Source organism: Lissotriton helveticus, chromosome 10 (genome assembly GCF_964261635.1).
Source record: "Lissotriton helveticus chromosome 10, aLisHel1.1, whole genome shotgun sequence".
Taxonomy (NCBI): domain Eukaryota; kingdom Metazoa; phylum Chordata; class Amphibia; order Caudata; family Salamandridae; genus Lissotriton; species Lissotriton helveticus.
The window spans coordinates 256,690,070-257,843,502 of record NC_136071.1 but is presented as its reverse complement, the minus strand read 5'-3'; the positions used below and the strand labels follow the sequence as shown (position 1 = coordinate 257,843,502).

At 45.3% G+C, this 1,153,433-nt stretch overlaps 2 protein-coding genes and 1 pseudogene across 3 annotated transcripts; 1 reads left to right on the top strand and 2 right to left on the bottom strand.

Moving 5' to 3' along the window:
- Nucleotides 1–252,540: 252,540 nt before the first annotated feature.
- On the top strand, nucleotides 252,541–944,509 carry DLEC1 (DLEC1 cilia and flagella associated protein). 2 transcript variants are annotated; one of them, XM_078665271.1, is made up of 40 exons: nucleotides 252,551–252,619; nucleotides 255,611–255,674; nucleotides 266,588–266,815; nucleotides 290,437–290,577; nucleotides 302,067–302,223; nucleotides 315,692–315,802; nucleotides 323,680–323,885; nucleotides 333,298–333,518; nucleotides 411,729–411,813; nucleotides 412,291–412,378; nucleotides 473,414–473,587; nucleotides 491,581–491,717; nucleotides 531,539–531,631; nucleotides 541,816–541,906; nucleotides 542,842–543,004; nucleotides 545,586–545,778; nucleotides 549,645–549,703; nucleotides 583,470–583,635; nucleotides 593,063–593,156; nucleotides 601,084–601,214; nucleotides 616,700–616,858; nucleotides 631,105–631,244; nucleotides 636,404–636,557; nucleotides 678,468–678,578; nucleotides 679,498–679,622; nucleotides 700,732–700,917; nucleotides 725,166–725,233; nucleotides 746,654–746,805; nucleotides 755,429–755,544; nucleotides 768,735–768,805; nucleotides 770,259–770,488; nucleotides 781,472–781,636; nucleotides 789,215–789,337; nucleotides 811,194–811,288; nucleotides 811,700–811,790; nucleotides 835,601–835,792; nucleotides 838,337–838,498; nucleotides 843,601–843,754; nucleotides 920,241–920,364; nucleotides 944,163–944,509. In XM_078665271.1, the coding sequence occupies exons 3-40, from the start codon at nucleotides 266,624–266,626 to the stop codon at nucleotides 944,284–944,286; spliced, it is 5,244 nt and encodes a 1,747-aa protein (XP_078521397.1). In that variant the 5' UTR covers nucleotides 252,551–252,619; nucleotides 255,611–255,674; nucleotides 266,588–266,623; the 3' UTR covers nucleotides 944,287–944,509. The 2 variants fall into 2 exon arrangements, with proteins under 2 accessions (XP_078521398.1, XP_078521397.1); XM_078665272.1 differs by lacking the exon at nucleotides 255,611–255,674 and having other exon boundaries at nucleotides 252,541–252,619.
- On the bottom strand, nucleotides 647,512–649,042 carry LOC144785221 (integrator complex subunit 11 pseudogene; annotated as a pseudogene).
- Nucleotides 944,510–999,623: 55,114 nt separating the features above from the next.
- ACAA1 (acetyl-CoA acyltransferase 1) lies at nucleotides 999,624–1,131,538 on the bottom strand. Its single transcript, XM_078665270.1, has 12 exons — nucleotides 1,131,213–1,131,538; nucleotides 1,099,125–1,099,218; nucleotides 1,070,840–1,070,897; nucleotides 1,056,502–1,056,581; nucleotides 1,052,862–1,052,904; nucleotides 1,033,965–1,034,063; nucleotides 1,018,046–1,018,126; nucleotides 1,011,515–1,011,705; nucleotides 1,010,944–1,011,123; nucleotides 1,009,265–1,009,320; nucleotides 1,007,876–1,008,021; nucleotides 999,624–1,000,407 (listed from the first exon to the last, which is right to left on the bottom strand). The coding sequence occupies exons 1-12, from the start codon at nucleotides 1,131,396–1,131,398 to the stop codon at nucleotides 1,000,332–1,000,334; spliced, it is 1,290 nt and encodes a 429-aa protein (XP_078521396.1). The 5' UTR covers nucleotides 1,131,399–1,131,538; the 3' UTR covers nucleotides 999,624–1,000,331.
- Between the last annotated feature and the right edge of the window lie 21,895 nt (nucleotides 1,131,539–1,153,433).

Sequence of the window (1,153,433 nt, the reverse complement as noted above, 5' to 3'; positions counted from 1 at the left end):
GAGCCATTGGGAAGGGAGATGAAACATATCCAGTCGCACGCCACTTCGATAAAGTACACAAACAAAATAGAGATCTGTTGAGCTTCTTCTGTTTAGACCAGGTCCCACCCAATCCCCGGGGAGGAGACAGGGTCCTCAAGCTGAGGAGATTGGAATCAAGGTTAATAATTGACCTTCAACTAAGGTACCGCTAGGCTTGAATAGTAGTGAAGAACTAGCAATACATCTGGGAGAATAAGTAATGAGGAAATGGGCTCATTTCGATTCATGAATGTAAATAGACTTGTGACTTGTTCAACTGTATATTTGTATATTTGTATTTTGTATTTGTATATAGTTGGGGGCTTGTCAAATATGGAAGAGGTTGTTCCTTCCCTTCTTCTTTATAATTTTCTCTTTAATAATTTTCTTAATTTTGGGATTCTCTATTTGTACTTTATTTTCCCTTCTGGGGTTCTTTTCTCCTCACTTTTCTTTTCCTCCATTTTGAGTGTGTATTATAGACCCATGCGGATTTTGGTTCCTGTGACTGACTATTGAGAGAGGGCTTTGCCCATTCAGGGCTTGATCGATACGAGCATTGGCCAATTCATGCAGGGCCCATCCATGGGCTAGATTTCACGAATACGTATAGTTATAATAACATTTATGTACAGCAGATGATGTTTATAATGCATGTATCGAGCAAATTTGTCTCCATTTGGAAGTACAAAATGGCGCTTTTATTATCGAGGCGTGAGTGAGTCCATCCTCTATGTCGGCACAGGAAATGTAATGTTAAAAACATGGTGGCCAGGCACTTCGGTAAATTTTGACAAAGGTTGTATACCGAAACGAGTGTGTTTTTGGTTGTGCTATGTCTGTGAATAAATAACAGGAACTTTCCTTTTTTCATGGAAACGTGGAGATGAAGGAGACTTTAGAGTAATTGATTGTGCGGGTGCACCCCCGCATCCAGAAAGCACCCGTCGGTGAGTGCTCCACGCTGTTGTGTTTTTTGCGAGTATATATATATATAAATATATATATATATTCCAACACTAGATTGCCTGTGATGAAGAAACCACCAAACTGGTCTGAAATGGCCACATCATTTATTTGTTACAGGTAGCGCACTGGAGCACACGCAGGTATTCATTCAAATAGTCCAGCAAAGCCTGACGCGTTTCGTGTTAGGCAAACACTTCTTCAAAGGCGCTGGATGCAGGGTACAATTCAGGCGGTTAGGCAGCACCACTGAAATATTGTCCGACCACCTCCCCAGTGGGCGTGGCCTTCGCAAGGCCCGATGGTCTCTGTAGTGCTGTGTCCTTCTTAAGTAAGAGCCTTCGTTGTGCCTAGCAGTTCCAAAATAATAAAACCCCAGTGGGTTGTGAAATTCTTGCTAGAGCCCCCGTCGCTGTCGTAATCCTGTAACAAGTGGGTCCAGTTCCAATAGCGGCGGCGTCCTGTGGCGTCGTGGCTGGGGTACAAAGCACCGGGGTTTTCGTCGTGGCTCAGGCAAAACGCCATACATACCAACACTAGATTGCCTGTGATGAAGAAACCACCAAACTGGTCTGAAATGGCCAAATCATTTATTTGTTACAGGTAGCGCACTGGAGCACACGCATGTATTCACTCAAATAGTCCAGCAAAGCCTGACGCGTTTCGTGTTAGGCAAACACTTCTTCAAAGGCGCTGGATGCAGGGTACAATTCAGGCGGTTAGGCAGCACCACTGAAATATTGTCCGACCACCTCCCCAGTGGGCGTGGCCTTCGCAAGGCCCGATGGTCTCTGTAGTGCTGTGTCCTTCATAAGTAAGAGCCTTCATTGTGCCTAGCAGTTCCAAAATAATAAAACCCCAGTGGGTTGTGAAATTCTTGCTAGAGCCCCCGTCGATGTCGTAATGCTCGTGAGCAAGGTGCTAGGAGCACTGAAACGCGTAGATCGTGTTGTTTTCATGCTAAAGCTGAAAAGATCTTAATAAATGTAACTGTGGAACTCAGAGGGAGTGCGCCCATTACTTTGTGGTAATTCGCGGAGGAGTGTTAAAGATATATATATATATATATATATATATATATATATATGTCTCCAAACTCTGCCCTGATACGAGGACACACTCACAGGAATTGATTCTCCGAATCCTTTATTTAAAAAAAAAGGGCATTTGCTTTCCAATAATTTACTTCACCTGACGTGTTTCGGGGCAAGCATGCACCTTCCTTACAGGCAGTGCTTCACAACTGCAGAACATTGATACATGTTTTATTTCCTCTGCTTGTCTTCATTGTATTGCCCTCTGGTGGGCCTCTCAGGTGAGTATTGCACTCTGGGACTTGCAGTCTGTGTCAAAAAAATGAATGCCTCTAGCGGGTTCTGTGTATTTTCAATACTTGGCAAACTTTTAAAACCCTCCAGTGGGCCTCAGGATGCAATTCGGTTCTTCTGTTAATGAAATTCCTGTGCCGCTTTGGAACCACGCATTTTCACAGCTCCTGCGGCTCCACACAACATTCTCATAGTGGTGCAGTCCTCCACGGCCGGATTGCTGTGTAAATTTGTCTCCAAATTCTGCCCTGATATGAGGACACACTCACAGGAATTGATTCTCCGGATCCTTTATTTTAAAAAAAACGGGCATTTGCAGTCCAATAATTTACTTCCCCTAACGCGTTTCGGAGCAAGCATGCTCCTTCCTCATAGACAGTGCTTGAAAACCACAGAACATTGACACTCGTTTTATTTCCTCTGCTTGTCTTCACTTTAATGCCCTCCAGTGACACTACAAGTACCAAGATACTGTGCAATCGGCCACGCCCACGGAGGCGTTGTACTTAAGCAAAGCAGGTGCACCACTCGTCTTGCACGCCAGCATGAAATAGCCTGTGACAGAGGGCAGGGGTCCGAAACGCTTCGGCTACATGGATGTGCTGTTTTGTAATCCCACCAACTTTTGATACAGCCTTGATTAAATCTGAACAGCAATACTTACCCGTGTTGGGCTCCTTCGTTGAGGTAAACTTTTGCGGCTGGATATATATATATAAATATATATATATATATATAGCTTCTAAGGAAACAAGTGTATTTGAAACAACTGTTAATGCACATCATTTGTCCAATGAATTAAATTGTTCAAATGCACACATGTAAACAAACTGCACTACAAGGCCCACAATGCACAGCGACCTACATGTGTATTTAATGGGAAAGTAAAGAAGGACTGACTGTCTAAAATTATGCCGTGATCAAGAACGCTTCAGTTCGAAACGCGTAGGCGATCTCTATTGTTGTTAATAAATAATTTGAAAAGCAACCTCTGAGTGGAGTGCCATCAATATTGAAAAACTTGGGTTGGATGTAAAGCGGGAGACGACCTCGATCCCGTTGATGGCACCAGCGTGAAAGTGTTCCCCCTGCGACGAGGTAAAGCGCGAAGGAATATATATATATATATATATATATATATATATATATATATATATACACACACACACACACACACACACAATCACTCTTCTTGCAACTGGAAAATGCTGTACACCAGACTTCAAAGGATTAGAACTCCAGTATTTTATTCAATCTTATCTACGGCAGTACACCGCAGTCACAGTTCTCCGACACGTTTTGGCTCCTTCCTTGTGTTTTAACTGATCACATTGTGGTTAATGGAAGACACTTTGATATCAAGCCCAGTTAACCATGAATATCAACTGGTTTATAACACATCACGCTGTGGTTGCATAAGCTATGGATAATTGGAAAGAAAAAAGATTAACCAATGAAAAAAGTATTTTCAGTGCAGGGTTACTTCATAAAGAGAGGGTGTGGATCAAATGCCCTTTCCATAATTATGGCTCAGAATGGAGCCGTAACGCGTCAGAGAACTGTTGACTGCGACGTCCTGTCGTAGATAAGATTGAATAAATTACTTGTAATCTAATCCTTTCAGGGTTATAGGCTTCCTCTGAAACGAAAAATGTGAAGGATGTTCAGTTTTACTTATTTCAATATTATTTCCTATGAGTCCCTTACTCCATTTTGTTCTATTGGAGTGTGTTGCAGTACCTTCGAGTGACCTGGTAGGTAGTCTAATACCGGTCGGTAACAGCCGAAATGACCACATTTCGTCCGTTACCGACCAGTATTAGGCTTTTCAGATGTAGGAGGCCAAAATGAAGGATTCGGTAATTTACCGAATCGGTAATTTAAGGAATCGGTAAATTACAGAATTCTTAAAATACCGATTCAGTAAATACCAAATCGGTAATATGTGATTACCTACTGTAGAAAAGTCAGCCCATATCGCACCCGATGCCCAGGCTGCTGGTGCAGGGCGACTCTTCCTTCTCATCTTGAATAATTACCAAATAAAGAGACGGGCACTGGAAGTAGGAAAACAAGAACAGGGTTTATTACTCATGAGGAGAGCCTGTCCTTTGGGACACTCGCATAGTGTCTTCGGGAGGTGCTCTAACAAGTTTCTCTGAGGCTTCGTCTTTTATACACAGGTTGGTGGCACACAGGCATCCTTTATTACAATCAACACTTTGTATAGTATGGAGGTATTCCAACACGTGGCTACAGTAGGGCACTTATCCTCCATGCAATAGGAGGGGGCTGTCATGCGGCTGAGTGTTCTGCTGATTCCATTGGAATGTGTGTGCCTGATCGAATCTCAGGGGGTGGGGCGGTCGTGATCAATAGTGGCTTCTTTCGAGAGAGACGAGTGCATACAGTGATGGGCAATAAACTGTATCCTCGGGCTAAGGGATGACCAGCGGTCTGTGCAGACATTCAGGCTCAGAGGAAGAGGTCATCAAAGGAGGGGTATTCATGGGGGGACAGGAGGTGTTGGTCAGGCGCGGGGTGCGATTCTTAGGGACAGAGTCATGCGGGAGGGGAGGGCTCATGACTCGCGCATGAGAGAGCGGGGGCAGTCAGGGTGCATGGGGGGCGCTTGCCAGGTCAGGGAAGCGTGCTGACGGGACGATCGTGAGCAGGGAGACCATGGTACCTAAAATGGCTGTCGTGTACGTGTGTGCATGGGTCTATGCTAGTGGGACGACACAGTCAGAGTTTTAGCGATATCCATTCTGTTTACACCAAGGGGTACTATGAACACAAATGAACGCCGCTTATGTACATACATATTGCTATTTTTAACAGTCGCCGCTTTTTACATAAGCACGTTCAATTTCTACACAGTCGATGTGATAGGCAGAATACAATACATGTTAATTTACACCTGTTGGGCTCTTTAAACAAGCCTAGAAATCGGCATATTGTTTAGTCGGTGTAGAATCAAGAAAAAATGTTCTGACACAAAAAAATCAAGTTCACATTTTCTCTCTAGTGACATCATATACAGGAAGAACGCTCTGATACCTTCCGGCTTGTCAGTACTATAGGGGATTTTTTGGAGAACTAACCACATGACTGACCGATGAAACATTTCTTAAAAGGCAATACAAAATGGTTGAGGGAGGTGTTCAATTCGATACAAGTAATTTAGACAAGGGGCGAATAGAAAGTTCTGGAAAGGGGGAGGGTCTTTGTCGCAATGTCTTTTAACAGAGTCCGTCTTCTTTTGTTGGCGCTGCTGAGCACCGGCGGTGGAGCTATAGGTCCAGCTCGGATTCGTCCTTACACGTTGCAGGGTGCGATCAGTCCTCTGCTGTTAGATCACAGTCCTGTTTCCTAACTCATTTTCTTAGGGGTGCCTTATGCTGGGCACCTGCGTGTCTTTCTTTTTCCGTGACAAAATCCCAGTCCATAATCAAAGTTTATATGAAAGAGTTTGTTGAATAATCGAGGGAGGAGAGGGCGGAGTGGGGCCAGATCTTCGAACACACCAAGGGACCAAGGGAGCAAAGGACAATGAGCAGGCAGGCCCATCAGTCGGACTAAAAAAGGGACGGGGACTTCAGGCACGAGTGGGTCAGCAAGTCGAGGGCTTCAAGGCAGCCCCTTATTTCTTCATCAGCTGAACTTGAAAGTTGTGCCTCGTCCCGCGTCTCGTTGCTCTGCGGCTCCACCTTTGGTCGTCACACGTGCTCCATGATCTGTGGCCAGGCTGTGCGTCACGTCCAGCTCCTCTCCTTTGGTGATTGTATCTTTGAATGGGTGAAAAACAAGTTTTAGAAAAACTGGTCGAGAGAATAGATATACATCTCAATCCATCCCCATGCCTGAGTAGGTGGGGGATAGGTTCATCGGTCACAGTCAAAGGTCGTCACTTATGGAGTCTGGAGAAGGGTATTGCATATTGAATTCACAGACTTGTTTTGGCGTACATTCGCGACATATGATAAGAGAAATTGGATTTTTGTACACAATGTATTACATCACATTAAACATCGAGTCCTTATGTAGAGACTTGTTCTTCCCTTTAACCCAAGTATCGACGATCTTACATCTCCCTTCGGGGTCGGCTAATTTTTGCAAGCAGGGGCGTTATCGTAGGGTTAATCGGGGGCGCGTGGGTGCTTTTGAACAGGGAGCTGGGGTCGATCGGGGGAAGTGGGGTGGCTCTGGACATCCGCACTTAGGTGCAAGGGGGTGGGGCAATCGGGGCATTTGGGGATCGCATTTCTAACGAACTGAGAAACAGAAGGCCATTGACGTTATAGTTCCCTTATAAAAGGCCAGATTAGGGGACATCCGTCGTCTTACCTGTCCTTTCCTTCATTACCAACTCGGGTTCTATCGTTTGCAGATAGGAGAGGTAGTAATATGGCAAGTCACAATTCGCTTTGGTTTTGGTAAATTTTGCTGAACACCTTTTTGTTCGAGAAAACCCAATAATGTTTTGTGCCGGAGGGGCACAACGTCTTTATACTTGAAAAGAGGAAACTGGGTTTTTGGAAAGAGGAAAGAGAGAGAGAGAGAGAGAGAGAGAGAGAGAGAGAGAGAGAGAGAGAGAGAGAAAGAGAAAGAGAGAGAGAGAGAGAGAGAGACCGCACCCTAAATGGTCCATTCGGTACACGTATGACGTGGGAGAGAAAGAGAGGCGTGTACAATAATGGACCGTTCAGTGCGCGCAACACAGAACAACAGGGGTTAAGTAACACGGAAACACAGACAGAGGGATGACGTAGATTCATGCATCACGTACACACAAACTCAGACGGGGAAGACAGTACATGTATTATACACAAAAAATCCAAGACAAAACATAAAACAGTTATTGGCCACAATTATCCTTTTCTGTATGCTGAGCATCTTTATCATCCTACGCTCTTTTTACCTTTTTCTTATCCTTTTATTCGTTGGCTACCTCTTACTGGTGGCTTTTTGATTGTACACACTTACGTCTTTGGCAACTGGTCATGAACTAACCTGGTCGGGCTAATGCTCACAGCGGTTTATTCGAGTCATTTTTAGCAAGTGCGTTTCCAGGTTGAGACAACAGTTGGTGACAATTGGAGAGCAATGGGGCAGCTTTTAGTTATGTGCCTATGAGGATGCGGAAAAGGAGGTAGTAGGTTTTCAAATATCGGCAATATCCATAGTCCTCTCGGCGGAGGATACTTGTGTAACCCCTACCTCGAAATACCCTAAACTTTTCCCTACTTAGTTAAACGTAAGAATGCTTAATCATGTGTGTACATTATTCTTTTTGCTTTATTCGGGGTTTGTCGCGGTTAGGTACTATAATCAGACCCCTTTTCCCGTCTCTTCGTCTGTTGGATCACTATTTTCGTCGGCATTCCGAGGTGACCTGCAGAGAGAGGGAAAAGGAGGGAAGGGAGGGCAGGCTACATTGATACGCACTCGCGCGCACAAACCCAGAAAGGCTTTTACTTACTGCGTACTCGGCCTATTTCCACAGGATGCAGTCACTGCCAACTGGGGCGTTTAAGCCCAGGTGGACCGTTAGTGTGATTTTTCTTATACAGGTAGCATATAAAGTATGGGCTAAATACCTGGATCTTCAGCGGTTGCTTTTGGTTGTATAAAAAGGAAAAATACACAACTAAAATTCGACCCTTCATATTTGCAATATTTCTACGTGCTATACCATTTCAACCCTTTCTCTAATCGAGCTTAGTCATTCCACCTATATTTCAGTTATATCGAAAAATAGGGATTATTCATTCAAGACTTTATCAATTTACACGGACAACTATAGTTGCTTTCTCAAAAAATCTTTAATAAGAATGTCGGTGCATAAATACGGGCCTACAACCCCGTGGACCGGCCACGGAGCAGGCTGGAGCTGCAGATGTGGGGGTACTTTTATTAGTGAAAACTTGATGGAGTCGGTGGTCGTTTATTTCATAAATAAAGTGCGAAAAAGCGCAATAAAATCATGTCGAGACTTCAGTGTGAGTGAGTGTCATAAGTGTTGGGCTTCCAACTTTCAATAATCACGATGTGCAAAACTCACACAACAATTCATTGTCCGAATGTTCAATTTAATACCCATCTGATGTCAATTTACCGTCTGAACACATAATCAGTACCCATCCAATATCAATTCATTGTCCGAACCTATAACCAGTACCCATCCCATATCAATTCATTTCCTGAATTTATAGTTTACATCCTATATCAATCCATTGTCCGAACTCATAACCAGTACACATTCTATATCAATCTATATGTTTAAAAAAACTTCATACATATCCTATGACATCAAGGCTGAGCAATCGGGGTACAATAAAGAGTTGAGGGTTTCATTTGGATCGGCGCCATTTTGGGTGCAGTCAGGCAGAACCAGGCATAGTCTAAATGTCTATTAACTCGTGGTTGGCTCAGAGCTTCTCTTGGCAGTCAAAAAGTTCCGTTAAAGGGCAAAAGAAGAGAGCGGTGGTTTGAACCACCAGTCAAAAAAAGAGGGGGGGTGTGCAACAATGTTCCTACCGGGTCATACTGTGCTTTCACCGGAACTGATCCGACTGTGGTCTGCAGGATTCTAGTCATTCAAACTGAGGCTGGCGCCAGCATGGGGGCGCCGACGTCCTGCGGCTACATTTCCATCGTTCCGTGGGCAATCATGGCAGTCACTCCCCATCGGGGGTATTTGCGGGAGTCGGGGACTCCCGCGGCTCCTCTAGAATCTTCAAGGTTGTGGAGAACTATGACGGTGGAGTCAACAAGTGACCGGGCCATTCCTTCATGCTGGGCCCGCTCTTGCCAGGTCGATCGCCATTTTGAAAGTTCGGCAGCTACCGGCGATCGCGGGGTCAAATGAGCGGACGGGCTCCACCCTGCCGGGCGAGGCGTTGCAGCATCGCCACAGTGGAAGAACCCTTTTCCGGGCGCCTGGAGCGCTGAGGGTGCAACTGGGAAGCCTCCACCTGGGGAGGCGGGAGAGGCCTGTTCGCACCGTCTCTCCCTCCCAGTGCACCCCACGGCCCCTCGCTTGACATTTGTTATGGCCAGACCAGGCGATGAGGACGAGGGGGGGGGTCGGTGGCATGTGCAAGACATCCCCCCAGTGTTGTCGCAGCCATTATAAAAGAAAAAGTGGTGCCTGGCGTGTTGCTGCTGCCATTACGGAGGAGAAAAGAAAAATGTCTCGTCCGTCTCTGGGCCGGGCTTCCGGTGGATGTCGGCCGGACGCCCCTTGCTTTGGCCCCATGAACGGGTTCCTTGGCTCATCTGCTGCAGCCGGATCCCGTCGGCCCCAGCCCTCGGCCGTTGGTGGCCGGACCGGGAGAGCATGTAGGGCCACCGCGGCCGGACCAGGAGAGAGAGGGGAGGGCCGAGGACATAGACATTCCCCCCCCCTGCAATTCTCCAGTGTTGTCAAGGCAATCCCCTGGCCGGGTCCCGATGGCCTCGGCCTCTCCTCCGGCTACACCCTACGTTTACGATCTCCTGGCCGACTGTTGGCAGCAGGACCCGCCTTATATGGGTTGCTTCCGGCTGGGCGTAGCCGCACCCTGCTCCACTTTGGAATTTTCCAGAGTGGGGGCGGATGTTCTGCTGACTTTCATTTTCTACAGTTTACCGTTCTTGTTTCTAACGTTTCCTATTTCTAGGGCATTAATAGGTTTTATTATTACGTATTGTTATTGTCTCTTTGTTCGTTATTTAAATAAAAGTTCATGTTCATCAGTGGCCTACTGATTTCGTTTTCCTATTCCTCTCTTTCCAGGTCGTTTCATGCTAAAGTTTCTGTTAACAGGTTACAGTGATCACTTTATTATCTCATATGTCCTTTTTACTAGGGGTGCTTTCTGGTCGGGTCAGATGATCTTCCTCTAGTAAATGGTCCGGGCGAAACTGGCGTATCAACCAGTGGGGAGTAGATAGGCATGACAGATTACAACGGGGGACAAAGGTCCGCATTACCTACCCTTCACAACTTGCAAAGACTAGAGTATGGCGACTTCTGTGCTTGTTTGCAAAATAGAGAATACCTCCAAAAAGAACCAATTCCCAAACAGTCAACGTTTGGATAAACAATCAATCAATGAGGAATGGAATAGGTACGACGTGTTAAAGGTTTGCGTTACCCACCCTTCACTATCGACAAAGGGAGAGAGAATATTCCTATTCTTCCCCGTTTGCAGGCAGAGAAGATCCTTTAAGAGAACCAACTTCGAACAATTCAATGCTCGATTCAATCAATCAATCAATGGGGAGAAAAAGATAGGCACGACGTGTTAAAGTTTTGCGTTGCCTACCCTTCACTATCTGCAAAGACTAAACAGAGTATGGCGATTCTGTGTTTGTTTGCAAATAGAGAATCTCCCAGAAGCAATCAATAGGTAATACTAGTATTATCAAACAATCAATCAATCAATTAATTTCGCAATTTGTCGTGTGTCACGACCTTACCCGGACCGGACCATGTGGGCAGTTCTTCGCCTTCCTTTTTCCAGCGCCCGATCGTTCTCTTTCTCCATGTTTTTACCGCAGCATTCCTGTGGGATTCCAGTCAGGACAATAGGTCACTTGAGAGAGGTCCGTTCGGAATCGGTGAAGTTCATACAATCGGCAGCCGGACAAGGGCCCTCTCAAGGCAGGTATACTCCAATCATTTAGATGTTCACCCCATCGTCTGGACCTCTCTTACCGGACCCTATGTCGCTGATGGACCCCGCGTTGGGACGCCAATTGTAGAAAAGTCAGCCCATATCGCACCCGATGCCCAGGCTGCTGGTGCAGGGCGACTCTTCATTCTCATCTTGAATAATTACCAAATAAAGAGACGGGCACTGGAAGTAGGAAAACAAGAACAGGGTTTATTACTCATGAGGAGAGCCTGTCCTTTGGGACACTCGCATAGTGTCTTCGGGAGGTGCTCTAACAAGTTTCTCTGAGGCTTCGTCTTTTATACACAGGTTGGTGGCACACAGGCATCCTTTATTACAATCAACACTTTGTATAGTATGGAGGTATTCCAACACGTGGCTACAGTAGGGCCCTTATCCTCCATGCAATAGGAGGGGGCTGTCATGCGGCTGAGTGTTCTGCTGATTCCATTGGAATGTGTGTGCCTGATCGAATCTCAGGGGGTGGGGCGGTCGTGATCAATAGTGGCTTCTTTCGAGAGAGACAAGTGCATACAGTGATGGGCAATAAACTGTATCCTCGGGCTAAGGGATGGCCAGCGGTCTGTGCAGACATTCAGGCTCAGAGGAAGAGGTCATCAAAGGAGGGGTATTCATGGGGGGACAGGAGGTGTTGGTCAGGCGCGGGGTGCGATTCTTAGGGACAGAGTCATGCGGGAGGGGAGGGCTCATGACTCGCGCATGAGAGAGCGGGGGCAGTCAGGGTGCATGGGGGGCGCTTGCCAGGTCAGGGAAGCGTGCTGACGGGGCGATCGTGAGCAGGGAGACCATGGTACCTAAAATGGCTGTCGTGTACGTGTGTGCATAGGTCTATGCTAGTGGGACGACACAGTCAGAGTTTTAGCGATATCCATTCTGTTTACACCAAGGGGTACTATGAACACAAATGAACGCCGCTTATGTACATACATATTGCTATTTTTAACACTACATCTGGCCCCAAGTGTGGTGTTGGATTTACCCATTTGGTAGTAAGTATTCCCATTTTTCGCCACTTCTACAGGTTCTTTGTTTATACGTTTTTTATTTTCTTAATATTATAGTGGGTGTCCTGGTCCCACCTGGGACACCCACAATTTTTTATTTTCATTGGGTGCCACGGGGGGGGGGGAGCACCTGAGCTCTCACAGACCCACCAGCTCCCCTGCCAGCAGCCATCGTCGGTGCCAGTTGGAGCTGGGAATTCTTCTTTTTTAATTTTTGGGGAGGGCGGCATAGAGCCCCCTCCCAAGTCAATAATGGCCCTGTATCCCCAACCCCTGGGGCAAAATTCATTTAAAGGGAAAGGGGGCATTTGGTCCCCCTCCCAGAGCAAACAGCCCCTGGGGGAAACTGGCCCCAGGGACCCTATCTCTGGGGCTAAAATTCACTTAAATGTGCAGCCACTTTCCGCAACCCCACACTAGCCCCAGGGACTCCTCCCCTGAGGGCCAAAATTAATTTAAGCCCCTGTCTCCAAACCAACACTGGCCCTTCAGATCCCATCCCCTGGGGCCGGATTTAATTTAAAGGTGAGGGGCTTGTTTACCCCCTCCCCGAAGCACAAATGGCCCCCTGGGGCCTATGGTGGGTGCCTATGTGCCCACCTTAAGACACAAGACACAATGTTGGGGGCTGTGGTAGGGAGGCCCATAGCTCCTGCAGTCCCACCAGCTCCCCTGATTCACCCATCCTCGGTGCAGCAGGAGCTGAATTTGCTCCCACCAGCGGGAGCAAGTATTTTTCTCTGCTCCCACCGGACATTTCTCTGCCTGCAAGAGCATGGGTAGAGAAAAAAATGTGTGCTTCCACCCATCTGCCTCCCTCCCCTTTCATTTACTGTCAGCTCCAGGGGATGGGATTCTCAGGGCTTCAGGGAGTGTCAGGGAAGGGGCAGCACCTCCTATCATATTCATTGTGCCCCCCCTGGGATTTGCACAACCTGGGGAGGTTTAAAAGTGCAGGTGAATTTGTCGTAACCAGGCTTAGGGGGCATATGATTTCAATTTGAATTAATTATTTAATTGATAATTAATTATGTAAATTGTGTCATTAAGAGATTATTTATATTAGATGTGAGATTCTGGTTGTTGGGTTTGTAGGTGTACAGGGTGGAAAGTAAATTATTTATAATTAATTAATAATTAATTTAAAATATTATTAATTATTTAATTTGTGTGATTGAGATATTTTTTAAATTATATATGTAGGTTCTTACATTTTTTAAGGGTTGCTGGGTGGGAAGTTAATTAAGAAATAATCTATTTATAATTAAATAGTACTTTAAAATTATTTATGTAATTGATAATTATGTTCATTATGAACTTATATTTAAGTGATATTTTAGGGGTGCTTTGTTTAGTTTGTAGAGGAATGAGGGCAGTTATTTAAATAGATATAATTAAAAAATAATTTCTTTAATTTGTTTTATTATTTAATATGTTGATTGTGTTATACTTTGTTTATTTATATTACATTTTAATTGTTGCCTGTTATGTTTGTGGGAATATATTGTGGTATTGCAATTATATTAATAATATGTGTGTACATTGATAATAATTATAAATAATTGTAAAAGGTATGCAATTTTTAAAATGTTTGTTAAATATAAGACATGTAGGCTCTCATTACGATGGCGGGTGGACCGCCACCGACATGGTGCCTGGCACATGGTGCATGGATGTTTAAAAACATCCTTTTTTCTATTGCAGCTTGTGCTGTGTCCCTTTTCTGGGCCTCAGCACAAGTCGTAATTGAAAAAGTTTGCATCCTAATCTGCCAGGTGGGACCGCCGACTACTTGTTGGCTGGTCCCTATCCCACAACAATGGCGGTTGGACGCTCGTCTGACCGCCATTGTAATGACCCCCTTTATTTTTAGATTAAAAAAATTCTAATTTGGGCTATTTAATAAAGTTGTTAAAATATGTTATTTGTTTGAATTGAAGTACTCTCTCTGTACTGTACCAGTGAATGGAGTGGGAATAGTAATATTTACCCCTCCTGAGTCTAACGCCTTCCCTACTGCTGCACTGACTGCCATGGTAATAGTAAATGTAACCTCTGCTGAGTCCAACGCTTTCCCTACTGTTGCACCTACTGGAAATGGAACAGTAAATTTAACCCCTCTTGAGTCCAATGCTTTCCCTACTGTTGCACCTACTGGAGAGGCAATAGTACATTTAACCCCTCCTGAATCCAATGCTTTCTCTACTGTTGCTTATACCGAAGTGGGAATAGTAACGTTTTCCCCTCCTGAGTCCAACACTTTCTCTACTTTTGCACACACTAGAGTGGGAATAGTACATTTTCCCCTCCTGAGTCCAATGCTTACCCTACTGTTATATTGACTGGTGTGGGAATAGTACATGTAACCCCTCCTGAGACCAACACTTACCCTACTGTTGCATTGACTGGTGTGGGAATAGTACATGCAACCCCTCCTGAGTCCAGCACTTTCCCTACTCCTGCACCAACTGGTGTGGGATTAGTTAATTTAACATTTCCTGAGTCCAACACTTTCCTACTGTTGCTCCTACTGGAGTGGGATTAGTTAATTTAACCCCTTCTGAATCCAACACTTTCCCTATGGTTGCACAAACTGGAGTTAGAATAGAAAATGTAGCCCCTCATGAGTCTAACGCTTTCCCCACTGTGGCACACACTAGAGTGGAAATAGTTAATTTAACCATTCCTGAGTCCAACCCTTTCCCTACTGTGGCACCTACTGGAGTGTGAATAATAAATGTTACTTCTTGTGAGTCTAACACTTTCCCTACTGTTGCACCGACTGGAGTGGGAATAGTCAATTGTACCCTTCCTGAATCAATGCTTTCCCTACTGTTGAATTGACTGCTGTGATAATATGAAATTTAACCTCACCTGAGTCCAATGCTTTCCCTACTGTTGCATCTACTAGAGCAAGAATAGTAAATGTTACCCCTGCTGAGCCCTGCGCTTTTTCTACTGTTGCACATGCTGAAGTGGGAGTAGTATATTTTACCCCCTGAGTCCTACAGGACTGTTGCACACACTGGAGTGGGAATAGTACATTTTACCCCTTTGGTGTCCAATGTTTTTCCTACTGTTGCACATACTGGAGTGGGAATATAATTCTTGGACATTATTAGTTTTTTTGTATTGTATATATATGCATCATTATTATGTCTTTATGAATGTAATTTTATATTTTTATACATCTAAAGGTATGTAAATTGTAACATATATGTCGAAAAATGTATTTTTATATATTGTTTATTGTTTTATGGATATATACATTTGAAATATTGTACTTTTTGAGGTTTATTTGTTACATTTATTATTTATTTTTATATGTGTTATCTATAATTTTTATATTGATATATTTAGAAAATATTAGAAAATTAAAATATCTAATATAATTAAGATTTTGTTTAAATATATATTTTATAGGGGTTTATAAATATACACACATTTCTATATATGTGAATGTGTGTGTGTATAAATATGGTTGTATTTATATATATGTTTAAATATTACTTACACATATTTTATTTACATTATATACATATTATGTTAAACTATTTACTGTGTATTATTGTATATATTTTTTTGATGTTAGTTTGAAACTATATATTTTTTCGATATTTTTGTATTTACCATTATATGTATCGTAAAACTATATTTTTGTGATCAATATTTTTGACATGGTATTTCTGAATTACAATAATTTTGGTTTTGATATTGTGCCAGTAATCTAGAAGGTGTTACGAGTGATAATTAGCAGTGCATGGCGAGGGTGCAAGTTATACTTACCTTAGGGCACGAGTTATAGTTACTTGAGATAACTCTAACTATAACTGCTGGATTTCTATGGTATTATGCATGTTAACTTAACTATACCGTACCTGTAATCTTTGGTGTTTTTAGTGAATTCCTAAGGTTTTTTAAAATTCTATTTCCTAACTATACCATTCCTCTAACCTTTGTCTTTTTTCAGTGAATTATTAATTTTTTTTTTACATAAAGTAATATTTAATTAGCAAACTTTAATCCGACCACCGCCATGCATGGCCAACTCTCCACATGCAGCCCCCCTCCTCGGACAGATTTTCAGGTGGATTTTCTCGACCATCTTTCGCTGTAAATCTGTGATAACATGAAATCCTCGTATAGAGAAGACAACAAGACTACAAAGTGGTGAATCTCCACCAAAAAAGGGTACTTCCTCTTAACTATATGAGGTTTGTTGTAGATGTCCTCCTGTTCTTCAGAATTGCCATGAAAACACACTTGCTGCACCTTTGCCTAGGCCGCAGCAGAACTCTGCAAAGTGACCAAAAACTCCACTGCACTACGCTCAGTTCCGCAAGCGGTGGAGTGTGTTAGGTCGTGCCGGTTGCGCTGATTTTTAGCAACTGGTGTTTGTCCTGCAGTGGAAAATCAGCGCAAACGGCAACATGCAAGAGCAGATTCTTTCTGCTGCTCAAGTAGATGTTCTACTCAAACGAAAGCTTCCTCAATGTGAACGGAAGATTTCTCAAAGCGATTAATAGCATGCCATTTGTGACCAACCATGTTGAGAAATCTCACCGGAAGGTGGTCTGGAGTAAGATTTCCCTGACTTGTGCTTGCTAACTTTAAGTTAGTGAGCGAGGAAAAATCTAGCTGAGGAGAGTTTTTCAGAACTCCGCATGCTATGTGGAACGTGGAGTGGGGAAAACCCTGCAAACTCCGTGACCGAAGCAGAATTTCACACTCAGCCTACCTTGGGCAAGTCCAAGAAGTTAGGATCATTTGTTCTTTACAGAACTGGGGCACCTGCTATCTTCATATTTGTAAGTGCTTCCCGTTGAGGTTTAATTTCTGAGAAATGAGTATCAGAGCCCAAACGGAACCTCACCTGCCTGTTTATCCAACAAGAGTCCACAGTTTTGCGCAAAATGTCTACCCACCTGGAGTACTATCTACTGGTTAATTGGTTAATTAGTAAGTGCTACCTCATTGGGTAAATGTCCAGGTCATATTCTACACTATAGCTGTGTAATGGACAATGAGGAAATGTCTCCAGTGACCTTGTGTGCATTTACATTTGGCAACGTGTACTGATCCTTGGAGCCGCAGTTGGAGCCCCAATGGCCCGAGTCCCCAGCAGGATCTCCGCCTCCCGCAGAAGCCTGCATTGCTCCAGCACGCAGGGAGCAGCAAAAAGTGCGGGAGCAATTTTGTCATCGTTTTCCCTGCCCACTTGACAACGGGCAGGGAAAGAAATAAAAAGTCCTCTCCGAGTGGCGGGAGCCTTTTTGAAGCTTCCGCCAGCTGGGAGCGGACTTACTGTTTGCTATCACTTGGAGGTAACTTTAAATGGCTCCCGCCAAGCAAGAGGAAACAGAGGTTTTCCTGCCTGCATTAGTGCTGGCAGGGAAACTGTCATTTTCCATGGGTGGGCACCCCAGGGAATAGCGGTGCCCAGCCCTGTGGGGATGGGGTCCCTAGGGCCCTCTTCCTTTCAATTGCATGGCCAGGCCCCGTGGATGGCTTCCCCATGGCCAAACGCATCGCGGGGCTGGTTTTTTTTCACAGCCCTGCCCTGGGGAGGTGGTGTCCCCAGGGCAGAATATGGCCCAGGATGGGGGCCATCTATGCCACCCTCCCCCATTATTATCATTAATCCACCCCATGGGACTTGGCCCAGCCGAGGGGGGCATAAAAAAAACAAGCGCTTCAAAATTGAAAAGAAAAGCCATTGTGGGACCCCACCATCAGGTCTAGGTGGTCAGGGTTTTCCACCCTGTCCGCTTCTAATTTTCTTTTTTCTTTTTGTTTGGGACCTGGACGAGCTCGAGTCCCAAGATGGCTGACAAGCCTTCCTGGTTCAAGTGTTGGCAGTTAATCAGATCTTAGAATGTGATCTGTCAGATCTGGAGGGGGCAAGTCCCTAGCTATCTCTCTTTCTTTTTTCTTAAATAACTCCAAAACTACTGAAGGCAGCTGAAGTGAAGTGTACACTAGTTGTGAAAATTTCGTGAAGATTTATCAAATGGTACAAAAGTTATTAGTAAAACAAAAAATGCCTTTTCTTTTTCTATGGAAACTAGGTCCTAACTACAACTACCTACTGGCCTATATACATCAGTTTCCAGATGCCTGCTGGGCAACGCCGTGCACCTGTCTTTACGTATTGGTGCCAGCAGTGGCGGCAGACTGCCACATAAATTTGCAAGAAAATTCCACGCTGAAGGAATAAATGCCCAAGAAACAAAGAAGGCTTTTGGCTCTAATCAGCATGGCTGAACCCTAGTCCAACAAAAACAGCAAAATGCCAATACTGATGCTCAATTCTTACATTTCAACCAGCGTATTGAAATGAAACAATGTAACCATGTACCTCTTTTTCCGTATGAATTAAACAGAATTTATTCAAGAAATCACATATATAAATCAAAAACAAACCATTACATCAATTTACATTTGTTTTGAAAACCACCAGGCTCCCTTAATCCACAAAATCCTTTTTTAATACATCTTTCCACCCGCAGCAACTTCTCTTTCACACCTCCTCAATGCACCCAACTCTGCCAATCTTCTCAATCATCCACTCATTACACTCTCCACACTTACCAGCACACCCACCCACACCCTGCCCACCTTTTAATAATGTCTCCTCCTCGCAGTAATGGCCCTGTAAGACAATCTGACTCAAGTTGTGGGGGGAGTAGTATATCTAGATCAGGTCACATATTTGACTGGGCCTGTCTTACCCCTTTCAAATAGATTTTCGTCACTATCACAGATGGATGGTAATGATTGACTGTAGGGGAAGAATGAGTGTATGCCTGTACCAACCCCTAATAGCATTGGCACTGGGGCTTTAGGAGTAGAAACTACCCTCAATTGAAGTATTATCAGATGGAATATTGCGGGCCTTAGATCGAAAAGAGATGACCCTATTTGGCTAGATTTTATCAGATCATATAATATAATATCGCTTCAGGAAACCTAGGATATTGGGGACAACTTTTGGCTGGATGGATTTAGTTATTTTTTTCAATCAGCTCGTCCAGCCTCAGCAGGCAGAGCAGTAGGTGGTTAGGTGCTTCTCCTTTCTGTTAAATTAAAGGGTTCTCCAAAAAGGGTAGAGGTAGACCATACCAATTGCTTGGAAGTTATCTCCCCCTATCATCCCAAGCTATTACTTGTACATTTTTACAATTCTGGGGAATCCGATTTTAGAAACCAACATCTGTGTTTCCTGAACTCATTTTTAGAAGATTATAAATCAAATCAATCCACTTCTTGTTATATAGTACTTATGGGTGATTTTAATAAACATTTGTGTAGTTCTAATTGTTTTATTAATGATGATCTAGTGCACAATTATTTGGGTGACTCCTCATTTTGAACACTCACTTCAGGGGGAGGCTCTAGAATCTCTTTTGGCTGAAGCCGACCTTTTCGAACCTGTTTTTTTCACTCAACCCGATCGGTGCCCAACGTTTAAATCAAAGAGTAGTGCTACTATCATCGATTATATATTTCTGTCCCCCTGGCTATTAGATAAAGTAGCGTTTTACAATGCTAGGTTGTCTCCTTTCAGTGACCATAACCCTGTTATATTAGTACTGGATAATGGTTGTGGCATTATGGATATGGGAGGGAAAAAACAGGGAGGAAATTCAATGGTAACTTGTGACCAAGGGAGGAGGCTTAAATGGGCTCAAGTGACGCCAGATTCCTTTTTTAAAGATCTGTGTTCGAAGGCGAAAGGGGACCTTGCAATATGCGTAGACTCACCAAATTCTAAAGATGAGGTTCTTTCTGCCTTTGGTGGTATATGTAGACAGATTGCAGCAGATCTGTCCGTTGCCAGCAGACCAAGAGGAACCTGTGGGAAAAGGTGGTCCGATGAAAAGTGCTGTTGTGCTCACCGTTCCCTTGTTTTAGCTCTGAAAATCTCACCCTGTGATAGGGTACTGATAGCAAGCCTACGGATGCAGTATAAGATAGCTGTTCACATGCGGAAGACAGAGATTAAGATAAAGGTTTGAAAGGACAGCTCCAGATTCTGGGCTATTGTTAACACCCCTTTTTTTCCTGACTGGAAAATGATACTCAGGATAGCAATATCACAGAAGCACAGTGGCTGTCCATTTTGAAGGAATTTATGGCTCTAATGAGACTTCTTACTCTTCCCCCAGGCTATTACCTCGGCTGGAAGTAGCGCCATTTGTCTTCAATGAGGCGGACATTGAGAGAGCTATACAGGAGACCTCTAGTAACAAAGCCCCGGGTCCTGATGGTGTCCCAGCTGACCTATACAAATGTGACCCTAAATTTAGGGCGAAAATACTGGCAAATGTTTTTAATGCCTCTGGGTCGCAAGGGTTTCCTGTATCCTGGTGCCACTCAACTATCATCCCTGTTTTTAAAAAAGTATAGAGAGGGGACCCGCTGTGCTATAGACCCATGTCACTGATTGATTCAGCGGTAAAAATATTAGGTAAGGTGGTCTTAGCTAAAGTTTCTGATTGGGCTATTGATAATAATGTTTTATCCAATTTACAATATGGATTTAGGAAACGTAGAAGTCCAATGGACCAATGTCTTAATTTATATACTATAGCTAAAGAAGGTTCCCTACAGATGGCATTTATGGATCTATCCTCAGCTTTCGATCTGGTCAACAGGTCGAAGCTCTGGAGTATCCTGCTTGAAATGGGGATTGGGCCGTGTTTAGTCTAATTTTTTGGCGGACCTTCATCGGGACCTTCTAGCATCAGTTAGGACTTCCCAGGACGGTAAACACACTAAGGGCCAGATGTAGGAAGGCCTTTACCGGTCGGTAACGGCCGAAAATCGGTATTTTCGGCCGTTACCGACCGGTATTGAGCTTTCGGGATGTAGGAGACCGAAAATCCTCTGAATCGGTAATTTTACCGAATCGGTAAATTTACCGATTCGTTAAATTACCGATTCGGAAATATTACCGATTCGGTAAATTTACCGATTCGGTAACTTACAGAATCGGAAATGTTACCGAATCGGTAAATTTACCGATTCGGTAAAGTTACCAAATCGGTAAAATACCGATTATGTAATTAAGAATTGGTAAAAATGGATATTGAGATGTAGGGAAGCTCTGAAATACCGAATTTGCTTGAAATTCGGTATTTAAGAGTCGGTATTTACCATGGATTGAAATCAGGTGGTAACCAGGTGCAACCTATAAAAATGAACCCAAAATGCAATTCTTCTTGCACAATGGCCGGCATTTTATGTCATTGCAAGACGCCAACGGCTACAGGAGGAAGGAGAGAGGGAATGGCTGAGACAGGAGCAGGTCTACAGGCAGAGGGTTACCCTGTTCATGCTCACAGAGGCAGAGATACTGCAGAGGTACAGGTTGGATCCAGACACCATCTTGGAGCTCATCAGGGACCTCCAACCACTGTTGCAGCACACTACCCCAAGGGCACATGCTATTCCACCCCATGTGCAGGTGCTGTGCAGCCTCCACCTGCTTGCGTCTGGGAGCTACCAGAGCTTGGTTGCTGCGGTGGGTGGGGTGACCCAGAGCAGCCTCTCAAGGTTTTTCCACAAATTCCTTGACGCCATGTTACAGAGGATGGAGCATTACATATCTTTTCCTGCTACCCATGCTGAGCTGGTGCAAACAAAATCTGAATTTTACCAGATGGCTCGATTTCCAAATATAATTGGCTGCATTGATGGCACGCACATTCCCATTTGTCCCCCTGCTGCCACAGAATATATCTATAGGAATAGGAAGTCCACCCACACCATCAATGTGCAGGTGATTTGCAATGCAAAGTTCGTCATCACTGACCTTGTGGCAAAATTCCCTGGGAGTACCCACGACTCGTATATGTTTCAAAACAGTGGCATCTATGCACGGCTGACTGCAGGGGAATTTGGTGAAGGATACCTCCTAGGTAAGACACAGTGTCTGACCCCCATAATACCTATTGCAGTAAGAAGTACATGTATGCATGTGAGTAATGTATTCCCTTTTCCTTTTAGGAGACAGTGCATATACCCTCCGCTCATTTATACTCACCCACTACCTCAACCCCTCAACACCCAGCCAAAGGAGATATAACCGGGCCCACAAAAGCACACGGAATGTCATCGAACGGACCTTTGGTATCTGGAAAAGCAGATTCAGATGCTTGCACAAGAGTGAAGGTGCAAGGCAGTATACCCCCATCACCTGCTGTAAGATAATTGCTGCCTGTGCCATGTTGCACAACCTTGCTATTAAGAAGGGTACTGAGGTGGAGTTGTCTGACTATGAGGATCATGACGACGACAATGCTGTGCCTGAAAGACAACCTGCTGGAGTGACAACACCAAGTGATGGCAGATACAGACGTGAGGAAATAACAAGCACCTATTTCTGAGTAAGTAATGAGACACAGACAGGTTGTGAATGAGAAGAACGTCATTTAATGTTGCCACAACGTTCATGCACTGAAGTGCAACAAATTAAAGAAAAGAAAGGAGGGGACTAACATGTCCTGGGTTACATCACCCACACAGGCAAAGTCATTTGCACCCGCGCTTCCCAGAGCCACTGGGATGTTGCTCACTGCTTTCCTCATGGCCTGCAGGCTCAGCTGGGCGCCTGCTGCTCCTACGTGGCTGAACCACAGCGCTTGCCAAGCTGCAGCGGCTACTGCTGTCGTCTCCCTCAGCCACATCCAGGGCAGGATCCAGTGAATGTGTGATATTATCATTGCCTCGAGGGCACTGGTGATCCTAGCCATGCCCCTGGTGACCTCGGCCGTGTTCTGAGTGAGGCTTTCCTGCATGTTAATGCCTCTACGGCATAGCTGTGATGTGGCAGTGGCCAGACGATTCATGGCCCTATTGTTTACACGGGCGTCCCTGCGCCTTGTGTGCTCCAGGCTGTCCAGTTTTGAGCACAGCTGGGTTATTGAAGTGCTCATTTGCTGCATTCCTGCAGCTAGGTCAGCATTGGTTTTTGATATCTCCCTGTTGCTTTCCACCATGTCTCTGATGCCCTTCCCCATTTCTCAAATTTGTTGGTTTAGGACACGAAATTGGCGGTGGCAGGCCTGTATTGATTTCCCCTGCATGCGTTGGATGCGCACCATGCTCCCCTCCAGCCCACGGAACACAGTGCCTTCTCCAGGAACACCAGCACTGCTGGGCCTGCGTTGCCGTCTGCGCGAGGTGAAAGACTCTGCGGTGGGCTGCAGTGCAGCAGGACTCTCAGGTGCAGTGGCTTGGGCCTCTCCCTCTGTTGCCTCCATCACTGGCAGTGGGGCCACGACTCACCTCCTGGCTGGTGAGGTTGCAGGTGCAGGCTGTAACAGTGATGGGGAGGTCTCAGGAGAGAAAAGCAATGAAGGGGATTGTGAGAGGTGTGGGGAGTGGGGAAACTCGGGTGTCTGGACTGTCTCCTCTTCCTGGGAGATGGCAGTTGTGTGTTCTTCCTCCTGCGAGGCATGGACATGGCTTGGCCCTGCCTCGTCACTCTGCTCCCTCGCTGGTGCAGTCCCTGCTGTAGCTGTGGCTTGACTGGCTGATGTTGCCCCTAGGTATAAATAAGCGTATGTCAACTGAGTGCTACTGTGTCACAGTCACTAAAATAAATGCTTTACACATTTTACTGTCATTATTCAGCATTACTTTCACTGCCTTGCTGATATCTGTGCAGTTACACATGGTCTTATATTAGCTGACTACATTTCCCATAATGCATTGCTCCTGTATAGTGCTAGCAGTACTGGACTGGGGTTGGCCTGTGCACCAAGGGGTAAGGGAAGCAGGTTGGGATGGGGTGTCATGCTGCACATGCGTCTTACCTTTTCCTTTGGCTCTGGCTGAGCTGTCCACATCTCCCAGTCCCACAACACTGTCTGGCTCGATGGTTGACGCCACCAACTCCTCCAGGTCAGTCAGGGGGGGGCGCTGGGTTCCTGCCTCCACCGGTGACACCAGCCTGCTTATGTAGCTCTGCCATCTTTTTCTTGGTTAGGCTCCTGATGTCGTAGAAGCGTTTCTTGAGGTCATCAATGCTCCTGCTTGTAACTCCCACAGCATTGACCCTTTCTCCAATATCAAGCCACAGCTTGCGTTTTGCTGACTCTGCTACAGTGAGGGAGTGCCTGACAAACAGTTGTTTGTGGACTCTCACCACCTCCTCCACTAGTACTTGCAGCTCCATGCTGCTGAACTTTACTTTCCTTTTCCTCTCTGCCTTCTGACTCTCACTGCTGCTAGCCATTTTCACTGAGGTAAACTCCCAAAAATCACTCCCTGCTGCTCTGTGTCTCTGCTCAGCTCTGACTGCCTCTCCAGAACCTTCTAATGAGTTGCAGCTGCCTGGGTAGCCACTTCCTGGTAGGGAGGGGGAGGGTGGTAGCACCTGATTGGCTGTTTTCATTAGTTTCACTTTTGCTTGCTTCCCGATTCGGAATTTACCGAATCGGTATTTACCGATTCGGTATTTACCGATTCGGTATTTTCAATGCATTCCTATGGGCCTTTAGGCCCATAGGAATGAATGGGAAATACCGATTCGGTAAATACCGATTCGGTAAAATCCGAAAGTCCGATACCGACTTTTACAGATTCGGTAAAAAATACCGAATTTTTACCTACATCTCATTTACCGATTTTTGAATACCGAATCGGTAAAATTCGGTATTTAAGAATCGGTATAATCTGATTACCTACATCTGGCCCCAGGTCTTTTGAATCAGAGAGGGGCATCCGTCAAGGGTGCATACTGGCACCCTTGCTCTTTACACTTTACATCAACGCTCTGGATAAATCTCTAGTAGAGGCGAGTCCGGATATCTCGCGTGTATGAGAATGCCTAGTTCCGGTTCTCCTATATGCGGATGATGCCGTACTTTTAGCACGGACCCCTGTAGGCCTTCAGAGGCTATTGGATGCCTACGGTGCCTACATGCGGTCATTGGATCTGATTGTTAATACTGGGAAGTCTCATATTATGACAACTGGCAAAAGTTATAGAAAAACAAAATTATTTTATTGTAATGGGGTGGAAGTGACCAGGGTGTCCTCTTTTGCTTACTTTGGAGTACTATTTGACGAGGGAGGTTCATGGGCCCCTCAAGAGAAAATTAAAAAAATGCAGGAACTAGATCCACATCATCTTTACTAGGGTTTTCCCAGCGCCTGGGGGCTAGGCCGGTAGAAGCCATTCTTAAGATCTATAGCTCAAAATGCCTTGCTATTGCGGCCTATGGTTCATCTATATGGGGATTTAAACAACAGGCGAAGTTGCAGACAGTCGAAAATAAATTCTTGCGTAGTCTTCTGTCTGTACCCCAATCAACCCCAACTTTTGCCATACACCAGGAATTAGGGCAAGGCTATATTACGGACATCTTGAGCACCGCCCAGTTACTGTGTTGGCTTAAAACCTGGCTTAATCCAGAATTGACCCTGAATCATCAAATCCTGCGGGATTGTGTCAAACTGGATAAAGCTAGTAAAATTAAGTGGTTGTTTTATGTTAAGCACATGCTATTGAAATTGGGGCAGCCGGAACTGTTTGAAACCCCAGACAGAATCTGTAAGGAAGACGTGAAATGGGTCAAAAAGAATTTTATGAATTTATTGATGGTGGAACGGGAAGAACAGGAGCTAAAGAAATCCTTAGTTAGGGCCCATTTTTCTTACTAAAACTACCTTGTTAATTGAACCCTACTCAAAAATGGTGACTAAGCCCTTCCATCGCTGACTCCTGACCAGGTTCCGTTTTAATCTGATCCATTTCAAACTGGGTGATCTTCCGGGGGTGGTGTAAATCTGAGGACGCAGTCCCCTGCCAATGTGACAACTATTCTGCACAAGACACTCTGCACTTTATGATGTTTTGCGATTTTTATAACGATATTCGTAGGAAGTTTTTAATCCCTATATTGTCTGGTAAGGGCTTTTTTCAAGTCAGACCTGCGTTACTCCATCTTCAAATGTTGGGTAACCCTGGGGATATTTTTAACATCTCTAGCTTGCTTGTTGCCGCTGTACGTATCAAGCAAAAAAGATGTTCTAGATCAATTATTGTTTACATTTTCTGTCTATTATAGCATGGTTTTTAATTCTGAATTATCAGGTACCTCTGATATGGATATAGGAGAACGTTGTATGAACATAGCGCAAATGTTTTACTTGGGGGTTTGTTTTCTGTATAAATGTATTTTGTACTTTTATGATTTTAATTAATCGAATAAAGTGGATTGAAATTGATAAACTAATTTAAAGTGTCTCGCCACTGGGTAGTTAGGGTTAGAGTTCACAACTGCACGGAGGTGTTGAAGTATTCTGTTGTATACTTGGAGCTTAGTGCTCTCTAAATACTTAAGTCTGCACGTGCATTAAGGCACATAGACAGCAAAGTCAGTGCAACATGTGTAGGACCCTTGGATCTTAATGGGTTCATTATTGAAAGCAGTGGTGTACTCCGTAGTGTTAATACTGAATTTACAAGCTCGGCAAGAGCTACACTTAAAAAATCCACACTAAGGTGACAACCACGTGTTAAAGGGGCTGACTTCGGGACTACTCTTAAGTAGTGCATCCGTCATAGAGGGTGCTCGTCTGAAGGTCAGTGATGGCAATTGCGGTAGGATCTGAGATAAAGTTAGATCTGTCAGAACGATGGAGAGAGAGAGAGATACAATACATTTCAATTTCATCTATCCAACATTTGTATTTAATTTATCAACTAGGGGGTGTTATTTTTAAGTCCCTTCCTCCATTATTTTCTATGGTACGGTGTTGCAATACCAATGCTTGGCCATATGTGGTGGGTGCTTCTCTAACTCCAAGGCGGGACTGGAGTGCATTTATTAAAGTTTTGGCACCTCTCTGGTTGTATAAACTTTACTAGTATAATTTGTGAATAGCAATGTGCTTCATCTTTTGTGGCTGGGTGCTTGTAGTAGCTCATCCATACATCCATATACCCCTCCTTGCTGTTCCCTAAAATGCCTATTCTGTAGTTGACAGTCTCTATTTTTCCACCACTCCCCCATGCTCCACCCATATTTTACAGGTGTGGCGTTCTCCCCATAAAAAAGATATCTTTTTCTTTGAGCACTTTCTTCATATTCGTAAACGTTTTATCATTCCTATTTTAAAAGACAAAGGCTTTATGCAAGTTAAACCAGCTCTCTATTATCTGCAGCTGCTTTCGAATGTGTGGGAGATTTTGAATATTGCTAATTTCCTCACTGTGGTAGTGAGATTAAAGGAGAAAATTAGATGGGAATAGTCAACGTTATGAATTAGCCCAAATTAATTGAAGCCGAGGATGTTTTTAAATGGCGATACGGTCTTTTAGGATGTATTTTAAATGAAATGATAATAGGTACTGTATGTATTTTAAGCTTGTATATTTTTATTGCATTTTTATGGCTTTTGTTAAAAACTTTTCTTGTCATGAAATGTTTAGTATACTTTTATGGTTTTTGATATGAACCGAATAAAGTATTTTGACTGACTTTGAATGATAGAAGCAGGAGGTTCAAATTTTCACTTGGAAATTTGTGAATTGCAGTTTGTGAAGTTTACTACTATAGTACTACCTTATATAATACAAATTGTAGTTTGGGAACCAGGGCCTACTTTGTTAAGCAATCCCAATTTACATTGCAGAAGACAAGAAAACCGAAACACTAAAAACATAAAGTTTGCCGAAGATCACAAACGTTGGTTAAGTGAATCAGGACTAAAAGTCAGGACTTTTGCGGTTCCACACCTACTTGTCTGGCCACTGTATAACTTTCTACCTGTTTCTCACCATTACACTGAGCATAGCTACATTGTAATGAGAGAATATAAACAGTGATATGAAACATATGGAGCACCCACAAGGTTATGACATTACTCAAGTAGGAAATTCAGTATTTACTTAGACATTTATGTTCTCCGATGAGTAGATATGTTTATACACAAAAAAGGAGGGAGAGGGGACAAGGAGCCGGATAAAGGTCCAGTGACTTTAGTGCTCCTTAAAACTAGGTTGTTGGTGTTGATAGAATTGGCATGGAGGCGGTGGTCTGTGATAGCCAGGGTACCATGGCAGTGGCGCTGTAAGATATCCAGTTGGTGGTAGTTGTACATTGTTGGTGTAGGTAGGAGTCCTTGTCTTCCTTGGTTGCTCCTCCAACTCCCATTGTTGGAGGTGCTGTTGGATCTGCTTGACCTTGTTGAGGTAGAGGCACCGCCGTCAGAGGATGTTTCATTGGTTGGTGTTGTAGAGTCTTCTTTTGTGTAAGGATAGATATTTTCTTATCAAAGTTCTTAATATCTTTCTGAAGTTTGTTGATCTTTTTTTGTAGGAGATAGTCCTTGCACCCTACCGAGGCGGCGAGAGGTCGGGTAGGTTGACAGACCTCCAGTTCCTATGATAAATGTAAGCACAGCTTTTTCTCACACAATGGCCTTTGCGGACACCCACACTCTACGTCATTTGTATTGGGAGTGCCTAACACTGTGACTTTTTGCACAGATTTCGAGGATTCCCTCAGCCGTACCTCATGGGACACTTATCCCGATTTATATAGGTAAGTGTATCCCATACCAAAACATCTGCATTTGAGCACAATTACCTGAGGTCTTGCCTTCAATGGTTCAACCTTGATTAGTTATATGGTTTATGCTCACAATACGGCGCTATCTTACCTTAACATAAACCTTTAACCCCTGGCTGATATTTTCAATATGTTTGGCTCCTGAACATGATCCATCATGTGTTTGTCTGTCTATGTCGATATCTCGACATCACACCATGATTCTAATGCGATTTCTTCATGTATACTTGTTTGTTCGTCATTTTGAGCGTTAGCCCTACACTATATATCGATAGCCTACTGCATGAATAACTTGCTGTATAATTACAGTGGTTGTTAATATCATGAGCACATGGTTGAACAATGGGGGCCTTGGCTTCTCATTTATTATACCCTTCTATAAGGGTTAAAAAATTATTCATTCTTTCTACTTTGTCTCCTTTGTTGTTCCAGATTACTCTACTATAATAAGTGGTGCTACATCTAATTGAGAGGCCACTACACCACACTAGCACTCACTGCATATTTATATTGGTCCTGAAGAAGTGCAAAGCATCTCCTCCTGAGACCACTCACTGCGTGATACATGTTAAACTTCAACATGCCCTCTATGGGTATGGCACTAGTCTAGCTACCGAGGGCACTTACCACCCCCAAGCAGCACAACCTTTGTTTTTTTTACTGATGACAGAAAGGTTATTCCCTATTAACTTCACTAGCCACCCTCCATCAATCTTTTAACCTCACACTAGGATACCACTGCCACTCAGACCCGCATACGCCCTTACGACTTTATCTCTAAAAAGATCTTCGCTAAAGTGACCCTTCCGGGGACCCATAGGGAATTGCAGCACCGGCCCGATGAGGCGCACTGCCCAATGATGAAGCATGCCATCCTTCGGGGTGTGTGAGGGCACCAAGACAAGAACACACTATCCCCAGACACTATAATTTGAGAACGACTCCAGCCTTTGACATGCTATTATAGTTCTCGCTCAGAGGAACTGTGACTCCCACGAGCTGCGACAGATATGGTTATAGGCCTGTTAATAGTATTTCTATTTAAAATGTGTTTTACAAAGCATTTACCAAAGTGTTCTAATATCCAATTCTAGAGTCAGGCTGTTTTGTTGAGTAAGAATATTTTTGTATTATGGGCTGCATTACAGCCTAGGCTGTGATATTTGAAGTATGTTTGTTGCAAAGAGATCCACTAATCCTCTGGATTCATAATGAATAGCTTTTGAAGTTGCGGTGGTTTATTTGTAGAAAGGCCCAACAAGGATGTCCTTCGCCACTATATTTTTGATGTTCCGAATAAGGTAAAAGGCACTGTCATGGAGATACTGTATTGGGAGAACTTGCATTGTTGGTTGAGTAGGGTATTAACCCTGCTCAAGCAACATCCACAATCCCTGTCAGGGTGAACCACAAAAGTCACCAAATTAACCTGTGCCTAACCCTCTGGTAGCTTTGCACAAAGCAGTCAGGCTTAACTTAGAAGCGATATGCCAAATGTTTAAACAGCACACAAACAGTGATAAAGTGACAACACAACACAAGAAAAATACCACACTAATTTAGAAAAATAGAGTAAATTGTAATTAACAATTTGACATCACAATAACAAATTTCAAATCAGTATAACCAAGGTTATTAATTTTTACAGTTTTTAGTAAAATCTAGCACCTATAAGATCAAAGCGCCACAGCGGGCATCTAGTTACGCAAGACTGGGTGAAAGTTGAAAAATATGGCCAACCGCGATGGAGTGTAGGTCAGAAACAAAAATTAGATTGGGACAGGTAAGCGCTTACCTTTGGACTTAGATGAAAAATGGAGAAAAAAATTCTGAAAATGTAAAGTCCAGCGGGGTAAGGCTGCAGACGATGTCCAAGGAGAGATAATCATTTTCAGGAAGCTGCTGGACGAAGTCGCTGTGAAGATTTCTACATTTGAACTTAGTCACTATTTGGAAGTCAAAATTCTCCAGCGGGATGAGGCAGGAGGACACAGCTGACAAGAGTTTCATAAGACTGAATAGCACTATGGCAAAGGACCACTGAACAGGATTTACTGCTGCGGAGAAGAATGTTGTGGGAGCTGCCGTGAAGTCAGGTTGACCAGCGATGCACCCTGGGCAGACAGACGAGCATGTTGGTCCCGTTCTTCCCTCAGTTCTCAGAACAGTTTTCAGCCAAAAGTTGTTTAGGTCCCAAGTTTTGGATTTAAGATATCCGGGCACCTTTAGCACCACCACCAAGGGTCCAGGACTTGGAGGGATGCCAAATGGGGGGTTATGACTCACTTATGCTCGGCCCAGGTGCGGGTTTGAGGTGGAGGGAGCCTTTTCTGTCCCTGAGGCTCTGAAAAGGAGGTAAGCAAAGTAGCCCTTGAAGTCACTCTAGTAGTCCAAGGTTCAGGTGAGGAAGCAGGGCTCCAGGTAGCAAAGCAGCCCATCCAGGTGCAGCAAAGCTGTCCATTCAGATGCAGCAAAGCAGTCTTGAGGAGTACACTGCATTCCCAGTTGCAGGCAGTACTCTGGGAAGCCGTCCACAGGTCCAGAAAGTGAACTAAAGAGTGGGTTTTGAGGGTCCTATTTTTATACCGGGTGTCTTCTTTGAAGTTGACATTTGTGGAGTTTTTCCTTTGAAGTCCTTGACGTTTTCCTGACTATCCTGCCCTGGCTCTAAGCTGGCTGCATGAACAATACAGTGGGTACAGGTCCTTTGAGTGAAGGCAAAGCACAGCCTATTCAGTTGCAAGTGGTGCTGTGCTCAGCTCCACCCCCTACTATACTGCCAGTTGATGGCCCATCCAGGCATACCAAATCCCTCTATTGTATGACTGTCTGGAAGAAATAAAAAAAAGTCCAAAATCACCCAGTCATGTGCCCTAGGAAAGGCTGCAGGCACCAAACAGCAAGGGCAGGGAAAAGCGAACTTTCTAAAAGTGACATTTTCAAAATTGTAATTTAAATTTTGACTTCATCATTACAGAGCATTTTTTATTACAATTTCATAGATTCTAAACATGAAATGCCTGCCTGTCCTGCAACAAAAATTAGCAAGTATTAAATTTTATAAGACAACCCCATGCTATCCTATGGGACAGGTAGGCCTCAGAAAAGTGAAAAACGAATTTAGGAGTTTTTTTTACTACCAGGACATGTAAAACGTAAACGTATATGTTCAACTTTTTAATTCCAATGCGACCTGTCCTATGGGCTACCTAGGGCCTACTTTAGAGGTGACTTATACGCAATAAAAGGGGATGTTAAGGCTTGGCAAGGAAGTTATATAGCCAAGTCGAATTGGCAGTTTAAAACTGCATTCAGGCTGCAATGGCAGACCAGGGAAAAGTTTTAAGGGTCTACTTAAATAGGTATCACAATAAGTGCTGCAGGTCCACTAGTGGCATTTAGTTTACAGGCCCTTGATATAGCTTATTTCAGTGTATATTCCCTCAGAGTCAAGCGCGAGCCACAGATGAAAAGTAGGAAAAGTTATACACAAAAGAGAGGCAGCAGAACGAAAGAAGCGATCTTTTCTTCTAAAGATTAGAAGGAAACAAATGTTTTTGTATACTGTCTTCCAGTTTATCACCAAGTTACAGATGGAAATCAGGAAAGACTGCACACAAGAGGAAACCAAGTTCAAGCAGAAAATGAACCATTCACACTGTGGCACAGCGCGGTTAAGTCAGAAGTAGGCTAATTTTACCAACAATTATGCGTAGCAAACTGCACGCCTTAAACATTAGTGAAAATTAAGTTAATCCAGACTAACATGGTACTCCATTTGTTTCACTTTCTCCAGCAATAGGACAGTGACTAAATTTTGAAAGTAAGGGAATAAGACATATAAAAATTCCCACAAAGGCCTTGAAATGCCCAAATCTCTTTTGGAAGGAACAAGGAGAGGCAACTGTCAGACAATAAATGAAAAATAAGACATAGCTCTTATTTGAAATGACATCGTTTTCAAAAATGTTTTTTATTTATTCCCTTTATAGTTTTATTCCAGCATCGGTCCAATAACCAGTCTAGGTCTTGATGATAACCAATAACAAGGGTTTTTTGAAACACGTTGACCTTGATGCACGAGGGAGTTGGTGATAATTAACAACCACGCTTAGGCAGTCCTGTAAGGAACATTATATACCTTGTTGTATCAAAATAAAATGATGTTACAACCCCTCTAAACGCACACAAATAAGGAGTTTCCACTTTGGAAATAGTTTTGAATCGGAAAACTCCATCTATTTCTTGAATTGATGACTGGTATAATGAAAATTGACATTTATGATTCATGTACTTTTATTATTTGAAGTGTGTGAGCTTAAAACATTGATAAATGTATGGCGTTGTTGTCCAAAGAATATGGAAAGTGTACAGGTTAAGGTTTAAAATAACTAACATTTTATAGAAAGAAATATACGGTCAAGACAATTAAAAACCTGATCATTTTCCAAAAATTGTGTGGACAGAAAAATTATCAGCAACAAGCTTGTTCTATGATTTATAAGTGGCCCATTCTACCTGAGTAAATAGGCTCAACCCCCCAAATCAGTAACTTTCTAAAAGTTAGGGTCCGCCTGCCATCCATACAGGCCCTAAGTTTGTAATTGTATGGGATTTAGAATTTCTAAGTTAATTGTTAATAGTAATTTAAAGTGTCATAGTTGGTAGTTGGATTTGTAGGGGAATAGGGTTGGAATTAAATTAAGTGGTAAATATTATTAAGTATTAATTTGTAATTAAGTATGTGATTGCTATTCATTGCGTATATTATGTAATATTGATTTATCATACTTGTATTTTGGGTGCAGGTTGCTACGTTTGTAGACGTATAGGGTGTAAAGTTAATTAGGAAATAATTAATTAATGATTCATTGTTTTATAGATTGTTAATTATGTAAATTGTGTAATCATATATTTAAGGTATATTGTCTGTGCAAGGTGCTGGGTTTGTAGGGGTACAAGGTGGGAAGTTAAGCAATAATTATTTACCTATTAATGAATCACTTATTATTAACTATTTAATTGATTATTCATTATGTAAATTGTGAAATAATTGTATATTTTAGTTATCTTGTAGGGGCATAGGGAAGGAAGTTAATTAAGTAATATTGTTGTGTAGCATTTTAGAATCCAAGCGTAATTTACCGATTCATGCCCTTATATAGGTATACATCACATTGCCCTTATATAGGCATAGAAATCATGCCCATGTTTAGACATAACCCATCCAGTCCAAATACAGGCATGGCTACTTCCACTAGTTCCAAAAAGCCACAACGATTTCTTGGAAAACTCGGCTTCAGCAGTCAGGGACATCCCCTTGCTTGAATATTGATTTGTCCTAGAAATCATGGAGTTTCAAAGAACTACCATTCCCTTGGGGTTCTTTGATGACGTTATTATGTCTGACTTTACGTCAAACTAGGCACCTTCAAGGTATAAATATGCCTACACTTGCCCTAGCAAACACACGGTGGTTCGGAGCAGCTTGACTATCTACTTGCCCGACGCAGCTCGGCACAGCAAGTCCCGAAGGAAGCTGACCCTCCAGCTGACGCACTGACAGAGAAGCTGTCCTTTCTCTCGCTGAGAATCCAGCACCAGTGTTTCCAAGCTCCCCTCGCGGGGTGTTGGGAAATCTAGCCCGAGACAGAGATACCAGATCTCCTTCATTCTAAAACCAACGTACGGAGCTGATTAGACCCTAAGAGAAATCTTGGTTAGATTCTTGGCAAAGACAAACTAAACCTATGCTACACCTCACTTACTTCTTCCCTCATACTAGACTTAGGTTAGGTACATTGGGGTAGGCGTATTTTAGAAGCACCATTTGAATACTTTTTGGACTTTGTTATTTATGTATGTATTTAGCTATGGCCTAGGAACCATACAATGCTTTTACAGTATTATTTCATAATACTCTTCTTACTGTACGCATTATACTTTGCAACCAGTATTACGATTATGTTCACTTTACTTGCTTGAGAAAGAAGACTGTTCAATAAAACCCCTTTTATTGAAAACGGCTGTCTCTCTATTTCTCTGCAGCTCTGATGAAACGAAGCATGCACGATTCACTGAGTAAAATATCTATCTATTGTTACCACGACTCTGAAGATCAGTGTTATTCTTGGGGAAACAAAGTTGTCATGTTTATGCGGTTGTCAGAAACGAATCCCTTCTTGTTTATTCGAGAAAGTTTCTAGTGACCTGTGAGCTAGCTGGCACTCACAATTAAGTCTAATATATTCGATAGAGACCTAGTCGACCTAAGTCCTACGTCAAATCTATAGGATATAATATTTCAATGCGCAGAGCCTATTGGAATATATGAACTACACTACATGGCGCCCAACGTTTGGTAACACTAATTTAACGCTAGATACTAGAGTAACTCAGTTGTGCTTTTCACTGAGACCCCTTTTTCCCATAAAATACTCCAATAGACGTCTAGAGTGGGTAAAAGGATAAAATCTTATGTATTAGTTTTTGGTTTGATTCAACGTTGAAGGATACAGAGTTCCAAAATATTGTGCACCTAATCTTTGTTTCCTTGAATTTTGCTCTGCAACTTTCATTAAACAATGTTGCTTGACGGCAATAACGGGACCGGTGGAGCTGCAGCAGCTGCAGCCCAGCCGGGTTTAAATATTACAGGTTTCCAAGAAACCGGCCCGGATGCTATAATCATCCTGGAAAACCTAAGGAAAACAATCGCTATAAAGCTTATAACAAATGGCCTATCACCTAGAGGTGGTAGGGTCATTTTTGTCATAGAGGCACGCGAATATCGGCAGACAGAGGTATTCCATTTATGGATAATCTTCCCTGAAGCAAATGCATTATCGCATGTGTTTCACTTCTACAAAGTAGAGGATAATCCAACGGAATACGTTCCTTTCGAGGAAATTGAAATTCCACTAATTTACCAAGAGCATCAGCTCTGGTTTAAAGGCGCCCTACAACATCAAAATCACATTACCAGGCTCGGTCCGCTAGGTAGACCAGGAGCAACATGGCCGGTACTAGCCAGCTATACACCACATCCTGACATTGAAGAAATGTCAAGTGAAGAACTATTAGTTCAACTAAAACAACTAATAAAAATACCTAGACAATTGGTTCAATATGTCAGCGGACTCTAACAGCCCAACCTCCTATAAGGATTCCACAACAAACCCCTCACCAGGGGAACACAAATAAAATTACACCACAGACTATACAATCAGTTATTGGTAAATTACCTGCAAAAAGGGAACAAATTCCATTTTGGATAGCTCAAAAAATTACTCAAATCGAGGCACTATTTCCTGACAGTACACCTCATGAGAAACACAGAATTTTAACAATCTGTTTACCAATGGGGATTGCACCACACCTGGAGGACTGCGACACTGGGGGTACAGTCTTTACTACAATTTACACAAAAACACATGGTGTTCCGTCTATGGCTGTGATGCCAGACGTCCTGAAACAGATTCAAAATGAATACGGGGCAGAGCCTCTTTAAATCTGGGTATGAAATTACTGAAAGATTTCAAACAGGTCTCAGCTATAATATTAGCTAATATTAAAGGTGAAGCACCATCCGTGGCGATCCGCCAAAAAATAAGAGAAATTGATATAACTGAGCAACCATATAAACTTGCCAGAATATTTGAAAAATCCTACAAAGAACTAGGTAGAGATAGTTTGGGTGGGAAACCAGTTAAGCCCCAACTAACAGAAAATCCTGAAAAGGTCTTTATTAAAAACACTCTCACTACTCCTAAAAAGAAGTGGGAAAATACTAAACAAACTTCTAATGAGAAGCGTTCTCAGTCCCGAGGTAGGTCTCCTCAAAAGGAGCCCTCTGAAAAGAGGTATAACCTCAGAAACAGGGATAATTGTTTTTTTTTTGTAAATCTTTTTATTAGTTTCAAAACAAAGAAAGAAATAGGCATATCAGGAGCCACACGTTCAGACATAATAATAAGGCGAACAGACATAGATACGGGATAGATACTAAGCAATGAAGAAATGGTTGAGACGCCTGCGCTAATGTATGAGAAACAGGATGTGCCACAATACAATATACAATTCACATTAAGCGCAAGTCCCCAGAGTCTGCCCACCCATAAAAACAGGATAATAAGAGAAGTAGGAGCTCCAGATACTAGAATACCAACAAAGTCAGGATGTTCCACCAACTATACTTATAAAAGGAAAGTGAAAGAGAGTGTGAAGAAAAAGAAACCATAAAAACAAAAATGAAGACAAAACAATAAACCCATCCCCCCATCCTGCACCCCTGCATATGGCTATCGCCTAACCCCAACTAGCAGTGTGCCTGTTGCCCCAACTAACTAAATACTAAAAGTAGAAAATGGAGGAGGATGCCCCCGGTCTCCCCTCCCCCCCGCCAGAGCCACGAATCCCCAGACTAAGGTCTCGAAATCTATTAAGCTGCAAATACGTAGCGCAACAGGGGAAACTTCAAACACCGCCCAACCTCCCTAAAGCATCATGATTGCAAACCCCGTGTCCAGCAACACCCGATGTCAAACTCAATCACACAGTCTCATCCTTGACCCTTCCGATCAGAAATGTGAGCCCCTTCCGGACGAACTGCCGCTTCCACAGGATAGTCAATGCCCGAAAAAGCTGTAGCAAAGTTCAAGCCGAGACGTAGCGGAGAGATGAAAGTGCAGAGAACTCCGCTAGGTCCAAAGACTCCCCACACCGGCATGGATTCCCGATGTTGTTTCGTCCACCATCTTAGTGGTGCCGATGTATAGGAGAGTGACGCAGTTTCAAACCAATAACAGTTCCCATCAAAGGTCTCCGGAAAGGGAGCATCAAGTGGTCCTTCCATAGTTGGCAACGATCGTAGGCCTGACAATCCATTTGCAGGATCGAGCTTGCTCTCATCGCCCAGAACACTGGTCAGAGGCTCCAACGCCTCCCACAGCCCGGGGTCTGCTTCCTCCATCAAAGTGGCCATCTTGGGTATCTCAAGTCGTTTCGTTTCTTGTAGTGGACCAGGGTCCGGTCCCATCTGCCCAATTCCAGAGACACACGCTATCATTTTGTGAATGTGGGCTTCAACGCAAACATGAAGTGACCTTATGGCTGCCAATACAGCTCGTAGTGACGGGTCACTCTCGGTCTGCTCCACAACTCCTCGCTCGGTGTCGGTCATATTCGCGTCCCCAGAGAGCCCAGTCTCCCCGGGGGGAACAGGTGGATGCGGAACGGACGACTTCAGGGGGTGACTGATCGTTGGAGACAATAACAATGCGAACTCAGCCACCGCAGGTGGAGATCCGAACCCAGTGAGCACCGGCGGGGCTCTAACCGGGCCACCGGGCCAGGGACCCCCGTCCACCGCTCCAATTATGCGTCGTCACCCCTCCTTCGATATTCAACAATTCAGTCAACCATCGTCAACATTCGGTCCAAGAAAATTTTCCCACCTCGGTAGACCGGACCCTGTCACACAACTACCGCCGATGTTGTTCAACTGAAACCCGGCTGGGCCACTACTCGAGACCCCGGCTTCCAGGCTGGTCTAGGCCGCATACTGCCACACGACGTATCTTTGTCTGCAAAACTGGTAGAAATCTCGGGATTGCACCGTTAAGCTCCAGTCCGGTTCATACACACAGAGGCAGGGCGCATAAACAGGATAAATATCAGGATCTTCTGGCAGGAGTCGGAGGTCGGCGGAGCCGGGAGCTTACGCGGAAATCTTGTTTGCTAGCGTAGCTCCTCGAGGAACAGGGATAATTTGGGAAAATCTGATAGATATCAAGATACTGATACATGTTCCTCTCGTACCTTTCAGACTTCCTCACAGAAATTGGAAAGAAGAGGACGGTCAGAACACAAGGAAGAACGTGTGAAGTCCAAAGCCGATCAACACGTTAAAAAAAATAAGAAAACCCAATTCACCAAAAAGAAGGTAGCAGTTCTAAAAATCAGACATGCAGAGGATCTTGAGGACACAACTCAAGAACGGGGAGTGGGCCCAGACAATGCTGGACACCGCAGAAGAATTCACCATAGCTCGCAAGATCTTGAAGGATCATCTGTAGACAGTGGACTTGAATGAGTACATTCAAGTTGAAACAGCTGATACCAGTGTTAGTGTACCCTATAAGTTATATGAAGTAACACTCCGGATGGAGGGGGACATAACTAGGAAAATAAGAAAACTCTTTTGGGAGAAGCTCTCTAAGGGTTATGACATTCTTCTAGCTGAAAAAGACTGGCCACCCAAATTTGTCAGGGAGTGCCCACACGGCGAAGACATCATTATGCCAGCCTTCTCAAATCATATTCCAATTCACTTAAAATAAACCTATGCCAGAAAATGGGCTGTAGCCCAGGCTCCAGCATTATATAAAAATCATGTTCGATGGGATGAGGATTCCCTTCACCACAAAATCCAGTTAAAAACTCAACCAACTGCACAGAGGCAGTATCCGGTTAAGCAAGAAGCTAAAAAACAGGTCAGGGAGATCTTAGATCAACTTGAATACCAAGGGGTGATTGAAACATGCACCTCATCAATGAACAATCCTTTGTTTCCTGTCTCCAAACCAGACAATACATATCGTCTAGTTTTGGACAACAGACATTTAAACTCTTGTTGCAAAACCTTTGCAGTACAAAATGCACACAGTGCAGCACTGATGAATAACATCGTGCGCAAAAAATATAAAACCACACTAGATATTTCCAATGGTTCCTTCTGTCAAAACATTGCGCCTGAAAACAGGAACTTGACCGCTTTCTCAATTATGGGGACACAACGTCACTTCTGACGTCCCCCCCAGGGATTCAAGAATAGTCCGGGGTTATTTTCAGCCAGAGTAATAGAGTTACTACAAACGTATGATGATGAGGCATTATCTTATGTCGATGACATCTATCTAACAGACGATGATTTGGACAGGCACTTGAACAGAGTGAATACTATTATACTTGGATTTGCTTTTGAAGGGTACAAATTTAACTTTAAGAAATCAAGAATTGTCCACCTCAACGTCCTTTTTCTAGGATACGAGTTATCAAGTGAAGGCAAAAGCCTGGCAGCCAACTTTTTAGAAAAGTGTGCGCTTCTCCAACCTCCAAAAACGCTAAAAAACTTACAGTCAATTCTAGGTTTCCTGAATTTCGGAAGAACATATATTCTAAATTACGCAGAAAGGATTAAACCTCTGTACGAATTAATCACACCTGATTTCAAAACTACTAATTGGACTCAAAAACTCACAGAAATTTTGCGTTCAGTGCAAACAGACATGTTAGCAACATCACATTTACAGACACGCGTAAACGTACGCAATCTTGTAATAAGAATAATCCCAGAAAGATGCAGATTTACGTACTTAACCTTTAATGAAGGTGAAAGAGTACCAATTGCTTACAAATCCCCCCACTTGTACACACAAGCTGAAATGAAATTCACTTCAACAGAAAAACGTCTGACAGCGGTTCAAACTGCAGTAGCAATAGAAAGAGCTCTCGCACAGGTAAATGCATAATGGTCGTTACACCTGTACCTGCCTTGGAGGTCCGTGAATCGCGCGAATTTGCCCAAAAATCCACAAATTCGCAAGCTGCAAATTATTTTGCTTGGTCGCGCTTGAAAAATACAATATCGTGCGTGCGGCGTTGACCTACTGTGATTCTGAGTCCACCGAGTTGTTTTTCTCCCGGTTTGCGTGTGCTGCGCCATTTTGGATCTTGCTGCGTGATCGTGCGAAAGTTTTTCAAACGCAATTACGTCATCGCGGCTCGCCATCTTGCACAGCGAGAGTTTGACAACGCGAGTACGTCATAAGGGCCCGCGATCACGCATTGCGGGAGTAAACAATGCCGAACACGTAGATGCGGCCGCAGCTGACTTCCGGCGGGAGATTTTAACAGCTCGCTTTCCCAAAATTGCAAAAATTGCAATTCTGCACAAGAAATCCACCGCAGAAAGCATAAACCTTCTGAAAATGATGATTTTGATCAGAATAACTCCTCAGATTGACATTTGGCTGCACTTTTTGGTGCAAGGAGTCAATTTTTTTTGGGGGGGGGAAGGAAGTGCTCCAGAGTCTCCAACTTCCTGTTCCTGTCCAGCAGGCTCCTCCCAGTGCTTTGTCCATGTCCTGGTCACTTTTGATTTGGATCTGGAGCTGGAAGGATTACTTTTTGTGGCTGCTGCTGGACATTTGTATTTGAGGACTTTTTGGACTTTGGAGTTTGGATCACTTTTGGACTTGTGATCTTAGAAGTAAGTTGGTGTTGTTTGTTTGGGGCATTGCAGTTGCAGCAACTACATTTTTAAAACTTTTTTCACAACTTAAAAAAAATATATATTGTGGGCAGCCACAGTATCCAGTAGGCCCAGGGTTAGTCATGGGTGCATGATACAACTGTTTCTGTGATTTTAGTAAACTTAATTCTCATTTATGTCATGGAAATTTAGCTTACTGTTATATGTTGCTTTTTTTATTTTGGGGTGCCTGTAAATCCTCACTAGCCAGTAGGCCCAGGGGTAGTGAGTGGTGCATGGACCAAGTCTTTCTGTGGGGTGTCTTTAATTTAGACATCATTGAGGGCATGGATGGCATTGGATTGTGGTGATTTTTGTGTGTTTTTTGACTTTTTGGGGTGTTGTTGGGGCCTGGCCATGTGGGTGGGGGCCATTTTGAGGCCTGGTCCTGGCAGGGCCTGGCCATGTGGCTGGGGGTCAAGGGCCCATTTTGAAGCCAGGCAGTGTGCTCAGGCCTGCACACAGTTTGCCTTGCTTTCTTCCATTAGGCCCAGGGGTACTCAGTGATGCATGGACCAAGTCTTTCCATGGGGCGTCTTGAATTTAAACATCATTGAGGGCATGGATGGCGGTGATTTTTGTGTGTTTTTCAACTTTTCGGGGTGTTGTTGGGGCCTGGCCATGTGGGTGGGGGCCATTTTGAGGCCTGATCCAGGCAGGGCCGGGCCATGTGGCTGGGGGTCAAGGGCCCATTTTGAAGCCAGGCAGTGTGCTCATGCCTGCACCCAATGTGCCTTGCTTTCTTCCATTAGGCCCAGGGGTATTCAGTCGTGCATGGACCAAGTCTTTCTGTGGGGTGTCTTGAATTTAAACATAATTGAGGGCATGGATGGCATTGGATTGTGGCGATTTTTGTGTGTTTTTTTACTTTTTGGGGTGTTTAACTGATGTTCCTCTGGCTTCCATTGCTTTTAGGTGCAGACGAGAACCACCAGTGCCAGAAAGAAGTCCTGCAGCGGTGTGTGCAGCACAACATCACGTGTCGTCACGTGTGGCCACAGACAAGACAACTCTGCAACTCGTGCAACTGCGGCCTGCTGTTCTGACATCTGAAGAAGATGCAAAAATAACAGTTGATGGACAGAATGCAGAACAATGTCATACATTCACCCCAGTACAAAGATCTGGGCCTAAATCCATTGTTTTTTTGCACTCCACACCACCCCAGTTCAGACATGGCCATATGCAAATCAGCCTTGACCCTGTGCCTCATGGGAACAGTCCAGCCTGAACTGCCAAGCCATGCCTTTCCTGGACCGGAATCAAGCATCCTAGGACCGGTTTCTGGCTATCAGCCATCTTCAGCCAGGATAGCTTGACTCCAGTGGTGTGGAGAGCATGGGACTCACGTCTGAGCATACCCATCCCACTCGGGGTGACAAATGCAAAAATAACAGTTGATGGACAGAATGCAGAACAATGTCATACATTCACCCCAGTACAAAGATCTGGGCCTAAATCCATCGTTTTTTTGCATTCCACATCACCCCAGTTCAGACATGGCCATATGCAAATCACCCTTGACCCTGTGCCTCATGGGAACAGTCCAGCCCGAACTGCCAAGCCATGCCTTTCCTGGACCGGAATCAAGCATCCTAGGACCGGTTTCTGGCTATCAGCCATCTTCAGCCAGGATAGCTTGACTCCAGTGGTGTGGAGAGCATGGGACTTACGTCTGAGCATACCCATCCCACTCGGGGTGACAAATGCAAAAATAACAGTTGATGGACAGAATGCAGAACAATGTCATACATTCATTCACCCCAGTACAAAGATCTGGGCCTAAATCCATCGTTTTTTTGCACTCCACACCACCCCAGTTCAGACATGGCCATATGCAAATCAGCCTTGACCCTGTGCCTCATGGGAACAGTCCAGCCCGAACTGCCAAGCCATGCCTTTCCTGGACCGGAATCAAGCATCCTAGGACCGGTTTCTGGCTATCAGCCGTCTTCAGCCAGGATAGCTTGACTCCAGTGGTGTGGAGAGCATGGGACGTGAGTCCCTTGCTCACTTTGCCACTGGATTTAAGCATGTGAGTAATAAAGGGGTGGGCCCTTGAATACTCGGGGACCTGGGTCCATAAAGCAGTACAGAAAAGATTGGATCCGAGTAATGATTTTTATAGTGTCAAATAACACTTAAGTATATGTTTAAACACACAATCACCATTAACTTTGAATCAATTGAAACTGAATTCTTTGGCAAAATTTTGCTGTATTCAAAACCTCAAATGGCATTTATTCATGCAAGGTTATTATTTGATCACTTTACGGCAAACTTTTCATCATGTGCAACCAAGTTACTTCAATGTAATTATAGAGTCATTACATTTTAGAGTGCTCTCTGTGAGGAAGGGAGAGGATGTGCATAAGGAGTGAGGGACAGGGTAAAGGTGCTGTGACATATTGAAAACATCATGGTAAAATCCAAAAACGCCTTTACAGTCAAATTTATGAGAAAAGGTTCCCAAATTGCATCACACATGGGTTTAAATCAATTTCATTAGTTGAGTCCTATGGTGTGTGGAGTTGGCGTAGTTCTACGTTTCGACCCCCGTGAACGCTAAAGGGTTAATTCAAGCCTCATGTTGGGGTCTTCATCAGGAAGGTAAGTGAGAGAGCCTAAAAATAATAATACAAAGACTAGGTTCAGTTGATGAGATGATTGTTCAAAGGTGTCTAATAGGTGAAAGGAGGTTTTACCTACATCAATAGACGATAGCTGGCTGTACCGTCTGAAGAAAGGGCCGTGGTGAGCTCTGTAACAAATTAAGGGAAGTCTCAGAGGACTCAAAACAGGCTGTAAACCTGGATTAGGGCCGGTATGAGAGAGGGACTTACTTGGGCGGTGTTCTTCTTGACAAGTAAGGAAGCGTCTACTCAGACGTGTTCGAACGGTTCGCTCCTCGCGTCCCGTAATGTGGATTAAATCCTTCTGAAAATTATAAACAAAAGATCGCCATAAGTGACTATGCGGACGTGGAATCGGGCTTTGTGACTATGTCAGAAGCACAGGCAGGTCGGAAAATGCGTGCGTGTTATGTTCAGGTTGAACAAACCGCCAATGGGTCTTAGGGTTCCCTTCCTACTCTGTTAGTGCTTCTCGCATACCAACAGAAGTTAGTTACCTCTCATCGGGAAAGCCGCGGCCGGTAGTTCGCTTGACTGTCTTGCAGCGTCTGTCTCGCCTCGCGGTGCAGCCGCTCATTGCTAATGAACAAAGGGGCTCGTCACGCGCGGGCCAATCAGGATCGAATACTCTGAAAAGGTGTGACGTGTGGACGGGCTCTACTGAGGGATCGGGTGAGAAGTTACATTGCGGAAAATAGCCGGGCAGAGGCGATGTATTTGTTAATAACCCAACCACATAGCTACATAGCTACGTCGTCTGGTGTGTTACAGGTGAAGTCATGCACAATCGATATACAATTTAGCAATAAAATAGCGACAATATACAAGTTACCAACAGCAATTTCAACCAAGATTACATTTGTTAAAAAACAAAAAACAAAACAAACACACAGGCTTGGTTCAGTGGTCTCCTGGGGAAAGTTGTAACACCTCATATATGCAATGACATATTCATATGGTTAGAGTTAACAGTAACTAGAAAAACGGGGTTTCATGTGTACAGAGCCTGGATTAGGAGGAAAGATGAACTGTACATTGTCTATTCTGGATTCAAACCAGCCATTTGGGCAAAATTAGCATCAAGTTCATTGAGCCCTCCACTTATGGTCTGAAATTTGTGCATCCATTTACATTCCCTGGTGTCGAGAATGGAATTTAAACTACCCCCACGTGGTCCCAGTGAGATTTTTTCGAGTACTAGCCATCTGATCGATTCAGGAGCATGGTTTTTGACTTTGAAATGGTCCACCAGTGGTGCCCCCACTGTGGAGCAGCGGATCCTGCTGCAATGTTGGAAAATTCGATTTTTTACTTTTTGTTGTGTCTGTCCTACATACATCAGGTTGCATGGACATAAAATCGCATAGATAACGCCACTGGTATTGCAATTCGTGAAGGACTTGCGGTCTACCGTGAGGTTGTTGTAGCAAATTTGTTTGGTTTCCCAACAAGTGGGGCATGCTTTGCATGAGGTACATCTGTAGTGACCCACTATTTCTGGTAAGTTCCATAAACTTTGAATCGTTGGTGCCTGTGGGGTATCCAATAATGATCGTACCACGTAGTCCCTTATGTTTCTCGCCTTGCGGAAGGCATGCATCGGGGGTTCCGGGCTCTCAAGGGTGTCTGCCACCAGGTTCCAATGTTTATTGACAATTTTACGTATGTCGTTGCTTTTAGTGCAGAATGTAGTTACACATATCATACGCTCCTGAGATGCAGTCCGTGTCTTGGGTGTGAGTAACATCGACCTATCTTGAAACCATGCTTTTTTTCGAGATCTCTTGACGAGGCGCTTGGGATAGCCTCTGTCTATCAGGCGATTGATAAGATCTTCGGATTCTTTAAAGAAATCTTCTTTGAGAGAACAATTTCTACGGATCCGGAGAAATTGCCCGAAGGGTAAATTGTCCCTCGATCCTCTTGTGTGGTGGCTTGTGTATTGTAGCAGGGAATTCCTTTCAGATGGTTTCCTAAAAAGAGTGGTGTACAGATATCCTTCCATCTCCTTAATACTGATGTCCAAGAAATCGATCGACTCTCTATTCATGTGCATCGTGAACTTTATGCCATCTGATTGATTGTTCAACCATTCCAAAAATGCATAAAGGTCATCCACTTCCCCTGTCCATATCATAAGAACATCATCTATATATCGATGCCACGTTGTAATCATCTCTTGATATGGGTTGTTTGGCGATAGAATACAGTGCTGTTCATATTCTGACATGTAGAGAATAGCCAGGTCTGGGGCGAAGGCCGCGCCCATGGCTACTCCTTTGCTTGGAATGAAGAATTTCATTTGAAAAATGAAAAAGTTTTTAGTCATTGCAATTTCCAACAGTTCAACAAGGAAATCAGTTGGTACTGCCACAGGTTGTTCACGTCTGTTTAGTACTCTTCTCATGCACTCTAAGGCAGGCCTCTGGGGGATGCTGGTGTATAGGGAAACAATGTCCATTGTTACCAGAATCTGGTTGTGTTTATTGAATGGTTTCTGATCAATGAGGTTAATGACTTGCATGGTTTCCCTAAGGTACGTGGGTGTGGACTCAGCTAACGGTTTCAAAAATATATCAATGTATTTGCAGAGCGGTTCAATAAGCGATCCACAGCCGGATATGATCGGTCGGCCCGGTGGTTTGTCTGCATTCTTATGTACTTTCGCTAATACATATATGGTGGGTGTTCTGGGTTGGTCCACGTTAAGGTACTCAAATTCTTTCTTGGTCAGGAATCCCATCTCGAGGGCTCTGGTGGTAATGGCTATGATGTCTGTCCTTATTTCCTTGGTAGGATCTTGTGCTCTGGGTCTGTAACTGACACCATCCCTTAGTTGGGAGTAGATTTCTGACTTATAATCTTCAACATCCAGCATGACTATGGAACCCCCTTTATCAGCTGGTTTGATTACCACTGACTTGTTGTTTTTCAAAGACACCAGCGCCGTTCTTTCCCCATGCTGATGTTATGTCTCACATAATGTCTTTTGTCAATAGCTTTGAGGACGTCCCTCATAACCACACTTTCATAGGTCAGTATTTTGTGGGACACTGATGCCATGGTGGGCATGAAGGTAGATGGGGGTCGTAGGTTCGTAAAGGCAGTCATGGCTGTGGATGGCTTGTTCCTAAAGAAGTATTTCAATCTCAGTTTTCTGAAAAACCTGGTGAGTTCAGTTTGTATATTAAATCTGTTGGGATGTGAGGTAGGTACAAATGAAAGACCTTTGCAAAGTATACTCATCTCATCTGGGGTGAGTGTATGTTTCGACAAATTGATTACCGGGTTGGCGCTGGAGTTCATCCTGCTGGGTACACAGGTTACCATCTGTATGTCTTCCTCCTGGTGCTCCTCTCCCCGTGGTCTTCCGGTTGGAAACGGACCTGTTTGGTGGTGTTGCCTTGTTGTCTCCCGCTGTCCCAGTTCTGTTGGTTGTGACCTCGATTGGGGCGATTGTTCCAGGACCCTCCTCTGCCTCTCCCTCTCGGTGGTCTCCACTGGCTGTCCCCTAAAAAAGGTTGTTGGGGTTCGTGCATGGGTTGGTGCGATGGTTGGTACCATTGGTCCTGTTGTTGATAGCTTCCGCTTGATGTAGCCTGGTCGTTCTCACTGTCCCCGCTGTATGAGGAATCAGAAAAAATTGTATACCTTCTTGTACCTCTGTAGCCTCCTCTGCCTCTATTGAAGAAACGACCTTGGTTGTCTTGCCTGTAGTAGTCCGGCTGTAGGTAGGGGTAGGTCTTTTTCCTATCGTAATATTGGATGTCTTTTGCTAATTTGTCCAGTTTCTTAGTTTGTGTTTCCACATCAAAGTCCTTCAAGGTTTTCTTCAATCTATCCAAAGTCTCCTTAGCGTCTGCAAAGGCAGAATGGCTGGCAATTTCCGCCTTGAGGTCTTCAATTTGTTTCGTGAGCTGTTCCACCTGGTCCCTGGCTGTCTCCACTCCCAGCACCATCCAGTGCCGGGAGCAGTTGTTCGCCACGAAGCTGAAACCCTCTTTGAATTTGGGATTATCAACGAATATGGCGGGTTCGTTCCGGACTTGGAGTCCTGTTGGAATGATATTAGATCTTAGGTACCCTGTCAGTAAATGTCCATGAAGTTTGGTACGTACCAATTTTTTCTCTAGACGTTCAAGCCTGTTGATTTTCTCATTAAGAGAGTGGTCTACACTGGCGCTGTTAGTGGTCAAGGAAGCGGTTCCCGTCTCTCCCCCAATCAAAGTCTTTATATAATCTTCCGTATAAGACAGGGTCTCAAATTCCATATTGATGAAGCCCTCTCTATACACACATTGAATCAAGCAACAATATTCATATATGATTAATTTAAAATAGAAACCCTCGCAAGAAGCCTCTTGCTCTGAGAGTGTGAGTAATAAAGGGGTGGGCCCTTGAATACTCGGGGACCTGGGTCCATAAAGCAGTACAGAAAAGATTGGATCCGAGTAATGATTTTTATAGTGTCAAATAACACTTAAGTATATGTTTAAACACACAATCACCATTAACTTTGAATCAATTGAAACTGAATTCTTTGGCAAAATCTTGCTGTATTCAAAACCTCAAATGGCATTTATTCATGCAAGGTTATTATTTGATCACTTTACGGCAAATTTTTCATCATGTGCAACCAAGTTACTTCAATGTAATTATAGAGTCATTACATTTTAGAGTGCTCTCTGTGAGGAAGGGAGAGGATGTGCATAAGGAGTGAGGGACAGGGTAAAGGTGCTGTGACATATTGAAAACATCATGGTAAAATCCAAAAACGCCTTTACAGTCAAATTTATGAGAAAAGGTTCCCAAATTGCATCACACATAGGTTTAAATCAATTTCATTAGTTGAGTCCTATGGTGTGTGGAGTTGGCGTAGTTCTACGTTTCGACCCCCGTGAACGCTAAAGGGTTAATTCAAGCCTCATGTTGGGGTCTTCATCAGGAAGGTAAGTGAGAGAGCCTAAAAATAATAATACAAAGACTAGGTTCAGTTGATGAGATGATTGTTCAAAGGTGTCTAATAGGTGAAAGGAGGTTTTACCTACATCAATAGACGATAGCTGGCTGTACCGTCTGAAGAAAGGGCCGTGGTGAGCCATGAGGCTAGAGTTGGAGGAATGGAAGCTAGTTGCAAGCCTGACAGACATGCTTCGTCCTTTTGAGGTCTTCACGCGTGAAGTCAGCAGGGAGGACTGTTCTTTGAGCAAAGCTATCCCATTGTTCGTCATGCTAGAGCACCAACTGAAGGCAGTGTCTTCAACGTTCAGAGATGATGCTGAAAAGCAAGACGCATATCAGTTGGCGGAGAGGTTATTAAGCCGCCTAGTTGACAATGAAAGGCTTAAAAACATACATACAGAACAACATTACATTTGTGCCACTATTCTGGATCCACGGTACAAAAAGGCAGTGGCCAGCAAAGCATTCATTCCTTTTGATGAAGCAGATGATTCAAAGTACAAACATTGGCTAGCTGTGTCAGCCACTCGGTTCGAAAAAGAACGGCAGAAAATTCAAGGAGCCGGCAGAAGTACAACTGAATCAGCAGGCCATCCGGCGTCAAGTTCCACTTCTGAATCTGTGGCCGACGGGAGTCACTTTCCCTCACAGCCGTTAACGACACCAGCAGCAACCGTATCATCATCCTCACCTGCACCAGGCCCAGCCATAATATTGTCGGAAGCGGATTGGCTAACTCATCAAGGGTTTGCTCGTTCCAGTGCTGCAAAGGCCACAGATGGTACGCAAAGTGGAGCAACCGTGGATAACCTTGAGTTGATGGTGCAGGCCTATCTGGATGACCCAACAGAGGTCTTTGTTAATCAGAACCCATTGCTGTATTGGTATAGGAAAAGGCCTCTATGGCCACTGACCACCAACCTGGCTCTAAATTATTGTCTTGCCCACTCGCAAGAGTGTCTTCTGAACGTGTTTTCAGTGCTGCTGGTGCCATTGTAACTTCAAAAAGGACCCGCCTCTCGCCCAAAAATGTGGAGAGGTTAAAACTGATCAAGATGAATCAGCACTTCATACCACCAGATTACAAAATACGTGAATGCACGCAGGAAGAAGAGGACACCGACTTAGGTGACGGAAGTTCTTCTCTGTTAGTTGACCTACTCCCATCACAATTCATAGAGTTTGAGGACGAGCCCTACTTCCCTGACACCGAGGCCTGAAAATGACTTCCTTTTTTTCATCCTTATTCACTTTTATTCCTGTGTGTCTTTCTTTGTTTTGCAACTTTTACCACAATAAAACTCTCACAACAAGTCCATCAGCAGCACTGTCTTCATCTTATTTTCCTTATTGATTTGAAGGTGCCGCAGTCTGCATTCCTGAGGTTCACAAGTTCACAACTCAATCATGCTCCTTTATCCTCCTCCTCCAGACTCCACCTATCCATTTCCCTCAAGGCAGATGGATGGATTACGAATAATAAAGAAACTTTGTTTTCATAGACGAGTCCCCTCAAGTGGGACTGAAATTACTGACTGACTACATGCTTGCTGATTGCTGACAGAGTTACTTCTGAAATTGACAGGAGAGGCTGCCCTGTGGTCCCTCACTTTCCCAAGAAGATGCGGACAAAAAGTAGAACAGGTAATGAATAATTGAGAAGATCGCATGCAGTGGACAGCAACGGCTGTCTGGCTCGGATGAAACCAATTGCTGTTTTTTTTTTTTTTGTGCATGAAATGAATCATATGTCTTGTCTTAGTTAATATTTAATCGTTTACACAGTATCATGTCTACTACTCTTTTATTTTTACCTTGTTCAATTCAAATTGTACTTCAAATTCAGGGGCCACTATGTTGCATTTTACAATATGCAAAATGTCCTTGGAGTGGACTCACTTGCCAATATACCATGATGAATGATTAAATAATATATCTTTTTTCTTTACAGTCACTCACTGGGATGGATGGATCATCAGCGTCGGTTTACGGAAGAACTATGGCCAATTCGTGAGTGGCAAACAGGTAAACCAGTCTACAACAACTACTACAGCAGAACTACATGTCTGTCTATTCATGGTATGTAGTGGTTGAGTGCGAGGCAGTGTACTGTTGTTGTTATGCCCGGCAGAGTACACTCCAGACAGCAGTTCATGCAAAATTGGGGCTATGGGGCTTGCTGCATACAATTAGATATGCTTTGTCTGTCTGACAAAGAGCCTAGGTAAGCTACATCAGGTTGCTTCACTCAGTGGTGCCTGCATTGACCGTCTGCATGGCACTGCCTCAAGCTTGGGCCAAACATCCGTTATATGTGCGAAATTTGCTGTTTTTAGGTTTTTCACAAATCTCGTGAAATTACCGAAAAATCGCAAATTCTGGAGAGGAACGGAATTTTGGCCCATGCTTGCGGCAGGGCCATGCAGACAGTCAAGGCTGGCACCACTGAGTGAAGCATCCTGATGTAGCATACCTAGGCTCTTTGACAAAGACAGACAACGCTTATCTAGGGTTTAGGGTTCAGTGCGATTTACTAGGGTTTTTGGGTTTAAGTTGGTAGGGTTCCCGATGAGTCTAGGGCTCAGGGCCCAATGCAGGCTCGTTCAAAATGATGTTAGCAAGGTTTTAGGGGGGTTTGGCGTTCTTTGGTCCAGAATTGGCAGAATTTTGGCCTTTTCTGTTGTTTTGCGGGCTTGTGTGTTTGGGTGAAAACTAAGTTAAAACTAGTCGTAGACCTTCTTCTTCTTCTTCTTCAAAGAGCACAGTGGTTCGATTTTGTTCTGCCTTGCTGAGATTCTTGGGAATCACTGGAACAAGTGTCCAGGTAAGTTTCAAGAGGATCGAAGTAGTGGAAGTGCTGAAAAAAGCTATTTTTTGTGAACAGCGCAATTTGCCATGTTTTGAATATACCAGTATTGTATGTTTTTGAGGGGCTCTTTGGGGGTGTTCTAGATTTGTGGGGGTGGGTCCGGGGGTCTTGGAGCACTGCTGGGAAGATCTAATATTGATTGCAAGTGGTTTGAATAAAATCCATGGTGCAAAAGGGGGGTTTGGTCCTAGTTGCAGACAGCGTTTGGGTACAATTTAAACTGAGGCCTAGCAGTATTGCGTGTTTTGGGGGGCTGTTTTGGGGGTTCTAGGTTTTTTTGGGGGGTCTGGGGGTCTGGGAGCACTGCTGGGATAGTCTAATTTTGATTGCAAGTGGTTTGAAGAAATCCATGGTGGGAAAGGGGAGTTAGGGCCTAGCTGCAGAGTGGGTTTTGAGTGATTTTGACTGGTAGGCCATAGATTTTCTGTGTCACATTTTCCATTTTTGCTTTTGGCCTGTTTGGGGGTGTTCTACCTTTTTGCAGGTGGGTTGAGGGGTCTGGGGGCATTGCTGGGAAGGTCTAATATCGGATGCAAGTGTTTTGGATACAATCCATGGTGGAAAAGTTTTTCAGTTTTTGCTCGCTTGTTTTTGGGGGGCTGTTTGGGGGGGTTCTAGGTTTTTGGGGGGTCTAGGAGCACTGCTGTGATAGTCTAATTTTGATTGCAAGTGGTTTGAAGAAAATCCATGGTGGGAAAGGGGAGTTAGGGCCTAGCTGCAGAGTGGGTTTTGAGTGATTTTGACTAGTAGGCTGAACATTTTCTAAGTGTCACATTTTCCATTTTTGCTTTTGGCTTGTTTGGGGGTGTTCTACCTTTTTGCAGGTGGGTTGAGGGGTCTGGGGGCATTGCTGGGAAGGTCTAATAATGGATGCAAGTGTTTTGGATAAAATCCATGGTGGAAAAGTTTTTCCGTTCTTGCTCACTTGTTTGTTTTTGGGGGGCTGTTTGGGGGAGTTCTAGGTTTTTTTGGGGGGTCTGGGAGCACTGCTGGTATAGTCTAATTTTGATTGCAAGTGGTTTGAAGAAAATCCACGGTGGGAAAGGGGAGTTAGGGCCTAGCTGCAGAGTGGGTTTTGAGTGATTTTGACTGGTAGGCCGAAAACTTTCTGTGTCACATTTTCCATTTTTGCTTTTGGCCTGTTTGGGGGTGTTCTACCTTTTTGCGGGTGGGATGAGAAGTCTGGGGGCATTGCTGGGAAGGTCTAATATCGGATGCAAGTGTTTTGGATAAAATCCATGGTAGAAAAGTTTTTCCGTTTTTGCTCACTTGCTTGTTTTTGGGGGGCTGTTTGGGGGGTTCTAGGTTTTGGGGGGGGGGGTCTGGGGGTCTGGGAGCACTGCTGGGATAGTCTAATTTTGATTGCAAGTGGTTTGAAGCAATCCATGGTGGGAAAGGGGAGTTAGGGCCTAGCTGCAGAGTGGGTTTTGAGTGATTTTGACTGGTAGGCCGAAGATTTTCTGTGTCACATTTTCCATTTTTGCTTTTGGCCTGTTTGGGGGTGTTCTACCTTTTTGCAGGTGGGTTGAGGGGTCTGGGGGCATTGCTGGGAAGGTCTAATATCAGATGCAAGTGTTTTGGATACAATCCATGGTGGAAAAGTTTTTCAGTTTTTGCTCGCTTGTTTTTGGGGGGCTGTTTGGGGGGTTCTAGGTTTTTGGGGGGTCTAGGAGCACTGCTGTGATAGTCTAATTTTGATTGCAAGTGGTTTGAAGAAAATCCATGGTGGGAAAGGGGAGTTAGGGCCTAGCTGCAGAGTGGGTTTTGAGTGATTTTGACTAGTAGGCTGAACATTTTCTAAGTGTCACATTTTCCATTTTTGCTTTTGGCCTGTTTGGGGGTGTTCTAGCTTTTTGCAGGTGGGTTGAGGGGTCTGGGGGCATTGCTGGGAAGGTCTAATAATGGATGCAAGTGTTTTGGATAAAATCCATGGTGGAAAAGTTTTTCCGTTCTTGCTCACTTGTTTGTTTTTGGGGGGCTGTTTGGGGGAGTTCTAGGTTTTTTTGGGGGGTCTGGGAGCACTGCTGGTATAGTCTAATTTTTATTGCAAGTGGTTTGAAGAAAATCCACGGTGGGAAAGGGGAGTTAGGGCCTAGCTGCAGAGTGGGTTTTGAGTGATTTTGACTGGTAGGCCGAAAACTTTCTGTGTCACATTTTCCATTTTTGCTTTTGGCCTGTTTGGGGGTGTTCTACCTTTTTGCGGGTGGGTTGAGAAGTCTGGGGGCATTACTGGGAAGGTCTAATATCGGATGCAAGTGTTTTGGATAAAATCCATGGTGGAAAAGTGTTTCCGTTTTTGCTCACTTGCTTGTTTTTGGGGGGCTGTTTGGGGGGTTCTAGGTTTTGGGGGGGGGTCTGGGGGTCTGGGAGCACTGCTGGGATAGTCTAATTTTGATTGCAAGTGGTTTGAAGAAAATCCATGGTGGGAAAGGGGAGTTAGGGCCTAGCTGCAGAGTGGGTTTTGAGTGATTTTGACTGGTAGCCGAAATTTTTCTAAGTGTCACATTTTCCATTTTTGCTTTTGGCCTGTTTGGGGGATGTTCTACCTTTTTGCGGGTGGGTTGAGGGGTCTGGGGGCATTTCTGGAAAGGTCTAATATCGGATGCAAGTGTTTTGGATAAAATAAATGGTGAAAAAGTTTTTCCGCTTTTGCTCACTTGCTTGTTTTTGGGTGGCTGTTAGGGGGGTTCTAGCTTTTTGGAGGGGTCTGGGGGTCTGGGAGCACTGCTGGGATAGTCTAATTTTAATTGCAAGTGGTTTGAAGAAAATACATGGTGGAAAAGGGGGGGTTGGGCATAGTTGCAAAGTGGGTTTTGGCACAATCTGAAGTTAGGGTTCAACCTGGTAGCAGTATTGTATGTTTTTAGGGGGCTACTTGGGGGTGTTCTAGATTTCTGCGAATGGGTTCAGGGGTCTAGGAGCACTACTGGTAATGTCTAATTTTGAATGCAAGTGTTTTGAAGAAAATCCATGGTGGAAAAGGGGGGGGTTTGGGCCTAGTTGCAGAGTGCGTTTTGGCACGATTTGGAGTTAGGGTTAGCACTTTCGAATTTTTTCTGGGGGCTACTTGGGGGTGTTCTACGTTTTTGCGACTGGGTTCAGTGGTCTGGGAGCACTCGTGGGAATGTGTAATTGTGATTGCAAGTGGTTTGAAGAAAATCCATGGTGGGAAAGGGGAGTTAGGGCCTAGCTGCAGAGTGGGTTTTGAGTGATTTTGACTGGTAGGCCAAAAATTTTCTAAGTGTCACATTTTCCATTTTTGCTTTTGGCCTGTTTGGGAGTGTTCTACCTTTTTGCTGGTGGGTTGAGGGGTCTGGGGCCATTTCTGGGAAGGTCTAATATCGGATGCAAGTGTTTTGGATAAAATCCATGGTGAAAATGTTTTTCCGTTTTTGCTCACTTGCTTGTTTTTGGGGGCCTGTTTGGGGGGGTTCTAGGTTTTTGGGGGGGTCCGGGGGTCTGGGAGCACTGCTGGGATAGTCTAATTTTGATTGCAAGTGGTTTGAAGAAAATACATGGTGGAAAAGGGGGGTTTGGGCATAGTTGCAGAGTGGGTTTTGGCACAATTTGAAGTTAGGGTTCAACCTGGTAACAGTATCGCATGTTTTTAGGGGGCTACTTGGGGGTGTTCTAGATTTCTGCGAATGGGTTCAGGGGTCTAGGAGCACTACCGGTAATGTCTAATTTTGAATGCAAGTGTTTTGAAGAAAATCCATGGTGGAAAAGGGGGGTTTGGGCCTAGTTGCAGAGTGTGATTTGGCACGATTTGGAGTTAGGGTTAGCACTTTCGAATTTTTTCTGGGGGCTACTTGGGGGTGTTCTACATTTATGCGACTGGGTTCAGTGGTCTGGGAGCACTCATGGGAATGTGTAATTGTGATTGCAAGTGGTTTGAAGAAAATCCATGGTGGGAAAGGGGAGTTAGGGCCTAGCTGCAGAGTGGGTTTTGAGTGATTTTGACTGGTAGGCCGAAAATTTTCTAAGTGTCACATTTAACATTTTTGCTTTTGGCCTGTTTGGGAGTGTTCTACCTTTTTGCTGGTGGGTTGAGGGGTCTGGGGCCATTTCTGGGAAGGTCTAATATCGGATGCAAGTGTTTTGGATAAAATCCATGGTGAAAATGTTTTTCCGTTTTTGCTCACTTGCTTGTTTTTGGGGGCCTGTTTGGGGGGGGTTCTAGGTTTTTGGGGGGGTCCGGGGGTCTGGGAGCACTGCTGGGATAGTCTAATTTTGATTGCAAGTGGTTTGAAGAAAATACATGGTGGAAAAGGGGGGTTTGGGCATAGTTGCAGAGTGGGTTTTGGCACAATTTGAAGTTAGGGTTCAACCTGGTAACAGTATCGCATGTTTTTAGGGGGCTACTTGGGTGTGTTCTAGATTTCTGTGAATGGGTTCAGGGGTCTAGGAGCACTACCGGTAATGTCTAATTTTGAATGCAAGTGTTTTGAAGAAAATCCATGGTGGAAAAGGGGGGTTTGGGCCTAGTTGCAGAGTGTGATTTGGCACGATTTGGAGTTAGGGTTAGCACTTTCGCATTTTTTCTGGGGGCTACTTGTGGGTGTTCTACATGTTTTGCGACTGGGTTCAGTGGTCTGGGAGCACTCCTGGGAATGTGTAATTGTGATTGCAAGTGGTTTGAAGATAATCCGAGGTGAATTATTATTATTTTTTTTCCAAAATTGCATTTCTGCGGAGGGCTACTTGGGGGGGTTCTAGATTTTTGCGACTGGTGTTAGGGGTCTGGGAGCACTCCTGGGAATGTCTAATAATCATTGCAAGTGTTTTGAAGAAAATCCATGGTGGAAAAGGGGTCTTTTGGGCCTAATTTCAAAGTCCACTTTCTGCTTGATTTTCAACTTGGCCTCATCCCCGTCGCAGTATTACATGTTTTTGGGGGGCTAGTTGGGGGGTTTTACAGTTTTGCGCCTGGGTTACGGGGTCTAGGGGCACTCCTGGGAATGTCTAATTTTGATTGCAAGTGTTTTGAAGAAAATCCATGGTGGAAAAGGGGGGTTTGGCCCTACTTGCAGAGTGCGTTTTGGCACGTTTTGAACTTAGGCCTGTAGCACTATCGCATGATTTTAGGGGGCTAATTGGGGGGGGTTCTACATGTTTGCAACTGGGTTCAGGGGTCTGGGAGCACTCCTGGGACTGTCTAATATTGAATGCAAGTGTTTTGAAGAAAATCCATGGTGGAAAAGGGGGGTTTGGGCCTAGTTGCAGAGTGCTTTTTGGCACAATTTGAAGTTAGGGTTCAACCTGGTAGCAGTATCGCATGTTTTTAGGGTGCTACTTGGGGGTGTTCTACATTTTGCCGACTGGGTTCAGGGGTCTGGGAGCACTCCTGGGAATGTCTAATTTTGTTTGCAATGTTTTTTAAAGAAAATCCATGGTGGATCCACAGAATTCAACCATAGTTACTATTACTATCCTTGTAAAGGAGAACCAGGTTAAGCACTTTTGAAGTGATGATTGTATATAATAATAATGTCAGCTCTGAAAACTGAAAGTGTTATTTTTGCACTACACAGCGTACCTTAGATTTTTTTAACTGGTTCACTTCCTGTTTTTTTCCATCAAAAATTACAGGACGGCTTTTAACATGTGCCATGGAACAAACGATGAACTCAGACGCAATCCGCAATTACTCATCAGGCAGGCAGGGGACAGTGTGTCTGGTCACCAATATTGATCGACGGAGCGTAAGATGGAATGGAGGAGTATATCGCGAATAAGAGGAATGGCTGGATGCATGCAACTTCACCAATTCAACAGGACAACTACAACATAAAGTTACAGTATTCTCTCTTAACTTCTCCTTATCTTTTAAATGTTATTGTTGTAAACTTGAACTTCTACGAATGTGACTAGGTGCGTTTCTTTGTTCTCTGTTTCCAAGTCATCTCTCCAGCTACTTCATACGTTTCTTTGCTATTTTTATAACTAACTTAATGTACTAATAATAAGTGTTTATTCTCTATGAGGGCAGAAAGGCAAGTGAAATTGCGTAATTAATGCAGCCCTGTACTAGTGTCAATGTCAAATTGTTTCCTCATACTTACCAATAAGATGTAGTAAGTACAACTTTTCAGTAACCTAACCATCCATTTAGCAAACAACTTCATGCATGCAGTAGTGCACTACCTTTATGTCCCTTAAAAGATTTATGGATATCTTTGAATCCAAACATTTGTTTCTCTTCATTTGTTGTTTGTCCATGCAGTGTTTTTTTTCTTCTCTCCACAAACCTTTTCCCAAAAAACCCCATTCCCATCCAATCTTCAAAAACCCTAACCCTCTTCCCCCGGGCTGTATGGTTTTTCATTGACGTATGACTAAATGACAACAAGAAATTCCACACACTTGCAGGGGAGGATAAGGTCTAAGCAACAGAAAAATGTTGGAAAATGGAATTTCATGTGCGACATCGTGGATTGAGCATCAAACATCATGCTCGTACACATGACGAATCAAATGGTTAATTCTTATGTTTAAGTATCCTTTGCCTTCATAATATTTCTTATAGTAGCCATAGTCCACGAAACTAGAACTTATATTTAGAATACTTTAGCACTGCTTAGGCTACAATTTATGGCACTGTTCTGTAGCGTACTATCTATCGTACTGTTTCTAATGCTACGCTCAGGCCACTTAATGTTTCATTTCCTTTTTTTTTTATATGCTGCTACTGCCAGTGTGTACCACTACTACTACCAGCACAACAATGATATTTCATCCGTCGAGGATTCAAGTCAACAACCAACCTTAATCATCATTTGCATGCAGGCAGCCCTGTGGCTACCCCTATTCTCAAACACGAATCATAGGTAAGGTAAGCATTTTGGAGAGGTAGAATAATGGGCTAGGACTGGGAGGAGAGTACTACTAGTAAAGTACTAGTAGGGCTAGTGAATTCACTAACTCGGTTACTGGCACTTTGGTACATTTCAAGACTAGATGTTTCATTCATGCTGGTAAGTTGGAAGAAACCAAACATCCAGTAACTACCGCCCACCCCCACACAAAATAATATGAACGCGTATACTATGTTTTGGTATGAAAAATAATTATTAAGAAATATATTGAGGTAGTAAAAAAATAAAATAAATTAACCCAACTCACCCCCCTGCCTAACCCCAACCAATGTCCAAAAGTCCCCTTTTCCAAACACCCAATTCCCACCCCCCCAACAGTCTTTAAAAAAGGGGAAAGGGACAGTCACTTCCTCCGGTGGCGTAGTGTGGACAGCTGATCCTGCACGTCCCGCAGCTCTTTGCGGAGGTCCCGGAGCTGGTGCTGATGTTTTTTGACCAACCGCTCCAGGTAGTCCACTCTTTTAAGGAGACGGCGCTGACGTACCATCCAGGCTCTGGGGGGGCAGCTGATTGTGTTGCTGCTGTGCAGCGGCGGTGGGAGGCTGTCGGACCACGGCTCCGTTTGGCTGGAGGCTTCTGGCTGGTGGACCCGGGGCACTGGAGAAGGATGCAGTGGTTGCTGTCTCCTCCTCCTGCTCCCGAGCCCACAGCCGCCGATACTCGGCACAAATAGCCTCCAGCTTACGGGCCCTGGCCCGGACAGCCACTTCCTTTCTGGTGAGCTTTTTCGGAGTAGCATCTGTATGAAGAAAGAAGAAAATACTGTAGCCAATAGTCTTTAACATAAAGTCAAAATAATTCAACGGAAAGTTGACTCTCAGTAACACCAGCAAGTAGCAATCACAGTATAACATTTTGGCATGTATCTTTCTGCCGTCTTTGTAGGCCTGTGACATTACTGGGAGTTTCAGGAATTCCACTGGCAGGACTATGGATGGACTCACTACTACATACATAGTCAGAGAGTACTAAAAAAAGTCTACTGTTTTTTTCTCTTGTTTTGCAAAAGAAATTACTGGTATGTGAACTTGTGGTAGCCGGCATGGCAGCTCACTCAGCTTGCACCCAAGAAAAACAGACACAAGCCATGATGACGCAGACTCGCAGTACTTGCACGTGGGGATAGGAAGCTCTTACTTTTCTATAGGGGTGACACTGCCACTGGCCATACTCAGTTACATCAAGGGCTACTGCTCAATGTAATGATATCTTTCGCACTGCCCACCCGGGCCTTGACAACTACAAAAGAAGAATGAAGATTATTCAATTCTGATCATATATCCAGCCGATCATTTGATCTTTGGTTATATGATGGATGACTTTAGGTGCTTTGTTTTGATAGATTGAGTGAACTACAGCGATAGTCCACCCATGACACAGCTGAAATAAAATTATTAACATAGGGAGTGAGTGTGGTACCCATAATTGCCGGAGGAAGGGACTTGACTTGATATAATGTTGTCAACTATACAATACATACACAATAGATGCTGTGCTTACAAAGTAAAGTACTGTACTGTTAGTCAAGGCAGGAAGTATTTGTGAACAATCACAAATTCTAGTATTTGGATTTCCTCAGCTTTGCTACTCTGGCACGGACATGCTGTTCAAAGTAACAATCTTCATCCACTCAGCGTCTGCTCTACTCCATCATACACCTCTGCTATCGATGAGGAAAAAGAAGATAACATCCAGGCTTCCAAAGTACATCTATCATTCTTCTTAATGTCTCAAATGTACCAAGTTTTCTTTTTCTCAACAACCAACTAACACTCTTTTCATTATATTTTGGAAACCACTGTCTTCTTTCTTGACTTGCATTCAAAAACACTATTCTTTACCGTAATAAATGTTAAGACTCGCTCGTCCTTCGTTTCACCCTTCTTTCAATTTTCATTCTTCACATCCCTAAAGTACATCTGATATGACTTGGCTTCACGATAAAAGTTTGCCAGCTGAGTTGAAGTCAAATAGAGGGGGCCATTGTTTACCCGAGAAGTACAGCCGCTAATGCTATTACAAGTCAAGGTTGACTGTCTTTTCCGTGACAGCCAAAAAAGTAGTTCTAAATTAGTAACTGTTCTTAACAGTACAGTGTACTTGTACTAGTGTACTGTGTACTGTACAGTACACCATACACTCCTTTGCAAGCCTACTCAAAAATTTCAATAAGTAAGGAGTATAATAACTCACCACCGTCCGCCGCCGCTGAGCCTCCCCTCCAGCTCCTCCTGTTGACGTCTAGAAAAAACATGTCATATTTTCAGATGCAATACACAACCCCTATTTCATCTCGTAATGGAAGAAAATGTTACATAACAAATTTTTTATTACTGGGATTGAAAAAAAGTAACGGTTTTGAGGAGGGTGTTAACTTTTTATATGCTTATTCCATTAAATGCTACACTTCTTAGGACAACTGATGAATGCTTGCTTAATGTGCACCATTTTTCTAATTACAGAAAGAAGATTACATTGCCCTTCAGCCAAAAGGACGAGTCACCAACTACTAGTAAGTCATCACCAGCAGTACTTTAAGTACTTTAAAGAAGATGGGGGCTCCCGCACAGTTATTCTAATAATTTCATGTGTCTGTTAACTATTACGTTAAAGTAATTTGATTCATGGGAATGTTGTTTAAACTTTAACGTCATCTATCAGCAGTGCTCGCTCCGAATACTACGCTATTAAAAATAAAGACATATTTTTTTCATTTCTTAATTCAAAATAAAACTACTTTAAAACTAACAAACACTGTGTGGTTTTTTGTTCACGAGTGAGTGAGCGGAAGGGTTTGAACTACTGCACTTGGCAGTCATGTTTCAGTGACTCAGATAGGCCGGGACTCTGCAGCAGTCTTCTTCTGTTCTTCTGGATCGTAAAATCATTGGTCAGACACACTAGATAGTCGATCAGGGGATTGGGGGTTCAACTTCTGTTCGGATTGAGGTATGTGGAAAGTCGAACTGCACCTATTATCAATAATGTCCTATTTCTCTTGTCCATACTTCTATATGTGCAGAATAGTCCCTGAAACACTAGCGGTATGGTATGTGCTCCTAGCAAATCAAAAAGGCAACTGCTACCTTTTTCTTGGTGTAAACATTGACATTTTGCTGTTGGAAATTGTCAAAGCACTTACATTAAGAAGACTGGAATAGACAGCAAGGGCAACCCAGATGACTGCACTCAGTGCCTAGAGCTATTGCTGGATCAGAGTTTTGTTTAACACCGTTTGCCGACTGGGCAAGCTTAGCTACCTACACAGACCGACTCATAATCGTAAATAGTAGTAGCACAGAGAGTGATGGTAGAGGTAGGATAAGAATGTAGAAAGTAGTCTAGAATAAAAGAAGATCAAAGACTATTTTGTAAAAAATAGAATTAGGAAACAGTTTGTAATGAATAGGAGCTGTAAAAGTTAGGGAAGTATAAGTATTAATATAACAATAGAACAACTTACTGGGGCCAGCAGAAGAGCCTGCAAGGGACCGATCCTGTGACTGTCCACCTTCTTCCACCAGAGTCTCAATGGTGCTAGTCGCCTTGCCCCTGGGAGGTGCTGATGATCATGAAATAAAGAAACACAACATGGATGATTGTTTTTTTGAAATATTTGATTTCTTTGAACACAATCTAAAATGATCTCGGGGAAACAAATTAACAACAATTGCACTACATGTATTGACCTATCTGATCTGGTCAACTAGGAGGATAGTACAGTATTGCAGGATTCGCAGACCATCTAATAGGAAAGTTATGTAATTCACTAACTACACCAACAACAAAAAGGTTCTACTACGACTGCCATCACTTAGCAGCACGAGACGTCACGTGACAGACACAGTCCGTCATCATGATTGCAGACCACTAACAAATAAATAATGTACTCAACTTATCAATCCACCACTATCTCTTCTTAGTGGCAGCAGGAGTACAAAGAAGGACTAGACTTGAGTCTCTACTGTCTCTAGCATTACGCAGTTATGCTCTCAAATGAGCAAAAAGTTGCAAGCAAGTAAGCATAGTAGCAAAGCAAATTACCAGGCGAGCAACTGCAATGACAGAAGCTATTTAAACATTAATTTACCTGCAATGTAATCGAATCAGCAGCATTCTGGAAAAAAATAGATTAGCAATATAACACAGAGCAGAAGAAAACAAAGTAGTTATTAAATAGCTACTCACCAAGGCCAGGGATATCCACACCTAGCAGGTCGAGCAGGTCCTGCTCCCTGTCGAGGACGTCGAGGACGTCGGCCCACCGGTGCGTAGCTTGGTCGTAGATGCGCCGGACCCCCGACTCCCTCCGCATGGCCTGGCACACCTTATCCCACAGCTGGCGATGCTCCCGGAGGCCATACCCTTGACCGGGCCTGCCCCCTGCTGCCACGGTCTTAGGGAGGTGGCGCAGAACAAAAAATATAAGGGCGGTCACCTCCACCGCGTTGAAAATCTCCCTGGCCACCACTTGTACCCCCCTCAAACGCCCGCATGGGAGCCGGGTGCGGGGTGCGGGACCCTTCCCCTTACTCTTCCCGGCTCCCTTTGGCAGGGTCCTGGACAGCTGAAGAAAAAAAAATAGGAAAGAATAGGGAAAAACTAAAGAAAAGAAAAGAATTTTAAAAAGTAGCTTTAAAAGTAACGAAAAGTAAAAAAAAACACAAAATACAGATGTAGAAAAATAGAGGGATAGATAATGAATAAAAAAGATTTTTAAAAAGTTCAAAGAAACAAAGGATTGCAGAGATTAGGGGAGGATAGGAAAAGCATGCCCAGAACCATACCAATGAATGAAAAACAAGAAGGCCGCGCCCATTAAGGACCGCGTGGGTAAGTTTGCGCGATATTTCCCCCGCGAGTACGCAAAAACACACGCGAACTCCTAATAGCGCGCCGCACACAATGCGAGCTTGCCAATAGTGCCCGGAAACGGAAATACGCAACGCGCACAAGATCGCCGCGCCCATGTACGACCGCATGGGTAACTTCGCCGTTGGTGCGCTGCAAGCGGCCCGCGAATACGCAAAAAACCCTGCGAACACACAAAAAAAATGCAAATTCGCACGAATTTGCGAATGTTGCGGATCGCAAATTCGCTTTCGCACGAATTTGCAAATTTCACCCATACTTACTTTACATCCGAGATGGATACAATGGGTTAACTCCCTTGCTGCAACAGACGTAGAATACGTTTTTGACCCCTAATTGAAAACTCAAGAATTTTTACAATATGAACAAGAATGTCCTCTGCCACTGAGATTCTGCCTCTAGAACAGAACGAATGTATAATTTATACAGACGGATCAGCACAGCCTGCAATTGGGGGTGCACAAGCTTATAGTTCTGCGTGCGTGATCGTTAAGGGTCGCTGGTGCAATGATAAATTCTGACCAATGGTCAGAAAAACACAATCTCTCGGAGACTGTACAGCGCAGCGAGCTGAACTACAGGCTTTCAAGATGGCGCTTGAAAATACCGATTGCAAATTCCCCACACTCATAGTGTGCGATTCGTATTACTGCTTTCAATCTCACAATGAATACTTGCAGACTGGGTTCAAAACGGTTTCAAAGTTGAAAAAGGTGGCTCAATCAAGCATAAGTTGCTTTGGGAACAAGTAGTTCAATTACAGAAAGAACTACAAAAGACTCACGTGATCCATACACTGAGTCATCAGCGTGATGGTGTTCACGTTGCAGGGAATTCATTGGCTGATGAAGCTGCAAAGGCAGCTGTGCAAACGGCTTCCGTAGCTGCAATCACTCGTTTGAAAACAAAAATAGACGGCGAAATAATGCTAGCTGTCAATGCCACAAGCAAAGGCAGCGGTGCAGTGTTACCTCTAAAATATCCGCTTGAATATTCATACATAATTGATGCCAGCTCCGTTCCTTTTGCTCGAATGCCTGGAGTGGGGGATAGAGTAATTCCAAACAGGAGATGTAGAGGAGCTTTGATACAATAAGCACATATGGGAGAGAGTCTGAGACATCAAGGCATCTCTAAATCTATACTAGAATTAAAAGAGATATATTGGTGGCCAGGGATGAATACCCACATTTATGAATTTGCAATTAATTGCCCTGACTGCAACAGAGATCGCAGCAGAGAATGCCGCCAGATATCTAACTTCAGTGTAGCCAGCCCAGTACAGACACCTTTGTTAGACAGCATTAGACTATCTACACGCAGACGTCCCCATGGACAAATGCGGTCCCATAATTATTAGGACAGATTCATTTGGATGTGGCCTCAGCGCTCGGCTGACGCCCGAACTGTTATAAAAGATTTGCGAGTCTTTATCGGCACATACGCTGTTGGCACGCTACATTCTGACCAGGGTCCTGCATTTAGCTCCAAAGCTTACAAGGAGGCCATGGCCAATCTGGGTGTTGCATTGCGGTATCCGAGTCCATTCCATCCTGAGGGAAATTCTGTAGTGGAAAGGAAAAACCGGGACATAAAACAATCTATAACAGCTAGGGTATTAGGCTCGGGTGACGGGTGGGTCAAACATCTATTAAGTGTCCAACGTAGTCTAAATAACCTGCCAAGAAATTTTCTGGGTGGAATCACTCCATATGAAATCCTTTTTGGTACTAGAATGCTTGTCCAGGACCTCGATCGTCACACTTCAGTGGTGGAACAAAAACCCTTTGATATCAAAGACCGCTTGGCTGTTTTGCAGGACTTAAACGAGAAAAGGAGAAGTCAAAGCACCACAATACAGAAGCCAACGTCCACTGAAGGAGAACCGCCCGTCCCAGCAAGGCCTGTCTCGATTCCAAAGATTGGGGATCTAGTCAGAGAAAAGATCGTGGATAAGAAGGAATTTGGGCCTTCTTACAGAAAACCAGTACCTGTGCTAGCAATCCACGGATCAAGAACAGTGTTACTGCTGCCCCTTGCTGGAAGAAAAGAGAACAGGTTTGTATCTATCGACCTGGTCAAACCACATCATGTGGCCGATAATAAGTAGTAGGCCCAGTGGACTCCAAAGATGTAGCAGAAGACCAAATCTTGCTACTATCCAAGAGGTTCAGACTGAAAGACTCATCACCTTTGAAGAATCTGCAGTAAGAAAAGAAGAACTAAGCAATAAAGCAATTTAACTTGTGCCTCTTGAGACCCAAATAACAGTTCGTCAAGACACTCCTGTCTACAATGATGTAGCATCTGACTATACTAATACGGCAAAGGATCTGGTAGCCCCAGTGATTTCAAATAATCCTGATGCAATTCCAACAATTGACAGGACTGCCTCTGGCTATTTCATTAACTTTTATATGTTTTCTGAGGATCCCAGTGAGCCTGAAACAATGCCAGCAAATAAAACTTTTAAAGATCAAGTAACAGAACTTTTTCAACAACTTGAAAAAACTTATCTGATTTCACCATGGGTTGAATTTTGGATTGTGCTAGGCGTACTTTTTCTCCTACTTTGGCTAATTCTTGTATTAAGTTTGGGAATGCTGATAAATGGAAGATATAGTAAAATGGACACAGCAAGTAAGAACATCAACTTGCTCCTGAAGCCACACAAATCATCTCATCGTGAACAAAGAGACTTGACATCAGTGAACATCACATCCATTCCTATACCTGGGGGTATAGCATGGGACAGAACTGATTATGACATCTATGGCCCTGCAGAGCTGCTGAAGATTCCACATGAATTTAAGGTTTCCTTGAGTGACTTTGTTTCACCCAGCACGTTTTCTGATGATTGGGACATTGAGACTGTTAATAATATGATGTCAGATTTAGAGAATTCACAGAATATGAATACTTAGAAGGTTCATCAGATTATGCACAAATGTATTGTTATAATCATTATGGCCATCATTACTTGCACAAATCTGCAAACCCTAGAAATGTTTATACATTTAATCAATAGGAACATTGTCCAACGCCACCAAAAGGTAGCTCAAAAACATTCTATGATAAATTTCCATACTTCTCATGTTTTAATACCACAAATCCGGAAACGTTTTACTTTAAAACTGGTAAGAAGACAGGAATGAAAAGTAAGTTGTCTAATACAAAGCAAATTTATTCTGCAGCCTTTTATGCCCAGCTGTCCTCATTAGGTTTCGACTTTTGGAGAGACAACATAGAAACAAAAACTGTCTGGGGCTCAAAAGACTGGCAAGTGCAGGGAATAGAAGCTTTATTTCGAGCCTGCATTATCCCTGAACAAATAATGTTTTTGAATGACACTGTCCAACAGACATCCTGCCCTGGCCGGGCCAAGATAAAAGATTTGAACAAAGCGTCCATACCTACACCTACGCCTGATAGTAAAAACACTTCAGAGGGAGGGGTCGATGTAAAATTTATTTTTCTAAAAAACAGAACAGATCCTGATTGGAAAAAATGATTAATCTGGCCCACAGACACGAATAACTGTCAAGATAGATTCCTGAACAGGACACAAGGGTTTACAGTAACTAGGCAAGATCCAAGATATGTCCAGAGACAACATCCAGGGATAGTAACAACATACAGTGTAGGAAAACTGTGCCTTGAGTGGCTACAAAAATCTACACTTACAGAGGTTAAACAACACTTATCTTTACTTAAAGATGGAGTTGATTTAAGGGACTTCTTACAAGGTCCGGCAAAACGACGTCATAAAGGTTTCATATACGCAGGTATATATGCCATTTATAATGAAGCTTAGAAAGCGACACAGGCAGAGACTGCAGAAAGAATACAAGAAATTGATTGTATTCATTTAGAAAAAGCACTCTCTGTAGTTGACAATGGGTTAACGACCCTGTCATCCAGAATTTATTCTTTGGACAGCATAGTATCCTCTGCCATAGACATAATGGAACAGGACTTGTTCATGCTACAGCATGGACAGTCGCAATTACGTTATATAATGCTTTTAGGCTGGACGTTGCAAAAACTTTGTTCTGGATATGTGCCATTGCGTCTAATCAACACCACGTCATTGTTTTCGGTATTTAACCTTACAGATAAACAAATCACTTTAGCACAAAGAGGAGCAGACTATATGGTGCTGAGCATTGAAAAACTGGAAAGATTACCATTAACTGTTTCAGAAAAACCTGCAATAGAATGGCTAATACACGGGATGATCACTCTGCCTGTCACAATTTTCAATTTTCAATACTGTTTGAAACATATACCAGTTGCCGTGTATGAAAGGTTGGGTAAGGAATACATAAAGTCAACCTGGAAATTACCATACACACACAAATATTGGAGTGGGGGGAAAGAAGTATTTCTTAGTGGTACACAATGTAAAAGCGCACTAAGTGGTACACTTTTATGTCAGGGGTATTAATTTACATGGAGCCTGTGAAGGTTCTTCGAACAACTTATCCTGCTACCTGCAAGGTTCTCCAGCAGCAGTGATAGATCCAATTTTTAGGCAGCTTTCAAACGGGAGCTATATAATGTTGAATGATCAAAGCTGTTGTGGAAAGATGTCAGGAATAGCCTATCTCGTAACTGTGTCAGCCAGGGTCACTTGTTGTATGAAAGTATTGTTTCCGAAAGCTAAGACAGACGGGGAGTTGCCGTTATGGCTTTCACTGAACATCTCTTCTATTCGAATTGATACTTTAAGCAGAATGAAAGCCATTCTTTTAAAAAAACTGGGCCACTGACCTCGTCTAAAGAGACATATGAACTACAATTTGCAAGGTCCTCTGCAGAAATACATGCCCTTTTATCCACAAACTGCCCGTACATTTCGTAGAAATGTTAAGTTGTATCTTAAACATGTCTGATACCAGTGGTATTGTACATGTATTTAAGATAGTTTTTTCGGGACTGTTAGCACCATTTGAAGCAGTCCTCGCCATTTTTCCAAACTTCGTGCACTCTGTGTTCGGCGGCCTGCCTCTCATTTTGGTACTCGTAGCAGGAATACTATTCTTGTTCCTTCTGCTCCGATATGGTCAGCAGCGATACCCAGATTACTATTGAGAACACTATCCTGGCAATGAAGTGTCGTGAGCGCATGATACAGATCCTGGGCCTGGCTCGGTTAAGAGACCGGAGTACCACATGGTTCCTATCATTTTGACCAATCTGGCAAGATTGCATCTTACCTGTTCTACGATGCCTGCTATGTGGAGAAGAATGCGTGTTGGACGTCTGTCTAACACTTCCATCAGCACTGCCAATGGATGTTGATACCTTGCTTGGTTCTGTATCGGCCCATGCATCGTGTTGTCCCCAGCGGCTACCAATCCTGATGACGGCATTCATTGAAATCTGCTGACAGTGAGATACGTGGATCGACAGGCACACAGGTATCACCTCCATCTCCGACAAACATTGCTAATGCGGCTAACGCTGACAGCGATGCTTCACATTTTTGTGCTATCGGTTTACTTAATGAAGTGGTCTAACTTTCACCTACTGTGGTAGACGATTTCTTTGCCCGCTTAGATTTGCTATTTTCTCCTAACAACGAGAATGACTTTTGAAGTTAGCACACAGCGTTCTATGGGACTCTGTATTCGACCTTCACTTTTCATAACAAAACTTCCAACTTTAGAACTCTATTTTTTTTTGAAATTTGACTTTTCCAAAATTGTATTTTTTTTTGGGGGGCACAAAGTAATCTGCTTAAAGTAGAACTATTCTTAGAGAACAAGAATTCTTTGAAACACTTCCAAATGACAATATTTGACCTTGTCCACAACCTAAACAGTATATATTCTGTCATGGAATGGTCTCGACCTTTCTTCTGTATTTAAGAGCCATTTCATAAATGTAATTTCATGATTCATTCTAATAAGCATTTTCCAATGTCACACTACATGCTTTGAATGAAAGTATTGCTTTTTTAAATGCGTACAAGACACATGCTCATCTTTCGTGTACAGCCATTTCAAATGAATTTTATGTATTTTGGGAGGGATTTTTTTACACATCATGCTTTACATATGTTTAAAAATGCTTAGAATTTAGTAATATCGAACATAATAAAGTGGAGTGGGTGTTGTGTAGCATTTTAGTATCCAAGCGTAATTTACCGATTCATGTCCTTATATAGGTATAAATCACATTGCCCTTATATAGGAAAAGAAATCATGCCCATGTTTAGACATAACCCGTCCAGTCCAAATACAGGCACGGCTACTTCCACTAGTTCCAAAAAGCCACAAAGATTTCTTGGAAAACTCGGCTTCAGCAGTCAGGAACATCCACTTGCTTGAATATTGATTTGTCCTAGAAATCATGGAGTTTTCAAAGAACTACCATTCCCGTGGGGTTCTTTGATGACGTTAATACGTCCGACTTTACATCAAACTAGGCACCTTCAAGGTATAAATATGCCTACACTTGCCCTAGCAAACACACGGTGGTTCGGCACAGCTCGACTACCTACTTGCCCGACGCAGCTCGCTACAGCAAGTGCCGAATGAAGCTGACCCTCCAGCTGACGCACTAACAGAGAAGCTGTCCTTTCTCTCGCTGAGAATCCAGCTCCAGTGTTTCCAAGCTCCCCTCGAGGGGTGTTGGGAAATCGAGCCAGAGACGGAGATACCAGACCTCCTTCATTCTAAAACCAAGGTACGGAGCTGATTAGACCCTAAGAGAAATCTTGGTTAGATTCTTGGCAAAGACAAACTAAACCTATGCTACACCTCAATTACTTCTTCCCTCGAACTAGACTTAGATTAGGTACATTGGGTTAGGCGTATTTTAGAAGCACCAGTTGAGTACTTTTTAGCCTTTGTTATTTATGTATGTATTTATCTATGGTCTAGGAACCATACAATGCTTTTACAGTATTATTTCATAATACTCTTTTTACTGTACGCATTACACTTTGCAACCAGTATTACGATTGTACCAGTTCACTTTATTTGCTTGAGAAAGAAGACTGTTCAATAAAACCCTTTTTATTGAAAACGCCCGTCTCTCTATTTCTCTGCACCTCTGATAAAACGAAGCATGCACGATTGACTGAGTAAAATATCTATCTATTGTTTCCACGACTCTGAAGATCAGTTTTATTCTTGGGGAAATAAAGTTGTCATGTTTATGCAGTTGTCAGAAACTAATCCCTTCTTGTTTATTCGAGAAAGTTTGTGTTGACCTCTGAGCTAGCTGGCACTCACAATTAAGTCTAATATATTCGATAGAGACCTATTCGACCTAAGTCCTACTTCAAATCTATAGGATATATTATTCCAATGCGCAGAGCCTATTGGGGATATAGGAACTACACTACAATATTAAACAATTAACTAATGATTATTTATTATTGAATTGATTACTAATTATGTAACTTGTGTAATAATCGTATATTTGAGCAATATTTTAGCTGCAGGCTGCTGCATTTGTAGGGGTATAGGGTGGGAAGTTAATTAAGTAATATTTAATTATTAATGTATTATTAATTCTTGAATTGATTATAAATGATGTACATTATGCAATATTGGTTTATTTTGGTTATATTTTAGTTGTGGCTTGCTGGGTTTCTAGGAGAGTAAAGTGGGAAATTAATTAAATAATAATTAAAAAAATATTAATGTATAATTAAATATTTAATTGATTATTAATTATGTAAATTGTGTAATAATATATTTTAGTTATATTTTAGGTGTGGGCTGCTTGGTTTGTAGTGGTGTAGGGTGGGAAGTTAATTAAGTAATAATTCATTAACATTTGACTAATAATTGTTAATTAAATATGTACTTGTTTATAAATTATGTAAATTGGTTATACTTTTTTTTTTAACTCTTTATTCATGACTGTGAGAGTTATTACAAGGTACATGTGTACAGGTTACGTTGCATCAGTCTTTTCCGTTTTCTGTAACTAAACATAGGCATATTATAATCGCATCCAGATGGTCATCACTTCCTAAATGTTAGCCATAAATGGTTTCAACACATCAATAAGTAGTAACAATCAAATGTATTATCATCTGCTTACAAACCGTCCCTTAGATCCTACCCGCCCCCCACCCTGTCTCCCGGCTATTCCTGTGTACACATTCCTCTATTGGGATACGTTCGCTGGAAAATTGGTTATACTTATTTATTTTCATTATATTTTAGGTGTGGGTTGCTAGTTTTGTAGGGGTATAGCATGGAAAGTTAATTAAGTAATAATTAAATTAGCATTTTTTAATTGAAAATTAACCATTACATTGATTATGAATGTTGTAAATTGGATAATTGCTGTTTATGTTTTTATTCCTATATATATTTTTGCTAATAATGTTTATATTTAGAGTTTTATATGTTTTCTAAATTAATATGTGTTTAAAAGGAAGTAGTTTACCTACTATTACTTAGACTTGAGTGGGAATAGTAAATCTTACCCTTCTGAAGTCCAATGAGTTCCCTACTGTTGCACAAACTGGAGTGGGAATAGTAAATGTAATCCCTCCGAAGTCCAATGCTTTCCCTAGTGTTGCACAGACTGGAGTGGGAATAGTAAATCATACCCCTCCGAAGCATAACGTTTTCCCTACTGTTGCACATACTGGAGTTGGAATAGTAAATCTTATTCTTCCGAAGTCCATCACTTTCCCTACTGTTGCATAGAGTGGAGTGGAAACGGTAAATGTAACTCTTCCAAAGTCCAACACTTTCAATACTGTTGCATAGAGTGGGTGGAGTGTGAAGAGTGACTTTAACCCAGCAGAAGTCCAGTGTTTTCCCTACAGTTGCGCTGTTTGGAATAGTAATAATATATTTAACCCTTCCGAAATCCTACAATTTCTCTACTGTTGCATTACTGGAGTACGGGAAGAGCATATCTGTTATTCACAGACTCCAATACATTTCCCAATATTGGTTAAATATTTGACTATAATTTTATAGTATTTGTTTATATTGTCATTTTATTTAAAATATTGATAATATTTTTTGTAAATATTTTTTTAGTTGTTTCTTTTTTATTTTGTTTGGTAATTTCTTTCATGTTTTAGAATTGAATTGTTTATATGTTTTCTTTTTTGTGTAATATTATATATATATAGTGTTTTTTAAAGTAGTTAGTTTAAAGAACTGAACAACAAAAAAAATATTATGTAAAATATATATTTGTAATAATTGTGTAACATTATATATGTGTGTGTGTGGGTATATATAAACATACACACATATATATGCATGTGTGTTTATATAAATATATATTTATATATAGTATTAAACATTAGTGAGATTTATTTAATTTACATTATAATAATGGTTTATATTTAAATATTTAGGAAGTACTGCTTCAAACTATATATACAAAAAGTTATATATCGTTTAAAGCAATACATCTTAAATATTTTAGTATAAACCATTAATATAACGTAAAATAAATAAATCTCACTAATATAAATACTATATATATATATATATATATATATATATATATATATATATATATAAATATATATATATGTTTACTATTTGTTTTTCCAATATTTTTATCCTTACCATTATAAGGATACGAAATTGATATTTTTGTAAACAATATTTTTGACATGATATTTCTGTTACGAAATATTGGTGATTTCCGATATTATGTCAGTGATCCCATTATTTTCTTAAATGAATGCACTGCAAAGTGCAAAGAGGAATGTCATTATGATTTGTTTAAATATTCCTAACCTAAAGATTAGTTTATCAAATGAATGCATTTATGTGTCCTTTCAATCAGCATAGTTTTTTTTCTTTTTCCTAAGGGCCTTATTATGAGTTAGGCGGTCTTGGAGCGGACCGCCATACCATCGCACCGCACCAAGACCGCCTGGAATCCAGGTCGGTCAGTTCTGCGGCGGCTGACCCATGGCGGTGCTGTGCTAAGGCTCATATGTGAGCCTTAGAAAGGCACGGCAATGAGAACGCAATTGCATGTTCCTCCAGAGCATAGAATTGGGGGTGCATGCATACAGGGGGCACACCAGGTTCTTTTGTTGCTAATGATTACTGTGTTGCATGTAGATCATTAACGGGTGCACAATTCTCAAAGAAAATAAAACTCAGGGGAACAGTTTGACCCCTGTCGGACTGACAAACAACCTCCCCAGGGCAGGTTTTATTTCTCCTTCTCCTACATCTCTTTAATAAGAGCCAATGAGTAGTTGCTGCATAACAGTTACATTGGGAAGTGGCTTCCTGTCTCACATGAGGATGATGTCTCATTCTAATATTTGGAATGTGGTGGAAGAGATAATGGTGAAAAAGAGGCACATGAACATTGCTGCAGAGGGTGTGTTCTTCTTTTTGCTGATAAGTGTCTCCCTCGTCTTCTTCAATACTTGCATATTCCTTATACTTTTGGCCAGGGGCCAAGAACCAATAGACAAAAGTGGTATAGTGTGTGGGTGCAGCACTCTGGAACATGTGTACTGATCTAGGTTTCCCAGGCACAGATCCTTTAGACAGGAAATGAGAAATTGAAAGTTCACATTTTGAGTACAGATTGTGATCTGGATAATATCTCTCCTGTCAATGATAGGTGCTTCGTTTGTGAGCTCTAACCCAAACATAAGATTCACTATGCATCTAGCTGGATAAGTGGGGAGGTGATCTGAGCTTAGATTGATGAAAATATGTCTTGTTAGCCTCTTCAGTCCTGCAAGCTTCAATTGTATTATCACATCAACATGTAAAAGACAAAGATCACCTGGAAAGGAACGACAATTTGATGCAGGCATGCATTGTGCATAATTTCCTTTGCACACATCCTCCCTTATGTTACATGTTCTTTCACACAGACACACTCTGCATAGCATGGGGAGGGGGGTAGGGAGCCCATTTGTGGTAGACTGGACAGCAGTTATAGGAAAGAGACTTGTGGGCTCTCTCCTCTCTGGTAGCACAGGTAAAGGCCACTGCCCCTTAACTAAGATCAGCTGCCACTAACCAACCACCAGTCACCCCATAACTAGGAATCAGAGGGCAGCAGCCACACCAGCTACTGGTAGTGATACCCTTTGGTGAATACTCAGCCCAGCAGTCTCTAGCACGTGGTGTACAACACGTCAGAAAAACCCTTGTAGCGCATTCAGTGACCTCACAGATTGCTGAATCCACTAGGGAAAAACACAGGCAAGTTAGAAAGACAAACAAGGGCAGGATTACGCCGTTTTTTGTCTCTACTCAGTGTAACTACCACTCCCTCTGCCATAGTCTCTATTTGGTCACATCCCTCTCCATGTTTGTTGATTTTCAAATGTGTGTTTGTTGTTTTGTTTGAGTGGTTGCTGTATGTGTGGGATGGGACGGTTTAGGAACTGATTGTCAACAGAGAGTTCATTGAAATCCAGTCATTTGTGAGGAGAACCTTGAAGGACCAGGTCAATCAGTTCTCGGTTGAGCGTTGTTCAATACATTCATTAGTGATGCTGCAAAGTAACTGTAATGTGGCCGTGACTGTCTGGAGATGGTTGAAGGACCTATCATAGGATTGGTACTCTAGAGATGATGAGAAGCGATGAGAAACAGATATTAGATTTTAAAAAGCTGTAGCGGTAGCATAGGAAGCAGCACTGTTAGTTAAGTTCAATCAAGTGCTCAGTCACACGTGGTAGCACAATCATCCTCAGGTGCAGTGTAAGATGGGACGTGAGGTCTTAAAGTGCATCAGACAGGGGAAGGCACTTTGGTTTGGTGCTAGATTAATTGCAAGGGGTTAAATGGTATGACCATTCTCTGAGGAGAGCATGGGGATTGGGGGGATGTGTAGAGAGTGGTATAACAAGAGATTATACTACCCCATGTACAGAGCAAGTGCTGGAGCACAGACTTAAATGTAAATGTAAATGTGGGTGTACTTGTAAAGCGCACTGCGACTCCATGGAGTATCCTGGCGCTGAAGACCGCTGGGGAACCCGTCCTGGTTTTTCCTGTGAGATGGTCCCTTTCTGGGTATCTCCAAGGTGAAACCAGGCATCCCCGGCGTCTGTGGGGGGCCGTTGTAGAGATGAGGCAAGCCTAATGCCCAGAGTTGCCGAGTGTGTTCCCTGGTTAGAGTAGGCACCGAGGCGAGAATTATTGAGTCCGTTTTGACCCTGGTCCACGACCCTGCCGCGTCGGGAATTGAACCCTGGTCCCGGGCCGTTCTCTGCTTACGGGTCTGCTGCCTCTAACCGCCTCTAACCAGTGAGCCACACCACTCCTCCACCACCACTTAGACACCCTATGGTACAAAATACATTACCTACATGGTCAATATGATTGTTGATTTTTGTAATATGATACTTTCTTTGGCCACTGTGGGGGCTGCACCTATGAAAATACATAAAGTAAAATATAGCTTGAAAGCAAACAAATCTTGCAAATCCTCACAAACATTGATACAGATGATGATGATGCATAAGGAGATGATGGACGGAGTGCTGAAACTTTTCAGACACTCACCCCAGTCACAGATCTAGGTTGAATCCATTATCGTTCTTCAGCTCACTTCGCCACCTCAATTCAGACCCAGCTATATGCAAATCAGTCTTGGCCCTGTGCCTCATGGGAACAGTCCAACCCGAACTGCCAAGCCAGGCCTTCCCTGAACCGGAAGCAAGCATCCTGGGACAGGTTTCAAGGTAACACTCCTCATCAGCCAGGCTACCTTGAATCCAGTGGCAAAGTGTGCAAGGGACCCACGTCTGGGCATTCCCTGCCAACTTAGGTTGACGATGATAACAGGTGATGATGATTATTATATCTGTAAATAATAAATATAACCTTAGTGGATCTCTTGAAGTAATTGAAAGTAAACTGCAGTCTAAACCATCACCTATGCCAAACAGAATTTAGTAAGTGTCTTTAGTTTCCTCTGAAACATATATTAATCAATCAATCAGGGGTTTATAGAGCGCACCACTCACCCGTTAGGGTCACAAGGCGCTGGGCAGAAGGGGGGAGGGCGCAGCTCAGATGGGGTCCTTCAAAGAGACAGGTCTTGTGGTCTTTCCTGAATTGGTTCAGTGTTGGGCTTCGCCAGAGTTGAAGGGGGAGATAGTTCCAGGTCTTGGCTGTGAGGTAGGAGAAGGACCTTCCACCCGCTCTGTTCCTGATTTATCTCCCATTTGAGCTCAATGGAAAGTGAGTTCCATAGACCTGTGCCCTGAGCTCGGAAGGACACACCTGCCCATTTGTTTTATTCTGACATGGGTTCAGACAATCACATGGATTAAATTTTCTTATCAGGAATTTGGACCCCTGATTGCGATAGATCTTATGAATGATGCACGCTGCCTTGAAGTTAATCTTTTTCTGAACAGTCAGTTAATTAAATTGCTGACGTTACACACACATTGATATGAGTCAAATAGACATCATAAGAAATGCTTAAATGGATTTAGGGTTCCTCTGATCTTACATTTCTACCTCACCTGCTCCTCCTGTTCAGTGTATTTCCATCCATCATGAAACATTATAGGCAGGCCAAAGCCTTGCATTGAGGGAGAGGCATTATCGAGTCTGCAAATCTAATAAAAAATAGAAATATGGGGATAAACTTACAATTTTCAAAAAAGACATCTAATTGTCATGGGGTGCAATGAGGGTCACGTGGGATAGTATCTTTATAGATTTAAAGTAGACCCTCTTGTGTAGACAACACTCCCTAAATTGCGTTAATTTGTAAAAGGCTGTTCTATACTTAGATTTTGCAAATTTGGTGTGCCACCAGTCACTTGGTACTTGCCTCAACCATGCTTATCCTTCACAGAAGTCTCTTCATACAAAGTTGGAGCTTTTACGGTCTGGCACCATTGTATGGATCTACGCGGACCCTCGACTTATGCAAGTCAATTTGTTAATGATCAATAAAGTATCTTCATTCAATGGTTTAACAATAAATCTGAGAACTCTTTGGACTCATTTTTGAACAGTTTATTGAAAAGAGACACTGCAGATTTAAAGTATTTTGAAAATGATGGGTATGAACAGTGGGGCACAGATTTTTGAACTTGAAAAGGGTATGCACTAATGTGATGTGCCTGCAGGCCGATTTACCTTACTGAACTTTGATCCACATGTGTCAGTAATAGTATTGTAACTTATTGTTAAGCTATTGCACGTAGGATTGTGTTGTAGCCTTAAGTGGGTTATATGCTCTTACATTTATTATGTTTTGTGGATTTGGGGCTAGCAATCCATCTGATGGAGAGTAAATTCATCTAAATGCATTGATGACAATGCAATATTTAACATGGGTATAATTAACCAATTAATTTCTGCTGAGACAAAAATTAGAAGATTGGAAATATGAATGACAGATTTTGGACACAACAGGGAATGAAGGTGTATAATTGATCATTAACTCTTAATATGAATAAGCGGAGGGTCTGTCTGGATCTACACAGTGGTGTCAGGCCTTAAAAGCTCCAACTCTGTATGGAGGGTCTTGTGTGAAAGACATTAGGACAGCACCATACCTACTAAGATGCGGCACTGCTGCTGTCATCCTCTGTGTTACGCACCTTAGGCTGCATTGTGCCAAACACACACACATACTCTTGTACCAAAGTGCAAGGGAGTGTGCATGATTTCAATCATAGGTTTTGCACAGCTCAGTGTGTGCAAATTGTTCATAATTTGCTTTCACATAATTACACATTTCAGCAAAATTACATAAAATTATGCGCAATCATATCATGCAAATCCACCATTTTGCGCTACATTTTAGCATGAGATGTGTCCTTGTGTCAATTTTTGACAGAAGACTGCATTTTGTGCAAAAAAAATAATGCTAATAGTAAAAGCGCTGTGAACACCAGTTGCTCGCATCCTTTTGTTCCTGTGCACTTAGGATACAATTTTACCACGAATGGCTAGTTCAGGACACATTTTTACTGCAAATAGCATCTAACTTCTTTGGAAAGTGGTGTAATGTGGACAAATCTTTTCTCAAACGTTATGCCGGCCTCTATGAGCTATACATTTGTGGTGCAAAGCCTAGTCTACCATTTTTAGTAGGTAGGGCTCTGAGTCAAAAACCATTGGTTGCGTGGAAGTGTCAATGTCCTTTCCGCCCACCAACCAACCCCCATGGGACGCTCCCTTGACACAAAGTAGTGCAAACATTTGCTTTTTGCTTCTTTCCGGAAAGTAAATCCGAATTCTAAACGTTCTGATAAGTCTGTCCCATGTGGAGTGATTGTGCCCTTAGGTCTTCTTCAATGTAGAATACTGAATACATCAGCCAAAAAGTGGGAGTATTAGTTGTGTTACCAGCATCCCCAACACAAATCATGGGTTGCCCCTCTGTGGTCACAGGTTCGGATCACAGCAGAGCCATTCAGACTTCGTTAGATAGATCAATAAACTGAGTAACGTTATATGGGCCACACCCAGTCGTTGTCAAATACATTACTTTGTTGTAGGACCAGCCTGACTGAAACGACACGCATCTGGCGCGCGCTCACAGAATTTGAATATTAGAATCATTCATGAATCACTGGCACTAAAATGCTCTAAACCAGTCATCTGATATCTCTTAATCCCTCCTGTCGACACCAGTCCTGACTGTTGCAGCATCCCGAGACCACATACTTCAGGTAACGCTTCTCTCGACCGCGTGAGGTGAAGCGAGTCATCCGCGGCCGGTTCAGGATTGCGTGCTCACGGCACGTCGTCATTTTTGCATGCTCGATAGACATTTATGAGGTTTTTGTTTTGTGGAGGCGGCGACTGCTTGCCAAATTTAGCGCAGGCTTGATGTCGCTGTCAGCGCTATGCAGGGAAAACACGCGAAATATTTGGTTACAATTTAAAGGCGAAGTTTCATAACCTGCTGCTCTGGAGAAACCGGTCTCACCGAGGTGAAACTATGTCGCACTTTTTGGGATCGAGGCATACACTGAAATAAAGCTAGCAGAATTAAGGCGATTTGTCATATTCATGCAGAAAGAACTAAAATGAGTTTCAAGGGCTTCTCTGGAAAGGAGGCAAAAAAAGCACGGGAAACTGCTATCATTGGGTAGAAGTAAAATAAATACTAAAAACAACTTGAATATTACATCGGTGCATTCAATTAAGATAATACAAGTTTTAAAATCTAGGCCATGTTAAATGTCACTCCTTTTCCCCACATTCCAGGTCCTTTATGCTTACAGATTCCACCTGCTCTTAGGAAGTAGAATTTGGACAACTAAAGCAAGTGGTAATACTGAATGTGTTAATACCACACAATAATACCACACTCAGTAACATTTGTAACTGAGTGGTATGGTATTACCACTGTAAACCATGAAGTAATGCCACTCGACATTAGTATGTCTTCATAGAGCACTGAAGTAGCAAACTGTCCAGTTTTCAACACGAAGGTTTGACAAAGATGCAGGTTTCGTATGCAGAAGCCATCAAGAACTGTGACTTTCCTGGGCTGAAGACAGCGCCAGTTCTTACTAAGAGGCCTCCATTGGCATAACTTGCCTGGGGAGCCTTTCTCCATAACAAGCCTTCCAAACAGTCTAATATTATGTAGTGGGCTGACCATGGTATGGCCGTAACCTAAGTGACTAGAGGAAATATCTTCACAATATACGTCTTATCCAGCAGTGAAAGTTAACAAAGGGCGTCATTCTTACTGAATCTTGGCAATGCTCCGTAGACATTCTAACATGCAACTCTTTAATCATAGTCGTTGAGAAGGCCATCCTTTAAAATGATCAATAAGAGTACTTATTTAGGAGTTTTGTGGTACGTAATGTGTAACCTTTCAGTTAGTCAGAGCTCAGATTGGGATAAGAGCACTATTTGATCTCATGATAAATGATGTGGGAGAGAGCTCAGGATTGGTGGACTAGTGCTTAATTTGAACCAGTGGTTTCCGGTGGTCGACACAGGCACTTAATTGTCAACACCAGCACTTATGACAGTCTGCCACAGGGTGGCGCAGATTGTCTAATCTAGAGACAAGCGCAACAACAGTGGTTTATTAATTCAATGTGCGTTAAAATGATTAATACCTGCTGCCAAAGCCATTCGTATCTCTTTGGGGGCCTGGAATAGTCAGAACTGTCACAACTGCAGGAGTGTGATGGTTAGTAGTTGTGTTGTTACTGGAGTTGACAGCGCTGACCGTGACAACGGGCAGTGCCGGCGGAAGTGGCCTCCTGAGAAGGGCCCTGGCACTTATTTCTTTTATACATTAAGTACTGTGGAGCCAACAGATTTTGTTCAGCGATGACGGCCATCAGAGTCCAGAAGGTCTATTTGGAAAGCAAGCCTGAATAGTTCTGTTTTCAGGAGGTTACTGGATGTGAATGTGGTTGTGTTCGGATCTCTTGGAGGGGACAAGGACATTCTACCATATTGGACCTTGAACTTCAACAGTTCTGTGTCTGGGCTTCATCCACTTGCAGGATCGCGGCTGTATCAAGACTACAGCTGAGAAGCAGAGGTTTCTAGCTCGGCTGTAGCGTGTGCCTAGGTTTTGCAACTATTTTAGGGCATGTTTCCCCAACAGGTTTCATTATCTAACTTCCTGAATAGTTTGTGGACTGAAACAATGGGTCTGAAGTCTATCCAATATGAACCACCCATAATCACCTCGGTACTGTAATAGAAGGCATCTGAATGTGGTAGGTGATATTTAGGCGTGAACTCATATTTGATTTATTTGATTTGCCGATGTATAAAGCGCGAACAAATGCCCGGAGGCAAAATTATACAGCTGAGAAAGGACGCTATCCTGAGCACGGAGCCTTTTTTATCTGCTAATTTGACCTGAAGTGGCATTTTCCAGGACACCAGCCCACAGCTCGCCGCACCCGCTTCGCGGGTGCCGCTTCGAACCTCCAGACAGCGGGGCATTGTTGACGGGCTGCATCCAGGGGACCGGGTGAGTGTGGTCAGCGGGGCTGCGAGCGTGCAGGGGACTCCAGTACCCAGGAGTCCCTGCAAGACCATTTTCGACCTTCCGGTCCGCTCTCCCTGCTGCCACGCCCCCCGCCCCTCTGTGGCTTTTTAAACCTTCCTGCACCTCCTCACCTGTGGGACGCTATCCTGAGCACGGAGCCTTTTTTATCTGCTAATTTGACCTGAAGTGGCATTTTCCAGGACACCAGCCCACAGCTCGCCGCACCCGCTTCGCGGGTGCCGCTTCGAACCTCCAGACAGCGGGGCATTGTTGACGGGCTGCATCCAGGGGACCGGGTGAGTGTGGTCAGCGGGGCTGCGAGCGTGCAGGGGACTCCAGTACCCAGGAGTCCCTGCAAGACCATTTTCGACCTTCCGGTCCGCTCTCCCTGCTGCCACGCCCCCGCCCCTCTGTGGCTTTTTAAACCTTCCTGCACCTCCTCACCTGTGGGACGCTATCCTGAGCACGGAGCCTTTTTTATCTGCTAATTTGACCTGAAGTGGCATTTTCCAGGACACCAGCCCACAGCTCGCCGCACCCGCTTCGCGGGTGCCGCTTCGAAGCTCCAGACAGCGGGGCATTGTTGACGGGCTGCATCCAGGGGACCGGGTGAGTGTGGTCAGCGGGGCTGCGAGCGTGCAGGGGACTCCAGTACCCAGGAGTCCCTGCAAGACCATTTTCGACCTTCCGGTCCGTTCTCCCTGCTGCCACGCCCCCCGCCCCTCTGTGGCTTTTTAAACCTTCCTGCACCTCCTCACCTGTGGGACGCTATCCTGAGCACGGAGCCTTTTTTATCTGCTAATTTGACCTGAAGTGGCATTTTCCACGACACCAGCCCACAGCTCGCCGCACCCGCTTCGCGGGTGCCGCTTTGAACCTCCAGACAGCGGGGCATTGTTGACGGGCTGCATCCGGGGGACCGGGTGAGTGTGGTCAGCGGGGCTGCGAGCGTGCAGGGGACTCCAGTACCCAGGAGTCCCTGCAAGACCATTTTCGACCTTCCGGTCCGCTCTCCCTGCTGCCACGCCCCCCGCCCCTCTGTGGCTTTTTAAACCTTCCTGCACCTCCTCACCTGTGGGACGCTATCCTGAGCACGGAGCCTTTTTTATCTGCTAATTTGACCTGAAGTGGCATTTTCCAGGACACCAGCCCACAGCTCGCCGCACCCGCTTCGCGGGTGCCGCTTCGAAGCTCCAGACAGCGGGGCATTGTTGACGGGCTGCATCCAGGGGACCGGGTGAGTGTGGTCAGCGGGGCTGCGAGCGTGCAGGGGACTCCAGTACCCAGGAGTCCCTGCAAGACCATTTTCGACCTTCCGGTCCGCTCTCCCTGCTGCCACGCCCCCCGCCCCTCTGTGGCTTTTTAAACCTTCCTGCACCTCCTCACCTGTGGGACGCTATCCTGAGCACGGAGCCTTTTTTATCTGCTAATTTGACCTGAAGTGGCATTTTCCAGGACACCAGCCCACAGCTCGCCGCACCCGCTTCGCGGGTGCCGCTTTGAACCTCCAGACAGCGGGGCATTGTTGACGGGCTGCATCCGGGGGACCGGGTGAGTGTGGTCAGCGGGGCTGCGAGCGTGCAGGGGACTCCAGTACCCAGGAGTCCCTGCAAGACCATTTTCGACCTTCCGGTCCGCTCTCCCTGCTGCCACGCCCCCCGCCCCTCTGTGGCTTTTTAAACCTTCCTGCACCTCCTCACCTGTGGGACGCTATCCTGAGCACGGAGCCTTTTTTATCTGCTAATTTGACCTGAAGTGGCATTTTCCAGGACACCAGCCCACAGCTCGCCGCACCCGCTTCGCGGGTGCTGCTTTGAACCTCCAGACAGCGGGGCATTGTTGACGGGCTGCATCCAGGGGACCGGGTGAGTGTGGTCAGCGGGGCTGCGAGCGTGCAGGGGACTCCAGTACCCAGGAGTCCCTGCAAGACCATTTTCGACCTTCCGGTCCGCTCTCCCTGCTGCCACGCCCCCCGCCCCTTACGACTTCCTATTTACTGTCCTAGCCCTCCCGCAGCGCGGGACGCAGCCCGGGCGAAGACAGGGCAAAGACTGGGCCGTTTGAGGCCGTTCGAGGACTAAGAGGACTGGGCTGGGCTACGCCCCCTGGTTGGTGCATTATACAGTTCTTATTGGTGTTATTTCTTAAATATTTAATTATTTATTGGGTTTTTATTAATCTGTATAATGTGCTCACGGGGCAGTCGAAGTAAAACCCTTATGGCCGCGAGTAACTCTAATCGAACATTAGACGATTTCCTAGTCAAAACCAACTTAGCCATTGATGAGGAAATTAACAAAATGCAGCACAGGGTCTCATTAGATCTTGAAGCTGCACGAAGGCTATCAGAGCACTTGGCTAGTACTAGAAAATCTTCCATGGGGAATATTGCTTCAGCACGTACCCCCGAGCATACAGCAGGTCCTCAGCCTTTGTTGATTACGGCTGCCATCCACCCAGTCCCTTCCACCACTTTTCCAATTTCCCCTTCGATCCCTTCACCCACCCTATTGGAACCATTTAAGGATCTTGCCACATTAACTTGCACTTTAGGCACTTTGTATCCCCCTAAAATTGACCAACCCACAAATTTATAAAAAGAAATGTATTACTAGGGCCATACATGCACGGAAAAAAGCGAAAATAGCTAGATCACAATTCTTCAATAGTAGAAGGGCTCTAGGATCTTTGGGGTTAAAAGATGCCAGTATGAAAACTAACCCAGGTACTCTGGGTGGGACAGCCGCTCCGGATTTAAACATCTCAGCGGATGTTAGTATTTTGGTTGCCTCCCCAGAGTCGAATAGAACGGATGATCGGGTGGGGCAGGTGTGTGGATCATCAAATGATAGAGGGGGAGATGAAGAATTCCTAAAAATGGTCTGGGCCTCGTTAAAACAACTACTAACCCCTTTGGAACTGAGGCTTTCTTGTATAGAGAATAATCTGTTGGAAATGGACAGGACGATAGTTACCCTGGCCACTTTGAGCCTGAAGGATATGGAAGCTAAAAATCAGCGCGAAATTAAATCATCCCCTCAGGTAAAGGAACCAGTATCCTTACCATTACCCTTACAAATACCTCAAAATATTCCTATGCCCTTACCAATAGTTAAACCCATACCGAAGCCCCGTACGACTACCACTGTAAACCAGACCGTTTCAACTCCTAGTTCTGTTGCACCAAAATTATGTCCTTTGCCTAATCCGGTCCATAGGCAGAACCCAAACCCACGAGCTGCCACACAAAATCCCACAAGGCAAAACTATAATTCTCAGCGGCCAGTTAATCGTCCCAACTTTCGTGGAGGTTTTATTGACCTTCCACCAGAAGCTGGGCCTTATGTCATCATACTAGCCGGAGTTCCCGAGTTGGACCAGCACTCCCAGGAGAACAACCATTCACTGAGAAATAAAGTCATTTATTGGCTTAATTCTAACACACAGCTTCCTGTCCAACAAAGAAGCAGTGTACTAATGGTTAGAAGAGTGCCTTGGATAGGTCCTACACCTAAGTCCCTGGCAGGTGACTGTATAGTGGTTACTTTTGCTGATCCTCAGACAGCACAGCACTTATGTGCACGGCCTTCGTATGAAGCTAATCCCACAATAGTCCTGAGACCCCTTACCTTCTTTTATCCCCCAAGAAATCACTATGTTAAGGAAAGTCCATGGACTATTGTCCATAACACCAGACGGACAACAAATAGGTCTGATGGGTATAGCCAGCATAACTGGTGGCAAGGGGCACCCAATACCAACATGTTTGGTTGCCCACAGGAGGTGGCGGGGTGGTTTCCAAATAATATTCCTTTGAGAAACCGCTTTGATCCACTTGTGGGCATGGATGAGCAAGACTGACCATCACAAAATTCCCCTGGTAATGCCCTGATAGTAGGAGAGCCCAGCCAGAGGGAGAAGGGAGAAAGTCGTAACGATAACTTATGGGAGAATGTTCCCATGAGTGACGATCGTGCTTCTAACTCCCAAGCCCCTGAGGCTGGTATTAATATAGAAAGCGCACCAAGCCCAACTTTCCTAGTGCAAAACCCGGAAATATTACCTGAGTCAGTCAGAAAGAACCAAAGCGAATCAAGGATGTGCCTAATTTCATGGAACATTGCTGGGCTTGCCTCAAGATTGGAGGATGAGGCATGGTTAGATTTTGTGGGTGTCTGTGACATTTTGTGTCTCCAGGAAACATGGAGCCGTTCCACTCAGAATATTGAGGGCTTTTGTGCCCTTAACATACTAGCGGTACCTTCACAGGCGGGTAGGGCCAAGGGTGGTTTAATGACAGCAATTTCGTTAAAACTGTGTAAACTTGTAATCACTAAGATAGTTGACACCCCATGGTTTCAAGTGTTGATGTTGGTGAATTTGTTCCCTGAACCATTGTTACTAATTAACTGGTATTATAACATTTTTGATAACAATGAGATAACTGTTATGTTGAAGTTGGAGGAAGCCATAGCCAGGGCACGCCACGAGCAACCCCTACTCTTTGTCATCTGGGTGGGTGATTTCAACTGCTCGTTATGTACCCATGGGGACTCGAAGGTGTGTGGTTTGAGAGACTCTTATGACTTTCCCTTGACTCACTTTAAACATACACCCCAGGGGGACGCCTTAAATAATATCATTATTTTAAATGATTTATCCATAGTAGAACCCTGGGTCGGTCCAGATTTGGCTCCGATACCAACTTTCCAGGGAAGTAGAGGTACAATGAGTTTCATCGATTTTGCAATTATCTCCAGTGGGTATTCTCACTATGTTGACAAACTGGAAGTAATTGTTAATGCTGCCAGTGACCATAACCCCTTGATCTTATCCCTCTTGTGTCCTGTTAAACCCAAACATTCTGTCTGGGAACAACCAATAAAGTATAACAGAAATCAAGGTATCACTCTTAAGTGGGGAAAAATAGACGCAGCAGGTCTTGAGGACGAAATAATACACGGATATAGCACAGAATATGATGCATGTTTATCACTGACAGCTAACCCTGAAAAGGTTATAGGGAATTTTGAGTTACTATGTGGGCATGTAGCCGAACGGCTTACAAAACCAATTGGGAAAAATAAAAGGCTAGGGCCCAGATGGTTTGATGCTGCATGCTCGGCAACACACAGATCCCTGAAAGCGGCATTAAAACAAAAACCAAGAGATATAGATTTGGTTAGGGCATCTAGACTGGCCTATAAAGAAGCCATTAGAATAAGGAAGCTGGATTTAAAAAATAGAGCTTGGGAAGATTTAGAAAAGGCCTCAGAATTGAAGGATAATAGGCTTTTCTGGGAAGTAATTAATCGTCCCCTTTTTATAAGTAATGGCAAGGATAATATTGTGATGCAGATCGCATGTGAAACATGGGAATCACATTTTGGGGATATTTTTAATCCACATGGAATTTCACTTAATGAACCCCCAACAGGAGACTCTAGGGATTTGGTGGTTCCTGAATCCTCTTTGTCCCCAAGTCTATCACTTTCCCTGCAAGAAGTGGAAGATGCTCTATTGAAAGGCATATCACTAAAAGCTCCTGGTCCTGATCTAGTCCCTTTGGACTTTTTTAAGCATAACATTAAGATTTGGGCTCCTCTTTTGTTAAACGTATTTAGAGCAGTTATTATTTGCCGTATTCCAACTTCATGGAAGGAGGCAGTAGTGGTGCCGATTTTTAAGAAGGGCAACAGATCTGATCCCCGGTGCTATCGCCCAATTTCATTAATTGATGCATCATGTAAAATATTGGGCAGGGTCATATTAGCCAGATTAGAAACATGGGCTGATTCGGTGGGCCTTATTGTTGATTCCCAATATGGGTTCAGAAAAGGCAAAGGCACCGTCGAACAGTGCCTGAACCTGGCACTGATTATAGGGAAATACATGAAGGCAATGAATTCTTCCATCCATCTTGCCTTCATGGATCTCTCCAGTGCATTCGACACTGTGTGTCGAAGCAAGCTGTGGAAAATGATGGAGGCTATGGGTTTCGAGGAACCCTTGGTTCACTTGCTCCGTAGGCTCCATGAAGCAACAACTGTAGCCATAAGGTTCGGGCCAGGGGGAGAGAAAACTAAATCCATTCCCTCGACTGAGGGCGTCCGCCAAGGATGTATTTTAGCCCCCTTTTTGTTTTTAGTTTACACTAATGGGCTGGAAAAATATTTGTTGGACCACTGCCATGATTTTCCCAAGGTTAATGGTAGGAGCGTGCCGATGCTCTCTTATGCCGATGATACGGTATTAATGACACTTACAGGAAACAGTATGCAGCACTGTCTTGATGCCTTCCATAACTTCATGTTGGACCTAGACCTGAAGGTAAATTTCACCAAATCCTTCGCTATGGTTTGTGGGCCAAAGGGCACAAAAACCAGAAAGTTTGTAGTAAATAATGCCATTATTGAAAAGGTGGAAAACTTTAACTATTTGGGAAACCTTTTCAATAACAAACTAAGCTGGGCCCCGTTAATGAAGACTCGAGTCCAGAGTGCTAGTCGCTCTATTGAAGGTTTGTTCCGTTTCTGTGGGAAGCTGGGTCAAAAACCTGTCAAACATCTAAAAACTTTGTATAAAGCAAAATGTCTGTCGGTAGCTACCTATGGGGCAGGGGTTTGGGGAATCGAAAGCCCTGACATAATACAAACCACTGAGAACAAATTTTTAAAGCGTGTATTGGCCATTCCATTAAGTTCCTCAAATAAATTTGCCCACGAGGAGATGGGCCTGAGTTATGTGAGTGATACTATTCATCTTTCCCCCCTATTATTATGGGGTAAAATATGGCTATCAGAGGATCTACAGCTGTCTAGAGACATCCTCCGGGATTGTTTAAAATTGACAAATATGAATAAGATCCCGTGGCTACGCTATGTTAATGTAACACTCCATAAAATAGGTCTGGGTGACATTTTTGATAACCCCGAAAATATTCAGGGAGATATTAAATCTGTTATCAAAACAAGTTATTGGAAATCCTCACTTGTGCATTCCTTGGCTAGCCCTCACGCTTTTAAGGTTACTTTACAGCATCAGTTTTATTTAACCTTTACAAATCATGTGCAATGGCGATTCTATTTGACAAGGTTTAGGTTACACATTTTGCATTTTCTTTTTGCGTTTCCTAAACAGGGGAGTTGGTGTGAGAGACTGCCCCCCTGTCCCTGTAACAACAGAGTTAGCCAAAGTACTATGCATCTTGTTCTTTTCTGTCCCTTATATAAGGATCCAAGAATTAGGTTTATCAAGCCGATCCTTAAGGAAAAGCAATCATGCCACTATAAAGAGGGTTATGACCATTTGTTAACTTTGTCCACATCTGATGTTTGCTGTGCAATGCTAAATTTTATACGTGTGTCATTTTCGATTAGGAAGCGGTACGGTTAAATTTGTTCCCATGAATTTGTTTGTGGCCCATGTATATTGTTGTTCATGACTTTTCTGTTCTAGATTTCTATGTAATATAGGTATTAGGAAATCATGATTAACTTAACCTAATATGATTGAAAAGCTATGGGCTACAACTGTGATTATATTAATCAATGTTTTCTACCACTAAAATAGTGGTATAGTGTTTAAATTGTTCTTTTAAAAATGAAATTTAAATCATGTATGTTTTGACTTTTATGATTCTTGCTTGAATCGAATAAAGTTTTTTGAAACGAAACGAATATTAATGAGCAGTCTTGTCACATAGGAACTATTTATTAGTTAAGCAATTGTGTTATGTCACCTAAAAGCAAACCTGTGCTGTTACTGCGTTAATAACATGTTGAGTGATAATTTTGCATCTTCATTAAAAATAGCTATGAACATTGCATGACAAGTCATCCTCCCAAGGCCTCTGGAAATTAGCTATTCTGCGGCCACAGCATTTTCTACATAATTAAAGACTTGCCACACTAGCCACATAATCAAACATCTGCTGTAGATTTTCTAGACTTTAAAAAAATAGTTTCTGGTCCAACTGGATCATAAGTTACTAAAAAGCGTCACATATGGCATGTTGAGGTGCAGAACCTTTGCAAAGTTAAATGGTCCCCTTTTAGTTGGTGATTGCTGCGTATAACTGCTATCAGGAGATGAAACCAGAGAGTATTAATATGTAATAATTTGTCAAAATGACAAAATAATAATGCCACAGAATGTGCCATATTAAGATGTATAATTTGCTGTTTCTTTCCACATTATTGTCATCCGCCCTGCATAATTTAGTCCTCCATTGCTGCCTAATTCACAGGACCGGACAGGCATGTTTTCACATTGTGCATTTCTCTGGTGTGCTGCAGCCCTTAGAGACTCTGTCCCTTTATTGCAGGAGGCATAGTGGGAGGGGAGGACGGAAAGAGAGAAGATGGGGAGAGATTACAGAGGGAGAAGTTAGACCGGATGAGAAGGGGTCATCCAATTGGATGGATGGAAAGAGGTACTGGGGAAGAAATGTGTTGGAAATTACCATCTTTTGCTTGGTATTCCCCCAGAAATTTGTCTTCACTACCTTAATTTTTGCTGAACCCATTTTTGTTGGCATTAGGACTCCTGGTAACCAGTGGTAAAGTGCGCTTGTGCCCCTACCTATGGTAAAATTGTAACACCTATATTTGGCATACGTAATTCATTTATAACTCCCTACTAAATGGTACTACAAGCACATAGGGCCTGTAAATTAAATGCTACTAGTGGGCTCCACCACTCATATCCCACCCACTAAGGTAGCACTTTAGTGGGTGGAATATGAGTATTCCTCTATCCTTTAATCCCCTCCGCATCCAGCGCAGAGATAACCCTTCAGGGGTGATTCCAGCGTTCTATAAATTCATTCATTCATTCATTCACTGTAAAACATGTTTCAGGCCTGCCACTGCAGTCTGTAGTGCAATTCTAAACTACAATTACGACCTAGCAAAATAAACCTTTTACCTTTTACCAGGCCTAAGCATAACTTTTTAATACCTATAAGTTAGGTAGGATCTAAAGGCATTGTACATAGTATTTCAAATGTAGGACAAGTGTACTTAAGTTTTACATGTCCTGTCAGTGAAAACCCCAAAAGTAATTTATCTCTGTTGCAAGGCTAGCTCTCCCATTGACTAACACAGGGTTACCTTATAACATTTAATAAGTGATAACTTCAGTTTGGGAACAGCTAGAAAAATACTTCTTCCACTCATTTAAATTGTAATTTTAAAATTAGTGGTAAAGTCAGATTTGACATTACTATTCTGAAAATGCAACTTTTGGAACGTCTAAATCAAATGTGCCTTTCTGCCACTGTTCAGGATCACATGACTGTTAATGGTTCTCTTGTAGTTTGATGTGTATTCCTTCCAGAAAGGGGACCAAAAGGGCCTTAGTTGTGGGGAGGGTGATCCTTTCCTGAGCATGATGGCCTTGGGGTTGCACACAGCCCTTCCTGAAGTCCAAAGGGTAGCCCAAGGGCTCGACCCAGCCCCTTCCTGACTTCAGAAGATGCCTTCCATGTCACTGGCAAATGAAGCCCACACCGTACATGTCTGCTCTTTGTTCCCCTAGGCAGATTGGAACCAAACCCATGGAAAAGGGAAGAAATGACCAGAACCAGTTTAGGGTTAGACAAAGGGAGTGTCCCCCACACCCAGGCTGGCAATACGTACACAAGTGGCACACTCAAGACCTTTCATAAGAATAACCTTATACCTGTGGAGTCTCAGAAGAAGCTGTTGTGACTCAGAAGAAGGACTGTACCGCTGTCTGAAGCCTGATGGTTGCTAGAAGTGACTCCAAGAGTCAGTTGTTTGACCTCCTATTTCTGCTACAAGGACACAACAAGTTTCCAGAGACCTTTTCCTGCAACTGCCCAGCTGACCATTACCAATCGGACAAGTCTGAACCTTGCTGCTGGCCTCTGCTTGAGTGAGTCCTAACTCCCAAAAGGTGCCGCTCAGTTGCTGGACCCTAGGCTGGTGTTGAGAGTATACTCCTCTAACCCTAAAACTGCAAGAACTGGTCTCCAGGTGGAAAACCAAAGGTTCTGGGCTCATTGCACTGAAAAGAACCATCCCGGTCTCCTCGCAAATGCTAGCAGAATTCACTGAGGCCAATGCGGACCTACATTTGACTACCACCGCAACCTTCCTGTACACAGACCCCAGACTTCTCTGCCCAGTGCACTTTATATTGACAACTACAGCCCCATGTTTCCCGCCAATTCGAAGTTCCAGTTGTCAAGCAGCTATTTGTGCAGATGATGAGCTATGCTAAATTCCAACTGAGACCTGGGACTCCAGCAAACCTCCATCAAGGAGCCCCTCTCCAGATCCAGCCTGCAATTCGACTTACGGCGACCTCATCGACGAATGCTTCTTGTGTGATACTGGACCAAGTTGGAAGGTAATCTTTCCACCGTGATGAAACACATCCCTGCATCCAACCTGTGCTCCAGTGCTCCATTGCAGTCAGCCTTAAGTTTTAACTATGACTCGGTCCCACATGACCAGATAACCACGATTGGCACTTTGTACTTTTTGGTGCTATTTCTACTGAAAACCTAAAAAATTAATATCTCCGATTCTACTTATTGGATTTTTATAGTTTTGTTGTCATTTTATTTATTAAAATAGTCAATATTTTTCTAAATTTGTTAGGGATTTTTCTTGACTTGTTTTTTTCACCATATTACTGATTGAGTACTGCATAAAAAGTTTACACAATGTCACTAAGTTAAACCTGATTGCTTTTATGCCTAGCTACCATAGGTTTAAGAACAGGTTTATGTAGTGACTTTTTTGGTTCATCTGGACAGGGATTGTGTTTATTACCTGAGTGGGGCTCTTATCTCTTTCAACTAATATCCCAGTTTGTTACACAAAGCATCAAAATATACCAGAAGGATATAATCGTAGATCCATAAGTGAATGATGGCGCAATGCTCACTATTTAACTACTTGCAAAGTCCGACTCTGTGTGCACATAGAGAAAGAACAGCCACTTGTTTTCATTTGCTCTTTAGTACTAACAATTTTCCGTGTGGTTCATTTGAAATGTTGTTCTGACTGCCTATGTCTTCACATGTCTAACAGTTTTCAAGGCCATCTTTACAGTCTCTGAAGACTTGTTTGTTGGGTTTTAAGGTGCAGGTCTCCTAAATTTCTCATCAAAGTAAGAGACACTGAGTGCGCACAGGCAAAGAATAGTGGAATTAGGCCAAACTTTGTACCCCTAACAGGTTCACTTAAAAAGGTAGAACCTCTCTCAGGAATCAGTAGGAGATTGAAACTTCACCTCACTACAGTTTCTTGACCTCTAACCTGCCAAAAGGCACATTGTCCCATTTTTCCCTCTATAGGATTGATCATATAATCCATATGCCTCTGCCCCCTAACCCCTCTTGCCAAGTAGCAGGCAAAAGTTAACAAAAAGCTACATATGTTCACATGTACATACATTAGGAAGAAACTATGCTAGTATTAGTTTCTAGTTCAACATACAGGCTTACCACAGAAATCTTCTTTTCCCTAACTTGCGGCCATTCAGGGATGAGCTCAATACAGACATGGATTCTTCTTTCCTTGAGCAAACAAGCTAAACTTGTAATGATAACTTGGCTTCTCGAGTCTTCTCTGTGTTTATCTGTCTTTGATTGCCTGCAAAAGAATAATTGATGAGTTTTGTCCTGTATGTGGATTTAAGCCGTATCTTAAATCGATTGCAAAAACATCTGTACTAAAAGTCTTCTAGACAGTTCTCAAGGCTCCTGTATTTTTACTCAATGTTCTATTAAATGATCTTTCAAAGTCCTTATTAAGGCAGATCTACATATTACATGCTGGTTGTTGGGGAAAGGAACTGCTTTTCATGAAAAAAAAATCAAGAAAATAAGAAAGAACAACACAAATCTGTTAGATTTCCCTACATTGTCAACCCATGTCTATGAAACTGTCAGTGCACAACGAGAGTATGTGCACCAATATCTTACTATTCTAGAGGAGTAGTGGGTGAAGGAAACCTTTTATTTATTGAAACATATTTTCGATGAGTAATAAAAAAATTAAGAAGAGCATATTTCAGTAAATCTCTAATTTACCAACCTTGTAATGTAGTGTAGTTCCTATTATCCCAATAGGCTCTGCGCATTGGAATAATACCTTCAATAGTATAGGCCTAGACCAGACGTTAACTAGGTCTACTACTGTCGATATTAGACTTAAAGTTTTGGGTTTGCCAGCTAGCTCAGAGTTCACTAGAAACTTTCTCGAATAGGCAAGGAGGAGTTGAACCTCCCTGGATAGACAAGAAGGGATTTAGTTTCTGACAACCATAGAACATGACAACTTTGCTCTCCCCTAATCAAGAGTGTATCTCGAGAGTCGTGTGAACAAAAGGCAATTTATTTTACTCAGTCAGTACGTGCATTCTTAGTCTCATCAGATTGTAGAGAAAAAGAAGAGACGGGCGTGTTCAATAAAAGATGTTATTTATTGATCAGTCTCTTTTCTCATACAAGAGAAATGGATCGATATTATTGCAATACTTATGGTTAAGTAAAGTGCATACATTAAAAGCAGAAGTATAAAATAATACTGTAAAAACATTGATATGGTTTCTAAGCCATATGAAGGTTTAAAATGAATAAGATATATTACATACACATATACATTTGACTAATCGTACTCAACTGGTGTTTCTAACTACGCCTACCCCGTGTACCTGACCTAAGTCTAATGCGTGGGCGGGAATAGAAAGTTACAGTTTAAGTTAAGTTTGTTTTGCCAAGTGACTGACTAAAGAATTCTCTGTGAGGGGTTATTCAGTTCTGTACCTGGAATCTAGGATGGATGAGGGATGGTATCTCTCGTCTCTGGTCTCGATATTCCAGGCTGCCTGCGAGGGCTACCCGGAAGCGCCAGAGCTGGATTTCTCGGCAGGAGAATAGACAGCTTCTCGTTCTCAGCGCGTCAGGAAGGCGGGGCTGCGCCAGCGGGGTCTGCTCTGCTCTGGGCTTCGGCAAGTCTGGCTGCTCCGATCTCGTCACCACCGCGTGTGTTTGCATAGGGCAATATCGGTAATATTTATACCTTTAAGGTGCCGAGATTGACGTAAGGATGGACATAGATACGTCAATAAGGATGTCATACGACCAGGTCGTTAGCACATTCTTTTGCTGAAGTTCTCGGTGAAATCAAAACAATGGCCGCAGGGTTTTTCCCAGGTTGTCATAGGTTTGATTTGTTTTGAGAACTCCGTATGCCTTATCAGGGGCTGGAGGAATATCGCTTGTCTAATTAGATGGCAAGCGTTATGACCTAATCAGATAACACGCTCCTATGCCGTAGTGTGGCTTTATCAGATAACGGTTCCTGCATCATGGGGGTTTTCTGCCTCATGGGATGGCTGCTAGTTAACTTGTTAGTTTGTTAACCAGAATAGGGTCAGGAATAGGGGGATCGATACAGAACCTATAGGAATACATCACACCCACTCCACGCTAACTATGGACATATTTACTAATCTATGCATAGTAAAACATACTGTAGAGTATCGTGTATACCTTACCACCCCAAAATACATAAATGCATTTTGAAATTATCAAATATACGGAAAAAAAAGCATTCACATGTATTGTATGCACTCAAGCTGTGAAATAATGCTAAAGTAATCACGCATTTGTATACATTATTGCTAAATGGTATATGAGAATTTACACATGAAATGGCTCTTAATACAGAAAAAAGTTTCGAGACCATTCTATCACAGAATAAAATAATTATGAACATACCAGCGGGCAGCTAATGTCTATAAGCTATCTAAAAGTAGAAATCTTAGTTCTCTAAGAATAGTTCTTACTTTAAGCAGAAGATAGTGTCCCGAAAAATATGCAAAAATATTTTGGGGCTGCTGTCCGTGAACTGGAGGGAAAAATGTTCATGGTATTTTGCTTTTCTAGTTGAAGGCCAAATTCAGGGAACGCCGTGTACGAGCTTGCTCAAAAGTCTCTATTTCTGCTCTGGTGAGAACATCATATCATTTAGACTCTCGAACAAGTTGTCAACAGCTTCCTGGGAGAGTTCCACTAACTCGGAAATAGGTGTAACCATGCATTCGTGCGCATGATTGTCTCCATTGACATTCCGATTTGGATTGCTGACAGAAGGTCGTACCTGATCGATGCTGCTTTCATTTTGAACCTCACTACCCCTTAATCGTAGTGGTGAAGCTTCCACGAATGCCGTCATCAGGATTGGTAGCCGTTGAGGGCAGCACAAAGCATGAGCCTTTGTTGGACTCAACAATGTTTCTGCATCCATTGGCGCATCCGATTATAGCGTCAGACAGGTGTCTAACACGCATTCTTCTCCGCATAGCAGGCACCTTAATACAGGTAAAACACATCGATGCCACATTGGTCGAAATGAAAGAAACCAAGTCATGTTCAGGTCTCTAAGCCGGGGTAGTCCCAGGATTTTTGATATCCGGTCCCGGTATCCAATGGCTAGGATTGTTTCTTCCCTTGTCGCAGGTGTTTTGTCTGTGACATGGTTTGCCATAACGAAATATAAGGACTAAGAATAGGATTCCTGTAATTAGTCCTAAAATGAGGGGAAGTCCGCCAAAAATCGAATGGACGAAATCTGGAAAAATACCCAGTATGGTTTGAATGGTGTTAATGCCATCGAAAATACTGTCTTAAATACTTTTGAGACTCCACTGGTATCAGAAATATTTAGGATTTCATTCAGGATTTCTGCGAAATGTATGGGGGAATTAGTCGATAACAATGAATGTATCTCTGCAGTCGTCCTTGCGACTAGGAGATCATACGTTTCTTTTGATGACGTGAGTCTGGTTGGCGTCTGAAGAAGCACTGTTTTCATTCTGCTTAAAGTATCTATTCGAATAGAAGTAATTTTCAAGTTGGGCCATGCCCTTGCCTCCCTGTCTGGAAAGGAGCTGGGGAACAATAAGCGTCCACAGCACTTGACCTTCGCAGTCGTAGTTACGAGATAAGGAGTCCCGGGCATAAGACTACAGCATCTGCGGTCCACAATTAGAATGTAACTCCCATTATAGAGTCTTTGAAAGAATGGTTCTATCTCTGTAGCAGGTGTGCCTAGCTGGTGACATGAAAGGTTATTTGAGTTCCCTTCACAGGCTCCATGCAAACTAATTCCGTTACACAGAAGTGTACCGCTTAGTGACATTGCACAATTATTGCCACTAAGAAACACTTTCTGTCCTTTATTACTGACACATGCATGTGAATAGGGCAGGTTCCATGTTGTTTTAATGTACCCTTTTCCCAATTTTTCGTACATGCCAGCCTGTATATATTTTTGGCAGTATTGAAACCTGAAGGTTGATATTGGAATATTAATAATCCCATGTATTATCCATTCACTGACAGGTCGTTCTGACATTGTCACTGGTAATCTTTCGAGTTTCTCAATGCTCAGGATTGTATAATCAGCACCCTTCTGGGCCATACTGATTTGTTTATCAGTAAGGTTAAATATATTGAAAAGTGACGTTGTGTTGATTAAACGCCAAGGCACATAGCCTGAACGCAGATTTTGTAACGTCCAGCCAAGCTGTACAATAGAACGCAATTGAGACTGACCGTGTTGTAACAACAGTAAGTCTTGCGATATTATGTCGATTGCTGAAGACACAATGCTGTCCAGAGAAAAAATTCTGGAGGACAGAGTCATTAACCCATTGTCGACTACAGAAAGTGATTTTTCCAAATTAATACGGTCAATTTCCCGTATTCTTTCTGCTGTCTCAATTTGAGTAACCTTCCAGGCCTCGTTGTATGCTGCATATACAGAGGCTGCTATGAAACGTTTCTGACGCTGTTTGCGCGGTACCATAATGAAATCACGCAAGTCAGCACCATCAGTAAGTAAAGTTAGGTGTTGCTTAATTTCTGCCAGTGTGGAAGTCTGTAGCCATTGAAGGCATAATTTGCCCACACTGTAGGTGGTTATTATTCCTGGGTGTTGTCTTTGGGAATATCTAGGGTCTGGCCTGGTCATTTTGAACCCCTGTGTTTTGTTCAGGAATCTGTTTTGACAATTATTAGTATCTGTGGGCCAGATCAACCACTGTTTCCAATCAGGATGTGTTCTGTTTTGGTTTAATACATAATTTACGTCTATCTCTTCATCTGTGAAGCTATTGCTGTTCAATGTTGGTTTTGGAATAGACGGTTTATTTAAATCTTTGATTTTGGCTAAGCCAAGACAGGTAGTTTGTTGAACAGTGTCATTTAAAAATATAATTTGTTCTGGGATCATGCAGGCTCTAAACAAGGATTCAATACCCTGTACTTGCCATTCTTTTGTGCCCCAAACACTTTTCAATTCAACATTTTTGTCCCAATAATCAAAACCAAAAGTATTCATTTGTTCAAAGAATGAGTCTGAATATATCAATTTTGTGTTGGTTATCATGGTCTTTGTCCCTGTCTTATTTGACAATTTGAAATAAAATGTTTCAGCATTACTTATGTTAAAACCTGAAAAGTATGAATATTTGTCGTAAACGGTTCTTGAGCTTCCTTTTGGAGGGGTTGCACAATGTTCCCATTGATTATAATTTAAAACATTTCTAGGTTGTGCAGATCTATGTAAAAAATGGTTACCATAGTGGTTATAACAGTACATACTATCATAATTTGTCGAACCCTGCAAATAATCATGTTTGGTAAATTTAGCAGACATCACTAAGTCAGACATCATATTGTTTATACTTTCAAAGTCCCAATCATCAGCAAATGTGCTTGGTTTTACGAAGTCACTCAATGAGATTTTAATTTGGTGTGGATATTTCAGGATTTCAACCGGACCATAGATTTCGTAGTCAGTGTTGTCCCATGCTACCCCACCCGGTATAGGATTGGCTGTGAAGTTGACTGAAGAAAGTTCTCTTTTCTCGACGTGTGAAGATGTGTGTGGTTTGAGGATCAAGTTGATTTTCTGACTTGCTGTGTCCATTTTAGCATATTTTCCCTCAATGAAGCGTCCCAAAGTTAGTATCATGATGAGCCAAAGTATGAGGATAAATGCACCAAAACCCACCCAAAATTCAATCCATGGAGAAATCAGATATGTTTCTTTCAGTTGTTTCAAAAGTTCTTTAGCTTTATCTTTAAAGGTTTTTTGATGATGGCTGTGTTTTTGATTCAGTGAAGCCTTCGGAGGAATCATCGAAGTTTATGAAGTAGCCGGATGCAGTTCTGTCAATTGTTCCAATTGCTTCAGGATTACTGTTTCTTGCATAGTCGTTTGTTACTTCATTATAGGTTGGTGTGTCTCTGCTAAATGTTTTTATTTGGGTGTTCAGAGGTCTAAGTTCCATTGCATTGTTGCATAGTCCTTGTCGTTCTTCTTTAGGCGTTTCGAATGTGATTAGCCTCTTTGTTAGGACCTCTGTACTGGTAGCGAACCTTGGTGTTCTGCTACTTATGGGGAGTCCACTTGGCCTACTATTTGTTATCGGCCACATGATTGTGGTTTTACCAGGTCGATGGATACAACTCGGTTCTCCTTTTTACCAGCAAGCGGCGGTAGTACAACTGATCTTGTCCCGTTGACAGACAAGACAGGAACTGCTTTTCTGTAAGAAGGCCCAAATTCCTTCTTTGCCGTGATCTTTTCTCTGACTAGATCCCCGACTTTTGGAATCCAGACAGGTCTTGCTGGGACAGGTGGTGGTTCTTCAGTGGCTGTTGGCTGCTGTTTCAACTTTATGTTGCTCAGGTCTTTTCTTGTTTCGTTTAAGTCCTGTAAAATAGCCAAACGATCTTTGATATCAAAGCTTTTTTCCTTTACCACTGAAGTCTGACTGTCAAGGTCAGAGATTAACATCCTAGTTCCAAATAATAATTCGTACGGACTGAATCCCTTCAGAGAATTTCTTGGCAGGTTATTTAGACTACGTTGGACACTTATTAGATGTTTGACCCACCCAGCTCCCGAACCTAATACCTTTGCCGTTATAGATTGCTTTATGTCACGGTTTTTTCTTTCAACAATTCCGTTCCCCTCAGGGTGAAATGGACAAGAGTACCGCAACGTCACGCCCATGCTGACCATGGCCTCCTTATAAGCTCTAGTGCTAAAAGCAGGACCATGGTCCGAATGCAGCATGCCAATTGCGTATGTGCCGATAAAGACTCGCAAATCTTTTATAACAGTTCTGGCGTCAGCCGTTCGCTGGGGCCACATCCATATGAATCTCGTACATGAGTCCACTGCAACCAAGATATATTTATAGTTACCATCCCTTTGTAAGGGACCACAGTGGTCTAGGTAAACACAGGCTAATGGTTTATCCGAGATTAGAAGGGGCGTCTGCGCTGGGCGTCTTACCGTTGATACTTTCATTCTTTGACATATTTCACATTCTAAAACATAGTTCCTTGTTTGTCTTCTCATTTGTGGCCACCAGTATCTCTGTTTTAATAATGATACTGTGGCTGAGACGCCAGCATGTATAGAAGCAAGCCCTTCGTGTGCCGCTATTATCAGTCCTAACCTATGTTCCATGTTTGGAATTGCCCTATCCCCCACTCCAGGGATTCGAGCAAAAGGAACATTGTTTGCATCAGTTATGTATGAGTATTTTACTGGGAAGCCTTTCGGGAGTGTTTCTATCGAATCCTTTTCTGTAGCGCTGACAGCCTGTAATATTTCGCTGTCTATTTTTGTTTTTGACCGTGTGATGGCAGCTACGGAAGCCGTTTGCACAGCTGCCTTCGCTGCCTCATCAGCCAATGAATTCCCTGCAACGTGAACGCCATCACATTGATGACTCAGCGTATGTATCACGTGAGTCTTTGGTAGTTCTTTCTGTAAAAGAACTACTTGTTCCCAGAGCATTTTATGCTTGATTGTGCCACCTTTCGCATCCTTGAAACCATTCTGAAGCCAGATCTGCAAGTATTCATTGTAAGATTGAACGCAATAATACGAATCGCACACTATGAGTGTGAGGAATTCTCGATCGGTATTTTCAAGCGCCATCTTGAAAGCCAGTAGTTCAGCTCGCTGAGCTGTACAATCTCCTAGAGATTGTGTTTTAGTGATAGCTGGTTTAAATTTCCCTTCGTGCCAGCGACCTTTAACGATCGCGCACGCAGCACTGTAGGCTTGTTTACCCCCTACTGCGGGTTGTGCTGATCCGTCTGTGTATATTATACAGCCGTAATGTTCTAGAGGCAGAATTTCGGTCGGCGGAGGACATTCAAATTCATATTGGAGAAATTCTTGTGTTTTTAAGTTAGGATCAAATTCGTATGCCACGTCTGTTGCAGCAAGAGAATTAGCCCATTGTATCCATCTCGGATGGAGCGCTTTAGCATTTGGAATGCTTGCCTTTGTTATCGCCTCTAGGGCTGGTATCGGTGTCACGATTATTATTCGTTTACCTTGTGCCAGGGCTCGTTCTTTTGCTATAGCTGTCTGTGTTGCAGTTAGAATTTTTTCCGTTGGGCTGAATTTCATTTCAGCCTTTGTGTACAAGTGTGATTTGAATGCAATTGGTACCTTTTCTCCCTCATTAGAGGTCAGGTATGTGAATCCGCATCTTCCTGGGATGACTCGAATCACAAGATTGCGTGTGTTATCACGTGTTTCTAATTTTGTTTTAATTAACATGTCTGTTTGTAAGGATCTCAAAATTTCTGTGTGTATTTGAGTCCAATTGGTTTTTTAAAAATCTGGTTTTATTAGATCATAAAGGGGTTTGACCCTTTCTGCGTAATTTGCAATGTATGTTCTTCCGAAATTTAGGAAGCCTAGAATTGACTGTAGGTTTTTTAGTGTTCTAGGTGCTTGGAGTACGGCACATTTCTCTAGAAAATTGTCAGCCAGGCTTTTGCCTTCACTTGATAATTCATATCCTAAGAACAGGACTGTCAGATGGGCAATTCTGGATTTTTTAAAGTTGAATTTGTAACTCTCTGCTGCGAACCCAAGTATTATGGTGTTCACTCTCTTCAAGTGAGTCTCCAAGTCATCATCTGTTAAGTATATGTCGTCGACATATGATAATGCTTCGTCGTCATATGTTTGTAGTAATTCTGTTACTCTCGCTGAGAATACTCCCGGGCTGTTCTTGTACCCCTGGGCTAACCGACAGAATTGTTTTTGAGTGCCATTTATTGAGAATGCAGACAAATATCTGCTCTCTGGTGCTATGTTTTGACAAAAGAATCCATTAGAGATGTCTAATGTTGTTTTGTATTTTTTGCGCACTATGTTATTCATTAGTGCAGCACTATGCGAGTTTTGCACTGCAAAAGTTTTGCAACATGAGTTAAGGTGTCGGTAATCCAAAACTAGACGATATGAATTGTCTGGTTTGGAGACCGGAAACAAAGGGTTGTTCATTTGTGAGGTGCAAGTTTCAATCACCCCCTGGTATTCTAGCTGATCTAGGATTTATTTTACCTGTTTCTTAGCTTCTTGCTTAATTGGGTACTGCCTCTGTGCAGTAGGTTGTGATTTTAACTGGATTTTGTGAGGAGGAGAGTCCTCATCCCATCCTACGTGATTTTTATATAAAGCAGGAGCTGGGGCTACTGCCCACTTTCTAGCAAGTGTGTATTTTTTATGAATTGGGATGTGATTTGAGAAGGCAGGCATAATTATTTCTTCGCCATGAGGGCACTCCCTGACAAACTCTGGTGGCCAGTCTTTTTCAGCTAGAAGGATGTCATAGCCCTTGGAGAGATTATCCCAAAATAGTCCCCTTATTTTTCTAGTCTTATCCCCTTCTATACGTAAAGTTATTTCATATATTTTGTAAGGTTTGCTAACTCTGGTGTCTGCAGTTTCCACTTGAAGATATTCATTTGTGTCCACTGTCTCCAGATGATTCATAAGGACTTTGCGAGCTATGCTCACTTCTGCTGCGCTGTCTAGCATTGTCTGAGCCCATTCTCCGTTTTTCAGTTGTGTCCTCAGTATTCTCGGCATTGTTGACTACCTTGATACTGGCTACCTTCTTTTTTGGAAATTGTAATTTCTTTTTTAGCTGAGCAGGTTCCTAGTCTTTGGACTTGGCGTGCTCTTCTCTTTGTTCAGATCGTCCTCTTCTTTCCGATTTCTGCGAGGAAGTCTGAAAAGATTGAGAGGGACGTGTATCAATGTCTTGATATCTATCAGGCTTCTTTATATTATCCCTATTTCTAAGGTTATATCTTTTCCCAGAGGGGTCACTCTGGGGTGACCTGTGTCTTTGGTTCGGAGATTTTTCTCTTCGCCTAGGAGACCTTCCTCTGGACTGGAATTTCTTTTCTTTAGGATTGGATTGTTTGTTTCCATCCCAGCTCTTTTTTTGTGATGTTGCGTTATTATTAAAAAATATTTTTTCAGGACTTTCAATCAGTTGTGGTTTTACTGGTATTCCACCTAAACTATCTCTACCTAGTTCCTCATAGGATTTTTCTATGATTCTGGCAATTTCAGCTGGTTGGTCTGCTATATCTGTCTCTTTTAACCTCTGGCGGATCGCCACGTTTGCTGCTTCTCCCTTTATATTTGGCTAATAATATAGCCGAGACCTGCTTGAAGTCTTTTAGTAATTTCATACCAAGAGTTAAAGCGGGCTCTGGACCATATTCGTCTTGAATTTGTTTTAGCACCTCTGGTATTACCGAAATGGATGGAACACCGTGCGTTTTTGTGTAGATGGAAGCAAAGACTGTACCCCAAGTGTCACAGTCCTCAATGTGTGGTGCGATTCCCATTGGAAGACAGATAGTCAGAATCCTGTGTTTTTCTAACGGGGTGGTGTCTGGAAACACAGCCTCTATTTGGGTGATTTTTTGTGCTAACCAGAATGGTATTTGTTCCCGTTTAGCTGGTACTTTACCTAGGCAGGATTGTATGTTCTGTGGTGTAATTTTATTTGTGTTCCCCTGGTGAGGGGTCAGCTGTGGAATTTTAATTGCTGGCTGAATTGTTGAAGTCCGCATCACATATTGGACTAATTGTCTATGTATCTTTATTAATTGTTTTAGTTGTACTAAAAGATCTGCTGCAGGCATTCTTTCGAACTCTGGATGTGGTGTGTATCCGGCTAGGACCGGCCACGTTGCTCCTGGTCTCCCTAAGGGACCGAGCCTGGTGATGTGATTATTATGTTTTAGGGCGCCATTAAATAAGAGCAGGTGCTCTTGAAATTTAAGTGGTACTTCCACCTCCTCGAAAGGAGTGTACTCATTAGGAGGTTCCTCTGTTTTGTAATAGTGGAAGTACTTTGTTACAGCATTTGCTGCTGGAAAATGTATCCATGAATAGTATACCTCTGTCTGCCGATATTCGTGTGCCTCAATTACGAATATGACTGTACCACCTCTAGGTGTCAGTCCATTTTCTATAAGTTTTAAGGTTATAGATTTCCTTTTGATGACCGGGATGAGTATTATATCCTGGTCTGCTTCTTGCAGTGCAGTATCAGCTGCTGCGAGTTCAGTTGCTAATCTAACTGCCTCTCTTTCATCATCACTGTCTACCATTTTACCGACAGGATGGTTACTTTGTTTGTTTGCAGATCAGGTTTCTTGTGGAAACAAAGATTAGATGCACAATATTTTGGAACGGTTTATCCTTCAACGTTGACTAAACCAAGTACCATACATAGGAGTTTCCTCCTGCGAGGTTTGGCGGATATTACCTTTCGCCCACTCCAGACGTCTTTGGAGTATTATGGGAAAAGGGGTCTGAGTGAGAAAGCACGACTGAGTTACTCTAAATGTCTTACGTTAATTTTATCGCCCTTCCAAACGCATTGGGCGCCATGTAGTGTAGTTCCTATTATCCCAATAGGCTCTGCGCATTGGAATAATACCTTCAATAGTATAGGCCTAGAGCAGACGTTAACTAGGTCTACTACTGTCGATATTAGACTTAAAGTTTTGGGTTTGCCAGCTAGCTCAGAGTTCACTAGAAACTTTCTCGAATAGGCAAGGAGGAGTTGAACCTCCCTGGATAGACAAGAAGGGATTTAGTTTCTGACAACCATAGAACATGACAACTTTGCTCTCCCCTAATCAAGAGTGTATCTCGAGAGTCGTGTGAACAAAAGGCAATTTATTTTACTCAGTCAGTACGTGCATTCTTAGTCTCATCAGATTGTAGAGAAAAGGAAGAGACGGGCGTGTTCAATAAAAGATGTTATTTATTGATCAGTCTCTTTTCTCATACAAGAGAAATGGATCGATATTATTGCAATACTTATGGTTAAGTAAAGTGCATACATTAAAAGCAGAAGTATAAAATAATACTGTAAAAACATTGATATGGTTTCTAAGCCATATGAAGGTTTAAAATGAATAAGATATATTACATACACATATACATTTGACTAATCGTACTCAACTGGTGTTTCTAACTACTCCTACCCCGTGTACCTGACCTAAGTCTAATGCGTGGGCGGGAATAGAAAGTTACAGTTTAAGTTAAGTTTGTTTTGCCAAGTGACTGACTAAAGAATTCTCTGTGAGGGGTTATTCAGTTCTGTACCTGGAATCTAGGATGGATGAGGGATGGTATCTCTCGTCTCTGGTCTCGATATTCCAGGCTGCCTGCGAGGGCTACCCGGAAGCGCCAGAGCTGGATTTCTCGGCAGGAGAATAGACAGCTTCTCGTTCTCAGCGCGTCAGGAAGGCGGGGCTGCGCCAGCGGGGTCTGCTCTGCTCTGGGCTTCGGTAAGTCTGGCTGCTCCGATCTCGTCACCACCGCGTGTGTTTGCATAGGGCAATATCGGTAATATTTATACCTTTAAGGTGCCGAGATTGACGTAAGGATGGACATAGATACGTCAATAAGGATGTCATACGACCAGGTCGTTAGCACATTCTTTTGCTGAAGTTCTCGGTGAAATCAAAACAATGGCCGCAGGGTTTTTCCAGCTTGTCATAGGTTTGATTTGTTTTGAGAACTCCGTATGCCTTATCAGGGGCTGGAGGAATATCGCTTGTCTAATTAGATGGCAAGCGTTATGACCTAATCAGATAACACGCTCCTGTGCCGTAGTGTGGCTTTATCAGATAACGGTTCCTGCATCATGGGGGTTTTCTGCCTCATGGGATGGCTGCTAGTTAACTTGTTAGTTTGTTAACCAGAATAGGGTCAGGAATAGGGGGATCGATACAGAACCTATAGGAATACATCACAGTAAATGTAGGTGTAGGTGCAGAAAGGGTAGAAAAGAGTACCAGTATTCTCCAGTTTCACTTAAGAATTGTGGGAATTAAAGACTTTTCCTGAAAAAGTATCTTCTATAAAAAGAGAAAAGAAACAAAAAAGATGTTTTCAATAATTTCTAATTTCCCAGATCAATATGAGTGTATGTAAGTGCCTTATAGATAAGAAGCAACACAAATATTCCCTCTTTTTATAGGAGGGGTAGGGGAAAGCAAAGGCTGTCTTGGAAATCAAATTTCTCAAAGATAAAAAAAGAGCAAGAAAACTATTTTCAAAAGTCTGCATTTCTTAATACTACAACTCAGAAACTGGTATTGATTGATTTATCAGTATGGGCTTTAAAAGGTCAAAGGGTTCTCTCCATTCTGTGTCTATGGGAAAATGTGTTAGTACATATGGGTCTATGTACCTTTTTAGTAATGTGCATCTTTCTTTTGCGCGGTGGATTAAAAATTATATTTCCTTTATAAAATCTATACAGAGATCTTTTTATTTTGTAAGGGAGATTCATTTGTATACATAAATCTTGTAAAATGACAATTAAAATAAGTCTTACCGATAGAAAAACGGAAATCTATGACAACAGCTGTTTCAGGTTAATTATTTAAAAAATTTCATATAAACATCTGCTTTTCTTCTATATGTCTTATTTGTTAATATATATCAGGGATCAATACAGAAATGCCTTTTACTAATGTAACATTTCTTATACAGACATGCCTTTCACTTAGACATGCCTTTTACTAAGATAACATTTCTATCTGGCTAGCCAGAAATGTTGCTTTATAAAGGAAGCCTATCTTTTAACAAATAAAATAACACACATATCATATAAATTACGTTTCTATTTATAACTGTTTGAGTTGTGACTGCAAACAGGTATATTCAAACTCAAAACTGTGGATTTACCTGTTTACAATCATATATTACCACTAACACCCTGTATTCCTCTGTATGGCATGCTTGAAGTAGGTGGATTTCAGATGTCTATTCTTTTATTGCTAATATGCTGCTGTTCCACACACTTTCAAGGAATAGTTTATTGGCAGACAACTCCTGCTATGACCGACTGGTTTAATGGTTCAAACCAATTTGTGCCATGCTTTAAACTTAAGAAGCTGGAGAGGATGGGAAATGTTTGTTTTGGTAACCTCTTTAGTGGTATCTTTATTCAGTAATATTCTAATTGACCAGAAGTTGGGTGATTGTCCCAGAGACTTTGAAACAACGTGCTCTTTGACTTTACTGAGAAGCAATATTTGAAACCAGACAATTTAAACTTGCTTTAAAGGAGGACCATTGGAATTTTGGAAATAAGGGTGAGATATACTAAGCCTTTTTATGGTTGCAAACTCTCAAATTCGGGTTTGCAACAGTAAAAATGCTTTTTCAGATATAACAGATGTTGCCATATTGAGTTAAAAAAATCAAATTCTTTTAATGGGATCAGAAATGGATCCTAATTTGGGGTCTGGAAGGGGCTTATTGTAGGTATCAAAGTCAAAATTTACTTTTATTTGATTCATTAAAAATCATAAAAGGATGGAAAAGCATCATAAAACGCAATGCTTTAAAGTATACATTTTAAAAGCATAAAAGGACTTAAGGTCAATATCAGATAGAGGGACACTTATTATTTTAAAATAATGACGAATATGACAATACATTTGGGAAATATGTGCTAATTAATTGGCTGCTTGGCAGAGTCGCATTTTGCCAGTTCTTTTGCTGCAATTTTCCATAGTGTTATGGCTCTGCAGGACAGGGGAATTGACGACCCTCCGAGACATTTAATGACCGCTACTCTACATGTTCTTATTTGTTCCTTCCTTAGAGCCTCCCGGAGGATAGATTTTCGAGTTTCCAATAAAGAAGAACAGATACATAGTAAATGTAGTAATGACTCTTCCCCTTGAACACAGAGGCGACATTCCTTGGATGGCCATATTTGTTTCCATGTTGGGGTCAAATCCTTTGAGGGGAAAGACCCTATGCGTGGCAAAGTCAGATAATGTTTTTTCTGATGGGAGAATTGTTCCAACAGGTAGTGTTGCGGCTTCAGCCTCTGGTAGTCCTTTATCACCGCCCAGGCATGATGTTTTTTTGCAAAGGATGTTTTATCAGTTAGTAAAGAGATCCGTTTAATGGCGTTATTGACTACGCTTTTAAATCCAGAGTATGTTGCGGGGGTGAGCCAAGCATCGTCTAACTGTAATGCCGACAGCGATTCCTTCAGAGCTGCTGTGGTTGAATTGGCTAGGCTCATTTGATTTTCAATCTCGACCCAATCTCGACCCAACAGCGATGGGCAAGGGTGTTGTCTTCTGCCTCCCTCATCCTCCAGTAGTATTTTACTAGGGCGCCTTGTCTGGCCATGATCTGATTTTTTTAATCCATATTCTAGGTGGATTTGTGCCTGTGAGGTATGTAGCGGTATTGAAAACAGTCTCTTAAATAGTGTAGATTGTGCTATATTTAGGATCGCTTTTTTTTAGGACCCCTTTTGTATCGCTTTGTTCGCCCTAAGTGTGGCAGGGTATGCTCAGACGTGAGTCCCTTGCTCCCTTGGCCACTGGATTCAAGATAGCCTGGCTGATGAGGATTATGAATCCGAAACCGGTCCCAGGATGCTTGTTTCCGGTCCATGGAAGACATGGCTTGGCAGTTCGGCTGGACTGTTCCCATGAGGCACAGGGTCAGACTGATTTGCATATAGCCATGTCTGAAATGGGGTGGCTGAGTGGGCTAAAGAATGGTGATGGATTAAACCCAGATCAGTTGACTGGGGGTGAGTGTTTGATTTGCTCAAACGCTCCGTCCATCATCCCCTTTTGTATCGCTTTGTTCGCCCTAAGTGTGGCAGGGTATGCTCAGACGTGAGTCCCTTGCTCACTTGGCCACTGGATTCAAGATAGCCTGGCTGATGAGGATTATGAATCCGAAACCGCTCCCAGGATGCTTGTTTCCGGTCCATGGAAGACATGGCTTGGCAGTTCGGGCTGGACTGTTCCCATGAGGCACAGGGTCAGACTGATTTGCATATAGCCATGTCTGAAATGGGGTGGCTGAGTGGGCTAAAGAATGGTGATGGATTAAACCCAGATCATTTGACTGGGGGTGAGTGTTTGATTTGCTCAAACGCTCCGTCCATCATCCCCTTTTGTATCGCTTTGTTCGCCCTAAGTGTGGCATGGTATGCTCAGACGTGTTTCCCTTGCTCACTTGGCCACTGGATTCAAGATAGCCTGGCTGATGAGGATTATGAATCCGAAACCGGTCCCAGGATGCTTGTTTCCGGTCCATGGAAGACATGGCTTGGCAGTTCGGGCTGGACTGTTCCCATGAGGCACAGGGTCAGACTGATTTGCATATAGCCATGTCTGAAATGGGGTGGCTGAGTGGGCTAAAGAATGGTGATGGATTAAACCCAGATCAGTTGACTGGGGGTGAGTGTTTGATTTGCTCAAACGCTCTGTCCATCATCCCCTTTTGTATCGCTTTGTTCGCCCTAAGTGTGGCAGGGTATGCTCAGACGTGAGTCCCTTGCTCACTTGGCCACTGGATTCAAGATAGCCTGGCTGATGAGGATCATGAATCCGAAACCGGTCCCAGGATGCTTGTTTCCGGTCCATGGAAGACATGGCTTGGCAGTTCGGGCTGGACTGTTCCCATGAGGCACAGGGTCAGACTGATTTGCATATAGCCATGTCTGAAATGGGGTGGCTGAGTGGGCTAAAGAATGGTGATGGATTAAACCCAGATCAGTTGACTGGGGGTGAGTGTTTGATTTGCTCAAACGCTCCGTCCATCATCCCCTTTTGTATCGCTTTGTTCGCCCTAAGTGTGGCAGGGTACGCTCAGACGTGAGTCCCTTGCTCACTTGGCCACTGGATTCAAGATAGCCTGGCTGATGAGGATTATGAATCCGAAACCGGTCCCAGGATGCTTGTTTCCGGTCCATGGAAGACATGGCTTGGCAGTTCGGGCTGGACTGTTCCCATGAGGCACAGGGTCAGACTGATTTGCATATAGCCATGTCTGAAATGGGGTGGCTGAGTGGGCTAAAGAATGGTGATGGATTAAACCCAGATCAGTTGACTGGGGGTGAGTGTTTGATTTGCTCAAACGCTCCGTCCATCATCCCCTTTTGTATCGCTTTGTTCGCCCTAAGTGTGGCAGGGTATGCTCAGACGTGAGTCCCTTGCTCACTTGGCCACTGGATTCAAGATAGCCTGGCTGATGAGGATTATGAATCCGAAACCGCTCCCAGGATGCTTGTTTCCGGTCCATGGAAGACATGGCTTGGCAGTTCGGGCTGGACTGTTCCCATGAGGCACAGGGTCAGACTGATTTGCATATAGCCATGTCTGAAATGGGGTGGCTGAGTGGGCTAAAGAATGGTGATGGATTAAACCCAGATCATTTGACTGGGGGTGAGTGTTTGATTTGCTCAAACGCTCCGTCCATCATCCCCTTTTGTATCGCTTTGTTCGCCCTAAGTGTGGCAGGGTATGCTCAGACGTGAGTCCCTTGCTCCCTTGGCCACTGGATTCAAGATAGCCTGGCTGATGAGGATTATGAATCCGAAACCGGTCCCAGGATGCTTGTTTCCGGTCCATGGAAGACATGGCTTGGCAGTTCGGCTGGACTGTTCCCATGAGGCACAGGGTCAGACTGATTTGCATATAGCCATGTCTGAAATGGGGTGGCTGAGTGGGCTAAAGAATGGTGATGGATTAAACCCAGATCAGTTGACTGGGGGTGAGTGTTTGATTTGCTCAAACGCTCCGTCCATCATCCCCTTTTGTATCGCTTTGTTCGCCCTAAGTGTGGCAGGGTATGCTCAGACGTGAGTCCCTTGCTCACTTGGCCACTGGATTCAAGATAGCCTGGCTGATGAGGATTATGAATCCGAAACCGCTCCCAGGATGCTTGTTTCCGGTCCATGGAAGACATGGCTTGGCAGTTCGGGCTGGACTGTTCCCATGAGGCACAGGGTCAGACTGATTTGCATATAGCCATGTCTGAAATGGGGTGGCTGAGTGGGCTAAAGAATGGTGATGGATTAAACCCAGATCATTTGACTGGGGGTGAGTGTTTGATTTGCTCAAACGCTCCGTCCATCATCCCCTTTTGTATCGCTTTGTTCGCCCTAAGTGTGGCAGGGTATGCTCAGACGTGTTTCCCTTGCTCACTTGGCCACTGGATTCAAGATAGCCTGGCTGATGAGGATTATGAATCCGAAACCGGTCCCAGGATGCTTGTTTCCGGTCCATGGAAGACATGGCTTGGCAGTTCGGGCTGGACTGTTCCCATGAGGCACAGGGTCAGACTGATTTGCATATAGCCATGTCTGAAATGGGGTGGCTGAGTGGGCTAAAGAATGGTGATGGATTAAACCCAGATCAGTTGACTGGGGGTGAGTGTTTGATTTGCTCAAACGCTCTGTCCATCATCCCCTTTTGTATCGCTTTGTTCGCCCTAAGTGTGGCAGGGTATGCTCAGACGTGAGTCCCTTGCTCACTTGGCCACTGGATTCAAGATAGCCTGGCTGATGAGGATCATGAATCCGAAACCGGTCCCAGGATGCTTGTTTCCGGTCCATGGAAGACATGGCTTGGCAGTTCGGGCTGGACTGTTCCCATGAGGCACAGGGTCAGACTGATTTGCATATAGCCATGTCTGAAATGGGGTGGCTGAGTGGGCTAAAGAATGGTGATGGATTAAACCCAGATCAGTTGACTGGGGGTGAGTGTTTGATTTGCTCAAACGCTCCGTCCATCATCCCCTTTTGTATCGCTTTGTTCGCCCTAAGTGTGGCAGGGTACGCTCAGACGTGAGTCCCTTGCTCACTTGGCATCTGGATTCAAGATAGCCTGGCTGATGAGGATTATGAATCCGAAACCGGTCCCAGGATGCTTGTTTCCGGTCCATGGAAGACATGGCTTGGCAGTTCGGGCTGGACTGTTCCCATGAGGCACAGGGTCAGACTGATTTGCATATAGCCATGTCTGAAATGGGGTGGCTGAGTGGGCTAAAGAATGGTGATGGATTAAACCCAGATCAGTTGACTGGGGGTGAGTGTTTGATTTGCTCAAACGCTCCATCCATCATCATCTCCTTTTGTATCGCTTTGTTCGCCCTAAGTGTGGCAGGGTATGCTCAGACGTGAGTCCCTTGCTCACTTGGCCACTGGATTCAAGATAGCCTGGCTGATGAGGATTATGAATCCGAAACCAGTCCCAGGATGCTTGTTTCCGGTCCATGGAAGACATGGCTTGGCAGTTCGGGCTGGACTGTTCCCATGAGGCACAGGGTCAGACTGATTTGCATATAGCCATGTCTGAAATGGGGTGGCTGAGGGGGCTAAAGAATGGTGATGGATTAAACCCAGATCAGTTGACTGGGGGTGAGTGTTTGATTTGCTCAAACGCTCCGTCCATCATCCCCTTTTGTATCGCTTTGTTCGCCCTAAGTGTGGCAGGGTATGCTCAGACATGAGTCCCTTGCTCACTTGGCCACTGGATTCAAGATAGCCTGGCTGATGAGGATTATGAATCCGAAACCGGTCCCAGGATGCTTGTTTCAGGTCCATGGAAGACATGGCTTGGCAGTTCGGGCTGGACTGTTCCCATGAGGCACAGGGTCAGACTGATTTGCATATAGCCATGTCTGAAATGGGGTGGCTGAGTGGGCTAAAGAATGGTGATGGATTAAACCCAGATCAGTTGACTGGGGGTGAGTGTTTGATTTGCTCAAACGCTCCGTCCATCATCCCCTTTTGTATCGCTTTGTTCGCCCTAAGTGTGGCAGGGTATGCTCAGACGTGAGTCCCTTGCTCACTTGGCCACTGGATTCAAGATAGCCTGGCTGATGAGGATTATGAACCTGAAACCGGTCCCAGGATGCTTGTTTCCAGTCCATGGAAGACATGGCTTGGCAGTTCGGGCTGGACTGTTCCCATGAGGCACAGGGTCAGACTGATTTGCATATAGCCATGTCTGAAATGGGGTGGCTGAGTGGGCTAAAGAATGGTGATGGATTAAACCCAGATCAGTTGACTGGGGGCGAGTGTTTGATTTGCTCAAACGCTCCGTCCATCATCCCCTTTTGTATCGCTTTGTTCGCCCTAAGTGTGGCAGGGTATGCTCAGACGTGAGTCCCTTGCTCACTTGGCCACTGGATTCAAGATAGCCTGGCTGATGAGGATTATGTATCCGAAACCGGTCCCAGGATGCTTGTTTCCGGTCCATGGAAGACATGGCTTGGCAGTTCGGGCTGGACTGTTCCCATGAGGCACAGGGTCAGACTGATTTGCATATAGCCATGTCTGAAATGGGGTGGCTGAGTGGGCTAAAGAATGGTGATGGATTAAACCCAGATCAGTTGACTGGGGGTGAGTGTTTGATTTGCTCAAACGCTCCGTCCATCATCCCCTTTTGTATCGCTTTGTTCGCCCTAAGTGTGGCAGGGTATGCTCAGACGTGAGTCCCTTGCTCACTTGGCCACTGGATTCAAGATAGCCTGGCTGATGAGGATTATGAATCCGAAACCGGTCCCAGGATGCTTGTTTCCGGTCCATGGAAGACATGGCTTGGCAGTTCGGGCTGGACTGTTCCCATGAGGCACAGGGTCAGACTGATTTGCATATAGCCATGTCTGAAATGGGGTGGCTGAGTGGGCTAAAGAATGGTGATGGATTAAACCCAGATCAGTTGACTGGGGGTGAGTGTTTGATTTGCTCAAACGCTCCGTCCATCATCCCCTTTTGTATCGCTTTGTTCGCCCTAAGTGTGGCAGGGTATGCTCAGACGTGAGTCCCTTGCTCACTTGGCCACTGGATTCAAGATAGCCTGGCTGATGAGGATTATGAATCCGTAACCGGTCCCAGGATGCTTGTTTCCGGTCCATGGAAGACATGGCTTGGCAGTTCGGGCTGGACTGTTCCCATGAGGCACAGGGTCAGACTGATTTGCATATAGCCATGTCTGAAATAGGGTGGCTGAGTGGGCTAAAGAATGGTGATGGATTAAACCCAGATCAGTTGACTGGGGGTGAGTGTTTGATTTGCTCAAACGCTCCGTCCATCATCCCCTTTTGTATCACTTTGTTCGCCCTAAGTGTGGCAGGGTATGCTCAGACGTGAGTCCCTTGCTCACTTGGCCACTGGATTCAAGATAGCCTGGCTGATGAGGATTATGAATCCGAAACCGGTCCCAGGATGCTTGTTTCCGGTCCATGGAAGACATGGCTTGGCAGTTTGGGCTGGACTGTTCCCATGAGGCACAGGGTCAGACTGATTTGCATATAGCCATGTCTGAAATGGGGTGGCTGAGTGGGCTAAAGAATGGTGATGGATTAAACCCAGATCAGTTGACTGGGGGTGAGTGTTTGATTTGCTCAAACGCTCCGTCCATCATCCCCTTTTGTATCGCTTTGTTCGCCCTAAGTGTGGCAGGGTATGCTCAGACGTGAGTCCCTTGCTCACTTGGCCACTGGATTCAAGATAGCCTGGCTGATGAGGATTATGTATCCGAAACCGGTCCCAGGATGCTTGTTTCCGGTCCATGGAAGACATGGCTTGGCAGTTCGGGCTGGACTGTTCCCATGAGGCACAGGGTCAGACTGATTTGCATATAGCCATGTCTGAAATGGGGTGGCTGAGTGGGCTAAAGAATGGTGATGGATTAAACCCAGATCAGTTGACTGGGGGTGAGTGTTTGATTTGCTCAAACGCTCCGTCCATCATCCCCTTTTGTATCGCTTTGTTCGCCCTAAGTGTGGCAGGGTATGCTCAGACGTGAGTCCCTTGCTCACTTGGCCACTGGATTCAAGATAGCCTGGCTGATGAGGATTATGAATCCGAAACCGGTCCCAGGATGCTTGTTTCCGGTCCATGGAAGACATGGCTTGGCAGTTCGGGCTGGACTGTTCCCATGAGGCACAGGGTCAGACTGATTTGCATATAGCCATGTCTGAAATGGGGTGGCTGAGTGGGCTAAAGAATGGTGATGGATTAAACCCAGATCAGTTGACTGGGGGTGAGTGTTTGATTTGCTCAAACGCTCCGTCCATCATCCCCTTTTGTATCGCTTTGTTCGCCCTAAGTGTGGCAGGGTATGCTCAGACGTGAGTCCCTTGCTCACTTGGCCACTGGATTCAAGATAGCCTGGCTGATGAGGATTATGAATCCGTAACCGGTCCCAGGATGCTTGTTTCCGGTCCATGGAAGACATGGCTTGGCAGTTCGGGCTGGACTGTTCCCATGAGGCACAGGGTCAGACTGATTTGCATATAGCCATGTCTGAAATAGGGTGGCTGAGTGGGCTAAAGAATGGTGATGGATTAAACCCAGATCAGTTGACTGGGGGTGAGTGTTTGATTTGCTCAAACGCTCCGTCCATCATCCCCTTTTGTATCACTTTGTTCGCCCTAAGTGTGGCAGGGTATGCTCAGACGTGAGTCCCTTGCTCACTTGGCCACTGGATTCAAGATAGCCTGGCTGATGAGGATTATGAATCCGAAACCGGTCCCAGGATGCTTGTTTCCGGTCCATGGAAGACATGGCTTGGCAGTTTGGGCTGGACTGTTCCCATGAGGCACAGGGTCAGACTGATTTGCATATAGCCATGTCTGAAATGGGGTGGCTGAGTGGGCTAAAGAATGGTGATGGATTAAACCCAGATCAGTTGACTGGGGGTGAGTGTTTGATTTGCTCAAACGCTCCGTCCATCATCCCCTTTTGTATCGCTTTGTTCGCCCTAAGTGTGGCAGGGTATGCTCAGACGTGAGTCCCTTGCTCACTTGGCCACTGGATTCAAGATAGCCTGGCTGATGAGGATTATGAATCCGAAACCGCTCCCAGGATGCTTGTTTCCGGTCCATGGAAGACATGGCTTGGCAGTTCGGGCTGGACTGTTCCCATGAGGCACAGGGTCAGACTGATTTGCATATAGCCATGTCTGAAATGGGGTGGCTGAGTGGGCTAAAGAATGGTGATGGATTAAACCCAGATCATTTGACTGGGGGTGAGTGTTTGATTTGCTCAAACGCTCCGTCCATCATCCCCTTTTGTATCGCTTTGTTCGCCCTAAGTGTGGCATGGTATGCTCAGACGTGTTTCCCTTGCTCACTTGGCCACTGGATTCAAGATAGCCTGGCTGATGAGGATTATGAATCCGAAACCGGTCCCAGGATGCTTGTTTCCGGTCCATGGAAGACATGGCTTGGCAGTTCGGGCTGGACTGTTCCCATGAGGCACAGGGTCAGACTGATTTGCATATAGCCATGTCTGAAATGGGGTGGCTGAGTGGGCTAAAGAATGGTGATGGATTAAACCCAGATCAGTTGACTGGGGGTGAGTGTTTGATTTGCTCAAACGCTCTGTCCATCATCCCCTTTTGTATCGCTTTGTTCGCCCTAAGTGTGGCAGGGTATGCTCAGACGTGAGTCCCTTGCTCACTTGGCCACTGGATTCAAGATAGCCTGGCTGATGAGGATCATGAATCCGAAACCGGTCCCAGGATGCTTGTTTCCGGTCCATGGAAGACATGGCTTGGCAGTTCGGGCTGGACTGTTCCCATGAGGCACAGGGTCAGACTGATTTGCATATAGCCATGTCTGAAATGGGGTGGCTGAGTGGGCTAAAGAATGGTGATGGATTAAACCCAGATCAGTTGACTGGGGGTGAGTGTTTGATTTGCTCAAACGCTCCGTCCATCATCCCCTTTTGTATCGCTTTGTTCGCCCTAAGTGTGGCAGGGTACGCTCAGACGTGAGTCCCTTGCTCACTTGGCCACTGGATTCAAGATAGCCTGGCTGATGAGGATTATGAATCCGAAACCGGTCCCAGGATGCTTGTTTCCGGTCCATGGAAGACATGGCTTGGCAGTTCGGGCTGGACTGTTCCCATGAGGCACAGGGTCAGACTGATTTGCATATAGCCATGTCTGAAATGGGGTGGCTGAGTGGGCTAAAGAATGGTGATGGATTAAACCCAGATCAGTTGACTGGGGGTGAGTGTTTGATTTGCTCAAACGCTCCGTCCATCATCCCCTTTTGTATCGCTTTGTTCGCCTTAAGTGTGGCAGGGTATGCTCAGACGTGAGTCCCTTGCTCACTTGGCCACTGGATTCAAGATAGCCTGGCTGATGAGGATTATGAATCCGAAACCGCTCCCAGGATGCTTGTTTCCGGTCCATGGAAGACATGGCTTGGCAGTTCGGGCTGGACTGTTCCCATGAGGCACAGGGTCAGACTGATTTGCATATAGCCATGTCTGAAATGGGGTGGCTGAGTGGGCTAAAGAATGGTGATGGATTAAACCCAGATCATTTGACTGGGGGTGAGTGTTTGATTTGCTCAAACGCTCCGTCCATCATCCCCTTTTGTATCGCTTTGTTCGCCCTAAGTGTGGCAGGGTATGCTCAGACGTGAGTCCCTTGCTCCCTTGGCCACTGGATTCAAGATAGCCTGGCTGATGAGGATTATGAATCCGAAACCGGTCCCAGGATGCTTGTTTCCGGTCCATGGAAGACATGGCTTGGCAGTTCGGCTGGACTGTTCCCATGAGGCACAGGGTCAGACTGATTTGCATATAGCCATGTCTGAAATGGGGTGGCTGAGTGGGCTAAAGAATGGTGATGGATTAAACCCAGATCAGTTGACTGGGGGTGAGTGTTTGATTTGCTCAAACGCTCCGTCCATCATCCCCTTTTGTATCGCTTTGTTCGCCCTAAGTGTGGCAGGGTATGCTCAGACGTGAGTCCCTTGCTCACTTGGCCACTGGATTCAAGATAGCCTGGCTGATGAGGATTATGAATCCGAAACCGCTCCCAGGATGCTTGTTTCCGGTCCATGGAAGACATGGCTTGGCAGTTCGGGCTGGACTGTTCCCATGAGGCACAGGGTCAGACTGATTTGCATATAGCCATGTCTGAAATGGGGTGGCTGAGTGGGCTAAAGAATGGTGATGGATTAAACCCAGATCATTTGACTGGGGGTGAGTGTTTGATTTGCTCAAACGCTCCGTCCATCATCCCCTTTTGTATCGCTTTGTTCGCCCTAAGTGTGGCATGGTATGCTCAGACGTGTTTCCCTTGCTCACTTGGCCACTGGATTCAAGATAGCCTGGCTGATGAGGATTATGAATCCGAAACCGGTCCCAGGATGCTTGTTTCCGGTCCATGGAAGACATGGCTTGGCAGTTCGGGCTGGACTGTTCCCATGAGGCACAGGGTCAGACTGATTTGCATATAGCCATGTCTGAAATGGGGTGGCTGAGTGGGCTAAAGAATGGTGATGGATTAAACCCAGATCAGTTGACTGGGGGTGAGTGTTTGATTTGCTCAAACGCTCTGTCCATCATCCCCTTTTGTATCGCTTTGTTCGCCCTAAGTGTGGCAGGGTATGCTCAGACGTGAGTCCCTTGCTCACTTGGCCACTGGATTCAAGATAGCCTGGCTGATGAGGATTATGAATCCGAAACCGGTCCCAGGATGCTTGTTTCCGGTCCATGGAAGACATGGCTTGGCAGTTCGGCTGGACTGTTCCCATGAGGCACAGGGTCAGACTGATTTGCATATAGCCATGTCTGAAATGGGGTGGCTGAGTGGGCTAAAGAATGGTGATGGATTAAACCCAGATCAGTTGACTGGGGGTGAGTGTTTGATTTGCTCAAACGCTCCGTCCATCATCCCCTTTTGTATCGCTTTGTTCGCCCTAAGTGTGGCAGGGTATGCTCAGACGTGAGTCCCTTGCTCACTTGGCCACTGGATTCAAGATAGCCTGGCTGATGAGGATTATGAATCCGAAACCGCTCCCAGGATGCTTGTTTCCGGTCCATGGAAGACATGGCTTGGCAGTTCGGGCTGGACTGTTCCCATGAGGCACAGGGTCAGACTGATTTGCATATAGCCATGTCTGAAATGGGGTGGCTGAGTGGGCTAAAGAATGGTGATGGATTAAACCCAGATCATTTGACTGGGGGTGAGTGTTTGATTTGCTCAAACGCTCCGTCCATCATCCCCTTTTGTATCGCTTTGTTCGCCCTAAGTGTGGCAGGGTATGCTCAGACGTGTTTCCCTTGCTCACTTGGCCACTGGATTCAAGATAGCCTGGCTGATGAGGATTATGAATCCGAAACCGGTCCCAGGATGCTTGTTTCCGGTCCATGGAAGACATGGCTTGGCAGTTCGGGCTGGACTGTTCCCATGAGGCACAGGGTCAGACTGATTTGCATATAGCCATGTCTGAAATGGGGTGGCTGAGTGGGCTAAAGAATGGTGATGGATTAAACCCAGATCAGTTGACTGGGGGTGAGTGTTTGATTTGCTCAAACGCTCTGTCCATCATCCCCTTTTGTATCGCTTTGTTCGCCCTAAGTGTGGCAGGGTATGCTCAGACGTGAGTCCCTTGCTCACTTGGCCACTGGATTCAAGATAGCCTGGCTGATGAGGATCATGAATCCGAAACCGGTCCCAGGATGCTTGTTTCCGGTCCATGGAAGACATGGCTTGGCAGTTCGGGCTGGACTGTTCCCATGAGGCACAGGGTCAGACTGATTTGCATATAGCCATGTCTGAAATGGGGTGGCTGAGTGGGCTAAAGAATGGTGATGGATTAAACCCAGATCAGTTGACTGGGGGTGAGTGTTTGATTTGCTCAAACGCTCCGTCCATCATCCCCTTTTGTATCGCTTTGTTCGCCCTAAGTGTGGCAGGGTACGCTCAGACGTGAGTCCCTTGCTCACTTGGCCACTGGATTCAAGATAGCCTGGCTGATGAGGATTATGAATCCGAAACCGGTCCCAGGATGCTTGTTTCCGGTCCATGGAAGACATGGCTTGGCAGTTCGGGCTGGACTGTTCCCATGAGGCACAGGGTCAGACTGATTTGCATATAGCCATGTCTGAAATGGGGTGGCTGAGTGGGCTAAAGAATGGTGATGGATTAAACCCAGATCAGTTGACTGGGGGTGAGTGTTTGATTTGCTCAAACGCTCCATCCATCATCCCCTTTTGTATCGCTTTGTTCGCCCTAAGTGTGGCAGGGTATGCTCAGACGTGAGTCCCTTGCTCACTTGGCCACTGGATTCAAGATAGCCTGGCTGATGAGGATTATGAATCCGAAACCAGTCCCAGGATGCTTGTTTCCGGTCCATGGAAGACATGGCTTGGCAGTTCGGGCTGGACTGTTCCCATGAGGCACAGGGTCAGACTGATTTGCATATAGCCATGTCTGAAATGGGGTGGCTGAGTGGGCTAAAGAATGGTGATGGATTAAACCCAGATCAGTTGACTGGGGGTGAGTGTTTGATTTGCTCAAACGCTCCGTCCATCATCCCCTTTTGTATCGCTTTGTTCGCCCTAAGTGTGGCAGGGTATGCTCAGACGTGAGTCCCTTGCTCACTTGGCCACTGGATTCAAGATAGCCTGGCTGATGAGGATTATGAATCCGAAACCGGTCCCAGGATGCTTGTTTCAGGTCCATGGAAGACATGGCTTGGCAGTTCGGGCTGGACTGTTCCCATGAGGCACAGGGTCAGACTGATTTGCATATAGCCATGTCTGAAATGGGGTGGCTGAGTGGGCTAAAGAATGGTGATGGATTAAACCCAGATCAGTTGACTGGGGGTGAGTGTTTGATTTGCTCAAACGCTCCGTCCATCATCCCCTTTTGTATCGCTTTGTTCGCCCTAAGTGTGGCAGGGTATGCTCAGACGTGAGTCCCTTGCTCACTTGGCCACTGGATTCAAGATAGCCTGGCTGATGAGGATTATGAACCTGAAACCGGTCCCAGGATGCTTGTTTCCGGTCCATGGAAGACATGGCTTGGCAGTTCGGGCTGGACTGTTCCCATGAGGCACAGGGTCAGACTGATTTGCATATAGCCATGTCTGAAATGGGGTGGCTGAGTGGGCTAAAGAATGGTGATGGATTAAACCCAGATCAGTTGACTGGGGGCGAGTGTTTGATTTGCTCAAACGCTCCGTCCATCATCCCCTTTTGTATCGCTTTGTTCGCCCTAAGTGTGGCAGGGTATGCTCAGACGTGAGTCCCTTGCTCACTTGGCCACTGGATTCAAGATAGCCTGGCTGATGAGGATTATGTATCCGAAACCGGTCCCAGGATGCTTGTTTCCGGTCCATGGAAGACATGGCTTGGCAGTTCGGGCTGGACTGTTCCCATGAGGCACAGGGTCAGACTGATTTGCATATAGCCATGTCTGAAATGGGGTGGCTGAGTGGGCTAAAGAATGGTGATGGATTAAACCCAGATCAGTTGACTGGGGGTGAGTGTTTGATTTGCTCAAACGCTCCGTCCATCATCCCCTTTTGTATCGCTTTGTTCGCCCTAAGTGTGGCAGGGTATGCTCAGACGTGAGTCCCTTGCTCACTTGGCCACTGGATTCAAGATAGCCTGGCTGATGAGGATTATGAATCCGAAACCGGTCCCAGGATGCTTGTTTCCGGTCCATGGAAGACATGGCTTGGCAGTTCGGGCTGGACTGTTCCCATGAGGCACAGGGTCAGACTGATTTGCATATAGCCATGTCTGAAATGGGGTGGCTGAGTGGGCTAAAGAATGGTGATGGATTAAACCCAGATCAGTTGACTGGGGGTGAGTGTTTGATTTGCTCAAACGCTCCGTCCATCATCCCCTTTTGTATCGCTTTGTTCGCCCTAAGTGTGGCAGGGTATGCTCAGACGTGAGTCCCTTGCTCACTTGGCCACTGGATTCAAGATAGCCTGGCTGATGAGGATTATGAATCCGTAACCGGTCCCAGGATGCTTGTTTCCGGTCCATGGAAGACATGGCTTGGCAGTTCGGGCTGGACTGTTCCCATGAGGCACAGGGTCAGACTGATTTGCATATAGCCATGTCTGAAATAGGGTGGCTGAGTGGGCTAAAGAATGGTGATGGATTAAACCCAGATCAGTTGACTGGGGGTGAGTGTTTGATTTGCTCAAACGCTCCGTCCATCATCCCCTTTTGTATCACTTTGTTCGCCCTAAGTGTGGCAGGGTATGCTCAGACGTGAGTCCCTTGCTCACTTGGCCACTGGATTCAAGATAGCCTGGCTGATGAGGATTATGAATCCGAAACCGGTCCCAGGATGCTTGTTTCCGGTCCATGGAAGACATGGCTTGGCAGTTTGGGCTGGACTGTTCCCATGAGGCACAGGGTCAGACTGATTTGCATATAGCCATGTCTGAAATGGGGTGGCTGAGTGGGCTAAAGAATGGTGATGGATTAAACCCAGATCAGTTGACTGGGGGTGAGTGTTTGATTTGCTCAAACGCTCCGTCCATCATCCCCTTTTGTATCGCTTTGTTCGCCCTAAGTGTGGCAGGGTATGCTCAGACGTGAGTCCCTTGCTCACTTGGCCACTGGATTCAAGATAGCCTGGCTGATGAGGATTATGTATCCGAAACCGGTCCCAGGATGCTTGTTTCCGGTCCATGGAAGACATGGCTTGGCAGTTCGGGCTGGACTGTTCCCATGAGGCACAGGGTCAGACTGATTTGCATATAGCCATGTCTGAAATGGGGTGGCTGAGTGGGCTAAAGAATGGTGATGGATTAAACCCAGATCAGTTGACTGGGGGTGAGTGTTTGATTTGCTCAAACGCTCCGTCCATCATCCCCTTTTGTATCGCTTTGTTCGCCCTAAGTGTGGCAGGGTATGCTCAGACGTGAGTCCCTTGCTCACTTGGCCACTGGATTCAAGATAGCCTGGCTGATGAGGATTATGAATCCGAAACCGGTCCCAGGATGCTTGTTTCCGGTCCATGGAAGACATGGCTTGGCAGTTCGGGCTGGACTGTTCCCATGAGGCACAGGGTCAGACTGATTTGCATATAGCCATGTCTGAAATGGGGTGGCTGAGTGGACTAAAGAATGGTGATGGATTAAACCCAGATCAGTTGACTGGGGGTGAGTGTTTGATTTGCTCAAACGCTCCGTCCATCATCCCCTTTTGTATCGCTTTGTTCGCCCTAAGTGTGGCAGGGTATGCTCAGACGTGAGTCCCTTGCTCACTTGGCCACTGGATTCAAGATAGCCTGGCTGATGAGGATTATGAATCCGTAACCGGTCCCAGGATGCTTGTTTCCGGTCCATGGAAGACATGGCTTGGCAGTTCGGGCTGGACTGTTCCCATGAGGCACAGGGTCAGACTGATTTGCATATAGCCATGTCTGAAATAGGGTGGCTGAGTGGGCTAAAGAATGGTGATGGATTAAACCCAGATCAGTTGACTGGGGGTGAGTGTTTGATTTGCTCAAACGCTCCGTCCATCATCCCCTTTTGTATCACTTTGTTCGCCCTAAGTGTGGCAGGGTATGCTCAGACGTGAGTCCCTTGCTCACTTGGCCACTGGATTCAAGATAGCCTGGCTGATGAGGATTATGAATCCGAAACCGGTCCCAGGATGCTTGTTTCCGGTCCATGGAAGACATGGCTTGGCAGTTTGGGCTGGACTGTTCCCATGAGGCACAGGGTCAGACTGATTTGCATATAGCCATGTCTGAAATGGGGTGGCTGAGTGGGCTAAAGAATGGTGATGGATTAAACCCAGATCAGTTGACTGGGGGTGAGTGTTTGATTTGCTCAAACGCTCCGTCCATCATCCCCTTTTGTATCGCTTTGTTCGCCCTAAGTGTGGCAGGGTATGCTCAGACGTGAGTCCCTTGCTCACTTGGCCACTGGATTCAAGATAGCCTGGCTGATGAGGATTATGAATCCGAAACCGGTCCCAGGATGCTTGTTTCAGGTCCATGGAAGACATGGCTTGGCAGTTCGGGCTGGACTGTTCCCATGAGGCACAGGGTCAGACTGATTTGCATATAGCCATGTCTGAAATGGGGTGGCTGAGTGGGCTAAAGAATGGTGATGGATTAAACCCAGATCAGTTGACTGGGGGTGAGTGTTTGATTTGCTCAAACGCTCCGTCCATCATCCCCTTTTGTATCGCTTTGTTCGCCCTAAGTGTGGCAGGGTATGCTCAGACGTGAGTCCCTTGCTCACTTGGCCACTGGATTCAAGATAGCCTGGCTGATGAGGATTATGTATCCGAAACCGGTCCCAGGATGCTTGTTTCCGGTCCATGGAAGACATGGCTTGGCAGTTCGGGCTGGACTGTTCCCATGAGGCACAGGGTCAGACTGATTTGCATATAGCCATGCCTGAAATGGGGTGGCTGAGTGGGCTAAAGAATGGTGATGGATTAAACCCAGATCAGTTGACTGGGGGTGAGTGTTTGATTTGCTCAAACGCTCCGTCCATCATCCCCTTTTGTATCGCTATATTTAGGACTGCGGCATCTTTAGTATTCAGAATTTCCGAGCCGTATGAAATGGAAGGTAAACATTTACAGCAATCACTTTAAGCAGGTGGGCGGTGGAGCATCCTATAAGTTTTTTCCTTAGGGTTTTAAAAGCAAACAACAATTGTTTGGCTTTCATGCGGCCTTGATCCAGGTGTGATTTGAAGTTAAGCTTACAATCTAGCTGAAAGCCTAGGTATTTATAGCACATAACCCTAGACAATGGATGCTCACCCAATTTCCAGGAAAAAGTTTGCCTTTTCGATGTTTTAATAGATTTCGAGAAACATATAACTTTTGTTTTTTGATGGTTAATCGTGAGTTGGTTCAAGGTAGCATAGTCTCCTAATTCTGTAATCAGTTACTGCAGGCCTATAGGAGTTTGTGCTAGCAAGACAATGTCCTCGGCATATTGGACACACGGTATCGTTTTTTTCCCAATTTAGGAGGGTCGGCTTGGATTAATCGAAGGCGCTTATCAAGGTCGGAGGTGTAAATGTTAAATAGGCAGGGTGCTAACACGCAACCCTGTTTTAGCCCATTGAATGTTGGAATTTTGCCAGTTAAACTGGACCCATCTCCTTTCTTGATTTGGACCCACGTGTGTGAATACAGATTGATGATGGCCATCAGGAGTCGTGGCGGGACCCCCCAGTCTTGCATTTTTGCCCATAAGTTAGCTCTTGAAACTTTATCGAAAGCTGCTGTTAGATCGATAAAGCAGGCATACAAAGGCCTAGATTTTGCAAGTGCTTCATTGGCTATGAGAGTGACCGCTGAAATATTGGTGAGGGTACCCATCCCTGCCTGGAATCTAGTTTGTGTGTAGGGTATTAAGTTTGATCGGCTGGCCCAAGCCTCTAACTCAACCAAAAGATTAGATGCGTATAATTTCGCCTCCACATCTATCAATGCGATTAATCTGTAATTGGAGGGATCTGAGCGGGAACCCGACTTGTGGATTGGGTTAAGGATACTTCCTCTCCAAGACTCAGGGATCAAACCGCATGTTATGGCTTTGGTAAAAAGGGGAGTCAGGAGACAAGACCAAAATGGGGGGTCATGCCGAAACAGGGCGTTTGGTAGTCCATTGGGACCTGGAGCTCCCCCAGGTTTAATTTTTTTATTATTTCTAGTACTTTTTCAGCAGAAAATGACTCTAACACTCCAGACGATTCATGGGTCAGGGTATTGTTGGCTTATCCTCCGCCGCCGGCCCCATTTGCTGTTATAGTTCCGTTATTTGGGGCAATTGAAGGTCGAGTTTTGTTGTATAGGTGTTCGATATGGGCTTTCCAAGTTGCTTCCATTACATCCGAGTTATAATGTCGATTCCTGCCGTTAGTTTTCAGCAGAAAATGACTCTAAAACTCCAGACGATTCATGGGTCAGGGTATTGTTGGCTTGTCCTCCGCCGCCGGCCCCATTTGCTGTTATAGTTCCGTTATTTGGGGCAATTGAAGGTCGAGTTTTGTTGTATAGGTGTTCGATATGGGCTTTCCAAGTTGCTTCCATTACATCCGAGTTATGATGTCGATTCCTGCCGTTAGTTAACTGGTTGATTTGATCCCAGAAGGTATCCTTTCCAAATGCTGACTGTGTATCTTAAGTATCTGTGCTTTGCGACTGAAATCAAGTTACAAAACATTGAAAAGTTACAAAGACCTCAAAGGAGGTGCAAAATCATCTGCAAAATGGAAGGGGTCCTCTTAGGATCACCTGGTGAACACACTATATAGTTGGGGATTTGGCAGTGCTCCACACAACTACCAGCCCTCAAGCAAACAACAAAAGCGTTTCTTCTTTAATGTGGCCGCTTTTAATTTAAGGAAAACAGGCTGCACTAAAAAAATTTACTTTATTTAACATGTTGGTCCGCTGATCCCAGCAGGCCACCAACCCTATGTTGGCCTCCAATAGTAGTGAGTTGCAATTTGTGACCTACCTCATTAATATTTATGATGTAGGTCAGATTGTGACAAACTACAATTCAAAATTGTATTACCCAACCTGTTAGCACGCTGGTCAGATCAGATTGTAAAATACTTTACTGTTCGTAAAAATACTGGTCGCCATTTGCGACCAATATTTTGCAGCCAATTATTTGTATATCTGGTCTTATGCATGGTGTGAAAACTGCAATACGGTACAACAAATTAAAAAGACAGTCCTAGATTACAAATGTAAGTGGTCTTCTTCTGCTATGTCCCAAATTCTTATGCCTTTGTAGGTAACAAGGACCCCCTGATTTGGATCGTACTCCTGGGTCAGGGAAAACTGTTTTTGTGCAAAGGTATCTACCCAGGCAGACAAATAGGAACAAGCACTGGCTATTGAAAGAAACATATATTCATAGACAACTCATTAAAAAAAGCAATGGACTGTAGTGATATCAAAAGGGTTGATTTTTAATATAATTATATAAAAAATATATGTGGATACATCTGATTCAATAAAAAGATAATTGCATGATATGAATAAACATGAATTATTCGAACAATATATATCAAACAAACATATCAGTATACATAAAAGTTGGATTAGAAGACTTTTTCTTAAAAATAATTTCTCCAATGCAGGAAGTATATAAGGCTGTAAGTCTACGCGTTTCGACAAAAACATTTGTCTTCCTCAGGACAGTTCGATATCAGCCATTATTTCTAAAAAAAGATAAAACAAAATCACAACCACATAACAGTACATTGCAAATGCAGCTATTTACATATATAGGAGATGCTTTTCCTCCTTTTTTTCCCCTCTTTTCTTTTTTTAAAAATTTCTTTTTCTTTACATAGCCAGACTTCATATCCAAGTACAACATAGATATAAAAGCAAAAGGTTGGAAAACACTAACATATTTGATAAATCTCACATTGACAAAAACACGGGATGAATCCCGAGGGTGGTCATATGGTAGAAAAATGGCGTAACATTTTTAATAGACCGGTATCTCTGGGAGATCCTATAGTTCTAGAATTTTATACTGAAATATTTACCAAAGATTTTTCCCTATTTATCTTAACTGCATATATCACATCCATATGTAGTATTACATGGGCAAAGGAATTAGTTATGCCTAGGCTAGAGCAATTAATTTTACTATCTACTCTAGAAAATACTAATCTGAACCTTTTTAGAATTCTCAGTTGTGATTGACTACAAGGTCCATAATTAATTAGCAAATTCAAAAGAGCAACCATATTCAAGTGAGGAAACTACAACCGTTTATTGACATTTAGGATTTGATCACTAAAAAACCTTACCTAAAATAGAGAAGTTATAGGTTATTAGGTACGTGGTAGATGGGGCGGGTAAGGCACCTCTCCTTTTATAACTGGAGACGGTATGTGATGGCTGTTCAAATAAGAGAAATATGTTCATTGGAATATTATAAAATATCTCTTTAGTCTAGTAAGGTAATTACAGCAGATGATATTCTTACCTGTTTAAACAGTAATCACTGCTGACTTCCTACCACTGCCCACAAATACTCTTCACGCTTTTTAAAAAAATATAAAGGACAGAATTCCTCGTTGTTTTCTTTAAAAGAACGATGTTTCCATTTAGACTAGAGAGAAAAAGATATATATATCCTATTATTTCAATAGCTGCTCAAAAGATTATGAACTTGATCTAATTACTAGATCTAAGTAGAGACTCCTAAATACTGTTGTTTACCTTTTAACCGGTGATCAGAAGGACGCTGGGAGTAAAGACAAACAGTGGTATGTGTTTCCTTTGTTATTCTCTCAAAAGGGCGGCTCCATCTCGTAAATCAGCTACAAATCATAAGATAAAGTCCAATATAATACTTGGAAAGTGCGTCTGAAATCACAGACAAAGTTTTTAGTTCCGCTTTCTAATAGGAATTTACCTGTCGTGCAATACTATTTGAGAGGTGAAAGGTGACAGACGCCGGGTTGTAAAGTGCAGACTCCCTCCGATCCGCTTGTTTTTTAAGAGATGGAAGTGATTCAGAATGATTGCAGGTTCCAAATAAATACCTAATAAATGATACAGACTAAAGTTTGATGTTCGTCTTTACACCGCTCATAAAAATAACAACAGCGGTTTAGAAACTATCAGCTTTATTGCTAATGATTTACCTGTCTTTGAACTGATCACTGGAACACGAGCAAGGCGGTAAGCAAGGTGATTTTCAGCTCTGTTAGCGTTCCCATAGGCGGCTTAGGTCAGATGAAAGAAGCCTGTTAGGACGATACAAAGCCCCAATTACACTTAGATTAACCCAGGTAAAGAGCGGAAGAGTTTAAGAAGCGCTCAGTTTTGGAGTGCCTATTGCGGGTATGGCAACTATGAACATGCCATATAACAAACAGGGGGATGGGGAGGGGGGCCTATTTCAAGGGGTGTTCGGCGAAACCTTACCGACGGTTGAGACGCAGATTTCGAAGTAGCTCTGTCCTCCTCAGCGGTTCGTGCAGGAAACAATGATTTCCTGTAGTCCGTTTTCTACTAGTATTTATACTCTGAAGGTATTCCGCCCTCATACGAGCTCCGCCTTTATTTAAAGTGACACCGTCCTTCAGTGAATACTATCTAGATGTTTGGGAAATATTAAAGCGGACAAGTACGGAATCCATATTTGGATAGCGACAGTTACAAATTTTATATAGTAACCCAAAAGAGGACGCGGGCAATGTTGTTTAATGGGAGGGGAAAGAGTAAATATTACCTAAATGGAGAAAGACTGTATCCTATTACATGTATTCTTAACCGTTATCAATAGCAATCATATGATGAAGAATGGCAGTGATGTCATATGATTGCGTTTTCCCACGGTAAATCTTGATTTAATCCATGGACAAAAGTACCAAGGGTAAAGATCCAAAAAACTTCCCGTTTTCTGCGAATAGCATCTCCTCCTTGGTTTTGTTGTGCGTGGATTTTTTCCAAGATGCGCCATTTCAACTCCTCAGGTTTATGGTTAAATTCAATGAAATGATTCACTAGCGGAGCTGTGACCTTTTTTGTTTTGATCGCTGACCTATGCTCAGTTAGCCTGGTCTTAATCATGCGTGACGTCTCACCCACATATCCAAGATTACAAGGACATGTGAGGAGATATACCACATTTTTTGTGTTACAAGTCCAAAGTTCTCTGGCTTGGATCTTTATCTTGTTAAAATCCATAGTTTCGCCTGTTATGATGGTTTCACACGATTGGCAGGAACCACAACGTGAGGTACCCTTAATGGCAGTTGCCCCATCAATGGATTTTTGAATAAAGGGAATATTCATGGTTTTGCCCTTATGTCGTGAGTGAACCACGTAATCTTTCAAGTTTTTATTTCGCTTGTGGGCAAACATTGGTTTTTGTAATTTGTTCTGGTTATCTGTAACATTTAAAAGATGCCAGTTCGAATTTATGATCTGCCTAATCGTGGAATTCAAGGTTGAGTGTTTAGTAATACATACTAATTTCGGATCTGCTTTCTGTTTCTGTGAGTTTAAAAGGGTATCACGATCATAAAATCTTGCTCTCTTGTAAGCAACTCTAACTAGGCGACGAGGGTAACCTCTTTCTATGAACCTTTGTTTCATTATCTCGGCTTGAGTGTCGTAGTCCCTAATATTAGTACAATTCCGCCTCACTCGCAAAAATTGTGAGAAGGGGATACTGTCCCTCTGGCAGCGTGGGTGATAGCTCGTAAAATGCAAAAGGGTATTACGAGCGGTAGGCTTCGTATATAAGTCTACTTCGAGGGCTCCCTCTTTGTTTTTAATATTTATATCTAGGAACTCAACCTTACTTTCATTAATGTGTGCCGTGAATCGTAGATTTTCATCCACCAGGTTCAGCCACAAAAGGAATTCTTCCAGAGTCTGTTTCCCATCGGTCCAGACAAAAAAGATATCGTCAATGTAACGGTACCAATGGGAAACAGACTCAAAGAATGGTGCTACCTCATTAAAGATGAATTTGTTCTCAAACAAGATCATATAAATGTTAGCTATTGATGGAGCTATTGAAGCCCCCATGCTTACTCCTTTGATTTGTAGAAACAGATCCTTACCAAACTCAAAGAAGTTTTCCTTCAAAACTAAAGACAGACAATCTCTAATGAACGGTTTAGAACAGGGAATCTTGTGTACATCAATGAACCACATTGTGGCCTCAATTGCTTCTGCCTGTGGTATATTACTGTATAGAGACTGTACGTCGAGAGTCACTAAGATGTCTTTATCTTCTTTGAAGGCCAAATTCTCAACTTTCGCAATGATGTCACCAGTATCTCTTACGTAGGATTGCGAAAGAGAGATGTACGGACGTAAAATCTGATCTAAATATTTCGAAAGTGCTTCTAATGGGGTACCGATTGTAGAGACAATCGGACGGTATGGGGGATTTTCCTGGTCCTTATGGATCTTAGGCAATCCATATATACAGGATACCTTTCGATCAGAATTGTTCAGGAACTCGTATTCCCTTTTATTTATTACGCCGTCATTTAATGCTTTCGTGGTTAGCCTATTGATGGTTTTCACTATTCTTTCTGTAGGGTTGGTTTTTATTTTTTTATAAAAAATCGGGTCATTTAACATCCTAATCATATTCACCTCATAGGTACTGCAGTCCACTAGAACTATCCCTCCGCCTTTATCACTACTTTTAATGACAATGGTGTCATTGTTCTTAAGGCTCTCAAGGGAATGATGTTCTTCCTTTGAAATGTTGTACTTAGGTTTTGGTATAAACCTCAAAGCCTGTTCTAAACGTTTCAATACAACTTTTTCAAAAATACCCACTTCTGGGCCTACCTGCTGTAAAGAGGGAGTGAAGGTAGATGGTAGAAAAGAGGGGGAAAAAAGGAGGAAAAGCATCTCCTATATATGTAAATAGCTGCATTTGCAATGTACTGTTATGTGGTTGTGATTTTGTTTTATCTTTTTTTAGAAATAATGGCTGATATCGAACTGTCCTGAGGAAGACAAATGTTTTTGTCGAAACGCGTAGACTTACAGCCTTATATACTTCCTGCATTGGAGAAATTATTTTTAAGAAAAAGTCTTCTAATCCAACTTTTATGTATACTGATATGTTTGTTTGATATATATTGTTCGAATAATTCATGTTTATTCATATCATGCAATTATCTTTTTATTGAATCAGATGTATCCACATATTTTTTATATAATTATATTAAAAATCAACCCTTTTGATATCACTACAGTCCATTGCTTTTTTTAATGAGTTGTCTATGAATATATGTTTCTTTCAATAGCCAGTGCTTGTTCCTATTTGTCTGCCTGGGTAGATACCTTTGCACAAAAACCAAATTCTTATGCCTGCATTAAAGCTATACTTTTAATATGTGAGGCACCTTCAGCCACTTTTTCTAAAATACAACGTATTGCTTTTTGGGACTTACAGTTTTGTTGATCACCAAGAAGTCTAGGCGGATAATTGCCAACATACAAAGAAATGTTGGTTGCAAAGTTATTACTGGCTCCAGTTTCGCACATGCATGAATACCTTTTCCAGTCCTGGTTTTATTCTTTGCATTCAGGTACCTGCAGTTTGATTTTTCTATTACATATACATGACTATAAATCCCAGAATGAAAAGATGAAACAGGAAAGCTGATATGAGAAAACTTGTGATTACTCTAATCTCCACTAGAGCACTGCAAGTAAATTGTGCAACCTAAATACAATGCAACGCAACCTACTTATTGTGGTGCCTAGCCTCCTACCAAAAAAAAACTGTTGATGCACTGACTCCTAGATAAAAAACATTCTTGTTGTGCTTGAAGATTTGGTTAACATTTTTGGTGAGGAAGTCAAGTATAACATTTTGGAAATTATCCCACTATTTTGGAAGTGTAAATGCTTCCATGCAGTGACGGCTGGTGACTTTTCAAAACGGTGAAGCGTAAATGCCGTAATTAGGGTTGGTGGAAGGGATTCCCCCCAAGAAATTTTAAAATGGCACATTTGTCTGCACATTTTGATAATGAATTTGCATGAAAATCTGTATGTTCAAATCGAGGAATTTACACAAATTCCTATTTAAGTACCAGCTCCTTGGTCCTCAACCATCAGAAAATCTGCCATTTATAAATGATTATGGCTGGGACAAAACCTAAATATTTTGATTATGGCTGCTAACGTAAAAAATGGAGCAAACTGATTTTATTTCAAAATTGATTCTCCCTTTAAGAAAGTGGAGCTAAATGTATTTGGCGTCTTCTTTATTAGGAAAGAAGTCAAAACTATTTCAAAATGGTCAGTGTAAAACGTTAGGTACCATGCCCCAAACTAACATTAAATCCGAACCTCCTTGCTCCTCTTTCTTTTTTGCATCAGAAAAAAATAGTCCAAATGATGTTACTCCTTTATTTGTCTCAGTGCTAAACCTGAAAACATGCAGTATATCTCAGCAATCTGCCCATCCTTCACATGGTTAAACTCACTTTCAAAATGAGAAATGTTTTGTACCCAGTACATAAAATACATCCTTCATTAGGAGCAATGTCCAAAATAGGACATTTGAATACTGGAAATGTTAGAATCAAAAGGTCAGGCCAGTCAGATTTTCATTGTCAGAAAGATGCCTTCCTTTACACATAACCGTTAATGGAATGGAGGCGCACCTTAATTTTCAAAGAACTGTGATGTGTCATTGGAGCATTGTGGAGGGTGAATTGGAGTGTGGTAGAGCGTGAATTGGGTGCAGAGTTGCCACCTCACTCCAGGTCATTATGGACACTGTCCCAGTCTTGAGACTTTCTCCTACAGATTATATTGTTTTCAGGTGTTTTCAGCAAGACTACAACACCCAGAATTCTTTAGGTGATCAAGCGAAAGTCCGGGAATAGAAACAGTGTCCATAATGATATGCTCATCATAGCACCGAGCTCCCCTAAACGTTTTTTCCATGATTATTAAAGTAGTAATAAACAATTGCACCATGTCTGGGTTATGGGGAGGGATCACAAAAGAGTGGATGTCATATCTAAAATTCTCCAAAAAAGACAGCCACATGGATTTTCATCCATGTGACTATGTTTTTTGAAGCCTACCAGACAGCACAGCTGTCAGGTTTGCTAACAACTCCTTGTGTGTATTCTGAAATTTTCCTTGGGAATGCATTCCACACATTGCTCACCATTGGCTTTGTGGTTTGTAACTCACAGTTGCTTGCTTTCTATTTGCTGGTTTAAAGGCTGTCCAGTTTAAGTTTGTCCCTCCCATGGAGCATTACATGTTTACTGTATTTTTCCAAGTGCTCACTTTCTATAAACAGGCCTTTATAACTTATTTGTATTTTGTTACATTTGCTGTGCACTGCTAGACAGAGATCAAATGTCAGTCTCTGTCTTCTGAGGGAGCTAGACGTTTACTTTTCTTTCTCTGACTTCAAAGTGAAAGAAGTTATGTGACAATCTTGCTGTGAATGGAAAGGCTTTTTTCTAGCACACAACACAATTTAAATGGTTGTAAATAAACTGTGCTCATATTTCAGAATATATCAGAATTAGGAAAGTACAAATGAAGCACTTTTTTTGTCATTCTGAAGTGTGGTGAAAACAAACACTTGAATAGGATTAAAACATATATATATATATACACTAGGTGATGACATTTCTACATATTATCATTTGTGCGCAGTAGAACTATGTCTGTTCAAATGTAATAGTCAAAATGTGTTGTTTGTAATGGCAGTGCCCTATCACACCATGCATATATACACCACAGGCCACTGCACTCTACACCAATCCACTCCACAATACTCTACTCCACTCAATGTCCCTCCACTCTATGCCACTCTACGCCACACCACTCCATTCTACGACAGTCCACTCCCCACTATGACACACCACTCAACTCTACGACACTACTCTTCACGATAACCAAATCACCCCACTCTACGACAATCCACAACAAGCCCATTCACTCAACATGCCACTCCGCTCTATGCCCCTCCCCTCTACACCCCTCGACTCTAAGACACTCTCCAACATGCCACTTTATGACACGCCACTCTAGTCTACTCTATGACACGTCACACCACTCTACACAACTCCATTCTACGCCACTCCACTGTACACCTCTCCACTCTGCACCACTCAACTACACACCACTTAGCCCATTCCACTCCATTCTGATCTACCCCACTCCACTTCACTCCAGTCTACTCCACTTCTCCTCAATCTATCCCATTCTACTCCACTTTACCTCAACCCACTCCGCTCTACCCCCACCTTCCCCACTCCACTCTGCTCCAATCTATCTCAATCTACTACATTCCACTCCAATCTACCCCAATGTACCCCACTCCACTCCAAGCTACCCCAATCCACTCAGTCTACCCCACTGCACTCCGATCTACGCCACCACAATCCAATCAACCCACTCCACTCCAATATACCCCATTTGACCCGCTCCAATCTACCCCACTTATTCCAATCCCTCCTCCACCACCCCACTAACATTTACACCAATCCACCCACTCCATCCCAATATATCCCACTCCATTCCAATCTACTGCACTCCGCTCCACTCTAATCGACTCCACTCCACTCTAATACAATCTATATGACTCCACTCCAATCTACCCCACTCCAACCCAATCTACTCCACTCCACTCCTATCTACCCCACTCCAATCTACTCCAATCTACTCCACTTCACTCCAATCTACCCCACTCCACTCCAGTCTACCCCTCCACTCTAACCCAATCTATCTGACTCCATTCCAATCTACCCCACTCCAACCCAATCTACCCCACTCCATTCCTATCTACCCCACTCCAATCTACCCCATTCCACTCCAGTCTACCCCACTCCAGTCCGATTTACCCCATACAACCATGCTCCAATCTATGCCACTTCACTCCAATCTTCCTCACTCCAACCTATCCTCCACCTCCCTACTCAAATTTACCCCAATCCACCCACTCCATCTCAATCTAACCCACTCCACTCCAATGTACCATACTCCACTCTAATCTACCCCACTCCACTCCACTCAATAATTCTAATCTTTCCCACTCCAATCTACCCCACTCCAATCTACCAGACTCAACTCCAATCTGCTCTAATCCCCACTCCAATCTACAAACATCTACCCCACTCCGTTCTATCACAATCTACCCCACTCCACTCTACCAAAATCTACCCCATTCCACTCCACTCTACCACACTCCACTCCAATATCCACTCTGCTCTCATTCCAGTCTACCCCACTCAACTCCAATCTACCCCACTTCAATATACCACAATCTACCCCACTCTAATATATCACAATCTACCCCACCCACTGCATCCCAATCTAACCTACTCCACTAGACCACACTCCACTCCACTTTAATCTACCTTGATCCACTACAATCTAACCCGATCTATCTGCACCCACTCCAATCTACCCAAGCCCAGTTTACCCCACTCCAATCTACCCCAGTGTACTGCAGTCTAGCCGACTCCACTCCAATCTCCACTCTATACCAATCTATCCCACTGCACTCCAGTCTACCCAGTCCACTCCAATCTACCAGACTCAACTCCATCGACCTCAATCCCCACTCCAATCTACCCCACTCCACTCCAATCTCTACTCTATTCCCACTACAATCTACCCCACTACAATCTACCTCACTTCACTCCAATCTACCACACACCTGTATATCACAATCTACCCCACTCTAATATACCACAATCTACCCCACGCCACCTCAATCTACCTCACTCCACTCCAATCTACCACATTCTACCACTCTTAAATGTAACCTTCTCCATTCCTCCCAATCTACCTCACTCTGTTCTACCGTAATATATCCCAATCCATTCTACCCCATGCTACTCTCTCCATCCCACTCTACCCAAATCTATCCACTCCACTCCCTCCAATCAACCCCAGACTACTCCACTGCAATCTACCTCACTACCCCATTCTATCCCAATTCACCTCACTATACTACACTTCAATCTAGCAAACTCCACCCCACCCATATCTACCCCACTCTAGTCTATCTCACCCCACTCCAATCTACCCCACTCCAATCTACTCCACTCCAGTCTACCACAATCTACCACCCTACCCAATCTACCTCACTCCACACCACTCCATTCTACCCTACTCCACTCCACCCCAAACGATCCCAATCTAACCCACTCCACCCCAATCTACCCCATTCTACTCCAATCCAATCCATTTCACCCTTCTCCAATCTACTCCACTCTATCCCAGTCCAATCAACCCTGCCCCACTCTAATCTCCCTCACTCCAGTCCAATCTACCCTACTCCCGTCTACCCCACTCAACTCCCATCTACACTAATCCACTCCAGTCTAATCACCCCGATTCACTTCAATCTACCCCACTCCAATCTACCTCAATCTACCCCACTCTACCCCAATTTACCCCACTCCAGTCTTCCCTTATTTACCCTACTCCAATCCACTCCACTGCACTCCGATCTACCCTCCCTTCTCCATTCCAATCTACCCTACTCGAATCTACCACAATCTAGCTCACTCAAGTCTACCACAATCTATCCCACTCCTACACCGCAGTCTACCTTACTCCACTCCAATCAACCCTACTCCACTCCAGCCTACCTCCGTGTACCCCAGCACAATCTACCACAATCCACCCAATCTATCCCACTTCCATCCACCTAATCTACCTCACTCCACTCTCACCCAATTTACCCACTCCACTCTATGCCAAGGCTACTCCTCTTCACTCCACTCTACCCCAATCTACCCCACTCTTCTCCAATTTACCCCACTCCAGTCTGCCCCATTCCACTAAGGTCTACTCCAATCCATTCCAATCTAATCCACTCCACTCCAATCTACCCCAATCTATCCCAGTCCACCCCAACCCACTCCACCCCACTCCAGTATCTACCCCACCTGCCCCAATCAACCTTACTCCAATCTACCCCACCCCACTCCAATCTACCACAATCTATCTCATTCCATTCCATTCCACTCCACTCTACCTTATTCCACTGCAATCTCCCCAATCTATCCAACTCCACTCTACCCCAATCTACCCCACTCCACTCCAGTCTATCCCACTACTCCGCTATCTACCATAATTTACCCCACTCCACCCCTCTCCCATCTGCCCAACCCACTCTACCCTACACCAACCTATCTCACCCAACTCCAATCTACCCAACTCCACTCCAATCTACCCCGCTACGCTCAATCTAACCCATTCTACTCCAGTCTACTCCAATCGACCCTATTCAACCCATGTCTGCCCCAATTTACCCCATTCTATCCCAATCTACCTCCATTCAACCCACTATGTCCTCTCCAATCTACACCACCCCACTCTACCCCACTCCAATCTACCCTACCTCCACTCCACTCTTCCTCCATCTACCCTACTCCACTCCAATCTACCCTAATATTCTCCACTCCAATCTACCCCACTCCACTACAATCTATCACAATCTTCCCCACTCAACTCCACTTCAATCTACCTCACTCCAGTCTACCACAATCAACTCAATTTGCCTCAATGTACCCCACTCCACTCCATTCTAATTCACTCTGCCCCACTCTACCCCACTCCATTCCAATCTACCCCACTTCACCCCAATCTACCCCATCCATCCCAATGTACCCCAATCTACCCCACCCCACTCTACCTCTCTCCAATCTATCCCACCCCACTGTGCCACCCTCCAATCCACACCACTCCAATCTATCCAACTCCAAGCTACCCTAGTGTAACCTGTTCCACTGCAATCAACCCCACTCCAATCTGTCCAACTGTAATCTACTTCAATCTACCCAACTCCATTCCAATCTAACCTACTCCAATTCAATCTACCCCATTTCACTCCAATCTATCCCACTGCATTCCACTCCACTCCAATCTTCCCCACTACACTGTACCCCAATACATTCCACTCCAATCTATCCCAGTCTACCCCACTCCAAACAACCCCACTCCCCTCTACTCCAGGTTAATCTAGAGCACTCCACTCTACTTCAATCTACCCAACTCCACTCCCCCCAGTCTTTCCCACTCCACCCTAATCTACCCCACTTCACTCTACCCCAGTCTACCCCACTCCAATTCAATCCACCCCACTCCACTCCAGTCTACCCCATTCCACTCCATCTCATTTCACCCCACTCCACTACAATATATCCCACTCCAATCTACCTCACTCCACTTCAGTCTACTCCACGTACCTCCAATCTATCCCACTCTATTCTACTCCAACCTACCCAACTGTACCTCATTCCAATCGAGCCCCTTCTACTCTGCTACAATCTACCCCAACCTACACCAGACCAATCTACCCACTACAATCTACCCCACTCGACCAGGGCCGGACTGAGAACCAAAACCGGCCCTGGCAAAGTGCTCGGCCGGCCCCGTGGGGGTGCGACCGAGCTCTTTGCCGGGGCCGGTTTTCGGCCGATTTTGTTACAGGGACGATTTTGCAGCTATGCTGCAAAAACGGCCCTGTAACAAAAATGGCCCCAAGGGCCCAAAACCGGCCCCCATCCTTGCGGCGCACCGGGGGATTGCCCGGTGCCCGCAACGGCCAGTCCGGGCCTGCACTCTACCCCGCTCCACCCCAATCTACCCCACTCCATTCTATCCCACTCTAATCACCTCGGTCTACTCCACTCCAATCTACCCCAGTCTACCCCGCTCCATCCAACTGCAACTCACACTACCCTACTCTGTGCCACTAACTTTTAGCCATGCTGAACAGCAGCCACACTAATACACAACATGGCTAAAACACATTTCCAAAGCCAATAGCTTTCCTATAGACGAGATCTATTAGCTTTGCCAATGCTTGTTTTTCAAAAAGGCATCCACCGAACTTTAGGAAGTATTCAACAGTGCACGAACACTGCTAATGACCCTAGGGATGTCTGCTGTGCTGCTCTGTAGGGTACCTTTGTCGTTTGTTCCGACAAACTATGAACAGTACAACGATTACTATTGTTTCAAACTCACCTGTGGCAGGTCATAGCATGACGTCTCCATGGCCCCCTGACAGAGCATAACGAAAAAAAATGTTAAGGACTGCACTGTACGTGATTAATTCGTAATGACGGACAATTAGGGAATGAAGTAAAGGAGTAGAACAAACGTATGAAATAATGGACTTTTTATACAGCGCAGCCATTTCTCACCTTACAATAATGGATCCAGCAATGAAATGTGCCGATTTCACTCTCACGTGAATACCAGCGGAATCCGAACGCCAAAAACTCTTTTTAGCTCTTTCTGCTCTCCTCACGATTGCTGGCAGCAAATTAAAGAAAAGAATTTTAAAAAAACATACAATGGTAACGTCTCACTCACCTCTCTAGAGAGAGAAGGATTTGTTAAAAGGGAAACGAAGGGGTTAGTCTGCAACTTCCGCTCCACCTGGTAAATTTCTCTGGCTCTTCCTTGCCTCTGAGGTGAGTCCCGTTACTCCACTGTACTTTGCGCGAGATGGCTGGCTGTCAAGGTAAAGCTACGCGTGCGTTTTCTCTCTGTAGCATCCTGCTACAAAGAACCACAGACACAGGTTCTTATATATCAGAGCTTTATTTTATACAACTTGTCTCGACCCTGTCCCTACTCTAACAGCCCGGTTCCTGTCCCCGGCTCCTCCTGTTCCTGCTCCTCCCATTACTCCGCCCCCAACCACTAGACTACCTCACACAATTCTACATCTCCCCCTTTCTTAACAAAATGAGCTTAATGTCCTCAGTGTTCGCAATTCTTCAATCCACCACACGGGTTGGCGGACAGCTTGTTCTTCAAGCCTCAGTAGTGTCGAATCAGTGGTGGGCTTGGCTTTGGTCAATCTTTCCGTTGTCTTGATCAGGGCATTCTTGACCACGTTGCATGTAAACTGTTTACTCTCACAGTCTGCAGTTCCCATGTTTCCTTCCGGTGGTGTAACTATGGTTAGTTCAGATGCTCGATCTCTTTCATGAGTGGACAATGTTCTCCTCTTCCGAGCGCCCGCATCTACTTTGACTTCCTTTTGTCCTGTCCGGCCGAGGGCAACACTGCCCTCCAAGTCAGGGTCATGCATGCCAGACAGTACGGTGCTATCTGATGAGCCTGTCTTGGTTTGGTTCGATAACTCATTCACGGCCTCGGGTTGTTTGGCGAACTCGTGAGCTATCTGTGCATAGGCATGTTTCTCTCTCATCTGATAATCTCTCTCTACAGACATGTCCGGCTTTCCTTGCGGAGTGACTGGCTGGTCCCTTCCCATCCGGTGACTAAGGTCCACTGTCTCTGTTTTCCTTTTGTAGGTCCTTTGAGTCAGCCTCGCGGACCCCTTCAGGGGTGACGGTGTCTGATCTGTGTCTGGATATACTGGTGACTGACATGACAGGTTGTCCTGTGGAGTGACTGAGTATTCAGGGACCTTAGTGTGTGACATGTTGCTCTTGAAGGGAAGGATGTCCTTTGGTTCCGCGGTGCGTTCGGGTGGTTGACGCCATGTCTGTTGTCGGGACCATGACTTGGTCGACTCATGGGATTGAACAGGCGTGCTTTCTGGTTCAGAGAAGTCTTTTGTCGACTTCCAGGATCGGGCAGACGCGCTCTCTGAATCAGAGGAGGTCCTGGCCATACCCCTTTTAAAGGATCGGACAGATGTGCTCTCTGAATCAGAGGAGTTCCTGGCCATAGACGTGCTTTCTGGGTCAGAGAAGTCTTTTGTCGACTTCCAGGATCGGATAGATGTGCACTCCGCGTCAGAGAGATCCTTCTTCCCATTCCTTCTCAAACGTTTCTTTGAAACTGTCTTGGGTAATGGATTTTTGAATTCCGTAGTCCGTGACAAATTGCTCTTTCCCTTTGAATTGTCTTTGAGATGCTTCTCCGTGTGCCTTTGTTGGAACATCTTCAATGCTGTCTCATTTGGGAGGTTGTTTGATGATCCCGTGCTTGTTCCTTGTGCTTGATCCCAAGCTTTTGCCTCTTTGTCCTTCTCGCCTGAAGTTAACAATTTCCTCTCCGTTTCTTCGTTGTCGCGGGAGCCATGGATGCATGGATCTTTTCTGGTTTGTTGCTGTGGAGGATCAGTCCGTCTTGTGCGACCTGTTTCTCCTTCACGCTTGTTTGATGCTCCAACACCTCTGATCTGGGGGTGATGTGTTCTCCTGCCAGATGTTTCCTTGGACTCGTCTTCACTGCTTGGCGACTGATGTTCCTGCGCCGACTTCCGGTGTTGACCAGTGCGACCCCTTCTTCTATGGTTTGTCTTTCTCTCCCACTTGTTGTGCAGGATGCCCTCTTGTCCGGGAGTGCGATCTGTCCCACTTGACGCTCTTTCCTCATCAGAGTACTGTGTGTCATACTTTGAATGACTCCTTGAGGAACTCCTGGGGGGTGAATAACTCCTTGGAATTGTCTTTTGGATGGTTGACTCTGAGTCATCTGACTCTGAGTAATCCTTGGTTGACTTTGAGTAGTCGGACGCTGAGGAATCCGACTCCGAGTAATCCTTGTCACTTTCTTTGTCACTGTATCTTTCCCGTTGTCTTTTTGCTGGTCTGCCTTCCCCCTCTCTCCTTTCAGTTCTGTTTGTTTTCTGAGTTCTATCTTCCCAGGTATCTTGATGGTTTGCTCTCAGGTGCACGTCCTTCAATCCGTCTCTTGCTTTGATTTGCATTCCAATTTCGGCCTTCTTGATGATTTCCTTTAACGACCAATGCCCTTGCAGGATCTTGCGCTTTGTGTCAGGGTTTGTGCAACCTTCAACTATCCGAAGTCGAACCGCATCCTCATTTGTAAAAGTGTTGAAGTGGCAGCCTCGTACCAGACTTTGCAACCGAGTGATGAAATTTGGCAACGGTTCGCCTGGTTCCTGCCGTGCTGTATTGAAGACCATGCGATTATGATCCACATCTGTCTGTGCGTTGAGATGGGCACAGAGCTCCCTTTGGAGTCTTTTATAGATTTCTGTATCCTCTTTGGAAAATGTCCTGATTGGGCATCGGCCCTCAGGACCCACCAGATGGAGGAGTAGTATCAGACATTTTCTCTCTCTTTGCTCACCATTGGCTTTTAAGAGATCTTCCAAGGCTTCGAGCCACCAGTGTCGTTTGAGATCCGAGATCCGGTCATCAGTCTGCACCGCTGGGGGCGGTACTTCAATGTATGGAATGACCCGCTGTGCTACGTCTCTTCCCGCCATGAGAGAGGGAGATTCTGGTCAAGGTCTTTGGTCTGGTCTTTTGCTTAAAAGTTGGTAGTCTTTGTAACCATCACAGTATGCGCCGGTGAATGAACTTGGATGGTTCTACTCTCTCCGGGGTCCTCTGTAGGACGGCCCTCCTCTGGGTCTTCTGCAGTTCTGCCCAGCAGTTCTTCTCCCTTCGGCGTTCTTCGGTTTGTGCTCAGCGTCGTCTTTATCTGTCTCTTGCATTTGCTTATGCTTGTTCCATTGTGCTGTTGTCTTTGCTTGGTCCTTGTGTTCGCTTGTGCTTCTTTTATTTTACAGACACGTGTTACTTCATTACATTCGCCACGGCATATTTGCTTGCGTTTCTCAATGTTCGCGTTTCCACCCGTGCTGACATTTGTTTTTGTCAATGCATGTTTGTTAAGTCACTCTTGTGGTTGCTCGTGCTTGTTAGTTGATTCACTTTCGTGTTTGCATGTGCTTATTCTGTTTTGGTTGCCAAGACTTGTTCATTGTTGTTCACGCGCCGTTATCCACGCTTATTTATTTGCCTTATCAATGCCTATTTCTTGGCATTTACCAGTGCTTGTTTATTTGCACATACCAAGGCTTGTTGACTTGCATGTACCAATGCTTGTTTATTGGCATGCACCAATGCTTGTTTATTTGGATGTACCAATGCTTGCTTGCTTGTCTTTGCCAATGTTTGTTTGGTCTTCGCCAATGCTTGTTTTATTTGCATATACCAATGTTTGTTTATTTGCATGTACCAATGCTTGCTGTACCAATGCTTGTTTATTTGCATGCACCAATGCTTGTTTATTTGCATGTACCAATGCTTGCTTGCCTGTCTTTGCCAATGTTTGTTTGGTCTTCGCCAATGCTTGTTTTATTTGCATATACCAATGCTTGTTTAATTGCATGTACCAATGCTTGCTTGCTTTTGCTAATGTTTGTTTGATCTTCGCCAATGCTTGTTTGTTTGTTTCCTTACAGTTATCAATGCTTGTTTCTATTATGTTCGCCAATGCTTGTTGCTACTCAGCTCGCCTGACCTCAAAATGGCTGCCTACAGTTTGTACAGGGAGGATGTCCCAAAAGTTGCCTGACTCAAAGATGGCCGCCGTAGTTGTCTGCAGGCACTACTTTTTCTCTCTGCACTCGACCCGATTCTTCACACAGGACTCACCGGCAGTTGCTTCCAGGGTCAGCATACTCCAGATTTGGCTCCCTCTGGTCACTGCTACAGTCAGGTGAGGTTGGGGTGGGCTCCCGCCTTACTTTGCAGGGTCTCGCGCTCCTTCAGCAGCGCCCTGCCAAAGCTCACGCATCGGGGGTGAGGTTTTCTGACGTCGGACCTCACCCGGGCTCAAATTTCAGCGCGCTCAGCAGCGCTTAGCAGTAGACCTTCGTGGGGGCAACAGACCTTCGTGGGGGCGATGTCCTCCACGCTGAGGCACTCTTCTTCCACTTTTGGGGCTTGGCAGAGTCGGAGTGGGCTCCCGACTTCTGCTGGCGCAGCGCTCCCAGTTCTTGCACGCTTCACGCGTGAGTCGCGTTTCGGCGCGAACAGCGTCTCTTCTGCGAGCGAGTCAGCGCTCGGTGCTTCGGCTCCCTCTTGGGTCCCTCTCGACTGTTGGAGGGACAGGGTCACCTGCTGCTGGCTTCTTTTCTCGGGCAGCAGCTCACTGTACTCGGCAGCGTTTTTCTGGACGTTACCTGGGACAGGGTGTCTTCTTGGGGTTCTGCACACAGTGGGCTTGCTCATCCCACCCTCGTCGCCAGTTGTAGCATCCTGCTACAAAGAACCACAGACACAGGTTCTTATATATCAGAGCTTTATTTTATACAACTTGTCTCGACCCTGTCCCTACTCTAACTGCCCGGTTCCTGTCCCCGGCTCCTCCTGTTCCTGCTCCTCCCATTACTCCGCCCCCCAACCACTAGACTACCTCACACAATTCTACACTCTCCAGTACCGAAGGACGTATTCACACACTAACACTGGACTGGGAGCTGAGAGCTGCAGCCTGCACTGTGCACAGTGTGCATGACATGGTCACAACTACTGCTGATGTGCTACGAAGCCTCCAGTGCCAGCTTTCGGCATTCAGCCTGAATCCCACTACTTGTCCCATGGCCAGGGCCGGACTGGCCGTAGCGGGCACCGGGCAATCACCCGGTGTGCCGCACGGGTGGGGGCCGGTTTTGGGCCCTTGGGGGCCGTTTTTGTTACAAAATCGGCCCTATAACAAAATTGGCTGAAAACCGGCTCTGGCAAAGAGCTCGGCGGCACCCACCACCCCCCTGGGAGGTGGAGGGAGGGGGGCGGCTGAGCACTTTGCCAGGGTCGGTTTTGGTTCCCAGTCTGGCCCTGCCCAGGGCTGACTAGATTCAGTGAGACATGCTGATCCCACTGCACCCGTGATGAGTTGTGAAAGGGTTGGGCATGTGTGACATAAGGCACCATTCCCCTGATTGTGTTGGTGTACTGGTGTTACCCCGAAACTGGTTCCGGGATGCTTGTTTCCAGTCCAGGGTAGCCCTGGCTTTGCAGTTTGGGATGGACTGTTCCCATGAGGCACTGGGTCACGACTGATTTGCATATAGCTGGGTCTGAACTGGGGTGGGGAAGTGAGATAAAGAACGATGATGGATTCAACCCAGATCGGTGACTGGGGGTGAATGTCTGAAAAGTTCCAGCGCTTCGTCCATCATCTCCTTATGGTTGCTTTGTTCGCCCTAAGTTGTCAGGGTATGCTTAGACGGGGGTCCCTTACTTACTTTGCCACTGGATTCAAGCTAGCCTGGCTGATGAGGGGTGTTACTCCGAAACCTATGAAAGGGAAAACATGAGCATCTGCATGTTTAGGAAAAACCGAATCTGGAAGCCCTACATTATCTGTGGAAGCCTGACTTCACTGTGCATGTTTTTGGGCGTTTTTACCTTTTTATAGTCCTACAAAAGGGCTTATCTAAAGCTGTGGTTACACACCCTGTCAATAAAAAGAACACAAACAATTGCTATTCAAATAGCCGTGCCCATAGCTGTGCAGACAAAATGGGAGTTGTACCACTACACCATGTCTTAATAAATTAGTCTGCAAAAATATTGAATCCAATACATCTACCACTAATATATCATCAAGGTAAGTAGATTTGTAGTTAAGAATAATAAATCTGTCCTTTTCGAGATATACTTGACTTGGCGATTTGTTATCTATTTAATATAAAACGCACAATATTTCTACTTACATTCCCCCAAAATGTGTACCAAACCCAGTCATTCACATACAAATCTGCACTTCCATTCCAATGAAAATTCTCCACTCACTCACTTAAGAAGACATATATTCAGAACAGCCTCCAATGTCAATTAGCATACTGACCCTCAGCCATGAACACACAGGATTAGCGCAGTACCAGACCATCAGAGAAAAGGAAATATAGGCTCAGCTCTGCAAGCAATAGGAAATGGAGTCCTTACCTAGAATCTTGAACCGAGAATCTCGAATAATTTGGGGTGTTGAACAAACATTGAATCACGTGGGTTGGACCTGGGAAGAATCAGTGAGGTGGGCGGGATGACCGCTTTAAGGAATATGGAATATAGAGATTTCCGAATCAGTTTTCCGTTCGATTTTCAGTCCAGTTTTCAGTTTGATTTTCCTTCGGTTGTCACTTACCTCTGACCACTTACCCCACACCTTATCACTTCTTTGGAGCCTGGTCACCTCTGGTTTCTCAGAGTCCCCATCTCCAGCCACCATCAGTTGTGCTTCTCGGCTATTGTCCTAGTGCCCAATACACAGAGGACATGTCACAGTGGAAACCTTACAACATTCCATGATTATTACATCACTATTACATCAGCACTCTGTGGGCGATACCATGTGCTTCCAGGCTAATGGTGAGTAAAAACCAATGCAAAGACACAATCCAGTTTCTTCACGAGGCACATCAACAAACTCACTAAATGAGTGTCAGTTTGAATCTGAAACGATAGGCCCTCCTCGACATACTGACTCAAAAAGGTCCTTTGTTTACTCTCTACTACTGTGGTGGCTTCGCCTGTGCAGGCTCATTTGTATCCAGGCAACCAGTGCGTCGTGGCGTCGCACTGCTGGCCCTGTGAGCTAATCAACGTTCCATTCTCATGGTTCTGCGTTTGGTGCTGTTGCGAAGAGATGAGGCTTTCAAACCAATGCTGAAATGTACGTTGTCCCAACCATTGCTCAAAATAAGTTATGTAATCAGTAAAATGTTCATGCTGGCAATGTGTCACCAGGGAGCTCCAGCAATTTATTTACAAAAGGACTGCCACTGGGAAATCCATTTCTCCTCTCTCTCAAAGCGCTTCGCCCACAAATTCAGACCACTTGCTTTCATATAGCAGAAAAGGCCACTTTATTCAGGATATGTTAAATTCCCATCAGATAACTGCTCATTGATAATATAACATGTAATTTGGCAATTGAACTCGAAACCATTTTATTTTATTAAAATTTGAATTTATACCAAAACCATCAAATATATATTTTTTCTTGTATTCAAACTTACCATAACCTCCCCAACATTTTCTTTCCATCATTCCCCTCAATTGTTCTCTAGAAGTCCCCCTAGCTAACTAATAACTGGAGAAGCCCGCTCTAGACTTTTCCTCCCCGAGGGTTTTCTGCCTCAAGAAATCTGCTACGGGAATCATGTCCTGAAGTGGCAATATACGATACTTAGAAACAACATATATATATATATATATATATATATATATATATATATATATATATATATATACATATATAAACCTGCTACCCTACACTCATACATATACATATAGATATACATATTATCACTCTTTTTTATTTTTTATTATTTTTATTTTTTATTATTTTTTTTTATTTTAGGGTGGGTGGGTGGGATTTCGCTAGGAGAGCAAAATCCCTGACTCTAAACTGCCTGCGCCTAATCTCCTCACAACCTACGCGATAAAAGCCTGCCCTGACACTCCCTCCCTGCCTCGCGCCTGGACTGTTCCATCGTGCGCGAAAACTGCAGGGGGAGACATCTCGCGCCGCTCCCCCAGCAGAGCCATTCCATCTACCAGCAACTTCTAGTAAACCCCATTCTAAGATGGCGTCCACGCTTAGGAAAATGCTTCTCCGGGCTTCCCAAAGAAATCTGACCTCCAAAATATTTAATGCATCGACAAGTTCTCCCTCATGAAAGGAGCTCAACACCTTCAACCAAGGGTGAGCACAGTATTATCATAAAAACAGTTTCCTGTGTACCGTATCTTTGACACTGCTGTGGACAAAACGGATGCCAGGAAAGAGCCATGTGGTTCTGAAAGCCACTACTGACAATTATAGACTGGAGGCCACCAACAAACTTTATTGTTAAATCTTTTGTAGGAAACTAAAAAGACGTAGCATTCTTCGAGGCATTCCTTTGATTTTTATTAGTTTTCACAAAGGACCCTGTGCACAGGTCAGGGAAATATCTGATAGTTATATGACTCACCATTTTGCAGTTAATAATGTGACCAGGTGTGCGTAATGTCTGTCTTGTTATTTTGACCCATTCTTGTTCACCTCCCTGATAAAACAAGACCCTTTGCTTCATTTTCGCAAAGGTTTGACGGGTAGAATTAAGGCCAATGACTACTAAACACAAGAAAAACTATTCTGGTCAACTATACACCACTCAAGAAAGCTCTAAACGGGTGTTTGCATAATACCAAATTTAAAAATGCATCAGAATCCCCATTAAAATATGGAAAGCAACGTGCTTAGATTTCCAAATAAATATAGACATGGGGCCAGATGTATGAAGCTCAAATGGGTTCGCAAACGCCGAAATTCGCATGTATGTAGCAAATTTCAGTGCAAAATAAGGAATCGCAGATTTGCATTTCCTTATTTTCCGATTGCATTTAAGGAATCTCAAAAATTTGCGATTCCTTAAATGCAATGTATGAAGCAAAAAAAATTGCTAATTGTCCCTAAGGAATCGCAAATTACCACCAACTTCAAGTCGGTGGTAATTTGCGAATTTCTTGAAAAATGCCCATTTTTGCTTTTTTCAAAGTGCCATGTGATGCACATACATGCCCTTAGGGCATGTATGTGCACCACATGTGCACCAATGCTTATTTCAGGGGTGCAACAGGGTGTCCTTTGGACACCCCTGCACCCTTGAGATTATTCTCAATTTGCGATTAGCAAATTGCGAATCGCAAATTGAGAATAATTTCACATTCATTCCTATGGGCCTCCTGGCCTATAGAAATGAATGAGAAATTATTCCTTAATTGTGATTAGCAATTTGCTAATCGCAATTAAGTATTTTTAAGAAATCGCTAAAAAATAGCAAATTTCTACATACACACCATTTTGCAATCCTCAAATAGCGATTCCTTAAAAATCGCTATTTGAGAATCGCAAAAGTGTATCTTGATACATCTGGCCCATGGTAACTAGATGTGCAAGAACTTTAATCAGTTACAGTCTTGTGGTATCTGGAAGTTACCTTTAGAAACCTGCTGACTGGGAACCTGCACATTGACATTAAACATTACTGATGCCTTCAATGGTATAACAATATTAAAATATTTTTCATTCTATTGTATTTGTTCCTTACAAGTTCTGCCATTACTATTTAATAGGTGTCAGTTGTTGACTGTCAGAGCTAAATGCAAGAAAATAAAAGATAAAATGAATGGTTTAGAATGTCGAAACACATCTGGGGCCTAATTATGGCTTGGTCGGAAAATGTAAGCCCGTGTTTGCTCATGGTTCGGATTTCCGTGTTCTCCAAACATTTCATCGGAAAATTACCCTCTTCCGCATCAAACCTGCTAGAATCTAATAGGGGTGTGGGGAAGACCAGGTGGTTACTAGGACATGCCGAGTTTACAGAGATACTCACCAAAAAAAAACTCATGTTATTCTCCATTAAATGGAGAATCAGAATACTCAGAATAGGTGGAATTTAGTGCACCTGAAAAATTCTGAACCCAGAGGTATCAGATTGAATCGGGTTTCATCAATTCTGTATTCCCTTCAATATCACTCACAATCAGCCCCTTAATTTCTGAAATGGCACAGCAATCGCCCTAAAGCGACCTGAGCGTGGCAATTACAGTTCATACTGTTATGCCAGATATATAAATCTAAACTAAAGGTTGAACCGTTTAGCAACGCTGGAATCCTCTGTGATCTAAGAAGTGCTAACAGGAATACTTTGAATACAGTTGCTAATATTACTGTGAATCCTCCTAATAACTCATATTCTGAAGTTTACTAGCCAATAGTTTAGCTTCATGTAAATCTACTTAAACAAACATACCAAAAGGCAAGATGGAAGAAGGATTATCAAGCTGCTCTAAACTACAAAACCTGTAGTTTTCTCCTGTAATATTTGTCTAAGGGCTTTGGGCTGAATCTTAATGGTGTGTGTTTATTATTTTGGAGTGTCTAGATGTAATGAAAATAAAATTAAGCTGGGGACGAAGGGAAGTGTTAATATAATTGGCGAGATGATGAACGTTAAAATTATATTAAAAATGTAAAAAGGTCAAGTTTAAAAAGGTGTAAAAAAGTTGATTATTCAGAACACAGTATTTTATTTAGGAACTGATGATGGCTGGACTGTGCAAGCTGTTAACACATTTTATAAGGATTTGTACCAAGTAATCATGTCTTAAATAGTAAGTATTACTGAGGGGGTAAAAATCCTATGTATTTATTGGTTGCATGGAATTATCCGGGCATAGTTAGGCAAATTCAATTAATATTTTTGTTCTTTTGGTTCTGAGACTGTTTTTGCCTCTGCCTTGGGCAGACTGTATATCCGCCCAGGGACCTCATAAACTTGAAAGGTTCCCGATATAAGCCGGTGGATATTCTGACAAAATATGGTTTAAAAAAATACTGTGGAACACAAATATTGTGTCAAAAATATTGCGATGTCAAAAATATCATAACTCATGAGACAGAATACAGAAGGTAAGAATAATGTCTTTTTAGTTATTTGATATCGATTTTTAAATATAGTTTTATATTATATAGTTTTATTTAATACTAGCAGCCCGCCCCAGGGTTGCCCGGGGCAGAAGGGGGCTGGGGGCAGCATTTCAGGCTTGCGTGCACTCATGGCTTCCGCCCGTCCCTCCGCCCGTCCCTCTGTGCGCTCCCGCGGCTCTTGGCTGCTTCACTTACCTCACCCGCCGGCGTTGCCCGGGGCAGAAGGGGCTGGGGGCAGCATTTTGGGCTTGTGTACACTCATGGCTCCCGCCCGTCCCTCCGCCCGTCCCTCGGTGCGCACCCGCGGCTCTTGGCTGCTTCACTTACCTCACCCGCCGCTCCTCCCCGCGCTGCTGATTTTACCGTTCCACTGCTCCTCCGCTTCTCGCTGCTCCTCACCGCTTGACCGCTGCTCGCCGCTCCTCCCCGCGCTCATGTCCTCCGCTCTTCCTGTTGCTCCTGAACGCCGCTCCTCCCCGCGCTCCCGATGTCATCACGCAGACGTCGCGGCCGGCGCTACTTGCAAGGCACTACTTTATTTTTATTTCTAAATTTTTTAAACAACGTATATTTTTTATTTTTATATAGCCTATGTCCTTCTGCTTGCCCTGAGGTTTTCAAATATGTCTTGGGTGTTTGGATTGGTGGTGTACTTTTCGAGTTTACCTGGCTCAAAGGACACAGTTCTCTCTTTATAATAGTAGTATAGATAGATAGTTGTATAAATATTGTGTTTAATTAGTTTGACAAATATTAGTTATTTTAGGAATATAGGTATTGGTAATATAATAATAATTGTTTTTAATTTGTTTCGGTATAGTTGTATAGTTAGTTTGTAGGTTTTATATGAAATGCATTTTTAATACATTTATTAGAGATTGTTAATTAGCAGTGGGTTGCTGGTTTGTGGAGATTAGGGTGTGACTTTTTTATAGTGTAAATTATTGCTTTTAATTTATAATCAATTTTATGTAGTGTAATAATTGCTTATGTAAAATAATTATCTGATTATTTATTATTTATTTTTTGTTGATTTTTAAGTAATTGTTAATTGGGTGATCAACTTATTTACTTGTTAAACTCTGCTAATAAATGTTATATTTATTTGTTTCATTGTTTTATTTAATAATTAATTTGATATAATCATTTCCCATATTTATAATACTATTTATTTTGTTATTCATTTTCATTGTCAGTGTTTTTATTTTGGGGTGGAATGGAGGGAAGTATTTTAAAATTAAAAAATATTTTTTTAGTTATTGCTTTTTATTGGTTATATATAAATTGTATTTTGAAATGTAAGTATATTTATTTTATACTTAATGAATAAATGTCTTTAGTATGTTTTACATTTTTGGTCAATATGTAAATGTTGTATTTAAAAAATTTAGGAGTCGGAACAGTAAACCTGATTTCTCCAAAGATCAGCACTCTATCAAAGGTTGCATAGACTGGCGTGACAATAGTGAATCTGACCCCTCCAAATTCCTACACTTTCCCTAATTGTGCTTATCTTAGAGAGGTAATAGTAAACTTGACCCCTCCAAAGTCACTTTCTTCCCTGTTGCTCACACTGGAGTGCGACCAGTAAATCTGACCTATCCAAAGTCCAACACTTTCCCTACTTTGCTTATGTTGGAGTTGTTGGAGTTTTAATAGTAAATTGAACCCCTCCAAAATGCAACACTCTCCCTACTACTGCTTATATAGCAGCTGGGATAGCAAATCCAACCCCCTCCACAGCTCGACATTGTCCTTACTTTTACTAATATTGGAATAAGAACACTGAATTTGACCCCTCCAAAGTCCAACACTGGGGATAGTAAATATGATCACTTTAAAGTTCAACACTTTCCCTGCTGTTGCTTACATTGGAGTGGAAATAATGCATTTGCCCTCTCCAAAGTCCAACACTTTCCCTACATTTGCTTTATTTAGAATTGGAATATGGAATTTGACCCTTTACCTACTGTTGCTCAGATTGGAGTGGGAATAGTAAATCTAACCCCTCCCAAGTCCAACATTTTCCCTACTTTTGCTTAGGTTGGAGTGGGAATAGTAAATTTGACCCCTCCAAAATCCAATATTTCCCTACTGTTGCTTAGGCTGTGGCTGGAACAGCAAATCTAATCCCACCAAAGCCCAACACTTTCCCTGCTTTTGCTAAAGTTGGAGTGAGAAAGTACATTTGACTCCTCCAAAGTTCAACACTTTCCAACTGCTCAGCTTTGAATGGGAATAGTACATCAGACCCTTCCATTGTCCAGCATTTTTCCTACTGCTGCATACAGTGCAGCGGGAAAAGAAAACCTAACTCCTACAAAATCCAACACTCTCCCTACTATTGCTTAGAATGCAGCTAGAATGGCAAATCTAACCCCTCAAAACACTTTTCCTACTTTTGCTAATATTGGAGAGAGAATACTCTATTTGATTCCTCCAAAGTCCAATACTTTCCCTACTTTTGCTTACATTGGAGTGGCAATAGCAAATCTGACCCTTCCATAGCCCAATGATTTTCTTACTGTAGCTTAGAATGGAGAGGGAATAGTAAATGTATCCCTTCCAAAGCCCAACACTTTCCTTACTTTTTTCTAAAGGTGGAGTGGGAATAGTAAAACTGACCACTCCAAAGTAAAACACTTTTCCTTACTTTTGCTTACACTGGCGTGGAAATAGTAAAGCTAACCCTTCCAAAGTCTGACACTTCCCTATTTTTCCATATGTTGGAATGGGAATTGTAAATCTGTCCTCTCCAAAGTGTAACACTTTCCCAACTGTTGCTCAGGTTGGAGTGGGAACAGTAAATCTGACCCCTCCAAAGTGCTACATTTTCCCCACTGTTACTTCGATTGGAGTGAGAATATTAAAGGTCATCCCTCCAAAGTCCAGCATTTTCCCTACTGTTGCTTACAGTGGCATGGGAAAATAAGATCTGACCCGTACAAAGTCCATCACTTTCGATATGTTTGCTTTCATTGGAATGGGAATGGTACATTAGACTCTTCCAAAGTCCAACACTCTCTCTAGTGTTGCTCAGATTAGAATGGGAAAATTAAATCTGATCCTGCCAAAGTCCTGCATTTTCCCTACTTTTACTTATGTTTCAGTGGGAATAGCAAATCTGATCCCTCCAAAGTCCAACACATTCCCTCCTGTAGCTTAGATTGGATTGGGAATAGTAAATCCAATCCTTCCATGTCCACCACTTTTTATACTTTTGCTTTATTTAAAGTAGTGATAGTAGATTTCACCCCTCCATAGGCCGACACGTTACCTCCTGTTGCTTAGAATGGACAGGGGATAGTTAATCTAAACCCCTCCAAAGTCCAACACTTTCCCTACTTTGCTTATTTTGGAATGGGAATGGTAAAGCTACATCATCCAAAGCCAAACACTTTACCTACTTTTGCTTGGATTGGAATGTAAACAGTAAAAGTCTAGCATTTTCTCTACTGTTGCTTAAATCTGACCCCGCCAAAGGTCAAAACCATCTGTAGAGTGGCTTAGATTGGAGTGAAAATAATAAATTTGACCCCTCCAGAGTCTTATCATTTCAATACTGTTGCTTATATTGGATTGGAATGGGAATAGTAAATCTAACTCCCACCAAAGTCCAATACTTTCCCTGCTTTTGTTCAAATTGGAATGGAATAGTACATCTATCCCCCTCCCCATAGTCCACACTTTCCCTACTGTTGCTTAGATTGGAGTGGGGATAGTAACGCTAACCGTTCCAAAATCCAACACTTTCCTTACTTTTGCATCCATTGAAGTTGGAATAGTCAATCTAACCCCTAATAATAAATAATAATAATAATACCAGCATTTGTAAAGAGCACAGCTACCTCCGGAGAGATGTCCCGGCACTGGGGGCTGTCGGGAAGATTAAGCGAGCTATTCCCCAGAGTCACATGCTGCTGAGCTAACCTGCCGCCAGTGCCGGGGATGGAACTGTGAACCCCGTGGTCCAGAATCAGGCACACTGTCTACTGCGCCACGCCTCTTCCACCTCCAAAGTCAATCACTTAAACAACATTTGCTTAGATTCAAATGCAAATAATAATCGTAACCCCTTCAAAGGCCAATACATTACTTACTTTTGAGTGGGAATAGTAAATCAAACCACTATAAAGTCCAACATTTCCCCTACTTTTGCTTATGTTGCAGTCAGAATAGTAAATTTGACCCCTCCAAATTGCAGCTGTTTCCCCACTGTTGCTAAATTTGGAGTAGGAATAGTAAATCAGACCCCTGCAAAGTCCAACACTTTCTATGCTTTTGCTTGTATTGGTCTGGGTATAGTAAATCTGACCCCTCTAAAGTCCTTTATTTTTCCACATTGTTGCTTGTATTGGATTGGAGTGGGAATAGTCAATCTAACCCCTCCAAGTTTCAACACCTTCCCTACTTTTGCTAATGTTGAAGTGGGAATAGTAAATATAACCCCCACCGAAGTCCAACACTTGTCTTGCTTTCACTTAGATTGGAGTGGTAATAGTACATCTGACCCCTTCCATAGTCTCCCTACTGTTGCTTAGATTGGAGTGGGGATAGCAAATCTAACCCTTCAAAAATCCAACTCGTTCCCTACTTTTGCTTACATTGAAATTTGAATAGTTGAGCTATAACCTCCAAAGTGAAACACTTTAACTACATTTGCTTAAGATTGGAATGGGAATAGTAAATGTAACTTCTCCAAAGTTAACATGTTACCTACATTTGTTTGCATTGGAATGGGAATAGTAAATCTGACTACTCTGAAGTTCAAAACGTTCCCTACTTTTGCTTATGTTGGAGTCAAAATAGTAAATTTGACCCCTCCAAAGTGAAATAGTTTCCCTATTTTTGCTTGGACTGGAGTAGGAATAGTAAATCTGACCTCTCTGAAGTCCAACACTTTCCGTACTTTAGCTTTCTTTTGAATCATACCCCTCCAAAGTCCATCACACTTCCTACTTTTGCTCAACTTAAAGTGGGAATAGTAAATCTGACCCCTGCCAAGTCAAAACTTTCCCTACTTTTACTTAGGTTGGAGTGGGGGTAGTGAATTTTAACTCTCCAGCTCTTCTTTTTGTGTGTGTCATTATATTCTTATTTGTTTTCATTTTAAAAGTTAGTTTAATGCGATTTTTAAAAATTATTTATTGATTTTTAATAAATTTTTCTTAATATATGTTTATTGTGTTATTTTATTCTTCTTAAATTGTTTACTATCTAATGCTTGATATTACAAGTCATTTTTTATTTTTATTATTTACGTTTATTTTTTTATCTTTTGTCTATTGTTTAAAAAAAAAAATTTTAAACAGATTTTATTTGTCAAAACATCACATACAATGCAGATCTCTGTGCCCCGCAGACGTCTGCCGCATGTAAGATACAGAAATTGAATTTGACCATTTTTCATGAAATTTCAGGAGAAAATGAAAGGCAATACAAATAAAATAAAACCCCCAGGGCAACCCTCCCACCCCTCAGCGCACTGTCATCTATTCCAGAGCAACATATCACTGACACAGACTTCCATTGTACAATATAAGACACCATCATCCACAAAACAATTTTCCTGCCAAGGAGCTGCAGACAGATCACAACTGAAAACAGAGCAGGAGAAACTAACAGCAGGAGATATAGAGGTCACACTGGGTCTCGGCTCCGATTCCCCGTCGCAGCTCAAGCTCCAGGCCCGATAGTCAGCCCAGCGCCTCCAGATCTTGTAGTGCTTCCGGGGACACCCCCTGGCCTCAAATACTGGGATCTCCAGGCCCATACAAAAGTCTAAGCCGTTTTTCCATGCAGAGACCGAGGGAGCAACTGCTGCCTTCCAGGCCCTAGCTATGTCCCTCTTTGCCAAAGTGAAGCCCAGGGAGCATAAGATGATGCTTGTAGATATTGCCCCTGATCCCTTCCATCACATGCAGTAGAACCAAGTTCAAAGAGCTGGGGAGCTCCCACCCCAGTACTTCAGAGAGACAAGCCAGCACCCCCCTCCAGAATCTTACTAATGCAGTGCAATGCCAGACAGTATGCAACAGAGTCCCATCCTCATGATCGCATCGGAGACACACTGGGGGGGCATCTAAACCCGCCCTCCAGAGCCTGACCCTGGTATACTAGACACGATGGAGGTACTTGAATTGAATGAGCTGAAGGCTCATTGCAATTGCTGCCCCCGTGGAGATGCCAGAGCCTCTGTCCAATCTTCCTCTTCCATCTGACCCACATCACCCTCCCAGGCCTCCCTTAAGCGCTGCAGTGAAGGCGAACATTGTGTAACTAGGGACTAGTAGATTTTGGAGATCTTATGGTCAAGGAGGTCCCCCATAAATACCTTGGCTTCCACCGGACTGAATTCCGGCAGTGATTCCAAACCCTCCAGGCTGGGGGAGATAGCATGCATTTACTGTAACTACTTAAACAATTAGGTGGTTTTCGGCACCTGAAAGTCTTTCTGGATATCCTGGAAGGATTTTAAAACCGGACCCCGCATGACATTGCCGAGGGTGGAGATCACAATATTGTCCCAGTCGCGGAACCCAGGTAGAGTCACCAGATGTGGAAAGCGGCCATTATGCCAAAGTGGGGTCTCCCGAGTCAGTCTGTTCCACCAACCCATCTTCCGTAGCGCCTGCCTCCAGATCTGAAAGACAATCCACGTGGCAGACGGTAAGGAGTGTCTCAACGGGGCAGAGTAAAGAATCGTATGCAAAGTGTGATCACCCATGCACTGTCGCTCAATGGTGTAGGCCGGGTCTGTCCTGTCCCCATACCACCACTCGTTTAAGACAAGCAGGTGCAATGCCATATAATAAGACCAGATATCTGAAGTTGCCAATCCCCCAGAGTACGTAGACTGAAAACAAGTCTGTATCGCCACCCTAGCCGCCCCAGAGGAACTGGCCCAAGGCAGCGTTCACCTGACGGAACCACCGCGGGGGAATCGGATAGGGATGATTCTGCAGTTGATACAGTAGGCGCGGGAGCGACACCATCTTAAAAATAGCTAACCGGCCATAAATAGACAGGGGCATGTGAGACCAGGTCCTAATATCCTCATGCACGCAATCCCATACGTATGCCAGGTTACGCTCCCAAGCCGTGGTGGGAGAGTCAGACAGATACACCCCCAAATATTTCAATCCCCCATGAACCACCTGTACTGACGACGCCCAGCAGCCGAGCACGCCCCGCCTCCCAAGACCCACAAGGTGGATTTCCGAGGGTCCATATATAGGCGCAAGGTTTCCCCAAATTTTTGCATTATCCGCAGCAGCCAGGGGCCCGTCCTATCCAAGTTGGTAAGGAAGAACAGCGCATCATTGGCGTACAGTGCAATGCGATCAGACAATCCGTGTGCCCCCACAAAACCGGACACTTGAGCGTCCATCCGCACCCAAGCGGCCAGGGGCTCCATTGCTAAAGCAAATAAATAGAGGGATAACAGACACCTCTGCCTGGTACCCCGCCCAATAGAGAATGTAGAGGAGACAGAGCCCGCAACTCGCACCGACGCCGTTAAGTCTCTATATAATAGGGTTAAATATGACCTGAATCGAGGTCCTAGGTTCAGCCTTCGTAGGAGTGCAAATAAGTATATTCAGCTCAAAGAGTCAAATGCCCTGTCAATATCTGCCAGCAGCAGTGCTGCTCGTTCCCCCAGTCCCTGGACAGTCGCCACTGCAACATTCACCCTTCGAATATTGTGGCGGGTTGCCAATTGAGGCATAAACCCGGCCTGATACGGATGTACGAGTGAAGCCACATGGGGTCGGACACGATTTTTCAATTATTTTAAGGTATGTTTTTCTATTTTATATCTATAAATTATATTTGTTTTAATGTATTGATTATATAAGTATATGTTTGCATATGTAATATTAGTTTAACAGTTAATATGTGTTTTAAAGTTAATATAGTGTACAATAGTTGAAATTTTATTTACTTACTCATTTTTTGATGATATTGTGGTCTTATATATTTCTGCTGTTGATATTTTTTAACTTTACATACAATTTATGTATTTATTTATTTTAGTGTTTTATAGAGCGCAAACCAGACCCGTGAAGTTATCAGAGTGCTTTACATGATTAACAGGTGGTATACAAAAGACTTAGGAGGGGAGGGAGCCATTGGGATAAAAGACATGTAGAAACAATATATACGGAAAACAAGCAGTCTCAATACCCGGATACTTTTGGGATGAGAACAAGTCCATACATTGAACAAGAAAAAAAGCAGTCTCAAATCCCGGGTGGGATGCCCGGAAGAGCCGGGTAATGCCGTAGTGGTAGGTGGAACCAGGTCACTGAGGTGACTGTAATGTGAGTGTTAGGAGAGGAATTTGCCCATTAGGAAAGTTTTGGCCTCCTTTTTGAAACGTGCCAAAGACGATAGTCTTCTGATGGCAGGTGGGAGTGAGTTCCATATTCTTGGGGCAGCCCCAGAGAAGGCCCTATTGTAAATGGGTTTTTTTCTGAAGCGTGCGGGTCGGAGCAAAAGGTCTCTGGCGGACCAGGAGTTTCTGGCTCCTCCGGATAGCACGAGTTTCTGGGTGAGAAATGCAGGGGACTTGGAGTAAAGGGCCTTGTGAGTGATGCAAGTCAGCTTAAATTGGATTCTGGCCTTAAGAGGAAGCCACTTCAGAGCTTTAAGGTGGGGCGAGATGTGGTTGAATTTCTTTGAACCAGTTAGGAATCTGGTGGCGGCGATGAGGCAGGCTTTCAAAGGGGCCAGAGAGTTCTTGGGTAGACCTGCGAGGGTAGAGCATCCATATTCTAGTCTGGAGATGACTAGTGCCTGAATTGCTGTTTTTAGGTCAGGAGTGTTGAGGAAAGGTTTCGGGTTTCTAAGGTAGCTCAGGTGAAATCTGTCAGTTTTGGCCATCGAGTTGATATGGCCACGCATGTTCAGGCTTCTGTCTAGGGTAATTCCAAGGGATTTAGCAGAGTACACAATGGTAGAAGAGCAGTTTAGCGCTGTGATAGCTTTGATCCAAAGTCTATAAAGTTGATATTTGTGCTCTCAATATTTGTTTACGTGATATTTTTGTCACCGATATTTTTGTCAATAATATTTTGTCAGACAACTGGTCTGATGGGGTTCATGAGGACTTTTTTTTAAGAGACTTCTTTTGTGATCGGAAACTTGATGACTTTGTGGTTTTTAACCCCCACCCCTCCAAAGAAAGAAACATTAGCAATTGTTCCCTATATTAAAACCTTACTTTCTATTGCAATGGTTAGCAGCACAGCACATGCCAGGAGAGCATGTTAAATGTGTATACTCCAAGGAATTTGTGGCATCCCATGACATACGGCAACCCTCTGCCTCAGGGGAGATCGCTATAGTTTGCAACAATAGCGTAAGGGGAAACATGTAGAACATTGTTTTGAATGGCTCACCTTTATTTGTATAAGGCGGCACCTTTCAAAAAGTCATAGTTATTTTAATGATGATGCTCCTAATGGTGCAAGAGACTAAGCCAGAACCAAGTAACGTTTGGGCCTTAAGGGTGCGTATCATCTCTGCTTAATTAAATGAAAACACTAAGTGTACACAAAAAAGCACTTTACTTGAACAAGAGTAGAAACAACTGTGTAAAGATTAAACCTACAAAACTCTCCTTGATGACTGGCACATCACCAAGAAGAGCTGAACAAGGACTGTCTTAGTTTGCCTGTTGATGCTAATTTACTGAATGAAACTAGGTGGGGTTTTGATGGAAGACTGGCTCTACAGGTTATAAGGTGGTAATGTAGAAACCTTGTGCCATACTTTGTTTTCCTCTTATTAGGCAGAGATGCAAAAAATGTATAGAACAAGACATGATGGAGCCCAATCACAAAGATACTCAGCTGTGTGCATACATATGAGACGAGAGCTCTTGAGTTTCCCAGTTCCATGCATGAGATGGTCACCCAGTCCATGACTTTCAATTTGAACTCTGGTATGTTTAGTCCTTTTGATTGTCGTCGGAATTACAATTACCAGAATGCAAAGAAAAAACCTTGGACTGGTGAGCTACTCACTCTTGGAATAGGGAAACATGAGAGCTCTCTGATACTCAGGAAGCTGCCTGCCATTTACACACATTTAAAACTGTTTTCTTTGAGAAAAACATTTAACAGCGTAACATTTCAAAGTCAAATATGTGCAGCCACATCACAAGATGAAAGGAAGAAGAGGATGGACAGGGAGGGACATTAGAAAGAATCACCAAAATAACAAAATTGGTTAAAAACACCCCCGACAAAGGCGCATGATACAACAGTGACAGTAATAATAAAAAGCATTAGCAAAGCCAATAGGTTTCGCCTATGCAAGAGCTGTTGGCTTTTCCAAATTGTTTTAGCCACCTTGTACACCAGTGTGGCTGCTGTTCATCATTGCTAAAAGTATGTTCCATAGAGGAGTGTGGTGTGGAGTAGCATTGAGTGGTATAAGGTGGCACAGAGTGTCGTGGAGTGTCATTGTGTGGAGTATCATACAGTGGAGTCTTGTAGATTCGAGGGGCATAGATTAGAATGGCGAGCAGATTAGAGTAACCTAGAGTGCAGTGGCATAGAGTGCATTAGCATAGAGTGCAGGGGTGTAGAGTAGAGACACATATAGTGCAGTGCTGTAGTGTAGAGTTCAGTGTTGTAGAGTAGAGTGCAGTGGCGTAGAGTGGTGCAGAATAGAGCGGCAGAGAGTAGAGTGGCATAGAGTGGAGTGGTGCAGAGTAGAGTGCAGTGGCACAGAGTGGAGTACTACAGAGTGAGTGGCATAGAATAATGCTACGTAGAGTGTTGCAGAGTCGAGTGTAGCTGCATAGAGTGCATTGGCATAGAGTAGAGTGGTGTAGAGTAGAGTAGTGCAGAGTACTGTGGATTAGCATAGGGTTGAGTGGTGCAGAGTAGAATGGAGGGGCTAGACTGAGGTGGTGTAAAGTGCAGTGGTGCAGAGTGTCAAAAAGTACACTTGCACAAAGTAGAGTGGTGCATAGGAGAGTAGAAAGCTTTAAAGTGCAGTGGCGTAGGGTGGAGTGCTGCAGAGTAGAGTTCCGTGGCAGAGTGGAGTGGAGTATGCATGGTGTAGTAGCACACTCCCCTTACAGCACAATTTCAATTACTATTATATTTGCACAGACATAAAGTTTTACTGATACAAGTATACAGCATACAAACAATAATGTATGGAAATATTACCTAGTGTATTGATTTGTTTTGATCGAATTAAAATATTTGTTTCCACCAAACTTCAGAATTACAAAAAATGTTCTTTATTTGTGTTATGAAATGTCTGCATAGTTCATTACAGACAAATAAACTTTGTTGTGTGCTACAAAAAAAACAGCCTTTCACAGCAAGATTGTAACATAAATCCTGTCACCTTGAAGTCAGAGACAGAAAAGAAAACACCAAGCTCCCTCAGAAGACAGAGTCTGACCTCTCCCTTTGAATGCACAGCAAATGTGACAAGATAAGAACAAGATGTAAAGGCCTGTTTACAGAAAAGAGAGCACCCTGAAGGATTTAGTAAGTAAGGGATGCTCTTCGCGAGGGACAAACTCAACCTGGGAAGCCAAGAAACAGAAAGCATGCAAATGTGAGTTACAGATCACCAAGCCAATGGTAAGAAATGGGCAGAATACATTCAAACGGAAGCTTTCTGAATGTCCCAAGATGTCTTTAGCAGCCGTCTGGTAGCCTTCAACCTACAAGTACTTAGTGAATAGTTTGTTGGTAAAGTGGGCATGGTACTGGTACTGGTTTTCTTGATTTAGGATTTCATATTTTCAAATTTTCACATAGATCCCATCAAAATACGTTTGTATAATGGGAAAGAAAATACATTAAGAAACTTGAAAGAAGGCGTAAAGGTCCTTAAAGTGCAAATGAAACAATGGAATGTGCCATTCATTTTGGGGGAAAAAAATAAACTTTACTGAGATCATAAAAAGGCAATTTTAAGCTTCAGCAAGAGTAACACCTTGAAAGAATTAGTCAGAATATATTAGAAAATGGCGACTCCACCCACCACCTGCACTGTTTCATCACAAGCTCTTTGAAATGAGCTGAAGGACATCTTTAAGGAGAAGGTTGACACCTTCTAGAGAGATATACCTCCAAGTTACTCTTTGAGTTACATTGCTTACCCACAGAGAGACACATGTCCACTCTAGTGGAGATCATCTTGTACAGATGTCATTTATGGTATAAAATACCCTCAGCAATAAGTTTTGTATAGAATGTTAGACGAATAACTGTAAGTAACAAAGGGGTTCTGAGTGACATCAAACGAAAGCGAAACTCGAGTTACTCATCTTTTATTTTACGTTAGATATGACCCCACCTATTTCATCTCCCACCGCTGTCATCAGCTGTGCAAGAGTAGAGGAGTCATAGGGGAGCCTGACATAAAAGGGCCTCACCTGTGCCTGCCCCTAGCAGTCATTACATCTGGTGTCCTGCCACCCTCCCCTATCACCCTTGGGCCATCTCACCCCTTTGCCACCTTAATTTCTAAATATGATACCTGGAGTCCTGCCACTAAGGTTGCCACTTTGCTTGAGAATAAAAATAGCCATTTCTATATGTTTTTACAATCGGATGGTCTAGAGATCATAAAGGTTTATGTAAAATACTCTCTTTTCTGCCTATCTTTACTTTAAAAATAATTTAGGAATAGATTGTACAACTTCAGAATAATCTAGTTGTATTTTGATGTTGTATTCATTGCTTTAAATTTCTATTTTAAAGGGGTAAAATACCAGATTTTAAATATTTTTCCAAATTTTTTGTAACTGTTCTGGCATTAAAATACCGGGCAGGCAGCAACCATACCTACCTTTTTTCACACCACCCTCAGTATTACTTTTACTCCTCTCAAATATAAAAGAAACACAAGCGGGGTGTCCTGTCAAGCTCGTCCCCCAAACCCACCGCCTACTAGATTTACCCTTCTCTCGCCCATCTAAATGATATACTAGCACCCACCCCTCCCCATCTACCGCTCAAATATATTATAAAAATAATGCAACTACCTGCCTACTCTCATTCACCCCATTACCCTCTGCTTTTGCTCACTCAGTTCTCCTAACTTAATGGAAGCATGATATACTTCCACCCACCCACACCACTCTTTCTCCAATCTAACTACTCCCCCACAAGAAAATATAAATATCTCCCACCACCACCCCAACACACTCTGTGTCTCACCTCCCTCTCCCAGAATGAAGCCGTGCTCCCTATTCGCCAGAGCAGTGAGCCAGCACCCCGCTCACAGGCTGTGTCAGTGTGTACTGGAATTCCTTGTAATAGTAACAGTGGGAAACAAGTTTTGCTTTCAACTGTTGGTACCTCATAGCAGTGATTAACCATATTTAGGACCTGGTATTCAAACTAATGGCTCTCTGCCAGAGCCATAAATGGCATATAGAATTAGAGATGGGTAACAGTGACTTAAGGGGATGTCTTTCACTGAGGGGTTCTGAGTGACATCAAGTAGACAAGAATAGAGCCCCCTAAATTATCTGCCTCTGGTTTCAACTGCAACGCAGCAGGGTCAGGCTGGGACAGAAAATAAGCATGGGCCCCATTTTAAAAGTGGCCCCATTAGTGAATCAGATAGATAAAAAAAAGTAGCCCCATTTTCAAACCGGGGTAGTTTTGAAGTTGCAAAGATATGCTGTATAAATGTTTTGCAAGCTGTGGGACGCTGCATTCATTTGTGTCGCAGGCAATATTTGTGGTAATATCATGGGAATCAATAGTATAAATCGACACACAATACTATAAATCTGTCCCACAAATGGCCAGAAAACCAGCCCACACACTAACTTGTGAGACCAGCCCTTTGGACATTACCAGATTGCCCTATAAGCCAGTCCAACCCTGCTACGAATGGGCAGAGGAGCCTTTCCTACCTATATCACATATAAAAATACCTGACCGCGTGCCATCTACCTCACCACTCTGTCCCTTCCCTTACCTCTCCTTAAAAAAATGTTCTCCCAGTTCTCCAGCACTGCTCTGACAGGCTCTAGGAGCGGCCAGCGAGAGCAGCCTAGAATTCCTTTACAATGTAGCAACAGTGAGTTAGAAGTTCTATTACCAACTGTTGTTACGTCATCACAGTGAATTACGCATCGCGGAACACAAACTACACTTACCACAGTCCTTAGGGGCGATCCCGCTGGTGTGTGAGTAGTGTGCGACCCCACCCCCATTTGTAATGTTAAAGCTCCCCCGAGCAGTTGGCTGACGAGCCTGGGACCCCGCACCTGCGCGCCTGAGTGGTACTAAACCTGGCAATATTTGGCAGTCACCGGCAACCCCAGAACACGGCCTAATCCCTGCTGATGAGGGGTAAATACCCCGAAACATGTGTCCAGGGATGGCGAAGATAGCGAAGATAGCAGAGAATCGAAAGAAGATGCATCGCGGAACACAAACTACACTTACCACAGTCCTTAGGGGCGATCCCGCTGGTGTGTGAGAAGTGTGCAACCCCACCCCCATTTGTAATGGATTTAGAATCCAGTTATTCACACTACTAGCTATGAGAGCCATGCAAAACATATAGCAATATAGATGGGTAACAGTGAATTATGGGGATGTTTTTCTCTGAGGGGTTCTGAGTGATATCAAATAGATAACGAGAGCGAAACGCGAGTTGCCTACGATTTCACTCACAATTCCGAGGTGAAAAAGTTCCTGTAATTCACTTTCTACCCATCTATTATTTTATATATGTAGTCCCATCAAAATCATCTACCCCTGTTTTCAGCTGCTACGCAGTGGCAGTAGAGTAATGGGGGAACCATACATAACATGTCCTCTGTTATGTATCCCTGTCCCAAAGGTTAAAAACAAAACCATCCTTGACCAACTCCCACCACTTTCCCTGCCTTCCTTCCATCCCCTTCCACCAGTTAAAGCACACAAGCAGAGCTGTGCAGAGAGCTCTCAGGAGGTCTATCAGCCTGGCCTGAAAGGCCTTTATGACATCACAGCAGTGGGGACCAGTTTTATTATCAACTGTTAGCATGTCATAGTAGTGGGTAATGAGATTCAGACACTGGAATAAACGAATGCGGCTCTCTACGAGAAGCAAAACACACAAGATGATGGACGGAATGTTGCACAATGGTCCAGGGAAGGCATGGCTTGGCAGTTCGGGCTGGACTGTTCCCATGAGGCACAAGGTCAGACTGATTTGCATATGGCCATGTCTGAACTGGGGTGGCAGAGTGGGCTAAAGAACGGTGATGGATTAAACCCAGATCTGTTGACTGGGTGTGAGTGTTTCATTGGTTCAGATGCTCCGTCCATCGCCACCCCCTTTTGTACCACTTTGTTTGCCATAAGTTGGCAGGGTATGCTCAGACGTGAGTCCCTTGCTCACTTTGCCACTGGATTCAAGCAAGCCGGGCAGAAGACGGCTAAAATGCCAGAAACCGGTCCTCGGAAGCTTGTTTCCGGTCCAGGGAAGGCATGGCTTGGCAGTTCGGGCTGGACTGTTCCCATGAGGCACAGGGTCAGACTGATTTGCATATGGCCATGTCTGAACTGGGTGGCAGAGTGGGCTAAAGAACGGTGATGGATTAAACCCAGATCTGTTGACTGGGTGTGAGTGTTTGATTGGTTCAGATGCTCCGTCCATCGCCACCCCCTTTTGTACCGCTCTCTAAGAGAGCCATACATAACAATGATATTGAAGTACTCGAGGGGCTTAGTGTGGTATCTCCCAGGTGTTTCCTTCCCTGCTTCATCCTCCCCTTCATGTACAATTGAATGTTCCATCCGGGAATTCCATCAGCGGTTAACCACGATTTAAATCTGTGTTCTCTCATCTATGACTTGCGTGTCTAGCAATAAACGTATGTCTTCACTACATTGTGCTCCTTGTGAATATTTCATCTCACCTTCCCACACTGGCGATGAGGATGGGATTGCTGATGGCCAACACCCAAGCACACTGATGGAGTAGAAGTGCTAAATCTGATTGGAGGCGCTATTCTCAGCTCTTACATGTTGAGCTGGGTTGTGGAACGTTGGCGAGAGAACTTCAGGAGTTATAGCCAAACTACCATGGTGAGACGGTATCTTTTTGCCTTCCCAGACAGTCAGATAAGTTTAAAAGAAAGTAACAATCTTGAGGAGTCTGGCCATTAGTATCTTGTGACTGCCTGTTTGAGAATCTGGGCAGGAATAACTAACCGGCTCCAGTCTACGCTACCATAGACTGCATATGAAATTGTGCAAACTTTTGAATGAAGGCCTTTTAGTGCATAATGCAGCCCTTCAGTATTGTGAGAATTGTATAGTGCCCAAGAGTATTTTTGTCCGAGATCCCCTTCCCCATTTCAAAAGAATAGCGCGCTCATCTCTGCACAAGATTTGACGTTTCAAAGGAATGGCGCGCACATCTCCTCACGAGATTTAACCCCTCTTCAAAAGAACAGCGCACTCATCTCTTTACGAGATTCAGTGTGTTCCATTTTTTTTATTTTTATGTTCTTTAGCAGTAAAGTTCATTCAGGCATTTTTTGTTTTCTTAATAACTTTGGCACCGTTCAATGAATTTGTATGACACTTCACAAAAACAACAAAAAAGATCCTCCACTTTGAGTCCTTCATGGAAAGTTTTGAGCAGACCTTTCAAGCGGAGGTGAAGAAGGCGGACAGGTCTCAAAAGTGCCATTTCCCATTTTAATTCCCAGAGACAGTTTTGCTACCCGATGCAGAAGAAAATGGCTGAATAGAATTGCATCAAATTTGGCATGAGGTTAGAACTTTACCTAAGGAAGTGACTTTGTGTTTTTAGCTTGGTGTAAATTTGCTCAGTAGTTTTCATGAAATTTGTGTTTAAAGAGGGATTTGGCTTGGAAATGAAGGGGTTAAAGCTAAAAAAAACTGTAGAGGTGACTAGCTATGCAAAGCAAAACTATCAAAGCCCCCCTGCATTGCAAAACATTATTGATTACATAAGAGATACCATTGATTTTTTTAACATATGTTTTTATTAAGTTTTTTTCTTTTTACTAAGCACATACAAAGAATACAGTAGTTCATGTTGTTGAGACATACACTGTCTTTTGACAAAAAAGAACGTTTCTGACATTTATGCGATTTGGGTGTGGCTTTGTCCAATCACTCAATTATAATTTCACAGCAAATTATGCATTTTATTCAACACCATTTATATCTTGCCCGGTGTCAGGCGCATTGCCTTGGGTATATGCCTACGGTGTCAGCAAACTGCTCCTGCTACATCCTACGCTGTGCATCTGCGCAAGGAGTAGCAAGATGTAAAATGTTGCCTAAAACATGTTCTCAAATTGAGTTCCTTTGTGCCAGGCAGAAAAGTAACAATTGCCACGGGTGCAAGCACAAAGGGTCTCAGAGTGGTCCATCCCAAACAACAGAGGTGGGTGAAGTAACCATCGCCTTCGCTTCAGAGTCACTATGTGGGGCGGAAACAAACTACCTTTTTAGAGAAAGAAGCCCTAGCCCCAGCGGTATTCTGTGCTGTACACAAATTCAAGACTTTTTTCTGGGGAAGTGAATTCAAGGGCAGGTCCTACCATAAACCATTGAAAGAGATCTTTGGGAAAAAGGATTTGGACTCTGTCTCCAGCCGTATCAGAAGATGGATCATCAATCGACGGGAGTTTACGTTTTCCGTGGAATACATCCCAGGAACAGTTAATTGTCTTTCTAGTCCTATTGCCAACACCGAGAGTGAGAAAGGCAAGGGGGTACTGGATGATGAAGAAAATGTATCAGTACTAAATGTTTGCATAATATCTGATGGAGTAATTATGGAGATCAAACAGAAAGAAGGATTAGAAGATGACGTGATTCTTAGGCAAGTTAGACAGGTTGTCAATGAAGGTTGGCCCTAAAATAACACGTCAAGTATGAATTTAGGGCATATTGATGTGTGAAATACGAACTTTTAGGAATGGATGGATGTCTGTTTTACCCAGAGGGTGCGTGTAACAAGCTTATAAACATGGCACATGAAGGCCACTTCGGAGGCTCCAAGACATAAGAAAGGCTAAGGATGAACTTCTGATGGCTGGGTATGGACATCCAAATAGAATGCTCCATATCTGAGTGCCTGTTGTGTAACGCAAGTGACATCGTTTTATTTGCAAGAAAACCTCCCATGCATATGCCCAAGCTCCCGTATAAACCATAGAACGATGGCCATGGACATAATTGGTCCTTTATCTGGAGAAATCTCAACACCATATATAATTGTTTCAATGGCACATGAAGGCCACTTTGGAGTCTCCAAGACTAAAGAAAGGCTAAGGATGAACTTCTGGTGGCTGGGTATGGACATTACAAATAGAATGCTCCATATCTGAGTGCCTGTTGTGTAACGCAAGTGACAAAGTTTTATTTGCAAGAAAACCTCCCATCCCTATGCGCAAGCTCCCGTATAAACCATAGAACGATGGCCATGGACACAGTTGGTCCTTTATTTCTCATTTATCTGGAGAAATCTCAACACCATATATAATTGTTTCAATGGATCTCTACTCCACATGGCCTTAAATTAAGGTTGTACCTGACACCAGCACAAAAAAGTGTCATAAACTTTCTAACTGATATTTTTCCAAGAGAAGGACTGCCATCTACAATCCTGACAGACAATGGAGTATAATTCTTCTCAAAGGTAAGGCAGACATGTATGGGAGAAAACAGCCTCACCCACCTGCGTTCAGCATTAGACCACTCTGAAACAAACGGAAGTGAGGAACATTTTGTTAAAACCATAAAAGAAGGAATACAATTAGCAAATGCAAACAACTTGTGTTGGAAAATGGAAATATTCAACAGACTCCAAGTAGTCCACCTTACACGATACCAAACCATACTAGCCCCATTCAAACTGTTAAAAGGTAGAAAGCCACAGTCACACCTGGTTCCGGGATGGAAGAAGTGGCATAACGGTTGGGTAAACACCCACCAACACAAAATATACTGAAGCCGTAATACACAATAACGCCAGACGTCCTCTCAAGTTGCCAAGGCCTTGTGCAGCCCCTTTGGATAGGGAGAACATGGAAGAGGTGAGACTGAACTTGCCCCCAGAAGCCACGCCGTATATAATAATATTGGCAAATGTTCAATCTCTTACCTCACAGGCTAATGAAACGTGGGAGACACTAAGGAAAAAGGCACTCTGCTGGCTCAGAACTAGGACCGGACTAACAGAAGCCCTGTTCACTGAGTTTAAAATGGTAAGAAGAGTCAGATGGGTAGGGAGCAGGGAAAAAACACTCCCTGGCGATTGTATTGTTCTTACTCTTAGAACGCCCAGATTTGACCCAGGCGATTCTACAAAGACTTGGGAGCACTTACGTGACAACTAAGGATATAAACGTACTTCCCCTGGGATACTTCTACCCTCCAACAGATTACATCCATCAGCAGGCACGACAGCAGAGGTCTACACATTTAGCCAATCATCTACAATTTAGTGTACCACTACACAATAGATTTGATTTACTCTCTTCCCTGGAAATAGATTGACTCAACTATGCATCTAGTCACATAGTGCAGAGCCAGTCTACTGTAAGCTGTCCAGAAGGATTAGTTCCCAATCTAACCCTTCCTGACCAGTGGGATGATCTAAACACTTTTAACGTTTCACAAGAGGACCGTGGCCTAGGTAGAGAGGGGCCACTGGTTGATGCCCACTTAGATGCTGAGAGGCCAGGTGACAGCACTGTACCCTGCAATAACGAGCAGAGCCCAAATCAGTTAAATACAACAACTCCTCATGCATCCTTTCTAAGAAATAATAGCCTCCCTTCTATTGCCTTTAATGACATCCCCCCCCTATAACAATTGTGATCTATTTTGCAGTAACTGTGATTGTCAGGCTGTTTATGGGTCTAGCCTAGAGACTAACATCTCTGGGAATCTGGCTCATAACTCTACTGGTTATTGTAATCTTCTCAGAAACGATATTAATAATAATAATAAGATCTGTATGAAATCATCAGGGAATAACCTTACAGTTTTAAGCTGGAATGTCGCGGGGCTCCGCAGTAAACATAGTATTCCAGAATGGCTGGAATTTATGACTGGTTTTGTGATCATGATGGTGCAAGAAACATGGGCCAATGACACAATACATCTTAATGGTTTCAAGACCTTCCATCACCGAGCTATTCCATCCAGTCATGTTAGATCAAAGGGTGGCCTCTGTGTCTATGTATCTAACAAATTGGCCAGCAACAGTGTAACAGTAAATTTACTCAATCCATTTGATCAAATTGTCCAGGTTGATTCTACTTAAATAAAATAAAATAATCCCAGGTCCTGAGGGACACTGGGCAACCCCAGTGTTGTTTTCTCAGGTTGATTCTACGACCTCTATTTCATTGATCTTAGTCAATTTTTATAACAAGGCTTGTAACTCGGGCATAAAGGATATTCTGTGTCAACTTGATGAGGAACTGGAAACTTTCTTGGATAAGGTTACAAATGATAAAATCTTGCTTTGGGGGGGGGGGGGGTAATTTTAATATCCAACCCTGCCAATTGCTGGCTAATACTGTCTGTGGCATGATTTCTCCATTGGGTGACGATGTCTCCCACTTTGTTCATTCAGGGTACGGGGAGAAACTTAATGAGCTGCTCTTCAAATATGACTTAGGTTTTACCAACGAACTTGGAGGCTTCCCGGGTGCAGTACCCTGTACATTTGATGGCAGCAGGGGTAAGAGTGTCATTGATTTCCTTTTATTTCCCAAACGTTATTCTGCACTTGTTCTTAACTTTTCATTACACAATATCGGAATGAGCGTTCACTTTCCTCAGAGCTTTGAACTGGACATTAGTCTTCAGAGCAAGTCTGGTCAAGGGCATTCCACGCTTGCTGCGGAAAATATAGTACTGTCCCGTTCAAGCGGCTTTACTCTGCTTGGTCCATGGTTGTCCCATCTCGATTTTTACAGCAAGTCATTATAAAACAGAGTAGTGCTTTTGAGGTCTGTTTGGACGGAACTGCTGCCACTAGTACAGTCGTGGAGGCTTTTGGACACATTTGTGAGGAGATTAGTGGTGGGTTGATTACAAACAGATTAGCGGGGCAACGAAAAAGCTAGGATGGTTTGACCACACTTGCACTTCTGCACACAATAAGTTAAAGAAGGCCTTGAAGGAGTCGCGTAGGAATAACACAGAAGTACAAAACTGTAGGCAGGCCTACAAGCTAGCACTAAAACATCGCCAAAAGGTTCTTAAAGAGAGGCTTGAGACCGTCTGCAGGAAGCAAGCCAGAATAAAGATTTTAAGTAATTCTGGCGTATTGTAAACTCTCCCTTCTACTGTGACGATGATAAACCCAGAGTAGAGGCAGCAATTACAGAACAAGAATGGGTGGCTCATTTTGTGAAATTATATATGGGTTCAGCTGAAAAGGACCAAGAGAACTCTGTGGCCGGCATGAGAGATATCTCCCCTGGGCCCACTCCAGTGTGGAAGTATTTTGATTCTAGCTTCACACTGGAGGAGGTGATCGGGCAATTGGAGCTAGCAAGGGAGGGAAGGCTCCTGGCCCCGATGGGATCCCGATTGACATTTTTAAAGACAACACTGATCTCTGGAGGCCTCTTTTGACCCTGGTCCTAAAGCCTTTTCGGGAAGTTGGTTTTCCAGCATCCTGGTCGAAATCACATATTGTGCCTATATTTAAAAAGGGAGACCGTAACAGTCCCGCACACTATAGAACCATCTCCTTGCTTGACTCGTTGGTCAAGGTGGTGGGTCGTATTGTGCTGGACAGATTGCAGGAGTGGGCAGGCTGTAACAATATTCTGTCCGACTTCCAATATGGCTTTCGACAGGGTGTTGGGACCACAGAGCAGGCCATCAACTTGAACTTGCTAGTGAGCAAGTACACACAAATAAAAGGGGAACACTTGTTCCTGGCATTTGTGGATTTGACCTTCACATTCGACTGTGTCGCCCATGATAAACTTTGCTCTATTATGGCCTCGATGGGCGTTGACTGTGTTATCGTCCACTTCCTCAGATACTTGTATTCAATGAGCTCTGCCAAGATCCGATATGGTATGAATGGTGAATGCACAAGCCCTGTTGACATTAAGAAGGGGTCCATCAGGGGTTTGTGCTTGCGCCGTTCTTATTTAACTTATATATGAATGGTTTGGGCAGCACCCTTGTGACTCCTGTATCGATCTGCCCCAAATCGGCAATAGGCCAGTACCAATATTATTGTACCAAGTCAAAATAAAATTCCCTTTGGGCGAATTACCAAAGAAACACAAGTTCTTACAAACATATACATATAACCTCATCAATATCAAATCATAACAAGGAAGCAATATAAAAAAAACTGTGAAAACACTATAATGAAAATATATATGCACAATTTATTAGCATACACTATATTTAGTTAAAAATGGGAAACATATACAAAACGGAACACTATAAAAATTATACATTCAACATTCCTATTAAAAAAGGAGGTACAAATAAAGGACTAAATTCCAATACAAGCTCAGAATTTTCCTTAGTCTGTTTTTCACGTATTACTCCTTGTGTATCAACGCGTTTCGGCGGTTTGTTTAGTATTTAACCACCTTCATCAGGACAATGACAATAAATGTTTCCCAATGGTTCTGAAATTCAAACAAAACCAATCTTAGTGACATATAATTCATTCCAAGTATATTTTAAAAAAAACATAATGTGCACAAGTTTATACAACCCTAAGTACATATTAAGTCCATAACATTGCTTCCATGTTACACTATACAAAACAATACATAACATTACATTACATCATATCACCTATTGCTATCTCCTGTATAAAAAAGACCAAATCATAGACAGTACATTCAATGATTATGATTACATAAATGTATTCCTCGTGATCACAGGGTCTTATGGGGTCTCTACATGTTAGTCATTTATTCATAAGTACCCTTACACAGTGCTCCAGTCACTAAATACACAGCATTATGTCCACAGCAATGCATTTCCTAGACAAAGAAATAGCCAGATAGCCAGATAGTCTAGGCTAGGCCCATTTTAGGCAAGAGAGGCAGCCATATGAGATAAACATGGTATGTAACCTACCTCGATTCTTTTATATCAATCAAATTAGTATCAGGGGTACTCTGCCTCCTTATATATCTCAAGAAATATTCGTCCAGTGAATTATCTCTTCAAGGTTAAAATACTGTTGTCCTATATAGAGTAGATAAACAACTGATTTTAATGTCAACAGACACAGTTATCTTTGAAAAGCGGTATTTATTACCACACACAAATATATTCTAAAGGCATTATTAATTGTCTCTCTAGAGAATTTTAACACGCAAATATTTACTAAGGGCATTAGAATACTATTGGGTAGTGGCTTCAAAGATCACCAATACTAGGCTTAAACTAGGCGGTAATAAAGGCAGTCTACGAAACGGCCCCAAAGCACTAAGTGTCCGGAAGTATCTATGCTACATATATGACGTTTTAAGGAGGGCAAAAAAGCGGCACGGAATCGCGATATTCCCTCACCACAAACACGCTCACCTCCTAATATATCTTGATCGTGATTAGGGGACCTCGGCACTTATATTCTCCGATGTTTCCAGACTCAATAGCTAACAGCATGTACCAATATAGATCTGTGGACATATATAAACAGAGGCTTTTATGGACTGCTAAAGATATATATTTGTCCAAATAGCTCTTCCTCTACCTTTTCCATATTATACTTACATAATATGTGTTTTTTTTATATTGCTTCCTTGTTATGATTTGATATTGATGAGGTTATATGTATATGTTTGTAAGAACTTGTGTTTCTTTGGTAATTCGCCCAAAGGGAATTTTATTTTGACTTGTGTCAATTGTGGAACCCTATCCCTTTGGTCTTGGGGTCCCTCTCTCTTTTATTAGAGCCAATATTATTGTATGCAGATGAGACGGTACTTATGGCCCGCACCCCCAATGCCCTTCAGCATCTTTTAGATAACTAACTGAGAGTGCGATCATTCCTGAGACGGAAGCCGGGAATGCAACATAGCGCTACCACCATTTTAATTTTTTTTAATCTTTTATCTTGCTTTGCATTGCACTGTCCTGCATTTTTAAACCCACTTGCGCTGATTGTATGCTCCTCGCTCCTCGCCCCCACCGCAGCCGATTAGGTGCTGTCCGGGGGTCTCCTCAGCCACCATCTTAGGCGAGGAATAGGGCTGTGGGACCAGTTGCTCGGCCCTCCCGCCCTCATTGGCATAAAAGTCACGCCTCCGCCTACGTGCGCAGACAAACAGGGTGTGCGATCATTCCTGAGGCGGAAGCCAGGAATGCAACATTACGCTACCACCATTTTTTTTAAATGGTATCTTTTATCTTGCTTTGCTTTGCACTGACCTGCATTTTTAAACCCACTTGCACTGATTGTATGCTCCTCGCTCCTCGCCCCCACCGCAGCCGATTAGGCGCTGTCCGGTGGTCTCCTCAGCCGCCATCTTAGGTGAGGAATAGGGCTGGCGGACCAGTTGCTCGGCCCTCCCGCCCTCATTGGCCTAAAAGTCGTGCCTCCTCCTACGTGCGCAGACTAACAGAGAGTGCGATCATTCCTGAGGCGGAAGCCGGGAATGCAAGATAGCGCTACCACTATTTTTTAAAAATTGTATCTTTTATCTTGCTTTGCTTTGCACTGACCTGCATTTTTAAACCCACTTGCACTGATTGTATGCTCCTCGCTCCTCGCCCCCACCGCAGTCGATTAGATGCTGTCCGGGGGTCTCCTCAGCCACCATCTTAGGTGAGGAATAGGGCTGGCGGACCAGTTGCTCGGCCCTACCGCCCTCATTGGTATAAAATGGCCACACCCTCTCGGACGCGCAATGGACGAGCGCAGCGGGCGCGCCAACGGCGCCGAAGGCGCGCCAAAGGCAAGCTCGTCTGCGCCCGTCCACGTCTGGATGGGCCCTGGGGCCTGTCCTCCTGCCCAAATGATCACGTATTCCTCGGAGGACTTACGAACATTATACCAGGCCGCACTTCCACTCTGTCCAATCATCTCGGATTACCTGAATCAGCTCGATATCCTCTGCGACTCTTCCAATACACTCGAGCTGTTGTATAGCTCCTATATATCCCTATATCGTGTTAAGTTAGCATAGGTACGTTTGAGATCTAAACGCCATTTTTCCTTTCTTGCAACTTCTGCACACGACCCTTATTTGTTGACTTAGCTTTCAACCTAGTAGTTTGCCGTGGTGAATGTGAGAATAATATGTTATTGCTCTGATATCTGCTTTGTTTAATAAAACATGTCTGCACGGAGAGTGCTGAAGTTTCAGGAGCAACACGATATGGAATTGTTATGAGGTCTGATCTCCACGCCTTCATAGTCATAACACAAGTGCAGCCTTTGCCAACTTGGGCTTGAGGCGGGATTGATATTGCTTTGCACGAGAATTGTTAACACACTTGATGCGGTGCACATGCAGAGAGAGCTGGTGTATGCTGATGTGATTCCTTCATGCTAGGACACTAAGGTATGGGCCCGCCCTAAAACAACCCAAAGAGACCTTCTTAGATAATAATATAATATATGTGTTAGGGAGGGTGAGATATAAGTGTTGTTAACTCTTATTCATTACAGCATGTTAACATGCTGTCACCATTCGCTTTTTATGTCTTAGTAACTATGCTGATAATTTTGCTACTGATAATAAGTATACTTGTATTATCAAAGATACTGCGCCTGAGAAGACGGCATTAGTAAATAAACCTTTCAAATGCACATGTGTCTTCTTTACTCCATGTTCTGGTTTGTAATGATAATATAACGAAAGAGTGTTCATGAGTCCCACGTACCCTGAGGTACTGTAAGTTCATGTTCTGGTTTGTCTAAACATTGGGTGTTTGATATGTCCAATGAGACACTGTAGCTAGCTCGGTAAGGGGTGAGTTGGTTGCTAAGGTAAGTTTTGGGACATCCTAATTTGCCGAGGTTCCACTCCTCTGTGCACAGTTCTGTGTGAGTACAGAAACCCTGCAACATGGCGCCCAACGGTTTCGGTGGTCTTATATCATGACACTCGAGTAGTTTATCGTTCATGCCTTAACCCCTTCACGTCCGTTTCCGGAAAACGGGGTGTCGGTGAAACCTACCTATTTTTTAAAATAGGTCTTTATTCAAGCTTGATTCTTTCTTAAACGGTTTCTTTGAATTACTACCCAGTTGTGCTACAAAGTATTCTTTGTGTTTTCTTATTTCCAATTCTGTAATGGCGGCAGCGGTGGCTATTGCGCAGCATAGTCGCGTAGCGGTACGCAACCATCTTCAGACGTACCAAGTCCCAGTTGATGGGATGGCTGTGATTTTCGTGGTATGTGCAGATCCGGCGTTTCCTTACGAGTTGTTTTACTCTTGGGTTACGTTTCCGGCTGTGGACGCTAATTCTGGTTTGTTCCACTCCTACACCGCCTCGGATGTCCCGGCTGAATATACGCCGTACAGGGCATTGGAAATACCTATTGATCATTGGCAGCATCGAGTTTGGTTTGATGGCGCCCTCCCCCACTCTATGTCCCCTGCGAGGTTAGGCCCACTCTCAATTCCAGGTACTAATTGGCCTGCGTTGGGTGGCTTTACCCCGCACCCGAATCACGGGGCTTGCACCCTGGCAGAAATTCGCAGGCTGCATGTAGTTTCCATTTCCGTGATTCGTGCTTTAGTGCAATACATCGGTCGACATCTTCCTGGTGGTCCCCAGGGGGGTGCGGCCGCTCCCCTGGAACGAGGCGGAATGCGTCTCAATCCAGTGATGGTAAATTCGGTTTTTGGTGCGCGTCCGGTTGACAACGATGACTTCCCATTCTGGCTAGCAGAGAAGTTTGATCAACTGGAGGCGGTTTTTCCGAATTCTACTCCTGCTGATAAACATAGAATGTTGACGATTACTCTACCGAAGGATATTACTCCTGAACTTGCTGACTGTGACAGCTGGGGAAAAACATTTGCGGCAGTTTATACAAGGTGCTTCGGCACCCCGTCTATGACTGCCCTGCCTGAAATCGTTAGACGTGTTCAGAATGATCACGGTCCAGAGGCAGCGGTTGAATTGGGTATGCGCCTGTGTGGTTCTTTTGAGATTGTTAGTGATCTCATTCTCTCCAATGTTAAAGGAGATGCAGTTAACTTTCAGGTGTCGAATGCTTTGGCTGCTCTGCCCGATGCCGACAAACCCCGCCAGTTAGCAAAAATTGTGGTGGCCGCTTATAAAACGATTGGCCGCACAAGTAGAGGTCTGAAATATTTTCCAGTGAAACAGATAAAACAACCACAGGGACAATCTGCTGTGACAGATGCCCAGCCCAAGTCCAAGAAACAAAATTGGCCTAAAAAACAGACACAGGGGAAGCAGACAACGCAGACTCAGGTTACTTTTCCTGCTATACAAGCTCCTGCGCCACCCGAAAAAGTTTATGATTTGCGCGATCGCGCGATGATTAAATCGCCTGATCGTTTTCAGGGTTCTGATCAACGCTCTCCTCGTTCCTTTCAGGACACATCGGCCCCGAAGACCGGTGGAGGAGGAGGGGGTGGACGTGGACGTGGTGGCCAACAAGGACGTGGCCAGTCCCGCCAGACGGACGGCGCGGTGAAGCAGGAGGATTCTACGCCTAGGCGTCCGCAGTTTGCGAAAAAGAAAGTCGCAGCCTTAACAGCGCATCGATATGCCACAGATAGTGAGAACGCGGCTTCGGAATCTGACGTGGGCTCTGACCTTGCTGGACAGCGCGGCGGAGATAACCATAGTCAGAGAGGCGCTGCGTCCACTACTGAGGGTGACAGCGACTGATGTCTACGTTGTGATAGAAACAGCGGATACGAGACTTGCTCCCCCTGAAAGACTATATGAAATTGTCCTGTTAATTGAAGGTGACATACAGCGTACCGTTAAAGGTGTATTTTGGGAGAATCTGTCTTCTACATATGATATTTTACTTTCGGAGGCTGACTGGCCCCCACCTTTTGTGCTCGCGGCGCCGCGAGGGGAGGAGGTAATCCTACCCAGTTTCGCGAACACTGTCTCGAAAGAGCATGCGCAGCATTTTGCAGAAGAGTGGGCTCGGGCTCTCGCGCCGGCTCTGTACCGTAACCAATGTGGTTGGGATAAATTGTCGCCTTGCCACGAAATTCCGTTGCGTTCTCAGCCGCAGCCTCAACCTCAATATCCCATTCGGCGTGAAGCAAAATCTTCCGTCGCGGAAATCCTTGAACAATTGGAATATCAGGGAGTTATTGAAACGTGTGTGTCACCGATGAATAATCCCCTTTTTACTGTGAATAAACCTGACGGATCATATCGTTTGGTTTTGGATTACCGGCATTTGAACTCGCATTGCCGTAACTGTGCAGTACAGAATACCCACGGCTCTGCCCTAGTGGATAGTCTCGTGCGTAAGCGTTTCAAGACAACGCTTGACATATCCAATGGTTTTTATGCCCACAGATTGGACAGCTTTAGCTCCCAATGGACCAGTTTTACAAGCGCTGGAGTCCAAAAGCAATTCCGGCGTCTTCCGATGGGCTACAAGAATAGTCCTGGTGTATTTACCGCTCGAATTGTCTCTATTCTGGAGGCACTCGACCCTGATGCTTTTTCGTATGTGGATGACATATATCTCACAGACGACGATATTTGGGAGCATCTGTGTCGTGTGAATTCTCTTGTTTGCAACTTCGCAGACATGGGTTACAAATTCAACTTTGCAAAATCGCACATTGCTGAACACACAGTGTTGTTTTTGGGCTATGAGCTCAACAATGAAGGTAGAGGTTTGGCTCCTCACTTCTTGGAGAAGTGCGCACAATTGCGCGCACCAACAACTCTGAAAAAATTACAATCCTTACTGGGCTTTTTGAATTTCGGCAGAACATACATTCCGGAATATGCCCAGCGTATCAAGCCTTTGTATGCTTTGATACAACCAACTTTCTCAAAATCATGCTGGCTGCCTGAGCATTCAGCCGTTTTGCAATCCTTGCAGGCTGATCTGCTCGCTTCTAAATATTTACTGACTCGTGATAACCACACCAACCTGGTCATAAGAATAATTCCTGGGACGGTGGGTTTCACCTACCTCACTTTTAATGAAGGTGACACAGTACCTATTGCTTACAAGTCGCACTTGTACACCTCGGCTGAGATGCGGTTTCCCACCATGGAAAAGGTTTAAACTGCTGTACAGATGGCAATTCTAAAAGAACGTGCTCTGTCACAGGGGAAGCGCATGCTAGTGGTAACACCCTGTCCTCATTTAGAGGCAGTCACGAAAGCCAGTGTACCAAATTCAAAGGCTTTGCACCCTCGGTGGATTCAGTGGGCTGCGTCATTGTCATCCGCAGATGTCATGTTTATTTTTGACGCTTCCTTACGGTCGCAGGAGTACTTGCAGTATGAATTCGTTCACCCTGCTCCTCTGGCGATGCGACCTTTGGAGGACTTCCATTGCATCATTTACACTGATGGGTCGGCGCAGGTTGCGCATGGCTCTAAACATGCCTACGTTTCCGCATGCGCCATTGTGGTCGGTGCTATGTTGAATGATGAGTTCATTTCCAGGGAGGTACACACGTTGCCCCTGGGCGATTGCACCGCACAATTGGCAGAGCTTCGTGCTCTCTTACTAGCTTTGGAGTATGCAGATCCAAGTGTTACTACTCTAATTGTAAGTGATTCTTACTACTGTGTCCAGTCTTACAATGAAAACTTGTTCTTTTGGATTCAAAATGATTTTCATGATTCCAAGGGTAGCACAATAAAACATAAAATGATCTGGGTTCGAGTGGCAGAGCTTAAGGCTATGTTGCCACTCGTTTATGTGATTCATACTCTCGGTCATCAGCGCGTGGGAGTTCACGCTGTTGGCAACTCGCTTGCTGATGAAGCAGCGAAATCAGCAGTATCTACATACTTAGTTGCAGCAGTTACTAGGTCTAAAACCAAGATTGATAGCGACATCTTGGCAGCGATTGCTGCCTCTGAGAAGGGAAGTAAACATCCTTCGGGGTTCCCTTCGAAGTATAAATACCACTTAAGTCCCGAAAAGGTTCCTTTTGTGACAATTCCTGATGTTGGGGAACGGCTGATTCCCAACTCGGATCGCAGAACAGACTTGATTACAGCGGCTCATGAAGGTGTGGCGTCTGCGCATGCGGGCGTCTCAGCCACTGTAACGCAACTACAACATCGTTTCTGGTGGCGGGGACTGTACAAACAGACGCGTGATTATGTCCTTCTTTGTGACATATGCCAGCAGATTAAACCTTCAACTGCTACGCGTCCGCCTCAGACTCAGTTGTACATTTCTAATAAACCACTAGGCTGTGTTTATTTAGATCACTGCGGTCCATTTTCATCTGATACTGCGTATAAATACATCTTAGTAGCAGTTGACTCATGCACACGCTTTGTGTGGTTATGGCCACATCGCAGCGCTGATTCCCGGACTGTCATCAGAGATTTGCGTATCTTTATAGGGATTTTTGCCTGTGGTACCTTCCATTCGGATCAGGGTCCGGCTTTCGCCTCTAAGGCGTATAAGGATGCCATGACTTCGATGGGGGTCCAAGTCAAGTTTTCGTCACCCTACAGACCCGAGGGTAATAGTGTAGTTGAACGAATGAACCGTGATTTAAAGCAATCTTTGACAGCCCGAGTTATAGGCACTGGCAGAAATTGGCTGGCTCACCTCTATGGCGTGCAGCGTGCTCTTAATAATCTCCCTAGGAGGTCTCTGGGTGGGCGGACCCCATACGGAATGCTCTTTGGCATCAAGATGTTCGTCCCTGACCTTGACGGTCTAGACTCGGTGGTTCGCGCCACTTCCTTTGACGCAGATGAACATTGCAATGTTTTACAGAATCTACAAAAGACGAGAGACACTCTTGCAAAGGAACATTTGCCCTCCACATCGGATGATGCGTTGCAGATCCCGGTAGTTGGCTGGCTACCCCAAGTTGGAGAACTGGTTCGAGAGAAGATCGACAACAAGAAAGAGTTTGGTCCCTCCTATCGAGCTCCGGTCCCAGTGCTTGGAGTGAAGGGCACAAGAACAGTCATTTTACCACCACTTCCAGGTCGTAAGGAAAACAGGTTTATTTCTATTGACAATGTCAAGATACACAGAGTGGCCGATTCTTCTTAGCATGACACCGGCTGTTTCCTGTCCTTCCATTGTGAGAAATTCAATTATGCCCACTGCTTCTAATAATGAACCTGAGGTGGCCATCGAATTACCTGCTGTTTCCAGTCCATTATTGAATAATTTACCAGGAACTAACCTTGATGAGACAGACTATACATACCCCACTGATTTGTCCATGCCTGACCTGCAAGCTCGTTTAGCCACGGAATCCAGATTTTCATTTGACTCTGCTTCCCTTGCCTCGAAAAAACCCTCTAAAATTGCATTATATGCTAGCCTGTTTAAAAAACATTTTTTGATACCTCCTTGGTTATACATTTGGCTGGTCCTTTTTTCAGTTTACCTTTTTATGTCATTTGGTTTTGTGTTTTATTTTTTTCGGATTATGAATGGACACTATGTCGAGGAGAGAACTTGCATTACTCATTTGAATGGAACTTTGGCCCCACTTTCCTCTTCACATTCTACACACAGATTAAAAAGAGACTTGACTTTGGTTAACATCACAGCGTGGCCTGTTCTGGATGGAATCGCGTGGGATGCAGTTCGTTTTCAGATTCATGGTCCAACGGAAGTCGTTAATGTCCCTAATGTACTAAGAGTTAATATGGGGGATGTGGTGAAACAAAACATTCGTTCTGATGATTGGGATGTTAATGCTGTGGAAAGTTTGTTTTCTGATTTGAAATTTTATGCTGCTTTTGATGCTGAGGATTTATATTTAGAATCTGCTAATTATGGTGAATTGTTCTGTTACCAACATTATGGCAATCACTTCTTACACAAGACATCTTCCCGAAGGGATGCGGTTAATTTTACTCAGTGGGAACATTGCCCAGCACCAACACAAGGGAGTTCAGAAACGTTTCTTAAAAAGTATACTTATTTCACTGACTTTAATCAGTCCAATCCGGAGTCCTTTTATTTTAAATTTCACAAACAGCCACTGTCCAAGGTTCGACTTACAAATACAAAATTGATATATTCAAAGGCCTTCCTGGATCAATTAGTTACTGGAGGGTATGAGTTATGGAAGGATACAATAGACCTTAAATCAGTTTGGGGCTCAAGGGCCTGGCAGGTACAAGGCACTGAGGCTTTGCACCGTGCATGTCTCATCCCAAATCATATGTGGTTTTTAAATGAAACCATTTCCCAGACCACATGCTTTGGATTGGCTACATCTAAAAGGTTAAACACCCCGTCTTTCCCGGATTTGGAGGAATATGAGAATTGGAGTAATTTTACTAAATTGTCCATTAGTGATATACAGGCTCTGCTTCTGAATTCCTCCTTTAACATTTCCAGTATGAATCCCAAGGGTTGGCTGCTTTGGCACCGTAGTGCTGATTCTTGCCAAAAGAGATTTTTAAATATAACTGACGGTTTTAAGACTGTTAGATCTGATCCCCGTTTTGATTTGAGTCATACTGTCACCTCTTACTCAGTGGGCAAGTTGTGTCAAGCTTGGCTGAAACATTCAACTTTACCTGCGGTTAAGTATCACCTTTCCAGACTGAATGCAGACGTGGATTTGAATGATTTCATTAAGGGCCCAGCTAGTGGCAGGTCGAAACGTTGGTTATATGGTGTTTACAATGAAATTTGGAAACTCTCACAGATTGAGGCTGCTTCACGCCTTAGGGCTATTGATCAGGCAAATCTTGAGAAAGTGCTTGCAGTGGTTGACAATAGCATTAACGTGCTTTCCTCTAGAATTTACACATTAGATAATATTGTGTCGTCTGTTGTTGATATTGTGCATGATGAAGTGTCTGTATTATACCATGGTCAAAATCAATTACGTTCAATCATGCAGTTTGCATGGACACTACAGACTCTAAAAATGGGTAAAGTTCCCTGGGGATACATGAACGTTTCCTCTTTATTTGCACCATTTAATTTGACTGACAAACAACGCTTGCTTTCAATGCGTGATGCTTCCTTTTCTATGCTCCATATTGAAAGATTGGAATCTTTACCTTTTTCTGTGGCAGAGACCGCTGCTGCTACGTGGCTTATCCACGGTTTAATAACGCTGCCTTTTGCTTTATATAAGTTTTCAAATTGTATGAAATATGTGCCAATAGGTCGTTTTGAACCCTTAGGTAGCGGTTTTCTTCATGAGGTCTGGTCACTCCCATACACATACAGATGTTTCAAGGATGAACAAGAGGTTTATCTAACAGGGGATGAGTGTACTGAGACGCCAGATCATTCTTTGATGTGCAGACACATACAGTTACACGGTTCATGTAATAAGGACCGACCGAATATGGCTTGCGTTTTACAGGGCACGCCAGTTCCTGCTATCATCCCCACGTTTAAATTGTTAGAGAATGGTAGTTATTTAATGCTCAATAATGAAAACTGTTGTGGTTTAATTAAAGGTATAGCTTTCATAGTAACAGTTAGTGAGCGAGTTATTTGCTGCAGAAATGTTCTTTATCCTCCCACACGTGAACATAGGGAGTCTTCCATTTGGCCACAGATACCGACCTTGGGAGCAGAATTCAGCGGCATGGCTAGAATAAGAGCTCTATTGTCCCAGAAAGAGGTGGCCTTGAGCTCGGCCCGTGAAACTTTCGTGCTTCACATTGCTAACACCCGCACGGAGGTTCAGGCTCTTTTAAACACTGATTTGCCCTTGCATTTCGGAGCCATGGTCCGTTCAATCTTTAACGCATCCTCCACAACGGGCCTAGCACATTTTTTTAAAGTTGTTAGCGGTGGTCTCGTGACTTCCTTTGAGAAGATTTTTGGAGTCATCCCTGCTTTCTTCCATTCTATTTTTTCATCCTTGTTTGGAGGGTTCCCGTTTTTGCTTGCATTAGCGGCTGGCGCATTGGTGGTTTTCTGCCTCTTTAAATATGGATGCCCTTCCTGTGCAAGACCACGCACAGCTACTACTGACGCGGTTTCGCAACCGCATGCTTGATTACTATGGCACACTGCCGTTAGCGACTCTAAGCACGGCGTTTGGATTATCTTTTCGGTTCTCCTATTTCACCTGTGTCCAGCCTGTATTTCGCTGTCTGACCTGTGATTTCCTTTGGGCCATTGATTTGTGTCTCTGCGGACCAGCATCTTCTGACGTCGATTTTGATCAACTGATGAGTCCTATCATTGCTCACGAGTTGGTTTGTTCTGACGAAAGGGTTATGGCCTTGGCGGTGGCACATGGACTAATGGGTCCCTGGGATGTGTTGTCGGCAGCGCAAAATTTCTTGGAACTAAGTTTTCTTGAGAACCCACCGAGCTGTCCTCTGATGGTTATAGAGGATCCGGTGCTGGAAGATCACGTATGTTCCTTTCATCTTTTAAATTGGATGGCTGAACTGTTTTCTGATGAGGACAGTGACTTTCTCCTGGAGGCTGTTGCAGCTTACTTTTCATATACGGTCTTATCATAGACACTGCCTCAAATTGCCATGCTGATTGATAGCATTTCCTTGATTTTATTGACTTTTGGTCAAGACAGTTTATTTTTTGCTTGCCTATTGGCTTGAGCCACAGTATATTTGTGGGCTATTTTTTTAGCATTAATTTTTATATTTGAATCTTTATTCATGCTCGTTTATAAATGGATTCTGCTCTCATGTGATGGCACTTCTGTTACCTTATTTAGTCCGTTATCGGATCATGGGGGGGTGTTGTATAGCTCCTATATATCCCTATATCGTGTTAAGTTAGCATAGGTACGTTTGAGATCTAAACGCCATTTTTCCTTTCTTGCAACTTCTGCACACGACCCTTATTTGTTGACTTAGCTTTCAACCTAGTAGTTTGCCGTGGTGAATGTGAGAATAATATGTTATTGCTCTGATATCTGCTTTGTTTAATAAAACATGTCTGCACGGAGAGTGCTGAAGTTTCAGGAGCAACACGATATGGAATTGTTATGAGGTCTGATCTCCACGCCTTCATAGTCATAACACAAGTGCAGCCTTTGCCAACTTGGGCTTGAGGCGGGATTGATATTGCTTTGCACGAGAATTGTTAACACACTTGATGCGGTGCACATGCAGAGAGAGCTGGTGTATGCTGATGTGATTCCTTCATGCTAGGACACTAAGGTATGGGCCCGCCCTAAAACAACCCAAAGAGACCTTCTTAGATAATAATATAATATATGTGTTAGGGAGGGTGAGATATAAGTGTTGTTAACTCTTATTCATTACAGCATGTTAACATGCTGTCACCATTCGCTTTTTATGTCTTAGTAACTATGCTGATAATTTTGCTACTGATAATAAGTATACTTGTATTATCAAAGATACTGCGCCTGAGAAGACGGCATTAGTAAATAAACCTTTCAAATGCACATGTGTCTTCTTTACTCCATGTTCTGGTTTGTAATGATAATATAACGAAAGAGTGTTCATGAGTCCCACGTACCCTGAGGTACTGTAAGTTCATGTTCTGGTTTGTCTAAACATTGGGTGTTTGATATGTCCAATGAGACACTGTAGCTAGCTCGGTAAGGGGTGAGTTGGTTGCTAAGGTAAGTTTTGGGACATCCTAATTTGCCGAGGTTCCACTCCTCTGTGCACAGTTCTGTGTGAGTACAGAAACCCTGCAACAGAGCCTTTGCCTGTTATCCCAATCAAAGCCATAGTTCCATTTCAACCACGGTTCCCAACCTAGAACTTCATATTTTGTATCTTAACACCCGCTCCTTGGCTAAACACCAATTGGACATTTTTCTGCTTCTCCTCGACGATAAACCTGATATATTTTTCATTACGGAAACTTGGCTTAGCACCGATTTCCCCCCGGACATCCTGGCAGCCCTCCCAGATTCATATTACATCTTACATGTTGATCGGGCTCCAGGAAAGACGGGTGGTGGAGTAGCTGCAATTATCAAAAAAGAGCATGTCTTTACCTCTTTGTCCGCCCTTATTCTTCCGGGAGTAGATAACTTAATCATTAAACTCGAATCTAAGTCTGGCCCACTCATCTGTGTTTTAGTTTACAGACCCCCTCAATATATGGCCTCCTTCCCCTTGTCCCTGTGTGAACAATTGGCTACCCTGGTCACAGACTACGCTAAAATACTCCTGCTTGGAGATTTTAACTATTGGTGTAATGATAAGCTAGGTGGCCCGCAGGCCTCCGAACTCATGGGACTTCTCTCTGGTCTCAATTTCTGCCATCACATCACATCACATCTGCCATGCATGTCAAGGGTCAAATTCTCGATCAGGTGTGAAGTAATAATCTTACCATCTCTACTCCCACCATAAGCCCCTGCGTATGGTCAGACCACTCTTTGATAAAATTTACCATCTCCATTGTAATGGACAGTAAATCCCCTGCAATGGCAGGAGGTCTCAACCGGAAATGGCGCACTCTTAATAAACCAGCTTTTTTAGACAGCTTAGTGAGCACCATCCCAGCCAATAATTTAGATCTTGAGCAGGTTGAAATAAACATATCTCACTGGCTGTTAGCAGCAAGCAACGTACATGCCCCATTGAAGAAATTTAAAACTAGTCGCCGTCCGGATTCCCAGAAGTGGTTTTCTGAGGACTTGAGGGCAAAAAAACTCGACATCCGCCAAAAGGAACGTAAAGGGAGGAGCAACTATGATCCCCATGTAAAAACTATTTACATAGCTTCCCGTACTGCCTACAAGCAAGCTATTATCCAAACCAAGGCATTATATTTCTCTGACATAATCACTCATTCTGGAAATAAGTCCAAGGACATCTTTGCCATTGTCAATAAATTATCAAATATGAAGAGAGCTCTCCCAAAACCTACTGTGACTCAAGATCTATGCAACTCCCTTAATTTATTCTTTCGGGATAAAATCTCTGCAATAAAAGCCAGCATCCCAGCTACTGCCCCTAAACCGAATGCTATCCCCCTGATCCCTAGTGATCACACTTTTGACCACTTCCCACCCCTCAATGTAGGTTCCTTACGTACCTTAATTACAAGGGTAAAATCTGGCTCCCCTAGGGATTGCTGCCCCCCATATATCCTAAAAGAAATTCTCTTGGCCAATCCTGCCCCTTTTCTGACCCTTCTCAATGCCTCCCTCTCACAGGGCGTGGTCTCCAAAGCCTTCAAAGAGGCAGTGATCGTACCCCTTCTAAAAAAAACAGGTGCAGACTCCTCAGTCCGCTCTAATTACAGGCCAATCTCTCTTCTCCCTTACCTGGCCAAAATTCTTGAAGCTCATGTTACCAGCCACCTCTCCAACTTTATTGAACACTCCAACCATCTGGACCCCGATCAGGCTGGGTTCCGGCCTGCTCATTCCACCGAGACTGTCATCACTGCTGTCATGGACTCTCTCCGCGCCAATGCAGACAAAGCAATACCTCAGGCTTTGGTCTTATTAGACCTGTCTGCCACGTTTGACACGGTCGATCATGCTATCCTGCTCGACCGTGTCAAACAAGCTGACATTCGGAGATCAGCTTACAGTTGGATCAGCTCTTTCCTCAGTGACCGCACTCAAGCGGTCCGCCTGGCCCCTTTCACTGCCCCTAAACTCCCGATCACCTGCTGGGTTCCTCAGGGCTCTTCTCTGTCCCCTCTTCTGTTTAATCTATATCTAGTCCCTTTGATCCAATCTTTGAGAAAGTTTAAGGCCGCCACATTTAACTATGCGGACGACCTTCAGCTCATTTTCACTATAGACAGTTCTCCCGACTCTATCAGAGAATTTCAAGAAACCATGCTACCCATCTGTCGCTGGATGGACTCGAATCATTTAAAACTGAATCCGGGCAAGACAGAAATTATTCTTAACGGAAAAAGCCAAACATTCTGGGGCCCACATTACTGGCCCCCTGAATTAGGTCTCCCACCCACTCCCTCCGCATCGGTTAAGAGCCTGGCAGTAATCATCGACAGTGATCTGTCATTGAAGGCACAGGTGGGCTCGGTGGTATCCTCCTGCTTCTACCAGCTTCGCAGAATAATGAAAATCAGTTGCATCTTGACCCAGTCGGCCTTGATCCAGGTGGTGATAGTACTCGTGCTGTCCCATCTGGATTATGCCAATTCCATCTACCTGGGTCTCCCTCTTTACTTGGGCAAACGTCTCCAACTGGTCCAGAACCAGGCTGCCAGACTGATTCACCGGCAGCCCCGCTGGCAGGCAGCTAGGCCCCTGCTAAAACAACTCCACTGGCTTCCTCTTGCTCAGCGAGTAAAATTCAAAACAGCCTGTATGGTCTTCAAATCTCTCCATGTCCATAGCCCTCAATTTATCAACATCCTCCTGCCCATGTATATTCCCTCCCGTAATCTGCGGTCTGCTAATCTCCATCTTCTGGTCACACCAACATTCAAACTGCAACGTCAGGGCGGACGCAGGTTCGCTACTCTTGCATCCGGACTTTGGAATTCCCTCCCTCTGGGGATGCGTTCCTGCACCGACCTCCTAGCATTCAGGAAACAGTTTAAGACCTGGCTCTTTTCATCGGCTTAGGCACTCTCCCCTTTCCATCTGGGTCCTCTGTCAGTTAGCGCCATGAAGCCCCTGGGTGTACGTGCGCTTTATAAAAAACTATTAACATAACATAACATAACAGATAACTTTGTACATTTTATGGAGAACCTAGGTCTTTTAATTAATATATGTAAAACGTACATTATGAAAGCTGGTCGAAAGCTAGCCAAGGGACGCAAGATTTTATTAGGAAATGAGATTTTACCCCAAACCTCAACTTTTTCATATTTGGGAATCCAGTTCGATAGTAATGGTAACTGAAAAAGTGCAGTGAAATCGAGAAGCATGCAGCTCCTCAGATCAATTGCGGGTCTGAAGAATTTTTCCCAGAAAATGGGACGTAAATCTCCCAGGGCTATGATGAGCATTTATAACGCCAAATGTCGATCAGTAGCGATGTACAGCTCTGAGTTTTGGGGACACGTAGATGTCGATTCCTTACAGCTGGTAGAAAATGGGTTTCTTAAAAATCTTTTGGGGGTCCCAACCAGTTGCTCAAACTTTGTGTGTCATGCAGAGTTGGCGTAACTTGTCTAGAAGATTTAATAAGGGTGCAGCCAGTGCTCCTATGGCACAAGCTTTGGACATCGGACCACACAGGCTTTAACAGAACCATCGTACAGGACTGTTGTGATGCCGACCATGCATTGAAAATTCCATGGCTGAAGTACATAACGATTTTTATGCAGGATATTTGTCATTTTGAATACTACGATAATCCTGAATCTTTGTTGCACTTATCAAGAGCATCCTTAAAGAAAATATGCCTGAACAATTTAGAGGAAAAGAGATTAACAATGGAACTTGTGAAGCCCACCGTACAATATAACTAAATGGTACTGACCAGGGTAGCAAAGCTAAATTATTCCGGGGTCAAGGACAATTCAAGTTAGCCTCCAGTGGGGAAAAGTAATAGCAATAAGAGTATATCAGATAATGAGACCTACATGATGAGTAGAGGCACAAACAAACATCCCACAGGTGAAATCCTTTATGGCGGGCGGTCCCTTTTTAGGACGGGATGGCGGGTGGTCAAAGTCCGCCCGCCATCCTAATGTGCCCCTAGGTGTCCAAATTGAGCAACCCTTTACTGTACATGCTTGAGTCTCCAGTAATTCTACACAAGGTGTCCATCAGAACAACGTTGACAGCATGTATCAAGTGCATCACATTTGCATCAATAAATCGATCAGTGATTTAGTGGTATGCAGACGTGAATTACAGGCAAATCCTCTATATCCACTCCGTATAAGTGCATTACCTATGCCCCCAGGTCCAGGGAATCGAGGCCGCATGTCCGGAAAACGACGCATCACCATCCTTTCATTCCCAGGTTAAAAGCAGCAGGTCATCAAAACAAAGCAACAGGCAGAGTGGCAGTCCCTCTTACAGCATCCAGCTCTTCTTCCTGGCAGAATGTCCTCAGTTCAGAAGCGTTCTGCTTTTGGGGTGTCAGAGGTCCAATAATGTTACCCCTTCCTGCCTTTGAAGTAGGCAAACTTCAATGTATTCATATAGTTGTGTGATTGCCATTTTGAGAATACTTTTTGCCTAACTTGCTTCCATAAGGATTTTTTGTGCAGTGTCTGGATGATTTGGCAGTGGTTTGCAAGACAGCTTTATTGAACGCAGTTGAATATGTTCAAGGTTTTTGTTTTTGCTCCTGAAAGACATTTAGACACAATGTATAGTCTTTTTTCTATGCTAAAGCAGTCTATTAGCTGAATTGAAGACTGTTTGCCAATTTACAAAAAATGCAATTAAGCCACATTGGATAGACTTAGATGTATTGCTATTTTCTAGATAAATAAACGACAGAGGCCAGGTGCAATTCTGCTGAAGAGTTACTTCGTCACAAACGGATATCCTGTCTGCCGTATTATAGTATGTCATTTGATATAATGCACTTGTAATATGACAGATGATATATTCGTCACATTTGTGCTGGAGTAACCCATCCGCCAAACTCTAAGTCAGGCTCCATATGACGTTGTAACATCAACACGACAAACAATCTGCAGGCGTAGTATTAAGGCATATATAACTTTTCAAATTTTTTTTACATGGAAAATAACTTTTCAAGGATGAATTGTTGAAGCACCTCTTTCACCACAGTCACTGTGCATAACTATAGAAAAGCATGGGACTGTGCAAAAGGCAGTGCTTAACTTGTGCTGGTGGTTGCAGTTGATGGACGTCAGCTCTCATGCCTGGTACTTGTCTACATGTGTTTTGCCCCAGGTAGTGGGTTACCTAGGGCTTTTTCGAGCTTTTGAAAGGAATTGAAGGTAAACTGTATTGAGTCTGAGAGGATGGCGGTTGAGCAAGACCCAAATGGACACTAGGCTGTGCCTGCAAAAAAAAGGTCAGCATGTATCCTTTGACATGCAAGGAGGAAGAAAGTGACTTGATGTGGTCCTGGAAAATATTGTCGTGCACTCCTTCCTTCATAGTGGTAGAGTCGGGTCTACTTGCCTACAAAGAGCAAAGATCCAGAATCTCCAATAGCATTCCTTACCACAAAAATCCTAATAGTTTCAAATCTGGTGCATTGCTTTACCATTTCATATTCAATACGTTCACATACATGTATCTGAATGTGTACTATGAAGAACAATCTTATTGAATTTAAGAAGGAAGCAAAACATCACTTTTGAAACAAGTGAATTGCATATGTCATTATTTTTATTTTTAATTGATATGTTGATAGTATAGTATAAACGCTTTTAAAGATGCATAGCGCACTACTCGGTGGGTGTGACTGGACTGAAGAGTGTGCATTTTTGGTGTGGCCTAACAGTGAAGGTTTTCTGTGTTCTGCATGACTGGCCACAGCTGTGCTCTTGGTGTGTTTATGTCATTGAACTAGGGGGATGGGTCTCTAAAAGGAGAATATCCAAATAAGCATAACAACACATCCATTACAAGAGGCGTGGTCTATATATTTATGGGAGTGGCCTAAAATATGCTAACTTGAATTCTGTGCTTGACACAGTGTGGCACTATTTGGGTGCCTCTATCTGTGTTTTTGTTAGTGAATCTCAATACATCACACAGCAACGAACACATACATCTAAAATAAGTCAGGCCTACTGTCTTTCACGATGCTTGTTAGCTCTGATTTTTATTCCGAATCGAGAAGGGAGTATCAAATCACATTGTTTCCTTTATATCACTTTCCCCTGCAATCTTCCTCACTGCTTTAGTCACTTTTGCCATTTCCCTTCACACATGTCTCTCTAAAGTCCTTTTATATTTCTCACAGTTCATCTTCTCCCCTTCTATTACTGTCCTTTCGATCTCTCCTTTCTGGATATGCTTCTTTTCGCCTTCTCCATCCTCTCTCTTTCTCTGTCACACACACCCACACAACACAACATGCCTATTATTATGAGACCTGGCCATTCACCGTAATTAAGTGCGTATTTACTATTCTAACTCCACGCGCACTTTGGTAGTAGGATAGGTCATAAAGTGGGCCGAAGCAAATATAACTGCACTTTTAGCTTTTTGATACACTCACTCGAAAGTACCTAAACACACTACCGGGACCGATCCTCACAAAGATAGAGTTTGTTTGGTTCTGTCAGTGTTTTCTCTTCCTTATTCGTGATTGGTAATTCTTTCTCCTTTCTCTGCTTAGTACTCTAGTCCTATTTTTATCTTTTTGAATTATCCTGAATCTTGGACTGTTTCCCTCCCCCTGAATGCCATTGTGCACTGATCTAACTTTGCACGATATTGTTCTGATTAGTATATGCGACATTATTGAAACTCTAAAATATCCTTTGTTCTTATGTTGTATTATCTTGATTAATAGTAATTGTAATTGTATTAACTTTATTGCATAGCCTTTAAACATTGAATTTGTGAAAATCTTTAGACAAAACAATTTGTTTCTCAGGAAGGCTATCTTGTCTCCTTGACCCACCATTGAATATTGTGGTTCTTCGCCTTATGTAGGAAAAAGTTTTTAATTCAGTTTGAATGACTGGATCCCTTAGGCTTAGGACGAATGAGATTGCGTGAATGTGGAATATGTGTTGTTTCGAGTGGTTGCATGAATGTACTGTGGGGATGTGTATTTTTGCTCTAAAGTTATCTTTTTGTGATAAATCAATCAAATTGTACATATATTAATATTGATTTAAGTTTATTTATGGATATGTTCCAAAGAAATTTTGTTTATTGATTGTCTCTTACTGGGAGGGAGACTGTATCCCTGGTGACTTTATTAAGCACCCTTTTGATTTATCCTGGGTGGAGACATTCCTGTGTACTGTATTGCCTCTGTCAGGGTTTACCCACACCTTGTGGAGTGATCCGCTACCCACATAAAAAACCACACCCACAGTCACACACACGTATTTCTTCTCCTATGGTGGGTATATATTTTGATAGCTGTGTACGCCCTGTACACACTTTCCCATAGATTCATAATTACAGTAGGCACATATGTGCCCATTGCTCTGTAAAGAGGCCAATGTGCATGTAGTCAGAACACCCTTAGACACATTGAAAGATCTGGTAAGAAACTCACACCGCCTTCAGCCTCATCTCCAGAGCTCTCAATCATGCCCCTCAGGAACACTCCTCCACACCCTGGAGTCACCTAGAAGGGAGTCAGTTTACACTGGGCGCTACATGTGAGTCATGACTCATATATTGCATGATCATCAAAACTCCTGAAACACAACACCTAGGAAAAGGAAATATACCTAGAAAATAGTGACACATACACCATGTAACATTTAATTAAATCATGTGAAATTAACAGGACCTGCAGCAGTGACTTGAGGTTCTTACACAAACTGTTGAAAAAGAAATCAGTGTTTTTCTTGTGAAGTTAAGGACTTGGATTTAGGGCTAGTTCGAGACCCAACTCAATGTTTGCTTCTGATTCAAGGTGGGGTTGAGTACAGGTGCGAACCACCTCACTTAAAGCCCTGTCTAGTGAAGAAACAGGAATGCTATAGGATGTTTATGCCTATAATACATCAGTGTACGGATGGTATGTGAAAACATTGTGGTTTCTGTTATGCTTTAGGCCATTATTTTGAGTGCCGGAATGTGTTGTATGTAAAAAATAAAAAATGTAAAAATGTAGTGTAGTGTTTATTGCACCTGGTAAAACCTGATGCCCAGGGTTAGAATTTAACAGGTGTTAACTGAGGTTTGCAGAGGAATTGGTAAAATATGGGGCACACAAAGAGCCCCTCGGTGTTGAGTGTATATAGGAGAGAATGCGGAAATCCTGTTGTTGAAAACCTGTGGCTGTGTGGGAGGAGGGTTCATGAGCAATGTACTGTCTGAATGACAAGGAGCGGTTATGTCGGTGCTGCAGGAGTCTTTAAAATGTATAGTTTCTTTACATGCCATGCATTGTTGTGTCGTCAGTGGAAAGGAATGCTGCTCTTCATGCCCCTGGGAGTTTCCTCGGGTTGTTTCAACCCTCAATGTTATTGTCCTACCAACAAAAAAAATGTAAACACAAAGACCGTCACCACAGAGTCAGGAATAAAACTATGAAAAACTTTTCAGTCATGTGAGTTAGAATGTAAGAGACAGCCCTGAGTTGTGAAAATCAGAAAATACTTTGGAACTAGCAAGAAAGGTGATTGAGGGTGTATGAACTAGATGACATGTTTAACGCCTCATTGTATGTGTCATGTCATGTAGGTAAGTAATAATGCACCCGGTAACCAATATTGCAGGGTTAGGTATGTATTGGGTTGTATGTAATAAAATTGACTTTTAAAATGTGGACTACATTAAAGTCGAGTTGAAATTGTCAAGGTAATAATGTTGTGTCCTTCATTATTACCTTTGACAATTCAAAAATGTTGATTTTTAAAAGTCATTTTTATTACATGCATTCCTTAATGTATCTAGCTCTACTCTAACCCTTTAGTACCTCCTAACCCATCCCATTCTGAACCCTTAAACCCAAACTAAGACTTAACGCATCCCTCCTCTAATTCCTCAGATCCCATTACTTGCCGTCATACACCCTTCCCCGAACCATAAACACCAATAGCACCCCTTAACGCTACCCTTTTCTGAACCTTAAGACATCCTTACTAAACTTTAGATTACTCTTCTCTAAACCCTCAAAGCCCCTATTTGTTTATGCTTCCCATCCCAGAACCCTAAATCCCCAAACTAATCTTTGATGCTACCCTGCCCTGAACCCTAAAATTTCTTAATACCCATTAAAGCTACTCCCGAACCCTAAAAAACCCTAACTACCCCTTTTAGCTATCCTCTCTAAACCCTACAATATACTTGCTACTCCTACCCTTTAACACTATCCGTTCTGAAATCTAAAACCACCTTACTACCCTTTTACACTATCCATCAGTAAACCGTAAAAACCTGAACCACCCCTTAATGCTGCCCTTCCATGAACCCTAAAAACAGTCACGACCCCTTAACGTTACTGTTACAATCTCTCATTTTTTCCCTTGGTACATTCCACCTCCCCCTCTCATTCCCCTTACCTTGGAACGCTCCGCTGAAGCTTGGGTTGGAATGTTGAAACATGTCAGTTGTTGAGGAGAGTTGGATGGCCATTAAAGCATACTTTGAACTTATTCCGCTTCTTGTGCTTTAATTTCAACACTGCCGACGAGTTGCTGCAAAGGGGGCAGTTTTGGTCATCTCCCCTCTCTATGCTCCCTCCATTTGCGTTACTTAAAAAAGGGAAACCTCAAATGGGTTTTTGGAAACCATTACAACCATATGAGATGAGGAGCGGCATCCACTTATATAATTCAACGTGGACCTGTGTGGCAGTGGTCTACTGGGCACTTCTACGAAGGTTGCTAGCAGTATAAGAAAGTGGACAAACTCAAGAAAGAGTCAAGCAAGCAGTATTGCTGAGTTTGTCTAACCAACGATGTGGCTTGCAGCGGTGAGTCCCTCGTATCAACCTCCGTGTACGTCAGGGGTGACATTGCGTATTCCGTAGCGAAGCGTCCTGAGGTATACTGGTTGATGAGCTTTGAAGTCGAATGTGTGAACCTTTGTGGGTGAAGAGTTAGCGGGAACGTATTGGTGTCAGCAGTGTGGGCTTTCATTTCAACAGTTACCTTTCCCTGAACCGTAAGCGCCTCTAACTACCCCTTAATGCTGCCAATCCCTGGCCCCTACTAACCCCTTACTACCCTTTAAGGCTACTGTTCCTTGAATCCTAAAAACCCCTACTTGTCTCTGCCCACTTCCCCACCACTATGTAAATTCCTCTCTCTACTTTAGCAGGAAGAAGCTTTCTTGCCCCTGCTTCCAGTACACTTATCTTTGCACTATAAGGATCAACCTCTATCTAGTTTTTGTAGCCACAAACTGTTTTCATTCTATTTTTCCAGTAGATAACATTTTTCAACGAACTTTTTTTGTCTACCTTTCCCACTATATGTTTGCTGGAGACCATTTCCTGGGTGAGTTAACTTTGAAATTATGAGCTGTGCAGGTCAGAATTGGGGATAAGCTGCAAAACTCCGAAATCTTTGCATTTTTCACTTTACAAATTTTGAAAGTTATCACCTAGTGAAACGTGTGAGGGGAAAAATGCCAAGTTCAACGTTTGCACACATCTTGTATACCAGAATTGGGTGGCAAACTCCCAATTGCAACCCGATTGTGATTTACAGCCGATCGAAATGAGGTATCAGATGATCTGCCAAATACCAAACAGATGGTCAAGTTTTCATCCAGATTTGGGCCAATATATACATATATATATATGTTGGACCTGGCCCTTTTTGGCAGGTTCACCCCGAAACTTTTTGCTTTTGCCTAGCCTGTTTCTGTAACCTGGTGTTGGTGATTTTAGGTCTCTGCGCACTTTTTCACTGTGGTACAGTGTAAAGTGCGTGAGCTCTCTGTGTATGTGTGGTGAGTGACCTGCCCTCCCATAGGAATGCATGGGGAATCTGTGTGACCATGGTAGTTCCTGATGTGTGGGGAGTGCAGGGTCGAGTTTGGTATGTGCAAACTCGTGAGATTGAATGCTGCGTAATGATGTATGCGGCATGAATGTGTCTAGTGTAGAAGTGCCACTTCTAGACATGGGTGTGCATGTGTAATGAGTCTGCTAGCACGTGATTGGCTGGCGCCTGGCTCCAGGAGTGCCTGGGCCTGCTTGTGGATTGACTGTCTGGTTTGAGGGTGACAGGGGCTGGGGAGCCCCCCGGAGGTTGTCTGAGTCAGCCCTTGGTTGAATGACTGCATCTGCAACTAGAGTGGTGGGAGGAGATAGCACCTGGGAGTGAATAGGGCTGTGCCTGCCTGCCATAATGCTGGCTCCACCTCCTGCTGGGCGGCTGTCGCCTCTGCCCCTCACACTGAAAGGAGTTCCCTATAACCAGTTCTAGCTGGTTCTCACACTGCCTGCACCCTTTAGACAAAGAATTTTATAGTATAAAAAGGGGCTGTGTCCCCTTACAAAATGTTCTTGTTTCTAACTTGAATCCTGGCAGGGGCGTGCTGCTGCTTGGGCCCAGGGGAATCCCTGGGCCCTGCCCAGCCCCTGGATACCTGATGGACTTTCCTTTCCTGGGAGCTGCTGTGCTCCACCTTATGTCCTGGACTGCTGAGGTCCTGGACTCCTGAAGGACTTTGCTGCTTTATTTTGGGCATCTAGCGCTTTGGAGCGCTTTATTTCTCCCCCAGCGCTTGAGAGCGCTTTATTTTTGCTTATAGCGCTGGGAGCGCTTTATTTTGCCCCTAAGCGCTTAGTAGCGCTTTTATTTTTTTATTATCGAGGGTGCCCTCCCCTCATGTTGTGCCCTCGAGTGGAATCACCGCCGCCGGCCCAGAGATCGTGTGAGTGGGCGCTGTGCCCGCCTCTCTGCCCAGGGCCGCGCTGCCATTGGCGGCCCTGCGAGACAGGAAGCCTGGCAGGTTCTGTGGAGACGTGGGCGGGCCTGAGTAAAGCAACGTCCGCTTCCCCCTGCCCGGGGGAACCGTGTGTTTTGTTGCCGGTCTCCCATGCAATGGAGGGAGACCGGAGATATGCCCAAGTGAAGCGGAGGCCGGTGTGAGCTTTCGCGGGGCTCCCATGTGGAAGGGAGAGCCCCGCGGTGATTGCGGCGATGTGGCAGCTGTAGAGGCAGGCGGGGCTCCGGTGTCGTGGAGAGCCCCGCGCTGCCCAAAGGAGAGTCCCGCAGCACGGAGAGGAGCAGAGCAGCGGATTCCCCCGAGGAAGCAGCCCGGTGAGTACCCCGAGCTGGGGGGAGCTCAGAGCGCCAGTGCGCTCCACCGATGGGGCATTCTTCTTGAAGAGCCCAGAGGGGCTCAGGGGGCAGCTTGGTTATTTCGAGCCAAGAGGCTCAAAGCGCCCCATGTGTGGAGGAGCCCACGAGAGGCCCCAGGCGGTACCTTTGGGTGTAGAGCCGCGAAGGCTCCCCAAGGGCAGTTCCTTGTCTCTTGAGTCCCCCGAGCGGGACTCCAACGTAGGGGGCCATTTTAGTTAGAGGGGGCGTCGGGGCACATTGCCGGTGCCCACCCCCTCCTGCCTGCGAGGTTTTGGTTTAGAGCCCCGAGAGACTCAAAAGCGCCACAGTTTCTTGTAGAGCGCCCACGAGGGCTCAGGGGGCATTAGTAGTTCGAGCCCAGAGATGCTCACAGCCCATATTTGTCTTGCGAGCCCAGAGAGGCTCGTGGGGCCATCGTTGTTTTATTTGGAGCCCAGTGAGGCTCTGGAGGGCATTTTATATTTAGAGTCCAGAGGGGCTCACCGCCCACATGATGTTTAGAGCCCCGTGAGGCTCTTGGGGGACACAAGTGTTTTCAGAGCCTATGTGGCTCCCACAGTTGGCGCAGCTTGTCCTGAGGGCCAGTGAGGGCCCATGCCGCAGTTTTGTCCTCCAGCTGCCTAGCAATTAGTGAGCAGCTGCACCGTTTAGGCGCAAGATGGAGAGTGAGTCCCTGAGAGGGACAGAGATGGCACAGTGGTGCCAGGCCTGCTACAGCTGCGCAGCACTTAGTGCCAGCTGCAACGTTTAGGCCCTTTGATTGTTCACAGGTGACCAGCAAGTAGTGGGCACCTGCAACGTTTAGGTTTTGTGCCGGTGGCGCACCCCTGACTGGCGCTGCATTGGTAGCGCGCCCTGACATTCTGGTCACAGGGTTTGTGAGTACCCTTGTTGGATGGCCAGTTAGCCAGGGGGCTGGTATGTGATTTCTGCGCATTGTGATTTCTATGTTTTTGATAGTAATTGCTAAGGTGATGTTTGCGCAATGTGGTTACCTGCTATGTTTATGATGGTAATTGCCTAATGTGAGTTTTGCGCAATCTGATGTGGTGCTAGGAAATGTAATGCATTTAATATGATTACGCACCTTGATCTTACACCTCTGAATGTTTTTAGGCATCATGTGTTTTTGCGCTATTGAGTTATGTTCCTTACACCTCTGAATGTTTTTATGCATCATGTGTTTCCTTCCCTGCACCTCTGAATGGGTTTTTTATGCATCATGTGCCTTGTTCTTTCACCGCTGAATGTTGTGATGCATCATGTGTAATGTGTTCTTGCTTATACCCCTAAATGTATTTTATTCTTAGGTGGTTGTGTTTTGCCTAGTAGAGTTTATACTAGAGAGGTTATGTGTCCATGCGTGATCTAGGTCTATGATTATTAGGATTGCGTAGTGTGTACCTACCTTTACCAGTAGTTACTGGTTGTGACCTATGATGGTTCTTTTGTGTTACCTTTATTCTATGATCTACAAAGTGCTATTTCTAAAAGTGTTGATTCTGACAGTGGCCCATGTGGCCCTGTCCTGTACATAATCCCTTGTGAATATTGCCCGTGGTAGTTGGCACAATGTACATGTGTGATTTCTATCTGATGTGTTTTGACAATACAGAAGTTATTTTTATATAACCTTGTGTGGAGTTCCTTTTGTGGTGTGCCTAGGATGTTGTTGCTGTTGTGTGCTGGCGCAAATGCTTTACACATTGCCTCTGAGTTTAGCCTTACTGCTCGTGCCAAGCTACCAAGGGGGTGAGCAGGGGTTATCTTGGCGTGTGACCCCCTTGCCCTGACTAGAATGGTGGTTTCTGCCTGGCTTTGGCGTCAGCCTTAGCCTACCAGAAATAGCCAGTTCTAACAATATATATATATATATATATATATATATATATATATATATATATATATATATATATATATATATATATATATATATCACCTACTGGCGATAGCCAGTAGGTATATATAGTTAAGACCTAGCTACCATAGGAAATCCACAACATTCTATTGGGAATAACTTTGGCGCCGGTTGAGGAATTTGCGTGTAATTTTCCTACATTTTGGCCAGCTCCGCTGCGCTCCTTCCCTGAAAGTTTCGGGGAGATTCGTGGAGTGGGGGCTGAGAAAAAAGGGGGGGTCCCAAAACGTGTTTTCCCCATGTTAATTTCCATAGGACGTTCTGACAAGGCTACAGCCCAAACCGCTGAACGCAATTACACCAAACTTGGCAAAATTGTAGGGACTGGTACGCAGAAGTGCCTTTGCTATATTTGGTGAAAATTGCTCCAGTGGTTTTTATGAAAATTAACTTCAAAAACACATATATATCTGGGCGGAGCCTAACCACACATCTCATCGTGAGATCTGATTGGCAGTCAGCACTTCATCCAAGAAGTGTTGGCAGCCATCTTGGGACCAATATACAGGATAGCACCTCATTAAAAAGCATTGTAGTTAATAGAGGGTTTTAGGACTTTAGTTACATTATAAATAATTTGTTGATGGTACCATACTCATTTTAGGAATTGTGGCGTGTTCTAAGGTGATTTTACCACGTGAAAAAGCCTTCTGCTGGGATATCATGAATCATGTTTGAAAGAAAACTATTATCTCATGCTTTTCCCACAATGGTTTGGAAGGGGATCTATAAGCTAAACTGAAAGCATATTTTCTGTACATTCACATTATCTTTCTCAGTCATGTGAGAATGAAGTCTGACATTCTCAGTAAAACATGTACATCCAACAAGGACAGAGACTGTCAGTTGATTCCTTTGTGTTCTACTGCAGCCTCCTAGAGTGTTCTAAAGAACAACTAGAGCGCTAACAGTCCTACTTATTACAAAGGTATGGCACACCTGAAGCCATCTTGATTGGAATAAAGTGGTAACTCTTAAAACATTTAATTTAAAAAGGAACAACATGAGGGGGTATATTTTGCCATAGAAAGTATGATTAGTGCTGCAGAAAGAAAAATTAGGGCACATTTTGAGTGACTTCCCAAATCCTCTTCTATTTCATTAACATTTTTTGACATGCAGTCTCCCAAGATGGCCACCAGAGACAAAAGAGCCCAAATGTAGCCCAAATATCACCAAGATGTAACCCAAGTATAGCCCAATGACAGAATGTTCCAGAGTGTTCTAAAGAACAACTAGAGCGCTAACAGTCTTACTTATGACAAAAGTATGGCACACCAGAAGCCATCTTGATTGGAATGAAGTGGTAAGTCTGAAAACATTTAATTTAAAAAGGAACAAAATGAGGGGGTTCATTTTGCCATAGAAATAGAAAGCATGATTAGCAGCAGACTTCCCTGGTGAGCAGTAGCTTTACTACAGTGAACTAATGAGCAACTAGAGTGCTAACATTCAGAATTTATGGCAAATGTGTGACACATCTGAATGCCTTTTTGATGGAACCAAAGTAAACAAGCATTGAAAATGCAATAGATCTCGCCCTAGTTTAAGTTAAAGCCATTCTGTTTGTAATGAGGTGGCTTTTTAGCTTTGCTTTTATTAGTGTTTTTAAAACGTTCATGTAAATAACATGCATATGTATGCATATATGTATATGTATGCATGCATTTATATTAGTATTTATATAGATATGCAGATTATATATGTTTACATATGTATGTATATATATATATCCAAACAAACAAAGGGGTTTCCTTTGGGTGTCCCCTCGAGAAAGCCACAACACAGGTATGTTTAAAACTTCTGGTTTATTGAGGCAGGCTACAGCAGCGGAGCTCCAGACATCACTGCAATCTTAAAAGGGCCGACGCGTTTCATGCAACAAAGCACTTCTTCAAAGGCCAAATAACTGACTGTGCGCCAGGATAACGAGCACCTGGTATCATTCTCGACCATCCCCAGTGGGCGTGAACAGCACTGCTGCTTGCTGGTCAATGTAGTGTTCGTGCAATTTCCCTTCAGTGAGGTTCCCAGCGCACAGCGTGATAACAGTCAATAAACCCCATGTGGGTGCGTGAAATGTCTTTGGCAGGTCTGCTGTACCATGCGACTTGCCTCACCTCCTTTCCCGTCCAATTCTTGCTGTAAACCGGTTGGCGCAGCTTGGACCGCTTCCATGCGGCGGGGCTCTCTCACGGCAGGACGGGCCGTCTTTACTTCCAAACAAACAAAGGGGTTTCCTTTGGGTGTCCCCTTGAGAAAGCCACAACACAGGTAGGTTTAAAACTTCTGGTTTATTGAGGCAGGCTACAGCAGCGGAGCTCCAGACATCACTGCAATCTTAAAAGGGCCGACGCGTTTCATGCAACAAAGCACTTCTTCAAAGGCCAAATAACTGACTGTGCGCCAGGATAACGAGCACCTGGTATCATTCTCGACCATCCCCAGTGGGCATGAACAGCAGTGCTGCTTGCTGGTCAATGTAGTGTTCGTGCAATTTTCCTTCAGTGAGGTTCCTAGCGCACAGCGTGATAACAGTCAATAAACCCCATGTGGGTGCGTGAAATGTCTTTGGCAGGTCTGCTGTACCATGCGACTTGCCTCACCTCCTTTCCTGTCCAATTCTTGTTGTAAACCGGTTGGCGCAGCTTGGACCGCTTCCATGCGGCGGGGCTCTCTCACGGCAGGACAGGCCGTCTTTACTTCCCAACAAACAAAAGGGTTTCCTTTGGGTGTCCCCTCGAGAAAGCCACAACACAGGTAGGTTTAAAACTTCTGGTTTATTGAGGCAGGCTAGAGCAGCGGATCTCCAGACATCACTGCAATCTTAAAAGGGCCGACGCGTTTCATGCAACAAAGCACTTCTTCAAAGGCCAAATAACTGACTGTGCGCCAGGATAACGAGCACCTGGTATCATTCTCGACCATCCCCAGTGGGCGTGAACAGCACTGCTGCTTGCTGGTCAATGTAGTGTTCGTGCAATTTCCCTTCAGTGAGGTTCCTAGCGCACAGCGTGATAACAGTCAATAAACCCCATGTGGGTGCGTGAAATGTCTTTGGCAGGTCTGCTGTACCATGCGACTTGCCTCACCTCCTTTCCCGTCCAATTCTTGCTGTAAACCGGTTGGCGCAGCTTGGACCGCTTCCATGCAACGGGGCTCTCTCACGGCAGGACGGGCCGTCTTTACTTCCAAACAAACAAAAGAAGTGCTTTGTTGCATGAAACGCGTCGGCCCTTTTAAGATTGCAGTGATGTCTGGAGCTCCGCTGCTGTAGCCTGCCTCTATAAACCAGAAGTTTTAAACCTACCTGTGTTGTGGCTTTCTCGAGGGGACACCCAAAGGAAACCCCTTTGTTTGTTTGGAAGTAAAGATGGCCCGTCCTGCCGTGAGAGAGCCCCGCCGCATGGAAGCGGTCCAAGCTGCGCCAACCGGTTTACAGCAAGAATTGGACAGGAAAGGAGGTGAGGCAAGTCGCATGGTACAGCAGACCTGCCAAAGACATTTCACGCACCCACATGGGGTTTATTGACTGTTATCATGCTGTGCGCTAGGAACCTCACTGAAGGGAAATTGCACGAACACTACATTGACCAGCAAGCAGCAGTGCTGTTCACGCCCACTGGGGATGGTCGAGAATGATACCAGGTGCTCGTTATCCTGGCGCACAGTCAGTTATTTGGCCTTTGAAGAAGTGCTTTGTTGCATGAAACGCGTCGGCCCTTTCAAGATTGCAGTGATGTCTGGAGCTCCGCTGCTGTAGCCTGCCTCAATAAACCAGAAGTTTTAAACCTACCTGTGTTGTGGCTTTCTCGAGGGGACACCCAAAGGAAACCCCTTTGTTTGTTTGGAAGTAAAGACGGCCCGTCCTGCCGTGAGAGAGCCCCGCCGCATGGAAGCGGTCCAAGCTGCGCCAACCGGTTTACAGCAAGAATTGGACAGGAAAGGAGGTGAGGCAAGTCGCATGGTACAGCAGACCTGCCAAAGACATTTCACGCACCCACATGGGGTTTATTGACTGTTATCATGCTGTGCTCTAGGAACCTCACTGAAGGGAAATTGCACGAACACTACATTGACCAGCAAGCAGCAGTGCTGTTCACGCCCACTGGGGATGGTCGAGAATGATACCAGGTGCTCGTTATCCTGGCGCACAGTCAGTTATTTGGCCTTTGAAGAAGTGCTTTGTTGCATGAAACGCGTCGGCCCTTTTAAGATTGCAGTGATGTCTGGAGCTCCGCTGCTGTAGCCTGCCTCAATAAACCAGAAGTTTTAAACCTACCTGTGTTGTGGCTTTCTCGAGGGGACACCCAAAGGAAACCCCTTTGTTTGTTTGGAAGTAAAGACGGCCCGTCCTGCCGTGAGAGAGCCCCGCCGCATGGAAGCGGTCCAAGCTGCGCCAACCGGTTTACAGCAAGAATTGGACAGGAAAGGAGGTGAGGCAAGTCGCATGGTACAGCAGACCTGCCAAAGACATTTCACGCACCCACATGGGGTTTATTGACTGTTATCACGCTGTGCGCTAGGAACCTCACTGAAGGGAAATTGCACGAACACTACATTGACCAGTGTTAGAACTGGGATTTCTGGTAGGCTAAGGCTGACGCCAAAGCCAGGCAGAAACCACCATTCTAGTCAGGGCAAGGGAGTCACACGCCAAGATAACCCCTGCTCACCCCCTTGGTAGCTTGGCACGAGCAGACAGGCTTATCCCGGAGGCAATGTGTAAAGCATTTGCGCACGCACACAACGGCAACAACATCCTAGGCACACCACAAAAGGAACTCCACACAAGGTTATATAAAAATAACTTTTGTATTGTCAAAAACACATCAGATAGTAATCACACAATATACATTGTGCCAACTGGCACGGGCAATAATCACAAGGGATTATGTACAAGACAGGGCCACCTGGACCACTGTCAGAATCAGCACTTTTAGAAATAGCACTTTGTAGATCATAGAATAAGGGTAACACAAAAGAACAATTATAGGTCACAACCAGTAACTACTGGTAAAGGTAGGTACACACTACGCAATACTAATAACCATAGGCCTAGATCACGCATGGACACATAACCTCTCTAGTATAAACTCTACTAGGCAAAACACAACCACCTAAGAATAAAATACATTTAGGGGTATAAGCAAGAACACATTACACATGATGCATCACAACATTCAGAGGTGTAAGAACAAGGCACATGATGCCTCAAAACACATTCAGAGGTGCAGGGAAGGAAAACACATGATGCCTAAAACATTCAGAGGTGCAAGAAAACACAATTGCGCAAAACATCACCTTAGGCAATTACTATCATAAACATAGCAAAATCACATTGCGCAGAAATCACATTAGGGCCTTGCGCCCTACCCACATACCAGCCCCCTGGCCAACTGGCCATCCAACAAGGGGACTCAAAAAAGCCCTGTGTACAGAATGTCAGGGCGCGCTGCCAATGCAGCCCCAGTCAGGGGTGCGCCACCGGCGCAAACCTAAACGTTGCAGCTGCCCACTAATTGCTGGGCAGCTGAGAACAATCACAAGGCCTAAACGTTGCAGCTGGCACTAAGTGCTGCGCAGCTGTAGAAGGCCTGGCACCACTGTGCCCTCTCTGTCCCACACAGGGACTCTCTCTCCCTTGGCGCCTAAACGGTCCAGCTGCCCACCAATTGCTGGGCAGCTGGAGACCAAACTGCGACAGGGGCTCTCACTAGCCCCTAGAACATAACTGCGCCAAGCTGAGCCATCTGGCTCTGAAATACACCTTGCGCCCTTCTGGAGCCCTCTAGGCCCGAAAATCAACTGTGCCCAGGAGCCATCTAGGCTCTGAAAATAATGTGGGCATTGGAGCACTCTGGCTCCTTAAACAAACATGCCCCCAGACACTAGCGCTTAAAAATAGGGTCAGGGGGGTAGCCACACAGTCTCTTTACATCGCAATGCCCCGTGGTCATGGGAGCCTCGACAGGCTCTGAACAAACATGCCCCTCTGTTGGAGCGGCCCGCTGCTCGATGGGGCCGCTCTGACTGCCAAGGGACCCTCACTGGCCCTCAGTCCTTCTCGCGGGGGGGGGGCCCTTTGTCAGGCGGGGCCGCCCTTCACTGTCACTGTGCCTGGAACGGCACCAACACTACCGAGGCCCGACGGAGCTTCCCGCCTACCCCCAGCCCTTCAACACTCACCGGGCTGGTCGGGGGGGCCTCTGCTTCACTCGCGGCTTCCTCTCGCTGGCCGCACTTCCTGGTTGGCGGCCCGGGGCTCTTCTCTGGTTGCGGGGCTCCCCCTCGGTCACGGGAGCTCCACAGCGGCAGTGCCATCCTCTTCTCTGGTCTCCCAGAGCGCTGGCCAATCGCAGTGCGGCCCTTCAGTCGCGCCTCCTGCCGCGGGCTAATCACCGCGCAGCTTTTCAGGACGAGCCTCCCGCGGCCCGCCAATCACAGCGCAGTGCCTCTGGAAAGCTTCTCTCCGGCGGCCATCATCAAAAACGGCTCGGGCTGCGGCGGTGAAACAAAGGGGGCAAAATGAGGGGTGGGCACCCTCGAGAATACAAACTAAAAGTAGAGGCGAGGTGGGCACTCGCTGGGGACATAAAGCGCTCCTTCAGCGCTAGTGGAAAATAAAGCACCCCTAAGCACTAGAAGGGCAATAAATCAGCGCTCCCAAGCGCTAGGGAAACAAAGAGCGCTCTCAAGCGCTAGGGGCCACAGGAAAACGCTCCCAGGTGCTAGAGCAGCATAAACACCCAAGGTGCTTATAAATCCAGTTCAGGGACAAGAGAGGTGGAGCACAGTAGCTCCCAACAAAGAAAAGTCCTCCAGCTCCCCCTGGAAAGTCCATCAGGTGTCCAGGGCATCAGCAGGACAAGGCTTCCAGGTCCATCAGGTATCCAGGGGCTGGGCAGGGCCCAGGGAGGCAAGCCTTCCCCTGGGCCCAAGCAGCAGCACGCCCCTGGCAGGATTCAAGTCAGAAACAAGAACATTTTGTAAGGGGACACAGCCCCTTTTTATACAGTAAAATCCTTTGTTTAGCAGGGTGCAGGCAGTGTGAGAACCAGCTACATCTGGTTATGGGGAACTCCTTTCACTGGCCAGGCTAGGGACATCAGACGCACCACAGGGGGTGGAGCCAGCATTGTGGCAGGCAGGCACAGCCCTATTCACTCCCAGGTGCTATCTCCTCCCACCACTCTAGTTGCAGATGCAGTCATTCAACCAAGGGCTGACTCAGACAACCTCCTGGGGGCTCCCCAGCCCCTGTCACCCTCAAACCAGACAGTCAATCCACAAGCAGGCCCAGACACACTCCTGGAGCCAGGCTCCAGCCAATCACGTGCCAGCAGACTCACTACACACGCACACCCATGTCTAGAAGTGGCACTTCCACACTAGACACATTCATGCCGCATACATCATTACGCAGCATTCAATCTCACGAGTTCGCACATACAAAACTCGACCCAGCACTCCCCACACATCAGGAACTACCATGGTCACACATATTCCCCATGCATTCCTATGGGAGGGCAGGTCACTCACCACACATACTCAGAGAGCTCACGCACTTTACACTGTACCACAGTGAAAAAGTACGCAGAGGCCTAAAATCACCAACACCAGGTTACAGAAACAGGCTAGGTAAAAGCAAAAAGTTTCGGGGTGAACCTGCCAGAAAAGGGCCAGGTCCAACAACCAGCAAGCAGCAGTGCTGTTCACGCCCACTGGGGATGGTCGAGAATGATACCAGGTGCTCGTTATCCTGGCGCACAGTCAGTTATTTGGCCTTTGAAGAAGTGCTTTGTTGCATGAAACGCGTCGGCCCTTTTAAGATTGCAGTGATGTCTGGAGCTCCGCTGCTGTAGCCTGCCTCAATAAACCAGAAGTTTTAAACCTACCTGTGTTGTGGCTTTCTCGAGGGGACACCCAAAGGAAACCCCTTTGTTTGTTTGGAAGTAAAGACGGCCCGTCCTGCCGTGAGAGAGCCCCGCCGCATGGAAGTGGTCCAAGCTGCGCCAACCGGTTTACAGCAAGAATTGGACAGGAAAGGAGGTGAGGCAAGTCGCATGGTACAGCAGACCTGCCAAAGACATTTCACGCACCCACATGGGGTTTATTGACTGTTATCACGCTGTGCGCTAGGAACCTCACTGAAGGGAAATTGCACGAACACTACATTGACCAGCAAGCAGCAGTGCTGTTCACACCCACTGAGGATGGTCGAGAATGATACCAGGTGCTCGTTATCCTGGCGCACAGTCAGTTATTTGGCCTTTGAAGAAGTGCTTTGTTGCATGAAACGCGTCGGCCCTTTTAAGATTGCAGTGATGTCTGGAGCTCCGCTGCTGTAGTCTGCCTCAATAAACCAGAAGTTTTAAACCTACCTGTGTTGTGGCTTTCTCGAGGGGACACCCAAAGGAAACCCCTTTGTTTGTTTGGAAGTATATATATATATATACACATACATAAATGCATATGCATATATATACATATATATATTGTATATGTGTGCGTGTAGAGAGAGGTAGAGAGGTAGAGGTGTAGAGGTAGAGAGGTAGAGGTAGAGAGGTAGAGGTAGAGAGGTAGAGACTAGTAGAGAAAGAAGTAGAGAGAGGTAGAGAGGTAGAGAGAAGAGAGTGAGTAATAGAGTAGAGAGTGAGTAGTAGAGAGTAGTAGAGAGCAGTAGAGAGAGTAGCAGAGAGTGAGTAGTAGAGAGTAGTAGAGTGAATAGTAGAGTGAGTAGTACAGAGTAGTAGAGAGTGAGTAGTAGAGAGTGAGTAGTAGAGAGTAGTAGAGAGTAAGTAGTAGAGTGAATAGTAGAGAGCAGTAGAGAGTGAGTAGTAGAGAGTAGTAAAGAGTGAGTAGTAGAGAGTGAGTAGCAGAGAGAGAGAATAGTAGAGAGTAGTAGAGAGTGAGTAGTAGAGTGAGTAGTAGAGAGGAGTAGAGAGAGAGTAGTAGAGAGTGAGTAGTAGAGAGTAGTAGAGAGTGAGTAGTAGAGAGTGAGTAGTAGAGAGTAGTAGAGAGTGAGTAGTAGAGAGTAAGAAGTAGAGAGTGAGTAGTAGAGAGTAGTAGATAGTGAGTAGTAAAGAGTAGTAGAGAGAGAGTAGTAGAGAGTGAGTAGTAGAGAGTAGAGAGTAGTAGAGAGTGAGTAGTAGATAGTGAGTAGTAGGGAGTGAGTAGTAGAGAGAGAGTAGTAGAGAGTAGTAGAGAGTGAGTATTAGAGAGTAGAGGAGTAGTAGAGAGTAAGTAGTAGAGAGTAGTGGAGAATATTCCAAAGTTTGGCACAGCACCACTTGCACAATAAGTCCAATCAAATCATATCACTTAGAGTCCTTATTGAAGCGCTGAATCTTGGTGTATATTCAAATGCTTTTATTTTCCTTAAGTTTATGTACCACAGCCAGCTGACGCGTTTCGTTCTGTACAACAGAACTTCTTCAGGGCGTTCTTATTTCTTTCAAGTTATGTCGGTATCCTGTTGTCATATAACTAGATATTTCTTCCAAATGTTAGACGAGACGTAAGTACATTCTTATTCAAAGTGACTAGGTATCAATTTTACCCACACAATTCGGGCAGACTTGAGTAATTTATAGCATCCTCAAAGTCAGTCTTTCAAAAATTCCAAAGTATAGGACATGATAATCCAAATCCAAATGTTTCTCAAGAAAAATAATTTTCAATCGTTTAGAATTTCGGCATTTGGGCAGATATGACCCAGGGACCCCCAGTATGCAAGGGGAATTAGTCCCCCCTTTGCAAATGCGCCAGTGGCCTGCGTTGCAGAGAGGTGTAAAAAGAGGCATAGCTTCATTACACCTCTGTGCAATGCAGCCCCCTGGCGCATACTGGAGGTTCCAGGTGGGCTAGTTGGCCCCCAGGGACCCCCAGTATGCAAGGGGAATTAGTTCCCCCTCTTCAAACATGCACGGGGGCTGCGTTGCAGAGAGGTGTAAAAAGGGTGTGGCCTCATTACACCTCTCTGCAATGCAGCCCCCTGGCGCATACTGGAGGCTCCTGGTGGGCTAGTTGGCCCCCAGGGACCCCCCCGTATGCAAGGGGAATTAGTTCCCCCTCTGCAAACGCGCCAGGGGGCTGCATTGCAGAGAGGTGTAACAAGGGGCATAGCCTCATTACACCTCTGCAATGCAGCCCCCTGGTGCATACTTGAGGTTCAAGGTGGGCTAGTTGGCCCCCAGGGGCCCCCAGTATGCAAGGGGAATTAGTTCCCCCTCTTCAACCATGCACGGGGGCTGCGTTGCAGAGAGGTGTAAAAAGGGACGTGGCTTCTTTACACCTCTCTGCAATGCAGTCCCCTGGCGCATACTGGAGATTCCTGGTGGGCTTTCAGGTCTTATATAGTTAGGAATTAGCATTAAAAAAAACTTTGAAATTCACTGAAAAAAACATAGGTTTCAGGCCTTATATAGTTAGGAATTAGCATTTAAAAAACCTTGCAAATTCACTGAAAAAACCATAGGTTTCAGGCCTTATATAGTTAGGAATTAGCATTTAAAAAAACTTTCAAATTCACTCAAAAAACTATAAGTTTTAGGGGTGTTATAGTTAGCTGGACATTTCACTCATACAAAACCATTGAAATTGCTCCTATATAGTTAGTTGTACTAACTATATATCGCGCACCCGCAATCCACTGCTGATGATGTCATATATTACATCATTCATGACATGGTCAGTGACATCACTGATGACATCTCAAATGACAACTACACAATTACAAGACTGAAGTCACAAAAACAACGAATTATTAATTAACAAGAATTCGATCTCGCTTTGTGAAATGCTAATTTATGAAATATAGTGTCTTTTTTTAGAGTAAGCAATTGACAAACGTGATTTTTTAATTTTCGACTTCTAATGTGAATAACAAAGTGTTTTGCGCAGTCAAAGTGAATTTTGTCTGAAAATTAGCCAAACAACTCTTGCAGGCAGTACAGCTCTAAAAGAGTAAATATCAAGCAATTGGGTCACCAAGATTTCTTTGAGAGTTTTTGGCAGTATTTGTACACAACTTCTTTGAGTCCTAGTTGTGAGTATCCAGACCGGTAGTTATGTTGGAACAGACTGACAGTAAAGAGTCACTTTTAGATTTGAAATTGGTTTAGGGGTGTTATGTTATGCAGTGGTGTATGTGAGTAGGAGTCCAGTTGAGCACAGGTACCTGGTAGGTTTGCTGAACTTCATGTGGTTGTGGAGGCACATGGATCCAATGTTGCATAATGCCTTTATATTGAGCGCGAGTCTGGCTGCTCAGTTTTCTATGGTCTGTAGTTCTTCTGGTAAGTTGACTACTGATTCCAGCATAGTGTGCAATGTCCTAGTCCAGCTTTCTGGTAATGTAGGCTTGGGTGACGGTTCTGCAAGTGTTGGTGGGGAGCCATTTGAAGATCTTCTTGCTTGAGCACCTTGAGAGTGTGAAAGCAAGAAATTGAGTCCGCATTCACTTAGCCGGTCCTGGTGAGTTGGTGGTCGATTATTGTTCTGAGGTTCTTTGCATGGGTTGCCAGGAGGAATGTGGGTCCTTGTTTGGCAGGCCACCAGATGGCATTCCAGAGCAAGGTGTCTGCTGAAGATCAATACTTCCATCTTGTCTGTATTGAGCTTGAGGGGTTGGTTTTTATCCATTTGGCAACTTCGGGCTAGGCTTGAATCTGGATTGAGAGGTGTTGAGGAGGTGGTTGTTAGTGAGGTGGGTGGTTAGACATTTGTTTATCATCTTTTCTATCACTTTTGTCAGGTAGAGTAGCAAGGAGATAGACTGACAGTTGGCTTGCGTCTTTGGGTTTGCTCAGTGTTCCATGAGGAGAGGGAGTACTGTGGAGTGTTTCCAGGCATCTGGGTAGGTGCTATGATGATTAAGTCATTCAGGATGGGGGTCCGGGCTGTGCTGATAGGGGGCCAGTGCTTTTATGAAGATATGGTTAGAGCAGGGGTCTGAGGGTGCTCCAGAGGGTATGGAATACATAGTTGTTGCGGTATCTTGAGTAATTGTTGTGGTATCTTGAGTGGTGATGGTGGTCCAGGTTGTCAGGGTGGTCTTCTGGGGGTTGTTAGAGATGAGCAGGAGGGCAGCATGGGTCGAAGGGTCTAGTTGGGGATCAAAGTTTTCATAGATGCTGATGATCCTGTTGCTGAAGAGTAGGGACAGCTGGGTGAGGGGTCCTGAGAGGGGGTTACCCTGCTGGAGCTTGTTGCTAGAGAGGTGAAGATTTTTACTACGGCAAAGATTTCCTTGTCACTGTTGGTGCTGCTTTTGATGCGGTCTGTGAGTGCAGACCATTTGGTGGCTCTGATTTGCTAATGGTAGCATCTGAAGGTGGATTTGTAGGTACCCTTGTCTGTGTTATTCTGGCTTTGTCTCCATCTGCGTTCAAGTTGATTGCAGTGGTGATTGGTGAGCTTGAGCTCTTCTGTGTACAGTTTGCTAGTGGGTTGGTTCTCATAGGTTTATTAGCTTTGATAGTAGCTTGTCAATCTGTGCATGCGGTGATCTAGGCGTTGAAGTTGGAGATCAATTTGGGGAGGTTGCAGTTGGCTTGCGGTCATTGGTGTAAGAGTTCAGAAGACCAAGATGCTCCTGAGGTCTTGTTCCAGTCCCGTTGTGAAAATTTGGTGTTGGTGTTTCTGCAGTAGGGGGATGGGTATGCTGAAGTTGAGATGGTTTGATCGAACCAGGTGATTGGTGTGGGCTTGGATCAGGGCTAAAGAGCTGCTTCCTCCAACTGTGGAGAAGTTTCTCTTTTTGAGTCATGAATAAGTATCAATTGGGTCATGATATTTGCTTGTTTTATTCATGTTAGTATTACATATTTAGGTCGGGTGTTGGCAGGTGGAAATAAAAGGAGGGATGGCTTTCTCGATTAAGTATGTAAAGATCGGTTAAGTGGTTTGATGTTGCCTGGTTCCATAAAACTTCTGAGTTGGGTATCTGAACTTTTATGCGTTCAGATTTATTATTAGAACACAAGAAAACCTAGGGGTCTAGAAAAAGGTACCTTTCGTACACTTTAAACCGCAGCGCCAGCTTGCTGGAGAACTATAGTAGGGGTGGAAAACAGATGCAATTGAAAAGAAGAGGTGTGAGTGATTGTGACAAAGAAACCCGCTTGGTTTAGAGGATTCCCATCAAACACTTGTATGATCAGATTCTATCATATGGTCATCCTCAGGGGTCTGGTGTCTCTAGATCATTGAGACACAAACGTCCCCTGTAGTGTAGCGGAGCCAATGCCCACAAGTACTCAGTGACCTATGATAGACCGAAGATGGGTCTAAGTGCAGTGCAACACTAAAAAAGTGGTGAATTTAAAATAGAATAGAGGACAGAAAATTAGGTTTATTAAGACACAATCCTCTTCCTAAATAAAAACAACATGAACAGTGCAAGGATGCAGTATGAGAACAAATCACTGCATATCAGGCCAACATGTTTCAACCTCACAGGGAAGGACCCAAGGTTTTCGTCAGGGCCCTGTTCACAACGTTGCTACTGCGTAGTGACAAACTAATAATATATCTTTAAATATTACAGATCCCGTGTAGTAACCAAACAAAAGGATACAGCGTTAGGGTTCAAAACTCCGCCGTGCAGAAGGTTCCAAACAGTGATCCTATTCTGCCGGGGAGTAGACCTCACCTCACCTGGACTCTGACTCAGGGGTAAAGGGGAGGCCACGCTCTCTCCGTCGTTGCCCCAAGCAGAACGCTGAGACAACCTTGGGTCCTTCCCTGTGAGGTTGAAACATGTTGGCCTGATATGCAGTGATTTGTTCTCATACTGCATCCTTGCACTGTTCATGTTGTTTTTATTTAGGAAGAGGATTGTGTCTTAATAAACCTAATTTTCTGTCCTCTATTCTATTTTAAATTCACCACTTTTTTAGTGTTGCACTGCACTTAGACCCATCTTCGGTCTATCATAGGTCACTGAGTACTTGTGGGCATTGGCTCCGCTACACTACAGGGGACGTTTGTGTCTCAATGATCTAGAGACACCAGACCCCTGAGGATGACCATATGATAGAATCTGATCATACAAGTGTTTGATGGGAATCCTCTAAACCAAGCGGGTTTCTTTGTCACAATCACTCACACCTCTTCTTTTCAATTGCATCTGTTTTCCACCCCTACTATAGTTCTCCAGCAAGCTGGCGCTGCGGTTTAAAGTGTACGAAAGGTACCTTTTTCTAGACCCCTAGGTTTTCTTGTGTTCTAATTATTGTATTGGGGGTTCAACCTAGGTGTGGTCGTTAAACTCCCCTAAGACCCTTTTCTCCTGTCTTTGTAATATTCCAGATTTATTATTCCAGTTAAGAAAAAAATGAAAATTATAGGCCTTAATTTGAAAGGTAATTGCCAGTGGTGGGTACCATGACCATCAATCATTTGCAGGGATCAAGACTTATTTTTCAAGATCAGACTTTCACCCAGAGCAAGATTCTGTAAGAGCGGAGGGTTGTAAAGCTAAGAGCTTGAATCAAAACTAGACAGCCTTTATATTCGGCAACAATGGGATTCTTAGGCGCAGGTGGCAGGCTTTTAAGAAAAACATTGGAACCCAACACTTATTTTAAAAATATTCTTTTATAAAAACAAGCAAAATTAAAATTCAACCGTTCTGGCAAATATAGATAATATTTATAATGTCGGAGCGCCATCTTGTGAACAAGCATAAAACTGTGTTTGAGCAATTGATATACTAGCGTGAATATTCCGAGAAACGGATCATTAAAAGGCTTTCTCCGTATCTTCGCCTTCTGTCCTCCGACAACATAAATATGCGAATTCGCTATCTAATCCAAAAGCCGCTTTTTGAGCCCCTAAGTTTCTTTTTATTTTTATAATAATATTTTTATTGGTATCCATACTCATTCTCAAAGGTCTCCACCTCCTCATGGCTTTCAATATTTCTACCTAGTATCGTAGCCTTTGTGTAATGGGCGGCTCATAGCTCAAGAAATTAAAGCCCCACATGGTTGCAATTTGAAATGCAAAATACAGCAATAATCACGGTTCAGTGTGCCCCTCAGGCCTCTGGTTTCCGGTGCCACTGCACCTACTGCACCAGTGATGCTACGCCCCTGTCTCTACTAGTTGGTTCTTCCTTCTTTGCACAACCTACTCAATTTCTTCTGTACTGCGCTCTACATAAAACTCTAATTTTTACAGACTTAGCAATGTCATTATAGTTTTTTCCTTGACAAGTCAGCCTTGCAACTGCCTAACTTGTACCAAAGTCTTTTGGGGTCTTTCGGAGTTTTCTCTTAATGGAATGCCGTGGTATAGACGCAGGACGAACAGCTGGGTCAGTGTGTCCATGTACACGACCATGCGATGAAGCAGACAGGCCATAGGCTCATCTCTTGCCTCCCTAGCTTGCTGTTCTCAAATTCATGTTTTTTTCTCTGGGTCTTGTCTAGGGTGAAGAAACAATCTAAGGCTTTTTTTCTGGTTCTGTATTACTAAGCATTCTTGAGGTTCGACTAAGAAATTTAGGGGCACATGCATCAAGGGAAATTGCATTCGCAAATGTTGTGAATCGCAAAATTCGGCCGTTTGCGAATGCAATTCCCATTTTTGGGATGCATTATCATTTTTGTTATTTTCGCAATTTAAGAAATCGCAAAATTACGATTTCTTAAATTGCAATTGCATTTAAGGAATCTCAAATTGAGATTCCTTAAATGCAATGCATCAAACTTTTAAAATTTGAAAATTCGCAAATAATGGGTGCAAATTACCATGAAGTTGACCTTCAAGGTAATTTGCGAAAACTTTGAAAAATGCACAAAAGTGCATTTTTCAAAATTTAATTTTACACACACACATGCCCTTGGGGCATGTGTGTGTGCAAAATGTACTAATGGGCAGATTTCAGGGGTACAACAGGGTGTCCTTTGGACACCCCTGCACCCTTGAAATTGCATTCTTAATTTGCGAATTTCTAATGGTGAATCGCAAATTAAGAATGTCATTCCCATTCATTCCTCTGGGCCTCTAGGCCCATAGGAATGAATGGGGAGCTATTCCTTAATTGTGATTCTCAATTTGCGAGTCGCAATTAAGGAATTTTAAGAAATCGCAATTTATTTAGCAATTTCTTCATGCATTGCCATTTGCGATTCCTTATTTTTCGCAAATAAGGAATCGCAAATGGCAATGTTGATGCATTTGCCCCATACTACCTTATTCAGGAGTTGATATTTCAATAGACCTGCTTTGCACGTGTTTAGTCCTAGCTTGCCTCACAAATCCGAAAACCATTTCGATCTGTACTTGGGCTTTGAAGTGAACACATAAAATCCCAATCCTGCAAGTTCTCGCTGTCACTTCCCCTGCTTCAGTAACCAATTAGCAGGGTCTTACTAATTGGCCTATAGGACAATCAGGCAGTGCCCAACGGGCCGTTTTGACAGGTCAGTGTGTGGGTCGGTTTTCAGGATGTTCCAGGGCTATTTTGTGGCGTGCTAGGCCATTTCTAAATGTTGATGTTGCTGATATTAAAACAAGCATTGCAAGCAGCAAGCTCAAATCCATAGTCTACCATGCCTTGCAAAACCCTTACACAGCATGTCTACAACTTTAAAACTGTCCCAATGTGCAAACATAAACCACTGTTTTTGCTATCTAATTCACTAATGGAGGCCATTTTTAGGTTTCGCCTAGTCAGTGCTTGTGCTGTCTCTTCGAGACATGCTGTATTCAGGATATGGGCATTCAACACGCCCAGCGCTTCTGGTTGGTTAGTTGGCCCGCCATTCTAAATTCCTTTACTCTGGTTGGTCAATACTGTTCATCTGTCCCACCTTTGAGTGCTTGGTTCCCACCCAGCGGACATTACCAATTGATTCCTTTGGTTGGCCATCTTTGGCCATCTGTTGCCACCTCGCTCGCAACCCCTCCCTCCCGGCATTGCTGCCATCACTTAATCTCACCAGTGCTGTCCCCACACCCCCACCTCCCATCATCACTACTAAAAATAGGGGGGTTCTGTTCACATATTATATATACCCCTGTTGCTTAGACACCCCTTTTATGTTCTCTTTTTGTGAATAACGCACATTTTTTAGCTTAGCATTTGACTTTCTCCGACCATTTAATGCGACAATATATGAAACGACAACATTCATGTAGTTCATCTTTGTCATTATGTGTGCTGCAATAGCTCTGGGCGTCATTTTGAAATTATTCTTACTTCCCGTTTCCCGTAGCTTTGGAGGGTATGGCATTGGGTGAGTTTTTACTGAGTGTGTAAATTGCAAATTTTTCGTTTTTCACCAACCTACAAACACCCGAACCCCCCCCACCCACCTCTCCCCCCCCCCCCCCCCCCCCCCCAACCGGTGCAACCTACGGCCAGGGATTCAAAAGAGGCTCTTTTAGGCATGGTAGAAAAAGACTACACAAACATGGAAAGACTAGCTAAACTGTCTTGGGAATTCTTTTATTGGAGCAAGCAGCCTTTGGCACTCAGCTCAGGTTATGTTTCTTAAACATATTGTAGCTAATCTCACATCAGTAAACAAAAAAAAGGGACTTTCCTTAGGCGCAGGCAGCTACACAGGGATGTCAAGAATTTTTTGGACAATATCTTCCAATAATGGCAACTCTCAGAGTGACGCCCTGCAGTTAAAAAATACAGAAATCTATTGTTGGGGGGGGGGGGGGGGTGGGGGGGGATTGAGCAACCTTTAGTGGCCACAGCACCAAGCCCCATGCCGGGCTCAAGGACTCACACCTCGTCCAGCATTTGAAACACGCACACCAGTTTACACAAATAAACACAAATACAACCCACAAAGGCTTTAATGTTATGTAAATTCATTTTCAAACAGGTAGGGTAAGAGAATGTATTTACCATTAACAATATGGTTAATCAATCATAAAACTCGAACCTAGTACACCAATTCCAAAGTCAGCTGCTTTACCCGTTATGTTACTCCACTGCAAACAATAATACTTCGGTAAAAAACATTATTATTTACAATGGCAATAGCTCTAACCTTCAGAAATGCGAGGCCGATTGCATTGCAAATGCTTGTTATTGTGGTGCCTGGGCCTATTTCTATTCTTGTCCGACTCTGCCAATAGGCCTCCCATATTTCCTTCCTCCCTACCTAATCTCACATGCTCTTGTCTCATTTCTTTCTTCCACAGTATCTGTATACTTTTCTCCTTCCAACTTTACATCAGGCTGTACCAGTCCCTTTTCACATTGCGTTTGACAAAGTTTGTCAAGATGTGCTTTGATATGTTGTTGTAATAGACATCTTGGCCGACCACACTGGGAACAGCACCAACACCCACCGACCATGCACACAACCTAGGATTTATCCTCGACTCCCCCCTCTCCATGTCTAAACAGGTCAACGCCGTCTCCTCCTCCTGCTACAACACCCTCCGCATGCTACGCAGGATCTACAAGTGGATCCCGACCGAACAAGAAGAACGGTGACACAGGCCCTCGTCAGCAGCAGACTGGACTATGGCAACTCACTCTATGCAGGAATCCCAGCCAAACACCTACGACGACTACAACGCATCCAAAACGCCTCTGCCCGACTGATCGTCAACGTCCCCCGCCGCAGCCACATCACCCCCTACCTGAGAGCCCTACACTGGCTCCCCATCGACAAGAGGATCCCCTTCAAGCTCCTCACCCACGCACACAAAGCACTCCACAATGCCAGACCAGCCCACCTGAACAGCAGACTCAGCTTCTACACCCCACCCGCCAGCTCCGCTCCGCCAGCCTCGCCGCTGTCCCCCGCATCCAACGAACAACCTCCGGCAGCAGATCCTTCTGCTACCTCACCGCCAAGACCTGGAACACCCTCCCTACCCACATACGGCAGACCCAAGACCTACTCGCCTTCAGAAGACTCCTCAAGACCTGGCTCTTCGCGCAGTAGCGGCACCCCCCTCCTCTCAGCGCCTTGAGACCCTCACGGGTAAGTAGCGCGCTTTACAAGTACTCTGATTGATTGATTGATTGATTGATCTTGTGACCTCATTTAAAGTTTAGCAGAGCAGGAGCCCCTCCTAAATCACATGGGTCTTGACCTGCCAAACCCACAGTTTGTCCACCTTATTTATAGATGGGCAAAGCACAAAGCTCCTGACGTCGAAGCCTTCCATTGCTCCATTGTGGGAAACCACTGTCCTGATGGCATGTACCCACAGGGCTATCAGGTGACAGTGACAGTTGCTCCATGCATTTTAGAGGGGGCATCCATTCCTATGCATGCCATGCAGGCATTGCGGTTGTGGACAGAGAAATCAATGGCCCATATGTAGAGGGAAGGTGATTTTTTACGTTTTTTATTGAGCAGGCTACCACGTTGTAACTATTCCTGAAAAACAAAAAATGTTCAATGAGTGTTTGCAATAGACATGGTGCCCACTCACAGGGCCGGACAGGGAACCCAAAATAGCCCTGGCAAATTTTGTCATACCAGCCCCCGTTCGGTGCATAGCGAGTGCAGCGAGTGAGCCTGACCACTACAAAGGGGAGTTCGGGGAGTTTTCCCTCCAAGGAAATTTGGGAAGGAATGTTGCATTCTACAACACGTTTGTCATCATATATTCAATTGTATTAGCTTTTAAAGCGGAGTAAATGATGACCTTTCTTTGCACCAGGATATGACAATCTTTGTTGGAAGGCTTCAATGATTACCTCACTATCACCCTCCAACAGGGCGCTTCATATCTCCATTGCCCCTCCTTCACATGTATTACATTTGTTTTATAGCACCTTTCATACCAGTGTAGGATGTCGGAGCAATTTACATCACACAATCATACAGAGACAATGAATCATACATGTGTAAATCAGTGCATAAAAAATGTTACATAAGGCAAGAGGGAGTACAAGGTGTAGAATTTACGTCATCCGTTATGGTAGGCATTTTTTAAGCGTGGTTGGTCTGGAGAAGCACAAACTCAGGATTCAGAACTTAACAAAGGAGTTAAGCTTGACTTCAATAAAAATGTATTTCTACCCAAACAAACCATTTTTTAGCAACATCAATATAATGAAAGACTGGGAAGTAACATAACATTGTAACCTGTCCCCTGCAGTTTGCATGCAGCTCTTTGATGGCAGTTCATAGCTCACTTTTCTAGATTATGATAGTAACTTATGAACTACACAGTAACAAAAGAATTCCTGTTACAAAAGCAGTAACCCACTGAGCTATGCACATAAAATACTGTGTTTTTGGTATGCAAGGTGCATGTTCTTTGCAGCTGACATATTAACCCTCTGTGCTACCTTAGATGAATTAAAACTGCCACAAGACAAAACTCCCATCTCGCTCCAGTAGGAACATTATTTACCAGAGTTATCTTGACACTTTTATTGTTGCTCAAAAACTGCTCAAAATACAAGTAAATTTGCAGTGCATTTAAAACTGCTGCACTGTAACAAAACAGCCCCCCCCTAACAAAACCAGCCACCCATCCTTCCAACCTCCTGAGGAAATGCCTGATGCCCCGTACGGCCAGTCTGGCCTTGCCCACTCAACAAACTCTTCAGCTTTTAGGGCAACCGCCACATCTATGGTTGCTCTGAAGAATTAGAGATCCCTGGCAGGCAGGTGAGGCTCTCTAAACAGATCTCTGCATCCCCTAAACTGGCAGGCCATACGCTAGGGTATGAATATTGGGCACCATGTTGGTCTCAAAGTTTGGTTTGAAAATACAACTCAGTAACACACATCTAGCAAAGAACACTTCAACGAAATATAGTTTAATTAATGAAATAAATAAAAGAGACAGCCTATTAAGGAGCAAAGTACAGCTGTAGAATAGTAGACTGTGTCCATCCAGACATGGCATTCCAGACCCCATATTATTCTAGACATAATGCTATAGTACACTCCAGAAAAAGAAACTGCTACTTTATACCAATCAACTCGTATATAATAGAGAAACTCTTTGCAAAACCAACAGAGTTAAGCTCAATAGGGCAGCACATTTGAAAGAGAACATGTCGGTTGAAGCCAAGAGACCTAAACTCCATAGATTACGGGTTATCACTGTTGAGCAGGAGCTGAGGGACGAAACGGATGTGATACCTATAAATTAAGACTCTTTTAGGTATTTGTCTCACTTGCAAACACAAGAAGATGATGGAAGGAACGCTAAAACTTTTCAGACACTCACCCCCAGTCACAGATCTGGGTTGAATCCATCATCGATCTTTAGCTCACTTCGCCACCCCAGTTCAGACCCAGTCATATACAAATCAGTCTTGACACTGTTCCTCATGGGAACAGTACAGCCTGAACTGCCAAGCCAGGTCATCCCTGGACCAGAAACAAGCATCCTGGGACCAGTTGCAGGGTAACTCCCCTCATCAGCTAGGCTAGCTTGAATCCAGTGGCAAAGTGAGCAAGGGAGCCACGTCTGGGCATACCCTGGATGCATCGTACTCGTTCGGTCGGACTCCTCCAATCTTAGTCGTACGGAAAGCATTCCGGAACCAAATAGATCGGTATGCTTTCCGAACGAGATCGGATTCAGGCCCTTAGTCTTTTAAGTCCCAATCCACCACAGGAGTACACTTCCAAAGCACCCCAGGACATCATGTGAGGCACTGGAGCCTCACAGTATGTCTGGCAGAGGCCAACAGCAGAGTCCAGCCCAGGTCCATCTGCCACTAGTAGTTGGACAGTTGCAGGAAAAGTGTCTTGCAGCTTGATGTATTCCCTGTGAATTGATCGTTATGACTCTTAAACTCTACTTCTTTCACCCAGCTACAAGAGGGAGAAGGTCACAATTATGACTGGCATAAGCTAGTGGGTGGAAATGACTACGGGGCATGCCCTAAGGAATGGGGTAAAAGTTCCCAGGGCCTACCCTACCCACTGTGGGCCTCTTCAAGATGGTGACAGTCTTTGGTTACACCAAACTTAGGCTCTGAGAGCTGTGAGTGTGTGGGGGCTGTACTATGATAATCTTAGTTTCCTCCCACATCTAACACTAACATCCAGTTTGAGGCAGCTACTGTGCACACAATAAACCCAGAGACATAAGAATGGTAGAACAAAAGCAGAGTCCTTCAGCAACTGGGCAGTGGGTCCACAAGAATTGTTCTTTCCTCTTTCAAGTGTACCTCAAGGATTATATGTAAACCCAGAGACAGGAGCCTGGTAGGACAAAAGTAGAGCCCTTCAGCAACTAGATAGTGGATCCACATAATTGTCTCAACATCCTGTTCTCTCCACTCTCAAGTGTGCCACAAGTGGTCTATGTGAAACCAGCAGACCTGTCAAGCAGAAATTGACACTCAAGCAGGATTTGAGACTGTAGTGTCACAAATGACGCACACTTCAGGTCTGCAAGATAAGGTCAGACTTCTGTTTGTTCCGTGAGGTGTCGCACCTATTCACGCATATACAAGTCTAATTATTGGCTGGGAGATGCTAGAGAGACACTGCAAATTAGCCTCCAAGAACTCCAGTCAGAGAAAAGGTAACTTTCTAAAAGTTACCTTTCCTTAATATGTATTACAAATCTGACTTCACCATTGACTTGGATTTTTTAAAAATAGTTGTTTAATTATTTTTCTAGCTGGTTCCATTCCTGAGACACAGTTTTAGTATTTAACAAGGCTTCCCAATGTTTCTCTATGGGCCAGTCAGTAATGTGGGATATGCTACCTTTACTTTTCTACTTGTCCTACTTTTAAATACTATGCACCTTGCCTTGCGAGCTATAAGGCCTACATGGGGTGACTTTGTATCTAAAAGGTAGGTTTTGACCTGTCAAAACTCAAAGGTTGTTTTTTAAGAGCGTAAATGCAGTTTTTATACTGCCACAGTCGGGCTACAATGGTAGGACGGAACCCATATTTTACAACTGCAAGTGTAGTGAATGGCACAGTCCAGTAGTGGCATTTAATTTCAGACCCATGGTACATTTTGTACCATATAACAGAGACGTATAGGCCAGTTAAATATATCAATTAGGAGTTTGCTAATTCAACCATGTTGAAAAGAGGAGCACAGGCACTTAACTGATGAGCAGGGGTAAAATGGACAGAGTTCTAAAGTCAGCAAAAACAAACAGGGCAAAAATATGGTGGTAAATCACACAAAATATGGTCAATTCCTAAACGGGTCTTCTTGGCAAAAGACGGGGAGAACTACCCACCCCCATCTGAGTTCTCCTCGCAAAGGCGGAAACATCTGGAAAGACAGTCAGCATTGGTGTCGTCATTTCCACAGTGGTGTGCCACCAAAAAGCCAATACCCTGTCTGACCCCCTCAATACTTTAGGACTTTCACCTCGCATTATGCACCGGGGAGACCTGTAGTCTGTCTAAACCCAGGAATCAGTCTCAAACAAATATGATCTCAGCTATTTAAGTGCTCAGACCACTTTAAATGTTTCTCTCTCCTTTGCGCTCCAACTTTGCTACCTACGTAGTGTAAAAAAACATTTTGAGGTAATGGCAGAAAATGTTAGGGTGTAGGGAATACTGAAGCCTTGTTGATAAATCTACTTAACAGACAGCAGCTGTACAATGCTTCCTTCCAGAAAACAGGCACTGCAGGAAAAAATCTTTGCTAACTGGTTTTCTTAAAACAAAAAGTACTGCTTGCCCATCACTTTTGAAACCTTCCCTCCCTCATAGAACAAGTATAGTTCAGTCCCAAGCCGTGAAAACTTTCCTCCTCCAGCATACATCCCATTCACAAGGGATGGTGAGTGAGTGCAGGCCAGGCAGAGGCAGGCCAGGCATTAAAGGGCAAAGGAATGGGAAACAGGTGCCACCTTAGGGCCACTGTGCAACAGCAGAGGGCGTATCACTGAAGACACAGCAAGCAGCACAATGCAATGCACATCCGGGACACTTCTACAGACCCTCTTTCCAGCTGCAGGGTTGAACTAATACTTTACATGGGACGAGGGTGGTGTACACATGAGTTAGAATGGTACACAGACAAGTGGGAGGATCAGGAGGCAGTATGCGAGTATGTTTCAGCCACGCCTGCCCTGGGTACCCGTGTGCATGTGTGACACCAGCCCTGATCACTGCATCACTTCTGCACGGATGTATGATGTTACAATGCATACTTTTACATCGCATGCCTTTACAACGCGGTATTTACAACGAATACCTTTACAACGCATAGTGCTTTGGGGCGCTGGATAGTGAATAGTTTAATTTACTATTCCAACTCCAGCCCCCGTGGACACTAGGGAAGGTGTTGGACAGTAAATTAAACTTATTCCCTATCCTAGAGCGCCCCTCAGCGCAATGCGTTGTAATGGTTTGCGTTGTAAAAGTTGCGTCGTTAAGGCACTGTGTGGTAAAAGTTGCGCTGTAAAGGATGTTTCCCCTTCTGCACTTGCTGTGTTAAGCAATGGTCCAGGTAGTTTTGCAAAAGGCAAAGCAGCCATTTCTGAAGACTACAAATGTGCCTCTTCTGTGGCCTGAATAGATGCTTCTCATCAATAAATTGCAATAGATACCTTTCTCTTCATGCCACTATAAGGAGATGTGAGTAAAGATAAGTAATTTAAGATTTATCTACCATCTTCATGATGAGTACTCCATTTCATGAAATACACACTGCAACAACGTCAGTCTGGTGTAGTGTTACCACATCAAAACATAAAAAACAATGGTACTAACATGCTGTCTTCACATGTGCTCTTTTGTTTAAATTATTGTTTTATTTATAAATTATCAAATCAACAACTTGCCATCTCTTTAACGGATACATATTGCAATATTTTCAACAATTCTCGTGCAGATCAGTAAGTTCACAACAATCTTCTTATAATATATGAAAAACTCCCAGAAAGCCCTCCACACCATACCCAAGCACATCAGTCGATTATAATGGCTCTTGCTCCTGATCATGTCTGGAAACTGGGCTACCCAACATTTTTTTTTTTTTTTTTTGAAAATCTGTTTATTAGCATAGTAATTGGAGCAGCTACATACACATTCAGGCATATCAATAATCAGAATTGTGCAGTCATATGTCTGCTCAGTATTAACAGGAGCACAGTACCATTGATTTTCAATTTCGTGAAGAACCATAACGACTGAACATTTCCCTAACCTACCCACCCCCACCCGCATTGAACCCTCCCGGCACTCCACAAACATGCGTATAATTGCGATATTTACATCCTGGTCACTAGATGCCCCGCATATTACAGTTCCTTGGTGTTCGCTTTTTTCCCACACACTTGGGCAGGCTGGGATAGAATCGTCAATGGTACGGGGTCCCCCGCACCTCAACACAGTGCACCTTATATCATGAATGGCCTGAGGGGTTGGGCCCAATCAGCCCGTGTGTATTGAGTTATCCGTATCTCCTCCGCCCTCCTCCTCCTCCCCAGCCTCAAAGGTCCCCAGCACAGTGAACCAGTCTAGGGAGATCAGTGTTTTCCTGAGACCTCTGCGTTCCTCTCGCTGCAGCGCCTCGCCTTCCGCCTTGCCCCACCTTATTACCTCTGCTTTCCATAAGTCCGGGTCAGGGGGTCTGGGGGATTTCCACCTCATGGTGATTGCTCGCTTCGCTAGTAATAGGGCCAAGTCTGTGAAACGTGTCGCCACGGTCCTAGTGCGTGTCGACGGTCCCAGGCCTAATAGTGTATGTTCTATGGTGAGTGGTTGGGACCGGGCGCCAGCACCCTCAAGCGTGTCAGCGATGGTGGCCCAGTAATGGCCCAACTTGGGGCATTGCCATAGCATATGTAGTAGTGATGCGTCGTCAGCGTCGCATCGGGGGCAGTTACTACTCGCGTCGGGGAACATCACGTGCAGGCGATGCGGAGTCAGGTAGGCTCTATGTAGCACCATCAGCTGGATAAACTTGTACTTGGGGTTTCTGGCTACCCTCTTGGGAAACTGGAGGATGCGTTCCCATTCTTTGTCTCGCAGTGGCCTACCAATGTCACCTTCCCATGTTGCCCTGAGTGGTTCTAGCGAGACCGCCCTTCCGGTTTTTATGCTAGCTGTGAGCCATTTGGTTAAATGGCCGCCCGTGCCCATAAGGTAGTGCATCGTTACCAGGGGATTAGTAGGTGCCTCCCGTCCTTCAGGCGCCCAGGTGTGCGTTACATAGTGACCAAGGCCTGCGTGCAGAAGGAATGAGCCTCTGGGAACGCTGTGCATAGTCCTGAAATCCGTAAAGGACAGTAGGCGCCCTTCCGCGAACAGGTCTCCCACATGCGTCTGGGCTACCCAACATTACCCAATAGCTGTTCCATTGCCCCAAAATCTTTGTCCATTTTTTGGGCATCCTCTACTCTCATACACCAGTCCAGATCCATTTTCCACTCCTTCAGTGTTGGAGCATCTAGTGCCCTCCATTTCTTTGCGATATTAAATTTTGCAATCATAAAACCCAATGTTACCCACATGCGTTCAGCATTTGTAAGGTCCGAGTCTCCCCAAATGTTTAATAGACACCATCATGGTGACTTGTCCTTCTCCACCTTCTAAACCTCCCTCTTAGTCATCAGTAGTGATGTCCAATAATGTTGAAGTGGTGGGCACTCCCACATTAGGTGGAGGAAGGTACCTTCCTGCCCTCACCCCCTTAGGCACCATGGTGAGATGAGTATCCCCATTTTTACCTGAGTGGTGCACGCATTATAGGCCCTATGAAGAATCTTGTACTGTATTATTCTGAAGCGCAATATTATAACCACCTCTCTGTGTGAGGCCATGGCTTCCACCCACTCCTCATCATCCAAAACACCCAGTTCTCCCTTCCTCCTACTCCACAGCAACCTCAAGGGGTCTGGCAGATTGTTTATAAGTATACGGTAAACCAATGATGTCGTGTTTGTGTTGAGATAACTATCTAGTAGTCTGTCCTTCAGTGGGGAGATGTCTTGCAATACAGTCACCGTGAGTATTGTCGCTCTTAGCGCATGTGTGATTTGGAGGTATCTACAAGTTTCCAACTGTGGCATCTGATATTCCTTCTGAAGTTCCGGGGAGATCCTAATGTCCTCTCCCTCCTAGAGGTCCCCCATTTTCGAGATCCCAATCATGTTCCATCCACCAAAGCTAGCCTGGAGCCCCAACAGGCCTAACTTCCTGGAGTCCCACAGATGAGTCATCAAGGTAATTCTACCCTGCCAACCCAGCACCTTTGTACCCTCCTGCCAAACTTGGAGCGTAGTCAAGGTCGGGGGAAAAGGAATCGGCCGTGCCCCCCCATACAGCACCCTAAGATATCCCGGTTGCATGTAGTGACGGTCCATTCTGTATGCTGGCACACTCTGGGATTTATATACTCAGTGTGTAGAAGGGAAAGTGGTAACGATCGCCAGTGTTGGGTGTCACTCTGCAAACGGTGTAATAGAGGGGACAAATTTTGCTCATAAAACCTCTTGTGATCTTTACAGATGTATATACCCAAATATCAAAATCCCTTTGTATCTAGTTGGAGTTGACATCCACTGGGGAGTACAGGCTGGCTTCCTGCTAAAACATAGATCACTGACTTGTCCTAGTTTATTGTGTACCCCGAATACTTGCGGAACAATTCAAATATATTGAGCATCGTGTGGACTGCGACCCTTGGGTTCGCTACATACAGAAGAACATCACCTCATATAGAGAAATGTTATCCTCCCACTCCCGGGTCCATCGTAACCCACGGATCATGGGATCTTCCCAAATCCAGGCCGCCAGGGGCTCTAGGACCAATGCAAACAACAGGGGGATAGTGGGCATCCCTGCTGCATCCCCCTCCGAAGTTCAAATACTCTAGACCCCCTCCCATTTACCGAAACCTGTGCCAGGTGTTCCGCATACAAGAGCCTGATCCAGTTTAAAAATGTTGGCCTGAAGCCCGGTCTCGCTAACACTGCGAACAAAAAGTGCCATTCCACCATGTTGAACGCCATGGGTGCATCCAGCGATACCACCAACGCATCTTCCTCAATGGTCGCGGCTGTATCCATCACCTCGTGTAATCGTCTAAGATTAAGAGCTGTGTTACTACTCGGCATGAAGCCCTATTGGTCATGGTGGTCCAGAGAATCTATCACTGGGAGCAGGTGGTTGGCCAAAAGCTTGGCCAAGATTTTAGGTTCAACATTCAAAAGGGAAATTGGTTTATATGACATCGATATTTGCTATTCACTGGTCTCTGGGGAGTATTCCATTATTATAGCTTTCGTTAAACATTTTATGCAATAGGGGTGTCACTTTGGTCGATGTGCTTTTGTATAATTCAATCGGTAGTCCATTGAGGCCACCAGATTTACCTGATCAGAGGTCTTTAATTGCTTTGGTTATTTCAGTCTTGCTCTAATGAGTCCTTTTCCTCTGACCCGAGACACAGCAATTACATGTGCTCTTTTTGGTACAGCTCCCATGAAGGAAAGACAACAGTACACAAAAGGCATCAAAGTCACATGCTTTGCCTCTTTTCTGATGCAAGTTGTAGAATGATGAATGCCAATCAACCAAACTAGGCAACTGTATAAACAGACGGTCTTTGCATTATAAAAGGAAATAGAAGAACAGTGGAAGTGGAACACCTTCCTTTAAGATGAAAATAAAACCAATACTCTGAAACGGCTTGGCCCCAGAAAACATGATCTAAGCTTGACTACTGTGATTACCCCAGATTGGCTCATGCATTATGTTCACAGTTGGTCATAAAAATCTGTTTTTGTCAGTGAGTCATCCCTTCTTAACAGTGAGTCGCAGGGGGATGTATGATTGTTTTGTGACCGCAAATGCGGAGAGAGCTACTCGCACTCGAGTAAGGAAAGCTGCTGTATTTTAAATTGGGGGCACATATCTATTGTGGAATTATCTTTTAAAATTGTACCTGCTGCTACCTGCACGCACGCACTTGTATTCCATCTCAGGGCTTAGAAGGTCCCCGGTCCACCACGGTCTTTGTGGGCCGTTTGCGTGGAGGGACATAGCTCCTCCCCTTTCACCAGCGTCACTTCCGGGGGCTTCTAAATATAAACAGGGCTACGTGCTGGGCGCAACGAGAGAGTTGCCCGCACTCGAGTAAGGAAAGCTGCTGTATTTTAAATTGGTGGCACATATCTATTGTGGAATTATCTTTTAAACTTGTACCTGCTGCTACCTGCACGCACGCACTTGTATTCCATCTCAGGGCTTAGAAGGTCCCCGGTCCACCGCGGTCTTTGTGGGCCGTTTGCATGGAGGGACATAGCTCCTCCCCTTTCACCAGCGTCACTTCCGGGGGCTTCTAAATATAAACAGGCATTTGCGCTGGGCGTAACGAGAGAGCTGCTCGCACTCGAGTAAGGAAAGCTGCTGTATTTTAAATTGGGGGCACATATCTATTGTGGAATTATCTTTTAAAATTGTACCTGCTGCTACCTGCACACACGCACTTGTATTCCATCTCAGGGCTTAGAAGGCCCCCGGTCCACCGTGGTCTTTGTGGGCCGTTTGCGTGGAGGGACATAGGTCCTCCCCTTTCACCAGTGTCACTTCCGGGGGCTTTCACATTAAAGCCAGATGATATGCCGGAAGTGCAGCGGACGTGTGCAGCGGACGCGCGAAGCGGGCGCACCGCCGGCGCGCCAAAGGCAAGCCCGTCTTCGCCCGTCCACGCTCGGACAAGGGCCAGGACCACCCCCCCTGGTCCGTTCGCCCCAGACAAGCCGGTCATAAGGTACACCAGCAGAGCCTTGACCCTCTGAAGGGAAACGCAACCTTCCCACGAGTGCCACCAAATACTCAATCCAGAATGGACGTAAGGCCTTTCCCAAAATGCTTGTCCCCTCTGCCACATGTCACCTCTCTCTTTAGTAAATCTCTGCCATCAGTTGGTCGGTTAAATCATTTACCGCCAGAAAACTCGATAGGGCTGACACATAGGGAAGATCAGCATAGCCACCCCCTGATTAATAATGCACTTGAGTCAGCACCTGATTTACGGAGAAAGTCCAGTCTAAAATGTGGCTTACTCGATGTTAGATCTCTTCCCAAGCACGCAATCGAGACACAGCTATTGATCTAACAACTTGGATATCCTGTTTTTGACAGAAATTTGGACAGTGGCTGGGATGGAGCTACAGCTTATCATTATGGGGGAAACTTTACCGGAGAGATGGTCGGATCATCATTTAATCACCTTTAGTGTTCAAACCCCGAACAATACAAGGCCCGTAGCCAGGCAAGACAGGACCTTTCTTAGCCGAGACTGGAAAGGACTGTCAAGAAAGGCAAAAGTAGGGGAGCCTCTGTTTAATACAAAAACCCTTTTTAACTCAGAGAGCCAGATCACAGAGAATTACAGCGCCTTCTGTGAACACTTAACTGAGAAACTCAAAGAGATTGCCCCACTGAAAGTTATCAGAAAACGAGGCAGATGGTCTGCACCATGGTATACGGAGGGTTTGAGCATCCTCAAGATCTTGTGCAAAACGGCCGAAAGACAGTGGAGGAGGGAATACACGGAAAAAGATAGAACCAATTGGAGGATCTCAATACTAAATTATAAGAAATAGCTACTGCTAAGGCAGAACACTTTGCAGCCATTAAACTGAAAAGCGCCAATAAATAAAGGGACCTTTTTAGAATAGTAAGAGAAATGACACACCCTGAGTGCACTAACAGTAATATCAAACCCTCCCAGGACCTGTGTGATGGGCTGGCATCATTCTTCCAAGAGAAAATAATTAAAATAGTGGAAAGTATGGAGGGCCCTCCTCCTCTCACTTGGCCACACCAGAACATAGGGACAAATAGCAGAAATGAAGAAGGAACCGCCGAGTCTGCCCCTCCGGAAGTATCCTTGGACAACTTCCCAATGCCCTCGGGGAAGGAGTTCACTCAAGTGGCCTGTGGAATCTCCTCTGGTTCTTCATTGGATCCTCTGCCACACAAGATCATGAAGGAAGTCTGGTCAGAACTCTTCCCCATTCTTCGACAGCTATGTGGTCAATCCTTTAGCACAGGCATTGTGTCGTCTAAATGGAAGCAGGCTGTTGTCACTCCACTTCTGAAAAAACCCACCCTTGACCCCGGTTGCTACAAGAACTACCGACCAATTTCACTTCTGCCCTACCCGATTAAGATCGCGGAGCGCCTGGTCAGTAGACCCCTGTCCCTCTTCCTGGAGACAAATAATATACTGGAGGAGTAAAAGTTTGGGTTCAGACCGGGGCACGGGACAGAATCGGCTTTAGTGATGGTACTGGACAGCCTCAGAATGCGAGCGGACAGGGGCGAGTCAGCAATTCTAATCTTGCTGGACCTTTCCGCCGCGTTAGACATGGTGAACCATGACATCCTGCTGACACGGCTGGAGACCTTCGGGGTGAAAGGGATGGTGCTTAATTGGCTGCGATCCTATCTGTCTGATAGATGGCAGGCGGTGGCACTCCCGCCGTACCAATCTGAATTTATCAAAGTCTCACACGGGGTTCCGCAGGGATCATCATCTATCAGTCCCATCTTGATCAATGCCTATATTTATGCAACCCCTGCTGGGAATCATCAAAGCATACAACATCAGCGTGATTAACTACGCTGATGATACACAGCTTCTGAAATCCCTGGATGGTGAAATCCCTGGATGGTGCTCAGGCAGATCCACTAGATAGCTTTCATGCCTGTATGCACGAAATGGCAAAATGGCTAATAGAAAACTCGCTCCAGTTTAACAGCGGGAAAACGGAGATCCTACAGTGCAAGGTGGGGGGGGATACCCCGAAGCCTGCCAGCCGATTTCTGGCTATTAGCATCAAATGGCCCACTGACATCGGTGAACACAGTGCGTAATCTGGGGGTCAGTTTCAATGGGAATTTAAATCTGGAGACCCATGTTAACAAAGTGGTAGCTGCTTCACCCTAATACGAGGCCTTCGGAGGCTGCTGCCTTTGCTACCTGTACAGGCAAGAACAACAGTAGTCAGGAGTACCATTCTTAGCCGCCTGGACTACTGCAATGCCATGTTATTGGAATCTCCGGGATATTTGATTGCCAGACTACAGAGTATCCAGGCAGCAGTAGCCAAGTTAGCACTCTCACGAACTCGCCGATCCTCAACTACACAAGCACTGGCAGACCTACATTGGCTCCAAATACCTCAAATGATCCTATTTAAGTCCTTATGCATTGTGTTCAGAGCATTGCATGGTCAGGGTCCCAAGCCACTTCAGAACAAGTTCCAGTGGTATGAGCCCACCCGGACCCTCCGCTCCTCCTCCACCAACCTTGTGAGAATACCCGGGGTAAAGAAAGTGACCCAGGGCGGAAGAGCGTTCAGTGTAGCAGCTGCCCGCCTTTGGAATAGTCTCCCGCTTGAAATCAGGAAAACACATGAACTGCTGTTGTTTCGCAGGATAATCAAGACCTGGCTTTTTCCGCGGTCATAACATCCCAGATGCAATAGTAATAGCTTCCGCTGGTATGCCTTCTGCTTGTTTTTCACAGCTGACCGCCTCTTTTCGACCTATCTCTCAGCGCCAGGATGCCCGCAGGGTTACAGTGCGCTCTACAAATGATATAAATAAATAAAAAATAAATGGAGGGCCAGATGTACGACTGTTTTTAGCATTCGCAAATGCAAAATCGGTCCGTTTGTGACTGCTAAAAAGGGTTGTAGCATGTACAAACCCTGTTTTGCAAGTTGGCAACCTTTTACTGAATCGCAAAATAGGGTTTGTGAGTAGCCTTTAGGAAGGGGCATGCCAAGGGCATCCCTTCCAAACAGTGAGTCGCAGGGGGATGTATGATTGTTTTGTGACCGCAAATGCGGTTGCAAAACAATCGCAGTTACCACCAATTTCAAATGGGTGGTAAGCCAGTCGCAAATAGGAAGGGGACACCCCTTCCCCTTTGTGTTTGGCAGCAAAAAAACATTTTTAAGAGTAGGCAACGGTCCCACAGACCATGGCCTGCCCTTAAAAAATTCAACAAAAACGTTTTCTTTTTTTCTTTTAAATGCATCCAATCTTCCTATAAGGCAAACAGATTGCATTTGAATTAAAAACACTGCTTTATTTAAAAAGCAGTACAAATATAGAGGGGTCCCAGAGAAGGAACGTAACATGAAAGTATGCAATTTATTTATTCAAATCAATATAGAAAACATCATATGTAATAAAGCCAACATTGTCCTTACATCACAACGTGCTGTGTATTCAATTCAATTAAGGTAATATAAAAACGTTAAAGCCCCAAATAAAGAAGGAAAGGGAAAAAGTGTAAAGGTGAAATGAAAGAAGTAGGGTGACTTAGAAACAAAGAATTATATATTCAAATACAATACAATCATTATCATTTATAAAAGGCTGTAAATTATTCAAGCCAATACAATGAAACGAATACAATAATCATTCTACGGTCACAGTCATGAATAATCTAATCTTGGATAGTGCCGGATGATGGGGTAAGTAGAGCCGTCGACGTTTCGACCCCTACATGGAAGGTTGACTTGAACCCTTACAACGGGGTCTTCATCAGGACGAAAGAGCTTATGGGGCAAGGCAATTCTAGGAAATAAAATATATATATTCCAATAAATTTGAATCATAAATTAATTATCAAATTTGGATAGTTAATAAAGAATTAAATTTACCATGGATAATCGGGCCAGCCGGCACCGAATATAGGGATTCTGAAGAAACCACTTCCGTGAAGTTAGCAGTTGTTGAAGCCGACTAAGGGGGAGCAAGAGGGAAACTAATCAATACAGGTAAGTAATTTATAGTTAAAATACAGGAAACAAGAGTAAGGAGTAATTGATCACTTACATATTTCCTTTCTTTTATTAGAACAGCGATTACGTCCTTCCTAATTGGTGATCCTCAGCTGACGCTGGAAGGAAAAGGGAGGGAGGTTTTAGTCCCATCAATCAATTGGAACTGAACAGAAATAGTCTCCTGCCCACTGGTTAAATACTCGCATAAATCAGGCGATTGATGTCGATATCGTGACCAATAGAGGTGAAAATACGTCCGCATAAAGCTGGATATCTGCAAGCTTTAAGGTAAAGGAGCGAGTGTCAGTGTGTATAAGACACGCTCCTCAGTGGGAAAACAATTCAAAACATTAACCGCCCCAGTGTGGGTACTTACATAAATCAGGCAATCAGCACCGTAAATGGCCTTTGGCGGAGAAAAACGTCCTATTTCTGTAGACTGTCGCAGTGTGAATCACTGCAAACTATAAAGAAAATGGAGCAAGTTTCAGTAAATTAATTTATCTTAACGTCTACAGGCAACGAGGGACAACGGGCAATCCCGTGCAAGACGACTTACTTTCAAAAGTAGCCGCAGCCGCGGTCTCTCACTGTGAAGTGCTTCACTGCTTCGATTCTACGAGGCCAGCGCACTTCCGTGTTTTGAAAGTTTTAACGTCTAGTCACGTGGGTGACTGACATGAAGGAAATACTACTCGGTGAATCGGATTCCATAATGTGTATTACAACTACAATATTGCGATATCATTTAATACAAATGAACGTTTACTGTATTAAGGACATTGGCATTATTTTAAGAGATGTTATTTAAACTGTGCCATCACTTTAGAAATTACACAATGTTAAAAAGTAACTATCATATGCTGGGAGCAGGTACTATTTCGGTATGCATAATCATATCGTACCAACTGTAAAGACGTGCACCTCTCCAACATGGGGGTGTAGACGTCACTTAATCTCCCAATTCAGAAAGTGAACACTGGATGTGATTAACAAGAAACCTATCACTAGCCAATTCAAAACACAAGTATTAACAGACGTGCACCTCACTCACATAAGGGTGTAGACGTCATGTCATTAAGTTAGTGAAGCATCGCAAGTATGTATGGTATGAGAACACATCACCTGTTTACAATTAGTTCAAGCCTCAGATTCAATGTCCTAAAACTGCCATTTGGGCGTAGCTGCTATCGGTTTCATTCAAACCATTTGCAATAGAATCAAATGTGGCCATCCATTTCAATTCTCTGGTGTTAAGTACTGTGGTAAGATTCCCGCCCCTTTTGCCCAGAGTTATCATCTCTATGACTAACCATTTAAAATCCTGAGGGACATGGCCCATTCTCTGACAATGTTCGACCAAGAGGGCACCTGGTACCGCACAGCGTATCCTGCTAGCATGCTGCAAAATCCTCTGCTTAATCTTTTGTTGGGTCTGCCCAACGTAGATTTTGTCACACGGGCACAAGAGAATGTATATAACGTTGGCAGTGTTACAATTGGTAAATGATATTAAAGGAAAGGTTCGATTTCGGTATGTGAACTCTTTAGTCTGTAATATGGACAAACAAGCAATACATGCGCCACATTTAAAATGTCCAATGATCGAAGGGAGATTCCTCAGGGAGGTGATGGTAGGCTGTTCTGGTGAATCTAGGAAGGAGTGCACTACTGTATCTCGAATATTCTTAGCTCTTCTGAAGGAGTGTAAAAGGAGATTTTTCTGATTGATGTCATCCGCTACTAGAGACCAGTTCTTATTGATAATCTTTTTAATCTCATTACTCTTGGTAGAGAAAGTGGTTACGCAAATAATGCGCTCTGGATTGGTTCCCTCCTGTTTATCAGTGTTAAGGAGATTATCTTGAGGATTGTACCATGCCCGTTTGCGGGCTCTTTTCAGGAGGCGTCCTGGATATCCACGGGCTACTAATCGATCTGACAGATCCTGGGATTCATGCATATAGTCATCCTTCTTAGAACAATTCCTCCTGATCCGTAGGAATTGCCCCACGGGCAGGTTATCTTTTAATCCTCTCGGATGGTGACTCTCGTATTGTAGCAAGGAGTTTCTCTCCATAGGGTTTCTATACAATGTCGTTAACAAGTGTTCATTTTCCACGTTGATGGTAATATCCAGGAACGGGATCCGTTTGTTGCTTGACTGTATAGTGAATTGTATGTGGGGGTTGCGCTGATTTAACCAAAGATGGAAACTATTTAATTCCTCCACATTGCCATCCCAAACACACAGGACATCATCAATATATCTAACCCATAAGGCCAGCTTGGCGTAAAATGGGTTAGTATCTGAGAAGATAAATTGTTGCTCGTATGAGTCCATGAATATTATCGCTAGGTTTGGGGCAAAAGTGGCACCCATAGCGACTCCCTTTGTTTGCAGGTAAAAAGCAAACACAGACATGGTGATCAGCTGTCCCCAGCAGGCCTCCATCCCTGTGATTGCAGCCAATTCCTAATGGTTCGCAAATTGCAACCTGCCTCATAAATATGGATGAGGCATGTCATTTGCGACCCCATTGGGAATCGCTAAATGTGTCTGAGACACATTAGTACATTTTATTTTGGGAATCGAGAAAAACATAATTTGCGACCTGCAAATCGGAGTGGTTGTACATCTGTCCAGGAGCCTCAGTTTTGCATGTAAAAGCTAATTAACAACTGTTAAAAACTGGGTTATTAATCTGGGAAATTAATGAACACAATCTATTTACACAAAAAAATCTGTTCTTAGAGAACCTCTGCTAAGTGCCAGGGAAACGGCAAAAGAATCAGGAAATTTCCAAAAGAAATGTTCAAGAAGTACCAACAATTGTAAAAACCTAAATAATTCAATAAACTTTCAAAAAGAATTTAGAAAAATAGACAACATTTTAGTAAGCAAAAAGACACCCAAACAATAAAAATTGGAAAGGGTAAGCACAGATATGATTTTTATAACACTTTTTTTATTAAATGATCATCAACAACATGTGGCAGCGCACAGTCCTGGCATAAGCAACCAAGAAATATGAGTTTTTTTTAACATTTTAATGCCAAAAGTGCCTAGAAAATGACAAGGGTCAATGTAAAGTCTCATTTTGTTGTTGACCAGGACCTAGGTATGATTTCAGGTCAACTGCAATAGAGCAGAGGTCAGATTCTCAAAGTAGGTTGCGCTGGTCAAAGTTTTTACCTTCTAACAGTCTACTTTTTGTACGTAAATGTCTTCCAGCAGTGCAAGGTCAAAGGCCGAAACCAGCAGCGATCCCTTGAAGATAGGTACTTCAACGTTGAGCTAGATTGAAGCCCTTGGTTTTGGTGCTAAAAGCACAGAGTGGGACAAGGTTGGATTTCGTAGGCACCTAGGTAGTTGCTTTGCAACTGGGGCAACTGGGATAGATTGCTACCTTGCCCTGGTCCATGGTTTTACATTCAGATTTAGTTAGTTTTGGGTTTCTCAAAATCCCTCAAGGCTGCAAGCTTGAGCTGGGCAGATATTCACAAGGCCAGACACTTTTAACGCAATCCCCTCCTGAACCAGTTCTTCAGGTTGGCAAATATCTCTGGGTGGAACAAGCCTGGCTGTCTTGTCTGCCTTAGGTACACCCTAACAGAGCATACCTCAGCAGCCTGTCCCAGTCCTCTGGAGGTGGAAAAAATTCAAAAGTCTCAGTTTTCTGCAACTCTGAAAACGTTTGCTTTGTTTTCTCCTGCAACTCTCAAGTCAAACTTCTACATATTAGGTCTCTCTCCTGCAAGGTACAGTACTCTGTGGTCAGATGTAACCGCTTGGAGTCAGGAGTCTTTGTGCTTTTTGTGTCCTTAAAGCAGGTAAGCAGGCGGTCAGCCGCCAAGCCTTTGAAAAGCATTTCCAGTCCATGTGTGCCAGCTGGAATCAGAAACACTTGAGAGTTGTTTCTTCCTGCAGAACCTCCTTCTTTACAGAGGTTGTCTCCCAGACCCCAGAATGTTCTGAGGTGGTAGTGAGGTGTCAGTTTTAACCTGTACAGTAACCAGTGATTGAAGAATCCCTCCCACCCAATCCTGTCTACATTCTTTCCCTATGTCCATATCCTTCTGTAGCATTTCTTCTTTGCCCAGAAGCCCTAAATCCAAAATGGCTAACTCTTTTTCCAACTGAAGGAACTCTGGCTGAACCTAAACAACTCCCCTAATTAAACGAGGTCCCCTTCCTCTGTCAGTGCCTCGAATGGGGTTTCCCTCAAGAATATTCAAGACATCAAATCAGTCAATATGCGACAAAATGTATTGGAAGTGACTACAATCTGAGCACTCCCTGGGAATTACTGTGGTCGCTTCATACCGGAATATGCAATACTCACTGAATCGGTGATGCTCTATAAACCGCACACATTTTAAGAATGAAACAACCCCCAAAAAGCTTTTTAAGCCATAAAGAACAGCCTACAAGAAGATACAGGCATGACCTACTTTGATCCAGGACACTAGTGGAATAGCTAGTCACTAGTCTTAGCCTTTGCAGACTGGAAGTGGAAATTCTACAAACTGACCAACCAGGTTGGCTATCCCAAACAGAAGATGGAGCCTGGCTATGACTCCACTGAAGTTGCAAATCTCCAGGTTAAGCTCAAGATTATTGTTATTTCCTGTTTGGTGCCTCCATTTTCATTCCTACATATTTCACAATGGGGCCCTTTCAAAGTGGCCATAAAATATAAATCAATGATAATTTTATTTCAGTTTTCTTCACTTCATCCACGTTTGTAAATAGAAATAGAAAACAAGTATTCATCTACAGAAATACCATTATATATTTGAGTATTGTACAGGTGTAGCGATCTTGCTGGCGTCCTATTAAATGCACCCCAATCTTAAGGAACAACAGAAACCAGATCATTCAAAAAAGCACGGCTAAATGTTAATCAATGAAGGCAGCCCAAAGGCAAGCTGGATGGAGTTGTGAAAGTCACCCAGGAAGACAGGTACCTACAGGGTCCCACCATAGGTGGGAAAATAACAGGCATTATGAGTTTTTGAGTTTTTAGGGAAACAAATGCGGGAACCTGCATTGCTGCGCCCATTCCCCTATGTATTCCTCAGGTTTCCTACAAGGATATTTTGACTGCTTTCAGCAGCGGAAGTCTCTTTGTGAAACAAAACCATGTCATTCCGAAGGGCCTAGTAATTCCCATTACCAGACACATCAGAGTTTATGGGCCACTGGTAATCGAGGCCTACATCACAAATATATTAAATGGTTCCCAGGATTAGATGTTGTTGTGAAAGAAGAAATATTAGGGTTCCACATGTGTCAATATGTGGCCAATAAGAAAATCCATCCTCCATCATCTGTCAAGAACAATAAAACTGCTGTGGTGGAAGATGAGCATATATGTTTTTTGGTGTCTCCCCAGCTAAGTCTATACTACTGGGGGTCGTTGATTAAAAGCTCGTAGTATCTAGAATGTATCACCTCCACAGAAGCCTTAAAACAAAACTAGAAACTATGCTGCCAATGAATTTTTCATCGGTAGGCATGGCTGAAGTTAAGGCCCCAATAACCCTCAAACTTGGAGCAACAGATTCCATGACCTTATTGTGGTAGAGTATATCTGCCACTCATGTTAAATAGGTTTGTAGCTTTAAGACGTGTGTTCTATGCCCTTCTTCAACAACAATTGTATTCGAATTTTGTAGGGGGATATTATGATCAGCATGCTGCACAAGCACTTTAAGTTAGGTTTTATGCCTGCACTCGGTGCCAAATGTAGCAACACAGGCTACAAAGGCTTCATGTTGTGAAGTGGGTAGACCCAGCGAGACACCTTGTGTGTTCATGCATTTATCTTAGCTTGAGAAGGCCCACTGCAGTGCACCCCTCTTGTCAGTGTCCTACACATAAAAGCCTGGGCAAGTAAAATGTTCTGCAGAATGCACAGTTTTCAAGTACGTTACAAATACAGGTTATATCATACAACATGAAGTGTCTAATGCCACGTATGAAGTATCATGTATTTGCAAGTGCACATTCACCCCTTACGGCAACAAAAATATCAACATGCAAAAATATTGTGGCCAAAAGAGTGACCTCAGAATATTGTACAGGTAAGTTTATGATATTAAGCAGAGATCGACTATTCCCAGGCTTGCAGTTTTTTTTTACTATTATAAAATTAGTTTAATCCCAGCAAGCACAGTGTTTTCTGGTAAAAGACAAGACCAGACTACAGATACAATCCTGAATTCAAACCAGAACAGGGGATTAAGGCTGCTCTGCCCGCACTGGTGACGAAGTCCCTATGGTATACGAGTGTGTAGGTGCAGGAGGTCTGGGACACAATCCCCTAGATTCTAATAATAGAAAGCCAAGAAACTTGGTTTTCAAATCAAATCGCACAAGGTGACCCCGCACCCTTCAACAGTTAATATGATAATAATACAGTATCAATAGTGTTATACACATAGTTCAATTAACTTTCCAGTCGTTCTCCCAAGAATTCCAAAGTCAGGTGCTTCAATAAACAGATTCTTTATTCACAAATGATGCTTAAAACCAATAGCCAACGCGTTTCGTCCGTGACCGGACTTCTTCAGGGTAAAAAAAACAATAAGTAATCATGATTCCATGGTATAAGAAGTTCCCATTTTTTGATGAAATAAAAGCAGTAAAGGCCGTAAAAAGAGTGTCGGCGTATCGTGGAGCGTGTAGTCGTCTGGAACCAGACGACTACACGCTCCACGATATGCCAACTCTCTTTTTACGGCCTTTACTGCTTTTATTTCATCAGAAAATGGAACTTCTTATACCATGGAATCATGATTACTTACAGATACAATCCTGTTACATTGGGCCATGTGGCAGCTATGAAACTAGCAACTGCACTCATTCTAATTAATAATTAACAGTCTGCTTTTCTTTTCGGTAGACAACAGCCCATTTAAAGACTTTGGAAGCAATACAAGCCAGGACAATGGACCAGCATGACAATCTCTGCAAAGCCAATGCTTTACAGCAAGGATGCTATATCCTACAGAACACAAGTCAACATTGTATTTTATATGTGTTTTTGTAGCCCTGAAGAAGTCCTGTGGGACGAAACACGTTGGCTACCCTTGGATTAAAGAAGATGATTTAAAAAATAAAAAGATAAAGAGTCCTGACTGGGACCTTTCTGGAGCCTAACACATAGATACCAATGCAGTGGAGGTGGAGCAAAGGCACAAAGCTTATCACTTCTCTATTATATCAGAGAAACTACCATTTGGTAGTAGATTTTTGACTTCGTTCAACCCCTCTATGTAAGTGATGTGCTTGCAAGCCAAATGCATCTATGTGTGTGAGTACAAAAATAATTTGTATGGTATTTACTAGTTTATTTAATTTAATTATTTTACAGTGCTACTTATCACAATGTAGGGTTTTTGAGTGGTTTACATTACAAGCACACATTGTACATTGACAATAAATGATACAAGAATTTAAATGAATGTCCAGGATATTACATAAACAATCAGGGTTTCAAGGAGTACGAGTCAGACATTTTCTTAACTGGTAATAATTATATGGTGAGAGCACATGCCTGGGAGAAACACCAGGTCATGATTTAAAATGTAACACTATGCCTTGGGTTGTCTATAATAATAAGACTTTATTAACCACCAGAGTTATCTTACTACAATTGGTGCCTTTACCCCTTAAAATATTTTTTGAATGTAGCCCTTGCAACCAATTATGCCAGAACAGATTTACTTTCACATTCCTCCTTGATGCCGATTTCTTTGTGGCAGAGTGTTGCAAGGTGGATTATTATGTGGTATGTCTGGATGGCCTTACCATGTAATAGTCTCACAATACACGGAGATAATCCTTTGATCCAACAACAATAATCCTTAGCTCAGTCCTGGTAGTGTGGCAAAGAGCAGCCAGGCATTGCTGGAAGAACATGCATTAAGCATTTTACGGTACCATTATAGTGGATAAGTTACTGAGACCACTCAAACGAAATCTGACACCAATTTATAAAAATAGAGCTTATTTTTATATTGACATAGACAATAAAACTAATTGTGTATTATACATAAAATCGGAGCAGTGGATTTTTAAAGTGCTAAAAAATAAATGCAGTAAATCTGTCAAACAGGACCCATTGAAGTCAATGTGGGAAAACACAGGTGACACTCAGTCATTTGCAGGGTGAGTAAAAATGAACCCTCTTGTGGATAAGGTAATGCGGGTCTCTAGACCAAGTTCTAACAGTCCTTACTTTGTTAGCTTGCCCAGGGAGTCCAAGTTGAGATGTAACGTGGCTGTCCGAGGTTCTAAAATGGAGCCGTGAAAGCTGTCAAACTTGCAGCATTTGCAAAAACCACACTTGGAGATGGAGTTCCACTTTACCCATGGAGAGGATAGGCCTTTGGGGTCCTTGGAACTGGGTTCAACAGCTTGATATCTTCTACCTTGCTTAGCGCCTTCCGGTGCAGAGGTAGCTTGCAGCTGTCAATCACAAGGGCACCACTTCTCTATGCGCTCACTATCAACAGAGCCAGCGGGTGCAATTCTTGTCACACAGCACTTCGGTTTTCCTGCAGCTAGCAAGGGACTGGTCCCACCAATTCAAGGGAGTCGGCTTCGGGTTCTGGCGTCCACTGGAGTCCATCTTGCTGGGACCAATGACCTTTTGCCAATGACACACATCAAACACTTGGTCCGAGTATATGGCCTCTTCAGGGCACTTAAGTGTCTTATCTTCGTACGGTCCAAGGTTCTGTTGTCAGTGACGGCGTCTTCTTGGTGCATCTTCTAGGATTCAAAGTCAGAATTGAGGTTCTAGTGTCAGGGAAGGCTCCTAAATCCTAGTTGAGGGGTGTTAAGGGTGTGAGGGACAGTGACCAATGGGCTACTGGTCCCTGCAGCTAACCCGCCCCTTTAATGACAACATCTTGTTGATTTACATCACCTTTCTACCCAGAGCCCTCTAGTTTAGGGTCTTCCAACATGGCAGAACACTTCCTTGGTTGTACAGACCTCCGAGCCAACCCTAAAGGTGTGGGTAGCCTTTTGGAGGTGTACGCCTCCTGTATAACTAATTTACCTACCTATCAGGCTGGAAAGAGTTTTTTCCTTGAGTGGGGGACAAGGAATAATACATTAAAGGCGGTGACAGTATTTGAGGCTCACCGCCTTGATGACTGTAAACACTAGCCATCCTGAAAGGAAGGAGGTGTGACCTCCTTCCCGTCCAGGCTTTTGTCTCTGTCCTGGGGAAGTGCTAGCCATCCCACCAGGAGGGTAAACTCTTGTCTTGGCAACAAATGGCTCTGGGATGCCCGCCAAGGCCCTGGGTCACTGTTTCCTAGGAGGGCACCCACTGAGGGTGGCATCCCTGTGCATGCCAGCTCACCCTCGACACAAGAATGGTGTTGGGGGTGAAAAGCACAGTGTTTAACACAAAACACAACCTGTTAGAACTGGGGGTCTCTAGTTGGCAGTGGTAGGTACCACTGTCCAAATAGGGACCTTTGCTTCTAGTCAGGGTAAGGAGGAACACTCTTTAGATAACCTCTGCTAACCCCCTTGGTAGCTTGGCACAAGCAGTCAGGCTTATCCAAAAGCAATATGTAAAGTATTTGTACCAACACTCACAGTAAAACATTGAAAACACCACAAACTGACTCCACAACAGTTTAGAAAAATAAAGGTATTTAATCTAAACTACACAAGACCAAAATGGCAAAAATCCAACATACACAGTTCAAGAATATGGTTGCAAAGAGTTCTTAAGGTTGCAATAAAATAATCCACAGTTGCGTGAAAAGTTCACAGTTGCATCACGTTTAGCCAACAGTACCTTTTAAATGCGACAAAGTTCCAAAGCAGAAGCTGGTGCGGTGGAAAACAAGCGATGCGTTGCTCCTGACACCCTGGGGAGGCGGTGCGACAACCCCGCTGCAGCAGCCGGCGTGTTACGACGAATCCGGTCTGTATGGGGAGGAAGGCGGACTTGTATGGATTCCGGTGCGTAGGTTCTGTAGGAAGTTTTCTCTCGCAAAGGCACAATGCGAGGATCTTTGGAGTTGTGACGATCTCCGGGACGACGATGCGTGGACCAGCAGTGATCTCTCCCTCGCAGCTCCTCGATGCGATGGCTTCTGCGATGACACTTGCAGTGAAATGATGCGGTCTGCAAGCAAGCGGTGCGGCGATATCACCCATTGACGACAGGCTCTGCGACGACACTCGCAGCGATGGTAATCTTCCCGCACCGGTCTGGTGCGTCCCGCAAATGAAGGGTGCGACGGCTCTGGCAGCGGCAACAGGCGATGCGATGATCTCTACCTTTGTAGCGGCAGGAATTTCCTTGCACTGCCAGGGATGCGCCCCTCAAGCGAGCGATGCGACAAAACTTGCAGAAAGTCTTTAAAAGCTTGGTTTCCAGCTTCCCAACACAGGTACAACTTCTAGAGGCACCACACATGGGCCACGCACTCCAGGAAGGACAGAACTCTCTCAGTAGAGGTCAGGGAAGCTGGGGGTGAAGTCCTTTTGTTCCTGGGACTTCAGAACAGGGAGCCAGCTCTTCTCGGGCCCTTGGAGATTCCTTCAAGACAGGGGACACAGCACAAAGCAAAGTCCTTCCCCTCTCCTTGGCAGCAAAGCAACAGCAGGTCAGTCCAGCAGAGCAACAGCAGGACAGTCTTCCTTCTTCAGTTTCAGCTTTCTCCTTGGCAGAGGTTCCTTCTTGATTCCAGGATTATCTAATTTTCTGTAGTCAGGGATCCTGTACTTATTCCCCTAAAAGCCTTTGTTCACTTTGTGCAGGAGGGCTCTGAGCCCGGTCTGAACCAGTTTTGGGTGTTCCTTGAGCACTTTGTTTTCCTGGCCTCTCCTTTCCTTTCAGAGAGAGGGGCAGGGTCGTCACCCGCCCAGCAGGAGGTGGAGCCAGCATTGTGGAGGGAAAGCACAGCCCTGGAGCACTTTGATGACATGATTCCTTCTCTCCTTTCACAGTGCAGGCCAGAGACATCAGACGCACCACAGGGGGTGGAGCCAGCACTGTGGCGGGCGGGCACAGTCCTATTCAGGCCCAGGTGTTATCCCCTCCCACCACTCAAGATGCAGATGCAGTCATTCAGCCTAGGGCTGACTCAGCCAGCCTCCTGGGGGCTCCCCAGCCCCTGTCACTCTCAAACCAGACAGTCAATTTACAAACAGGCCAAGGCACACAGAGAGGTCAGACAAGAGAACGGCAACTTTCTAAAAGTGCTGTTCTCAAACACAGGATTTAAAAGCCACCTTTCCTAAAAGATGTGTTATTAAATGCTGAATTCAGGGATACCAGACTTGTATGTCCTACCTTGCTCCTATGGGAAGATATGCTGGTAGCCACTGTACCCAGCATTCCCCATGATAGCCTACGGGTAAGGTAGCCTTACAATAGTGAAACACGAAAATGGCTGCCTTTCACTACCAGAGCATGTCACCTGCACAAGTACATGCTCTACCTTTCACATACACTGCACCCTGCCCAAGGGGGTACCTCAGGCCTTCCATAGGGGTGACCAATGTGCACAGAAAGGAAAGGGTTAGGCCTGGTCAGTGGGGACACTGACCAGGAGGACATGGCAGTTCACAGACTGCACACAGGTACTGTGGTGGCAGGCCTGAGACACCATTTTAGGGCTACTCATGTGGGTGGCACAATCGGTGCTGCAGGCCCACTAGTAGCATTTGTCATCACCAGCCCTGGCACACCTAGTGCACTTTACTAGGGACTTCTTGGGGATACAAATATGCCAATCATGTATATCCAATTACAATAACAATTTACATAGAGAGCATATGCACTTTAGCACTGATCAGCAGTGGTAAAGCGTGCAGAGTCCTATTGCCAACAGCCACTGGTCAGGAAAAATAAGGGAGGAAGAAGCAAAAAGTTTGGGGATAACCCTGCAAAAAGGGCCAGTTCCAACACAACCCAATTCAGTTGTTCCATAATGGAGCTGGCTATCTCAAGTTTTCTCTGCAGTCAGCCCATGTTACTCTACGGACCGCAGGTCACTTACAGTAAAACCTTGCTTTACATTACATAACATCTGTATTTGTAAAGTGCACGTTTACCCAGAAGGGTATCTTGGAGCTGAATAACAGAAGTTTATAATTTACAGGGTTACTGTAGAGATATATATGTATAAACATATATATCCACACCTTTAATATAATGCACTCAATCTCCTGGGCTTAGAAGGACAACCTTTTGAGTGACTTACTTATATTAAGGCAGTGGTGTGGTTCTGCAGCACATGGTGTGTTGTGCAGGGCTGCAATGGCAGACCTGCAGACAACACTTTTACTTGTATCACACAGGGTGGTACAATACAGTGCTGCAGCCCTGGTGACCCATTAACTACCCTTGCCCTGGTCCCACTGGTATCATTTACTAGGGTCTTATAAGGGGGCAAAGTATGTTGCCAATTGGGTGTACCAATTCACATCACTTTTAGGGGAAAGAGCAAGGGCACTCTGGCCTGGTTAGCAGGTCCCAGTGCACTATCAGAGTCAAAAACAAGCATCTGAGTCTAAAATGGGGCACAAAGTGTGCAGCCCTGCCAAGTGGCACGCATCAGACTAACGCATTTTAATGTGGTGGTCCGCATCACTGCATTAAAATGCGTTTATCATGCATTTTGACCACCTGCGTGCTGAGGGTGAAGCAAGTAAGTGGGCGCAACAGTGGGGACTGCATTTACAGCAGCGTGGCATCCGAGTGGTAAATGAGGGCTGGGGCAGCTGTGACCGAGCACAGCGAGCTCCTGTGACAGGGTAGCTCTAGAATGACAGGAGCAGAACTCTGGAGTCAGCCCCTGGAGCTGCACTCCGTCACCACATAAGCAGCATGAAACATTGGCAGCTATGCACATACCTCATGGCATCATCATGTTGTTACACTTTAGGGGCATGCAGGGGCATAATGTCGCACATTGGTGTTTTCTGTTTTCAACTTCAAAGTGCAGGGGACATGGAGCAAGGCAATCATCAGCATCCCTGGTCTTTTAAATTGGAGTCATCTGAGTTTGGCTCCATTTCAAACATGGCTGTTTAAGAGTCTGTTCTTGAGGCAGGCCCCACTCAGACTCGCAAATCGAAATTCACTTTGCCCATTTCAATGTGGCAGTGAATGGCTCAGCAGACCGTTGACCTAGTGACACTCACAGCGTGTTTCATGTACTATCATAGCAGGCCCTGCCTCCTCAGCGCCAGCGTTAGCTACCTGGTCTCGGGCTCCCTGCTTTGCTTGTGCTGTGGGGAGAAACTAATAAGAGGGTAGGGTCGGAGTCAGATGCTGCTAGGCATTCCACCACTGTCGAGATGCCAGATCAATCACAGAGCTGTAAAGTAAATCGGCACTTGCATTCCTGATGTCATAATCGTTGAAGAGAACTACTATGCCTGTAAACTTTTTAAGACAAAAATGAGCGTGAAATTTACACTCGCCATTTTTAAGCACTGGTTGTTACCATGGTGAACATTTTGGAACATTGTTGCTCTTTCTTTAGTTGGAAGAGGATGTGGTCTCATGGCTAAACTGCCGACTTTAGAGCTGGGAAACCAAGATTCGAGCCTCATTGTCGACTCTGCATACTGTGATTCTGGGCAAATCACTTAATCTCCCCGTGCCTACCAAAAACATGAATGTGTCCTTGTGTAACGTAAATGTTGCTTATGTAAAGCTCTCCAATACCTTTGGGTCGAGTTTGTGCTATATAAATCTGCCACAACAAAAATAAAAAGTCCCAAATAAGCCTGTACATCTTGTGGTTACCCCTAGGAGTGCTTTATGTGGCTTATCTCGGAGGCACTGAAGAGAAAAATTCCCAATAATGTTCGGGAATTATGTTAGATGAAGCAGGTAAATATAACCGAGACACTCATAAACATCTCACAACAAAATAAGTTATATTTACAACTGCAGTGGAAAATAGTATTGGGAGTGGTATTGATGGCACCCCAGGGTTCTTTAGAGAAAATACTTTGAAGTTTCTCTTTGTCCGTTTTCTATATTTGCAATATTAGACCAGCAACTACTCGATTGCTTTCCAAATGTACTTCAGTAAATAAGCTAGGATTTTTATGATGTTGTATTACATTTCTGGGTGTCTGTGGGATATTGAAGAAACTCCCCCAGGACCATCCTTGGGGATCGTTTATTTACCCTTGAGGCCAGTCAGAGTTCAAGTTTAATATCATAGTTCCACATTTGTTTTACACTTTGTTCAGGTTACAAGACCACTTTCGATTCTGGTGCTTTGCAGCCGTTGTAAGATCTCCTTACAGTTTTTGGTTGCTCAAATGGGTGATATTTCTGATATTCATGTTTTTCCTGGTCTTCTTGCTTGATTTAGCCTGTGAGCAAAGTGTCACTCATAAACATTGAATGTCACTCATAAATTCACTGAACTTATGAAAATGTCACACATAAGCTATCTGAAACCTTGGTAGCTATGAGTGTGGGAAGGAGGTATCTGCAAAGAAGTCCATTTTCCAATACAGTTTAAAACAAGCATTTACAATGCAACGGTTTCGCCTTTGCAAAAGTTTAAGCTATTGGCATTGTAAATGACAAACTTTTTATTTATGTGTTGGTTTTGAAAACAGATAAATAAAAGGCATTGTCATTTACAATGCCAATAGCTTAATCTCTCGCAAATGCGAGACCTATTGCATTTCTTAAAACACAGCACGAAGAGAAACAGAGCCTCTTTCGGAGACTCCTCGGTTTTTTCATCCCACTTAAAGCCCTGCCTAAATCTATAGGAATCAAAGCTGCAATATTTAAAATAATACAAACCGCTAAATAAATAAACGTTCAAGCCCATGTCTCTTCTTTAGGAACCAACATTTACTTGCATGATTTAATTTAAGATACAAAGAAAAACTCAAGCAATTCTGCCCTTGATATTGCAACTTCATCTGCGAGAGTCATCATGTTTGGCACCACTGGGTAAAACAAGACTGCAAATTATAACCCACTGAATGCTTGACCTATGCTCAGATGGATATTAATTGCAGACAAAAGTGTTTTCACTGCTTTTAAGACTCTGGCCATTGCAAAGAGGCTCAGTCAGAACAAACATCATTAAAGCGTTAAGGTACAGTGAGCATGTAATTTACAGGTCAGCAATCTTCACGCCTGCGTTCCCAAAACACACTAGCAGAAGACCTCGGAAAGTTGTTGTCGTCGTCTGCGCCATCGCAGCCAGTAGTTGCAAGGCAACAGTGCCCGGCATATCCGATCTATAATGGTGAAGGGGGTCGTGTTAATATATGAATGAAGAAGCAGGGGGCTGTGTTAAAAACATTTCTATCATTGATGGAAAGACACAAGAGGCAAGCGGGTGCTATCCAATGTATGCAATGATTATATTACATAGTTTGCAAATCCTCCTCCTGTGCAGAGACACCCGAGACCTAATTGTAGATCAGAAGAATGCAATGCTATAATGGGTGTAATCCCAGACCTAACAAGCAACGGAGAGTGAAAGGGGAGGGGGGCGGTAACGGGGAGGGGGGCGGAACGGACACACGGGGAGGGGGGCGGAACGGACAGCGGGAGGGGGCGGGAACGGGGCACAGGACAGCGAGGGGGGGGAGGGCGGGAACGGGGCACAGGACAGCGAGGGGGGGGAGGGCGGGAACGGGGCACAGGACAGCGAGGGGGGGCGGGAACAGCACACGGTCAAAAACAAGCACTCACCCACCTGGACTTCCTCCAACGTCGGTCGGCCGCAGAATGAGAGCAACATGGCGCCGAAAAAAACAAAAACAACTCCGCCCACCGCCGCATGACTCCACAGAGGGAACGCCCAGGGAAAAAAATCGAGGGAACGCCCACGAATCTGGTCCGTGAATGACGGACAGATCTCTGTTCCAATGGCTAGCCTCCATTTATGGAGCTAGCCAATGGGACAGGGGGGCATATTCCATTTTCCTTACTGAAATCAAGAGATTTCTCTGGAGGCGGAGCTAAGAGCTCCGCCCTCCAGCGAAACCTAAAAAGGATGCTGCGGCATGGACATGCTGGATTAAAGACGTTTTACTAAACACAATGAAGAAGCGTTTGGGTTACTGAGAGACATGATGCACTAAAATCATCTGATGCCAATGCTGAAAGGGGAAGTGTTGTATGAAGAGTTGATATCCAAGACAGTACCTGCCATTGTAAACTTTAGAGGGCCTTCTTGCTTTATTCGAATATACACGAAATTAAAAGTTGTTCACATACGTAAACAGCTAAACTTGGGTACAGACCACTCACTCCCTCCCTCGCAAAATAGGTACTGTCCAGACCAAAAAAGACAGAAACCTACATACAGGCTCTCGTAAACATTTAAGGAACCGAATACCATGATTATAGCGCTTGGAACGAATACAAGTGCTAAGTATCCATGAAATGAGTACCTGTCTGCCACTGGGAAGAGCCGGAATAGTCTCCCACTAATAGTACTGCACCGTTTCTAAAAACGGCAGGCACGTTTCCTACCAACATGAAGTTAAATACAGGTACTCAGTACCTGTCCAAGTAAAGCTCTCCATGAACCACATATGCACTTTCAAATGGGGGTGAGTAAAGTTGCACAAATTCCTAGTACACAGCCCAGTCACATCGTGCCAGGGTGCAACGGTGACAATTACGATGGAACGTTTAAAACATGGACATTTTATTGACAATGAATAATTGAACATATAGAAATACTAACCTGTTCTAGACGCACTACAAATCCAAAAGAGAAACATTTAAAACTACCAAGTTACATTTTTCAAAACCTATGTACGTGAGAAGCATACGATTACTTTAACAAACAGAAAAGCTTAAAACGCCATATCGAAGGGTGTACTTTCACCTTCATGTCCAATTCATTCCAATGAGCTTAAAAGGGAGCTCTGATAGTAACCCCGAGGAGCTCTCCTCCGCCTTCGCAGCGGACTTACAAATCACAAGCATCCAACAGCAACCCCAAACTGTCAGGTGGGGCCGGGGGCCAGCGAGTTGGAAGGCTGCAGCGAAGCTCCATCACAAACTGTGTGGCGGTGGGAGCTGGCCAGCCGCAGCCCCACACAGCGCCGTTGGCGAAACTAAGGGAGGCTCAGCCCCGCCCCCACGGAGCGGTGGTGCAGAACCGGACAGTTTGGCCTCGCAGAGGGCTAAAGGTGGTCAGTCCGGGGGCATCCCAGGCCATCCCCGCGCGCCACTCGGCGCCTCCTCTCAACAACCAAGAGTTGCAAATGGCACTCACCGCACTAGTAGCGGCCCGGGCGGGGGTGCAGGCCCGTGACAGGGTAGCGGGAGAGGGACCTTCCAGGCGGGAGCCACTGAGGTCGGAGCGGGGGAGGGCGGGGCACCGGGGGTGACGCGCGCTTGACAAAGGTACTGACCGGGTGGCTCTCGATGGATCTTACAAATAGGACAGGGGGCGCAGTGTGATTGAAACCTTAAGGGAAAGTACTCACCAGCAGCGATCCGGTTTACACGGATCACTAGAATATTCCAGCTGTCTCGTGTGTCAATTCACTAAGGCAATTAAGAGCCGTGGAGACAGTATCGCACCTGCGCAGTACAGCGCCTGAGCCGGGGAGCGGTGGTAGTAACACTGCATCTGCGCAGTAAAATTTTCCTCACTGAGGGGGTCTGCCGGTGATGGAAAGATTAAGCGGCGCCTTCTCCTGAGCAGAGGGGAGAGCAGTGAGGGCGTGTACCCTTCAGAGTCTCTCTCTTGCCTGTTTTCGCTGATGGGCACAGCTGACTCGAGTTGCACGAACGGGAGGGGGGCGGGAGAGGACACGGACGGCGGGAGGGGGGCGGGAGAGGACACGGACGGCGGAAGGGGGGCGGGAGAGAACACGGACGGCGGGAGGGGGGCGGGAGAGAACACGGACGGCGGGAGGAGGGCGGGAGAGGACACGGACGGCGGGAAAGGGGAGGGAACGGGAAAAACGTAACTCCGCCCAGGGAAAAAATCTCGGGAACGCCCCCGAATCTGGTCCGGCCTTGACGGACAGATCCGGCACCCAATGGCTAGCCTCCATTTATGGAGCTAGCCAATGGGACAGGGGGGCGTATTCCATTTTCCTTACTGAAATCAAGAGATTTCTCTGGAGGCGGAGCTAAGAGCTCCGCCCTCCAGCGAAACCTAAAAATGCTACATTGAGTGTTGGACAGCTCTACGTGATTCCACCTCTCATGACTACACCCCTTTTTGGTTGCCACACCTTGACCCCTCAATTTATCGATTGCTTGAGTAAAGTGTTGCAAATTCCAGCACTGCAACTCAACAGTTTAAAAGAGCTTGATGTTTCTTAAACAAACAGGAAAAATTACACAACTATCAACATTGCGTCTTTTCTAGCATTGCCCCATGACCGTTTTTTTACTCGCCTTGCCTCTATTTTTATATCTCAAGACAGTACTAATTAGGAAAAGCCGTGAAATCCTGTATTTTTCCCTTTTGAAGTTTAAAGCTAAAACGGCAAACAGATGACAGAAAATCACGTAAAAAGTATTAGAGAGCTGTCTCAATTATTTGTAGCAGATTATTAAAGCACACGCCGGGTAAATGCATGTTGATAAGAGAACACTGAACTTTTCACACTAATTCTTTTCCAGTGCCAGCTCTGGGCCTTTCAAGAACAGCAAAATGTAAACTCCTATGTTTTTCCGGAAAAAGAGGTAACGTACGCCTGTGCATTCAAAAACAGCACCGTTTTGTTGTTTTTTTTTTTGGGGGGGGGCGGGGGTGGTGACAACGTCAATACTCTCTGTAGTAAGGAAGGCGGGTAATAGGGTCAGACATCCATCGGTTTATTGCCAAACGTAATTCCGTCGCTGTAGTCGTTCCATAGGAATGCATTGCCACTGTAAATGTTGACCCGGATATGAACTTGTTATTGCCATGGCGACGGCTTGTATACCAAGATGGCGGCGCTCTCTTCGTTGAACTAGTGAGCGATTTTCCAAAAGTTGTGCTTTCCCGGCAGAGGTAGGTAGAGAGTAGGAGGGTATGGAGCAGTGTCTCTACGCACCCCAATCCCCCGCCCCCGACAAGCCGATCACTGTCCGGTGCAGGTGCCTCGACGCTTCGTTTAATTGTATTGCAATAAGTATCGCCATCTGCGCCAATGTAAATATTGACCCGGATATGAACTTGTTATTGCCATGGCGACGGCTTGTATACCATGATGGCGGCGCTCTCGTCGTTGAACTAGTGAGCGATTTTCCAAAAGTTGTGCTTTCCCGGCAGAGGTAGGTAGAGAGTAGGAGGGTATGGAGCAGTGTCTCTACGCCCCCCACACCCCCCCCCCCCCCCCCCCCCCCCCCCGACAAGCCGATCACTGTCCGGCGCAGGTGCCTCGACGCTTCCTTTAATTGTATTGCAATAAGTATCGCCATCTGCGCATTTATTTAAATTTTCTCCATTTATTAGATATGCTCACTGTTCATGGCTTCCACGTTGTTTTCCAACACGCGTGACACCTGTCGGCACGTGCTGTGTAAAACAACGCACTTTGCGTGCTGTGAGCTGTTGTACCGCTTTCATAAGTGTGGGCATAACCGTCACAGCTCTTAAAGCGCAAAAAAGCCAGGGCTGGTTGATGATGTCCCACATAATAATTAAGTAATTTTTTGTAATAAGGTATTTTTAATTCAGTTACCTTCTCAACATGTAGCAAGCAGATCAGATGTTGCTATGCATCCTGTTTAAGCTAACATTTTGTTTTACATTTTTTTAATAACTATCCTGCTCCAATGTAAGTGAATGCGTAAATAGCAATTTTCTTTCTGTGACAAAGTATCTGTGAGCGCTTCACTCTTAAATGTTTTAATGTATTCTTTGGCTGCATAACACATAAGGCCTATTTCAAACGTTGTGCATTTCTTGTGTCATGCTTGTGACATCTAGTATTAGTCATAAGGAGTATCTGAATGAAATACAGAAGCACACCTAAATTAGATAAGCACTAAAATCTGCTTTTTTGGTCTCCTGTGCTGTTCTGGACCCTAGGCTGCTGAGTAATAATGACACGGACACAATGTAGTAGGGTACTAAAACCTGACTGCAAGCACGTGCGATCTGCCCCTTTTATTAGCAGACGCCATGTCACTCGTGACGCCTATGTTGGATGGGTGTGGGTTGAGTGTGAGACCAGCCCTGTTATTTTTTTTATTTAATGCGATTTTATACAGCGCGAACTTTACCCAAAGGTGTCAGAGCGTTTTACATAAGAACCAGTTTCAGTACACAAGGACATAAGATTACGTGCGTTACATAAAAGATACAAACAGAAAAAATTGCAAATGTACAAGTTGTAAAGTCACACGAGGAAGAGAGTCACTCAAGGAAGCGATACAAATGGTTAGACTCTAAACGTCACATAGGAATGGTAGAGTACAATGGTCTACAGCATATACTAGTGATTAGAGTTATCTCTATATACATATATATACAAATAGTAGAATAGGGTGGGAGGGATACTGGGGTATGGAAAAAGGGCATATCAGAAACATTTGAGGATCGTCAAGGGGGAAACGAGGGAGTGTGAGACCATCCCTTTGGAGTGGCTGGGTAAAGCTACATGTCCAGCAGGACACAATATCCCTCCCAAATGTTTACGAAAAACAAAAACGAGTCCAATCTGTGGGAATATATTAAACAAACGAAACCCCACTGAGTCTCTCAGTCTCTAAAGGATGTCCGAAAGACAGTAGTGGACAAGTGGACAGGTGCAGCTGCGAGCACCCGGATATCACTGCTTGCATCCATGATTTAACCAGATGACTCTGGGCATGAACACAGGTGTGAATTTAATCCGGACCCTTCGACAGCCTGTCAGTCGGGTTAAAGTCCACCCATGCACTGTGGGTCTGTCCTGCCTGCTCTTGCGGTGGTGGGTTGGTGTCAACAGTACAAACTGGGATGCATCAAAAGGATCGATGGAGTCCGCTGCAGAGCTTTCCCATGGAGTGGCTTGACTCCATGAAGGAAAACCTTGCAGGACTGGGACGGCATTGACGATGTTTGGACGTCATCCTTTGATACCCCTGCGCCTCCCAGGACCTGTCGGTGGAAAAGCTTTAGGTTCATCTCTCATGCAGGATTCCCTTGAGGACCTTTTCACTAGGTCACCACATGACCACGTGGACTGTGCTGGGCGGCAGGTGGCCCACTGCCAGACTGCCAACAGAGCCACGGTTGAGTCACTCATGCAACCACAAGGGTAGATGATCCATGGCCAGTTGTGTTCAGCAACAGGACCCAGGTACGGGTAGGGCCAGCAGGTAGTCTCTGGACAATTGGTCCCTCATGGTGCAAAGAGTGCTTTTTGGGTCTATTTTTGGTTCGCGGGCTTAAGGCACCACTCTGGTGTTGAGATGCTCTTTCGGTGGATATGGTGATGCACATGGTATTCTGGTGTTATTGCTATTAGACAACCTGTACAACAGGAGACAAAAGCTTGCAGGGGTAGGGTGACTGGAGGTACTTTGCATCCCTGTAGCTCGGTGTGTTTCTAGTGCTGTTCTTCTCCTACGGCATATGCGGTTCTTAGTCGGGATGCCAAGCAGTCACCACCGGGCCTTGCGGTGACCTTCAGGCCCATCCTTGCTTTCTTCGTGCAGGCAGATGATGACAGCGAAAGCCGGCAACTCCTGCCTAATGCAAGCTCACCTTCCCTTTTTCTGCTGTTTTTCCTTTCCATCCAGCAGGATATGTCGTATCAGCACAGTGGGTACTTTCCTTTCTTCGGCAGCCTAGCGCCCTACCTCAGCGTGGGCCTTTCTTCCCCTGCCAATCACGGCGCTCTGAACACAGGCAGGTCCAGAGCCCACAGTGCGACCTTGGGCAGCACTTGCATTACAAGGTCAGAAACACGGTGTCGGGCATGGTAGGCACAACCAGTGCTTTAAATGGACAAAAATAAGTTCAGGTACTCATCAAAAGGAGGTATAGACTGGGGGTGGAACTTGGGGCGGGCATAAGGGCGATGCTAAAGGCGGAACAAGGGGTGGGGCTAAGTTTTTGACCTTTCCAAGTTTTTCATGCACGAAATCTGTATGCATTGTTAGAATATCGGATGTATCTGTCCATTAGCTTTTTACACTGAAACCATTTATATAGCACTTACTAATAAGTGTTTATTACTACCCAAAGTAACCCTTTTTTTGGCAGCCTTAAAAAATGAAAAGATTGAGAAAAAAAACAGTAAGATGCTATATATGCCTTGTTTTTGCATGCAGGTCCTTGCCGCAGGGGCATAATTCACTAAGATATGTACCAAGGATGTTAACTTGTGACCTACAGGTAAGACAAGGATCTATGCAACAAAAACAGTATCCAACTGAGCTATCTACATAAAAAAACAAATCTCTGATCTACATGTTACATGCTATGCTTTCCAGCAGGCACAATGACCCTCTATGCAATTTTATGGTGAGTTGAACCTTAGATTACAATGCACACAAATCTTTCTAGGAAGCTCATTGACCACCAGAGTTATCCACTTTATTGCTACTTATGGTGCCCCAATCTTACTTACTTAAGAGAAAGGCACTGGCTTCCTGTTTCATACGATTAGTAAATGCTTAGCTGCAAAAAAGCAAGCAATTCATCAGACACTCTTTTCATTCTTGGCACTTGTGGGTGTTTCTGCCTAAAATGGAAATCAGAGTTGCTTTCCAAGGGACATACTTTGTGTAGCTTCAGTAAGCAGTATATTCTCTCTCTCGCTGCCACTGGATAAGAAATGTTGACCCAGAGACACCGGTGAAGTTGCTGCTGTTGGCTCAACCTTTCAACATTCCATTTTATGTGATTGAAAAGGAGTGGTAGACAGAATAAACAGGTTGCACATGTGATTTTAGATGAATAAAGGTATCTAACTGGGTTCTCTGAATACACTCTGTGTAATTAAAATATACACCCATATATGTAACACAGCACACATGTTGAAAAAATGTCTCTAATAGATTATTTGAATTAAAATCTTTTGTTGACATTACTTTGCAGTATTGATTGCGATCCCACGTATGTTAATTTAGATAATAATGTATTATATGCCTCATATACTTAATACAGTAAATTTCAAATGTATTCTTGCATTTTTAAGTGTTGATGAAAGAAATACAAAAAAAAGCAACAGGCATTCGCATCACCATACAAATGCCAAGAGGGTCTGTCTGAATCGAAATATGGCTACTGACCTGAAGTCCCAGTCAGGAGATGAGACTTACAAATAAAGTATGTTTCCTGTGCTTGTACTCAAATAACTTGTACCAATGACCACCTGGGGGTGCAAAATAGATGAAGCATTTCAGTGTTCCTGCTTTCGTTGCCCGATCACAGTGTGCAATAAATTGCAACCATGAGTGTGAGTTACATGCACTTACCTTGTCATGCTTTCCATATATTGGTTTTTGATTAAAATACAGCCGTATACTTCCTTGTGGTATGTACGCCCAGATGGTTTAGCGCTGGCTGCAAACATCTCTGTTCAAAGAGCCTATCGCATTTTTCACAGGGATCAGCGAGTTTGGTACCGAGATCCTATTATATTTACACATTCAAATAGGCAATTTAGGGCTAGATGTAGGTAATTCTATTTTACCACTTCTTAAATACCGAATTTTACCGATTCGGTATTTAAGAAGTGGTAAAATAGAGGGGGGGGGGATGTAGGTATTTCTGAATCGGTAAATACCGAATCGTTAAGATTCGGTATTTACCGATTCTGTAAATACCGATTCGGTAATGCCCATTGATTCCTATGGGCATTGAAGCCCATAGGAATCAATGGGCATTACCGAATCGGTATTTACAGATTCGGTAAATACCGATTCCAGCAAGGGTGCAGGGGGTGTCACTTTGACACCCTCTAGCACCCCAAATACAGGCATGTGTGCCATGTGGCACACAGACATGCCCTAAGGGCATGTCTGTCTGTCACATGGCATAGGTGTGCATGCACACATGTGCATGCACTCCTGGATTCGGTATTTTACCACCCAATTGGATTGGGTGGTAAAATACCGAATCTGTAAGGCCATTGGGACTCAGAAGAGTCCCACCTACATCTGGCAGTTACCGAATCGGTAAAAATACCGATTCGGTATTTTACCGATTCGGTAAATTTACCGAATCGGTAAAATTGGCCACCTACATCACAAATACCCATTTACCGGTCGGTAACGACCGAAATCGGCCGTTACCGGTCGGTAAATGGCCTCCTACATCTGGCCCTTAGTTGTGAAACGATGGTTAGAGATAGTGAAACTCAGCGCAAACATTTTGTTCTGTCCAGGCATATTGAAAATACCCACCACAGGCAACAGTAATTGGAAAAAATGCTTGTATGTGTTTTGTAGATGCACACTTTCAAGTATTTGACTTTTACATAGTGCTCAACATCTTGTCTTGTGATAGATGTATTGGTGAATATGTGTTAAAAAGCCTAATGGCAGCAGTTTACATAAAGTGATTTCTGCTACAGAAGCGTCATTGCAGCACTGTGTTACCCTGAGCAATTCCCCTCACACCCTCGCCTATTAGGTTTAATAGCCACCTCTCTGCCCCAGCTGTCTAAAAACAAAGGATAAAGGAACCTCCCTGCAGCCACAACTCTGCTCCGATGGCTTCCAGAGCAGTACATGCAGATCAATGTGTAATGGTGACAAGAGCAGCTGTTCTCTTGTAGGAGCCCAGCCCAGGCGTCCACTGTGATTAAGAGTGGAACGTGCTGCCGAGGTACAAGGTGATTGGTTCGAGGTGATTGATGAACGGAGGGCCACCTGCATCAAAGCCATGCCAGCTCAGTACGACAACTATTCACAAAATTTCAAATTGGGCAACCCAGTGCAGTAACCAGACAAGCACACTGTATCATGATATGAACTACCGATAACGGGACACAGAGCACTGTTCAAAGCTACGAGCATGCTTAAATCACAAATGAGAACCTGTCTCTTACACTTCAGCATCCATCACACTGCTAAGGACTGCATCCCATAACACGATAACTGCACCTCGATGGTCTTTAAGAACAATGTGCAACACTTCCCACATAGGATCAAAACAAAAACAACATCTTTCCTACCACACACTCTTACATGAAGTAGCAGTGCTACTCATGTACAGAAGCGCTTCAGCACCCCATGTACAAGTGGTAAGGGCTATATAAATGCTGCAATACAATTCAATACTAGATTACAACCTCAAAATGGCAAACCAGGGCCGACTTTAGGGCTGTGTGACTGGTGTGGCTGCACTGTGCGCTGACCTGGAGGGGGGAATCCACATCAGGGGGATGGGAGGGCTGTGTTGAGCAATAATTTAAGATTGAAAGACACTTGCTGCAGAGTACCTTGTGCATCCAGCTTTCAGTTCAGGCAGTAATACAAATGTTAAGATAACTCTTCTGATTAAAGTTCTTGCTAGACAGAGTGAAATGGTGTTTTGTCTAGTGGCAGTTTTGACTCGCCATAAAGTAGCACAGAGGGTAAATATGCCTGCTGCAAAGAACAGATCTGTATAGTAATTGTAGGATTTAATTGTTGTTTTTTTCTAAAAATGTTTATTATTGAGAATTGACAGGGTATCAAAAGATGCAAAAGTTATACAATGATTAATATCGGACAATTCATATATAAGATCATCATAACAATACATACATACATAATTACGCTTCAATATTATTACCCAGATATGAAATAAAGAGTCGAAATAAATACCATTATATAAATATGTAAATATATGTCATAGAAAAAGGATAAAATTCATGCTGAAGATAAATGGATTATGTCGGAACAGAATTAGCGACTAAGCCCTCCCTCCATAACTTCAATGGGGCCCACATTTTATAACCGAAATCCCGCAATTTTCTACCTTTATGTAAATAAAGCCAAGATTCTATGTTATGGATAGCAAGGAGTCTGGCCAACCACATTGAGAAGGTCGGGGGGGAGGGGTCCTTCCAAGCAGCAGATAATAGAATCCGTAAAACGGCCACAGCCAGAAAGATAAAAGCCTCTGTTTCTCTACTACTGCTCAGACCCAGCTTAGAATCTATCCCGAGGATCATCACTGTTGGGGATAGACTGATCTTCGAGCCTAGCAGCCCCTCTAGAAATTTCTCGATCTCGGTTTTGATTGTGGTAAGTTTGTCACAGAAGAAGAACATGTGTAACAGATCAGCTGAGTCTTGTTGGCATCTCGGGCATTTACTATCCACCCTCATACCCCAATCATGCAACTTAGAAGGGGTATAATATAGATTGAAGAGGGTCATAAAATGTTGAGCCTTCAAATTAGAGGACCTAAGTACCTGTTTATCTAAAGATAGGGTTTTATCGAGATCTACATCTGGGTCTTGTAATTTTGCTGCCCATGTTGCCTCATGTTTCTCCAGATCATCTGGTAGCTTGTCTATTAACTCCTGATAGACAACCCAAATCCTATCTCCGCCCTTCAGTAAATATTCAAGGATAGAGCTAGGAGCAAGAGAGGCAGTGGCTAATACATCGACATTGAATGTTCGTGAAATCTGGAGGTACTTAAAGCTTTGGCCCATAGGTAGATCATATTTCTGCTGAATAGCTTCAAGTGACATAACCTTGCCATTACATATAATATCCCCCACCGTCTGAATGCCTTGTTGTTCCCATATTTTCCAGGCCCCATCTATACTTAGGTTCGGGAAAAAAACCTGATTTCCACAGCGGTGTATATCTGTTGATTCTGGGAATCTGTAGGGATTTCTGTATCGTTTTCCATAGATCCCAGGCTCCCAGCGGAACCTTAAGCCTTGTTTTCTTGAAAAACCTACGCCCAGTTTTTCTTAATAATGCCCCTACTGCTTCCTTCCCCATTAAGAGCTCATATATTGAAGGGAGGGTATATAGGTCTGAGGTTGTATCCAAAGTATATCTCTCCCTACTAACAGCTTCAAATAAGACAGTCATCTGGGTCAATAGACAGGCCCAGTGATAAAATCTTATGTTTGGAGCTCCCAAACCTCCGAGTTCCTGGGGGAGAGACATATATTTGGCTGTCCTTCTTATCTTGCCATATTGCCACAAAAAACTATTAAAGATAGATTCAGTTTTTTTTAACACCCGTTCCTCAATTAGGAAAGGAATAGATCTATATAAATAAAGGAGCTTGGGCAGCATAGTCATTTTCAGAACATTTGTTCTACCTATAAGGGACAAATGTAATGCATCCATACGTTTTAAATCTGTTTCTATTTTTTTGAGGAGTGGATCGAAATTGTCTTGTATGATTGACCCTGTATCTGCCTTGATAGTGACCCCAAGATAGGTAGCAGAGTCAACATACCGTTGATCCATTTTTGTTATATTCTTTGAGCAAATCACCTGTGTTTTTGCCTCGTTTAACCTATACCCAGAATAGAATCCGAAATGCTTGGTGACCTCAACTAGAATTCGTTTGGTCACTGCCGGATCTGGTGTAAGAACCGCCAGGTCGTCAGCATATGCTAGTATTTTACTCTCGAACCCGTTGGTTATCACTGGTTTGATGCTGTTATTTACCAGTATCTGCCTAATGAGCGGATCGATATATAAAGCGAATAGAATTGGTGAGCAGGGACACCCTTGACGGGTGGCCCTTTCTATCATAATTCTATCCGAGCTCAGGCCCATCATCTGTATACGAGCCAACGGATCACGATACATGGCCCTGATAGCTGTCAAAAATTTTGGGCCAAAACCTCTCTCCAAAGTACATCCCAAAGATATTGCCATCTAACGCGGTCGAACACTTTTTCCGCGTCGAGGAGGATCATGGCGACCCCTCCCCCCCCCAGCATGGGCCTCAAATATCGATATAGCTCTTCTCACATGGTCCGTCGTATCGCGGCCAGGAATGAACCCATGCTGCCACGGGGAGACGAGCCCACCGATGATCCTCCCCAACCTCGTGGCAATGATCTTCGCATACAGCTTATTATCAGAGTTTATGAGAGAGATCGGTCTATATGATCCAGTGTTTTCTTTTGGCTTTCCCTTTTTATGGAAGACGACTATATTAGTATCCCTCCAAGTTTCGTGGATTTTACCCGTACAGATAATTCCGTTAAAGAGATCTAATAATAGTGGGGCAACCTCGATCGTCAGGCACTTGTAGAGCTCCAGGGGTATGCTGTCAGGGCCAGCAGCTTTACCTGCAGCCAACTGAGATAATGCTTCCCGTACCTCTTCTATTGTTATATTAGACTCTAGGTTTGCCGCCTCATGGGGCTCCAACTTGGGACCTAAGTCCGGATAGTGACCACCTGAGGTATTCGGGCATGTATCCCCTACTTCTTCTCTATATAAATTTTGATAAAATTTTGCGAATACCGATATGATATCATGAGGTTCAATATAATCCTGCCCCTCATCATGTATGCTTGTTATGGCATTTTTAACGCTATCTTGCCTGATTCTTAGGGCCAGTGCCCTCCCAGCCTGCTCCCCGTCTCGTACATTTTCTTCCTGTACGTCCAATACTCTGTTGATGCCTTTTCAGCCATCAGTTTCTGTGTTTCAGCTTTAATCAGGCAGATTTTGGTTTGACTCAGAGTACTCTCCTTCCCTAATGACAATTCAAGGCAGTGCTGTTTTTCTGCCTTAGCCAAGTCATCCAATAATTTATTCTTATCAACCTGTTGTTTTTTCCTTACCTGGGAGGTATAGCTAATAACTTCCCCTCTTAGTGCTGCTTTGAACGAGTCCCAAACCGAGTTTCTTGAGGCACTATATTAATTTGCGTCAAAAAACTCGTGAGTCCATGTTCGTAGATGTTCTACAAATGAAGCATCAGCCAGTAGTTTACGATTGAATGTCCAGGACCTTCTCTTTCTAACTGGACCTAGGCCATTGTGACTGATTTCTAACGGATTGTGGTCCGAAAGGACTTTAGGGAGCTTCTTAATGTTGACCTTCCCAATCTCTCCTGAGGAAATTAAAGCATAATCTAATTTACAATATTTCTGATGGGGGCATGAAAAATAAGTGAAACCTGCATCGTCAGGATGTTTTGACCCCCATATATCAACTAGGCCATGTGATGACATCATAGATAAGAGTGCCCTAGAGGCTCTTGGCTTCCTGCCGATATACGGTATGTTATTAGTCAGATCTATCGAGATGTTAAAGTCGCCACATACCAGAATGGGTACAGGCCAGCTTGACAATTCCCCCTCCAGTATTTCAAACACTGCAAGGTCATCTTGGTTTGATCCATAGATCCCGCAGATCGTTAAGCCACACCCTAATTCCGCTATAGCCCATCTTCCCAACGGATCCGATTTAGCCCGTTTAGCCCCCCCAGAATTGTTTTGCCTAAGATTACTACCCCCCCTTATTGTTGAAGTCTGAGAGGAGCATGATAATATCTCGAAGCCACCAAATCTTAACAGTTTTCTTTTCGCCCAAGAAAGATGCGTTTCCTGCATAAACAAGACATCAATGGGTTCGGATTTAACAAATTCTGTCAATCTGGCTCTTTTTCGCCAATCGTTCAGCCCCCCTATATTGATCGAATACATACTAAGACTTAACATTTTTGTTTTTCAGTCGTCTCCTAATTTTTGAAACCAGAGATTGATTGCAGACAATAGACATTCTATACAGGTGACACCACAAAAATCTGAATTTTATATCATCAATTCTCAATATTTTTTTTTTACTGCTTTTCCCCCACCACCCGTGACCCCTTTACCCTCCCTTAAACCCCCCCCCATCCTCCCCCCCCTTCCATCCCACCCTCTCCCTCTTGAATCGCTCAGACCGAGGTCTGTGAGTTGATGGATGGATGCAGCAGCGTGGTGCGTGGGTGCAACTGTAATTCACCAAAATCATACCATTAACAAAACATATCCTACCCCCAGAAACCCCCCTATCACCCTATCCCCTTGCAAAGGTCAACACAAAAGAAGAAGTAAGGGCTAGTGATCTTTCTAACCATACATCGCACCTCAATCTCTCATCTACTTTTTCCCCAATATTAACAAATCACAGAGAGTCCAGAAACTCCTTTGCCTTCACCTCAGATGAAAAATATTGAGTCATGCCCTCTCTCACAACCTTGAGCTGTGCAGGATTTACTAAGTAAACCTGCATATGTTTGTCCTGGAGAGGCTTAATCAACTGTCGAAGTCTCCAACGCCTCTCGACCGTTGTGTGACAAAAGTCTGGTTGGACAAAAAAGGATATACCCTCACTCGTTCTTTTGGCGTCAGGTCTGGCCTTATCAGATAAGATTTGTCAGAGGATAAAATTTCCTAAGAATATTAACACTGCCCTTGGTTTGTCACTAGTGGCCCCTGCACGGATTTTGAACGGAGTGCGGTGGGCTCTCTGGATTTCAAATGACCAATTCCAGTCCGACAATTCCGGGAATGCATTCTTAAATAGAGTAATAATGTAGGCCCTGGTGTCTGACCCCTCAGCCCCTTCCGGAACCCCCAGGACGCGGAGATTGTTGCGTCTTAGTCTGTTTTCCATATCTTCCAGCTTCCACTGGATATCAACAACCTGCGCTGCCTGGGAATCAACTTTAAGTGACGCAGAGGCAGCTTCTGACTCAGTCGCCACGATCCGTTCTTCTAGATTAGTGACCCTGTCCCCCACAGTGGTATGAGCTTTCGACAGTTTTCTGACAACAGTTTGTAACTTACGCATTGCTGACTGTGACTTCCTCGTATCCTGCCTAGCTTCTTCTCTGTGCGTGAGCATAGTCTGGTATATAACATCCAATAGGGGAGGATGAGGGGCAGACACCTCAGCCTCCTGGATACCCTGGAGTGGCGTAGCTGAGGAATGATCCCAGGTCAAATCCTTGTGCGATTGAGTGTGGATCTTCTCATTACCAGCAGGTCTTTTAGCTGTACTAGGGGGTGTTTGATCCAGGTCACTGTCTGACTCTATATTACTTCCCTCCTGAGAAGAACTTCTCTCATCCTCGGACCACTCTGCCTCTTCGGTCAAGGAATAGAAGCATTCACTACTGTCCTTCTCCTTTTCCCGTTCACTCTCCGTACCTTCCGCCAGGGTCATTAAAGCGAGAGGAGGGCATAAGAGTGTAATATCTTTTTCCCTGCAATCAGCTTCTTTCACCCCGTCCTGACCGATAGTAGCGTCTACAGGTTCAACGGCCATTAGATCCACCATACATGTTGTAATAGACCGGGTGCAGACATTAGTGCCTTCATTAATTGCAACCCCACAAGCTTGTTCTTGTTCCTGTTCGATCGTCTCTCTACCAGTGGGTTCGGGGGTCATCTGGATTGCGCCTTCACCCCTTGCTTCAGGCAAAGCGACAACACTCTCAGCAGCCAATTCTCGTAACGCGCTACCTACACCCCCCGGTGGAGTAGCATATACAGCGCTGGTACCTGAATCGTGTGCTGCTTCTTTAGCCGATATGTGGGGTGCTGCATTTGCTGTATTTTTCTGATTTTGGCCGCTGCGAGCAAAGAGTTCAGGAATTGAAGAGGTCTGCTTTGACCGCACCGCCGCTTGTTTATCTTTCTTAGTCTGTTCAGGGATCACAGGCTGCTCCAATAGTGCCCCAGCCTCCAGAACAGCTTCCTTCATCTGCGCCGTGGTTACTGGATCAGCTGCCGTCTGAGAAGCTGCCCGAGCGGCGGCCACCGCTGCTTTAGCTGCTGCCCCGGGGGCTGCTTTAGGGGCCATTGCCACTGTCGCCTGCTCACGATATTGCCCACACCAGCAGAGACCGCTCCCAAGCCCTACTTTCGCTTGGGGCTGTGATACTGCCGGAGACCACTGAGCACGCCCAGTACTTCGCTGTCGCCGCACCCAGGAAGTGAACGCCGCCGTCAGGAGCCGGAGTATCCTGATCGCTCCCGCTGCTCCCGGTATTGGTTTCACCTGCTGGCTCCTTCGGGCTCTTGCGAGGTGCGTTCTTTCACCGCGGCTGCGGTAGTTGAGCATGGTTGAGCGGGTTACGTCCAGTATAGTAAGCGGAGACGATTTAACGGTTCACTACCGTGCGGGGGAGATGAGGAATCTGGGGGTATGTTGCACCACAATGCGCTGCTGCTCCGCGGCTCCTCTCACTCAGCCGCCATCTTGCTCCCAATGTTCCAATTGTAGGATTTAATTGTAGGGTTTATACAGCGCACGATTGCCCGGGGTCGTCTAGGCGCTCAGCGGATAGTCAACCTACATCTGGATTATGAAAGTGGAATTTAGCTAGCAAATAACCAGGTTTTTAGTACTTTCCTGAAAGTGAGTAATGTTGGGCTGTTCTTGATCTCTATTGGGAGTAAATTCCACTGTTTCACTGTACCCAGAATGAAGCTTCTTCCTTCCCAATGTGCTTTCTTATATTTGGGTGTCTGAAGAAGTTTGCTCTGAGATGAACAAAGGTTTCTAGCAGGCTGGTACCAAGAAAAGTGTTGTCTCAGAAACATTGGTCCAGTTCCCTGCAGAGCCTTGTAAACTAAACAAAGGGATTTAAATTCTGTCCACTTTATCATGGGAAGCCAGTGAAGTTTATTTAAGCCATTTGCAATAGGCTGGAATTTGGCAATGCCCAGCAGCAATCGGGCAGCTGCATTTTGTGCCCGTTGTAGATTGATCATATATTGCTTCTAAAGACCAATATAGTATGTGGATAGCTAAGCAAATTACACCAGCCTTAACCAGCGCTTTAAAACAAATTAAAGTGTATTTGAGAGAGGGGCTACGGAGAGATGAGGGGCACATTTTGGGGTGGTAGTGAAAGAATCCGAGGTGAAGGTCATGGGGGTAGAGGTGCGCCAAAAAATCTTATTGCACTGGGCGCCACCAGCGTGAAAGCCGGCCCTGTGGGAAGCTACTTTCTAATGAGAAATGCTGGCAGGGTCTTATGGGCCATTGAGAGCTCTTTCGCTTTGGAAGACGAAACATGCCTAATTGGCAAACAAAGTGATATTCATCTTTTTGTAACTCCTCAGAATTTTGTTCCCTAATATAATTTAGAAGAATGGTGGAGCATGTCTGTATTTGTATTTCTTTTGGGACCAAACGACCTCATCACAGACTCATTGCATCTCTCATCCAGGCTACATTTTCACTCAATAAGCGATTGTTATGTTAATTTAGAGAGGTAGTGTCTCATTGAAATTTCAGTAATGCAAATGTAAATTAGTCACTTTAGCAATTTCTGTCAATTGAGGTAATCTTTTTTGTTATGTATTCCTTTTACAGGCATTGCTGCTGTTGACGCCAACCTGACATTTCAACATGAATGCAGAAGATGACGAGATGGGTGTCTTTTCCCCAGACCAGTGTCTGTGCAGAGGCAGGCCATCCTCTGAAAAGAAATTCACCTCTCCTGGCCCACAGGTGGCTGGACGTAGAACATCCTCAGCAAAAACCTTCACCTCACCTGAACCAGCCATGTTCCGGCCTAGACCCTCCTCAGAAAGAACTCAGGTAAGTATATTTTGCCAGAATTGTAATTACTGCACATCATATGTTGACTAAAGGCATGGGCTTCCTTAAAAAAGGCAAATAAATAAATGATTGTTAAAATCAATTTACTGTAATCAGCAGACAAAATCCGAATCGTTTTTTAGAAACACCATAATTGGTTCATGTCATAAAGACACTTAAGCATTCTAATGTCTATCTTGCCATTACTTGTAAAAATTCAGGAAAAAACTCTGTACTGTAGCTCTCAGCACGTGACAAGCCAGCTTTGTATTATCTGTGCCCCACTAATTCTGATAGCACAACAATCTACTTGCTTGTCATGGTAGCCTGGGAGCCTTCATCCTCTTGGTGATTTGTAAAGTGCACTGACACCCCTCATGGATAAGGCAGCAAAATCCAAAAGTCTTGAATAAATAGATTCTGTAAATGCACTGTCTTATGGGTAGGTCATGGCATTTTAAATAGGATACAAGTTTCCAAAAATACCCATTGAAGTGATCTTAATGCCAGAGTGATAGAAGTAGCCAGTATTTGTGATTGAGCTTGATACAGCAAGTACTCCTCCTTATAAATATCATCCGATTTGATGTTAAAAATGTTAACTTAGCTAGTTTGTTCTAAATTAAAGGAGACATTCTAACTGATATGCAGGTGCTGTAACTGATCCATGTGTTAATGCTGCTGCAGCCTCTCCCTAACTCCAGTCATGGGTGTGGTTCCTGGTTAGATAGTTCACCCTCCTTCAGAGTGTCCCTAACAGGTGTGCCATACAAGGTTCCTCCTGGCGGATCCTTAGCCAGGGATGTTGGTGACCTACCATTTTCAACTATCTTTTGGTTCCCTTTTGATTATAAAAGTTCTTAGCATAAAGTTTCGAAAGTCATTGTAACAATTAATGCTAAAGTTATGATAACCTTGCTCAACACACTTCTTGAAATTCAGCATGTTTTTTATTGACTGGGTTATTCCTAGTTTCTTAACTATGATCAGCTTTAATACGTTGAGTAAAAATGGATTGTATTTGAAAGACGGTACCTAGGAGGCCATGCCGGCGTCTTCAAGTAGACTGGGTTATGTCAGTGCTCAGCACCACCAAATATTAACAAGCATTTGCAATGCAATAGGTCTCGCATTAGGAAAGTTTGAGCTATTGGTATTGTAAATGACAATTTTTTTATTTATGTGTTGGTTTTGAAAATAGGGAAATTAAAAGCTTTGTCATTTACAATGCCAATAGTTCTAACTTTCGCAAATGTGACACCTATAGCATTTCTAATGCAATATGTGTTGTATTTACGTGAGTTAGATGTGTTGATATTATAAATAACAATGGCTTTTAAAAAAAAAAAATTAATACTTACATTTTAATGGTAGAGAACCAGCGCTTCTTAGCATGAATGTAATACTTTTAATGGGAGTGTACCTGCGCTTTTAAGCTTGGGTGCAACACTTTTAATGGGAGAGAACCAGCGCTCCTCAGCATGGGTGTAATACTTTTAATGGGAATGTACCTGTCCTTCTTAGTAGGGGTGCAATACTTTTAATGGGAGAGTACCAGTGCTTCTCAGCAGGGGTGCAACATTTTTAATGGGAGAGTACCAGCGCTTCTCAGGAGGGGTGCAACGCTTTTAATGGGAGAGTATAACAGCACGAGTGCAATACTTTTAATGGGATGGTTCTAAACCTTCCAGTTACTGGTGCAATAAATGTATCAGCACTTCTCAGTACCAGTGCAATATGTGTACTAGCTGTTCCCAGTACTGGAATAACACTTTTAGGAGAGTGGCAGCACTTCAAAGTACTGATACAATGCAATACCACAGTTTACACTTTTAAGAATATCAGGAGATGTTGAAATACCCTGGCGGCTGCTCATATTCTGTGTACTTTTCATTTGTGGAGACAATATACATAGCCAGTAAATGGGGAGCCCTCATGTGTGTGAATTATATATTGATTAAGGCAGAAAATAATATCTTGTAATGCTGGTGCCATAAAAGGTTTCAGGAACGCAAAGGCAACGAATCTGAGTCATTGTAGTTTGAAAATATACGCACCGAAACAATGAACACTCTCCCCTTTTCAAAAGGTGCAACTTTTCTCAAGTGGTAGGATGCATGAATCACTGCAGCAATTAACATAATAGAAAAATCTATAAAATTGTTTCAAGTTTCACTGTAAAAATTGAATACGATTTACCTATAACACGAGGGTCCTCTATTGAGCGTCCTACATTTTCTTCACCCACAGACAATAACAAGAAAAAAGCAGAAAAATGTACAAGGCGAAACAGATTGCCCAATGAAGGTTGGGCATTTTAAACATAGCGGGGTACAATGGGGTAATGGTGAGATTACACAAGGCCATTTCCATGTCCACACATTCCCGACTGGCATGCATAAGCAAAACTTGTCGTCAGAGGCAAGTGTCACGTGAAACCCAGACACATCAAATACCTTAGAGATTACCCCTGCCTTTAATGAGGCTTGAAGAACAACTTTCCAATCACTGAAATCCATTCGTCGCTGTTTTAAGAAGCACGGACTGACAACAAATGACACGTGATCTACTGCAGCTCCCGTACAGGCAATTCATAGTCCCGCTAGCGTAGAGCTGCAAAAAGTTTTACAGTTGTGACTTAAAATGCACCAAAAGTATTTTTTGAAGGAGCTACAATGAAGACGAGCTCATCCATTTTCTTAAGAATATGAAACTCGTTACATTTTCATAACAACTGGCACACTATTAAGACTAAGAATCATTGTTAAAGGGTAAGAATAACAAACATGCACATTAGAAGAATCATCGGTTATTTATTTCGATAAAGATGGTGCATTTCGGAAATTGGAGGTGATGACCCACATTCTACCTCAACGGTGACACGAGATGCTAATTAATAAACGTGCATGTTTGGACATACATAGATCCATTATTATGGGCTTAAAACATAGAGCAGTGCAGGCAGCCAAGCGCAGGCTGAGATCACGGCTTTCTGCATGACACATCCTTGTGGCCTGTTAGCAGGCATGCTGCAATCTCATCCTCACAGCCCTCTCCGACGCGATTTCGGAGTATGCCATCAGTGGGTGCATTAACGGTAGAACGTACTGAAAAATAATACGCCTCTTGGGTTCCACTGTGAAGGTGAGGCTTGCGGGATAAACTGCCCTGTGATGGATCGAGCAAAGGTTGAAAGAAGCTGACCTATCATTTGATGGACATGCAAGGAGGGCGCTGAAAGTAGGACGTGAGAGATCGGAGCCTGTCCAGTGGTGGGGGTGCCAAGAGTTTAAGCGACAGAGGGCAAACGCTGTTAAATATTAAAGATTCGTTGTGATGAAGGCGCCTACCTATGGTTGTGCAGTAAAGGAGTGGGCAGATGTGTCGGAATACTATAGACCAATACGTGAAGGACCCAGACCGAGACAGCGCTGAGGCCACCCTAACATTAATAAACATTAAATATTTGTAAACATTGCAGATATCAAACGCTGCACAACGCCCCGAATCGAGCGGACACGAAGGTTCAGAAAGAACGTGTGTATGGTCCTCTACTTTGGGGCACGTCCAACTTCCTGTCTGTTCCCCCTCAGATGCCCCCTGTACTAGGCTCCCAATCACTCTGGGGCTGTCGCCTCACCTCTGTTATCTGTAATGATCAAGTTGTGGCTGCTCCTCCACCTGCCTCCATTATCTTCTCCCGGGTAGTCTCAGCGCCGGCCGCCTCCGAGGGACAGCTCATGGTGCGCCGGCTCCAGGGTGTGCAGACCGCAGGCCGGGTCCGCAGCGCCTCCGCCTCTGTGACATCAGCTGAGGAGCCTCCACAGCTCCACAGCATCCCCCGCCCTCTCTCCCATACGGCGCACGCGCGCGCCCAGCTCTTTGGTCGAGCTCACGCGCAGAAGCCGCGCGCACGCAGTCCAAAGAGAGCTTCGTGCAAGCGCCTTACGGTCCTTCACGTCGTGCGTCCCATTCATTGCGCCACGCCTCAACATTCCCATTGCTATGTCTGACCGAGGGCTTTCCATGTGGACAGGAGCTACCAGCAGAGTAATGGAGAAGAAAGTAGCGCCTGCACTCTCTCAAGGCACACCCGTCCCTGGGTCTAATAAGCTGCGAGCATACGCATCCTGAAAACGGAAGTTCGGGAGCGTCACGCCTGTCGTGGGGCGGGACTTCCGTTTTCCGCGATGCCCGCGCCCACGGAGTGGATGCCCCGCGGTGGCTGCAGAAGTCAGGACGGAGTGGCGGCGATGCGGTGAGTAAGCCTTAGTTGTAAGGGGGGCGGTGTGTGTGTGGGGGGTGGGGGGGTGGTGTGTGTGTGTGGGGGGTGGGGGGGAAGGTAGAGGGCGGCGGCGTGCGTATGCGTGTGTGTCTGTGTGTGCAGGGGGGTGGGAGGCGGCAGCGTCTGTGTGTGCGTGCGTGCAGAGGGGTGGGGGCTGGCTGTGTCTGTGTGTGCGCGAAAGCAGGGGCTGGGAGTTCATCTGCGCAAGCGCGGCTCAGACGCGCGCTCCCGCGGTCAAAACTGAGACTGCAAAAGCGCGCGTCTGAGTCGTGTCCCACATTCCCAAAAACGGATCACAATAGATGTTGAAGCACACTTTAATCAATGCTTAAGCATTGATTGCAGGTCGGGCTTCGACCTTAAAACCAGCCTTGAGAAGTGTCTCTGCTGGTTCCTCTTATTTCTGGTCTTTGTCTATTAAATGCAGGAAATAAACATTAGTGGCAAGGAAAGGAGATTGATAAGTGGGAGAAGAAGACTAGAGTTATGGGTAAGGTGAAAGGTAGAAACCGCGAGAGAGAGGAGGAGAAACACCAACCTATCCCCACACTGTAAACTTTCAGGGCAAAAGTTAGTAGAATCACACAGCAGGGATTGTGTTGGTGCTCATAGAGACTTTTTCCACTAAAGCGAGGCCTGGCCAAAGTTGGAGTGCTATACTGTGCGGAAGAATTAGTGATCTTTGTCCAGACGCCTGTCAGGCTCCAATGATCACAGGATTTCTCACTGTTAACAACTTGGAAAATGGCTTGCAAGTTAACTTTGTGAAAACTCAAAGTATGTTCTTTTGGAAAAAGCAATTAAGAGGAAAGTGGGATATAGATGGAAACAAGATCACTCAGAACACAAATTATAAATATTTGAGTATCCTATTTGACTCAAAGTTAAGTGAGCCCCTAGCTGCAAGAGCTACGTCAGGTATGTTAAACACCTAAGTAACAGACTAGTCAACTTTAATATAGACTTGGCTATCGGTGTCATTATTTGCTCCCCTTATTCCCATGCCCACCACTAGAGGGCATGCCTAGTGGACTTTCTACTGTTAGACTAAGCCGTCTGGCCTTGAATGATATCTGTGTACTGACTCTCAGTGTCTTGGACAATATTCTGAACTTGCCTATTCTTTTGGGTCCGTGTCAAGATTATGTCAGCCAGAATGTTTCCCTCTGTCCCACAAAGACTACGTTTCTCAGAAGCCCTGCCCTTGTGGCATTTTTCAATCCGGATTTGCAACCTCCTTACAAATAACCAGGAGGTTACTTGTATTCAGGATCCATGCTGGGTGTTGTGGGAGCCTACTTGATTTTCCTGTCTATGTCTGAAATTCATACAATTTCCTGCTGCCTGCTTGTGCAAGTGAAGGATGGGTGGGTGAATCAGCACACCTGTCTCTGGCAGGTGCTTTCTTGCTCACACCTGAAGCATGTGTTCATTAATAATTGTGAGAAGTTGGCCTGATGTATGATGTCCACAGTTCTGTGGGCACCTTGTATCAGTCCAAACAATCCCTTATGGTGATGGTTGTAAGTCAACCTTATAGACAAGCTATCCTAGGGGTAGCATGGACTAAGCAGCCTTAAAGGCTTAACTCAAGAGGGCATGTGAAGCCAGCTGTTTTACCATATGCAATCCTGTAATACCAAATGAAAGGACACCACACAAGTTATATATTATAAAAATATATGTATTTATTCTCATAATAATCCCCACTACTCTTTATGAGCAATGAAGCACAAGCGTTTAAACAAAAGCACAATATAACATATACAAGCTGCACGTTTTTGGATGAGGCCGGTGGCCACTCAAACCATATATCAAAAAAGTGGTATAACTATCACTAATCGATCGGGGGTAAGGCCTAGGGCCTTGGGAATCGCTGGGACTACACTGGACTAACCCCAGTTAGGACGGGAGTAGCCCGCGGGATTCGGGTGCAGTGCAGAAAGCACACGCATGCACCAATGTAAAGTCAATGGTGCGTAAAAGTTATCGTTTTACAGATTAAAGAGTCTTCCGACTGGACTAGGACTACCAAACTTTAGAGTTAGGCACTAGAGGTGTGTACCAGTGTAAGAACACCGGCGCTAGTAAGTTACCTCACCCACAGGAAGCGGGTGCATAGGTGCCAAAGTGTGTCGGGTTTCGTCACGCAGTTCGATGGTGCCTGAAGATGAAGATGCTGCAGGCGTCCAGAAGAGAAGTGTCCGGTGCGATCCAAGGGTGGATCGAAGCTGAAGGGTACCTGAAAGCAGAGGGGACAGAGTCTGGATCACTGGGCAGTGACCAGGAAGGAACCAGGAAGGAATCAGGCGATGTCGGGCGCAATCAGGTCGATGTTGGGTGCCTTGTCTCCGCTGCCACGTGGACTCTGGGGCACCGAGGATGTCCTGGAGTGAATCACGAGTTGTCCCACGAAGGTTCTCGCTGTTGGCGGTGTCGGCTTCACGATCGGAGTCAACAAGCCTTGGCAAAGGCAACCCACGCAGGATTCAAAGATGGCTTAATACTCGGACCAGCAAGGTCTGAGCGGGTGCTCCTTTTCAGGGGAGCGAGTGCCAGTCTGGAGCAACCAGACCAGCTGTTCAAGTTTGAAGGTTCATCGGTTCTGGGGCCACTAGCCAACGGGCAAGTGACCGGACCAACGTGTCGAGCAGGAAAATGCAAAAGGGCCCCACGCAGTACTCGTCGAGTGTGGAGGGGTGAGCTTCGGTGCAAAAGCTGCTCGGGGCTGGAGCTTCTCAAACTCCAATGCACAGCTTCGAGGGAGCCTCGGGTGCTGCACAGTCAGCGCTTTGTGGTTTATTCAAGATGGCCTCTCCCACGCTTCAGGTCGCCTCCACGGGTCCCAGCTCTGCATGGACTCTGGATCGGGCTGTTGGAAGGCAGGATAGCTGGCTCTTGTCAGTCTCTGTCGCTCGAGTTCCGGCGGGAACTGCAACAAAGCAAACGTTGAGGTGCTGGATGGTGCCTGTTTGCACAGGGTGGTCACTCCTTGACCACAAGGGAGATTCTTCAGTCTTCCACGTCGAGTGGGATGTCGAAGGGTCCAGAGTTTCGTTTCATAAGTTTCAGTCAGGATAATCTAATGTGCATTGGCACTGCTCCCACCTATATTCCAAATCTGGGGGCTGGATTACCTGCTAGGTCCCTCCTATGGGTGGGACCCAGGAAGGGGGTGGTTACACCCCTTTCCTTTGTCCAGTTTGCCGCCAGGACTGGGGCTGGAGTGCCCCAGAACCGGTTGGACTGGAATCTGCCCAGGGACACCTTGTGGGCCCCAGGCAGTGTCTAGTTTCTTTCAACCCTCCCTGCTACAATCCACTATCTCCTGTCTGGGGTGGTGTGACACCTCCCTGTGACAGGAAACGCTTTGTCCAGGCGTCCTCTGCCAAGTTTCGGTCAGCAGCATGAGGTCAGACATGTGTCTGTGGCAGCAGCATCCATTTTGTGATGCTGGGGCTCTGGTTAGGATTAACCGCATTTGCAGTAAGTAACATGTCTTCTCCCTCTAGAAGGGTGGAATGCTACCCCCGTCGCCAGAATTGGCGAGGGGGTAGTATTCCAAAATGTATGACACCTAACACGACATGTTTTGATAAAGCCAAACCAAAGTTAGCATTAACCGCGAGGATTATAATGCACTTAAGGGTATATGGTATGGCAGTATCACTAGAACAGCTATAAGGAAATGGTTCCGAAAGCTGCAGACAGGCTCAGCTCATGCTAGAGCACCATCTCACATAAAACCAAGCACTCCGCCTCCAGGATTGTTAAGGCCTGCCATAGGAGTGACTTATAGGTATATATGTGTCCAGATATAGGTTTAGACATAGGTATACTACATCTAAGCAAGGGGTGATTACACCACCTTGCCCCAGCTGTGTGAACAGCCAGTTGTGTCGATTTAAGTACCAGACAGGGGTGGCAAAAGATATGCTGCAGCCCCTGGTAGGCCTTGGATGCACCTATTCCCTTGGCACCTATAGTGCACTGTATAGGGGCTGACAAGGTGTCCAGTACCAAATTGGTGATGTACCTAGGGTACATGGAGTCCATTTAAAGAGAGAGCAGATAGCCTGGGACCCTGATTAGCAGGATCCCAGGCCAACTAAGTCGAAAACCAGCTAAACACAAGGCAAAAAATTTGGGGTAACCATAGTCAGGTATCCACCTTCCTACGTAGCCCCCCCCCCCCCAAACGAAAGGAGATAAGGCTATCCTTGACCAGGTAAGACTATATTGCCTAAGTGGCCATATAAGGAAGTACCTGCACTAGCATGGTTACCCCCTGTCTCATGGTCCACTAAGCAATCCCTCACCCTAGGGGTATCAGAGGGTCTCCACCATAGGGAATCACTACCTTTGGTGTGTTTTGGCAAAGTAAAAGGCTGGTGTTGTGATGGAGTACTGAAGTGAGGCTCCACTAAATTAGGGCTCAGCTTCCTCCAATCCTCTCCCACCATGTGTGCCTTTCTTTCCTTGACTGAGTTGCACTGTGCTCTCAGGGTCAACCTCTGGCTGCCTACAGCTGGAGGCTGGGTCCCTTCTGTTGGCTTACTGGAGGGACAGGTCAGGTTTGACGCCCTTAGGTCCCAGGTTTGGCTGTGCCCAACAGTTTCCATCTGTGGGAGGTCCCTAACTAGTGGTAAGGGGGATCCCTCAGGAGTTTTTAAAGTTTTCACCTTGCTAGGGCTGCTAGCTTTGGTGCCCCTAATCTGCTGATGGGGGTGCTTTATTTGACAGGGGGCCCTTTGGGGCTTCTTGACCTCCTTAACCTCTGTAGCCCTGGGCTGACTGAGGCAGGGTAGAGAGGGGCAGGTTACCTGCTCCAGACTGGGTCCCACCTTGGAAGGGTCCACTGACATCATGGGCTCTGCCAGGCTAGGCCTGACTACCTCTGGGGCAGTTTCTTCACAAGGGGTAAGATCAGTTCCCTGAGGAGGCTGATCCTTTCCTAGTGTCTGGTGGGAGGGAGATTTTTCTTCCTCCTCAATGCTCTCTGTTTGTGTGGAGTGATCCATAGTTTCAGGCTTCACAACACATGAATCAGTTTGAGTTTGGGCTGTGGCCATCACAGCCCCACCAACATTTTCAGGAAGGGACTCAGTTTGGGTATGGGCTGTTATCATAACAGCTTTGCTAACCTTTTCAGGAAGGGATTCTGCTGAAGATGGGGCTGAGTCTTGCACAGCCCTACCAACCTTTTCAGGAAGGACATCTTGGATTGGGGCTGTAGCCATTACAGCCCCACTAACCTTTCCATGGAGATTTACCATTTTAGAATGGGTTTCTTGTTCCACCTCAGCCCAGGCTGAGATTTCTAAATCATTCCCAAGTAGACAATCTACAGGCAAGTTTGATGACACTGCCACTCTCTTTGGGCCAGTGACACCTCCCCAGCTGAGATTTACTACTGCCCTGGGATGATTTTTCTGAACTCCATCAATGTTTGTCACCTGATATGTGGCACCAGGTAAAAGTTGCCTTGAGGGGACTAGATTCTCAGTCACCATGGTGATACTAGCCCCCGTGTCTCTGTAGGCCTCACCTTTTTGACCATTGATGATGGGCTCCTGTCTATATTTGCTCAAAGTGTTTGGGCAATCAGTGAAGTTGGCAAACCCCATGCCATTCTCATAGACAAGAGTATCTGGACTAGGGGACCTGGTTAGGCCAGAATCCACCTGAGCTCCAAAAGTAAACCCACCCAAAGTCCTGGGGGTGCTCCCACCACCTGGGGTATTACTGCTGACAGTAACAGGAGGTGTTGGAGCCTTACTTGGAGGTATATTTTCTTTATTGCTATTTCTGGGACAACTGCTATAAGTTTTCCAGTGGCCAGGCTGTTTACAGACATGGCAATAAGGTTTCTTCTGGTCAGAGGAAGTGTTTTGGGACCCACCCCCACCCTTGGACTTTTGGGGCCCTGTGGGGGATTTGTCTTTAGATTTATCCCCACCCTTCTCTTGAGCCTTGGAAGTATCCTTCTTTTGGTCATTGCCCTGATTCTTAGGCCTAATCCTGGTTCTGACCCATTTGTCTGCCCTCTTACCCAATTCTTGTGGAGAGGTCAGATCTGAGTCCACCAGGTGCTGGTGTAAAAGCTGGTTTTGACAATTACTTAGGATCTGCTCCCTCATAATCAAATTATACAATCCTGTATAGTCATGTACTTTTCTGCCATGTAGCCAACCTTCCAGAGCCTTAGTAGCACAATCTACAAAATCAGTCCAGTCCTGAGTCTGAGCTTTTGGGTATCCCTGAACACCAACCTGTATTGCTCAGTGGTTAAGCCAAACCCATCAATGAGAGCACTCTTCAGGACTGTATAGTTTTTAGCATCCTCAGATCTAACTGTGAGGAGCTTATCTCTCCCTTTCTCAGAAAAGGAGAGCCACAAGATTGCTGCCCACTGATCTTCAGGAACCTGCTGTACCATGCAGGCTCTCTCAAGAGCAGTTATCCACTTGTGGATATCATCCCCATCTCTGTAGGGGGGCACAATCTTACTCAGGTTTCTATGGTCATATGACCTGTCTTTATCCTTTGGGATATTGCTGCCACCAGGGGGAGTCTCCCCACTTAACCTTTGCTCTCTTGCAAGAGCTAGTCTAGCTTGGGCCAGGGCTAATTCCTCTCTTTCTATTTGGAGATTCACTGCTCTCATCCTGGCCTTATGCTCTCTTCTTTGAGGGGAAGTCATTCCTCTCTGTGATTCTCTTGAGGCACTAGAAATGTGAGAATCCCTGGAAGGGCTTCTCTCTCCTATTGCCTGGGAGAATCCTGTTATGTACTCTGGGGAGGTGCTGGCCCTCTCCATTTCCATGTAGGTCCAAGTTGGCTTGGCTAAGCCTTACCACTGGTACCTGGGTATCCCCTTGACCATGATCTGACTCTTCACCTTCTGATTCAGGGTCTACCTCCTCATTTTCTACTTCTGGGGAGGGGTTCTCAGTATCTAGGGGGTTCACTCAATCTCCTGATCCTGAGGGAGCTACTCTAGCTTTCTCAAGGTCATCCTTTTCTAGGATGGCTATCATGATAGGAATAGTAGGGTTGTGACCCTTTCTCAGCTTCCTTGCAGTGCACAAGGCACTCAAGTCTTTGTAGCTGAATTTGTCATAGCTGGAGGTTGCCTGCGGAGGGTCAACCTTCACAGGTAGAGAGCCTGTAGCTTCACCTGTGCCAGACATGACTCTAGTGTGGTGTAAGTGATGCACCTACCTACACTCAGTGTTTTCCTACTGTACCTTACTAGTGAGTTGTAGTCAGGGTGTGCTAAGCCCTTTTCTCTACAACTACTAAGTTCAGTAGAACTTAATATGCTACGCTTTGCTTATATGTACCTAAGTACTTAATGTGATCTTTCAATTTGATATAAAGATTGCAATGGTAAAACAACAGCAAGCTCAAATCCGCACCGCTGCTCACCAATGTGAGAAGTTGGCCTGATGTATGATGTCCACAGTTCTGTGGGCACCTTGTATCAGTCCAAACAATCCCTTATGGTGATGGTTGTAAGTCAACCTTATAGACAAGCTATCCTAGGGGTAGCATGGACTAAGCAGCCTTAAAGGCTTAACTCAAGAGGGCATGTGAAGCCAGCTGTTTTACCATTAGCAATCCTGTAATACCAAATGAAAGGACACCACACAAGTTATATATTATAAAAATATATGTATTTATTCTCAGAATAATCCCCACTACTCTTTATGAGCAATGAAGCACAAGCGTTTAAACAAAAGCACAATATAACATATACAAGTTACACGTTTTTGGATGAGGCCGGTGGACACTCAAACCATATATCAAAAAAGTGGTATAACAATCACTAATCTATCGGGGGTAAGGCCTAGGGCCTTGGGAATCGCTGGGACTACACTGGACTAACCACAGTTAGGACGGGAGTAGCCCGCGGGATTCGGGTGCAGTGCAGAAAGCACACGCATGCACCAATGTAAAGTCAATGGTGCGTAAAAGTTATCGTTTTACAGATTAAAGAGTCTTCCGACTGGACTAGGACTACCAAACTTTAGAGTTAGGCACTAGAGGTGTGTACCAGTGTAAGAACACCGGCGCTAGTAAGTTACCTCACCCACAGGAAGCGGGTGCATAGGTGCCAAAGTGTGTCGGGTTTCGTCACGCAGTTCGATGGTGCCTGAAGATGAAGATGCTGCAGGCGTCCAGAAGAGAAGTGTCCGGTGCGATCCAAGGGTGGATCGAAGTTGAAGGGTACCTGAAAGCAGAGGGGACAGAGTCTGTGTCACTGGGCAGTGACCAGGAAGGAACCAGGAAGGAATCAGGCGATGTCGGGCGCAATCAGGTCGATGTTGGGTGCCTTGTCTCCGCTGCCACGTGGACTCTGGGGCACCGAGGATGTCCTGGAGTGAATCACAAGCTGTCCCACGAAGGCTCTCACTGTTGGCGGTGTCGGCTTCACAATCGGAGTCAACAAGCCTTGGTAAAGGTAACCCACGCAGGATTCGAAGATGGCTTAATACTCGGACCAGCAAGGTCTGAGCGGGTGCTCCTTTTCAGGGGAGCAAGTGCCAGTCTGGAGCAACCAGACCAGCTGTTCAAGTTTGAAGGTTCGTCGGTTCTGGGGCCACTAGCCAATGGGCAAGCGACCGGACCAACGCGTCGAGCAGGAACATGCAAAAGGGCCCACGCAGCACTCGTCGAGTGTGGAGGGGTGAGCTTCAGTGCAAAAGCTGCTCGGGGCTGGAGCTTCTCAAACTCCAATGCACAGCTTCGAGGGAGCCTCGGGTGCTGCACGGTCAGCGCTTCGTGGTTTATTCAAGATGGCCGCTCCCACGCTTCAGGTCGCCTCCACGGGTCCCAGCTCTGCATGGACTGTGGATCGGGCTGTTGGAAGGCAGGATAGCTGGCTCTTGTCAGTCTCTGTCGCTCGAGTTCCGGCGGGAACTGCAACAAAGCAAACGTCGAGATGCTGGATGGTGCCTGTTTGCACAGGGTGGTCACTCCTTGACCACAAGGGAGATTCTTCAGTCTTCCACGTCGAGTGGGATGTCGAAGGGTCCAGAGTTTCATTTTATAAGTTTCAGTCAGGATAATCTGATGTGCATTGGCACTGCTCCCACCTATATTCCAAATCTGGGGGCTGGATTACCTGCTAGGTCCCTTCTATGGGTGGGACCCAGGAAGGGGGTGGTTACACCCCTTTCCTTTGTCCAGCTTGCCGCCAGGACTGGGGCTGGAGTGCCCCAGAACCGGTTTGACTGGAATCTGCCCAGGGACACCTTGTGCGCCCCAGGCAGTGTCTAGTTTCTTTCAACCCTCCCTGCTACAATCCACTATCTCCTGTCTGGGGTGGTGTGACACCTCCCTGTGACAGGAAACGCTTTGTCCAGGCGTCCTCTGCCAAGTTTCGGTCAGCAGCAGGAGGTCAAACATGTGTCTGTGGCAGCAGCATCCATTTTGTGATGCTGGGGCTCTGGTTAGGATTAACCGCATTTGCAGTAAGTAACATGTCTTCTCCCTCTAGAAGGGTGGAATGCTACCCCCGTCGCCAGAATTGGCGAGGGGGTAGTATTCCAAAATGTATGACACCAAACATGACATGTTTTGATAAAGCCAAAACAAAGTTAGCATTAACCGCGAGGATTATAATGCACTTAAGGGTATATGGTATGGCAGTATCACTAGAACAGCTATAAGGAAATGGTTCCGAAAGCTGCAGACAGGCTCAGCTCATGCTAGAGCACCATCTCACATAAAACCAAGCACTCTGCCTCCAGGATTGTTAAAGCCTGCCATAGGAGTGACTTATAGGTATATATGTGTCCAGATATAGGTTTAGACATAGATATACTACATCTAAGCAAGGGGTGATTACACCACCTTGCTCCAGCTGTGTGAACAGCCAGTTGTGTCGATTTAAGTACCAGCCAGGGGTGGCAAAAGATATGCTGCAGCCCCTGGTAGGCCTTGGATGCACCTATGCCCTTGGCACCTATAGTGCACTGTATAGGGGCTGACAAGGTGTCCAGTACCAAATTGGTGATCTACCTAGGGTACATGGAGTCCATTTAAAGAGAGAGCAGATAGCCTGGGACCCTGATTAGCAGGATCCCAGGCCAACTAAGTCGAAAACCAGCTAAACACAAGGCAAAAAAAATGGGGTAACCATAGTCAGGTATCCACCTTCCTACAATAATCTCTTTAAAGCATCTGAGCCATTCAGTCAAATGTTGATAGTTGTAGCAGAGTTCCTGTCTGATAGACCCTTTGTTTCCAGAGATTTCCAGATTCCTGAGCATAGCAAATCCTTGTTTCTTGAACCCACACAGTGCATCCTAGGTTCCTGAACCTGCCATATTTTGTAGTGTGTTCTTGTTTCAAGAGCTAGCATTATTCTGCAAGGTTTCATTTTTTTTCTTGAGCTAGTGCAATTTCAGTGCTTCATGATTCCTTGAACTAACACAATTTCTGCAGTTACCCTTTCCTCAGTCCTTGCCTTCCATTCCCTTCTTCCTTAGTTCCCAGTTTCTTTCTCTGTGTCCTTAGTTCCCAGTTTCCTAGTTCGCATGTATGCCTGCTTTCTACCAAATGTTGCCTATTTCCGTTCTTTCCTGTCAAGCACTACTATTCTCTTGCTTCTTGTCTTTCATGACTGTGAATTAAGTTCTCCACCATTGCTTGATGTTACCACAGTGCTTGTTCCTTTGTGATTGCCAGGATTCCTGGACTGACACCGCTGACAAATACTGTTGTGGTTCTCGTTCACTGTAAGAATTGGCTGTACTTTGTTGCCTCGTGCAGAACTTCCCCAATGGATCGCTATTATTCACTGACTCACTGTATGATCTTGAAAGCTCTCTATCTTCCCTTTATCTACCTGGCCACCAGTTCTTGTCAGATCCCTGATAGTCTTTCCTAACGCACAACTTATAGGCCAAGGCTATCTAAAATTCCTACAGCATTGGATGTTATGGGAGTAGAATCCTGGTGGCAGCTTCTGCCATTGAGAGTGGCAACGAAAATGGACATTGTTAGACCGTAAGAGGTATTGCCAATTCGGCAGACTTGTAATTCATACGTTTGAGTATATTCCTTTACACTGTTGCTTCTTTGCAAGTCAAAGGTATAGGTTTTTAATGCATACCATCCGTCTTAAGGGCATACTCCCAGCAGAATGTAATATGTGGCATTCTTAACGGTTGTAAATAAGATGAGCTAACTGAATAGAGAATTGTTCTACCATTCTAAAATAAATCTCAGTATTTTATGATGTTTACAATTTTATTGCATGTGATCAATTTATGACTGTACTTTTATTGTGATTTTATATGGTTGACATCAACTAAAAATAAAAAACAAAAACAAAAAAATAAAACAAAAGTTAATATGACTTTCGGTAAGTAGCATTCAGTGTTCTCATATTGTTTTAACATGACTGCCACATTGTTTATATTTCAACTGGTATGGCTCTGTAAAATCAGCTACATTAGAAACTGTGGCTTTAAAAACCGGTTATTCATTTTCACTTTCCTTCTTCCTCTGCCTCCTTCCTTCTTCCCCTTGCTGGTTCTCCATTCCCATTGTCTTTCCTGCTCTCACCTCTTTTCTCTTCGTTCTCCAATTTCTTATTTTCTCTATCCTTACTTCTGTATTAATCTTCTTCCCCTTGTCTTATGTGGCTCGCTTCTTGCTGACTCTCTCTCTTTCCTCTTGTCTTGTTTTTCTTCTTTCCTTCTTGATTTCGATCTCCGAACTTTCTCTACCCTTTCTCTTTTCTCCTCTCTCTTTTTTATCTCTACTTCTCTTACTTGCACTGTCATACTGCACTGTCAAATTGCCTTTCTCAGCTCCCCAGTAGTTTTGCTGTCTTACAAATCTCCTTCCTTCTCTTGGTCTTTCTTCTTCTTTTGGCTCTCTGTTCTTCTTTCTTGCTCTTTCCCACTCATCCTGATCACACTTGTCTTCCTTTATTACTCGCGCCTCATATCCCTTCTCTCTCCTCTTTCTTGATCACGCGTCCCCTGCCGCCTCTACTATACTTCATAAGTACTCTCACATTTTATTTACTATTTCAAAAAGTGCATCTCTCCCCTTCCCTCTTCTCTCACCCCAATCGTTTCTGTTTTATAAAATAATGCTGCAATCCACTCTTGTCATACGGCACCAGCCTTTATCACCTCTCTGTCACCTCCACATCCGCCTTCATTACCCTCACCTCACTTCTCATGTATTCTATTTGTTTATTTTACTTAGCATTCACATGTCAAATAGAAACATATGTGTCATCAATTACTGAGTGAATGACTGTTCATTAAGGAAGGGGGTCATTCCCCTTCTGTGGAAATGAGCTATTGTGTGACCTTTATTACAAAAAAATAATTTGCACCAGAACACTTGAATAACATCCAACCTTCCGGGTTTCCCATACAAGAAGGTTATTAGAAAGACTGGTTTTCACTCAGTTTCAGAGTTTTGCTGAAAGAAATTAACTGCTGGACTTCCTACAGGTAGCATTTCAACCTGGCTGTAGCACCAAGTCAGTTGGGTCGCTGGTGTTAGATTTTATGGAAATGCTCGTAGATAGGACTGGTTTTCAGGTAGAGCTGTTATTGTATCTCTCAGCCACCTTCAAATCTCATGGAACACTTTTTTTCATGTTAGCATGACTAACCAAAGCTGGGTATAATGGCAAGCAGATGGATTGGTTAATCTTATTTAATAGAGTGTATTCAGTCAGTAACTATACCCCCTATTTAGTTTAGGTTAAAAAAATCAACTACTGCGTCCCTAATGGATCACTTCTATCCCTGTTTCTATTTCACATTTACATGTGACCTCTGGCCAAAGTGATTCATCAAATTGACATCCTTTTCTACATGACATTAAGTTGACCTCGATCGAGCACAACTCCATGGGCTCATGTGAGTGAGACGTTCCTTCTATCAGACTGACCGCCTCTCTTTCATACACTGGTGGGTAATCACAAACTTCTTCCACCCAGACTGAGATTTGTATCACCTACACTGATACTGTCAGTGGGCTCTTAGCATGTTCCCACAGATAAAGTGCTGTTCTCTAGAAGCTCATGGTGCAAGAGTTTCCAGTAATCGCTTCATATGAGATAAAAACACCTAATAGAGTGCTGCCTTACATTCTTTCCATCACAAAGAGTATTAAGGACAAAGAGGGAAATTGATCTATAACTGTAACAAAGGAAAACAGTTGTTCTCCTGCAATAATAACTGTAAATGGTTTGTTTTTTTGGGGATCACGATTTGATTTGGACAATCAGTGAGTGAAAAACGTAATTTTGGAAAGTGTATACAAACAAAAGAAACAGTGATACTGTAATCTATACATAAAGGCGGTTTGCTGTGTGGTTTGATAGTTTAAACAGGAAGGCATATGAAATAAATGACATATGACCACAGGCATATCTTAACTTATTTATCACAATGGAAAAATTATAAAGACATAATAGGTTATGAATTAATACATTTGGTTCCCAAGTAGCATTATTGATGACGTTTGAATGTTACGTCTCTATAGGGGTAACCATCGGGACCAACCATAAACATAAACCCCCTGTGATGGACACTATGCGAAAAAAGACTGGTGAAAAGAAAACACAGAAGCCAAAGAAAAAGGGCAGGAAACATACTCAGTTGGGGTAACATCAGACACACTATTTATCAGTTAACCATAGACTGAGGGACATGGCTAGCTAACCCCGCTAAATCAACACGTATTCTGCCAGAGACCCGTCTCGACCAACGGGGATTGGATCCCCGTGACCCCCTGCCACCGACTCTGTGCACCGATCTGGCCTATTGCCCAGGGGAGGGGTGCAGCCCTGGCCTGGGCTTGCGGTCGCACTGCTGACTATGACGTGTCCAGACACGCGGCCCCTACGCACTACCCTGGTCTGAGCCTGCGGCCGCATTGCTGACTATGACGTGTCCAGACACGCGGCCCCTACGCACTACCCTGGTCTGAGCCTGCGGCCGCATTGCTGACTATGACGTGTCCAGACACGCGGCCCCTACGCACTACCCTGGTCTGAGCCTGCGGCCGCATTGCTGACTATGACGTGTCCAGACACGCGGCCCCTACGCACTACCCTGGTCTGAGCCTGCGGCCGCATTGCTGACTATGACGTGTCCAGACACGCGGCCCCTACGCACTACCCTGGTCTGAGCCTGCTGCCGCACTGCTGACCATGATGTGTCCGTACACTCCGCCTCTACGCCTGCGAGGGAGTTAGGAACCGGGCGACGACTGTGGTCGAGGTCGCCGCCCAGCTGGTCTGCGGACAAAGTACGGAGGAGTGCGTTGTCGCGACCGTGCCACTAAGTAGGTGAGGGGCAGGACAGACAGACGAGAGATGGAGCTGCCGCGATTTGTGGACACCGGCGGCCGCCGATTCGTGCTGCCTGGACGTGGCTGCAAATCAACTAGGTCACACGTCTTGTCTGAATAGTTTATATCAGTAGCAACGGGGGCGATGAACCTCGGAGCCCAGGGAAATCGGCTCAATCTGGGCTGAGTGAGACCTATCAACCCGGGACACACACAGGCGCTACACCCAATCAACTGACGATCCAAACTACTCTGGCAGTCAGGTGATGGGCGTCTGCTCTACATGTTATATGGATTAGGCATCAATCTGAGAGGCATCACCAGGTGGCTGAACTGTACTCCTACTTCTGCAACATTATTGGACATTACTGTCAGTGCACTCTGGACCCCCTGCTGTGGCTGCAAGATCCCCTGTGTGGGGCCTTTTGCCCTCTCGCTTTCTGGGACAGATTTTTGAGGGCTGTTTTGCTGCAGGCACAGACCTAGCGCCACCCCGGATGCCCGTACACACCCACATGTAGCATTGGCGCTTTTTATATCCTGCAGCATACCTACATTAGCACATTGCACAAGAAGATTAACACCCCCGGTCACACACACTGTGGAAAACCAGCTCCTTACAACCATTCACTCCACTTGTAAAGCGAAGTGACTACAGAGGTCACACGCTGCTCTCCCACTGGGAAGCACATGCAGAAGAGCTCACAAGAAGGTCCACAGCTTGACGACTGGACTGTGCATTCATGCGCCAGCCCAACACACCTGAAATATGGGGGCTGCTCATGCTGCCACAGTTCCCTCGCACATATTTCTGGCAAGCGGGCCCCACCACCGAGACGGACACACAATACCCAGTAACCACTAGCAATATCGTCATGGGCCGACAATGTGTGACCACCCATTAGCGGTGGCGAAAAAGCTTGGAACTGCACTGTAACCTACGAGAACCTCCCTCAAGACCAAGTTAGACGCAGTTACAACAGACTTGACATTACTCCACACCGATCATCGCAAATGAGCAGAGAAGGTCCATGAAACTGATCAGTCTATTGCCATCATACAACCGAAAACTGGTGACATGGGCGCCTCAATACGATTACTGTGGGATTGTGTCGAAATGCTGTATCGAAAAGTAGAAGACCGGTCGCGACGTAATAACATGCGAGTGGTGGGTTTGCTGGAGAGAGCAGAAGGATCGGATGCAGTCGTATATGTCGGACAATGGATGCGACAGTTGCTGCCTCAAGACACTCTTTCACAATACTTCACAGAGGCACCGGGTGCCTGCCTGCCACCACTCACTGAGTGCTAACCCCAGACTGTTCTTATTCCCCGTGATGCATTACATAGACAGAGATGCTATTCTCAAAGAAACTCTGCAATTACATGAAATCAAGGTGGACAATGCTACGATTATGTTCTTACCGGATTATACTGTTGCAATACAAAACAACGCTGCACTTCCCTTGCAGCCAAGTGCAATCTAGGGGGACTTGACATCAAATACTCTCTGCTGTTTCCGCCACGTCTGCACATTGCGACAGAGGGGATACATCCAAACGGGTCTGGGAATGGCTGGACTCCAGGGGACGCTCCACAAACCCCAAATCTACACAGACGGCACCCCCAATTGAGATGGTGTGGGGATGCAGCACCGATAACGATGTCCAAGAACAAAGCATCCTACCCTAATAGCTGTTCCAGACTTGGAGAAAATGGTGCAGGAATGCAGACAGGTACTACAGGCCGCAGCGGCAATAGGTGAACACAAAAGGAACTCCGGGATGGATGATGACTCCTTCGATCACTCAACAATGATGGCTCTTCGACCATGTGTCCTTCCAAGACTGATTCAGCCTCGCACCCTGCTCGCGGACTTTTCCCCACAGACTACCAATTACATTGTTTTACACCTGCTATTAATGCTGATCACATTCTGCAGTCCTACTGCTATTCCTATCTGTACCTGGGACTGCCATCCTTGTTGGTATACATCAGATTTGTTGTATCTTGCAGGTATGATCTATGCTAGTCTTTTAATTGGGACTGCAACCCTAGGTAGCCATCAACGCTTCTGCCCGTGCTTGGGTGGTAGGGCAAATCTTGTTTACATATGCGCTGTATGGGTACTTTGAAGTATCATTTCACTGTAGCAGTGAGACCGCCTACTGGCACATTTGCTGTCCCCCAATAGGTTGCTGCCTAATTGCCTTTTCACGATTGATGTTGTTACTTGTTTGGGTGGACACATGGTGTGTTTCTACTCTTTTGGTATTTACAAATTTATGATTGGTGTTAAGATATGTTTACCTGTTTGCTATGACCCACACCCTTGCCAGGCTCTACCACACACATTACATAATGCTTGTTTCTTGCCTGAGACTCATCGCCCCTACTGGTGATACACTGGCACCAGGGGGATGATCGAGTTCACACGCGACTCATTACACACTTTAACATAATGACGTGGAATATCAGGGGTATGCACACACCATCAAATCGGCACTCAGTGTATGCCTACATGAAAAGACATTTGATACATGTGGCACTGTTTCAGGAAACACCTCACGCAAATAGAAACCAATAGACTACAGCGTTGATGGAGGGGTCAGATCCATGGCACCAATGTTTCTAGTTATGCCCGTGGAACACTACTTTGGATCAGACCCGGCACCCCATTTATAACAGAAGGCACGATTAAAGACCCTGAGAGCCACTATCTGTGATTACGAGGACAACTAGACGGCCGGCCTGTACTGTTGGGTTCTATCTATGGACTTCCACACACTCTCTCAGTAGAATGGCCTATCATGGTTGGACACTACTCTAGATCGATGCTTTCTTCCACTGCATCACACATCAGCCACCACCAATGCCTGCTTCTTAACTGATTGGCTCCAGCAACAGCACCTAGGGGACATGTGGCGACACCTCAACTCGGTATTAGAAGTCTACTCCATTTTTTCTGCCCCACTCAAGTTACAGGTCCGTATTGACAGGACTGTGGCCACCCCGTCACTACTTCCCTCCATAACAAATTGATAGCTTAGAGTGCACACGCGCTGATCATAATTCCCAGCTACTATGTTTGCAATGGGAAACCATAATCTCCCCCCATTCCCACTTGGAGGTTTGAAGCAGTGCTATTAGAAGACCCCCCCCCTTTCGAGACTCAGTGGGCACTATGATTGATGACTATTTTCAACGCAATGCAGATACAGCTTCCACTAGCTGGGTTGAATGGGATGCATTCAAAGTGACGCTGAGGGGACATTGTTTGGGCGCACAGAGTAATCGGAGGCGCCAACTTTATCATGACATCACTAGTCTAGAACACAAACTTTTAAAGTTGGAAACCTGGACTATAGACAACCCGGGAAACCGGATCACACTTACTGATGCACAGCGCAACCATGCAACCTTACTGAAGCGTATGCGCTGTCTAAACTGCGCTGCAAACTCAGCGCATATGCATGTCACTGCAGACAAGACAGGATGGTTGTTAGCATGGCTTATCCGCCAAGATCAACCCTGCAGGCCCTTGACAGATTTGCGATCCAGCACAGGCACACTTCTATATACCCAAACCAACATACATAAAGGAACTGACCCAACACCTTACCAGAGTCTATCAGTCAGCCCCCGATTCCAATTCCAACTCCGACAAATACAGATCATTCTATGCTAATCTCACTGTCCCCACCATTCCGGCTACAGTACGACTGGAATTGGATGAACCTATAACCTTGGCTGAGATCCAGAATGCAATTAAGGCACTGGCAAATGAGAAAACCCCGGGACGGACGGTTTGCTGGCTGAATTGTATAGGGCATTTATATCTCAACTCACCCCGCTTCTGCTCAAATTGTATGACGAAGCACATGCTTTGGGAACTCTTTCAGACTCCCAGGGAGCGGCAATTGTAATATCTTTGGCTAAGTCCAATAAAAATCCTGAAGTTGCTGGCTCATATAAGCCTCTAACGCTACATAACCCAAATTACAACATTTTTGCGAAAATTCTTGCTGATCAGCTGGCGCCCCAGGCCCAGATCAGAATGGTTTTGTCCCTACAAGCAATACTACCTTGAAACTCCGCAGTTTCTATAGGATCATGAAGTACCCCCCCACCAACTGGCCATGATCTGGCTGTTTGGTACTGGACCTCTAGAAGGTCTTTGACTCCTTGGAATGGGATTCTTCATTTGCTGCATTGGCCCAATACGGAACCAGCGATCATTTACTTGGGCTAGTAAAATTATAAAATAAATAAATAATAAACAAATAAACAGACCTCTATCTAAACTCATTTCGCTATATGGTGATCCCTTATTGAAACGTCAAATAGGTTTAGTGCATACCAAAAACCATTTGTGGTTGCAAACCCTGTGAATTGCAAAGTCTTTGACTACATATTATATGGCTCTTCATTCCAAAGGCGTGAAGTACAAGAAAACAATAATTGATGAACTTGGACATTTTGGAAAAACTAGTCTAACCATTATTAAGTGCAAGACTATGCTGATGGACACTCATGCCCCATCCATAACCAGATAGCTTCAGCCGCTGCTCGTGCAGGTAAGAACGGTGGGGCCACTCTTACCTGCATGAGCCGTGGCTGGATATCTTTAAGATCTTTTATGTAATCAACAAAAAGTGATAAATATGGAGGAGAATCCAAAAGCCCCCATGTTAGCCATATGGTAAAGAAAATTACTAGGTGGATTCTCTCGACATTTTATAGTTTCTATTGACATCTTATAGTGTGGTAGTTTCAACAACATTTAGAAGATAACTTTGCACTAACAGATCGAACGATGAACATTCATGACTGATAAGATTATTCAGTTTTATACATTTGATCCTAAATAAGTTCTCTGCTTACTTGTGCCACACCAATTCCACTGTGTAGCCAAAAGTGTTTCAAACGTATCCAAGTACGATTACAAATTTGAGGCATAATAAGCAGCGTAATTTTGTGCACTCTTTATTGTCAGGACATTTCTCATCTGCTGACCAGCATATTTAAGAACCTGTACACTGGTGAAGTCATAGGGAAGGACAAAGGAGATCATTATTTCAAATCTCGGGGAGGAGACAACGCGTATCATGAGAAGTTTGTGGATGAACTGCAAAAGGTAAATTCAGAGCTTTCCACATGTAATGTAAATTGTCAGAAGATAATGTGCACATATTACCTTCAAACAGACACTTGAATCCCATCCCCCTTCAGAATAAAAGATTATTGAAAGGAATTGTAAGCAATTCATTGTTGATCCTTTCCCGCTCCCGGCCACCACCTTCCCTCCCCCTCTCCTCACCTAACTAAGAATAACAGGATTATGTTGAGAAAGAAATTGACTTTTTTTTAGGAAGGCATAACCGGCTTGCTGGTTCAGTGTACAGCCTCATCAATATACAGCCTACATGGAAGTGTGCCTTGAAACAGGAAGTCCTAGGGAAATAAACATAGTGGCACACAAATTCATGTAAAGAAGGGTTTGTGGGGGAAGGGTCTACTGAGTCCAGGCAACAGAAAATGACTAGTAAGTAAGTAAGTAAATCTTTATTCGGTTTTCAAATTACATAAAAAACCATAAAAGAGTTTCCACAGTACATTTCATATAGATATCAAACTAGCCATTATTCCTCAGATATAACATTTAAAATTCATTTTCTCAAAAATTAAGACAGAATTAATATATTTACATTTAAAACGGGTTCCCTTATTCTTTTCCCCCCGTTGTTCAGACATTATCTTATTAAAGATTTACTCTATGTTTAAAAATACATTTTAAAAACGTGCTCACAGTTTTACAGGTCAATTCAGAGCTCAAAAATTGCAACCACAACATGGCGGGCGGCATCTTCTAAGGCCCAAAGTTCTCAGAAGGGGAATTAACCATAGCTTACGGCGTACAGTATAATATTTGCCGAACGTTACAGTGTGGATCGTTGATTGTTCAGACATTTCGTCACCGGGGCACACCGTTAAGCATTAGTCCCAGCTATTTCTGTTAGGAAAAGCTACAACCCTATGAAAAATGTTTAACCTAAATCTTGCCAGTAAGAACCGCTCAAATTGTGACTCGACATATGTCAAATATGGTTCCATTTCTACAGTAGTCATGACTGTCAAGGAATGTTGAACTGAGGGTTTCTTTATCTCTGTGCTGATACGTAGTTCTTCTATATGGCTCAAAGCCCTTATTTTTAGATCTTTCTTCGGGATTTCAGCAATTGTTTCAGGGTTAAAGTAATATTTGGCCGTCCCCAGATCAGTAAGAAGATTTTTTACATATCTCAGCCATTCTATTTTCTCCGCATAGTCCAGTAGCATACAATCTGCCACAATCTCTTTTGTGAAGGAATTTTTCGTTGACGTCCAAATACGACGCCAAAGCAGTATGGGTTCGATCCTTGCCAAATCCTCAATGTGGGGCATTCCTAGCTCTGCATGGCATGTAAAGGTGGATACTCGTTTAGGGACTGCCAAAAGAAATCTCATGAAGGTGTTCTCTGCTACCTGTAGGGTTTTTGTATTTTTATGTCCCCACAGACCCGCCCCATAAAGTGCGGTGGAATGACACTTTGCTTTGTAGATGCGGAGCAGCTCTACTGGTGGCCTCTTTCCTAACTTCTGTGCGAATTTTATAAGAGCAGCAATTGCTCGCAGAAGTTGATGTTTGCGGGCTTCTATAGCCGCTTTCCAGTTAAGCTTCTTGTCCATCATAATCCCCAAATAAGGGTATTGGGCGGTTGGTTCTATTTTTTCATTGTCAAGAAAAATGCTCTTCCCCTGTTTCTTTCCTTGACCTGCCACCATGACATAAGTCTTTTTTATATTTATGTGGAGGTCCAAACTACCCATGAATTTTGCGTACCTATTCAGTGCTTTCTGTAGCTCCCGTGGGGTGCGTGCTAATATCACCGCATCATCTGCGTATAGGAGCGCAGGCACCAGGCGATCTTTCACTCGGGGGAGGTCCTGGCCCCCCTTCAACATCTCTACCTCGAGACCATTAGTATAAAGGGAGAAGAGAAAGGAGGCCAGCACACAACCCTGCCTGACGCCGCGCTCCACTGTGAATGACTCTGATAGTTCACCCTGCACTCCGAAACGCACCCTGGATGAAGCATTGGAATATAATTCTCTGAGAAAGGTTACCAGGACTAAATCTATTCCCATATCGATGAGAGCTGACCACAGTTTTGCATGGGAGACGCAGTCGAAAGCTGCGGATAGGTCGACATAGACCATGTACAGCCTACCCCGCTTTGCCGACACGTACTTCCCCATCAATAGGGCCAAATTCAGGGCTTGCTCTGTTGTACCGAAGCCCTCTCGGAAGCCAAACTGAATATCTGAAAGAGTCCCGGTATCGTCCGCCCACTCCTGTAGGCGCTGGAGTACCACTCTGCCCAGTACTTTCCCCAGCGAATCCAGGAGCGAGATCGGGCGATAACAGGACACGTCCTCCCTATTTCCTTTCTTAAATATGGGTACCAAAATTGATTGGGTCCAAGATGTAATTAGCCCACATTTCATTGTAGCATCAAACACCCTCTTTAATATTGGAGCCCACAGATCTAATTTAAATTTAAAAAAGTCAACTGGTACCCCATCTGGACCAGGAGCTTTTCCGCTTTTGCTCGTTTTTACTGCGTTTATTACTTCATGGAGTCCAAAGTCTAGTGCAATTGGGAACGGGTTAACCTGATTATTCAGGTTAATTCTCTCAGTTAAATCTACTTCTGAAGGTTTACCGAAAATATTTGAAAAATTGTTTACCCATATTGGTCCTTCAATAGCTACTTCTACTTTTGGATGGTTATTAGTATCCATCAGAAAGGGAGCTTTCACCACCTTCCAAAACAATTCGCTATTTCTTAAGTGAGCTCTCATGAAGTTGGTTCCATAGGGCTTTCTTCAATTCCTCTTTTCTTGCTTTACATGGCAATCTATATGACCTTCTCAAGGTCCTAACCTCCTCATGGTCTCTAACAGCTTTTGTTAGTGCTATTTTTAAAGTTTTGTGGGCCACTGAACAATTGTGATTAAACCACCCTTTTTTTTCTCCTTTTTTACCTTTTTGCTTTCTTATTAAGCATTCATTTACCTTATCCAGGATCACCCTAAAATTTTCTAGGACTCCCTCTTCCCCTATATCAGGGTCTAGACACTTCAGTATTGCCGGGTATGCCGCAGTTACCACCTTATATGTTAGTTCTACGGGATCTATCTTTCCCCATCCTAGGGTATAACCATTTGTTTTTGTTAAATGTATATTGTTCTGGGCTAGAGCGGTCATTAAAAACTGTGCTGATAAGTGCCCCTGATCTATAAATAAGTCAAAGCCCAGAGCAGCATGATCACTCAGAGTATTTATTAACACTCTGAATCTCTGGGCCTTATTTCCAAGAGTTGCTGTGATCAGTATATAATCAATTGTTGACTCACAACCCCTTCCCAGGTAGGTTGGCTCCAACTGCCCACAAGGGGTTTTCGCTTCATTTAGTATCACCAAGTCCAATTCAGATAGAGTTTCGTTTAAAAAATCTCCCACCACGGAGTGGCTGAAGTGAGTTATTTGGTCATCTATTTCCTCCCCTATACCACAGATGTTACTGTTATTCCTCTTGCAGGGGTGGTGATTGAAGTCACCCCCCCACACAATACTTGGGGGTTCTAAGCCTTGTGACTGTTTTGACCAAGTAGAAAGTTTCTTGCGGAGAGCCCCAAGTGTTTTTACTCTCTCGCTTTCTGCAAGATTGTCATACATATTTACAAGTAGGATAGCCCTCTTCATCTGAAAAGACAATCTCAATATCTGATAGTTTGGTTCTAAACTAAGCACTGTGATTTCTAGGCCCGGTATGGTGTTCGCTATGTAGATCATTAGCCCACCCTTTGCCCTGCCATAGGTGCCTGCGATTGCTGGGGAAAAATATGTTTTATACCCTGTCAGGTGCATTTCTATAGTGAGCCAAGTCTCCTGTAGGCATATTACTTGATAGTCTTGGACAAAATCTAGGGCACTTCCATCCACGATTTTTACTCGAAGACCCGCAATGTTCCAGAACATAGTTTGTAGTTTTATTCCTTTCATTCCGGGGTCTGATCTTTCGTTCATACTACTAGCCTTATTTAAAACAGAGGTCTCCAGTACCAATTGCCTTTCCTCCCTTATTGGATCTGGTATACTGCTTTGTATATTCCCTAGGATAAGATTTTCTCCCCCCCTTGCGGGTATTGGGTTCAGTAGGACCAATTGGGTGTCACATTTTGTTTGTTGTCTTTCTATAGTACCTTTCAAATTAGTATCACCCTGCAAGTTAATAGATTCTGCCAAAGTGTATTTTACTGGAGAGGGTTGTTCCCTGCCAAGTCAATCTACTTCATCCAGCCCAAACAGCATTGAAAAATGGTTAAAAGTAGGTACGTTAAACCCCTGGTATGGTTGATAGTTATTATTCTGAAACCCCCATTGTGACTGGGGATAAACTGTTTGGAAAGGTTGGTTATAAAAAATTTTCTGAGAGGGTTGATAGCCCCCTTCTCTCCGGTCTGAGTGAAACCTTTTAGCTGGATTCTGTTTTAGGTGTGTTATCAGTTCTCGCGGGTAGAAGTAGCTGACATAGTGTGTAGAAATATTATCACCCCCTATGGCTTCATACCAGTCGCCAATGCACCTCACTGCTCTATGGTCCTTAAAGTTGATGATTATTACGTCCCCCCTCTTATCTTTTGGTCTTAATCCCACCCAGATCGCGCCTCTTACTGTTAAAATTTCCCCATTTATGTGCGCGGGAAGAGGTCTATTTTGCTTCAGCCAATAGATAGTTTTATTTTTTAAAGCATGGTAGTTTTCTCTAACCCCCTCTGCTAATTCCGGCACCCCGGTCATAATGATTGTGTATGGGGCCGATTCAGGGGGTAGATCTACTATCCTAGTCGTTGATCTATTTAAACGCTGAGGTAACTGTTCCCCCTTCTCCTTATCTAGTCTATTTTTCATAGGTGGGTTATTCATTGCAGGAGGGAGGTTCGTTTCTACTTCTCTTTTCTCTCCTTCCTTTTTTTCACTGCCAGTTTGAGTCTCTCCATTTTTTACTTGGTTGCTTACAGGGGGCTTGGGCTTTTCTTTATTGGATATTTCCTTAGATGATTTAGCCAGTGCTTTTTTCCCCTGCGTAGTACCGGATTTCGCAGGTACACCACTGGTAGATGGTTGCTCTGAGAGCGAAATGGAGGGGACAACAAGATTAGTAGTAGAGCTTTTAGGATGTAGCATTGCCAATTTAGTTAAGGCCATGGTGTTCCCTTCTATTTGCTTGCCCAGCTTATCTAAGTGTGTACTTATTAGTCTGGTTCTCTCTAACAGAGGAAGTAGAAGTGACTTCACCATGACCTCTATTTTAGTGAGGAGTTCGCCCTCCAAGTTTTGGTCAGGAGATGGCCCTAATGTATTAGTCATTATAGATGGATTATTTGACTTAAGAGCGACGTTGGGGCCAGAATGTTGGGTTTCTCTTTTGTGGCCATACCTGACAAAGAAAGAGAACCTCGTCTCTTTCTTTTTTTCGGTTGGTTCTCTACTTGTTCTATGGGTACTGGGGAGGATACAGATAATTTGGGTGAACTGGATAGCCTTGATGTATTAGGGCTAACTAGGGAATCAGCGAGGGACGTCACACCATGGGAATTAATCCTATTATTTCCCTCGTCCCCTACGGCCCCTAAAACAGTGGAGGAAATATTGTCAGTGGGGGAAGCATTATCACTCAGAAGTTCTAAGTCAATCACCCCTGGTGAGATGGCTTTCCCAATTTGTCCTAGAGAGGAGTGTTTGCCGGTTACCAGATCCAATGATAGGTGCTTTTCTGTGTCGGCAATTTCCTTCTCCAGGACAATAGTCACCAGTTTAAAAAATTGATCTATTGTACCTGTGACTGCCCCTTTTGACGTGTTAACAGTTATATTTCGTGATTTCCCTGTATCTGAGGACATGATAATACAAGGGTAAGATCTTCAAAGTATGGACACGATTAACAATATACAAAACCAATGTCTTATAGTTCAACAGACTCTAACTAATGTCCAATAGGTATTGGTACGGAAGTACGTCTCTTACTGAGAAACAAATGTAAGGGGGCTGGCCCGTCCCGTCCTTTTTCGTCCTTGGATGGCCTTAGACGGCCCGCCCTTTGCCCGGGCTTCGCCCCGGGCGCACCTGCGCGCCCCAGCGCGCTCCCGCGCAGTGGGGTTTACGGTTACTTAAATAGGTTGAGCCTGTTGATGTATGGGTGGGGCAATCAGGGAGAGCGGGCCAGGTGTGGCGGCCTCGGGGTTGCCGGGACTCCTGGGATATCGAGTCCCGGTCCCAGCGCTCGCAGCCCTGCAGCCCTGTCAGTCACCCACAGCAGCCTCCAAAAGTCCGGTGCAGGAGCAGTGACGATGCGGGACCCGCGAAGCGGGTTCCGCGAGGAGTGAAGGTTTCCAAAAGATCCTCGATATACCAGCAAAGTGTCAAGTAGCGTCCCACGATTGAGCAGCAGGCAGGGCTTTTTACGATGTACGGGTGGGGCGGGGCAATCAGGGAGAGCGGGCCAGGTGTGGCGGCCTCGGGGTTGCCGGGACTCCTGGGATATCGAGTCCCGGTCCCAGCGCTCGCAGCCCTGCAGCCCTGTCAGTCACCCACAGCAGCCTCCAAAAGTCCGGTGCAGGAGCAGTGACGATGCGGGACCCACGAAGCGGGTTCCGCGAGGAGTGAAGGTTTACAAAAGATCCTCGATATACCAGCAAAGTGTCAAGTAGCGTCCCACGATTGAGCAGCAGGCAGGGCTTTTTACGATGTACGGGTGGGGCGGGGCAATCAGGGAGAGCGGGCCAGGTGTGGCGGCCTCGGGGTTGCCGGGACTCCTGGGATATCGAGTCCCGGTCCCAGCGCTCGCAGCCCTGCAGCCCTGTCAGTCACCCACAGCAGCCTCCAAAAGTCCGGTGCAGGAGCAGTGACGATGCGAGACCCGCGAAGCGGGTTCCGCGAGGAGTAAAGCTTTCCAAAAGATCCTCGATATACCAGCAAAGTGTCAAGTAGCGTCCCACGATTGAGCAGCAGGCAGGGCTTTTTACGATGTACGGGTGGGGCGGGGCAATCAGGGAGAGCGGGCCAGGTGTGGCGGCCTCGGGGTTGCCGGGACTCCTGGGATATCGAGTCCCGGTCCCAGCGCTCGCAGCCCTGCAGCCCTGTCAGTCACCCACAGCAGCCTCCAAAAGTCCGGTGCAGGAGCAGTGACGATGCGGGACCCGCGAAGCGGGTTCCGCGAGGAGTGAAGGTTTTCAAAAGATCCTCGATATACCAGCAAAGTGTCAAGTAGTGTCCCACGATTGAGCAGCAGGCAGGGCTTTTTACGATGTACGGGTGGGGCGGGGCAATCAGGGTGAGCGGGCCAGGTGTGGCGGCCTCGGGGTTGCCGGGACTCCTGGGATATCGAGTCCCGGTCCCAGCGCTCGCAGCCCTGCAGCCCTGTCAGTCACCCACAGCAGCCTCCAAAAGTCCGGTGCAGGAGCAGTGACGAGGCGGGACCCGCGAAGCGGGTTCCGCGAGGAGTGAAGGTTTCCAAAAGATCCTCGATATACCAGCAAAGTGTCAAGTAGCGTCCCACGATTGAGCAGCAGGCAGGGCTTTTTACGATGTACGGGTGGGGCGGGGCAATCAGGGAGAGCGGGCCAGGTGTGGCGGCCTCGGGGTTGCCGGGACTCCTGGGATATCGAGTCCCGGTCCCAGCGCTCGCAGCCCTGCAGCCCTGTCAGTCACCCACAGCAGCCTCCAAAAGTCCGGTGCAGGAGCAGTGACGATGCGGGACCAGCGAAGCGGGTTCCGCGAGGAGTGAAGGTTTCCAAAAGATCCTCGATATACCAGCAAGGTGTCAAGTAGCGTCCCACGATTGAGCAGCAGGCAGGGCTTTTTACGATGTACGGGTGGGGCGGGGCAATCAGGGAGAGAGGGCCAGGTGTGGCGGCCTCGGGGTTGCCGGGACTCCTGGGATATCGAGTCCCGGTCCCAGCGCTCGCAGCCCTGCAGCCCTGTCAGTCACCCAAAGCAGCCTCCAAAAGTCCGGTGCAGGAGCAGTGACGATGCGGGACCCGCGAAGCGGGTTCCGCAAGGAGTGAAGGTTTCCAAAAGATCCTCGATATACCAGCAAAGTGTCAAGTAGCGTCCCACGATTGAGCAGCAGGCAGGGCTTTTTACGATGTACGGGTGGGGCGGGGCAATCAGGGAGAGAGGGCCAGGTGTGGCGGCCTCGGGGTTGCCGGGACTCCTGGGATATCGAGTCTCGGTCCCAGCGCTCGCAGCCCTGCAGCCCTGTCAGTCACCCATAGCAGCCTCCAAAAGTCCGGTGCAGGAGCAGTGACGATGCGAGACCCGCGAAGCGGGTTCCGCGAGGAGTGAAGGTTTCCAAAAGATCCTCGATATACCAGCAAAGTGTCAAGTAGCGTCCCACGATTGAGCAGCAGGCAGGGCTTTTTACGATGTACGGGTGAGGCGGGGCAATCAGGGAGAGCGGGCCAGGTGTGGCGGCCTCGGGGTTGCCGGGACTCCTGGGATATCGAGTCCCGGTCCCAGCGCTCGCAGCCCTGCAGCCCTGTCAGTCACCCACAGCAGCCTCCAAAAGTCTGGTGCAGGAGCAGTGACGATGCGGGACCCGCGAAGCGGGTTCCGCGAGGAGTGAAGGTTTTCAAAAGATCCTCGATATACCAGCAAAGTGTCAAGTAGCGTCCCACGATTGAGCAGCAGGCAGGGCTTTTTACGATGTACGGGTGGGGCGGGGCAATCAGGGTGAGCGGGCCAGGTGTGGTGGCCTCGGGGTTGCCGGGACTCCTGGGATATCGAGTCCCGGTCCCAGCGCTCGCAGCCCTGCAGCCCTGTCAGTCACCCACAGCAGCCTCCAAAAGTCCGGTGCAGGAGCAGTGACGATGCGGGACCCGCGAAGCGGGTTCCGCGAGGAGTGAAGGTTTCCAAAAGATCCTCGATATACCAGCAAAGTGTCAAGTAGCGTCCCACGATTGAGCAGCAGGCAGGGCTTTTTACGATGTACGGGTGGGGCGGGGCAATCAGGGAGAGCGGGCCAGGTGTGGCGGCCTCGGGGTTGCCGGGACTCCTGGGATATCGAGTCCCGGTCCCAGCGCTTGCAGCCCTGCAGCCCAGTCAGTCACCCACAGCAGCCTCCAAAAGTCCGGTGCAGGAGCAGTGACGATGCGGGACCAGCGAAGCGGGTCCTGCGAGGAGTGAAGGTTTCCAAAAGATCCTCGATATACCAGCAAAGTGTCAAGTAGCGTCCCACGATTGAGCAGCAGGCAGGGCTTTTTACGATGTACGGGTGGGGCGGGGCAATCAGGGAGAGAGGGCCAGGTGTGGCGGCCTCGGGGTTGCCGGGACTCCTGGGATATCGAGTCCCGGTCCCAGCGCTCGCAGCCCTGCAGCCCTGTCAGTCACCCACAGCAGCCTCCAAAAGTCCGGTGCAGGAGCAGTGACGATGCGGGACCCGCGAAGCGGGTTCCGCGAGGAGTGAAGGTTTCCAAAAGATCCTCGATATACCAGCAAAGTGTCAAGTAGCGTCCACATATAGAATTCACAGTTGTGTTCATATGTTGGGGTTTCCGTAGACTTACCACAATAAAAACATCCTTTACAATTTAATAAATGAAACTTTAGAGAGAGGAGCAGCTCTGTATTGCAGCTGGAATAGACTGCCTAGTTCTAGCTCTCGGCGTAACTTTATCTGTTCCTAAATTACTATGCAATATTATATATTTTTGAAGTCCTTGTATTAAGTCACAGTGAAATAGGCTTACCGAGGAACAGTTCTTTCAAAATCTTAAAAAAGATATATACTCTTTGTTTAGATTTATAGAAGAGTGGAAGAATTGAAGGAAAGCCCTTATACTCCTATTAATGTAGATGTCGTCTTGATTTGAATAACTTGATTGGTAAGCACATATTCAGGTGGGTGGCAAATAATGTTGACAAATGCCTATAGAGCATTGTGCTTTCAGTCTCTTTAAAGTGGACTGCGCTTCTTCAAATGCTTTATTGTGCTTATAAAATATTTTGAAAATACATTTATTAAACTTTAATATTTTCTCAGCAAAAATATGATTTACAATGATTGGTATTCCTCTGACCTAAAAGTTATTTGTGTGGTGCCAATTTTAAATAGATTGACTGTATAGTGAAGTGTACGTTATTGTTGTAAAGAGGAAAAAGTGATAAAAATCACATTCCATATTTTTATTCAACCCTAAAACAAGGGTATCGGATTTAATATTTTTTCTAATTAGCTTTCTTCATGACATTAATATGGGTAGCAGCTGCAACCTTTGGCTTGCTTTTGCTGCCATTTGCTACCCCTACAACAAACAACAAGGTGATGGATTGTTGGAAAGTTTGAATTAATCTGAGCCACTTGCGATCCCTAGAGCCACATCCCAGTTCAGCAATTCTTGTGGCCAATGAGCCACTCAAGAGAGTGTCCTGCCTTATTCAAATCAGTACTGAACCTGCTCTTCATGGGAACCATCTGTCCCAAACTGCCAGGCGAGGCTCCCTCTAGAAGGGAACACAAGCATCCCCATCTTGAGGCCCATGGCACAATGAGCACAGGACTCACATGGCCACAGGGATCATGAAGGCACTAGTAGGACAAGAATAGAAACAGGACTGTCAAATTCCTGTTTATTCTCTCAGGTTTCAACGCTTTTCTCTTCCCCTAGCCACATCAGTACCAAATATTGCACCGATGAGGGCTTAGGCGACTGTGGGTCATTTGTGTGATATGACTGGAGGTCCCATGGTGCGAGATGCTTTTCCAATTGGCCTAACAGGGCTTCCTTTCACTTCTGCTGGTTTTCCAACAAGTGTTAACAAGCATATTGTGATTTGTGTATGAGAAAATATTTCTGGTTAAATTTACATTGGATATTTCCCAAGGCACATATATGCGGGAACTTTCTTACAATATATACAGGAGTTGCCCGGCTGGCTACTTCCATATAAGTGTTATATAATTCCAGAATAATTGTTAGCCCAAGTACATTTTAGTGTAATTTAAAATAAGATTGGGCAAATGGAGAGATCTGGGCGCTTTACTGAGGGAAATCCACGATATGGAATATCAGTAAGCTATAACTGTCACAAAGTTAAGGTATGTAGCCAATCAAATCAATCAATTTACATGCACCAATATAACAGTTTTTTTACAGACCACTAGGTGTGGCAGGCAGAAGCATAGTCTTGAGTGTAAAGTGACCACCTCACTTCACATAATTATGGACACTTTTTCCAGTCCAGAACTTTTCACCTACAAATCAATTATTTCAAGTTTGTCAGCCTAATCAGTTCAGTTAAAGCAAAATAAGACTAAAGTACCCAGAATGCATATGGTTATCACACAAAAGTCCAGGACTGGAAGCAGTGTCCATAATGATCTCACCACAAAAGTCACTCCTCAAGTTCATTTGCACAATCTATTCTCGTTGAAATACCACCTAAACCAAAAATCGATTAACTTAAATAGTAGGAGACAGAGAGTGTGTTATTTCCTTTTTACTCTGTCATTTGACCAGATTCGCACTGAGCATGACCGTCTCATGGCAGAAGCAGACAAGGTGGAGAGACACATCATTCAGGCACGAGCTCGAGCCACCGCTGAAGAAGAACGGGCCCTAAACAGACTTATGGAGGAAGCTGGGGATAAGTTTGATTCTCTTGGCCTGCCTCCAGGTAAAGGCTTATGAAATTATAGCTTTTTATGTATTTTTAATTAGTCAATATTATTTGCAAAAACACAAATTACACCAAATAGTGATACATTTGCACTATTATAGAAAGTGTTCCAGTAGACAATTATTTACAAAGGCATGACAGGTTGGTAGGCACAAGGACCAATACATCTCAACCACATGTTCATTTGTTGAAGGTACCCTTCCCAAAAACTATGCTTTGATGAGATTTTTTATATTCTCGTATCTTGAAATCTTATCCTGTTGGTTGATTTCTTAAATTGTGTTAGGTGCTGTATATATCTATGCACATCCCTTCACTTGACTTCACTTGCACTGCACCGGCCCATGTAGCACCTTGTTACTTGTTGAAATAGTCATATGAGGGGTTGTTTAATATGATTAATCCAATCATTAAATTTGAATCTTTTTTCCAATTCTCTCACTTTACATTGTTGGTAGTAGGGACCCTTGTGCCTACCAACCTGTCATGTATTTGTAAATAATTACCTATTGGAACACTTTCTGTAATATTGGCTTGTATATCCTAGTTCTTTGAGAGTACAGGGTTTGTTTGACCCTTTTTCTTATTGCCATTTGCAATACTAGACACTGCCACAGTGTAACTGTTCAGGAAATAGCATGCACTCTCTTCTATGAATCTCTTTATAATTTACTGTTTTGTGATCAAGTGTGTAAATATGTGTGTGTTGCATGCATGGAGGTTTTGATAACTTGCATAAGAGCCCAATGGGTTAAACAAAAAGTCAAAGAGACAGGCAGAGTTACATTATCAGGCATCAATCACGTGCATCTGCATATAGTAAGAAACAAGCACATGAAGCAGAGTTTGAACAGTGCAGGCTTCGGGGTGTGTCTGCAGATCACATACAGGCACTTTTGTAGGGGCATTTTTTTGATTGGCAAATTGACAGGCCTATACCATCCTTTTATATATTAATAAGTCACCCCTACGTAGGCCTTAATGTCTAATAAAACAGGGTGCTTGCTATTTAAAAGCAGGACGTGTAAAGGTTTAATGTAAAACATGTCCTTAGATTGGCAAAGCCCTTAAAGTTATTTCACATTAGTAGGATTAGTCTATTCCATAGGAAAGCATTGGGACATAATATTAACATTCAATATTATTATCTCTACTTTGGAAACACCTACACGTTCATTCTTTTGACTTTTTAAAATATTTATTACAAGCCCAATTTATTGGTTTTGTCTGCTTTGTACTAAACATTGCACAAAAGCCAACATCACCTTTTGCCCTCCTAAAGCCTTTAAAAGCCCATTTACATGAGCTTTTAGCTGTCACCCAGGAGCAGAATAGAACCTTTGTTGAAGTTTGAACTTTCTCCCAGATCTGAGACAAAGACCATGGGTGCGGGGAGGCGTTCTGTTCCTCTGACAGGATGACCATCTGCGCTGTGCCCAGGAACTAAATTCACTCCAAAGAGGCATACCAGTCACAGTCAGTTAGCTAAAACATGGTCCTGCCACCTCCTGTGTACCTCTAGTCAGACAGGCAACAATCCCAAGGGGAGAGGCGCTGCCATCAGAACTGGTTTTGAGAATCTATAGAGATGGGGTTGTTTATTTCCCTGGCGACACCTCTAGGGCAGGCACAGGAGCCTTGCACAGGGGAGAAGGGTTCTGCTGTGTTAGATATAGGTGGAGAGAGGCACTCTGGGATTGTTTGCATTAGAGCACACAGGAAGTGCTGCAAACTTGGGTAAGGTTTCCCCTGGTAACCTTTTCACTATTGGTTAGGGTGGGGCCAGGAATCATCCCCACCCATAGGCTAGTGACAGGCATACGTGTGGTATCCCTGCTTCCATTTAAACCCATGACAAAGAAGTGGACTCCAAGGATCAGTTGGCTGACCTCCTGTTAAGCTACAGGGACACACAAAAAGCGTGCTTTTCCTGAATACACCATCTGATCAGTTCCAACCAGACCGTCCCTGGATCCTGCTTCTGGCTTATGCTGGAGTGAGTCTTGACACACCCCAAGTGCTGTTTCTGAAGCCTGGGTCCCTTGACTGTGTCAAAGTATACTCCTTCTTACCTCCTGGGAAAACCTGGGACCTAAGAGCTTTCTACAAGCTTCTTACCTGGAGAACCATCAGGAGACCAGGATTAACCTGCCAGCTGATCTGACGAGAGTACATCGCGACTAGACCTTACTTCGCTGTGTCTTCAGGTACGTTCTTCCCATGATTATGGAATCAATCGACACAAGCCCTCTTAGATTACAAACCGCAGCTCCATCAGTGCCATCATCAAAGGACAACCAATCAACACAAGACGTCCGCAGCGAGAAAACGTGAACCTCTTCTGCCTGAGCTTTTCCTGCCTAAAACCAAAGATTTCACCGAGGCTTTATCTTAACATCGTTAACGTGAGCCTCTTGTCTCGACGCCAGTCGCATTGCCTGCTTCATTGAAGGTCGTTGACGTCTGGAAGTAACTTTTTCTCTGGGACGACCTGGTTCCTGTATCCGACCCGGTACACAGTCAAAATATCGAGTTGAAAATTTCGACCTACCAAAATATCGTGTTTAAAATTTCGAAGGTACAGAATATCGATGTCAAGAATATCGTAGGACAGAATATCGACCCTGAGGTAAGTAATATCGAAATCATTTATATCGATGTAAGTAATATCGAAGTTAGTAATATCGATAGCATATATATCGATGTAACTAATTTCGATGTTATTAATATCGATATTTGTATTATTTTTTAGATTTTTATTATGTATGTGTTATATGTTTTTGTAAAGTATTTAAATTAATTTATATTATATGTGTATTATTTTTATATATTAATAAATGTATTTTTAAGTAAATTATATGTTTTAGTACCGGAGCGGGTTGTGGGTTTATAGGGGAATAGGGTGGGAAGTAATTTAATTGTAATAATTAATTGGTAATTAATTATTTTAATTGATAAATTAATTATTTAATTGGTAATTAATGTTAATTTTTATTAAATGTTATGTTTTAGTACCAGAGCGGGTTGTGGGTTTATAGGGGAATAGGGTGGGAAGTAATTTAATTGTAATTAATTAATTGTTTTATTTAATTATTAATTGGCAATTAATTATTTTAATTGATAAAATATTTATGTAATTGGTAATTAATGTTAATTATTATTAAATGTTATGTTTTAGTTACCAGAGTGGGTTGTGGGTTTATAGGGGAATAGGGTGGGAAGTAATTTAATTGTAAATAATTACAATTTTTTATGTGTAATATATTTTGTAAATATTTATTAATATGGCATTCCCTACTGTTGAACCCTTTGGAGTTGGAATAGTAATTTTTCTCCCTACGCTGTCCAACGCTTTCCCTACTGTTGCACCCTCTGGAGTTGGAATAGTAATTTTTACCCATACGCTATCCAACGCTTTCCCTACTGTTCCACTCACTGGAGTTGGAATAGTAATTTTTACCCATACGCTATCCAACGCTTTCCCTACTGTTGCACTCTCTGGAGTGGGAATAGTAATTGTTACTCTTACGCTATCCAATGTTTTCCCTAATGTTGCACTCATTGGAGTGGGAATAGTAATTTTTACATACCCGCTATCCAACGCTTTCCCTACTGTTCCACTCACTGGAGTTGGAATAGTAATTTTTACCCACCCGCTATCCAACGTTTTCTCTACTGTTGCACTCTCTGGAGTGGGAATAGTAATTTTAATTTTACGCTATCCAACGCTTTCCCTAATGTTGCACTCTCTGGAGTGGGAATAGTATTTTTTCCCCCTACGCTATCCAATGTTTTCCCTACTGTTGCAACCTCTGGAGTTGGAATAGTAATTTTTACCCATACGCTATCCAACACTTTCCCTACTGTTCCACTCACTGGAGTTGGAATAGTAATTTTTACCCATACGCTATCCAACGCTTTCCCTACTGTTCCACTCACTGGAGTGGGAATAGTAAGGTTTACCCACCCGTTATCCAACGTTTCCCCTACTGTTGCACTCTCTGGAGTGGGAATAGTAATTGTTACTCTTACGCTATCCAATGTTTTCCCTAATGTTGCACTCATTGGAGTGGGAATAGTCATTTTTACATACCCGCTATCCAACGCTTTCCCTACTGTTCCACTCACTGGAGTTGGAATAGTAATTTTTACCCACCCGCTATCCAACGTTTTCTCTACTGTTGCACTCTCTGGAGTGGGAATAGTAATTGTTTTCCCCTACGCTATCCAATGCTTTCCCTACTGTTGCACCCTCTGGAGTTGGAATAGTAATTTTTACCCATACGCTATCCAACGCTTTCCCTACTGTTCCATTCACTGGAGTTGGAATAGTAATTTTTACCCATACGCTATCCAACACTTTCCCTACTGTTCCACTCACTGGAGTGGGAATAGTAATTTTTACCCACCCGTTATCCAACGTTTTCCCTACTGTTGCACTCTCTGGAGTGGGAATAGTAATTGTTACTCTTACACTATCCAATTTTTTCCCTAATGTTGCACTGATTGGAGTGGGAATAGTCATTTTTACATACCCGCTATCCAACGCTTTCCCTACTGTTCCACTCACTGGAGTTGGAATAGTAATTTTTACCCACCCGCTATCCAACGTTTTCTCTACTGTTGCACTCTCTGGAGTGGGAATAGTAATTTTTACTTTTACGCTATCCAACGCTTTCCCTAATGTTGCACTCTCTGGAGTGGGAATAGTAATTTTAATTTTACGCTATCCAACGCTTTCCCTAATGTTGCACTCTCTGGAGTGGGAATAGTAATTTTTCCCCCTACGCTATCCAATGTTTTCCCTACTGTTGCAACCTCTGGAGTTGGAATAGTAATTTTTACCCATACGCTATCCAACGCTTTCCCTACTGTTCCACTCACTGGAGTTGGAATAGTAATTTTTACCCATACGCTATCCAACGCTTTCCCTACTGTTCCACTCACTGGAGTGGGAATAGTAATGTTTACCCACCCGTTATCCAACGTTTCCCCTACTGTTGCACTCTCTGGAGTGGGAATAGTAATTGTTACTCTTACGCTATCCAATGTTTTCCCTAATGTTGCACTCATTGGAGTGGGAATAGTCATTTTTACATACCCGCTATCCAACGCTTTCCCTACTGTTCCACTCACTGGAGTTGGAATAGTAATTTTTACCCACCCGCTATCCAACGTTTTCTCTACTGTTGCACTCTCTGGAGTGGGAATAGTAATTTTTACTTTTACGCTATCCAACGCTTTCCCTAATGTTGCACTCTCTGGAGTGGGAATAGTAATTTTTCCCCCTACGCTATCCAATGTTTTCCCTACTGTTCCACCCTCTGGAGTTGGAATAGTAATTTTCCCACCTACGCTATCCAACGCTTTCAATACTGTTGCACCCTTTGGAGTTGGAATATTATTTTTTACCCATACGCTATCCAATGCTTTCCCTACTGTTCCACTCACTGGAGTTGGAATAGTAATTTTTACCCTCACGCTATCCAACACTTTCCCTAATGTTGCACTCATTGGAGTGGGGATAGTAATTTTTCTCCCTACGCTATCCAACACTTTCCCTACTGTTGCACTCTCTGGAGTGGGAATAGTAATTTTTCCCCCTACGCTGTCCAACGTTTTCCCTACTGTTGCACCCTCTGTAGTTGGAATAGTAATTAGCCAATCTACGCTATCCAACGCTTTCCATACTGTTGCACCCTTTGGAGTTGGCATAGTAATTTGTACATACCCGCTATCCAACGCTTTCCCTACTGTTCCACTCACTGGAGTTGGAATAGTAATTTTTACACTTACGCTATCCAACGCTTTATCTACTGTTGCACCCTCTGGAGTTAGACTAGTAATTTTTACCCTTATGCTATTCAATATTATTTATATTTATTTATGTATTTAAGATGTTACATAATGTTGTATTTAATTAATTTTAAAAATATTGAAAGTATATTTAATTGTTGTTATTTATTAAAGATAATTAGTTATTATGATTTATGTTATTATTTTATGAGTGTTGATGTATTTTTAAATTGTAGTATTTGTTAATATTTTATAATTATTTAAAAAATAATGTATATATTATAATTATTTAAGTATATATTATATATTTAATTATTAATTTTAATTAAATGTTTAATAGTAAATATGTATTATTTATTCATTGTAAACATTATAACACATTTTAACATACGTTTAAAATATATATAAGTACTATTTACTTAATTTTACCTTTGTTTAAAAAAAACTATATTTTTAATTACGATATTTTTAACATCGATATTTTTGTTTCGATATTTTTGTACTTACCATGTTGTAGATAGGGTGTCGATATACTTGCCTTCGATATTCCAACGTAGATATTTTGTCTGTCGATATTTTCAGCCTCGATATTCTGTCAGAGATCCATCCGACCCGTGTTCCATCTCGGTCTGCCTTTAGTTGCGTGTAGGTAACAGTCAAGCACAAGCAGATGACTGCATTTGACGCTTAATGCTATTTCTATTTTAAACTTTAAAAAATAATGTCTCCAGTTTCACCTAATGGTTTTTGTCTTTCTGGCATCATTTTCTTCATTTAAATATTCTATATTTTTATAAATGGGGGGATTTTTATTGTGTTGTGTTTTCAACTTTTTAACTGTTTTGGTACTTCTAAATGCTTTATACATTTTCTTAGGTTAAGCCTGTCTGCTCTGAACCATAACTATCAGTGGTTGAAATCAGGTTTAACTTACTGAAATCTTTACTGGATCTAACAAGAATGGTAACATTATTACTTGTGGTGGACTACCACCCACCCCAACTAATATTCTGCTTTCTCACACAAGCTATTTCTACGTGGGCCTGATTGACAAAACAATTGTGTTTAAATTCGAAAATGGCTGAATTGATTGACAAAACTATTTTTTTTAAAGTTGAAAATGGCTGTATTGAGGTCTTTCAGATGTCAAGAAAAGGATACTGAGCAAGTGTAAGTCCCTTTATTCTTGTGCAGTTATATGCCATGACTGTGCATTTCTACAGGTGTAAATCTCACACAAGGGGTGGCAATTTGCAGTTCCAGATGGTAGTTGGCCTGGTGAGTGTGTAAATGTCCCCAAATATGAGTTTATGATAATTCACTAAATCTCCGGCCATTTACCCCTATGGAATTAGTTGGAGATTTGCACCTGGAGTAAAAGCCTTTCCAAAGTGGGAAGAAGAACTGAGCCCTTCAAACTTGGTGGGGGTGTAGAGAGTTCTCCACAAATACAAATATTTTATCTGTTGAGAAAAAAGAGTAAATGTGCAATTGCAACCAGGCATCGTCCTGTGCATACAATTTCACAATATTAGAATATCAAGATCTGAGAAAAAGCCACATGACTTTCCACATAAAACATAAGGAAACCTGCAATATGCACAGCATTCCAATACTATTAAGAATGTCTGGGATTGAAAACAAGATGTGAAAGTGCAACTAGGCAATAGTGTAAATATCTGCACATGAATTTATGTACGGATATAGATGTCCAGAAATGACTTGTGGCAATGCTGGGTCCATGCTCCATTTAAGCATGGACTTCTGTAAGCTAGTAAACAACAGTTATTATTATTATTATTATTATTATTATTATTATGCGTTCTTATATAGCGCTCGATTACCCGTAGGCATCTCGGCGCTTGCCTTGGGAACCCGTCCTGGCTTTTTTCCCTGTGAGATACCCGTACTGGGCATCCCCAAGGTGAAAGCCAGGCATCCCGCCGCGGGGGGGGGGGCGTAGTGGAGATTAAGCAGCTAATGCCCAGAGCTGCAGAGTGTGAACCCGTGATTCGAGTAGGCACCGAAACGAGAATCATCGAGTCCGTGGATATTTGGGCTCAAGACCCTGCCGCGTCGGGAATTGAACCCTGGTCCCGGGTCTGATCTCTGCTTCTGGGTCTGCCTCTTCTAACCAGTGAGCCACACTTCTCCACAGTGCGTGAGGTTAATTTACATAGAGCAGCATTCAACCCGGGGGATATATTGGCCCCAAGAACAACCGAGAGATTCAAACAGCCGATTACATATCATATCCAGGTCAGGATGTTAAGATATACAAGGATGAGGTCAAGATGACTCCCTGTACACTTGCAATATCTATGTGGCTTTGGCACATTCAATGAAAATACTTTCACCCAATATATTACATTCCAACTGGACTCCGGAAAATGGACAGAAGCCCTGGCCCTAGTTGCCTCAGCTGTAAAGTGGAGAATGATACCTACTGTCAGCAGGTCATACCCAAAACTAAATTGGCAATAGTCAGCTTGATGGTGGAGTGGGAGAGCCAGTAAGAGACACAGCTATTGGCCACAATGGGCTTGTTATTTGCACAAAGATTGCCTATTAAAGGAGATCCGACATGGAACCTTCCCACTAGTAAATGGACCTGCTGCATAGATTACAGCTTTAAGGCTGAGGAATTTGTATAAAAAGAGTCTCCCAAGAATCATCCGAAAATCTGTGTGCTGTGGTGGGATTATTACCAAGTAATGAATGGAAGTGTCATATAAGGTACTTGTCGAAATGATACCCTGATATACAATTTACAACCACATTGTGTACTCGTCTGCTTAAATTTATAGAAAAGAATACAATTGCTGCATATTATTTCTTTTGCCTTATAAACATAATAAAAAGAGTTGGATAAAAAAGATAGTAAAGGAGAAGGACCCAGTCAGGCTTTTAAAGTTTTCCGGAAATTACGCAAATTGCTTTGATGTTGAACTTGGAGAGGAAAGGTATTCCGTATGATTGCTGCAGCAACAGAGAAGGTACAGTCCCTGTATTTTCTGAATTGTTGTTTAAGAATTTCAAGAACAATTTAGTCACATCGTGTAAAGGCTGAGGTTGTAAAGTGCTGTATTGACAGGGCAGAGAGATTTGAATGTGACATGCTACTTCAGTTGGAGCCAGTGCAGTGTGGCAAATGGTTGGGAAATGTGATCTCTTCGTTTCAATCCCCAACACTAATCTGGCAGCGTTGGACTGATTTACCTGCAGTTTCTGGGCCAAATAGAGAGGTTAAGAAACACAGAGTTACAGTAATCCAGATAGGCAGAAATTCATTCAGATAGGCAGAAACTGTATGAGAATTAACACCTTATGAAAAAGGGACGACAGATACAACATATGTTTCAGTATACATAGTTGAAAGACAAGATTTACCAGCTGGTCTGTCATTGTCAGAGTCCATTTTACTACCCAAGTTTTTTACACATGTAATAAGGGTGGGTTTAGGTCCCTAGGAAGACGGCCAGTGGGAAGAATTTCCATCAGAACGAAAGGAAGACTAAGCAGTGGACGAGACATGGGGTGGGAATCCTAAGGATTATTCCTTGGTGCCCTCACATGTCCATGGGCACGTCATGCTTCATCATCGGGTGTTGCTCCTTGTAGGGCTGGCGCTGCAAAGCCCCACAGGCCCCACGAAGAGTCTCTTTAACGGAGATCTTTTTTTATCTTGCTATATGATGAGAGGTGTAAGTATGAGGGCATCCTAAACGTGTGGGTTGGAGTGAGTATGTATGCAGGAGTGAGGCAAAAAACATTAAACTGTTTAAGAGATACCAGGTAAAAAAATTTATGTGATGGCTCACTTGACAGGATTAGAGCAATGTACATAGGTTGGTGCTACTGTTGAGGCATAATGTACCCAAGTAGCCTCAAGTCTGTGGGTATAGTCAGGTCGGGTGTAGTCAGGTCGACATGTTTTGCACTCGAAGGCCCAAAATGTATCCAGGACGCTTCTTCAGGACCTATTAAAAAAAAAAGGGGGGTAAGATAATACATGGGACAGTGATTAAAAAAGATTGTCCAACCCTTTGGATCAGTCAAGTATGCTCCATAGGTCAGAGACAGAGGTTAGCGATTCTGTGCATGGAGTGAGAGAGACCTAACCTATTATTGTCTGTGCAGCTGTGAAGATCTTCCAGAGCCACCACCACTACCAGGTCTGTTCGATGGCCATGGTGGAAACCCATTTGAGAGGGATGTAGTAATTTATGAACTATTGCAAACACTTTCAAGCGCAAAAGGATGGGTCACTCTAGCTGTAAGCCAAGCAAGTCAGTTGAGAAGCTGGTTGATAGTTTGTCATAGTGCCAGGTCCTTAGAAGGTTTTTTCAATAGGGTATGACATAATCAAGCTTCAGAGTACTTGAAACACACCCTGACACTAATAAAGCATTTATTTTGAAATTGAAAAGGAAATATTCAGACCATCACAAACTCTTTGATAATTTTGCAGGAAGTAAATCAGCTGGAGAGTTCGAGGGCTTGCTGCCCTGCACTAGATCAACAAAGCCATTGGTGGTAATGGTAGGTAACAGCTAGAGAGTTAGTGGGCGTTGGAAGTTAAGTTTGAGGAAGGGGAAAAGTGAGCAATGATAAACAGCTCACTAAGGATGGCCTTGAGTGTAACCATTTTATTTCTGAAAAAGTCAGGTGTATGGTTACATTTATCTTCTGACAGAGAAGGGATCAGCTATTTTGGTGGGTCTCTCTTGTCTTTGATGACTGACAAGGTAGCTGCTGCCATAGGCAGGGCATTTTGTTAGACTAGAACAAAGCTTTGGCTATTTTATTGCTTATTGTTCGCTTTTTAGAGATGGGTCATAGTTGGGTCAGAGAACCAGCTGCAAGATGAGTAAGCCAATTTGCTCATGTTATTTTATAAAGTAGCACTTTGGTCTAAAGTTTTTAGTAATTGAACATCTTAGGAGTTTAGAAGCTATTGAGGATTGCGGGACAGAGATTGCAGAGTGAAGACGAACCAAAGCATCTGGAGAAACGTTCTTCCAATTGCAAAACTTGGAGGATGGAGAAGGACAAAGAGTATTCTTATGTTGATTCTGGAGAAAGCAAGAAAAGGAACGCCATAATAGTCGGACTAGGCAACCGAAAATCAATTCTATGATTGGCAGTACTTAGTGGCGCTGATAATATCAAAGGCATGACCCACCTCAGGAGTAGAAAAAGAACTCAAAGAGAAGTAGAATCCAGAAAATACCTCCTTTATATCAGGGCCGAACTGCCGCAGCGGCATCGGGCGTTTCCCTGGGAGGTTGGAAGGGTGGGGGCGGTTTTGTAGCGATAAGGGCCAGTTTTGTTACTGACGGCCTGTCTGACAAAATTGCCAGGGCTGTTTTGGGTTTCCAGTCCAGCCCTGCTTTAAATGAGGTGTCAAATTGGGCTGTCTACTACCCCTTAGCCTTGAAGAAGACCCGCAATGACATTCTGTCGTCAGGGTCGAAACGTTGGCGTTACACGTTGGCTCAGCTACATCAGGTCTAATGGTTTAGAAAGATGAGCACTTGTGCCTTCTACTGGAGACATTGATTTAATTTGTTCTGACCTTTTCCCTCAATTTCATTTTCTTAATTGTAAATCCAGTCTGTTCGTTTGTAAATATTTTACTCACACTTGTATATAATGCACTCACTTCACCACAGTCACTGAGCACTTATTTCACTGTACTATATGTCACTGTTTGTTTAGACAGCCTTAGAAATTAAAATAAATATTCTGATTGTATCTGACAGTTATGAAGTAATTTTCTTTTGAAATGTTGGTTTGTTTGTGTTCCTTTGATATCCAAAATTGAAACATACTATCTAAATTGCCTATGGTGATGTGACGAATTCATTCTTGTACCCTATGGAACCACTTTAGTTTTGTTGTTAAATGAGGTGTCAGTCCACCGTCTGGAGTATCTAAGTGAGTATTCAAATCACCCAAAAATAGTTTGGGCAGTATCGGAAGAGAAATGGGAGTATGCTAAAGTCACAAAATGAGGTGCCTTCATTCGCCCCACCCGCGACGGGGTCGGTCCGCCATTTTAAAAGACCACAAGGCATCAGCAGGGTCACTAATTCTGTGTGAGAATGTTCCAAGGCTGAGAGAGCAACACAAATCCAACTTTATGCATTTTGAATAACAATTAACAAGAAAATCAAGGCCTCCTTTTTCCGCGAATGATTTGCAGTCGACAATGTGTAATTAGGTGGAGCAACATCATTAAAACTATTTTTTACGCCCTCACTGAGACCAGTTTCGGTGAGACAGACTATGTCAACATTGTGATTGATCACGGTGTCTTTTTTAGCGACAAGTTCTTTGGTGCTGATCAAGCGTTTATCAGTAAACCAGCAAAAACAATATTTAGCTATGAATTTAAGAATGAAAATGGAAATAAAGTAGGCGTTTTTCTCAATGTGCAGTTCAGATGCTTTCAAGACCTTACTTATCCATACATCCAGAACATGGTAAGCAGAGAAAACTTCAAGAAAGTTTCACAGCTATATGATTTTTAACCCAAGCACTTACCATCACTTGGGAAGGGAAACAGCAGCATTACTCGTTGTAGGAGGGTTTGCCGTTGTCCTTCTTTTACCGTAAAAGGGGAATTGTTTCCCAAATGAGCTAGAGTACATGAAAAATGTGATTGACTACCAACCAGAGCACAGACTTTGAAATGTAATGTCATGGTCTCCTCTGCCCCAGCAGTATAACTATAGTAATGTTCATTAATCATCTGTCAGCATTCTGTTGGTGATCGTGGCTTATGTCCTTCTGGGAACAGTTTATATTGTTACTTAGATCACTGCCAAAGTCCCCAAAATTATGTGTAAAATGCTCAAGTCTGATATGATTAAACAATGTGTAACTTATTCACTTCCGTTTGTTCCCATGGTGTTAAAGAGTGTCAATGACATGTGTTTTAGCGGTTGTTTGTTAGATTGTCATGATTCAAATATCAATCTTCAAAAACTTTATGTCCATGATTTCAGCTACCAACATAGTCTTGCAGAATGAATATATAGGGAGGGAAGTATAAATTGTCTATTCCTAACACCCCCCTACTTTCATTTACATTATTCTTGTAGTCTATATCGTGGATATTAAAGCTTTGCAGGTCGATATTTGAACCACATTGTAGTGGTATAACATATTTTCAGTAGCTTAAAAGTACCGGGGCAATCATCTGCTTATCTGGGGGGCGACTTTCTACAGCGACACTTGTAATTTTTTTTGTTATGAATTCTCTTTCTTATAATGGGCTTGTGCATGTTTCCCACTTCAAGTTTCATCACAATGGTTGATTATTCTATGTAGATATTGTGCGCCCAATGGCGTAGCGTGGAAGGGTCCAGAGGGGCGGTTGCCCGGGACGCAAAATTCATAGGGGCGCAAAATTTTAATAGAAAGTTTTGCACCCCCCTAACCCGTGGACTGTTAGCATTTCCTGAGCTAACGGTCTACGGGTTGGGGGTGCAATACTCTATTTTAAAATGGCAACCCATGCTACGCCGCTGCCTTTGCCCACTATTATATTGGACATTATTGATTTGCATGCCGTTTTTGCCTGAGTTAGTAATGTGCACTTATCAGTGATTTCGACTTTTTAGAGTTTTGAAATTTCAATGTGTGCATTTTCCTCTTGAAGTGGAGTCATACTTCAGATGGTGCGTGGACAACGACCTGTTACGGAAGCATCACCTAATCTGCCCAGAAGATTACCTTACAGATAAAGGACCAGTTTTCAAAGCCCCAGAGGGTAAGTTTTATTTATTTTGCCTTCCCAAAGACCCTGATTCTGAGTAAGCCGGGAAAGAGTGAGATAGTTCTTATATTACGAATTGACATGGAAAAGTATATGTAAAAATAGGTGCTTTCCACACCTATAATCTCCTGGAATCAGAGGTTAGACCTGCCGATATTTACCAGAGGAAAACTGTAGGTGGAGCAGTAATTACCTCATTATTATAGTCATTACACAAACACCTGTTTGCACATGGATTGAAATGTAGCCCTATTCTTGAAATGAGGGCCTAAGACAGTACCCCGCAATGGCCCTTGTGAAGTATATGATAAACATTTTCCAAATTTGAATAAATGAAGTTCACAACACACACATGAAGTATGCAAAACTAGTAAAGGTAGCATTTGTGTGTTTGTGATCACTGGTACATGTGAGGCTGCCATTGTGGACGGTAGACATAAAAAAGTGGTTTGGTTCTATCAAGTAGAATCAGATAGCCAGCAGGTGCTACCTGGCTCTCTGTCACCTCTGGCAGTGACTAGCTTAGTGAGGGGCAGCAACAGGATTTTGACCTGGGAGTAAATAATCTTATTTATGTGACTCCGAGGAGGTTTCTACTGGGTCCCACAGTATTGTGCACCTTGTTGTGGATGAGTGTGACTATCCTAAGGAGATGCTAGAATGCGCGAGATGGCTACTGTACTTGGAACGAAGCCCATCACGGCAGAAGGAGGGAAGTACACACAATAAGGCCTGATTCACAAAGCCATTTTCAGAAACAAATGTGGTGAAATCTGCAGTAGTAAATCCCATGCAAGGGGTAGAAAGTGGGCGGAGCAAAGTGTGGTTAGGATTGTAGGTTTGTGAATACCCACAAACCTGTACATTTGTGGACATTCACAAACTGAAATCTGACTCTTTCCATTCATGGAAATGGTCAGCGATTGCAGATTGCCCCCCCAGATATGGTGGGGGTGTAGGAGAAAGACTTTCTCAATGGAGTAAAATATTTTCCCTACAGTGGAAAAAAGAGCATTTCTATGCTCTTCTCACGGTGCCTAATTACAATTCCAGGAAATGGTAATAGGCAGCCAAGCTAAAAGTAAATGACAGGTGCACTAGTACATGGAAGAGCAAGGAAATAAGAATAATAACTAAATACAAGTTTATTCCATATACCTACAAAGACATGGTTAAGCAAATTACACTATGTACAGTGTTTTTGTTGTAACAAAACACGAAGGCGGTCACTTGCTCAGTTCTGCCCCAGAAATGCATCCCTTCCCTGATGGTTAAGCCTGTTGGTGTGCATTGTGGTGCACATAGATTTAATAATAATAATAATAATAATAACGGGATTTGTAAAGTGCATGGCTAACTCCTAGCGGAGTGTCCCAGTGCTAAATGTCATTGCTTTGTACATGATTGCATAAATTCCTGGGTGTTGATCACAGTAGGCAGGTAATGTAATGTAATGTAATGTAAAAAGGATTTATAGAGCGCAGCATACACCGGACGGTTTCTTGGCGCTGTTCACTAAATCAGGAAGAGACAAAGAAGGGAGGGTAGGGGAGCTTATGTATAAGCACAACGGAAGAGGTGAGTTTTTAGGAGAGACCTGAAGTGAAGGTAGGAAGAGGAAAGTCTAAGTTCCGGAGGGAGAGAGTTCCAGAGTGAGGGGGCCAGAAAGGAGAATCTGAGGCCTCCGTGCTAAACCTGGGCGTCTGAAGGAGAGCGTGGTGGGAAGATCGGAGGGGTCTGGAAGGGACGTATGGGTGCAGAAGCGACGAGATGAAGGAAGGGCCGATGCCGGCCAGGGATTTGTGGGTCAAGCAGCCTAGTTTGAATTGACAACGCTCTGATACAGGAAGCCAGTGAAGGGCTTTAAGAAGGGGACGGACGTGGTGATATTTAGGTTGGTGGTAAATGAGGCGTGCTGCCTGATTCTGTATCAGCTGAAGTCTTTTGATCTGATATTGTGGGATGCCTGCGTATAGGGCATTGGCATAGTCCACCCGAGAGATGACTAATGCCAGCAACGTCAGGGTGAGGGCTTCAGTGGTCAGAAAATGGGCTATTTTACGAATTTTTCTGAGCTGGTGGAAGCAGGAAGACACTGTAGCACTAACCTGATGTTGCATGGATAGATCATGAGAAATGTAGACCCCCAGACTTTTTACCTTGTCAGCAGGGCAGGTGGAGGGTCTGTATATTTTTGCGCTTGTGCTGTACAAGAAAAAGAAGGATGGTTAGTAGGGCTGCACTGTTGTTGCAGGTGGATGACGAATCAACTTGGATCCCAGCTTGTATCAAAGAGGTTTGAGCGGTTGACTGTGGTGATAAGGCCTTGCTGGCAACCACTCAGAATATCCAGTAGGAGACTACATGCAGGGCTTGGGCTGGTAAGACCAACAGGGGCAAAAGCAGTAATAGTGACTGTATGTAAGAATACCATGTGCAAAAGTAAGGTCCTGGAAAAATATTGTAGCAATAACATAATTGTTAAACCTGACCATCTTAGAGTGTTCTTCCCCCAAATGTTTTGCCTGTTGTCCTCCAATTCTGTTGGATTTGTTTTCTTGGCCTTTGGACTCTGAACACTTTACCACTGCCAACCAGGGCTAAAGTGCAAGCGCTTATCCACTAATACATGGTTTGACTGATTTCTCCACTATTGGCATATTTAGTTTATCTATATGTCTCTAGTACAGTGCACTGCCTGTCCCCAGGGCCTTTAAATGTAATGCTACTAGTGGGCCTGCAGCACTGATTGTTCCATCCACACAAGTAGCACTTTAAACATGTCTCAGTTCTGCCACTGAAGAGCATTTGTGTGCAGTTTACGGTGCCATGTCAACTTGGAATGTAAAACCCTTTGCCAACTCCCCTTTTATTACATATAAGTCACCCCTAAGGTAGGCCATAGGTAGGTGATAGGGAAAGGTGCTGTGTAATCAAAAGGTAAGACATGTACTTTTACGTTTTGCATGTCCTGGTAGTGAAAAACACCCACATTAATTTTTCACTACTGGGAGGCCTTCCCCTCTTATTAGTTAACATTGGTAATTCCTTAATATATGTATAAGCTGCAATTCCTGATTGAAAAGGGGTAGTCCTGTCATGTTTCATTTCACTGGAATGTTAATAATAAATTCATCTTTACCAGTAAAAAGGATTTATCACTACTCTTTCAAAAATGCCACTTTTAGAAAGGTCAAGCGAAAAATCAGCTGTGTTGCACTCAGGTTTAACTGTCAATCGTGTGAATGCTATTTCTCAAAACTAATCAATGTTGGTGTGCACGCTCTGAGGTGGTTCCACCCAACCACCGATTCAACAAAGAAAAGTGTTACTAGTGCACAACTGACCTAGACAGAGTGTGCGAGTGTATTATCAAACCTAATCGTAAGTAATGCAAATCGAAAACAACTTCATGCAATATTCTCAGTATAAACAGAAAATACAGTCAATTTTTTACGAAACAAAGGAAATGCTGTTTTCATCCATCTTTTCTATGACGATTCTTTGTTCATGAAGCAGAGTTCTTAGTTGTGTGCTACTTCAAACTATGCACATATTACAGATAAACATGGATTGTCTTATTCCCAATGCAGACACCCTTCGTCAGGGGAAATCTACAAACAGATCATATACATAATCAATGGCTGTTATCCAACTCTAGACTAATATCAAACAAAGAACAGCCTCTACGATCCGGGAAAAGTGATGAGAAATAGTTAAAAAGGCAAGTAGAGCAAAAGCCGACCATGCAATGCCACCACTGTGTGACAACTGTACAGAAAAGTTCCATGCCACCAACCAAAGAAGTGCTGAAAATGAATATAGTGTGCACAAATTGTTAAGTGCTCCTATATACTCTAGTGATAGACTGCCCCATTACATGTTAAAAAACCATGCTAACGCCGATGCTGTCACCTCCACGTATGTACGGCTGACCAAATGGCCTCTGAAAATGTACGTTAAGAAACGCTCAGCACTCAGCTAACCCACAACTCCAATACCCACAGGATAAAAATTAGCCACGGACAGTCAAGCCATTTACCATTTGCAATGTTGTTGAGCGTGTTCACAGAATTTTTTTTCATTTGCCTTACATATTTACAGCGGTATTTATTTTGGTGATACATGTGGCGGTTTGACATTTGGACAACATTCAGTAACACATTGTTTTATGTTCATGATCTAACAATGTCCATGACTGATTCTCATTGCTGATGTACACGTGCTCCTACATTTGCTATTCCTGTTTTCCTTTCGTTTTCCACTACTACGTAACGCCTTAATTCTTATTTCAATTCTTATTTCACTTTTTTTACATGGTGATATTTTCATTCATATTCACTATTCACGGTGCAATGGGGGCTTCCACATGTTCATTCACGTTTTACTCGTCTCAAGATGGCAGCTTAAGTTACATTGCAGTCCGCTTTTCATGACAGGCAGTGATGCAAATCACATGAACAGAGAGGGGTGTGAGCAGGACTCTACATTTGAGCGTCAGGAAACCATTGATCGATAGCGTGTTTTTTAACGCTCGGGCGAGCTTTTCCAGCATTTGGATTTACGGGGGACAATTTTTTGAGCAGTAAGTCAGTTACTTTGTGTGAGCTTTTAGTGGCCAGGGTAGGAGAAGGGACATTTCGCTTTCTAGTTTACCCGCATCTCCTTTGCAGGCATTATATGGAGATCTGTCTTAACCACAAGTGGAGACACAGGGAGGCTTTTTAAAGGTCCAGCATACGTGCCCTAATACTAAATAACAAAGAAACGAGTATGCAGTTCCTACAGAGATTAAAAGTCACTGTAAGTTGGAGTGCATAAGAGTGGCTTAACCAGAAGGGGGATGGGGAATTCCTTCTTTCGGATAGAGGGCCCTCACACACCCAGCCCGCTGGGTGTCATGCTTCATCATTGGGCATGCTCCTCGTCGTATATGGAGTTCTAACAGCAGCTTCTGAGGCTTCGGATTTAAATTCCCTGTACTGTTTGACCCATCCTAGGACAGGTGAGCTGATTGAGGTCAGGTTATCTAGCATGGCCAGCTCTGAAGTTTTAATGTTTGTACATGGTTTTTCAGTACTATTCTCTTTATTACAGCACAACGGAAGCTTGGGATTTAGATTACACACACTGTTTGGTATATCGCATGACAGGTGAGCTTATCGAGGTCAGGTCACATAGCTTGTCTAGCTTTGCAGTTTTAGTGTTTGTACACGGTTCATTAAGTATCATTTTCTTCATTGCAGTACAAGCACTATACAGCTTGACTGTCCATGGCTAATTTTTATCCTGCGGGTATTGAAGTCATGGGACAGCCGAGTGCTGAGCATTTCTTAACGTACATTTTCAGAGGCCATTTGGTCAGTGGTACATACGTGGAGGTAACAGCATCAGCATTAGCATGTTTTTTTTTAACTTGTAATGGGTTAATCTATCACTAGAGTATATAGGAGCACTTAATAATTTCATTGTCAGCACTTCTTTGTAGATTTCCCCTGACAAAGGGGGTCTGACACACCCGAAATGCATTGGGAATAAGACAATCCATGTTTATCTGGAATATGTGCATAGTTTGAAGTAGCACACAACTCAGAACTCTGATTCATGAAGAAAGAAGCATCATAGAAAAGATGGATGAAAACAGTGTTTCGTTAAAAATTGACTGTATTTTCTGTTTATACTGAGAATATTGCATGAAGTTGGTTTTGATTTGCATTACTTATGATTAGGTTTGATAATACACTCATTTAGAGTGCACTAGGTAGTGCACACTCTGTCTAGGTCAGTTGTGCCCTAGTAACACTTTACTTTTAGAAAGGTTGCATTTTTCTGCTCTTAGTCCTGTGTGCCTGCTGCCTGTCTCCAATACACATCTGGGGTGGATGACAGCTGTACTTTGTGCATTCCTTCTAGACAGCCACGCAAAAGGGAGCTTAAGTGTGACTGAGTGGCCATCCACATCCTGATGGGCCATCCTGGGAAGGATAGGAGGGAGGCGCTGGCACTTACACTTGAATAGGCTGAGCCCTGTCCCCACTCAAAGGTATGTATACCCCCCTGTAGAGTGTCCGGAGTCAGGGCTGGGAGGAAGGACCTCTGTGCACTTCAAAGCCCCTCTTTGAAGTCACCTCCACTTCAAAGGCACAACTAAATAACAAAAATCCACACATCAATGACCTTGCGCCAATTGGAACCAAAATGCATTTCCCTCAATGCTGATGCATTGTTGCTGCTGCACAGACTGCGAGTCTCTGACCGCGCGGTGCATCGCCTCCATTCTTGACGCATTGCCTACATCCTGCGGCTCGATGATGACTCAGATTGGCATAGCTCAACAACGGTGCATCTTCTTCGATCCAGAAGTTTGACGCCGATGTATCGCCTTTTTGCCTCTCGTATCCTGACTTTGTTGATGTTGCGTCTCAGGTACTTTTCAGTGGGCAAAGACTGGTCCCTGTATCCAACCCGCACTCTGTCACAGTCGGCCTGAACTTTTGGATTTACCCTGGTCAATCGCGAGCAGATGTCCCCTATTAGCGCTTTAAACTTCTGACCTCTATATTTTCATTTATTCTTAAAGAATTCATAACACCGGTTATACTTATTGTTTTTTTGTTGTTTTGTTCCTTTTTTGTTCATAGAAATATAAGCTATTTGTCTAACTTGGTGTGGAGTCTTTTTGTGCTGTTTTCACTGTGATTCTGTTTTAAGTGTTGCACAAATACTTTACACATTGCCTCTTAAAAAAAGCCTGAAAGAATGTTTTGGGTGATCTGCAAAGCAAGGGTGAGAAAAAGGGTGGCCCCAAAATACTTTTTCACCATGCATTTTCCGTAAGAAAAATTAGACAACAATACACAGATGATGGCTAAACAGAGTTACACCAAATTTGGGAGAAAGCTAGATCTTTACCCAGAAATTGTGTTTTTTGTGATTTGGTGTAAATCTGAAAGTAGTTTTTGAGAAATTAAAGTTCACAATTTATAAATATCTTGTCAGTTGATACTATAAGATTCCTGCAGGATTCCCTTGGGACACAAATGAAAAATACGAGCAATGTGATTGGTGGGGAGTTTCCCCCCCGCTCCCTACCCCCCATACCCCCTCCCCCCCATCAGGGGGCTCGCTCCCATCGGATTTACAATCCTGGGGGAGTAAGTGATCTGATTAGCTTGCAGCACAATGAAAGAAAATGTTTTGGCCGCCATTACAGGACACAGTGACTTGGTCCCCTTGTGTATTAGGGGCCCTGGCCCTTATTTTAGGTCCCAGAGTCCCTCTGATGTTGCAAAAGTAAAAAACGTTTGGGGCAGTTCGCCGCAGCAGCCCGCCAAGCATATTGCAGCCTCAAGACCACTGTAACACCACCAGGGATCTCTGATCCCTGGCAGTTGTGGTGGTGCCAATGCGTCCGACAGCCCAAATTGTAATGGGGCGGTCAGACCGACATTGCACGCACCGCCACCCTGAGACCGCCATAGTCATAATAAGGCCCTTTTTCTACAAAGACAAAATACAAGAAATGTGAAAGAAACTAAGTTAAATACCACACTTTGTAATATGTTGCTAAATACCACCAAGGCAATTTATGTAATCTCGGCAAGGGGAACATTTTGTCACTTTATTTTTCTTTACATAGGTATCTTCTGGGATTAGGGGATCACATGTAAAAAAAAAAAAAAAAAGTATTGTGAGCATGAGTGTACATTGGACTGTTTTGTTTCTTAAAATATCTGTTCCCTAGAAAACCAAAATAAACTGGTTTGGCTTATTCCTACTGCAATTTAGATGAAAACCATCAATATTTTTTTAGTTTTAAGTTCGATTTTTATTTAGTATAGTAATTTATCTCTACTCTTTTATTGGGACAGCAAATTCAAAGGCAAATCTTTTCAAAGAGACCTTCAGCTTTCACCAGCATATTTCTACAAGCCCAGTGGACGACGGATATACAGATGTTTCAACTACTGACGAAGGTGCAGAGCAGTTTTTAAAAACATCTACTGCTCGGTTAACCTCCCCTCCAGTGCAAGAGTCCAGCAAATCACTCAAGAAATCAAAACGGGTGCACGTACCTGTAAGTATACTACAATCCTGTCCACTTAGGCTCTATTGAATTAGAAGAGGTAGAGAGAGGTGCCTGTAAATAACTGACAAAGATGTCAACCTCTATTTTTGATTCTGTTCTGTAAAAGTGGTCACGTGGCTAAGCTGCTGACATTTGGACCTGGACACTTGGATTCTTAACCAGGAGACTAGGTTGTACAGAATGTGTCTAGAGGGAGACATCTTCTCCTCACACCAATATCTTATCGGTATATTGCTTGACATCTGAGTGCAGCAAACACAAGGAGATGATGGACGGATCGCTGAAACTTTTCAGACAGTCACAGTTCTGGGTTGAATCCATCATCGTTCTTTAGCTCACTTTGCCACCCAAGTCTAAAACACAGCTATATGCAAATCAGTCTTGACCCTGTGCCTCACACACAACTTCACAACACACATCGAGGTGTCTGACACTTCCGTACTGGTTCCCCCCCTTAAGGCACCTAGAGGTGAGTCAGTTCACAGTATGCACAATAGAAGATACAAGTTGCATAAAACATGACATAAACACACATTTGTAAAAAACAAGAAGTAGTAACATATCCGAAATGTACACAGGGACTACATCACTGACGTGGATACATTTAAGGGTTTTTACAGCCTGAGAACTCGATCAGAGCTTTTGCCTGTAAAGTTAAAAACATAATTATAGGGCCCAATATAGAAACGTTTCAAAGTTAGTTTTCAATTAACTGAAACTCTGCAGGACCTGCTCGACTTGAAGTCCTGCTTATTTTATTTTAAAACTTGTCATCTTCAGCTCTGTATTGGTGCACATATTTTTTTGTATCAAACTCTATAGACTGAGCAACAGTGCAACAGTACAGTGTGCCAAATCCAGCAAATACAATTGGAATGTAATGTATCTGTACAATTGTATCATTCAATTATTCCCTTATTAATGAATGGTGATGACCATAGTAAGCATTTGTTTTCGACTTCTCATTGATGGATGTATTTTCTTGAGAGTGTTTCCTTATCTTAATTGAAATTAATTGATATAATCGTAATTCATAAGTGTTGTCACTGTAAATGCGGAAATTCTTTGGGAAATGGAATGTTCGAGGCATGTGGACTGCTGAATTCATATCTTAGCATAGATCGCCAGCTAGTGTTGGGTCCGGATGTTTGCACCTTGTTGTCTTGGAAGAGTCTTCGAAGTATCATGAGATAGGTGACTCCTCCTCTGGACTACAGTGCGCATGGGCATCTTCTCCATCTTCAGATTGTTTTTCTCCGCCATTGGGTTCGGATGCACTTCGACAACTCCAACTTTGGGACCAAAGTTTTCCAACTTCTGAAGTCCAAAAAACGTATACTTGCGACGGTATTGTTTCCGCTCGGTATCCCTCGACTCGACAACCCTTTCCATCTATCTCTGGTAGTCGACATGGGCCGTTGGGCCTTTTTGACGCCAGGTGGGCCTCCTGCCGATGGAAAGGACCCCATTCAAAAGATGCCCACAATGTCGATCCAAGTTTCCACATAGCGATAAGCATACAGTATGCAACAGGTGCCTATCTCAGGAGCACAACGAAGAAAACTGTCAAGCTTGTGCTCAGTTCCAGTCGAAGAAAACTATCCGGAACTGAAGAGCTGCTCGACAAGAGATGCGGCGACAGGCACCAGAACCGGATAACGTTTTCGACGATGAACATGCGCTCCCAGAGGCAGCGGACTCCGACCTAGAGCTAGTCACAGTAGAAGACCAGTCGGACTCCGATGAAGATATCCCACTGGGGCAAACCGTGAGTATCAAAGCCCCTACCCTGCCTCCACCTCCAGACAAGGCTCCGGTCAAAGCATTGCCTAAAAGCCTTAGCCGCGACCGACACACCGCTTCAGAAGCCCCGCCTTCCGGCTCGGCTCCGAAGACCATACCAAAGCCTTCCAGTACCCTGGGACCGAGCAAAACACTTCCCAAAAAGGCAGTCGACTCAGAAACGGCCGCAGAGCCGAGAACAGGCGCCGACACAAAAAAAGTCGCTGATCAGAAAAAAGCCGTCCAGCCAAAGAAGGGTGTCGATCCGAAGAACACTGTCGACCCAAAGAAGGGCGTCGATCCCAAGAAGATCCATCGACCCGAAAAAGGTAATCGACCCTGTTGGACCTGGGGTTACCAGATCACATAGGGTAGCCTGGCACAGAGTAGGAACGGCTAAACCCAAAGGCAATTGTGTTGTGCAAGCATCTCACTCTTCAGTAACTCAGTGCCCATCCACTAGAAAAGAAGGACACTACACCAATTTTTAGGAAAATACACACTGTTTTATAAAAATAATCTTTCTAGTATCTCTTTGTCTCTTAGCAGTAATTACATTTAGTTTAGTGCATGTCTCCACATTCGATTATTGGCATTCTTAAGACTTTATACTGCTTTAACAATTTACTTTTTTTTCACAATGAAAGACTTTCAGCAATTTCTTTAGCACCCCCACTTTCCAGCAAATACTACACCATTTACATATATCCAACAGTGAGCATTAAGCTTTCACTTAGTGAAATCAGGCATATCATTACTTTGTTATGAAAACAGAATTACATCTCTCTTCTGTCAGCTGGGTTTCTGCTGTAATAAACAGGGTCCAGATCTCTCATGGAAACAAGTTTTGCCTTATTGTCGTACAATGCATGTAACCTCTCCGATTTCTAAACAGTTGTAGAAATAGGTCAGAAGGGTTTTTAGGACTGGCAGGTCCCCAAGCTTCTTTAGGGGGGTTTCCGTTATTTTTAACTCATTCAATTATTGTCACAACCCAATCAGAGAACAGGAAGTTTGAGCAACCACTGAGCTTTACAGCGCTATCTCCTGGGTCTCCGCTTCACACCAGCCCCAAGTTCCCGCTTTTGTATAGGTACAAGTTTGTCAAGGAAGATCTTAACTGTTACCAGTAGCTTGGGGAGCTTACTTCTTTGCCGGTCGGCCACCGGCGAGTTGCCACCGAAAAACAAGCCTTTCCTCCAAATCACACAAACCCTCACAGGGCCCACACGGTCAGCGGACACCTCAGCACTGCACCGCCTCTATCCCGTGGAACCGCCCAGCTCTCCACTGGGCCTGTGCGGCAGTCGGGACACTTCCGCGTCTATGGAGCCGCCCAGCCCTCAGCTGGGTCTGCGCGGCAATCGAGACACTGCCGAGACACTGCTCCGCCTCCACATCGCAAAGCGGATGCGTCAGCCCAGTCTCCACCGCCAGTTCCCCGCTCCGGGCAAAGAGTCGCTGCGCCTCACTGGAGGGCGCTTCCAGCCTCCCCTCAAAACAGCCTTGCAGAGCTCCCAGCCCGTCACCACCACCTGGGACCAGACACGAGGGCGCTGCCAGCTCCAACCCACAGGCGCTGCGCCCTTTCCACCACAGGGAGACTCGAAGTCTGGAGGCAAGTAATTTAGTAGTTCCTTGTCACAGAGTTCAGTCTTAGGCGGGACACGTCAGAATAGCCATGAGTTTGGTCTTGCAGGGCACTGGGGGACAGCAAGCGTAGGAAACTACTTACCCCCCGGGTCTTGGTTTCATTCAGAGGTCAACCTCAGTCGCCCTCACCTGGCAATTTCCCGCAGTCCTCGCTTCGTTTGCCCCACTTGAGGTACCCACAGGCCTCTTCTGCATCAGGGATACCACAAGTCAATGTTCTTGCAGGGTCAGGTCAGCAGGTGAGGGATAGCATCGATCAGCAGGGATAGCAGCCCCAAGAGGCTATCAAACCCCCCACAGTGCGCCAACCTCCTCACTCCACAGCCTGTACTCCCGACTTAGAACACTCCTCTCCTCACGACCCAAAATGGCCGCCCAACATTTCACCTTTTATAGGCTATCCCAAGAATGTCCAGAGAAGTCCAGAAGGTTCTGGAAACCCCCATACTGTCCTATGGCCCTGGATCCTGAGGTAACTTGTCAGGTGGCAGTTGTAAGCCACCATTTTGTGACTCTGTATAAGCAATATTGGGTAGGCACCAGAGTCATCAAAAAGAAAAGGGGGGGTTGAGGCACAGTAGCACCTAGCCCCAAGGACACCACCATAAGGAAAAAAAATGTAGTGGACATAAAAATGAAAGGTACTAGGAGGCAAAAAGGGATAAAATAAATAAAATAATAGGAGGGACCACCCAAAGGCTGTCAGGTCTAACAGACCTGAAAAAGGGAATCGACCAAAAGAAAGTCGTCGATCCGAAGACTCCCGCCGAGCCAAAGAAGGCTGTCGAGCCGAAAAGGGCAGTCAAACCCAAAAAAGTTGTCGACCTGAAAAAACACAGCGAGCCGAAAAAGGCAGTCGAGCCGAAAAAGACAGTTGAACTTAAGAAGGTCTTCGAGTCAAACAAGGCCGTCGAGCCGAAAAGAGCCGTCGAGCGGACAAAGGACATCGAGCCGGAAAAATCTCCGCAGAAAAATAAAAACAAACAAGCGACCGATCCAAAAACCTCGGCGCCAAAGCCATGGACAGTGGAAGAAGAACTTTTTCATCCTGATCCAGTGAACCCAGACCAAAACAGACTGTATATAGAACCTGATACCGGACACATATCAGTTTACAATAGGAACAATAGAAGACTGGACACTGAACCACCTTCTTATGTTCCTCCTAAGAAAAGGGACTTTGGGACATACCCTTCTAGACTTTTCACACCTCCTCCTTTCACTCCTATCATGCCTTATCTTCCATATTCTCCTACACCTCCACACGATGATGACGTAGAAGACATGGGTGAAGATCCTCAACAGGACTTTATAGACCCTGATGATCAAGGAAACCAGGATGACACATGGGACGATCAGAATGACCCTGATGACCCATATGATACACAACCCATACCCGATACCTCGCCATATCCCACAAAGCCGTCTCCTACTGACGACACCGTCGCTTTTACCCAGCTAGTAGACAGAGCAGCTCAGTATCATGGCGTAAACATGCACACTGACCCTATAGAGGAGGATTTCCTATTTAACACCTTCCCAACATCAGAGAAGAGTGTACGTATACTCGCTATTCTGAAGGGAGTATTGAAGGAACCACCAGACATCTTTAAAGACCCAGCCAGGGCACGTGTCCTCAATCCAAGAATTGAAAAGAAATACAAACCAGCCCCTACAGACCCCTCTTATATCAAGTCTCATCTACCACTAGACTCCCTAGTTGTATCAAATGCTAGGAAAAGGGCAAATTAGCAAACAACAGGTGATGCCCCCCCCCCCTCTTGATAAGGAGTCAAAAATTTTAGAAGCCTCAGGGAAAAGAGTGGCCTCTCAGGCAGCAAATACCTGGAGAATTGTCAATACACAAGCTCTCCTAGCATGCTATGACAGAGCACACTATGATGAACTGGAGGAATTATTACAACACCTACCAGAACCCTATAAGGCAAAAGCAAATGACCTAATACAGGAAGGAAAATTCCTCACTAACACATCCATAAAATGCGCCCTTGATGCAGCTGATACAGCCGCTAGGTCTGTCAACACTAGCGTGTTGCTACGCCGGCATGCCTGGCTCCGCATCTCGGGTTTTAAGAATGAAGTGCAATCTACAATACTCAATCAACCCATTAAACAAGATTTCTTATTTGGCCCTGCAGTTGATACCATCTTAGAAAAGATGAAAAAAGATACTGACACCGCTAAGTCCATGGGTGTACTTCAATTGCAACAGTCTAGGAGTTTCTTTCGTCGCTCCTCTTTTCGAGGCTCAGGCAGAGGCAACACATCCCAAACCTCTTCTTCATTTAGAACTAATACACCAGGCACCTTTAATAAAGTTCCAATAGAGGAGGCTATAGAGGAAACAATAACCAGGGCAGAGGACGTGGTGGTATTAACACCAGAGCCTCCACCGCCACCAAACAGTGACTTGTTCAAGCTCCCTCCAGACCACCTAACACCAGTCGGAGGCAGAATAACACAATTCCTACCAGTCTGGAATGCCATTACAACAGACAGGTGGGTGAGACAAATTATCCAGTATGGTTACTGCCTGGAACTCACTTCTACTCCACCCACCATACCACCCAAACACCGTCCAATGTCCAAAGAACACATCACGCTGTTAAAACTAGAGGTGCTATCCATGCTGGAAAAGGGTGCCATAGAGCCAGTCCCATTTCAACATCAAGGGCCAGGAGTATATTCTTTATACTTCCTCATTCCCAAAAAAGACCGGTCTCTCAGACCAATATTAGACCTCAGACCTCTGATCCAATACATACTCTCGCAGCATTTGCATATGATCACTCTACAGCAAGTACTCCCACTACTCCAGCAAGGGGACTTCCTTGCTACATGAGACCTCAAAGATGCATACTTTCACATCCCTATACATCCAGCTCACAGGAGATACCTCAGGTTCACAATAGAAGGTCACCACTATCAATTCAAAGTTCTCCCCTTCGGGGTAACTACAGCACCAAGGGTTTTACAAAATGCCTAGCAGTAGCAGCAGCACACCTCAGAAGACAACACATCCATGTGTTCCCCTACCTCGACGATTGGCTCCTAAAAGCCAACTCATACGCACAGTGTGCCAGCCATACCTCGCAGACAATCCAACTACTACACAGTCTAGGATTTTCCATAAATTACCCAAAATCACAACTGCAACCCTCCCACATACAACAATATCTGGGAGCAACTATAGATACCTCAGTGGCGAAGGCATATCCAAATCCAGCCAGGATAGCCAACATACAGTCTCTCACTCAAAGATTTCTGCCACAACACTCCCTGCCAGCTCGAGTGTTCATGCAGCTTATAGGCATGATAGCCTCCTGCATATTCATCATCCCTAATGCACGGCTTCAAATGCGTCCCTTACAGGAATGCCTATCACGGCAGTGGAACCAAGCTCAAGGACAACTAAAAGACCTAGTGTTGATAGACAGTCCCACTTACAATTCTCTGCAGTGGTGGAACCCACAAAACCTTTCCAAGGGGCGACTGTTCCAAGAGCCAGTTCCACAAGTAGTATTAACAGCGGGCGCATCACTGACAGGTTGGGGAGCCCATCTCCTTCAATACACAGTCCAAGGTCTCTGGACAGTCAAGCAAAAGACACTACATATAAACCACTTAGAGTTACTAGCAGTATTTCTAGCAATGAAAGCCTTTCAGAAATACTTGTGCAACAAGGCTGTGTTAATCCGGACGGACAACATGACAGCCATGTACTACATCTAAAAACAAGGAGGGACACACTCTCTGCAGCTATCTCACCTAGCACAGAGCATAGGGAAGTGGGCAATTCCACAAAACATTTACCTCCTGGCAGAGCACCTCCCAGGAATAGACAATCAGATAACAGATCTACTAAGTCGACACAGTCAACAAAAACACGAATGAGAGATTCACCCTCAAGTTCTCCAACCATTCTTCCAAAAGTGGGAACATCCAGAGATAGATCTGTTTGCCACAAACGATAACTCAAAATGCCCGTCCTTTGCCGCCTGGTTCCCACACCTGCTGTCACAAGGGAATGCGATATGGATGAGCTGGTCAGGCAGATTTGCGTACGCTTTTCCACCAAACACACTGATTCCATTAGTGGCACGCAAACTAAGGCAACTGTCACTCACAATGATCCTGGTTGCTCCCACATGGGCAAGACAGCCATGGTACACAACGCTCCTAGAACTCTCAGTATTTCCTCACCAAAGACTTCATCTTTCGCCACAATTGCTAACACAGAACCATGGAAATCAGGCACCCAGATCCCAATCAGATGAACCTAGCGATCTGGCTCCTGAGGTCTTAGAGTATGGATATCTTAACTTGCCTCCAGACTGCATGAACATTATCAAGGAAGCAAGGCGTCCCACTGCCAGAGCATGCTACGCAGCTAAATCGAAAAAAGATTTGTAATTTATTGTAATAATAACCAAATCAATCCATTAGATGTCTCCCTCCAAAACTTAACCTGTTACCTGCTACATCTTCAAAGATGTAACCTAGCATACTCATCCATAAGGCTACACTTTGCTGCTATAGCAGCATATCTTCAAAACAGACAACATGTTTCCCTATTCAGAATACCACCTATCAAAGCTTTTATGGAAGGACTTAAAAGAATTATCCCTTCAAGGCATCCACCTTCTCCAGTCTGGAACTTAAACGTAGTACTTACTAGACTCATGTGACCCCCGTTTGAACCACTTCATTCATGTGCACTACAGTTCTTAACATGGAAGGTGGCATTTTTAATTGGCATTACCTCCCTCAGGCGGGTGAGTGATCTACAGGCACTAACCATTCAGGAACCTTTCATGCAAATACACCACAATAAGGTAGTGCTTCGTACAAACCCTAAATTTATGCCAAAAGTTATCTCGACTTTCCACATCAATCAGTCCATAGAATTGCCAGTTTTCTTTCAAAACCCGCAGTCCGTGGCTGAAAGAGCTCTACACACACTAGACGTTAAAAGAGCTCTGATATATTACATTGACAGAACAAAATCATTTAGAAAGACAAAACAACTATTTGTTGCTTTTTCACCACAACATAAGGGCAATCCCATTTCCAAGACAGGTATAGCCAGATGGATAGTTAAATGCATTCAAATATGCTATCAAAAGGCAAAGCGCACTTTAACAATTCCCCCAAAAGCCCACTCAACGCGCAAAATGGGGGCATCCATGGCTTTCCTAGGAAATATTTCCTTAGAAGACATATGTAGGGCAGCTACATGGTCTACCATACACACTTTCACTAAACACTACTGTGTTGACGTGCAAGCTAAGCAACAAGCTGCTGTAGGCCAGGCTGTCCTTAAAACTCTTTTTCAAACCACTGCAGCTGATACAGGCGACCACCGCTAGAGGAGAAACTGCTATCAGTCAATGCTAAGATATGAATTCAGCAGCCCACATGCCTCGAACGCAAAATGCTACTTACCAGTATGCATCTGTTCTTGGCATGTAGGGCTGCTGACATTCATATTTCAGTGTCTTGGCTTATGCTCTTGATGTCTTGCTGTTGACCTCAATCAATACTTAACTTTTCCTTGATCGTATAATGAAGTCAGTATGGCTGATACAGATTTCCAAGAGGCCATGTGATTTTTCTTGAGTTCTATAGAAAGGGTTGCATAATTTCCATCTAATTTAATAAATATTTGTGTTTCTTATAGAAATATTAAAAACAATAAAAAATGGTTTTAAGAGAACAAAACTTGCTAATTAGCCTTAAATGGTGCCAACTGTGACATATTATACATATTAATTATCTCCAGTGGCCCTCTCATGTCACCAGATATAGTACCCAAATGCTAAAGCAAAGCCAGTAAGAATGTTTACTCCAGTTTCTATGTATGTGTGAATCTGTGATCTTGGTGTCGATGCAGTTATGCATAGAGCACTTAAGGCGTTTTCCCGTGTTATTTCCATTGTAATAGAAATTAGGATCTGCTAAAAAGCCATCATGGAAAGATGAAATGCCTATGGAGGAACGAGAAGAAACCCGCGCAGATCTTGCTCGTCTCGAAAATCGACACAACTTTCTTAAGAATCCTCGCTTCTTTCCACCCAACACTTTATACGGCGGGAGGTCACTCATTGCGCCAATTAAGAAAACAGAAAAAATGGTTGCTGGTAGAAAAAGAGTGCTGGAAGAAAGGTATGTCAAACTTGTGCCTATAAAGGGATATTCCAGAATTTCATGCCATTTTTCTTGTTTCTTAGAAAAGTTCAAATGTGAAAAAAGATGAATTTGCAGCAGAAGGAACTTGACATGGGCTGATAAGAAAAAAGTGAAAACCTAAATTTGAAATGTGACGAATAGTTGTGTTTATAAGTGCTAGCAATAAGCTGGTGGAGTCATGGGCAGAAATGGTTAGCAGATAACGCAGTGTCAAGGAGACTAGATTTCAGTTCACGTTGCCTTTTACAAACCACTATAATCTTAAACTCTAATTGAATTTATGTGAACCAGAATGCAGTGGAGGTGGGGTAAAATGGCATGTTGAGTTAAAAATATCTTGATCAAGTACTGGTATAGGTTTTAATTTCTCTCCCCACCACCCACACATTCAGTAGTTGATCTTTATGTCTGACTGTTCCATGGTGTTTTTTGGTCACCCTGCTGGTTGTCCAAATAGAGTTGTTTTTGGTAAGGAGACATCATTCCCAGGAACAGTGCAGGAATTTTCCACATTCTAGCCAATTAAGTATTTTCATTTTAAATGCTCTACATCACCAAAGAAAAATGTAATTGTCCAGCCATTTCTTATGGTTTGACACCACCTGATGTTGGCAGTAAAAGGTAGCAGTCTTATCCTGCCCTGTGCAAAGGCTGCCCCTGCCTATTCCCCTTTCCTTAGACACCTGCACTGACTTCCATTCAGAGCCACAGTGAAATTCAAAGCCCTCTGGTTTATAGTCAAGTGCTTGTCAGTGAACCCCTTCCTTGCTTTTGATACAACATTTATCCTTACAGACCTCATAGACACCTTCTGTCCATAATTAGCCTCCTGCTCACTGTTCTTAGCTCCAAAATCGGTCACTATTTAGTGGTTCTGTCACATAAACTTTGAAATCAGGTGCATCAAGGCCCATCTCTTCACTCCTCTCCTTTGAAAGGCCTTAGGAAACCTTGCATGGAAGGACACAGGAAACCTTCCTCTTCCCAGAACTTGCACTGAAACTTAGGTTACTTCACCCGCCTCCTTCTATAGACTAAGGGCCCGATGTAGGACACCAAATACCGGTCGGTAACGGGCGAATTCGGCTGTTACCGACCGGTATTTGGTGATTGAGATGTAGGGGCCAATATTTTACACAATCGGTAAATTTACCGAATCGGTACATTTACCGATTCTGTAAAATACCGAATCGGTAATTTTACCGAATCGGTAAATTCCAGATGTAGGTAGCACTGTTTACAGTGCTACAGGCCTTCAGAATTCGGTATTTTACCACCCAATCCTATTGGGTGGTAAAATACCGAATACAGGTGTACATGCACATCTGTACATGGACACCTGTGCCATGTGACACACAGACATGCCCTTAGGGCATGTATGTGTGCCACATGACACACAAGCCTGGAATTGGGGTGCTAGAGGGTGTCAAAGTGACACCCCCTGCACCCTTGCAGGATTCGGCATTTACCGAATCGGTAAATACCGATCCGGTATTTCCCATTGATTCCTATGGGCTTCAAGGCCCATAGGAATCAATGGGAAATAGCGATTCGGTATTTACCGATTCGGTACAGATTCAGTAATTTATTACCTACATCTGCCAGCTTCAGATTTACAGACTCTTAAATACCGATTCGGTATGATTCGGTATTTAAGAGTCGGTAAATCTGATTTACCTACATCTCGCCCTAGGTCACCACTTGCCTGACTCAACATAACATCCCCGGTAAACAACCTTTACAACGAAACTTTTACAACGACCTACCATTACAACGCAATTTTTACAACGCAAACTATTACAACGCATTGCTCTGGGGGGCGCTCTAGGATAGGGAATAGGTTAATTTACTATCCAATAACCTTCCCTACTATCCACGGGGACTGGAGTTGGAATAGTAAATTAAACTATTCACTATCCAGCGCCTAAAAGCATTATGCGTTGTAATGGTATGCGTTGTAAAAACCGCGTTGTAAAGGTAGGCGTTGTAAAAGTATGCGTTGTAACGTCATACATTCAACATCCCCAGTGAAAAATGTCAGACCCTGTACTCTGTTTAAACATGCATAAGTTCCTTATCATAGACCACCTCCATGCCTTGTTAAGAAACAAAACCTGCATGGACATTCTATTTCATCTAGCAGACCTCACCAGGTACTCTTTTTGGTCACCTCTTAGTCTTGAATATCTCTAACTTTGATTTAGTTTCAGACTTTCCATTTGAATGAGCACCTATGACTACCCTAAATATATTATCGATTTTCATATTCAATGCAACATGACAACCCATACAAATAAAGAAAATCTGGAAGAATTTAACTTCATATTTAAGTCCTTTCTAGCATTAAAAAAATTCAAAGCCACTTATCATTCTCTGTCTACTACCTTACCCTGAAGGACAATTAGGAATTTGCCCAATTTACTGCCAAACTGCGCACCCCTGTCCATAGAGCATTCAGGGGCCTCCGGTAATCAACAACTTCTCCACAAAAAGAACCAGGAAGCTACTTTAGCTTACCATCCGAGATTTGAAAGATTTTACAATCCCAACTCTCCCGTCCACACTCCTTCAATTCATTGGCACATGCCGCGGTATAAAAACTACCAGAGCAGTTCAACATGATTATTTCAAAATCATTCAACAATGCCATCTAAATATGATCAACTCATTCCTTGTGATTAGTTGAGCAGTGAGTGCCAGTGCCTGGGCAACAACCCCTCTGGCCTTCTAATAGGCGCCTGGGCAACAACCCCTCTGGCCTTCTAAGAGGCTCTCACATACTAACTATGCTAATTAATAGTTCAGAATTATTTTGCTTTGCAATTCCTGCATCCACTTCAAGTGATTTGATGAAACCCTGTTGGCAGACATTATTCAAAGAGAAATTAAGAAAACTTCTCACGGAACTGTAATTTACCATGTTAGTCCTGCTGAAAGAGTTACCTTCTCATAGCCGGGATGAAGAGTTCTGTTTGCAGTGAAGGAGGCCGCAAGGAACAGGGAAAACATTGTGCATGGTCATCCAGGTAGCACGTAGAGAAGGCTGGACTTCGCGGACTGTCGCTGTAGCACGTACATCCTGTTGGGCATCACTGAGAGTCGATGCTGGAGCTGCATATTGGCGGTCACCGCAGGCTGTCGATACTGTAGTACGAAGTGTATGTCTTGAAGTTGCTGGTCATCACTTGCGGTCACAGCAGTGTGACGAGTCGGGTGACCAGAGCTTCGTAATGAAGGTTGTCATGTGTGGTCGCTGTATCGCGAAGAAACCAGGTCTACTGGAGCTTCGTGTTGACAGTCATCATGGGCAGCAAGATCTCTGTGGGAATGGGCCTGTTCTAGGTCAGGCAGAGTCCAGAACTACAGGATATTTCCTTTTCTCAAAAGGCACTTAGCTGATTCCAGCCAAGGGCCCAGGACCGGGGGAGGCACCACTTGGGGTTCAGGAACTCACTCCAGCAGAGGCCAGCAGGGGTCAGGCAGGGCCAGTTTCATGTCCAGGCAGGTCCAGTGCAGCAGGTCAGCTGGGCATTTGCAGGAAGGCTTCCGGAGCTTGTTGTGTCCCTGTATCTCAGAACAAGAGGCCAGCCAGCTGACCCTTGGATTTACTCTGCCTGACATGAAGGAAGCGGGCCCAGAGTTTCTTCTCATAGAGCATGGAAGGCCGCAAGCAGCAGGGTAGTGCTCTGGCAGCAGAGCAGTCTTCCTTGGGTAGTGTCCACAGGTCCAGGAATGTACTGAAGAATTGGTATGAGGGTCCAAACTAACCACTTCAAGAGTGGGTTTGCCGATAGAAAACAAAGTGCGTAAAGCCAGTATTAGATTTGGATGCTACCTACTACAGGTCACGTAAGACCCTTCACACCAGGGAGGCCATCCTTAATGGAAGAGGATGCCTCACACACATTATAGTGTCATGCTTCATCATGGGCATCCTCTCCCCACCCTGATAAGATGGTACTACCTGGGCGGACTCAACCTCCACGCTGACTTGGCGGTAGGAGGGAGTTGTTACATAAAACTTACAGGACAAAGTCGGGATCCAGTTAGATTTAAAAATACCTACAGTTTCCTCGGTTATCACCTTTATTAGTGAGGACCCTAGGTACACTAAAAACAGATCACATGATCGAGTCCATAGACTATAATGACTCTAGTCCATCCCAAAGTTGCCAACATGTTTCTGCCCTCAATAATTAGCCTACTAGGTCAGTGGCATTCATCAGGGCTATTGGATTCCTATCAGAAAGAAAAAGGTGCTGACTAATAGTCTAGATGCTACTGTGAGAAAAGACACCTATATGTTTACCCAAGAGAGACCTACCTGGGATTACTAACTGCCGGATTCCATCATTAACCCTTTGCTTTAGGGGATACAGGAGAATTGGTCAAGGGAAGGGTGGTGTCCTTCGTAGTCACACATTGTTCCGAAGGCACACCACTCGTGACCACCAAGATCTCTCCGCTCGAGCGACCAAGCGAGAGTCACAAGTGATGTGCCTTCTGATGAATGTGTGGTAGCCTTGGAGAGCCCTGTGCATGTGTTGTGCGTGGAAAGCTCTCGCCATGCAGGCACATGCCAGGCTGTGCATCGCATTGATGGGCATGGGAAGGCTCAGCAATAGGCAATATGCTCACATTTGGACATTTAATCAATGGACCAGGGCGGGGTCAGAAAAACACCATTCAAGTAAAGGACCGGGGCGGAGCAGGCCAATAAGGATAAAGAATGAGTAGGTGGTAGCCGTCTAAGTGTGGGCATCTCCTCCTTCGCTCCTGCCCACTGGCGGTTTGGTTTTGATGCTAAGAGGCAGGCTAGAGGAGGAGTGCAGCATCTTGTGATTCGGACTCAGTTTTACTGTGGCGCTCTGCGGCTGGCTGGCGGTGTTGAAGGTTCGCTGGCTGTTTTTCCAACAGCAATGTGACAATCTCGTAATACGGCGGTTGGACCTCCGAGGTCACGGCAGTTGGACTGCCACTGCAGCTACAGGGTCTCTGGACCGCCAAAATCGTAATAAGGCCCTAAGTGATTTTTCCCGGAATCGCCAGCTCCGTAATTCAAGCCTGGTTCTTCAACTCTACGGTCATCAGCTCTGGCCGGTTTGACCCCCCCGCCCTCTGTGATTGTGCTTTGATGTTTCATGCTAGTTGCACTTTCTCGGTCTACCTTTATGTCGACAACTGCAATTCGTTTCCTGCTGATATGCAAAGAGATAACAACACTGAGAACCACTTTAGGGAGAAGCACTGCATTAATATTTCATTTTCTTGCTCAAACTCAGTACTGTAACTGGACAGTTTACGCCTCACCATTTTTAAAATGTCACCAGCCATCACTTCTCGCCAGACCAGTTGTGAGAAACCGAGCAGCTATCAACAGCCCAGAGCAGCCGCATCACTGCAGATGCGACTTCTGAGGACACAGAGGAGAACAGCTGACTCACATATCAGCCCCGAAAAAAGAAGAGGGAGTGTAGATAAGTCAAGGAGGAGCAAGGCAGCCACTGAGAATGCCTGCCCCAACATGGGCTGAGAGACTTGGGTGTGAACTGGGGACTGCAAAAAAGACTAAGGGGCACGTGCATCAATGGAAATTGCATTCGCAAATGGTGCTGATAGAGATCGTGGGTCACCCGACCAATAATTTCACCATATAGTTTTCGGGCCCATAAATTTCAGTTCAAACTATTCATTAATCAGATGACCTCACAATTCTACTACCAGTAACCCTGATTCCTTCCTATTTAATTCAAGTGTACCCGACTTACCATCCACCGTTACGGGTACCTATGACCACGATAGATCAGGGAGCTAGCTGTAAAAGAAAAGGTAGGCAAAAATACAAATACCAAATTCTTATACCTTATTTTGTATCCATTGAAATGACCACGGACAACTGGGAAGTTTTAAAAATGTATCTTAGTATTCAGTTTCGGAAAACATTAAGTTTACAGTCAAAAGGCAGTCAATAATCAAAATTACGAAAAGTACGTAACCGTATAGGAAATAAATCAGAGCAAACATTTAGAACAGGGAAATACACTAAGTAGATAAAAGATAAACATCCATAGATGGGCACACTTATGCTCATATTAGATTTACACTATTGGGACATATGAATCCTATATTCTATAGGAAGGGTGAAAAGAGGAACATGCTATAAATCTATCAATAGTATTTCACTCAGTTTGCAAGAGGAAATTGTAAACCACATCTATAGTTCATAGACAGCTGAAATGAATGTATTCAAAAGGGTAGGGAAACATAGGAACATGCTATGGAAATTAATGCATAGACTTTTCATTTAGAAGATAGCGAAAAGCATGGAAAATTACGTATGCAAAAAGTATGTCTTTATTAAAGCAAAGACAGAAAAATAGAAAAGTGCAGCATAGAGTTTTCGCACTTATAATTACCTAGACTGGTGTGAAAACCAACCCTGGCCACGGGTCAGTTAAGGACAGGATAAACCCCAAGAAAGGACCGTCATCAATGGGACAGCAGATGCAGAATGGACACCCCAGGACAGGACAGGAAAACCAGATTAGGATCAGGACAGGACCACCAGGATACGACCAGTACCCGCAGTTTGGAAGCAACGCCTGCGCTCCACCCTCTCTGCAGCTATCAGTCAGAACCCCGATTGGGTCAGCGAACTCCCCAGCAAAGTGCTCCGCCAGCACTTAAGGTTTAGTAAAACCTTTGAGTCTATGGTCAAATTCGGACAGGGTGCTCCGCAGCACCTCTGTAAAAAGTCACCTATTGAGAGCGTTGGGTCAGTGACAGGTCAGCTATTCAGACAAGTCGGACAAAATCTCTAGCTGAACCTAGGCTAGATATACTGTTTTCGGGTCAGTGTACCACCCCCCAATGTTGCAAAGTGTCAGAATCCCTAATTTCGATTGGTCCCCATGTAGGATAGGTTAACACACCAATCAGAACAAACTTCTACAAGTCCTAATTTACATCTTATGGTACCGCCTAGCAGATTTGGGGTTCCCATGACCTATTCTACAGAATACAATAGGAAAATATCATTGTAACAATTTCAGTACATTCGAATCCATCTTTCTGGGTCAGAGGTTGCTTTCACAGGAGCATCTTGACTGTGGCTGCCAACTGGCTGGGTTCCACTGCTCAAGGCTAACTTCTCCCTGGCTGCGCGACATGCGCAGAAGGGACCTTCAAGATGGTTCACGTCTCATTCAGACACCCCATTTATCGCGGTACATGAAAAGTAAGCGAAAAACAAATTAAAACATAGAAATAAATGAATTCACGACATATCATGAGTAGCTACTTTATATTTCTTACTATAAAAATATACTATGCGATTACGAATTAGTGCAATAAATAATAACACAAGAGCATCTGCGCAAGCTTCACCACGTTTAATACATAAGCAGCCATCTTGTGGCTATTACGCATGCGCACATTTTCCCACCAGAACTGCAACTACGTCACGTCACGTTAGTGTGACTAACGCATGCGCAGAAGCAAAATTCCAAAGCGGCGGCCATATTAAGACAACGGTTATTCGTATTAGTAAAACACATAAGCAAGCATCTCTAAGATACACGTACATCAAAAATAAAGGGAAATTAGTAAGACATACAAATTTGATTACCGGGTTATAACAGATTCGAGGTTCATGACTCAAGCAAGTCGCGTAATATGCGAAATCTTGCTCTATCAATCCCCTCTTTGATGATATTTACTATCATCACAAAACTAATGGAACCAGATGCCAACTTTTCTCACACTTTGTACATTTCCATCTCTTCCAACATTCGATTCAATTTCTCTTTCATATCTTTATCAGGGTGAGAGTTTTTCACCTTTTTATAAATTTTATTATTCAAGTCTTCCAATTCGAGCTCATCCACACTCCGTTTCACACCTCTTCTATTCATAGCGTATTTCTTCGTGTGTTTGCGACATTTGCAGCAGACAAATATGAGGAAAATGATGAAACCTATTATTCCAATTGGCATCAGTACCTTAAACAATAAACCTTTACCTAAATTAGCAAACCAATGACCTACATTGGAGAGACCATCAACCAGTCTCTTCCAGGCACTATCAACCTCCAGTGGTTTGAGTTCCTTTTCCAAATTAGTAATGTTTTTCACATATCTTTTGATCTGTACACTTTTGTCCGGTATGTAAGTGCAACAATGTTGCGCCTTCAGCATCCGGCAGACTCCGCCCTCTTTTGCTAATAAGGTGTCAAGCGCAAGTCTGTTCTGCAAAACCATTGATCTGATCGCAACCATTTCGGTGTTGACCAACAGAAATCCATGAGCTGTGTCAGTAGACAGCACATCCACTATTATGGATAATTTGCAAATTCTGTGTGTATTCAGAGCCACTCCCACTCCAGGTATCAGTGCACTAAAAATACTACCCATTATTTCACCTACGCTTTCTCTTTTACTACGCACTAAGCCATTAGTGTTTTCATTGCTTCCAGCAATCTCATTCACATGGTATATTCTCGGGAAGACAATGCCAAAGTAGCAGCTTCCATACCAGTGATCCGGCAATTTGAAATAAGCATTGTTTCCACATATATAATAAATTCCAGGAAACACAGGTTCTGACCCATTTTTGAAACCCCAACCTCCAATTACCTTGTAATTGTGTTCACATTGACTGGAACCAATGAAAATGTTATTATAATAACTAGTCCTTTCGCGGTGAAGACAGAGTTTCCCTTTTCTTTCGAAATCCAGCAACAAAGCAGGACCAGCCCCACCATTTGAGGTGCTTTCCATGTTTTCAGCCCATTTAGGAGTTTTCTGTCTTTTGTCATTTGCCTTTCTTTGGAAACTCTCCCTTCTTTTCTCTGCCATGTTTAAAAATATTTTCTCTTGTTCATGTAATGAACAGGTCAAGTTGTCTCTGTGTGCTTCATTTAAGTCTATGGTACCTATAGTCAGAAAGTATTCTCCCATATAACGTGTAACATCACTTTTGGTATGTACAGGATTTAGATTTCCATGTATAGGAAGTTCAGAAAATATTACGTCAGCGTTAGAGTAGTAGTACTGTAACGGTCCTCTTTTGTAAAATAAACTTGCTAAAATACTACAGGAAATTCCATAAGTCAGGGGCAGGTGATGATAAGTCACGCCTTCAGCTACAGAAGTAGGTAGCTTCATGCAGACATAACAGTCTTCTATTTCCATAGTTTCTACATAATGCACTAACAGGTTTGCGAAAACATTTAAATGAGTCTGGTTCTTAACTCCGTGATAATGTAGTCCTTCCTCATCTGATGCTTCTAAGTCTAGTTTTGTTTGTCTGAGTGCCTTTTCACGTCTTTCTACACTTCGTGTTGTCAATTCTTCAGTGTCAGTAGTCACAGTCCGTGTAGGGTCAATATTAGTATTTTTGCTCACCATAAAAGGAATGAAAACTGTTAGTCCTATCCAAATTATTATCACTATAGCTATACTACATATACATACTTTGCAGCATGTTTTGCAACAATTGCGTTTAGGCCTTCCATTCATACTTGAATCAGACATTTTCGTTCAGAAGAAGTTTCTCAACCCCACTTTGTAACTTTACACAGGTAGCTTACACTGGGCAACTTCAAGTGAGTTCGTCTTCTTCGGCAGATAGATCAGCAATCTGTTCTTCGTCACTTTCATCAGTTATATCAAGATCCTCAAACTCTTCCAGAATTAGGTATGTCCATTCAGGATCCTGGTATTTCTCATTCAGTCTTTTTATTCGATCACTCCGTCTTTTGGAGTTTCTCCAGCTTGTTCTGTAATACGGGAACTGTTCCTTCTTTCTGCAAGTTTTTCTTCTACTGTTTTTATTCTCAGTCTCAATTTCTTAATATATCCGGGTTCAATATTTTTCTTTTTCTTGAGTCTTTTAGCTGGCACTGTGATTTGGCTTTCTTCTAATGCTCTTTTATTTTCGTTTGTTTGTGGCACTTCTACCTCTGTCTCTTTCCTTCCTGTCTGACTAGTCCCAGGTCTTGTATCTGTTTCTTCTGCCTGGTTACTAAGCTGGCCTGGTTCAGGAGAATTTTTGTTTTGGCTTTCTAATGTCTCTATTTCTGAGTCCTGAACCCGTTCTTCTATTTCTATCTGATCCTGTTCAAGCACTTCGATCTCTTGATTTTCTTCTGCTTGAACCTTTGAACTAGTTCTAGTCTGTCCCTTTTCAGTTTCAGGAGTTTGTGGAGGTGTATCAATCACCTGTTCTGTCCCTGTCTGACCTTCTCCTTCCTCAGACTTGACGTGAATCTCAATAATCTGAGGCTCTTCGCCTGTGCCTATCTCCTCCTCTCTATTCCACTCTCTATCTTCGTATGTTCGATCTCTTGTTCTGATTGGGTCTTCAGTTAGGTCGATTATGGGTATCCAATCATCTTGACTGGTGCTCAGTTGTTCGTCATCAGCTACTTCAGGACCAACGTCTGCAGACCCCTCAGCTGGACAACCTTCAGCGTCAGGTTCCTTGTCTGGAGTCACCTTCTGTGTATGGCTGGCATGGATCCACTTGGGAACGCCTGCACACTTCACCGCTGTCGTGGCCACCAATATCACTTGGCGCTTTTTCCCCCACCTCGGTGCAAGGCAACTCGAACGAGTATGTTTCTTGAGTACAACCCAGTCGCCAGGAACCAATTTGTGGACTGGAGTTGTTGGATTGGCGACGGCGTCTTCCCCAATCTGGCGAGAGATAGAACGCACTTGGTCACCTAGTTGCTTGCAGTACTCAAGTACCAAATCATCAGAAATGTTTAACAGTTTGTATCCTGGTACCCATGCTTGTCTCATCACTCTTCCCATCAGGATTTCATGAGGGCTCAGGCCTGTTTTTCGGTCTGGAATACTTCTGAGTCCCATCAGAACAAGAGGCAAGGCATTTATCCAGTTCATGCCAGTAGAATCACACATCTTTGCTAATCTTGATTTTATAGTGCCATTTATTTGCTCTACTACTCCAGAAGCCTCTGGACGATATGCACAGTGCAGTTTTTGTGTGATCCCGACTGCTTTGCAGAGCTGATCGATTACCTCATTCTGAAAATGTTTTCCTCTATCTGATTCAATAGTGACTGGAACTCCGAACCTAGGTATCAATTCTCGTAGTAACAATTTTGCTACTGTTATGGCGTCACTCTGTTTGGCAGGGTAGGCTTCCACCCATTTTGAAAACATGCAGACAATGACAAGGACATATCTTTTTCCCTCACAACGAGGCATGGTAATGAAGTCAATCTGTATTCTCACAAAGGGACCCCCTGATTTCCCAATCTTCCCCAGTTCAACTACTGTTCTTTTGCCAGCGTTGAACTGCTGACATGTCAAGCACCTTTGGCAGAGTGATTCTGCTACCTTCCTGAACTTCGGATTGTACCAGGTTTGTTGGAAAACCAGAACCATGGCGTCCCTACCAGTGTGTGAATTTCCATGTATCAGTCTGGCCATAGACGCAAGCAGATGTCTAGGCAACACAGGCATACCATTTGGGCCCACAATGACACCATCCTCACTTCTCGGTCGACAACCAAGTTTTCTCCACTTTTCTTTCTCTTTCGATGGCACAGCATGCTGCCAATCTCTCACCTCCTCCCAGGTAGGCACCTCTTCAAACACCATAAGTTGGCAGCTGTTTCCAGGTCCCCCCAGTTTAACATTTACAGACATGCGATTTTTGGCGCAATGTCTGGCCACCTCATCAGCAAAATTATTTCCCAAAGTTATAGGGTCAAGGCCCTTTTTATGAGCAGCACATTTGACCACTGCCAATTCTTTTGGTAATTGGATTGCCTCCAGTAAATCTTGTACCACCCTTCCATTTCGAATGGGAGTACCTGAAGAAGTCAGAAACTCTCTCCACAATTGGCCAAAGTCATGCACAACCCCAAACAGTACTGACTATCAGTATATACTGTTATTCTTTTGTTTTTCCCAATTTTACAGGCTCTTATCAATGCAATCAATTCGGCTACTTGTGCAGACTTTACTCCAAATAAACAAGATGCTTCTTTAATGCTGTCCATAGTGACTACAGCATAAGCGGCACTTAGGCCTACTAATTCGTGTCTCATACACGAGCCATCCACAAACAGTTCTTCATCTTTAACAGGCAAAGGTATTTCTTTAATGTCTGGGCGGGGTTTAGTACTGAACTCTGTCAGGTCAATGCAGTCATGCTCGTTCTCTCCCTCAGCTTCTACAATCATTGAGTCAGGGAGTAGGGTGGCTGGATTCAGGATATTACATCGAGTAATGACTACATTTGCAGCACCCACGAGAATCCTCTCGTATTTAGTCAGCCGACTAGGGGTGAGATACTGAGTCTTAGTTCGGGTTAATAAAATCACAACTGCATGAGGAACATACACAGTTACAGGATGTCCCATTACAATCGATTCACTCTGTTCTAAACTCGGGCAAGTTGCAGCTACTGCCTTCAGACATCCGGGTAATCCAGCAGCCACGGGATCCAAAGTGGCAGAAAAATATGCCACTGGACTTCTAGTCAGACCATGCTCCTGAGTTAGGACTGACAGTGCACAATTGTCTCGTGTGTCACAGAACAGGGCAAAATCTTTAGAATAGTCAGGCATTCCCAAAGCAGGGGTTGTACACAGACAATCTCGTAATTTAGTGAATGCTGTTAAGCTTTCATCATCCCATTCCACTGGGTCCTTTGCTCCTTTCTTTGTCATATTTATAAAAGGCCTTGCCAGGACTGCGAATCCCACAATCCATTGCCTGCAGTAACCTACAACCCCAAGGAACATTCTGATCTCTTTCTGAGTACGGGGTAACTGCATCTTTTGAATTATTCTAACTCTCTCTGAAGTGACTTTTCTGATGCCTTTTTCTATCTGGTGCCCCAGATATTTCACTGACTTTGAACAGAACTGCAATTTTTCAGGGGCCACTTTATGTCCCTTTTCACCTAGGTGATTCAGCAAGGCAATGGTGTCAATCACACAATCTCTATGACTTTTAGACGCCACCAAGAGGTCGTCAATATATTGCACCAAAACTGACTTTCCAGGTAATACTAACGATTCAAGGCATTTTTTCAGAATCTGATTAAAGATAGAGGGGCTTTCTGTGTACCCCTGGGGGACCCGATTCCAAACATACACGTGACTGTTGAAAGCAAATGAGAAAAGAAATTTGCTGTCTGGATGCAATGGGATTGAAAAGAATGCGTGACATAGGTCTATCACAGTAAACCACTCAGCATCCCAGGGAATCTGATACAGGATCACTGCTGGGTTCGGGACAATAGGACAGCAAGGAACAACAATTTTGTTTACCTTTCTCAGGTCCTGCACTACCCTGTACTTGCCACTAGGTTTCTTGATTCCAATTATGGGTGAGTTACATGGGCTACTCATTACTTCTTGTATGATGTTTGCTTCTAACAATTTTTGTATTTCAATAGCAACTCCTGCTCTCACTTCTGCACTCATTTTGTATGGCCTGGTATTGGGGTAGACTGCATTTTCTTTCATGGTTATTTGTATTGGGTCTACATTTGCCATTAATCCTACATCCTTTCCAGTAAAGTCCCATACTTCTGGTTTCACTGTCTGTTGGAGTTCTTCAGGTAAGTCTTGTATAGTCATTTGTTTAATTTCGGAGTCAGGTCTGATTAACATTAATTTGTAGATGCCATCTTCGTCTGGGGTTTGAATTTCGACGCCTTTTGGTGTGCAAAAGATGGTGCAGTTCATTTTGCACAACAAATCACGTCCCAGTAAGTTTACAGGACTGGTATCACAAACGACAAATCTGTGCATTTCTTTAAAATTCCCTATTGTGATCTCCATGGGCTCGGTAACGGGGGTACTAATCAGTTGGTTAGATACACCCACTACTTGGATTGCTTCTCCCGAGAGGGGTAGGTTTGGAACGTCCGCTGTTCTCACAGTAGAACGGGTAGCACCAGTATCCAATAGGAAGGTGACATCATTTCCATCAACCTTTCCTTCAATGTATGGCCCTGACTGGTCTACCGGCAAGGAGGCGCCAAGTACACACTCCTTGTCCTCCCCTCTCAGGCCCCGTCAGTACTGGTCGTCACAGAAAAAAGTGTCATTCAACAGAAACTGCGAAGTTGCTGCATTTCTATTCTCATTTCCTCCCCAGATTTCTATGTCGTCACCCTGCGGTGATTTCCCCGTATAATTTTGTTTTGGCGCTCGGGGCAACTGACTTGCTTTTACCTGTTGCGGGTTCTTTCTTGGTTTTTCATTCTGCGTCTGTGGAATTAAATCAGGGGTTTGGGTATTATCATGCTGTAAATATGGACACTCGTCTCTCCAGTGCCCGATTTCTCCGCACTGGTGACAGGGAAATTTCTTTTAGCTTCTTCTCTGCTCATTTTTACTTTGGGCTTCCCTCCACCCCCAGAGCCTTGAATTTGGGTATTCTTATTCATTTTACTCAATTGTTTTTCCTGCTGTTCGGCTAACTTTACTTGTGCCCACATCACTTTCTCCTTTAAAACCTTTCGTTTATCTGCCATCTCGTCCTCACAGTACTTTGCGTACCGTAGGACCTCATCCATTTTCTTAGACTGCCAACAAATCTTATTGTCTTTAATCCACTGGCAAATTTCGGGTCTTAAACCGTTTACAAACCTGTAAATGAAGTGGGTCATGTCCTTCATCTCGATGTTATCTATACCACTGTAGGTTTTGAACACCTGCAACAGTCTTTCATAGAAGGAGTGTACAGTCTCATCCCTTTCCTGCGTGGTTCTATCTATCTTGGTCCAATCAGTTTCCTTTGCAGGCACCTTTTGCTTCAGGTGCAAAATTACCTGATCATATTTTTTCATTACTTCATCAGAGGGTGCTCCTGTGTTAGCATCCCTCGGGTATTCTTCACTAGGCCAAGCTATGGTGATCTTACACTCGGTCCATAAATCTAGAGGGACCACTATATCAAAGAACCCATCCAAATCTTTCCACAGGCATTTCTGTACCTTTACAAACCTTTCCACTTGCCTGTACCAGTCCACAGGCTTCTCTCGTAATTTTGGGAAATCATTTGTAAAGGACACAATATCCTGTCTAGACCAGGGGACATGCACGTATTTTCCACCTGGCACTTCGCGCATAGGATATAACGGCTCTGGTTTGCCAGCTTCTTTTAAAATGAATTCAGGAGTCGCTTGTTTGGATCTAGCCTCATCTTTCTTTTTGGCCCATCTGGCTTTTCATCTTTCTACATCTCCCCATTTCTGCAACACAGTTAATAATTCTTTGACCTGTGCCTTCTTCCCTGACACATTCAGGTTTTCTAGATCCTTGTCCGAGAAATCTGCTCTGTACGGTTTTTGTAAAGGTTTTGATTTTGAAATATCTATTCCCATACTAGCAGCAGTGTCAGTCAGTTTTTCATGGAGTACTCTAACATTTCGAGTAAGGCTCTTGTAGATAAACAGCAGTTCTTCTTCCGAGTAGGTATTTAGTCGGTCTAATCCTACATTTCCTGCCATTAGTTCTTCTATTTCTACTCTCAGTTTGTAGAGATCTAAAGGTTTCGACTGAGGAACTTGTTTTTTTAATTCTCGACTCCATCTCTCAATCTCTTCAGGAGTCACTAGAGTGACACTCATAGTACTTGAAGTTGATTCCATTTGAATCTCCCTCGTATTGAAAGGATTATGTCTTTTCTGCATCCTTTTCCCAGTGTCCCTAATGGGCAGATCCATTAGTGAGACCTCAGACTCTCATTCGCTTGTTTGGTCATCTACCATTAAGGGTTCTGGTCTCGGCTGTGCTGTAACTGGGGTAATAACTGGAGTTTTCGGACTCACTTGTCGGTCCCCATACAATGGAACCACTGGTCCAATAGTTACTGGGATTGTCAATGCTTCAGGGTTTGTATTTAACTGGGAAATTTTCTGAATTATTTCTGCTCTCTGTTTTGCTAGAGCTTCTCGTTCCCTGTCCTCCAATATCCTTTCGACCGAATTGTCGTGCAATACCTGTGGGGTCAAAGTTGGAGCATAACTCGGGGCAGTGGGATGTGTATCACTTAGTCCTTCACCATAATTAGGTTTTGGGTACGAGGTTCCTGTGCTTAGGGATCTTGGTTCTTCCTCATACCGAGGGTTTAAGAACGGTATTCCTGAACTTGATGGTCTTTCCTCACCTTCGTAGGGAAGTCTAGAACAAAAGCCCCTTTCTCGCGAGTATCTTGCCTCCCCACTAACTGTTATTCTTGGAAAAATATCTCTCGTACTTACGGATCCCAAACCCTCGCTATATGGAGGTCTTTGACATCCCCCTCCTACACTTGCAGATCTGACCTCATCCTGGGGAGGAGGTCTTCGAGAATTATCCCCTTCACTAGTAGGTCTGTGTCCTTCATTATAAGGTGGTGGACTTCTTGTAAACATATCATCTAATAATTCATCATCCGACTCACCAATGGGCACCCAATGTTTACATTTTTCTGTTTTCTTCTCTTCCCCAGGAGGATCACCCATTGGCATCATTGGAAACAGTCCCTCTACAATCATATTCTGTCTCCACTGTTTCATCTTTTTGTCTCGGGTCTCCTGTTTCAATTTCGGATAAAAATTTGTTAACCCTTTATCCATTCGGGGCTTATCTCTCTCAAAAGCCTCGATTTCCCATTCCTCTAGTGCTTCGTACTGCGTTAGTCTAGGTCTGGGATGTAAATCATTCATTCGGGTTCTCAAATTAAATAGAATCCTGCCGTTAAATGTACCTTCTAACGGGAAAGCCAATATTCCGTCATCCTTTGTGTATTCCGCCCAATTTTCCAACCATACACATGAGTGGTACCCTTTATCAAACATCATGAAAGATGCGGGAGTATTAGGTGGCGGAATGACAACACCGTCTCTGGTTCTAATTGGTTTGTCTTTTTTGAAATAATTTTTCACCTTATTTACAAGGGATATTTTCCTCTTATTTCCGTACATAATGTCGGTTTTATGCCCTTTCCACTCATCGTTCTCAAACCCTAAATATCGCGAATCAGGTCTAGTATGCGGTCTATACGAATGCCACATATAATTTCTGCTAGTGACTCTGTTTACAAATTACTTCCAATCCAAACGCGTTTCTTATTTTCCGTGCGCCCAATGAAATGCACGAATTCAAATAATCTCGACCAATGGGTGCGCGGCCTTTTCCGCGAGACAGTTCTCACGCTTCGGCACTCACCCCTCCTTAACAATTTCAGCTCCGCTACACACCCGCTGCGTCTACCAATCCCAGCACGGCACAGAGTGACGTCAGAGCAGCTTCGCAACTGACTCCCTCCTTCACAAGGTAACGGAAACTTTCTTTCTAAAGTGCTAGTATTTGGTTATTTGACAACGAATACACATTCGCCACTGTACTCAAGTGTCTAGAGAGTAAAGATTTGTTTCACTGCAAGTAAACTACTTCCATTTACTTTTCACTCACTACGGATAGATCTCTTCTGCCTACCCTTCACTCAAGCATTAGGGAACCTGTTACTTCCTCAGACTCATCCACCTTCTGGGATATATGCTAAGTCTAAAGTTTCACCCGCGAACCCCTTTGCTATCACCCAAGCTCCGACGAACCTGCTACTCCTTCCGATGTGACCCTTACTAGGTTATATCACAATAGAATTTTTGCCAGCGATCCCGTTGCTATCATTTATTCATACATACATTCAGAAAACCCTAGTTAGTGCTTCCAGTTCTGCCTAACCTGCACCAACTTTCCTAGAGCCAGTGACCTCAAAGCAAGTGGATTCTCTTCACCACTCACTATTCAATTCCCCGGGGATTCCCAACAACATAAAAACGCTTTACTAACGAGTGAGTTAATACATATATCAGTACAATAATAAGAAAAACAATTTAAAACATTTCATAATTTTTCAAAGCAAACATTTTACGTGAGTGATCAATTCATGCAAATTGTTTTACTTCCGTAGCAGCATAAACACAAAACACAAAAAAAAAACTTTTTAGCAGCATCCAACTTATCTAGCTTAACTAGTCCTACCTAACTTTAACTAGTCCCTAACCCATCCTCTGCTACCAGAAAAATTACTGATAGAGATCGTGGGTCACCCGACCAATAATTTCACCATATAGTTTTCGGGCCCATAAATTTCAGTTCAAACTATTCATTAATCAGATGACCTCACAATTCTACTACCAGTAACCCTGATTCCTTCCTATTTAATTCAAGTGTACCCGACTTACCATCCACCGTTACGGGTACCTATGACCACGATAGATCAGGGAGCTAGCTGTAAAAGAAAAGGTAGGCAAAAATACAAATACCAAATTCTTATACCTTATTTTGTATCCATTGAAATGACCACGGACAACTGGGAAGTTTTAAAAATGTATCTTAGTATTCAGTTTCGGAAAACATTAAGTTTACAGTCAAAAGGCAGTCAATAATCAAAATTACGAAAAGTACGTAACCGTATAGGAAATAAATCAGAGCAAACATTTAGAACAGGGAAATACACTAAGTAGATAAAAGATAAACGTCCATAGATGGGCACACTTATGCTCATACTAGATTTACACTATTGGGACATATGAATCCTATATTCTATAGGAAGGGTGAAAAGAGGAACATGCTATAAATCTAGCAATAGTATTTCACTCAGTTTGCAAGAGGAAATTGTAAACCACATCTATAGTTCATAGACAGCTGAAATGAATGTATTCAAAAGGGTAGGGAAACATAGGAACATGCTATGGAAATTAATGCATAGACTTTTCATTTAGAAGATAGCGAAAAGCATGGAAAATTACGTATGCAAAAAGTATGTCTTTATTAAAGCAAAGACAGAAAAATAGAAAAGTGCAGCATAGAGTTTTCGCACTTATAATTACCTAGACTGGTGTGAAAACCAACCCTGGCCACGGGTCAGTTAAGGACAGGATAAACCCCGAGAAAGGACCGTCATCAATGGGACAGCAGATGCAGAATGGACACCCCAGGACAGGACAGGAAAACCAGATTAGGATCAGGACAGGACCACCAGGATACGACCAGTACCCGCAGTTTGGAAGCAACGCCTGCGCTCCACCCTCTCTGCAGCTATCAGTCAGAACCCCGATTGGGTTAGCGAACTCCCCAGCAAAGTGCTCCGCCAGCACTTAAGGTTTAGTAAAACCTTTGAGTCTATGGTCAAATTCGGACAGGGTGCTCCGCAGCACCTCTGTAAAAAGTCACCTATTGAGAGCGTTGGGTCAGTGACAGGTCAGCTATTCAGACAAGTCGGACAAAATCTCTAGCTGAACCTAGGCTAGATATACTGTTTTCGGGTCAGTGTACCACCCCCCAATGTTGCAAAGTGTCAGAATCCCTAATTTCGGTTGGTCCCCATGTAGGATAGGTTAACACACCAATCAGAACAAACTTCTACAAGTCCTAATTTACATCTTATGGTACCGCATAGCAGATTTGGGGTTCCCATGACCTATTCTACAGAATACAATAGGAAAATATCATTGTAACAATTTCAGTACATTCGAATCCATCTTGCTGGGTCAGAGGTTGCTTTCACAGGAGCATCTTGACTGTGGCTGCCAACTGGCTGGGTTCCACTGCTCAAGGCTAACTTCTCCCTGGCTGCGCGACATGCGCAGAAGGGACCTTCAAGATGGTTCACGTCTCATTCAGACCCCCCATTTATCGCGGTACATGAAAAGTAAGCGAAAAACAAATTAAAACACAGAAATAAATGAATTCACGACATATCATGAGTAGCTACTTTATATTTCTTACTATAAAAATATACTATGCGATTACGAATTTGTGCAATAAACAATAACACAAGAGCACCTGCGCAAGCTTCACCACCTTTAATACATAGGCAGCCATCCTGTGGCTATTACGCATGTGCACATTTTCCCACCAGAACTGCAACTACGTCACGTCACGTGAGTGTGACTAACACATGCGCAGAAGCAAAATTCCAAAGCGGCGGCCATATTAAGACAACGGTTATTCGTATTAGTAAAACACATAAGCAAGCATCTCTAAGATACACGTACATCAAAAATAAAGGGAAATTAGTAAGACATTCAAATTTGATTACCGGGTTATAAGAGTTTCGAGGTTCATGACGCAAGTAAGTCGCGTAATATGCGAAATCTTGCTCTATCAGTGCGAATCGCAAAATTCGGCCGTTTGCGAATGCAATTCCCATTTTTGGGATGCATTAACATTTTTGTAATTTTCGCAATTTAAGAAATCGCAAATTTGCGATTTCTTAAGTTGCGATTGAATTTAAGGAATCTCAAATTGAGATTCCTTAAATGCAACGCACCAACTTTAACCGCTTCAGCGCGGCGCGAATTTTCGCGCTGTGCTGAGCGTTCCATTGAGCCTATGGGCTCAAGACGGAACGGTTCCGTCATGAGCACAGCTCAACCGATGCTCATGACGGAACCGTTCCGTCATGAGCATCGAAGGGGTTAAAAATGTGCGAATTAGCAAATAAGGGGAGTAAATTACCATGAAGTTGACCTTCATGGTAATTTGCGAAAACTTGAAAAATGCACTAAAGTGCATTTTTCAAAGTTCCATTTTACACACACACATTCCCTTGGGGCATGTGAGTGTGCAAAATGTACTTCTAAGCAGATTTCAGGGGTGCAGCAGGGTGTCCTTTGGACACCCCTGCACCCTTGAAATTGCATTCTTAATTTACGAATTTCTAATGGTGAATTGCAAATTAAGAATGTCTTTCCATTCATTCCTATGGGCCTCTAGGCCCGTAGGAATGGATGGGGAGGTATTCCTTAATTTTGATTCTCAATTAGAGAATCGCAATTAAGGAATTTTAAGAAATCGTTTATTTTTTTGCGATTTCTTAATGCATTGCAGTTTGCAATTCCTTAATTGCGATTCCTTATTTTTCGCAATTAAGGAATCGCAAAATGCAATATTGATGCGTGTGCCCCTTAGTGCAAATACAAGCTTTTGGGGGAATCTGCACCTGAGCCTAATCTCGTTAAATACTGACCAAGGGAAGGATCTACCAGAACCACAAGAGGGGAACCAGAGCCAATAGACGGGATACGAACAAACTTTAGTGTCAGGATACGAAATTGTATTGTGACATTTTCACGTGTGCAGTATTTAGTTCCGCTATGCATTAAAGTGCTTTCCTTCTTTAAAGCCAAGCACAGTGCTAGACTAATATGTTGAGTGCCGAGCTCCATGAGAAGCATGTGACTGTTTACCATTTTACCACTAAGCGTCACATACCGAAGGGGTTGTACTTGGCCCAGTTTGCAAGGTCATGGCTCGACGGACCCTGGGGCATGCGAGACAAAAGACCTCAACTCCTACAGTTAAGGCCCAGTAGTCCCGAATTGCCCTGCGGTCCCTCCAAACGGTGTCCAAGAACTACTTTCGACTTCCCATCATGAAAAGACCCTTGAACAGCTTCTGGAATTCTTTCTCCATTTAGCAGTTCAAAATGCAGCTATGGCCGTGAAGGTAAGAGCGGCGGGTGGTGGAGCCGGGAGGGATTTCGACAAATTAAATTAAATAAATAATTAATTTTCCCTCCTCGTCGTCTTTCGAATCCCCCCCCCCCCCCCCCCCCCATTCCCCTTCCCACTGTCATAATGCACGCTTGGAACCTCTCCCTTTGACACCTGACTATGACGACCATTCTTCTCGTTGCTATGACAACAGAGAGAAGAGTAGCCAATGTCATATTGCTTCGTTTTCTGTGGCACCTCTCTGCATGAGACTGCACCGTGACCGGATTGCCATGAGATTTAATCCATCCTTCTGACCAAAGGTAATCTCCAAGCGTCATTGTATGCAGAGGACCTCTTCACTCATTTTCCCGCCTGGCGGAAGAGAAATATGTAAAGAGCACGCGTTAAAGAAATAGTTCCCTCCAGTAATTTTCTTTTTGATGGATAAGTTACCTGCCCCTTCATTATGCTTCATCTCCCCTTCGGTTGAGGCACTATTAAGTATTCGATCATTTTCAGAACCAGTTTATCTTCCTCGTCTCAGACTTATTTTTATCAATTCCTCTATAGGGTGCAGAAAATTCGATGGAAGTAATATCCGCGCTCTTATGGATGAGTTCTATCACTTCTGGAAACGAAGTCTTGCAGATGCTCAACTGGCGCCACAACAGCGCCATCTTCTGCACGTGAACAGGGATTGCGCTTTTTTTCGGAACCCAATGGAATTAAGTTTCACCAAGACAATCATGAACTACAAGGATGTACTCTCAATATTACAGCGTCCAAAATACACTCATTGAGCAAGCAAAAGAGAGACTAAACAGGAATTTGTTTTTATTTTACATGGGCTTCTGACTGATTGATGGGAAGACACCTCCTTACAGTCTAATAGCAAAAAAGATCTTGCATCTCTCTTTGTACATATCGATTCTTTCAGATCACGAAATTCTCCTAGACTAATTCACTAGATCAAAGACTTTTTAAGACAGGCTGAAGACTTTAAAAGCCTTGATGAACGAATGAAGCCTTTGACATCAGAACGTTTTTATTAACTATTTAGTTGTATAGATTTTATTTTTTTTCTGACAAAGTAGATTTATGTTACACATATTCACATCTACTCATGTCTTCTTCTAATACTTTAATGCACAATTGAATGTGGAGTCTTGCACTGGCTTTGACGTCTCACCTTGGAAGATGCTATTTATCAGTGGGATCGAATGGTCATGTATACTGCACATTTGTAAAACATGGTCCATAAAAAAAGTTTTTATACCATGGGCAGATGTCTTCTGCACAGTTGTATTTTACTTTCATGTGTTACTACCAGGGACCCTGGATAATGTGATTTTGCAGCCACTGTGTTCACCACATATTTATGGATTTTCCACATTTGTCACATAATATATAATCTGCTACATAATGTGCAGATTTCAGGAATAAAAAATTGTATCTGATAGAGACTTCTGCTACAGATTCCGTACCTTTGAATTTTCAAGGTGTCAGGCTGGATCCGGAAACTTTTGCTGAGCAATATCCCTTGCGCACGCTGTCGGGTGGCTCCATTCGGCTCCGCATGACGTCATTGGCGTTGTTAGCATTGATTATGACATTGCAGAACCTATATAGGCACCAACCAGGCATGCAAACGTCAGTTCTTTTCTGTTCACGAAAGTTAAGCACCGATCTGGGAAGAGCTACTTCTCTGTCACTTTTTTTTTTCAAAACAGATTTTATTGACAGATCATATAATTAGCCACAGATCTCTGTACCCCAGAGGTATCTGCCAGGTATCAATAAGGTTGTACAATAACACAATCCGTCATTACTTTCATGATCAAAACAATCGGAGCAATCACAAGATAAAAGTCCCCCACCCGTTCCCCTTAACCCCAACCCCAACTTCCCCCCCCTCCTAACCCACCCAAAACCCTCCCCCCGCACGGCATTTGGTCGATCAAGCCATTTACACACATCCAATCGGTCATCGCACACACTCATATGTCCGGTTCCGGATCCTGCTCCATCGGGGGCTCTAGCCAAAGTCCCCTGTAGTCGGCCCACCTCTTCCATATCTTGTAGTGTTTGCTAGGGCAGCCGCGGGCCAGAAATATGGGCCTCTCCATCCCCATACAGAAGTCCAGGCCTCTCTTCCAAGCGAGAAGTGATGGGGGCTGCGGGTCTTTCCAGGCCCTAGCTATGTCGCGCTTGGCTATTGTTAGTCTCAGTAATAATAGGTGTCTCTTGTACAGATTGCCCCCCACTCCCTCCAGCACATGCAGTAAACCCAAGCGCGGTGTGCGCGGAAGCGCCTCATCCAGACCACTTCAGACACCACGCCAGAACCTCTCCAGGCGCCCACAACTCCACACTGTATGAAGGAACGTGCCTTCCTCGCTCCCACACCGAGTACACACTGGGGATGCAATGAATTCCGCCCTCCATAGCCTTTGTCGTGTGTAGTACACCCTGTGAAAGTATTTAAATTGAATCAGCCGAAGGCGAATCGAGACGGCCGTGCCTCGAGAACTCGCCAGCGCCTCATTCCAATCCTCTTCCTCTAGTAGCCCCACATCCTCCTCCCATTTCTCCTTAAGTGAACATAAGTCAGAGGAGCAATGTATGATCAGGGATTGATATATGCGAGAAATTTTTTTGGTATCCAACTCCCCCATGAAGACTCGGGCCTCCAGCGGGCTAAACTCAGGGAGTGAAGTCAAACCCTCAAGATCAGGAGTCAGGGCGTGGCGAAATTGCAAGTAGCGGAAAAATTGCGTGCTGGGCATGTCAAACTCCACTCAACTCCTGAAACGATTTAAGCGTCGTTCCAGCCATTGCATCACCCAATCTAGAGATGCCGATAGCATCCCATCCCTCAAATCCCGCCAGGGTAGCAAGGCCCGGGAGGCAGCCATTGTGCCAGAGGGGAGTCTCCTCGGTCAAGGTTCGCCACCAGCCCATCCGCCTCAGCGCCCGCCGCCAGACGTCGAAAACAACCTGCGTCACCGCCGGCAAGGCCCTGCGCACCTTTGGCGCGTGGAGCAGCGTGTGTAATGTGTGTGGCTCCATTAGTAATCTCTCCAGCGCATAGGCCGGGTCTCCCCTGTCCCCATACCACCAGTCATTTAGGACGAGAAGATGGGACGCCTGGCAATAGGAAAGTACGTCCGAGGTCGCCAGTCCCCCCCCGTACGTGGATCGAAAACATGTGAACAGCGCCACCCTGATGGAGCCACCCTCCCAGAGGAACTGTCCCAGGACCGTGTTTACGCGCTTGAACCACGAGGGCGGAATCGGGTATTGATGGTTCTGCAATTGATATAGCAGCCTGGGCAGTGCTACCATCTTAAATATGGCCGACCTGCCATAGATGGTCAACGGCATACGGGACCACACCTTAATGTCTGCCTGAGTTCGTTTCCAAACCGGCACCACATTGCGCTCCCAAGCAACCACTGGGATCTCGGTAAGAAACACCCCATGATATTTAATTCCTCCTGCGGCCTGTTGGAGCTCTGCGGCCCAGTCTCCGACCGGCGGACCCTTTCCCAACATCCAGAGAGTGGACTTATGTGGATTCACGTACAGGCCCGATGTCTCACCAAAGATCTGTAGAATGCGCATGATGCGGGGCCCGGACTTATTAAGTTCCGTGAGGAAAAACAATACGTCGTCCGCATAAAGAGCGATGCGGTCTGACAGTTTGCTAGTCCACTCAAAGCCCCTCTTCTGCGCGTCAATGCGGACCCAGGCGGCCAGGGGTTCCATGGCTAGGGCAAATAAGTAGGGCGAGAGGGGACAGCCATGTCTGGTGCCCCTCCGAATGGGAAAGGTCGAGGACGCCACCGCCGCTACCCGGACCGAGGCCGTAAGGATAGTGTAGAGCAACTTCACATAGGACAGGAATACCGGCCCTAGGTTCAGCCGCGGCAGCAGTGAGAAGAGGTACGTCCAGCTGAGTGAGTCGAACGCCCTGTCCATGTCCGCCAAAAAGAGCGCCGCTTGCACCCCGGAGGACTGAATTGCCGCAACCGTGACGTTGGCCCGCCTGATATTGTGCCGCGTCGCCCGCTTGGGCATAAAGCCGGCTTGGTCCGGAAGTATGAGATCGGAGATGTATGGCAACAAGCTGTTGGCCAAAGCCTTAGCTAACACCTTGGCCTCCACGTTCAGTAAGGAAATCGGGCGATATGACGCGTATTGCTCGGGGGGCCGACCAGGTTTGTGAAAGACGACCACTTCAGCATGTCTCCAGTCTTGGGGCATGCAACCCAGTTCCCGTGCCTCCTCCACTACCGCTCTGTACTGGGTTCCTAACTGGAGATGAAATTTCTTAAAGAATTCACTGGGGAAGCCGTTGGGGCCGGGGGCCTTCCCTGTATTGAGTTCCCCAAGGGCGGTTCCTAGCTCTTCCTCAGTCAAAGGTTTATCCAGGCTATCGCGAGCTTCATCTGATAGCGCCCGTGGCGGTAAGTCCGCTATAAACTTGTCTATCAAATCCTCACTAATGCATTCATGCGGGGAGTATAGGTCGGCATAGTAGGCTGCAAAGCCTTCCGAGAGCGACCTGGGATCAGTTATCAGGGCGCCGGACTCATCTTGTATTCTCGGAGGAGTCTGAGTTTGAAACTGGCCCTGGCACAACCTGTGCAACATCGTCCCAGATTTGTCCCCCCATTGGTACACCCTGCTTCGGGTCGCCAGCCACATCTGCCGCTCCTCATAAAGTAGCAACGAGGCATAGGACTGTTGCGCTAGCAGCAGCTGCTCCAGCACCTGGTCATCCCCATCCGAGCTACCACGCTGCTCTAAATCCCGTATGGCCACCTTTGCTTGATCAAGAGTCTCCCTGCGCCGTCTCTTGGCCGCCACACACCACGCTATATCTATGCCTCTCAACGTGGGCTTCATGGCTTCCCAGAGCGTCGCCTTAGTCGCCACCGTCCCAGTATTTTCAGCCAAATACTGCGCTATGGCTTTCCGCATGTGGGCCTGGTAATCTCCAAGCTGTAAGTGCCACACTGACAGGCGCCAACGAAACTGCTGTTGCCTCCGGTCTAATCTCATAGTGACCGCCACCGGAGAATGGTCCGACAGCCCCCGTGGCAAAATATCCGCGGCCTCCACCCTACCCTGAGCCGCCAGAGGGACAAAGATGTAGTCCAGCCTAGAAAATGAATGATGTACTGCCGAGAGGTAGGTGTATTCACGCTGTGTGCCATGCATGTATCTCCATGTGTCTACCCATCCCAGATTTCTGATCAGATCATGCAATTTGGTATGACCGGTGTTGGACTTGGCCTTTTCCCCCCAAAATTTTTCGCTTTTGACCCCCTTATCTGGATTGTCTCCCCCATGGGATTAAACCTGTATAGGCCATGAGTGGTGTGAGACACCTTGTGAAAATGTAATTACCTGACATAATGTGAGCACTTGTAAAATCCCCCATTTTAAAACTGCACCCCCATTTTAAAACTGCACCTGACTGAAATGTATTGCTTTTAAAATGGATGCCATGGCCATGGGTTTTGCCACTGGACTGACATAGGTCAGCAGTCTAGATAATATTACCCAGCTACCCCTAGCTTTTGGAGGGAAAGCCTGGCACCCAGGGTGCTCACCCCCTCCCCTAGAACCAGTTTAGGCTAGATGTGCCAACATTCTAGAAGGTCCTGGCACTGCCTGGGAGGAGGGTATAAATAGGGTGAAGTGTCACCAGAGAGTCAGTCAGCGCTGGGACAAGGAAGGGAGGGGGACCTGCTGTGAGGTGCTACCGCCACAGGGGCCTGTGAGCTGGGCCCTGTACCCCTAAAACCCCCCTCTGCTGTCCCCTGGGCCCCTGACAAGGGAGGGCCCCAACCCAGGTCACTGACGCTGTTTGGACCGGGTACCACGCCAGCATTGCGTGAGGAAGCGCCCAGGAGGGGAGGATTGTGCCCCCAAGGGACTGTGCCCTGTGATTGGTGTGGCCCTCGATGTGCTGACCCCAGAGTAGAGGAGTGAGGCAGTGGTGAGAGGAGGTGGACACACTGAGAGCAGCTAGTTTGTCTCTGAGGCTGACAGTTTCTTCAGAGGATTGTTCCCCCTTCAACCTTTGACCGATCCCTCTCTCAAAACATCAATTGCTGATAAGAACAGTAAGCTACTTGAGGAAGAAGACCCTTCTGCATTGGAGCCCCAGTGAATCCTCTCAGGACACCCTTAACTGAGGGTATCCCTGACTACGCACACCCAGCGCTGCGCTTACCGGTGCTGTGGAGCAGCTGTAGTGAAGGCGGGTGTCTGTGGCACCCTAGCGACCTGAGGAGCGAAGGCGCCGTGTGTGCACATCCTTCCTGGGAGGCCGGAGTGAGAGGTGACTGACCCGGAGCAGCGGCGCTGCTGCGATCGGCTGTGGGACCCCGGGGGCACCAGCCGCGTCAATCCGAGAAGGAAGCGCTGCCGCGCATGCCTTGAGCGCGAACGCTTCTGTGGAGGCAGGAGGGGCCTAGGATCGGGCAGGCCCGGGAGAGCAGCGTCACCGGAAGAGCAGCGTCCTTCCTTGGAGTGAGTGCGGAGGCGGGAGAAGAGCGAGCGCTTCCGCGCATGCCCGGCGGAGTAGTGCCGCCTGAGGAGAGCCGGTCGCGTCAACAAGGAAGCCGACCGCGTCGGAGCTTCAGGTGTTCGACCCCCGCCCCTTTGAGGAGGCAGAAGCGCCACAGCGGACGTTGCGGTAGGGAGCCTTGGGGCCAGGAAAACCTTCCCCGACCTTCCCCAACAGCCGTCTGCTGCCGGGCTCCATCGCGTGTGGAGGACCCAAGTGTGACACGCCTACAAGTCTACAAGTAAGCCGGGTAGTGTGGGAACGGGAGGCGGCAGCCCCGGGTGAAGGAAGCAGGACAGTGGGGCTACGACCCACACAAGTGACTGAACAGTCCAGAGAAGCCTGACTTCAGGAAGCGGGCTACTGAACTGCCTAAACCAGGCTTAAGTAACCAATAATTGGCTCAGAAGAGAGAGGTGGAAGCTGTGCAGAGAACCACAGGGTTCCTGAGTAAAAACCCTTATAGTTTATTGATAATTGAAGAAGTAGAACCTCTACCAGATAAATGTGCCTGTACATTAGAGTGGGGGGTACCTTGCTAATATTATTGTGTCTTCCCTTTTAGTCACATTACTGGTGGGTAATGCTGTGAAGTTCTACAACCAGGTCATTCTGTTGAGTTGAGCAGATACCTAAGTGCTGTGGGGTAATGTACTTGCCTATGAGTTGTTTAATGACATATTGTAATTAATGTCTTTGGTGATGGGGGTCCAATGATAATGTGCTGTGATGACATGCCCAGTGTTACGCCTAAGCTAGGGGATTGATGCCCAAGTGCAGTGGGATCCAAGCCTGGTTCAAATGTTATTGATGCCAATGCCCTACCTGATGTTTGTGTTGCAGGTTGGGGGCTAAGAAGTCATGTTCCCCAGGTCTTTTCCCTAAGGCTATAGCACTGGGGTTCTGTATGCCCTGTAGAGCTTGCGAAGGTGGCTTAATAGTCCTATGGTTATTCCCGCCTGCTAGTGGATGCTGGTAGGCCATGATGTCTTTTCTTACAGGGGTTATGCAGGATGCTGTCTGCTGTAATTACAGCCGCTACCAAGGATGAAGGCCTGAGTTGGCCCCGCCTGACGCATAGTTCCCTAGAGGGAGGGGGGAAGAAACCTGATGTTTTATTACAGGTGTTCCTACCTAATGTTAATGCCAGGTGATTCCTATTCTTTCTTGCAGGAGTCGCCAATGCCAGCTATTTTGGGTTCTTATCCCTAATGGTGATTGCATGTTTAATGGGCGAATACGCCAAGTGCATTTTTCCCTTATATAGGGGTCACTGATGTTCCGTGCCAAATGTTAACCTGTTTATATTTCAGCTAGACACTATGGACTAAACCCTTTTTGTCCCATGTAAATAATCCCCCACTGAAATACTTGGCTTGGGTGCCAGTTGGCGCCGTGTTATGATGACACTGTTAATGCATTTTTGCCTTGCAGGTTGGAAACCCTACTAAACAACGTATCTTTTTCCAACTCAAATTGGTGTCCTGCCTCTTTTGTGGTGTGCCTGGTGTGTTGACTGAGGGTACTGCGTGAGTGCTTCACATGTCCTCCAAGTTTGGCCTGCCCGCTTGATGCCATGCTACCCCCTTTGAGACTTGGGCAACCCCCAATTCCAACACCCGGACACTACTGTCCCCCCCCCCAGGCCTGTACCTGTCGCGCGTCAGATCAATCACATCGTTCCAGTCGCCCCCTATGACAGCCAACACATTTGGAATAGTCGCCCACACTGACAAAATCTTTTCAACCAGGGACCACTGCAAGGGGGGCGGGGCGTATAAACAACCAAACACCACATCTTCGTCTCCAAGCGTACCTTGAATAAAAATGTATCTACCTTGTGGGTCCTGCCAGTGAGCGGAGTGCACGTATGGGACCCTACAGTGTACTAAAATGGCCACGCCTCTGGACCCCCTGGCAAAACCTGCATGGAAAACCTGACTGTAGCCAAAGCGCTGAAGGCATAGTGTTTTAGTCCCCAGAAGATGCGTTTCCTGCAGCATAACAACATCCGCCCCCACTCTTTTAGCCTGTTTCAGAATCGCTCCCCACTTGATCTTGTCTAGCATCCCCCTCACGTTCCAACTAAGGGCCCGAAGTGTGGCCCCAGGCCCAGCGGTCCCTCTACCCAGGCTCGACATCATAGACCCTTCGCAGCCAGCAACCATGACGTATACCATCCGCGTGCGCTTCCAGCCACCTTCTCGATCGCATCCGAACCGTGCAGTCCCCCCCCAATCCAACATCCACCAACTTCCCAGAACTCCCCCCCCCCACCCCCACCCCATACCTCAAGTAACGATGAAGTATCTGTCGCGGTGCAGCATGGTTTCTGCCTCCAACATGAGACCGACAACCCACCCCACCAATGGATCCCCATAACTGCAATTAACTCACCCAACACCTACTCCCTCCCACCCTCGCCTGAAAGGAACAATTGTACTCCCCCCCCATCCACCATCGCCCCTCATCTGTACATTCGGTCTCACACAGGGCACAGGCACCTCACTCTACCCCCACGCACTCTCCCCAGAAAGGAGGGAATTAAGACAAACTGTCCGCAATATGTCTCTGAGCGCTCTCACGTGCCCTTCTTCTGTCTCTCAGCTGCTCCAGTCGCAGTCTCCGAGGCCGTGCTTGACACCGACCGCTGTCGGGATCGGGATCTCCAATTGCCCTTGAGTCGGGAGGATCGCGTCTGCGTGTCATCGTGTGAAGAGTCTGAGTCCCGACCCGGGGGAGTGTGCGCCTTCACAGGTCTGATTTCATCTGTCCATTGAAACACATCCTCCGGGGAATCAAAGAAGTGAGTGCGAGATTGGAAGATAACTCTTAGGCGGGCTGGATACAGAAGCGCATATTGTATTTTCAGGTCGCGCAGACGTGCCTTGGCCGCCGTAAAGGACTGGCGTTGCTGTTGTACTAAGCGGGTATAGTCAGGAAAGATCAGGATCGTGTGATTTTCATATCGCAGCGGTTCTTTTGCCCTGGCCTGTTTGAGGATCACATCTCTGTCATGGTAATTGAGAAGCTTCGCAATCACCGGTCGCGGTCTCGCTCCCTCAGGCGGTTTTTGCACCAGGGCCCGGTGCGCCCTCTCTATCACAAAGCAACTGGAGAGGGCCTCGGGTGAAATCCAGCTTCTAAGCCACTGTGCCAGGAAGCCCTCCATATCTCCCTTCTCGCATACTTCCGGTAGTCCTACAAAGCGGAGGTTGTTGCGCCTGGCGCGCCCTTCTGCGTCCTCCACCCGGATCGCCAGACCCTTTTGCGCGGATTCCAGGGCAGCCACCTTGTGTTTGAGAGTCACCACATCATCCTCCACCCCAGATATCTGAGTTTCAGCTTCTGTAATGCGGGAGGCCGCGTTCCGCAGGTCCTGGCGAAGGAGCGTAACTTCTGACCCCACTGCCCCAATTTTGGCGTCCAACGCGTCTCGGGACTGGGTGATGGCTGCCATCAGTGCCGCATTGTCCGGCCCGGCCGTCTGGGATCCACCGGAGGTCCCCGCACCGCCTCCCGGCCCTGTGAACTTGTCGATGGGCCCCTGCTTGGGGCCCCCTCCGCCTCCACCTGCCCCACGGGTCATGGTGAGTGTGCTGCACTTAGATCTGGGGCGACCTGGCAGGCACTAGTCGGGTTACCACTCACAATGCCACCAGTCAGGGGGGCCCCCCACCGCGGTCCGAATTGACCGCCGAATAGTCAGGCCAGGCACTCCACCGCAATGTCCAGAGGCCCCGATCACGCCCCTCAGGGTCAAGGCCTGCGCCACCAGGGTCCCCTTGTCTTCCAAGCAGATCTCAGCCACCCCCGACCTGCATCTGGCGTGGCGCTTGTCTTCCCGCTGCTGCCTAGGGGGCCCCCGTCCGTTACCTCCAGGAATGGGCGTTTGGCCCCTCACTTCCCAGCCGCTCCGCAGGGGCTCTCAGTAGCGGCAGCTGAGCTCGTCCGGTCCCACGATGGCAGGCGGTCGGTGTCCTCTACTGCCAGGCCCCGATCCCTAGCACTGACGCACAGCTGGGTGTCGTTGAAATCGAGGCCCCGGTCCACCGTTGCCGCTCCAGGCCTCTGCGCCGCCACTGGACCTCCCGGGACTCCAGGACTTTGCTCCTCACCACCCGGGGCCCAGAGAAGGAAGAGGGGCACTCGCCTGGCCGATCTGCTCCGCCTGCGTGGTTTCCGCCGTCCGAGTGGGCTGCGTTGCTCGGCCACCTCCTGTAGGGCCGCCGAGTGGGACCAGTGCCTCCCGATGCAGAGCCGAGGCCTCCCCCAGACGTCCAAAGCCAGGCGCGGCCGTTAGCCGCCACCGGTCCGCCACCTGTCAGCCGAGCTCCGGCCGCCTCCGCAGGGTGTCAATCCGTGTCGCGAAACTCGAGCTCCCCGGCTCTCGGAGGCCACCCAGGCCACACCGCGTCCGCCTGCCCCCGCTCGATTCCAGCGGCGCCGAGCCGGCCCAAAGTGTGTCTAGGTGAGCTCTGCGACCCCCGCAGCAAGCGCAACCCTCGGGGCCGCGGTGAAATGGGGAAGAGAAGGATATATCGACGGATGATCGGCTGGCGGGGACGGAGCTCAACTAGGCTACGTCCGCCATGCTTGCCCTCCAAGCCACGCCCCCACTTCTCTGTCACTTTTTGATTGTTTTTTGAGCAACTTTTTGTCGCATTACAGATTCTGTTCCATCGTGGGTGAGGATGTCTTCGAGGAAGACAGGGTTTAAGCTGTGTGCGGCCTGTCGGTCACCGATCCCTACTGTTAGACCTGGCACCATTGGCGTGGGACTCCCTTCCATTTTTGTTGTTGCCTCATGTATTTTTGCTGGTATTAGATGCTTTGGGCACTGTGCCACTGCTATCCAGTGGCACAGTGCAAGAGCTCCCTATTGTAAATTGATGTATTAATCAGTGGTTACATGTTTGGCTATTTGGTTTACTTGTCAGACCCTAGTCTAGTGCACTGAGTGTGCCCAGGGCATGTAAATTCAAATGCTGCTGGTGGGCCTGCAGCACTAGTTGTGCCACCCACAGAAGCAGCCTTGTAAAATGTGTCTAAGGTCTGCCATTGCCGAGCCTGTGTGCAGTCTGGTACTGTCATGCTGACTGGGCAAGTGCACCCACTTGCCAGTCCCTAAACCTTCCCTTTTCTTCATATCAGTCACCCCTATGGTAAGCCCAGGGGCAGGGTGCATTGTAAGTATAAGGTAGGACAAGCCCTGATGTGTGTGGCATGTCCTAATAGTGAATTACAGCCATTTTCATTTTTCACTATTGCAAGGCTACCTGTTCTCCATAGGCCAGAATGGGCTGTTAGAATTATTACATTTTATAATCCTAACTGTCTCAGAGAACATGGAAGAAACTCGAGTTTAGTATGCCTGAACTCAGAATAATAAAATACATCTTTTAGTAAAGTTTATTTTTATATTCTGTGTTTGTAAATACCACTTTTAGAAAGTAGGTATTTGCTTGTCTAACCATTCAAATCTGCCTCTGCTAGGTTGTGTATTCCTATGTCTGGTTTTGTGAGTGACAGGGCTGGGGAATTCCAGGGGACAGGCTGAGTCACCCGGTGGTGAATAGAGAGATCTGCATCTAGATGAGAGGGAGGAGTTGCACCTGAACCTTGAATAGGGCTGTGCCTGCCTTCCACAATGCTGGCTCCACCCCCTGGGGAGCGGCTGATGTCTCTGCCCTGCACACTGAAATAAGAGAAGAAGTCCTGTAAACAAAGTGCTCCAGGACTGTACTTGCCTTCCATAATGCTGGCTCTACCTCCTGTAGGGCGTCTGATGTGCCTGCCCTGCCCTGTGAAAGGAAAGGAGAAGACTGGTAAACAGAGTGCTTCAGAACTGGTTTGGACTGGTCAAAGGCCCCTCTCCCCTCAGAGATCAAAGAATTTTGGGGTATAAATATTGGGACCCTGATCCCATGAAATTAGATCAATTTGGACTACAAGAAGAAACCCTTACTGAGGAGAGGAACCTGAAGAAATTGAGGAGAGACTATTCCCAAGCTGAAGTGCTGCTTGGGGGATTGGCCTGCAGTGGTTGCCTTACTGCCAAAGGAAGGAGAAAGGAACTTTGTGTACTTTGCTTTCCACTTGTGAAGGATCTCCAAGGGCTTGGAAAAGAGATTGCCGCCTGCTGAAGTCTCAGGGACAACAGACTTCACCCCCACCTTCCCAGAGTTCTTTGGAAGTGCCTGCTGCTGTTTTGGGCCTTCTGAGGAACTGCGTGTCGCAAGGGGCTGGAAACGCGACCCGTCGCTGTGCCTGCCGTCGCAACTCTGAAGGAAGGTGTCACCGCTGGAACTGTCGCACTGCACCGTATCGAAGAGAAGCGTGCCGCAATGAAGAGGAAGCGTGTCGCCGTCGCTGCCATCGCAATTCCGAAGGAGGGTGTCGCCGCTGTAGTTGTCGCACTGCACCGCATCAGGAGAAGAATCCCGCAACGAGGTCGGAGCGTGTCGCTGTGCCTGCCGTCACAATTCCGAAGAAGGGTGTCGCCGCTGGAACTGTCGCATTGCACCGCATCGACCAAGAGCACCTCGCATTCCAGAGAAGGGCGCCGCCGTCTGAGCTGCTGCCGTCGCATCTTGGATGTCGCCGCTGTAGTTGTCTCATTGAGCAGAAGCTCCACGCATCATGGGAGAAGGGAGTCGCCGCTGGAGCTGTTGTCGTCGCATCGTAAGGGTTTCGCCGCTGCAGTCCACGCATCGAACCGAGAACTTCTCGCATTCCCGAGAAGCGTGCCGAATCTGGAAAATCTTCACGTATTTATTTCTTTGTATCTGAACTTTGCCGCATTTCCCATCGCTGCGACATTGCTTGTCGCGGAAGCGCAACGCAACTTAAGGTACATTGACGCAGAGTGTCACCTCTAAGAACTGAACTGAACTAAGCTAAAATCTACCATCTTAAAGTAATCATAGTGTGTATTTTTATCGTTTATATGGTCTTGTGGTAACTCTATATAAAGTCTACTTATTTTTATATAAAACCTGTGTGGTGTCCATTTGTAGTGTTGTCACTGGGTTACTGTATGTGGTCACAACTGCTTAACTTACAACGCCTCTGAAGTAAAGCCCTTTTGCTCATGCCAAGCTACCAAGGGGGTGAGCAGGGGTTATTTTAGGAGTGTAATTCCCTTATCCTGACTAGGGGAGAGGGTCCCTATTTGTCACAAGTACCTACCTGTGCCAACTAGAGACCCCCAAATCTAACACCTACCTTTTCTGCCTCTGGTGTCTCAAGCTTGGCCACGATCCGAAGTCATGGCTCCTAAGATCTTAGGAGAGTGGGCTTTGAAGCTCCTTGCATCCCAACACTGTCAAGCGAGACTCCGCAGTGATCCCGATCGAGGAAGAGAAGATCGCGGGACAGCTCTTGGAGCCCAAATTCTTATTCGACCCACTCAAGGACGTCAGAACACTCAGAGAAGAGGCACAAGAAGAAGAAGAAGTCCAAGTGGACTTCATCTTCACCTCGACTGTCATTCGTTGATGAAGAAGGTAAGGAGCACCGACCCTCTAGGCACGGTTCTATGGAGCCAGAGCCAGGGTCGACTTTGCGCCTCCCTCCTTTTCCAGGTGCCGGAGTGACCCGCGCTCAGATCAAAGAGTTCTACAAGGCCATGCGCCACGTATTTGAGTAGGCCGACCCCTCTGGTGAACCTTTGGGCTCCATGGGGTCGGAAGTGGCCCTGTCGAATTCAACGCTGTCGTCTCCAGCCATGGTGCCGGTGGGTCCTCAGGGATCCGATCCCTGATCTGGGTTGACGCTGGTCGCGCCATCGCGACCTCCTCCTGCACTGGACCCGAAGTTGGTGCCCTCACTGCCACCGGTGCCCATCGGCAGTGCCAGCCCCATCCTTATCCCTGATGACAAGCAGTTGGAACGGCGTCGCTCTACGCATATTCCGGCTTCGATTGAACCCAGGGGTTCTATGTTGTTACCTGAGCACTTTGTGGATGTATTAGGCTCGGGAGAGGAATGGGAGGGGTCTATGGACCCTCTGGAACCCCAGGATGACTCTGCAGTCAGTTGCACTGGTATGGGGAACTTGAGGGAGCCAGTGGATGGGCTACTTCTCTGGATACTGACATGCTGCATCCACCAACTGTGGCTATGTAGGAGGCGGCATCTTACATATGGTGGTCAAGAGGGCAGCTTAGGACCTTGGACTGGAGGTCAGGACTAATCTTCTGACTGAAGTGCTTCAGGGTGGGGCTTCCACCTCAGAACTCCTTTTGTCCTTTAATGAAGCACTTACTGATGTCCTTCTAGGCACATAGTCCAAGCCTAGCACAGGGGCTCCTCTGAATAGGACAATTGCACAACACCGTCACCTGGCTCCAGGAGACCCAAAGTTCCTCAGCCAAAATCCACCCCAGAAAGGTTGGTGGTGCAGACCTCTACATCATAGGGCGCGTTCCCTTCCGCCCCTCCAGATAGGGAATCTAAACGGCTGGATTAATTTGGGAAGAAAATGTTTTCTTCCTCCAGCCTGGCATTGCGGTCGGTGAATACCACATGCTTATTGGGCCATTTCTCCCACTCCCTTTGGGAGATGGCTGCGCAAGTGCTGCCACAAGTCCTGGAGGAGGCCCGGCTGTGCTCTCTCGGGCTATTAAGGAGGGAAGAGATGCAGCAAATTTCACCATGTGGTGTGACCTTGATACGACGGATTTGCTAGGCAGATCGAATTCCATGACAGTGGCCTTGAGGCGCCACACCTGGCTTTGGACAACTGGCTTCTCTGGTGGAGTCCAGGCAAATTTGATGGACATGCCCTTTGATGGAACCTGCCTTTTTGTGGAAAAGTCAGATTCGTCCCCAGTGAGGTTCAAAGACCCTTGAGCTACGGCCAGATCATTGCGCTTCTCTTCTACTCCTCGTGGCCAGTCTACCTTTCACCCCTTTTGTGGTAACAGAAGAAGTTTCCAACCGCATCAGCCCTATCCCACCCACCGTCCTGTGCAGGCTTCCCAAGCTGTGCTGGAAGATGGACGCTGTTCATTCCGACCTAGGAATGGAAGCCAAAAGTGGTCGGCCTCCCTGCCCTCGGCAGACACAGCCTCTAAGCACTCCTAGTCTGACTCTGCAAGACCACCCCACTCCAGTTGGCAGGAGAATCCATCATCATCTCCCCCTCAGGAGGTCCATAACATTGGACAATTGGGTATTACAGATCATTCAGGAGGGCTATTCTCTGCCTTTCCTTTCTTTTCCTCCTCTCATTCTGCCAAATCAGGAACAGCTGATGGAGGATCACTTAAAATTGCTCCAGGAGGAAGTTACAGTTCTCTTGGCCAAGGGAGCTAGAGAAAGGGTCCCGGTTTCAGAAGTAGGCAGTGGCTCTTATTCCTGCTACTTTCTGATTCCGAAAAAGAACAAAGGGTTGCGGCTTATTTTAGATCTTCGGACCGTCAATCTCTTCCTCAAAAAGGAGAAATTCAAGATGCTCACCCTAACTCAGGTCTTGTCTGCCCTAGACCAAGAAGACTGGATGGTAGTGCGTGACCTGCACGATGTGTCTTTTCACATCCTCATCCTTCCGAGCCACATTTGTTTCCTGTGGTTCAAGGTAGGCCGTGAGCACTTTCAGTTTACCGTGCTCCACTTCGGCCTTACCAGTGCCCCTCAGATGTTTACCAATGTGATGGCAGGGGTCACAGCTCAACTGCGCAGGATAGGGGTGTCAGTCTTTCCCTACCTTGACAACTGGTTGTTGAAGGCGTCCTCACCCTTGGCAGTCTGGGCAACAATCCCTCTGGCCTTCTAAGTGGCCGCACATACTAAATATGCTAATTAATAGTTCAAAAATATTTTGCTTTGCAATTCCTGAGTCCACTTCAAGTGATTTGATGAAACCCTGTTGGCAGACATTATTCAAAGAGAAATTAAGAAAACTTCTCACGGAACTGTAATTTACCATGTTAGTCCTGCTGAAAGAGTTACCTTCTCATAGCCGGGATGAAGAGTTCTGTTTGCAGTGAAGGAGGCCGCAAGGAACAGGGAAAACATTGTGCATGGTCATCCAGGTAGCACGTAGAGAAGGCTGGACTTCGCGGACTGTCGCTGTAGCACGTACATCCTGTTGGGCATCACTGAGAGTCGATGCTGGAGCTGCATATTGGCGGTCACCGCAGGCTGTCGATACTGTAGTACGAAGTGTATGTCTTGAAGTTGCTGGTCATCACTTGCGGTCACAGCAGTGTGACGAGTCGGGTGACCAGAGCTTCGTAATGAAGGTTGTCATGTGTGGTCGCTGTATCGCGAAGAAACCAGGTCTACTGGAGCTTCGTGTTGACAGTCATCATGGGCAGCAAGATCTCTGTGGGAATGGGCCTGTTCTAGGTCAGGCAGAGTCCAGAACTACAGGATATTTCCTTTTCTCAAAAGGCACTTAGCTGATTCCAGCCAAGGGCCCAGGACCGGGGGAGGCACCACTTGGGGTTCAGGAACTCACTCCAGCAGAGGCCAGCAGGGGTCAGGCAGGGCCAGTTTCATGTCCAGGCAGGTCCAGTGCAGCAGGTCAGCTGGGCATTTGCAGGAAGGCTTCCGGAGCTTGTTGTGTCCCTGTATCTCAGAACAAGAGGCCAGCCAGCTGACCCTTGGATTTACTCTGCCTGACATGAAGGAAGCGGGCCCAGAGTTTCTTCTCATAGAGCATGGAAGGCCGCAAGCAGCAGGGTAGTGCTCTGGCAGCAGAGCAGTCTTCCTTGGGTAGTGTCCACAGGTCCAGGAATGTACTGAAGAATTGGTATGATGGTCCAAACTAACCACTTCAAGAGTGGGTTTGCCGATAGAAAACAAAGTGCGTAAAGCCAGTATTAGATTTGGATGCTACCTACTACAGGTCACGTAAGACCCTTCACACCAGGGAGGCCATCCTTAATGGAAGAGGATGCCTCACACACATTATAGTGTCATGCTTCATCATGGGCATCCTCTCCCCACCCTGATAAGATGGTACTACCTGGGCGGACTCAACCTCCACGCAGACTTGGCGGTAGGAGGGAGTTCTTACATAAAACTTACAGGACAAAGTCGGAATCCAGTTAGATTTCCAGATTGATTGGATGAATTAATCTTTTTTCACTATTGTCTAATTTAGGCGGAAAACGTTTCTGATTATTACCATAAAGGTAGGCCTGGGGTATGCCTCAGTCTCTATTGTTTCAGCACGTTGCACATCTATCACGAATAATCTCTACAATAACCGTTCGAGATACATTGGTAGACCACGCCCAGCACCCCTATCCCCACGATACTTAGACGCACGTGGATAGAACTAGTGTAAAAAGCTTGCTTAACGGACACGACCATCATTGATTATTTTGCTCGGGTGCACAATTTGGACTGGATTCCGGTTTTCGTATTTGGGTCTTTCTTTTCATTTCCATCATCAAGGGTGTTAGTATGCCACCTGCACAGGCAGGCCCTCACATGCCATGTGCATGATTATGTATACACATTTGGAAATGTTCTAATATGTTGTGAGAAACGCCCACTGTATTTAGGGCTTATACTGTATTATTTTTATATGTTTTTCCAGCCCCGAGGAAGTCGTGGGTAATCTTCCCGAACGACGAAACACGTGTCAGCTGGAGTTGGAATACCTTTAATGACATTAAAAAAATACATTTTGTCAATGTTCATGTTGAATTTGAGTGACAAATTAGTCTGTTGAGATATGTACTGTGGTGTGCTAGGTTTTGTTTTAAAGTTATAGGATCGGCTGATCTGTATGTTGAGGTATGGGACGATTGCCTCGATCCTAAGCACCCGCTAACTAGAAACACTCTGTAATTACAATACAGAACATAACAGGCGAAGCGTCAACGCAACCCAGGGTAAATTCATCCCAAACTTCTTTAAACACCGGGAACCACTTTAGGGAGAAGCACTGCATTAATATTTCATTTTCTTGCTCAAACTCAGTACTGTAACTGGACAGTTTACGCCTCACCATTTTTAAAATTTCACCAGCCGTCACTTCTCGCCAGACCAGTTGTGAGAAACCGAGCAGCCATCAACAGCCCAGAGCAGCCGCATCACTGCAGATGCGACAGCTGAGGACGCAGAGGAGAACAGCTGACTCACACATCAGCCCCGAAAAAAAGAAGAGGGAGTGTAGATAAGTCAAGGAGGAGCAAGGCAGCCACTGAGAATGCCTGCCCCAACATGGGCTGAGAGACTTGAGTGTGAACTGGGGACTGCAAAAAAGACTAAGTGCAAATACAAGCTTTTGGGGGAATCTGCACCTGATCCTAATCTCGTTAAATACTGACCAAGGGAAGAATCTACCAGAACCACAAGAGGGGAACCAGAGTCAATAGACGGGATAGGGGCAGACTTTAGTGTCAGGACACGAAATTGTATTGTGACATTTTCACGTGTGCAGTATTTAGTTCCGCTATGCATTAAAGTGCTTTCTTTCTTTAAAGTCAAGCACAGTGCTAGACAATCGTTTGTTAAACTAATGTGTGTTTGTTGAGTGCCGAGCTCCCTGAGAAGCCTGTAAAGCTCACCATCTTTACCACTGAGAGTCAAGTACTGAAGGGGTTGTACTTGGCCCAGTTTGCAAGGTCATGGCTCGACGGACCCTGGGGCATACGAGACAAAATACCTCAACTCCTACAGTTAAGGCCCGTAGTCCTGAATTGCCCTGCGGTCCCTCCAAACGGGATACAAGAACTACTTTCGACTCCCAATCATGAAAAGACCCTTGAACAGCTTCTGGAATTCTTTCCCCATTTAGCAGTTCATAATGCAGCTATGGCCGTGAAGGTAAGAGCGGTGGGTGATGGGGCCGGGTGGGATTTCGACAAATGAAATGAAATAAATAATTAATTTTCCCTCCTCGTCGTCTTTCGAAATCCCCCCCCCTCCCGCTGTCATAATGCACGCTTGGAACCTCTCCCTTTGACACCTGACTATGACGACCATTCTTCTCGTTGCTATGACAACAGAGAGAAGAGTAGCCAATGCCATATTGCATCGTTTTCTGTGGCTCCTCTCTGCATGAGACTGCACCGTGACCGGATTGCCATGAGAATTAATCCATCCTTCTGACCAAAGGTAATCTCCGAGCGTCATTGTATGCAGAGGACCTCTTCACTCACTTTCCCGCCTGGCGGAAGAGGAATATGTAAAGAGCACGCGTTCAAGAAATAGTTCCCTCCAGTAATTTTCTTTTCGGTGGATAAGTTACCTTCCCCTTCATCATCTCCCCTTCGGTTGAGGCACTATTAAGTATTAGATAATTTTCAGAACCAGTTTATCTTCCGCGTCTCAGACTTATTTTTATCAATTCCTCTATAGGGTGCAGAAAATTAGTATCATCCACGCCTTTATGGATGAGTTCTATCACTTCTGGTAAGGAAGTCGTGCAGATTCTCAACTGGCTCTAGATACTGACATGCTGCATCCACCAACTGTGGCTACGGAGGAGGGGGCATCTTATGCCATGGTGGTCAAGAGGGCAGCTGAGGTGCTTGGACTGGAGGGGCCCGATTCACAGAACTAACTTAAGACAAAATCCTAAACTTACTACCATTTTGGTATTCACAGAAGGCACTTACTCATTTTGGTATTCACAGAAGGCACTTACTCATTTCGGTGTTCACAGAAGTTAGGAGTCCTAACTTTACTACTCCTAAACTGAGAAAAATCCTAACTTTAAGACTTTCGGTATTCGCAGAAGGCATTTAGGAGTCCTAAAGTTAGGAGTCCTAACTTTACTACTCCTAAACTGAGAAAAATCCTAACTTTAAGACTTTCGGTATTCACAGAACGCATTTAGGAGTCCTAAAGTTAGGAGTCCTAACTTTACTACTCCTAAACTGAGAAAAATCCTAACTTTAAGACTTTCAGCATTCACAGAAGGCATTTAGGAGTCCTAAAGTTAGGACTCCTAATTTCTGTGAATACCGAAATGAGTAAGTGCCTTCTGTGAATACCAAAATGGTAGTAAGTTTAGGATTTTGTCTTAAGTTAGTTCTGTGCCCTCAGTGGAGGTCAGGACTATTCTCCTGACTGAAGTGCTTCAGGGTGGGGCTTCCACCTCAGAACCCCTTTTTTTTAAAATGAAATCTGTTTATTGGTATTTGCAAATTCAACAATACAAAAGGCACTGCTTTACAATCAGAATTTCTCTTCAGTAATTCACAGGGAGTGGGATATCAACAGTGTGACTCATCAGTGGCAGCATGACAATGCAATTAAAGTGGCTTGGAGCAGGACACCAATGCCCAGGTGTGCCTGCAGAGTAGAAAACAGGAGTCAGCTCTTCACCTCTTTATAATGAGAAGGACAAGCATTGCATATCCGTCCCATCCCCAACTGGTTAGCATGTGCAATAGAACAAAACAACTAACTACGACACAGTTGCCAGGTTACATTGCCTTTCTCCCCAGTTCTCAGCCCCACCAGCCCAGACCCCCCCCCCCTCCTCCCCTCCTCTTCCGCTCCCACCCAGTGGACCCGCAAAGTTCTTCACCAGGCATTGTATCGCCGCCGTGTCGCGCATTACACCTAAGGGTATGTCTGCCATGATGCTGCCTGCTCCCCCGCCCCTCCCGCTTGTGGTGTCAGTTTAGGTCCCCGCCGCCCCCTCCTCCGCTGCAGTTCCAGTCTCCAGCATGGTGTTTAGCATGTGTTCCCATCGCTCTGCCATAGGCTCCTTACGGAGACCCATAGTTTCCTTCCTCCGGATGGCTGTCCATTCCGCGCGAGCCCATGACGAGAATGACAGGATCCACGCCCTCGTGGTGGGCGGGTCCCTCGCCTTCCATCTCTTGGTGAGTAGACGGACCGCCGTCACCTATCCTAAGTCGAGGAATCTGGACGACGCCTTGTCCCTGGGTGGCCTTTTGAAGTGGTGTAGGAGACACTCAGACCAATTGCAAGGGATGATGCGGCCTGTGCTCCGTGTAAGCAGTGCGTGAATGTCCCTCCAGTAGGTGCCAAGGCGCGGACAATGCCACAAAGTGTGAAGAAGTTCTGCGTTCACTTCCCCGCATCTGGGGCAAGATGCGTCCGCTCTGTGGAAGTATTTATTTATTAGGTCTGGGGTTAAGTAGGCCCTGTGCACTATGTATACTTGGATTTGGCGGAACCTTGCATTTCTGGGGATGCAGACCGGGCTTTTTAGAATCTTTTCTCATTCTCTGTCTGCGAACGCTCGTCCCAGGTCCCTCTCCCATTTCGCCCGTAGTGGGGCTAGGTCCTGCTCCGTATGCGCCCGTAGGGACGCAGCAAACCACTTGACTAGGTGTCTGCCCCTGCCCATAACGTGTAGGTACTGCATCGTCAAATTTTGTGCCGATCTTCCGCGACATCGCCCCATTTAGCCGCCATGTGCGCCGTTAGAGACCTGTGCATCAGGAAGCCTCCAGGGGGGAGGCCAGCGTCCGCGACTAGCGTCTCATAGGGCGTCAATACTCCGTCCTGGTACAGGTCGCCCAGTGTCGCATGCCATTGCTCTAACATGGAGTACGTGAGCGTCCCCCCACCGCCGGGCGAACCCTCCAGGGGCACAGCAGGCGCATAAGGGCGCACTCCTCTTGTGAGGTACAGTGCCCTGCGAAAGCATTTGAATGCTACCGCCAACAGTAGTGGGGTGGGGCGCGTTGGCGCTGCCAGTGGGTGAAACAGCACAGTGATCCGCTCCAGTGTATACGATGGGTCAGTTGTGGGGGTATCGACTCTTCCCCTGTCCGCCAGCCAGCGGGCGACCCATTGGAGCTGTGCCGCCAAGTAGTAATGTTCGAAGCAGGGAGCCGCTAGTCCGCTCCTGTCCGTGGGCAAAAACAATTTCCCAAGCGCGAGGCGGTGCCGAGATGCACCCCAGACAAAGTCTCGTAAAATCCTATTGAGATTAGAGAAGAAGGACGCGGGCAGGAAGAGTGGGAGGTTCGCGAAGTAGTAGAGGAGGCGGGGAAGCATCACCATTTTAGCGAGGGCCACTCTGCCTGTGGGCGACAGCGGAAGTGTAGACCAGAAGCTTATCTGAGCCCGGAGTGCCGTCACTGCTCTGCCCAAGTTCCCGTCTAGCAGGTCTGTCTGCTGGCGGTAAATCTGGATCCCCAGATATTTAAATGTAGTCTCCTGCCAGTAGACTCTTGTATCGTGAAGACTGTACTCTGGGTCCGTCACGCCCTCCCTAAACGCATAAAGGCACGACTTGCCCGCATTGACTCGGAGCCCCTAGAGGTCGGCGAAACGACTCAGTAATGCAGCCAGTGAGTCCGGTATGTGATTCACGTCCCGGACAAAGACCAGTAGGTCATCAGTGTACAGCGGCACTTGGTGGACCCCGTCGCCCAGCGGGATACCGTCCGCCAGATGCTGTCTCATGGCCGCAGCTAAGGGCTCTATTGCCAAAGCGAAGAGGAGCGGCGACAGAGGGCAACCCTGTCGGGTACCTCTACCCACCGCCACCGCCTCGGAGACATACGGTCCCAGCCGCACACGGACCACGGGGTTGTTGTACAGAAGCCCCACCATCTGCAGGAAATTGTCGTCTAACCCATACGCCACCAGCACTGCCGACAGATATCCCCACTCCAGGCAATCAAAAGCCTTTGTTAAGTCTAGCACCAGGCATCCCGCCCTGGGCCAGGCTGATGTTGCCTCCGCAGCCACTCGGAAGTACCTCCTGAGGTTCAGGGATGTGGATCTTGCTGGTACGAAACCATTCTGATCCGGATGTACTAAATACGGGACCACCGGTGCCAGTCGCTCTGCAAGGAGCTTGGCGAACACTTTGTAATCGGTGTTCAGCATCCCAGCGGGCGGAAGGAGCCCAGGGACATGGGATCTCTGTCTGGCTTGGGTAGGGACACTAAGAACGCTTCCCGTAGGGAAGGTGGAAGCCGGCCGGCGTCCACTGACGCCCTATACATCCTGAGGAGCTGTGGCGCCAGGATATCGCTGTGTGCTTTGTAATATTCAGCCGGAAGGCCGTCCGGCCCCGGCGTCTTTCCGGACGCCAGCGCTCGGATTGCGTCCCCCACTTCTTCCAAGGACAGCGGCGCACCGAGGTCCTCGTTGTGGCTGTCCGCGATAGTAGGCAGGCAGACAGAGTCCAAGAACCCCGCCAGCTCTTGCGCGTGGCCAGTGCTGCGCGACCTATAGAGCTCCCGGTAGTGGTCCGTCAGCACCCGGTGAATTTTGCGCTGTGTGTACACCACCGACCCGTCGTGTGATCGGATGGCACCAATCGGAGCCATGCGGTCTGCTTTTCGGACCAGCCAAGCTAGCAAGCGGCCAGCCCTTTCCGCATGTGAGTGTGTTCTGGCCGTGTGGGCCGCGTAATTGTGGCACCTCAGTCGTTCAAGTAGGACCGCATGCTCACCACGAAGCTCCCCCAGTGTACGCACATGCTTGCCGGCACCCTCTCCCTCTCTTTCGTAGCGCAGGAGCTCAGTTTCGATACGGGTCAGGGACTCAGACACCTGCGCGCGGATATTCCACGTAGCACCCAGGCAGTGCCCATGGATGGACACCTTGTGGGCGTCCCACTCCACCCCCGGATCGCTCGCCGTGCCTTCATTATCATCAAAATAAGAAAGGATGGCCGTGCCCAGGGATGACCTGAATTCGGCGTCCTCTAACGCCGCAGGCTGCAGTCGCCAGGTGGGCACCGGGGGTCTATCCGCCTCCCAGTTGAGCTGGAAGCAGAGGGGATTGTGGTCTGAGTGTGTCCTTCCTAAGTACTCAGTCTTGGACAGTAGCGGAAGTAGGGACTGGGAACCCACTATGCGGTCCAGGCGAACGTGGAGGCCATGCACAGCCGAATAATACGAGTATAGTTTGTCCGCGGGGTGTTGTGTGCGCCAAAGATCATGTATGTCCCAGTGTGCTAACCAGGTTCTAAAGGCCTGTGTTGTTGATGTCGCTGCCGCTTATCTGAGCCCGGAGCGCCGTCACTGCTCTGCCCAAGTTCCCGTCTAGCAGGTCTGTCTGCTGGCGGTAAATCTGGATCCCGACATATTTAAATGTAGTCTCCTGCCAGTAGACTCTTGTATCGTGAAGACTGTACTCTGGGTTCCGTCACGCCCTCCCTAAACGCATAAAGGCACGACTTGCCCGCATTGACTCGGAGCCCCGAGAGGTCGGCGAAACGACTCAGTAATGCGGCCAGTGAGTCCGGTATGTGACTCACGTCCCGGACAAAGACCAGTAGGTCATCAGCGTACAGCGACACTTGGTGGACCCCGTCGCCCAGCGGGATACCGTCCGCCAGATGCTGTCTCATGGCCGCAGCTAAGGGCTCTATTGCCAAAGCGAAGAGGAGCGGCGACAGAGGGCAACCCTGTCGGGTACCTCTACCCACCGCCACCGCCTCGGAGACATACGGTCCCAGCCGCACACGGACCACGGGGTGGTTGTACAGAAGCCCCACCATCTGCAGGAAATTGTCGTCTAACCCATACGCCACCAGCACTGCCGACAGATATCCCCACTCCAGGCAATCAAAAGCCTTTGTTAAGTCTAGCACCAGGCATCCCGCCCTGGGCCAGGCTAATGTTGCCTCCGCAGCCACCCGGAAGTACCTCCTGAGGTTCAGGAATGTGGATCTTGCTGGTACGAAACCATTCTGATCCGGATGTACTAAATACGGGACCACCGGTGCCAGTCGCTCTGCAAGGAGCTTGGCGAACACTTTGTAATCGGTGTTCAGCATCGCCAGCGGGCGGTAGGTGCCCAGGGACATGGGATCTCTGTCTGGCTTGGGTAGGGACACTAAGAACGCTTCCCGTAGGGAAGTTGGAAGCCGGCCGGCGTCCACTGACGCCCTATACATCCTGAGGCGCTGTGGCGCCAGGATATCGCTGTGTGCTTTGTAATATTCAGCCGGAAGGCCGTCTGGCCCCGGCGTCTTTCCGGACGCCAGCGCTCGGATTGCGTCCCCCACTTCTTCCAAGGACAGCGGCGCACCGAGGTCCTCGTTGTGGCTGTCCGCGATAGTAGGCAGAGTGACCGAGTCCAAGAACCCCGCCAGCTCTTGCGCGTGGCCAGTGCTGCGCAACCTATAGAGCTCCCGGTAGTGGTCCGTCAGCGCCCGGTGAATTTCGCGCTGTGTGTACACCACCGACCCGTCGTGTGATCGGATGGCGCCAATCGGAGCCATGCGGTCTGCTTTTCGGACCAGCCAAGCTAGCAAGCGGCCAGCCCTGTTCGCCTGTGAGTGTGTTCTGGCCGTGTGGGCCGCGTAATTGTGGCACCTCAGTCGTTCAAGTAGGACCGCATGCTCACCACGAAGCTCCCCAGTGTATGCGCATGCTCGCCGGCACCCTCTCCCTCTCTTTCGTAGCGCAGGAGCTCAGTTTCGATACGGGTCAGGGACTCAGACACCTGCGCGCGGATATTCCACGTAGCACCCAGGCAGTGCCCACGGATGGACACCTTGCGGGCGTCCCACTCCACCCCCGGATCGCTCGCCGTGCCTTCATTATCTTCAAAATAAGAAAGGATGGCCGTGCCCAGGGATGACCTGAATTCGGCGTCCTCTAACGCCGCAGGCTGCAGTCGCCAGGTGGGCACCAGGGTTCTATCCGCCTCCCAGTTGAGCTGGAAGCAGAGGGGATTGTGGTCTGAGTGTGTCCTTCCTAAGTACTCAGTCTTGGACAGTAGCGGAAGTAGGAACTGGGAACCCACTATGCGGTCCAGGCGAAAGTGGAGGCCATGCACAGCCGAATAATACGAGTATAGTTTGTCCGCGGGGTGTTGTGTGCGCCAAAGATCATGTATGTCCCAGTGTGCTAACCAGGTCCTAAAGGCCTGTGCTGTTGATGTCGCTGCCGCTGTGCGCAGGGGTGGGAAGGAGCGGTCTAGGTGCGTGTCTAGAACCATGTTAAAGTCGCCACCTAATAGCCAGGGAAGGCCCGCATATCTCTGGAGGACAGGGTTGAGGGACGCCAGGAAAGTAGGTTGGTCCGTGTTGGGGGCATAGATGGAACCCAGCAGTACCTCCTGCCCGTTAAGCCTCCCCCTGACAAAAGAGTACCTCCCGTCAGTGTCTACTTGCGAGTCAGTGTATGTAAAGGGGACGCCGTCTCTCACCCATATCAGGGCCCCGCGCGCTTGCGCAGAGTAAGTCGTGCCATGTATCTGCCCCCTCCAGCGTCTGCGAAGCCTGTCCAGCTCCACCTGAGACATATGCGTTTCTTGGAGGAGCGCAATCCCCACCCGGTGCTGCTGCAGGTAAGCAAATATTGAGTATCTACGCGACGGGGTATGCATGCCACGGACATTCCACGTCATGATGGTGGTGTTTGCCATGGCGTGTGTTGTAGTGTAGTCATCTGGGGGGTCGGGGGGGTCGACCCGTCGGGCCGGGGGTCGGGCCTGTGCTGGGTGTTCGCTAAGTGTCGCTCCTCAAATATGTGAACTAATATAAACATGATAACTCAACGGGCGGTTTCCCAACGGGGCAAACGTCCAAACCTAATAGGTAAGTGCTCTTCAAGACAATGTGTCCTCGAAGTGAGTGCGTGTGGGGGAACGCGCAGTCAGTAGCTTATCCTACTACGCCCTGCCCAAGGCCCTTAAACTTGCGGAGGTGTTCATGAAGTTATCGATCGGTGGTTCGCGCCAGATCGGCCCTGGGTAGCCCATGGGGTGGTGCACGCGCTGAGCGCCCAGCTCCTCCCCCCGCCGGGCACGGCTAGGCGCCTGCAGTGTGGCACGCGCCTGGTATCGGAGGCCCGCCACCCGTGCTAGCGACACATCTGACAAGCAATGAAAGGATACAATATGCAGTGCAGTCAATTCGGACAGTACATCTGGTCATTCCAAGTCCGACCCAGTTCACACTATGAAGTCCGCTGTCTGGGGCGTGACCGTAGGCATGACAATATCATCTGACAGCACTGTGGACGGCGACGACGGGCCGCTGGCTTGTGCTCCACTCAGCTGTCCATGGTCTAGGTCGTTGCCTGTGTTCCCTGCACCCAGCGTCGCAACCGCCTCTAGGGCCTGCTGTCGCTCCTGTGGCATTTTCTCCGGGCTAGGGGCAGCTTGTCCTAAGCCTGCGCTCCGCCGGGTCCCCCTCTTCCTCCGCCGCCTCCTGGAGCGTTGCTCCTGCCAGCCGCCTTCATCTGGGCCTGTCGGTCGCGGCCCCGACCATTGTCCTGTTTCCTCCAGCCAGTCCCAAACCTCTGACGGGGCCTCGAAGAAGCGCGAGCTCTCCTTGGTGACTACTCTCAAGCGGGAGGGGAAGAGCAGCGAATAGGGTAGGCCGAGCTCCCGCAGATGCTTCTTCACTGCCAGGTACGAGCCACGCCTCTTCTGTACTGTTGCGTATTGTCCGGGAAGAACAAGACTTGGCTGTTGCCCACTTTGAGGTCTCCCATCTTCCGGGTCTCGCGGAGCACTGCATCGCGGTCGCGATAGTTGAGGAGCTTGAAGAGGAACGGACGGGGCCGAGTTCCAGACCTCTGGGCTTGTGCTGGCACCCTGTGTGTCCTTTCCACTACAAATTGCGGCGATAGTGTCCCATGTGGCAGAAGTGCCCGCAGACAGTCTTCGACGTAGTTTTCGGGGCTCTTCCCTTCTTCCCCCTCCGGTAGACCCACTACCCGAACGTTGCTGCGCCGGGACCGCCCTTCCGCATCCTCGGCGCGATCCTCCAACACGTGAACTCTGTCAATGAGGTCCTGCAAAGCAGAGGCATGGCTGTGCACCACCGGCTGCAGTTCCTGGACCGTTTGGCGCTGCGCGGCGACTGACTCCGATAGTTTGCGATGATCCGCATGCAGAAGCGTGAAGTCGGAGGTGACTTTGTCGAGTCCCGCTTCCAGGGAGGTCTTGGTTTGTACTAGGGTGTTCCCAATGCGCTCCACCGCAGCCAAGACCGTATCCATCTTGGCCGCCAGAGCCGAGACAGGCTCCATCTCCATCAGCTGTTGAGCTTGTGGCGGGTCGGGGCCGCCCGGGCCCTGCAGCTTCGACTGCTGCTTATCTCTCAGCCTACCCGTGGCGAGCTGCTGCGCCGTGGGCATCAACTCCCCCGACGGTGGACCAGCAGCAGCGGGGTGCACGAACCCACCAGGCTCCCTGCGCTCGCCGGGGGGGTCGATATGTCAACCAGCGTTTATCAGGCCCAAGCGCACCCGCCTCAGTAAAGCGTGTTGTTGTGTCGGCCCAGCGTCAGGTCTCGAATGTGTGCCTCGCTCCCAGGAGGTGTGCAGGCGGTACTCACAGGCTGCTTGTCACTGCACCCTGCTCAGGTCTTCACCGCCAACTCCGCCTGTGTGCCCCGGCGCGGCAGCAGGTGACATACACTGAGGGGCGCGGTCCGTAAGCGTGGGCCTCACCTCCTGTGGGCGGCCTAGGTGTTTCCCGGGGCAAGGCGGTGCACTCAGCTGCCTGCCTCGACTACTTCGCTGCTCTGCCCTGGCCTTCACTGCTCCCACCGTGTCTCCTCTGTTCTCAAAGGCGCCACAGCCAGGCTAGAGTCCACACCTCTGCAGCCGGGGTCGTGTTCTGATGGACGCGCGGGGGTCTCCGGCTGTGGGCGTCTGTGACGGGGGCCGTGCGCTGGTTGTCCCCAAGAGCGCGGTGCGTGCCCCGTGCTGCAGACCGTTGCGGGCTGCAGGCAGGAATGTCGCACTGGAAGCCCCCCTCGGGGGCAGCAGCACAGGCGGGCTCCGTCGCCCCGCAGTGGTCGCACCGTGGCTGGTCTGGTCAGCGCGGTCGAGGAGCCCAATGTCGAGTCAGCAGGGGGGCGGAGGGGCCTCTCACTGCGCGGGCTCCCAAAATGGCGCCTAAAAACAAAATGTCGCCTGCGTGGCGAAGTCCAGTGGCCGTCTCACCCCAGCCTCGCCACCGCCGCCCTGCCGTGTCCTTCAGCCGGCCTTACGTCCCTGTGCACCTCACAGCTCCCGCCGGTCACGATTCTGTGTCAGCGCTGGGCCGCCTCTCAATCGCCCGCCACTGGGCCCCGCAGCTCACCTCAGGAATTGCAGCAGGCTGTCCGCCGCTCGCACTGGGCCGTCTGTGGAGAAGCGGGACTCTCTCCCTCCGCCACACGTCCACAGGGTCCTGCCAGTGGCCGAGTCTGCGCCTTCCCAGCACACTCCGGTCGCAGCAATGCCGCCGCTCAGCCGCTCTCCTTCCGGCTCCCTGTGCGAGCCGCTCCGGGTCCCTCCTCTCAGCCTGCCAGCGGCCAGGTGGAGCAATCGATCACTCGGTCCTCAGTGCCTCCACAGAGGGTTCCGCTGCCCGCAGCTGCGGCCGGGGTTCCTCCGCTGCTTCCCGCGGTTCATACGCTGCTTCCGCGGTGCCGGAGTCAGGGCCGCTCTTCCCTTCCTCGAGGTCCAGGTGCCCGTCGCGCCCTCGTCATGTTCGCCCGCGGCGCACAGGCAGTGGCGCGTTCTCGGCTCCCCGGCCGTGCCCCACGGTCTTGGACACACCGATGGGGTCCCCAGGCGATCTCGCAACCACTCTGCCTGGCACTGGTGAGCTCAGGTCACTCCGTCCGGGGGAAATGCAGGATAAGTTGGGGCCTCGCTAGCAGAGCTCTAGCAAGTGGCGTCCGCCATGTTGCCCGGCTGGCCACGCCCCCCCTCAGAACCCCTTTTGCCCTTTAATGAAGCACTTACTGATGTCTTTCTAGGCACGTGGTCCAAGCATAGCACAGGGGCTCCTCTTAATAGGACAATTGCATGACTCCATCTCCTGGCTTCAGGCGACCCAAAGTTCCTCAGCCAAAACCCCACCCCAGAAAGATTAGTGGTGCAGACCTCTACAGCACAGGGCACATTCCCTCCCGCCCCTCTGGATAGGGAATCTAAATGACTGGATTTATTTGGGAAGAAAATATTTTCTTCCTCCAGCCTGGCATTGCGGTCTGTGAATACCGCATGCTTATTGGGCCATTTCTCCTTCTACCTTCGAAAGATGGCTGCGCAAGTGCTGCCAGAAGTCCCGGAGGAGGCCCAGGCTGTGCGCTCTCAGGCAGTTAAGGATGGGAGAGATGCAGCAAAATTCACCATGTGGTGTGGCCTTGATACAACAGATTTGCTAGGCAGATCGAATTCCATGACAGTGGCCTTGAGGCGCCACACCTGGCTTTGGACAACTGGCTTCTCTGGTGTAGTACAGGCACATTTTATGGAGCCTGCCTTTTTGAGGAAAAGGCAAATTTGTCCCTAGTGAGGTTCAAGGACCCTTGAGCTACGGCCAGATCCTTGGGCCTCTCTTCTACTCCTCATGGCCAGTCTACCTTTCACCCCTTTTGTGGCAACAGAAGGGGTTTCCAACCCCCTCAGCCCTAACCCACCCACCATCCTGTGCAGGCTTCCCAAGCTGTGCCGGAACATGGATGCGGTTCATTCCGACCAGGGAATGGAAGCCAAAAGTCATCGGCCAGCCTGCCCTAGCACTCCTAGTCTGACTCTGCAAGACCACACCACTCCAGTTGGCAGGAGAGTCCATCATCATCTCCCCCACTGGAGGTCCATAACATTGGACAATTGGGTCTTGCAGATCATTCAGGAGGGCTATTCTCTGCCTTTCCTTTCTTTTCCTCCTCCCATTTTGCGAAATCAGGAGCGGCTGATGGAGGATCACTTAAAATTGCTCCAGGAGGAAGTTACAGTTTTCTTGGCCAAGGGAGCTATAGAAAGGGTCCCGGTTTCAGAAGCAGGCAGTGGCTGTTATTCCTGCTACTTTCTGATTCCGAATAAGAACAAAGGGTGCAGTTTATTTTAGATCTTCGGACCATCAATCTCTTCCTCAAGAAGGAGAAATTCAAGATGCTCACTCTAGCTCAGGTCTTGTCTGCCCTAAACCAAGAAGACTGGATCGTAGCGTGTGATCTGCAGGATGCATATTTTCACATCCTCATCCTGCCGAGCCACATTTGTTTCCTGTGGTTCAAGGTAGGCCGCGATCACTTTCAGTTTATCGTGCTCCACTTCGACCTTACCAGTGCCCCTCAGGTGTTCACCGATGTGATGGCAGGGGTCGCAGCTCAACTGCGTAGGTTAGGGGTGTCAGTATTCCCCTACCTCGATGACTGGTTGTTGGCAGGGCAGTCACTAGGACGAACCTCCTGCATTTGCTGGGGTTCTGTATAAACGAGCCAGATGCTCCCTTTCATCGGAGCTGTTCTGGACTCAGTGCAGTTTTGGGGCTATCCTCCCAAGCAGCAAGTCCAGGATATTCAGGTTATGATTTCGATGTTTCGGCCTCTATCCTGGATTTCGGTGAGACTGACTCTGAGGCTGTTGGTCCTCATGGCCTCCTGCATCCTGTAGTAAAGCATGTCAGGTGGTGTATGCGGGCTCTGCAGTGGGACTTGAAGTTCCAGTGGGCACAGCATCAGGGAAATCTCATAGATTTGATTCAGATCTCCGAAGGAACTGTGAAAGAGTTGTTGTGGTGGTTACCGAACCGTGATTGGTTCAATGCAGACGTCTATCCCTTCCCCAACCAGATCTCACAGTAGTGACAGATGTGTCACTTCTGGAATGGGGTGGCCATCTGGGAGAGGTGGAGATCAGGGGACACTGGTCTCCAGCGGAGTCGGGGCTCCACATAAATTTGTTGGAGCTCTGAGCGATTCGATTAGCATTGAAAGCATTTCTTCCCTCTGTCAAGGGGAAGTTAGTGCAGGTGTTCACGGACAACACCAATAACATGTGGTACTTCAACAAGCAGGGCGGGGTGGGGTCGTGGACCCTTAGTCGGGAGGCCCAGCGTCTCAATACATGGCTGGAACAGCAGGGCATAACCCTGGTGGTTCAACACCTAGCAGGTTCGCTGAACGCCAGGGGGGACAAACTCAGCCGCCAACGCCTAGCGAATCACAAAAGGTGTCTCCATTCGGAGGTGGCGTAAAGTATCTTTCAGCAGTGGGAAGAACCTTCGTTAGATTTATTCACCTCTGAAGAGAACACACAGTGTCAGCAGTATTGTGTGCTAGAGTTTTCAAGGCGGCTATCGCTCGGCGACGCTTTTCGTCGCGAGTGGAGCTCAGGCCTGCTGTACGCCTTTCTGCCAATACCACTCATACCCAGGGTTCTGAAGAAGATCAGGAGCTAACGGGCCCAAGTCATTCTTGTGGCTCAAGACTGGGCAAGGAGAGTCTGGTGATCAGGCTGCTCTTTTGGGAGGATCTTCTGTCTCAGCAGCAGGGGAGCGTTCTCCACTCGAATCTGTCATCTCTGCGCCTCTATGCGTGGAGATTGAGCGGCAGTAGTTGATGGCTTTTGACCTTCCTCCTGATGTATGTAATATTATTTGGGCAGCCAGGCGGCCCTCCACTAAGATGGTATATGCCTGTTGTTGGCAGAAACTTTTAATATACTGCACAGAATAGTCTATTGATCCTCTTTCTGCTTCTCTTTCCACTGTTATTTTATTCATCCAGACCCTTGCCCAGCGGGCTTTGCTTTGGGAACTCTCAAGGATTACCCCTCTGCTCTGTCTGCTTTTTTGTGGCTGCCAGACCAGCCCTCTCTCTTTAAGTCTCCTATTGTACATAGATTTCTAAAACGGCTGGCTCACTTGTATATACCCACGCCCTGTGTTATGCCACAGTGGGACCATAATGTGGTCCTCACCTACCTAATGTGTGCTCCCTTTGAGCCTTTACATAACTGTCCCCTTTGACTGATGACCATCAAAACAGCCTTTTTAGTGAGTATTACATCTGCCTGGAGGGTGAGTGAGTTGCAGGTATTATCTTGCACTTCTCCCTATCTGATGTCTTTTCCAGACAAAGTGGTGCTTCGCACCCGGGCTTTGTTTTTACCAAATGTCGTGACCCCATTCCATCTGGGTCAATCCATCACGTTGTCCACCATTTTCCTTCCCCGGATCCCTCTAAAGAGGAGGTCCGCATCCACCATTTGGACCCAAAAAGAGCGTTGTCGTTCTACCTTGACTGCACAAAAGAGTTCCGCTTGGTCGACCAACTCTTTGTGGGGCACATGGGAGCTAAGAAGGGAAGGGCAGTGCAAAAAAGTACCATCTCTCACTGGGTCGTTCTTTGCTTTAAGATCTGCTATGCCTTGGCTAAAAAACAGCACTCTGAGGGATTAAGGGCCCATTCCACCAGGGGAAAGGCTGCGAGTTCGGCCTTGGCTCATGGTGTCCTAGTCCTTGACATATGTCAGGGAGCAACATGGACATCTTTGCACACGTTTGCCAAACACTATTGCCTGAACAATCGGGTCTGCAGGGAGGGGCATTTTGCCAGTTTGGCCTTGCAGGACTTCCTAGTTTGAGGTATTGGTCAGCAACCCACCTCCTGGGTGGTATGGCTTGGGTATCTAATTCATATGTAAGAAATCTGCAGCTAGAAGTCTCTATCAGATGAAGAAGTTACTTACCTTCAGTAATGCATTATCTGGTAGAGACTCTATCTAGCTGCAGATTCCTTACAGCCCCGACAATGCCTCCCCGATTTCTGAACTAATGTTGTAGGGCTAGGGTTACTGCCCTTTTCAGGGCCCTAGTTTAGCACATCACTATGTCAGTTACTTTGCGACTCTGCGCTTCTGGCATGAAAAAAATTAAAAGTACTGACGTCTGTGCGCCTGGGTGGTGCCTATATAGGTGCAGCAATGTCATAACTGATGCTAATGACGCCAACGACATCACACAGAGCTGAATGGAGCCACCCAACGGCACTCGCAAGGGGTATTGCTGAGCAAAGGTTTCTGGATCCAGCCTGACACCTGTGAAATTCAAAGGTAAGGAATCTGCAGCTAGATAGAGTCTCTACCAGATAATGTGTTACCAAAGGTAAGTAACTTGTTCTTCAAGCTAAAATGGATCAAAAGTTACTAAAAACTCGGCAAAACATGGCCCTTGAGAAAGGTTGACTAGTCACATTTCTTATGCTTAGCTCTGTATATGGGTGTCAGAGTGGGACTGATGAGGTAAAACATTTGCCCATACAGGGCCAAAGTGTTAAAAATCCAAAATAAGGAGGTAATCACAACCCAGAATGTGTAACATTATGTTGCATACATTGCCTTTTCTGGGTGAATAATTTATGTAATCCTTCCACATAATTTGGCCCTCCCATGCCGTATAATTTAAGTAGCCAAGATTACTACTTCTGATGGCTAATACCATAAAAATCGGAAGGTATTTTCAAAACATAGTCATATGTAGGTATAGATGTACATAGTACAATAATGGCCAAACACATTTTCACAAACTGTCAACATTTACTTTTAAACTACTTGAAAGGGTACAAAAAAATCATCCACTAACATATATTACAATAAGTATCTTCAGGAATGCATCAATTTTTTTTTAAAAATCTGTTTATTAGCAGGGTGGTTAGAGCAATTATACAGTGTCAGTAACATAGCATCTAAATAGGAGTAAGACAGCTCCATCGGGCTCAGCAACAGTGCGTGTATCATACATTTTAAACTTTTGTAGTGTTATCAGACAATCAAACAATCCCCATAAGAACTAAAGAAACCCCACCCTCCACCCACAGAAAGGTCCCACCCTAGACACTCCCATCGAACTGATGTATATAGTAGTTAGTACCAGGGCACCCACAACAGGCAGAACAAGTCTACGATGTTCAGGAGTGCATCAATAATCTTAAGTAAAATCATCAGTTTTATATCCTCTGTCTCCCTCCTCTAACATTTCTTCAGTGAGAAGGTGTGCCATGCATCTGGAAATTGAGGAGTAGCTCAAGAGAAGTCAACAGCACGCAGGAAAGCAAAAGAAAAGTCCACTTCCAGCAAGTGGGAGCAGCTTTCCTGCTCCTGCCTGCTGGGAGCAGACTTACTGTATGTTCTCGCTTGGCGGGAGCCGGCAGAGCTTCCGCCAAGCATAAGCAAACAGCTATACCCCTGGGGTGGGCACTCCGGGACACAGGAAGCCAGCCCTGGGCAGTGGCTGTCTTCAGGGCCATTAAAGGCTCCAGGAGGGCCTCCTCCTATGTTCTTCTAGGGCCTGCCCCAAGGAGGTGGTGGTCCCTGGTGCCCCCTCCACCTTTTTCTGCAATCGGCCTGGCCCCAGGAAGGTGCTGATCCCCTGGGTTCAGAAAAGGCCCTAGAAGGGGGTCCGCACAGCCCTCCTCTTAAAATCAATATTTCCTAGCCAAGCCCAGTGGAGGTGCTAGTCCCCGGGGCCTTAAAAGGCCTAGGAAGGCGGGCTGAACTGCCCCCCTTCTCATATTTGCATATTGGCCTTGCCCTGGGGAGGTGGCGGTCTCCGAGGCCCATATCGGTCATGGGCAGGGGGGCAGCAGGCTCCTCCTTCCCTAGAATATAAAATTAAATATGCCTCTGGGACCTGGCTCACCGTGGGGTTGAAATACAAGGTTTGGGCGACTGCTCTTCAATATATATATTTTAATGTTTGTGCGAATTCATGTACCCGCCGCAAACATTTTTCAAAAATTCCCTTTTGGCCCAGGTGGGATCCCTTGGGTGTAGATGATGATCCTGATAAGGACAGTTCCAATTATATTGAGGGAGGTTTTTCATTCACGCCTCGCCAGCAGCCCATATCTCAAAGATTTGACTCTTTCCAAGAGCATTATCCCTAAGAGGAAGGTTATGATGAACTCAAGCATCAAGAGGAGATGCCATAGCAGTGCCCATCTCACTCGTTACTGATTTAAGGCACATTCTCAATGATTGTTACAATCGCTCTCCTCAAACGCAGGTGCCGTTCTCTCTCACTCACCTGTCACAGCACTGTTGCCTGCTACTCCTGTGCAAATGCAAGAGGTTAGAGCTGCCCCTCCTACCATCACCATAAGGGATGATTACATTGATAGTGATCCAGATGATCAGCCAGAGGAATGAGAGTTGATTCAGGACCTGGATCCATCGGGTCGAGAGTGGGATGACTATATTGCATCATCTCCGCCGTCACCTTCACTATCCTAAACAAGTTCTCCTCCTGAGGATATTGGGGGGGTTCCATGAGTTGTTGAAATGTGCTTCCAAGAGATTTGATTTACCTCTCTCTATAAAGCAAACCAAATGCTTCCTACATGATTTATTAAAGTTCTAAGGACTATGCACGGAAGTCTGTAAGGTTGATGCATATAGTAAGCTAAATATGGGAAGAAGGATTGCAACTAATGAAAAACCCTGCTTGAGTACTTCGATGGTTCCTAGAATGGACCAAAAGTATAAGGCCCCTGATTCTTCTCCGGCATGCTTGATAAGGCATCCACGCCCAGACTCAGTTGTCATGCAAGCAGCGCAACGATGCTCCAGAAATCCTTCGGCCCCTTGTTCAGCTCTTCCAGACAAGGAAGGCAGGAGGCTTGACACCATTGGGAAACACGTTGCAGCAATGGCAGCTTCCTCTATCAGAGCGTCAAATGCACTAGTCATTCTGTGTCACTAGGACCGTCAAATGTGGTCAGATCTGGCATCCCTTCTTGATCACCTTCCTGAGCACAAAAAAGAGGAGGCAAAACAAATTTTGCAGGACAGTGCCAGGGCATCTTCTGAGATTATCAATATGGCAATAGACATATTCTCCACCATGGTCAGACAAATGGCAGGGGCAGCAGTTCTGCATCTACAGGGCTGGTTGAAGGCCACCTTGTTCCGCCCTGAGGTCCTAGCCTAAATTATGGATATGCCCTTTGACGGGAAAACTTGTTCGGCAAACATGTGAACTACACCATTCGGACCATAAAGAAGGACACTGATACATCACGCTCTCTGAGAACACTGCAATAAAGGTTTTTCAGCTCTTTCGTGGAGGAAGAGGGAGAGGACAATACACATTGACCCTCTTACCAATCATACAGGTATCAGCCATACGCTGAGCTATCGGCCCCAGTACACAGGCCAACAGCAGCAGTTTAGAGCCTCCAAAGTGTCTTACACTCGACAACAAGCTCGACGGCGACCTCCAGCGGTGAGAAAAGCCCCGGATTTCTCTAGATGACAGTGGCATTTCCCCGGCACCAGTCACCTCATACCAATGCAATTACCTCTCCGCTTTTTACCAATGGGAAAGTATAATAACAGACAGATGGTGTTGGATGTCATACACCAAGGTCACACCATGGAATTTGTCCAAAAGCCTCCCTGTCACCCTCCTCCCAAGAGAGCACATCAACTCCTTACTCTCTTTAAACAGGAGATTGCTATACTTCTTTTAAAGGGAGCTATAGAGGAAGTTCCTTTCCTACATTGAGGGAAAGGTTTCTATTCCAACTTCTTCCTCAGAAAGAAAAAGTTGGGGAAATGGAGACAGATCATGGATCTCAGACACCTAAACAAATATATAAAGAGACATCCCTTCAACATGCTGTCTTTGCAAGAGATCTTGTTTGTTAGACCTGGCACCTTGACGTGAGTTTCCCTTCCACTTTTTGCTGATGTGCCTCAGATGTTATTGCTGGTGTCCGCTGCTCAGGGCACTGCGCCACGGCCAACCCGTGCCGCAGTGCAAGTGCTCCCTATGTAAAGTGTAACTGTGATTGATATTCCTGATTGGTTCATTGGATTTACTGTCAGTCCCCAGTAAAGTGCACCAGGAGTGCCAGGGCTTGTAAATGCCAATACTGCTAGTGGGCCTGCAGCGCTGGTTGCGCCACCCGATGGTAAACAAGGAGGATTTCATGACATTTGTTGATCTCTTAGGCGCATACTTTTACATTCCTATTTACATCAAACATCGACGGTTCGTGAGATTCGAGGTGGCAGGGTGCCACTTGCAATTCAAAGACCTTCCCCTTGGCCTTCGATTAGCTCCCAGGGTTTTCATGAAGGGCATTGCACCAGTGGCTGCTTTTTTGAGGAAACAGACACACCAGGTATTCGCCTACCAGGACAACTGGTTGGTCAAGGGTCCCACATTTCACTCTGCAAAAAGATTTACATTGGCTTGTCGACAGCTCTTCAAATCTGGGGCTTCAACTCAATGCAGAAAAGTAATCTGTCATTCCAGCCCAGTTGCTGGTGTTTCTTGGAGCCGTTTCGGACACCAGGGTTGCAAAAGCATACCAGACGACCGAGCGGAGTCACAAAATATTACAGACGGCAGCACTACTACAAAAATTAAAGTCCACTTCTGTGAGGATGTAGACATCCATACTGTGAATGTTCTTCTTGAGCATCCCATTAATTCCACATTTTTGCTTACATATGAGACCTCTACACGAACAACTGGATGTTCAGTCGATTCAAACCCACAGTTCGTTTGAGGATGTCATCGTCATCACCCCTACGATTAAGCATGCTCTGTCATGGTGGGGAAAAGAGGAAATATATCTCCAGGTCTCTCAATCGAGGCAGCACGTCCCAGTTTCATAATTACAACAGATGCTTCCTTGGATGGCGGGGGAGTGCATCTCCATGAACTAGAAATACATGGAAAGTGGTCTGTTAAAGAGACTCAAATGTATATCAACCTTCTAGAGCTGAAAGTTGTTTTCCTAGGTCTCCAGACATTTGGGCCCAGAATTAACGGCTCCCCTGTCCTAGTAAGTACAGACAACACCTCCACAATGTTTTACCTCACCAAGGAAGGAGGAACCAGATTAAAGATGCTCTTGTATGAAGCCCAGCAAATCTGGAGAAGGTTACTGAAACACATCTCCCTAAAAGTGGAGCATGTGCTGGGCATGGGCAATGTATGGGCAGATTCTCTCAACAGAACAAACACCCAATGCCACAAATGGGAATTGGACCACAAGCAATTATGTCTTCAAAAACTGGGATACTTCAAACCTAGACCTCTTTGTGACACTAAACCACAAAAAATGCAAGAGGGTTGAAAGCAGGTTACCTCAGAAAGGGTCATGGGAAATGCTGTTCAGAGACAGTAGACAGGAATGTTTGTTTATGAGTTTCCTCATTTCCCTCTCATTCCCATGGTGATACGCAAGATGAAGAGAGAGCCATGTCATCTTATTTTCTTGGCCCCAGCGTTTATGTCAAACGATGGGCATCAGGCGTGCAGCGTGTACAAAGTGCTTGTGAAAGGAGTGGCCACGGAGTAGCCAGAGAGCAGCAGACAGGAGTGAAGCGGTGGAGCGGTGGCAGCAGCGGAGGCTTCCCGATAGCTAACCCGTCATCACAGCATTACCATACCTTGGAGCCGCCGCTTCTATCACCACTGCCCCCCGCAGAACAACAGCAGTAAGGAGAGTAAGGCGGCAGCGACGATTAAGGACGGACGGTGAGCGTGAGAACCTAAAAGGCACGGGAGGCAGGAATTGGCGCTCCTGAGCTTTCCCGAGTTCCAGAGCTTCTGAGTCCTTGAGGCAGGCGTGGTGGCCTGAACTTCTGGTGGCGGAGAGGTCAGAGGCCAAAGGGAGGAGCGTAGAAGCGGCTCGAGCACTACGCTCGCGAGGCAGAGATCAAAGACTTGCCGGGAAACCTACTGATCATACCGCTGCCGAGGCCCCCCGTGGCTGCCGGTAATATCGTCTCGCCCCGGGTGTTGATAACATTAAGTGAGAGGAAGGAGATGTTTCCTACCTTGTGGAGCGCGAGGTTGCGCTGACTTTTCCTTTCCTTAGCCTTTTCGGCCTTCACAGCGCGAGGACGCGCTGCATGTACCTTCCAGCAAACCCCTTTCAGTAACGGAGCCAGTTGCCTAAAGAGCGCGTTGTTGGGCTCTGACAATTATTTCTGTTGTTTGTTTTATTTTGGTGTGAATTCACGGCGGCTGGCGAGCTGCGGTATTACAAAAAGAATTCTTACTCCTGGGACCTGCCCGCCTCTTTGGCTGTTCTCAGAGGATTTCTGGAAACTACAAAATTACTGCCAGCTGTGTTAATTAACACAGACATTCCCGCAAGCGCATTCTATGCAAGTCAAATAGAATGAGCCCTTTTCATTAATTTATTTTTCCTTGACTGAGTAATACTACTGTTATAAACACGTGTGGACACTGGAGTTCTGCCATAGCGTGTGTTGTGATTTTTTTACAAAAGGAATTGACTTTAGGCAGATGTATGCCTTTGAACTCCTTATTGACGGATTGTTGAAGAAGTGTTCTGGGGTGACGACTGCTTGCAAATATTCTTTTCTTCGAAGAGATATTCTATTTTATGTGATCTGATGCACACTGACCCTTGTGAGTATGTAATAGGGGTCCCTCATTAAGCCACTTTGCTGCTGGGAAATACCTTGTTTTTAACTGAATCAGTCCGTGGACTGCAACGCCGTCCCTGCCGGGCGGGGCCACACCACTGACATTTACTTCATAATACTGTAAGCATTTGGTCATACATACTAAACATAGAGTCGTCAGAGCAAGTGGAGAGCAGTCACAGTTGAAGCAAGCAAGTGGGCGGGCAGGACGACGAACGCCGCCGCCTTCGCCAAACTCAGCAGCACGGCATCCAAGGTCCTGCTCAAGGCCCTGCTCAAGCCGCTCGTCCCGTTACTGACAGAGGGACCTCTGACACAGAGCCGGGACTGCGGCGACGGCGAGGTGAGGCACGGCGAAGCGCATTGAATTGGCGTACCAAAACGCTCTGCCTCTTGCCTCCTAACTCCTGCCGGCCTCCTCTCGGCACAAGGCATACGGCATACGGCTCCCCGCCCACGAGTGAGGGAGGGCGAGGGAGAGTCGCGGCGGACTGCTGCGTGCCACGACGGATCACCGCGGACCATTGACGGCACTAAACGGTGAGCGGGGTGAGATTATTGGCATTTTGTTGTATCAGCATCAGCGGGCCCCCTGCGTACTGCGGATTGTTATTTGCATACAACGCATATAAAGCACACAAAGCACTACACAGTAGACAGAGGCGCAGTTGAGGACGCTGAGTGATAGCGCTATTAACAGTTGATATCATACGCCTACCTCACGCCTGGGCGAATTTGTGAGACTTAGCGGGTGAAGTAGCGCGACTATCCAGAGACAAAGAAACAAAGAAATAAAGCTACTGAATTTGCGACCTGTGATCTGGGGAGGAGATTACGCAGATAATTAGGGTGACGCCTTCCAGCGGTGTTTGGCCCGAATGCCTGATGACTGTACTAATTGTAGACAGGAGCAGCCTCGCATTGTCTATTTTAGACGTTTTCCCCCCAACCCCCCGCAATCGTTTAATTAGCTAACAGTGCGCCGGACAACAGTACCTGCCCTTGGTACCCGTGCCTTGTACCGGCCCCCGCACCAGATAAGAAGTTATTCTAAGCCCGAAGGAGAGCCAAAGAGAGGCAACAAGCGCCTCTACCCTAGTAGGTGATCAACAGGCAGCAACTGACGCAAAAGCAGAGCCGAACTGACCCGAATCTAGAATAACTATGAGGTCCGGCAAAGTAAGAAAGGCTCCAGGCGACAAATCAACTGCGTTAAAGGGCACAGCAAAACGGAGAAGAGTCGACAAAACAAATGCAAATAAGGCAAACAACACCTTAAAAAACCCTTTAATCTCACCAATCGCTTCCCTTTTCGAAAAATCTGCATCAAACAAAAACTCTTTACAGAGCTTACGATTCCAATTCTTAAAAGACCCAGGGTCAGCACTGTTCTCCTCAACAGTAGAAGTTTCAGGATTATCGACACCCTTGGACCCAGCGAAAGACTTTGCAGCAAACAATCATTGCTTGGAAGACGCTGCGCATAAGCCTATTTCAGGGAATCTAACTCCCCAATCTAGTGAAAACAGCGTCTCCCCTAAAAACCAAGATCATTTAACACATCCTGCACATAAGAAAAACCTGACTGAGACAAAAACCAGCATAATCACATCAGCAATAGTACACTCTGCCCTTGATGATTTTACTGCTACATCTACACAACAAAATCTTCAAGCAAACTCAATAAGTCGATCTCCAAGTCTAAGTCTTGAAGCAACGAATAAAACTCAACAAAACCACATACAACAATTTCACTCGAGCTTTGATGAGCTTTCCCATCTATGGCTTAATCCTAGCCACTCATTTGATAAAAGTAAAGAGAAAGATCCACTGGCTGAAACAATGTCAGCCCAAGAGGAGCCTCAAGAGGAGGCAAATGTGGAAGCTGAAAAGCTTAGCAATGATGAGGATCTACAATCATCAGACTTGAGCTACAACATGACTCAAAGTAGGTCAACGGGTCCTATTGAAACTTATTTACCAGCAGAAAACGTGAGGCATAATAAATCAACATCAAATGAGGCTAAGATTAATGCCCACAAGGAAGAAGGGCCTCTGGATTTTGTAGCCCCCCTCTTACAAGCATTACAAACATCTACGACAACTTTAACAATGCAATCTGATAAATTGGATATCCAAATTGACTTAATGAATGTAATCGCATCTTATATAGCAGGGATCAATACGAAATTAGACAATCTGAATAACTTAATTAAAAGAGCTCATGCAAACACTCTTGATCTCCAACCATCCTGCCCTTGCGGACCAATTCTTGATAAAATGAGCATTTTACCAACTGTTCTAGAGCAGATACTTACTCTAAACAAACGCGTTATTAACCCTGATATGGACTTAGACCGACTGGGCACTTCCAAAACTGAGCACCAACTTCCAATTAACAACGTGCCTTCCACAGGGCAACCGAATAAGGAATAAATCATTAAGCACGGGAACTCTATAATTAGGGATGAAACCATCAAAAAAGTTACGCCTGAGGCAACCATTTCTGAACCAATAAAGCAATTACTAACTAAGAGACAAAGGAAAAAAGAACGGAAAGCTAGGAACAAAAAATGCGAAGCAGCTTCACGACCAGGCATTAGAATGTATCCTATCTTTTCAAATCTAAACACAAGGAGAACAAAAGAGGACTGTACCAGGGCAACTAGTCCGGATGCAACAGTAGGAGCTATTGGGTCCACTAAAACAAACTTGTCGTCCAAAAAGTAACCTAAGGGCACCCTACTATCGGGCAGCCCGAAAATCTCCCTACATGACAAAAACACAGCAGAATGCCTCGCTAAAAGCGAACAATTTGCCTGTCACTGGCTCAGATAAAAATTCCAACAAAACTGCGACTTGGGAAAAAACAGAGATATCTACCCAGAGGACATCATGCAACCCAATGACGTTCGGAAGAGTATGCCACCTCTAGATCTGGTGCCAGCCCTGGAAAACAACAACACGGCAAGGCACAAACAATCAATCAACATAATAACAATACCAACACCTCAAAAAATGCAAATCGGAGAGCATCCAGCTGGTATTAAAGAGCTACCAGACTGTACTATTAGCCAATTACAAACGGAACATCGTAAAGAAGCAGGAAAAACGAGTTTGACTGCTATAGCTCCACACACAGCGCAACGAATAGGAGCACAAGATATCGTAGACAATCTCCCACCACATTATCAAAATCCAACATCAGAAACTCAGAGTAATCTGATTCAGAGTAAATTAAGTTTCTGCATATTGAACAAGGAAATTATGCAACTGAATCAGGAGGAGGAAGTAAAGTCAAGGTTAGACTTTTCTAAGCCTGGTGACGTCTGTCTTCAAATTATTTTGACTCCGGAGTATAAGACACAAGGTAGACATGACATATTGAACAGGAGCAACATCTTGAAACTCATGGCTGAAATTAAGGAATTGAGTGACATTAAAACCACTGATCTAGAACGGGTTAAATTCCTAAGTGGAACAAATGATATAATAAATGAACAAACACTGACTACTTGGAAATCCCCTGCGACAGTGCAACTAATACTAGGGAAATCGGATACATTTCAAACATGGGGTATCACAGCCCATTATCCCACGATATCTGCTTCCTCTTCAGAAACCTAGCAGTCTGCAACTTACTAGGAAACTGGCTGAACTTGCTCCTCAAAAGCCAGTCTATTCGATTTTACATAATGCCAAAGGCAGAAGTGATGTAGCCATTACACAGGAAGGATCTGAAGTAGATAGAGTCGGGGAATCCCTAATATCAAGCGATACTTGGAAATGGCTCCCCAGCATGTTAAATGACAAACGGAAGAATTGACCGAACGGAGCAGAGATGAATCACGCAGTAAACAATGACATACATGTACTTTCATGTAATATCGCCGGAGCTAAAAGACTGTTGGAAGATGGATTAGCCTTAGATGATTGGGCTAACTGCGATATAATCGCCTTGCAAGACACATGGCTGCAAGAAGAAATTGCATTGGCCGGCTTTATTCATTACACAGTAGCCACAGAAAAATGTAAAACCTGTAGTCGAGCCATTGGAGGCCTTTCAGTTTACGTGTCAACAGCTTTAAAAATCCATTTGGAACAACTTAAATCCCCAGACCCAAGCATTCAGCTAATTAAATTATCAGGACAAATCTCATACAATAACAAGACGATAATCCTGATTAATTATTATACTCAACCGAATCTTCAAGTAAAAAAGATAAAAAATGCTTTGCTATGCAACGTAATAATGGGTCTACGAAGTACAGAGCCACTATGGAACATAATACTAACCGGAGACTTCAATTCCAATCTGATATATTCTCCAGAGGAAGATGAAATATTAGCAGCAGAGAACATGCACGGGAGCGTTTCTCAGCAGACACAAGGTGGGACAAGGACTCGAAAGGACCGATTAGGCATACACTTGGTAACGGAGCTAGAGTATCTAGGCATGCGCCTCTTGAATGGTAGGACAGACGAAGACCGACCGCCGAAAAAAACATATTACGGCACGCATGCCCAATCAATATTGGACTTTACCATCGTAAGTCTTTCATTGATCTCCCAACTGATCACTTTCTATATTGAATACACACCCATGAGTGATCATGCGATGCAACATATTAAATTCAACTTCTGCGTGGAAAGACTTCAACCTTACATATATATTAGAGGGCCAACTATGCACAATTAACCAAAAACGAATAAATTGGACTAATTCCAATAAAGAAGAGTGGTTCTCAATAATAGAGGACACATTGAACGAGATGGGAAATGCCACAATGAATAAGATACAAGTTTGGACCCTATTTTTGGAGAAACTAAAGACAAAAATAAAATCATCAAACATGAGGGTTAAGAGAGTCAATCCAAATAAGAAACTGCTGAAGGAACTGCAAGACTTAAGAAGGGATCTACGCAGAAGCTAAAAGAAGCTGCTGCTGAATGACAAAGACCGGCGTCATTTGGAGAATTTTCTTGCACAAAGACATTTATACAAAAAAGGGTCTGGGAGAATAAAAAAAGGACGAACGATGATTTCTGGACTAATCTGCTGGCCAGCTCTAAACTCCCGGATTTAAAAAAATTTTGGAAGATCGTAAACCAACTAACAAGACCTCGAAATGTACTAACATCGAGTGTTCCGGAAACCGAATGGGCGACTTTCCTCTCATTAAAATTTAAAGAAAAACCATTAAAGGTATCTGGGCAGCAATTCTTTTCAAAACATCATAATAAAACCAGTACCTAAGAAGAAGGCTGCAGTCAGTCACCAACAACTGACCTAAGGAATACCTCACTCCCCATAGCAACAAATGGCATCTACTCTGCAGAGGAGATAATTAAAATAATTAGAAAGGGCAAAAGCAACAGGGCACCGGGGCCGAACGGTATCCTGCAAGCCACCTACAAATATGCACCTGAATACTGGGGCTCACCCCTGGAAAAACTTTTTGCAGAAGTGCAAACCTATAACCTGATTCCTGAAAGCTGGCAAGGCTCCATCATAACGCCCATATATAAAGGTGGAGACAGATCTAACCCACTTAATTATTGATTAATAGCATTGCAGGACGTTGAAGCCAAATATTTAGCATCACTTCTTCTAAAAGATCTGGTAAACTGGTCAGGAGAAAAATAATTAATCCCAAATAACCAAACTGGATTCAGAGAAGGAATCGACACAACTTTGAACATTTTATCCATTACAATGATTGCCGAAAAATGCCAGCGCACTAAACAGGATTTGAACTTGTGTTTTATAGACTTGCAAGCCGCCTTTGATAGTGTGGTTCGGAACTTACTATGGGCTAAGCTGAGAGCATGGGCTATACCAGAGAGCATATTAAGGGGCCTGTTGTTATTCTACTCTGACACCTGGACACAAATTAAACTAGGGGATGGATCCCATTTATCGAGAAAGGTATTCACAACAACCGGCTTAAAACAGGGTTGCGTCCTGGCTCCACAATTATTCAATCTATTTATTTCAGATCTCTCAGGTAAATTAAACAACTGCAAGGCTCACTCTCCGAAACTAGGCAATCTACAACTCACACATTTGGCATATGCCGACGACATCATGCTTATGAGTTTAATAAAAGTTGGCTTGTCCAGACTACTAACAGAACTGTCGGAATTCCTGTCGGCAAACAAGCTTGCTCTCAACCTATCCAAAACAAAAACAATGTTAATTACCAACCGACGATCAGCACATCTCAACATCAGGCTGGAAGGAAAACAGTTGGAAAGGGTATCAAATTATAAATACCTGGGATATTACACCGGCGACAAGCTTTCCCTAAAAGATCAGAAAAACTATCTGACACATAGAGCAGGAGCCTTAATATTTGCACTTGGCACTCTGTCAAAAAAATTGGAAGGCCCTTCGTTCAAACCACTACTTAGAGTGATTGCTAGCAAAGTACTCCCCACCTTAGCATATGCTAGTGTAGCAATGCATGGTAAGGATTCTATTATTTTAAACAACTTAATTACAAAAATCTACAAAAAGGTCCTTCAACTTCCTAGCTCAGCCTCACCAGCGCAGATGCGCCTAGAATTCGGCCTAATGAATGAATCACTGGGAAGACTCTACACATGCATCAAGGTGTGGTACAGAATTAAGCAGAACGCCACTGATAATAATCTTAATAGATTTTTATGGCAGGAGCTGGAAACGCAAAAAAATTCAGAAGCAAACAAATTCTTGACCTGTGCTCTGGAGCAAACATGCACTGTAAATTTGTGGGACAAAAACTTGCCATTTACCTCATTTAAACATGCATTAAATAAGGCAGCCAAATTTCATTCCCTGATTACTGACAAAGATATCTTGTCACACCGCTCCCATTCATGGACTGTGATCAACAGCTACAAAATACTTACCCCGGCGGCCTATTTAGATACAACTTATTCTGTTTTCATCAAAAAAAGGCTGATGGCTCTGAGATTCGGCAAATATCCAACCTTGGCCGAGGAACCTGCCTGGAAACACACTGAAACAGTTGTCTGTCGCCTCTGTGGCAACATAAAAGAAGACTTGATTCACATTATATGCTACTGTAAGAAGCTGAATCGGGAGCGAATTCTCTTCTTAAAGAACATTTTTTTGGCCAAGAGACTACGCACCTGCAGGACGGCTGTTATTGGTGGTTTGGACTCAACAGCCCCTATAATCAATTGCAAGATGATAAAGTTCTTGATGGCCTTTGAAAAACGCCTGAAAGCAATTCAGCATTTTTAGATTTAATAAGTCTTTTCTTCTGTATCAACCTTTCTTCTTTTTAATTGCTTTTCTTTTAGCCTTTGGAAGAATTATCATTAGGATTGCATTTTTTTTTTTTTTAAACCTTTATTTTGGAAAAGGAATACAGATACAGACCTACAACCACCAAGGCCGGTCAATCATACAAAATAGCAAGAACAGATCAATACACAGCTCATCAGCCGACAACCCGAGGGTCCGGCAGCGTGACAGTATGGTGGGACTCGGAGCATTTGGCAGATGAGGATAAATAAAAGGTTTTCATGTTTTTATTACATTCAAACAACAACAAAAAAAAAAAGAAAAAGAATCGAGGCAAAGGTATCAATATAAGGCCTGCAATGTACAGTAGGGGGGAAACAAACGGAAAGCAAGCATCAAACAATCGTAGAGGTGGGGAGCGGGGACCAAGAGTGAATAGCACTTCACAAAGAACAGAAAATCAAAACACCGGAACGTACAGTCAAGAAGAGCTCGGAAGGTCCGGGGGGTCTGCAAAGGGAGGGTCACAAATCTCTCCACGGTACGAATTCCACTGACCCCAAATCCTCCCCCACTTCTTGGGCCTACCTCGGGAGATGTACACAATTTTTTCTCTAAACATGCACCAATCCATGTTCTCCTCCCAGGTCGTGACCAATGGTGTCCTATGAGACCCCCAGAGTTGAGCGATATCTCTCTTTGCAATCATATTGCCCAGCGTGACCCATTGAGTCTGAGCAATGGTACAGTCATTTGGTTCCCAAACATTCAGCAAACAGCGTCTGGCCTCGGGGAGTAACCCGACACCCGTCACTTCTCCCATCACCGCATGCACTCGATTCCAAAAAACCACAACCGCCGGGCATTCCTACATAATGTGGAGGAAGGTAGCAAGCAAACCACATCCACGCCGACATAACCCATCCACAGAATAGCCCATATGGATCAATCGTGGACCCGTGACATAGACATGTAGAATCTTGAGCTGCACCAGTCGGAGACGCGCGGGAATAGCGACTTCTTTTGGGGAGGATACTGCAGCCTGCCAGTCTTCATCGTCTAATTCCAGACCGTCACCAGTCCATGCCTCTCGTAGCTGTACAAGAAGGTCCGAACGGGCATTAATATGTTTTTTATATATGATGGAGATAGTGCTGTCAGGGACATGTCCATCCAGCACTCTATCTTCCAGGGGAGAAGACTCAGGGATCGAGGTACCAGCAGGGAAGACCGAGGCAAGTGCATGGCGGACCTGGAGATATCGGAAATATTCCCTATCACTCAGCTTATATTCCCGTTTTAGCTCATCAAAAGTTTTGACTCTGTCAACGGCCCAAAGATCCCCCACTTTGCTAATACCGATAAGGTCCCATCTATCGAATCCCTTCGAGGACCACAGACCACCCAGTCTCTCAGCTGCATACAGGGGAGTAGCCCTAGTCAATTTATCCGCCCAGCCCGTGGCCGATGTTGCACTATCCCATACACGTATCACCACCGCAGTGGGGCCCATCAGATTCCTCCTCGCGGTCTTGGAGTATAGCGCTCTATTATAATCGCCCCCTGGTAGTTGCCACCTATCCATATCATAGGCGGGATTAGGAACAGGACCATACATGGCATGGTTAATAGCACTCAACTGTGACGCCCAATAATAGCGCTTGACATCCGGCAAAGCTATACCACCGTCATACCAGGGCAAAGTCAATTTCGCCAACGCTATACGCGGCCGTCCACCCCAAATCAATTTCCTCTGAAGGCCCTCGATTTCACGGAAATAGCCGGCCGGAACCAGATCGAGCGTGTTCTGGATGGCGTATAGGAATCGGGGAAGAGACATCATCTTAAACAGGGCCGCTCTCCCTAAAGGAGACAGAGGCAATCCACACCATGCCACTACATCCGACCGAAGTCGGGCAAGCGGAGGCAGTAGATTCCGCTCAAAGCGTACCCTGGGGTCTATAGAAATGTAGATCCCCAAGTACTTGAAACCAACACTGGAGACTAGTATAGGGCAGAAACGGGGCAAAGACGGTTGTCCATCTGCAAGCGGGTAAATACAGGATTTAGCCCAGTTAATAACCAAACCAGAGTTCTTCCCGAAAGAGCTCAGGACGTCAAACAGAACACCCAATGACTTACGGGGAGAAGTAAGATATAACAGTATATCGTTGGCGTAAAGCGACACCCGTTCCTCGAAGGTAGGGGACCACCGTATGCCCCTGAGCGAGGGTTCCCAGCGGAGCCACGCAGCAAGGGGTTCAAGAGCGAGCGCAAAGAGAAGAGGCGACAGAGGGCAGCCCTGCCGCGTGCCACGCCCGAGGACAAAAGGGTCAGAGGCCCTTCCATTAACCACCACCTGTGCCAGCGGTTGCTCATATAAAAGCTTAACCCACCCGATAAACTTAGGACCAAAACCAAACTTGGCAAGGGCAGCCCACAAATAAGGCCATTCCCCCGTGTCAAAGGCCATCGAGGCGTCAAGGGAGACCAAGATGGCCGGTTCCGCAAGAGACCCCGCCCTCGCAAAGGCACCATGAAGGCGTCGAAGATTGAGTGCGGTATTACGGTGGGGGATAAACCCGGACTGATCAGGGTGCACCAAATCGCCAATCACCGTAACCATTCGGCTCGCCAAAATCTTAGCGAGAACCTTAGGCTCCACATTCAAAAGCGAGATCGGCCGATATGACGAACAGTGGTCCCGAGGCTTTCCATCCTTATGGATGACCACAATGGATGCCAGTCTCTGATCCCGGGGAAGAAGCCCGAGATCTCGCGACGCCAAGAACATCCGACGAAGGTATGGCGCGATTTTGTCGGGACACAGCTTATACAGCTCGACTGGCATACCGTTCGGGTCCGAAGCCTTTCCCGAGTGAAGCGCACGGATAGCGAGCGCTACTTCATCGGTAGAGAAATCCGCCTCCATAAGCTCCCTGTCCGAGTCCGACAGACTAGGCAACGTCATATCGCGGAGCAACAGGTGCGAGTCCTCCTCGGGTCTGTCTGAGACCGACGCGTAAACCTTCCGAAAGTGCTGGGCAAAGACCTCCACTATCTCGACAGGGTCCACCACACGCACACCATCCACTCGTTCAATCACGGGCACCACCCGGTTCAGTCTATCCCTCCTGTCAAGCCAAGCAATCAATTTCCCCGCCTTGTCACCCACATCATACAGGCGCCCCTGCTGCTCACGATTCATCGCCTTAGCCGCATCAGTCACCAGAGCTCTGTATTCAGACTGTTTAAGCGCCAGGGAGTGCAAGCTACCAGGCGTAGCTCCAGACTCCAGCCGCCCCTCCAACTCAGAGATATCAGTTTCCAGACGTACCACTTCCATAGTTCTGCACCTCCTTTCGCTGGCAATCAAAGAGAGAGTCTGACCCCGGATCACAGTTTTATATGCCTCCCATAAAGAAGCAGGGGAGGACATGACCCTTCATTCTCAGCAAAATAGTAATCCATACATTTAACCACTTCCGCACCAATGTTGGGGTTACGAAGATGCCACGGATTAATAGGAGCGATCCGACCCCCGGACTCCAGCCGCACGTCAATAGTGAGCCAGAGTGGGGAGTGGTCCGAAATCCCCCTAGCCAAATGTCTAATTTCCCTCACTGAGACCATCTGTGCCGCTGGTATAAGGATGTAGTCGAGTCTCGAGAGACTACCATGAGCCCCCGAATAAAAGGTGTATTGGAGCTGGCCAGGATGGAGTTTTCTCCAACAATCCGCTAATCCCAGTGTGTCCAAAAAATCCCCCAGCCATAACTGTGATGCGGGGAGGGTTCTACGGGGGCTACGATCCTCCTCTCCACTGACGACCGAATTAAAGTCGCCACCCACTACCAGCAAGCCATCGGGGAGTCCCAGGACCACCCCGCCCAAATCAGAAAACGTGGTGGACTGAAGACCAGGGGGGACATACACAGACAAAATGGAGATCGTCTTCCCCTCCCAGCGACCCACAACAGCGGCATAGCGGCCCCTATCATCTAGCACCTTATCATCCACTTCGAGGGGGAGGGAGTTTCTAACCAGGATACCCGCCCCCCTCAACCCAGTGGTGAATCCAGAGTGGGCCACCAAGCGGTAGCCTCGTCTATTCAATGCATGGCACGTATTACCTACAAGATGCGTCTCCTGCAGTAAAACGATATCCGGGGATTGTCGCTTCAAGTATTGCAAAACTATCCCCCGTTTTATCCTATCCCCGAGACCATTAACGTTCCAGCTCAGTACCCTCAGCCCCCTACCCCCCATCCCAGACAAGAACAAACAGTCCTCCCCGACACAAAACAGGCACAAATGATAAAATAGCGACCAAATCGTAGCCTCGTAACAAGCAAACAAGAAAAGACCCCCCACCACCCCCCAAGGAACCCTCAACACACAAGCCCCCACCCTGCACCCCTGCGGTAGACCAAAAAGCCACCCCAACTTGCAGTGTGCCTGTCGCCCCATTAAACTAACCTACAAGAAGAGAGAGAAAAACGTCCCCTGAGGAGGAAGAGTCCCGAATCCCTCCACCCCGGATATCTACAACGTAGAAACATCGCAATCACAGAGCCACTGCAAAGCGTCCAACAAATTGGCTCGTCGGCACAGACTCACTACTCCTGTTCTTCCAAGCCGCCCTCGGCGCCCCCCAAGCTCTCCGGGCTGATGTGTGGCGTCGGCAGGGTGTCCAGCCAGTCACTGGCCCCCTCGGGGCGATCAAAGAAAAATGCACGTTCATTATGTTCGATCCTCAGGCGAGCCGGAAAAAGCATGGCGTATTTCAGTTCCATGTCCCTGAGACGTCTCTTCACCCCGGTAAAGCCCATACGTTGCTTCTACACCGCCTGCGTGAAGTCCGGATAGAAACTGATAGACACGTTTTCAAACTTAGTGGGACCATTAGTACGGGAGGCCTGCAGGATAGCGTCTCTGTCTCGGAAATTAAAAATCCTGGCTATTATAGGCCGCGGAGCGGCACCAAGCTTGGGCTTCCCACCTGGAATCCTGTGAGCACGCTCCACCGCAAAAAGATTATTAAGGCCCTTTGGTGCCAAGTGGTTCCGAATAAGATCCTCCACCAAAAGGTCCATAGGCGAGTCTGTAGAGTCCTCCGGAACACCGACGATGCGGACGTTGTTGCGTCTGGCCCGGCTCTCAAAATCATCCAGCCGACGGGCGAACGAATCTCTGGCCATACGAAGATCGCGGACCTCGGTCTGAAGATCCGAGACATCCGTAATCAAGCTCGCTGTCTTGACGTCCAGGGATTTAACCCGTTCATTGGTTTTCCCCAAGTCCGTCCTGATAAGGTTGACCTCGATTGCCACCGTGTCCAGTTTAGCGGCCAGAGTTTCATATTGCCGACCCATCGCAGTCTGGATACTGGCAATGGCGCCCATGACATCCTTCAGAGTCGGATCTTCAGTCGCAGGAGCATCGTCACCAGACTCCCCTAGGGCCTTGCTCGGTCCACCCGGGGATCCCTTCGGGCGGGTAAAGCGATCTATAGTCTGTGCCTGGACCGCCCCTCCACGATTCGGGCCTCGGGTGTTGCGCCTCTCAGAGTCCGTCCTGCCCGTCATGGTGGGCGACGAGCTCCGACAGGACCTCTGGAATCTGGTCAAAATGATGCCCTCTATGGCAAGCCTGTTGTGTCGAGAGGCCGAGGAACGACAACCAGAGCGGAATTGACGGCTAGCCCAGGGCAGCAGTAGCAAGCAGGAGCGAGGTGGCGTCAACAATGACCAAAATCGAAACCGAAAGTACCACAGGGGCAGCGGAGGCAGCGCTCCAGCCGTTGTTGTTCAATTGCCACCTGGGCACCTCGGGAACTCAAGCCCCCGGATGGCCTCCGCCATAGGCCTCAAATTATGAGGAGCAGCAAGTCCGGCTCCCGGTGGCCAAATCGAGTTTCGGAAAAAGCTTTTAATATCAGCAGGGCATCAACAAGAAATACCCGTCGTCCAAATCAGGATTTGTTTCAGGATAGATGAGGGTGGCGGAAGGGGTCCCGGGAGCCCTCTGCTCACGCGTCCATCTTGGATCCGCGCGTAGCTCCTCCTCGTAGGATTGCATTTTGATGAAATTTACTTCTTTTCTTTTATGAGATCTTATTTACCTTTTTAATATTGGTTGCTTACTGTAAAGGATATTTGTTATGGTTTTAAATAACTAAACAATAAAGTTTAAATTAAAAAAAAATCATGGCCCCAGCATGGCCAAGACAGTTTTTGGTACACAGAGTTTCTCCTGATGTCTGTGTCCCCTCTCATTTGCTTCCGACCATTGGACACCCTGATCTCCATGAGCTGCAGACAGAACATTACACCCACAAATTAAGTTTCTCAGTTTATGAGCCTGGAATCTTCATGACCATAAGTTTGGATCTCTAGTTATTCCAACAAAATGCACGTCTATCTTGGAGCAGTCATAAGCTCTTTCCACAAATACAGCATATATGGCAAAATAGGAAAGATTCTGTCACTGGTGCACCAAGAAGGATCTCCATCCCTTTCACTCTTCTCCGGAGCCACTGTTGCCATATCTCCTTCACTTGGCAAAACCTGGCCTAGCACACTCTTCCATCAATGTGGACTTAGCAACAATTTCCAGGTTTCTCAGGAAGTCTTGGGAAATATCACTTTGGCCCAATAGTCTGGAAAATGAATTCATGAATGGCCTTTTTCAGGCTATTCCCACTTTTAAAACCTCCTGCAGTTTTCTTGCAGTTGAATACAATTCTCTCTCAGCTTATGAGACTACCATTCAAGCCCAAGCATAAAGTAGATACCAAATATGTCTCAAGGAAGATGGAACTTTTGTTGGTCCTTTCATCAGCCAGGAGAATTAGTGAGATTCAGGCTTTTAGAGTCACAGAGCCTTTTCTACAATTCAAAGAGGATAAAGTGTTGTTAAGAACAAACCCAAATGTCTTTCAATTTGAATGATTCAAGAATTTTGGCAACATACTTCAAGAACCCATTGTCTGCTGCATAGAGAGTTCTCCACACTGGACGTTAAGCGTTATTTAAAATTCTATATTCACAGCACCAAACCCTTAAGAAAAATTTATCTGCTTCTTGTCTCTTTCACACTTCCCAGAAAAACTATGCACTCTCAAGGAGCAGTATAGCATGCTGGGTATCGTCAGTGTTGCTGGACGGTTGCTTCCAGACATCTGCTGGACAGCAATATTGTTGAATGCCCATAGTTTCAACAAGCATTACTGTTTGGGATCAGCATGAAAAGGAGATACTGCTGTCGGCAGGCGGTATTCCGACACCTTTTTCATTAAGGTACACCACATTTACTATTTTCTTACTTTATAAACTTTTTATAATAATGTCTTATATTGATCATCTGTATTCTCATTGAGTTATATATGATGGCAGTATGTCATATTACTTCCTGAATTGTTTTTTGATGCATTCCCGCGGGCAATGTCTTCGCCTAATCCGACTTTTTTTTTTTTTTTAACTACTACTGCTAGCTAGTCTGATTCAAGCATGTGACTCTATGAAAGAATGAATCTTGGAGAAAAAAAGTTTTTTACTTGTACACTGTGGTTCTCCAGTATTGATATCTTTCATAGATTCATATGCCCCCTGGCACTTCCTTGTTTTGGCTCACCCCTGATATACTTCATAGAAACTTTTACATATTCAAACTTGTGATAGAAATCTGAGATATAACGGCTCTGCAGGGGTTTAGCCTCTGATTGGATGGAGTTTGGATCTACTAAAATGATGTGAATTGGTTAACAATTTCAACTGCTTTCTCTATTTTACCTAATGTACTTTTATAGTACTGCATGTTTTAAGTACCATGGGACTCCCACCATGACAACAGGGAAGATTCAAGCATGTGAATCTATAAAAGATATCAATACTGGAGAACCACGGTGTACAGGTAAGTAACTTGTTTTTTCCCAGACATGTACATGTGGGCAACCCATGTCAATGGGCCAAGCCTTTACTATCCACTGTTTACTACTAATGATTCACATCATTCAAGTAAAAACTCAACATTTGTCTCTTCAGATGAACATTTTAGCATTCACAGCTCCATGAAACTAATCCACCCAGCTGTGACTGAGTTCCTTCAGTCTCGAATCACAGCTTAGTGGAAGGTCTTGCAAAGTCTTTTGCATTACACTTCACCTGGTCTCCCTTTCAGATGTTTTCATTGAAGGCAAGAATAATGCGGTTGTTTTCACAGTGCAGTAAAGTATCTACAAAATTATATGCTAGCGCTAGTTGTTACACATAACACTTACTTAGAGTACACACTAACTCCTCTGTGTGATGTCTTCTCATAACTTTAGAACTTCAGATATAACTGTCTTGCAACAGTGAGTTCATTATTATAGTGATTACTCTGTTACTACAGTAAGGGTGTTAGACATTATGATTTTGAAATTGTTTTTAGAATAGCCCACGGGTACATGGCAGTGTATTATGGCATAGGAAAGTAGAAAAGTTGAACGTCTTGCTCTGCAGTTCTGTGATCTATGAACTCCTTTGTATAATAGGGTGGTTCTCTACATTTGATTTCAAACACTCACGTCAATTCTTGGCACCTTTGATCTGGTTCTGCTTGTGAGAAAGCACCAAATGCAGTGAAAATAATCCTTGCTTTGTTGATGGTCTTTATTGTTGAAGACAAACAAATTACTGCATTGAGAACCATTTTCCAGGTACTTGTCAAGCTGCTCTGTATTCAAGAACATTACTGGATCATTGATGTGTTTCTTCACGGCCTTTTGCTTTCTTTACTTTCAGTGACCCCTGCCAGCCCGTTCCTGTATTTCTTGCTAACCCGCCTATTGTTTTCTTCTCGGAATATGAAGTTGGTCACATCTATGAGGTAAGACATCACAGCAGCACAAACTGAAACATTTGACGCAACGACAGTAGTTCTATTAATTTTTGCCTCAAATTAATTGCCCATAGATATTTTGCTGATCACAACAGTTGCATCAACCATCCTTTTCAAACACAATTGCTGATTGCATGTCATTTTAGTATTATTATGCATTTAATCACCAGACTATATTCCCACTCTGGCTGAAAACTAAACTTGGAGGCTACCTCAATATTCTCCTACACAGTAGGTTTTTGAATACGGAGGAAAAAATATTACCAGGGGTGGGTAACCCAGTAGGGTTGAAGGCAACACCTTTTTTATTTATGTTATTATTTTATTTCAATCTTTACTTGGTAACAGGCCGATTTTGTAGAGAATTATTTCGTTGAATAGTCCTTCATTGGTGAATGAACTGAAAAAGAAAATGACTTGCTGGATTTAGCTTTCTGTTTTTTGTTTTTTCTTTAACTCTTATAGATGACTGTCGAGTTGAGAAACTTGACAGCAGTCAGTCGCTATGTCCGGATCATTCCTCCTTCTACGCCCCACTTTGCTATTGGACTTGGTGAGTGTATTAAATATTTTTAAAGCAGAATCTTTGCAGTCATCAGTTCATAGTCATTCTTTGAAAGTGTTGCTGCTGTGATGAGACCTCTTTGAAATGGGAGAACTGATAAGCAAAGTTGCCTCTGGTTGATATTGTTAACTTTTGAAAGAGGCCATTAAGCCCAGAATGAGTTCCTTTCATGCTGCCCACCATTCCTGTCACCCCTCCTATATGTCAGTTATTGACAGTGACTGATTTATTGTTAACCGTTTGATTATTTAAAATCATTACAGTAAAAAGCAAAAATTAATACCCCCATGCTCTCCCACCCATGCCGCCCCCCTCCCCAGCCGTCCCTTCAGCTTTAAAACCCCGTTTCCAATAGGCAATCTTGTGTTGCAAAGTCCATTTTGCCTTTGATCCGGGGGTTTAGGTTTAACTCTTTTTATTTGAAATCTGCACCTGGAAGGCAAACCATTCGGAGTAGACAGTACAATATCAACAGCAATAATACACATGAGAAGGATAAGGCTAGGGCACACAGAAATCATGAGAACAGTTTGGTACTCGGCAGATCCGTTGCTGCGTTGTTGATCCGGGGTTTAATTCATGTTGCAACAATGTTCCAATCAAAACATTTGGAGTGGCTGGCTAACTCTTCTTTGCCCATGGATGTTATGCCAGCTCCTTATTGGCCCATTAATCAACCTCTGACATTCAAAAGCTTGTGTAGAGTCATTTATGCACTTGCGTCTAAGGCCTGTCTGATCTGGTGAATAAATGTTGCCGCTCTTGCGAGGTAGTGGGTTTTTGTTTCCGAAAGGCACCAATCTGATGCCTCCTTGCACGTTCTGATGCCGAGGTCTCTTAGAATGGAGCGGAGCAGCTTTTGTCGTTTGCTGGTTAATTTGGGGCAGCCAACAAAATCAACAAGAGAGATAGGGCGCGAGTAGACACTCCTGTACCCCAATAATTATATTTTAAACAACGAAGGAGTGACTTAATGAAAACAAAATAAGACAAAACAAGGTGTGTTAGGTTATGCAATGGTCCCTACCCGGTTGGCATAACTGTAAGGTTGGAAAAATCCAATCCTAACAATCAGGAGGTCGCAACCCAGAAAAGTAGTATAACTACACATAACTGGAAAGGACAGGTAAACCTCTTTGTTAAAAGGACCCTCACTCACCACTAGTTGGTGACATGCTTCATCATAGGGTCCCCGCTGGGGTGGCCGAATGCCCCCCCAGCGTGCTACAACGCCTGATTTACAGCGGAGCGGGTTGGTGTTGAGTGTGACAGTGGTTTAACTCAAAAGAAATTGTTGCAAAATAAGTGAGTGCAGAATTTAAAAATTACTAGGTTGAAACCCAAACAAAATCTTCAATGTGGGCCAACCTGTATCCAGATTAAAAAGGCGGACAAAATAGGTTCTGAATTTGGAGACCTGTGTCCTTGAGTGAAATATAAGGTCAACATGTTTCTGCTGTAAAAATGCAGGATCGCACAGCATTCGTCAGGACCATAGACCAATAGCACTCCGGTGGTATGTACACACTAAGGTACACCCTCCCGTGAGGCACTTGATGTAAAAAATTGAAAGAGTATGATGTGATTACTCACGGATATTGCCCGTGTCGGCACACTGTGATTCACAGCAGCCCGAGTTACAGCTAGAAGGAGGGAAATTCTCTTCATGGGTCAAGACAGCACGGGAATTGTTCACGCGGTGTAAAATTTTTCCACTCGCGACTCCCCGTCCAAAACCTATGCTACAGGACTGCCGTCAAAACATTTGGAGTGGCTGGCTAACTCTTCTTTGCCCATGGATGTTATGCCAGCTCCTTATTGGCCCATTAATCAACCTCTGACATTCAAAAGCTTGTGTCTTGCGTCTTGCAGCAACATAATAGGTGGAGCCACGATTCCCTTTGGTAGTTGCATAGACGACAAGAAATGGCTCCGTCTGCTCGTGCCCATGCTGGATTAAAGTCCGCAGTTCTAAGGGCTGTTCGCTTCATAAAAAGCATTTTCCTGCGACCCTAGGTCCCTAGTGCTTGCCGTAGGTATTGTTGAGCTTTCCCCATGGTGTAAGATTCGTCCAATGCCATCATTAGGGTGTTATGGCGAAGTGCGGTTAGATCCTTTTCATGAAAAATACAGCGGACTTGCCGTTTGATGATGTTTGACCAGGCCTTATGCGGAATGTCTGGTAAAGGCAGACTATTGGATTCGATGTTTAGGGTCCCTATTGCTTTGTCCCGCTTGATATGCCATGGAGAGTCTTCTTCTCTGAATATTGTTACCAAATGATGTTTGAGAGAGTTATACGGGGCTTTAAGGACTCTAATATAATACTTAATTAGGTCCCCTGGAGGGCCAGTTCAGGTCTGCAGAGCCCTAGTTCCAAGCGTAACCTGGTGTTCCTTGCGCGCCTGGGTACTTGCAGCACAAACTTGTGGGCTTTGACCTGAGCTGCTGCTATAAGTTTGTCTAAGGCTCCCGGAAATGCCAAATGGCCATAGTTAATGGCCGGATAAATTTTGCCTTAAGGACCATCAACATGCTGTTGGGCTGGACAAGCGTTGTCTTAAGTGTCTCATTGTTAAAATTACACTGTTGGTTTTGGCAGTTAAGTGTTTTATATGAGTTGCCGGTGTTTCCATCTCGTGCAGCCAAACCCCAAGATAATTATAGGCTGTAGTGGTCCCTATTTGGTGATCTCCCGAATTCCAGACTGCTTGTTTTTTGTGGGGATATCTGCCGAATATCATTATCTTTGTTTTACTCTGGTTGACTGTCAGGTAATTTTCCTTATTATTCTTCCCCAGCTATTTTAATGCTCTTTGGAGACCCATCCTTATGTGATCCATCACTACAGTATCATCTGCGTACTGAAGTCTGCTGTAGAGAGGTTAAATAATAGGGGTGCCAAAACACAGCCCTGCTTCAGACCGTTGTTAGTTTCGACTCTGTCTGATAACGCTGTAGAGCTTACCTTGACTTGTACCCAGGTCCTCTCATGAAGGGATATGATGGCTTCCATGAGTTTTGATGGAATCCTCCAGGATGACAGTTTTCCCTAGAGTTTACCCCTATTAACTCTATCAAAAGCTGTGCTGTAATCTATAAAACAGCAAATCAGCGGCAGGTGCCTGTCTTTCACAGCTCGTTTTGTTGAGCTATTTGCCCTGAAGCCGGTCTGGTAGAATGGAAGTATCTCATTGTTATTAGCCCAAACCTCTAGTTCTCTCAATAATAGTTTAGCATAGGCTTTAGCTTCTACATCGAGCAGGGCTACAAGCCTATAGTTCGCGGGGTTGGAGTGATCGCATTTCTTATGAATGGGAAAAAGGACTGATTCTTTCCATGATTGGGGTATTATTGACGCTGAGCAAGCAAAATTGAATAAAGGGGTGAGGATTGAGTCAAAGAAGGGTTGGACTGATTTAAATGCCAGGGCTAGAGTGCCGTTAGGGCCTGGCTGCCCCGTTGTTCCTCATTTTCCTGGTCTCCCTTGTTATTACTGCTTCTGTGAAGCCATTATCCTCATTTGTCCTGATTCGTATATATGCTTAGGGAGAGTGTCAGTATGAGTGCCTGTATCCAAGGTGTTCTTAGGAAGAGCATACTCAGCAGCTGGTATTCCTCTGATGTATAATCCCCTTACCTACACTTCCCACTCATTGCTTGCGATGTTATTCTCCTTGCTCCTGGACTGGAAGTTCAGGCGGTTGATATACCTCCATAATTTGGCGTTGTCCTTTTCCTTTATCAGGGCGAATACTGTGAGCCATTTTTGTTCCATTTCTTTCCTCTTGTGCTCACCTACTTTCCTCCTGTAGGTGGATCTCAATTCAACTTTGGAGGCCCCCTCTACCGATGTTCCTCTTTTCTGCCTTCCTCTGAGTGCCTTCATAAGAGCACCTTTACATTGACTCAGGCTCTTTGGTATCTTTAGCCTCTTTGAGGAGGGGTCCTTGTGACAAAGTATTTTTTTACAATGATTATTGCCCAGCTTCCGCCAAAGGTCCTCTGTTAGAGCTTCCCAGAGACTTATAGCCTCTGAATGGATTTCCCGCAGGCCACGAGCTTACCACATTATTGCCCACTCCTGAATTTTTCCTTCGAGTTTGGTTGTCCATTTTATTCTTTTAAGGGCTCTGAAACATTCATCCCCTGTGGATTCTCTCATCACTTTCTGGAGGTCTACTGATTCCGCTCCTAGGTTAAATGTTGCACATAGAGGCCTATGATCGCCTTCCCCTCTATCGCCGACCGTAAAGTCTTTCAGCTTATCGGCCGATTTCTAGTTGATTACAATATAGTTAATAGGTGATATATGTGAGCGGTTGGCCTGGTATATGATGTTCACTATTCAAGTGAACACCTTGCACCAGTCCAAACAACCCTTATGGTGATGGTTGTAAGTCAACCTTATAGACCAGCTATCCTAGTGGTAGCGTGGACAGAACAGTCTTAGGCTAAAAGACTCTTGAGGGCGTGTAAAGCCAGCTGTTTTACCATATGTAACCCCTTGAATATCAAATGAAAGGACACCTCACAGGATATATATAAAATATATATGTATTTATTTACTAACACACTCCTCTGAACTCTTTATGAGGTCAGAGGCAAGGGGGCGTGGCTAGGCACGCAATGGCGGAGGACGCACTAGGGTAGAGCTCCGTGCTAAGCTCCCCTTCCCTGAGCCGTTTCTCCGCCACATTTAACCCTAGCCGCCCGAAACTGCTGGCAGACCTTCCCGGAGCTCTCCTCGGCAATCTGGCCGACTTTTGATTCGGGGCTCCGACGGGGCTGACCCCGACCTATCCTGTGGACCTCCCGCGGGATCTGCTGACACCTGACCGGCGGGGCAACCACGGGGGACCGAGGCTTGGGCCCAGCTCACAGGCCCCAACTGGTAGGCCACACCACACTGTCTGCAGCCCCCTGGCCGGCTGCTGCCGCGCTGGGAGCGACCTCCGGTGGCCCGGCGATCGCCTCGACTCGTTGCAGGACTCCAGCGGAGGGCCCGGACCAAGCGGAAAGCGGGCCCCCAGCCCCCACTTCGCGGCCGCCGCGCGGCTGCTGCCCTGCGAGTTGGAGGGCTCCCTGGTCTTCCTGACGACACACCTGGGGCACACTTGGGGCGGACGAGGCGTGGAGATCGACCCCGGAGAGGCGCCGGTGGCGTGGCGGCCCCGACCAGCGGGGGCTCCTCTCCGAGACACTGTGCAGGCATCGGAGCCACGCGGCGAGTCCCTCCTGCGCCCATCAGCATAGAGAAGCCCGCGCGGAGCGACAGCCCAGGCATTGCGACCCCAAGACCCACAGAGGGGCAGACCGCCCCCCCCTCGCCTGGCCGCCACGCCGCTGCCGGAGGCAGACTGACCGCCCCCCCCTGAGACGGAGACGCGCGACGGTGCGCTCCGCACCGGGCCCGCCTGCGGGGCCCCCCCACGGGGACAATAACTGCCTGAGGGACAGCGAGGCACACGAGAGGCTGTGACCCGGGCCGGAACTGGTGCCCAGACCCGTTCACGCCGCCAGGACCCTTTGGACCCGCGCACCGTGCTGGCCCCCCCCGGCCCCCACTACAACTGGGGCGGAGTGGCAGGGCCGTGACCCGCTGGCGCTCCGGGGGACGCCCGGCGCGGCCGCAGACCGCCGGGGGCGACGGGGAGGACAGGACCCCCCCATCCGCGCCGAGGCCCCCACACAAGGCCACCCGCTGGAGGGCCCCCCCCCTTAGGGGACAACAAAGACGACCTAACCTGAGGGACCAGCTAGCACCCGCGGGGCCCCAACCCAGGAGCGCGGCACTTCAGGGGACACCATCACTGGAGCAGCACCGGGGGCCGACCCTGCAGGACGGGCGCCACCCGCACATGTCCGGGGGAGTGCGGACCCGCACTGGGCCCCGCCGAAGGCAAAGACGGGCAAACAGGTACACAAAATGGCCGCCGAGCAACTGGCCGCGAGGCTCGACAGCGTGCTGGCAGCGGTGGAACGGATGGAGCAGTCCCTCCAGCAAACTAGAAACTCCTTGGAGTCCAAAATTGATGGGGTCGCAGTGGACCTGACCCTCCTGCGTGATGACCATAGGAAATTGTCTGACCGAACCAAGACCCTTGAAGGCGCAGTGAAGGAGATCGAGCCCAAAGTCACTCAGACAGACAGGCAAGTGCAGGACCTCCTGAACAGAGTGGAGTACCTGGAGGACAGGGCTGAGGACGCGGAAGGGAGGGCGAGGCGCAACAACATTAGACTTGTGGGGGTTCCTGAGAAATGGGAAGGGGCCTGCCCGGCCGAGCATGTGGAAGAATGGCTGCGGACACTTTTGCCTGAAGGCTCGTTGTCACCGCACTTCGTCGTGGAGCGCGCACATCGGGTGCCAACGAGGCCCTATACCACCGGTGCCAACCCGAGGCCGTTGCTCTTCAGGATACTGAACTATAGGGACAGAGACACGGTGCTGCGAGAGGCACGGCGATTGGGCGAGGTACGCATAGACAACGCGTCGATCATGTTCTTCCCCGACTATACCATCCAGGTGCAGCGCCAGAGGCACGATTTCATGGAAGTGAAGAGGAGACTACGCACCGCGGGCCTCAAGTACTCCCTACTATTCCCTGCCAAGCTGAGAGTGGTGGCGGGTGACAGCACTTACTTCTTCAGCACGCCTGAGGAGGCCAACGAGTGGCTGGACGGGGGCACGGACACAGCACCGAAACACTCTAGCGGGGGCGAGACGAGGACCAGGCCGCGAGGACCACGACGACGCCGCAGGCACAGGACCCAACAGTCTCAGCACACGGAGGAGGGGGCGGGACACTCCCCCACACTGGACCAGATGCTCCGAGAACAAAGCGATGCACTGCAGAAGGTCTCCCAAATAAGCACCTCATCCTCCCATGAGACGGCCCAGGAGGACGGCCAACAGCCGGTACCTAACGACGACGACGAGGCCATATACGGGATCCCGAACTCGCAGATCTCGGTGGAACTGCCCATCGTCACGCCGCAAACCTCTGACCTGATCCACTGACCCTACGGGGGATGCCTGCACTGGCCTTGCCGCGACGAGGGAAGGGTTGGCAGTGGTCGCCTGGACGATGATGCGCAATTGACGCCCGCCACTGCTGGAGACACCTCCCACCCCCCCCCTCCCCCCCTGCCAGCTGACCGGACTGTGGACACCTGGAACTGTGAGTACTGCCCTTATGGCACTGGTGGTGAGCTGGGAAGGCACTGAGGGGGTGGTCTTTTAGCACGCATTTGCGCCTGGCCGCACACAGGATGGGCAACTTGGAGCATCGGACCGCAGTGGGCGGCCACTAACGTCCTGTATTGAATGGCTCAGGGAAGCGGCCTGCTTCCCCTAAACTGACTATATATCCATCCTGCCGAACTTGTGCTTAGCACACACTGCCCCTTAAACAAAGTAAGACTGTTCCTCTCTCCTGAGAGTATGGACGGTGGCCCGTTCCGCCACTGCCCTTATGGTATTTTAGCGGGGATAGCCCGCTGTTGGTTGTTGTTCTTTACTGTTTTTTTTCCCTGTCCTTATGTTTTTCCAAACTTTGCTGAGTGTACTGTGGGGGGTGGGAACGGAAGAGCTGGGAGAGCCACTGCTGGGGCCTTTGGTGGTGCCGCTACTATTGGGAGGGTCAGGGGGGAATGTGTATTGCTGCAATGTCTGCCATAAAAATATGCACATGGAACATTAGAGGTATGCACACACCCGCGCGCAGGTACCAAATCTACTCCTACTTGAAGAGGCAGAGCGTGCAGGTCGCGCTATTGCAGGAAACACACCTGAGTGGGGCGGAGGTGACAGCGCTGAGGCGGAGATGGAGGGGACAACTGTATGCCACCGAATACTCCTCGTACGCCCGCGGGGCACTGCTGTGGGTAAAGCCGGGAACCCCCTTTGTGATGTCAGACGTTCACATAGATGCGGAGGGGAGGTATGTCCTGGTGAAGGGTCGCATAGACGGGCAACCAGTGGTCCTGGCGTCCATTTACGCTCCAAACACGGATCAGGGCACCTTCCTGGCGCGTATCTCAGAGAAATTAGCGCCCTGGCACGGCGTCCCATGGATCCTGGGAGGCGACTATAACGCGGTACTAGACCCAGTGCTGGACCGTTCGGTCCCGCCGAGGCCAGAGGCGACATCCCAGGGGGCCACGAGGACACTCACACAATGGGCGACGCAGTGGGGTCTGAAAGATGCATGGCGTGCGCACAATCCGAACACTAGGGTGTACTCATACTTCTCGGGAGCACATGCATTACATGTTCGCCTCGACAGATACATGGTGTCAGCGGACATGTTGCCCCATATCACTGACTCTCAATACCTGGGTAGGACACATTCAGACCACAACCCCCATACACTGCACATGGCCTGGGAACGCCCGCACCCACCGATCCCCACGTGGTGATTGCAACCTGCATTACTGCTAGATGGCCCCTTTAGAGATTCCCTGCAGGCCAGCGTAGCGCAATACTTCGAGGACAATACAGATACAGCATCCTCCCCGAGAGTAGAGTGGGATGCATTCAAGGTGGTGGTACGGGGACATTGCTTGAGCACTCAGGGGAGCATACGGCGGAAGCTGGAGGAGGACTTGCGCAAGGTGGAGGCGGACCTGCTCGGCGGGGAGCAGGAGGCGGTGGAGGGTGCGGGTGACCGGCTGCAGGCGGCCCGGGCGGAGCACGAAACGCTACTGGAACGGCTGCGGCATGTCAACTTTGCGGCCCATTCGGCGCGAGTACACCAACACGGTGACAAGCCTGGTAGGCTATTGGCCTGGTTAGTCAGGCAGGAGGAACGCACGGAGCCGGTCTCCGTCATCCGCACGCCTGAGGGAGCACTAGTGTACACCCAAAACGGGATACACCAAGCGTTTGTGGGACACTATCGGGCCCTATACAAATCGCAACTGAGAGTAACTGCGGCCTACATAGCAGAATACCTGGCGGACATCCCGCTGCCCTCCCTTATAGGCCCGCAGCAAGACGCCCTGGGGGCGCCACTCTCCGCGGAAGAAATACGCGAGGCCATTTTCGCACTGTCCAACGGCAAATCACCTGGCCCGGATGGACTACCTGCCGAATTTTTTAAGGCGTGTTCAGACACGCTGGTTCCGGAGTTGCTCAAATTGTACAATGTTGCAATGGAAGAATCAGCACTCCCAGACTCGCTTAACGAGGCAAACCTGGTCTCGCTGCTGAAACCAGGCAGAGATGGCGCACTCATGGGGTCCTATAGGCCGTTGGCCATGCTAAATACTGATTATAAAATTTTCACCTCCCTCCTGGCCCGCCGCCTGGCCCTGGAGGCACCAACTCTGGTGCACGCAGATCAAAACGGCTTCATGCCGGCGCGGTGCACGTCTCGTAATTTACGCCGCCTCTTCCGGATTCAGGAAGCGGCTCTGACGCATTGGCCTACAGCGGGGTGCCTGGTCCTGGACCTGGAGAAGGCCTTCGACTCGGTAGAATGGCCATACCTGGGAGCCGTGCTGGACAGATTCGAGGTGGGTGAGGCATTTGCTGACATGGTCGGACTGCTCTACCAGAGACCCAGTGTCCGAGTGAGGACGGGAGGGCTGCTGTCGGAGAAGATCGGGGTGCGTAGAGGCACCAGGCAAGGCTGCCCCCTGTCGCCCCTCCTCTTCTCCTTAGCCATTGAACCACTAGCGGCTCTGCTACGAGACAGAGGAGCGGAATGGGGGATCCCACTGGCTGACGGAACGCACATAGTCTCACTCTACGCAGACGACCTGCTGCTTTATGTGCGGGACCTCACCGCGGTGCCAGCCGAGCTATCGGACGTCTTCCAGACCTTCGCAGAGGTCTCGGGCCTCAGGGTCAATTGGGACAAGTCCGGGGCATACTCGTTCAGCAGTGACCAGGAGGAATGCGATGTACATCTTGGAGGGGCCAGGCTCGCTTGGTACCCGACCACGTTTAAATACCTAGGGCTACACATCTATAGGGACCCACAGGACTTACTGGAGGGCAACCTGGTGCGCGCCATTTCCTCTCTGCGAGCTCAGATGTCCTTTTGGAAAACCCTTCCGCTGAACGTGCCCAGCCGCATAGCTCTTACTAAAATGATAGCGCTCCCTAGGCTGCTATATCACTTCGCGAATATCCCCACGTATGTCCCCACGCGGATATTCCGCGATCTGGAATCAATGCTTCGTGGCTTGATCTGGAACACGGGGCGACCTCGAGTGGCGCTGGCTAAACTGTACTCCCCGACCGCGGAGGGAGGAATGGCTGTCCCCAACATGGAGTTGTATTACCTGGCTGCACAGCTCCAATGGGTGACGTACTGGCTCAACGATGCACATCTGGACGATACGGCCACTGCGGACTACCAGTGGACGCATTCCCGGATCTGCGCCCTGTTTCACCCATTGACCAAAGGACCCCGTCCCCTGCCCATGCATGTGGCCGTGGCCCGCAAATGTTTTCTCCGCAGCCTGAAGCTGACGCACACTACCAGACCATATGCTCCCGCCCTCCCCCTGCTGGGCACCCCCAGGAGGAGCGGGATGGTTACGCCGCGCAATCTGGAACACTGGGTCACGGCTGGAGTAGAGACCATGGGTGACCTGTATGTTGACGGGGCCCTGCTCTCATTCGCGGAGTTATCTGACACCACGGGACTCCCGGCCGGGCAGTTCCTACTCCATGCGTCGGTACTGCGGGCATACACTGACTCCTGGGGTGACATCCAGGTTGAGCCGCCGATGCACCACCTGGTCCAATATCTACATGTAATGGGCAGAGGATCGCACATCACGCATTGGTTAGCGCAGGCGCTTCTCATCCACACGCAAACACCCACACAGCAGATCAGGGCTAAGTGGGCGGCGCACCGTGGGAGGGATTGGACGGATAAGGAGTGGGACATGGTACTAGCTAGCCCCGTAAACATCCCCCGCAACTCCCGCTTCCGCATCATCCAACTGTACATATTGCACCAGGCATACCTAACGCCAGATAGAATAAACAGATACTTCGCGATCGACACTGCCGTTTGTCCCAGATGCGACCTGTTGGGCGCAGATATCCTGCACATGCTTTGGCACTGCCCAACCCTGACCACGTACTGGGGGGAAGTGACCTCACTCCTGAATCACAGCACGGGCCCGGGCCTGCCAGACACGTGGGAGGCGTGCATTCTCGGACTCTATAACAGAACCAAACTGAACAAAACACAGGCACGATTCTGGGATTTGGGCCTCATCACGGCCAAACGGCTGCTTACGCGACACTGGAAACGGCGGGAACCGCCTACCCCAAAACACTGGTTCGCATCCTTTACAAACTGGGCCAGGGCGGAAGGCACGGCGCTCTACCGGGAAGAAATAGCGGGTCTGCGGCAGTTCCCGATAGCACAGCTCTGGGATGGCATCCTGGGGACCATGCAGGGGGAGGGCACTGCCAGAGGGCTCACGTAGAATAAGTGAAACCGGAGGTGGGTCACAGAGGCTAATGCTGTATCGCAGGAACCACCGCAAGCGACGCCCCCCCCCCCCTCCTGACACAGACAAGAATCAGCCAGCGCGTAGACCTCGGATACGACCCAACGCCAATGCGGGCGCCCATCAGCAGCCATTGCCCAGCAGCGCGCCCCAAGCACAGAGTTGCTGACATCGCCCCCGCAAGCACACTCCACCCCCCCCCCACCCACTTTCACATATATGTTTACATGTTTACAGTATCGGACCCCTGCTCACAGACGGTGGCCTCCCTGACCCCCCTGTGTTGAAGTGGGTAGGAGCCACTGGCGGCACTACAGACGGCGACTGCAGGCGTAGACGCCGATAGCCACACCGACAGCGAGGCTCCTCCACCTGATTGCAACATGCTCCACTAACGAGGCCGGCGACCGATGACACATCATGGCCCACAGGGGCTGTCCCACTCTAAGTTCAGGCACACTTGCGCACACACACCTCTGACCTCCAGTTGCACTGTAACATCATCGGCAAACAACACACCGATCAGAGGTGGTTCCTACTAACACCGTGCAGGTGGGGCGGACTTCGAGTGGGGAAGTCGCGAAAGGAACATTGGGACATACCGATACGAGCTGTTTTGTTTAGTTTGCCGATTTCATGGCTAAGTTCTAGAAAAAAAAAGAAAAACAAGGCGTCATTTATGGACTTTTCCTTTCTAGACTTGCGAAAATGTGACTATCTTATCCATGTCCTAGCACACCGGGGACACGAGGGACGCAATGACATGCCCTTTTATGATGACCCACACCTTCACGATTCACCGTTCATTTGCAGCCGGCCCGCAGGGTTGTAGGCTTTGCTATATGTACTGTACCTTTGAACACTAATAAACGTCTTAAAAAAAAAAAAAAAAAAAAAAAAATGAGGTCAGAGGCAAAAGCACATAACAAGTTACTCTTAGAAACACTTTAAATAGCACCATTTACAGTTAGGCCCTAGGGGCGCGTAAAACCATATACTAAGTAAGTGGTATAAGAACCACGACTCGGGAAAAGGAAAGGCCTAGGGCCTAGGGAATCGCTGGGGCTACACTATCTGAACCTTAGGTTAGGAGTAAGAGGCCCACAGGCGGCGCGTGCAGTGTCAGTACACTCACGCGAGAGTCAATAGAAAGTCAATGGGAACTTAAAAGGTAAGTAACTGAAGATTTAGGACACTTCCGGTCTAACTAGGATTACACAACTAACAAAACTAGACACTAGGATAGTCAATCCCTACAGGAGCACCGAAGTACTCACGTTACCTTACCCACGGGCTGCGGGTGCATAGGTGTCAAAGTGTGTTGGGTTTTCTCGTTGATTCCTATGGAGCCTCGGAAGAAGATGCTGCAGGCGACCAGGAGGAAGATGTCCGGGTGGATCCAAGGGTGGATCGAAGATGAAGACGACCTGAAAGCAGAGGGGACAGAGTCTAGGTCACTAGCCAGTATTCGGGTGGGACCAGGAAGGAACCAGACGTCAACGAGGAGCAATCAGGTGCTGTCGTGAAGCTTGTCGTTGCTGCCACGCGGACCAGGAGGCGTCGAGGATGACCAGGTGCTGGAGAGGGGCTTACACGACCTTGCCCCAGCTGAGTGATCAGCCAGTTGTGTCAGTTTGAGTGGCCAGCCAGGGGTGGCATAATACATGCTGCAGCCCCTGGTGGGCCTTGGTTACACCTATGCCCTGAGTACCTAGGGTACACTTCTACAGGGGCTGATAAGGTGAACCAATTCCCAATTGGATGTACCTATAGTACATGGTGTGAATTTAGAGAGAGTGCATCTGGGCTGTGGGGCTGATTAGCAGGCCCACAGCCACATCTAAGTCGAAAACCAGTGAAGCAAAAGCAAAAAGTGGGGTGACCATAGGAAGCAGACCCTACTCTCCTACACCCCCCCCCAAACTTAGGGACATTAAACTAACCTTGACCAGTTGAGTCTTCATGTTCTAAGTGGAAATATCGGGAGAGTCCATCTGCATTGGCATGGTCAGTCCCAGGTCTATGTTCCACTGTAAAGTGCATCCTCTGTAGGGAAATGGACCACCTAAGAAGTTTGGGATTTTCACCCTTCATCTGATTTAACCATAGGAGGGGCTTGTGGTCGGTCTGAATCTTGAAGTGAGTGCCAAACAAGTATGGCCTGAGCTTCTTCAGGGCCCAAACCACAGCAAAGGCCTCCCTCTCTATAGCTGACCAACGTTTCTCTCTAGGGGTCAGCCTTCTGCTATGAAAGCAATGGGCTGGTCTTGACCATCTATATTCAGTTGTGAAAGTACAGCTCCCACACCCAACTCAGAAGCATCTGTTTGGACTATGAACTCTTTGGAGTAATCTGGACTTTTCAGAATAGGTGCAGTACACATGGCCTGCTTCAGGTCATCAAATGCCTTTTGACAGCTAACTGTCCACTGAACCTTCTTTGGCATCTTTTTGGAAGTGAGGTCATTCAGTGGTGTCACAATGGACCCATAGTTTTTCACAAACTTCCTGTAGTACCCAGACAGGCCCAAAAAAGCTCTGACCTGTGTCTGGGTGATTGGAGGAGTCCAGTCTCTGATGGTCTGGATCTTACTCTCCAGTGGTTGAACCTGACCCCCACCTACCAGGTGGCCCAGGTACACAATCTTGCTCTGCCCTATCTGGCACTTTGTAGCCTTGGTAGTGAGGCCTGCCTTTTGCAGAGCCTCTAAAACATTCCTCAGGTGGACCAGGTGATCCTCTCGGGTGGAGCTAAAGACAGCAATATAATCTAGATAAGCTGCACAATAGTCATCCAGTCCTGTGAGAACTTGATTCACCAGCCTTTGGAAAGTGGCAGGTGCATTCTTCAAACCAAAGGCCATTACCACAAATTGATAATGTCCTCCTGGGGTCGAAAATGCTGTCTTGGCTTTTGCATCCTCAGCTAATCTGATTTGCCAGTAGCCTGCTGTCAGGTCAAATGTGCTCAAGGACTTGGCAGAAGCCAATCTATCAATGAGCTCATCTGCCCTGGGGATGGGGTGGGCATCTGTCCTAGTGACAGCATTGAGACCTCTGTAGTCCACACAAAACCTCATCTTTCTCTTACCATCTTGGGTGTGAGGTTTTGGCACCAGGACTACTGGATTGGCCCAAGGGCTCTCTAAGGGCTCAATAACTCCCAGCTCCAACATCTTTTGGACCTCTGTACTAATGCAGTCCCTGACATGGTCAGGTTGCCTGTAGATTTTACTCTTGACAGGCAGACTGTCACCAGTGTCCACCTCATGGGTGCACCAGCTTGTCTGACTTGGGGTCAGGGAAAACAGATGTCTGAAGGACTGAAGAACTTGTCTGCAGTCCTGTTGCTGATGTTCAGAGAGGCTCTCTGCAAAGACTACACCATCCACTGACCTATCATCAGGGTTCTGATTAAGCAGGTCTGGGAGAGGGTCACTCTCTTCTTCCTGCCCCTCATCTGTAGCCATGAGCAAGCCCATGTCTGCCCTGTCGACAAATGCTTTTAGTCTGTTGACATGAAGCACCCTGTGGGGGCTTCTGGGAGTCCCAAGGTCCACCAAGTAGGTGACATCTCCCTTCTGTTCAACTATTGTATGGGGTCCAGAACATTTGTCCTGGAGTGCTGCTGGGGCCACTGGCTCCAACACCCACACTTTCTGTCCTGGCTGGTACACAGTCAGCACAGCCTTTTGGTCATGCCAAGCTTTCTGAAGTTCTTGGCTGGCCTCAAGGTTTTTGGAAGCCTTCTCCATATACTCAGCCATCCTGGAGCGGAGACCAAGTACATAGTCCACTATGTCAAGCTTAGGCTTTTTGAGAGGTAACTCCCATCCTTCCTTCACAAGACATAGGGGTCCCCTTACAGGATGCCCAAACAAAAATTCAAAAGGGCTGTAGCCAACCCCCTTTTGTGGGACCTCTCTGTAAGCAAACAGAAGGCAGGGTAAAAGGATGTCCCATCTTCGCCTCAGCTTTTCAGGTAACCCTTTTATCATCCTTTTGAGGGTCTTGTTGAATCTTTCCACAAGCCCATTGCACTGTGGGTGATAGGGGGTGGCGAACTTATAGTTGACACCACACTCCTTCCACATTGCAGTCAAATATCCTGACATAAAGTTTGCACCTCTGTCAGAGACAACCTCCTTTGGAAACCCCACTCTGGAGAAAACTCCAAGTAGGGCCCTAGCCACAACAGGAGCTGTTGTGGTCCTCAGGGGAATAGCCTCTGGATACCTGGTGGCATGATCCACTACCACCAGTATAAATCTGTGCCCAGATGCTGTTTGGGAGTCCAGTGGTCCTACAATGTCTATCCCCACTCTTTCAAAGGGTACCCCCACCACAGGTAGTGGTATGAGGGGGGCCTTTGTTGTGCTACCTGATTTGCCACTGGCTTTGCAGGTAACACAAGAGAGACAAAACTCCTTGGTATCTTCTGACATATGGGGCCAGTGAAAGTGAGGGACAAGCCTGTTCCAAGTCTTGTTCTGGCCCAGGTGTGGAGAACCCGACCTTATGGGCCGAGCGGCGCAGGGCACGCCTAAGATCTCCGAGTTCACCTGCCTCGACCGACAGAGACACAGGACACTCTGTTTGGCGTAGAATTAGTAGTTTTATTAGCTGCAGCTAAGCACAGTTATCTAAGAAGTACCACACAGGTAGGTTCTCAAGAGACTGCCACTTCAATCTGTGGCGCACAGTCTATTATACAACACAGGTTTACAATGACAACTCCCAATATACACAAAACTGACAAATAGGAATAGTTCGAAAACAAGCTATCAGATGTCTAAAACACACCCTCCTTTCAGACCCCGTGTGCTCTCCTCCATCAGGTTAATCAATACTGGTGCCCGTAATTCGATTTGCAGGTGGCAAAACATGTGTAGAATGCTTCAAAGAGAAGAGCTATGTAGCAAGAGAACACACGGAGAGAATAGCGAAGGCCAGTTAAATAAGATAAGGTAGAGAAGAATGGTGGGACCCAAACAGTGGAGTAAGTCATGGATTAATCAGTCTAGACATGGCTTTGCAAACTCGGCCGGACCCTGACATCAGTATCGCACACAAGGACAAAGGTTGCTCCTTGGCGAGAAAAAACATCAAACAGCTGAAAGTGGCAGAAAAGACCATTTTCTCCGCGTTAGCCGTGCTGCCTGAGTGAGGCAACATAAAATGGCGACTAAACGCAAAATGGCGGCTGTAGCGAAGCGAGGCTGAAAACTACGTAACCTCAGACCCTCCTTTTGCCATACTCAGGCAAGGCACAAAGGAACCCATTTCAATCTGAGTTGATATCAATGGTCATGAGGTCACTAAGATGTTGCTGCACCATCATCTTAATGTGTTCTGTCTGTTGTGCTACTGATTTGGAGACACAGATTGTGGCACAGAGTCCACAAATAGCTGGACCACACTGTAGACAAAGACGACAAGAAAAGACGAGTGCTAAAATCATTCCAAGGAAAGTTAGCACTTTCCATCCCCAAGTGGACAGTAGTCCCCAAAACCATCCCATCACAGACCAATCTCCAGTATCTTGGTGGATAGACTCAGAGATGACATGTAGCTTAGAGATGGCTTGGTATACTGTAGGGGCGTTGTCAGGAATATAAATGCAACAACTGGACCCAATCAAGTTGCAAACTCCTCCTTTATCTGCAAGTATTATGTCTAAAACCATTCTACTCTGTAAGGTCATAAGTCGATCCGCCTGAAGCTCAGCAGTCAAATTTTTCAGAGCTCCAGAAGTTACATTGATTGTGGCATCAACCACACGGATCAACTGTCTGATATTTTTGCTATTGGCCATCGGACCCCAAAAGGGAAGAAACCCTTTCAGAAAATCCCCTCCTTCTTGCCCTGCTGTATCTTCTGAATCTACCACTCCTCTAGCAACTCTCTTCCTATCATAATCAGCGGGAGCGGTGTATGTAGGAGGGAGGAGAAAAGCCACATAACATGTTCCCGAGAAGTGTGTGGGAAGCCATGTATAAGCTTTATCATGACAGATGAAATATGTACCTTGTGAAGCCACTAATGGTGCGGGTGTAGAAGGAGTATAGACATAAGTGTGGGAACAGTTGCTTCTCTCTTGCTTAGGTTTGGTATTCTGGACGTTTATTTGCAAGCACAAACGACCTCTTTGGGGTAGTACCCAAATCGGTGCAGAACTCTGTTGCTTGAGCTTGTCAGTAAGGCTAAGAGTATAGCGAGTTATATTCCACCCATCATACGCTCTCTTTTCGTCTTTGGGAATCTTGATAATATCAGCAATCTTTGCCATAGTTACAATGCCCTTTATCAAAGAACTATGACTGAAATCCACTCCACCATTATAGGATCCACCAGAAGGGTATCAAAGTAAATTCTGGTATGCATTGGAAAACATAGCCAGATAGGCCCAAGCATAACCTTCATATGAGAAGGGGAGGACTAGATACTGCATTCCTCTTTGTGTATTATGTGGTATGAGACCACATACCCAACAATCAGTAACATTTACTATCAATTGGTGCTGGTGTAACAGTTGAATAAACGAATTGTTAATATATTCCATTCTTCTCATTTGCTCGTGATCTGGGAGTGAGTAAAACTTATGCGGTGAAACAGTAGTAGAGGGAGTTAGAGGGACAAAAACGGGAACAGGCACTGACTGCAGGACATGAATAATCCATCCTATGCATGCTAATAAACTACTTAAACCTACTAAAACACATAGGGCTACACCACAACGACCAAATAATAATTTCTTATAATGAGCTCTCTTCAACATTTTAATATCACTTCCTTTCCCTGCACTATTCATTACTCTAAAGGCCTCGCTCACGATAATCTTCCTTAATCACTTGGCTGTGATTGTTAGCCGTCCTATGACACTGCAAGTCCTGTTGACCTAGTCACTATTCAGGTCACAGCTCAAGACTCCTACCGTGACCCTGCAACTTGATGGATAAGGGAAGGAAACATTTATCTTTATTAATAGAGTTTAAAAAAAGTGAAAGTCAAAACTAATTGTCCTTAGGGGATCTTTTCCTCAAATTATATTGTCTCTTTCCAAGCGTTGTCTGGTCCTGGAATAAATGTTCGGGATCTGTTGTATCGACTCTCAGATGAACGGGTACAGCTTCCTGTAGAACATCATCGTCCTCTTTCTCCGAGCTAGTTCAATCCAGGCGTGCACTGCTGAACGGCACGAAACTGGGTACCTGCTCAAACTCACTGTCACCAATACCTTCTCGGACCCACTGGTCATACGGCAAAGGCAATGGTACCCTTTTGCAGTGCACACCGTGGACCCAGTGTTTCTTCCCCAGGACCTTGACAGCTGTACGAGTTGTAAGCAGAACTTGTCTTGGAGGCCCCCAGCGAGGTTCCAGGTTCTTTTTTCTCTGGAAATTTTTCAGGCACACCCAATCCCCAGGCTGGATAGTGTGTCCGGGATCTGAAGAGGCCTCTGGTAAAGCGTTTTGGACCTGTTGACGAATAACATGCAATTTAGTGGTGAGATCATGCAAATAGTCAACCAACAGTGGGTAGGGGATATCTGAGTACTTTTTAGGTCTGGGGACTCCCCAGACGTTAGCTGGGCGTCCGAACACAATCTCGTATGGTCTAAGCCCCAAACGAGAATGAACAGTTGTTCTAGTAGAAAGGAGTGCCAAAGGCAAAGCATCAGGCCAAGAAAGGCCCGTGCTGGCCTGAATCTTTGCTAGCTTAAGTTTGAGAGTGCCATTGTAGCACTCTACCAAACCTGCTGACTGAGGATGGTTGGCCGCGTGGAATTTCTGTCTTATGCCTAGACCTACACACACCTTTTGCATAATTTCACCTACAAATTCACTTCCATTGTCACTCCAGACAATGCGCGGCAAACCAAACCTCGGGAAGAATTCTTTCAAGAGTATTTTTGCAGTGGACAAAGCAGTGTTGTCCTTTAGGGGGTAGGCCTCTATCCATCTGGAAAAGGCACAAACCACCACCAGGACATACTTGAGATTATTGAAACGCTCCATATGGATGTAGTCTATTTGCAGTACCTCGAATGGGTACGTAGTGGGGTGCAAAGTGACCTGCTGGAGTTGGAGTTCCCTTTCCTGGATTGTGCATCAAACAAACAATGCAATGTTTCACCACGTTTTCTGCACATTTAGGAATACCAGCATTCTGCCATACTGGCGCTAAAAGCTTACATATACCCCGTGCATTAATATGGGCTGGTCCATGGGCCATAGTGACTACAGGCAGTACATACGCATCAGGTAACAACCATCGTTGATACTCTGACAATTCCGTCCAACATCCCGTACTATCCAACATTCCCGTACTTTCTCTCCACATACTTAATTCCTTCTCAGTGGCCTCCTTCTGGATTGCTTTCACACTTTCCACTGTGTCCTCACACATACCAGCTTCTGCAACCCATCTAGCAGGCCCTGCAACATACATGCGACTTCCAACATTCCTCGCTGTTTCCTTCGCTATCTCATCTGCAAACGCATTTCCTTGACCCACATCATCAGTAATCTTTTTATGCGCACTGCACTTCACAATCGCTATTTGAGTAGGCAGGGCAAGTGATTCGAGAAGGTCAGTGACCAACTGACCATGCTGTATCTTGGTGCCGTGGGAGGTAAAGAATCCTCTTTCCCTCCACAAACGACCAAAACTATGGGCAACGCCAAATGCATATTGGCCATCGGTATAGACAGTCACTCTCTTCTCTTTCGCCAACACACATGCTCTTGTCAACGCAATCAATTCTGCAGCTTGCGCTGAATTATGCGGAATGCGTGCAGTTTCTACCACTGTATACAACGTCGTTACTGCATAAGCAGCTGTGGTTTCACCATTAGGAAGCTTGAAACATGACCCATCTACCCATAGGATCCCATCCGGATCCACAAGTGGTGTGTCCTTAAGGTCTATTCGACCCTTCGTTTCTTCTTCAGTGCGAAGAAAACAATCATGCTGATCTTGTACATTGCTAGCATCCAAAGCAGGCAACAATGTCGCTGGATTTAGGACATTACATCTTTTTATGTGTATGTGACTAGCCAGAAGTGTCAACTCGTATCCAGACAAGCGAGCACTCGTTAAATGCTGAGTTTTCGTCCTATTAAGAAGAGTATCTACTGCATGTGGCACCATAACATTAAGAGTATGATCTAGCACTAGTCCAGCGGACTGACGAATAGAAATTGCCGCTGCTGCTGTTGCTCTAAGGCAACTAGGTAATGCCTTAGCTACTGGATCTAATGTTGTAGAAAAATAGGCACACGGCCTTTGTTTGTCGCCAAATCGTTGCGTCAACACTGATAATGCGCAATCCCCCCTTTCATGCACATAGAGTGTGAAAGGTTTACTGTAATCTGGAGTACCAAACACAGGAGCAGAACACAAAGCAGTACGCAAATCAGAAAAACTCTTTTGACATTCATCAGTCCAAGGCAAAGGCTGGGGCGTGTCTTTAAGTGTAAGTGCCAACAGTGGTTTAGCAAGAAGGGAAAAATTTGGAATCCACTGTCTACAGTAAGAGGTAATGCCTAAGCAAGCACGCACTTCTCTTTGTGTGGACGGTACAGGCATTCGTGCAATTGCATGAATACGTTCTGGAGTCAATCGCCTTCCCTCCTTCGACAAGAGATGACCTAAATAGGTAACCTCTTGTCGGCAATATTGTAACTTGGAAGATGATACTTTATGATGTGAATCAGACAAATGCTGTAAGAGCGATACAGTTGCTGCTTTACAAACATTTTCAGAATTTGCAGCGATCAACAAATTATCCACATATTGGATAAGAGTGGCACCTGAGGGCCAAGAAAAGGTATCAAGTTGTGACTTCAAAGCTTGACTGTATATTGAAGGACTTTCACAATAGCCTTGGGGTGCGCGCTTAAACCAGAAGCTGCGGCCTCCGAGAGAGAAGCCGAAAAGATCCCTACTTTCTTCGGCAATGGGAATGCTAAAGAAAGCATTTTTAAGATCGATCACTGAGAACCAACCTGCTGAAGCAGGAATCATGGTAAGCAAAGCTGTGATATCCGGCACAACAGGAAATTGAGGGACAACAATTTTGTTGACCTCTCGAAGATCAATTACAAAACGATACACAGGTGGTTGAGAGGGATCAGTACGTTTAGGAATAGGAAAAAACAGGACTATTGCAAATGTTTCCTCTAGTCTCTTCAACCACACCCTTCTGAACCAAATCATGAACAATGGCCAACAAAGCTCTCTCACCATCACTGGATATTTTATATTGTGGAACACGTGGCATCTTAACATTGTCTTTAACAGTAATTACATATGGTGGAATTTGCAACAAGCCAACATCATTTGGACCCACAGCCCAAAGTGTAGCGGGAAGTGAACGCAACTCGGGTGGTAGCTGTTCTTTAGATACATACATTGGAGAAGTCAACTTATCATCTAAAGTAAGGTGCACACCAGAGGGTGAACAATACAGCGTAGCATGCAAACGTTTCAGTAGGTCCAAACCCAACAAATTTTCTCCGCATCCCGTCGTTAAAAGGAGTGGAGCTTTCAAATCGTAGGGACCAATAGAAATGGGCAAAGGACAAGGATTTGAAACTGGGGCGCCAGAGAATCCTACAGAAACATTTGTTAAGCCAGACAAAGGTGCCCCAGGGAGTTTAGAATGCATTATAGAACTTCTCATAGCACCAGTATCCAAGAGAAATGGTTCTGTAACACCTAATGCCATAACATTAACATAAGGTCCTTCCTGATCTACTGGAACTGATATGACTCCCTTACTTTGCCTATTGTTGTCTTAGCTAGTATGGAAAGCAACGTCCCCATTATCGAAACAATAGTCATCATTGTAGTATTGTGCAGATTGAGAATTCTGCTGATCAAAATAATTCGTAGAGTCTTGAGAGGGAGAGGGACGTCGTTCCTGAGGTGGCGCACCACAACCCCTTCCTCTGGATATGGATCGAGAATCACCACGACCCCGTGGCGCCAATGATCCACCATACCGTTGCAATAAAATTGGACAAGTATTCTTAAAATGACCATCTTCTTTACAATAAGCACACTGGTTGGGGCCCAATGGAGCTCGTGGAACTGAGGGGACTGGCTTCTGCAACAACCTCTGAAACTGCGGGGGCTGTGAAAATGAGGGCTGAGCAGAACGAGGGGGATAAGCCTGTTGCAGAAGGACTTTTGTTTTCAAGTCTTTAGTCTTTTTCTCCGCTTTCTCCTTGTCCTCCTTATCCCTATTCTCATAATATTGAGCAGTAGCCAATATCTGAGCAGTGGAAGAGACAGCCCTAGAACTCTCTGATTGTTTTAATTTATTCGATAATTCTGGAAGTAAATTAAAAACAAATTTGTCTACGAACAATCGTTGTCCACCTTCAGTACTCATATCCTGTCCACTATGGTCGATGAAAGTCTCCTCAAACCGAGTAAAGAAGTCGGAGACACTTTCATCCGTCTTTTGCTTACACGCCGCTAACTTATCCCAATTAACACGCATTGCAGGCATTAAAGTTTTCATCAAATCTATTATTTTTCCAGGCAATTCTGTGATCAGGGCATCCGGTTTGGCCCCACCTACTTGACCTGCATCCGCAGCTGTAATGGCAGCCCAATCACCACCTAGAGCTACCGCATGATCCTGCCTACGAATCTTGGCCCATATTGCTTGTGGGACTACATTCCTCATGAGTAAGTCAATATCTGCCAAATTCATAATACAAGCGTCAACAGTCTGAGACAGCTCTTTATAATATCCCGCAGGATTCTTACGAGGGTCCGGTAAAGACTGTTTGAGTGCCAATACTTCTGACCTTTTCCAAGGATCGTGTACCCATATACGCTGAAAATGAGCAGGAACACCAGGAACATTACCTGCTTGTGGAACTGCATCTCTCCATATCGGAGGAACTTCGCGCATTGGGTATTGCGCCGTCTTACGACGAACCGTGGGATCAGGCTCAAGAGAATTTTGAGAGAAAAGTGTAGATCGAAAAGCAACAAGTTTCTGAACAGCATGCTCTACAGCAGGACCCACAATAAGTCCCTTATCAAATTGATCCTGTATGTCGAATAAATCCTGAGGAGGCGAGTCTAGATCTACGTCTCCCCATTCCTTAATCAGAGTATTACACATGACATCAAATACATATCTCTGTGTGGGCGCGTTCCATTGAAGGAAAGTATCTAAAATATCACGTGTATTATACTGTACACGACTCATAATCCAATTATAGGCAAGGGAATCTAATTTAGTCCGTTCTTCCAAATCTGGAAATTGACTACGAGATTGCCTCCTAGACGAGGCAGGAGAGAAGAAAAGAGGTCCAAGAAAAGGTGACAAAAGACCTGAGACAGTGTCGACTAAACACCGTCGAGCTGCAGGGGAATCTGACGCTAAAACGGGGGACAAAGTATTCTGTAAGACAGAAGAGGAATCTGTAGTAAAAGAAACGACAGATGGAGAAGACTGAGGCACAGGAGATTGGGGTACCGATATTGCTGGCAGAGGGGGTTGAGGCGGAATCACAGGGACAGGCAACTGTGCAGGAAGTACAGCGGCTGCATTGGCAGCGGGCTGTAATGGCGGTGCATTAGCTCCTAACACATAAGGCGGAGGTAATGTCAACAAATGGGACATAAAAGAATCATCATCAGGAGTTTTACTCTTTGATACCGTAGGCAATACAGGATAGCATCTATCTATTGCCATGCGATGTTGTCTTTCTGAAACCTCAACCGCTTGATCAGCTTCGTCATTTTTAAATTGTTGGGCAGCCTGTAGAATCTACATACTCTGTTCTTTCTTATCTTTCTTCATTTGCTTAATTTCTTTCTGTTTGGCTTCCTTGCGCCATAGGCGAAAGGAGTCAAACATTGCCGGCCAGGCTTTTCTCTTGAATAAAATCGCTTCCAAATTATCTAATATATCTGGCTCAAAGGACCCATTTTGTGGCCATTGCAAAACACCGTCCTTTTTAGTGTAACGGGTCCATATTTCATTAAAAACTATAGGACCCAGACCGTGCTTTGAGTAAAGTTCGTAAGTAGGAGTTCCAACTGGAGGAATTGGACAGGAATCCGCAAAACAACCACAACAACAAAATTTCTTAAACTTACTAAATCCAGGCATTTTGTCCTTACAAACGTCAAGGGATTCTTAGACAATAGAGTCACAGCACAAACGTACTTACCCCTTGGCTTCGGTTAGCGCGCTAATCGAATAACAAAATACAAAAACAAAGAGAGTGGGCGCTACCCACAAATACTTAACTAAATGCTACGCCAACAGATGTCCGTCTATCGTCTCGCGATACCAATCATCACCAAAGGGCCAAGGCAGGGCGACAGTCAGGGCAGCAGTCGTCAGCAGCCGTCGGGAAGGAGTAGCCACGCTTCAAAAGACCTTCTGTCCACTTCGACATGCAGGGGTCGCTCACGTGGTTCGCGAAATCTTCCGGAATTTTCCCGCGAAGCTCCTCACGACTCTCAGGCAGAACTACTACCGCTGAAGTCGCCCCACGTTGGGCGCCAATTGGAGAACCCGGCCTTATGGGCCGAGCGGCGCAGGGCACGCCTAAGATCTCTGAGTTCACCTGCCTCGACCGACAGAGACACAGGACACTCTGTTTGGCGTAGAATTAGTAGTTTTATTAGCTGCAACTAAGCACAGTTATCTAAGGAGTACCACACAGGTAGGTTCTCAAGAGACTGCCACTTCAATCTGTGGCGCACAGTCTATTATACAACACAGGTTTACAATGACAACTCCCAATATACACAAAACTGACAAATAGGAATAGTTCGAAAACAAGCTATCAGATGTCTAAAACACACCCTCCTTTCAGACCCCGTGTGCTCTCCTCCCATCAGGTTAATCAACACTGGTGCCCGTAATTCGATTTGCAGGTGGCAAAACATGTGTAGAATGCTTCAAAGAGAAGAGCTATGTAACAAGAGAACACACGGAGAGAATAGCGAAGGCCAGTTAAATAAGATAAGGTAGAGAAGAATGGTGGGACCCAAACAGTGGAGTAAGTCATGGATTAATCAGTCTAGACATGGCTTTGCGAACTCGGCCGGACCCTGACATCAGTATCGCACACAAGGACAAAGGTTGCTCCTTGGCGAGAAAAAACATCGAACAGCTGAAAGTGGCAGAAAATACCATTTTCTCCGCGTTAGCCATGCTGCCTGAGTGAGGCAACATAAAATGGCGACTAAACGCAAAATGGCGGCTGTAGCGAAGCGAGGCTGAACACTACGTAACCTCAGAGTCCTGCTAAGGGAATATCATGGGCCAAGGTGAGAAGGAAGCCCCTGAATTGCAGAGGTATAACCAACCTCCTGGAAGCACCAGGTTTGGGGTCTCTAGCCTCCCAATACACTTTATGGGTACCTTGAGCATTCCCAGCAGTCTCAGCAGCAGCCTGCTGTCTGAGGGGTTCAAGAGAGGAACAATCTAATTGAGCCTGCCTCAGATCTGCCCTTGAGGGTCCCCCTGTCCCAAGAAACTCAACCTGATCAGGCTCAAGCTCTTCTAGGACAGTTCCCTCTTGGATCTCAGAATCATCCTCCTGGGAGGGCTGATGCTCAACGTGAGGCAGGGGGAAGGCACTGCCTTTACCCTCTTGCTCTTTCTCTTGGTTGGTGTCTGGTCTATTGTTTCAAGATCCAGCACCTGTTCAGGTAAGCACTTTTTGGCCTGTGACCTGGTCACAGCAAGGACATGTGCTGATATTCCCAGCATTTCTGCATGGGTCCTATACTCCACCTCAGACCAAACTGGGGTTTCAATATCATTACCTAACAGACACTCTACTGGAAGGTCTGAACTCACAACAACTCTTTTGAGGCCAGTTACCCCTCCCCAGGAGAAGTTAACAACTGCCATACTATGGGAGGTAGTGGCACTGCTAGCGTTGGCCACTAGGTAGGTTTCACCTAGTATGATCTGTTCAGGGTCCACAAAGTTAGGTGTCACCATGGTGACACTGGCATAAGTGTCCCTGTAGGCCTGAGCCATCTTATTATTAATAAAAGGTGTCTGTCTGTACTTGCTCAGATTACTGGGACTTACAGTACAGGACATTGTTATGTCCCCATCACAGACAAGAACAGCCTGAGCTGGTACTCTGACTAGGCCAGAGTCCACCTCAGTTCCCAGGGTTAACTCTACTACACCCTTTTGCTGGGAACCACCACTAACAGCTGGACTAGGGGGAACAGTTGCCTTAGGGGCAATGGTGGTTGGTGCGGTGCCCTTCTTGGTGCACTCACTAAACCAGTGAGAGACTGATTTACAGTATCCACACCAGGGCTTCTTTGGACCTTCTTGTTTCTGTTTGTTCTTTTTGGAGCCACTCGCCCCCTTGTGCCTTTTGGGGGGCTGGTGAAGACTTCTGGTCTTTTGGTTTCTGCTCATTACCCTTCTGGTCTGCCTTTTTCTGATCACCCCCTTGGTTCTGGTTTTTCTGCTTAACCCTGGTTCTGACCCATTTGTCTGCCTTCTTTCCCAATTCTTGGGGAGAGGTCAGATCAGAGTCAATCAGGTACTGATGCAATAGCTGGTTTTGACAGTTGCTAAGGATTTGCTCTCTCATGATCAAATGATACAATCCTGTATAGTCCCTAAATTGACTTCCCAATAACCAGCCTTCCAGAGCCTTAGTGGCACAATCCACAAAATCAGTCCAGTCCTGAGTTTGTGTTTTCTGGGTATCTCTGAACATCAACCTATACTGTTCAGTGGTTAGGCCAAACCCATCAATCAGAGCACTCTTCAGGACAGAGTCGTTGTTAGCATCCCCATCATTAACTGTGAGGAGCTTATCTCTACCTTTTTCAGAAAAGGAGAGCCATAAGATTGCTGCCCACTGACTTTGGGGTACCTGCTGCACTTTGCAGGCCCTCTCCAAAGCAGTAATCCATTTGTGGATGTCATCCCCTTCTTTATAGGGGGGCACAATCTTGCTTAGGTGTCTATTTTCATAGGATCTATCTTTATCCTTAGGGATATTGCTGCCACCAGTGGGTTCTAACCCACTCTTTCTATGCTCTCTAGCACGAGCAAGCTTCTCTTTGGCCAGGGCAACCTCAAGTTCCTGTCTTTCAATCCTAAGAGCAGCTTCTCTCATCTTTGCCTCATGTTCCCTTCTCTGAGGGGGAGTCATCCCTCTCTGAGCAAGGCCATGAGAGCCATTTGAAGCCTGAGAGTGGAGAGAGTCCCTGGAGTGGGATCTCCCTCTTCTCTGCTTCTGGTTAAGCCCACTTGGAGGTCTGTATGAGGGCTGCCCATACTGACTCCCATGTATGCTTAAGTTAGCCTGGCTAAGTCTTCTGACTGGGACCTGGCTGTTTACCTCAAGATCAGAATCATCTTCTTCTACCCCCTCTTCTTCCTCATCTGGCTCAATAGTATCAGTGGAATCTTCTGTGGAGGGAAGGACTTCTTCTGCACTACCTGAATCACCTGAGTCAGGTGTCTTTTGAGCATCATACTCTTCTAAGAGCTCAACTAGGAATTTGAGGGTAGGGTTTGAACCATGTTTTAGCCTTCTAGAAGTACACAATTGTCTCAATTCTTGGAAGGCTAAGGCGTCATATCTTGAAGCAGTCCCCAAGGGATCCACTTCTGCAGGCAGAGAACCACTGGGGTTCACTGTCTGAGACATGTTTTCTAGTGAGGTGGGGTGTTGCACCTACCTACACTATGTGTTTTCCCACAGAACCTGTCTAGGAGTTGTAGTCAGGGTGTGCTAGGCCCAGGCTCTACAACAGCTAAGTTCAGTAGAACTTAAGTATACTAAGACTTGTTTTTATATGTACCTACAGGTGTCAAAGTGTGTCTTGTTTTCTCGTTGATTCCTATGGAGCCTCGGAAGAAGATGCTGCAGTCGACCAGGAGGAAGGTGTCCGGGTGGATCCAAGGGTGGATCGAAGATGAAGGAGACCTGAAAGCAGAGGGGACAGAGTCTAGGTCACTAGGCAGTGACCGGGTGGGACGAGGAAGGAACCAGACGTCGCCGAGGAGCAATCAGGTGCTGTCGTGAAGCTTGTTGTTGCAGCCACGCGGACCAAGAGGCGTCGAGGACGACCAGGTGCTGGAGAGGAGCTGTCCCACGAAGGTTCTCGCAGATGGAGGGGTCGACTTCAAGATCGGAGCCAACAAACCTAAGCAAAGGCAACCCACGCAGCATGCACAAAGAGCTTCTGGTGCAGACCAGGCGGGTCTGAGGTACTTCACCTTTTCAGGGAAGCAAGTGCCGGTCTGGAGCAACAAGACCAGCGATGGATTTTCAAAGGATCGTCGCCACAGGGCTACTAGCCAACTGGCCAGCAACCAGGACAACGCGTCGAGCTGAACACAAGCCGAAGGGCCCCACGCAGATCTCGTGGAGTGTGGAGGGCTGGTCTTCGGTGCAGGTGGAGCTCGGTGTCGGGGTGTCTCAGATCCCAGTGCACAGCTTCGAGGGTGCCTCAGGAGCTGCGCTGTTAGCAAGTTGAAGACTTTCCAAGTTACCTGGTTCCACGGGTTCCGACGCCTTCCACGGGGCTCAGCTGTAATGGAGTCGTGCAGTGGGGTCAGAAAGGTCCGGGAGTCGAGGTCTTGTCAGGCTCTGTGCTCGGGTTCCGGCGGGAACGGGGACAAAGCAAGCCGTCGAGTTGCTGGATGGTGCCTGGTTGCCCAGGGTGGTCACTCCTTGGCCACAAGGGAGATTCTTCAGTCTTCAGCTCAGGTGAATGTCGCAGTGTCCAGAGTTTCGTTTCAAGTCGATTCCAGGATTAAACTAAAGTCTCCTGGGTTAGCTCCTACCTTTATACAACTAAAGGGGGCTGGTTTACTCACTAGGTCCCTCCTATGGGTGGGACCAGGAAGGGGGGTGGTTACACCCCCTTTCCTTTGCCCAGTTTTGTGCCAGAGCTGGGGCTGGAGTGCCCCAGCAACCGGTTTGAACTGGGGTATGCATGAAGCACCTAGTGTGCCTCAGGCAGTGTCTCAATCTATTCAGCCCTCCCTGTCCCAATACACAAAGTCCTGTCTGGGGTGGTGCTCGCACCTCTCCAGGCAGGAAATCTATTGTCCAAACCTCCTTGACTGGAAGGACTCCCAGCAGCAGGAGGTCAGACTTGTGTATGTGGCAGCAGCGTCCATTTTGTGACGCTGGGGCTCTGGTTAACTTTAACCGGGATAGTCAGCAACAACATGTCTTCTCCCTCTAGAAGGGTGGAATGCTACCCCCGTCGCCAGAATTGGAGAGGGGGTAGTATTCCAAAGCGTATGACACCTTACACGACATGTTTAAATAAAGCCAAACCAAAGTTAGCATTCAACGGCAAGGATTATAATGCACTTAAGAGTATATGGTATGGTGATATCATAGAACAGCTTTAAGGACATGGTTCCGAAAGCTGCAGCCAGGCTCAGCTCATGCTAGAGCACCATCTCACACATAACCAAGCACTCTGCCTCCAGGATTGTTAAGGCCTGCCATAGGAGTGACTTATAGGTTACTGTGTGTCTATATTTAAGGGTAGATATAGGAATACTATACCTAAGTCTGGTGGGCCCCTACAAAGCCAACAGAGCACTCCGATCTGATCACCTGTACCTCCCTAATGTCCCTAGAATAAAAAAGGCACGAACAGGAGGACGTCGCTTCTCCATCAATGCCGCGACACTGTGGAACTCTCTTCCACTTAAGATCTGCACTGAACCCAGTCTCCAGAAGTTTCGTAAACTTCTTAAAACTTTCCTCTTCCCTAAGGTTCCCTAACATCGCTATCCCTGCTGGAATCTCTACTCTTAGCGCAGGGACGCCCACGGGTAGCCACGCGCTTTATAAATCCTCTTCCATTCCATTCCATTCCTAAGCAAGGGGTGATTAAACGACCTTGCCCCAGCTGAGTGATCAGCCAGTTGTGTCACTTTGAGTGGCCAGCCAGGGGTGGCATAATACATGCTGCAGCCCCTGGTAGGCCTTGGTTACACCTATGCCCTGAGTAGCTAGGGTACACTTCTACAGGGGCTGATAAGGTGAACCAATTCCCAATTGGATGTACCTATAGTACATGGTGAGAATTTAGAGAGAGTGCATCTGGGCTGTGGGTCTGAGTAGAAGGCCCACAGCCACATCTAAGTCTAAAACCAGTGAAGCAAAAGCAAAAAGTGGGGGTGACCATAGGAAGCAGACCCTACTCTCCTACAATATATTCCTGAATGATGTTTTGGGGCACCACAAGGGTGATCGTAGTTTCATCATGAAGTGAGTTGAGCAAAGTTTTACATTTTTAAAAAGAGATAGCTATGGGCCCACTTCGTGCCCTTTGTGTTGCTTGCCATGGGCCCTTTCCAAACCTCTCAAATTAAAATCACCTGCAATGATTACATTATAATATTCGTATTTAATTAATATTTCCTCCATCGTGGTGGTGAGTAATTCCATACTGGCTGCGGTCAGTGCCAGATTGATATAACAATTTATGAGCAGCAAATTGAATGGCTGGCGGTCCTCCCTTAACCCAGCAATTATCATTACTTGCAGGTCTGAAGAGTTTACTCTTATTTCTGTAGATTTAAGTTTATGCGCGTGGCTTATGAAAATTGATAGACTCCCGGAGGGGCGTCCAAAGATGGTATTTTTTGTTGCATTTATCCGATGTTCATGGGAGCCTGCTATGGGAGTTGATGTCATTGACCAGGTTTCTTGTCAAGATATGATATCCTCTTTTGCGAGGTAGTCCTGTACTTCCTTGTTCCCTGCTTTTTTGTTTAATCCTGCGATGTTCCATGATATGAGAGTTAATTCTTGATGGAGGTCGGAGTTGTGACCTTGATGTTGATCTTCCTGCACCGACATTTCCCTTCCTGCTCTGGCGGAGAATTGACTTTGGCTACGGGTGCTGTTGACAATTCTCACCCCTTGTAGCCTGCTCAGTTTGCCCGATTAGCACTCTTCACAGATTATCTTTTTGAAAGATGGAAATATTTATTGGCGTACCAGGGCATTTGTTTGTGTTTTCCCCTCGTTTTTTATTATGGTTATTGCCTTTCAAGATTGATGTGGCCCCCGGCCCCTCTTTTTGAGGTATGAGGATGGAGGAATATTTAGGTTGAGTGGGTTCTGTTACTTCTATGCTCCAGCTTGCTAGTTGTTGTGCTTCTCCAAGAACTGCCTGTTGAAGAGAATGTTCGCTAAAGCCCAGGAGGGTTGAATCGCCATGGCTGTCTCCTTGTGACCTTTTGAACTTTACCCATTCTATGTTTTCCGAGGTGATCTGAGACAGGGACTTGACATGACCAAAAAGTCGGAGGGTATTAGTTCTGTTTAGGATGTTATGGGGTCCTTCCATGTGGTACCTAGGGGTGAGCACCACCTCATATATTGTCGGTGTTTCCTCAAGTTATTTTGTTTGCGTGGCCCCCCCAATGCTCTGGCTGCATGATCTCAGACTTTGGGGGGGTTGTTAGCGATTCATCAGTGTTGTTCACCTTCAACCCTATTTTTGTTTCCCATCCAGCTTTCTTTTTGCTTCTGCTCCATCAGGGGAGGTGTAATGTGCTCCTTTGGGCCTTTATTACCCTCCAGTTCCAGAAGGTCATAGAGCCTTATTTGTGTGGAGGCACCCTCTTTACCCAAGCTAACCCTGTTTGTTGTCACCTGGGCTGCAATTTCTGTTGACCCGGCTGGTTGTTGTAAGTCCGCCTGGTCCACATGGTCCCTGCCCTGTTGCATCTGACCATCTCTTGCTCTCTCTTCAGCCTTTTCTTTGTTTGCCAGTATACCGTGGCTCTTAATCTTCTGTTTGAAGTTAAAAATTGGGTAAAGTGGCAGTGAGTTACTGTTCAGCATTGCCGACAGGATTGATCTTCTTTTCATTTTTGATCTCTTCAGCTTTTTCTTTGCCCTCCTTGTTAGGGGGGCTTCTGATCTGACTCCTACTTCCCCATGACAGTCACTTTCTGCTCTTCAGATTCCTTTATGTCTGGGCTTGCCGGAGTTTCCTTGGTGTCGCTCTTTGTCGGGGGTGCTGGCTCTCTAGGCTATTGCGCTAATTTTCTATGGCTTTTGATTCCGATTTCCTCGCTCGGCTGGGTTCTCCTTTGGATGTCACTGTGTGATTTCCCTTTGCCAGCGATTCAATGGTTTCTGATGTCTTTGATGGCTCGCCTCTACTCTTAGTTAGTGCTACTATATCCCCCAGTATTTCCGGCATCTCAGCCCACTTATCTATTATATTGTCACATGAGCTTGTACGAGCTATCATTTCTTGATTGTAGTTGATCGTTGCCTCCAATTCTTCCAGCTTGCGGCTCTGGTTCACAAGGCATTGGGCTATTGATTGAAGAAGGTCAACTTGGACCTCCAGTTTGGTTGATTGCCATATCAGAGCCATTGCTATTGACTTTTGTGCTTCTCTGATGGTTATCAAATGGGGGTATCTTCTTGCTCATATTGATCTTTCTGGCCTGTTGCTGCGGACAACCCTGCTTGATCTTTTTCCAGTTTTTTTTACCACATCCCCTCTCTCAATGAGGTCGGCAGTGAGGTCCAGAGTCCTTTCTATTGTTTGCTCTAGTTTTTGTAGAAAGGAATCGGTGAGGTCTCCTGTCTCTGGCTAATCGAGTTGTCGGCATCCAATTGGTGAGGCCTTTGTAGTTGATAGTGAGATAGCTCGCGGGCTGGTACGCACCAGATCTTTGCCCTCAATAACCTCGGGCACGTCTTCCTCCTGATGTCAATGAATCAAGATTTTGATCTGTAAGAGGCTGTCTGTCGCATCGATAGCAGTGGCGGCTGGTGACATTTCAAAGTGGTGAGGCGTAAACTTCCACTGACAGTGTGTCCAGACCTATATAACTGGCTAACCTATCTCTACTGAGCGGTTTTTGAAACGCGCAGAGCACAGAAGCCAACATGCACCTGCTGTTCAACGTTTATATTGAGCTCTATGTGGTTTATACAATGAGATAAGCATGAGTGCGCAGTATGCATCAGTCATTCACAGTTTATACAGGTTTATGAAGAGGCAGCACTATATCTGATCTAGACTGAGCCTTTTACCTCCCCCATGTCTCTGTCAATGTGAGCCTAAGTCACTGAGCCATCATGCCAACGTAAAGGCCAGGGCATCAAAAAAGCACAAATGAGGAGCGGTGGGAGTCTTGCCACTGATTGAAATAGAAATTAGTGATGTCTTATGGCCAGGCCAAGTGATTTCCACTCTGTTGTAATTTTGCTCTTTCATGTATAGTCTCAAAACTTGTTTTCATAAAAGAATCTCAAAGTTTCCTAAAATCTTTGAAAACAGGCCTAAAAGTCAGCCCTAATCAGACCAGGACTGGGGGTTTCGAGAGGGTCTCATTGAGGTGTAGGCGGCGCCGCCCAGTACTTGGAGTTTAGTGATAAAGGTTGTCTTTACGGGTACAAGGACAGACACGTGGCATCACCTGAAGCAGGATATTAAGAGACATGGGAGATGCCGACCTCAAACAGACTGAATGCTACTGTTAACTCAAGCTTTCCTTTCGAAATAAAGAGCGCATTGCGGCAACGTTACGGTTCGATGTGGAATTGGCACCTAGACATCAGCATTGGGTTAAGCACTTTGAACAACTGACCATCACAAGAGCGATAAGGAGTACTTGGGTAGCTCTGAGATTGGAGTAATGATAGGTAGCAAAGCAATGTCTGCGGTGCTTTATTCAGAAATAAACTCAGATACCGGCCATCCCCGCACTCCTGAAATAACTGTGCATTGTGGAATTACACAGAGCATGTGACCTCTACCACCATGCCCCAACAGAGGTCGAAAAGCTGCTGGGACCTGTGTCCCTCATCTCACCACTGCCAAGGGGAGATCCCGCATCCCTCTCTAGGCCTCCTTCTCCACAGCCCCCCTCAGTACCACACGTCTAGCACAGCTGCCTCCACAGCCCAGTCACCCTGCTGCTGTGAGGCCTAAACAGGTGTGGGGTGAATTACACAGACGTTTCTCCTTCAACTCTCAACATGTGTATTGAGGTTAGCAGAGTCTACTGGCAAAATTCTATTCTTCTTAAAGGCATAATATATAAAAGAGATGCTAAAAACAAAAGATGACATTCTATCAAAAATTATCACTCTTTATTAAAAATATGGTTAGAAAAACAAATATAGCACTAATTAATGCTTACGGAGTAAAACATTTCATGAGTACACACTTCAATACTCATCATTCAGACAATAAAAAAAAGCAAGCACGGTGTTGGTTTGGACACTGAGTTTAAGACCTTCGAGTCCACAGATATGCAGGGGTTTCACATGACTCGCAGTGCAACACATTCAATAGTAATATTACAAGACCACAAGACAGATAGGATGCATCAGATTCATCGGTTAGGGATGGGTGATGAACAATGTTTGTGTGGAGTATATTTATTAATTCTGAGAATATTTGTAATTGCCGAGATATTCGTTACATGATTTGCAGAATTAACAGCACATAATAAATGTGAATTATTATAAAGTACCACTACCTAAGTGTGTCCATGCTCTAATTATGCAGTTTTGGGCAGGCTCCTCCTATATATCGTTTCCTTGCAAGAGATTCTTTGGCATGTTGTGTTCTAAACACTACAAGTACGAACAGCCCATTAGGAGGGGGTGTCGGAATAGTTACTCATTTCTAGTGCAGTGTGCTGCTTTGTGCTGGTGGGGGGAGCATCGCAAAACCATATCCACTTAGATTTGGCGCTGATGATCTCTTCTGCTGACCTGGCCAGCAGACAGGCAGCCTAATGCCATGCACACGCCTTTGCAGCATAGTTGCTGTATGGTGCAGAAGACATTCATTGTTCAAAAGTTAGGAGAAATTGAAACATTTATTCCGCTTCACGCCTGTCTCAAGCAGGCATTATTTTTGGGCAAAAAGCCCACTCTACTATTGACAGACTACTTCCCAATGAAAATGAAATGTTACACTAGAATGTATATACTTTACCAACACTGAACAGATTGCATCACTTTTTGTACCGGCAGAGAGTATTAGCAAATCTAATCCAATAGTAATTATTCTAATAATTTTCAAACAAAACCGGCCAGGTCACCTGTTGTTTATAACGTTTGTACATGACAGTCCAGCATTTGTACTTTGGTGCACTCATGAGACAATTGAGTTGGTGCAATGATATACCTGTCATGTTACTACTGAAATGTTGATTTCACGGTGAGTTTTGTTTTTAATTAAAAAATTAAATTTTACGATCTGCACGGCAAGAAATAATGGTTTCCAAAGTTCGATATTTTTTATTCAAAGAGACAACCACTATGATTTACCCTTCAAATTTCAACATAAATGACTGCCCATAAGGGAACAATAAAGTGTGTGAATAGTTATTATTGTCACGGTGAGAAACAAATGTCAGCATACAATCTGGTTAGCAAAACTTCTTGATAACCTCTTTCACTTCCAGTCACGGTCGCCGGCCGGCATTACAGGTGGGTGGGGGCTTGAAATGGGGTCGTCGCGCCGCCGGGGGGGGGGGGGGTATTGGCAGGAGGGGTTTAATGAAAAAAAAGATATAAATTAATTAAAAATTAAAACTTACCGTCCCGCGCCATCTTCTGACTGAATGGGTCCGAGTCCGACTCCCGCTCTTCTGCACCACCCACGCGCGGCACCAGTGCTGAAATATGCTGCGCAGTGTATTTACTCAGCCAATCCTGGCGCAGCTTAACAGCGCCACTGCGCCAGGATTGGATAAAGAGCAGGGTGAATACTGCCCATGTGAGACCCGGGTCCCCCGGGTCCCTGCCTGTCTGCGAGCTAGAGGGGAGGAGGAGGAGGGAAGGGACTACCGCGTGTGTGCATGCGTGGGCCAGTCGTAAAAAAGGACAAGTCCAAAATGCCCACACTGTCCCACAGCCCCGCCCCACACCCTTCCGCGATGTCCGATTCTGCTTCATTGTCCCGGTACAGCTGGCTCTCATTGACACACGCACGCAGACTGTGAGTGCGCTTCTTAGGATAATTTATTTTTGAATTGCACTCCACATACTTAATTGCAGCGCGACGTGATGACGGTGGCTAGTGGGGCAACGCCCCAACGCCCCCAATGGACCCACCGCCACTGATCGATAGGCTACCTAATGGTACCTACGACTGTTATGTGCCTCCCGAGGTCAGTATTACCAATCCTTTCATTATGCAGTTTACTCTTCTCCCCTATATCCCCAACTTTACACCCGCTATGAAGGGGCAGATTTAGTCCTTCCTGTACCCATGCTTCTTGTGCCCGGTCCTGGCCCCCTTCGTCGAGCGGCAGGCGGCAACCTTCCCCAAGAGGGGAGTTTTTGCTATAGGGTAGCTCGATGTGTGCCTGGCAGGCCCCGTTGTTTGGGGGTTGCTCTCTGTGGTCTAATCGGCCCTTCCGGGGGACATACCCGGGGGTGGCGGGCTGCCCAGTGCCTGAAAATAATGCGTAGTAAGCCCTTGTTGTTTGCTCGCTGGGTTCGACTCCTGTCTTAAGTTCTGAGCCGTACTTCTTGTGACCCTTGTTGTATGATATTTGTGGGCGTTTTAGTCAGGATCCATCCTCTTTAGATTAGTCAGGTATCCCTTGAGCATTTTCCTTCCGCACCAAGGAGAGGGTGTTTGGGAGTTAACGAATTGGGGAATTGAATCCCTTTACTTTTTAGTCTGTCCCTGTGCACTCTCTTCTGTGTGTGCACTTGGGACGTGCTCCTCTCCCCACAGTGCTATGCCAAATAGGGATATGATGTGACTTAAATCGCCCCCTGCAGCCACCCTCCGTAATCTCACTGCATTCACGCTGAACTCACCCCGGGAAACCAGATGTCCTATAGCAGGCATCCCCAGCTGAACTCAGCCTTAATGTAGGGCGGTTGTTCAGTTTCTCACTCCTAACATCTCCCTTGTCTCGACTCTCGCCAGTGAGTCACATGGTCTCAGATGTGCCCTTGCTGGGGCCGCCGGCTAGGAAGTCTTTAAAAGTCCGGGGGGCACACGAGGGGGGTTGAGGTGAAAATAAGGCCAGCAGGCTGCAGGCAGGTGCCAGCCGGGAAGCTCTTTTCTTCTTTTGGGGAGGTGTGAAGTGTGTTGAACTGAAGAGCTAAAAGATGTTTGGCAGCCTCTAGTCCATCGAGCGCTCCTTATGTACTCCTGTGATGCCCAAATGTGGAGACCAAAATCAGCACCAGAGTTTCAGTGGCCGAATGCCTTAGCCTTAAGTTGGTGCGAGCGGAGCTCACGGGGGTATCGCAAGCCCAACCTTGTCCGCGGTTTTCTCCCCCTTGGCTCGCACTTTGCGGCCGCTCCTGACGGCGGCAGTGCTCGCTCTCTGCTCTGCTCACTGGAGGATTGCCAGGGGACCCCCGCCTGGATTGGTGATTTAGGGGGTCTTTTGCAATGGTAGCACGGTAGTGGCCTTGGTAAGAGACTCACAACTCTGCACTCCACTTCTCTCCGCTGCTGGGGCAGCTGGCTCGGGCTGCTTGCCCCGCCTGACTTCTGCCGGAACTGACTCTCCTTCTGTCTGCTGTATGTCATGTTTCCTCTCCATCCTCTCATGGCCTATCTATCTCAAGGCCCCAGTATTTGTGTCCCTAATTGTATTTCCCTTAATTGTTTTCATTTACTGGGCCCTATCCACTACCCTACAATTTAGAACACTGACAAAATACTGAGCGTTCACTCTTGAATAAGAAAAAAATTAGCATCTAATTGACTTTTAGGTAGAGGTATTTCCAAAAGCATACACCCGAACCCTTAATCAATGACCAAATGTCGTTTAAAAGGGAATGGGTAAATACTGTTTTGATCAGCCAACCACCGTCATACCCAGCGCAACTAGGGCGCCCAAATGTGGGTCCCTGGCTCACTGTGCCACTGGATTCAAGCCCTCCTGGCGGATGAGGGGTGAAACCCTGAAACCGGTCCTAGAATGCTTGTTTCCGGTCCAGGGAGGACCTGGCTTGGCAGTTCGGGCTGGACTGTTCCCATGAGGCACAGGGTCAAGACTAATTTGCATATGGCCAGGTCTAAACTGGGGTGGCATGGTGAGCAAAAGAATGATGGATTTAACCTAGATCTCTTGACTGGGGGTGATGTTTTGATTTGTTCTGCATTCCGTTAATCAATTGTTTGTCTTTAACTTTCCAAAAGTGGCATTGTTAAAATTGTGATCTAAAACCTGAATCAACCACTAAATTGGGCTTTTTCCACCCCTTTTCCAAAGACACCAAACGTGAACTGGTTCTCTCTTCCTATTTGGAAATTACATTTAGAAACTGTAACAATGCAATCCCAATGTTACCCTATACGAGAGATAGGCCTTGCAGTAGTGAAACATGAATTTCAGAGTTTTTCACTTCCAAAACATGGAAAACTTAAAAGTACATGCCCAACTTTTTAAACACACTGCACCCTGCCCTTGGTCCAGGTCCTTCCTTAGGGGTGACTTATATGTGTTAAAAAAGGATTGTTCCTGGCAAAAGGTTTATTTTGGCTGTTCAAAATGGCAGTTTAAAACTGCACACACAGGCTCTGCAGCCCTAAATTTGACTTAACATTTTATATCAGCTCATGTTATAATAGCATGGTGGAATACAATTGTTTATTCATGTAACAAGCCAAAGTTTGTCCATGTCAAAACTCTTCAGAACTGTGTTTTCCCATGTTCTGCTATATTGCACATGGGAATCACAATCTTATTTGCCTACCAGTGTGACTCCCATGTTGCAAAAGGTATAGCATGGCCCAGCCTGAAGTTCCCAATGGATTCACTGTGAAAATAAATACATTCAACCCCTTAAGGCTTCCTTTTAGGTTATTTGAACCTCATTACTAGGTTGTAGTGCAATTTCAGCATGAAAAAGGAGTACTATTGGTGGTGAGATCCAAACCAAACATGGGCTGAACAAAGCATGTCTGAGTCAAACAAAAAGTATTAACATTTGTTAGAAATTGGATTTCTGGTTGGCAGAGGTATGCACCCTGTCCAAGCAGGAACCCCAATCCTAGTCAGGGTAAGTGTAGTACATACTAAGGGGCTCATTACGATATCGGGCGAAAAGCCTCCTCCCAACGGTCGGAATCTTCCTGACCGTGTCGGAGCCCTTCTGACCAACTCGGTCAGTTTACAGTCCGGCCGACCGATTACGATGTTTGCGGTCGGAACATAAACTGCTTGGTCATTCCGACTCGGTTCCGACTGGCTCGCGGAGTATTCCTATCGCTCTATGGAGGGCATTCTCGCCGTCAGGATTACGATGTCGGTTTCCAACAACCTTTCCACATCAGCCTTTCCAACACAGAAGGGCTGTCGGGAAGTGACTTTGGGGCCCTCTAAATCCGGCAGCCTACGGTTGTAGGCCGAGGACGTACCTATGGTACCCCCCCCCCTGTAAAACCCTGCATTGTGTTTCTGATAGATACATCTGCCAGTGGATTCTTCACCTTGTGAATATCCCCTGCGCAGCAGCCAATCGGAAACTTTTGTAGCTCTCCACGCCGGCGAGGTCATGGGTGACGTCACAGAGGGTACGACTCCGCTCGTGACCCCGTTGACGTCACTGGATCCATAATAGGGCCTCGTCGGCGTGATGACGTCGGTTTCCTTTTTTCCGCGCCGTCGACGTCAACGGTTTCTTGGGACTCTCTGTAGTAACATTGTTATTATAGTTGTTCTTGTCTGTTTTTCTCGTTTCCTTTCAAAGATGTCTGGGAGAAAATCTGGTTTCAAGCCCTGCAGGGAGTGCGGGAAGCAGATGTCCATCACTGACCCGCACGAGGATTGCGTATGGTGCTTGTCTTTCGATCACGACGTCGATGGATGTGCGTGTTGCAGGAAGATGACCTCTAAGGCATTAAAGGAAAGGGAAGCGAAGTTATTTATTGCCAAGATGAAGAAGAGTAAGAAGACGAGTAAAAGGAGATCGAGGTTGAGGTCGAGATCTCGTTCCGAATGCAGGTCGGGTTCGAAGTCGGCGTCGGGACACTCGAAGTCGAAGAGACATAAGAGAGAGAAGCACTCTTGGAGGCGTCACTCTGATAAGGAACTGCCGCCGAAGTCATCTTCTCCTCAACGACGCAGTAGTGAGGTCGATCCATTCTCATTCAAATCCGATCTCGCCAGAGAAGGAAGTGTCTCCTGAAGTCGAAGTCTCTCGATCACCGACGCTGGCTCCTTCGGATTCGGTCCATTCTTCTGATCCGGGTGAAGCCGAGCCAGAGCAAGAAGATCAGGAGCAGCCTGAAGAGGTTCCTTTGTCGGTGCCTACGGTCCCGAATCCAGGTACACCGGCTTCAGAGCCGGCGCAGGGAAATTAGCCCCCTTTCCCGGCTCCAGGCCAAGACCCATCACACAATATCTTAACGCTATGTATGGTGTCTTCGCAAGGGCTATGTACCCCTCAGGTGCGCCTGTGGGCCCCATGGCTCCTTTTGCCTACAATTTGGGTGTCCCTCAGGCATATGCCCAGGCTCCATTTATGCCCTTTCTTCCAGCGACGCCGTCCTGGAATTTTCCGGCACCGAGGGCTCCGGCGGCGTACCGAGAATCTCCGGCGCCGTACCGAGAATCTCCGGCACCGCCTGTTCGTCCTCGTTCAGCGCTGGTGGCGCCGTCGGATCCGCGTTCGACGCCGGTCCCGAATCCGATGGAGTCGGTTGTGGATCCATCGACTCCAGTCCCGAGGATCCGCTCCAGGAGGGAGGCCCAAAGAGTTGTGGAAGAGGCACGCTATCAGAAGGACATGGAGGAAGGTGAACTTCCTGATTCTGAGGACTATTTTGCAGAATTTAAAGATGCAAGTGGTCTTGATGTTTCCCCAGAGTGGGATTTTTCTCCTGGTTCAGATGCTCCTTCGAAGGAGGTAGCCCCATATCACACAGTTGTGAGAAAGGCTGCCTAATTATTGGACATTAATCTTCCTTCCACCGAATTTAAGTCCAATCTATTGACTGAAGTGTTGCATTCTCCATACTCTGTGACTGAGCCTTTGTTACCGTTTAATGAGGCTATTCTGGAGCCGGTGTTGGAGGTTTGGAAGAAGCCTTTGTCTGCACCTGCAGTCTCCAGGTCTGTGGCACGGAGATATAGGGTGGCACCGGAGGATCCAGAATTTTTGTCAGCTCACCCTTCACCTGAGAGCCTTGTAGTTCAGGCGGCTTGCTCAAAGAGGTCTTCAGGAGCTTTCCCACAGGTTCCAGCTGACAAGGAGTCAAAACGGATTGACCAGTCTGCTAAGAAGGTGTTCTCATCAACGAGCATGGCACTGAAATCATCAAATGTAACTTGGCTGATGGGAAGGTATAGCCATGCCTTGATGGATTCCTCTAAACAGTTGCTGCCAAAACTGTCTGATGAAGACAGGAAGAACTTTCAGGAGGTTTTGGATGATACCCAGGCTGCTGCGTGCCAGGTCATTCAAAGTGGCCTGGATACTGCTGACTCGGTGGCTAGAATTATGGGCTCTGCAGTGGCTACGTGAAGGGGAGCTTGGTTGAAGTCTTCAGACTTTTCTCAGGATGTGCAGGCTACTTTGTTGGACTTACCATTTGATGGTACGGGTCTGTTTGGCAAGAAGGCTGATGCCGCACGTGAAAGATTTAAAGATAGTAAGGCCACGGCAAGATCACTTGGCTTGCAGACCCAATCCAGAGGATCCTTTCGTAGATACAGAGGATTCGGGAAGTCTTCCTTTCGTTCGCAAGGGCAGCCTCATCAGCAGCAACAGCAACAGCAACAAAATACGCTGTATAAATCTTATAGAGGAAGAAACAGAGGTCGTCCACGAGGTTGTCAACCCTCCTCCTCCTCTTCCTCTACCTCTCCTCCTATCGCCGCAGCAAAGCAGCCCTAGATTCCCCATTCCCAGTCATGTTGGTCCTGTGGGGGTCGGCTTACCCATTTTCTGCGGGATTGGGAATCGGTCACTACAGACCAATGGGTTCTCAATCTTGTGGCAAATGGGTAGGCTCTTCCCTTCAGGGAATTCCCTCCAACTTACCCTCCTTGTCAAGGGGCTTGCTCAGAGGAACATCTCTGTCTCCTTCAGGAGGAGGTTCTGACCTTGTTAAAGAAAGGCGCGATAGAGGTGGTTCCAGAGTAGGAAAGGGGTCAGGGATGCTACTCCCGGTATTTCCTGATTCCCAAGAAGGATGGCAGGCTTCGCTCAATCCTGGATCTCAGGATCTTGAATCTTTATCTGAAACAAGAAAAGTTCAAGATGCTTACCCTTGCGCAGGTTCTTCAGGCGCTGCTGGAAGAAGACTGGATGGTGTCGCTTGACTTGCAGGACGCGTATTTTCATATCCCGATCCTGGAGTCACACAGGAAGTATCTCCGTTTCACGGTGGGGTCGCAACATTATCAGTTTGCGGTCCTTCCGTTTGGAATTACTACTGCACCTCGAGTTTTTACCAAGGTGATGGCAGTGGTGGCAGCCCATCTCAGGAGGGCGGGGATTCCTGTATTCCCCTATCTGGACGACTGGCTGATCAAAGCAGAGTCTCCAGAGAAGGTGCTCCATCATCTGCAAGAGACAACTCAGTTGTTGTACAGGTTGGGTTTTTCGATAAATGTACCCAAGTCTCACCTGGTGCCCTCACAGCGCAACCTATTTGTAGGGGCAGTACTGGACACTACTGTTTGTCGAGCATTCCCTCCACCTCAAAGGATTCTCGACATTCAGGAAATGAATCCTTTGTTTTACAATGGAGCGGTCGTTCCTGTCCTGAAGGTCCTTCGCCTGCTCGGTCTGTTTGCTTACTGTATTCTGCTGGTCAACCATGCACGCTGGCACATGAGGGCGCTCCAGTGGTGCCTCCGCAGGCAGTGGTATCAGCACAACGGAGATCTCAGGGAGTCTGTGAAGATCTCCAGAGAAACTGCAGCGGATCTGTCTTGGTGGAGCGTGGAGGGCAATCTGACTCAAGGAAAGCCCTTTCATCTGCCTCCATCGGTTGCCACAGTGATAACGGATGCCTCCACTCTAGGGTGGGGTGCTCATCTGGGGGATCTGGAGATCAAGGGTCTTTGGTCTCCAGAGGAAAGGTTGCTTCACATCAACCTTCTAGAATTGAGGGCGATTCGTTTAGCACTCAAGGCCTTCCTCCCTTCCCTTCGCGGTCAGTCGGTTCAGTTCCTGACGGACAACCCGACCGCGATGTGGTATGTCAACAAGCAGGGAGGAGTGGAGTCGCATCTTCTCTGCAGAGAAGCTCTGCGTCTCTGGTCCTGAGTTCAGGACCACCAGATTTGTCTGATGGCAAATCATCTGACTGGAGTTCTGAACGTTCGTGCAGACAGTCTCAGTCGGCAGTTCTCAGCCGACCACGAGTGGAGGCTTCACCCAGAGGTGGTTCGTCACGTCTTCCGGACGTGGGGATCTCCTCAGGTGGACCTCTTCGCCACTCACGAGAATGCTCACTGACTGTCATTCTGCAGTCTCCAGTATCCATTGCAGGGAGCTTTGGGGGACGTGTTTCAGTTGAGTTGGGACTCACGGCTCCTTTACGCGTTTCCTCCCATACCCCTGATTCCTCGGGTTCTGAGGAAGATTCGTCAAGACCAGGCTCAAGTTATTTTGATCACCCCGGATTGGCCAAGAAGGGTGTGGTACACAGATCTTCTCCACCTCTCCTCGTGCCTGCCGCTCTGTCTCCCTCTCAGGGCAGATCTCCTCTCTCAGATGGACGGGCAGGTACTACACCCCCACCTCCAGACCTTACACCTTTATGCCTGGAGATTGAACGGGGCAACCTGAATTCTTTTTCTCTCCCAACTGATGTGGTGGATGTAATTCTTTTGGCCAGGCGTCTTTCCACCAAGTCAATCTATTCCTATAGGTGGTCCAAATTTGTTTCCTGGTGTGGAGAGAAATCTATTGACCCCTTAAGAGCTCGTTTGTCTAACATACTTCAGTTTGCTCTTTCTTTGGCCCAGCAGGGTTTTGCTGTGGCGACTGTAAATGGTTATTTATCGGCCTTGTCGGCTTTCCTTTGTTTGCCGGACCAGCCCTCTTTATTTAAGTCACCTATTGTATTACGTTTATAAAAGGTCTTACCAACAAATTCCCTCCAACTCCATTTATTGTGCCTCAATGGGACTTGAATCTTGTCTTGACCTACTTGATGGGTTCACCCTTTGAACCTTTACACAAGTGTCTCATGAGACTTCTGTCTTTTAAGACTGTTTTTCTTGTAGCAATTACCTCTGCAAGGAGGGTAAGTGAGCTTCAGGCTTTTAGTTAGAAACCCCCATTCCTGACCATTCATGCTGAGAGAATGGTTCTTAGGACCAGGGCTGCTTTTCTGCCTAAGGTGGTAACTCTCTTCCATCTGGGGCAGTCAATTACCCTCCCTACCTTTTATCCTCCCCCTCACCCTTCCAAGGAGGAGGAGCGGCTGCACCGCCTAGACCCTAAGAGGGCGGTGAGTTTCTACCTCCATAGGACTGAAGACTATCGTGTGGACGACCAGCTTTTTGTTGGATTTGCTGGCTGTAAGAAAGGAAAAGCGGTGCACAAGCGCAAGCTATTGAGATGGATTATCCTGTGTATAAAGATCTGCTACGCCCTGGCTGGTAAGGAACCTCCAGAGGGTATAAGGGCTCATTCTACTAGAGCAAAGTCTTCAACATCTGCTTTGGCTAGAGGTGTGCCTGTAGAGGATATTTGTAGAGCCGCAACTTGGGCCTCCCTCCACACTTTTGCAAAGCATTACTGCTTGGATACTGAGGTGAGGAGGGACGGCCACTTTGCACTCTCTGTCCTCCATTTTTTAAATGAGGCCTGGAAGGAAAAAAGTTTAAACTAAACATGTCATATGTAAAATATGCAAAAAGGATTCAGCAGGGGCAGCAGGAATAAGCAATACAATATGCGTACCACTGGGATGTGGCGACATTTGAAGGGTACACACCTTCAAAGCCTTGCTCTGGCTGAATTAGCCTGTGCTACAGAACTTGATAACTAATCAGGGGCACCCACATCTTTTTAACCTGATGACACTGTGCCTGCCCAGGTACTCACCGTTCAAGCAGATAGCATCTCTGCTTCTCTGAACAAAGCCCTTTTTTGCTGCTTATGCAAGCTGGGCACTTTTTCTTTTTAGACACGCAGGGCTGCATGGGACACTCTTGTCTGGGATCATAAGTGCCCACCTAGGCAGCAGTTTTTTTTACAATTCTTTTCCTATTTTTTTTCTCTTTTATTTTAATAATAGTTTTTTTTGGTTTACTTCCAATTTCTTGTTTTATTGAACCTTTTTTAGAAAAATACAAAAAAGTAAAAAATATTTAAAAGCACAAAATATACAGTTGTTAAAAAATCTTAATTAAAAAATCTCTTTTCTGAGCTACCCTATACTTTCATTATGAATGTTGTTTGTGCGGTTCCCTTTTTTGATGCTTGATGACCCTCGCGAGACACTTGCGAGAGCCATGATACTCTCATACATAGCGATGTTGACTGTCCTGGACCTCTCACGAGAGCGTACTTTTATAGTGGAATTTGCTTTTTCACTTAACATATCCTGTTGTAATAAATTATAATTTATGTGCATCAGATTTTTTGCTACCGCCTTTTTTACACAATCCCTTGAGACTCTTGCGAGAATGTAAAAATACTTTAAAGGAAGAGTTTACATTTCCCTTCATTACAATGCTTACCTCTAATAATCCCCACTACTAGACAATGGGGAGAGACTGGCCTTTCCACTGAGAACGTGCATGAAGATACCTTTGGGGTAGAGTAGGGTGTAAAAAGACACTGCCTCTCCATCACACCTTTTCCTAGCCTCACTAGTAGGGTGGGAATGGTATTCACCTCACATGTAAGACCTCACTATTTCATACTAGGTATAGCAAGTACTAGTCTCCCCACTGACATCTCTCACCTAGTAATTAGCCATATTTATAAGTTTGTGGGAATGAATTTCCCTGTCCGCTCACAGCCCTCCCTCGCATAATACATTGTCTTCTGTACTAGCACCTATCTCCAGGACATCTTGGATGTACAATATGGTGTAGTGAACCAGTGGCCTCTGTCTTCACACCTCCCCTTATAACAATAGACAGTGATATGCAGTGTTGTATGGAAAGGGACTCATCTCTCTGCTAACACATCTTACCAAGGTAAGAGGTGTCTCTAGTAGGGTTTAAGAGAAATGTAGCTCTCTACTTCTACCTATTCTCATGATGACAGGTATGCATAGTAGACTATGGGTAGAAACTTCCCTGTTTCCTGACACAAGTCTCTTACATGATAACTCTGCGTAGTATAGTTTGTGGAGAGACTGGCCTCTCTACTGTGATGTGACTCTTGGATAATGTTTGTGCAAATGAGGGTGTGACAGTTGATTTACCTTTGTGCTATCACCTCTCCTCAGTATGACTGAAGTACAAATAAAGTGTGGAGTTTATTTTACCTTTATACTCAAAAGTGTGTCTTACGTAACATCTATTTAGACTATGATATGAAAACCCACTGCCATTTGAGGTGGGACATCTCCCCAGAATAACATGTGGAAAGTAGGCTGTGGGTATAAACAGTTCTCTCTTCACATACCTCTCTTCATACTGATGAATGTCCATAGTAGATTATAAAATGGAGTATCCTCTCTGATCAAAATTGTGCCTTGGATAACTCGTGTCCATATTTCATTGTGGAGACATACTTACCTCTGTTTCAAATGCTTCCCAATGGCACACACCACACATAATAGGGTGTGCACAGCAGCTCATAGCAGTGTGTATTCGAGTATAAACATGTAATTACCCTTATTTGCAGGATCCCTCTCTTGCATTACAGTTACCTATATTATAGCATGCAACACCACACAGTTGCATAACAACTAACCATTCTACATTGCAAAATAAATGAGTCCTCTATTACCAACTCTCTGTAGGGTAAAAAAAGAGCATAGTACCAATCATATACATATATATGTGATAGCATATTTACATTCCCTCAACATGCTATTGCCAGTTTACTGAATTTTGCAGTACTATAATAAACTTAAAATGTATAATACATTTTAAGAAAAGTAATCCAAAGTAACTTTAAACTTATTTATTGCCAACAATACAAATTAGCAGCAATACAAAACTACAACTACATTAACAAACAATATAAACAACTATAACATGAAAAAAGCAAACAAGTTTAAAATACATTATAACATTTCTGATGCTCATAAGCACGAAGGAAAAGTAAGCGTGTTTTCTCGGCAATTCCACATTGAAAGACTACCTGAAATGCTTCACCAAACAAGGGTGGTACTTCTTCCTAACTATATGAAGTAAGTGGTTCTTTGTTTGGTGGAGATGTGCCCATATTCCTTGGCATCAAGAACGCCTCACCAAAATCAGCGGGAAAGGCGCTGGGTGGTCTCTTGTTAAGCTGTCCATCATCCTGTCAAAAGACGGGAAGAACTTTGCATACTTCTAAAGTGGGCATGGCCAAACGGGCGAAGCTTCCAAGTGATTTGCTCATTTGAAAACTCGTAGTAATTTAAAGGGAGAACAATGGACTCTGCTCTCACCCGGCAATTACTAGAAAGGACTCTCTTTTTATAGTCACTACAGATTGTGCTCCAATAGATCGATGATGCATTCACCTCCACAAAGCATTTCAGGTAATCTTTCAATGTCAAATTGCAAAGAAAACAGACTTACTTTTCCTTCGTCAAGCCCAAGAGGCCATGATCAAATGTCCTTTAGAGAAGTGTAGCTTCAATTTTGGGGAACCTGCTATGTTGATATGTTTAAGTGCTTCCCGTTGAGGTTTAGTTTCTGTAAAATGAGCATCAGGGCCACCTGGGCCTGGCCAAAACTTAATGGGGAGGGGTGCCATGTGGCCCCTCTCCCCCGGGCTCATATCAGCCCAAGGTACCCCTTCCCTCGGGGCCTGGCCAAAATTTATTGGGGGTGGGGGACCATGCATCCCCCTTCCTCGGGCCGATTCTGGCCCCAGGGACCCCATTCCCCTGGGGCCCAGCCTAAATTCAGTGGGGGAGCAAGGCCAGGTGGACCTTCTCCTGGACTGATTTCGGCCCGGGACCTTATCCCCTGGGGCTCGGTCTGTTACTCCTGGGTGCCCTGGGGTCCATCTAGGACACTCAATGACAACTGTTGGGGACCGTGGGGAGCCCCATGCCCCCAAGGTCCCTGCCGGCTCCCTGCCTCCAGCAAGAGTCTGCATTTCTCCCACACGTAGGTAGCAGCCAAAAATGCACCTGCCTGCATGTGGATGCAATTCTTTCATTTTGACAGTGTGCAGGGAAACAGATGAAAACTCTACTCCCAGCGGGAGGAGTTCGGCAGCTCCTGCTTGCTAGGAGTTGAAACACTGTTTGCTCTCACAAACAGTATTTTCTCGGGGTGGGTGCCCCTGGACATACGTAGCCGGCCCTGGGGAGTGGCGTTCCCCAGGTCCACAATTGGCTCCAGCAGGGGGTCACGCGGTGGCCCTTTTTTGCTTTGCATGGGCTAGCCACAGGGAGGTGGTGGTCCCTGTGTCTGTATATAGCCCTCCCACTTCTAGTTTAATTACTGGCCCTGGGGTGGCGGCAGTCTCTGGGGACCGGGGGGCGGGGGTGTCCGCATGGCTTCCCAATGAAAAAATTTACACCCCAGGGAGGTGATGGTCCCCAGAGCATATTAAATCCCCAAGAAGGGGGGTCTGCGCAACCCCTAATCTTCATTAAATTTAGCCCCGGGGGGCTGGTGGTCCCCAGGGCTCAATAAGCCCAATGGAAGGGGTCCACGAGGTGCTCCGCATCTTATAATTAAAAAATGGTCCCCAGGTCTAAGAAGAGCCTTAGGAGGGAGCCCTGTGAGCCCCCTCTTTTTTTCTATGCCCACATGACCCTGGGACTTGGCACCACTGGGGGCTATACTGTAAAGAAGCTTGGGAGAGTGTGCTTGGGTTGTGTTTGTTTTTTTGCCAAGAATTTACAAATCCATTCTGATTTTCACTGCAAAATTTTAAAAAAATGCTTTTTGTCCCTGGCAGGGTCCCTGGGGACACCAGCACCAGGGCTAGGGAGACAGGGTATTCCTACCCTGCCTGCTTCCCTTTTTTTAGGTTGTTGTTTGCGATTCTGCTGATTCCGAGTCTTAAGATGGCTGCCAACACTTCCTCGTTGAAGTGTTGGCTGCCAATAAGCTCTCTGCAGGAGATCAGGAGTATTTGTGGAGGGGTCGCATCCCTATATATACAAATGTGTTTTTCTTTTAATACCTCTAAAACTACTAAACATATTTACACCAGATAACAAAAAAAGGGCTCTTTCTTGATCAAGAGCTACCTTTCTGCCAAATTTGGTGTAATTTCATCCAGCGGATCGGGCTGTAGTTGTGTTCAAAATTCCTATGAGAATTAACACGGAAAATGCACTTTTTTCATCCACCCCCCTTTTTCTCGGCCCCTGCTTTACAGATCACCCTGAAAGTTTCCGTGCCAAATAAGACCCACTGGCACATTTGTTTTGGAAAAGTTTGTGAAGATTCATCAACTGGTACCAAAGATATAGGCAAGTCAAAAAACGATTTTCTTATGGAAACTAGGTCTTAACTATAACTAGGAGATATATATATATATATATATATATATATATATATATATATATATATATATATATATATATATATATATATATATATATATATATATATATATATATATATATATATATATATATATATATAAACACACCATCCCACTCCTGCGAGGAAGAAGGCACGTACTCGAGGAAGTTTTGCATATGGCCTTCTTTATTTTCTGGGTCCCACTCGACCTCAAAGTAAAAAGAGACGCGTTTCGGCTTCACTGAAGCAATTGTCAATCAAATTGCCGCCATACATCTGGAAGTATATATAGCCCTTCCTCCCTCATAGACATTAAAGAAATACTGCTTTGAATAGCTATTCTCATTGAAATCATAAACGAGCGTCGGAAAAGGTCTAAAGACAGTAATAACACATCATAATACAGTGAGTATTGAGCGCTAATATATATATATATATATATATATATATATTTTCACTGAAAAAAACATAGGTTATAGACCATATATAGTTAGAAATTAGCATTTACAAAACCTTATTTTACTCACACAAAACCATTGAAATTCGCATATATAGTTAGTTGCACTAACTATATATCGCGCACCCGCAATCCACTGCTGATCATGTCACATATTACATCATTCATGACATGGTCAGTGACATCACTGATGACATCACTGATGACATCTCAAATGACATCACTGATGACATCACTGATGACATCTCAAATGACATCACTGATGACATCACTGATGACATCTCAAATGACATCACTGATGACATCACTGATGACATCACTGATGACATCACTGATGACATCTCAAATGACATCACTGATGACATCACTGATGACATCTCAAATGACATCACTGATGACATCACTGATGACATCTCATTTGACATTACTGATCACATCATTGATGACATCATTCATGTGATAATACGATGAACCTCTTCAGACTCTAATATAACCTTAGATACACTCAGTGTAAACAGACACTCACAGACTGTCTCTCATCCATGGAGTTACTCACACACCTAGTCAGTCATGCAAAGAATCAATCACACCTCCATTTCCTCAACTATACAGTTATACACATCTTACTTATTCAAACATATACTAACACATATTTACTCTCTTATACAATCCCTGATACAAGTTCACAATGATCCATACAGCCACTCACACATTCACAGGCTCTTATGCACAGTTATTTATATATGTCAACTCTCACATGTACTGTGTTTTACATATGTACTTACTTTGACATGTAGCACTGAGATATCCATTCACTCACCAATACACTCATGCACACAGTCAACCGCCCATACAGCTGTTTCCACATGCACTTTTGAACCCATACATCTAGTGAATCAACTGCTCACACATCTATGCACAGAGTCATACACCTCCCAGCCACCCACACACACACTCAGTCTCCCATACAAATACTTGGGCAACCAATCAATAACCCATATAGTTACTCATATAGCTACTGATCAACACATGCAGCAGTTTACAGAACAACAGACATAATGATGCACAAATTAAGACAGTTTAGTCACTAACCCATGCACTCAGTGAGACACATTTAATCACTCACTCCTACAGTCAGTCATGCACCTACTAAATCCTTCATCCAGACACTTATACATCCACTCATTCTTCAATATGTAAGACATATTTTAACTTTACAGAAACATACAGTCACTGGATGTTGTCATCAGTGATGTCATCAGTGATGTCATTTGAGATGTCATCAGTGATGTCATCAGTGATGTCACTGACCATGTCATGAATGATGTAATATGTGACATGATCAGCAGTGGATTGCGGGTGCGCGATATATAGTTAGTGCAACTAACTATAGATGCGAATTTCAATGGTTTTGTGTGAGTAAAATAAGGTTTTGTAAATGCTAATTCCTAACTATATATGGTCTATAACCTATGTTTTTTTCAGTGAATTTTCAAGGTTTTGTAAATGCTAATTCCTAACTATATATGGTCTATAACCTATGGTTTTTTCAGTGAATTTCAATGTTTTTTTAATAGCAAATATCAAAAGCTGTAAAATGTATTCTTCTTTTAAAGGAAAAATATATTTTATATGTATTTAATATAATTTTTTTATGTACATTTTTTGAGGGAACGAATTTATCAACTATCATGCTGAAGAAGAGTGTGGGGAAAAAAACCCAAAGAGGAGGACTAAGAGGAAAGAACAATCAGTTCAAAAATACAATTGCTTTAAAGCATGAAGTGCTTTTCCACACATTTACATTTAAATAACCCATATTAGAACATACAAAATATCTACAGAGGAGACGGTGTACATTGAATTTTAGACTCTTCATTGGTACCTACATGTTGGTACTTTACATCACCCACACAACACAACAGCTCTATTCAGAGCTACCCTACCTCAAAGCACTCTAAAATATTATTTTAATATTTCCCTTGGTTTTCCCCTTGTTACGCTTTCCGGAACGCTACCCGGTGCGCGGACCGGGCGCTAACCGTGCGAAAATTTGAAAAAAAAAGTGGTTTTTTTTACATATATGGGCCTCCTCAGCCACCCTCAGAAAACCTAGGGGGTCAGGATATGTCTCCCGTGCCCCCTTATACCCATTCCCAACATTGTTTATCCTCCATCTTGTGACTAAATTCGTCCGAAACACAAGATGGCGGACTCCCGTTACACTACCGGTGAGCTACCCGGTTCGCGTACCGGGTAGCGCTTCCATCGCGAATAATCGAAAAAAAATGTATTTAATTTTTTTGCCCCGCGGGGCCCTTTAATAGCCCCCACATCAATCCTAGGGGGTCTAGAGGGGTCTACCTTGCCTCCTTTCATTCATTTCCCCCTTCGTTTATTTCCACCTCTTGTCTCTCGATCCTACCGAGAGACAAGATGGCGGCCGCTCCGGACTGTTTAGAATGTTGACAGTCACCGGAGAGCCAATCCGCTTCTCCTCGCGAAGTTCCGTTACGCGTCTGGTACGCGAACCGGGGCGCTAACCGGGACGCTGTCACAGATATATATATTTTTTTGAACGTTAATTTCTCAAAATCCACTGGAGCACATATCTTGAGACCTAGCAAAGGCACATCGGGCAAACAGTCTCTACAATTTTGGCAAGTTTCATAGAAATCCATTCAGCCGTTCGAGCTAAAAGTGAGTCCAACCGCCCTATGGAAAACTCAATGTTAAAAACACGTTTTGGGACCCCCCTTTTTTCTCGGCCCCCGCTTGACGAAACCCCCCCAAACTTTCAGGGGACGCTAAGAAACAAAATGTGCCATTTTCCTGACAATTTCAGCCAATTCCGTCCATCAACGACAAAGTTATTCAACATAGAATTTTCAGAAATCCCTATTCAAAAAAATCCTAACTATATATACCTACTGGCGACCGCCAGTAGGTAATATATATATATATATATATATATAAATATATATATAACATTTCTATGGCAAAATGAAACCCATCATTTTGTTCCTTTTCAAATTAAATGTATTAAGTGTTACCACTTTATTCCACTCAAGATGACTTCAGGTGTGCCATACTTTTGTCATAAGTAAGACTGTTAGCGTTCTAGTTGTTCTTTAGAACACTCTGGGACATTCTGTCATTGGGCTATAGTTGGGCTACATCTGGCTGATATTTGGGCTACATTTGGGCTCTTTTGTCTCTGGTGGCCATCTTGGGAGACTGCATATCAGAATTTTTTTAATGAAATATAAGAGGATTTGAGAAGTCACTCAAAATGTGCCCTAATTTTTCTTTCTTCAGCACTAATCATAATTTCTATGGCAAAATGAACCCCCTCATTTTGTTCCTTTGCAAATTAAATGTTTTAAGTGTTAACACTTTATTCCAATCAAGATGACTTTAGGTGTGCCATACTTTTGTCATAAGTAAGACTGTTAGCGCTCTAGTTGTTCTTTAGAACACTCTGGGACATTCTGTCACTGGGCTATAGTTGGGCTACATCTGGCTGATATTTGGGCTACATTTGTTTTTTTTGTCTCTGGTGGCCATCTTTGGGCTACATTGGGCTACATTTGGGCTCTAACATATATATAGCCCAATGTAGCCTAATATATATTTTTCAAAGTTAATTTTCGTAAAAACCACTGGAGCATATATCTTGAGACATAGCAAAGGCACATCGGGCTACCAGTCCCTACAATTTTGCCAAGTTTTGTGGAAATCAAGTTCAAGTTCAAGTTCAGGTATTTGTATAGCGCACTACTCACCCAGAGGGTCTCAAGGCGCTTTGGGGAGGGGGTTCATTATTTGTCGAATAGCCAGGTTTTAAGTTCTTTTCTGAAGGAGATGTGGTTTTGAGTAAGGCGGAGGTGAGTGGGGAGTGAGTTCCAGGTCTTGGCAGCAAGGAAGGAGAAGGATCTGCCACCCATGGTGGATTTTCGGATGCGCGGGACAGCGGCGAGGGCTTGATTGGACGATCTTAGTTGGCTGTTGGGTTTGTAGAAGGACAGTCGAGTGTTGAGGCATTCGGGTCCTAGATTGTAGAGGGCCTTGTGTGCGTGGGTGAGAAGGCGGAATGTAATTCTTTTGTTGACGGGAAGCCAGTGGAGGTCTTTTAGGTGTCCGGTGATGTGATCTTGGCGAGGGATGTCCAATATGAGTCTCGCTGATGCGTTTTGGATGCGTTGGAGTTTTTTCTGTAATTTTGTTGTGATTCCGGCGTATAGTGTGTTACCATAATCCAGGCGACTCGTGACCAGTGCGTGGGTGACAGTCTTTCTTGTCTCGAGGGGGATCCAACGGAAGATCTTTTTGAGAATGCGAAGTACTTTGAAGCAGGAGGATGAGACTGCGTTGACTTGTCTCGACATCGAGAGAGAGGAGTCTAGGATGAAGCCAAGGTTACGTGTATGGTCTGTGGGTGTGGGTGCTGTGCCCAGAGCGGAAGGCCACCAAGAGTCGTCCAAGGCAGAGGGGGAAGATCCTAGGATGAGCACCTCCGTTTTGTCTGAGTTGAGTTTTAGGCGGCTATGTTTCATCCATTCGGCTACTTCTTTCATGCCTTCGTGAAGATTGGTTTTGGCGGTGTTAGGGTCTTTGGTGAGGGAAAGGATTAGCTGGGTGTCGTCGGCGTAAGAAATGATGTTAAGGTTGTGTAGACGCGCGATGGAGGCGAGTGGACTCATGTAAACGTTGAAGAGGGTGGGACTGAGTGACGATCCTTGTGGTACGCCACAGATGACTTCAGTGGCCTCAGAGTTGAATGGGGGAAGTCGGACTCTTTGAGTTCTTCCAGCGAGGAATGAGGTGATCCAGTCCAAGGCTTTTCCTTGTATTCCGATGTTGCTGAGGCGTTGTATAAGGGTGCTGTGACAGACTGTGTCGAAAGCGGCGGAGAGGTCGAGTAGAATGAGGGCCACTGTTTCACCGTTGTCCAGTAGTGTTCGGATGTCGTCAGTCGCTGCAATGAGGGCGGTTTCGGTGCTTGGTTTGGCTCGGAACCCGGATTGAGATGGATCGAGGGAGTTGTTGGATTCAAGGAAGGCGGCGAGCTGGTTGTTGACTGCTTTCTCGATGACTTTGGCCGGGAATGGGAGGAGGGATATGGGTCGGTAGTTTTTAAGTTCAGAGGGGTCTGCTGTGGGTTTCTTCAGAAGGGCGCTGAGTTCGGCGTGTTTCCAGCTATCTGGAAAGGTGGCAGAGTTGAATGAACAGTTGATGACATCACGGAGATGGGGTGCGATGATGGAGTCCGCTTTGTTGAAGATGTAGTGGGGGCAGGGGTCAGTAGGCGAGCCAGAGTGGATGGAGTTCATTAGGCGGATGGTGTCTTCAGTGGTGATTGGGTTCCAGGTGGTAAGGTTGTTAGTTGTCGGAGTAGGATGTGAGGGGGGTGGGGAGGGTTGAGCGCCGGGAGTATTCTCGAAGCTGTTGTGGATGTCGGCAATTTTGTTGTAGAAGAAGGAGGATAACGCATCGCAGAGGTCTTGGGAGGGAGTGATGTCGTTAGATGCTGCGGTGGGGTTGGTGAATTCTTTGACGATGTTGAAAAGTTCCTTGCTGTTGTGAGTGTTGTTGTCGAGACGATCTTTGAATGCTGATTTCTTGGCGGATCGAATCAGTTGGTGGTGTTTGCGGGTGGCTGCCTTGAGGGTGGACATGTTGTCGGTGGTTGTGTTTTTTCTCCATGTTTTCTCCAGGGTGCGGCATAGCTTCTTGGATTTTTTAAGGTCATCATTAAACCAGGGAGCCTTTTTGCTGGCTGATTTGATCTGGTGTTTTTTCAGGGGTGCTAATTCGTCAGCACTGTGGGTGATCCATTGTTTGAGATTGGTGGCCGCTTTGTTTGGGTCCAATGAGAGGGTGGGAGGGTTTTGGTTGAGTGATGTGAGGAGTTGGTTGGTGGTGATTTTGTTCCAGTTTCTCCGAGGAATAGGTTGTGGGCGGTTGTGGGTCAGGGTGGTTTTGTAGCTGAAGTGAACACAGCTGTGGTCCGTCCAGTGGAGAGCTGTGGTGCGATCGAAGGAGATGTGCTTGCAGGAGGTGAAGATAGGGTCGAGCGTGTGTCCGGCTGCATGGGTGGGGGTGTCGACAAGTTGTTTGAGTCCGAGGTTGGCCAGGTTGTCCAGAAGGGTGGTGGTGTTGCTGTCGTGTTTGTTTTCAAGGTGGTAGTTGAAGTCTCCTAAAAGAATGTAGTTCTCAGAGGCGAGGGCATGTGAGCTGACGAATTCGGTGATGTCATCGCTGAATTGGCTGCGGGTACCTAGAGGCCTGTAGATGAGGGTGCCTCTAAGTGTGGTCCTTGGGTTGGTGTGGATCTGAAAGTGGAGATGTTCGGCGGTTGCAAGATTGTCATCGGAGCTGGTCGTGATTTTGATGGTGTTCTTATGGATGATGGCGATGCCTCCTCCTGTTTGATTGGTGCGGTCTTTACGGGTAATCTTGTAGGCATCCGGTATGGCTATGGCGATGTCGGGTGCTGATGATGTGTTCATCCATGTTTCTGTAAGGAAGGCGATGTCCGGTGACACAGTGTCGAGTAGGTCCCAGAGTTCTGTTGCGTGTCTGTGGACTGAGCGGGTGTTGAGCAGGATGCACTTCAGTCGGGTAGAGTCGGAGCTGTGTGTGGATGAAGTGGATTTGGTTAGGGTCCTGAAGCAGTTGAACTTGCAGGAGAGGCAGGCGAATGGGCCGTGGGTACGTCCTGGGGTTGCTTCGCAGCATTGCGGTGCGCGTCCGGGGTTGAGGGCGAGGAGAGTTGCGGTATCATATGTGACTCTAGTGGGCTGGGTACGGCGGGGGCCAGGGGGTCTAGCGCTGGGCGCGGTCCAGGCGCGGACGGGCGAAGATGGGCTTACCTTTGGCGCACCTTCGGCGCGCATAGGGCGTGCCCGCTGCGCGTGAACGCTGCGCGCTAATGTGTCTGTCATATAAGGATGAAGGAGGAGGGGGAGGGGCGAGGTGGGGTCAGCTGGGAGGCGGGGGCGGGGTGGAGAGAGGGGCTGGGAGGCAGAGCACCAAAATGGAGGCAGCAAATAATCGAACACGAAAAACAACACAAGCAGGGCTATGCAAGAGTAAACAATGTTAGCTTTACAGTCAGCGCTACGATCAAATTCAGTTACAAATCAAATTATGCAAAGTGGGCAGCCAGGAACAGTCAAGCGCTACTATGATAACCAGGCTACAATTACTAATTTAAATGCAAGAGCAGTGAAGCGCTATCCTGATTGCAGCTAGGCTTAAATTCAAATCAGGAGCAGGGAAGCGCTATGATGTCTGTGGATCACAAGCAGTGAAGCGCTACGATACCAATGCAGGGAGCGACCGCTTCTGAGCCAGCCAGGAGGGTCACAGCTCAGGGTCAGGCGGGTCCTTCCGATACTATCCGTGGGAGGTGGGGTCAGCTGGGAGGCGGGGGCGGGGTGGAGAGAGGGGCTGGGAGGCTGGGAAATCCATTCAGCCGTTCGAGCTAAAAGTGAGTCCAACCGCCCTATGGAAAACTCAATGTTAAAAACACGTTTTGGGACCCCCCTTTTTTCTCGGCCCCCGCTTGACGAAACCCCCCCCCCCCAAACTTTCAGGGGACACTCAGAAACAAAATGTGCCATTTTCCTGAAAATGTCAGCCAATTCCGTCCATCAACGCCAAAGTTATTCAACATAGAATTTTCAGAAATCCCTATTCAAAAAAATCCTAACTATATATATCTACTGGCGACCGCCAGTAGGTAATATATATATATATATATATATATATATATATATATATATATATATATATACATATCTACATATACATATACATATGTGTGTGATCAATCTTCCTGTGCAAGCGAAACATGTTACTGAAAATAAACCAATTGCTGGTGTGCAATTCTCTGAGTGATCGCCTTACTTTTGACTTTTTCGCAACAATTTGTCCGGTGCCCTCTGCTGGCACTGGCGATCCTCTGCCGTGGGGAGATGGAAGGAGCACGAACTTCAAGGGATATATATGTACATATGTATGTATATGTATATATATGTTTATATGCATGCACTACACCTCCTAGCCCTTCCTTTCGGCGAGCTTGAAGAAAAACGGACCAACAGGACAAATCCAATGTCAAATGTTTCTTTATTCCTTATTCCTCACTCCTCATCTCATGACGTGTTTCGGGCATCCAGTGCCCATGATCACATAATGGGAATGCAGTACGCCATTTTTTTTAATACTTTTGTTAATGCAACACCACGTGATAATAAACAGTGAAGAAACACTATGATTTGTTGATTCTTTTCAGTTTACACATGCATTCGTCTTATGAAAGTAGCGTAATGCTCATATTCCACACACTTTTGAACATTCCTAGTGTAACACATATATTAAAATATTTAAAAATATATATGCAGGCTCACATTTTAAATACTATGGGGCCCATAAGGATGTCGGGCAGATTGCCCCCGCCAGCCTGGCGGTAGCCACCGCCAGCCTGGCGGAGGCAATCCGCCCAACATCCTCACTCGTTTTCCCCCCGCCATATTAGTATGGCGGGGGGGACCTCGGCGGACGGAAAGACCGTACGCCGCTTTTCCGCCCCGGTCGCCTTGCGGCCGGGGCGGAAAAGGAATAATATGGTGGCGGTGTCTATCAGACACCGCCAGCCATATTACAATGGGTATTTTACAATGCGATGCCGCCACGGAATGGCATGCGGTCTTCACTCTGGGGGTCGAAGGAGGAGTGGGGGCTGCACAGGGGGGTACCTGTGGTACCCCCCCACATTTGCATAAACAAAGTGGCAGGCACCGCGCTGTGCCTGCCGCTTTGTTTATGCAAATGCTAAAATGCATTTCTAGCATTGTGGCAGGCGGTGCTGAGAGCACCTCCCGCCACAATGCTAGAAATGCAGGATGTGCCCGCCACTGTGGCGGGCACATCCTAATGCCCCCCACAGGACGCCCGCCCTTATGGCGGGCGGTCCCAATCCCCGTCAGGATGGCCCGCCATCCTAATGACCCCCTATGTCTTTCAAAAAATAAATACATTAATTTGTATAGTTAGTTAAAACACAATAAATATGTATAAATAATTTAAAATATACACATTATCACATCTTAATAAATATAGATATGAATATCAAACAAATTGTGTGCAAAATACTCAATGAACAACTTTCTGCATAAATGCCAGAATAGCCAGAAGGTTCTTGGCTAATTAATACCCGCAAAATGCAATGATAATGCTGCATTTGAATTTTAAAATTTATAAACTAAATATGTATCTATATGTATCAATATTTGTGAATCTGTGCTCGATTCAAAAGTTTTAAAAAAATGTGCATGCCTATTGTATTTGTTCATAAGTACATACATAAGTACAGAATATTTGAATTCACTGTGTGCTCCTTCAGGGATAGTTACTTGAATTTGTTTTGTGAGTATTCAAGTGTTGTACAGTTCCTTCATAAATTCATATTTATTATTTCAACCTACTTTATAGGATCTGGATAAATATTTTGAAATGCAATAAAAAAGCAAATGCTAAATGAAAATGCCAAGACGGTGAAATCAGAAATGTGTGCATTGTATTAAGAAGAAATCTTTTGAAAAAAATATATAAACAAGGGAAAACATCAAGTGTATGAGAATGTTTTTTGATGCGATTTTATAAAATCCTATTACAAAACTCCTTTAGCTTTAAAATTAAGGTTTTGAAGTTTGCTCATATCTCTCGTACCCCTCCTCTAATCTAAACACTGTTCTATCTAGTAGCAACACAAAACCTCCTAAACTAACTGTTCATTAAAAAGTTACATCAGAATTGCAAATCTATTGTTTTTCACAGAAATTAAAGCAACTGCCTCCACCCTTAAGGCACTGCTGAAAAGTATCCAAAAACAAAAAAAGAAACTATAAATGCACTGTTCGCAGCTGCCTAAACATGCCATAGATCAATTGAAATGGACCTCCATCTCTCCCAAACCAGTAACATCCATCCAACTTACAGCTCGGCTTTGATAAACTCACAGTATTTCTTCTTCAACAGCTTCCAAACGTATATTATTCCCAAATAAGCTGAATAATGAACTGTAGTAAATAGGCAACGTATAAAATTAATTCTTAATAATTTGTTTTTCTAGGTTAAGTGGCAATGTTGTAGCCCAAATAAGTTGATAAATGTGTTCATTAGCAAAAGATACTACTTTTCCAATTGCTGCTATGTGCAAAAGTAGTGAAATTGCAACTGTTTTCACGATAAAGCTTGTTTCTCACTAATTATTTTGAATATCTTTATTTTTTTTTTCAATCATTTTGAAAAAATAAATATATTTCTACTTTTGTATTTAAACTTTTTCATCCTATGTTGGTTTATCAGACCTGATCCTCTGTAATATGTTTAGCATGAGTTAAAAATGTGAAATGTACAATGTGTGTTTTCTTCATAATATTTCTAACTTGTCATTTTCTATATCCAGGAAAGTTTCCAGGCGAAGGAGGAATTGTAGCCCCTGGAATGAGCTGCCACTATAGTGTGAGGTTTGTTCCTGACTCACTAGCTGATTTTGAAGATTTTATTTTGGTGGAGACACAATCACCCTACCCACTTCTGGTGCCAATAGAAGCTAGGAGACCTCCTCCTATATTGCTCTGTGAGTAAAGTTTGATCTGTAGTACCACAAATATTACCAGCATGGCATTTAAAAATCAGTCACACGTTTATATTTCTTACTTCGATTCAACATCCACTACATGGCATTGTCCTTTATTTTAGTGGTGCCAAGATGGGTGCCCATTTAGGTTGAATCAGATCGGTGAAGTGCCCCTTCTCCAGTATTAGGGGTGTCTTTCATAGATTCACATGATTGAATAATTCCCCGTCGTCGAAGTGGGAGTCCCACGGTACATAAAATAGTAGTAGAAACATATATACATAAAGTACATACATATATACATATATAGATATATACAAAAGTATATAAATAGATATCAAAATATATCTAAAAGAAATAAAACCTTAAAGTACCATAGAACAACATTAGCCCATTGAAAGCATTGAGGGAGAGTTCACTTTAGTAACATATCCAAGTCGTTATAATAGTCCACATTCCGGCCAATCAGGCTGTAACACCCTCTAGAACCTTCTCCTCAGAAGCTCAAGCCCTCAGATTTTCTACCGCACGTCGTGTGAAGGGAGTCTTTCTTCATTCTACAAACCATCTAATCTTCTACAACATGTTTTCTACAAAGAAATCTTTATTCCGGCGGTAAACTTCGCCTTTTCCATGAGGAACCTCATAAAAAATGCATCTACTGCTTGAACCCGGACCATGAGGTGAGAAGTTGCAAGTTTTGCAGAACTTTTTCTTCAAAGACCCTAAAGGATAGAGAGGCCCGTATCCTTCTGTGGCTACAGAGGTTGAAGACTTCAGACAACCCCATGTCTGATATAGAGAGTGTGTCTTCCTGTTATTCTAAGACCTCTCTGAAGCGTGGGTCAGAGACCCAGCTTCCTTCTCCTTTTCTTAAAAAGAAGAATCTTGTGAACGCTCCCAAGTCTGTCTCCCCACGGGATCTGCCGGCCTCTACGCCTACGGGACCTAGTTCTCTGGCGTCGCAGTCCCACTCTGTGCCCTCGTCATCCAAAACGAGTGCCAGCTCGTCGACGAGCTCGTCGACGCGTCCGTCGACGGCAACAAGATCCGTCAACGTTGTTCCTACTTCTACGACGACCTGCTCTATGTCGACGAAGACGATGACGACGACGACGACGTCTGCATCGTTGACGATGCACCAAGAGGTCAGGCCTATATCATCCATTGTGAAGATCTTGTCGACGGCGAAGAAATCCGTCTAGCCGATGACCTTACAAAAGCGTCACTCGTCGATGAAGGCTTCGTCGACGCGTCACTCGTCGACGCTACCACCTGCGTCGACGGCATCCTCGTCGACGTCGAGTGCCTCATCGACGTCCACCTCGTCGTCGGTGGCTCCGTCGACGCTGAAGACCTCGTCGACGACAACGACAATGGCCTCGGCTCCGTTGACGGCATCCGCTACTTCGTCGACTCCTGGGTCATCATTGATGAATCCCTCGATGACGACTTCGACGACGAGCTCGTCGACTGGACTGTCGACGGAGCAGTATTCTCTGGCAACTGCAACCACCTTCACAGTGGTGACAGCTACTACTGCAAAACGTCCGGCTCCGCTGGTTCTGAGTCCTATCCAACATGGGTCAGGTCCCCCTGGTCAACTCTTTGCGCCTGCAGAGGAGGAATCTTCTGATGGCTCTTACGCTGATGACACCTTTCGTCCTGCAAGTAGCCCATCGGAGCTACATATAAAGTATCAAGATGATGATGATGATAATGATGAGAGGGGGTCGCACATCTCAGTTCGAGATGACCAGCAGGATGTTGACCACGAGGTTCCTATGGCACAGATACCAATGACTTTAATCTCTAACCTTCAACACATGCTAGACGATTACAATCGTCGTTTCCCATCTTCTTCGCAGGCCTCTCCAAATCCGCCTCCTCCAACATCGGAGTCACTTCCAGTTGCACAGGCATGATCACCAGTTCCTCAGGATCCTGGTACTGATGATGATATTCAGAATGATACAGACCAAGATGATGACGCTGTCCTAGCGGATTGGGACAACTATCAGGCCCAGACTCTGTCTCCTCCTCCTACCTCTCCTCTGGCTTCTCCCCCAGTGGACATTGGGGGTTTCCACCTTTTAATGATGAGAGCCTCGAAGCGTTTCCACTTGCCTATGGTCGTCAAACAACAGAACTGTTTTCTTTATGATTTCAAGGATCATTCTTTAAAGTAAGTGCATACCATTCCAATCATTGATTTCATTTGGAAGGAGGGATTCAAACTCATGGAACGACCTAACTCAAACCCGGCCGTGCTTCCTCGCCTCGACAAAAAGTATAAGGCGCCAGAAGATTCACCTGCCTGCCTTGTGTCTCAGCCAAAGCCAGACTCAGCCATTACGCAAGCTGCTCAAAAGAGGTCACGTAATCCGGCTTCTCCTTTAATATCCCCTCCGGATCAGGAAGGTCGCCGCCTGGATACCATTGGCAAAAAATTCACCACAATGGCTGCAACTACGGTCAGGGTGGCAAATTCCTTAGCCATCCTTGGGCGATATGACCGTCAGATGTGGTCGGAGATCGCAGCTTTGGTTGACCTAATTCCTGAATCCTCCAGGGCAGAGGCACAAAAGATCTTGCAAGAGGGAGAGAAAATATCATCAGAAATTATAGACTGCGCAATAGAAATTTCCTCAACAGGTTTCAGACAGCTGGCAGGTGCTGCAGTCTTAAGAATGAAGGCAACTGGGGGTTGGGCCCACTGGGAAAGAGGGTAGGTCGGGCCACTATTAAATGCAAAAAATGGGGGTGTTTTTACCTATGCCTCTATTATGAATATGACAATGAATGCTGAATTTGGGTAAACCAAAATTTATTAGTTTAACCGCACTTTTAAGTCTTTTAATTTCATTCACTTTTGAATCACTCAATTATTTTAGTATAGGCAAAACAAAGAACATCATCAACTTCATGTATTACCATATACTACCGCAGCGCAAAATTATTTCAAACACAACATAAATTGTTACAATAATGAAAACATTACTACACAAATAACAATTACATATATATACAATTACAGTATCAAAGTGCTCTTAATTACAGTGAAACATGGAGCTGTTACTCAACAATACAGTTTCAATCCTGATTAGTAAACCACCTTTAAGACAGAAAAAATGTACAGAGTATTTCAACCCAATACAGTGTGCATCTGCTTCTATACAATTTTAGAAAAAGTTCTGCATTAATCACTGCCAATAAATGCGACAGAGTAAAAAATGCCGACGCGTTTCGAGTCCCTTAGGTGAATCAAGAGACTCTCATCAGGGCTGTCAAAGTCTGGTCCATGGAAACTATTTGTAAAATACAAAAAAAGAAAAAAACTTAATCTATCTAGTCCTCCATCCATTATTTATTTACAAAAGAATTTCTCCAATGACCATAGTGCAGCCTACCTGTTGATTTCAAGTTCCAAGGCTGCACTTATCATAAACTGTGGTCTAGGCCGTGGGTACTCACTGAAACAAAGTAATATTGTTTTAGTGAAAGTCTCTGTTAATGAGGAAAATGAGGCAAAGCCCGAAGGGCAGTGTTTTACCTTTCACGTTTTGATGTAGGCGTCACGTCTGTGTTCCACCCACCGCTGCAAAAATATTCCTTAAGCGGATCACATGTTCTGCAAAAATGTAAATATCCTTTGTCAAGCTTGCACTCGCTGTGTTTGCATTATTTCATTAAGAAAAATAATGGGGCTGACTTACTTTAAATCCGCCCTGGCGCGGTTCACTCCCACTATTGATTGACGAGTGAACTTGAGTTCTGTGGAAATACAAGCAGTACAAAGGCGTATTAGCCTGACCGCATTATCGCGCAGAGCACACCAGCTGTCTAATTCTTTCCGCCCTGCGCGGAAGCCTACCTTCTTCTGTCTTCCACCACAACGTCTCCCCTTGAACTTTTCCGCTACCGATCTTCAAAGGAATTCGAGTTCTATGGGAAATACACAAGCGGTACAAAACGCGTATTAAACTGACCGCATTGTGATGCAGAGCAAGCCACTTTTTGTGTTCTCCTCTCTCCTATGCAGGGGCCTACCTTGTTCTTCGCTTTGTCAAAACGACTCCCCACAGCACACAACGAAGGCACAACCGCCTTGCAGATTGCGCGTTTGTTTCTCCAGGGTTAGGAACAATGTCACATGATAGTCATGTGACCTGAGGGGGCGTGTGAACCGGGGTGGTGACTTCTGGGAATGGTAGTGCTTTGTGGGTTGGAATATACTGCCAACTGTTCACGCTCTGTTAATTTCACTGAGGCAATTAAGCCCATTATTTACACTATCGAATTTCATTATTAAGTAGGCTTCCTTTTGAAGTAGAGCCGTTTCCACATTTACATGATGTTTGGGATCAATCCAAAACAAAATCGTCCACTTAAAGTCATTCTCACTGTGGTTGCAACTCACAAAATGTTCCACCATGGGCGCAGTAAGCACTTTTTTCTTTATACGCGAGCGGTGCTGTGTGATCCTGACATTGGCTGCCTGGGTAGTCTTCCCTATATATACCTTGCCACAGAGGCACACCACGGCGTAGACCACATTTTTAGTTCTACAATTTGTAAAAACATCATGTCTCCATGTCACATCATTATTGGAAAAAACATTTCCTTCCAGTGTTGCCGCACAAGACACGCAATTGCCACATTTGCGGTGCCCACAAATAGGTTTTAAGTTCCACTGGGATATAAGGTCACTTTTTTGCTTTGGGATAAAACTATCAGCTTTAACCAAATGTTGCCCTAAGCTTTTGTTTTTACACATGGCAAAGATGGGTTTTTGAAGTGGAGGGTCCAGTGTTTCAAGTAAATGCCAGTTATTTAAAATGATGCGCTTGAATTGGTTAGTGTGCTGACCGTAGGTCGACACACAAACCAATCTGTCAAGCTCCTCCTTCTTCTTCACTTTAAGCAAAGTATCCCTCGGGATGAACCTTACTCTTTTTTTCGTGTGCGAAAGCAGCTTTTTTGGATAGCCCCTATTAACCATTTCTCTACAGAATAGGGAGGCGTGTGTCTCGAAATCCGACAAAGTCGTACAATTGCGCCTTATCCTTAGCATTTGCCCATAGGGCAGATTTTCTCTTAGACATTGTGGATGTGAGCTTTTGAAATGCAAAATTGTATTTCTGTCTGTTGCTTTTTTATGGATTGTTGTAAATAGCGTTCCCTCGCTGCTGCCTACTGTGACATCCAAAAAAGTCATTTTTTGTTGACTGGAATTAAGTGTGAATTTAATGTCATTATGTCGAGAGTTAAGCCAATCATGGAACTGATCTAACTGGGTCTGACTCCCCTGCCACAAGAGCCAGACATCGTCAATATACCGTGACCAATGGTCAATACAATTTTGCATTTCAAAAGCTCACATCCACAATGTCTAAGAGAAAATCTGCCCTATGGGCAAATGCTAAGGATAAGGCGCAATTGTACGACTTTGTCGGATTTCGAGACACACGCCTCCCTATTCTGTAGAGAAATGGTTAATAGGGGCTATCCAAAAAAGCTGCTTTCGCACACGAAAAAAAGAGTAAGGTTCATCCCGAGGGATACTTTGCTTAAAGTGAAGAAGAAGGAGGAGCTTGACAGATTGGTTTGTGTGTCGACCTACGGTCAGCACACTAACCAATTCAAGCGCATCATTTTAAATAACTGGCATTTACTTGAAACACTGGACCCTCCACTTCAAAAACCCATCTTTGCCATGTGTAAAAACAAAAGCTTAGGGCAACATTTGGTTAAAGCTGATAGTTTTATCCCAAAGCAAAAAAGTGACCTTATATCCCAGTGGAACTTAAAACCTATTTGTGGGCACCGCAAATGTGGCAATTGCGTGTCTTGTGCGGCAACACTGGAAGGAAATGTTTTTTCCAATAATGATGTGACATGGAGACATGATGTTTTTACAAATTGTAGAACTAAAAATGTGGTCTACGCCGTGGTGTGCCTCTGTGACAAGGTATATATAGGGAAGACTACCCAGGCAGCCAATGTCAGGATCACACAGCACCGCTCGCGTATAAAGAAAAAAGTGCTTACTGCGCCCATGGTGGAACATTTTGTGAGTTGCAACCACAGTGAGAATGACTTTAAGTGGACGATTTTGTTTTGGATTGATCCCAAACATCATGTAAATGTGGAAACGGCTCTACTTCAAAAGGAAGCCTACTTAATAATGAAATTCGATAGTGTAAATAAGGGGCTTAATTGCCTCAGTGAAATTAACAGAGCGTGAACAGTTGGCAGTATATTCCAACCCACAAAGCACTACTATTCCCAGAAGTCACCACCCCGGTTCACACGCCCCCTCAGGTCACATGACTATCATGTGACATTGTTCCTAACCCTGGAGAAACAAACGCGCAATCTGCAAGGCGGTTGTGCCTTCGTTGTGTGCTGTGGGGAGTCGTTTTGACAAAGCGAAGAACAAGGTAGGCCCCTGCATAGGAGAGAGGAGAACACAAAAAGTGGCTTGCTCTGCATCACAATGCGGTCAGTTTAATACGCGTTTTGTACCGCTTGTGTATTTCCCATAGAACTCGAATTCATTTGAAGATCGGTAGCGGAAAAGTTCAAGGGGAGACGTTGTGGTGGAAGACAGAAGAAGGTAGGCTTCCGCGCAGGGTGGAAAGAATTAGACAGCTGGTGTGCTCTGCGCGATAATGCGGTCAGGCTAATACGCCTTTGTACTGCTTGTATTTCCACAGAACTCAAGTTCACTCGTCAACCAATAGTGGGAGTGAACCGCGCCAGGGCGGATTTAAAGTAAGTCAGCCCCATTATTTTTCTTAATGAAATAATGCAAACACAGCGAGTGCAAGCTTGACAAAGGATATTTACATTTTTGCAGAACATGTGATCCGCTTAAGGAATATTTTTGCAGCGGTGGGTGGAACACAGACGTGACGCCTACATCAAAACGTGAAAGGTAAAACACTGCCCTTCGGGCTTTGCCTCATTTTCCTCATTAAGAGAGACTTTCACTAAAACAATATTACTTTGTTTCAGTGAGTACCCACGGCCTAGACCACAGTTTATGATAAGTGCAGCCTTGGAACTTGAAATCAACAGGTAGGCTGCACTATGGTCATTGGAGAAATTCTTTTGTAAATAAATAATGGATGGAGGACTAGATAGATTAAGTTTTTTTCTTTTTTTGTATTTTACAAATAGTTTCCATGGACCAGACTTTGACAGCCCTGATGAGAGTCTCTTGATTCACCTAAGGGACTCGAAACGCGTCGGCATTTTTGACTCTGTCGCATTTATTGGCAGTGATTAATGCAGAACTTTTTCTAAAATTGTATAGAAGCAGATGCACACTGTATTGGGTTGAAATACTCTGTACATTTTTTCTGTCTTAAAGGTGGTTTACTAATCAGGATTGAAACTGTATTGTTGAGTAACAGCTCCATGTTTCACTGTAATTAAGAGCACTTTGATACTGTAATTGTATATATATGTAATTGTTATTTGTGTAGTAATGTTTTCATTATTGTAACAATTTATGTTGTGTTTGAAATAATTTTGCACTGCGGTAGTATATGGTAATACATGAAGTTGATGATGTTCTTTGTTTTGCCTATACTAAAATAATTGAGTGATTCAAAAGTGAATGAAATTAAAAGACTTAAAAGTCCGGTTAAACTAATACATTTTGGTTTACCCAAATTCAGCATTCATTGTCATATTCATAATAGAGGCATAGGTAAAAACACCCCCATTTTTTGCAGTCTTAAGAAGGCAGGGCTGGCTTAAGGCTACGTCTTTTCGGCCTGAGGTGCAAGCAAGGGTACTCGATTTACCTTTCGATGGAGAGTCCCTCTTCGGCAAGCACGTGGATGACACCTTAGAGTGCATCAAGAAAGATACGGACACTGCTTGCGCCCTGGAATCTCTCCAGTACCGAAAGCGACCATTTTGTGGAGCACGTGGCAGGGGCACGTCCTCCACTTTTCAAGGCTCCTCCCAGTACCGCTCCTATGGTGAAAACAAGGAGCACTACTCTCACCAAAATCAGAATAGGCAGTCTGATTCCAGGCCTTATAAGAGGAAATCCATCTACAGAGGAGGTACCACCTCTAAAAAAACAATGACTTTCTAAAGATCAAGTCTTATCCTGCTCTGAAGGTTGGAGGTCGAATCTCCCAAAACTTTTACAATTGGTCGAAAATAACTTCAGATCGTTGGGTCTTGAATGTCATCTCAAAAGGCCACGCTCTCGAATTTCTCAAGTTTCCTCCCAACCACCCTCCCTCTGGTCCCCCTCCAGCGCACTTGAAGGAACTGTTTGCACAAGTTGCAGTTATGATCCAAAAAGGGGCAGTCGAAGTGGTTCCTCGATTACAACAAGGGACGGGCTTTTATTCCCGCTTTTTACTTATCAGGAAGAAATCGGGATAGTGGCTCCCGATCTTAGACCTCCGAGCCCTCAACAAGTTCATCAAGTCGCAAACATTTCGAATGCTGACCATGTTGGAAATCTTACAGTTCCTGAATCTCGAGGAGTTCCTCTCCACAATTGACCTCCAAGACGCATACTTTCATGCGCCAATCCATCAAAGACACAGGAAGTACCTCTGTTTCAAAGTAGGATCAAAACACTTCCAATTCAAGGTTCTGCCTTTCGGCCTTCGTTCCGCGCCGAGGGTCTTCACAAAGATCATTGCTCCGGTTGCGGCTTATCTACGCCTACAGGGCATACAAATCTACCCTTATTTAGACGACTGCTTGATAAAGGCCCCGACCTTTCTCGCAGCAGAACAACACACTCAGACTTGCCTGTCAGTCTTCCAAGACTTGGGTCTTTCCATCAACCACGAGAAATTGCATGTCCGCCCAGCACAAAAAAGAGTCTTTCTAGGAACAGTAATAGACACACATCTAGCAAAGGTGTTTGTTTTGCAGGAGCCCCAAGATCGTATTGCCAAAATGGTGGCTCTTCTACGCTCAAGAAAGTCTGTTTCTGTAAGAACGTTAAAATCCTTTCTCGGCATGACCTCGTCCTGCATACCACTGATCCCCAATTACAGGTTACACATGCGAGTCCTCCGAGAAGAATTGGACAAACAGTGGCTGCAAGTCTCAGGGACATTCAACGACAAAGTCTCCCTGACCCCTCGCATCCAGGGCGCATTGGAATGGTGGGCTCACCTTCCAAACATTGCAACAGGGCGTCTGTTTCAGGAAACAGCCCCCACGCTTACCCTTACGACGGACGCTTCCTTAGAGGGTTGGGGTGCGCACCTTGAAGGGTTGTCAGTCAACGGCAAATGGACGGCAGACCAGCGCAAGTGGCACATCAATCGCCTGGAGCTCTTGGCTATCTTTCTTGATCTGAAATCTTTCCGTCTACTGGTGGAAGAAGAGTCACTGTTGGTGCGTACGGACAACACCACCAGTATGCACTACCTCAACAAGCAAGGGGGTACGAGATCTCTTCTGCTCCCCAGACAGACACAACAGATCTGGGAATGGGTAATACAACATCGAGTCCAGTTAACTGCGGTTCACGTACCGGGCGTCTCCAACGCCCTTTCAGACTCTCTCATCAGATCGGCCAAAGACAATCATGAGTGGGAACTCCATCAATCAACTCTGGAGTATGTATTTCGCCTGTGGGGCCAGCCGGAGCTGGATCTGTTTGCCACTCCACTCAACCGCAAATGCCTACGCTACGCAAGTTGGCATCCCCACAAAGGGTCAAGCGGGCATGCATTTTCGATCAACTGGTCGAAAAAATTTGTATACGCTTTTCCGCCGCCCCCTCTGATACCTCGCCTCCTACAGAGAATGAGACTTCAACCATGTCACATCCTGTTGATTGCGCCCAGGTGGCCGCGTCAACCATGGTTCACGGATTTTCTTCTTTTTTCCCAGTGCGATCCAATCCCTCTTCGCCCCCGCCTCACCTTCTCAACATGAACCACGGGCAGATATGCCATCCAGACCCGGCATCTCTCCAGCTTCACGCTTGGAACCTGAGCACCACGAGTTTGCCCATCTAAATATTGATCCGTACTGCAGAGAGGTCACGCACGGGCTTTCTCCACCACCAAAACCTATAAATTGAAATGGAAGCGGTTTTGTGTTTGATGCCACTCGGAAAACATTGATCCTATGCTAGCTACTCCTGAGCAAATCTTGCCCTTCTTCCTCCTTTTGGCAAAGTCGGGACTTTCACATTCCACTCTCAAAGTTTTCCTGGCTGCACTTTCACGCTTTCGGCATGATGGTTCCACGTCTCTATATTCCTCACGGATCATTCGCCAATTCTTTAAAGGTCTGTTTCGGATGTTTCCACCTATCCAGCGTCCTCCACCTTCTTGGCGTCTGAATCTTGTCTTGGGCCAGCTTCCTAAACCTCCATTTGAACCTATTCACTCAGCAGTTTTGAAATTCCTTACTTGGAAGGTTTCCCTCCTCCTCGCACTGACGTCCTCCAGGCAAGTGAGCGACATGCAAGCTTTTACAATCCAGCCTCCGTTTCTTCAGTTTTCCAAGGACGCTGTTGTACCACGTACAAACCCTAAGTTTATACCCAAGGTCCCTTCGGACTTCCACCTTAACAAACCTGTCATACTCAAAACCTTTTTCCCTAACCCTCAGTCTCCTGCTGAGCGTACTCTTCATTCCCTGGACTTGAAACGATGCCTCAAATTCTACATCCAATGTACTGCTGCCTTTCAAAGGTCAGACCAGCTCTTTGTGGCTTATGGACGGATGCGCAAGGGACATCCAGTCACTAAACAGACCATCGCTCGTTGGATTTCTTCTGCCATATCCTACTGCCATCAACAGGCTGGCAAGCCGGCAAGCCTCTTTCTGCTCCAGCGTGAGCACACTCAACGAGAGCAGTAGCATCCTCTACTGCCCTATTTGCTGGAGTGCCTCTACATCAGATCTGCAGGGCGGCAACGTGGTCCAGCAGGCACACGTTCACGAGGCACTATTGTCTGGAGACAGCTACCGCTGCGGATACTGCTGTGGGTCAAGCGGTGCTGCGAAATCTCTTCAAATAAAGGTGAGCCTCTGTTGCTTCCCGCCTCCAGTCATAAAAGGTTTTTATTGTGCATTCATATACATGTTGCTAATGTGTATTACTATGCTTGCTCTTTATTTTTTGCCTTTTATGACTCTGGTATTATGGCGTACTGCTTTCTATTCTTATTCAAGCATGTGAATCTATGAAAGACACCCCTAATACTGGAGAAAAACAATAGTTACTTACCTGTAAACTGTGGTTCTCCAGTATTGGTGTCTTTCATAGATTCACATGCGACCCACCCTTCCTCCCCTCAGAGGCTTTCTTCTCCTCCTGCACTTTTGTGCTACGAAAATCTGAGGGCTTGAGCTTCAGAGGAGAAGGTTCTAGAGGGTGTTACAGCCTGATTGGCTGGAATGTGGACTATTATAACGACTTGGATATGTTACTAAAGTGAACTCTCCCTCAATGCTTTCTATGGGCTAATGTTGTTCTATGGTACTTTAAGGTTTTATTTTTTTTATATTTTATATATATTTTGATATCTATTTATATACTTTTGTATATATCTATATATGTATATATGTATGTATTTTATGTATATATGTTTCCACTACTATTTTATGTACCGTGGGACTCCCACTTCGATGACGGGGAATTATTCAAGTATGTGAATCTATGAAAGACACCAATACTGGAGAACCACAGTTTACAGGTAAGTAACTATTGTTCTTCTTCAGATTGCTTTTCAGATTGTGGGACCTTAAAACTTGTAACGAGGAGAAAAGTAAACACTTAAGAGGAAAAAGTCAGTCTTTCAACATGACAGAAGCATTTAAGGCTCTGAAAGCGTGTAAGGTTAAAGAAGAACAGTATTCAAAACTCAAACACTTCACATCCAAAATTGAGTGTAGTGCCTTTCATCTTCATCTGGCTCACATTCTATGAGGGCAAAATGTTATACAATTGGTAATCACATTCAGGTACTTAAAACCTTGTGAAGCTTTGGTATGTCACAGTCACTTAGTAGTATGATCTTAAATCATTTTATGCTTCTAGGAATGCAAAGACAATTTGAATGCTTAATATATAGAAATAAAAATAATATTCATTTGACGTAAACATTGTCTCACGGTCTAGGTTTTTCAGTGAACTGACTTTTAAAATGCAACAATATACACTTCTGAAAGAGTGCCAGATTATTTCATTTTCTGTTTTTATGTAGTCTAGCTAGTTTAAATTTACTGCCACAAGAGCGGGTTCCAGTTTATAAACCTTCCCAATGTACGTATTCCAGCTTCTGTATGATAACTTCATGCACAATAAGGTAAATCTTTCTTTGAAGTGATTCCTTTGGTCATTTAAAATTCCATTTTATTGTTTACAATTTTAATTTTGTACAAGTGGCTTGGACTTCACCTACCTCCCTTGAACCTTACTAAACATGAGTAGTGCAGCATTAGTCCACGATGGCTGACGTCATGCTAGAATTTCAGGATATACTCATGAGATACAGTGTCATACAATCAATTAAAATTAGGAGTACTTATATCGGCTGGGGTTCTCCAGATAATATTTGATGGCTGTGGACCAGTTTGGTACAAATCTATTTTATCTTTTAATTGTCAACTTCTGAAGTGATGCCTCAAAAAGACAGTGATAAACAGACAGCACATAAGCAGTGTATTCATATGTTATATTTAAATGTTCATATGCCCTGGTTTTGTTTTAGTGCCTGATTGCAAGTTTGGTAGACAGGTTTACTCCATCACAAATGTGGCGGATATCCCATCTGCCACATTACAATTCCATTTAATCCTATGGAACTTGTAATAAGGCAGACGGGATATCCATCACGTTTGGGATGGAGTATCCCATCCACCAAACTAGTAATCAGGCACAGTTGTACAAAATGGACATGCTCCATGTAAAGCAGTTTATCTTAGTGCGTCCCCTTTGATTTATCAATGGCTTTTGTTATTTGTTTTTTTTTTGCTAGAAAGCAGGGCATTGAATTTCTGCAGAGCTCGCTATGTTCTTGGATCTGCTTAGAGGCTGTGTGCTACTGTCTTGATCCTGAAGAGCTTGATAGAGACATGCATGGCATTGGAAATGCTCTATTATTGGGCGTGCAGGCTGAGAAATTAAACTGGCTCATCATGAAGGATACACAAGGAGATGATGAACGGAGTGCTGAAACTTTTCAGACACTCACCCTCAGTCACAGATCTTGGTTGAATCCATCATGATTCTTTAGCTCACTTTGCCACCTCAGTTCTGACCCAGCTATATGCAAATCATTCTTGACCTTGTGCCTCAGGGGAACAGTCCAGCCCGAACTGCCAAGCCAGGTCTTCCCTGAACCGGAAGCAAGCATCCTGGGACTGGTGATCATGAAGTATGGCCAAGCCCTTCGGGCAAATTTACCATTTTGCTCTTCTTTAACATGACTATACTTGACAGCCAATTTTTAAAGTCGAAAATCTGCCCCTGTACTGTTAATCCTATGTCTGTAGCAAATTTCTATTAAAAAGTCATAAGAACCCCAGGAATAGATCAGGAAATCTAGAATAGTCAGTTGGTTTTACAAATATTTTCAAAATGCTCATGACACAAATAATCAATTTGTTGTGCCTAAATTTCATGTTTTTTGCTTAACAGCTTGGTCATTCTTCATCACAATCTCTAAAAATATTATTCACCCTAAACAAATTACACAATTTCATTAAATTTGAGGCATGGATACGCCAAAAGGCAGACCTCCATTATATACACCTTTAAAAAAATTCCAAACTAATTCATTCGTGTTACTGGAGGCAAATTAAAATTTGGACTTAACTCTGGTTCTAACACCCCTCCTTACTTAGCTTCTCCAACTCCATTCCTTAAGCCCAAAGGCACATTATATAACCTGTTTATAAACAGATTAACATTTTTCTTTGATCTCATCATGTGTTTGTCTACTACTATAACGTTTTTGAAAACGTCAGGAAAAATCTTTCTATCCAAACAATAACCACTATTCAGCCTTCCTTCCCTTGTACATTAGCTTACAATTACTTCACCTTTATTAGTATTCTACATTATCTGATATTTGGGTTTATGTGGCCTACTTAGATGAGAAGTGTCCTTTTCTGCAGAGTGAACATTACCTCGTGTTTTTTCTCAACCTTACGTTCTATTTCTGGCACCAAACGCTTATTTAATTCAATTGGATTGTCTCCATAGTCTCAGGATTGAATATCTAGCAACCAAACTTTGCCTTCATCCTTTGCTCTCCAAAAAAGAAATCCATCTTTTCAATGAAAATTTGATCTTAAATCAGTAAGTGTATCGATTTCATGACTACGCTTAATAACATTGGCATGTGAGCACTCTTTAGTTTCAACATCAACAACTAAAACTAAGTAATTCACTTTCAAACTCACATCAGACAAAACCCTGTTAAAATGATTTAATTTAATTAAATATTCTCTTCTGCAAACTTTCTTACACACCATTTTTTATCGGGAAACACTACCTTGTGGCAAGATGATTAGAACTCAAATAAGGCACCCCTGTTCATTTACTTTACCATTCTTTCAGTGCCTTGCTCAGTGAACCACCACCTTTACTCTCCAAACCTTAATTGTAAAACTAGGCAAGAATGCTAATCATCTCAATACAGCTACTCATCTCAATACTATTCTGTTATTTCTCCATCCTTTAGTGCTCTTAAACCAAAATAACCATCTAGCACAATGGTATTTGCATGGTATGGTTTTTATGAGAATCAAAATTTGTAAGATATGTTGCAAAATCACAGAGTGTGTTCTCACCTGTGTTGCCTCAACTCCAATAACCATAGGGTTACAGAGACGAGCTATCCCCGTAGATCATGATTGAGCGGAGATAATGCTCGAAGGGGGGTAATACGTGGAGGGATACCTTAGTCCTATTGGGCATTTCTACAATGTGTTACCAATAAGGATTTTTGATACACTGTTGATGACCAATAGAAAAGTACTATATGGATTATAACCATGCATAAACTGTGATTCACCGAACGGGGTGGGGGGATGGGGTTGGTATCCAGAGATTTGCATACAATTGAAGCTGTGACAAGGCATGTTCAACCATTGTTAGTATTGTATCTTCAAAAGGTCAATAAAATACTATACTCTAAAACAAAAAAAAACATAGGATTACACTTTGGCCTTTTTCCTGGAAATATCAGGATCAAGTCAGCAAGTATAAAATTTAAAAATAAATTAATTTCTTATTTTTGGTTTTGTATAATTGTCAGCTCCCCAATTACAGGTAGGAGGATGTGTGTGTGTGTGTGTGTGTGGGGGGGGGGGGGGGGCATGGTGCATTTTGTTCAAAGAGCACACAAAACCCATACAAAAAAACTATTTTTTTGTGCATTCCAAAAATTTCCACAGATTTACGTACCCATTGTCCAAAGTGGTGCCTGAGATTCCATTGTCATTGATGCTTCATTACCTTATGCAAAACCCAAAAATCCTCGTCTTAATATCACAACATCTGAATACCCCCAAAAAACTACAATTCAAAGCCACAAGAGGAAGCAACTGGGAACATCTAAGTATTGGATCATGCTCACTGTGTACTAAACTCCTAATGTAAAAAGGTGTGACATATGTTTCCAAAGCAGTGCTTAACAAATATTTCCCTGTACAATTTACATTGAGGCTGCCAAGTAATGGACCATTCACAATGTATGTTTACATCATGTTTAAGTTTGACACTTTATTCGGAAGGGTTTTCATCCATAAAAGTAACATACGTATAACAATAGACATTTCATGCATTTAAAAACATAATTCAATATTATCAGAAGGGAGGTTACAGATAGCAGCAAATTGTTAAAAAGATAAAGTGCCAAATGCCTTCAAAGCATGTCTTAAAATTATCATACATATTAGCATGTTTAATTGTCAGGCAATTGAGTAACAAATAAACAACATAACTCAACACTATAAATCAATAAAGGAAATGGCAGAAAGCAGTAAATTGCTAAAATATTAAAGTGCCATGTGCTCTCCCAGCGTGTCTTAAAAATGAACCTACGTGTAAACATGTTTTACTGTCGGCCAATTGAATAACAGATAAAAACATAGCTCTGCACTGCCTAATGTCACAGTATTTCCTTTTTTAAAGCGGTATAAAAAATAACTTACGTTTAAATATTGGCCAATGTTCAGTGCAGTTATTTTTGTACATTAATGTTTACAGACATAAATGTAACACAAGCATAGTAGGATGAAGGTTGAGTCATGTCATGGAAAACGCAAGCCCACACTCATGAGTTACCAGTTGGCATCAGGCTTAAACTTCAGTCCCAGACCAAAATACTAACTAACTGTGGAAATAAAGCAGTTATCATACACGTTCTTAAGGAGTGCAAGTCAACAAATTGCAGTTATACGTAGGGTGCACAGAGAAAGGTTGATGACTGTATGCACCATGTCAGGCAGGGAGCCTAGAAACACTTTGTGAGATAGGAGACCACTCAAGAAGCATATTATTTCACCGACTCTGAAGACAGCACAGCTGAACACTCAATCATATTCAAAGGCTGCCGACATAGCAACAGCCAGGTGCACAAGTGATGGAGGCAGAGTGTGACAAAGATAGCAGCAGTAATTGAAACCAGGGATTCCAACATTGTAAAGTTGTCAACTTAGTCCACTCTGACAGTACAACAAGCACCCCAAATACATAATAATGACACTATTTACTTTAAGGACAACTAACCACTGTGACAATAAAAGCTCAAAGCTCAGCACCTCTTGGCCCAAAAATATCCATAAAGTACATCAGTTTTTCAGTAATACATAAACACATACGCATAAAACACAAAGTACAATCACCTTTTAATTAACTTAAGAACTTTTACTATAAGGGGAAGCGCAGTAACCATGATCCACACCCATAAAATAAGATCCTAACTTAATTAGAAGTTCCAGAAATGGAGTTCAGCTTTCTGATGTACAGTTTGAAGTACAGTAAAGACATATATGAGATACTCGTTCAATTATCATACCAATGTAATACCAATACCACCTCTAACAACAGAGTGATTACTATGCTGCAACCAATAGTTTCACCATTGCTTAAAAATAAGCTACTACCATAGAGGAAGCAAGAGGGAATTAATAAAGACCCATTTTACATTCTCCCAGCTTGGATACAGAATGCACTATGGTACAATGAGCCCTGTAGTCGAGATGGTGCCCACCCAGCCAGCACTAGGCATTTATGGCCAATCAAGGAGCAGATCCTCTGATAAAGGATGTCAATTCAGTGGGGGAAGGTCTTGTGTGCTGATAACTAAAAGGTTTTTATTGTGTAAAACAACTGGGCCTGTAAACTAATCAGCAACATTTCCAGTATTCCTTTGACTTCACTGCTCTCTATACCATAGTGTATTCATTAAAAATATTCTACACTAGATCCTGAGGACCACTCAAATTATTACTGTATTTCTGTCTAATGCTTTATTCTATTTAGTTTAAGACGTTGTCGTAACATTTGGATATAAGTGAACAAGCCATAGGGTTTTGATGTTTCCCAGGGGAGGAAACTTTTCCATTGCTGGACTAGTGGTAGTCTTTGCTGGTCAAACTAAAAGGTTCTGGTGTTGTGTGTGGGAGTTCCCTGGTGTGTTATGTTGTAATTCTGAGTGCTGGATTGCCTGAGGCATGTGTTGCGTTAATGAGAAACTTTCAGAAGCCGGGTAAATGGCTATTGTGTGCTTTTAGGTGTGTAATGTACCATTTGCTTTTTTTGTGGCATCTGTTAGCTTAGGCCCATGTGTGCATAGTTGTACTGTTGGTGAGCATTGTGTTGACAACTATATGGCTTTGGTGCTGTGTTGTATATGGGTTGTTACGTACTTTCTACCATGGTCTGTCCCTGGAAATAATTGTCTGTAAAGGGGATAGGATATGTATTTTTCTTGTCCTTCACACACATTTTCAATTTATTGCAGTACCCCGCACCTTTGACTGTGGTGCCTGTTTAGCAGGAGGCATAAAGATGTTAGAATTTGTATGTACAAATGAAGGACTCAGCCGTGGAAGGTTTTGCATAATGCCGAAGAAACTATGGCCACCACCGAATTTCCGAGTGAGTAGATGTTTTGTAACTTAAGCAAATCCTGTGTTTTGTGAAGGTGAGTGATGTGTATATTGTTTGTTGATTAAACATATATTGTGCTGTCCATGAAATCTAGACACCTACATAGCCATTGCACATAGCCTGGTGACTTTCAAGGTAGAAAAGTGAAATTGTAACCAAATGTCTTGTATTAAATGTGGTTACATATCTAGCACCCCACTGTCGTGAGGAGGAAATAAAGTCAGAACTAGACATTCAGGTTGAAAAATGGTTTTAATTTCACAGTAGAATAGTGGTTGTATTGCCATACTCTGGCTGCTTCACAGTTCTTAAAACATTGATATACACAAAGCAATACCAACAGATGTTGATCACGAGACATCAACTACTGGCTCAAATATATTACCCAAATGAGGACATCTCCCACGGCTGGAATGTGGAATGAGCGATAAAGGTCTGAGGAGTCACCGATTGTATGCTCTACAGCCCTCTGTCATGTGCACCCCTCAGCAATCTAAACAAGAAGCCGCCGTACCTATTGTCCACCTATTGTGAACTACCTAGGACCACTGAAACCTTTCAAGCAAGAAAACAATCAAAGTTTTCTAAAGAACACATTCACTCCAGTTGGCAGGAGATGGCTTTATCCCTTGTGCTCTCCTATGAAGGACAAAACAGATTACCATAGGAATGAAGAAGCACAGTCTTGTCCAGGTGGAATCAAATGTCAATAGGTGAAGGTTCCGACACATGAGAGGGAATTAATCCTGCCTCCCCATCAATATAGAATTACTTTCACCAATGAAGGTGAACAATCTTCTCTGCTTCTCATCGTCCTCTCTTTAGTATACAACTCTGTGCATCATTACATATTGCTGCCCATATTAGAAAATTGTTTTGACCTAAATAGGAATGCCCTACACTGATTGAGTACTTGCTTTGAAACTATCAAGTATACCCTAGACCTACAGATTCAGCCTCTAACTGATCACTAGTGCTACGCAAACAAATGATGGATGGATGCTGAATAAATCATACATTCACCCCCAGTCAAGAGATCTGGGTTAAATCCATCATTCTTTTGCTCACCATGCCACCCCATGAGGCGCAGGGTCAAGACTGATTTGCATGTAGCTGGGTCTTAACTGAGGAGGCGAAGTGAGCTAAAGAATGATGATGGATTCAACCCAGATCTGTGACTGGGGGTGAGTGTCTGAAAAGTTTCAGCGCTCCGTCCATCATCTCCTTTTGTTTGCTTTGTTCGCCTTAAGTTGGCAGGGTATGCCCAGACGTGGGTCCCTTGCTCTCTTTGTCACTGGATTCATGCTAGCTTGGCTGATGAAGGGTGTTACCCAGAAACCGGTCCCAGGATGCTTGTTTCCGGTTCAGGGAAGACCTGCTTGGCAGTTTGGGCTGGACTGTTCCCATGAGGCACAGGGTCAAGACTGATTTGCATATAGCTGGGTCTGAACTGATGAGTTGGCAAAGTGAGACAAAAAATGATGATGGATTCAACCCAGATCTGTGACTGGGGGTGGGTGTCTGAAACGTTTCAGCGCTCCATCCATCATCTCCTTGTGTTTACTTTGTTCGCCCTAAGTTGGCAGGGTATGCCCAGACGTGGGTCCCTTGCTCACTTTGCCACTGGATTCAAGCTAGCCTGGCTGATTAAGGGTGTTACCCAAAAACTGGTCCCAGCATGCTTGTTTCCGGTTCAGGGAAGACCTAGCTTGGCAGTTCGCCTGGACTGTTCCCATGAGGCACAGGGTCAAGACTGATTTGCAAATAGCTGGGTCTGAACTGAAGAGTTGGCAAAGTGAGCTAAAAAATGATGATGGATTCAACCCAGATCTGTGACTGGGGGTGAGTGTCTGAAACGTTTCAGCGCTCCATCCATCATCTCCTTGTGTTTGCTTTGTTCGTCCTAAGTTGGCAGGGTATGCCCAGACGTGGGTCCCTTGCTCACTTTGCCACTGGATTCAAGCTAGCCTGGCAGATGAAGGGTGTTACCCAAAAAATGGTTCCAGGATGCTTGTTTCCGGTTCAGGGAAGACCTGGCTTGGCAGTTCGGGCTGGACTGTTCCCATGAGGCACAGGGTCAAGACTGATTTGCATATAGCTGGTTCTGAACTGATGATATTATTTTTTCCCTTACCAACGCAGAATCTTCATCCCCTTCAGCTCTGAAACTTGGTCTTCAGGAGGTCTTCAGCTGGATGTCAACTAACCAGCTGAAGCTCAACGGGGAGAAGACGGAGATTCTTCTCCTGGGAAAAAATCGTGATCTGTGGCAGGAGAGGCACTGGCCGCCATCCCTGGGAGTTTTTCCCAGTCCATCTACCCAGGTTAGAAATTTGGGGGTGTGCATCGATGATTCTCTATCGATGAAACAACAGGCTAATAAAGTGGCTGGCATTTGTTTCACGATTATTAAATGGCTGCGGAAGATTATCTGGATGCTGCCTGTGGATACCCAGAAGACCGTAGTCAATGCGCTAATAACATCTAGGCTTGACTACGGTAACATTCTATATCTGGGCTCCAATTTAGCTGTAACCAGGCGGTTGCAGCTTGTCCAGAACTCCGCAGCCAGGCTGTTGTGTAAGATCCCTAGGACAGCAAGGATCTCGAGCCACCTTAGAGACCTACACTGGTTGAAAGTTGAGAACCGGGTCCGGTTTAAGGCCTTGACCTATATGTTCAAGATTAGAGCGGGAACTGCACCACGGTATCTGCAGAAACTGGTTAAGCCTCATGTACCTGTACGCAATCTTCGCTCTTTAAATGGAGCAACTTTCACAGTACCCAGATTCAAACTGGCCCGAATGGGAGGTAAATCTTTTTCCCGCCTGGGACCAGTTCTTTGGAACTCCCTTCCTTTAGCCCTGCGTAAAGAGGAGAACTATGCCAGTTTTAAGAAACAAGTTAAAACCTGGCTGTTTAATAAATAACTGTTTAAACAAATAGCGGTCAATGTGTTGTCAACAGTTGCTTTCTGTGCCTTGTTCTTTTAGCCATGGCGCCGGGAAACCCTTTGTGGGTATCTGTGCGCATTACAAATGCAAAAAATAAATAAAAATAAATATAAATGATGTGGCAAAGTGAGCTAAAAAATGATGATGGATTCATCCCAGATCTGTGACTGGGGGTGAGTGTCTGAAAAGTTTCAGCGCTCCATCCATCATCTCCTTGTATTTGCTTTGTACACCCTAAGTTTGAAGGAAATGCCCAGACGTGGGTCTCTTGCTCACTTTGCCACTGGATTCAAGCTAGCCTGGCTGAAGAAGGGTGTTACCCAGAAACCGGTCCCAAGATGCTTATTTCCGGTTCAGGGAAGACCTGGCTTGGCAGTTCGGACTGGACTGTTGCCATGAGGCACAGGGTGAAGACTGATTTGCATATAGCTGGGTCTGAACTGTGGTGGCGAAGTGAGATAAAGAATGACGAGTCATTCAACCCAGATCTGTGGCTGGGGGTGAGTGTCTGAAAAGTTTCATCGCTCCGTCCATCATCTCCATGTGTTTGCTCTAACTGATCACTAGGCATTATTCAACAGCTATCATCCAGTTCTCTGTTTATTTGTATCTGCTACATGCTTCCTATTTCCCAACTGCTGGAGCAGGATCAAACCCACTTCTAAATGTACACCAACAACATCCAAAATTGCAATTGCATTGAAATTGACCAAAAAACAGTTTAACATCACTAACTGTCTAAACCCTCTTCAGCAATTGGCGAAAGAAAGCTTTCTGTTGTTTTAAATTAGCAAAACTAGAAATGCTTCCGTTAGGAGTGCCAGACTCTTTTACACCTCCACTTTCCTGGCATCTCAGTCTATGTATTGCCCCCACCAGCTCTCAAAACTGGTGAATCCTTTTCAATTTAGACCCCTTGAATTAGTGAGATGGTTAAGAATATCAATATACACCTGACGCTGCTATGGAAAATTCTGCATCTTACAAACTTCTTACCAAATTGATCTTACAAGGTGCTTTATCGCAGTGTATCTAAAAAGAGTTCAAAATCACACCACCATGATATGGTTGAACGTATGGATGTAAGTGAAATCACCAAATAAATACATCTATTGTCTTGTAGAATATGATCTCCTTACTGTTTTCCTCCGTGTAGGTTAAAAAAATGTTGCTCTACCCGTATGAAGTTCTGCACTGGTCCCTCTTTCCTAGATGCTGATTCTGACATCACTGGTGTTGGAGGGTAATCCAGTGGTGACTGTATGTCTGACGCCGAGCAGAAACTTTCTCAACCGAGGGCGTGCTCCGACTCCACTCAAGTGCACCCATGTTCATGTACCATCTGATTCTGACACTATACTCCACCACCACAATGTTATCCTCTAAGGCTTTGTCATCTTTTTGGTTCTGATTCGGACTAGAGTTTGCCTCCTGGAGATGACATTGGTGATGAAGGGGATCAATTACTCCTGCGTTATTATGATGACAGTTTGTATTTCGGCCTCCAGGTGATAGTTCAGAAGATGCAGGGTTGAGTTTCCCTTCAGGGTGCCAGCGGATGAAAGTGCTTCCTTTGGTTTGGTAATTTGACGTGCTGCTAAAGTCCTGAACCTACAACTGCCTTCTGCTGAGGTTTAAACAAACGTGCTTACAGAATTTCTGCATTCTGAGCCTGCTTCCTCTGAACCCTTACTCTCATTCAACAAAGCCCTAACTGATAATCTGATGGTCACCTGCTCTAATACTTGCTCTTGCCCATTGTTCAAAAGTCAGTGGACCTGATCCCACAGACCGGAACTCAGCAACTTGGATTTTCTGATGCAGCATTCCAATCTAGGCAGTCTGGTGGTCCAAAGCTTTTATCAGCAGAGTAAAACCGAAATAATTTCCTACAATTCCGCAGTACAGGGAGTCAGTGAGGTTTGTGGCATTCGGGAAACAAGTGTTCTGTTCGGCTTGTTGTCAGCCACCGCGATTTGTCATCAAAGCTGATATATGCATGCCCTCTAGGGCATGGCTAGCGAGATATTGCTGGTGGTTCTGGAAGAATTCAGATCCTCCTTGGCTCAAACCATTGAGGCTGGTCAGGATGCGGCCAAATAGGTCATTTGTGCTGGCCTGGATACCAGGAGTGGCTCCTCCATTAGGTTTGGAGGACTCTTGGCCCACTAATAAATGTCCCCAGAAAATTCCTCCTATTTTTTACTAACCAGCATCCCAAGCCGAGTGTCAGGGCGGGGCAGGCAATTGCTGCTGAGTCTTAGACAGCTGGTTGGAGAGCAAGCACAGGCCTCCAGTGCCCCCCCCTTGGGAGTTTGAGAGAGCACGCTCCATCCAATCCTGGAGTTTCACTCATGCTGGTTAACATGAGAGCAGCGCCAGGATTGGTTAGGGGAGTTAACTGAGGTACGTGCTGGACGAGAGAATAACACTGCGACCGGAGCGAGGACGTGCAGCAACATTAGTGAATATTTTATTTACCTTTCTAATGTGTTTAATGTGCTAATGTTCACTAAATCGTCGACATGCGTTATATTCTTTTAAAGTTAAACTTTATCTTTAAAACAATGATGTAATGCATGTTGTCAATTTAGTTAATGTGATTGTGTGCATGCACCAACCCAGTTTGGTGCTCCATCATAATGCATGGAAGCGGGCCAAGGGGTTTTCAGGAGATGTGCAGGCATCCCATATGGATATTCTATTTGATTGATCCTATTTGATTAAAAAAAACTGACACACCCTTAGGACATTATAAGTAGGGCCGGGAACAGTACATTCCATAGGCCTCCCAACCCATGCCAGAAAGTTTCCCCATCAGTGTCAGCCTTTCTGAGGCTACTCAATGGGTCAGCACAAAGGCAGAGCAAGGTCCCTCCACCCCCACAGCAGTCACTCCAGTCTTTTTGTAGTGGGAATGGGGACCAGGCAGGCACTGATCAGGACACCAAGGAAACAGATCTTCCCAGTCCCTCTCACCTTCAACAGCAGCTGCCAAGCCACATTAGTTTATCCTTAGCGGCACATATCCATCCTCTGGGATGCAGAATCCAACACATTCTCGCAGGGTGGTAATCCCTCACTTCTGACAGATGGGTCCTCCCGATCCTTCAGCAACGCTATGCCTTTCTGTCCCTATACCCACAGCAGCTTTTTTCTACATTAGAGCGGCGCTCAGATGAGCACGTTTCCATCTTGCTGCAAGCTCTATTTTCCAAAGGGGCCATTGAGAGGGTTCTAGACTTGGAGATAGATACAGGTTATTACTCTTGATATTTCCTCATGCCGAAGAAGAAGGTAGGTCTCCATTGTATTTTAGACATTCATCCTCTAAATGCCTTCCTATGGAAGGATTGATTCAAAATGCTCACACAGCCAAGGATTTGTTTTCCCTGTATCCAGGCAACTGAATGTTAGCCTTTGACCTGCAGGATGTGTATTTTGATATACCCATCTCGCAGTCCTACAGACATTACCTGTGGCTCAAGATAAGCCAGTAGCATTTTCAGTTTGCCATGCTCTCATTCGGCCTCTTCTTCGCCCCTCGAGTGTTCACAAAAGTGATGATGGTGGTTGCTGGCCACCTTCAAAGTTTAGGTATACCAGTTTTCACCTACCTTAATGACTAGCTGTTGATGGCATTGCAAACCTCCTGACATGTTTAGGGTTTATGATCAACATGCTGTAGTTACACCTACCACCTTTGTGGAGGCTTCTTTTTATAGGAACTGTCTTGGATATGGTGCATTTCAAGGTCTTCAATCCGTCATAATGAGTTCAGGATATTCTGGCTGTGATCGGGCTATGATCCTGATGTTTCAGCGGATCACTGAAAAAATATAAAATACAAAAATATAGAATACTAAAAATATCGAAGTAAAAATATAGAAAGCAAAAATATCGAAGTACTATCTACAAACAGGTAAGTACAAAAATATCGAAAAAAATATAGTTATTCAAAATATAAGTAATTTAAAATTAATGAAATAATAACTATAATTAACTAAAACATACTTAAAAATACTTAAATAACTTAAAAGTATTAAATAATTTATTTAAGTAAAAAAAAAATAAACATACAATTTAATTTTTTAACACATATATATATATATATATATATATATATATGTAGGCACAAGAGGGTCCTACCGGGATCGTAGCTCCCAAGTCAGGTGGCGTCCAAGTTCGGCGAACCACAAGCCGAAAATCCAATTAGATCCACAGGTTGCTTACAAAGCATAAAGGACGCACTCAGGAAATTGCAGAAAAGCGGATTTATTTATCCAGCAACACGCTACGCGTTTCGACAACTGATTTGTCTTGATCACACGTGAAAACCCCCTGGTGGTGACAATGAGTTATACATTTCGATCATGTAAACACAGACAAAGGACATACAAGCAGTTCCACTAAAGTAATGTAGTAAAACGACCGCCATATTGAACTGGTGAAAAGTGACCATAGTATCTCATACTCGGACAGTGCCTGAGAACAAGGAATTAATGCAGCGCAAGTTACTGCAACCAAATAAACATTTGAGGACAAGTGCCCTTTTAGACTTTAAAAATTGTTCAAATGAAAAATACAAGTAAGTATTACTAATGTATCTCGTAGTAGGACAGTACCTACAAAACAAATTCATATTACCATGCAAACTATTGTCATGCAACATTTTAAAGAAGAATGAGGACTAGTGCCCTTCCAACTGAAACAGCAATTCAGTCGTGGATGTGAATATAAGCCAGATTCACTAGGTACATTGGTTACGGCGGTCTGGAACAATAATCAAAACATGGACTCGTCAATTGACATGTCTAGCCATGTACCAGAAAAGTCTTGTAAACAAAACGAATATGTATACATCGGACAGCAGGGAGAGTGCAAAGAAATCAAAAAAGTGAAAATTCTACTTTCATTCTTGTGGTAGTGTCATACATCCAAAGTTCCATATGATAGAGGACCGTGACAATAAATGTGACAGGATTGAACACAGGAATTCTCCATCATATCCTGAAAAATACACATAAAACATACAGTTAAAATCAAATAAAATCAATGTAAACCTGCAAAGGAAAACATGAATGATTATATCTTTTTAACTTATTCATTTTACACAGCTTGTTCTGAAGCTAACATTGATATTGTTCATAGAACTAAGGGATCCTAGGAAATGGGGGGGGGGGTTTGTTAGGTGTAAGAGGGAGGTGAGGGAGTAATTTATCCCTCGTGTAAATGAGTGGCAAGCTCCTCATCCCAGTTATGCCCTCCCGGAAATTTAGTCTCGAGGTCCATGATCCAGCGTGATTCCTTCTTCCTCAACGCCAGTTCACGGTTACCCCCTCTTCTTCCAACATTTACCTGTTCTACCACAAAGAACCTGAGCAGAGAATTGTCTGAGTTGTGGAATTCTCTAAAGTGCCTTGCAATAGGATAGTGACTGTCAACATGAGTGATGGCCCTGAGATGTTCCATTACTCTCTTTTTGGCTGTGCATGTGGTGCTACCCACATACCTTTTGTTACATGGGCATTCGAGTATATAAACAACGTACGTTGTGGTACAGGTGAGGAATTGCTGAATAGATTTATGTTCCTTCTTCCCTGGTATGTTGATATACTTCACCATAGTACTGTTGGAGCACGCCTTACAATGCCCACAGGGGTAAAACCCTCTAAGACCTTGAGTGCGTTTTTTGTTGTCAGTTATGTCACTTTTAATGAGCATATCTCTCAGATTCCTGCCTCGTCGGTAAGTAATTTGTGGTCTAACAGTGAGGAGGGGACCTACGATATTGTCACTACGTAAGATTTTCCAATTACTGGCAAGTATTTTCCGTACTTTATCGGATTCCTGATTAAAGGTGGTTATAACTCTCACGTTATTCTGGGTATCACTACCTATGTCTGAGGGTGTTGGGTTGAGAGCTTTCGTTCTATCCACACTCCCGACTTTTTGGACAGCTTTGTTCAGTACTGAGACATAGGTAGTGATACCCAGAATAACGTGAGAGTTATAACCACCTTTAATCAGGAATCCGATAAAGTACGGAAAATACTTGCCAGTAATTGGAAAATCTTACGTAGTGACAATATCGTAGGTCCCCTCCTCACTGTTAGACCACAAATTACTTACCGACGAGGCAGGAATCTGAGAGATATGCTCATTAAAAGTGACATAACTGACAACAAAAAACGCACTCAAGGTCTTAGAGGGTTTTACCCCTGTGGGCATTGTAAGGCGTGCTCCAACAGTACTATGGTGAAGTATATCAACATACCAGGGAAGAAGGAACATAAATCTATTCAGCAATTCCTCACCTGTTCCACCACGTACGTTGTTTATATACTCGAATGCCCATGTAACAAAAGGTATGTGGGTAGCACCACATGCACAGCCAAAAAGAGAGTAATGGAACATCTCAGGGCCATCACTCATGTTGACAGTCACTATCCTATTGCAAGGCACTTTAGAGAATTCCACAACTCAGACAATTCTCTGCTCAGGTTCTTTGTGGTAGAACAGGTAAATGTTGGAAGAAGAGGGGGTAACCGTGAACTGGCGTTGAGGAAGAAGGAATCACGCTGGATCATGGACCTCGAGACTAAATTTCCGGGAGGGCATAACTGGGATGAGGAGCTTGCCACTCATTTACACGAGGGATAAATTACTCCCTCACCTCCCTCTTACACCTAACAAACCCCCCCCCCCATTTCCTAGGATCCCTTAGTTCTATGAACAATATCAATGTTAGCTTCAGAACAAGCTGTGTAAAATGAATAAGTTAAAAAGATATAATCATTCATGTTTTCCTTTGCAGGTTTACATTGATTTTATTTGATTTTAACTGTATGTTTTATGTGTATTTTTCAGGATATGATGGAGAATTCCTGTGTTCAATCCTGTCACATTTATTGTCACGGTCCTCTATCATATGGAACTTTGGATGTATGACACTACCACAAGAATGAAAGTAGAATTTTCACTTTTTTGATTTCTTTGCACTCTCCCTGCTGTCCGATGTATACATATTCGTTTTGTTTACAAGACTTTTCTGGTACATGGCTAGACATGTCAATTGACGAGTCCATGTTTTGATTATTGTTCCAGACCGCCGTAACCAATGTACCTAGTGAATCTGGCTATATTCACATCCACGACTGAATTGCTGTTTCAGTTGGAAGGGCACTAGTCCTCATTCTTCTTTAAAATGTTGCATGACAATAGTTTGCATGGTAATATGAATTTGTTTTGTAGGTACTGTCCTACTACGAGATACATTAGTAATACTTACTTGTATTTTTCATTTGAACAATTTTTAAAGTCTAAAAGGGCACTTGTCCTCAAATGTTTATTTGGTTGCAGTAACTTGCGCTGCATTAATTCCTTGTTCTCAGGCACTGTCCGAGTATGAGATACTATGGTCACTTTTCACCAGTTCAATATGGCGGTAGTTTTACTACATTACTTTAGTGGAACTGCTTGTATGTCCTTTGTCTGTGTTTACATGATCGAAATGTATAACTCATTGTCACCACCAGGGGGTTTTCACGTGTGATCAAGACAAATCAGTTGTCGAAACGCGTAGCGTGTTGCTGGATAAATAAATCCGCTTTTCTGCAATTTCCTGAGTGCGTCCTTTATGCTTTGTAAGCAACCTGTGGATCTAATATATATATATATATATATATATTGACATAATATTAATTAATAATATACAATATTTTTACTGTAGGATAGAGGGATGGTAAAATTGACTATTACCACTCCAGCAACTGCAACAGTAGGGTAAACGTTGGATAGCGTAGGGGTAAAAATTACTATTCCCACTCCAGTGAGTGCAACAGTAGGGAAAGTGTTGGATAGCGTAGGGGTAAAAATTACTATTCCCACTCCAGAGAGTGCAACAGTAGGGAAAGCGTTGGATAGCGTAGGGGTAAAAATGACTATTCCCACTCCAGAGAGTGCAACAGTAGGGAAAGCGTTGGATAACGGAAGGGTAAAAATTACTATATCCACTCCAGAGAGTGCAATAGTAGGGAAAGCGTTAGATAGCGTAGGGGTAAACATTTCTATTCCCACTCCAGAGAGTGCAACAGTAGGGAAAGCGTTGGATAGCGTAGGGGTAAAAATTACTATTCCCACTCCAGAGGGTGCAACAGTAGGGAAAGCGTTGGACAGCGTAGGGGTAAAAATTACTATTCGCACTCCAGAGGGTGCAACAGTAGGGTAAGCGTTGGACAGCGTAGGGGTAAAAATTACTATTCCCACTCCAGAGAGTGCAACAGTAGGGAAAGCGTTGGATAGCGTAGGGATAAAAATTACTATTCCCACCCCAGAGAGTGTAACAGTAAGGGAAGTAAATAATTCATATATTAATAAAAAGAAAATAAATATTAATACCAATAACAAATTAATTAAAAGTAATTACCAATGTAATATAATATAATAATTAATCAATTAAAAATACAAATAAAAATTAATTATTAAAAACCATTACCTATTAATACAAATTAATTACCAATTAACAATTAATTAATTAGCAATTAAAAATTAATTCAAAATAAATACCAATAAATAAATTAAAATATTTAATTAATTACAATTAAATGACTTCCCGCCCTATTCCCCTATAAACCCACAACCCGCTGCGGGAAATACATTTATAAAATTAACATAATTATCAATTAACCAATTAATAAAAATTAATTACCAATTAAAATTTAATTAATTACCAATTGAAAATTATTTAACAATTAATTCAAGATATATACCAATAAATAAATTAAAATATTTAATTAATTATAATTAAATTACTTCCCACCCTATTCCCCTATAAACCCACAACCCGCTACGGAAAATAAATTAATCCAATTAACATAATTATCAATTAATCAATTAAGTAACATTAATTGCCATTTTAAATATAATTAATTACCAATTACAAATTAATTAACAATTAATTAAAAAAAACAATAAATAAAGTTAAATATTTAATTAATTATAATTAAATTACTTCCCACACTATTCCCCTATAAACCCACAACCCGCTACAGAATTAAATTACGCAAAAATTAAATAACATAAAATTCATTACTTAAAATAAATTATAAAATAATTTTACACTTTTCACACGTATACTAACATACAAAACACTTTAAAAAAATCGATATTATTAAAAATTCGATATATTTAATGCCTATATTATATACTTCGATATTTTGACTTATGTTTATGAAAATCGATATTAAATTACTTACCTTAAATTCAATATTTTTGTTGCCTCTATTCTGTCCATTCGATATTTTGTCCATTCTATATTTTCACTTCGATATTACTGCAATTCTATATTTTGGAATCAATATTTTGTCTGTATACCGTTTCAGCCTTGGTCCTGGGTCTTGATGACAGTTTTTCGTAGCCTTCTAGGCCTGTTAGCCTTCTGCACTGACTAAGCCAGGTGGCATATGTGGGCTCTGCAGTGGACTCTAAGGTCTCAGTGGGCCCAGCACCAAGGAAACCTGTTGGATTCTGCCCAGGTTTCAGAGGAGCCTACACGAGATTTGCAGCAGTGGCTGTTCTGCTGGAATTGGACTAGAGGCAGACCCCTCCCGGTGCTCTGACTGTAGTGACAGATGCATCACTACTGGGTTGTGGAGGTCATCTGGAAGAGGTAGAGATCAAAGGACTCTGGTCTCTGGTGCAAACCCAACTTCATATCAGTCTGTTGGATTTGTGGCACATTTACATGCTGCTGAAGGACGTCCTGCTGCCCAGTAAGGGGAGGCTAGTGCAGATACTAATGGAAAACACCACTGCCATATGGTACTGCAACAACCGGGGGAGTGGGGCCCTGTGCTAGGAGAAGAGTTGACTGGTGCATCAGGTCATCTCTGTGATCGCGAACCACTTGCTGGGATCTTTAAATTCCAGGACAGATGAACTCATCCAGCAGCACCAGGCAAATTATGAATGGCATTGCACCCGAGGTGGCACAGGCCATCATCTGATAGTGGTGAAAATCCTGGCTGGATCTTTCTGCCACTAGCAAGAATTCAGTGTCAAAACCTTTGCGTGTTGAAGTTCCCAAGACAGCTCTCTCTAGGATACACATTCCATCTGGAGTGGAGCACAGGACTTCTGTCCACCTTTACACCTCTCCTCTTCTGCTCCAACTTCTGAAGAAGACCCGGAATGACCTGGCCCATGTCACCCAAGTGGCTCAGGATTGGACAATGAGAGTGTGGTACCCGTAACTTTTGAGCAAGAGCATCTGCCCTCCAATCAAGCTGTCACACATTCAAGGCACCACACATTTCAGGCATCACCTACCTGAACAGTCGCACCCCCTTCCACCAACCACCCAGACACCCCTGCTCTGAAGGACTCCTACTCTCACACATCCCACACATACACAGAAGCAAATAACAAGGATGGGCATTGTCTTACATTGCTCCTAAAGCATGGAAAGACACTCCACATCAGAGCCCCCCTTCTCTTCTTGAATTCTGCAAGCAGCTGAAGACCTGGCTTTTTTAATAACCAACCTTCCATAGGTATGGCTAGGCACACACACTAGCTCCGCGCCAGGATGCCGTTGCAGGTGATAGTGTGCTTTACAAATGCACATAACATTACAAAAAACTTTGCTTCAGGAGGATCTTCTGTCAGCAAAGCAGGGTTCTTTGTCCAAACCTGCGAAATCTACGCCTCTATGCATGGAGATTGAGTGGCGGCAGTGGACTGCCTTTGATCTACCACCTTATATTGTGGATGTCATGTTTTCCATACCAACATTATGGTATTTCTTTGTGTTCACAGTTCTCCTTCAATGCGGCCTTCATGATTGAAAGGTCAATCAGAGTATTAATCATTGTTAAGTAACGAATTCTGTAGTTCCCCTTATACAAACTGCAGAAGCAACTATTTAAATTGCCGCCTGCTGGGGGCAACAAAGAAAACATCCCTTGCCTCATGCATCGTAATCAGCACCAACAACATCAAGGAACTTTTCAACATTGTTAAGGAATTCTCCAAACTGGCTGCCAGCCGAAACAACATCATACCCTTACAAGACCTGTGCGACAACCTCGCCCACTTCTTCAACAACAAAATCGCAACCATATACAGAAACTTTGAACCCCAAACCACACCTACGGACTACCTCAACAGATATGCCACCACCGTAACCGACACAAACCTCACACTGACCACCTGGAACATCCTCTCCACCCAGAACACCACATCCACCATAAATTCCATTCACTGGGGAGCTCCCACAGACTGAGGCCTGCACCACATCTTCAACCTCATAAACCAAAGGATCGGCTAGGAAATTCACCACCCTACTCAACACCTCTATCACCACTGCAACATTCCTGATGCCTGGAAACACACCGAAATCAGACCACTACTCAAAAATCCTCTCATGACACACCTAGAGCAGAACCAGCTACTCAACGCCTTCCAATTTGGCACCTGCAATAATCACAGCACCGAAACTGCCCTGATCGCAGCCGCCGCCGACATCCGAACCCTCCTTGACTGAGGAGAAATGGCAGCTTTGATCCACTCAGCCTCCCAACAGCCTTCGACACCGTATCCCACCACACGCTGATCAAAAGACTCCACTACATCAGCATTCAAGGGGACGCCCGTAGATGGATAACCTTCTTCCTCACTGGAAGAACTCATGTGATCCACCTCCCACCTTTCAGCTCTGAACCAAAGGAAATCATCCTGTGTTGTCCCCCAGGGCTCATCCCTCAGCCCCACGCTCTTCAACGCTTATATGGCCCGCTGGCCAATATCATCATATCCCACGGTCTCAATATAATTTCCTATGCAGAGGACATCCAATTCATCCTCTCACTCACCGATGACCTCACTACCACCATAACCAACTTCCATAGATGCATGACAAACGTCGCCGACTAGATGAAGAACAACTGCCTGCAGCTGATCACAGACAAGATGGAAATGCTGATTTTCAGCAACAGCAACAACACATGAAACAACTCCTGCTGGCCATCAGACCTAGGACCATCACCCATTCCCCCTGACCACGCCAAAAACCTTGGAATCATCATTGACAAGAGACTCACCATGAAATCACAGATCAGCGCTGTCTCCTCTGCCTGCTTCCTCTCTCTGCGCATGCTACATAAGATCTTCAATTGGCTTACCTACACACGAGATGCACGGTGATACAGGCCCTCATCACCAGCTGACTGGACTACTGCAACACACTCTATGTAGGAATCACCAAACCACTCCTAAAGAGACTTCAAACCATACAGAACACCACAACTAGACTCATCATTGGTCTTCCCTGACAAACCCACATCACACCCCACCTCAGGCAACTCCACTGGTTCCCTGTTTAGAAGAGATGTCAATTCAAGCTGCTGACCCATACACACAAGACTCTACACAGCCAAGAACCCTCATACATTAATCACCTCCTGAAGTTCCATCAACCGTCCAGAAGTCTACTCTCTGTATTCCTTTCACTTGCCCATACTCGCCGCATCTACCGAATCAGAAGTGGAGGACACTCCGTCTCCCCCATCGCAGCAAAGACCTGGAATAGCCTCCCCACGCACCTCCGGACCATCACCTCACTTCCGAAATTCCGAATGGCCCCCAAGACCTGGCTGTTCAAATAAGCCTCCGGGACCTGCAAACACCTGGACACTCTAGCGGGTGATTAGCCCCGCTTTATAAAACCTGATTGATTGGTTGGTTTAAAGAAAATCTTTCTTTCTAAAGCCTCTTCCTGTCTCCAGTACCTTATTATATATTTATTCTAGTTTTTGCAAAGAGCTTCGTCTGTAACTAAAAATGCGCCTTTTGCTTTCTGAAGCCAAAAGGTAAAACACCTATGTAGCCAGTAGCATGTTTATTTTAAAAAAATATTTGTTTACCACATTATTCATTGAGTAGCCACCTTTGTAGCAGAAAAATAATCGTCATCTGTTCATATTTTCTAATTCTAAAAGCAGCTGATCCTTGAATACAATTTGTGTACAATCCTGTTGTTCTTTTTCAGCATGCCATTTCTACCACTGCTTGCTTTAATTATCATTTAGGAATAGTTTAGAAAGCTTTAGAAATACTTTTAAAGCCATTTATTTGCATATTTGCTGTGTTAAGTTTCCTCTTCAAAGGGTAAGTTGAATGGCGGATTTGCTGATTGTCTCAGATTTAAGCTGTCCTTGAGCTATGCCAGTAAAACAGTAGCAGCTCTGGAGATGCTGTTTGGTGTGTCATACTGATAGAGATCGGGGGTCACCTGACCAATAATTTCACCATATAGTTTTTCGGGCCCATAAATTTCAATTCACCATATACATTAATCAGGCGACCTCACAAATCTACCATCAGCACCCTGATTCCTTCCTGTTGTATTCTAGTGTACCCGACTTACCATCCACCGTTACGGGTACCTATGACCACAATGGATCAGGGAGCTAGCTGTGAAGAAAGGCAGGCAAAATACAAACCCAACTTCATAAACTTTGATTTTCATAAAATGACCACGGACAACTGAGAAGTTTTAAAAGTTTATCTAGAAATCAGTATCTGCGAGTATTAGGCTTATAGTTAAAAGGCAATCAATAATCAAGATAACAAAAAGCACGTAACCATACAAAAAAAGTGTAAGGGCAACCATTTAAGTTTGTAAAGAGAGGGACAGGGAACACGCTAAGTAGACTTAAACTGAAATTCAAGAATAGACATTTATAAATGAGCAAGCTATTCGCATGTACTAGAATTATACTATTGGGGCGTACATCATGAAAATGAGTGGAAAGTTAGGTATCCTATACATCTATCAAAAGGGGTAAAAGTGAAACACTCTAATATTCTAATATGATTAGTTCAAGAATAGAATTCAGGAGGAAATATAAATCACATCTAAATTCCTAAACAGTATGGGGAAGAATTGTGCTCTAAAAGGTAAGGTAACATAGAAACATATTATGAGAAAATTGCAATAGGTTTTCATATGGTAGACTGCGAAAAGCATGGAAATATAGCATGTGCAAAGGTATGTCTTTATTGAAGCAAAGACAGAAAAATAGAAAGGTGCAGTATAGAGTTCTCAACCCTATCTATATATTTACCTAGAATGGTGTGAAAACCAACCCTGGCCACGGATCAGTCAAGGACAGGAAATACCCCAAGGAATAGCAGTCATCAATGGGACAGCAGGTGCAGAATGGACACCCCAGGACAGGACAGGAAACCCAGATTAGGATCAGGACAGGACCACCAAGGCACGACCAGCACCCGCAGTTCGGAAGCAACGCCTGCGCTCCACCCTCTCTGCGGCTATCAGTCAGAACCCCGATTGGGTTAGCGAACTCCTCAGCAAAGTGCTCCGCCAGCACTTAAGGTTTAGTAAAACCTTAAAAGTCTATGGTCAATTTCGGACAGAGTGCTCCGCAGCGCTCTGTAAATTCAGTCACCTATTGAGTGCGTTGGGTCAGTGACAGGTCAGCTATTCAGACAAGTCGGACAAATTCTATAGCTAAACCTAGGCTAGATATACTGTTTTTGGGTCAGTGTACCACCCCCCAATGTTGCAAAGTGTCAGAATCCCTAATTTCGAATGGTCCCAAAGTAGGCTAGGTTAACACACCAATCAGAACAGACTTTTCTAAGGCCTGATTTACATTCTAGGGTACCGCCTAGCCAGTTTAGGTTTCCCACAGACAAGTAACACAGAATACAATAGAGAATTTACAATGTAGCAAGTTAGGAACACAATTTCTCCATCCTCCTGGGTCAGAGGTAGCTTTCTCAGGAGCATCTTGTCTGGGGCTGCCAGCTGGCTGAGTTCCACCGCTCAAGGCTACTGCTCCCTAGGCTGCGCGGTCATGCGCGGAAGGGACCTTCAAGATGGCTCTCGACCCATTTCGGACCCCCCGTTTATCACGGTACATGAAAAGCAAGCGGAAACAAATTAAAACATAGAAATAAATGAATAAACTACATAACATGATTGTGTACTTATGATTTATCACTATAAAAATATACTATGCAGTTATGGTTTAGTGCAATACACAATAACACGCGAGCATCTGCACAAGCTTCACCATGTTATTACCCAAGCAGCCATCTTGTGGCTATTACGCATGCGCACCCTTTCCCTCCAAATCACAACTACGTCACGTCACGTGAGTGTGACTAACGCATGCGCAGAAGCAATACTCTAAACGGCGGCCATTTTTAGAAACACAAATTAATCGTATTAGTAAAACACATAGGCAAGCATCCCTAGGATACATGTATATAGTAAAAATAAAGGAAATTAGTAAGACGTACAATTTTGATTACAGAGTTATACATAAATCGAGGTTCTTGACTTCAGCAAGTCGCGTAATGTGCGAAATCTTGCTTCATCAATCCCCTCTTTGATGATATTTACTATCATCACAAATAAAGATGGAACCAGATGCCAACTTTTCACACTTTATGCATCTCAATCTCTTCCAACAAGCGATTCAATTTCTCTTTCACATCTTTATCAGGGTGAGAATTTTTCACCTTTTTGTAAATCTGATTATTCATTTCTTCCAATTCAAGCTCATCCACACTCCGTTTCACACCCCTTCTATCCACCGTGTACCTCTTTGTGTGTTTGCGACATTTGCAACAGACGAATATGAGGAAAATGATGAGACTTATCACTCCAATTGGCATCAGTACCTTAAACAATAAACTTCTACCCAAATTTGCAAACCAATGACCTACATTGGAGAGACCATCGACAAGTCTCTTCCAGGCACTGTCAACCTCCAGTGGTTTGAGTTCCTTTTCCAAATTAGTAATATTTTTCACATATCTTTTGATCTGTACACTTTTGTCCGGTATGTAAGTGCAACAATGTTGCGCCTTCAGCATCCGGCAGACTCCGCCCTCTTTTGCTAATAAGGTGTCCAGCGCAAGTCTGTTCTGCAAAACCATTGATCTGATCGCAACCATTTTGGTATTGACCAGCAGGAATCCATGAGCTGTGTCAGTAGACAATACATTCACTATTGTGGATAATTTGCAAATTCTGTGAGTGTTCAGAACCACTCCCACTCCAGGTATCAGTGCACTAAAAATACTACCCATTATTTCACCTACGCTTTCTCTTCTACTACGCACTAAGCCATTAGTGTTTTCATTGCTTCCAGCAATTTCTTTCACATGGTATATTTTCGGGAAAACAATGCCAAAGTAGCAGCTTCCATACCAGTGATCCGGCAATTTGAAATAAGCCTTGTTTCCACATATATAATAAATTCCGGGAAACACCGGTTCTGACCCATTTTTGAAACCCCAACCTCCAATTACCTTGTAATTGTGTTCACATTGACTGGAACCAATGAAAATGTTATTATAATAACTAGTCTTCTCGCGATGAAGACAAAGTTTCCCTTTCCTTTCGAAATCCAGCAACAGAGCAGGACCACTCCCACCATTTGAGGTGCCTTCCATATTTTCAGCCCATTTAGGAGTTTTCTGTCTCTTGTCATTTGCCTTTCTTTGGAAACTCTCCCTTCTTTTCTCTGCCATGTTTAAACATATTTTTTCTTGTTCATGTAATGAACAGGTCAAGTTATCTCTGTGTGCTTCATTCAAGTCTATGGTACCTATAGTCAGAAAGTATTCTCCCATATAACGTTTAACGTCACTTTTGGTATGTACAGGATTCAGATTTCCACGTATAGGAAGTTCAGAAAATATCACGTCAGAATTAGAATAGTAATACTGTAATGGTCCTCTTTTGTAAAATAAACTAGCTAATATGCTACAGGAAATTCCATAGGTCAAAGGTAGGTGATGATAAGTCACGCCTTCAGCTACAGAAGTAGGTAGCTTCATGCAGACATAGCAGTCTTCTGATTGAATATCTTTATTCGGCAATTTATCACCATAAAAGAATACATATACATTACATTACAAAATACCGATAAAAGTTTTGTAAATTACAGTAAAAACATGGACACCATATACGTCAATTTACTAGCATTAATTCCGTCCTCAGCTTGTGGAACCTCCGGAGTGTAGTTTCAGTAAGCGGGAACGTGTCATCCAAGCACTTCCCAGAAATTTAGCCACCCCACAGATCATACTGGCCGATGAAGAATCTGTTGAGAGGACACGTAGTGCCTGGCTGTGGCACCTCAGTCCTAGTTCCCTACAGACGGGTTTCAGCCAGAATTTCCGCGCCCCTTTATAGGCTGGGCAGGCAAAAAACAAATGAGCCACCGATTCCTTAGGAGCCGCACAGCCGGGGCATGCACGCAAGCGGGCATCTGTATTCAACCAGCTCGCCGTAAAGTCATGAACCGGGAGCGTCCCATAGCGCAATTTTAGGTACAGTGCACGATCCATTGGTTTGGTTATTAAATCGAGAAAGGGTTCCAGTTTTCGCACACACTTAATTGACAAAAATTGGTCAGTAAGTGAGCCCACATTCGTAAACCTCGTAGCGTTACTCTGTACCCAGTCCCAGTATAGTTTTTTTATAACATCTTTGGGTGGTGGTAATTGCGACTCCCATGCCTCTCTTAGACCCAAGCTGAAAGCCAATTCTTTCAGTTTATTTAGCCATCCTATTTTTTTGCCTGTGTCCAGTAGTAATAGTTCGTCCAGCCCTTCTGCGTACTTAGCGAGCTCCTCAGTTCTTCTTAGGCGAGACCAGAATAGCAACGGGCGTAGCCTCACCAAATCCTTTACTGTTTTTCTGCCCAAATCTAGTCTAAGTGGGATCATTGGGGTAGAAACGGGGAGAGCTACCACATTCCTAAAAAAATTGTTTTCCGCTCTCATCAAATCCAAAACCCCTTCGAACCCCCAAAGTTCGGAGCCATAAAGTGCTGCAGGAAGAATCTGTCCCTCATAGATGGTCATTGCTGGGGAGACCGGTTTACTGGTTGATTCACGGATCTCCTTCAGCGTCACCCCAGATACTCTACGATGGTTTAGTAACATTTTAGAAAGGTGATCCTTCCAGGTCATGCGGCTGTTAATCCGGACACCCAGATAATCAAAAGACTCGACCAGCTCGAGGGGGGCATTGTTGAGCACAAAATTATTTTTAAATCTTTTTGAGGGTGCGAAAGCCATCAATTTGGTTTTCGATGTATTGATTGTTAAGCCTCGGGTAGTGCAGAAGGAGCTAAACCGATTCAAGAGTTTTTGTAAGCCCACCGGGGATTTGGAAATTAATAGGGTGTCATCAGCGAAGAGAAGTGTGGGGATTCTCTCCCCCGCCAGGGATGGGGCATCCGACTCCTCCCCCTTTAGATGGTCAACCACTCCGTTTACGAATAGGGAGAAGAGGGTCGGAGCCATAACACAACCCTGACGCACTCCTCTCCGCACTGGGATCCTGTCAGTTAGTTGCCCCTGGGATCCCCATCTAACCCTCGCGTAGTTCCCCTCGTGCAGCCTTACGATTAGGCTCAGAAGGCCACTGGGAAAACCCATCTCTCCTAGAATTTCCCAGAGTTTTGTACGAGGGACCAGGTCGAATGCAGTTTTGAGGTCGATAAAGGCCATGTACAAACTGCCTTTCATGATGGTAACCGCCTTCCAATGGATGGCAAAAAGGCGAAAGACCTGGTCCATCGTACCTACCTTCCTTCTGAACCCCGCTTGTAAGTGGGAGAGGATACTAGCCTCCTCTATCCAATCGCCTACTCTTGAAATGATGACCCTGCCGACCACTTTCTGGATTATGTCTATCAGACTGATGGGTCTGTAGTTCGCAGGGTCATCTCTTGCCCCCTTCTTATACACCGTAGCAGTCTTCTATTTCCATAGTTTCTACATAGTGCACTAAAAGATTAGCGAAAACATTTAATTGTGTCTGGTTTCTAACTCCATGATAATGTAGTCCTTCCTCATCTGATGCTTCTAAGTCTCGTTTTGTTTGTCTGAGTTCTTTTTCACGTCTTTCTACACTTCGTGTTGTCAGTTCTTCAGTGTCAGTGGTCACAGTCTGAGTAGGGTAAATATTAGTATTTTTGCTTACCATAAAAGGAATGAAAACTGTTAGTCCTATCCAAATTATTATCACTATAGCTATACTACATATACATACTTTGCAGCATGTTTTGCAATAACTGCGTCTAGGCCTTCCATTCACGTTTGAATCAGACATTTTCGTTCAGAAGAAGATTTTTTTCAACCCCTCTCTGTAACTTTGCACAGTTAGCTTACTTTGTGCAACTTCAGGTTAATTTGTCTTCCTCTTCCGTAGACTGATCAGCAATCGGTTCTCCATCACTTTCGTCAGTTAAATCAAGATCCTCAAAATCCTCCAAAATTAAAAATGTCCATTCAGGATCGTGGTATTTTTCGTTCAGTCTTTTTATTCGATCACTCCTTCTTTTGGAGCTTTCTCCAGCTTGTTCTGCAATTCGAGGACTTTTCCTTCTTTCTGCAAGTTTTTCTTCTACTGTTTTTATTCTCAGTCTCAGTTTCCTAATAAATCCCGGTTCAATATTTTTCTTTTTCTTGAGTCTTTTAGCTGGCACTGTGATTTGGCTTTCTTCTAATACTCTTTTATTTTCGTTTGTTTGTGGCACTTCTGTCTCTGTCTCTTCCCTTCCTATCTGACTAATCCCAGGTCTTGTATCTATTTCTTCTGCCTGGTTACTAAGCTGGCCTGGTTCAGGTGAATTTTGATTTTGGCTTTCGAATGTCTCTGTTTCTGTGTCCTGAACACGTTCTTCTAATTCTATCTGATCCTGTTCAAGCACTTCGATCTCTTGATTTACTTCTGCTCGAACTTTTGTACTAGTTCTAGTTTGTCCCTTTTCAATTTCAGGAGTCAGTGGAGGAGTATCGATCACTTGTTCTGTCCCTGTCTGACCTCCCTCTTCATCCTCAGATTTGATGTGAATCTCAATGATCTAAGGGTCTTCGCCTGTGCCTATCTCTTCCTCTCTATTCCACTCTCTATCTTCTTGGTTCCGTTCTCCTGTTCTGATTGGGTCCTCCGTTAGGTCGATTATGGGTATCCAATCATCTTGGCTGGTGCTCGGTTGTTCGTCATCAGCTACTTCTGGACCGGTGTCTGCAGACCCCTCAGCTGGACAACCTTCAGCTCCAGTTTCCTTGTCCGGAACTACTTTCTGTGTATGGCTGGCATGGATCCACTTGGGAACGCCTGCACACTTCACTGCTGTCGTGGTCACCAGTATTATCTGGCGCTTTTCTCCCCACCTTGGTTCAAGGCAACTCGAACGAGTATGCTTCTTTATTCTAACCCAGTCACCAGGAACCAATTTGTGAACTGGAGTTGTCGGGTTGGCGACGGCGTCTTCCCCAATCTGGCGAGAGATAGAACGCACTTGGTCACCCAGTTGCTTGCAGTATTCAAGTACCAAATCATCAGTAATGCTTAACAGTTTGTATCCTGGTACCCATGCTTGTCTCATCACTCTTCCCATTAGGATTTCATGGGGGCTCAGGCCTGTTTTCCGGTCTGGAATACTTCTGAGTCCCATCAGAACAAGAGGCAAGGCAGTAATCCAATTCATACCAGTAGAGTCACACATTTTTGCTAATCTCGATTTTATAGTGCCATTTATTTGTTCTACTACTACAGAAGCCTCTGGACGATGTGCACAGTGCAGCTTTTGTGTAATTCCAAATGCTTTACAGAGCTGAGCCATTATCTCATTCTGAAAATGTCCGCCTCTATCTGATTCAATCATGACTGGAACCCCGAACCTAGGTATCAATTCTCTCAGTAACAGTTTGGCTACAGTCATGGCATCATTCTGTGGGGCAGGGTAAGCCTCCACCCATTTTGAAAACAGGCAGACAATGACAAGGACATATCTTTTTCCCTCACAACGAGGCATGGTGATGAAGTCAATTTGAATTCTTACAAAGAGACCCCCTGATCTTCCAATTTTTCCCAGTTCAACTACTGTTCTTTTACCAGCGTTGAACTGTTGGTATATTAAGCACCTCTGGCAGAGTGATTCTGCTACCTTCCTGAACTTCGGATTAAACCAGGTCTGTTGAAACACCAGAACCATGGCATCCCTACCAGTGTGTGAACTTCCATGTATTAATCTTGCCATAGAGGAGAGCAGGTGTCTAGGTAACACAGGCATACCCTTTGGGCCCACAATGACACCATCCTCACTCCTTGGTCGACAACCAAGTTCCTTCCACTTCTCTTTCTCTTCCCAAGGCACAGCATGCTGCCATTCTCTCACTTCATCCCAGGTAGGTACTTCTTCAAACATACTAAGTTGGCAGCTGTTTCCAGTCCCTCCCAGTCTGATATTTATTGACATGCGATCCATAGCACATTGTTTTGCCACTCGATCAGCAAAATCATTTCCCAAAGATACAGCGTCAAGGCCTCTTTTATGGGCAACACATTTGACTACTGCCAATTCTTTTGGTAATTGGATTGCTTCCAGTAAATTTTGTACAACCCCTCCATTCCGGATGGGAGTACCTGATGAAGTCAGGAATTCTCTTTGTAGCCATAATTGGCCAAAGTCATGCACAACCCCATAACAGTACTGACTGTCAGTATACACTGTTATTTTTTTGTCTTTTCCCAATTTGCAAGCTCTTATCAATGCTATCAATTCGGCTACTTGTGCAGACTTTACTCCAAATAAACATGATGCTTCTTTAATGCTCTCTAAAGAGACTACAGCATAAGCAGCACTTAGGCCCACCAGTTTGTGTCTCATACATGAGCCATCCACAAACCATTCCTCATCATGTACAGGCAAAGGTGTTTCCTTAATGTCTGGGCGAGGTTTAGTACTGAATTCTGTCAGGTCAATGCAGTCATGCTCGTTCTCTCCCTGATTTTCTACAACCATTGAGTCAGGGAGTAGGGTGGCTGGGTTCAGTATATTACACCGAGTAATAACTACATTTGCAGCACCCACGAGAATCCTCTCGTATTTAGTCAGCCGACTAGGGGTGAGATACTGGGTCTTTGTTCGAGTCAGTAAAATTACAACTGCATGTGGAACATACACAGTTACAGGATGTCCCATTACAATGGATTCACTCTGCTCTAAGCTCGTGCAAGTGGCAGCTACCGCCTTCAGACACCCAGGTAATCCAGCAGCCACTGGATCCAAAGTGGCAGAAAAATATGCCACTGGGCGTCTAATTAACCCATGTTCCTGGGTTAAGACTGACAATGCACAATTGTCTCGTGTGTCACAGAACAGGGCAAACTCCTTATAATAGTCAGGCATTCCTAAAGCAGGAGCTGTACATAGGCAGTCTCGTAATTTAGTGAATGCTGTTAGGCTTTCATCATCCCATTCAACTGGGTCCTTCGCTCCCTTTTTGGTCATGTTTATCAAGGGCTTTGCTAGGACTGCGAATCCCACAATCCATTGCCTGCAGTAACCTACAACCCCCAGGAACATTCTGATCTCTTTCTGAGTACGGGGTAATTGCATCTTTTGAATTATACTGACTCTCGGAAGTGACTTTTCTGATGCCTTTTTCTATCTGGTGCCCCAGATATTTCACTGATTTGGAACAGAACTGCAATTTTTCAGGGGCCACTTTATGTCCCTTTTCACCTAGGTGATTCAGCAAGTCGATGGTGTCAATCACACAATCCCTATGACTTTTAGACGCCACCAAAAGGTCATCTATATATTGCACCAAAACAGACTTTCCAGGTAAGACTAGGGATTCAAGGCATTTTTTCAGGATCTGATTAAAGATAGAGGGGCTTTCTGTGTACCCTTGGGGGACACGATTCCAAACATACACGTGACTATTGAAAGCAAATGAGAAAAGAAATTTGCTATCTGGATGCAATGGGATCGAAAAGAATGCATGACATAGGTCAATCACGGTGAACCACTCAGCATCCCAAGGAATCTGATACAGGATTACTGCGGGGTTCGGGACAATAGGACAGCAAGGAACAACGATCTTGTTTACCTTTCTCAGGTCCTGCACTACTCTGTACTTGCCACTAGGTTTCTTGATTCCAATTATGGGAGAATTACAAGGGCTGCTCATCACTTCTTGTATGATGTTTGCTTCTAACAATTTCTGTATTTCAATGGCAACTCCTGCTCTCACTTCAGCACTCATTCTGTAAGGCTTGGTATTGGGGTAAACTGCATTTTCTTTCATGGCTATTTGTATGGGATCTACATTTGCCATTAATCCTACATCCTTTCCAGTAAAGTCCCACACTTGTGATTTCACTGTCTTTTGAAGTTCTTCGGGTAAGTCTTGTACAGTCATTAGTTTAATTTCTGAGTCAGGTCTAATTAACATTAACTTATAGATGCCATCTTCGTCTGGGGTCTGAATTTCAACGCCCTTTGGTGTGCAAAAGATAGTACAGTTCATTTTGCACAACAAATCACGTCCCAGTAAGTTTACTGGACTGGTGTCACAAACGACAAATCTATGCATTTCTTTAAAATTCCCTATTGAAATCTCCATGGGCTCAGTAACTGGGGTACTAATCAATGATTAGATACACCTACTACCTGGATTGCTTCTCCTGAGAGGGGTAGGTTTGGAACGTCCGCTGTTCTCACAGTAGAACGGGTAGCACCAGTGTCCAACAGAAAGGTGACATCATTTCCATCAACCTTTCCTTCAATGTATGGCCCTGACTGGTCTACCGGCAAGGAGGCGCCAAGTACACACTCCTTGTCCTCCCCTCTCAGGCCCCGTCAGTACTCGTCGCCACAGAAAAAAGTGTCATTTAACAAATACTGCGAAGTTGCTGCATTTCTGTTCTCATTACCTCCCCAGATTTCTATGTCGTCACCCTGCGGTGATTTTCCCTTAAAATTAGGTTTTGGCGCTCTGGGCACTTGGATTGTTTGTACCTGCTGCTGGGTCTTTCTTGGTTTTTCATTCTGCGTCTGTGGAATTAAATCAGGGGTTTGGGTATTATCATGCTGTAAATACGGACAGTCGTCTCGCCAATGTCCGATTTCCCCGCACTTGTGGCAGGGGAATTTCTTTTTAGCTTCTTCTCTACTCATTTTTACTTTGGGCTTTCCGCCACCCCCAGGGCCCTGATTTTGGGTATTCTTACTCAATTTACTTAATTGCTTTTCCTGTTGTTCTGCGAGCTTTACCTGTGCCCACATCACCTTTTCCTTGAGGGCCTTTTTCTTATCTGCCATCTCGTCCTCACAGTATTTTGCATACCGTAGGACCTCGTCTATTTTCTTGGACTGCCAACAGATTTTGTTATCTTTGATCCACTGACAAATTTCGGGTCTTAAACCGTTTACAAACCTGTAAATGAAGTGGGTCATGTCCTTCATCTCGATGTTATCTATACCACTGTATGTTTTAAACACCTGTAACAGTCTTTCATAAAAGGAGTGCACAGTCTCGTCCCTTTCCTGCGTAGTTCTATCTATTTTTGTCCAATCAGTTTCCTTTGCGGGCACTTTTAGCTTCAAATGTTGAATCACTTGATCATATTTTCTCATCACTTCTTTAGAGGGTTCTCCTGTTCTAGAGTCCCTCGGGTATTCCTCACTAGGCCATGCTATGGCTATTTTACACTCGGTCCATAAGTCTACCGGAACTACGATATCAAAGAACCCATCCAAATCTTTCCACAGGCATTTTTGCACCTTTACAAACCTTTCCACCTGCCTGTACCAGTCCACAGGCTTCTCTCGTAATTTTGGGAAATCATTTGTAAAGGACACAATATCCTGTCTGGACCATGGAACATGTACGTATTTTCCACCTGGCACTTCACGCATAGGACATAACTGTTCTGGTTTATCAGCTTCTTTCAGAACGAACTGAGGAGTCACTTGTTTGGATCTAGCCTCATCTTTCTTTTTGGCCCACCTGGCTTTCCATCTGTCCACATTTCCCCATTTCTGCAATACTGTCAATAACTCCTTGACCTGTGCCTTCTTCCCTGACATGTTCAGGTTTTCCAGATCCTTGTCTGAGAAATCTGCTCTGTACGGCTTTTGCAAAGGCTTTGACTTCGAGATATCTATTCCCATACTAGCTGCAGTGTCAGTTAGATTTTCATGGAGTACCCTGGCATTTCGAGTAAGGCTCTTGCAGATAAACAACAGCTCTTCTTCCGTGTAGGTATTTAATCGATCTAATCCTACATTTCCCTTCATGAGTTCTTCTATTTCTACTCTCAGTTTGTAGAGATCTAGAGGTTTCGACTGAAGAGTTTGTTTTTCTAATTCTCGACTCCATCTCTCAATTTCTTCAGGAGTTACTACCGTGACACTCTTAGTACCCGAAGTTGATTCCATTTGAATCTCCCTCGCATTGAAAGGATTATGTCTTTTCTGCATCCTTTTTCCTGGTTCCCTAATGGGCAGATCCATTAGTGAAACTTCAGACTCACATTCACTCGTTAAGTCGTCTACAATTAAGGGCTCTGATCTCGGTTGGGCTACAACTGGGGTAATAACTGGAGTTCTCGGACTTCCCTGTCGATCCCCATACAATGGAACCACTGGTCCGATAGTAACCGGGATTGTTAAAGACTCAGGACTTGCATTTAACTGAGAAATCCTCTGAACTATTTCAGCTCTCTGCTTAGCTAGTGCTTCTCGTTCTCTGTCCTACAATATCCTTTCAACGGAATTGTCATGTAATATTTGTGGGGTTAAAGTTGGAGCACAACTCGGGGCAGTGGGAGGTGTCTCTCTGGGTCTTTCACCATAACTAGGTCTAGGGTGCAAAGTACCTGTGCCTAGGGATCTGGGTTCTTCCTCATATGGAGGGTTTAGGAACGGTATTCCTGAACCGGATGATCTTGCCTCACCTTCATAGGGGGATCTAGGGCAAAAGTCTCTTTCCCGGGAGTATCTTGCGCCCCCACTAGCTGGCATTCTTGGATAAATATCCCTTGCATCTACGGGACCTAAACTCTCAGTATAGGGAGGCATGAAGCAACCCCCTCCCACACTGGCAGATCTGGCCTCTTCCTGGGGCTGAGGTCTTCGAGAATTATCCCCTTCACTAGAAGGTCGGTGTCCTTCATTATAAGGAGGTGGACTTCTTAAAAACAGGTCATCTAACAATTCATCATCTGATTCTCCAATAGGCACCCAATGTTTACACTTTTCTGTCTTCTTTTCCCCTGCAGGAGGACCACCCACTGGCATCATTGGAAACAGTCCTTCTACAATCATATTCTGTCTCCACTGTTTCAACTTTTTGTCACGGGTCTCTTGTTTCAGTTTCGGATAAAATTTAGTTAACCCTTTATCCATTCGTGGCTTATCCCTTTCAAAAGCTTCAATCTCCCATAATTCTAGTGCTTCATACTGCGTTAATCTAGGTCTGGGATGTAAGTCATTCATTCTGGTTCTCAAATTAAATAAAATTCTGCCATTAAATGTACCATCTAACGGGAAAGCCAATACTCCGTCATCCTTGGTGTACTCCACCCAACTTTCCAACCATACGCAGGTATGGTATCCTTTGTCAAACAGCATGAAAGATGCGGGAGTATTTGGTGGCGGAATGACAACACCTTCTCTGGTTCTAATCGGTTTGTCCTTTTTGAAGTAATTCTTTACTTTCTTTACAAGGGACACTTTTCTTTTATTTCCGTACATAATGTCGTTTTTAACACCTTTCCACTGATCGTTCTCAAATCCCATATGTCGTGGATCAGGTCGAGTATGCGGTCTGTACGAATGCCACATACGATTTTGTGCGAGCGGCTTTGTTTACAAGTCGCTCCCAATCCTAGTGCGTCTCTTATTTTCGTGCGACCAATGAAATGCACGAATTCAAATATTCTCGACCAATGGGTGCGCGGCCTTTCGCGAAACAGGTTCTCACGCTTCGGCACTCACCCCTCCTTTACAATTCCAGCTCCGCTACGCACCCGCTGCGTCTACCAATCCCAGCGCGGCACAGAGTGACGTCAGAGCAGCTTCGCGACTGACTCCCTCCTTCACAAGGTAACGGAAACTTTCTTTCTTTCTAAAGTGCTAGTGCTTGGTTATTTAACAACGAATACACATTCGCCACTGTACTCAAGTGTCTAGACAGGAAAGATTTGTTTCACTACAAGTAAACTACTTCCATTTACTTTTCACACACTACGGATAGATCTCTTCTGCCTACCCTTCACACAAGCATTGGAGAACCTGCTACTTCCCTAGACTCATCCACCTTTCCGGGATATATCCAAGTCTAAAGTTTCACCAGCGAACCCCTTTGCTTTCACCCAAGCTCCGATGAACCTGCTACTTTTCCGGTGTGACCCTCACTAGGTTATGCCACAATAGGAATTTTGCCAATGAACCTCGTTGCTAACATTTATTCAAACAGACATTCAGAAAAACCCTAGTTAGTGCTTCCAGTTCTACCTAACCCGCACTAACCTTCCTGGAGTAAGTGACCTCAAAGCAAGTGGATTCTCTTCACCACTCGCTATTCAATTCCCCGGGGATTCCCGACAACATTGAAGACGTTTTACTAACGAATGGATAAATACATATAACAGTATAATAACAAGAATAACAATTTTAAAACATTTCATAATTTTTCAAAGCAAACATTTCAAGTGAGCGATCAATTCACCCGAACTGCCTACCCTCTTAGAAGCAACAAGGTTTGTTACATAGCAGAATCTAACTTATCTAACTTATCTAGTCCTACCTAACTTTAACTAGTCCCTAACCATTACCTCTGCTACCAGAAAATACTGATAGAGATCGGGGGTCACCTGACCAATAATTTCACCATATAGTTTTTCGGGCCCATAAATTTCAATTCACCATATACATTAATCAGGCGACCTCACAAATCTACCATCAGCACCCTGATTCCTTCCTGTTGTATTCTAGTGTACCCGACTTACCATCCACCGTTACGGATACCTATGACCACAATGGATCAGGGAGCTAGCTGTGAAGAAAGGCAGGCAAAATACAAACCCAACTTCATAAACTTTGATTTTCATAAAATGACCACGGACAACTGAGAAGTTTTTAAAGTTTGTCTAGAAATCAGTATCTGCGAGTATTAGGCTTATAGTTAAAAGGCAATCAATAATCAAGATAACAAAAAGCACGTAACCATACAAAAAAAGTGTAAGGGCAACCATTTAAGTTTGTAAAGAGAGGGACAGGGAACACGCTAAGTAGACTTAAACTGAAAGTCAAGAATAGACATTTATAAATGAGCAAGCTATTCGCATGTACTAGAATTATACTATTGGGACGTACATCATGAAAATGAGTGGAAAGTTAGGAATCCTATACATCTATCAAAAGGGGTAAAAGTGAAACACTCTAATATTCTAATATGATTATTTCAAGAATAGAATTCAGGAGGAAATATAAATCACATCTAAATTCCTAAACAGTATGGGGAAGAATTGTGCTCTAAAAGGTAAGGTAACATAGAAACATATTATGAGAAAATTGCAATAGGTTTTCATATGGTAGACTGCGAAAAGCATGGAAATATAGCATGTGCAAAGGTATGTCTTTATTGAAGCAAAGACAGAAAAATAGAAAGGTGCAGTATAGAGTTCTCAACCCTATCTATATATTTACCTAGAATGGTGTGAAAACCAACCCTGGCCACGGATCAGTCAAGGACAGGAAATACCCCAAGGAATAGCAGTCATCAATGGGACAGCAGGTGCAGAATGGACACCCCAGGACAGGACAGGAAACCCAGATTAGGATCAGGACAGGACCACCAAGGCACGACCAGCACCCGCAGTTCGGAAGCAACGCCTGCGCTCCACCCTCTCTGCGGCTATCAGTCAGAACCCCGATTGGGTTAGCGAACTCCTCAGCAAAGTGCTCCGCCAGCACTTAAGGTTTAGTAAAACCTTAAAAGTCTGTGGTCAATTTCGGACAGAGTGCTCCGCAGCGCTCTGTAAATTCAGTCACCTATTGAGTGCGTTGGGTCAGTGACAGGTCAGCTATTCAGACAAGTCGGACAAATTCTATAGCTAAACCTAGGCTAGATATACTGTTTTTGGGTCAGTGTACCACCCCCCAATGTTGCAAAGTGTCAGAATCCCTAATTTCGATTGGTCCCAAAGTAGGCTAGGTTAACACACCAATCAGAACAGACTTTTCTAAGGCCTGATTTACATTCTAGGGTACCGCCTAGCCAGTTTAGGTTTCCCACAGACAAGTAACACAGAATACAATAGAGAATTTACAATGTAGCAAGTTAGGAACACAATTTCTCCATCCTCCTGGGTCAGAGGTAGCTTTCTCAGGAGCATCTTGTCTGGGGCTGCCAGCTGGCTGAGTTCCACCGCTCAAGGCTACTGCTCCCTAGGCTGCGCGGTCATGCGCGGAAGGGACCTTCAAGATGGCTCTCGACCCATTTCGGACCCCCCGTTTATCACGGTACATGAAAAGTAAGCGGAAACAAATTAAAACATAGAAATAAATGAATAAACTACATAACATGATTGTGTACTTATGATTTATCACTATAAAAATATACTATGCAGTTATGGTTTAGTGCAATACACAATAACACGCGAGCATCTGCACAAGCTTCACCATGTTATTACCCAAGCAGCCATCTTGTGGCTATTACGCATGCGCACCCTTTCCCTCCAAATCACAACTACGTCACGTCACGTGAGTGTGACTAACGCATGCGCAGAAGCAATACTCTAAACGGCGGCCATTTTTAGAAACACAAATTAATCGTATTAGTAAAACACATAGGCAAGCATCCCTAGGATACATGTATATAGTAAAAATAAAGGAAATTAGTAAGACGTACAATTTTGATTACAGAGTTATACATAAATCGAGGTTCTTGACTTCAGCAAGTCGCGTAATGTGCGAAATCTTGCTTCATCAATAGCACCAAAGTGCTACAGAAGAGGAACGTGTTGAAGAAGAAGCACCATAAAGAGGTGAGGAGAGTAGAAAGGCTTTATTCGAAGAGCACAGCAATCGAGGTCCCCACGCCAGCTGACCTAGTCTCCAACTGGCACTTACAGAACACCCGGCAAGGAACACAGAATGCGTGCAAGCATTCTTGAGCAATTAACACAGAAGAGATATAACATATTTACAACATTCCTTCCTCATTTAGGGAAAGAAACAAACCATTATACTAAATGTTACACAGTGAAAATTAGAAATTACCGGAAAATATTACTAACAGCAATAATCATTTAAATAAGCTGGAGGTCTGCGACACCTCTGGATCCTGGATTCAGTGAACACAGGAACATTCTGATTGTCTTGTGCCTGACCAGAATCAGAAGCATCACCGCCACCAACATTTTGTCTACTGAATGAACTCAAAGAAGAATTGGATTCTTCAGGAGTGGTATACATGTAGCCACTATTCCCACTGTTAGAAGAAAAAGAATGAGTAACATCAGTAGGAACCACAGAATTCTTTTGATATAAAGCCACACGACGAAGGTTCCACTTTTCGCCGTTGGTTAAAACTATGTAATGAGGAAACACTTCTTTAACACAAAATGGACCTTTGGATTTAGACATACCTTTTGAAATTCTTCTGGATTTTATTTTAACAAGATCTCCTTTTGAGATGTGCTTGGAAGAAGTACCATTGCTATTAGGAGTGTTTGAGGAAGTATAATGGTTATGGCCACCCTGAGAAACTCACTCTTTAATCCAACAAGGAGTAAATTTGGTACCAGGAGTTCTTCCACGCATTATTTCAAAAGGTGATTTTTCGCTATCGCCATGTACAGTGGTACGATAAGCCCAGACCATATCAAAAACAATATTCTGATCAAAATTGCCATTAGAGCAAGACATTTGAATTATTCCCTTGACAAGTCTGTTAATTCTCTCACACAAACCATTACTTTGTGGGTTGTATAGGGATGTGCGGTGATGTTTCACACCAGAACTTGATAAAAAGAAACTCATGTTGTGAGAGACTAATTGTGTGCCATTATCTGTGACAAGTATATTGCGGTAGCCTTCTTCCTGAAAAATCGTTTTCAAGAAAGTTATAGTAGTATCAGTGGTAATGTCTTTCACAAAACTGACCATAAGCCATTTTGAAAATAGATCCATACATACAATTGCAAAGCGTTGATTTAATGAAAGTTATTCTATAGGTCCAAATAAATCCAGAGAAATGCTATGCCAAGGCTTGTCAGGATAAGTGAGATGCCCAGAAAATGACCCAACAGCAATTTTGAGTCTCTTTTCACCTTCTTTACATGATGGACACTCCACTATCCAGGAAGACACTTGAGCATCTAAACCCGGCCACCAGAAATTGGCCTTTAGTCTGCGTTGAGTCAAAGTTTGACCTAAGCGCCCCTCATGAGCGATATTGATTATTTTGGGTCTCAAACTAGTAGGAGGAACAAATTTGGCACCTTGCAATAATAAAGTGTCACCACAAATTGAAAGTTCATCTAAAATTTTTAAGAAAGGACGAGTGGAAATGTGAACACAACTCTCCCTTCTGCGCTGAGATGCCCAAGGGTAGTCACGCGCTTTACAAATCCCATAAACATAAACATAAACCCAATTAGATGAGAAGAATTACTTTTCTTAAGCACGTGATCATTAGCCATGCCTTCAGGCCATTCTTCACAAGTAAACATACACTCTTTAACTTCAAGGATATCACGAATAGAAGCAACAGATTCTTTATCATTTTCCATGTTGAAAGATTTATCATCAAGATCCTCCCACTTGACTGATAATCTGGAAATACAATCCGCTTGGACATTGCGCCACCCCTGTACATGTGAAATCTCATACTGTAATCTTGAAATTTAGAAGCTAATCTGGCTAACCTTGGAGAAGTCTTGGTAGCACCACCAGGAGAAAGGATGCGAACCAACGGTTTCTGATCCGTTTTTAACACAAATTTCGTCCCCCAAAGGTAGGTGAGGAAATACTGAACACCCCAAGCTGCCGCAAGTGCTTCCTTTTCTATGACAGAATAATTCTGTTCGGACAAGGTAAGTGTGCATGATGCAAATGCAATTGTTCTTTCGCCATCACTTTATTTTTGCAACAAAACAGCACCCAAACCAGTGGCACTGGCATCAACCATAAGGATTGAAGTACGTTTGGTATAAAAAGGGGTTAAAACATTGGCCTCACAAATTTCTTTTTTAATACATTCAAAACAAGAATTTTGATTACTACCCCACAAAAATGTCGACCCTTTTTTTAACAAGAGTCTCAATTGTGCAGTTTTGTCAGAGTAATTCTTGATACATTTTGAATAGTATTCTATCGACCCCATGAAAGATCTAAGTTGATCTTTGTCTGATGGGCATGGAGCTGAGCGAATAGCTTCTAACAGATTTTTCTTGGGTTTAATTCCTTAAATAGATATTTCATGACCAAGGTACTCTATTTTTTCAACTAGGAAGGAACATTTGTCTTTACCAAGAGTCCGATCAGCATCGGAGATTCTGCTGAGGACATTCTCTAGTACAGCATTATGATCATCAACAGAGTCTCCAAAGACAAGGATGTTGTCCTGAAAATAAACTGCTTTCTGGATACCTGTGAAAAGTTTAGTGACCATTCTCTGGAAAACACTTGCAGCTGAAATAAGGCCAAAAGGAAGACATGTAAATTGAAAAGTACCCTCTGTGGTTATAAAAGCAGTGAGATGCGTTGATGCCTCATGAAGTCTGATCTGGTGATAGGCACTCTTAAGATCTAATTTAGAGAAATACTTAGCACCTTGTGGAGTGGAAAGTAGCTTGTTTATATTAGGTAATGGGAAAGTATCTGCCACAACACCCTTCTTTAGTGACCTTAAATCTACACAAAATCTCAATTTTCCATCCGATTTCTTGGTAATAACAACTGGAGAAACCCAAGACGATGCTTCAACCGGTTCTATGACGCCACTCTGTAGCATTTCATTTAGCAAAGACTTAACCTCATTTCTCACTGAAATGGGAATCCTTCGAAGTCTGTGTTGTGTAGAAAATCTTTTAGACCAATAAAATGTAAATACCCTTTTAATTCGCCTAACTCATCTTTAAATACACTACTGAACCTTTCTAAGATTTCTTCTAAATTGGGGAATAATGGTGTATCTAGAGCCTGTATCAACTATAAGGGAGACTTCACAATTATCAATCATGAATTGTGCTTTTGGTCTATTCAATCTTTCATCATTGTCTACAACAGCACTAACTTCATCAGGTACTAAAATACGATCCTTTTGTTTCTTAATTTCACCAACAGAATCTTGAACCACTGCAACTTTTGAGCGGTTCTTAGTTTTGCACATTTTTGAAAAGTGACCCACATTTCAAACACTCTTTGTTGGATGCAAAGCAAAATCTTGATTCAGCTGTATGCCTATTGCCGCCACACCGTGAACACACTTTGTTGGTTGGTTTTGCAGAGAAACTCTTTTTGTTGCTGAACTTAGTTTTATTTCTCACAACAACCACAGATTCATCATCCTCTGAATCCCCTTCCTCTCTCAAACTTTTCTCCGAAACCTATGACACCTCTTGTTGAGTGCCAGATTTCTTTTGCAGTTCTTTCATGCAGCTTTCTGATTCTTCAATGACCTTCGCTAAGTCAATTGCTACTTTCAGAGTTTGATTTTTAGCAGGCCATAGACACTCTTGGATTTTTTTATTGTTGCATTGTACTATTAATTGGTCTCTGATCAGTTCATCACACATACCACCAAATTTGCACTTGACTGAAAGTTCCCTTAAACTAGCAACAAAGTAATCAATGGATTCATCATTTCGTTGGTGGTGTGTATAAAATTTATAGCGATTCATAACTAAATTTTCTTATTTGGAAAAGCGTGTCTCTAACCTACAGATAGCCTCATTTTACTCATCAGGTAGAGGCTGGCCATTTGCTTGGAGTGCTGGAGGAAGAAATCTAAATATACGTTGACCTTCTTTGCCTAAGGTACTAAGCAATACAGCTTTCTTACGCTTCCCTGAAAATTCTTGACAATCAAGAGCGTCAAGATAGTTGTCAAAAATGATGATCCAGTCTTCCCATGGGACAGGTGGAGTGCCAGGTTCATTTAAGAATGGTGGAGGAAGAGTAACTGTTACTTGCTGAGCCATGACGAAAAGTGATACTTACAATTTATGTCAATAAAGTTATTAAATACCAAGGGCCCGATGTAGGTAAATCTGATTTACCGACTCTAGAATACCGAATTTTACCGATTCGGTATTCTAGATTCGGTAAATCAGATGTAGGAGAAAATCCGGTAATTTTTACTGAATCTGTATGATTCGGTAATTACCGAATCGGTATTTACCGATTCAGTAATTGCCATTGATTTCTTTGGGCCTTGAGGCCCATAGGAATCAATGTCAATTACCGAATCGATAAATACTGATTCGGAAAATTACCGAATTTACAAGGGGGACAGGGTGTCACTTTGACACCCTGTTGCACTCCTGATTCTGGCTTGTGTGCCATGTGGCACACATACATGCCCTTAGGGCACAGGTGTACATGCACAGATGTGCATGTACACAGGAATTCGTTATTTACCATGACATAGTATGTCATGGTAAATAACAAATTCTTAAGGGCCGGTGGCACTGTTTTCAGTGCCACCTACATCACAAATTTGCGATTAGGTAAATTTACAGATTCGGTAATTTACAGATTCGGTAAATGTACCGAATCTGTAAATATACCGAATCGGTAAATTTAAGGCCCCCTACATCTGCAACTCCAAATACCAGTCGGTAACAGCCGAAATTGGCCGTTACCGACCGGTATTTGGCCTCCTACATCTGGCCCCTTATATCATAAAAGAATGTCAAACTGGAATGAATTAAAGGCAGCACAAAGAATGTTTGTTGGTGGCTCTAAGGAATGCTAGATTAAAACAGAGGTGCAGATATTATCAAACAAAATAAACATCAAATGTGAATATAAGAGAAGAGTAAGTCTTATAAAATGCAGATCTATCAACCAAGAGGTTAAGCAGGTATGCGCATCACTGTTGAAAAGTGAATAAAGATGGTGTGCACAAAGATTATGTCTTTAAAATACAGGTGTGCGCATCACCGTGAATATACTTGATGAGTGCTGTACATAAATAGATAAGCATATGCAAGCCTTGTGCTTAAATGCGCACATGCGGGTGAACAAACCTTTCAAAGCGCTGATCAGTTTCGGCCCGGCGCACTTTCTCATTCAGCCCGCTGCGTTGCTAAACTGTTCCCTTCTTCTGATGAGATACTTTGTTCCGATGCGCTACAGCTCGTAGCTAGGCAACCATGAAACGAGGTGTTCAAAATGGCCGCATTGACGTCGGAACATGCTAGCGAGGCTTGGAACGCAGTGAAACTATGCATGTCCGGCGCTTCTGCGTGTACCGTGATGTAGTGTTGCTAGGCAATGACGCGCCGCTCAAAGCGTCAGGAGCATTTGCGCTGCCTAGCAACAATGACGTATACAAATAGTCATGCGCTGATGGTAACTTACAGTTGGTGTCGATAACGTTAGCTCTCTCCTCCTCCAAAATGTCAGCTTATTGGTGCTCACCCATTCAGTTGCGAGAAGTTTTGAGTCTTACCCAGACGTCTTCAAAACGGAAGCAGAATTACTTGGTGGATTCATTATTTGGGTGACTCTCGTAGGCTGTGCATCGCGGAGTTGGAGAGTACAATGAATTCTTCTTCTTTTGAGGTCAGCTGTGGTCAGGATCGTCGCCAAAATTGTTGAAGAAGAAGCACCACAAAGAGGTGAGGTGAGTAGAAAGGCTTTATTCGAAGAGCACAGCAATCGAGGTCCCCACGCTAGCTGACCTAGTCTCCAACTGGCACTTACAGAACACTCGGCATGGAACACAGAATGCGTGCAAGCATTCTTGAGCAATAGACACAGGAGAGATATAACATATTTACAACAGAACCCAACGCTGCAGTTCCACTTGAAGGAAGACATGGCTGCTAGGGTACCGTGCTTCATGATGATGTCATCATTACAAATGACTACAGTTTATAACATGTAGCAGCCTTGTTGTGCATGGCACTCATAGAAAGCCTCTATAGTTTATTTCAGTTTCTGGATATCATAACCCACTGCTATGACATCTCAACAGTTGATAACAAAACTGGTTCCCTCTGTTGTAATGTCATAAAGGCCTTCCAGGCCAGGCTGATAGTTCTCCCTGAAAGCCTGTCAGCACATCTCTGCTTGTCTGCTTTGAGTGAAAGCAGAAAGCACAGTTGTAGGAGGATAATGAAGTTGGGAAGATGGTGGGGGTTGGTCAAGGATGACAGGTGAGGTTTCTTTTTAACCTTTGGGACAGGGATACATAACAGACACAATGTTATATCTGGCTCCCCCATTGCTTCTCTTCCACTTCATAGCAGTTGAAAGCAGGGGCGCATGATTTTGATGGCATACATAACATAAAATTGTAGATGGTTAAAAAGTGGATTACAGGGATGCTGTTCACATCGGGGTTCTGGATGACATTATAGACAACTCAACTTTCACTCTTGTTGTGGACTTGATGTAACACAGAAACACCTTGGGGAAAAACATCCTCATAATCCACTGTTGCCCATTTATAATATTATATATTTTAGGATACCTGCTTGAACTGTTAAAGCAGCTGTGGAGCTGAGTGGTGGACTCCTGTAGTTTTCAAAGTAAAGCAAAACCTTTTTCAACAGTTTTGTCATTTTTTATATTCAGTGGTGACACGAGATTGGCCAGCTGGACATTTGATTTGGAGAGTGGTGACTACTTTTGAAATACCCTGCTTTTGAGGTTCAGGCTTTGTTAATGTGTAGGCAGTGTTAAAACCACCAATGTCACATGCTGTAGATCCTTAACAAGGTCCCAGTTGCTTAAAGCCAGTCTTGTCTTTGTCTTTAAGAGTATTGCTACTTCTGGTTTTGTGGAGCAGAGTCCCTTTGGAATCCGACCCTCTGTGTTTCAGTTATATCCTGGCCAAAGTGCTTTAATAGAGGTAAGAATCAAGTTCTTAAATATATATTTTTTATGATCAAATATTGCGTAGTGTTATAAATGTTTCTGATAACCTGATCTTCCTATCCAAATACATTTCCGTAATATGGACTTGCAAGTAAAAGTGGAAAGTTTACAATATAGCTTCACATAATTTATTTAATGTAATTGTCCACTTTTTTATGTAAATGGCTTCATGCTGTGATTACCTTTTTCTAAGAAACACAGTGTTGGACGGTTAAGAAATTGAGGGTGAAACTGAGGCATAGGAAACTAAAGTAATTTACATGGAATATGTAATTTTGTGTTGAAAAGAGGTACCCAGGACTAGACCTTGGGATCCCATGGTTATACACTGTACATTAAGACTAAGGGCCTTTTGTATTACTTGGAGGACACAATACTCCATTACAGATGTTACTGATGTTCTGTCGGGCGAATTACAAGTATATTATAGCAAATGGCACTTGTAGTATGGCGGACGGGGTGTTCGGCTCGTTTTGACTGATATCCCATTCACCACACTCTAAATGAGGCCCTAAACATCCTCCTTCATGCGGAGTCCAATTTGAGTAAGATTAAATGCTGTGTTGCTGCATGTAATGTTGCTTCCTAGTGCATGGCGTGCTTGGCTTGCTTATGTGCCTTTATTGTAAGAGACTTACAGTTTGCTCAGAACAAACCCTCTGACCCAGAAGATCTTGCAGGTTGCTACTTAACTTTTATTGCAACACATCTACTGCTCTTGACAGGCAGACTTCAGCAAAACTTAAAAACTAAAACAGGGGAATAAATCTATTAACAACTGGTCCAGCAAGAAACTTGGGAAGATGAATCAAATCCGTTCTCTAGCAATCTATAATCTAAAAGGCGCAAGTTACCATCATGTAAAGATAAGTGCATTGTAAAATATGTAAAGGAAACTAGAAAGGCTGGCAAAATGGTCGTAACAGAGCAGTTAATGCCTACATATGCAAAATACATCCATGAAGCTTCCAATGACACAAAGGAGACTTAGGGGCCCATTAGGATGTCGGGCGGATCGCCCGACATCCGTCACCGCCGCCACCCATTTCCCCTCAGTCATATTACAATGGCGGGGGGACCCCAGCGGACGTAAACACCGTCCGCCGCTTTTCCGCCCCGGTCGCCTTGCGGCCGGGGCGGAAAAGGGTTCATATGGCTGGCGGTGTCTTTCAGACACAGCCAGCCTTATTAGGATTGCCAGGATCAGATACCTTTCAAGCATGCGGTCTTCACTTTGGGGGCCCCATGTGGTACACATGGGGGGTACCTGTGGTACCCCCCTGCATTTGCATACGCAATTACGGCAGGCACCGCGCAGTGCCTGCCGCTTTGTGTATACAAATGCATCACAAGCATTTATAGCATTGCAGCGGGTGCTGGTGTGAAAACCGCCCGCCGCAATGTTATAAATGCATGATGCGCCCATATGCTAGGCGGGACCGCCGCACAGCTCGTGGGCGGTCCCGTTTTCCGCGAGAATGGCAGGCGGGCAAAGTCCGCCCGCCATCCTAATGGGGGCCTTAGTATTTACCAAAAACTAAACCTAGACAATGCAAAGTACACCTCATGTGCATCACAACAACATTGTGATGGCCAGCTGGATTCCTTTCACTCCATAATCAGCAATATCATGGACTCTCTCGCTAACAAACCTTCATTGTCTCAGAATCTGCTCAACTGGCCACCTCTGTCTCAGTCCACTTTGACAACTTTCAGTGAGCTATAATCTGAGACTGGTATTTTTAGACCATTCCCAGGCCCCTGCATAAACAATTAATCTTGCTATTTATTAGAGATATCACAAAGGTGAAAAAACTTATACATTCTAAGAGAGTTGTTATTAGCCCTCCTTTCAAAAGTCCATAATCACGCTTATAATCTGGGCAAATTATTGACATATTTCTCACTTACCTTATCCCAGCAAGATCATAGAATGTGAAGTTACAAGACAACTTCAACAATACCATCTTTCTCATGATCACCAGTTAGGATTCAGATCAGCCGGGGTGTTAAGGTTCTCAGCAGGGAGCGGACACATATGTAAGCAGGAAGCTTAATTTCAACCACCTTTCATGAACTTCATTCAAAAATTGCCACCAAACAAGCTCCATTTGAAGATGTCCACCAAACACATCAACTCTGTTCCAAGATGGCCCCCAAACATAAGTACCATTTCAGTATGACCAGCCTGTTTCTTCAGGTGATACCTGTTTTGGGCAGTCCCTTCCTGTAGGTGGTTTCTGTTCTGCCACTATACACTATTTGTTAGAACAGTGTAGAAATAACTCATAACTAGCTTCCCCCTAGTGTTAAATTCTTAATTCCTGCTCCAATCCTGCCAACTCTAGCTTTCTGCAGTCCTGCCTACTCCAACTCTGCTCCAATATTGGCAACTCTGGCCCTAGCTCTGCTCATGTTCTGCCAGCATCAGCTCTATTGCAGTGTTGTCAGCTTAGGTTGTGCTCCCATCCTAGCTTTGCAAGAATTGACATGCAGTTGGGACCCTGGAGGTTTGTTGTGACTTTGGGATTTTTACTTCTGGTGCTATCATGTACTACTTTCCAGAGGGCATCCTGTCTATGAGCAGTGTTGCTTCTGAATGAAGTCACCATTTTCTCACGGCCTCTGGGAAAGAAGTGAAGCACACAGAGATCTTCTTTCAAGCAGAATTCCCTTTAGCATCCCAAGTCAAAGTCAATGTCCTGGTTAAAGGGGCTAATATACAGTTCGCCTGCCTTCAAAACATTATTTCTCCTCTCCGAACGAATCCGCCTGTGCATCTAAGGAGAGTGTTGGTTATGACTTTCAATTGCTACTGCAACATTATATACTTGGGGCTCACAAACAAAAACAATTGACAGGCTTCAAGCTTTGCAAAACAAAGCAACCACAAAATGCTTGTACATTTTTAGGGTGGCACATAACAGTTCTCAGTATTATCCAGCTCAACTGTTCTACCTGTAGTTACATCAGAAGCATAAAAACCAGAGTCAATTTAGCTTATTTGAATATAAGAACTGCAGTTCGCTCTGACATCATTTAACCAGCCTGGCATAGCGAGTTGAAAGAGGTCAAAAACGACTTTGATATTGGTATTCACTGCTAATATGAAAGCTTTGATCTGTTCTGGCTACTACAAAACAAAAAAAAGGAGTATGCAAGGGAATTCTAAAAGGTAGGACAAAACTATTAAAGTTGTGGTGGAATGGGTTTAATGCATGGCATAAAATGTTTATTTAATAAAAAAAATGCTAAGTGATAAAGCAGTGGCTATATATAGTTTTTTTATAGGGGCTGCACGGCAAAAAGTAAACAACAAATATATCAACTTTAATACAAGAGACAAGTGATAAGCAGTTAAAACTAGAAAAATATGAATTATAGTTAAGAACTAGTGAGGGCACCCCCCAACAAAGGGATCAATTATTAACTTTCATTGCAGAGGATTTAAAGTTCACAAGTACTTCGGTATACTAATGCGTTAATCCATACAGTGTCTTCCAATTCTTTCTATAAGTATAATGCAAGATTGGGAGAAAACAGTGTGAAAACTGTCAGCTTAACAAGTGTATAGATGCAAAAGATAGTGAAGAGTATCTGAGAAGCAACAGGATTGTGAACTAGATACATTAAAACCTAAGTCTGAAACAAGGGAAATTTGAGATTTAAGGAATATGGAACTTTTAGTGGAATAAATCACAAGTGAATGTTAGAAGGAAAATAGGAATACAGCAAAGTGCTCAAATCAATAAGAGATAGCAAAGAGGGCATAGTACTTTTGGAAGAGAAACTAGACGGAGGGTGGAGAGATACATGAATGGAAGAAAACTGATAAATAAGAGATGGATGTAGAAAGAGAAAAGAGACATGATGCAAAGACTGAGAGGCAGACCTCGATAAAGAAGAAGGTGAATGAAATGCAGCATGGAGAACATAATTGGACGAATAAAGAGAAAACCGGTGAAAACCAAATGACTTCATTAAACAGAAAAAGAGAAGACCGGAATGAATCCGGAATAGAAGCATATAATAAAATTAAATTGTTCTGAAAAATACTGACGTATGCGTACATGTTAACACACAGCACTGACCATATGCTTATACAGGTACTTTCCAACATTCAAACTTATTTTTGTGATATAATGTAAGTTGTGCAACATGGATCTAAAGAGCAGGGTATAACATGATTTAGTTAAACAGTGCCATGATTTGCATGCCCTCAAACATCCTAAATGAACAAAACAATGATTTTGCGAGTCCAGTAAGCTAATTTCTGATAGAGACTGCAGATTCCTTACCTTTGAATTACCCTGGGCGTCAGACTGGATCCGGAAACGTGTGCATGAGCTGTACCCCTGAGTGCCGCCGGGTGGCTCTGTTTGCCTCCACGTGGCATCATTAGCACCAGATATGATGTCACGCTCACCTATATAGGTGCCACGCAGGCTTGTGAACATTAGTTCTTTCCGCTGCAGCTAATGCTGATCTAGAGAAGAGCTACCTCTCGGTCTCTTTTTGACTGACTTTTTTTTTGATGTTTTGTTGAGTAATTTTTCATTGTGTATCAAGGATTGACCTCTGGACGAGTAGGTTTGAAACTGTGTGGTGCCCGTCACCGTACCATGTCTGTTTGTTTATGGTGTTTCGAGTGCAACCACAGCGCAAAGTCATGTTCGGACTGCCGGACCATGGCACTGAAGGCCTGACGGAGTGGTCCATGTCCGACTCCGCGCCTTCCCCCATTTTCGGGAGCCAGAGTGACCCCCACTCAGGTTGAAGAATCTTACAAGGCCATGCGCAGAGTATTTGAGTGGGCCGACCCCTCCGGTGCGCCTTTGGGCTCCGTGGGGTCGGAGGAGGTCCCATCAGGTTCCCCACCGACGGTTTCAGGCTCGGCGCCTTTAGGGTCTCATGGATCTGATTCCAGATTTGGATCAGCACCGGTTGTGCCAACACGACCCCTGCACTGGTCCCGAAGTCGATGCTCCTGGCAACGCCGGCGACAGCCCCTTTCTGATACCCGATGACCCAGAGTCGGGTCGACGTCGACACCGGCGCCGACAGAGCCCAGAGGGTCTGCATCGTTGTCTGTTTATTCTAAAGACATTTCAGGCATGGGAGAAGAATGTGAGGGGTCTTGCAGAGGACAATGGAGTGGGCTCCTCTCCAGATGCTGGTATTCTCTCTCTGCCTACTGTGGCAATGGAAGAGGGGGCATCTTATGCTATGGTGTCAATGAGGACTTCAGACGTCCTTGGCCTGGAACTGCCATTGGTGCATGTCAAGTCTAACCTCTTTCCTAAAGTGCTTCTCATCTGAACCCTTTTGCCCTTTTTATGAGGCACTTACAGATGTCCTTCTAGGCACCTGGTGCAAGCCTAGCACAGGAGCTCCTGTAAACAGGACAATAGCACACCCCCATCGCCCTGCACCAGGCGATCCAAGTTTCCTCAGCCAACACCCCACTCCTGAGAGCTTGGTAGTACAAGCCTAAACATTCCATGGCTCTTTCCTTTCCCCTCCCCCAGACAGGGAATCCAAGAGGCTGGATGCACTTGGGAAAAGATGTTTCTTTCATCAGCCTCGCGGTCGGTGAACACTGTGCGCCTTTTGTGCCGTTTCTCGCACATCTTGGGAAATGGTTGCTCAAGCGCTCTCACAGGTTCTGGCGGAGGCCCAAACATGCTTTTCCAAGCAGTGAAGGATGGGAGATATGTGGCAAAGTTCGCCATCAGGTGTGGTCTGCATACAACGGACTCGCTGGACAGAGTGGATTTGTCAACAGTGGCCTTACTGCACCATGCCAGGCTGAGAACATCTGGCTTTTCGTGGGATGTCCAGGCCAACCTTATGGACATGCCCTTCAAAGGGACTAGTCTCTTTGTACAGAAGGCAGACTCAGCACTGGAGCACTTCAAGGACTCACTGGCTACTGCCAGGTCCTTGGGCCTCTCTGTAACACGTTGCTGCCAGTCTGCTTCTCACCCCTTTTGTGTCAAAGGAAGGGATTTTTAACTGTGTCAGCCATACCCCAGCCACCGTCCTGCACAGACTCCCAAATTTGTGCGAGGACATGGACACTGTACATTCCGACCTTGTGGGGATGGTAGCCAGAAGTCGTCCGCCACCCACTCCGTGGCAGCTGCAGCCTCCAAGCCTTCCTAGGTTGGTACTGCAAGACTGTGACAGTCCAGTGGGAGGGAGATTTCAACATCATCTCCGCTGGCAGTCCATAACATCAGACAAATGGGTCTCACAGATCATTCGGTATGGCTACTCTTCCTTTTCTGTCTTTTCCTCTTCCTTTACCGACAACTCAAGAACAGCTGGGAGAGGATCATCTGTTATTGCTCTGAAAGGAAGTTACATCTCTCCTGGCCAAGGGGGCTATTGAGAAGATTCAGATTTTAGAAATAGGCAGTGGTTGTTTTTCCTGCTACTTTCTGATACCAAAAAAAGAACAAAGGTCTCTGGCCTGTTCTGGACCTCCAGACCATCAATTTCTTCCTCAGAAAACTAAAATAAAATATGCTCATGTTGGCTCAGGTCTTGTCTTCTCTAGACCAAGGAGACTGGCTGGTAGTGTTGGACTTGTAGGATGCGTATTTTCACATGGCCATTCTGCCAGCTCATAGACATTACATGCTGTTCAAGGTAGGCCACAAGCACTTTCAGTTCACTGTGCTATCCTTTGGCCTTACCAGCACCCCTTGGGTGTTCACCAAGTTGATGGCAGTGGTTGCAGCTCATCTGCACAAGTTGAGGGTTTATGTCTTCCCCTACTTCAATCACTGTTTTTTAAGGTGTCCTCAACCCAGGCTGTTGTCTCCCACCTCCAGACCATGGCAGACCTCCTGCATTTGTTGGTGTTCACTATAAACGTGCCGAAGTCACACCTGACTCCTTCTCAGATGCTTCCTTTCATCTAAGCTGTTCAGGACACTGTGCAGTTTCTGGCTTATCCTCCCGAGCAGCGAGTCTAGGATATTTCAGGTTATGATACTGATGTTTCAGTCTCTGTCCTGGATTTCGGTGAGAAGGACTCAAAGGCTGCTGGGACTCATGGCCTCCTGCATACTGTTGGTAAATCATGGCAGATGGCGTATTCAGGCTCTGAAGTGGGACCTGAAGTTTCAGTGGGCGCAGCATCAGGGGATCTCTCCGATATGGTTCAGATCTAGGCGGGAACTGCAAGTGACCTGCAATGGTGGCTAAAAAAACGCTATTGGGTCAGAGGCAGATCCCTCTCCGTACCCCAACCAGATCTCACAGTAGTGACATATGCGTCACTCCTGGGATGGGACGGCCATTTGGGAGAGGTGAAGATCAGAAGACTCTGGTCTCTGGCAGAGTCAGGGCTCCACATCAACTTGTTGAAGCTTCGGGCGATCCGGCTGGCATTGAAAGCAGTCTACCCTCTGCCAAGGGGAAGTTGGTGCAAGTGTTCATAAACAATGTGACTGCCATTTGGTTCTGCAACAAACAGGGTGGTGTGGGGTTGTGGACTCTTTGTCAAAAGGCCTACAGCTCTGTACATGGCTGGAATAGCAGGGCATTACCCTGGTGGTTCAAAACCTGGTAGGTTCTCTGAACGCCAGGGCACACAAACTCAGACGTCAATGTCTACCGGATCATGAATGGTGTCTCCACTCGGAGGCGGCACACTGTCTCTTTCAGCAGTTGGGAGAGCCTTGGTTAGATCTGTTCGCCTCCAAAGAGAATGCACGTTGGACTTTCCGAGGTGGCTATTGCTCAGCAACGCTTTTAATCGTGACTGGAGCTCAGACCTCCTGTACGCCTTTTCGCCTATACCACTTCTGCTCAGAGTTGTCAAGAAGATCAAGAACGACTGGGCCCAAATCATTCTTGTGGCTCCGGACAGGGCACCAAGGGAGCCTGGTATCCTGAGCTTCTTCAAATGAGCATCAATCCTCCGATCAGGCTACACCTCCGGGAGGATCTTCTGTTGCAGCAGCAGGGGAGGTTTCTGCACCCAAACCTGTTAACTCTCCGCCTACTTGCGTGGAGATTGAGCGGCGACTGTTGATAGCTTTCGACCTTCCTCCCTAAGTCTGTAAAGTTATCTATGCAGCGAGGCGTCCCTCCGCCCAAATATACACCTACCGTTGGCAAAAATTTGTAAAACATTGCACAGATAAGTCTATTGACCCTCTTTCTGCCTCTCTTTCTAATATTCTTCTCTTTATTCTTACCCTTGCCCTGAAGGGCGCTGTTCTGGTCACTCTCAGGGGTTATCTTTCTGCTCTGTCCGCTTTCTTGTGGCTGCCTGACCTATCCTCTCTATTCAAATCCCCTATTGTAAATAGGTTCTTCACAGGGCTTGTACATATGTTTCCCCTTTGCCCTTTATTATTCCGCAGTGGGATCTCAATCTAGTTCCCACGTATCTCATGTTTGCTCCCTTTGAGCCATTGCACATTTTTTGCCTCCATCTGCTTACCATCCAGACAGCCTTTCTAGTAGCAATAACATCTGGGCGAAGGGTGAGTGAGCTGCAGGCTTTATCTTCCAAGCCTCCCTTTCTCAATACATTTCTGGATAAGATGGTGCTTCGCATTCAAGCCTCTTTCCTTCCCAAAGTTGTGACAGCATTCCATCTGGGTCAGTAGGTTGCACTGTCCTCTTTTCTCGCTGACCCACATCCCTCTAAGTAAATGAGTGTCTTCATTGGCTGGACCCAAAAAGTTCTACCTTGACCACACAAAAGACTTCCGGGTGGACAACCAACTTTTTGTGGTTTACGTGGGAGCTGAAAAAGGTCGGGCAGTGCGGAAACAAACCATTTCATGCTTGGTCATTATCTGTATCAAGATCTGCTATGCTCTGGCTAGGAAGCAGCCTCCTGTGGGTTTGCAAGCCCATTCCACCAGAGGAAAGGCTGCAACCACAGCATTAGCTCGTTGTGTTCTGGTCCTGGATATCTTCTTGGCAGCAACGTGGGCGTCCCTGCACACTTTTGCCAAACACTACTGCCTCAACAGTTAGGTCCACAGGGACAAGCATTTTACCCGTTCGGTCCTCAGTTCTTTCTTGTCTAGTAATTTGTCTGCAGCCCACCGCCAGGAAGTAAGACTTGGATATCTATTCAGATGATAAGAATCTGCTGCTAGAAATCTATATCAGATGAACAAGTTACTTACCTTCGGTAATGCATTATCCGATCAGAATTAATACCAAACTGAGATGTCCATTGAGCCTCTCGAGTGATACAGTGGTTTAAAATCTAGAAACCTTGAGCCCTGTATCACAACATTGTCTCATATATATTTATTTAATGGGATGTGTTATAAATGTTTTGTGGGAAATTGGGTTAACTTATCTGCTGGAAACTCATTTTGTAATTTTCACATACAGGTTCATACATGTTTAATTGTCGATGTGTTTTTCAATAAAAACGAACATTTTGAAATTTAGTAGGAAAAGGAATTTTGAGGGGCTCCCTCCTTTTAATTTTTTGAGACACAAGCCTGATTAAGGTGGACTGATAGCTCTGATTTAAAAATGCTCATCAGCATGATAATTTTTCATTTGACATTTGAAAGTAACAGCTTCAAACAGAAGTCCAGCTCAGAAAATATGTACAAGTTGCATTTATATTGTTTATGTGAGTGCGCTGGTGTGAGAAATACTCTTTGGGAATGTTTGTAATAGGAAACAATTTTTTGTTTCTCCGTTGCTATTTTGCATGATAACAGGAACTTATCTTTTTATTGACCATTTATCAAGTTGTTGTTGCAGGTCCTCATGTTTTTCCAGTTTCTTTAATTAATTCTGAATGTATCATTTTTGCACCATTGCCTCTTTTTTAACATCATATTTTTGTTTGAATTCACCTCTATGCATAAGAGATTTAAGCAAGGTTAAAAAAATGAACCTTCTAAATGGGTCTAGCAGACTATTTGATGGTGATTTTGTATTCCAAATTTCTGATATTCAACTGGGCCAAGCATTTTGTATTCAGCACATGATGTTCAGAAGTGGGTTTCCTCGTTTTATTGTAGTGGCGTGTCGCTTGTTTTTCGAGTATAAAATTTAAGAAACAGGTTTGTCTTGGTTCAGGGATTTGATTTAATATTAAATAACTGACAGCTAGAAAAATAAATCGTCATGTCTTTTTTTGTCTTTACTTCTTTTTAGGTTGTATTTTTTCCAGCCTCTGCCGATAATTTCCAACAAACATTTGCTATTGTTTGTGACAACTGCCAGGTCCAGGATCTCACACTAATAGGTTTGAATGTAAAATATTGTTAAATAAAGTGCATTGTAAAACTTCAAAAGTTAGGACCAGGTTACAAGTGGTCCGTTAAATTGATATTAGGCATTGCAGTTGTTAGTAATTCGAACATCGTAACCTCTGTTAAATGTTGACATTTCATACCTTCTGGAATTTAGCTGGGTAAACATGCCTGGTATTTACTTCGACTTGCAGATTTGCTGTAATAAGCACCAAACTGTTTTTCCCCAAAAAGTCAGAATACATAATAATGATCACCTCTGATAAATTCTGGACACCTCAGTGTCGAATTTTATTGCGTGCAATAATTGTCACATCCATCTCAGGCCACTTGTAACCAGGTCCTTAGGGCCAGATGCATCAAAGGGTTTTGCCCATTCTGTGTCTATGGGAAAATGTGTTCATGCATGTGGCCCTCAGTATTTATTATTATTATAATTACCGAATTTGACTAACTCTTAACTACTTCAGCAAGCAAAATCCAAGAACAAAAGATTTAGTGCAGCTGGCTGGATAAGCTAAAAGCTATTTGTGGCCTGGAGTAAATATATGATTATCTGTTTTCGGTGGAAAACCTGTTTTTGATAGAAATTACCCCAAAACATGTCTCATGGTGCTTATAAATTAATAAAGTGTGCCCCTATGTGAACTCTTTTCCTGAATGTTTTGCGGGGTTTATACTTCAATTACAGCACCAAGGTGCTTTCAAGGATGTGGACAACTTGTCAGATAAGGGGCTGAAAAAAGATTGTGAGTAGGCACTAATGGATTTTATCATGTAAGCATTAAGTGAAGTGTTTGTTGATACCAACACCATTAATACTAATTCCGCAGTCAGTATTCAGGTAGCATGGTTAGGACAATTCGTGTTATGGAAAAGCTAATAAAGAATCATACAAAATGTATTTGTAACTCAATCATCTTCTCAGGTTCCGGACAAAGTCTAGGTTTGGAACTTATGTCCGTGATTGGTGATGAAAGCATCCCTGTACCTGGTGGGCTGGTAGATGTGATCGCTGAGCATCGCTTGCGCTTCTACTCCCTGAACCCATATTCAACGGCGGAGAAGAAGATGCAGATAAGGAACTCCACGTACGTGACAAACATGAATAGTAATGGCATTGCGCGCTAATGAAAGTGACCATATTGTGAGCTTGTGCTTCTTATTTGCATTGTTCATGACCGGCACGTTAGTCTTGTGTTAAGGATATAACTATTTGTTCTTATATTCTGCTGAGTGACCATTCTGCATCATTGTACTTAGAATTGGCATGTGGGGCAAATTTTCCAGTAATATCTTGTACCGCAAATTTAGCCGGAACACCTCTGACCTATTGCAGCCACTCCTCTAGCTGCTCACCTGTTTGTAATTGTGTTGCGAAATCTGACATGAGCTTTGGAAACTGTAGTGGGCGCATCAAAATCTAAGCTTGATTTGTAGAATAAAAAGATATTCATTAGTAAAAAGCTCAAGTCCCATCCAGGTTACAACCAACCAACCAGAAAAGGGGGTGGTGATGAACAGAGTGCCTGAATTAAGCAGACCACTCTTACCCAGTCCAAAGATCAGGGCTTGACCCATCACCGTTTTTTAGCTCACTGCACCATCCCAGCTCAGAACTTGGCTATATGCAAATTAGTCTGTTCCTGTCCCAGTGCATGATGGGAACAGGGCAAACCAAACTACCAAGCCAATTCTTGTACTGTGAGCTAAAAAACGGTGATGGATCAAGCCCTGATCTGTTGACTGGGTAGGAGTGTTCTGATTAACTCAGATACTCTGTCCATCACCACCCCCTTTTTGTAATTATTTTGGCCACCATGAGTGTGGAAGGGTATGCTCAGACATGAGTCCCTTGCTCATTGCACCATCAGGATTCAAGCAAGCCGGGCCGAAGACGGCTGTAATGCCAGAAACCGGTCCCCGGAAGCTTGTTTCCTTTCCAGTGAAGAATTGGCTTGGTAGTTTGGTCTGCCCTGTTTCCATGATGCACTGGGCCAGGGACAGACTAATTTGCATATAGCCAGGTTCTGAACTGGGATGGTGCAGTGAGCTAAAAAACGGTGATGGGTCAAGCCCTGATCTGTTGACTGGGTAGGAGTGTTCTGATTAACTCAGATACTCTGTCCATCACCACCCCCTTTTTGTAATTATTTTGGCCACCATGAGTGTGGAAGGGTATGCTCAGACATGAGTCCCTTGCTCATTGCACCATCAGGATTCAAGCAAGCCGGGCCGAAGACGGCTGGAATGCCAGAAACCGGTCCCCGGAAGCTTGTTTCCTTTCCAGTGAAGAATTGGCTTGGTAGTTTGGTCTGCCCTGTTCCCATGATGCACTGGGCCAGGGACAGACTAATTTGCATATAGCTAGGTTCTGAACTGGGATGGTGCAGTGAGCTAAAAAACGGTGATGGATCAAGCCCTGATCTGTTGACTGGGTAGGAGTGTTCTGATTAACTCAGATACTCTGTCCATCACCACCCCCTTTTTACAACCAACCAACCAACCCTCCAGACGCAATCCACCATCCTCCCTCCAGACTCCTCGCGCGGCTCATCCTCCTCAGAACGCTCCTCTTTAATGCCATTTCACAGTCCCTAGTTTAGCACCTCTTTCTTGTACAAGGCTAGATTTGTGCATCTTATGTTATGACCCAACACACATATAGGCATACCTTGCACCCTGTAAAATTCTGATAGACAAATTGTAATGGTAGGCAAACATGGGTAGTTAATGCACTTACACATCTTGAGTGCCAGCTGCTTCATTTTGAAGTTTTATAATAGACAGGTTTAACATCATTCTGGTAACTATTACTTTTGCATAATATAATTGCAAGCAGTTGCAAGGAAAAGGGATCTGAAGACACTTCAAATTTTGAATTCCATCTTAAAATGTGGTTTAACTAAATACTTCTAATTTGAATATTAAGCTCCACAGTCACAGGCTGATACCTCATGCTACAAAGGGAGTACGTAATCGGAGTCCCTGCCCAATAAAAACACAATGCTTTCTTTAAGGTTGAGCATTATTTGAGTACCAGGGATGAGATACATAGTTTAGACGTTAGTAGCAAACAACTCGTTGGATCCTTCAGATACTCAAAGGTCACCATATTTGCCACTTTCAATATGCTGAGTTAAACCAGCTTCTTGGGTAAGTTTTATCAAATGGATTCTGGGAGCGGATACTGGGTGTATGTTTCCTCTGGTGGGGAAGAGTTTCCCTTCAGTGATCGTATTAGCTAAAATTGAATGACAGCGATATACTGTAATGCAAGTTGTGTAGTTGAGTGTGGATGTATTTTTAAGAAAATACCTTTATGCTGGAGACCTGTAGTGGCCATGAGGTGACGTGAGGCCCTCCACAAAACTCCTAATTAAGTACATATGCACACATTTCCCAAAGCCACTCACCACCCACAGATTGACAGAAGATAATGTTTCATGAGTGCTTTGTTAAGCTGTTTTTGCAAAGGCTGAAGTGATGGGGGTTGTTCTGTGTTGTACATACTTGTAAGTGTCAAATATGGCAGTGACAATGTCTGACTCCTCTTCCCTTCTTTAAAACCTGCATGAGCATTAAAATGATTTGTCGCCCCATTTAGCACCCATCCTTCTTGCCCTCGTTGATGAATCTGCAACTGTGAAGTATTACATTTCTATCTTCCAGACATGTGCCATTGCCATTCTACTGGCAAATAATAAAACCTAATCTTCAACCATTGATGCCTGGGGAATCCTACGACCCTGAAAAGATTGCCTTCAACATTGACTCCGAGACACCATTCAGTATATGCCCTAGGCAGGGTATTTTAGAGCCTCACCAGGAACAATGGTTTACACTCACCTATGCTCCGAAAGAGGTATACAGAATTACTTCATTATCTTAAAGGAGAATTACTTCTTGAAGAAATATTGTTTTTTTATTCAATGATATTAACATGTTTATGATGAAATGCATGTCAGTGAAAAAAAAAAAGAAGAGCCTCATTTAGGGTTTGATGGAACGTGAGGAATGCTGTAAGTCAGCGGTCTTCCTGTCCCCTCAAATCAGTGGTTTCACCGTTCTATTTAGAGTTTGGGGACGCGCTGGATTACCATTGGTGGAGCCTTTTCTGGTGGTAACCCTTGACCAAGCAGTCCATCTGTAACAGGACCGCTGGGTCGCAGTAATGGTTGCCCTGCCCTTTTGAGGGTGGGATGACTGCCTGTCACTCCTTTTCTCTGCCGGTGTCCACTATGCAAGGCATGGTGATAATGGACAAGGAAACAAAAAAAATAAGAGTTTGCTGAATGGGCATCTTAAACATGGTGGCCACGCTGCAAAATTCACTGCTGTGAAGGGAGCCACTGTGGCGGCAGCACTCCTCCTCGGTAGCGGAGGTCATGAACTCCGCCCCCAGCAGGATGGCGGGCACCTTGTAAAGCCTAAATAAGGCCAATAATCTTGGCTTACACACCCTGCATTTTAGAGCAGGTTCTTATTAATTATGCAAAGTAACACCAAGGGATATGCAGTAGTCTTAAATCTGTTGCTGAGTTGAAACCAAATGGTATATTATATTTGGAGCCTGCTTAGGATATAACCATTTACTTTGTCTTGCAATCTCCTTTTGATTTTAGTAGTTAGTCCAGCCTCTTTATCATCATTCAATTCTTAATGTGTAAGGCGATCAAGAGTACAGACGCTCTCTGGCTCTCTTTACTTGGGTATCCATTGCCGTCCAGTGTAACCCTTGGCCCCTGGGATACACAGTGGCCAATGCAAGTTTTCATTTGCCTAGGAAACCAGGATTTCCCAAACAAAGAATAGAATGCTATGCCCCGGAAAAATGCTAACTCATTAAAATTGAAATTGAAACTGAAATTCCAGTATTCTAAATCCCAAATACTTCTGGGGATTGTGACAGTGACTCGTTTCTTGTGTTATTATTTGGCAACTGCAAACTTACATTGGCTTTTGTGAACCCCGCGGGTCAAAAGTCCATGTTCTCTTGATCCCATTTAACACCTGAATATTGTATGTGGGAATATATGGTGTGGTGAGTATGGGCTATGTCAAAGAAATATCACACAGACAAACTTCCAGAATACTCGTATCTCTAGGTCTTTTCATGGGATCAAACCCTAAAAAGAATTGGGTCATTGAAACAGGGAGTGTCTTGTGCTTCAATTGATTATTTCTTATTACTTAATTTGTCTAGCAGTGCAAGTAAATGTCAAATGTTTGTGACATTTAATGGTGGTGAGTAATTGGTGGATGTCAAGGCCTCCTGGAATGGGAGAAGATGTGACACAGTCACACATTGAAGAACTGAAAGACTTTTTATGGGGTATTGTGGTGTGTGAAAAGGCATGTGGTGGGGTGTTGTTGAAATGCACAATTGCGAATGCAATGCATGCATTTTCTGAGTGAAGTAACATTTGCTTTCATTCATGAAACACAAGAGTAGAAAATACCCATTTTGCCCCTTTTAGAATTGTCAGTAAAATCTATTTTACTTTAGCAGGTAATGTGTAAGAGTGTTTAAGAGTGTTTCAGAATGAAAAAACCTCTAGCCCAGCAACACCTTCCTAATAAGTGTGATTCTCTCTAATATATTCAGAGTTCATCTCAACACGATGGCTTCATCCTAGTGTAACACAGCTATGTTGTGATTGTATAGTTAGTGGCCACTTTCAACATAGACTAATAAAGCACGAGCTCAGATTTTGCTACGTGTAATTGATGTATATTAGTCACTTTAACACAGATGTCTGCAGGTCCTCAATTCTTAAATCAAGAACAGTCTGCACAAAAGAGGCAAATCCCATTTATTATGTACTTTACATTTGATTATAAATTCTCGTAGTTGATAATAATAGTGCACATATAAATCTGAGGTGCTTACTCGATTCTCCCAGGTGCTCCATTTGTATGTTTCCTTCCTTAACCCCTCCAACCAGGATTTTTTGCCAGATGTTCCCTTCTCTCAGCATGGTGCACAGCTGTCCCTCTTGTTCCCAAGGATGCTGCTCAGGAATTTCCCATCATCCTCAGCATGCACCTTTCTGAAGTCATAGAGTCCTTCGAGACCTAGCCTTTCTTCTTTCTCTGAAGGAGATATCCTTTGTTATCTCATTAGATCACACCTTGGTCAGCCACTGGAAGTCTTTATTACTCTGAAGGTGTCATCCTACCTTGCAGGCCATTCTGCCTCTAGCTAGCTGAACCTCAGAGTCACACTTTCAAGCTGCCCCATCTTGAGCCAGCCTTCTCAGCTTCAACTGTTCACTCACATTCTGTTTTTAGACCACAACAATGCCCTTTCGTTGCATCTTCACATCATATCTAGTGGGAATCTGTTCGAATATCAGCTGCTTGTTTTATAATGTGGCAGGTGCAGGAAATGATGTATCTTTTGTAGCCTCCCCTTCAAATGTCATATCCGCCTAGCTAATTTGCTTACAAAGAAGGATCTCCCGATAAGCACAAACAGACCCCTACAATAAGCCAATCTCCTTTAGCAAGCTCATAACACTGCCAAAAATATATGCGTAGGATCCAGGAATTTCTCATTCTAAGCCACCAAATTCTGGGTAGGTCTGCTCCTACATAAATGGTATAACCTAGCCATCATCTTGTGCTGAAAAGCATATGAACCTCACTGACACCTAATCTTGAGGACAGTAACCCTGCCTTCGGCTAATGCTGCAAAAGTGCAGTCAAACACTCAAAAGCAGATGTTTGATTCATGTCTAGAAGTGATTGAGTTTCTCCTGTATGTATATTGTGGTTTGTGCTGCAAATATTAGAATTACAAAAGATACAAATCTGAACACATTGGTATGGTCCTTAACATTTTCTTCCAAACTATTTGTTGTCATTTTAGAATTGTAATATCTGAAATGAGGCTTATTTTTAATTAATGCTAAACGCATTGTGTATTTGTAAAACATCTTCTCGGTAGGTCATCAATCAGAAAATCCATACAGAATGGGTAAATGATTTCAGTGATATGGGGGTGCGCCAGGTAATGAAGTCCAGTAGTCAGCGAGTAGCACCAAAAAAGCCCCATATTTCAAATTCACAAATCAGTTCAATAATACGAAAAAATTGAATATTTTCTATTGACATATATGGTGTCTACATGCAGGTCTGACCAAGCCTGTAAGCACATTGGAGAGTTCAAGTACAGCACATTGGATTTGAATCCTGACACCGACCACGTGAGCCTTTGAAAGCATTCTGAACTGACATAGAAGCCCTGATGAAGTTCCCATTGAGGGAATGAACCGCATTGGCTGAGCTTTTCGTATTATTGATCTGATTTGTAAAATTGAAATGAAGAACTTTTTTTGATACTGCTCACTGACTAATGGACTTCATTACCTGGCACACCCCCATATCATTGAAATCAATCTTGGATCTGGAACACAGAGGCCTCACGCAACAGCTGGCGCTGGTGTTGATTGCGCAGGGACAATACATACTGGAACTAGCGTGAGGTGCAAAATTAGAAGTTCGCCGTTGTTATTCTTGACCTCAGAATGGGTAATTGCTTCACATGAGGTAGAGATGTTAATTTGTGAAATTTAACAAGATTGACCTATGACATAGTCAAATACAGATACTGTTGATACCTTGCAAACTCTCCTAATGTGTTCTGCACTTTGTTGTTGATCTAACAAAGCTGTAATGTATTCGAATCTTTTCACTGAGGTGTATGTCTTTATGTTTATTTTGCAGCTTAAGAACTTTCATAATGTAATTCACATGATACTGAATGACATCCCAGAGCCAACCAGGTAAAACGACCATTCTCTCAAGTATTCGTATTACAAATCCAATGGCGTAACTCAAAATGATGAGGAGCCCCTCCAGAATGTGATGGGGGCCGCTCAGTCTCACAAATTGCAGAAATGCTAATGGACCTTGGGCTGAATGTTGACCCACCTGAATACCAGGGCCTCCCCTATCCCCCTAGGCTATAGGCACCTGTGTTAATCCCTTGAAGAAATCTCTGCTTTTCAGTGCTTAATTTGAGCCGGTGGTTTCCGACTCTCATCACTGGTACTTATTTATCAACACCAGTGCTTTTCATGAGCCCCAGTTAAGGACACATTAATTAATTGCAGCCACGGGGAGAGTAAATGCTTTGCCCAGAAACGCAGGATGTTGAGCCGACGCCGAGACTCAGCTCCGAAGTTGGCATCCAAGATTTTGAATTGTAGGGAGGAGAGTGATCTTCCGAGCCCGTGTCAAAGTTACTCATTTGAGACAGAAATTTAACACTGTTAAATGTTGCATTTTAATGCACATGGGGGCAGTGGACTTGGCAAGATGTAGAATGCAGTGTTCTATTTTCTAGAACAATGAAAAAGGCAAATGAAATCTTCTAGAACACACTGGGCCCTTTGGAATGAGTTTCAGCACAATCAGGTAGGGTATCAGTATATGAGACAAGTTTCTTGCTGTCATGGGCAGGATGCCTAATGTTCAGGCACCGCTAGCACGCTGGATGCAGAAGCTTCAATTCCTGGTAATGCACAGTAACCCTGAGTTCCAGATCCTCAAATATTCTTGGTTTTGACACTCCCATGGCCTAAAATGCAACACACATTTGAAAAGATGTTGGCAGCACAGAAACACAAAACACCTAAACAAGTCAGAAAGTGTAAGTATTCATGGTGCTGCTACAGCAAAGACCAAATACCCAAACTTGAAACACAACAACGAACAGTAGAAGGAGCAGAATATCAAATAGCAACACATTTTGTGAATATATCTGCCAGCAGAATTTTCTATACAAGGACCATCCTCCTGCTAGCCTTTCCTTCTGCCTATGACCTTCTCAAACACGAAATATCTAACCCTGATGGTCTCTGTCCTCCTAGCAGCTCCACTGTCCCATCCTCTCTAGCTGTCCCTCTTTATTTGTGGGCACAGCAGAATGTCCTAAGTAGGATAATGAAACGTCTCATTGTTGACACTCTGGAGAAGATGGACAGACTCCAGGCTCTCAGCGGCTCTCACTGCCTGCCCTAGAACACAGTGCACTAAGTTCTAAATCTGCCACCTCACAGGCGTATATCTGCACTCTGCTGTTCCCCATTATTGCTCCATTTCCCTCCCTTCCTACTTGTTAGTGGCTAGAGGCCTACGGCAGTGTATGTATGGACCACTGTTTCTTCTGTCTTGGGGAAGACCACTCCATCTGCAAATCTCCTTCCTCATTCCCTTTAGTGTTCTCCTCATTTCCTCTCTTCTTGGCCCTCTTTTCTGTTTTTCTTGCCCCTGTTGGCAGTGTTTTGAGCTCCCCTTATGTCACTTTAAGAATTATACACATTAGCAACATAATAATTTAGGACAGCGACAACCAATAACCACAGTCCCTGTGCATTGATATGCTAAGCTATTACTTTAAAGCATGTGTACTCGCAAACATTTGCCCAGGTGAAGTACTGGTTTTTTCAGAACCGGTACTGACCCGGTAACCCAGCGGTGCCAGGGACACACCCTATGACTTCGGGTCCTTCCTGTTTCAGACTACAGAAACACAGAGTCTTCTAGGTGAAGTCAAAGATCGAATTTATTGGCTGCAACCAAGTAACAGGTATCCTAGAAGTACAACACGGTGTATATTCTCAGGAGACTGCTCAATCTTACAAAGTCAGCCTTCTCTTTTTATACAGAATATTATGCTTCAGGCAAACATTCTTTAGTTTACAGTTGACCATTCACATATTTTCACTACAAAGGAAAAAACAGAGTCATAATGTCAATCCCACATTTCAGTTTGTTCAGCCCACAATCAATTACCCGGCAAGGCCCAATATTTTCATCAGATATCAACGAAACCCCAATAAAAACGGGCACCTCCTCCTCGTAAAGCAAGTCATAAAGTAGGAAACAGGGACAGGTGTGTGCGAGATTAGGCATGGTTTGTGTGCGATGAAAGGTTTATGGCACGTTGTGCCTTGATTCTATCTCGTTCGGCCACTTGGAGAGGAACTGACCGAACAGGTTTGGCCTGGGGCAGTGGAGTCAGCTTGCCCAGGTCACAGAGAAGTCAGGAAAGGTGTACGTGTCCTTCAGGACCGTGTTTGGCCTTTATCATTGACCTATGTGAGGGCAACTCACAAAATGGCTGCCGTACACAAAATGGAACCCGAGGGTTCAGAACAAAAACTACGATTTCAAGGTGAAATCGTCACTTGAATATGACGAAAATGCTTGTGCGTAGTGTACTAACCATTCTCGGTCTTCTGATATCAAATTTGTCATGCTACGATGATGTTCATAACACGGGTCCAGAATTTTCAGTACCACAGACCCTCCTTTTGCCCTTACATAGGCAATAAACCTATACTCACGCTAATATGAGTCCAGGTCTATATTCCTGAAGTCATTGAGATGTTGCTGTAGCATCATCCTATTACTTAGCTCGTCCCTCGATACAGGCTTCCTTATACATGATGTAGCACAGAGGCCACATATTGCAGGAGCACACTGTACGCACAGACAGAACAGGAAAAGGATGGCTAAGACCATTCCAATGACCATCAGAATTTTCCATCCCCAGCCGGATACCAGTTCCCAGAACCATCCCATTAACGACCAATCTCCTTTGTCTACATGAATCGATTCGGAAATCTTATGTAGTTTGGAGATGGCCTGGTACACTGTTGGAGCGTTATCTGGAATGAAAACACAGCAACTTGATTGGATCAACTTACATACCCCACCTCGGTCTGCAAGTATGACGTCTAACGCGACCCTGTTCTGAAGGGTCATAAGACGATCCGACTGGAGCTCAGCAGTCAAGTTACTAAGGGCACCAGCAGTTTCAACCACGGTGGATTCAACCACCCTTGTTAATTGCCTTATGTTCCTGCTGTTAACCATGGGTCCCCAGAACGGCAGAAAACCCCTCACGAAGTCTCCAAATTCTTGTTCTGCAGTGTCCTCTTCACTAAAGACACCTCTAACTATCCTTGTCTTATGGTAATCTGCCGCTGCTGTGTAGGTGGGAGGCAACAGGAACGAAACAAAGCATGGCCTGAAAAGTCAGGGGGCAACCATGTATAGGCTCTATCATGGCAGATGAAATAGGTACCCTTAGCTGCTAAGAACGGAGGGGAAGTCTGAGACGCAAAAACATATGTCTCAGTGCAGGTGCTTTTCCCTAACTGAGCTCTGGGATTCTTGCCAATACCTTGCAGACATAGGTGACCCTGATGGGGTACAATCCAAATCCGGGAAGATCTCTTAGCTTGCTGTTTCTCACTCAGAGTAACTCCATATCCGGTCACGTTCCATCCTATATATACAAGTGTCTCATCTCTCGGGATAGTCTCATAGGAAATATCTTCCTTAACCATGTCTACTATACCCTTAACTAGAGCACTATTTTTGGGATTATCTTCCACAGAACGTAGGGGGTAGGTCTCATGTGCATAAATGAACATTGTTCTGTATGCCCACACAGAACCATTATGGCTGAAAGGCAGAACCAGATAAGGGATACCTTTATCCGTTGTGTGAGGCATAAGACCACACACCCAACAGTTGGTCGTGTTCATTACTAGTTGGTGCTGGTGCAAAAGCTGAACGAAGGAGTTATTATTAAACTCTAACCTCCTAGCGGATTCATGTTCAGGAAAAGGGTGGAAAGAATGCGAGGAAATAGTAGGAGGAGGTATGGGCGATGTAGTGGGTGCAAATGTCACTCGAAAAGAGAATAAAACATATCCTATAAAAAACATCATAACACTGAACAACATGAAAATACATAGTATCAAAAAACGTTTCGTTGTAATCATGTTACACGTTCTCTCTTTAAAGTTCATTGTTTTGGCAGCTCTCCATCTCGAAAAACTCCATCCTCTCTAAAGAGGGATGCTTCTGTCAGTCCAGGGCAACTCCCTTAGACCAACCAGAACTGTCGACCTAACGTCTTCAGCTGCACCCCAAAGACTTTGGGAAACGCGACCCTACAGCGGAACCCGGATGGTGGTTCGAAAAACAAAAATAAAAAAGTTTCTCAGATGGGAGAGCTGCACTTTCAAAAATAGTAAAGAAAAAGGATTATTTATTTGTCCATAGTTCTCGGCCTCAGATTATATCTTTTCTTTCCAAGTATTGTCTGGTCTTGAAACAGGAGTTCAGGCTCTGTAGTGTCTAATCCAATTGACGGCAGCACAGCTTCTTGCAAGAGATTGTCACTTTCATGTTCGGAGATTGTTCCTTTTATGCGTGCATCACTGAAAGGCAGAAATCGGGGCACAGTTTCAGTCTCTGAGTCAGCGACACCTTCCTGGACCCACCGGTCGTACGGTAGAGGCAAAGGCACCCTCTTGCAGTGTACGCCGTGGATCCAATGCTTCTTCCCTTCCACTCGAACGGCTGATCTTGTTGAGAGAAGAACTAGATAAGGGCCGGTCCACCGGGGCTGGTCATTCTTTGTTCGTTGGAAGTTCCTGACCTGCACCCAGGATCCAGGATTGATCGGATGTCCTGGAGCTTCAGAGACCTGAGGCAGAGAATCGTGAACCTGTTGGTGTAAAACACGCAATTTAGCCGTCAATTCGTATAAATAATCAAGTAAAACAGGATGTTCGATTTCACTGAATTTGGTCGGCCTTGGCACTCCCCATATGTTGGCCGGACGGCCGAACACGATTTCGTAGGGACTAAGTCCCACTCGCGAGTGCACGGTCATTCTAGTTGATAGGAGTGCCAAAGGCAGAGCGTCAGGCCATTTAAGGCCAGAACTCGCTTGGATTTTGGCCAATTTTAGTTTTAACGTGCCATTGTAACACTCTACTAGTCCAGCTGATTGGGGGTGATTTGCAGCATGGAATTTCTGCTGGATGCCTAGCCCTTCGCATACTTTCTTCATCACTCGACCCACAAATTCACTCCCATTGTCACTCCAGACCATTCTCGGCATTCCGAATCTAGGGAAGAACTCTTTGACAAGGGCTTTAGCTGTGGACATGGCAGTGTTGTCTTTTAGGGGATACGCTTCTACCCATCTTGAAAAGGCACAAACAACGAGTACGTATTTCAAATTGTTGCACCTTTCCATGTGGATGAAATCTAGCTGCAAAACCTCGAACGGATACATTGGAGGCGCAAAATGACCAGCTGGAGTCGGGGTTCCCCTACCAGGATTGTATTTCAGACACACCATGCAATTCTTGACCACATTCTTGCACACTTAGGAATTCCAGCGTTTTGCCATACTGGAGCCAACAACTTACAAATTCCTTTCACACTGATGTGAGCCATTCCATGAGCCATCGTAACAACTGCAGGCACATACGCATCGGGTAACAACCATCTCTGATGCTCTGACAATTCAACCCAACAACCATTCACATCCAATCTACCCGTACTTTCTCTCCACACACTCAACTCTTTTTCTGTAGCTTGAGCTTGAATGGACTTTACGCTTTCTATCGTGTCTTCACACATTCCAACGTCACCAATCCATCTTGCAGGGCCCGCAACATACATTCGACTCATCACATCCTTTGCTGTTTCTTTTGCGACTTCATCAGCAAATGCATTTCCACGACCAACATCATCAGTAACCTTTTTGTGCGCACTGCATTTCACAATCGCAACTTGCAACGGCAAAGTAAGTGACTCGAGAAGCTCATTCACCAACTGACCATGCTGTATCTTAGCTCCATGCGAAGTCAGAAACCCACGTTCTTTCCACAATCGTCCAAAACTGTGAGCCACACCAAATGCATACTGGCTGTCGGTATATATGGTCACTTTCATTCCTTTCGACAACACACACGCTCTCGTAAGTGCAATCAACTCTGCTGCTTGGGCTGAATTATGTGGGATACGTGCAGCTTCAACAATCGTATGCAAAGTCGTGACAGCATATGCTGCAGTCGTATCTCCATTCGGAAGCTTGAAGCATGAACCATCCACCCATAAGGTACCATCACACTTTGAAAGAGGAGTGTCCTGAAGGTCTATTCTCCCTTTCGTTTCTTCTTCTGTTCTGAGAAAACAATCATGCTGTTCAGAAGTATCTAACTCAGTTTCAATCGGCAACAACGTAGCTGGGTTAAGCGTGTTGCATCTTTTTATGTGCACATGATTTGCTAGCAATGTCAACTCGTAACCTGACAACCGAGCACTAGTTAAGTGCTGTGTCTTGGTTCTGTTTAACAACGTGTCCACTGCATGTGGAACCATCACAATCAATGTATTATTCATGACTAACCCAGCAGACTGTCGAATAGAAACAGCTGCTGCTGCTGTCGCTCTCAAGCAACTTGGCAACGCTTTAGCTACCGGGTCCAAGGGTGACGAAAAATACGCACATGGTCGCTGCCTGTTCCCAAACAACTGTGTTAACACTGATAATGCACAACCTTCTTTCTCATGGACATACAATGTAAAGGGCTTACTGTAGTCGGGGTACCCAACACAGGAGCCGAACATAGTGCATTGCGCAATTCGGGAAAACTTTTCTGACATTCTTCAGACCATGGAAGGGGATTCGGTGTATCTTTACAAGTTAATGCCACCAAAGGTTTGGCCAACAACGAAAAATTTGGTATCCATTGTCTACAATATGATGTAATACCCAAGAAAGCACGCACTTCTCTCTGTGTCTTTGGCACACTTAGTTTCGCTATTGCCTGAATTCTCTCTGGGGTCAGTTTCCTTCCCTCCTTCGATAAGAGATGACCTAAGTAGGTCACTTCTTGTCGACAATATTGCAATTTCGAAAGGGACACTTTGTAATGCAAATCAGACAAATGATGCAACAATGACAATGTTGCTTCTTTACATATTTCCTCAGTATCTGCAGCGACGAGCAAATCATCAACGTACTGAATAAGGGTAGCGCCATCAGGTAAAACAATTGTGTCAAGCTGTGCTTTAAGGCTTGACTATATATCGATGGACTTTCACAGTAGCCCTGGGGAGCGCGTTTGAAGCGGAAGCTTCGACCTCCTAAACTGAAGCCGAAAATATCCCTACTTTCCTCAGCAATAGGGATGCTGAAGAAAGCATTCTTCAAGTCAATCATAGAGAACCAAGTAGCGGAAGCTGGAATCATAGTCAATAGGGCAGTGCTATCAGGGACAACTGGATATTGTGGCACAACCATTTTATTGACCTCTCTAAGATCAATCACGAATCTGTAAACAGGTGGCTGAGAAGGATCGGTACGCTTCAAAACAGGCAGAACAGGACTATTGCAAACGTTGCCTCTTGTCTCTTCAATTACATCTTTTTCAATCAAATCATAAATGATCGCTAGCAACGCTTTCTCACCTTCACTAGATATTTTATATTGGGGAATTCGTGGCATTTTAACATTGGCTTTCAATGTCACAACATATGGCGGTATTTCCAAAAGACCCACATCATTAGGACCAGTAGCCCAAAGAATATGAGGAAGAAATGACAATTCTGTTGGAATTTTATCCTTCGACAAATACATTGGAGAAATCACTTTCTTACCCAGTGTAAGTTGTACTCCCGAAGGAGAACAGTACAAAGTCGCATACAATCTTTTTAAAAGATCCAATCCTAACAAGTTTTCACCACAACCTGTCGTCAGAATAAGGGGTGCTTCGAATTCACAAGGTCCAACAGAAAGGGACATAGGACTAGAAATCGGGTTCCTAACCGGGGCGCCAGAAAAACCTACTGAAACATTCATTTCGCCAGACAAAGGTGCGCCAGGGAGTTTAGAGTGCATAATAGAACTCTTTGTAGCACCAGTATCCAACAGAAAAGGCTCTGACACACCTGATGTAATCACCTCAACGTAGGGTCCACTCTGATCTACTGGAACTGAAACAACTCCCTCTCTTTGTCTATGGCTCTCCTAGCAATCATTATCTTCCATATTCTCGTCCTCTGCATAGTAGTCATCAGCATAGTACTGAGCTGTTCTATTAGACGCGTTATTCTGTTGATCAAACCTATTCATTGAATTCTGAGGTGGAAATGAGCGCGCATTTTGGGGGAAATTTCCACGTCCTCTACCTCTAGGCGCTTGTGGAGTACCTCGACCTCTTGGGCTAGAAACACCATTCATACGCTGTAATAAAGCAGGGCAGCTACTTTTAAAATGGCCCTCTTCTTTACAATATGCACACTGATTAGGGCCTACAGGAAAACGTTGTTGAGGATATTCGGTCCTTTGCATGTTTTACTGAAACTGCTGAGGCTGCTGATAGTTACTTTGGCCACCACGAGGCGGGTACGCCTGTTGTAAAAGAACCTTTGTTTTTAACTCTTTCGTTTTCTTGTCTGCTCTATCTTTCTCATCTTTATCTCGATTTTCGTAATACTGTGAAGTAGCCAATATCTGTGCTGAAGAGGAAATGGCCCAAGAACTCTCTGAATCTTTCAACTTTTTACATAACTCGGGAAGCAAATTATGTACGAACTTGTCAACGAACAACCGTTGACCACCTTCTGTACTCATATCTTGACCACTGTGGTCGACAATTGTTTCTTCAAACCTGGTGAAGAAATCAGACACGGTCTCATCTTTCTTCTGCTTACACGCAGACAACTTGTCCCAATTCACCCTCATAGCAGGCATCAAAGTCTTCATGTAAGTAATTATCCTACCAGGGAGCTCTGCCACTAAAGGTTCGGGTTTAGCACCACCAACTTGTTGGTCATCTGCAGCACTAATATTAGCCCAGGTGTCACCTAACTTTTGATCATGATCCGCATGACGAATCTTTCCCCATAAAGGCTGTGGAACAACATTTCCAAATAACATGTCTATATCCACTAGATTCATAATGCAAGAGCCTGCAGTCTGTGTCAATTCCTTGTAATACCCTGCAGGATTTTTACGGGGATCAGGCAATGTCTGTTTAAGGGCCAAAACTTCAGCGCGCTTCCATGGAACATGTACCCACACACGCTGAAAGTGTGCTGGAACGGCTGGGGGAACATTATTATTACCAGCCACCACTGCTTCCTTCCATACTGGGGGAACCTCCCTCATGGGGTATTGTCTCAGTTTCCTTTTAATAGAGGAATCAGACCCAAACAAAGACCGAGAAACACCTTCGCTCCTAAACAACAACAATGTCGCAACTGCTTTCTTAACATCGGCACCCACAATTGCGCCTTTCCCAAACTCGAACCGTATATGACATAACTCAGGTGGATTGGGCTCCAAATCATTCTCCTCTAAATCCTCACTCAGGAAGGTACACATTTTCTCAAAAACGTATCTCTGTTTTGGTGCTTCCCACTGCTGGAAGACATCCATAACAGACTCTAGCTCATATCTTACCGGGTCGGTAACCCATTTATGTGCCAAATAATTCAATGTTTCCTTCTCCCTAGAATCAGGCAGTTGGCTATGTAACTGTTTACGCTCTGAGGCAGGAGATACACCTGTTGCTCCAAAGAGAGGGTATAGAAGGCTAGCAACAGTGCTAGTCATTCTCTGGCGAACAGAGGGAGAATTTGATGAAAGGACAGGCGGAAAAGCAGAGTGAGGCAAGGCAGATGCAGAGGCAGTGTCAGGAGGAATACCCGGATTGGTAGTCGATATAGTGGTCAAAGTTGTAGGGAGCAAAGGCAGAGCAGATGTCAAAGTCGGTGGCCCTTGAGGAGGCTGCACCGGGAGAGTAGGAGCCAACTGAAGAGCAGCTGGTTGTTGTGGAAGAGCAGGAGGCAATACAACCAAAGGTTGTGCGGCTAAAGGCTGCGGAGGTGCCGTAGCACTCTGCGCATAAGGGGGTGGCGAACTCAATAAATGCGACATTAGGGGGTCTTTTTCAATGTCTTTTGCTGCATCTTGCTGAAGAGGCGGCAACACAGGGTAACATTTATCGATAACCATTTTACGTTGCCTGTGCAACTGCTCACTCATCTGTTCCTCTTCGTTATCTTTAAACTGCATGGCAGCTTGCATTATCGAGATACCCCTTTCTCTTTTATTCTTTTTAGCTAATTTAATTTCTTTCTGTTTGGCTTCCTTCCGCCATAGGCGGAAAGAGTCAAACATCGCCGGCCGGGCTTTCTTCTTAAAAAGTCTAACTTCTAGATTATCTAGGATTTCCGTGTCAAAACTACCATATTGGGGCCATTTTAAAACACCATCCTTTCTGGTGTATTTAATCCATACTTCATTGTATGTGATGGGGCCTACTCCATGCTTCACATATAATTCATAAGTTGGAGTTCCAATCGGAGGAACCGGACACGAGTCCTCCAATCGGGAATCCCTATTACAACCAAGACAAAACAAATTTCCAAGTCTGCTAAGACCAGGCATCTTTGCTCGCTAGTCTAGCTTCAAACTTCAAGGGATTATCGATTACGATAGTCTCGTGAATACACGAGTCCCTCGGCTTTGGTACTTGCAAGTTCCAAATCAAAGATCCCAAGGGATACTCAAAACTAAGAACCAACTAAGGACTGGGAGACGCTCCACTTATACTTAACTGAGGTATCGATGACTGCACCAGAAGACTCGTCTATCGTTTCGCTCTACCAATCATCAAGGGTCCAAAACAGGGCAATAGTCAGGGCAGCAGTCCTTCGTAGCCGTCGGGAAGCGGGGAACCTCGCAGCAAAGACTTTCGGACCACGTCGACATGCAGGGGTCGATGAAGTGGCGGCCTTCCTCCAGAATTTTGTCACGAACCTCTGGCTTGGACCGGTACCGCTGATATCGCCCCACGTTGAGCACCAACTGAAGTACTGGGTTTTTCAGAACCGGTACTGACCTGGTAACCCAGCGGTGCCAGGGACACACCCTATGACTTTGGGTCCTTCCTGTTTCAGACTACGGAAACACAGAGTCTTCTAGGTGAAGTCAAAGATCGAATTTATTGGCTGCAACCAAGTAACAGGTATCCTAGAAGTACAACACGGTGTATATTCTCAGGAGACTGCTCAATCTTACAAAGTCAGCCTTCTCTTTTTATACAGAATATTATGCTTCAGGCAAACATTCTTTAGTTTACAGTTGACCATTCACATATTTTCACTACAAAGGAAAAAACAGAGTCATGATGACAATCCCACATTTCAGTTTGTTCAGCCCACAATCAATTACCCGGCAAGGCCCAATATTTTCATCAGATATCAACGAAACCCCAATAAAAACGGGCACCTCCTCCTCGTAAAGCAAGTCATAAAGTAGGAAACAGGGACAGGTGTGTGCGAGATTAGGCATGGTTTGTGTGCGATGAAAGGTTTATGGCACGTTGTGCCTTGATTCTATCTCGTTCGGCCACTGGGAGAGGAACTGACTGAACAGGTTTGGCCTGGGGCAGTGGAGTCAGCTTGCCCAGGTCACAGAGAAGTCAAGAAAGGTGTACGTGTCCTTCAGGACCGTGTTTGGCCTTTATCATTGACCTATGTGAGGGCAACTCACAAAATGGCTGCCGTACACAAAATGGAACCCGAGGGTTCAGAACGAAAACTACGATTTCAAGGTGAAATCGTCACTTGAATATGACGAAAATGCTTGTGCGTAGTGTACTAACCATTCTCGGTCTTCTGATATCAAATTCGTCATGCTACGATGATGTTCATAACACAGGTCCAGAATTTTCAGTACCACACAGGGGCCACTTTCGCTCTCTAATTTGCTAATTGGTCTTTGGGCCTTTCTCTCGGTCTCTTGCCCGCCTATTGTGGAGTGTAAGCATTAGCAAGATGGAAATCTAAAGTTTATTCGTCAGATAAAATGAGAAGAAATATGTAATTTTCACCAAACAGTCCTTCATCTCCCCTTCCTCCCTCTTGGTATCTTCCACAATTGTCAGTCACATAGTACAACTGCCCCTGTATCCTACACCACTCAGTAGTTCCTCCTCTGCCCCGCATCCTTCACTCACATAGCACATCCTTGTCCCTTATCCATCTCCCTTCACAATTCCCACCCTATTCCCACCCTATTCTCTTTACAAGGCCTTACCCTTACACAACCAGTGTTTAATCTGTCCCTGTGGTTGCCTGTGGTGGGCACCATCACTACGTTTCTGGGACGGGGACTTATATTTCATCACCAGACTTTGACTTAGATTCAGAGATACCAAGTAAGAAAATAGACAGTTAGCAAAAGATAGGAAAATAGTCACAAGAGGAAAAAGCACGGCTAAACGAGAACCTGCAAGAGTGAATTAAATAGACAGGAACTGTCAGGTAGAGGAAGGAGGTATAAGGCGCAATCATATAATCATAACAAAAGAATGGGAGGGAACTCATAGTGTACCAACTGCAAAGCCTCGATAAGTCAATAAATTCTGCTACAGTTCCAGTCAAAAGCAGCACATACCTTCAAAAATCCAGTGATAAGAATGAATGAATTATATATTGATAGTGCACAAGAGCTACCTACACAGGGCATTCCATTGCTGCACACACCGACCCACAACTCAGGAATAAAAGGGTTTGGCTAGATTGCAAGCCAGGTTTTAAACTTGGAAGGTATTTTCAGATATCAGCAACTGAATATCCTGTGGGAGTGTGTTACAATGCTTTATCCCTAGATAAGCAAAGGAATGACCACTGGTTAGAACTCAGAGGGTACACTGAACCTTAAGGAGCTTCGTCCTCAAAGATGTGGGGGTATTGGACAAATGGTACCATTGAAAGAGATTTTGAAGATAGGTGGGGTCGTGTAATATAGTTCTGAAGGTTAGAGAAATGGTTTTAAACTGAATCCTTTCATGAACAGGAAGCCAGTGCAGATCTTTGAGATAGGATTAAACCATTTAGTGCTGTGTATAGTGGTAAAATAGTACTGTTCCAGCTCTTGAACTATTTAAGACACCCGGCCAGAAAAAACTACGGCTGAGGCGTGTCCCAAATTAGCTCATTTAGTGCTCGCTTTATGTGACATAGCCGCTGGCCTCTCTTTCTATGCCTCCTGCTTGCTTACCATCTCAGAGGCAGGTACTCATCACAACTTAAACAACAATTCTTTCTGTAGAGAGAAACTGCAGGCCCACGTTAAAGCAGCCTATTTTGCTTCTTTGAGGCTATTGGCAACTGTATTTTAGGGGATGAATGCTACTGGGAGGGAAGTTACCAAATACCTTCTCAGCTAACTGGGTAGCCTTTCCACTGATCCTTTCCCAACTGGTTTACCATCAGCAGTCAATGGCACATCTCTCATGATTTAAAAAAAAATATATTTTTTTTTATTAATGAAGAAAAACAGCGTATTAGCAGTGCACAATAAAATAATACAGTGCATGGGGTACATACAATCTTCTCATGCTTACAGACCAACAATTTCGAACTCTTTTAGCATTTACAATTATATTTATGACCACACAACGTAGAGGTCCCACCACTGGTGTAGATACGTCCCTTCCTGGCCACAGCATCTAGGGCATAGAGGGGAGCTCAATGTACCCATTTTACCAACCTCACACTGGTAGAATATATTCAGTGCAGAAGTTTAAGCTATATTAGTTTGAACCTGGACTGTATAGCCAGCTCACGAGGGGATGCTAGTGGCTCCTGCCATTCATCATCGTCTAAGTCACCCACATCCTCCGCCCAACTGGCTCGGGTTTTCTCCAATGCATCTGGGGTATTATTTAATATCTTCCTGTAAGTCAAGGAACTTGCTTTGTCTTTGAGATAGTCATCAAGGAGTCTATCCTCCAATGGTGTTTCCTATGACTTTTCCTGTTCTGAGTATGTCCTCTAGCTCTCCTACAGAAGCCAGTCCTGTTCTTTTATTTACTGGCGCCCCATACACCTCTCTTTGTACTGTTTTATTTCTCGATATCAATTGCCATCTTGCCACAGATGCCATATTTTACTGCTCTCTTTTTCCCTTAGAGACAGCAACACATTTCCACCAGCATATCTGACGCTTTGCCTTTGACACTGGTGTTTTTTATTTGGTACTTTTAGCCTAGGCCCTCTCTCCCAGTCTAGAGGGAATGTTTCTCAGAAGGCCTCCTCCCATCCTTAGACCAGGACAAATTCAGAATTACTGGGACCTGTTTTATAAACCAAAAGAGCAGCCCCTCCTGTGTGTGATTACCCTTTGCCCTTCATAAGCGGCTTCCCTTTCAGAACTGCCCATAATTTATGTCTAGGAATCATGTCAAAAGCAGAATAAAGGTGGAAAAAAGCCACATTCAACTGTCTCTGTTGCAAAGTGACTATCTTCCAGTTTATATGTAAAAATCAGAAGGTCTGTTCAATTGTGGGCACCTTGTTCTTAAACCAGTTTTGTAGGTGGGTGAGCACATTGCTGTCAGTCATCCATCCCTGGAGTTTGTCAAAGACAGGACCAGGAACCTCTCCCCACTTTATAGAGCCAATTGGCAGAATAGTGTCTTTCAGTGTAAAAACGAGTCCCTCTTTATCATGTGTTTTGGTTGGACGGCACATTATTTGTGCCCTCTGTGGGCTGTGAGATGGAATTTAAAGCACAATAATAGTTCATCCAGTGGTGTATCTGTATATAGCTCTCCGTACCTGTTGAACAACATGAGGTATAATGTGCCGGACCACCTTGTGAATCTTCCTTTTTAGAGCTTCATCGAGATTGAGATTGAACCAATTATTTTACTCTCAACAACTTTTTCTACAGGCCATTTGGTTCTCATCATTGGCCCTAGCAACTTTTATTTTTTCCTGGTCCCCCTTTTTGATTGCCTCAACTAAGATATGTTTAGCCTTTCTACAATCTTTGAAGAACCAAGGATTGGTTTCCCTTCTTGTTGTGTTAGGTTTAATAACTATACCAAATAAGTGTTGACACACTTTTTTGCCGACACTCGCAGCGGACCGGATAACCAAGAGAACGTACTCACCGACTAAAAATACATCCACTTCTTAAATATAACGAATTCAAGCACAGCGATCAACAGCAGTAGTCTGACGTGACGACCGCTGATAGAACCTGTCAAAGACCATAAGATTGAGTTTGTTTGAAAAGACCGAAATCTTGCCCTGAGGAAGTCTGCTGTGACACCAACAGCTTGAGACCAAACACATGTTGGCAAAAGGGCTTGTATCACTAAATCAAGTAATAGAAAGACTTTCGAAACCACAACCTCAATTCATTTCTGTGTGCCTGGAGAATAGTAATGACAATTCCATAATCTTAAAAATTGGGGAAGAATGGATGGCTCTTCCTCCTCCGGAGCACCAGAGAACTTATAAACATTTGTTCTAAGAAATTTCCTTGCTTGCGATATACTACTTATACATTTGGTTGAGTGCACCAACCTCCCAGCCATTGCTCTGCTTTTTGCTACTCTACCAAATAAGTGTTCCTTTAATGAGATGAAGAGCTTAGTGTGTTCAGAGATGATGGAGGACCATAATGTAGCCATGGATACATCCTCTATCAGTGACTGAGTGTCTGCAACATCCTTATAGATACTTGCTAGTATTTCTGGATGCTGCATTTTGTATGCCCAATTAAATGATCTCCTATTATTAGTGACAGCCATGGATCTGTTGTGTAATATATCAGGCCCCTTGATTGAGTAATCGAGGTACTTGCCACTTCTTATAAATAAACCACAATATCAATATAATAAAACATAAATATAATAAAACACGTCAGAGCACTGGCACTGAGGCCTGGTTGGGAGGGCTAGGCGCACTTTCAGAGTCGAAAATCCAGCAGCATCAGTCCAAAACTTAGGGGTGATCATGCAAAAAGTGTCATTTCCTTTAACTCGAACATTAATGTTTGCTGGAATATAAGTCTCAGGCTGCTGAATGTTGTGGCAGTGGAGCTGTAATTCTAAGCGGAAGTTTCTCATTAACTGCCCCAACTGTGGTGGTTGAGGTCTGTTGTCACTTCTGTCCTGGTGTCGGTCCTACTGTGGGTCTGCAAACTTGTCCAGGTATAACCCTTTCTTCACCTGTCTCTCAGGGTATGAGGGTGAGCAGTCAATGCTTCTCGGGGAGGTAGTTTGGAGGACGAATGCTCAGAACTAAATAGTCAATCAACCAACAAAAGAATGTATTGTCCTGCCCACTGCTTATTTGTTTTTAGAAAATAAAGTACTTTAAGCGCACAGCAAAAAGAAATTCTACCCCTTTCCATAGGTATCACAATTACAACATTGTACTCTTAAGGTAGGATTTTTGGTAAGGTGCAACCCCCCATACCCTCTGTGCCATTGTAGAAGATCTCTTATGACTACTGTCCCTCAGGATAATGTGAGCATAGGCGTTAATTAGGCACAGTTGCAGATCACTTACCCTACCGATTAGATGCAGAACACAATACAGTTCTCACCCCAGGTGTTCACTCCGCCAATAAGTCTTAAGTCCTTCTACCAGATTCCTCTATGTGCTTTAAGACCCTTGATCCGTTTGCAGGCTGAGCCTTGTTTTACCTCATCAATGAGTGGTGCTGATTCAATAATGTGGTGGGTGCACCTTGCATCCCCTTTATTCGCATTCACAACTTTTGACAGTGGAAGCCTAAACATCAACATGTCTTTGGAACAAGAATTGCTGGACGGAGTTAGCACAGCAAGTCCTGTGCAATCGAATGATGTCTTCGGTTTTAGGACATTACCACACCTTCTTTTTAACATCGCAGATTTTACAACGCATGCCACTAACACGCATTGACATTCACTCACATTTGAAACACCTTCACCACGCAATCCACTACCACGCATACTTTTACCACGTTTACTGTTACTGAAAAATCCTGTCACAGTCTTGCACTGCCAACTACTGTTAAAAAGTATACATTCATTCTCAATTCTCAATATCTATATTTTAACAAATTACATTTGTCATTTACAGGTGTGGTACTATTTTCGAATGTTATATTTTAGGGAGGACACTCGAAGCCCTCTTTTTTAATTACCCTTAAAAATATATAAACCATGACATATCGAGAAACGCTGCCATCTACGGTTCAAATGCGCGGTAAAGTCTTGCTTTGTAAAGACTTGCGTGCCAACAGTCTTTACGATTAAAAAATATGCGGTATATGTTATATGAAGTAAAAACTTCGTAATAAAAGCTGTTTCCCTATGTCTTCTTGAGATGCTACAGAGTACAGATTGGTACTCAGACATGAGAGTTGCGGCCTCTGGACTAATTAGTCAGCAGTGATCTGTAGATTGAAGAAAAGCGATCACGTTACTCCAACTAGAATTAACTTATGTCTCGTCAAGCAGGAGTTTCCCTTTATAATTCTACTAGCAGCCCGTCCCGACGTTGTCCGGGTATGAAATAGAATGTGTGTAATGTGTGTATTTGACAAGGGCAATTTATTTTAAAATCTTGTGGTAGACAACATTTTTTGTTTCATTAGAATAGGGACGGAGAAGGCCCAGCTGCAGCCCTGGTTGATGTTAGCAGGCGCGTGTAATTGGTGTAGTGATCCGCCGCCTGAGCCCGGCTACAGCCCTGGTTGATGTTAGCAGGCGCGTGTAATGTTGTTGAATGAGAGAGTTATCAGCCGCGGGTAAATCCGTTTAATGAGAGAGTTGAGTGACAGCGAGTAGGAGAGGCTGCAGTAATTGTCCCCGCAGACACGCTCATTTGCGTGTTCCCCCGCTTGAGTCCCAGATGCAGGCCTGTTTGATGTTAGCAGGCGCGTGTTCCCCCGCTTGAGACCCAGCTGCAGCCCTGGTTGATGTTATCAGGCACGTGTAATTAGTGTACTGATCCGGCGCCTGAGCCCGGCTAGAGCCCTGGTTGATGGTAGCAGGCGAGTGTAATTTTGTTGAATGAGAGAGTTCAGTAACAGCGCGCAGGAGATGCTGCTGTAACATTACTTACCAGGCCTTCAGATGAACGCGTTTGTCACGCCCTCAGCACACGGCCACAGCAGACGATCTTCTGATTAATGTACAACCCACATGGCATGAAGGGCGGAACGTAGCTCACGCCCCCAGCGTGCCCCTTGATGCGGCGCAATTGCGTTCACATGGCATGAAGGCCGGACACACGCCCCGAGCGTGCCCCTTGATGCTGCGCAGCAACGTAATTGACGCTTGTATGTACGACTCACATGGCATGAAGGGCGGACACACGCCCCCAGCATTTGTCACACCCCCAGCACACGCCCACAGCCCACGATGTGATGGCCGTACCACACGCCCCCAGCGTTAGTCACGTTCCCAGCCCACGCCCACAGCACAACGCAGACAGGCACATAAGGGACTACTTTGCTGGCATGGTTCTTTTACCTTTTAAATGTATAGAGGAGTTGGCCTAACGGCTAAGGAGCTCGACACCACAGACCTTGGGATCTGGGTTCGAGTCTTGGTAACGACGCCAAACATCCTGTGATTCTGGGCAAATCACTTAATCTCCCCGTGCCTAACAAAAATGAATGTGTGTCCTCATGTAACGTATCTGGTGCTATGTAAAGCGCTCTGATACCTGATTCAGTTCGGGTCAAGTTCGCGCTACATAAAACTCTTAAAAATAATATATATATATGATGGCTGTCTGCATAGCCTATGTCCTTCTGCTGCAACTGCCCTTTCCAGCTCTGCATTGGGTGTTGTGATTGGTGCTGTGGTTATTGAGATTACCCGCCTCAAAGGTTTGGGCTCTCTCTTTATAATATTAGTATGGATGCCTACGTATGCTACATTTATTTGCCAAGATGTGGGGACCATGCATCCGATACCTGGCGGACGAATTTAGGGAACTGACCTGCCCGCAGTATCTGCAGATCTTTACCTAACATATCCAGACTGTACACCTACCTGAACCAATGAGTGAAACACTGCTTTTATGCTCCACAACTCCCCTTCACTGTCCTTCTCATGCAACTAGTGTCTGGTCCTAATCCAGTTGCCACAACTTTCCCCACCTCCCTCACCCCAATCCCAACTGTTTCTCTTTCTCCCTACTTCTACTTTGTCTATTTGTTATTGATTCTTCACTGCTCTTTCAGGCCAGTAGATGTAGGTGGACTGATTGTTTATCTTATTGCAAAATTGTTTTTGATAACAGATTTTTATTTGTCTGATCTCACAGAAAATGCATAGTCCCGAAAACCGGGATCTTCTGCCAACATCTATAGAGTAAGCATATAATTTGCAGACATTATAGAACAAACTAACCGCCCTCCCCACCAGTGCGTTGCTGCTAACAGAGAAATAGGAAATGCGAGTAAAGAAGACGTGCAAAGACAGTTCAAGACACGCCACAGCATTACTAAATGTCCCAATGTCAGGGCGACGGGAGAGACATCGCGTCAGGCGGAGGGTCCAAGTCCAGCCCTCGGTACTCAGCCCATCTCTTCCAGATTTTGAAGTGTTTGCCCGGGCACCCTCTGGCCAAAAATATAGGTTGCTCAAGTCCCATGCAAAAGTCAATGCCACTTTTCCAGGCGGCCAGGGGCGGGGCACGCGGAGCCTTCCAGGCCCTGGCAATGTCTCTCTTAGCCAGGACAAGGCCCAGAAGCAGCAAATGTCGTTTGTACCTATTGCCCCCTATGCCCTCCATAACATTAAGCAACGCCAACCTAGGGTCTCGTGGAAGCACCCAGGCCAGCACCTCAGACAGTCATCGAAAGACACCCTCCCAAAACCTCTGCAGTGCGGAGCATCCCCACACAGTATGAAGGAGTGTGCCCGCGTCCAAGCCACAGCGGAGACAATCAGGGGACCCCACCATACCAGCCCTCCATAAGCGCTGTCTAGTAAAGTACGCGCGATGCAGGTATTTAAATTGGATTAAGCGCAAGCGGGAGGAGATCGCTGCTAACCGCGGACTTGCCAGAGCCTCATTCCAGTCCTCCTCCTCCAAATCCCCAAGATCCTCCTCCCACGCAGCCTTGAGTTTGTGGAGATCAGAGGAGCAGTGGTGCACCAGGGTCTGATAGATACGGGAGAGTTTCTTATCAGGTAGGTCTCCCATAAACAATTTGGCCTCCAGCGGACTAAAGTCAGGGAGCTGCTCAAGGTCGGCTAAATAGGGCGTCAAGGCATGCCGAAATTGTAGATATTTAAAAAATTGAGATCGGGGCATCACAAATTCGTTCTGCAAGTCCTGGAAGGATTTAAGGGTACACCCTGTCATCACATCGCCCAACGTGGAGATGCCTATAGCATCCCAGCCCCGGAAACCCGATAGTGAAGCCAGTTGGGGCAGACGACCATTGGACCAGAGGGGGGTTTCCTGAGTAAGTACATTCCACCACCCCATTCTACACAACGCTTTCCGCCAAACGCAAAAGACCACCTGCATGACCGAAAGGAGACACCGCTGGAGCGTAGCCGAGTACAGCAACGTGTGGACCGACGCCGAACCCATGAGGAACTGTTCCACTGCATAAGCCAATCACTATACCACCAGTCATTTATAACCAGCAGATGAGCCGCCTGATAATACGAGAGCACGTCCGATGTGGCCAGAACCCAGTAAATGTCGAGCGGAAGCATGTCCGCAGCGCCAAACGAGCAGTCCCCCCCTCCCACAGAAAGCTACTCAGTACCGAGTTGACCTATCGGAACCAGCTGGGCGGGATCTGTGCGGATGATTTTGTAGTTGGTACACGAGGCGGGGAAGCGCAACCATCTTGAAAATGGCCGATCTGCCATATATAGACAAAGGCAAGCGAGACCACACCTTAACATCCTCGCGCGCACGGGTCCAAACCGGGGTGAGGTTACGCTCGCGGGAAACTGCAGCGTCCTCTGATAAATACACCCCCAGATACTTCATACCGCCCGACGCCCTCTGGAGGTCCGATGCCCAAACCCCTACCAGTCCCTGACCCCCGAGTATCCACAACGTCAACTTAGTAGGGTTCATACATAAACCAGAGGTTTCGCCAAAAATCTGCAGAATACGCAAAAGCCGCAGCCCGAGCGGTCCAAATCGGTAAGAAAAAACAAAACATCATCAGCGTATAACGCTATTTTATCCACCAAATCCGCTGACCGCCGAAAGTCTTTAAGTTGGGCATCAATGCGCACCCATGCTGCGAGGGGCTCCATGGCGAGCGCGAATAGGTAGGGGGACAGGGGGCAACCCTGCCGTGTTCCCCTCCGAACCGAAAAGGAGCAGGAGACCGCACCTCTGACGCGCACGGAGGCCGTAAGATCAGTGTACAGCAGCTGAACATATGCCAAGAAGCGGGGGCCAAGATTAAGGTGTCGCAGCAGAGCAAATAAGTACACCCAGCTCAAGGAATCAAAGGCGCGATCCATATCGGCCAAAAAGAGCGCCGCCTGCTCCACCAGCCCCTTCCAAGCGGAGATCGCGACATGAGCGCGCCTGATATTGTGGCGGGTGGCTCTGCAAGGCATGAAGCCGGCCTGATCGGGATGGACCAGGTCGGCTATGTGCGGTTTGAGCCTATTAGCCAGAACCTTGGCCAGGACCTTAGCCTCAGTGTTCAGTAACGATATCGGGCGGTAGGACGCGTGACTTTCAGGGGGTCTGCCAGGCTTCAAAAAGACCACGACCTCGGCATGCCTCCAGTCAGGTGGGAGCACCCCCCCCTCGCGCGCCTCCTCCATCACTGGTCGGAGTTGCGAACCCAGCTGCACAAAAAACCGGCGAAAAAATTCGGCGGGGAAGCCATTGGGACCCGGCTTCTTACCAGGATTCAGCTCACCCAGAGCCATACCAATCTCATCGTCCGATAACGGTTTATCTAAGGAATCCCGCACTTCATCGGAGACAGCCCACGGGGGGAGGTCATCAATACATTTCTGAACCATACCAACCGGCAAGCACTCCCGGGGCGCGTAGAGGCCCTCGTATTAAACAGCTAAGCTCTCCACGATAGCCTTAGGTTCGAGTATAGGTTCCCCATTAGGGCACGTAAGTTGGGGCAGCGGTTGGGAATGAAAGGTGCCCTGACAGAGGCGGTGCAGCATTTTGCAGGATTTGTCCCCCCACTGGTACACCCGACTACGAGTGGCCAGCCAAGCCAGTTGCGCTTCCTCCATAAGAACGACTGTGTACTGTTGCTGAGCAAGTAGCAGTTGACGTCTGATGGGACCCCATCCACCCCCCGACTCCTATGCTCCAAGTCCTCAAGCGCAGCCTCGCGCCGCACTAAGTCTCGCTTTCGCTCCGTACGGGCCGCTGCGCACCAGGAAATAACTACTCCCCGCAAGGTGGGATTTAGGGCCTTCCAGAGAGTGGTTGGGGAGGTCACGGAACCAACATTGGACCGCAGGTAGTGGTCTAGTTTCTTGGCTATGTGCTCCCGGTAATCATCCTGCGTCAAGTGCCAGGCAGACATCCGCCAGCGAAACGGCTGCCTGGCTGGGCCCATGAGGAACGTAAGGGCTACCGGGGAATGATCGGACAAGGCTCTCGGTAGAACATCCGCCGAGTGGATCCTATGGGCCAACCCCCTCGGTACAAAGATGTAGTCCAACCGAGAAAAGGATTCATGGACAGCTGAGAAGTATGAGTAGTCCCTACGCGAACCATGGCGATACCTCTACGCATCAATCCAGTCCAGACCAGTCACCAGAGCATGGAATTTGGTGGTGGTGGCCCCCCTCACCTCCCCCGGCGATCGCTCCCACTCGCCACCTATCACTACTCAGGTCCATAACATCGTTCCAATCCCCCCCAACTATAGACAGGGCATCCGGTATGGCATCCCAAAGGTCCGTGAGTCTCTCCACCAGAGGCCACTGCAGAGGAGGCGGGGCATATACGCTACCCAGGGTCACCCTGTCCCCCCCTACCCTGCCCTGCACAAAGACATATCGGCCCTGTGGGTCAGTCCATAGTGTATCATGCACATAGGAGATCCTACGATGCACAAGTATAGCAACCCCCTAGACCCCGTCACAAAGCCTGAGTGGAACACCTGTGTGTACCCAAAGCGCTGGAGACATGGGACCTTAGTGCCTAGCATATGTGTTTCCTGCAAGAACAAGACATCCACCCCGCCCTTTTAGCATATCGGAAAACCGCACCCCTCTTCACTTTGTCCAACCCTCCCCTCACATTCCAGCTCAAACGCGTAACGATCCGTAGCTCACCGGCCTACCGTCCCCTGCAGCAGACATAGGGTCAAGTATGAACATAGAGAACACGAGTCGTGGCGACTCAGCACATCAACAGCATCGCAAACACAGAGCAGCATAACATGCGTAAACAGTCCCCCCAACTCTAACCCAGAATAGCAACCCCCCCCCACCACCCCCCACCCTGCACCTCCCAAACATGGAAGCACCTGTCGCGGTTGGAGCACAGCCCGATCCCCAACAGGGGAACACGAACCCCTCCTCCCAATGGATCCCCGAGCAACAACCCATTAACAGGGTTCTCACTCCTACCCACCCAAAACAACTGGGGCAGGCTCCAGCCCCAAGTACCTAAGCACCTGAGCGTCTATTGTTGCAGCGCACAGAGTTCAGGATGGGAGTCTCACACATCAAGGGACGTCCTGGTGTCGTTGCTCTGGAGGCAGATCCCCCTGGCGGGACGCGGAGCCAGAGCGGGAGCCACGGCCAGATGTCGAACCCTTGCGCCGATGCCGCTGACTCCGCAGGCCTTCATGGGCCTTCCCACCGGAGGAGAAATCCGATTCACTACCTGGAGCCGTGGTGACGCGAAGTTTCACAGTCTCGTCGGTCCACTGGAAGACCTCCTCGGGGGAATCGATGAACAGCGTGCGGGACTGGTAAATGACCCGCAATCGTGACGGGTAGAGCAGAGCATACTGGATGTTAAGGCCCCGGAGACGGGCCTTAGCTGCAAGGAAGGACTGGCGTTGATTCTGCACCAGCCGCGTGTATTCGGGAAGATCAGTATAGTGGCATTGTTGTACATGAGAGGGGCCCTTGACCGAGCATGTCGCAGGATGGCGTCGCGATCAGCATAGTTAAAAAATTTCGCAATGAATGGGCGTGGGCGCGCCCCGGTCGGGGGTTTCTGCATGATGGCCCGATGAGCCCGTTCCACAACGAAGCAGCGGGATAGAGCGTCCGAGGGTAGCCAGCCCTCCAACCACTGGGCCAGAAAGCGCTCTGCGTTGTTGCCCTCATAATCCTCCGGAAAACCAACAAAACGGAGGTTATTCCGTCGTGCACACCCTTCCGCATCTTCAACCCGCATGGCGAGGCCCTTCTGAATCTTTTCCATGGCGACAACCTTTTTCTTGAGCACAGACACGTCTTCCTCAACTTCGGAGACGCGAGTCTCCGTGCCGGTGATTCTTTCAACAGCATTCCGTAGATCTTGGCGGAGCAACATAACATCAGACCCAACGGCCCCAATCTTGGCGTCAAGCATGTCTCTTGATTGCGTAATGGCCGCCATTAGCGCAGCATTATCGGGCCCCGCGTTGTGCGGCCCTCCACCACCAGCCACCTGGCCCGCTTCAGTAAACTTATCAAGGGTCCCCTGCTTAGTATGTCCGCCACCTGCTGCACCCCGCGTCATGGTGCCCGTAGATGAAATGCGTGGGACGGAGCCCCTCACAGCGACACCCTTTAGTGCCCACACACCGGAGATCTGAGGGGCCAATCTGGAAGGCCACGGGCCTGCTCACCACTCCAGCCAGGCGACCCCACCACCGTCCGCGCGCTGTGGCCCGAACCGACCACCGATGCGCACACTCAGGGGTCCCCGCCGCTCACAAATAGCCCCTCCAAAGCACTGCGGCCCGCACACCCCCAGGCACCGCAGCCCGATGAGGCTGCCGGGCACCCCGAGGGCCACCACTACACCACCAGGCAGGATATATGGAAGAGAGAGGGGGGGGAATGCGAGCGGGCGCCTCACCCCCGGGTCTCAACCTCCTAGCCCCTCTGCCACCAACTTACCACTGGGTCAGCACCAGGAGTCAGTGGCCACGAATCAACAGCCAGCCGCCATCACACGCCACATAGGAGCCCCCAAAAAGTGTCACACGTAGGCCGGCGAGGCACACCAGAGTCCACGGGGGCGGGTGGGGGGGGCAGCAATCCAGCGCTGGCCCCAATAAACCACCGCAGTCCTCCACTCTGTGTCCGCGAGACCAGAGTCCCCACCAGGCCAAAGTCACCGGATCCTTGAGCCCACTGCTCACAGCGGTGGGCCGACTCGGCAATATGGCCGCCGTCCTTCAGAGGGCCGGCCGCCTCCTCAGCTCCAAGCGGCCGGCGCAGGCAGTCCGGTGCGCTGCAGGAGGCCCGGTGAGACCGCCAGCTGCCTCACGTTCCTGTGGACCAGGCTCTCCCGCGGCCGGGGGGGGGGGGGCCGCAGTTGCAGAGCTCCGCGACCCACGGGGCACCAGCACTCCGCCGCCGGCGCGATGTCAACTTCCCCGGCAGGATTCAGTGCCACAGGTCCTGGCTTCAGCCTCCCGGGCGAGCACTGGGCCCCGCCCCCGCCACAGATCGCCGCACGGCGCCCCAGCTGCCCCCACAGACAACCGGGGGCACCCTCGAGCAGCGGCGAGGCTCCGGAGCGCAGCTAGTCAACGGAGCGAGCTCAGGTTAGGATAGATGTCAGGATAATTACGGGGCTGGCCGGAGCAAACCTAAAACGCTGCCGCCATCGCTGCCGGCCAAGCCACGCCCCCCATCTTATTGCAAATTTTAACAATAAAAATATTACAGATCTAAAATTCTGTGCCTGATGTATAAGCTCTTTCATGGCTTTGAAAATCATTGCTAGCTGCTTGAATTCAGCATCATCAATCATCAAGAGATCTTCAGTCTCAATTGCTTTTGGCAGTACCTCGTGTGAGGATGAATAGGGCTGGTGGCAGGGCTCTGTCATATCTAGGAACTCAACTTTGGAATAATCTCTTGTTGAGAATTTAATCAATCAGTTGATCCACGTCTTTTCAGAGGTCCCAAAAACATACTTATTCCGTTAATTGGCTACTCTCTTTTTTTTCTACTCTTTGTCAATAGTCTGTTTTTTGTTCCTCAGTGCCAAGATGCCCTCTGCGGTGAACGTTCGTGCTTTATAACTTTCATTCCATTGCAGTTTTACATAAGAGCCAGTAGGTTTACTTCTCTTTGACACAAAAAATGGCTGGTGATACTACTGATTCACAAGGCATGGTACACCTACACCACCATGTAACATGTAGACCAGGTTGTAGCGATCGGCTCAACCCCAAAACCCCCTTCTTAACGTCCCCAGCTAGGGAAGTGAATAAATTGTTTTTTTCCACTAGCCAGAGGATTTTTAACTTTTGTATTCCCACACATTGTTAGGTCCCTACACTTCACTGACACCACCCACCTTGCACCATCACATAGTCCTGTCACCATATTAGTGCTCCCGCGTAGCCGGTCAGGTCGTAGCACGCCCCGCCCCGTAGAGGGACGGGAAGACCCCAATGATGAAGCATGACACTACTGGATTTTTTTAGTGTGTGAGGGGTATTTTAAAAAGCACATTGCGCTCTCATCTTTACCACCCTAAGAGAGAGTATTTTCACGATTTTTTCACCACCAAAAATCAAATAAAACAAGTATATCACCACACATTGATAGAATCTCTTTGTTTATGTAAATCAGTTTGGAGGGTGATTCTGTCAACACCTCTGTACTTCCTCTATTGTTTTGGAACACCTACACCACCACCTGATGTGATGCAGTCAGGGTATGGACATGGACAAGTTTGCATTGCATTGCATCACAACATTTATATAGTACTTACTACCCCTATGTGGGGCGCTGAAACACTTGCTTACATAGGTAGCACGGTACAACATGTAGAATGTGTGGCTGGAAGGATGTTGTATTTGTTTTGATCATGTGTGGGAAGCTTTTCTATGTTGTGTATGAGGACCACTGAGGTGTGGTTATCATGTAATGGGATGCAGTGCTTAGCAGTGTGATTGATTAAGAAGTGTGAGCGATAGAAGCACCGTTTATTGTTTTAGTACGCTGGCAGCTTTGAGAAGCTCTGCAGATCTCTTTTTGGAATTTCTTATGTTCAGAGTCCACTTAGCTGGTTACGTCACTGGGTGGTCAACTCTGAGATATTTTGTTTAGAGTTATGGTCCTGAGCAAGCATAGTTTAGAGAAAGAAGTGGTTGAGAGATTTGATAGGATGTTAAAATCATCCCAAATCTGATTGTCATGAGATGCCAAGAAGTGGCCTTAGAATGTAGATAGTCAGGGCCTGTAGTGATGGACTAAATTAGAGTCCCACTTGGGCCATTGTATGGGACAGATCTCTTCAGTTATTCCATGCCTGTTCAGGTGGCAATGGGTGGTTTATTGCTGTAGACTAGTACACTACATGGCGATGGATTGGACTCTTAGCAGTTTTGTCTTATTTACTGCTGAAGACTAGTACACTACATGGTGATGGATTTAACCCTTAGCAGTTTTGTCTTATTTATTGCTGTAGACTAGTACACTACATTGCAATGGATTGGACTCTTAGCAGTTTTGTCTTATTGCTGTAGACTAGTACACTACACGGTGATGGATTTGACCCTTAGCAGCTTTGTCTTATTTACTGCTGTAGACTAGTACACTACATGGTGATGGATTTGACCCTAAGCAGTTTTGTCTCATTTACTGCTGTAGACTAGTACACTCCATGGTGATGGATTGGACTCTTAGCAGTTTTGTCTTATTGCTGTAGACTAGTACACTGCATGGTGATGGATTCGACCCTTAGCAGTTTTGTCTTATTTATTGCTGTAGACCAGTACACTACATGGTGATGGATAAGACCCTTAGCAGTTTTGTCTTATTTATTGCTGTAGACTAGTACACTACATAGTGATGGATTCGACCCTTAGCAGTATTGTCTTATTTATTGCTGTAGACTAGTACACCACATGGTGATGGATTTGACCCTTAGCAGTTTTGTCTTATTTACTGCTGTAGACTAGTACACTACATGGTGATGGATTGGACTCATAGCAGTTTTGTCTTATTTACTGCTGTAGACTAGTACACTACATGGCGATGGATTGGACTCTTAGCAGTTTTGTCTTATTGCTGTAGACTAGTACATTACATGGTGATGGATTCGACCCTTAGCAGTTTTGTCTTCTTTATTGCTGTAGACTAGTACACTACATGGTGATGAATACGACCCTTAGCAGTTTTGTCTTATTTATTGCTGTAGACTAGTACACTACATAGTTATGGATTTGACCCTTAGCAGTTTTGTCTTAGCAGTTTTGCCTTATATACTGCTGTAGACTAGTACACTATATGGTGATGGATTCGACCCTTAGCAGTTTTGTCTTATTTATTGCTGTAGACTAGTACACTACATGATGATGGATTCGACCATTAGCAGTTTTGTCTTATTTACTGCTGTAGACTAGTACACTACATGACGATGAATTGGACTCTTAGCAGTTTTGTCTTATTTACTGCTGTAGATTAGTACACTACATGGCGATGGATTGGACTCTTAGCAGTTTTGTCTTATTGCTGTAGACTAGTACACTACATGTGATGGATTCGACCCTTAGCAGTTTTGTCTTATTTACTGCTGTAGACTAGTACACGACATGGTGATGGTTTGAACCCTTAGCAGTTTTGTCTTATTTATTGCTGTATACTAGTACACTACATGGCGATGGATTGGACTCTTAGCAGTTTTGTCTTATTGCTGTAGACTAGTACACTGCATGGTTATGGATTTGACCCTCAGCAATTTTGTCTTAATTGCTGCTGTAGACTATTACACTGCATGGCGACGGATTTGACCCTCAGCAGTTTTGTCTTATTTACTGCTGTAGACTAGTACTCTACATGGTGATGGATTTGACCCTAAGCAATTTTGTCTTATTTACTGCTGTAGACTATTACACTGCATAGTGATGGATTTGACCATTAGCAGTTTTGTCCTATTGCTGTAGACTAGTACACTACATAGTTATGGATTCGACCCTTAGCAGTTTTGTCTTATTTATTGCTGTAGACTAGTACACTACATGGTGATGGATTTGACCCTTAGCAGTTTTGACTTATTTATTGCTGTAGACTAGTACATTACATGATGATGGTTTCAACCCTTAGCAGTTTTGTCTTATTTATTGCTGTAGACTAGTACACTACATGGTGATGGATTTGACCCCTAGCAGTTATGTGAGTGTAAGAGTGTCAAGTAGTAAAGGGAATTACGAGGTAGCCTGTATGAACTGAGACTGGCTGACTGCTGAGTGTTATGATATTCGTTTTAGTGTGGGTTATATATTGTATTGTGATTGCATTATTCAGCACTAGTGATGGATTTGACCCTTAGCAGTTTTGTCTTATTTACTGCTGTAGACTAGTACTCTACATGGTGATGGATTTGACCCTAAGCAATTTTGTTTTATTTACTGCTGTAGACTATTACACTGCATAGTGACTGATTTGACCATTAGCAGTTTTGTCTTATTGCTGTAGACTAGTACACTTCATAGTTATGGATTCGACCCTTAGCAGTTTTGTCTTATTTATTGCTGTAGACTAGTACACTACATGGTGATGGATTTGACCCTCAGCAGTTTTGACTTATTTATTGCTGTAGACTAGTACATTACATGATGATGGTTTCGACCCTTAGCAGTTTTGTCTTATTTATTGCTGTAGACTAGTACACTACATGGTGATGGATTTGACCCCTAGCAGTTATGTGAGTGTAAGAGTGTCAAGTAGTAAAGGGAATTACGAGGCAGCCTGTATGAACTGAGACTGGCTGACTGCTGAATGTTATGATATTCGTTTTAGTGTGGGTTATATATTGTATTGTGATTGCATTATTCAGCACTAGTGATGGATTTGACCCTTAGCAGTTTTGTCTTATTTACTGCTGTAGACTAGTACACTACATGGCAATGGATTGGACTCTCAGCAGTTTTGTCTTATTTACTGCTGTAGACTAGTACACTACATGGTTATGGATTCGACCCTTAGAAGTTTTGTCTCATCTATTGATGTAGACTAGTACACTACATGGTGATGGATTCGACCCTTAGCAGTTTTGTCTTATTTACTGCTGTAGACTAGTACACTACATGGCGATGGATTGGACTCTTAGCAGTTTCGTCTTATTGCTGTAGACTAGTACACTAAATTGGGATGGATTCGACCCTTAGCATTTTTGTCTTATTTATTGCTGTAGTCTAGTACACTACATGGTGATGGATTTGACCCTTAGCAGTTTTGTCTTATTTACTGCTGTAGACTAGTACACTGCATGGTGATGAATTCGACCCTTAGCAGTTTTGTCTTATTTATTGCTGTAGACTACTACACTACATGGCGATGGATTGGACTCTTGGCAGTTTTGTCTTATTTATTGCTGTAGACTAGTACACTACATGGTGATGGATTTGACCCTTAGCAGTTTTGTCTTATTTACTGCTGTAGACTAGTACACTGCATGGTGATGGATTCGACCCTTAGCAGTTTTGTCTTATTTATTGCTGTAGACTAGTACACTACATGGCGATGGATTGGACCCTTAGCAGTTTTGTCTTATTTACTGCTATATACTTCTGCACTACATGGTGATGGATGTGACCCTTAGCAATTTTGTCTTATTTATTGCTTTAGACTAGTACACTACATGGTGATGGATTTTACCCTTAGCAGTTTTGTCTTTTTTATTGCTGTAGACTAGTACACTACATGGTGATGGATTTGAACCTTAGCAGTTATGTGAGTGTAAGAGTGTCAAACAGTAAAGGGAATTACTAGGCAGCCTGTATGAACTGCGACTGGCTGATTGCTGAGTGTTATAATATTAGTTTTAGTGTGGGTTATATATTGTATTGTGATTGCATTATTTAGCACTTACTACCACTGATAAGTCTTTGGTGTGCTTTGTGCTAGGCAGAACACTGCTCCAAGTCCCAGGTGTTAGTGTTTTTGTAGTTATCGTTGTTTATTGGTATTATGTTTGTGCTCTACCAGAACCATTCATGCCTTTATTCCAGTATCTATTTGATAGATTTCATTTGTACGAATGTAGTGGGAAAGGGGGTATGGGAATTGCATGCATTGGTTGACAATATTAATTGACGAGCTACAAGTTTTTAGGTATTTTTAGGGTACAGGGGTGTGACTTTTACAGAGAGTTTCTGAGCTCAGAAAAAATGTGTGGGCAATTTGGAGATGTACTGTGATAGGGATTAAGGCAAACATGCAAGTGACTCAAGTAGGCTGTGCTCTTAGAGGAGAGGCATGCAGAGGATGAAAGGGAAAAAGAGGATTATTTGATTAAAAAAGGGGAGTCGACAATCGGAAGTTCTAAGGTTGTTTTTTCATGCAGGGTTTTTAGGAAAATTGTTGAGCCCTTTGAGAGAGTATGCAAAACAGTCAATGGAAACATTATTTGCATGTGTTATAGTACCTACCAGTGTAAGCCATGAGAACCCTAGCATTCACACATACCACCATTACCCACTGGGTAAATACAGTGATGAGTTTCTGGTGCTAATCCAATTTGTTTAACTAATGTTTTCAATTGATTATGGCTTGACTCATGTATGTACTTGCAACTTGAATATTTTTCCTAGCATTACATTTTAAAAAGCATTTTATGATTATCATTCTTATTTGTCATTTATTTTAATAACACAGATGACTACGGATTGGATTGTTCATTGTAACATCCCTTTTTGCAAAAAATGTAGCTAATGTACAAATAATTAAGATTGCCAAATTGATTTGGTTAAGGAACAATGATTGCTGGTCCCACAACCAGCATTTCAACCAGTAGACCTCATATCCTCAATTGAAGTGTGTTCCACTGGAGTATACAGGAGGGGAGGCAAAACAATAACAAATCTAACCTAACGGAATTTCGTGGACTGTTGGTGGTCGGCTTCCAATAGTCCAATGCCCTCTTTAAAGGTATGCTTTGTACCCCCCTCCAGGTCACAGAACTCATTCTGTATCTCTCACTACCAACGAAAGTCCTAGGTCACCGAACACACATTAGATTAGTGAAGCAGGGGTACACGCCTGTTTACCATGCCAAGGACACCACGCACTATTTACTCTCTCAGTAGGCTAGTCCAGTCCTTACAAAGTGACTGTCATGTATAGTTGGCACTATTGAAAAAATTCATGCAAAATTAGACCTCATAAAGCACTCTAGAAAGAGAAACTTTGAATAAAATTACATTATGTCAACTATGGCATTTGGCTCCATCATAATGCTGGATGCAAGAATCGTTTTAATTTATTAGAGTATTAATTAAAAGACTGTGTAGCCACATGGTACCATTGGCAAAAGCTTCCCGAAAACTGAGCAAGCATTATCCACCAAATGCATTTTGCCAGTTCACAAAACACATGTGTAAGTCTGTCATTGTCTACGACGTTGTATGACTTTTCACCGGTTTGCAAAACCCGATGTAAGTAAAGGGGAAAAATCATGAATAAGGCGATATTAATTTGTCATGATAAACATTCCATCTTCTGACACTTGAAAAAATATATGTTACATTAGTAAGAGGGATTGTTTTCAACTTCACCGATTAAATGATTTGGCAGATGTAATATTTTCTTTCAAAAAACAAAAATATAATGCAGTAAGTTAAGGGCTCTTTTGGTAGTATTTAGTGTCATTGCTCTCAAGTGCTTGAAAAGATCCTTGCAAGGTAAAAAAAACTGGGGACTGGTAAAGCTTAGACAAACATAATCGAAATGGCATCTAATAAATTTATGCCTACAAAGTTAATTTCCTCCCTTCTAAACAGATCATTCCCGTTGTTGGGCCGTGGTTAGTAATTTGTAGTAAGCATGAGTTATTTTCGTTATTTTCTTAAAAAATAGTTTAATGTGGTCATCTGAAGTGTGGTTGCTGTGCCATCAATTGTGCTGTACTGTGGCAGATTTTTTGCCCCAGAAAGGTGCCTTGTGTGCATGGCAGGCGCTGCTTCAGGGGACAAGCAATATCCCTGCAGGCCCCCCATGCAAGCTTGGCGAAAAACTTACCTGATTTCTGGAGATATTTAATTTCCTGAAATTCCGTAACAAATGTTCCCAGTGCTCTGGAAGCTTTTCCTTCCACGTGAGGGGCATTAAATGGTTCTCTGACCACAACTGCCATGGTTTCAATGGTAGTTCTAGACAGGGGACATTGTGTTGACAGACAGGGCTCCAGGGAGCCGTCTATTTCAAGGAGGTACTTACTATAAAAATGTTGCCAGAGCAAAGTCTGCTGAAAGGGTGTACTTGAAGACTGAGTCAGCAGTGGTACATCCTTTGGAAAAGCTGCAAAATACCTTGGTCTAAATGTGGCAACATTTCAGACAGGTGGGTGGAACTCAGTTCACTTTTTGCCTTTAGTCCTGTTACCAGCCATGTCTGAATGAATACCTAAGTTGTTAAAAAAAATAAAAAATGAGAATCAGTTTTGCGAATAAAATGTAAACAGTTCTATAAAATATATTGTTTTCATTTGTTAGATGCTTGATTTTCCGGTGTTAAATACATGACATAACAACAGTAATTTGTCCTACCAATATACGTCTAATGATTCTTAATTCTAATCAATTAAGTGTATGGTGATCATATATGTTGAATATACATAACTCAGAGCTCAAATCCAAAATACTGCAAAAGAGGTCCACTTGATGAGATTGTTTTTCCATTATACGTGTTGTATTGAAAGGTAAGATATTATAATGGTTCGCTTGTGTGTTGCTCTGATTTTCCCGTACAGTCCTGGAAAGACACTTGCCCAGTTGGAGCCCACGGTCAATGATGTGATTGTACTTGACCTGGAAGTGAAAGGTTCGACCGAACCATTTAACTTCCTCTTGGAACCCTACGCCATTATCATTCCAGGGGAAAACTTTATTGGCTCAACACTTAGAAAACAGTTCAAGGTCAGTCTGCTTTACTTTCTACATGACTGAGTATGTGGGGGCTGTTGTTTGAGACGTTACATACTTTCAAATTACTGCTGATTTGCTGAGGGACCTTTGGATGAATGTGTAATTGGGTCTAAATTGGTCAAAAAGATATGAGACCGGGTAGATTTAAGTTTGCAACTGTCAAAGGAGTGTCTTCAGCCAGCACAATTATATTTAGTAGGCCTATAAATCATGAATGATATGAGCTATGAAATGGCCACCACAAAAGAAAGTGCTCTTGCTGATATCAAGGAAATGATGACACAGAATTGACAGTAGATGGTCCCGAATCTGCACTGCCTATCACTAATTATCTAATATTGTCCCTATCAGCTATTAATTTTCTGAAAACACATACATTGTCAACCTAATACCAGCTTCAATTTTCTATAAATAAACGAATTTGGTTCCAAGCATCAGCTTGTCATTCCCGTAATAGATGCTAATTTCTTTTTTTTTTTTTTTTTTTTTTTTTTTTTTGTTCAGTAAGACTTTATTGAAATTTTAAGAATGATGAATCACATAAATACATACAAAAAAGTGAAGAAGGATTTCATTAAAATACAAAGAAGCGAAAAGAACTAATCATAAAATATACAGTCTTCAATAAAATACATCGCAAGAAAAAAATAGACATTCTAAGGAGAAAAAAGGAGGGGAAGGGCGCAGGGAAAGGGGAAGGGAAATATATAATTCATAGCATAAATACTAATACAAGTAGAGTTACCAATACAATACAGTAGTAAGGAAGAACAACAATAGTTATAACTGTACATATGAATCTATAGGAGACCAGAACGATTGAAAAGTAGAAGAATTATGATGAAAACCTTGTAGTGACAATTGAGCACCTCTTCTTGTAAAGATAATCCAAGACCACCAAGCATGGACTGAAAGGGAAGTAACATCCTTCCAACAAAATGTGATGGATTTCAATGCAGCCGATACCAAAAAGTTAAATAGTTTAGCTTCATTATCTTCAAGGGGTACACTCAAAACAACAGATTTGCATATGATTAAAGTATAAGAGGGTGAATCTGAAATAGGTAGAATTTTCTGTATTACAGTCCATACTTCAGACCAAAATTTCAAAATAAGCGGACATTCAAATAACATATGACGTAAGGAACCAGGCTGCAAATTGCAATGCCAGCATACATTAGATGGTAATAAATGAGCTTTAAATAAACGCAGTGGTGTCCATAAGGAATTAAATAAAATATAAGCATTAGTTTGATAAATTGACACTGGTAAGCAACCAGAAATAGAAAGAGTCCATATTAATGACCAAGAATCACTTGGCAAAGATAAAGATAGCTCATTGTTCCAAAAGGTAGAGAGTGTATCAATATTGGAACCTAAGGATATAGTGAGCTTCTTATAAAATACAGACACCGCTTTAGGGGATAAAGACACAGTATTAACATATAGCATAAAATCAGCTGTCATTTTAGAAGGAATGCCATGTGGGAAAGAATCTAAAATAGAATTACAAAGGAATTGATATTTAGACAGATCAGTTAAAGGCAGATTAAATTTTGATTGGAGGTGAATAAATGGAATAAACGCTCCATCCATGAAAACATCTCCAAGATAAAAAATACCTTTAGCAATCCATGAAGACCAAAACAAAATATTCTTATTTAATTTTAACAAGGCACTATGCCATAAGGACAAATGTACCGTGGAAAGTAGAGGGGATTCAAAATTGGAGTCTAAATCGTTAAAAATTAATCTTGACGATTTAATTATGGAGGACGAGTGTACAATTTTAGATACGGGAGACATGGTTAATAGGGATAATAAAGGAAAAGGTTTAACAAGGGAAGTCTCTATATGATACCAAATAGGGGGTGTAAGCATAGGAGATATATTAAACCATAACGAACTCTGTTTAAGGATAAATGCCTTATGATATAGAAGAAAGTCAGGTAGGGCAAAACCAATATTACATTTGGGAACTTTTAATTTTTTATAAGCTATACGGGGAGGCTTGTTATTCCATAAAAATTTTGATAGAAGTTTGTCAACATCTTTATAAAATTTGAGTGGAAATTGAGTTGGGATCATTGCAAGGGAATAGAATATTTTAGGTGCAATAGTCATTTTAATAGATTCCATTCTCCCCCACCAGGAAAGATGAAGGGAGGACCATTTGGAAGTTTTTTGTTTGATATGTTCTAGAATGAAGTCAGAATTTAATTTTAGGGTAGCATGAAGGGATGATGAAAATAAAATACCAAGGTATTTCAATTTATTCTTTTGCCAAACTATATCTGGTGAGGGTAGCATATCAGGAGTACACAACATATTGAGTGGAAAAAATTCAGTTTTAGTAACATTTAACTTATAACCTGACACAATAGAGTATTTAGAGATAATATCAAGCAGAAAAGGAACAGAGGAATCAGGATTGCTAATAAATAATAACACATCATCAGCATATGCTAGAGTTTTAACAGTAATATCACGAACAGTAATCCCTTGAATGTTTTCGCATTTACGAATGTAATTAAGAAATGGTTCTATACCAAGTAAAAACAAAAGAGGGGAAAGGGGACAACCCTGTCGAGTGCCTCTGAAAAGAGAAAATTGGTTAGAAATCTGACCATTAATAAATAGTCGAGCAGTGGGAGTATAGTATAAAGCAGAAATCATACGAATAAAGGAAGGCCCAAAATTAAAGGATAACAAAGTTTTAAACAAAAATTGCCAATGGATTTTGTCAAAAGCTTTTTCAGCATCTAATGCCATAACACCAGCAGGGTTAAGGATAGAGGAGCTTTGCTCAATAACATGTAGCAACGTTCTCGTATTGTTAGCAGAATATCCATTTTTCATAAAACCAGATTGATCAGGGTGAATAATTGAATGAAGGATAGGGGCTAACCTGGAAGCGAGAATTTTAGCATATAGTTTACAATCTTGATTGATTAAGGAAATGGGACGGTAATTAGCAACAAGGGTAGGGTCCTTAGCAGGTTTGGGAAGTACAACAATTAAGGCTTCAGAAAAAGAACCTGAAATAGTACCTGATGAGGAAAAATGAGAAAAAATCTGATTCAAAAAAGGTAAAAGGTGATGTTGGAACTCTTTATAAAATTCTGCGGGGATACCATCAGGACCAGGGGATTTTTTCTTCGGAAGCAATTTAATGGCTGAAAGAATTTCCTCATTAGTAATGGGTAAATCTAATTTAATTTTGTCAGAGGCAGAAATGTGAGGTAAATCAGAGTGTTGTAAAAAGGAATCAATTAAAGAAACATCACAATAATCAGGTTTATTATATAAAGTAGAATAAAAATTCAAAAACTCATTGACGATCTCATTATGAGAAAAAGCAATTTTACCTTGAGGACATTTGATAGATGTAATCTGAGTTTTATCTCGTTTAATACGCAAATAATTAGCCAGAAGTCTACCAGACCTATTGGTATTAAAACGAAATTTGGCATTGGATTTAGAGAGTTGGACTCCAGCTCTAGTACTGAGGATTGCATTGAATTCATACCGCAGCTTTTGCAATTTTACTTTATATTGGGGATCACTAGATGAAACAAATAAACGTTCAAAATGAGCAATTTGTTTTTCTAGAGATTTGATATGTGAATTAAACTTCTTATTTTCATGAGCCATAATAGAAATAGTAGTACCCCTAATATAAGCTTTAAATGCATCCCAGCGAGTGGTAATGGAGGTAGACCCTTCCGAATTAAAAGTAAAATATTCTTGAATAGCTTGGAGTAACTTAGGCTTATGAGTATCGTTAAGGACAATGTCAGAATTCATGCGCCATCTTGACTGCTTAGAAAATGAAGATGATACATTTAATACAAAGGAAATCATAGCATGATCTGAAATGTCGATGGTACCAATGATAGGATCATTAGCAAATTGAATAAGGGAAGGGGAAAGGAAAAAATAGTCTATTCTGGAATGGGAATTGTGTGGGTTGGAAAAAAAAGAAAAATCTTTACCAGTTGGATAGTGCAATCGCCAAATGTCAGCTATTTTAGTAGTTTGAAGAAAGGTCTTAAAGGCATGAAAAGTCTTGGACGGTCTAAATCGAGATGTAGACAATCTATCTAACAAGGGGTCCACAAACATATTTAGATCACCACCAAAAATCAATGGAGCATTTCCCAACTTTAAAACTTCTGACGTAACAGATGTCCAAAAAACAGGATCCTCTGACGTAGGACCATAAACATTCATCAAATAGAAAATAGAATCATGAATTTTAACTTTAGCTATAATATATCTACCATCAGAGTCGGAGATCTTATGCAAGACCTGACAATGTAACCTTTTGGCAAAGAAAATAGCGACCCCATTTTTTTTACCTGCAGCAGGTGAAGAAACAATAGAATCCACCCACTTTTTGTTCATATAACTTAAAACTTTATCATCAATATGAGTCTCTTGGACAAAACAGATGTCAGCCTTAGAATTACCTAAATAATCCAAAATTTTTAAACGTTTCACCGGATGTCGTAAACCTTTCACATTAAGAGAAACAATTTTTATATTATGAATGTTAGCCATTAGGATATAAGAGAAGAAAAAGACAGGAATAGGAACAAGAAGAAGGTAGGATAAGACAGACTAATAGAGTAACTCTGATCGAAAGATAGGAAAGGGAGAAACAAAAAAGAGAGAGTAAGGTACGAACATGCCACATAAATAAAGACAAGGAAACGCACACCCGTTCACCAAGCATGGCCAGTTACCGTTGGAGCCCATGAAGAAATTTAGTAATAGACCTGTCACAAGAAACCAGCGATATGAAGTCAAGAATTAGGGTCTTGTGTATCCATTGATGGAGGAGCCTGCTGTTCAAGGAAAAGACGAAGATCTTCAGGACGTTGAAAAGATTTAGAGACATTGTCCTTCCAGATACGCATTGTAGAAGGATCAAATAGTCCATACTTGAAGCCAAGACTCCTCAGATGCGGACGAAGAGATGAAAATTCTTTACGAATAGCCACTGTTTCTTTCGCAAAATCCTGATGGATGAAGATTTTGGTTCCATTCACCACTAAAGATGGTATTTCACGAACAGCTTTCCGGATAAGGACCAGGTGGTGATGGCGCAGGACCTTAAATATCATCTGCCTTGGCTTAGAATGACGAGGATTACGATGTGACGGAACTCTATGAGCTTTATCAATTTCAAATTTTTCTGCAAACTTAATATTCAGGAGACCAGGCAAAAGAGATTCAAGATAAAGGCGACAATTGGTCCCTTCAATTTCTTCAGGCAAATTAAAGATGCGCAGATTGTATTGCCTATTGCGATTTTCTAAGTCCAGCAGCTGAGTATGCATTGGCATAATTCTAGTCATTAAAGGTGTAAAAGCATCCAATTTATTCTTATTATCTTGGATTTTAATGGTATTGTCTGACACCTTCATGGACATAGAAGCCATATCTTTACGAACATTTTTAACCTCTGAAGCAATGGAGTCAGTATTCAAACGCAAGGCTTTAATTTCCTCCAAAATCAAAGACAAAGAAGGCTCTGAGGATTCCACCACTTTGGATTTTGTGGGAGGAGGAGAAACCTGCTGCTTCCTTTTATTAGCGGAAGGATTTTTTGAATCCATTTTGAGGTAAAAAAAAAATATGACTTAATATGAAGAAAAATAGAGTGAGACAAATAACCTCAAAATATGAGGAAAGGTATTGTAAATAACGACAATTGCTTAAATAACACTGATAAATCCCAGGTGCAGCAGCTAAACAGGACTGTAGGCGGAGCTAGGCCCAAGCCAGCCTCTTTCTTAAATGACACTCCGCCCCCAGGCTCACATTCTCGGCAGTACCTCGATGGAGAGCTTGAAGCAGAAGTCTGTGAGGTGAAGAAAAATAACTCCGTCGTCAAAAACGCTCCAAAACGGACTCACAGGTAGGTGGAAGGTTCATGAGGCAAGCGCCGGTATTTTCGCTGGGTTTTTTGCCGGTATATCGTCGTAATTAGGGCTGAAAGCTCCGGGAATCACGGAGCTCCGGTGGCGGCGGCCATCTTAGGTAACGCGCTCGCGCGTCTCCATAGATGCTAATTTCTAATGGATACTCTTCCCGCTGCACTTCAATTAAATCTCGACACACAATGGGACTTTTAAAACTTGTTGCTGTCATATGCCCCATGCGCAGAGTGACGGCTGATACCTTCCGCGTTCAGTGAACGATCGAGATTCAGACAGATTGTTCCTTCCCGAGCATTTCCTTGAAATTATCCAAGAGGCAAGCTTGTTGCACGCATCCCCCCCTCGATAATAGAACAGATCGTCGATTTGTAACGACTTTGAAATCCTTCCAAAATCCTGAAAAGCGGGGTGTCCCACAATTATCACAATTTTTCCATTTGTGTGTGCTCTTGAAGCTATAGAGAGAAACACCTTTCTGGGCTAAATGCACTATATCTTCCCAACATAGGAAGAGAGTCCTTTTCGTTGAAAGGGAGTTACAATATTAATTTACCTTCGTCCTGATGATGGTCTTAGAGAGTTACCTATAAAGACCGAAACGTCGACTCCCAACCTTATCCAATTGTCTACATCTTTTTGGATAGGTGTTCTACAGGCTTTACAGTGATTTTGATTTACCTCTGATTTTCATCCTGTAATCCTGCTGCACATATTTTTCTGTATTGTATTTTTCCCTTGATGACTGAATTTGATAAAATCTATTTTTTGCCTATACACATGTTCAATAGTCTTTGTTCTAAAGTGTATTGTTTCATTGTCGTGTCTTGTTTTGTTTAGTTAGTTTTAAATTTATATTTGTTTATATAATTGTCAACAAATTAATTTTACTCAGGTTAATTAAGTTACCTGTATTTAAGCTACAAATCACTAATTTACTCTCTTCAACAAACTCCTTTGGAGGCTACATTACCCATTCTTTCTTGTCATATGCCCCAGGCATCACCCTGGTGAATATAGCTAGCAATCTGGTATACTTATAGCACCACCATATCGCATCACATTTCTCTTTTCATTGCCTGTGAGTTTTTTGGTGTGCTAAGAACCATGAACAACAGTTAAAATATTATGTGACTTTGAATTTGTTTGACAATTTTTCTTGTTTTCTTGTTTCATGTTCCTTCCTTCACCATGAGCATAAAACCTCCTGGTTTCAAGAGCTACACCAAATACACTAAGGGCCTCATTTCGATGTCGACTTACAGTGTCTGCGGTCGGAATGTGTACTGGCCGGGCAAACCGATTCGGTTCCGAAGGGCTCCAGGAGTCCTTCGGCCAGTCGGAAACCACTCATAATCCCTCAAGGTTGGCGTTTCTGCCGTCGGGATTATGATGTCGGTTTCTTACAGCCTCTCCTTGTCGGCCTTTCCAACATTGAAAGGCTGTCGGAAAGCAACTTTGGGGGCCCCTAGCAGGGCCCCCTTCTCCCCGGCCTTCTCTCCGGACTGTGTAGATTAACGGGTCTGGGTATGAAGATTTTGGAGAAATAGCCCTGGGTGCCAGTTTTGAGTCTGGCTACCAGTGATGGGAGAGCAATGGGTCCGATTTAGAAGGCATCCCCAGTGGCTCGGTTCATGTTTTTTTAAAGCAAGATCCTTTCCATAATGACCAAATGGAGGGAATAGTTGGCCACTAGAACCCAGTATAGTGCGTGCTCCACTCCACAGATGCTAGGCAATGGAGTCACCCAATGTTCTCTGGCTCTCTCCATCAGATTTAATCATCATTTTATTATTAATCAGGTGGTCTCGCTAATGATTGTCGAAGGATGCTGTCTTGATCTCCTTGACCTTATTACAAAGTAATGATATGTTTAATCAGAAAATGTCTTTTTAAAGTAATTTCTCTAAATACACAGAGATTCATGGAGCAATAGATCTATAAACAACTCTCGCCCGTCTTACTTGTCATGTAAGCCTCCATGCCTCCCTGTACAAAAAGAGTTCTGGGTTGGATTCAACGTTGTGTGTAGCCCTTTAGCTATTATTCCTGAGTAAGTAAATTCAGTTCCTGAGATAAGGCAAGGAGGGGGATTTTATTTGGACCTTTAGTTCTCTTCCTTCATCTATAAAGTCCTTCACACACAGGAGTCTTTTAGGACTCCTTGTAACTGCTATTCACTTTTTAGCAGACATGTTACTTTTCTACAAACAATCAGACAAAAGGCATTTACAAAGGTTTTCTAATCCATAGAGGCATTTAAACTGGATTTTTTAAAAGCATAACTGTGAGGATTCTAATAGGGCAAGGCAAAACAGAATGTTACTTCTCCCGTTCTCATACTCTCATCAAAAATTGATGGCTGGATTTCCGTTTTTGGAACCAACACATTGCGTTCCTCCGGAGAAAATGGAACTGACTCAGGACCCTGAACTTGAAGAAAGTCACTTTTTGTTCATGCAGAAAAGCAGGTGCTGGACATTTCTAAGATCTCTTGATACTGCGCTAAACACATCAGTGAAGGATTCTCTGCTGACCGCTCCAGTGAGAGTCTCCTATTCCAATTGGTGGGTACCAGAACTGATCTTTTCCTCATCCTATATTCCACAAGGATTTTATAGATAAGTGGGTTTGCTCAAATTTTGCATGACTCAATGCATCCTGTTAAGGCTGTGTTTGATTCAAAATGGCTCCATGATCTTATCGCCATTGCCCGCTGGCTTCCTTCAGCAGTGTTATATGTGTTCCTTGATACAGATATCATATGGCCTTCACCCTACTTATTGCTAAAATTGGGTCACTTTTCTGTGATCATGAGCATTTTTTCTGGTGATGAGCCATTTTAATCTCATTCCACTTGTGTGGTTTCCACAGCACAGTTATTTGCTCTCCATAGGAGATCCGGCCGGATCAGACCACTATATAAATTTGTAAAAACTAAGGACTCAGGATTCAAGTTTGTGGTAATGACACGCTTTCTGATAATTTTACATGAAGTTGCAAGGCACCTACTCAGTCACTTCTAATCTCAAACACCAGATCCAACTTCTTTACTCTTCACCTTTGAGTGTTTATACCATATTCCTCACTGAGTGAATAGATTCCTCTATTTTCTCTTTTGTGCTAATTCAAATTATGACTCCCAGTAAGGAGTAAGTGTGGGTTATTCTCAATTATAGATGTTGGCTGGTAAGTGCATAGTAATACATTGTGAGTAAGACCTCCAAGTATGTATTTGTTTGTAAATTATCAGATTAGGGAGACTTTTGAGCTGACCTTCCCTTATCGTTCGCTCAAAAGGAAGGTTGTGGTTTTGAGTTGTTGGAAGGTCAATATAGACAAAATCAGAATAGCAATTAAGTAACTATTTCTGCACATGTAGTCTAGAGCTTATGAATTGGTATGCCAGTTTCACTTCATAAAATGAAGAGTGTTTTATTGTCTACAAAAAATTCACTTTTTGTGTCCTACAGATGTGGAACAACAGCAAAGCTGCAGTCTGCTATGAGTGGGAAAAGATTGTTGACTTCCATATAATTCAGGTTGAACCCTACACTGGAACATTAGGTAAACTGTTAATTCCTTTTCAAAACTGCAGTAACTGTAAACATTAATTCAACATTGGCATGGTGTGTTGTATCTGTGCCACAACCACAGGAAAATAGCCTACTGTCAGAGTTTGTAATATCCATGAAAGCAGAGATGTTGTTTATTGTTGGAATAGCTTTCAAATAGCAGCCGAATGTAGAGTGACCAGCACAGAAGTAGTGTCTCAGCTTTGAAATACGGCTTGCTTATCACGTTAAAGACATTTAGTCTGTTGGCTTCTGAAAAACGCTCCCAACACTGCCAGGATTCAGACATGGGATCAGCCAGTTGCAGGCACATTGCTGCTGTGGTAGCTCAAACAACTCAGCTATACATGCATTTATATACCCCCAGCCGTATATTAAAGTATGTTGAATGTCGCCAAGAAGTTATGCGACCATGTAGAAGAGGATACCAGACATTATGAGGTTACACATCATCGAGGTGACTCACAACAGATTTGGTGGATTGGTAGGCTTCTATGAGGGTGGAAATAAATGCTATAGCTTGCCATCTATTATTGTAATCCATTGGGCCTTACAGAGTGCAGATGATATAGCTTGAAGCTGTTTATGTTGAGCTAGCTGTCACCTTGATACACCACACAGGCACATCTGTTATTAGTCCTTCCCTTGACAGAATGACATATATCCGAACCCAACGTAATGATGCATCTAATGTGCATTCAATAAAGAAGAGTTGTATAGATCACTGGGAATGAGCATCTGGAATTGAAGGTACATTTTTCCTTTTGTACCATTGTTATTGACGGCAATTTACTGATCAGTCTGTCGTTGTACAAAACGTGCAGGAAAGTTTGTTACATGAAATGGAAGTTTCAAATGTATCAAAAAACTACTGCTAGGGAGTTATGGGTCAGGTACAAGTTGGACTGAGAAAAGACTAAACGTGAATTTGCATTCTATATGTGCATTACACAGTCGGCAACCATGCCTATTAAGTTATGGGTAGATTTCATGTTCCACTGAAAATACCTTTTTTTCATTATTTGAAAGTTTGGCACTGTTTGACACATGTACACAAAGCTTTTGAATAGAATAAGTGACTTAGTTTCAACATTTTAGGTTTCTTTGATCTCTGTGTGGGCGGAGTCTACTTGAGGGACTGTTTTAAGAAAGTGTGAGCTCCGTCATAACTGTGATTGGAAAAGTTGCTCTCCGTTGTGGCAAAACGGCTGAACGAAATTACAGAAATCTTTGCATTTGCTGGTGTTAATATTTTCACTCATTTTGAGAAGTTTGCATTGGAAAAAAAAACAGTTGGACGGGCTTTGAGTTGTTAAAGTTAGTAGGACATGGACAATTAAATGTATTGATATTTTGTGGATCTAATTCCATAAATCCTCTGAAGATAATAAATTCGAAAAACAAAAGAAGAGAGAGAATGGTTTTCCCTTTTTTCCAATTTGTAGATCCTTGGGGGATTCAAAGATCTGGATGATCTGATTAGCTGATAGCAGCTTAATTTTTTCTATTGCAGTGGCCAGTACGAAATACCAGACACTAAAGCCTGCAATCTGAAAAAAAGGTGACACGAGGTTACAGAGGGCAGAGGGGGGAGCATCCTTGATCCCAGTTTTCTCTTGAGATTTGCATATCCAATTCCATGTCCATGGTTCTGCAAATTCGCAGTTGGATCTACAAATGTAATGAACAATTTTATAACACTTTTCTTTTGTTTTTACAAATCATGCAAAAAAACTAAAACATTTTGTAGTGCAATTATGCACAGCAAAGACTATGCGCAGTGAACACGGTGGGCCCCAGGGCAGACTTGGGCCTGGCAATAGCCCTCATCGCATGGCTGGAGGTCATATACAGCTGGTTCCAGAGCACAGAAGAGCCCTCTATGAATGGACATGTGCACATCAATTGTGCTGAGCACCAAGGTTGAGTGTGCAGCCGGCAGGTAACCTTTGCTGAGCACAGCCAAAGTAGTACACTGTAGGAGTTTGCAAAGCAGGATATTGGGAACAGAACCCAGGGTACAGGCCGAGCTTTGTGACCCACCCCATCTCCAGGATGGTCAAAGGCCAGGTGCAGCCATATTGTACAGAACAATCATAAAAACCCTGTTGATTGTAAGTTATATGCTCTTCTGCTCAGAAGACGTTTAACATATGTTTGTTAAATAATCAATCTCAGATAATTCCCTAAAACACCACAGTTAAATACTAGTTATGATTGCTACATGAAACAGAAAATTATCAAATTGGCGAGTTATGGTTGGGTGAGCAAATAATACATCATGCCCCTGCAATGCATACCATAAATTGACAGCCCAAATACTCCATAACTTGCCATTCAGGTATATATGCACAAAAAAACAAAGGTTAAAGTGATGTAATAGTTAGGCGAACATGTCAGTTAAAAAATAAATCCCCCGGTATACTTTACTGATCTGCTATAACTTGCGCCCACGCCATGCAGTGATCATGACCTTACATATTACATCGCTCAGGACCTGTCTAAGGACATCAATTTGAGCTCTTTCTGGGTGGAGTGTATGTGAGGAACTGTTTTAAAAAAGTGTGTTCGCCATTTTGACTTCCATTGGAAACCTTAAGGTCTTATCTTACTTTAATGTCTTATAAGTGGAGCACTCCGGTTTGCCTTTCTGTTTCTGCCTCACCTGCCGCGAGTTTTGGAAAAAGATCAGCATCGAACGGACCCAGGTCATCCTAGTTGCTGCAGATTTTTCCAGGTGATTGTGGTACCCAGAACATCTTGCCATAAGTATCTGTCCTCTAATCAGGCTACCAGGGCCGGACTGGGAGCCAAAATCGGTCCTGGCAAGGTGCTCGACCCCCGGCTATGCGACAAAAATGTCCCTGTAACAAAAACGGCACCCATGGGCCCAAAACCGGCCCCCACCCGTGCGGCGCACTGGGGATTAGCCGGTGCCCGCTATGGCCAGTCCGGCCCTGCAGGCTACTGCTTTGGGAGGATCTTCTGTCACCGCAGGAGAGTTCTGCACCCAAAACTCGGCAATCTACACCTCCATGCATGGACATCCAAGCGACATAAGTGTATTGCATTTGAGGTTTTGAATGTCAGCCTTGCTGCCAGGCACCTGTCCTCAAAGTCCATCTACACCTGGCATTGGAACAAATTTGTGGCCCGATGTGGAATTCGTGAAACAGACCTTTTGCAAGCCAAATTGTCAGATGTTTCAAAGTTTGTTTGGTCTCTGGCCCATCAAGGCCTTGCAGTGGACACTGTTAAAAGATATATATTTCAGCCTTTTCATAACTGCAGAACCATCCTTGTAGTTTTGCTTTAGTCACCTGTTGTAATGCAATTTATTAAAGATGTAACACATGTGTTCCCTCCCAAACTGTGGAATCTTAATTTGATCCTGATGTTCCTTTATGTGCACCAATGCACAGCTGCTCATTGTGTCTTCTGACTCGCAAAACTGTCTTCTTCACTGCAGTTATTTCAGTTAGTAGCATGTGTGAGCTCCAGGATCTCTCGGTGAAGCCACCCTACACCACCTTTTTCACTGACAAACTAGTTTTGAGGAGAAGGGCGGGCTCTTTGCCAAAAGCTGTGACTCCTTTTCCTGTTGGGCAATTTATCAACTTCACAGCGTTCTTTGTTCCGCCTCACCCCTTGAGGAAAGACTGGATTGACTGGAGCCCTAATAGAACCTTAAGCTTTTATATTGACCACACTAAAGACCATCAAGTAGAGGATCAGCTTGCTGTATAAGCTAAGATAAGGAAGTGATGGACAGCACTTTCTTTAGCCACTGTATACTTGCAAATTAAGACTTTGCTCCATGGTCCCTAACCCTTCTCTGAAACCATACTAGATGTCAACTGGTTTGTTATTCTCTTCCATTCAGGTCAAAATCATGTTAAGCAGTATCATTGCAGCGACCTTAACTACAGAATTAACCAAAGATGTAGGCCTTCATGGCTGTTACCCTCCTTAAGCATAGGCACAATTACGTAAGTGTAATATAAGGTAGGAAATTGTAAAGAACAAACAGAATTTAAAACATTGATCCCTAATGGGGCCCACAGAACAACCTTTGTTTTGTAAAGATCAATAGTTACATTATCAGGCCTGGGGGCTTTGCCGGAACGGCTATCCTAAATTGCAGAGACCACTTCATCAATAGAAAATAGATGATGAAGTGGACATTTTGGCTAATGGTGCAGGGTGGGAAATGGTTACTTTCTGTACGAAAGTAAATCATTTGAAATGGCATAGCCAATGGTCTGCAGAAACATAAGCTGCGAAAGAAGGGCTATTACCCTCACTGAATTGCTGAGAGTTAACCACTCCAAACCACAAACATGTCTTTTAGTCTACAGGGTTTTTTAAGCGGGTCCCAAGCACTAAGTTGAAGAATGTTTTTTCTCTTTTTAAAGTTATTTTGTAAGACTTTCTACAGCCGGCAGTCTCATCTTTGTACCAAGCCTGCTTGATCAAAGGCACAGCAGAGTCTCCTATTTGCTGTTGAACAATCACAATCAAACCAATTATGAGAGACCAGTTTCACATGATTAGATGGTGTGGTTAACAGTTTAGCAGCGACTCCAAGATCAGTAAACAAACTCAAAATCAGGGCATCATTAGTAGGAAAAGAAAGTCAAGAATAAAACCGACTAATTCACTACCCAACAAAGTTCTCAGAAATTTGCTGGGGTCAAGCAGTTTCCAGTTGAGTCCTTTAGTGACTCTGGGCAGCCAAGTGACAAAGAAAAACAAGAATCCAAAAAAATCAAATGAAAATTAACAGATAAGGGATTATGATCATAATTACTAATAACAAACCCATCAGTGAATAAGTCAGATAGACCTACACACAAATACATAATAAATAATGAAGAAACAACCTCGCCCAGAAAATGCTGGTATAAATCCCTGATCCAGTTGTTGTAATTCATAAACATTAACAAAATCACTCTAATTTAAATAATGAAACAGAACAAAACCTTGGCGATTGGAGGGTAAATACGGGAGTACGTGTACCTCAGATAACGAAGAATACAAAAGACCAAATGATTGTGATTTGGAACCGCTTTTGACATTGTAATCTTCCTCCCAAGACAATATTAAGAGACATTTGAATACCCCTGTTTCTTGAGTGAGCTACTTCGTCGCTAGGTGTAAACAATGATCTAAGGTTAAAATATTAATTTCTAGAAAACTCATTGTTCTAGAAATTAAAAAGATAAGATTGAACACCCCCAGCCCAGAAAACCGAAAATGATTGAATTCTATCCATGATGGTTGAAAATACTGGGTGTGATGTAATATTTTAGGGAAACTTTTAACGATATTGAAAGGTCACCCCAAGCCCTACCAGAAGATGAAGGCATAGCAGGTAAAGAATAATTGCTTTGACTGCAAGGTAACTGTCCTACTAAGCCTTAGTGGCCCCTGTGACATGCTCTCAGCCAGAGGTAGTTGCCCAAAGTGGACTGAAGTAACCAAACACAACATACACAAGTTTTCCAAGGTACTACTAACAGCAGTAGTTGACAAAGCATGTTTGCGATTTGAATGAAAAGCAGTGATTTATTATTCACTTAATAATTTATATCTCCAGAACCCTCTGGTGGATTTTGTTCATATTGAAGTCTAAAAATTCTTAAAAATAAAAGCTATTTTTATATTGGGGTCATACTTTCATTGTGTCAGGTTTCTTTCTTGTTCATCTGTTTTGTTACTGCTAAATGCTTTGCACTTGTTCCTTTGACAAAGCCTGACTGCTTGAAACCATAGATGCCCAAGTTGAGCTAAGGTTTTGCAAGTGAGTCTGACTGGACCCAAGACCGGTTTTTGAGTTTATTACACGTTTAAGTTGCACAGCCCCACCATATGATACACTGCTTTCCTCACATACAGCAATAATACAACTCACATGATTGGCCAGCCAATGAACCACCTTATGCTTTAGCTGAGGTAGAGTTTTCAGACAAGCCAGGAGAGAAAGCAGGACCATTGGCTAGAACCAGGACATAAAGACAGGCGTAGGATAGATTGAGATAATCCTATAACTGAAATTGTGGGACTTGGAGTGGAAACAATTTCAATAGGAGCAGCCAAATGGTTAGAATAACCTAGGATGTTGGTAGGCAAAGCAGCTATAGTCAGAGGAGTAGGACCAACTGAGGGCACTAACACATGGAACAGGAAACTTGTAACAGCTGCAGCAATATTCTGGGCAGAAGTGATAGATGAGTCACATGTAATCGAGGGAACAACAAAGAGCATTGGAAAATGGACCTAACGTAGCACAGCTGTATAATCAAGGGATTTCAAATAGTTTTCCATTGTCAAGTCTATGTGTTGTAAATGGCCATTTGTTGGTTTAAATCTTGCATTAATTTATAAATTGACTTTGCTAAAAAAAATTGTGTAGAAAGTGTCTATACAGGGGCGACTCCTCCGTTATGGCAGAGGATCGTTGCTCTACTGAAAACTAAAATGATAATAAAACAATTTTATTATAATTTTATTTTTACTTTCCTAATCCTACTATTGTCAGCTGAGGTTAGTGGGGTGGTGGGACCATTGTGACTGAGCTTCACTAGGGAGGAGTGGTGGGCACTTAAAAGTGTGCATGTCAGTTTGGCCAGCCTTCTTTATGTTGTACGATCGGGTTGGAGAAAAGCTGCAAGCTTCCTTTGCATGTGCGAGCATTACATCAGCCCACACAGGACAATCTTAGCACTGCTTTCATGCTGGTAAATAATATTACCAGCATGGAAGAAGCGCTGTGATTGCACTCTGGGAGCCTGTGCAGCGTGACTAGTGTTGAGAGAGGATCACCGAGGCGGCAGCTGCAGGTGAAGGTAAGTTGTTTAATATATTTTTTCCCTCCACCCCCTGTTCATGTTGCCCCTATGCTTACAGTTTAGATCAGCCACTACTGTTTCTGAATATAGGCATGTTAAGAGAATTGTCAAAACCTTTGCTCTGAGTCTCAGCATCATTTGTTTGAGTGTTATAGGCTGTTTTCTTGTGTTTGGAAACTGTGCAGTTTGTATGAGATAAGGGACAACCTTCATCAGCATTAATGAGAGCAGTGTGCGACTCGTAAACTTGAGTAGCAATAGCATCACTACATAGGGTACTACCCCCATGACACGTTCTAAGAAACAATCATATGGGGTATGAGTAGATCCCTTGGTTGCAGACTGGGGATTACCTATAGTCTTTCAGTTCCTTATGCTGTAGAAAAACAGCAAACTTTAGGGGGTTTCCCAGCAACCTCCAGTTGCTGACTGGCGAAAACAGTCCTAGTCTTAGCCAGGTCTTTAACCAGGTTCATGCTGCATGCATCCCACCCAGTGGGGAAAACAGATGTGGTATTGTAGCATTTTGCTCCTCCTCTTCCACTTGAGAGCAATGCAGCCTGGGAGTTTTAGATGTTGGTATCTCTCCCAGGCAAACAGGTATCAGCAGCAGCAGCAGCTCATGGGCATCCCCCATAGGTGAGTCTTTTTAACATAATTCCCAGATTAACTTTCTCTTCACCTTATGCTTGTTGTCTAGAGTGTCAAGAGTGTAACATATTAATAGGAGTTGGCCTAACGGCTAGGGCGCTCGACCTCAGACCTGGGGATCTGGGTTCGAGTCTCGGTAACGACGCCAAAAACCTCCTGTGATTCTGGGCATATCACTTAATCTCCCCGTGCCTAAAATGAATGCGTGTCCTCATGTAACGTAACTGGTGCTATGTAAAGCGCTCTGATACCTGATTCAGTTCTGCAAAAAAAAAAAAAAATTGTTTGTTGTTTATCCCTTTTGATAGAATAACACTAAGGAGTTGTATTGAATCTGCAGTATTCTGATTTTACAGTTGTTAGAGCAGTGCTCTAATTTCACATTTTTAATAAAAAAATACACTTTTTCATCCACAGAAGCAAATGGGCATTGTTTATTGGAATTGTGTTTCACTGGTGGAAGGAACGGGTTTACCAGCCACAAACTGCAGTGTAAAATCGAGCACTTACCAGAGCCGGTTGTATTACATGTTGAAGCTACGTTTAAGGCAAGTATGGCGCCTAAGTGGTATTAGAAGAACATAGTACTGCTTCATAAACTTGCAATTGCTCAGGCTTCAATGCAAGCATTTGAAAGAACTGAAGAAACGTTATCTTACACCGTAGAGGAATAAGTCTACACAAGGCGTGAAAAATATTTTAGCAGTGGTAACCCACACAAGGCCTCCTTAGTTTTAATCCGGTTAGCTATAACTGAAAGAGACTTTTAGCTGCAGATTTCTTACCTTTGAATATCCCCAGGCGTCAGACTTGATCCAGTGGATTTTCGAGCAGTACCCCTGCGTGCCGGTGGGTGGTGTAATTCATCTCGACGTCATCGCCCGCACCAGAAATTATGTGCCCAGTACCTATATAGGCGCCAACTCTGCGCGCTGATGTCAGTTGTTTCCTTACCATGCCAGATAGCACTGATCTGGATTGGGCTACCTCTCAGTGATTTTTGACTGGTCTTCTTTTTTACTTTTTTCGATGTTTTTTCTAAGATTTCATCTCCTGCGGTAAGGATATCATCCAAGAAACAGACTGGTTTGAAAACATGTAGAGCCTGTCACAGGCAAATGTTGTTGACAAACCCACCTCGTGTCTTTGTGCTGCCTGGAGCTGGGAAACGACCTCAAGGCGTGTGACGACTGCCGTGCCATGCACCCGAAGGTGCTGAGGGAGTGAACCCTCAAGTTCCTCGAAGCCCGGCATCACTCGACTATGACGCTCAAGGTCCCATTCGAATGGAAGGTCCCGGGACCTTTCGTGAAGCTCCTCCCAACGTTCCTCATCGTACTCAAAGTCCTCAGGGAAGTTGGGTAAGTCCAACAAACATAAAGGAACAAAGAGGAGAGCAAGGGTTATGTTCACCGAACGTGAACGGGGAGTACTCCTGTACCCCTGGGTGTAACTGTAGAAAACAAAAGAAGGAGTACCACCAGCAAGAAATCACAGATTCCTATTGGGGTGGAAGGTTTAGACAAAAGGAAGAAAGTCTCCTTTTGTTAGAAACCCCTCACTCATCACCTAGTGATGACATGCTTCATCATCGGGGTCCACCCTAATGACCTAGCGTCATCAGGGTGTGCTGCAACACCTGATTACAGTGGAGCAGGTTGTGAGTGATGGTGCGTGAAAGACGGAAAAAGTAAGTGTGTTAAAAATTGTCCTGGTTTGAACTTGAAGAAAATAAAATTTTTATTAGCAAGCAACTGGACAATGTTAAAATCGTGGCGAGATAAAGTGAGGGCAGTAATGGGCCCGTGTATCTCTGTATGTATTAGGTCGGTCTACATGTTTCAACCATAAAGGTTATAATTAACCAGGTTTTCTTCAGGACCATGAAACCAAGAGGGTGGACGGTCTACGTCCCCTAAAAGACGCACCCAATCCTACACTCTGGGACCACTGGAAGGCAAAAGTGTGCCCGTGGTATCAGCTCCAAAGTAGAGCGTTAGTGCGCGGGAGACCGGCTTCGGAAAGCTCAGAGCTGTGTCCTGGAGGCGCGTGATGGCACTCAATGCGTTAGTAATGCCCTAGTGTAACGGGCAGGATTAGCTGGGTTCTTACTTACAGTTAGGCAGCGAGGACTCTGGCCGGTAACCTACTTCCTTCTCCGCCCCGCTAGTATTGAGCTGGGCGTCGGAGGTGGCAGTTATCGTCAGCGCGCTTCCGTGATGGGCGGGGTTTCCCTTCCCGATCACGTGAGCGGTATCTCGGGGACCGGGAAAGCCACAAGAATGGTGGCTGCATTGGGACATGGTAGTGGTTACCACGGTGTGTTCGATCCCCGGTCTGGCACTAACGCTCTACTTTGGAAACACCCTTTTCTTTCAGAATACGTTTCGATGCGAGGGTAACCTCCCCTGCCCTATGAAGTCTTCGAACACTCCATTGAGAGTGAGCCTTGGTCTTTGTTTGTTTCGTATTGTTGGCGTGTTTGTTTTGTTTTATGTTTTGCAAATCAGCATGGAAGTGCATGCATCATCTAATTGATATGCCCTCGCACACACTAGTCTGTATGCGAGTTAGTACCACGCCACCAAAATTACTGAGTTGCGTGGAAATTGTGTAGATATATACGAACACACAGCACCTTAGTTACTTAGTGTGCAAGTTGCGGTTAATTTCCACCGCCCCCCTTTGGTCACATTCACATCCTTCCTTCCACTAATTTAAGTCGGAGCTGAATATTACCTCTGTCGCGCCACATTGATTGGTGTTACAATACAATACACAGCCTCATTGGGAATGACAGCATGCAGGCACAATGTTGAACCACTGCACTACGTAACAGGCATGTATACCGTCCATTATTTGACAAGTGTCCGTATCTTCCTTTACAGGTATTTTTATTTTTGGAGCTCACCCATTGAGGTGCGAGCTGATACCACGGGCACACTTTTGCCTTCCAGTGGTCCCAGAGTGTAGGATTGGGTGCGTCTTTTAGGGGACGTAGACCGTCCACCCTCTTGGTTTCATGGTCCTGAAGAAAACCTGGTTAATTATAATCTTTATGGTTGAAACATGTAGACCGACCTAACACATACAGAGATACACGGCCCCATTACTGCCCTCACTTTATCTCGCCACGATTTTAACATTGTCCAGTTGCTTGCTAATAAAAATTTTATTTTCTTCAAGTTCAAACCAGGACAATTTTTAACACACTTACTTTTTCCGTCTTTCACGCACCATCACTCACAACCTGCTCCACTGTAATCAGGTGTTGCAGCACACCCTGATGACGCTAGGTCATTAGGGTGGACCCCGATGATGAAGCATGTCATCACTAGGTGATGAGTGAGGGGTTTCTAACAAAAGGAGACTTTCTTCCTTTTGTCTAAACCTTCCACCCCAATAGGAATCTGTGATTTCTTGCTGGTGGTACTCCTTCTTTTGTTTTCTATAAGTCCAACAAACACAAGCAGTTGAAGACGTCCAAACACTCTTTGACTTCCTAGCACCCGTCGAAGTAATCTGACAAGACGAGAAAGCATTGACACTTCAGGCCCGTGAGTTGGTGACGTCTGAACCTGGGTCCACTACACCCTTCCCCAATTTTCCCGGAGCGACCCCTGCCAAGCTAAAGCAATTTTATGAGGCCATTCACCTCAATTTTGGGCAGATGGGCCTCTCTGGATCTACTTTGGGCCCTACAGGTGCAGAAGGGGCCCATACTGGAACCACACCAGGGGGTTCGCCCTTGGCATCAAACGGGCTCTTAGGATCCCTCACTGGATCTGGTGTGGAGCTTCTAGCAAGACTAAGACCTTCCTCGTCGCCTGCTCAAATGTTTACGCACCCAGCTGTGCAGATGCCCCTATGCGGCGCCATACCCATAATCATACCAGACTCCGACACAGAGCTGGATGGGCATTTCCGATGCCTCATCCGGCGCCAACCGAAGACCTCCTCCCCGGAGCAGAGCCAGTGTGTTATTTAATAGATAGGCATGGGGAGGGAGACATTTGGGAGGGGTCTATGGCCCCTTATATAGAAGACCCAGTTGAGGAGGACAAGTGGTATGAGGAACTGGGTGAAGCCAGTGGGTTGGACTCTTCATCTGACACTGACCTGATGTCTCCTCTTACTGTGGCTTTAGAGGAGGAAGCCTCTTTCGCTATGGTGGTGTACAGGATGGCTGAGGTCCTGGACCCTAACCTACCCTCAATGGCAGTCAAAAACTAACATCTAGACAGAGGTGCTTCAGCTGGGAGTCCTTACTCCCATTTAATGATGGTGGTCCATTCCTCCTATCCCACAATCACCCTGGCGCGTTTCCTACGACCCCACTGAATAGGGAATCCAAGAGGCTGGACACCATTGGTATGGGAATGTTCTCTTCCACCAGCCTTGCACTATGGTCGGTGAACACCACGTACCTCTTGGGCCATTATGCCCATTTTCTATGCAATTTGGTTGCGCAAGTGCTGCCTCTGGTTCCAGAGGAGGCCTGACCCATACTCTCTCAGGCAGTTGCCGATCGTAGAGATACAGCAAAGTTCTCCATCAGATGTAGACATGACACTACCAACTCTCGAGGTAGAGCAATTTCATTGTCGGTGGTCCTGCATCACCATGTCTGGCGGAGAACGTCTCGTATCAGGGGATGTCAGGCTTCCCTCATGGACATGCCTTTTGATAGCTCTCGCCTCTTTGGAGACAAGGTGGATTCAGTGCTGGAGCTCTTCAAGGGCAGCAAAGCTGTGGCCAAACCCTTGGGCTTGTCTATGGCCACTCGCCAAGCCCAAGCTGCCTTCTGCCCTTTCGTGGCTACGGAAGGGTTCTCCACCCACATCCATACCCAGCTGTCAGGTCAGTCCACCACATCCTGGCAGTCGCTGCCTCCAAACCTCTTTAGTCTGTCCTCAAACCATCATAGGTACCCAGTGGGGTGGAATACACTATCACCTCCTCTACTGGAATTCAGTCACATCAGACCGCTGGGTACAACAGATAGTGTAAAGGGGATACACCCTCCCCTTTGTGACAACCCCTCCACCCAGTCCACTCACTTATGATTGGCTGACAAAGGACGTCTCTCCTTGCTCCGTCAAAAAGTGCAAGCTCTATTTGCCAAGAGAGCCATAGACATAGAGAGTGTGACTGCATCAGAAGTAGGTTGTTGTTTTTATTCCTATTACTTTCTGGTGCCAAAGAAGGATGTAAGACTTCGTTCTATCCTAGATCTGTGCCTCCTCAACCTCTTCTTGAAGAAAGAGAAATTGGTCAAAATGCTCATGCTTGCCCAAGTTTTGTCTGCCCTGGACCCGGGAGACTGGATGGTAATGTTGGACTTGTAGGATGCTTGTTTCCACTCTCCATCCTGCCAGGCCACAGACACTATTTGCGGTTCATGGTGAGCCACAAGCACCTTCCATTTACTGTGCTCCCTTTTGGCTTTACCTGTGCCCCTTTGATATTCACCAATGTGATGGTGGTGGTTGCAGCTCTTCAGTGAAGGTCAGGGATTTCAGTCTTCCCCTACCTCGACGACTAGTTGTTGAAGGCTGGCTCACCCCAGGCAGTCATCTCCCACCTTCAGACTATGGCAAACCACCTGCACTTGCTTGGGTTCACTATCACGTGCCAAAGTCACACTTGATTCCCTTTTAGATGCTCTCTTTCATCAGAGCTGTTCTGCACACGGCACAGTATCGGGCCTATCCTCCCAAGTGGCGAGCCCAGGATATTCAGGCTATGATATCAATGTTTCAGCCTAGATCCTGGATTTTGGCGAAACTGACACTGAGGTTGTTGGGCCTTATGGTCCTGTGCATCCTGCTGGTGACAACGCCTGCTGGCATATGCAGTGAAGGCCCAGTGGATGCAGCATCAGGTGAATATCTCCAACATGGTTCACTTCTCGTAGGGAAACGCAAAAGATCCGCTGTGGTGGCTAATGAACCACAATTGGGTCAGAGGCAGACCCCTCTCCCTTTTCCAGCCAGAGTTGACTGTAGTGACAGATGTATCACTTCTGTGCTGGGGTGGCCATCTGGGAGAGGTGGAGATCAGAGGACTCTGGCCCCTGCTAGAGTCCAAGCTTCACATAAGTCTGTTGGAACTTTGGGCGATCCACTTAGCATTAAAAGCCTTTCTTCCTACGATCAAGGGCAGGCTGGTGCAGGTGTTCATGGACAACACCATTGCCATGTGATACTGCAACAAACGGGGCAGGGTTGGGTCGTGGATCCTATTTCAGGAGGCTCTGCACCTCTGAATATGGTGGGAACATCAGGGCATTCCCAGGTGGTTCAACACCTGGCCGGCTCTCAGAACGCCAGAGTGGACAAACTCAGCCGAAGATGCTTAGCAGATCACAAATGCCGTCTCCACCCGGAGGTGGTGCAAGCTCTCTTTCAGCAGTGGGGAGAGCATTGGTTAGAGCTGTTCACCACTGCCAAGAACGTGCAATGTCAGCAGTTTGTGCACTTTAGTTTCCAAGGTAGCTCTCACTCAGAGATGCTTTTTGCCTCAAGAGGAACACCAACCTTCTGTACACCTTTCTGCCAATACTACTCCTGCTCAGAGCTCTCAAGAAGATCAGTAAGGACCGGACCCTACTCCTTCTTGTGGCTCCTGTTTGGGCACAGAGAGTCTGGTATCCCGAGCTGTTGCACATGACCATTAGTTCTCCGGTCTGGCTGCCTCTTCGGGATGATCTTCTGTCACACCAACAGATCAGGGTTCTGCTCACCCTCCACCTCCATGCGTGGAGGATGAGCAGCGACAGTTGACAGCTTTCGACCTTCCTCCAGAAGTCTGCGATGCTATTCTGGCAGCTATACATCCCTTTAGCAAGATGGTATACACCGGCTGTTGGGAGAAAATTGTATCATGGTGTGCCTTCCATAAGGTCGACCTCTTATCTGCACCTCTCACACAAGTTCTTTTGTTTGCATTGTCTTTGGCCCAGCAGAGCTCTCCTCTGGGTACAGTTAATGGTTACCTGTCCTTCATCTCAGCATTTTTTGCAGTTGCCAAACCAACCATCTCTTTTAAGTCACCTGTTGTGACTAGGTTCCTTAAAGGCCTGCAACATATGTTCCCACCTAAATCTTTTACATGCATCAGTGGAACTCCAACTTGGTCCTTACCTTGCTTAGATGTGTACCATTCAAGCACCTTCTTAGGCTGCTGATTATCAAAACTGCTTTTTTAGTGGGCATAATATCGACCAGGAGTGTCAGCAAACTAGAAGTGCCCTTGCTGTACCCTCCTTCCTCCACCTTTTACCCAGACAAACTGGTTCTTCGGACGCGTGCCTCTTTTCTTTCAAAGGTTTTAACTCATTTCCACGTAGGCCACAACATCACTCTGCCTACCTTCTTTGCTCTATCTTATCCCTCTAAAGAAGAGGAGAGACTCCACCACCTGGACCCAAAAAAAGTGTATTCGCTCTGCCTTGACCATACAAAAGAGTTATGGGTGGACAGTCAACTCTTCGTGGGTTATGTGGTAGCAAAAAAGGGAAAGTTGTACAGAAAAGAATCATCTCACAATAGATTATCCGGTGCATTAAGATCTGCTACGCATCGGCCAAGAAGCAGCCTTCTGAGGGCTTGCAGGCTCACGCTATCACTGCCAAGGCTGCTACCACTGCATTTGCGCACTACGTTCCTATCCTGGATATTTGTTAGTCAGTAACCTGGGTACTCTTAGAAAACAATAATGCCTGAACAGTCAGGTCCGTCAGGACGGGCATTTCGCCTGTTCAGTCCTGCAAGATTTTTTGGTTTAATCTAATTCACAGATTCACTTCCGAGGAGGTATTGCCTGAGTATCTATTGTAGGTAGTCTGTGGCTAGAAGTCTCTATCAGATGAACAAGTTACTTACCTTTGGTAACATCTTATCTGGTAGAGAATCTTTCAAGCTGCATATTCCTTACAAACCCTCCCCACTCTGTGAATCGGTTCAGGTGTAGGAGACATCCTACCAGGGCCTTGTTCTTTTCCACACCAGTGGTTTCTCATCGCGACTCCACACTCCTGGCGTGGAAAGTCGCAAAAGTAACTGACGTCAGTGCTCCGAGGTGGCGCCTATATTGGTACTGTGCATGTCACTTATGGAGCAGACGATGCTGGCGCAGAGCCGAACTATGCCACCTACCTGCGCGCAGGTGTATTGCTAACAAAACTTCAGGATACAGTCTGACTCGGGATATTCAAAGGAAAGAAACTACGACTAGATAGTGCCTTTACCAGATAAGGTGTTACCGAAGGTAACTCACTTGTTCATTCTGTATCATTCATACATCAGTAAGCCCTGCTGCTTTCTGCTGCAATAGAGTTTTCTTAGAGCCACATGCTTTTTTAATATTCTCACCCTCAGGCTATGTATCTTTGTGTGCATGTGACATACCAGTATTAATGACTTCTGTCTGATACAATTTTGCATGTATTCCATCAGTCTCTTTATTTGTTCCTTTTCGCTGGCCAGTGAGATGGATAGGCTTAACCAACACTTCCTGGAGGCCCTAATGCTTCTATCACATGCCTTATGTTAGTGTCAAAAAAGAGCTGCAGTTATTGCAGATTTTTCATAAATTTGACATTGTGATGTTTTAAGAAGAACACTATATATATATTTACTTCCAGATAGGATTGTTTCTTCCTTGATATACCTTCCCTCACTTGCAGACTTTCAGATCTTACACGGCCTGCTCCTGTTGGGGAAGCCAAGGGTCATGCACATTTAATGTCTTCCACCTCTGGCAATTCGATCACTGACGCTGAATTATGGCTAGAAAAATTGACAGGCAAATTATCTCTGTTTAGAGCACTTTTATTTTATGGCCTGAAAAAACTCATCCGATGGATACTTCTATCTTCTGATTCCTCATGAATCCCTGTATCTGGAATATTTTGAAATAGTTCTCCTGTGGCGCCATGGCTCCAGTCGACAGTAAGAAATAGGGCACCAAAACCACATAAAATACAACTTGATACTACGCTACGGTCTATAATTCTTTAAAACTGCATTATCCAATGCAGCTTTTTTTTTAATAATGATACCTTTTTCCAACTGGAAGGGAGTAACCCACATGCAACTGATCAATTCAGGAGTTCTGCCAATTTAGGAGCAAATTGTTCAGTAATCATATAAAAAATATTTGTGTCTCAAGAAAGTTGTAGCAAAACTGATTTTATTAGCTTACTCGTTGTTATATTAGTTCTTCTGTTACCCTGTCAAAATCTTTTTATATTCTTGCTCAGATAGCCCTTTATTTTCTTGATCCACTCATACAGTCTCCATCCTGTTCCTATCAAAATCAGCATACACATACTCTATCTACTCAACAAGGAAGGACATTTTTTCACAACGTTCTTGCATAGGTGTAGCACTATTGTTGCCCACTATATGCTTATATTATCGATGATAAATTGGATGAAAATGGTAATGTTTAGTAGAGAACAGATGTTCGATGGAGTAACTCTTGATTAGTTCCTTTTTTGCAAAATGTTGCTAATGTTGCTATCTGCCGCCATTTTCAATATTAAGTAAAGTGATATTACGAAATGGTTCGACCAGAAGACTGGGGTCTGATTCACCTGTATCACAAAATCAGTATTGTCAAATAACAGGTCTAAACAATGACTAGCTCTGTGAGTAACTGAATTAATTTTCCTCCTTAGATTGATAGTATTACGTGACTCTAGAAGGTTCTTAGTTTCTGGGGAGTCTTTCTAATCTACATGGATATTACATTTACCTAATACTAATAGATTTGTAGCTTTTATGGCAAGTAGGGCATATTGCTGCACTAATTCATAACCAGAATTAGCGGTGTTGCCGTTGGATGATGTTATAAGACATATATTGCAAATCAGTCCCTCCCTCGACTACTATGCACAGTGAGTAGTCATATGTTTAATGAGTGCCTAAAAATAATAGCCACCCTACCATCTTTCCATTCCTTCCGGTCACTAGTTACCTTTAAGCACTGACCCAGCTGTATCAGGAGTACGATGTTCTTGGATCCAAGTCTTAACCATAAAGAAGAGGTCTAGATTTGTGTCTAAACTAAGGTTGCAAATCTCTTCTTAATGTGTTAGTAAGGATCTACCCTACAAGATCACAGCCTCCTAAATCACCTTTGTCTTTAATCGTAACTTGGGGTAACTGACTTATAAGTGCTCAGATTGGGGTTATGTGAATAGCTACTATAATAATAACTCTGCTGTACTGGTTTTATTTCTTCTGGGCATAAAACTAAATTTAATCCGGCAGTTACAGTTGCAAGTTCTGACCATAAGCAGCTCCTGTTGTGTATAAATGAGCAATGGTTCTATGTCTTGATAAAAACAGCAAGGGTGGCTGTCTTTGTCCTCTTTCACATGCCAGAGCTCTAGCCAGCAGGCTTGCACTACGTTTTGCCGCTGCCGATTACAGTACCAGCACACCTAATAAGTTAAACTCCTACAAGTGTTACAATTCTGACATTTTCAGGACCCCAAAGTTAGAAGAATAGATTTGGCAGCAGGTATTAGTCATTCTTAATGTATATTGAATTAATAAACAACTGTTGTTGTGCTCATCTCTGAATTAACAAAACTGCGCCCCCATGTGGTAGACTGTCATAGATACCGTTGCTAACACTTAAGTGCAGGTGCCGAGCACCGCAAACCACCGGCTCAACTTAAGCACTGGATGGGCGTGTCTTTAGCGCACCAGTGGCGTGCCCTCAGCATGTGTGTTTTTGTCTCTCCCTTTGTCCCGGTACATGACCCCTAACTAGTTTGATTTTTAAATTAGAAAAAGTAGCCATAATCATCAATTTACAATTAATAGCAGTAAATGTAGTGCAAAGAGCCACACGTTCGTTTATATTTTCTTTAGAGACTCCCTGCATGTACGTTTTGTTCCTTTTGTTAGGCGATTATAACTACCATGCGGAGTTATTGCATGATACTGATACTGACCAGCTAATTTCTAGCATCAACACCTTGGAATTGGTTCAACTGGTTACTGGGCCAACTCACATTGCTGGTCACACACTCGATCTTTTGTTGACTAACTCGACAGAGATTAGGGTGGAATCTCTAACACCATCATTGTGGTCTGATCACTCTTTATTAAAATGTATCATTTCTGACCATGCTATCAAAATGGTCCCTTATAAGGATGTCGTTTGGAGAAGATTTTGGCGTAAAGTCACTCTGCCTCTTTTCGCTGCCACTTTTAGTCCCACTCCATCTAGCCCTAACGATAACATAGATTTGTGTGCTATCTCCCTAGATAGAGTTATACTCAACACCTTGGATAAAATCGCTCCTCTTACTAAAGTTACTCTTAAAGCATGAGCTGCTCCCTGGTTTACTGACCAACTAAAGTTACAGAAGCTCTCTTGTAGGTCCGCAGAGCGGAAATTGAGGAAAACCAAGGAACAGACAGACCGCGCATTTTACAAAGGTGTTTACCATAAGTACATGGAAAATATAAGGCATACTAGGAAAATGTTTCTCTTGAATCGTATTGAGAAGGCTGCGAACTCTAATAAAGAGGTCTATCAAATTTTAAAGGAATTCTCTAATCCCCCTGCTCAGTTTCAACTTTCTACTTCTCAAGATTGGATAGATTCTCTCTCTAAATTCTTCGAGGACAAGATCATGGCCAGTCATACCTCCTTTCCAGTGCGTGATAACTGTAATGATATGGGGAATTCTTTGCCATTTCCTTTAGATACCCCTCATATTTTGATGGAATTTACACAGTGCAGTTCTACAGAGGTGACTGAAGCCTTTGTTAAAATAAAAACTGGTTCACCGACTGACCCTCTGTCACCAAATATTTTTCCTACCATTGCCCCTGCTCTGCTAGACCACCTCACTGACTTATTTAATAAATCATTGTCAGAATCAGAATTTCCTATATCATGGAAAACTGCCAGGGTCAGGCCTATATTGAAAAAATCTACTGCAGACCCAAAACTCCTGACTAATTACCGTCCTATATCGCTGCTTCCTCATTTCGGAAAAATGCTTGAGTTCTTGGTCAACAAATAGCTTGTTGCCCATCGTGAGAACCATGGACTGCTTGACTCTTCTCAATCTGGCTTTAGGGCAGCCCATAGCACTGAAATAGCCTTGCTTGAGATAACGGATAATATCAGGCGGGCTTTAGACGGGGGCAGGCATCTATCCTCATCCTGCTTGATTTATCTGCTGCGTTTGACACCATCTCCCACAGCATCCTTGAACGTCGGCTTTGGGAGATTGGTGTCAGGGGTAAGGCACTCCAGTGGCTTAAGAACTACTTAACTGATCGTACTATGATAGTACAGGTGGGAAGTACAAACTCTCGTAGTAGATCAGTAAAGATGGGGGTACCGCAGGGCTCCATTCTGGGTCCTACTCTCTTTAACCTTTATGTGACCCTTTTGGCCAAAGTGATTCGATCCTTTGGTTTCGAAGTTGTGTCTTACGCCGACGACACCCAGATCTTGGTCACTCTCAGTCCAGACCCATTGGAAACTAAGTCTCGCTTTAGAGACTGTATGTCTCAAATCGAGATATGGATGTGTACTAACCACCTTCAGTTGAACGGAGGGAAAATCGAGATAATGCTGTTTGGTAAGGCAGATGAGTATTGGGCACCTGATTGGTGGCCCTCTAGCCTTGGCCTTTGTCCTACTTCAACTCAGTGAGTGAGAAATCTGGGCTTCCAACTAGACAACAAACTGTCAATGAAAGACCATGTAAATAAGACTATTGGTGCCTGCTTCGGAGTCATGCACAGCCTGCGTAAAATTTTTAAGTGGATCCCACTGGAGGCAAGAAAACCCTTAGTCCAAGGACTCATCATCAATCGTATGGACTATGGGAATGCCCTACTGGCTTCCACTAATGAAAATCTTTTATCAAGGATGCAGGTTCTGCAGAATACTGCAGCAAGACTGGTACTTGATCTTCCACCTAGATCTCCATCGGCCTCCAGTCTGAAGCTTTTGCACTGGTTGCGCATACGTTTTAAGTTACTCTGCCTTACGCACAAGAATATGTACGTAAAGGGCCCAGCTTTTTGGGCCAAAAAACTAACCAGGTATTTACCTGGTCAAATTCTTAGATCCAGCAATCAAGCGCTTCTTGTGTCTCCCAGAATACGCACTACTACAGGTGGAGGGAGATCTTTTTTTTACCTTGCGCCGTCTTTTTGGAATAAACTACCATTCCATCTACGCACCTTAAGTGATCACAACTGTTTTCACAGAAACTTAAAGACATGGTTGTTTGACATCCAGCTTCATCTTAAGTCTTATCCTCTCAGAGACATCCACCAGCGCCATGAGACTTTTGAGTGATATGTGCGCTCAATAAATGTTCTATGATTTGATCTACCCTCAGGCCCCAGCACATGACCGCGACAACTAAAGCGTTGACCATTCAGAAATAGTTCCAAATAGGAAAAAAAAAACAGCGGAGAGCAGAGTCAAGGCCGATTACACCTATGTCTACACTAAAACAAATACAATTTTAAAAGTCGAAAATTTAAAATAAACAGTGAAGAAAAATTCAAATTGCCACCTTTTAAATGAATGAAAGTAGCTGCAGTCACCAATTTAGAGTTAGTAGCAAAGAGTGTAGTGCAAACACTTTAGTCTTTCTGAAAGTATGCAACACATTCCTGTCTGTGGTAGACTATGAAGTTAGAATGTCAATTTTGTATCATCATGGTGTATCAGGAAAGATCATGATTTTGGAATTGTCTGTCTCAAAGTGACCTGCCTTACTTGTACCACATTTCGCGATCGCATCTCTGACACAGTAGTTTAGGATGCAAGCCACCACTGGTCTCGGGCTGATCCCCACGGTGGCAGACCAGTGAAACCCTGCGTGCTCGCTCCATCTCTTAGTAATTTGAGATCCCTTGTGGAGCTACTGCCCCAACTTACACAGGCACTGGGCCTCCTAGGTTGTTGGAGAGTTCAATTTCTCCCACTCAGGAAATGCTCTTTATTATCCAGGGTCCATAAGACTTTCTCCCGCATAAATTATGTATTCGTCCTGACGGAAGAATGCACCAACAACATAGCAGCCGACTACTGGCCGTTGAGAATCTCAGACCGTGCCCTACTCAAGGTGACACTGGGAGTTATAGTCAAGAGTTGAGGGATAGCTAGTGTCTGAATCGCTAGGAACTCTATTTTGAAGACAATAAAGATGAAGTGTCCTCCCCTAGTGTACTCTGGGAAGCCTACAAGAGGGTTCTCCGGGAAAGGGGAAGAAATCATAACAATTGAACAAGAAATCAGGGAGGCTGAAAAACTACACACAGACATGGGAGACCAAGTGACACTTTGCCGCCTAGATACCTTGGGCAGAGGTTACTATGCATTGACCCATGATATAACAAAAAAACAGTTCCTAGCAATTCAGAGATTAGTATACCAAGTCGGGGATAAGGCGGGTGGCCTGTTGGCTAGGTTGAGCAGGAGGGAGAAAGTGGCTAGATGGGTGGGAGAAATTAGGGGTATTGATTAGTCGCATACTGAAACGATTTAGAATACTGTGGATGCGTTCACCATGTACTATCAGGCTGTGTACACAGCAAGACGTTCGGCTAAAGAGGAAGATACCATGACTTTCCACGAGGAACAGCCACTCCCGAGCTTTGAACTAGAGGAAAGACAATATCTAGAACAGGAGCTCTCCCTAGCAGAGGTATCAGAGATGGTGGGGCTGTTGCAACCAAGTAATACCACAGGACCAAATGGGAATACCGGTGGAGTTTAACAAGCAAAACATGTAGGTTTAGGCGCTTGGCCATGTTCAGCAAAGCCAGTGCAGTAAGTGAATTGCCACATGATTTAAGACATTTAACAGTTGTCCGCAAGGCGGGGAGATCCGGCAACTTGTGTACCTCATACAGGCTGATTTCCCTGTGAAATTTAGTGTCAGTAAGTATGAGTGAGTAATAATGAGGCAAAATGGGTGAATGCGACTGAATGAGTACAATTAAGACTCAGAGCAAGGGAGTGTTAGAGAGTGTGAGTGAGAATGAATGAATGAATGAGTGAGTGAGTGTGAAAAACTCAGGGTCATTAGTTTTATGATGCCACTTCCCGGGATGTCATAAAATTTAAAGTGTACGTGATGTCACTTCCGCTACTCCCAACATTTTGGAGCATCGATGCCCATGAAGTTATAGGGAAAGAGGTATTTTATGACACAGCTGTGTACTGAATAACAGGCCAGGGATGCAAAGGAGAGTGCACTGTATTGTTATGTTATGTCGTGTTATGTCATGTTATGTGAATTGTTTTAAAAAGTGCATGACTACCTTAAAACGTGTGCCCTGGCACTTCTACTACACGCATGTAATCTTGGCAAAGAAGGAAGGATTGGTTAGGCAAGTATTGCATCGCCCATTAGGAGGTGATATTTTAAAGATGTGACCATTGATTAATGGGCGTAGGGACTCCACTACTTTTTCCACCTCAGTCACACCTATCTCTCCAGAAAGGTAGGGGATTCTGTATATCTTATGATCTGTGTGCTATGGTGACTCAATGTCAGATGATCTGGATGCATGGGTGCATGCAGGCCTGATAGTCTGGATGCAAGGGTACCTGTGGGTCTGCACACATGGAAGCCTGTGTATCCATTGGTCCCTGTGTTGTGATAGGCGTTTGTCTTTTAGTCGGGCTGCATGGACATCTGTTGACGTGTTTTGTGCGGATGCCTTTAGGTGAATTGGTGAGTGACGGTAGGTTCATTGCTGTGCCTGCATATGAGTGTAAGTGTGGCCTGTGTCAATAGGCAGGCATAAATATTGTGTGTACCTCTGTGCACCGTACAAACCTATTAGCTTTGTCAGTGCTTGTTTCTATTTGTATATGTGAATGGGCACATAAAACAGAATGCACACTAAGCATGATGCTATTTACTACAGTTCCTTTTCTAATGCGCAGAGGCAAAATGTGTACACATTTGAGAATAGGAATCAAACATACTGCACCATATAATGTTTTTCCATTATTGCAGGGTCCCCTGGTTTCTATCAATGCTCCTTCAATCGATTTAGGATTGATTAAATTGGGAGACAAAACATTAACCACCTTCCAGATTGAAAACATGAGTCAGCTGCCAGCTAAATGGAGTATGCGGGAAAGCCCATCTTGCATGGCAGACAGAAAGGCAGAGGTAAGATATGGCAGCCATTTCTCTCTGCAAAGAGAGATGTTCTAACATCTAGTCAGAGCTTCACTGGTAAGGGTTGTGTATGGGTAGCAGGATCACAAGAAGGGGAAGTGTCTAAAATACTTTGAATTTTTTTACATTTCTGAAATATGAGTTACAAATTATTTTTTTATGTGATAAATGTTTTTTCCATTTATTTGCTGTAATGTTTATAAAGACCTTCGAGTTTGAATTTTGAACATTTCTACTTTTCTTTCTATAGATTTAGTGCAGGTCCTTTTTCTCCTTTATTTATTCTCAGCAACATTTTTCTCAAAAAGTTGAGCAGTCTTTGTAGCCCAGCAGACTGATGCAGCAGTGTAGAGGCCAATATTATTAGCTGAAAACCACACGCCTTGGATGTCAATGTGAAATTATTCTATTATAACTTTGATTTCTTTCCTTCACAATAACACATTCCATTATTGTTTAATTTTTAACTGTGATGCTTTCCACACTCTTAGGCCAGAGGTAAAAAAGGTCTGCCTAGCATGGCATATCTCTTGAGGTTAGGAGATACTAGTAGCACTTGTTCCTAGGACAATAGACCACCTGTTCAGAAATGGTTGTATGGTGTCTTTCACTTGTGTTTTTACATGACATCCACTCTTTTCTTCAAGGCCCTATAATTACCTAAAAACAGTCCTAAGTGGTAACTTCATAGAGCATTACATTTCGTTCATTGATGATGTGAACAGAGCTTCGATTGTAAAGCAATAAGTGCAGGACTTCAACGTTTATCGTGCGAGCCTGTAGCCGAATGCCAGTGGTGCTAAACAGCAATGCTGACTCGTCGTGATTCCACACCTTGCCTCTTTCTCCCCTCACTCTACAATGCCTGTCTCCTTATCTCAATCTGGCGGGTTTTATCCGCCATTATTTTTTCTCTATTTATCACTGTTTTCCTAGTTTCCCCGTCATATTTCTTTCTTTCTGGTTGTATGACAGAAGCACGCATGGCTGAAACATGCGTGCCTCTACAAAGCGGTCGCAACAACGAATACATCTTAACCACGCATTCCTTTACCACGCATGCCTTTACCATGCATGGCTTTACAACAGATTTAGTTGGAAAGTCATGTTTGTTAAAGGGATATGCGTCGTAAATTACCGCTACCCCGACACTCCCCCTCCACGCCCTAAACCCTAAAATCCTATCCCCCTACCTCGGTCCCTGACCAAGCCTTAACACCAGCCGTGCTCTGCCCTTAGAACGACCCCTTCCCCTACCCTGAGGCCAAAAACCCTGCCACCTACCAAAAACTACCCAGACCCCAGCCCCCCCACCCTGAGACCTAAAACTTACCCCACCCTGGCCTTAAAACTACCTCTACCCCTACCCGCTCCCTGAACCCTAAAAACTTCCCCAGCCCCTCCCACCCTGAGCACTAAAACTTACCCCTGCACTGCCCTTAAAACTACCTGAGCCCTAAAACCCTGCCCCCCTTTAAAAAGACTGCCCTGACCCCCGCCCTGAGCCCTAAAACGGATCCCCACCCCTAACAACTACCTCCCCCTAAGCTCGGCCCCAGCCCTTAAAATGACCCCAACCCTTCCTTCCTGAAGCCTAAAACTCTGCCCCTTCAAACAACTACATCCCCCAAACCCTGTCCCAGCCCCACTTGCCTGTCTGCGTCCGGAGCTTCCTGTTCCTCTCCCGACCCTTCTGGACAATATACCGCTATCTGCCTTAACCACTCATATGCCTGGTTAAGTCAGATGCATGGTTCAGGCAAGCGAAGTTACGCTTGCGTGGAAACGGCATACGTGGCTCAGCTCATGTTGTAAAGTTTGTTTTCCCTTCTTTCTCCCTTTCTGATAATAAAAAGGTCTCCAACTACAAAAATGAGTTCAGATGCTCACCCCTGCAATCACCAGTGGAGAAGCGTGGCTCAGTGGTTAGAGGCGGCAGACCCAGAAGCTGAGATTGACCGTGGACCAGGGTTCGATTCCCCGCCTCGGCGGGTCTCGGGCTCAAAATTCCACGGACTCGACAATTCTCGCTCTGGTGCCTACTCAACTCACGGGGTCACACTCTGCGACTCTGGGCAATAGCTTGCTTAATCTCCACTACGGCCCCTCGCGGTGGGATGCCTGGCTTTCACCTTGTGGACACCCTGCCGGGGTTCTCACAGGGGAATACCAGGACAGGTTCCCTAAGCAAGCGCCGGGACGCTTACGGGCAGCTGTGCGCTTTACAAGTCCAGCACATTTACATTTACATTTACCAGCGCAAATTAAACATTGGATGAATGTGATTTCATTGCCTCAGTTTCTCCACTGCTCTCCACCCACCAAAGCCTAGCTTTTTACTGTAAACTCTAGATGTTGAATTATGGCCCACACCAGCACATTCAGATGGAGGATAGATAAAGTTCCCCACTTACAAGGCATTGGAAAAGTCTTTACATAGGATTCCCACCAGGTAGTCTACCCACAGGGTGGAGGTGACAAGAATTCTTCTTCTGGAGGAGGGTGGGGGAGGGAATGGGAAAATCCTGGGTCGCTACGGAACATTACATGTACCTCCTACCTTGTCTGAGAGTCAGAAAGACCAGAGAATGGGTCTGGGCTGCAATGCACTGCTTTCCCAATTCAATTTCTCCAGCCGTTTATTTTCTGACCAATACAAGTGGAATTGTTATTTCTGCATATGGTGAGGTGCTCCCAACCCACTTATAATTGAGTAGTGCATAACTTGTAAAAAGGACCATAGATTCATCTCTGTGAAATGAACAAGCGGTGCCTCTACCCTGTGTACTTGGAGCCCATCAACTTCTCTTCCAGTGTGCAGAGGATACTGACTCGGAAATGTTTATTAGTTAAAAGGAATTTCAGGCTGCATTTTGCATTGCTTTCCATCATCTGCCATAGAATGCTGTGTCATTCTCTGAGCCTCTCAGGAATATCAGTGCCTCTCACACCATGCTGTTCTTCCGGTTTTCCAAGGACCAAGCTGTTCAGAAAACCTCTTTAGTACTGGACACCTATACGAGACTGGGATCTAGTGAAATAAAACAAGACCTGTTTTTACAACCGGGATTTCTGAAGTACAAGGGAAGCCACGTGATTATTCCATTTAATATCAGCATGGGGCAGGCTAGTGAAGGTATTCTTGGCATGGAAACACTGACATATGAGCCACTAATCTTGTAAGATTTTGAAAATGGTGGCCAGCTTAAAGTTTTGGGTTTCTGTCGCCACCACAAAGGCCAATTACTGCAAATTTTAGAGAAATACTCATCCAAAAGCTATGCCAAATATTGCTAAAGATGAGCTATAGAAGGCGTATCTTTAGCAAAATGAAAAAGAGGGCTTAATCTGAATTTGTCTCATCCTCAAAAAGAAGGTACGAAGGCTAAGAGCCCCTATTAGAAGTAAAATATGTTTTTTTAACAAGTTTCTGAAAAAAAAGAGGAAATCATGATGGTGTCTTGAGGTGGTAGATATTTAACTTCATTGCAGGTGTTGAATCCAATTGAATCCCCAGACATTCCAGACATATAGTGCCTCATACCCATTCTTTCATAATATGGGAAATATTGTGTTTCATTGTGGGAGGCAAATACTTTATATTCAAATTCATCCATTTTGCCTGACATCTGTATCTCAAGGCCTTCTGAAGATTCTGGTCGTGGTTTGATCAAATTTAAGTCTTTTGAAAATGCAGTTTTCCTCACACCTCAAGAGATTGCTCATAAAGAGTATCTTGCATGAAATGATTCTAGATTCATTCTACAAAGCAACAGCCATTCTTCATGAGCAAATGTACCCTTTGAACCTACTACGATCAATCTTAGTGCCTACAAGAAGCAACCTAGCATATTGGTTGAGTGATGGACATGATGTAAAGAAAAGTTTGTCTGCCTCCAGTGACGGATCAGTATACATAGGTGAAGATACTATTAGGCCAGACAAGATGCCTCTGTCAATACAGGTATTGAAAGTGCTGGAGCTCATGGCATTATATATTCTACTGGTACCTCAGATGAAATTGGGGATGGGCTCTCTCCAGTGGCTACTGAGGACTAATTGGTGGCAGTTTTTTCGAACACACCATAAACTGTTCCTTAAGAGGAATAAGGAGTTTTTGAATGGACCGTATTCTGCTGGCCCAGCCTGTAAGACTGCAAGCCAAAAGGAACATTTCTTAACTGAAGGAGGAGCTCATATGGAAGATATGAATGTGAGCGGTATTTGGTCAAACAAGAAGTGACAGTTCAATGTGTACTCTGATCTAATCCGGGCAATCAGATGGTCTCTGACTGCTTTCTCTCTCAGCTGTAGAGGAAGCATGTGTAGATTGACCCAGAGAACACCCCCTCACGTTAGCAATAGGGGGAGCAGTGTATGTGAGCAAGAAACAATATGTTTGTGACACTGGGAAATTTTGAGAACACTTCCAGCTAGGCAAATTTTTTCTTTTTTTACAACTTTATAGATATAATCACAGGTATACAGTACAGCAAGAACAAGTAACTACCAATAAATAACATTTCATGATCATAAGAACTCTTTCTACCGCCTCTGGCCAACAGTGGACATTTAGACCCCGTCACGGCTCTACTTGGGTCTCCCTGCTGGCGTGACAAGCCCAGCCATAAGTAACCAGTATTAAAGAAAGAGGAGGATCCCCCGGTCTGTACAACTTGGGGGTGTCATACACTGTTGAGGCTGCACTTCTTACACTGTCACACTTTCGCTGCCTCCTCACCCATTGTGCCCTGTGTGGCTGTTGCCGCTGGAGACATTCATGCCTGATACTCGCTGGGACACACCTCTGATCTCTTCATTGTTGCCCTTTCTGTTGAGAGCTGCTTTCTGGGCACCTCTGGACACGCTGAGCTTGTGCTGCGGCATCTGTGTGGGCCCTCAGACGCTGGCAAGTGGGACAGCTGCCATAGTGACCTGGACCTATCCCTGCTAAGGGTTCAATTACATACAACAAGACCATGGGGCACCGATGCTTGGGCACCACAAATGTGACCCCCTCGCCCACCTGTCATTGCCGACACAGTGATCAGCAACCCTGCCTCCTGTGACCCTCATCCCTCAGGGTCAAGTTGGACCTTGTCCTGGACTCTTTGGAGACGACCCAGGCATCCCTGGAAAGCACCCAGGTTTCTTTGGAAAATGAATTTTACAGCATGGCGGCAAACCTCACACTGCTATACGCAGACCACCTAAACTGGCCAACAAGATCTGCACTGCGGAACAAACTCTTGCCAAATATTACCCAAAATCCCAGGCAATTGTGGACTGTGTGCACACTCTTAAGTACAGGGCAGAGGATGTGGAAAGCCACTCTAGAAGAAACAGTGTCTGCATGGTTGGTCTTCCCAAAGGAGTCGAAGGACAAAACGTGGTAGACTACGTTGAACACTGGCTGAGTGATCTACTCCTTCCAACCACCCGATAACAGTTCTTCTTGATCAAGCAGGCCCATCGCTTTCCAACATGGACACCCACGCCTGGCTCAGACCACAAACCACTACTGTTCCGCCTGCTTCACTACCGAGACCGCAACTCAATTTTACCAGAAACGTGGAAACTTTGAGATGTTGTCATTGATAATGCCTGCATCATGTTTTCCCCAGACTACACAGTGGTGGTGCAGCGTCAACGTAACTCCTTCTTAATTTGCGGTACTCTCTCTTGTCCCCGAACGTCTTTGCGTTGCCGCCGATAGGACAATCCACTTCTTCAAATCCCCAGGAGATGCTTGGGACTGACTGATGTAATCAGGACTTGCACCTATTAGCCAGTACCCACCGGACAACTCTGTGCCTCGCGGTCCCACTGTAGGTCACCATAGCAGACGCGGACTCAAATCAAAGTGCTCCCCCAGACCCAAAACTGCTGCCATCTGGAACAAGTAATTCAGGAAAGAAGACAAGCTCTACAGTCAACGGACGCGATACGTGAGGCTACCCAGGACTTCAATCCTGATGATTACTCCGCCAAGTCCTTCCGTGATGACAGCTCCTCAGCGACATGGCCCTCTGGAATGGACTCAATGGTCTCTCCTGATGTAACTCCATGGACTGTAGACAATTTCATTTGAACTATGCTCCACAAATCACTGCAGTCTGTATGATGAAACTCCAATAACCATGACCTACTGTGGATTTACCTGTATCTCAACTAACCTCCTTTCCTTTACAGCTGGCATGTGGGCACCAAGCCCCTGCACTTCTTCGCCATGTATTGCTGACACCAAGCAGTCACCTTGGGTCACATAATGGCGTCCTGATGTGGTGCTGCTCACCCATCATTAGCTGGCACATACGCATTCTCAACGTATGGGGTGCACCACCTTTGACTGCTGCACCTTCTCCCCTCACCTCCTCTATGCTGTTTGTTTCACCAATTTCGATACACATTGTTCTGCAGTTTAGGCAGGTACGTGCTGTCTCTCAGCTCTAATAGTATTCATTGTTCTTTCTTGGTTTTATTCTCAGTTGCATTTCTCTGTTCTATGGGGCTCAAACCAAACACCCACCTCTGCAAGCCACTAGTGTTACCCATGTGCAGGCCACCCGCTCTGCATGCGGTAGCTTACCATCATATCCTCATACGCTGACATCATGACCCACACTAACATAATTACCTTACACATGTGGGTAATGCACACCCCTTGCGCCACTACGCTGTTTACTCATATCTCAAACTTCGTTCCACCCATGTAGGTTATTGCAGGAAACACATTTAACACTCAGCGAAGTGACTAAGCCTTAAAGACGCTGACGTGGTGAAGTGTTTGCCACCAATTTTTATTCCTATGCCAGAGGTGTTCTGATTTGGGTCAAACCGGGGGTCCCCTGCATGGGGGAAGATGTCGTTGTGGACACTGAGAGATGCTATATGTTCATCAAGGCCCACTTAGACAGCCACCACATCTTGATAGGCATCATATACGCACCTAACACAGATCAAATCTCGTTCCTCCATAACCTGTCTGAGAGGCTTTCCTGTTGGAGTGGGCTTCACAAGCTTATAGAGAGGATTTCAATTGTGTTTTGAACACTGACATGGATCGATCATTTCCTCGATTTTCTCACACAACCGCGTCCCCCAGGTACAACACAACTGGTTTCAGCTTTGGCAGCTTGTTGACATTTGGCGCCTGTGTAACGCTCACACAATAGTATACTCCTTCTCTTAGCCCCATCACCTGCATGTTAGAATTGATTGAGTTGTCGGTACAACTAATTTACTTCCCTCTGTCGCACATCGATTATTTAGGCCGCACCCATTCTGATCACAACCCCCAACATCTGCAACTCACATGGGACACAAGCCCTCCCACTATTCCAACCTGACAATTACAAACAGCGGCGTTAGAAGATCCCCCTTTGGTGCCTCGCTTAGCTAAGCTATCAAGGTTTAATTTCAGCTCAATCATGAGTCGACAACAACTAGACTGATTGAGTGGAATGCGTTTAAAGTTGCAATTAGAGGCCACTGCTTAGGGTTGAATTGGAACATGCACAAACAACTCGACAAAGACATATTCCAAATCGAGCACACACTCCTAAAACTTGAGACCCTGGCGGCATGAAACCCAGCAAACTCTTGCTGCCTGCTGGAGACTCAATAAGAGCATACTTCGCTGTTGGAGCAGCTGCCCTGCCTCAACTACGTGATTCACTCAGTCAGGACTCATGCCATTGCCAACAAATTTGGCTCACTACTGGCATGGCTCATGTGCCAAGCCTAGCTACTACACTCTATCATGACACTGCAATCCACAGCTGGCACTCTGCTCTACACTCAGCGTGATATACATCACAAGCAGACCTGCCACTATACCTTGCTATATCAGACGGTGATCAATGCCAACTTACACAACATCGACTCTTTCATTCCCTCTGTACCTTGTATACGCCCTTAGCGCTGCTGAACATGGGTTACAAAGAGCTGGCCAAAATCCTAGCGGACGGGCTAGCAACTCTGGTCCCGGCCCTGATACACCCGGATCAGAACAGGTTCGTCCCAATCAGAACAGGTTTGTCCCAGCTCGTAATACCACTCTAAACATGTGGCGTTTCTTTCGTGTCCTGAAGTATCCCCCAAGTCAATGGCCCTGAGTGGGATGCCTGGTGCTGGACCTTGAGAAGGCCTTTGACTCTTTTGAATGTACCTTCCTTTTTGAAATGCTACCGCTTCATGGTATCGGGAACTGTTTTATGCAGTTCGTTAAGCTACTATATAGTCAACAATTAGCAAGGGTCAAGATGGGCCTCCTGGTCTTGGAGCCAATACAGATATGCCGGGGCATCCGTCAGGGATGCCTGCTCTCCCCACTACTCTTTTACCTAGCGATAGAGCCTCTGGCACTTGCCCTTCCCGTGGGAAGTGGTCAATGGGGTATCCCCCTGGGCGAAGGAACTCACTTCATCCCTCTTTACGCGGACGATGTGTTCATCCATCTTAGGGATGTGCATCCGATTCCAGCTATTATCGCCCTAATTCTCAACCATTTTGCTGATCTTTCCAGCCTGAGGATTAACTGGGCTAAGTCTTGTCTGTTCCCTTTCATGCCTGCACTGCTGGACAAACACTTCACTCTAAACAGGGCTCTCATAACGTGGTAACCCACCACGTTCCGGTATCTAGGTATCCAGGTCTATCATTTGCCCATAGACCTATTTGATGGCATTCTCGTATGAGCTGCCACATCCCTTAGAGCTCAGATGACCTTTTGGCAGACACTGCCGCTATCGGTAGCAGGGCACATAGTCCACCTTAAAATTATCATCCTGCCCCAACTCTTATATTATTTTGCCAACTTCTCCCTCTACATTCCAGCATCCTTCTTTCGTTCTTTTGAGAAGCTAATGAGGGAATTCATATGGAACAACTCTTGGTGCAGAGAGGCACTCCCAAAATTATACTTGCCTACATATCAGGGTGGGCTCGCTGTACTAAACCTCGAACTCAACTACCTCACATCCCAACTCCAATGGGTAGTTAAATGGCTGGCGGGCCTGCATCTTGCTGACACTGCCACGATAATGCCTGCCTACCTCCTCCCCAACATCCTTCATCTATTTCAACCTTGTACCCGAGCGCAAATACCTGACCCCTTGCTTCTGGGAATAGCATATCGCTGCTTTTGCCGATTCCCTTGCCTCACAATATCAGTGACCCCCTATGCTCTGGCAAAGGCCCTGCTCGGCACACCTAGGGACACATCACCACTTCATTGGCGGAGCTAGCCTCTTGGCATGCGGTAGGCCTTCACACCCTGAGGATCACTATTGCGACTGAACCTTCCTACTATATGAGTACTTGATGGAGGATAATTATCTACCTCCTGGTCATTCCCTCCTGTACCTCCCTGAATGCAGCACTAGGGAACAAATAAGGCAACATGGTGCAAGAGCACCTTACTATACACTTTCATGTGATGGGACAAGGCCAGCACTTGACCTACCGTTCCTGACAGCCAAACAACTCATTACTCATTGACTGAAATCGCCTGAGCCCCCAGCTGCTTCAGCCTGGACTCAATACTTAATCGCATAGGCCCAGGCAGAGAGTGTTGCGTAACATAAAGGACGGCCTAGGCCTGCGCAAATTTCCAATAGCGACTTATTGGGACACTGTTCTGACTGATCTGCAAACAGCCACTCGGCATGCCACCGATGTTCAAGCTGACCACTAATAGGCAGAGACAGTGAAGACCGAGGATCTACGGGCGCATGCCTTTTTCTGCTCATGTGTTTCAGGAGCCAAACCTGTTGTTTTATCTTGGCACATAATGTCTTCTCTTGCTTAATCACAATGTGTGTGCCTGTTTGGGGGGGGGAGTAGGGCTAGTGTTTCTTTGATTGTGATTTTATAATACTTTGGAATCGCCTGGTTATTTTCCAATGTCCATGTGTTACTCTCTTAGTAGGCTGATATGTCTGTATTGTATCTTCTCTCCTAGGCGGGTAAATGTATTCTGACAAACCTTTGCAGATTGTTGTATGATCAACTCCTCTCAACATCATACTTATCTGTTGAGTATAACTATTGTACTTCATGACAATGCTCTCCTGGAGAGGTGTAATGACAATGCTACTGTAATGTGTCTTGTTGCCTGATAAAACTATAAACAGATTCAAACAAAAAAAAATGGAGCATTCTCTTGCAGTATTGGCATGTTTCCAGCCCTTCTGCTTGCATATGCTATAATGTGTATAAGTTGTGCAGGAGGATGGGAAGTATCATTCCTGTATGGCTTCTCTGTGTCTGATTGGCATCATCTTGGAGGCTTCTACGTAGGCTTGCAGAGGGTTAGAGAAGCTCACTGACCAGATTTTATAATAACTGTTAGAGTAAAAGTAAAGAAGACCCAATGAATCCTCAGGTAACATGGAGTAGCTTCTATTCGACCCTTTGTTAGACCAATTGTATAAACTAGGTAGCCATGAAGGATCACCACACTGCTCAAATCTGCCTCTAAAGAACATGCATTAGCAGTTGAACTTAGGCTCAAGTGTCCAGACCAAACTTAAATCAGACAGGAAAGCTCTCAAGAAGTGTATCTACTGCTACCTGACTGGCAAACTCCTTGATCTTTTGAAAGCCCTTATCAAGCATTTAAGTTAATTCCACCAGTGCTGGATTGTTGAGATGAGTCTGAAATAAGGCAGGTTGGCATGTAAGCTACGGGTTAAGAGAACCAACATTGCCACTTTGTCCCCCTTCCTAATTAAAATTCATATTTTGGGAAGGAGGGAACTCCAGCAGCCATTTGAATTGCCATCAGTTTTCATACTCTTTCTTTGTCCTGAGCATGTCTTTCTCTGGCTAGGAGGCCTATGTTTATTGAAACACTGTCCATTTCTTTAGTTGTATTTCCTGCATACAGATATTCCTGTCACTTCAAGGCATTCCTAAGGTTTAGTTCTATGTGAGAGGGCACAGACCCAGAGCCTGAATACAAGTATGGGTGCTGTTTTTCGTACCTGATAAATAACAATACCATGGGGTATGGTATTTATCCGGTGCAATAAATATGGCCTACAACAGGTTGGTTGGGAACACCATGCAGATTTTGGTGTTTCATTAACCAAAATCTATATGATATCAAAAATGCTGTATGCTTTTCCCCGGTTAAATTTCAGCAGGTTTAACCTGTCGAACTTTAACGTCGCTTGAGATATTTACTGCATACAATAAACATTTGATGCTTTAACTACATACCAGCTACTAATTCTGACCTGTACATAAATCGGTTTACGCATGGGTCGGAATACAAGAACCAAATGGTAATCAGGCCCCTAGTGTAGTTAGCTCTCTTGTTGTATCCCTGAATTTTGATTGCGCTGATGCTATTGCTTTTAAATGCTTGAAACGCATAATGGTGATGGGAGGAATGCTTGCAAATAGTCTAAACCACTGACACTTGCTCTGGGTAGAATCCCAACCCATTGTTTGTTACCTACTTTGCCACCCCAGACAGGCTTGACCTTAGTGAGCAACTCATGGTTAGCTACTTCATTCTTTTCAATAGATGTTTTTGTGGAACCAGCTCCGTAGAGACCTGAAACCTGAGGTCTCCAGGCATGCAATGTAGTATAGGTTTTTGGTCATCTTCCCTCTTGAGGAAGACCTTAATTCACCTGATTGCACCATGTTGATAGATGCTGTAGTTATTTTTCCATGTTTAACGCTGGAGTGGTTTTCTCTTGATCTATGATTGTTATTACGTCAAATCCAAACTTGGCTAGGATACCACAGCCTCTCTGTTATGTTGTCCTGGTCAGGGGCCTTGGCTTCTTTCTTTGTTGCTCAAAATAAACTACAGATTACTTCTTCTAAGAAGATTACCAAATGTATACATTGATGTCCTGCTTCTCTTTCCTTCTTTCTCTCTCTTTCTATTCTCCCTGTTGTATCTCTTTCTCTGCTTGTTTCAAGGGCCTTTAGAAAGAATAGGGAGTGTTAACTTCTAGGATTTGTTTCCTTTTTGAAGGAGTTTTAAGAAATATGTGTCACAACTCAGTTGATATGACAGTATGGGAGTATCTCTTAGCTTCTTCCTATCTCCTTGCACAGGGCAATCAGTATTGTCAGTTGGTGGGCACTTGGTCTGTATTATATAACATTCCTCTGTGATAGGTGTTAAGTTCCACACTCAGGAATTCTGCACGTTTGAAGTTTTGTATGTATTTAATTGCCGTATTGCACGTGTAGTATTTACCAGTATCTGCAGTGCTTGCTTTTTTATTGCATGATTGAAGAAATTTAGCTATATCCACTGCCAGTGGCAGCTGGCACGAATCAGCGGTGGTGTGGAGGGGAGCTGGGGTTTTTAGAAAAATAAAAACTTACAGCATCTCTCCTTGTTGTCTCTCCTGCGTCTCGTGTCCAGCCAGAACGGAAGTAGGAAACACACAGGCCCCCCTAAGCCAATCATGACGCTGCTGTCATGATTGGTCTGAGCACCATGGTTCAGTTGTGAGACGAGGACTACGAGCCTGTGCATGTTCTCCACCCAGGCTATACAGCTTGGTGGAGAACAAGCAAAGTGCGCATTGACTGTTTGGTTGGCCAAACCATCATACACACTTACAGAATGCCCACCACTCCTCCCCCTGCTCTGCAGAGCTGCCCATCTCACCCTGCAAAAGTGCCTCAGCAGGGAAAAATAAAATGTTAATAACAAGATGCTATTATCATTTTATTTTCCCTGCTGAGGCACTTTTGCCACTTTACGCTGCTGAAAAGCAGTGGGGCGACGCTCCTCTGCCTTAGCGTAAGAGCATCCCCTGCCCTCAGCAGCATGTTGGAGTATTTGTTTGTTCGACTGTTAAGATTGGTCTCTGTATTTCTAGGTTAAGGCATGATCTCATACCTTTATGTATGACTTTACCGCTGCTTCTCTTTGCCTAATAGCTTTTTTACCACTTCAAGCCCTTCATCTTTTTAGCTTGTTGATAATATAACCTTTTGTTTCTTTACCAGATTACTCAGCAGTTATGTTCAATTTGCCATTTTGTTAAAATCTTCCGCCATAAGCTCTAGCCTAAACTTGCTGGTCAGGAGTGTGTTGATGGTAAAATCGTCTGACCTTTGGTATACAGAACTTGACGTGTGCATATAGAAGGAAGCCAATCTTACGACTGATTGGGATGAGATGATCCCGCCTTTCACATTCTTGAAGGCTAGATGACTATCTGTGCACTGTTGTGCATCATGCCAATGAAGTGGTTTGGGGTGGTTCATTGCTGTTTTTTAGTTGTGTGTGCTGGAGAAATCCTATCCCTCAGTTGCCAAAGCACTCTCTTGGTTGGTCATTAGAAATCTAGCTGAAATTCTACTGTGGTTCCTTCACGTATCCATGATCATTTTGTAGTAAATGGGACATTTCATCCTTCACAATTTAAGTCAATTTGTTCTAAAGACAGACTCTTGCATTTTAAGCAGTGTATTAGGACCAGTTCCCTCCATATGTCTTGTTCTTTGTTTCGGACATGCACAGGTGAGAAAGAGTGTCAGTTATAGAGTTTACACTGCTTGGGACAGCCTAAAAAATTAGGGAATGATGACAAAAGAAGAATTAGTATTGTTCTGGTTCCTTGTCGATAAATGCTCATAGTCCTATTCTTCCCTGCCATGGGCGTGGTTCCCCTATCGCAATCTCATGTCCAGTTGAAGGCTGGGATTTATATGGTACTGCTTCAGTATAGCAACAGAAATTTGCTGGTGAGAGGAACATTCTGAGAGAAGAGGGAGAGACTACAAGTTGCTGTTAAATTAGAATGGTTAGTGGGGTTGGTGATTCAGAGACATATCCCTAAAAAGTAAAGAGTCTATGAAGGAACAGTAGATTACAGTCTAGAGGTAAATGTGTATCTCTTTTACTTTTAGAGCTATGTAAAAGAAGCATCCTGAGATTTGTCACCCCTTTACATTTTTCGTATTTCCTATTCTTAGGCATGTGCCTTTTTATGTGCCTACTCCCACTGCACCTTTTTGAGCACAGGCGGTGCTGGGCTGAGCACCGCATAAAATATCTTTGATTTAATTCAGGAAGTTGTCATGGTGACGGTTAGGGTTTAGTCTTTATTGATATCCAAAGTTACCTCCTAGATCTGAAAATGTACACCATCAAATCGCTAAACATAAATGCCTTGTATGACAAACTGTGTTTGTCCAGCAGTGAGTTAACACCACTTTTCATTTTTGTTGCTTTTTTTTTTCTTACACAGCAGTCACAGTTCACTGTCCTTCCACCAAGTGGAGAGTTACATCCGTTGGGTTCAGAGACAATTTCGATCTTATTTGAGGCGTTTGCATGCCAGCGACTAGAGACTGTCCTAGAATTAATCGTCGAAAATGGAGAAGGAAGGTAAAAATTGTATCCCAGTATCAAGACATTTGACCAAGAAATGTATTGCACTTCTGTCACTCTCTTATTCTAGATATCTATTGCACATTGCATAATGTAAATTATGAGTAAAAGATGTATCTACTCATTTGCACAAATGTTTAGTCATGTGTGGCTAAGGTGCGCTGATTGCTGCCTGCTTATAAAAATATTTTTTCCAAATTTTACAACCTCAAATAAGGGCCTCCCTATCCGAGCAGGACACAGTGAAAATACCTCACTATTTTTCCTCTATGTCGAAAAAGACTTCTGGATTCAAACCGTGCGGTGCCTGCCATCATGCCATGTAAGTAACGGATCCACACTTAATTTGTCTCTGGTGCATGGAGCGCGACCACGATCCGAAGTCATGGTCCGACTACCAGGCCATGCCTCCGAAGGCTTTGCAGGAGTATTCCCTAAAGCTGCTTGCAGCCCAGGATTTGGCTCCACGCCGTTCGCTCCTGTTCCTGGTCGAGAAATACATCTAGGCACTGCTCCGGGAGTCCTAAATCATCGTCCTCTCACTCAAAGCCGTCAGGTCTGTCTTGTAAGAGGCATAAGATACGCAAGAAGTCAAAGCGTGCTTCAACTTCTCCCCATCTGCTGGCCGACTTGACAGAGGAGTCTCTGTGCTCTAGCCCTTGTTCTACGGGACCTGCACCTTGGTCGGCTCCGCACTTCCCTTCCTTTCCAGGAGCCGAGCGACCCCTGCCACGCTTAAAGAATTCTATGACGCTATGTGCCTCATGTTTGGGCAACCTGACCCTCCTGGCGCGCCTTCGGGACCCGGTGACTCAGAGAGGCTCCATTGGGTTCCGCACTGCTTGCTCCATCACCAATGCCCCCCAATGGATCCGGTGGTGGATCCGGACTGCCGGTCTTGCACCTGAGACCCGCACCAAGACTTCTGACACCGGCGGTCCCAGCCCCATTCCTATCCCCGACAAACCAGGGCCAAATCCGCATCTATCGACACCAGTTCCTGTGCCGGCTGCACCCTTGGGTCCTAGGTCAGTTCCTCAACCTTATTTTGAGAGGCTATGAATGGAGAAAGATTGGGAGGGGTCACTGGACCCTTTACAAGACCAGCCTAAGCATGAAATGGACTGGTATAAGGATTTGGGTGAGTCCAGTGTACTGCATACCTCCCCAGATTCTGTCCTGCTTTCTCCGCTACCGTGGCTACTGAGGAGGGAGCTTAATATGCCATGGTGGTGACAAGGGCAGCCGAGGTGCTCGACCTTCAGCTCCCTTTGGTGGAAGTCAAGATCTTGACAGAGCTCCTGCAGCCAGGTGTCTCCTCCTGGGAACCCCTCCTGCCTTTCAATGAGGCCTTGACTGATGTCCTTCTGGGAACCTGGTCCAAGGCCAGCACAGGGCCTCCTGTGAATAGGACTATCGCCCGCTGCTATAGCCTTCACTGGGCAAACCAATCTTCTTCACCAGCCACCCTACTCCAGAGAGCTTAGGGGTCCAAGCCTTAACCTCACAAGGCGCGTTCCCTTCAGCTCCCCCAACAGTGAATCCAAGAGGCTGGATAGTTGGGGCAAGAAGATATTTTCTTCTTCCAGCCTTGCATTGCAGTCAGTGAACCCTGCATTCCTATTGGGCGGTTATGCCCACTCCTTGTGAGAAAAGATTGTGCAGGTGCTGCCACAGGTCCCGGAGGAGGCCTGGGCCATTCTCTCCCAAGCGGTATTAGACAATAGAGATGCGGCAAAGTTCATTGATAATCAAAAGGAACTAGCTAAACTGGTGTTTGCTCATGTAGTGTGTGTCAGAAAAACATATTAGTTTTTATGAAGGTCCTAAGCCACCAACCTAGTTGGTGGCATGCTTCATCTTCGGGCCCCACCCGAGGCACCGAGTGCGCCTCAGGTGTGCTGCGACAACTGTTTACAGCAGAGCGGTTTATTTGTTTAGTGAGTGTGCAGTGATGGTGTCCAGAGTGAGTTCTAAAAACTGTCCTGTCTGTCTTTTCCCAAGATATTGAATAGGCAGTGATGACATATACGTTAATGTGACAACGTTATTGGAAATGCAGAAATATAAGACCATGGATTTTGGTATATTTATGCGATTTGTCTAGCTCAGCATTGGCTGTATTCCTAGCCTTTTGTTGGTTTTAGAGCTCTTGGAGTTCACACCACTCTCTTCTGGAATTTCCAAAAGAAGGAGCTCCATAGTGGATTGAGTCTTAGTACCTTTCACCTGATTTTTGGGAGCCCAGACTGTGGGGCTTTTCCTTCTGGTGCTCCATAGATTAGGTATTATGATCATCTTCAAAATTCTTGCAAGCACAAATCATAGCACTAGACTTCAGCAAAAAATAATTTACATCTCTGCTTTAACAAAGTTTTAAAACCGTGTTTTTTTTTGCAAATATCCCCAGAAGGAGATCTGGAAAGCTATGCAAGCAGCAGATTTCTAGGCAAGCTACTGGAAAGGTCATGAGATATCCCTCAGGCTCCTGTTCTCACAGTGCAGACATCTGTGTAGCGAATTTTTTACAGAAGAGTAGAAAATGGAGCCTGCTGTGCAAAGGAACTTTTCTGCTCTACTTGGGAAACATTGTTACATGTGGAGCAAGCCCTGCTTCTACACCCTACATACCAACCAGATCTGAGGATGATCTGTTCCCCTTTCCATGCTGGAAGGGCAGTTTATACATATTTGACCATTTCAATGTTGGGAAGAGGTCGGGTCAGAGTTTGTGAACTCCCTCAAACATAATGTTTATGGATGTTCACAAACCTACAAGGCAAACCATGCCTCATAGTGCCAACTTCACACACCTCGCACTGAAATTACACTCTGGATTCCTGTGCACTGGTGGTGGAGAAATCCTCTGTAGTAAATCTTTTTATAGCTGCCAGGAATCCTTTTCTGAATTGCTGGCAAGCATAAAGGTGTAATATTTAGTTGCACATTTGTATCTGCAACCTAAATTACCTTTGCGAATCTGGCCCATAGTCTTCAGAATACAGTTATTCATGACTTCCTGTCCTGCATCATCCATTTCCCTGCACTGCTATTAGTAAGGGCAGATAGCCGCTCCCTATTCTCCTAGGTTCTTTTATTTTCAGCCAAGGGGTGGGACCCCCTCCAAATAGGAAGAGACACAGGGCAGGACCTTTGATGGCTGTTTGACTATAAGGCTACCCCTACTCACAGTGAGGTCCCATGAGAAGTCTAATCTCTCCCAAAACGGATGGAGTGATTATTTGAGACACTGAAAATAAAATAACCTAGGAGAATAGGGAGCAGCTATCTGCCCCTACTAATAGTAGTGCAGGGAAATTCTCTACCCAGCATCCCAGGGGGCTTCCAGTCCCCCCCCCCTGAAGAAAGCCCAGCACCCTTTATTCGGCTTTTTTGGACTGAAACATGTTGGCTGTAGGGTCCTAGGACCATAATATCCCTGTTAACCCCCTTCTTTTGGTTTTATTGTCCCTAGCAGATCCAAGAAGAAAGGGAAACTGGGATCTGCTTGTGGATTTTTAATCTTTATCCCCCTGGCCAAAAACATCTCCATGAGCGCTCCCTGAAAAATGGTCAAGCCCACCCTGACTTTTAGGCGTCAGGGTGTCCAAGTGATGAAGCATGACACCACTAGGGTGTGTGAGGGAGTATAAACAAAAGGACAGGGTTCCTTTCCCACATTGTAGTGGTGATCTATCAACAGCTTCACATTAATGTTCTACCCAGTTTAGTTCAGGTATCTACCAGAGTTACTTGACCACCTAGCAGTGGTTGAGTCATTAGGGGGATTACTTCTGTTGGTGAGTGCCTGTCTTCTTAGGCCACCTCAGTTGCTTGTCTTCCTATAAATCGGAGAACACTTTTAGAGAACAAAGAGTTGGAATAAGTGTGCATTGGCTGTGTGCCGGGATCGTGGCGCTATGATGGGTACAGAGATATACGACACAAGTGCTTTACTTAGACGCAGCATTTAATTTAAGTGACTTATTTCACTCTGGAGCCCGAGCAAACTGGAGATGCTTTGAATGTTGCAGTAGGCCTTCTGGGCTTTGTGGTGGCAGCCTCCATCTCTTTGTCACCTAAACATGCACTCGATTAGGAGCCTCTGAGTGTCAGATGGATTGAGACAGCAAGGATCTGCAGGAACGAGTGGCACTTGGGGATGTGCGTTCTCCCCAATGGAGTGCTTGGGAAATTGATTTACCTGATCTGGTCACTAAGGGAAGTTATTCACAATTACATGCTCCTTGATGAAGGTCTGTGAGTGAAAGTATCACTAGAAACATTTTTTCTACTCTTTCTTGATTTGTTTCCAGGGTTGATGCATGATATTCTACTGCCTGTATATCCGTGTATTTGCCTAAAACCCGATTCCAGTAAATTGTCATCAAACCTATTTCATCTGGTGCTACTAATCACCAACCCTTCACTGCATGTGTACAAAACCCTCAAGATCAACCTCTGACCATTACATTGGTAAATTCTTCCTTGCATTAAACTGAGTTAGCAGCTGGTAAATCTCACTTTAAGAAGCCAACATATGACATAGACCACAAAGGGAACAATCACTGTAAATGTCTGTCTAATGGTGATTTTTATGGCTGCCACATAAAATGAATCCACACATTCTACAGATATTACATCTTTGGTTGCTATGCTTGATCCGAGTCTTGAATAGCCTAAGCACATCAGTGCAGATAGTCTGATGGTCCTTCAAGCCTGCCCTGCTGCCCACCCTCAGGCATGCTGCCCGATAATGTCCGGTGATATGAACCCTTAGTTTATTTCTTGCCTATGTTTTAAGAATTGATTTATTACTAATTACTTACCCACACTCCATCCCTCAATACTTGCTTTGAATTTAGTAAAGTCTAATGAGGTTTGGTGCATACTCATCTCGGATATTGAGTTGCACATATGATAATCGTTGAACAAACCACTTCCAACACTGCTTATTCTAGTTGGTCTGCTTTAACTGTACAGACAGTTGAAAAAAATGTGTTGTGTTGTGCCATGCTGCAAGTTCAATGCAATATCGTTTAAACACCTATTTAGCATCTTGAATAATCTGATCTCTTGGATCCACTAAATAAATGTTGTGTTAATTTACGGAACTTAGAAATTTGTATACAACATTAAACATATACTTTTTACAGTTATATCGCCGTCTCGGCTGATGTTCAAACTCCACAAGTGTGTCTGCTTTCGACCCGGCTGATGTTCAATGATATTTATATTGGAGTTCCAGCTCAAGCATGCGTAAAGCTGTTCAACCAAGGACTGCTTCCTGCAAAGTATTCATGGGGAGAGGTCAGTTTTGTCATATTATTTTGCATTTCAGTTACTACAATATTGTCTTTTTATAAGAAAATTAATGCAGCCAAAGATGGAAGAGGCTTTATAGGGGCTATATATTGTTTTTCAATTTGGGCGAGTGATGCGACTACACTGTGTAGAGAGTTGTGCAACATATAGTAAATAGATGGTGGTGCGTAAATTATAGATGTTAGTTATAACTGGTGATGCACAAATTGGAAATTCAAGTAATAACTTGAACTTTCAAATTTCTAAAGTATTTATAATTTAAGTTGTTTTTGTAGAGAAAGAATAAATAGCATTTTCTAACTATAACTTACCTTTAAACTTTGTTTTTTTTCATTCAATTTAAACGGTTGTATTTAATAATAAAAAAGTGTTTCAAATCATAGTGTTGAGTGTCTTTCAGTTGAGTGTTATTGAGCTGAGTGTGATAGAATATAGTGGAGGACAGTGTATTAGAGTGTAGTGTGGTATAGTCTAGTATAAGCATGGGCGGAAAATCCGTTCCGCTCGCGGATTCTGCGGATTTTCAGCAAATTCGCAATCCGCGAGATTCGCGAATTCCCCGCAAAATCCGCGAGCGGAACGGATTGGGTCAAAAGTTGAAGCTGACTTTTGTAACTATTTTAGAATGGCGCCGGCAAGCTGCCAGCAAGCTGCCAGAGCCATTCTAAAATAGCTACAAAGTCAGCTTCAACAGGAAGCACTAATAGATAAAGTAAAGCAGGTTCTTGAGTTGAAGGTCAAATTAAGTTACACAATCATTAATCACCCCGAGTTTGGAGTGATTAATGATTGTGTAACTTAATTTGACCTTCAACTCGAGCACCTGCTTTACTTTATCTATTAGTGCTTCCTGTTGAAGCTGACTTTGTAGCTATTTTAGAATGGCACTGGCAGCTTGCCGGTGCCATTGTAAGTGGGGCTGAGGGCAGAAGGGCACAAAGTGGGACAGAGGGCAGAAGGGGACAAAAAACAAGTGGGGCAGAGGGCAGAAGGGCACAGAAACGAGTGGGGCAGAGGGCAGAAGACCACAAAAACGAGTTGGGCAGAGGGCAGAAGAGCACAAAAAAACGAGTGGGACAGAGGGCAGAAACGAGTGGGGCAGAGGGCAGAAGACCACAAAAACGAGTTGGGCAGAGGGCAGAAGAGCACAAAAACGAGTGGGACAGAGGGCAGAAACGAGTGGGGCAGAGGGCAGAAGACCGCAAAAACGAGTTGGGCAGAGGGCAGAAGAGCACAAAAACGAGTGGGACAGAGGGCAGAAACGAGTGGGGCAGATGGCAGAAGACCACAAAAACGAGTTGGGCAGAGGGCAGAAGAGCACAAAAACGAGTGGGACAGAGGGCAGAAACGAGTGGGGCAGAGGGCAGAAGACCACAAAAACGAGTTGGGCAGAGGGCAGAAGACCACAAAAACGAGTTGGGCAGAGGGCAGAAGAGCACAAAAACGAGTGGGACAGAGGACAGAAACGAGTGGGGCAGAGGGCAGAAGGCCACAAAAACGAGTTGGGCAGAGGGCAGAAGAGCACAAAAACGAGTGGGACAGAGGGCAGAAACGAGTGGGGCAGAGGGCAGAAGACCACAAAAACGAGTTGGGCAGAGGGCAGAAGAGCACAAAAACGAGTGGGACAGAGGGCAGAAACGAGTGGGGCAGAGGGCAGAAGACCACAAAAACGAGTTGGGCAGAGGGCAGAAGAGCACAAAAACGAGTGGGACAGAGGGCAGAAACGAGTGGGGCAGAGGGCAGAAGACCACAAAAACGAGTTGGGCAGAGGGCAGAAGAGCACAAAAACGAGTGGGATAGAGGGCAGAAACGAGTGGAGCAGAGGGCAGAAGGCCACAAAAACGAGTTGGGCAGAGGCAGAAGACCACAAAAACGAGTGGGGCAGAGGGCAAAAGGGCACAAACACGAGTGGGGCAGAGGGCAGAAAGGCACAAAAACGAGTGGTACAGAGGGCAGAAGGGCATAAAAAACGAGAGGTTGGCAGTGATGAACCAGAGGGCGCATCACGGTCTCGCCCAAAAAAAAAACGCGAACACGCAAAGCGCCCCGCGAACATGCCAAAACGCCCCGCGAACACGCAAAGCGCCCCGCGAATACGCAAAAATATAAAAATCTGCAAATTCGCACAAATTCGTGAATTTTGCGGATCGCAAATTCGCAAATTCGCGAATCGCGAATTCGCAAAATTCGCCCATGCTTAGTCTAGTATTGTTCAGTGGAATAGAGTGTAGTGGAGTAGAGTGGAGTGGCGTACAGTCGAGGATGGTACAGTGCAGTGTTGTACAGCAGAATACTACAGAGTGGAGTGGTGTAGGGTGGAGTGGCATAGAGTGGAATAGCTTAAGGTACAGTGGCATAGATGGGATTGGCGTACACTGGAGTGGCATAGAGTGGAGTGAGGTAAGGTGCTAGTGGTGTACAGTGGACTAACGTAGAGTGTAATGGTGTACACTACAGTTGGGTATAGTGGAGTGGTGTACAGTGGAATAGAATACACTAGAATGGTGTAGACTGGAGTAGCGTACAGTGTAATAGCTTTGAGTGAAGTGGGGTCCACTGGAGTTTCGTACAGTGGAATACCATGCTTTGGAGTAATGTAGATTGTAGTGGGGTATAGTGAAGTGGCACAGACTGGAGTGGCATAGAATAGAGTGGCGTAGAGCAGAATGTAATAGATTCTAATGGTGTGGAGTGGTGTATACTGGAGAAGCATATAGTGGAGTGGAATAGGGTACAGAAGAGTGGCATATAGTGGGGTGGCGTAGACTGCTGGGACATAAAGTGGAATAGCATAAAGTGAAGTGGGTTTAGTAAAGTTGCGTACAGCGGAATAGTGTACAGTGGTGTAGGGTGGAGTGGCGTAGAGTGGAGTGGCAAAGATGAGAGTGGTGTAGAGTGCATTGGCGTAGACTGGAATAGCATACATCGGCGTGTTGTAGACTGGTGTGGGTTACAGTGAAGTGAGGTAGAGTAAAGTTGTGTACCGTCTAATAGTGTAGAGTGGAGTGACAGAGAATGGAGCGGCATACAGTGGAGGTGTACAGAGTGGAGCGGTGTAGAGAAGAACAATATTCCATGTAGTGGTGTCCAGTAGGTTGGCATACAGTGGCCTAGTGTAGAGTTGAGTGGCGTACACTGAACTAGCGTACAGTGGAGTGGCATAGAGTAGTGGCACAGTGTAGAATGCAGTGTTAAAAAGTGGAGTAGGGTACAGTGCTGTAGCATTGAGTGGAATAGCGTAGAGTGTAGTGGGGCACTCTGCAGTTGGGTAGAGTGTAGTGGCATACAGTGTAATAATGTAGATTGGAGTGGCGTAGAATTCATTTGCATACAGTGAAGTAGCTTAGAGTGGAATAGCGTTGATTGTAGTGGCATGGATTGAGTGGTGTAGATTGGAATAAGTTAGAGTGGAGTTGCGTACAATGGAATATCGTATAGTGGCGTACCAGAGACTGTAGTGGCGTACACTGGAATAATGTATAATAGGGGTGCATACACTGGAGTAGTGTAAAGTGGAGTGACATACAGTGAAATAACGTAGAGTCTAGTGAAATAAAATGAAGTGGCATACAACACAGTACTGTAGAGTGAATTGGGGTGGAGTAGAGTGTTGTAAATGGGAGTGGGGAACAGTGTAGGAACATACAGTGGAGTGCCATACAGTGAAATAGCGTACAGTGGATTGGCAAAGAGTGGATGTGGAGAAGTGTGGCTCACCGGTTAGAGGAGGCAGACCCGGACGCAGAGGTCAGACCCGGGACCAGGGTTCAATTCCCGACGCGGCAGGGTCTTGAGCTCAAAAATGTCCACAGACTCGATAATTCTCGCCTCGGCGCCTACTCGAATCATGGGTTCACACTCTGCAACTCTGAGCAATAGCTTGCTTAATCTCCACAACGGCCCCACCGCGATGGGATGCCTGGCTTTCACCTTGGGGATGCCCAGTAGGGGTCATCTCGCAGGGAAAAGCCAGGACGGGTTCCCAAAGCAAGCGCCTTGAGACCTTACTGTGAAAGGCGCTATATAAGAACCTATGATTTACAATTTATTTATTTGGATGATATATATTGGGGTAGAGTGGAGTGGCATAGAGTGTAGTGTAGTAGACTGGAATAGTGTGGAGTGGCGTAAACTGGAGTGGTGTAGAGTGTATGAGTGTGCAGTGGAGTGCCATAAAGTGAAATAGTTTAGAGTGGAGTACACTATAGTGGTGTAAAAGGCAGGGGCATAGAGTGGAATAGTGTAGAGTGGAGTGTAGTATAGTGGAATAGTGTAAAGTGGAGTCGCGTAAAGTGCTGTGGTGTAAAGTAGAATACCATACAGTGGAGTTTGGTAGAGTGGATTGGCATATAGTGGAATAGCATAAAGTGTAGTGGCATAGGGTGTAGTTGTGTACAGTGGAAGACCATATGGTGGATTGGAGTAGAGTGGGAGTGGGGTGCAGTGGAGTGGCATAGAGCAGAGTGGCATAGAGTGTAGTGGCATACCATGGAGTGGCATACAATGGAATAATAGACACAAAAGTGGAGTGTAGTAGCTTTGTCTGGAGTGGGGTAAAATAGAGGCGCATATAGTGAAATAGCATACAGTGGAATGGTGTACACTGGAGTGGCATAGAGTGGAATAGCGCAGAGTAGTGTCATAAAATGAAATTGCATACAGTGAAATAGTGTAGAGTGGAGTAGCGTATAGTGGAGGGGCGTACAGTGTAGTGGGGTACGTTGTAGTGTTGTATAATGAAGTGGCGTAGAGTGTAATAGCAGCTAGTGGAGTGGTTTAGAATGTTGTGACGTAGAGTGGAGTAGTGTAGAGTGGATTAGCATAAAGTGGAATAGAGTACAGTGGATTCGCGTACAGTGTAGTGGTGTATAGTATAGTGAAGTAGATTGGAGTGGGGTAGAGTGTAATAGTGTAGAGTGGAGTGGCTTTGAGTGGAGTGGTGTGAAATTGAGTGAATGGATGTAGATCTACAATGCCAGGAATATAATTAATGAGGTGTAAATGTTAATTTTTGATAGTAGGTGCAATAATGTAAGTATTGTTAAAGGTATAAGTGTTAAAATACTTAGTAATATATTGTTCTGTGGTATACAGTGGTACATGCTGATTAGAAGGCAGTATGTGATTGTGTAATGGCCGTCTTGTAAAAAGCAGCCATGTAGTTTTTAGCACACTTTGGTGTGTTCTGGGTCATTTGTTGTATGGGTGTGTTGAGTGAGTGTGTAATTGGGTGGATTAGTGGTTATGTATCTGTCACTGGGTGTGTTAGTGTCTGTTTGGGTGTACTAGTAATGTTGTGTGGTCACCAAAGCTTTACCTTCATTACATTTCAACCATTGTTGGCAAAATATTTGTCAATGGCAGTGTCTATCTGCGCAGTGAATTGGCAACACTGGCACACATCGATATGTCAAACTGAACTTAGTGCTGCATGATATTTTGTGACCTGTGTGGTAATATGGTAATTTGTCTTACACTGCAGGCATTCTTTAACTTATCTTATTTTATAGAAAAGAGATGTTTACTGGTACATGCATGTATATTAACACAACCTTTTATTATAATTTTAATAAGAGGCCCTTGTACAGTTTAGTGAGATTGAAAAGGTTTGTGCGGTAGTAAATGTTCACAGTTCATTTTTGGATCTAATGCCAGTTACTATACTTAACTATAGTGGTGTTGACTCAAGAGTGGTACAGAGGTCCTTGACAAGGGTAACAGTTTAGGAATATTGGGGCATGACTCTTGTTTGTTGTAAGTATCATAAATACCATCTATATCTTCATTACACCTGGATTTCATTTGCTGCTCTGATAACGCTGCAGGCTTTCAGATGACTCGGACCCAGCCAATCATAAATCTATTTACTTCACCTTTTTAATCACTGCCTAATTTTAGCTACCAAAATATTTACACCATCCAATCAAATATGCCAATTTTTTTAAACTCAGTCCTGTCCAACATTTTAACTGCCTGTCATTTTGAAAACTGTCTTGTTCAGCTCCATCCTTCTCCTGTGTGCTACTGCTCCTTGCCTTCAATATGGTTAGAGTATGGATTGTGAGCCATGGGTTTGTGTTTTGGGGTAGAGAGTGTTCTAGAAAGAGTGGCATTGACAAGGATTTGGGTTTGCCTAATTTGGAGATTACTTTAATTGGCCAGAGACTGTTAAAGTGTCATCATTTGCTTCCATTGGTTGAAAGCATTGTGGATTACCAGCATCCAGACCTCTTAATTGTGCAATGTGGTGGCAATGACCTAGGCACACTTCCTGGGGTAGGACTGGAAATTTGAATGTTTTTTGCTGTCTGTTGAACATTCTGGTAGATGGTAGCAAATGGCACTGCTGCCTAACGGGCCCCATCTGATAGCTATAATATTGTAAAATCTGGATGTGCTGCTCATAAAATATTAAAGAGAAAGGCAGGATGACTGCCTGTTTCTCTCTGTAGTCCTCCCACCGCTGCTCTGATTACAGTACGTGCCCCAAGCAGGACTTCGAGGACAGCTTCTGTTGCAAAACCAATTCATACAATACTTTCTATGAAGTAGCAAAATAAATGCTCATGGCGCACAATGGTAACACCTGAAGAAGAGTGAGTAAATGGAAGTGTCTGCTTGAAGTACAATGTTTGAAACAGAACTCGAATAAGATCTAGGTAAATAACTCATTTCATTTCCCACTTTGCTGTGAACATCATGATTTTGGCATGCAGGCAAACTCTGAAGCCAGTTTTCACTTTTTTTGTATTAGCTGCAATGATTGTCTTCTAGGAACATGTGACACCAGAGACCCATGTGTGGAATAACCTCTCCTTCATTGTGAACCAGAGGTTTGCGGTCTCCTCAGCCTCGCCGTCTACCTGTCGCTGCACAGGAGCCTGACACTCCTTATTCTGAGACTGATTGGAGCAGAATTTAATCTGAGGGAGGGGAACTCTCAAATTAGGGACACTTTCAGTCCATGGAGTCATTCATATTAGGAGGACCTATCACATTACAGATGGAAACCTCACTTTTAAGTGACCACTGATTTTGAAGGATCCCTGGCATTATAGCAACTTTTACATAGTAGATCTCTCGCAGTGGTAGCCCTCTCAAGTGCATAGAACTTTACAGGTGTCTGTCACATTCAGGATCTCTCACGTATATCTAGTTTCACCAAGGAGATCCCTCAAAATGGCAGATTTTTCATATTAGATAGCACACATTGAGGGTATCTTTTACAATAAGTGATCTCTCAAATTAAAGGATATTTTCTATAGGGGGATCTCTCACACTAGTAAATGTTGGACAATAAGGGAACTCTCACATTAGCAGATCCTCTACATTATGGGATTTTTGCTCTAAATGACCCATCACATTATGAGATCTTACATTCAGAAAGCTCATGCACTGGTGGTCATCCAAACTAAAGGGCACCCACATTAGGGGATCCCACACTTTGGTGAGTCTCGCGTATTAGGGGATCAACCATAATGAACTGTATGTCAAATTAGGAGACTTAACTTTCCGAAGCTGTATTAGTAGGTTTCTACTACTGATGTCATACAATAGGGTGTCTCTCACATTGGACTGTCTTCCATTTTAACAGATATCTCACAGCAGGGGCCGTTCACCTAAGATAGACTCTCACATTATGGAGAGAGACTGAAGAGGTACACAGCTGCAGTAAAAGACCCAAAAAGTTTCACACCCATACAGCACCAACCCAATAGTTCACTTCACATGCCCATATGTATTCTTACGCATCCACAGCCACACAAATTCCCATGATCCTCTCTGAGACAGCTCAGGACAGCCTCGCTGTTTAGCCTTTGTTATCCATCTGTAGGAGGCACCTACTGTACCAGAAGCTAGCCCAGGAGCTATAAAGGCAGAACTAGAGATCCAATCGTCTGTGAATCTGAGACTACAGTGGCAGCTTTAGATGTAAAATACAAACAACGCACGTTGCAATGTTTCACAAAAGCTCACGTGCCCCATGTTTCACTCTATGCTCTGCGCTGCGCCGATGCACCTGTAAATAAGATGCTGCACCATGTCTTAGTCTGAAAGTTGGAGGGAACATCGGCATGAAATGCAATGAGATGGTGTCCGAGTACACACACATACCCTCCCCTGCTCCAGACACAAGGGTATCTCACATTGTACTGCCTGGGCTATGATAGCCTGCCCACCAGGCAGTACCTGTCACATTGAGGGGCACTTCCATCTCAGAATTTGTTCCACTGCCCAGCCTCTTTGTCATCTTGTGAGATGGTGGTCAGGTACTGCTTGTCATACAGAAAGATGCCCGTAGTGCCGCTGTCTCACCTATCGCTGTCCCTAGGCACCACCACTTCCCAACAGAATAAGACTCCTCTGCAAGGCTGGATGTAGAAATGCCTGCCATCTACACAATACACTTATATTTTGCAGTTGTTCTCATTTTGAACCCCGGGGAGGTGGTGGACACACAATGGCTGCCACCACTTCCTGATTGAAGTGTTGCAAGCCAATCAGATTCCTAGGGGGATCCGCGCCTCTAAATATATACAAATTTGGGTTTTCTTTACTATCTCCAAATCTACTGCACAGATTTACACCATATAACAAAAAGCACTCTTTCTTGACCACGGGCTAGCTTTCTGCCAAATTTGGTGTAATTCATTCAAGCAGTTTGGGCTGTAGTCGTGGTCAAAATCCCTGTGGGAATTATCATGGGAAACACACTTTTGTTTTACAAGGATCTGCCGCCCATTCTAAGTCAGGATAAACGCAAAGTGTGAGCTGGAATGTATTCATGAATCCTGTCTCTGAGGTACCCTGCTCCAGGTTTATGCAAGGCCTTATGCACTAGTACCATAGCCTTAAATTGCACCCTCCTTTTAGACTGGAAGCCAGTAAAGGGCCTTCAGATTGGCGGACATGTGGGACCTAGGGGGGAGTTTGAGTAAAAGTCTGGCTGCTGAGTTCTGCACCACCTGAAGTCTACTCAGGAGGTACTCAGGGACTCGAAGGTAAAGGGTGTTCCCATAATCCAGTCTCATGGAGATCAGAGCCTGGATGGCCTTTTTCCTGACTGACTCAGACAGGAGAGGTAGGAATCTTTTCAGCATGCAAAGAGTGCCGAAACAGGAACAAATCAACACTTGTATCTGAGGTTGGAAAGAGGGGTAAAAATGTGATACCTAGATTCCTTACAGAAGTCTGAGGAGGGCCTGGCTGTGGCGCATCCTTAGGCCAGCAAGATCTGAAAAAGCTGAGAGGGCCGGCTCCAAAGATCACGATCTCCGTCTTATCCAGGTTGCATTTCAGTTGGTACCAGGCTAACCACTGAAACACCTTAGCGAGACCTCTGAGATGAGCTCCCCTTCTAGCTCCTCTCCCATACCACAAGAGAAGAGATGCTGAGTATCGTCAACGTATTAGATTACTTTTGCGCCCATTAACTCTGCCAATGTTGCTAAAGGGGTAAGATTTTATTTATTTTTATTTTCAAAGTTTTATATAGCGCGAACAAGATCTTTGCAGATATCAGAACGCTTTACAGAAAGAAGGGGTAAGGGAAACAAGAGGGTGATTAAGCAGACTTTTTGTTACAATAATGGTAAAAGGTAATACGTGAGTAACAAAATAAGATCGCAGTCAGATAAAAGCATAATACATGTAGATAATCAAATAAACAGCTAGTACAGAGTCGGTGTAAAGTCTTAGATCGGACCAAAAATAGAGTTCAGGTGAATTTAGCCATTAGGATGGCTTTTACTTCTTTCTTAAAAAATGCAGTGGAGGAGATCAGCCTCGTTTCGGGAGGGAGTGCATTCCAAATCCTGGGTGCCATTCCTGAGAAGGAGCGTTTGTATGTTTTTTCCTTCTGGAATCTTCGAGGTTTCAGGAGGAGATTTTGTGAGCTTCTATTGGTTCTCGAGCCTCCTGATACAGTCAGCTTTTGGGTGAGGTAGTTGGGTGACCTGTGGTGTACAGCCATGTGTGTCATGCAGGCAATTTTCAACTGTAGTCTGGCTTCAAAAGGCAGCAAGTTCAGGGATCTTAAGTCAGGGGAAATATGCGAATGTTTTCTTGATCCAGTGATCAGTCTCGCTGATTATGAAATAGGGGAAGAAGATTCACCATAAATACTCAAAGGAGTTTGAACGGTACAAGACATGACAGTACATAATCACTCATCAGATTAAAGGTGTGTACAACAGCTTTTAAGTTCATTGAACTCTGAGAACAATTGAAATGAAGACAGGAAAACTCAAAGAAGCCCAGTGGATGACACAAAGGTACTTCTGCACACACATTTGTAGTTCGTTACAATGCAGTTGCTATGGGTAATCACCTCGGGCCCAGAATTACTAAATGAGGTCATCTCCTCCATCTTTGTAGTTCGTTTAGTATCGGTTTTTATGAGTGATAGAAAGCACAAGGACGCTTCCGATCAGAACCCTATCATGCTCAGTGTTATTATGCTCAGTGTTATTAATTGTGCCAATGATCAAAGGTACAAAAGTAGAGCGCTCGACATTGCGCTAAATACAAACGCATTAGAAATACGGTGCTCTACATTACAGGCATTCTATGTTATATTGCAAGTCTCATCAGATTAAAGGTGTGTACAACAGCTTTTAAGTTCATTGAACTCTGAGAACAATTGAAATGAAGATATAAAAACTCAAAGAAGCCCAGTGGATGGCACAAAGGTACTTCTGCATACACACAGTACATGACTCACTAAAGCCTTCTCAAGGGCAATCAAGGGTATTTATAAAGTAATGGAGGGCTATCAGGGGAGGGGAAACTCCCAACCCGGGAAGATGAGTGGGTATCCGAGTTTTACATTAACAGACTGTGAGTGAGATCCAGGGCGAGGGGCAACAAGATGAATGTGCACAAGCAATACTGATGCAAGTAATATAGCCAGTGAAACAACAAGTAACCTCACGATATTTCAGCTTGTGGCTCTAGGACGGTTAACAGGATGGATATGTGCATAGGAACAGGAATCCATCTCTTGCACAATATAGGACATAAGGGACCTTACTGTCTGCCTTCCTTCCATCTCCAGTTTCCGATGGCCATTCAAGATCTTGTGTCCAACTGTTCCTTGCACACAGTAGCCTGGCATAATGACCATGTTTTTTTCATTCCCTGCCCATTTTTTGAAGATCAGGAGAGATTGCCCAGCATGAAGCATTCCAGGTGTCGCAAAAACAACCATGGGTCCAGGGTTGTCTGCAAATGCTCGATCGAAGGCCTTGATGTGCTTGAACTCAAACATGTTCCTCTGTACAAAGGTCTTCCGGATTTTCTGATTGGTCCACGTAATGAACAGCTTGTAGTAGTGGTTTGCCTTCTCTGTGAGTCCTGTTGAGAAGTAGATTGGAGCCTTGAGGTTCATCCTCTCCCAAAAAGTTTCAAGAAGAATGCAGAGTTCCTGAGCCCGTCCCAGAGCGAAAACTGGAATAAGAACCTTTCTACCTCGCTCCACGGTCTCATGAACCTTTTTCAGGAAGTCTCGTTCACGGCAGCGCTTGGAGTCCCGGATGGTTGTGGCATAAGTGGACTCGCTGATCAGCACATCGGGCCGACATTTGTCGATCCATGCAGCGCCTAAATGACGATCCGGTGTCATATTATAATCACCCGTATAAACAACAGAATCAGACCCAACTTTAATTTGAAATATGGCTGCCCCCAGCACGTGACCAGCATAGTAAGCTTTTATCTCCAGCTCTTCATCGACCTGAACCGTCTGATGGAGATTCACTGCCACCACTTTCTTCATGCAATCCTTGATCATCTGTGAGGTGAAGAAGTTTGTCTCACCCTTCTTGTCCACAGTGATCTTACGGTAGTCCTCCAGCAGGATGGGGCAGATGGCCTTGGTGGGATGTGTCATATAGATGGGCCCGTCGAAGCCCACCATCTCACTCATATAAGGCAGGGCCCCACAATGGTCCAGGTGGAAATGGCTGATAATCACACAATCCAAGAATTCAGTTAGCTTCCCGTTCGGGTTAATGTAGGAGAAATCAGGAAAGCGTCTATCATCGTTGTAGCCCATGTGCATGCCACAGTCCAGCATGATGTTTTTTCCGCCAATAGACACCAGGATACAGCTACGGCCCACATCCTGGCCAGCTCCTAATGGCGTAACTTTGATTTCCGGCATCTTCTGATACTTATATAGACTTGCGTCTTTGCTGTGTGCTTCCTTAAACCAGTGACCTCACATTTATGGTGTCCTGTAAGTGATGCAGACCGCCATACCATTAATCGTTAGGTTCTTGATGGACATAAAAGATGAAATGTGCTTGCAGTAATCACTCATGGAAGAAAAGAAAAATACTGCAACAGATGCAACAGCAGCACGTTGGGCCAGCCTCAGGCAATCAGCTTCCCCACACAATATCCTCTTCTTCAACAGCCCACCACTCTTGAAGATCCCGCAGATTTCTTACTCCCATCCAACGATAGAAGTGATCTTCCTATCACCTGCGCTCCCACCAGTCTAGATAAATATAGAACAAAGCTGAGTGGTTCTGACTGGTGCTGCACTGATGGTGAGGTGGTGCTGAGGTGGTGTTGCGCTGATGCAAAGCGTAGTTTAATTAAATAACCAGAAGCTTGGCTAAAGAGAGCCTGTACTTCTCACCATCACTGAGAAGGGAGGATGGTAGGGCGGGGGAAGTAGGATGCGCAATGTGCGTTCAACAAAAGGCGTTTTCCACTCAAACTAAAATCTTGCTCGGCTGGGAACATATAATGTAAAAGTTCCTAACGTAATCAGTTTAGTGGAGATGTACGCATAATATAAACACACTCATGGCAATAAATGCTATATATTTGTGCACATATAGCATGCACAAATGATAAATACAAACACAAGATTTTCATTTGGCTACATAAGTGGCAATTCACATGTATGCATTAACATTGCATACTGCTCACACACACTAAACGTATACACATATACACAATCCTCGCATCACACCGTGCCTTGGCCACAATCAACATACTTTATAGCTCTTGGCTTGTCTTGCTGCCTGTCTGGTTATTTAGCCCCAGCAAGGTTAATGTCACCGTCTCCCTGGTGATGTGTACACAAGGTGAACAGATGTATCTCTTTCTTCTCAAATCAGCGAATCGTGGAAACAAAAGAGAGAGACACATTTAAATAAGCAGACACTTGGGCTGTCTCTCAGGTTACTTAGATGATACAATGGGTGTCACTGAGTGGAGAGCTGTGCTTCAGGATGCCTTGGAGTTAAAAGCTTGCACCTTAGACAGCATGGCAATAAAAAAGTTTAGTAGCTCTTCATATAGTGCCTAACACTGAGTCCCGCGTTGCAACCTTGATCAGTAGATGCAACTTGGTTAAAATGATGTTGTATACTTCAACGGCTGGCTACCGGCGGCATGTCGACTGGAATGAGTTTTAGCCATTAAACACTTTAGAGGTAAGATTCTGCTGTGCCTACCAGTAATATATCAGTATTGTTTGGGATAAGCAGCATGGATCAATAAACATGCCCCCCATTCCTACATGTTACAAAGAACTCAGTCAATAGTTATGCTAATGAAAAGTAGAAGTTCACTTATAAGTTACAGGCACACAGCAGGTATGAAGAGGAGGGGAACGGCAGTGTGGGAGGCCTGCACCACTATCAACATTTTAGTGCCTGCCCTCTAAAACTAGGTACTCTCACATTTTGGTTCAAATTGTAAGGTAACCAAAGTAGAGGAACATAAGGAGATCTGCCAATGAGCAGACAGCTTGCTCTGACGGAAAAGTCAGGATTAGAAGCTCCGGTGCACTGTGTCTGAAGCCTTAGGCTTAGGCTGCGCTGAATAATATCCTAAGATACTTCTTAAAAAGATATCCAGCATGCATGAATCTAGGCAGTTGTCCAGGTGTGGGAGAGGCTGGGCTCACTTAAATAACACACACTGAATGCCAGAGTCCCCGGTGACTGGGGTGGGCTTGAGACCAGTGGTGAGTGGGAAAAAAAGTAGGGGAACTGTGGGCGGAGAATCAGAGGGTGGGACTAACCTGAGGATTGGGTCAGTGGGTGGAGTCAGAGGTGTGGCCAGAAAGAGCAAAACATCCCAATTGTTTGTATTTGTTTGCCAATTCACTGACCAGTTACAGCTTACTACGTTATTTAATTCAACCAATGGATAAACATGTTTATTTAATGGTTTATATGAGTTATTAACTTTAAAATACATTCACAATGTGGGATATGTTTCCAATCATAGAATGTCTCAATATACTTAAAAGTGGAATCTCAAGTGGACTTTGTCTCCGAGTCTTGCTGTTTCTGTCATCAGCACTTCTCTTTTTTTCCACAAGAGCAGTTCAAGCATTAATGGCAAAATATCCTAGTTTGCAAATGTTTTCCACATAATTATAGCTGTGCTGTACTTGCCACATAACATATGCTGCATAATCTGATGATTTTAACTGAAAAACTGTTTGTAGCTCAAACTGATCAAAAGTTACTAAAAAATGGGACTTATGTTGGTGTGAAGTGGAAGGTCCTTTGCAAAGGTTGATTGGTCACCTTTGTCACTGCTGCATTTGTATGTTACACTGGTACTAATGAGGCAAAATCTTTACAGATGCTGTTAGAATGTGTAAAAATGTAAAAATAGTAAAGTATCAGAAAAAATGTACTGCATTACGCTTCAGCCTTTTGTTTGCTGCATAATTTAGTCAACACTGCAAAATATTTTTGTCTTCCGTTGCTGCATAATTCCAGTGGCCCCAAAGCAGGCACCACATGTTAAAAGTGCTTGTGCATGAAGCAGAGAGACTGTGAAGTTTGTGAACTTAGTTTGGTGTGCATGCAAATCCTGCATTGACGATTACCTTGTGCTCGCCACATCGCTGAGTCAGCAATAAGGCGAGTGCAGGGTAAGTGATTTTCTTTTTTTTAAATTTAATTTTACCTCGTCTTTGTCTGTCGACTCTCCCTCACCCCGCGCCCCTGCACATGCCGCTCCAGCTTCTAAGGTCAAGCGGGGCCTTCTAAGGTCTAGCATGGGAATGTACTCCCTCAGGAGTGTGGTCTGTTGCACTAGTCATGAAGGCTGAACCTGGTTCCCCAGTTGCAAATTCTGCAGTTCTGGCCATTGTGCCACATCCTTTCCCCCACTGAACACCATACGCCCCCACTGAAAGAAACTTGCACTGCTTTTAGCAACTACCCAATTGTGCCCCGCTGTAAACACCTGGATGTGACTCAATTCAAATTATGCAAGAAGTAGTATGCTGCCTGGAAAAAGCAAACACTCATAGGGAATGCAATATTAAGTAAAGCATGTGAAATTATTAATGGAAACGCACTTTTTTTAACCCCCTTTTTCGCGGCCCTGGCTTGACAGAGCGCCATAAAACTTTCCATGCACAAGACCCAACTTGACAATTTTTGGGGGAAAATTTGGGAAGATTCGTCTAACAGGCACCAAAAGATATAAGCAAGTAAAAAAAAAATTCCTATGGAAACTAGGTCCTAACTATAACTACCTACTGGTGACTGATATATATATATATACAGCAAAGGGTTCAGAAGTTTGATTTACTGTGCACATAATAAGCGGGAGTGCCTCGACATGGAGGAAATATTTGCTACCAGGGAAAGAACTGCAGAGGACTTATTTCTAAATCTGCCGTCAGTGGACGAACGCCCGACTCGGGGTGAGTCAACAACAATCATACAAGGGGACATAAGAAATGTAATTAAACGATTGGAAAAACATCATAGGAGTGAAATGATGAAATGGTGGGAAATAAAATCGCTTGACAAATATCGCGAAGCAGGGCGAGTGCCAAGAGGCTTACGTATATTGCTGGCACCTAATTTTGACAATCCAAACCCCGAACTGTTGAAAAAATGGGCAGAAAACAATCTAGATGCATCAATGCATAATGTCTGCCTACTAATTAAGTTTGCCAAAGTGGATCGTGAGGTAGACTTACAGGAGATACAAAAACTAACAGAGGATTTGGATAAACTTACCACCAATGACAATAAGGACATGGTGGATAAATTAATGAAAGAAATGTACGACCGCAAAAACAAGCAGGAAGAGACAATAAAAACACGAAAGATCTGGAAGTTTGCCAGAGACAAAAATGACTATGAGAGAGGTCAAGTGTTCACCTTCTCTCGCAAATATGATAATGTCAAAAAACAAAAAGCCCTTGCCCGATCAATGGGACAGACAGCAGGAGCTCAGGTAATTGCATCTACATCTACATCCACAGGTGCTGAGGGAGGTCCAACTACCAATTTGGACATAGGCACAATGGGCCATGGCCCGGACTGTGACTCAGATGGCAGTTCGGGGGGGTCAACCTCCTCCTTTACCCTGCTGGGGCCAGTCAGCTATGCAGAGGAACTGGATTTTATAAGGGAACAACGCCTACAGACCCTTCGACCGAGAGCCAGTCAATTACCAGGCAAACCAAAAACAGACGGCGGAAACAAAGGCGCAAATGCGCAAAACGGCGGAGGCAGGGGGCGCCAAAAAAAGAAGAACTGGCGCAATTAAATGAGCCAACCAACCCCCTGACTATCATCAACTTAACAGACATTGAATTAAACACCGCAGAGACCCAGCTTCTATCTTTAGGTCTTAGTTTCTGTCCGGAGAGCAATTTTGACTATGTCCAGACACGTGTTGATATATATAAGTTTATTAGAAAACTTAAATTACGAAAGTTCTTTCTCATTAAAAATCACGGTAGTACTACCACCAGCAATGTACAACCAGTGCCACAAGCTAGCACAAGTTTGACAGCAGGAACAATGCCGTCCTTGGCAACACTTCTAGCACTAAGAGACGACCAGGACAGCATTATGTGCTCCTAAAATGTGGCGCAGGAAGAAGGCATCAACATTTCACTACCAGGGAAAAGTCCTTTCAAAGCACCATCGACATTTGTCCCCATCATGCCACGAGAAGCTCTCGATATTTTTCATGAGAGGGTCAACGACGAATTGAAACACCTGTACAGAAATTCTTGCAGATCTAAAACCAAAGCTAGTGGAATGGCAAGGGAATATTTTCAACTAATGAAAAAACTGAAAGACAAGAAAAATGTTGTCATCAATAATGCGGATAAAGGGGGCAATATTGTTCTATGGGACAAAACAAAGTACCGTGCAGAGGCTTTTAGACAATTGGAAGATAACATCTGCTATGAGCGTAGCGATGGAATCTCAGTGCGTAGAATCAGTAGTGATTACAAAATTGTGTTATCACAATGGCAACGAAAGGGGTTAATCACAAAAGACGAATTTAAATTTTTACTCAAACAACATCCTGTATTGCCCCTATTCTACCTCATTCCAAAAGTCCACAAAGGCCTAGACCCTCTACAAGGCAGACCCATCATCTCTGCCATCAACAGTTGTTTTGAAAATACGTCCAAATATGTCGACCATTACCTGCAGGAATTTGTTACTAGTTTGCCCACCTACTTACAGGATTCAAGAGACTTTTTATTAAAACTTAATGCCATTGAATGGACACAAGATATGTTGTTTATGACTCTAGACATTACTGCACTCTATACGTGTATAGAACATGAGGATGGTATACATGCAGTACAATACTATCTAGACCAAAGAAATATTGGCATGTACCAGCACAACAAAATGTTGGTTGAAATGATTAGACGATGTCTAAACAATAATGTGTTTTTATTTGACACCAAGATCTATAGACAAAAACGTGGAGTGGCAATGGGGGCATGCTTCTCCCCCAGCTATGCATGCTTACATGTAGGCTGGTGGGAGGAGCATGTCCTCAGAGGCCAACACAAGGCCCTGTTTGATGCCCATGTAGCCCACATGTGGCGTTATATCGATGATGTTTTTATCGTGTGGAAAGAAAATAGAGACCAGGCTTTGGATTTTGTCAGGATTATTAACGACAATGAGCTCAATCTAGCCTTCACTAGTGATATAAGTGCACACACGGTAAACTTTCTGGACATCAAAGTTACATTACTAGAAGGGGTCATTACCACTAGTCTATATCAAAAACCAACAGATGGTAATACGCTCCTGCACGCGACTAGCTTTCACCCGCGTCACACCATTGACAGTTTACCGTATGGTGAATTTTTAAGAATAAGACGCGCGTGCAGTACAGATCGAGCTTGGACAGAGTCACAAGAAATTGCAAGAAAGAGACTGTTAGCCAGAGGCTATAGAAAGCACAACTTGGATGTAGCATTGTTGAAAGTAAATTCTATCGACAGAAATAGTCTGCTACAGTCTAATCCTCCAGTTGTTAGCGAAGAGGGAGCTATAATTTCCGGTACATCCACTTCAGTGGAAAGTCCTGTAGTGGAAGCCTCATGTAGATTCATCACTACATATAGCAAACAGTCACAAGCAATTAGAAAAATCTTGAATACCCAGTGGCCCATAGCTTTGACTGACGGTGTGTTAAAAGAAGTCTTGCCCGTCAAACCAGATATCACTTACCGCAAAGCTTACTCTATGAGGTCTGATTTAGTCATCAATAGTCCGGAGGTAATCAATAAAGACTACTGGGTATCTTCTAGATATGGCTTTTTTAAATGCAGTAGCTGTAGAGCTTGTAAATTTGGTGCCAATACTAAAACATATCGGTGTGCCTTCAATGATAATGAGATCAAAATTAAGGGCAATTTTAACTGCAAAACGGAGTTTGCAGTTTATGTTTTATCTTGCATATGCGGATTGCGCTATGTAGGGAGCACCAAATTGCCAGTTCAGGCTCGCATTCTCCAACACCTGAGAGCCACTGTCAATTCAGACCAATCATATCCAGTGGCAAGACATGTCAGGACAGAACATGGGGGCAATCTTAATGTCTTGTCCTATTTTGTAATTGACAGTGTGCCAGCTAATAGAAGAGGCGGTGACAGAGATAAGTCCCTCAGGCGGTTGGAGACAAAATACATTTTCGAGTTAGACACCAAGAGTCCAAAAGGTCTTAACATCTGTGAAGACCTGTATCACTATCTCTGATTATAATACCTCAGACATTTGTTTATCAGACTATATATGCTTTGCGATGATTTGATTAATGTATATATATGAAATCTTGTACAATACGTTAAGAATTGGTCATTGATATTAAGATCGTTAGTTGTTGGTGTTTGGTGAATACGGATTTTAACATGAATTTAATTTGAATTTATGTTTTTATTCTGATTTTACGTATAAGCGCCCGATTTTTATAACGATATGACCTGTAATGTAGTTATATTTTCTATATACATCCTTTCAAAGACACTTTTTGATATCAGGTAATAAGTATGCATTAGTCACTTTATCCTTACCCGGAGTGCTTGTTCACACGAGCGCTTGTGGACAGAGGGGGCCTCAGCCGCAGGAATATATGAGCAGAGGAAAGCAGCGCTGACATTGCTTTTCGCCCGACAGGGAGTTCATTTTCATTGAAGCAGGAGCGGACACCACTGGGTCAAAGATCTGTGAGTCTTAGGTGGCAGTATATGGACTATCAGGACCAGCATGCTACTGTGTGTGACGCCCATGGTGGGCGGGACTCTAATCTCAATAAATCTGTTGTTCTTACAAGCCCGCTTTTTGCTTCATTGCCGCCAGTGAGCAAGAGCTGAAGGCAGCTCGAAACGCGTATGGCCAACGAAACGCCTGCAGCCTGCTGACAATACTGCTGCCTGCCGTGATTTGTGTTTTAACCCCGATGTGTGTGGCATCTTCATGAGGGCAACTCTCTTTCTTTGCATATACATGCGGCTAGCCCAGCCGCGAAGATGCCCCGCGCTTATTAAGCGGACCCGGAGTGCTTGTTCACACGAGCGCTTGTGGACAGAGGGGGCCTCAGCCGCAGGAATACATGAGCAGAGGAAAGCAGCGCTGACATTGCTTTTCGCCCGACAGGGAGTTCATTTTCATTGAAGCAGGAGCGGACACCACTGGGTCAAAGAACTGTGAGTCTTAGGTGGCAGTATATGGACTATCAGGACCAGCATGCTACTGTGTGTGACGCCCATGGTGGGCGGGACTCTAATCTCAATAAATCTGTTGTTCTTACAAGCCCGCTTTTTGCTTCATTGCCGCCAGTGATCAAGAGCTGAAGGCAGCTCGAAACGCGTATGGCCAACGAAACGCCTGCAGCCTGCTGACTACACTGCTGCCTGCCGTGATTTGTGTTTTAACCCCGATGTGTGTGGCATCTTCATGAGGGCAACTCTCTTTCTTTGCATATACATGCGGCTAGCCCAGCCGCGAAGATGCCCGACGCTTATTAAGCGAACCCGGAGTGCTTGTTCACACAAGCGCTTGTGGACAGAGGGGGCCTCAGCCGCAGGAATATATGAGCAGAGGAAAGCAGCGCTGACATTGCTTTTCGCCCGACAGGGAGTTCATTTTCATTGAAGCAGGAGCGGACACCACTGGGTCAAAGAACTGTGAGTCTTAGGTGGCAGTATATGGACTATCAGGACCAGCATGCTACTGTGTGTGACGCCCATGGTGGGCGGGACTCTAATCTCAATAAATCTGTTGTTCTTACAAGCCCGCTTTTTGCTTCATTGCCGCCAGTGATCAAGAGCTGAAGGCAGCTCGAAACGCGTATGGCCAACAAAACGCCTGCAGCCTGCTGACTACACTGCTGCCTGCCGTGATTTGTGTTTTAACCCCGATGTGTGTGGCATCTTCATGAGGCCAACTCTCTTTCTTTATATATATATATATATATATATATATATATATATATATATATATATATATATATATATATATGTATATATATTTATATATATATATATATATATGCAACAACACTCCAAAGAGTGCCACGAACCGCAGCACCCTATTAGAGAAGAACGGACACGAAATCAGGTAGCATGTGCAGCAGTGTCTTGTTTATTTCATTTTTTCGTGTGCAGCAGGAGTGCCGCAAACCGGACGCGTTTCGGCGACCCTGTCGCCTTGTTCACCGGAATACAAAGTGTTTGCCATCACACACCAAACTGTTTTAAAAAACGGCAAACCACCAATCAAAACACTACATCCTGTGCCATGTGACCATTTTTTTGAGTGCCTCATAGAAATAGCTGACAGACTTCTTTTAGATTTAGTTGTCTCCCACAATTGACGAATTTACAATTATACATTTTATCTGTACAAATACAGCATATTTCTCGTCATGGCAATATTTACAAACTCGAATAACCTGACCATTGTATATATAAAAAGAAAAATAATAAGTTATACGAACACAGCTTATAACAGTACCAATACATATTGTTGCACCAGAGACCTCAATATGCTAAATTTGCTAAAAAATTCTAGGATTTAAAAATATAATACTGTACAAAGCAGAGAACATCTAGACCCAATATATGCATAATGCAATTGTGTATCGCAACAAATACAATAGTCAGTATAAACATGCCTATATTGTATAACATTTGTCATCGTCAATATGTCTAAAATGAACGCACAATAGTGGTCACTGGTTAAAAACAGGAAAAGTGCTGTTGTGCCTATAAAGTGCAATGTGTAGTGAAAATGTTTTCTATTTGTGCAAAACCAATGTTAAACTATAAGTTCCCCAGCCGGGGAATCGTATAAGGGAAAGGGCAAGTAGATTACGATCAGATTGTGTTTCAATGTTCATACAGAATTCATATACCAGAGTACAGGGGTAAAGTGACTTATGCAAGATGATATCCTAATGTGCAAAAATGTTTTAAATATATATAAATAGATAAATAGTGGGTCATGTCTAAATACAAACAACTGGCATCAGTAAAATTAGATAAAACCATAAATTTACAATAAATTCATGATGAGATCCCCATTCGCAGAACACCATCCTTAAAAGACCTCAATATAAAACAAATCATGGAAAAATTTCATCTATAAATATAAATCGTCGACAGAGAACATGTAAAGCTACTTGAACCATAATCTGATACGCTTTGTCATAAATAATGATGCAGATCTTCACAAGTGTTGAGACCTTTCAGACTTTTGGTGTCTAGTTCTAAAATGTACTTGGTCTCCAACTGCCTGAGGGCCTTATCTCTGTCGCCACCCCTTTTGCTTGCTGGCACACTGTCAATTACAAAATAAGTCAAGACATTGAGATTGCCTCCATGCTCTGCCTTGACATGTCTTGCGACGGGATAAGATGGGTCTGAGTTGACAGTGGCCCTGAGGTGTTGGAGAATGCGAGCCTGTACCGGCAATTTGGTGCTCCCTACATAACGGAGTCCGCATTTACAGGTTAAAACATATACCGCATACTCCGTTCTGCAGTTAAAATTGCCTTTGATTTTAATTTCATTTTCATTGAAGGCACTATGATATGTTTTAGTGTTAGCACCAAATTTGCAGGCCCTGCAACTGCTACACTTGTGAAAACCATATTTGGAAGATACCCAATACTCTTTATTGACTATCTCTGGACTATTTTTGACTAGATCAGATCTCATGGAATGAGCTTTGCGATAAGTGAAGTCCGGTTTAACGGGCAAGACTTCTTTCATAACGCCATCAGTCAATGCAATAGGCCACTGGGAGTTAATGATCTTCCTAATTGCTTGTGACTGTTTGCTGTATGTGGTGATAAATCTACAAGAGGCTTCCCCCATGGGTTCATCTGATGTAGTGGCTGTACTACACAATGAGATTTCCCCTTCTCTGGTAGTTCGGGAGTGTGGTTGAAGCAGACTGTTTCAATCTAAGGAGTTAGCTTTTTGCAATGCTGCCTCCAAGATATGCTTCCCATAGCCTCTAGCTAACAGTCTCTTTTTCGCAATATCTTGTGACTCTATCCATGCCAGTTCTGTACTGCACGCTCGCCTTATTCTCAAGAATTCACCATATGGTAAACTATCAATAGTATGGCGAGGATGGAAACTGGTCGCGTGCAGAAGCGTGTTACCAGCTGTTGGTTTCCGATATAGACTAGTAGTAATGACCCCTTCTTGTAATGTGACCTTGATGTCAAAAAAATTAATTGTATGCACGCTGATGTCGCTGGTAAAGGCTAAGTTGAGCTCATTGTCATTTATACGTTGGACAAATTCCAACGCCTGCTCCCTATTGCCTTTCCATATAATGAACACGTCATCAATGTACCGCCACATGTGGGCTACATGGGCATCATATAGGGCCTTGTGTTGCCATCTGAGGACATGCTCCTCCCACCAGCCTACATGTAAACATGCATAGCTGGGGGAGAAGCATCCCCCATCGCCACACCCCGTTTCTGTCTATAGATCTTAGTGTCAAACAAAAACACATTATTATTCAAACATCTTCTAATCATTTCAACCAACATGTTGTTGTGCTGATACATACCAATATTTCTTTGGTCTAGATAATACTGTACTGCGCGGATACCATCTTCATGTCTAATACACGTATAAAGTGCAGAAATGTCAAGAGTCATAAAAATCATGTCTGGTGACCATTTGACAGTACTGAGTTTGAATAAGAAGTCTCTTGAATCCCGTAGATATGTTGGCAAAGCCGTAACAAATTCTTGCAGATAATGGTCGACGTACTTCGATGTGTTCTCGAAACAACTGTTGATAGCAGAAATAATAGGTCTGCCGTGCAGAGGATCTAAGCCTTTGTGGACTTTTGGGATGAGGTAAAATAGGGGCAACACAGGATGTTCTTTGTGTAGAAATTTAAATTCATCTTTTGTAATCAGCCCCTCTCGTTGCCATTGTGATAGAGCGTTTTTGTAGTCTGTGCTTATTTTACGCACCGAAGTTCCATCACTACGCTCATAACAAGTTTCATCTACCAATTGTCTAAATGCCTCTGCACGGTACGTTTCCTTGTCCCAAAGAACAATATTCCCCCTTTTATCTGCATTATTGATGACGACATTTTTATTGTCCTTCAACTTTTTCATTAATTGGAAATATTCTCTTGTCTTTCCACTGGCTCTGGTTTTTGATCTACAAGAGTTTCTGTATAAACATTTCAATTCATCATTTACCCTCTCGTGAAAAATATCGAGAGCGTCTCGTGGCATGATTGGGACAAATGTCGATGGTGCTTTGAATGGACTTTTTCCTGGTAGTGAGATGTTGATTCCTTCTTCCTGCGCCACAGTTTGGGAACACATGGTGTTATCCTGATTGTCTCTTAAGGCAAGAAGTGTTGCTAAAGCTGGCATTGTTCCTGCTGCCAAACTTGTGTTTGCCTGTGGCGTTGGTGGGACGTTTTTGGATACATTTCGACCATGGTTTTTGATTAGAAAGAACTTGCGTAGTTTTAATTTTCGAATAAACTTATATACATATATATATTGCCACTGGGTAGTTATAGTTAGGTCTGCTGTTCCATAGGAAATTCGTTTTTTGTGTTTATAATAACTTTGACACTGTTTGACGAATCTCCATCAAACTTTCCAAAAGGGTGCTACTTGATGAGTTTGGGGTGGTCCGTCAAGCGGGGGCAAGAAAAAAGGGGGTCCCAATATGGAAAATCCTCATGCCTTTTCCATAGATTTTTTTAGCCATGGCTACAGCAAAAGCTGCTGAATGGAATTACCCCAGATTCGGAATGAGGCTACATCTTGGTACGCAGAATGTGCTTTTTGTGATTTGGTGTAAATCTGTCCCGTAGTTTTTGAGAAATTAAGGTTCAAAACAATATAGATATCAGGACGATCAGGTCTGCGAAAGGCTTGAGAGGGCCAATTTAAAAATGGTGTGTTACCCAGGTAGCTTTATTTCTCTTGGGCCAATTCACTCCTGCGGGAGTCAGATTCAAACTGGAGCAAGCTCTTCGAGTGGCTGCCAGCAACATCAGCAACAAAATATTGTGTAACTTTTGCTCAGTCTTTCACCTTCAGGCATGGGCATATAAAATAAAACACAGCTTAAATGTAAAATAAATGCAAGTTAAGTTAATCAGTGGAAATGCACTAAAGTACTTTATGAAATCTTTATTAGAGGTCTCGGTTTGTAAACAGTTAGCAACAGAACTGAATCCTGGTTGAACCGGTGGAGAATAGTTAGGGGCGTAAGACAGGCCCCTGCTGCACATGGTGCTGTGTTATCAGGGTGTAGCTCCAGGGGGTGTTTGGGATGTTACCCCCACTAAAAAATGTATTCTGTTGTGAATAGTTGGGTACAATTGCTTTCAGTCAGGTAATGTGAAGTGGCTGTCCGATTTCACCTGGGATTTGACAAAAACCAAAATCTCACACGCTGTCTCGTCTATGTTTTGACAGCCTTAAAAATGTTGATTAGTTTGAAAAATATTACGTTTTAAGTACCCCTAATAATCCGTACTTGTCTCTCTTTCCACTGCCCCTTAAGCCCCCCTCATGTCCTGCTTCTTGTATAATGTGTTTTAACAAGATGCTCCAGTGTGATTGTTGGAAATTCCGAGGCCACAGACCAAGCTACGCCCCTGTGTGTTAAGCCCCTTTAAAAAACACACACTTCACAGCTGAGCGGGTAACTCCTTTCCCAAACCACTCAAAAGTAATAAATCTGTGTCATCAGGAAGTGTCAAGTGATTAAATTAATTAAAGCCAATACTGGCCTCTGAGATCCCTTCTCATGTGCAGATTGACCCGTTGTGCAAATTTACATAGTATCTCCATCGGTACGCCGCTGCCCACAGCCCCCCAAAACCAAGATAACACACAGACAAGTTATTGGAATGAAGAAGCTGCAGGTTTATTTGTTGTACAAATAAAAGGTGGGTTAACTTACAGGCGACCCCCTCCACCCCGCAACCCCTTGTTGCAGGGTACCTGAAGATGAGCCAAAGAAAACACCAGCGGCCATAGCCCGGTGTAGTACCTGGGAGGATAACTCCTCCCACCGGTAGACCTATCGTCCACCCGCTCCGCCCTCTGGACGAGGGAGAGTTAACTCACACCTTCCCCAGCCGGGTGGAGCGCTATATGGCAAGCCCCCGGTTGCTCAGGCTTACAACCGCCCTAAGGACTAATGGGGCGCCGTCGTACCCCAAGTCCCCAAGAAGGACCCCTTGAAGTATGTATGACTCTGCACGGTGCGCTTTGCACTGGAGGCTTCAGGTCCTGTTCCTGCGCCTGTCTTGTATGGGGATCGCCCTGTAACTCCTCCTGCAACAAGAGACAAACATTAATACATCACTACTGTCCCCCTCCCCACTTCCCCCCTTTTCAGCGGGTGAGCGGTAGGGGGGGAGATGAAAGCGCGGGTCTAGCGTCCGGGCGGGAAAGGGGGGAGGGGCAGCCTACGGCCCTACTGCTGGCGAGGAGCAGCCAGAGATGCGACCTAACTAGTGAGGGGGGCAGCAGCAAAGAGGGCGCGTGGTAGGAGAGGCCACCCATGTAAATCCTCCCTTGGCCCCACCCTTTATCCCGCACCCCTTAGCTTGGGCCGCCCCCCCCCCCCCCCGAGGATGGGCTGCTCGGCTGCCCACGGACATACTACGGGGTCTACCCTCCTATGGGGTCCCCTGCAGCGACCACGGGCATCCTGCATAGTATCTCCATCGGTACGCCGCTGCCCACAGCCCCCCAAAACCAAAAAAACACACAGACAAGTTATTGGAATGAAGAAGCTGCAGGTTTATTTGTTGTACAAATAAAAGGTGGGTTAACTTACAGGCGACCCCCTCCGCCCCGCAACCCCTTGTTGCAGGGTACCTGAAGATGAGCCAAAGAAAACACCAGCGGCCATAGCCCGGTGTAGTACCTGGGAGGATAACTCCTCCCACTGGTAGACCTATCGTCCACCCGCTCCGCCCTCTGGACAAGGGAGAGTTAACTCACACCTTCCCCAGCCGGGTGGAGCATTATATGGCAAGCCCCCGGTTGCTCAGGCTTACAACCACCCTAAGGACTAACGGGGCGCCGTCGTACCCCAAGTAGGACCCCTTGGAGTATGTATGACTCTGCACGGTGCGCTTTGCACTGGAGGCTTCAGGTCTTGTTCCTGCGCCTGTCTTGTATGGGGATCGCCCTGTAAATCCTCCACAGCCCCGGGAGTGGCATCCGCTGCGCCCAGAGCCCCCACCACCTAGCTCCCTAGTTCTACTCTATTTGCACCCCGCTGCTTCATGAGCTTCCTCTACGTCTTGTAGGAATATCGCCATGCCTACCTTGGACCAGTGCACCCCGTCAGATTCCCAGCCACCAATAGATTTCGCATGCAGCAAGCCGTGCCTGATGAAACCCAACCCCCGCATCTCCGTAAATTTGCGCATGGCTGCGTTTACGCGCCTGCTGTAACTTCCAGCGCCTCCTGAGATTTCGCCCCATGCCATATGGGTCTGGGAGTTATCTCTGACCACCATAAGCTGCACGATCCCAGCTCACTGCTCAGAATGCTTAGGTCCCCCCTCATTGCGTCCAGCAAACGTCTCTTGCCTACTGCTACCAGGTCATTACCCCCCAGGTGCACCACTGTGATGTTTGGCTGCCGTCTACTCTCCTTCAGTGTCCTACGCAGCGTTCCTAAGAGTTCAGCCCAATGCATTCCGGGACGGCAGAACCATGATATAATAGTGTTGTTGAAGCCATGCTTCCAGGTGACTGCATCCACCCATCTTGCCAATCTTGCGACATAAGAGTGCCCCATCACCCACACCTCTGTTCCTGCAATAAAACACAATGGTTTGCAAGTCTTTAGTTTATTGCACACTTCAAAACACTGTACAGTCAAACGGCCACCAAAACCATGGCACATATACTTCTACACTTCAAACACTGTACAGACAGGAAAGCCACTAAAAACCGTGTCATATGCATATGTACACTTCTTATTCCCTCCCTGCCTGACTGTTCCCTGCTTCATTTCTGATAGAAGGACGTATTGCACTCACTGGCCTCACATAAGTTTTGTAGCAGTTGGAGTCCCACCGCCCCACCCTTTTTATTGCCTCAGCCGACAGGCCTTCCTTGAAAGCGGTGGTAGCAGCCCCTATCCGAAAAGAGTGGGAGCTGTATTTGGCCCCCCCCTTTGTGTAACCCGCCAGGAACAGGCACCCCTGCATCACGTGCTCCACCTGGTATTTTGTGACCTGGGAGCCGTCCAAGTGTATCAGTAGTAGCCCATCTGTGCTTGGGCAGCAGGACAAGAAGGCGGCCAACAGGGCCACCGGGCAGTAACTGTTGTTACCCTGGCGGTGCAGGGAGATGCCCCTACCCCTGCCTGACTGGTCCGTTTTTGAGTATTGTAGGAATATTTCAACTGATTCAGCTGTCAGGCGCACATCCCTCATCTTCAGGGCCCTGGAGTTCGTTTCCTTCTTGTAGCGAGCCACCAGCTCTCCTATTCTAAAGGCCCCAAAGAACGCTAAACTGAATGTCGCTGCGAAGAGTGTTGCTTCGTAAGCGGAGTGGGTGACCGAAGGGAGGGCGTCCAGCATCTTTTTTAGTGTTTCATAGTCAATGGGGGCCCTCTGGTCTAATGACTTAGGCACCACTCGTGCCCAACCTTTGAGCGCCGCCCTGGTCGTAAACAATGCGGTGGGGTCTTTCTGACCAAGCAGCCTGGCATGGTGCCCAATGGCCGACAGGTGCCTGGCCATCTAAGAATGGCTCTTCCCCCCATCTTTGGCCCTTATCATAAATGCTTGCACCCTGTCAATCCTAGCGGAAGCCGCCTGCTCCCATGGGCCCATGATCTCACAGAATTTCTCCACGCATGCCTGGTATCTCCTCATGGTCCGGGGTGCCAGGGACAGCTCGCCTAGCTCTCTAATGTGCTGCGCCACCGCAGCAGGTGCCAGAGCCGAGCCGGGAAAGGTGTCATCTCCTCCCTCGCTCTCGGCCAAGCCTCTCGGAACCGCTGCCAATGAAAACGTGAAAGAGCGGCTGTGTTTTGCACCCCTGGGATGTGTCTAGCTCTACATTCTACGTTGTTGTACAGGCATACCTTCACTAATTCCCTGAGCAAGCATAGTACAAGCGCGCAGCTGGCAGACTGTGTGTTGATAGCTTGAACCACAGCCATGTTGTCGGACCACAGGACCACCCTCTTTGCAGTTAACATGGCTGGCCAGAGGTGGAAAGCCACCACAATCGGGAACAGTTCTAAGACAGTTATGTTAGCTGTTATCCTTTTCTTCCTCCATGCGTTAGGCCACTTCCCTGCGCACCACTCTCTGTCCAGGATTGCGCCAAATCCATCCCTGCCCCACGCGTCAGTAAACAGCGTCAGCTCCTGGCTGCTAGTCCAGGGGTCCCTCCATATTACAGAGCCATTGAACTGCTCCAGAAACTCCCCCCACATCCTCAAGTCCTCCTTTACCCCCATGCTCAGCCTCACCTCATGGTGTCTGCGTTTTATCTTGGCAGCTGTCGTGGCTAACCTGCGCGCAAAAGCTCTACCCGTGGGGATCACTTTGGTAGCAAAGCTTAATCTGCCATACAAGCTCTGTATGTCATCCAAGGATACCTTTTCTTGACCCAATACTGTCCGGATCTGAGCTGCCATTTCGCTGACTTTATCTGCCGGAGGCCTGGCTTCCCCTGCCTTGGTGTCGATCTCTACTCCCAGGAAGACTAATACTTGCTCTGGCCCTACTGTCTTCCCCGGGGCCAATGGCACCCCCAGGTGTTCAGCCACTTTCTGGAATTTTGCTAATGCTTCCGCACAATCTGGCGTGTCCGCTCTACCCACGAACAGGAAGTCATCTAGGTAATGGGTCAAGCTTTCAACCCCCTCCGTTGCTTGCAGCACCCACTGGAGGAAGGTGCTAAATGCCTCAAAAAATGCGCATGAGATGGAGCAGCCCATGGGCATACACCTGTCATAATAGTATTCCTGTCCTAACCTGAAACCAAGTAGGTGCTGGCTGCTGGGATGCACCGGCAAGAGGCGGGAGGCCGACTCTATATCTGCTTTAGCTAGCCAGGCACCCTTGCCAGCCCTTCTTACCAGATCCATGGCCACATCAAATGAGCAGTAAGACACTGAGCACACCCCTTCTTCCAAGTTGTGGTTGACCGACTCGCCTTCGGGGTAGAACAGGTGATGTATCAGTCTGAAGGCCCCAGGCTCCTTTTTGGGGACTATACCCAGGGGGGAGACTATGAAATTGGCGAGCGGTGGCTGCAAGAAAGGACCCGCTACTCTCCCCAACTCCATTTCCTTGGAAACTTTTGCTCTAACCACCTCAGGGTTATCCTTAGCTGATTTCAAGTTCTCAGCATCTCGTGCTAACGGTGTCCCTATGTAAGGTATGACAAAACCTTCAGCAAAACCTCCCAGGAGCAGTCTCCCGTCCACTCTGTTATGGTATTTATTCAACAGAGGGATCAATCGTGCCAATCTGACTGGTGAGGGCTCTTTCACTGCTCTAACCTGTGTGGCTGGCTGGCTGAGAGGGGCAGTGGGACCAGGGGCCCTGCTGGGGCAGTCCAGTGCTGGGGAGGGCTTTCGAGGGGGGGGGCATCACTTGCGTCTTTGCTACTGACTCTGCCACGTTCCCCCCCTCCCTCCGTAATGACCACCTTGCTTCTGCCCTTTGTGTGTCCTACATGCTCCTGCCTGGTGTTGCCCTCCGCAATTGCTGCATGTGTGCGTGAACTTACAGGATTTCCCCCAGTGGCAATGTCCGCTGTTGAACAATCTGCAAGACCCTGCCTGGGACTTCCCGCCTCCCCTTCTCTGACCTCCCCCCGTTGGCCACCCCGAAAGGGCGGGGTGCTATGGTTGGTGTGTTGTAGGGTGTTACTCTTTTCAGTTGTTGCTATTTGCGTATCCTGCCCTTTGCTGTCTGTCGCAACCCCTTGCAACGCTCTGGACCCCATGTGGTCCATCCAAAGTTGCACTTCCTTATGATCCCAGCGCATGTTAGGGGATCTGGACATCTTCTTTCTGAACTCCCTGTCGTAGTTCAACCAACCTACGCCCCCCCATTTTTTCGCTTCGTTATGAATTAATCTGCCGTACTGTACCAGGGCTAGTCCTATAATAATAGAAGACAATATAGCGAATGCTTCCAACCATGTGTCAATTGATTTTTCCGGCCATGGCTGGAACCTCACTTTTTTCTCGTCCTCTTTTAGCCCTGCCCTGCGCACGTCTGTACCTTGCTGCCCTAACATGAGTAGTGAGAAAATATCGATGAACTCCTTCTTCCAGATGAGTTCTTTTGCCGCCAATGGAGCCTCCCAGGACAAGGAAGAGCGCCCTGACAACAATGGGGCGTCCAGCACCACCTCCTCCTCGCTAGGTGGCATCGCCGAGGAGGGAGCTGGCAATGGCGCCACGGGAGGAATCGGTGCTGCCGGGAGGGGGGCACCGTACTCGGTGTGGTTGGCATAGATGGGGGTGGGAGTGCCGGAACTTCAGGCGATATGGGTGACACTGCGGGTACCGGTGCATCTGTTGCCAGGGGTGTTGGCGCGGGGAGGGGGCGGTGTGGCTGGCTCAGGGGCGACAACTTGTTCTGGTAACGGCGCCAGCGGGGCCCCCAGAGGGCGGGTCCCCGTAGCTGGACAGGCTGGTGTAGGTGGGCTGGGGGCTGAGCCCCCCTTGCCCCATACATTCATTGGGCTTGCCCCCCCCCGCCAATGTTCGATACACTTTCTCTCATTTCTGTCATAAACACTTGTAATGTGGACATGATCTTACCAAGATCGCTCTTTGTGGCATATTCCGCCGGGGGTTGTGCGGGATAGTGCATGCCCGAAGGACCAGGCGCATCATGCACCATCGCGATAGCCATATTGGCCCCGCCCTTCTTTTTTGGCGGGGGTGGGAATTCTTTGTTCGTGTGAACCCGCAAGCTCTTTGACGCCCTGGAGTGTCCTGCCCCGCCTGTGTCATCCTCATCAAGAGCCATAATGTCATTGTGACCACAAGGTTCAGGGTTGCTGGCATTGAGCAAATTGGTGGCCCAGGCCAGGCCATTAGTCCTAACGAGTTATTTATTTATTTATTTATTTAAAACATTTATATAGCGCAGCTATCACCTTACAGGCATCCTGGCGCTGAGAAATTCTCTAAGAGGAAGAGGCAGGGAGAGGCAGAGCAGTACGGTGACCATCAAGTTAACCCTGCGGAAACAGCCAAGTTTTGGCACGTTTCCTAAAAAGAAGTTCTTCCGTTTGACGGATATCCAGGGGCAGACTATTCCAGAGTTTAGCGGCAGCAACTCCGAAGGATCTGCCCCCGGCCCGAGCTTTTTTAAATCTCGGCACTTTCACATGACAAGCCGTTGCAGATCGAAGTGCTCTGGTTGGGGTATACCAGGCAAACATGGCTTGCAAAGAGCTGGGCCCAAGTCTATGCAGGGCTTTGAAAACGAGACAGAGGGATTGAAAGGACGCTCACTGTTTTAACGGGAGCCAGTGGAGTTCAGCCATCGCCGCTGTGGCCGAGGACCTTCTGGACCAGCCAAGGACCAATTTAGCAGCAGCAGACTGTACTCTTTGAAGTCTGTCTAACAGCAGGCCTGGAGACTCAAGTAACAGCGCGTTACAATAGTCAAGACGACTTAAAATAGTACACCTGACTATTAATGCCCGGGCCTGTAAGGGAAGCAGTAGTAAGATCTTACGTAGGGACCGAATGAGGGCCAAACAGGTGGACACTGTTTTCGCAACCTGGGCTTCCATGCTCAATTTGTTATCCATCATAACACCCAGATTGCGAACAGTGGAGACAGGCTGAGTTTTTCCCGCGGATTCTGGAGGCCAAAAATCCACCGGGAAGGGACGAGGAATCCGGCTACCAGCACAGAACAAAACCTCAGTTTTGGAGGCGTTAAACTGTAATGAGTTGTTGTGGAACCAACCAACCGTATCTCGCAGACAATCGTGAAAGGACTCCAAAGGAATTGATTCCTCACCCTCCCAAGAGAGGATGAGTTGAGTGTCGTCGGCATAATTAATAGCTTTTAGCCTGTGAGATTTTATCAACGTAATCAAAGGTTTTAGATACACGTTAAATAAAATCGGGCTGATGGCCGAGCCTTGAGGCACCCCATGAGACACCGGAGAAAAAACAGATTGAAACGGGGGAAGGGATACAGCCTGCTTCCTATCCAACAGGAAGGAACGAAAACCATCGCAGGGCATTACCACCTACCCCGGCCTCCCTCAGTCTCTCCAGGAGGATCCCATGATTTACCGTATCGAATGCGGCAGACAGGTCCAGCAGAATCAGAGCCACTGCCTGACCCCTGTCCGCATGCATTCGAAGGTCTTCCATAGCAGTGAGTAAAGCTGTTTCGGTGCCATGGGCTGGGCGAAAACCGAATTGTATTTCGTCCAGACATTTATGCTGCTCCAGATGTTTGGAGAGACATGAGCTCACCCAACGCTCAGCAATTTTTGCAGGAAACGGTAACAAGGAGATGGGTCTGCAAGAAGGTCGCTGCTTGCGCGTCCGAAGCCGACCCTGATCCCGATGGCGCTCTCTGTGCGGACATCCTGTGCGGTCTTGTAACCCCTGCAAGAAAAAGGAACGGTGACCATCCAAGCTAGCCTCATGTTGTAGGTCCGGCGACCCCCACTCCTTCTTGTTGACGCTGCTCCCCTGTCCCCTGTGTACTTACTTTGTGCACTTGCACGCTGATGAGGCCTAACGAGCGTCGACTGGCCTTCTGATTACGATGTGACCGCTAATCCGACTGTAAGTCCGGCTCCTGTATCTATTGCGATAAAAACATAATTTACAACCTGACCCCCTTGCATCAGGGAACCTAAGGGGGACCCAGGGAGACCGGACCATGAACACCGATCCCCCCGAGAGCAGCTGCCTGTGTGCCCCCCCCCCCGACAAAGCGGATGGCATCCCCCCCGCCCCTATCTCGCGCTTACCTTCTTACTGTGCCTTGGCACTATGCTCCCGCTGTCCTGTTGACGCTTGCCTAACCCCGCCTGTAATAAGGAACACGCATTATAAATGAACTGAGACCTCGACATCCTGGACAGCAAACTAAATTTGAAACATACAAACATCGTTTATAAATAAGTTATCCCAGGGTGGTGCGCCTATAATAGTGTGTTTTGTAAGTTATTCGGGCTGCCAAGCTCGAGCGCATACTAACCACACCCTATTTGCCAGGAGCTGCAGCCTGCTACCATTTGTCCGCGCTGATGAGAATTAGGTTAAAACATTTGTTTATTTTGGCGCGATCCTATTAATCCCGTATGTATTAGTCCCTTGTTGCATAACCAGTCACATCACTCCGAGGCGCGCGGCCCTATCACTCTGCCCCCGTGCTATAACATTATAGCAAAATTGCTGGTCTGTGCTACGCTCCCCCGCCATCTTGTGTTTCTCTGCTATGTAGCAGACTTTGATGTGTCGGGAACGAGAGGTGCAAACCGGTGGATGTGCCGCCCATGTAAAAGAAAGCGTGCACCTGTTGGGGGTTGGGGGTAACATGATGTAAGCAGTGAAACCGGTTGCCGTAGTGCCTTAGAACGCTGCCCTCTCTTTCCCGCGGTCCCTACCCCCTTTGCATTCTTTCGTTGCACCCGCTTACTGTTCCAGGATGCTTTGCCGTTCCCGTAAACATCTACTTATTTAACACCACAATCATGTACAAATTTTTTAATGGCCTGACCAGAGGCTCGAACATGGGGACACTGCACGACAAAGTAATGTAAAAATTCTTTATGACTCGACAGGAGGTTCGAACCGGAGAACAGCACCCAAGTCGGCCGCGCTAACCTCCAGACCACATTCACTCCCCGGTAATTGGTGCGTGCTAATTAAATACCAGCCGCCCGACATCTTAGCGATTCCGGGCTGGCTCTTCGGTGGAATAATCTACCCGATCAAGGCACTCCGCTCCGACGGCAAAATTTCTAAAAAGAGGGGGGATCCGTGGCGGAGAGGATAATGGGTGATTTATTTAATTAAAACCGCTGCCTCTGCGGGAATCGAACCCAGGTCTGTTTGCATTTGAATTACCCTGGCGGGCTCCTAATCCCTTGTGCTACCGATTCCTTGGTTTCACCCTGCTTCATAAACCGGCTCGGCGCACACCATCGCCTTTTATGTGATCCGTCGAGCGCAAAAATATGCGGTGGGTGATGGAAGGTTAAGACCTTACTCCGCACACATTACACATTTACTGTGACCCCGGCAATTGCAAATATAGGACCGGGGGTGAAGGTGGGGGTCTGGTGTTGAACCGACACCCCGCTCACCCCTTTCCATGCTAGAGGACGCTGTGCGACCAGCTTGTGCCGGTCCGCATGGCGATACCAGATACCCGATCATTCTGCTGGGCCACACACTACCCAACCTCCAGCTCTTGCGGCCCCAACCCTCACACGACACACGCGCACGACTCGTGCACGGACCTCGTGCCTCCCCGTGGTCATAGGCACGGAGCCCCGTACAACTTGGGTTTTGCCCAAGGACAGGGCCCGGGGGGAAGCAAAGGAGCGTCCGCTTACCTTATCCACGACGCTCGGAGATGAAAACGCGGGTCTAGCGTCCGGGCGGGAAAGGGGGAGGGGCAGCCTATGGCCCTACTGCTGGCGAGGAGCAGCCAGAGATGCGACCTAACTAGTGAGGGGGGCAGCAGCAAAGAGGGCGCGTGGTAGGAGGGGCCACCCATATAAACCCTCCCTTGGCCCCACCCTTTATCCCGCCCCCCTTAGCTCACGCCACCCCACCCCCCACCGAGGATGGGCTGCTCGGCTGCCCACGGACATACTACGGGGTCAACCCTCCTATGGGGTCCCCTGCAGGGACTACGGGCATCCTGCATTCTTTCAGTTAAGCAGGCACCCTGTCAAGAAGGCTTGTTTAGCTGTCTGCCTACCTTCCGTATCACAGCGCAGAAGTCACAGGACGGGTATCTTTTCACAGAAATTAGGGGAGCCGTCTTCTTTAAATAAAAAAAAGTATGGGCATGTCGTTCCCCTCTGATCCCGCCCACTTCGACCAATGATTATGTGTCTCTGTCATGGCATCCGTGTGGTCTCACAAGTATTTTGTTTCAATTACTCATCTAATTTGTGTACAGAATGCTTCTCTGTTCACATTGACAGAACATGCAGTTGGAGTGCTATAAACTGTAATTGTGTTGGAAGCGAAGCAGCCGTTAATGCCTGCGTAAGAGACACGTGGTGTAGTCTAAAAGGAAAATCTCGGACCAACTCCAGTATCCCGCATTTGTCACTGGCCTCTATTTACCACAGTTGTGCATATCCAAATGTCCCTTTTTATTGTTCAGATAAAACAATATACAGCACAGTGCTAGGCTCCTGTAGTTGGCAGTGTGAAAGGCAGAGCCATAATCCCATCCCCCACCTCTGTTTTTTTTTTTATTAATTACTGTGGCATTGGGAAGAAAAGCAGCCCTTATTTCACAGGCTAATTTTTGTTTGGTGTTCAAGCTTTCCTAAGCATTGGCCTTTGAAATATTTTTCAGAGGTCAGTTTTTCATGTAGTGCTCGGACTGCAAGCAGCTATATAATAATCGTAATATGTTCCTTTAAGAAATTAACAGTATGTGAATAAATGTAAGTACCAGCCAGTGTCACTAAAAATGAGTCTGGTTTGATTACTTAGTGTGTGACTCACCACCCATTTTGTTGCAGTTTTTTATACTCATTCCATTTGTTTTGACAATGCTTTTGTGGCATTTTAAACAATGCGGCTGCTCGCAGGGCCCCCAGGGTGCCCTGCCTAAGAGAACAGACCCTTAGTGCTGCATTCAGGGACACCCCCTGTGGTTTACTTGCCGGGACCCCTGGTGGAGTCCTTTGCATCTGGTAAGTCCATGTGTCACTTCTGGTACAGGGGGGTCAGGGGCCCAAGTCCTTATACTTCCCCTGTCCAGGCGCTGCCCCTCTTTGTCCCCTCACCAGACACACTGTAGATCTGATAGAGACATCTAGCTGCCAGGGTGTGTCAGAATCCTGAAGCCTCTGCTCATAGCCGGGAACGACCTGCATGAAATGCTGCCCAATATGAAGGGTGTTATGGAAGGGCTGGGGCTATGCCTGTCCACACACTTTGCAGCTGCCTGTGACGCACACAGGGCACCTTCCCCCAAACGTAGCGGCCTCACACAGAGAGCTTATACACATATGAAGCTACCGGAGGACGCAGGCGAGCAACCCAGCCTGCTAGTGTCCTGAGCCAAAACCAAGATTAGACAAGAGGTCCTGCAGAACTTACAGCTCCTAATGCTGAGACCTCGAGCTCCCCAGGCCACTCAATCCAGTCAAGTTAGAGAATACTTGGTGAAGTCCTGCTGTACAGCGGGAAACTAGAAATAGTTTGGCTCCCTAAGTTCCTTTGTCTAAAACCGCATCTCAGACGTGAATACCTGTCCCCCAAAAGTGCAGTGTCTCCTGATGTTGGGGGGTCGATTGCTCATAGATAATGGGGATGGTGCAACGGCAACTGTGGGCCTTGAGCAGTAACACCAACCAAATCGCCGGACTTGAAGGAGGCAGCGGCAGGCATACTCAGGTCAGATGGGAGGGGCGATAAATCCCCCCCAAATTCTGAGACCAACACACCTGCCACGGTCGGAGAAGAGAAGAAACACCCAGTCTGGGCTAGACAACCAGGTCCTGCAGGCTTCTAGCGGCGCAGATGTCATAGTCTTCCAAGATGTCCCATCAACCTCAGTCCCCATCATGCTCCACGGACTGGGCGTGGGTCTGAACCAGGAGCCGTTCATGTGGGCGTCACTCTCCATCAACATCTCGAGGTAAGTCTCTATGTAGGCGGTCGAAGTCGAGGCATCAACCGACTTTTCCACATGAGGCCTGCCCCCAATTTTCGGCTGAAGAATCAGTGCATGAGTCTACCCCACACCTTCCAGCTTACCTTGAAGCTGTGGCAACTTTGACACAAATGAGAAAATATTACAACTCTATTCATAGTATCTTTGGGTCTTCATCTTTCTTGGAGCGCCCTCGGGCCCCAAGGAGGTGTACGAGGTCGTGACTGTGCCCACAACAGCAGGTTTGTCCTCTGCTTGAGTTCGGTGTCCCTTTGGTGTTACCACCTTCGGCGTCTGGGTCTGGTCCACCAACTCTGACGAGGGCGTTGAGGTCTGACCTATAGACTATGATGATGGCGCCGTTGGTGCGGCTTGACGCTCCACCAACTGACGAGGTTTTCTTAAGGCTCCGATGATGTCGCGCGGAGTCGCATGCAGAGCCGTTCCATTGTGACATCCTCGTCAATGTGGGAGAGCTGAGAAGAAAAGTTTCCATGAGAATGCTGTGCATGGGGGCAATTCAAAAGGTGAGGAATCTACTGGGAGACTGTGTCCACCAGAAAAAGCATTATGAAAGGTAAGTAACATGTTCTTCAGGTTCTTAACAGGAAGTGATCTTGAATGAATTGTGACATCTCCTCTTAAAATGTCATCTTTGATGTCATAAATGATGTCTTAGAACATGTCATGAGTGATGTAATATGAGAGGTCATAAGCAGTGCTTGGTGGGGGCGCAAGTTACAAGTGAATTTATGCGTTTTTAGTTCAAAATGTTAATGTTGTCCTTGAAATATTCACCTAACCTTTGTTTTTCCTAGTACGGGTAAACTAGATACATACTAAAAGATAACCTGTGCTCACCCTCTGGTAGCTTGACTCAGAGCAGTCAGGCTTATCTAATGAGGCAATGTGTAAAGTATTTGTGCAACACACATATAGTAACATAATGAAAATATCACAAAAAGACTCCACACAGGTTTTGAAAAATAGATTCTTATATTCTGAACAAAACAAGACCAAAACGACAAAAATACAAAGGTAAGAAGTTGAGAGATTGAATTTGAAAACAATAAATGCAGTAAAATGCTTAGAAGCAAGTAGTTCCAAAAGGTTACTATAGGTCGCGCTGTACCAGAGAAAAGTCACAATCCGAGCCGAACTCGTAGAAGCACATGCCAGCTACATGACTCACACAGGCCCTGGTGAACAAAGAAGCTTTTCTTGTCGCAATGAACGAAATGCGTCGATATTCTCCACACAGTGAAGGCAATGTGGCAGTTCCGAAGACAGGTGTCAGACTCGAGAGGCATTGAGCAATGTGCTGAGTTCTGTCAGGCAGTCGAGGGGATGCTCAGTCCCACCAAGCTGCAGCAGCGGCAATAATCTGTCTGATGCATCAATCTCTGGAGGCAAAACGCTGATTCCTATGCGATGCACTGGTTATGCTCCTGCAACTGGATCGATGTTCCGTTTCTGTTACAAACAGAAAGGAGATGTGTTGACATCTGTGTTGCAAGTATCTGAGCCATTTCCAGTGAGCCAGCCACTGGAGCAGGGGTAGAGACTTTAATATCCCTCAGTCTCAAGCAACAGGAGGCAGGCCAACAAGCCCTTGGAGATCACTTGGAGAGAAGGCAAAGTCCAGCTCTCCTTCAACAGAGCCAGAGAGCAGCAGGCAGCAGGGAAACAAATAGAAACACAAGCCTTTCAGATTAGCAGTTCTGTTGAGTCCTTTAAGCAGCCCTTTAGTACTTCTGGCAGAGCTTATTACAAGTCCAATAGTATTTGATTTGATGTGGTCAGAGACCGAGTATTTATAGCAAAAAGTGCCTTTGATGTGGGGGTGACTTCAAAGCAGCTCTCTGAAGTAAACAAGTATACCTTTCAACCCAGTCCTGTCTGCCAGGCTATCTGTGGGGGGTAATCAGTCCTTTGTGTGGGGACAGGACACAGCCTATTCAGGTTAAGTGTTAGCCCCTCCCTTCCATTCTGCACAATAAAGAAGTGGTCAAGTAGCAAAGATTGCTTATAGCAGAAAACAAGCAATTACTTGCATTCACAATACCGATTCTAGATATCACATTTTCAAATGTATGCAGGTTATTTGCCTTTAAGTAGCGATTCTCAATCGTGGCAACACAGTTTCTCTTTCATCTCAAGTGCAATCAAAACATTTGCAAAATTTGGTGCTCAGGTTTTAGGGAATGAGGGATGGAAGGTGTAGATGTAGTAACAGAATCGGGCGGTTGGCCAGACGATTCAACTAGAATTTTTTCCCCTTTGTTCGTACCTGCACAGATGGCCGTACACCCACCCGCTTTATAAGATCTCAGCTGAGCCCCACCTCAACACAACCTACCAGCCCTTAATGAACATGCTGGATGTCAAATTAGGTGCTCCCTACCTCAGTAGTCCTGATGAAGACCCCACCCTAAGGCTGAACTTACCTAGTTTACCCACAAGGGGTCGAAATGTCGATTTCAACCTGAACACAAGCTAGGACAACTGTAATCAATGTGGCAGTGTTCATGGAGTGCTATGTGTTTCCCTTGAAACAATTGACCTTTCACTAAGGCAAGATCAGCACCACCATATGATGATGATGTATATATATATGTCACACTACCTTGTCCTTGTCCACTACCCCCACGTTTTCACTCTAATCACTACCACCTTCCATCCCTCATTCCCTAAAACCTGACCACCGAATTTTGCAAATGTTTTGAATTCACTTGAGATGAAAGAGCAATTGCGCTGCCACGATTGAAAATCGCTACTTAAATGCAAATAAACTGCATAAATTTGAAAATTACTTGCACTCACTAAATGTCTCGCCAGTCTAGCGCATGCGCTGGCTCAGGCGAGACCTAAAACAATTTCATCATGTGAGGAGGGGACAGGGCCTTGGAAAGGGTGGGCCTCATTTGAGAACTACCTAAAAGCACTTTTGCCCCCTCCCACCCACCATACCCTCCTCCTACCAATCCCCTGCCTCCTCAAGACAAAGCTTGCTGAGGCTGGTGTTGCTCTACTGTGATGTGTTAACTTCCGTTAATGAACATCAGCAGTTCAAACCCCCGAAAGATCATGGACATCATTTAGTGGTCGCCAGGGGTTGTAGTTGCGACCCCTGGCCTCAGCGGTGGCAAAATTGGTGCCTGAAACACAGGGGCAGGTCTTCCTAATGGATGCTGGTTGGAGCTCCACTTGCCTGACTTCTGTCAATTGTTTTATTCTACATATAATGAATATTATTATTCACTATTAGTGTAAGAGAAAATGGAGTACATTAACTGGAATATGACCCTATCTGGAAGCTAAGGTAAGTAAAAAAATGCTGTTAAATGTATGTTGTATGCATGCTTGTGAGTGAGCGTATGTTTATGTGCGTGAGAGTGTATGAATGTGGTAGTATGTGTAAGCATGTGTGTGCGTGAGTCAAAGTAAAGGTCAAATGGCGTGCGATGTCATGTCCGCTAACCCTGGCATTTTGGTGAATTGACATCCATTCAAAAGATGAGCTGGAAACCCACTCTTTGCAGTAGTTTCCAGCTGATTTTCCCAGCTATCATGTGATGTCGACTCCTTACTGGGTGACAGTGTGAAAGGAGACAGTATTATTTGAGACACTGTGGCACTATGTGAGTTGGTAGGTCTGTTAATGACACCTCTGAAATTGTGTTTTGAAAGAAATGAAGAGGAGTGGACATTTTTCACTGTCTGCCAGAAAATTGCAAGTTTCCTAAGAACAAGAAAAGTTTAGATGCTCTATCTAATGAAGTCAATATTGGGTGTTTGAGCACAGTGAGAGCGGCGCCTTCGCACTGTAAGCAATGACTTTTGCATCAAACAAACAGGCTACTCTGTTCAACTTGAGAAGGTTACATTATATTTAGCGCCGAGACGCCTACGGGTATTCATTCGCGCTTAACAAGTTGCAAAAATAAATAAATAAAATATCCTACTGAGGAACAAACGAGGCGTCTTGTAGAATGTTGACTAAAAGATGACCTAATATTGAATTAGCACTTGCAAAGACCATGGAATTCTTTAATGCAGGACTTGAACATATGGAAACATAGCAGTGTACCTTTATGGTTCATTTTCATAATGTGGACATTTTATTTCACTCATTCAAATCAGTACACCAATTGTAACTGTATTCTAGTTTTAAAAAAGAACCAGACATTTCATATTACTTGTGTTTTCACAGCTTGGTGGGTCTCAGTCCATCTGCTGTTCTGGTACCATCTCGCCAGCATGTGGGGTTTTGGGCCCCAACGAAGAGACCGAGTTGTGTGTGGAACTAACAGTCAATACATTGGTAAGTTCTTCACTGTTTTTTTTTTTTATTGCTCATTATGGTACAAGTCACTGGAATCACTGGATTCCATGGCTGTAGCATTTTCATGAATTTACCACACTTGCCATATATTCCATCATCTGCGGCAAATTTTAACAAAAAAAATCTAGTTTTAAAGGGATACTGAAAAACGCTCCTTATGTTAATGGGATGACACCTTTCTTCAGAAGATATCAGTTTGCCTTAAAATTATATAATACCTAAAAAAATACAGTTGCACAGCGTACCGCAATATGCAGAATGTTTGTCTTTTCTTGCAGCATCATTTAGTCAACCCTGCTGCATAATTTGGTTCTCCCCGGAAATAGCATTTACAATGCTGTCGTTACATCACAGTACTATTACAATGCGGTCGTTACAACGACCGCGTTGTTAGTACGTGATGCATTTACATCGCAAGTCATTACAACGAATTGCTGTAGAGGATGCTGAGGTATTGCAAATTAATTCCAACACCTTCCCTACTGTTGCGCAAACTGGAGTAAGAATAGTAAATAATACTATTCCTAGATTCAGCTCGCCCCCTACTGTGAGTTGTTGTAATGACTTGTGATGTAAATGCATCGCATAGTAACAGTGCAGTCATTGTAACAACCGCTTTGTAAAAGCACGCAATGTAATAGATCGCGTTGTAATGTACTATATTCGTTCTCCGTTGCCACATAATTCCAGTGGCCCTGCTTATAACGAAAGACCGCAAATCTCCTGAAAGAATTCTGCCAAAGCCTAGATTAGACCACAGAGGATGAAGATATTGCTGTCAGTACACCATTCGCAGCTGATTACCACAAGAAAAGTTGACTCTCATTCTATTCACAAGGAACCTGCCTCCTGATTTCACTTTTCACTGCTAACCAAATCCCACAATTTCTCCTTCTAGGATGAGCTGAACGATCTTACGTTTTCCTGTGATGTGGATGGTATGAGTGAAACGCTCGTCCTATTTATTGCTGCTCAGGCACAGGGGCTGAGTGTGGCCTATTCACTGTCTGCTTCAACAGTCACGTAAGTTAATTCACATCCTTTAACATAGTGGGCCGTAATAATGATTACTTTATGTATATAGTGAAATGACTAATGAAACTTTATGTAGTGTTTCTTGCAACTTGTTCTCCATTAAATGACGAAAATTGTAACACTCCCTATAGTGTGCAGTAGAAAAAATAACACCCATGCCTCGTTGTTCTCTCAAGCTCCCCTCTTAATCCTGTAATCAGAGTTTTCTTCCGAAAATAAAGTGGAATGAATGCCGCTTCGCAAGTTCTTGCTCTCACCATTCAGTAATTTATTTAGCTCTGCCTGCCACCCCCCAAAACTAGTTAAATCTAGCACCCAGTTACCAAAGCTAGGGCCCATATGTCTCAAGCCTTTTTGCATTCGCAAACTGGCAGATTCGCAGAATCTACCCATTTACGAACGCAAAAATTGGTTTTCCGATGTAGCAAACCTAATTTTGCGATTCAGTAACCTGTTACCAAATCGCAAAATGGGTTTGCGATTCAATATTAGGAAAAGGTGTGTTTAGGCCGTCCCTTCTGAATAACGAATCAAATCGGTATGTATGAATGTTTTGTGACTGCAATTGCGGTTGCAAAGCAGTTGCATTTTACCACCTTCTCCAAGTCGGTGGTAACCCATTCGCAAATAGGAAGGGATCCCCAAGGGATCCCTTCCCCTTTGTGAATGTTTGTAAAACCATTTTTAAGAGCAGGCAGTGGTCCCATAGATCACTGCCTGCTCTTAAAAAATGAAAAGAAAACTTTTCATTTTTCTTCTTGTAAAGCATCTCGTTTTTCTATAAGGAAAGCGGCTGATTTACAAAAAAAAGATTGCTTTATTTAAAAGTAATCACGGACATGGTGGTCTGCTGATCTCAGCAGGCCATCATCCCCATGATTTTAGCGATTCCTAGGGGGTCGCAAATTGGGACCTACCGCATTAATATTTATGAGGTAGGTCATTTGCGAGCCCCAAGAAATCGCAAAAGGTGTACTATACACCTTCATACATTGCATTTTGCGATTCCCTAATTGCGAATCCTTGTGATTCGCAATTAGGGAATCGCAAAGTGCTATATTCATACATCTGGTCCCTAGCCCGTAAATCCTTCTCCATTTGGTGACATCATATCCCTCTGCCAACTCTAGGTGGGCACCACTGTGTCCCGTGTTGATGGCACTGAACCTTCCAAAGAAGGTATTTCTATACTGACCAGCTCCTCTGGTTATTTACTTGAGCACTAGACTCCTAATGCAGCAGTGCTGTCCACCCTCAAGTATTACCCACCTGCATCTGAGCAGAAGACTGAACATTCTTCACACTGTGCTCCACTTGGTGAAACAGAAAGCATATTTTTAGTGGAGTCAGTGTTATAAGTACTAAAGCACATTTTGTCTTGGGAACAACTCACTTCTGAAGAACCTGTCCAATGGCATGGCTTGCAGGTTCCTGTTTGTCTAAAGACCCTCCATGTGACCTAGTTGAGTTTCTGTTCACCAGTGAGTCTTATGTCTGTTCTTCAGTGAGTCTTATGAATAGGTGCCATGCTGTCTGGCTCTCATAAATATTCTTAAATCATTCTGAAGGTGCATCTGAATGAAACTAGTTGGAGCAAACTACTACTAGAAGAACCATATTCAGTTCTAACGGGACACCTCAGGGAGTAAGACTTACAGCACTTAGCAAGTCATGAATCCCAGCAATGGTGACTCAACCACCCTCCTTTTCAAAGTTGGTAATATGAGTTCCAGGGAAAATTCCATTTATGTGGAATTAATATGAGTTACTCCCTTTTAAAAAAAAACATTGAAATGATCCATCCTGCTAGAGTCCCAAATCACATTTGAATCTCAGAGGAAAATTAGTACACCGGCCTATTCTTCATGTCTCCAGACGTGACCCAAAGATACCAGAATCCTAGTGTACGTATGGTCAATATGGGTTCCCACAGGAACTGGGTACATTCTAACAATCTGTCACTTTTGAGCTGCTTACATCTAAGTATGTATTTCGCAAAAAAAGAAAAAGTCTGCTTGATGTTTATAGACCTAAAATGTGCATAAAAGAGCATAAATAGGGGGATTATGGCTAACTCTAGAGAAGGAGAGTTTGTGTACTATGATAGTACATTTCTTTAGGTGCATGCATGAACATCTAGTGGCAACAGTCATATATGGGGAGAACAGGAACTACAGATTGTGTTGCAGTATCAAAGGGAGTACCGCAGCGAGCCACTATGGGCGTATATATATATATATATATATATATTCACTGAAAAAAACATAGGTTTCAGGCCTTCTATAGTTAGGAATTAGCATTTAAAAAACCTTTAAAATTCACTCAAAAAACTATAGGTTTTAGGGGTGTTATAGTTAGCTGGACATTTCACTCATACAAAACCATTGAAATTGCTCCTATATAGTTAGTTGTACTAACTATATTTCGCGCACCTGCAATCCACTGCTGATGATGTCACATATTACATCATTCATGACATGGTCAGTGACATCACTGATGACATCTCAAATGACATCACTGATGACATCATCCAGTGAATGTGGTTTGCTTCGTTATTTAAATATGCATTATATATAGCAATTTGCATTGAAGAATGAGTGGATATATAAAAATAAATATTTGGATGGAGGATTTAGTAGCAGTGTAATTGACTGTTTACTTGACCAATTTATAGTGTCTCACTAAATATAGTGGATAGTGACTAAACTGTTTGAATATCTGTATCACTTTGTCAGTTGTTGTGTAAACTGGTTCTCCAGTTGGTTACTAGCTATGTGAAAGTCTATATTAGTTATTGATTAGTTAACTGAGTATTTGTATGGGAGAGTGAATGTGTGTGTGGTTCGGTGGGGGGTGTGTGACTGCCCAAAGATGTGTGAATAGTTGATTCACTAGATATATGAAGTTAAAACTACATGTTCTAACAGTTGTTTGGGTGAGTGAATATCTTTATGGGTGTGGTGATGAGCAAATATATTTCTCAATGGTACATGTCCAACAAACTAGAAAAATAAAAGGCAGTGTATGTGTCAGTTGTTGTATATAAATAAGTATACATAAGACTCAATGATTGTGTGAGTGACTGTATGGATAACTTTATACTTGTAATAATGATTTTATAATTCACTAAGTATGACTTACTATCTAAATGAATAGATGAAGTTGTGTTTGTATAAGTGTGTAGCTAAGTAAATATGTAAGTATGATCCATTGTTTGCATAAGTGAGTAGGATGACTTCATATGTGAATAGGATGTGTGCTGGTGTGTAATGTCGATTTAGGTGTATAAGTATTTTTGATAGTATTCTATTGTTCATTGACAGCATGTATGAGTGAATCTACAGGTAAGTGATTAGATGTGTGTATACATCTATGAATCACTGAGTGGGTTTTTATATACTTGTATTGCTGTAACAATGGATTCAAATATGATACTCTGTATTTTACAAAGAGTGATGAAAGATTTTACTAGCGTATGAAAAGGTGTATGTGATTGTCACGTGGATGATGTCATCAGTGATGTCATTTGAGATGTCATCAGTGATGTCAGTGACCATGTCATGAATGATGTAATATGTGACATCATCAGCAGTGGATTGCGGGCGCGTGAAATATAGTTAGTACAACTAACTATATAGGAGCAATTTCAATGGTTTTGTATGAGTGAAATGTCCAGCTAACTATAACACCCCTAAAACTTATAGTTTTTTGAGTGAATTTTAAAGGTTTTTTAAATGCTAATTCCTAACTATATAAGGCCTGAAACCTATGGTTTTTTCAGTGAATTTCAAAGGTTTTTTAAATGCTAATTCCTAACTATATAAGGCCTGAAACCTTTGGTTTTTTCTGTGAATTTGCAAGGTTTTTTAAATGCTAATTCCTAACTATATAAGGCCTGAAACCTATGTTTTTTTCAGTGAATTTCAAAGGTTTTTTAATGCTAATTCCTAACTATATAAGACCTGAAAGCCCACCAGGAATCTCCAGTATGCGCCAGGGGACTGCATTGCAGAGAGGTGTAATGAAGCCACACCCCGTTTTACAACTCTCTGCAACGCAGCCCCCGTGCATGTTTGAAGAGGGGGAACTAATTCCCCTTGCATACTGGGGGGCCCTGGGGGCCAACTAGCCCACCTGGAACCTCCAGTATGCGCCAGGGGGCTGCATTGCAGAGGTGTAATGAGGCTATGCCCCTTGTTACACCTCTCTGCAACGCAGCCCCCTGGCGCGTTTGCAGAGGGGGAACTAATTCCCCTTGCATACTGGGGGTCCCTCGGGGCCAACTGGCCCACCAGAAGCCTCCAGTATGCGCCAGGGGGCTGCATTGCAGAGAGGTGTAATGAGGCCACACCCTTTGTTACACCTCTCTGCAACGCAGCCCCCATGCATGTTTGAAGAGGGGAACTAATTACCCTTGCATACTGGGGGTCCCTGGGGGCCAACTAGCCCACCTGGAACCTCCAGTATGCGCCAGGGGGCTGCATTGCACAGAGGTGTAATGAGGCTATGCCCCTTTTTACACCTCTCTGCAACGCAGGCCACTGGAGCGTTTGCAGTGGGGGGACTAATTTCCCTTGCATACTGGAGGTCCCTGGGTCATATCTGCCCAAACGCCGATATTCCGAACGATTGAAAATGACTTTTCTTGAGAAACATTTGGTTTTGGATTATCATGTCCTAAACTTTGGAATTTTTGAAAGACTGACTTTGAGGATGCTATAAATTACTCAAGTCTGCCCGAATTGTGTGGGTAAAATTGATACCTAGTCACTTTGAATAAGAATGTACTTACGTCTCGTCTAACATTTGGAAGAAATATCTAGTTATATGACAACAGGATACCGACATAACTTGAAGGAAATAAGAACGCCCTGAAGACGTTCTGTTATACAGAACGAAATGCGTCGGCTGGCTGTGGTACATAAACTTAAGGAAAATAAAAGCATTTGAATATACACCAAGATTCAGCGCTTCAATAAGGACTCTAAGTAATATGATTTGATTGGACTTATTGTGCAAGTGGTGCTGTGCCAAACTTTGGAATATTCTCCACTACTCTCTACTACTTACTCTCTACTACTCCACTACTCTCTAATACTCACTCTCTACTACTCATTCTCTACTACTCTACTACTCTCTACTACTCTCTCTCTACTACTCACTCCCTACTACTCACTATCTACTACTCTCTACTACTCACTCTCTACTACTCTCTACTCTCTACTACTCACTCTCTACTACTCTCTCTCTACTACTCACTCTTTACTACTCACTCTCTACTACTCTCTACTATTCACTCTCTACTTCTCACTCTCTACTACTCTCTACTACTCACTCTCTACTACTCTCTCTCTACTACTCACTCTCTACTACTCACTCTACTACTCACTCTCTACTACTCTCTACTACTCACTCTCTCTCTACTACTCTCTACGACTCACTCTACAACTCACTCTCTACTGCTCTCTACTACTCACTCTCTACTACTCACTCTCTACTACTCTCTACTACTCACTCTCTACTACTCTCTACTACTCACTCTTTACTACTCTCTACTACTCACTCTCTACTGCTCTATACTACTCACTCTACTACTTACTCTCTACTACTCTCTACTACTCACTCTCTACTACTCTCTACTACTCACTCTTTACTACTCTCTACTACTCACTCTCTACTGCTCTCTACTACTCACTCTACTACTTACTCTCTACTACTCTCTACCACTCACTCTCTACTACTCACTCTCTACTACTCTCTACTACTCACTCTACTAATCACTCTACTACTCTCTACTAACTCTCTGCTACTCTCTCTACTACTCACTCTCTACTACTCACTCTCTACTCTCTACCTCTCTACCTCTCTACCTCTCTACCTCTCTCTACTTCTCTCTCTACTAGTCTCTACCTCTCTACCTCTACCTCTCTACCTCTACACCTCTACCTCTCTACCTCTCTCTACACGCACACATATACACACATATATATATATATATATATACATATATAAACATATATATTCTGCATTTCTATATAAATACAAATATAAATGCATGCATACATATACATATATGCATACATATGCATGTTATTTACATGAAAGTTTTAAAAACACTAATAAAAGCAAAGCTAAAAAGCCACCTCATTACAAACAGAATGGCTTTAACTTAAACGAGGGCGAGATCTATTGCATTTTCAATGCTTGTTTACTTTGGTTCCATCAAGAAGGCATTCAGATGTGTCACACATTTGCCATAAATTCTGAATGTTAGCACTCTAGTTGCTCATTAGATCACTGTAGTAAAGCTTCTGCTCACCAGGGAAGTCTGCTGCTGGTATTCAAAGTGCATGTTTCAGTCTGCATGTCAGAATTTTTTTAATGAAATAGAAGAGGATTTGAGAAGTCACTCAAAATGTGCCCTAATTTTTCTTTCTGAAGCACTGATCATACTTTCTATGGCAAAATGAACACCCTCATTTTGTTCCTTTTTAAATTAAATGTTTTCAGACTTACCACTTTATTCCAATCAAGATGGCTTCAGGTGTGCCATACCTTTGTAATAAGTAGGACTGTTAGCGCTCTAGTTGTTCTTTAGAACACTCTAGGAGGCTGCAGTAGAACACCAAGGAATCAACTGACAGTCTCTGTCCTTGTTGGATGTACATGTTTTACTGAGAATGTCAGACTTCATTCTCACATGACTGAGAAAGATAATGTGAATTTACAGAAAATATACTTTCAGTTTAGCTTATAGATCCCCTTCCAAACCACTGTGGGAAAAGCATGAGATAATAGTTTTCTTTCAAACATGATTCATGATATCCCAGCAGAAGTCTTTTTCACATGGTAAAATTACCTTAGAACACACCACAATTCCTAAAATGAGTATGGTACCATCAACAAATGATTTATAATGTAACTAAAGTCCTAAAATCTTCTATTAACTGCAATGCTTTTTAATGAGGTGCTATCATGTATATTGGTCCCAAGATGGCTGCCAACACTTCTTGGATGAAGTGTTGACAGCCAATCAGATCTCAAGATGAGATGTGTGGTTAGGCTCCGCCCAGATATATACATTTCTTTGAAGTTAATTTTCGTAAAAACCACTGGAGCAATTTTCACCAAATATAGAAAAGGCACTTCTGTGTACCAGTCCCTACAATTTTGCAAAGTTTGGTGTAATTCCATTCAGCAGTTCGGGCTGTAGCCTTGTCTATTCGTCCTATGGAAATTAACATGGGGAAAACACGTTTTGGGACCCCCCTTTTTTCTCTGCCCCTGCATGACGAATCCCCACGAAACTTTCAGGGAAGAAGCGGAGCGGAGCTGGCCTACATTTTGAAAAATTACACGCAAATTCCTCAACCGGCGCCAAAGTTATTCCCAATAGAATGTTGCGGATTTCCTATGGTAGCTAGGTCCTAACTATATATACCTACTGGCTATCGCCAGTAGGATATATATATATATAGATAAAATTATATGTGTATTACCTAGCTGTTGCTAACACCAGTTAGCGACGGCTAGTAGAAGATAGCGACCATCTTGGGCCCCACTTTGCATGTGAGTGATATTTATCACTAATGACATGCAAAGTGGGCATGCCAAGATGTTAGCGACTGGAAACAGTCGCTAACATCGCTATCTCCTATTATCAACTTTTGGAAATATTCGAGATAAGCGCGAATATCTCCAAAAAGTAACAGCTGCCCTGAGCAGTTCTTAGCCATGTTATCCAATGGGAGGTGGATAACATGGCTAAGAGCATTAGCTCGGTAATGCATGAATATCGCTGAGTTTTCAGCGATATTAATGCATTGCGGTCGTTTTTTATCGTATTTGCGATAAACCTTGATAATAGCAAGGTTTATCTGCGATAATTTCTGACGGTAAAAAAATCTTTGCAATGCATCGTTAGGGATAAATATCGCTTAACTTTGGTAATATGCCCCAACGTCTGTTAACGTTCGATTCGAAGGAAATCAGGAAGTGTTGAAAAACATTGTCTGCGCCATCTTGTCTTTTTTCAAATGCCACACTTTTGTCGTGCACGGCAGCCATTTTAGATGCCTTGACCAGACCCACTCTGTGCACGCTGTCGATCCTTAGCATGGCTCCCCACCCTCGCAAGCATCTCACCCAGGCAGTGGTCACCCCCGCTCTCTGTCTTATGCATGGGTAATAAACCTCCCCCCATCTGCGCTGCTCTTCCCTGAGAATCACACCCTGTGCCCGCCCGACACCTTCCTTTCGCCCTATTCACTACCGCACCCTCTGACACTCCTTTTCCTCTGTGTCCGATTGTCCAGGCCGGTCCTAGGCTATCAGCTAGCCCTGCAGATGTAGTTTATGGCCACAGCTGTAAAGAATCACCCCTCTTCAAAGGAGTTATAGTAGATCAAGGCCCACACTCGATGAGATCCGTCACAGCAGAAGCGTTGCTATTATCTGAAAACCATCCTGTATTGTGATTGGGGAGGGGACCGAGCGTGAAGCGGAAGATTCCAGGGATGACTCTTTGTACATCAAAGTTTTTACAATTATGTGTCACATTAAAAATATATAGCACTCCGACAAAGTAGTAAGATTATAAAACTTTAATAATTTATAAATATATACAAGAAAACAAAAATAGTAATAACATATAAACATTTTTAGGGAAAAACAACGAAGTAGCGGTCGGCTGTGCGAATAGTCCCAACGCAGCACAACGTCCAGATTTCCGGCGTGGGGCGTCGCGGGGGGTGGGTCATCAGTAGCAAACTGTTGTGCGAATAGTTCCAAGGCAGCAGAACGCGCCGAAATCTAGATGACACGAAAGTGATGTCTAGTAAGTTGCCACCCAGCAAATAACGGCGTGGGGCGTCGCGGGGGGTGGGTCATCAGTAGCAAACTGTTGTGCGAATAGTTCCAAGGCAGCAGAACGATGGCACCAAGGTGATGTCCAGTAAGTTGCCGCACTGGTTTTGGTATCCTACAATGCTGCTCCGAATAACGGCGTGGGGCGCCCCGGGGGAGGCGGCGTGAACGGGCCTCTCCAGGTGGAGTGTCATCTGTTGTAGTGGGGCGCCCCTTTACCGTTTCAGTTGCCATTCCGTCCGTTTTTGGTCCACTGTGTCAAAAGCCGCAATTCAGCTGAGTTGCGCCCACTCTTGCGGTGCAGCAATAGGCGGCTGTCACAGGACTCTCAAAATGGCGGCAGGCTCTTTCCTTTTTGGGCCTGGTCCACTGAAATGGCCCTGGGACACCTTGGAAATCGGACGCTTGTCTGCTAGGTCTTGGACCCCATTCTCAAAAGCGTCCCCTCCGCCTTGAGAATTCATCAAAAGTTTTGGGGGCCCCGACTCCTGCAGGCTTCTGGTGGGGAGCGGCTGCCATGATTGCTCGCGGAATGACCACGATGGAGCTACGAGATGGTGGTGCTCTCATGCTGACGCCAGTTTAGTCTGAAACATCCAGAAACAAGGTGGGGCTTTCATCGTTTGGGAAAAAAAAAAAGTTTTCATCCAATGAAAAGTGTTGTTTTTAGGTCATATGATCAAGCCTTCCATCATTAGGAAACCAAAAGTAAAATGAACCAATGAAAAGTTTTATAAACAAGTCACATGGCCTGTTATGCGGCATAGGGTATAAAATGCGGAGAAAATACGTTGGCACGTGAGGCGGCGTCAGTAGCGGACCGATGTGCGAATAGGCCGAAGGCAATACAACGCGCCAAGATCCGGATGGCACCAAGGTGGTGTCCAGCAAGTTGCAGCACTGGTGTGGCCATCCTTCAATGCTGAAAGTAGGCGTGGGGCGCCCCGTTGGCCTGTGAGTTTGCGTCAGTAGCGGACCGATGTGCGAATAGGCCGAAGGCAGCACAACGCGCCAAGATCCGGATGGCACCGAGGTGGTGTCTAGTAAGTTGCCGCACTGGTGTGGCCATCCAACAATGCTGAAAGTCGGCGTGGGGCGCCCCGTTGGCCTGTGAGATGGCGTCAGTAGCGGACCGATGTGCGAATAGGCCGAAGGCAGCACAACGCGCCAAGATCCGGATGGCACCGAGGTGGTGTCATAGTTGAGAGTTCTGAGCAGCGGTTGTAACACTGTCTGAAGCTTATTTGCAGCTGCTGCAGCTTCACTACGCGCCAAGATCCGGATGGCACCGAGGTGGTGTCTAGTAAGTTGCCGCACTGGTGTGGCCATCCAACAATGCTGAAAGTCGGCGTGGGGCGCCCCGTTGGCCTGTGAGATGGCGTCAGTAGCGGACCGATGTGCGAATAGGCCGAAGGCAGCACAACGCGCCAAGATCCGGATGGCACCGAGGTGGTGTCTAGTAAGTTGTCGCACTTCTGTGGCCATCCTACAATGTTGAAAGTCGGCGTGGGGCGCCCCGTTGGCCTGTGAGATGGCGTCAGTAGCGGACCGATGTGCGAATGGGGCCAAAGGCAGCGCAACAATATTTTCTGACTGACACCACAAGGCGCTGAGATGCCAAGATCCGGATGGCACCGAGGTGATGTCTAAGTTGCGGACTGATGTGCGAATGGGGCCAAAGGCAGCGTAACAATATTTTTTGTATGGAAGATACCACTAGGCGTTGAGATGCCAAGATTCGGATGGCACCGAGGTGATGTCTAGCAAGTTGCTGTACTGGTGTGGTCATCCTACAATGCTGAAACTCGGCGTGGGTCGCCCCATTAGCCTGTGAGATGGCGTCAGTAGCGGACCGATGTGCGAATAGGCCGAAGGCAGCACAACGCGCCAAGATCCGGATGTCACCGTGGTGGTTTCATAGTTGAGAGGCACTTCACCTGCAGTGGGGCGCCGAGATCCGGATGGCACCGAGGTGATGTCTAGCAAGTTGCTGTACTGGTGTGGTCATTCTACAATGCTGAAAGTCGGCGTGGGTCGCCCCATTAGCCTGTGAGATGGCTGTTCTTTGGATTTGGGCCTGGTCCACTAAAATGGCCCTGGGACACCTTAGAACTCGGACGCTCGATTTTTTTTTCCTTTCCTGTACATGCAAAAAAAGGTAAATGCCCGGTACGTTACACGCTTCATCTGCCACGATGAACTCTCCAGAGGAACCGAAAAAAAATATAGTTGTGGTAACTATACCATGCATCGTCATATGGAGAGGTGGCACCAATTAATTATAGTGCTGCATAAAAGAGAGATTTGGAGGAGAACCCCTGACCTGCTAGTACATTCATCAAAGAAGTGGCACTGAGAGCTTCAGAGGCAAGGGAAACGGTCCCAAATATTTAGAAGAACTTTGGAAAGATTAAAATGACATGTTTAGATTGTGGCAAATTAATTTCATGTGGACAGATGAGTGTTACTCTAATAAATACAGCATATGAACATCATCATAGTCGATGGTTGGTAGAGACATTTTGACTATATCCTGGACCTGCCCGTCCTCGCCCAAAATGGCGCCGGAATAAATGGGACTCGTAACTCCTTGTTGTGTACTGGTTGCAGAACCTTGAAATCACGAGATACGTATGCAGTTTTGAAGCACATGGCGGGCGGGGACGAGAATTGATTGAATATTTCGACATCCCTATTGATATTAAGTTCTGATGTGTTATTGATTACTGTACTATTGAAAGTTCGAATTAACGTCACCCATGGTACTTGCCCGCAAATGTATATCTAGATAATTTTATTGTAACTGGCCCTGTCGTATTTTAATTATAAAATGTACGTCCACCGATTCCGTAACTGTTAGACACCTTAGTTCTTGCAACCTAATGGCCCGCCCGTTACGTTCCTCTACAGTGTAAATGTCTACTCATCATATACGATTACAGTTTGCTCTGTGGCAGGCCCACGTGGTTATAGGCTCGTACTTGTATAATGAAATTTTCACAATAAAGGTTTTTAAAAGAAAACATGGTAGTAGTATATACATTGGTAAAGTTTTTAATAATAGTGACTGTTTTAGAATCATTAAAAGGCAAGTGAAATAAAGCAGACCAATTACATGAAGGGTAAAAGGTATAATACGAAGGAACGCAGTAAAGATAAATGGTCAAGGGCTGTTGTGTTTTCTATTCCTGCAACATAAAGTGATCGATAAGAATCTCATATTCAGGCGTATCGGCGACTAAGACAGCAGGTCGACCCTCTTTTGCTCAACGGCTCCGTCATGGGACGAAGAAACGCTCTTTTTCTCGAAAAAAGAATATATTTTACTTGCAGGACAGTTGTAAAATTTCCGGGAAAGTACATTAGCCTGGAACATTATAACATATATTTAAGAAAAAATAATGTTCGGAAGTAATGAAAAGCATAATTTTTAGGTCATATGACCAAGCCTTTCATCATTACAATAAGAAAAGTAAAATGAACCAATGAAAAGTTTTATTAACAAGTCACATGACTTGTTATGCTTACGTTACGCGCTGCGCGCCCCGGATGACTTCCGGATGCGCTAACGCGGCGCGTCATATGACGCATTACGCGACAACGCAGGTACAGAATATAGTCAAAATGTCTCCACCAACCAGCGGTCGGAACACAACCCCTTTCAGCAGGCTAAATAGTTCTGTTAAATGACAACAGAAGGGACAGGCAACAAGAACCATCAGTCAAAGAGGGGAGGGCTAGTTCTTCTCTACCGGGTTACATTGGGGCGCTACCGGAACTGATCTAATTGGTAGTCTACAGTGTTTCTGGATGTTTCAGACTGAAGCTGGGGTTAGCATGAGAGCAGCATCATTTCGTAGCTCCGTCGTGGTCATTCCGCAACCAATCATGGCAGCCGTTCTTTATCGTTATTTTGGGCGGGGTGGGTGGCGGAGCCGAGCTGTTTTGCAGCCATCATTGTGTGGAGTTCAGTTCATCTCACTAGTTTTGTATTTGTAATGAGGGGTTGTTCCTAATGTTTCTATTTTAGCGAGGTCAAAAAGAGATCCCATTAGTGGCCTACTGATTTTGCTCGATTCCTTTTCTTTTTTTTACACGATTTTTCGTTATCTGCAAAGACTAAACAGAGTATTGCGACTCTGTGTTTGTTTGTAAATAGAGAATGAACCAAAGAGAACTAATTCTAAAACAGTAAATACTTGGATAACAATCAATCAAATGGAGAGAGAAGCAGGCACGACGGATTACAACGGGGGCAAAGGCCTGCGTTAACTACCTTTCACTATCTGCAAAGAGAGAGTACTCCTAATAGAAATGAGGGGGGGGCACCATTCAAAGCAGATCAGTGTGCATAAACACGAAAATGTTTTCACTTACCACGTACTTGACATTCGACAGCTTATGATATTTGCTATTAAAAAACCATTGAAATTCACTGAAAAAACCATAGGTTATAGACCATATATAGTTAGGAATTAGCATTTACAAAACCTTGAAAATTCACTGAAAAAACCATAGGTTATAGACCATATATAGTTAGGAATTAGCATTTAAAAAACCTTATTTTACTCACACAAAACCATTGAAATTCCATATATAGTTAGTTGCACTAACTATATATCGCGCACCCGCAATCCACTGCTGATCATGTCACATATTACATCATTCATGACATGGTCAGTGACATCACTGATGACATCACTGATGACATCTCAAATGACATCACTGATGACATCACTGATGACATCTCATTTGACATCATTCTTGTGCTAATACGATAAATCTCTTCAGACTCTAATATAACCTTAGATACACTCAGTGTATACAGACACTCACACACTGCCACTCATCCATGGAGTTACTCACACACCCAGTCAGTCATGCAAAGAAACAATCTCACCTCCATTTCTTCAACTATACAGTTAAACACACCTTACTTATTGAAACATATACTAACACATATTTACTCTCTTATACAATCCCTGATACAAGTTCACAATGATCGATACAACCACTCACTCATTCAGTGGCTCTCATGCACAGTTATTTATATATGCCAACTCTCACATGTACTGTGTTTTACATATGTACTTACTATGACATGTAGCATTGAGATATCCATTCACTCATCAATACACTCATGCACACAGTCAACTGCCCATGTAGCTGTTTCCACATGCACTCTTGAACTCATACACCTAGTGAATAAACTGCTCACACATCTATGCATAGAGTCACACACCTTCCAGCCACCCCCACACAAACTCAATCTCCCATAGAAATACTTGGGCAACCAATTAATAACACATATAGCCTCTCGTATAGCTAATGATCAACACATGCAGCAGTTTACAGAACAACAGACATAATGATGCACAAATTAAGACAGTTTAGTCACTAACCCATGCACTCAGTGAGACACATTTAATCACTCACTCATACATTCAGTCATGCACCTACTAAATCCTTCGTCCAGACACGTATACTTCCACTGTCATTTGAGATGTCATCAGTGATGTCATCAGTGATGTCACTGACCATGTCATGAATGATGTAATATGTGACATGATCAGCAGTGGATTGCGGGTGCGCGATATATAGTTAGTGCAACTAACTATATATGGAATTTCAATGGTTTTGTGTGAGTAAAATAAGGTTTTTTAAATGCTAATTCCTAACTATATATGGTCTATAACCTATGGTTTTTTCAGTGAATATATATATATATATATACCAACAGAAGTTGCCTGCAATGAAAGGGCCCGCACACAACGTAAAATACTGCTATATATATATGTATATATATGTGTATATATATATATATATATATATATATATATATATATATATATATATATATATATTTATATATTTATTTATATATATATATATACATATATATATATGTATGTATATATATATATATATATATATATATATATATATATATATATATGATTCCCCAAAAATTGGTAACTATTTTTCCCCAATACCATAAGTAGGTGATGCAGTTGTGCTCTCACACACTTCCAGGCAGCTACAGAGACTGTATATTCTGGAACTTTTGAAATTCAACATCATCATTTAGAGGTCAAAAACTTTGGCTCTATGACTGTGCTGAGATTATGTCTTTAAGGCCAAGCATGCCTTTATCTGCATTTGTAGCAGCAACAATCTGTTCAATGTCGAAGGCCGCAGGTGTACTGGACCTTACAATGTAGTTGATGTACTCTTCAGCTGTTTTTTACTTTGAGCTGCACCGATGTAAGGGTACTTGTGAGAAACCATCTGCAGGGTTTTGGTTCTTGCATTGCTTATGCACAATTGTATAGTCCTGTAAATGCAAACCCTGCCTCTCAATGCAAGAAGGAATCTTACCTTTTGGATGTCTGAATACCATAAGCAGCGTTTGGTGGTCTGTCATAATTGTGAAATGCTTTCCGTAACGAAACACATGAAAGTGTTTGCACGCCCACACCATAGTCAGATTCGCCTTTTCTGGCTGAGAGTAGGTGCGTTCTGTATCAGATAGACTTCGGCTAACATACGCCACACTGTGTTCCTGATTACTTGGATGGCTATGCTAAGCAAGCACTGCTTTCAGCCCTACCGGCTTCGCATCAACAATAATCTCAGTGTGCAATGTAGGATCAAAGTAATCCATAACAGCAGCATTTTAAATAGCATGCTTTATCCTTTTGAAGCTTTGATCATGTTCAGAGGACCATCGTAACAGAGCATTTTGTTTAGTCAGGTCTCTCAATGGGGCACTTAAGTTGACAAAGTCATGAATGTACCTTGAACAATGGCTGGCCATGCCCAAGAAGAATCATAGTATGGTGACATCTTGTGGGGGTTCGGTGGCTGACAGTGCTTTTACTTTATCTGGGTCAGGAGTCATTCTTCCATCAGATAATATGTGCCCAAAGAACTTCGGTTTGGTTTTGTGAAATTCACTTTATGCATTTAGAGTGAGACCTGCATCCATAACAAACTGGCACACTTGTATGACATCTTGGAATATTTCTGCAGCAGATGACACTCTGGATCTCTCTCTCTCTCTCTCTCTCTCTCTCTCTCTCTCTCTCTCTCTCTCTCTCGATTGCATTGTTGGCCTGGCGCATATCCACGCAAATGTCCACTGCACCGTCCTTTTTTCCTTTTTTGGCACTACCACAATGGGCGATACCATGGTGTGGGACCAGTAGAGTTCTCAATGATGTTGTGCTTCAATAGCATTTCTAGTTCCTTTTCGACCACTTCTTACAGGTGAAATGCTATTCTGAAGTGTCACTCTGCAACAGACCGGATGGCTTTGTTGATGTGAAGTTGCACTTTCATTGTCTTGAGCTTTTTTATGCCATGAAATAACAACTGGAACTGACTCCGATTGTGTATGTGGTTATAATTGATAGATATTAGTCTCATGTCTGCAGCAGTTGTACAACTGAGTAGACAAAGTACCTTGAAGAATGGGAATTGGGGCTTGCACAGATGTCTTTTTATGTCGTAAGGTCGCTATAAATGATCCTTGACTCTGCAACGGTTTTGAAGCAGCCCATGTGTACACACCATTTATTCATGTTTGACACATTGATTTGTTTTACCAGTGACAAACTGTTAAACTATTCAACTGGCATGATGTTGGTGGATTCACCGCTGTCAATTACAAAGGTTCTGGGGCAACTGTTTACCTTTAGTTCAATATTGGGGCAGTGTCCATATGAATTCTTTTGTTTCTTTGGCTCACTTGCTTTTATCATTCGTTCGTCTTCTTTGCAAGCAGCAAGACCCATGTGTGCATGTCACTTTTTGGCTGATATGATCATCGCACATACACCCTCTTCACTCTTGCTCGATTGTGACATTGAATACCTTTTGTTGGATGAACTTGAGGGCAATTGAATTCCTTTAGTTTTCACCTGTCACAATTGATGTGAAACCTGTGAGATTTTCTTTATCACTTCTTTTACTCCATCACCAGCAAGATTCTTTAAATATTTTAGGAATTTCTTGTCATTTACTTCCATCTTCTAGAGCATATATGAAGTCATCAAAAGCCTCAATCCTTGGGGTCCATCTGGTGCCAATATTCTGTTTTTGGGAGATATCAAATAATGGTGGAGGTTTAAGAAATGCAGCAGGTTCGTACTCCATGTTTCTTGTGGCAGCTACTGGTAGCCATTGCTTTCCTGAAGAGTTTTTGAGTTGTGCTGAAGGTCACTGGCTGCTGAATTACCCTGTCTTCTGCAGCTTCACCAGGAATCACCAACCTTGAGAGCGCAACCCCAGTGTACGCTTTCGAATAACCTCGCTCACTTTTGAATTTGTCAGGCTGGTGAGTAAATTTCACTGCTTGTGCTTGGTTGTCACTGCCTTTTGATGTTACATCTTGTCAGCACTGCCTTTTATTTTGTACCTGGTTGTCACTACCTTCAGTGTTTTTGTTTGTATCGATGATGACTCTAGGTTAGGCTGTGGTGCAGTATCACTTCTTTTGGCCTTACCAGTGGAGTTCTGGCGGGTTTTCGATGATAGCCCTCTGCAGGGCCTTTGACTTCTTCAAGGGCCATATTTGGGCTGGAGCGGGGCTTCGATTCCACACACACCAACTTCAAACTGCTTCTAATCGAAGAGGTGCACATGGCACACACTAGCAGTTTGCTGTAGTGTTACAAACTCCCAGGGAGAGCTGTCTTGTTTCTTGGGGGCAAAGATCCCGCTCTTGTCACCAGTTGTAGTGTCTTTTCTAGCATGGTAGCATACAAAATGAACATGCCACACACGGAGCTCATAACTGATGTCTTTATCCACCAGCGTACAACATTCAACGTAACTTCTAATTATCTCTCAACAGTTAATGAGCACACCTTAACACCTCTACAAATTGTTACGTAATTCCCTTATTAAGTCTGCCCAGAACCGCGGGGTCCTGACGCTCATAGTCTTAAGACTCTACAGTTAGTAGGTCACGTGGGGCAGTGCAGGCTTATGAGCAGACAAAGGAGCTGATTTCCGTCAGGGATGCAGAGGTCATCTCCTAAGCCGCCCTAGGTGCAGTGCTGCCCAACAGATTAGGAGATCACCACTTTTGCTGCGGCGATCTCTGTGCCTGTCCCCAAGGGCCCTATGATATGGATAACTTGTGATCATATTACAAAGCCAGGGCCCAATCATGTTACTTCTTTTGATTCTGTGTTGCTGTTGCTGAACTTTTAGTCCTCATAATCCTAACTCGACTTAACTTCTTCAGGAGGTTGGGTCATCCTATTGCTAAACTTTATTTCTACAGAATGGTTTTAAGAGTGGTGCACCAAAATCAGATCTCAAGTTTGTGAGTTGACTATCAATTAATGGTCCTCTTCGGACAGCTAAAGTGGTGTTTGGTTACTCTAATTTCCACCCCTCCTGTCAGCGGAAAAAGATTATTCAGAGGATCATTGCCTTTGTGGTAAATGGAAGTGTTGCAGATTGTCTAATCGTTAAGGGCCAGGAACGGTTAGAGTAGTAAAGGAGAGTTATTGCATAATAAAAATGTTAACATATTTATGCTGCAACAGGCTGTTGCTCTGCAGTTCTGCATCCTTATCAAGATACACACCCAAATCAGTTACGTTTTGTTAGTGGTGCAGGTCAAGTCTCTGGCTCCAATGTTTATTACAGCCTAGGAGCAGACACTATCAAAATAGTAATTGACTTTGAGCTACAAGCCCCATGAGCTGCTACAAGAACAAGCCATGAAAGCTAATGCCCAAAATCTTAGTCTTGTGCTGCATGCATTGTATGTCCTCAATGAGAAGTTTAGCCATATAGCACATGGTCTCCGTACATGCCACGCATAATACAGCCAAGAAGCACATGGTCAGGAGAAGTGAAGCACCTAGTAATGTGTGACTGAATGGATTTTAATACGAGGGTCAGTAGACACTACTTCCTGTGCCACATATAAAACACCTTACCTATCCTCATGCATACCAATCAACTGTAACCAACCTATAGTCTCACCAAAACATGGTAAAGCGACAGAAGCAACCATCTACTGTGGAAGGACACTCACTGTGGGTACCTACCAAGTGAAGAAAAACGTTGTGCTCTACTGGTTAAGTAACTAAAACAAGATGGGGCACCTCCAATTGGCTTGATGTTGATTCCACTGGAGACAAACAGCGGGTCACCAGAAAAGTTGAAAAAGGACACAATGGCACACATATCCATGCAGTTTATGGATGGTCATACATGCAAAATGTCAACCCTTATGTGGAAAGAGTCTTAAACAAATGAGCATACTGTATGCATTTTATATCTTCCTGGCAGTCACACTGTTGAGAACAGTGACATTTGTTAAGAAATTGTCTTTTGGGGATTGAGGTACAGGAAGACAACTCACCTGCAACCTTGGGTGGACCTGATGGGGAAGCATAACAAGACTGTGCATCACTCTGACTCATGGTCCATACCCCATTGGAAAGTGTCATGAGATTCATACCTTCTTCTCAGATCCACTCATATACTTTCAGTGGTCCCTCAAAATTAAGACCATGTTGCACTACTATTTAGCATCAGGAGCTTTAACTTTGAGTTGTTTAATGGCTGTACCATTCATTGAGGCATTCTTTACTCTAAAGGGCTTTGTTCGTAAACTGTTCCTAACCACTGAGAACTTTTACAATGACGCCCGTCTTATTACTAAGACCTCATTCCATATGAAGGCTACATACCTCGTTCATGACCCCTCATTCAGGGTATGAGATTACCATAAGTAGTCCTACAGAAGGGCAGGAAACAACACTAGATCTTCTCAGACTGGCCCAGTCAAAAGCTCCTACATCACATCAAGTACAAACACACAACTAGAGTGACTACAAAAGGGTCAAAGGAGAACAGTCATGCTTACAATGAAAGAGAAAGCCTCACCCACATTGTAGTGGCATGCTTCATCATAGGGTGACTCATGCCACCCTGACAAGACAATATTGTCAGGCTGGCCTCAAACTGAATAAGAGGCGCTATAGAATAAATGTTGCTAGATAAGCAAGGATCCAAATAATTGCTAAAACTCACTCTATGTATACCCAAAAGGATTCCTTTTATTCAAGGGTACATCGGGGAGGATTAAAATGAAAAGTAGTGTGCACAATGATAATTATGTCTCAGTCCTTCCTTTCAAGTGCCAACATATTTTGGCCCCCATTAAAAGTCACACAGGGTCTCAGTTCATCAGGGCTAAAGGGATGCCTATTCTCATTGTTAAGTGTGGCTCTGTGCATAGCTATGAGTAACTCTTACCTTACCAGAGGTTGTAATGTCGGCCGACGGAAGCACTTGTAGGCTCCTTCTAGGACTCAGTGCATGACGAATATGTGACCACAGAAGGGGTCCTTTTCCGCCGAGACCAGTTCACCAGAGTAATCTGAAGTTTGGATATTAAGACATTACATCCTCTGGTAAAGTAGGACTTACTGTTACCTCTACACAAAGAGATCGCTGCCTGTGTGGTGAAGATCTCCACCTATTTGTGCACAGTTAGTAGCAACAACTTTACACTCATAAATCCTGTTGTAGGAGGTTGCAGCCCAGTACCAAGTGCAATAAAGTCAGGACCCCAGGATAAATTTCCATAGGTCAAACCAGGAATCACCAAAACACACATCTTATGCCTCCTTTTTATGCAAAACTCAGAATATGTGCTTTTTTATTACACCTGGGAAATTCTGAACCCTGCAGTGTTGGATTTTATCAAGTTCAAGTTATATTGCATCCCACACCAGAACACTAATAATCAAGACTCAAGTGTTTTGTCAGACCTTTCACAATAGCTTCTTAGAAGTTGTACATCTTTTGGAAATGCAAGACATGTTCAAGATTCCACAATGAAAATTAGTGCTTTTGATTGGAAAGCATATTCTCACCCATAATCTACTAATTTATTTCAGAGTTTTCTATTGCAGCATAATGTCGTCCTTTAGGCTCCTCTGAGCTACAGATAAATACAAGTGTGTACATTATTGGTAAATTTAATTATGTGTAGTGTATGATATATAGTAAAGCCAGGGTGCTCAGGCATGTGGTGCCTTTACTGTATCATCTACAGGAGTTACATCAGTGATTTGGTGACAAGTTGTTGTGGGAGCGTATGTTGCTGGATAAGATAGCAGGAGGATATAGCTCGCTCTCATGAATAAGTGATGACCATAAGTATATCCTAGCTTTTATCTGTTTTTTGTTCCCACAGGACAGAACAAATATCTTCAAGTCCTCAAGACCTTAGTTTGGATTTTGGTTCTGATGTTTTACTGCAGAGCTCTGTAAAACGGCAGCTGATTCTCACCAACCAGACAACAATAAAGGCTCCATTCGTGCTAGAGGTTGCATATTTCAGCGGCTCTCCAAGTGCCTCAAGTAAACAGATTACCAGTCAGTGAGTAGGAATGGATTATTTGTTGATTAAATGAAATTGCATGATTTCACACATACATACAACTGCCTATGTATCATAAGGCTGATCTTCAAACATTCTTATGGTTGTACTTAGCCAACAGGCCTAAGCATGGTTGGACTTGTATCTTCTTTTTTGCATAATAAGTATAGACCAGCAAGTTAATCCATGCTTGGAGCTCTTTGCTGAAAAAAGAAAATTGGCTGAAAGTCACTCTCGTAACATGGGGCCAATTCGTAGCTATAATCACGCAAGTGAATAACTATTTTCCAGCTGGTTGCGTCTTTGCCAGAGGGGTAGGGAATATTAGAAATAAGGTACCTGATATAGTTTGTGAAGACCTAATTTTTTCTGTTTTGCTTATGTTCAATATTTGTATTTGATTCAGACTACATACAGAGGGCCCGATTCCGATCTCGTTCGGCAAGCAAACCGAACGACTCATGTCCGCAATGCTTTCCGTACGACTTGTGTCAGGGGAGTCCAACCAAACAATTACAATGCATTTGAATGCATCTGGATACGATTCGGGCAGACTCCCATTGACTTCAATGGGAGCTTGTGTACCGAACGCGTACACAGGTTCCCATTGACAAAAGGAGTGGTTGGTGATCATCGTGCACCCTGTGGCAGGCACCACTTGGTGCCTGCCACACTGCATGGCCTGAAAGGGGGGACCCATGGGTACCCCCATGGACACGATTTTGAGGGCCCCTGCTGCTATGGGCCCCCAAAGACCAATTCCGGCAGCCTTTCATTCCGGGCAATACGAATCATAAAGGCTGTCCAAATCGTTCATCGTACTTGCTCGCTTAGAAAACCTACTCCATAGAGCTGTACGATTCGGCTCCGGAGGGCTCTATCTCTACTTATGCCTTCCAGAACCAATTCGGTCAGCGCTAAGGGTTTCCAGGCATCATACTTGGTCGTTCGGAATTGGGAAGGAGTAGGTAGGAAACAAGGGCTTCGGATCGGTTTAAGTAAAACCAAATCCAAAATTCAGATAAAATCTACATTAACGGCATTGCATAGCACACGATTTCTCATGACTTTATGTTTCATGCACTCCTGAGCATTTGTTCACTGCTGAGCACCCTCACACCAAAAAGTTAACCTAGTACTGAAATTGTTCTTAAAATACAGCTAGATTTAGAGGTAATTGTGATTGTGGGAAAAAAACAGTAACATCTCCACCCTCATCATTATGAGGCATTGTACATGAGTCTTCCTAGACCATCCTCAACCAATATCCTTTTTTGAGTGTCACTCACTCCTTTGGAACTGTACCTCACCCCTCAGGAGCTGTGCTTCACTCCTTTTTATGGTCTAGCTTCACAGCGCAGCTGTCGGCTGACAGTTATGTGAAAATCACCAGGAGAAGGCTTAATCTCCATCCACATGTAGGGAATCAGGAGTACATGAATTGATTGGGCAGAAGTTGTATTTCTCCACAAAAAGTGATTGCCCACCACACAGCTGTGATCATTTTGTTTATTTATCAAGCTGCCTGTGCTTGAACATTCAGGGATGCACACACATGACATTGTAATACTATTAAAGTGCCTTAGATAACTAGATCATTTATGGTGTTTTTCTCTGGTGGTAGCACAGATGGGAAGAGGGCAGTCATTAACCTACATGGATTTTTAGGTCTGGCTTGACAGTGCAACTGTTATTGACCATTTAGCCTACACCAATATTATCCTAAAGTTCTTTGCTTCCACACAAATACACAAATACATATCCATTCTCACGTTATCTATTTGTAATGCTTTACAGTACCATTCAGCATCCCTTTAAAGTAAGACCTATTGGCATTGCCAATGCTTGTTGAAAACGCTCAAAGAAATAATCCAGTTATACCAAAGCTCCTAAGACAATCATTTTTTTTTTTTTTTTTTACAATATTTTTATTGCGGAACTGTTACACGGCCATTCAGCCCACAACCCGGAGGTCGGGCGGCAAATTAGATACAACATATACACATTGGCCCATCAAAAGGCCCAATCCGGATAGTCTTCGCCATGTAGTTCAGTCCCGCTTTTACTTTTGATGTAAATGATGAAAACCTGAGACGTAACAACCCAGAAGCACGAAACGGCCCCCTCCCCCCCCCTTAACGTAGCAAGGCCCACCCAACAGTTCGAAGGCAGGACAACATTGATATAGGATCAAAGGTTCGTGGTATAGTCAGTATATGTTGTCCGCACATCAACCCCCCCCCCACCATCAGTGCAGTAGCAGTAGTAGTTCAACTGTGAGCGTGTAGGAGGAAAATAACTGGAGCATGTAGGAGTATATGAAAAGTTTATCGAATTACAGGGACGTGGGAAGCTCAGCGGCGTCACTGTCCGTGTCACTGGGGGAATTGTGATCTCGCAGGGCTTGCACCAGTGTCTCCCATGCCTGCGCAGAGTCCAGCGCTTTCTCATTCTGCTGCCGCCTCGCCAATTGGTAACGCAGGGTGCTCTCCCCCTCTGCCCATTTGAGTAATTCAGTGCGCCATTTAGTGCTCGTCGGACCAACTCATGCCTTCCAGCGCCGCGTTATTTCCCGTTTTGCCAGGATAAGTCCCATGTCTATAAACTTGCTGGTTACCCGCGTCATGGGGGTGTGCGGGAACCAGTGCAGAAGCGTCACTGCTATGTCGAACTGGAGGGTTCGCCCCGTAACCTCATTAAGGGTGTCCCCAACCGACGTCCAGTAAGAGGACAAGGCAGAGCAAGACCATAGCATGTGGGCCAGGTCTGCTCCGACTGTCTGACATCTCGGGCAAGCCGCAGTGTCAGAGGCAAAGTACTTCCGTATTTTCTCCGGGGTGAGATATGCACGGTGCAGAATGTAAAAGTGAACCAATTGGAATCTAGCGTTGCGCGTGCTCTTCCAAACCCGGCGCATCAGCTGAGCCCATGTGGTCTCCGGGATGTGTCTCCCTATGTCCGTCGCCCATTTGATCTTAAGCGCCTCCAGTGGGGTCAGCTGCTCCTGAGTCATCCTAGTGTACAAGCACGTTACGGCTTTAACCGTTCCGGCTGCCATCGTCACGTATTGGCACGTCGAGGACAACGGAGGTTCCTCAAGGCCGGTCCGCCAATGTGCTTGCAGCGCTCTCCTGACCGCCGCATGTAGGAGGAAGTCCCCTCTGGAGGTGTCGAAGCGATCCAATAATGTCTGAAAGGGTAGGAGTACTCCATCCTCATACAGGTCCCCTAAGACCTGAATACCTGCCTCCTCCCAGGTACGCAACTGGGACCAATCGCCGCCGTGGGGGAGCGCAGTAAGCATTCCCAGTGGGATCTCGGGGGCGTATGGGTGGCCTATTCCCAGCTTGCGCTGAGCACGATTCCAGCACAGTCTAATAGTGCGTTCCTCCTGCGTGAGATCCCTCACTGCTATCCTCTGCCGCAGCGCGATGTAGGAGAGAACGTGCCAGGGAATACCCAGGCCTCTCCCCTCCTCCGGTTCTCGGAATTCCCTCGCCACCTCCTGCGTGTAAATCTGTAGTTGGGCGGCCAGGTAATACGTCTCAAAATCTGGAACCGCCAGCCCCCCCTCCGCTTTTGGTCTCATAAGGGTCTGAAGCGCCACCCGGCGGCGGCCCGATCCCCAAAGGAATGCAACCATGAGTGATCTCAAACACCTGAATTCAGCCGATGGAATCCATATCGGTAACGTTCTGAAATAATAAAGGAGTCGGGGAGCACCACCATCTTGAGTAGCGCTATTCGTCCCGCTACCGACAGCGGCAGTGTAGCCCAGAATAACATGCTGCCCTTCAATGCCCAGACGCAACGGGATATGTTGCCTTCCAGGACATCGGCGGGGGAGTGGTAAATATGGACTCCCAAGTATTTAAAGCAGCTGGGCACCCACCGAATCTCCCTGGTTGTGTCAGGCCGGGGTTCCCCGTTACGAACCGGGAACAAGCAGGTTTTCGACCAGTTCACCCGTAGGCCCGACAATGCACCAAAAGACGTGAGTACTGCATCGGCGGCAGCCAGTGCTTCCCCAGCATCTTCCAGAAATAACAGCAGGTCATCCGCATAGAGGGAAATGTACTGCTGCCCCCCCACGGCGCGTAGCCCTCCGTAGTGGGCACCGGTGCGAAGCGATAACGCCAGGGGCTCCACCGCCAGTGCGAACAACAGAGGAGACAGTGAACAACCCTGTCGCGTGCGGCGCTCTACCGAGTATTGCCGGGATATCAATGGGCCCGATTTCACCCTCGCCACCGCAGAGGCTTAAAGCACTGCGGTCCAGCGCAAGAAACCGTCCCCCAATCCAAACGCAACGAGCACTCTATGGAGGTAGTTCCATTCTAGGCTATCAAAAGCCTTCTCCAAGTCTATCGATAGGTTCATGGGCTGGGAAGCCTCTTCATGACTATCCTCAAGCAGGCGAAGCAATCGGCGGATGTTCATGGTGGTGTTACGCTTGGGGATAAACCCCGCTTGGTCGTTGTGGACCAAGGAGCCCATGTGCCCCAACAACCTCGACGCCAGGATGCTGCTCAGTATTTTATAATCTACCGTGAGCATCGACAGCGGTCTGTAGGACGCCGGATCACTAGCCTCCCTACCTGGTTTGAGAAGGGGTACCACTAGAGCTTCCCGCATTGATCCCGGGAGGTATCCTAAGTGCTTTGCCTCTTTGTAGATCAGTAGCAAGCACGGGGCTAGGAGGTCCAAGTAGGTGGCATAAAACTCAACCGGGAGTCCATCAAGACCCGGGGTTTTGTTGCGTGCCATCCGCTTGATGGCGCTGCGGATCTCCCCCAGCTCCACCTCTCTCCCCAACGCCTTGGCGTGTTCGGGCTCCAGGGTAGGAATAGGCAGATCTTGCAGGAAAGTGCCAATGGGGTCAGCGTCCTCTCCCGCCCTGCTCTGGTACAACACCTCATAGTAGTTCGTGAGGCAGTCCAGGATCTCCGGCTGGGTGTAGACCTCCACTCCCGCCGCATCGTGCATGGCCACCGTGGGAGAGGTTCGCCTCATAGGGTTAGACAGCCAGGCCAAGAGCGCCCCGATTTATCACCCTCCGCCAGCGATCTAGTGAGGAAGGCCTTGTAATCAAAACTGCGCAGCCTTTCAACCTCCACAGCCACCGCCTCTCTCGCGGCCGTCACTCGCTCCCGAAGTTCCGGCCTGCCGGGGCGTCTAAGCTCCAGTTCCCGAAGCGTCCGGTCAGCTTTATCTAGGTCCTCTAATAGGACTCGGCGTACCCCCACCTTCTTAGCTATACAGTAGTCTCTTATAACCACCTTGAAGGCATCCCACTCGGTGGCCCTAGCCTCGGTCGAACCCTCATTTTCCACGAAATAGGTAGCAATCCTGTCCTCCAGTTCAGTCTTAAATACCTGATCCTCTAACAGCTCGGGGCGCAACCTCCATGTTGGGACGCATGGGGCGCCCGGGAGCCACCGAAGGTCGGCCAGCAGCGGGTTGTGGTCGGAGACAGTCCTTGTTAAGTACTCGGATCTCACAGCCGCGGACACCACGTCTACCGACCCCAACAGAGCATCCAGCCGCACATGTAGCTCGTGCAGTCCAGAGAAATGGGAGTAGTCCCGGGTGTGTGGATGTTGGGCTCGCCATATGTCAGTCAGTCCCCATTTAGTCTGCCAGTCCAAGCTACCCGGCATGTAGGCGAAGTCACCAGGGGAGGATGAGATCTATCGAGATCCACATCCACCACCGAATTGAAATCGCCCCCAATCAGAAGCGGCCCCGTCATGTAGTGGGCCAGCGATCCCGACAGCGTCGCGAAGAAGGCTAGTTGGTCCACGTTTGGCGCATAGACACTACAAATGTTCAGCTCTCTCCCCCCTAATTTACCCGCAATAGCAACAAACCTCCCCTCCGGGTCAATCGTGTGTTTCGTCACTGGCAGGGGAACCCCAGCTCGCACCCAAATGAGCGCTCCCCTAGCATAAGCCGAATATGTGGTGTAATATATCTGTCCCCTCCATCTACGTTGTAGGGCTAAACCCTCCGCCTTCGTGAGGTGCGTTTCCTGTAACAGCGCAATCTGAACACCCCTACGCTTCAGGTAAGCATGTATTTTGTGACGTCTGGACATAGTGTGCAGCCCGCGTACATTCCAAGTAATGCATTTCAGGTTGGATAGTTCAGCCATTGTCCCATTGCAGTCCAGCGTGTCCCCCCCCAGCTCCTCCAAACAGGATAAGATACAATAATCGCTCTGCACCGATGGTGTCCCTCCCCTGTAACCAGAACAAACTAACCCCCAACCATGACTTCCCCCCCCCTCCCCCCCAGAACAGGACCCAGAGATTGCCCCCCAGTTCCCATCCAAACCATGTTCCAAAACTAGAAATCTAACCTGACGGTAGTCACCGCAGGAATGCCTTAGGGGCAAAGGAGGGGGTCGAGCACTGACAGGAGGGCCCTCCCGCACTCAGGCCACCTAGTGGCGATGGAGCCATAAGATATATGTACAGGTCCCGGGCATATCCCCAACCCATGGTACAACCAGTTTTTCAACAGTCTCAGCAGGGGTCGCGTAACTCTATATAGTATATCACTCCCAGCTCCGTCAGGGACGACTCACCCAAGCTCACCCTCGGCCATCAAGCAGTTCCTCCGCCGTATTTGGGGTGACCACCGGGAGGGTTACACTATCAGCCTGAGAGTCCTCCGTGTCTGAGTGTTCTCCGCCACCTCCAGGCTCCGGTTCCTCGGTCATAGGTTCTCCCTGGGGACCCGATATGCTGGATAGCATCTCGAGCACTCCACGCCGTTCCGCCGTAGTCACCACAGTGGAAGGACGGCTAAAACCACCTCGACGGTTGCGGACCCTCTTAGATCTCCGTTGCAGTTCCACCTCTGAAGTAGCTTGGAAAGAAGAACCAGGTCCATCCTTGCCCGCTCTATAGAATTCCAGCCAGCTACACGCCTCATCAGGGGTGTCAAAGAACTTGGTCTCGCCATCAAGGATGATGCCGAGCCGCGCCGGGAAGAGCAATGAATACTGAACACCCTCGTTGCGCAGTTCGCGTTTGATTGCCAAGAATGAGGTCCGCTGGCGCTGAGTCTCATAGGTGTAGTCCGGAAAAATATTCACCTTGCTGTTGTCCACCTGGTATGGCCCATTTTTCCTGGCGGTATTGAGGAGCAGGTCCCTGTCGTGGAAATGCAACAATCTCGCCACCACTGGGCGCGGTGGGTGTCCCTGTTGAGGTGGTCTGGACGGAACTCTGTGGGCCCGCTCCAGAGTGTAGAAGGAGGAAAGCCCCTCGGGCGCCACCTCCGTCCTGAGCCAGTTTTCCAGGTAGGACACCATGTCGCCATCTTCGACTTTTTCCGGCAGGCCCACCACGCGAATGTTGTTCCTTCTGTTGCGCCCCTCCGCCTCCTCCGCCCTCCGCTCCAGAACATCTATTCTTGTTAGTGCGTCCTTCATGACGACTGCCAATGTCTTTTGCGCCGGTTCTAGGGTTCTAACCGAGTCCTCTACTTTCCTTGACCCTGTCCGAGAGCTTGCCATGGTCAGCCCTGAGTAAGCCCAAGCCCGTGACCACCTGGGCAATGTCCCGTTGGAGTGCTGACCTCGTGTCTGTTATGGCTGCCAAGATCTTGTCGAGTTGCCGCTGAAGACTCGGGTCAGTTGGCATTTCCGGGTCCAGCTGGTCACTCTTGTCCGGCAGTTCCGTGTCGGAGGTGGCCTGTGCATTCCCTTTGGCGCCCCTCGGTTTACCCATGGTGGTCTCAAGCGCCAGCCTCAAGATAGGTTGGTAACTCCAGAAGTGGTGTCGGCCAGCACGCGGATGGCTCCCTGCCGGTTCACGACCTCGGACCAGCCCCGGCACGAATCCCCAGCCAGCGTCCCACGTATCGGTCAGGAGCAACACAGCCGTTCCTTGGCTCGGGAGCTCTTAAGACAATCATATACCCAAATCAACATACTCTTAAAAACGTTTGCTAACCCTTACATGTGTACTTGCTTATGTTGATAATCTTTCAATAGGGAGTCAGCAAGATGCTAGTTTGAAGACACGAGCCAGAGGACAACTGTCTATCCACTGCAAGAAAAAAGTTCAGACTTATTTGAACATGTCAGTGGCATTAAAACCAGCACTCTTGTCAGATTGATGGTGCGTTTACTATGCACTGCTTAATTTGTAAAAAAAAAAAAATAGGTGCCAGGGCCCTCATCAGGAGGCCCCTGCAGCCTACACCACTCATTGCCCCTGCTAGCGCTACAAATGACAGTACCAAACCAGCTACTAACCATCACACCCCACAAGTGTGACAATTCAGACTAGTCCAGGCCTCCAAAGCTATAAGATTAGCCTGGGCAGCAAGTCTGAGTAATTTTGAACGTATAATGAATTTGTAAACAACTGTTGTGCTTACTCTAAATCAGACAATTATCCCACCATGTAGTAGACTGTGAATTAAGTGCCGGTGCCGTGCACCGGAAACCACCAGCTCAAATTAAGCACTGTTACTATGAGGCACATACACTTTACAGAGTGGATCAGCTGAAAAAGCATAAGCAGGCATGGAGTGGAATGGGCACACGGGGACACCAAAGAGCCTTGTGGGGAGGGAGGCTCAGTAATGGTTGCCCAGAGACAGAGTTGACAGTGGTACATGATTAGATAGCTCAACATCAGGCTCTTAAATTGGTGTGTAGGGTAAGAGGATGACACAAGTAAGCATCAAAAGGGAGCCACACACTAAGGTTGTGGCACCACAGAAGCAGAGAGAAAGTACACAATAACATCAACTCATCAGTGAAACAATCACAGGTGGATTTAAGTGTTTATTTCAGGTTAATAGCAAATAACTCATCCCACCAGGGGCAACAGAACTCATCCCACCAGGGGCAACAGAACAAAGCTCCTAAAGCAGACCTATAGCTGCCCATAGATTTTCACATGCACTCTAACAGAATTTGTTTGAGCTTTCATTTCATCTGCGCATCTGAAGTACCTCTCCCCTTAGAAGCGCAAAAACATGCATACAATGGATGAGGAGAGTATATATGTTATCCGACCTCCTGGTTGCTATACCTACACTATGCTAGAAACATACTCAGCCTCTCATATTTATTCAAAATACAACAGTCATGTTATGCTTCTTCTTTCCAAGAAAAACAACTATAAGCTTCACCACTTAACTCTTCATCTACATATTCATGCATCTGACACACTAAGGCTGTGAAGTACTCCATAAATGTAGCCACAAGAACAAAGTACATCCTCTACACACAATTGATATTAAAAGATGGTTTTATACTCAAGTCCATTTTAGATATGGCAGTCTCTAGCTATTTTGTATTCACCGAATTAGGCTGCTAGAATCAATCAGAAAAGCCCACCAGAACATGCATCTAAAGCAAGTCACTACAAATGGGTGTCACATCTTTCAGTTCCCTGGCTTGAATAAAGGGGATGGTTATGAATGCAGATTGCAGCACTGAACAAGCAGTTGATTGTATTGAATCATGTAAGTGCTTCCAAAAGCTAGTAATGGTTGCTATAATACCCTAAAGGGGGAAACAGTGCCTGTGAGTGAAGTTACAAACTGAAAACTCTAAGGACAGGATATTTTGAATTTCAGACTTGGTCTGGCCCAGACAAGTCCAAATGATGCTTAAGTGACTGTCAAGGTCAAAAATATAGAAGGTAGAACAAGCTCTAGCAAAGCCAGCAGGGTTCAAATTTGTGACCTGGTGGCTTTACCAATGCCTATCATACAAACATTTGCTGTACAGTATCAACCACAACGGTGACCAGTCACAATATCGAATTTTTAATATCACATTGGCAAAATATTGAGTTTTAAATATCGAGTGGACATAATATCGAGTCACGAAAATATAGTGGTGCAGAATATCGAAATCCAGGTAAGAAATATTGATTTTCATAATATCGAAGTTAGTAATATCGACAGTCATAATATAGTTGTTAAACATATCGATTATAGTGTTTTATGTGTTAGTATATGTGTTAAAAGTATGTATTATTTTTGTAATGTATGTTTGAATTTTTTTTAAGTAATGAATTTTATGTTATTTAATTTTTGCGTAATTTAATTCTTTAGCGGGTTGTGGGTTTATAGGGAAATAGGGTGGGAATTAATTTAATGATAGTAAATAAAATATTAATTTTTAGGAATTATTAATTATTTTTAATTTGATTTTGCGTTTTAATTCTGTAGCGGATTGTGGGTTTATAAGGGTATAGGGTGGGAAGTAATTTTATTGTAATTAAGTCAATATTTATTTTTATTAGGTTTTGGATATTGATAATTAATTTATTGTTAATTATTAATTGGTAATTAATTTTAATTAATTGGTAATTCATTTTATTAATTGATTGATTGATAATTATATTAATTGTATTCATTTATTCGGAGCGGGTTGTGGGTTTATGGGGGAATAGTGTGGGAAGTAATTTAATTGTAATTAAGTAATTATTGAAATTACTTTTGTGTATTGATAATTAATTCACTGTTAATTATTAATTGGCATTTTTTGTAGTACTTATTAATGTTTGGTATTGAAAATGTATTTGTTAATGAATTATTAATACGTAATTATTTTTTAATAATTAATATTTATTGGTATGTATGATTAGTTAATCATTAAATAATTTGTAATTGGTAATTCATTTTTATTGATGTTTTAGTGGTATTGATAATTAATGTATATATATTTAATTATTAAATCATTACTTTCCCTACTGTTGCACTCACTGGAGTGGTAATAGTAATTGTTACCCCTACGCTATCCAACACTTCCCTACTGTTGCACTCTCTGGAGTGGGAATAGTAATTTTTACCCTCCCGCTGTCCAACACTTTCTCTACTGTTACATTTGGTCGAGTGGTAATAGTAATTTTTACCCTCCCACTATCCAACACTTTCCCTACTGTTGCACTCACTGGAGTGGGAATAGTAATTTTTACCCCTACTCTATCCATCACTTTCCCTACTGTTGCACTCTCTGGAGTGGGGATAGTAATTTTTACCCTCCCGCTATCCAACGCTTTCCTTACTGTTGCACTCACTGTAGTGGGAATAGTAATTTTTACTCTCCCGTTATCCAACGTTTTCCCTACTGTTGCACTTACTGGAGTGGGAATAGTAATTTTACACTCACACTATCCAAAACTTTCCCTACTGTTACAATCACTGGAATGGGAATAGTTAATTTTACCCTCCAGCTATCCAACACTAAAAATAGTGAGTATTTTTTAATATCATTAAGTTAACATATATATGTATTAAAAAATAAAAATGCATGTTTATTTTGATTAATTTACATTAATTATTTATTAATTTTAAGGTTATTTAGGTATTTTTAAGTATGTTTTACTTAATTGTATTCATTATATCATTATTTTACATTTCTTTTAACACATTTAAAAAAATCGATATTTTAGCAAACTATATTATTTACAACAATATTTTGGATTTTATATTTTTGTACCTACCTGTTTGTAGATAGGAAGTCGATAATATGTTGTCATTCAATATTTTTTCATCAATATTTTGGCAGGTCGATATTTTGCTCCTTCTGTCAGTGATCCAACTACAACAAGAAGAAAAGATGTGGTGACCTGAGATGAGCAGAAGCACGTAAACATCATGACATCATACGATCGTGTCATTCAGTAGGCATCCACATGTATGCGCCTATCACATGACGAGGGCACCATTTTACTAATTTATTGATCCAACATAGTGGATAGAATTTAAAGCACTAAATAAAAATTAGAATTTTTACTTGTGCAAAAAAAAATTCTGAAAGTGAAGTGGCTCCGCATCAGATGGGAGCTACTCAGCCCTTCAACAACTAAACAATGTACACTGTGCATTTTAGGGACTGCTCGCGGTGGAAGAGCAACGGACAATTTATGCTGTAGGAGGAGGAAGGGTTAAAAAAAAAACAGTAGAGAGTGAGAGAATGATTGCCATGGAGCGTGTGGTGGGGGTTGGTACTAAATAGTAGAAGCAAAGGAGAGCGATCCAGTGGGGAGAAGTGGGAGTAACACAGTATGGAGGTCAGTATTTGAGTGGAAAGCAACACATGAGGGAGAGTGCTGAAAACACATGTACTCTCATGGACAGCGTAAAGAAAAAAAGTATTTCTCTAAATGTGGTAAGATTGATGGATACAAGCTAGCAAAATTAGAAAGATTTGAAGCACGCTAGATCCAGGTGAGTGACTTACACAAGAAGAGTAAGATAAACCATTGAATAAGAAACATGCAAATGAGTGACAATAGAGCCAACCAATGTCTAGCAGTGGGTGGACTGTAAGCCCAATTTAAGCTTTTAATATAGTCCACAACAGGTATTTTGCTAACAGACAACTTAAAATCCATCTGTAGGTGATACCTACAAATAATAATAGTACTCTTACCACCTGAAAAAAAGAAGCTGGTAGGGCCCTGAGAGAAAGAGGGAAGGGGAAAACTGACCCTAAAAAAAAAAAAAACTAAATATGCAATGTGCCTTTCTGATAGATACATCTGCCGTGTGGATTCCTCACCTTGTGAATATCCCCCTTGCGTCAGCAACATTCGGAATTTTTCTTCGTAGCACGCCGGCGTGGACGACGTCACAGGAGCACGGCATCGCGCGCGACTCCGACTGACGTCACCGACTCCTTATTAGACCCACGTCGGCGTGATGACGTCAGTTCCCTTTTTCCGCGTCGTCGACGCTAACGGTTTCTGGGATCTTCTGCGATACTTAGTATCTTCTAATATTTTAGTGTTACTATTTCGTCTTTGAATTGTTCCTTCTTCGTCGAGAATGTCGTCGAGGAAGACAGGGTTCAAACAGTGTGGATCATGCGCTCGCATGATGTCGATCACCGATCCACATGGTGAATGTTTGTGGTGTCTTGGATCAGACCATGACGTTAAAAACTGTCGATCCTGCTTCAAAATGAATCCTAAAGCTTTGCGAGAACGTGAAGCTAAACTTCTTCTAGCAAAAGTAAAAGGAAGAGAAGCTGATAGATCATCGAGGTCGACGTCGAGGAGGTCGAAGTCGACTTCGAGGTCGAGATCCAGAGCAAGGTCGAGGTATAGAGAAAGATCAGGATCCAAGTCGGCTTCGGGTCATGCTTCGGGTTCCTCGAGGAAGAAGCACAAGAGGAGAAAACATAGCTCGAGACATCATTCTGGTAAAGACTCTTCGGATTCAAAGAAAAAGTCCCGAAGACATCATAAGGACTTCATTTCTCCTTCTCCTTTACAATCTCTTCAAGGTTCCCCGACTCCGGAACAAGAACCTGATCCGGAATCACATCACTCTTCGGATTATGAGATTGAAGAAGAAGTTCCTCGAGCTCAGATTCCAGTGGAAGTCCCTGTAAATCTCGAAGGCCAGGATGAGCTGATGCCGGGACGACCTGTTCCAGAACAACCGGTTGGTTCGTATCCTCCCTTTCCTGGTCCGGGACAGGACCCATCACATTTTCTTAATGCGTTGTTTGGAGTCTGTTCTAGAGCTATGTACCCCACCGGCGCACCAGTTGGTCCCGTGGGTCCATTGTCTTTCAACTTGGGTATTCCTCAATCTTACGCCCCGGCTCCCTTTATGTCGTTTATGCCGACGCCTTATACACCTTGGCTCGGTACGGCTCCGCCGAGGTCATCGACTCCGCACACGGCTTCGCCGGCACCGGATCGACCTCGTGAATCCAATCGAAGTGCCACGCCGATTCGTGAGTCTCATCCTCCTGCTGCTCCAGCTCCTCGCTCGATGTCGGATCCGGCTCCATCGGAGTCGTTACCGGATCCATCGACTTCGATTCGTATGGAATGGTCAAGGCGCAGAGCTCAGCGTCTTTTGGAAGAGAAGGAGTACGATGATCCTGAAGTGGAGGAACGTGAACTTCTGGATTTGACGACCTTCATAGTGCCAGCGGTCTAGAACTTTCTCCTGAGTGGGGTTTGCCTTCGGTTTCTGATGCTCCATCAAAGGATGTGGCTCCTTACCACATTGTAATTACAAAAGCTGCAGATCTACTTAATCTAACCTTACCTACTGTTGAACACAAACCTAATATTCTTACAGAGGTTTTGCATTCACCCTCTTCCATTATTGAGCCTACACTTCCATTTACTGAGGCTTTGATGGAACCAATAATGGAGGTTTGGAAAAGACCTTTAACCGCTCCTGCGGTTTCCAGATCTGTAGCGAGACGTTACAGAGTGGCCCCTGGTGACCCCGAGTTCCTCTCTTCACATCCTTCTCCTGAAAGCTTGGTAGTACAGGCCGCTTGTTCCAACAGGTCAGCAGGTTCATTTCCTCAAGTACCAGCAGACAAAGACTCAAAGAAATTAGACCAATCTGCTAAAAAGATTTTCTCATCAAGTAGCATGGCTTTGAAATCTACTAATGCTACTTGTCTGCTAGGGAGGTATGTACATGCTTTGATGAACTCTGTGAAGCAACTGTCATCTAAGCTTCCTGAGGATGATAGGAAAAACTTTAATGAGGTAGTCTCCGACACTCAAGCTGCTGCCCGATTAGTCATTCAGAGTGGCATGGATACGGTGGACTCTGTTGCCAGAATTATGGGTTCTACTATTGCCACCAGAAGGGCTGCATGGTTAAAATCTTCTGACTTTTCAGCAGACGTTCAATCCACTTTGATGGACTTGCCTTTTGATGGGACAGGCCTCTTTGGGAAGAAGGCAGATGTGGCTTTGGAGAGATTCAAAGATAGCCGGGCTACTGTAAGATCTTTGGGTCTCCAGGCAAGAGGTTCTACCACTAAGAAGTTTAGAGGATTTGGTAGATCCTCTTTTCGTCCCTTCAGACAAGGTCAGCAACAACAGCGGCAGCAACAGAACCCTCTGTACAAGTCTTATAGAGGTAGACAGAAGGGTCGTGGACGTGGACGTCAAGTCTCCTCCTCCTCTACTTCCTCCAATAATACCCACCCCCCACCTACATCAGCAAAGCAGCCCTAGATCCACCATTCTGGATCATGCGGGTCCGGTAGGGGGTCGGCTTACTCATTTTCTATGGGATTGGGAATCGGTTACATCAGATCTTTGGGTTCTCAATCTCGTAGAAAATGGGTATGCACTTCCTTTTCAGGAGTTCCCTCCCAATTACCCTCCTTGTCAAGGTTATTGTTCGGAGGACCACCTTCTTCTCCTGCAGGAAGAAGTCCTGGCACTGTTCAGAAAGGGTGCGATAGAGGTGGTTCCGGAACAGGAGAGGGGTCAGGGATGCTACTCCCGGTACTTCCTGATACCCAAGAAGGATGGCAGGCTTCGGCCAATCCTGGACCTCAGGATTTTGAACCTCTATCTCAAACAGAAGAAGTTCAAAATGCTCACACTTGCACAGGTTCTTCAAGCGCTGATGGAAGAAGACTGGATGGTGTCGATCGACTTGCAGGATGCGTATTTTCACATCCCCATTCTGAAGTCGCAGAGAAAGTATCTCCGTTTTACGGTGGGATCGCAACACTACCAGTTTTCGGTCCTTCCTTTTGGGCTTACTACTGCGCCTCGAGTTTTCACCAAGGTGATGGCAGTGGTGGCTGCACATCTCAGAAGATCGGGGGTTCCTGTGTTCCCCTATCTGGACGACTGGCTGATCAAAGCGGAGTCGCCGGAGAATGTGCTTCATCATCTGCAGGAGACAACTCAGTTGTTGCACAGGTTGGGTTTTTCGATAAATGTACCCAAGTCTCACCTGGTGCCCTCCCAGCGCAACCTGTTCATAGGTGCGGTACTGGACACTACTGTATGTCGTGCATTCCATCCACCTCAAAGGATTCGTGACATACAGGTAATGATTCCTTTATTCTACAATGGAGCGGTTGTTCCAGTCCTGAAGGTCCTTCGTCTGCTCGGTCTGATGGCTTCTTGCATTCTGTTGGTCAATCATGCACGCTGGCACATGAGGGCACTCCAGTGGTGCCTCCGCAGGCAGTGGTATCAGCACAACGGAGATCTCAGGGAGTCAGTGAGGATCTCCAGAGAAACTGCAGCGGATCTGTCTTGGAGGAGCGTGGAAGCCAATCTGTCACAAGGAAAGCCTTTTCAACTTCCTCCATCAGTGGCCACAGTAATAACGGATGCACGGGTTGGGTGCTCATCTGGGGGACCTGGAGATCAAAGGTCTTTGGTCTCCAGAGGAAAGGTTGCTTCACATCAACCTTTTGGAATTGCGGGCGATACGTCTGGCTCTCAAGGCCTTCCTCCCTTCCCTTCGCGGTCAGTCGGTTCAGGTCCTGACGGACAACACAACCGCGATGTGGTATATCAACAAGCAGGGAGGTGTGGGGTCGCAGTGCCTCTGCAGAGAGGCTCTGCGTCTCTGGTCCTGGGTTCAGGATCACCAGATTTGTCTGATGGCAAATCATCTGGCCGAAGTTCTGAACGTTCGTGCAGACAGTCTCAGTCGGCAGTTCTCTGCTGACCACGAGTGGAGGCTTCACCCGGAGGTGGTTCACGACATCTTTCAGATGTGGGGGACTCCTCAGGTGGACCTATTTGCCACTCACGGGAATGCTCACTGCCCGTCATTCTGAAGTCTCCAGTTTCCGATGCAAGGAGCTTTGGGGGACGCGTTTCAGTTGAGTTGGGAAAATCAACTCCTTTACGCGTTTCCTCCCATACCCTTGATTCCTCGGGTTCCTCGGGTTCTGAGGAAGATTCGCCAGGACCGGGCCCAAGTCATAATGGTCGCCCCGGATTGGCCAAGAAGGGTGTGGTACACAGACCTTCTCCACCTCTCCTCTCACCCGCCGCTCCGTCTCCCTCACAGGGCAGACCTCCACTCTCAGATGGAGGGGCAGGTTCTACACCCCCTCCTCCAGACATTACACCTTCATGCCTGGAGATTGAACGGGGCAACTTGAATTCTTTTTCTCTCCCTCACGATGTGGTAGATGTCATTCTTTCTCCACTAAGTCCATTTATTCGTATAGGTGGTCTAAATTTGTCTCTTGGTGTAGGGAGAGGGACGTAGACCCTTTGAAGGCTCATTTGTCTGACATTTTGCAGTTTGCTCTTTCTCTGGCGCAGCAAGGATTTGCTGTTGCCACGGTCAAGGGGTATCTTTCGGCTTTGTCGGCATTTCTCTGTTTGCCGGATCAGCCGTCTCTTTTTAAGTCTCCTGTGGTTTTAAGATTTTTGAAGGGACTCACTAATAGATTCCCTCCTACTCCTTTTGTTGTTCCTCATTGGGATTTGAATCTTGTGCTGACCTATTTGATGGGTTCTCCCTTCGAACCCTTGCACAAGTGTCCCATGAGACTTCTTTCTTTTAAAACAGTCTTCTTGGTTGCAATCACCTCGGCAAGGAGGGTGAGAGAGCTTCAGGCTCTTAGTTCTAAGCCCCCATTTCTGACCATTCATGCTGAAAGATTGGTTTGTAGGACCAAGGCTGCTTTTCTGCCGAAGGTGGTAACTCCCTTCCATCTAGGACAGTCCATTACCCTTCCGTCCTTCTATCCTCCCCCTCACCCGTCTAAGGAGGAAGAGAGACTGCACCGTCTGGACCCTAAGAGGGCGGTGTCTTTTTATCTGGACAGAACTAAAGACTTCCGGATGGATGACCAGCTGTTTATTGGTTTTGCTGGCTGTAAGAAGGGCAGAGCGGTGCACAAGCGCACACTTTCCAGGTGGATAATCCTGTGCATCAAGATTTGCTACTCCTTGGCGGGTAAGGACCCTCCTGAGGGTATTAGAGCACATTCAACTAGAGCAAAGTCTGCAACATCTGCTTTATCTAGAGGTGTACCTGTTGAGGACATTTGCAGAGCCGCGACTTGGGCCTCCCTCCACACTTTCGCGAAGCATTACTGCTTGGATACCGAGGTGAGGAGGGATGGCCACTTCGCGCGTTCTGTCCTCCAAGATTTCCTGGTGTAGCAGAGTGGACACCCTCCTCCGGGAGTGGGGACTGCTGTGGGACTCTATTCACAAGGTGAGGAATCCACACGGCAGATGTATCTATCAGAAGAACAAGTTACTTACCTTCGGTAACGCTTTTTCTGGTAGATACAATATCTGCCTGTGGATTCCTCACATGCCCACCCGCCTCCCCATTGTTCACTCTGCTATACCTGGTTTTATGTGTGTATATTTTGCTGCGCACTTTGTGTGCGATTTTGATTTGTATGTACTGTGTACATTGTATATTTGCATATTTGCTGTCGTTGGTCCATCCGGGTGCCTCGAAGGCACGGAAAAAAGGGCGGAACTGACGTCATCACGCCGACGTGGGTCTAATAAGGAGTCGGTGACGTCAGTCGGAGTCGCGCGCGATGCCGTGCTCCTGTGACGTTGTCCACGCCGGCGTGCTACGAAGACAAATTCCGAACGTTGCTGACGCAAGGGGGATATTCACAAGGTGAGGAATCAACAGGCGGATATTGGATCTACCAGAAAAAGCGTTACCGAAGGTAAGTAACTTGTCCGTTAGGTGCACCACAAAATAATCCAAAATAAGGTAAAAATACACCTCAATGATTAGGTTACCAGATGGCGTTAGTTATACATCCTGCCTTAACTGTAAAAGAAAATGTAAAAATTAAAATGTAGAAGCAGACTATGGTGAATTATATGGACCTTAACCACTGCAGCACAGGCATATTTTTTTATATATAGATATGAATATTTCACAGTGACGGACGCCACTTTCTGATTATAGCTAGGTCAGAGCTTTCATAGGAAGAGCGTTTATTGTTTTGCTAATTACTTTTTTGCATCTTGATGAACATTCAAAAAACAAGTTCATCCTTTTTGGCTCCTTCATTGAAAGTTTTAACAAGGGACAAGAATTGGGAGGGGGGGTGCCTCAGAATACTGATTTCCCATGTTAATTCCCATAGGAACATTTGCTCCTCTATACAGAAGAAATAGCTGAATGTATTTAGAGTTGCCAGAAAGTTAGAACTGTGATAGGAGACAGCTCCTCCACCTCATCAAGTCACAGATGGTCCATCATGCCAACATCTATGGCCTTTTATTTCACTGTCTGAGTGCAATAGACAAAGTCCAACTGCCATCAACACCCATTCGTGTGACCCAGGATACTGGAATCAGACACCAAATGGTTGGGACAAGAAAATGTCTACTTTCTTAAAGTCTGACTTTTCCATTAAAGAGTGCTTTAAATTATAATTCTTTAGACGCCACTCTTGACATTTCTACCTGCTCCCAATTGAAAGTTATCACTTATTAAATGAAATAATTAGAAGAGTTGGCCTAACGGCTAGGGCGGTCAACCTCGAATCTGTTGAACTGGGTTTGAGTCTCGGCAACGATGCTGAACATCCTGTGATTCTGGGAAAATCACTTAATCTCCCCGTGCCTAACAAAAAATGAATGTGTCCTCATGTAACGCAACTGGTGCTATGTAAAGTGCTCTGATACTCAATACCTTCGGATAAAGTACGCGCTATATAAAACGCCGTAAAAAGAAAAGTTTGCTTACTGTTATCCTATGGGGGATTTAGCCATTACAGTAGTGAAAAATAAAAGTATCAGTTTTTCACTACCAGGACATGTAAAAGTTAAAAGTACAGGTCCAACTTTTCAAATATACTGCACCCTGCCCTCTGGGCTATTTATGCCCTACCCTCGTGGTGACATATGTATTCAAAAGGAAGGGTTAGGCATGGCAAAAGGTTTATTGTGCCAGGTTGAACTAGCAGTTTAAACTGCTCACACAGCCTATCCTATGTTTAAAAGGCTACCCAAACAGCTGGCGCAATCAGTGCTGCAGACCCTCTAGTAGCATTTAATTTACAGGTCCTGGGTACATGTAGTGCTACTTTACCAGGGACTTACAAGCAAGTTAAATGTGTCATTTGGGTCTGAGCCAATTTTACCTAGTCCTAAGGCCAAAAAAAACAAACAAGATCTGCAAAAACTAGAGGAGGAAGAGCAAAGCGTTTGGGGGAAGACCACCCTAAGGCTGTCAGATCTTACATGCTTACCTCCTGACCAGAGCCAAAGGGAAAGAAGGCTCCAACCACCTTGAACCAGGCACCTCACCTAGCATCTGTCTACTCTGAATTCTTCCCTCCCAAGTGGTGCCATCCCAGTCCTGGACCTTTTTAAGCTGGCCTAAAGATGCTCTGCCTGTCCAGCTGTGGACCCAGCAGAACCAACACATCGTGACTCATAGCCTCACAAAACTCTGCATCAAAACCACTGCACAATGCATCTCAGTTGCAGGACTTCATCACACAGTCTTGTCAAACCCGCCACTACGCGACGCATCCTTGACCCAGGCCTTTGCTTCGCAGGCCCATCATTGACGGCATCCTTGCAGACAACGCATGATTCTGCATCGCAAGCCTGCAAGTTCTTCAGAACCAGTCAGTGCATGCCACATCTCTGATATAGTACTTTGCATTAAAAGCCCCTCATTGATGGCCTCCTCAACGACGATGCAGGACCCCACATTGCAGTTTTTCAAAACCACCTCTACACAACACATCTTCACAGCAAAAGCGTGCATCGCCTCTACTGCACAACACATCCTCGACGCGGGATCTCACGGTGCTCCACAACCAGGATTGAAAGTATTGTTGTTTAACAGGCCTAACTGGATCCCTGGATCCGGCCCGTTTGCCATTGCGGTCGGCCTGAACTTGTGATTTTGTCCCAGTTTGGCACGACCAGATAACCACAGTTAGTGCTTTGTGCTTCTAGGCAGTTTTTCCACTCAACTCTTTAAAATTGCATATTTCCAGTTCTACTGATTGTATTTTTGTCTTTTTGGTGTCAAACAATGTATTACATTTTAGTGTATTTTTCTAACTTGATTTTTAGTTTTCCTTGTGTTTTGTTTTACTTCATTACTGTTTGAAGTGCTGCATAAATACTTTACATATTGCCTTCAATTTGTGCCAAGCTACCAGAGTTAGGCACAGGTTCATTTGGGTGTTTGCTTGTTTTTCACCCTGACAGAGATTGTGGTTTCTATTTAAGTAGGGTTCAGCCCCCCCAACCAGTAACCAATTTCCAACAGAACATAACAAATGTTCTACTTTTCTGAGAAAGATTACAGTTTTAGATACATCACAAAATGAAGCCCCATGTTGGTATTTTTTTTTTATTTAAAACCATTTTTTATTGGCAAGGTATTTGCAAATCCACATATAGAAGTGATAACTCAGGCACACTTATTACAAAGTAGCAAAATATGGTGTCATGGTACAGAAATCATTACAATGCCTCTTGATGTAGGATAACGCAGACGAAACCCTTTACAGATCATTACCACAGTATTAACTAGAAACCAAGGCATCAGGGGGCATATGTACGACCCTAAATTGCAAGTGCAAACGGTTTGCGACAATTTTGCGGATGCAAAATGTTATAGGGCCATGTAGAATTCCTAAATAGCAAGTTGCAATTTATTTGCGACTTGCTAATTAGGAATTGCGAGTCGCTATTAGGAAGGGGCGTGCCATGGGCGTCTCTTCCTAATAGCGAGTCTCTACCCTATGTAAGAATGTTTTGCAACCGCAATTGCGATCGCAAAACACTTGCAAATTACCGCCCTCGTCAAGAGGGTGGATAAGCAAGTTGCAAATGGGAAGGGGTCCCCAGGGGACCCCTTCCCCTTAGTGACTGGCTCCAAAAATATTTTTGAGGGCAGGCAGTGGGCCCAGGGTCCACTACCTGTCCTTAAAAAATTAAACTAAAACGTTTCATATTAATTTTTTTTAAATGCTTCCCATTTTCCTTTAAGGAAAACGGGCTGTATTTTTAAAAAAAAATTTTTTATTGACAAGCAGTCCCAGACATGGAGGTCTGCTGAGCCCAGCAGGCCACCATCCCTGGGGGGGCCAGCCATTCCCAATAGGGTGACAAATCGCAAGTGGCTCATTAATATTCATGAGGCTCGCGTTTTGCGACCCCATTGGGAACTGCTAACAGTGTCTCTGAAACTGTTGGACATTTGCCTTTGCGACTCGCAAATTGCAACTCGCAATTTTTCCCAATTTGCGAGTTGCAAATGGTCATACATCTGGCGACAGGTTACTAACAAATGATAGAACATGCATCAGTCTCCTAGCAGGTAATATAGGGGGGTATAGGCCGGGAAGTAACGGTGATGGGTTACTCTTTTAGAGAAGAAAGGGGATAGGTGCAAATATCAAACCAAGGTAGGGCATATCCATACATTTACCTTGGCGAGCAGGAGGAATGGCAAAGTCCCAATGTGGTGGTCCTATATCAAGCAACGGAGAGCAGGGTGCCAGCATGGCATGAAAATGTGCATCTGAGGAACCCCATGATGATATACGCTGATAATACAGATATACATGAAATTCTTATACATTTAAGCATATTAAAAGTTTACCTCACTACCAGATCCAAAGTAATATATCCATGTCTCACTATTAAACTATATGATATACACCTTCCAATTTCAGGGAAAGAAGATACTTTTAGATCATATGCAGTGTTTAAAAATGTGAATGTTATCTACATTTTGAAATGCACGTGGCAAAATGTATGTTAGCCAAACATCAATACCAATGATAGTAAGACTTAGTAATTGTAAATTCGATGAAAGACTTGAACATTTGAAATCGCTAATGGACAAACATTATAAAGAAAGGAAGCGTGTAACGCAACTTAAATGTGAGATTTGCTAAGTGGTAAGCTGGCCAGGCTTCTGATTATTACAATGTGAGACCTGATGGATAGAGCTATTACAAATTCAAAACCCTAAGGGTTGTATGTTTCTTTTTTTGTAAAATAGGTTGTTATGTCTAAATTATGAGCTTTTGATATGGCAAAATACTAAAGTCTATATTTTAGATGGATAAGCTTATACACGAAAAATGTAAGTAGGAATGAATTGATATGATGAGTTAGGTTGAACGTCATGAACAAATAGGCACATTTTTGATGTGTAAGTTTGTTAACATGTTAGTTTCCATAATTTTTATCACATTGTTTTCTATTTAAATTATATCCTACATTGTTCAATTTTTGAACGATAAGTTACCGGTCCCTATGACTAAGTTTGAAACTGTAATTGAGATAGACAAATGACTACCCATAACCTATGTGTATGTGATTACTTCAGTATGATGAGACAGAGTAATAAAATATATACATACACAGAGGCATTGTTAGAACACCAAGTTTTGGTTTTAGAGTCCTTGATGACTCGTTTTGCCTTGAGACATAGGTTCTGGCAGGGGTCAGTGCAGGAAAACCTTTTCCTGCACTAAATACTACACAGATAGTGAGGAACTTCTGCATCTGGGTAACAGTGACAGTGAAGGAAGTTAAATGGCAGACTTATGTTGTCGATAACAGTGACCTCCATCCCATTGGCCCATTGCCCGCAATCGAAAAGGCCTCAAACCGCAACATGGAGACATCAAGTTTTCACCTTGTAAATTGACCCATTGTGGTGATGTGGTAGCTGTATTTGGACCAGACTCCACTGCCAACAAAAGAAAACCTATCAGTAGAAGACATTTCTGAAACTGGACATCTGGAGAAATACAAGGTGGTGCGACTTGCATGGATGACACTACGTTTTCGTACCCAGAATGCCCTGTAAAGGTTGAATTTTTGATGAAATCACTCATTTTCCTCACATTTCTGTCAGAGAACTTTCATAGCCTGCGTTGATTCACAAAATTCCTACCACCTCTGATCGAACAGAGTAGAACTCTGCACGGGGAGCTCATATTCAGGGAATAAGAATATAAAGAGCCATGTCAGTTTGGGTTTGTTTTGCCAGTTTTCACTAGGACATTTTTGTCCTAACTGTATTTGTCAATAAAGTATTCCTACCACACACCAACCGCACATCTTTTCACATTGACAGAATGCAGTGAGACTTTATAGACTGGCAGAAGTACAAAACAGTAGCTACACTTGGTAAATGACGACCACTGGAGCATTATGAATCTGAGCTGAGTGGTGAGTTGGGAATGTGCTTCACAGCTCACATTCTGGACACTGTTAATTGTCTCGAGTGATAGGCCAGTTGTGGACATTTGCAGGACTTTGCGCTCACCCTAATTTTATCACCAGGACTCCGCTTGAATAGCGAAGCCCTTAAACTGAGTGACGTAAAAAATTCAATATACATATACTTTAAATAAATGCTACAGAGGTGCCAACCCATTCCACAAGTCATCATTTGTGAAGCAAAATTATGAAATGTAATCAGTTTATGAATAATACAGATAATGTGGTGATCTGATTTACCTTCTCTCCTAGCTCCACAAGCTCGATTTTGAAAAAGTCGCCACACCTCGCAGCGCATGAAGCAAGCAAAGCACAATCTGGTATGAAAACGAAATTTTCATAAAATGTGAATTTCTCAGATATTTAGATTTTGTTGATCATAGATCAAAGCTCTAAATATACCTACAATATTGTACCATATCATAGTATGCTGCCCCTTCCCTCCCTATTATTGTATTTGTCACTACCTTAGTTCCCGCATGTACACTAGCCATGCTTTTAGTATGATCGATATACCAGGCAATGTTCTTGATTCTTGACATCTATTGTCTGTCTCTGTAGAGTCCTGTCATGCAAGAGTCTGGAGAATATCCCTTTCATCATTCACAGCACCATCCAGTCACAATCCCTGGTAGATCTGAGGTTGACTTAATCTATTTAGTATGCTCCTTGACCTTTGGGAAACATGGAGAACCACCATTTTTGATAATGGTGTGTAGGATCTTTTTAACGGATTAATTTTTAAAAAAGGTTTATGAATTTACTGTGCATACTCCATCCTGTGTTATGTTCATTGCATTGTTTAAAGATTATGGTCATAATAAACATACATTTTGACTTGACTTTGACACCATTGAATACGGCAAAAATAATTATTATGGATCTTCAGAGTCACTTTAATTTGCCTTAGTTTATCACAGGACCAAGACTCAAAAGATTAAAGGATTGCTGCACCTGCTGCCAAAACAATCTTGTCTCTCCAAGATGAAACTCGTATAACACAGATAAACACTTATCCAGGCCGCATGCTCTCAACGCCTCTTTCATCCAATCAATTGCAGAGATGTTAGACCAAAGGAGAGGAATGCAAGCTAAAGGAATCTCATGTGTAGTCCAAAGATCGTTACCTTTTGAGTTGCATCTTTCATATTTTGATGTGTAATTTAGTCACTCTTCAAGAAGACGTCACTGAGAAGGTGGATTTTAATTTTGATGTGCCTCTTAACCACCTAGAAGCTGGGCTCACTTTGATTTATGACTGGTGTGGAAAAGTAAATTTTGCCATGTTCTGTGTCCCTACGTGTTCCCCATCTTATGTTATGTGTGCATGATTAATATGCATATGTATTCCCCATGTTCGATTAAAGACGCAATTATAGTTGTGTCCATCTCTAGTATGCCAGTTTCCAGTTCTCGTGAAAGCTACGAGTATTAGGCCTATGTAAAGTTACGTTGCCACGTTTCACAGTGTGCACGTTATTTCATTGTAAAGTCCCCGTTTCTAGGCCTCAAAAGGGCCCGGACATCAGATTCAGCTCCTGTCTCCTGAACCCTCGCTGAGGAGCGATACAGCCCCCACCTGTATCCCTGACCCTTCACTTACTTCCTGCCTCACAGTGCCCGGCTCGGCCTGGCTCTGCCTGCCAGTCTGCCAAGAGTATGTTATGATTCTAGTTATCAGTCCGGCTCTCCTTCTCTGCATTCCTAAGCTACTGAATCGCATCAATAGTTTCAGTCATCGTCTAGTCTTTACGTCTCCATGTAAGAGAAATACTGTATTAATGGTCATTTAATATTCTTCATCACGCACTACATGTAGAATAATGCATGCACCAGTCTTAGAGTCTGTTAGCCTTTACCCCGATAACTTTTGGATTCTATCAACATGTTCTCTAAACATCAGATACTAGATAGTGTTTAGGTACATGTCGCCCTGACTCTCCAGACTTCAGTCTCTGCTCCTAGCGCAGAAGTCATAGCCCCCAGCTTCTCCTAGTAACACGTCACTGCCAGCTTGCGCGCACCACTAGGTCAGAGGTCCCGGCTCCTCAGATAGCCCCCTCCATGTTTCCGCCCCATTTATGACATATTCTGTTACGTTTACATCACATGTCTATGTCCACACCTCCTGTTACACCTACTTTCACCCTTATCTTTCGCGACTGTTACTGACCACACCCACTGCTCTGCCTATCGTATGTATTGTAATGCAATTGTTTTAGTATATATGCTTGTGCACTGTTATTAAATGTTACGCCAATCCTGATCCTGCCCCAGGCAGCGCTGCCATCCTATTCCTGTGCAGGTTGTCCTGTTCCTGTCCTTATGCTGTATTAAACCTGCAAACTCCTACTATCTCGAATCTTGACTCTTATTTATTGAGCTATCTGTTATTACTATGTCCAGTCAAACCTAGATCCGGTAATATTTATTTATATACCACATAATGGCGCCCGAACAGGGACTTGCCCTTTCCCCACGCGCCGGTGAAGCCACGTATGCCCCCTGACCCTCTGCAGCCGTGACGGAACTCTTCTGCGCACCGGCAGATATTTCTGCTTCAAGTATCCCTCAGGCCCACGGAGGAGACGGAGGTTGCGGTCCAGCATCCAGACGAGGCGGTGGAGGAACGCGGCGAGTCCCGACCAGAGCCCAAGCCGAGAGTCCAAGGTCCGAGGTATCCGGAGGCCCACCCGTAACAGAAGTCCGAAGCCCGTGTCCGTCCGGCGTCGAAGCAGTCCAGTCCAGTCCGAGGCCTTCCGTTCTTGCTGCCCGGTGAGTACCGTTGCTGGGGTAGTATCTAGACAGGGTCAATCTAATTGACTCTGGTCCGTGGGGTTTGGTGGTACACAGACCCAAAACGAAGTGTCCACTCCGGTGGATGCGGGTCCTGACGTGTCTCTTTATGAGACCGGTAAGTTTCGTACTGTTTCAGCAGTGCATCTAGTTTCTGTTCTAGTCAGTTCTGTTCTCGAGAAAATTCATGTATTCTGTTTTCAGTATTCCAGGTAGTATTCTGTTCAGACTGTTATTTTTAAATGTCATTCATGTATTTTAATGTCGTGGTATGAAAGTGGTGTAAGTATCGTGTTCATTGTTTATTGTAATTGTGTCTAGATTACAGTCCAGTCATGCCGTTGTTTTCCAAACTACGTCAGTTAAGAACTAGAAAAGGTCTGTTAGAAGAAGCAGTTCCTGTCCCGCCTAGGGACAGTCCAGGTCATTTTATGTATCAGAAGCATGGCATAAGTGCCATATTATATCTAGATTTATGGGTAGAGTATACCAAACAGTTAGAAGACAAGTATAGATGGCCTGTATCAGGTACGTGGGATGCCGAGTGCATCATGCGAGTAGAAGAAGCATTATGGAAAAAGAAAGCCAGACAGTCACAGAAAGATGCCATCGAGTTATGGCGCAAGGAATCTCATAAAAGAACCGAAAAAGAAATCAGAAAGTCAGAATTAAGTAGAGAATCCTTAGAAAGAGCCCAAGAAAGGGAATTAATCGAAATAGGTGAACGAGTTAAAACCGAACAGTCAGACAGACAGAGGAATGCCCTCATTAAGGGTATGTATCCTCTTCTTGCCGAGGGCTTGCCAAACGCAACCCCGGAAGCATCCAGTAATTTTCCGCCACCCTTAGTTCCGACCAAGCTACGTCACAAACCGACCGCAGCTGATATTTTTATCTCGTCCTATTTGGACGACACAGTCCCAGAATATGCAAATCCTGTTCCGCCAGTCCCTGTAAATCATGTAATTCCTGCTCCTCCAGACACCGGGGCACCTTTTGCAGTACCTGCTACGGTACCCCCGGTCCAGCCCGTAGTACAAATCCCCGCCACATCAGTCACTCTGCCAGCACGAAGAGTATCAGTCGATGATTCCAGTATAGGGGCCGCAGGAGGAGGTCCTCCTGGTACCCCGCCGCCAAGTAGACGTCTAGGAGCAGTCGAGTTACATGAACGTGCGTTACAGCGTACGCCCAAATATAAGTCTATTGCAGAGATCAGACGAGCTCTTACTGAATGCGGTTATGATCCAGTTCCAGGCGAGGATAGTATGGTTCTATATTCCATACGTATAAGACAGGTGTCCAAGTATTTGGTCACCCTACCGAATATGAAAGAAGATCTAGACAGAATGTATCATTTCATTCGTACAGGACAAGATCCAGAAAGTATTGGTGAAGTCATGTCTCTCAGAAAAGCTGAGATTCAGTTGATGTTATTAAAGTTTCTGATCAATTGTTTAATACGGGAACAAGATTCCCCGACTAAAGATCCGACCGAAATGAAAGTCCTGACAAGGTGGAGTGATAATATAGCCGAGGGTAAGCACAAGACCCTCAATAGTATAGAGAGTATGTACAAGAAAATACGTAAAGAAATAATAAGGTTACACGAACAACGCAGAGAAGCACAAGTAAGCGAGAAAGAAAATGACTCTTCTACTGAAGAGGTAGACGACGAGAATACCGCCAGAATAGCGTATGTAGGTAAATCTAGATTTCCAGACCGACATTTACGCCTAGAACCCAAGAAAGTCTTCCATCTCCCAGCACCGGAACAAGGTTCTCTAGAACAAGTATTTCAAGCTACCGATCAAATTCTGAAATCACGAATCGGTTATAGTGAGTTAAGTACTATGCATGAACAAGAACTAGCCCGATCAGCAGTCCGATGGATTACTGATTCTACCACTTTTCCAGACGAAATAGTGGCACAAATGTTTCTGAAATTGCCCCCAGCCGAGCAGCGACTGGTGGGTATGTATATGATCCAGCACCTCATCACATTGTATGAGGGTCAACATTCCGATCCAGGTCCGTTACATGATGTCCTGAACGAGTTACTCCAGTATAGATGGAAAGATTTAGGTACCGATTTAATTAGTGTCATTCTAGAACAGCGCCATAAATATAGAACGTTCCTGAACCCGCATTTTGTTCATGTCTCACCTCCAGAAAGTAAACCGTTTTACATAGATAGACAGAATCCGTTACGAGAAGTACACCCAGTTAGGACAGCGGGTGGTGAAATGCAACGAGTATTTGTTTACACCCCAGTTACCAAGATGGAACTCTTAGAAATGAAGAAATTAATTCCCTGTCACGACAAAGATCCAGCAGGGTTCCACCGAGAATTAAAAGACATGCTCCGTATGGGAGAATACACGTATCCAGATATTATTAAAATGTTAAAAGTCCTGTTGCCTGCGGGCATATACGAAAAACTCAAGGAAAAGGAATGGGAGGTGGGAGAGAAAAAGATCGATTGGGCAGTTCTAGAAGCTGAAGATAAGATACGAGTACCAGGTACTGGTCTTGGAGAGAAATGTAAAGAATTACCTGAACTATTAATACAAGTTTTGCCAAGATTATTGGCCACTAAAAAGGAAGACTGGGATGCAATCTCAGCCTGTAAACAGAAACCAGACGAAGATACTAGTGATTTTTATTCTAGATTCGAGAAATGCTTTAGCATCAACAGTGGGCTCAAGACGAGTAGCGAGTCATACCCTCATCTTTTTGTTACTAAACTAGTCGAGAATTCGAGTTCACAAGTTAAGAATCGAGTTTTGAAAGTCGAAAGTACCTGGCAAGCTAATACTCCGTCCCAAATGTTACAGATGCTCCAGTATCATCAGAATAGAATCAGAGAAGAGCAAGATCATGAAAGGAAACGTATGAAAGACACGAAAATGAAAGTACTAGTTGCACAATCTGTTCCACAAAACAGTCAGAAGAGGGGTATGAATCAAGCCAGTCATCCTGCAGCTCCCGTTAAAGGGACATGCAATTATTGTAAACAGCCAGGTCATTTTATAAACGAGTGTGCAGTTCTAAAACACAATATAGCTACCGGTAAAACTAAAGAAAGACCACGTCCGCCTAGACAAGAACAAGTTTCACAGACTTCTCAGCCACAGAATGCACAACAGACAGTTCCAGCACCGCAGCCTATCGCTGCAACACAGCATGTTACACAGCAGATGTACCAGTATGCACAGACAGAGTATCCAGAGTATCAAGCGTATTCATGAAACAGCCTAGAGAGGGAGGTAGGCTTGCCTCTCATCGAGATTCCTGTAGATCAAGAAGGTCCCTATGTTCATAGTCAAGTATTAGGGAAAGACAGAAAGTTTCTGATTGATACAGGGGCAAGTAGGACCACTATAAGTCACGCCGAAGTTCCAGGGGCTCCGCTCTCAGGCTCAAGAAATATTTCCCTTGGATTTTCAGGAAAGCCTATTGTAAACGAAATATCAAAGCCAGTTACTCTAGAAGTAGGTCCATTGTCCCGAACTACTGATCTATTACTTACGAAGTCATGTCCAGAAAATTTGTTAGGTATTAAGACACTGAAAGAATTAGGTGCAGTTATTTGCTGTTCCCCAGAGGGGATACGTTTGTTTTTACGTGACTTTAAGGGTCACTATGTTCTACGAGATTTTGATCCGAGATTGTCTAATGTCCCGCAGCATCTATGGGCGCAAGGTCCAACTGATGTTGGCTTCATGCAAATCACACCCCATCGTGTGACTCTCAAGCAAGGTATAGTCTTGCCACGAATCAGACAGTACAGATTGCCACCTGAGGCTGTAGCAGCCTTATCCAAAATTATTGATGAGCTCATTGCTCAAGGAGTAGTTGTAGAAACTGACTCCAATGTATGTAATTCTCCTATCATTCCAGTCATGAAACGTACTGATCCAAAAGCACCCCCAGTATATCGATTAGTGATTGATCTTCGAGAACTCAATAAATGTATCATTCCCCAGTATCCAGTTGTCCCAGATATCTCATCTCTATTGACAGCCATTGATTCTGAGGCTACATTTTTCACAGTCATAGACCTCAAAAACGCATTTTTCAGTGTTCCAATTCATCCAGACAGCCAGTACCTTTTCGGTTTTTGTTTAAATGGAAGGAGCTATAAATTTACACGAGCTCCTCAAGGTTTCACAGAAAGTCCTAGTATTTACAGTCAAGCACTTAAGAGACAACTAGACAACATTCACATGCCAACTGACACTGCCCTGCTCCAGTATGTGGATGATCTACTGATCACAGCCCGTTCTGAACGTGACTGCGAGCGAGCGTCACTTACAGTCCTGTATTTCCTAGCCGAGATGGGGCACAAGGTGTCTCCTTCAAAGCTTCAATTCTGTGTCCAGCAAGTGATCTACTTAGGCCACTTGCTGTCCAAGTGGGGTAGGCAGTTGACACCAGACCGTATCCAGTTAATAGCGAGTCTTCCTCAGCCCAAGACACAGAAGGAGGTACGTGCTTTTATCGGCCTTACTTCTTATTGCAGACAATGGATTCCTCAGTATGCATTTCTAGCTAAGCCACTGATACAGTTAACGACACAGGAGGCAGCCGTATCGACTGTCCTCCCTTGGACATCTGAGCATACACTTAGTTTCAATGAGCTAAAGAAAGCCTTATGTCAAGCTCCTGTTCTAGCTACACCGAACTACAGTAAGCCTTTTACACTTTTTGTCACAGAACGTGAAGGTACAGCATTATCTGTTCTCACACAAGATCAAGCAGGACAATACAAGCCCTGTGCTTATTTCTCTAGCACATTAGATCCAGTAGCCCAGGCTCTGCCTGCGTGCCTCAAGTCAGTTGCAGCCACAGCACTAGCTATCAGACAAAGTGATTCCATAGTATTAGGACATTCCCTGACAGTACAAGTTCCACACTCCGTGGAAGTTCTTTTAAACCGAACACAGACTCAGCACTTGACAATTGCACGTTTGACAGGTTATGAACTGACACTGTTCCAGCCACACATAGAAATCAGACGCTGCAACGTTCTAAATCCTGCTACACTGTTACCGTCAGTTACTTCAAGTCCTGCCACACACGACTGTGTGGAAGTAGTTAACACTATGACTAAGCCAAGACAAGATCTGACAGATATTCCATTACCAGATCCCGACCTGACACTTTATGTGGATGGTTCATGTATGAGAACAAGTACAGGAGAACTAGTAGCCGCGTATGCAGTGACTACTGACACTGAAGTTATTGAAACACACCGTATTGACACCCTGTCTGCTCAAGCAGCAGAGCTAGTTGCTCTGACACAAGCCTGCATACACGCCAAGAACCTGAAAGTTAACATATATACAGATTCACGTTATGCATTTGGAGTTGTACACGACTTCGGAGTGCTCTGGCAGGAGAGAGGTTTCATGACTTCTCATGGAACCAAGATTCAGCATGGTCTCCTTATTCAAGCTCTGTTAGATGCAATACATTTACCGACATCTATTGCTATCATGAAATGCAAAGCACATACGAAAGTTACTGACATTATTTCCCAAGGTAATGATCTAGCAGATCGCACAGCCAAGCTTACAGCACAGACTCCAGATATGCCAGTTAACAAGACACAGACACATACTCCAGATCCGACTACTAGTATGACAGTTAAAGACCCTACTCAAGATGTCATAGATATCCAGTTACATGCTACTCCCGATGAAATCAAGAAATGGTCCGAACAAGGAGGGGTCCAGACAGATCAGGGATGGGTAACGAAGGGAAAAGCCACATGGTTTCTCCCCGACTCTATGGTTCAAGTCATTATCAATACCGCACATAGTCCAGCACATTTAGGAGAAAAGGCTATGTTAGACAGTATACAGAACATTTGGTTCAACAAGCATTTACGAGCTGCAGCCAAGCAGAAAGTCCGTACCTGTATGATATGTTGCCAGTTTAATCCAGGTAAAAGTGTCCCGGTGGAACAAGGTGGATTCCAGCCCCCTGACCACCCTTTTGAAGTCCTCCAGATGGATTATATTCAGATGGAACGATGTCGAGGTTTCAAGTATGTCCTTGTAGTTGTATGCGCTTTGTCCAGGTGGACAGAAGCATATCCAGTCCCAGATTACACAGCCGCGACCACTGCCAAGCAGTTGGTTCGTGAATTCTTCCCCCGCTATGGACTCCCAAGGGTCGTATATTCTGATAACGGCCAGCCATTCTCATCTGAGCTGATGAAACACGTTTCCCTGTTGTTAGGATACCAGTGGAAGTTCCATTGTGTACGCCATCCTGAAGCAGCCGGTCTCGTAGAGAGACATAACCAGACCCTGAAAATCCGCATTGCCAAAGTCTGTCAAGAAAAAGGTGTAGACTGGCTGGTAGCTCTGCCAGTCGCTCTGTTTTATATGCGCATGGTCGCACATTCCAGATCAGGTCTGTCCCCCTATGAGGTCGTATTTGGCCGCCCCCCTAATATGTGGGGTACACCTAGACCCCGAAGTATTACAGATGTTTCAAGTAATATGCTGACAGATTACCTAGCTTCCTTGATGTCTGCCCTACACTCTTGTCGTTCACAGGTTTCTGCCGCATTTCCAGACAATACCGAGGTGGCACCGCATGACATCGTTCCCGGAAGTTTGGTTCTTGTAAGGAACTTTGATCGTTCAAGTCCGCTGGAGCCTCGCTGGAAGGAGCCAAAGCAGGTCCTCCTGGCCACCCGTACTGCCGTCAAGCTGGAAGGCAGGAAGGGCTGGGTACATTTGTCTCACGTAAAGAAATTTTATGGACTAAAGACTGTTTCCAAGAACATTTCCGAGGATTTTAAAGACTACCAAAGTACTATTCTCAAGGACTGTCCCGCAAAAGACAATGATACAAAACCCTCCCTGTTAGAGAAAACTCCGCAGCAGAAGTATAAGTTAAAATTAAGGTCTAGTAAAATAAGTCAGCCAGTTTGATTGTCTAAGTCCTCCCCTAGGTGAAACGGTTAGACCGGTTTCTGACATGTATAAAATAGACCCCCATAGAGAGAGAGTTAGTGAGAACTCTAAAAATTGCATTATTATTTTATGTTTCCTGATATATCTCAGCCTTATGATTGCCTGCACGAGTTATGCATTTTATTTATGTTTTCCACTTTCTCATGTAAATAAGTCTTCTAATGCTACAGTAGAGCACACGTTTAGTGATCTGCCTCCTCATGAACTATCTTATCGTCTTGCTATGCGAAATAATTCCTTTATCCGCATGTTACATTATTCACACCAGACCAGCAATGCCACTAATTGTTGGGTGTGTGGTCGACTCCCCCCTTTCCAGACACCGAAGGGAGTTCTGCCACTATTTCCTTATCCATTTTCACATAACGGTTCGTGTGGAGCATGGTCCACGTTAACATTATCCTCAAATGATATGTCCTTTCTGAACAGTACATGTTTTTCAGACAAGCAAGGTCTTCCCCACAGAACAGGGTTAGATCTAGAAAATGAAGTTTATAATTTGGGTAATTATTCTTCGAATTTCATGGTCCTGAATGTTCAGTCTGATACTACTCCAGACTTACCTGCTATGTCAGTACTACCAGTCAAAGGCGAATTATGTGTCAGAAAGAATGGTTCCGTACATGTAGGACATAGTGATTGTACTACTATTGTCAAGTATAGTGACAGTGGGAAATCTATTTTCAAAGCTTCACGTCATTCTTATTTTGTTTGTGGTCAGACCGCATATGTTCGTCTGCCCCTCGATTGGGAGGGAACCTGTTACATTGCCTTCCTACTGCCACCAGTTTTTCTAGCCCCACCTGACTATCATAGGAATTCCCACCTAGTACATACTAGACACAAGAGAGACCTCCCGATTGTCGATTATACTGAAACTGCTCTAGAACAATACATAGATATCAATAAAGGTGTCTTCCCCTACTTAGGTACTGTCGTGAATAGTAAACTGATACGTAGATTAACCAGAACCCTTGAAGCAGTAGTGATTGAGACTACCTCTGCTCTAGGTAACTTAACCGAAGAGCAATCTTTTATGAGAATTGTCGTGCTCCAGAATCGTCTCGTCCTTGACGTCATACTGGCCGATAGGGGCGGGGCATGTAGAGTCATCGGATCTAGTTGCTGCATTTTCATTCCTAATAACGCGCCGTCTGTTTATTCAGCTATAACCAGACTCCATAAAATTGCCCATCTGTTACACCAAAATCCAGGCACCTGGACATGGTCCGGTTGGTTCTGGAATATAATTTCCGCCTGGGGATGGAAAGTGTTGTCCTTTCTAGGTATTACAGTAGCGATCATATTCAGTTGCTGCCTCTGTATACAATGTGGCCCTGCGATTTGCGGCATTTGTGCTACCTCTTGTATTCCTAGTCCCAAGTCCCGTTCTAAATCCAGTTCCAAGAAAATTCGAGACGAGCAAATGATACTGTATGAAATAATAGATGGTATCATGAATATTGATGTTTCCTGATGGAAACGTAGTGACAAGGAGGGAATGTGGAAAAGTAAATTTTGCCATGTTCTGTGTCCCTACGTGTTCCCCATCTTATGTTATGTGTGCATGATTAATATGCATATGTATTCCCCATGTTCGATTAAAGACGCAATTATAGTTGTGTCCATCTCTAGTATGCCAGTTTCCAGTTCTCGGGAAAGCTACGAGTATTAGGCCTATGTAAAGTTACGTTGCCACGTTTCACAGTGTGCACGTTATTTCATTGTAAAGTCCCCGTTTCTAGGCCTCAAAAGGGCCCGGACATCAGATTCAGCTCCTGTCTCCTGAACCCTCGCTGAGGAGCGATACAGCCCCCACCTGTATCCCTGACCCTTCACTTACTTCCTGCCTCACAGTGCCCGGCTCGGCCTGGCTCTGCCTGCCAGTCTGCCAAGAGTATGTTATGATTCTAGTTATCAGTCCGGCTCTCCTTCTCTGCATTCCTAAGCTACTGAATCGCATCAATAGTTTCAGTCATCGTCTAGTCTTTACGTCTCCATGTAAGAGAAATACTGTATTAATGGTCATTTAATATTCTTCATCACGCACTACATGTAGAATAATGCATGCACCAGTCTTAGAGTCTGTTAGCCTTTACCCCGATAACTTTTGGATTCTATCAACATGTTCTCTAAACATCAGATACTAGATAGTGTTTAGGTACATGTCGCCCTGACTCTCCAGACTTCAGTCTCTGCTCCTAGCGCAGAAGTCATAGCCCCCAGCTTCTCCTAGTAACACGTCACTGCCAGCTTGCGCGCACCACTAGGTCAGAGGTCCCGGCTCCTCAGATAGCCCCCTCCATGTTTCCGCCCCATTTATGACATATTCTGTTACGTTTACATCACATGTCTATGTCCACACCTCCTGTTACACCTACTTTCACCCTTATCTTTCGCGACTGTTACTGACCACACCCACTGCTCCGCCTATCGTATGTATTGTAATGCAATTGTTTTAGTATATATGCTTGTGCACTGTTATTAAATGTTACGCCAATCCTGATCCTGCCCCAGGCAGCGCTGCCATCCTATTCCTGTGCAGGTTGTCCTGTTCCTGTCCTTATGCTGTATTAAACCTGCAAACTCCTACTATCTCGAATCTTGACTCTTATTTATTGAGCTATCTGTTATTACTATGTCCAGTCAAACCTAGATCCGGTATTATTTATTTATATACCACACTGGCCACCTTTCCTTTACTATTTTTATATTGCTGAGAAAGCTGATGGGGTGCCTGTTGAGGCTTTCTATTACTCCTTTATGATGTAGTTTCCTAATTCAATGCGAGGTTTATTGTACATGTTCTTCAGATAACTATCTTGGTTTTGATGGTGTGGACTAGAGCAGAGCCCCATAAAATTCCAACCTGAATCCTCGGACACCGCTGCATCTGAAGTCAACTTTTACCACTAATGTCAAACTTTCTAACCGCCCCCCATCAGCAATGCCTCTCAACCTGCCAACTCTTCATGTTTTGCAGGATGAACCTATTCCTCTCGGTAGAGATTCACCAGGATGCACATCACTTTGTGTTCTAGCCTGGCAAACCTTGGGATCGACTTGGACTCCAAGTACCTTTGTTGACTCGGCCTCTAGTTTCCTTTGTGGATTTGATCATAGTGAATATTCTGGTACATGGACCTGTTAAATCCAGCAGCTAGTCCTGAAAGCCTTTCAGATTCTTTCAATGTGCTTTTAATGAGTTTTTGATGTAACCTTCTCCTTAATAGGTATAAAGTATTGTCCATGCGTTTTTTTATTGCTTGCATGAAATTTCTCACACGGTGGGCATACGCACACCAGTGTGAAGATCTAGGATGGCCCTGAGTCACAAATAGATCCTTCTACCTCATTCGACTCTACATCCAGGCGGGTTGGTACAGTGTCCTCTAGTTTTGGTTGTTCACTGCCTCTACAACTTTTCTTGTGTTTTTGATGGACGGTCCAAGCTAGGATTACTGCCTGAATGTTCCCTGGTCTCTGCGTCCTTATCATCTTCTGCTTTGTTGCTGTTGGTACTAACAGAGTAATCTAAATCATAACCTATTTCATTCCAGCCTGAGGCGTATGGTCTATAACAGCAACTTCCACCAGAGAGAGTGGAGCGGTGGCCCAACAGGGCTGTCTGTACCTAGTTTCATAGGTCTCATGGACTTGCACTGCACATTGCAAACAAATTACTGGACTGTGGCATTGATTGTCATAGAGAAGCCATTCCTTGGATATATCTAAGTTGCTGCCAGATTTAACTGCCAACACTCACAACTTCAATAAGACTGGTCTACCACAAGTGTGCTTTATACAAATGTTTCTGCTATTTCTCTGCTTAAATAGCCTTACTATATTCTCTTTTTTTCTCTGCTTTACTCATGATATGATAGATGGCGACCAGTTGTGTTTCACTGGCTATGGATGGACTCCTTATTTCTTGGACTCACTACTATGATGTCCATAAGTATTTTACGGTTGTGCCGCATCCTCTTCTAGGTGGACCCAATAGACACCCACAATGGTGTTCGACGATCTGTGGATTGTTCCACACCCATTAATATGCAGACCACATACCCCCACGATTCTGGGTTGCTGGTTAAAAGGCATGCCATCTCCAATTCTGCTTAGACTACATAAAACCACTGCTCTGTATCTGTGATTTATTCATGGGTTGTACTATTTGTCCTTCTTACACAGCTATATAAACTCACTACAGTGGTTTCTGTGGTTATTATGGGGTTGAGCCATCTAAGCACCAGGGTGGACTCTATAGACCAGGCACTGTAGTATCTATGACTTGGTTAATGAGCTGTGAACCTGGCTTGGCCCTGCAGACCCACTACTGCTGTGTTTGTGGTTATCTTTAGGTTGTACCATTGCTGCTTAGAATGGACCAGGTAGACCCACTACTATGGTGCCTGCTAATCATGGGTTGTGCTACATCTTTTTCTGGGTGGCCTCGTAGAAACAGCACTGTTTTTGCTTTGTTTAAGAGGCTGTCATCACTGCTTTTTATGAACTCCGTAGATCCCCTGTTGTGGTGTCTGATTATCATGGATTGTACAATCTCTGCTTCAGCAAAACCTACTTTAATCCTACTACCTTGGTGTCAGCAGATTTCATGGGTTGCACCATCACTACTTTTATTTGTGTGCCAAATACACACTACTGTAGTAGCTTCAAGTCATTCATGGGGTGCACCACTGCTGAGCCTGGACCCTGTTCCTCACATCAACACATGTAGTTGGCAGACAAAAATGTAAACTGATTAGTAATTTTGGTTGGTTTATGCAAATACAACCCTATCCATCACACCTTTTGCTAAGTGCCCATCATTAGCACAGCTAAAGGTTTGCTGCAACAGGTTCAGAGCACACCCCCAAGACTCACACAAGACAACACAATTCTTTTTTAGATCATCCTAATAACCACACCACAAACAATGCAAAACAAATGGAGCATCTACTTACTTGACCATGAAAAAGCCTTTAGACCTCACTGATTCGTACAGCGCAATACAAATACTAATACAGTGGAGTGCAATACAGGAAAAAAGCTTGATCTTGTCACCAGGTAACAGCATCATGTGCCATGCATGGAATGTGAAGCACCTTAATTAAGCCCATGGTAGCCTACATTATGTTATGTGACACCTAGGTAACCAGCTTCTTTGTGTAACACATGTGCGTAGTTGAACACAGGCTCAATGGTGCTGAAATGGCTGTGCTGCACAGAAAAGAGGATGGACTGGTGTGCAAAAGTGAACTTGCCACTCATCTGCAAATACGCATCTCATACTGGTAGGGCAGAACGGGAAGGCAGGTTGTTGTCTCCATTGGGGAGCACCATTCTGTCCTTCTTGGATCCCAGCCCAAAATGAGAGTGAGAGAAGAAGAGATTGCTAACCACTGTGTGTGTTTGGACCCATGGGTCTTGCACTCACAATACATGGTTCTGACATCAGAGACAGGACATGGGAGCTGTTCAGAGATATAAAAGCAGAATTGACTGCATCTCGCTGAGTGTAAGTATCCAGGAATACAAAATGAAAGTAGTTCAAGCAACAATATATGAGGGATTTTCTAACACTATTGACATCCAAATAGAAGAGAGTTGTACATCTCGTCCCAGGAGCAACACAAATCCCATTAATGGTGGAGTTAAGCACGATCTGTGTTTCAGATATAATGGCCCTGTGTCCATTTCTGTACAGGGGTAACTTTTATAGGAGCCCCCCAGGCAGCCATTTACCTCCGATCATTGCACGATGCCCTATGAAAGTATCAATGCCTAGCCATGTTTAAAGAACACTATAGGAGATTTGGTGCAGAGAATATTGGGTTAACCATAACTTTATTAATATGACCACTGCCAGGATCATCAAGGAATGCTCCTGGGGAACTAAGCAAGAGATACCACTCCACTGTACCAATGGGGGATGCCTATCATCTGGGTATTTACCTGCAAAGGGAGAAGTAGGTTTTGAACACTACATCGATGAGTTCCAGCCTGAGATGCAACATCCTTGGTTCGTCAACCTCAGTCTTGGGAATGCTCTAAGTGCACACATACACAGCAAAATGTTACCCAAAGGAGGGCCACACTGCCTGTGACTGTTAGTTGGGTGGAACTTTTTTGCAATTTAAGATGCTTTGCACAAAAACAAGCATCCTGAATAGGAAAATTTTGCTGCCTTTGTTCAAACCCCTACGGCATTAAAAAGTTAATAAAATGCCTCTGCACTGTATTATATGTTTCCTCACCAACTTTAGATATTTCAGTAGCATGGCATATTTCTTCTGCGCGGTTAAAAAATAGAAAACTGCTCCATGGAGCTGCTCCTTTGCAGTGAACTCTTAAGGGCTCGATTTCTTTTTGTTTCTGTAAATTTTGTATATTTTTAACTGTTATTAATAGAGCACATATAGTTTCATTTTTTTTTATTTAATTTGTTTTTAAATCTCTTAACTGGGCATGGACACAGCTAAAATATATTCTACATATCTGCAAGTTAAAGCCCATAATTGACCAATGACTCCGATCAGATTCCAAACATTGAATCAAAAAACAGTCTGTACTCAGAATGTAAACTCCACAAATAGGGGGTAAAGTGAATAGGGGGAAAACAAGGGGAAACAGAACATCAAAAAACATGTCACCCTTTATGGAAAGACTCTGTTATATCTCAAGCCTGGGATGACTGGCTGGAACCTCAGCCACATCTCAACAACCTTTAGCAAACTTTCTCCTAATTCCTCCCTGTTCCTAAAACCAGGGAACTCACGCTAATACTCTACAAAAAATACTCACTGCCTAATGGGTTTGTGAGGGCATATGTCTTCTCTCGTACTGTGCGCAACGTTTTGCCAATAACCAGGAGATGCTTCGAGGCGCCAGGTCCTTCTGAACTGTCTGGATTCCTGTTCTTTATTCTGTGTGCTGCTGAAGTCGGGAACACCAAAACTTCCTCTGTAGGATAAACCTTTGTTTTTGGAGGCCGCACGAATAACAGTCTCCCACTGTTGTTGAGTCCACAGCTCAACCAATACAGTTCCAGTTTTGGGTTTCTTTCCTTCAGGACAGACAGAGTGTTGGCAGTCGGAGCATCCTTCGGATTTCCATTATTACAGTGACCTCAGATCCCAGGACACTTTGTAGGAACTGTCCCACAGTCTCTTTCAAATGATCAGTTGCCTACACTGAGGGAAGACCCAGAATCCTCAAACATGTTGCCCATACTGTATTATCTATTACATGCACTTCATGTTCCAGTCGTACATTGCTGGATATGGTGCATCTCTGAAAGAACTCTAAACCTTTCGGTTTGCCCGCCTGTTCGTGAACTTGAGCCTCAATTTCTGGGATTTCCTGTTCTAAAGCAAACACAAGGAGATGATTGATGGAATGCTGAAACTTTTCAGACACTCACCCCCCCCCCCCGTCACAGATCTGGGTTCAATCGATCATCATTCTTTAGCTCACTTCGCCACCCCAGTTTGGTCCCAGCTATATGCCAATCAATTTTGACCCTTTGCCTCATGGGAACAGTCCAGCCCGAACTGCCTAGCCAGGGCTTCCCTGGACCAGAAACATTCTGGGACCGGTTTCGGGGTAACACCCAAGCTGTCTTGAATCCAGTGGCAAAGTTCTGTTCTAATCCAACCATCTTCACTTCATGTTGAAGACTTTCACCCTAAAGGTTCCTCAATGACGGTGACATTTTGGTCAATATTTAACAGTTAATATTTTCAATTGTTGCACTCATGTCTTTCAGCAGACTATGGATTAGTGCCTCAACTTGGATCAGGCTGCAATGTGAGGGTCCATCAATTCATCTTCATGTGGAAATAAAGCTGTTTGACGAAGGTTACAAAAATCGTTTGACCTACTTGCATTCTCAGCTTTTGGCACTTTAGCCAGAAATGGTCCTGAGGGGAGTTTCCACCAGCCAAGACCCAAGCAGACCTACCTCCACAACACAATGCAAGTCCAGTACACGCTAATGCAAAAATGGCTGTCACGTTTCTCCTTGGACTCATTACGTCTCCATTGTGAACCTGGAGCCAACATTTTCCAAGGTCTGTCTCAGAGTAGTATGGCAGCCTCCACCCTCCAATGTCTGTGTCTGTTTGCAGGCTCCTTTGTGTTCTTGCTCCTCGATGTGCTGCAGCGGTGCCGGCTGAAGGTTCTAGCCTCTGCGCATACAATAGCAGAGTATGGGAGTGGCAGCACGCTTCAAAATGTGGGACCTACCCCTTCAACACTCCTCAGGTTCCACCAGCTCTCAGCCGACCTGATAGAACCCACTTTATTTGAGGCCTCCATCTCAGGTCACGGAGTGGAAGCAACGCTTGAGTTCCAGTAAAGATGACTGTCCCCAGCAAGCTCCATGCCTGCATTTAAAACAAAAATTAATATATGTCTACATGCATGCATGTCTTAGCTGCAAAAGTAAAGGTATTATAGGAGACAGTGTGTCAGTTGAAAATAATGTTGGTCAGCTAGACAGACTAAATCTGTGTTTACGAGCAGCGTGGTTGCACTCATATGGCGGTAGGCTGGAATAAGGCCTCAGACTGCAGACTACTCTGAGACAACCTCAACTACAATAAAATTACAATAAACCAACCATGTTTCATACAAAATTAAAAACAGCAGCTAGACAAAGAACAAGCTGCTGAACTTGCCACCAACATAAATGAAAAATATCTTCTATCACTGAGTTTTGTTGCTAATGTTTAAGTGGGTACTGTGAAGCTGCTACCATTAGGAAGTGTGATATACCTAATCCGAATTCAAGGAATAGGTTCTTTGGAAACAGTTTAGCTCCCACGTAATGCATGCTTCTATGTGTCATTTTTTCTGAGTTTTCCGCCAACCACAGAAGGTGCACATTATTACAACTAGAGCCTTCTTCCATGCTGAATACGTTGTTTGTTGGTGTTCAGGACCTCCTACCCGTTCCTGGGACCTTCCTTTTAAGATCTGCAGCACTCTCAATCTTCCGCTGCTTCTCCCCTCTTAAGACTGCACACATTTTATCAATTGTAATGACTAGCGACTTCTCACCTTCAGGTATCAGAGCACTCAAGTCCGCATTTGAATCTGATCCCTTCGAGGGAACAGGCACCCAGATGCTAAACATTTTTCTTTCTTTAAAATATGCAGCTCTAATGGTGAGTTTACCTTTCACAAACTGCTATCTATGATTTGATTGCGCCTCACTGTCTTACCTCTTTTGTGCGCAGAACCGCTTGGCATGTAATCCTGTAGAAAAGTACACAAAATGAATTTCAATGTAACATGGTGGAATCCATGAAGTATTCAAAAGACTGTCAAATTCCCAGATGAACTCCAGAGAGCACTTGACTGCTTTCCCAAACAGTCCAAAAGTCATGGTATGAATGTTACAAAAGGACCTGGATCCAGGACCCCTAAAGTGGAATTTTTAGAGTTTTATATAGCGCCAACTAGACCCGAGACATCGTGTATCAGATTTCTTTACATGAGCACCAGTTTTGTTACAGATGGACACATTAATTTTTTTGTTAGGCGTGGGGAGATTAAGTGATTTGCCCAGAATCACAGGATGTAGACCGTCGTTGCTTGAACCCGGTTCCCCAGCTTCGAGGTCGACCACTCTAGCTGTAAGGCTACATCCTCTCCCCAGTTAACTTGATGTAGCCCAAAAGTTTGTCCATCAAACTATTAGAGAAAGCAAAACAATAGCACAATCTGTCTCAATACCTGGCATAAGGGCCATCAGGACAAGTGATAGCCCTCTGAAGACAAGAGTGGGCAATTTAGTCCCACCGACTCTGCCCCATGCCCACTGGTGCCATCAGGGGATTCGGTAACACGCCCAGGAATTAGCCCCCTACGTACCCAAGGGTATAGGAGGAGGCCCTTACATCACACAGAAGTGCCCCTGCTTTCACTAGCTAGTGCTGGCCTTTTTGCCTTTTCAGACTGTATGACACCTCGGGCAGGATTTCAATCATCAAATCTCTCCATGTTCTAAGGATGAGATGCCTGCACTCCAACTGCATTGTGTTTTCCAGCACCCGAGAGGCAGCATAAAAGAACATTCATGCACATCCACCAGAATCATCTTCTCACCTTCGCTCTAGCTCATTGCCACACATCAAACAGTTATGGCCACATTCTGGCTGGGCTTCCAGTTGTAGGTGATTCCTCAAAGATGTATCAGAATTGTAGTAATAAACACATCTACTGTTGTTCTACAATGTATAGAGAAGCTTCCTGGATGTGGTGTAGGCAATACGTGAAATTATAGGATTGATGGCAGTGGTGAGCCCGAGATGAATGTTAAATCCAGTCTTTTTTAGGAAATTTCAGAGTGAGGGTTTTAAATGCCTACTTTGAGAGATATTGACTCAGCCTTTATTTTAAGGGCCTCTCATTTATGGTGGATAATTGGGGAGATAATTAAACCCTGCAGTGTAATTAGAGCAATGGCCTTTCGGCTTTATTTCGCAGTTTGTTGTTTTCGATGGATAAAGGCTTCATCAATAGTGTGATTTCTAAATTATTACCCTTGCCCAGAAGAGGTGGAATATACGTAGTGTAAAGATGAGAACAAACTACATGATGCGAAAAAAAATCTCTTCTTGGGGGGCAGCTATCAGAGAAAATTATTAATATAAAGCTATTTTGGAAAAGGTGCTTAAAGTAATGGTGAGCCTTTTTGTCCGCTTCATATGTGCGCAGGAGAGTCAGTAGTTGATTTAAATTTCTGAAATTTAAATATAAAGTTAAGAACAAAGAGGCGAAAATGTAATCACTCTGACTGAAAGTATGTTTCAAGGGGTTCCCTGGCATGCCAGTTTTGTATGGTGTATTGTAAAAGTTTTACTTTCTGCTGTGGAGTTTTAGGGGAATCTTTTGGACTCGGTTGATTGTGTACCTTGTAAAGATAGGCATAGTATAAAATGGAGTGAAGAGCGGGGGCACGATTCATTGGTTAGAGGTTGGCGTGGACTTTGCAATTGCCATTTCCTAAGGAAATCTGACTATAGAATGAGTTACGGGAAGTCATACTTAGTTTTTTTGTGTGAATACTGGTTAGGATGACTAAGCAAGCCTTCTGCAATTTGGATCTGTATTGACCATGCATGTTTCAGTCAAGAGGTGTTTGAGTTGATGAAGTTAATCTTAGAAACTAAGCTAAAAAGATTATTTTTGGATGCATTAAATTATACTTAAGATCTTATACCATTGGCCATTCTTTGCCAATGGTGTGCGTTCCTTTATGAGCAGAAAACAAATACGTAAATGCTGACAGTTAATACACAAGCCCTCTCTTTAGAATTGCTTATCTGATGTCGTGTTAGTAGCTGTAAATGAGAGTTGAATTCTATACTGATGTAGTAATACATCTGAATGGGAGAACAGGATCCATGTTTAATGACTGGTGTGTTTAATTATTAGAGTGGTAGTTGTATATGCCATACTTGTCTTGTCCTGATCTGTCTTTTCGTAAGTGTCTATACAGATTGCTCTTCACTGCTTTTCATGAGATTAATTGTAGATCAACTAAAGTGTAATTGTATTTTTAGTATTTTTAATTGGCAGGATACTTATATGCATATTCTGTTGTTTCATGGAATATTCTGTGAGGACATCTCAATTTTGTCCATTTGAGTTTGTATGGCATATAGTGTTGAATAATAAAAAAAAAATTCAAATGAATGATTCAAAAAAGTTCTAATTTCTCTTAGTAGGTATTTGTAATGCCTTTAGCTATGATAAACAAACAACGGTGAAATAAGCTGTTGGAGTAGAATAAACACTTATAAGTAAAAAACCCTTGACATTGATGAAAGTCCCTTGCCAGCACACTAGTGTTTTATATGCTCTCAACAGAATTTTGGAAAATCCAATTCTTTTGAATGAAAATAGTATATTTAAATATTTCTTCTGTTTTCTATTTAGATTTTGCTGCATCTTTGCTATCTGACGGGAAGGGAGCGGCGTTCTCTGTCCAGCCTGCGGCGGGGATGCTCGGACCTCTCCAGCAGCTTATCATTGAAATAACCGCCTATAACAGCATGTGGGGGGATTACCAAGACGAGGTCATCTGTAAGGTACTTTTTGCATTCTGTCTACTTGTACCATAAGTGCAATTGCTGAGCACATATTAGCATCATCAAAAAGATTAATGGATGATGAAGAAATCAGATTGAATGTCACATTCTATATTTAATGTGAACAAATTGAAAACAAAGTTACAGTGTTCAAACTCCTGACTCGTGCCCAGGGTTGAAACTGCAACGGTTTCTTCTCCAGCACTAGGGGCCAGATATACGACCGTTTATTGCAGTTGCAAAAGGGAAATCGGCCCGTTTGCCGCAGCAAAATAGATCCAAACCCTATTTTGCGAGTTGGTAACCTATCACCGACTCGCAAAATACGTTTTGCGACTCGCTATTAGGAAGGGGCTTGCCAAGTGCATCCCTTCCTACGACTAGCATTTTAATGTAAGAATTGCGGCCACAAAACACTTGCAGTTTACCACTCATTTTCAAATAGGTGGTAAGCCACTCGTAAAGAGGAAGGGGTCCCCAGGGGACCCCTTCCCCTTTGGGACTGTCATTGAAAATATTTTTTAAGAGCAGGCAGTGGTCACACGGACCACTGCCTACTCCTAAAAAGTGAAACAGTAACTTTTCATTTTTCTTTTTTAAATGCATCCAGTTTTCCTTTAAGGAAAACGAGCTGCATTTAAAAAAACACTGCTTTATTGAAAAAGCAGTCACAGACATGGTGGTCTGCTGACCCCAGCAGGCCACCATCCCTGAAAGTGCTAGCCGTTCCTAATGGGGTCGCAAATTGTACCTGCCTCATGAATATTAATGTGGCAGGCAATTTGAGACCCCATTTGGAATCGCAACCAGTGTCTGAGACACTGTTGTAAATTCCAATTTGTGAAACACAAATTGAGAGTTGCAAAACAACGCAACTTGCAAATTGACCGGGTCGTACACCTGGGCCTAGGTTTTGAATAGATGTGCATGCTTTTTCCTCAGAATTCGCATAAATAATGTTTCTTATGTTTAATGATAACAAGCAGTATAGCTGACCACATTCAGATTATAACTTACAGCCTATTGACCTGTTTTTGGGGTGTTGAAGTTCTGCCAGTCATTGAAGGGGTCCAGGTTTTTTTATTTTAGGTTAAAAAGCATTTACCAGTTTGAACCCCTTCTCGCTCGAAGCACTGCTAAAATTTCTTTATATGAAACAGATGTTCAATTCAATTAAACTTTATTCGGTTAATAAAATCATAACCTTAAAAGTACATAAAACAGACAAAGCAGCTGAATACATTAAAAAAAGTATCAGAATTCATGGCAAATAAATTGCGGATAAAAGACGAAAGATAAAAAGTTGAGAAAAGTGTATTCATGCATATTCAGGTCAATGATTGCCTCAATTTAAAATTGGCTGCTAAAAATACTTGCCACTCTGAAACAAACATAAATATCTGGTAATAATTACTACTATATGGCGAAAGGGTGGACTTGTGTAAAATTCGTCCTTTATAGCTGGAGCACCAAACAATCCTGTTTGGGTTTTCTATAAAATCTACAAAACATGATAAAGTGCATAGTACCTTGAGGGGAATAACCATCACATTCACAAGAGCCAGGTTGTCTATTTGGCTCAGCAAGACTGATGCTATAGAAAATGATCGAACATGTTCAGTCTAAAACAGGTCAATAGGGACCGATGGTGAGCATTTAAAACCAGACCGGAGTACAGTTCCATACAAGGTCTTGTCTGTAAGATGGCATGAGTTCTACCTGTGGATTTATTAAACTCCTTCTGTTCCTTAATGGAACATCTCCATCTGAAATATTTCACTCAAATCCATGAAAGATCAGCATTCATAATAGTTACTGGGTTTTCAAAAAGCACCCCTGTCCCTACTTGAGAGTATCATTGGCTCACGTACCTCAGCCATATAATCAGTTGCCATCTGTCTAGTGAGAGACAACCCTTCAGGACCAGCCTATTAAACTTGCATTCTGGTCTGGTCCGGTCCAGATGCTGAGCCACCTTATAAGAGGGTGCAGACTAATGCTGTCGTTCAAATAGGGTGGGTCCAATTCTTAGTGGGCGATATAGGAGGCTGTACTATGTGGAACGTGCAGCAATCTTCAGTAAAATTTGTCTTCAATAGCATGAAGTGAGTCAACTCCTGTATATCCCCACACATCCCCTCCATACATGGCAACTGAAAATCATTTGGCCGGATACAATTTTAACACAACCCCTGGAGGTTTTTTTTAACCCAATCTAGAGGCAGACACGAAAATGGCTCCAGTTATCCTCATCTGGATGATTCCCTTATTCATCAAAAGGGGAGACCAAGTTTTAGCACAGTCAAAGGTAACCCCTATGTACGGGAAAGAGGGAACCCTTTCGAAAAACTTGACCAGTAGTAGAAAACTGCCTGGATTTTAAGGACCTGGGGCCCATTGTCATAACGTATTATTTGCTAAGATTGGTTGACAAGTCTAGATCTGCCATGAAAGCAACAAATGAGTTTATTAAATGCTGAAGTCCCTCAGCAGTCCTAGACATCAGGACTCTATTGTCAGCGTACAATAGAGTGGGTATGAAATGTAACCACATATGTGGAAAGTCGATGTTCATCAATAGTAGAGAGTGTTCCAACTTATTTTTATACTAGCAGCCCGTCCCGACGTTGTCCGGGTATGAAATAGAATGTGTGTAATGTGTGTATTTGGCAAGGGCAATTTATTTTAAAATCTCGCGGTAGACAACATTTTTTGTTTCATTAGAATAGGGACGGAGAAGGCCCAGCTGCAGCCCTGGTTGATGTTAGCAGGTGCGTGTAATTGGTGTAGTGATCCGCCGCCTGAGCCCGGCTACACCCCTGGTTGATGTTAGCAGGCGCGTGTAATGTCGTTGAATGAGAGAGTTATCAGCCGCGGGTAAATCCGTTTAATGAGAGAGTTGAGTGACAGCGAGTAGGAGAGGCTGCAGTAATTGTCCCGCAGACACGCTCATTTGCGTGTTCCCCCGCTTGAGGCCCAGATGCAGGCCTGTTTGATGTTAGCAGGCGCGTGTTCCCCCGCTTGAGGTCCAGCTGCAGCCTTGGTTGATGTTATCAGGCACCTGTAATTAGTGTACTGATCCGCCGCCTGAGCCTGGCTAGAGCCCTCGTTGATGGTAGCAGGCGCGCATAATTTTGTTGAATGAGAGGGTTCAGTAACAGCGCGCAGGAGAGGCTGCAGTAACGTTACTTACCAGGCCTCCAGGTGAACGCGTTTGTCACGCCCCCAGCACACGGCCACAGCAGACGATCTTCTGATTAATGTACGACCCACATGGCATGAAGGGCGGAATGTAGCACACGGCCCCAGCGTTTCTCACGCCCCCAGCGTGCCCCTTGATGCGGCGCAATTGCGTTCACATGGCATGAAGGCCAGACACACGCCCCCAGCGTGTCATGCCCCCAGTGTGGCCCTTGATGCTGCGCAGCAACGTAATTTATTTATTTATTTATTGCATTTATAGAGCACACTATCACCTATCAGGCATCCTGGCGCTAAAAAAAGTGAATGAGCAGAATGAACTGGCCTGCCTCCTTCAGGACCTCAGCAGCCCCTTAGATCTTAGGGAATAGCCATGTTTTAACTTCCTTCTGAATGGCAGAAGCTTATTAGTTTGTCTCAGCTCCCCCGGAAGAGTGTTCCAAAGTTTTGCCGCAGCAACCTCAAAAGATCTGCCACCAGCTCTAACTTTTTTGAATCTGGGGATTCTTACCAGATGAGCCCCAGAGGAGCGCAATGTACGGACAGGAGCATACCACTCAAACTTGCGATGCAAGGAAATAGGACCAATTCCATGCAAGGCCTTAAATACCAGGCAGAGGGATTTAAACTGGATCCTTTGTTTCACAGGCAACCAGTGCAGCTCTGCCAAAGAGGCCGAGGACCTACTGGATCAGCCTAATGCTAGTTTAGCTGCAGTTGACTGTAACCTCTGCACCCTAGCCAGCAGGAACTTTGGGGACTCAAGGAGGAGGGCGTTGCAATAGTCAACTCTGCTAAGTATTGTGCTCCGAACTATCAGGGAGCATGCCAGAGGTGGCAGCAGTGGAAGGATCTTTCGAAGGGATCGAATGATAGCCAAACAGCACCCTACTACCTTCGTCACATGTATCTCCAAGGAGAGTTCACGATCAAATGTCACCCCTAAGTTACGGACTGAGTTCACCGGCTGAACTACGTTAGGGGGATCAGAGGGCCAGAAATTGCTGGGCAGCCCAGAAGGGATCCTTTCTGGGCAGCAGAAAAGCAGCTCCGTCTTGGACGCATTGAATTGCAGCGAGTTGTCCCTGAGCCACAGTGTTCTGTCCCGCATACAGCTATGAAAATCGTCAAGAGAAGTTGACTGAGCTCCCTCCAGAGCAAGAATAAGTTGAGTGTCATCCGCGTAATTAACGATCTCAATATTATGACGCTTAATGACACTCAACAAAGGTTTCAAGTAAAGATTGAACAAAATGGGGCTGATGGCCGAGCCCTGTGGGACACCATGGGAGACACTAGTGAACTGAAATTGAAAAGAGGAGAGGGAGACTGCCTGCTGCCTGCCTGGCAGAAATGATTGGAACCACCTCAGGGCACAGCCCTTCACTCCCACCTCCTCGACTCGTCTCAACAGGATACCATGGTTTACCGTGTCGAAGGCAGCAGACAGGTCAAGCAGGATAAGTACGGCTGCCTGCCCCCTGTCTGCCCGCCTCCGGAGTTCGTCCATCACGGTAACCAGAGCCGTTTCCGTGCCATGGGCTGGTTTAAACCCAAATTGTTCCACCTCCAGGAGCTTAGCTTGTTCTAAAAATTTAGACAGCGTGTTGCTCACCACCCGTTCAACAATTTTAATGGGGAAAGGAAGGAGAGAGATGGGTCTAAAATATTTAGGACACATAGGGTCGAGAGACGGCTTTTTAAGCAGAGGTGTCACCAATGCCTGCTTCCACTGTGAGGGCACCACCCCCTCAGTGAGGGACTGGTTGCCAATCAAGCGAAGCGTGGGGAACAGAACTGCTCTAAATTCCTTCCAGATCTTACATGGCAGTGGGTCTAGAGGAGAGCCTCCAAAATTCCTCATATTCCAGGGTAGGAAACTCAGAGAGAGAGACCACAGTGGCCCCCTCCAAGGTAGAATCCGCAGACCCCAAATGGCTATCCTCCGGAGCAGGGATAGTCGACCCAGCCGAGGAATGAGCGACACCACCCAGATCCAAAATAATGCCATTGACTTTGTCATTGAAAAACCTAGCAAGATCATCACAGAGACTCTGGGAGGAAGGAACCACCCTCTTAACACAGTCTGGATTGGACAGACTGTTAAGAATGTTGAACGTGCTTCTTGCGCTGTTAGGGGCATTAAGTATTAGGGTGGCATAGTGGTCAGCTTTTGCCTTATTAATGCTCTTCCTGTATTCTACAATTTTTTGTCTCCAGGACAACTTGTCCACCTCCTGATAGCCAAGCCTCGATTTCCTCTCAGCCCGTATACAGTCATGTTTAAGGACTTTTAATTCTTCACTGAACCAAGGGGCGGAAGGTCTGCCTCTGTTCCGAAGATTCTTGACCGGGGTGAGAGAGTCCAGGGCCAGAGTGATTTGCGCTTGTATGTACGACACATGGCATGAAGGGCAGACACACGCCCCCAGCGTTTGTCACGTCCCCAGCACACGCCCACAGCCCACGATGTGATGGCCATACCACACGCCCCCAGCGTTAGTCACGGCCCCAGCCCAGGCCCACAGCACAACGCAGACACGCCCACAACACAAGGGACTACTTTTCTGGCACGGTTCTTTTACCTTTTAAATGTATAGAGGAGTTGGCCTAACAGCTAAGGCGCTCGACCTCGGACCTGGGGATCTGGGTTCGAGTCTTGGTAACGACGCCAAACATCCTGTGATTCTGGGCAAATCACTTAATCTCCCCGTGCCTAACAAAAATGAATGTGTGTCCTCATGTAACGTAACTGTTGCTTTGTAAAGCGCTCTGATACCTGATTCAGTTCGGGTCAAGTTTGCGCTACCTAAAACTCTGCAAAAAAAAATATATATATTGTGGCCGTCTGCATAGCCTATGTCCTTCTGCTGCAACTGCCCTTTCCAACACTGTATTGGGTGTTGTGATTGGTGCTGTGGTTACTGAGATTACCCGCCTCAAAGGTTTGGGCTCTCTCTTTATAATATTAGTATGGATAACGTAAAAAGGAATGTGGCCAGTATGCAACCCTGACACATACCCTGCCTAACTGTAAAAAACGTTGTACATGAGCCATCTCTATTGAAACACACCATTGAAGACATATCATGGAGCAGGTCACGTAGAAAATACACAATGTTACAATCCACCCCATAGATCTTGTGTTCACATACAATCAAGTGTAGGTTCAGACATTGATCAGTGCTGAGACCTGGTCTAAAACCAAACTGCAAGTCAGAGAGGTTTACATTTACCTTTACACAAGTCAAAAGACTATTGCGAATCCCCCTCCCCACTACTTTGACTACTGCATCTATTAAGGAGATGGGGCGATAACAATGGGGAGCAGCCCTATCAATTTTTTTGAAGATAGGGACAATGACTGAGGCTGACCGGGGCTTGGGTCAGCCATCCACCACCACCGCATTCATACACTTAGCCAAGATTGGGGTTCAAATTCCAGGTTCACCCAAAAAGAGTTCAGCTGGTATCCAATCTGGGCCTGGAGCCCTATTACTAGACAGGGCCAGAATATCACGTTTTACCTGCTGCAGGCCCACAAACAAGATGGAAACACCACTTGGGGTGTCTTCAGGCAAAGTATTAAAATCTATATTATATATTGCTTCAAAGTGATTCACCAATGTCTCCGGTGGAATATGAGTAGAAATGAGCCCCTGATCTTAATTATTTTAAAAAAGGGCGATTTCCAACTTCCCAGAATTTGGCACTGGTATTTTATGAGGAAGCTGAAAGTAGGCCCTGCCAGGCTTCATCCTTAATCTCTTTTTTCCTCCTAAAGATCTGGGCTTTATAGTCCCTCCTACAGCTAGCGATCAGGTATTTATTCCTAGGGTTATTTCTCAGCGCCTGTTGAAGTGATCTATGCACCCTCATACAATTTTTATCAAACCATATCTGTTTCTTGGAGGGTTCCAACATGTGTAGGAATCGTAAGCAGAGAGTAGACCACCATTGTGATCACTGAATGGCCCCTAGGACCTCTGAAGAGTAGTTGAACCCAGAGGCGCAACTAGGGCCAAACCTCAGGGGGGGCTAAGAAGAAATTTGTGCACCTGGTTGAACCCCTCCGACATTGATTAGTTCCAGCTCACATACTTCCTTTAAGTGTGCATGATAGGCCAACTGGGCCACTTTTGACCAGTTTAGTCTTCTCCCTTGGTCACTTGGTTTTATATGTATGGTATTGGACTTGCAATTAACCCTTTAATGCAGGAGGGTCCACCACAGCCTCAGAGAAACAGGGTTGTGGTAATAAAAACCCATGCGGTGAACCCTAAATTCTTCTATTTTACTAAATCCATTTCCTGATACCAGAATATAATCAATCAGTGTCTGGTTTATGGGCTGCAGTTCATAGTCAGACCAGACACCTGGCTTTCTGGGCAGCCTTGACCCTAAATTTAGCCATAGCACAACTCTACCGCAATATGGAATGTCTGATTAGCGACATCTCACAACACATCCTGCTCATCAGTTGTTTCTCCCTCCTCCCTTGGTTTAGGTAGCTGGTGTTTTGAAATGTAAAATGTTCTCATCAACTGTTCGGCGCTTAGTTTCCCATCAGGGCTTAGTCACACCTGTATCCTCAATATGAATAAGTACGGACCTTCTAGACCCAGACTTCATAACAGCTGGACCTCACATGATGTCTCTCTGCTGCATTCAGCCCTGTACTTGACTGTCTTCAATAAGTCTGTGTTACACCTGGCATTCTTGGCTTGGTTTCCCCTGACTTTTTGCCTCTGCCTCCTGTATTTTGTGGTTATGTGCTGGACTTCATTTTTACTGGTTTAGGTTCTCTGGGCGCTTTTCCACTGCAGATCAGTGCCAACGGGCAAATACTCCATGTGTAAATTGTGATTATAATTGGATTCTCCTGACCACAGTCTGCCTTGAGGGGACCAGTGCATAACTAATTCTCCTCAGATAGTGCCAGCCATTCATTGCTATTTTATTGCTCATACACTATTTTCTTCCCAGTCATTTATTCTTAAAAGTGTCGTCTGTCAGGGCTCATTCCTAAACATGAAGGAAGGAGCATTGACCAGCTGTGATTCTTTCTAAATTGAATGGAAGTCTTTTTCAATGTCAATGGCTTGCTTGGAAGTATACAAGTAAATGTATGTTTTATGAACTTTGTTAGTAGTTACTTGTGATTGTGAAATTATTTTCAGACTTTAGATGGTGGCTTTTTCTAGAACTCTCACCCAGCATTAGTGAAGGTGAAAAGTGGATGTCTTTTGGCGAAGATGTTGATCTCTGCACTTATGCATGTGCCTTGATTCTGAGGTGAAGCCCTTGAATGTAAAGGGCTGTTCAGTGTGTAGGTGGGCTTTGGGATTTATTGTGCAACAGTCTTAAATTAGAACAGTATATCTTTATAGGAGATGATTTAGGTTTGTTTTTATTTTTATAGGTTGGCGATCTAACGCCCACAATTATCCCTATGAGGATGTCAGTGACAGGCTGTCCGCTCTATTTCCAAATGACAGGGCCTCAGCCCAAAAGTCCAGCAAAGGGACCTATGATCAGGTTTGTGTACCAAGCATGCTCGCTGTGTTTAAATATTGTCTGTAAATCTAGGTGCAACAGACTACTGATGTGTACAAAAACACTGACTTGGTGGTGTCTAATGATTTGAAGTCTGTAATAAATGGAAGTTAACAAAAGCACTAATGAAGTTAGACTGTTTCAGTGTTTTCCTCGGGATATTGAGATACAACGGAGAGCTACACACAAGCTTTCTTTTGATGAAAGCTTGTTTTATTTTCGAGGCAGGGTAGAACTCATGAAAACTAATGCTCAGCCCCATCGCCTAACACACTAGCACAAACCTGTAAGCATTGAACGGTTATAACATCCTCTCAGTCGCCGCCACCACCAATTACAAATCCACCCCTCTACCTAGCTCTGACACTCCACGCCAGCCTTACATCTGCAGTATTAAAACGTTCTCCTTTCTCTAGACCACCTGGTCCCCTGGCACACCAATCAGCTGTTTTCTACTGATGTTTTGGGCATTTGTTCCTTTGAACCTAATGTGCTTCCTCCTAGCCTGACCACTTACGGGCCCAGTTCTGACTACCATCCAGTTTTATTTTCTTTGCATCCCCTGTCCTCCTGCAAGCTTTTATCGCTCACTTAGCTGGTGCTGCCCCCGAGGTACTGGAGCTTCTTCTTACCTGGATCTACCGCTCCTCTGGTAAACCTGCCTACTGACTGGGCCAGTCCTAGTCTATTCCAACATCGCTACTCCTCAACCAAATGAACACACTTCATAGAGCATTAAACCAAACTTTCCTTCGTTTGGCATTTTAAGTGCCAGGCCAGAAAAAGCCTCTCAAGACAGTGTTCTCTCTGCGATTCCCCCCACCCCCCTTCCCCCCAACCTACGTTGCTTCCTCGAGTCCATTTCGCATCCCGTCTCTCTGGGGTTGGTGCAACCACTTAATATGGCAGTACCACTTTTGTGTTTGGCCTCAGAGCTCCCATATTGTATTCTTCACACCCCATTGAACTCTGCCTTGCCCGCCTATACAAACCTGTTTTTTATTATTATACATTTGAAATATGAAGCCTTCCCATGAATTGAGCGGAAGCCGACACGTATCAGTTTCAAAAGTGCCCCTATTATCCAATAGGCCATTTTGCCATCCATTCATAGTTCATCCTTTGCCCTGGCCCGCTCCCCACAATTGTCCTTACTCACACTGACATCTGCCCGTCATGGAATATCCTTTCTGCTGTGTACCCAATCTACTCTTTTTCCAGATTATACTCACATTCAAAGATGGTCCATTAATTAGTTCTTACCCATCTAATTCAAACCTTGTACCACATCACTCTTGGCTGTCATAAAAGGCGACCACATGTTTTATTCACTGAGATCCTGTTTTCACCCTCGGGTACATCCATGTCCAAAGTCATTGCGATGCTCACCTCTTTCCGAACTGCCACAAACACGCCTTCCTTTGTGTCATCTAAAGTAACTTCCCCAGTGCATTACGAAAGCTGCGTAAACCTCACCTTGAGTCAGTGGAAATGTAGGTACCCTAGCTCTCCGCACAACAAATTGCCCTCTATAGCCACGGACTAGAATTTACCTGTGTGATTCTTTCTTTGAAAAGATGAGATGTATAAGCCACCACTCCTTGTTTTTTCACACCCACAGAGGCTGGATGAGGCCTTATGGCTTCTTCTCCCCTTGTCAGGGACTGTGCTCTTACCAATACTCCCTTTCCCCATACACATTATCCCTTTGCCTACTCCTGTGTGGTGGACACTTTAGCTTATGTTAACTCACTTCCATTTGCCCTGTCAGAGTCCTTGATCATTCATCCAAACCCCTCTGCACTCTGCTATACAGGTCATCGGCAAACCTACAGGCAGACATTCCCACCAAAATGTCTCTTGCATGCCCTGCAGAAGCTGCTTTAGGGGAAACGTCCCATGATGCCATGGTGAAAGGTATACGCAAACAAATGATGGTCGGAATGGTGAATAAATCATACATTCACCCCCAGTCAAGAGATCTGGGTTAAATCCATTGTTCTTCTGCTCACTACGCCACCTCAGTTTGGACCCAGCTATATGCAAATCAGCCTTGACCCTGTGCCTCATGGGAACAATCCAGCCCGAACTGCCAAGCCAGGTCCTCCCTGTCTGGGATCAAATTGGAATGGCATGGTGAGCAAAAAAACGATGGATTTAGGCCCAGATCACTGTACTGGGGTGAATGTATGACATTGTTCTGCATTCTGTCCATCAACTGTGGGTTTTGCAATGGTGAAAGGTAAGTCACGTATTATACATTTGGACATGGATTCCAAAGCGAGGGCTTATCTCCCTTATTTCCTTTATTAATGTCCATGTTGTGCCTGGTGTGGTCTCTCAGCGTCTGAGGGGGCATTTGAAAGTGTTTTTGTCCAGGATCACCATGGTTCAATGACCGTGCTGGACAAAAGGTCCACTGGCAGGAATGATATCGGAGTCCTGCCCACAATAGAACAGTCCCACATACATAATTAACATTTATGACTATCTACCTACCTAGTGGCAGAATATATCCCGAAGGGAGAGATGGCTGTAGACTCTTCCATAAATGTAATTTATTGGACTGCATTATGTATTTTACTTGAAAGCATATTTTAATGGGTAGATGTACATAAGATTTTATCGGATGAAATTGAATGATGGTTATTTATGTTTATTTAAAATGTTTTAAAAGGCATTCGAAATTGTATATAGTGCAATGGACATACGTTGGTGTATTGTTTAAAGGCCAATGGTCTAAATAAACATATCTTTTGATTGAATGATTGACTCTTCCAGACCCCCTCCCGCCTATATCCTTGTTCCATACTGCTTCTTAACACACCCATGATTATTGAAACCTGGAGAACTGCACAAAAGCACGTGCTGAGACCTGAGACATAACCTACTACCTCCCATTGCTTTCCCATGCTGAATGCAAGATATAATCCACAATAATAATAATCCACATTTGTAAAGCGCGAACAATCACCCGTAAGGGTCTCTAGGCGCTGGGGGCCGTCGGGAAGATTAAGCAAGCTATTTCCCAGAGTCACATGGTGCTGGGCTAACCTGCCGCCGGAGCCGGGGATCAAACCGTGATCCCCAGATTCCAGCGTCAGTCGCCCTGGCCGGGGCGCCACACCTCTCCCTATCTCCCTCCTCTGGCAACCAATGAGATACGACTAAGCCTTGAAATACCAACAGCTTTGCAGACCCTTTAAACGCCCCCTTCCGAAGAACAGTGCCAGTACCATTTTTAGGTCTCGTCCTTGAGACCTATTGCCGCCGCGATGCCTCTCAAGGAAGACAACCCGGGGCACACGCAGAGATTCAGGATTGTGGACGCGCACGTCCAGCCCAGAGTCTCCTGACCCCCATTCACTCGCAATCGCGCGCGCACTCACACAGCCACACTCACGCATGCACACACACATGCAGGCACAATCGCGCGCGCACACACAGCCACACTCACCCCCCTACAACTAAGCCCCACCCGCCCGCTCCACTCACCGGGCTACAGGCTCCGTCACGAGGGAATCTTGCATCGGCGGCCTCTGCTCCTCCTACGTGTAGTCTCTTAGCATCAGTCACAGAAGGCGGCGCTTGAGGCTGGAACTGCACAGGTGCGTTGACGTACGGTCACGTGAGTCTCCAGTTCCGATGTCTAGATTTAGTATGGACTTTCGTGATTTTGTACAAAGCAGGTCCCAAACATTGCACACATACGCACGTTAATTTAAAGCACTCCACGTTTCCTGCTCGAAGCGTTCCCTGTGAGTAAGATCCGTTTGCTTTACTCTGTGATGTATGAGGCGGTGGATGCTAGGTTGCGTTCTGAAAACGTGCCCCGTACCATTCCTGCGCGTATGGTTCTCCGGGGAACTCTGCAATTCCTTTATAGCTTGGACCAATAGTTAGGCACGCAGAGCAGCCAGACCAACTCAGACACTGCAGCTGCCCTAGTACTAACCCTACTTTAAGATGCACCGCGTCCACGCGCATCCCGTACAGTGAAGCACAGATTCCGCGCATGCGCGATGACGTCACTCCAGGACCGCCCCACCTGCGGGAGGGGTGAGAAGACGCACCCTTGTCAAACGGTGACGCCCACTGTTTGCCGTACCGAGCCTCCTGTCAGCTGTGCATGTCCTGTCTCCCCCACAACCCCCCCACCCACCGCCACCACAAAGAGACCTCCCTCCCGGGGCACGTGCGAGAGTGACAAGCGGTGGCGTCGGGTACGGAGCGTCAGGTGAGAGACCCCCAAGGGCACGCAGGGGCCATGCGACCACTGTGGAAGGGCGCCTGGAGCCAGCCTGCGGGTTAGCGGCAGCCCCTGCACCGACTCCCGAGAGTTCCTTCAGTGTTCCGTAGTGCACCACAGTAGCAATCCACCTGCCTTGGATGGGAGCCTGTGCCCTGCACCTGCGAGCTGAGCTCCCTCGCCACCAGGGTCACGGGCTCCCTTTGCGCTCGGCGTGTGCCCTCTTCACACACAGGACGGTCGGTGCTCCTCTGGGAGCAGCAAACCGCGGATCTTCTCGCCTCAGAGGACGGATGCTGCTGCCCTAGACCTTGGTTCTTGGACCTGCTCTGACCCTGGTTTTCCACCCTTCGCCGCCCCAATGTTGACTCATTTGTGCCGGACTGCTTTGCGGCCTGCCCGGCTGCGGTCCTGGTGCTGGCCCGGGACTTGCAGAGCACTGGGTACCCACCCACGGAAGGAGCCCATCGAGGCGCTAAACACCGCACAGGGCGCCCGGAATTTTATATACAGCCTGCATGCCACCGAACGGAGCTGCCTGCTGCGGGAGCTGCACCGGTTCGAGTCCATGGCCATCGCCCAAGGTGGGTACTGCCGGGCACAGCCTGTGGGTGAGGTTGTCAGGTACATTAGAAGCAGCTACAGGAGCACTGCTGGGCTGGGGCAAAAGATGGGGAAACTAGAACGTCTAATCTGTAAAATGCAGTCTTTGCAGTTCAGGTTCAGATAAACTGGTGTGAAATTCACGCACTTAGCAATGTTGATCGATTGCTCTCCAAGGAGGGCATATGTAACTCTTCAGCTTCTGTGTAATACTTTGTGGCCTGTTTGTGTCAAAAAGTGATTCTTTTTGAGTCAGGGTAGGCTTCACTGGGAACTTTAAAGCTTGTCTACCTAAAGAGTTCACATTTCACATTTGTGCAAAACTCAAAGTAATGTGCATGGTCTGGTCTGCTGATTCGTTTTATGACATAGCTATCTTAATTTTAGAATAAAGGTAATTTGAGAGCGCAGGCACACCCACCCATATCCCATCGTTTTGACTAATGTTTAAGCCGTAACTATGCTTACTGTGACTGCGAACACAATTATAGTTGCCCATCCTCTTCGAACTGTATTATTTGTATAGTACTGAATCACTCTATAAAGCGAAGAAGGAAAAAAAAACTGCAACAACCCCTCTATAGCCGCATTTGAGAAAACAGCAGCAATACAAAATGTTCATATCAGTTGCTTTTCCAGTAAAACACATGAAAAGTGAGATTAAAATACAATGCACACTACAAGACACACTAAAGAGTTCCAGAAAAAAACCTTTAAAACCATTCTATTTAAAAACGAATGGAGGTCTCTCTGCAAGGCAGGATTTTGCCTGTGGTAGCAGCATTGGCCTGGCTGTGTGGTATAGGTGACTGATTTGTTTAATAAGCTGGTTAAGGTGCCCAGATACAGCTAGGTTTGTAGTGTGCACCAGGCATAAAAATGCAATATCACTCCTTAAATTGGAGAGCAAGGGAAACAAATTAAGTATGTGTGTGTGTGTTTATATTCACATACAATGAAGATGTAATCCTACTTCAAACTTAAAATTGCACCCATGCTAATCAATTAAATGTAAAGTTCGTGTGTTTTCTTAATCAAATCACCCCAACCAGACGACCTCAATGCCAAAGGTCTGTACAATGGATCAAACCAATAATGGTGCTTGAATGCACATTTATAAATAGAAAATGTGAATGTACCCTGATGCTTTGGGGTAAAATGGCCCTTCGATAACTTTTTTATGGCAATTTTAATTGAATAGTAGACTGTTCAGGAATAGCATCTGTGGGATCTGTCATGAAGCCTGAGTATCTGTTGAGATTGTTGAACCAAATGGATTCAGTCATGTGTGGAGAGTTTTCTTTAGTCTAAAAGGATTTCCAATGAAGATCTGGATATATGGCTTTTTTCTGTGAGTCAACAGTTAGCCACCCAAGTTAGACTGGCATTCCAGAGACATGATCAGATAGTGCAATCCAGATGTAGTGCAGATGGGTCTTTTCACTCCTTGAAGTTTCAGCAATAAATGTTGAATTACCTAGTTCTCCCTCTGTGACAAGTTTGATATTGATATTATGTGTGCATCAATGATAACCTACATCTTTTTTTAGGATAAGCACGCATGAACATATAAACCAGTTAACATCTTTGTCCTTTTGCTATCCAGCACCGCATCACAACAAGTTGGCTTCATTTTAATGGTAGAAATATAGTGACTATGGTGGTGTAATGATAAAAGGGTTCTAAGTCACACTGATCACTGGTCACTTCTCTGTCAAACTTCCAATAAAATGTGAAGGGTTGGGTCCTTTTTTCTAGACTTTCAATTGACATGTTCCCATATTGAAAAATTATGACATTACTGACTCACTGTAACAGACAGATCAGTTGCCCGTCTTTTTTTACCCTCCCATCATGACTACATTAATGCTCTGTCTTTGCCTATGGCTTTCCATACATTTACTTATGACACTGAACAAGGTGGTTATTAATCTAGTTGCTTCTTAAGAGGGAGAATAATTCACATTTAAGGTTAATACTGCACCTGAATATCCCGTGCTTTAGCTCTCTACAGAATGCAATGCTGCCTTCAAAACATGAAATATATGCTTCAGCCCCTTGCTGATTTCAGAATAACAACCAAAGGATACCAGTCGATGATAGTTCTCCGTTTAAGTGTTGAGGGTCTTGATTAGGCACCTGTTCACTTCTATTTCTTATTGGTATTTAAGAAGGATCTTAAGGCTAAGTACAGACTTCAGATGATCAGTAGTAACACACCCCTTAAGCCTTCATTGCGAGTGCTCCTGAAATCCTCTCTCTAACTTCACCCTTGAGAGTTCCCCTGATATTGGAGGCATCAGCAACTCCAAGAGGGAGTATTTACTGGAGATTATAAGTGAGGCACCGAGGGTCCTTTAAGAAGCAAGTAGTGACCAGGGATTTGGGGCAAGAATCCCCTAATAATGCCTCATTTTAGTCTTGATTTTCATCTGGAGATTTTTGCCTGCTTTCAAGCTGTTGAAATCTCTAATAGAAACATAATCGATCTGCAGTCTTCCTTCCTGCAGATCTCCAAATTCCCTTGGTGCTGGTATCTTCTGTTACTGACCCTGGGAGAATTAAGTTCGGCCTTGCAATCGATGCCTCACTGTTAGAACTATTCAAAGTAATAATGCTAGTGATGGCTTGGACGGTTGTCTTGAAGAACATGCTGAAACATTTATGTGTTGTAGAAAGATGCTGAATAAAGATAGTGTTATGAAGGGATGCATTGCCATTGTGAAGAGCAGCAGAACCATAAGGAGAGGCTGAAGAGAGGGCAGCGTAATCGGGTCATGATTAAAAATATAATCGCAACATGTGAATTCTGTGGAGCTGCAGCAACACTAGAGGATGCCCAAAGGATTGTAAGCGCCACAAGGGGATACTGAAGAGGGATGCTAAGGAGTTGCAACAATGAAGAGAATGCTGAAGAACATCAGCGGAGTAATTTGTGCCCTGTTGCCACAGCAACACAGCGCTTTGCTAACAAGAATCACCACCACTGTGGGAAGTCCAAAGGTTCGCAGTACTGTGGGGCAATCGGAAGGGTGGCATCATCACAAGGGGATGTTAAGAAGTGGCAGCACCATTGGATGGGTATATAAAAATAGTAGAGCCACAGGGGCATGCTCATCACTGAGCTGACCTTGTGAACCAACTCCAACTGTGACAAAGTACCACAGATCAATAAGAAAACCGAAAACAGCAACTATAAAACTCAAAAATAAATGTGGAGTAATGAGGCAACTGCCTCGGTATCCAAAACACACTACTGTCAGATGCCATCTGACAGACTAAGAGAAGACTCAGACTGGGGCATGCTGAAGAGTGGTACCACCAGGGACAGATGCTGGAGAGAAAGGAGTATCATCTGGATGGCGAAGAAAAGGTGAGCGGCTAAAGTACACATGTGTAACCTGGTTAAGAGTTTGTAGTGCCACTACTGCTCTGAGGGAGGTCAGTGCCTCAAAGGAATGATGGTGTATGAATAGAAGTGAGGCAATACACTAAGGATGCGTTCAATTACTAGGGAGGTTACTACGGGAGGATTAATGCTTCATAGAGGTGGAATTAGAAAGCTGATTTTGCTACGAAAAAATTGGAAGCTGAGTAGGGACCAGGCGCCTTATCAATTTATTTTCACATTTTGGATGCTGCCTTTCATTCAAGCATGCTGTAGCAGCCATATGGCTTATTCTCAGTATTGATTGCCCTAGCAGCCACCAGAGTTTGATAATGCAAGAAGTTAATTTGTGGTTTTAACAGTCACTACCTTCATGTGATTCTTTAAGACAACGTGTTTCCAGTGAGACAAATACATCTTGAGAAGATCAGGCTCACCTGCTTGGTTTCATTTTTAGGGCTCGCCTGCGTTGCAGCGCGAAGCGCGCTGCCGCCGGCGAGCCTTATTGTCGTTGTCTTTCCTCCCCAAGTGCACGAGCAGACTCCGGTCTGTGAACACGCTTCCCAGAAACAGTAAACAGCTTGTGCGCGCGCACAAGCTGTTTCTTTTGTGCTGTTCGTGACACGCTTGTATTTGTTTTTCCCCGTGCCAGCTTAGCGCGACTATTTGTTGTGCTCTGATCTCCATATCCCTACACTGTAATGTTTATTGATGCATTTCCACAGCTATCTACGTGTACTTTAAATTCAGTAGCCGGTGATTGGTTCTCACCTTCAGACACCACTCTCTTGACTGGGTCCGCCCCCTCTGATGCCTCAGCATTGCCTGGTGACTACCAGAAGGGGGCTGCTGCTGTCAGAGCTGGGAAAAGATGGCGGCCCAGTCGCTGGTGTCGGTGTGCGCGCTCTGGCTCTTTCCACTTCTTATTTTCTTAGTACTCCACTCTGCAGTTGCAGCGCACGTGAAGAAGGGTCCTTTGGAAGAGGAGGAGACCTACTACACCACCGCGGAGGAGCTGGAGCCGCGACTGCGGGAGTTGGAAACCGCTGCCGAATCCCCGCTCCAAGTGCTGCTCTATTCTATTGGGCTGTCGGCAGAGGGCAGCCTGCTTTGGGTACTACGGGTGACTGCGGCGGAGCCCGGTGCACCGCAGGTGAAGCTGGTGGGCAACATGCACGGAGACGAGGTGCTGTCTCGAGAATTGCTGATTCCGCTGGCAGGGGTCCTGGTACGGAATTACCAGTCAGACCCTCGCATTGGCCAGCTCCTAAACACCACGGACGTGCACCTGCTACCGTCCCTGAACTCCGAAGGCTACCGCCGCGCTCACGAAGGCATCTGCAGCGGTGCACAGGGTGGGCTTGAGAATGGGCACGACAAGGACCTTAATCGGGCCTTTCCTGACCAGTATAATCCCGGGGAAGTCAAGGGTCCTTTGGAGCCAGAGGTGCGGGCAGTCATGGAGTGGATACATGCCAACAGGTGAGACTTCAAGAAATACGTTAGTGCCTAGAGGGAGCAGAGGTTCAAGACTCACCCCTGTCTGTTGTAATTAATTGTAGTTAAATGTGTTAAGTGTGCCACGCCGTAGCTTGGTAAAAGTGAGTGTCTTTGAAGCACTAACACCAATTTAGGAGGCTTGGATAGGCATGTAATTAGTGAATGATACACGTTGGTAACGTCATCTAATAATGCGTTTGTTTAAAATTATAGTGAAATTTGAAGTTACGGTAACAGTAAATAATTCATTGGCAATATAGGTGTATATAAATAATAGATGTATAACATTTTGTAAAAGTTTTATACTTTGTATTAGAACTAGCGTGGATTTATTGCATTGTTTAAAAACCACTACATAACATAACCATTCAACTTCACAGCTTGTACAGCCCAACACCAGAGTATTGTTAAGATAATTTTATTTGTAAAAGTGAAACGCTGGTGAAGAGAAGCACAGAAATATGCACGTTCACTTGTTACCTACAAGTGCCTGTTTTATCCTTCTTGTTGGCATCTCTCTAATGGACTTACCTCTCAACTATGGAACAAATCAATCTGTTACACACTTGGCAGAACCAGTGTAATTAAATTCTTTCACTGTATAGATATTTTATAATCTCACACTCTGTAGAGCGACAGTGTTTTTCTTCCAGGTTATTTTAGAATACCATGCGGCCCCTCTGCCTAAGAGCCAGCACTTCAAGTTGAATTGTTCATTGGTCTGTCACTAGTAAGACTTGTTGTCGTTATGTTGCCTCCCCAAGTGATACAGACCGGTGCACGAGCAGACACCGGTCTGTGAACGCGCGAGCCGCAGGGAACGCCAACGTGCACGCTTACGGCGTCACGCTCCTGCCCTCCCGTGTCTCTTCCAAGGCGCGCTCCAGGCCGACTCTACTTCCACCTCTCCGCTCACAAGGGCGCTGCGCTTTAGGTTGCACCATGGCAGCTGTGTTTGTACTCTCTGCTCCTCATTGCTGTCCTGCGCCCAGGCGCCACGCCAAACTGTGAGCATTAACAACAACATGGGCACCATGCTTAATTTGTTAGCAGGCGCCTGTTTTTATAAATGTTTTTTTGTTAATGGTATCTCATCAACACTTAATACAGGCAGATCATTTTATTTTATTGGCACTGCTATGCGCGTGTTTTCTATGAATATTGTCAGAGCTGGAGTTAGTTAAGGACCTCACAGTAGCCTAAATGAGTCTTTCACCATTTTCATTTCACTTCAGGCATGTGTCCTCTAATTTAAAATCACTGATGGGTTTGGGTTTCTCGCTCCGGCACTTTTAATGTGGCACGTTGTCTTAGTACAGCATTTTCCTTTCAGATAAATACCTTCACACGCACATGCACTGCGAGTGTTTGCTCATTTGACACGGGCGTTCAATTACGGGCACCATTTTTATAATGTATTTCTCCTAGAGCACATTGTAAATTTGACACGACTTCGTGAGGAACACAAGCACCGCTAGTTGCGGCTCCCCAATTTATAATATCATGGTGGACACTTTTCTCAACGGGTCCCCGTGTTACTCTGTGTCATTAGTCCCATTCAGGTACAACACATTTTTTTTTAAATTGGATGTCTTAATGTGATTCACATTTTTAGGTCTCGTCCTCGAGACCTATTGTCGTTGAAATGTCCCTCAAGGGAGACAGACCGGGGCACGCACGGCGATTGGGGTCTGAGGACGCGCACGTCCAGCCCGGCGTCGTGCACATCTCCTAAACACATTCCCAAGTCAGCTTCTCGCAATCGTGCGCGCACTCATACAGCCACACTCATGTATGCACACACACACACACACACACACACACACACACACCCCCAACTATGTCTTGTATTTTGTTTGCTCACGATTGTCACTTTAGTTTTGCCTCATGTAATTAACGTTTGCTTTTGTGTAATATTTGTTGTCTCGTAATTTTCTCCTCATGTCTCAGTACTATCTGTTTCTGTGAGAGTTCTGACGCCCGGGGTAAAGTCCCCGCTAAACGCACATAAAATAATAAATATAAAACCATTACCATACACCGGTGGCCGCGGCGGCGCGTGCGCAGCGCTGCGTGGACACTAGTGAACTGACACTTACTTAGTTAGTAGTGACCTGCTGCTGCCCACCAGCCACGATCTGTCGACGGTCCACTCCACAGTCCCGCGCGACCGGCCGACGGACGGACACTTGGCTCGCCTCAGGGCTGGGCTCTGCTGCCGGCGCGGCCGCGCTCGCAGTTTTCCTGTGGCCAGAGCTGTCGCCGGCTCAGCTGAGCTGCCACAGTGGTGGTCAAGGTGCGCTGCAGCCTGCAGCTGTGTTTAGCGGGGCTGCACATGGGACCGCGGCAGGTGGCCATCATGATGCTTGAGAGACTGTGTCTTGTGCGCCCTAGCCTGCACTCTAATCCCCTGCCGCTTCTGCACTTCCTGCTCCTCCGGAGCCTGTGTGTGTGTGTGTGTGGCTCTGTGTGTGTGTGGCTCTGCGTGTGTGTGTGTGTGTGGCTCTGTGTGTGTGTGTGTGTGTGGCTCTGTGTGTGTGTGTGTGGCTCTGTGTGTGTGTGTGTGTGTGGCTCTGTGTGTGTGTGTGTGGCTCTGTGTGTGTGTGTGGCTCTGTGTGTGTGTGTGTGGCTCTGTGTGTGTGTGGCTCTGTGTGTGTGTGGCTCTGTGTGTGTGGCTCTGTGTGTGTGTGTGTGGCTCTGTGTGTGTGGCTCTGTGTGTGTGTGGCTCTGTGTGTGTGTGTGTGTGTGTGTGAGACTCTGTGTGTGTGTGTGGCTCTCTGTGTGTGTGTGTCTGTCTGTGTGTGTGTGTGTGTGTGTGGCTATGTGTGTGTGTCTGGCTCTGTGTGTGTGGGGGGGCTCTGGGTGTGTGTGTGGGGCTCTGGGTGTGTGTGTTGGGCTCTGTGTGTGTGTGGGCTCTGTGTGTGTGGGGCTCTGTGTCTGCTAATACACTCGACTACTCTCTAATGCTCACCTATTGCATTTGTAAATGACAATACCATTTATTTATGTTTGAAAAAAAAAATGAAAAGAATGCCATTTGCAATGCCAATAGCTCTAACTTTAACAAAGACGAGACCATTGCATTGTAAATGCTTGTTGGTGAAGTATCTCCACCACTCTGAGTTCAACGAGTTGGAATGTGGGATAATGTGTTAATACCAGGTTTTCTCCATTCTGGGATGTAAAACTTGGAGTTTTGTGTTTTACTGCACAAAGCTCTGCGCCCGTTTGTTAATGTTGCATACATTTGAATCCTGATTCGAGCACAAACTGGATTTTGCGGCTGAATTGAGTCTACCTGTCCAAAGGGAAGGAGGGTGTTGTTTACCTTCAGGATGTGATCTTCGCATCCCTGTGAAGAAAAAACAAACACGATTTTTATAAATTGGTTTAGATATTCCTCTCCAAATATTACTCTTTTCTCCTCTTCAGGTTTGGCACACATATCTCTGGAGGGGACACCGTATCCCGCTGCCTGAGGATCAATAACCCTAGTCCTTTCGGTAAGACACTGCCTCGATTTATTTTGTCGTTCACTTAACATTTGAAGGGCTCCGTTTTTAAGATGCTTAAATCAGTCTGAACCACTGGTACATTTCAATCAATCGATGTTTTTTTCAGCTTATCTAAGACCAATCATAACCAGAGCAGTCCCTGCCTGTCCCTAGAAAGCATGTCTAGAGTGTTAAAATGGCATGGCAAATTATGCATCTCTAATGAAAACTGGCTCAAAGGCATAACACATTCCTCACCCTGTATTCTGTGTGTGATAGTTTTCCTAGGTAAGACTGTATAATATCAGTCAGGGAAGAGCAAACACAAGGGTTATGCAAAATGGAGCATCAGGAACAAGTGTGTTTGGTGAAAAGAGAAGTTGAGAACAGGCAGTAAATACGGGATTGCCCTCTGGGAGGCACAAGTGTGAGTAAAGATGTAAAACAGGCTGGGAAGTAGAGATGGAGTAGACTTTGGGGAGCCAGAATGTTTTTCATGTCTTTATAAATGGGCAGTTATGAGATGCAATTGATTATTAACTGGAGTCAAAATCATCACACTGGAAAATGTGCCACTTTCTAAAGTTGTTTCTGAGCTATAGAGTGGCTCAGCCACGCGTGAGAAACCACTGTCCTAATAAATAGTGAAGGCTTTCAATCGGTTGCCTCTTCTACAATTGTCTGCTTCTCAATTGCTTGTGTATTGCTATTAATTTGTACCATTTTAATAGCGAGGCTGATACGTGTGAGTGTGAATGAAAACATGGAATGCACCCATGGAAGCTTCTAGACATTTTGATATCATAATAAAAAAATGGAACCCAGTGTTGTCACTCAAGCTCCGTCTCTGGCTCATTAGTTTGTCCACTGAAAGGATCAGTTGGTGTTCTATTGTGTATGCATTGTGTCTCAATGCAGTTGACTATCTTTCAAATTGTCACTGTTTATAGGGGCCATCAAACCCCAAGCAGACATCATCAAACAAAGCAACATTCTAGAATGCCCGTTGTTGGTTAGTGTGTACTGGACTTGGTATACAGAACTGTTTTTATCTCTGCCCTGAATGGCCCCTTTAAGTACTTTGCCTCTGACTTGACTGGCCATCAATAATACCAATTGTCTTGCCATACTATACTTTTACTGAAGTTGGTTTTAGTTTGAAAGCATCTATGTTATCCAATGACACTACCAATGTTTTTCTCTCATTTCTACTAACTGCTGCATTGCTCTGTATCTGGTTCACCTCTGGGGAACCCTAACAAAATGTATACAGTTCTTTCATCCTCTCTACTTAATTCACTTTTTGTGAGTCCTCTTGTCAAAGAGAGTGATTTGTGCCAGCCATACCCACTGAGGTATCTAGGTAAGAAACTTTCCTCTCAGAACATGATCAATTTATACATGAAATAAATTGTTTCCTAATTCATGAAAAGTATTCATTATATATATTTTTTTAATTTAGATATTCGATTGGACTGGGAGATCTACAATCTGGAAAAAGATGATCGCAAATTGGTTGATCTCCTAGTTTTCTATGGAGATCACTTTCCCCTTAAGGACATAGACGGTAATGAGATCATTGGTTCCAGAATCTCAGATGTATCTGTTAGAGATGAACGTAACCCGGACTGGAACCATATCCCCAGTACTTCAAGTACCTCATCTTCATCCCTTACCAATGGGACAGACGATGTAAGCCATAGGTCTTCTAAATGTTTCTCCTTCTCTTTTACTTTCAATTATAGTGCAACATCCACAGTATTGTTCAATCTAATGTCTTGTGTTCAATTTACAAGAATAGAAATGCAGCTTTAGGGGAAGTTAGAAACCGGGACAAGCAGTGGTATATTTTTTAGGTGCTTGCACTGGGCAGATGCTTCCATGGACACCAGAGACTTAAGTGGCCAGGAGACCGTGCAACTCAGGGCTGTCTTCCTCTAAGCCCCAGCTCATGCTCGGGCGTCAGAGGCCGTCTTCCCAAATCTGATGAACCCTGCTCTTCTTCTGCCAGTTAGTTTAATGATGTGTAAGACAGTGCCTCCCAGGTGAGCAGCAGCGACAGTGCAGCACAAGGCATTAAACTATTTGCATCTGTTGGCTGGCTGAAGCACAGTATGACTGCACCCACTCCTAATAGTTCTTTCTCCTAACCATATTCCTATGCCACTATTATTTGAGATTTGGCCTATCAGTATATCAACTCTCAAGGAAAGATAGGCCATGTGTAAGGAGATGAATGGCAGTGGGTCCTCTTCATGTTGTGATCCACTGAGCCCATGCATTTTGCCCTCAATTTGAAGAGCTAGTATTAGCATCTCCCAAAGTCGCTGCTGTTTAGACCATCTCCTATGTCTCTAAAGGAATTAATAAGACCAGTTTTTAAAGATGTATTGATAATATCACTATACTGATTGTTAGGTTCTCTTCTATCTTGCTGTTAGGCATGGGTTAGCCTCAGAGAGCTAGGGTTTACTAGTACCTTTAGTGAAGCCACATATTACTTGGGCCATAGCCTTGATACAATTCTTACAAAAATGTAAATATTTCTGTGACCTTTCCAGTTATTTGGTCAGATCACTATCTTATGCAGTTTAACTGCCATAAAAACAAATGTATAAAGTAATAGCTTAGGGGGTCTCCTCTTGCAACCTATTTAAATCAATATCCACAGCTCTAAGCCCCGCTTCCACTGCCATTAAGATCCCTCCCACTAAGACCCTTTGTGTCCATTACTTTATTTATAACATCAACAACATACGGGTTGGGCTTCTCCAAGACTGTTAAGCAGTTGCCCCACATCAAAAACATTCAGGTTAAATAACCTCAGTGCTTCATGGAAAATTACCCTGTCCTGTCACTTTCAGCTGTTTGGCTGGAGTCAGTTAAAGATTTGCTAAAATCACTTAAACGTATTGACTTCCCTGAAGTACCTGCTTGGTAACTATGAACATTGTCTAACGTTTTCGCACATTCAGTTCAACCTAATCATTGAACTGAAACTGCCCTCTTGGGCTTCTGAGATGACACCCTCAGAATGCGGCCAGACTTATCTATCGCCTCCCACGTTGGCAATCTGCCAGACCGCTGCTGAAGCAACTTCACAGGCTTCCTATTACACAGCGTACACTCTTTAAAACTGCCTGCATGATTTTTAAAGCTCTTCGTGCACGCAGTCCTAGGTACATCCAGGAACTTTTGCCCAAGTACACTCCTCCTCGCAACCGGCGGTCCGCTTCTCAGATTCTTCTGAATGTCCCCCGTTTTAAATTCCAACGGAAGGGAGGACGCAGGTTTGCCACGCTTGCCACTAAACTGTGGAACTCCCTCACTTTGGAGATCCGCTCCTCTACCACTCTCCCTCAGTTCAGGCGGCAGCTTAAAACTTGGCTGTTTGTTCAGACGCTGGCCTAGTACTCCATTTTTCTTCCTTGGGTTCAGTTTCTAGACCTATTGGTAAGCGCCATGAAACCCCTGGGTGAACGTGCGCTGTATAAATTCTGGTTAAGATAAGATAAGATAAGAATGACTGACAAATGAGCTGCCTGCACACTGGTGATGCTGGACGTTTCTATGGCATTTTAATCTATAGACAATGATATTGTATTAGATAGATTGGTATCAGTAACCTTGGCCGAAGCTAGGGCCCTCAGTGTCCAAAGCGGTATTCCTCTCTTGTGGTTTAATTACGTCAAGGATTTTTAATGTAGACCTGAACCTACTCTAACATCTTTGAGTTGCAGTCAGTATTCATGCAATCTTCTGCTGATGATACTCAGATGTACATTAATTTCCCCGCTTCCACCCTTTCTCTCCAAAACATCATGGAAACCATCAGAGTCTATGTTGGCCAGAGCACATCTTCTCTTTGGGGAAGCGGAAAATCTTGGCTGTGGTCTTTGACTGGATAAGACCCTTGACTAACTGGTCAACTCTTGGCTAACAACTATTGAAGCCCAAGCATATCTTGACCTACTTTTGAACTTAAATGTGGTGCAATCGGTGGGAGCTGTACGGTACACCTGCTTAGTTTGCTGCAATGCACCGTAAGCTGATTTACATACCTATCATTTACATGGCTGCAACAATTTACAGAATGCAGCAGATTAATTCCTTTAAGGCCTTCACACAAGAGATTATATTTTAGCTCAAAGAAGGGACTTTCATTGGCTACCGGGTAAAGAAAGGATCTTGGAGGCGGCCCAGTGTACAGGTGCATCCACAATTTAGCCTCATGTCACATGTCAGTTGTTTCCACCCCAAAATATGTCCCAAGAACCTCAGAAGCTTACTTCTTCATTTAGAGGTTAACCCCTGCTTTAAGATATATAGAGGGGGGCGATCCTTTTCTGTCCAGGGCCTTCCTTTCTGGAGCACACTGCCTTTAGATATCAAGCAGCCCACGTCCCTTCTGTCATTTAGGAAAAAACTTCAAGACCCACCTGTTCTGCTACATACTGCCTTCCTTCTAGATGCCCCCCGCCACAGATAGGCACCACAAATCACCACCACCCCCCAAGGGATAGTACGCATGTACGCATAGTACAAATGTCATCAAGCCATGAAGACAGTTTGTGTACTATCTGTATGGACCTCTTACAGCAATACCCAAATATGCAATCCATTATAATAACATTTAGAAACCTTTTGTCATTAATCGTGTAATGGGAATGAATCTTGCAAATGATTGCATTTAGGAAAAATAACACCTCTTTTGTGGTCTAAGTCAAGTCAAGTCAAATGATCTTTATTCGGACATATAAAACATCCATAAAAGTACAAAGTAACACACAATCCAATAATAATGATTAAAAACAGTATAAAACAGTTAAAATAACAGTTGATTGTGAAAGTGCAAAGTGCAAAAAGTATTAAAAACGCATGTGTGAGCCACTGACAAATCATCATAGGGAAAGAAAGAATCAAATTTCAAGGCATGTTCATAGTTGTGCGGGAACGAGTAGCTGATAACAGGAAGCAACTTATTCTAAAAATAATTTCATCACAATTTAAAAGTAATATTTCCTTAAATGCTAGGTTGAAATCCGTTATTACATGTTTTTTGAAATAAGGGATTAAATAGAATTTTGAATATCTAGCATAGAAACCACAAAAGAACAAGAAATGCAACAAAGATTGCTTACTACCATGGCTACAGGGGCATTGCATAGACTCTAGATTTTTGTTAAAGCCCAGTGGAAAAGATAAGGAAAATCTGATGCTACCATCCCTAAGACGGAAACGCAAACGTCTGTTCCACCTCCCCAAGTTCTTTGTCAGGTATCTCTGCGGCAAGTTGTTAGGCCTGCTATCCTGGACCAGGAGGGGAATATATCTTATGATGGTAGATTTGTTTAACTCAGATGTTTCTCGCTCTTTTTGGTATAGATTAAACAGCGCCCCTCTTACCAATTTATGTTGCATTTTTTCAGTGGCCTGACGGGAAGTAAATAGGTGCCCCATACCCACACTTAATAAACTGTTTTTACCGCACTGAGCCAGGGTATGTCATGTGCCCTATCGCACTGTAGGCAATCTAGGATTTCTTGGGTCAAAGGGGCGGCCTGGTTCCGCCACATTTTTTGCCAGAATAATGCTGGTCTCGACCTAATAAAGTCCTCCACATAAAAAAGGTTCAGCTCCCTGTGGCATATATAAGTTGGTGCTGAGATAGTAGCCCCCAGGATCTTCCGGCAAAATCTATTTTCTTCAATCTGAATATTGGCGCTATTAGAGTATCCCCATACCTCTGCACCGTAAGTTGCAGTTGGGAGGCATTGGGTTCTATAGATTTGCAGTAAGGGGCTTACTACCTCAGCACGTTTGGGTTGCTGGAGGCTAATTATGGAGTTGATTGCCTTAGCTAGTTTGTTCCTCCCATGAACCACATGGGGCTGCCAGGAACATGTATTGGAAAACATTAACCCTAGGTAAGGAAAAGTGCAAGTGCTTTTTAGGGCATCATTCCCTGTGACGATGCGCTGAATGTTATGTCTCTTAGGCCCACACGACATTATATAAGATTTATTAAAATTAGTGCAGAGCCCGAGGTCCGCCATGTGGGAAACAAAACCAGTTATTAAAGTGCGCAGTGCTTTTGGGGTGCGGCCCATAAGAACCGCATCGTCTGCGTATAAGAGGCAAGGAAGTAAGGTGCGATTAATACTGGGTACATCGCTGGTTACCTTGGACAGAGAACTACTTAATCCATTTATGTACAAAATAAAAAGCAGGGGGGCCAAGACGCAACCTTGTCTGACCCCCCTACCAATTAAAATGTTCTCAGAAACCTCTCCTTCACTGTTTTCTCTCACTCGGGCTTTTAAATCGCTGTGCAAATGAGCAAGAAAATGTACGAGAGCTTTATCCAGCCCATAATTCAACAGGGCCACCCATAATTTGGAGCGATTAACACAATCGAATGCTGAACTTAAATCCATAAAGCCCAAATACAGAGGGGCTTTTTTGGCTATGATGTATTTGCCCATAATGAGATTCAAGTTCAGACATTGCTCCACAGTCCCCACATTGCTTCTAAAACCTAGCTGACAAGGATGTAAAATCCTATTCTCCTTTGTGGTCTAATTAAACATGGTGAACTGTACATGCATACATGTTATCCTCTTCTTCGTTCTGTATTCATCAGGAACATTGCAGAGAAACTTTTCCTAACCTCTTATTGTGATGTGATCTCCATCTTCTTTGACACAAATGCAGAAAATCCATCTGAAGTGTCTACTGAAACCTGTGTCGACCTGCAGTACATTGGCAAAAGGAGGATAGAATATTATAATGGATATCTATGTGAGCACATATTGCTGGAAAGTTCTGTTTCTGTCCCCCACACCAACTGTAAACGTTTTGAGAATGCATTGGGGTCCCGAGAAATGCCTTGAAAAACATTTTACCTAAATAGTACACGTATTCTTATTGGGACATGATGCTTTCTACTAGTATCCCCCCCCCCCCCCCCTCATTGTAATTCATATTTATCAGAGAGTCGTTCTAATGAGTTTACAATAGGCCCAAAAGAAATGTTAAGGATAATCCTGCGTATTTCCTGGCATTTTGCTTTAGGCTTGTAAAGCGAAATCCCACAAATTATACCATATGCCGCTTTGCATAATTTCTGCACTGTTCGAGTAAAAATCCTATCACAGGAGCTGGTGAACAACGCATATGAACCAAGTTTGAGTGCTTGGTCAGAGCATTTGTGTTGTTTGCACGACTTTTGTAGCAGAGTGTGCATCCTTGCATCCAAAATAGGCGCAAGAATGCATTTCCAGCTAAAATATGGCTCTAAATACCAGATTTTTATGTTACATAATTTCTGACATTTGGCATAATTACACAAAAGTAAGTTATGCGAATTTTGTACACCCCTTAATTTCTGTCACTCTGAAATGATCTTAATTTAATAAAGTCTAATCCACATAGGTCACACATGCAGAGGGTAATATTACATTTAAATATGTACACCAAAACAAAGTAAATATCTACAACTTTTTTTGTTCCAGGAGATCAATACCTTAGCACACCATGACTATCACTCCTACCAAAACTCCAAACATTCACCCAGCACCCATTGCCTCAGTCTCCTTGCCATTTTCTTTCCTTTTTTCTCGACACAACGTGGACCTAGCCTTTTTTCCAAGGTCCATATGAATGAACTGCCCCCAGCGTTGGAATGCGCCCCCTGTCTAAAAGCCCACAACATCTCCACAGATATTTTTCTAGAAACCCACTCACTCTTGCCAATTACTAACTACCCTTCATCATTCTGTCTGGTTTAACAATGAATCCAATTATAAAACACAGTAGCTGTGGGATAATTCTTCAGTCATTTAAATATCTCTTATTCTCTTGAAAGCACGCCTGTTACAAGCTCCTCTATATTAAACCAATGGCCTTTGGCCCCCTTTATAGAAGTTTCTCTTGCAAACTCCACCCTTTATCCTTAAATACTTACCCAACTCTCAAGTTCCTGGGAAAGAACCAGAATGGTCAAGACAAGTTTGCACCAGGGTTTTACAAGAAAACTTGTTATATTTGTTTTAACTACATTTTGGCTTTGGACACACACTGCTATCTCAGCTTGATTAATAGGTCTTGGGAAACATGAGCAATTCAAAGATTTTATGCGCTTGAGGCAAAATATAATTTTTACTCCGGCATCACTACTTCTACAGTGAAAAGGTACAATTTCCACGTCCACCTCCTCATCATCGTCAGAATCTCTCTTCCACTCCTCCTCATTAAAAGCAGCATCCACTCAGTAGTACCACAGCTCATCCACTCCTTTCATCGGTTTGTGATTTGCTCTAACTTTATGATCAACTCCCTGGTACAATTGAAAATGCACCATAACCCAAAATCGAGTAGCTCCTTTGATTTCTAAACGTGGACCCAAGGTATCCCTCATCAATTTCTTCTTCAATGTCTTAGACATGTAAGTAATACCAATTTATCAATCTCCTTACTACTATTACCATGTCCATTATAAGCGCCAAACATCTATTAATATTCAATGAATGTTCTGCAGGTTCCTCCTAGTCCGTTCCTGTATGAACCTAAAGGCCTCGTGCCTCTCCATGAACTTATTGCCACAATCATTATTTTTTCTATCAAGCTTGCTTGGAACTGGTAATTCTCTTAAACTTGTCAAGTAGTTATGTATAGTCATCCTTTGTTCTCATACTTCGAAATATCCTTTACCTTTGCCTATTTGGCCATTCCTCAGACTACTGTAGTTTTCCAAAAATCCCTAAACCCTCACTCCCAAGAAAATGGAACAGGGTGGCCTAGTGTCTTTCTCACTAACTCTAACATGAAAACTTTGACCAAATATGAGGGCATTGCCCCACTTTCTGACATGGTAGTAGTCAAATTGAGCAATATTTGAAACCTTTGTCAAAGAGGATGTTCTACTTCAAGATGTTTGGTCATCACACACGGCTCCAAATAGTTATTTGTTCGACCGGTCAGCCTTAGGGTGGTCTTCCCCCAACTTTTTGCTTTCCTCCCCTATTTGTTCTGACCTAGTGTTTGCTGGACTCTGAGCACTTTACCACTGCTAACCAGTGCTAAAGTCCATGTTCCCCCTCCTCTAAAATTGTAATATTGGCCTATACCCAATTGGCATATTTAATTTACTTATACGTCCCTAGTATAGTACATTACATATGCCCAGGGCCTGACAATTAAATGCTGCTAGTGGGTCTGGGGTGGCTGAGTGGGCTAAAGAATGGTGATGGATTAAACTCAGATCAGTTGACTGGGGGTGAGTGTTTGATTTGCTCAAACGCTCCGTCCATCATCCCCTTTTGTATCGCTTTGTTCGCCCTAAGTGTGGCGGGCTATGCTCAGACTTGAGTCCCTTGCTCACTTGGCCACTGGATTCAAGATAGCCTGGCTGATGAGGATTATGAATCCGAAACCGGTCCCAGGATGCTTGTTTCCGGTCCATGGAAGACATGGCTTGGCAGTTCGGGCTGGACTGTTCCCATGAGGCACAGGGTCAGACTGATTTGCATATAGCCATGTCTGAAATGGGGTGGCTGAGTGGGCTAAAGAATGGTGATGGATTAAACCCAGATCAGTTGACTGGGGGTGAGTGTTTGATTTGCACAAACGCTCCGTCCATCATCCCCTTTTGTATCGCTTTGTTCGCCCTAAGTGTGGCGGGGTATGCTCAGACGTGAGTCCCTTGCTCACTTGGCCACTGGATTCAAGATAGCCTGGCTGATGAAGATTATGAATCCGAAACCGGTCCCAGGATGCTTGTTTCCGGTCCATGGAAGACATGGCTTGGCAGTTCGGGCTGGACTGTTCCCATGAGGCACAGAGTCAGACTGATTTGCATATAGCCATGTCTGAAATGGGGTGGCTGAGTGGGCTAAAGAATGGTGATGGATTAAACCCAGATCAGTTGACTGGGGGTGAGTGTTTGATTTGCTCAAACGCTCCGTCCATCATCCCCTTTTGTATCGCTAGTGGGTCTACAGCACTGATTGTACCACCCAAATAAGTAGCCCTTTAAACAGGACTCAGGCCCGTCATTGCTGAGCCTTTATGTGCAGTTTAAACTGACAATTTTAAACTGACAAAATAAACATTTTGCCAGGTGCAATCTATACTTTTTAATACATATGAGTCACCCCTAGGAAATGCCCTGGGCAGCCAAGAGGGCAAGGTCAATGTATTCGAAAAGCAGGACATGTACTTGTTAAGTTTTACATGTCCTGGTAGTGAAAAACTCTTAAATTAGTTTTTCACTACTGCAAGGCCTATCTCCCATAGAGATAACCCCTTCGAGTTTGGTGTCTCTGGAATCACAATTTAAAATCCTAACTTATGGTGAAGTCGGATTTCAAATTTCAATTCTGACAATGGCATGTTAGAAAGTTGCCATTTTCTCCTTCCCTTAGTGTTTTTTTGTGCCTGCAGTCAGTCTCGGGTCACATGACTGGGTGTAGTTGGTAGCTGGGCTTTGTGTATTCCTTCTAAACAGCCACACACAATGGGAGCTTAGGTGTAACTGAGTGGGCCATCACTGGCAAGATAGGAGGAAGGAGCTGGGCCCAGCCTGACCTACATCTGAAAAGGCTGTGCCCTGTCTCCACACAAAGAGCTACATACCCCCTATAGTTAGTCTAGAGGACAGGAAAGGTAGGGCATCTGTGCACGTCAGAGGCATGCCTGTAGAAACTTTTTCCCACTTCAAAGACACAACTGTGTATAAAAGAAGGACCTCCGACACCACCACTTCCATACATTTCTGGACCTGTGGATACTTTGCTAGGAAAAAAGGCTGCTGTTTTGTTGAAGGACTGCCGCCACTCTGCTGAACTGCTGCTCTAAAGGACCTGCTGCTCTGCTGTGCTGACCTGCTGCCTACTTGCCTGGGTGAGTAGGACTGGACCTCCATCTCTTGAACCCAGAGTGACTTCCAGGGCTAGATGGCTGGCCTCCTGATTTGAGCCTCAGGGACATAACAGCCTTCCAAACAACCTTGAACCTGGACTCTGCCATCCGTGAGTCTACCCAGGTCACCACTGACCAACTCTCAACTTTCCGTACCAAATGAAGAGTCAGTCAGTCAGTAGAGAATACAAACCAGTAACTGTTTATTCATATACATTCAGAGTGGAGCCCCATCTGTACAGTCGTTAGGAGTGATACAGAGGGAACTAAAATCAGCAAGCATAGAGATACATTTTTACGTTTCATACCCGGGCAAGGACACTCCCAAAGTGGAATTTTCCAGGCAGATGGAACTAAACAGCGAAATACAAAAAAAAGGTTTCAGTTCTCGGATTTTGCACAACCTAACATAGTCCAAGGTCGTTTCACCCTTGGCCTGCCACCCGACAAGTGGGAGAGGGCCTCTATCTACTGAGAAAGCTATGCGCTGACATGAGCAGTTAATTAATTACTGAAAAAACGTAACATTTTAGAAATTATACTTAGCAGAGGTCATTTCTCTGAAATGGGCGAGATTAGTTTGGAATAGCCTAAAACGTCGCCTGCAAAGAAGAAACAGTACATTACGTAAGCATTTGCGGGCCCAATCTAACAACCGGGCCTGATTTTACCAGGTACAGAAACGCATCCAGTAAAAACATTTGGGGACTGGAAGGGGTTGCGGACATAAGCGCAGCCCAGCCCCCCACTGCACAAACTCCTACAAGACAGTGAAGTGTGCAGCACCCCCCCACCGATGACCCACAGCCTGCTCTGCCCCAGACACACTCCCCACACTCACCCTGCATAGGCCCCCTGTTCCCATTTACACCCAGGTAAGACCTTGTGGTAAATAGTAGCAGGATTGTTCCTAGAATTGTGGATAACCGTGCATAAGAGGTCCCAGTAAATCTGGTTCCACATGCTTGTTCAACATTCAGGGGACAAAAACTCATAATTGTGCGGTGCAGGGGTTCAGTGTACTTGGTAATTAGTGATTGCAGATCCAGTAATTTCTGCATCCTAGCACTCGACACTATTTCAACACACCTTTGTCACAGGTAAGTATAGTGCTGGCTGTAAGAGGTGTCCCCATGATGGTTGAAGTTTACAGTCCACAATGGTGTGTAACACATAAAATTGTAACCAAGTAGTTAATTAACTCTAGGAGCTTCTGCCTCATCAACACAGTTCAAATATAAATACCTTCACACAGAATGCAGTAGATAAGAATGTTCAGGCATGGTGAGGAATCGTAGCAGTAGAGGTAGTGCTGCCCACTGACTACAAGAAGATCGATAGAAACACATGATGGTTCTTTGGGAGGAAATGGTTAATCACCAGCAGTCACTTTGCACTGTATGAAAAAAGCAAATGCACAGACATATGGAAAGATCCAACACCCCAGAATAGCAACTTCTCGTTTCAGATGCCGCTGTCTAAGGTCTTCACTCACCAAGTTCGTAACCATGCCAATCATGGGAAGCTGCACTTACCACAGAATGAATATGCTTATTAACCATACATCTTAACTACTAACTATTCTGATATTGCCATAAAATTAATTTATTTTGGGATTTTTGTACACAAATTGGTTTAGAACACAATTTCACCCTAGAACTTATATCAGCAGTGTGGGAAATGGTTTATTTTTTCAAGTTGGTGGTTAGAGTTTTTTCCCCTGCTTAATTGTGGAGTATATTTGTGTATTTTTAGCATGCAGAAGAATATGAGGAAGAAGAAGAGGAGGATTATGAAGAGCAAGATTTTCCTAAAGAAGGAGCACCAGGAGCAAAGAACAAGAAGCTAATTTCTGTAATTCTTCGAGCACATGAGGGTGTTCCCTCAGACTATCCCTTCTGTGTCACTCCCAGACAGATTGTAAGTGTTTCGACGCATTTGCTGAAGCCTACAAACATACATTTACACATACATAGGGCAACAAATGTAAATATTAAATATATAACTGGTTGACAAGGCATGTGAGGAAACACAGTCCAGAACAGTAGTGCTATCTTTGCTCAGAGGGATAGGAACAGGTGGAATTTAATGTGCCTACTTCTTAATCTGCAATAGGGCATCTAGGATATTGTGTTTTTGGGCTTGTTGTTTGGCAACTTGTTTCCAGAATGCCCTCTCTAGGCATGTACCGAGAGTAGCTGGGGAGTGGCAGAAGCGCTACTAGCCTTGAGGAGCAGGGATGAGACAGCAGGATGAATGTGGGGGATCTGGTAACAGGGTCAGGGACTCAGTTGAATGCATTGTAGAATAAGCATGTTTGTCTAACCTTTAAATTCTGTCAAATAGAGAACTGCCAAACTTAATAACATTGAACTTTTTGCTGACCCTGGAAAAGACTAGTGGGTTGATACTAAAAATCTGTATATTCTCTCTTGTTTCTAATGTTTCTCAAAGTTACTTTGAGAGAGATGGAGAAGCGTCATCAAAATTATTGTATAACGGAGGGAGAAAGTAGTCCCCCTACTTACTCAGTCACCAATTTTGAAACTTTTAATATTGGGTGTGAATGAGAGCAAATAAGGCAGAGTTGTGTTGTTCTACTATGTTATTTTATGTTATAGTTTGTCATGTTGATGTGTTGGCTGATTTTCAAAGGTGATTGTGTTGTAAAATGTAATTCATTTACTTTTAAGCTTTTGGACAAGAAAAGGGTAAAGGCTATGTGGGTAGGGTCAGTAGACACTGTGCTAGTCTTTAGAGTGGGTTTATTCCATCTAGACGTTTGTAAAAGCATCTTCAGGAGCCTCCTCAAGAACTTGATTGACACATTTTAAACGACACAGCAAGACTCAAGCACAAAGACCACCTAGGGCACCTCTCTTTCAAACTCCACCCCTCAACAACTGAGTTTGGAAAAAGGCTACCTACAGTTCAAAAGCTGTCTAAAGATCCATCAGAGAATTTCCATTTCTACAGTCTTTCAGATGCCGGATGCAGGATTTAATCTATGTCTTGTTTCTGCTCCACCTTTTTATTCCATTGCTGTGGGTTCTTATTTCACTCTCCCTTTTCACCAGTTTAGGATGGCAAATCGAGTTTTGAGTGTTCTATAAAAACTCAGAGTAAAAACATATTGGTAACATGTACCAATTCGATCTGTTCTCTACCCTGTGAGTGCTAGTTTTCTGTGCTACAAATTATTGTAAGGAAAATGTGTCTCTATATCTGGCAGACTAAAGGGATGCCACTTAGAATTGTATAACCCTGCAAACAATATTTTAATGCTCTAGTTTTCCTTTTAATGCATTTTTCAGTTTTGTTGTGCCAGATCCCTTCAAGTTATGGCACAGCATCAGGGTAAATTAGTGTGGCATCAATATACTCCTGTTTGTGTTAAATTAGTTGTAAATTAGCTCCAATATAAACCTATCAATTCCAAATACTGTATTGACATATGGTGTCATTTACAATAAAAGGAGTACATTTATGATCAACTAGCTTACCCGTCGCGCATTACTGCGATCTCAGAAGAAAGGAAATTCAAGGAAACTTGTTATGATAACATTCAATTTATATTGTGTCATTTTTATTGAAGCGTATTCATTTTAATATGGAAAACATTTCAAAGTGTTGTTTTAATTCATTCGAGTGCTTGTGGATACATAAATGGAAAAAATCAGTATTCAAAAGATTATGAGGGCCCTGGGAGGCCGATATGTAAAAATTGTTTATGCCAGAAACCTTCGCGGGAGTGTACTCAACAACTTCCCAAAGTTTCATGGCGATCGGATGAATGGTGTAGTAATGCATATGCCAGAAACCTTCGCGGGAGTGTACTCAACAACTTCCCAAAGTTTTATGGCGATCGGATGAATGGTGTCGTAATGCATAAAGGACAAACAGACAGACAGACAGACAGACATACCTTCGTTTTTATATATATAGATGAGTCTCCAAGTGGGAAATACTCTTGATTTTTACTAATTTGGTATGGTTTGATAGGATGAAACTGTTATGGACCAATCATTATACAGTGCCTTTCGATATTTCTACCTGCCGATCTCCTGGTTCTGCCAAGTATTTTCCTTCTGAAAAAACTACTCAGACTGGACCAGAAACAGTAAAGAAATGCTGGACACAGCCTTTGAAATGACACCTCCCAATTTTCCCGTAAAATATAGTATAAGACTTTAACAGTTAGATTTGAATAGCTCTAGATAATATTGCTCCAATTAAACCTTCCATTATCTCACATAAGAAAACGCTGTTGGGCCCTTAGTGTACACGGGAGCTGAAAATCATTAAACTACACTGAAAGGTACTTAAATGTTTGTTGGGGAAATTCTGTTGTCCTAGAGCCAAAGAAAAGTACAAAAGGTCCTTTAAACTGCCTCCGCGATTAGTTTGCATGATGAGAGTGACTTTTTATTCTACTAGAATTGACACTAATCTTATTAAACTTTCTGCGTGTATTAACAATATTTGTCCTTTTTCTAGGAAAATATTTCGACGATTGAAGCAAGTTATTCTTGTCACAGAAACAGGGATCATAGGCATAGTAATGTATTGTCATCAGCCAGTACTACTCCACCCAATCTTTCTGAATTTAGTACTATTGCTACTAGTGAGATGCAGGCCCTCCTTACAGGGGTGAAATAGGGCTCTCTTGTTAACCTCAGGTGAAATCTCTGGTTTCTGATTTTCTCATTGATTCAGTCACGCATTTCTGTAATTTGGCACGATGTAGGAAATCTGCCTTTTTGCGTTTTCACCCCTTATTTCTTGCTTTTTGTGGGCTTTAGAACTCTGTGCGCTTTAACCCTGCTAACCAGTGGTTAGTGCATGTGCTCCTCATTTAAACATGGTTGAATTGGCATATTCTTAATTGGTATATTTAACTTACATTTAACTTATATATACATCCCTGGTATATGGTACAACATGTACCCAGGGCCTGTATGTTGAATTTCACTAGTGGACTGCAGCATATATTGTGCCATCCACTACAGTGAGAGTGTAAAACATGGCTTCAGGCCTACCATTTTCAGTCTGACTGCAACAGGTTAAATAGTGCAATCTACCTTTCCAAATAAACCCTTTTGACAGGTCAAAACCTCCTTTTAAATATTTATAATTCACTCATACATAGGCGTTATAGCCCATAAGGCAAAGTGCATGGTATGTAAAAGTAGACATGTATAAATGTAATGTTAACATGTTCTTACAGTGACTTGCACTTTACAAATTACTGAGGCAGGTGTCCTATGTAGAAAACAAGAGTGCAGATTAAAATCCCAATAAAGTGACTACTGAATGAGACTAGTTAGAAAAATAATTAAACAATAATTTGTAATATTTGTAAGAAAAAACAAATCAATTGCAAAGTCAGATTTCTTATGAAATGTTAGGGAAAGTAACTTTTAGAAATATACATTTTCCTGCCTGTAGTTCCAGCAGTCTAATTTTAATTTGTTCTCCAACTTATTACAGCCAGTAACTAGCTTTTGAATAGGTGTAAATGCGGTATGAAATTCCGTTCAGGAGCTACAAAAGACGTCACTGTGGTTGCCAGGTCAACCTGAATGGACAGGGATGACTCCTTTGAGATCAGTAGAAGGGTAGGTGCTGTGAGCATCCTTTCTGACAGAGTTAAATTCTGCTGGAGTGGCAAATACTGCTTCACAGATCAGCTGGGTGTACATATAATAGTGGGGGCCCACTTGAGAATAAGGGAACAGGATGGCAAGACAATTCTTTTTAATCCAACGTCTGGTTGTTGATAAACCCTGCTTTGTCCTAACAGTCTTCTGTCACTGGGTTCATTGGGGGCACAGTGGCTTCTTCTAACTGGATTTGGTGTTAAATGTGGAAAGACACTATGATTACCACAGTAAACTCCCAGCACACACCGCTAGTCCTCATTTAGAAAATTCCCAAAGTGGGTAGGGTAGTTCCAGGAACATATACTCAATTTGTAGGGCGTTCCCAGCCACACTGACTTCTTACCCACTTGCTCGTGCCATGCAGAAATGTGGCTCCTCCAGGTACCTACTTCAGAACACTGCTGCACCTGAGGAAGAACAGAAGAAGACTGGACCTGCTGCCTGTGAATTAAGGGGAGCCCTGAAGGACTAGACCTGCTCCTTCCTGTACCCGTCAAGACTTCAAGAGCCTGTTGGCTGACATCCTGTGTAGCTACAGGGAGACATCAAACAACAAGAGGCCTTTGCCAACCAGTTGCTACTGGACCTGGTTTGGACCCTGCTGTTGGCCTCTGTGTGGCACATTCTGAGTCTCCAAGTTCCTCCAATGAGGTCTTAGTGGGCTTTTGAAGTGTACTCTGGTAATGTATTGGGGCTTAAAGGACTAAAATCAGGATGTAAAATCAGACAGTTGTTGGTGCATCGGACACTCCCTCCATCGCACCCAGCCTCAATTCAAGCCTGGGCTCTGACCCACCCCTTACATTGAATATCATTGGTAATTTGTGCTTTTTGGCTCCATTTATACTTAAAACTTTACAACATTCATATATTTCATTCTCCTTAATGGAGTTTTGTCAATTTCGTATCATTTTGTTTATTATGTTTTACTCTATTCTTTTCTTTTTAATTTGGATTTCAATTTTTATTGTTTTGTATTTTGACTTTAGTAATCTTTTAGTTCTGCACAAATATTTTGCATATTGAAATAAGTTAAGCCTGTCAGCTGTGTCATAACTATCAGTAGGTTGAGCTCAGGATAATGAAGTGACTTTTACAGTTCACGCTGACAATGTATTTGACTATTTCTTGAGGTGGATAATCTACCACCCCAAATAATAAACCAACTTTTTACACAGGGCCATTGTACACTCTAGTTGGAAACACGCTTCTCTTATACCACTTCTCAAAAAACATTAATCTGATCTGGAAATATTGACAAATTCTAGACCTATCTGTCTTCTTCCTTTTGAGACCAAATTGATAAAGAGACACGTTAATTCTCTGCCTTCCAAGTACTTGGAAACCAGTAATCAGAATTGGACGTAACGCAATCCGGTGTTTGGGCTCAGCATAATACAGAGCCTGCTTTTCTGGCTATGGAAAATAATTTTAGAACCAACCTGGACCAACGTAGTGCTGCTGCTCCAGTCCTACTAAATCTGAACGTGGCCTTTGACTTGGTGTTCCATGCGATTGTTATTCAACGGCTCATAAATTTCTGAATATGTATTTCTTCTTTTAGATGGCTAGAATCTTCCCTTTTGAACAGAACCCAATATGTTTCGTTAGAGCCTTTTCAGTTCTAAAACTTTGCTTCCAAATGTGCAGTCCCCCAGAGCTCCTCATCAAGCCCTATGTTTATTTCCCTTCTTTCTGCACGCCTCAAATCATATGGATGTTACATCATGTTCTATGCAGATTAAGCTTTGATTGTGGTTTCTATTTCAAACAATACATCTTACTCTGAAGACCGGTTTTCAGCTTGTTTGTCATCTGTAGTCACATGGATGAACAATGACTGTTTAAAGCTTATAGCTAATAAAACCGGGTCTCTTTCATTTGGAATCTAGTACTCCATCTTGTCATTTGTCTGTTGGCCATCAGATTCCCATGTTCTGCACAAGAAATCTAGGCATCTTACTTGATGCCAACTTGTCATTAGCACCTCAGATCTCTTAGGTTGCTTCTGCTTGTTTTGTAAATATTTGAAGGCTCTGTAAGTCTTTTCCCTTTTCCCCTATGCTTCACCCAAAACTGTCCTTAGTAACTTTACTCACCGATTACAGCAAGTACCTTTATGTAGTTGGGGTTTCAGAATATCAAGGTCTAACAATATTGTGACAACAATACCAAGGACCAAAATATCGACAGGTAAGTATGGAAATATTTTCTATACCTAAGTCCACATATACATACCTTGACAAGATGCATATTCAAACTATGTAATTGTGGAATTTAGAATACTAAATCTGCGCCTCCCTCTGTGCATACCCCTTCTCAATACTTTGGTCCTTGATATTCTGGTTACTGTATTGTGTGATTTCGATATCCCCTCTTTGATTTCCACACTACAAACTTTTATTTAGTTTGCCTGAGTATATCATCAACAAAATTCAAATGGTGCAAAATGCTGTAGCTCATTTAATCTTGAACTTGCCACGTCGTGAGTCAGTGCATCAACATCTTGAAGCTTTACGCTGGCTTCCTATTTGCAAGTTGTGCCCTTTCAAGGCTTTGTCACTAGCATGTGCAGCTTCCTATAACTTGGGTCCCACCAATCCTAGGGGAAAAGTTGTTCCACTACCATCCAGTCTACACTCTACGTTCTACTACTACCACCCTTAACATCTTAAAACATGGCTTTTCTCTGCCCCTTAATTAGCTCTCTGTTAATTCTGACGGGAGCAGAATATAAGCATGGAGAGAGAACCCCGTTGATGTCCCCTCACCAGGGGGATAAAATCTATAGAGTTGCACCAACACCCAGGCCCTGGCTCATCGCGTGGTTAATTTTTGGATTGGCGGCGGAGGGCCACACAGCAGTTTTCTTAGTTTCTTCTCTTTGACACAGGCACATCTTTAGAACAGCACATCTAGTCTGTGTTCAGTTTCTCATCTTTGCCAAAACCCAGTACCTGGCATCACCATATCTCACAAAGAACATCCACATCTAAACGCCAACACGTGATCTACGGTCTGCAATCCTGCATGTGTGTTCTAGATGCTCCTAAATTTCTATGGAAAGCTTTCAAAATGGGAGCAATCCCAATCCTTGCCAACTGCATTAGGACACTCTACCCTTCGACCCGAGAACACTCTATTCCGTTTTGGCATTTACCAGATCCTGGAGACTTACCTCATGACCATAGAAGAGACATGACCACAGAAGAGACGCAATGAAAACCTGCTGGCACCCTCATCAACTCCCACTGCCCTCATAATCCCTGAAGCTTCAAGTTACGGGTTCACATTTGTAAGAGCACTTACTCACTAACCTTATTCCTATACTCCATTCAGTTTCCATAACCACTGACCGCAAGGTTCTCATGTACAGAATTTGCTTACTTTTTATAAAATGTATTTTCAAGTTGACACATTCTTGCAGATCAATGTAGAAAATTCAAATCAATGTGTTGTGGCAAATTTGGTGCAACAGTAAATACAGCAGGTGGTTATGAGCATGATGAGGCCCAATAGGTTTAATGGAAGGGTGGTGTTGTACCATGGCTTTGTGAAGCAATAATCCTAGTGCTGAGTGTGTTGTGGTATTGAAAATTCGAAGGCAGTAATGTCATAACTTCTAGACATAACAGTGAGAGGCGCCCCAGCTCAGTGTACTCTACACAGTAACATTGCATACCTATGTGGTTGCCTCTACAAATTGTGGTCCCTGGCACAGTACCAGAGCTGTCTATGCAGCAGGGTCTTAGTCTTGAATGTCACCATGACTCATGGGTGTCTTCCTTTCATGTCCATGGTTATTTACCCTCCTCATTTTCTTTATTGTCAACAGACCATTCCTGCTCGGAGCAGCGGATCCATCCATATTTCCTTCACCCCTCTTATGTTGACGGAAGTGATAAATAAAATTGAGTGTTCAGGCTTCGCGCTGGGTTTCATGAGTTTGGACTCAAAGGTAATTCTTCTTTCTTTCTTTGTAACTGTAATTTGATGTTTTTGCTACAGAATGTTCCAAAGATCTCACTCTTACTACTAATTACATATTGTTTCACTAAATCTTTTACATGTTTAAAATCAAACGTAAAATGTAGTGTAACTCATTTCCTTGTTAATTATGTATGTGCCTTTGTGATTCCACAAGCTGGTTATCTCTGGGTTGATCCGCCAACCGAGAGTGCTGTAATTGGGCTTTTGAGAACTTGGAAAAGTTATTTGGCCGAGTTTTTGGGCTGGTGTATTTTAGGTGGTGTCTTCTATGTATGGCTCTCTTCTAAGCTCAACTTAGAGGACCTTTTGTTTTGGAAGGAAAACTGCTTCTTAAGCTAATGAAATCAAAGATGACTACTGCTTTCAACATAAATGCATTTAAGTATACATGTACTTTTGCACCACAAGATAAGATCATTTTTATTGCTCAATTAATTAAAATCATTGCACTGATGCCAAAAAACAAATACATCAGGTCCAATTATAAAAAGTCAATTAAAAAGTTGGTTTGATCCGTTGTTTAATAATTTAAAAGGTTTAAACAACGCTTAAGCAACTGGCACAGCATTATGGATTATAGTTCTGTGTGTTGGTCGTAGTCCATAGCTGCCTTTACTGTCATCAAATATTTCATGAAGCGTGCCGCCAGCTGCACTGATTCACCTGTCAAGCACTCGACCAGGGCAGCTTGACTCCGTATATTTAAAATATGCCAATTAGGGTGAAGCCAGTATATTCTCAGTGTTCGTAGTTTCTAGCAGATGCACAGTATGTGAGTTAAGGATTCCTCTACAGCTCCACATGCTCGGCACTTAGTAGTTACCGCCTCTTTGTACCCTCGCCCATATTTGTATGCCAACAGTGGGATCAATCCGAAGCGTAGTTTAATTAATTGACGTTTCATTATTGGTTTTAAGGGAGAGGACAGATAGTGTGGCAAGGTCCCACTACTCTAATGTTTTGGTGCCCAGCTTCCATGACTTAAGCTTTTCAAAGTTTGCATATCACTGTCGGCAGAAAGTAACTTTGCCTGTTTTGTTAAAAGTCTTGTGGCCGCTGATATAGGTATGGGGGCTGACCATATTTCCTTTGCTTCCAATGCCTCAACACAATGCGCTAGAAATTCACACCAAATGGACCCTTGGGTGTTTAACATTATCCAGATGTTTTTCTTTAGTGTGTTGTCCCGTGCTTGTTTAGCTTTTAGACTATACGCTATGAATCTAGCTTTCAGGATCCACTTTTGGGATGAAAGGTTGAATTCCCTACGTATTTGCGCATGTGAGGTAGCTGTCGGTAGGAAAAAGACTTTACGGAAACAGGCTGACTGAGCTCTATCCAGCCATGTTGTCATCTTATCTTTGAAGGCTATTGCTCCATGGGCTACAGACGGTAAAAGATTTGCCCCCATTAATCGTATTAAGGGAGAGAGGTCAGGTGAGCTTATGGCTTTCCTGGCTCTACAGAAAATGCCTTCCAAAGATTGAGCCGTTCCTTGCAGTGCAGTGATGTGAGCGGAGGGCCATCCTTTGTGATCGATCGACACTCCTAGATACTTGTAGGAGGTCACTATCTCAATAGGTTTGCTTTCAATGTTCCATTCACCTTTTCTCTTTGTTTGTCGCAAGATTATCATTGCCTTTTTTTTTTCTGTGTTTATTTTTAAATTGTTCTCTCTGCAGTATAGAGACAGAGACCACAAGTGGACTATGCACCCGTATTCTTTGTGAGTTTTTTTACGTGGTGGTTCTTTGTAGGAGTGTACAAAATTCACGTAATTTGAATTATATTCTAGCATGAAATGCATCCCTGGGTCAGTTTTTGATACAAGAATAGATGTTGCGCATGGAAACACATTTTTGCGAGCAACAACTGCTCTGGTTTTGGTTGTTTGTATTGTTCCCCTACTCTTTTGGTATAATTTTGTTGGAAACGGCGGCTCCTCCGCTAAGGCAGAGGAGCGTCACCCCACTGCTCTTTGAGCAGGAAAAATAAAATGTTAGTAGTTATTATCATTTTATTTTTCGCATGTTCAGTGCTGGGTTTGGGTGGGGTAGGACTGGAGGCAGAGGGGGAGGAGTGGTTTGCATACTCCAATTGCGCATGACTGCTTGGCCGGCTGTCTTGGCCTGGCCAAACAGTCATGCACACTTTGCAAATTCCCCACCAGGCTGCATTACACAGCCTGATGGGGAACATGCCCAGGCCCCCAGTCTCCATCTGAGCGCCGATCCACTGCGCTCAGACCAATCACAACACTATATTGCAGTGTTGTGATCCTCGACTGCCAACAGGGTAGTGGGTCCCAGGATCAATTGGGGAGGGAGAAGTTTCTCCCACATGACCTGTGAATGGAGGAATGCACTGCCAGACCACCTTAGAGCACAGACTAATCTAATTAGTTTTAAGAAGCAACTAAAGGCCTGGCCTTTCCCTGTGTGTCTTTAAGTAGGTCGTTTTTCTTTGTTTTTCTGCCAGATAACGTTCAGACACAGCACCAAGACACCTCTTTTGGTATATGTGCGCTCTACAAAATATATTGAAAGGCTGGTCCGAGTTTACACAATTATTCCACTGGTGTTCTATATTACTTCATACAGACGTTCACCATATATATATGTCATTAGTTATATATTCAACAGAATGAAAAGTACAAATTACAATATTCAAAGTCAGAATTACATTTATTTCTGCAACCCTGTACTGTTATAGATTCTTCATCGAAAAAACGTTTTTATAGTTTTCAAGGGTTTGTAATGTAATCTTAAAGTCATTACATTTATTGGTGCTCTCAGTGAGGAAGGGGAGGGATGTGATAAGGTTTGTGAGGGACAGGGTAAAGGTGGTGTGACATTGATAACATCACATTTAAAATCAAAAAGCAGACTAGTATAAATGTTCCCAAATCACATCGCACATAGGTTAGGTGAATCCATCTCATTTGATCCTATGGTGTGTAAAAAATAGGCGTAGTCTACGTTTCGACCCCCATGTACGCTTAAGGGTTATTCTGGCCTCATGTGTGGGTTTTCATCAGGACGGGCGGAGAGAGCCTAGAATTTAAAAATCTAGCATTAGATGCTTATGGTGAACTTGTTTTGGTATATGGTCAGTATGTAGGGAATACCTACATATGTACAGCGGTCAACGTCTGAACCGGCACGTCGTGGGCCTGCGTGGGCTCCTTGGCAATCTGCAAATAAAAATAGAGGAAGGTCTAAGTTGAATACAATGGCACAACTGCCATGTAGTAAGATGTGATGGGCTTAGAGACTTACTTGGACACTGCTCCTATGCTTGAGCATGTAGTATCTTGTCGAATCAATAGGGTCTCACATTCAAAATTCGGTGCAATCTGGCACGAATCTGAGGAATCAAAAATAATATACATTGTACGGGCTGGTGTTATACCCTGGGGAACACAAAATGACATAACAGGCTGATAAGCCCGAAGGTGCACAATGGTGGCAACCGGTAAATTTATATAGTGGCACTCATCGTGGATTTGAAAACAAGGAAGGGGGCCCGCAGTGTAAGAAAGAATGGACTAAATCCTAAACACTTTCGTCAGGAACAATAATTAAGTTTAAATTGTCGGGGTCAAATTGGGTAAGAATCGAGCAGATTAGAGGAAATTCTGCGATCATCAGACGTGTGTAATGGCAGAATCGTGCTTTGCAAAGGGGTTGAAGTGAGTAGATAGACCCGTTTCTTACCTGATCGGCGAAGGCTCAGCCGTCAGTGCGAGGCACTCCCTGTCCGTATCTGGAGCTGCTCGCGGAGCTGCTCGTGGTGCCGCCGCTCAATGCTAGTTAAAAAGGGCTCGGCAAGGCGGGACCAATCCCCTGCCAGTATTACATTTCACCGTCATCGATGATGGCGTGTGATCAAGGGGGTGTCTTAAAAGATGCTTACTTGGATTAAGGGAGCTACGGCGAAGGTTTAATATCCCAAACAGGCTGTAGTGAAAAAAGAAGTCTGTTGTGTACGTAAGTTACAAGGCTTTACACATTAGTATCGGTACCATTCTATGAAGATAGCAAAACAAACCCATGACATATCTGGCAGCCCGGGCAGATCATTGCCTGTTCCTGGAGGTGCCTAAGTTGGAAGATTACGCTTATTCAAAACACTCAAGTTACAGAGAAATACGTCATTGAAGGTATACAAATGAGCCTATACATTCACAAAATTTATCAAGAAGTCCTGGTTGGTGGTTACCTTATCATAGAAGTGCCCCAATGGAAGAAATATATTTTTACAAAGTACAATTGAGACATACCAGGTTTCATTGAAAATGAATAAAGGCCTATGTACTATCCCCATTGTAAATACTTGCAGGAATACTACTCATGTATTAGAAGACCAAACATTAGGTTGTAACATAGTTATATTGTAGCATATCCCTATGGTGTAGGAAACCCAAAGAAGTATGTTATGTATGATCACAAGGCAGTGTGCATTACTCAGGGTCTAGGCCTGCCATTTGTGCAAAATTGGCATCTAATTCATTAAGATCTCTGGTTATGGTATTAAATATGTGCATCCATTTGCACTCTCTGATATTTAAGATAGAGTTCAAATGTCCTCCTCTTGGGCCCAGTGTAATCTTTTCAAGTATTACCCATCGCAAAGATTCTGGGGTGTGTTTCTTGTCCATATAGTGTTCCACAAGCGGTGCCCCTGTTGTTTGACATCTGATTCTACTGCAGTGTTGGAAGATGCGATTCTTTATTTTTTGTTTAGTTTGACCGATGTACACCAGCTCATATGGACATAGAATGGCGTAAATAACACCGCTGGTGTTGCAATTCGTAAAGGATCTGAGATTTATAGTCAAGTTGTTGTGGGTTACTTCCTTAGTTTCCCAACAGGTGGGACACGCTTTGCAGGTGGTACATCTAAAATGGCCAACCACCTCAGGTAGATTCCAAAGTCCTTGGATGGTCGGCGTCTGTGGTGTGTCCAGCAATGAGCAGACCACATGGTCTCTTATGCTTTTAGCTTTTTTAAAAGCGTGCATTGGTGGTTCAGGGCTATCAATTACATCTGCGACCAGGCCCCAGTGTTTGTTGACTATGTTTTTGATATCATTGCTTTTGGTGCAATGTGTAGTCACACAGATCATCCGTTCCTGAGATGGTATGCGTTCTTTAGGCGTTAGTAGTGTAGATCTGTCCTGGTACCAAGCTCTTTTTCTAGATCTTGTCACAAGACGCTTGGGGTAGCCTCTGTCCGTCAGGCGTGAGATCAACTCTTCAGATTCCCTAAAATAGTCTTCCTTCAGCGAGCAGTTTCGCCGTATGTGGAGAAATTGCCCGAAGGGCAGGTTGTCCCGGAGTCCTCTGGTATGGTGGCTAGTGTATCTCAAAAGAGTGTTTCTTTCAGCTGGTTTCCTATAGAGAGTGGTATACAGTTTGCCATCCCTTTCCTTTATGCTGATATCCAGAAAGTCAATAGATTCCTTATTCATGTGCATTGTGAACTTAATGTCATCAGACTGTGTGTTCAGCCACTCAACGAAAGCATTCAGTTCATGTTCATCTCCTGTCCATATGGCCAGGACGTCATCTATATACCTATGCCATGTGGAAATCTTGTCATGGTATGGGTTGTGTCTTGAGAGGATGCACCGTTGTTCATAATCAGACATATATAGAATAGCCAGATCAGGGGCGAAGGCGGCACCCATCGCCACTCCTTTGCTTTGAATGTAGAACCTGTTCTGGAATACAAAGACATTTTTGGTCCTGGGAATTTCTAGCAGATCGATGATGAATTCTGTAGGGACCCCTGCCGGTTGTGCCCTCCTTTGTAGCGCTCTTCTCATATATTCCAGAGCTGGTCTTTGAGGAATACTGGTGTATAAAGAGATGATGTCCATTGTCACCAGGATTTGGCTGTTTGTATGGAAAGGCATTTCGTCCATCAGGTGATCAAACCAGCCGACAAGGGTGGATCCATAGTGATGCTGGTTGCTGGAGATTACAAGTCCGAAATCCTCTCCCAACTAAGGGATGGTGTAAGCTACAGACATGTTCCCACTGATCCGACGAAAGAGATCAGGATGGCGATTTTAACAGTTACCAAGAAAGCCAGAGAAATGGGCTTCCTCACCAAGAAGGAATTCGATTACCTTAACGTAGACCAACCAAGGGTACCCACGATCTATGTACTCCCCAATGTACACAAAAATCCAGTGAAACCACCCGGACGCCCCATCATATCGGGATGCGGCTCCCTGCTAGAGCCACTATGTAAGTACATGGATGTATTCCTGAAACCACTCGCTGAAGCAACACCCACCTACATCAGGGACACGATGCAAGTGATTAACTTGGTGGACGAAATGCCTTTCCATACAAACAGCCAAATCCTGGTGACAATGGACATCATCTCTTTATACACCAGTATTCCTCAAAGACCAGCTCTGGAATGTATGAGAAGAGCGCTACAAAGGAGGGCACAACCGGCAGGGGTCCCTACAGAATTCATCATCGATCTACTAGAAATTGCCATGACCAAAAATGTCTTTGTATTCCAGAACAGGTTCTACATTCAAAGCAAAGGAGTGGCGATGGGTGCCGTCTTCGCCCCTGATCTGGATATTCTATATATGTCTGATTATGAACAACAGTGCATCCTCTCAAGACACAACCCATACCATGACAAGATTTCCACATGGCATAGGTATATAGATGACGTCCTGGCCATATGGACAGGAGATGAACATGAACTGAATGCTTTCGTCGAGTGGCTGAACACACAGTCTGATGACATAAAGTTCACAATGCACATGAATAAGGAATCTATTGACTTTCTGGATATCAGCATAAAGGAAAGGGATGGCAAACTGTATACCACTCTCTATAGGAAACCAGCTGAAAGAAACACTCTTTTGAGATACACGAGCCACCATACCAGAGGACTCCGGGACAACCTGGCCTTCGGGCAATTTCTCCGCATACGGCGAAACTGCTCGCTGAAGGAAGACTATTTTAGGGAATCTGAAGAGTTGATCTCACGCCTGACGGACAGAGGCTACCCCAAGCGTCTTGTGACAAGATCTAGAAAAAGAGCTTGGTACCAGGACAGATCTACACTACTAACACCTAAACAACGCATACCATCTCAGGAACGGATGATCTGTGTGACTACACATTGCACCAAAAGCAATGATATCAAAAAAATAGTCAAGAAACACTGGGGCCTGGTCGCAGATGTAATTGATAGCCCTGAACCACCAATGCACGCTTTAAAAAAAGCTAAAAGCATAAGAGACCATGTGGTCTGCTCATTGCTGGACACACCACTGACGCCGACCATCCAAGGACTTTGGAATCTACCTGAGGTGGTTGGCCATTTTAGATGTACCACCTGCAAAGCGTGTCCCACCTGTTGGGAAACTAAGGAAGTAACCCACAACAACTTGACTATAAATCTCAGATCTTTTACGAATTGCAACACCAGCGGTGTTATTTACGCCATTCTATGTCCATGTGAGCTGATGTACATCGGTCAAACTAAACAAAAAATAAAGAATCGCATCTTCCAACACTGCAGTAGAATCAGATGTCAAACAACAGGGGCACCGTTTTTGGAACACTATATGGACAAGAAACACACCCCAGAATCTTTGCGATGGGTAATACTTGAAAAGATTACACTGGGCCCAAGAGGAGGAAATTTGAACTCTATCTTAAATATCAGAGAGTGCAAATGGATGCACATATTCAATACCATAACCAGAGGTCTTAATGAATTAGATGCCAATTTTGCACAAATGGCAGGCCTAGACCCTGAGTAATGCACACTGCCTTGTGATCATACATAACATACTTCTTTGGGTTTCCTACACCATAGGAATATGCTACAGTATAACTATGTTACAACCTAATGTTTGGTCTTCTAATACATGAGTAGTATTCCTGCAAGTATTTACAATGGGGATAGTACATAGGCCTTTATTCATTTTCAATGAAACCTGGTATGTCTCAATTGTACTTTGTAAAAATATATTTCTTCCATTGGGGCACTTCTATGATAAGGTAACCACCAACCAGGACTTCTTGATAAATTTTGTGAATGTATAGGCTCATTTGTATACCTTCAATGACGTATTTCTCTGTAACTTGGGTGTTTTGAATAAGCGTAATCTTCCAACTTAGGCACCTCCAGGAACAGGCAATGATCTGCCCGGGCTGCCAGATATGTCATGGGTTTGTTTTGCTATCTTCATAGAATGGTACCGATACTAATGTGTAAAGCCTTGTAACTTACGTACACAACAGACTTCTTTTTTCACTACAGCCTGTTTGGGATATTAAACCTTCGCCGTAGCTCCCTTAATCCAAGTAAGCATCTTTTAAGACAACCCCTTGATCACATGCCATCATCGATGACGGTGAAATGTAATACTGGCAGGGGATTGGTCCCGCCTTGCCGAGCCCTTTTTAACTAGCATTGAGCAGCGGCACCGCGAGCAGCTCCAGATACGGACAGGGAGTGCTTCGCACTGACGGCTGAGCCTTCGCCGATCAGGTAAGAAACGGATCTCGCTACTCACTTCAACCCCTTTGCAAACCACGATTCTGCCATTACACACGTCTGATGATCGCAGAATTTCCTCTAATCTGCTCGATTCTTACCCAATTTGACCCCGACTATTTAAAACTTAATTATGGTTCCCGATGAAAGTGTTAAGGATTTAGTCCATTCTTTCTTACACTGCGGGCCCCCTTCCTTGTTTTCAAATCCACGATGAGTGCTGCTATATAAATTTACCGGTTGCCACCATTGTGCACCTTCGGGCTTATCAGCCTGTTATGTCATTTTGTGTTCCCCAAGGTATAACACCAGCCCGTACAATGTATATTATTTTTGATTCCTCAGATTCGTGCCAGATGTGCACCGAATTTGGAAAGTGAGACCCTATTGATTCGACAAGATACTACATGCTCAAGCATAGGAGCAGTGTCCAAGTAAGTCTCCCAGTCCCATCACATCTTACTACATGGCAGTTGTGCCATTGTATTCAACTTAGACCTTCCTCCATTTTTATTTGCAGATTGCCAAGGAGCCCACGCAGGCCCACGACGCGCCGGTTCAGACGTTGACCGCTGCACATATGTAGGTATTCCCTACATACTGACCATATACCAAAACAAGTTCACCATAAGCATCTAATGCTAGATTTTTAAATTCTAGGCTCTCTCCGCCCGTCCTGATGAAGACCCCAACATGTGGGCCAGAATAACCCTTAAGCGTACATGGGGGTAGAAACGTAGATACGCCTATTTTTTACACACCATAGGATCAAATGAGATGGATTCACCTAACCTATGTGCGATGTGATTTGGGAACATTTATACTAGTCTGATTGTAAAGGCTTTTTGATTTTAAATGTGATGTTATCAATGTCACACCACCTTTACCCTGTCCCTCACAAACCTTATCACATCCCTCCCCTTCCTCACTGAGAGCACCAATAAATGTAATGACTTTATGATTACATTACAAACCCTTGAAAACTATAAAAACTTTTTTTCGATGAAGAATCTATAACAGTACAGGGTTGCAGAAATAAATGTAATTCTGACTTTGAATATTGTAATTTGTACTTTTCATTCTGTTGAATTTATAACTAATGACATGTATATATGGTGAACGTCTGTATGAAGTAATATAGAACACCAGTGGAATAATTGTGTAAACTCGGACCAGCCTTTCTGTACTTACCTAGTGACCCAGGTCCATGAGTTTTCTGGGCTTACCCCGTTAATACTCAATACCACAAAATATATTAACATAACATAACCAAATCCAAAACCAGAAACCTCAACTCCTTGGAGAAAGTATGTGTGGTCACTACTGGTAAGGCTATGAACAGATACAGAAAATGCTGTAGAACCAGCATCTTGCTATCATGTTACGTCACATAGGCGAGAGGAGGAGGTGCAACCAGAAGGCCAGGGACCAGCGCCAGCAGTTCCTCCACTTGCAGAGTTCCTCCAGGTCCAGTGTTGTAAATGAACACAAAGAAGAAGTTGGGTTCCGAGAAGTTGGTTTATTCGGGCAACAGAACAGCTTAACACCCACAGGAAGAGACACAGTGGAGACCGTCTTCTTCCGACCACAGCTCAGTATCTATCCCACATTCTACAGACCCCAGTAATGATGTCATAGGTTCTACCGTATGACATGTCATAGAATACTACACACCTCCCCCCCTTTAAAAAAAACTAAAAGAGAAATAAAACACAAAACTAAAAAAAAATTTAAAAAAATTAGAAACGAACAAAATCCCTAAATTTCATCGGAAGACATCTAACACGTGAGCTACTACGTGAAATAGCTAACTTTTGGTCACAGGCAGGAAGAGCAAAGTTAGAATGGTCAATATTAACAGATTTGTCTGCAACAATACCCTGATCAACATACACAGGATTCTCAGGAATAACATTCTTTGTTGCATTTCCACGAAGAGCAGGCCCATCCTGGACATCAGCATTGGTAGTATTATCAAAACTAACATTCTTACACAAAGATAGATGATCAAAAGCTTCGTGAGTACCACAAAGCTCTGAATTGTCATTCACCAAATGTGGATCATTAGGAGGCGATAGATCTGGTTGTGAAAAGGAGGAATCGCAGTCAGCAGATCTACACCCAGAAAAGCGTTTCAAGTCATCAGACCTACACACAGAAATGCGTCTCAAATTCCAAATTTTGCCATCTTCCACCCTAACAGCTTTGCTGAAAACTTCAATGACTCTGAGAGGACCAGACCATCTAGGAGATCCTTTGCGGATTTGTCCACCAAACTTTACTCTTACAAAATCACCAACACTTAATTTAGGTAAACTCACACTACGTGCTGGGTGGTGGGACATTCTTGCTTGATACTTATTGACTCTCTCTCTAACAGCCTCCAAATCTAATTCTAAATAGTCACCTTTCTCTGTTCTCAACCACCAAGGCATAAGCTTCGAGCCAGGCTTTCTACAGCGCAACATTTCAAAGGGAGAAAGTCCAGTTACAGTATTAGGGGAAAAGCGATACGTCAAAAGGGTTGCTTGGAGAGCCTTCCTCCATTTCAAACCACTACGCAAAGCCAACTGACAAGATTCCTTAATTACTCTGTTAAAACGTTCAACCTGTCCGTTGGCTTGGGGAAAATAGTTGGAAACCCTTTTATGTTTGATACCACAGCTGGAGAGGAAAGATGAAAAAATTTTGCTAACAAATTGTGGACCATTATCAGTGATGAGTTCTTCAGGTAAACCCTCTCTGGAAAAAACTTTGTTAAGGAATTCAACAATTACATCAGAATTGACCTTCTCCACAATTTTCAATTCCGGCCACTTGGAGAAATAATCAACCAGAACAATGGCAAACATCTCTTTGCCCGACTGATAACTAAAAGGGCCAATAATGTCTACTCCTAATTTGCGCCACGGACCCTGAACAAACTCCACAGGGGTAGAACTTACAGAAATGGGTTTCACAGATTTATCACTTAAAGAACACGGGGAACAATTCCTTACCCATTTATCAATCATATTGTCCATACTAGGCCACCAATAAAATTCTCTAATTCTTCTCTTGGTGGAGGACATCCCTAAATGGCCTTCATGAGCCAGATCACAAATCAGTTCTCTTATGCCTATGGGAGGAATAATTTTATCATCTCTGAAAATCATTTCGCCATTATCCATCAACTCATCCTTTACCTTAAAGAAAGAGGCCAACTCACCACTAAGTTTCCTCTCTTCGGGCCAACCTTTGTTTAAAAACAACCTTACGTCCTTCAAAACGTCATCTTGATCCAAAGCTTTTGTCCAAACAGCCTGCGAGATCAGTTTAGACTGATCATCACCAACAATGATGTTGATATCACTCATAGTAAAAGCCACATCACATTCTTCAGTGTAACCTGCTGCTGGACAATCTTTAGCAGGAAAGCGAGACATGCAGTCTGCGTGGACATTAAGACGACCAGGGACATAAGTAACAACACAGCGATATTCCTGTAACTTTGCGGCAAGCCTCGCTAAACGAGCAGTGAGAGTTCTACCACCACCAGCAGATAGCATGGTGACCAATGGCTTGTGATCAGTCCTTAGTGAGAATTTGGTACCCCAAATAAACTGACGGAAATGTTGAGTGGCCCAGGTACACGCAAGTAACTCCCTCTCTATCGTGGAATAATTAACTTCAGAGCCACGAAGAGATCTGGAAGCATAGGAGACAACATATTCACCTGAATTGTCCTTCTGCATTAAAACAGCACCTAGACCTATATTGCTGGCATCGACACAAAGTATACATTCTTTATCAACTGAAAATGGTTTAAGAAAAGGTGCACAGACAATCTTACTCTTAAGTACATCAAAAGACTCTTGTTGGTCTTTACCCCATACGAATTTTGCTTGTTTCTTGAGCAAGGAGCGTAAAGGATGAACTAACATGGAATAATTCTGTACAAATTTCCCATAGAATTCAGTGAGACCAAGAAAAGACAGCAACTGTTCTTTGGAAGTGGGGATGGGAGCTGACATAATACTCTTAACATGGTTGAGTTTGGGTTTAATACCATTTTTCGAAATCTCATGGCCTAAGTACTCAACTTTGGACTGTCTGAACTTACATTTTGAAAATTTTAAGGTTAAGCCTTTCCCTTGGATACAATTCAAAACAGAATACAAATTAGAATCATGTTCGTTACAATCTTTACCAAAAATCAAAATGTCATCTTGGAAAGCCACTGCCCCACTACAATTTTTGAGTACATCCCTCATCAATCTCTGAAAGACGGAGGCGGCACTAGCTAGTCCAAAAGGCATTCTCAAATATTGAAACATGCCCTCTGGAGTAACAAATGCTGTTAACTTCCTAGACTCTTCATGTAGCTCCACTTGATGATATGCACTCGCCAAGTCTATTGTAGAAAATACTGTGGCACCAGACAGAGAGGAAATCAATTCATGAATATTAGGTAAGGGATGTTTATCAACCCATATTTCCTGGTTGAGACTGCGGAGGTCCACACATAGGCGGAGATCTCCAGAACTCTTGAGTGACAAAACAACGGGGGAAACCCAAGGGGAAGACTCAATTGGTTCAATGATATGTTTTAAAACAAGATCATCTAGAATTCCTTTGAGCTTATCCCTGTAAGCTAAAGGGACGTTCCTTACTCTGTGTCTAACTGGTACAGCATTTTCATTAAGTATTATCCTATGTTTGAAATCTGTGTACTTGCCAAGAATATCTTTGAAAACATCAGGAAACTTGTTTTTAATATTACTGACAAAACAAGGATCATTCAAATCAGAAAGTAAGTTCACTTCTGGCTCTATAAAACACACGGGAGGGTTAGCATTAGGATTCAGTTTGATGCCTAACTCACGTTGGTGTGGCCACCCTAAAATAGCTACACCTTTGGTGGCTACGTACACTTTCCCATTAGTGATTCGATCTTTAACTTGAAGCTTGGCCCAGAAGTATCCCTCCAAATCTATTTTCTTCCCTGAGTAACCTCCAGGATGAATGTCAGGGACACAAAGCTCTCTATTATCCCAAAAACGTTTAAACAAATCTAAACCAATGATAGAATACCGTGAACACGAATCCATCATCAGTTCAATGGACATATCATCTACCAAAATGGGATAAGAGGGAAACTCTTCAAGTTCAACTTCATCCACAGAAAGAATGCAATTGAAGCTATTGAGGACTTCCTCTTCCTCTTGTGAAATATAATTTACTCTTTGTGTAGAGCGACAAACATTGCCAAAATGACCTTTACGTTTACATTTCACACATACTCTGTCCCAGGCAGGACAACCTTTGTAATTGCCAACATGGTTGGGACTACCACAACGATAACAAGAAACATTTTTCCTTTGAACAAATCTGTTGTCTGGATAGCTTTTGACCTCACCGAATTTTTTCTCACTATCCTTTTTCAATACATTCCTGGAAGAAAAATTAGGGTTAGATTGGTTTTTAACTAAAGAGACTTCAGGTTCAGGAACTAAAGGTTTGACATTAGACCCTCTTATTTCAGATACGAACAACTCAGACTGTTCTATACCCTTGGCTATGTTGATGACAGCATTGAGAGTAGTTTCTGTACCAAGCCAAAGTCTCTCCTGAATTTTCTTGCGTTTGGTTCGCATCATGATCTGGTCTCTAAGAACCTGTTCGTAGGAAATTGTTTCAAATGAACAATAACAGGCTAAAGAGCGTAGCGCTGAGACATAATCCTCTATGGACTCATCTTGTTTTTGAATGCGAGAATAAAACTTGAACCTCTCCATGACAGTATTTATTTTCCTGCCAAAACGAATTTTCATTTGTCTAGTGGCTTTTTCGAAAACATCAATGTCTCCAGCATCGTCAATCGGAGGGAGATTGTCAAATTCTTTAATACCTGCCCCTCCTAAACAATGTCGTAAAAGGGCTAGTTTGCGCTTAGCAGAACACCCCTCCTTTTCAAGGACATCTACATAAGCCAAAAACATAGGGAACCACAAATCCCATTCAATGCTTGGATCTCCGGCTGTTTGTAGAAAATGAGGGGGGGCAGCAATGTTCGACATTTTTTATTCAAAATTGTTTGTAAGCAAGTTGAATTCAAATATCAAAAACGTAAAAAATATAAAGTACCTACGATAAGTTGTAAAACAACTGCGCACTCGAGGAGAAATTGTGGTTTCAAAACTCTTTAAGGCAGAAATTGCGATCCACGAAGGTTTCCCAAGATGGCGGCACGCACGTGACGTCAGCGCGTCACTGGGGTTGAAGGGTAATTCCCACAATGCTTTGCGGATCGTTCCAGGGATGCAGCGAGAAGCGAACGTCAAAAAATGACGAATGGATGAAGGCGTCTCGAGCTGCACTGGAACGCTCGGCCGATTTGAACGGCACAACGGTCAAAGCAGGTAAGCGGTGAAATGTAAAATAGTGGGAAAATCTGGAAAACCCCCGCAAAAAAAAAAAAACTTTCTTTCCTGAAAGGCAGTACGTTACCCAAAATTGACGGAGGTAATGTCAATTTCCGACGAACTTGTTAGACTGGTAGCCGATCATGTGAACGCTGTTCTGTGGAAATATTGTTGATCCCGGACGTCGCCAGTAATTGTGTTGTAAATGAACACAAAGAAGAAGTTGGGTTCCGAGAAGTTGGTTTATTCGGGCAACAGAACAGCTTAACACCCACAGGAAGAGACACAGTGGAGACCGTCTTCTTCCGACCACAGCTCAGTATCTATCCCACATTCTACAGACCCCAGTAATGATGTCATAGGTTCTACCCTATGACATGTCATAGAATACTACATCCAGCATCTGCATCAGAGGCAGCTTTGGAGGCAGTTTTGGAAGGGAAGCTGACTAAACAAATTCCCAGACCTGAGCAAGGACTGGCTCTCTCCCAGTACCAGTTCAAAACGACCGTGTTGTTATCACTCGTGGCTTTACATCACAAGTCGTTTCTACGACTTGCGCTAGGTGGCGCCCTGTTCTCTATGGTCTTGAATCTTTTAACTTTATTTAGACACAGGAGACAACAGTGTCCAATTTACCCGTTCAAGTTGCTTTAAAAACTTCGAACCACTAAACCAACTAAAAACGCCATTTCGCCAGTCAATCAAGATCTGTGTGTGCAAACAATAATAATAAAAAATACTCTATATCCCATCAGGAAATGCTGTGGGTGAATTAAATATATGAGTACTTTTCTTGAACACTGTTGTCTTCTGTGTCTAAATAAAGTTAAAATATTCAAGACCATAGAGACCCTAAGGAACAGACATTTAGTGGCAAATACCATGTTTGAAGAGGCAGGATTAGTGGGAAGCCTCTCCATAGGAGTCTTCTTTCTTCCTTTATTGTTCGAAGGCCAGTATGATGAAAGCAACGTTTGCTTTAAAAAGGTGACACACAGTTAACGTTAGTGAGCAAGCGCACCTGATGTGGAAGCCGGTATCCACGAGATACGAGGGGTGACAAACAACGCTACTATTGTGGATAAGGTATGAGCTTACGGGATTACTGGTAGAAGCTGGGAGTCACTGGATAAGCAGTGGGCAAGCAGTGTACATAAGGGATTACGATTGTCCCTTACTCCGTTTCATGTTTGTGTCGACAGAATTCTCCAGATTGAAACACAGTGGTCTGAGAACACGGGCGTTTACCCAGCAGAGGGGCATTCGAGGCACATTAAAGTAGGTCTTTATTTGGTGGTTTTGATGAGCACAGGGTTGATTTTACGTGACAAGTATGGTACGAATACAGTACTCATATGTTTTTTAGGCGGTATAAGTTTCCTGGTTTGTTCAAGATTCTTAGCGTTTTGTTACAGGTGAGTGTTTTGACACTTATGGAGTTAGCTCTGTAGATCACGGGTTTGGTGAACGGAATACTTATCTTTACACACAGACACCTCGTGACTTTTACATAACAGCATTGTTGCACTTTAAGGATACCTTTTTCAGTGAGCACGAAAAACAATACCAGCACATTATCGGTTGGATCAAGAGGTTCTATCCCATTCCCCTGATTACCATGTACTAATTGTAAATAATATTGTCATTTGAGTTGTTACAAGAAGTATTTTTATTATTTCCAGTACTCCCCTGATGAAGGTATTTTACCGAAATGCATTGGGAGATTTGAATACCAGGGAGATGTAAATATCCTAGGATCTTCATGTGTAGAATGAATCCAGTGAAATCATGAGAACAAGAAAACAAGCACAAGAAAATAAAACAAGAAAGAATTGTTTAACAAACTGGCTTGCATATGTATATGTAATGTTTGTTTTGACATTATCTTGTTGATAATTATTGAAGTACTTTATGTTATGCTATGTTATGTGTACTTATAAAGCGCACTGCTACCCTGAGGTATCCTGGCGCTTATGGACACGTTTGAGTACTCAGAGGATTAGAATTTAAGTACAATTGAGCACCGGAAGGGCTAGTGTATAGTGGGTCACTAACACGAACAGGTTCTGTTTGTTTTTTGTTTGAGTATTATAAACCTGACAGGGGCTAGTCTGGATTTGGGGACAGCACCACGTAAAATTGTTTAACAAGTGGTTTAAATGTATTAACATTGAAGGTGTGCAGGCTTTCACCATTGTTTAATTGCATCATGGATATAGTCATACCCCTGATGTTCCAGGTCAATAACATTATAGGTCGCATCCATTGCCATGAGTACCACTCGACATAAGAGTCATTTATACGGGGGAGGAGCCTAGCTCGCGGCCGTAATGGTCGCCCTTTAGCTCGGCTCCCGCAGCCCTCCGTCCTGATTGCCTATCCTGTCTTTTATCCTGTCCGGGGACGACACATTTTTGGGGCATTGGAAACATAACGGCTTGTTTGTACTTACCATCCGACCCCGGGGTCTCGGTGTGCAGTGGCTCCGGAGTTGTGGCCTCTGAGAGATCGGGGCCTCTGCGAGACTTGGACCGGGACCTGGCCGGTGGGATCCGACGGCTCTCGGCCCCGGCCGAGAGCGAGACCCAGTGTTGGGAGCCGATGTGCGAAGATCCCGGCGATCCTGACCCGAGCCTGCCCTGGTGGCCGCGCGGCCGCAGTGGGTGAGAGGCCCTGGGACCTGAGTCTGTGAAGGGGTCTCTCCCCGCCGCTGCTTTGTCCGGCGGCCCTGGTCCTCGGGGCCCGGACTCCGCTTGATTGGGGCACTGGTACTGGTGCTGGCGGAGACCCGTCTTGGGCGGACATCCTGTTGGCATCGAGGCCGCCCTTGCTGGGACCCCCGGAGCTTGTAAAGTCCTACATTTGAGAACTGTTCTTTCCGGGGGTCTGGTGAGCGGCGCTTGGGCTGATTCACGAAATGGCGGCCGACCCTCTGAAACGAGAATCACCCTGTGGCGGCGGGCCCGTGTTGCCTCTTGGTGTGGGGAGCGGATCTGGTGGACGTGAGCCGACGCTCAGAGATATCCTGGAAGCCCTGAGATCCCTACACGCTTCCCTGGCCATGGGCGTCTCGGTGGGTACGCCATGATCTGCCACCATTTTGGGCGGCCATTGCTTCTTGTCGCCCTCTTGTTTCGAAGACTTCATTGCCTCGCCCCCCTCGATTGACTTGAGTGTCTCCGCCACTGATCGAAGATCGTGTAGTGTGTCGGTGACTTTGGAGCGCCCTGCTTTTCAAGGTTCGGACCCCGGGGACTTGGATGCTGTACTGCGACCCTGTTCGACATTGTTGCCTGAAACTATTGGTGGACTGCCTCCTGTGCCTGCTTCGATGACTTTGCCTGTGTCTATAATTGGGGCCACCTCGCCCGCTCCAGTGTCGCACCTGACCTCCTGTTTTTCATTGATCGTGCTGCGATATTTGATGCATCGATACTTTCTGTTTGGACTATTGCTCCCTTGTGGATCTATCTACCCCCCACGTAACTATGCTAGTCACCATTCCACTCGATTATATGCTGATTTAGTATTTAGTATGTGGTTTTACATTGCCATTTGGTGGGTGGGGTTTGTCGCTCGAAAGGGTTGGGGGTGAAATGTACGACTTCAGTTTGATTCCCGGTATACGATTTAGTAGCATAATTGTTTTTAATCGTAGAAAGATGGGAGGTCGCCTTCTCCTAAAGTTTTGTGGCACGTGATGGGGTGTCGTCCTGGTCTGTTTTTGACTGTGCTTGTCTGGTTGGGCGGAGGGCTGCGGCCGCCCGCTCGGATTATGTTTATTCTGCTCCTCCCTCCTGTCTTCTTTTCTCTGCTTTTGTTGCCTTTTTGTCTCTTTCTTCTTTCTTACTTTTCGCTATATTTCGGGTTCTGGTTTAGGGCGACAGGCACGCTGTTTGAAGGGTGGGCCATAGCCTTCTACAGGGGTGCAGGGTGGGACGGGTGGGTTGGGCACTATTTTTGTTTGTCTTCTGGTTCTATGGCCCTTTTGTATCTCTTTTTCAAGAGGCCACGTCTGTCCCGACCTCCTATGGTGTGTTTCGGGTGGGGGGTGTGGCGTCGTTAATCCTCCTGCTATGTTTCGGCTGTCTTTCTTCCCGATCGCCATACCCCCACTTGGGCCGCTACTCCTTTTGTCTCCTGTCTTCCCGCCACGGGGGGCCTGTGTCGGCGTGTCCTCTTCCTTTCGTTCTTCATATTTTCCTATTTTCTTTTTATTGTTTTATTTTGTCTTCCCTCCATTTTCCTTTGTCTTCCTCTTCCCCGCTTCGTCCCCCCCCCTTTTTTTTTCCTTCCTGTGTCCCAGAGGTTACTATGACGGGCTGGTTTTGATGCATTGTTTTTCCGATCCCTCTGTTCTGGCTTGGTAGTGTCTTGGGCGGCGGGCATGTTACGAGGATAATGCTCAGGGGCTGATTGTGTTTCCCGTATCCTGATTTTCTTGAATGCACTGTATTGTCCCCCCGATATTTTGCCCCCATGCCCCCTTATTAATGTTGAGGTTGGTTTGGGATATCGGATGCCTCCGTATTGAAAGTGAGCCTGTCATATGTCTTCTCCCCATATTATAAAATTAAGCCTTCTTTACTCCTGTGTTTTAGCCCTTTGGTTTCTGTATCTCTTCTCCCCTTCTGCGAATGTACGGCCTCTGCTTTGTATTGATTGATTATGTAATATTTGCCTGGTGACTCCTGATTATCTTGCACAATGCGGCCGGCCGGCTTGGTTGTAGGCCTCGACTTGTCTTTCCTTTTGATGTCAATAAAGGTTTAAAAAAAAAAAAAAAAAAGTCATTTATACGGGCAGCCAGACCTCTCCGTTACTAGCTCGTCCCCCTCCCAACCCCCGTGTGTCGCTACTCCATGTCTAACTACAATAATGAAAAACTAGAAACGCAAACCAGTGTGTCCAACAACAGAACATAGCCCAATTGTGCAAACAATTTCCTTACAACAAGTCTGTTGGGGAACAGAAAAGTCTCTGAATGGCCTCCCCTGGCCCTGTACTTGTCAAATGTGCTCTGCTGTGAAGATCCACAAAGTAGACAGTTAAACCCCAGCACCTTTTCATCCATGTTACCATAACATACAGTAATTACATTTTTGGACGGAAGCAATGGATTATTCCACAAACAAGACTGTAATCGGAGTACCATCTGCTTAGGACATTAGAGAAAGGGCCTAGCTGCTGATTAGATCAGATATTGGCATCACGTATATGTTAAAAAATGCTGACCTTAGTGAGGAAACTTAAGGGACTTCACACACTAAGGGCATAGCCTTTGAACAGCAAGGCATGAAAAAAAACAATTGAGAATGGTTTGTCAGGAGGGCGAAAGTCACTTTAATGATTGATCATGATCTACTGTGTGGAACCTAGAACAGTGTAGAGCATAGGAAACAACATTTAAAGCAGTGCTAATGTCTTTAACAAAATAAGCACAATGCTGCCCCGTGCTAACGACATTCGGATGTCATCTGTGACAACCAGTAAAGCAGGCTCCCTTCCTTGTAGTGAGGCATCAGAATGTTATTGCGCTCAATGAGGGAGGAGAGCTGAATGTTAATTTCTCTTCCAGTGATCGTGGATGGAAAAGGGAGAAGAGAAATAGATCCGTAAGAATAAGGGACTTTCTTTCTTCCATAGCAAGCACTGCATCCTTTCAGAACTGTCGGACTGCCATTAATTCAATAGAAGAGTTGCACATAGAAAGAGAAGCTGGGGCACTAGGGACTACCTTATCATACTGCAAATGTATGCAGAGCAAAATCATTAGGGGAACCGGACTTAATCATATGGATGTTTTTATTATCCTCAAGGTGTAGGTGCTGGAAATGTGAAAAAATGGAGCTAGAACCCCACTCTTTAATGGATTATCCCACAAAAGTCAAACAAATTTGTTTGAACATACATGACCTTTAGCATGAACAAAACTGCAGCTTTTAAAGTGGTCAACCGGCTTAGAGTAAACACAGTTCTATTTAACCAGTATTGCATCACTAACAATCACATAAAAATAAGCATTCCAGAATGTTCCTTTGTTTGATGATGTTGGCATTAGTTTTGAGACCACTTGTGACATCGATCACTGGATGGCGCTCTTACCATTATGCAGAAAATCCTCACCAATATTTTTATTAAAACCACAGCATTTTGCATATTCAACTTCAATTTATATTTTTACAGTTCTCGTTTTTTCAATGAATTCCAAATCAAGCATTACATCCCATCTGATAGACAAAGAAGAGAAGGTAAAAACAGGCATGCAAGCATCTGCAAAGAATTAACTTTCAAGGCTCCCATTAAACTACACTTTTCAGAGGAAACGAATTTGCATGCAGGAAGAGAAAACATTGAACTCCTTTATTTCCAATATATAATTCAAGTGGAGATCATCCAGGAGGTCTTAGTTAATTGTTTGAAAATAAACATTGGCTACTATCTTCATATGAAATGTTATGTAACTTCTTTTCCATTCTCATAGCTGCATCCCTGTTCTGCTGGCTTGTCTTTCCACCAACTAATCTGAAACCTCACATACTTTTTGTTTGAAAATTTGCATTCAAATGGGAAAAAAACACATTGTTGATAATGAACTTTGAAGGGCACCAAATTATTCATTGTTGCCTTCTTAAGTTCCTCTTTTATCATTGTATTAAATAATAACATTTGATTAAAATTAACATTTAGCATAAATATTTGCTTTCAGAATGATACATGTTTTGCCATTTTCCGGAAAATATGTACTTTATGAGCCGTTTTGAGTATTTGTCCAGTATAAATATGTGTAATTTTGGTAAACAATTATGAAGAAAATAGTTTTATGAAGTTTTAGTTGGATCATGAAATTACTTTCGCTGTTTTTTTCAGATTGCACAAAGGATTCCAGGAAAAGTGAACCGCGCTCAAGGATATTCATTAGAGCCTATAAGGCTTGACCTTCAAGGTTTTGTAAAACCTGCCCTGTGAGTAAATGTTTCAAATATATTCAGGAGGACATTTCTGTTATTGTGTCAAGGGAAGTTGAACTGGCAAAGTGTTAGGCTTGTGCTCAATAATAAAATGAGCTGACTGGCAAAGTGTGAAGGAACTCATAGCCATTAGCGGATGGAAATATTGTCCAAAAATGACTTTTATGGATGTGCACAAACTTGCTTAGAAAATGGCTGCCATGATTCCCCTTCTGACTTGTTAGAAGTAAAGACTTCATGTAACTATGTGTGGCAGAGAGACAGATTAGTAGAATAAGGGAATACTAAACAATTTTAACATGCTCGTCACTGAATATGATGAGAAAAACAGAAACTCTTTAATTTCTTACATTTTAAGATAAGAGCATGGCTGATTATAAAGGTTTTGGACTTTTTCTTTTTTAGGTTAACAATTGACGTGGATGACGATGATGATGAAGGAATGGTGTTTTATTCAGTTGCAAGTGATTTAATACCCAATGAACCCATTTGTGAAGTAAGTATGAATCATCTTTTTGCTTTTTCTGTTAATTTTGTTGGGGATAGATAGTCAAAGTCAAAAGAACTTTATTCGAATGTTCATAGTAACATCCATAAAAGCACATTTCAATAAAATTACAATTAATGCATATAATTCATATATTACAAAAATCACATGAAGTAAAAGTTTACAGGCAGAATACACAGTAAAAAAGGCTTTTAAATAGTTAAACTTATTAAAGGAAAAACTCTCGACAGAGACACAATTATCCCTCCATGCTTTTCCTGAATTTGATCGCAAGTTTTAAAAAACTACATACAAACAAAGTGCAATCACTACTTAATAGTTGGAGATAATAAAGTGCTGGTCGAATTTGTACAAAGTTCAGCTGTTTGAGTATTGGTTTTAGGTATAATTTCCGTGGTACCAAGTAAAAAGGGCAGATGAATAAAAAGTGTGCCAAGTCTTGCGGAGACTTATCGTCGCAGCCGCAAGATGGCAACACTTGGCCTCGATGGGCCCCCCTTGGTACTGCCAGTAGAAGATGAAATAAGTCTAGGCGAAACCTCGAGGGCAAAAACGGTCATAGCCTGACAGGGGCCATGACAGGTACGGTTCCATGTGCACAGAAGTTTTTACAAGTACCTGTTTCCGTACACTGTCTTTCTTGAATTCGGCCTCCTCCCGGGCTAAGTACCTAAAAGAAATAAATGACTTCTTCACAGAGGTAACATCAGATTTTCTAGTAAGTTCTGGGGTTACAAAAAGATCAGGGCGCCCTAGTTCAATTAAACATTTTCTAATATATTTGAGCCAGTGGACTTTAGACCCATTTTCCCATGTTATTGCTTCTTTTAGAATTTGTTGGGTAAGGGGTATTTCAGTATTTACCCAGCAGTTTAGCCAACAGTGTATAGGATTTACGGCTAAACTGTCGCTTAGGTATGGCATACCCAGTTCTTCATGAACAGAGAAGTTACCAGTGCCCCTTGGTACCCTCAGAACACGTTTTAGGAAGTTATTTTCTGTAACTTCCAGACCTCTGGAAGAAGTAAACCCCCATAACTCACTGCCATAACACGCAATAGATATACTTTTTGCTTTGTACAATTGGAGCAGTGCAACCACTGGGGTATTTCCCATTTTTCTTGCAAAATCAAGTATGGCTGCATTAGCCCTTGTTACCTCTCCCATTTTCCTCTGTACAGCGGGTCCCCAATTTAACTGATGGTCCAAGAGGACACCCAGATAAGAGAATGTCTTAGTCACTGGAATTTTTTCCCCATTAACATTAAAGATATTTGATTTTTTATACCCCAAGCCTACCTTCATGACATAGGACTTTGAAATATTAATACTCAAGTCCCGTGAGTACATGAAGTCATGAAATGCTTTTAACAGGGTTTGTAGGCCTGCTGCAGTCCTGGAAATCAGGACTGCGTCGTCCGCATAAAGCAGTACCGGCAATCCTTTCCGGCCTACATAGGGGTAATCGACTCCCGTGTCTAAGAGGTACTGTTCTAAGTCATTGATGTACAGGTTGAAGAGGAATGGGGCTAAAATACACCCTTGGCGAACGCCCCGATGTATTCCAAATTCCCTTGTTACTTTTAAATCTTGTGTATATCTGACATTTGCTCGTGTGTCAGAATGCATGTCGGCTAGAAAATTAATCAGATTCTGCTCTATGCCCATTTTTGCCATGACATCCCATAATCTACCTCGGTCTACACAGTCGAAATCCGACGATAGATCCATGAATGCCATGTGGATTGTACCTTCTCTGGCCATGGTATATTTCCCTATAATCATATACAGGTTCAGGCACTGGGTAATCGTTGAATGACCAGGCCTGAAGCCATATTGAATTGGGGAGATTATATTATTTTCATCTGCCCAAGTTTTTAATCTATTTAAAATTACGCCCCCTACCACTTTTGCTACGGAATTGATTAAAAATATTGGTCTGTAGCAAAGTGGACTACTACGATCTCCTTTTTTAAATACAGGTACTATAGTAGAAATCCCCCATGACGTTGGGCAACCAGCCGCCGCCGCCGCATTGTTTACAGCGGTAAGGACTGGGGCCCAAAGTGATGGCAGGGATTTAAAGAGATCCGGGGAAAGGCCATCAGGCCCAGGGGCCTTATTACAAGTTAGGCCTTTAATACCTATTTCAATCTCATTAGCTGTAAAGTGCAAAAAGTTCTCCATTGGAGTAATAAAAGAATATTCTGCCTGGGGCTTATTACTTTTAAAAAATGGTGCTAAAATGAGTAACCCAGTCTTCCTCAGGAATATTTGTGCCAAGGGCCAAATTACTTGGGTCATCAAACAAAGGTTTGTTGATGATTTCCCAGAACCTGGCACTATTACCCAAAATTTTCGGGTCTAGGAGAGACTCCCAAGTACTTGCCTTAACCTCTTTTTTCCGTATTTCGAGGCATTTTTTATATTGTATACGCATGGCTTTGATACAGGCCGGGTCTCTAGGTCTAGCTTTTACGGCTGTCTTAAGGTCTCTGTTGGCCTTAGAGCAAGAGTGATCAAACCATTTTGGATTATTTCCAATACGCCCTCTTGCTGGCACCGTTAACAAAGACCCTACTGTTGCAACGACCCCCTCAAAAGCAGACAAAGTTTGGCCAGGAGATGATGTGGGTGACACACAGATTGAGAGATCAAAACTACAAAGGTTATTTATCGATGTATACAAATTATCACAGTCCACCATAGTCCATTTTAAGCGGCGCTTTCCATTTATAGACTTTATAGTTCCATGGCTTTCACTGTACTTTCGCAATTCAAGAATGCCTCCACCAACATTAATGGAAATCGGGTTATGATCGCTATGGGCATTCCATTGAATGCGTAAATCCGAGACAAAATTCGCAAGGTCCGTGGATAATAGAATATGGTCTATATATGACCCATTTAAGTTGCCTTTATACGTAGGGACTTGGAAGAGTGTATGCTCCGCTGTCTCAGACATAGCAGCAACTAGATTATATTTATCCATCATGTTGTTAAGCTGTGTTCCACGCCGCGAGTGCTCAAAGTGAAATCCTTTTATGCTGTTGCACCCTAAATAACCCATGGGCGTCTCTCCAGGATTCCCACAGGGATGTGTATTAAAGTCTCCGGCAATCAGCAATTTACTCGACAAATTCCCCTTATTGTCACTCAGAAAGTCATTCAGGTGTAGTAGGTTACATTCTCCAAACTGATTAGATGCATTATAAAAATTGATCAAAGTCAGGGTATATTTACCCCTTTTTAACTCAAGTACTTGGAAATTCCTATTTCCTGTGTGACGAATGGTTTTTTGATGTGTAAGAGCCAAACTTATATAAATTGCCAAACCCCCCTTTGCTCTCCCGCTACTTGAGGGTTCTGCTGGATTGAAAAAACGTTGGTATCCCTCAATGTGAGCGAATTTTTTATCTACCAGCCAGGTCTCTTGCAGACATATCACTACGTGTTGTTTAACGAAAGACAGCCAAGTGGGGTCACAGATTTTATCGGCCAGGCCTGCCGTATTCCAGGAAACCAGACTTGTAGCATTTAAGTCTATGTTTGCATTTACGGATTTAGCAGCTTTTGGGAAAATAGGCTCTGTTCTAGTGACTACCTGTTCTACCGATACGTTGTGATGTTGTTCTGCATTAGATAGTTCGCGACTGGGAGCTTCTTCATAGTCTGTAAGCGGCTCTGATCTATTTTGTAGAGGTGTGCTCTCAACTGGGGATCTTATATCTAAACCCATTTGCTCAGTTGTTGATAAGCTGTTAATAATATCAGAATCATTTAAACCCTTTGTACCGTTACTTTTGCCGAGTATCAGCTCACAATTTACAATGTCTTTATGTGCGCAGGAAATTTGTGATTCAGATAGTCAATCAACCCCCTCCAAGTCACACTGGTCATAGAAGGCATGAAATCTGTTTGAAATTAGAACGTTGTACTGGTTGTTCATATTAGGGAAGTAGGGGTATTCCTGTTGAGGTACCTGATGTAAACCTTCCCTACTCTCTGGGTACATTGTAGAATAATCTGTAGTTCTATAATTCCAAGATATAGCCTGACCTGGATATAATTGGTCACCCATATTATGGTGGCTGGTATTGCCTACATTATGCCAGTTTTGATATTGGTTAGTGTGAGTATAAGACCCTCTCTGTTCCCCCGGAAGGTGAGGATACCTAATGTTTAGCCCAGGACCATTTGAGGGGTAGAAATAACTAAGGTCCTTTGTACGGATCAGGCTATTTGTAGAGCTGTCCCTCCACCTAGTGATGTACCTTGCCACTCTAGTGTCATTGAAAGTTACAATAATGCATTCGCCTTCTGTAGACTTAAATCTGTGTCCCACCCAATCTACCCTCCTAGCATGAGCAATACGTCCATCAAGATGTGGATGGAGTGGCCTATGAGTAGTTAACCAATGAGACACCTTGTTTTTTAACTCCTCATACGTTTCTGTCTTTCCCTCGCCCAGTTTAGGGACACCTATCATCACCATTGTGTATGGGTGAGACTCTGGGGAGAGGTTAGTATGAATTGGTATTTTAGGGGGTTTTCGAGTTGAATTTACAGTGGGGTCATTTATTGGCACCTTTTGTGTCAATAAGGACCTTGATGATCCGTGCTGGTCAGTTTGTTTATCCAAGCATAAACCCTCAGCTGCCCATTCACTCTCATCGTTATCAACTAGAGGAGACGTAGGAGTTGCATTAGTGTCTGGGATTACTACAGGAACACTGTTATTATTGTAGGCAATAGAGTTTTTATTGGAAACATTTAAAGCAGAACCTGTCCGTAAGAGAGGTAGTGGCTGTTTAGTATTACCAATAACAGGTGGATTTTTTGATCGTACAGCCTTTTTGTTAGTCGATTTAGGTGGACATTTGACTGGCGCCTCTTTTGTTGATATAAATTCAAGTGTTTCCAGCAGTAATACTGTATTTTTATTTTGTATGGAATCGGATTTCTCAATCATTTCTTCCAGCTTGATAATTCTTTCTCGTATTGGCAGCAAAAGGGTCCTTATAAGATGTTCTATATGGTCCAAACATATAATGTCGCCTAGGACTAATGAATCAGTTTGACATGACCGATCAACGCTGTCTGATATATTGTCTGGCTGTTGAATTACCGTCATACTAGTTGGTAGTAAAGTCTGGTGAGTAGTTATCTTATTTGTCTGTTTGGTCAGTCTAAAACTAGACCAAACGTCTTTTAATGAGGATTTATGTTTGCAGATAGGTCGTGAAATTAATTTCCTGTTTGTTTTTAACTTTTTCCTATACCGTCTTCTAGATTTAATTATCAGGCTATCATTTTCATTCACAGGGGTATTTAAAGGTAGCAATCCCCCGAGTTTACTTCACATGATAGAGTTAAAGGCACATCCTTCAGTGAGGAAGAGGTACCTTGATGTATCTGTGATAATTTCAAAAAGGGGGTGGTGATGGACAGAGTATCTCAGTTAATCAGAACACTCCTACCCAGTCAACAGATCAGGGCTTGATCCATCACCGTTTTTTAGCTCACTGCACCATCCCAGTTCAGAACCTGGCTACATGCAAATTAGTCTGTCCCTGGCCCAGTGCATCATGGGAACAGGGCAGACCAAACTACCAAGCCAATTCTTTACTGGAAAGGAAACAAGCTTCCGGGGACCGGTTTCTGGCATTACAGCCGTCTTCGGCCCAGCTTGCTTGAATCCTGATGGTGCAGTGAGCAAGGGACTCATGTCTGAGCATACCCTTCCACACTTATGGTGGCCAAAATAATTTCAAAAAGGGGGTGGTGATGGACAGAGTATCTGAGTTAATCAGAACACTCCTACCCAGTCAACAGATCAGGGCTAGATCCATCACCGTTTTTTAGCTCACTGCACCATCCCAGTTCAGAACCTGGCTACATGCAAATTAGTCTGTCCCTGGCCCAGTGCATCATGGGAACAGGGCAGACCAAACTACCAAGCCAATTCTTTACTGGAAAGGAAACAAGCTTCCGGGGACCGGTTTCTGGCATTACAGCCGTCTTCGGCCCGGCTTGCTTGAATCCTGATGGTGCAGTGAGCAAGGGACTCATGTCTGAGCATACCCTTCCACACTTATGGTGGCCAAAATTATTTCAAAAAGGGGGTGGTGATGGACAGAGTATCTGAGTTAATCAGAACACTCCTACCCAGTCAACAGATCAGGGCTTGATCCATCACCGTTTTTTAGCTCACTGCACCATCCCAGTTCAGAACCTGGCTACATGCAAATTAGTCTGTCCCTGGCCCAGTGCATCATGGGAACAGGGCAGACCAAACTACCAAGCCAATTCTTTACTGGAAAGGAAACAAGCTTCCGGGGACCGGTTTCTGGCATTACAGCCGTCTTCGGCCCAGCTTGCTTGAATCCTGATGGTGCAGTGAGCAAGGGACTCATGTCTGAGCATACCCTTCCACACTTATGGTGGCCAAAATAATTTCAAAAAGGGGGTGGTGATGGACAGAGTATCTGAGTTAATCAGAACACTCCTACCCAGTCAACAGATCAGGGCTTGATCCATCACCATTTTTTAGCTCACTGCACCATCCCAGTTCAGAACCTGGCTACATGCAAATGAGTCTGTCCCTGGCCCAGTGCATCATGGGAACAGGGCAGACCAAACTACCAAGCCAATTCTTTACTGGAAAGGAAACAAGCTTCCGGGGACCGGTTTCTGGCATTACAGCCGTCTTCGGCCCGGCTTGCTTGAATCCTGATGGTGCAGTGAGCAAGGGACTCATGTCTGAGCATACCCTTCCACACTTATGGTGGCCAAAATAATTTAAAAAAGGGGGTGGTGATGGACAGAGTATCTGAGTTAATCAGAACACTCCTACCCAGTCAACAGATCAGGGCTTGATCCATCACCGTTTTTTAGCTCACTGCACCATCCCAGTTCAGAACCTGGCTACATGCAAATTAGTCTGTCCCTGGCCCAGTGCATCATGGGAACAGGGCAGACCAAACTACCAAGCCAATTCTTTACTGGAAAGGAAACAAGCTTCCGGGGACCGGTTTCTGGCATTACAGCCGTCTTCGGCCCGGCTTGCTTGAATCCTGATGGTGCAGTGAGCAAGGGACTCATGTCTGAGCATACCCTTCCACACTTATGGTGGCCAAAATAATTTCAAAAAGGGGGTGGTGATGGACAGAGTATCTGAGTTAATCAGAACACTCCTACCCAGTCAACAGATCAGGGCTTGATCCATCACCGTTTTTTAGCTCACTGCACCATCCCAGTTCAGAACCTGGCTACATGCAAATTAGTCTGTCCCTGGCCCAGTGCATCATGGGAACAGGGCAGACCAAACTACCAAGCCAATTCTTTACTGGAAAGGAAACAAGCTTCCGGGGACCGGTTTCTGGCATTACAGCCGTCTTCGGCCCGGCTTGCTTGAATCCTGATGGTGCAGTGAGCAAGGGACTCATGTCTGAGCATACCCTTCCACACTTATGGTGGCCAAAATAATTTCAAAAAGGGGGTGGTGATGGACAGAGTATCTGAGTTAATCAGAACACTCCTACCCAGTGAACAGATCAGGGCTTGATCCATCACCGTTTTTTAGCTCACTGCACAATCCCAGTTCAGAACCTGGCTACGTGCAAATTAGTCTGTCCCTGGCCCAGTGCATCATGGGAACAGGGCAGACCAAACTACCAAGCCAATTCTTTACTGGAAAGGAAACAAGCTTCCGGGGACCGGTTTCTGGCATTACAGCCGTCTTCGGCCCGGCTTGCTTGAATCCTGATGGTGCAGTGAGCAAGGGACTCATGTCTGAGCATACCCTTCCACACTAATGGTGGCCAAAATAATTTCAAAAAGGGGGTGGTGATGGACAGAGTATCTGAGTTAATCAGAACACTCCTACCCAGTCAACAGATCAGGGCTTGATCCATCACCGTTTTTTAGCTCACTGCACCATCCCAGTTCAGAACCTGGCTACATGCAAATTAGTCTGTCCCTGGCCCAGTGCATCATGGGAACAGGGCAGACCAAACTACCAAGCCAATTCTTTACTGGAAAGGAAACAAGCTTCCGGGGACCGGTTTCTGGCATTACAGCCGTCTTCGGCCCGGCTTGCTTGAATCCTGATGGTGCAGTGAGCAAGGGACTCATGTCTGAGCATACCCTTCCACACTTATGGTGGCCAAAATAATTTCAAAAAGGGGGTGGTGATGGACAGAGTATCTGAGTTAATCAGAACACTCCTACCCAGTCAACAGATCAGGGCTTGATCCATCACCGTTTTTTAGCTCACTGCACCATCCTAGTTCAGAACCTGGCTACATGCAAATTAGTCTGTCCCTGGCCCAGTGCATCATGGGAACAGGGCAGACCAAACTACCAAGCCAATTCTTTACTGGAAAGGAAACAAGCTTCCGGGGACCGGTTTCTGGCATTACAGCCGTCTTCGGCCCGGCTTGCTTGAATCCTGATGGTGCAGTGAGCAAGGGACTCATGTCTGAGCATACCCTTCCACACTTATGGTGGCCAAAATAATTTCAAAAAGGGGGTGGTGATGGACAGAGTATCTGAGTTAATCAGAACACTCCTACCCAGTCAACAGATCAGGGCTTGATCCATCACGGTTTTTTAGCTCACTGCACCATCCCAGTTCAGAACCTGGCTACATGCAAATTAGTCTGTCCCTGGCCCAGTGCATCATGGGAACAGGGCAGACCAAACTACCAAGCCAATTCTTTACTGGAAAGGAAACAAGCTTCCGGGGACCGGTTTCTGGCATTACAGCCGTCTTCGGCCCGGCTTGCTTGAATCCTGATGGTGCAGTGAGCAAGGGACTCATGTCTGAGCATACCCTTCCACACTTATGGTGGCCAAAATAATTTCAAAAAGGGGGTGGTGATGGACAGAGTATCTGAGTTAATCAGAACACTCCTACCCAGTCAACAGATCAGGGCTTGATCCATCACCGTTTTTTAGCTCACTGCACCATCCCAGTTCAGAACCTGGCTACATGCAAATTAGTCTGTCCCTGGCCCAGTGCATCATGGGAACAGGGCAGACCAAACTACCAAGCCAATTATTTACTGGAAAGGAAACAAGCTTCCAGGGACCGGTTTCTGGCATTACAGCCGTCTTCGGCCCGGCTTGCTTGAATCCTGATGGTGCAGTGAGCAAGGGACTCATGTCTGAGCATACCCTTCCACACTTATGGTGGCCAAAATAATTTCAAAAAGGGGGTGGTGATGGACAGAGTATCTGAGTTAATCAGAACACTCCTACCCAGTCAACAGATCAGGGCTTGATCCATCACGGTTTTTTAGCTCACTGCACCATCTCAGTTCAGAACCTGGCTACATGCAAATTAGTCTGTCCCTGGCCCAGTGCATCATGGGAACAGGGCAGACCAAACTACCAAGCCAATTCTTTACTGGAAAGGAAACAAGCTTCCGGGGACCGGTTTCTCGCATTACAGCCATCTTCGGCCCGGCTTGCTTGAATCCTGATGGTGCAGTGAGCAAGGGACTCATGTCTGAGCATACCCTTCCACACTTATGGTGGCCAAAATAATTTCAAAAAGGGGGTGGTGATTGACAGAGTATCTGAGTTAATCAGAACACTCCTACCCAGTCAACAGATCAGGGCTTGATCCATCACCGTTTTTTAGCTCACTGCACCATCCCAGTTCAGAACCTGGCTACATGCAAATTAGTCTGTCCCTGGCCCAGTGCATCATGGGAACAGGGCAGACCAAACTACCAAGCCAATTCTTTACTGGAAAGGAAACAAGCTTCCGGGGACCGGTTTCTGGCATTACAGCCGTCTTCGGCCCGGCTTGCTTGAATCCTGATGGTGCAGTGAGCAAGGGACTCACGTCTGAGCATACCCTTCCACACTTATGGTGGCCAAAATAATTTCAAAAAGGGGGTGGTGATGGACAGAGTATCTGAGTTAATCAGAACACTCCTACCCAGTCAAGAGATCAGGGCTTGATCCATCACCGTTTTTTAGCTCACTGCACCATCCCAGTTCAGAACCTGGCTACATGCAAATCAGTCTGTCCCTGGCCCAGTGCATCATGGGAACAGGGCAGACCAAACTACCAAGCCAATTCTTTACTGGAAAGGAAACAAGCTTCCGGGGACCGGTTTCTGGCATTACAGCCGTCTTCGGCCCGGCTTGCTTGAATCCTGATGGTGCAGTGAGCAAGGGACTCATGTCTGAGCATACCCTTCCACACTTATGGTGGCCAAAATAATTTCAAAAAGGGGGTGGTGATGGACAGAGTATCTGAGTTAATCAGAACACTCCTACCCAGTCAACAGATCAGGGCTTGATCCATCACCGTTTTTTAGCTCACTGCACCATCCCAGTTCAGAACCTGGCTACATGCAAATTAGTCTGTCCCTGGCCCAGTGCATCATGGGAACAGGGCAGACCAAACTACCAAGCCAATTCTTTACTGGAAAGGAAACAAGCTTCCGGGGACCGGTTTCTGGCATTACAGCCGTCTTCGGCCCGGCTTGCTTGAATCCTGATGGTGCAGTGAGCAAGGGACTCATGTCTGAGCATACCCTTCCACACTTATGGTGGCCAAAATAATTTCAAAAAGGGGGTGGTGATGGACAGAGTATCTGAGTTAATCAGAACACTCCTACCCAGTCAACAGATCAGGGCTTGATCCATCACCGTTTTTTAGCTCACTGCACCATCCCAGTTCAGAACCTGGCTACATGCAAATTAGTCTGTCCCTGGCCCAGTGCATCATGGGAACAGGGCAGACCAAACTACCAAGCCAATTCTTTACTGGAAAGGAAACAAGCTTCCGGGGACCGGTTTCTGGCATTACAGCCGTCTTCGGCCCGGCTTGCTTGAATCCTGATGGTGCAGTGAGCAAGGGACTCATGTCTGAGCATACCCTTCCACACTTATGGTGGCCAAAATAATTTCAAAAAGGGGGTGGTGATGGACAGAGTATCTGAGTTAATCAGAACACTCCTACCCAGTCAACAGATCAGGGCTTGATCCATCACGGTTTTTTAGCTCACTGCACCATCCCAGTTCAGAACCTGGCTACATGCAAATTAGTCTGTCCCTGGCCCAGTGCATCATGGGAACAGGGCAGACCAAACTACCAAGCCAATTCTTTACTGGAAAGGAAACAAGCTTCCGGGGACCGGTTTCTCGCATTACAGCCATCTTCGGCCCGGCTTGCTTGAATCCTGATGGTGCAGTGAGCAAGGGACTCATGTCTGAGCATACCCTTCCACACTTATGGTGGCCAAAATAATTTCAAAAAGGGGGTGGTGATTGACAGAGTATCTGAGTTAATCAGAACACTCCTACCCAGTCAACAGATCAGGGCTTGATCCATCACCGTTTTTTAGCTCACTGCACCATCCCAGTTCAGAACCTGGCTACATGCAAATTAGTCTGTCCCTGGCCCAGTGCATCATGGGAACAGGGCAGACCAAACTACCAAGCCAATTCTTTACTGGAAAGGAAACAAGCTTCCGGGGACCGGTTTCTGGCATTACAGCCGTCTTCGGCCCGGCTTGCTTGAATCCTGATGGTGCAGTGAGCAAGGGACTCACGTCTGAGCATACCCTTCCACACTTATGGTGGCCAAAATAATTTCAAAAAGGGGGTGGTGATGGACAGAGTATCTGAGTTAATCAGAACACTCCTACCCAGTCAAGAGATCAGGGCTTGATCCATCACCGTTTTTTAGCTCACTGCACCATCCCAGTTCAGAACCTGGCTACATGCAAATCAGTCTGTCCCTGGCCCAGTGCATCATGGGAACAGGGCAGACCAAACTACCAAGCCAATTCTTTACTGGAAAGGAAACAAGCTTCCGGGGACCGGTTTCTGGCATTACAGCCGTCTTCGGCCCGGCTTGCTTGAATCCTGATGGTGCAGTGAGCAAGGGACTCATGTCTGAGCATACCCTTCCACACTTATGGTGGCCAAAATAATTTCAAAAAGGGGGTGGTGATGGACAGAGTATCTGAGTTAATCAGAACACTCCTACCCAGTCAACAGATCAGGGCTTGATCCATCACGGTTTTTTAGCTCACTGCACCATCCCAGTTCAGAACCTGGCTACATGCAAATTAGTCTGTCCCTGGCCCAGTGCATCATGGGAACAGGGCAGACCAAACTACCAAGCCAATTCTTTACTGGAAGGGAAACAAGCTTCCGGGGACCGGTTTCTGGCATTACAGCCGTCTTCGGCCCGGCTTGCTTGAATCCTGATGGTGCAGTGAGCAAGGGACTCATGTCTGAGCATACCCTTCCACACTTATGGTGGCCAAAATAATTTCAAAAAGGGGGTGGTGATGGACAGAGTATCTGAGTTAATCAGAACACTCCTACCCAGTCAACAGATCAGGGCTTGATCCATCACCGTTTTTTAGCTCACTGCACCATCCCAGTTCAGAACCTGGCTACATGCAAATTAGTCTGTCCCTGGCCCAGTGCATCATGGGAACAGGGCAGACCAAACTACCAAGCCAATTCTTTACTGGAAAGGAAACAAGCTTCCGGGGACCGGTTTCTGGCATTACAGCCGTCTTCGGCCCGGCTTGCTTGAATCCTGATGGTGCAGTGAGCAAGGGACTCATGTCTGAGCATACCCTTCCACACTAATGGTGGCCAAAATAATTTCAAAAAGGGGGTGGTGATGGACAGAGTATCTGAGTTAATCAGAACACTCCTACCCAGTCAACAGATCAGGGCTTGATCCATCACCGTTTTTTAGCTCACTGCACCATCCCAGTTCAGAACCTGGCTACATGCAAATTAGTCTGTCCCTGGCCCAGTGCATCATGGGAACAGGGCAGACCAAACTACCAAGCCAATTCTTTACTGGAAAGGAAACAAGCTTCCGGGGACCGGTTTCTGGCATTACAGCCGTCTTCGGCCCGGCTTGCTTGAATCCTGATGGTGCAGTGAGCAAGGGACTCATGTCTGAGCATACCCTTCCACACTTATGGTGGCCAAAATAATTTCAAAAAGGGGGTGGTGATGGACAGAGTATCTGAGTTAATCAGAACACTCCTACCCAGTCAACAGATCAGGGCTTGATCCATCACCGTTTTTTAGCTCACTGCACCATCCTAGTTCAGAACCTGGCTACATGCAAATTAGTCTGTCCCTGGCCCAGTGCATCATGGGAACAGGGCAGACCAAACTACCAAGCCAATTCTTTACTGGAAAGGAAACAAGCTTCCGGGGACCGGTTTCTGGCATTACAGCCGTCTTCGGCCCGGCTTGCTTGAATCCTGATGGTGCAGTGAGCAAGGGACTCATGTCTGAGCATACCCTTCCACACTTATGGTGGCCAAAATAATTTCAAAAAGGGGGTGGTGATGGACAGAGTATCTGAGTTAATCAGAACACTCCTACCCAGTCAACAGATCAGGGCTTGATCCATCACGGTTTTTTAGCTCACTGCACCATCCCAGTTCAGAACCTGGCTACATGCAAATTAGTCTGTCCCTGGCCCAGTGCATCATGGGAACAGGGCAGACCAAACTACCAAGCCAATTCTTTACTGGAAAGGAAACAAGCTTCCGGGGACCGGTTTCTGGCATTACAGCCGTCTTCGGCCCGGCTTGCTTGAATCCTGATGGTGCAGTGAGCAAGGGACTCATGTCTGAGCATACCCTTCCACACTTATGGTGGCCAAAATAATTTCAAAAAGGGGGTGGTGATGGACAGAGTATCTGAGTTAATCAGAACACTCCTACCCAGTCAACAGATCAGGGCTTGATCCATCACCGTTTTTTAGCTCACTGCACCATCCCAGTTCAGAACCTGGCTACATGCAAATTAGTCTGTCCCTGGCCCAGTGCATCATGGGAACAGGGCAGACCAAACTACCAAGCCAATTATTTACTGGAAAGGAAACAAGCTTCCAGGGACCGGTTTCTGGCATTACAGCCGTCTTCGGCCCGGCTTGCTTGAATCCTGATGGTGCAGTGAGCAAGGGACTCATGTCTGAGCATACCCTTCCACACTTATGGTGGCCAAAATAATTTCAAAAAGGGGGTGGTGATGGACAGAGTATCTGAGTTAATCAGAACACTCCTACCCAGTCAACAGATCAGGGCTTGATCCATCACGGTTTTTTAGCTCACTGCACCATCCCAGTTCAGAACCTGGCTACATGCAAATTAGTCTGTCCCTGGCCCAGTGCATCATGGGAACAGGGCAGACCAAACTACCAAGCCAATTCTTTACTGGAAAGGAAACAAGCTTCCGGGGACCGGTTTCTCGCATTACAGCCATCTTCGGCCCGGCTTGCTTGAATCCTGATGGTGCAGTGAGCAAGGGACTCATGTCTGAGCATACCCTTCCACACTTATGGTGGCCAAAATAATTTCAAAAAGGGGGTGGTGATTGACAGAGTATCTGAGTTAATCAGAACACTCCTACCCAGTCAACAGATCAGGGCTTGATCCATCACCGTTTTTTAGCTCACTGCACCATCCCAGTTCAGAACCTGGCTACATGCAAATTAGTCTGTCCCTGGCCCAGTGCATCATGGGAACAGGGCAGACCAAACTACCAAGCCAATTCTTTACTGGAAAGGAAACAAGCTTCCGGGGACCGGTTTCTGGCATTACAGCCGTCTTCGGCCCGGCTTGCTTGAATCCTGATGGTGCAGTGAGCAAGGGACTCACGTCTGAGCATACCCTTCCACACTTATGGTGGCCAAAATAATTTCAAAAAGGGGGTGGTGATGGACAGAGTATCTGAGTTAATCAGAACACTCCTACCCAGTCAAGAGATCAGGGCTTGATCCATCACCGTTTTTTAGCTCACTGCACCATCCCAGTTCAGAACCTGGCTACATGCAAATCAGTCTGTCCCTGGCCCAGTGCATCATGGGAACAGGGCAGACCAAACTACCAAGCCAATTCTTTACTGGAAAGGAAACAAGCTTCCGGGGACCGGTTTCTGGCATTACAGCCGTCTTCGGCCCGGCTTGCTTGAATCCTGATGGTGCAGTGAGCAAGGGACTCATGTCTGAGCATACCCTTCCACACTTATGGTGGCCAAAATAATTTCAAAAAGGGGGTGGTGATGGACAGAGTATCTGAGTTAATCAGAACACTCCTACCCAGTCAACAGATCAGGGCTTGATCCATCACCGTTTTTTAGCTCACTGCACCATCCCAGTTCAGAACCTGGCTACATGCAAATTAGTCTGTCCCTGGCCCAGTGCATCATGGGAACAGGGCAGACCAAACTACCAAGCCAATTCTTTACTGGAAAGGAAACAAGCTTCCGGGGACCGGTTTCTGGCATTACAGCCGTCTTCGGCCCGGCTTGCTTGAATCCTGATGGTGCAGTGAGCAAGGGACTCATGTCTGAGCATACCCTTCCACACTTATGGTGGCCAAAATAATTTCAAAAAGGGGGTGGTGATGGACAGAGTATCTGAGTTAATCAGAACACTCCTACCCAGTCAACAGATCAGGGCTTGATCCATCACCGTTTTTTAGCTCACTGCACCATCCCAGTTCAGAACCTGGCTACATGCAAATTAGTCTGTCCCTGGCCCAGTGCATCATGGGAACAGGGCAGACCAAACTACCAAGCCAATTCTTTACTGGAAAGGAAACAAGCTTCCGGGGACCGGTTTCTGGCATTACAGCCGTCTTCGGCCCGGCTTGCTTGAATCCTGATGGTGCAGTGAGCAAGGGACTCATGTCTGAGCATACCCTTCCACACTTATGGTGGCCAAAATAATTTCAAAAAGGGGGTGGTGATGGACAGAGTATCTGAGTTAATCAGAACACTCCTACCCAGTCAACAGATCAGGGCTTGATCCATCACGGTTTTTTAGCTCACTGCACCATCCCAGTTCAGAACCTGGCTACATGCAAATTAGTCTGTCCCTGGCCCAGTGCATCATGGGAACAGGGCAGACCAAACTACCAAGCCAATTCTTTACTGGAAAGGAAACAAGCTTCCGGGGACCGGTTTCTCGCATTACAGCCATCTTCGGCCCGGCTTGCTTGAATCCTGATGGTGCAGTGAGCAAGGGACTCATGTCTGAGCATACCCTTCCACACTTATGGTGGCCAAAATAATTTCAAAAAGGGGGTGGTGATTGACAGAGTATCTGAGTTAATCAGAACACTCCTACCCAGTCAACAGATCAGGGCTTGATCCATCACCGTTTTTTAGCTCACTGCACCATCCCAGTTCAGAACCTGGCTACATGCAAATTAGTCTGTCCCTGGCCCAGTGCATCATGGGAACAGGGCAGACCAAACTACCAAGCCAATTCTTTACTGGAAAGGAAACAAGCTTCCGGGGACCGGTTTCTGGCATTACAGCCGTCTTCGGCCCGGCTTGCTTGAATCCTGATGGTGCAGTGAGCAAGGGACTCACGTCTGAGCATACCCTTCCACACTTATGGTGGCCAAAATAATTTCAAAAAGGGGGTGGTGATGGACAGAGTATCTGAGTTAATCAGAACACTCCTACCCAGTCAAGAGATCAGGGCTTGATCCATCACCGTTTTTTAGCTCACTGCACCATCCCAGTTCAGAACCTGGCTACATGCAAATCAGTCTGTCCCTGGCCCAGTGCATCATGGGAACAGGGCAGACCAAACTACCAAGCCAATTCTTTACTGGAAAGGAAACAAGCTTCCGGGGACCGGTTTCTGGCATTACAGCCGTCTTCGGCCCGGCTTGCTTGAATCCTGATGGTGCAGTGAGCAAGGGACTCATGTCTGAGCATACCCTTCCACACTTATGGTGGCCAAAATAATTTCAAAAAGGGGGTGGTGATGGACAGAGTATCTGAGTTAATCAGAACACTCCTACCCAGTCAACAGATCAGGGCTTGATCCATCACGGTTTTTTAGCTCACTGCACCATCCCAGTTCAGAACCTGGCTACATGCAAATTAGTCTGTCCCTGGCCCAGTGCATCATGGGAACAGGGCAGACCAAACTACCAAGCCAATTCTTTACTGGAAAGGAAACAAGCTTCCGGGGACCGGTTTCTGGCATTACAGCCGTCTTCGGCCCGGCTTGCTTGAATCCTGATGGTGCAGTGAGCAAGGGACTCATGTCTGAGCATACCCTTCCACACTTATGGTGGCCAAAATAATTTCAAAAAGGGGGTGGTGATGGACAGAGTATCTGAGTTAATCAGAACACTCCTACCCAGTCAACAGATCAGGGCTTGATCCATCACCGTTTTTTAGCTCACTGCACCATCCCAGTTCAGAACCTGGCTACATGCAAATTAGTCTGTCCCTGGCCCAGTGCATCATGGGAACAGGGCAGACCAAACTACCAAGCCAATTCTTTACTGGAAAGGAAACAAGCTTCCGGGGACCGGTTTCTGGCATTACAGCCGTCTTCGGCCCGGCTTGCTTGAATCCTGATGGTGCAGTGAGCAAGGGACTCATGTCTGAGCATACCCTTCCACACTTATGGTGGCCAAAATAATTTCAAAAAGGGGGTGGTGATGGACAGAGTATCTGAGTTAATCAGAACACTCCTACCCAGTCAACAGATCAGGGCTTGATCCATCACCGTTTTTTAGCTCACTGCACCATCCCAGTTCAGAACCTGGCTACATGCAAATTAGTCTGTCCCTGGCCCAGTGCATCATGGGAACAGGGCAGACCAAACTACCAAGCCAATTCTTTACTGGAAAGGAAACAAGCTTCCGGGGACCGGTTTCTGGCATTACAGCCGTCTTCGGCCCGGCTTGCTTGAATCCTGATGGTGCAGTGAGCAAGGGACTCATGTCTGAGCATACCCTTCCACACTTATGGTGGCCAAAATAATTTCAAAAAGGGGGTGGTGATGGACAGAGTATCTGAGTTAATCAGAACACTCCTACCCAGTCAACAGATCAGGGCTTGATCCATCACCGTTTTTTAGCTCACTGCACCATCCCAGTTCAGAACCTGGCTACATGCAAATTAGTCTGTCCCTGGCCCAGTGCATCATGGGAACAGGGCAGACCAAACTACCAAGCCAATTATTTACTGGAAAGGAAACAAGCTTCCAGGGACCGGTTTCTGGCATTACAGCCGTCTTCGGCCCGGCTTGCTTGAATCCTGATGGTGCAGTGAGCAAGGGACTCATGTCTGAGCATACCCTTCCACACTTATGGTGGCCAAAATAATTTCAAAAAGGGGGTGTTGATGGACAGAGTATCTGAGTTAATCAGAACACTCCTACCCAGTCAACAGATCAGGGCTTGATCCATCACGTTTTTTTAGCTCACTGCACCATCCCAGTTCAGAACCTGGCTACATGCAAATTAGTCTGTCCCTGGCCCAGTGCATCATGGGAACAGGGCAGACCAAACTACCAAGCCAATTCTTTACTGGAAAGGAAACAAGCTTCCGGGGACCGGTTTCTCGCATTACAGCCATCTTCGGCCCGGCTTGCTTGAATCCTGATGGTGCAGTGAGCAAGGGACTCATGTCTGAGCATACCCTTCCACACTTATGGTGGCCAAAATAATTTCAAAAAGGGGGTGGTGATTGACAGAGTATCTGAGTTAATCAGAACACTCCTACCCAGTCAACAGATCAGGGCTTGATCCATCACCGTTTTTTAGCTCACTGCACCATCCCAGTTCAGAACCTGGCTACATGCAAATTAGTCTGTCCCTGGCCCATTGCATCATGGGAACAGGGCAGACCAAACTACCAGGCCAATTCTTTACTGGAAAGGAAACAAGCTTGTTTCCTTTCCAGTAAAGAATTGGCTTGGTAGATTGATCTGCCCTGTTCCCATGATGCACTGGGCCAGGGACAGACTAATTTGCATGTAGCCAGGTTCTGAACTGGGATGGTGCAGTGAGCTAAAAAACGGTGATGGATCAAGCCCTGATCTGTTGACTGGGTAGGAGTGTTCTGATTAACTCAGATACTCTGTCCATCACCACCCCCTTTTTGAAATTATTTTGGCCACCATAAGTGTGGAAGGGTATGCTCAGACATGCTGGGTAGGAGTGTTCTGCTTAATTCAGATACTCTGTCCATCACCACCCCCCTTTTTGAATCGTTTTGGCCACCACAAGTGTGGAAGGGTATGCTCAGATGTGAGTCCCTTGCTCACTGCACCATCAGGATTCAAGCAAGCCGGGCCGAAGACGGCTGTAATGCCAGAAACCGGTCCCCGGAAGCTTGTTTCCTTTCCAGTAAAGAATTTGCTTGGTAGTTTGGTCTGCCCTGTTCCCATGATGCACTGGGCCAGGGCCAGACTAATTTGCATGTAGCCAGGTTCTGAACTGGGATGGTGCAGTGAGCTAAAAAACGGTGATGGATCAAGCCCTAATCTTTTGACTGGGTAGGAGTGTTCTGCTTAATTCAGATACTCTGTCCATCACCACCCCCCTTTTTGAATCGTTGATGTATCTGTGGGCTGCAAAATAGTGGTGGGCTACTTTCCGCAGTATTACAGATTATTGGTGTACTTGTGTCTAGGATAGAAGTTTCTCTGGCTTGAGTATTCGGCAGTCCTGTAAAGGATTGCATTAAGAGTGATTCCTGCGAATTTATAGTAAGATCCAGAGTGTTAATAGCGGGAGTGTTGTGTAATGATAAGTTGGGAAAACATAGATTAGGGGTTAGAGATAGACGTCTCTCCGTATTTTGAATAGCGTCAGCCACAACATTAATAGTTTTCTGCAGCATTATATCGATCGCAGTCAGGGTAGGCAAAGGTGTAGTAGGGACCACTTTATTCCTGGTGGAAGATCTAATAGCGATGGGTGTCTTTTTGGCTTTCATCATGCTGTATTAGATTATCCTTAAACAGTCAGTTTATCTACAGCAGTGCAATACAAATGCCTTTGCTTCAGATTGTGGATATCAATCACTGTACATACAAGCAGGTAATGTGATGATGTCTCACCTTGTACAGGAATTTAAGGGCCAAAATCAAAAGGGGATGGCCCGTCCCGTCCTCCTTGGGCCTCCGACGCGGATGTGGGGCCTGATTTAAATGCGCCGCCTGGCGCGCTGTAGAGGGCTACGACTTCCGGTAGAGGGTCAAGGGCTGCTGGGCAATGTAGTATGCTGTCCCTCTTGCTCTGCCCTACTCGGCGGCTGCAGATGACAAGCAGCGGCAAGGGGAGAGCGGAACACCAACACCGGTCCTCCCTCTGTGACACGGTGGTTGCTGGGCAAAAGGTAGGGCGTCAGCAGGTCCGTGGCAAAGTCAAGCACAGTGGCGTTCTGGCCGATCTTTTAAGGAATAATCACCGGGAAGGCCGCATCCTTTCCGGTGATTATTCCCGAAAAGATCGGTGTACTAGTGGACGTGCAGCTGGATTTATTCCTCGTGCAAGGGTTGTTTTGCTTGGAGTCGTGCGACAACTGCTCACACTTCTGCATCACCCAATGAGTATTTTTCGACATGATTGGGTCCCGAGGTGGTGCATAGGTGGTTTGAACCGCTAAAGTTTAGATTCCAAGAATACTGGGACTAAGAAACTTAACGACAACTGAAGCATCCAATTGATAAACGGAGCTGTTGGATTGGTCTGCTGTACACTTCTGGTCCAACTCTGTGGACAATATACATTCCACACACCATGAATATCTAGTGTACCCTTGGGTTTCACGGTTTTGTCCTGATGAAGACCCCGGTGTAAGGTGTAAACCACGCCTACGGTTGTAGCTTTGGGGTCGAAACGTCGACGGCTATTTTCTTTCACATCAGTTGACGCCACCCCTATTGCGGATATTAAGTACCAGCGTCATATACATGATTGTTGACCAAAATCCTTTGGGAAATTAGTTATCCCATTGCTTGGCTCAGGGATCTGAAGCCAATCTAATTTTTGTATGTCAAAGTTGGTATGATTTGTTGTCACTTTAACTGTTTACCTGTGCACTATTCTTCTTTTCACCACTACTTCACGTTACCCTCCCTTTCTCCTTGGGGCACTATGATGAAAATGTTATTATTGTTGTCTAATGTGAATTTGGTCTAGCTCATTGTGATTAATTAGCAATGCGCTTTGATGGATTTTTATGGTAATTAAAGTGATCAAAATACATAACGGTTCACTGGGACCCTCCTTTTCTATATTACTTAGCACCCAGGTCCCTAGTGGCTAATTTGGGTAAACCCCCCTTTGTATTTATTCAATGCCCATCTAGACAATAAGCGTCAGTTTTCTTCATCATCACCTTTCTTCCACAGTTGGGCCATTCCATTTTAATGCCTCCTCGATAAGGTGCCTGATGGTTACTTTTACAGACACACAGGGCCTCATTAAGATATCAGTCGGTAAGCCTCAGACCGCTCGTCGGAGGCTTACCGACCAACACCATAGGTTTACAGTCCGGCCTTCGAATTTCAATGTCAGATGTATTTGGGGGAAGAGGCATATACAACATACATTTCTAAATGGGTAAACTGTGAATTATAGGGATGTTTTTCACCTCAGGAGTCTGATTAACATCATAAACAATTCAAGGTTGGCTTTCATTGTCACTCTATTTGATGCTACTCCAGGGGCGGCTCCTCCGTTTTCAGAAGAGGAGCATCGCCCCACTTAAACATCCCCCAAAGCCCCAGAGATGAAAAATAGAATGGTAGTTAATTGCCATTTTAGTTTTTATCCCCTGTCCCGAGCCGAGCATTATGATGGGTACGAGGCCGCTGCTAAGTGACAGCAGCAGGGAGGAAGGTGGGCTGGTATTGCAGTGTCTAAAGTATGCATGTTTTTTTGGACAACCGTCTTGCAACGGCCAGCCACACACACGCACTTTAAACATCTCTAACACAGCTGTCTTAAGACAGCCGGGTTAAAGCAAGCCAAAGCCTCCAGAGCCCTGTGGAGCGCTGAGTGAGGCCGCTCCCTCCAGTCAGGGCGCTGCTCTCATGCTGCATGAGAGCAGCACCAGGTTTGGTCAAGGGAGTTACAGTATCCACTTCTTGTGTTGACAAAAGAAGTGGTCCAGAGCGAGGACGTCGCAGAGTTCGGTATTTTTAATTTTATTTCTTTATATTATTTTACACACGCTCCCGCCCCCTCCCCATAGATTCCTGCTGCCACTGTTTTACTCAGAACCCCTCTGTGAAAATCTCTCGAAATTAAGTTACCCATTCAGAATTCTATTTATTATCTTTAATTTTAAACTCCGAATCGGATTTTCTCAAGGTAAAAGTTGCCATACCAATCGGGGTCGACAATATTCCATTGTAATCTGTCTGTATTGGCACGGGTGCTCTGATTTCAACAAATAACGCTTTTTATCCCACTGCATCTGGATCAGTATTTTTTTTTGTAGATGTGTCTGTTCTTATTGATAGCATCAATAAGAACAGACACATGATAACATTTTTACGTCTTTCCGTGATTTTAGTTTACAGCTCTTTTTTCTAAAAACAGACAAAGAGAACCACAAGCAGAATTCAATCTGAAAAAAAATATAGCTTAGCTATGCATTTAACTTTGCTGTACTATGAAATGAGAAATAGTTCTATCGTTGACTGATTTAAAATATAAAGTGCGTCCCAGGAAAAGGTTGCCATTGGCCGCAGGTTTGCAGGCCTCACTATTCCATCTCGTCCCATTTTCAAAGGTAATCACTGGAAAAGGACATACCGCACTATAATATCCAAAGGAGGAACATCTCGTATCAATGTTCAGTTTTAAATTGTTTTCATAGAAAGTAAAGGTTTCCTTCTCATTCGCACTTGTCACTACAGAGCCAAATTGTTACTCCTAAATAAATAGTTACAACAATTTTTTGTTGTTGTTCAGTAATGTTATTGTTATTTATAATGAAAAGCAGTACAGAGGAAATGAGGAAGGGGAATAATAATAATAATCCACATTTGTATAGCGCACAATCACCCGTTAGGGTCTCTAGGCGCTGGGGGCCGTCGGGAAGATTAAGCAAGCTATTGCCCAGAGTCACATGGTGCTGGGCTAACCTGCCGCCGGAGCCGGGGATCGAACCCTGATCCCCAGATTCCAGCGTCAGTCGCCCTGGCCGCGGCGCCACACCGACATCCGACAGTTGCATAATGTATACAATAATGTGGCACATGCAGATACTGATGATAAAGACATGCGATAACAATAGACATAAATCTAGTACATAAGAAGCAACAGAAGCATATGGTACCTGGCTATGTGGATCAAATAGGACTGGATGAAGTGAAACAGGTGGAACTGTCAGATGCATACCTTTCGTGAAAGTACCAATGATGTAATAAATGAGTAAGAGAGGGGAGTGGGAGGGAATAGAAGGGCAGGGAGGAGAGGGGGTGGAAGTCATGTGATACTATGTACATGGAGGATCCGAGATTCAGATATGATAAGAAGAGTTAGAATCGATGGTCAGTAGGTGAGTACAAGATTTCCCTTTCGCAGAAGAGTCGCCAATAAAAAGGTCAAGCTTATTTCAAATACCTTGAGAGGGAGCAGAGCAGCCTCTTGTATGAGACTGGTTGATGTGTGTACTGCGAGGATAGTTTACCCAGGCCCACCAAGTGTGATAGGATACATTATTGGAGGATTTCCAGTCGAAGTCTACCAATTTGTTTCCCATTCATGCTATTAATTCCAGTTCTGGATGTGATTCTTGGCAAGCTGTGATAAAATACCAGACTACAGTTTAAACTCACCAAGGAAGGATTAGTTGTTAACAGTCAAGTAAGTCCAGGCTGTCTCAAAAGTAAAAACCAGGACTTAATGATCCATATAGCAATGAAAAAAATGTGAACATAATTTTGTGATAACTTCGGTTAGTTTTTCCAACATGGAACTCTTGATATAAACATTTCTCTTCCTTAGATTTTAACTGAAACACTCACAACTCGCAGCCTGAAGCTAATAAATTCCACAGAGACTCCGCTGTACTTCCGGCTCCTTCTGTCGTGTCCTTTCGCTATATCCGGGATTGACACCATCAAGAACCTCAAAACATCCCATAGCGACCGAGATGAGCAAGAACAACTTGTACTTTACCCTCAACAAAACATGCTGGTAGGTATGGAAAGATAATCCAAACTAACGAACCCTTGATGGGAAATTATTCTCTAGAATTATGTTATGAAGGATGGATTTCTCGACAGGGATAATTTCATTTTGGCTAACAGGTCTTCATCATCTGTACATTTTTTGTGGTGCCAGGCGCTCCCAAATAAAGGGGCTATCCACATATATACGGAGATTGTCAAAGAATTTTTTTAAAAGTGTAAATACAATCTAGGGTATAAATTCAAACAACTTAAAGAAGAAAAATAGTTTGACTTCATAGCTCAACTTGCGGTGTTGGAAAGAGTAAGTTATAAGAGAATGATACTAGATTAGTGAGTATTTATAGAGTGCGAACCACAAATAAAATTGTCTCAGCACAGATAGGAGTTAAAGTGATTCCTGTCTACATATTTTAAAGATCAGTAAAGAGAGGAAGGGTGAGCCACCTAGTACCACTCCACCAGGGCTGTGGGCATTTGAGAGGTCTCTAGGCCTGAACCTTCCTTGATGTTGGAGTTCTTTTTCCTGGTCAGTCTCATAGCTCTAATTCCCAGGGTCAGATAGCAACGGGAGGCAGGTTCAACCACAGTCTTCATTCAGGGCTCCAGCACAGGTTCCAGTGCACACAGTTCTTCTCGTTATTGACAAGTAAGGTATCTTTTTGTCTGCTGTGTCGCTAGGACTACAGGAATCTAGCTAATCTGACCCTTGAGAAGTATTTCCAGTTCTAATAAGCAAGGGAGTACAGGTCTAGACTGTCATCTTCCAGACATTCACAGAAACAGGTTCTTCCCCTTCTGTTCAATCCTCTTGTGTTTTGAGGTGCTGGTGGTGGGAAGCCTTTCTCATAAGGCTATCTAACCAGTGAAAACCCTTAACTTATTTCTCATCAAAGTTCCTACAGTCAAATCAGCTTCCTTTTGCAGTAGTTCTCATGTGTATTAGTACTTTAAAAAATCCCCAATCCCAATTTTTGTAGCTGCTTCGTAAGACAACTTATGAACAATATAACTTTTCCACAAATAGGCGTTAACAGTCTGGGAGAGTTACCACCGGTTTTGTGGCGAAGTGGCACTTTTAACCAATATCACTGCAGGGACACACCAATCCTAACATTGGGCATGTCCCCGCTACTACATTATACACCCACGCCTTCTGAGTCCAAGGCTCTATTTGAAGGTGATTTCGCAAATATGAAAGGTAGACTTTTCCACAGTGATGGCTGCAGTTTTGGCTATATCCGTTCAAGTCTGCATTGGCAGTCTTGAAGCCATGGTTTTAATGACACAATTGTGGGCGGTCTAAGATCACACTGCAAACCACAGGTGATAGTTGAATTGTATTGCCAGCGGTGCCTGTTCTGAGCCCTATTACTGTGGTCAGATATGCTGATTAGAGTTAACCTTTTACATCAGGTTTTGGAGCAGTGCCCATGGTGTTTTTATAGAAGATTACCAATGTTCAGATCAGAGTCAAAATCCCAGACAATCCGGTCAGAAAAAAACGGGGTGCGCGGCAAACTGAAGCACTTTCTTATAAGTGGGTCACGAGCCTGGTCTGAATTCCTCTGTGCCATGACCTACTTCAGAGTAGCACATATGACACATGATGGAGAATGAAAAACATATGGAGTCAGATGCTGTATCCAGTAAGACATTATATCCCAATAAAGGATATGTAGAAATCCCATCTAGAAGTCATCCAACTGGTGTGAACCAGGTTTTTTTTTTATTTCAAAGAAATGTTTATAGAAACTTTTTTCAAAGCAAGAGGAACAGTGGAGGAAAAACAATACAGCAAATGCATATTGAAAAGCCGAGAATTGGTATACATGTACAGGTTTGGTAGGGAGGTACTAAACTGTGGTATTCAGATATTACACCAAGACGGGTCGCATGAAATAAGACTGGGTAAAATATACAAATATATAGATAATGAGATACTAAAATAAAGTAAAATAAATAACAGTAGATACATAAATAAAATAGAATAAGTAAATAAATACAGCTCTTATAACATACATGGTATCAGGTTTTTATCTGGTGAAATGGAAAGGAGGGAAATTACTCAGTGTGTGGATTTTCTTATAAAAATAATCATCTTGATTTTTAAGGAATCTCTTGATTGTCCTTAAATGGGATTACAACAGACTATGCACATGTTTGTTAATGGAAAGCTAAATTGTAAAAATCTGTTATCTGTGATTGTTATAATCTCAAGTTTTAAAGTATGTGTCAAGGTTTTATTCTGGTTGTGACTTTGTAATGTATGACAGTGAAATATGGTTGGCATCTTTGCCTTATTCGTGCATTTTTGAATTATTTTAAAAAACTTGAATAAAATGCGTTGGCATTTTACTTTACCTGTATTGTTTCAGGATTTGCCTAAATCCTGTACACCTTAGTCTTGTACAGCTCTCATGTTACCCATGGGCTTGGTCTGGGATACAGAATCCATTGCACGAACAAACTGCCACACATGTTGGGATTGAATGATTTCCTTTGTGTGAAGATGTGACCTCAGCTATAATTTGTAACTGCCCTCCTCCAGGTCAAAGTTTCCTTCTGCACTACATTGGAGTTACTGACCTACCAGAATCTGTCAGGGGAGCAAATGCTTCCTGGTACCCAGCTGCTTCTGTCTGAAAATGGGGAAAAGAAGTTGGTTTTCAGACAACAGCTGATTCTTGAGTACAGCAACAAAGCTAAGCAGGTATGTCAAAGCAGCAGAGTTGTTTAATGTAGTTTAATGAGTTGTATCACTGCCTATTGCTGTAGGCATAGTTTGACTACTCTACATGCAATTGGGATATTTGTGAACAGGACATAAGCCCCAATATGTGACTAGCACTGTGGCATTGGCAGCTATTCACATGGCATAGTAATCTGACAGGTGATTGCCTTCGTCCAAATATGATTTTAGGCCCCAGACACATTGGACTGCCAAGAAAGATCATTCACTCCCTATTGATCTCTAGAGGGAGCTAGATACATTGATAGCGGAAACAATAGAGCAACAGTGTTAAAGGTGTGTCCAAGAAGACCAGATCCAATCACTATTTTAACGATTATTACTGGCTGTGTTTATGAGTTCCATTTAAATATCTAAATTAATTGTATATAAATATATCTTACATGGATATCCTGAAAATGTGGTTTAAATACAACTTTCTTGGCTTATGTAGGTCGCCCGTGTAATAAATCGGTGGTATCGGTATGATCAACATATTTCATGATCAGTCTGTACCAAAGTAGTCCACAAGTGCATCTTAAAGAAACACGAAACGCGAAGGCAGCTGACTCTCTAAGAAGGAATCGTAAACTGCGACAAATAACGATTTGCAAATTTGTGATTACTCAATTGGAATGTGTTAGAAATGGGATTTCTGGTTGGCTAAGGTTTGCGCAAAAGCCAGGCAGAAACCACCACTCTAGTCAAGGCGAGGGAGTTACACGCCAAAGATAACCCCTGCTCACCCCCTTGGTAGCTTGGCACGAGCAGTCAGGCTTATCCCGGAGGCCATGTGTAAAGCATTTGCGCAACCCACACAGCAACAACATGCTAGGCCCACCACAAAAGGAACTCCACACAAGGTTATATAAAAAATAGCCGTTGTATTATCATAAAACACATTAGAATAGTAATCACACAATATACACTGTGCCAACTGGCACTGGGCAATCTTTACAGGGGATTATATACACATGACAGGGCCACTTGGGCCACTGTCAGAACCTTCACTTAGTAAAGATAGTAAATGTAGAACATATAATAGACGTAGAACACCACCAGTAATTACTGGCAACCACTGTACTCAGCAACATCCTGTAACATAAAAAATATTATGCACAGTATCACATTAGGCGTGGAATATATTCCGTGCCAACCTCACAGCCTAAACATATTAGCCCATAACCTCCCAAGCATAACTCACATTAGGAAATAATCTCACTAGTATGCAAAACCTCGTAATCATAAAACCACATTTAGAGGCATGAATCAGGGTGCGTAAATCATAGCATATAAATCACATTTCCTAGCACCACATAAATCACAATAGGGCCTGGCGCCCTATAAACCTAACAGTCCCCCCTGGCACACTGACCTTCTCAAAGGGGACTCAAATGCCCTATGTCCAAAAGTCAGGTCGACTGCCAATGCAGCAGAGTCCATGTGCGCATACCTAAACGTGGCAGCTGACGTTAATTGCCGTGCAGCTGTGAAAGGACTGGGGAAGAAGAGTGCATCTCACTCCTATCTCCTAGCAAAAATGCCCCCTAAGGAGAGATGGCCTAAACGTCGCAGCTGGCACTAAGTGCTGCGCAGCTATGAATGAAAGGAAGGCCTGGGCACTCAATGTGCCCTGTGAATGAAATATGCAAAAACGCGGTAGCTGCCCGCATTGGTGCGGCGCAGCCCAGAATCAGTAATTAGCTCTGGCACTATTGAGCCCACGGGGCCTTCACTGGGTCTCCACAACCAAGATGCCCCTAATGTTGCAGCTGCCCTCTCGCAAGCGGGGCAGCTGAAGACAAATGGCCATGTGGGGGGAAAGCACGGGCCCCTCTGAGCCCTTTAATAATCATTATGCCAGTCGTTGGAGCCACACAGGCCGCTAAACTAAAAATACCTAACGTTGGAGCCCCATGGGCTCTGGAAACAAATATGTCTGACGTTTGAGCGGCCCACAACAGCGAGTCAGCTCAGGGAAACTAGCCACTGTCACCTCCGTGCCTCAGAGGAATAGCTCTGGGGGGTAGGCACCGATAACGTGCCTCTACATACACACTCCCCCCCTCCTCCCAACCAGGCTCCACTCACCAGACTCTGCTTTTCCGGTCGGGTGGCATGCACAGGGGAAACCCCACTCCTCGGGGCTCTAGCTCTCTAAATGCGGCGGGAGGGGCAGGCACCTGCAATGTGCCTCCGGCCCCCGGCGCCATAGTCACCACACCGCCGGGCTCTCTCTCTCATGAGAGCCTCGCCTGGACTCCTTCATGCTGGGCTTCCCTTCACTCATGGGAGCCCCGCGCTGCCATCGGCGGCCTCTGCTGCCTTTCCTATTCACCCAACCCCCTCCTGGGACCTGGGACTTGGCATCGGTGCTCATGGAGGCAGGATAGGCTCCCGCCCTCCTTTCCGCCCGCAGCCGAGCTCACGGACATCCGCTGCAGGCCCCGCCCCTGTCCCAGGCAGACGTGCCTGACTTCCTGTTTGCGGCTCGGGCCGCGGCGGTGATTTCCCTCGGGTTGCGGCGGTGATGAGGGGTAGGCTCCCTCGTAACTCAAAATATAAAGTGGGGTGGGCTCCCGCTACCACGGGCTCCATAAAGCGGGGTGGACACCCGCAATGAAGATCAATAAGCGGGTTGGGCTCCTGCTCGGTGTACACAAATGCGGGGTGGGCACCCGCTCCCGGCAGCATCACTGGGGAATCCCTCTAGTGGGGATTCCCCCTAAAGAGGCGGGCAGCGCCGTGCAGCGCAGCCCACGCTCCTCTTCCTGGGGAAATGAAAATAAAACGTTCCCAGGGCGCAGAATGCAGCATAAGCTCCTCCAAGGTCCTGGAGGATCACCAGCAACAAAAGATTCAAGCAACAAGTTCCCTTAGGGATCAAGGGGCAATGCAGGGCCCAGGGAGGCAAGCCCTCATGGCAGCCCCCCCTTGGCCCCAGCAGCAGCACGCCCTTGCTGGATTCAGGAACACGAACTGAACAAATTCATCGGGTCACAGCCCCTTTACTTATACCACCAAAAGTCTTTGTTCTCAAAAGTCACAAGTCACTGAGCCCAGCCAGAACCAGTTCGGTGTGGTCCTGGAGCACTTTGTTTACAAGGCTACATCCTGCCTTTGAGGATAAGGGGGTCTGCCATCAGACGCACAGTGGGAGGTGGAGCCATCATTCACCTTGCCAGGCACAGCCCTGCTCAGATCAAAGGGTCACCTCTCCCATACTCCAACTGCAGATCTCTCTATTCAACCCACTTCTGGCTCAGCCTGCCCTGTCCCTCCAAAATCAGACATGCAATTCACATCAGGCAGGCAGACACATAGCACACAGAAATGCCAACTTCTAAAAGTGGCATTTCTCACATAGTCATAATAAATCTGCACACACCATTGCGTAGCATTTATTCTCATAATTTCATACATACCAGACTTGACCATACTGCTACTCTCATAACAGGAATTACCACTGATACACACTGAGCAGGGAATCCCACATGCATTCCTTTGGGAGGGCAAGCCCCTCTCACTGAATGTACCTCAGAGCGCATGCACTTTACACTGGACCACAGTGCTAAAGTGCCCAGAGGCCTAAAACCACTACCACTACACAGAGAAAAAGGCTGGGAGAAATGCAAAAAGTTTAGGGGTGAACCTGCACAAAGGGCCAAGTCCAACAGAATGGAAAAAATTAAATTTGTTAGAAGTAGGTACAATTTGTGCACTTCTAACAAATCCATTGGTTTTTGAGAACTGACATATGGGTTTGTTCTAAAAAAAATCGATTAATAGTGGCTTGCAATTCGACCTACCTCATCAATATGCATGAGGTAGGTCTTAAATCGAGGCTCAGTACGATTGGCTGCAACGACCATCATGGTAGCCTGCTGGGGTCAGCAGACCACCATGTTTGCGATTGCTTTTAAATAAAGCAATCTTTTTTTTTTTTTATATATGCATCCCATTTTTCTTAAAGGAAATGTTTTTGTAAACCTTCACAAAGGAGAAGGTGTCCCATGGAGATCCCATTCCAATTCCGAATGGCTTACCACCCCCTTTGAGGAGGTGGTAAAATATTAATGTTTGGGCTGCAAAAAATGAATACATAGCTTAAAGATTTGGTATCTTTAAGGGAGGCCCTTAACATGCCCCTTCCAAATACCGAATCTGTATTTATTCCCAAACCCAATTAGCGATTTAGTAAGATTCGGTAACCCATTACCGAATCGGTATTTGGGTTTGGTGTATAAAAATAATGCAATATTGCAGTTGTAAAGGCTCTGATTTTCCAATTCTGAACCTTACTGACCATAAAATGGTTTTGTACATGCAGGGTAGTCTGTAGCTGTTATGAATTGTCCACTTACCTGTGGTTTTAAAGGCATGAGGAAAATAGGAGACGGTGTATGTTATTCCACTTGCCCACTTGTGTGTGTTGGTGATTGCAGGAAGCTGCAAGCGCTATCTTTATATGCCAACTAGCCAAAACTTCAATAGTTTTAAACATTTTATGGACATATATGCATTTAGAGCTGAATGATCAAGAATGCTTGAGCCAAAAGTATTGTGTAAATTTGCTTAGAGGATTAATGAGCACTATTACCTTTAAAAGTATGTAAAGAAATATAATTGATTTATGTAATAAGGATAAACGATTGTATTTATGAAAAGCTAGGTTTAAATGTGGCGTTAATGTTAGGGATTATTTGCACTGGCTATATGTATACGGTGATATTTTGTTCTAGTTTTTAATATTGAATATGGGTATTTTTGATAAACTTGTGATAAAATATATATCATGGCAGCAAAGAATGTAGAATTAAAGCTAGATCATAGGGCATGTTGCTTGTTCTAATAATGATTTTAAAATATAAAATAAGGATTATGGGAAGATGTTTGTTTTTGCTAAACATCCCTGTTTAAAAGCAGTAGGGCAGTTGCTTGTATATTTTCCACCTTGTATACTGTAAATATGGTTTCACTGGGGTTCCAAAGCATGGTTGTGGGTATCATTAAGGATTTAAGAGCTCGTTTGCATTGGCCTGTTACTAGTGGTCATCTTTCTCTTTCAATGTTCACCTCTGCAGCAGTTGCCGCTCTGCGCATATCTTTCCGTGCCAGTTCTGCAGCTTTCTCGCGACACCGTCGATTTTGGTACCTGTTTTGTCGGACAGACCCGCACACAGGAAGTCTTCCTGCTGAACAGGAGTGGCTCTAAAAGTTACTGGACTGCCTTGATAGGTAAGGCAGTTGTACTATCATGTTCCTTCCATCATGTTTTCATGACGTTGTTTTTGAAACATTGTAAAAAGGGCAGGTGAGATTTAATGTAGACTGTTGAATACATTGAGTTTTTCGTACACTTTTATATATTTGCATGCTTATGTGCAGGGGCGGCTCCTCCGTTATGGCAGAGGATCGTCGTCCCAGTAGGTGGCAGCATATTTAAACAGAGGAAAGATAAAATGATAATAAACCAATTTTATATCATTTTATTTTTCTTCTTACCTGCAAGCTGCCAGCGAGGGCCGGCCTTGCACTCTATGTGTACCAGTGGGGAGGCGGGTGATGGGCACTACTAAGTGCGCACAATGGTTTGGCCGGCCACCTTAGGTCGGCCAAACCGTCAAGGCGAACTTAGCATTTCTGATGGATACAGCTGCCAGTGGATTCCTCACCTTGTGAATATCCCCTTGCGTCAGGAATATTGAGAAATTCTTTTTGTAGCTTCGCGCCGACGTGGACGACGTCACAGAGGCACGACACCGCGCGCGACTCCGCTGACGTCATCGACTCCATAATAGGCCCACGCTGGCGTGATGACATCAGTTCCCTTTTTTCCGCGTCGTCGGCGCTAACGGTTTCGAGGGATCCTCTGTAGCTGTTAGTAACTTTGTTACTTTTTGTTTCTTTTCGGTGTCCTCTTGCTTCTTTGTGTTAAGATGTCCACGAAGAAGACTGGATTCAAGCCGTGCGGAGAGTGCGGCAAGATGATGTCAATTACGGATCCGCACGAGTGCTGCGTTTGGTGTTTGAGTTCGGACCATGACGTCGAGGAATGGTCTTCCTGTAAGAAGATGAATCCCAAGGCTCTCCGTGAGAGGGAGGCAAAGTTCCTTGTTGCCACGTTGAAGAGCAGGAAGGACAAGAAGAGGTTGAGGTCACGGACTCGACGGTTGAGGTCATGGTCTCGCTCGAAGTCGCACTCGAGGTCATCTTCAGCGCATGCTTCGAGGTCGTCGAGGAAGAAGCACAAGAAGAGATCTCATAAGTCTCGCCATCACTCTGGGAAGGACTCGAGCTCGAGACCGAAGTCGCAGGTGAAGTTGCTTCGCAAGGATGTGGAGACTCCCGACTCCGGAGGTTCAAGTCTCTGAGGGTGAGGCTTCGCCTGTGAATACGCCTGTTCATTCACTGAAGCTGTTGACGAATCCTTCTCCGGCTCCGACTCATTCTTCTGACCAGGAGGGTGAGGGAGAAGAAGAGGAAGAAGGAGAAAAGAAGGTTCCGTTGCCTGCAGGTTTGTCGACCCCGGTGCACCAACCTGAGGTAGAGGTCCCTTGAGAGCATCCTGTGGGCTCTTATCCAGCTTTTCCGGCTCCAGGTCAGGACCCTACTCAGTTCCTGAATGCTATGTATGGAGTGTATTCAAGGGCTATGTACCCCTCTGGTGCACCGGTTGGTCCCACGGGTCCATTAGCATACAATCTGGGTATCCCCCAGACTTACGCTCCTGCGCCTTTTATGCCATTCATGCCGGCTCCGACGCCGCCTTGGCTTTTCTCGGCGCCGCCGAAGCCTTCGACGCCAAGACCTCCGACACTGACACCCTCGACACCGATGCCGAATCCGATCCGACCTCATGTTCAGTGGTCTGGTCCTCCGGCTTCGGATTCCCGATCCGCGACTTTATTCCTGAAGGAGAGGTCGAGGCGTGAGGCACAGAGACTTCTGGAAGAGCAGAGGTACCATGATGCAGAAATGGAAGAGGGTGAGCTGCAGGATTCAGACGATCTTTTCGACGATCTGAGAGAGGCTAGTGGTCTTGAGCTGTCTCCTGATTGGGATTTGGCCTCTGTTTCTGACGCCCCTTCTAAGGATGTGACACCTTATCATGTGGTTATAAGGAAGGCTGCAGACTTGTTGAATATAACACTTCCTACTGCAGAGTATAAAGCTAATATACTGACAGAGGTCCTTCATTCACCTATCTCTGTGGTTGAGCCTATGCTCCCTTTCAATGATGCTTTGGTGGAGCCTATATCTGAGGTTTGGAAAAGACCGTTTACAGCCCCTGCTGTTTCGAGGGCGGTTGCGAGAAGGGACAGGGTGGCGCCTGGTGACCCGGACATTTTATCCACGCACCCCTTTCCAGAGAGCTTGGTTGTGCAGGCGGCTTGCTCGAAAACATCTGCGGGCGCTTTTCCACAGGTTCCTGGGGATAAGGAATCGAAGAAGCAGGACCAGGCTGCGAAAAAAGTATTTTCCTCTGCAAGCATGGCGCTCAAATTGACTAATGCTACTTGTCTTATGGAATGCTATATCCATGCATTGATGGATTCAGTCAAACAGCTGGTTCCAAAGCTTCCTGAGGAGGATAGGAAGGATTTTCAAGAGGTGATTACTGACACTCAGGCTGCTGCTAGACAGGTCATTCAGAGTGGGCTGGACACTGCTGACTCGGTGGCAAGAGTGATGGGTTCTTAAGTGGCCACAAGAAGAGCGGCATGGCTTAAATCCTCTGAATTCTCTGCGGATGTCCAGGCTGCCTTGATGGATTTGCCCTTTGATGGGTCAGGTTTGTTTAGAAAGAAGGCTGATGCTGCTTTAGAAAGGTTCAAGGACAGCAGAGCGACAGCAAGATCTTTGGGCCTACAGTCCAGAGGTACTGCCGGGAAGAGGTTCAGAGGATTTGGCAAGTCTTCCTTTCGGACCTACAAGCAGCCGCAACAGCAGCAGCAGCAAAATACGCTGTACAAGTCGTACAGAGGCAGTCAAAGAGCTCGTCCTAGAGGTCGTCAGGCTTCCTCCTCCTCCTCTACCTCTCCCCAACCCCCTGCCACCACAGCAAAGCAGCCCTAGATCCACCATTCCAGATCATGTGGGCCCAGTGGGGGGCCGGCTTACCCATTTTCTACGAGATTGGGAATTGATTACATCGGATCTTTGGGTTCTCAATCTCGTGGAGAATGGGTATGCTCTTCCCTTTCGGGAATTTCCCCCCAATTACCCTCCTTGCCAAGGATTTTGTGCAGAGGACCACCTGCTGCTCTTGCAGGAAGAAGTCCTGGCTCTGTTCAGAAAGGATGCGATAGAGGTGGTTCCAGAGCAGGAGAGGGGTCAGGGGTGCTACTCCCGGTATTTCCTGATCCCCAAGAAGGATGGCAGACTTCGTCCAATCCTGGATCTCAGGATCTTGAACCTTTACCTGAAGTAGGAGAAGTTCAAGATGCTCACCCTTGCGCAGGTTCTTCAAGCGCTGCTGGAAGAAGACTGGATGGTGTTGATCGACTTGCATGATGCATATTTCCACATCCCCATTCTGAAGTCGCACAGGTAGTATCTCCGTTTTACGGTGGGATCGCAGCACTACCAGTTTGCGGTCCTTCCGTTTGGTCTTACTACTGCGCCTCGAGTCTTCACCAAGGTGATGGCAGCACATCTCAGAAGGTCAGGGGTTCCGGTATTCCCTTATCTGGACGATTGGCTGATCAAAGCAGAATCTCCGGAGAAAGTGCTCCATCATCTGCAAGTCACAACTCAGTTGTTGTACAGGTTGGGTTTTTCAATAAATGTACCCAAATCTCACCTGGTGCCCTCCCAGCGCAACCTGTTCATAGGTGCAGTACTGGATACAACTGTATGTCGGGCATTCCCTCCACCTCAAAGGATTCACGACATACAGGAAATGATTCCTTTATTTCACAATGGAGCGGTCGTTCCAGTCCTGAAGGTCCTTCATCTGCTCGGTCTGATGGCTTCCTGCATTCTGTTGGTCAACCATGCACGCTGGCATATGAGGGCACTCCAGTGGTGCCTCCGCAGGCAGTGGTATCAACACAACGAAGATCTCAGGGAGTCCATCAGGATCTCCAGAGAAACTGCAGCAGATCTGTCTTGGTGGAGTGTGGAGGGCAATCTGTCTCAAGGAAAGCCTTTCCAACTTACTCCAGCGGTGGCCACAGTGATAACGAATGCATCCACTCTAGGGTGGGGTGCTCATCTGGGGGATCTGGAGATCAAGGGTCTATGGTCTCCAGAGGAAAGGTTGCTTCACATCAACCTTCTGGAATTGCGGGTGATACTTCTGGCGCTCAAGGCCTTCCTCCCTTTTCTACGCGGGCGGTCGGTGTTGTCCTGACGGACAACACCACCGCGATGTGGTATGTCAACAAGCAGGGAGGAGTAGGGTCGCAGTGTCTCTGCAGAGAGGCTCTGCGTCTCTGGTCCTGGGTTCAGGATCATCAGATTTGTCTGATGGCAAATCATCTGGCCGGAGTTCTGAACGTGCGTACAGACAGTCTCAGTCGGCAGTTCTCAGCCGACCACGAGTGGAGGCTTCATCCAGAGGTAGTTTGTCACGTCTTTCGGACGTGGGGGACTTCTCCGGTGGACCTGTTCGCCACTCACAAGAATGCTCACTGCCCGTCATTCTGCAGCCTCCAGTTTCCGATGCAGGGAGCCTTGGGGGACGCATTTCAGTTGAGTTGGGACTCGCAACTCCTTTACGCATTTCCTCCCATACCCTTGATTCCTAGGGTTCTGAGGAAGATTCTCCAAGACAGGGCCGAAGTAATATTGATCGCCCCAGATTGGGCAAGAAGGGTGTGGTACACAGATCTTCTCCACCTCTCCTCGTGCCCGCCGCTCCGTCTCCCTCTCAGGGCAGATCTCCTCTCTCAGATGGAGGGGCAGGTTCTACACCCCCACCTCCAGACCTTACACCTTCATGCCTGGAGATTGAACGGGGCAACCTGAATTCCTTTTCTCTCCCACATGAAGTGGTGGATGTCATTCTATCGGCCAGGCGTGACTCTACCAAGTCAATCTATTCATACAGATGGTCTAAATTTGTGACTTGGTGTGGGGAGAAGTCCATTGACCCTTTGAGGGTTTGTTTGTCAGATATACTTCTATTTGCTCTTTCTTTAGCGCGCCGAAGGGTTTGCTGTGGCTACAGTTAAAGGTTATCTTTCGGCTTTGTCGGCATTTCTCTGCCTGCCGGATCAGCCGTCCTTATTTAAATATCCTATTGTTTTGAGGTTTCTAAAGGGCCTTACAAATACATTTCCTCCTACTCCTTTTATTGTGCCTCAATGGGACTTGAATCTGGTGCTTACTTTTCTAATGGGTTCCACTTTCGAACCTTTACATAATTGTCCCTTGAGGTTGTTGTCTTTTAAGACGGTTTTCCTAGTTGCAATTACCTCGGAGGGTAAGTGAGCTTCAAGCTCTTAGTTCAAAGCCCCCATTCTTGACCATTCATGCTGAACGAATGGTTCTTAGGACCAGGGCTGCTTTTCTGCCTAAGGTGGTAACTCCATTCCATCTAGGACAGTCTATTACCCTTCCTACCTTCTATCCTCCCCCTCACCCTTCCAAGGAGGAGGAGCGGCTTCACCGTCTGGACCCTAAGAGGGCGGTGAGCTTTTATCTTGATAGGACAAAGGACTATCGAGTGGATGACCAGCTGTTTGTTGGATTTGCTGGCTGCAGAAAAGGAAGAGCTGTGCACAAGCGCACATTTTCGAGATGGATAATACTGTGCATCAAGATCTGCTACGCCCTGGCTGGTAAGGATTCTCCAGAGGGTATAAGAGCCCACTCTACTAGAGCAAAGTCTTCAAAATCTGCTTTGTCTAGGGGTGTACCTGTTGAGGACATTTGTAGAGCGGCAACTTGGGCCTCCCTCCAAACTTTCGCGAAGCATTACTGCTTGGATACCGAGCTGAGGAGGGACGGCCATTTTGCGCATTCTGTCCTTCAGGACTTTCTGTTATAGAGGAGTGGCCACCCTCCTTCGGGAGTGGGGACTGCTGTGGGAATCTATTCACAAGGTGAGGAATCCACTGGCAGATGTATCCATCAGAAGAACAAGTTACTTACCTTTGGTAACGCTTTTTCTGGTGGATACAGTATCTGCCTGTGGATTCCTCACTGACCCACCCACCTCCCCGTTGTCCACTCTTCTATACCTGAGTTGCTGTGATGTTAATGTGTTTTTATTGTTGAAGGAAAAGTTTTATTTCAATTGCTTTTCTGCATTTGTTTCACACTATGTGTGTCATCTTGACATTTGTATACTGTGTATATATCTACTGATGTCGGTCCGTCCGTGTGCCTCGAAGGCACGGAAAAAAGGGCGGAACTGATGTCATCACGCCGGCGTGGGCTTATTATGGAGTCGGTGACGTCAGCGGAGTCGCGCGCGGTGTCGTGCCTCTGTGACGTCGTCCACGTCGGCGCAAAGCTACAAAAAGAATTTCCGAATGTTGCTGACACAAGGGGAAATATTTTTACAAGGTGAGGAATCCACAGGCAGATACTGTATCCACCAGAAAAAGTGTTACCGAAGGTAAGTAACTTGTTCTTCTCCAGCCTACTGTGCGGTACAGCTGGGTGGAGAAAAGCCACATGCTCCTAGGCACTATCCGAGCGGCCAACCTGGCCGCTTAGACCAATCCTGGCACTGCTCTCATGATGGGAACAGTATTCCCAACATAAGAGCTGCATCTGGGAGCCTGAACAGTGTGCACCAGCTCTGGAGTTAAGGATTGGGAGAGGAGCAATGGGGCGACCGAAGCGGCAGGTAAGTAAAGTTTAATATATATATATATATATATATATATATTTTTTGTCCTTATTTTTGTATCCCCCTTCCTCCCCCCTCATTTCCCTACCGCTGCCGATTCTGAGCAGCCGCTACTGCTTGTGTGACAGAATGAGTAAGTGGGGGTGTACTGACATCGGGGAAAATAGTAGCATGCACGGCGTTCAAGTACCCATTCATAAGTGATCCAGGAGTTTTCCAGTGGAAGTCCTGGGCACAGTTTTTTAAAATGTATAACACTTTCTGGCTCATATACGAAAAAACGACAATCTGAACATGACGCGAGGTTCTGAAATCATAAAACAAAACGGCTTAAAATGGTAACTTAAACTTGGATTTCCCCTCGACTCCCAACTCAATCCACAAGCAGCCAATTTCATAGGTCATTCTTGACGTTTCTCAAGGTGCATGTGCACATATAAATAAAACTGCAGGCGTGCTTGGTCTGATCTTGGCTGTAAAGATACAAAATATAGCCATAATTCGTCACAAACATAATGAATCTTGGCTGATAACCAGATTTTCGTTTTGTCTGAGCAGTCTTTTTCTATCCGGTTCTCCGATATCTCTGGCCTTTGTTGATGATTTGCATATCTCACTGATCCATTTGCCAATCTGCTGTGATCAAATTCGATCACTGTAATTCTGTGAGCAGAGCAGCCATTTTTGAGTAGCTAATTTGGCTCCTGGTTTTATTGCTCGAGCGAGTGTCTTGTGTTACTCACACTAGTATATTATGATACACATTTTTTCTCTAAGACAGTAGATTTAGGCCACGCCTGGCGAGGGCCTTTTGGAATCGATACGATTCCGATGTGCACCCGAAGGGACAGAAGATGTGAAGTGCAGACTGGAGGCTTCACTGGCGGCGTGACACTAGGCACTTTTTTTTTGGGACTTTTTTGGGCGAAAGTACGACGTTTCTTGGGGATTACACATGATATCAGTGTGCGCACCTTTCTCGACTCGCTCCACATCAGTGTGTGCGCCTTTCGTGACATGCGCAAAATTTTATTTTGCCTTCTGCCGGTGCCACTCGCAGCAGTCTTTGTGGACTTTGGTGCCCTGGGTGTTTCCTCTCGTGACGGGACTGCAAGGACCAGCAGCCCCGTGAAAGCCTTCAGCATTGTGCCTCTTCCCGCCCCTTCACCAGCAAGCAGATAAACTGCTCACGGCCCCCGCTCCGCGGGAGCCGCTCGCAGCAGTCTTTGTGGACTTTGGTGCCCTGGGTGTTTCCTCTTGTGACGGGACTGCGAGGACCAGCAGCCCCATGAAAGCCTTCAGCTGTGTGCCTCTTCCCGCCCCTTCACCGTCAAACAGATAAACTGCTTGCGGCCACCGCTCCGCGGGAGCTGCTCTCAGCAGTCTTTGTGGACTTTGGTGCCCTGGGTGTTTCCTCTCGTGACGGGACTGCGAGGACCAGCAGCCCCGTGAAAGCCTTCAGCTGTGTACCTCTTCCTGCCCCTTCACCGGCAAGCAGATAAACTGCTCGCACCCCCCGCTCCGCGGGATCTGCTCGCAGCAGTCTTTGTGGACTTTGGTGCCCTGGGTGTTTTCTCTCGTGACGGGACTGCGAGGACCAGCATCCCCGTGAAAGCCTTCAGCTGTGTGCCTCTTCCCGCCCCTTCACCTGCCTGTACTTAATTGTCTACGCCTACCGCTTCGCGTAACGCGTGCGGGTGCGTGCCAGGCGGGCCTGTCTTCGCCCGTCATCGACAGGAAGAGGCAGGGCAGGGCCCCCTCTCTAACATCGGGTTCACGACACATAAGGACATAAGGTACTGTTTGGCCGCTGACGGGGCTTGCGGGTTTTTGAAAGGGAACATTGAAGCACCAATTGGACAACCCCTGTGACGGTGATATTTGTGGGTTATAAACCGTGAAAGATCTGTTTGATGCTATAAGTGTAGTAACAAAATGGGTAAAAGGAAAACTATGGAGGGGGGAGCGCCAATCCTATTAGCTAAAAAAGGGAAAAAGGCAAAAAAGGTGGCGCACGCAGCTACCAATTGCGTGCTTACAAGAATCAAAGCCATTGTTAACGAGTGTGAAGATGTTTTAGCTGGGAATACTAGTAGTAATACCGTGGAGAATACTGATCCCCTCGCCGAGGTCTTAATGCAATCTCGGAAAAGGGTGATTCCCGCTATTTTTAATAAGAAAACACCATCAAATCTTCCCATTTGTGAAGTTCATTGCTCACTAGAAGGGCCTGCAGAGGTATCTGTTCTGATGGAAGCCCCTAATATGGTAGCAGAACATTCCAATCAATTGGTCTCTCGTGGTGGCCAAACGGAGAGAGGTATTACATGCTCAAACAGATTTGCTGCTTTAGAAAGGATGACAGGGGCTATAGCAACAGATGCAGTGTATGGAAACAAGGAATCAGAGCCCCTAATGATGATCCCTTGGTGTGTGCTAAGTGTGCCCATTTAAACAAGGAGTTATTGCAGAAAGTCGAAAACCTTGAAAGGGAGTTGGCTTCTGTAAGAACGATGATGGAGGAATTAATACGGAAAGTGGACTTGTCTTGGGTCACAGATGCCCATGCTCAGCTCCCAACATCTACCAAAGCATGTATAGCAACCAGGGCATCGCCACCTACCAAACCGATGGAAGGAGGGGGGCCATCAATGGTGACGGGGATTATAGCTCAAGGGCCACTTGGCTCGTCCACTTCATCAGGCCCCATTAGATCTTATGCAGAAATTACGAAAATTCGGGGTGACAGAGCCAAGCCCTTGGGCCCACATCTTAGCAACATAGCCCCCCTCTAGTTAGAGAAAGACAGAGTGGGAGGGATGGCCCTGGTATGCTAAGGAATAGTACTCCCTCAAGAAATCCATCGATAATAGTCTATATGACCAAGGTCCCCGAATATAGTAATAAACTTGGCCAGGAAAGTAGTGAGTCTATTCACAATAAATCAATTAATTGGCTACGTCATGTGAGGGGCTGCAGGTCAATCATCAGGGAGGATATGGTGAGGGTAAAAACGATCTCCTTGTACAGCTCCCTGACAGACTGCATTGAGCTGCAGTTAACCAACCCAGTAATTGCAGAGAACTTATTAAGCCTTGAGTACCGCACCTCCCCCCCAAGCATTCTGACATCCAAATTAGACGTTTACCACTCTGGTCCACAGACAGGGAACGGGGCGAATCTGGTCTAAATAGAGTAGATTGACTAGATGAGGCCCACCATCTGCATCTCTCATTAGAACCACAGGATAGGGAAGAGCAAGGGTGTACCCTGTGTGCAAATAACACTGTATCAAGGACTTGTGGCGAGGAGGGGGGACCGATGGGATACCCAGGTACTGTAGTGACGGCAGATGCAAACCCAAGGGTGATCCAGCTCCTCTCCTGGAATATAGCAGGCCTTCAAAAGAAATTGTCCATCCCGGATTGGTACACGGCCGTGTGCAGAGAAAAGAGGAAGGCCCTAACTATAGCTCTGCGGAAGAAAGATCTGATATTGGTAAGATTAGCCAGAAAGGAGTACTCAAGAGCCATAGCCCTAGCGAAACGTGACTGGGAGGAACAGCATTGGCAGGAGCTCAAATCTGCTTCCCAGATGAAAGATCCAACTTCATTTTGGAAGCTAATCAATAAGGCCAATAGAAGGGGAGCAGACCCAATCCCAAACCACATTACAGAACTGCAATGGTACACCCCCTTCTCAATCTGTACTGTGGCGTGGGAGAATCTCAATCCCCACTAAGTAGCCATGAAATCTCTGGACCAGAGCACCCTGTTCCAGCTGAACCCTTTTTAATCAAAGAGGTACATTTGGCCATTAAGAACATAGCTCCGGGAAAGGCTGCGGGCCCCGATGGCCTACCAGGGGATTTACTCTTATATGATCCTATGCTCTGGGCCAACTTCATCTCCCTACTAATGAATCTGATTTCAAGGGGCCACCCCACCCCCGATTCGTGGGAGGGAGCTGAGGTAGTAACGATAAATAAGCAGGGTGCGAGAGAGTACCCTGCCAACTATAGGCCGATTACTTTAATCGATGTAATTCAGAAAGTAGTTGGCAGGGTCATCGTCTCTAGGATAGGATCATGGATGGAAGAAGGGAATATTCTCTCACACTTCCAAGCGGGCTTCAGGCAGAAGGTGGGCACGATGGACCAAGTATTTAGATTTTTTTCGGTTTACTGAAAAATCGTGACCATCGGGAGAGGCAGTTTATATCTGGCCTTTATAGACCTAAAGACCGCCTTCGACCTGGTGCCCCGCAATAAACTTAGGCAGGTTCTGCAAGATTTGAGTCTCCCCATTTTTCTTCTTGATTTTATTAAGAAACTTCATGAGGGGAACTATGCCAAAATCAGATGGGGGGACCAGGGACAGGTGACACAGAGGGTGGTTGTGAACAGGGGGGTTCGCCAGGGCTGTGTGATGGCCCCAACTTTGTTCTCTCTCTTTGTCAATGGACATGGTGGTGTGGTGGTGGACGTCCACCACCACATCCACCACCACCTCGTCCACTACCACCATGTCCACCCCCACCACCACTATGTCCACCACCACGTCCACGTCCACCACCACCACATCCACCACCACCATGTCTACCACCCCACCACGTCCACCAAGTCCACCATCAACACCACCACCACATCCACCACCACGTCCATCACCACAACATCCCCCACCAATACCATGTCCACCACCACATCCACCACCATGTACAGCACCACCATGTCCACCACCACATCCACCACCACCTCCACAACATCCACGTCCACCACCACCACCACGTCCACCACCAGCACCACCACCACGTCCACCACATCCACCACCACGTGCATCACCACCATGTCCACCACCACGTCCACCACATCTACATCCACTACCACGTCCACCACCACCACGTCCACCATGTCCACCACCAGCACCACCACGTCCATGACCACCATGTCCACCACATCCACCACCACGTCCACCACCACCACAACGTCCACCTCCACCACCAGCACCACCATGTCCACCATGTCTACCACAACTACCACATCCACCACCACATCCACCACCAACACCACCACATCCATCACCACCACCACGTCCATCACCACCACGTCTATCACCACCACGTCCACCACCACCACAATGTCCACCACCAGCACCACCACGTCCACCAACTCCACATCCACATCCACCACATCCACCATCAACACCCCCACGTCCACCACCACCATGTCCATCACCACCACGTCCACCAACACCACAACGTCCACCACCATGTCCACCACCACCACATCCACCACCACAACATCCACCACCACCACGTCTACCACCCCACCACGTCCACCACCACCAAGTCCCATACCACTACCACGTCCACCACCACATCCACCACCACATCCACCACCACGTACAGCACCACCATGTCCACCACCACATCCACCACCACCTCCACAACATCCATGTCCACCACCACGTCCACCACCAGCACCACCACCACGTCCACCACCACCTCATCCACCACCACCTCCACGTCCACCACCACCACATCCAACACTACCATGTCCACCACATCCACCACCACCACGTCCACCACCATGTCCACCACCACGTAAACCACCACCACATCTATACCCACGTCCCCCAACCCGTCCACCACCACCACGTCCACCACAACCCCATCCACCACTACCACCACGTCCACCACCACCACATCCACCACCATGTCCTCCACCACCACGTACACCACCGCCACGTCCACCACCACCACGTACACCCCATCCACCACCACATCCACCACTACCACCATATCCACCACCACATTCACCACTACCATGTCCACCAGCACCACCACATCCACCACGGCCACCACCACCACGTCCACCACCACCACATCCACCACCATGTCCACCACCACATCCACCACCACCACCACGTACACCACCACCATGTCCAACACCACCATGTCCACCGTCAACACCACCACCCAGTCCACCACCACTACTACCACGTCCACCACCACGTCCACCATGTTCACCACCACCACATCCACCACCACCACCACCACATCCACCACCACGTCCACCACAGCCACCATCACCACCACGTCCACCACAACCACGTCCACCTCCACCACCACTATGTCTACCACCACCATGTCCATCACCGCCACCACATCCACCACCACGTCCACCACTACGTCCACCACCACATCCACCACCACCACGTCCACTACCACCATGTCCACCCCCACCACGTCCACCATCACTACGTCCACCACCACTGCATCCACCACCACATCCACCACCATGTCCACTGCCACCACGTCCTCCACCACCATCTCCACCACTTCCATCACATCCACAACCACGTCCACCACCACGTCCACCACCACCATGTCCACCACCACCATGTCCACCACCACCATGTCCACCACTACCACGTCCACCACCACCACATCCACCACCACCACGTCCACCACCATGCCCACCACCACGTCCACCACCACGTCCCACACCATCACCACTTCCACCACCACCACCACGTCCACTACCACATCCACCACCACATCCACCATCACGTCCACCACCACCATGTCCACCACCATGTCCACCACCACGTCCACCACCACCATGTCCACCACCACGTCCACCATCACATTCACCACCACACCACATCCACCACGACGTACACCACCACATGCACCACCACCACATCCACCACCACGTGCACCACCACCACATCCACCACCACCACTGCGTCCACCACTACGTCCACCACCTCCACCACCACCACATCCACCACCACCACCACCACCACCTGTGACAGGTAAAGTGTCACTTGAGGGCAGGGTTAATAGGAGTGTCAACCCCGGCTGTACATGGAACATTTAAGGATGCATTGGGTGCAAGAAGAAGGGAATAGGGGCTAGAAGTATTACACTAGACCCAAGATACATTTTGAAGAGGCGCAATGTCACAGGGGCTCCTGTAAAAGCACTCGCAGCATCTCCACCCCACAGTGGCATACCTGCACGAGCCACTCACTCAAAACAAGCATTGGCATAGTCAATAGGTCTCGCCTTTGGGACCTTATAAATGTATAGCCATGCAACACTTGATGTTGTTGCACCAAGGATATTGTGCTGGATAACTAAACACTTATAAGGTCCGAAATGGTTGTTATAGGTGCAGCTGGTAACTTTACATTCTGCATAAAATATTCTGAAAATTGGAGTAGTGAGCATACTGTGTGGCCTCTGCCTGGCCACATAAAAACATGCATTTTATCATTGTGCTTAAGCATATCAGTGCCTATACTCTTGGACTGTGCATCTCTTTCCATTTCCTACTTCTCTGTGTGCGGATGAGTGAGTATGTATATTAAAAACATGAGTAATTTTCTGGGTTTTCCTGACTTTATAGTAGTCCTAAGACCCCCTTCTTCAGCTGTTGATCAGACTATTTAAGATCGTTTTTGGAGCTGGACTAGGTGTAACAGAGATCGCACTGAAATGGTTAAAAGCTTGGTGCACCTGTTCGGCCCCTTGAATTCTGGACCCGTTATGGAACCATATGTTACATGGATATGTAATAATTATCAGCCGGTCCTGTTAACCAGGCTGAGACTTAGTACCTTGCATTACATGGTGGCCTTTCCTGATCCTGTTAGACACCCTATGACTCTCGTTCCGTGTCCATAAGATAACTTGCCTGCACAATCGAAGTTGCACTTAATGGTATTTTGTAACCTTTTCTGTATTTTGAGGAACATTGTTTTATTTCCACATTTAAAGGATGTTAATATTAGAGACTATACGACAGCTGTGTATTATTTAAAATCCCTCCCATCTTTAAGTGTCTGTCTGACCATAATGAGCTATATACTGCACGTTTTTAAACAGAAGATATTTGGATTGCAAAGTAGCAACTGTGTTTTATGTTGACACATATTGGGCTGCCAAATCTCTGCCTTATTCAAGGTATTGCACACTTTAGAAACTAGGCCCCTTCAGGGGTTGCAGAGCTTTAACCTGGTATAAGGGGGGATTTTAATGCCAAGATAGGCCAACTCATTTAGATAAAAATCCCTTTGTGACGTAAGTGCAATATAGCCACTAAGCTGGTGTAGGTGACAGAGGCAAACAGTTGATGAGAGCTTTAGGTCTCACTGATCTTATAGACTTAGGTTTGCTAATAGAACAAGACTTTAGTGGCAAACCGACCTTTATAGGGGGGCAAGGGAACGACCATTGACTATATTTTTTTTAACAAGGTCAATTGGAGAACGAGTTAGCTCAGGTGATATGATATCTACCAGTTATAGTGATCACAAGCCGTTAATAGTTGCCGCCGATTTTAATATCTCGGCAGATTGGGGGACCTTAAAACCATATACTGGACGGAAACCTAAGGTTTATCGCTCAGTTGATGCTCTTATAAATTCTCATGGACTACAGGATATATGGCTAGTTAAACAACCACAACATTCGGGGTACACATACTTTTCCAATCCAGCCCAGAAACATACAAAATTAGATTATGTCCTTATTTCTTCTTCAGAATTGTCAAAAGTAAATATCACGAAACTCCCAAAGGTAATCTCGGACCACAATCCACTATTAATAACATATGAGGTGAGCAGCTTGAAAGGAAAAAGAAATCCATGGTCTTTTGAAAAAAAATTATTAATGGATAAAAGATTTACTGAACATCTTAAAAAATGGGTAACAGAGTTCTTTGATAATAATAGATATAGTGCTTCCCGGAATATAGTGTGGGATACATTTAAGGCTGCTCTAAGAGGAGAAACAATAAGTTGCTCTGCAAGACTTAGGAAAAAAGATTGAGAACAAGTTGATAACTTAATGCTGAAAGTAGGGAGCGCAGAGGAACAATATGTGAAGGACATTATGATGGGGAGAGACAGCGCAGAGAGCTTAAAAGCTTTAATGGTTGTGAAAGCTGACTTACAGAAAGAAATAACACAGAAGACAATCAGGGAGTTTCAATCTTCAAGAGCTAAGAGATATGAGACTGGAGAACAGGCAGGTAAGGCTCTAGCCCTCCGACTAAGGCAAGCGAAGACAAAGACGATTATTACTCAAATTGAAGAAGCAGGCATAGAGTATTCGGAAGAGAAGGATATTCGTAGAGTATTTGAAAACGTTTATCAAAGGCTGTATGAATTTGAAAAACTTGGAAGCAATGAAGGTGGAGAAATTTGTGACAGAGGCCCCAAATTAGACAGAATATGCAAGGAGGACTTAGATAAAGATATTACAATGAACGAGGTTCTTGCTGCACTTCGGGGGCTAAGCTCTGGGAAGGCTTCCGGACCAGATGGTATACCTTTGGAAGTCTTTAAAACTATAGAAGATGAGATCTCTCCTCTACTACTGGATCTATTTAATGCGATTTTTTACTCTGGCGCAGTTCCAATGTCTTGGAGAGAAACGACTATTATAATTTCCATAAAAAAGGGAAACCAGCGACCAGTCCGGGTTCTTATCGGGCCATTACATTAATAAATTCAGATACTCAATTATATTTAAAAATTTTAGCTAATCGGTTGAGTGGGATCATTGGTAGTCTTGTCTCTCCGTGGCAACACGGTTTTGTTCCGGGTCGTGGAACGACGGACCATGTAATTAGAGCCATTAGTCTATTTGATGCTCGGGCTGCAGCGGGAAGAGAGATGGCAATGATCCTGCTCGATGCAGAGAAAGCTTTTGACCGTGTTACTTGGAGCTTTCTATGGGATATATTGGCTGGTAGAGGCTTTGGTCCAAAAATTATCGAAGCCCTTCGGGCAATGTATGTAGAACCAAGAGCTAGAGTGATGGTAAATGGTGAGAAATCAGGGATAATAAACATCAAGAGAGGGACGCGGCAGGGCTGCCCCTGCTCCCCGATTCTCTTCGCCTTGTACATTGACCCGCTAATTCAGGAGATTTTAGCCAATCCAGGAATTGAACCAGTTGTACATAATGGGTACTCTAATAAAATCCTGGCGTATGCGGATGACTTAGCTGTGATTACTACCAATCCGCAACAGGCTCTACCTATCCTGATCAAGGTGGCAAAAGATTTTGGTTCAAATTCTGGATATCAGCTAAATGATACAAAGACCCAGATTATCTGTTCCAAAAACATAACCAGGCCTGATTATAGATTTGTAGAATCCGCAACTTATTTGGGTGTTAAGATTCATGCCTCAGTGGAAAAAATAGTTGAGGAGAATGATATCCCCTTAATAAATGCTATTGATAAGGAATTAAGGAGAATTGATGTGCTTCACCTTTCTCTGATAGGGAGGGTTAATGCTCTTAAAATGTTAATGTTTCCTCGAGTGCTGTACTTATTTAGAGCAATCCCATTACTAATTGAAGAAAAAATCCTGAAAAATCTGGAGTCCACATTTATAAGATTTATATGGCAATATGGCAGGATAAGGCGATCCAAAAACTATATGTCCCTTTCGCAAGATAGGGGGGGTATGGCTTTACCGAATTTGCGGCTATATCATTGGTCATGCCTTTTGCTTCAAATGCATATTTTAGTGCAGTCAAAAGCTGAGGTAAGAACTGGATCCTTGTCAGAAGAAAATCCTATCCCAATCTTTAGAATGCTTATGGGTGATAGAGCGCCAGGGCTGCTTCGGAGGGAATTAGCACGGAAATTTTACAAAAAAACTCGATTAAAAACTCTGTTTAGCTTGTGGCAGACATGGAATACTGTTCTAAAAATTTTTCATGTTTCAAGAATTAACCCTCACCTACTGTTACGTAATTCTAGTATCTTCTTTCAGCTGAAAGGCGATAGGAACTTTATGATGTGGGAAAGAATGGGAATTTTTACCTTGGGAGATATTATGGAAGAAGGCAAGGTTCTGGGATTTGAGGTACTCCAGAATAAATATGGCATTCCTAGGAGTCATTGGCTTCTATATGGCCAATTAGCTCGTACTATACAATCTTTAAGACCAAGAGCTTTTACCTCTCAGGAACTTCCATTGATCAAAATTCTAGAAAGGGATAGAAATAAGATCAAACTATTTATAGCTGTTTATTGGAAATCGTTCCTGACGATATTGAAAAGATGGAAACTAACTGGTCTTCCAAATTAAACGACCCAGAGGCAGATCTAGACCTTGCTCTGGTAATGAATAAACGGGTATTAAGAGCATCTAACCTACGTGCACAACATTATAGAACAGTTTTTAATTTATATCATACGCCATCAAAACTATATGCTTGGGGATTGACTGAAAATGATAAATGCCCCCGTTGTAATGAGGACCGAGCGGACCTACTGCATATGTTTTTCTCCTGTATATGTCTTGAGACCATTAAAAATGAGATAGGGAGATTCTGGGAAAGCTTAACAGGCCACAACATCCTATTATCCCCGACATTGATGATTTTTGGTGTAGATGCAAATTTAAAATTAGGGGAAGATGTAGTTGCTTTGATGTTTATTTTTGTTGCAGTTCTTCGTATATTGATTTCTGCTGGTTGGAAAGATGTAAATCCACCATCTTTTCAAATGTGGCTTACTAGATTGTTGGGGATCCATAATATTAAAGCATGTTTATACAAATCTAAAGGTATTAGGAAACGAGTCATGGGTGAACGGATATGGGCCCCGGTAACTAATTGGAGAACTAACAGGACTTAATTAATTTAGCGTTGTTTAATGTTTTTGTTGATTAGAAAATGTATATAAGCTATTGAATGAACTATTGGAAGACATGTATTTGTAAGTTTATCATGAAATTTTCCTTTTTTTGTTTATTCTGCTACACAAATCCAATAAAAAAAGAATTAAAAAAAAAAAGGCGTTGCAGAGCTTTAACCTGGTATAAGGGGGGATTTTAATGCCAAGATAGGCCAACTTCATTTAGATGAAAATCCCTTTGTGACGTAAGTGCAATATAGCCACTAAGCTGGTGTAGGTGACAGAGGCAAACAGTTGATGAGAGCTTTAGGTATCACTGATCTCATAGACTTAGGTTTGCTAATAGAACAAGACTTTAGTGGCAAACCGACCTTTATAGGGGGGGCAAGGGAACAACCATTGACTATATTTTTTTTAACAAGGTCAATTGGAGAACGAGTTAGCTCAGGTGATATGATATCTACCAGTTATAGTGATCACAAGCCCATAGTGTTTGATCTATCAATACCCTCAGGTGCAGCAAGAAATAGCAACCCAAGTTTAATTGGGTTGGAAACTGAAGACAAGGGGCACAGAATTAGGTGGCGTATTACACAGACTCCCGAGTTTTTTAAGTCCCTAGTTGTTGCTAATATGGATCTGCTTATGAACCCATTGCTTAGGATTGATCCTCCTCCAGATGAGGTCTTGGAAGCCTCACTAAATCCATTCCAGAGATCATCAAGAGCCTCTCCGCCCCAGTAAAGCAAACTAAATCTGGGTGGTTTGACATAGAATGTAGGCTAGCAAATAAGAGGCTAAGGGAGACCCTTAACACTAGACCAATAAGTAAACCAGATGTTATACGGGCAAGAACAAGGTACAAGATGGCCATTCAGCAGGAAGGAAAAACTTAAGGAAGAGTCATGGAACGGATTAATGACTGCCTTTGCCAAGAGGGACTCTAGGGGCTTTAGGCAAATAGTTAAGGGTAAGGACTTGCCCCTACTCATCAACGATGATATAAGTAATAATATCTCACCGGAACAGTGGTTACAACGTTTTTCTAACATTTATTCAGGAGACATAAGTCGACATAATGGAGGTGGTGAGGATTTAATTGAGTTTCCCATTCCCTTGACATTTTAATTAGAGGAAGTAAGTGAGGCGATTAGGATCAGCCCAGCCAATAAGGCTTCTGGCCCCGATAGAATCCCAGTTGATTTATACAAACAATATATCTCATTTTGGGCCCTATTGATAACTAACATCCTTAATGCAGCTGCAGGTAGCGAAATACCAAAGGATTGGAAGTGTGCCAAAATTGTGCTTGTTTTAGAAAAACTAGACTGCCAGAATCCTAGCTGCTAAAGGCCAATCTCTCTGTTAAATTAAATTCTAAAGGTGGCTGGCCGAGTCATTGCGGGAAGATTGAAAGAAAGGGCCTAAACTAGTAATATTTTAAGTCTGGTTCAATACGGCTTTAGGGAGGGGAAGGGAACTATGGAGCAATGCCTAAATCTAGAGTTGATTATAGGCAAATATGTGGTGGCAAAGAAGGGCACCACCCATCTAGCTTTTGTGGACCTAAGCAGTGCCTTTAATCGAGTCAATAGATCAAAGCTGTGGTCTACACTAGCTGACATGGGATTGCCAAAAACCCTACTGGATTTTGTATGAGCCATGCACTCAGAGATAGCTGCAACTGTTATGTTTGGCTAGAAGAGGGAATGTACAGACTCCTTTAACCTCCCAAGAGAAGTGAGGCAGGGCTGTGTTTTGGTTCCCCTCTTATTATTACTAAATATAAATGGCCTGAATACGTTTCTGATAGAAAACATTAAGGACATGCCTAGGGTAAATTATGCTTTCGTCCCTTCTCTGCTGTTTGCAGATGATGCAATTTTATCATCCTGCACAGCCAATGGCCTAAGGAGCTTGGTGGACATGCTTGTAAATGTTATGAATGACCTTGATTTAGACATTATTATCTCTAAAACCTAAACAATGATCTGTGGGAAGATCACCTCTAAGGTTAGGCCCTTATGTATTAAGGGTTGCGTAATCTCGAGGATTCATTGTTTTCCATACTTCGGAGTCACTTTCAACCAATATATAGTAACAGGACCCCAAGTATGGCTGTCAGAGGTCAACGTTTTGATAAAGCTTGTTAAATGTTCTGCCCTAATAGGCAATAAACCCATAGTTCCTCTCCTCCAGATTCTTGGGATGAAATGTCTGCCAGTACTTACATATGGTGCAGCCATCTGGGGTTATCGTAACTGTTTAAAAATGCAAATGGGAGAGAATCTATTTTGTCGGAAACTACTTGGGGTTGTCCCGCAAGCCCTAACACCTTTATTCGTGATGAATTTGGCTTGGGGTTAGTGGAAGACGCTGTAAGAATAGCCCCATTACTTCTATGGATCTCTGTTTGGGGTGGGGACCACACTGCTTTTAATAGAGAAGTAATTCAGGATTGTCTTGGCTGTGACCTGGGGCATAAGATACCGTGGCTGGCATACATAAACAACTTGGCTACTGAATTGGAGCATCCAGAATTGTATTATGCTCCTCAGTCTATTGTCAAAACAGATGGGAAGAGGATAAAGGAGAAATAATTTAAACTAATCATAGAAATGAGGGAATCGAGGGCCCTGGAAAGAATGATAATGAGAGCTTGCAAGATAATGCAAACAAGCCCAGGTCTGGAGCCTTATCTTATCTTGCTTAAAAATCTGTGGGAGAGATCCCTGCTCACAGGGTTTCAACTGGGCTCAATACGGTGTTGTCTCTGCTTACCTCCTGGCAATACGATAGCAATGCAATTTTAGAATGCCCATGTGACAGAACTTCCCTACAAATCCTGGTCCATCTGGTAGTATTCTGTCCAACATTTTACTTCCAGTGAAAAATATATTTGTCTCCTAATTTAAAGTCTAGAGGTTTTCATCAATTTAGACCCGTTTTTTTGCACTTAAAAGGATTATTAGACCCAACTGTTAATTTAGCTGTGGTGTCTTTTATAAAATGTTCCTTAAAAACGAATGCTGCTATACATCTCTAACTGTTTTTACCAAAGCATGATGCTACTTGCATATCGTAGTTTTTAAAAGATAATGTTAGATTACATTTTTTCCTTTTTTAGGTCGAGCCTAGACAGCGCATGCGCTGTTGCAAGACCTGTAGTAAATAGAATATCAAGGGTAATTTCTCCTGCCGCTTGCCATTGGTTAACTCTGGCATTGACTTCTTATTTCGCTTATTGTTGGCTGGCGATCCGATACGTCACTTCCGTTTTTGTAGGAAGCAGCACCGACCAACTACAGTTTAGTTACGTGGCTGTGCTGTTATCTTTTGATTTAGGGACTACTTCCTTGTTTTCTATTGCAGAGTGCATGGGCACGCTGCTCGTGTTACACTGTCTGTGCCCACCCGTAAACTTCCCACTCCGTTTGTTCCACCCCATCCCTAGCCTCTCTCCCACCATGCTTTCACGTCTCGCTCCGTTTGTTCCTCTCTCCCCCATGCTTTCTTGTCCTCCCAGTCTCCTTGCACATGAGACGCCACGGTTCACATAGTATTCTTTTAATTATTATTGACATTGAACACTTCTTGAAATGCCTGGGCCTGTGCTGCGCTTCAAGCGATGCCCTCTTTGCCTTACTTCTGGCAAAGTAAATGTAGAGCCTGGCCTAAGCGTGTCTCGCCTCTTGCTCTCTGCATGGCTTGGTCTCGGTATGTGGCTTTCGTCACCCTCTGCTGGGCTCAGCCTCAGTGTGCTTCCCATCTCACTATGTGACCTCAGTATATTGTTCGTGTCACCCTATGCTGGGCTCAGCCCCAGTGGTGTCGCTGGAGGAGCAGGGGTGGGTAAAAGGTTTCTTATCTTTATGGGGCCAAACACATGGGCCCATAAAGATAAACCTTTTACTTCAGAAGGAAAGCAGGCGAGGCCGTCCAAGTGGGACGGCAGAAAAAGGGAAAAGTCTACGTCATGGCGAGCGCTTGTTTTTTCCACTTGTTTTTTTTAATGTGGTGAGCCATGTGTTTGAAATATGCCTCCCACGGGTGCGGAACGAAGGGTCTCACATCCTCTGTTCTGCATGAGGCGGTGCACCAATGCCTCGAGACCGGTCATGCAATAAACGGCTGGCCTGATGTGAGAACAGCGCGCCAGAGGCAAGCCCGTCTGCGCCCGTCCGCGCCGGACACGCGCCTAGCGCCATACCCCCTGTGTCATGCCATATCGAAAGAATTACATACACCGCTGATGAAATCCGCAAGCTGAATCCCGGGCTTTGTTGTCTAAATACTTCAGAGATTCTTGAAGATCAAGCCACCATCAGCTGTAGGAGCTGCAAAACTACTATTCCCCTCATTAACAACAAAGTTAAACATCGGATCGACGCTACCCCCACGCATCCCACGATATTCATCGCCCTTATTAATGCTCGCTCCCTGGCTAAGCATAGGCAAGACATTGCTGATTTAATTACAGATCACGCAATAGACATCCTTTTCATAACTGAAACCTGGATGGATGATACATCCGAGCCTGACCTTCAGGTAGCTGTACCGGAAGGTTATAAGGTGCATAGGCAAGACAGACAGGGGAGAAAAAGAGGAGGTGGCCTGGCTATCATCACACGGGTCATCTTCCCAGTTAGACTCTCCCCGGTACCATCGTCGGCATGCGAGGCGCTGCACTTTGCCATTAAATTGAACGCGTCGCATAATTTTAAGGGAGTGCTTATCTACAGGCCACCTGGACCTCGCTCAGAATTTCTTTCCACTTTTCCCTCCTGGTTGGAACCCTTAGCCATTGAGGATTCCTTTATGGCATTAGGAGACTTAAATTTCCATCTGGACAGGACAGATGAGGCGGACACACTAACGTTACTAGGAGATTGTAACACACTGGGCTTAACCCAGTACATAAAAGCCCCAACACATGATGCAGGACATACCCTGGACGCTATTTTTTCTAACATCAGTGATCTGGAGGTATATAAAATCTTGCCGCTCACATGGACAGATCATCATGCCATTTTCTGTCATTTACCGTTCAAACGACCCAAACCGGAAAAACAGGTCCTTTATCAAAACAAATTCAGAGTATGGAAGGACATCGATGATGAAACCTTTAAGATGTCCCTGGCCAACACCTGTCCGAATATCCAGTCTGACCCCACCGAAGCAGTGGAGCAGTACCATAACTGGGTAGGCAAGGCGATAGACATGCACGCTCCTCTAAAAACTATATCAAAAAATAGAAAGGTGCCTTCAGCGCCGTGGTATTCAAAAACCCTTAGACTGCAAAAACAGATTTGTAGAAATAAGGAAAGAACCTGGCGTAAAACATATGATAACTTAAGCAAAGCTCAGTATAAAGATGAACTCACCATCTATAAAAAAATGATTCAGGAGGTAAAAAAGGACTACTTCGAGCAGCAAATTGAGCAATCAAAAAATTCGAGTCGACAACTGTTTGAAGTAGTTAAGACTCTGGCAGGGAAGGTGGTAGATCTGAATCCTCCACACACTCAGGAATTCTGCAATAATTTAGCAGATTACTTTTTCTCAAAAGTAAACGATATATATGCAGAATTCTCGGTCAATCCATCGAACACCAGCACTTATCCTAAATTATCAAAAAATAGTATGGACTGTTCGTTTTCCCGATTTAGGGATATGACGGAACAGGAAATAGGAGATATTATGAGACTGGTTAAAACAGGTTCAGCCTTAGATCCTTGCCCCCCTAAAATTTTTATTCCAGTAACTGATGTGGTGAGCAAAGTCATAACCCCCATCTGTAACGCCATGTTCCAATCGGGGATCTTTCCGGATAAGTTAAAAAACACTTTGCTGAAACCCTTACTGAAAAAAACTGGTCTTGACAAAACAATTCTCAAAAATTACAGACCCATTGCTAGCCTACCCTACTTGGCTAAAATAGTGGAAAGAGCAATGAACGTCCAACTAGCCGAATATATTGAGCAAAACAGTCTCCTGGACGAATCGCAGTTTGGATTCCGGAAACTTCATGGGACGGAGACTGCCCTCATTAAGGCCGCCGATGATATCAGAGCCATTAGGGACCAAGGAGGGACAGCTATACTGGTCCTACTGGATCTCTCGGCGGCCTTCGACACGGTCAACCATACCGTTCTGATTGACCGTGTCGAGGAGATGGGCATATGCTCAAAAGCCAAAGAGCTTCTGGCATCATTCCTGTCCAACAGAACACAGGCAGTAACATTGGGCGCATTTCAATCCCCTCAGCTCGCCCTCCCATGTGGCGTCCCGCAAGGCTCATCCCTAAGTCCGACACTCTTTAACATCTATGTGTCGGACTTAGCAAGGGTGATTAAGAACCACCGGATGAGCCTTACCTCCTACGCTGACGACACCCAATTGGTGATCGCTATTAAGAACAACGGGGAGGAGGTTGCCACCAGATTCCAAGAAGGCATGCTTGCCATCAAGGAATGGATGTCGGAAAACTGCCTGCGCCTCAACTCGGAGAAAACCGAGGTAGTGATCTTTGGAAATTTATCACCACAGTGGTCCTCTCTTTGGTGGCCGACACCCCTCGGAGCCCCTCCAGAACCAGTAAAAAAGGTCAGGAACTTAGGCATTATATTTGACGACAATCTTAATTTTTCCAACCATGCCAACCAGGTTGCGTCGTCTGCTTTCTACAAGCTTAAGATAATTAAAAAAATCCTGCCCTATCTCCCGGAGAGTGCTAAGAAAACAGTGGTGAGCTCCTTAGTACTCTCTTCACTCGACTACTGTAACGGACTGTTTGTAAACGCCCAGGCAAGGGTGGTGGCCAAACTCCAGCTTATACAAAATGCGGCCGCAAGGCTACTAGCTGGCATTCCTAAGTTTCAGTCCACCAGGCACGCGATTAGAAATCTCCACTGGCTAATAGTGAGAAATCGCATCAGATTCAAGACCCTGTGTCTCACCTACAAAGCTCTCAAGGGTCTTGGACCAGCCTTTCTCAAACGAAAACTTCAATATTACTCACCAAAAAGATCCTTACGCTCCGAACATAGCCACCTACTGGTAGTGCCACGCACCAGGACGGTGACATGGGGCGACAGAAGCTTTACCAATGCCGCAGCCAAAATCTGGAACATGCTCCCAAAGGAAATAAAACTGGCACCATCGTTATTTCAGTTTAGAAAACTGGTAAAAACTTGGTTATTCGATCAATAATCCGCTCAGAAACGATACGTTTGAAGGAAGATACCACCTTATTCTGGGATTTTCAGCAAAATTATAGCGCCAAGACACCCACGGGTATACGCCGCGCTTTATAAATTTTTAAAATAAATAAATGAGGCTGGGTCTCTGTTTCACGAGAACTGAAACAGGAAAACATATAGTCAAAAAACCCTTGTTGAAACAGAAAACTGTAATTTCATTATCATAAGCTCTTTCACACATGGTAAAAGGCAGTGTTGTTGCAGTTATTGGCTTCCTGAACAATGCCGCCACTGTGCTGCCCAAAAACACACACACAAGTGCCACGGGTGTTAACTCACGCGTTGCGCAGTGAGCAGAGTCCCGCAAAAACCACCATTCATAGTGCTCTGTCTGCCGCTGACTTCCTGTGGGACATTTCTGATATGAACTGGAAATAGCATGTTATTGGTACCGTGCGACATGTGCCCTTTCCCGAGGAATCACGAAGGTCGATTTGCACCAGCAGAATGTTGTGTGGATTTAAGAAGCTTTTAAAATGCTTTTTCCGTCACGCATTTTTGTGAGGTGCAGCAGAAATAAAAATAGCAGGGTTGATATTTAAACTGCATCATGTGTATTCTTCTTGCAGTCTATTATAATGCTAAGTAAATACATGCAATGTCCTGCGTTGCTTTTTGTTGCTTTGCGCCACGCCAGCGCCCAAGCAAATGCTTAGTACAAAAAAACACTCCAAATATTCATGTGTCTTGAAAATATTTGTAATGTTTAGACTTAATGTTCGAGAAGTAAGTGGTGAGCCATGTGTTTGAAATATGCCTCCCACAGGTGCGGAACGAAAGGTCTCACATCCTGTATGAGGCGGGGCACCAATGCCTTGAAACAGGTCATGCAATAAATGGCTGGCCTGACGTGAGACCAGCGAATGAGGCGGGGTCTCTGTTTCACGAGAACTGCAACAGGAAAACATATAATCAAAAGACTATACCCCCAGGATTAATTAAGTTAACGCAATTTGTCTTGCTAATGGTATTGTGTAGCAAAGCAAATGGCTTTAACTTAATGAAAGGTGAGACCTATTGCATTTTTAATGCTTGGTCTATGTTGGCGCTAAGTTCAAGCAAACAGTCAGTGACTGGATCTGACATCAACTCCCTGTGCGCCGCATTAGTGTGAGCAATGGGGCAGGGCCACAAAGTTGATGCCACATCAGGGCTAAAGTTGGGGCAGCGGAACATTGAAATGAACCCAGCACACAACAAGCAGATAAGATGAACAGATAAGGTCAGTACTGGCAAACTGCTTACTTGTCTCTAAACAAATCATTAAAATATAAAATTGAAAATTTCGTTTTTCTTCCAAAATGTCAGTCCTGAGCAGCTTATCTAATCCAAATAACACTCAGTGCTCCCGGAGGTGTGTATCACACAGCACTCCCCCAAGACGCATATCACATCAACGATTGGGCACAATCCAATTCAAAATCAGACCCATCCACTTCTAACAACAGATCCTTTCACTCTTAAAACAGTCAACACCTATTGGAAGTGTCCTAAATTCTGGCTTCATTTGAAAGCATCTGAATGTACACATCAGTTATGCATGTAACACCTAGGTCTTCCATCACCAGATATTTATCTAATAGTTGGCCATTGTTGCATTGTTTGAAAAATTAAATGTGTTAATTTGAGAAAGTACGGTAACATTAGACAACATAGGTAAGAAACATTGTCATTTTTTAAATGGCAAGTACTACAGTTTCAATAGTTTATTACACAGAATCCTCCGGGACTTTTGCGGCACCAAAAAGGGAATTTTGCAGAACACTATTGCGTTTTTTGCTGCAGTTTTGCAGCACTTCATGTTAGTCACATCGAGTAGTTATATACTTTTATATTGTGTTGGATGGAGGACAGTGTGTATGGTTTAACTATTGTTCCCATTTTAGTAAAAAAAAAAGCAAGCATTTGCAATGCAATAGATCTTGCATTTGTGAGAGTTTGAGCTATTGGCATTGTAAATAAGAATGTCTTTTATTTATGTGTTGGTTTTGAAAACAGATAAATAAAAGGCATTGTCATTTACAATGCCAATAGCCTAAACTCTAGCAAATGCGAGACCTATTGCATTGCAAATGCTTGTTATAAGTGTATATGCATTTACAACGGTGATAATGGCGAAAGTTGCATTGTCAAAGGTTTTAGCTTGTACTTTTATGATTATTAATTAATAATCGAATAAAGAAATATTGATTGATTGATACATATTTTCTTCATGCTTTTATGTTTTGAATTTGTGTCTAATTTGAATTTGTCCTTTTCATTATTATCATTGAATGTGACATGCTGACACCTTTCTTTGTTCAATGCACATGACACTTCATGACACCTTTATAGTGTGTCACGCATTGGAATATTGTTTTTCACACTATGAACTTGTGTTTTTATGATGCAATTCAAAATAGTTGTATTCTATAAAAGCTTATTTGAAGGAGTGAGTATGTCTGCTTGTCCATGTGATCAGTAGCATTTCAGTGAGGTTAAGCTACCATTTTTCACTTCCTGGGCTACATGCATCGATGTTTCGCAAGGTAGAATTATTCACCAATAAAAAGGGACCTTCTTTGCTAATTGTGAAGACAATTGTAGAGAATTTGACTTGATCGACTACCCCCATTACCACACATCATAATGTGGATCTGTTAGAAAGGCGACCCCGGGGGAGGCAGAAGATGTCTGACTGACCACCCCTAGGTCCACCTCTCCGTTAAGAAGTAGCCGAGCGTTACTGAGAGGCCTCCTGGGTGAGGGCCCTCTCCTAGGATCGCACAGCAGAGTAACCACACACTACAAATGGACACCACACCAGAGGTCGAGTTCGTAAGCTTTATCAGGAAATAAAGGTTGCTGGTTCTCAGCGATATGTACAAGCAGACCGAGGGGTCTGTAAAGTCTCGCAAGAGGGGATCAGGGTAGCGGGACAGTCTCGGTTGGGGTGGAGGAAGGGATACCTTGCGCACAGCTCTCAATCCTCGAGCCGGGGGTTCCGAGAGGTTGAGCCGCGGCAGCGCCAGCAGGCTCTCAAGATGGTTCGGCAAAGGTGGGCCACGGCAGCGCCAGCAGGCTCCCAAGATGGTTCGGCAAAGGTGGGCCGCGGCAGCGCCAGCAGGCTCTCAAGATGGTTCGGCAAAGGTGGGCCACGGCAGCGCCAGCAGGCTCCCAAGATGGTTCGGCAAAGGTGGGCCGCGGCAGCGCCAGCAGGCTCTCAAGATGTTTCGGCAAAGGTGGGCCGCGGCAGCGCCAGCAGGCTCCCAAGTTCTCGTGAGGTTCCAGGAAAAATGAGTTCTTCTGTGGTCGGCCGTGACAGCGTCAGCAGGGCTTTCCAGTCCAGGATACAACTGACATCCTAATCCAGGGCTGGCCCAGATATAGGACTGGAGTCCTTTGATGTCCGGACCCTCGCGCCTGGGGGTCAGAGGGGCCGGGATGATGGTGTCCAGACACCCAGCAGGGGGGTGGAGCCAGCGCCCAGGGAGGCCGGAGGGGCGATCGAAACCAGGCGTCCGGGGACGGCTGGAGGGCCATCGAAACACCCTTTTCTCCGGGAAAAGGGTGACTCGACCACCTGGGTGGATCTTGGTGCCTCGATGTCTGGGCTGTGCTGAGGCCTGGGCCGGGGCCGAGGCCACATGGTCGTGACGTGGTGGGCCCAAGATGGAGTCGGGCGCAGCCTCGTGCTTAGGTCGTGAGGGGCCCACGCTGGAGCCAGGTCGGTAGTGGGGGTCCGGGATGGTGGCCGGACCAGCAATGTTGGGGCGTGCAGTGTCGGGCCAAAGGGCTGCCCGATGCTGGGTGGAGGGCCGATGTCGTCCTGGGCCCGCCATGCGGGAGGGGTAGGACCACGCCATGAGGCCGGGTCCAACACGCGTCCCCCCCAGCTGAAGGCAGGGGAGAGTCACCCATCTTCTTGGGGATTCTCCTCGCCGAGGCGGAAGAATCTGGAGAGGCCGTCAGCATTGGCGTGGTCATTGCCGGGGCGATGCTCCACAGTGAAGTCCATCCCTTGCAGGGAGATGGACCATCGCAACAGTTTCGGGTTCTCGCCCCGCATCTGCATCAACCACCGCAGGGGCCGGTGGTCGGTCTGGACCCGGAAGTGGGTGCCGAAGAGGTAGGGCCGGAGCTTCTTTAGGGCCCACACGACGGCGAAGGCTTCCCTCTTGATGGTGCTCCAGCGCTGTTCTCTGGCTAGCAGCCGCCGGCTGATGAAGGCAACGGGAAGGTCGATTCCCTCAGGGTTTACTTGTGAGAGGACCGCCCCAATGCCGTGCTCCGAGGCGTCGGTTTGGACCACAAACTCTCGGCTGTAGTCGGGGGCCTGGAGCACAGGGGCGGTGCACATGGCAGTCTTTAGAGTCTCGAAGGCTGCTTGGCACTCTGGGGTCCAGCACACCTTCTGGGGTAGCTTCTTGAAGGTCAGTTCCGTGAGGGGCCCCACAATGCTTCCATAGTCTTTGATGAAGCGCCGATAGTATCCTGTGAGCCCCAGGAAGGCTCGGACGGCTGTTTGGGTGATTGGGGGCTCCCAGGCCCGGATGGCGTCAATCTTTGGCTGGAGGGGAGCCACCCGGCCGCTTCCCACCTGGTGTCCTAGATACGTCACGGACCCTTGGCCGATCTGGCACTTGCTGGCCTTTATTGTTAGTCCGGCCCGTCGGAGGGCCGACAGGACCTCCCGGAGGTGGGTCAGGTGTGCATCCCAGCGGAGGCTGTACACTGCAATGGCTGTACACTGAGCGGAGGCTGTACACTGCAATGTCGTCTAGGTAGGCGGCGCTGAACTCTTCCAGCCCGGCCAGCACTCTATTCACGAGTCTCTGGAAGGTGGCCGGGGTGTTTTTCATGCCGAAGGGCATCACCTTGAAATGGTAGTGGCCATCGGGGGTCGAGAAGGCTGATCGCTCTTGCGCTCCAGGGGTGAGGCCGATCTGCCAATACCCGGCCGTGAGATCGAAGGTGCTGAGATACTTCGCCGCCCCCAGGCGATCGATCAGTTCATCCACCCGGGGGATGGGATGGGCGTCGGTCCTGGGGACGGCATTCAGCCCCCGGTAGTCAACACAGAACCGGAGCTCCGGGGGCGTGCCGGGGGCGGCGGCTTTAGGGACCAGGACAACTGGGCTGGCCCACGGACTGTCGGAGGGTTCGACTACCCCCAGCGCTAGCATCTTGGCCACCTCGGACTGGATGCAGGCCCGAACTCGATCGGGCACTCGGAAAGCTCGGTGTCTTACAGGCGGGCTGTCTCCGGTGTCTACATCGTGGACACACCACCGGGTGACTCCAGGGGTGAGGGAAAACAGATCTGCAAACTGCCCCAGCAGCTGCCGGCAGTCATGGTGCTGCTCCGGGGTCAGGGTGGAGGAGAGCATGACCCCTTCGATGGAGCCGTCCTTCTCAGTGGTGCTCATGAGATCTGGCAGCGGTTCGGAGTCGTCTTCAGCTCCTTCATCGGTCACTAACAGCAGGCTTAGTTCAGTGCGGGCAAAGTGCGGCTTGAGCCGGTTAGCGTGTAGAACCCGGAAGGGGTTCCGGGGGGACTCCATGTCCACCAGATAGGTGACGGGGCTCTTGCGCTCCACCACTTTGAAGGGCCCCGTCCACTTGTCTTGGAGGGCACAAGGTTCAACCGGGGACATGACCCAGACCTGCTGGCCCGGTTCGAATTCGATGGACGAGGCGTTCTGGTCATACCAGCGTTTCATCTCCTCCTGACTGGCTTCAAGGTTGGCTTCGGCAAGTTCCCGGAACTTCCGAGTCTGGTTGCGGAGGGTCAGGAGGTACTGGTAGACATCTGGTGGAGCGCCTCGGGCAGCCGTCTCCCAGCCTTCTTTGACCAGGCTGAGGGGGCCCCGGACCGGGTGCCCATACAATAGTTCGAAGGGGCTGAACCCCAGGGACTTCTGAGGTACTTCGCGGTACGCGAACAGGAGGCAAGGCAGCAGAACATCCCATTTGCGTCGTAGTGGCTCCTCGAGGCCCTTGATCATTCCCTTCAGTGTTCGGTTAAACCGCTCCACAAGTCCATTTCCTCGGGGGTGATACGGGGTGGTGAGCTTATATGTGACCCCGCACTGTTGCCACAGGGATCGCATATACTTGGAAATAAAGTTTGTGCCCCGATCACTCACGACTTCGCTGGGGAAGCCGACTCTGGAGAAGATCCCCATTAGGGCCCGGCCTTCTACTGGGGCCGTGATGGTTCGGAGGGGGATGGCTTCCGGATATCGGGTGGCATGGTCCACCAGCACGAGGATGAAGCAGTGCCCTTGAGGGGTGCGGGGGTCCAGGGGCCCCACGATGTCTATCCCCACTCGCTCGAAGGGGGTGGTGACCACGGGAAACGGCTGGAGCGGGGCTTTGACTTTCCCCCCGCTCTTCCCGCTGGCTTGACAGGTCGGGCAGGATCTGCAGTGATTGTGCACATCGTTGCGCATTTTCGGCCAGTAGAAATGAGTCACCAGGCGGCTGTAAGTTTTGTCCTGCCCCAGGTGCCCGGCGAGGGGCACATCATGTGCTAAGTTCAAGAGGAAGTCTCGAAATCGGAGGGGAACGACCAGCACCCGGCTGGCCCCTAGTTCGGCAATCTTCTGCTCACTGTAGAGAAGGTCGTTGTCCCAATAGACCCAGTGGGTCCCCGCAGGGTCTCCAGCGGCTTGAGTGGCGGCTTGTCATCGAATTCCCTCGAGGGATGGACAGGTGCTCTGTTCTTGTCGGAATTGTTCGCGGGTGGGGCCACCTTCTTGGCGCCACTGAGCTAGTTCCGGCAGGTGGCCGAGCTCGGTGATTTCCTCATGGCTGGGCCCCGGGGGGCCGGGTTCAGAGTCGGTATCCTCAGGGACGGCGGGCGGTGGAGGTGCGGGCCACTCCGGCTCCTCGATCGGGGCTTCCTCCGTTGGGGGGGAGGCCGGGCGGACATGGAGCGGGTGGTCGCACAAACCCACTCGGGAAGGCCTAGCATCCCCAGATGCTCTTTCCGCTCTACGCTGGCCCAGAGGGAACTTTCCAGGTCGTTCCCGAGGAGGCAGTCCACGGGGGCATCGTCTCGGACAGTCACCTTCAGCATGCCCGACACCCCTCCCCACTCAAAGGGGATGCGGGCCATCTGGCACAAACTTTCAGAGTTGTCAGCCGACCGCACTGGGCACAAGACGTTGGGGAGAATTTGTTCTGGTGTTACCAAGTGGCAGCGGACCGCCGTCACGCTGGCTCCAGTATCCCGGAGGGCTTCGGCCCGACGTCCATTGATGGTGACCCATTGGCGGTATTTCTGGGTGTTACCTGGGATCGGGTCTCGGGGGATCATGTCTCGATCACCCAGGCATGCTAAGATCATGGCTGCGGGCTCCCACTCGGCCTGCTCGGTGTCGTTGCCCTCTTCTTCGCCTCCCTCTGCACTCAGGGCGGCGGCCGCGATCTGGCCGCTCGGGGGACCCGTGGTGCCGGGTCGCTGGTTCATCGGGCAGAGAGGGTCGTTCGCATAATGGCCCTGTCGCTGGCATCTGTGGCACGTAACATTCGGGCGGGGCCCGGGCCCGGCTGGGGGGCCTCCCCTCCAACCCAGGGATGGCGACTGGGAGGTAGGGGATGACCCCGCGGGGGAGTCTCGGCCCCTGCTCTGGCCTCCTCCGCCGCCTCGGGGTCGGTGGTTCCCCGGGGATCCCCGGCCGTAGTCTCCCATCGGACTCTGGGGAACTCGGTTGCTCACCCATCTATCCGCCTCGACAGCGAGTTTTCGTGGCTCTGTCAATTTGCTGTCGGGGAGGTGCTGCCGGAGTTCGACGAAGCAATTATTGGAAAGATGCTCCCATAGGATGAGGTCGACCAACTGCTGGTAGGTGGTGACCTGGCAGCCTCTGATCCACCCTTCGAAGGCTCTGCTGTAAAAGTTCACGTACTCCACCCAAGTGGTACCGGGGATTTTTTTACAGTCTCGAAATCGCTGCCGGTACATTTCGGGGGTGAGTCCGTAGCGAGTGAGTAGGGCGGTCTTCATGTGTTCGTACGAGGTCATCTCGGCGTCAGGGAGCTCTAGCAGGGCGTCTCTCCCCTCGTTGATGAACTTCCCCCATAAGCCGGCGCCCCAGTCTTTTAGGGGTACTCGATGGGCGGTCATGGCGACCTCGTAGGCTTTGAACCACTGTTGGATGTTGTCGTTCTTATAGTATTCTTTGACGACCTCCTTGGGTATGTGCACCTTCGTGTCCCCCGGCGGGGGTGAGGTCTTACCCCCGGCGGTGCAGGTTTCTGTTGTCTTGGCCTTGATTTCCAGTTCTTTGAGGCCGCGCTCATGCTCGAGTACGAGTTTCTTTTCTTCGAGGTCTCGTTGTCTTCTCCTTTCCTCTAGGTCTCCTTCCAGCCGTAGTTGCTCGAGGGCTAATTTCCTTTCTGCCAGCTGTATCTCTCCTTCTTGTCGGAGTCGGGCGAGCTCCAACTCGTGGAGCCGGTTCCTCTCTCGTTCTCGGGCGTCTCCGTGGGGGAGGCCCGTGTCTAGGTCTGCGGGTCTTTCCCCCGCTGTGTTCGCGTTGGTCTCCGGGCGTCCATTCGGGCCCAGGTTATCTTCATTCTGGGGCGGCGCGTTATCGGCGTCCGCCCAGGCTTGCAGGGCTGATTTAAAGTCCTCTTTGGTGTTGAGGCCCGTGGTAGCGATGCCTAGGTCCTTGCAAAATTGTTTTAATTCCTTGTGGCTGTAATCTTCCATCTTTCCTTTCTGGAATTCCGTTGTCGGTCTGGTTTCCTGAGTAGTCATGGTCGCGGTGTGTTTTTCTCGGTAGTGAGTGAATTACTCTCTCGTACGATCTGCGTCGGCTCGGATCCCGTCGCCTGCCACCAATGTTAGAAAGGCGACCCCGGGGGAGGCAGAAGATGTCTGACTGACCACCCCTAGGTCCACCTCTCCGTTAAGAAGTAGCCGAGCGTTACTGAGAGGCCTCCTGGGTGAGGGCCCTCTCCTAGGATCGCACAGCAGAGTAACCACACACTACAAATGGACACCACACCAGAGGTCGAGTTCGTAAGCTTTATCAGGAAATAAAGGTTGCTGGTTCTCAGCGATATGTACAAGCAGACCGAGGGGTCTGTAAAGTCTCGCAAGAGGGGATCAGGGTAGCGGGACAGTCTCGGTTGGGGTGGAGGAAGGGATACCTTGCGCACAGCTCTCAATCCTCGAGCCGGGGGTTCCGAGAGGTTGAGCCGCGGCAGCGCCAGTAGGCTCTCAAGATGGTTCGGCAAAGGTGGGCCGCGGCAGCGCCAGCAGGCTCCCAAGATGGTTCGGCAAAGGTGGGCCGCGGCAGCGCCAGCAGGCTCTCAAGATGGTTCGGCAAAGGTGGGCCGCGGCAGCGCCAGCAGGCTCCCAAGATGGTTCGGCAAAGGTGGGCCGCGGCAGCGCCAGCAGGCTCTCAAGAGGGTTCGGCAAAGGTGGGCCGCGGCAGCGCCAGCAGGCTCCCAAGATGGTTCGGCAAAGGTGGGCCGCGGCAGCGCCAGCAGCCTCTCAAGATGTTTCGGCAAAGGTGGGCCGCGGCAGCGCCAGCAGGCTCCCAAGATGGTTCGGCAAAGGTGGGCCGCGGCAGCGCCAGCAGTCTCTCAAGATGTTTCGGCAAAGGTGGGCCGCGGCAGCGCCAGCAGGCTCCCAAGTTCTCGTGAGGTTCCAGGAAAAATGAGTTCTTCTGGGGTCGGCCGTGACAGCGTCAGCAGGGCTTTCCAGTCCAGGATACAACTGACGTCCTAATCCAGGGCTGGCCCAGATATAGGACTGGAGTCCTTTGATGTCTGGACCCTCGCGCCTGGGGGTCAGAGGGGCCGGGATGATGGTGTCCTGACACCCAGCAGGGGGGTGGAGCCAGCGCCCAGGGAGGCCGGAGGGGCGATCGAAACCAGGCGTCCGGGGACGGCTGGAGGGCCATCGAAACACCCTTTTCTCCGGGATCTGTCGAGTGGCCACTCGACCACCTGGGTGGATCTTGGTGCCTCGATGTCTGGGCTGTGCTGAGGCCTGGGCCGGGGCCGAGGCCACGTGGTCGTGACGTGGTGGGCCCAAGATGGAGTCGAGCGCGGCCTCGTGCTTAGGTCGTGAGGGGCCCACGCTGGAGCCAGGTCAGTAGTGGGGGTCCGGGATGGTGGCCGGACCAGCAATGTTGGGGCGTGCAGTGTCGGGCCAAAGGGCTGCCCGATGCTGGGTGGAGGGCCGATGTCGTCCTGGGCCCACCATGCGGGAGGGGTAGGACCACGCCATGAGGCCGGGTCCAACAGGATCTATAATTATTGTCACCAAGTGGTAAACTTAATCGACTCTCAGAAAAGATGGACAGCAGATCTGAGTCGGTGTTCAATATAATAAAGGTGGACTTATGCCATAAGCCAAAGTATGATTGGCCTATTTTATCCAGTATTGGGGTACCTTTCATAGATTCACATGCCTGAATCATTCCCCGTCGTGGAGGCGGGAGTCCCACGGTAATAATATATACAATAGCAGTGCCTTAGAAAATTATTTGTAGTAGGCTGAAAAGACTATAGGCCCAACTAGGCCCAAAACTTAGCAGCCTATCTACCTCATTATGTAAAAAGAACTGAAAAGTAGTTCCAACCAATCAGCTGACAGCACCCTCTAGAACCTTCCTAACAGAGGTAGTTCTCCTCAGATTTTCACCGCAAGTCGTGTGGAAGGGAGTCTCCCTGAGTGCCTACTCAGTTTTCACCCTTTTTTTGTCTTCAGAATGTCTGAGAAGAAAGCTCTTTTCAAGGCCTGCAGGACCTGTGATAAGAAGAGGGTCCATGTAGATGATCAGCACAAGGACTGCATCTACTGCCTACATCCCTCTCACATAGTGAAGATTGTAGGATTTGCCGCACCTTCCCTGGCAAAACCATCAGGGACAGGGAGGCAAGGGTTCTACTTTGGCTCAAATCATCTTCCACAGATGATGAGGACAAGGCTTTAACATCCGGCAAGAGAGCCAGATCAAGGGATAGCTCTTCTCCTGAGAGGAAAAAACATCACAAATCCTCTCATGGAGTGTCTGAACCCTCAAGGAGGTTGTCCTCTCCTCCTATGGAATCCCCAGCTTCTCCAGGATCATCATCATCAACAACTGTGAGTACAGCCCATACTAAGACTGTCTCTCTGGTGTCTTCTCACACAGTCTCTGTGACTTCTGTCCTTTCAAGCTCTTCAGTGACGGTATCTACATCTGCCATTACCTCACCTATTGTTTCAGCTACGATTTCCTCTAAGAAATCTTCAGGGACTAAGGACGAAAAATCATCGTCGACGACCATTGCATCGACAACGATACCTTCGTCGACGAAGTCATCGACGATAAAAGTCCAGTCGATGTCGAAATCAACATCGACGAAGAGCCCGTCGATGACGAAGATCTCGTCGACGACGATGGCGTCGACGACCGCCACGTCAACGGCCCCGTCGACGACAGCCCGTCGACGAAGAGTCCATCCACAGTACCACTGTCGACGACGACCTCATCGATGATCCCATCGACGACAAGGTCGTCGACTGCGCTTCCACCAATAAGCCAGCCGCCCTCAGCGCAGCTTGTTAAGACGCCTAAATCTTCAAGGAGTTCGGCTATCACCAAAACTCCGCCAACAAGACCCTGGCCTGTTCCACCTCAGGTGTCTCATGTCTCACCTGTGGCCTATACACATTTTCAGCTGAAGACCTATCATAGGCAGAACTACTCTAATATTTCCCCACTGTTGCCATCGCAGATCTTAGAGTCTTATGTGGAAGAAGAGGATTCTGAGGAGGATGACGGAGATAATGAAGGCCCCTTTGGGATTGCACGCCATCCATCTGAATTGCACATAAAATGCCAGGATGAGGACGACGAGGATATGCAAGAACATTTCTGCCAAGAGGAGTTGTCTACACCTTTCTATAGACAACCATACAAACATCCACGTTCGGAGGAGCCAAGTCATCTCACTCCTACTTTGATACAGGATTTGCAAGCCATGTTGGCAGACTATCGCCAGAGGTTCCCACCGACACCATCCACGCAAAGTGTACCTCCGGTACCAGCGGATGTACCTGCACCTCCTCCACCGCAACCTCCAGTGTCACCAAGACACACTGAAGAACCCGCGCCACAAGAAGATCAAGATACTTCCTCTTCGGATGAAGATGGAAGAGAGGAAGGTGAGCTGCCTCAAGACAACACGCCTACGGAGCCATGGGATGATTACGTAATACCCATGCCTTCACCTCCTTTGCCACAGCCCTCTGATTCTCCGCCGGGGCTTTCATAATATCATGCAAAGGGCTGCTACAAGGTTTGAACTGCCAGTTACCATTGAGCAGTCGGACTGTTTTTTACATGATTTTAAAGAGGGGTATAGGAGGATCACAAGGGCCATACCCATTATAGACTTTATTTGGCAGGAAGGACTAAAGATTATGAAGACACCCGCTTCTATCCCTGCTGTCCTTCCTCGTATAGAGAAAAAGTACAGAGCACCACCAGAAACTCCATCCTGTTTGGTGGGTCACCCAAGTCCGGACTCTTTGATATCTCAAGCCGCTCAACAGAGGTCCAAGAATCCGTCCACTCCAATCTCAACGCCGCCTGATAAAGAAGGCAGAAGATTGGACCTAATAGGCAAGAAGTTTTCCATCAACGCTGCTTCCTCTATCAAGGCAGCAAATTCTCTTGCGATTCTTGCCCGCTATGACCGACAGATGTGGTCGGAGCTGTCTGAATTCCTGGAGTTGATACCGGAGGACCGTCAACAAGAGGCATGTGAGATACTGCTTGAAGGAGAAAGAGCAGCTTCAGAAGTAATAGATTGTGCCCTGGACATTGCGAATACTAATTCCCGTCAGTTAGCGGGTGCCGCGGTGCTCAGACGCCAAGGCTGGCTTAGAGCAACCTTCCTTCAGACCTGAGGTTCAAACAAAAATCCTCGATATGGCTTACGATGGGGACTCGCTCTTCGGTAAGCATATAGATGACGCCATGCTTGCCATCAAAACTGATACTGATACCGCAAAATCCCTTGGTACTCTACAGTACAAGAGAGGTTCTTTTAGAGGAGCAAGAGGTCGTGGCTTTTCTTCTAGAGGAAGTTACCATAACCAACAGAACAGGCAATACCAATCACAGTACAAGCAACCGTATTACCAGTCATCATATCGTCAGTCTACCTCCAATAATTTCTCTCGTCAGGGAGGAAGACGAAGAGCAAACAATCAAGGACGAGATTCAAACAAGCGTCAATGAGTTTTGCCGGACGCCAGTCCAACATCCTTTCTTCTCTGTGGGCGCGAAGATCTCTGCATTTTACCATCAATGGCGGAACATCACAGTGGACCGGTGGGTCCTTGAATTAGTGAAAGAGGGCACACTCTGGCATTCCTAAAGAAACCACCTCCGACTCCTGTGGAAAAGTAAATTTTGCCATGTTCTGTGTCCCTACGTGTCCTCCATCTTATGTTATGTGTGCATGATTAAATATGCATATGTATCCCCCATGTTCGATTAAAGACGCAATTACAGTTGTTTCCATCTCTAGTATGCCAGTTTCCAGTTCTCGTGAAAGCTACGAGTATTAGGCCTATGTAAAGTTACGTTGCCACGTTTCTCAGTGTGCACGTTATTTCATTGTAAAGTCCCCGTTTTCTAGGCCTCAAATGGGCCCGGACACCAGATTCAGCTTCTGTCTCCTGAGCCCTCGCTGAGGAGCGATACAGCCCCCACCTGTATCCTCGACCCTTCACTTACTTCCTGCCTCGCAGTGCCCGGCTCGGCCTGGCTCTGCCTACGAGTCTGCCAAGAGTATGTTATGATTCTAGTTATCAGTCCAGCCCTCCTTCTCTGCATTCCTAAGCTACTGAATCGCATCAATAGTTTCCGTCATTGTCTAGCCTTTACGTCTCCATGTAAGAGAAATACTGCATTTAATGGTCATTTAATATTCTTCAACGCACTACATGTAGAATAATGCATGCTCCAGTCTTAGAGTCTGTTAGCCTTTACCCCGATAACTTTTTGATTCTATCAACATGTTCTCTAAACATCAGATACTAGATATTGTTTAGGTACGTGTCGCCCTGACTCTCCAGACTTCAGTCTCTGCTCCTAGCACAGAGTTCATAGCCCCCAGCTTCTCCTAGTAACACGTCATTGTTAGTTTGCGCGCACCATTAGGTTAGAGGTCCCGGCTCCTTAGGTAGCCCCCTCCATGTTTCCGCCCCATTTATGACATATACTATTACGTTTACATCACATGTCTATGTATACGCCCCTGTTACACCCATTTTTCACCCTTATCTTTCGCGACTGCTATTGACCACACCCACTGCTCCGCCTATTGTATTCACTGTAATGTAACTGTTTTAGTATATATATGTTATGCATTTGTTATTAAAGTTATCCTTCCTTCCTTCCTGTCCTATCCTGGAGCGCGCTCATCCCAGATCTTGTCCGTGCAGGTTGTCCTGTTCCTGTCCTTTATGCTGTATTAAACCTGCAAACTCCTACTACCTCGAATCTTGACTCTTATTTATTGAGCTATCTGTTATTGCTATGTCCAGACAAACCTAGATCCGGTATTATTTATTTATATACCACATAATGGCGCCCGAACAGGGACTTGCCCTTTCCCCACGCGCCGGTGAAGCCACGCCGGCCCCCTGACCCTCTGCAGCCGTGACGGAACCATACCGTGCACGTGCAGATATTTCTGCTTCAAGTATCCCTCAGGCCCACGGAGGAGACGGAGGTGGCGGTCCAGCATCCAGACGAGGCGGTGGAGGAACGCGGCGAGTCCCGACCAGAGCCCAAGCCGAGAGTCCAAGGTCCGAGGTATCCGGAGGCCCACCCGTAACAGAAGTCCGAAGTTCGTCCGTCCGGCGTCGAAGCAGTCCAGTCCAGTCCGAGGCCTTCCGTTCTTGCTGCCCGGTGAGTACCATTGCTGGGGTAGTATCTAGACAGGGTCAATCTAATTGACTCTGGTCCGTGGGTTGGTGGTACACAGACCCCACAACGAAGTGTCCACTTTGGTGGATGCGGGTCCTGACGTGTCTCTTTATGAGACCGGTAAGTTTCGTACTGTTTCAGCAGTGCATCTAGTTTCTGTTCTAGTCAGTCCTGTTCTCGAGAAGATTCATGTATTCTGTTTTCAGTATTCCAGGTAGTATTCTGTTCGAACTGTTATTTTAAATGTTTTTCATGTATTGTAATGTCGTGGTATGAAAGTGGTGTAGTTATCGTGTTCATTGTGTATTGTATTGTGTCTAGATTACAGTTCAGTTATGCCCTTATTTTCTAAACTACGTCAGTTAAAAACCAGAAAAGGTCTGCTAGAAGCAGCAGTTCCTGTCCCGCCTAGGGACAGTCCAGGTCATTTTATGTATCAAAAGCATGGCATAAGTGCCATATTATATCTAGATTTATGGGTAGAGTATACCAAGGAATTAGAGGAAAAGTATAGATGGCCCGTATCGGGTACATGGGATGCCGAGTGCATCATGAGAGTAGAAGAAGCATTATGGAAAAAGAAAGCCAGACAGTCACAGAAAGATGCCATCGAGTTATGGCGCAAAGAATCTCATAAGAGAACCGAAAAAGAAATCAGAAAGTCAGAATTAAGTAGAGAATCTTTAGAACGAGCCCAAGAAAGGGAATTAATCGAGATAGGTGAACGAGTTAAAACAGAACAGTCAGACAGACAGAGGAATGCCCTCATCAAGGGTATGTATCCTCTTCTTGCCGAGGGCTTGCCAAAAGCGACCCCGGAGGCATCCAATAATTTTCCGCCACCATTAGTTCCGACCAAGCTACGTCACAAACCAACCGCAGCTGATATTTTTATTTCATCCTATTTGGACGACACAGTCCCAGAATATGCAAATCCTGTTCCGCCAGCTCCTGTAAATAATGTAAATCCTGCTCCTCCAGTCACCGGAGTACCCGCTACGGTACCCCCGGTCCAGCCAACATTACAATTTCCCACTCTGCCAGCACGAAGAGTATCAGTCGATGATTCCAGTTTAGGGGCCGCAGGAGGAGGTCCTCCTGGTACCCCGCCACCACACCAACGTAGAACGTTGGCCGAGTTACATGAATGTGCGTTACAGCGTACGCCCAAATATAAGTCCGTTGCAGATATCCGACGAGCTCTCACTGAATGCGGCTATGATCCAGTTGCAGGTGATGATAGTACAGTTATATATTCCATCCGTGTAAGACGGGTGACCGGGTATTTGGACACCCTACCGGATATGAAAGGAGATCTAGACAGAATATATCGTTTCATCCGTACAGGGGATGATCCAGAAAGTATTGGCGAAGCCATGTCTCAAAGGAAAGCTGAGATCCAGCTCATGATATTAAAGTTTCTGATTAATTGTCTAATAAGAGAACAAGATTCCCCGACTAAAGATCCGGCCGAAATGAGAATCCTGACAAGGTGGAGTGATAATATAGCCGAGGGTAAGCACAAGACACTCAGTAGTATAGAGAGTATGTACAAGAAAATCCGTAAAGAAATAATAAGGTTACACGAGAAACGCAAAGAAGCACTAGTAAACGAGAAAGAAAATGACTCTTCTACTGAAGAGGTAGACGACGAGAATCCCACTAGAATAGCGTATGTAGGTAGAACTAGACTTTCCGACCGACATTCACGTCTAGACTACAAGAAAACTGTTCCTCATCCAGCACCAGAACAAGGTTCTCTAGAACAAGTATTTCAAGCTACCGATCACATTCTGAAATCACGAATCGGTTACAGTGAGTTAAGTACTATGCATGAACAAGAACTAGCCCGATCAGCAGTCCGATGGACTACTGATTCTACCACTTTTCCAGACGAAATAGTGGCACAAATGTTTCTGAAACTGCCCCCAGCCGAGCAACGACTGGTGGGTATGTATATGATCCAGCACCTCATTACTCTGTATGAGGGTCAGCATTCTGATCCTGGTCCATTACATGATGTCCTGAACGAGTTACTCCAGTATAGATGGAAAGGTCTAGGTACCGATTTAATTAGTGTCATTCTAGAACAGCGCCACAAATATAGAACGTTTTTGAACCCGCATTTTGTTCATGTCTCACCCCCAGAAAGTAAACCCTTTTACATAGATAGACAGAATCCGTTACGAGAAGTACACCCAGTCAGGACAACAGATGGTGAAATGCAACGAGTGTTTGTTTACACCCCGATTACAAAGATGGAACTCTTAGAGATGAAGAAATTAATTCCCTGTCATGACAAAGATCCAGCAGGGTTCCACCGAGAATTAAAAGACATGCTCCGTATGGGAGAATACACGTATCCAGATATTATTAAAATGTTAAAGGTCCTGTTGCCCGCAGGGGTATACGAGAAACTCAAGGAAAAAGAATGGGAGGTGGGAGAGAAAAAGATCGATTGGGCAGTTCTAGAAGCTGAAGACAAGATACGAGTACCAGGTACCGGTCTAGGAGAGAAATGTAAAGAATTACCAGAACTGTTAATACAAGTTTTGCCAAGATTATTGGCCACTAAAAAGGAAGACTGGGATGCAATCTCAGCCTGTAAACAGAAACAAGACGAAGACACTAGTGATTTTTATTCTAGATTTGAGAAATGCTTTAGTATTAACAGTGGCCTCAAGACAAGTAGCGAGTCATACCCTCATCTCTTTGTTACTAAATTAGTCGAGAATTCAAGTCCACAAGTTAAGAACCGAGTTTTGAAAGTCGAAAGTACCTGGCAAGCTAATACCCCATCCCAAATGTTACAGATGCTTCAATATCACCAGAATAGAATCAGAGAAGAACAAGATCACGAAAGGAAACGTATGAAAGACACGAAAATGAAAGTACTAGTTGCACAATCTGTTCCTCAAGACAGTCAGAAGAGGGGTACGAATCAAGCCAGTCATCCTGCAGTTCCCGTTAAAGGGACCTGCAATTATTGTAAACAGCCAGGTCATTATATAAACGAGTGTGCAGTTCTGAAACACAACATAGCTACTGGTAAGACTAAAGAAAGACCACGTCCGCCTAGACAAGAACAAGTTTCACAGACTTCTCAGCCACAGAATGTACAACAGACAGTTCCAGCACCGCAGCCTATTGCTGCAACACAGCATGTTACACAGCAGATGTACCAGTATGCACAGTCCGAGTATCCAGAGTATCAGCCATATTCATGAAACAGCCTAGAGAGGGAGGTAGGCTTGCCTCTCATCGAGATACCTGTAGATCAAGAAGGTCCCTATGTTCACAGTCAAGTATTAGGGAAAGACAGAAAGTTTCTGATTGATACAGGGGCAAGTAGGACCACCATCAGTCACGCCGAGGTTCCAGGGGCTCCGCTCTCAGGCTCTAGAAATGTTTCCCTTGGATTTTCAGGAAAGCCTATTGTAAACGAGATATCTCAGCCAGTTACTCTAGAAGTAGGTCCATTGTCCCGCACTACTGATCTGTTACTTACGAAGTCATGCCCAGAAAATCTGTTGGGTATTAAAACACTGAAAGAATTAGGTGCAGTTATTTGCTGCTCCCCAGAGGGAATACGACTGTTCTTACGTGACTTCACGGGTCACTATGTATTACGAGATTTTGATCCGAGATTGTCTAATGTTCCGCAGCATCTATGGGCACAAGGTCCAACTGATGTTGGTTATATGCAAATCACACCCCATCGTGTGACTCTCAAACCAGGTGTAGTGTTACCACGAATCAGACAGTACAGATTGCCACCTGAGGCTGTAGCAGCCTTATCCAAAATTATTGACGAGCTCATCGCTCAAGGAGTAGTTGTAGAAACTGACTCCAATGTATGTAATTCTCCGATCATTCCAGTCATGAAACGTACTGATCCAAATGCACCCCCAGTATATCGATTAGTTATCGACCTTCGAGAGCTTAACAAATGTATTATTCCCCAGTACCCAGTTGTCCCAGATACCTCTTCCCTATTGACAGCCATTGATTCTGAAGCCTCATTTTTTACAGTCATAGACCTCAAGAACGCGTTTTTCAGTGTCCCCATTCATCCAGACAGCCAGTTCCTTTTCGGTTTTTGTTTAAATGGAAGGAGCTATATGTTCACACGAGCTCCTCAAGGTTTCACAGAAAGTCCTAGTATTTACAGTCAAGCACTTAAGAGACAACTAGACAATATTCACATGCCAACTGACACTGCCCTGCTCCAGTATGTCGATGATCTACTGATCACAGCCCGTTCTGAACGTGCTTGCGAGTGAGCATCCCTTACAGTCTTGTATTTCCTTGCCGAGATGGGGCACAAGGTGTCCCCTTCTAAGCTTCAATTCTGTGTCCAGCAAGTGATCTACTTAGGCCACTTACTGTCCAAGAGGGGTAGGCAGTTGACACCTGACCGTATCCAGTTAATAGCGAGTCTTCCTCAGCCCAAGACCTAGAAGGAGGTACGTGCTTTTATTGGCCTCACTTCTTATTGCAGACAATGGATTCCTCAGTATGCATTTCTAGCCAAACCACTGATACAGTTAACGACACAGGAGGCAGCCGTATCGACTGTCCTCCCTTGGACATCTGAACATACACTTAGTTTCAATGAGTTAAAGAAAGCTCTATGCCAAGCTCCAGTTCTAGCTACACCGAACTACAGTAAGCCTTTTACACTTTTCGTCACTGAACGCGAAGGTACAGCATTATCTGTTCTTACACAAGATCAAGCAGGACAATACAAGCCCTGTGCTTATTTTTCGAGCACATTAGATCCTGTAGCCCAGGCTCTGCCTGCGTGCCTCAAGTCAGTTGCAGCCACAGCACTAGCTATCAGACAGAGTGATTCCATAGTGTTAGGACATTCCTTGACAGTACAAGTTCCACACTCCGTGGAAGTTCTTTTAAACCGAACACAGACTCAGCACTTGACAATTGCACGTTTAACAGGTTATGAACTGACACTGTTCCAGCCACACATAGAAATCAGACGCTGCAACGTTTTAAATCCTGCCACACTGTTACCGTCAGTTACTTCAAATCCTGCCACACATGACTGTGTGGAAGTAGTTAACACTATGACAAAGCCAAGACAAGACTTGACAGATATTCCATTACCAGATCCCGACCTGACACTTTATGTGGATGGTTCATGTATGAGAACAAGTACAGGAGAACTAGTAGCCGCGTATGCAGTGACTACAGACACTGAAGTTATAGAAACACACCGTATTGACACCTTGTCTGCTCAACCAGCAGAGCTAGTTGCTCTGACACAAGCCTGCATACACGCCAAGAACCTGAAAGTTAATGTTTACACAGATTCACGTTACGCATTTGGAGTCGTACACGACTTCGGAGTGCTCTGGCAGGAGAGAGGTTTCATGACTTCTCATGGAACCAAGATTCAGCATGGTCTCCTTATTCAAGCTCTGTTAGATGCCATACACTTACCGACATCTATTGCTATTATGAAATGCAAAGCACATACGAAAGTTACTGACATTATTTCTCAAGGTAATGATCTAGCAGATCGCACAGCCAAGCTTACAGCACAGACTCCAGACATGTCAGTTAATCCGACACAGACACACACTTCAGATCTGACTACCTGTATGACAGTTAAGGACCCTACTCAAGATGTCATAGATATTCAGTTACATGCTACTCCCGATGAAATCAAGAAATGGTCCGAACAAGGAGGGGTCCAGACAGATCAGGGATGGGTAACGAAGGGTAAAGCCACATGGTTTCTCCCCGATTCTATGGTTCAAGTCATTATCAATACCGCACATAGTCCAGCACATTTAGGAGAAAAAGCTATGTTAGACAGTATCCAGAACATTTGGTCCAACAAGCATTTACGAGCTGCAGCCAAGCAGAAAGTCCGTACCTGTATGATATGTTGCCAGTTTAATCCAGGTAAAAGTGTCCCGGTGGAACAAGGTGGATTCCAGCCCCCTGACCACCCTTTTGAAGTCCTCCAGATGGATTATATTCAGATGGAGCGATGTCGAGGTTTCAAGTATGTCCTTGTAGTTGTATGCGCTTTGTCCAGGTGGACAGAAGCATATCCAGTCCCAGATTACACAGCCGCGACCACTGCCAAGCAGTTGGTTCGTGAATTCTTCCCCCGTTATGGACTCCCTAGAGTCGTATATTCTGACAACGGCCAACCATTCTCATCTGAGCTTATGAAACATATTTCCCTGTTGTTAGGGTACCAGTGGAAGTTCCATTGTGTACGCCATCCAGAAGCAGCCGGTCTCGTAGAGAGACATAATCAGACCCTGAAAATCCGAATTGCAAAAGTATGTAAAGAGAAAGGTGTGGACTGGCTAATAGCTCTGCCAGTTGCTCTGTTTTATATGCGCATGGTCGCACATTCCAGATCAGGTCTGTCCCCGTACGAGGTCGTATTCGGCCGCCCCCCTAATATGTGGGGTACACCTAGACCCCGAAGTATTACCGATGTTTCAAGTAATATGCTGACAGATTACCTAGCTTCCTTGATGTCTGCCCTACACTCTTGTCGTTCACAGGTTGCCGCCGCATTTCCAGACAATACCGAGGTGGCACCGCATGAAATCGTTCCCGGATCCATGGTTCTTGTCAGGAACTTTGATCGTTCAAGTCCGCTGGAGCCTCGCTGGAAGGAACCCCGACTGGTCCTCCTGGCCACCCGTACTGCCGTCAAGCTGGAAGGCAGGAAGGGCTGGGTCCATTTGTCACATGTGAAAAGATTTTTTGGACTGAAACCTGTTTCAAAGAACATTTCCGAGGATTCTAAAAATTGCCAAAGTACTATTCTTAAGGACTGTCCCGCAAAAGACATTGCTACGAACCCTTCCCTGTTAGAGAAAACTCCGCAGCAGGAGTATAAGCTTAAACTAAGGTCTAGTAAAATAAGTCAGCCAGTTTGATTGTCTAAGTCCTCCCCTAGGTGAAACGGTTAGACCGGTTTCTGACATGTATATAATAGACCCCCATAGTGAGAGAGTTAGTCAAAACTCAATCCGATGTATCGTTTTTCTAAGTTTCATATTGTTTTTCAGCCTTATGATTTCCTGCACAGGTTATGCTTTTTATTTGTGTTTTCCAGTTTCTCATGTAAATAAGTCTGCTAATGCTACAGTAGAGCATACGTTTAGTGATCTACCTCCTCATGAACTTTCTTATCGTCTTGCTATGCGTAATAACTATTTTATCCGCATGTTACATTATTCACACCAGACCAGCAATGCCACAAATTGTTGGGTGTGTGGTCGACTCCCCCCTTTCCAGACACCGAAGGGAGTTCTGCCACTCTTTCCTTATCCATTTTCACATAATGGTTCGTGTGGAGCATGGTCCACGTTAACGTCATCCTCAACAGATATGTCTTTACTTAACAGTACATGTTTCCCAGACAAGCAAGGTCTTCCCCACAGAACAGGGTTAGATCTAGAAAATGAAGTTTATAATTTAGGTAATTATTCTTCGAATTTTATGGTCCTGAATGTTCAGTCTGATTCTACTCCAGACTTACCTGCTATGTCAGTATTACCAGTCAAAGGTGAATTATGTGTCCGAAATAATGGTTCCGTACATATAGGCCATAGTGATTGTACTACTATTATCAAGTATAGTGACAGTAGGAAATCTATTTTCAAAGCTTCACGTCATTCCTATTTTGTTTGTGGTCAAACCGCATATGTTCGTCTGCCCCTCGATTGGGAGGGAACCTGTTACATTGCCTTCCTACTGCCACCAGTTTTCCTAGCCCCACCTGACTATCATAGGAATTCCCACCTAGTACATACGAGACACAAGAGAAACCTCCCGATTGTCGATTATACTGAAACTGCTCTAGAGCAATACATAGATATCAATAAAGGTGTCTTCCCCTACTTAGGTACTGTCGTGAATAGTAAACTGATACGTAGATTAACGAGAACCCTTGAAGCAGTAGTGATTGAGACTACTTCTGCTCTAGGTAAATTAACCGAAGAACAATCCTTTATGAGAATTGTCGTGCTCCAGAATCGTCTCGTCCTTGACGTCATACTGGCCGATAGGGGCGGGGCATGTAGAGTCATCGGATCTAGTTGCTGCATTTTCATTCCTAATAACGCGCCGTCTGTTTATTCAGCTATAACCAGACTCCATAAAATTGCCCATATGTTACACCAAAATCCAGGCACCTGGACATGGTCCGGTTGGTTCTGGAATATAATTTCCGTCTGGGGATGGAAAGTATTGTCATTTCTGGGTATTGCAGTAGCGATCATATTCAGTTGCTGCCTCTGTATACAATGTGGCCCTGCGATTTGCGGCATTTGTGCTACATCTTGTATTCCTAGTCCCAAGTCCCGTTCTAAATCCCGTTCCAAGAAAACTCGAGACGAGCAAATGATATTGTATGAAATGATAGATGGTATCATGAATATTGATGTTTCCTAATGGAAACGTAGTGACAAGGAGGGAATGTGGAAAAGTAAATTTTGCCATGTTCTGTGTCCCTACGTGTCCTCCATCTTATGTTATGTGTGCATGATTAAATATGCATATGTATCCCCCATGTTCGATTAAAGACGCAATTACAGTTGTGTCCATCTCTAGTATGCCAGTTTCCAGTTCTCGTGAAAGCTACGAGTATTAGGCCTATGTAAAGTTACGTTGCCACGTTTCTCAGTGTGCACGTTATTTCATTGTAAAGTCCCCGTTTTCTAGGCCTCAAATGGGCCCGGACACCAGATTCAGCTTCTGTCTCCTGAGCCCTCGCTGAGGAGCGATACAGCCCCCACCTGTATCCTCGACCCTTCACTTACTTCCTGCCTCGCAGTGCCCGGCTCGGCCTGGCTCTGCCTACGAGTCTGCCAAGAGTATGTTATGATTCTAGTTATCAGTCCAGCCCTCCTTCTCTGCATTCCTAAGCTACTGAATCGCATCAATAGTTTCCGTCATTGTCTAGCCTTTACGTCTCCATGTAAGAGAAATACTGCATTTAATGGTCATTTAATATTCTTCAACGCACTACATGTAGAATAATGCATGCTCCAGTCTTAGAGTCTGTTAGCCTTTACCCCGATAACTTTTGGATTCTATCAACATGTTCTCTAAACATCAGATACTAGATATTGTTTAGGTACGTGTCGCCCTGACTCTCCAGACTTCAGTCTCTGCTCCTAGCACAGAGTTCATAGCCCCCAGCTTCTCCTAGTAACACGTCATTGTTAGTTTGCGCGCACCATTAGGTTAGAGGTCCCGGCTCCTTAGGTAGCCCCCTCCATGTTTCCGCCCCATTTATGACATATACTATTACGTTTACATCACATGTCTATGTATACGCCCCTGTTACACCCATTTTTCACCCTTATCTTTCGCGACTGCTATTGACCACACCCACTGCTCCGCCTATTGTATTCACTGTAATGTAACTGTTTTAGTATATATATGTTATGCATTTGTTATTAAAGTTATCCTTCCTTCCTTCCTGTCCTATCCTGGAGCGCGCTCATCCCAGATCTTGTCCGTGCAGGTTGTCCTGTTCCTGTCCTTTATGCTGTATTAAACCTGCAAACTCCTACTACCTCGAATCTTGACTCTTATTTATTGAGCTATCTGTTATTGCTATGTCCAGACAAACCTAGATCCGGTATTATTTATTTATATACCACACTCCGCCCAAGGGTCCCCCTCGTCTTCACTTACTGTTCAAAGAGGCCTTAAACATGTTTCGCAAGAATGCGATAGAGAAGGTTCCAATCTCGCAGAAGGGAAGAGGATTTTACTCTCGCTTCTTCCTAATAAAGAAAAAATTGGGAGAGTGGCGCCCGATTCTGGATCTGCGCAGGCTCAACAAATTCTTGAAGAAACAGAGTTTTCGCATGGTGACATAGGCAGATGTGCTCAATTGTCTCAACGAAGGCGATTTTATGGCTTCTCTGGACTTGGAAGACGCCTACTTCCATATACACCCAAGCATCACAAATACCTCCGATTCACAGTGGCTGGCGTCCACTTTCAATTCAAGGTGCTTCCATTCGGGCTAAAGTCGGCACCAAGAATATTTACAAAATGCTTGGCCCCAGTTTCTGCAGCGTTGAGGTCCCAGGGGATACAGGTCTTCCCATACCTCTACGATTGGTTGCTCAAAGGACCATCGAAACAGATCACAAGACAAGCGGTCAAAAGCGCCCTTTGTCTATTCTCAAGCCTGGGCCTCACTCTAAATGCGAAAAAGTCACAATTACACAGGTCTTAACCTTTCTGGGAGCCTCTCTGGACACTCGAAAGGGCAAAGCATTCTTGTCTCAGGAACGTCAGGACAGACTTCGAAGACTGGCAAGGCAGATCTCAGCAAAAAAGTCACTTTCTGTCCGGTCATATGTGTCTCTTCTAGGGATGTGCTCTTCAGCAATCAACCTAGTTCCCTTTGCAAGACTCAGGATGAGGCCGCTGCAGGAGGGATTACAACAACAATGGCAACAACTAGGAGGATCTTTCGACGATCGCATAAAGGTGACACCCAGAATGAGGCAAGCTCTCCAGTGGTGGTCGAAAGAAAGCAATCTGTCTCCGAGCCTCACATTTCTTCAAGCTATCCCGGATTTCGTTCTGACTATGGATGCATCAATGGAGGGATGGGGAGGTCATCTTCAGGACCTCCAGATTCAAGGCCAATGGTCTCTTCAGTATCGGCAGAAGCACATCAACAGTCTTGAATTAAGAGCCATTTTCCTTTCTCTGCAAGTGTTCCTTCAGAGAATTGCAAACTCATCAGTACTGGTGCGTACGGACAATACCACCAGCATGTTTTACATAAACAAGCAAGGGGGAACGAGATCTCTATCCCTATCGCACGAAGCTCAAGAGATGTGGGAGTGGATTATACAGCACGGCATAACACTCAGAGCGGAGCATGTGAAGGGGGTTCAAAACTCCTTAGCCGACAACCTCAGCAGATCCCTCACAGGTTGCCACAAAGGGGAGCTAGAACAAGAACAGGTGAACAGAATCTTCCAACGTTGGGGCACACCAACTCTAGATCTGTTTGCGACAAGACAAAACAGCAAATGCCTGTTCTATGCCAGCAGATTTCCAAGAGGTCAAGAGGGAATGCCCTGTCCATGAGATGGTCAGGAATCTATGCATACGCTTTTCCCCCGATACCGTTCATACCAAGGATTCTGCAGAAGATGAAGAAGGAACATTGCACTCTTCTCCTCATTGCTCCCTGCTGGCCGAGGCAGTACTGGTTCCAAGACCTGCTCCTATTATCTCGACCACCTCCAATTCGTCTCAAACTGACTCTTTCCATGCTGTCCCAAGCCTGTGCTCAGAGTATTATCAGAACGTACCGTTTCAAATGGAAACGCTTTTGTTGCTGGTGCGAAGCAAATAATATTCATCCTCTTCAAGCTCCACCTGAGGATATTCTACCTTACTTACTTTCTCTAGCCAAGGCGGGCCTGGTATTCTCTTCTATTAAGGTACAACTTGCCGCCATTTCCCGATTCAGAAGAAGTTCGGACAAGCCTTCACTATGTTCATCTTCACTGATAAAACAATTTCTGAAAGGATTGTTTCAAGCCTTTCCTCCAATTCGACTTCCGCCTCCTGAATGGGACCTCAATTTGTCCGAATTAATGAGGAGACCGTTCGAGCCTATCCATAGAGCTGAACTGAAATTCTTAACCTGGAAAGTGGCTATTTTACTAGCTCTCACTTCAGCCCGGAGGGTTAGTGAAATTCAGGCTTTCACCATTTCAGAACCTTTCCTACATTTCTCAAAGGATTATGTCACATTGAGAACAAATCCGAAATTCATTCCAAAGGTACCGTCTCAATTTCACTTAAACCAGCCGGTAAAGTTGAAGACCGTTTTCCCGGATCCTGTCACACCAGCAGAAAAGGCCCTCCACTCTCTTGATGTCAAACGATGTCTAAAGTTTTACCTTCAACAAACTAAGGACATAAGAAAATCTAACCAGCTATTTGTTGCTTATGGACAGGTCAAGCTAGGACAAGCTGTAACTAAAGCAACTATAGCGAGATGGTTATCCTCAGTGATACAATTCTGTCATGAAAAGGCTAATAGACCTTTAGTCAGAAAGGTCAGAGCGCATTCCACCAGAATGATGTCGGCGTCGGCAGCTTTATTTGCTGGAGTCACGCTGGAGAACATTTTCCGAGCTGCTACATGGAAGAGTTTCCATACTTTTACAAGGCACTACTGTTTGCAGTCGGCATTACAGGGTGATACAGCAGTTGGAGAGGCGATGCTGCAACAACTTCTTCATTAAGGTTAGACTTTTCAAGGGTCTCTTACATTATATGGATGTTATGTAAATATGTATGATTTACTGTAATGTTCTGTTTATCAAATGCTGTCTGTTATTGTGATTGCCATTCTGATTCAGGCATGTGAATCTATGAAAGATACCCCAATACTGGATAAGAAAACAAGTTACTTACCTGTAACTACAGTTACCCAGTATTGGTATCTTTCATAGATTCACATACACCCACCCTCCTCCCCGGCAGGGCAGTTCTTTATTAGGGATACTTACTTCTCACTTGTGCTGGGAAAATCTGAGGAGAACTGCCTCTGTTGGGAACGTTCTAAAGGGTGCTGTAAGCTGATTGGTTGGAACTACTTTTCAGTTCTTTTTACATAATGAGGTAGATAGGCTGCTAAGTTTTGGGCCTAGTTGGCCCTATAGTCTTTTCAGCCTACTACAAATAATTTTCTACGGCACTGCTGTTGTATATATTATTACCGTGGTACTCCCGCCTTGACGACGGGAAATGATTCAGGCATGTGAATCTATGAAAGATACCAATACTGGATAACTGTAGTTACAGGTAAGTAACTTGTTTTCTTCCTATCACTTGTGCTCAGCATCTGTGAGTTTGTAAGTGGGAGTTTACATATGCCATGTTTGCCTCTGATGAATCCTTTAATGTTGAAAGATTTTATTTAATTGACTGATCCCCTTAATCCCATCAATTTTAATGACTTTTATGCGACACATGAAGTAGTGAGCAGCATGATCCCAGACAGTGTAGAATCTGCCTCTGTAGTGTGCTGTTTGTTTCTCAATTTTCTTCATCACCTACCTATTCCCTGGTAATCTTATACTACACAAATATGCTTTGGGCCTCAAAATTAAGTGTTCGAGGCATATGAGCTGCAGATTGCACACTGTGCATAGATCGCCACTTAGTGTTGGGACCGGATGTTTGCAGTTTTTTGTTGTCCTGAAAAGTTCTTTGGAAGTCACGAGATGGGTGACTCCTCCTTTGGACCACATTGCGCATGGGCATCGGCTCCATCCTCAGATTGTTTCTTTTCCGCCATCGGGCTCGGATGTGTTTCCTGCGCTTCGGTTTGGAACCGAATTTCCTTCGGCGCGCAATCCTCACCCAGTTCGACGGTATTGTTTCAATCGCACTCCACATTGATGCGATTCTTCACCACTTCAAAGTCTTCGATTCCAGTCGTCGACAAAGGCCTTTGGGACAACCTAGGCCTTACTTTCTGGCTCATGGAAAGGACGCCATTCAAGAAGTGTCCTCGATGTGGGTCGAAGTTTCCCCACACCGACCTACATGAGGTGTGCAACCTTTGCCTCCCACCGGAGCACGAGGCCAAAAACTGTTCCGCTTGTGCCTCATTCTGCTCCAAGATGACGATTCGGGACAACGAGCTCGAAGAACTATGGCTCGCTCCTCAGCTTTGATCTCCGATGACATCTTTGAAGAGGGCGTTGACGTGCCAGAACACCAGAACGCCGAAGAGAGTACCAGCTCCCAAGATGCCGAAGATTCTGACGTCGAGGACATCACTCCAGCTCAACGGGTCGTAAGTAAGACCATCGACCCCAACCCTTCCTCGACACCCTCAAAAAAGGCTTCGGTCACACCCTCACCTTCGGGCCCGGGTACACACCGAGAGACTGATTCCCACCCCCGCCTTCGGGCCCGGCAAAGATGCCTACTAAGCCTTCAGGCGGCCTTCAGTCACCTCCCCATACTGTTCCTCCTCCTACACCTCCTCCACCACATCACTCACCTACACCATCCACTAATCCAGACGATGATGTAGTCACAGACTCTGATGACACAGGTGGGGATGCACATGACCCAGCAGGGACCAATAGTCTCCCTCAGTCACCTAATTCATGGGATGATTACAACACCCCTGATGTGCCTTACGTCCCACAAGACGATGTATACCCTTCCAGACCTTCCCCACCAGAGGACACTATAGGTTTTAACCTATTAGTCCAAAGAGCTGCCCAGTATCATGGGGTGGACTTACACACCAATGCGGTGGAGGAAGATTTCCTATCAGACACTTTTGATAACACACAAAGGTCTACTTCCATTTTGCCAATGCTTAAAGGTGTCATCAAGCACGCGACAGAGGTTTTTAAGGATCCTGTCAGGGCTAGGGTCCTCAACCCTCGCATTGAGAAAAAATATAAAGCTGCCCCTACAGATCCGGTTTACATTAAAGGTCCAGCACCATTAGATTCTTTAGTAGTGTCTAATGCACGTAAATGTGCTAATTCTCAGACATCAGGTGAGGCCTCACCACCAGACAAAGAATCTAAGCTCCTTGACGCCTCCGGCAAACGAACCGCGTCCCAAGCATCTAACATCTGGCGCATTGCCAACACCCAAGCGTTGCTGGCAAGATATGACAGGGCACATTATGATGAACTAGAGTCCATAATGCAGCATCTACCAGACAAATACAAGAATAGGGCCAATGAACTTATACAGGAAGGTAAAAATATTACTAATACTTCCATTTGTTGTGCCCTAGATGCTGCAGATACCGCCTCAAGGGCAATCAATACCATCTACGTAGACATGCCTGGCTCCGTATTTCAGGTTTTAAACCTGAGGTACAAAACTCCATCCTTAATCAGCCATTTGATGAGACACGTTTATTTGTCCCAAATGTTGACGTGTCTTTAAAAAAATGAAAAAAGACACTGATACAGCAAAATCTATGGGAGCCTTGCAGCAGCAAGCTACCAGACGTTCTTTTCATCGCTCATCATACAGAGGCAACACAAGAGGCTACTCCTCGGAAAGTCTCTCCACTTCTAACAAAAACCCTAGCCAATCCACATTCACTAAGGGCTACCAGAGAGGGGGTTACAGGGGTAACAACAACAAAGACAGAGGCAGAATCAACAACTCCCGCTCTGCCTCCACCCCTACCCAATGACTTCCCCCCCTTCCCCCCCAACATTCCACTCCTGTGGGGGGAAGACTGCAACAATTCCAACATCACATCAGACAGGTGGGTGCGACAAATTATTCAGTCAGGTTACTGTCTAGAACTAACATCTACCCCCCAAACATACCACCCAAACAGCATCCAATGTCACAAGAACATCTATAACTGTTAAAGCAAAGCAAGAAGTAGTATCTCTGCTAGAAAAAAGTGCAATAGAACCAGTTCCAGAGATACTATGTCTGCCCGCACCTCGACGACTGGCTCATAAAAGCCAGGTCACACAACCAATGCGTGGAACACACTCATGCCACAATCCAACTGCTCCACAACTTGGGGTTCACAATAAACCACAACAAGTCTCATCTACAAACATCCAAAGTACAACAGTACCTCAGTGCCACAATAAACACCTCAACAGCACTGGCTTATCCCACTCCAGCAACGATAGCCAGCATGCAAACTCTTCTGACAAAGTTTCAGCCACAACACTCCCTTCCAGCACGAGTGTTCAAGCAACTCATAGGGATGAAGGCCTCTTGCATTTTCATAGTGCTCCATGCAAGACTTCAAATGCGTCCTCTACCAGAGTGCTTATCGCGTCAATGGAACCAGGCTCAAGGTCAATTAACAGACCTAGTGTTGGTGGACAGTCGGACTCATCGCTCTCTGCAGTGGTGGAACGCCAAAAACCTTTCCAAGGGATGACCTTTCCTAGAACCAGTTCCTCAGATAATCTTGACTGCGGACGCATCGCTATCCGGCTGGGGGGCCCACCTACTGCAGTACACCATGCAAGGCAGGTGTACACCGCAACAAAAGTTACTAAAGTTACTCCACATCAATCATCTGGAGTTACTAGCAATATTCCTAGCGCTAAAAGCTTTCCAAAAGCAAGTATCAAACAAAGCTGTGTTAGTCCGCACGGACAACATGACAGCCATGTATTACATACAGAAGCAGGGAGGCACACACTCCCTGCAACTCTCTCAGCTAGCACAGGACATAGCTATACCTCAAAACATATTCCTTCTAGCCCAGCATGTTCCGGGAGTACAAAATACCATAGCGGATCTGTTAAGTCGTCAAACACAACAGACCCACGAGTGGGAACTTCATATGCAAGTTCTTCAACCATTCTTTCAGATGTGGGGACAACCTCAGATAGACCTAATTGCCACCCACGAAAACGCCAAATGCCCAAGCTTCGCCGCCAGATATCCACACCCAGTATCCAAAGGCAATGCGATATGAATGAACTGGTCAAACAGATTTGCGTATGCTTTTCCACCTCTACCACTCATGCCACTAGTAGTACGCAAACTACAGCAGCATTCTCTGACCCTCAACCTAGTTGCTACAACATGGGCCAGACAGCCGTGGTACACCACACTGCTACAACTGTCTATAGTACCGCACCAAAAATTGCACCTGTCTCCACACCTCTTAACACAGAACCGTGGAGAGATCAGACACCCGGACCCCGCTCAGCTCAACCTTGCAATCTGGCTCCTGAAATCCTAGAATTTAAATATCTGAACCTTCCTCCAGACTGCATAAATGTCATAAAAGAAGCTAGACGTCCAACCACAAGGACATGTTATGCAGCCAAGTGGAAACGCTTTGTAATATATTGTCACAACAACAATATTAATCCTCTAGACATGTCTATTCAACACATCATAGGATACTTACTGCATCTCCAAAGATCTAAGTTAGCCTACACGTCTATTAGGCTACATCTTGCTGTAATAGCAGCATATCTGCAAAACAGACAACATCTATCTCTGTTCAGAGTGCCTGCCATTTAAGCCTTTATGGAAGGCCTTAAAAGAATAATTCCTCTCAGAGTACCACCTTCACCTGTGTGAAATTTAAACGTTGTTCTCACATGGTTAATGGGACCTCCCTTCGAACCCTTACACAAATGTGAACTACAATTTGTAGGTGGAATGTTGCGTTCATAGTAGCTATTACTTCTCTGCAGAGAGTTAGTGAACTACAAGCACTAACGATTCAAGAACCATTCTTGCAAATGCATCATAATAAGGTAGTTTTACGTACTAATCCAAAATTCATGCCCAAAGTAATTTCTCCCTTCCATCTCAATCAATCTGTGGAACTGCCTGTTTTCTTCTCGCAACCACAGACAGTAGCAGAAAGAGCTCTTCACACCTTAGATGTCAAAAGAGCAGTGCTATACTACATCGAAAGGACACAACCCTTTCGTAAGACAAAACAACTTTTTGTGTCTTTCTCACTACCACACAAGGGTAATCCCATTTCAAAATCTGGGATAGCTAGATGGATTGTCAAATGCATACAGATTTGTTACCACAAAGCTAAACGTACGTTATCTGTTCCTCCTAAAGCCCACTCTATAAGAAAGATAGGGGCTTCAATGGCATTTTTAGGGAACATTCCCCTAGATGACATCTGCAGAGCAGCTACATGGTCTACACCGCATACATTCACAAAACACTATTGTGTAGACGTGCAAACCAAACAACAAGCTAATGTGGGCCAGGCTGTTCTCAAAACATTATTCCAAACTACTGCAACAGATAGGGGTGGTCGCTGCTAAGAGTGGGTACTGCTATACAATCTATGCACACTGCTATTCAGCTCCAATAATGCACACACAAGACAATGTATTGTCATCTTATACTTGCTATATTGCTACGTTTTGCAACAACTGCTCCCCTGCTTATCTGATCTCTCTAGTCATTGTCATTTGTTAATGTTTTCTCCACTAATTAATTTCTGTCTCTGTTCATGCTGAAACAGCTATGGCTACCCCTTTATGGTGACTTTAGATGCTTGCGAGTAATTTGAGAGGAATGTATTCAATTGCAGATCGGTCATAATTAATTTGATCTTTTCCTATGCTATTTAATTTCTGTACAGGGGCTTGAAGAAGCACCATGTTTATCCTCTAGTGGGGTCTGTCTCTACCACCCACTTTTGTCCCCCATTCTGTTGCTATGTGTACGGTATCCACGTTCTGAAATAAGCGCATCAATTCCTGGATCATACATATTTTGTCTATGAGGCAGTATGTCCAATGTGTGTGGAAGTGGAAATATTAGTCCTTGCTCTAGGTGTGTAGTGCCTGCCAAGTATCCTCAAACCCAGATCTTCAAACCTTCTTCTAAGCCCTTTTTATAACCGTCCTCATTAGGTACCTCCAGAGGTGGCTCTGTCTAAATCAGCATCCTTAGCAAAGCTACACTCCCCTCCCAAATCATTGTCTACTTACTGATCTAATACATCTTTTAAAAGTGTGTCTCTTCCTGAGTTTGGTGCATAGATAAATGGGGGAGTAAGAAATGAGTAGTTGAACCATGAGATAATTCCCTTCCTGGGCTATTTGCCCTTAGGGCTAGGCTCTTTAATGTGCACAGTATAGCAACACCTGTTGTCTTAGAAGAGTCCAAGGCCAGAATTGGAGAGGTAAGCTTTTTGACTCATTCAGTAGAAAAAACCTTCAGTAATTACTGCTCTCCAAATACTTGAACCCACGCTCCTAAAATAATGAACTCGCCCAACGATCTTTCCCCAAAAGCCAGTAATGAGCCTGAACAACTATACCTCTGAACTATTGTCTGTAAATGCTGCTGATAACCTGTCTACTCCACCATCGTTTACATATTATTATCATGTATGCCCATTATTTTTATTATTTTCCTGTTTATTGTCTGTCAGTGTTGCTCTGCATATTATGTGAAGTGCTCTGATACCCTTGGGCCAAGTTTGCGCTATATTAACCGTGAAAAATAAATAAATGTTCACATTGTCTAGCTCACTAAATGTAGCTCTGATCTCCCATAGGAAGTAACTCCCAAAGGCCAGTAGGGCCGAAAGAAACCTTTCAATTAAAGTATAAACATTGCTATTAGAAGAGGCTATTGACTCTCCTTTTCCTCCACAGCTTGACCATTATCTTTACCCATTATAGCCAAACCACCCGTTTCGCTAGATGAATGTTCTTCCATTCATGCCTGCCAACTTTTTAGCATGATTTCTTATCACCCATCCCTTATTTAATGTCCCTCATCTTCCCCATACATCCTCCTCCTCACCGTAGACCAACACAATCTGTTGGTTACTTCAGCAGTTCCCTCAGTTTCAGAGGCAGCCTCCAATCAATCTGCAGTCCAGTCTGTCCTCGTGCTGTTTTCCTGTGAGGAGTTTCTTCCTCTGGCTGGCTTGACCCATTGATGATTCAGGGCCTCCATCCCCAATCTTTTTCTGCTGCTCCTCTCAGTCTTTGGTGGTCCCTTGTCACTTTGGGGAGGAGTACCTTTCAGGGTTAACCAGTTCAATCCCCATCCACATCAGGAATTTCTTCCAATGGCACATGGACTGCAGGCCCATTGGAAAAGTCCATTTATGTTTTAATCTGCTTTTTGTTCAGATCCTGCTGTTTCGGGCAAAAATCACCCCTGCACTGTAAGTGTGCCCCTGACAGGCCCTGGAACAGTGGCAACCTGTAATTTCTATACATCTGTTTGGCTTGAAATTGATTTCTTCCTTGAGCCTGTAATCAGCCAGCTTGCCACATTGCCTCTTGGCCTTGAAGCAGCTTCCTTAAATCACTTCCACATCCTGCATGCCTCCAACAACTCTATTTGTAGTTCTTGGTGCCATTTGAGAATATCCCAGAAAATCTCTAGATATGTCTAGCTACTGTCTTTGCAGTATGTAAGTGAATGTTTTCTTTTCTCGACCTGTTTGCTAGGTCTTTACATTTGTCAATTGGTAGTTTGAGTTGGTTTTCAAGATGTGCCATGGAGGTGTGTATTGGTTCTGCTGATGATGTGGTGTTCTGCAGATACCATTCCTTGATTTAATGATTGCATGTCTGATTTGATGTCACTCATATAACTGCTTGGAGCATGCCCAGTTCTTCCATCAATTTTCTTTCAACATCTGTTTTCAGTTCAGCCAGGCAGGTATAATCCCTCTTTCGTTAGAGCACTTGGCTCCTCCTGCTGCCACCTCATGCGGGCAAGACAATTTTATGATATTTGTCTTTTGTGGGATTTTTTCTATTTTTGATGGATACTTCTAACTGCAGATGCCTCACCTTCTGAATACCCCCAGGTGCCTCAATGGATCCTAGAGTTTTTTCTCAGTCCATTGCTCTCCAGTAGGAAGCATCGGGCAACTCCTCACCGGGTCTTCCTCACCCAAAAAGTAACATTTGGGAAACAATATAATTGCCACCTCTGGACGGTTACATCCGTTCCTTTTTTTCCTCACCTTCTGACGAGGATCCAGAGCTAGCTCTCTCTACCTCACTCACTTGACAGTTATTTTTGTCAAAAGGTTTCTAGATGTCTAGTGTGCAGGGGTCATCTGCCCACTGGTCCTACCACTTCATTCTGGATGCCTCCCCCTTCCTACCTAGTGAGGAGCTTTTTCGTGACATATGGCGTGGGGGAGCCTTCCCCTTGCTCAGTGATAACTGAGTTGCTATAGTGCACAGTCTGCGCCACCCTAGCTCACAGGTCCTCCTCTTGAGCCAACCTGAGCTTTTGGGGACATTGGTAATGCCACAACAGATGCAAGCATTTAATGAAGCTAAGTTTTGGATCTTTGGTACTCCACCAGATCCCTCTGGAGTGCCTTTGGGATCCCATGTATCCAAGGAGGCCTTCAGGTGGGTTAACCACTGGTGGATCTGCCCCCAGTGCTGACTGTTCCTCTTAACCCTATTCCGAGGCCTTCCACAATTCTGGGGCCATTGCCTAATTCAAGTCCTCATACATCGCCAAGACTTATGTGGGGACACCACTCATTAATGCCAGCAGCAATGCTGCCACTTCTGGAGGAAGAGCCCATAGTCCTTTCAGACATGGATACAAATACACTGCAACCTCAATCAAAGTCACATCCACCTCAGCTACTCATAGAACCCCTCTGTGATTCCATTAAATCACAGAATCTCAGACCTAGAGCCACAAGATGATGTTGACATTGACACTTCACAAATATACAACAAGCAGAACCTATTTTTAGACAACCATGAGGCCAGTGGCCTTGATACATCACCTGACACTGGCCTCATGTCTCCCCTGGCCCTCTATGGAGAAATCTGCCTCATTTGAAATAGGGTGGCAACACTCCCCTCAGTGGAACTAAAAACCAATGTACTCACGGAGGTATTGCCGCCAGGCCAGGCCTCCTCTGAACCACTCCTTCCCTTAAATGAGACACTAGCAGACACACATTTGGGCACTTGGATAAAGCGAGGATTTTGCCCGCCTGCCAACCACCAAATAGCCAGGAGACACAGGCGATCTCCGGGGGACCCACCTTTCCTCCTGCACTACCCAACACCTGAGAGCCTTGTGGTTCAGTCCCCCACCAGTAGGCTGATCCCAAATGGGTTACCTGACCACCCCGCTAGAGAGAAAGTTAAAAACCATGGAGGAATTCAGAAAGTGAATGTTGTCATCTGCCAGTGGTGCCATCGAATCCGTAAACTCAATTTGCCTCCTGGGGTGTGACTTGCATGTGTTGTGGGACATGGTGGCCGATATGCTACCTACAGTCCCTGATGACGTGCACACCAACCTCCAACTGATAAATCAGGATGGCCAAGATGCAGTGAAGTACATGTTCTGGTCTTGCCTGGAGACTCGTGACTATCTATGTAGGGCAGTTGCTATCAGTGTGGTGCTTCAGCTTTGTGGGCTTTTCGAGTGATGTTCAACAATCCACCTTTGCTGTAAATCCCCTCTAGTTGGCACCCAGCAACACACTGTCACCAGGTTGGAACCAGATAAGTATTACCTCCAAAGATGGCTTGGTCCCCTGCCTTTGCCTGTGCACTTACCTGCGCCTGGTCTTGGACCCAGATCAAGTACAGCCACACAGCTCCTCACCTCAACCTCTTCTCTCGATTGAGCCTCTAAACATCTGCTTTCTCTCTTGCAAACCTGCTCTCTCTCTCTCTCGTTTCACCACTTTCTCGGCTTCTTTTCCTTTTGACCTTCTTCTCGCTTCTTGTGTGTTTACCATTTACACTCCAGTCTAGGTAACAATAGGGAAAGTGCTGGGCTTTGGAGGTATAAGGAGGTATAAGGTTTACTATTACCTCTCGAGCAACAATAGGGAAAGTGTGTGACTTCATATGCCCTACATATATGATTTGTCCTATTAATTTAGTAAAAATGTTTAATAATTAAAAAAACATCATTAATTTACATTATATAAACATATTATATATATGTGTTTAAAAAACATAAAGAATTGTAAAATTCAAATTAAAAAAGAAAGATAGAAAAAAATAAAATGTCCTATTATCAACTACCATAGCTACTAAAAAAAATCTAAATTATGAAATCAATACTGATGTATTTGATTTCAATTAATGTGAAAATAACAAGGACCCCCTGGGTAATGCTTAGACAGACTCCTAGGGCAGGGTAAACAAAGTGTATGCAAAATTTCCTAGGCAGTCAAAATTTCCAAGTAAAATAGACAAGTGAGAAAACCCAAGGCAAGGACACTTGAATAACTGCAGTGGATTATCTAAAAACGACAATTTTTAATATATACAACCAAACAAATATATATTTAAAAAAAACACAAAAAAAACACAGAAGGACCATATGGTAGATCAATAAGGGTTCAACCTATATGATACAATAATAAAAATTACATATATGCAATACATATCAATACATAATACAAATTTAAAATTGTAGGAGACAACACCAACATAGGGTGTCCGACAAATATAAACAATACAGTACTCGGATTTCAATTAATACATAAAACCAAATAAATGTAAGTAACAAATATAAAATAATTTTACATGATTCCCAATTAATAAATTACATACACGTCAATTAATATAACAAAATTACATATTTATTTTCTTTCCAATCAACTCACCTACAAAAAATACATGTGTAATAAACACATAAAAAGTAAAGTACATACGATAAACGAAATAAATGAAAATGGTACAACAATTACTCACTCATTAATATATTACGTAATTGACATGATTATTAATCACATAATAATCAATTTAAAAAAAATTGCAATACATTAAATTACATATAATTGTATTTAACTTCCCACCCTATTCCACTGAAAACTCACAAACCTGCAAATATAACAACACTTAAATCAGTATTAAACTATTATCATGCTTAAATGCCAATTAAATAATGACTTAACAATTACAATAATGTTAAATTATTTATTTCTTAATTAATGTTCTACTCTATACACCTATGAACCCAAAATCCTACTTCTAAAATAAAACTTACTATTACTAATAATTCAAATAAAATTTGAATTTTAACTTCAGAATATAAAATCACACTTAAATAATTACATAATTATTATTCAATTAAAAAAAGAACAATAGAAAACAAATTAATATTAAAATATAAATATTTTTAATTTAAATACCATCCCACCTTATTCCCTACAAACCCAACAACTTGCTAAAACACTATAAATTACTAGTAACAATTAAAAAACAAATACATTGCTAGAAATTACAAACTATATTTTAAAATATTAAGTATATCAAAAATACTAACACATACAATTAATATATGAACTAAAACACAAAAATGATATTCTTGACAATGATATTCTATACCACTATATGTTTGACTCATAAATTTTGTGTTCCCGATATTTCTGCATTCCAAACTCAATATTTTGTTCAAGCACCATCTTCCCATACCTCGACTATTGGTTATTGAATGCATGTTCACCTCAAACAGCCTTGAACCACCTTCAGATGATGGGAACCTTTTGACAACTCTGGGACTTACCATCAACCAGGGGAAGTAATACTTGACTCCTTCACAAAGACTCCATTTCATCGCGGCCATCCTAGACATGGTGCTGTTTTCAGCCTTCCCGACCTCAATGAGTCCAGGACATTCAGGCTATGATCCTGATGTTTTTGTCCGTAGCCCTGGGACTCAATGAGAGCAGCTCTGAAGCTTCTTGGCTTCCTGCATGCTGCTAGTGGACCACACCAGGTGGCCCTTGCAGGCTCTGTGGTGGGATTTAAAGTCTCAAAGGGGTCAGCACCTAGTGAACCTCTTGCATTCTTTCAGTTGTTCAAGGAGGCTTTCAAAGATCTGGTGGTAGGTGCTGGTCCACAATTAGACCAGTAGCAGACTCCTCTCCCTACACTACCCCAGCCAGAGCAGCTGGGCGTGACAGATGCATTGTTGCTCGGTTTTGGAGTTCATCTGGGAGAGGTGAAGATCAGAGGACTCTGAGACTTCGCCTCCACATCAACTTGTTTTAGTTGCAACCAGTTCACTTGGCACTAAAAGCTTTCCTCACATCCATAATAGGGCAACAGGTGCAGGTGCTCACAGACAACATCACTATGTGGTACAGCAACAAGCAGGTAGTACTGGGGTCCTGGGTCCAATGCCAGGAGGCACTGCACCTCTGGTACAGGTTGAGCTATTAGGGCATCTCCCTGGTCATATAACACCTGGCAGAATCTTTAAATGCCAGCATGGCTGAACTCAACCAGCATTGCATAGTGGATCGCAAATGATGAATAGGCTCATAGGTGGCACAGGGCGTTTTTCAGCAGTGGGAAGAACTCTAGCTCGGTCTTTTTTCCACTGCAGAGAGAGCAGAGTCCAAATGTTTGCTTATTGAAGTTTCCGAAGGCAGTTCTCACTTGGATACACCTTTTGCCTCAAGTGGAGATTGAGACTCCTGTTCATCTTTCCATCCATATCTCTCCTGCCCAAAGTTCTAATGGAGATCAGGAATGACAAGGCCCAAGTCATCCTAGTGGCTACAGATTGAGTCACAAGAGTGTGGTACCCAGCACTTTTGGCCATGAGCATCTGATCTCAGATCTGGTTTCTTTTTTGGGAGGACTTCCTGTCGCAGCAGAAGGGCAAAGTGCTGCAATTGAGCCTGCAAAGCTTACACCTCCATGCAGTAAATGTCATTCTGTCACCCAGGCGTCTCTCTACTAAGAAAATATATGTGGGATACTGAGAGAAGTTTGTTGTTTGGTGTTCTTCCCAACATATCCAACCCTTACAAGCCCTGTTGTCTGACGTCCTTTTTTTACCCTTATCACTAGCCTAGCGAGGACTTGCTGTGGTAATAGTTAAAGGGTATTTGTTGGACCCGGCCTCATGGCGTGGTCCTACCCCTCCCGCATGGCGGGCCCAGAACGACATCGGCCCTCCGCCGAGCCTCGGGCGGCCCCTTTTGCCCGACCCTGCACGCCCCAATACTGCCGGTCCGGTTACCACCCCGGACCACCACTACCGGCCTGACTCCATCTTGGGCCCATCACGTCACGAACCACGTCCTGAGCACGTGGCCTCGGCCCCGACCAAGGCCCCAGCGAAGCCCCGACATCGAGGCACCAAGATCCACCCAGGTGGTCGAGTGGCCACTCAACAGATCCAAGAGGAGGGAAGTTTCGATGGGCCTCCAGCCGTCCCCGGACGCCTGGTATCGATCGCCCTCCGGCCTCCCTGGGCGCTGGCTCCACCCTCCTGCTGGGTGTCTGGACACCATCATCCCGGCCCCTCTGACCCCCAGGCGCGAGGGTCCGGACATCAAAGGACTCCAGTCCTATATCTGGGCCAACCCCGGAGTAGGACGCCAGTTGTATCCTGGACTGGAGAGCCCTGCTGACGCTGTCGCGGCCGACACCAGAAGAACTCATTACCCGGTAACCTGAAGCTACCCTGGGAGCCTGCTGGCGCTGCCGCGGCCCATCTTCGCTGAACCATCTAGAGAGCCTGCTGGCGCTGCCGCGGCCCATCTTCGCTGAACCATCTTGAGAGCCTGCTGGCGCTGCCGCGGCCCATCTTCGCTGAACCATCTTGAGAGCCTGCTGGCGCTGCCGAGGCCCATCTTCGCTGAACCATCTTGAGAGCCTGCTGGCGCTGCCGCGGCCCATCTTCGCCGAACACACCTTGAGGCCTGCTGGCGCTGCCGCGGCCCCCTCTCCGTTAAAGACCATCTGTCGAGTCCTGCTGGCGCTGCCGCGGCCCGACCTCTCGGAACCCCCCTGGCTCGAGGATTGAGAGCTCGAGGATTGAGAGCTGTGCGCAGGGTATCCCTTCCTGCACCCGTACCGAGACTGTCCCGCTACCCTGTCCCTTATTTACGAGACTTTACAGATCCATCGATCTGCCTGTACATATCGCTAAGAACAAGCAACCCTTATTCTTGATAAAGCCTACGAACTTAACTTCCTGTGTGGTGTCCGTTTGTAGTGTTGTGGTTACTCTGCTGTACGATCCTAGGAGAGGACCCTCACCCAGGAGGCCTCTCGATAGCGCTCGGCTACTTCTCCACGGAGGGGTGGACCTAGGGGGGGATCAGTCAGACATCTTCTGCCTCCCCCGGGATCGCCTTTCCAACATTGGTGGCAAGCGACAGGATCCGAGCCGACGCAGATCGTGCAGAGAGTGATTCAACCACTACCGAGAAAAACACACTACGACCATGACTACGCAAGAAACCAGACCGACTACGTAATTCCAGAAAGAAAAAATTGAAGATTACAGTCATAAGGAATTAAAACAATTCTGCAAAGACCTGGGCATCGCTACCACTGGCCTAAGCACCAAGGAGGACTTTAAATCGGCCCTACAAGCCTGGGTGGAAGCCGGTGACACGCCACCCCAGAACGAAGATAACCCGGGCCCGAACGGACGCCCGGAGACCGACGCGCCCCCAGCGGGAGACAGACCCACAAACCCAGACACGGGCCTCTCCCACGAAGACGCCCGGGAACGAGAGAGAATCCGGCTCCATGAATTGGAGCTCGCCCGACTACGGCTAGACGGAGAACTACAGCTGGCTGAAAGAAAGATAGCCCTCGAGCAACTACGGCTAGAAGGAGACCTGGAGGAGAAACGAAGACAAAGAGACCTCGAGGAAAAGAGACTCATGCTCGAGCATGAGCGTGGCTTAAAGGAACTAGAAATCAAGGCCAAAGCGAACGATGCCAACGCATCCGGGGGCAAGACCGCGGCCCCTCCTGTGGACACGAAGGTGCACATACCCAAGGATGTCGTCAAAGAATACTACAAGAATGACGACATCCAACAGTGGTTCAAAGCTTACGAAGTAGCCATGACCGCCCATAGAGTACCCCTCAAGGACTGGGGCGCCGGCCTGTGGGGGAAGTTCGTCAACGAGGGGAGAGACGCCTTGCTAGAGCTCCCCGATGCCGAGATGACCTCGTATGAGCACGTGAAAACCGCTCTCCTCACTTGCTACGGACTCACCCCCTAAATGTACCGGCAGCGAATCCGAGACTGTAAAAAAATCCCCGGTACCACATGGGTGGAGTACGTGAACTTCTTCAGCAGTGCCTTCGAAGGGTGGATCAAAGGCAGCCAGGTCACCACCTACCAGCAGTTGGTCGACCTCATTATATGGGAACACCTTTCCAACAACTGCTTCATCGAACTCCGGCAACATCTCCTCGACAGCAAATTGACAGAGCCGCGAAAACTCGCTGTTGAGGCTGATAGATGGGTGAGCACCCGAGTCCCCCGGAGCCCGCTGGGAGACTACGGCCGGGGATCCCCCGGAAACCACCGACCACGAGGCGGAGGAGGAGGCCAGAGCAGGGGCCGAGATCCCCCCACGGGGTTCTCCCCTACCTCCACTTCGCCATCCCTGGGCCGAAGGGGGGCCCCTCCCGCACGACCGGGGCCCCGCCCGAACGTTACTTGCCACAGATGCCAGCGACAGGGTCATTATGCGAATGACCCCCTCTGCCCGATGAACCAGCGACCCGGCACCACCGGTCCTCCGAACCGTCAGATCGCGGCCGCCGCCCTGGGTACAGAAGGAGGCGAGGAAGAGGACAACGACCCCGAGCAGGCCGAGTGAGAGCCCGCCGCTATGATCTTGGCGTGCCTGGGTGAACGAGACATGATCCCCCGAGACCCGATCCCAGGCAACACACAGAAATACCGCCAATGGGTCACCATCAATGGACGCCGGGCCGAAGCCCTCCGTGACACTGGAGCCAGCGTGACGGCGGTCCGCTGCCACTTGGTGACCCCAGAACAAATTCTACCCAATGTCCTGTGCCCGGTGCGGTCGGCGGACAACTCCGAGAGCTTGTGCCGGATGGCACGCATTCCCTTCGAGTGGGGAGGGGTGTCGGGCCTGCTGAAAGTGACTGTCCGGGACGATGCCCCTGTGGACTACCTCCTCGGGAACGACCTGGAAAGTTCCCCCTGGCCCACGTCGAGCAGAGAGAGCATCTGGGGATGCTCGGCCTTCTCGTTCCATGACCGCCCGGGCCTCCGCCCCGAACGAAGACACCCCGCCTGAAGAACCGGAGTGGCCCGCACCTCCACCGCCCGCCGTCCCCGAGGACGCCGACCCCGAACCCGGCCCCCACGGGCCCAGCCATGAAGACCTCACCGAGCTCGGCCACCTTCCAGAACTAGCTCAATGGCGCCAAGAAGGTGGCCCCACCCGCGAACAATTCCGGCAGGAACAGAAAACCTGTCCCTCCCTCGAGGGAATCCGACAACAAGCCGCCACTCAAGCCGCTGGAGACCCCTCGGGGTCCCACTGGATCTATTGGGACCACGACCTTCTCTACAGCGAGCAGACGATTGCCGAACTAGGGGCCAGCCGGGTGCTGGTCGTTCCCCTTCGATTCAGAGACTTCCTTTTGAACTTGGCACATGACGTGCCCCTCGCCTGGCACCTGGGGCAGGACAAAACTTACAGCCGCCTGGTGACCCATTTCTAATGGCCGAAAATGCGCAACGATGTGAGTAATCACTGCCGATCCTGTCTGACCTGTCAAGCCAGCGGGAAGAGCAGGGGAAGAGTCAAAGCTCCACTCCAGCCTTTCCCCGTTGTTACCACCCCCTTCGAGCGAGTGGGGATCGACATAGTGGGACCCTTGGACCCCCGCACCTCTCAGGGGACCCGCTTCATCCTCGTTCTGGTGGACCACGCCACCCGCTATCCTGAAGCCATCCCCCTCCAAACCATCACGGCCCCAGTAGTAGGCCGAGCCCTAATGGGGATCTTCTCCAGAGTCGGCTTCCCCCGAGAAGTCGTGAGTGATCGGGGCACCAACTTTATATCTAAATATATGCGGTCCCTGTGGCAACAGTGCGGGGTCACATATAAGTTCACCACCCCGTATCACCCCCAAGGAAATGGACTTGTAGAGCGGATTAACCGAACACTGAAGGGGATGATCAAAGGCCTAGAAGAGCCGCTACGACGCAAATGGGATGTCCTGCTGCCCTGCCTCCTGTTTGCCTATCGCGAGGTACCCCAGAAGTCCCTGGGGTTCAGCCCCTCCGAACTATTGTATGGGCACCCGGTCCGAGGCCCCCTCAGCCTGGTCAAAGAAGGCTGGGTGTCGGCTGTCCGAGGTGCTCCACCAGATGTCTACCAGTACCTCCTGACCCTCCGCAACCAGACTCGGAAGTTCCGGGAACTTGCCGAGGCCAACCTGGAGGCCCGTCAGGAGGAGATGAAACGCTGGTATGACCAGAACGCCTCATCCATCAAATTCGAGCCGGGCCAGCAGGTCTGGGTCATGTCCCCGGTTGAACCTTGTGCCCTCCAGGACAAATGGACGGGGCCCTTCAAAGTGGTGGAGCGCAAGAGCCCCGTCACCTATCTGGTGGACATGGAGTCCCCCAGGAACCCCCTCCGGGTTCTACACGCTAACCGGCTCAAGCCACACTTTGCACGCACTGAACTAAGTCTGCTGCTAGCGACCGATGACGGAGCTGAAGATGACTCCGAACCTCTACCAGATCTCCTGAGCACCACCGAGAAAGACGGCTCCGTCTAAGGGGTCACGCTCTCCTCTACCCTGACCCCTGAACAGCACCAAGACTGCCGGAAGCTGCTGGGGCAATTTGCAGATCTATTTTCCCTCACTCCTGGGGTCACCCGGTGGTGTGTCCACGAGGTGGACACCGGAGACAGCCCACCTGTAAGACACCGAGCTTTCCGAGTGCCCGACCGAGTTCGGGCCTGCATTCAATCCGAAGTGGCCAAGATGCTAGCTCTGGGGGTAGTCGAACCCTCCGACAGTCCCTGGGCTAGTCCTGTTGTCCTGGTCCCTAAGGCCGCCGCCCTCGGCACGCCCCCGGAGCTCCGGTTCTGTGTTGACTACCGGGGGCTGAATGCAGTCACCAGGACCGACGCCCATCCCATCCCCCGGGCGGATGAACTGATCGATCGCCTGGGGGCCGCCAAGTATCTCAGCACCTTCGACCTCACGGCTGGATATTGGCAGATCGGCCTCACCCCTGGAGCGCAAGAGCGATCGGCCTTCTCGACCCCTGATGGCCACTACCATTTCAAAGTGATGCCCTTCGGCATGAAAAACGCCCCGTCCACCTTCCAGAGACTCGTGAACAGGGTGCTGGCCGGGCTGGAAGAGTTCAGTGCCGCCTATCTGGACGACATTGCAGTGTACAGCCTCCACTGGGATGAGCACCTGACCCACCTCTGGGAGGTCCTGACGGCCCACCGACGGGCCGGACTGACAATAAAAGCCAGCAAGTGCCAAATAGGCCAAGGGTCCGTGACCTATCTGGGACACCAAGTAGGGAGCGGCCAGGTGGCTCCCCTCCAGCCAAAGATTGACGCCATCCGAGCCTGGGAGCCCCCGGTCACCCAAACAGCAGTCCGAGCCTTCCTGGGGCTCACCGGATATTATCGGCGCTTCATAAAGGACTATGGAAGCATTGTGGGGCCCCTCACAGAACTGACCTCCAAGAGACTACCACAAAAGGTGCGCTGGACCCCCGAGTGCCAGGCCGCCTTCGATACACTGAAGACCGCCATGTGCACCGCCCCTGTGCTCCAAGCCCCCGACTACAGCCGAGAGTTTGTGGTACAAACCGACGCCTCGGAGCACGGCATTGGGGCGGTCCTATCCCAAGTAAACCCTGAGGGAGTCGACCTTCCCGTTGCCTTCATCAGCCGGCGGCTGCTGGCCAGAGAACAACGATGGAGCACCATCAAGAGGGAAGCCTTCGCCGTCGTGTGGGCCCTAAAGAAGCTCCGGCCCTACCTCTTCGGCACCCACTTCCGGGTCCAGGCCGACCACCGGCCCCTGCGGTGGTTGATGCAGATGCGGTGGGAAAACCCAAAACTGTTGCGATGGTCCATCTCCCTCCAAGGGATGGACTTCACTGTGGAGCATCGCCCCGGCAACGACCATGCCAATGCTGACGGCCTGTCCCGATTCTTCCGCCTCGGCGAGGAGAACCCCCAAGAAGATGGGTGACTCTCCCCTGCCTTCAGCTGGGGGGGGACGCGTGTTGGACCCGGCCTCATGGCGTGGTCCTACCCCTCCCGCATGGCGGGCCCAGAACGACATCGGCCCTCCGCCGAGCCTCGGGCGGCCCCTTTTGCCCGACCCTGCACGCCCCAATACTGCCGGTCCGGTTACCACCCCGGACCACCACTACCGGCCTGACTCCATCTTGGGCCCATCACGTCACGAACCACGTCCGAAGCACGTGGCCTTGGCCCCGACCAAGGCCCCAGCGAAGCCCCGACATCGAGGCACCAAGATCCAACCAGGTGGTCGAGTGGCCACTCAACAGATCCAAGAGGAGGGAAGTTTCGATGGGCCTCCAGCCGTCCCCGGACGCCTGGTATCGATCGCCCTCCGGCCTCCCTGGGTGCTGGCTCCACCCCCCTGTTGGGTGTCTGGACACCATCATCCCGGCCCCTCTGACCCCCAGGCGCGAGGGTCCGGACATCAAAGGACTCCAGTCCTATATCTGGGCCAGCCCCGGAGTAGGACGCCAGTTGTATCCTGGACTAGAGAGCCCTGCTGACGCTGTCGCGGCCGACACCAGAAGAACTCATTACCCGGTTACCTGAAGCTACCCTGGGAGCCTGCTGGCGCTGCCGCGGCCCATCTTCGCTGAACCATCTAGAGAGCCTGCTGGCGCTGCCGTGGCCCATCTTCGCTGAACCATCTTGAGAGCCTGCTGGCGCTGCCGCGGCCCATCTTCGCTGAACCATCTTGAGAGCCTGCTGGCGCTGCCGCGGCCCATCTTCGCTGAACCATCTTGAGAGCCTGCTGGCGCTGCGGCGGCCCATCTTCGCCGAACCCACCTTGAGGCCTGCTGGCGCTGCCGCGGCCCGACCTCTCGGAATCCCCCTGGCTCGAGGATTGAGAGCTGTGCGCAGGGTATCCCTTCCTGCACCCGTACCGAGACTGTCCCGCTACCCTGTCCCTTATTTACGAGACTTTACAGATCCATCGATCTGCCTGTACATATCGCTAAGAACAAGCAACCCTTATTCTTGATAAAGCCTACGAACTTAACTTCCTGTGTGGTGTCCGTTTGTAGTGTTGTGGTTACTCTGCTGTACGATCCTAGGAGAGAACCCTCACCCAGGAGGACTCTCGATAGCGCTCGGCTACTTCTCCACGGAGGGGTGGACCTAGGGGGGGATCAGTCAGACATCTTCTGCCTCCCCTGGGATCGCCTTTCCAACAGTATTTGTCAGTATTATTGTCCTTTTTTCATTTGTCTAATAAGCCATCTCTGTTTAAATCACCTGTTATGCATTTTATAAACGGCCTGACCAATATGTTCCTGCCAAAACCTATTGTGATACCCCATGTGGGGCCTCAATCTGGTTCTCACATGGTTGAATACACTTCATTCGATGCAGAGCAGAGCTGGCCTTTCAGGTTACTGAATTTGTAGACTGCATTCTTCATCATCGATCACGTCAGTTGCAAGTACTCTCTGTCTCACAGATAAAACAACCACAATGTGGTATTGCAAAGAACAGGGTGAAATGGGGTTGTGGGTCCTTTGTCAGGAGGCCCTGTGCCCTGTGCCCCTGAAAGTGGTTGAACTTTCAGGGTGGCGCCCTGATTGTCTAGAACTTGGCAGGATCTTTATATGCCCAGGTAAACAAACTCAGCCAATGGCTCTAAGTGGATCACAAATGGCAGTTACACTCAAAGGTAGCACAGGGCATATTCCTAGAATTGGAAGAGCCCTGATTTATTCTATTCACCACCACAGAGAATGTGTAGTGTCAAAAGATTTGCATATTGGAGGATGCCTACTGTCAGCATTGGGGATTGGGGCTCCTGAACACCATTTACCACACTCCCCCTTCTTCCCAGAGTGCTAAAAAATATCATGAAAGACCAGGTTCAAGTCATCCTGGTGACTTCAGACAAGGTGAGGAGGGTGTGGTGCCAAAAACTTCTGGTTAATGAGCACATATCCATCAATACCGCTGCCCCTTTGGGAAGACCTTCTGTAGAAGCATTCAAGCCTGCACAACCTACACCACCCCAATGCATTGCGATAGAGCCGTGGCAGGTCACATTTTTTGACCTTCCTCTCGAAGTGGTTGCTGTCATCTTGGCAGCCAGGCAGGCATCTACCAAATCTACTTACTCAGGACACTGGGAGAAATTTGCTGTCTGGTGTTCCTCTCAACACATACAACCCATGAATGCACAGTTATCAGATGTTCTCCTATTTTGGCTCTCTTTAGCTCAGCAAGGCCTTACTGTGACAACAGTTAAAGGTTACCTTTCAACCTTTACGGCATTGTTACGTTTACCTGATCAGACATCCCTCTTCAAGTCACCCAGAATAATGTGTATTTTGAAGGGGCTGATCCAGATGTTCCCGTCAACAGCATTTGGGATTCTGCAGCTCTCATAGCTGATGTGCTTCTCCCTTACCTGATGTGCACACCTTTCAAACCAATGCACAGCTGTCCTCTCTGCCTACTCACCTCTCTGCCTACTCACCATCAAAACAGAATTCTTCATCAACATAACATCGGCATGGCGAGTGAGTGAACTTCCAGCATTTGCCAAAGTCTCACCACATACGCCCTTCTTCCCAGATAAATTGGTGTTCTGGACAAAAGCAAAATTCCTGCACAAGGTACTCATGCCGTACCACATAATGCAATCCAGTAACTTACTGGCTTTGTATGCTCCACCTCACCCCTCTAAGGGGGAAAAAAGTCTTCCTTGCATTCGACTCTAAGAGAGTGATCAGCTTCTATGTAGATCGAGCAAGAGAGTACTGGCAAGACAGCCAACTTTTTTGGGTTTCTGTGGGTCCAAGAAAAGCAGGAAAAGCAGTACAGAATAGGAGCATCTCCTGATGGATTGTACTCTGAATAAAGATCTGCTGCCTGCAGACTAGCCAAAGAGAAGCCCTCAGAAGGCTTGTGACCGCATTCAGCTAGAACAAAGGCTGCCACCACTGTGCTGCCATGTGGTGTGGCAGTCTTGGACATTAGTCAGGCTGTTACATGGACGTCCCTCCACAAGATCATAAAGCACCACTGCCTGGATAGCCAGGTCTGGTGGGATGAGCGTTTCGGCCAATCTGTCATGCCGGATTTTCTGATATGAGCCATCCCTAAGACCCACCACCTGGAATGCTACTGCTTTGGTATCTATTCACAAGGCGAGGAATCTTCAGTTAGAAGTCTCTATCAGATGAACAAGTTACACGCCTTCGGTAATGCCTTTTCTGGTAGAGACTCTATCTAACCACAGATTCATTACCGAGCCGCCCTGCTCCCCATTCTCTGGAAAGGCTCTTTTTAGTCAATTAAAAAGATTCCAGCCTGAAAGTCTACACTCTGCCATATTCTCATTCAACGGCTCCGTGTCCGTCTCCATGGAGAGAGATCAGAAAGAAACTGACCTCAGCACTCTGAGGTGATGCATATATAGGTGAAAAACATAGAAACCTTCTCAGGGGTCTCACTGATATCTGGTCCTTTTAAACCAACTAAGAAGAAATTGGCACAGAAGCTGAAATATAAAAAGGATGCATTTATTCACCTCAGATGAGGGAGACTACGTCACACAGAAGCCTTAGCAACTGAATGAGGCAGTCTCAAGAGTACAGAAAACTAGGGCCTTATATATGCTTAGGGTTACGTAGTCAGCATAAGACCAAGGGGCACTCCTGGCTCATGTAAGCATGGAAAATGCCTAATATGGGCCTGCAAGATCTGCTTGCTCAACAAAGTGGGAGGAGAGTTACTTCTCCATACAGCAGCAAAAATAGCCTGACAGTTATACTAGAGAAGCAGGTGCATTCTACTAGCTAGGCCCTTCTGAGCATGTGCAAGGCTCTGAAGAGGGAAACATGGCGAGCACATGGCTAACTAAAATGGCTGCCAAAATACAAAATGGCTTTCATCTCATGCTAACAAATCCCTGCAATATTTAACATAGGGGCTCCGATGTCATGTCTTGGGCGGTACAGACCGGTGAGAAGCCTCACAATGCTGCTTGTTCACGCATAAGAGAATTGCTACAAAAGATCCTGATTCAAGTCTAGCATCAGTGGAAACTCACAAGGTGAGGAACCTATGATTTAATAGAGTCTCTACTAGAAACAGCGTTTTGCGAAGGTAAATAACTTTTTTGGCATGAAGGCATTGTCCCTACACCTCCATCTTCACTAGAAGTTGAGGAAGATGTATTTTTTAACTCACATTCATCCCCTCCAACTCAAAAGTTTCCCTTTGCTTTGTAATGTTTATAGTGCTAGTCACCTTTCTCAAACAGCATACATTCACTATAATTCACCGGTAAACGTGGTATTTTGCAATGCCCATCAACTTAAGGCACTTTCAGCTCCAAAAAATAAAATGGCAAGCAAAGATTTGATTTCATTATTTTACCTTTCACTTTTTTTCTATATGGATACTAGGAAAATTGTTTCTCACAGATTAGCTGTCAATGAATTACTAATGGCATTTTCTTGTATATTGCTTTAGATGAACAAGAAAGACACAATGAGAAGGAAACATTTAGCATCTGCCCTACTCGTGGAATACTTGAAGCACATGTGACCCACCTTTCAGCTAGCAAAGAAGCCTTATTGATCACGTTTAACGCAAGGTAACATGTTACCTTTTGTAATTGATCATTGCGTTTAACTGGATATTTGGTGATAACAAATTATGTTTTTCAGAAATCATACCTTACAATTCATAACTAAAACTGAGTATTGGTGAATCTAACTATCCTCTGAGACAGGAGTTTAGTCTCCTGGGTAAGTCAATGACCCTGTCCCTTCTCTGGGGTACTGTGTTCAAGATCTGTTGTGGCAAACCAATGGCTATTTGAGCGATTGCACTGTCTTGACTGTGGTAAATTTCTAGATTACTTTGAATTTCTTCAACCGGAGGAAACAATCCAACCAGATGAGTAGAATGGAATCCTTTGGAGACCTGACTCTTGTTGTACGAGAAAAAGAATCAATGACATTTAGAGTTTGCCTGGTAACCGAGGCCAACCTGAGGCATTCCCACTGCTGAGGTTCCACAAGGTGGCTGTTCATACCCTTTATATAGGCCACATCATACAGTATACTAACTTCCTAATTCATAGAGCTGTGGAAATAAACAAACAATGTGTGGATTCTGTTTCAGATTCTAAGTTGGGCACAAAGTACTCGTTTACATGTAGTATATCCCTGAGCAAATCCCTTTAGGCTCTTGCAGGTAAGTGAGGAAATATTCAGTTTTAACATGATGTGAATCCAAAACTTGCTCCTCTTTCTGACAGAAGGTAAAATTCAAGGGGGGGGGATGGAATACAGGATTTGATAATTGTATTTTGCATGTGTTTTTACTTCCCAATAATTCTGAGCAGGTTGGTGTGAGGGACAAATCTGCTTGTCCCCCTTTACCTCAAACCAGCAAGAAGGGTGATGTCCATGGGTAGTGTCCAGCTCCTTTAGGAGCTCTTAGTGACACTTCAACAGATCTCAATGAAATATGTTGAATTGAGTTTTCAGGGTTTGTATGACACCTTCATGAAGGTATCTCTCCTCAACCCAGTGAGATAAATTTGTAAAAAGCTGTTTAGACCTTTTTAACCTTGGACTGAGACTCTAAGTCACTGAGTTGAAAATTGTATCTTTTTTTTGCTTCATTTAAATTTTGACTTGCAGCTGTTGGCCAGAGTGCAGTTTAAAACCGGCATGCTGAACATTGTATTGCAAGCATGGAAGGAAGAAATCACCACTTGCATAGCATGAATCCTCTATGAAGGAAAGTAGTGCTCAGTGAGCATCCAAGACAAGGTCCCGTGACCTTTAGATTCATGAATGGGCTGAAAGTTAAAAAAAGTAATGAAAGCAAACCCTTTTCAATCTAAGTCATTTAAAAGGATTCATTGAAACAACATATAGGTGGTGTGCAATGTTTTAACAAGATTTTAAAAGTATACAGTCAATGGGCATTCATCGCACAAGGCCAAATTTACACGAAAATGTGCTGTGTTGGTTAGAAGGACACCATTAATTTTGGAGTGTTGCTTTTGATTAGTGACATTTCATCATTGATACAAATCTTTAATTTTTGTCTTCACATACTGTCTTCCAATCTATCAAGCTTTATAAAGTGCGGCTAAGCACCCGATAAGGTATCCAGGCACTTGCCGGTCCTGGAGACATATTCGAACAGCCAGGTCTTGAGGGCCATTTGGAATTCTGGAAGTGAGGTGATGGACTGGAGGTGGGTGGATAGGCTGTTCCAGGTTTTTGCTGCTATGTGTGAGAAGGATCATCCTCCATTTCTGCTTCAGTAGATGTGGGGAGTTTGGGCAAGTGAGAGGAGGTGGAGCGTAGTTTTCTCGATGGTTGGGGGATGTTCAGATGGTGGTTAATATGGGCGGATCCTTGGTTGTGTAGAGCCTTGGTGGACTGCTCATTCACTATGCACTTGGCTGAATGTTAATCCCACAAGTTGTAATTAAGCATTCCTTCTAAATCTCCCACTTTGGCTTAGCCACTAGAGGTGCCTCTGCCCCAGTCACAAAGTTTCCTTAAAGAGTTATCTGGTAGCACATGCGACGAATCATAGACTACCTGTCATGATATTTGAGAACTCTTAAGATAGTAAGATAGTAGGCTTCTGATCATTGGTTCAGTTAACTTTCTTGGAGGTTAGACAATTCCATACTTAGAACAGAATGTTTTTTAATGTCTGGAAGCCAGAATTCTTTCATGATTAAAATTGGGAGTAACTACTTTCCTTAAAAAAAAAAAAAAAAAAAGAGTAGTAGTTATGGGAGCACCAATCTCACTGTGAGAACAATCAATGGGTCGAGGGACCAGGAGAAATGGTCCACTACGGTAAAAACTACTGGTTAAACACGTTTAAGTATATTCTTTACTATGAGTTTTGGCGGTAGCTAAAATCAGACTTAAATGTTTTAATATCATTGCTATTTTGCACAGGGTAGGGTTCTTTGAGGGGAAAGATAAATGATGGAATGATCTAAAATGATAAATATTTGTTTGACAGCCCCAAGTGCGTTCAACCTGTAGTGTAGTTCCTATTATCCCAATAGGCTCTGCGCATTGGAATAATATCTTCAGTGGTATAGACGTAGGACAGAGGTTAACTAGGTCTTCTACTGTCGATATTAGACTTAAAGTTTAATGTTTGCCAGCTAGCTCAGAGTTCACTAGAAACTTTCTCGAATAGACAAGGAGGAGTTTAACCTCCCTGGATAGACAAGAAGGGATTTAGTTTCTGACAACCATAGAACATGACAACTTTGCTCTCCCCTAATCAAGAGTGTATCTCTAGAGTCGTGTGAAAACAAAAGACAACTTATTTTACTCAGTCAGTTCAGTGCATTCTTAGTTTCACCAGATTGTAGAGAAAAGGAAGAGACGGGCTTGTTCAATAAAAAGATGTTATTTATTGATCAGTCTCTTTTCTCATACAAGAGAAATGAATCGCTATTGTTGCAATACTTATAGTTAAGTAAAGTGCATACAGTAATAACAGAATTATAAAATAATACTGTAAACGCATTGATATGGTTTCTTAGCCATATGATACTTAAAATGGATAAAATAGATACATACATATATACATTGACTAATCGTACTCAACTGGTGCTTCTAACTACGCCTACCCCAATGTACCTGACCTAAGCCTAATACGTGGGCGGGAGTAGATAAGTAGCAGTTTAAGTTAAGTTTGCTTTGCCAAGGGTCTGCTTCAAGAATTCTCTGCAAGGGGTTATTCAGTTCAGTACCTGGGATTTAGAAGGCTGGAGGGCTGGTATCTCTATCTCAGGTCTTGATATCCCAGCTGCCTGCAAGGGCGGCTTGGAAGCGCCGGAGCTGGATTTCTCGGCAGGAGAAAAGGCAGCGTCTCTCTCTCAGCGCGTCAGAAAGGAGGGGCAGCGTCTGTGGGCTTCGCTGTCAGCTGGGCTCCTCGGCAAGTCTCGCTGCTCCAATCTTGTCACCACCTCGTGTGTTTGCTTAAGGCAATGTCGGTATTATTTATACCTGAAAGGTGCCGGGATTGACGTCAATAAGGATGTCATACGAACTGGTCGTTCGCACATTCTTTACTGAAGTTCTCGGCTAAATCAAAACAATGGCTGCGGGGATTTCCCAGGTCGTGGTAGGTTTGATTTGTTTTGAGAACACCGTATGCCTATTAGGGGGCTGGAGAAATAGTGCTTGCCTAATGAGATGGCATGCGCTATGACCTAATCAGATAACGGGCTTCTGTGCCGTTGTGTGGCTAATTAGATAACGGGTTTCTGTGCAGTTGAATGGCTGCTAGTTAATTATTAACCAGACAAGGGTCAGAAATAGGGGGATCGATACAGTACCCATAATAAATACATCACACCCACTCCACGTAATCTATGTCCATATTTACAAATCTAGGCATAGTAAACAAAACTAGTAGTGCATGTGTATACCGAACCACCCCAAAATACAATCAAATGCATTTTGAAATTGGAAATGTGAAATACACGAAAAGATGAGTATAGTTACTATATGCACTTCAAGCAGTATAATAATGCTAAATCTAAACGCATATTTTGAAGTCAGCATGAATGAAATGCGGAAATTACACATGAAATGGCTCTTAATACAGAAGAAAAAGTCGAGACCATCTCATCACAAAAATCATAATACTTGTGAACATGCTAGAGGGTAGCTAATGTCTCTAGAGTAGCTAAAAATAGAAATTTTGTTCTCTAAGAATAGTTTTACTTTAAGCAGAAGATAAGTGTCCCAAAAAATCGTAAATATTTTTGGAAATGGATGGGGAAAAAATGTCTTGCTCTCCGCAAAAACTAGTGAGAAAATTTCTTATTGCTTTATTTTCAAAGTTGAAGGCCAAATACAGGGTGTATGGAACGCCGTGTGCTAGTTTGTTCAAAGTCATTCTTTCTGCTCTGGTGAAAACATCATATTGTTGAGACTTTCGAAAAAACTGTCAACTGCTTCTTGTGAAAGTTCCACTAACTCGGAAAAATTTTGTAACATGCATTCATGAGCATGATTGCCTTCATTGATGTTTCGATCAGCATAGCTGACAGAAGGTCGTACCTGATTGATGCTGCTTTCATCTTGTACTTCACTACTCTTCAATCGCAGTGGTGAAGTCTCCACGAATGCCGTCATCAGGATTGGTAGCCGCTGGGGACAGCACAATGCATGAGCCGTTACCGGACCCAACAAAGTCTCTGCGTCCATTGGCACATCCGATTGTAGTGTCAGACAGGTGTCCAACACGCATTCTTCGCCGCATAGCAAGCACCTTAATACAGGCATAACACAACTTTGCCACATCGGTCTAAATGAAAGAAACCAAGTCATGTTTAAATCTCGTAGCCGTGCTAGTCCAAGGACTTTAGTTATGCGGTCTCGGTAGCCAATAGCTCGGATTGTTTCTTCCATTGTCGCTGGTGTCTTGTCTGTGACGTGGTTTGCCATAGCGAAGTAACAGGATCAAAAATAGGATGCCTGCCACTAGTCCCAAAAGGAGAGGAAGTCCTCCAAAGATGGAATGGACAAAATCAGGAAAAATACCCAGGATGGCTTTGAATGGGGTTAAAGCTCCCGAAAACACTGTCTTAAATACACTCGCGATTCCACTTGTATCAGAAATATTTAAGATTTCGCTCAGTATTTCTGCGAAATGTATGGGGGAATTGGTTGATAACAGTGAATGAATCTCAGCCGTTGTCCTTGCAACTTGGAGATCATACGTTTCTTTTGATGACGTTAACTGGGTTGGCGTCTGTAGGAGCACAGTCTTCATTCTGCTTAAAGTATCAATTCGAATAGAAGAAATTTTCAAACTGGGCCATAACCTTGCCTCCCTGTCTCGTGCATCGTTTGGGAACAATACTCGTTCACAGCACATGACCTTCGTAGTCACGGTTATGAGATAAGGTTTTCCGGGCAGCAGACTGCAACATCTGCGATCAACAATTAGAATGTAACTCCCGTTCGAGAGTCTCCTAAAGAATGGTTCTATTTGTGTTGCAGGTGTGCCTTGCTGGTGACATGAAAGGTTATTTGAAGTCCCTTCACATGCTCCATGCAAACTAATACCCTGACACAGAAGTGTACCGCTTAGTGACCTTTCACAATTATTGCCACTAAGGAACACACTTTGTCCTTTATTACTAACACATGCGTGTGTATAGGGCAAGTTCCATGTTGACTTAATGTATCCTTTACCCAACCTTTCATACTGGCCTGCCTGTATATATTTTTGGCAGTATTGAAACTGGAAAGTTGTTATCGGAATATTTATTATCCCATGTATTATCCATTCAATGACAGGTCGTTCTGACATTGTCAATGGTAATCTCTCAAGCTTTTCAATGCTCAGAATTGTATAGTCAGCACCCTTCTGTGCCAAACTGATTTGTTTATCAGTAAGGTTAAAGATATTAAATAGTGACGTTGTGTTGATTAAACGCCAAGGCACATAGCCTGAACGCAGATTTTGTAACGTCCAGCCAAGTTGTACAATAGAACGCAATTGGGACTGACCGTGTTGTAACATCAGTAAGTCTTGCGATATTATATCGATTGCTGAAGACACAATACTGTCCAGTGAATATATTCTGGAGGACAGAGTCATTAACCCATTGTCCACAACAGAAAGTGATTTTTCCAAATTAATACGGTCAATTTCCCGTATTTTTTCTGCTGTCTCAATTTGAGTTACTTTCCAAGCTTCATTGTAAGCTGCATATATAGAGGCCGCTATGAAACGTTTTTGACGCTGTTTGCGTGGTCCCATAATCAAATCACGCAAGTCAGCACCTTCTTGAAGTAAAGTTAGGTGTTGCTTAATTTCTGCCAGTGTGGATGTTTGTAGCTATTGAAGGCAGAGCTTGCCCACACTGTAAGTAGTTACTATCCCTGGATGTTGTCTTTGGGAATATCTAGGGTCTGGCCTGGTCAATTTGAACCCCTGTATTTTGTTCAGGAATCTGTTTTGACAGTTATTAGTGTCTGTGGGCCAGATCAACCATTGTTTCCAATCAGGATGTGTTCTGTTTTGGTTTAAAATATGGTTCACGTCTATCTCAACATCTATAGTGCTATTACTGTTCGTTGTTGGCTTTGGAATAGACGGTTTGTTTAAGTCTTTGATTTTGGCTAAGCCAAGACAGGTAGTTTGTTGAATAGTGTCATTCAAAAATATAATTTGTTCTGGGATCATGCAGGCTCTGAACAATGATTCTATACCTTGTACTTGCCAATCTTTTGTACCCCAAACAGTTTTTGTTTCAATGTTATTATTCCAGAATTCAAAACCAAATGTATTCATTTGCTCAAAAAATGAATCTGAATATATCAATTTTGTGTTTGTAAGCATGGTCTTCATACCTGTCTTATTTGACAATTTGAAATAAAATGTTTCTGCATTACTTGTGTTAAACCCTGAAAAGTATGAATATTTATCATAAAATGTTTTAGAACTACCCTTTGGAGGAGTAGCAAAATGTTCCCATTGGTTGTAATTTAAAACATTTCTAGGTTGTGCAGATTTATGGAGATAATGGTTACCATAGTGGTTATAGCAGAACATTTGATCATAATTAGACGAACCCTGCAAATAATCATGTTCTGTAAATTTAGCAGACATTACTAGGTCAGACATCATATCATTAATACTTTCAAAGTCCCAATCATCAGCAAATGTGCTTGGTTTTACAAAGTCAATTAGCGAGATCTTAAATTGGTGTGGATACTTCAGGATTTCAACCGGGCCATAGATTTCATAATCAGTATTGTCCCATGCTACACCGCCTGGTATAGGATTGGCTGTGAAGTTTACTGAAGAAAGTTCTCTTTTCTTGACGTGTGAAGATGTGTGTGGTTTAAGGACCAAGTTGATTTTCTGGCTTGCTGTGTCCATTTTAGCATATTTTCCCTCAATGAAATGTCCCAAGCATAGTACCATGATGAGCCAAAGTATGAGGATAAATGCACCTAATGTCACCCAAATTTCAATCCATGGAGAAGTCAGATAGGTTCTCTTTAGTTGATGAAAAAGTTCCTTTGCTTTGTCTTTAAAAGTTTTTGTTGATGGCTGTACTTCTGGTTCGCTTTGTTCTTCTGAAGAATCATCGAAGTTGATGAAGTAGCCGGATGCCGTTCTGTCAATTGTTCCAATTGCTTCTGGATTACTTCTTGCTTTTGGCTTTTGCTTTGTTTCATTAGAAAAGTCTGTAGTTACATCATCGTAGGTTGTTGTTTCTTGTTGAAAAGCTTTTATTTGGGTTTTAAGAGGTTCAAGTTCCATTGCTTTGTTGCATAGTCCTTGTTGTTTCACTGTCGATTGTCCAAATGTGATCAGTCTTTCAGTTTGAACCTCTGTCGATGTAGCAAACTTTGGTGTTCTGCTACTTCTTGGGAGTCCACTTGGCCTACTATTTGTTATCGGCCACATGATTGTGGTTTAACCAGGTCGATGGATATGACTCGGTTCTCCTTTTTACCAGCAAGGGGCGGTAGTACTACTGATCTTGTCCCGTTGATAGACAAGACAGGAACTGCTTTTCTGTAAGAAGGCCCAAATTCCTTCTTTACCGCGATCTTTTCTCTGACCAGATCCCTGACTTTTGGAATCCAGACAGGCCTTGCTGGGACAGGTGGTTTTTCTTCAGTGGTTGTTGGCTGCTGTTTCAACTTTATGTTGCTCAGGTCTTTTCTTGTTTCATTTAAGTCCTGTAAAATAGCCAAGCGATCTTTGATGTCAAAGCATTTTTCTTTAACCACTGAAGTCTGACTATCTAAGTCCTGGATTAACATTCTAGTCCCAAACAATAGTTCGTACGGACTGAGTCCTTTCAGAGAATTTCTTGACAGGTTATTTAGACTACGTTGGACACTTATTAAATGTTTGACCCACCCAGCTCCTGAACCTAATACCTTTGCTGTTATAGATTGCTTTATGTCACGGTTTTTTCTTTCTACGATTCCGTTTCCCTCAGGATGAAATGGACAAGAGTACCGCAATGCAATGCCCATGCTGGTCATGGCCTCCCTATAAGCTCGAGAGCTAAAAGCAGGACCCTGGTCAGAATGTAGCATGCCAATTGCGTATGTGCCGATAAAGACTCGCAAATCTTTTATAACAGTTCTGGCGTCAGCCGATCGCTGGGGCCACATCCATATGAATCTCGTGCATGAATCCACTGCGACCATGATATATTTATAGTTACCATCCCTTTGTAAGGGACCACAGTGGTCCAGGTAAACACAGGCTAATGGTTTATCTGAGATTAGAAGGGGCGTCTGTGCTGGTCGTTTCACTGTTGATACTTTCATTCTTTGACATATTTCACATTCTAGAACATAGTTCCTTGTCTGTCGTCTCATTTGTGGCCACCAGTATCTCTGTTTTAATAATGATACTGTGGCTGAAACGCCAGCATGTACAGAAGCAAGCCCTTCGTGTGCCGCTATGATGAGTCCTAACCTATGTTCCATGTTTGGAATTGCCCTATCCCCCACTCCAGGGATTCGAGCAAACGGAACATTATTTGCATCAGTTATGTATGAGTACTTTACTGGAAAGCCTTTCGGGAGTGTTTCTATCGCATCTTTTACTGTAGCGCTGACAGCCTGTAATATTTTGCTGTCTATTTTTTTTTTTGACCGAGTGATGGCAGCTACGGAAGCCGTTTGCACAGCCGCCTTCGCGGCCTCATCAGCCAATGAATTCCCTGCAACGTGAACGCCATCACGTTGATGACTCAGTGTATGTATCACGTGAGTCTTTTGTAGTTCCTTTTGCAAAAGAACTACTTGTTCCCAAAGCATTTTATGCTTGATTGTGCCCCCTTTGGCATTTTTAAAACCGTTCTGAACCCAGATCTGCAAGTATTCATTGTAAGATTGGACGCAGTAATATGAATCGCACACTATGAGTGTGGGGAATTCTCGATCGGTATTTTCAAGCGCCATCTTGAATGCCAGTAGTTCTGCTCTTTGAGCTGTACAGTCTCCTAGAGATTGCGTTTTAGTGACCACTGGTTTAAATTTTCCTTCGTGCCAGCGACCTTTAACAATCGCGCACGCAGCACTGTAAGCTTGCTTACCCCCCACTGCGGGTTGTGCTGATCCGTCTGTATATATTATACAGCCGTAATGTTCTAGAGGCAGAATTCCGGTCGTCGGAGGACATTCGAATTCATATTGGAGAATCTCTTGTGTTTTTAAATTGGGATCAAATTCGTATGCCACGTCTGTTGCAGCAAGAGAATTAGCCCATTGTATCCATCTCGGATGGAGTGCTTTAGCATTCGGAATGCTTGCCTTTGTTACCGCCTCCAGGGCTGGTATCGGTGTCACGATGATTATTCGTTTACCTTGTGCTAGGGCTCGTTCTTTTGCTACTGCAGTCTGTACCGCGGTTAGAATTTTTTCCGTTGGGGTAAATTTCATTTCAGCTTTTGTGTACAAGTGTGATTTGTATGCAATTGGTACCTTCTCTCCTTCATTAGAGGTCAGGTATGTGAATCCGCATCTTCCTGAGATGACTCGAATCACAAGGTTGCGTGTGTTGTCACGTGTTTGTAATTTTGTTTTAACTAACATATCTGTTTGTAAAGATCTCAAAATTTCTGTGTGTTTTTGAGTCCAATTGATTCTTTTAAAATCTGGTTTTATGAGATCATAGAGAGGTTTAATTCTCTCTGCATAATTTATAATGTAAGTTCTTCCGAAATTTAGGAAACCTAGAATTGATTGTAAGTTTTTTAGTGTTCTAGGTGCTTGGACTACAGCACATTTCTCTAGGAAATTGTCAGCCAGGCTTTTGCCTTCACTTGATAGTTCATATCCTAAAAACAGGACAGTTAGATGGGCAATTCTTGACTTTTTAAAGTTGAATTTGTAACCCTCTGCTGCGAACCCAAGTATTATGGTGTTCACTCTCTTCAAGTGAGTATCCAAGTCATCATCTGTTAGATAGATGTCGTCGACATAAGATAATGCCTCATCATCATATATTTGTAGTAACTCTGTTACTCTTGCTGAGAATAATCCTGGGCTGTTCTTAAACCCCTGGGGCAAACGACAGAATTTTTTTTGCGCGCCATTTATTGAGAACGCGGTCAAATATCTGCTCTCTGGTGCTATATTTTGACAGAAGAATCCATTAGAGATGTCTAATGTTGTTTTGTATTTTTTGCGCACTATGTTATTCATTAGTGCAGCACTATGCGAATTTTGTACTGCAAAGGTTTTGCAACATGAGTTAAGGTGTCTGTAGTCCAAAACAAGACGATATGAATTGTCTGGTTTGGAGACAGGAAACAAAGGATTATTCATTTGTGAGGTGCAAGTTTCAATCACCCCCTGGTATTCAAGTTGATCTAGGATCTCTTTTACCCATTTTTTTGCTTCTTGCTTAATTGGGTACTGCCTCTGAGCAGTAGGTTGTGATTTTAACTGGATTTTGTGAGGAGGAGAGTCCTCATCCCATCCTACATGGTTTTTATATAATGCAGGAGCTTGGGCTACTGCCCACTTTCTTGCAAGTGTATATTTTTTATGAATTGGAATATGATTTGAGAAGGCAGGCATAATTATTTCTTCGCCATGAGGGCACTCCCTGACAAACTCTGGTGGCCAGTCTCTGTCAGCTAGAAGGATATGATAGCCCTTGGAGGGATTATCCCAAAAGAGACCCCTTATTTTTCTAGTCTTATCCCCCTCTATACGCAATGTTATTTCATATATTTTATGAGGTTTGCTAACTCTGGTATCTGCAGTTTCCACTGGAATGTATTCATTTGTGTCCACTGTCTCCAGATGATTCATAAGGATCTTGCGAGCTATGCTCACTTCTGCTGCGCTGTCTAGCATTGTCTGAGCCCAATCTCCGTTTTTCAGCTGTGTCCTCAGTATTCTCGGCATGGTTGATTACTTTAATACTGGCTACCTTCTTTTTTGGAAACTGTAATTTTTTATTTTGATGAGCAGGTTCCTTGTCTTTGGACTTGACGTGCTCTTCCCTGTGCTCTGATCGTCCTCTTCTTTCCGATTTCTGCGAGGAAGTCTGAAAAGATTGAGAGGGACGTGTATCAATATCTTTATCTATCAGGTTTCTTCAGATTATCCCTATTTCTAAGGTTGTATTTTTTCTCAGAGGGCTCCCTTTGGGGAGACTTGTGTCCTTGGTCCGGAGATCTTTCTCTCCGCCGAGGAGACCTTCCTCTGGACTGGAATCTTTTTTCTTTAGGAGTGGATTGTTTATTTCCATCCCAGCTCTTTTTTTGAGTGTTTAGATTATTTTTAATAAATACTTTTTCAGGTTTTTCAATAAGTTGGGGTTTCACCGGTTTTCCACCCAAACTATCTCTTCCTAGTTCTTCATAGGATTTTTCTATGATTCTGGCAATTTCAAATGGTTGGTCTGCTATATCTGTCTCTTTCAACCTCTGGAGGATCGCCACATTTGCTGCTTCTCCCTTTATATTGGCTAATAATATTGCCGAGACCTGTTTGAAGTCTTTTAGTAGTTTCATACCAAGAGTTAAAGCAGGTTCTGGACCGTATTCATCTTGAATTTGTTTTAGCACATCTGGTATTACTGACATGGATGGAACACCATGTGTTTTTGTGTAAATGGAAGCAAAGACTGTACCCCAAGTGTCACAGTCCTCCACATGTGGTGCGATTCCCATTGAAAGACAGATAGTCAGAATCCTGTGTTTCTCAACCGGGGTGGTATCTGGAAATACCGCCTCTATTTGAGTGATTTTTTGTGCTAACCAGAATGGAATTTGTTCCCGTTTTGCGGGTACTTTACCTAGACAGGACTGTATGTTCTGTGGTGTAATTTTATTTGTGTTCCCCTGGTGAGGGATCAGCTGTGGAAATTTAATAGCTGTTGAAGTCCGCATTACATATTGGACTAATTGTCTATGTATTTTAATTAATTGTTTTAGCTGTGCTAAAAGATCTGGTGCAGACATTTCTTCAATGTCTGGATGTGGTGTGTATCCGGCTAGGACCGGCCACGTTGCTCCTGGCCTACCTAGTGGACCGAGCCTGGTGATATGATTATTATGTTTTAGGGCGCCATTAAACCAGAGCAGGTGCTCTTGGTATTTGAGTGGTATTTCCACCTCCTCGAAAGGAGTGTACTCATTAGGAGGTTCCTCTATTTTGTAATAGTGGAAGTCCTTTGTTACAGCCTTTGCTGCTGGAAAGTTTATCCATGAATAGAATACCTCTGTCTGCCGATATTCGTGTGCCTCAATTACGAATATGACTGTACCAACTCTCGGTGTCAGCCCATTTTCTATAAGTTTTAAAGTTATAGATTTCCTTATGTTGACCGGGATGAGTATTGCTTCCGGGTCTTGCTGTAGGAGACTATTGTCAGCCGCTAGGAGTTGAGCTGCTATTCTAACTGTCTCCCTTTCTTCTTCTTCAGCTTGTGACATTCTAATGTCAAGAAAGTTATTTTATTTATTTGCAGATCAGGTTTCTATGGAAACAAAGATTAGATGCACAATATTTTGGAACAGTGTATCCTTCAACGTTGAATAAACCAAGAACCATACATAGGAGTCTCCTCCTACTAAGTTTGGCGGATTTAACCTTTCACCCACTCCAGACGTCTTTGGAGTATTATGGGGAAAAAGGGGTCTGTGTGAAAAAGCACGACTGAGTTACTCTAATGTCTTACGTTAGATTTATCGCCTATCCAAACCGTTGGGCGCCATGTAGTGTAGTTCCTATTATCCCAATAGGCTCTGCGCATTGGAATAATATCTTCAGTAGTATAGACGTAGGACAGGGGTTAACTAGGTCTTCTACTGTCGATATTAGACTTAAAGTTTAATGTTTGCCAGCTAGCTCAGAGTTCACTAGAAACTTTCTCGAATAGACAAGGAGGAGTTTAACCTCCCTGGATAGACAAGAAGGGATTTCGTTTCTGACAACCATAGAACATGACAACTTTGCTCTCCCCTAATCAAGAGTGTATCTCTAGAGTCGTGTGAAAACAAAAGACAGCTTATTTTACTCAGTCAGTTCAGTGCATTCTTAGTTTCACCAGATTGTAGAGAAAAGGAAGAGACAGGCGTGTTCAATAAAAAGATGTTATTTATTGATCAGTCTCTTTTCTCATACAAGAGAAATGAATCGCTATTGTTGCAATACTTATAGTTAAGTAAAGTGCATACAGTAATAACAGAATTATAAAATAATACTGTAAAAGCATTGATATGGTTTCTTAGCCATATGATACTTAAAATGGATAAAATAGATACATACATATATACATTGACTAATCGTACTCAACTGGTGCTTCTAACTACGCCTACCCCAATGTACCTGACCTAAGCCTAATACGTGGGCGGGAGTAGATAAATAGCAGTTTAAGTTAAGTTTGCTTTGCCAAGGGTCTGCTTCAAGAATTCTCTGCAAGGGGTTATTCAGTTCAGTACCTGGGATTTAGAAGGCTGGAGGGCTGGTATCTCTATCTCAGGTCTTGATATCCCAGCTGCCTGCGAGGGCGGCTTGGAAGCGGCGGAGCTGGATTTCTCGGCAGGAAAAAAGGCAGCGTCTCTCTCTCAGCGCGTCAGAAAGGAGGGGCAGCGTCTGTGGGCTTCGCTGTCAGCTGGGCTCCTCGGCAAGTCTCGCTGCTCCAATCTTGTCACCACCTCGTGTGTTTGCTTAAGGCAATGTCGGTATTATTTATACCTGAAAGGTGCCGGGATTGACGTAAGGATGGACATAAATACGTCAATAAGGATGTCATACGAACTGGTCGTTCGCACATTCTTTACTGAAGTTCTCGGCTAAATCAAAACAATGGCTGTGGGGATTTCCCAGGTCGTGGTAGGTTTGATTTGTTTTGAGAACACCGTATGCCTATTAGGGGGCTGGAGAAATAGTGCTTGCCTAATGAGATGGCATGCGCTATGACCTAATCAGATAACGGGCTTCTGTGCCGTTGTGTGGCTAATTAGATAACGGGTTTCTGTGCAGTTGAATGGCTGCTAGTTAATTATTAACCAGACAAGGGTCAGAAATAGGGGGATCGATACAGTACCCATAATAAATACATCACAAACCTATTTCGAACATGAATAGACTTTAAATTACAAAATGATTCTTCAATTCAATAATTTTGTTTCCTTAAAATCCTACTTAACAGTTTGTTCAACAAATCATTATAATATTAACATCATCGGTTTCCTCACTCCCTACCTACTGGCCTGTGACCTTGGCCTTGCACTGATCATTGATCTGTCGTGTTTAGTAAATTTCTCAAAATCAGTTCAAATTCATAGAACAGACTTACATTAACAGCATCATCTATGGAACACTATATTCTTCTCACAAAAACAAGACTTTATTAGCATGGACCAAGCATCTGACCTGAATTTGTACTTTTGTTAGGTGTCTGATATGCCGATGAATAGTTATAAGATGATTAAAGGCTTGGTGTCAAATAATGCTAATATTTGGAGAGATTTAATCAAAAAGCCCTTTGCACTTGTCAAAAAGGCACAATGCTAGTTTAGGATACCTTGTCTACACCAGTAGTGTAATGCTAAATGATGGGGGTCCCCTGAGTCGCCCATATCTCACAAATTGTCAGGCTGAATGTGGGCTCACCTGAAAGATTGCCCCTCCACCCCTCCCCCCCCCCGGTAACGCAGGGGTTACAGGGGCCTGCATTACGTACGTTCCTGATCTGCACCAAATAATCTATTTTTTAGCTCGTTCTCATACAATAAAGTCCTACCAAAGCCATAGGATTAGGCCTCATAAAAATGCCAGAATGTTATGATGTCTGCCATACATTTCTAAAAGAATTATGTATCATAATGATGTGTTAAAAAGCAGGTTTTATCTCTTACGCTTCGAAATAGAAATATTTTCTTTATTTCTCCCGCTCTAGAGATCATTTCCTAAATGTAGTTTACTTGTTCTTGCATTAAAATCTAGCTTTTAATGTACCCAGTTATTTTGCTATTATGCACCCTAGTACCGGATGGAATAAATTCATTTACCGTTGAAAAGACTATCATTCACAAATTTACAAGCTTTGTGTCCTCTAACGAGTGAGCTTTATTGCACCGGGGCCAGATGTACTAAAGCATTTTCTTTTTGCAAACCATGCAGTTCGATAAATCACAGGGTTTGCAACAAGAAAACGTGGTATCTTGTTACCTAATATCTAAATGGGTTAAGGAAATCATAAGGAATCGCTGTTTGTTAGGGGCATGTTTAAGCCATCCCTTCCAAATTGTGATTTCTCGTTGTATTTATTAGCTTTTGTGACTAAAATGCAGCTGCAAAACATAAATATTTTGCTGTCACCTCAAAGGAGGTGGTACCCAATGGCAAACCGGATGGGGGACCCAAGGAACACCTTCCCTTTTGTGAATGGCCCAAAAACATTTTTATTTTTAGGTCTAGCCTAGGCAGCGCATCTTCGAGACGTGCCGCATCTACTGTATGAGCTTTCTTCACTCCGATCGCTTTTCATTCGTTCCTTGTGCCTTTCTAAATTCCTTGCTTTTCATTAGTGAAACATTGCTATTTGTCCTGCCTTTTGGTGTGCTGTTCCCTTCCATGGACACTGCCCCTGTTACATGCCCCCCTACTCTTTTGGTTACTTATGTCCTTTTTGGAGCACTCTTTTTCTTTTTCTTGAGGCAAGCCCATCCTCATCAGTTGTGTCTTAGACTCACATGGTCGAGCTGCCGCCACCCCCGTCAAGTGCATCAGTTCGCAGCCATACTCAACGCTATACCACAGCCCTCTGGCTGGCTCTTCCTCGTCGCCGCCTACCCAGTAGCTGCCTGTGTCACTGCTGAACTGCACGGCCAAGTGTGTGGCTAAAAGCTGGGTCTTTGAGCAGGTAGAGGAGCGCTTTAGCCCATCCCGAGCCCATGCAGTACAGTATTGTCTACTGGAGCTTTTCCCATTCCGAGAGGCAGATATGCATGTACTCCTCCTTTGTATAAACACTCCGGTCAATAGCACCTAACGCTGCTGCAGATTTACCCCAAGCAGCACTTCAAGTGTCATCCCACACCCCCTTCACTGTATCTTTTCCTGCTGGCCATTTGTTATTTTCAGCGCATTATTTTCTATTATTTCCTTGGCTCGTCAATTTACAATGTTGAGTTGTTTGGCCTTCCGAATAGAATGCGCTCAGCTGATGGCATATTTAGTTTACAAACGCACAGATTCCCTTGATTCCCTCAGCTTTTGTGTTAGGAATATTGTGTTTTTTTGGCTTTTCTAACAAAATGTGCCTAGCTGTTGGCATTTATAGTTTACACACATACTCGCAATCTTGTGTTTCCCTCGATTTCCTTGGCTCGTTTTCTTTGTTTCTGCTCATCTCTTCCTCTTTTCTCGTCACGTTTGCTGTGTAGACAATGACCGAGATCAAATGTCAGAGGTTTCTAAGGGCACCTGTTTGTGCCTAAACCCCCTCCCATTTGCTGCTTGTGTTCTTGTTTCTCCCTTAGGTAATAAAGTTGCAAACGTGAGACTGATCCATACTTTGTTAACTGTCTTAATCACAGGTTTTTTCTAATGAATCAGATCCCTGTTTAAAGCGCTATTTGCTCTGCACTGTAAAACGTTTTCTATTTAAACTTGCTGCAAGTGTCTCACGTCTGGCAATTCATGTATTAAATGGTTTTTGGAAGGAAATGTGTTTAGCTGTCAATAGAACTGAAGCAAAAGCCTATAACACTTTAAATAAGTACTTCTTAATACAGTGTGATAATGTGGCTAGTAGCTTCCACGTACAGTAAATGTTGTAGCACCCAGAATACTGTGCTGGATGGCTAAATAATTATGAGGTCCCAAAGGCGAGACCTTTTGGCTATACCAGTGCTTGTTCTGGAGCAGACAGTGGTACAAGGGCGTACCGCTAACGCCTAAAAAAAAATAGTTTTACAAACTTTTCTCTCTTTTTTTTATAGACGCATCCCTTTTTAGGATCGAGGGACCGTCGCACTGCGAAGCAGTTGGCGGAGTCCCGAAGATTTTATGTTTTGGAGTTAGGGGGCTTGGAACCCGCCCCTCTTCTCCATTGGCTGGCTTCCTAAACGGAGGCCAGCCATTGGAGGAGAGGAGTGTCACTCCCGTTAGGCCCGGTCATTTTCAGATTCGGGGGCGTGTTTTTTTGTCTTCTTTCTTCCTGTGACGTCATCCGTCACTCAAACATAAAAACACGCCCCCGATTCCGAAAATTTCTGAGCTTTGAGGCAGCAATTTCTGCCCGAAGCTCGCCATGATGGTGGACGCGACTCCCTAGCGCTCTGCTTCTCATCCCAATCGCCTTTCGCCTTTGCGTCCCCTCCCCCCCCGCTCGCCCGGACCACCCCGCAATCTGCGGCACTCTTGCTTCGGAGCGCCGCTCCCTTTGCAGCCCCACCACAGGAATCCCCTGCGGAGATCTCAGAGGGGCCTCAGACCGCACCGCTCCATTTGCAGCCTCCACCACTGGAAAAGACACAGAGACCTCTGGCATCGCCTCTCCCAGCCTGCTCCTCACTGCAGCCCCCACCACTGGAAACGACAGGCTGGGAGCTCACAGAAGCCTCTGACATCGCCTCTCCCCGCCTGCTCGTCCTTTCAGCCCCCACCGCTGGAATTCGAAGCCGGGACCTCTCGAGGCCTCTGACGTCGCCTCTCCCCGCATTTTGCTCAGCAGCTCAAGAACCTAAAGCATAGGACGGTCAGGTGTATTTTCATCCCATCCTTAAGCATTCTAGTCCCTTGATACATTTCCACCGTAATAACGAATCACAATTCACAAATGTGGGCAGCTTTTTGTTCAGGTTTATTTTCATCCCATCCTTAAACATTCTAGTACCTGCGACTTGCAGAGAAGCATGTTCACTGTTCACGTTGCATCCCCACTTTAAAATGGGGTTACCTACTTTTCTTTGTAAACCTGAAGGTGCTTGAAGGCGATGCCTGATCATGTATGGCTATTTACAGGACGGCAGTCAATGGGTCTTTCTAATTTCGAGGCTGGTTAAGGTAGAACGCGCCAATTCACTTGTTTTCCACTCCACGTGTTATGTTTTATTTCCTGGCCTGTCCTCAGGGCCTCTGCTAGCTGACGGCCTTGACTGCAGTGATTAGTTCGAGCATGTATGACATTGAAGCCTGGTCTAATAATGTTGAGTGAAGTGCAGTCAGCGCCAGGCCTGGGCATTAATGCCCGCTGCTCTTTTGTAAATGAAAAATCCAGGGGCCCTGAGCAGTGCGGGTGCTGAAAGTGCGCTGTGCTGTGAACACCAATTACATAAAGGATGAAATGTTTTGAATTATAAGATTGGATTGCTTTTCCACTAATTTCCTCTCTTGAGTCTCTTGGCCAAGACTTGGGGTCGATTCAGATTTTCATTGGCGTGAAAAGAAACACGAGACACCCGAGCTTCGGGCATTATGTAAAATGTTTCTGCAACAGATCCCAGCAACAAAGGCGCTTTATTAATTCATGTAGCCTGTGACAGAGAGGAAGATTGGATTCTGCGGTTCACCATCAAAAAGATGTTCTCTTTAAAGATACGTGTGTTTCCATCTGCTAAGCCAAATGTTCAGTAAGATGATTATTTGCCTTCGTCAGTGTATATTACATTTATAAGGTTTGCTTTCTGGATTCTCCTGCCCTTGGCTTGCAAGTATAAATGCCAAAACAACGGTTACATGTTTCTGTGAGGCAAATGCGAGATATTGCGACTGGATGAAACCACATCCTGTGCAAACATAAGAGTGATAATTGAATTTAGCACTGAATTTACACCCAATATCTAGAAAACAATGTTTAATGAACGATTAAGCTATTGGCATTGTAAATGACAATGCCATTTATTTAACAATTAAACTATTGGCAATGTAAATGACAATGCCATTTATTTATGATTTAAAAAAAAAAAATGCCATGAGCAATGCCAATAGCTCTACCTTTAATAATGCCGAGACCATTGCATTGTAAATGCTTGTTCCTTTAGGGAATGTGGGCAACATTGTAAAAACAATTGCTGTATTTAAAAGCAATCACAGACGTGGTCTGTTCTCATTCTAGCAGGGCACCATCCCTGTGATGGTATTGAATCGTAGTCAGACGCAAATGACCTACCTCATGTATATTCATAAAATAGGTCACATTGCGAGCCACAGTCATTTGGTATTTTCTGAACCCGACCTATGAGCACAAAGGTTGGTTTGAAAAATGCTATTGGATTTGCTAAAAGTCGGTGCCATATCACGACCACTTTTAGTGGTCATTCCACATACATCTGACCCTAAGTGTAATTGGTGACGAATTACAAAGATAAGGAAGCTTGAAAGGGCTGCCCCACTTGTTGTTGCGATAAATGAGTAGAGAAAGTGCTTTGCAAACACAGTTTGTCGCGAACCCTTAAAATGATACCGTAAACCGAGAGGATGATATCTCATTTGCAGAGGGAGGGGAAGCTGACACTGAGCAACAGTTTTCACCTTGTGATGGGTGACTACTGGCATATCCTGGGGGCCACTGCACGCTCCCTCCTTGTCATTCTTTGAATGTTTGCTTTCATTTTTAAATGCCAATTCAATCTTCTAAAAAAAGTGGCTGCTTTAAAAACGAAATTTAAGGAATGCAAATGCATGAATGGAGGTCTGCTGTCCCTCACTGGCCTCCATCCCTGCATTAGCAGGGGCTCGTAAGCTTACTCCTGTCTTGGGAAAATAAATTAATTTATTGTTTTGCCACCACACATTATTCAATTCAAAATACTTTATTCGGTTAAAAAGACAAAAATAACCATAAAAGTAGCATATAGAAAATACAGTTTACACAGGGAGTCATGTAATCATTTTTTAAAATACCTATGTACAATAAGGGGGTTAATTCATCAAAATCGATTTACGACATTTAAAAATAGATTTAAAAAATTCACCCATTGAGGCTACCATAAAAACAGTTTCCAGTTTCTGGCACTCTAAAAACGCTAAGCGACATCTTCGTAAATTTAAGTCTTTAAGAATCGGGATGATACATTTCTTTCGCGCAAAGGTATAAAATTTACAAAAAAATAAAATATGAATATCAGACTGTGGGGAAACATCATCACATGGGCAAAAGGGTAGTTCTTTCAACCAGCAATTCATCACGGGAAAAGACAAGACTCTAAAAACAATATTGAGTCTAAACCGGGTTAAAAGGAAACGTTCATGATTGGACATATATAGGGACAGGTATGGCTGTAATTTATCTCCGCATAAAATATCCTGATGGGCAGAGACAGTCTTTTTCCTTGCCTCCTCTAAATGTCTTTTATCCCTGAGATGAGCAATACACAGATTTTTCAAGTCTCTTCTCGATATGTATGCCATAGTTGGTGGGTCCTCAAAGTATTGAACACAGTTCATTTCACTGAGAAAGTCCTTGACATAACATATCCATTTAGAATCATTGATATTGTCCAGTCCTAAAACGTCCTTTAAAATAGCCCGATTAACCAAACATTCATCATTTGTCCACACCCTGTGCCATAGGAGGATGGGTTGAATCTTAATAGTATCAGTAACATAAATTACTCCCAACTCAACATGGCAAATCATAGTTGCAGTACTTTCAGGTACGGACAGGATGTGGCGTAAGAATTTATTTTCCATGGTTTGGATTTTGCTAATGTTAGAGTAACCCCACAGCCCTGATCCACCACACATTAACATTTGCATCAGTTCAAAGCTCAAAGCAGAAATTAACTTGAAAAAAGTCACCACTAAATTCCTTTATTACATCGGACTAGTACTTTCCCCCAATAATCATCCACTATGTTTAATTTCTTCTCATCCTTCAGTCATTTGAATTCAACTTTACCATTCCAGAAGCTTGTAACCTTACTTTTTTCAATGTCACTAGTTAATACATGTACATAGTCGTGCCTGCCACATTACCCTCTTGAAAGTATACTGCCTAAAAAGTCTTAGGTTTTACAGACAGTCCTGAAGAGAAATGTATGACATTTTCAGTACTTCAAAGTCTGACAAAAGTAGCGAGTGGTAATATTTCTCCACCGCATCAAACTTGCAGGGGTCCCCAGCTCATAATTAATGCTACAAGGAAGAAAGAAAGATGGGTTAACAGAAAAGGTAAAGAAGGATGGGTGGATGAGTGGGTGAAAGGATAGATGGATGAGTGGGTGGAAGGATGAGTGGGTAAAAGGATAGTGGGGATGGATGGTGAGTGGGTGAAAGGATGAGCAGATGAGTGGTGAAGAAATGGTGAGGGAAAGGATGAATACGTTAAAGGATGGATGGGTGAAAATGGATGTATGGGTCAAATGATTGATGGCTAAATGTGTGAAAGGATTGACAGATGCACGGATGTGTGGATGAATGAGTGGATGAAAGTATGAGTGTGTGAAATGATGATTGGGTGGGTGAAAGGATGAGTAGGTGAGAGGATGAGTGGGAGTTGGATGGGAGGGTGAAACAATGGTTGGATGAGCGGGTGGATTGGTGAAAAAATGGCAGACTAAATGGGAATCTGAGATGATGGATGGGTGGAAGGATGGAAGATTAAATGGGAATCTGAGATGATGGATGGGTGGAAGGATGGAAGATTAAATGGGAATCTGAGATGATGGATGGGTGGAAGGATGGAAGATTAAATGGGAATCTGAGATGATGGATGGGTGTAAGGATGGAAGATTAAATGGAAATCTGAGAGGATGGATGGGTGGAAGGATGGAAGATTAAATGGAAATCTGAGAGGATGATGGGTGTAAGGATGGAAGATTAAATGGAAATCTGAGATGATGGATGGGTGTAAGGATGGAAGATTAAATGGAAATCTGAGAGGATGGATGGGTGGAAGGATGGAAGATTAAATGGAAATCTGAGAGGATGGATGGGTGGAAGGATGGAAGATTAAATGGAAATCTGAGAGGATGGATGGGTGTAAGGATGGAAGATTAAATGGAAATCTGAGAGGATGGATGGGTGGAAGGATGGAAGATTAAATGGAAATCTGAGAGGATGGATGGGTGGAAGGATGGAAGATTAAATGGAAATCTGAGAGGATGGATGGGTGGAAGGATGGAATATTAAATGGAAATCTGAGAGGATGGGTCCGTGGCTGAAAGGATGGCAGAGTGATTGGAAATCTGAGAGGAATGATAAATGGGTGAAAGGATGACAGAGTAAATAGAAATCTGATAGGAAGGCTGGATGGCACAGTAAATGGAAATCTAAAAGGATGGATGCGTGGGTGAAAGCATGGAAGAGTAAAAGGAAATCTGAGGGGATAGATGGATGGATAAATAGTTGGATGAAAGGAAGGCAGAGTAAATAAAAACTGAGGGAATTCATGGATAGATGGGTGGGTAGGTGGGTGGCTGAAAGAATGGCAGAGTAAATGGAAATATGAGAGGATAGCTAGATGGGTGAAAGGATGGCATTGTAGATGGAAATCTGAGAAGATGGATATATATGGATGAGTAAAAGGATGGAAGAGTAAATAGAAATCTGAGAGGATGTTTGCATGGGTGAAAGAATGGCAGAGTGAATATGAACCTGATAGGATGGCTAGACAAAAGAATGGCAGAGTAAATGGAAATTTGAGAAATGGAGGGATAACAGGATCAATTGATGGATTAAAGGCTTTATTGATGGATGGGTAAGTCAAATGAAGGGTGGCTAGATGCATGGACGGATCAATGCATAGGCGATGGATGTGTGAATAGATGGATGGAAAGGCCAATGGATGAATAAAATGGTCAAAGAATGAATGTTGACAATGTAAAGGTGAAATAGTAGATATCAGCAGGTAGATGGAAGGGCAAAAGGATGAATAGATGGATAGATGCTTGGATAGAAAAAACAAAGGAGGTCTTTTAGGGAGCGTCAGGCTCACTAACCTTGGTTCAAAATGGAGGGCATTTAAATTTTCTGGCTATTCCCATGAGCACTTGTAAGACCACGTTGTCCCTCCTAACTGCTTTGTGGGCTAGATGTGAGGCGTCCTCTCGCCCAAGCAGACCAGAGATCAGCCTCCTGCCCTCTTCCGTATCTGAGCCTTTCCCTCTGAAGCATTCACACGGTGCAGCTCTGCTTATAACGCTCCGCAGCAGCATGGTCCATGGTGTCTTCTTTTTGGCCTTCAAATGTCCAACAGATAAAACTGAAGCACTGCTTATGTTGCTATTATATCACCAGAGGCATAGAAGCAGCACAAGGTAATGATATATGTACAACGCAGTTTCTTCCAGATTAAGATCATTTAGAGTGTAATTTTTTTTACTACATCATGATGACAACAGCCAGTATTTAGAATTTCTTCAGGTTTGCATGCTTGATTAATCGCTTGCTAATTTTTAACACTTTCTTCTCCTTTCAGGGATGCAATCGAATATGAGACGCAGGTGACATTTCACGGCATGCTTGGAGAGCAGCCCTGCAGGCTAAGTATTCAAGGCCGAGGCTCCTTTGATGAGAAATACGAGGCTTTGCGTAGCCCTTAGTGATGGGCGGTGTCTACAGATACACATCTGCCACACAGACTATTGATATCATGCTGTCTACATCACTGGCTTCTCTGAATTGGTTAATATGCTTACAAATGCAGAAAAATCCAGAGCAAAGAAAAACACCTTATGTTCTGTACATTTTATAATGAATATATCAATGTAAAAAATCTATTGTACTATGTAAACTTTTGCAGATTGCACAATAAAAAAAAAGTCAAACCGCATTTTAGCGTTATTTATATAGTTATGTGGTAATTTGGTAAAGTCCTATATCTAGCCTTCCGTTACTTCTTGGTGCCCAGGCTGGTACAGAAGAGCCATGTGGTGCAGAAGGGGGAGATTCAAGTTTGGTAGTAAAACCGCCAAATTCACACATCCAGTAAATACCGATTCCACTGGGTTCAGTAAATAACGTGCGTTAAATAACACTGATTGTGAGTGTTTACCGTGTACACGGAATTGGTATTTACTGCATGTGTTAAATATGAGTGCTATATACTGCACCTGATAAATAACACATGCACAAAACATAAGGAAGTGCCCAATAATCACAAACAGAAACCTTCCAAACTTCCATCAGTGTAAGGAAGTACAAGTTTATAGATTTTGAGCTGGAAGTCCTGCCCAAGGAGGTGTTACGACATTGTTAGAGCTGAATATGATTTAATAACATACGTATTTGATATTTTGAGTATTGTGAAACAACAACACTACACTAGCATAGCTGTATTTTTCCTATGCTTGACGCAATTAGGCCCGACTATGACACAACCCCATTTTCTTTTCTAATGCAGCCACCATATTGTGTGTGTTTTCATTCTTCTGTACACCGCACATAACCAAAATGTGTACTTGTAATGCTCTGTGTTGACATACAGTTCTCAAATAAATAAGTCGGAAGCCTTTGCCACACAGGCTTTCTCTGCCAGCAGCCATTCACTTGTATGACTTCCATTATTTTGTTGCTAATTTGTACTGTGGATCCCCCTCCGCCCTTTGGTTCTCTCAGAATCTACAGGATCTGAAATTAGAGTGCAAGAGGCTGGAGCGTCTCTGGAGAAATGGATACAGCCTGACTAATAAAAAAGCCTACAAAAATAGTCTTATCGACTATAAAAAAAAACAATTCAGGAAGCATAAAAAACCTATTTCTCACAACATTTCCTGTGTATTCGTATTTGTATCCCATGCTTGCTCTTTCCCTCATATTACTGCAAGTACGGTATAATGTGTCACGCTACTGATTATGTATAATCATCTCTGATCACTGTAATGAATGCACTCTGATATCCGCAAGGATCTTGTTCGCGCTCTATAAACCCTTCAAAATAAAATTAATAAATAAATAAAACAGATTGCTGGTGAAAAATATTCAGTAAAGGAACTGTTTAGAACAGTGTCTAATCTCACGACTCCCCCTGAACATAATACTCATAGTAGTCCAGAATTCTGTGACTCTCTACCTTCTTTTTTTCTAAACAAAGTTGAAATTATTTTTGCCTCTTTTTGCCACAATCAAGATGAGACTAGTATTGAGGCATTCAGGGCCAATGAAACACACCACCCCCCTACGTTCAACAAATTGACACCATTGGAGAATAAAGCAGTTAACAACTTATTGATGGGCTGTAGATCTGGCTCCCCTAATGACCTGTGTCCGGCTGCGAAAATGAAAATTTCACCAATCATAATCTCTAACATCTTTACCTCCTTACTTAACTAGATTTTGGGGGCAGGGCACTATCGGGTCGCCTGGAAAACGGCCTCAATTCTGCCACTTATAAAAAATAAAAATTTAGATCGCAGTGATCCGAGCAACTACAGACCTAACTCCTGCCTCTCATTACCGGCCTAAATTTTGGAGAAGGCCATGAACGTGCAATTAAGCCTGTTCTTGGAGAAGGAGTAGTTTCTGTCCTGTAACTCCAGTTCTGTAGTAGGGGTATCTCTGTTATAGTCATAATCTAGTGAATAGTCCCGCCCATGTGCGTGGACCCCGGAGCAATCAAAAATAATCTCTTACAGTGTCAAAAAATGCAGACATGCACAGACACTTAAGAGAAAATTTTAAAGACAGATAATGCAGCCTAAAAAGGCTACACTGTCCAGTACTTCAACTAGAAATTCCACCATAAAATCCACAAAACAGCAAAAGCCTGTACAGATTTCCATTGCTTTAATAACAAAACTCCCTCAGGAATGATAGAGAGAAGAACCTGGACAGACAAGCCCCATAGGCTGCCATTATGTGGCTCAAAACAGGATACTGTGCCTTTAAGAGAATCTTCCAGAACCTTCTCCCAGTATCCCAGAATGCATAGCAGGTCCAACTTACTTTCAGTTCTTTTTGAAGGCGTAACACGCCAGACCTGTAGCATTCCTTAAAGGAATATGTCTCTCTCTCTCCACCGGGGAGGCGGGAGGGCGCTTATGACTATAACAGAGATACCCCTACTACAGAACTGGAGTTACAGGACAGAAACTACTCCTTCTGTAGTAGGGGATCTCTGTGTATAGTCATAATCTAGTGAATAGAATGGCAAGCCCATCCCCACACCAAAGCGGCGGTGGAGAAAAGAGAATCAACACCACTATTGTGCGAACAGATTTCGCAGCGAAGCCTGTCCAACCTGAGCACCTGCCCTAGCATCAGTGTCCAGGCAGTAATGCTTAGCAAAGGTATGAACCGACTTCCAAGTGGCCGCCTTGCAGATTTCTGCAATCAGAACATTACAGAGCAATGCTGTCGTGGCAGCCTTGCCCCTGGTGGAATGAGCCTTAGGCTTACCTCCTAAGGTCTTATTAGCTTTTTGGTAACACAGCTGTATGCAGGACACAATCCACCTAGAGATAGACTGCTTAGAGGTCGCAAGACCCGTCCTGACTGATCCATAATTGATGAACAATTGGTCTGACCTACGAATATCACTGGTTTTATCCAGATAAAATTTCAGCACCCTCCTAACATCCAGGGAATGCAAAGACCTTTCCGCTGGAGATGAAGGATTCTGAAAGAACGTAGGTAAAGTTATAATCAATCAGTCAATCAATCAGATCATTTGTATAGCGCACTACTCACCCGGAGGGTCTCAAGGCGCTGGGGGGGAGGGGATCCGCTACTGCTCGAACAGCCAGGTCTTGAGCTGCTTCCTGAAGGCGAGGTGGTCCTGGGTCAGGCGGAGGTGGATCGGAAGGGAGTTCCAAGTCTTGGCGGCCAGGTAGGAGAAGGACCTTCCTCCAGTGGTGGCTCTTCGGATGCGGGGGACGGCGGCGAGGGCGTGGCTGGTCGATCGAAGCTGGCGTTTGGGAGCGTAGAAGTTGAGGCGGCTGTTGAGGTATCCTGGTCCTTGGTTGTGTAGGGCTTTGTGTGCGTGGGTGAGGAGCCGGAAGGTGATTCTCTTGTTGACCGGGAGCCAGTGCAGGTCTCTCAGGTGTCCGGAGATGTGGCTGCGGCGGGGGATGTCCAGGATGAGTCGTGCTGAGGTGTTCTGGATCCGCTGGAGTCTTTTCTGGAGTTTGGCGGTGGTTCCGGCGTAGAGGGAGTTGCCGTAGTCCAGACGGCTGGTGACGAGGGCCTGGGTGACCGTCTTCCTGGTCTCGGTGGGGATCCACCGGAAGATCTTCCGTAGCATGCGCAGGATGTTGAAGCACGACGAGGAGACGGCGTTGACTTGTCTGGTCATGGAGAGGGAGGAGTCCAGGATGAAGCCCAGGTTGCGTGCGTGGTCAGTTGGTTTGGGTGCGCTGCCCAGGGCGGGAGGCCACCAGGAGTCGTCCCAGGCGGAGGGTGAGGATCCCAGGATGAGGACTTCCGTCTTGTCTGAGTTCAGTTTCAGGCGGCTGTTCGACATCCATTTGGCTACGTCTGTCATCCCTTCGTGCAGGTTGGCTCTGGCGGTGGCGGGGTCGTTAGTGAGGGAGAGGATCAGCTGGGTGTCGTCGGCGTAGGAGATGATGTTCAGGTTGTGCTGGAGTGCGATGGCTGCGAGGGGGCTCATGTAGACGTTGAAGAGTGTTGGACTGAGCGAGGAGCCTTGAGGGACGCCGCAGATGACTTCGGTGGCTTCCGATCTGAACGGAGGGAGGCGGACTCTCTGTGTCCTTCCGGCGAGGAAGGAGGTGATCCACTCCAGTGCCTTCTCCTGGATTCTGACGTTGCTGAGGCGCTGTACTAGGGTACGGTGGCAGACAGTGTCGAAGGCCGCGGAGAGGTCCAGGAGGATGAGGGCCGCTGTTTCTCCGTTGTCAAGCAGGGCTCGGATGTCATCTGTAGCTGCGATCAAGGCGGTCTCGGTGCTGTGGTTGGCCCGGAAGCCAGACTGCGAGAGGTCGAGGGAGCCGTTCGTCTCGAGGAAGGCGGCCAGTTGCTTGTTGACGGTCTTCTCGATGACTTTAGCCGGGAACGGGAGCAGCGAGATGGGGCGGTAGTTCTTGAGGTCGGTGGGGTCGGCTGATGGTTTCTTAGGTAGAGCGCTGAGTTCGGCATGCTTCCAGCTCTCCGGGAAGGTAGCGGTGTCGAAGGAGGTGTTGATGATGTCCCGCAGGTGGGGTGCGATGACAGCGTCGGCCTTGTTGAAGACGTGGTGAGGGCAGGGGTCTGTTGGGGATTCGGAGTGGATGGAGTTCATCGTGCGGATGGTGTCTTCGGTGCTGATCGGGGTCCAGGCGCGGAGGGTGGTGGTGGGGGGCAGTGGTTCGGTCGTGGCGTGCGTCGGTTGAGTGCTGAAGCTGTTGTGTATGTCAGGAAAACCACGAATGGGTCTTAAACGACGAAGTACTAGGAGATAATAGTCTGGTTGATATGAAAATCAGAAACAACCTTGGGAAGAAACTTAGGGTGAGTACGCATAACAACCTTAGCAGCATGAAATACAGTATAAGGTTCTTGGCAACACAACGCCTGAATTTCACTCACCCTGCGGGCCGATGTAATGGCCACGAGGAACGCCGCCTTCCAGGACAGGTGCTGCAACGAAGCCTTATGAATAGGTTCAAAAGGCTCCTTCATCAATCTGGACAGCACCACATTCAAGTCCCATGAAGGCGAAGGAAGCCTGACAGGAGGGAACACTTTCTTCAAGCCTTCCAGAAAATCTTTGATCACAGGGATCTGGAAGAAGGAAGTCTGTGAAGGGCATTTCCTGTAGGCAGTCAAAGCAGCCAGATGAACCTTAATGGAATGGACATTAAGGCCAGACTGCGCCAGATGTAGCAGATATGGAAGGATGACATCTTCCTTGCATGTCGTAGGGTCGAAGTTCTTAGACTTGCACCAGATGCAAAACCTCTTCCACTTGTAAGCATAAGAAGTCCTAGTGGAAGGTCGCTTAGCCTCCTTCAGTATGTCCATACAATCCTCTGGGAGATTCAAATGGCCATATTGCACTATTTCAGGAGCCATGCCGCCAAACTCAAAGACGAGAGGTTGGGGTGCACCATCCGCCCCCCGAACTTCGTGAGAAGGTCCGGCCTGCACGGCAGCTTCATGTGAGGAAGGAGAGACCGGTGAAGCAGGTCCGTGAACCACCACTGTCTGGGCCATTCCGGGGCAATCAGAATCATCTTCGCCCTGGATTGGGAGAGCTTGATGAGAACCGCTGGAATCAGGGGAATGGGTGGAAAAGCGTACAGAAAGCTGTTCGACCAGTTGATCCATAACGCGTTCCACAGCGTCCCCGGCTGGTAGTACCTGGAGGCGAAGTCTCGGCATTTGCTGTTTTCGGCGGTGGCGAACAGATCTACGTCTGGAGTTCCCCACCTTGCGAAGACTTCTCCTAGTACTTCGTCGTTTAAGACCCATTCGTGGTTTTCCTGAATCAGTCTGCTCAGCTCGTCTGCCTGAACATTCTGCACACCTGGCAGATGAGTGGCCGTTATCGAGAGTCCTCGAGCCAGAAGCCAATGCCAGATCGCCTGCGCCTCTTGAGACAGAGTGCGCGATCTCGAGCCCCCCTGCTTGTTGAGGTAATACATCGTGGTCGTATTGTCCGTTTGCACGAGCAGAGATTTGGTCTGGAAGGACGGTTGAAAGGCCTTCAGCGCCAAGTGAACAGCCCTGAGTTCCAGGAAATTGATGTGGTACGTGGACTCCGCCGGGGACCACGTCCCTTGAATCTGTAGGTCTCCGGAGTGCGCTCCCCATCCCAGGAGAGAAGCATCCGTCACGATAGTCTGAGTGGGAATGTCCTTGTGGAAGGGAACCCCTCTGAGGAGATTCTCCGCTGAACACCACCACTTCAGAGACTGAAGAGCATGTAGAGACAGTCGTATCTTGTCGTCCCAAGATCCTCTCCTCTGTTCCCACTGATCTTCCAAACACTCCTGCAGCGGTCTCATGTGCAGCCGCGCATGTGGCGTCAGGAAGATGCAGGAGGCCATCGAACCCAGCAGAGAAGACACCGTCCTCACTGTCGTGGATGGAGTGGACATGAGAGCCTGAGCCTTCCGAAGGAGTGATAAACGTCGCTCTTCCGAAGGAGACACGCTTGCCGACAGCGTATCGATGGAGGCTCCCAAGTACTGGATGCACTGGACCGGAGTCGGAACAGACTTGGACATGTTGATGTGCAACCCCAGCTTGTTCAAGAGAACGCACGTCTTCTGGAAGTGTGCTTGAGCTTCCGAGAAGGAGGAGGCCTTGATCAACCAATCGTCCAGGTACGGGTAGACAAACACCTTGTCCTTCCTCAGGTGTGCCGCTACCACTGCCATGCACTTCGAGAACGTCCTGGGCGCAGACTTCAGCCCGAACGGAAGTATCGTGTACTGATAATGATTGGTGCCGACTTGAAATCGCAGGAACTTCCTGTGTTTGTGTGCAATGGGCACATGGAAGTATGCATCCTGTAGGTCTATGGCACACAGCCAGTCTCCCCGTTGCAACTGAGGATAAATCTGATGCAACGACAGCATGCGAAACTTTTCTCTGCGAATCCACTTGTTTGCCTGTCCAGAATGGGCCTGAACTCGTTCATGTCCTTCTTGCGGACCAGAAAGAACCGGGAGTACAGACCTCTTCCCCTTTGAGACAGAGGTACATCTTCTATCGCCCTTTTCTTTAACAGGATATCGGCCTCCGCCTGGAGCTCGCGCAGTTGATACTGCGAGCTGACCGGAGGAATCGATGGAGGAGGGCTGGTGAAACGAAGACTGTATCCATTGCAAACAATATTCAGCACCCACTTGTCCTGAGTAATTTTTCTCCACTCTGCCAGGAAAAATTGAATGCTTCCCCCCACCGGAGCGGGTAACGGATGAAGGGGAAGTAACTGCTCAGGGTCGAGACCCAGCCGGGCCCTTGGTCGCGGTAGAGGACTGCTGTGCACCTCTACCCCTCTGATGTTTTTGGAAGGGTCTTCTGTACTGCTGCTGTTGTTGCTGCTGCTGATGTTGCCCAGAAGACTGTCCCCTTCCTCGACCCTGCGATCCAAAACGCCGTTGGAATTGGCGGAAGGGTTTCTTATCTTTGGGCTTCTCCAAGCCCACCGCCGTCAGGGTTTCCGCCTCGGCCTTCATCCTGGCCATCTCGTCATCTGCGTGTTTCCCGAAAAGGGTATCCCCGGAAAACGGCAGATTTGCCACACGCTGTTGCGCCTCAGGTTTAAGCGACGTCAACCGAAGCCAAGCATGGCGCCTCTGATTGATACCGTGGCAGTATCCATGCGCGGCCAGCAGGGAGATATCCGCCGCGGCGCTAATGGCCTGGTTAGAAACCAGCATCCCTTCCTGGACGATCTCCATGAAATCCTCTCTCCGGTCGCGCGGAACAAGGTCCGCAAACCGTTCCATGGAGTCCCACAGTGCACAGTCGTATCGTCCCAACAACGCCGAGTCACTGGAGGCCTTCATCGTTGTAGAGGACGTCCCACAAGCTTTTCGTCCAGTAGAGTCAATCCAGCGGCTCTCCTTATCGGGAGGTACGGTGGAGGCAGGAGAGGTGGCATGGATCTTCCGAGCCGCCGTCACAATCACCGAATCCAGTGTCAGGTCCTTCCGCAAGAAAGCCGGTTCCGACTCAGGAGCCCTGTATTTCTTCATGAGCCTGGAAGGCGCAGCTTTCACCACCGCCGGCGTAAGGAAGAGTTGCTCCGCCGGCTCAAGTAGTCCTGGCACCAAAGGCAGCAGGGGGCGAGACAGGTGTTTCTTATGTAATGTCTCAAAGATCACGGAAGTTGAGGGCGTAGGGGCCGTAACCTCGATCCCCAACTTCGCCGCCCCGCGCAGGAGAACCTCCTGGAACGTGCCAATATCATCAATCGGGGACACCCTCGTCTCCGGTGAATCTGACAACGTAGGTGAGTAGGAACGGGTCCCCGAGGCAGAACGAGACCTGGACCTATGCCTCCTATGGCGATGCCTGGATCTCGAGGAGGATCGGCGTCCGCTCCTCGACCTGTCCCGTCTACCTGAGCGTGACCTCGATCTCTTGGGTCTGGGACGCTCCACCGGCCTCCCCGGGTCGGACGTCTTGGGTTTAGGAGGAACCTTCGACTGCGGAGTCTTCTTCGGAGGTGTCGGGAGTTGAGGCATCGACACCGATCTCGGTGGAACCGGGGGAGGAGGAACAGTTGGAACCGGGGCCTGAGGCGCCGGTAGAGGAGGCAACTGAGGAGGGGTCGAAACCCTCGGAGGTGGGCCCTTAGGCAAAGGAGGCAAAGAAGGCGGTGCAGTAGGCTTCTTCGGGGTATACACCTCGGAGTATGCCGTTCCCGGCGAGCCACCATCCTGTCCTGACTGTGGGGAGCCCCCCACAGTCCTGGGCCTGTCCTTACGACCTCCTGACGTCGACGATCGGTGCTCAGACGTCGATCGTGGTTCCCTCGACGGCGAGCGGCCCTTCGGCGTCGACCGTTTCACACTCCTCGGCGTCGACCGGCTTCTCCGCCTCGACGTCGACCCCGACCAGATGGACAAACCTCTAAATCTCGACGACGGGCGATGACGCCTCGACGGCGATCTCGACCGCCTCGACCTCTTCGAACGCCTCGACGTCGACCTCTTCGAACGCCTCGACGTCGACCTCTTCGAACGACTCGACGTCGACCTCTTCGATCGCCTCGACGTCGACCTCTTCGACCGTCTCGACGTCGACTTCTTCGGCGCCGGAGACTTCCTCCATCTCGACGGCGACCGCGACGACGAGGATCCCCTCGACGACGGCGATGTCCTTGTCTTCGACGGCGAACGGCGGTGTCGCCTCGACGGCGAGCGCCGACGCCGGGCCCTCCGATGCCGTCCACTCGACGCCGACGGCGACGACGAGGAGATCGACACCGGGTTCGACGGCGGCCTGTAAACGTCCCTCGACGTCGACGGGCGACGTTTTCTCGACCCAGAGCCCTGGGGAGACCGGGAACTGGCCGTGGACCTTCCTCTCGACGTCGTGGTCATAGGAACTGAACCAGACGGAGATCTTGGACGTTTGCTGGACTTCCTGCCCCTGGGGAGCCCCCCAGAGGCCTCAGCATGGGCAGCAGAAGCCCCTCCAGACCCACCTTGAGCCTTCAGTCTTCTTTCTTCAAGTCCCTGAAGTCTGATTTTTCTCCTGTCCTTCAGGGTCCTGCCAGAGAAGCCTCTACAGATCACACACTCCTCTGGGATGTGGGAAGAGGGAAGGCAGAGGATACAAACCTCATGGGGGTCTGACTTGGCCTTCTTCCTGGAGCACTCTGGGCATTTATCAAATAATGCAGGCATTATGAACAGCCAAAGAGAGCAGAAATCCAAGAAGAAAGTCCCCAAAGTACTTTAAAAGTACACAAAAAACGAAATTAGTGAAAAACACCAACAAAACCCTTGAAAAGGGAGAGCTCAATGCTCCAGGGTCCTGCTTGCAGGAGCCGGAAAAAAGAACTGAAAGTAAGTTGGACCTGCTATGCATTCTGGGATACTGGGAGAAGGTTCTGGAAGATTCTCTTAAAGGCACAGTATCCTGTTTTGAGCCACATAATGGCAGACTATGGGGCTTGTCTGTCCAGGTTCTTCTCTCTATCATTCCTGAGGGAGTTTTGTTATTAAAGCAATGGAAATCTGTACAGGCTTTTGCTGTTTTGTGGATTTTATGGTGGAATTTCTAGTTGAAGTACTGGACAGTGTAGCCTTTTTAGGCTGCATTATCTGTCTTTAAAATTTTCTCTTAAGTGTCTATGCATGTCTGCATTTTTTGACACTGTAAGAGATTATTTTTGATTGCTCCGGGGTCCGCGCACATGGGCGGGACTATTCACTAGATTATGACTATACACAGAGATCCCCTACTGCAGAACAACAATATTCTGGATCCCTCTCAATACAGGTTCCGTTCGGGTCACAGTATGGAGTCAGCCCTGATTAAAGCTACGGAGAAGGTGCGTGAGGTGGTGGATCAGGGAGGCTCAGCCATTCTGATCATGCTTGATCTGTCGGCTGCCTTCGATACGGTCCATCATGAGGTTCTGATGGATCGTCTATCAAAGGCGGGGGCCCTGGGTGAAGCCTGGAACTTATTAAGATCTTTCTTGGCTGACAGAGTACAATCTGTAGAGCTTGGGGGAGCAAGATCTAAACCATTCTCTCTTCCCTGTGGGGTTCCCCAGGGCTCTTCACTTAGCCCAACACTCTAATGTTTATGTGAGCCCACTGGCTGCCATCATAAGATCTTTTGGGCTACTGTTAACCTCATATGCTGACGACACTCAAATCGTGTTATCATTGCAGAGAGGCAAAGAAGCCGAAAAGGCCCCAAGCTACCAAGACTGCATGGTGGCAATAACCAGCTGGATGGCAGACAGTTGTTTGAAATTGAATGCAGGCAAAACAGAGGTCATCATCTTTGGGAATAATCCCAACCTCTGGTCCCCAGCTTGGTGGCCCAGCGATATGGGCCCTCGCCACCATCGGTACGGAATGTCAAAAACCTGGGAGTGATTGTCGATAACACCCTCTCTTTTGGTGATCAGGTTAGTAGCGTGGTATCTACCAGCTTTTATATATTGAGAACACTAAAGAAAATAAAACTCCTCCTCACTGATGAAACCTTTAGAACGGTAATATCGGTTCTCGTCCTCTCTCGCCTGGATTACTGCAACAGCTTGTATCTGACCATCTCCAAGAAACATCTTAACAGATTACAGATGGTGCAGAATGCGGCGGCCAGGCTGCTCACAGGCACCCCGAGGTTTGTGTCGGTTAGACATGGGCTACGCCAACTTCATTGGCTTCCAGTTAAACAACGGGCCCAATTTAAGGCCCTCTGTATTGTTTTTAAAGCCTTGAGGGGGATTGGCGCGGAAGATCTAACAAAACGCATCCAATGGTATGTTCCAGGAAGAGCACTTCGCTCAATGGATGCAAAGAGGGCGGCCCTCCCAAAGACTAAAAAGGCGAACTGGGCGGGAAGAGCTTTGTTTTCAGAGCCATTTCGGCCTGGAATGAGCTCCTGCTCTATCTAAGGTCTGCTATGGAGTTTTCTATCTTTAAGAAAGGGCCTGAAAACATGGTTGTTTCCAGTTTAGCCATAGGTCCCCTTGCAGGATATGGACGCTTTTAGGGGAACAGTGTACAGCGCCAGGACACCTTCGGGTAGCAGCCCGCTTTATAAGCTGATATAACATAACATAACATACCGTCACACTTGAAGACATTAGATTACCATAGGGCACATTCATATGCAGTTAGGAGCATAGTGCTAGAATGGTGGCATTAGATAACATTTTATAATTCTTTATTGTGATTTGTCAATTTATTGTTAGATTTGATTACCTTATGCTAACTTTGTGATTTCCATTGACGTCTGTGGTGAATTTGTTTATAAAAGCTATGGAACATGGAGATGAGCCAGTCATCTGGCAACCCAACTTTGGAGACTGAACCCTTGTTGGATTGTCTCATGATTTGGACTTAGACTATTTTTACCTTCCCTTCATGTTATACTGCTGCTGTTTTTGACTAAGCCTTCAGCTAATTCCCTTTATTGATTTGATATGTGTTTTGACTATTATCTGTATTACAGCTTGAACTTATTTAATAAGCATTTTGGGTTTGTATTTTACTAGGGACTCCAGAGACTGAAACCCTTGAAATGCTATTTATCAATCTTGTATCTAAGTGCTGTGTAGGGACATACTGCCTCATACATGCTTGAGGTTTAACACCATCCCTAATGCTGCATAGGCACTTTATCTGGCAAGATAGCGCCAACAACACCATGATCTAATGTGCCATTACATGCTGAAGATACTATCAAAAGCATGCTTGTGGAAGGAGATAACGGATAAAATCATAACATATAAGCATATCCACATGATGTTGAGAACATTAAAAACCAGTTCCAAACCAAACCTTGAAATGCTAGGTATTTAAATGAGATGCAAAGCACAAGCAAGAACAAAAGCATAGCAGCTGTTGGTTGATCAACACCTCAGCTCTAACTCAATTATTAGAATGGAAACATATGACCACCCTCTGACCCTATAACCACTAATCTTTTTTCATGAAAGAAGATCTCAAGGTCAAAGTAATCCAAAGTAAGATAAATGAGAGTTGTAATGGAAGTACTTGTGGTTGTTAAAAGTCTGACTTGGCTTAGAATCATTATCATTGTGAAGATTGACGGATGGGTTTTGTGAACATATTCATACTGATCCATGTATGTAATGCAATGTAGACTATCAAATCTCTAATTGAACTGCTAGCATGTATTTAAATTGGACTACAACAATCTGTACCATTACCCCTAGCTCATAATCAGGGTCTTAGAATTTGACTTGATGGGTTAGCAGTCATGTGCAATGGTCTTGATTCACAGCTTCTCATTCAAGACCACGTATAGTTTATTTGAAGATAAGACTCAGGGGTATATTCACAAGAAGGTGTGATAACTACTGCAAGAGTAACGTAACGCAACTTTCAACATCGCAGCCCATCGCGTGAAAATAACCCTGTGTCAACGTGGAATTCACAACGAGGCAGTAGCATGCGATAGACACCAGATAACGCAGAAAATGCCCACGTGAAAATCAACGCCACGCCGCTAAAATACGATACCAGAACGCAAAAAAACATGCGATGAGGCCAAACGCGGTACAAAAAGTAGCGAAAAGCAGACGCAGGCCTGCAAATCCCACGCGTCTGGCGGGACAATGCACCATAAAAACCACAGAAAAAATACACCAGAAACAAGCCAAAGCACGTAGCAACATGGATGCATCCTGACCCAGCGCAGAGGCCAATCGAGCCCCACAACCCCCACAGACTATCAGCAAGGAACAACAGGGTCGGGGAAGGCCAAGGAGAAGAGGGAGAGGAAGACTGGGTGCAGACCGCAGGAAAACAAGATCAGCATCACAGAGGTGACAGAACTCTACCAGCAACTGACCCACCAGCAGACCACCTGGATTGCAGTCGGAGTGCCGAGGAAGCCAATCCAGGAGGCCAGTAGGCGACGGCATGACGTGACTACCTAAACCAGGCACCAACCCGCTGCCAACAGGAAAGCAGCAATGGCGACAGGAGGTGGCAGTACAGCGCCACTGGAGGAGCTTGAGGAAACCCAGGCTACAGTCATCAGTGTGGATACGGTGCAAGGAGTAGGGAGTACGGACACAGCTCGAGAGGACCTAACACAACATCAACAGTGAGTGCAACGAACAGGTACTGGGGGGACGGGGGGAGATGGGCACAATGGCATACATGCACAACGAGGTGTAGCACACTGCACACCCACAAACACCCTGGACCATGTCCTACATCCCCTTGGCACACTGCAGCACACACATAGCACGAACAGCACACCCACATTGACGACAATGTGGCACAACGCGCATAGCCGACACTGCAGAACAGGGGACACAACTGGCTCTGCACATGCACAGAAACATCCCCACTACATCTGACAGAGCCGGAAACAGTGAAATGGAAATGTACGCGTACGACCTCACATCCGTCATGTAGTCCAAATGTACACTAACCCATAGGAGAATCCAGCACTCCCCAAACAGTCACAATGTACATTGCTAAACAGCCTGCATGCAAACCAGCACAATGCGCCAACATATATGTCTACACAAAGTCAAGACGCACCTCCTCTTCACATCGCAGAGAGGCACACAACACCTTCAGCAGAGCACCGAACACAACACATCTGTGATGCCAGAGATGACCACCACACCGTTGACACAGACGCCCTACAACAGCCCATGGATATCCCACGCAACCCCCCAGCAGGTCCGACCAGCCAAGCTACTCAGAGGAGAACACCGAGCCTGCAACAGACCACACAGCAGGAAGCACCCGCAAGCACAGCTGGCTCGCGACACTTCACCCACCCACCCATGGCACCCCAATGCCTTGTGGCAGCACCCCAAAAGGAGGTGGCCCAACAGGTGTGGGTGGCGGTCAAACCCATGGAATGCGAACAAGGACACATACCTAGGGGTCCATCACCCTTCAGGGCCCACCCACACCCCACTAAGGAGACCCACACTGCCATAGAGACACATGCACATGCACAGAACCACGCCCAGGGGCGCTCAAATAGCAGTCACACACCCATGTTGGCTGTGCGTACGACGACCCTAGCCACTCACCTTACGAATTGAAAGGGTGATGACAAAGCTACATGTCCAAGCTCAAAACTGCTGCCTGCGGTAATATGTCTGCATCCGATGTACACAGCACAATGTAATGTCGTAGGGCCCAGGGCCCACATGCATACTACAAGACCACAGGGACACACGCAGATATCATGTTGAACTGGCAACGGGCACATGCTTCCGGACCCTTTATTGGCAGGGCCACATGTACAGTGACGCCTGTGCTGGATGTCTTTGGGGTGAGTGTAAGCCATTCCACACGGAATGTCTGGTGCTGGCAACCACGGGAACATTGGACACCAATGCAACGGAAACAGAAAACACGTGCAATACAGAGTCAACTTCTGAGCAATATGGAGTGAGCCAGAGAAAGTCCAGAGGACAGCCAACATGCAAACAGTTGTGTCCGTGAGTTACAGTGCACTGGGGTTTGAACACTAGAGACGAGCGCGCTCATGTGAAGAAAAAGTCTCAGATTATGTCGCTTGGATATATTCCTGATGCAGATGCAATGGGGTGTGTTAGACCTGGCTCATCTTCCCTATTAATGTCTTAGGGCCCCCACACTGTTTGAGATGACATACCTGCGTAACCGCTCCACAGCACAAAACACAATCAGCAACAGACAATGGCCTGCGGTGCACTGAGTCAGTGGCACCTGGAGTGCTGAGCACGGCATCAGGCCGATGATGACATCCACGACAGGCCTGAGCAAACTCCGTAAGTCTATCTGGACCACCGTTTCAACTCTGGCAGACGGCGGTTGGAGGTGGTCCTTGCGGTGGTGGCGTGTGCCTCCTGTGGCGATGCGTCATCCGGGCTGGACTCGCTGTGGTGTGTGAGCCCTGGTGGGACACATTCGGGCCCGGAGTCTGCATACAGCGCACAGCCGCAGAGAAATGGTGTTGAGGACCCCAAGGACTACACTCCAGAGCCCATCCAATGTCTCCGGAAAAGGGATCCCGGACTTCACCAGCACAGAGTTAGTGGCCCCGTATGCACTGCGGCTGGTACAGGCACCCAGCCACGGGACGGTGACTTGTGGTGCAGTCAGATGGGCCATGCGACCTGATCGGGTCACCATCAATGTCTGAGGTATATGTTGCGGAGGGTTTCGGGGGACATTGGAAGGTGTCCTCCAGTGCAAGACGCAGAAAGGTTGGATTTTATCCAGAAGCATCAAATGGGGGAGTGGAATGCGACTGCCCCCTAGTCCATAGACTCAGACGCCACCAAGGTGCGGCCTCAGAGTGTCCATGAATGTCGGGGAACAGACTTAGTGGCACCGGGGCTGAGTGGAGATGCATTCAGCGATGATGCTGGTACACTGATATGAACTCCGCCATTGCAGAATTAAGACTCTGTGACCTACTGGACTGCAGCGTAGGCCGGAGGCAGCGGTCAGCAGTGGCCCACAGCCACGTGTTGTTGGCTCGCTATGCACAGGGCTAGTGACACCAGGGCAGTTGTTCCGTAGTATACAAACACCTCCGTAACGATGATCCTTTTCTCTCCACCAAAATGCAAGGCATCAACCTCTTATGCCTCTCTTCGCTTGCAATGATATGTAATCTGCCTTTGCATACTCTATGTTCAGTTCAGAATCTGTGACCTACTCAGGCGCAGCTTCCGGGTGGGGTCCCGCAGGGCTCGGCACTGTCACCTACGTTGTTCAACCTGTACGTTACTCCTTTAGCAGCCTTGATTAGATCTTATGACCTGCAGTTAGTGACTTACGCCGATGACACTCAAATTGTAGTGTCAATTTCCCATTCCATCGAAGCCACGACTGAAAGCTTCAAGAACTGCCTTGCTGGGGTGAAGAACTGGATGAGCCATAATTTTCTCAGATTAAACACGGATAAAACCGAAATTATAGAGTTCGGTCACAAACTATCTATTTGGAGTGATTTATGGTGGCCTCCTGAGGCAGGGTCTTGCCCTCTCCCTGTAGACAAGGTCAGGAACCTTGGTTTTCAACTAGATAAGGATCTCTCATGTAAGGCCCAAATCAACCAGGTGACATCGGCCTGTTTCTACAGCATCAAGGTGCTCAGGAAAGTGTTACCCTACATCCCGATTGCATTAAGAAAGACGGTGATGGGAGCCCTTGTATTGTCCCGGATAGACTACTGTAACTCACTTTACCTGGGAGCAGGAGAAAATCAACTGACCAAACTGCAGGCAATTCAGAATGCAGCGGCTAGAGCGCTGCTGAACCTCCCAAAACGTCACCCTACGTCCAAAACCATTCGAGAGCTTCACTGGCTCCCGGTCAGGCGCCGTATTCAATTTAAGGCTCTCTGTTTGGTACATAGGTCCTTATATGGAAAGGGACCTGATGATTTCATTAAACTACTGCCCCGTTACATACCCTCTCGAACTCTGAGGTCAGCCAACCAGGACTTAGTGTGTCGACCCAGAATAAGCAGAGCCCGATGGGGAGGAAAATCATTTTCCCACCTAGCGGCAAAATTATGGAACTCGCTGCCCCCCATGTTACGCGCCCAAAAATCTAAACTAAGCTTCAGGAAGGCCTTAAAAACCTGGCTCTTCACCCATTGTATTTCTGTGTATTCCAGCGCCAAGACGCCGCGGCATTCGTGCGCTTTATAAGCATTTCAGTCAGTCAGTCAGCTGTGTAGGCCGGAGGCAGCGGTCAGCACGGGTCATTCACAGAGTGTCGCCAGCATAGGTTGGTGGCCCCACCAGCCTGCGTAGTTCAAGTTCAGTGGCACCACGTATTTGGTCACCTCCGTGACTGTGACCCGGCTTTCGTCCAGACTGGGCCGCATCTTCCTCTTACTCCTCTCCGTGCGACCACTGGTGTGAACTCTGCCATTCGTGAATCGCGACTAGGTGCTGGATGTGAGACCTACTGGTCCGCAGGGTAGTCCTGGTCCCTCATCCACGTGTCGCCAGATGGCGTTCATCAGGGTTTGTTGCAGCATGTGGCATCAGATGGCATTGAACAGGGTTTGTGGCAGCACGTGTCGCCGGATGGCGTTAAATAGGGTTTGTGGCAGCACGTGTCCCGGATGGCGTCAAACAGAGTTTGTGGCAGCACGTGGCGTAAGATGCACATATGGAAATATGCCTCACGGATCGAAGGGAGTCTGGTGCTGTGGTTGCGGTCTCGGATTTGTGGTCACTGCTATTTATTAGCCAGGACAAAGTTTCACATATGGCACCCACTGAGCCGCAGCGGACGCCGGTAGAATATGTAAACGAGAAAGAGTAATGTGGGCCAGTGTCAGGGTGACAGCGGTCGTCTGAAAGGCTGTCCGGGTCGCGGGCCTCGAGCTTGGAGGTTACACTGGCACGTGGTGGGCCCACCTTGACACACGGCGGTGTCTGCTGCTGATCGGTGTGGCCTGGCTGCGCAGGGTCGGCCCTGACGGGTTCGTGCTCCAGCGGGCCGGGGTTCGGCAGGTGCACAGGATCTCCGGATACTCCGCTGACGAGGAGGGCGTCGGCCTTGTGAGTGGGTTGGAGGCGCCGCCCTGGCAGAAACGTTGTGCTTTCAGGAAGAGGACCACCCCCAGGGCTACGTGCTTTTTATTCACCCCCGTTCGCTGGCCTGGCGTACGCCGGCCTATCCCACTCTGCTCACGCTTACGGGGGCGTAACAGGCAACATTTCCACAAGGACCCCCGCTGGCTGGGGTGACATGGTTGCTTCCACTGTCCACTACACTCCATACACCAGAGGTGTATGTCAGCGTGGATATGGGTGTGTTCTGCATACTGCAGTCCATCCAGCACTTTGCCGCCACTCTTGGCATTGTGTACTTTCCCAATCATGGTTCTACTGCATCCTTCACACATGCCTGCTTACCTCCTCTCCCCTGATTTGTCTATTGTGTGGCTGAGTTGCCATGACATTGATTGGTCATGTTCACAGCTTGCCCAGGTTAACATTGTAAGTTGTTCAATCGTGTCTGGTAGGTCGGCATGTTGTTGTGCATGTTGGCTGTGAACTTGTGACGTGCATTGCCAGATTTGTGGATTGCATGGTTGTGGAGTTGAAGTGAGTGGGGTGTTAATTGGGAACTTGCCAAGGAGCTGTGCATTTCCCTGAGTGCCATCCTTGGAAGGCTTGTTGCTGATGGTTTGTCGGAAGGTGAAGGCATCATGCACACAGGCTCTGTATTTGGATGATGCATTGGTGAAGGTCCCACGGTGTTCTGATGTTGCCTGTACATAGATGTGTGACTTGTGCTTCCTGTTGTGCTGATTGTGTGCTGTGTCACCAGGGGGCACAGGTGGGACATGTGTGCAGTGGATTGCCCCCAACCAGTGCGTGCATCCGGCTATGGCGTATGATCCTTGCTTGGTCTCCAGCGATTCATGCACATTGTATTGGCCGTACAGGGCCTGGGGTGCCAGGGTGATGGTAATGTCCATGACAGGTATGGGGGACTTGGATGTGGATGTCTGTGAGACTCCGCCGACTCTGGCGGGTGTTGGTTGGGGTGTGCCAGGGCCCAACAGGTGCACACAGCCAGCAGCTTGGTGTGGGGTGGGATGTTGGTTGTCCACTGTGTTGGGGCCGTTGGCCTGTTGGGCGATAACGGCCAGGATGTGTAGGATGGTTGTCCCTTGCAGCCTGTAGTGGACAGTGACATTGTCAGAAGTTGTGCCTGTGAGGCAGGTGCGTTTCCTGGGGGCTGCTGTCTTTGTCTGCGCTGCCTCTGTAGTGGCCCTCTTGGGTGTTCGCGCTGCATGATCAGTAGCTCCATGGCTTCTGTTTGTCTTCAGGCGTGGCTCTGGGCTGGGCTCCCTATTGTGGTGAAGGCTGCCGTCCGACTTTACACCAGGTCAGGGCAGGTGTAAATTTCCTGCTGCTAACGCGCCGTATCGCGTGTTTTGTGTTCTTATCGTCAATCTGGCTGATCGTTGTGAATGTCAAGGTGTGGTGTTGTTGCGGCTTTTGGCACGGGAACGCCTAATCTGCATCTCTTTAGCGACAGTTGCAGGGGTCCTCTGTGGCGATATTTTTTGCGGCTGCTATCACGGAGAAACTGGTCCTGTGGGCTGTTAGCACCTGCTTGTGAATGGTAGGGTAAAGTTATCACGACTTTGGCTGTGATAAAGTGCCATTAATTAAGAGAAAGCTCCTTGTGAATATGCCTCTAAATCATTTGGCTATCAAAATTGTCCTGAATCACTTGAGATTTGATTCAGATTTGGGGTAAGGGTGTTCCAGAAGATAAGTCCTAGCACATCCAAGGGTGGCCCATCATGTTACATCCTCTCAAAGGAGTATTGGTTGATCAGATACTTTGGGATTGATCCGAGGTTCCTGATTGATGAACAGAGGGGTGTCACTTTTAAATATTGTTGGCCTTTGCCCCAGAATACTCTACTGATGGTGAAAAGGTTGTTAAAAGTAATATCTTCATTTGCAGAGAATTATTTAATTCTTTACAATTGCTTTTCAATTTCATCTCAATTACACCTCTTTAAGAGTTCTTCTGCAGACTGCTAATTGTGTTTATGTTTTTAAGGTATTTGATACACCTCCATGCAGCACGGCAGTGCTTTATTGAGAACATTTATATTGCAGGAGCATCTGTAAAATCGGCACTGACCAAAGAACAATATTGCTGAGGAAACCAATTAAATGAAATTACAGAATATGACGGAGAGTCGTTAAACAACTACTAATTAGTAGTACAAAAACTATGCAATACATATTTACATTACACAATTTTAATATAGTTACTAGTATTTAATTTAAATATTTTACATTTACAATTGAGACACATGGAAAAGTTATTTGTCTAGAATCACGATTCTTGGTCAATCACTGAAGACGGGCACATTATGCAGATCCCGTGATGCAAGGACAGCAACTTTGCCACTAGGCTGGCAGACTAGTGATCAGAAAAGTGCATTTGTGCATGCACCTCCGATTCATAGACAGTTGCACTGTAGATGTATATTGTAGGAGAGTGGGGTCTGCAATCCTATGGTCACCCCAGATTTTTGCTTTTTGCTTCACTGGTTTACGACTTTCCCTGGCTGTGGGCCTGCTAATCAGACCCACAGCCTAGCTGTTCTCTCTCTAAATTGACAACCATGTACTTTAGGTGCATTTACCAATTGGTACTGGGCCACCTTATCAGTCCATGTACAGTGTACCTTAGGTACCCAGGGCATAGGTGTACCCAGGGCCTACCAGGGCCTGAAGCATGTATTATGCCACCCCTGGCTGGCCATCTAAAACTGACACAACTGGCTGCATGACAGCTGGGGCAAGGTGGTGTAATCACCCTTTGCTATAGATCTAGTATACCTATATCTAACCCTAAAATGGACACATATACTCCTATCAGTCACTCCTATGGCAGGCCTTATCAATCCTGAAGGCAGAGTGCTTGGAATTATGTGAGATGGTGCTCTGGCATGAGCTGAGCCCGTCTGCAGCTTGCGGAACCAAGTCTTAATAGCTGTTCCATGATAACGCTATACCATATACTCTTAAGTGCATTATCAACCTGGCGGTTAAATGCTAACTCTGGTATAACATTATCAAAACATGTCGAGTAAGGTGTCATACAAATTGGAATACTACCCCCTCGCCAATTCTGGCGACGGGGGTAGCATTCCACCCTTCTAGAGGAGCACGACATGTATGTAACTGAGAACCCCGGTTAAAGTTAACTCGAGCCTTGGCATCACAAAATGGATGCTGCCACCACAGACACAAGTCTGACCTCCTGCTGCTGGGAGTCCTTCCAGCGAGGGAGGCTTGGACAAAGGGTTTCCTGCCTTGGGAGGTGCTAGCACCACCCCAGACAGGATTTTGTGTATTGGGTATGACAGGCCTGAAAGGAATGAGACATGCCCGGGGCACACAAGGTGTCCTGTGCATACACCGGTTCAAACCAGTTGCTGGGGCATCCCTGCCCCAGCTCTGGCGGGAAACCGGACAAAGGATAGGGGGTGTAGCCACCCCCCTTCCTGGTCCCACCCAGGGGAGCGACCTAGTCAGTAGTGCAGCCCCCTTTAGTAGTATAAAGGTAGGAGCTGGTCCCATTCCAAATTAGATTATCCTGAACAATTCTACAAGAAGAAACTCTGGACTTCGACGTTCTGCTCCACAGAAGACTGAAGAATCTTCCTTGTGGACAAGGAGTGTCCACCCTGCAACTGCAGGCACCATCAAGCGTCCAGCGGCTTCACTTTGTCGTCTTCCCTCGAGGATCCAGACTTCAGAGCCCGACGAGAGCCGGATTCCCAGACCTCTCCGACCTCAACTCACCTCTACAGCCAAGCTGAGACCCGTGGGTGCGACGAGACACGTGGGACCGGCCATCTTGAAAGAACCTGCACTTTGCTTCCAGCACGACTCCCGAGGTAAACTCGACCAAGTGCTTTGGGGATTGAGAAGGCCCAGCCCCGAGCAGTCCCTGCACCGAAGATCAGCCCTCCAGCTTCCACGCGATCTGCGTGGGCCCTTCGCCTTGTTTGCTGCTCGACGCGTTGTCTGGTCACTTGCCGGCTGGTTAGTGACCTCCTAGACGACGATCCTTTGAATCTTTGCTGCTGGTCTGGTTGCTCCAGACTGGCCCTTGCTCCCTTCCAAAAGAGGGGCACCCCGGACTCTCCTAGTCCGCACCAGACGTCTTTTCCACTCACCGCGTGGGTTGCCTTTGCCAAGGCCTGTTGACTCCAATCCCGGATCCGACACCACCGACAGCGAGAGCCTGCGTGGGACAGCTCGTGCCTCCATCCTGGTCGTCGAAGACACCTCTTGGTCCACGTGGCTGCAGAGTCAAGCGTCCACTCTTCACCTGATCGCGACGACAGCACCTGGTTCCTTCCTGGTTCCACACCGGTCACTGGCTAGTGACTTTGAACACTGTCCCCTCTGCTTTCAGGTCCTCTTCTTCACCGATCCACCCTTGGATCGCACCGGACATCTTCCTCCTGGTCGCCTGTAGCATCTTTTCTTTCAGGCTCCATTGACTTCAACGCGAGAACCCGACACACTTTGGCACCTATGCACCCGCAGCCCGTGGGTGAGGTAACGAGAGCATTTCGGTGCTCAAGGGTAGTTTAACTGTCCTAGTGTCCAGTTCCACAGTCGTTTTTGTCCTAACTAGTCAGGATTGTCCGTACTCACCTTTAACTTGAACTGTACTGTCCATAGACGTTGTTACGCATCTCGCGTGTGAGTTCACACTCCGCACACGCGTCCCGTGGGCCTCCTATTACTTACCTAAGGACTAAGGTGAAGATAGTGTAGTCCTAGCGAACCTCCAGCCTCTGGACAGCTCCATTCTTTTTATCGACTTTCACATTCCACTTACTTAGTATATGGTTTGTCGTGCCTCACCATTGTAATTTTGTGCAACTTGTCGTATTTTTCGTAAGAGATTGTCATGTGCTTAGCCCTCTGACCTCATAAAGAGTTCAGAGGTGTTGTTATTAATAAATATACTGTTTATTTTCATAACAACCTGTGTGGTGTCCTTTCTTCTGGTATTCAAGGGGTTATATTGTGGTAAAACAGCTGGCTTCACATGCCAAAAGAGTTTAGCCTAAGACTGCTTTGTCCATGCTACCATTAGGATAGCTGGTCTATAAGGTTGACTTACAACCAATCACCATAAGGGTTGTTTGGACTGATACAAGGTGATCACTAGAACTAGTGAGCATCATATATCAGGCCAACTTCTCACATATATCATTTAGACATTCCTCCAAATGTCCCCGTTCCTAGCAGATGTACAGGGTACGGTGCAAGCACACGGGGGTCAGATCTGAACAATGCCAGTCTAGTTTATTCCCATACTACGAAGAACATTCTCCTTTTGTGGGCACTTCCTTGGGTGTTTCTACAGGAGAGTAACCTGTCAGAAGAACCTAGAAGTTTTTTCCCACAGGCTCCTCATCATCCTTTTATCTCTCTTGAGGTAGCATGTATGAATCTCCTTGCTGTTTACTTCTTAAGTTTGTTCGTGTGATCTCTCTTGTCTCTGTGAAGGTGGAAAATTAGACAGAACTAATGTCAAGTTAGTATGTCACACATTTTTTAAGCCAGTGTGCCACTTCTTGCTGTGATGCATGTGCATTTTTAGGTCTCGCTGAGCCAGCGCATGCACTGCTCTGCAAGACATTTAGTGTGTGGGCTTTTAAAAGTCCTACCACAGCTTTTGGCTGGCATAGAGCGTGCGGTTAAGCGCACAATGATAAGTGGAGCCACCATCTGGCTTGCCTCTCTCGTCATGGTGCGTGCACATCGTACACCACTCGCCAGCCTCCTTTCACTTTTCTTTTGGCGTCGCACGCGCGTGCACCACTCGTGTGCTTTTTAATAAAAATTCTTTTAGCGCGCGCACACACAACTCCCTCCGCCTCTCTCTTCCGCTGCAGCCCCCATCTATGCATTCTTATGCCGCCCCCCATCTGTCCATTCTGTGCTTTCTGTCGTCCCTCTTTTTTCACTAGCAGGGCCCTCTAGGCACTTTCTGCCGTCATTTCCTAAACCGAGCTTTTCTATGCATTCCCCGAAACCAGAGGTGCTGTTTGCCAAGGGCTGTCTTCTGGAAAGCAGTCAGGCTTTCTTGAAATCAACAGCATTGTGATATTAAGATTGTGTGCCACCAATCCACACTGCAAATACACAGGTGTCTCTGCACTTACCGTAAAATAGGTAGTTTAAGTGGACAGAGGTGATACCCATAACCCTCCAATCATAACGTATGCTCTCACAATACAAACCACACCCCGGAGCTCAGTAAGAATAAGGGACTTCAGCACACAAAACTAGAATGTATCAACTAAGGGAGTACTCAGGTTCAACCCACTGCCTTCTGTGAGGCAAATAACACACAAAACAGCGCAACGCTTTGGAGTAATGAAAACAGTGACCAACAATCACCAGGACATGGCCTGATGTGAAGGCAAACGTTGTTTTTACAGCTCTTTCCAGTAATGACATTCTTGGCTTTTGTAGCCTTCAAAGAAAGTCTCTTGAATTTCCAGTCAGACAAGCTGGCTGGAAATACAGGAAACATTTCCTGTCTAACAGGTTGATGTGAGTTACATATAATTAAACACTTTCAGCGCTGAAAATCTGGAATGGTTTCACAGTGATGACCGTCCACTGCAGCTACCATTGTGGAATCCTCTTCTCTTCTGTTGTCTTCTCCTCTACCCTCATCTCCTCTGTCGTCTTCTCCTCTGCCCTCATCTCCTTTGCCCTATTCTCCTCTGCCCTCATCTCCTCTGCCCTCTACTCCTCTGCCCTCTACTCCTCTTCCCTCATCTCCTCTTCCCTCTTCTCCTCTGCCCTCTTCTCCTCTGCCCTCATCTCCTTTGCCCTATTCTCCTCTGCCCTCATCTCCTCTGCCCTCTACTCCTCCTCCCTCTTCTCCTCTGCCCTCTTCTCCTCTGCCCTCTTCTCCTCTGCCCTCTTCTCCTCTGCCCTCTTCTCCTATGCCCTATTCTCCTCTGCCCTCATCTCCTCTGCCCTCATCTCCTCTGCCCCATATCCTCTGCCCTCTACTCCTCTTCCCTCTTCTCTTCTGCCCTCTTCTCCTCTGCCCTCTTCTCCCCTAGCGTCTTTTTCCTCTTCACCACTGCCCCCTTCTCCTCTGCCCTCTTCTCCTCTGCCCTCATCGCCTCTGTCCTCTTCGCCTCTGTCCTCTTCGCCTCTGTCCTCTTCTACCCTGCCCTTCTCTTCTCTGCCCTCTTCTCCTCTGCCCTCTTCACCTTTGCCTTCTTCTCCTTTGCCCTCTTCTCATCTGTTCTCTTATCCTCTGCCCTCTTCTCCTCTGTCCTTTTCCCCTCTGCCCTCTTCGCTACTGTCCTCTTTGCCTCTGTCCTCTTCTACCCCGCCCTTCTCTTCTCTGCCCTCTTCTCCTCTGCCCTCTTCTCATCTGTTCTCTTATCCTCTGCCCTCTTCTCCTCTGTCCTTTTCCCCTCTGCCCTCTTCTCCTCTGTCCTCTTCTTCCCAGTCCTCTTCTCCTCCGTCTTCTTTGCCTCTGTCCTCTTCTCCTCTGTCCTATTCTCCTCTGCCCTCTTCTCCTACCCTCTTTCACCTCTTCTCCTCTGTCCTCTTCTCCTCAGCCCTCTTCTCCTCTGTATTCTTCTCCTCTGCCCTCTTCGACCCTGCCCCACAGCCACTGGCACATCAAGGGGAAACTAAAAATGAAGAAGGCGCATTGCCTCTTAAAAGACATTTCCATGAACTTGCTCACACTTATTAGCCAGCAATGTATGCTAACTCACTTCTAATCTAATAATTACTACCCTTTAAAAAAATGTGGAAGCCAAAACAGTATTAAAAACACATTGTGTAAAAACCTAAACCCTCACTGTGCACAGATTTAAAAAAAGGAGATTTACTTGAGTCTCGGATAATATAGAAGGCTCTACTTCCCCTCAGCCATAGCCTCATCCTTGGACACTGCCTTCAATGAAGCCAAAGAAACACTCCATCTCTCAAACAATACATAAAGTGCCCTCATTTACCTCTTTACCAAGAAGAGTAACAGGGCCAGGATCCACAAAAAGTCCCAAACTTTTCATACCACACCAACAAAAAAAACTTTCATGAGGAAGGGGCACTGACACTCTTTAGCTAATCAGTGAAGCCCTTTATAATCCTAAATGCAAGAGTCTTACAAGGCCTTTTTGCTGGTGCTTCTCGACCTACCAACAGTGGTTGACCCAATCGACAACCAACCTCATAATAATAGCCCTGAAAACCACATGCACTATGAGAAGCACACCAGGAGCCATCAATGTTGTCGCTGTGTGGAAAAAAGACTAGGGACAGGTCTGCTTGTTAGACATGAACCTTTATCGTTGTTTTAAATATGATGTAGCTCTTCTGTCTAAAAGCTAACAACTGTACAAGCTGTGTATAGGAAATCTGGTTACTTATTAGGGGGGTGAAACTTTACTCAAGCAGTAAACATAATCTGTCAGGGTGAGGCAAAATCTAATCATAGAATTAACCAGTGGTCAACCCTCTGGTAGCTTGGCAAACAAGCATTGGCATAGCCAATAGGTCTCGCTTTTGGGACCTTATAAGTATTTTGTTAAGCAGCACAATATCCTTGGTGCAATAACATCAACTATTGCATGGCTAAAAACTTATAAGGTCCCAAAGGCGAGACATATTGGCTATGTCAATGCTTGTTCCCATTGACCCTGCTTCAGTGCCGCCATTGCCTGAAAGGAACTGCATCAAAGCATTTTCTAGATCCAGTAAGATGCATTGGAGATACTTGATGATGAGGTATCAGTAGAAAAGAGTACACATCAGAGCGAATTTTACCAAAGATACGTAATTTGTTCTTTACTTGCCTGGTCACCTAATTATTGATGCTGTGTGCTTCTTTCTTAAAAAACGTAAAATGTCTTAACAGGTCAAGACTAGAAATAGCATGTGGCTTGATGGAAGGGAAAATGGCCACCAGTTACCATGGTTTCTTTCGCCTCAGATACTTCAAAAATAACTTCTGTGATTATTTAATTTATCCAAACAAAATATTTCACACTTATGTTGTGTTTCACTTAGAAATTAAAAGAAATATTCAAATTATCAAGTCAATCGTTTACGCACTGGGATTCTGACTTTCTCTGTCTATTCAGTACTCTGTCAAATGACTCTACTTTGAGCTGCCTACTTTATTCTGCATGCGTTCACCAATGCATGCCTGACTATAAAGGTGATTCCTACTAACAGGGCCGGACTGGGAACGCAAACTGGCCCTGGCAATTGAGTTGCACCAGCGTAGGGAGGGTGAGGGGTGTTATGTGCATGGAAAACACTACAGCTGCTTTTGTTACAGGGGTCTGATATTGCAAAACCGGCACCCGGTAACAAAAACAGCCCCCACCCTGGCGGGGAAACGTCCGGTGCCTGCTACGGACAGTCTGGCCCTGCCTACTAATGTACACAATCCAAATGCAAAACAAGCTTCTGGACTCTTATTCTGCAGAAGCCCTTTTACTATCTAGTTTCAACACATTTTCTTCAAAAAATGCAAATTTCCTTTGACATCAGTCTTTTTTCGTCAGGATCGCTTACATCCAATTAACTTGTACATGGAAAATCCCTTACTTCAACTTTTTTCCCCTCCAGATAGCCCTCTTTTGATTAGGTAACTTGCATAACTCCACCTACATCGTCTCACTTTTTTGTTTAACTCCTGCCAATTTTCCACCCATTCTGCCATCTGCTAACTTTTTTCTAAATGTCTTCTCCATCCAATCTAGAACTTAACCCTAACCTAATCGTTCTTGCCTGTTTCCTTCTGTTCTGCCTTCCTATTCTGGTGTCTTCCATACTTCATCTTCCTTTATAGATCAGTGTAGACTTATAACAGAGATTATGACAACACCGGGAAACAATTTTCCTCTTTTAAACAAGAAAACTCAAATTAAAACTTCTCATCTTAACAATTTTTTTTTTACTCACTTAACCTGAGATTCGATTATTGTCAAGAATGTTTCTTTAAAGACAACAGACTGATTTTCTATAAACAAAGGTCCCCATCATATCGGTAACTCACCAAAATGCAGGTTCACCAGCCTTTGGTCTCCAGGCTTGTGTTCTCTCTTATGGTTCTAGGCAGAGCCATGGCTATGAATTCTGCTGGAGTTTACAACGATCTCTAGGTCGCCTTGCTAAGAAGAAGATGCATTTAATGCTCCCACTATGTAAACAAAGCGATACCAAAGGGGATAATGGACATGAATTGAAAATAAACCTAAGAATAATTACATATAGTTCTTCCATCCAATTTTAACTCTTCGCTGTAAAGGAAAAAATGAAAGCCACCCAGCCTCCTCATTTATTTTTATTCAGAAAGAAAACAAGTAGACAATAAGTGGTAGTAGGTTCTAAATTCATCCTTCTTTGAAGATTGGAAAACTGTTAATTCTCATTTCTTTTCCACGAAAGAAAGTCTGTTGTTTAATTCAAAGAGAGGAACACTGTAAATGTATCGGTTTTCTTTAATTTCATCTCCGACAAAGGGTTAATATTTGATCCTCATTTGATCTCCAGATTAATGATGGTACGAGAGAATTCAGATCGGTGGTATACCCCCCCCTTCATTTTTCATTAACATGACACAAACATGTTTATTACAGTTCAATGCTTTGCGTGTACACCATAGACAGAATCAGCATGACCTTTGCTTACCTAAACACATAATGCTCTATAATGTAGATGCCATCTTTAGTATGTTTCTTGTAATGGAATATTGAGTTGGATACAAAACATGTGTTGCAAAGCAGTCAGAGGGAAGATCTTGACGACCTCAAATAGCCTAGAGCTGAAAAGTTGCCATTTTCTACCTAGTAGTGGACTGTACACATGCAGCTTCAATGTAACGGTTGCTGAGTTTGTCCAGCCTGCCGTTCAAAGATCCCACCAGGAGGTGTGCCACCAAAAAAACCCTAGTGTTTCAGCCTCTTCCTTTGCATGGTGCCTCGTAACACAGGGATCGTAACCTCACCCACCCTGCTTGTTGTAGTACCATCAGCTTCCATTTGATGGATGGCAGGAAGAAATTAAACTCCAAGCTGAGATTCAGGATGGAAACATTTGGATCATAGCCCGAATGTTCTGGACTCTCCGCACCGGTGGCAAGGCAGGAAAGGGCATGATGTTCAGAAAGGTACTGATAAAGGGGCGGGCCTGAGAAAGAGTCATGTGTGACTTTGGCATGTTGATTGTGAACACCACAGATGTTAAAAGGTTCCCTTTAGTCTGGAGGTGGGTGGCGACTGCATGGGATAAGCCTGCCGTCAGCAGTGAGTCGTCAAGGTAGGGGGAAGACTGGAACCCCTAAAATCTGAATGTGTGCAACCACTGCCTTCACTTTCGTTAACATCCTAGAGGCACTTTTTAGGCCAATGGGGATCCTATCAAGCTGAAGGTGCTCATACCCCACTGTCAAACACAGATAGAGCCTGCAGGATGGGGATGTGCAAATAAGCATCCTGCAGGTCCTATGCTACCTTCCAGTCTCTAGGGTCGCTGGCATGCTGGACCAGAGTGAGTGTCTTTATTTTGTCCATCCACAAAAAGGCATTGTGAGGGCAAAGGTCCAAAATAGGATGGGGGCTTCACCCCTCTTCAGCACCAGAAAGAAGTGAAAGTAGCAGCCATGTTCTACTGATGCTGAAATCTCTCTATGGCTCCTTTGTCCAAAAGGGTCTGCACTTCCTGTCTAAAGAGAGACAGGTGGTTCGCCGTAAGCCATTCTGAGGGTGGTGGGAGATGCGGCAGGCAACAAGAAATGGTAGGGTGTAACCCCGCTGAACAATTTGCAGGACCCCCAACTCTGAAGTGATTGCCTGCCACTCTGACCTGACAGAAAATCATCGATCCTACCTCTGACAGGGTGGCTTCTATAACTCGCAGAGCATTCTAAAAAGGATTTGCAGCAGCTAAAGCTGAAGGGGCAGTGGATTGGGCAGCTAGTTTCCCCTCTTTGCCATGTTGCCTGTGGGTAAAGCAGCCTCAGCAGCGAAAGGGCTGCACTGTGAGTTGGGCTAGCTGCTTAGGTTGCTTGCAGTATAGAAACCCCTACCATAGCCATGGAGGGGTTGAAGTTACTGGAGTGGAGTTTGCTGTGGTCCTGCTATCCTTGAAGGGCTTGAGGACTTAACCTGCCTTCTTGCCAAAAAGATGATAGCCATCAAAGGGTATGTCCATCGAGGTGGATTGGACATCGCCAGAAAGACTTGTGAGTCTCATCCAGGCGTGGCTTCGTAGGGCCACACTGGTTCCTACTGTTCAGCCAAGGCAACCTGTAGTGTCCAGCCCTCAGCAGATAGTAAAGTTCGCTGCATCTCAAACATCTTGAATGGGTTAGGTAAGGATAGAATTTATGACCTGAGCGATGGAGTCCCAATGGGCATTGATATAACACCCGAGCAGATAGCTGCTATTGACTGAACATAGTGCCAAGCTGATAGAAGAGAATAGGCGCTTTCCACATTTTTCAATGTGCTTAGATTCTCTCTCTCGTGAAGTGGTAGGGAAGGCGTTGGGGTTTATTTGGCTTGTGGATGCCTGTATAAACAGGCTTTCTGGTGTCTGGGACTGTGTTATGAAACCTGGGTCACCCACGCAATGGTGTCGTGCTATTTGTCTGTTGATTGATAGCTTGGAACAAGACTTCGCCCTTTCCCCAAGAAGAGTGTCTGAGAAGGATTAATTAAATGGCAGAAGGGTTCAGTACTAATTTGCCCTGACCAAAGCAACTCAGTTAGGATGTTTTTCTTCGTCACGATGGTGGGCAACTGAAGGTTAAGAACTTTAACCCAATGCATCACCATTGCAAATAAGGCACTCTCTTCCATGGCAGGGACAGGTGGAGAAACAAGCCCAGTGTCTGGTGAAATGTCCAGGCCACTGACATCTTGAAGATCCTCATACCAGTTGTCATTGGTATAGGGGTGTGCAAATTCATCCCCTGCATCAAAATATAATTATCTGAGTAATTTCTTAATAAAGCATGCAGAACATGGGCCCTTCTATGAGGTAGAACAAAGTATCTGAGTGTGATTAGTTACTGAAGGGCTGCGGCCAAGGTGAATCAGAGGGCAACAAAGGTCAAAGCAATGCAAACTCAGATTTGGAAAGCATTATGGGATGCACTTCATTTTGCAACATTGATGAACCAGAATTTAGCATGGGTTGTGGAGATAAACTCGTGTTCGGCACCGATGCTGGTGCAGGGCCTGTAGTGGGTCCAGAGGTTCCACCTGACACCAAGAGCAGACCCCAAGGTGCAGTTCCAGGAGTAAGTCCTTGCAGTTCCTTGGAGCCCAATGGCATGCCAGACTGAGCCAATAGAATGCCAAAGAGCCTCACAATGGCATAACAGAATTCTTTGAATTGCTGCATCATCACTGACAGCCTCAGAAATGTGGCCAGCCTTGGGACAAGGGACAGAATCAGAACCAATGGGGAATTGGTTCAGGAGCGAGTCTGGATGCATGTTGATCCCCTTCCGCCTTCCCTGGAGTTCGAGTAGCTGGAAGGGGCAGATTCCTGCTTGGACTTCTTTTGCTTTTTCTTTGACTTACCATAATAATTTGACCACAACAACAATGAATGGCTTGGGGAATAGGACCTTGCCTTCGACGTAAACCAGTCAAGGCGTGGAGTCTAGCAATGTAGAGTTTTACTTCACTGTCCCAGATGAACTTCGGATGCATCAAGGTACAGTCCCTGCAGGCTTTGGAGTCATGGCCCGACCCCAAGCGTCAAAGGCAAACTTGATGAGGATCTGCCACAGATATTTGTTAGCAATAGTCTCTACAGGGTTTAAACCCTGTTGTTAGAAATGGGGGTCACTAGTTGGCAGAGGTAGTCATGGTAAGGGGGATACACTTCTAAAATAACCCCTGCTCACCCCCTTGGTAGCTTGGCACGAGCAGACAGGCTTAGCTCAGAGGCAGTGTGTAAAGCAGTTGTGAACACATACAGTAATACAGTGAAAACACTACAAATGGACACCACACCAGTTTAGAAAAATAAGTAATCCTGATCGAAACCAAAACAAGACCAAATGACAAAAATCCACAATACAGCAATAGAAATATGACTTTCAGTTGGTAGAAATAGTTCTGTTCAAAGCAAATTGCAGATGCGACAATTTTCACACAAAGTACCTTGGATGCGTCACACAAACAAACAAAACGGGCCGCAGGGAAGGTGATGCGTCAGTTCCATTACAATCAGGGAAGGTGATGCGTCTGTTCCTTGCTCAGGGGGAGGTGATGCATCGGATCCTTACTGCAGGGGAGGTGATGCGTCGGTTCTTTACCAGAGAGGAAGTGATGCGTCAGTTTCTTACTGCGTGGGGAGGTGATGCGTCGGTTTCTTACTGCGTCCCCCAATGATGCGACCAACTTGGCACTGCGATGCGACGATCTGGAATGCATGAATTCTTGCAGCCACCCAGCAGGTCTTGCATCACACTCGGTGCGATGGTGCACTCAATGGGGCATGCATTGATTTCTCGAGTCGCGGCAGGCGCTGCAACGATTTCTTTGGCGATGCATCGGAAACCGGTTTGGATGCAGCTTGCTTCTTCGATGTTGGGTCGATGTTCCAGCTCCCAGTGGAAAACTGTTCTCTAGAGGTCCAAAACAACAGCAGGCACCTCTTGCAGGTCAGAACTCCCAGCAGGGCAGTTCAGGGGAGCTGGTGGTGAAGTCTTTGTGTCCTTGAGACTTCAGAATAGAAGGCAAACTCAGTTTCAAGCCCTTGGAGATCTTTTCTTCAAGCAGGGGACAAAGCAAACAGCAAAGTCCCTTTCTACTTTCCTTGGCAGCAAGTAGCCACTGCAGGCCAACCCCAGACAGCAAAAAGCACAGGGGCAGTATTCCTCCTCCGGTTCTCTGGCACCTCTCTTTGGCAAGGGTTCCTCTTGATTTCCCAGAAGTGATATAAAAGTCTGGGGTCTGGGGCCTGGCCCCACTCTTTATACACAAACATCCTTTGTTCTCTGAAGACAGAGAGTGTCTGTACCTAGCCAAAACCAGTTCTGTCCTCACTGGTGCAGCTTCCTGGCAGGAGGTGGAGAGAGCATTGTTGAAGGCAGACCAGGCCCAGTCAGGTGAAAGGAAATCTCATCCCCCTACTCTAAATGCAGCCCAGGTCTATTCAGCCCAGCCCCCCTGACTCATCAGACTTCTGGAGCCACTGCCCCTCTCCAGCACCTGTCATCCAAAAGCCAGACATGCAATACACAAACCTAGCAGAGGCACACTGGATGGTTAGGCAAGAAAATACCTACTTTCTAAAAGTGGTATTTTCGAACACGGAATGTAAAAATCACCCTCACTAAAAGATGCATCCCAACATTCTGTGTTCAGGCATACTAAACTTTATTTTCCTACCTTGTTCCCAGGGCCAGTTATGTTTATAAGGTGTTATAAACAGACTCCCCATTCTGTCCTATGGGAACAGGTAGCCTTCTGATAGTGAATTACTGCCAATTTCGTTTTTAACTATCAGGACATGCCACACACACCAGGGTATGTCCTACCTTTCACATACACTGCACCCTGGCCACAGAGGTACCTTGGGCCTACCTTAGGGGTGACTAACATGTACGAAAAGGGAAGGTTCGGGACTGGCAAGTGTGTGCACTTGACAAGTCGACGTGGCAGTCCTAGACTGTACACAGGCTCCGCAATGGCAGGCCAGAGTTACATCTTACAGGTTGCTTATATGGGTGGCCCAATCAGTGCTGCAAGCCCACTAGCAGCATTTGATTTACAGGCCCTGGGCACACATGGTGCCCTGTACTAGGGACTGACTTGTAAGTCAAATAGCCAATCATGGAATCCCCAATCCATAACAACAATTTACAAAAGGGAGCACTTGCAATTTGGCACTGAACAGCAGTGGCAAAGTCCCCAAAGCATCTAGACCAGCAAAACGGAGTCCAACACACAGCAAAAACACAGGAGGCAAAAGCAAAAAATGCAGGGGGCACCCCCGTCAATGGTGACAAGTCTAAAACCTGTTGTTTTTGGGGGGTGACATTTCCCATGCACACTGGTACTTTACAGGTTAAATTTGTAAGACAGTAGTTTGATGAAGAGACTAAGGGTAGCTGAGGAAAGAACAAAACTGAAATCAGTGTGCATGGTTGGCATTTATATACAGTTCCGTTCATCACTTCCAGAGGAGAACAAAGTTGCACAGGACCGCACAATGTCACTTAGCAGTGCAAAGGCATACTGCTGAAGATTTTCTGGATACAGTTAGACACCTGGGGAATATTCAAAAGGTGAGGAATCTGTGGCTAGAAGTATCCATCATGAACAGTCCATTTACCCCATGACTGATTCAATTTTTCTAAACACAGCAGGTGGCATTTAAACATAGTTTATTCTGATATTTATTATAACATCTCCAATAAAATATTTAATTTGGTCCTCGTTTGAATATGAAACTTTGCAGACCTAACGATTTTAAAGACTTCCAAAGGCAGGTGTACCACCACACCCAAGTTACAAAGTGCAATTATCAAATTTGAGCAGAACCATAATGTTGTTATGAGCACACTTATAATTGTGCCAATTTTACACTTTCGTAAGCAAAACATATTCCCAGTGCTGCATCCAGTAGCAAGCAAAGAACAGAGACTCTCCCAAGGTCCTAGTACATTTAGAAACTGGAAAGGTATTTCAGCCGCCACTTTGAATAACTCCTTAGAAAATATTCCCTGTACTATCCAAGAGGACTCTAATCTGGGAGCTGAGGCCTTTGATACATGGCTTATATCGACAGCGGATATAGTGGTACCTCCTAAATTATGTACTCAGAAAAATCCCGCTCGTCAGCTCCTTGGTACAATGACAAACCAAGGCATTTAAAACAATGCTGTCTTCATGCTGAGCGAGCTTGGAGACGAACCCTAGAGGATCAGGACAGAATTATATATAAAGCTAGGGTCAAGGAATATAAATGTGCACTTGCGAAAGAAAAATCGATGTACTGCACACATGTAATTGATCATTCTAAATCAACCAAAGAACTGTTTCAGCTCGTACAACAGCTCTCATCTTCCTAATCCTTGGAAGAACCTGATACGTCACAAACATTCTGCAATCAATTAGCTACCTTTTTTAAAAATAAGATCACAGACATATATACTGGCTTAGAGTCAAACTCAAAAATGCTCATTATAAAGCCAACAGTCAACAACCCTACCAAAGATGGTCCACTGATGCCCAACACTGAACACAGAGGTCTCTCAAAATGTTGTGACCTTACACCTCCTACTTTTGTACATTATCTTAGGAGAACGCATTCAGGAGGCAATTTTACATATAGCTGCTGATACCAAAGCTGAACCTCCCTATAAATTAATGGATATCATTATCCGTTCTGGAATTTATCCTCATTCTTGGAAACAAGCCATCATAAGACCTCTTCTGAAGAAACCCAATCTGGACTCTAGGGACTGTAAACATTATTGTCCCATCTCCCGGCTCCCTGTTCCAGCAAAAATTCTGGAATTACATCTTAACAAGCAGCTTATGGAAACTGCAGATTGGCAATCCTGGCTCAATGAGTCGCAGTTCAGATTCAGAAGGTATCACGGTACAGAAGCGGCCTTGGTTTCAGCCTCGGATTATATCAGGCGTACGGTGGACGAAGGGCAGGGAGTGGTGCTAATTCTCTTGGATCTGTCAGCAGCATTTGACAGCATCTCTCCTACGTTGCTGCTGGTCAGACACTAGAGTCTTGGTATTTCTCATCAAGCACTTGCCCTTCTTTCCTCATTCCTGACAGGAAGATCCCAAAGGGTGAATTTAAAATCATTTCACTCAAACTCCTATTCACTTCCTTGTGGAGTCCTGCAGGGGTCTTCCTTGAGTCCAACCTTTTAAATCTGTATGTGGCACCCCTCACTACAGTAATCCATTCTTTTGGATTAGAGGTGGTATCATATGCAGATGATACACAAATTATGGTTACCATCCCCAAAGGGCTGGGATCATGGTCAAAGAATGTCCGTGGACGTGCATGTCCGGAGTAACTTCCTTAAACTGAATGGGGAAAAAACGTAGGTGGTGATATTTGGATCAGGGGCAATCCAATGGAACAGTAACTGCTGGCCTCAATCTTTGGGATGCTGTCTTGACCCAAGTGAAAAGGCTAAGAATCTGGGAGTCCTGATGGACACAGAACTTAGCTTCAATGCCCAAGTGAATCGTACCATTTCCACATGCTCCAGGCTCATAAGGATGTTAACAAAAATCTACTGTTTCATCCAGCGTTCTGCTAGGATCCATGTAGCAGTGGCCCTGGTAATGTCCAGACTTGATAATTGCAATGCCCTGTACCTGGCTGCTAATAAGGACATACATCATAAACTCTAGGTACTGCAGAATGCATTGGCAAGACTTATTCTGGACATTCCCAAAAAAAATCAGCCAAGAAGGGACTAGAACACCTACATTGGCTCCCCATTGAACAACGTATCAGTTTTAAATCACTGTGTATGGTCCATAAGTCATTGCACGCTTCCTACCCTTTAAGGTTGAATACCATGTTCAAATGGTATTCCCTAAGCCGATTACTTCGCTCCTCACCCCAAATGAAACTAGTGGCACCAAGAAGCGGAAGTGGGGGGATAAGTCTTTTTCAGTGGCAGTGTAAGCACTGCACTTCCCTACCCCTGGCGCTCAGATCTATCCCTCTTCTGCTCCTGTTCAGAAAAGCCCTTGAGACCTGGCTGTTTACAGATACACGGTGAGCTGATGTTCTTTTATTTTGCTTCTGGACTCTATGGTATGGGCGGTCTCTCTCTAGCATCTTGATGCCATTGGGTGACTGCTGCGCTATATAAATATCAAAATAAAATCAATTAGGAAACAAAGGGTGAGTGATATGTTTCTCTCAGAGGACTGTTGGGACACTCAACCCCAGTAATCAAGAAAGACCCAACAAAAGATATGTCCAAAATATACCATGCTGTCACTGCACTGCCCTCCTCAATCTGATAGTTGATGCCCGCAGGGCCATCATTCTATTCAACTGAAGAGCGTTCAGTGAGTGAAATCCTCTTACTCTCCAACACCAACATTTCACTGCCTCTTCCTTCTCGAATCTAACTCTTTTGTAGGTCTTGTCTGTGTTGTCAGTCTGTGAGATCACCCATTTCTGTTATTATTCTGATATTTCCATTTATGAATATTCCAATTAGTCTAAGGTATAGTTTATTTCAATTAAAATAGGTATATCGCAGTATTTAGCTATACATTGTAAATCATTACAGTTGCATCATGTTGTTATGAAGGTGGACAGCAAGTTGTTTCTTCTGATTCATGTTGTTCAAAAAGGTTTCTTTCAATAACTCAGATCCCAGTGTATTCGAACACTGCGGCTGCACCCATCCCAGTCCAGATGCACATGGAAACCACGCCAAAGACTCTGTAACAATACATGGAGATGAAACTCACATTATAACATGTCATGGACTGTTATGTGATACCTTAGTATTCAGGAAGAGTACTATATATTAGTTCTCACACTCTCCTTGTTCCACTGCCTTGCTAAAGTTCTATTTCCCCTTAAATTGTCAGGCCCCCAAGGACATTGTGGTCTAGTCTGCTACATTATGCAGCCACAAAAAACTGCAGCCAAAAAAACTAAATTTTAGACATTTTTGCAACAGAATGTAAGTGAAATTTCCTTAAAATTGGGTCAAAAAGCACTGATTGTTCAGTACGTTCGAAGGATCTGGGTGTGCAAATAACATGCCCTTCAATAGCTGGGTGTATAGCAGGGGCGGTGGGTGACATTTCAAAGCGGTGGGGTGCAAATCGATTTGCATACAGCACCGTAGCGAGCGAGCGCACGGAGCGAGCCCGAACCCCAAATGGGGGGTTTGGGAGGGTTACCCCCCCCAAGAACATTTTGGAAAAAAAGAAGAAAAATCGTGCATTTTCAAGCAAATTTGAGAAAGCAGGAAGGTTAATAAAGCAATTGTGAAAGTGCAGTTATTACATTAATAGATGGCATAACATAGGTAGCTGCTTATTCAGTATAACCAAAGAGCTTCATACATTCCGTCCTATTACGCTCAGGTGCTGAATTCAGACTATAAATCTCAGCTCTAAGAGTAGAAGAAGTTGCAAAGCAATTGTGAAAGTGCAGTTATTACATTAATAGATGGCATAACATAGGTAGCTGCTTATTCAGTATAACCACAGAGCTTCATACATTCTGTCCTATTACGCTCAGGTGCTGAATTCAGACTATAAGACTTTCATGAAAATCTCAGCTCTAAGAGTAGAAGAAGTTGCACAGCAGTTGGGAAACAGCCTTCACAAAGCATTAGGAAAATGAGAGGCAATTACTTGAAAGCAAACTGAAAGCAATGCATCAAGTAGTAACTTAAAGCAATGCATCCAGCAAAACAGTGCATGCAGTCAACCATACAAAAGTAAACTAAAGCAAGTGTGAACCTGTGAACCTTCACTTTGAAAGCAGGGTGCTAGTCAACAGGCCAGTCACATACATTTAAACTGAAGAAGAGTACACCTCAGCATGCAGGCACCAACATAAAAGCACCAAGCAAGTCAAACAGTTTAATGAAAGAAAAATGATAGCAATACATCCAGCAAACTAGACAGTGACTCAAAAAGTAAACTGAAGCAAGTGCACATTGAAAGGAATGCGCAGTCATAAGTCAGACATTCACATAAAAGCAACTTACCAAGACACCCAATCAATTACATGGGAAAAACTTGAGCCAATGCATCCAGAAAACCAGACCAGCCACCAAAGCATCCCACCCCTGATTGGATGGCAGCTGTGCTCTTAGGGTCACCCCTCAGTTTTTTGGCAGGGTTGAGCACCCCCCAGTTTTATGCCCTCTGCGTCTGAAGGGGAAACAGGCAAAAGGGGTCATAATGGGACATCTGGACCAGCCACTTTGTAATCGAGGTCACCCACCCAGCTCAAGACTGAGTTACAGGCTGATCTTAAATCTTTAAACAACCACAAGGGTCTCCAGCTAGTTGGTTCTTGAGCCAAAAGAGTCCTCAGCTCACTGGGAGTCTTTACATCGCGCCTGAGATGACATGACAATGTCCCTTAATCCGGAGCAACTGTGGGGACTGGTCTGGGTCTGGATCTGACTTGGTACGAGCAGGATACAAAAAGTAACGGGTAGGTGGTAACCCACTTCAAGTGAAGGAGCTGTAAGGAACCTAAGCGCACTGGTGTTGATACCACTAACAGGGCAGCTCTGGCTTTCTCAGGGTGGGTGTCAGCTGTGTGATGAGACCAGCATGTGAAACAGTTACCTCAAACAAACTAAAACCAATGCACTCATCAAGACAAGGAGTTACATGAAATCAAATAGAAAACCACCATCAAGCCAGGTAGTCACCTAAAGGCAAATTGAAGTGACTGCACACTATGGGAAGTGCACTTCACCAGCCAGCCTATTACACTAAAGGAAAATAAAAGCAATGCTCCCAGTAAACAAGACAACATAAATTGAAAATGTTTCCCCGCAGGACCAACAGTCACAAAAAGTAAAGAAACAGAACGAAGTCAGAGGCACTCCAGGAATCCAGGTAGTCACACAAAATCATAACTGATTGAGCAAACTGTGTACTGAAAACTATTGCAAATAAGACAATTATATCAGAACAAACTAGTCACAGGGAAACAAACGCATGCACCCATCAAGCCGTGCATCATAAGTCAGCAAACGGAATCGAATTAAACCAGCAATACTTGGTGTCACTCAAAAGCAAGTATAAAGTGCACTTCAGCAAGCAGGTCAGCCACATTACCAGGAAACTTTCGAGGATACACCCTAAAAAGTCATAGAATCAGTTGCAAAAAAACCAAATGCACTCCAGCAACATAGGAAGTCGAATGAACACCACTGTACATAACAGCACTGTACATAACGCACACATTACACAGAGACTAGCAATCATAGGTGTGTAAAACAGTGTATAGGACATGTTATATAAGACAGACAACAAGGGGTGAATTCACATGTCATCCATATTGATAGGCAGTATAGTTAAAGAGTACTTGGTCTGGAGAAGCACAAACTCTGAATTTAAAATGTAACACAATGGATTGATGCTCTCTTTAATAACAAGAACTGATTTGTACCCAAGTGAACCCCTTTCCCAACATTGGAATAATGACAGTCTGGGGGAAAAATCCATACACACTAATCTATACCTTGAAGTCTGCACGCAGTTCTTTGATGATGACAGTTAATAGTTCACTGTAAACTACAACTAACAAAAGGAAGTCTCTGACAAAAGCAGTAACCCACTGACCTGTTTACATTACATTCACTGTTATATGCTTGGTACATGTTCTTCGCAGCAAGCATATTAACCCTCTGCTCTGCACTACCTTACCATGAATTAAAACTCCGATCTCACCTTCCTTTCCACGACTCCCCATTCTAAAGCTAATTGCTCACTCTATCCCTTACCCCCCTCTCCAAATTCCACCTTTCACCTTTTCACCCTACTCGATCTGTGACCATCTGCCCCCTCCCTTCCCACCAATGCCCTCTACGTCCTTCCCCACTCTGTGTCTTGGGCTGACATGTCCCTTCGTTAAAGTAGCCGTCTCCTTTCCCTCCCCCATCTCCTGATTTCTTAGGATCTGCATTTACCCTACTAACTACCGAGCTCCCTTTATGAAGTCCACTACTTCATCTGTCTTCGTGGCTGACTGCTTCGTCTGCGTTCTCCCACATTGCCCTGTCCCTTTTCTCCACACACCCCAAAATGCCCAGCTCCTTTTTCTTTTCTTGTTTTCCTCTTCGTACATTTATTTAGGTTTTATTATGGCGAGGTCTCGATTTTCCTTCCTATTGCTCTACTGGCTGCCTTCCTCAACTCTTTGTGAAGCCAAGCCCTCCATGTCACCCCTTCTTACTTTCAGGGTTACCTCTGCCTTTTTCCCCTAAAGCATAATGAACGCATGCTCTCCCTATAACCATAACTGATGCCCGTCTCCCTTTGCCATTGACACAAGGTCTCCTTTCCATGGACCACTCTATCCATCTCATCACTAAAACCATTGCCCTCTCCATTAAGGTCCATGTCTCCATCTCACCACGAATGCTCCTCAGAAGCGTGATAAAAACGGTGCCCACTCCCCTCCCCGAACGCGATGAGGAGCCCCCGAGTCTCCCATGTCTCCAAATATATTCAGTGGCCTTGGGCAGGAAGCCCCGCACTCCATGAAGCGTAGCAGGGGCCTGCCCGACGCCCCGGTCTTCCTTTCTCTATTAATGCCCGTCTCCCTCTTACAGCGCCCCCGTCGCCTTCTCTCTCCGCTGACGTCCTGTCCTGCTTCCTTCTACCATTAACTCTCTCGTCTCCCTCCTACTGTTAACACCTTCCCCACTCGCTAGTCACGCCCTGCCTGCTTCTCACTCCCCATAAGTACTGCCCTGATGCCTCTCTCTCACCACCACTAATGGCCCTGCTGCTTCTCTCTCACCATTAATCGCCCTGCTGCTTCTCTCTCACCATTAACGCCCCTGTCGCCTGAAAGCGTCATTATTACCTGGAAGAACCTCAGTGGACTCCAGAGATTCTGAGTTCAGCAGAGTATGGTGCGCTTGATCGCATTACAGAGGATCGGTTTGTAATTAAGCCTGGGCAGAGCTGGCGGAGCGGCACTATGCGGAGTCCAACTCTGTGGAAACTCCGCTCTGCCGCCCGCCTCCACTCCCCCCTAGGAAGAATTACATTAAATATACATTAAAGGTAAAAAAAGAAACTCTTACCTTGACTGCGGCGTCCCCGGGCTGCCGTCCCTTTCTTCCTTGGTTTCTTGAAGATCTGCACATGGCGCTCGCGCTTTTGCAAAAATATAATTTAATGTATATTTAATAACATTTTTCCTAGGGGGTGTGGAGGCGGGGGCTGGGCAACTCTGCTCCGCCGCGGAGTGTGCAGAGTTGTGCCTACTCCGCATTCTCCGTGGAACGCGGAGTAGGCACAATTACGCACACTTTGCGGGTGGAGCGGAGCTCTCCGCCCATGTTTATTTGTAATGCGCCATGATGTTGGCGCAGACTTTGAGCTCTGTGTTTATGTGCGTTTGCGTCTGTGCGCATAATGTATTAGCGCACAGACACAAACGCACATAAACACAAACATACTCTGGCGGACATCGACAACTAGCGCCGGCGCAGTCATGTGTAACACGGCCCCAGATATTTAAGACAAGTCCAAAATGGGCAATTGCCAATGACCCCCACCTTACAAGGGTCCCCCTGAATACGTGCATTTTCACTTTATGTAACCTCCTTATATTCTATTTCTCTTGTTAAGTCTCTCTCGCTCTCTGCCTACCTTTACCTTGACTCTGTCTTTTTATTCTGTGTCATTTTAAGAATTATTGGGGTCCCAAAAAAACTAATTTAATTCATTTGCTGTTACCCTGACAAAATGTAACATATAATTTAGTATTGCTTGGCAACACGCAGAATTGATTTAGCAGGGAACGGGTGATGCAATTCAAGTTTGTTTTATAGAGAGACTTCCAAAATATATCTTGTGGCGACCGGGAGTCCTTCAGATGACGCTGGGTACGAAGTATGAATATACGAAGGAAGCCAGTCAGCTGGAGAGTAGTTCGGGGCCAGCAGGGGGCAGCAGAGGCTAGAGTCACTGCAAGCAGCGCAGGGGGCGGAGACGTGTGATCTGCTGCAGCAAGAACAGCTGTGACACAGGACAGCTGACCGCAGCCCTTTTATATGCGGCCCTTCTAGTGTGCAATGTAATGTATAGGAGGGGCAGGAGCCACGCATGAATAAAACTCATACGATGTGGTCACTCCAAGCGCTCGAGGCGCTAGAGAATCCTCGCTGCAGCATTGAAATGAGGCGCGGGCCAGCCCGGTTCTGCTCCTGCCGGAGTGTCCAAGGCGGGCAGCAGGAGGCCGTGGACGGGGCAGCACATGGAGGGCGGCTGGGCTCAACACAGTGCTGCCTTCAGAGGCGCTGCAACGGCCTTCTGGGTGCTGAGCCTCAACAGCTGATGCTTCCGAAACACGTGTGTGCTCTGCACTGATGTACACAGCCAAAGCTTTCTTACCGCCGGCGCCGACATCCTCCTCGCAGCGTGTGTGCCACCCCCACGCGCAGCATCCAATGATGGATGCTGTGTGGTGGACAAGCCAATCCTGGCGCTGCATGCAGCGCCAGGATTGGCTAGGGGGGCACATTTGCTGCTCGCCCTGTCGCCCTTTGAAAACCTGTGGCAGGCGAACAAGTACCCCTGGGTCCCGCTGGGGAACTTACAGTGCGCATGCTTGAGATAGTTGCCAACTATCCAAAGCATGCGCACAGTGCACTGTAAGTTCCCCAGCGGGACTGCGCACTACGGTCTGCTGCAGCCTGAGTGTCACTCAAGCTGCAGGCCACCCCCCCCCCTGCACAATTCCCGGCGGTGGGCTGAGGCTGATTGCCTGATTGTTGCTGGTATAATATTTTATAGATAGGATTGCGGCCGCGATGCGGGTCCATTGTGGCTGGTGGGGCTACGCCCCTACGCCCCAATGGACGCACCGCGGCTGCCTGTTAGTGCATGGTTGAAGGTGGCCATAGATATTATGGGTCCCATTGATATTTTAGGTCACCGTAATAGGTTTGTCATGGTGGATTATTATTTCAAATGGTTTGAGAGGTACCAAGAGTCATTTATACAATTTATGGAAAAATTGTTTATTAGTGAAGGATACACAGAAGAAGTTGTATCAGACAATGGTCCTCGGTTTTGTTCTCAAGAAAATATTTATGTCAAAAAAATATCTGTCATTGCAAGACTGCAGTGTACAATCCCAGGGTGTCGAGTGTTCCCAGTATGGCTCACTGTCACGGGCCGTATTTCTTTTGCACGTCACCACATAACCATTGTTAGACTTGGCATCTTTTGGCGTGTTTCCCCAGTGTTTTTGTTTTCTGACCTCACAGTTTTTACTCTGTTTTTGCTAGTTTAGTGTATCTGCACACTTTCTCATTGCTGTTCAGAGTTAAAGTGCAAGCCTGTTATAATTTGTTGTATGGATTGGTGTTTCCATGATTGGCATATTTGATTTACTAGTAAGACCCTAATACAGTGCACTGAGAATTCCAGGGCCTGTAAATTAAATGCTACTACTGGGCCTGCAGCACTGATTGTGACACCCACAGAAGTAGCTATGTAAAGGTAACTCAGACCTTCCACTGCAGAGTCTGTGTGCAGTTTGTAACTGCCATGTAGACCTGGCAAGTGTACTTTCGTGCCAGGCCCTAATCCTACCTTTTCTTACACATAAGTCAAACTTAAGGAAGTCCCAAGGTACCCCTGTTGGCAGGGTACGGTATATGTTAAAGGTAGGACATGTACTGATGTGTGTGGCATGTCCTGGTAGTGAATTACAGTGTAATTCGTTTTTCACTATTCACTACGGAAACACTATCTGTCTCACGGGGTAGAATGGGAGTTTTGCTTATAACATAACAGGACTTAGAATGGAAAGTGCATCTTTTAGTAAATATGATTTGTATGTTCTGGGTTTGAAAATACCACTTTACGAAAGTGGGTATTTTCATGCTTAGCTATCCTGTGTGCCTCTGCTGGTTTGTGGATTGACTGTCTGGCTTTTGAATGACAGGTGCGGAGGATGTGTATTCTCTCCGAAGGCCACCCGGGGGGGGGGGGGTTGATGTATGTCCTGCCTTTCCTAAATGTTGGGTTGGCCTGCAGTTCCTGCTTCTGCCTTGGGCAGTGAAAGGACTGGACTGAACTTTCTTTACTTGTGCTGAGTATCTCCAAGGGCTTGAAGTAGACTTCACTAACCTCTGGGTACCACCTCTGGAACCGCTGTTTCAGTTGCCACAGAGAAGGGAAAAGCAACCGTTTCAATCACCGACTCCATCGCTGGCTCCATGTCCTGAAGGCACCACAGAGGGCACTGCTGCATCTCGCACCGCTACCCTGGTCTCACCGACGACGACCGCCGCTGCCACCAAGCCGCTGCTTGCATCGTGACCTGTGGGCACAGCACTTTGCACTGCCTCGCTTCACTTCACCGCCCTGGTCTCACCGACGCAGTAGCTGAACACTGACCGCGACCTCCGTGACCGCATCGTGGCTTGGGCCACCGCTCCTAAGTCACACGACGCACCACCCCGTCCCACACCGCAGTACGGACTGACCAACGCCAGCTTCCTACAACCAGCTCTGTCCTATTCACCGTGATCTGTCAGCACCGCAGAGAGCACAACCTTCACTTCGCAACGCAGCCCTGGTCTCACCGCCGCTGCTGGACGACCATCACTGTGTTACAAAAAGGAGGGTTTTACCCAATTAAGTCGCTGGGACCTGGGTGCTAAATAGTACATAGAGAGAGGGGGGTCCCAGTACACATTATCAAACTCATGAAAACCTCATTATATACAGTAGAATAAAATTGCATGAGAAAACAAATTGCCACACTCTTATTTAATCACAAATGTGTTTTAGACTGCTTATATCATTTATAACCATACAATTACATTAGTGCCCCAGGACATCGAGGGGTGGGTGGGAGTGTTCAGTGAGAGAAGAGGGACGTGCAAAATCGGTCATTGTGGAAGAAATATAATCAAAACATGAAAAAACATTAGAAACACATCATTCTGGCTTACAACAGAGAGCCAGTGTAAGCAGTAAAGCAATCAATGCTCTGTAAATTGTCAATAAACCATGCTATTGGCGCATGTATTAATATTCTAAATGCTTCTGTTGACGTTTCGACCCCAAAATGAAGGGATATGTACACGTAGGACGTTAAGGCAGGGTCTTCATCAGGACAAGGGGGTGAAGCGGGCATGTGATTCATAGACTTTGGGCTATCCGGCTCCAAAGTGGAAGAGAAGAACGAGGGATACCTTGAAACGGGCTCAGTGTGTCATCAGTTTAATGGAGATGGCTTCGTGTCTTCACGGTTATCAGTGTACGAGCGGTTCACTTTCAGCCGTGTGTCGGAAAAATGGAGACGCCGCCGCGGTCTCTGTGTTCTCTAAGACGATGAGAGAAAAGTTCCAACGGAGTCCTCGTGGAAAAATGGCTATGCAGCGGTCCATCACCGAGCAGCTGCCTGCACCGCGACTTGAGGGCACTGCATGCCACGCTACACCACTCCGCTTCACACCGCAACCGTGACAGTTGCCACGACCGGCCCGCACCAACGCGTCGGCCGCAACACAAAAGGTACTGTTTACAGGTCTGTTGACACCCCTGACCGACACGGTGTGACGGAACTGTTGGATTTGATTGCCTACAGCATTGCGGTAGCGCCGGATGGAGCTACCAACTTCAAGGGACTGAGTTTTTCAAGTATTCTTGCGAAGTGCATACTTTTAAAGTACTATGTTAGATTTATGTTGTTTTGATCTTGTTCTGGATATATAAAAATATTGGATATTTTTCTAAACTGGTGTGGTGTCCTTTTGTAGTGTTTTCACTATATTACTGTTGGTTATGAGCAAATGTTTTACACACTGCCTCTGAGATAAACCTGACTGATAAGGGTGCGTCCTGAGCGTGTCAAGAGTGTTGTGTCCTGGGGTGCTAAGTCACTTATCTCTCTGGTAAGGTTAAGAGGGCAAGTAAAGCTAGTCGGACTCGGGCACAGAGCTACTGTGGTGGTGTGGTGACTCAGTCCCTACACACTGAGGTTCTATTGTTCCAAGCATAGTTCTGTTCCTGGGAAGAATCCCTGCAACAAGGGCATACGGTCTCGTGGACAGGGTGAATAGCATTGTAAAGGAGCGCATTTAGATGGCTAAGGCCAATGGTAAAAAATGTGAAAGAGCATGTAAAGCAGATGTTTTGGGGATACAGGACTAGTATACATTGTACCACAGGATTGCCTCCTTTTTAATTGTTGAGGGGAAAAAAACGAAGTTGACTCTCTCTAGGGGCTTGATCAAAGGAAACATACATATTGATGTATGAGAATTGCTGAAGAATGTGTGACAAAAGCAAATGTTGTATAAGGATTACATTGATGAAAGATGTAGAGCCAATGAATTTGACATTTAGTGTGGTCAAAAGGTTAAGGCAAGGTAGGTCAGCATTTTCTAAACCTAAGGTTGTTAAGAGAATAGGAAAAATTATGTTGAGTTCATGATGGTTCCAGATGGAGTGAATGTAGACGGGTAAAGAATGAAGTGTGGAGAAAACAATGAAATAAAGTTCTGTGATATGAACGCAAAAGATATACAAGAAAAAAAGACAAATAAGATTTCCTGGGAAGTACAAAGAGGCTGTGACAACAATCAATGTTTGTGCTATGCGAGTGCGTTCATGTCACTTTTGCCAAATGTATGCATTATATTTTTTGCTATGTTTCTTTTGCTTCTAAGTTTTTTTTATTTACCATTTATTATCTATATATATAAAAATGAAAGTATGTCTGTCTGTTTGTCCTTTATGCATTACTACACCATTCATCCGATCGGCATGAAACTTTGGGAAGTTGTTGAGTACACTCCCGCGAAGGTTTCTGGTAAAAAAAAAAACAATAATTGTTAAATATCGGCCCCCGGCCCCCAAGGTCCCTCATAACCTTTCCAATACTGAACGTTTACAGTAACCGGTGCGACTCACTTTTGCAATGACCATCAACAAAGCACAAGGACAATCGCTGCAAGTGTGTGGACTAGATTTGGAGAATCAGTGCTTCTCACATGGACAACTGTACGTGGCCAGCTCACGCGTCTGAAAATCTTCTGATTTATTCGTGTACGCACCAGAAAGAAAAACCAAAAATACCGTGTATCCACAAGCACTCGAATAAATAAAAAGAATTAAAACACTTTAAAATGTTTTCCATATTAAAATGAATAAGTTTCAATAAAAATGACAATGTAAATTGAATGTTATCATAACAAGTTTCCTTAAATTTCATTTCTTCTGAGATCGCAGCAACGAGCGATGGGTAAGCTAGTTTTTATATAAAATGTCATTGTTATAAAGGAACAATATGCATTATGATTGATGTACTGCAATGTCTTGCATTTGGGATGCGGAGAATTGGAAAGGTTGATGTTTAAGGGAAAGAAATGCAGTTGACAGCATGCGGGTTGACCAGTGAGGCTGCCCTGGGGAGTCGCGTAATAAAGATATTTTACCTTTCACATTACAGTGTGCAGGTGTTTGTAGGTGGCGTACCCTGCAACTGGAACTACAGCAATAAGGAAATGTAGCAAAATTTGCAATTCACCTCTGTGCAGCTGCTACTGGCTCATCCTTCTTCCAAGCAGCATCCAGTTTCTTGTTCTCCATAGCAAGAGGAAGGACCATGGGTTGACTGGTCTCCTTCAGGCTGCAGCCATATTAGTGTAGTACTGCATGCAGTTGATGTAGGTTGGCGCCTGAGGTGAAGATTGAAATTTGGTATCCACCGTGAGGCACCTCCTACAGTGTGGAGGCTGGTGTCTTGAAAATCTCTAATCCCAACTGCAGAACCAATTAGAGCTTTGGGTGAATAGGGTTTCTCCTTTGCAGGTGTCTAAGAAGCCCTCCTCTTCTAAATTCACTTTTTTTTACGAGTAAACAGATATGTGTTGGAGAGAGTTACTCAAACGCACTCAACTAGTGAGGATGGATATACTTGACAGGATTCCTAACCATCAAAAGTGAAATATGTCAGGTAATCCATCCACATCTGCACCTCTTCTTCACTGGAATTCCAGCATATCACTTACAAGTTCATGTAAGGGTGACGCTTAATTCTTTTCAATTTCATATTGTGTATCAGGAGTAGTAAAGAAGAATGAGGTGTTTCTGGGTAGAGGGATACTCCTCCAGTGGGCTCTTCTTTAGTATTCCTAGAAGTAGTTTATAGGCATTTTAAAGCTGCAACAAGTGCCAATTGTCTTTTTTGGTGCCAATTTTTCAGCGCTAGCTGAGGTAAAAAAAAAGTTTGCAACATCCATTCTGTTTGACCAGCCACTAGATGGAGAGATACTGCAAAGCTAGGTTCATGTTGCAAAACTAATGGTAAAGGAAAAAGCGAAATTACAATGCATGTGGAGCAGAATCATTGGTAAAACTCCCTACATACAAGAAATACAGCAGCAACAGAGGTAGGACTAAACGAGCACGAAACAGCCATAAGTGTTAGGAAGATGGTAATATGTAGCAGAAAGTGAATGCAGAAACCTGACAAGAAGCGTTGCCAGTCTGAGGTGGACACAGTTTCTAATGCAAGACTTCTCTATTTTATTGTATTCCCTTCAATTACAAATAATGGACGAACTCAAAAGCAAATTAAAGAAAAAACACTTAATCTTCACTTAGACAAGGGCCATGTAAAGAATTTATGATCAAGAGCCTAATGCAAATGATGCATTTAATCGTACAAATGTATTTTAGACAGACAATTTTCAAATATAGAATGTCTGCAGATGAGCAGAGTGTAATATGCTATTAATTTCCAGTGCTGACTGCAGGGAGGGGACATGAATCACGAGGCAGGTTCTCGAGTGGGTCATGATGCCTCTCCCCACCCATAACAATGGTAATAAAGAACAAGTTACTTACCTTCGGTAACACTCTTTCTGATGGATTCTCTGTCTAATCAAAGATTCCACACCATGTGAATACCCCCAGGAGCCAGATTGGATCTGGAGAATTTACCTCATGCTTCTGTAGGTGATATTATGTGGGTTCGTGTCAGATCTGTCCCTCTCTAGATCTAACGTCAGGGCCCCTATTGTTATTGTTAATTGACATTTGTATAGCGCTGAATCACCAGCATGTCTCTCAGCGCTAGGGAGGGAGAAGGAGGACAGCTAGATGACACAGGGTTGATGCGTGAGTTTAAACAGTGCTAAGTGATTCTCTGAACAGGATAGTTTTGAGCTGTTTCCTGAAACGAAGCAGGGAAGGTTCCTTACGGAGATGTTCAGGAAGCTCGTTCCAGAGCTGGGGGGCCAAGGCAGAGAAGGCTCTGCCTCCTTTTGATACAAGCTTATATCGGGGGAAGGATAGACGACCAGCCTTGGAGGACTGTAATGTGCGACCTGGCACATAGGCCTTCAGGCGTTCTTTTATGTAGGTCGGGGCAAGGCCGTAGATTGATTTATGGATGATGCAGAGGCCTTTGAATTTCGCTCTCTGCCTAATGGGGATCCAATGTAATTTGTGTAGCAACGGGGTGGCATGGGATCTTCTAGGAAGCCTGAAGACCAGTCTTGCTGCATCATTAAGGACCACCTGAAGTTTGTTGGTTACTTTCTGAGGAAGGCCCATATATAAGGCATTGCCGTAATCCAATCTTGAAACGATGGTGGCCGAAACTATCATTTGTAGCGAGATGGTGGTCAAAAGAGGGGTGAGTTTCCGCATCTGTCTGATCAGACCAGTGCATGTACTGACCACCGAGATGACTTGATTGGCCATTAAGAGCTCGGAGTCAATTTTCAGACCAAGGCTCTTCACGACCAGCACGGGGGTAGGAGTGGGGCCTAGCTCCTGGGGCCGGAAGTGATCATTCCAAGGGGAGTTGATAGAAGGGATGACCAAGATCTCTGTCTTGTCTGGATTGATTTTCAGCGAGTTTGCGGACATCCAACTCACTGTAGATCTGAGCACATTTTGGACATGTGCTTGGGCGAGAGGGGTGTTGTGTATGCTGAGGAGGAGGTGAGTGTCATCAGCGTAATTGAATATTTTACAGTCCATGTTGGCTAAAGCTACTATCAGTGGTTGCAAATAGATATTAAAAAGTAGTGGAGATAGAGCGGAACCTTGAGGGACGCCGCAACTAAGCAGCCCTTTGTCTGATATCTGCTCACCCTGCTGAATCCTTTGGGACCGGCCAGATAGAAAGGATTTGAGCCATTGGTGTGCTTGACCATTGATGCCCAAGGTAGAGAGTCTGGTCAGTAGTATCTCATGACTGACAGTATCAAATGCCGCTGATAAGTCCAATAGGATCAGGGCACTGGGCTTTTTACTGTCAGCCATGGATCTAAGCTCGTCAAGCACCGTCAGCATGACCAGCTCAGTGCTGTGCTCTGAAGCCTGCTTGGCGAGCGTGGAGGAGTTGGTTGTCCTCCAGGAAAGAGGATAGTGATTTGAGGACATGTTGCTCCAGGACTTTTGCAAGGAAGGGTAGCTGGGATATGGGCCTATAGTTTTTAGGATTGGCCACATCCGTCCCAGATTTCTTTAGAAGGGGTATGACTCTAGCTTCTTTTAGGTTAGATGGCATATAGCCGGTCTGTGTTGTCACCTATGCGCGCTGACATAAGTTTCTTTCTGATATCTGCCCGCGCAGTCAGACATGGAATCAGTAATGAGAATGTGCCAGTGTGCAGATCCCTAAAATGGAATCTTATTAGAATGGACTATAAGAGCCCATGCCACAGAACAGGGAAGAGAGTGTGTTGGAGCAGAATCTGTAGTTAAAGTATCAACTACAAAGAGCATTACCAAAAGGCAAGTAACTTGTTCTTCTGATGGATAATTCTAACCACAGACTTCTCACCTTGTGAACAGTTACCAGAGCAGTACCTCCCCAAGTGGTAGGTCCTTCAAATGGATCAGACCAGGTAATCCTGAAAGATAGATTGGCCACAATGCCCCCCACAGCAGACCTGGCTATCTAGGCAGCAGTGCTTTGTGAACATGTGAACTGATGCCCACATAGCAGCTTGACAGATGTCCAAGATTGGATCCGCACACCAGCACAGTGGTAGAAGCCTTTGCCAGCCTGTGGCAGATTTTGTTGCACAAGATAATCCATCTACAGATGATTCTTGTCTGCACAACGTTTTCCTTTTTTGACCCCGGGAACCCCTGATATAGCTGATCGGTCTCCTGCTGGTCCTTGATTCGACCAATGTCAAATCTGAGAGCTCTCTGAGTCTAGGTGAGGAAATCGCTCTTCCTCATTAAGTGGAAAGGAGTGGCAAGTTCCAAGAGAAATGGTCCTTTAGTCCTGAGCCCTAACTTATCCAGAAGAAGGTTGTATATGGTTCCCTAATACACAGTGCTGATGTTATTGCTATGAGAAGCACTCTTTAGACGGAGCAATTGGAGAGGGTATCTGTGCACTGGCTCAAATAGGGTGTACATGAGAAAAGTGAGAACCAGGTTGAGGTCCCTCCGAGGCATCACAAAAGGTGTTGGCGGGAACATACGAGTCAGTCCTTTTGGATAAAGCATCACAACAGGTAATTTGAACAAAAATGGCTGATCTGGCAAACGTAAAAAAATTGAAACATAACCTTTAACTGTTGCCTGAGCAAGACCTTGCTGAGCTAAGGATAAGCAAAAAAAGAGTAATATGTCAGCAAACTATGAGGCATATGTATCAAGCCCTTTTCCAGTACGCAAACGTGCGAACGGGAAAAGGCCTTTTGGGATGTATCATGCCAAAAGGGCATTGCTAATTAGAGAATCGCAAAATTTGCCGCTATGTAGAAAGCACCTAAGTTGTGCGAATTTGACATAAGAAATCGCAAATTACCACCAACTTACTGTTGGTGGTAATTTGCGAATTCTTTGAAAAAAACACTTTTTTGCTTTTTTCAGTGTCATGGGGCACATATAAATGCCCTTAGGGCATGTATGTGGCCACATGTGCACACATGCACATTTCAGGGGTGCAACACAGTGTCCTTTTGGAACCCTTGCACCCTTGAAATTGCGTGCACGATTTGCGATTACCTATTGGGTACTCGCAATTTGCGCACGCAATTTCCATTAATTCCTATGGGCCTCCTGGTCCATAGGAATGCATGGAAGGGATTCCTCAATTCTCACAATGTGTGAGTCGTAATTAAGGAATATGAGGGAATCGTAAAGAAATTGTGATTTTTTATTTATATATCGTTTTGCGATTCGCAAATAGCGATTCTCTAAAAATTGCCATTTGAGAATCGCAAATGCATTCTTTCATACATATGCCCCTATGACTTTAAAGGTTGGATATTTCGGGAAGAACAAGGCAACAAACTTCTCTCAGGTCAGATAGTTTTTAGTCGAGACACCTGGCTGCCAAGTTGAAACTCACTACATCAGCACGGAGATCAAAAAGCTGTCAACTGCTGTCTCAATCTCCAGGCATGGACGTGTGTGGGTTGTTCAGGCTCGGGTGCAGGACCCTGCCAAACTGCTGCGACAGGCGGCCCCCCTGAAAGGGCAGTCTAGAGTACGAACACTCATGGACAGAAGGTCTGGGTACCAAACTCTTTTCACCCAGTCTGGAGACTCTAGGAATATTGGGACTGGTCATTTCTGACCTTCGTCAGAACTTTGAGCAGGAGAGATAGAAGCGGGAGGGCATACAGGAGCTCCAATCCTAAACAAAACAAGTCTCCCACCGAGAATCGCCTTGGGAAGTCTAAAATGCAGAAGTTTGTACAAAGCGCGTTCTTGGCTGTGGTGAAAATATAGAGGCAGGGTTCTCGCCAATGTTTGAAGATGCCCCATGCCACCTGAGCTACGCAACGTCGCCCTGGCATTTAAAGATCATACCAGGTGCTATATGACAAGGGAAATGACCTGATGATCAGCCATTTCAAGCAGCACAGGGTCTCTTGGTGCAATGGCACCCTGCCCAGTATTTTGCAGTACCATATATTCATGCTGAGTTTGTCTTCCGCCGGAGACCAGATGCCTCTGTTCTCCACCATTCCCAGATGACCTCCCAAACCCAGCAACAATGCATCCATCAGAACTGTTAGCTGTAGCTGGTGTGCTGAGAGTGGTCTACCATCCGTCCAATTGTAATCCAGTAACACCCCTGCAGCTGCTTTGCAGTCTCCTCCGACACTTGGATGCAATCTGAAAGGCTCTCTTGGCACGGAGCCAATTGAGACTCCAGTTCCCACTGTTGCATCTACATGTGCCACTTGACATGGTTCAACAGCAGGATGCAAGAGGCCAAGAAGTCTCAGAGATGCTTTCATTCAGACCCAGACCAAGGGTTAAAACAGCGGGGTGATAGCCTGAAGGTCCTGGTCTAACTGAAGTAGAGGACCATGTGAAGGACGGGTCCGATAAATTGAAGTCTCTGTAAAGGAATCAGAAGTGACTTTAGCATGTTGATGGAAAATCCCTGCGATATCAGCAGGTGAAGGTGGTTCATGACTGAGGGGAACTTGCCTTTAGCAATCTATTGTCAAGGTATGGGAAAACTGGTATTATCAACCTACCGACATGGCCAGCAACCACCACCATCACGTTTGTAAAGATCCGTGGTGCACTTTTAATGCTGAAAGCATTCGTGGCCTACCCGAAACTGCAGGCAATTCCTGTTGAATACAGTATGTGGATGTGGAAATAGGCATCCTGCAAGTCCAGAAATACCATCCAGTCTCATGGATCTAGGGCAGAAAGAACTTAGTCCAAGGCGAGCATTATGAACTTGTCCTTCCTGAGGAAGGAATATACAGGGCAAGGATAGAGCGGAAGCAGTCCTTCTTTGGCACCAGGAATTAGTGGGAGTAACAACTAGCAAATTCTGATACTTGCACCCATTAGTACCTTGTCTAAGAGAGCCTAATATAGATATGTCCATATATACATTTTAACCTCAGTTTCTCAAAAACCACTGAAAGAATTTACACAAAAAGCACGCATTCTGGACCATGTTCTAGCTTTCCTCCCAATTTTGTTTTATTCCGTTTAGTCTTTTTTGGCTGTAGTGTCTCATTTTCCTAGGGAAAATTACATGGGGAAAATATATTTTAAGACCACCTTTTTCCTCAGCCCCCACTTGACAGATCATCCAGAAACTTTCCTGGGAGGAGCAGAGGTGGATAATACTTTTTCAGGGAAAGTTTGGTGAAGAGTCATTAACTGGACCCAACGTTTTTGGAAAACCAAAAAATCCATATCTTATGGAAACATTATCATAACTAGCACTAGCCAGTGGCGACCGCCACAGAGTTATATTGATCTATATTTTACATTATTTTAGAAGCTCAAGTCTCCGTCGTAACTTCTTTATTTTAAAAAGTGTAACAATTTTAACCTGTCAAGATTGTGTCACTGCAGTATCACAAATTATATACACTATATGAATCAAATCATTCGGGGGACTGCAAATGACATCAAATAAGTTTGTTCAATCTCATCATACAGACAGCACAAGTCAACACTCCTCAAGCTTCCAGTTCTACACATCATCACAGTCCTTTCACCCAATGGGTCTTTCGGTAGTGCAACGCATAGCAGGAGGCATGTGAACGGTTTATTCTGTTATTTATTATTATAACATCTCTATTAAAATATTTACTTTGGTCTTCGTTTGAATACAAAGTTTGCATAATGAGATTAAAGACTTCAAGAGGCAGATGTACCGCCACAATCTATTTACAAAGTGCAATTATCAAATTTGAGCAGATCGTCAAGGTTTTTTTTTAGAACACTTGAGAATTGTTGCAATATCACAGTATTAAGCAAAACATTATCACAGTTCTGGGGAACAAAGGGAGATCTGCTTCTTGAGGGGGACTGTTGGGCTGTTCAGCTCCAATAATCAAGAAAGACTAAACAAAATATGGGTCTGGAATATACCATGCTGTCACTGCACTGTCCCTGTCAACCTGTCAGTAGATAACCGCAGGAACATAATTCTGATCAACAGAAGTGAGTTTAGTGAGTGAAATCCTCTTACTCTCTGACACCAACATGTCACTGCCTCTACCTACTCAAATCCATCTGTTTTGCAGGTCATGTCTGTGTTGTCAGTTGAGAGATCACAATTTCTGTTATTACTCTGATATTCCCATGTAATAATATTGAGGCTAGTCTAAGGTACAGTTTACTTAATGTAAATTGTAGTTTTTAGTTCTACTGTGTAAATCACTACACGTGGAGAATGCAGTTAGGAAAGTGGTCAGCAAGCGGTTTCTTCCGATTCATGTTGTAGAAAAGGGTTTCCTTCAATAGCTCAGATCCCAGGGTATTCGAACACTGCGGCTGCACCCATCCCAGTCCCGATGCACATGGAAACCACGCCATAGGCTCTGGAAAGATACATGGAGATGAAACTCACATTAAAATACGTCATGCATTGTTATTTAATTTTTCAGCTTAGCATTCAGGAGAAGAACCACATATTTGCTCTTACACTCTTCTTATTCCACGGCTTAACTACAGCTCTGCTTGCCTGCTCCCTCCAATCACCAAGCCATCATTATCCCCAGGTCTGCCTTCAATATACATCACTCCCCACCTCCCCCCGCCACACCCCAGACCAGTGCCAAATGTTGCCCCCACAAAACATTCAAATTGATTGCAGTCCAATTTCTCTGGGGCTTGATTGCACAGTAAATCCAAATAATCCGGATATGCAATTTGACGCGGCCTTCTATAGCTGGCTGTTTAATTCTTATAGGTTGGTCCTCTGTCACTCCTATGTGGACTCCAAAACATACACCTAAGTTGAAAGAACTCCAGCTCCTAAAGGTAGCACCCTTCAAATCTGGGCATATTTACATGGTCCACAGTTAATGTGGTTTAAGCTGTAAGCGTGAGAACACTTCAAAATGGTTAAGTATAGGTATGCACAACTGCATCTATTCTCACACCATTGTCCTACATGCACAGGAGCATGTAAACAATTGGTAGGACATGTTTTCACATACAACACTAAAACACTTTCCACTAAGGCCACACTACATTCACACACTTTCTGGCATTTATACACCAGCATCTAATACTTAAGCCTTCTATCGCTCTTATTTTCCCGTTAACACACACACAGGTGCGATGCCAAAATATAAATCGACACAACTCTTTTCCTCAAACACATTCCAATACTACCCACAAAGGTCATGTGACAGACACGCTATTCCATGGATATTCCATTCAAAGCCAACCCAAATAGTAATATGCTACCCATCTGCAAAGCATTGAAGCATTACAGAAATGCAAATATAAACAGCATACTATAATTTGTATAGCTTTTTCTGCCTTGCCCTTACTGCCATTCACATGCAGTCTCTTTCACATAGATTTTCAGACATACACTCTGAGGAAGAATCTACTCTGAAGGGTAGGGTATGTGTTAGGATGGGGTTGGTCAAATAATGAGATGCGTGTGAAACTTATGGCTTTTCTTTTTTTATTAATTAGTCCTGCAACCAACCAAATCTAGTGTGTGTCCAGAGGCCTAGCCCTGTCGATAGAAACACAAGACCCAGTTTTGTGATTCATTAATCTTGACCAGGCTTTTTTTCTGTGTAAGAGGTTTCCTTCTGCCACTTGTGTACATTCCTACTTTAGTGTGAGCCCCACACCCTTGTGCTGCAATTGTGTGTGCTTGACAAGTGTGTGTTTGTGTAGCACATGTATAGTAGTAAGACTATGTGTGTTGAGAGTGTGAGTACTGGGCAGCGAGATCCATTTTGATGGGCCTTGCTTTACCATGGCACAAGATGGAGGGTGGATACAATTTCTGCAGAGAGTGGAAGTGTATTGACTGCACATTCCTTTGGCTGGAGGGTGGAGATCTAGACATTGAATTTCAAAGGGTAGTCCAGTTTCCATCACTTCAATAAAGTCCTTGTGAGCAAAGGGCCGCTGATTAGTTCTGAGTGTTGCCCTTTAGTAAATGGTACCGGAGGCTTGGGGTCGGCCTAGCACTTCAGAACCTGCCAGCCTCCCCAGAGAGCTAATGGGAGTATCTGGCCCTGCAGGAGAAAGGAGAGCACAGGAGGAGAAGGCCAGCTTGTTTCCAGCATGAGGAACATCAATAAGAAGCAGACTGCTAGATCGAAGCCAGGAGTTAACCAGTATTGTGAAGAGTCTCCCTGAGCAGTTCTCTGCACCAAGACGTTGAACGAAAGAGAAACACTGGTGGTGGTGCTGTGCCTGGTGTTGAGGCTGCCACGCAACAGGAGCCAGCGTCTCTGGTGATGCGGAAGACCTGACAGCCTGAGAGCCCACTCCTGCCAAAGGCAAACTCCAACTAGAGATCTGGCCCAGAGGATGCAAAGTCTGCGACCAAGTACCACTCTGGCCTAGGAGGCCATAACTGCCAAAGACAAGTGGCCACTGTGCTTAAACTCGCCCAGCAATCTATGTGCTACGTGATGCTGCTGCCGTAGTCTGGCATCATTTAAGCAACTACTGCAGTAGCAGGTTTGTAGAACGCACTTGCCAATATCACAAGAGCTTCATCTTCATCGAACAGGTAAAATGGGGCCTAGCTGTGAACTGATACCCAAGCCATCTCGATGCAAATGCCCATACTTCATACTATGGACTGTAGACATTAGGAGATCTTCTGGAGATGGTAAAGGGCACTGTAGGGGGTGTAGCGCTCCAATGAGATTTGAAAAGGAGACTTCAAACCTGTAACTTTATTACTATTTGAACTGTGTGGTATTCCAATTTGCTAAGATAAGCACAAGGTTGGAAAATATATAAATGTATTTTAGTTGACTTATAAATACTGAGGTCTTGTCCTGTGACCGCTTGCTCTCACTATGCTGACAGTCAAGTGCAGAAAGGGTATACTTGCCCCAGTTGCAGAGCCAGTAGCCCCTGTCTGCCCTGTAGCTCCCAACATGAGATATGAAAATAAAAAGCAACCGATCTCAAACTCAGTTGAAAGCAGGGCTAATCCTCAAGTAAGACAGACCTCATAGGCTCGAACAATAGAACTATACCTCGGATTGCAAAGCCCTTACAGGTTCTATCAATAGATCTTCAGTGGGATCATTAACAATCAATGTAAGGGTACATTGATTGTAACGGCTCTGACACAAGCACCTATGATAATGTCTTAAAAAGCAGTTTCTCACTGCATGCCTTTTTTACAAAGACGATTACATAGACCATATTGTCATCATATTTTAAGAAATTGTTTTAAATGTAACGAATGTACTGGTTTTAATTAACTATACACAATAAATTTACTTACTTACTTACAATGCTCCAATGATGGGACCTTTATCATAGCAACCAAACACATAAAATGCCCCCAAATTGCTATGTCGGACTACCTAATGTCAATGTATTTTGAACCTTTAAAGCTCACATTATGGTAAAGAGCATTATGCAAGTGCCAACACAATGCCTAGAATATCCACAATATGCAAAGGAAGCTTGCCTTAGGGTATCACCATAAAAATTACTAATATACCCACGACAATCTACCAATGTCATTGTCAATACAATTTACCACTTTCCCTTTATCTCCACCTCTCTTTAACCCACCTCAATTTCTCAGTTGTAGCCTCCATATCCCCCCTCCTCTTTTACATGAATCTCTACCTTGCCCTTACATCTCTCCCCTTTTTCTCATCACCTCAAACTATTACGTGCCAAACTCAAACTCATGTTACAGACTTTCTCCCTTCCCATTTCATGTCTTGCCTTTCTCATCTGCCTCTTTTTTTCACCTCATCTTTACACTCGGATCCTGTTTCAATCCATACTTTTCACCTTTCTTAGCCTTTCATGCTACCTTTATCTATTTTCCTGTTCCACACTGCTTTATTTCCCCATTAGCCCGCCTGCCTGTTTATAGTTGTCTTTTGTTCTTTCTGTATCTTTTTGTTTTTGACTTCCTTTTGCCTTCTTTCGTATTTGTTCTTTCATTCATATCACGTTTCCTTCCCCTTTTTAATTTTTCTGTATGTTTCTTCTTTCCATTGTAATATCTTTCCATGCTTCCCTTTCATTCGTGTACTGTCTATCTACATCAGAGGTCTTCAAACTATGGGGCGCGACCCCCAGGGGGGGCGTGGAGTCATCAGAAGGGGGTCGCGCATTCACCAGCCTCACGTCTGCCTCATATCCAAAACGTTTCCTCTTCGTTTTGGATTAGAAATACTTGCATCTCAGGAGGCTCTCTGATTGGAGGACTAGGTAAAATAAGCCAATCATAATGTGGCTACGTCATCAAAACATGTCCTCCAATCAGAGAGACTGCAGCATGCATACCAGGAAATGCCCGCAAACTTTGTCCATAAAGATGGACCAGGACCTTTTGCAATGCAGCCTGTACTTCGAGGGAGTTCTGCAATATTCACGCCGTCACTGCTGCCTTCCTTGGCCATCCCTGCTTTCACCTCGTGTGCTGCTTTGTGGCTCGTTGCTGGCTCTTCATTAGGATCTCCGCGTTACTTCCGGCTGATTTCCAAGGCAACTCAAAGCTTCCCAGTTTAATTAGGTAACCTGCCTCTTCCCCGCTTCAGACATACACTGAAACTGACTTGCGCACACACACAGATTCTTATTTGTTTCCCCGATTGAGCCATGAGGGGATTTGGGCAAAGGCTCCGGTTGATCTTTATTTTCTGTGTTCTGTCCGTTTTTATTCTTTCCTGCATGTGTCTATTTATTTATGCTGCCTTAACTCCGCGCTCAATTTCATTGATTGCTCCAAAGAAACACAATGGAAGATAGAATGTTTCTATTTAAACAGGGCACGTCAGATAGCTGCCAAGGTTTCAGATTACTATGTGTGACATTTTCATAAATTCATTGCAATTATTAGTGACATTTCAACGACTATGAGTGACACTCTCGAGCAAAATCAAGCAATGAAGATCAGTTTACCATGACTGAATAAATGCTATAAATAAGCAATGTTAACTGTGTACAATCGGGTGTGGAGCTCATTTCCATACAATAATCTCTCCCTGTGCGTTAGCTTCTACTGTGCACAACATGAAAATAGCCTCTGCCTCACGCCTGCACTCAGCAAAGTATGCTGTGTATGCACTCACCACAAGGCATGAATAGCGAAGTAAAGGTCGCAGTGTGCGCTCCTGGCTATCCTAGGTAAGTAGTAAGGCACAAAGTGTAAATGTCTGGGCTTTCTTCCTCCTCCCTGGCAACCAAACAAGTAGCATCAGTCTCCTCTAGGGCTTATCTGTCCCACGTGCACCCGGGCCGAGATTCCTAAGGTGTGAGAGGCCCCATCTCAACAGCTGCATAATAAATGAATAAATCCACAAAACTCAGCTGACTCAAGTCGCCAGAGTCCCCGCAGACTGGCACTGGGCATGTCTCAAGACAGGGAGGTTGAAGCACGCTACATTTATAGTTAGCTCGAAACAAAATAAATAGAAAGAGAGGTGGGATGGGTTGTCATGATTGTGCGCTATTAAACTATTATTTTGTGTAATAAAAGCTGCATGTGGCTTTGCAGATTCAGTGAATACGCTAGTTTTGTTTGTTACTCACTGCACCCTCACACCAGGGCTCCTAATGCTTAATCTTCAAGCTATCCGTTTTCATTCTTGTAGCAGGAGTTCAATATGATGCCTTGTGGTGAATTAATGCATGGAATTGTGAACCAGTTCATATCAGCTTTACCAGACCGGGATGAGCAGTCGTGCTGGACAGAATAAAGGGTGAAGACTGTGTACACCTTCCATTCTGTGTAGCTGTAAGATAGTTTTCAACAAGATATTGTTGACACACTGCAGCAGTAAATGCTTTGTGAGTCGTCAGCTCATATAGAACACATGCTACCATTAATCAACCAGGTACCGGGGAGGGGAGAAGGAGGAGACAATGGTGTGCGGTAAAAAGCTTTCTGTCTCATGTCAAGGCCAGCCTCTCACACAATCACTGTGTGTGCTGATTTGGAGGCACCCCAGCTCCTCTCCGACAGCCTGTGTGTTCTTCAATAATCTAGTCTACCTCTTTGTTAGATTACCTGTGGTTGGTAGCTGCCTCTGGGTACAATGAACGTCACCCACAAAAATCAAACGGGTGTCTATTTACTTCCATCTCTAGACAAGTGTATTTTGCTATCTTTCACAACCTCTCTTCTGACCCTCACCCTGCAAAGGCCTTCCCAAGACGAAGGCTCAGTTTAGCCAGTGTGACCGTGCAACATGTTGTCCGGCACCTGCACCAAGTGAATGGGAACACCTTTTCACAATGGATGTCATTCTCCTTCCAGATACTAAGCCTCCCACTGCACTGAACGTATGGCCTGCAAAGAAGGGCACTTCTAGGGGCACTGATGTGAAAGAGGTCATAGGGACAAGAGATGCACCGTGAGCATAGGTAGTCTGCTTCAAGATGACCTTTGAGTATAGCCCAAGCACACAAATTACAAGGGCATACCCCATGGCCGTACTTATACCACGTGAACATAATTATAGCCTAGGTGACTGGACACCTAGGCAGCCAGCCTCTTATCATTTTCTCGTGGCCTTCAGAATTTATGGTTCACTTGGCCAAGATGGTTAGCAAAAACTGAAACAAATAACAAAACCCAAAAGACCACGAACCATAGTCATCCACAAACCTTTGGTTTGGCTAAACACTGTTTAGTTTCATTTCCCCACTGTAAAATGATTTGGCGTGGGAATTGGGGGCGCTTTTGGTTGTGGATGATGGTGAGTACCAAGTTCTAGACATTTTGGTCAGGAGGGGGTCCTCATGCCTAACATTTTTCGACAGGGGGGTCTCGGCATCAAAAAGTTTGAAGACCTCTGATCTACATCTTTCCTACAATTTTCATCCGTTTTTTTCCTTTGATTTTCTTAATTTCTTCACCCGCTTATTTTTTTGCTTCCTTTTGTGCCTCCCCTTTCTTTTACTTCTCCTGTTTTTTAATTCCATCTTCTTTCTTTGATCTCCTTTTGGTTGTTATTTCACTTTTGCCATTTCCCTTTCTTTTGACCACTCTTTCTTTTTATCTTTGTCCCCTTTCACACAGGGTAATACTAATATTGTTGTAAAAAAACCAAAAAAAACAACAACAAAAAACACAGATTTACCTTTTTTGTAAACTATGAAGGAACTTATCCTAACTATGACAAACTTAAGTCTGTAAAGGCAACTCAATCTTAAATAGCCCTTCCCCAGGTTTTGTGCAAGTCCTTCCTTTCTTTCAGAGGACAATCAAGATTATTTTTTTACAAGATTAATGACATTACTTGACTCGTAATGTGACTACCGGTTAATAATCTGATTTACACATATTCTGACACCTGGGTCAGTTTTATGGTAGTAAAGGCTAATTGGGTATCTCCAAAAATTGTAACATGCCATTTATTAAGAACAATTATGCCTCATAACACTCTTCCCAATTCGTCCTCACCGACATTCTGAATACAATGGAAAATAATTTAATTTGCACTTAAACCTGGAGGACTATATGGTAAAGTAGCTATTGCATAGCAAAAGCACTGTTATTTTAGTTTATGTTGACTGTAGTTTATGTTGACAGTCCGTCAACATTCTCAGAATAATTTTAAAGAATATAATCAGAAAAATTTAATAATTGTGGAGATAACTAAAACCAAAGTTAGGGGCATGGGGTTTAGGACATGAAAGGGAAAGTGGCACTTGAATGGCAATATCACGGACCACTGCACACAATATAATTAGTTGGGCAGAACTGAACACACTATTTAGAGACATTAAGAAGGATTAAGAAAATATATCAGTACTACATTACTTAAAAAACAAGAGAATAACAGTAAGCAAGGCAGTGCGTGTTAAGGCGCAACTCACCTCTTTCCTCTGCGCTTCAGTTCATTTAAGAGAGTGACAACCTGCCTTGCTCCAGTGCAGCCCAGGGGATGCCCCAATGCCACAGCTCCACCATTGGGATTCACCTTCTCTGCAGGAATTCCCAACTTCTCAACACAATAGACCGCCTATACGAGATATGTAACAAAGAGCATTATACACAAGAAGTAATAATGCAGCTTTTTCAATTAACATGTCATTCTTCTTTTTTTTGGTCAAAAATTTTTACAGAACAGGCCTTTAGAATGTTATATCTCCGTTACCCCACTTACAAGTTTGCTTAAAAGGCACTATATTCACAGGATAAACTGTTAACAAGTAAACACCAGGTTCTACAAAAAAGCAAGATATTTGCCAGCCTTTCTGTGCCAAAGCTACTCATTTATACCTACTGCTAACTACACCAAATAACTCTCAAAACAATATCTGACTGGAGGTGGAAGTCTGTGAAGGAAGAAAATAAAAGTTTCGAGCCACTGTGGTGGAGATGGCTTCAAGGGCATTGACTACACCGCAGAGGTGTTTGTGGGGAGGAGGCGACATGTGCTCCTGAACTAGTCTTCGGCTTGGTCCCCTTCAGCTTTCCGCCCTGAATCCAAATATGAGCCAGAGAGATGAGTGAGTGTGTGTGAGAGTGAGTCTGAGTGTGTGTGTGAGTGAGTTTGTGTGTGTGAGAGAGTGTGTGTGTGTGAGAGAGTGTGTGTGTGTGTGTGTGTGTGTGTGTGTGTGTGTGAGTGAGTGAGTGTGAGAGTGAGTGTGAGAGTGAGTGTGTGTGTGTGTGCGAGAGTGAGTGTGTGTGTGCGAGAGTGAGTGTGTGTGAGAGTGAGTGTGTGTGAGAGTGAGTGTGCGAGAGTGTGTGTTCTAGCACACAAAACCAGACTCCAGATTTAGAAATGGCCATCTTTCCTTCTCCTGTGTTTCTGTGGGCCCACGGGCAAGCAGTGACAGTGCTGTACATTACAGTTAATGTCTGCCTTCTAGTTTTCCACCTTTGAGCAGTCATTTTCTCAGCGACCAAAGCATGGTTGCCACTGTGCTGTTTACAAATTGGAAAATCCTGTTGGTTATTCTGGAAAAGCAGTTCATGATAACAGATCCATCTACCAAAATAGTTGGCAGTGAGTGGTTCAGACAATTTTAACCTCCATTTTAATGATTTTTTTTTTGCTTCAGGAAATCCGCTGAACAACATTGAAAAGCAGCGACTTCATACTGTTCCTCCACTGCTTCATAGCAAAGCGTATGTACGTCTGCCCATTGGCTTAATTTTACAGTAATTTACCTGTGGTGGTTGCCCTATCTACAGGTAGAAACGTACAATAAAAATAAAACCTGAAAAAACGAGAAGGTACACTTGGAGGATAGTCTCACCTGACTGGCAAAGGCTTCATTGATTTCATAAACAGCCACGTCATGTACGCTTAGACCTATGAGAAAAGGACTCATTAGGGAGGACACACTATCAGCGCCATTGTTATCAAATCGGTCAATTCAGTTTGAAAGTTAACACTCTGCGATGCAAATTATGGACATAATGTAGACAGAGTAAACAAGCTCACAAGAGTATCACAGAAAAATAAGGCATAGAAGGGTAGGGGATAATTAACTGTATGATTAAAAATCCTAGAATAGTGCCTGTCAGTCTCAAATTAATTTCGCGCAGATGTCCCAGTTTTTACTAAAAAAAATATTATATATATAGTGAACCGATCCCAAACTCCAGGAGAAAAGGATGATTTGGTAACTCTGGTACTTCTAGTGTTTGCCCTATCACCAGGTCTTGGCAACCTGATAACACATGCATAGGGTATATGGTAAACCTGTTATTATTCCCGAATTAAAGCCCAGCGGCCTGTGCTTTCTTTTAATTGGATATAACACTTATTTATTTGGCCAAATGCCGATATGATGATCCTATTTTTAGTTCTGCATTTAAGTAACTTTTGAAATCATCTCCTCTTGGGTGGTTGAATAGCCTACTCTAGACAACTTTTTTGGCATCCCTAAAAGACTCCATAGAAACAGCATGTTTTAATTGACCATTTAACCTGATGAAGTTAGTTGGTACTTGATCTACAGAAACAAGTTATCCAAGCTCAAGAAGCATAGCTTATGAATAGTTCAGAACCAAACAATAAAAAATAAATTGCAAGTTAATAAGCTAGGTTTTAATACTGTTTGAAGGCACAGCAACACTATCTTACATTAATGTGATTTAACATCCTTGGGAACATACAGAATGACTTCCTAAATAAACATTATCACTAAAATGATAGATAAAGTACCAGCATTTTTTCAGAAACTGGCAGTTCAATTTCGTTTTCTACTAATAGTGCAAAGCTACAAAAAACTGTTTTTTAAAATGAAAACATTACACACAAAAAAAAAGTACTGAACCTCCAGCGGAAGCACTATTAGCAAGTTATACAGACAAGGGGACTACCAAAGCAAGCGAGAGGGAACATATCAATATACCGTCTCAATAAAGTGAATTTGACTGAACGAATTATGAAATAGTTTTTTTTTTTTAACTATTGAACCTAATGTGAATTTAGGACGTAAAGAAGGGTTACTGGGGGTCTTAAATGGCATTTTTTAGCACATCTCATCCAATTGCAAAATGTGTGGAATGTGTGTGTTTGGCTCATTTAGAGCAATCCAAAAGAGATCCACTTGTAGAAGGTCCTTGCCCTCGGTCAATGTATGGAAAATTAGCAAAATGTAAAGTGGTCGTAAAACTGTGGCACCCAGATGGTTTGATCAAGAGACTTTAATGTTACACTCCTGACAGAAATGGTAGGAGGAAAGATTGGGAGCACCTGGCCTTTCCTCAGTTCAACCATACCTCTAATGGAGGCATGGCATTGTCTATTCAGCGCCGCTTCTTAATGAGTTGTGTCACAGCTAGTCCTAGCGAGTGCTTAAGTGACACTGTTAAGTCCCTTCTGACCAATGTATGACGTCACCAACTCTTTAGCTGGTGTCGTACCCCACCTTTGCTCCAAACACTACTGAAGTAACTATAAAACCTATGTGAAAGCAAAGCTTACCAGCCTTCTCCAGTGCAGCTGGGATAGCAAAGGCTGGTCCAATGCCCATTACATCAGGTGGGACACCGACAACTGCATAGGACCTCAGAATCCCAAGAATTGGAAGCCTCATCTGCTCAGCTTTCGCACGCTTGGCTAGTAGAACAGCAGCAGCGCCATCGCTGACTTGGCTGGAGTTACCTGAAGATTATAAAGCACCGGTGTGAACATGGTCCCTTCCTTTCTAGACCAGATGTCTCAGGGTTACATCCCCCCATTTTGTAATCACAGGGAAAAATGCTTCAAAGAATTGTTAGCTACTTTCCAACAGACTAACATTTCTTGATATCAGTTTAGCCTTGGTAAATGGTTTGTGGTTTTAACTGATTTACAAGGGTTAATAAACTCTTCACAAACCGATGCATACCTCATTTGGTAAAACTCAAACTGGCGTCAAAACTTAATAAAAATGAAATAAAATAAATGTAAATCTATAAAATGATAACGAATCAAATCCAGTCAGGCCACACCCACTCATAAAATCAACTCAATTGTTTATTAATACATTTCTAAGAATATCTTGTCAACATACCGGCTGTTGTGCTGCCATTCTCCTTAAAAGCAGGCCTGAGCTTCGCCAGGCCTTGCGTAGTCGTGCTGGGACGTATTCCTTCATCCTGTTCGACTATTACGGTTTTTGGGTTACCCTGATCATCCAAGACTGTAGTGGTAACTGGGAAAATTTCATTTTTGAAATTGCCAAATTGTTGAGCTTTGCATGCCCTGATGTCACAAAAATGAATGATTAAGAACAATAAGGGCAAATTGGTACCTATAAATCATCTTGTGCCACAAATCACACATCACAGGTGGCACAAGGAGAACAAACATTAACAAATAATAAGTTAATCCCTATTGTTCGGACTGTAATTCATGCCCACTATAACAATGGGGAATAGTCAAACCAGGAGAAATGTATAGGTTACTGAAGTCAAAGATAAAACTAAGGCCCTCCCACGAGGGCTGTTTCACTTTAATTTTCGTTGCATGCCTTCAACTTTAGCTCTCTGAAAAATACATCAAAAAGGTTAAGTTGTCGTGAATGATTGCAGGGCAGGCAAGTAATTTTTCTCCAAGACCAATTCTCACAAGCTTGTGAAGCAGGAATAGCATTAATGGAGCCAGCAAACAGTCTGGAGAACTGCCTGTCAAACCTACACATCTCATTTGGACCTACTGTCCAGGAAGGAAAGACATCATAAAACGTACTGAGTAATAGGAGTGCAAACAGAACCCTAAAAAAAGCAAATGTTAGTAACTTTACTTTGACGGCACAGTGGTCTTTTGGAGAGAGAGAGAGAGAGAGAGAAAAAACTACTAAACAGGCAAATTAATTTAGAATTGCAGAAGGTTATCCAATAAGCAGAGGTTGCTTTGCAATTTACAAAGATCATCATTGGTCATGGGTGATTTGAGAAGTATCTATGTGTCTAGCACATGGTCAGACGATATGCCCATTATCACATGATTAGTGAAATAAATCAGTCACAGGTGCAGGGTGATGAATTGCTCATATCCACAAGACCTTTAAGACATTGTCAGAGTGTCTGGATGATGTCATCAGTGGTACCATCAATGAAGTCATTTAACAGATCATGATGGGTGTAATATGTGAGGTCATAAGCAAGGCGTGTCTGGGGGGAAAAATTACAGTTAGCTCAGAAAACTAGAACTTGTAAATTTCAATGTTTGTTTGCTTTTTAAATGTAAATTTGTATCACATTTCAAGACTTAATTTTGTCAGTTAAACCTATACACACACATATATATATATATATATATATATATATATATATATATATATATTATTAGAAAAACACTTTAATGCCTCACAGATGCCATGTAACAATTACTTTACACAGGAAAACAACTCTCCTAATGGTCACAATTCAGCAGTTATATTTTAATGAGCTACCTAGAACTTATGCCCTCACCATCGCCAGTATTGACATCAATGATATTATTTGAGATGTTATCAGTGGTGTTATCAATCACCAAAAATGTATCCGGGGATTTCAAAGAACTCCATGCTACAGGAATCTTGCGGGTTGTCGCAAGAAACGAACTGGGCGGAACTCCTAAGAGATGAACCAACTAAGTTTCTAAACAGAACAGAGTGAACAAAGCAAAATGCGGTCCTGCTTTAGCATAACCCATTGTAACACTTGCAAAGATGTGAAAACTTGAATAAAGAGAATTGAAAAAAGAAAACAAAATGATGTTGTCAATCATGTCATTAAACATAACATGAGTGATGCAATCTGTGGTCATAAGCATAGCATGGCAGGGCACAAATTCTAGTTAGCTCAGTAAACTATAACTGGTGAATTTTAGTCGTTTTTTTGGTTTAAAATGTTACGTGTTAACAGACATTTTCACCAAAGTATAACATCACTTTAACCTTTGATTTATTTTAGTGAATTTTTAAGGTTTTTAATGCAAAGTAAAATATTACTATACTTAATATCAGAATCCCTTACAGACGGCCACGGCAAGTGGAGCTACTGGGGCCAGCTGCGGGAATTGAGGCCTTTTACTACAGAAAGCCCGGGACCTGACCTACAATGGATGCTTAACAACAGGGTCAAGTACTCCTTGAGCACTTGACTTGCAGTGGTAGTGCTGGTCTAGCAGTCCAAGGCTTCTTGGGGTAGGTGCAGGGGAAAAGATAAAGGGGTTGAACACAGGCTTACAACTCAAAAGTAGCATTTATATACTAACACAAAGTAAAATACGCAAGCAATGCACACAGCTCCCGGAGGTCAGGGCTCTAGTGTTCAAAAGGCAGGCCCCAAATCCCACTTCCTTCTCACTAGTGGGTAATCCCCAGTCACTATAGCACCATTAAGGTTAGGACCCCCACCAGCAGTCTGAGTCTTACTTTGACTCTTTTAGGGAAGTGAAAAGAGTTCCACCACCAAAGCGATACCTGGTATACAAGTCCGCCCAGGGCCTTCCGGCTCTGGGATCAGTCTTAACTACTCCAGCAAGGATTGCATGACCAAAGTCTTCGAGAGCTTCTCACTCACATGTGCAGACGCTTAGTGGCTGACTTTGGTAACACAAGCGGCTCTGCAGGGGCAGCGGCTGGGTGTCCTCAGGGATCCTCTAGAGCAACTGCACGTTTCCATTGATCCTTCCTACAGGTGGGTGGGGATTAGACCGCTTTTGGTTCCGATCTCAGTCAGGGCTCAGGATCCCAAGGGACACTAGTGTGGCATATGCTTTCAATGACGGCATCAACCAGGCTGCAATCCTTGTCCTTTCCGGTAGCCTCCTCTGGCATTTAGGGTCAACAATCCTGCTTCATACTCTGGCAACAACCCAATTAAAAGACAACATGTTCCTCTTTGCTGTCACCCCCTTTGGCATATGGGGGCACCAACTCTTCAAGCGCACATGGACAACGGCCCAATCAGCATGGCAGTCCTCTCCTCACTCAAGGGATACACCCTCCAGGATGACACAAGGGCCCTCCCTCCCTCCAGCTATCTCCTTTCCCTCATAGGGTACACTGGACCTGGTCAGCAGGTAGGCCTTAAACCCCAGTCCTGGTCACAGGCAGAAGACTTTTCTCCTCACACAGCCTGACTAAGTGCTTGGCAGTTGACTATTTTGTGGGCCTCAAGCTCCCCTTCTATTAGTCCATTTCAAGGAAACAAATCTAATTTAGGGCCAGAGTCTGACGTTTGTGTTTGGGGTCTGCCTATTTTTGAAGTACCCACTCTTCTGTTCTCTCTTCCTCCTGAAAGCAGTCTGTAACAGCAGGAAAACTCCAAATTCGATAGCCCCACAACACAGGCCGTGAGAGCGACTACTAGAGCTTCACACCTGGATGTTAGCCATACATTTTAAACCTTAATTCTCCAAATCTACTGAACGTTTTACACAGACACGTCCCATGGGGCAAAAAAAAACAACATCTTTGTTGCGATCCCGCTCCTGCAGGATCCTGGCAATTTTTTTTTTTTACCCTCCCCACAAAATGCCCCGCCCCCTTCGTTTAATAATTTGGGAGGCATGAGTAGGGCTTCCTCACAGAGCCTTTCTAGATTCCACAAAACCCTATTTTTTTTTTTTTTTTTTAAAAGAGAGGGTGGTTGCACAGCCCCCCTTTTCTAGCCTTTAAAGACCCCGGGAACCCCATCTCCCAGGGCAGGCTGATTTAAAAAATAACCCCTTGCAAACAAACGGGAAATGGGGTCGCCCCCTTCTCAAGCCATTGTAGGTCCCCATCAGGGACTGAAACTAAGTTTAAATGGAGGGGGGCCATGAGGCCCTCCCACTGAGCCTTTAAGGGCTCGGGACCCATCCCCGGGACCAGCCTAGTTGCTGTATTCGGGAAGCCCAGCCCCGGGGACAGAAGTTTCCCTGCCCGCACTAGCACGGACAGGAAAACATTTACTTACTCCAGACGGATGGGAGTATTTTTATATCTCCCGCTATACGGGTTCAAACATGCACACACGACTGCAGGCAGGGAAGGCAGGTCTGCTCCGAGCCAGAGGGAGATTTAAACATGCTCCAGCTGGCTGGGAGCAGATTTCTGTTCGGTTTCCCTGTTTGCAGGAGTGCAGGCAAGGAAACGCAACTAATAATGCTCCCGCCTGTATGGAGCATGCATAATTAGCTGCTCCCTCCAGGTGGGAGCAATGTCAGCTCCTGCACTATGTAGTGAGCCAGCTGGGGCTCCAACGAGGCACTCAACTTGTTGTTTGGGGGTTACCGGGCAGGCATCTGGGCACCCACCTCTTGAGAAGGCTCGGGAGAGGGGCAGCATGCTCCCTCCCTTTAATAAGGCATTTCCGCCCTGGGGGCTGTGGTCCCCGGGGCCTAGTAAGGCTTGGGGAGGGGCTCAGTGCAGCCCTAAACCTTTTTTTATTTGCTTTTGGCACTGGGCCGTGTTTCCACCTACCCATTTTTAGGCAATTCATCTCGCTCGGAGTGGCCCCCAGGGCCAAATAAGGTTAGGGGAGGGGGGCACTGTGGCTTCGCCCCTTTTATATGGAATTTGGACCCGGGGGATGGGGTCCATGGGGCCTAATAAGGCTCACGGAGGGATGCACCCTCCCCTGTTCTATGGATTTTAGTCCCGAATATTGGGGTCCCTGGGTGTTAAAAAAGGCTCTGGGAGGGGGGCCACATGGCCCCCTCCTCTTTTTTACAGCAATTTAGCCACAGGGGATTGAGTCCTCGGAGCCCACAAAGGCTTGGGGAGTGGGTTTCTGCGGCCCCTGCCCTTTTTTATTGGAATTTGGCCCCGGGGATGGGGTCCTCGGAGCCCAAAAAGGCTTGGGGTGGGGGTTATGCGGCCCCTTGCCCTTTTTTATTGGAATTTGGCACCGGGGATGAGGTTTACGGGGCCCTAGAAGGCTCAGGGATGGGGGAGAGGGGTTTGCTTTCCCTCTGCCCCTTAATTATGGAATGTGGCCCGAGGGGATGTGATCCTAAGGGGCTAATAAGGCTGGGGGGAGCAGCCCCTCCCCTTCAACAACAAAAAATCTCAGGAAAAAGAGTTCCCACTGCAAAAGGCCAACCGTACACCGCTCTAGCCTGCGGGGGGTTGTCTGCCTGCACAGGGGTTGGTCACTCCCATGCCACGCACAATCATAGGCTGTGTGCCAAGTGGGGTTGCCTGCCTCTTGGGTGGGGGCTGGCTGCAGGCCTGTCCTTGCATCCAACCACCCACAGCACGCAAATGGGTTGGCTTTACGTATGGTATCAAAATATTATTTTATTTCAAAGTAAACAAGAAATTTACTGAAAAAAAATAAAAGGTTAAAGTGAATGTATAGTTAGAAATTATTTTGAACTAAAAAAAACACCGAAATGCATCAGTTATAGTTGTCAAAGCAAACTACAACTTGGGCCCTGTCATGCACTGCTTATGACCTCACATATTACATCACTCATATGTTCTATGACATAATTTATGACATCAGTGTGCTACATAGCTGTGTAACCTGCTTTCTTCTGTGCCTCCTATCTAAAAACAAGTCACAGGCCAAGTAGCAAGGAGACTGCACCACCTTTGACAGATGTAAGCCCGGTCATGATGTGGATTGGCAACCCAGTACAGGCTCCAAGCTCCTGGTCATTCAGTCTTTTCCTTGCACACCTGTGTAGGAATCATAAGTGTGTAGTTGATGAAGAGGATACAGGTACTAGCTGAAGTGGCCAGGATGGGCTGCCAGAGCCAACAACGGAGGCTACAACATTTGAAAGTCTCAAGGGTCTGCTAATATTGCAGGAGTCATTCTCCCAATATTTTGTCTGGTTTTGTGGTGTAAAATGCAAGTTATTGTCCTAACGTCACTGCTGCAGCCATGTTTTTTTGCTCATGTTAGCCACACCTAAAGGAGATGCCCATCTGTGACTCTTTTCTGCTTCTCTTCCACATCTTGGCTTCCGAGACAGGAAAGCGATGATTAGCTTGCTCCGCCAAAAATGCTTACATTCTTATTACAGCTGAAAATCGTCTTCTTCCCTTCTCATGATCTCAGTCTCCAGACAACTGTATGCTCCCTTCGTTTAGCTATATCCATGTGTCTGCTGCAAAACCGTCCTGATACTACTATAAAAGCATGTCCTGCCTCTGTGCCCCCAGCACACTTCGCTCCCACCTTTCTAGGGAAAACTGGATGTCTGAAACTGATTCACAGATCATTTTTCTTTGGTTAATAAACTTACAAACTTTGATTGGCATGTGCACAGATATCTTGTGCCTAAATGTACTGACCTTTAGGCCATTTTTGTGTAATAATAAATTGAACCGGGGCATCAAGCTAAATGGAGGAAAACATACAGAGCTGCCCAGAAAAATACAAGGGCAGGATGGCACAGCTAGTCCAAACTCAGGCAAAAGATTTTTGGCCCAGCACAATACCTGCTTCTTGGAAACTTATGACAATCTATAAAAGACCTCATGGATATAGTTCCATTTTAATATAGGGAAAATGTGTATATAAACTATGTACCATATCATTATTTTCTGTCTTGCATGCTTTCTCACACTTGAAATTACTTTGGTCATCTTACCTGAAAAATAATTGGTAACACTTACTTTTGATGGGAAGAGAAAGCAAAGGCATCTTGCTTTTCCCGGCTAATTCCAAACCTCTCTGCAACATTTTCTGATGTTATGCTGCAAAAACAATATGCAAATATATAACCAATGAAAAACATAAGCAGGATCCCACCGTCAGAACAACAATCAACAAAACCAATTTCTTACTGGAATTTTGAACCGACACTGATATAAGTTTGGAAAATCAATACTGGTTACAATGAACAGATTCAACTTTTTAAAGAAATTAGTTTGATCTAAATTTGGACTCGCACTTACCACCTTCATAGGATAAACCCTGTTTTTTTTTTTTTTAAACACACAGAAGAAAAGTGGGATTCTGATTACCAAGAGCATGGCTATTTAATAAGTATCAAAGTAAAAGCTACAATTCGCTCCTCTGCTGTATACCTAATTTATTTTGGCTCCATCATAAAAAGCTAATATAACAAGCGGTGTCATAGCCAATAGGTCTCGCCTTTGGAACCTTAGAAGTGTTTGTTTATGCAGCATATTATCTAGGGAGCTGTGCCACTAGGGATTGAAGAGCTATACAATTACTACAAACTCGGTCAAGCAATGTGATTCAGGAATACATGCTTGCCTTCGGAAACATTAATGGGTGCATTCCACGGCTTTTTAATACACAGACAGAAAGACATGCGCCTCGATGCAAGTCAACTGCACTATAACATTCTGTGTGTGACTGCATCACTAAAGCATTGAGCAGCCTAGAAAACAAGCATTTACAATGCAATGGTCTCGGCATCATTAAAGGTAGAGCTATTGGCATTGCTCATGACATTTCTTTTTTTTTCTTTAAATCATAAATAAATGGCATTGTCATTTACATTGTCAATACACACCACTCTGCACTCAACTGCACTCACCTGCACTGCACTGCACTCACCTGCACTGCACTCACCTGCACTGCACTGCACTCAACTGCACTCACCTGCACTGCACTCACCTGCACTGCACTGCACTCACCTGCACTGCACTGCACTCACCTGCACTGCACTGCACTCACCTGCACTGCACTCACCTGCACTGCACTCACCTGCACTCACCTGCACTGCACTCACCTGCACTCACCTGCACTCACCTGCCCTGCACTGCACTCACCTGCACTGCACTGCACTCACCTGCACTGCACTCACCTGCACTGCACTCACCTGCACTGCACTGCACTCAACTGCACTCACCTGCACTGCACTCACCTGTACTGCACTCACCTGCACTCACCTGCACTGCACTGCACTCACCTGCACTGCACTCACCTGCACTGCACTGCACTCACCTGCACTGCACTGCACTGCACTCACCTGCACTGCACTCACCTGCACTGCACTCACCTGCACTGCACTCACCTGCACTGCACTGCACTCACCTGCACTGCACTGCACTCACCTGCACTGCACTCACCTGCACTGCACTGCACTCACCTGCAAGGCACTCACCTGCACTGCACTCACCTGCACTGCACTCACCTGCACGCCACTGCACTGCACTCACCTGCACTGCACTCACCTGCATGCCACTGCACTGCACTCACCTGCACTGCACTCACCTGCACTCACTGCACTCACCTGCACTGCACTCACCTGCACTCCACTCACCTGCACTGCACTGCACTCACCTGCACTGCACTCATCTGCACTGCACACACTGCACTCACCTGCACTGCACTCACCTGCACTGCACTCACCTGCACTGCACTCACCTGCACTGCACTCACCTGCACTGCACTCACCTGCACTGCACTGCACTCACCTGCACTGCACTCACCTGCACTGCACTCACCTGCACTCACCTGCACTGCACTCCACTGCACTGCACTCACCTACACTGCACTGCACTCCACTGCACTCACCTGCACTGCACTCACCTGCACTGCACTCACCTGCACTGCACTGCACTCACCTGCACTGCACTCACCTGCACTGCACTCACCTGCACTGCACGCACTGCACTCACCTGCACTGCACTCACCTGCACTGCACTGCACTGCACTGCACTCACCTGCACTCACCTGCACTGCACTGCACTCCACTCCACTCCACTCCACTCCAGTGCAGTGTGCACTGCACTCACCTGCACTGCACTCCACTGCACTCCACTGCACTGCACTCCACTGCACTCACCTGCACTGCACTCACCTGCACTGCACTACACTCACCTGCACTGCACTGCACTCACCTGCACTGCACTCACCTGCACTGCACTGCACTCACCTGCACTGCACTGCACTCACCTGCACTGCACTCACCTGCACTGCACTCACCTGCACTGCACTCACCTGCACTGCACTCACCTGCAAGGCACTCACCTGCACTGCACTCACCTGCACTGCACTCCACTGCACTCACCTGCACTGCACTACACTCACCTGCACTGCACTCACCTGCACTGCACTGCACTCACCTGCACTGCACTGCACTCACCTGCACTGCACTCACCTGCACTGCACTCACCTGCACTGCACTCACCTGCACTGCACTCACCTGCAAGGCACTCACCTGCACTGCACTCACCTGCACTGCACTCACCTGCACGCCACTGCACTGCACTCACCTGCACTGCACTCACCTGCACTGCACTGCACTCACCTGCACTGCACTCACCTGCACTGCACTCACCTGCACTGCACTGCACTCACCTGCACTGCACTCACCTGCACTGCACTCACCTGCACTGCACTCACCTGCACTGCACTCACCTGCACTGCACTCACCTGCACTGCACTGCACCGCACTGCACTCACCTGCACTGCACTGCACTCACATGCACTGCACTGCACTCACCTGCATTGCACTGCACTGCACTCACCTGCACTGCACTGCACTCACCTGCACTGCACTGCACTCACCTGCACTGCACTCACCTGCACTGCACTGCACTCACCTGCACTGCACTCACCTGCACTGCACTCACCTGCACTGCACTGCACTCACCTGTACTGCACTCACCTGCACTGCACTCACCTGCACTGCACTGCACTCACCTGCACTCACCTGCACTGCACTCTGCACTCACTACTCTGCACTCTGCACTCACTACTCTGCACTCACTACTCTGCACTCACTACTCTGCACTCTGCACTCACTACTCTGCACTCACTACTCACTACTCTGCACTCACTTCTCACTACTCTGCACTCACTACTCTGCACTCACTACTCTGCACTCACTACTCTGCACTCACTACTCTGCACTCACTACTCTGCACTCACTACTCTGCACTCACTACTCTGCACTCACTACTCTGCACTCACTACTCTGCACTCACTACTCTGCACTCACTACTCACTACTCTGCACTCACTACTCACTACTCTGCACTCACTACTCACTACTCTGCACTCACTACTCACTACTCTGCACTCACTACTCACTACTCTGCACTCACTACTCTGCACTCACTACTCTGCACTCACTACTCTGCACTCACTACTCACTACTCTGCACTCACTACTCACTACTCTGCACTCACTACTCACTACTCTGCACTCACTACTCACTCCTCTGCACTCACTACTCACTCCTCTGCACTCACTACTCACTCCTCTGCACTCACTACTCACTCCTCTGCACTCACTACTCACTCCTCTGCACTCACTACTCACTCCTCTGCACTCACTCCTCTGCACTCACTCCTCTGCACTCACTCCTCTGCACTCACTCCTCTGCACTCACTCCTCTGCACTCACTCCTCTGCACTCACTCCTCTGCACTCACTACTCACTACTCTGCACTCACTACTCACTACTCTGCACTCACTACTCTGCGCACTCACTACTCTGCGCACTCACTACTCTGCGCACTCACTCCTCTGCACTCACTCCTCTGCACTCACTCATCTGCACACTCACTCATCTGCACACTCACTCCTCTGCACACTCACTCCTCTGCACACTCACTCCTCTGCACACTCTCTCTGCACACTCTCTCTGCACACTCTCTCTGCACACTCTCTCTGCACACTCTCTCTGCGCACTCACTCTGCGCACTCACTCTGCGCACTCACTCTGCGCACTCACTACTCTGCACTCACTACTCTGCACTCACTACTCTGCACTCACTACTCTGCACTCACTACTCTGCACTCACTACTCTGCACTCACTACTCTGCACTCACTACTCTGCACTCACTACTCTGCACTCACTACTCTGCACTCACTACTCTGCACTCACTACTCTGCACTCACTACTCTGCACACTCACTCTGCACTGTGCACACCGCTGATATCACGGAATCTTCCACCACACTTTCTAAAACTCTATAGTCCGAAGCATAATAGGCACAGAACCAAAAGAAGGGTAGACATTGCTTAAAATAATCTTATTGTATTTATGAGAAGCAAAAGCGAGACTCTGAAATGTGCTGAATATCAGTTTGTTACGAATCAACAGAGTGGAGTTAGAGAACCAAGAAATAGTAATTTAGAATCCGGGTTAGAAGGAGTAGTAATCACAAGCTGAGGATCAACGGGCGCGAAACAGCGTGGTGGGCGCGCAGGAGACGCAGCGTGAGCGTGCACATCAGCTGAAGATCGCCGGAGAAGACACCGAGCCTGCCTGCTGCCGTGACTGACCCCCTGCAGAGGGAAAGAGCCCGGTGAGTGGGGGTAGAGGGGGGGGGCGGCAGAGAGGGAGTGGGCAGAGAGGGAGGGTGTGTGTGTGTGTGTGTGTGTGTGCGTGCGTGTGTGTGTGCGTGCGTGTGTCTGTCTGTCTGTCTGTCTGTCTGGTGTGTGCCTGCCTGCCTTTGTGTGTGCGCGTCCACAGACCCTGGTCGGCTCGTGCACCGCTCTGTACTCCCTTGCGAGCTTACATGGCGACAATAGTTCTCGTTGCCGAGACCTAAAAAGCATTGTAAGATGTTGAAATAGAGTGCGGCGTGCCGTGTGAGAACAATGTAGTAAGGAAAACAAGGGGACTCTAATAAGTGAACCTGGGGTTGACTAATGTTTTAGAAAAACAATGGTTCTTATGTTGCCATAAAAGGTCCTTGGTAGGAAGCAGTGTCAGAATTTGTGACTGCCCTAGAGTCGAGATAGGTAATAAATATCTCAGGGACGATAAGTAATATGAACAGCCTGTGCGCCTGTAAACACTGGTGCTCACACGAGCTGCTCCTAGAACTAGTGAAACGACAAGTCCTCGAAGAGCGCACTCGGACTGGACACTGCTTTGGTGGGGAAGAGATGCAGAACATAAATCAGTTTGAAGGCCGCCCGAAACACACCAGTGCTGGTGCAAAACCGCGGTATGTTAGGAATCTGAATAAACTGCGACATACGTGCAAACCTGCACTCCAGACCACTGAATGGAAAGGCACATAGTTGTGTAGATCTCATAAAGGAACCAACTGGATAAACACGAAAAAGATGTAGAAGGTGCAGCCACCATTGTTGCTGATTAGGAGCGGCAGATGTTGAAATAGAGCTAGGCGGGCTGCGTGGCTGCCCTTGTTGAAGATTACGTGTAGCGTGCTGTACTACTGTAAAAAAATGCTAATGAATACCAAAAAAAAACCATAAAAGCGGGCTCCTGTCAAAATATTAAGCATGGCGCCAGTGTTGTTAATATGAAAGCTGGCGCAGTGCGAAAACCTAAAGCACGACGCCCGGGGCGGGCCAGAGATGAGGAGCAGGGAGTGGAAAAGCAGGTGTCCTTGTAGGAAAGCATGTCGTATGTGCAATAGGAGAATAGGGAACACTTTCTGGGGTGACTGGTGAAGTAGCAACCCTGAATGGGGGTAGGAGGGAAAGAAGCAACACCGACCGTGGGGGGTTGGGGGTTAGGAAGAAGCAATACACACTGGGTGGGAAGGGAAGAAGCAACGCATGCAGGGGGTGGGAGGGGAAAGCAGAGGAAAGAAGACAATAAATAACAAGCAACCAGTAAACGTGTCCGTCCTAGATAAACAAACGCATTTTAAAACAAGAGGTGCTAATGCTACCTGCTGTGCGTCTGAGATGCCACGGAGTGCTAGCGGAAGAAACGATCGCTATTGTAAACAAGCTGAGGATCAACGGGCGCGCACGACGCAGCGTGGGCGTGCACATCAGCTGAAGATCGCCGGAGAAGACACGAGTCTGCCTTCTGCCGTGACTGACCCGATGCGGAGGGAAAGAGCCCGGTGAGTGGGGGGGGGGGGGGGGGGCGGCAGAGAGAGAGAGAGAGTGTGAGAGTGTGTGTGTGTGTGTGTGTGTGTGCATGCATGCATGCGTGCGTGTGTCTGTCTGTCTGTGTGTCTGTGTGTATGTCTGGCGCATGCCTGCCTGCCTGCCTGCCTGCCTGCCTTTGTGCGCGTCCACAGACCCTGGTCGGCTCGTCCACCTCTCTGTAGTCCCTTGCTAGCTTACTAGGCGACAATAGTTCTCGTTGCCGAGACCTAAAAAGCAGTGAAGTACTTTCCAATGGTGGAGACATTACATTCCTCCTCCCCGCGCCTCTATTCACCAGACACCCTTCTCCAGAGTTTTCCATTCAAAACACTGCTCTTACCATCTAGGTACAGGGCAAGGGTCTAGGTACAGGGGCACTGGACATAACAAAATGGATCCCATTTTTCAGGTAGAGGGGAAATAATGAATAAAGAGGGGCGGCGTCAGCATCAATTAATATCCACACATCTAAAAATGAAAAAATTAACCTTGCCTCGTATGTAACTGGCGGTTTTGTAAATCGCTTCAGTACCTTTGGGTCAATCGAGTTCGCACTCTATAAAAATGCCCCTAAAAATTGATCTGACCTTGTGTGATGTAACTGGCGCTCATGTAAAGTGTTTCAACACCTTTGAGTCGCTCAAGATCACATTATATAAACAAGCGTCAGAGGAAATATTTTTGAGTTTGAGTCAGAGAAAATGTGACAGGACTTGCCCAAGCCTCATCCTTAACGTGCTGCAAAGGTGGGCTGCTAAAGGTACGGTGACCAAGGCTCACTAAAGCAGCAAGCAGCGAAGCAGGATGGGATTGGGGGAAATTCTGGCACTTTGAAGTCAGAGAAATTTAAAGAGGCAATTTTTAAAAAAACTATGTCTGAAATGTCATTTTAGTATTTGAACAGAACAGGGAGATTAAGTCACGGGTGCCGAAGCTGAACCACTGTAGATGGGCAAACAGGGACACAAGCAGGAATCAAAGTAAAAAAGTCCACCAAATGAACACAAACACAGTAGCATAATGTTAACAGCAATTGGGGGATGCTCTGTGGGAGGAAACCAAACACAAAAAGGAGGGACAAAGAGGAAGCATTAACCACTAGCAAGCAAGCATTTCTGAAAGACAATCGAAAGGATGAATAAAAAGGCAACGGGCAGCCTGTAAGCCCACAGAGTAAATACTGCATGTCTTGAAGAGACAGCGCATGTGCTACCTAGGCTCGACCTAAAAAAGGTACTACATTGTGTCAAAGAATCGGTTTTTGGTCTGCACTTTTTTAGCAGGGTTGGTACAAAACACATTGGGGATAGAAAGGCAACTGCTTCTTGGTACAAAGACCACCTACGTACGACCAAAAGTCAATGTAAAAAACATGAGAGCATCTTTGGAAGCACTCTAACTGTTCCTTAGCCAGACACAAATGTAAGCAAGGGTTGCAGAGATATAAATCACTCATCACAGACTCCAGGTCGCAGTATTATCATACACAGATCATGAAGTCACACAATCATTCTACGGAGAGGTTCTCAATCTATAGATCTTTAATGTATCCTGATGCCCTCTCTGCATCACAGTCTCCTACAACAATGTTTCACTCTACTCTCATTTCTTTCTGAATAAAATAGCCAATTTGATTGACCCATCTTTACATCCTCTCTTTTCCCAATCTGAGTGGGTTTTAGATGCACTTTTAAAATAGACCACTTTGACTAGATGTCACAGAAGGAGATTATGGTGCTTTTAACCTCGATTACATCTGCTTACCCATTAGTATTAAAGCCCGGTTTTACTCCCAAAGCAGCATAAGCTTTATCTCCCTCTCTTCTACCAGATATTCATGCCCTTTGCTATGCATCACTGAAGTTTCGGACCATACCGGACAGATAGAAAAATGCTATAATACTACTTTTGAAAAAAGCCATGTAAGATACTCTATGCCCTTTGAATTATAGTCTATTTCCCTATGACCATTTCTGGCCAAAATCACAGAAAGATGCGTTAACCTACAATAACTGACTTTACAGAATTTCATTCTGTTCTCAGTCTTTGTGCTAATGCCTGCAAAGAAGCCAAATGGAAAGTGACAGTGTTATAGTACGGCTGTTAAGCCTGTTTTCTATCAAAAAGCGTTCACATTGTGATATATATCTGAAAGTTGGTGCAAACATTTGTCTTTGTAATAGTAATCATATAAGAACAAGACCTCAAGTGTATCTTGCCTATGACGTTATATAGTCTAATCACAATCCAAGATGACTGACAAATATCAAAAAAATCTTTTTAAATCTTCCAATTTGCTTCAGATTTGGCCCAAAAGTTCATGTGTAAAGGCAGTGCATGTCATGTGCATGCCATATTGAATCTAGGTTGACGTAAAATATAAAACAAAAATGGCTGCCAAAACCATGTAGAAACCCTAAAAATTCAAATCTCTTATAAATTTGATGTAATTATTCATACTTATTGACATTTATCAACATTTACTAATTTGGATTAAATATTAATATGTACCATTCTATTTTTTTTCTCCAGCTTCAATACATCTTCTGTCATACCTGAAAATGAGAAGCATTTTGAAACAATACCTTATTGCAACACCCACAACTAGTGGTCAAGCTGTCCAGCATGATAATGCTGTTGCAACAAATTGGTCCATGTGAGTTCTTTGTCAGGAAAGCACTTCGGAAAGACTTATCAGCCCAGCAAATGCTACATGCAAATATTATGGGTCTGGATATAGTGTTTTAGACCATAACCTAAAGAAATTTAAAGGACTGGAATGTGCAACTATGAATATCGAACTAGAAAATCTTAATGATGGTTCTGGCATTGAGCAGACATTAAGGACTAACAATTCATTGTGACATAAATTGCTTTTTAACAAGTGTGACAATCAAATGCTGCAACAGGCTTAGAAAAGAAAACAGTGATGCGGATATAGGGTAGTCCAGTTAAACACACATTCGGCAATTCCAGTTCCAAATAAAATTCCTGGAAGAAATGTATTTTCTTTTACAATGAATCAGATACATCTGTAAAGCATAAAGCTAATGCTGGTCAGTTAGTGCAAGACAGAGTGCTTATTGCATAATTGGCTATGGGTAATATGCACACACAAGATGCTGAATACCATCATTAATATTTAGTTGGACTCTATAACAGAGCACGAAGTGTACAAAAGAATAAAAAATGAATCACATAGGGAGACCTCTGTAGAAGGAATAGCTCTAGACGAGCTTGCATCTTATCTGAAAGATTCGCAAGTCGGATATGTTAAAAAAACAAAAATCAAATTCTGTGACTTAATAAACCTATACACAACCAGAGTAAAGCTGCTCGATTCCACAGCAGGTAAGGTCAACTCGACAAGACTAAAAGAGAGAGTTCTCAGAAATACAAGAGGTTTGAAGTTACACAACTAAGGAAAAGATGTTGTGTTAGCTGTTGAGGATCCGCATTAGTATTTGCTTTGACAAATCAATTTTTGACGCCATAAATATTGCTAATGCAGCAATCGTTGTTAGAAGGGAGGTGCTGCAGAAATCTGAAAACTTCAACGGGACGTTTGGGGAAGATTGTAGAAACCGATCAGTTCCGGAATCGCCTCTTACCCTTGTTAAAATTATATTTGATGGAGCAGATATAAGAGATCAGTATTCCTGTGAAACAGCCACTACCAATATAGCATTGTCTATTTTCGAATTACTGAGGTTTAACAGTGTAAAGAATTCAAGAACAGACTCTTCTTCAGTTCCTAGACATAACAGCAACAAAGAAACTCATCTGTCCAGATACATTGCTCTTTCTATCCGCAGTCAAACAAGAAATCGAGAACTTATTGGCAAGGTCCATAAACTAGGTATTTGTATTTCATAAGATAGGGCTTTGCAAGTGTCTGCTGTCTTAGGAAATAGCATTGCACACTGTCTGAGAGTGAACAAGTTGTGTGCCCACCAAAACTGAAGTTTCAAGTACTCACCGGTGGAAATATTGATAACATAGATCACAACCCATGTTCCCTGAAAGCTAAACACTCCTTACATGGAACAGCAATAACTCTGACAACACCCAAAACAAGAACTAGAAGGAATTGATTGTGTTATTGTGGTGATTAATCCAAATATGGCAAAGTAAAAACAGGATTTCTAATCTCCCAGTACTGTATACAAGTATCGAATCAGTTTCAATGAAGAATACAGATTATCACGTACCATTGCTATCTGTAGTAAATGATCACCAAAGTGATATCATTGATGCTGCTATCACCTATGAATATAAATGGCTTGAAAGAGTGATGCGCAAATGTTGAGAGTGGAAATTGTTCTTCTGATGAAAACATATCTTGGACAGCATTCTATACCTCATTGCTACTACCCATCAATAGACCACTGTCAACAACTGCATTATTGTCGCAGTTCACAGAAAGTGCTCACTCTATATCCATGGTCTTGCATTGCATGAAAGTCATTAAAGAGTCTGTTCATTATTTCGATCCAGGACAAACACCTATTATTTTAATTGACCAATCTCTTTTCACCCTAGCAAAAATTCAACGGGATGTACCACATCTGTATGGTGAAGATAGATATGCTGTGAGGATGAGGGGAGAGGACTTCATATCGAAATGACTTTCTTTAAAGTGCCTGGAGACTGGCTTTCGAACAGTGGATGGACCAGTGGGTTAGTGCTAGCTGACATCACTACAATAGGAAAAACTGATGCTATAATTAATGTTTCCCACTTAACCTGTACACGTCATGCTCATCAAATTACTATTGCTCCACTGTAAGTATTAGAGAGAAGTCTTATAAAAGTTATCTTGAATTTAGACAGTCCCATAAAGAAATTAGGGAGTTTTCTAACTGGCTTAAGTGGAAATCGAACAAACACCCACACTTCCAATTTTGGACTACTGTTATGGATCTGCAGATACTTGAATTTGGTTGTTGAATTAGAGAGGGTAACTTTTATTTGTATGTACAAGTTCTTGATCAGATGGTTCCATCAGATGGTTCCATGGATGTTTACTACAAATCAGTCGTTCTCGATGGTGGTCTGTCCACATACGCGACATTGCAACAGTAGCAGAAAGCTACCCACACATTCACTCAGAGTTTCGTAAAGGAAAGTTTGTTGTCAATAAAAGCAACAGCGCATTCTCAACAAGTGCTATAGATCAAAATCAGGTGCAGGAAAATGCTATCATCAAGAGAGATGGTGGTGCTGTAGGTCTGATAGAAGTTACAGGAACTCTCAGAAGATGGATGATATCTGGGCCAGAGATTTCCAGAGTTGTAAATGCAATTGAACAAGCATTTGTGAATGCCAGAAAAAGCCAACCTTTGCCACAATGAACATATACCTAGTGCACCCAAATCATTAGCACAAGATGTCAATGCTCTACTGTACATAATTGAGGAAATTGCTAATCAGTTATGGAGGATAGCGGTGATCTAGTCAATCGTCCAGATTGACTAGACTAGATTGACTAGATCACCGCTATGCAACAAAGTTATGCCTGCTAGAGTTATCACATCGGCGAAAACAGCACATGAAATAGGTAGCACACTGCCCCATGAGCTGCCTCCCTTAGGGGTGACCCACAAGTAATTGAAAGTTTAGGCCTGGTAAAAGTTTAATTTTGCCTGGTCGAAATGGCAGTTTAAAACTGCACTACAGGCTGCAGTGGAAGGCCTGAGAAATGTTTTGCAGTGCTACTTTAGTGGGTGGCACAATAAGTACTGCTGCCCAGTAGTAGCACTTAACTTACAGGCCATGTATACATTAAGTACCAATTACTAGGGACTTACAAGTAAAGCAAATGTGCCAATTAGGGGTAGTCCAATTTTAGTAGGAAAGACCTAAAAACAGAATGATTAAACCATTTAGAGAATATACGGTTGTCAGATGTACTTCTAAAGCCTACTGTTTGAAGGAATCAGCTTATTTTAACTAGTTATATGCAGTTTTACCGGACAGCTGTACCGAATCATAGGCACAGATTCATGATTCATTTCAGAATGGACACTTTTCACCGGAAGGTCAGCTTAATGGAACTTAATGACTGTTCTTTAAACTTATGTAATTGTCCCTGTGATAACATCTGAGTACAGAGTACAATGCATGTTGTACTCTTCTGTACATTTTATAACACATGGAGGATTCGCTAAATTTTAAGTCTTTTGAAGCAGCTATCATTTACTCAATGCTGTCCGGCATATTTTTTTTTACAGACGTTGCTAACCATCAAGATATGTGTGAGAAGGTCAAGCTGTTTATGGAGTCTTTTTTATGCTAGGAAGAACATTTAGATTATGACATGAATAATTTCATGTGACAAGGGATAAGTGACTAAATAAAATATGTTCCCTAGTTAACTTGCTTTTATATGACAAACATTTTCATGGATTTTTATTAATATTTTATTAGCATGAATCAATTTAACTGAATAGAATAGGAATGTATGGTGGACCCTGACTTGAGGTTTTTACACTCCCGCATATTCACTCACTGTACGTTTAAATTCCAGTGGGGGCGAGTTAAATATTGCAATAGACGAGTATTAATGAAATGAAATGAATGTCTTTTTTTCTGTATGTATTTTTTGTTGTGCTTTTATGGTCTATTTATTAGGTCGAATAAAGTTGATTCTACCCATCTCACCCATTCAATTCTCATACACATCGCAGTTCACTGTGAATTATTGGTCTTATCTAGGTCTACTTACTCCCCGGACATCTTGTGCAATTGTATCTATGCTTCGCTACCTCAAAAACAACTCCGATAATGTTTCTAATGTCCTCCTATATTTTGCCTACGCGTGAGGTAGCCCAAAGTTAATAGCTGGCAATATGTTTGTTTACTTACTCCTCATGTTACCCATTGCAAATGTATCCAAGAATTATCATATTGTTATGTTGTCGCTACCTCATTACTACATCAGCCACTGACGCTAAGACATGCATTTATTTCTCTAACATACTGCTATTTGTGTCTACGTCAGAAATACATTGCTAGTGTTCCTTATACCCTCTTAAGTATCGCCTATTTACTTAGTTTGCTACCATGTATACACTGTGAAGCGTTCTGATGTCCTCGGGTCGAGCTAGCACTATATAAAACTCTACAGACAAATACAATTAAAATAAAATGTTTTTGATGATGTAGGTTGTCCAATGGATGATAAACTACATTAACAAATGTCACTAGTATTATGATGATGTGTCATTCCGATTCCAAACTCTCCCAATTAAAGTACTCACTTATACCGGAAAAGGGAAGTTAACTCTTGTTCTTGAAATTGAGTTCCATGGTTGCCTGGGGTATGAGCCCTAGTCAAGCAGTAACCACAATTTTAGTCATGGTTAGGCACTAGCAATTCCAAAATTAACGTGGGCTAACCCTCTGGTAGCTTGGCACAGAGCAGTCAGACTTAACTTGAAGGCAATGTGTCAAATATTTGTGCAACACTTCAAACAGTAAAAATAGTGAAAACATCACACAAAAATATCCTACACCAGTTTAGAAAATAGAACATAATTGAATACATAAAACAAGATCAAACAACAAAATAAAATACCTGAAACTTGAGAATATGATGTTTAAAGGGTTTAAGTAAAAATAGTGCTAAGAAGTGTAAAGCACTAACTTGGAATAAATGGTCACAATGGACAGACAAAGTCCAAAGTTCAGGCCGACTGCGATGGGGGGTTGGCCAGATCCAATGAGACCGGCTGAACAAAAGTACCTTAATCAGAGGTTGTGGAGTGTTGCGTGGGTTTAGTTCAAGGATACGTTGCGCAGCAGAGGGGATGCGCCGGTTTCGAGATGCAGCAAGGTGCGGTGCGAGATCACGATACGTCGACATAGAGGATCCTGTCGATGGGGCTTGTGCTGCGATGTGTCGGCTCCGATGAGCAGGTAAGCTGCAAGGCAGAGTCTCGTCATCTTCGAAGCTGCCATTGACGGGGATGCAAAGACTTTGCGCAGGGAAGAGCATCTTGCAGCGCCGATTCCGAAGAAGATGCGTCGGGTCTTATCAACGCAGCAGCAGCGATGAGCCAGTTTCGATTGGCTCAGCAGCGGTTCGACTCGCACAGAGGCAGTTCCAATCTGCGCAGCAGTGGCAACGCATCGGATCCAATCTGCGCAGCAGCAGCAATGTGCCAGTTCGGCAGCAGAGGAAGTCCCGGTTCCAATGGAGCAAGCACCTTAGGCCCACTTCCATGGGTCCAGGACTGGGGTGACACCACTTGGAAGGGCAGACTCACAGTTGCCATGTATGCAAATGTATATCAAAAGTCATTGTGTGTAAAAGGGTGGGCAACTTAAGAAACTTGAGCACGTTAATGGTGGTGTTTCTTACCAGACCTATCCTGACAACGTGACAAGAGTGCCCCACACCAGCTGGAACTAGGTGGGAGTACACTATACACAGTACTTATATGCCTGCATATATTCACTGTTCTAGCAAAATGGTGAAATCGTTTATCCTTTTCACTGTTCTCAATTTGCTAATTAAGTTATTCTATTTCTTTCTACCAAGAATCCCAGCCCACGTATTTTATACAAGGATCACAATGCTTAAGTAAACACTGAAATGCCTTTCTTAGTATTTCTCGTGTATTTCTTTGGATATGCATGAGAACCCAAACGAAAGAGTTCTAGATATGTTTCCACGCTTTCTTTGGGGATCAGGGTTGTCAGGTTCAAAAATTGCCTACACATTTGTTACCCTATAAGGTTAGGGCTCCAGATTGTGCACTGTGGGCTTGCAGGACTATAGGCCAACATATCGTGAGGGTGTGCATAGATTCAGTCTGGCACACTCCTGACGTTTATGTTGTCCAACACATGCACCGTTTTTACCGGAGAGGTACAAGTAGTACGACACGGTCTCTCCTTTTCATCCTAGGAAAGAAAGATTGATCTGCCTGTGCCTTTCACTGGGAACCTCGGCATTCCATGGGGACCAGCTCAGTTCAGTACTTTTGTCTATATACAGGAAGACCAGGCTAAGTTGAATTTTGGAGTCTCCTCATCAAGTTTTGTGGTAGGGCCTCATCCATTTGTGTGAAATTGGGGAGGACCCAAATAATAGTGGTAAAAAGCAGTATAACAGACGATCAATGGTTTTCGAATGGGGAGGTGAAAACTTCAGAAATAGATCGGAAACAGGATATCACAACACATATAGGAAGAAAGAGCACAAAACGCAGAAAAAAACAGATGATAGGAGTGGCTAATGTAAACAGTTCATCAGAAAAGGGGGCTTGTGGATGTCATTGGCTCCGGCCACCAAATTAACATATTGAACAGGAAATGCCAGAACTAAATTGCAAGGTCTGATTTCAGGCAAAGTCTAGATAGGCTCGCTCAGAATCATTAAAAATTATAAACAAACTAAAATCTCGGCCTGACAACTAGTGTGATGACCTATTAAGTTCACTGTGATCAGAAGAAATAGCACAAAAGGTTCTGCAGGCCCAATCAAAGCCGCCAGCTTACTGAAAACCAAACACTGCACGTCAATATCACACATTTCTTCATCCATCACACTGCTGAGTACTGTGGTGCTGGGTCCCATAACATAATACCAACACCTCAGTGGCCATCACGCACAACATAAAAACACTTCCTATATAGCATCATAAGCAAAGGCCTCACCAATACACTGTAAAACACGATGTCATTATAATTTGGGTTCTTAAAAACTGGTACATTTACGAACAGAAGAAGTGCCACTTACCCCATAGGGATAATGCAGTCTCTGGCTTTAGGGTGATCCAACATGCGGGAACTCACATCGCCTGGTGTTGATGCGGATCTGAGACTCATGGATTCAACGCTGAAAAAAAAGAAAGCATTGCTACCGCATATTCTATAGTTAAAAAGCTCTGAAACAAACAAAGAACATAAAAAGTGCTTCATAAAAGTAGATTCCAGAATATGGTCTCCGACACAAAATTGGTTCACAAAAGGTACAGTTCCGCACATTCAACTACATTTTGGATGTATTTGGAAAAAAAAAAAAAAGAGGAAAATGTTATCCTTTGTGCACTTCTCCAGGTCAAGAAAACTGATATGTTGATGGGCAGCATCCATTCTGGTGTCTCTTGAGTACTACCTATGCCAAGCAACGCATCATCAAAAAAGGCTACTTCAGTGATGTGAAAGGCTGTACCAATGCTTTGTGATTATCACTGCTAGTTGTAATGCTGTTTGAATCTTTCCTAATCTATTCTTGAGGACAAGAACATCCCTTAACCCATATCCGTGCTAAGCTTATTACGTAGATTTTCTGATAGATAGCGCAAACAGCAACACAGAGATGGCAAATACAATTTGGAGTTGTGTTGGTTGAACAAAAGCTTCATGAATTAGTGTCCAACGTTGGTGTGATGCATGCATTTTCTTGAGGTTAACTTTCTTATTGCACAAGTTACTACTTGTGTAACGATATATCTGTAAGAGACATTAGTTAGTGATCCCTTCAAGGAGCATGCCATGCTCTTAGTTAATCCATGGGTTACACTTGAGAACCTTTTCTATTGGTTGAAAGATGGTCTGCAGAAGTTAATAACTGGGAGACATGACTTCTACTGGAGAATTGCACTTAGCACACCTAGCCAACTAACCATACAGCAATATGGCGCTTGCTCTTCTGCAAATCATGGATGTAGAGGAGGGAGACAGTGTGGATACAAACTTACAAGCTATGGCATGAAATGAAATGCAACAAAGATATGTCACTGGCGGTAAATAGTCTGTAAAAACACACTAAGCAGGGGGAGGAGACAGGGGTGTCCGCGGTCCCCATTCCTTTTTGCCTCGTATCTAGAAATGCTGGCAGCAAGTAGAAGATTTAACCTCAGGATTAAAGGAGTGCAGCTAGGAAAGCAACATCATAAAATAGCGATGTATACCCAAAATGTGCGGATCATGTTGCTGGAACCCCTGAACTCCACCCCGGCCCTCCTATGAGAACTAGAAATATTTGGCCGGAATGCTGGGTTTAAAATGAACACCAAAATCCACTAATTCTGAGCATCAACGCAATCCAGACTACGCTGACCAATTGGAGCTGGCCCTCAGAGACTTGCAGAGTTGGCAGATGAGGGGGGATTGTCCCAGTTGGGCCGTACAGAGGCGGTCAAGATGGCCTTCTTACCTAAAGTCATGAACGTGATACAAACAATGCCTTTGCAGCCCCTACCAGGTATAATAGACACAAACAGCAGAATTTAGAAAAAATGACATGGTCAAGTAATAACAATTTCAGCATTAGAGGGGGAAGTTCTGGGGTTTCCTTGACTGATGCAATATTACTTTGCTGCACAACTTCGATGTTTAGTGGAGTGGCATCGCCCGACACCGCAGAGAAACAATGATGTTTTATGGACAGGCATGCATGTGCGGAAGGTCCCTTTGTTGGCCAACAAGTAAAAACCCATATTCTTCCCAGTACTGAGAGCTATCATAGAAGCATGGAGAGAATCGGTTTCCGAGGGATTGGCAACTATCTCTTCACCTATGACTCCCAAAAAAGGCAATTGTGAGTTTTCACCCGCTATGAAAGGGAACGCATACTTAGAATGGCAGCTCACAAACTGTAAACTAGTTGAGGACTTCTACAACATGGAAGGCATTCATGCATTTGGCCGGATATGAATTCTGGAGATTTCTTCCAGAATTGCAGGGGTGGGATATCAAACCAAAGGTGCATGGCCTCAGTTGAGTGCTCCCACTCAGAGATGCCCAATTGACCGCAGTCCTAACACGAGCCCACCAGGCTATTTTCTACGCAGGCAGGGTTTTCAGGTGACTTATCAGTCCTGTTAAATGAGTTTAGGGACACAGTTGTAATCAAAACAATTTGCAGACAACACACTCAAACATTACTCTAAGAAATTGGGACTTTTTTTATTTTAAAGATCTTGATTTTGTGCAAACGAAATAAATAGTAATGAACAGAATGATAAGACTGTACTTAAAACTGCTGTTATTGAGGGGGCACTAGAGAGCCGGGCAGCAAGATGGTTGCGCTTTGGTGAGGCTCTGGCGGCCAATATCATAATCCGCCCTAAATCTGTATTCTGAGCCGCCAGTCCCACTCCCTTCGAGTGAATTTAAGGTCATAGCGTTCCCCCCACACACACTGCGTGAACGGACCCAAGCTACCTAGGCCAACTCGGAAGACAGCTGCACACTCCTATAGTCCTTGTGGCCTGCTGCGCATTGGATGAGCTGAAGGGCGGGATGACTCTGCCGGAGCTTTCCGAGCTGGCGGGACCACTGAAGGAAGCGAGCCTTGGACCGAGGAGACAGGAATCGGACGGGACCCTGAAAGGACTGGAGGCCGTGGATGGGCTTGTCGCAGCCGCGCGGAGCAGGAAAGTAGATAGAGGCTCTGCCCTGCATTGAGTATCTGCTGGAGATGCATATAAGAAGCTTGTTCCTGCTGTGGTGTTGCAGGAGTTGGGGTTTGGCCAGGTGGCACTGTCTGGGCCCCTGAAACAAGGGACAGTGAGAGGCAATTAGCTTGCACACTTGACTACTGGACAGAGTGCATGGGTTCGCCTCCTAGAGCGCGATGGGGCCCCTGGCCTAGGATCACTACATTGAAAGAGACGACAGGAGGAGGCCACTAGGGAATAAATTATATCAAGCGGCTTGGACCATGGGAAGCCGCTGCCCATGGCTGCGGAGCTCACTGGCTCCCCTCGAAGACCACTGACTGTGCTTGGAGGACTAAATGGAGGAACTGCCGCTGAACATTTGATCACAGGAAGTCTGTGGCTGCAGCAAGGCCAATAGGACGACACTAACACAAACTGTCTGCTTGTACCCACAGAGCTCTGCATGATGGGACCCGGTAGGCTCCCTGTGCATGACCATCGATCTGTTGCACTTAGCCAACACTCATTGGTTCACCGGCTTGCAGGAGTCTTTATGGGGAGAACCACGCACCATAATGGGCAAACAAGATACTAAGCAGCCCACACTGAAATTTAAGAGTAGGCGGAATGCCTGAACCATGGAGGATGATTGAGAGACGTGGGATGCTGCCGAATTGGACATCCAGGGACACACCCCCAGAGAAGGACATTAGGAGCCTATTCACTGAGATGCAGCAAGGCCTTCGCACTATAGATAACAAGATTGATTCTCTCACGAACCAACTGGACAACAAGAAGGGGCGCATCAACAAACATGAAGCCCCCCCTGGACCAGGTGGACAGGAAAGTATCTGAGTTTGAGGAAGTCACTATTTCACAACTGAGTAGTTCAAATGCATAGAAAAGACCTAGAAGTCACTAAAGGAAAGAACAAGGACTTAGACGCGCGATCCAGGTGAAATAACCTGTGCATTCATGGGTATTCCGGAGTGCACTGCAAAGGATAAAATGAAAAGATACCTAGAAACAATGCTACTAGCCATTTTTGGAGATGCACTTTCCCTACTGTACTCGGTGGAGTCTGTGCACCACTCTTTGGGCCAGAGGCCCCCTCCAGGGGGCTCCTACGCATCCTATCACAGCACGCCTCTTTAACCACAGAGATTATGACACCATCCTGCGACTAGCTTGGGAGAAACGAGAAATCAAATATCAATAGAACCAAATATCCACCTGCCCAGGTTTCACCCTAGCGGTGCAGGCTACCCAATGGGAATTTTTACCAACCAAAAGCATACTTATGAAAGCTGGAGTACCTTACGCACTTGTCTACCCAAACAAGCTACACCTTACAGTGAATGGTTGCAACCCAGTTTCTTTTCTGACCCAAAGCTGGCTGTCAGATTCTGTCGAAAATACTACTCGCGAACACTTGCTACAAATGAAGGCACCCAAAGCGGCCTCAGTGATAAAGACTAGTTGCTTGGAGAGGTGAGGACCCACATCTATTGCAGGTGCGGGGTTGCTACTGTGACACATGCCTAAATACCCGACAATGGACATGTTCTATTTGACTCCAACATGGACATCCGTTACATGCCAGCCGGGGGCTCCACAAATGAAACTCTCTCATCCACCCTTCTCTAAGTGAGGGGAGGCAACAGTCTGGCCTAATGGCCATCCCCTGGATAATCCCCAGTGGAACGTTGAGTGTTTCTTATGTTAGTTGTAAATTGAGGGCATGGTGGGAGGGGAGGAAGGGATCCAAATTGTTTAAAAATGTTGGACTAATGGAGTGGGTGGGTGGAATATTTGAACGTACCACACACAGGTATGTTAGCACTACATTTGCATGGCACACAGACCACCTCCTCAGTGCTGCAGCATTGCCCTTTAATTCACACAGAGGGACAGCTGATGCCAAGATGCCCAAGGTGAAAGTCATATCTTGGAACATTAGAGGAATGAATGCACGAAAAACCAGACAAGTGCTTGCCTACATCAACCGACATCGTGTAGATATAGGCCTGCTTCAGGAAATACATCTAACTACCCACACTAGGCCCAGATAAAAGCTGGCTGAATGGCGGAGGCCCATACTGCTCTATATTTAGCATATGCCTGTGGGGTGATATGCAGAGGGATGCCATGGGACACTAACAGGGTAGATTGCGACAGGGACGGTGGATATGTTATTGAGAGTAAAATGCTATATGAACAGACGACCATAGCAATCTCTGTATATGGATCTAATTTGGATGACCCTGGGCTTCTTTCCAGCATTATGGTGCCGTATACTCAGCCTCTGCCCAGGAGCCATAGCATGGGGGGGGAGTGGGTGGGACATCTTAGATGCCACACAGGATAGATCTAGCCATACTAAACGACCGCATCCGCACGTTGCACTCCAGCTACACAACATCACATCTGACAATGACCAGGTGGACATCTGATGACTCAGGCATATGAGGGAGACAGAGGGCACCTTAGTCACACTCACAACACTTGCTCCCGCATAGACTACTGCTTGTTACTAGGGATGTCAGCTCAAGACCTAGAAGTCACTAAAGGAAAGAACAAGGACTTAGACGCGCGATCCAGGTGAAATAACCTGTGCATTCATGGGTATTCCGGAGTGCACTGCAAAGGATAAAATGAAAAGATACCTAGAAACAATGCTACTAGCCATTTTTGGAGATGCACTTTCCCTACTGTACTCGGTGGAGTCTGTGCACCACTCTTTGGGCCAGAGGCCCCCTCCAGGGGGCTCCTACGCATCCTATCACAGCACGCCTCTTTAACCACAGAGATTATGACACCATCCTGCGACTAGCTTGGGAGAAACGAGAAATCAAATATCAATAGAACCAACCAACAGGTGATTACTATGAACAGAGGTGGTTACCAATAGCCAAGCAGTGAAAGTTATAATAGCCAGGTCAGGTTTGCGTCCAGTCTCTGGCACCCATCAGTCACCACTCGGAACCGCCCTTCATCATTTGGGGCTCCGAGGACAGACAACGCACCTGTTCTTTTCTCTAACAGAGAAGGACTAGCCCTCCTGTTGGTCAGGGCATGGTCGTTGAGAGTTAGAAAGATATATACTAACAATGTGGCTGACGGGGTAAAAAAAGAGTGCAGTGCTAGGAAAAAGTGATACCAAATAGTAGTAAAAAAGGTGAGTAAAATTGGTTTGAGGAGCAAAAATGTTTTATTAAGGTATAGCTCCCGACACCAAGGTTAAAAAATAGCCAAGACAGGGAAAATTTATAAACTGTCTAGCGGTGGAACGTGGTCGACATGTTTCAGCAATAAGTGGCCCTCTGGCCTTGCTTTCTTCAGGACCTAGAAATGACGCTACTGCAAACAAAAAAAACCCTACAGTGAGAAGATTTGTGTTCTATAAGAAGAATAAGAATAACCGGAACGACTTAGTTATTGTTTTAAATGTCACCTGAACCTTCTAGGTGTACTCGTTCCGATACCTCTTACGAACTCAGTATTCGACTGATTTGTAAGAAGTAAAGACCTCACCCCACCTGGCTGCGGCTCAGGACATAGGTGAAGCACCGCTCTCTCCGTCGGTACTTCAACGCAGACGGCACAGATGCCGCGTTGAAGTACCGACGGAGAGAGCGGTGCTTCACCTATGTCCTGAGCCGCAGCCAGGTGGGGTGAGGTCTTTACTTCTTACAAATCAGTCGAATACTGAGTTCGTAAGAGGTATCGGAACGAGTACACCTAGAAGGTTCAGGTGACATTTAAAACAATAACTAAGTCGTTCCGGTTATTCTTATTCTTCTTATAGAACACAAATCTTCTCACTGTAGGGTTTTTTTTGTTTGCAGTAGCGTCATTTCTAGGTCCTGAAGAAAGCAAGGCCAGAGGGCCACTTATTGCTGAAACATGTCGACCACGTTCCACCGCTAGACAGTTTATAAATTTTCCCTGTCTTGGCTATTTTTTAACCTTGGTGTCGGGAGCTATACCTTAATAAAACATTTTTGCTCCTCAAACCAATTTTACTCACCTTTTTTACTACTATTTGGTATCACTTTTTCCTAGCACTGCACTCTTTTTTTACCCCGTCAGCCACATTGTTAGTATATATCTTTCTAACTCTCAACGACCATGCCCTGACCAACAGGAGGGCTAGTCCTTCTCTGTTAGAGAAAAGAACAGGTGCGTTGTCTGTCCTCGGAGCCCCAAATGATGAAGGGCGGTTCCGAGTGGTGACTGATGGGTGCCAGAGACTGGACGCAAACCTGACCTGGCTATTATAACTTTCACTGCTTGGCTATTGGTAACCACCTCTGTTCATAGTAATCACCTGTAGGAATCTGACCCTCTGATACTCTTTTGTGATAAATGTAATTAGGGCTTGTATTCAGAGCTGGTCGTTAAATTGCCCTTGGGTCCCCCTTAATTATATGTGTTGTTAATGTAGCTCAAGAACTGTGACAGTAGAGCACCCTCCTAGAACACTTTTTAACCATTCCACAATATTCCTGGAGCTGACAAGTAGTGGGGAACGAACACTTGCATTCACTTGAAGACTACCGCCATGCTTGCTGCAAGACCATTTATTTCACAAGGAAATACAAACCAGAATCTTAGAATACTTTTCTCTTTACTTCCAATCTGTCTCTTCGGCAGGCACACTATGGAAAGCTTTCAAAGTCATGGTACAGGGAGCTGCCTTAAAAAACAGGTGGGGGTCTTAAAGGCACTACCTACACAACTGGACACCTTGGAGAGGGATATCTGAAATCTAGAACCACAACACTATGCGACGGGAGACAGGACGATGCTGGTTAGCATGAAAGCCAAACTCTGGGTATACGATGATCTACCTGATAGAGAAACCAGATGCCTCAGCAAAAAGGCCACTACTCGGAGATATGGGGAGGGTGATAGAGCTAGGAAGGCCCTAGGTTAGCCCCGATGCTCCACAGGGCCTGGGCCAGCACGTCACCCAGATCATAGATAACCAAGACGAAATACACACCATCAATGACAGCACATAGCAAAACTTCCTACAATTCTAAAGCTCTCTCTACCAGACCACTGTCCTGCTCATCCTGGCAAAACTGCACAGCTATCTTGGCTTAACACATCTATTGTGGTTAGATGATTCAGGGGAGCCTGGCTGTTCTTTCTGTTCGAGTCCCACGAGGAGAGCAGGAGCAGAGACACAGGACCCGGCGGAAAATTATGTGTATATATATATATTTATATTTATATATTTTGTTTTTATATGGTGCAACCCCACACTCTTCTGTGCCATCCATGCCCGCCTCACCACCCGTGAGTCATGCCAGCCACCACTGGGTTTGGGTGGGTGGACTCGGGCGACACATTCCTTAAGACCACAGACCGCGACAGTGACAGCCGGAGGTGTTGCGAGGTCACGTTGAGGTACGCAAACTTCCAAATGCCCTATTCTCACTACTTGTACTGTGCCTGGCCAATGGACTGGGATGGGATAACAGATCCTGGCTTGGCTTGGCTTTGTGGGACATTCCCAGTGGCTGAGACACCTCCAGGTCTGAACCCAGGAACACAGAGACCCTCTAGAAAGAAGAGGGCCCTCAACCAAGAGACCTCGTCCATACATAATATCCGAGCCCCGTAAAGCTCGCCACACATGGGTATACAAAGTCTTCGTCACTGATGCAATGACAGAGTACACAGGCGTCGAGGTCCACGCAAGCTGGCGTCCCTTAACCCATTCTAAACCGTGCCCCCCAGCCATCCCCGTCACACACCCCCACACACCCCCACACAAATCCCACTCCACACACAAACCCCATTGGTACTCTCACAGTCGTATGACCCAGTGGGGCATCCCAGATCCTCCGGCAGGGCCACTCAGACCCTTGAAAGCAGCACCCCGGAGATGACAAAAAGTGAGAGGGGTGTTTGTACCTGGTTTTTGTTCTGCTGCACTGAGTGTGCCTTTTGGTGAATCTTGGAAGGCCTGACGTGCTTTCCTATTCAGTTAGCATAATCTGTTATAAGGAGCCAGCAGAATGCGTATTAGAAGAGGCACCTGTTATTCTCCATTCCCTTCGTGTACAAGTATGTAACTGTGCTGTGCATGACAGAAAAGGTGAAAGGCATCGTCATTGGAATAACGTTAAAGAAAAATGACCACTCACTCGGGATTTAAAATTATAACAGCCAAGTGATTGGTAATGCCCTTTAATCGTCCCACCCTAGTGTTCAGCGCTCTGCCTTGGAAGCACCCCTGCCCAGCACCAATCCAGGCTTTGCTCTCAGGCATATTATAGTAAAAACAACTGAATGAGAGCAAAGCAAGGACTGATTGGGTCAGGTAAACCCAGCACTCCCAGGGACATCAGAAGGGCCGAGCTGCATTCCCCTCTGGCTCCTTAACAGAGCATATGTTCGAGGCCTAAAGTGTGCATGTGTAACAACCTGATGTTCCCGGGATCGGGGAAGGCCCGGAAAAAACAAGAGAATCAGACTTGATAGCTATTGCTGTATTTATTAGATAAGAAGAAAAGGAAAGAGCTAACCGAATAGTAAATCATACAGTACATGAATGTAAAGTAAAGTCAACGATACCCATTAGCAGCACCAAGGGCTCTTACCGTCCTCCGCATGAACACCGGTCCCGGTGTTCGCCAACGGAGGGCACCGTGCTAAGAAATGGCCGAAATGCCGTTCGAAAGCTGCTAAGGGAATACAGTCAGTGAGGTAGCTCCTGATCCAGTGTGGGTGCTCTCATCGATGAAGCAACGAACTTGGGAATGCCCAGCCGGGCAATCAACCATGCAGTTCGTAACCAGAGCCAGGGAACAGCCGCTCAACCTTCTCTGTTCGTAGAGCAAACCCCAGGGTTCCCTTAAAGATCAACGGGCAGGCTCTCATGTCTTTCAACAGACGCGGCAAACACCTCCGTGGTGTGCGTCTCTGCTAGTGATGCTAAGGAAGCTACTATGGATCCAGGGAGCGGGGGCAGAGAGCAGCCGCTCGATCTTGCCTTCGTTTCCTCTGTTCTGGTCTGCTATGGCGCAATGCTCCTCTCATGCTCCTCAGCTGAGACGTGGCCAAACACCTCCGTGGTGTGCGTCTCAGCTAGCGTGGCAATGTATCAATAAGCAGGGGCAGAGAGCAGCGGCTCAATCTTACCTCCGTTCCCTACTCCACCAGTCTGTTGAGAATGGCGGGATCCCTCCGTACCGGGTCTGGCGGCTGTAGGCAAGGCCGGCAAGGATCAAAATATCCGACGCTGCGTCCTCGCTGAGTTACGCTTTATAGGCGTTTCTGGTCCGCATTCCTCCATACGGCCTCACTAGGCCTGCTGGTAGTCGTAGTCCCTGTCCTGTGGTGGAGCCGATCGTTTCTGTACAGGATCGTGCTGTGACCAGTGGATGGCATGGTGAGGGAATCCATGACAGCATGTCAGGCTGGCCGCAGTCCAAGACCTGTCCAATCCGAAATACACACTGGACTTCAGAGGAGGCTACATTGCCAATCACTAGGATTGGCCACGCCCTGTCAATGCAGAACAGCAGCAGCCTTGTTTTTTATTTTTATTTTTTATTATTCAATGGTGCCTCACTGCTGACTGAAGGGAGGCTTAATGGTTTAATGGGGGGGGCGACACTCTTACGCCCCAGAGGAGGAGCCGCTGCTGCCGTCAACCTCGTTTTACAGTGATTATTCGCATATCCTTGCATCCTGCATCCTAGCGAGGTACGACGAGGCTCTTGGTCGCCTCTCATCTTCACTCAGAGAGGCCATAATAGTCGCTGTTCTGAAGCACGACTAGCCCTGTGAATTATACACCTCCTTTAGGCCACTCTCCATGATTAGTGTAGACAATAAAGTACTAGCCAATTTGATTGCCAACAGGCTGGCCCCATTGCTCTCAGACATTGCACGACCTGACCAGTCAAAGTTCATTCCGGCGCGCTCTACAGCCCATAATCTGCACACTACGTTAGCGCTCCTACACTCCTTGGATCCCAAGCTGCATTCAATTCAAGAGAACTGGCATCAGCTGCACCTTGGTAAAATGGATCAGACGGCTCTACAGGGAGTCCATTACACGCATCCGTATAAACTGAGAGTTGACCGCTCCGCCTCATTCGCCATCACCAGGAGCACTCAGCAGAGCTGCCCTATATCACTTCTGCTCTTCGCAGTAGGTGTGGAGTCCTTGGCACCCCCTGTGACAGCACTATGCAAAGTGCAGTCTAAATTTAACAACTAGGCAGTTGATTGTATCTATGTATGCCAACTATATTACATTGTACAAGCAAAACCCTGCGACTAATGTCTCGCCTGTACTCAGGGAGTTTGCTTGACTCATCGGCCTAACAGGGATAACAATAAACTGGGCCAAGTGGGTTATGTTCCCCCTCACACGAACCACTGGTAGAGCCTCCTACTGCGCTGAATCGACACATCTGTCCAATACTTAGGTACATGGATTAGCAGAAGCATTGACCTCTGGCACGAGAAATATGGAACGGAAATAACATGGCTGGAAGATAGAATTCCTGCCTGTACCAGGCTACCAGTCTCCCTAGCCGGCAGAATTGTCATTGCTAAAATGGAGGTCATGCAAAAATCTTGATTCTCTTTGAAAACATTCCTATCCCACTGACCTGCCAATTTTTCAACTGCATATGCTACAATATCATTAGCCTGGCTTGGACAGGCAAGCAGTCCAAAGGCTAGTGTGAAGTTGTATTTCAAGCCCTTTATAAGTACTTCAGTCAGTCAGTCAGATGCTGACATTACCATTTGGTAGGGTGTGTTGGGTACGCATGATCTGAAGTAATACTATTAATATGTTTTAGCTCAGTTCACCTACTATTGCTGAAACGTTATACCGTTTTGGCCATATATAGCTATATAGCATGATAATGCAACTCCCTACCCATTAAATACCACTGTTTGCCTGCGAGCGAAGCTGCCTAGGACTGAGGTGGATACGGTGAACTGATCAGTTTGGATCAGACAATGCCCACAGTGGCAAGCTCACTAGGACCTTTAGTACACTAATGCACTCCCTAGTATAAATAACCCAGCTCTGCCACTCACAGAGGACCACGGTGTCAGCACCCAACTGCGTAAGCTGCATCTCAATACTATAGGGAAGTTCTTCCTAGATGATACATTCCTTACCACGCGAGCAGTGAGTGCAGACCCCAAGAGCAAACTTCTGGATGTCTTCCTTGTCCATCAGCTTCGAGCTGCGTGCTCAACACTTTCCCTGATGCATCCCTGGCGCTTCATGCCCTAGATCTACTAGTCAAGGCGCAGAACCCGCGTAAGCGAATCACCAACTTAGACATCATTATGCAGGAAAAGGTCCCCGTTTCTATGCCTCGACGAGGGACCTCTGGCAGCGAGACCTAGATACTGAACTAATGATCAGAGGCTGTATTGCTGCTTGCTGACAGGTCCAACTACAGGCTGCAACACTTCAAATGCCTGCACAGTCTATATCACACTCCTACTTCACTATGTAAAATGGGGCTTGCAGAAGACACTAGATGCAGGTGGTGGGGCACTTTGGACACAGACTTTATACATATGGCCTGGGAGTGTTCTTGGGTGGCAGCATTCTTGGAGATGGTGCTTGATATGGTCGATCAGATCATGGACCCCAAGCTCCCCGGGACTCTGCTTATATTATCAGGATATTTTAGATGTCCACAAAGGGGTGCACCACTTCACTGCCACCCTCATGCTCCTGGCCAAATATTGAGTGACGATGCACTGGGTGGGAGTAACCTGCCCTCCAACTTAAGGACTGGATACAGGACACCGTAAAGTGCCATAAACAACTGGACAACTATTGGGAGCTCATCTCATGCCACCTCGGATGAAACCGAAAGATATCTGTGGCCTGCTGGTTACTTATCTGGCCCTTCATGAACATATGACCGCGCAAGACCAATCTACACCCTCACTGATGAGCCCGGAGGCAGACCCAGAAAGTCACTCGGACACCGATTTAGCGCTCCCTGCTGCAATGCTGAATACCCCAGCTGGGATAAAGCTGAACTGCAGTCTTAACAGCCTCCTTGGCGGGGGACGAGATATGTGTGATGGGATACACTGAGATGGGAGACCACCTCTGTGCTTTTATCAGAAAGCAGGGGGCAGACGCCCAGAGACAGTTCCACATTGATCGCTCTAACGTTCCCCTATATTTTGCTGCGTTGCGCTGAGACCTTGAAATAATGCCATGAGCACCCGCGTGATCTTCCATGATCTCTATTATCTTTTATTATGCTGTTAATGGAAATGTTTGTGACACACAAATCGCAATAAAAAATGCAATTATTAATGAAAACATAAGAAACATAAGAAACATAAGCAGGTTTCCACCCCTTACACTAATTTGATAGGCTAAAGCATTACAGAGCATCCCTGCCTTTCGAGCACTTAGACTGGAACATATAGCACACCTTTTAAAATACCAGGTCAGGCTGTTTGTTATCAGAGTTCTGTCGTAGAAGGGCAGGCTCATGCTTTAGTCAAGGGCCCAGCTGCATGCAGCTGGCTCTCCTGATGCATCTCTCTGACTGAGAGCAAAGCCTGGATCAGGTATCGGCAAATCTGAATGCCCTCTGGTGATAATCTATGGAGCGAAGATCTCTCCTAATCAATGGTCAAAAACCTGTAAATTTATAGGAATCTGGCCACTGGTTCGATCTAATGTTTTCAAAACAAATCAAAGTTTGAGATATTGTTATCTACTAAATGTAAACTACTACAGCCTAATATAGGTAAGCTTAACTCCACATATTTACATTTAAGGACAGAGCTACGTTAGCCTTGAACAGTTAGAGAGCTGCCACGAAGACAGGTGCGTAAACATAAGTGTAATGGAGTATGATGTCAGCATACAACGAAGAGTTCCATTGTGAAGATAAAAATATAAACAACAAATGTCTACCGGCATTGGAGGTGTGCATTCAACCCCACTCTTCCTCGCCCTACCACTACTGCCCCGGAGCAGCTGCCACTGATCTGCAGCCAGACAGGCCATCACACCAGTATGGGGAAAAGAACGGGCACCCAAATATGGGGCTTGGCTCTACAGGCTTTGGCGGCTTCTAGGCAATGGAAAAGCTCTCAGCGGCCTCGGAGAACGGGAAAGCCCACTTCGTGAAAACCTTGAGTCAGTGCCTTGACAGAATATGGGAGCTCACCTGTCCCAGATACATCAGCATCCTCTGCATTATCCATTCACACTCATCCCAATAGATAACTAGCATACAAAGCCAATCTGATTCAAACCTAGAGATGAGAAACCTTGGGCTGGAACATATGCGTGAACAGTGATAAAGGCTTCATGTGACGCAGTCGTTGATTGTATGGGAAGAGGGAGAAGGGCGGGCATTGGAAGGTTCTTCTTTTATTTTTTTAGGCGATGTGCACTTGCAATTTTTACATTAGTGCCCTCAATATATATTACATGTTGCCTGAGCAACTTTGAACAGGGAAATAACACTGCAGCTGGAGTTTACGCATACGAGACAGCAATGATGGAAGTCTTGTTTACAAGCATTTGTGGCAACACATTTATTACAAGGGATTGGTAAGCAGTGTCTATATTACAATTGTTGAGCACATTTGCATGATGTGCATTCGGAAATGTTTGCCAATAGTGATATTTACTTGGCTTATAGGACATCTGACCAATCACTTTGCAGACAAACAACGAGGAAATAGATATCACCACTCACTTGAAAGGTTTTCAGTACAGAAGTCAGATTATCACTCCAATATTTTCATTACATATAGATAACTGATATATTACCATAAAAGAAATATAAATGTATATCGATGTATTCATTGCATGCAACTCGACATACATATTCATGAGATTAGATCACGTTACTTTCTGTTTTATAGAACAAATTATCTCCTGAAAGACTTAAACAGAAGACTTTAAGGGAAATAACTGCTCGCCTTCAGAAGCAGTTGTCCTAGAAAATAGAACAGGGCTCAACTGTTTTAAGGAGATTAGCCTTGAACAGTTCAGGTAAGCTATTTTCTCACGTAAATCAGGTTCTCCTCTTGACCCCTGCCCCCAAAAAATTTACATGCACTCATTAACATCCTAAACCCTATAAACTAAATAATCAACTCCTCCTTCAGGATAGCAATAGTACTGGAAAACTGGAAAATTGCTTCGGTTAAAGCGCTCCAAAAAAGACACTACTAGGCCCGACTACCCTCTGTAATCTCAGACCCATCTCGTTGTTACCCTATCTGAGCAACATAGCAGAGAAGCTAGTCAACCCGCAATTAAAGGACTATCTGCAAGAAGCGAACATTCTTCACCCTAACCGATAGGGTTTTAGGCCTGGTCACTCTACAGAGTCAGTGCTGCTTCATACTTCAGAAACCTTAAACTCTGCCCTAGATAAAGGTAGGAATGCAGTACTGATTCTGTTGGACTTATCGGCTGCTTTCGATACGGTCTCCCACGACAACCTGGTAGATAGGCTTGCAGATAGCAGCATCACTCACAAAGCTTTGGCCTTGCTAACTTCATTCCTGAAAAACAGGAGACAAATAGTAACCTTAGGCAACTTCAAATAAACAGAAAAACAATTGCTCTCTGGCATCCCACAGGGCTCTTCACTGAGTCCAACACTTTTTAATCTTTATATGATACCGTTGCTCAACCTGATTGCCTCCTTTGACATCGAGTCCATCTCATATGCGGGTGACACTCAGCTAATCCTCTCTCTTGACAAAAATTCTACAGCAGCAGAAGAAAAATTCCAGCTCTGTCTATCTGCAGTCATGGATTGGATGAAAACAAACCCCTGTAAATGTAACAGTCAAAAAACTGAGATCTTTCTGCTTGGGAAATCCAACACCTTCATGCCCAAACAGTGGCAGCCAACTGACAGGGCTCCTCCTAACACAGTTGACACAGTGAGAAATGTAGGGATTAGAATTGATTGTGCACTATCCTTCCACCAGCAAGCCTTCTCAGTGGCAGGCACGTGCTTCCACTTGATAAAACCCCTCAAAAACGTTTTCAATCTATTCCCTGTCACAGACAGAAAGACAGTGGCAGTAGCCCTAATTTGGTCATGCTTGGATTACTGCAACAGCCTATACGCAGGAGCAAAAATGATAGTCCTGAAAAGACTACAGATAGCCCAAAACGCGGCAGCCCGGCTGGTATTAATACTACCAAGGAGGACCTCGGCCACAGCAGCACTCAAAACCCTCCATTGGCTGCCCATACATGAAAGGATTCTCTTCAAATTCTTAATAATCATATTTAGAACCCTCCGAGCTACAGGACCCAAATATCTATAGTCCAGAATTAAACCATACATCACCCAACGGCTCCTGCATCATCCTCGGAAAATCTTCTAGCACATCATCCCCCCTTTCGAACTGTCATCTAGAGGAGGAAAATCAATGGCAGTCCTAGGAACTAAAGCCTGGAATACTTTACCCACCCAGATGAGACTGGCACAGTCTGAACTCATGTTCAAGAAACTCTTAAAAACCTTGATCGTTGCAGCCCCAGACCATATAGTACTATCACTCATCTGATCTCTCCTCAAGACTGTAGTCACTAATTCCCTCACCACAGCCCCCACTTACGATAGCACCAAGATGGTCCTCGGAGTGAAAGCTGCGCTCTATAAATGCTCTAATTAATTAAATCAGATACTTCTGCACAACCCAGCATGCACGGCACACATAGATGATTTACACCTCCCATTGACTAAAATTGTATGTTACTAGCCCCTCACTTATCACCAGTACCTATTCATCTAAATTCACCCACACCTAAGTGTGCTACACAATATTGAAATGCCATCACCAACTAAGCTCACAGTGAACAAAAGGAATCAAGATAACCAAAACCATAAGACAACATGTTGCCTAACCAGGTAACCAGTCAATTATTTGTTCACATTGCATCACACCAGTATTGCACAACCCAAGATTGTAACAAACCACAGATCACAATAAACTGTTTTAGGGCCTACCACTGTACAGCTGCAATACCCTACTGACCCCGACCCAAAAGCACCCCAGGACTTTGTCTGTATGAGATAGGAAAGGATGACAAACAGCCAAACTGTCACAGGACCCAGGCAAGCTCGCTCAGCAGCCAATATCCGCTTTTGACCCACTCATTCCAGTCTGTCAGGATAAGGGCCTGTTTTAGAATATGGCTAATGGAAATATTGTTTATGAAGTCTTCACCAAGGCAATGGAAGAAAATCTCACCTTCGTCAAGGCAGTGTGCAAGAAAATCCAAAAGCAACAGATTTGCTTTCTTATGAAGGTGACACACTTAATCCTCCTATGTTACAACTCTCATGGGGCATTGTGCTGCTGCTTCTTCTGAGTCACAGAGAAGCAGAGGAGCCAATCTGCAGAAAATGGGTTTACATTTTACAGGCTCCTGCTACTTGTTGAGTGAGATGGCTACTGCAGCTCAGAGTCTGCCTGAGATGAAGCAATGAACAACAGGTTGTTCTGCGCTTGACTGAGCCCACATCTGTGTCAACAAATGCTACAGCCTCAGTGGTGTGAAATGTGGGCTGCAATGCCATAGGGACACTCGTTTGATCCTCATCTAAAGGGAGAAAGAGGCTGCGTTTGTTTGCTGATGTTTAAACCAGTGAAGTGTAAATTGCAAAAGACAGCTGCAATATGCACATTATTAAAGAGTTGTATTATATGCTGCCAAAGCAACAATGACATTTCTGGCAGGTGTTTTTCTTATTATCAGGGAGAGATTAACTATTAGGTCACCAACATGCGGGCAGGTAATGCAGACCTCCAAACTCATGCTGCTCTTCGCTGATGTTAATAGAAGACGATGCTGTTTCTACTGTAAGCTGCGACCTGAAAATCAAAATGCCACTGTATGATCTGGCAAACCGCATTATGCTTCTGTGTAACTATAACTAGGCCCACTGTAAAATAGCATCCCCAAAATGCAAGGTTTATATGATGCAGGACTCAACTGCGAATCATTCTTCTCTTTCTGCAACAGACTTGCATGTGTATGCAGGCATGCATGTAGATATTGAATGGCAGTGATTTTAAAAGGAGGTGTAGGAGGTGTACATGCATTTAGAGACTTGATTTTGTGACCGATTATGATGCGGTCTATAACAATGCAGTGACAAATTCTGGTTTAGACAAGACAACATCTATGGCCTTTATAAAAGGGCCCAAACTGATCAAACAAAAACCCACACACCACTATTAGTAACTACAAGAAGACATTTCTCTCTGAAATACTCCTGATTTTATGTAATGCATACCTATACAATGATTTAGTCACTTGAATAATGCTTTCTTGTGCTCACCAACGGTGTAAAGCGGGATGTACCATCCAGACAATAAGGGAATGGTAGAAAGATTCAACAGAACCATCAAAGAGAGCATGCAGCTTGTAAGGAGTTATGGAAGTAATTGTCAAAAGATAGTTACATTGGCTGCCAATCTGTAAGCCACAATCCTATCTTGCAACTACTCTTTTGAATCTTACCTATAACTCATGGCAAAAGTATGAAAATGACTTTTTGCCATAATACAGTTACTACGGTCCTTAGCCAGCTACAACTGCGAAGACAAAGGGCAACCCTAAGAAACACTCCTCTACTCGCTATTCTATTATGTCATCCATTACACCACTTATGTTTTTCGAACTATTTACTAACATTAGTAGCTTTCACTGGTACTACTCTAATTACTGCAATAGAGTGGTCCTGGCTTCAGTGAGGAGGAAAACAAGCCAAGTTGTCACAGACATGTAGAGAAAAAAAACAGTTAATTGTTTAATTTGCCCTACTGCTCTGCTGCATTATGTGTTAGTTCCCCACGTGAGAGAAGCAAGTGTTTTTTTTTTTACTGCCACTGTGTACGAGCACCATCCTTTACTTATCTGGTGGGTCAAAGTAAATCTGCAGGACATATCTTCAGAAAAAACAGGTAAAGGACCATCCAGCACAGGGTACCTTTAAAAAGGCACAACTCAGGAACACCAAACTGGCGACTTCAGAATGCTGTAATTGTGGTTGAATACTGGTAGGTATGACCTAATATAAAGCATACTGGTATCCGTCCAGCTCCAAAATTACACTCAGGGTTCTAATGAAAAAAAGAACTGCTCAAACAAGAATGCATTTGAAATGAGATATCTATGTCTACCATATGTTGTGCAAAAATAGAAAATAAAGAAATATACTTACCCGCATGCCAAGCCAATGTCGTATGAACCATTTCTGATACCACCTGGAACAGAAGGGGAGCTTATATTTTAAAACCACAACTAGTTACTTTTTCAGTGAATATAAGAAGTTGCAAGTTTTTTGGGAAGCACTGAAAACTTGTGTCTATCAATAAAGGCCTCTTGGATCTTGGCTTTTAAAGATTAGGGAGACAAATGTTTGTTTTATTTCTGGAGAAAAACTTAAAACGATCCACCATTTTCACCAAATATGAGCCTGTGATAATACAGTACGTAACATTTTTCTTTCTCTTCCTCCATAAATACACAATGTCTTCTTTCAAGTTCAGATAGGCAGCCAATTAGGTTAGTTACGCAGCAAAACCATAATTGTGGATGGGGAAAGGGGCTCTACTTATCAGATCAAAATAGGTACAGCGTATACTCTGGCCTGATTTTCTGCCTATCGAGGATACCTGATTTTAGGCCATTCTGAAGACCGCATATATTAATCCTGCTTAAATCTTGAGGAAGGCAAGTAATAATACTAACGGAAACTTAAAGGCATGTAGACGAACAATGCATTTTCAGACACTTTTTTTTCTTCCGATCTGATCTATAGATAGCTTTTAGTTGGCTTCTTGCGAAGACCTACTGTAGACAGTACTAATGCTTAGACTTTAGGACAGCCTATTGCTCATGATTTTTATGCTTTCTTGTCACTATTGTTTACTTGTTTATTTGATGATTTTCCCTCCTCTTCTTGTGTTTAGTCCGCCCCTGGAGCTTAGCTTCTTTACCATTCTTCTTTCTTTCAGCCAAATGCACATGGTTTCTGGTAGACCTGGCAGTCTTAAGATGGTCTTCTCTAACCGGTTTGCCTGTTTACCACCTAATTGTGCTGATTCTTTGTGTTGGCCTTAGGACTTTAAACTGTTTACCACTGCTAACCAATGCTAAAATGCATGTGCTCCCTCCCATAAACATGGCTTGATTGACTTCTCCACAAATTGGTACATTTAATGTACCTGTAAGTCCCAAGTACAGGGCACTAAATGTGCCCAGGGCCTGTAAATGAAATGCTACTAGTGGGCCGACAGCACTGATTGTGCCACCCACTCAACTAGCCCTTAAACATGTCTCAGGCCTGCCACTGCAGACCTGTGTGTGCAGTTTACACAGCCTGGTTGACTTGTCATTTAAAATCACTTCCCAAGCCTTACACTCCCCTTTGCCCACCTAAGGTAGACCCTAGGTACCCACTGGGCAGGGATGCCTTGTAATCAAAAAGTGGGACATGTTTTTTTAAAGTTTAAGTTGTCCTGGTAGCGAACAACTCCCAAATTCATTTTCCACTACTGAGAGGCCTACTCGTCTCATAGGTTAACAGTGGGGATTCCTTATTACATTTAATAAGCTGTATTTCCTAACTGAGAGAAGATAGAGTTGTCATGTTTAGTACCTATGAAATGATAATGACAACCCATCTTTAAAGGTAAAGTTGGAATTGTCATTAATATTCTGAAAATGCCACTTTCAGAAAGTTAGGCATTTTCCTGCTCTTAGCCATTTGGTGTCTGCTGTCTGTCTCAGGTCACTGGCTGGGTTGGGTGATATTTCACTTTGTGTATTCCCCCTAGACAGCCACACACAAAGGATGGCTGGGTGTTATTTCATGCATTGTTGTGGGAGGAAGGGAGGTAATGGGCTGGGCACAACCTCACACTCACACCTGAGTAGGCTGGGCCCTGTCCACACCCAAAGGGCTGCATAGCTCCTTGTAGCGAGTCTGGAGCCAGGGAAGGAAGAAAGGACCTCTGTGCGCCTCAAAGACCCTTCTTTGAAGTTACCCCACTTCAGAGGCACAACTGGGTTTAAGTACTGGACCTCGGACTCTACCAACTCAGTACAATTCTGGGCCTGAAACCAACTTGCCAAGAAGAACTGCTGTGCTAAGGATTGCCACTCTGCTGGACTGCTGCCTTGATGTGCTGCCCTGCTGCCTGCTACTCTCTCTGACTGGACCTTCATCACCTGATGCAGAGTGACTAGAAGAGCTAGCTGACTAGCCTCCTTTTCTTAGAAGACTCAGGGACATCAACGTCTTCTATCCTGCTCATGTGCGCCTTGTTAATTTAAAGCGGACCCAAGTGCTTGCTCCAGCAGAACCACGATTCCTCTGCTGCGAGGGCAGAATCCCTGAATTGCTGCTGTAGAGGGACAGAACTGGTGCATCGCACTCAAACCCAAGCATTGCCATAGGAACCGCTGCATCACCACCACTGCAGAAGGACGATCGATGCATTCCTTCTACTGCGTGGAGAAACCCGCTGCATCAGCTGCTCAACCAACATATCTTAGAACGGGCACTTCGCCATTATTGCATGGAGAAAACCAATGCATCTCTTCAACTGCGGAATTGACACCAATGCATTGCTCGGCTGCACCCCGCATCTCGTTGTTTGCGACCAGGATTATGGTACTTTTGTTCAGCGGGTCTTGCATGTGTCCTGTATCTGGCCTGTGCTCCATCGTGGTTGGTCTGAACTCTTGACTTTGTAACGGTCCAATGTGACCAATTAACTCTTTAGGCGCTTACTACTTCTCAGTGCTATTTTTGAATGTAATCTTTAAAAATTCATATCTTGACTTCTACTTATTGGATTTTTGTTGTTTCGGTCTTGTTTTATTCATAAAATCATAATAAATTTTTCTAGACTGGTGTGGAGTTTTTTTGTGGTGTTTTCACTGTGTTACTGTTTGAAGTGCTGCATAAATACTTTACATATTGCCTCTAAAGCTAAGCCTGACTGCTCCGTGCCAAGCTACCAGAGGGTGAGCACAGGTTAATTTATGGTGTGCATCTGACTCACTGACTAGGACTGTGGTTACTGCTTGGATAGGGTGCATACCTCTGCCAACCAAAAACGCAATTTCTAACTGTTTCCTTAAATACATACCACCCACATCCTTCATGTTACTCCTTCCTACCCCCTCCCAGTTCGTCCATTGCTTGCCCCTTTGCTCTTTTACTTTGCTTTTATTCTATTTATTTTGTTATTCTAGCCTCAGTCATCCATTGTTCCCTTGCCTCCTTAATCTCTTTTGCTTCCTCATCCCCCTCTTTTCACTTATCCCCTGCGCCTGCTCCTTCATTGCTCCATTGGCATTCACATTTCGATTTTTGGAAGGCCCTGCAAGTTCCTGGCAGGCAGCTTCCTATACAAACTGAGCGTTCACGCACATTTAATTGAACATTTTTGTATTTACTGCTCCAAGAGAGACGTCCGCTATCTTAGATTGAAAAATTAAAAGATAAACAAAAGGAGGTTACGCTATACCCTACAGATGCTGGCATGGTGATGCGTGCGCACATACAGTATGCTGGCCACCCAAGTGTCATGACTCATAACTGAATAGCGTGATGACGCATGCGCACATATAGGTCATGGTGCTTTTCTTTACGCTGTTTCTTGGTGATGCAGCACAACATCAGCTATAAGCAGTTCTTTCTGCTGATGCTGAACAGCATTGGTAAAAAGCATTGGCAAAGTCTAACAGGTCTGCGTTAGCAAGCAAAAGGTAAGATCTATTGGCTTTACCAGTGCTTCTTTCAAGAGAAGGAAAGATCGCATTAGAGCCAGGGAAAATAGTGTTCTTACCGGCTATATTGATGACAGCTTGCAAACCTGAGGAACACTGCCTGTTAACACAATACACAGGAACAGACTCTGGAAAACCACTAAAATACAAGAAATAACATTCAGTCAGCCAGTAAATCAAGCAAGCCCGGACATCTCTTTCCACCACCATTAGCCAAATGTAATTCAGGGAAAAATCATTACAATGACCGTGAAATCTCTTTCGAATTACGGTTATTAAGAGAATTGGATATCTTCTCCCAATGCAGGTTTTTTTTCCTTTAAATTAAGTGTTCCGCTTCATCCTCTTTCTACTTTATGCTGGATCACCTGAACAATATTACCAACTGAGGGGTTATGGAGAAAACTTAGTAAAGTCCTGACTGCAAGAACCAGTTCTTAGATTTGACCTCATCTTGTCCATGGTTTAGATAGGAATCACCTAAGAGATACAGGAGCTTTAAAAAAAAAAAAACATGGGTGAAAGTTATATGACGTTTTCACCTTAAATTACAACAGAAAATAATTGTATGGTGTATGCCGGGACATATATTTGTAGACACTTCCATTTAGTAAATTTAAATGTGTTGAAGGGAGAGGTGGGGCGCCGCGGCCAGGGCAACTGACGCTGGAATCTGGGGATCACGGTTCGATCCCCTGCCCCGGCAGCAGATTAGCCCAACACCAAGTGGCTCTGGGCAATAGCTTGCTTAATCTTCCCGACGGCCCCCAGCGCCTGGAGACCCTTACGGGTGATTATTCACGCTTTACAAATGTGGATCATTGCATGACCTCGGTTACAGTGTCAAATTTCCAAAGCCTGCACAATCCTAAACAAATGTTTTTGTAAATAATGCTCCCATCTGAACCTCACATTTTTTAGCTTTGCTTTTTAAGATCATTTATACTGTGCATTAATGAAGAGAACACACCATGCTCTAAGGTTAAAAGGTTGAATCTTGTACTGCCTTATCACTGTGGACGAGATCAAACTACCACAATGGTTCCTTCCCCAACCCAGAACCCGCATAACAAGATCGCTTGGTGACATTCTCATTCACCCCTACGGAATGTGCTGCAAGTCCGTTACATCAAAATAAACCTCCTTAGGCTGGCACTGATGCACCATTCAGTCAAGGATGGCACTGCCAATAATTCCCCGCAATGCCACACTCTCCGATTATGTCCAGTGCAGTAAAATAAGCCAAACTCCTTATCGAAATGCATCCATAATGCCACTCCGCCTATGTATTAGAATACAACTGTCCCTAGACTTTTGGAAAGGCCACTGCTTTCCTCCATCAACCTGGTTTGATTTGGGCCCATAACCTGGCCAGAGGGATCCAGCACCTGACAACCTCTGGCTAACCATCCATCCATCCATCAGTATCCATGCAATGGCCGCTTCATGCCCTGTGCTCCACACTCCATGCACCCAGCGCAGCCCACAAAAGACTCTAATGTTATGCTTTTGCTTGATCCAGAAAGGGTATGCCGTCCTGTATGATAAATATGATGGCAAAACTTAACCAGAGATGTACATTTGAACACTAAAGCCTGGTCGGCATGTTTTCTGTATGCACAAGAATGACAGCACTTCTATTACTGGTGTTGAACCCACTGGGGGAATGGGAGAGGGAAATGGAGGGAAGGGGAGAAGCTTGCTGCAGAATGTGCTATACTTGTTTAAAGGAGCGAAAGAGAAAGTTAAAAACAGATACATTGGAAAAAGTTGGTGGATTCAAATAGGTTACAGTGGCTGGTTAGCTTGTACTACCAGTAAAGTGAAGCTACAGTCCAGTTGGAGGTATGGGAGCCCAGCTGAGAAGTTGCTTGGAAAACATAACACCTGTGTCTATTATGTATGTAAAGCAAGATAAACTAGAAAACTATACATAGAACACATCTTCATATTCAACAAATAAAAGATTATCCTGCACAGAAGCTTGTTTGTTTTGTATTTTTAGGGGAAATAGAGGCAGAAAGGTACTGGACCACGAATATTACACAATGTGCATGTTTGGCTCCTATTTAAAACCTTGAAGTACAGCTCGGTCCTCCGAATCACCTAACTTCTTAGGATTTGCATAGTTCAGCCTCAGGTAAACCGTGTCAAAACTCCATCAGACACACCATGAGCTAATTCAAAAAGTGTCACAAGGGGGCATGGCCAAGCAAGATGGCTGAACGGACATGAACCGTTTCAGTTTCGGACCCCCTTGACTGTTTATACCCTTTTATTGTCACTGACAGACAAGCAAATTCCGCATGAAGATAGCAGAAACTTACCTGCGCTGAATTGGTGCACGACAGCGGGTTTCAGGATCGGCGACCAGCGCTGGATGCTGATGCGAGAAGGGACATAGACGCGACCGGGCAGGTCCCTCAAGATGGCACGCTGGGAAAGTAACGGTCGAGGTGGACGCGGACCTGTGGCATCCCGTTTGTGCTGAACGCTGCCGGAGTGCACCCTTGCCGGTAGTAGGCCCCCACCCGACATAAGCTCCAGGTGAAGGAGAGACGCATATGTCTTCGGCTATCCGCGACTGGCCAGACGCGGCCCGCGGAACAGCGGGCTGATGGCAGGAATGGCGCCCGAGATCGGGGACAAAATCGCTGCATAGCCAAGTCAACACCTGCCACTGGGAATAACGGTGGACACAGCAAGACGCTACACAACGGGTCAGTCACCCCAATTCTTCCTTGCATGCCAGTTAATCTGCCCAGAGGGAACCCTGGTGTTCAGGCATGCCTGACCTCAAGAGGGCGCCGACAATGTGACCCAGCTTGGGACAGGACTCAGCTTCCTCCACGGAATCTACCAGGGGGTCTGAGGAACTCTGCGCATTCTCCTCTCCGGCGACCCCTTCTGCCATCCACAACGTAAACCGACACCTCCTAATGCTCACGGGTCCCTCCCGAGACGCCTGACCTCAAAACGGCTGGGGGAGCTGGACCACCGACAACAGGGCCAGTTAAGCGCCTGGAGGCCTTGATCATCCGGGCCTGAACGACAGCGACGATCCGCAGAGGGGCCCCTGCGGACGGCGCTGGCCTCGCGCTTTGCACTGCCCCTATGCCACCCAAGAAGACGTCAATAAGGTCTTCCATTATTTCACGACGGCAGACAAGTCTTCTCCCGCGGCGGACCCGGAGCATGTGAGGAAGATGGCCCTCACCAGGGATTATCTGCTCGCCTCCCTACAGGACTTTAAAACTGAGCTATGTCAAGAAAGAAAACATGACCTGCGTTCCTCGATGGATCAACTTAAGGCGGACCTGACAGAGAAAATTACGACGGTGGATCCTGGGCGCTAGAGGTGGAGGAGCAGGTGCAGTCCCTTGACCTGTGTTCCAACAAATGGCGTGAAGCACCGCAAAACCTCCAGTCGCAGCTATGCCACGTCATCCTAAAGATGGAAGACCTGAAAAACAATGCCCGGAGGGAGAACTTTCGCATTCGAGACCTGGAAGAAGGCGCGGAGGGACCAGATCTTGAGGCATTTGTGACCGGTCTTTTCTCAGAAATCTTAACACCCCATCAACTAAAGGTGAAGATCGACCGTGTCCATAGAGTGGGGCCCATGCTGATGGGGGATCGACACAAGACACGTGACGTTCTGGTAAAACTGCCCTCTTTCAAAACAAAAGAAGCCATCCTCAGTGCGGCGAGGAAGAAAGACGAAACTTCCTTTCAGGGCTACAAAAGCATACTTTTCCAGGACTTGGCACCCTCAACTCTGGCACGTAAGCAGTCGCTCTGCCCGGTCACCACGAAATTACGTGAAGAAGGGATTCGATATCGCTGGACATTCCCCTTCGGTCTCGCGTTTGAATACAAAAACAAGCTGTGCCATGTCACTGACCTTCGAGACGGCTCCAACTTTTAGGCCTGCCAGGCCCAGAGAACAACGATGCCACAGGGCCTGTGAATGATCTAAGCCAACATCGGAAAGGACCCGTTCCTGGCAAACGGTCACAAAAAACTAGCAGCAAGTTAAATTACTTTCTCCAATATAGGATCAACAGATATTGTCCGGGTTCACCAGGAACATTTCAGAGGAATCGCAGAGCTGCTTCGCTGGAGGTCGCGAGCTGTTAGTAGCAGCCGAGACCCAGTTCCGCTTGGGGACACTGGTTATTTCAGCAAGAGTGTCTTCAACCTCTACTAGAACTGCTGACTATTCTCTTCGTTCTTATTGCATGGCAGCCGGGGGGTGCGGGCCTTGTCCATACCGCCCAGAATTACCGTACTCTCTTTATGGGAGTTTTCTGCCCGTTGGCTTCCTAGCATGGTCATTCTAGGGGATTTTGGGGATGGGTTGGGGGGATGGGTCTCCGGTGGTGGTGCGGGGGTAACTTACTCACATACCCAGGTGGGGTTGATATAGCTCACAGGAAGGTTAGTGTTGTGGGTCTGGTTGTACTGGAACGAGGCGCTACAGAGTATACATGCTGTTCTAAGAGGAGGTATTGTGAGAAGGGGGAGAGGGCTCGACCCGCTTAAATGGTATCCATAGCGCCCTGGAACGTTAAACTTTTAAATTTGCCTAAAAAAACATCAGAAAATCTGGACATACCGCAATGATTGCCAGTTTGACACATCTTAAGAAATCCGAAGAACCGAGGCTTCGCCACAAAACATATCGGTTGATCTATAGATCCTCATCGGGCACTAAGCACAATGAAGTGGCCTTGCTTTTTCGCACCACAGCTAGATTCCAACCTGAAGTGCTTAAAACTGATCGGGAGGGCAGAGTCTTGATGGTGAAGGGAAGACTCAGGGGTACGCTATGCACATTTGTTTCCCTTTATGCATCCAACTCGGGACAAGCGACATTCCTATCTACCACTCTCGACATGATAGGTGACTTCACAGAGAGACCAGTCATTCTCCTAGGGGTCTTTAACTAGGCCTGGCACGCAGCGTTAGACAGCTCCCACGTACACCGGGATACCCCCAATGGTTTCTCTAAAGGGGTCAAACAGAAAATGTCCATGTTAGGTCTCAGTGACACCCGGCGAACACTATATCCCACTGCCAAAGATTTAACCTATTATTCTCACGTCCACCAGTCCTACTCTAGGATAGATTACATCTTTATTAGTCAGGCCCTGGTGGGCTCACTGCAGGCAGCTCAGATCCTACCTCTTTCGATATCAGACCATAGCCTTAAAAGCCAGTCTAGTTTGGGATGGGAACAGGCCGGGCACGGCACGCGGGTACTTCCTGGGCTCGCTCCTTCAGGATAAAACCCTTTGCGCCGAACTGAGAACCTCCATTAATGAGTATTTCATGCTTAACACCTCACAGACTACTACACCACAAATCAATTGGGACACTTTTAAAGCGGTGGTGAATGGCAAATGCATACAGCTCAATGTGGCATTGAATAAACAGAGAGTGAAAGAACAAGTAGGGCTTGAAGAGGAATTAGAGATAGTGGAAAAAGCCCACAAGGCCCTCCCCACACGAGCGCTCCAGTGGCAGCTCACTGCGCTTAGGGGCAAACTCCGAGCTATCTATAATAATAGAGCGGAGTTTACTTTACTGAAACTGAGGCGCTTAGCAAATGCTCAGTGGGACAAAGTGGGGAGACACTTAGCGCGACAACTCCGTGAGGAGAGGGAAAGCGAATATATCGAGGGTATCTTGGACGGGGATGGCCATGTACTACATGCAGATGATCGCAAAGCTAACGCCTCTGGCAAATTCTATGGGGAACCTTACACTAGCACCACACTAGACATAACCTTGCAACAGCAGTATTTAGAGTCAGTGGAACTTCCACATCTCCCCCCAGCGACAGCAGAACCCCTGGAGGGCCCCATTCCCGCAGAGGGGGTTAGACAAGTTATCGCCAAACTCAAGCTTCACAAAGCCCCGAGTCCCGACGGACTCTCAGCACATTTTTACAAAAGTTTCGGGTCTGAGCTAGTTCCACACCTCATCAAACCTTTTAATGCAATTGCGACCGATGCCAGGGTCTCAGACACCATGGCCAAAGCAGTGATATCTGTCATTCCCAAGCTGGAGAAAGGACCCTCAGAAATGTGCATCATATAGGCCTATAGCACTTCTCCACCTTGACACGAAGTTGTACTCAGCGATCCTGGCAGCCCAGCTGAATGACCTGATGCCCACACTAATCCACCCTGACCAATCCGGCTTTATAACAGGGCGTCAAACACATGATAATATCGGTCGCACTGTCCATCTAATTGAGAAAGTCTCTAAATGTAATATCCTGGCTTTATTAGTAGGCCTCGACGCCGAAAAGGCCTTTGACAGGATGGATTGGTCATTCCTCTTTCTGACTAAGCAGAAATTTGGCTTCTGAGACAGATTGCTCCATATGGTCCGGGCGAACTACCACCTCCCACGGTCGCGAGTACTGGTCAATGGCTACACATCACTCCCATTTGCCCTTAGTAGAGGCACGAGACAGGGCTGTCTGCTTTCCCCCCTTTTATTTGCCCTCAGTATTGAATCCCTGGCCAAGAGTTTCAGAGCTAATGAGGAGATCCGAGGAATCCGCTTTGGAGGCACAGAACATAAAGCGTCTCTTTTTGCGGATGATATTCTGCTTACTCTCCGGGAACCTGCCTCCTCCCTTCCGACCAGTCAGGAGGAGTTGACCCGTTTCGAACTAGTGGTGGGTTTTAAAGTCAACCTTCCCAAATATTCCATATTCAACCTCACGCTCATGGACACAGACGAAACGAGACTGCGGCACCAAACACCCCTACAATGGGTGACACACTCCCTCCTCTACCTGAGTGTTTATCTTACGCCTAAAATTGGGGGCTTATACAAAGCCAACTATCCTGCTCTAGTGTTACAGATGCAACAAGATTTTAAGAGCTGGAAACCTCTGTCACTTGGCTTGGGCGAATCAATGCCGTCAAAATGACGGTGTTGACGAAATTCCTATATCTATTTCAGGCTCTTCCCATCGAGGTTCCCCGGGATATGTTGTTCCGCTTACGTTCACTAACCACCAATTTCATTTGGCAAGGGGGAAGGCCCGCCTGCCCTTTCACAGGCTGAGGCGACTAAAGAAAGAGGGAGGAGTGGCTCTCCCAGACTTCATTTTATACTATCAAGCAGCACAACTGCTTGTAGTAATGGAATGGACAGCAAGGGGATCTGAAAAACACCTGCTCCATATGGATCTGGCCATAGTAGGCGCTCTATTTGGGATGTCCTATGGAAGCCTAAGAAGGACAGGCCAGCAAACGCATATCTGAGCACCCCCACACGCACCACCCTTACAGTCTGGGATCACGTTACAAGACGACAGAGTTGGACCACTTCCCCTCCCCGTACACCCCTATACACTTTAACCCGGCCTTCCCGCCAGCCTTACACGACGGGCCATTTGTCTGCTGGAAGGAAGGCGGCTGCCTCAAACGATCAGACCTCTTCCACAACTTGATGGGGCGTGGCCTAACTGCCGAGCGGAATGGCTGCCTGAAAGCGCAGCTCCGCCGATTGAGCACATTAATCTGGCAATAATCCGCTTTTGAAGACACTGGAGCTCGGATCTCGTGCCCCTTGAGCCAGCGGACCATACCCACATTGATCCGCGGGAGCCTTGCTGCGGCGCGAATCGGCTTTGGAGTCGTGCTGTCCCCGTTACATGTGGACGCTGCGAGGCCTGCTGTGGTGTGACGCGCCGGGGCCTTGAGTTGCCGATGCCCGACCGGAAGTGACTGCCGTCCCGGCATCGCGCGAGTGGCCGGCCCCGCCCGGAGCGTGAACTGGTGCATCTGACCGCGCCGTCTGCCCGACAGGTATTTAGAGGTGGGGGCTAGCGGCGGCGACCACCTACACGGCGGCTTCGGACGCCGTGCTCAAGACACATAGAGCAGCTGAGGTGGACGGGCGGAGGAGAACTGACCTCGTGGCTGTGCCCCGACAGTGAGTGGGGCTCCGCCTGCGCTGCCCGGGTGAGGAGGTCTCCGGTAACAGTGATAGCGCCCTGGGGAGAGGGCCGCTTGACAATCGATCTGGGCGGCCGGCCACAGCGTATGTCAGTTGGTGAACACGCCGCCATTTTTATGCAGGAGCCTGTGACCGCATGAACAGCAGACCGCATGGCATAACTGCTGAGGGGCGATAGTTGCGCATTGCCTCCCCACGTCAACACTTCACTACCTGCCTGTCGCGCACCGGTGTCTCCTTGCACTGGGATACTAGGAAGTGCTCTTCTTGACCGGAGTGGCCACCTGTACTGCCATAACGCGCCGCCTGCATCTTGGTCTACGCAGTGTCAGTATCACACCCGCTGCTGGACGCGGCGCCGGGCCTGACCGGCGTGTGGGACGCGGAGGAGGCCTCGGGCACCTGTTGGTGGTCGCGCGGAACCCAGCCGTCATCATGGGCAAGCCAGACACGAGACAGCCCAAAATAGCGTTCGAAAAGGCGACCAAGAAAACACAGGGTCAAGAAATACCGGAACAGGAATCGCAGGGAGAACCTCGGCCCGTGCTCCCGGCAGACGACATCAAAGCCATGTTCCAAGACCTCAAATCGAGTTTGCAGGGAATTGATGGAAAGATGGATGCGCTGGCTGCTCGGATGGACAGTATGACCAGAAGGATGGACAAGCAGGAAGGAGTGGTTGGGGTCTTAGAAACACGTGTGACCGAGACTGAGGAAAGCCAGTCAGATCTAGACAAAAAGCTGCGAGGCATGGACAAGGTGTTGGCGCTAATCCAAATGAAGAATGAGGATTTGGAAGCGAGGTCCAGAAGGAATAACGTGCGCATCACGGGAGTGGCAGAATCGACAGACATTGGAAATATGGAAAGCTACATCGAACAGAAAGACCTGTTTGGCGCAGAGCTGTCCCCCATGTTCCTAGTGGAGAGGGCGCATCGTACGTTGGGACCCGTCCCGAAGCCGGGTGCCGCACCTCGGCCCATCCTAGCTCGGATCCTCAACTATAGAGACAGGGACTCGATACTGCGACTGGCACGCGGTATGGCGGAGATACAATATAAGGGCAACCGGATAGCCATGTACCCTGATTTCACGTTACAAATGCAATTAGCCAGAAGGGAATTTCTGCCTGCGAAAAAAGTGTTTCAGCAAATTGGCACGAAGTACTCCCTAATCTATCCAGCGAAACTAAGGGTTCAGGGCCCGGGCAAGCCCACGTTCTTCACAGATGCCAGGGCGGCGTTGAAGTTTGCTAAACAGCTTGCCAAGGAACTGAAGGGTCCACAAGAGGTGGTGGAGCAGGAGGACACTGCACAGCTAAGTGATGTTGAATAATGCGCAGCTTCCTTATGCCCAACGTTGTTGGGGGCTTTTCATGTGGGGGAGGGATGTCAGGAAGCTGCCTGCTTGAATGGGGACAGTATTGCAGTATGCTGTTTGTTCGCGATTTTTTGTACCGAAATGCTGTTACTCCGCTTGGCTTGAGGGGTGGGGGGCCCTGTAGCGCGAAGTGTCCGGCATGCGCTTGATCGCCTTGCCACAAGTGCGGGGTTAGAAGGCACATACCCGCGCACCCCAGGGGATGATTCCCACAATCTGTTCTGACTATCTATTGTTGTTGTTAATCCGTCCTGCTGGGTTGGAATGGGTGGGGATGATTGCACGACCTAATTGGGGGGTTGGAGCGGGTGGTGGGGATGGGAAGAGGTTTAGTTATGTTTGGTTCGCATTGTTCATCTACGAAAACGCTAAATTGAAATTGTCGCTGAAGTTCACTTACGCGAGAGTCATTGTCCCCGAAACGAAAGTCATGTGGATGGAATGGATGTGGTCGTCTTTCCGATTGACTGTGGAGTGGGGACCGTTGGGTCCTGAGTGGCCTGCGCTGGGTGCGCTATTGATTGGATTGTACACGCAATTCCTGTTACTCCTATGGCAGCTGATGGGAGCTTAAGGTCGAATGCGCCCACGGCTTCTGATACGCGCACCACTACGCCATCGATAACATGCATGTCATGGAACGTGAGAGGGTTGAATGATAGGAGGAAAGCGAGACTGGTCCATGCCTACCTAGCTAGGAAAAATGTGGATATCTGCATGCTGCAAGAAACTCATTTACACACAGCTGATGCCCCACAACTCAAACACGCTCGATGGGGGGAGGTGGTGCATGCCCCATATTCGACTTATGCACGGGGGGTGGTGATTCTGATCCGAAGAGGCTTGCAATGGGTAACACATCAGGTTGTGAGGGACGGGGACGGCAGATACACGCTAATCCTGGGAATGTTGTGTGGCATCCGGGTACTGCTTGTGAATGTCTATGGCCCTAATGACGACAACCCCGCCTTTTATGAGCAGCTATGGGATAAATTGCGTCCCTATACCAATGCAGCGATATTGTGGTCAGGTGATTTCAACGTAGTGCTGTCTGACGCTATGGATCGACAGGGCGCTGCCCGTGAGCACCATCCGAAGGCGGCCGAGACACTGGGAACTATTATCTTGGAAGCGTCCCTGGTAGACTCCTGGAGGATATTACACCCGTTCACGCGGGAAGGCACTTGCATCACGGCTCATAGGGCCGCGTGGTCGAGGCTCGACTACTGGCTGCTATCCAGGGACTTGCATGCCTCAGTTTTGTCGGCGGCACATTTGCCGAGATCACTGTCAGACCACGCCCCGGTGGTAGTGACCCTGGCAACCCCTGCGCAGTACGCTCAGCCATTTAGTTGGCGGTTTCCCTCGCAGGCCCTACTAGACCAGGTGTTTAAAGAGGAGCTGAGAAATAAGCTAGAAGAGTACTTTACGATAAATGACGGGTCTGTGGACTCGCCCGGCACACTCTGGGAGGCATGCAAGGTTGTAATAAGAGGGCAGTGTATGGCGCTTAAAACCGGAGTACTGAGATCCATAAGAAACACGCTAGACGCGCTAGAAAAAGAACTGGCGGCTCTGGAAGCGGAACTTATTGACTCGCCTACGACGGCGACCCAGGCGGCCTTCAGGGCGAAACTCACCCAATATCAAGAAGAGGGAGGGAGACCGCCCGGGTAGGACGCTTGCCGCAATGCTTCGGAAACCGAGAGGTACGGAATACATTTTGGAACTGACCACCGAAACTGGCGTAATAGCACGGACGCCGGGAGAGCTCCTCAAAACTATGGAGGATTACTATGAGAATCTGTACACCTCCAGGGTGCAGCCCGAGGATGAGGTGATTACGGACTATCTAGACACGGTGGCGTTGGCATGGTTCAACACTGGAGCACGTGAATATATGGATTTGCCGATCACACCAGAAGACATCCGACAAATCATAGCTGGCATGCCCTTGGGCAAAGCACCTGGCCCAGATGGCCCAGATGGCCTCACGGCCTCTTTCTATAAGGAATACGCGGACACCGTCCAACACCGTTTTTTAGCTCATTGCACCATCCCAGTTTCAGAACCTGGCTGTATGCAAATTAGTCTGTCCCTGGCCCAGTGCATCATGGGAACAGGGCAGACCAGACTACAAAAGCCAATTCTTACACTGGGAAGGAAACAAGCTTCCGGTGTTGGATCTAGCCCTGATCTTTTGACTGGGTGAGAGTATTCTGCTTAATTCAGAGACTCTGTCCCTCACCACCCCTTGTTGTAAATATTTTTGTCCACCCTAAGCGTGGAAGGGTATACTCAGACATGAGTCCCTTGCTCATTGCACCATCAGGATTCAAGCAAGCCGGGCCGAAGACGCCTGAAATGGCAGAAACCGGTCCCCGGAAGCTTGTTTCCTTCCCAGTGTAAGAATTGGCTTTTGTAGTTTGGTTTGCCCTGTTCCCATCATGCACTGGGACAGGAACAGACTAATTTGCATACAGCCAGGTTCTGAAACTGGGATGGTGCAATGAGCTAAAAAACGGTGTTGGATCTAGCCCTGATCTTTTGACTGGGTGAGAGTATTCTGCTTAATTCAGAGACTCTGTCCCTCACCACCCCTTGTTGTAAATATTTTTGTCCACCCTAAGCGTGGAAGGGTATACTCAGACATGAGTCCCTTGCTCATTGCACCATCAGGATTCAAGCAAGCCGGGCCGAAGACGCCTGAAATGGCAGAAACCGGTCCCCGGAAGCTTGTTTCCTTCCCAGTGTAAGAATTGGCTTTTGTAGTTTGGTTTGCCCTGTTCCCATCATGCACTGGGACAGGAACAGACTAATTTGCATACAGCCAGGTTCTGAAACTGGGATGGTGCAATGAGCTAAAAAACGGTGTTGGATCTAGCCCTGATCTTTTGACTGGGTGAGAGTATTCTGCTTAATTCAGAGACTCTGTCCCTCACCACCCCTTGTTGTAAATACTGTTGCTCCTCTTGGCAAAAAGGCAAATTGCGCTACATTGGAAGCGGAAACATGCTCCGACGGCGGAGCACTGGGTTCAGTCGGCGCTATACTGTCGGGACCAACTGACCACATATGGAGAGCTGCTACCACTGAGATCTAGACCTGCTGATATCTGGCAACCCCTGACGACCTGGTTGACTGGCGGAGGTGCGGATGAATAGAGACTGACATGATGCGCGGAGAGACTGGTGATGGCTGATGGACGTTGTGAGGGAGTTGAGGAGCCTATGGGTTGTACCACGGAGGCTCGGAATGGAAGTAGTGGCGACTGTACTCGGATGGCCCCGTTGAAGTGAGCCTGTTAAAAGACGACACCACGCCTGGCATTGCATGGGCTGTCTCCTGGATTGATCTCCTCCCTCCCCGTGCAGCCCCCCCTCCCCCGCGGTCCCTCCCTCCCCACGCAATCCTCTGCGCTCACCTTTCCACACTAGACGCAAACTGCCAAATGGCCAAGGTACTGCTGACACTGTACTCTCAAAAGTGACAAACTGTGAACGGCGACAATGTAAGAGTTACTGGTTTAGTTGTATAAGGTTCTTACATATTAATACTGCGTATTGTGTACATCTGCGTTCGTTGAGTGTCCACACCATGTGGGCCGCTTGGAATTACAGATGCTGCCTGCCTCCGGGTTGTTGGCTAAATAGCAGTGTACTGGCTTAAAATCGATGAATAAAAGTTTATAACCCAAAAAAAAAAAAGACCTCTTCCACAACTTTGATATTCTGACATTTGAAAGCTGCAAACGAGAATTCCTAATCTGACACAGCGAACACTACCACTACCTCCAGCTTAAGCACTGAGCCACGCAACCACATATACGGGAGGCGGTCACTAGGGATCTGACAGTTCTTGGAGCGACTGGTCTTAAAGGCAGGCAACATGAAAGGGCCATCTCTTCTCTCTATGCTCGATTAGTGAATACCATACAAGCTCCCTGAGCACGTTACATGCATTTTTGAGAACAGGTGCTAGGTCGGGACATTATAGGAGAGGAGTTGAAACGTGTTTGGGGGGACATTACTAGCCACAACCATTCGGTCGCACTGCGGGAGGCCCACTATAAGACACTTCTAGATTGGTATCTCTATCCCACTAAACTCAAACAGATTTTTCCGGATACCTCAGATCTCTGCAGGCGGGGCTGTGGTATGCAGGGAACCTTTCGCCATATTTGGTGAGACTGCCCTGGCATTCGCCCATTCTGGGAAGAAATCCTCTCACATATTAAAGAAATGCTGGTTACCCCATACCAACGACTATAGAGGGGGCATTATTGGGTATCAGAGACCCAAACGAGAGCAGGTAAGGCAATCATTTGGGCTGGTCTGGGAGCGGTTAAACTCACCATAGCGGCCGCTTGGAAAAAGAAAGATGCTCCCACCATTTCGTTGTGGCACTCCAGTCTGTGGAGAATACTTTCCATGGAGCGCCTGGCTGACATCATTTGTGATGCATATAAGAATTTTGAATATAAATGGGGCCCATTGGTAACTTACCTGTCCCGAGGCTTGCCATCAGCGGTTTGCCCACCCTCCATAAGGGCTATGCACCTTTTCCAATTCTGAACCCCTTCAAGGGATCCAGGCAGACATTTTTATCCCCCACGGAAAGGCCAAGTTCAATATAATCCAGCCGCCCACTCACAACACGTCTAGATCACTGAGCCCTCACTATGCGAAACCACCGGGGTAGGAGGGGGGGGGGAGGGGATAAGGGAGGGAAGGGGGGAAGATTTCTGAGTTTACAGTTTCTTGTTCCCACGTAAGGGTGTACATTTACGAAATGTGGGCCTAAACTGAGCATCTTGTCAGCCGAATATGGGAGGCATGTAAGGAACCTGTGATTTGAGAAACTGGACTGCAATTCGCTGATTTTCTCCCCTCAGGGGTTTGCATGCTAAATTATCCCATTGTTGTTGTATTTGATTATGATGCTGATTAACAATAAAAAGAATTTTGACAAAAAGTGACACAAGAACAGCACATTATCTGAGTGCAACGTAAGGGAAATTAAGCTATTTACCCCAGAAACTGAGCAACTCGGGCAACAAGGGCTCCGGCTCCAGGTTGCAAAACATTGCCTAGGTGAAAAAAAGAAGAATGATTGAAACATTTTAGTCTTGACAGGTTAACACACAGTTACAGAGGGCTACAAAGCATGCTAAATCTAGAGCCATTCCAAGATATTTAAATATGTCTTGGTTAACCATTGCAGTTAAACTCATACTTATGGAATGGAAGACATTTCACAATCTATCATATCACTCCTGGTGGGCTTGGGTCTCTTATCACCATGGGGCTCATACGTCACTCTTAGTTAAGCATTCCCCACCACTAATCTCAAGTAGGGTTTGGCGGTCCCTTGATAATTACATGGAACTAGGCTCTCAGGGTTCACTGACCCTTTCCACTATTGGTTCCTAGGGATCATGCTGGAGTCATGTGACAGACATCTGAGAGAGCGCAAACTGACCTAAATGTATGAGTGCATCACACTTACCCGTAGTAAGCACAAATCATGAGGAGAAATGCCATGAGTGCTAGTAGTATCTGCAATTATATTCTGAATGTATAGCTAATGTAGAGATTTAAGAAGAAGTGGAACTAATACAGAAATGTGTGACACTATATGATTTTATTAGATGTGATTATTCCTGAATCCATGTCGTGTAGCTGCTAAAATGTAAGATGGCATGTGGTTAAACGCAGAATGTGGTAGGCCTCAGGGCCAGAGCTAGAAGGGAAGGGGAAGGTGTTTCTTTTCACGATATGGATTTCACTAATGTTTTGGTCATTGCATTAATGGGCCATGATTTATAGATGTGTTTACTGAATAATAGAATAAGAGTATTAACATGCTTTAATTAATGAAGAAGTTGAATGCTATAATTATTATGAGAAATGCTGTAGGCCTGAAATGTTTTAACATTGATTTACACGTACTGGTCTGGGCCGAGAAATGTTGCGAAACTTTTTGGAAGTCTATGAGAGTTGGGATCTTGGCTGCAGATGTCTGTCTGCAAGAGAAAAGGGGGGATCCAATTATAAATAATATGAATAGAGGTCTGTTCAGAAGACGGCCCAGACATGGAGGAGGGTTCCGGAATGTTTTAAGGGGTATCAGCGGGCCGGAGAAGAGTCTGAGAAGCAAGGTCAACTCCAACGTATGAGGCCCAATACAAAGCAGCATGGAAAAAGCCAGAAGCTACACCACGTGAGGGGCGTCTCACGAGGGGCGTCTCAAATGTTGTTGACTGTTTTGTATTAGGGACAGCACCCCTGGGTGGAGTTAGAGCAGATGCCTGAGGACCCTTCAGAGAGCGGATGGGTAGGCAGAGAGGGGTCATGACTGGAGAACTATAGGTTTTCACCAAGAGACTAAGAGTGAGTGACTTCCCTTGGGGGTCATTCACTGCTGACGCCTTTTGTTAGGTTGAGACTTGGTTAAGTAGGGATACCATCTAGAGCAGGGTAGGGACAGCCTAACCTGTGTGTTTTTCCTCCAACTTAAATGAAGGAGAGATCTCAATATGCGTCAATGCTGATAGCTTTATTATTCTTAGAACTTGTGCTGGTAATTTCCGTTGCTCGTCTGAGGGCTTTCAGAGAGCACATGTATGTAGTTGGACCTGTGTATCTCGTGAATCTCATTCTGAGATGCCTGTATTTGCAGCTTATCCTAACCTTACAATAAACTTTTGAAAGCTAGAAGTTGTTTGTGATCTTTTGGAGCGGGGTCCTTTATTGGGTGAACTAACTTGGTAAGAGATGCACTTTCTTCCCTCAATGACAGGCAACAAAGGTTCAGTCGACCAGATCGAGGTTTAGATCAATAGTGATAAGGTATCGATCAAAATCTCGCCCTTCCAGTTGGTAGCTATAGAGGATGGTTGCCTTCTTGAGGACGGTGACCTAGGCCAGGTTAGCTTACCCCAAGGCCCCTAGAGATCGATGATCGGAAGAACCGCCCGCCGAAGAAGATCCGGATGACGTGAGACAGAAAAAGCAGCAGTATCGGTCGAGAGTGAGTATAAAGGGTCATGCGTGTTAGATTGCGGTGTTTTTTGTATTGTATCTATGTTGTAATGTCTGGCGGAGTTGAATGTCTGTAGAGTGACTGTGGAACAGGTTGTGAGCGCGCGCAACCGGTGGAAATCTTAAGTTCAAGGAGAGCTTAAGTGGTTCGGGTGTATCGGACACCCAGAGTAATTGTCAACTAGTGTGAAGGGGGTCATGAGGTACCATTGATCACCCGAAGGACCGAGATAGGGGGAACGTAAGAGTGAGTGCGTGAGTAACGGACGCTGGTCGGAGGTTACTGTGTGTGTAAGCAACCTATCAGAGAGACGATAGACATTTCGTCAGTTGTGTTGACAATTACATATAGACTGTGGACGTACAGTCGAGGGAAGTGACCGCTTGGTCGGAAGTAGTCATTTTTCGGTGTATGAATGGGACGCATGCATGACCGGGAGACGAGTTGAGAAAGGAGGGGTGCTGCTGCGAAGCGGAGAAAAGTGACGTCAGGAAGTGTCGCGCTGTGATTGGCCGACCGGAGAAAGACCGCGCTGTGATAGGCCAGCTAGCAAAGACGTCAGAAAGTGTTGAGCTGTGATTGGCCGACCGGAGAAAGACCGCGCTGCGATAGGCCAAGTTAGCAAAGCCGCGCTAGGATTGGTGGATTGTCATCAGGAAGTAAACAGAGTAGCGAGGCTGGATATTGTGCGTATAATTATGAAGTGTTTTAAATGGCTGAGAGCGGCGTTTAAAAAAGAGAAGCGGGGATCGGATGAAGGGGAAGAAGCCCCGCCGGAGGGTACGCCGGCTCGTTACATGGCAGTGAATGTTGGGCTGCATACGATCCTTTGGATAACAGAGTGGAGTAAGATTACGGAAGGAAATGAGGAATTGACGTTCCCGAAGTACGGGACGTTCAGATTAGAGGTGTTACATCGATTAAAATCAGTCATGACCTCAATGAGACCCTTGCCTAGACCGACTCAGTTTGAAGCCCTTGATGCATGGATTAGGGCAGCGCATGTAAAGAATATGAACAGACGACAAGAAAGGGTGAAACGATCGGTAAGGGCAGTACAGGATGCCAGATGGGATGCGGATGCTAAAAGATGGAGAGTGCATAACATGGAAGTCAATAAACTGTACCCAGTGTTAGAGGTGCCCGGAAATAAAAGCCCCCTAGAAGAAGATGATGAGAGCGAAACAGAGGACAGCCTGATAAACAGATTATTGACAGACAGGCCACCCCCGTATAATAGAGCAGGGGGAGAGGTCGAGCATAGTGAAAGAGAAAAGGGGGGCAATACAGGAGAGCATGGACCGCTTCCCAGTTCAGAGTGGGATCCTGAGGCAAAGAAAGAGCTGTCCCAGCCTAGTCAGGTGCAACAGGTAGTCGGGAGGTTTGTGGTACAAAGAGCGCCGGAAACGGAGTGCGCCACATCCTACGCATTACCAGATGCACTACAGGTACCTGTTACCATAGGTCCTATAATATCGATATATGACCCAGAGAGAGCAAGAGGGGAAGAACGGGTACGGAAGGATGGAGAAAGAGCAGAGACGGCAAGGAGGAACGATACGATCAATTTCCCAAGTCAGATGCCGATACCAAGAGAGTGGAGCACCCCGGTGCACACAGCAGGGGATCCAGGAGGGGATCCTGGGGGCCCTAGATGGCCAGTGGATATGAGGGGATCTGGACGAAAATCCTTTCAAGAGCTAAATGAGTACATGAAGAAGTGGGATGAGGCAGTGGAGGCTCACAAGAGCATCATAGCTGCGGAAGCTGAAAGGGAAAGTCAGGACAGCAGAGCTCGGACTCACTGCGGGGCTGGGGAGAGCAGCCCGGAGTGGGACTGGAGAGAGAGAGATAGTAGGGGAGTCACCCATTGGGCCCGGAGTGGAGATAGAACGGACCTGGAAAACGGGGGCCCCGGGAGTGGAGGGGTGGCGCGCCCAATACTCAGTGAAGGGGAGAGGAGAACGCAAGAGTACAGAAACAGCTTTAAGTGTACCCACTGTGTGCCCGGCACCAGAGAACTGAATGGGAGTTGTGAGAGGTCGCACCATAGTCCCTGTGATGACGGACACGAGCGCAGCCCAGGGAATATGGGGAACCAGGAAGGATCGTATCGGATACTGAGCGATACTAGGCAAAGGGAGAGTAGCGACCAAAGAGAAAATAACAGAGAGGCGTACGGTGAAAGGAGAGAAGAAGGAGAGAGTGGGCAGAGCAAGAGTGGGGGTAACAGGCCCGTGTTCCATCACCTTCCAAGGTCGGATGGCCGAGCATGGGACCTGGAGAGATGGGAGCAAGGGAGAGCACTCATTAACTCTCCCGAGCCCAAACGTAGAGCTCGGAGTTGGGATGGTAGGGAGACCAGTGAGCCCCCTTCGAAAGACATATTGCGAGCTGAGATAAAAGCCAAGAGACTCGATGTCGCCAGCTTAAGGTCAGACCTGGATGACATGGTAGATGGTACCCTGCCTTTAGAAAGAATGGAAATGTATGAGCAGGATGAAATACTGTATATGGCAAAGGACATCACTCGAAAGGCGAGAGCAATCCATGAGAAGTTAGTCGAACTAGCAGGCAAATATATGGTGGACCTGTCAAGAACCAAAGCATTACAGGGTAACCACAGGCTACATTACACAGATCGAGACCTAGATGAGAGGAGAACGATCGGGCTGAAAACGCACATAAGGGAACTGATCACTGGAATAAGGACATGGAGGGCACTAGATAAGTGGGAAGAGAGGTGGTCCAAGAAAGGGACCGTCAGGAGAAGCACGCTTGGTACGACACCAGGAAGGCTGCAGGGAATAGGAGCATACCCTTTGCGCGAAGTCGCAAATGGGAACTATGTGCATGTCCCTTGGAGTAGGGGAGATTTAGCTGCTTTTACCACCTCCTTCCCCAAATTGCGGGAAAACCCAGTGGAGTGGTACAAGCAAGTTGAGAGATTTGTAAAAATCTCAAAGGTCCTATGGATAGATCTGAACACGCTGTTTGACATTGTAGTACCAGGAGATCTGTGGACAGCATGCAAGGTTAGCGCTGAGTGGCCCACAACGGAGCCGGAGAGAGATGCTAAGACTAATGGGCCGTCCGAGATTGTGATGGCAAAATTCGAGAGAGTGATGACTTGGCTGAAAGAGAAAGTGCCAATGCAAGACATAGATTGGGTCAGAATAGACCGAACTAGACAGGAACCCAAAGAGACAGTCCACGAATATTACGAGAGATTGCTGAAGGCGTTTAAACAGTATAGCGGCCTGGATGTAATGGATCCAAAAGACATAGGGCAATTTGTGTCCAAGTTCGTCCTGGGACTGAGACCGGATATTAGTTTAATGATTCAGCAACACTTGATTTGTTGGCAAAATAAACCCCTAGACGAAATACTGAGATATGCCAGGTACTGCTGTGATGAGATAGACTCCAAGGCTAAGAAACTAAAAGAAAAATTGATGGTGGTACAGATGCAGGCAGCAGGGAAGGGGGGACAGCAGCAACAGCAGCAAGGAACAGGTACAGGAGGAAAGAAGCAGTACAGTCAGAACAAGGGCAATGAGGAGAGTTCCACCTTTAGACCCAGAATAGACGTAGCTGCCTTGAAGAAAACGACTAGGTGCCACCAGTGTAACGAGGTGGGACATTGGAAACGCGAGTGTCCCTACAATGTAGAGATAGGAGAACAAGAGATAGAGGAGGAAGAGGTCCAGAGCGCGCCTACAAGAGGGGTGACGCCATACCAGGGAAAGGTGCTCAAAGGGGGGGGGGCTCCTCCCCGAGCCCAGTTCCCGCAACCTCCCCGAGTAGGGACTATGGGTAAGACCTATAGACAGATGCCCCTGTTTGTAGAAGGAGAAGAGTGCTATTATGTGGACCCATTAACCGGACAGAGAGTGGAAAGAGAAGACTGCACCCTCGGGGCAGCCTTAGAGGTGGACCAGAGGGGACCCTATGTCGAAGCAGAAGTAGCAGGGTGCCCCACGACATTTCTGGTGGACACAGGAGCCACTAGATCCACGATCAGATCAGCTGCAGTTCCAGACCTGCCCATGTCTGGAGAGACCATACAAGTGGTGGGGGTCGCAAACAGGAGAATAACCAGCCAATTGACAGAACCGGTACAGGTGAAAATAGGGAAGTACAGCGATGAGCACCAGTTTGTGGTTTGCGATTCAAGTCCTGTGTGTCTGCTAGGCAGAGACCTGTTGTGTAAATTGAATTGTACAATATACTGTACACCTCAGGGAGTGGAGGTATTGACCAATGATGATGACGCAGACTTCAAAGTTGCAAACTCAAGAATATGCGTGGAGCTGTACCCTACTTTGACAGTAGATGAGCTCCCCTGGGACTTGAGAGAGACAGTGGCACCAGAAGTATGGGACTTCACTGGGGAAGAGATTGGATTGGTCAAAGGGGTGGACCCAGTGAAAATTGTAGTGAAACCGCATGCTGAGTTCCCAAGAACACCCCAATATAAATTGACTCCAGAAACGATTGCAGGCATAAAACCCGTGATCGAGTCCATGATTAAACAGGGAATACTGAAAGAAATCGTGGGTAGTCCATGCAACTCCCCGATTATGGGTCTGCAGAAACCAAATGGGAAATTCCGGATAGTGCAGGACCTCCGAAAGATTAATAACATAGTCGTTTCATGTTGTCCAGTGGTACCGAATCCATCAGTGATACTGTTTCAGATTCCATTCCAAGCTGAGTGGTTCACTGTGATTGATCTTTGTCAGGCTTTCTTTTCGATCCCTCTGGACGAAGAAAGCCATTTTCTTTTCGCATTTAAGCTGGAAGGTCGCGTCCTAACATGGTGTCGTATTCCTCAGGGGTATACAGAAAGCCCATCGATCTTCAACCAGCTTTTGAAGAAAAATCTTGAAAGTCTAGTGCTGCCCCAGAAGTCAGTTCTGGTCCAGTACATAGACGACCTCCTCGTGGCGTCAGAAACAGAAGAAGCTTGCAGGGAGGACTCCATTGCTTTGTTAAATCACCTAGCTGCCAATGGGCACAAGGTGTCCCCGGGAAAGTTGCAGTACTGCCTGACAGAAGTGCAGTACTCGGGACACCGAATAGAGAAAGGCAAACGAAAGGTGTCACCAGACAGGATAGAGGCGATCATGAAAATGAATGCGCCTAAGACACAGAGAGAGGTCAGGATGTTCCTAGGGATGGTGGGTTATTGCCGACAGTGGATCGCGAACTTTTCACTGAAAGCAAAGCCCTTGCAAAAACTGACGCATAAGGAGGTGAGCGATCCGGTACCATGGGACAAAGACTGTTTGATGGCATTCCTACAGCTGCGAGAGGACCTGTGTCGTGCTCCGGCATTGGGAATGCCTGATTACAATAAACCATTCTTGCTTTACTGTTGTGAGAGAGAAGGTTGCGCGTTGTCTGTGTTGGTCCAAATCCATGGGAATGCCCGTAGACCAGTTGCTTATTTCTCGGCTACTTTAGACCCAGTAGCCGCAGCGTTGCCCGGATGTCTCAAATCCGTTGCTGCAACGGGTGTCAGCATTGAGAGATGTGAAAATATCGTCATGGGGCACCCGTTAGAGGTGTGCGTGCCCCATTCTGTTGAACTGTTGATGACCAGGACCAAAACACAGCATCTGACCAACAGCAGGCTCACGCGCTATGAGCAAGTTATTCTTGCTGCAGAGAATGTGACCCTCAGGAGATGCTCTGTTTTGAACCCTGCCACCTTGATGCCACTCCCAAATGATATCGAGGATGATGATGAATGTACAGACCATGACTGCCTCGATGTGACTGAACTATGCACCAAACCCAGACCCGACATCGTAGATGAGCCACTGACCGACCCAGATGAAATTTTCTTTGTCGATGGTTCATGTGTAAGAGACGAAGTTGGGCAGTTGAGAGCAGCTTACGCTGTTTGTACAATTACTGGAGTTGTGGAAGCTGGGTGCCTGGAAGGAGTACACTCCGCTCAGGTAGCCGAGATTATTGCCTTGACACGTGCTTGCTTGGCAAGCAATCAAATTCGAGTCACCATATACACCGACAGCCAATATGGTTATGGGGTGGTTCATGATTATGGGCAGTTATGGTCTCAAAGAGGGTTCATGACCTCTTCAGGCTCTCCCATTCGCAATGGAGAGTTTGTGCGCCTGTTGTTAGAGGCGTTGCAATGTCCAGCAGGTATCGCAGTTGTAAAGTGCACCGCACATACCAGAAATGTGGACTTCGTCTCGCAAGGCAATAGATATGCCGACGAAGTCGCGCGGTATTGCGCGGAACAAGGGTACTCTTTCACAGAGGTGGAAGTGGGTGGAATAAATGTAAGGACTGAATTAGCCATGATATTGGAAACTGTTGATACTTGGGACGAACTGACAAACATGCAAGAAAATGCTCCTGATTTTGAAAAAGAAACATGGGAAAAGGCAGGATGTGTAGTGGGTGAGTCCCATTTTTGGGTCTCAGCAGATGGCAGAGCAGTGTTGCCCAATGAGATGGTGAGCCCAATGGCCAGACACATACATGGTCCCGTACACCTAGGGAGAGACGCTATGCTGAGAGTGTTTAGACAGACCTGGTACAATCCTAAGTTTAGAATAGCAGCAGAAGCAGTGTGCCAGCGTTGTGTGACCTGTCAGCAGCTGAACGTAGGGAAAAGAACACCAGTTGCACTGAGCCACATAGGAAGGTCTGGAGGTCCATTCAATCGAATGCAGATAGATTTCATTGAAATGCCGAGGTGCAACCGCCTCCGCTATGTCCTGGTGGTTGTTTGTGTATTCTCCAGATGGGTTGAGGCATACCCTACACGTAGGTGCGACACCCTCACAGTGGCCAAGTTACTGCTTAGGGAACTCATTCCGCGCTTCGGGGTGCCGGCCTCTTTGGAATCAGATAGGGGAACGCATTTCAACAGCGAGCTTGTGAAGATGATTTGTGCGGCTCTGAACATAGATCAGAAATTGCATTGCAGTTACCGACCAGAAGCCTCAGGAATTGTGGAGCAGATCAATGGCACGATCAAAGCCAGAATTGCAAAAGTGTGTTCCTCAACGACCCTGAGTTGGCCTGACGCCCTGCCATTGGTCCTCATGAGCCTTCGTAGTACCCCAGACAGAAGAACGGGGTTGTCACCACATGAGGTGTTAATGGGAAGAGCAATGAGGCTGCCATCTGTCCCAACTACTGCATTGTTAAATATCACAGATGATATGATCCTGGACTATTGTAAGGGGCTGTCTGACGCCATTCATTCTGTGTCCCTTCAGGTGCAGGCTGCCGAGGTTCCATCGTGCCAGGGCCCGTGCCATGACCTGTATCCTGGGGACTGGGTCCTGGTGAAAAAACATGTGAGAAGAAGCTGCCTGGATGTTCGTTGGCGTGGGCCCTTCCAGATCATCCTGATCGCGAACACGGCTGTGAAGGTGGGAGGCCTGCCCAATTGGATCCACGCGTCACATACGCGAAGGGTTCCAGCACCTCTGGAAGAAACAGCTCCTCTCTCGGATAGACGTCCAGCAGAGGACCGAGAAGCCATAGAGGGGGCTAGCCAAGCTGTAGAGGTGCCAGCGGAAGCAGGGAACGAGTCTGACCAAGCTGAGGACGGTCAGTACAACAGCGAAACAGACGACGCTACAGAAGGAGAAAGTAGCTGGGAGTACGAGTCAGACACTGACAGGTCTGACAGAGAGCGAGAACAGACAAGAAGGAGAAGGAGTAGAAGGGCACGTGGAGAAGCTAATTGGCCGCAAAGAAGGAGCTCTAGCCTGAGGTCAACTCCAGAGATAACCCTTCCTCCGATATCAGAAGACTCAGACCCGGAAGAAGGTGCTCAGGGCGCTGAAGCACCGGACCGAAGAAGGTCAAGAAGAGTGCGTGTGCCTAGCAGAAGATACTCCACCCCTGAGTGGACATATCTGGCGACAAATGTCTTTGAAACAGGAGACAGGGAGGATTCGAGCGGTGGTGGTGTCCAGTTCTGAGCCCATCGTCACCGTGGAAATACGACTGTTGGTACCCGGAGTCGAACAAGAAGGGTCACTAACATTCATGCTCCCCAGACCTCCCCGCCTCAGCAAGTTAAAACACATGTTTCTCTCAGAATTGCAATTCCCCGACTTTGGTACAACGATAACAGCCCATGAAGAGCACAATCTTCGTTTGGAAATACTGAACTTTGCTATCGAAGCTGCAGGCACAAACCTGATAGTAGATGCTTAAAGGACTTTGTAAATAAAGCGAGCAGAACAAGAAGATTACCTAGCGCCCAGGAAGCAGAGAATATTAGGGACCTTCCCTTGAGTTGATGGAGAAGGGCTAGGGTTGTCTTTATTGAACTGTTACAGGACCTTTGCGAAGAAGGTTGTCAGCTTCCAGTTGTGTGGATTCTAAAGACAAAAGGAGTAAAAAGAGACTGTAAAGGAACGAGAAGAAAAGAACTTTGTGCCAAGATAAGAGAGAGCTATATTGTCTGACGAAATGGAAGCCGGCACCCAGAACCGCAGAGCTAAATGTATAATAGGTACACTAATAGTAGGAGTGATAATATTAATAGCTTTAGTGGTAACAATTTCTTATGTAAAGGGACATGAGGAAGAGGCGAAGGTAACTGATGTGAAATCTGTAGAAACGCTTACACCCACTGTTGCTGGTGAGAAAAGGGAAAACACTCAAGAGAAAGCGTTATTAGCTGCAGAAGCCCGCAGGTTACACGTAGATGAGTCCCAAGGAGACTTTAGGTCAAATGCTTATGCTAAACTCTTATATGAATACGTGGATGCCATGGAGGTTAAGGACTGTTACGTCTGCATGCAGTTGCCGGCGTCTGTAGATGAAGGCATTAGATATCATCACCTCCCGCTGACATATGGCATTACATGTAGCTTATTGCTTAGTATATTTTATGGGAGAGATAGTTTTGAATACTATTTCTCCAACTATGATTCAGTGTTGCCAGAAGTCCCAAATTATAAGCAGATGAACAAATGGGACTACTGGAAGAGTGAAGACAGATTGGCCAAGTTCTTCATTCCCTGGATTACCTTAGATACTTCACATGCCCGTAGAAATAACCTGACATGCAAAGTGTCAGAAGTCGAGAAGAAGTTCATAGGGCAGGTGGATGATCGTTACAGGAGACAAAAGATTTTGAAAAAATCAGGACAATGGAAAACAGATTGGACCGAGGAAGAGAAGGCACACAAGAGAAAGGGTAGTAGTGGTCCAATAGCTTTAGATAAGACGCAGAGAGGAAAGCTATGTCTTCACCGAGCCAAAACGTATTACGAAAATGTATATGTGGGAGAAGTCAGCTGTGAACATGCTTTCAATATAGAGTACTATACTAAAGATTTCCTGAAGGGAATGCAAGTGATTCCAAATGTGTATTTTGTATGTGGAAGAAATGCCTACGTGAGACTACCTGACAACTGGTATGGATCATGTTACCTAGCAATTGTCTTCCCCAAAATATATCATGCACAAGACTTAGAGATCATCGAGGGCAAGACATCATCGAGGGGAAGGAGAGATATAGGAGATGCAGAAATGGTTGGAGATGTCTTTGGAGCTGTGTTCCCTCTTTTGGGACTAATCCTTAATGATGTTAAAATTAGACGACTGGCAACAGTCGTCGACAGGTTGTCTGCCAGCACTGCTCAGTCCTTAATGCTGGTAGAAGGAGAGATGCAATCGATAAGGGCTATGGTTCTTCAGAACCGTCTTGCGTTAGACGTCCTACTAGCAAAAGAGGGCGGAGTCTGTAAGGCTTTGAAGGTCCAGGAATGTTGTACTTACATTCCAGACAATTCAAAGCCCCTTGAGAAAGTTATTAGGAACATAACTGATATTCACAAGGAGATCGAAGACTTGAGTAGAGAAAATGTCTGGGAAAAGGTGGGCCACGGAATGAGTGAAGTTGGAGGGTGGATCTCCACCCTAGGCAAAAGCTTTGTGTGGTATATACTAAAACCTATCATCATAATATTGATCTGTGGGATCATATTGTGGGGATTGGTGAGGGTATTCAAATGGTACAGAACAAAAAGGTCAGAAAGGGCCCAAAGAGAGCAGCTGCAGAGATTGGCTGCCATACAAGATAATCAGTACAGGAGTCTGAGGGCTCTGGAAACGCAGAGACAAGTTATGCTAGCAATAACTGCAGTTTAAATGTTAGTGATGACCCCGAGAGGTCATCAAAGGGGGGAACTGAGAGAGCGCAAACTGACCTAAATGTATGAGTGCATCACACTTACCCGTAGTAAGCACAAATCATGAGGAGAAATGCCATGAGTGCTAGTAGTATCTGCAATTATATTCTGAATGTATAGCTAATGTAGAGATTTAAGAAGAAGTGGAACTAATACAGAAATGTGTGACACTATATGATTTTATTAGATGTGATTATTCCTGAATCCATGTCGTGTAGCTGCTAAAATGTAAGATGGCATGTGGTTAAACGCAGAATGTGGTAGGCCTCAGGGCCAGAGCTAGAAGGGAAGGGGAAGGTGTTTCTTTTCACGATATGGATTTCACTAATGTTTTGGTCATTGCATTAATGGGCCATGATTTATAGATGTGTTTACTGAATAATAGAATAAGAGTATTAACATGCTTTAATTAATGAAGAAGTTGAATGCTATAATTATTATGAGAAATGCTGTAGGCCTGAAATGTTTTAACATTGATTTACACGTACTGGTCTGGGCCGAGAAATGTTGCGAAACTTTTTGGAAGTCTATGAGAGTTGGGATCTTGGCTGCAGATGTCTGTCTGCAAGAGAAAAGGGGGGATCCAATTATAAATAATATGAATAGAGGTCTGTTCAGAAGACGGCCCAGACATGGAGGAGGGTTCCGGAATGTTTTAAGGGGTATCAGCGGGCCGGAGAAGAGTCTGAGAAGCAAGGTCAACTCCAACGTATGAGGCCCAATACAAAGCAGCATGGAAAAAGCCAGAAGCTACACCACGTGAGGGGCGTCTCACGAGGGGCGTCTCAAATGTTGTTGACTGTTTTGTATTAGGGACAGCACCCCTGGGTGGAGTTAGAGCAGATGCCTGAGGACCCTTTAGAGAGCGGATGGGTAGGCAGAGAGGGGTCATGACTGGAGAACTATAGGTTTTCACCAAGAGACTAAGAGTGAGTGACTTCCCTTGGGGGTCATTCACTGCTGACGCCTTTTGTTAGGTTGAGACTTGGTTAAGTAGGGATACCATCTAGAGCAGGGTAGGGACAGCCTAACCTGTGTGTTTTTCCTCCAACTTAAATGAAGGAGAGATCTCAATATGCGTCAATGCTGATAGCTTTATTATTCTTAGAACTTGTGCTGGTAATTTCCGTTGCTCGTCTGAGGGCTTTCAGAGAGCACATGTATGTAGTTGGACCTGTGTATCTCGTGAATCTCATTCTGAGATGCCTGTATTTGCAGCTTATCCTAACCTTACAATAAACTTTTGAAAGCTAGAAGTTGTTTGTGATCTTTTGGAGCGGGGTCCTTTATTGGGTGAACTAACTTGGTAAGAGATGCACTTTCTTCCCTCAATGACAGGCAACAAAGGTTCAGTCGACCAGATCGAGGTTTAGATCAATAGTGATAAGGTATCGATCAAAATCTCGCCCTTCCACATCCCAACCAATTACTGGACCTCCTTCCTTCCTTCCATCCCCTCCCCCTGGCTTTAGATATATCATAGGCGATACACACTGTTATTTCTCGTGGTACTGCTTAACATTATACTTAGTTATCACTGGTTGTACGGTTATTTTCGTGCTCTTGATCACATTGTGCTAACTGTTTATATTGCGGTCAAATCTCTCTGCTGTGTTCTTGCTCATCTGTTCCACTTTTACTAATTTCTTCTGGGTAGTCAACTGTATTCTCATGCGCATTTTGTATTACATGGATTTTACCTGTGTCTGATGTATTTCTGAACGTATGCCTCTTTTATTTCTAAGTAATAAAAACTACTTGAACACAACACAAAAAAATACGTCTTGGGCCTGTGTTCAGCAAAACGTGGTCGTAAAACATGTACCTCACAACCCTATTTCACAGTAGGTCATTTTCATTTAGCAGCTTCTTGTCTCCTGTTCAAACCATTGATGATGGATGTATAGACAATCTTTTTGGAAAATGTAACAGATGTAGTCACGGAACTTAGTTCAATTTATTTAATTTATATTTTGGGCTGATATCTGGGCATATCATCTGCTTTTAAACATAGAGGCTCAAATATTTTTTTCTGTTTGCTCAAAGGTCCACCCAAGACAAAGGAAACACCTTTGATCTACTTTGCGCATCAGAAAGTACTGTGATTGTTGATCCCTTTTACCATTACTAGACAAGGGGACTGATTCACATAGATAAACTTACACTTTTGTTTAAGTTCGCTTTCTTTGGGATTCATAAACTACGCGTTTATAGAAAATTTAGACTGTGGAGATTCTGCAGTTGGGCAGAGAACTCGGCACATAAACACATACAAAAAGTTATCCATCTCGACTGTGGAGTGTCCGCGGTCGTAATCTTACTATTAACTCAGTTTGTGACCAGCAAAAATAAAAGTAAACTTACACAAAAGCGTAAGCTTACCTTTGTGAATCAGACCCATTATCTATTCCCCGACAAGAGATCTGTTCCGTTTAAAACATTAATAATAATCTGGCAACATGTGAATCGCCACGTCCTTTCCTCCTGGTTTCCAAGTGACTCAAAGATTTTACCATACTTACTGCCAGTGAATCGCATCCTTCTGCATATAACTCAAGAGTTAAATGAACAATAATATATTTACTTGGAGGAAGCAGAACATAGCATTTTGGGTGCATCACAGTCCCTCGCAACGGCTCTAAAAGCTGTGCTGCCATTTTTCGCCCACTTGGTTTTCAGCACAGTAGTCATTTTTTTAAAAAGAATTTTTATTGCAGATTCATAAACAAGCAGTGATTCGTGGCAACCTTTCAATTTCTGACCATCGTAAGTCTCCGGCCAGTAATAACTCTGTACACAGCCATTCAGCCCACATCCCAGTGGCCGGGTGGCATCAAGCAAGGCAACTGGTCAACAACACAATTTGGCTTCTGCTTTTCTATAACTCCCAACCCCCCCCAAACACGATCCGCCAAGCGCAGTTTGTCTAGTTAGCGCCTGCACATAATGCAAACACGACTCAACCATGTTCAGTCAACCTTTGTAGCATCCCTTCACCGAGATCTCCTGGCCTGATACATTCAATCAGTCCTATCACTTAATTGGAAATCTGTGTCATGGAAGTCCCCTATCTTCGCCCACATCGGAGTGTAGCCTCACTTGTATCTCTCATTAGCCCCGGCGGTCGCCTCCCAGCCCTCCCCTAAACCCTCCCCCCCCCCAACTGCTGCTGACGTGGGCCATATCCATAAACTCTCAGTTAAGTCTGTTGCGATCTGAGGGAACTTACAGTACATGCCTCCACTTCCCATGGAACCTCCTGCGCCGACCATCTCCTAGGGTTCGTCTACAATCAAATAGTCCTTTAAGGCTTGCACTATCGCCTCCCAGGCCCTTGCCATTTCCAAACCCTTCTCATTCGCTGTTCTTGTGGCCTGTCGAAGCCTAACAACACTTTCGCTCCGCGCCCATTTTTGCAATTCGTTCGTCCATCGCCTCGTGGACGGGCCCTCTTTCGACTTCCAATGCCAAGTGATCTCTCTCTGGGCCAAAATAAGTCCTAAGTCAATAAATTTACTCGTGATTTTTGTCTTGGCCGTGTGAGGGAACCAGAGCAACAAGCATGTCGCCATGTTGAACTCCACCTGTCTATCAGTGACCGCGTTAAGGAGCTCCCCCACCTCCGACCAATACGTCCCTAGTTTCGGGCAATCCCACATTAAGTGGTCCAACACCACCTCCGGTGTCAAGCATCTGGGGTATGTTGCATTCTGCACTCGGAAATACCTCCTAATCTTCCCCGGGGTCAAGTAGGCCCTGTGTATTACAAAGAAATGCACTTGCTGGAATCGGGCATTTCTACACCCTTTCCATATTCTCTTCAATATTTGGCCCCAAGTTGTGTCCGGTATGGGCTTCCCTAGACTCTCCTCCCATTTCTGCTTCAAGACTGTGAGCGGTCCCAGTCCCTCGAGCAGCATTCTAGAGTGAAGGCAGGTGACCGCCTTGAACGTGCCCGCGGCCATCACTACATACTGGCAGGCCATGGTTACGCAAGGTTCGGACAACCCCAATTTCCAGTGCTTCTGGATCGCCGCCGTCACTGCCGCTTGCAACAGGAAACTCCCGTCAGGGAGACCAAATTGATTTTGGAGTACTCCAAATGGCGCTAACACCCCATCCACATATAGGTCACCTACCACCTGGAGGCCCAAGTCCTCCCATTCTAGTAATGGGGACCAATCCCCACCGTGTGGTAACGCCGTCAGCATCCCTAGAGGAATCTCCGGTGCATACGGGCGCTTCGCTCTCGCTCTCTTTAGGCTTCTATGCCAGCATAACCGTATCGTCCTCTCTTCCATGGTGAGATCCCGCAGCTCCAATCGCTGTTGCATAACAATATATGATAGTATATGTCTCCGAATCCCTGTCCCTCTATCCCGGTCCGGGCCCCTAAACTCTCTAGCGATGTTCTGTGTCAAGATTTGTAGTTGAGCCGCCAAATAATATAGTTCGAAATCAGGGACCGCCATTCCCCCTTCAAGCTTGGGTCTCATCAACGTGGTTAGTGCCACCCTGCGCCTCCTGTGTCCCCAAAGGAAGTCAATCGTCAGTGTTCTCAATTCTCTAAAAACCCTTTGTGGGATCCACACTGGCAATGTCCTAAAATAATAGAGCAATCTGGGCAAAGCCACCATCTTAAGCAGCGCCACCCGGCCCTGTACCGACAATGGGAGAGATGCCCAAAAGGTCATGCACCCTTTCAGGGCCCTAATACAGCGTCCTATGTTGCCCTCCAGCAGGTCAGTAGCCTCATGATATATGCGGACCCCATGGTAGGTGAAGCATGAACCCTCCCAGATGACATCCACCGGTAGGGGTGGTCGGTGCATGTTCGCCCGCAACGGAAAGAGACAGGTCTTGCTCCAGTTAACCCTAAGGCCCGACAGTCTCCCGAAATCCGATAACATTGTGACTGCTCCCTCTAGCGCCCTCGCTGTGTTCTCCAGGAACAACAGCAGATCATCCGCGTACAATGAAATACAGTGTGATGTCCCGCCGTGTGTTATCCCATCATACGCTTCACCCGAACGCGCCCGTGCCGCCAGGGGTTCCATCGCCAGCGCAAACAGCAAAGGCGAAAGGGAACACCCCTGTCTTGTTCCCCTACGCACCGGGTAGTCAGAGGACACCATAGGACCCAGCCGCACCCTGGCTGTTGCAAAAGAGTAAAGAACCCTCGTCCAGCGCCCAAATTGCTCCCCAAGCCCGAACTTTTCCAATACCCTATCAAGGTAGTCCCATTCCAGGCTATCGAAAGCTTTTTCGACATCCACAGACAGCACTGTCGGCATCACACCCGGTTCCAGACGGCACTCTAGTACCCGAAGTAGACGACGGATGTTGTCCGAGGTATTCCTAGTGGGAATGAACCCTGCCTGGTCTGTATGAATCAGTGTAGTCATATGTGGTAACAGTCTAGTTGCCAGAATTCTACTCTGAATTTTATAATGCACCGTCAGCATAGACAGCGGCCTGTAGGAGGCCACGTCTTTAGCATCTTTCCCGGGTTTCAACAGCGGAACCACCAGCGCCTCTATCATCGATTGAGGCAAATACCCCCACTCCAAGGCTTCCGAGTACACCTCCAGCAACCTAGGCGCCAGAACATCAACATATTTGGCATAAAATTAGATCGGGAGGCCATCAACTCCCGGCGTCTTGTTCCTAGCCATCTGTTTAATGACTACTCTAATCTCCGACATCGTTATATCCCGGCCCAATTCCTTCACACTATCCTCGTCCAAAACCGGGAGTTGAACGCCCGCTAGATAGTTCTCTATGTCAGAAGCCTCCGCGTCCAGGTGACTCCTATATAGAGTCGTATAGTAGCTCATAAAGCGTGACAAGATTGCTGCCTGGGAAAAGAACACCTCTCCTGTCGCCTCCTCTATACTCATAATTGGGTTCCCTCTCGGCTCCGGGTTCGCTAGTCTCGCCAACAACGTTCCTACCTTGTCCCCTTCCGCATGTACCTTGGTAGTGTACAGTCTGTAGTCATAACACCTCAATCTTTCTGTTTCGGCTGCGACTAGTTCCCTCGCCTCCTGCAGTCGTGTGTGCAGTTCCGGTCGTTACGGTCTCTGTTGTTCTAGATCTCTTAATGCACCCTCCGCCCTCTCTACGTCAGCCAGGACTGTTGTATGTTCACCCGAGGACTTACCAATGCATAGATCCCTCACCACCGCCTTGAATGCATCCCATTCCACTGACCCAGAGGTAGCCGTTCCCTCATTCTCGCCAAAGTAATGCTCGATACCCTCCTGGACCTCAGCACTGAACACCTGATCCTCCAGCGTATCGGGCTGCAACCGCCATGTGGGGACCGCTGATCTTACCCTCTGCCACTGAACAGACATCAACAGAGGATTATGATCTGATATGGTCCTAGTTAAATATTCTGTGCGCTTCACCATGGCATCTATTGATCCACTACACAGCATGGAATCTATTTGCACGTGTAAATCGTGTATTGCTGAGAAAAAGGAATAATCCCTGCGGTCCGGGTGGTGCCCTCGCCATACATCCATAAGGCCCCATCAGTCCTGCCAATCTTTCCTATGCCTAGCAAGCCTACGTACTGGGGAATCAGTTAATGGTGGGTGCGATCTGTCCAATGAAACGTCTACATTGGGCAGCTGGTCGCTGCCCAATGCTTGAACAAGTTGCCTCTCAACCTGCGCATGAGCAGTACGGAATCGGAATTCCGCCACGCTCTGAAAACCTTCCTCTTTTGCCGGTAACTGCTTGTCTTAGGTTTCTTTCTGTAGGGACCCCATTACAATCAATTAGCGCCAGGACACCCCGTTGGGGTAGCTGTGCGCTTTATAAAAGACACAATAATAATAATAATAATAATACAATGGAATTGAAGTCACCCCCCAGTATCACCGGTCCCGCCAGATAGTGAGCTAAGGACCCGGTTAGTCCCTCAAGAAAGCGGGCCTGGTCCACATTCGGGGCATACACACTACACAAAACCACATCACGGCCGAACAATCTCCCCTCCACTGCCACAAATCTACCCTCAGGATCCACTAAATGGTTCGAGGCCTGGAAGCGGATTCCCGCCCTCACCCATATCAGCACCCCTCTCGCATATGCTGAATAGGCCGTGCCAAATACCTGGCCCCGCCAACGCCTCTGCAGAGCAATACACTCCTGTCTGGTGAGATGTGTTTCTTGCAACATTGCAATCTGAATTCCACGTCTCACCAAGTATGCATGCACCTTATACCGTCTTGACATTGTTCGAAGGCCACGGACGTTCCATGTGAGACATTTTAAATCAGGTAATTCCCCCATTGCGATTGTCCCTCATTCGCCCCAACAACCGCTCTCGAACGCCCACAGCACAGCAGCTTGACCCCGCACACAAAACTCCCTCACCAACTCCCCCGCCCCACCCCCCCAGAACAGGACCCAATAACACAGTATCAGCCCCCATCCAAACTTCCATTACAACACACACAACACTATTCTGTAGTCGCCACTACAGACGGCCTTAAGGGCAATAGGAGGGTGGTCCAGGGCCAACAGGAGGCAGGCTTCGCCCCCACCCCGAGCCCATGACCCCAGGCGATAGTGCGCCACAGTACCAGCAGTTATTTAGTTTACCAGTTCAGTAGTACCGTCAGGGTCAGCCAAGCATAGTCCACTCCCTGCTGTGTCACTCATTAAAAATCCCATCAGCTGTTTGGGGAGTAACCAGCGGTCCCCCAGGACTGTCTGCATCCGAGAGGTCCGCACCAGATTTCCCCTCTCCATCCTCTGAGTCAGAGCCCATCGGCTGCCCCTCTTGTTGTGAGCCTGTGATCACTGCCGTCGCCACCAGAGCCCCTCTTTTATCCGCCGCCATTTGGTTCCCCTGCTGCGTCTTCTGGGTTTTGTTGCGCTTGCGGATGCGCTGCGATTTGCGCACCTGGGTAGGCTTCTGCTTTCCTCGCTCACTCCTTCCTCTACGATCCGTGCCGGCCCTGTATGACTCAAGCCAAGTCCACACTTCATCAGGAGTTTGGAAGAAGTGCGTAGTTCCATCCAGAATCACTCGAAACGTATCACAGACAGGTATGAAGCCCTGCGTTTTTGAACTTCCTGGGTGTAGTCCGGGAAGATCGTGACCGCACTATTCTCCACCTGAAAAGGTCCCATCGAGCGTGCCCGCTGTATCAACAAGTCTCTGTCCCTAAAGTGCAGTACCTTGATCACCACCGGCCGAGGCGGGCGACCCGGCAGGGGAGGCCGGGCCGGAACCCTATGCGCCCTTTTCAAGGAGAAAAAGGGGGACAGGCCCTCCGGGGCCACTACCGTCTTGAACCAGTTCTCCATGTAGGCTACCGCATCATCCCCTTCCGCCTTTTCCGGCAGGCCTACCACTCGCACGTTGCTTCTCCGATTACGACTTTCGGAATCCTCCGCCCTCTTTTCCAGTGTTGCCAGGCGATCTAGCACATCATTTAGCTTATGTTCCACCGTGACCACCGCCGGCTTAAGATCCTGAAGCAGTAGTTCATTCTCCTTCACCCTGTCCGCCAGCTTGGAATGATCAGCTCTTAAGAGACCCAGTCCTGTTGCGACCTGAGCAATGTCCTGATGTAGGGCCTCTTTGGTCGCAGTTATGGCATCAAGTATCCCATCTAGGCGTTTGTTCAGCCTCAATTCCCGTGCTGTTCCCTCCAGATCGATTGTAACACTAGCGTCATCCTCCAGCCCTTTCGCTTGATCCTGTCCCGGTTTCTGCGCCATCCCTCTAGTATTCGAGGCCATCCCGGTCATTAGGGCCCCCGCCTCCGCCACAGGTATCTTCAACGCTCTTCGCAGTCGTGCGACGCCAGGCCAGTACTTCTTCAGCCAACTATCTGCTGCTCCCCCGACTGCCCTTCCGCCCACCGGCCCCACTCCAGGTACTCGAGCTATCCACAGCCCTTCTCTGCACCAGCCTCGGCCGATGAACCACCTCTCAGGCCTTCAAGGTAGTTGCAGTCCGGGTGTTACTCCTCTCCAAGCACCCAACTTCTCATGCCAACCCTTTGCACCTCACAGCCGCACTGCTGTCCTCCACAGGATCCCGGCCAGAAGCCTACCCGGCCCTCAGCAATCCGAGCGCAAGGACTCCAAGCTCCTTAGTCTCAGCGGGTCGCACAGCCCAGCGCGCCCTCCGCTCTGGTGGCCAGCTTAACCTCCTTAGTAGATCTTCGCCGCTCTTGAAGTGGGGGCCAATGGCGTATGAACTCCATGCTCTCTGGTGCACCTCCTCGGCTTGCGATCAGCAGAGGTCCCACTCAGAGTCGCTACAATTCAGCTTGGGGATAGCTATTATGTTCGTGTAGAGCAGGAATCAGCCCAGGGCGGTCCAACAATGCCGCTTATCTAGTGCCACCATCCCGTGCCGCCGAGTGTCCTCCTTCCGTTAATCCGGGCAGCGCAATCAATCTGCGCCCCCGCCCCGTTCATCACCGTCATTCACCCCACCGGGTCCAAGCCCTTCGTGCCGCTCTCACCGGGACGGGGTTTTCAGCGGCCCGCAGCCCACCGTCTCCAGCCTGCCCCCTGTGTCGTCCGCTGTTCACCGCTCTCCTCAGGGGCACAGAGTCTTCGCCGGCTCCCCTGCCGGAAGCCGCCAACCGGTCCCAGCCCGCAAGCGGTATGTGCCGACGACCACCGGCCGTCTCCGCCTGATGCAGCTTCTCCTTTGCCTCAACGCCGCAGTAGGCGGCAGTCAGTCTCCTCTCCGCAGCGATCCCTGCGGGCCGCCTTCGGTGCTTAGAACAGTCGCCTTGCGGCCGCCATCTTAGGAAGCCACTGCCCCGTCCCCGTACGCTGCGTTCTGGAGCCACGGCGGGGTTCCACCTGTCCCCAGAACCTTTCCTTCGGGCTCCGGTGGGAATGTCTCCCGCGTCTCCGTCCCTCCGTGCCGTTAATCCAGTCCTGCCATGCGTCTCCGCATCTCCGCTCCCCGCCGCTCTACTTCTCCGTTTGGGACCGCCGCCATCTTGCAATCAGGGCGCGGTTCCTTCAAGCTTCAAACAGCCCTGCTAGCGCCACCGGGTCCACCGCTTCGCCGGCAGGGACCGCCTCAGCTTCCCCTGGTGTTCCCCTCAGTTCGTCAGCCTCGAAAGTGGCGTTCAGGAGGGATAAACAGGATAAATGCTGGGATCGGGCGCGGAGCTACTGGCTCACGCCGCCATCCCCATCGGCGCCCAAGCCACGCCCCCTTCAGCACAGTAGTCATTGTCATTATCATCAAATATCTTTATTCGGTTTCACCATAAAAACCATAAGGGAACACACAAATATAGCAGCTAAAACATCATGAAATAAAATATGAAAAAGTTAAAATACATGTATGGCCATCACAATGACTTATCGGGAGAAAACACATCATGTATCGGAATAAAATCTTTCGCATTTGAACAGCCCTGATAAAAAGAGGGCCACGTTAAAATAAGTGAACACATCAGGTAGGATCATTAAATGAAACAGAGCGGGCAAACTTGTGCAAAATATATATCAACAAACAAAAGTGCAATAAAAGACTTTCGCAGTCTTTTTTAAAAAGTCCAAAACATAATAAAGTGCAAGGTATCCCGAAGTGAATGATTATCACAGCTAAATGGGATGGGAGCTGGGCCAAAGGAGTTGCCACAGGGGACTGCTATCAGATGATGGAATAAAATTAATCTGAAACGTATTTACATAAACCGATGAAGATCAGGCATGTTGTAAAGTATGGGTCGATTAAAAGAGTTGTCTGTATGGGTACATAAGATCTGACAGGAGTTTTTTCCTTGGCCACAGAAGGATCTCACACTTGACCTCCAATTCATAAAGGCACTCTTGATCCAAGAGTGGTCGTCTGTAGCTAATAATTCAGGGTGATAAAAAAAATCTGGTCGCCACAGCTTTGTAAAGCGGTCCTTTAAGTAACTAAGCCACAGAATGCTAATCATGTGATCAAGGCACAAACAGTCTTTTAAAATTAAGCGATTAAAATATTTGGCAGGACTTGTCTAACACAGAAATTCAAAGGAGAAGGGTTGTAGCAACAAGATGGCCTCTACATAACCAATGCCAAGTTCCTCATGACAATAATAGAGGATGATTGTTGGGGGAGAGAAAGAAGTCCAATCAAAAACTTATTCTCTAAAACATGAAGCGAGGGTGCGTTTGCAACCCCCCACATGCTGCAATGGTAACACACTTTGCACTATAAACCTTTAACGTGGCCTTGATCAACGTATGCCCCAGTCTAGGCGCGAATTCAAATAAGGAAGTAATATTCCTCGAGAACATATGTCCTCTAGAGGCTTTCAGGGGAGACCAGAATAGAGAGGAGTTGAACAAGACTTCCAGGTAAGGGAAAACAGCGACATGCTGAAGGAGATTACCTTTATTGCAATGTGGTCTAGTCTTGGTAGACCAAGGTCCAATTACCATGGCTTATTACTTTGTAAAATTGGTACAAAGTCAAGATTATCCATGAATTCCACAAATCGGCTTAAGAGGAGGTCTAAACCTAAAGCGGTCGTCATCGTCTGCATAAAGTAATGTGGGAATCTGGTGAGAACCAAATTTGGGCGCATCGCTCCCTGGCCAAATCAGCAATTTTTCTAAGCTATTTATGTACAGTGTAAACCAAAACAGAGCCAAGATGCATCCTCAGTGGACCCTCCAGCGTCAATCACAGAAGAGGAATAGGTGTACAGAATAGACAATTGCACAATCATGTTCAAATAGAGAGACAAAACAGGTTCCCAAAAGTCTATATAAGAATTGAAATGGTCAAGCAGAATGCCATCTAGACTGGGGGCCTTATTAGACTGTAGCATTTGAATGGCATTGGCATCACTAACCTCATCTAGTACAAAGGTGATGGGGGCATATGCATATTCAGGCGGGCCGGCGAGAGGAGTTGGGAGCATCATAAATTATTTAAAAGTGTTCGACCCAAGTCCTAGACTGAATGATAGACTGTAGTGCAGGTTCAACAGCTGACCTTAAGATTGGGTGATATGCAGTTTCCAAAAACTTAGTGCTGTCTCTCAGATGGGTAGCAGCAAGCAGCTGTTCACAAATTTCCACTTCCAAAAACGCATCTGGTCCTCTATAGTGCTCTTATATGTGGCACAACATATAGAGACCCATTTATGCTCTCTGGGGACTGACTGAAGTGCCTGCAGAAGACCTTGGCGAGCCCTAGAGCAATTATTATCGAACAATTTATAGCGTCTGGGATTGTGGATGTACTCCTTGCCCATTAACACAGTCTATACACTACAACTGATGACGTTGAAAGAATTAACAATAGTAGTAGTGGGGGAATCATCGTTAAGGCATACATCAATCTAAGTAGAACAAGTCCTAAATTGATCTCCATGGAAAGCTTCAGGTAACACTGTACACCATTTCAATTGCCGTCAAAATGAAATCGGGACTTTTGCCTAAAGTTCCCGCGAAAAAGGACTATGAGGATTGTGGTCACTCAGGTACTCCAAGTTACCTTGAATTTAACCAAGATTTTGTTCAGAAGGTAAGAAATAAAAAAAAGTCAATAATAACGCTAGCACCCCAGTCAACAAAAGAAGGAGTGTATTCTTCCGATGATAGAGCAAAGTCAAGAGCCAAGGTTGAAACCAGGTAATACTCTGCCAGGAAGGAATCTAAACGATCTCCCTCAGAGTGTGCGAAAGATGCAAAGAATCCATAAAAAGGTAATTACCACCACTAGATAGATTTAAACACCGATTCAAACAGGGAGCAAGTTAGGTAGGATTTAGGCAGGGAATCAAAGAAACCCTGAAGCGCACAACATGACTTGTTATTCCGGTCGGGGAGGGAGTATTGTAAAAATTGGCAATTAACAAGCTAGGAGAGTTCGCGGGTTTCAACAAGCCAGCCGCCAAATATGATGAACCAGTATTAATTTTAGACATTGTCCGTTTAAGTTTTATTGAAACAAAAATTAAAAGACCACCCTTTGCCCTCCCATGACTGGTAGGAACAGCCAGGACTGAAAAGGAAAAGGAACCATTAGGAAAAAATACAGGAGTTGTATCCCACGTCTCCTGTAAACACACAACGTTACACTTGGCTACAAAGTCCTCGAAAGCCTTGTTTGTCCTTTTTACTTGCGAGACCAGCAACATTCCAGCTTTGAAAAGAAACTGGGCCAGAGTTCACCTGATTAGGTGATAATGCAAGCATCTGAACTGTTCGCATTGCAATTGGACAGTCGCACAATGAGCCTAACGGGGCAAATTAAAAGCATATAAGAAAATGAGCCTAATGGGGCAAAACTGTTAAAAGTGGGAACATTATCCTACAGCAGAGGAGTAAAATCAAGGGTTAAACAGCCCAAAGGGGTGGCTACACAAATATTAGGTCCCTGGGACATAAGAGTGGGGGGAAAAAGCGTGTACAACGCCGACGGTACAAGACGGTGCCATTACAACGCAGTCAGTACAACGACTGCTCTGTTACCACGCATACCATTACAACGCAAATTATTACAACAACTTTCTGTAGGGGGCTTTAGGTGTTGGATTTATAAGGACTCAGTCTCTCATTCACACTCTTGTGAGCCACAAGGATGTTTGCTGGCTTCAAACTGAAAAGAATATTCTCACCTCTGCTGATCTCCATTGCCAGAGTGTAAAGGCTTCATGCGAAGCATTCTTATTTTCTCATCAAAAACATTTCTTTGGATTTCTGAAGCTGACACCTTAGCTTATTTGCCCAACCAACTTCCTTTTCGCGACCCAGTCTTCTTTAATTGGATTAGTGGTTTCCTTTATGGAACACACTTGTTGCATATATTGTATTCTTTCAGTAATTCTGGTTAATGTCCCATTTTATGTTATCTTGAAATATCGATTCCTTGATCAATTAATCAGTAGTGATGATGCTGAAATGTAAATACTTAATGAGCTAATGATTTGAGTTGAAATAATCTGTTAATAAAATCCCTTTTAAACTTACTTCCACGCCTTGTTTTTTCCTGTGGAGCCCCGTTGGTCTTCACTGTGTATGGAAATGAATGTACATGCTAGCTCCTTACTTTCTCTCTTCTTCAACTAGAAAAGGTCCAAATAACCAATGGTGGGGTTTGTACGATAATTATACCAGACGTTTGAAATTTAAGAATCCAGACTCCATCAAAGCAGCTCTCCGAAGAGTGCAAGTATACCCTTCAACCCAGTTCTGTCTGCCAGGCTATCTCTGTGTGTGTGTGTGGGGGGGGGGGGGGGTTAATTAGTCCTTGTGGGCAGTACACGGTCTATTAACCCCTTCAGTGCTAATGACAAGGGTAACTCGTCATGGAGTTTCCATTGATTTCAATGGAAATTGCATGCGGAGCCATAAAACACCTTAGCATCCAAGTGGTTAAAGTGAAGTGTTAGCCCCTCCCTTCCATCATGCCCAGGCAAGGCCATCAGAAGGCAGATGCTTGTAGATGGTACTCTGACACACCAATCATTCCTGTGTGGTGGCTGTCTGGAGGGAATGCACAAAGTGTAGCTGTCACCCACACTAGACGTGAATTGGAGAAAGGCTGTCCGGCCCACAAAGCAGTAAGTGTAGATAAAAGCCCACTTTCCAAAAGTGACATTTCTAAAACAGTAATGCTAAATCCAACTTCATCAGTTAGGATGATGTTTTCATTACCATTTCAAAGATATGAAACAGCCATGCCTCCAGGATCAGGAATTACAGCTTAAAAGTATGTTACGGAATTCCCAATGTTAGCCTACGAGAGGGGCAGACCTCACAGTAGTTAAAAATGAATTTGGGTGTTTGTCACTACCAGGACATGTGAAGATCAAACACACATGTCCTACTTTTTACTTACATGACACCCTGCCCTTTAGGGGTACATCTGACCTACCTTAGAAGTGACATATGTAATGAAAGTGGGGGTTAAGGCTTGGCAAGTAGTTTTAAATGCCAAGACGAATTGACAGCAAACTGCATACACAGGCCCTGCAGTGGCAGGCCTGGGACAGATTTAAAAGGCTACTGGTGTGGGTGGCACCATCAGTGCTGCAGGCCCACTAGTAGCATTTGACTTACAGGCCCGAGTATATGTTATACCACTTTACAAGGGGCTTACCAGTAAATAAAATATGCCAATCAGGTATACACCAATGTCACCATGTTTAGGGGAGAAGCCCATTCACTTTAGCACTGGTTAGAAGTGGTAGCGTTTCAGAGTCCTAAGGCCAACAAAAAGAATCAGCAAAAACAGGTGTTAAAGGCAAACATTCTGGGGAGAGGCCACCCTAAGAATGTCAGGTCTAACAATTGGGATGCTGTCAAGATCATAAGTGCAAAGATTGAAAATGCCTGCCTTTGGCTCTTTTAGTTGCTGCATTTCCTTGAGGAAGCAGTCGAGTACCTTCTAATAGTAAGGTATGCCAAAGTTGTTGTTTAAAATTTAAATTCATAAACGGTTCATTATTTCTAATCCAAACAACCCAACAGCCACACTCGGATCAATTAAAGAGTCACCAATGTCCTCCTATGACACCTGTCCCATCCTGATCCATGTAAACAGGACACTGTCCACCTATATGTAACAGGGTACATGTACCAATGCAGCAAAAGCATTAAAGAGATACAATAAGCTGCAACTTGGTGAAATTCTGTGGAGTATAACAAACCTGAAAGAAATATGATGCACCTCTGTCGGGAGGCATATTATAGACGAACTTAACTGAATGTGCAAATCCACACATTAGATACAGCACCACCCTACTACTCCCATTTACTCTGCATTATAATATCAAACCATGTTACTTAATGTTTTTAATCGTGAAGGCCACATTGCACTAGAAAAATTCTTAAATAATGTTTCTGACCATGTCTACTTTGGCAGAAATATGCAATAGGACAAGGAGGTTTAACATACACAGGAAGTACTTTCCACTACAATTTCCAATAGTGTTTCGAAATGGCAAAGATTATTTTTAACACTTTTTCTACACACTCCTGTATAAATAAAACACCAGTCAAAAGCATAAGGGATCCGAACTTGCAATGTAGCAAGTTTGGGGTAAGGAAGTACATACCTACACAAACATCACCCAGTTCCGCTGCGTCTAGGTGGACATCCTTGAGGACAGCAGCCATGACACCACAGAGGAGCTCATCTGGAGTAGTGTCCTGTAAGGGAAAATAAAATGCTCAGCACAGACCGCCTTCTCTGGAAACAAGTGATGCTTTCTTGCAAAGTTGGCTCGATAACAAACGTTACAGCACAATCTGTGGATACGTCTGTGTCATCATCAATAATTCCTACTTTCAACAAGGGATGATAGGCAGGTATCATTTACTAAACACGTTTTTGCAGCAAATGTGATTTCTGCTGCTTCGTGCCCCTTAGGGCCCATTGCCCCTTACTATCACCCCAGACAGTTTCTGCTGAGACCAGAGGCACTTTCTGTTGGAAATGCAGACAGAAGCTTAATAACCAGCCAGCCCAGCCCTTCCAATTATATCAGAAAGAGACTGAAATATTTGTTTGCTACAGTGATGTATGTACAAGCACCAAGGCTGAGATTCTTGAACGGTTTTGAAAGAGCAACATTCTTTCGCTCAGCACATTACAGTCTACAATTCCTCAACCAATCACACATCCATCCCTTACCCTATCTGAGCCACAAACACAACCCACTGTGTCCTACTGAGCTCAGTGCAAGCCGTCTTGAACACTATAAAACCAAACTAGCCCACCTCACTGTAATCACTGACCCGGGCATGTGCTCGTACATCTAACCTTTATGAGCCAAACACAGGCACCTACAGACTAACAGACTTCAATTTGACTCATTGATGTTCATACATTCTACCATACTCAAGCAGCCCATTTGAGCATGAAATAAACTAACTTTAATGACTTGGCTCTTCATACCCTCACATGCCACAAAGCATTACTCAATCCTGCACACTCCTGCATCTTAACATACCTCACTATCTCACCACTTGTACACAGTACCATACCTCAAGCTTAGCCCACCACTCCCTCAAATGCTCTACTGTGCTGCTCTAATGAATCAGAAAGGAGGTATGAGGTCGGTTTGCGGTCTCAGTCTGGACAAGGGGAGATCGTGCGGCATCATCTTAAGGGTTTTCGGCACAGGTAATAGCAGCTCCGCCTTACCAAAGTCGGTAGTATGCCATAATCCTTCTTTCACTAATAATGAAAGCTTCCTTAAACCATCAGCTATTGCTTAGGGCTTTTTCCATACAGCCAAGCAATCCGGGCTTTGTTCGCACTGCCTGTCTGTGAAAGGCCGGCCTACTATATGATGTCCGCTAATGTAAGTGGGCACCCTGCACCAGTCCAGACAACCCATATGATGATTTAAGAGGTCTTAGACAACAGTAGAAAGCTTTCCAAGTGGTAGCTGTGGAAAGCAGCCTTCAGGCTTAGTCCAGAAGGAGAGTAAAGCAGCTTGTTTTACCAGAATGCAATCTTATATGTATAGATTAAGTGAAAAAGAAACACACAAGGTATTTATTAAAATATGTATTTGATATATGATACTCTCTAACATCTTCAAATATCTTCTACCCGGAGATATGTACAATGCACACAATACTTTGCAAGGAAATCAAGTAAATAGCACAAAATACACAGTGGACTCCGGGGGTGCGAGGAGGACCAGAACTTGTACTAAGAAAGTGGTATAAGAAACCACAACTCATGTCAAGACAACGTCTAGAGGACGTAGAAGTGCTGGAGACTCAAGGAACCACCCAAGGTGAGAGACTAGGAGCCCCACGGGGATCGTGTGCAGAGTGGGAACAGGACTGCGTTCCCTGTACAAATCAACGTATAAGTCCCGGTTTCAATTTGAAAGGAAAAGGACCCTTCCCAGTGGACCTTGAAGAAACCCAGTGGAAGGCAGAAAGTTGGAGAGCCACTCCACCCGTGAATACCCTAGTACCCACGTTACCTACACCAGGGAAGCTGGGTGCATAGGTGTGAATTAGTGTCAGAAACCGCAGTCAAACCCAATGGAGCACTTCAAGAAGATGCCACTGCTTGAGAAGGAGAAAGTGTCTGGTGGAATCCGAAGGTGGATTCATGAAGAGAAGCACCTGCAAGCAGGGTGACCCGGAGACCTAGAAGACGAATGCCTACCGATATCGAGTGTTGCAGGAGAGTTGACGGTAAGACGAATGCCCACGGATGTCGAGTGTTGCAGGAGAGTTGACCAGGACCTTGACTGTGCAGCTGTGAGGACCATGCAAAGCTGAGGAAGACCATGATCATGAGCAGTGCATGAGCTGTACCACGTTGGATGTCGAGAGCAGAGGTATCTGTGTCCCTCGGGAGCACCGAAAAGCCTTGCCTGCTGCAACCAACGTAGACATCGAAGAAGGTGCAAAGCAATTGCTATGTGCAATGTCGGGACCAGCAAGGACAAGGGGACTCACTGTAGGAAGATGGCTCTGTATATACTATACCAAAGTGAGGTATAGTGTGCACATAGTTCAGTGGAACCCCAAAGGTAGGCAGAGGTAAAGTTAGATAGCATCTCACTCTCCATTTGTGGTAGTGTGGTCGAGCAGTAAGGCAGTATCAGAGGACAGTGTTAAGCATTTCTTGCATTTCTCACACAAGGGGGTCAGGAGGAAGATTATGCTACACAAAAGAAAAATCTATCCTAAATTACTTCTAAGAATCATTACTCACACAGGATATAGGGTAGCAATATGCGACTCAGAAAAAGGCTGTGACAGGGAAGGGCACATCTGCGTTTTGGAAGAAAACACTCACTCAACCGAGGGTGACATGCTTCATCATTGGGTTCCTCCAACACACTGGGACCGCAAGGTACCCAGTGTGGGCTACAACTTACCCAGAAGGGAAGGAGCCGGAGTGTTGTGTGTACAAAGCACGTATAATTTCAGTAACTCAAGGGGACAGAGTGCAACAGAAAATAAAAGTGTATTAAAACTAAATCCAAGGGAGCAACAACTTTATGTTTCGCCTACGGTATAGACGATAAAAGCATTGTGATCCATGGTTTTATTTATTTTTATTTACTTGGGTTTTATATAGCGCTGGCTAGACCCGGAGGTATCAAAGCGCTTTACATGAGGAGAGTTACATAGGTTACAAATTATACATTGTTATAGAAGGTACAACAGTTACAAGTTACATTTTTAGGTTAATGAGGGGTAGGGGGGTAATGTAAAAGGGTGAGGGGAGGGAGAATTGAGCGGAGCATAGGCATAAGGATAGACAAAGCAGGCAGGTGGAGAGGAATTCAGGTGAGAGAGGAAGGGAAAAGGGGAGGTAGCCAAAGAATGAAGGAGGGAAGCGGAGGTGGAGGGGGTAGGGGACACAGCGTGGAGACAGGGAAGTAACTGTGTCTGACGTCCGGCTGGGTGGGACAGGGATAATTCTCAGTCCTCAATTTTGTTTGATCCCCATTTTCACGGTGGACTCTCTCAGCAGGGTCGCTGAGAGTCCAGGGCATAAGATGCTGAATCCCTTCCCAACAAGGGGAGACGAGTGCTTTGGTCACAGGTACACTCTGAGGAATGAAGAAGGAAGAGGTGGGGAGGGTGTAGGAAACCCAGCCGGAACACAGTGTCTGAAGTATGGCAGGGTAGGAGACGGCTCCCAGTGGTAAGGGGAGCAGTCCCAGACCTCCACTATGTGTGACACCCTTGTCACTGTGGACTCTCTCAGAGGGGCCTCTGAGACTCCAGGGCAAAGATGCCAGATCCATCCCCAACAAGGAGAGTAGGAGTGCTTTGGACAAGGGCATAGTTATGGGGGCCATTTCAGGGAGTCAAGCTGGAAGAGAAAGGCCCTCTCTGTAAAAGGGTTTAATGGGATTGCCTCTTCCCACTTGGCTGGCGCCATATTTACAAAGCACCAAATCACCAGGCTGGAAGGAGGAGCTCCGTGTTGCTCGTACAGTTGCCATTTTAAGGACAGGCAAAACGCTTTAAACGAACATCTGCAGAGCCCCTATTAAAGTTTTTTAAAATGCGGCAAATACCTCATCAGGTGTGCGTTCAGTTGGATTAAGGTTAGTTCCTTGGGTGGTTCCAGAGTTATACTTTGATGGCGCCGCCTTCGACCGCAACCACCATCTTAGGGTCAGGCATTGAGCTTTTGTTGCCACTCTCCCCTCCGGAGCGTGCTGCCAGCCTCAGGACTGGTCTCAACAAACGGGCAGTCATCAAGGGGCCCGCCACTATGGCACACATCAGTCAACAACGAATGCACAGATACACAATCACTACTTCTCAAAATCACTGTAATCGGAATGGCCAGTCGTTGTAATGCATTTAAGCCGCCATTTTAAGAACAGGCTTCATCACGATAAGAGCCCGCAAAGTGTGAAAACTTGGGTTATGGATGTATACCCCATTATGTGGTCAACATGTGTCTGCCTACGTGACAATTAAGTTCAAGGCATTCATCAGGACCAGGATTTTAGGTCACTCTGCTGGCATATAGTGCAAAGAATAAAATATAGAAAAATTATACTCCGGCCTCAATTCTTGACCATCAATCCATAGCAATGACAGTCAGTATGATAGGTCAGAGGGCCCTGTAAACAAGTAGTAAAAACAACATATCAAACAGAGAAATAATATCACTACACCAATGTGCACCATCACACTTCACTCAGGTGAAATGCCTGGTCAACCAGGACTCAAAGATATTACATAAGATCAATGTGTATGATCCGACTGAACCATCAACAGAGTCGCTCACCATGTTGATTCCGCTAATTAGACTTATACATTAAAATTAGAGGTTGGTAATAATAATAAGGTAATGTCTGTATCCTGGCGTGTCCATAACAGTGGTAAAAAGTCTAACAAACGAGGTCACATCAAGGGGTGTGTGTTCATGTTAAGTTCTCAAACTAGGACCCAGTCCATTGACTTTATATCTAAGATAAAGGTATAGATGATGCCTACATCAATAACGGAGAGGGGACACATGGTCCTCATACGAGTAGCATACCGTATCTGATCCACAAAGGTGAAAACAAGATAGTATATGTGGGCCAGAACCATCGGAGGCCCTAAGGTGTAGCCGGGTCAAACATGTGAAGGTAAGGGGTGAGGTTGAGCTGCTCAACCAAGTCTTCTATGGCATTGGGTTCATGTTCATTGTTAAAAAAAAAAAACTTCTAACCCTAGCTACAGTGACTTTTAGTTTTCTAAAATTCTAAAGGAACTTAACTTAGGCCCTAATAAGACTTTTGGTAATTTTGCAAAAAATTGCCAATTTAAAAAATCAGAATTCTAAAGACAATTTAAGAGTTCTGTTGTGTGATCAGGTGATAACCAGGTAGTCCAACAAATGCAAAGTAGTATATCCCACCGCTGATCCACCAATGTAGGAAGCTGGCTCTGTATATACTATACCAAAGTGAGGTTTAGTGTGCACAGAGTCCAGTGGAACTCCAAAGGTAGGCAGAGGTCACACTCTCTATTTGTGGTGGTAGTGTGGTCGAGCAGTAAGGCAGTATAGAGGATAGTGTTAAGCATTTGTTGTACACACTCAGTCAGCAAATGATTTTAACACACTAAAAGACTGAATTTCAAACCAATTGTTTTTGTATGAAAATACTCTTTTAGTGATTTTATTTTCTAGAACCAAGCAAGCCTGGCACAGGTAAGCAATAAATACTTTACAGTAGTAATGCAGTTTGTAAACAGTTTGAATTGAAATTGTATATACACTTTGGTTTGACTTATAGTATGGTTTCAGAGAAATGCAATACTTTGTTAATACAGTATAGACTGGAATGGACTTTTCAGTAAAATTACAGGTAAGTTACTTTTGAGATTACTTTTCTTACTCAGAGTAGTATACCTGGATACTAGTCTGTCACATTTCCTGTAAACAGATAAGTAAAATCGTTTTTGTTAGTTAGTGCAAATCCAAAGAGATTCTTTAGGTTTTCAAACTCCACACTTAGAAACTTTTCCATCATCATCAACAAACTTTATTCGGTTTTATTGGTAAAACCATAAAAGTCAAACAAACCTGATTAAAATCGTGTTCCATAATACAGGTGAACAACTGTTAATACATCAAATTACACTGGGTTTAGAATTAAAATACATAGATTAAAGTGCAGATATTAATCACAACTTGACCTGATGTTTTAGGGCTGCCCTTAAAAAATAAAGAGTGTACAAAACAGTACCAGCACAAAGAAGTTGTAAAAAGATAAAAGCTGGTTTAACCCTCCTGAAACCAGCCTTTTTCAGGATAGGGATAATAAATAATGGTCTGTCAAGATCATAAAAACTGCAGAACATTAAAAAGTACATCATGTCCTGAGAATACTCTCTGTCGCAGCCACAGGGCATGAGACACTGAGCTCTGTGGGAGCCACAGGGTTGAGCCAAGAGATAGTGGAAAATAAAGCCGAAACCTCGTCAATAAAAAACAATTGTAAATGCTTTTGAGCCCTGGGGTGCTAGGTGGCGCCAGACCAAGATGGCCGCACTTTAGTGAGGCTCCGGCCCGTCTGAGCACTACCACATCCTTCATGCCATCCTAATGTGTACAAACCTGGCCCATTGCATCACCGATGGATTCCTGAGACGGAGAGAAGACCTCCGATACCACGCATGCCGCTCTATCTACTGCCGGGACTGAGATAACGCCGCCTCAACTCGCAGGCGGGCTGCAACCTGCTCCTTGTAGGCCCGCGGCCCGGCTGACATCTCAACGCTAGGACGGGGTCTGGGGCCTACCGGGCGAGTCGTGCTGCATACACACAATTGCCCTCATCACCTGCAATTTCGCCACCACGGGCCCTGCGACTGCCTGGTACCCCGGATTGACGGCGCAGCTGCGCTCTCTTCCCCCGGACTGCGGAGGGACAACCTGGTCGCCGCGACCTTCCGACCGGCCGGGATCACCACCTGAGGCCGCGGTCTGGGGCCTAGACTCTGCCCGCCTACTGCCTGCAGGGTCGCGGGTGCCGGGATTACGAGACGTGTCCTGCTTTGCCCGGAGTCCCTCACTGCCGCCACCAGTATAGTTCCGGCGCACATACCAGACGTTCTTGCTGACCTGCCTCCCGGATGCCTGGGGCCCGCCGCATTCGCTGTCGGGAGAGTGAAGATCCTGTCTCCCGCCACGCCATTACACCTCCCTTGCGGACTGAGGCTGTGCACGAGGTATGTACTGACCCCCTTGGCATCGCGGCGCACTGCCTGGATTGCGGAGCCAGCTCCCCGTCATGACTGCCCCCCCTGCAGATACCAGCTCAATTGTCACGTTCCTGCCGGGACCCGGTTTCCGCTCACCTGGAGGGCTTCTTGCTGTATGATAGTAATCTAAAGGCCACAACAATAGCGCGATTCCCCACTGAAGGCCGCAATAAAGTTGGGACCGCCGGGAGCGCTTTGGGCCCGCTCTGTGTATGGGGGTGGCGTACTCTTTGGACGCTTTTCCGCCCTTTTCTCCATTCAGAGAGCTCCTTCCCCCAGCACAGCTTCAAAGTCGTTGTTCCGGCCCAGAAAGGCCGATATAGCGCTCTGCCTCATCTGCCACCGTGTTGAGCCTTTCTCGAGCCTTCATCAGACAGCTACCGGCTACTCTTACCCGCCAACACCGGTCCCCAGACTCTCACACAGTCGCGTAAACCAGGTGCCAGCCTCGCCTCCTCCTCCCCTGCAGACCGCTAACCAGTGGCGCAAAATGGGGCGAAATGACGCCAAACAGGCCAAACTACCATTTGAATCCAAGACCACCCCTGGAACCCAAACTGCTGACCATGCACCTTCAGGAGCGGAGGCCAACCAGATGAAGACTGGAAATCACTCCTTCTGGGGATGAAACAAAGCCTAACGTCTATTGACTCTAAGATAGATGCGCTAAATACTAGAATGGACACCGTCGTAGCAAAACTGGGCCAACATGATACCCGCTTGAAGGAAGCAGAGAGCAGAATATCTGACCTGGAAGACACCGCAACAACTAGTGGCCGCCAGATCACACAGATGGACAAGCTACTCAAAATAATAGCCGACAAGAACGAGGATTTGGAGGCACGTTACCGAAGGAACAACGTGCGCATCTTGGGCCTTGCAGAGACGACCAACACTGGGCGAATGGAGGACTTAATTGAAAAACTGGTGGCCGATCTATTTGGCAGAGATTACTTCTCAACGCACCCGCCCCCCTCCTGGTGCATCACCCCGGCCCATCACTCGCTTCCTAAATTATCGGGACCGGGACACGGTACTCCGCCTAGCTCGTTAAAAACGTCAAGTAACATTTGAAAACACAACGCTGTCATTCTACCCGGATTTTACCCCTACGGTGCAGGAGGCGAGACGCAAATTCTCTGGTGTGAAGAAGAAACTGCAGTCCCTGGAAATTTCCTACGCAATGCTTTAGCCGGCCAAACTCAAGATTACTCATCGTGGGAAGCAACACTTTTTTATATCTCCGCAGCAGGCTGAAGAATATCTGAAATGTAACAGGCAGGCATCCTCCAGGGAAAAAGACTCTGGCAGTAGGTCCAGATCGAACTCTCCTCTCTCCCGACAGGACTAAATCACCCTGTGATTGTATCTCCCGAGGGCCCTCCTCATCAGACTGTTCTAAAGCAGAGAAACGAACTGCATTGGTGATGTACAATACTGTTTTTCCTTTTTGTCAAAGTATGCTATGTTTATATTGCTCGGACAGTCATCTCCGTCCCACAATTGACTACCTAGCTTACCGCTGGGATGTCAGTGGGTGAAAGTAGGGAGATGTATGGGCAGGTCTGGAGCCCCTAGTGGTTCATCTCCCCCCCCTCTACAGGGTGAACCCCCGCCTTCTTCCCCCCCCCCCCCTCCTCCCCTCTTGGGGTGCTGGGGTGATGTGTTGTTTCAAGGGAAAGTTTACCTTTTTGGGAGGGTACTTTATGCCCGGCAAGTTGGGGATGCTGGTGTGGGCGGGAGTTAATACTGCTGAGCGAAATGCACTAAAATATGATGTAGAAGTTATGACATTCACACCACGTACGGAGTCTAACACGGGGTCTTTGTTGACTTTATTTAATGGACAACCCACACTCCTGAAAAGGTGAACTGTAACAAATATGAGTGTGGGGTCCCCAAATGAGAAGATGGCTTTACAGTCGATTAAGCTGACCACATGGAACATTCGTGGCCTTAACGACCCGAGAAAACGCAGACAGATATTAGGTTACCTGGATAGGCAGGGGGTGGCCATTGTTCTCCTCCAGGAGACACATTTTGCACCCAGCAGCACCACACAATTTGCATCACGCTGGGCCTCCAGCCGTTCGTTTTCTTCCTACTCCAATTATTCAAGCGGTGCCACTATCTTAATCAAACGCGGAGTAGCTTTCACTCCTAAGGGTGTAGATACAGATACTGACGGCAGGTTTTGTATGGTGTGGGTCAGACTGCATTCCCACGAAGTGTTGTTTGCCAACTATTACGGCCTCAACGTCGACAACCCCAATGCTCTACTTATATTGTGGGGGAAGATACAGATGCTGGGAATTACATATATTATATGGGGAGGTGACTTTAATACCGCATTACGGCCCCTCATGGACAGGACACGGCCCCTCCCTACACACTACACAACCACGCAAAGAACGCTCTGCGACATAGTGGACGAAAATGGACTGATAAGACGCCTGGCGGCACGCCCATCCTACTTTAAGGGAAGGCACACACTACTCAGCCATACACTCTTCCTGGGCACGCTTAGACTATATTTTCATATCGGCAGGAATGTCCCATTGGCTTAAAAATGCATCCCACCTAGCCCGCACCTACTCAGATCACTCCCCAGTTCTGTTGGAACTCCAGGTTCCCTTGGACTGCTCCCCCTATTTGAGCTGGCAACTAAATCCTGCTCACCTTAGGGACACTGCTTTTAGAACTGAAATGGAGCAGGATATTCACGATTTATTTGACCGCAACATGTCCTCTGTCTCTAGCGTCACAACGGTATGGGAGGCATTCAAGGTCACTGTTTGGGGTTGGTGCATTGCCAAGGGTGGTGTGATTCTTAAATCACTACGGGAAGACTTACACAAAATGGAGAAAGAATTACGCGCGCTTGAGTGTAGCATTGCTCAAAATCCGGGCGACAAAACGTTTCAGGCCCAAATGCGAGAGAAACTAACTGATTATACGACGGTTGCAGATAGGGAATGCAAATTTTTGGGGAAGACCCATACCGCACGCATTTATGGGGAGGGCGCTAGACCGGGGAGAGCGCAGGCTAACTCGGTTCAGCCACCTAAATTTGCCAATTACATTACTGAAATCCACGATGTTCAAGGTACACTATGTCGGAATCTTCCCGATCAACTCCGAAATTTTCAGGAGTACTATCGGACCCTTTATTCCTCTCATAAAATAGAACCGCTCGACTTGCCCACCTATTTTGAAGATGTCGCACTGGCCTGGCTGGGTGATACCCAGCAAAATTCCTACACTTGGAATTGGAATTAGATGAAATCACGGAGGCAATCATGGCTATGCGCTCTTATAAGGCCCCCGGGTCCGACAGCCTCCCGATAGATTTTTATAAAACCTTTGCTCCCATATTAGCCCCTATACTAAAACAGGTATTTTATGCGGCGCTAGAAGAGGGCAGCCTCCCTCGCACTATGCGTGAAGCACTCATAACTTCCCTTCTCAAACCCGGCAAGTCTCCTACCCACTGTGACTCCTACCGCCCGTTGTCCTTACTAAATTGTGACACTAAGATCTTAGCTAAAGTACTGGCAACGCGCCTCAACCTCCTCATGGAGCGCCTGGTCCTACCGGATCAGGCAGGGTTTGTACCTAATCGTGCCACCTCCCACAATTTGCGTACCCTCCATGCGGTGTTACAAGACATTGATCCACATTGCGAGGCTGTGGCCGTATTTCTAGATGCCACCAAGGCCTTTGATTCGCTTGAATGGGACTACCTATTTGGCACTTTGCAGTGCATGGGAATGTCCTTCAGTTTCATAGAATGGGTGAAGTTGCTATATTATCAACCAACAGCAACTGTGCTGCTCAATAGAGCCAGGTCCACCCCCTTTGATATTCAGAGAGGGACACGCCAAGGATGCCCCCTTTCCCCGATTCTCTTCGTGATCGCCATTGAGCCCCTAGCCGCGAAACTTCATCAGAGACATAATCATTGTGCTCTCATTTACCCCAACAGACAACTGCTAGTCTCTTTTTATGCGTACGATATGACACTGTACATTAAAAAACCCCGGGACAACTTAAATCCAGTGTTACGTGAAATTATTACGTTTGGCGGTCTTGCCGGGGTGCAAATAAACTGGGCTAAATCTGCAATATTCCCGCTGACTGACAACACTCACTCCCACCAGCTCGACTTCCCTCTGCTATGGGAGATGGACGAATTAAAATATCTGGGCGTTCGAATTACTAGACAAAAGGATACCATGATGAGGGCTAACTACGGTACGGCGATTGATAAGATAACAGACAACATTACTAGGTGGCTGCGCCTCCCACTCTCAATGGCAGGACGTCTTGCTCTTATCAAAATGGTGATACTACCTAACTATTGTAACTCTTTGTCAATATACCATATGACCCAGGTCGGTTCTTCTTCAGCTCACTAAAGACGCAGCTGACAAGACTGATTTGGGGGGGAAAGCAGGCACGGATTAGCCTTGACACACTCATTCTGCCGTTTCACCAGGGAGGATTTGAGGTCCCCAACTTCGAAAGATACTATCATTGTGTCCAGGCACACTTCGCTGTCTACTGGTTCCACCCGCCACCGTACATGGCTCACCTGGCCGTTGAGGACGGACATATGGCCCCACTGGTCAAGACTGGGTACATAACATACAGGGCACAGGGAACCGGATCCGTCCACGGTGGACTGCACAGCTATGGCCTGGCGCCGCATAGCTCATGCCATGGACACCACGTTCTTTTACTCCCCCACAGCGCCCTTGGCAAATGACCCCCGCCTGACGGTCACTTGCAAAGTGATCTGTCGGAAACTACTTAGAGAACTGGGACATCGATACTGGGGCGACTTATATGTGCAGAGTAGATTCCGAACCGTAGAGCAATTCTTTGGGGAGAGATTACCCTCAGTGATGGACTCCTTTTTATATACTCGCATTAGGCAAGGAGTCCGAGCAATCACCCCCTCTTTCCCAGAGGAACCGGAAATTTTTGCGCCTCTGCATGCCATATTACAGGCAGAAACCCCACGCCATGTTATATCCCTACTTTATAAACATGTTCAAAACACCCCAAGAGCTGCCCCACTGTCCGTCTGGAATGGGACAAAGACCTAGCTACACCTCTTACAGACGAGCAATGGGAGATTAGCTGCACGCAAACCAACGCTATTACAGGTAACAACAGACTACGCTTGATACATTACAAATTCCTACATCGAGTGTATTATACACCTGCTAAGTTATATAAATTCCACTTAAGAGACACTGACTGTTGCACACGGTGTGGGGCTGCAGGGGCAGACTTCATTCACTTAGCTTGGGCCTGCCCTCAAGTTGCTGATTAATGGACAGAGGTGTTTAAGGGCCTATCTGATATGCTAAACGTAGACATTATCCCCTGTCCTATGAAAGCATTATTAGGCTTGATACAACCGGTAGTTACGGGTCATAAACAGTTTCTTGCAATAAGTCTCCTTCTGGTGAAAAGATTGGTTGCATGCAGGTGGGGTCGGGGGCATGCCCCCAAGTTCAAATGCTGGATTACAACCATGTCCACTTGGCAAGAACAGTTGCATGAATATGCCGAGCTACTGCCTCTGAGGTCGAGACCGAAAGATAATTGGGGGCCACTGTCGTCCTATCTTCTTCGACAGCTGTCGGAGGATGAAGTGGAGTCCAGTAGTTTGGACGCCATGGATAAGGACACCCAGCTGCCCACTGTTTGACTTTATAATTTGGCAGTCTGTCAGGACACATCAGCTATAGCCCGAAACGTGATACAGTCAGAGACGTCTGGGTCACTCTGCACCTGGGTCGGATTAAGGGGCTTCCGGGCGTCTACTGGCTCCATGTGCTCTGGGGTAACACATCCACAGGAACTGTGATGGGACGTCTTTTGAATGTGGGCCTTGTAGTATACTTCTCATAGACTCTGTTATGGACTTTGTGATTTACGCTTACTGTAGACAATGTTCTTTAGCTTCTTTCAATATGTGTTATGCTCAGTAGGGGGTGGGGGGGAAATGGTTCCGATTTATACAATATGTTCTTCTTTATCAAAGTGAAATGTTATGCACGGGAAGACGCCAATAACACGCATTACTATGTCAGAAAATATTGCTCGAATGTCATTGCGTTGATGCACTGTGCTTGATATATAATAAAGGTTTTTGAAATACTAAAAAAAAAAAAAAAATGCTTTTGAGCCCTAAAAGATATGGTTAGGTGGTAGGCACTCTTTTTAACAGAATGTGCCTACGCACACTGGTCTTGCACAGCTCTACTTCCTCTCTTTCGCAACGGCTCCTTCTTGAAAAACACTCTTTGGCCCATGCATAGTCCCTCTTACATATACTAACCGGATTAGTGCATAGTTCTGCTCTGCCTAGCCTCAAAAGGCCTACTCTTATGTACTGAAGCCATCGAATACGCGAAAGATGGTCAAGCCAAAGACAGTTGTTTAAGATGTGTTTACTAAGTGTATTTTCCTGCTTGGCCCAAATTCTGGGCCATAATGCCAGGAGACGAAAAGCCAATTCATCTGAGAGGAAAGGCATCCCAAGTTCTTCATGCACAACAGGGCCTGTTGCAGGAAAGAGTTTTCGGAGATTTGCAGGGCTCGACCCCAATATGGCCCCAGATCTCGCTCCCGTAACTGGCCTTTAAAATACATTTTGCTTGGTAAATCTTCAAGAGTACCCCTATTGGTTTCCCTCCCACTCTGGTGGCAAAGTTAAAAACAGCTGCAGAAGATTTCACTAGTTCTTTCTTCAGAGTAAGCATGGAGGACCAGCTCAAGGAGTCATCAAACAAAACCCCCAAATAGGAAAAGACGTTAGTCTCGGGTATTGGTGATAATCCTAGCTTAAAGGTAAACTGCTTTGATGTACGAGGTCCTACCTGCATAATAAAAGATTTTGAGTGATTAACCATCAGGTCCAGGTCCTCCATAAAGTGAGTAAAAGAACTCAATAAAAGTTGTAGGCCCCTCGCTGTCCTCGCCATGAGGCCCGCGTCGTCCGCGTATAGTAGGACTAGCAGACTGCGCTTGCCTACCTGGGGACAATCTGCTTTTGTGGCCAAAAAGGACTTCTCCAGAGAGTTAATATATAAGTTAAAAAGGAAGGGTGCTAGTATGCACCCCTGACGCACCCCTCTCTGAATGTATATTTGCCGGGTCACTTTTGTGTCTTTTGTATAGCGAATATCCGCCCTTGAGTCTCGATGAAGGTCCTTGAGAAATAAGATAATGTTACTATCAATGCCAATGGTATACATCAATTGCCATAGCTCAGACCTATTGACACAATTGAATGCTTGCGATAGGTCCATTAAGGCTAGGTATATGGTGCTGGAACACACCACAGTATACTTAGTCAGAACCATGTACAGATTTAAACATTGTTCCACGGTGGAACAGCCAGGGTGGAAGCCATATTGAATGTCAATTAAAAAGTTATTTTTATCGACCCAAGATACAAGTCTACCCAGAACAATGTGACCGACCACCTTTACCGCAGAGTCCAGAAAAGAAATGGGCCTGTAGCAAAGGGTACTGTCCCGGTCTCCCTTTTTTCACAATCGGGACAATGATCGACAAGGTCCAAGAGTCTGGGCGACCGACCTGGATTGCAGCATTAATGGCAGATGTGAGAATCAATGTCCAGGTGTCTACATGGGGATGTAGAGATCAGCGGGGATCCTGTCAGGCCCAGCTGCCTTATTTTTAGACAACCCTGGAATACCAGCCCTCACCTCCTGCGTTGTAAAACAAGGTCAGCCTTGCCTACCTCCCTCTGTGTTAGCGGGATATCCAACCGAAAACTGCCCTCAAAGTGGTGTACCCAGTCGTCCTCTGTAATGTGGGCATCCAAATATGTACCATTATGCCCAGATAGAAAGGGACTATTAACGATGGCCCAGAACTTCCAGCTATTGCGCAATGTGCTAGCCTCGACTAAATCAGACCATGCCTCCCCCTTCAGGGCAGACTTACGGGTAGCTGAAGCATCCTTATATGCTCTTCGTAAGCCTTTAACTGCCACCTGGTGCCGCGGCCTAGCACCCAGAGCCTTTCTCAGGATCCTGGAAGCTTGGGAAAACGCTGAATTGAACCATCTTGGGTCTGCCTGCCTGCGGCCCCCACCTGGGGCCTGTAGTAACTTCCCTATAGCAATAGACATTTCCCCAAATGCGTCCATAATGTGCCCCCACTTTAAGCTTCTTCCTGCTTCCCTCACTTTTATTGGGGGTCCCGCGAGGTTGCAGATGGACAAATCTGGTGTTCACGGAAGACACAGTCTTGGGGGTTGAAGGCAGGCAGGTCCTCCGGAGTTTTTGAGGTTACTGGCCGCAGGAGCAGGTTCGAGGGGGAGACAGGCCGGTAGGGCTCGGGCCAAGTCAGTGGGCATCTTCCTCCTGCATGGCTGTTCCGTCCTTCTGCTTCTTCTCCTTGTAGTTTCCTCTTGTCTGAGTAAGCAAGGTTCAAGGGTGCCCCGAATACTAGATTAAGGGGTGTTACAGTTAGGTAAAAGGCAGGGACCAATGGGTCTCTTCCCTGGGGTGGGTACACCCCCTATTATGCCACCCTCAATTGGGAGGAGGGCATGTGCCTGTCCCTGGTTGGCTGAGTCCCCCATCTACAAGATGGCGGGGACTGAGAGCTGTGCTTCACCTCGTCTCCCCCACCTGAGGGGTGGAGTTGGCAGAGGTGGGCACACCTCTCTCGCTTACTTGGTTTTCCTGCCCAAAGTGGGGGCCAGAAGCAGTGGGGACCAGTTGCTGAGAGCAGCAAGTGACCTCTGGAAGCTCACAAAGGCGGCAAGCCTTTGAATCTTCCCCTTCGTGATCCCTACCCATCCTGGGGGAGGAGGCTTGGCACCTCGTCCCAGGATGTGCATTGTTTCAGGTTCCAGAGAGCAGCAGGCTTTTGACCCAGGGGTTCAGAAACATGTCTGGTGGTGGCAGCTGAAAGCAGCCACTCAGCCTGGACAATAGTGGTAGGTATGTTTTCAGGGGGTATCTCTAAGATGCTCTCTGTGTGCATTTTTCATTAAATCCCACACTGGCATCAGTGTGGGTTTAATGTGTTGAGACGTTTGATACCAAACTTTTCAGTTTTCAGTATAGCCATTATGATGCTATGGAGTTTGTAATGACAAACACCCAGCACTATATACTCTTAATGGCAGCACTGCACTTACAATGTCTAAGAATGGCCTTAGACACTGTAGAAGTCCAGGGCTCATGCACCTGTACCCTCACCACTAGTATAGTGCACCCAGCTAGAGGAGTGACTGGTCTATGCTTGGGCAGTGGGTTGTAGGCATGGCACACAGAGAAGCTATCTTGGCTGATGACGGCTGATAGCCAGAAACCGGTCCTAGGATGCTTGATTCCGGTCCAGGGAAGACATGGCTTGGCAGTTCGGGCTGGACTGTTCCCATGAGGCACAAGGTCAAGGCTGATTTGCATATGGCCATGTCTGAACTGGGGTGGCGAGCAAAATAACGATGGATTAAACCTAGATCTGTGACTGGGAGTGAATGTTTTGCCAATGTGCAACATTCCGTCCATCATCTTGTGTGTTTTACTCAGAGATGTGTGCCATGCCGACTCTTCACTGTGTTCTGCACCAAAACACACGGCCTGCAAAGGCAGTGTGTGTGTGTACAGGTGCTCTACGGGTGGCACAATAAGTATTGCAGTCCTTAGAGGTCTTCCCTGGTCACAGTGCCCTGGGTACCTATGGTACTATTTACCAGGAGCTGACCTGTGCTAGAGATGTGAATTGGGTTCGTTTTGGGGAAAGAACACAGGCCCTGTGAACCTGATTGGTAGAGACTAACGGCACATCAAGTCAAAGTGCATCAGAAGTCTGGCAAAAAGTGGAGGGGTAACTGCAACAGAAACCCACTTTCCTACACTCACCTAAAGCACCGAAGTCTGGGAAGGAACTGAGCAATCAGGGGAGCCCAAAGGAAACAAAGGTGACCCTCAACAGGAACCACAGGCCGGAGGCACTGGAGTCGCAAGAGAACCTCAAGCAGCTCACCTAGAGATACAGACCACGGTGCAAGCACTGCAGTGTGGGCGAAGATTCTGGTCACTGGAGATGCTTTAGATTGGGGCTACTTGGAGCCCGAAAATCTTGGTGGAAGGAAGCCAACAAGCCTTTGCAACAGCAACTCAACGCGGTGCACAAGGGGTTTGGTTCCTGCCGCTCCCACAAGGGAAACTGGCCTCAAACTTGGTGAGAGGGCAGGGCATGCCTCGAGAGCTGGGGAGAACCACCAGCTGTGTTGTTGAACCGTAGGAGCTCAGGAGCAGCAGACCGGTCAGCTGGGCTGCGGTGCCTACAGATGCAGGGAAGTAACTCCTTCGCTTCAAGGGAGATTCCTTCAGGTGTCTAGGATGCCCATAGGCCTTAGAAGGTTCCTGTATGGTGCACAGGCACAGATGATACAGCACACTGAAAGGGGGGACGAAGTCAAGCCCATACGAAGTCCAGGGTGCCCAGACGGTAGAAGTTGAAGTGGTGTCTGAATTTAATCTTGTCCCACGTTGAATCTAGGGACCCACCCACAGGTAAGCCCTTAAGTACCCGAAGGAAAAGGTTGGGATGATTCAGGGGACCCTCCTAGGGAAGGGTTTGGACAGGGGGAGGTTACTCCCATGTCCTTTGTCCAGTTTCGCGCCAGAGCGGAAGCCAAAGGCTCCCAGAGCTGGTTTGAACTGGACTATGAAAGGGGACACCAAATATGACCCTAATGCAGACTGAGTGCCAATACACTAAGTCCTGTCTGGAGGTGGTCACACTTCCCTGTGACAGGATACCTATTGATCTGCCTTCCCCTGCTCGAGGTTGGCTCAGCAGCAGTGTCTCTGGTCGGCAGCAGCCATGTTGTGCTTTCCAGGACTGGAAGACTGGTACCGGGAGCACTGAGAGCCTAACGGAGGCCTTTTCCAGTGCTTGGAATCATACTACCACACAGTTTATGGTGTGGGTGCATGAATCCAACATGTTTGATACCAAACATGATAGGATTCGTTGCAGGTGATTTCGAGATGGTCATTGCGTAATTACGCGGTGCCTCTCTATATGGTATATGGCTGCTTAACTTACAACCCAGGAGAATGGACTTCATAGGCTGTAGGGGTGTCCTGCTCATGCAGGTGCACCCTCACACGTAAAACCAAGAACCCTGCCTTCAGGATTGATAAGGGCTGCTATGGGGTGACTTCTAGGTTTTAAGTGCAGTGACCCTAGATATAGGAAACCTATATCTTTCGTAAGGGGTGCTAGCACCATCTTACACAGGCTGCAATGGCAGGCATGTAGTTGCATTTTGAATGGTCTCCCATGAGTGGCATAATGGATGCTTCAGGCCATGGGGGACCTCTGGGGTACCTATGCCCTGGGTACCTTAGTACCATGTACTAAGGACTGATTATTGCACCCCAGTATCCAATCTGGGATGTACCCAAGTACCGAACACAACAATTTAAGGGGAAAAGCAGAGGGGCTGGGGTCCTGATTAGCAGGATCCCAGTCAGACTAGTCAAAAACAGCTTGCCACCAGGCAAAAAGTGGGGTAACCATGCCGAAGGATCCTACCTTTCTACACTGTCCCAATGACTAAGTGCACAGACCCTTGAAAGACTGGTGGTACAGCTTTGTTTGAGAATAGAGGACAAGAATGATGTGGGCACAAGCAATACTATTTTTGCCTCACCTGTAGCCAGCTAAAAGCACACTCTGTATTTCAATCCAAAGTCAGACTCTTCTGCTGTAAGCTCCCACAACCCCTCTGTGCGTACACACCTAACTGGGAATGGTGTGCTGCTGCTATGCTCTCATTAGAAGCATAAGTAACAGTTGTCGTATGGTGTGTCTAGCACTAGGCACCTGAGAAACCAGGGATAATGCCTATTTGAACACTTTTCAGGCACTAAGTACTGGAACAACTACAAGCCTGGTCTGTTTCACAAACAGGGCTCCGGAGAAGTTTTTGTGTGGCAAAATTTTATTGCCTACTTTAAAATCTGGAAGTAAAATGATTCTTTACAGAGTAAAATCTAAATTCTTATTCTGATGAGGGTATTGTTAGGTAGGCAAAAATATAATTCTAAACCATGCATATTCTTTTGGATGTAATCTATGCTTTTCATTGAACTAGTGTTTCACATAAGAGAAAATATGTATTTGCACTTCATCCTTGTAAAAGCATACAGCAAGGACAGTAGAGTACGTCTTGCATTCTGATACTATTCAAGATACCGAGCTGGAAAAAAACCATAGGAAAATGCAAGTGGAGGCATGTAGACACTCCTGTATCACTTGTATGTCCTATTTTGTAATGTTAGAAGTGAAAGAGGTTCACACTAGCTATCTGAGTTTCACTCACAGTAAATTGGACAGAGTGCTAATCGCCAGTGCACATCTTTTAAGATGAAGATGATGCTGCACAGCTTGGGTAAGAGGTGCTCGTCTACTTACACATGAACACATGTGTACGTGTTGTGCGTATGAGACTGCAGGCTTGCTGAGCCGGGTGTCTGCGCACAGGTAGCCTGTTGCAGATATGACTCTTCTAATATGAGTGGCCATTCATAGTGTAGGTCTTTAGTTCTTAATGAACGCCTGTGGGGCTTGCAGTGCGTTACATACTGTAAATTACATACTCCCTTGAGTACAGTTTAGCTCCACTTAGGCCTTCAGTGTCCAGTGAGGTATCAATCTGAGGATGAACAAGCACCCCAAGTGTAGATTAACAGTGCCCAACATCCTATCCACACTTATTATGGAACTTTAAGATTTGAAAAATCTTCTGACTCCACTCAGACACAGATTTTAGGCCCTTTTACTCTCTCCCCAAACTGAGCCAGGTTAATTACTCTGCTCCACAGCATAGAGATCAAAGGCCTTCCCATAAAATATAATGATTAACAGTGTTTGATCCAGTTCATGCATCTGTTAGCTTGTCACACTGCACCAGTGCAGGGACAGCCCAGGCCCACTGGAACAAAGGAGGAAGCCCAGACATATGAAACCAACACAGGAGGGGCTCGCCTTTGAAGTTTTGGTGGGAGGGGATCAGGCAGCTGTGTCAGCTAGTGGCGAGCTGAGGCTCTCACTGGAGCGTTTTCCACAGACAACTTGAAGTCACTGTATTGTATTGTGGCAGAATCCCGTGTCAGAGGGATGGGACAAGGGTGGTTTACTGAAGTGGCATCCTAGTATCAGCCCAGCACAAGGGAGAGACAGAAGAAAAGACACTACACCTGGGACCAATGACAGCGAAAGAATTCCAAGCAGGAAGAAGAAGCCGCTAAGGTACTACAAGGATGGACTTTGGGATTTTGAATCCAGCTGACCCCGAGGACAAGGATGCGTCTCTTCTGGGCTAGTGGCACTGGCCCCCTTATGCAAATGAGATGCAGTTTGTGGGGTATGGGCCTGCTCTGGGACACTGGATGTTTTCCCTGGACCTTCTGTGAACTGGCTCTTGACTTCGCTGATACACAGGTGCCCTTGGAGAAGCCAAGATGCTCTGAGGCCTAGAGAGTCCATCAAAAAGGGTGTTTTGCTGGCTGTCTGCGGAGGGGCAGTGCAAGATGCTCCCACGAGCAGGAGAAGAGTACCTGGAGGCAGACAGAGGACACGTCTGGCACAGGGAGACAGAAAATCCAGCTCCCCTTGAGAAGCGGATGCTCTAGGTGGCCACCAGGGACAAAATAACACCTCACTTGTTGAATAGGCCCTACTGGGCCAGAGACACATCCCAGTTCCCCAGGGGATCGGGTAGAGAATGCAGTAAGTAATGCTTCGCCAGCTTTTCTAAAATACAAGCCAAGAGGGCGAAGCCCCGGCAGTTGGCACAACATTCTAGTATTTCTTGGCGAGGGGCATGCGTGGGGCCCCTTCCTAAGACCATTTATGCCCTCAGTGGACCTCATCTCCTGAAAGTAAGGGCCCCAGGAACTCTTTCTCCCAAGATCTGCAAGGAGAGCTCAGCTTCACCATGGGCAGGGGACAAGGTGCAGCTCCTGCCCGCGGACAGGAGCAGGATGAGAGCTTGCTTACACCACGGTGGAAGCAGAACAAAAGATGCCAGCTCCCTCACGCTGCCCAGGAAATGCACTAGCGGGGATCATGCAGGAGCACCCAAATACAAGCAACTGGAAAAGATCCAAAAGCAACAGACTATCCCCTTTTGGGCCAGCAGGAAGCTGCTCATTTGATATTCCCCACTCAGGCCTGGATCACCTCATAAGGCCCCGCGAAGGAGCAAATTTACATACTAGCTTGCTTCTGTGGTGCTCTAGAATGAGTAGGAATTATTTTAATCCAAATTATTTCCGTATTCAATATCGGTCCACAATGTTAATCCGAATGATTAATCCTACAAAACAGAAACAATAGTCACATGTGTATTAAGAATAAAACTATTTTTTTACTTTATTGATGTATAAATTATATTATACATGTTTATTACCCACAATATATCCAAGCAGTGTTTACATTTAAATGTGGTGCACATCTCTCACTCTACCCAAACTGAGCTACAGAGCAACCATGGGTTACCGGAGCACAATGACGGGTGGCTCTCCTCTGCTACCAGTGTACGGACTGTAAAATACATGACTGTAAAAGGAACTGTGTGACATTATGTTATTGTCAAGCCATCACTCAGACGCAAATACTGCCTTCCTTCTGGGATACAACAGGCAGCTAGGAACATTTTACTCAGAGACTGCCTGAGATGAACCATCTTTTACAGGTCCCTGCCCCCACTGATAACAGCTGGTGCCAACTACCATCAATCACCGAAACAAACTAACTGTTTCCCAAACCCCTATATGCCAATATGACTTAGCAAACTTTTAGGAACAGATTTACTAAAAACTTGTGTTGCCCTTGCGTGATGTAAGTGGTCGCATGGCAAAGTAAGTCCATTAGTGGGATTTACTGAGTACTGAGCCACGCAAAGTCACCCAGCATGGCTCTGCATGGTTTATTGAATCCATAGTAACATGTTCCTTGGGTTGAATATGTGTGTGTGAGTGTTTATCAGTTTATGTTAAAAAACACGTAGATGCGATCAATCAATAAAAAGGTTGTGGCTGAGCTAGTGTCTCATTCTTCTAAGAATGAGACACTAGCTCAGCCACAACATTTTTATTGGATTGATTGTTAGTTTGAAATGTTCTATTATCTCATTGTTTATCGCATTGTACACTGTCTAGGAAGATACCCACATATTGTTTTTCCCCTGTCCTAGAAGATTCTTATTGTCAGGGGGTCCTTGTTTTTACACATAAAAATATGTTACTACACAAAAGCGAAAACTATTTACTTTGACAATCCTCGTTTTATTGTATTCACTGCTGCGTTCATCAACAATTATTGAAATATGTTTATAATGCAAAGAAAGGTCTGCCCATTCTTCCAGGTGCTCAAAAGTCTTAAGGACATATTTCAAACTTGAACATGCACTGCTGTAATGCTTACTCTGCAGCGTGGTCATGAAATATCTTAAACAAACAGTCCAGTACAATAGGTCTGACGTCTTTTACCTCAGGGCGAACCATCATCCCTCGAAAGAATGAACTGCTCGGGAACTGTTATCGCGCAAATAAGGACTCTCACACAACTCTGAATATAGTATAAAAGGTCACCTTTATTACAGGACAGCCAGAGACAGACCCGCAACATAACTTTTCCAACCAAACTTTATCTTTATTTTTCTCCAAACCTTTTTTCATATAAACCATAACGTTTTCCAATTCTTTCTTTTTCCAATAACCATAACTTGTTTTAATCCCATCCTTGTGTTTTCCTTCTTCTTTCCATCTCTTCCCCACCTACCCTCCCAAGCCCTCCCCCTTAGAGAAAGGATGAATCCGCTCTAGATTATCCAATCCCCATCACACACGCCAACAAAGACAACAAGAAAAAGTCTGCCTGAGTAGTCCTGAGGTGACATCCTGACATTTCAACATGTATCAAGAGGTATACATGCTTGCATAGTCTTTTTTTTTTTTTGACAACATAACGACGTGACAATCGACAAACAACACCTCACCTTCGATTTTGCAACCAGGGTGGGTGGGTGGGTCAAAAGCGACACCACCGTTCACTCACTCGCTCAGAGTGACGTCAGCCCTCCCTCCCCTCCCTTCCTTTGGACCTATTCCCTCCCACCACCCAATCAGATCGCATGAGGTCGTCCCTCGTGCGAAATACCCCAGGGGGACATTGGCTTTGCCAAGTGCCCCTGGGGGCCCACTGTCTGTCGCAAGTCCCTCCTCACTGCTGCCTCTCAGTCCGTCCCGCACGCACTGCTCTTTAAATGTTTAACGCTCTTCCAGCGGGATCACGCTGTGCCAATGGTGACAGTTTGAACTCCGCAGGTTCCGTGGTGTCTGAATATATAATGGACATGGTGGCTCGCGGCCAAGAAGGTGCACTGCCCATTCTCCACTCAGCAGCCTCCTCAGCTGCCCGCGCAAATCAATGCCTGGACCGGAGCTGTAAGCACTGCACAGACAGGAGTTTTGTTTCATAGTAGCGGTTATAATGTAGAAGAAATTAAGATATATAGTTAAATGAGAGGCTGGCCGCACCAGTTTACCCTAAAGTGCTTCTTTGATGCTTTAATTCTGAAATTGTTTAGGTATTTACCATCTTTATGACGCGTAAAATGGGAGGTGGGTGAAAGGAGCTTTGTTTTCAGTCTGAATTTGTGGACCTACCAAACAGATGCTCTTGGATATTTTTATGACTAGTTTTGACTACTGATCCAGTGACAATGGGCGTAGTTAAATTGTCACTGCTATTTGCACTGCCTCTTGCCCCATCATCTACTGCGCACTGGGTGAATCTCAGTACTCTGTGCAGCTCGTGAAGGGAGCTGGGTATCGCTGCTGGGGCAGGGGAGCAGCGACAAGGGGTCGCCGCTGACAGCAAGGCACTGAGGACATGCATCAGGGGACTAAGTGGGTGCTGCACACATAGTGCTAAGTGGCAAGCTGAGCGGATAGCCTTGCGCAGGTACAGTATCGTGGTCTTGGAGCTGCGTGGAGGAGGGGACCACTGTGCAGGGTGTCAGTGACTCTCAGCAGGGAGTGGAGGCTGAAGAAGACTTATTGGGATCATCCTGTGCGGAGAACCCTGGAATGACAGGAAGAGAACACCAGGGACCAGTGAGATGCGCGGGGTGCGAGGTCACCTTAAATCCAGCAGGTGAGCAGCGCTTAGAAGCACAATCTTCATCTCTGAGCTTTAGTATGGTGGATTTCACTCTGGGTATTCCTCTGCATGTCTGTGTCTTTTTGTTGTACGCATGTGATTCATACTATGATTAAAGAATTGCAAGGACCTGCCAAATGTAAAGTAAACATTATGAGTGCTCGCGCCGGGGCTGCTGCAGGCCTGTAAACATTTGGAGTCTGGGGTGGCCCGGTCCAAGTCCTGCACTCGCACACCTTCATATAGTGTGCGCTATGGGGCTCCTGCGCAGAGGATCACACTTTCCAGTTTCATTGTTGTTGGGATCTTTCTAGGGTGCCGTGATTCACAGCTGGGTAGACAGACTTCTCTTGGTCTACTACACTGCTAGGATTGGAACATGGGGGGGGGGGGGGTCTCCGTTTCTGCAGAATCCTAGACTCGGAGGCGTCCCTAGGCCTCTTCCCTGGGTAAAAGGGTGAGCTGGGGCATTGCGGGACATGTCACGCTCAGATTCATCATACGGGCGTCCTAATCCACTTCAGCGCTCTGCCTGGTCGTGGCTGGATGGGGGTTTGGCTTAAAACTCCGAAGCCTTGTCACAAGTGCTTCCTAAACTATTGACACTCCTCATCATGGCATGCCAGAGAGGCCATCTACGGCTGCATTTACACTTGAACATTACTGCGTATGTTTTTGTCTCATGTACGCACTCCTAAGCAAAGTTTGTCGGAACGTTGTGAGAGGATAAAGAGATGATGGGTGGGCTGTGATATCCCGCAGCGCAGCACTTTGCACCCCCGGCAGGGGCATATTATCTAATACGCTGCTCTGGCGCCTTGATTGCCGGGAACCCTCTTCCCTTGCGGAAACACTGCTCTTTTGAAGATATTGCTTGAATGTTTCTATGAAGTTAATGGGGTGAGCATTTTTGTAACGAAGCGCACGCGGCCTGCTTTCCTTCAGTCGTGTTCTTTTAGCTTTTTCTCCTGGCCCACTTGGACGGGCTCGTCTGCTTTCAGTGCGTCGGAAACGATTTCATGTCTGTTGGACTTGGCCCTTTTGGCAGGTTCACCCCTAAACTTTTTGCCTTTAAATGTGACATGATGTTAGTTGTTTTTGGGCTTCTGCGCACTTTAGCACTGTGTCCCAGTGTAAAGTGTGTGCGCAATCTGAGTGCGTGTGGTGAGATTGGCCTGCCCTCCCATAGGAATGCATGGGGATATGTGTGTCCCTGGTAATTCCTGGTGTGAGAGGAGTGCAGGGGCGAGTTTGGTATGTGCGAACTCATGAGAATAAATGCTGTGCAATGGTGTGCGCAGATCGAATGTGACTAGTGGGGAAGTGCAATTTTTAAAAGTTGGCATTTCTGTGTGCTGTGAGATGTGATTTGCCTGTCTGGCTTGTGAGTGACAGTGGCTGGCTGGGGTGGTTGGCTCCAGGGTCCAGGATGAGTCTGCCTGGTGGTGAATAGGGAGATCTGCATGTAGATTGGAGGGAGGAGTTGCACCTGGGACCTGAATAGGGCTGTGCCTTCCCTCCACAATGCTGGCTCCACCTCCTGTGGAGTGTCTGATGTCCCTGGCCTGTCCTGTGAATAGGGAGAGGGGCTGAGCAAAACAAAGTGCTCCAGAACCAGTTGCAAGTGGTTCTCCCCTTGCCCTACAGTTTGTGGCAAAGGAAATGTGTGTATAAGAAGGGGCTGTGACCCCATGTAAGAGGTTCTCTCTTGTACCTGACTTGAGGGGGCCTACTGCTGCTGCTGGGCGCCAGGAGAAACCGCCACTAGGGACTGCCTCCCTGCTGGAGGGCCCTGTGAGCTGGCTCCTGGACCCAGCCTTTGCTCCCCCTGGACCTAAACCCTTGCGCCTGGGAGCGCTTTATCTCTCATCCTGAAGAGCGCTTTGGTTCCATTACTCAAGAAGCGCTTTGTTGTCCTGAGGAGTACTTTTCTTTCCTTAGGATTGCTTTATTTGCATTTCCTAAGGAGCGATGTCCTGTCCCGAGGAGCAGCGCTTCTGACTCCAGCGGAAGCACGAAGCTGCGATCATCTGCGTGAGGGGGGGGGGGATTTCCCCCGCGCGGAGATTCCCCCGCAGCCCAACTGGGCATACCCTACCAACTTAGGGTGAACAAAGAAAAACCAAAGGGGATGATGGACGGAGTGTTTAACATTGCAAGCACTCACCCTCAGTCAACTGATCTGGGTTTAATCCATCATCATTCTTTAGCTCACTCCACCACCCCAGTTCAGATACGGCCATATGCAAATCAGTCTGATTCTGTGCCTCATGGGAACTGTCCAGCCCGAACTGCCAAGCAGTTGGCAGGGTATGCCCAGACGTGGGTCCCTTGCTCACTTTGCCACTGGATTCAAGCTAGCCTGGCTGATGATGCTGATTAGCCAGAAACCGGTCCCTGGATGCTTGTTTCCGGTCCTGGGAAGACATGGCTTGGTAGTTCGGGCTGTACTGTTCCCATGAGGCACAGGGTTAGACTGATTTGCATATGGCCATGTCTGAACTGGGCTGGCAGAGTGAGCTAAAGAATGATGGAGAATTAAACCCAGATCAGTTGACTGGGGGTGAGTGCTTGCATTGTTCAACACTCTGTCCATCATGCCCTTTAGTTTTGCAATGTGTTTAAACACATGGCCTCATAAAGATAAGAAACCTTTCACGGCAGAAGAAAGCAGGTGAGCCCGTCCAAGTGGGCCGTCTGAAAAAGCCAAAAGTACACGTCATAAAAAGCTCTTTTCCAATTGCTGGCCACCATTTAGCATAAACGGTGACGCCGCCAATGGAAAAGAGGGTCGGGCTTAAAGCCCTTTACTGAAAATCCTCCAAAACATTAAATCTCGCCGAACGAGCTGCGCATGTGCGCAGCCACGCTAGCCGAGACCTAAATAAGAAAAAACGTTCTCCCATTTTTAAAATCCATATAGTGCTTTCTATCCCTTGTCATGGATAGTAAGCGCTATATAAATGCAATTACAAATAATATAATTTGTGCCTATTTTGCTTGGATGGAATCAGGCTAACATTGGGTTGGGAACAGGGCAGAGATTGCCTGTCAATCACAAATTCTGCCTTGGTCATCACAGTGTTATTGGGCATTCATTGGCTCGCCTCTACAACAATGAGGAATGCTGAAGCACATGGCCCAACACAACCAGAGCACACACTACGGGGTCCTTGAATTGGTATATTTAGCATCACTGGCCTTTCTTTAAAGATACTTTCCAGCAGCACAAAAACTGAATCGGTCTTTCTAAAGAAAAGAAAAATGTTTCCCCAACAGTACTCTGCCCAAGCGCTCCCCGAGACAAGCACCCATGAAACTGCAGCCTAGGCTACAGCACACAACAAGTGGGGACGGGTAGGCTGCTGGGGAGTTTGGGGAGGTGCTAAAGCCCTTTTAGCCCAATGGGCATTGTTTGTCTGTGCTATGTAAATGGGAAAAACACAAGAGAGAGGAGGGTGAGAAACAAAAGATTGTGTTGCAAGAGGGGGTAGGTTAAAGAGAAGGAGGGAGACGGATGACATTCCAAGAATACCGGAAAGCAAAAGGAGGGTGGAGTGCAGGGGTGAAGGAGAGGGGCTGCTGAGGCATTTACTTTCTAAAACTGTTGAAAGAAAACTACATATCTAAAATAAAATTAAAAAAGACTACCGTAAAGTGCCTGTGGCCAGTGGAAGGACACTGGCCACTGGAAGCAATACTTTCGCCTTGCTCCGCGGCAGGGACGAAGTCTGAAGCGAATACTGAAGCCCAGAAGGAAGTTGGAGGCAAGGAGAAGGCACTGACCAAATACAACGAGAGCGACGTGTGAGCCAACCAATGGCAAGTTAAGGTAAGTAATAGGCGGGCTCTAAGCCCCTTTTAAGGTTTTTTTTCTTCATTACAAGAGATTGTGCAAGCACAGCCTAAGCGCTGTGCAGGCGATACCTAAAAAGGACATGCAATACTACAATATTAATAATGAAATAAATTCAGGGCTCTTAAACGAGTAGAAAAGCACAGGCGGGGGATCACCCTTGAACAAATACTCTATAAGCAGATGCTTTGAATCACGTTCATATAATGTATGCACAGAGACCTGGGCCTGTCGTTGACAATGTGATAACCGGGACCAGTCCTGTGGCAGTGGTGAAACCATACTATGGTCTGTGATCATATAGTGCTAACCAGATTTGACCCCTGCCATGTGAAGTTCAGCTATTATGTGAAACCCAGAACTGTGCGTATGCGGAGTATGAGGTTAGTATACATGCAGCACGTGTATGGAGGAGTATGAGCAATGAGAAAAATTAGTTCCATTTTGGAAGTACCTGGTTTACTATGGCACAGGGAGGAGAACGAGGACTGCTTCCCCAGACAATGGAAGTGTATTGCCTGCTTTCCTATGGCTGGATGATTGAGCTCCAGAGACAGAAGCATGGAGAATTGAAACAGGGCTACCTTTAGAAATACCATGAGAACGGTATTAGCAAGGAGCTGCAGATTAGTTCTTCCTATGCACGGCCATTTAATGGATGGTAGGGGTGATGGGTGAGACTACAGTTTCAGCTGTTCAAAAAATGGCTCGATTGGTCCCCAACGTTAGGAGGCTCATTCGGTACATCGTACAATGAGAATGAGTATGTACTGAATAATTATCTTTACTGATCTATATTATCCTCCCATGAGTACCTGCTCACCGGAACCACATAGGCTATAGCTAATAGAAGCGTGTGTTTTATGTTATGTGTTATGTATGTCATGTCTTTGTCCCCTTTTTTTTACAGGGCGCACCATCACTAATAGCATGACAATATTTGTCTAGTAACTACTGCCCACACCATTTTTTAGGTCACTCAACCAGGAGTAATACAGTTACCCATGACCATAGTGATTGAAATATATTGTTTCTCTCCATGTTTCTTTTCAGGTTCGCTATTCGCAGAAACCTCCTTTAATGAAGTGAATTAGGTACAATATAGCCTTAATTTATAGTTTTCACTTTTCTGTAGAATACAGATTTTTTGGAGTATACGTGAGTAAGGTGGGGATTTGTGCACCCCGTCCTGGAGAAGGAGTTTTTACTCTGAGACATGTTGACGCACACATGAGGCGATGTACATCGTAATACATAAGAACCTCACAACACACCATTTTAACAGTGCCAGCCCAGGGGCCCATTCAAAAGTTTTTTTTTAGTATACCCCACGAGCCAGGTACTTTTTAACCATCCCTAATAACACTTCGAACCCCACCACTCACTGATCATCATAACCCCACACCACACATAGTCTGTGTATAAGTGCTCCCAGGTAGGCATAGGTAGTAGCACGCCGCATCCCGTAGAGGGGTGCAAAGACCCCGATGATGAAGCATGACACCAAGGGTCCTTTTGGTGTGTGAAGGGTATTTTAAAAACACTTTGTGCTCCCCACCATTGTAGGGACCACACCTACCCTCCAGTGGATTCAATTTGTTTTTAAAAAAAAGAGGGTGCATGAATGCCACGTGAGGCCCCATTGAGTGACATATAACTGTCCCAGACAGCCGCGCTGCAAAAAGAATTGAGCCTCACCTGATCTCCACAGCGCCAGCTATGAAAGCAGCACACAAGCTCTACTAGCCCCCACCTGTGGTGGAAATGAATTGCTGAGAACACGCTAAAGGGAGCACAAATACAAAATACTGATTTACTATCCACTGAAAACAGAGGTAAAGAGAGTGAAATGACTGTGCATCAGACTTGTGGGGAAACGAAATCGACACAAAAGACTTATCACGCTTATACCGAAGTTGCTGGGGGGCAGATCTAAATGGGATCACCTGGGGGGGAGAGGTAAGACATGTACTGGCCACAAGGGAATCGTACTGAGTGCAGCTGTGTAATTTAAAGTACTTTTTTTTTACCAAAAGGCAAGCACTGGGTTTGCTATTAAAGTTATTGCCTGTTGCTAGATTGTGGAGCTCTGAGATGGGGGGGGGGGGGGGCCCACACTAACTCCTAAAGTAGCCCTACTGCTGGCTCTCACTACCCTGACAGCCAAGTGGTGGAGGGGTTGAATTTGGCGCATTTTGCACAGCCATAGTGGGTCAGACCTCTGGACACTTCAACCACCTCTGTTCTTGACTAGGGGTGGGCGGAAATTGCGTAATCGCATTACGCAAATATCCGTGAAACTGTAAAAAATCTCCGCGAACACGCAGAATTGTTTGTTCGCAATGCTTTTTTCCTGTTCGCAATTGCTGTTTACGTGCTCGGGGGGAAATATCTCGCAAACACGCATTCTGAGAACGCGAACAAGCAAACATTTTCGCAAAGTCACAGAATGCAGAATTTTGGGCAATTTCGCGTTCTCCGCGGAACGCGAAATTACCCAAATTCCGCGAGCAGAACGGAATTTACCGCCCAAGCCTATTCTTGACCAGTCACCCCCATCTGTCTTGCAGCCCCACGAACACGGACTGACATTGTTTGGTTTTGATGAGCTAAATGTACTAATTTAGGTCATGACAGAACTAATGAATCTGTTGTTAAATGGGAGATTGAAACAGATTTTAACCCAGAGGAGGTACTGCAATCTAACGTATTAAATTAAATCAAAGGCTTAAGAAATAACCTTTTTTTAAATCAAACAGTGTTTACATATTTTACATGACATTGATTGTTTGATATAAATGCCACATCCTGCAATCGTTTGGCTCTTTGTTTGGCTCGTATGGCAAAGTTAGACTCCAAGACTTCTGGTTCATCTACCCTTTAAGTGGCTGGCTTACCCACCTCTATAATGACTGAGTTAAAGATATGCAGTGAGAAAGTTTCATTGTGAGTGGAAGTTTTACTGTGAGTGAAGGTATGTAGCAGAAAGAGGCGGCCCTGCTGTGACCTGTGACAACAGAGGGTGGCAGGCAGCAAGTGACGTCTCTGCAGTAAGTAGCAGTAGAAACAACTTCAGAAATTGGATTACAATAATTTGCGTGACAATATTATCTGGTGCTCTTCATCGCGTGAGGCTCTAAAGCGACTGTTATAGGGACTGAGGTGGCGAGCGAGTGCCACCGAAAGGAAACTCTGCAGCGAATGGCATAGTAGAGGATGTCTACAGCAAACGAAGACTCCGCTAGAAGTGAACAGCTCCTCTGCGGTGAGCAGAGACTCTCACTGAGTGCTTGGGAGAGGATAGAGCCTTACTCCTAGAGCTGGGGATCCGGGTTCGATTATCGGCGTCGGCTCAGCATCCTGTGACTCTGTGCAAATCACCTCTGTTATATCCTATGCCTTAAATTCTGTAGATTGTTTGTTCTTGATGTATGCTGTGTTCTCTTTGGGTGCGTTGCTGTACTGGCATTCTTCTCCTGAACTTGGACCGAACAGCAACTCATCCCAAGATTTCCTCTTTTGATTATTTATTTAAAATCTCAACTTTAAATCCAATAATTAAATCTTCATTTAAACATCAATACTTATGTTGTCTTTCAATACAACAATCTCCCAGTGCATACCAAAAATTAATGTGTCGTTGTGTAACGTATCTGGTAGTCATGTAAAGCGCTCCGATACCTTCGCGTCGAATTCGCGCTATATGAATCTGCAAAAGAAATGCAGTGACCGCAGTAGATCCCTAAGTGAGTGTTACTACTATGCATAGAATGACAAAGTCTCTGCAGTGAAAGAATGACTGAGTGGCACTGAATAAGCAGTGGTGGTACTTTACCTTGAAGGCGCCTCGCTTGGCTTTGCAGATGGCAGTGCGCAGACCGTGCACCACCACAATGTCCTCGGGACTGTCCCTGTGATGAAGAGCTGAGCAGGGCGCAGCCTGCAGCGAGCTCGTGCGGGTTCCAAGCGAGCCCTGAGCCCCTGGAAGGACATGCCCGAGTACCACGCTGAGTCGCTGCATCTTGCTCTTGCCTTCGTCTCCTCTCCCTAACAGGTGCTCCGACACTGGCTGGTACCCTTCTTAAGCAACAACACAAGTGTACTCTGCACCCATCGCGCCACCACTGGACCAAAGGGCAGGCAGGAAGCTTGCCATAGACCAGGAAGAAGGACTAGGTCAAAAGTAAGCAAGAGAGAGCCCCAGTAGAAACAAAGGAAGGACGCGGCTGCAGAAATCGTTGTAATGCTAACCCTTCGCTTAGATAAAGAAGTGAACGAGGGAGGAAGCAAGGAACCTACATGCTGCTGAATGCTAGCGGTGGAACTCGTCTCATTTCTTAAGAAGAGTCTACAAGAAATTAGCTGGAGACGGCTGTGCGTGTCAAGTTGCCTATGTGTGACATTTTCTTGTTTTGAATATTTTTTTCTTTTTGCAGATTTATATAGCGCGAACTCTAGCTACCCGCCAAAAAAGCGCTTCGACGCCTCGTCAGGGGTAGTAAGCGCTATATAAATGATTACAATACAAGTATAAGTTCATTACACAAGAATAGATTCATTTGTGGCAAGCACGGGGAAATTAAGTGACTTGCCCAGAATCGCAGGATGTTGAGCCGACGCCGAGGATCGCACCCGGGTCCCCAGCTCCAAAGTCGGCAGCTTAGCCGGTGTTGACCGATGACCTATAAATGCCTTCCGTCACCGCGTGACACTACACAGTGAATTGAAATGATTCTACTAATATGGGATAAATATCGTAAATTATCTAGTTTATGAAATGTAACAGTCTAGCAGGAGAGGGTGTGGGGTAACGGCTAGAGCTTCCTACTTTGGAGCTCGAAGAGCAGGTTCAAGTCTCGGCTTTTGCGTGTAGTACGCCAGACCAGTATTAGTGTTCAGCTGCCACAGGTCCTGCCTCGAAGCTTCTTTTTTATTCACAGAATGTCCCTAGGTCACAGTTGCAACCATAAGGACCTGACCGGAAAGGACGTCTCAGAAAACACCCCTCCCTGGGGTTGACAGAGTGGGGGGAAGCCCACCAACACAAAACATGACGTTCCTCCTTTACCCCCAAATGATATAAACCAAGGAGAACAAGAAAGAAACAAAAAGAAAAAGAAGAGAGAGACATAACAGAACCAGGACCACACTTCAGTGCAGTTTAAAGTCCTTTAAATGAGATGATCTTGCAGGGTAGGGTCGAAGATAATAGGTCTCCGTTCCTTGCCAATTGGCTTCTCTCCCCAGCTCATCTTACATGGCAGTAGTTGGTGAAGTGCCTAGATCAGACGGCACAGTCGGCAGACAGCGTCTCAATGTTTTGGACAATGAGGGCTCTCGCCCCTGGTGACTCGAGTGGAACAGGAGGTTCAACGGGCAACACCTCTTCATCAACTGGCATTTACACTCTACACAATGTATCTAGATCTTCCCCGGATCTGCCCACAAGGGATAGCAAACATTTAAAAAAACTAGACATTCCTCGTGATGGTCTCACCAGCTATATGAGCAGTGATCATGGTTCCTTTCACTGTTTGCACCTTCCAGGGATGAGGCTCAAAAGGTAGCATACATTTTCCTAGGAAATGTCTATTCGTTCTCTGTACAAATCAACGTGTAAGTCGCGGTTGCAGTTTTAAAGGAAAAGGACCCTTCCTAGTGGACCTTGAAGAAACCCTGTGGAAGGCAGAAGGTTGGAGAGCCACCCCACCCGTGAATACCCTAGTACCCACGTTACCTGCACCAGGGAAGTATAGGTGTGAATTAGTGTCAGAAACCGCAATCAAACCCAATGGGGCACTTCAGTAAGATGCCACTGTTGGAGAAGGAAAAAGTGTCCGGTGGAATCCGAAGGTGGATTCAGGATTAGAAGTACCTGCAAGCAGAGGGGACAGAGTCTATTTCACTCAGGAGTGACCCAGAGACCTGGAAGACGAATCCCCACTGATGTCGAGTGTTGCAGGAGAGTTGACTGCGAGGCGAATGCCCACCAATGTCGAGTGTTGCAGGAGAGTTGACCGTGACCTTGACTTTGCAGCTGTGAGGCCCATGCAAAGCTGAGGAAGCCAAGGCCAAGAGCCGTGCACCAGCTGTACCATGTCGGATGTCGAGAGCAGAGGGATCGGTGTCCCTCGTGAGCACTGAAAAGCCTTGGCGGCTGCAACCAACGTAGACGTAGAAGAAGGTGCTATGTCCTGACCATCAAAGTCCAGGGGACTCACTGTAGGAAGACGGCTCTGTATATACTATACCAAAGTGAGGTATAGTGTGCACAGAGTCCAGTGGAACCCCAAAGGTTGGCAGAGGTAAAGTTTGATAGCACCTCACTCTCTATTTGTGGTAAGGCAGTATCAGAGGACAATGTTAAGCATTTGTTGTATTTCTCACACAAGGGGGTCAGGAGGAAGATTATGCTACACAATAGAAAAATCTATCCTATATTACTTCCAAGAATCATTACTCACACAGGATATAGGGTAGCAATATGCAACTCAGAAAAAGGCTGTGACAGGGGAAGGGCACATCTGCGTTTTGGACGAAAACCCTCACTCACCCGAGGGTGACATACTTCATCATTGGGTTCCTCCAACACACTGGGACCGCAAAGTACCCAGTGTGGGCTACAACTTACCCAAAAGGGAAAGAGCGGGAGTGTTTTGTGTCAAAGCACATACAATTTCAGTACCTCAAGGGGGCAGTGAGGGGCAGAGTGCAACAGAAAATGAAAGTGTATTAAAACTAAGTCCATGGGAGCAACAACTTTATTCTTTTGGTCCTACGGGATAGACGATAAAAGAATTGTGATCCAGGGTTATGGATGTATACCCCGTTATGTGGTCAACATGTGTCTGCCTATGTGACAATTAAGTTCAAGGCATTTATCAGGACCAGGATTTTATGTCACTCTGCTGGCATACAGTGCAAAGAATAAAATATAGAAAGATTATACTCAGGCCTCAATTCTTGACCATCAATCCGTAGCAATGACAGTCAGTATGATAGGTCAGAGGGCCCTGTAAAAAGTAGTAAAAACAACATATCAAAGAGAGAAATAATATTACTACACCAACGTGCACCATCACCCTTCACTCTGGTGAAATGCCTGGTCAACCAGGATTCAAAGATCTTACCCAAGATCAATGTGCATGATCCGACTGAACCATCAACAGAGTCTCTCACCATGTTGATTCCGCTAGGTATACATTAAAGTTAGAGGTTGTTAATAACATTATGGACATGCCAGCATACAGACATTACCTAAACAGTGGTAAAAAGTGGAACAAAAGTGGTCACATCAAGGGTGTGTGTTCATGTTAAGCTCTCAAACTAGGACCCAGCCCATTGACTATGTATCTAAGATAAAGATATGGCTGATGCCTACATCAATATCTAGTGGAGGGGACACGTGGCCCTCATACTAGTAAAATACTGTATCTGATCCACAAAGGTGAAAACAAGATAGTATATGTGGGCCGGAACCATCGGAGGCCCTAAGGTTTATCCGTGTCAAACATGTGAAGGTAAGGGGTGAGGTCGAGCTCCTCAACCAAGTCTTCTATGGCATTGGGTTCATGTTCATTGTTAAAAAAACGTCTAACCCCTCTAACCTGAGCTACAGTGACTTTTAGTTTTCTAAAGTTCTAAAGGGACTTAACCTAGGCCCTAACAAGACTTTTAGTAATTTTGCAAAAAATTGCTAATTTCAAAAATCAGAATTCTAAAGACAATTTAAGAGTTCTGTTGTGTGATCAGGTTTTAACCAGGTAGTCCAACAAATGCAAAGTAGTATATCCCACCGCTGATCCACTAATGTAGGAAGCTGGTTCTGTATATACTATACCAAAGTGAGGATTAGTGTGCACAGAGTGCAGTGGAAACCCAAAGGTAGGCAGAGGTAAAGTTAGATAGCACCTTACTCTCTATTTGTGGTAGTGTGGTCGAGCAGTAAGGCAGTATCAGAGGACAGTTTTAAGCAGTTGTTGTACACACTCAGTCAGCAAATGAATTAACACTCTCAAAGACTGAACTTCAAACCAATTGTTTTTGTATGAAAATATTCTTTTAGTTATTTTATTTTCTAGCACCAAGGAAGCCTGGCACAGGCAAGCAATAAATACTTTACAGTAGTAATGCAGTTTGTAAACAGTTTGAATTGAAATTGTTTATGGCCTTTGGTTTGACTTACAGTATGGTTTCAGAGAAATGCAATACTTTGTTAATACAGTACATAGACTGTAATGGGCTTTTCAGTAAAATTACAGGTAAGTTACTTTTGAGACTACTTTTCTTACTCAGAGTAATATACCTGGATACTACTCTGGGACATTTCCTGTAAAAAGGTAAGTATAATCGTTTTTGTTAGTTAGTGCAATTCTAAAGAATTTCTTTAGGTTTTCAAACTCCACACCTAGAAACTTTTCCAAGGAAATCAGTCACCATCATCAACAAACGTTATTCAGTTTTTCGGGTAAAACCATAAAAGTCAAACAAACCTGATTAAAAACGTGTTCCACAATACAGGTTAACAACGGTTAATACATCAAATTACACTGGGTTTATACATAAAATACATAGAATACAGTGCCAAAATTAATCACAACTTGACCTGATGTCTTAGGGCTGCCCTTTAAAAATGAAGAGTTTACAAAACAGTATCTGTAGAAAGAAGTTGTAAAAGATAAAAGCTGGTCTAACCCTCCTGACACCAGCCTTTTTCAGGATAGTGATAATAAAACAAATTCTGTGACGATCATAAAAACAGCAGAACATTAAAAAGTACATCATGTCCTGAAGATACTCTCCTTCGCCGCCACAGGGCATGAGACACTGACCTCTGTGGGAGCCACGCAGTTGAGCAAAGAGATAGTGGAAAAGATCGAGTCAAAACCTCGTCAATAAAAAACGATCGTAAATGCGTTTGAGCCCTAAAAAATATGGTTCAGTGGTTGGCATCGTTTTTAACATAATGTGCCAATGCACACTGGACTTGCACAGCTCTACTTACTCTTTTTTGCAACGGCTCCTTCTTGAAAAACACTCTGGCCCAATGCTAGTCCCTCTTACATATACTCACCGGATTAGTGAATAGTTCTGCTCTGCCTAGCCTCAAAAGGCCTACTTTTATGTTCTGAAGCCATCAAATAAGCGAAAGATGGACAAGTGAAAGACAGTCCTTTAAGATGTGTTTACTAAGTGTGTTTTCCTGCTTGGCCCAAATCCTGAGCCATAATGCCAGGGGACGAAAAGACAATTCATTTGAGAGAAAAGGCATCCCAAGTTCTTCATGCACAACGCATGAAGAAATACTTTGCGGCACAGAAAGGGCCTGTTGCAGGAAAGAGTTTTTGGCGATTTGCAGGGCACAACCCTAATATGGCCCCAGATCTCGGTCCCGTAACTGGCCTCTGAAATACATTTTGCTTGGTAAATCTTCAAGATTGTCCCTATTGGTTTCCCGTCCACTCTGGTGGCAAAGTTAACAAGCATTTGCAATGCAATAGGTCTTGCATTTGCTAGATTTTGACCAATTGGCATTGTAAAGGGCAATGCCATTTATTTATGCATTTAAAAAACACCTGTAATAATAAAAGGCATTGTCATTTACAATACCAATAGGTCAAAGCGAGACATATTGCCTGGCAAATGCTTGTTTGCTACGCCACTGCCTGTCCCTTCAATATGTTCTAGTTGACGTGATTTGCGGCTGCAAATACTAAAACTACCTAAACAAATAGATTTTTTGCTAAAAATGAATTGCTTTGCCAAGAAAAACACGTTTTGCAGAACTCGTTTGTTCCTGTGTTTAGCCATAGAAATGTGGCCCGCGCAACCCTGCACCGGAAGTGTCCGTTTTAAGAATGGCCCTGAAAAACAAAAATGCAAACTGCAATCTGAGTCAGTGGGCTTTGAAAGGCAGAAAGATGAGTGTGAAAAGCTGTGCCTCTGATGTAGGCTTGGTAGAGGCTTGTTTCGACACGTCACACGGCAAGAAGTATGGGGGAAACTGATGTCTGCCAAGACCTAAACTTTGCCGCCTAATACAAGAGGGTCTAGGGGGAACGAAAAAATAAAAATACTCTGCTATTGGGGCGACGCCGGCTTTGCACATGCACACAGGTACACACCAATGGGACACACATGACGCTGCTTGCAATAAAACCAGCAAACACGAGGTGAAGGGTGATTATTTCAGATTGCATTGCAAGTGGTGGCGCCAGAGCTGTGGCTTCCACTGATGCAGCAGGAGCAGTGGCACCGGGGCCCACTGAACGCTGATCATTGCTGTACTGCACACTTCATAGAGAGGCCATGGGGCCCACGCCACACAGGCAACTCCACGGCCTGACATAATGTGACGGTTTACATGTTAAGATTGAGAAACAGCAGGTTTGACAATGACCAGTATCACCCAGGTCACACTGGACTCCAGTAGCCTTTCTGTTTTCCGCTTTTGAATTATACAGCCCGCAAAATGCATCACACGCACAGACACGCATGCGTGATCATCAATACATCATCTACTGATTACCTTATGGTTTTTTCCAATGTAATTTTCTAACATTCCTTTCTCGTGGACGACTGAAGTACAGTATATGGATGAACACAGCCTGATGACTGAGTACACGGGTCACATAAACCTTAACTCATAGACTGAACAGAGGCGCCTGTAGACTTAGGCCCAGGAGATACCTACACCAACAAAAAAATGAATAATTGATGGACGGCAACACTGTCAACTCCCATACCTGTCCAAACAGCCAAACCACCAGGACCCCAAACGCACAGAAACACAACAGCTAAGAACAAGCTGTCTCCGTTGAGCCGCCGGGGGACGGAAAGTGAAAGCGTGTGATGCGCGCAGTGGGAGCCAGAGAGGAGACGCCATGCGGGCGCGCTGGCGGGAGCCTGGGAAGCAGAGGAGATGCCATGCGCTTGCACATCGGATGTCCGTGCGTGCACATGGTTTGTCTCCCTTTGCTACCAAAAGCCACAACAATAGAGTCTCGCCAAGGCGAATCAGCGCATGCGCTGCATTCGCTAGGCGAGACCTAAAAAGAGCTGCAGAAGATTTTACTAAGGGGGTCCAGCTCTAGGAGTCATCAAACAAAACCCTCAAATAGGAAAAGAGGTTAGTCGTGGGTATTGGTGATAATCTTCTTTTGTGGCAGAAAAGGCCTTCTCTGGAGAGTTAATATATAAGTGAAAAAGGAAGGGTGCTAGTATGCACCCCTGACACACCCCTCTCTTAATGTTTATTTGCCGGGTCACTTTTGTAGCGAGTCCTCCGTGTTCTTCAGTACCAGATCCAGACTCCTTGGTGCGCGAGGTCCCACAGTTCCCGCAGGTGCTCATCCAATCCAGAGGCTTCTCTCATGCTGTTAAGCAACATGAGTAAAGCGTTTGGATTGGCTGAATCAGGCTGCCTCTGGGCTCCAAAGGGCACTGAAGGCCTGTGTCTGCTCTTCAACCCAGCTGTATAAGACAGCTTGGTTGGAGAGTTTGAATTGTGCATGTCAGTTTGGCCATAGCAAGGTAGCCGGCCCAACCGACATGCGCACTTTAAAGTGAAGGGGCTACTCATCATTGCTGCCAATCAACACCAATGACGCACTGGACCCGCCCTGCCTTCTCTGTTCGGCTGAAAGTTGGAAAAATGAAATAGTAATACAATTCTTTGATTACCATTTTATTTTTCCAGCTTTCTGCGCAGCAGTGTGGGGGCCCGCCCCTGCTAAACTACTCACTGTGGTTTCCAGAGCAGCAAGCTGGCCAGCGTAAAGCTCTTTAATACTTCCTCAGGGCTAGTTAGCACTATATAAATACAAATCTTTGGCACTACATATAGCATTTGTACATGTCACAACTTTAACCTAAATAAATTACAGAAGAACTTACAAACACATTCAGATTTAGATGTTTTCATAAGAAATAACTCAATAAAATAGGGATGTGATAGATTTGTTCTAACTTTCGTAACATTTCAATCAATCTTCACATGGCGTTGCTTTATACTTGAATTGTGTATTTTTTTTTAGGAATATGTTGAAAGTGGTTTAGCCCGGTTTGCACAAATTAAACCTTTGTTTGGCTTTCTCTCTCAGTCAAACTAGTCGCCAAAATACTGTGAACATGCACCTCATCTCTGGACATCAGACATAGAGCGAGAGGAGTATATCACTATGAATGTCACAATTTATCAACAGTAACCACACAAGGAGGTACCACAAGAAACATTTATTGTTAGATAAAGAAACCTCACCCATTATATTGTGGTATGCTTCGTCATCGCGATGCTTACCCCCTCCAGCTAAGATAGCCCTACCAGGACAGATTCAACCTTTTTTTGAGGGAGTTCTTTTTAAGGGTATGGAACGGATCCAGATTATTAAAATTACCTCAGGGTAAACTCAAAGATATACATTTTTATTAAGAGTACCATGTGGTTAGATTAAACATTATACAATGGGTGTGAATGAACAGTATGGCATTAATGTGCTTTTTAAGCATTTTATGTTAGCTTAGAAGGTCAAAGAACCGACTGCAGACATTTATGCATTTCCAGTAATTTGTCACGTTCCTTTGTGTGTGGCTTAGGCCAAGCCCTTAGAAGTGAAAAGTTGGGCTGGGTATAATGCCAATAAGATACCCTGGTGATAAATGAAAGTGCTACCAAGATGGGTGTGTAACCTCTGGTCACAAATTTGACTTACCTTAAATAGCTTTGAGGTTTATTGTATCTGCAGCAAAATGTAGTGTGTACAACCTGAAGGTCACAGATTTGTAATATATGTTAGACAGCTCAGTGGGTTTCTGTGATGTTAAGCTATATGTCACGTATTGCTATGTTATTGTTAGATATTCGTTGCAAAGATTCTTACACAATGTAAGAGTTGCCAGTTCCAATCCAGGTAAAATATGCCCAGGGTTATGAACCCAATCGAAACTCATGCAACCTGCAAGGTATGTATTCAAATCCTTGCAGGGTTCAACTTGATAGGTTTCAGTTTTCGATGCCCCGCCCACTGTATATAAAACTTTCCCTCACGTTGTCACAGAAGTAGTGCAGCATACTATAGGGCAGGAAATGCAGAGGCAACAAGTAAAAGAACAACCCCTGCAATACCTACTAAGACAATAATTATTCTCTGGGTGTGAGGCGCCCTCCCTTTTGACTAATCTAAACATATGTTCTCAGGGTACTATTTCCCTATAACACTATGTCATGATCGGACTACTTACATCACATTTTAAGTCATGAGCAGGAATTAACGCAAATAATATCAAACTGTCACTATCAGGGAGAAATAATGTTGCTGTTCTATAAATAACATGTGTCAGGTGCAACATTTGAATACTACATCATCCTAATGACCTTCCCAGTGCTCCTCTTCGTGAGGATCTAGGACATTCTCAGGTGGCGTTGAAATAATACTCATGAAGGTATCCGTCAAGCAACAAGAAACTAATTCTCTAAAGAGAAATATGAAAGCAACAGTTAGGATACAAACAAACACACTATTAAATTTGTAGACCATGAGAACCAACTGATCAGGGACATCTGGACAAGGAGCTGCAGAGGCTGCTCCTCCTTGGGAATAGGAACATTAAAAAACACTCATTTTTCTAGCTAAAATGTCCAAATGAAACTAAAGGAAACAATCTGCAACACAGCCAGCCAGAGGGGAGTCTTCTCCCTGTGTCCGTCTGAGCCTCACAGGCAGGCTCGTATTATCCATCAAAAATTCAAAAATCATCTGCGTTGGAGCTGCACTTGCTAGCAACTCAAATGGAAAACAATCTTGGCCAATGATGCAAAGTCTTTCTTGCAGAATTTTAGCAACCACCAATCCAGGTAGTGCCCTCTACAAATTCTGTCCAGTGTCTCGCTCAGTACACCAGATATGAATCTAACAGATACTAAGAGCACTGTATCTGCACCCTAAGACTAAAGTCTCTCCCTACCTCCTACTTTTCTTCTCCTGGTGCACCGCTCTTCTGTCGAGGCCATAGATTGTATAAATTGTGACCAGGTACCTTAGCAGACAAAACTGTAGATTCCAAAACAGATGGGGAACAGGGAAAACCTGAAGCATAACCACTGGAGAACTGGCGGCAGCCTTTTGCACAGACAGAACTGCCCCTCTCAAGTATTTCTGAGAAACCAACCACTGGAGAACTGGCACAAAAGCGAAGAGTGAGTCCTCCATCTCGGTCAGGCCTGCCCTTTTCTTACCCAGGAATCACACACCTACAGCAGCTTCAGTGGTACCTTGGCTCCAAGCTAAACTTCCATTGGTATCTTCTGACGACGGGACTTGACTTGCACTTGAAGTTGGATCCGATGCTTGGGTCCCCTCTGGCTCCGGCGGTGTGACACATTTCTATTGATGAACAGAACAAAGATCTTTAGACAAGGCATATGAATAAAATTCAAATTCAAAGAAACCAAATGAGGTCTATTCTGTGCTTTCATATTCTCTACCCATGTCAATTTGAAGGTGAACACATCGTACCTATCAATAAATTTGTGCACTGACAATAGGTAATACATTACATATCTGACTTTTCGCTGTATTACCTGTAGATGGACGTATGCATTTATTGAATTCTAAGAGAAGAGAAAAAATAAACCAAAACAGACATGTTGTATTCCCCCATTTGCACTTGAGAAACAGCAAAAAGGGAAGTTCAAACCGCTCTTCCTATAGCGAGCACACAGCGTCTACTTTATGAACCTTCACTGTTGTGCAAAACTTCAAACACTTCTAATATTATTTTTCTTTACTCAAAACAACTATATTGTTGCTCATGACCATGCTCACATATTGTAGAGGCAGCAGGAAACTAACTTCTACAAATCTTTCATTTCTAAAAATATTTGTGCTGAGGATCACACAAGCATCTTTTCACCTTTCTCACTATTTAGACCATGTAACATTTTATTTAGGGGAAAACCTGTTCACCAGCTCTAATAGGGAATATCAGCTGTACTTTACCGGCTAATTGATAAGAAACTTGTACACCTTTACTTAGTGCTGCACAATAATGATGTTGTTACCTAAGAATGTGACACAAAAGTACCGACCTATTGTTCCCTTCAAAGGTCAAATAAGGAAACACTAATCAGGAGACAACTCAAGACCTGTCTGTTCGAGCAGTAGCGGACCCCTTCCCCCAAGCGCCTTGGGACCCTCCCGGGTGAGTAGCGCGCTATACAAGTGTTATGATTGATTGATTGATTGGGCTGTTCCCTTCCTTTCATCCGTATCCAATTAAAATAATTCTCTAATAAAAACTCTCAGTTTACCCAACACTTGTAGAACAAAACTACCCACATCTAATTCCCCTTTTAGATCAAAGCAGGACAGGAGGGAGCAATACACATGTTACCTAGTTTTAATTTATATGAGAGCTAGCGGAGAGCTAGCCTCCTACCCCATTTTGACAGAAGGAAATCTGAAACATATTTCACTTCGGTCAATACCATCAACCACTGGGTGTAGCCCTGAGCATAAACAAAATTCTAGGGGATACATAGCACTTTTGAGAGGGCTAGAACATCTTTTAGCACATGTAGAAATGTCATTGCCATAAAATGATATGTGTGCCTATTAATATCTAATACAATGTATCTAAGGAAAAGTAGTAAGGAAAAGGAAATGGAACTGGGACACAGCTGAAGTCCCCCATAACTAGGCACTATGCGACATTCATTAGGGAAATGGCGGCAAATGGAAAATCTATAAATGAACAAAAATTACTTAGGTAATGGTCAGGCTTTTGACACAACACCATGAGTACACTGTAGAACTCGTATTTTCCCTCCATACCCCTTTTAACCAAATAGACATACACTGCTGAAGTGTTGTCTGTGAAATTTAGGGACCAGAACAAATTCCCCATAGAGGAGCTTGTTTTAGTATCAATAATAGAATTGTCAAAACAATACAAGGCAGCAGGTATACTTGCTGTGCTAAGCACAGAAAGCATAGACAAATCACAGTAACATATGCAAATGAGCTGTGACACACAATACGATGCCATGCATTTCATGCACAGTGAGCCTGTGGCCCAAAACCCAGCATGCTGGCCTACTTAATTTGTCAGGCTTAAGATCAATCAGCATACCATCCACGCAGAACAGAGCAAGCAATGCACAAGAAGCCAAAGAAAACATAAAACACACAACAGCACAAAGGCCACAAAAGGAAAACACAATATTAGTTACTCAAAGGACTATATTTTTTTCTCATGCATATCATGCATCATGCGGTGTCAGTGCACACTTAATCTGTCTAGCACAAAGCTGCATCAATACTCACCGTAACACACAGATAAAAAATATTTACCAACGAAACAAATCAAAACACACACAAAAGAAACAACAACACAGAAAATATTGGACAAAACAAAACAACCACTTACTAAAAATACCTTCCACAAATACTTACCGTAAAACCTATGCTTGGAGCTCATTCACACCAGTTCACCGTTCACTTTCCGTTCTGAAAACCCTGTCTGCTGTCTTAGACAAGAACCAGTTCTAACCTCTTTAACCATCAGCCATGAATATAAAACATTTAGCAGCATTGAAAATAACATGACAATCTGGTAATGGCATTTAATGCAGCATCAAAAAGGGAAAAAGATATACATTTATGTTCACATCATTCACTTATCATGAGCCAGGAATTTCCATATTTGCGTAAAATTTTTATTCTTGTTATTAAAATACCAAATATTTCTGCACAGTCATCTTTCGCTTTGTAAATGAGCCCTCTTATAACCAATGCCATTTCTTAACTTTAAACAAAAGGGCGCCGTATTCTCACCTCCAGAACATACTAAATACTCCAGTGCACACTAGCAGACATTTACACACTCAGCGGGTGGGGCACTGGGCCCACTGTAATGGTGTCCCATGGACAAACTGCATACAAATACTGTTATACACATATAGACATTACACACATATATACATTCCCACCAGGCCGCTCCTATGAGCAACACAATCAATATTTTTACCTGCCCTCGCATCATCAGTACTCTCCACTGGTATCCACTAGCAAAGACACTAATCAGGATGCCAATCAGGGACCCCCTAACTCAAGTATTATTGAACCAGAAAAATGTTATACTATGACCTGGTCTAACAGTGAAACAAACAAAAAATCAACAACAGAAAAAAAAGGACACGACAGACAACCAATAAATCTCTCTTTTCTTTTTGCCATTAAACTGCACACAAATCCATCACTTCCTGAATACCATTCAAACAATAGGAGTAACACTCACTAACATATTTAGTAAATTATTTTTTCTCAAAACAATCCTTCTTTTCTCAGACTAGGCCATGTTAAAGTGTAATTCTCTATGTCCAAATGGAATAACCTGTTGAAAGTTATTCATAATTTTGTTCCTAATTCTAAATCACATGTGTTCTGAATAACTGCATTATACTTTAATGTGAAACAGCAACAGTCTGCTGGAAAGAGCAGAACTCATAATTATGCAGACTCGCTGATGCTGGCTCCAACTGTGTATCTCTGCTGTCTGTGCCAGGAGCAGAGTCTCCTAGCCCCCCCATAATCTTCTGCCTGTACTCTTCTCTCGCTCTCGGTGCTCTGCGAACCCATTGGAATGGTGCTGATAACACCAAGGTCACACCTGTCCTGCTCTACGGCGGCAAGCATCTATGTTTCCATCCTACATAATCTTCCAAAACTGAATAAAAATGCACACACTGTTATTCTAAACCTTACCAACTCGGAGTTCTACAACCTTTTTTATTTGATTGTGGACTGAAACACATTCATTCAACAAGTCATTTTTAAAACTAACTAAACAACTGCATTTCACTCTCCTTCCAAGAGCTAAGAATTCTGGGCTGCTAGCCAGCCTTCCGCCTCCCCTGGCATTCACCACCAAGGTCAAATCTGCCTCGCGCTCGTCGGTCTGGCGCTGACAAAGCCAATAAGCCTTCCTAACTCTTTCTAACATTCAATAATTAACACTATTTTGGCAAATACATTTCTCTTTCTTTGTTTTTTCTCTTCTTTCTAACTTTACACTTCTTCCTACATTCTATTAATATACATTCTGATTACTGGTAATCAAATCCCTTTTTCTCCATCTTCTACTGTTCACAAATTGAGGGAATGGAAGAAACCAAATTCTTTTCCTTAGAGCACAGCCCTGCATGCACTTTTAAACTACACGAAAAACACACTGATAGTCAGGCACACCCATCTCAGATAGCTCACAAGGACCAGACAATCTAACTTATGAAACAAGACGCACTCACTTCATTCAAACAAACATTTACGCAAACAAAAGGCAGCCCACAGACTGCTCTCAACCCAAACCAATTATAACAAAATAAAACATGTTACATGAAATACATACCCCATCCTCTTAATCACTGCTCACATTGGCTCACTGAGCCACTAAAAGCAACTTTAAATGTACACATTTTGTCTTCTTTTAAAACTAAAATTTCCTCTTTCTGCCACAACCTTAGGGAATCAAACATGCTCTAACAGCAGTGCCTAGCAAACGCTCTCTCTTGCAAGTGATCTATCTTAACTACATCAGAAATATTAAACAAAATCAAGAGTCTTCTACAGGAGCGGGTTGGCTCTTGGCCAATCTGACATCAGTTGAACTGCAGCAACACCTAAAACATCGCAACTTAGTGAAACACGGCATCTTGCACACTCAATCAAACACCACCAAACTCACTCAATCAGATACCGCCAAAGAACCCACACATACCCAGGCACAAAAGAACCAAACAACTATCTCCACACACAACCACACACGCACACACACGTCCTATGCATTGAATCCCTGCCAAACACGTGTTACCATAATGGGACAAGGCCCGTCGACCAAGTCCTGGGGAACCTGGACCCTACCGCAGACCGAACAGTACACTAACTGTTCTGAGGTTGGAGGACACATCCGCCACCCGGGCGGCACTGCAGACCGTTGCGCACTTTACCCCGGAAAATCTGGGACTCTTCCATCAAACCACTCACACTAGGGGTTTGGGTCCTTTCCCAGTATTTAACCATGGTGAGCCACGCTCCAGTCTCAGTACTACCCGGTCGGATGCTCTAAAACAGACATCCACCCAATACCCCCATCACCAATAGTCTGTCAGAGCGCCACTTGCACTCTGAGTTCCCCGGAGCACACTAGCCCCAGGAGCACACCGGCTCCTCCAATCACCAGAGACACACTGGTCTCAGAGACACACCGGTCTCATGGAGCATCCCAGCTCCCTCAATCAACAGTCGGACCACTCACCTTCTGCTCGCAGAACCGACATCCACCGTCCTCCACCGCCGGCTGCTGGGACCAACACGGTCAGCTCCAATGTTCCGCCTTCTGGACTCCGGTGCAGGATCATGAACCAGGACCTCTCCCGATCAGCAGGGTGGGGCAGCGCTGCGAGAACCAAGCTCGGCATCAAAATGGGTACCCGGGCCCACCGTGCCGACCAGAGGGTCCCCGGCCTTCTGCTACCCACTTACGGGTGAGAAAGATCCTTATCACGGAGTCCCTATTCGGACGCCATCTGATAAGCGTGGCTCAAATCCACCTGAGCGACTTACCTCACTCATCTATCATTCTCATAGAATAAGCCGCCAGGCAGTGGAGAAGGATTAGAAATATATTTATTAGGATACAAAAGTTCATCTATAGATGGGCCCTGTCAGGTCTGCACTCCAGAGAATGCATCGAGAGGACTGACTCATCCTATCATGATAATACATTATAACATAACATGGCAGGGTAAAGACACGCCCAGCCTGGAAAATTACAGAACTAGCAAAATGGTGAACAATGAACTCATACATGAGGCATCTGCGCCTGCGAAGGCAACCCTGTTATCTCCCCTCAAGGACACAGAGCTGAAGCTTTGCTCTGCCAGGGCATGGAAACATTTTCTGCAAAACTAACTCAAGGCAAGAAATGCTGAAATAAGGATTTTCTGCTCATAAGGGAGGGGGGAAAAACTGTACCATGAGACATTGGAACTGCAGAGCAAATGTCAGCATCAGAAGTCTGTCTGCCATAGACAGGCTTCTCTCTCTTATAGGAAAGTATACAGAAATATCAATAATGGGAACCTAACAAAAGAAAAAGTAATGTACCACATCAGGTTTTCTAACTTAGAAGGCAATAATAAGACAAAAGCTTACACATTACAGAAACAATTCTATCCAACTGAAGCTTGCACATTACAAAAATAGCTCGGTGGGTTTCAGCACCTTTGAATTTTAAACTGTGACTGCATATTGGTTAGACACATCATGCTAACTCATAAACATAATATATACAGTGGGCGGGGCATCGAAAACTGAAACCTATCAAACTCAAAAGTTTGTTCTTCTACGGTAGTAAAAAAAAAGGGTATATTGTGATGGGTAGTAATAATGACATAATATTAAGTTTAAGAGAATAATTCAGTTTGTGCTGTGTGCCTCTAAATGACCATTATTAGAGTAGTTACAAGCATGACCCACCGCTTACATGCAGAGATTGAGATGTCAAAATGCTCTCTTGATCTATCTGGTGGACTCTATTTGAAGCAACACGATAGAGTGTGTCTTTGTTTTCCCTTGTGCTGTCTTTGTTTTCCCTGGTGATGCTAAGTCTGGCAGCCAGGTACGAGTGTCCAGCTGTGGTCCCTTTAAATTCACAGCTGCTCCCAGCCAGGACGTACCTTGGAGAAAAGGACTAATTGCAGGGACGAAGCTTAGTCAGTGAGATTTGGGGGATGTGAATCTCAAATTTCCCAACTGAAAAGCATTAGGCTGCAGGGTGAGATGTCCAAGGTTCTGGATGGACTGTTTCCATGAGGATCAGTAGTGATTTGCATTAGGTGGGTCTCTGTCTAGAGTAACACAGTGGGGGCAAAACAAGATAGGTTGGAATGCTGCACTGGGTGATAACCACTGGTGATACTATTTACAGGCATTAATCTCATCACTTTTTGGGTGTTTGATTGCCAGTAGTATGCCTGTCCCTGTGCTCTCCATGCCACTGGAGTCCAGCTATCCTGGCTGATGAGGGGTGAAACCCCGAAACCGGTCCTAAGATGCTTGTTTCCAGTCCAGGGAGGACCTGGCCTGGCAGTTTGGGCTGGACTTTTCCCATTGGGCGCAGGGTCAAGACTGATTTGCATATGCCTGGGTTCAAACTGGAATGGCAGGGGGAGCAAATAAAACGATGGAATTAGGCCCAGATTTTTGTACTGCGGTGAATGTATGACATTGTTCTATATTCTGTCCATCAATTGTTGTTTTTGTAAAGTTGAGACTGGCACAGCTCTCCAAACCTACTTCTGCCAATGTTTGAGAATTCCGAAAGTAGTACAGTTTGCACCCATTCAAATTGTACTTCTATAGATGCAGATCCACTACTTTTTTAGTAAACTAGTCACTGTAAATATTTAAGATCCCGATCCAAAATATTAACAAGTTAAAATCTCAAACCTCTTAGTGACATGAGAACGATGAGAAACACGGACACAGACATAGTAGACCCATCTCAGAGCCCCCAGACGCAACCCTCAAACCAAAAGTGCATTTGAGGGGTGTGTCATTCCAAACACCGCAGCGGAAGCTACATCCCTAATCATCCTGCCTGGTAGCGCTTCCTGGGAACTCATGGCTATGGACACGTACAACACAATGCATTGGAGTCCCTGCCGTGGGATCACTTATTTTGAATGTATTCTCACTGTATGCACTCTTCTTTGCCACCGCTACAAGAAGCCTTGATGGTAGAGTTGTAAAATCAGTGCATATGGGCAGGGCTCCATGTTTCTAGGTTTTGCCTTTTACAACATTTTATCAAGTGACTGACGGTCCCATGTATTAAGCCCGAGTCGCAAATAGAGGAGTGCGAGTAGTTTAATTAAAAGGGTGGGCCGAGCCAGAGCCGAGCCATGGGTCTGGCTTTGCTCCAAGAGTTCGTGCACGGACCGAGCCATGAAAACGTGTGGCATGTATATCGTGCAACAAACACTTTGTAAAACATATGATACAATCTCTTCAAAATTAAAAAAGGGTATTTCTTTGAAGTGTTCCATCTTAGTACATTAGATTATATCACTGTATAGGCAGACATTTATTCAAAGTGAAAGTTTTTACAAAAATTCAAAGCCCGCGCCCCTCCCCCCACCAACTACAATGCCATTAGTGAACTAAGAGGCAAGTCAGTAGTAATGTAAACCCTAAGCGTGACCTAGATTCTTATTATGTATGGAGCAACTTTAATTACAGTCTATTAAATCAAATATAAGAGATGCTTGTACAGCACACATCCTGAGCACAAGTATTTAAAAGCATGCTCCCTCATATGGAATGATAAAGAAATAAAAAGGATCACATAATTTTGAGAGGCAGGAAAACCGGTATTAATTCCAGGTTATCGGGTTTCACATTTTGAAATTCAGCCACCAGGTGGGCATCTCTCTCCAGTTTGCATTAAAGGTTGCTGTTTGTCTTTTTTTCTTGGCGCCGGAAGAGAAAAGCCAACACACTGACTTAGGGCCCCCAGACCGAATTACCAAGCAGAGAATTTGAGGGAGGTGAAGCTATTGACTAACTTATTGCCCTTCATGGAAGGCATTTGGAGCCGAGTGATAGTGGGCAAAACTTTTAATGGATGCGAGTCAGTGCTTAATTGCAGCCTGTGGTTGCAGATAGGGCTGAACCACCACTTATTTTTGGGGGCTGGCATTTCCTTTTCCTCATCAGACCTTGGTCCATAACAAGAAAAAGAACAAGCATTTACAATGCATAGGTCTCGCAATGACATTATTTTGAGCTATTGGCATTGCAAATGTCATTTTTTCCCCTTCATAAAGCATTAATTATATGGTATAATGCAAAATGGCTAACTTTGTTGTAATTGCGAAATCTATTGCATTGCATTTGTAATAGTGTGAGTTTGTAAATGGTACTGGCTTTTATTAATGTTTTTTTATTTTTTATCACATTAATCTAATGCATTAAAAATGTTAATACCTACTCATTTTGGAATAAGGACTCTAAGTGGATATTACATATAACCATGTATTGTTGCTATGATTGCAGTTACAGGTGTGAGATCACTATCACAGCAGATATAGATGTGATATTACTATCACTGCATATATAGGTGTGAGATCAGTTTTCCTGCAGATATAGGTGTGTGATCATTATTAGTTTAGATAGGTGTGAGATTACTATCACTGTAGATGCAGGTGTGAGATCACCATTATTGCAGATATAGGTGTGAGATTACTGTCACTGCAGCTATAGGTGTGATGTTACCATTACTTTTGATATAGGTGTGAAATTATTATCACTGCAGATATATCCGTGGGTAGATATATCTGTGAAGCACGGCGCGTGTTGAAGACGAGGCCATTGCGCTGGCTTAAGCGTAGCCAACGAGATTACACATCCAGGCAGCTAGCTGCATGTAAATGTAAATGTCAAGGTATTTGTAGAGTGCACTGTCACCAAGCGGTTTCCTGGCGCTATTACTCATACCGCTGTGGAACCCTTCCTGGCTTTCCCTGTGAAGTGTCAACTCCTGGGCACCCCCAGGGTGAAGCCAGGCATCCTAGCGCTGTTGGGGCCGGTGTGGAGGTTAAGCAAGCTATTGCCCAGAGTTGCAGCGTGGGGCCCATGATTAGAATAGGCACCGAGGCGAGAATTGTCAGGTCCGAGGAAATTGAGCCCAAGACCCGCCGAGGCGGGAATTGAACCCTGGTCCCGGGCCAGAACTCTGCATCAGGGTCTGCCGCTCTAACCATTGAGCCACACTCCTCCTCCTCCACCATGTCTTGGCTTGAACGAAGTATTGGCCACCCTACCCCTTTCCCCCCAGCTAAGTACCCATGAGCTTGTGGTTCTTCTCAGAGGACCCCCAATGTGTTGGGATAAACATCGTTCAAGGAATGCACCGGAGGCTGAAAGAACAGACATCCCTGCACACCATACCGTGCTAAAACGCGAGACATCCATCCAAGGAGAGGGGTGGGGGGCCAGTAGCATGGCCTGGATTACCAGACCTACCAGCAGAATGCATTCCATGCTGCAAGAAACAAATCCCAGACCGCTCTGCAGACTACATCAAGTGCATGAAAAATACAAGCCACTGAGCCACACACCTCTGCAGAATGCATCGTGGGTGGAAACAAGCCACTGAGCCAGACGTCCGTGCAGAACGCATCATGAGTGGAAACCAGTTACTGAGCCAGACGTCCCTACAGAATGGATCATGAGTGGAAACCAGTTACTGAGCCAGACGTCCGTGCAGAACGCATCATGAGTGGAAACCAGTTACTGAGCCAGACGTCCGTGCAGAACGCATCATGAGTGGAAACCAGTTACTGAGCCAGACGTCCCTGCAGAAGGCATCCTGGGTAGAAACCATAAAAGACACTAAGCATGACATCCCTGCAGAATGCATCATTGGCGAAAATAAGCCCGGCAGCTCTGCAGAATGCATCATGGGTGGAAACGATTTAAGACACTGAGGCAGACACCCGTACAGCATGCATTATTTCAGGAGTGCAAATGACACAAGTCACTGAGGCAGACACCACTGCATGATGCATCATGAGTGGAAACAATACAAGCCACTGAAGAAAACACCCCAGCAGAAATCATTATGGGTGGAAACAAACAACTGAGCCAGATATCTCCGCATAACTTAACATGGGTGGGAACTATGCAAGACACTAAACCAGCCACCCCTGCAGAATGCATCATGGGTGTAAACAATACAATCCACTCCTCCATCCTTCATGGAACGCACTGGAGCCTGGAAGAACAGACAACCCTGCATACTATGCCACACTACAGCGCACAGTACAAGCCACTGCCGCAGCCACCCCTGCAGAGTATATCATGCAGGAAATAACCCAAGATACAGAATGACTGTCTGGCAGAATTAATCATGCAATAGACCCAGCGTCCCTGTAGACTGCATCATGCATGGAGCTTGAGGGGTTCCATCCGGGTCAAGTCAAGCCCCCCACTCAATACTACACAATAACAAGCATTAGAAATGCAATCGGGCTCGGATTTATTTGAGTTTGAGCTAATGGCATTGTAAATGCCAATGTCTTTTTGCCATGTGTTATGGAGTGTGTGCATGTGGTGTGTAGTGGAAGTATCTTGGTTGAATTGTAATTTTACCAATGGTGGCATGCTGTGCTTTATATGAATATGTTTAAAAGTAATGTGTACCATACTGCGATTGCTTGGTGGAAAAGTGCACTGCCGGCTGGAGGTGTGTGTGCCTGGTGGAAGGGTGCACTGACGGCTGGTGGGTGTGTGCTTGGTAAAAGCGTGCACAGATGGATGATGGTTGTTGGTGTTTGTGCATGGTGAAAGCATTCATTGACGGCTGGGGGTGTGTTGTTGTGTGTGTTGTTTTCTGTGTGCTGGTGAGTGTGTGGTGGTGAGTCTGTGGGGGTGAGCCTGGGGAGTGAGTGTGGTGGTGAGTGTGTTGTGTTGAGTGGTGACAAGTGTGTGGTGTTGAGAGACTGAGGTGTGTGGTTTGTGTGTGCGTTATGTGTGTGTGGTGTATGTGTGTGTGGTGTTTTCTGCACACTCACACACTGCCCCTACACATTCACACACTGCTCACCCGCACACTCCCAATGTCACCCTGCATAGCCACACACTGTTTACCCTGCACACTCATTCTGCACACTCACACAATGTGCACCCTGACACACTGTCTCTGCAGTCACTCTGCACTCACTGTCACTCTGCACTCACTGTCACTCTGCACTCACTGCCACTCTGCACTCACTGTCACTCTGCACTCTACAGTCACTCTGCACTCACTGTCACTCTGCACTCACTGTCACTCTGCACTCACTGTCACTCTGCACTCACTGCCACTCTGCACTCACTGTCACTCTGCACTCACTGTCACTCTGCACTCACTGTCACTCTGCACTCACTGTCACTCTGCACTCACTCTGCACTCACTGTCACTCTGCACTCACTCTGCACTCACTGTCACTCTGCAC

Excerpts from the sequence above, each read along its gene's own strand:
- DLEC1 (XM_078665272.1), top strand. The coding sequence starts at position 266,624 with ATGAATGCAGAAGATGACGAGATGGGTGTCTTTTCCCCAGACCAGTGT. Across the intron at positions 315,803-323,679 it reads AGTTTTCAAAGCCCCAGAGG|CAAATTCAAAGGCAAATCTT; the intron begins GTAAGTTTTATT and ends TTATTGGGACAG. Across the intron at positions 781,637-789,214 it reads GTGTCACTCCCAGACAGATT|ACCATTCCTGCTCGGAGCAG; the intron begins GTAAGTGTTTCG and ends TATTGTCAACAG.
- ACAA1 (XM_078665270.1), bottom strand. The coding sequence starts at position 1,131,398 with ATGCAGCGACTCAGCGTGGTACTCGGGCATGTCCTTCCAGGGGCTCAG. Across the intron at positions 1,099,219-1,131,212 it reads CCAAGCGAGGCGCCTTCAAG|GACACTACTCCAGATGAGCT; the intron begins GTAAAGTACCAC and ends TTTCCCTTACAG. Across the intron at positions 1,052,905-1,056,501 it reads AGCTGTCATCAATATAGCCG|GTGGTATCAGAAATGGTTCA; the intron begins GTAAGAACACTA and ends CTTCTGTTCCAG.